Source organism: Gorilla gorilla, chromosome 2 (assembly GCF_029281585.2).
Source record: "Gorilla gorilla gorilla isolate KB3781 chromosome 2, NHGRI_mGorGor1-v2.1_pri, whole genome shotgun sequence".
Classification (NCBI taxonomy): Eukaryota; Metazoa; Chordata; class Mammalia; order Primates; family Hominidae; genus Gorilla; species Gorilla gorilla.
Window position 1 is genome coordinate 16,647,173 of NC_086017.1, and position 1,153,433 is coordinate 17,800,605.

Here is a 1,153,433-nt window from a genome sequence, read left to right on the forward strand (position 1 = left end):
GGTCACTTTCTGCCTTTCCTACGGCACTGTGGCTACCGTGGTCTTGTTTTAGTCCTTCTCTACTCCAAGCTCTTTTCCTAAATCTAGTCTCACATTTTTCCTCAGATAAAAACACCAATTTCCTTCTTTTTCTTTCCTTTCCTTTCCTTTCCCTTTCCTTCCTCCCTTCCTTCCTTCCTTCCTTCCTTCTTCCTCTCTTTCTCTCCTTTTCTTTTTTTCCTGCTTTCCTTCTTTTTTGCTCTCTTTCTTTCCCCCTTACAATTAGTCCTTTCTCACCTCCCGGTCTAACCCATCATGTCACCTCCCTGCCTTCCTCATTGAAAATAGGTTTCCCCACCATACCCTCTGGTATTATCTGCCTCAATATCCCATTTTTTCCTAAGTACTATTTAAATGAGAGGTTATGAGAGGTTATATTTGCATATATTTATTGTGTATTTTTCATCTCTTTCTTTCATTAGAATGTAGTTGCCATGAGAAGCAGAATTATAACCATTTGTTCAAGGTTGAATTATCAGTATATAGTAGAAATTGAATACCACTAATGATTTTTGGGGGAAAAAAACACAACCATTGAATTGAACAGCTATAATGAGAACCAAGTCAATACAACATGCTACATCTCTATGCTATTCTAGTGACCTCATAGGAGACCATGGCTACCTGGGAAGTGTAGTGCTAGCGAAAAAGCAAACCTTTATTTTCCCATTAGGTCAGGGAATAAAACACATTTGGAAAACAAAACAACCGAACTGCAACTAGAGAACGTTCTATTAACTACTAGAAAGTATAATAGAAGAAAGTTAGAAAGATTGATAATAATATAAAAGAGTGGAGGACATAAAAATAATTTCTTTTAGCAAAATTAGCTTCATGGAAAGAACTTTACTCCTCTAGGACTTTTCTGGAATTAATCTGTAATTCTTACTTACGTCAAATAGGATATAACTGACTCAGGGTTGTGTATCTTGTAGGAAACACCCATGTCTGATTAGCATGAAGGTTATGAGAAGAATGTGATCACAGCCAAGGTAGTCTTCTCAAAAAGGTGAGTCTTCACAGATTCTAAGTTTGTTTTAAATTCACTGCTACATTTCTCTGACAATATTATGTAAGAGGATTTTTTTAAAAAAACAATGATCAATTTAAGAAAAAAAAAGAGCAATTTTGGGAGCTTGGACATGAAAGATTCTATTCCTCTAATACCAGAATATGAGAAAACAATTTGCTTTCTTTGCTCTCAGATAATGAAAAAATAAATTTGGGGAGAAAAAAGTAAAATGGGTTGTTTGGTATCATGATGATAGAACTGTTGATTTGCTAAATATTTGATTCTTTAAAATACGCCTTAGTGCTCTCAAAAAGGTGGAGTCTGTTTTATTAGGGACATGTTACGCATTTCACAAGAAAACAGAACTCTTCCAATAAAACGTCTCCCGAGATCAGATGTCATTGTTCTTATTAAATGTACTGGCCCAATGTATCAGCCGTGAGCTTTAAAAAATTAGAAAATGAAGGCCAGGAGCAGTGGCTCACGCCTGTAATCCCAGCACTTTGGGAGGCCGAGACAGCAGATCACTTGAGGTCAAGAGTTCAAGATCAGCCTGGCCAACATGGTGAAACCCAGCCTCTACTGAAAATACAAAAATTAGCCAGGTGTGGTGGCGGATGCCTGAGGTCCCAGCTACTTGGAAGGCCGAGGCAGGATAATTGCTTGAACCTGGGAGGCGGAGGTTGCAGTGAGCTGAGACCACACCACTGCACTCCAGCCTGGGCAACAGAGTGAGACTTTTGTCTCAAAATAAATAAATAAATAAACAGAAAATAAAGACATTTTGAGGGTGCACATTAGAGAGTTTCTATTTGTCAGAACTGCCCATAGATCATTTTAATAGGTAAAACCAAGGCAAGTACTACACATATTTGTCCACTGCAATTTCTACAGAATCAATGGAATACATATTGCTTTCTCTATGAAGAGATAAACATGGTTTTCCTCTCCAATACCTTCATTTCCTTTTCTTAGTTTTCATATTTGAATGTGTGTGTATGTGTATGTGTAAAAAAATGATGTATACACTCCCACTCATATTGGAAATAATAGAATACAGATTCCTTATTTCTCCATAAGCGAATCTCAGAAAAACTTAAATTTCCTATAAACTCATTGTAGGGGAGAATGGATTTGTAGGAACCCATCTCAAAGGGTGTTCCATCATTCCCCTTCCCAATGCAGGTCTACTTTAGGTGCGTAGAGATACCTATCTATCTCCATTGATTTGGGAAAATGGCCCCCAGTCTACCTGCTCTGCTCTTGCTTGGTTCAGATAAATTCCAGACGACTCATGGCTCAACTGAACTCTGAGCTGTGGTTTCACATCTTGCCTTATATGTTGCTGAATCTTGAGGCTCGTGGACTTATCACTCATGGACTATTCATAGTATAGCGGTTCTCTTTCCCCAGTAACTTGACTCCATTGTTACTTCAGAACTTCTGAGTCTCAGAAATGCCACCCTTCAGGCCCTAACATAGACCATCCATGTTAAGGCATCCATACCAACTCTACCTATTCCCTCACCATAATGGCTCCAGCCCCTCCACAAGTTTGGCCCTCATGCCTCAGCTCTTCCTCTGGAGGCATCTCAGTACTTCTGGACCCCTCTCCCACTCTGTGTAGGCTTGATGCCTCTCGTGACTACTCTCTTCTTAGACATACCAGTCTGATCTCTCGCTCCCCAAATGCAAATGCCTGTTAGCAATTCCTTTTCAGAGGGAATAACTTTCAGGGTATTTAGCAGAAAAAATGCATCAAAACATGATTTTTAAAAGCAGACCTCAGAAACAACACAAATAAAACTTTCTAAGTACCTTTTTAGAAAGAACAGAATTTTAAAAAAATTATCTATAAGTGTTTGAAAGGCCACTAACTGAAGCATACCTGATACATATTTTTTGATCCAACATTGGCATTTATCTTACTAGGTACAAAATTCTTTGGAATATTGAGATTCTGATATTGCTGTTGACATAGTCAGGATATGAAAATTGTTTTCGCCATGGGGAAAAACAAGTCACTTTGAAGTCAACTTGAAACTGAACAGTGATTGCATTATTCTGGGCCGAATGTACCGTATTTTTACCTGGGGTGATAAATTTCATGGCCAAGTTGTCACGGTAGAATGAGTAAAAAGAAAGAAATGGACTTACCAGGAAGAAGAGGTACCCGGGGGAAGTATTTTTAAAATAGATTTTTGGTATCATATATCATGCTTAAATTGGATAGAATGGAAGTATTCTATTCAACATGATTAGTCTAATTGATCAATTAATAAGAAAAATCATTTAAGTCATATAAATCATGAAATGTTTTATAAAGATACACTATTTAAGCTGTCGTTCATTTTCCAATATTTTGAAGTAGGACTAAATTTATTTCAATGAGTTTGCTGATTAAAGAGCTATGTTCTTTTCCTTGTATAAACTATACTCATAATGTATTGTCATTTATTTCCCCGTTGTTTTTTTTAAGTGAAATGAGAACTCAGACATATTTGTGAAACAATGCAAGATTACAGTCCTCAGAGATCTTTATTCTCACTCCCAATCTTTTTTATTCTTCTTTTTCTGCACATAATTCAAGAATATTTTCTGTAACTTGCCTTTATTAGTGTTTTGAAACCATTAAACATAGTTTTCATAGGAACTGCTCTCTTTCCATGCTCATATTCCATTAGGTTATATAAATAATGAAGGAAGTAATAAAAAGTACACTTAGAAAAAAAAACAGATCTGGGAAGAAAAACGATTCTTGATAAGTATGCAGCTTATCTGGGGGCAGCAGAAATGTGAGAATACTAGAATATAATTAAGTAGCCTTGGGCATTCCTTAGATGATGAACATACTTTTATGTTTTATAATGAAAAGTATAATTCTTAGTTAATCCAATGGGTTATTTAAGTGGGGACCAGTTAAAAGAGATTCTACTGTATTTACACACATATTTTTGTCATAGTAATTACTATCATGAATATATCGCATATTTCCTTCCTGTTTTCTTTCAGCACAACTAGATTCATCAGCTTTTGGAGCACCTTCTTGTGGGCACATACTCTGCTATGTATTGAGAATATCATGTTGAATAAGGTCTGGTCCCTGAATGCAAAAAGGGTCGAAAAAGGGATAACAAACACCATCAATATTTTGTATGCTTAGAATTCCATAAAGACAAAAATTTAAAATATATGGCTTCAACTATTAGAAATAGTTCCCTATCTCACTTACTTTTATATATTTTTTTGCAGTATTTTATGTAATATTTTCTGCATAATTTTGACCAAGTTTTAAAAACATAAAAATAGCTGGATAAAATGTGTGCTCTTATCACTGATTGTCAATCTATTATCAGTTACAATTTTTTCTTATTGTTCTTCACTCCAGTGTGAAGAGTTAAGTTGAAATATCTCTCAATCCCCTGAGATTTCTGATTCATATATGTGGCTCTGAAATACTGTGATAACTTCACACCAGCAGGGCGTCCAATGCTATTGCAGATGGTTTTCACTTATGAACTACTGTATGCAACATGCCTTATTCATAACCTCTCCATTAACATGGAAAGTGAGTAGGTAGGTGACATTATTTGACCTTACAGCATTTCTGGTCAATATTAGGCCAGTATTGTTTTCTGACTTTCCTTGATTTTTTCAAAATTTATGACAAACAAAAAATGAAATAATTATTTAGTGGTTAAAATGGTCCAAATATTTTTTAAAGAAGACTGTATTCTTAAGTCTTTGAAACTAGGACAAATTTTATTTGAAGTTTCAAAATTATAAAAGCTTTTAGTATTATACATTTCTTCAGTGGTTCCCTTAACAATAAATTTATGATGTTTTTCAGTCACTTTTTAAGCTCTTTTTAGTTTCAATTAAGACTTGGTAGAACATATTTTTTAACTCATATATGGAGAATGTAAACTTTAAATAGAAATGTAAATCACTTTCTTTAGAATTTTTTTTCTACTTATCTTTGGCATGTTTTATTCATTTTAAAATGTCTACCCCAATGCCTGACACTAATTTGGCACTCAGAAAAGTTTATTAAATGTATATATTTGTACTGAAATACCATAACTTCATAGGCAAAGCTTCTCTTGTTTTAAATAATTTTTAACATTTTTTCTATTTTTTAAAAAAAGATAACATAAAAATTTAAAAAAAGAAATGTAATGCTAATAGTGAGCAGAGCAATTATCCAGTCCACCTTCTCCAATTTTCAGATGAAACTGAGAGCTGAGTAAATTAAGTGATTTGACCAATGGCAAATTAATCTGACTTCAAACTCTTAAATGAATTACTAATCCATGTAGCTTATTTGGTTCTAAATTTTGATTTAACCAACAAGAATTAGAACTGTGCAATTATAAAGGCACTATAATAAGTGCTGCTCTAAAAAAAAAAGAAAGAAAGGAGGAGGCCAGGCACAGTTGCTTATGCCTATAATCCCAGCACTTTGGGAGGCCGAGGCAGGTAGATTACTTGAACCCAGGAGTCTGAGACCAGCCTGGGCAACATGGTGAAACCCTGTTTCTAAAAAAAATTCAGAAAAGAGTAGCCAGGCATGGTGGTGCATGCCTGTAGTCCCAGCTACTCAGGAGGTAGAGAGGGGAGGATTGCTTAAGCCCAGGAGGTTGAGGCTGCAGTGAGCAGTGATTATGGCACTACACTCCAGCCTGGGCAACAGAGAGAAGAAGCAGGAGGAGAAGAAGGAGGATGAGGAGAAGAGGGAGAGGGAGGGGAGGGGGAGGAGGAGGGAGAGGGGAGCGGAGGGGAGGCGAAGGAGTGAGGGAGAGAAAGTTTCCTACCCAGGAAACTTTGAGTAGTATTTGGAAAGGACTAAAATTTGATTCTCAAGATCAAGACTGGAGTCTGGGCTGGAAATACTGGTTTGAGTCATTAGCATCCAATCATTATAACTAAAAAACATGTAGTGAATGAAATCACACAAGGAAAGGGAATAAAACAAAAGAAATAATAGAACTAAGGATAGAGTCCTGATGGAAACTTGCTCTTGGTGGAGACATGTATGAGTTCACTTTCTGTTGTTTATAAAAGAATATCAAAAACTTGGTAATTTATAAAGCAAAGAGACTTATTCTTACAATTATGGAGGCTAAGCCCAGGTTGAGGACTGGATCTGTGAGAGCCTTCTTACTGGTGTAGACTCTCCAAGGAGTCCTGAGGTGATGCAGGCTATCAGGTGAGCGGGCTTGGCAGACTCACACACTAGCTCAGATCTCTTCTTCTTCTTATAAAGCCATTAGTTCCCCTCCCATGACAATGCATTAATCCATTACTCTAGGAAGGGATTAATCAATTCATGAGTGCAGAGTCCTCATGATCCAGTTACTTTTCATAATCCCATCTCTCAATACTTACACATTGGGATTAAGTTTCAACAGGAGTTTTGAAGGGGACATTCAAATCATAGCAAGACATATAGGATGAAAATCAAGAAATGTATATTTTTTAAATCTTGATGGGGGGCACAAGATAATCAAGTAATGAGTAATGGGTGGCTTTATATACACTACAGAGACCCAGTTAGAGTGGAGAATTAAAAGACATTATTTAAATAAAAAATTCAGAATCACTGGAGATTCTTGCAAAAGTGCTTTTGCTACTAAGGGAGTAGCGTATTAAAGGGTCAAAGTGCGGATTCAAAAGATTTTGAAAAAAATAAAAGAGAAGGGAAGGAAGATAAAAATCAAAGACCAATATTTTCCAGTTTTTCCTGCTACCTTCACAGGTGCTAATAGCTATTACTTGAAAAACTATACAGGAAAACGTTGGGACATAGTCCCATAGTGAAATAACTTGGGAAGACAATTTAACATTATTTTTACTGCAAGACTTCTCAGAAAATTTGTTTGGCAAGTAAGAACAAAAAATATCCACAGGAGTGTGCAATTGGTCATCTAGTTTTTAAAAAATGAACATATTTGGGGATTAATATTCTACAATAGTTACTTGGGAAATTTTGTTTTGAAAGTTTAAGAAAGCCAAGGTATTTGACACTACATAGAAAGAAAGGAAAGGAAAGAAAAAAGAAGGAGATCAGGCATGGTGGCTAACACCTGTAATCCCAGCACTTTGGGAGGCCTCAGTGGATGGATCTCTTGGGCTCTTGATGTCAGGAGTTTGAGACTAGCCTGGCCAACATGGTGAAACCCCATCTCTGCTAAAAATACAAAAATTAGCCAGGTATGGTGGCACATGCCTGTAATCCCAGCTACTCGGGAGGCCGAGGCACAAGAATTGCTTGAACCTAGGAGGCAACAGAGGTTGCAGTGAGCTGAGATTGCACCACTGCACTTCAGCCTAGGTGACAGAGCAAGACTCTGTCTCAAAACAAACAAAAGAAAGAAAGCAAGAAAGAAAGAAAGAAAGAAAGAAAGAAAGAAAGAAAGAAAGAAAGAAAGAGGAAATAATTTGATAGCTTGAAGAAAAACTTTGTATGAGTTGAGGCGTGAATTCTTTCTAGCACTGAATAGGTTTAACCAGATTCGAAGTATTAACATTTCAGTAGTCTTGTAGGGGAGGAAAACGAATATTTTCCTTATACACTTCTAGGATCTCAGTTGAGGCCTATAAGAAAAGACAGATTAACTAAAAAACAAACAAAACAAACAAACAAAAAAAGCATTTTATTTTCTTTTTTTTTAAGTTTTGAAATGGAGTCTCCTTGTCTCCCAGGCTGGAGTGCAGAGGTACAATCTCAGCTTATTGCAACCTCTGCCTCCCAGGCTCAAGCAGTCCTCTTACCTCAGCCTCCCAAGTATCTGAGACAGCAGATATGCACCACCACACCCAACTAACTCTTGTATTTTTTGTAGAGATGGGGTTTCACCATGTTGCCCAGGCTGGTCTTGAACTCCTGGGATCAAGTGATCCACCCACCTTGGCTTCCCCAAGTGCTGGAATTACAGGCGTGCACCACCACACCTGGTGCATTTGCTCACTATAAGTCTAATATGACATGGGATACTCCAAAATGAAATGAAGATCCCAAAGAAAAAATGGTTAAACCTGACTATTTTTATACTAGGTTTGATGAAGGGTATAAAGTTATGAAAAAATATGGTAGGATTAGGGAGTATGAGATAAGAGTAGTAAAATAGGGTTGACTTATCAAGCCTTGTTCATCTCAGCCTCTCTCTCTTCATCTTCAGAGATAAGGATGCTGCTTTCTCCCAGGTACAGGAAGGGCACCTCTCATACAAAAGTCTTATGATTTCTTCAGGGAAAAGTCAGAGTCATTCCTACACTTACTCTTTCTCAGATTCTTTCAGCTTAAAACATTCAATATATCAAGGCACCATATTTTGGGGTAGTATGTTCTGACCCCTATGATTTCTCCATCTGAAACTTTTCCCCAAAGCTTTTACAGCCCAGAAACTGAGCTGGCAGATTGTCCCATACGTCACTGAACCAGTCTCTCAGTCCTGGGATTAGATTCCTCTGCTTAAAGAGCTGTGTCTTATTTCTGGACTCAGTAGTATAGGCGGAAGTAGGTTGCCTACTCAAGTTAAACCTCCATGAAGTGTGAGCAATAAGGCATTTAAGTAGGGGTATTTCTATGAAAACACAAATAAAAAAAGGTTAATTGTTAAAACAAGCTATAAACTAAGTTTTTGAATCCAGAGTGCAATTAAAAAATTTCTAGATATTGAGCTGAAAGTATCCTGAGATGGTGGAGTGACAGTAACAGTGGACATCCAACATATTTTTGGGTTTGCAGTTTGAATGCCTCTAGTGATGGCACTGTGTCTTAGCCTGTTTGTGTTGCTATAAAAGAATACGTGAAGCTGGATAACTTATAAAGAAAGAAGGCTTATTTGGCTCACAGTACTGTAGGCTGTACAAGAAGCATGGCACCAGCATCTGCTTTTAGTGAAGGCTTCAGGGAACTTCCGCCCATTGGAAGGCAAAGGACAGCAGGCATGTCAAATGACAAGAGAGAAGAAAAAGAGAGAGGGGAAGAAGGTGCCATGCTCTTTTAAATAATCAGTTCTTATGGGAACAAATAGAGCAAGAGCTTGCTCATTACCACAAGAACAGCAGCAAACCATCTATGAGGGGTCTGCCCACATGATGCAAACACCTTCCATTAAGTCCCACCTCCAACACTGTGGATGAAATTTCAACATGAGATTTGGAGGGTAGAAATCTCCAAACTGTACCACACCATTATATTTATTCTCAGAGCAAAGTATGGAAGTGCCCAGTTTCAGCTTGCAAGGCTTCTTTAGGTATTCCAAATAAGGATGTGAGCAATCAGGCTTTAGCTCTCAGAGGTGCCAAATCAGGGGGGTAAAAGAAAAATGTAAAATGTGGAAGAGTTGTAACCACATTTTCAAGGAAGCTGAAAGAATTGAGCAGGATCCATCCAGTTTACAGTAGATAACAAAACTTCAAATCCAATGAACAGGGGGAATGGAACTGTATAATTCAGATGATGTGACATAGTTTGCCATTGAAACATAATTTTTGTCTCTATAGTCACCTCCATTTCTATCAAAGATAATCATAGTAGGACTAATTCGTTTGCAAACTAAGTCTTTTTTTTTTATACTTTAAGTATAATAAGCCACATGAACCTGAAAAGCATTTGGATTAGTTTTTATATTTCTGAGACTTTTAGGAATACTAAATGTGGAGTCCTGAGACGATAAGTAAGCAACAACCAGGAAGAGGTCCCAGATGGAGGAGAACAATTGTTCTCAGAAATGGCTAATCACACACAACCCACTGGTATGACATCCTATTCCCAAATACCTCGTTCTGCACACAGCCCCAGCAGCGAGACCTTATCTGCATACTTTATCTGCATATACACCCTCCAGTACAACCTATCTAGTACTTCCCTTCAGTCTCTGCCTCTTGGCAGACAGCCCTTTCTCTGCTGTGCTGCCCATTGCACTCTTGCAACGTATCTCCTGTCTTTTCTAATAAATCTGCCTTTCTTCACCCATGACTGTCTTGGTAAATTATTTTACTGTCCATGACACCAGTCCCAACCAGATGCACCTGTGACAATGTATATAAGTGTGCATTTATCTCAAAGCCAATTTGAATATAATTTCTTTTGAAAATTTTATAAATGACTATGGTAGAAATTAATTAATTTCTAAAATTAATTTTCAACCATTCAAGGGTAGAAAGTATTACACATAACATACATACACTCATAAATATACAGACAGATGCCAATAGAGATTTTATAGCTTTCATTGTAAATTTTAGCTATAAATGAGGTATAGATACAGAAACACAAAATTTGCTTATTTATATAAAAGTTGATTCTTATCTTTGTCTTATTACATTTCTAGCAGTTGGAGCAAATAAGTCAAGATTACTTGCTCAATGGAAGCTAAAGCTTTTGTAGCAATATTTGTGAAAAAGACTTTTAAGAATTTCATATGAACTTGATAAGTAATTTTATGGAAGCTGTGGACTACATTTGGAGTGAGGGACGCTGTGAAAATATCAAGTAGCAGTTTATTTCCAAAATGTCTCCCTTGTTTCTCCATCTGAGTTGAATGCAAGAGTTACCTTTTTGAAAGTTTGCATTTCCAAAGAGATGGTAAGATTTATATCTCCAAGTGAAAGAGAAATGATGTAGGTTTTCTCCAAGAAGGAATTAAGAAACATATTTGCTTATTATAGTGTCAGAAATCTAGGGTAATTATAATATAAGATTTTACGGCTCACGCCTGTAATCCCAGCACTTTGGGAGGCCGAGGCAGGCGGATCACAAGGTCAGGAGATCAAAACCATCCTGGCTAACACAGTGAAACCCCATCTCTACTAAAAATACAAAAACATTAGCCGGGTGTGGTGGCGGGCGCCTGTAGTCCCAGCCGCTCGGGAGGCTGAGGCAGGAGAATGGCGTGAATCCGGGAGGCGGAGCTTGCAGTGAGCCGAGATCGCGCCACTGCACTCCAGCTTGGGGGACAAAGCAAGACTCTGTCTCAGAAAAAAAAAAAGATTTTTCCCCTCATTAAGTACATTTTTATGATTGGGGTCTAAAATACATTTGCAAAGTAATTTGAATGGGAAGGCCTAGAGCTGAAAAAGTTTGATTATAGAGTCTCATGAAATAAGTGGACTTTATAAGGGACTGTAAAACAGCCTTACTGGGTTCCCTGGGGCCTTTTTCAAAGCTATTTGCTGGCTATCCCTTTTAACCTAAGTCTCAGCCTTTCTGGGTGCCTTTTGCAATTCATAACTTTTGTTCTAAGTCTGAGCTCTACCTCCTAATCTTTTTAAGGGAGTTTTTTGGTGTTTTCATGTGTTTTTCTCAGACCAGTTAAGAAATTGTTTCTTTTTCATTTTTCCTTTCTTTCAATTTGATATTTCTATAGACACTTAAGGGACATTTGTTTAGAATGGGAGCCCTCAAGAAAGAAAAATCCTTTGGATGTACAAGTCCAAATCTTCAAAGTATATGTATTCCAATTGTGAATTAAATTCAAGCCCAATTAACCCTTTAAAGAATGTTTACCTTTTGCCAACTTTGTTAAAGTTTCCAGATTTCTTTTCTTTTCTTTTCTTTTTGAGTTTTGCTCTGTCTCACCCAGGCTGGAGTGCAGTGGTGTGATCTCTGCTCACTGCAGCCTCTGCCTCCTGGGTTCAAGTGATTCTCCTGTCTTAGCCTTCCGAGTAGCTTGGACTACAGGCATGTACCCCACACCCAGCTAATTTTGTGTTTTTAGTAGAGCTGGGGTTTCACCATGTTGGACAAGCTGTTCTTGAACTCCTGACCTCAGGTGATCCTCCTGCCTCCACCTCCCAAAGTGCTGGGATTATAGGCGTGAGCCACTGTGCCTGGGCAAGTTTCCAGATTTCAGCTGCAGCTTCTGGACTGAGAAAGATGTCCTGGACAATGGTATCTCATCCTTATTACCAGAAACTGTAGGGAGAAAAAATATTTTCCTTCAACCCTTCTTGGTTCTCCTCTGGGAACTGTAACAAAAGATGAATTAATGAAAAAAAAGGGTACAAATTTATGTAATATAGGTTTTATGTAGCACTGGAGCTTCATAAAGACATGAAGACCCAAATAAACAGCTAAACCTGAGTGTTTTTATACTAGGTTTGAAAAACAAAGTAGTAAAACCACCTTTTCACAAATTATATCAGTGAGAAAATTATGGCAATGGGGGAGATGTGATCTGGTCAATCCTCATCTTGCCTTTGGCCTTCAAAATACCCTTAATTATTTCTGAGATTAAGCCAAGCAAAATAATGAGGGACATTTAGTTTGTAGTATAAATGATAACAGCCGGTCCCCAAAACTTAACTGCCTTTGTAAAGCTAATGAGAGACCTCCAGGCTAGGTGAATAGAGGAGCCTGAATTCCGCTGAGGTATAGACATAAACAATTGCTAGTCATTATTTTGTAGGTCACAAGATAGGCAATTTCCCTAATTACTCAAGCAGATAACATTACTATTGTAGAACTTAAGATTGGCCTTTTTTTTTTTTAATTTATATATATATATTTTATTATACTTTAAGTTCTAGGGTACATGTGCACAACGTGCAGGTTTGTTACATATGTATACATGTGCCATGTTGGTGTGCTGCACCCATTAACTCGTTCATTTACATTAGGTATATCTCCTAATGCTATCCCTTTTTGAAACAGCTTTTCAGGTTTTTTTTTTTTTTGCAAATCCTTCTACCAATGGCTCCACCTGGACCTGCCAACTGCTCCTAAGTGGCCCACTCCAGAAGCCACTCAATGCACAAGAAGACCGCTTCCCACCTGCATCCCTGCCCCTTCCCCCAAACTACCTTTGAAACCTAGCCTCCAAATGGTTGGAGAGGCTGATTTGAGTAATAATAAAACTCCAGCCTTCTATTTGGTCTGCTCAATGTGTGCAAAATTCTTTCTCTGTTGGAATTCTCCTGCCTTGATAAATTGGCTCTATCTGGGCAATGGGCAATGAAAAACCCTTTGGGCAGTTACAGTAGAAAGCCATGAAAAAATGTGATTGGACAAAGTTGTAGGAGCCATGAGTCGTGCGTGAGCTAGGGGAACAGCCTCTGTCTTAAAGATAAGGAGGACACTTCTCAAATGAGGGTCTTCCAACTTGCTCCATGGGAAGGTGAAAAGGTCCTTACTGCACCTCTTGTTTCTCAAATTCCTTCAGCTTCAAACATTCAATATGCCAAAGCACCATATTTTGGGTGAAGCATGTTCTGAACCCTATCAATTTTAACTCAGTCTAAATAAAGCACTTCTGAAGCCATGCATACAGTCAAATACTGTCAGGGCCATGCCACAGAATTTCTATTGATTTTCATTTTCCTCACCAAAACATCAAGGAAAGATGCAACAAAGGGAAAATCTAACAGGCAGTCTTAAGTTAGATGTAATTGCTAAGGCTGATTAAGAGAAGAGAAAACATGGAGAAAAAAAATCTTAGTAAATACTCTTGCCGGTTTTATACTCTTGCTCATTTTCTGGCATTCCAAAATCTCTTTTGCAGATTTTTGTGTAAACATTGTTAAAAGGATCCATCGGTTAACAAAGAAAATTTTGTTTTGTAATTTTAATTTTGTTTTATTATTTTAGAATTTAGAAGTATTTTGTTTTATTTGCTAAACATATTTTTTGCTGTATCAAGTGATTGCTGCTGGGAAAGATCTTCCATCTCTTTTCCCTGTCTCTGGAACATGGTTTTCTCTGTGGCTTGGCATATTAGATCTGTCCCTTTTAGGCAAACCTTGAATAAGCCTTCTCCTCAAATAATTTGACAGAAACAAAATGGGGTTGTCACCTAAAATCTCACCTGTACTATATTGACTGTGCGTGAGACTGTAGGTCTCAGAATAATTTCTGAAGAAGCCCCTATGTATTTATCTCAGAAATGTAACCATATTATGGTATCTAGGACCATTTCGTTATTTTATTAGGTAAGCCTTAGTTCTCAATAGAGAACAAAGTGTTATTGATAGAGACAGGAGGCAGGAAAATTCTGGGCAGAAGAGGGCAGTTCCCTGGTGAGGACGCCATGCTCAAGTCTGGAACCGCAGCCCAAAGTGAGAACAGGCATTCTTGTTTTCCTGCTTGAACGCTGACTTTTCTAAAACCACCCGTGGCCCACCCCACCCCCAAGCCTGTAACCATAAAATCCCCAGGCTCCACCAGCAAAGAAAGAGAGGCAGAGAAGAGGAGAAGCTGCTAGACGTCAGAAACTACAGTTTGACGTCAGAGACAAGCAGCTTGACTTCAGAGGGTTGGATTGCCGGCGTTGCTTTGGAGAGGAGTCCAGCCGCGGACAGCTGGATGCTGGGAGAGGATCACCTTCCTTCTTCCTTCCCTCTCCAGCTCCCCTTCCCTCTGAGAGTCACTTTCATCAGCAATAAAATCCTCCACATTGACAACCCTTCAATTCTTTGGTGTGACCTTATTTTTTCCTGGACACCCAGTAAGAGCTCAGTGTCACAGGTATGGACACTAAAGGCTGTTATCCTGACCCTCTGCCCTCACTGGTGGAGAACCACCACCTCACGTGAAAAGCCAGAGGGCCCACTGAGTTGTCTAACACCTAAGCTGTTGTGGATGGCAAAACTAAAAGAGCACTGTAACACATGCCCTCTGGGGGCTTTGAGGATTGTGGATACTCCCTGCTAGACACTGCCACAGGGCTTACATGGAATTTTTGCACCTGCCGTGCCCAAAAGCACTTGCCCTGGATCCTGCACCCTCTCACCTAAGTGCTCCCTCCTGCAAGGAGTTGAACACGATGGATTCAAGTGAGTGGAGTTTGACCCTGCTGGCACCAAAGCAGCGGGCTAGCCCCATTGCCCGCACTCCAGTTCCCATCTGTGAAGGGGTCAGGGGAAATTTCCTGCTTTATTAAAAAAATGGAACCTACAATGAATAAATTTTGCTTTATTCATCAAACACAGAACTCGAAAGAAAAATAGAAGTCAATGAATTCAGTGATTAACAAAATGAATTTAGAAGAATCTCCCTTTTGGTGCCATTGTTGGGAAAGAGAGACAAGCTGAATCAGTAGGGGTCCTGGCTTCTTGAATTTTTTTTTTTTCACCTTTGTGTTTCTGTAGGTTTGTTTTTACATTTTGTTTTTCTTTATTACATGAAAAAGTACTTAAAATAATGATTTAATCTAAATATTTTATGTTAAACAAGTAGAAATCATGTTTCTAAGGGAGTAAATTATTTTACCAAGTCATAACTCTAATACAAGACATAATTAGAACTAGTACCAGGGTTTCTTGAGTTTTAGTGCACCATGTTTTTTATTTCACTTTTATATTCTGTTGAAGATCTAAGAGCTCAACTGGAATGCCATAAAGAACATGAAGGCTTGACAAAAATAGAAAAAACGAAAGAAATGAGCTTTAAAGAAGGCTGAGATCATTAATGGTTATTATTTTCTACTGCATGTTGCCTTCATGTAATTATTCATCCACCTATTTGAATATATTGTGCATATTGAATAAAGTGATAGAGATGTGATGATTTTGTTCATAATCCCTGGAGAGTTATTAATCTAGACCAGGGTTTGTCAGACTCAGCACCAATGAAATTTGGGGCTGAATAATTTTTTGTTGTTGCTGTCCTTTGCTTTATAAAATGTTTAGCACCATCTCAGCCCTCAACCCACTAGATAACAGAAAAGATATCAGTCATGACAATCAAAAATGTCTCCAGATAATGCCAGATATCCTTGGGGAGTGACATCATCTTAGCTGAGAATCACTAATCTTGATGATGTAAGATGTAAATTAGAATTGAGAGACCTGACTGAAGGTATCTGACCATATGATAATTTTCATTTATGGCCATTTGTTCCAGGGTTTTAAGGAATACGATGAGCTATTTTAGGAATTCTAAGAATTATAATTGGGACTGTAAGAAGTGAGGAAAGTGTGGGTTCATAGTTTAATGCAAAGAGGTAAAGCAGGCTGAATGTGAGTTGACTATATGCCTAGTCGGTGTGATGAGTCAAGAAAAATGTTTAGTACTGTAATTTAATAGAACTCAGCTCTTGCTAATTTCTATATGTGACCCTAGAAATGTTGGGCAGAAAATAATTAAATATTTATCTTTGATGGTTTGGCAAGACACGTTTTATAGTGAAAGATGGAAAACCTCACGAAGAAAGGACTATTTTACGGAACGCTGTAGCATTCTATGTAGCTTCTGTCTCAAGCCTATTCCTTTACTACCTAAAACTAGAGAAATTCATAAATCAGTTTCCCATTGTTATAATAAAAATGTTATTTTTTGGCTTATTTATTTATTTTTAGTCACATTTTACTTTATATTGAGTAAACACCTGCTATTTTCAGTGTGGAATTGCTCGTCTATCATGAGCATAGTTGTGGTGAGTGTCTCAACGACAATGGCTGATCACTTCCTGAAAGAAAACATGGCTCAATTTTGCCCAATCAGATTATGTTTATGATATTTTTAATATTTGTTCTATGGACATTGGCATAGAGCTCTCTATTACTTTGTATTTTAACCTTTAAGGATTCCGTAAGGCAGTTGGTAATATGCTTGTCTGTCTTGTGTGCAGGTGCAGAGAGCCTGGCCACAAAGCAAGAAGGAATAAAGTGAACAAGCAAAGAAATGCAAAGGTAAGAGGACTCTGAAAGAAAAAAAGTCTCGTGACTTTTTCAAGCACCTAGATCTAGCCATATCTGAAGCTAGTTTTTTCTTGCTATCTGGTAACATGAGTCAACAAAATTCCATTTTTGCTTCATCTAGTTTGCACTAGGTTTCTATCACTTGCAGAGGAAAGAGATCTGCTGATTACAGTGAATATTCTCATTAAGCAAATGTGGACAAGAAATTAGAAATGCAAAGAGACAGCAAAGTGACAGATACACAGATAAAAGACAAACAGGTACAACAAGGAGGGGCAGAAATCCCCTTGAATTTTAATGCAGGAATAATGAACAAATAAAGAGGGAGTGTATGGGTTATCTTGCAAGTTTGTTCTTCAAGGACAAACAAGGCATCAGAGAAAAATGACCTCATAGCAGATTGAAATAGAGACGATAATGGAGGAGGAGAATGTCCAGAATCAAACCGAAGACTTTGTCCTTCTTTTCACCTACTGTTTGCACATTCTTTTTTTTTTTGAGATAGAGTCTTGCTGTCACCAGGCTGGAGTGCAGGGACGCGATCTCGGCTCACTGCAACCTCCGCCTCCCGGGTTCAAGCGATTCTCCTGCCTCAGCCTCCCGAGTAGCTGGGACTACAGGCACCCGCCACCACACCCAGCTAATTTTTGTATTTTTAGTAGAGACAGGGTTTCACCATGTTGGCCAGGATGGTCTTGATTTCCTGACCTCATGATCTGCCCGCCTCAGCCTCCCAAAGTGCTTGGGATTATGGGCATGAGTTACAGTGCCCAGCCCACTCTATCTTTCTCTTAACCTCTTAGTTTTGCTTGTTTCTAAATTGGCTTCATCCTCAGGAAATGTCTCTTCATACTATGGCAAAGAAGACTATTGTCAGCCTGGGGTTAACATCATTACAAGTCATGAATGCAATGACAAACGTTACTTCTCTTCCCTACATGAGTCTGATTGACTCTGCTGTAGTCTTAAGTCTACTTCTGAACCAATCATTGTATCCAAGAGGATGTGCTTCAGTCACGTCCATGAGCTACATCTGCATCTAGGTGCTGGAACTCAGACTGTCAAATCCAACAAGATCAGGAGAAGTAAGATGGGGAGAGTTACTCAAAGGAAAAAAGGCCATGTAACCAACATTATTTACTATTATTATTTTTTGTCTTCATTAACATTACTGCAAATGTCCTTCAATCTCCTAACAAATACTCGGTGGAACATGTATGTTGTTGGTGACATCTATGCTAACTGTCAAAGAGTAAGTATTGGTATGACCACTGTTGGGTTAGGATGAAAATCAAGAGGACACGTTAGTGTAGAATTCTGTGTAACTATGTAGGTACCTTTTAACAAAATGTACTAAGGTCTAGATGTGCATAAATGCCATCTATGATTTATGGAGCATTTATTATGTGCCAGTAATTGTGTTAACTAAACACTTTAATTTAATTATCTTATTTAATCCTCCCAAACGTGGTAAGGAAAATATTACTATCCTTCCCAAATTGGAAATAATGTTCAGTAAAGTAATTTATAAAAACAAGCAAGTGGCAGAGATTGGACTGAAACACAGGAAGTGTAAAATCAAAACTTGAATATTTAATATGCTTTCCACTTAGGCTGACCTATAGTTTATCTTCCTATCCTTAAATGGTTATTAACAGCATCCACTTTAAAACATGCCCAGGTTTGGACAATAATTATATGATTACCCTAATACTGCCTCTTCCATATACATATATGAATTTGCAGATGTTTTACATATGTCTATTCAAGGCAATTTTAATAAACTTTTTTTTTTTTACTTTAAGAGAAGAGCTTAGGATTTATGGAGAAGTTGCAAAGACAGCACTGAGTTCCAGTATACCCCACATCTAGATTTTTCTATTATTAACATTTTTATTAATAAATCATAATTAATGAACTAATATTGATACACTATTGTAACTAAATTTTATATTTTATTCAAATTTTCTTGATTTTTCCCTAAGGTCCTTTTTCTGACCCAGGATCCCACCCAAACAATTACATTCCATTTAGTCATCATGTCTCAGACTCCTCTTAGCTGTGACAAATTATCAGGCTTTCCTTGTCTCTGGTGACATGAGCTCTTTTTATTTTTACTATTCTTTTTGAGACAGAGTCTCACTCTGTCACCCAGGCTGGAGTAAAGTGGTGCGGTGGTATGATTTTGGCTCACTGCTACCTCCACCTCCCAGGTTCAAGCCAGCCTCCTGCCTCAGCCCCTCAAATAGCTGGAACTACAGACGTGCATCACCACGCCTAGCTAATTTTTGTATTTTTAGCAGAGATAGTGTTTTGCCATGTTGCCCAGGCTGGTCTCAAACTCCTGGCCTCATTTGATCCACCTGCCTCAACCTCCCAAAGTGCTGGGATTACAGGCGTGAGCCACTGCACACAGCCGACATGGGCTCTTTTGAGAAGTGTTGATCAGGTATTTTATAGAGTGTCCCTCAATTTGTATTTCACTGATGTTTTTCTCATAATTAAAATAGGGTTATGGTCTTGTAGGAGGAAGACGACAGAAGTAGTGTGCCAATTTTATCACATTGTATCAAGGGTATGTACTATCGACCTGGTTTACCACTGTTTATGTTAACTTTAGTCACCTGATTGAGGTAGGTAGTATTTGACATGTTTCTCCACTGTTACTGTTTTAAAATGGTTACTAACCTATTCAAAGTATAGTTTATATGAAGAAAATGCATACATTTTAAGTGTATGAAGACATTACTTTTGACAGATAGATTTACCCACGTAGCCACTATCCCAGTCAAAACGTAGAACATTTCTATCAACCCTCTAAAGTTGTTTTAACTCCCCTTAATTCAATCTTTTGATTTCATGAAGTCTCTAAAGAATCCATTTAGTTATAATTCAGTCATAAATGCCCAAACTCTGTCAGGTATATCACACATTTTGAGTTGCTCTGGAAATAAGTATTCTGGTTGTTAACTGCTTGATTCTATTGGGTTACCTTTAACAGATTGGTTGTTTCTGCATCTATTTTTCCTGACTGGATTAACTAGGAAATGCAGCTGTACCATCCCAGGGACTTTAAACTTTGTCCCATGTGTAAAAACTTGAGGGTGGGCCAGGTGCAGTGACTTATGCCTGTAATCCCAGCACTGTGGGAAGCTCAGGTGGGAGGGTTGCTTGAGGTCAGGCATTCGAGCCCAGTGTGGGCAACATAGACAGACACCATCTCTTTAAAAAATTTAAAGAAATAAAAAAAAAGAAAAGAAAAATCAATTGATGATAAGCAAAAGTTTAACTCTACTCTCAAAAAAAAAAAAAAAAGATTAACCAAAGATGTCACAGGAACCAATAGCTTACCTCATAACTGCTGAGTGTGTGACAAGATGTGAAGAAGCTGGCATGACTTTGGCAAATATGGCATAGAGCAAGCTATTTGGGATAAAATTATGGAATGTTACCTTCTAAAGAGTAAGGAAAGCAAGAGAATCAAATGGTATTTTATATTCAAAGATTTCTGAGGTGTGCTCTTTACTTCAGCCACTCAAGTAGGAGCAAGACATATATGATCCTAACTTCCTAAGTAAGACTTTATCAATGTTGGAAAGAGATTTCTATAGCAGTTTTTATCAATGCCTTCTTGCAAGTTGTAGTTATAACATTAATCACTGTTAGATTTATGGGAAAATAATGTGTTTTACAAGAAGCAACACAAATATAAGTATAAAAGCTCATGAGGAGACATTATACAAGTTTATATTTTATCAATAGTTATAGAATCATGGCACGTAATTAGAGCTGAAATAAATGGTAAAACTCAGAAAAATCCCTTTAGTTTATAAATGAGAGAAATGTATAAGACTACAAGATTTTTTTAACCATTTAAATCAATTTTATTGAGGTATAATTTAGATAAAAATGCACATGTTAAAAATATGGGTTGATGAGTTTATAATATATAAAGTAAACATAAAACTTTATATCATAACAACTACCACAAACAAGGTACAGAATAATTCCTATAGAGGTATCTTATACCCTTATTTACTCAATCCACTTCTTAACCCCAGACCTGGACTGATAAGCTATTACTTAACATTAATTTTGACTTTTGTAATATTTCATATAAAAGGTGTCATATGACACATACTTTTTTGTCTGTGTTCTTTTACTTGCTATAACATTTTTGAGATTTACCTATGTTGTGTGTATCAACAGTTTGTTCCTTTCTTATAGCTGAGTAATATTCCATTGTAGTAATATTCCATTCCATTGTGTGTATAACACAATGTGTTTGTACTGTTGATGGCCATTTCGTTGTTTCCATTTTGTGGCTATTTTGAATAACATTGCTATAAGCATTCAAATGGAAACCTGTGTTGACACACATTTTTATGTCCTTGAGTAAAAGCAAAAATGTTGAGTTGCATAGCAAGTGTGTGTTTAGCCTTATAAGAAACTGATAAAAGGTTTTCTGAAGCGGTAATACCCTTTTACATTCTGACTAGTAGTATATAAAACTACCATTGCTTCCAAGTCCTGGCCAACTCTTGGAATGCTGAGTCTTTTTTTCTAGATTTTGCTATTCTAACTGGTAGTGGTATCTCTTCATGGTTTTAATTTGCTTATCCCTGATAACTAATGATGTTGAACATCTTTTTGTGTGCCTATTATCATCTGCATAGTAAACATATACATTCTTTTTCTCTGCATGTGTCCCTGTGTGTGTATTATATAACTTAACTGTACACAATAATGAACAAATATATGTTTTGTGAAATGTTCTCCATTCCTGCTGTCCTCTCTTCTATCTTTTTCTAAGAGTCTTGAGGATGGGCCAGGTGCAGTGACTTACGCCTGTAATTCCAGCAATGTGGGAGGCCCAGATGGGAGGATTGCTTGAGGTCAGGTATTGGAGTCCAGGATTGATATTTTTTCCTTAAATGTTTGATGAAATTTACCCAGACCTGAAATTTTCTTTGTGGAAACAATATGTATATTTATAATTTTATTTATCTTATTTTAAACAGTTTTGTTGAGATCTATTTCACTTATCATAAGCCCATTCATTTAAACAGTACAATTTAATAATTTTTACTAATGTTACCAAGTTGTGAAACCATCACCATAGTTAGTTTTAGAACATTTTCATTTCCCTCATAAGATCTCTCATGCCCATTTACAGTTAATTCTAATTCCCGCCACCAGCCCCAGGCAACAGTGGGAAAAGGTTTGTCTCTTTAATGTACTTTATGATTACAAACAGTGGGTTTGTAATTAAGAGACATAAACATTTTCAGATCTGGGGTTTTTTTGGTGGCAGTTTTAGTAAATTGTGCCTTTTAATAAATTTGTTCATTTCATTTAGTTATCCATTTTTTGGACATGAAATTGCTTATAACATTTTCTTATTTATTTAGAGACAGAGTCTTGCTGTCGCCCAGGCTGGTGCGCGGTGTTGTGATCTCAGCTCACCGCAACCTCCACCTCCCAGGTTCAAGTGAACCTCCCACCTCAGCCCACCAAATAGCTGGGACTGCAGGCATGCACCACTATGCCTGGCTGATTTTTGTATTTTTAGCAGAGACGGGGTTTTGCCATGTTGCCCAGGCTGGTTGCCAACTCCTGGCCTCATTTGATCTGCTCGCCTCAGCCCCCCCAAAGTGCTGAGAGTACAGGCATGAGCCACCACACCCGCCTTCTTATCTTTTTAATAAGTATAGGGTCTAGAGGGATGTCCACTCATTTTATGTCGGTCATTTCTGTCTTCTCTCTTTTCTTAATATGTCCAGCTATACATTGTCACTTTTACTAGTCTTTTCAAATAACAGCTTTGGTATTATTGATTTTTTTCTCAATTTTTACACGTTTTCTCTTATTGAGTTATGCTTTTTATTATTTATTTTTTCTACTTTGGGTTAAATTCATTATATTTTTCTAGTTCTTAATGCACAGGTTACATCATTACATTTAAATATGTTTTTGTAATATAAGGATTGAAGCTTTCAATATCTTCCCAAGACCTACATTAGGCTACACACTACAAATTTCAACAGGTTGCTTTTGTTGTCAGTCATTTCAAATATTTCCTAGTATTTTTTTAATAAATAAATTTTTTGTTTAAACGGTATGTTATTTGAAAGTGTACTGTTTAATGTTTAAATGCAAGGTGATTTTCAGACATTTTGTTATTTTTAATTTAACGTTCTCATGTCAAAATAGGTTCAATATATTTTAATGTATGCAGACTTATTTTATGGAATACTATGGAGTCTATTTTGATCAGTGTTCCATGTGTCTTCAAGTTCTTTGATGTTTTCTTTTGCAGTGTGCAACTGCTATTACATACAGGCAATGAATTTCAGATATTTTATTTCCTATATTGTATTTTTCAGCTCTAGACATTCTAATTGGTTCTTTTTTATGTTTTCCACTTTTCTCCCCATTATGCTCATGTTTTCCTCAAATTCTTGAGAATATTTACATTAGCTGTTTATATTAGTTTTAGTGGCTTAAAACAACAGTCATTTATCTTAACATTAATTTTGACTTTTGTAATATTTCATATAAAAGGTGTCATATGACACATACTCTTTTTTGTCTGTGTTCTTTTACTTGCTCTAACATTTTTGAGATTTACCTATGTTGTGTGTATCAACAGTTTGTTCCTTTCTTATAGCTGAGTAATATTCCATTGTAGGGATATAACACAATGTATTTGTACTGTTGATGGCCATTTCATTGTTTCCATTTTGTGGCTATTTTGAATAGCATTGCTATAAGCATTCAAATGGAAACCTGTAGGTTGAACTACAGAGTGAAATCTCTCTCATGCTTCGAATTTCTCTGACTTCCTCTTTTGCAACCAACCAAAGGAAAGCCTCTACATTTAAAGGATTCATGTGATTAGGTTAGGCTCATCTGGATAATCTCTCTATCTAAGTCAATTGATTAATAACCTTAATTATGTCTGCACAAGCCCTATTGTCATGTAATATAATAGAACCATTGGGGTTATTTTAGTATTCTGTCTACCTTGCTGTTTTATTGTATTTGTCTGCTGATTCAAAAATATATAATTCCAAAATCTGTTATTTTTCTCCTGCATTTTACATGCCTTATAATTTTCACTGGATTCTGCACAATGTAAATGTAACAGGGTTAAGTGTCAGTATTTCACTGTCTCCTTTTAACAATTGTTAAATTTTGTTTTAGCAGGCTTAAGTTACTTGCAGATCAGCGTGAAGCTTTCCAGACTTGTTTCTAAGATGTTTTAGGGTAGGTGTTTAGCCCTACTATTAAAGTGTAATCTTTCTAGAGTCTCTACTAAATGCTCTGAGGGTTCAACAAGGGCTCTGCAAATGTCTCCTGGTCAGCAAGGGTCAGAGCGCAAATGTCTCCTTGCACTGCATGAACTCTGATGCCGTTCCCAAATAGTTGTTATTTTCCTGATGTCCCAGATCCTCATCCTATGTTTTCACAGTTTAGTTGTTCAGATAAACTTCAAGGGAACCTCATACAGGTTTCTGGTCCTCTTTTTGTGTAGCCTTCATCTTGCGTATCTTGTGTGTAGCCCTCATCAAGATGCAGGTGACAGCCTCCTTAACCTCTCTGAACTCTGATCTCTATCTCCTCAAATTTATCAATCTATCATGGTCAGCTTGGGTCTGAATAGTGGCACGAAGCAGAAAGTCATGACATTCATGGAGCTCTCCTAATTTGTTCCCCTTCTTTGGGAATCATGGTCTGGAGCTGCTAATTACCCAATGGCTTAAACAAGTCCTTTCATATATTCTGTCTGATTTTCTAATGATTGGGAGTAAGTGAGAGGGGAAGTCTGGGACCAATTAGTTCATCATGAGGAAGCAAAAATTCTCATTCGAGGTTGATTGGCTGAATGAATGTGCACAAGAGCTTACCTTCTACCATCTCCCACAGAAATGAGGCTAGATCTCAATTTTTATGGTTTATAAATACCTTGGTTTTTTTTTTTCTTTTTGTGGGGATCTGAGGGACTGAACAATCAAAGTCGTAAAATGAAGAACTGGTATGGCTAAGATACTAGCATCAGCTTGTCTTACACAATTTCTATGGAGAAAGGATAATAAGAAATGGGCCAAAATCACGAAGAATCAAAACTTGTAAGGAACATACATGAATAACTAAAGAAATATTGTTTGACTCTTAAATGAGGTGACTATTAAACAATATAGTAGATGGTCTCATAAGACATATTAAAACATATTAAGACATTTCACAGAGGGAATCACCCAATATTTTGAACATTTTAGAAATAGATCTATAATATCCAAGTTGACTACACTGAAAGACACAAAGCTTATTTGGATGGCCAAGTTTTGGTATTGTGAAAATAGCGTTATTTTACTCAGTTAATATTTACTGAATTAAGTAATAGCCAGAAAGGAAAACATACCCTCAACTCACTTCAAGCAAGGCACTGAACTTGAGCTCAATTCAGGTAGGCTTTGAACTTGGCAGTTTCAGGGTTTTAGGGGTGGTTGACAGTAGCATCTCAATAAGCTACAACAGGACGTCACACAGAGAGAGGGTTCTAACAAAGCAAAGCAGCTTGTCCAGGACCTTAAGATACAGTAGAGGTATTCATAGCATATGCAGGCCTAGAAGACAGATAGAGAACAGACATTCTCTACCTCTTATATGGACCATGCTTATGACTGTGGGAAGAGGGAAAAAAAAAAACAGCAATCGAACAAGCGGGTACCAGTAGTTCACTAGACATGCCCTGAAGGTGCCTTCCCAAAGAGTAAAAATTCAGGAACCCCCTGCTGATATAAATCAGCATCAACTGATACACAGACAAGCAATAGAGTACAGTAGTTAAAAGCGTGTCTGGGGAACACAGACACAAGTGTGCTCTGCTTCTGTATCCACAAGCTAGGAAGCACAGTGACTGAAACACAGACCTTGGAGATACATTTTCTGGGTTCAAATCTAAGCTCTGGCACTTATTATATTTATGAGATTGGCAACATTTTTAATAACTCTGCAGCTCAATTTCTTTATCTGAAAAATAGAGGTAATTATAAAAGTACTTACCTTATATATTTGGGGAATTAAATAAATTCCTAATTTACTATGAAGATTAAATATATCAGCATGTGTATGTCATTGGAACAGTACCTAGATCAAAGAAACTACCAGAAAAGTGTTATTTACCATCATTATTTCTGTTTAAATTAGGATAATATCAATAATAGCAAACATGTTCATAGATTCATTGCAGAGATTAAATGACGCATTGAGTATAAACTGCCCATTTCAGTGCCTAACACAGAGTAGGTCTTCAATAAACACAATAAGCCTCACACATTGGTCAGAGTTGATTCAAGAAATACATGAGGTTCAACCAGCATATTCAAATGCCTCCATTGCCCATAGATAAGCAGGTCTTTAGAATGCAAGGGTGATGTGGTTTGATTCTTACAATAAAGTGAACTGTACTACTTTACAATTCCTACTAGCCCTAAATAGGCAAAATATCATATCCCACATATCTAACACACATGTAAAAATCTATACTGTTGCTGCCCCTCCCCTCCCCTCTCTTCTCCTCTCCTCTCTTTTCTTTTCACAGGGTCTGGCTCTTTCTCCCAGGTTGGAGTGCAGTGGCACAATCATGGCTCACTGCAACCTCTGCCTCCAGGGCTCAAGCCATCCTCCTACTTCAGCATCTCAAGTAGCTGGAGCTAAAGATACATGCCACTACATCGGGCTAATTTTTGTATTTTTTTGTAGTATTGCTACGTTTCTTATCATGAGCTGAACATGGCAAAGTGTATTTTTAAGACAATTTAAAAGTCCATCAGTTATACTCAATCCTTTTTAAGTTTTAATTTTACTTCCCATTCAACTGGTCATTTAAAGCCAGTGTAATGTGGAGTTTGATAGTATATCCTCAAGGTCTGGAGTCAAATCAAGAACTGACTCCAGGGCTACTGCGCTTTTATGTCGTAGAGTTCTAAACTTTCCATAGTTCATTCTCAGAGGAGTATAAGAATCAGTAGCTAAGAATTAATAGCTGCTTATCTTGAAACAGTAACCATCTAAATTAGTACCTTCAATTTTGACATACTGGACTCACACTAGCTTAAACAAAGCATAAAATATATTGGGTGACAAAAGGAAATGTTCGAAGGCAAGTACAGTTGGAGACATTGCTGGATCCACTGTCTTGGGAGACTTTGTCAGAGCTCTGCTTTTCTTTTCATATCTTGGATTTGCTTCCTTGTGTGGGTTGATTTTTTTTTTTTCTTTTTGAGATGGAGTCTCACTCTGTTGCCCAGGTTGGAGTGCAGTGGCACAATCTTGGATCACTGTAACTTCCGCCTCCCTGGTTCAAACAATTCTCCTGCCTCAGCCTCCCGAGTAGCTGGGATTACAGGCATGCACCACAACACCCAGCTAATTTTTGTATTTTTAGTAGAGATGAGGTTTCACCATGTTGGCCAGGCTGGTCTCAAACTCCTGACCTTAAGTGATCCACCCGACTCAGCCTCCCAAAGTGCTTGGATTATAGGCGTGAGCCACTGCGCCCCGTGCTGTAGGTTGATTTTATTCTCAGACAGGCTTTCTTCATGTTGTGGAAACAACACCTGCTAGAAGCACCAGGTCTCTATCTTCATATATATTTAGCTAGGAGAAGTACATCTGACTTCCAGTATTCATACATAAAATTTCAAGTTCTTTATCTATCTTTGGACTCATCAGCTCCACCAGGGGAAGAAAGAGCTCAGTTCAGCCAACCCTAGATGTGTGCCTGTATCTGAGTTTGGGTAGATGGAGCATTAAGATCCATCTCAACTCCTGAAAAAGGAGAAGGGTGCTTTCCCAAAGGAATGGCTGATGATGTTACCAAAAGAAGGGAAGGGACATTCCATGCTCTACACATCTAAGGGGCACTGTAGGGAGATTGAAAGAATTATAGGGGTAGGGTGAGGTACAAGACCTTCTGGACAGGCCTTGTCTAGCAATTTTAAAGCAGAGAACAGTTTTTGCCTATTAAGTCAAAGCCATTTTGTTTTCTGAGTCACAGCTCTGGAAGGAACAATTGGTTTTTTTAAATTGTAGTACAAAATATGATGGAGAGAGATTTGTACCTGGAGAATCACTTACTGTATGAGTGACTTGCCCCAAAGCTGTTGTTTCATATACCTACCCAAAGGGCAGGACAAAACAGTCCTGCCTGTGTACTGAGAAAAGAAAAGAGTGGAAACATTGAGACCTGAGAAGAAAGAAAACTGAGGAGTGAGTTTCCTTTGGTCCTTAGGTGAGACTCTCCTTGTGGCTACCCAGACACTGCATCCAAAGGGCAATGAGATCTGAAGGATGTAACAAGTAAGGTCTTTCTGAATTGAGTGCAATCGATGAGACAGAGCACTCATAGAGCATCTGGAGTCCAGACTTAAGATATGTAAGCTTCAAGGCAGCAAGATGGTAAGGAAGATAAACTAAAGAAGCAGTAACAAATGGCAGCATATTGATTAAACTATACTTTTTACCTTCCTAGGCCTCCACTTTCAGATCTATAAAATAACATTAATAATAATGATATATATCAAATGAAGTTATCTTGAGAACTGATACCTATTGTGCCTGGTACCTAGTAAACAAGTGAAAAATATAAGCTCTTGGTGATATTCATTATTCATATAAAATGTACAACATTAATATAAATATATTCATATACTATTTATTAATAATAATATAAATACTTTTAGTAATGCCTAAATGCATTTGGCTGCAAGTAACAGAAAACACAGCTAATACTTACCTTTGCAATGAGCAGATTTCTTGGCTTATGTAACTGGAAATCCAAAGAGGAAGCATTGGGGACAATTTGATCTAGTGGTACAGGGAACCTCTGTGTATTGAACTCATCTTCAGGCAGCTAGCGAAAGAACTACAATAATCCTGGGTCTCATATCTACACACAATCATGCCAGAAGCAAGAATTGCTTTCAGAAACCCCCTATCAAACCTTTCCCTAGATGTCACTGCCTTGAATTCCTGAGTGAACTAATAGAAAGGAAGATAGGATTACCAGTAGGGATCAATTTCAATCCACCCATTGCAGGCTCTGTGGAGTGAATTTCTCTGCACAATACCAAGATTTCTTAACAAAATGGGATCAGAAAATGGATGAATGGATGCTAGTTAAGTGACGAAAGTTGTCTATTAAAAATAGATAAAGCAAAAAAGTATAACAGACAAAAATGGAATATTCTCTCTCTCTCCAAGATAAAGTGAACATCCATTCAAAAGTACAATAAAATGTGAGATTGTGTTTTCAAAAGTTACAGATGAAGACCGATATAAAGGATAAAAGAAGAGCCAAAGTGCATTCACAGCCATAGCAGAAGTAGCAGTGGTTAAGGAAGACACACTGTGTATTACAAATTGGATTTAAATAAATATAGTGGGAACTGGAAGTGCAAACATTATTTCCTGCAGAAGATATTGAAGAGTAGAACATCTTCCAGCAGCAGAACAACAAAGAAAATAAGTAAAATTAAGATGATCAAGAAAACAAAAGAATATGAAGTAAGACTGAGACCTTTAGTTAGTTATTTTTTACTAACCCCTGAGTGAGGACAGATTGATTACTAAGTAGAATCAAGCCTGTGAATATATTTTATAGCTTACAATCTTTGTGCCTAAAACTAGGTTCCCCTCCAATTAAATCTGACATTTTCTAACCTTAAAGAACCTGGCCCAGTTTTACATAAACCTGTCTTACACAGAGATTTCTGTCCATATAATCTCAGAAAACCAAACCAAACAAATACCGTGTTCCTTATCAAGTGCCAGATCCTATGCCATGGTTAAAGGTATAAAGATGAATTATAAATCATATGTAATAGATGTGTAGTGATTTTGCAAGCTCAGCATCACTTTCCAGTTCGTCTGGTAACAGACTTCTCTTTCCATGTAGTTTAAGTGGTGCTGGTGCCTGGCTAGAAAAATAGGTCTATGCTTCCTAGCTCCTCTAACCAGCCTACGGGCATGGCCACAGTTATTAATTCCTAAGTGAGCATTTGACTCAGGAAGGACCAATCAAAGCTTTACCTGAGAGTTAATCAGGTTCTTTAAGGTTAGAATATTTTAGTCCTGCACATTTTTTAAAAAAGAAAATTACTTCAAAATTTACTAATTATCTTTAAGTTCCAGAAACTGTCTATAGCGACTAAGAGGAAAATGATTTATCTGTCAACATTTCTGCTCTGCCCACTTTAAGTTTTGGTCACTGTCAAATAAAGCAGTGGAGAATGGCAAAACCAGTTCTGAGTCATTCAACACATGAGTGCTTCTTAGGCACAAAACATTATTTGAAACATGGTCCCGGATAAAAAGATAAATAATACCCAGCCCTTACCCTCAAGGATCTTACAACTTGGCAAGGGAAATAAGACATGCACACAGATGACGGCAATAAAGGAAAGATAATGATTGCTACCAGATGTTTGGGGAGAAGGAGCAGAGCAAAGAGAGAACGCAGAATAAGGCAGCATTCAACAGTCAGCCAAGAAATATTTATTGAGCAATCATTGGGTGGGAAATGAAAATGGAAGCACAGAGCATGAGCCGAGACATGTGCAGGTGAAAAATCAAGTGACATTACTTGTTACTCCAACTCTCCAAATATTTTTGTCACCAAGTTTGTAATAAATAGCCTGAAATTAAAAATGAAATAAGGATATAGTAGTCTCTGTCAAAGACAGCCTGAGGTGCTAATGCTTAAACACTAGGATCATAGTATGAGTGTTCCTAAGTATGCCTCTCTATTGTTTTATTTATATCTTCTTCCAAATGAGTTGATGGTGCCCTAACAGAATATCTGTTCAGCTATTTCACCTTTTTGGTCTTGTGTATTAGAACAGGTGAATTAGAAGAGGATTCTTTTGGCTTCAAACAGAAAGAAAGTGCTATATAATTTAAAAAGTCCAGAGGCAATTCTTCAAGCATGTTTGGATCCAGGAATGCAAATGTTTTAATTAAGCCTCAATCTCTCTCTCATTCTTTATCTTTCTCTATCTCTATGTATTTGTCTTACTTTGGGGTTCATATATCTCCCTGTTCTTGTGGAAGTCCCTGGCACAGCTTCAGGCTTATATTCTCATAGCTCCACAACTTGCAGGAAGGAGCAGGGGCCATCATGGCATATGGTCATTCAACTTGTGCATTTATGTAACAAGGCATTGAGTCTGAAGGTGATTCATAGGCACATTGTGCACAGAGTAGATTTGTATATTAATTACAGCACTGTTTTCTGGAAGCTGACAGAAAATATCTTGTTTTGACAAAATCAGAATAGCACAACAATTTTCCAAAAAAGAAACAAAGTATTTTGTGGAAGGGGCCCCTTTGTATCTGACTTATACAGAGATTGCCTATGTGACAGTGATAACCCTATGTCTCCATCCTGGCTGCCCCAGCGAAAGTCCAGGGATTATCCCTGAATGGCTCTGGTTGGACTTTCTGCCCAACCTGGAATAGCACTACAGCCAGAAGGATCTGATGTTCTGATTAGCCAAGACTTGATTACAGGCAGTGGGATCAGTTCTCCTGAAACCATAAACATTGAAACAAGTAAGAGGGGCATATCCAAAAAAAAAAAAAAAAAAAATTGATGGGATGTCCCTGACAGGAAAAACAACAACAACAACATCGACAACAAAAACCAAAAACCTTCTATACCAGGAAACCGTCATAGTGTTCTTTGAATATACAAAAACTGGTCTACACATAATACAATAGAAAAGATTGGCCTAAAAAGAGCACCATGGCCAAAGGGACATGACCTATTTTAACAGATGATTTGAGAGTTAAAAGATAACTTGGAGGGCATCCAATTCAATCTCATCGTTTTCCAGATGGGGAAACTAAAACCCAGAGAGAGGAACAGAAGTGCTGAGAGCACACAAGTATTTGGTGGCGGAGACAACCAACTACGTGCCTTTTGACTTTTTCCCCCCTACGATGATGACAGGTTTCTTCGTTACATTGTCAACAAAAACAAAAAGTATAGTCTTGTTTCTGGTTTTCTCTCCGCCCTGAAATCTGTATAATATGATTTTGCTGCCCTCCAACAGAAAGCCTCAGGAAGAGATGGTTTAACCTCCTTAAGTCCGCTCCCATCCCCAAGGACAGACATTCACTTTCCTTGAATTGGAAGTAGAGCCACTTGTTGCTTTAATAGGCCAAACGTGGCCTGGACCTGCAGGAGGAGACGCCGCTCATAAAGAGCTTCTCAATTGCACTGCAACCTGTTCTGGCATCCTGACTTTGCCCCCGAACCCCAGCCAGAGAAAGACAAAGGCATTCCCAATCAATGGGGACACTTGTGCCTGCCCCCTCTTTCTTCTTCCTGCCATCACCTCTTTCCTGCTGTTTCTTACTGGCAAAAACTGTCACCAGGTGCACCAGATGCATCTCCGGAAATAGGTAGGAGGGAGTCTTACACCTGTCAGTGCTAGAAAGTGCGCTCTGCGGAGTTCTCAGTTGTTCCCTCTCTGCAACGAAGTAAAGAGAAGGGATGCCTCCGAGGTTTTTGACACAGACATGCTGGGGAAACGCGTCAGTTCAAGGAGCTCTGACTCTAGTGACTACTGAAGACCAGTGATGCACTCCCATGCCTAGCGTCTCCTCTTGACTTGTTTCCCTGCAGCCAAGCTCAGCTCCTGGCCCTGGAAACCCCTTTGGGTAAAGCGTCTTTAAGTCAAGAATCAGGCTCCTGTGTGCACGTGTGACTTTCTTAGCAAAAAACTAGCACAGGCGGCTCAGGAGTAGAGTCTAGCTAGGGTCTTCCCGCGCCCCTCCCTCACTGGTTTCTCTGCCCCTCCCTCGCTTTCTCCCAGAGCTAAGAGCCTAGGCTCCGGACCTAGGGTTTGGGAGCAGTCAGCACGACGTCCTCGCCCCATCCCGCGGCTGATGACACCCGTGCCCAGAACGTGGGTGTGGGTAGGGAGGCTTCCACAGTGAGTTAGGGTCGAGAGCTAGGCTCTCGCTTGCTCCCCGCAATCCCTAGATTCCCTGGGGACCACCAAACTCCCATTCCGAGGAAACCTCCCCCCATTCCCCAGCCGCCCACCCTTTTCCCCCCCTTACCTCAGCACGCAGCCCCTCCCTGCGTGATGATGCAAACCAGTGGGGAGGGCTGGCGCTGGGAAGGGTGGGGAGAGAAGGAGAGCCAGCGAGGGAGGGAGGGAGTGGGAGGAGGAGGAGAGGGAGCCGAACGACCATTTAAAGCGATAGCAATCCCTGCCCTCTCCCCAGTGCTGGGCTGTTGGAGAGAGCGAGCAGCAAGCCGGTGAGCGCGAGCGCGGCGCGCCGGCCGGCTAACCCGAGAGCGCGAGGCGCCCCAGGCAGGCAGGCGCCGCGGGACCCCTCACCCTCTCTGGTCGCCCCTCCCCGGATTCCCCCACCCTCCGTGCCTGCAGGAGCCCCTGGGCTTTCCCGGAGGAGCTCGCCGTGAGGGGCCCGGACCTCGGCGAGCCCACCACCGTTCCCTCCAGCGCCGCCGCCGCCACCGCAGCAGCCGGAGCAGCATGGTCCAGCTGAGGAAGCTGCTCCGCGTCCTGACTTTGATGAAGTTCCCCTGCTGCGTGCTGGAGGTGCTCCTGTGCGCGCTGGCGGCGGCGGCGCGCGGCCAGGAGATGTACGCCCCGCACTCAATCCGGATCGAGGGGGACGTCACCCTCGGGGGGCTGTTCCCCGTGCACGCCAAGGGTCCCAGCGGAGTGCCCTGCGGCGACATCAAGAGGGAAAACGGGATCCACAGGCTGGAAGCGATGCTCTACGCCCTGGACCAGATCAACAGTGATCCCAACCTACTGCCCAACGTGACGCTGGGCGCGCGGATCCTGGACACTTGTTCCAGGGACACTTACGCGCTCGAACAGTCGCTTACTTTCGTCCAGGCGCTCATCCAGAAGGACACCTCCGACGTGCGCTGCACCAACGGCGAACCGCCGGTTTTCGTCAAGCCGGAGAAAGTAGTTGGAGTGATTGGGGCTTCGGGGAGTTCGGTCTCCATCATGGTAGCCAACATCCTGAGGCTCTTCCAGGTAGGGGTGCGCTCCCTCCGGGGCGGAACACACAGTGGCTACCTGCGCCCTTAACCCTAAAAGCTGGCTTGGACTCCGGTGGTGCGGGTCAGGTCAGCCTTCGCTCATTTCCTCCCTGGAGATCCTGCCGAATCCCTCCCACCCCGCGCGAGGAGATACCTTCCCTGCTTGGTTTATTTCCCCTCCATCTCTCCCCTGTCCACGCTCCACTCCATCCGGCTTGACATCTGGATTTATGGCCCCATTTACAAGAAGCAATCTGCGAAAAACAAGGCGATGATTTAAATAGGTTTGCATTAGGGTGAAATATGGTCCGAAAACAGGCTCGTAAAAGTGTCAGGCTCCTAGGAGAGCTGGTTAGGAGAATGGAATAGGAAAGATGAGACGATGCCTCGAAACCGGGCATTTCCCAACTCCCCAGCTTCCCACCCCCAAGCCAGCCTGCCAACCTGCACTCCCTTGGAAAATTTGGAGACAGCCTTAAGGAGGCACTTAAATCGAGAGCTCCGTCTTAACCTAGATGTGGATGTTAAGTCCGCATCTCCCTCGGGTTGATTTCCCGACCTGTAGCCAGCCTCCGCGAGAGCCCAGGGCGCGAGGTGCTGGGACCTTCCTCAGGTGGAGAGATGCTGCCCGCAGACGTGACCCCCAGTTGGTTTGCTCCGGGCAATATTTTGCACCGTCTGAATTACATGTGCGATTCGGCCACTGGCCGGAGCTGGGCGATCAGCTTTCCACTCCTGCCACTTCAGACCTCAGCCCAGGGATGAGCTCACGCTAACTGCGAAACGAAATCGCTCTCCCTGCCTCCTCCCTCCTCCCCCCCGCCCCCCTCACCCACTATCTCCCTGACGCAGACCCCAAGCCAAATCCTCGGCTTGGAGGACGATTCCCAGAGCGAGGCATGAAGGCGCCCGTTGGGAGGCAGAGGGGTGCGTGCAGCAGGGCCCCGTGGTCCTCCTGCTCCGGTGCCGGAGGGAGACGGAGAAAAAATGGGAGGAAGGCGGATCCGGGGCCGCTGAGCGGTGGGTTCTACCGCAGTGTTCTCTCGCCTCCTGCTCCAGCAGCCTCTGCCCCATGGCTCCTGAGCTGCACTGGGTAGGAATGAGTGGCTTTGGGGTTTGGAAATTGAGTTTCAGGGTCTCTGTGATTGCAGGTTCCCTCCTCTGTGTCTTTCCCTATATGTGCATCACTCTCTCTTTCTGTCTCTGTCTCCTTGCTGTTCTTTTTTCTCTCTGTTTTTTCTCTCCTTTTCAATCTCTCCCTCCTTTCCTCCTCTGTCTTCCCTCCCAAGTTCTTGGTTCATCTCAGTATTAAAATGACCCTTTTCCAGTGCATAGCGGCTCTCTCCCTGGCTGGTGGTACCCAAACCTAGTTAATCTCTTCCGCAGATGTACACGCTGATCCTGGCACCTTTATGCTCCTCGTATCTAGAGAACCGGCCCCTCTCAAGTGCTTTCCCAAAAGGTGTTGGGCTTCAGAAGGGGACTCTGTGAGACCCAGGCTGTCACCACATCACCTCCAGGAGTGTGAAGTTTGCATTCGGGAAAGAGGAGTGCCCATCCAAGGCTGCAGCTTGCATGGCCCCTCTGATCCTCTGAGCATCTCTGACACTTCCTGAGTGCCATCATGGAAATCCTTGGAGGTCTGCAAACCCAAAAGTGCTTCGGGGCTAGCCATCACTCTGAGTTCCTTGCTTTTGGGAAGAACCTGGCTTGTAGCTGAAACCCAGAGCCCTTCCTTCATCTTTGAGCTTAAAGCTAGACAAGTTGAGGTAGCAGTGCAGCGGGAGAGAATGAGGTCAGAGACATTACCTGAGAACCACTGGGGGCTGGGGGAGGTTACAGTGTTTTCCCTGTTAGCCTGTGGGGTTAAAGGCACAAAACGTTTTGTGTTTAGCATTTTAAAATTATTTTGCCTGTTTCTTCACTCACCCTGGGCAGTACTGCGGATGAGCCTGTCTCTGTCTGAAAAAAGAGTGAAATGTTAAAGTCAAGAAAGGGATTACAGACTAGGCTGAGGGACTGTGTTTGCTGAAAAATATTCCAGAGGGAGCTGATTCCTCCTCTGGTGTGTGAACCTGAGGCAACTTGCTAGGGGTGAAAAAAGGGGTGGGGGGCTGGCCTGACACTAATTTCTCCATTCCCTGAGCTGAGGAGAAAGGAACCCAATGTTAGCGTTAGCATTATGGCTTGGGAGTAAAACCATTCAGAGAAAACACTGTCATTTTCCTCTAATTTGCAAATTGCAGCTACTCATGTTGGATTGAATAGCTGAGGGAAAAAGAGCCCCTAGTTTTCACCTGCGTTTATTGAGAAGATGCTGGTAGTCTGAGGAATGCACCAACTTGTAGCTTGGGATGCATGCAAGCTAGATAAAACAGTTGGTTTGTATGTGTCCTGGTTAATCACTGCCCATGTGGGAATATGTATTTCATATACCAACATCTCTTCCAGTAGCCCATTTTGCGTGTGATCTTAGAAGCTCCTGTCATGTAATTCCAGTCCCCAGTTTTCCAGTGTCTATAAGCCTGCAAAATGAGTAGAGAGAATAATGGCATACATACCCATTGTTCAAAGGCACACTTAGAGGGAGAGAAAAAGGATATAGTGAATCTTGTCTGGGATTTCTAGGTTCAGTTCAATTAAGATTGTCCTACATAAAAGAAACTCCTCCAAATGATTGAATTTCTAGCTTTCCAGTGATTTGAGTTTTCTTTTTTCCTCTGTTCCCTGCAGGTTGCTTTAGGGACCATGCCAAACCGATCACTTGAGATATACATTTATAGTGAGATAAGACTGTAGGCTAGAAGAGGGAATACTTAGCGACTTAAATGGGGGGTGCTGAGCACTGAAGGGAAGGAGGGAGAAATGAGATGGTAATAGATGTAACAAATGCTGCTGCCCCCAGCAAAGTCAGGAATGAAATTCCTTCCTGGAAATTTGGACCTGGGCAAGAATGACTCCTCACATGTAAATAGTGTCTATGACTTTGAATTTTCATTTGACTGCTGGTGTACCAGATTGAAGATATAAGCTTAGCAAGTCCTCTTTCTCTCCTTTCTTTACACACTGAGTGGGTTAGTAAAATGACATGTCTGAGGACAGGAATCATATTCAGTGGGTCTTCAAATCAATCCAGAATCTGAGGCTAATGAAATTAGTGTGTGGCCAGGGCTCTGCCAACTAGAATTAAATCACTGCAACTGCCCTGCAATGCATTTTCAGACTCAAAGAAACATCAGGGAGGAATTTCTGGAGATTTGTTCCTAAGCTTGCACAAAATAATACTCTCCTAATGCTAAGAAAGATTAAACATAAATTAATATTGACTATAAGTAATATATTTTAAAAAAATCATCACAGAGTTGGGATGGCTGGAAGTAGAGAGGTTATATAATATGGTGACCAATAGATAAATCTCCTCTGACCACTGTTTTATGGGCAATAAGTAAGATATATTATAGTAGAAAGTAATGGGAACATTTTTATTCAAGCCTTCTCCGTTATTGACTTGAGAGCAAACACTCCCAGAGTATAAATTACTCTTGCTACATTCTGACTCTGAATGAATAATATTTCCTGTGTAGTGACATGGTCTACACTATAGACTTGGAATTGAATGGCATCTGATTCAGGTGGATTTTTTTTTTTTTTCCTCCCAAAGCAAGTAGATGGAAAAAGAGGTCAACTCTACCCTTGACGGAGCATAATGCAAATCTAAGTCTGTGGACCTTGTATTATAAATGAAACGCTTTAGTAAATGTGTCAATGTTTTCCTTCTGTTAATTGAAACTTGAATGTAATATCAAACTTTTGGGATAATATTTTATACAGAAATACCTAGATTTTTTTTTTCTTTTCTCTCTCTCCATCGTAATCCAATAGAGCTGGGCACATAGGGTGGTGTGGTATTACTACGGTGGTGAAATTTATTAAAAAAGCAACTTTAACCTACACTTTTTATAATTTCATAAGTATAGGTGTCACTGCCATTTGGAATAGTCTCTATAACAATCTCTGCCTCCACATTTACTGTGTTTTAGGAAATTTACCTAACAGATGGTGAGTGGGAAATTTTTAAAGGGGCATTTTTAAAAAGAGCAGAGGGAAGGAATGAAGACATGCACACATTATATTTGAAGACATCTCCATGTGTATTTCGTGTATACATACCCATGCAATTAAGATGTCTTTGGGCATTTTTCTCTTTAAGAATAATTGAAACAATGAATGCATTTACTTCAACTTCATGAACATTTGGAGATTAACAAATTACAAGTGCTATATTTCTTACATATATACAGGTTATATCATAGATATAAAAGACCATACTTGGATATTACAGTGTGTTTTAGTCTTAATCCTGCCATGAACTGGCTAAGTTACCCTAAATAAACCTCTTAATTTTTCTAGGCCTCATTTTCCTTATCTGCTTTTTTTTTTTTCTTTAAAAATGTACTTTCTAAAAGTCTGTAATGTTTTTTGTTTAGCTTGGAAAAAACTTTCTCTTGTCAAAACTGTCTTTTGCGTTTCCAGCTCCCACTTTTGGTGAGTTTGTGGGAACTTTTAAAATATATTTTCACACAGCTATCTTGGTCATTACTAGTCAAGTTAATTTCCTATATTCAGACTGCTTCTGTATTATCTTACAATTTACTTCTCAATCATATATATCAAGGCTACTGGTAGGGAAAATGATCTTTCAGGTCAGCTTACTGAATGATCGTAAGACACAAGGCAGGGAGTGAGAACTGTGGAATTTACAGTGGCAGCAAGCTATAGCTTTCGTATCTCCATGTAGTATTTTCATTCATCTTGCAAAAATATCAGAACTTTCTCTCCCAAAACTGAGAAATGATGACATCCTGCCTATCTTCCTGGCCCCAGGGATGAGGTATGTGGCCAGGTCAAATGAAGCAGATGATTGGTTCCTTTGTAATCATTTGACCTCATCCAGGCCAATTAGAATCTTCCCCAAGATGTTTCTCTCAGAGATAAATGGGAACACTATCTCCTCTCTCTGGAATTTTTAAGCTGGGGAGATGTGATTCTGGGGCTCCCAGTGGCCATCCAACACAAGGAGAGACTTTCTGTAGCATATAGTCAAGTAGATGTGAGTAGGGCTGAGTGGTGGGAGAGAGGGGAGCCCTGCTGATATTCTGGAACTCCTACATTCAACTATATCTGAATCTAGATATGTCTGTGAGTTTCTAGGACGTGTTATTTTTTGAAACACATTTCTTTTTACTATTTTGAGTTTGATTTTAGCCATGTGCAGTTGAAAGCATTATAGCAAAAGCAGCTGATTTTCTGCATTAATGTAAGGTTCACTAACTGGCATTCATTCAGTGAAAAATCAGGCTGTAGATAACACTTTCTTTACTTTAAACATAATTCTTTTAGCCCAGCTTCGGGACATTCAAGACTCGATGTCCTTCTCTTCCCAACATTTACTGTAATTGATTTCAGCCTTTGTGATCACATCTTCCCTATCTCGATGCAGTTGAGAGAGAAGACAGACACTTCTGATGTAAACTGCAGGATGTATAGGCCTCCTATCTGAAAGCTTTGGAACCATAATTGGTTCCTTTCATTAAAGCAAATCTTTCGTTGATATCCCCAGGGTACAGAAACATTTTCGTAGTATAATGGAATACAAAGCACATTAAACTCCTGGGTCACTCTACAGTAAGCCACAAGCCTAACTCTGCTTCTTGTCCCCTTTTACATTAAGTAGACAATTAAAAACTGCTGCAAACATATTTCCCAACCACTAAAATGCATATATGATCTCTATGTAAAATGATATTTATGCCACATATAGTCTGACTGGTTAATTAATGGACCTTTTGTGAATTGACACAGTCAATATATATGTTTTCTGCACATAAAAAATCAAAACAATAAAACCTATGTACAGGTAAATATCTGTCTGAAAGAGTGTTGAGTCAACCTTCTTCACATTATATTTCCATGTTTGACAAGTCACCTGCTTTCAACTATATTTACAACTAAATGTTTTTTGAATCACATTATTAGATTATAAAATCAAAAATCAAATATATGAATTTCAGTGATACAGGATATATGTCACATTTTATGCAAACAGATTTTCTAATCTTTTTTCAATAAAAGTAGTAGTAACCATAATAATAATTTGAGTCCTTACCATGAGCCACTGTGCCATGTGCTGAAAGTACTTCATTTCATTTAGTTCTCACAGTAGTCCTGCAATGTACATATTCTCATCCCATTGTTCAGCTCAGGAAAGTGATTCTCATAGCCCAAAGTCACATAGCTGGTAAGTGGCAAAGTCTGGATTCAAACTTGTCAGATTTGTGTGACAACAAACCACTACGTATACTGCTCAGTTGTTGCACAAATGCATAAATGCTTAAAGTAATTGCAGATTTTCCTATCCTGAATTTATAGTGGTTTAAAGACATCACAGTTGCTGATTGCTTAAGCGTATCTATTTACAGAAATATATGTTTTATTTTAATCCTAAAACAAGATTAATTTTGTAGGCCCATAGAAACTTGAGCACACAAACCCTTACCTCCAAATGAAAAATGCTTGTTCTCCCTTATACAACAAGTAGCCCCAAATGCAGGAAATAAATATACAGTAGACTTTTCATTCAAATAAATGAGAAAAGATGTTTCATCTTGTCTTGATTCAGTACCCACCATTATGGATTATGATGGCTCTTTCTAAACTTCATTTCGTTCACTCCACTCTTTCTACAAACCTCAAGTAGGGAAATCCATCATTCAGATATATGTGCAAAGTGAGAGGACTGTATTAATACAATTGCTGAAAGTCAAGTTGATAGAGCACAGGAAGTACATCCTAATAAATGCAACATTAATGTTTGTGTGGGCCGTGGAGGGAAGGGTAGGAGAGTTTTCAGTTTAATGGGTTATTTTGCCTCTTGCTGTAAAAGAGCTGCAGCTTAATAGTTTTATAATTGGTCATTTGTAGAATTCTCCATCTTTGGGTGTTGTGCTTTTGTCATTCCACGGCTGCTGACTTTCTTTTATTCTTGATGGAAAGTAGCAAGAAAGTCACTTAAAGGGCTCAGTGTAGTCTTCTACATTATTGTTTAAATAAAAATATTTCCATTTTTAAAGGGCTCTTTAAACATTTTTATTATGTTTTAAACTTGACTGTGTTCTGAAGGGGTTAGCTCATGCAGACATCAGGGGGAAGGTTTCCCAGGAGAAAACACACTCTATCAAAGGAATTATCAGAATTTCCATGTAGGGGTTAAGAATCAAATTCTGGAGTAAGACAGGCCTGGATTTAAATCCACACACTCCACTTACTGCCTGTCTGACGTTGATCAAAAAGGTACCACACCTTTCACCAATTTTCTTATCTTTGGAATGGGTATAATACAAATGTACCTGTCTGATAGAGTAATTGCAAGGATTGCATGAAATATGCATGGAAATATTTTGGCACTGAGATTAGCATGTTTAATAAATTTAAAAGCTATGTTAAAGTTATTAGATGGACATTAAGTGTCAATATTGCTTAATTAATCATTATTGCTAATTTTGAATTTTGCTGTTTAATTACCATAGTAGTTATGCTGGATTACACTCTTCTCTGTTTCTTCTGCTGAATTGAAAATTTACATACATATGTATAATTTACATCTATCTATCTATCTATCTATCTATCTATCTATCTATCTATCTATCTATGTATCTATGGAGACAGAGAGAGAGAGAAAGAGCAAAAGAGAGAGAGATAGAAGGAGAGAGAGTGAGAGATAACACACACACACGTGCACAGAGAGAACATTTTACTGACGTTGCTCAGTGGAATGAAACTTTTTATGGAACTGATTAAAGGAAATAATTCCATGGGCGTAAGATAACAGCAAGGCTAAGAGCAGTGGAAGTCTGGCAGCCTTGAGCTTGAATTCCATTGTGGGCCCTTTCTACCTGCAGAGCTTTGGGAAAGTTACACTTTTATAAGCTTTACTCCTTCTTTCCTTATCTTTGTTTTTTCCTAGAAATACTTATTAAGCACCTTCCATGTGCACTTTTCTAAATGCTTGGACACATCAGTAAAAAAGTAAAAGCTCTCTCTCTCTCTCTCCTTTCCTCTTCTTCTTTTTTTTTCTTTTTGCTTCTCCCTCTCTTCTCTCCCTTCTCCACTCTCTCCTCCCTCCTCTCTCTCTCAGCTTACATTCTCATGTGTGAAAACAGATGGATGTTATAAATACATCCTATGGATGTTACAAGTTGGTGAACATTATGGGATAAGGAAAAGAATGTGGAACTTGCTGAAGATTGTCGGGTTGGTAGTGCTAGGGGCTATAAGTGTGGCCTCTACTTTTAAGTAGGGTAATAGCGTAGATTTGATGAGGTGACAATTGAGCAAAGACTTGAAGCAAGGGAGTTGGCATAGTGGATTTAGGGGAAGACCACTCCCTGGGAGTAGGAATGACCAGTGCCAAAACTCCAAGCAAAAATGGGCCTGGCATGTTAGAAGAATATTGTAGAGGCCATTGTCGCTGAGTGGAGTCAATGAGGAGGAAGGGACAGCAGGAGGTCTTGAGGTCAGAGGTGTGATGGGGCTAGTTCATGCAAGGCCATCGCAGGCATTTTGTCATTTACTCTAAATGTTGGCAGCCAGTGGTAGGATTTTAGCAGAGGTATGAGATGAGCTGTCTCTTGTTCTAAAAGGACAATGCTCTGTGGTATTGAGGGTAAGGGCAAAGAGTAGTATCAGGGAGAACAGAGAAGAGGCATTTCCAGGTAAGATCGATGGTTTGGTGGCTTGAGCTTCTAAGAAGGGATACATTTTGAAGGTTGAAACAGGATTTCCAGGCAGATAGAATGTGGGATGTGAAAGAAAGAACAGGATCAAGACCCCTTAACCCAAGATTTTGGGCCTGGGCAACTGGAAAGTTGAGATTATTATCATCTGAAATTGAAAAGATTCAATTGGGGTGGAACAGGGTTAGGGGTTAAGGATCAGTTTTAGAGACAGAAGGTTCCAGAAGTCTGTAGGTCCGAAGAAAGATCTGAACTAGAGATACATTGTGTAAAATGGAGGCATTAAGAATAATTATCCAAAAGGGTTATTTTAAAGATTGAATGAGGAAGTGGAATTAGCACTGTAGGTTCTAAAAACACTTAGTAATTAGTGAAAAATAATTATCTGAAATGAAAGAAAATCCTGTAGTTTGTTTCTGCAGTAAAACTGAACAAAACAATATCTCATTATTTTAATAACATTTGTGACACAATTATTCTAGTCAGACACCATAACTGTAAACATTTAGAGGAAGCATTTCAGTTTCCTATGTTTCTCCCTGATGTTATAATTGCAACCATATTTTGTAAGGTTTAAATTAGTTGGATAGGGTGGCTCTTTAATGACAATCAATTCTGAACTACTTAGTTAATGCAATAATATACTATTTATTATTATTATTTTATGTTCTTCATTAAACTTAGTTGAAAATTTGTCATCACTGATACACATGATGAAATTTAGGTAGTTACCCAGGTATTTAAGAAAAAAATAAGGGGCTTATCTTAAAATATGCATATGCATACTTACTTTCAACAATTTCACCAGGCATTTCATGTATTTCCTTGACTTTTTAAATTAAAAATATGACGGGAAATTTTATCTCGTAGGTTGTCATCTCCCTTTAGGTATTTGAAAACCATTAAACAGACTTTGTGGCTTAACCAAAATTCTGTTCCATTTTCATTTGGCTACCAGATATTGGTCCAAGCATGTACTTACAATAAAAATGCATGACCATGTTGTCTCAACATATCTATGATTTTATTTTAACACTATCATTATGTAAGCTATATTTTAATTGTAATTATAACACATTTTATATCAACACACATACATTTCTAGTGTTCAGGGGGAAAGCAGCGTGTAGTAAATTTTATCAAAATATAGCTTCTGAAGAACGGAACAGAGGGTAATTGTGTAATTCTGTATTTACCATAATTAAGTTCAGTAGAGTTGGCATAATAAAATTAAGATTAAAAAAAAATCCCCAAACCATTGAGGCACCCTAGCTCCCTCTCCTCCACCCCTTTCCACATCAGAGAACACATGCTTAGCATCTTTCTGTATAGAAATCAAGAAAAAACAGGCAAGTAAATGAATGACAGGCATGAGGAGAGTATGGAAAGAGACATGGAAAGGAAATGTTACTTTTGGATTTGGGAGGTGTGAAAGATCCACTAGTTTGTATGCCTACTGGGACCACAATTTCTGAAACAGTTAAGCTAAAGGTCAAAAATGCTGTCCCCCCATCCTTATGAGGAGGGACATACTTATATGCTAATCATTGCACCCTGTTTGATTGAGAAGATTATCACAAAAACTCTATTATATGAGGCAAAGTACATTGTTTTTAAATGATTGCCATTTCCTCAATTGCCACTCTCCAAGCTTGCATGCTCCAATTCTCTCTCTCTTACTCTCAGTCTTGCTCTTTGTTTGCCTTGATCTCACTCTCTCTCTTTCATGGATTATTTAAGTCTGGAGTGCAAGGATGGCTTATGAGAGAAGATCGTTGTATTTTTTTTTAATTATACTTTAAGTGCTGGGATACATGTACAGACGTGCAGGTTTGTTACATAGGTATACATGTGCCATGGTGGTTTGCTGCACCCATCAACTGTTCATCTACATTAGGTATTTCTCCTAATGCTATCCCTCCCTTAGCCCCCCCGACACCCGACAGGCCCCGGTGTGTGATGTTCCCCTCCCTGTGTCCATATGTTCTTATTGTTCAACTCCCACTTATGAGTGAGAACATGTGGTGTTTGGTTTCCTGTTCCTGTGTTAGTTTGCTGAGAATGATGGTTTCCAGCTTCATCCATGTCCCTGCAAAGGACATGAACTCATCCTTTTTTATGACTGCATAGTATTCCATAGTGTATATGTGCCACATTTTCTTTATCCAGGCTATCATTGATGGGCATTTGGGTTGTTCCAAGTCTTTGCTATTCTGAACAGTGCTGCAGTAAACATATGTGTGCATGTGTCTTTACAGTAGAATGATTTATAATCCTCTGGGTATATATACCCAGTAATGGGATTGCTGGGTCAAATGGTATTTCTGGTTCTAGATCCTTGAGGAATCACCACACTGTCTTCCACAATGGTTGAACTAATTTTCACTCCCACCAACATTTTTTTGGGATGACGGAGTCTTGCTCTGTCACGCCCTGGAGTGCAGTGGCACGATCTCGGCTCACTGCAACTTCCACCTTCCAGGTTCAAGCGATTCTCCCGCCTCAGTCTCCTGAGTAGCTGGGATTACAGGCACCCACCACGAGGCCTGGCTAATTTTTTGTATTTTTAGTAGAGACAGGGTTTCACCATACTGGCCAGGCTGGTCCCGAACTCGTGACCTCAGGTGATCCTTTAGTCTCGGCCTCCCAAAGTGCTGGGATTACGGGCGTGAGCCACCGTGGCCAGCCAGTAATTTTTGTATATAAATATATATACACTATAGCATAGTGGTTAAGAGTACAGGTGCTGAACATAGTTCAGATTCCTGCTTTCCACTTGCTAACCATGTGAGCTTCAGCAATTTTCCTGATTATCAGGGCCTCACTATCCCCAATGGTGAAATAATGTTAACAATAGATCCGTCTGCATAGGCCTGTTTTCAGTGTTAAATGAGGTTCTTCATGTCAAGCACTTAATACAATGCCTACCACACAGTGAGGTCTATTATTTATTATTAATAGTATTAGTGTCAGTATTTTCAGCATGCCAGGTACTGTCTTTCCTAGCCTTATTCCATTATCCCCTAACTCCAGTTCCTGTCATGCACCCTGTATAAGGGCAGGGTTGTCACAGAGCTTTTGCCTATGGTGGTATCTGACCACTAGTCATCTCTGAGGCTGGGCCAGTTCCTGGCATTTATTGTTGCCCATTGAAACAATCCCTGGTTGGAGAAGGGAAGTTGGATGTTAAGGCAAAGTAGGCTGAAAGAGAGATTGTTTCATCTCTTCTTCACCTAGGGGATTGAGTGAAATATTCACACATCAGAAGGATAACCAGGCAATGGGCAAAATGCTTAATTACATAGTTTAGTAATTGAGACCAAGCCAGACAGACTGAATTTTAACTCCTTTCCAGCACATACCGACAGGGGGAACTTAGGTGTTTATTGTAACCTCTCTAAGCCTGTGTCTACCTCTGAAAGAAAGAAATAATAATATTAGGATGTACTGCATACTGTTGTTGTGAAGAACGAATGAGTAAATCCTTCTAAAGCACTAGGCACATTGTTTGGCATATAGCAAGTGCTCAATAAAGGTTAGTTGCCATAACTGCTTATAATAACTCATTATTGGTAAGTAGTTGAACAACTCCGAGATCCTTCCTTTTCTTAAATTGCACATGATCTTTTGGACAACCAGTTTACATTTATCAAGTGTCATTTATATGAAAAGCCTCAGGAGCCCAGAAGTCTTTAGACTGTACTCCCAGTCAGAGCCAGCTGTGGGCAGGCCACATCAATACCACCACTACCACCATCATCATTGCCATCCTCATTGATCAACTGGTCATATTCAGTATTTTCTGTGTGCCAGATACCAAGCTTGTCCCTATATATGGATTACATCATTTTCTTCTCCCACTCAGGTAGGAAAAATTCTTATCATTTTACTGATAAAGACACTGAGGTGTTGAAAGGATAAGCAACTTGACCATTAGTGAGAGAGACAGAGCTAGGATATTCAAGCCCCTGTCTCTCTGACTTCATGAACCCTTGAATGTTATTATACTACATCCTGGTAAGAAATTTTTCTTTCAGCCACTCCTGTAAGAGTAGAGAAGCTTCTTGATCTCCATATCTTTCTATTCCCTATGACACCCTAGCCTCAGTACTAGGAGGTAGTGAAGGGGACCTCTTCAAAGACCATTCAAGGAAAACTTACTCCTTTGAGCCTTTCCTGAATCAACTAATATTTTATTTCCTTCTTAAGAATCCCCACATGTTCCTTTCTGTTAGTTACCTTGACCTTTTAGTATTCTTACATTCTACACATGACTCATCCACTCTATTTAAAGTTAATTTATTTGAGGTCAAGTGTGGGGTCTTACTCATCCTGAAGTACAATTATCCTCTATAGCATCTAACTCTATGCTTTTCATCTTGCAGGACTTCTGCAAATATTTATTTCAGTTTTGTTGAATTGTGCTCATCAACAGTACGTTAAAAGTTAGGCAGAAAATGCTTTCTCATAAGGGAAACATTCTAACTAAAATTGTAGCTATTTTTTTAAATAGGATTATCACAGAGGTCTTGGTTCTGCACTTTTTTTTTTAGATTATTTCATATTACCTTATTTTAGCATGTACTGATAAGCCTGATGATATGGTTTGGCTGTGTCCCCACCATCCAACTCTCACCTTGAATTGTAATAATCCCCATGTGCTGAGGGCGGGGCCAGGTAGAGGTAAATTGAATCATGGGGGTGGTTTCCCCCATACTGTTCTCTTGGTAGAGAATAAGTCTCACGAGATCTGATGGTTTTATAAACGAGAGTTCCCCTGCACAAGCTCTCTTGCCTGCTGTCATGTAAGGCGTAGCTTTGCTCTTCATTCGCCTTCTGCCATGATTGTGAGGCCTCCCCAGCCTTGTGGAACTGTGAGTCAATTAAACCTCTTTTCTTTATAAATTACCCAGTCTTGGGTATGTGTTTATTAGCAGTGTGAGAACAGACCAATCACCTGAGTTTTCTTTATCAAGCCTACACATTTTTACCTGCTTATAACTTAGCTTATTGATTATGTCATTGACTTATCCATTTACAAAAATATTATTTGATCATGCCAGGGATGAAGTAGGGTGGGGAGGTGCATCTTAGAACCATAAATTTGTTTTCTAGAAAAGTAACATAAAGAACTGGAGTTCTCTCATATTTCTGCAGAACTCATTAATTGTTATATTTTTGTAATTTTATTCATTCTTACTTACAGACTATCTTAAAAGGGCTTAATCTCAATTTCTTCACCTTCCTGTACTCAGTCTTGATGGGAAGCTAGTAGGTTGAATGGAAGAAAGTTACGGCATGGCCGGGCGTAGTGGCTCACGCGTGTAACCATAGCACTTTGGGAAGCCAAGGCAGGTGGATCACCTGAGGTCAGGAGTTCAAAACCAGCCTGGCCAACATGGCGAAACCCCATCTCTACCAAAAATGTAAAAATTATCCGGGCATGGCGGCGGGTACGTGCAATCCCAGTTACTCGGGAGGCTGAGGCACAAGAATCGCTTGAACCCGGGAGGCGGCGGTTGCAATGAGCCAAGATCGCACCACTGCACTCCAATCTGGGTGACAGAACGGGGCTCCATCTCAAAAAAAAAAAAAAAAATTATTATGGCATGAATCAAGGGCCACTGGGTAGGAGTCGGGGCCTTGGGCTTTCCTGTTTGTTTGTTTCTCCCCAGTTAATATTAGCTAATGCCTTGAGTGCTTGCTGGGTGCAAGAAACTTTGCTGGCCGTGGCAAATGGATTGTTTCATCCAAGTTTTTTGAGAGTCATACAGTGAAAATGCATGTTATTATGACCCCCATACTGCACACATGGAGCAGAGCTTTGAAGTGCATATATACTCATGTTAAAATATGATGATGGTAGAACTTGAACTCAGGTCAACGTGACTGATAAGTTAGAGGTTTTTACCACCAATTTTTTTTCTTTTTTTTTTTTGAGAAGGAGTCTTGCTGTATCGCCCAGGCTGGAATGCAGTGGCACCATCTCGGCTCACTGCAACCTCCGCCTCCTGGGTTCAGACGATTCTCTTGCCTCAGCCACTGGAGAAGCTGGGATTATAGGCACCCGTCACCACGCCCAGCTAATTTTTGTATTTTTAATAGAGACGGGGTTTCACTGTATTGGCCAGGCTGGTCTCAAACTCCTGATCTCAGATGATCCACCTGCTTCAGCCTTCCAAAGTGCTGAGATTACAGGCATGAGCCACCAACCCCGGCCTACCACTAAATTGAAGTTGTGTAACCCTACGACGGTGACACAATTTTAAGTAGCTTCTATAATTTCCTTGGCTCTTTTTGTAATGAAGTCTTTGTCTGATTGCAAGCTTACAGGGGGTGAGGAGTGTGTGGAGGAATTTCAGCCAATTGAATGGAATTTTCCTTAATATGGATGAGGGCTGTTTTATGACATTAATAAATAAATCCATTCATTCAAAATATATTGAGTATCTACTATGTGCAAAGGCATTTCTCAGCACCTGCATCATGTTAGTGAGCTTCTCTTTTTTAAACTTCCCACAGCAGGCAGAGAAGTCTGGTACTGGTTTGCCTGCTATACGGAGGGGTTTGATGCAGGGAGCCTAGCTGATTCCACAGTGTCAAAACCAAGACAAACTCACATTAATTCATAGGCACCTTGATGCCAGGATACAGCAGCACACTTGGATCTTACTATTGTTGACTGGGATTGATGATAAAATAGCTTTGGGTTTGTTATGAAAAGTGGGTATGTTCATGGACTTAATGGTTCTATATAGATATGTAGACACATCATGTGTCATCAACCTGCAGCTACCTGCCATCCCCCGCTACTCCTGCTTTTACATGCCAAGCAAGGGCCTTCTCATCTCGCTTATGGATAAGCTTTTAACAATGGCAATGGGGCCTAGCATCACCTAGTAACCATATCACTGGCTAAACCAGTGGTTTTTCAAATTCGCTCTTTGATAGGCCCATGAGGTAGATTGACATTCCGCTTGTATGAGTAGAAAATGGTGTTCATTTATAATTCATCGGGAAGAAAATAGGCCACTGGATATAATTTCGTCAATTAAAAAATTTTCATATAGATGGACATGAAAAATTTTAAATTGAGGATATATATACACATATGCCTACACAGATATCACACACACACACACACACATATGACTTCTGCTAGTAAATAACAAATGAAATTGTTAGTAGCTCTGTATACGCATAAGCAGGAAAGTAGCTGATCAGATTTAACTCAATAACTTACTTTCTTTTTTTTACAGATCTGTGGTTACAACTCTATCTACAGATATATTTGCTGAAGAAAATATTTCTTCCACCTTCCACAGCAAAATTCCATTCATTTAAGACCAATACAGCATGTCCCAAATGTCTCAGTCCAGTTTTAATCTTTAATACCTTCAGAAGTGTGAAATTACAAACATGCCCCCCCAAAATCATTTGAAAGTTTAATTATTTAAATTTCTCTTTGTATTTACATTTGTGGATTTTGAAAAATCAATATTTAATTGTACTTTCTTTGTTGCTGTCCTTCTGATTGAAGATGGCAAACATTGACTTAAAGACCAAAAAGTTGTAACTAAATATGTATTATTCAAAATTATCAAAACTAAATAAGTGACCAAGAAATTCAAATGATTAGAATTTCAAAGGGTGATTTTTTATGTGTATGCGTGTGTGTGTGTGTGTGCGTGTGTGTGTGTAGTATTTTTTCTTCTGAAGAAACTGATCTTGAAACTACTAAGATTTTAGGGACATCTAGTTTAATGAGCAAATGCTTTGTGCCTGGGACTGCAGCATGCACTAGATATTTAAGAGATTAACATAAAATAATAATAATAATAATACAAAAAGAACAACACATCCTCTCAGACATGGAAGAAAATTCCACTTGGGAAATGGACCAATACATCACGCGCTAATAAAATAGCAAAGGCTCTCAAACATCAATGTGCTGAAGAATCACATGGCAGGCATGCCAAGCAGGCAAGTTCCAGGGCCCCTTCTCCAGGTGTAAGGCTCTAGAAACTATATTTTTCTTGAATGCTCTCAGGAGATTCTGAGATTGGTGTTTTCAATTGCCCTCAAACTTAAGTCTGCATCAGATCTGCCTGAAAGTTTGTTAAAACACACATTGTTGGGCTCCACCCTCAGAGTTTCTGGATCACTAGATTTGCATTTCTAACCAGTTCCCAGGTGCTGCTGATATCACTGGTCCAATGACCACACTTTAAAAACCCATTGCTTACAGAAAATACCTTCAGTATAGGATGTGTGTTTCATGAAAGATGAGTTTACAGAGACCCATAGGAGTGCAAAGGGCCTCTACCCTAAATTGGCCAAAGGTAATCTAAAAACTAGCTAGATTTTTATTGAACCAAGCAAGATTATAAGAACTTTAATTGAACTACCTCATTTAATATTTTCAGTAAGATACATAAGTCCTACTTAATGTCCCCAATTTACAGATAAATTAATTTACCCAAGTCATACAACCAGTAAGTAGTAGATTAAAAATTCAAATCTAGGCCAGGCGCGGTGGCTCACGCCTGTAATCCCAGCACTTTGGGAGGCCGAGGTGGGCGGATCACGAGGTCAGGAGATCGAGACCACGGTGAAACCCCATCTCTACTAAAAATACAAAAAATTAGCCGGGCGCAGTGGCGGGCGCCTGTAGTCCCAGCTACTCGGGAGGCTGAGGCAGGAGAATGGCGTGAACCCGGGAGGCGGAGCTTGGAGTGAGCCGAGATTGCACCACTGCACTCCAGCCTGGGCGACAGAGCGAGACTCAGTCTCAAAAAAAAAAAAAAAAAAAAATTCAAATCTAGAAAGTCTGATTCCAGAGCCCACACACTTTTATATTATTTTCAATTGACAAATTATAATTGTATTACGTTTATAGAATACAGTGTGATGTTTTTGATATATGAACATAGTGGAGTGATTAGATCAAGGGAATCACACTTACTTGACGTTGTTTTGTGGCGATACATTTGAAATTTATTCTCTTATTTTGAAAGATACAAGACACTACACCCTTACCTGTTCTGTTTTACTTATTTTGCTTAATCATTCTGCTTATATACAGGGGTAAAATGTTGTCAGCCCAGGCTTTCTGGAGGAACTGACCTCTGAGTGTAATTTTTAGAAAGATGAGTGGACATAAAAATATTACCATTTTTTAAAAGATGTCGTGAATAGTATCAGGACTTCTAAAAGAGCCAGACCTCACCACACAGTTACCTCAAGCAAGTCTGATGATTAATAGTCTAGAATAGGAGGATAACGATGGGATGCTAGGAAGAATTCTGGGAACCTGAGGTTAGAATTCAGTATCGATTTATAATGAGTTTAGCTGCAATAATAGAACCTGAATAAGAGTTACTTACCTAACTTTCCTCATGTAACAGTTTGGAGATTGTTTTTATGTTAATTCAGCCGCTAAGTGGTGTCCATGAGGGACTAGGTTCTCTTATCTTCCTGTCCCCTCACCTCTGGTGTGTCACTGTGTTGCAAGAGAGTTGCAAGACGGCTACTGAATCTGCAGCTGCATTCCCAATGTTTAACCCAGAAGAAAGAACATTTAAAAGGGGATCTGGAGCAAAGAAAGTATTTACCAAAACTCACCATCAGACTCTCACTTAGATCTCGTTAGCTAGGGCTTTAAACTGGCCACCTTAGTTTTGAGGATATTAGGGATTTGGCAATCAGGGTTTTGATAGCAGGGAATGAGTGGAGAATGGGTAATTAATCAGATGGCTCACAGAGTCTGCACAGACTTCATTCCCAGTCTCCCCGACAAATAACCCCAAATTCTACTTTATTTTATGCATTTTACCTTGAATAGTGGGGAAAAATTACTTATCTGTAAATAGCCTCCTACAAAGGGTACAATTATATAATTATACAACCCCCCTAGAGAGCCTCTTTCTTCTAAAAACTCTTTGAAAAATGTTCAAGGTTGAGGATATTTTGATCTTAATTTAGTAACTTGCAGTTGATTATCCCGGAATGACATTCTCTTTCTCTGCAGATGTCCTGGCGGGCTTTAGAAAATTCTGGAAGAAGTAGACAGAGAATTCTTATGGTTCACATATAAACAATATGAATCTTTTAGAAGAAAAATTCATTTAGGGACCAAAAGCCCCTTTATATGTGATTTTTTTTTCCCTCTCACCAAATTTTCACAAATTTTCCTTTCCAAAATGCCTTTGAGCAAATCTGTTTGATATCACCCCATCCACTTCTCCTGTCTGAATTCTTTATTACTAAGAATTCTTCAGCATTCCATCTCTCACTCGTCTTTGTCAAAAGCATTTCTCAGTGTCTTTATTCCTTCTCGTCTCGTATTTGGACTCATCTCTCAAACTGAAAAAGGAGATTGCTATGGTTTCTCCAGAAGCTTGGAGAACTTCCCTTTGCAAAAAAAGGTAGCGATGTTAATTAACTTGAAAGGTAAGCAATGTGTGTAATGCTTCTAATAATTTATTAAAAGTTTATTATAATCAGTATAAGTTATTATAATTTATTATAAGTTTATCTCTCAGTTACTCTGTAGTTCAGTTTGGACTTCGCTGGCTTGGCAATCAGTTTTCTGCTCAGTGATTCAAGAGCCTACCGTTTCCATTATGTGCCTATACATTGTCTCAAAAAGGAAAGGAGACAGGAAATTGCAAGCTCAATTATAAACTCATTATTCCTCAAATACACATTCTTTTTTTCTTTTAATTTTTATTTTTAGTTCTGGGGTACATGTGCAGGATGTGCAGGTTTGTTACATGAGTAAATGTGTGCCATGGTGGTTTGCTGCACTATCAACCCATTACATAGGTATTAAGCCCAGCATGCATTTTCTATGTTTCCTAATGCTCTCCCTTCCCTCACTCCACCCCGCGACAGTCTCCAGTGTGTGTTGTTCCCCTCCCTGTGTCCATGTGTTCTCATTGTTCAGCTCCCATTTATAAGTGAGAACATGCGGTGTTTGGTTTTCTGTTTCTGCATTAGTTTGCTGAGGATAATGTCTTCCAGCTTTATCCATGTCCCTGCAAAGGACATTATATCATTCATTTTATGGCTGCATAATATTCCATGGTTTATATGTACCACATTTTCTTTATCCAGTCTATTGTTGATGGGCATTTGGTCTAATACCCAGAATCTACAAGGAACTCAAACAAATTTACAAGGAAAAAAAAAACCTCATTAAAAATGGGCAAAGGACATGAACAGATACTTCTCAAAAGAAGACATTCATGCAGCAAACAAGCATGAAAAAAAACTCAATATCACTGATCATTAGAGAAATGCAAATCAAATATATATTCTTATAAAATTTCTGGTAGCATTCTGTGGGCCAGTAAGCAGTAATGTGGCCACCCTCAGATGCATAGAGATGGGGAATACTATCCTAGGCCTTATCTCAACACTGCTACAATCTGGAGGGGCTAAAAATGTTTAGTCAATAGGTGTTCATTTCTGCCACAATGATCGATTAGTCTAAGGCAATTGAATTGTGTGTGTGTGTGTGTGTGTGTGTGTGTATTAGTATGAGCTGAAACTTGTGGAAGTCCACCTGAAAAATATAGATAAATCCAATTGTGGTTCACTGTTATCTTTCCTGGTTGCAGTTGATTACTGTTTTCCTTCATCCTCTACCTCTCATCCACCTTAGTATCAGTGTGGTAAAAACTGAAAGAAATTATTCCAAGATCTCCAATTCTTTGAAAGGTATAGCATACCCAGACCCTAACAGTTTTACTCTGTACAACTTTTACCAATTCCAAATGATGAATTTGTGGAAAATTAATGCAGAAAAAAAGGCTGATTTTCTTTTGTACAAATACTCTGAGCCATGTTGCAGGGTAATTGGAAAATTCGGGAAATCTAAAGCTTCTTGTTGAAAATTAAAATACTTTTAATTATAAAAGTAGCATAAACTCATTGTGGAAACTACAAAAATTAAAAAGGCATAAAGAAAAAAGTATAAGCCAGGCATGGTAGCATTAGCTTTTAGTCCCAGCTACTCCAGAGCCTAAGGCTGCATATTTGCTTGAGCCCAGGAGTTCCAGGCTGCCATGGGCTATAGTTGCACCACTGCCCTCCAGGCTGGACAACACAGCAAGACCTTGTTTCCCCCAAAAAAATAAAAAGTATAAATAACTTAAAATCCCATTATCCCATTTCCAATAAATGATCTTCATAACATTCTTGAGATATTTTTGTTTGTGGGGGTACACACAGGCACAATGCAAGCAAATATATAATACTTTTAATTATTAGACCAAACTATAAAAATGTTTTGTATCTTTTTTGCTTATTAGTATATAATGAGTATGATTCCATGTCATTTAATAAGGCTATATCACAAATTTAAATAGCTCAGCAGCATTTCATTATTTACGTAGCCAGTTTCCTGCCACTCAAAATTTAGGTTTACCTCTCTCTTTTCTTTGCTACTACAGAAAAATGAGAAAAACGTCTTTGTTCATATGTCTTCCTGCATTTATTCATTTCCTTAGAATGACTTTTTAGAAATTGAAGGGCCACTTTTCAATTCGAGTACATATTGACATATGAGCTTACGGAAGAGTTGCACTACCTTACCTTTCTATCAGCAATTTAACATCGTGTGTAGATTCTCACACTCTCTACAGTACCAGCATTAGCCATTTATTTCATTTGTGCCACTCTGATGAGTAAAACATGAGACCTACATGATTCTAACTATATTTCTTTGGTTAATAATTGTGAGATTAAACTTATTTTAATGTATTTATTGACTGTTTGTATTTCTTCTTTTGTGACTTTATGACCTTTATGCATTTATTCACATTGATTTACAATAACTTTTTATATATTATAATGTTATTTTGTTATAGTTTTCAATGTAATTTTTCTTTTTTAATTTATAAATTATAATCTCATGTTTATAGAAATTCTTTAATATTGTCTAGTCTATTCAAAAACACTTTAATAGTTCAGACACAGGGAGAAATCATCAGTCACTCTCTTACATTTTATAATCAATTTATTTCCTTTGCCAGTATGTGAATATAACTCCTTATTTTATATTATGGTTGGAAATGACTTATTCCCTCTGAAAGGGATTATAGCCTCTATGAAACTGTAAAGCCAGATTTTATATGGCACATAGGGTGTATAGGAAAAATGAAAGGCCATAAATCACACTCCATTGAATATTGCCTTATTTATAAAGATGGCATTTTAGGTTGTATACTTGTCATCAGATAAGCATAATTAATTTTGTTAGTATTAGCAAGAACAGCCTAGGAAAGCTTCACAGCAAGAAGTGAGTGGTTATGGGAGCAGGAAATAGCCTCTGTCTCATCCAAAACAGCAAGGACTTGAAACCGTGAGGATCCTGCTTATAGAATCTTGATCCAGTCAGCCCAGCCAACATGTGTTGTCAAGTAGGGCAAGTAGATTTGAGAAGTCTGAGAAGTTATCTTGGTCTCTTCTGGAAATGAGCAGCAATGTACTTACTGTGCAGGGCAGAGATCATCAACACAAGGTCTGGAGACATGGAACTCCCCCTATAGCCATTAAAGTCAGTGTGAGACAAAAATGCCAATATAAGTTATACTGATGACAGTATCAGTGAAATGACATTTAGTCCTCTAAAATTCCAACATGTTTTTGCAGTGTGCCATCCATTGGTAAATAGGCAAAGCCATTTGACAGATCTATTCAGTACAATGAATGAATCCGGCACTCACATTTAGAAAAAATGAAATTATATCAATTTGTCAAGTACAGTAGCTACCTGTTCTGTTTTATTTCTCCAGGTAGAACTAGATGACATTGCAGGCAGTGAGATGTTATCATGTTTGACCCCTGGAACTGTCCAAAAATGGAAGAAGCTGCCTCATCAGGTAGTTAATTTCTTGTCATTGGGAGTATTAAGTAGGTTTGTATGATCAGCAAGTTAAAGAGCCTATTTATCATTTCTAAAATATTGAACACACTAGTGCATTCAGGTTAGTATAAAGAATTCCTCACAATATATTAGGACAGTTTTAAATATTTTAATTTGATTAGACACAATCTTTTAGTTATAAAAAACATCACCATTTTGACCATTTAAGTATGCCTTTATTTTCTCTTGTAACCTAGCTGTGTAGTCTTGGGCAAGGCACTACACTGTCTTGGACACAATTTTCTTTTCCTCTTTATTTTTTTTTCTGAGACAGAGTCTTGCTCTGTCACCCAGGCTGGAGTGCAGTATCATGATCTCGGCTCACTGCAACACTCGCCTTTGGGGTTCAAGCAATTCTCCTGCCTCAGCCTCCTAAGCAGCTGGGATTACAGATGCCCACGACCACACCCGGCTGATTTTTGTATTTTAAGTAGAGACGGGGTTTCACCATGTTATCCAGGCTGGTCTCAAACTCCTGACCTCGTGATCCGCCCACCTCGGCCTCCCAAAGTGCTGGGATTACAGGCGTGAGCCACCGCGCCCGGCCAGACAGTTTTCTTCATGTGAGGCAGAAATAACACATGCCTTTAAGGACTGCAGAATGATGAGTGGTGATGTTCTTGAATTCTTCCAATACTCCACATATATACATTATTTCTATCCCTGGAAAATTCGCATTAATGAAATAAAGCATTCTTAGTATAATAAGTCTGAGTAGATGAGAATTTAAGTGAAGGTTCTATACACACCTGATGCACGACAGGCAAACCCCCAAATTGAGGCTTAGCCCGAGAGGGTTCTCAGCTTCACCCACGAAACAATTTCAAAGGCAAGCCAGTGGTGTTAAACAACGACTTTTATTGAAGCAGTAGCCTACAGCAGCCGCAGAGGTACTGCTTCTTGCAGAGCAGGGCTACCCCCTAGGCAGCGTGCCCAGCTTAGGTAGCTTAGAGGCATTTCTGCAGTCATACTTAGACCCACTTTTAATTATATGCAAATTAAGGGGCAACTTATGCAGTAATTTCTAGGATGAAGGTTGTAACTTCCGGGTTGTCCAGGTTGTTGCCGTGAAAAAGGGCAGTAATTTATGGGTATTGCCATGGCAATGATAAACCAAGATGGCACATTGGTGGGAGTGTCTTATGCGGAGGTGTTTCCGCCCTGACCTGTTTTAGCTAGTCCATCATTTGGTCAGGTATCCAAGCCCCACCCCCAAAGCCTAGTGCTGCCTCCTACCACACACCCAGAAATATGGATTTATTCCCATGTCCAATGCAAATGTAGGAAAAGCATTATTTTCTTATTATAAAGGAGGTATTATGAAGACCAACCAATTTAAAGAGTTTCTGTGTTGGAAATTGAGAGACCTCATTTCCTTCTGTGTTTACCCCACAAATGCCCACAGGGGCTCTGAAGTTTTGTAGCAGCAACCCCCATCTTACATCCTTGCCATTAGAAGTAAACAGTGCCACACAATTAATAACTAATAATAGTTATAGTTACAAGAAATATCACTTATTGAAGGTCTCCAGTCTATTAAGTATTTTATAATTATTAACATATTGATGGATGCTATATTTTGTTTTCAAGTTAGTTTGAGTTTCTTTCCAGCTTTACTGACATATAAATGACAGTTAAAATTTGCATATATTCAACATGTACCACAAGATGATTTGATATATGTATACGCTGTGGAATGTTTACCACAATCTAAATAATTAGCACATCTATTGCCACGCATGTTACCATTGTGTGTGTGTGTGTGTGTGTGTGTGTATGGTGAGGACACTGAGATTTTCTCTCTTGGCAAATTTCAAGCAAACAGTGCTGTATTATTAACTATAGTCACCATGTTGTACATTCGATCTGAAGGGTACTACATTGTTATGGTTAAGAGTGTAGTCCCGCATGTTGTCACCATAAGTGGGAGCTGAACAATGAGAACACGTGGACACAGGGAGGGGAGCATCACACACCCACACACCGGGGCCTGTTTGGGAGTGAGGGGCTGGGGTAGGGATAGCGTTAGGAGAAATACCTAATGTAAACGATGAGTTGATGGGTGTAGCAAACTAACATGGCACATGTATACCTATGTAACAAACTTACATATTGTGCACATGTACCGTAGAACTTTAAGTATAATAATAATAAAAGAAAACAGTATAGTTTCTCAAGCTCAGTAATTCTGGGTTGGAATCTCACTTCCATTGTGTCTTAATTGAGTAACTTCTGGTCCATTGTTTATGCTTCATATTCCTCATGATTTTTTTTCTGTAAAAAAATACTAATGAATTATTGTCTGATATATAGAATATTTGTTGAATGAACACCTGCTTAGCCGAGATGGTAAATGTGATGTTTAGCATTGTGTTACATATATCATTACTCTGTTAATTCTTGCAGTAATTTAACTGGTCAGTAACAATAAGAATAATAATGATAAACAGTTTAATAAAATGCTCAGGATGTGCTAAGCACTTTGTATATATAACTCATTTAATCTATACTACACTATTTTATATAGATATTATCTTCCAAATTTTTTTTCCAGAGGACATTGAGGATCAGCAAGATTGAGTACTTTGCTTAACCCATGAACTCAGGTCAGAATTACTCCAAACATATTTTTTAACTACAAAATGTCTATAATTCTACCTCTGAATTTGTTGTTGTTTTTAACTTCCATACATCTGATTTGAAATTCCTTTATATATTTGGGGACCTTTTCACTTTATGAGTCTTGTTGAGGGACAGTGCCTTTCTCCCACTGTTTAAACTGAAAATACCAGACACATTTACATGTAAACAATGTAAAGGAAACTTGACTCTCTTTATTTTTTTTTAGAAGTAAAGTTTAAAGTCTTTTTATTTTATTTTATTATTATTATACTTTAAGTTTTAGGGTACATGCGCACAATGTGCAGGTTAGTTACATATGTATACATGTGCCATGCTGGTGTGCTGCACCCGTTAACTCGTCATTTAGCATTAGGTATATCTCCTAATGCTATCCCTCCCCCCTCCCCCCACCCCACAACAGGCCCCAGAGTGTGATGTTCCCCTTCCTGTGTCCATGTGTTCTCATTGTTCAGTTCCCACCTATGAGTGAGAATATGCGGTGCTTGGTTTTTTGTTCTTGCGATAGTTTACTGAGAATGATGATTTCCAATTTCATCCATGTCCCTACAAAGGACATGAACTCATCATTTTTTATGGCTGCATAGTATTCCATGGTGTATATGTGCCACATTTTCTTAATCCAGTCTATCATTGTTGGACATTTGGGTTGGTTCCAAGTCTTTGCTATTGTGAATAATGCTGCAATAAACATACGTGTGCATGTGTCCTTATAGCAGCAGGATTTATAGTCCTTTGGGTATATACCCAGTAATGGGATGGCTGGGTCAAATGGTATTTCTAGTTCTAGATCCTTGAGGAATGGCCACACTGTCTTCCACAATGGTTGAACTAATTTATACTTGCGCCAACAATGTAAAAGCTTTCCTATTTCTCCACATCCTCTCCAGCACCTGTTGTTTCCTGACTTTTTAATGATTGCCATTCTAACTGGTGTGAGATAGTATCTCATTGTGGTTTTGGTTTGCATTTCTCTGATGGCCAGTGATGGTGAGCATTTTTTCATGTGTTTTTTGGCTGCATAAATATCTTCCTTTGAGAAGTGTCTGTTCATGTCCTTTGCCCACTTTTGGATGGGGTTGTTTGTTTTTTTCTTGTAAATTTGTCTGAGTTCATTGTAGATTCTGGATATTAGCCCTTTGTCAGATGAGTAGGTTGTGAAAATTTTCTCCCATTTTGTAGGTTGCCTGTTCACTCTGATGGTAGTTTCTTTTGCTGTGCAGAAGCTCTTTAGTTTAATTAGATCCCATTTGTCAATTTTGGCTTTTGTTGCCATTGCTTTTGGTGTTTTAGCATGAAGTCCTTGCCCATGCCTATGACCTGAATGGTAATGCCTAGGTTTTCTTCCAGGGTTTTTATGGTTTTATGTCTAACGTTTAAGTCGTTAATCCATCTTGAATTAATTTTTGTATAAGGTGTAACGAAGGGATCCGGTTTCAGCTTTCTACATATGGCTAGCCAGTTTTCCCAGCACCATTTATTAAATAGGGAATCCTTTCCCTATTGCTTGTTTTTCTCAGGTTTGTCAAAGATCAGATAGTTGTAGATATGTGGCGTTATTTCTGAGGGCTCTGTTCTGTTCCGTTGATCTATATCTCTGTTTTGGTACCAGTACCATGCTGTTTTGGTTACTGTAGCCTTGTAGTATAGTTTGAAGTCAGGTAGTGTGATGCCTCCAGCTTTGTTCTTTTGGCTTAGGATTGACTTGGTGATGCGGACTCTTTTTTGGTTCCATATGAACTTTAAAGTAGTTTTTTCCAATTCTGTGAAGAAAGTGATTGGTAGCTTGATGGGGATGGCATTGAATCTATAAATTACCTTGGGCAGTATGGCCATTTTTATGATATTGATTCTTCCTACCCATGAGCATGGAATGTTCTTCCATTTGTTTGTATCCTCTTTTATTTCCTTGAGCAGTGGTTTGTAGTTCTCCTTGAAGAGGTCCTTCACGTCCCTTGTAAGTTGGATTCCTAAGTATTTTCTTCTCTTTGAAGCAATTGTGAATGGGAGTTCACTCATGATTTGGCTCTCTGTTTGTCTGTTGTTGGTGTATAAGAATGCTTGTGATTTTTGTACATTGATTTTGTATCCTGAGACTTTGCTGAAGTTGCTTATCAGCTTAAGGAGATTTTGGGCTGAGACAATGGGGTTTTCTAGATATACAATCATGTCATCGGCAAACAGGGACAATTTGACTTCCTCTTTTCCTAATTGAATGCCCTTTATTTCCTTCTCCTGCCTGATTGCCCTGGCCAGAACTTCCAACACTATGTTGAATAGGAGTGGTGAGAGAGGGCATCCCTGTCTTGTGCCAGTTTTCAAAGGGAATGCTTCCAGTTTTTGCCCATTCAGTATGATATTGGCTGTGGGTTTGCCATAGATAGCTCTTATTATTTTGAGATACGTCCCATCAATACCTAATTTATTGAGAGTTTTTAGTATGAAGCGTTGTTGAATTTTATCAAAGGCCTTTTCTGCATCTATTGAGATAATCGTGTGGTTTTTGTCTTTGGTTCTGTTTATATGCTGGATTACATTTATTGATTTGCGTATATTGAACCAGCCTTGCATCCCAGGGATGAAGCCCAGTTGATCATGGTGGATAAGCTTTTTGATGTGCTGCTGGATTTGGTTTGCCAGTATTTTATTGAGGATTTTTGCATGAATGTTCATCAAGGATATTGGTCTAAAATTCTCTTTTTTGGTTGTGTCTCTGCCCGGCTTTGGTATCAGGATGATGCTGGCCTCATAAAATGAGTTAGGGAGGATTCCCTCTTTTTCTATTGATTGGAATAGTTTCAGAAGGAATGGTACCAGTTCCTCCTTGTACCTCTGGTAGAATTCGGCTGTGAATCCATCTGGTCCTGGACTCTTTTTGGTTGGTAAGCTATTGATTATTGCCACAATTTCAGAGCCTGTCATTGGTCTATTCGGAGATTCAACTTCTTCCTGGTTTAGTCTTGGGAGGGTGTATGTGTCAAGGAATTTATCCATTTCTTCCAGATTTTCTAGTTTATTTGCGTAGAGGTGTTTGTAGTATTCTCTGATGGTAGTTTGTATTTCTGTGGGATCGGTGGTGATATCCCCTTTATCATTTTTTATTGCGTCTATTTGATTCTTTTCTCTTTTCTTCTTTATTAGTCTTGCTAGTGGTCTATCAATTTTGTTGATCCTTTCAAAAAACCAGCTCCTGGATTCATTCATTTTTTTGAAGGGTTTTTTGTGTCTCTATTTCCTTCAGTTCTGCTCTGATTTTAGTTATTTCTTGCCTTCTGCTAGCTTTTGAATGTGTTTGCTCTTGCTTTTCTAGTTCTTTTAATTGTGATATTAGGGTGTCCATTTTGGATCTTTCCTACTTTCTCTTGAGGGCACTTCATGCTATAAATTTCCCTCTACACACTGCTTTGAATGTGTCCCAGAGATTCTGGTATGTTGTGTCTTTGTTCTCATTGGTTTCAAAGAACATCTTTATTTCTGCCTTCATTTCGTTATCTACCCAGTAGTCATTCAAGAGCAGGTTGTTCAGTTTCCATGTAGTTGAACAGTTTTGAGTGAGTTTCTTAATCCTGAGTTCTAGTTTGATTGCACTGTGGTCTGAGAGACAGTTTGTTATAATTTCTGATCTTTTACATTTGCTGAGGAGAGCTTTACTTCCAACTATGTGGTCAATTTTGGAATAGTTGTGGTGTGGTGCTGAAAAAAAGGTATATTCTGTTGATTTGGGGTGGAGAGTTCTGTAGATGTCTATTAGGTCCGCTTGATGTAGAGCTGAGTTCAATTTCTGGGTATCCTTGTTAACTTTCTATCTCGTTGATCTGTCTAATGTTGACAGTGGGGTGTTAAAGTTTCCCATTATTAATGTGTGGGTGTCTAAGTCTCTTTGTAGGTCACTCAGGACTCGCTTTATGAATCTGGGTGCTCCTGTATTGGGTGCATATATATTTAGGATAGTTAGCTCTTCTTGTTAATTGATCCCTTTACCACTATGTAATGGCCTTCTTTGTGTCTTTTGATCTTTGTTGGTTTAAAGTCTGTTTTATCAGAGACTAGGATTGCAACTCCTGCCTTTTTTTCTTTTCCATTTGCTTGGTAGATCTTCCTCCATCCTTTTATTTTGAGCCTATGTGTGTCTCTGCACGTGAGATGGGTTTCCTGAATACTGCACACTGATGGGTCTTGACTCTTTATCCAATTTGCCAGTCTGTGTCTTTTAATTGGAGCATTTAGTCCATTTACATTTAAAGTTAATATTGTTATGTGTGAATTTGATCCCGTCATTATGATGTTAGCTGGTTATTTTGCTCATTAGTTGATGCAGTTTCTTCCCAGCCTCAATGGTCTTTACAATTTGGCATGATTTTGCAGTGGCTGGTACCGGTTGTTCCTTTCCACGCTCAGTGCTTCCTTCAGGAGCTCTTTTAGGGCAGGCCTGGTGGTGACAAAATCTCTCAGCCTTTGCTTTTCTGTAAAGTATTTTATTTCTCCTTCACTTATGAGGCTTAGTTTGGCTGGATATGAAAATCTGGGTTGAAAATTCTTTTCTTTAGGAATGTTGAATATTGGCCCCCCTCTCTTCTGGCTTGTAGAGTTTCTGCCGAGAGATCCACTGTTAGTCTGATGGGCTTCCCTTTGAGGGTAACCCGACCTTTCTCTCTGGCTGCTCTTAACATTTTTTCCTTCATTTCAACTTTGGTGAATCTGCCAATTACGTTTCTTGGGGTTGCGCTTCTCGAGGAGTATCTTTGTGGCGTTCTCTGTATTTCCTGAATGTGAATGTTGGCCTGCCTTGCTAGATTGGGGAAGTTCTCCTGGATAATATCCCGCAGAGTGTTTTCCAACTTGGTTCCATTCTCCCCGTCAGTTTCAGGTACACCAATCAGACGTAGATTTGGTCTTTTCACATAGTCCTATATTTCTTGGAGTCTTTGTTCATTTCTTTTTATTCTTTTTTCTCTAAACTTCCCTTCTCACTTCATTTCATTCATTTCATCTTCCATCACTGATACCCTTTCTTCCAGTTGATCGCATCGGCTCCTGAGGCTTCTGCATTCTTCACGTAGTTCTCGAGCCTTGGCTTTCAGCTCCATCAGCTCCTTTGAGCTCGTCTCTGTATTGGTTATTCTAGTTATACATTCGTCTAAATTTTTTTCTCTTTATCAGTCTTCCTTGAAACTGGAAGACGGTCAGATGACCTAGGATTGGCCAATTACACTCAAGTCTTATATTTTGAATTAGAAACGAATGATATGAGGAAGCAAGGACCTCAGAGAAGCCCTTCCAGGAGTAATTGAGGAAGCAGCAGTACCTGGGTCAGCATCCCATATCCTGCTCCTGTTGGGTCAGCGAGGCAGGCCTGCACATACACTTCAATTTTGCATGATTCTATAGTTTTGATAGTGTGCCCTAAGTTCTGGTTCTTTAGTCTGCTTCTAGTTACTGAAACTTAATCAATAACCTTTCAAAAATTATTTTCTGCTCAAATCAGCTATATCTGGCTCCTGTTGCTTGCAAATAAGCACTTTCTTGATATCCACCTACATATCCAGGAAGGTATAATATATTCCTGTCAGGGACAAGAGCAGGAAAGCTTCCTGAGCATCTGAGAGTGAGGAAAAAGAAGGAAGAATTGAAGCCAATTCTGCTTGTTTTAGAATTGTATTTGTAGCTGCCCGTTTTACATATCACATGCTAAACTTCACCTCTCTTTACCCAGTTACAGACCTCTGAGGGGTAAACTCTGTGTTGGCAACCAAACGGCCCTCTGTGCTGGGCCACAGGCATCCCAGGATGTGAAAGACTTCACTCAATGTCTTTGTCATTTGAGGCTACATCATTCCTGTCTTTGGAGATCAGCTTCTGTTGTGTGGGACAAAACGATGCTAAACCCGAACTCAAATGGAAAGATACAAAAATTAGCTACAGGTGTGCATGGCCCAGGGATGAATTTGAGATTTCATGTAACGTGTCCTCTTTCTGTCATGACCTTGATGATGATGATAATGATGATGATGATGATGACGATAGCATCAGTAACATTTATTGATGTTTCCTAGATGAAGGGCATATCATCTTAATAACATCTTTTAATCTCCACTATGACCTACTGAAGTAAGCATTATATTATTTCAATATCCTCGAGGGTCAAAAAATTAAGGAATTTATTCTAGCTCACAACTGGGTGGTAGAACAGCAATGACTGGACACTGGATCTGCCTGAATTATATTGTATGAGCAGAGCCATTTACCTAATTCTGGCATATTGTAACTCAGACGCTCTGGGGTTATTGTAGAGCAGCTGAGTGTGGTTGAAGTAAGATGTCTTAATAGATAATATTAATATAAAGTACATTACTTTAAAGTATCTTGGCATACATTGCACTACACTCTCATATCTGTCATTGGTTCTATTGGTAACCGTTGAGAAACTCATAACGTGAATCCTAATTCGGCCTCTAATTCATCTCTTATATAACATTTGACCTAATTGAGGCAATTATCTTTGTATTGTTTTCTTTCCTACAGACATAAACTGAGCATCCAAAACATGCCCACCATCTTGTAAATATATGCCCTTAGTTTTATAGGTGCTGAATAAGATGGAGAAAGAGAAAAAGACACAAAAATACACCTCTCAGCATTTGAAATACAGTCATCAATTTTTCTGCCTTTTATATTGTCAGTTCCTTTTAACATTTACTGACACCCACACAATTTATGTTTTTAATAAAGCAATTTCCTTACCAAACATTTTACATTTGGTTATTAGTTATATTCTGGTATTCTAACAATAACACTAATAATTATAAGCTGTTGAAAAATTCATCAGACCCTACATTTTTATCCCCACATCCTGAAAATAAAGTGGGAAATAAGGTAGAGAGTAGAAAATCTGCCTATGTTTTTCTTCGGATGACGTGAGATGCTAACCTAATATCACTCCTTCAGCATTTTCTATTAAATTGTTCATTCTTTCCTTGGGGCATATGAACAGCTTCCATTACGGTAAATGGCAGTCTTGAGTGCAAACCTCGAAGAGGGCAAATGGAAAACTTTTAGACAATAAGTCAACTTTTCTTCAAAAGTTCAACCACTATGCATTCCATGGTGAAAATATTTTTATATACAGATGAAACCTCTCAGGTTTCGGGAAATTTCAATAGCAGAGAGTGATCCTGAGTACACCCAGTTCATTTCTCTCTGCTTTTCCCCCTTGTTACATTGAGATTAAAATCTGTAGCAGAATTACATATTAAGCAGTCTAGGAAATTGATATGACATTTGGTCTGAATCTCCAAAGTAAATTTTAGATGAAGATGCTATGAAATTCACATAAGAAAAAATAATCAGAAATATTTTTATATTATCAAATGTACTGCAATAATGAAAGCAAATCCTACTTCTAGCTAATAAAACATGATTCTTTAGGTGGTATGATATTGTGGCCGAAAAGGGATTTATGTCATCTATTGTTTCTATCCTAAAAATGCTAGAATGGGAGCAAATAAACCAAATTAATTGTAATATATACATTGTAATTGTAATATATACATACACCTCTATAGGTGTGTATATATATACATATGTGTGTATATATGTATATACAAATATATACACATATACACTGCATACACACATATGCACACATATAGGTAAAATTTCAACTTGCATCCTCAGAGCAGGTTTTGCGGGGAAGGTAGGATGTAAACTGGGTAGGCTTTCAGCAGCTTTACTCGATTCTGACTTTAGGATAAAATCAAGCATTTCAACTGGTCAGTCAGTCTGACCTTGATGGAAAAGCATTCATCTGGATGGAACAGTATAATTAAATATGCAATTGTAGAGATGCCCTGGCTGTATTATTCCAGTGCCTGGAAGGTATTGAAGCATCTATTTTCTCTAGGGGATGGAAAGGTATCTCAAATGAAGTCTAAGTGTAATAAACAGAGGCCAGTGCTCTTTGTTGGGACATTGCTTTGATCCTATAACAAGTAACAATCTCATAATCTGTTTAAGATTGTCTTTATCCAAGAGAGTTCTTAGCAATAGGAGTAGAAAAGAAAAGCCTCTCTTTCTGGGTTCCTGCTCTTTGTCTATGAACCAGAGAAGGTGCCAATAGATGAACCAGGTCACAGCTATCCACAGCAGGAGACAGGACGATTATTAACCCTCAATCTACTGGAAAGTAAATAGAAGTCTAAAGAAAGACTCCAAAGATTTCTATACCTTATATACTTGATACACCAAAAGTGTCGCCTCAGTGGATCCCTTCCTCCAAAATGCCAATATGTTTTTGCCAGTGTGTGACCGAATCTTAGGGGTGAAATCAAGGAAAAGAGTGGAAAGCTGCCTTAAGATTCTAGCTCTTTGAACAGGGAACAAACAATACGTTTTCAATAATCTTAGCAACAACACTTGTAATAATGACCATCAGAATAACTGCTGTTTTCTGCCATGTGGTAAGAACACTACCAAACTTATTTTTTTCTTCAACTTTACAACTCAAATTCTCTTATTATTTTCATTTTACAAATTAGGAAAGTGAAGCTCAGAGATACTGTCATTTGGCCAAGATCACACAGCTAGTAAGAGATAAGTCTGAACCCTTTTTCTTGGATACCAAAGACCACAATTTTAGTCCTTCAGAATCTACCTTAGAGCATTTGAGTAAGTTAATTTTAAAAAGTCCTCCTAATCAGTTTGATCAGGCCATTATATTAGGTTAAGCAAAGTGGGAAAATGGCATAAGAATATTTGAATTGTAAATACAAGAATTTACTTGCATCTAAGTTATCCACATAATATTTAGCTGATAGCTTCATGATTACAACAACTGAATGGAAATGAACATGTTTTGCTGTTTGGAATAAGATTGCCCATTGAGTAAAAATATATATTTATTCCTAGCCCAATATGACATGAGGCGCAGATGACATTGAGATGCCATCTAGTAGTGCTCCTATGTAGTTCATCATGTCAGCCCAGCCAATAATTTTAAAATGTTTTGAGTCTATAATGAATGCACCCACAAAGCATATTTCTAATCAATGCAAATATTTTCCTGTGCTAAACCCGAGTTAAATTATAACATGCAGCATAAGATTAATGGGCCATTTTTTCTTCATCAGTTTGTTAAATTACTTAGTTTGGAAGCCATTCCAAAGGATGTGAATTGGAGCTGTGCTCTGCTGTTGCAATGAGATTCTGCTTTTTTGATGAAAGTATTCCCACGCCTGCCCCTTACTTCTAGTTTCTTAGGAAAGAAGGGAAAGTTTCTTCTGGTGAAAAGTAACATGTTTATGGGCTGGCTCATAGAGTATGAATGAAAGAATTGTGTGTCTTCTAAGCCAAGCCTGTTTTGGCATATAAAATAATTTTTACCTATCATTTCATAAAATGAACATTTGATTTTCAGGTGAAGTCTTAGGTCATTTGACTCCTGGATCACTTTCATGTATAGATTTTGCTTGATATAACTTGTAACTCAATATATTAACTGCAATTCAGTCTGCCTAGCTGATGTGCATACTCTAAAATGCAAGTCCCTGCAGGGTAAGCATTGCACCTGCATCATCAGTGTGGCCTGATTTTGAGCTCAACGTCTAGCATTTAGGAGATGTTCAATAAGTAGTAGTGAGGTTTGCTTTCCACTTTAGGGAGAGGCAGGGCATTCACTCACTCTTGTGTCTGGTGAACACTGAATACAAGAATCTTGCTACATTATTCTTCATTTCCCTTTGTGTGCAGGCTGAAGATTTTTTTTTTCCTTCTTAAAATGCCTATCTCCACTTGTTTTCCTGGAAAATAACTCTTCTTTCTTGAATTCTTAGTCCCATTATTGACTGCTTGAGATTGCATTTATTACCTCCTCACAAAGAGAATTTATTTCATCTTCAACTGTGCTCCACCAATTGTGTGTGCATGTGAATGTATGTGTGTGCTCTACTACAACAGCTATCATATTGTATCATGGTTATTTGTTTGCCTAAGTGTTGAATGATCAGAAAGATTTCTTGAGTGTAGTGTATTTCTGTTTGACAGTTATCCTGAGCAAATTACTCCAACACATAGTCGGTGCTCCTAGGATACTGGCTGAATTGAATTACATTTTATTGCCAACATATAGACAGTAATATCTCATTGTTCTTTTGAATTCCAGCTGGGAAATCAGCTGGAAATGAACCCTAAAAGTTCTGTACCTCATACTATTGGACAGCTTCTTTATTGTGTATGGGAAGCAGTACTGCTTGTTCTGCTAGTTCTCAAAGTGTGGTACTCAGACCAGCACATCAGCATCACTGGGGAATTGCAAATTCTTGGGCCTTGCCCTAGACGGAAAGAGTCAGGGACTCTGGGATTGAGCCCCAATGTCTGTGTTTTAACAAATGCTCCAGGTGACTTCAATGCCTACTCAAGTTTAAGAACCACCAGTTTAGATCTAGAGCTTAAGCTTTAAGCTTGGAGCAGACCTGACTCTTAAACTTCACTCAGCCAGTAGAGTGACCTTGAGCAAGTTACTCCTGGTACCTTCTCACCGTTTTTGTGCCTTGCTTAGCTTATTGGGATAATTACATTAGATTAGTGCATTCAGGAGAGTGCCTGAAACATAGTACGTGTTCAATAAATGCTAGCTGTTACCATTATCATCGTTCAGAATGTATTAACTCATCCTGAAGACACATTTCACATAAAGGTCATAATGTGGTTTGTAAAATTAGCAGCTTAGAAGAAATATATTAAGAAGTTCATCAAACAAGGTTTCAGCAGGAAATCTGTGGTACCCTGAAAAGGGCAATTTGAGCAGGATGTAGGGAAACAGAGATAGTGTAGCATTAGTGGGTCAGTAAAAGCTTGGCCACTTTTATCACTCTTGGTCTAGCAGGGAAGGAGAAGAAAGGCACTGCTGGAGAGTGGGGGCCTCCCCATAGAGGCTGTGGCCTTAAGTTGAGGGATGCAGCCATCCATCACTCAGCAACTTGGCAGGGAGGAAACCAAAGGAATAAACACCTGATCTCACTCTTCTTTCACCTTTTCTCTAATCTCCCATGGGTGTTCTCCATTGGTGAACCCAGTGAGAAGCTAGAAGGCAAGGACATCCAAGTTAGGCCATGCGAGACATCCAGGGCACAGAGCTGGTTGGAGAAAGAATTCGGAAGGGCTGATAGGATATATATTGTCAGCTGTAAAATCACTTGTCGTTCTCATGTGATGGCCATTACAGAAACAGAGAAAGACAAGTAGTTAGTGCTTATTTGGCAGACCCAGAAAGCTTCAGGGTAGAACTGGCATTTGAATTGGGCGTGAAAGGAAAATTTGGATTTTAATGATGACTATGAAGTAGGGATTGGTGAGAGACCAAGGACGAAAGAGTGTCATTCCAAATAGAGATAAAGCAATGGCACAAAGACAAAAAAAAAAAAAAGGCAGGGCAGAGCACGTGGTAGAAACAGTGAATGTTCCGTGTGTGACTGAGCAGAAATGGAACAGGCAGAGGCTGGAAGTTAAGATAAAGTCAATATTTGAATAACATCAGAGTTCCCTCCTTTAACCTCAATTTCCACCTTCTACTCTCTTCACCAAGACTAGGAAAATAAAAGTGGACTTAAATTGGGGGCCAAGGAAGGCAGTGTCAAGAAAAAGATACCTCCCAAAAATAGGTTGGCTGAGGTTACCTATTTTGGCTATTTTTTTGGAGGGGTACCAAGTGTGGTGGTACCAACCTCCCAGCTACTCTGGAGGCGAAGGCAGGAAGATCACTTGAGCCCAGGAGCTATGATTGCACCTCTGCACTACAGGGCAGCAGTATGAGATTCTATCTCAAAAAAACAAAAAAAAAAAAAATGAAGAAAGAAAAGAAAAGAGAGCACTGGAGCACTGATAAGACCTTGGTGAAGCTGAGTACATGACTGGTGGTATTGCCACAGTAGAGTATGGGCAAGTGGTTGTGACAAATTCAGGCTGGGTTGTTGATTCTTGACTTCCATCAATTTACTTAAATGCTCTAGGTTTCCATATTGCAATCAGTAAAATAGGGGCAAAATCTAGCTTCCTCAAGTGTTGCTGTGAGGATCTAATAAGAAATAGAGGTAAGAGTTGAGTCCAGTAATGAAGTCGGAAAACACATGAGCTAAGGTGATAAAGATCATAATAAGAATAATAGCTATCGTCCATTGAATGCTTGTTATATCCCTGATACTGTGCTAGTTCTTTTATGTATCTTTTCTCACTTAGTTTTATCTATTTCTATAGGGAAGACCCAACTGATGTCTCATTAATGAGGAAAGTATCAAAGTGAAAATGTACTAGGAAATTAATTCTTAATGAATCTGTCAGCTTTTTATTACAGGGCATGTAAAATATCTGACAAAGAGCTGGGCATAAAATACTCAATTGGACAACTTTTGATAAAATATTAACTTAATAAGCGTAAATAGGTTGAGGATTTTTGGAGGGCATGTGATAATAATAGTATTAGTGTGATGTCTTTTGAAAGTGCTAAGTTCTCTAGAAGTCAAAAGGAGAGGCAGGAAAAGGTGAAAAGTTTTCTCTGAAAGTTATGGGGAAACCAGGTTGTTAAGACAACAAAATGGGAAGTCGTAAAAGGTCAAGTTACTCATAGGCCTTCTTAAAATAGGTCCATGAGAAATGTTTACAGTGATTGGATGCCAGAGAAAAAGAAAATCTCTGGCTTCATAAACTGTAATTTATTTTAGACAAACTGACTAATGATAAAAATAAAGACAATATGATGGACTTTTGACAGTTTCATTGACCAAACTAAGACTAAAAAGCCTAAACATCAAGATGTTCATACTTTTAATCAACTTCAGAGGTGAGCAAAGAGAGCATCTGAAAAGTTAAGGAGCTTTTATCCAAGGTCACACATTTAATTAGAGGTGTGTGTGTGACATAAACCCATTTCTAAAATTCTCAAGTCAGTATCTTTACAGAAGTCAAATACGTCCTTGTCAAAAATAGCTTTAACTTACTTCCAGGAAAAAGGCAAAACAAAATAATTGGAGCAATAATGGATACAGATATAAAAGCCAATTCAAGAATCCCAAAATAAAGGTGAAAGGTAAAGAAATTATTAGTTAAGATAATCTGGAAGTCTACTAGAAGGGGAATATGGTTAGAGATGGCAATTTGGGAACAATGTGTCCTCAAAAGTAAAAGATCAAATTACAGGCAGCTTGGGGACCTTTAAGAGAGATTTTATAGATTGAACAACAATTTAAGACTAAAACAAGGGGCTGACATGTGAACAGCAGCCTGGAAAGTGTTGCAGAAAAGCCACATCACTCTAAACTTCTGTTTCTGTATATTTGGACTGACTGGAGGGCGTGAAATCAGTTGTTTTAAAAGCACAATAAATAATCCAAGCATCTGGCAAATAATACAAGCTATTCTTTGCACAGACGTTAATTTATGCACTTAGACACCGCTTAAAACTAAAATTGAACAAAATACATAATCTTGATATTATTATATAAAAAAAAGAAAGATAACCTTTGCCCTGAATAGGCAGGATAAAGATGAGGGCAAAGATATTCAGAAGGAGAGTATTCTTGAAAAAAATTATATTAACATCTGTTAGCTACATCAGATTTGAAATGTGATGATATAAAGAAAGAGAAGTCTACTATTGATTTTTAAAAGGGAATGTGTTGGCTGAAAGAGAGAAGAAGCTTATAGAGAGACCGAAAGGGTTCTTTTAAGGATGTATTTGAATGTCGTTTCAAAAAATAAACACATTTCCCGTAACAATGCAGTGAGGTTAAAAGAATAATGCAGGTGAAAGCTTTTTGGCCCAAATAAGTTCCATCAGGGCTAGGTATTATTGTTTAACACACCACGACCTAGCCCTGCAAGCGCCAGGCTGTGGCTATTTTTACAAGATCCAGTGCAACATTCACAGTATTTCTGGCATTAGAACCTGGCAAAGATAATTTTGTTTGCATTTTTGTGATGCCTGCTCTACTCAGATTGAATAACCCCTCATTTAAAAAACTGGAAAATAGTTTTCTTCATTTAGTTTATTCTCCAGGTTGAGTTTTCCTAACTCTTAGAGCTCTAAAATTAATAATGGGATGTATATTACATTTACATTTGTTTTTATCTAGGAGTTAGCCAGGGGTGACAATGTAATTAAATAAGAGTTAATGACAGATGCCAAAATATGAATAATTAACAGACAAGTTATTTTAATCATACATATTATACAACAAGATCCATCTGAGAAGTACAAATATTAATAGATATAATTTGGTTGCTTAAAAAGAGTTTTTCTTCCTACCAGTTTAGCAATAAGAAGATTTATGTAGGCTGGGCACAGTGGCTCTCGCCTGTAATCCCAGTACTTTGGGAGGCCAAGGTGGGTGGATCATGAGGTCAAGAGATCAAGACCATCCTGGCCAACACGGTGAAACCCCGTCTCTACTAAAAGTACAAAAATTAGCTGAGCGTGGTGGTGCGTGCCTGTAGTCCCAGCTACTCAGGAGGCTGAGGCAGGAGAATCGCTGGAACCCGGTAGGTGGAGGTTGCAGTGAGCTGAGATTGCACCACTGCACTCCAGCCTGGCCAGCCTGGTGACAGAGCAAGACTCCGTCTAAAAAAAAAAAAAAAAAAAAAAAAAGTAGAATAATTTTAAGAGAGAAATCTTTTCATTTTTTTCTTTGTTTTGTTTTGATTTGTAATATATGTGAGATCTTTTATGAGGCCTTTGGTAATACACCAAGATTAATGAGTTTTTAACTTTGTGTTGACTAGTATTTTTGTTATTTTTAAATTTTTATTTTAGCTTTAATCTTTTTTGCTTTCATTTATCTTTTTATTTAGGAATAATGTATTTTTCTAAGCATCGTAATATCAGTGAAGTCCTCTTAAGTTTCTATTTGTTGAACTTTCCTTGGACTATACATTTTTGTATGTTTTTAATTTTCTACATGTTTGATAAGAACTTGTCTGTCTTAAGAACTTTTTTTTATTTGCCCGATGGAGGTAAGATGTATGGGGATTTCCTTGAGCTTAAACTGAGAAAAAAACCTAATTTTTATATGAAAAGGCAAAGACTTTATTACAAAGTGAGTTAATGTTACACGTACATTTGAAATAATTTATTCACATCAACCAGACCACCCTGTTCCTAACCTAACCTCCAGATTAATGTCTACCATGAAGCACATACTTCCAATACATGGCATTGCCTTGTATTACTTCAGGTCCACAGGAATTTGTTTTGTCTTCTGGCAAAAAAGCATTAGCTTTTTGCACAATTTTTAAAAATGACAGCTATCCAAATTGCAAGCTGGAAGATTGTGTATGAATACAGAAAATGAAAAATTTTAGGCAACCCCAATGTCTGGGTTAAACCTTTTTATCATTTGGAGAAAGAATTTGGAACCCAAAGCCCAAATTTATAGATTTTTAATGTTATTGAAGTATATTCCTCCATTTTATAGATAAAAATTTGAGTTACAGAAAATCCAAGTTAAATAAGTTTAACGTTTAGAACTAAGAGTCAACTTGCCCCAGACACCTGAATAGCCTTGTTCTATAAACTCTTAAATTACTATTGTGTCCTGTAGTCTATTAATTACAAATGCTTCTAAGATTTAGTCTTTCAAAGACTTTTATAAGAAAACAAAAATATATTATTTCTGAAAGCAAAACATGATTGTCTAGCCAGATCTGCAGACTATTAAGATAATTTGGAGTGTCATCCAAGCAGTGTCTACCTGTTTATTCTTGACCTTCAATTTGACTTGCTGAAGAGTCGTTAAGAGTGTAGTAAGGTATAGTATGTACCCTTGAGTTTATTAAACAACGCTATCACAAACACACACACACACACACACACCCCTACTCTAGAGACTGGAATTTTAAGGGTTAGAACTTTTTATGTGTTTTGGATACAGATGGACTATTATTTACTTGGCATGCTAACTAATGATTCTAAAACAATTACAAACCAGCCTCTATCTTAAAAGCTGATTTCTATTTGCTTTCTTTGCATGGGTGACATGAGATCAATGATGATATATTTATAATGCTTATAAGTCTTAACATATTGTGCATCTTTATTTTGTTTTTAGGATACTTAGACAAATTGGACCATATACCTTAGTTAATGTTACCCTATCAACAATGTATATGATCCATCTATTTCCCAATATTTTATAGGGTTTGGTTTTTTTTGGTCTTCCCATTCCTCTGCCAGCTTAATTCCTTTTTTCTCTCCTATGTAGCATTATTGCATTCTTTGAGTCACTTGACATGCAATCTCCCAACTCATCTCTAATAGTTATTTTGTATGGATTTTTGAAAAACTGACTGGATTGTTTTGTGATTCCTAATTTGTACAAAATAGTATTGACTACAAATCACATCCTAGGTCTTAATTTTTCATGACAGAATTATAGTTTTAAAATACATCTCTGTTGCTCCATATGAACTTAATTTATTGCTTCTGGCACCATCTCACATTTTCACATAGTTAATACCAAGTTTTACTTATCCATTACCCTAGTGACGAGAACGTAGGCTGTTCTCAACACTTCACTTCCATTATAAAGCAATAATCAACTCTTTTTACATGTCCCCTTGAGGAACAGGGCATAGTTTCTCTCTGGTTTATACTCAGATACAGAATGGCTAAGGTAGAAGTTGTATACGTACTTATTCCCCAGAATAGCTTCACCATTTATCTCTCACCAGCAGTTTCTCTTTAACCGTATCCTTAACCAACAAATAATATTAGTTCACATTTTAACTCTTGGAAATCTGGCATGTAGAAATTCACAAGTAATTTTTGTTTTAATTCCACATTTTTGTGATTCTAATGAGGTTGAGTCTTCATATACAATATTGCCATTTCTATTTTCCCATCTGTGAATTGCTCATCCATGACCTGTGCCCATTTTTCTAATAAATGTTATGTGTTTTCATTTAGATTTGTAGGTGTTCATTTATGTTCAGATATAAATCCATTATTGATTTTTTAATGTTGTATATATCATCTACGGGTCACTTGTTTTTAAATCTGACTTTGGCTCCATTTGTTGTACATAAATCTATAATTTTAATGTAGCCAAATTCATCCATTTTGCTTATACAATATATGCTTTTATTTGTTTTTTTTTTAAAAAATCTATTTTATTCCTTACTCTGAAATCACAAAGATATTTGTTTGTAGTTTTTTATTCTCTCTAAATTTTGTCTTTGACATTTAGATATTAAACGAATTTTAGTTTTAGACACTGTGCAGGATTGTATTTATAGTATTTACTAGAATGATCTCTGAGGAAAGACTGTATGGCTTTAAGTCTCAGTTCTGCCACATACTTCTTAGGTTAGTCATTCTGCTCTCATGCTTCAGTTTTCTCACCTGTAAAGTAGGATACTAGTTTGTGTCTCATAGGATTTCTTTGTGAAAATTCAGCAAGCTATATAAGACAGTGCAATATAAGTTGTATCGTTAGGTTAGGATTCAGCTCTGTGTCTCTTTATATAATGAACCTCTTTCCCCAAAGTTGGTAATTCAACGTTCTCAACAGGACTATGATGCTACCTCTTTCGTGTACTTCCTATCTTTATATAGTTCTATTTCTAGACCATCTGTTTAGTTGCATTTTCCATTTCTCACAACAGAACCACAATGTTTTTAATCATCATGATTTCCTTATGTGTGTTTTTTTTTTCTTTTGAGATGAGGTCTCAGTCTGTTGCCCAGGCTGTAGTGCAGTGATGCCATCTTGGTTCACTGCAGCCTTTACCTCCTGAGCTCAAGTTATCCTCCACCTTCAGTCTCCCAAGTAATTGGAACTACAGGCACACAGCACCCTGCTTGGATAATTTGTGTATTTTTTCTGTAGAGACTGGGTCTTGCTATGTTGCCCAGGCTGCTCTTCAACTCTTGGCCTCAATTCTCCTGTCACAGCTGTCCAAATCACTGGGATTACAGGCACAAGCTATCACACTTGGCTCCTAATATATCTTAATATCCGGCAGGGCAAGTTCTCCATCTTGGTTTTGCTTTCCCAAACTGCCTTGGTTGTCTGGAGAACTTCATTCTTCCAGAATTAATTTCAAAATCGCTTTTTCACGCTGTCCTTAAAAAAAGGTTGGATTTGTATTGGAATTGCATTTAACTTACAGATTAATATAAGGAGATTGATATTATTAGTGTTGTGTTGTCTCATCCTTAACTAGTGTGTATTTCCTTTACTCATGTGTCCTTTCATACAGAGTTAAAGTTTTTGCTAGGAAGATTTTCTGTACTATTTGTTATATGAAGCTCTGTATTCTCTATAGTTTTTGTTGATATTACAAGTGTATCTTATATTCTATCTGGTTATTGATGCTATTGGAAAATATTATTGATTTTAGTATATTGATCTTTTGTCTAGCCACCATGTTAAGACTTTTTTAAAATCAGATTTAATAGCTTATTTTCTTGGGTTTCCAAATAAATGAATGATCAAAACATCTATAAAATGACATTTTAATCTATATTCTTTGAAACCTCATCCCTCCCTCTTTCTCTCTCTCTCCCTCTCCATCTTCTGTTGGCCAATTCCAATAGATAATGTTAAACAGAGACAGTAATTTTGAAAATCTTTATTTTGTTTCTCTCCTTCAGGGAAGTAATAAGATTGTTAAAAATATTAGCATGGTAATTTTAATTAGTGTTACAAATATACATAATTTTGGTATATGGCCTTAGTCAAAAAAAGATAATTCTTATCTGGATCTATATTTATAAAATGTTTCCTGTCCAAAAAGTTTTGAGCCTCATTGGATGGTTCTTATCCCCTATATCTAATGAAATGATGGTATGATTTTCTTCCTTGATTTAACTAATGTAGTCAATCACAGTCATGATTTTCTGATATTGAACTGAACTTGCATTCTGAGGGATAAACCTAAGTGGCCATATTGATTTATTGTGTAAGTTAGCTTTTGTTGCATTATAAGCCACCTCACCTTTATTTGGCTTAAGATAGCAATCACTTGACAATTTGGGGTGGGTTCAACTGGGAACATTTTTCTCCTGCTTTCTCCTGGGATAATTCATACAGTTTCAGTTAGCTGATGAATCAGCAGGGTGAGATCTTGTCAGATGAAGCCTCACTTACATCTTTGGTGGTTGACTTGGGCAATGGGGGCACTTGATTCATGTATAATATCGTTAGAATCTGACAGGCTGCTGGGTTCCAACAGCAGCAAGACAGGTCAAGCTCCTTTGCTGGTATCTCACTGGGCAGCTGGAACAAGTTACATGCTGAAGCTAAGTCAGTGCTGAATTGGGAGGCCCAGGGACGAGGATGCAGGAGGGGGGATTATGTCATTATTTTTGAAACATCCTATCACATTATTTTTAATATTCTTCAAAATTCTGTGAAATAATATTATACTCAGATTTTTGGCTTCCATCTTATAAGAAAAATTTGACTTAAACATATTATTCTTATTCAGTTTGATGCCCTTCTTCAACCTCCAATTCTCTCTTTCCAGCCTGGGGGCATTTAAAATAATTGAAGGGAATAGAAATGAATATTACATCTTAGATCACATAGACTTAGACAAATGGGTCCTATCATGCACTGAGGATGTTCAGAAGGCTCTGATCTCCCAGTTGCCTCTTGAACCCATATATGCATGAAGCATTTTCAAGGAGTATAATATACAGTGTGTCTCATTTATACCATGCCAGCATTTTTCTTATGTTTTTAGCTGCTGTACAAAGAATTAAATTTGAAAGTATCTCCAGGGTTGAAAAAAAAAGTTTCTCTAAATATAAATTAAATTTTTACCTTGATGCATTTTTTAACATCCTTACTTAGGTATAATTGATATACAAAGAACTGCACATATTTAGCATGTGCAATCTGATGAATTTGGACATATGCAAACACCCATTATACCATCACCACAATCAAGGTAATAGATAAATTCAACACCTCCCAATATTCCCTTAATGCATTTTTTATAATCAATAGTATGAAAAGTAAACTAAAGATGGGTACATTTCCTGAGATGTATTCTTTTATTATTATTTTAGATACAGTGTCTTGCCGTGTTGCCCAGGCTGTCTTGAACTCCTGGGCTCAAGCGATGCACCCACCTCAGCCTTTCAATGTGCTAGAAATACAGGCATGAGCCACTATGCTTGGCCTGTTTTTTAATTAAAAAATACTAAATTCTTGAAAAAATAAAAATACAAGTAAAAAGGGGAAATTCTTCATCGTTCCTGTCTCGCACCTTCACAGGTGAACCTACTGTAAAGTTAGGATTTCAACTGTAAAACGTGCATGAGATGAAAATGGTTTGAAAAAGTACCGTGGAGACGTGATCATTAAAGGGTTATGCTGAACAAGATAAGTAACAGTCTGATCTCTAGTTCAAAAATTATTGGCAAGAAGCGGTGCTTTAACAGCAAGGTCTAAAATCAAAGAACTATAGTTAAAACTAAAGAAAAAGTTAGAGATTATTGGGTCCAAATTCACATTTTTCATATCAGGAACCTGAAAATCATAAATCATGAAGTGATCTCTACTTATTTCTAAGTGATTATACAATGCTATTTTCCCCTAGTTTGGCCATGATAAAGAGTGGAGGTAGAGAGAAGAATGAAAATAAATAAGGCCATTTTTGTTTTAAGGAACCACGGAGAGAGAAAAATTATTGATTTTATCATTTCTGAGAGATAAGTTCTTTTAGAAACAAATGTCTCATTGAAGTAGGGAAATATAGGACATTATTTAGAAAACCACAACAGTCCTCTTTCATTCAACCTTCTTCAGGGCAAGCACACTTTTAAGTTTATTTGTATTACATAGTATTTTAGGTTATAAAATTGCTTTGTCTTTAGAAGTCAGTTTCTTTTAGCCATGTGGGTTTATTCTTAATGTATTGATCTCTCTTTCCCTCTCTGCTTTCCCTCCCTTACTCCCTTACTATTAGCCAGTAGGAAAGAAGATTACATATATTGTACATACGCTAAACTATGCAATAACAAAACTAAAAAAATAGCTAATATCGTTTTGTTAAAGAAGACAAAGAAAATAGAAAGACAAAGCAAGCAAGAAAATATTCCAGCTACAGAATCTTGAGAAAGTGGAAAGAATGTCTAGGTCCTTTCTGTCTTTGAGTAGATGTGAAAAGTAGATACCAAGGTGGCAGCTCTCTTTCTAATGTAGGAATGCCGGTTGAGCCTTTATTTTGTTTCCAAGACAACAATCTGCTTACGCGGTTCTTTCACAGTTATCTTCACCTTTGAAAATTAATAATGGTGAAAAGAATACTGTGTACTTAGATGATGTCTTCTTTTCTTTTCGTCTCATGGACTCAATGCACTTAAGCTTGCAGCAATGATCTGTTTAATTCTCCGGCAATCCTGAGAGAGTGCCCTGAAAGGGCAGATGTGTTTTTCCCTCACTTCGCAGATGAAAAAACTGAGGTTCAGAGAGGCTAAATGACTCAGTCAAGGTCATTCGTTGTGGTGATGCCAACACCAGAAATAACTCCCCTATTTGCTTGCCTTTTCACAGGTGATTATCCACTGGTCCACTCTGACTGCTAAAATTCACTGTACCTGTCCTCGCACAGAGTCCTTGAAGTGTCCTTTTATGAGGACACTAAGACTATGGCAAGAGTAATCAGACACAAAGAATACTATATAAAAAGACCAGTCTTTTTTGTTGACTGTATCCCATAAAATTTCTCAGCCACACTGTATGAGAAACATGAGATGTCTGTTAAGATCACATTCCTATTAGAACTAGCAAGAACTAGATTTTGCAGAGATTAAAGATATGTCTTGTGGTCCGACTGCTGAAGTGAGTGCTTTGGGAGTTAGAGATGGATTTCTGGTTACGTAAGTCAAGAATGCCCTTTTGCAATTTTTTCTCCCCATTTCTTAGAGACTTTAAATTCACGATCGATATCATATATTATAATTCAGTACCATTCATCATCCATGTTGCACGTATGTCCAGGAAAGAAAGTTGCATAAGTCATTAAATCCTTTCATGAATTCAAAAACTTACGACCCTAGGTTTAGCTCAGCAGGTAGTTTACTAGAATTATTAAATTACCCCTGTTATGGACATACAAGAACATGATGTCTGATTTACCTGTCTCTTCATAAAATGAAAATAGAACTGAGAGGTTAGGGCAAACTTTTGCATCCAACTCTTGTAGTCATCTAAGGAGGTGATCATTTATTACTACTAAGCCTGCCCTTTGATTGGTGGTTACTCCAAAATCAATAATAATAAAACTGTCCAACTCTTTGAAGATGTTTTTCTCTCTGCCTTCTATCCCTCAAGTGTACAATAAAGCAAACCACCCATTTGCCTTTCTAATTATCTGGTGTCAATTACTAATTGGAGTAAGTTAAATCTTCCTCTATAAACTCCTTCAGGACAGACCTGAGACCTTATTTTTCACTATCTTTCCAGCAGATAACATATTCCTTGACTCAGATTAAGATCTCAGAAATGTTAGTTAGATGGGTGGATCAATTGTTGGTGTCTTGCAGGACAGAAATTAACTAAAAGTACTGAGATTTCCACTGTATATAAAAACGAAATGATTTAAGTCAGGGAAATATGCCACTACTTTTCCTTCCCATGTTCATTACAGTAATTACCCCAATCTATCATGACATTCTTTCCCTTTGGGTCTAGACTCGATATCAGGATCCTTCTGCACAATATAAATCACGTATTCCTGTTTGATTTGAATTGGGACACAAGAAAAATCTTGTTTTCTATCCATGACATATAAATTAAGGAAAATAGTAAATTTTTATGTAAAAATTTAGATTTATAGAATAGAAAAAGTAGTTTTCAAGAACTGACCTAATACAGACTTTAGGGGGCAAATTTTTGTCTAATTGAGAGCCCTTCTAGATATGATTCCTCAATGGACTGATCCTCCATATATAAAAATTCTATATTAAATCCTTATATAGGATTTTATCTATATAAGATACATGATGTCAGCTTCCTCAGTGGGGAGTTGGGCTGAAGGAAAAAATCAAGAGGTACATGGGATAATTAAAAACTGGCATCATCATCAATAAACAGTATGTGAAAAATAATATTTAGTAGATAGAGTAAATGGACAATGAGAAATGGAGAGGTCTCACATTGAGTAGACTCATCACTAATCCATAGGTATCACCAGTGTGCCAATGTAGCAATGAATTAGGGTATTCAGTGCTAGATACTGTAACAAACCCTCCTTAAATCCAGGTGGTATAACTTAATAAATGTTTATTTCACATGGTGGAGGCAAATGTAGTTCAGGCAATTATTTCTTAACAGATCACCTTCAAGTAGTCAATCAGGAACCCATGTCTCTTCCATCTTGGAATGTTGGTGTCTTAAATACACGGCCTCCTGAGTTAAAACAGAAGGGGACACAGGCAGTTTGCAAGGTTTCCTGGCCAAGTCTGGAAGTGGAGGACTTATATCCTTTTGGCCAGAATGCAAAATCATGACCTCCACGTAAATACAGTGAGCCTGTAAAAGGAGTGTTCTCTTTAGTTGGGCTCAGTGTTCTCTTTAGTTTGTACACATGCAGGCCTGGCTACATGGAGGCTGAGGCAAGAGAACTGCTTGAGGCCAGAAATTCGAGAATGTTCTGGGCAACATAGCAAGAACCCACCTCTTAACAAACAAAGGATTGTTCTCTGCCCAGGAAGAGGAGAACAAAGCATCTCATTCTCTAGGACACAGTTGAAGATGGGTAATCTGTGACAGAGAAGAGCAATGTTTGCAGATGGTGACAAGTGAAGATTGAGAAAGATTGATTTCTTAGTCATGGGGGAGCACTGTCCCATCTAACGGAGTTCTATATTGCAATAAATTAAGTCACCCACTAGGAACCACCAATCCAGTACAAATATTTGTATCTACCAAGCACTGCAACTGCAACCTACCACTATTTTTTTCCTGGGCCCTGGTTGATTTCTAGTATTTGGTATCAAGACATGGGCAATTAACTTGATGTGGGCATTAGCCCCTCATAGGAGCTTCTAATCATCCTTAACCAAAAACAACAGGAAAGAGGGCAGATTTATTTCTCTGCTTATGAGAAAGTACCTTCTATAATCTGGCACTTTTTTTTTTGCCACATTCAAATAATTTTTTCTTCATGTTTCTTGGCCTACTTAATACTATTATTAAATTCTCCCTCAGCCTTTATTTGGCCAAAATATATAACCACATTTTCTTTTGCCATTCCCTTAAAAGAATCCTTCTTTTGCTTATTTACTTTTTAGAATATCTAATAAGAATTTGAAAATCATGTAATATAAAAAGATAAATAGTAGAAATTTCTTCTGGGACTTCTGTTCCTTCATCCAACCAGTTTAAGAGCCCTTACCCCTTGACAACCGTTATTAGTTTCTTATGTGTCCATCAGAGTTTTCTGCGTATATATGCAAATACACATATGCATGTTTCAGAAGTTATTATATAATAAAATTACAGAAGCAGGAAACTGGAACAAGTCATCTCAGTAAATGTTTGTACTACAAGACAAGTGGTAGCCACTAGGGAAAGTAACCAAATAACCCATCTTTGCTATTTATTTTTCAAATTGGATTTAAGAAGGGATTTTTCATGGCTAATGAAAACTTCTACTTTAGCTCTTGCTTATTTCCATTCATTTATGTTTTAAAACTTTTTTGTTTAGTTTCAAAAATTGTTTTTAGTTTTATTTAAGCGAAGACTAAATCTTCCAAAGTTAAAAAATATCATTCTTAAAAGAGAGATTAATTTAGGCTTAGTGGAATTGATATGAAGCTAAGAACGTATGATAATCATGTGCATTAGACCTTTTCAAAATGATTTGCATCATGTCAGCCACATTCAAGTCCATCGACTGTAAGAAAAATGATCCGGTAATTAAGTTGGCTTTGAAGATTGATTACACTTGGTTACTAAATAAGATCTCAGTGTTAAGCCAGATTCTCCCTCTCCCAACTATGTTCCAAAGAACACTAGTTTTATCAGACAGCCATCTGATTGTTTAGTGCTTTCTTCTTAAGGTTATTAAGTATTTTGAATATCACCTATGCTCCCACAGGACATTAATTGATATCAAGTAAAGGAAAGTAATAAAAAAGAATTTTATAATTAGTGAAATATGTTTGGGAAATGCTGCATTAGATAAAATTAAATATGTTTCTTCACTACAGGACTTCTAAGATGTAGAATGAGCTGTAATATGCCCTGTGAATTTTCATGTGAAGTAGGTGTTGGTGTGAAGAATTTTTAAAATTCATTTGGCTATGCAAACCTTTGTTGGTGGAACGTTTTAAAGGACTCTTGTTTCTAGCAACTTTGGGAAATGCTGTCCTACTTTCAGCTGTGCCATTGAAATCTTAGCAGTTGGAGGGGGGCCCACCAACAAGCTCATCCAATTTCCAATATAGAAATCTTCACTATATCTGTGCTATCCTCTCATTTGGCTGTGGATGAATATTTTGATAACAGAATGTTCGATGCCATACAGATCAGCTGATTCTATAGTTGGAATGCTTTTCTGTTAGGAAGCTTTAACTTCAATGTCTTTTTTACAGTTAGAAAATTTTAACTTTTAAGAGTTCACTTATTGGACATAGATCTGATCTCTGGATTTAAAAAATCCCACTTAAGAAATTTTTATTAATCATAGACAAATTCTACCTAGAAAAAATGCTAAAATAAGTTATAAATAGTGATCAAAGATTGATTTAAAATAATTTTTTAAAATAAATTGTGATTTGAAATTTATGTCAAAATAGGTTGTTAAGTGAATAAAACCACATTTTCTGTTGTGTTTCATAAATTCAAGCTAAATAGCACTTATGCACAATTGTAATAATTTAAAAAAGAATTACATGTTGTTTTGAGTGATTATTCCAAAAAAATTGGATTATAGCATTATTCCTTTCCCTCCACTGAATATTCAACATTAGCAGTTCAAATCAAAGAGGATTCTTCTGGTAAAAATTCACTGAAGGAGTTCATCAGTTTTCCTAAGCCCTCTCCTAATCATTTGATACTCAAAGAAATATATTTTGTAACTCCTATTGTGTCCATTTATCTTTTAATATATGTAGCTATATGTCTTTGCTAGACCCCCATTTAGCAATGGCTTCGTGTATTTATTCTGGAAGATTTCTGATATTATTTACATTGGCTTTATGAGTGTAAATGGGTAGCTGGATGATATCCAATCTGCAAAATTTAGGATTTCACATTGCACTTGATTTGCATTTTATTTCTTTTGTGTGGTACGATGTTCATATCTTGCATTCATCAATGAGTAATCAACTAAAACTAAATGGGTAGGTTACCAACTTAGAAAAGTTGGAATTTTGGGGCAATTTAAAATTGTGAGGATGTGAATAATGAACACTTGGATGACAAGAAATCCATTATGTGAAAATACTTACCGGCGAACTTTGCCAATTTGATGTACTCTATTCTTATCTTTTTCTAGTTCTTGGTTACGAAGTTCTTAACTTTCCAGTAATACTGAATTTCTCACTATTTGCAGACCTCCTTATTTCTGGGTCTAGTTATAATAAACCTTTTGGTTTCATTCTTTATTTATAAAGTGATGTTTCTAGTCCGGCCAGAGGTTGTTCTGTTCAAGTTTTAGAGTACGCACAGTTTTAGTAGCAAAAGTAGGTATGGGTTGTTTGCAACCACTCAGTTTTCCACCTAACCCTACTTCTGATCAGCTTGATGCAATAGATAGATAGACAACCAGACAGAATGATAGAGTCCATAGCTTTGACCAACAATCTGTGACCTTGGCCTTCTTGACGTGCCATGCCTTCTCAAAAACAGTCTGCCAGATAAAATATCATTTTTTCTCTTGGTATTCAAGATACTACGTACTCCTGTCTTTAAAAACTCCCTCCTATTCTAACTCCTCATTTATTTCTTTCACACACTGAACATCCATTCACCTGAACTACATTTAATTACCTGCGGTATGAATTGTTTTCTTCTTTTCTGTTCCAATGTATCCCCATTTCTCTGCCTAGAAAATTCCTTCATGTTATTCACAGGACTGAATCCTCCTTTGCCTTCAAGTACTTTAGAAAATGCTATTCTTTCCAGGATCAACATGTCAATTAATCAATAAACCATTAGTAGGTTCATAAGTTGCTTCAATGAAGTTCTTCAACTACTAAAAATAAAGTTGTCAATCTTTAGTAGTGATGGTTATATTGCTTCCACAGTCATATATTCTAAAAATAACTTACTTCATTTTATGCTCTCTAAAATGATATTAAAATATTCTTCATTGTTTTAGCTATTTTCACAATAGCTTTCACGATAGCTATTTAGGTGTTTTTGTTGTTGTTGTTGTTGTTGTTGTTGTTGTTTTCTGAGACCGAGTCTTGCTTTGTCTCCCAGGCTGGAGTGAATGGCACTATCTTGGCTCGCTGCAACCTCTGCCTCCCGGGTTCAAGTGATTCTCCTGCCTCAGCCTCCTGAGTAGCTGGGATTACAGGAATGCACCAGCACGACTGGCTAATTTTTGTATTTTTAGTAGAGATGGGGTTTCACCATGTTGGTCAGGCTGGTGTCAAACTCCAGACCTCATGATGCGCCTGCCTCGGCCTCCCAAAGTACTGAGATTACAGGTGTGAGCCACCGTGCCCGGCCCTATTTTCACATTTTGATAGGTCTATGATACCAGTCTCTTGAAGACATAAAGTATTTATTAACAATTTTTTTCAGTTTTCTAGTATTTTGCCATGTTTTTCATTTAGTGGATGTTCAATAAAGTTGACTTCAAAATTTTAGAGAGCAAAGAAAATTTCCCTCAATCCTCCCCATCTCTATTCAAGACCAGTGTGGCCCCTATCATTCTTTGCACAACATTGTCTGGTTATAACAGCTAGGCCGATATTTTTGGCAGGAACTCAAGAGGACAAAAAGAATATTCTGCATGTATTGAGACTGAAGCTGATGTATGCATTTGCTTCAAGACTTATTCCTTATTGCTCCAGGGCTAAATATTCCTTACTTAGGACTTACTGCTCCAGGTCCTTATTCAGCATTATAAATGTATTCTTAAACATATGTAATAAAGAGTCACGCTTTTATGATTTTGTGATGAATCATATATAAAATAATCATCCATATTTACAAATACTTTTCAGAGTGCAATTCTTTTGAAAGTTTTATTTTTACCCCTCTGTATACAACAGTCGTTTCACAATTAAAAAGAGCCAAAATAACAGTTTTTGGTGGTTGTCGTTGCTGTTGTGCTCTGCTACGTTTTTGTTTTATCCCATATTGTACCTTGGACATGATGGGCTTTTGAAATCTCATGTATAAATATTGAGTTTTTACAGTTACTTGGATGGCAGATATAAAGAAATGTGAACCCTTACAATATTTCTAAATTCTTGATTTTAAAATGGGAAGCACATTCTCAACGTTCATCTTTTCATACTGTCATCAAATTTCTTACTTTAACAAAAATCGCTTGGTTCTATGCATACCAATGAACCTGCATGTTACATTTTCAAGCTCATGCTAATATGTTCTTTGCAAAATACAGAAACTTTCTTTCTATGTATTCATTGACTTTCACTATTCATCAAGGTAGTATAAATGCTTAGGTGAGGTTGACCAAAAGGCATCTAAATTCATGGAAATGAATGTGAAAATGGGACAACAGAATTCAGTATCACAACTAATGGGCTTGATACTCTATTTTACCTTTCACCCAAACATAATAACAGTAAATTTTTTTTAACCAAAGACTGACTTCTATATGTAGTTCCAAGAAGAAATATTATGCTTAATCCATCTTTTCTTTCCTAGCCCATGAGATTCAGCCTATGTGGATAATGGCGAAGTCAGAGTTTGGTTGTTTTTTGTCTGTTCTAATCAGTGGTATAGACAACAAATAAGAACTCAGTTTGGGAAGAATTCTGGGAGTAGACTCAGAGTAAACTTTCAACAAGGCACTATCTTTGTTGATGTTGCAGCCAACCAAAATCATTGATCTGGTTACATATTTATTTGTTCTTACAAAGTCCTGTTTTTGTGCATTCAGCAAATTTCCTGAAGGCTACTGTGTGTCAGACACTAAAGATACAATAATGGGCAAAACAGACAGAGCTCATGTAGTCATGAATCTTATATTTTGGAAAGCTTGATGGTACTAAAGGTACCCACAGGAAGGACCGATTCAGACATTAATGAAACAGTCACACAAATGTAAAATATAAAATAAATATGTGATGCCATAAAAGCAAGTGAAAGGAGAACCAACATTATCAGGAGTTCCAAGAAAGACTTTTCTAAGTGCTATTTGAACTGAGACCAGAAGAATGCATTAAGCAAGTCGTGGCAGTATAGGGGGAGTCACTGAAATGAGCAATAAAGGGATACCTTTGACTAGGTAATTTATAAACAACAGAAATTCATTTCTTAGAGTTCTAGAGGCTGGGAAGTCCACAATCAAGGTGCCAGCAGATTCAGTGTCTGGTGAGGGCTCTCGGCATCTTGGGCACCTTCTATGCGTCCTCACATGGTGGAAGGGGGGAACAAGCTCCCTCAGTCCTCTTATAAGGACACTAATCCCATTCATGAGAACTCTGCCCTGATTATCTAATTACCTCCTAAAGACCCTACCTATTGGACTGGTGATTCAATTTCGACATATAAATCTTGGGGAGACACAAGCATTCAGGTCATAGCAGAGGTAAAACTTCATTAATTCATTTTTTTCATTCAGAACCTACTATGTGTCTATACTATTCTCAATCCTGATATGTAAGAAGAAAAAAATGTTTCTAAGAAACTGAAATGGTGGCTGGGTGGGGGCAGAAAATGTTGCAGGTTGAGATGGATTCAAAACAATCACTGTTAAGTAACCCTTACGAGTTTTCAAAATTCAGATATAGATGTTTCCTTTTTATTGGGACGGGGAGGTGCAGATACTGCCTAGCGATTCTATTCAGAAGAATCCCAGCCATGCCAGTCACTAGTTGTGTGACCTCAGGCAAGTTACTTAAAGTCTTTGTACCTCAGTTTTCTCAACTGTCCATTGATAATGTTGATAATACCTTCATTATAGATTTGGGTGAGAATTTGATAAGAGGTTAGGACTATACCCAGCATTTAGTGTCTATATAAATATTATATATTGTAGTTATATGGTATTGTTGCTCAGTTTGCTAAATGAGATATAGATTGAGAAAAATAAATGTAATTAAATAATGGTGAATGTTGACTGTAGATTTACTTAAGTAAATTGTAAGTGATAAAACTTTTCATATAAGGTTAAAATAAAATTTAGATGGGGAGATAAAAATGTTGGAAGAGGCAACAATGATGATGCAAATTGATTGAAATATATGTATTATCAAATAGCACCTAGGAAAACTGGAAATCAATGAAGTTTTGTTAATTGCTATTTTGTTTTTTTTTTGGAAAGAGAAGATGGATGTTTGTAATAAACTTAAATGAAAGAGTTTTAAAAATGATTCCCTGGGAATGCAGAGGCACAAACAAATGCTCATAATTTTGTGGCTTGGGCTAAAGCATTTCTCAAATGTCCTTGAAAGTTCCCAAAGACAATCTTTCCTCAGGAAAGTATTTCTCCTGTGAGTAAATAATGTTCTTGCCTAGAAATGAAATGTAGTAATATATTACATTGCAATTGAATTGATAGCAAGACTGGCAGATGAAGTTCAGAAAAAAATGTCACATTGCAAACTAGGATTTGAGGCTCATATCTATATTTTCATAACTCCTTAAGGGGCTCCCTCCATAGTAAATCAAAATAGTACAGAAAGAAGTTTTGACTATTCTTTACCTATTCATTAAAGGGATCAATTTGGAATTATTATTGCACCAATACCATCCTGCCTTAAATTTTGTATGGTTTAGCTGCACAATTGATAAGCTAAGGTTTCTTTTCACCATATAAAAGGTCCTTTTTAAGCAGTCATATAACAATGACATTTAAAATATTTGCTTGCTTTTAATGAAAGCTTTGTACTTTCCAAAGTGCTTTCTAAATGCATCTCTGTGAGTCAGGTAAAACAAGTCCTGTCAACAGTATTTTACGGAAGAGGAAACAAAGACTGTAAAGGAAAGCCGCTTGCTCAAGGTCATTCTGTGAGCTAGACAAGGACTTCATCACAGGAATGACTCAAAGTTCAGGAGGGAATACAGCAGGGAAAGCTTAAGCCTTCAGTTCATTTTTACACGAGAATTTTTGCCTATCGCCTTGTAGGACGACATAGGGAATAAACTGTATTAGGTACCCAGTTCCTCCTTCATGTTACTTAGAGTCTAGTGAGGTATTTAGGTTGGACGTATTCTGTTCTAATGAAGATAAATTTGACATCCTGATGGCTGATCCCATGTGCTTTAGAATTCGAGTCCCAGCTCCATCACTTACTAGTTGTGTATCCTTGGAGAAAGTTTCTTAACCTCTTGATGCCTGTTTCCCCTTCCATTAAGTGTCAATTTTAATATTATCTTCTGTGTTTATTCATTCATTCATCCAAAAAATATTGGCTAAGAGCTCACTACATGTCAAGTACTCTGCCAAGAATAGTTAAGTTCCCTAGAGTGCCAGAAACACTTTTCAGTGGATAGCAGAAGTCAGTAGAGCTGAGAAGTAAGGTTGAAACTGACCTTAGGAGAAGATTAAAGGCTCAGGTAATAGGAGAAATGACTCTCACACACTTCCAGGATGTAGGCCTGGAGGTATTCGGAGCCATGGTGCGTTGTGATTTTGGACATGCTGCACTTCCAGTCTCAGTTTCCAAATCTAGAGAATGGATTGATTCAACATACCTCAGAGAGTTAATTTGGCAGGGATTAAATGAGGGAACATATGGGATGTGACACAGGAAGCAGTGCATAAGTTATTCCATATGAGTATGTTTGTAAACAAAATCAATCTTTATGACCCCGCTGCATAGCAAGTGATCACAGCACTCTAATTTTCTGGTTGAGCCTGACATTGACACATCAGGCAGATCTTACTTTTTGAATCAATGGAAAATTCTTGCCTCGCTGGTCTAATGTCACTTAATTTTGGTTCTTTATGTATGGAGACATAAATAAAGGAAATCTTAAAATAAATATATTTTATTTTATTATTTTATTTTATTTTTTGAGACAGAGTCTCACTCTGTCACCCTGGCTGGAGTGCAGTGGCACCATCTTGGCTCACTGCAACCTCCAACTCCTGGGTTCAAGCGATTCTTCTGCCCCAGCCGCCTAAGTAGCTGAGATTACAAGTGCCCACCACCACGCCTGGCTAATTTTTTTTTTTTTTTTTTAGTAGAGATGGGGTTTCCACCATGTTGGCCAGGCTGGTCTCGAACTCCTGACCTCAGGTGATCCACCCACCTTGGCCTCCCAAAGTGCTGGGATTACAGGAGTGAGCCACCGCACCTGGCCAGAAATATATTTTAAATCTTATGCTTCAAAACGTAGAAAAACATTATTGTATTGTTCATCTTTTTTTTTTGGACATGCTCATCAGCTAGTTTTTTCGTCTGCAGCCAGGCAAAACAGAGTCTGAAGAAAACACTTTAAAATTTTGATTTCAAATATAAGATCATGGGGTTCTTTCCCTACTCAACTTAGGTTAATGGGAATCATCAACTTTAGGGTTTTAATATGGATAAAGATAACTATCGAAGATTCTAAATTATTTAATTTTTGATATTATATTTAACCATGGTAGGAAATTAGGATTTGACTAAAACATACTCCTTCCTTTTCCTGTACCTTAGCTTTTTCATACAGGAATGTGCCTGTTCCACTTTGAGATGCTCAACCAGGTGAGGTGCTAAAACTAGAGGTGAAGCTTAGTTTCTGCTTATTCATTCTATCTGAATGAGATGGCAATTATTAAGCAAATGTTTGCCATACAATTTTTATAAAGTTGAATATAACACAGTGGTTAAGACTTAGGGAGACAAAGCTATCTTGTATTCTTTTGCTCTGCCAATTGATTAATATATAATACATATAACCAGCAGAAGCTGTAAAATATGATTTAAATGTAAGGCATAATTTTCTCATTTATTTCACCTTAAATGCATTTATACTCTTTATTATTTATAGAAGAGTTTTGAGATTGCCAAGCTTTAATTAGTGACATAGCAATAATAAATTTTTATCAATCCCTAAATTAACAAAAATGATGATTGATGGGCCAGGCACAGTGGCTGACACTTGTAATCCTAGCACTTTGGGAGGCCGAGGCGAGAGGATTACTTGAGGTCATGAGTTCAAGACCAGCCTGGCCAACATGGTGAAACCCCATCTCTACAAAAATACAAAAAATTAGCTGGGCATGGTGGCATGCACAAGTAATCCAAGCTGCTCAGGAGGCCGAGGCACAAGAATCGCTGGAACCTGGGAGGTGGAGGCTGCATGAGCTGAGAGATTGTGCCACTGCACTGCAGCCTGGGCAACAGAGTGAGACTCCACGTCAAAAAAAAAAAAAAAATGATGATTGATGACTTTTCCCACAAATATTGGATAATACCTCTGCAGATCAAGTCAAATTAGTTAAGTGTCTATATTTTACTCTCATGAGTTGCCCAGTTTAATCCCCAGCCTGTTTTCATTCGCTCTAATACCCATGATTTCCACTGCTTGGGGCTGGGTCTACTTCTCCTTTTGGATGCCTGGATTTGACTGAGTTGTACTTCACGAGCTGCTGATAGTTACCTGAGAAGTGCCTTCTATATGAGCTTCTTGTATTTCATATATTATTTCATTTTGCTTCAGTGGACCCAGACATGCTCTTGGAATTGTATGTTTCCAAAAATATCACCAGCATGTCTCTAGCCAATAGGAAGATCATGATCTAAAGATACATCTTAGATTATCAGAACCTTAGAGAAATCTAAAGAGGCAAATAATTTTAAAATAGCAGCATATGCTTCTGGAGACTGGCTGACACTCTTATGTGAACCAGCGTGAAAATGACTTCCGAAGGCATCCGTCACATTGGCTTAGAGAAGTCTGTTCCTTCAGCAAATACATTAGTCCATGCTGCATCCCCACTTTGGCTTATCTGTGTGGTTTGGTTCTAGCTCCCAGCAGGAACAAAAGCTGCCAAGAGGCAACTTGTTTGGCTTGGGAGCATGCCCAATGTGAAAAGTTTGCAGGCAGAATCCGAAAGAGCAGCTGCAAGAGGAGAGATGGGGGTAGGTGACAGCTAATGATTCAGAAAGCAATTTCCATGAGAGCCTTCTGCTGAACAGGAGGCAGCAGTGCCCGGGAGATAGTTTACCATCTAATGCCGGGCTGGTTTCAATAAGCCAAGTCCTTCTTCTGTCAGTACCTGTGCCCCGAAGGAATGCCCAGCCAACAGCTTCTACTTACCTGAAGTAGTAGGACACACTAATTAGAATTTCAAAGAGCTTACATCTATTAAAACATGTGGATCCATTTTATCCTAAGGCTCAGGATGCCCAGCCTCATGTAAACTGATATAACAACAAACGTTTAAGTACAAATCCAAAGCCATCTATCTAGTATTCCTTCACAACTTCTTGTGTACCAGGCTCTGCACTGTGTTGCTTTCCATACTGTGTCTTATTGAGTAATAGAACTCCGAAACGGGTGTTGAAGGTTCCTACCAAGGGATCTGTGTACAAGAAACCATAGCCAGAAAAGACCAAATTATTATTTGTTAAAAGTGAGCTTGGCCCTGTTATCTCATTTTGGAATTCAGAATGGCTTCTCTCTCTCTCCTCTCCCCCAAATCACAGATGACTAGAACACAGGACAAGCCTAAGCTAATATGATTTACTCAGAATCACAGACCGAGATGCTGGGACTGACTGTGTAAGACACTTGCCACTTTCTAATACAGTAACTCCTCTCACTGCTCAATAGACGTCATGGTTGTTGGTCAATAAAGATCACAATTCTTCTTCCAGGAACAGGTTGGAGGGCCGTGGGGTTAGGTTTTCGATTCCCTCACAAACATGGTTCTGAGCATGCCTCTTTCTGACATGTTTGATTCCTTTTTTTATAGATGTGCAACTGAAGCAGAAGCTAAGTGACATCCTCAGATCACATAGCCCATGCTTTTAACCTATTATACTACTTAAACTTCCTCACCTGCCCGTTTACTTTTTCTCTTGAAGTCTGAGAAACTGAACACAGTTCCAGATAGAAATGAACAACCAGGAAGACGCTTGAAATGCTCTTATATTTCCATTACCGAAGATAGTCACTTTTTTTAAGTGAAGTCTTCTAGCTCTTTAGTGGTCATAAGTAACTAATGATATGCTTCAATTGATTAAAATGGCCTAGTGTTCTCCAACTGTAATACTTCATAGAAAGTTGGCTGTTATATTTCCCTAAGTCCTATGCATGTTTCTAGAGATTAGATGCTGTCAAATAGCTTTCTTGAAATAAATACAAGATTCTGGTTTTTAAATTTATCACTTCTTTTACTCTTGTAGTGGCTTTTTTTGAATTGTTGGACATGATATATATGGGAAATACTTCATTAGATCACAAATTTTAGAACCTATAACATGCATGTAGAACAGAACTTTAAACAGAGAGTAGAGGAAGCTAAGTTACTAGAAAATGTAGTATAAATCATTATTGAAATAGAGCTTAACACATTATAATTCATCTGAAAAGAAGCTCAGATTATGATTGTCAGTTATTTAATATTCTGTTCAAAGATAATGAAAACACTGTTAAAGGTATGGTATTTTGACTGCCATTGGAATGGTCTGATTTCAAACAGCAATGCATTAGTTGTGCTTAAATGAATAAAGAATGTTGAATAAGTGAAGAGAAAATAGGAGAACTGCATTCTAATCTTATCTTGGCCACTGACAGGAATAAAGTTGACTTTTAGGCTATCAAACAAACATTTTCTTTTCTTTTCTTGTTTTATTTTCTTTATCTTTTTCTTTTTTTTGCGATGAAGTCTTGCTCTGTTGCCCAGCTGGAGTGCAGTTGCGCAATCTCGGCTCATTGCAACCTCTGCCCCCAGGACTCAAGCGATTCTCCCACCTCAGCTTCCCGAGTAGCTGGGACTACTGGTGTGTGTCATCATGCCTGGCTAATTTTTGTATTTTTAGTAGAGATGGGGTTTCACTATGTTGGCCAGGCTGGTCTCGAACTTCTGACCTCAGATGATCCACCTGCCTCGGTCTCCCAAACTGCTGGGATTACAGGCGTGAGCTACCACGCCCAGCCCACACGAACATGAAAAAAAAAAGCTAACTCAGTTTTCTCACCTGTAACATGAGGAAGTGGCCATTTAAAAAATAATAGTTGATTATCTTTAGTTCTGTAATTTTAGAAGCATCTTGATTTGATTTATGCATAAACTCTCACAAGAAAAAATGTCCTTTTATTTCTAAAATGTCTGTAACATTGGATTAACATAGCAAATGAAATCTTTTGAGGATTGTTCAAAGGGTCACCAATTTAGAATTCATCTCCTCTGTTGGTTTTTATTTTTTGTTTTAACTTTTACTAGATCTATGATAGGGTTTTTTTCCCCCTGCACTGGGACTGACAGATGGAATGGCTAAAGAAACACATCAACACTTATTTTAGATACTTTGTTATCAGACCCATTCTGTGAACTTTGCTCTATCCATGAATTATTTATTTCATTTGATGTGTTTTTCCCTGGATTCATAAAATTTCCTTTTGTCATGATGTTTCTTCCCGTTTATGGGACTATAAATGCAGCTGACTAAACCTCTTTAATGGCTGAACACATATCATGTCTTTGAGTGAAGGACGTGATTTCTCTTTCTGTTCACAGACATGTTCACATTTTCATTTATTTGCTTTTCTTCTGTTCACTCATGACAATAGTGTCAGTGGAGAAGTAAAATGATGACATCTGATACTTATTTAAGTTGGAGTCAGAAGACTTGAGCTTTCTCTAACTTTTTAGATTTGCTAGCTTTATAGCAATGTGAACCTCACTTATTTTCTCTGAATCTCAGTTCCTCTTCTATAAAATGTGAATAATTATGCCTATAACACAATGTAGTTAGAATGGTAAACAGAAAAGAAATTCTTCCCGTCTGCTCTCGTGTTGGAGAAAAATAATTGAACTGACTTTCGTCAGATTTGGAAGTTTGCAATGGTCCGTTTGAAAATATTAGCTAAATGGGATACTGTGAAGACCCTCTGAAGGCACTTCAAAGAGATAGACAAATATCTCCAAGATCATCAAAGTCAAAGATAAAATGAGAAGCATTTTGACCTTTCATCAGGAGACAGATGATCTATAATTTCAGTAGTTCTTAACTTTGGCTATAGATGGAGAATCTCTTGGGGAACTTTAAAAAATCTTAAAGCCCAGACCGTTACTTACACTAATTAAATATGAATTTCTGGGGCTAGAGAGTTGCACCAAGACATTGGTATATTTTAAGACTCACAGGATGGTTCTTATATGCAGTGAAGATTGAGAACTCTACATGTGTTAAGATATTGTGGCTAAGTATCACAAAAGTGGATGTTGTCACAGGGTAGTTCTGCTTCTTACATGGGCAACTCCATGCCAATGAGTAGCAACATGAATTCTTTAAAAATTTTACATAGAAGCCAGTTTTATAGATATACATAAACACTGTAAGAGGCTACCAGACATTAATTAAAGAAACTCAGAGTATGTTAGCATTAAAAGCATATCTCCAACACAATGTCAGTAGAAGGGATGGAAGGGATTCTGGGGCTGTGATATGGATGCCTCCATACCTGGATCATTGAGAGAGAGACAGGAAATATCTCCAAATCACTGAAATTTTCAGAAAAGCCTGTGATTCTTTTGGGAGTCATGATATTAGGGCTCATGACCCTTGACTCTTGTTTCATAATATAGGGACCCACAGTTACATAAGAAGTCTATACCTGAGGCTTCTTATATGATAGAAGTGGAAAGGGCAAATATTTTTTACTGAAGAAAGAAAAAGAGATATGAGTGGGGAGAATGGAGTAAAGAAAGAGAAAAGCAAAAGTAATCCATCTAGAGAAGACTTACTTTTGGGCAACCCCTCATCGTATAATCATGTGTATTTCTTCCTTCCATTTCATGCTTTACTCTATATAGGCATTTAATAGTTTTTCTTCCACATATTTTAAGTTCCATTAAGGAGATTGATGTCTGCTGGCATTTTGTTTTCTGGATTCCAGGCACATAGCAAAGTCCCTCAATAAGCATTTGTTGAATGAATGCATGAATTAATGAATGAATCAATCAATCGATTTAACTTCAAACTCAGCACCCTTCTCAAATGAGTTACCTGCTTTATACCATACTTGAGAAGGTTACGTTGTTGTATCATTAGGCCAAAATCGAATCAATCAATCAATTTAACTTCAAACTCAGCACCCTCCTCAGATGAGTTACCTGCTTTATACCATACTTAAGAAGGTTATGTTGTCATATCATTAGGTCTAAAAGAGAAACCATGATCTTGATTTTAGAACTTGAAGTCATCTCTTCTATCATCTCATACAATGTAGGAATTCACTCTATAAACCAGGTAGTGGTCATCTAGTCTCATTTTGAGAGCTCTTGTGATCTGAATGCTCTAGTTGATGATTTAACTCATCCTATATATAAATAGCTATAGCTGCTATGAAGTCCTTCCTTATATCTGCCTCCCTGAAGCATCTTACCCATTGATCCTACCTTGTCCTGGTGGAAGTGGAATGAAAAATATTCCAGTCTCACATACATACATTGGCACTTCAGATATTTGTAGCCCATCATCACATCCCTAAAGTCTTCTCTTCGGGTCAAATATTCTAGTGTTTTTCCTACAAATCATGTGAGAGTATGTCTAGGCTCCTCACCATTTTGTTTATCCCTGTTTTCACTCGCTTTTGTTTTCTAAAGTTACTTCCCCCAAATTGTGCTCAGACTGGGCTTTCGTGCTTCAAATGTGGTCCATCTGAGAAAGAGGGACCCCCCAAAACCTCCCACACACATGCACATACACCCAAGGAAAACCATATTTCTATTAAATGTAATTCTTATGTCATAAAATCTATATATGTTTGTTTCAAAAATAAAAACAATATAGAATAGCATAAAGAAAAACACAAAAATCATTCAGAATAGCTCATTAGCTGAAGACAAGCCCTTTCAGATTCTTTCATATCCATTGATCTATCTGCTTTTTTCTACATATATCATTTGTGCATTCATTTGTGTCAACATCACATAAACACACATGCAAACATATATACATAATTTTACCTAAATAGAAATAGTGTTTTAATCTTACGTTTTAAGACTGATTATAAGTACTGAGCATTATTACCTGATAATAATTTTAGTTCCACATTAAAGTTTGCAAAACTCATGAATGTTAGCTAAAATGCAGCCCACAGATACTTTCTTTCTACCCTCCAAGACCTGCACAACATTTTAAAAGCCAGGACATTTTGCAGCTTCTCCTGCGAAGAGGATAATCTGGTGATATTGAGTCTGTAGTCTTACAAGGGTGTGATGGAAACTGAAAGGCAGGTGTCTCCTCTACAATAGGCAGGTGTCTCCTCTACAATGAGCAGGTGCTCCCCAAACAGCTTAGCTATTAGCTTGGCCTGTTTCTTGCAAAAAGCCAGTGCAACCACCCATATGGTTCAGTTGGTGTCCCCTGAACATCACCATTTTAATAACTGTAGAACTATATGCAAGGGATAAACCAGGATTGATTTCATAAATCTCCTTTTGATAGGCCTTAATGTTGGTTCCATATTTTCAGTTTTGTGAATAGACTTGCAGCAAACATCTTTGCACAACATATTTACCCAGATACCTGATAATTTCTTATAATGAAATTCTAAACTGGATGTAAATCATTGAGCCAAAATAGACTTTTAGAACTACTTTTCTTCTTTTTATCATAGTCAGGCCATGGAAGCAGCCCGCATCTTTCACTCGCACTGTGTTAAGCAAAATTTGACCACTGTATATGTAGACATAGGTAAAACATAGAATTGTTCAAACTTCATGTTATACAATTTAAATATGTGCAATAAAATAAGTAAGTAGAATTGCTAGAAAAATGAAGCTGGGCATGGTGGCTCATTCCTGTAATCCCAGCACTTTGGGAGGCTGAGGTAGACGGATCACTTGAGGCCAGGAGTTTGAGACCGGCCTGGCCAACATGGTGAAACCTTGTCTTTACTAAAAATACAAAAATTAGCCAGGCATGGTGGTGCATGCTTGTAATCCCAGCTATTCGGGAGGCTGAGGCAGGAGAAGTGCTTAAACTCAGGAGGCAGAGGTTGCAGTGAGCTGAGATCATACCACTGCACTCCAGCCTGGGTGACAGAGCTAGACTCTTGTCAGCAAAGAAAGAAGAAAGAGAAGAAAGAAAGAAAGAAAGAGAGAGAGAGAGAGACAGAAAGAAAGAAAGAAAGAAAGAAAGAAAGAAAGAAAGAAAGAAAGAAAGAAAGAAAAGAAAAGAAAAGAAAGAAAGAAATCTAGTAGTTAAATTAGGAAAATTATTAAATACAGAAAAATTTAGAGAAAAATATACTTTAGAGAGAATAAATATCATCATTTCTACTTTTTCCACTATTACATGCATTTATGTTCATATGCATATGTAAATGTACTCATTTTATACACAGTTTAATAATGTTAAGATATGCTGTTTATGTCATTTTTATCTATATTACATTTTCAATTAACATCATAACATGGCCATTTCCCATATGATCTAGTGTTCTTCATTTAGATAATTTGTAAGTTGCTGAATATTCCAATATATGGGGTCACTTATTTAAATAATCTCCTATTATTGGGCACTTAAGTTGTTTCCAAGTTTTTCGTTTTACAAACAATGTTCCAGTTAGTGCCATTGTACATAAATTTCTGTTACTTCTTCTGGTTTCACACTTAGAACACATTTCTAAATACGTAATCACTAGGTTGCAAATCCACTTGTAACTCACATAGGCAATTTTTCAAAAATCTAAATCTAGACCTTCACATTTGAAATTATTTCAGTTATATTCCTTTTATCTGTTTTGCTCCTTTTTTTTTTCTACACTGCTGAGGTAGGTATTTTAACACATCCCTCGTTGATCCTGTTGCCTCTTCCAAGCACGTTGTTTGGTTTGCATTAACTGGGCATTTTCCCAAAATGTCCCTTGGAATTCCCCCAAAGATAGTTGCTCAATACCACTTTCTTTCCCAGGTACTAAAAAATGCAGTTGTAATGATTTGTTAATGTATAGACATGATTAAGCCCCACAGTTTTCCCATGAAAGCTTACTATTTGGCACTGGTCCTGCAGGAAGATGGCAATGTTACTCACATAGTGAATTTGCATTGATATTCGATATATGCATCATGGCATATGAGGAAGCAAAATCTGAGAAAGGATTTAAATGTGAAAGTCATTATGCAAATGATAAATGTTATTTATTATTAAGTATAATTAATAGTTGCCAAGCAGATGTTTTTTTCTAACAAAGTGCCATATACCTTTTAAAATAAATGTTTGTAATTAATAATATTTAGATAGGGGGAAAATGAGTTTTTCTCAACTTTTTCATTATAGCCCAGATTTTGCCAGGCAAACAACTTGATAGAATCAATAGAAGCTTAGTTAAGCAGGTGATAATCTTCTCTTGGCCTCCAATTTATCACTAAATGGCTTTTCCATGGATTGCAATCATTGAAAGGTTGTAATTGTAGCCTTCTGCTATATTTACTGTTAGAAAATGTTCTTTTAAATTGAGCATGCTGTACTAGTAAGCAGTGGGTTTGTGAACACTTATTTGTCATTCATGATGATTAGGTTCCCCCATATTTGAACTGGTACATAAAATGCCAGTCATAGTGTTTTAAAGTGATTTTTCCCTCGGCAGTTTTGATTAGATGCCTTGGGTCAGTGCTTAGTTAATATCTTGCACCACTTGGCTTCTGTAAGCAAATGAGAGAGCTGAACATTCCACCCACGACCTGCTTGGAAAGCTGATAAATAATTGGAAAAGGACAGTAATATCTGTAAGACTTTCAATCTGTTCCATTCAGTGTGATATTGGTATTATAACACAAGCCAAGCTGTCAGTAAAAAATCACAGTCAAAGCATTCTGAGTAGTTGAGGGAGGTGTGAGAAAGGAGTATTTCAGTTTTATAAAGATGGTCCCTCTAGCTGGCAAGAGAGCGCATATTCATTTTTTAATAACACACGGAGCATCCACCCCTGCTCCTTGTCCCCATGACTATTCTGTTTAGACCTCCATGCCTTCCCAACTGCCTCTCCCCTCTTAGCAGTTGCTCATCTCAGGACTTGCTTTGGAATATCTACTGGAGGCAGCACTGAGATGCCCAAAATGAACTCAGAATCCAGAAACTAATGAAAGGTATGGGAACTAAAATTGAATAGTTATAAGGTGGTACCTTGTTCATGAAGATGATACAGTAGCAGACTGCCTGCTGTACATCACACAGTAGGTGTGCTGTCTTTTTACTTTATTTTTTTCCCCAGGGAAAAGAGAATAGAATTATGTCTATCTGTTCATGCTTGGGATTACCAGTGCATATTGTCTACAATTGTAAGATAAAACTAGGGGACAGGTATTGATGCAGTCTTTGACTGTCAATAAGATGGATATAACAGATAAAATGGGGCCTACACCCAGCCCTGTTTACAATGACAGACTTGTTAAAATGAGCATCTATCAGAACATTAAAAATTGATTACAATCCTAAGTGGCCTGGAGGTGTGTAGGGAAGGTGAAAGATGCTGACGGCACACACTGTCCAGGTGCTGTCAGTATGTTTTAGGGGCTGATAGAGAGTATATGCCCTGCCATGGATCTTCTCCACATCAGATGGGAACAACGCTTCTCCTCCGGAGATCAATACCTCATACAAATTTTTACAAGGCAGACCCCACAAACGTGGTGTCTGGAGTAATCATTTGATTTTCCCCAACCCATATGTGGCTGTGGAATGAAATAAAGCTAATGTTCAGGCAAACAAAGGGTATTGAAAATGATACATGTTCTGGAGTGAGACAGACTGTGTGGCAATCCCAAACCTACTGTTGACTTAGTTCAGTAAATTGAACAAGTTCTTTATATTCTCTGAACTGCAGTTGCCTTGTCTGTAGGTGGAAATAGGGTCAGTCCTTGCTGGGTTAATGTAGTATTAGAGATAATATATGTGAAAAGCCAAGCATAGTACTGATATTAAAAAGACACTAAAAGTGGTAGCTATTTCTATAATTCAGGAAAAATATTATATCTAACATAGACCATCCTAAAGTGAAACAATGTTCAATAAAACTTACTGGAAGAACATAGAGTAGGCAAGAGGTCAAATGATTGCATGTCTATATCCTATGATTATAACACATCAAATTATATCCAAATAGGTTCTCAATATGTAGTGTAGGCAACACATTTCCAATTAATTATAAGAACTAAGCCTTTATAATTTTTTGGTGTCTTAGTGTTTGATTTTTTTAATCTTAATAATGTATTAGAGTGCCTCTGAGTTTAGCTCTTACTAAATTATAAAGGCACTCATTTTATACCTAAATATATGGTTTACCCATTGCAGGTGGGGAAAAAAACAAACATTTTTGGCAGACTGACTCTGGCTTGCTGGGGCTCTGTTCTCAGTTCATAGACCAAGGAGTATAGTCAGCCAAACTGATAGGTTGATCGTTTCTAAGTGTACTTGGGTTAGATCAAGATGTCAATTTCCAGCGGCAATAGGCACTTGCAGATAGTCTCATTTTCTTGAGCATAAGAATGCGTCTTTTCCTATATTTTTGAGAATATACTAGCTGCTGGCCCATGTAAAAACTATGAAGTCATTAAAGGACACTCAATGCTTCCCACCTGGTCATTTTTCTCACCTTCAGGAGTAGCCTCAAATGTGAACTGCCTCCAGTTACTGGGATGCCCCATCCTTTCCCACTGTCATTACCTCCACACTCATAATCGCTTCTATCAATTCTAGCACCTAAAGGAGCCAGGCTTCGTATCCATTTATATTGTTCACTTTATATTAGCTGAAATTGCACTAGCTCTTGCCCCTGTCAAGTGGATATCAATCTTTCACTCATTAGTTAAAAATATGAACCACTTAAATCAGGAAGTGCAAGACAGTATCATCTTGAGGGCCTTTTTTGAATGATTAGTGGTGGCTGCCCAGAAACACTCATAAGAGAAGAGTTCAGAACATGTCAAGGCTTCGTCTAGCCATAGTGGAGAATGCCGTGACTTACTAGCAATGTCTGCCCTTGGTAAAAGAGAAAATAATAGAAATAGGAAGAGTGACATAGAGGACTGAAAGGATGGCCAGTCTCAGGCTTCTCATCCTTGCTCTTAGTGCCCTTCTTGAAGACTGGGATCATGTTCCCACCTTCCATTATGTGGCTGTAGAGTCCATTTCCAAACTATTCATTTGTTCCTTCAATTTCCCATTAATTCCTGCCCATCCTCCTGACTCAGAAACTTCATGCATTCTGTTCCCTCAGACTGGATGCTTTGCTGAGGATCCTTTCTCCAAAGTGCCCTCTGCAAGAAGGCTCTACCTTATTTACTCTAAGAAATGACATCAGTTTGTTGTATGTTGTAGCACTCCCCTCTTTTGCACCATAGAAATTATATAAATTTGTAATTATTCCTTGATCTGTTTATTTGTGTATTTATTACCCCCTGCACCAAATGCTAAACTCAGTGAGCTCAAGAACCATGTCTCTCTTTTTGGCTATTCCCTCATACTCAGCACAGATGCCTGGAAGGCAGTAGGCATTTGAAACGCTGGAATGCATTCAAGTTTGGGGATTCCAACTTAATCAAATAAGGTTCCTGACTTCCTACATCTCATATTCTAGTGAAGAAGAAAGTCGATTAAGTAAATTATTATGATGCAATGAGACAAAAGCAATACAGGCATAAGGGAATATTGCTGTGTGGGTAGGTTGACAGGTGTAGAGATAGCATCACAGATGTAATGGTAAGGTTGGGTTTTGAAGAGTAAGACTTAAAAATAAACCTCAATAAAATTTCTGTGTAAGAAAAGTTAAACACTGCAACAACTGCTCTCTATTTGAATGTTATGTTCTACCATTGAAGTTTTATTTGTGAATCGAATGACTAGATATTTTAACATGTACCTATAGTAGCATCCTAAATGCATTTTAAAAGAAATATAATGGATACCTTGCCTACCGAGGGCCCACAATTAGGCTTTTCCTTTAAGGATATTCTTAGTCTTAACCCTTTATCCTGCTTTGTACTTGATATATCCCCATTTATTCTGATCGAGTAGCCCAGATGGAAGCTTTTTGTCCATTTGCAAAGGTCAGTGGGGGTTATGTGAGCATGAGTCTGCTGAAATTTTAAGCAAAAAATGGCCCAAGCATCTCTTATAGTTTGGGGACATGTAGTTATAGTGAAATAATTTAGATAAATGAAACTGGACTTGTCTTTTAGATTTAACAATATAATTTGGGGATAATAAAGGAAACATCATTACTAGTCTAGCAAGGGATATTTAAAATAAAAGGTGGTTTTATGTATGCCACTAACTTTCTTACAGCTTCAATGATAAATTATTAGATATTATGTTCCTCATATCGGGAGGTCACATATAACTTTCCAGTTGAAGTTTTTTAGAAATTGGCTGGAAATTTTTGTTTTGTTTATTTTTTTAATGTGTTTTTCTTTTTTTTTTTCTTTTTTTTTTTTTTTGAGACAGAGTCTCGCTCTGTCACCCAGGCTGGAGTGCAATGGTGCGATCTCGGCTCACTGCAATCTTCGACTCCTGAGTTCATTTGATTCTCCTGCCTCAGCCTCCTGAGTAGCTGGGATCACAGGCACCTACCACCATGCCCGGCTAATTTTTGTATTTCTAATAGAGTCGGAGTTTCACCATGTTGGCCAAGCTGGTCTCAGACTCCCGACCTCAAGTGATCCACCTGCCTTGGCCTCCCAAAGTGCTGGGATTACAGGCATGAGCCACTGTGCCTAGCCTTTAATGTTTTTATAAGTTAGAAAGGAAGAGAGGGAGGGATGAATGATGAAAGAATAAAGCAAAACATTTCCTTAAATCACATATAAAATAAGGTGGAGTTTAATAAAATACAGGAAGGAAGGCTGAAAGACAATAGTTATTATAAGCCAAAAGCTTTTACGATTATATTATAGCACTTGAGAGAGAAGTAGTGCTTTTTGTTGGCCCCTATGATTTCCCCAAAACATGTTCATTCTCCTTGACTCAATCATGTTCAAAGGAGAGTTTCCTTGTTAGGTTGGTAAAACAGGATCATATCCAGGCTTAATTGGACTCTAAACTGATTGTAGTTCTGTATAAACCTACATATCATGTATACATAGAAGCAGAAACAGTATTTAAATCCAATAGATGCTCCTTACTTTAAGATGAAAGACATCTAATGAATTCTAAAGTGGAAAAATTTATGCAAAGTCAACCCCTATTATATTTGAAATACGGGAGGACATTGATATAAAATGCAACTTGCAACTTGTTTAAGATAAAACTAAAATAGAAGCAAGGATAACTGCAAGCCATGACTTGCAAGATCAAATCAGAAGTTTTAAGTCCTCTCCTTGAAAGAATAAAGATCAATTATGTGCCTAATACTTGTTTTGTAATCAGGCCACATTTTACCAAATCTGGCGAGAAAAGAAAATTAAAAAAAAAACAAAAAACATTGCCAGTCGTTTTCAGAGTCAGGTACAAAACTGTGCCAGAGTGGTAATCAGGGCTTGATCCTACTATTCAGGAAAGAATAAACCAGAATAGTAACTTTCTTTCTTTTATAGTTAGCCAATACAAATGGTAGGAAATATTGACTTACAAACTTTTGTTCACCTAAGTGATTCTCTAGAGAAGGAACCAACAGGATCAGGGTGGAAAGTTAAATGAGGACAAGGTTGGGCTAAGTGAGGGAAAGTAAGGAGCTTTCCGAGCTAAGCCAGTTCCAATGTGTGACTGACAAGCTCACTCATGAGTATGGGGAGGTTCATTTTTCACGTCTGCCAGTATACACCATGGTCCATTCAATAAAACCAGGGTAGAATTGACCACTATGTCTAGATTAATTATAATCTATTATTCATCCATTCACTAGGGATTGAAGGCCTTGAAACTTTCAGCATGGTATTTGGGTACTCAGAAAATCTCTCTTGAATGAATGGATGAGCCATAAGAAAATCTGTTTACTAGGAGACACACAGTGGTATTTTCTATTTATTTTTTCCATTCACCATTTCACAATTTTTAATATCATTTCTGTACCAGGGCTGTACTGGGCACAGATACAATAGTAAGGTACCATGAAAACTTCCCCCCACCCCCGCATCTCTTCATTACATTAGGAAAGAACAATATTAGAAAACAAAACCAACTAGAGAATATATCATTACAATTCGGAGTTAGTTTATCTTAAAGATTATGGTGCTCAAAGTTACCATGAAGACATTAGAATGAGTGTATATGAGTATTTGTATGTATCTATAGGAGGGTATAACTGCATATATTTTTGGAAGAGATTTGACAGATCATACTAGTGGAGAACAGATATAGAGGAGAGAAGAGCAGAGTTGGAGATGACTCGGTTGTTGTGGTGCAGGTGAGACATGATCTAGTTTAAATGAGGACGGTGGCAGGGCCAAGTGAGATACTTTTCAGTTCAGAAACATATTTAGGATGAACATATCAATAGAACTAGTTTGGATTGGTAGGGGAATTCTGAGAAGGACTCCTATATTTTTGCCTCACATGATGTTTACATTATGCCCTGAGGAAAAAAAGAATATTGGAAGATGACAGTCTTCCCCCAAACAGAATTATGTTGCAAAAACAATAATGGGCTAATCATCCCTCTTCAAGGTTCTCAGTGAACACTAACATCTTAGAAGTTCTGAGAAACTCAGTAACATTTAAATTTGTTCCCTTTTGGTTCATTGATCATTACCAAAACTTATTTCATCTTGCATCCCTTGCCCCCGGCACTAACCCTAGAACAAATGTGAAAACACAGTTGATTTGGAGAACTAGAACATGATTCATGTTATGTCCTTAGTTAGAGGGAGCATTTTATGTAGTAGAATGAAAGAGAAATTGTTAGGAACAATTAAATGATTCCTTCTACTTGATTCCACAAAATCAGTAAGACTTATTGATTATGCCTTAAATGTGTACTATCCACATTGTACTTATGTTTACTTTATGACTAATTAAATGTAAAACAACATTCACTGAATGAAAATTAAGTTTATTGTAAAGCGGCTAGGCTTTTTTTTTTTTTTTAAAAGGAAGTCTATGTATTAACATTTACATCATAGAAATATGGCAAAGCTCAAAGAATAATGAAAAATTAACCTGAAATCTCCCACCCTAAGAGAAGCATTGATAGTATTTTAATATATGTTCTTTGTGACAGTTTCTGGTTTATTGCCCCTCAAGGTCTAAATTCACCCTTTTTACCTGCTCTGTGAAAACAGATCTGAGCCTCTTACATAGTGTTTCCTTTGCCAGCTGGCATGATATTATGGTTTACCAACAGATGACACTGGAGAGACATTGCAGAAGGAAAGGCTTTGATTTCTGTTTCTTATTTTTAAATTTTTATTATTATTGTTATTTTTGAGACAGAGTCTCACTCTGTCATCCAGGCTGGAGTGCAATGGTGCGATCTTGGCTCACTGCAACCTCCGCCTCCTGGGTTCAAGCAATTCTCCTGCCTCAGCCTCCCAAGTAGCTTGGATTACAGGTGTGTGCCACCACGCCCGGCTAATTTTTGTATTTTTAGTAGAGACAGGGTTTCACCATGTTGGCCAGCCATGTTGACAAGGCTGGTCTCGAATTCCTGACCTCAGGTGATCTACCCACCTCGGACTCCCTGATTGCTGGGATTCCAGGTGTGAGCTACCACTCCCAGCCTTTGCTTTCTGTTTCTAATGTGCTTGCTTGGAAGTCTCCCAGAGGCCTCTCCAGTGTCCAGCTCACAAAGCCCGGTGACTTTCCCAGCACCCAGCTCTGCAACACCTGCGATTTCTCCAGCATTCAAGGTTCCTCCAGCACCCAGCTGTCTCAGCTCTGAGGTCTCTCCCTCGGTGTTCTGCTCTTGCAGCGCACACAACTCCCATAGCAGGCTTCAGCAGTACAGGGCAGCCAGCAGCTTCTCACAGGTCCCATCAAGAGGTTCTGTAATAGAGTGTCTTTGGTAAGACACCTCCCCATAAACAGCTTTTCCTGGAAGCCTAGAGGGTGGTTTTCCAATAAGTTCCAAAGAGCCTATTTCTGGATCCCGGTTGTACCGGTGTGGAGCCACAGAAACTTCTGTGTTATCCAATGAGCCACAGTCATGCTCTCTCCAACTAGGCCTGGATTTCTTCTTAGCCTGAGGGGAACTTGTTATTCCTCATATCTGCTACTCTTCTACTTTTTTGAGTTCTCTTTACTTATCACCATTCATTCTCTCATTACTCTAATTCCTGGATGTACTTAAAAATTCTTTTTTATTAAATTGTTTATGCTGGAGTTATTATGTGATTTTTCTCTCCTGATTGGACCCAGGATGATAATTGATTAGTCTTCTAATCTTTGTGTGTGTTATTTTAATGTTTAAAAGAATCACAAGTCCCCTTTCCACGACATTCTATGAGTTTCTACATTATTATTTTAATGGCAGCCTAGTAATCCATGATAGTAGTAGATACTTCATCATTTGTTCCATCCCTTATTATTAGACGTATAAAATGTTTTATTTTTATTATTAGACATGTGTACTGTTTTCAAATTGTGAACAATGCTCAGGTGTTCACCCTTGGACCTAAATCTTTGTTGACATCCATAATGATTTCCTTGCAATTAACTCTTAGTCATTTGGACATTTTAGTCAATGGCAAATGATGAACACAGTTTGTAAAGTGCTTTATGTAATTCCAGGGGAATTTTGAACATATAATTTGGGGGAATAATGTAACATCAGATAGAAGTATAAGAAGAAAGAAAGCCACGGTATTTATTCTCTCCTGCCAAACTTTCATAGCAGGAATTCGAAAAATCTCTCCTGTAACACAAGAACTGAAACAAGATTTGAGATTGAGCCATTAAATATCAATTATCATAAATCACTCCTTGCTGCTGCTTTGATTAAATGTTTTCCTTGTGTTTTACAATTGGGAAATCCACCTCATCAGAAGAATGGAAAATGGGAAAGGATGAAATGATTTCGCGTATCTTGGTTATTCTTAGAAGCAAGTGCTTTGAGAAAGAAGACAAACTGTTAACCTCAACATAACAAACTGAGTTTGGCTGATTTCCTGTGCTTAGAGAAAAGATCCCCATAGCTTCATCTGGAAGGCCTCATCCACTGGCCCAGTTGTTGTTTTCTCGACATGAATGCATCTAGTATAAATAATATTGAGTTAAACATTTAAGGATGTTTCAGGTTAATTTGAACAAATGAAGGAATGATCCTGATTGGTAACCATTGAAAATTCTCTCCCACAGGGAAGGAAGAAAACAGCCTCAGACACTCTTCCTGAAAGTGGTCATCTTAATTCAACATTTATGTTTGTGATTTGCTTACAGGGGTTTTCTGAATGAGCTTGTAGAAACACCAGTCTTTAGTCAGCCACTGGAAGACTTGCAAGAAATGCTGTGCTAATCTCAGAACGAGGAGGTGTAATTTCTATTATCTATTATCACAATGTAATCATAAAAACAGGCACGTGGCAAGCTTGTTGTTGTGGTCATGATCATTATCATCAATAACACACTGCCACTTATTGAGCACTTACTCATGTGTAGACTACATGCCTCTTGTCTATGATTTATTTAGTTAATCCTCACAAGTCTCTTAATAAGTAAATACTGATGACATCCTCATTTTACAGATAAAGATGCTGAGAGGGGAAAAGTTAAGAAATTGGCTATGATGACACAATTACCCATCTGTTCAGCCAGTGCACAAGTTAAGTTGTCTGACTCCAATGACAACAGCCTGAGCACTCCTTTAGGCCTTCATTCCAATAGAGTCTCTAAGAAACAATGTATTATGGATTATTATCAAGTCAAATGATTAGATTGTTCCCCTTAATTCACCATTTTGAACTGAAATTGCTTGGATTTCTCAAATGTATTATAGTGCTATATGGTCTGGCATTGTTATTATCAACTTCTTTCCCATCATAAACACATTTGACAAATAAAATTCACTTGTATCATATTCTACCATGTGGCTTTCCAGAAGTATTACACAAAGTCAAAGTCTGTAGTTTTTGCATAGTGTCTTCCAGTCCAGCTGTAACTCCACTCCTCTGTCTCCCACTGATCCTAGAGTCTTCAGTTGAGGAGGTACAGTCTGGTAAAATTGAGAAAGATGTGCTGGCTTGACAAATACATCTTGAGCACCATTAACGTGCAAAAGTCTGGATCACTGCGGTAGGCTTAGAGGGGATTTAAAAATAATAAGACAGCTTAAGAGAGACAGGCATTGACCCCGTTGACAAAATCACTTCAATCTTAAGGCAGTGAAGAAAGGAGGGAAGTGAGGAGAGGGACGTGTTAGCAGGGCCCATTCTCACATTTCTTAACTGGAATTTTGCTCTTTAAAGGTGAGCCACTTCTGGGAAATTCTGGACCATGAAGGTTTCGTTCAGAGCTTAAAACGTCTGACAAAAAAATGAAGGAGACTGGTTGTAATGGAGGTAGACAGGTAGAAAATCATGAAGTTGTGTCTTATCAACAAGGGAAGGTCAAGCTCACATGTGAACCCCAAAACTTGGGAAATCCATTGATATTCCTTCATATTATAAAATGCCTGTTAAGGCACTTGCTCTTTATTTCTTAGTAGGCATTGTGGCATAAAATCAAATTAATTCAGTGCATAAACTAACCCCTCTCGATCTCTTGCTTAAATGTATAAGCAGAATACCAACTGCTAGAGTTTTATATGTTTCATTTTGTTTTTTTCTGCACAAGTTATACAGGATAGCAAAATCACAAGATGTTCAACAGAACTCAATAAATATTTAATGCAACCTTTTTTTAGATATGAGAAAACTCCAGCTCAGTTAAGAAAAGTTACTTGATCTATACATATAGAACCAAAAAAACAAATCTGTTAAGGCTTTAGGCTTTAGTTGTAATAAGAAATATCCAGTTGTACTCCCTCCCAGTTTTGTGAGTCATGTGATAGTGATTCACATCATTATCAATCAATAAATCTGATTCTTCAAATACAGAATACTTTGTCTTGACTTCATAGGATAACACCTCCTACCACCCCCAAACATGTGGGTGAGGGAAAAGATAACCAAAGATTTTAAGTAAATCTGGATTAAAAAAAAAACAGTTATTCACATTGTTATTTTGGGCACAGAGGAATAGTTGAATGCCACATTTAAATAGAAAGCAGCCGGGCGCGGTGGCTCACACCTGTAATCCCAGCACTTTGGGAGGCCGAGGCGGGTGGATCACGAGGTCAGGAGATCAAGACCATCCTGGCTAACACGGTGAAACCCCGTCTCTACTAAAAACACACACACACAAAAAATAGCTGGGCGTGCTGGCGGGCGCCTGTAATCCCAGCTACTGGGAGGCTGAGGCAGGAGAATGGCGTGAACCCAGGAGGCGGAGCTTGCAGTGAGCCGAGATCGCGCCACTGCACTCCAGCCTGGGCGACAGAGCGAGACTCCGTCTCAAAAAAAAAAAAAATAAATAAAAAATAAATAAATAAATAAATAAATAAATAAATAGAAAGCATATATATTTCACATTTATAAATCTTTAGATTCTGTATGTGTCATGAAAAATGTAAGTTTTAGATAGTGAGATGTATGAAATTAATTTCAACTCTGTGTCAAAAAGCTCCACAGTAGGCAATTAATGCATAAAACACCAGGGATTGCTGCCCTAAAGCCTCCATTGCCAGATGAAATTACAGACCTCAAATCCCATCATTATCCTGGTTTTCATTTTTTGTTTGTGTGGTCTAGGAAAGATATAATCTTAAATTGAATATTTACCTAATCAGCAGGCTAAGGATGTTTTCTGGTTTCTATCCCCTTCAAATCTAGAGCAAAGTTTCTGGCTGTGAGTGTTAACACGTTACTCATATTCTAGGCTACTACTGCTTACTGTTTTCATTTCGTGATATAGAAAATGATAATATTCATATGCCACACTGGGGTAAACCAGAGGGGGTTTAAATGAAGTTTGGCGAAAATCTTATTATACCTTTTAAAATTAAACAACTATAATAAGAATACAATATAGGGTATTTGGAAATATATTAAATATTTAATTTACATAGCACTTTTGAAACATGTTTTTAATTTTATTATGTATTTATTTATTTACTTTGAGATGGAGTCTCCCTCTGCCAGCTGGAATGCAGTGGCACAATCGTGGCTCACTGCAGACTCCGCCTCCCGGGTTCAAGCGATACTCCTGCCTCAGCCTCCCAAGTAGCTGGGACTACAGGTGTGCACCACCATGCTCAGCTAATTTTTATATTTTTAGTAGAGATGGGGTTTCACCATGTTGGCCAGGATGGTCTCGATCTCTTGACCTCATGATCTGCCCGTCTCGGCCTCCCAAAGTGCTGGGATTACAGGAGTGAACCACTGCGCCTGGCCCGTTTTTAATTTAAGTGAGAAATTTGTTCTTACTCAACAAACGTAAGTTTTCCTATCAGATCTTATGCTTTAACTCACACCTGTAATTCTGGTTAATATGCTTCAATAGTGCTATTTTCCAATTTTTGATAGTCGTATTCAATAAGAAACTTTTTACCATTTTTACAACCATTGAGAAATTTACAAGTTCATTTTTTAAAAGAACCTACAGTTTCTTCTTTCTTTCACACACATAGGCAATTGAAATAACTTCTGATAATGTGTATCAAATTAAATTCAATCCAAGTTTGTTTTTACAAGTATGTCATAGTAATGATGGTGCTCTATTTCGTAGAAGGAACAAGGCTATGTTTGAACCCCCATTTTCTATGTAGCTTGGACATCTATTTAACAGTCATATCATCTTCATGTGAAGATAGAGATATGGAATACCCACCTAAGTTCTTCCTCACCTACTCTACCCTGCAATATGAGTTTTCCTAGAAATTCCTGCAGTCACTTCTTCATAGTGAGCACTGGCACACACTGCAGCTGGCTGCTGCAGAAATCGATGTCCACATGTGTTGAACATTAAGCAAATTATGGTAAACCCATGGGTGGAGATGTTGCTCATTGTGTTTGCCACCTGTGGCCACTTAAGCCTCCATCAGTCCCTGCCTCTCTTGAGTCACCTTTCCAGAAGACTCTGGAGTTGCTACTCATGGCTGGACGTCAATAGCTCCAGCATTCCAGGTAAACCAGCCTCCCTGCCTGGGAACCCGAAAGGCCAAGGGAGTCATTATCTTATGTGCCACTTACACACATTAGTTTCCAAACTGTGTACCTCAGCAGACTGGCTAGAACCCTCTGCTTTAGGTATATGACTTAGAACTGTCTTGAAGAACTTTTAAAGTAATACCAAAATGGCAAACGTCTCTATTTTTTACCCTTTCTTTATCTACACTGAACCTGAAGTCTTTGGGAGCTGAAAACATTGACTTTTTATATTGAATAGATACTTTGTCTTTTATTCAAAACAATCAGCAGGAAGGTAACAAACTTTGGATGAAAAAGTCAAGTTAGGTTGGTGCTTTGCCTTAGTCAGAAAGGTTTATGAAGAGAAATTGAGGATGAAGAACAAAATAGATGAGCTTTATCTGCTAGATCTAACCTCTAATCGTGTGACTTAATTCCACTACTTGAAGGATTTTCAACTGATTTAGACAAAGCCACATTTAAATACAGGTCAAAAAGGCATTCTAAAGTCAAATGGAAATTATTTTGTTTCGAGTGGTCTTGATGTAGAAATCATAGTTTTATTCTTTGTATATTTCAGTCTCTTCATTCATTCATTCATTTGTACTTGCATTCTTATTTTCATTCATTTAAGTATCAATTCATATATTCATGAGGCATTTGTTGGTGTGGTATTGATCTAGGTGCTGGGCTAGATAGGTGAACAAGTCATTACCTTTACTTTGGAGGCCCTGTCAGTCTTGTGCGGAATCCTGTAGGGTATCACATAACTATTGTAAAATTTGACAAGTACCATTTTAGTCGTATGAACGGAATAGAATATCAGGAACAATAATTTCATTCAGTCTTGTTATATATTTGACTATTTAGTTGTTCAACATGCAAAACTTTCCAATAAAGGTTGTAATATTGAGGGGTAAATCCAAGTGTTAATCACTTTTATTTTAAGCATGTTGTATTATCAAATGCTTTGGATAGAAGTCACTATACCTTATTGAACGTATTTTCAGCATTTTTTTTTTATTATCCCTCCCTACCTTCCCCTTCTCTGTAAGTATGGATTTTGTTTTTGTAAAGTGGCAATACTGCCATAATTACTACCAGTAAATTGTGAGGATTAAAAGATATAATATATCTAAAGGGCTTATTTTTAACAGCTTTTTGAGGTATAATTCACATGAAATAAACTGCATGTAATTAAAATGCACAATATAAGTTTTGACTTAAGTGTAAATCTGTAAAACCCATCTCCAAAATATCTGATGTTCACAAAACTTCCTCCTGTGTCTTCTTTTTGTTAATTAAGCTTCCGTCAGATTTATTTACATCTTCTGAAATGTTATTGAAAAGAGCTCACATAGTCGCTATTGGCTTCCATTACTCAGCATAATAATTTTGAGATTTGTCCATGTTATTGTCTATATTAATAGTGTATTCCTTTTAAGTGCTAAATTCTATTCCATTGTATAGTTCACACCACAGTTTGTTCCATATACTTGTCGATGGGAATTTAGGTTATTGCCAGTTACTTTAGCTATTAAAAAATTAAAGCTACTGTGAATATTTGTGTACAAGCTTTTGTGTGGGTGCCTGCTTTTATTTCTCTTCAGTAAACACCTGGATGGATCATACGGTAAGAATATGCTTAACTTTTTAAGAAATTGCCAAACTGTTTTCCAAAGCGGTTGTACCAGTTTACATTTCCATAAGCATTGTATGAGATGTCCAGTTATTCTTTATCTCCAACAAACTGTGTCGGCAATCTGTTTAAAGTTTAGCCATTCGAGTATGCATGGAGTGATATCTCATTGTGATTTTGATTTGAATTTTCTGGTGATGAATGATTTTTTATTATATCATTAGATTATTTTGCCATCTTTATGCTTTTGATAAAGTGTCTGTTTAAATCTTTGTCCACTTTTTGGTAAGTTGGTTCCTTATTGTCAAGTTTTTAAAATACTTCATATATTCTAGAGACAAGTTCTTTATCAGACACATACATTGAAGTTGTTTTTCAGCTGGCAGCATATCTTTTTGTTTTCTTACCAGAGTCTTTCAAAAAACTGAAGTTTTCAGTTTTGATAAAGTCTCATTTATATATATTTTTTCTTTTATGGACCATAAAAGAAAAAATTTTTGTGTGCTGTCTAACAAATCTTTGCCCAATATTTTCTTCTATGTTTTGATTTAGATGTTTTATAGTTTTATACATTTATGTCTATAGTCTATTTTTCATTAATTTTTCTATACAATGTGTGTTATGAATTAAAGTTGATTATTTGCGTATGAAAATCCAATTATTTCAGCACCAACATCTCCATTGAATTGCCTTTGTTAGAAATCTGATGCCAAAAAAATAAAATCTGTTGCCAGTGTATGTATAGGTCAATTTATAGATTCTCTTCTGCTTCATTTGTATATCTGTTTATCTTTATGCCGATATCCTACTTTGTCAATTAGTGTAGCCTTATAACACATATTGAAGTTGAGTAATATGAATCATTTAGCTTTGTTCTTTAAGGTTATGTTGCCTATTCTAAATACTTTGCATGTCCACATTCGTTTTAGACTTAGCTTGTCAATTTTAACAAAATCACCTGCTGGGCTATGTTTGGGGTTTCATTGAATGTATTGATCAATTTGAGCAAAATTGTCTTCTAAACAATTCTGAGCTTACTGATTAATGAAAAAGATAACTCAGTTTATTTAGGTAATTTTTAATTTCCTCAGCAATGTTTGTTCATTAAGTGTATGGGTGTTGTACATCTTTTGTTTCTTTTTATATCTAAATATTTTAAATTTCTGACGCTATAGGAAATGATATTTTTGAAAAATAATTTCAATTCTTTATTTCTAGCATATAGAAATATTGTACATTTGGTTTTGTATACTGACCTTTTATTTTGCAATTCTCATAAACTCATTTTTTAGTTTTATAAACTTTTTTTGTGAATTCCACCTAATTTTCTATATATGTGACCATACCATCTTCAAATAAAGACAAATTAATCTCTGTTTTTCATTTGCATGGTTTTCTTTTTTCTTTTAGTCACATTGCATGGGCTAGAATCTCTAGTACAAGATTGAATAGAAGTGGCAAGAAAAGATATTCTTGTATTGTTCCTCATCTTAGAGAAAAGACTTTCAATCTTTCATTACTAAGTATGTTGTTAACCGTAGATTTTTTCATAGATACCCTTTATGAAGTTGAGGAAGTTCCCCTTTTCTCCTGGTTTTCTCATAGCTTTTTATCAGGAATGGATGTTGGTTTTACCTGATTTTTCTGCATCTATGGAGATGACTTATAAGGCTTTTCTTTTTAAAGTTTGTCAATATGTTAAATTATCTTGATTGCTTTCCAAATGCTGAGCCAGCCTTACATTTTTAGGATGAACCTACTTGGTCATGACAAATGATCATTTTTATATGTTGTTGGATTTGATTTCCTTAAATTTTGTTGAGTCTTTGCGTATGTATTCCTGAGAGGTATTGTTCTGTAGTTTTCTTTTCTTATAATACATTTTTCTCGTACTTTTGCTATCTGGATAAATTTAGCCATGTGGAATGAGCTGGGAAGGATTTGCCCTCCTCACGTTTTCGAATTTTATGTTGAATTGCTATTATTTCTGTCTTACTTATTTGGTAGAATTTACTAGTAAATATATCTGGACCTGGAGTTTTTATTGTGAGAAGGTTTTGCATCACAAGTTCATTTTCAGCCTACTCAGGTTCTCTATTTATTAAGTGAGCCCTTTTAACATGTCTTTAATCTAAAATATCAATTTCGTGGCACAAAGTGTTCATAAATTTCTTTATTATCCTTTTAATATCTGTAGAATCTATAGTTATGTTGCCTCTCTCATTTCTGATATTGGTAATTTGTGATTTTCTCTTCGTTGTTTTTCTTGATCAGTCTGACTAGAAGTTTTTTGTTTTTTTTTTATTATTATACTTTAAGTTTTAGGGTACATGTGCGCAATGTGCAGGTTTGTTACATATGTATACATGTGCCATGTTGGTGTGCTGCACCCATTAACTCGTCATTTAGCATTAGTTATATCTCCTAATGCTGTCCCTCCCGCCTCCCCCCACCCCACAACAGTCCCCGGTGTGTGATGTTCCCCTTCCTGTGTCCATGTGTTCTCATTGTTCAATTCCCACCTATGAGTGAGAACATGCAATGTTTGGTTTTTTGTCCTTGTGATAGTTTGCTGAGAATGATGGTTTCCAGCTTCATCCATGCCCCTACAAAGGACATGAACTCATCATTTTTTATGGCCGCATAGTATTCCATGGTGTATATGTGCCACATTTTCTTAATCCAGTCTATCATTGTTGGACATTTCGGTTGGTTCCAAGTCTTTGCTCTTGTGAATAGTGCTGCAATAAACATACATGTGCATGTGTCTTTATAGCAGCATGATTTATAATCCTTTGGGTATATACCCAGTAATGGGATGGCTGGGTCAAATGGTATTTCTGGTTCTAGATCCCTGAGGAATCACCACACCGACTTCCACAATGGTTGAACTAGTTTACAGTCCCACCAACAGTGTAAAAGTGTTCCTATTTCTCCACATCCTCTCCAGAACCTGTTGTTTCCTGACTTTTTAATGATTGCCATTCTAACTAGTGTGAGATGGTACCTCATTGTGGTTTTGATTTGCATTTCTCTGATGGCCAGTGATGATGAGCATTTTTTCATGTGTTTTTTGGCTGCATAAATGTCTTCTTTTGAGAAGTGTCTGTTCATATCCTTCACCCACTTTTTGATGGGGTTGTTTTTTTCTTGTAAATTTGTTGGAGTTCATTGTAGATACTGGATATTAGCCCTTTGTCAGATGAGTAGGTTGCGAAAATATTCTCCCGTTTTGTAGGTTGCCTGTTCACTATGACGGTGATTTCTTTTGCTGTGCAGAAGCTCTTTAGTTTAATTAGATCCCATTTGTCAATTTTGTCTTTTGTTGCCATTGCTTTTGGTGTTTTAGACATGAAGTCCTTGCCTATGCCTATGTCCTGAATCATATTGCCTAGCTTTCCTTCTAGGGTTTTTATGGTTTTAGGTCTAACATTTAAGTCTTTAATCCATCTTGAATTAATTTTTGTATAAGGTGTAAGGAAGGGATCCAGTTTCAGCTTTCTACATATGACTAGCCAGTTTTCCCAGCACCATTTATTAAACAGGGAATCCTTTCCCCATTTCTTGTTTTTGTCAGGTTTGTCAAAGATCAGATAGTTGTAGATATTTGGCATTATTTCTGAGGGCTCTGTTATGTTCCATTGGTCTATATCTCTGTTTTGGTACCAGTACCATGCTGTTTTGGTTACTGTAGCCTTTTAGTATAGTTTGAAGTCAGGTAGCGTGATGCTTCCAGCTTTGTTCTTTTGGCTTAGGATTGACTTGGCGATGCAGGCTCTTTTTTGGTTCCATATGAACTTTAAAGTAGTTTTTTCCAATTCTGTGAAGAAATTCATTGGTAGCTTGATGGGGATGGCATTGAATCTATAAATTACCTTGGGCAGTATGGCCATTTTCATGATATTGATTCTTCCTACCCATGAGCATGGAATGTTCTTCCATTTGTTTATATCCTCTTTTATTTCATTCAGCAGTGGTTTGTAGTTCTAGGTCCTTCACATCCCTTGTAAGTTGGAATCCTATGTATTTTATTCTCTTTGAAGCAATTGTGAATGGGAGTTCACTTATGATTTGGCTCTCTGTTTGTCTGTTATTGGTGTATAAGAATGCTTGTGATTTTTGCACATTGATTATGTATCCTGAGACTTTGCTGAAGGTGCTTATCAGCTTAAGGAGATTTTGGGCAGAGAGGATGGGGTTTTCTAGATATACAATCATGTCATCTGCAAACAGGGAGAATTTGACTTCTTCTTTTCCTAATCGAATGCCCTTTATTTCCTTCTCCTGCCTGATTGCCCTGGCCAGAACTTCCAACACTATGTTGAATAGGAGTGGTGAGAGAGGGCATCCCTGTCTTGTGCCAGTTTTCAAAAGGAATGCTTCCAGTTTTTGTCCATTCAGTATGATATTGGCTGTGGGTTTGTCATAGATAGCTCTTATTATTTTGAGATACGTCCCATCAATACCTAATTTATTGAGAGTTTTTAGCATGAAGGGTTGTTGAATTTTGTCAAACGCCTTTTCTGCATTTATTGAGATAATCATGTGGTTTTTGTCTTTGGTTCTGTTTATATGCTGGATTACGTTTATTGATTTTCATACGTTGAACCAGCCTTGCATCCCAGGGATGAAGCCCACTTGATCATGGTGGATAAGCTTTTTGATGTGCTGCTGGATTCGGTTTGCCAGTATTTTATTGAGGATTTTTGCATCAATGTTCATCAAGGATATTGGTCTAAAATTATCTTTTTTGGTTGTGTCTCTGCCAGGCTTTGGCATTAGGATGATGCTGGCCTCATAAAATGAGTTAGGGAGGATTCCCTCTTTTTCTATTGATTGGAATGGTTTCAGAAGGAATGGTACCAGCTCCTCCTTGTACCTCTGGTAGAATTCGACTGTGAATCCATCTGGTCCTGGACTTTTTTTGGTTGGTTAGCTATTAATTATTGCCTCAATTTCAGAGCCTGTTATTGGTCTATTCAGAGATTCAACTTCTTCCTGGTTTAGTCTTGGGAGAGTGTATGTGTCGAGGAATTTATGCATTTCTTCTAGATTTTCTAGTTTGTTTGTGTAGAGGGGTTTATAGTGTTCTCTGATGTTAGTCTGTATTTCTGTGGGATTGGTGGTGATATCCCCTTTATCATTTTTTATTGCATCGATTTGATTCTTCTCTCTTTTCTTCTTTATTAGTCTTGCTAGCAGTCTATCAATTTTGTTGATCTTTTCAAAAAACCAGCTCCTGGATTCATTGATTTTTTTGAAGGGTTTTTTGTGTCTCTATTTCCTTCAGTTCTGCTCTGATTTTACTTATTTCTTGCCTTCTTGTAGCCTTTGAATGTGTTTGCTGTTGCTTCTCTAGTTCTTTTAATTGTGATGTTAGGGTGTCAATTTTAGATCTTTCCTGCTTTCTCTTGTGGGCATTTAGTGCTATAAATTTCCCTCTATACACTGCTTTGAATGTGTCCCAGAGATTCTGGTATGTTGTGTCTTTGTTCTCATTGGTTTCAAAGAACATCTTTATTTCTGCCTTCATTTTGTTATGTACCCAGTAGTCATTCAGGAGCAGGTTGTTCAGTTCTCATGTAGCTGAGCGGTTTTGAGTGAGTTTCTTAATCCTGAGTTCTAGTTTGATTGCACTGTGGTCTGAGAGACAGTTTGTTATAATTTCTGATCTTTTACATTTGCTGAGGAGTGCTTTACTTCCACCTATGAGGTCAATTTTGGAATAGGTGTGGTGTGGTTCTCAGAAGAATGTATATTCTGTTGATTTGGGGTGGAGAGTTCTGTAGATGTCTATTAGGTCCGCTTGGTGCAAAGCTGAGTTCAATTCCTGTATATCCTTGTTAACTTTCTGTCTCGTTGATCTGTCTAATATTGACAGGGCAGTGTTAAAGTCTCCCATTATTATTGTGTGGGTGTCTAAGTCTCTTTGTAGGTCACTAAGGACTTGCTTTATGAATCTGGGTCCTCCTGTATTGGGTGCGTATATATTTAGGATAGTTAGTTCTTCTTGTTGAATTGATCCCTTTACCATTATGTAATGGCCTTCTTTGTGTGTTTTGATCTTTGTTGGTTTAAAGTCTGTTTTATCCAAGACTAAGATTGTAACCCCTGCCTTTTTGTGTTTTCTATTTGCTTGGTAGATCTTCCTCCATCCTTTTATTTTGAGCTTATGTGTGTCTCTGCATGCGAGATGGGTTTCCTGAATACAGCACACTGATGCGTCTTGACTCTTTATCCAATTTGCCAGTCTGTGTCTTTAAGTTGGTGCATTTAGCCCATTTACATTTAAGGTTAGTGTTGTTATGTGTGAATTTTATCCTATCATTATGATGTTAGCTGGTTATTTTGCTCATTAGTTGATGCAGTTTCTTCCTAGCCTCGATGGTCTTTACAATTTAGCATGTTTTTGCAGCAGCTGGTACCAGTTGTTCCTTTCCATGTTTAGTGCTTCCTTCAGGAGCTCTTTTAGAGCAGGCCTGGTGGTGACAAAATCTCTCAGCATTTGCTTGTCTGTAAAGTATTTTATTTTTCCTTCATTTATGAAGCTTAGTTTGGCTGAATATGAAATTCTGGGTTGAAAATTCTTTTCCTTAGGAATATTGAATATTGGCCCCCACTCTCTTCTGGCTTGTAGAGTTTCTGCTGAGAGATCCGCTGTTAGTCTGATGGGCTTCCCTTTGTGGGTAACCCGACCTTTCTCTCTGGCTGCCCTTAACATTTTTTCCTTCATTTCAACTTTGGTGAATCTGACAATTACGTCTCTTGGAGTTGCTCTTCTCGAGGAGTATCTTTGTGGCATTCTCTGTATTTCCTGAATCTGAATGTTGTCCTGCCTTGCTAGATTGGGGAAGTTCTCCTGGATAATATCCTGCAGAGTGTTTTCCATCTTGGTTCCATTCTCCCTGTCACTTTCAGGTACACCAATGAGAGGTAGATTTGGTCTTTTCACATAGTCCCATATTTCTTCGAGGCTTTGTTTGTTTCGTTTTATTCTTTTTTCTCTAAACTTCTCTTCACACTTCATTGTATTCATTTGATCTTCCATCTCTGATACCCTTTCTTCCCGTTGATCACATCAGTTACTGAGGATTGTGCATTTGTCATGTAGTTCTCGTGCCATGCTTTTCAGCTCCATCAGTTCCTTTAATGACTTCTCTGCATTGGTTATTCTAGTTATCCATTCATCTAATTTTTTTTCAAAGTTTTTAATTTCTTTGCCGTTGGTTCGAACTTCCTTCTTTAGCTCGGAGTAGTTTGATCTTCTGAAGCCTTCCTCTCTCAACTCGTCAAAGTCATTCTCCGTCTAGCTTTGTTCCTTTGCTGGTGAGGAGCTGCATTCCTTTGGAAGAGGAGAGGCGCTCTGATTTTTAGAGTTTCCGGTTTTTCTGCTCTGTTTTTTCCCCATCTTTGTGGTTTTTATCTATCTTTGGTCTTTGATGATGGTGATGTACAGATGGGCTTTTGGTGTAGATGTCCTTTCTGTTTGTTAGTTTTCCTTCTAATAGTCAGGACCCTCAGCTGCAGGTCTGTTGGAGTTTACTGGAGGTCCACTCCAGACCCTGTTTGCCTGGGTATCAGCAGCAGTGGCTGCAGAACAGTGGATATTGGTGAACTGCAAATGCTGCTACCTGATCGTTCCTCCGGAAATTTTGTCTCAGAGGAGTACCCGGCCGTGTGAGGTGTCAGTACGCCCCTACTGGGGGGTTCCTCCCAGTTAGGCTGCTGGGGGGTCAGGGACCCACTTGAGGAGCCAGTCTGCCCGTTCTCAGATCTCCAGCTGCGTGCTGGGAGAACCACTGCTCTCTTCAAAACTGTCAGACAGGGACATTTAAGTCTGCAGAGGTTATTGCTGTCTTTTGTTTGTCTGTGCCCTGCCCCCAGAGGTGGAGCCTACAGAGGCAGGCAGGCCTCCTTGAGCTGTGGTGGGCTCCACCCAGTTCAAGCTTCAGGGCCGCTTTGTTTACCTACTCAAGCCTGAGCAATGGCAGGCACCCCTCCCCCAGCCTTGCTGCCGCCTTGCAGTTTGATCTCAGACTGCTGTGCTGGCAGTGAGCGAGGCTCCATGGGCATAGGACCCTCTGAGCCAGGTGCGGGATATAATCTCCCGGTGTGCCGTTTGATAAGCCCTTTGGAAAAGTGCAGTATCAGGGTGGGAGTGACCCGATTTTCCAGGTGCAGTCTGTCACCTCTTTCTTTGACTAGGAAAGGGAATTCCCTGACCCCTTGTGCTTCCTGGGTGAGGTGATGCGTCTCCCTGCTTCGGCTCACGCTCAGTGCACTGCACCCACTGTCCTGCACCCACTGTCCGGCACTCCCCAGTGAGATGAACCCAGTACCTCAGTTGTAAATGCAGAAATCACCCATCTTCTGCGTCGCTCACACTGGAAGCTGTAGACTGGAGCTGTTCCTATTCAGCCATCTTGGCTCCACCCCCAGTCTGACTAGAAGTTTACGAATGTTATTAATTTTTCAAAGAATCAGCTTTGTGCCTGAATTATTTTCCTTCTTTTAAAAATTTTTATACTATCATTTCAGGCTGATTTTTATTATTTTTTTCTTCAGCTTACTTTGGGTATAGTTTTCTCTTTTTATTCTGATCTTTTAGTGTGAAATCTGGGGTCATTGATTTGAGGTCTTTCTTCTTTTTCTAACATAGGCATTTAATGCTATAAATTTCCCCTTAAGTACTACTTTAGTGGTATTCAACAAATACTGACATGTTGTGTTTTCATTAACATTTAGTTTAAAACAGTTTTAATTTCCCTTGTGATTTCTTCTTTGATTCCTGGGTTATTTTGCAGTACATTATTTAGTTTACAAGTATTTGGGATATTTCTAGAGATCTTTCTGTTATTGATTTCTAATTAGCAGAACTTGCATCTTTTAAGGTTTACTGAGGCTTGTTTTATGGTCCAAAACATGCCCTATCTTGGTAAATGTTCCAAGTCCCCTTTCAGAAAAAAATATATGTGTGTTCCATTATTGTTCAGTGGAAGGTTCTATAAATGTCAATTAGGTCAAGTTAGTTGATAGTGGGGTAAAAGTCCAGTGTACCCTTACTCACTTTTCTATCTACTTATTCTCTTAATTATTGTGCTTCATGTATTTTGTAGCTCTGTTTTTTGCCTAGAGATTGAGAACTATTATGTCCTCTTGATAAATTGTCCCCTTTATCATTATGAAATGATTTTCTTTATCCCTGGTAGTATTTTGTTTTCTGAAATCCACTTTGCCTGATTTAATATAACCACTTAGCTTTTTTTTTTTAACTGGTGATTATTGATATTGTTAGGTTTACATCTATCATCTTGCTATTTGTTTTCTATTTGTTTCAGATTTCAAATATTCTTGAGCTTTATTTGAGGATGCAGTGATATTACTTGGGAAACAGTTTCATTCATTCTGGTGTTGCTTCTAAGGGTCGTTAGGAAGGAACAGAATCATATTTAGTCTAAGGTTATTCCCTACAACCTAGGCCAGACCCTTCCAAGTCCTCCACCCATTATCCCATGAATTATGAGGTTTTCCTGTCCGGGTAGTGGAAACAGGCATGATTTCAGGGCCTGTGTGCGCCTGTTACCTCTAAACCTTGTTTTTTCTGATTTCTTTGCATGCATGCACCAAACAGCATTCTGCTAAATGCTTGAGGGAGAAACCCTTTGTGGATCTCTGGAGGTCTCTTTGTGTGCAGCTCTATTATTTCTGGTATTCTGTCCTATTAATTCTGGCTGCAGTAATCTCTCCAGTTGCCTCTGTGACTCTTCAACTGAAGAAGTCTGTTGGGCTCTGTCTTATTTCCCCTCCTGCATTTTGGCCTAAAATCTCTATGAATGCGATAAGCTGGGGCAGTCATAGGACCCATTTTGTTTGTTTCCCATCTCTCAGGGGAAAACTGATCCTTAATGATCTAATTTCTTAAAAATTTGTTTCATGTATTTGTTTGCTTATTGTTTTGTTTTTTTGTTTTGTTTTGTTTTGTTTTTGAGCGTTTCAGATAAGAAGGTAAATCCAGCCCCTATTACTCTAATTTAGCTAGAATAGGGAATACAAAAGGATGCAAAATTGAATTAATAGTACCATATGACTTTCTTTCCTATATTAGTTTGTTACCAACATCCTCATGGTTAAAATGAAACTTTAGGTTTCCCTGTGGATTTTTCTAATGTAGTCATGAAGCAAAATTCCAACGACAATGGATAGTTGACTGCACAATACTACAACTGTTCTTAATGAAATAAAGAAGATTCACATTCCTACATTATATTAGTGAGGGCAATATGAGCTGGTGTAACAACAGTTCTCTATATTTTAGTGACTGAACGTGAAGAAAAGTTTCATTTCTTGTTCACATTGGAGTAGAACATGATGTTTCCAATGTGCTTCAGACTTTTTTTGATGAAATAACTTGGGGACCCAGATTCTTTCATCCCCTGGCTCTGTCATTTCCCAGTGCCTCAGAGTTTTTTGTTTTGTTTTTGTTTTGAATATAGTTAGAAGACAGAGAACAGGGTGCAGAAGCCACATTGTTCTCAATCACCTAAACCCAGATATGATACTCATTACTTCAACTCACATGCCTTGGCAAGATCTAGATGCAGGAGGTTCTGGCAACTGTAGCCCTGACAAGCCAACATATAGCAACAGCTGTACCCCAAAAAGGCAAGCAAGCTCTTTGCTGAATTGCTCACCATCTCTTGACAAACATAAAGAACTCTATGGTCTTTTAACCCCTTCTAAAATATATGCTTCATTTTTCCCCCCATGCCTCCAACTCTGATGCTGTGCAGTAGCCTCAATGTCTCTTTCATCCACTCATGCTCTTAAGGGAGCCTTCTTCTTTTGTATAACTAAAAAAGCACACTAGGTTTCTTTTCATAGCACAATCCCCACATTTGTATCAAAATCACACATCACATCTCACCAGGTGATTGCTGAATAATCTCAGGGATTGTGGAGTCCATACAAAAGGAAGCCATGATTAGCTTCAAAGCATTTGTGAAGTAGACCTGCTTGGCTCCCTTTCAGCCAGGTAGGCTAGTACCTGTTGGACTTCTTTGGGATTAGTAGACTGCTCTCTCCAGTGACATAAAAAAATCATAAGCCAGATAGGGAGGTTATGAGAATTAAATGAGATAATTCATGTGAGGTGCTAAACATGGTCCCAGGCACATATAGAAAGCAATTCATAATCAAAGCTCTTGTAATTATTAGTTAATGGTAGGATTTTAAGGAAATATTTAAGTGCCCCCCTTGTGGATGGCGATAATATATTGAAAAAGTTAAGCTCGTATTGTTTTCTTCAACAAAAAAAATTGGTATGTTATGTATATATAAAACAAATATGCATAGAATGCACCCCACAAATACTGAAAACATCATATATGCATATTTGTTCTATGCATAGAATGTGTAATGATCAAGTCAGGATATTCAGGGTATACATCACTAAAGTATTTATCCTACCAATGTGTTGTGTACACGTCAAGTCCTTTCTTCTAGCTATTTTGAAAGATATAATACCTTGTTGTTAACTATAGTCACCCTACTCTTCTATTAAACATTCAAACTTTTTCTGAAATTAACTTATGTTGTTTTTAACTATAGTCACCCCACTCTTCTATTAACCAGTAGAACTTATGCTGCAATGAAAGCATAATAAGCTTTCATTATGTGCTAGCTGTCTGATTCTTCAAGAAAATGGGTTTTCCCCCTCGCCTTCTGACATATCCCTAAAATAAGGTCTGAACACCTGTAACTGAATCCCCTTATTAGTTTTCACCACCCAGAAAGAGGCAGCAAAGAATACCAATAAACAACTTTGGTTCTGAATTCTGAAATCAAGGCCCAGCTTGAATTACTTACTATCCATTACTTACTATCCCTGTGAGCTCCAATTCAGAATTCAAGGTCCAGGTCTATTACTTACTATCTGTATGAGCTCTAGCAACCTCTTTGCAAATCTGTGAAATTTAGTCAGTGACATTCCTTCATAGAAACATTATCATTGGAGAGAGATAATATATGTTAAGTACTTAGCAGAGAAGATGGTGTATAGTAAGTGCCTAACAAATGTTATTATAATTAATATGATTATAAAGAAGAGGCAGTACAATGTAGTAGGTAGAATATTGAGATTGGAGGGAGATGACTCAAATTTATGTCTAGGTTTTGTTGCTTTTAACTGCTGAGGCTCAGTATTCTCACCAATAAACTGGGGTTAATAATATTCCCCTCCAGGGGTTGAAGGAGTGATTGTATTATAAAGTATGTGAAAGTAAATAAAACCTTGCCTCAAACCCATAAAATCTTGATTGCGTGTAAAAATTCTTTACTTCATTTATAATGTCTGTCACCCTAGGCAAGTTGACCTTTCTTTCACATAAATTACGTCTTTTATTTGGCCTTCTGTAGTTAGTATCAAAACAAGACAAAACAAAACAAGATTGTAAACAATTATAAAGAATAATACTGCATACAGCATCATTATTTCAGAATAGAATGACGGCCGGGGCCGGTGGCTTGCGCCTGTAATCCCAGCACTTTGGGAGGCCGATGCGCGCAGATCACCTGAGACCAGGAGCCCCAGACCAGCCTGGTCCAACACGGTGAAGCCCCGTCTCTACTAAAAATACAAAAATTAGCTGGGCATGGTGGTGGGAGCCTGTAATCCCAGCTACTCAGGAGGCTGAGGCAGGAGAATCTCTTGAACCTGGAAGTTAGAGGTTGCAGTGAGCCGAGATCACACCACTGCACTCCAGCCTGGGTGACAGAGCGAGGCTCCATCAAAAAAAAAAAAAAAAGAATAGAATGACAGGGCTGGGCACAGTGACTCACGCCTGTAATCCTAGAACTTCAGGAGGCTGAGATGGGCAGATTGTGAGGTCAGGAGTTTGAGACCAGCCTGGCCAACATGGTGACACCCCTTCTCTACTAAAAATACAAAATTTTTTGAGTGTCATGGCACATGGCTGTAATCCCAGCCACTTGGGAGGCTGAGGCACGAGAATCACATGAACCCTTAAGGCAGAGATTGCAGTGAGTCGAGATCGTGCCACTGCACTCCAGATTGGACGACACAGTGAGACTGTCTCAAAAATAAAAATAAAAATACAATGACATTCTTTTCCTGAAAGAATGTGACCATTGAAATTATGAAGAAAGACCACTGCTGGATTTGTGCAGTGACATTTCTGAAACACATTGTATATGGCATAAATTGCTTTAATCACAAAGGAGAGAAATATTAATATCTGTGCTCCTGTAAGTTCTACCCCAAGTTAATTTTAAAGTTATTAGTAAAGACAAATTCCATTGGGGTATTGAGTACCTTGCTAGAGAATCTCAATACAAAGGTTTAGAAAAGTATACCCATAAATTCAGCAACACACACAACTAGCTTATTGCAATTCAGGCGGGAAAATAACTCTCTAAGGCAGGGATCACGCATGAGTTTTGCCGTATGGGCCAACTCTCATGCATTGCATTGTAGTCGGAAAGATTCTGAGGTCAAGTCTGAAGTCAACAGTCGAAAGGGGTTCTGATCTACAAATAATATTCTACTATGGGTGTTAGTGGGGAGAGATGACAGTGTGCTGCCTGTTCACCCTCCCTCTGCTCTGATGTGGTTTCTAATTCACATAGAGGATTAATCATTACAGAGAAGCCCTGCTCCTCTCAGACCTTTCTCTCTAAGACTTTGGGCAAACGCCGGCACCATGTTTTTCATTCATTTTTTTCTTTTCTCTTATTATTGTATGAGAAGAAAACCAGAGAGATTTCTGTGGCATATTTTCCACACTCTCTCTTCTGTTCTCCTAGGGAGATGCCCTTCTATCCTGTCTCACTTTCCCAATCCTAAACGTCCTTCAAAAGTAAGTTCAAGCTCATCTTTTCTGTGCATGTTTACCTGCTCAGTACTGCTCACATGAATCTCTCGCAACTCCAAACGCCTGAAAAAAGGTTTATATCTCACAATTGAGTGTTCCGTTGTAGAATGTCTCTTATATATCTTTAGAGTGTTACTATGTCTTGTTCAAGTAGCTCAGGGGCCGGGAAATACAATTTGAAGGGAGAGGCTAATCTTTAAAGGCAGTCATTGATTGTATTTTAAGTTACAATTTACAACCCTATGGTAATGAACACATAGGCTAAACAAATATAAACTCAGTTAAAATAACATGCAATGATACTTTACAAAAATGCTGCTGAGAAGAACATCGAGTTTACATCATGCTGAATATCTAAAAATAGCTAGATGACTATTTAACCTTCTATTTATATGTATAGATATAGCGTAATAATTTTCCCACTAGAATTTAATTTTATGTTATAGACCCTTTCAGTGCCTTCAGTGACCGTATGAGTGTCTTTTTAAGATTGCCTTTGGACCCTGGTGTCGTTTTGGGACTGCCACTAAGTGCAATCCTAAAATTTTCCATAAAGATTCACTCTTGCTTTTATTTCACAAGGTGTTTCCATTTAGTTAAAATTAATCTCTCTGTTGAAGGAATTTCTCCCAGGACTCAGAGCTTTCCATTCTTGATTAAGGTGTCTCACTTGTCAGCTTGCTGAGGGCAGGGAGCTCAGAGCATAGCTCAATGGCAGCCGAAGCCCCGGTGTGATGTGTGGCATTGCTTCATTCCAGAACGAGTGTTCCCTGAGGGCTGCATTTGACATCTGCAAAACGCTCCCTCTGCACTTGCACTCTCAACACTGACACAAAAAATGTAAGCCTTGTTTTGTGTGTCCCATAGGCAGTGCATCTTGCATAAAATATTTTAAACTGTATTTCACCTTCGTGTAGGTTTGTTTTACTGGTTTCTGCGTATGTCCCAAGTTAAAGCATTGCTGCAGACCAATTTCATTCCCACTCCGACTTACCCTCCTCTCATTTGCACATTGTAACACAGCAAGGGGACACCTTTCCTCATATCCACCATCAGCCCATCCCCTACTGCTCTATTCTCCAAGATATTTACCAGCACAAGTAACACCTTCAATGTTTCATCCATTCATTCAGTGTAATAAGTGGTGAGAAAACACAATGAAAAAGAGGGATATATTTCTGGTCGACTTGGAGTTGACAATCCAGAGAGGAAAGACATTATATAAACAGGTATTCCACTAACTCTAAAAGACACTTGGATGCATTTTACAAAGATAAAGTACAGACTGTTATAATACGGCATAGAATGGCAAACAGGAGCTCACCTAGTTTGGAAGCAGGTGATCAGGGGAACAGAGAAGGATGTTTTAAATAACTCTGTTGAGGTAAAATTTACATGTAATACACTGCATACATGTACACAAACTATTTCATTATGTGTATGTGTGTGTGTGTGTATATATATATATATATATATATATATATATATATATATATATATACCCACTAGCCATCATCGTAATCAAAACATCAAATTTACCACCCCTAAAGTTTTCTTGTGCCCCTATGCAATCTTTGTTACTCTCTATATATTAGTTTACATTTCCTAGAATTTTATAAAAATGGTATCAGACTTTTTTTTTGAAAGAGTCTGGCTTATTTTACTCAGCATAATGGTTTGAGATACATCTGTGCTATTTTGTGTTATCAATAGTTTACTCTTCTTATTGGTTGACTAATTGATAAATTATTTACTTTTTTGTTGCTGAATAGTAATCCTCTGTGAGGATGTACTACAATTTATTTATCTGTTCACCTGCTGATGGACATTTGAGAAATTTTCAGGCTTGTCTTTTGTAAATAAAGCTGTTACAAATATTTGTCTACAAGTATTTGTGTGGATGTTATTCTTTCATTTTCCCTGGGTAAATATCTAGGAGTGGAATTTCTGGGACATAATTTCATTTTCTAAGACATTTGGTCATTGAATAAATGGCAGTGACAGTGGTCTAGACCTTACATAACAGATGTCTGACATGTATCTGAGAGTTGAAGCTGAGTTAAACTAAATACAAAAAAACTTTCCTAAGAACTAATATGGATGTTACCAATTTCATACCCTAAAATCCATGACTTTGGATTATAAGAGAGTCCTTCTATCTCTCATTCAAAAATCTATTTTATACCTACTTTATACAGTTCAAATAAATCCAGGTACCAAGTTTCTCATACTAGAGCATATTAGAAGCAGAAAATCCAATGGTTGAAGGGAAGAATTAATGCAGATAAGTGAAAGCATATACCACAGCAAAAAAAGTGATAAGATTGAAAAACATAAAATTATAACTCAAAACCCATAATCAAAATGGTACTTTAAGGCCATGATGTCCAGGGGCATATGGCCCTGTAGGCATCATTTGATTAAAGTGGAGGAAGTTTTTGATGGTGAAAATTAAAATGCTAATCTGAAAGTGATAGCTATGCTTGATTGTGTAATATGTGGCAGAATTAAGGCTAAGCTCTCTCTACACATGATCTCATTTCATTCACATAATGACCCTATGAAGTAGGTATTGACACATTTTACAGAGGAAGAAAGGAAAGCTTAGAGAAGTTAAGTATCTTTGCTTTAGTTGTATGGCTCATGGCCATGACTCTAGCCTGCCTACTCTAAGTAATCAAGAAAAGATTAAATTATGTTATTTTTACCTATGTAAAAATAATAATAAATTTTAAAAGAATTCCATCAAAACTAGATTTTTTTCCTTCAAATTTGGAATTCTTCAAGAAGATGGTTAAGGTATGTAAAATAGCAGTTAAAGTAGAAACATCCATTCCCTAATCATGGAAAATAAATGAAGTTTTTCTATAAATGCTTTCTAATAATTACATTACCCTTTGTGATGCTCTGTGAGGCTATGAAAAGACTCTAGGAAACTGGGCTTCCTGAAAAGTGGCAAGAGTTTAATGCTAATACTAGACAATATATTACCCCATCTGACCTTATTAAGGGTTGCAGTTACCATGTTTAGTTACAAAGCACATATATCCCTCAAATGAGTCCATAGTTTTTTAAAATAGGAAGTCCCAGACATGTGATCTATCACCAGAGTCATTTAGAATCCATTTATCTTTATGACAATATGTATTATGGATCATCAGCCCATAATCAGGCAGACTCTATTAATGCTCATTGTCCGTATGGTGATTTTCAAATGTGGTGTCTCTACTGGGAGGTTAATGTTTTTCACACTTGTGAGTAACAAATGGAAACTCATGGAGAGGTATGGTTTCTCTCTGTCTCTTGGACTCTTATCTGAAGGTGTTTCTTTCTGTAGCACCAGAAAAGAGGCTGAATATCTAAAAACTGGAGGAGGTCAGACTAATAGAAGATTAGATTTAGGAAGTTTCTGCTTATATCAATAGGTCCTCCAAACCAATGACAACTACAATCCTAAACACACTTTGCTTAAAGACTAATTCTGGTGTTAAATCAGGCAAACATCAACTAACCAGACCTCTCTTTTAAGGGATGCTTCCAGCCCCGGTGTGTATCCCAGGCAATGACTCAAGCTGAGCCACCCGCAATCCATTCCTCTGCTCTTCCCAACCTCTTTCCAGTGTGCCTTCTTCTTTGTATTTCACTGTTTCGGATTTAAGAGATGTGCAAAGAATTCTTTGTGGTCCTGATAAAGATTTTCCAGCTCTCTTTTCCAGCTGTGACATCACTTTAGCACCTTTGAAGCCCACTAATCAATGTATATAACCAATGATCACCAACCGCCAACCCAATCCAAATCAACATCTCTCCACACTTCCTATGCTTCTGCCACTAATTTATCTCCCACCAAAACACTACCAGATTAATCCCATCATGCCTTTATTCCCATTTTACTCTGTAACCACCAAAAAATCCAAGCATCCCAGGATTTTAAATACCCAGAATTTATCCCTATAACCCGTTATATCCCTTAACTAACATAATCTTCCATTTCTTTCCAAATCCTCACTCTCCAAAAAATTTTCAATGTATTCCCTGGAACATGCAGTCTGTCATTAGCAAAATTCCCAATCTCCAATATTTTCTCTTATTGTTTTCTTCTTCTTCTGACTTGAATAGAAAACTGACTACCCTTGATGACCCAGGTTCCCTTATTGTCCCCTAAGAGGAGAATGCCTTTTTCTGCTCCTTCTACCTATGGTGGGGCCTGGGGGTTGGATGTCATTCTCTTTCTCTCTTATTGCTGTTTCTCAGACATTTCTGATTCAAAAAACTCACTGTATTAAAAACACAGGCCAACAAAATGTACTATCCTGGTTGTCATAGTTGTCTGCTAAATTTTACTTATTTCTCCTTATTTTCTGAATATTTTTGCTTGCAGCCTTCTGTTTTTCTCTCACTATTTTTGTCCTTATTTCTGGTGATTTCAAAATTTACACTGATCGTTTGCCCAAAATCCCAGTCTCTCTCACTTCCTTGACCTGTGTACATATGAGATCTTCTCTTCCACCTGATTTCAGCCACTCATTCCTTTGGAAATATCCTATAACTTATTATCAGTAAGAGTGCGATTTGCAAAATCTCAATCACTAGCATCTTGTGTTCTCACAGCCACCTCCTTCTCTTCATAATATCACGCTAAAGATACCAGTCTGACAATTTGCAGGCCCCTTTCAGATCTCTGAAAACCCTGTCAATTCCACCTTATGCAGTTTAACTGCTACTCTTCTTCTCATAATCATTCCCTTGCTCATACCTTCAACTCCTTTGCCTCTTCTCCATTTGTTGACTTTCCTGGCAAACCCTCTCATAACTCTCCACCTATTAGACTGCTGAATTGAGGAGGTAGAATATGGCTTGAGAAAAATGCACAAGCAGTACTGACTGGTCATTCCTGAGTGTCTCCATGGACCTTTACACCAACCAGAAATTCTACTCCACACCCTCCATCAATCGTACTTTCTCCTCTCCACTTAACCATTCATCCTGTCTTCTTTTTACTCCCATTGATTCTACTTATTTCATTTAAAAATAGCATAGACACAATCAAAAGAATATGCCTTACCTTCCTACAACAAAATCTACTGACCCAGCTGCATTTTCCCATGGATAATACCTCCTTGTTCTTAACTAGGGCAAAACCATCCACTCATGTCCTGTAGACCCTCCCTTCTGTCCCACTGGAGCCCTGTCCTCATGCAGTTATTTCTTCAGTTTTCTGTATGCTCAACATGTGGGTCTGTACTAGATTATCCCTCCTGAGGTATAAACGTACTACACTACACCATCCCATCTAAAGAAAAAATAAAATAAACTAACTACAAACTTCCTACAGCCAGGGTTCCATATCTCTTTTCTTCCTTTCTAGAAAAACTCCTTGAAAGAAATAGTCCAAACTACTTCAACTTCCAGTTTTTCCTTAATTCATTGCAACTGAGGTTTCATCTCCACATCTTCCATCTTGCTAAATTTTATGGTACATCCTCATTCATCACCTTATGCATACTTTTGATACCATATGAGCTAGATCTCCCTTAGCATTTACTTTGCTGTATTGTAATTGTTTGTCTACTCCCACCTAAATTTAGGAAATGTGAAGACTATCATTTTTGTCTCTGCACTTGCATAGCCTTGCACAATCCTGGTATATAGCTGAATAATTTTTTGTCGAGTAAATGCATGACAAAATTAATCATGGTTAGTGATATCTGAGGAAATAATTCTATCTACTGACACTAGAGCTATGAATTATATCTACTGACACTGGAAATATAGCAAAGTGAAGAAAGCTAAGCAGGAAACAGTACGTTAGAATCAGTCAAAAGGAGAAAAAAAGGTGGCCCACATAAAAAATGAGAAAGGAAAACTCACTAGCACTACAAAGATAAAACCTGAGGAACGTGAATATAATGAGATTTTCTTCAACAGTCAATGAGGACAATAATAATATGAAAATAATGAATAATGATGACATATACTCATTCCTATCAGTGACACAAATAATGCAGGTGAGAAGTGGTTAAACATGACAAGGTTCAGTTAGTGTAAGTAGTTTGTTAAGGTCACACAACTAGTAGTGCCAAGAGTGGGATTCAAACCCAGAACTGACTAAAAGTCTTGCTCTTAACTACAATGCTACATTGCAGTGTGAATTTTACCACCAAAGTAGTGAAGGAGGGGGACAGTTCCAGGTTTCATCAATAAGACTAATAGCCCAATAGGAGAAAAATGGAGATAATTTTTTCTTAAAAAAGAAAAGGAACAAATGCTGTAATCATGTTACATTTCAAGTTTTAAGCTGTTTACTTGTCTCTGGCTATCATCAATCATGAAGTGATTGTGAGGAAGTATACTTCAAGGTTAAATGCAAGGGGAAACTGCCTTCATTTCTGGAAAACTGCCAAAGGGCCCATGTATAGTTCATTTCTCTGCAGTGTGTAATTGCAGCTTTTATAAATAAGATTAAAAAAGAGCCTTGGTAGTCTATGGTAACCCTTATTTTCTTTGGAGACGTTTTTCAGGTGGCCAGTGTTCTGCAAAGTGGGTATAACTGCTGCTTCAGCATAAACACAAAGCTCTGCAATTTTGCCAGGAGAGAAGTAAATTATTTGCCAAAATAGAACCATGTGGAAAACTCAGAAGTTGTAGGTTCTTAAGAACTTTTATGGGCTGACTTTTTGCATTCTTTAGCTCAGCAACCCCAAATATCTACTATATAATTAAAAACAACATCCGACTAATACTACTGTCAGCATCTGGATGTTTATGGAGCTCTATCATGCACAAAGATGTATAGATTACTGCATAAAAAATATATCTCTGCTCATGATGTAAACCAACACTAACTGAAGAAGAGAATGCACTAATAACCTGGGCATGGCGGTGCAATCTGTAGTCCCAGCAACTTTGGGGGCTGAAACAGGAGAATTGCTTGATCCCAGGAGTTTCAGGTTACAGTGAGCCCTCCAGCCTGGGTGACAGAGCCAGAGCTTGCCTCTAACTAAATAAAGGAAATTTTATCCCAATACATATCATTCATTCCAAAATGTGTGTATATGTTTAGCATTTTTAAAATCATGGTACAGTTTACAATGAATGTGGGTCATAGTTTAATTGGTAACATTTTATTCCTTTCTTATGTAAAATAATGGTGTGACTTACATGAATGGCATCCTAGCTTCAGAGGTTTAAACACAAATATTAAGGATACTCTCAGTATGAGTGAGAAATATATGCTTATTTTTTTCATCTCCACTCTGCACATCAGATTTGCCACGCTGAAGTTCTGTTGGAGTTTTCTCTACTTGATAAAAGCTTGTTTTTGACACTTTAATGCCTTCAAGCTACTGCCTTCATTTCACCAACTTAATTTCCATACAAGACCATCTACATCTGCTGCCTCCATATTCTCACCACTGATTCACCACCATCCACCACCCCTATTTCCTTACGCAATGCTTAATTGAAATAGTTATTTTGAAGATCAGCAATAGCCCCTTAATCAACAAATTTAAAGGCCTCTTGATAGCTTTTGATGCTGTTAAACATCTCTCCTGTCTCAGTCAGCGGGGCTGCTATGACAAAGTACTATGGACTGGGTGGCTTATAAACAACAGAAATTTTCTCACAGTTCTGTAGTCTAGAAGTCCAGATTAGACTGCCAATCTGGTTGGGGTTCTGGTGAGGGCCCTTTTCTGAGTTGCAAACTGTGAACTTATCATTGTATCCTCACTTGGTGGAAAGTGAGTTAGTTAGGGAGCTCTCGGGGGTCCCTTTTATGAGGGCACTAATCCCATTCATGAGGATTACGCATTGTGTAGGGACTTAAACAGTAAGTCTGTAACATCCCTCCTCTTCAAACTTCTTGCCCCCCATGGTGACTTGTCCTACTTCTCAGACATATCCAGTCCCTTCTTTGCTCACTCTACTTCTTCCACATGCCTTCATAATATAAACGTGGTTTAAGATTCAGCCTTCAATTCTTTACACTTCCCCCAGAAATCAACAAGTCTCCCATCTGCAATTATAGTCTCCATGTATGTAAATAATCCTAAAAGGTTAATTTCTATCAGTTTCCTCTCCTCAAAGATAGTTTCTCTTAGATGACCATTTTGACATATTTGCAATTTTTTATTTCTGCTCTCACATCAGCAGCAAACCAAACTCATGATTGTTCTTTTGTACCAGCTGCCCCTCCAGATTTCTTGGTATCTGACAGCAATGCCGTTAGCGTTCTCCCTGTCTTCTGTGTTCAATATCTCAGTGTCACTTTCACTTGTCTCTTTTTTCTGTCCCTTGAATTTATGTTTGATAATTGACTGGGTGCTTTCTTCCAAATGTCTATTTTATCTGGGCCTTCATGGCCCAGATCCATGCTTCTGACCAATTAACCATTGTGGGAAATGTGGGTACCAGGGAAGCAGCAAGTAAAGGTCAAGAGCTGGGTGACATCATGCTGCTTCCCTGGTACTCAGAAATAAATGATGAGCAAAAAGACCCTAGGTGGGAGAGAGCCTGCCACTTCCCCCTGAAGAGGAACTGATGGAAAACTAGTGCAGCTGAAGCACAGAGAGGACAGAGAAAAGTTGTTCAAGAACATTCCAGTCTTCTGTGTCAGATGACATTTGCTTAACAATGTTACCTTCTCTCCTTTCATTTTTCCTCTTATCTTTTTTATTTTGTATTTTTATTTTTTGGAGACAGAGTGTTGCTCTGTCACCCAGGCTGGAGTGCAGTGATGTGATCGTGGCTCACTGCAGCCTCAACCTCCCAGGCTCAAGCCATCCTCCCGCCTTAGCCTCCCCAGTAGCTGGGACTTGAGGAACTATAGGCATGTGCCACCATGCCCGGCTAATTTTTTTATGTTTTTATTTTTGTAGAGATGGGGGTCTCACTATGTTGCCCAGGCTGGTCTTGCATTTCTGGACTCAAGTGATCTTCCTGCCACAGCCTCCCAAAGTGCTGGGATTACAGGTGTGAGCCACCATACTTGGCCTCTCCTTTCATCTTATTGGCAGGCACTTCCTGCCTGCACCTGATAGGTCAGGTAGACAATATAACATTTATTTTAAAATTAAAATCTTAGGTTGTTCTTAATTGTCTCCAACTCAATTTCCGCCTACAGATGAGTAAATGACTTTTCAATGCTCTCTGGGGAGTAAATGAGCAAGGTTCTGCTTGCATCCATCTGAGTGGTGCTATTGAGGGGTCTGCTGATGACAGATAGGCAGGAGTAGGAAGTTCAGCAACCTCTCAGCAGTTCCACAAACAAGGCACACTCAAGTTGAGAAATATCCACACCAAAAAGAAACAGTGTTTTGGTCATCCCTGTCACCACACCCTATCCTTTGTACCAAGGTGATCTGAAAGATTTTTCAGATCTGGAGTGGATAATTACTTTGCAGGAATGTTTCAGAAGGAATGCACATATCACGAGTGCTATACAAAATGCCCTTGGGGCTCTCTCCCAGCCCAGGTCCTTCCGATGTTAACAAAGAATTTACTGTGACTCCATCAGTGTGAGCTAGATTCATGGAATTTTTTTTATACTTCTAGAATTTATGTATTTTGGTGGCATCGTTTTAATCTTCTTCCTTATCAGACCACATAATTAGTGTAGGCAGGAGGTGAAAGAGTTGTGACAATATAATCCTCCTTCACATTTGGTTGTTCTCTTTTGGAGATCAAAACAGAATAATCAAGTAGGAGGAGAAAAAAGGAAGGATGCAAGTTTGGACTAGTACTTCTGAGACCTTCTAAGCTGAGGATTTTCTGGGGTCTCCAGCTAACAAACAGAAGCTGCTATATTTTTGCAGTTTATATTTCTTGCAATGAATACATATTCTTAGAGAGCAGAAACAGTGTTTACCAAAAGGTGAACTTTCCTAAGATTGCCCATTAACTCTCATTCAGGCATGAATTCCTATAATCATTTCCTTGTCTTCTTATCCTTACTTTGCAAATAAACTTTAAAAGATTGGAAGCCCTATGTTTAATATATATGATGAATCAGTGTATCTATTAGAAGGTTCCAAATGTTGCCATAATGAAAAATAGGTCAAAGAGGATGGTGGCTTAAAGTCAGATATAAAAACTTTGGCAATAATTGACTAGTAAAACAAAAGAGTTTCTGTAATTGCTAATAAACTCAATTTATTGAACCCAGATGTGGTGGTAAGAGCAGGAGTTTTGGAGCAGATATCTGGGAGTATAAATCTTGGTCCTACCATTTATAATGTATGTGATCTTTGGCCATGATAAGGCTTAACCTCTTTCATCTTCAGGTATCTCTCCTATAAGGGGGAATAATAATAATATCTTACAAAATGATGATGAAGATTAGAGTTGATTAAATAATATCAGGTATGTGACTCTATTATAGCACAGTGACTGCTGAAGTATTTTATTGACTTTCAAACTCCTGGCCTCAAGTGATCCTCCCACCTCAGTATTTTATTGACTTTCAACCAGTGTTGGTAACCGTTATGGAATTTGCTTTGAGTTGCCAAACTATAAAAAGGACTTAATAAGAGTTCCTTTTTTAATTTTTATTTATTTTTATTTTTTGGAGACAGAGTCTGGCTCTGCCACCCAGGCTGGAATGCATTGACACAATCACAGCTCACTCACTGCAGCCACAAACTCCTGGGCACAGGTGATCTTCCCAGCTCAGCCTCCAGAGCAGCTGGGACTACAGGCATACCCCACCAAGCCTAGCTACTCCTTTTTGTGCGTTTTGTAGAGACAGGGTTTTGCCATGTTGCCCAGCTGATCTCCAACTCCTGGGCTCAAATGATCGGCTGACTTTGGTCTCTCAAAGTGTTGGGATTACAGGCGTGAGCTACCATGCCTGGCTAGGCCTTACTGATTTACCCTAATTGGCTCTATTGTTTCACACAATATCTTCTCACTTTATCATTAAAGTTGGGATGAGTTTATGTAATATACATCATAAGTTATCATATATTTTCAGTCTTTATGAAGAAGAATACAGCGTTTGGAGGGTATTTTTCCTATGTAGTCAATAAGGATGAACAACGTTATATATTGATATAGAACAAATGTAAAACAAAAACTATTATGTCCCATGTGAAATGCTGAACCTCGGTGCTTTATTTCAATACAGGACTGGGGACTAGGCAGACATGAGCTGGAATCCTCATTCTACCATTTCATACAGTGGTTCTCAAACCTGGCTGCCCATCAGAATGCCCTGTGGGTGTCCATTCAATTAAATCAGCCTCTGGGGTGTGGAGAGGAGGAGGGCAAGGAGATCTGGGCATTGGTATTTGTTAAAAACAAAAACAAATAAGCTATTGAAATCAAGTTGAGAGTTTAGTAGCTGTGTGAATTAGGGACATTGATTTACCCTGAGACTTGTGTATTCGGTTCCTATTCGGTGTAGGGCTGCCATAACAAAGCACTACAAACTGGGTGGGCTTGAACAAAAACAAATGTATTGTCTACAAATATCTGGAGGCCAGAAGTTCAAAATCAGTGTGCCAGCAGGGTCTTTCTCTTTTCCAAGGCTCTAGGGAAAGTATCTGTTTCATGCGTATCTCTTAGCTTGTCATAGTCTCTCGGATTCCTCGGCTGTTAGATGGCTACGTCTTCTCCATTGTTTCTTCACATCATCTTCCCTCTGTGCATGTCTGTCTCTGTGTCGAAATTTCTTCTTATTATAAGAACACTAGTCTCATTAGAGTCCACCCTAATGAACTCATTTTATTTTGATTACCTCTGTAAGGACCGTATTCCTAAGAAAGGTCGTATTCTGAGATATTGGTGGTTAGAACTTCAAATATATTTTTGGAGGGACATAATTCAACACATGACGCTTACTATATGCATCTGGAAAATGGGGATAATAATCGCACTTCTTTCATTTTATTGAGAGAATGAAGTGGGATCATTTACTTAAAATGCTTATTGCAACATTAAGTTGGAAATAAGCTATTTTAATATTTCCTGTGTATCAGGATCATTATTTTAATATTTTGTTCTCATTATCATTATTTATTTTATGATCTTTTATTTTTCCCTTCCTTTTCAGAGAAATACCCAAGACTTTTGTGCTCCTTTGGCTCAGGAGAGTTTTTTATTGCAGGGTCAAGAAGTAGAAGCTGATTCAAGACAGTTCCCCTCCATATCTTTCAAGACATCATTAAAAGTGTCTCGAAGCAAGGCACTTAACCATTGTTACCTATTCCATACATTTACCAGAATTACCACATGTGTACTGCTCTGTAGAATATGAGCCCAGGGTTGTCAGATTTTCTAATTCTTTGAGTACACCAGAAATTCAATTTGTGTGTAAAATCTACCAAAAATTGAATGTTGACAACTAATTTCATTCCTGCCTAACTCACTCCAATTTCAGTGATGTCATGTTAGTAGCACAAAATTGGTTATATTGGGAGTAGTTACACCACTAAAATCAGGAAGCTCTACAAACCAGGGTGTTTTTTCTTTCTTTCTTGTGAGGCAGTAATTTAAAAACTACCAGCACATCCTTTTTATTTTCCTTGCTTTTTTTGTTAATTTTTGTAATTTATAGTTTTAAAAGTTGGCCCCATCAGGGCAGGTTAGGTAGTACGACTTAATAATGTCCTGAAAATTATCTATCTCTGCCTGACTAATATAGGTCATTTTACACACATAAGTTGGTTTTTTACATTTCAAAGAAATATGTTTAGCTATAATATCTGTTTCCATCTTCAAAATAGCAGGTAGTTATCATTATCCCCATTACATAAATGAAGACACTAACTACTCAGATAAGTTAATTAAACTTTCTGAGGTCGCATAGTGTATCGGTGAATGGTTAGTGAATCAGTAAATAGATTTGAATCCAACTGTACTGATGCTCAGTTCACTGTGTGCCCCCACTGTGGCTCCTTTCATATTTAGGGCACTATAAAGAGCTCTGTCAGGTTCCAAAATCTGTGTTTCCTGACCGGGCACAGTAGCGCCTTAATGAATAGTTAATGAATGAATGGGTCAGGATAAAGCAAATCCATTATCCATCAGTTTTTGAGAGTTCATGGGAAATTTCCATCACATGATCTCCGTGGTTTTGCCCTGCCTGCTCCTTCTCTTAGGAAGTTAACAATTCCACCCATATCTAAGGCCCAGCCCTTTAAAGACAGAGAGTGGTGGTGGTTTGGTTCGGGGTACAGGGAATCTCCATCCCCAGACAGACTCGACACATCGTATGTTCCCAGAGTACAGGAGAGTCACCAGGAAAAGCAGAGTACTGGCTGTGACTGCAATTGTCAACTCTTGTTTCCCCACTGCCACCTTCAGAGTGTGTAAAGCAGAAATGCATGTGCCTTTTCCTAAGACCTGGAGGCAATTTTCTCCTGCCTCAGATGTGAAAAAGCACAAGAAACATTTAACTCCACACACCACCCGACTGCCTGCACTAAGTGAACTGGGTCAGAGGGTACATCTTTTTTTGTAAAATTACATTTCTAGGTACATCTTCCAAAAAAGAAGTTTACTCTGATTAACCTGGTTCCCAGCCAAGAGTGACTCAGGGCATCTTCCAGTGCAAAAAGCTAGCCTCTCCTGAAAACTGCTCCAAGACTTTCCCTTCCGATCTACAGGTTGCAACTAATGTTTAAGTGTCTGCAGTATAATTAGAAGCTGCTAAACTATCAAACCACAGCTTGCTGGGCCTCCCAACTAAATCACTGTGTTCAAACTTACTATTGTGTCTTCAGAGCTAATTGATGTGTTTAAATGGTTCAGGAAGAAAAGTTCTTTGGACTGTACTTTCAACATTTCTGTAAGGTTGTAATTGTTTCAAAATCAGTTTAAAAAGTTAAAATACTCACCTAGTTGTTGACTTTTTAAACATTAAAATATTTTAAACTTTAAAATATACACCTAGCCTTAGCAGCTATGGTAAGGACTTGGGTTTTGATTGGTAAGAGGGAAAGCCGAGGTGGGAATTTGAGCATAGCTGGACATTATCTCATAGGCTGGTGTGTTAAGACTTGACTGTATGAGAGGGAAAACCGAACAGAGAGACCAGTTACGCAGTTCCTACAAAAAACCAAGAGAGAGGCCAGGCGCGGTGGCTCACTCCTGTAATCCCAGCACTTTGGGAGGCCGAGGCGGGTGGATCACGAGGTCAGGAGATCGAGACCATCCTGGCTAACACGGTGAAACCCCGTTTCTACTAAACAAAATACAAAAAATTAGCCGGGCGTGGTGGCGGGCGCCTGTAGTCCCAGCTACCCGGGAGGCTCAGGCAGGAGAATGGTGTGAACCCGGGAGGCGGAACTTGCTGTGAGCCGAGATCGCGCCACAGCACTCCAGCCTGGGCGACAGAGCAAGACTCTGTCTCAAAAAAAAAAAAAAAAAAAAACCAAGAGAGAGATGATGGCAGCTCAGACCACAGTGCAAACTTTAAATTTGAAATGAAGTGATTGGACTCTAGACACATGTTTAAGGTAAGGTTTACAGTATTTACCGAGGGAGAGGATGCAAAACATGAAAGTAAAACTGCAGCAAAGATGATTCCACAAAAAAAAAAAACATTAAAAATAACAACAAAGCACTTTGCTAATTGATTCTAATCAGAATGCATATTTTAAAACCAGTAGCTTAAAAGCCATACCTACCAATAAAAGTCAACAACTAGCTGAATATTTTAACTTTTAAAAATTATTTTGAAACAATTACCTCATAGAAATGTTGCAAGTACAGTCCAAAGAACTTTTCTTCCTGAACGATTTCCCAATTAGTTGCCTACCTAATACCCATCACCCCCTGCATATTTTAGAGTGCAGCTCCTATGAACATGGATAGTCCTCCTACAAAACCCCAATAAAACCATCAAAATCAAGAAACTGATATTTCTAGATTACTACTGTCTAAATCCCAGACCCAATTCCAGTTTCACCAATTGTTCCAAGGGTGTTCTTTATAGTAAAAGAGTGTAATATAGCATCATGCATTGCTAAATGGTTGACTTTGACACCCTTTATCCAGATGAATATCAACTACTATTCAGGTTTGTATGGGTTTATATTTAGCCTCAAATTTTTCCTTTTTTTCTTCCTGTACAGTTTATTTATATTCACTGTTTTTTTTCACTCTTTTGAGGTAGATAATGTGGGTTAAGAAATTCCTTATAGCAATGGTGAAAGTCACATTGAATAAAATAAAAGAAGTGGCACTTAACTAATTTTTTGCAGAGCTCATCACGGCTATTTTATTAAAACTAAAAGTAAAGCTTAGAAATAAATATGACTTTTAAAAGGTAATATTTATTGTATTTCTTTTAAAGAAATGACTAATAATAGCATTTTAGAAATAATAATAGCAAATAATATTAATTGAGCATTTTACTCTTTATAATGTATCTAACTTAATTTTCACACAACTTAGCAGACATTATTATTATTTTCTCTGTTTTGCGGTTGAGATAGCTGAATGTCTGTCATCCAGTTAAATATGTAAAAAGGGGATTTGTAGTGTCAGCACAAATTTCTGAGAGATATATGAGTTGTGTTGCAGCATTTTCTCACTTCATTGACGTCAGAACACACAATGCCATTTGCTTTTGAAATGCAGGGCAGGAAGGCGCTCAATTTATTAAAAAAGACTCCTGTGAATTTTCTCTGAGTTAGATTTTGAATACACAGGCCCTTCCTCAAAGCTCGGCAGTACTGGGTTTTCCACTGAGAGAGTTCTGATTGTCCGTGTTTCTTCGTCTTCTGATAGAGTGCAGAAGGTAAGGGTAAAGGACGAGAAAACGTCTTTCTTGCAGGGTGGCTCAGAAATACATAATGATACAAATCATGTGAGGTTCCTCGCTTTTACTTTCTTTTCATCCAGGGCCATCTCCAGCGTGCCTTGTGTATCATCCATTGCTGGTTTGGATTTTCTAGAGGGTGAAAGCCAAAATTTAGATACTAATGTCAAAAGGCCTATTGGCAAGAACTTGTGAAAGGAAAAGAGAGGAAGCAGGATTGCGGTGAATGGGGCATTAGACTGTGCTTTAGGACTGACAGAGTCTCTGCCAGGCCAATGGAGAGCTCTGCAGTAAGGACGGTCCCTTAGAATCGTCTTGTGTTAGGCAGAGATGGTTAGGAAAGGTAGGTGCCACTACCTCGCTCAGTTATGGGCCCCCAAAGTAGCTTGACTTTATCTCAAAAGCTGAGGGGAATCCTGCTAGGGCTAACAGCTGAGGCCATTAGCAAACCGCACTCTCGCAGCTGAGCAGCAAGGCATTTCTTGAGGAATCTCAGTGGCACATTTCTGTGCCTGACACAGACTGATGTATTCATGGAATATTTCATGGGGAAATGAGAACTGGAATTAGAGTCAAATAATATGAGCGTCAGTTTTGATTTCTCTGTTTAATAGCTATGGCACTTTGGGCATTTTACGCCTTATTTTCTTCCTCGGTAAACAGGGAACATAATGTATATCAACCATAAAGACTGGTGGTAAGGCAAAAATAAGGTATTGCATACGCAGATGTTTTGGTTAGTTTTACAAGTGCTTTGAGATTTTATTGTGGTGGTTTTATTATTATTATTATTATTATCACCATCGTCATCATTATTATTGTTATTATGCCCTAATGGCACTCAATCATTCATTCATTCCTTCTTTCTTTCATTGAGCAACTCTTAATTGAACATCTACTATGTACCATGTTCCTTCTTAGCACCAATCTCAGTACTAAAGATTAGTGAAATTATTGGCATCACTATTTACAAGGAGCTTGCATGCCAGTAGTAGGGAAAATTTATACGTATACACACATAAAAACACACACATGTAAATTTGTATATATGTGTACACATATATGTATGTGTGTATATTTACATATATAGTAAAATAATAAACATATACTATATCAAGTGATGATAAGTGCCTGGGAAGAAACAAAGCAAGATAAAGGAGGAATGTGGGTTTCATGATCAAGGCAGAACTCACTGATAGAGTGATATTTTGGTCAGATAGGAAGAAAGTAAAAGTGATTCAAGAGACTTACTGCAGGAGGAACCATTAGACAGAGAGACCAGCAGTTGCAAAGGCCCTGAGTATGAATGTGCCTAGAATATTCAAAGAGCAGCAAGGAATAAAATGTGGTTTGAGTGCTTGAGCTAAGGGAATGTGAAAGGAGATGGAGTCAGAGAGGCAGTCAAGGTGCAGTTCACATGGGGCCTTAGGAGCTATGGTAAGGACTTGAGTTTTGTTTGATAAGAGGGAAAGTCGTGGTAGAAATTTGAGCATAGCTGGGCATTATCTGACAGGCTGGTGTGTTAAGAATTGATTGTATGAGAGGGAAAACTGAACAGAGAGACCAGTTACCCAGCTCCTATAAAAAGCCAGGAGGGAGATGATGGTAGCTCAGACCAGAGTGCAAACTTTAAATTTGAAATGAAGCGATTGGATTCTGGACACATGTTTAAGGTAAGATTAACAGTATTTACCAAGAGAGAGGATGCAAAACATGAAAGTAAAAGAGCAGCAAAGATGATTCCACAAAGCCATCAGCCTGAACAACAGAGAGAAAGCCACTGGCATATATGGAAAAAGCCGAAATGTGTAGCATGTTGATGGGCCAGTGGGGCTAGCAACTGGGGAAAGATCAGGGTCTGAGTTTTGGAGAAAAAAAATTGACATGTTCTGTTCATCATCCTAGTGGAGATGTTGAATAGACAGTTGAGTGAAAGGGTTCTGGGGGTCCAACTGAGGATATCAATTTGGGAGCTGTCAGCCTAGAAATAACATTTATTGCCTAGAGAATGCTTTTGTTGAGATGTTGTTGAGATTATCAAGGGAGTGAGTCTGGGTTGAAAATAGAAGACACGTGAGAACTGAGCTTGGGAACTCAACATGTAGCTGCCTGTAGAATGCGAGGGTATCAGGGAAGGCTGCTGAAGAGGAGCCTCTTGTGAGGTAGGCAAAGAAAAAAGAGAAATTAGTCTTCTGGAGTCCAGGTGCAGGAGATGTTTCAAGGAAGAGGTCGTGATCAACTGTGTTAAGAGCTGCTGCCTGATGGGGTAAGATAAGGACTGAGGATGGCCCATCAGACATATCAAGGGAAAGTTATTTTGTGAACATAACAAGGCTGTTGGGGAGAAATGGAAGGCAGAGGTGGAAACCTGATTGAACTGTGATTTTTAGAAAAGTAGAGGAAAAATTTGGGAATTGTGTAGAAAAATTACCACAGAGTTTTTCTGGAAAGAGGCAGGAATGAAATCGTGGTGGAGGAGATATAGAATAAATAGACTGTGCTTTGGGGGCATATTGGGAAATATGAGAGTATTCTTAGGTATTGATGTGTTTGATCCAGTAGAGGCAGATACCATGATTCAGGAGAGACTGGGCACAGTTTTAGCAGAGGAAGTACTAAACAAGCAAAGGGTGTGGGATAGAATACACAGAGATGGGTTGGCATCAGGAGCAAGGGTAGAACATCTGTAGAAACACATGCTTTGAGCCTGCAGATGCGTGGAGGTAAGTAGCTGCAATGGGAAAATATGTGGAGAATCTCTTGAGGTCTTCTATTTTCTTAGTAAAAATCAGGTCTTAGAAGAGGAACTTGGGGTTAAAGAAGAAGCGAGAAATGGTCAGATTAAAATCTACCAGGAGTTGTCAAATCCTTGCTTGAAAGGTCACAAAGCAACTGCTCTGATTATAGTTCCTTTCCAAATGATGGCTCTGTCTAATAAGAAAGTTTTAACAAGAGAAACCTGAATTGTAACTTGAGTTTCAAGTTCCCCACTTTCTACCTGTACAAGATCTGGAAAATCATTTCACTTCTCTAGGTTTCCATTTACTTGTCTTTTAGGAATTAGACAAAATCAGGGCATGCACATTTATTTGAGCATGAGTCTCCTTAAAACGTTTTATATCGTGACCCACTAAACACACAAAATGAAGTACACACCTATGTATTTGCAAACTTGAAGTTTAAAAAACAATGCTTACCTTTATTTTATATGTGCTTACGATGCTCGCTGATGTTTTCTATTCTAGGCTAATAGATTTATTCTAATATATTTTATTTTGTTGTAGTTGTTTGTTTGCTTGTTTGTTTTAAGCCTGGCTGATCTGATTAGGAAGAAAGTTTACAACCCACAAATAGGACATGATCTACAATTTGAAAAGCACTCACTGTTTGAAAAGTCACTTCCTTAAGTGCCTAAATTATGAGATTATGTGAACTCTTAGTGAGAACATAAGTGATAAAATGACCTCAGTCACAGAAGGCATATTATGAACATGTGATCAGAATCAAGAGCTGGACCATACACTGATTTTGTTGAAAAAAATCAACAAGCTAGTTACCAAGATTTTAAGATGGAGCGATTCTACAATTTGGATTTCCAGTGCCTCTGAAAAAATCAGAACTGGCACGGTTGGCCTGGTCTCTCACTGAGCTTTCCGGTTTATTCACTCTCCCCACACCTGGCCCACTTCATTCATTTTGGTCACCAACTCTGCCCCTACAGCCATAGCAGTTAGGAACCCATGCTGTAGTTTAAGAACAATACCAATTTTGAGGCATCTCCTTAACCAAATTACAATACGTAAATGTTTACTGAGCATTTGAAAAAGGCCCAACATTTTACTAGATGTTGTAGAGAAAATGAAAACTTTCAGTGACTTCATTCTGCAAGATTCCAGTTCACTTAGAATATTTTAATAAGCATAGACTTCTCACAGATGACCAGAAATCAGACACCCATGTGAAAGTCTAATGTCAGAAAAAGAAACCTGTCTGTAAGTGGGGAGGCCCTGCATCCCACTTTTCTAGGGACAGTGTCAGTTTGCACTTTATTGTTCAAGTGTTACCTAGTTTCTGCAATAACTTATACAGTCATTGTAACTAAGGATTAATTAATCTTTTTATTTATTTTTTGTTTCTTTGAGCACCAATTTTTAAAACAGCATTTGTGGCTTTAGTCCCTGTATTATGCAGTTGGCCGTAGGAGCCCCCATCATGCTCACCACCTATTGTCTATTTACAGCCTAACTGAAAAAAAAAAAAATGGGGTCCTAGTTTGATTATTTGACCAGAATTTTCGTCTTCATAACCCATGAGTTCACTTTTTCTTACAAGTATGCTGAAACAAAGTCTACTATCTGCACTGCCAAATACTTAAGTAAGATGTGTTATACCGCTATTTAAAAAGATATTCTTGACAGCAGGAAAAATATCCAGCCTGTGACAGACTCAGGCTTTCAGGGTCCTCTCCTTTTAACTCATAGTTCTACCCCATTGTTGCTTTCAAAGGTAAATAATCTGGTCCCTAGAATGCAGTGAAAAGAATCAGTGCAGAGGCTTGGGTTATGATATGAAGTGATCAGAATTGATGGTTACTGACTGGACAGCTACTACTCAGAATGACTGCTGGCCATTTATTAATTAATCTGTCCAAGCAACATGGCGTATTTCCTCCTCTAATTGCTGGCAAGCCAGGAAGTTGTGGTGAAACCGAGTGTTGGCCAAATATGAAGCTACCAGGAGGACTGGGGGTTAGTTGATGCCATTTGCCACTTTAGTTGGCATCACAAGCAAGCGTGGCCGATTAGATGTTATCTGTACCAAAAACGAGAGTGCTTTCAGTGTACAATTTATCCTTATTTTTGATATCCTGTATTGAGACACTTACTATTCCCTTATCTATAATGGCAGATGTTAAGCTGGCGTGTGTGTGTGTGTCTGTGTGTGTGTGTGTGTCTGTGTGCGTGTGTGTTGGTGTGTTGTTTTGTTTTAGACACATGATTGAAATAAATCATTATTCCCTAAGGTGTTAGTATAACTGCCTAAGCTGTTCTTTTCTTCAATGTCAGAGGTCACAAAAGATGGGACGTCTAAATTTAGATTCAGCAATGCCAACCCCCCACTAAGTGGCAGGACCCTGCCATCCCATAACCGAAAGAAAACAAGCAAGCAAACTAAGTCTCCAATCAGAAATATTATTTAAAACAATCTAAGTTGTATCCCTTATAATGTGGATCAGTACCTTGCTGGATTTTACTAGAATGGGCCAATGTGTAGACTGACAGAGGAGACATTAATAACACTGAAATATATGGGTGTTGCCAAATGTTGGGTTTAACACGACTTCAGTGGGTTAAGAAGCCATCATAAATTCTTGGAAAAGTGTGTTTTAAAGTAGTCCTACCTGATAGTATTTTGGCCAATAGTGGAGTGATTCCATGAAAATAAGAACGTTTCCCTAAAAATGAAGTGGGAAAATAAAATTCTGTTTTTGCCCTATGTTAATAAATTTATTACATTTTACTTTAAAGACCTCAAGTGAGCAAGAGTAGTGGGTTGAGTGGTGGCCCCTCAAAATCTATGTTCATGTCCTACCCACCAGAACCTGTATACGTGAGCTTATTTGGCTCACAATAGAGTTTTTGCAGAAATAATTCAGGATTTTGAAGTGAGAACATCATAGTTTATATGGATGGACTCTAAATCCAATGATGAGTGTACCTAGAAGAGAAAATCAAGTAGAAATAGTTACAGCAGAAGAGACACAGAGAAAAGGAGAAGGCTATGTGTAGATGGAGGCAAGATGGTGTAGTTATGCAGCAGAAGCTGGGGAGCTCCTGGAGCCACCAGAAGCTGGAAGAGTCAAGGAAGAACCTCCCTTAGAGATTCTGGAGGGAGTGACGCCCCCAACACCTTGATTATAAACTTCTAGCTTTTACTCCTGTTGGAGAACGCATCTCTGTTGTCTTCAGCCACTTAGTTTGTGGTAATTTTTTAAATGGCTGCAACAGTGAGAAATGAATATAGCGAGGGCACTGGAAATTATTGTTTTAGTACTTCCCCCCCCATTTGATCCAAACAATTAAATTGCTTTGGGCACTGATCACCATTATTTTCCAAAATAATTTACTATAAAAAGAGAAGTTATATAGTCAAATGAATACTGGGTTAGGCAAAATTGCACTGCAAAATGAGGATTTGTTTTATCTTACCACTTTTCTTGATGGGAGTGAGTGGGGGAGATGATGCCTTATCTACATTATTTCTACTAAAGGAGAACATAGTGGCATAACGGGAAAGGAAAGGACCTCTTGGAACATTTTTCCTAATTAAAAATAATGGAGAAGAATTTGTTAACAAGTGGAGATGTATTAACCCAGGGACATGTGTCTGCTCTTCCAAGTCGAGAAGGCAGACTTCCAAATACTTCCAGAATAATCATTCATCCTTGATAGTGGTTTAAAATAAAGGAGTCCCTAGAGAGAAGAGGTATGGACATTCATATAGTTTTGTTTTTCATTCTATCCAAGTTATGATAGAAAGAAGTGGCTGGGAGAGTGTATACATGTGTCAGAGTAGCCCTCAGCCAAATAGTGAGTAAGGAGATAAAGACAAAATCAGATCTTTCCAACAAACCTATTGTGTTCTTGAAAAACCTCTTTCATTAATCAGTAAGTATCAATAATAAAATATTTCCCAGTAAGATTAATCAAAAGACCCACCATTTGATTTAAGATTTTCTAGCTTCCATGAATTCTCTCTTTTCAGTTAATAAGGAAATTAATGTAAACATTAACAAGGGAGTGATTTCTACAGCAGGGTAGGTCAGCCATGATCATCTCAAGCCATGCTACATTCAGTAAAAATCTTCAAGGGAAGAAGAATGGCCTGGACTACCCTGCAAGCCAAGGTCTTTCTGCCGATTGGTAGGGTAGGACATTTGGTATCTCTGGTGTTCACCATGACGCTTAGAAACTTAGAAACAAACATACCCATAGACATGTGCTTTGCAGACATTTTGACCCAACAACCACGTTTCTAGGACTCATGGCAATCATAGTAATGCACGTAGATTTATCTGTGAGGATGTTCATCTCAGTGATATTTATTAACAGCTAAAAAAGTCAAACAATATCCAAATATAGAAATTAATTTAAAATTGCCCATGGAGATCACAGAATAACAGTACTTTTACAAGATTACAAAGGTCTATTATTGATATAACCAAATGACAGATTACAAATCATTATTTATTGCATTATCTTATTTTGTAAAAAATAAAAAAAAATGGGTTGGTGGAAAAGTAATTGCGTTTTTCACCGTTACTTTTAATTGCAAATCTGCCATCACTTTTGCATCAACATAATACATGCAGAGAAAATGAAGAAGAAAGTAATATAATAGGTTATTATCTGTGATTGTCAATCTGGCCAATTTCAGTTGATTGCCATTTTCTTCTTTTTCTCCAATATATATTGATGTGTATGTCATTCTGTGAGGGGTAACATTCTACTTTATAAAGACATATGAATAAAACATATAATTGCTAATTCTTGTTGAAAAATCCCCAAATCTCAACTGGAATTTTTTTTGTTTACCATCTACCTTCTAGTATGTTAGAATTAATGGCCTTTAAGGTTAAATGTTAAAAAGGCATATATTTTTCTAACTTCATATATTTCCTTCCTCTCTGCCTTCCATTCTTTCATTCTTTCACTCTTTCTTTCTTGAGTTCTAATGAAGAGGCCTTGGGAACGAAAAACAAATAAAACTTACCTGAATAATCAGAGCATGATGTTAATGATTACACAATACTTACTGATTATATAATACTTAATATTTTTGAGGCCATAGACCTTTACAGAATTCGCTGAAAACTGTTGATCTTCTCTCCAAAAAATGTACTTATGCAACATTTCATATATAATTTTGGGGAGAAGGTGGTAATGGAGCCATGGGTGAATTTGTTCTTTGTATTCCCAACAATTTTTTATAATGAATGGAAGACTCCAGTGATAAGTTTCCCTGTTTACTGCATACTTGGGAAGCCTAGATCTCTAGCTCTCCTCCGTGAAATCCAATTAAACTAGTTTGTTAAAGAGATCAGATCTTTATACTTGAGGACTTCTACTGTTTTCTTATAAGGTTATTTGTTGAATTAGTTTTATAAATGCAGTATGAACACATACTTTGAATGCCGTAAGTGGTAAGCAAATACACACCTGATATACTTGTAATGAGATGTTCACAGGTCTCTTAGCCACTCATGTGCAAGTTCTTACTAGAGTGAAATTAGGAGAACTATTTACTCACTGGAACTTGAGTGAGCTTCCCTGCTAGAGAAAGAAGAAAAGAACTTGCTTATTATCACAAAGAGAAGATGACAAAAGATGGACAGTAAAGTGCGAAGCTAGAGAAATAGGAAAAGGCTATAGATTAGGTGAGATGAACCCTCCTCATAACCCATCCAATGTAAACTGGTGAAATTACTGAAGTTACAAAATGCTAAACTAGAAGGGATGTTTTTTTTCCCAGTGCAAAGCCTTGAAGGAACTAAACTTTATCTTTAGCCTACCTTGAGGAAGAACCAAGGTAGAGGAAATGGATGAAGAGGTGAAAACAAGGGTTCTGCCAAGAATTTTCAGAAGTTTGTAAAATTCGCAAAGGCCATGGAATGAGGTTCAGATAAGGTTTAACCAAAACCCTAAAGGATATTGAGACACAACTGATTTCTGGGTTGCATATTTTTGATACTTAAATTATACATGTTTGAATCATTTATAATTTAGATGTGCTCTTATAAAGAAAAAATATCTCGGCTTTAAGCACTCTGTTATAGTTACACGCACTGTCTAAAATTAGGCATATTATATAATTCACCACAACTTGTGGGCTTTCTTTGGTGTTGATGTTTTTTGCCAGCAGTTGAAGGTGAACAAAGGGCTTTGAAGAGGACAATGGAATCTCCCATCCCTGCTAAAAAAATACTGAAATGAGGCTCCATGAGTATCTTCATTTCTTTTTCTAAATAACTGTCTTGTATCCAGAGGCTGATGTTGGCATAGGTTGTCTACCTTGAGCACAAGACTTGTAATGCAGGAGACTTACTGAGTGTCCTGCGGTTCCTGCTGATGGAGGGAAGGCACCTTCCGCACAGGTGAAGCTCTGGCCGCAGGATCATCCTCAAACTGATAGCCTCCGAGTCTGACTTTTCCAGCTGGGGGGAGAGAACTGCTTGGTTTGTATTGAAATCACTATTTGCTCAACATTATTAATGATCAGAGAAACGCAAATCAAAATCATAAAGAGATACCCTCTTATACCAGTCAGAAGGGCTATTATTAAAACATCAGAAAACAACAGATACTGTCGAGGCTGTAGGAAAAAAAATAAGAACACTTATACACTACTGGTGGGAATGTAAATTAGTTCAGCCACCGTGGAAAGCAATTCGTAGATTTCTCAAAGAACTCAGAACTACCATTGGATCCAGCAGTCTCTTTACTGGGTATATAAACAAAGGAGTATAAATCATTCTGTTAAAAACACACATGCACTCGTATGCCCATCCCAGCACTATTCACAATAGCAGAGACATGGAATCAACCTAGGTACCCATCAACGGTGGACTGGATTAAGAAAATGTGGTACATATATACCATGGAATACTACACAGCCATAAAAAAGAACAAAATCATGTGCTTTGTGGCAACATAGCTTCAGCTGGAGGTCGTTGTCCTAAGCAAATTAATGCAGGAAGAGAAAACCAAATACTTCATGCTCTCATTTGTAAGTGGGAGCTAAACATTGGGTATACGTGGCTATAAAGACGGCAACAGTAGACACTGAGGACTACAAGAGGGAGAAGGGTAGGAGGGGTGCCAGAGTTGTAAAACTACCTGTGTGGCACTATGCTCAGCAACTGGGTGACAGGATTATTGCTACACCAAACCTCAGTGACATTTTGATCAGTCATAATACATGTTACAAAGGAGCCAGTGGGGAGAAAATAGAAGATAGAATATAAAAATCAACTATGAGACACACAGGTATTTTTTCTAATTTTACTTTTTAAGTTGCCTTTAAAGCATACACTTCTATAAATTTTAATACATGTATAGATCCATGTAAACATCACCAGAATCAGACTACAGAGCAGTTTCATCAACTCAAAAGAAAAAAAAAAAACCCCTTATATTATTACTTTATAGTCAGAGTCTCCCCCAGCTGGTAAACCACTGATCTGTTCACCATCACTATAGTCTTGTCCTTTTGAGACTTCCATCATATAAATGGAAGCATATGGTATGAAACTAGCTTTTTTGACTTGGCTTAATACCTTTGAGATTTATCAAAATTGTCATGTATATTAATACATTATTTTTTATTATTGTCAAATAGTATTTTATTTTAAAGATACATCAGTTTGTTTATTCATTCTCCCAGAGAAGGACATTTGGGCTGTTCCCAGTTTTTGGATATCACAAATGCAGCTATTAAAAGCACTCACGTAGAGAATTTTGTATGAACATAGATTTTCATTTTTTAGAGTAAATGCCAAATAATGGGATTGCTTACCATGGCTTTTGAAGAAAAAAATATGCAGTAGGCGAAGATATTTTTGAATTGTCTATAATTATAAAATCCTCTCTGCTTTTCCTTTAGAAACAGTATTTTAATTGATTTTTATTTTGTATTCAATAAACAAAGTGAAGGATTGTAAAAGCAACATAGGCTGGAAAATTTAGGCACAACTGCAAACTACTAAAAGGCCACACATCTCTGACTATCCAAGATTGTTTGGAGTGAAAATTTGCCAAATTAGTTAATGCAGGGAGACTAAATAGAAAGGAAGCAATGGTAATAATTGGTAAATAGTTCACATGCAAGAAAAATTAGGCCTGATATTTTCAGCCTGGAGGTAGAGTAGGAACTGACATAAACCCACTGAGGAAAGCTCCTCGGGTTTCTGTGGTAAGGAAACTTTGGGGGATGAATGGGGAAAAGGGTCGCTATCCTTAATGATTTCAGGAAGTTAATTGATTTTTTAAGGGTCAGAAAGGGATGCATCAATGACATTGGGTGAATTATATGTTTACTGAGGGTTTAGTTACTGTTCCTCATAATTTTCTTACATAAAATGAACTCAAGGTTAATTAGGAAACGTAAACTTTCATGTTTTGCCAGAGCCCTACAAACTAATAAATTATTATGAGATTTTTTTTTTCTGACTTGACATTGAACCATGCAGTTCATTTATAAGTTAAACACTATAGCAGAACCTGGCTTTTGTAATACTATTATTTACAAACTTAAGCACATTATTTTTTTTCTACAATCCAACCTCAGATGACCTTTTGTTTTGTTTTTTTTTTTGTTTTCAGTTTTCTGAGTGCCAAAATATTAATAGATCTTACTGAAGATATCTGACAGTATCTTTACATCTAACAATTAGATATTTAACAATATTTAACAATGTATCTGTGTTTTTAAGCCACAAAACAATCAAAATAACCCTCCATGTGGTTTGTTTTCTTCTGTCATCATAAAACAAAGAGCTTATGCGAGGCATAGGACATTGACAGGTGACCACTTCCATGGAATGACTTGAAGAACAAATCAAAGCTCACATACTCAAAAACATTTTTTTCATTACCTTGCCACTTTTAATTTTGAGGACTTTTAGGTATTCCCTGAATTAAGACATGTTCAGTTAGCCCCTGCTAATATACACAGAAATTTATTTGCACGTCGTCTTGGAGGTAGTAGAAACTTGTGATTAAGAAGATGAGCTGTCAAGTCATGAGTTCGATGAATGTTGTATGTTATTATTATCCTTATTATTTTACCAGCCAGCACCTATCTCGTGACAAAAAGCAGAGTGCAAAAGTGTCGGGGAGAAGAAACAATATTTCATCAAACTCTCTCCAACTGCTGTTTAAACTCTTGAAAGCTGATGCATTACAATGGCAGTCCTTAGTAATAATTACATAGATTTCATTACATAGACTTTATTCCATCAATGGTTACTGGATTTATGCGTTATCTATTTTTTTTCAAGAATTATTCATTGGCAGGTATTTAATAGTAATCACAGCAAAAGGTGATATACATTTGCTACCAGAAATTAATTTTTATTATGAATCACCTTTTTTTCTCTACCCTGTGAACATTGTAGAGTTTATCTGAACATGACTGGCATCTACACATGCCTTTTAGTGACACAAATGTTTTTCTGGAACTTGCACTCACCCTGAATGTTTTTTTTTAGCCTTTATGGAGGGGAATTGGCTGACCATCCTTCAGTTGCACTGATACATCCAGTGATATGAGGTCAGAGTTTCCTGAAAAATTAGGTGAAAGAAAAGTAAGGTCCTAGATTGTGAAGGAGGCATTCCTGGGGCAGAATAAAGCTTTTTCCCATTGGAACTGAGAGAGGAGGCTGCTGACTTAATGTATTACTCCAGTGGGGTATGCGTGTGCCAAAAGTTTGTGTATCAGTGCAGCTGGGAAAAGCAGTCCATTTCAGTTCCTCAGCTTTTTCTTCAGCGTCAGACAGAGCACCGAGGCTGAGATTACCTCTATAAACAAGGCTCACACCTCCTGGTGTTTCCACCATTTATCACATTTTCTTTCCTTTTTTTCATTTTTTAAATTTTTGTAGGTACATAGTAGGCATATATACTTATGAGGTATGTGAGACGTCTTGATACAGGCACGCACTGTGAAATAAACATATCACAGAGAATGGGGTATCCATCCCTCAAGCATTTATCCTTTGAGTTACAAACAATCCAATTACACTCTTTATTTTAAAATGTACGATTAAGTTATTGATTGTAGTCACTCTGTTTTGGTATCAAGTAGTAGGTCTTATTCATTCTTTCTATTTTTTTTCGTACCCATTAACCATCTTCACCCACCCTCCACTACCCTTCCCAGCCTCAGGTAATCATTCTACTCTCTGTATTGATGAGTTCATTGTTTTGATTTTTAGGTCCCACAAATATGTGAGAACATGTGATGTTTGTCTCTCTGTGCCATTTATCACATTTTCAATGTGTGGTTATCAAGCCACTTTCACAAATATGTTGTTTCATTGTTGCCACAGGCTTGCAGGTATGCCTGATGGATCTTGTGTTATAGATGGAGAAACTGAAGCTCAAAGTGGCAACATAGCCCAACGTCACATGGCTAATATGAGGTAGACGCTGGATGTGAATCCACATTTTCCAACTAAGCTCCACTTCTCTTTTCACTATTCCACATCTGCTGGTGCTGAGGTAGTAAGAAAAGGACGATAATACTGGCTGAAGCAATTGGGCCTAGCAGGAAGAAAAACGTGTTATAAAATCTGGAATTGGGCTTGACTGTAAAGGGGGTAAACTATAGAGACAAATATTAAGGTATTAATACTTGTCTAAAATAATGTATAAAAAGACCTTCCCGAGGATGTTTTCAACACTTAAATTCACTTATTTGAAGTCTTTAAAAATTCCCACTAATATTTTTGGGTTTTTTGAGAATAACCATCCTAACAAGTGTGAGGTGACAGCTCATTGTAGTTTTGATTTGCCTTTTCCTGGTGAGTAGTGATGGTGAGCGCCTTTGCACGTACCTAGTGGCCACAGCGGGTATGAAGTTTCAGTAATACAGGACAAATACATTCTAGAGATCTGCTGTACAATATAGTAGCTATTCTTAGTAACACAGTATTATGCACTTACAAATTTGCTAAGAGGATAAATCAGTCATTAAGTGTTCCTACCACAAAAACAAAAATAAAAATGAAAAAACCCAAAAAACACAAACGGACACAAGGAAACCTTTGGGGGGTGATAGATATGTTTATCACCTTTATTATGGTGATGGTATAACAGGTACATGCATATGTCCAAACTCATCAGATTGTACAAATTAAATATGTGCAGTGTTTTTGGTATATCAATTATGCCTCAATAAAACGGTTGAAAAAAGCTCATCTCCTAGTAATTCCACTGTAAGCATTCATTTAGTTCCAGTTCTGCATCTTGCAATGGATTGTTTTCCTAACTTCTAATGTTCACTCTGTTCATGCTCATACGTGGTCTTCTGCCTCACACCCTCACGTATTTCATAACCTTGGAATCAACTGTGATGATTTTCTAAGCTCTCTCTACTTCTCTCCCTTTTAGCTCTCTGTATGGAATAGGCTGCTGTGTTTTTTGACTTAGCTAACTTCTGCCTGGTCATTAGGATGCCACTGTTCTAATCCTGCCCTGGCTTCCCCTGTATCTAAGCAGTGGCTTCTCATTCTAAGTTCCACAGCCATCCTTCCATGTTTCTGTCTCAGCACCACCAGCACTCTGCCACTCACTTTTTCTTCTCTCCTCTGAGCAAGTGAGCTGCATGACTGGAGGGATGAAGCTGGTCATCTCTATACCTTCAGCTATCAGCACAGTACCTGTTACTTAGAAAGCATGTAAAAGAATGAAGGAAGGAAGGAAGAAATGATGCATTTTTTCCAAAATTGGATCTTGGCCTCTGTTACTCGGTTAATTCACACTATTCAACAGTAGTTCTACCTACTGCTCTTCTAATCCCTTTTTCTTTCCTAGTTTCTTTTCTCCTCTGTTCTTTCCTTTCCTTCTAATCCCCTTCCTTTTACCTCCCTCCCTGTTTGCCTTTTCTCTTTTTTCTTCTAGCCTTCTGTGGTGCTTTATTGACAACTGTTTCTTGTGCACTTACTATGGCACAAGATACAGGCATGCACTGCTTGGCATGTACTGCTATCTTGGCAGAGACAATGAAGTGTTGCAAGAATAAAATAATGAATAAATGCAGACAATTTTCCTGCATTCAGAGCACCTAACATTCTTGTGATAGGGAAAGAAAGACAACAAACGAGTAGTAAATTAGACAGATTTAGAGATTATTGATGCTGAAGGACAAAAAAAAAGCCCTGGTAAACTTACAGAAAATATTTGGTACTGCTCTAAACAAGGTGGTCAGAGAAGACCTCTCGAAGACATGGGTCGTGACTTCGGTAATGAGAGGAAACAGCATTGCCTGGCACAGGTAAGAGCAAGTGCAAAAAGCTTCAAGGCAGGAGTGAACGTGAGCATTCAAGGAGCAGACAGGAAGGAAATATGCTGAGGTGAAGTTTGAGAGCTATTCAAGCTAGATCATGCTAGTTCCTTGTAAGCCACTGGTTCCTGAGTCACATGGAAGCCAGCAGAAGGATTTTGACTGGAAAGTTGTATGACCTGCTTACTATATTTAAGAGGTCACAGTGGCTGCTGTATGAAGAGTGGAGTATTGAGGACCAAGATTCCTGGAAACAGAGAGACCAGGAAGGTGGTTCTGGACCTAGCCCAGGGGAAATCTGACAGTGGTCTAGGCCAGGATGGTAGCCATGGAGGCAGAGATTATCTTTTTGATAATGTTAGTCATTCCAGAAGAAGAGCAAATTCTTTAAAAAGAAACTCAGGCCCATGGAGCTGAACTCTCTGCATGAGCTGTCCCTGAGAATCAGTATGACATCTGGGCAGGCCACACCACCTCTAGCTTTTTTTTTTTTTTTTTTTTTTTTCAGACGGAGTCTCGCTCTGTCACCCAGGCTGGAGTGCAGTGGCGCGATCTCGGCTCACTGCGAGCTCCGCCTCCCGGGTTCACGCCATTCTCCTGCCTCAGCCTCCAGAGTAGCTGGGACTACAGGCGCCCGCCATCACGCCTGGCTATTTTTTTTTTTTTTGTATGTTTTAGTAGAGATGGGGTTTCACCGTGTTAGCCAGGATGGTCTCGATCTCCTGACCTCGTGATCCGCCTGCCTCGGCCTCCCAAAGTGCTGGGATTACAGGCGTGATCCACTGCGCCCAGCCCACCTCTAGTTTTTGCAGGTCATCATGGACCACTCTTTTGGGACTTCACAGCTCATCTGTTGGGTGGCTTTCAGGAGTTCCAGCAGATACCAGATGCATCCAGTGTTCTCCAAGAATGCTGCTCAATCACTAAGGGCATTACCTTTCTCAGAGTAATGCATTTGCTTTTCTACTGATGGTCCCATAGTGGCAGGTCTTAATGTTATCCTTGTGATTACTAACACTGCAAGTTGTGAGTATCAGTGCTTCTCAGCTCTAACTGAAGTATCTACTTCAAACTAAGCTTACTGGTTATTGTTGTTGTTTTCCCCCTATTAAAATTGTGTGATATTTCACATCATTGTTTTCTCTTATTTCACACCACAGCAATAGAAATTGAAGTCTTAAAATTTACTTGTCATTTGCAAATATTCAGAAGAACATGTACTCTATGCCAAAATTTTCATAAGAAGTATAATTTCCAAATCATTTTTATTTTATATTTTTGAATTTCAAACGATTATGAAAGTTGGCTATGTCTTCACTCCATATACACCAAAAGTAGGGTTATTTGTAGGCCACGTAAATAAATATTCTTAAGGCAATGTTTCTCAAAGGCTCAATATGATTTGTGAGAAATTAAATGGTATTATTGCCAAAAAAAAATAAATAAACCCTTTTATCTTCTATCACTTTTAAATGCTAGGTCAAACAAAATCAGTTTTCTTTAGGGTAGGATTTCTTAAATCTTTCAGCATAAAAATGTGCCATCAAGCTCTTTAAATGGCCAAAGATGAGCAGGATATATCACATTTCTGAAAGCAACTATAAATTGACAACAGAACCTTTTTACACAAAGCATCTTACACAAAGAGATTTCCTTTAAAGGTATTTTGATGTTCAAATAGCAGTCTGGAAGGCCATTCTTTGGTCCAAAAGAAATTATGTACTTTTTTCCTTTCATATATTTTATGTATGTCAACACTTTAGCTAATGCTATTAGGAAAACACAGATCAACAAAGAATAAAAGATCCATAAAATCTGCATTTTTTGAAGGTTATCCTCAGCTTATAAATGAGAAAACTCAGAAGCATTAGGACAGTGAATTCCTTAAGATGACATAGTTAGGGGATGGATCCAGTCTTCTATTTTGCATTCTGTATTTTTAACTTATATGTTTATGGCTATCATATATAAATAGAAAACTTACTCTTATCTCAGACTTTCTTCCTTCGCAAACTTTCTTTGTTTTTCCAAATTATCAATCCTGATCATACAACTATGAACAACCATAATGACAAATATATAAGACACCTGAATCTAGATTGAAAGAGTGTTGTAAAATAAACTGATAAACCTACGAAGCCAAGACTAAATGGGAGTAACGGAAAAATACAACCTTTAGGTCCAAAGAGCCGATAATTCACATGGCTTGCGCAGTGTTATTGGTTAGAGGGATGTAGTGTCTTCATTGATCACTCAGTGTGAATCATCAGTGTAACATCTGTGTGAAAAGAGCTAGTGTTATCTTGGGACCCATGAAGAGAAATATAATCTCCAGAGTGAAAGAGGCAGCAGCCTCTCTCTACTATGTGCTAATGGTTCTTTTCCTGGATGTTGACAAAACATTCAGAAATGTGAACAGCTGTTGCTTCCCTTTATCTTCAGGGCTCCTCTTTCCTCAGTTGCTCTGATTTTGTGACTTTCAAGAACACAGGATAATAGCTGACTCTGCATTTTCTTTCTGAATTACCTATATTCCTCCCTTCCTGAAGGGCTGTGCCTAAGAGGGCTGCTCACTATTTATGCCAGCAGGGGCTCCCTGTGGATGTTAGAGACAGGCAGCCCTTCCCAATTTCCCCCTTTTATCTTGAATTACATGAAAATGGAATTCCAAATATGATAGCTATTTTTTCCCAAATCTTGGAAAGATGTTGGTCCCCCAGCCTTGTATTTTAGTCCATTGCTTCCTTAACATTTGAAAATTCCATGAGAAGAAAAGAAAAACTTTAAAAGGAAGCAAATAAATCTAATGGCAGTATTTCATGGACTCTTAAGGGGAGTTAGAAAATCGTATTTTTAAAATTTCTCTGAGTCTGTTAATACTGGGTTGGGAGATGGGTGTTAGGAATCACATATAAATACAAAATAAACCTTTTTTGTTCATTTTTCTTCTCCTTAGCGAATCATCAGGCATCCAGGCTTTTTAGTTATTACTATCGACATGGCTCCATGGAGGGAGAGGGTTTCCTGGACGGGGGCTGAGTTGGCTTGGGGTGAGATGTCTCTGACTGTGAATTTTTAACAAATGCGGGGTTTTGTTATCTGTCAACCCTGCTATTTCATTTTTCTTTACATAGATCTATTCATTATCTTCACACTCTCCAATTAGTACCTCATTCTCTTCATGATCTGCCATAAAATACAGGTTCTTTCTGCAGGATTTGCTTATTTCTCCCCAACATTCCTCCTTTCCTAGTGAGATGTGCTTTCTCTTTACTTTTTAATGTTTGAAAAAGCTAATCAACTCCAAAGTCTTCATTAAATCTCTTTGAGAGACTGACTGGGATTCTTCCTTGGAGCTTTATGTTCCTGTGGCCCAGGACTGTTTAGAGTTCACAAGAGGCCAGGAGTGGTGGTAGGAGCCTATAGTCCCAGCGCTTTGAGAGGCAAAGATAAGAGAATTGCTTTAGCCCAGGAATTCCAGGCTGCAGTGAGACATGATCACGCCACTGCACTCCAGCCTGGGTGACAGAGCCAGACTCTGTCTTAATGCATACATACATACATACATACATGCACACACACACACACACACAGATGCCCTCTTACCAACCTGCACCCTTAGTTTACTCCCATTGTGCATGAGATTACTTCTTCCCTGTCTGCTACTCTAGATTTGAAATTCCATAAAAGCAGCCAATGTGTGAGTGCTGATAAAGAATGAATGAACCTATGAATGAGATTTTTACACCACGTAAACTTGCTCTTCCTCTTTACTCCCAGATGGGTTGGGGGAACCTCTTTCCCCACCCTTTCCCACCGGACTGATTGCTTTCAGCAACCTTTGGACCTAATCCCTAGAGCTAAGGAGAAACGCTTGACTGCAAGCAAAAAAAATGTGAATGTTGCAAGAACAAATTTAGTATTCGAAGCAAATGGGAACATAAGATTGTAGACAGGGGGTATGTAAGGTGAGGAGAGAAGACAAAAAATCACTAAAATACAGCTAAAGTTAAGAGTCAGTGAAGAAGAGGCACAAACAAGATTTGAGAAAGAAGAAGAAAAATGGGTCATACCCCACAAGCCAAGAGAATGGAGTTTTAAATTTTTTTTCCAACTTTATTCAGGAATAATTGACAAAAATTATCTTGATTTAAGGTATAGAAAGTGATGATTTGATATAAATATATATTGTGAAATGATTACCACAACCAAACTAATTAACACATCCATTCTGTTAGTTACCATTTGTGCATGCACATGTGTGTGTGGTGAAAACACTTTAAATCTATTCTCAGCAAATTTCAAGTATATAATACAGAATTATTAATTATAGTCACTATGCTGTACATTAGATATCTAGAACATATTCCTCTTTTAACCAAAATTTTGTACCCTTTGACCAACATCTCCCTATTCCCTACCTCGCAGCTCCTTGCAACCAGTTTGTTTTATGTTCAAAAAGGAAAAAAAAGAAAAAAAACTATCAATGCCATCTGCCACAGAGAAGTCACGTAAGGACAAAAAAGACTAATTTATACGTTAGTCACAGAAAGAAAGAAGAAAGGCAGAAGTGGAAAGAGAAAGAGAGGATGGGGGTGTAGCCGTAGGCTGAGGGTGCCGTAATCTCAAAAGTAGGCGTTTGTCCAGGAAAATGACTCTTAGTATTCCTTTCTGGGCCTGTCTATTGTGCTACATGCTCTTTGACATGATTTACTACTATTCAATACACTCAATTCAACAAGTACTTATTGCATCTCTACATAAACCAGCCTGTGCTTTGATTTTCAGGTGTCCTCAAAGATAAATATTTAACCTGAAATCACTTACAGTCAAGTAGAAGAGATAATATGCACACACGTTTAACTGAAGTGTAATGCAGAATTGGACACAAATCACAAAAACAAGAACAAATTGCCTTTGTGAGCTGATAAGTGGGTAAGGCCACTCCTTCATATCAATAATGCTGCCTGCAGGGAACAGAATCCAATTTAGATGATTCAGGAAACGTTAATAAAGGAACTATTTACAGAGCTGTGGATAGGTTCAAGGGTGATAACATGGAATGAAGTTGATGAGACTAGCAATTAAAGAAAGCTGTTAGCAACCTTGGGCTTACAGGGGCCGAAAGAGGAAATAGTGTGACTGAAACCCAGTAAGGGATAGAGACATGGAAAAGTGCTGCCCCACAGGAGCCGTAACCATGAAGAAAAGCAGCCACTGCCAGAAAAAAATGGCTTAGAACAACAAGAGTTGGAGAAAGAGTTACTTCCAGCTCCTTCTCCTCCCACCCTCTGATGTCTTACTGCTAGGTCCCATTGGTCAAGCCAAATGTGAAGTCAGCTCATTTGAGAAGGTAGATAGCCCAGTCAATGAGATAATGCAGCACCCTGCGACACAGATCAGGGCAGAGAAAGATAGGAGAGAGACCTGAGGATAAGCAAATAGAGATTTCCATTTTCACACTGTTAATAAAGACATAACCAAGACTGGATAATTTATAAAGGAAAGAGGTTGAATTCACTCAGTTCAGCATGGCTGGGGAAGCCTCAGGAAACTTACAATCATGGCAGAAGCGCAAGCAAACATGTCTTTCTTCAGATGGCAGCAGGAAAGAAAACAAGAATGAGAACTGAGTGAAGGAGAAGCCCCTTATAAAAGCATCAGATCTCGTGAGAACTGGGAAACGGCCCTCATGACTCAATTCCTTCACACCAGGTCCCTCCACAACATGTGGGAATTATGGGAACTACAATTCAAGATGAGATTTGGGTGGGGACACAGCCAAACCATATTAGACCCCTTCTTGGAGGTATCAAAAAGGAGCAGGTATGATACAAGCCTTGGAACAAATATAACATGCCATGTTATGGCATTCCCAGAGGTGTAGACAGATTGAGAAAAAGCAAAGAAGTGGAAACTCAAAGACGGTAATTCAGATTAGCTCAAATACATGGTGTGGGTCCAATAAGCAGTCTTAAGAGAGAGTAGAAGAAAGTATTAGATGCCCAGTTGGGTGGCTTGTACTGTAGTTGGTGATTTAATGGTCTTAACTTGAAAAGAAAAGCATATTGAAACAACTAATCTGGCATCAGAAAAGACAGCCTGGAGGTGGCAGAGACTCTATGCAGAGAAGCCAGTTAGGAGCATATTGCAGCATTCAAGCTAAGCAACTATGTTGGTCTGAAAAGGATGTTGGCAATGGAAAGAAATAATGAAACTATGGTGTTCAAGCAAACAGGGCTGAACGATGGATTACATATAGAAGGAGATGTAAAAATAAGGGCTTTAATTTATGTTCTTCCATGGCACACAGAAGGAAGTCAGCAGAAAATAGAACTGAGGGAAGAAGGGATGAATTCATTTTCAGCTACTTGTGCTGGGAGGTGCAGGATTTGGGAATGGAGCACAGGCTGAAGTTGTACATTTGGGACTCAACTGCATAGAGATCATAGTTGCCTAAAAGAGATTAGAGTTCCCAAAAATAGAAAACGATAATTGATTTATTAGTGGAAATTTGGCAAATAACATCTTAGTAATGTGATCATATAAAGGGATCAATTCAAGATATAGAAAAGGGATATTGAAGTAGGAGAAGAAAGGAAGAAAATATTGAGCCAATAGAGGCCATCAAAAGAGGCATTTTCAAGGTAAAATATTTCTAAAAAGAATCAGGACGGAGAAAGGTTGTTGGATTGTGCAATTATGTAAATTACTATTTCAGAGACTTTGATGGTGAAGGAGCAATGTGGGTAGAGATCTACAGACCCTATGCAGGGAGGTGACACGGGAAGGAATGTGGTTTTGTTTCTCTGATAAAGGAAACCTGAGCATGTTAGCTGGGAGAGGGGAAACAATTCTCTTACTGTCATATTTTCTCCCTGTTTTCATGTTAATGAAACATAGTCTTAGTTGCCCTTAATAAACTGTAGTAACAATGTTCAAAGAGTCCACAGGAGGGAGACACTGCTTTCTAAACTGACCCTATGAGTAGTTACATTGCCACAATATCTCAATGCTTAAGGTAGAAAGCTGAAGCTCTTTTTTGTTGTTGAATTATTTTTTAAAAGAACATTGGTCAGATGTTTATTCTGGACATGGTGATTCCTTAAACTATTACAGCTGTTTTTTCTTAGAGACAATTTATTGTTTGCTGAACAGGTTTTATTTTTCCTTTGTGGACTTCAGCCAGTGATGGAAACAAAATCTTTTCCAATACCTTTTTAATAATTGTACCACCTGACCATATAGTAGGTGCTTTAAAAATAATTGTTGTTGTTTTTCTGAAGTCTTTCATGGTGAAATTGTGCATTTGGATGATTCGGCCAAATTGGGTTTTGTATTTCTATGTGGAAAGGGAGATTTTATATTTATGGATGTACCACAGCTATTTCCAGTTCTTCACAGGCTACACTTTCACATCATAGGTTACTCTTTACCGTCCTGCAATTAGTCAGAATCACATGACTGGCTTTGGCTAATAAAAAGTAAGTAGAAGAGATGCATTTCAGAGTTGGTACACCACTTTCCACACGCTCTTATTCATTGGTAAATGCTTGTTGGCATCATAAAAGGATGGTGACTTATTCATCCCTGATCCCTAAGGAACATAATCTTTCTCAGCTAATCTATTTTTGTCACGAGACGTGAGTGATAAATGCATTTTATTTGGATAAGTAATAGTCACCAGACATTTTCTGTAAAAGGCAGGATATTAAATATTTTCAGCTTTGTAGGCAACATGATCTCTATTACAACTACTCAATTTTGTCATTTTAGCTGGGGTAGCACAAATAATGGTCATAGACAAAAATTAAATTAATGGACATGTCTGTGTTGCAAGAATACTTTTCTTATAAAAGCAGACGGCGGTCAGATTCAGCCCATGAGCCATAATGTCCTGACACCTGTTTTAAACCTCCGAGGTGTTGAGGTTGTTACAGCAGTATAACCTAGACTATACTGCCTAACTACTATTACACTTCACAAAGGAAATTTGTTGGAGTACTGAATGGATGCAATGGCAATTTTGTACTTTGCTATGAAAATATTTGTTAAAATAGGACCATGTGAAATTGATTTGGTTTTGGAGCTTTATTTAATCTAACCGAATCATATCAAGAATCAAAGAAATAATCACATAAAATTGAATTGGAACAGCTATTTTTAAAGCAGGCTGAACATTTAGAAATTTTCCCAAAATTGAACACAGAAAAAAAGAAAAGAAATTATTTTTGAAAGGCTATAGTGATCACCACAGAAGTAGTACCAAGAGAACACATATAAGCAAGGGACCATGGGAAGAAGTTTCCTGACTTCTTATCACTTAAACCCTAATTTTAATAATAATTGAGTTCAAATTTTAATTATAGAGGTTTAAAAAGATGTGAAAGGTAAGCTTCTGTACACTACTGATTTTCTATTTTTTGAGTTTAGTACTGTTGCATAGGTATGCTCACTTCATGAAAACGCATCCAGCCATACATATGCCTGATGACATGTCCTTTTCTGTGTTTATAATTCTACAATATTTTTTTTTTGAGACAGTCTTGCTCTGTCGCCCAGGCTGGAATGTAGTGGTGCAATCTCGGCTCACTGCAACCTCCTCCTCCCAAGTTCAAGCAATTCTCCTGCCTCAACCTCCCAAGTAGCTGGGACTACAGGTGCCCGCCACCAAGCCTGGCTCAATTTTTGTATTTTTAGTAGAGATGGGATGTCACCGTGTTCGCGAGGATGATCTCAAGGCAGAGACCTCGTGATCCACCTGCTTCGGTCTCCCAAAGTGCTGGGACTACTGACATGAGCCACCATGCCTGGCCTAATTCTACAAATTTTTAATAGAATTATTTCAAAACGAGTGAAGGAAATCATTTCTCAAGTGTTCATAACAAATGAACGATTTAGTTTTAAGAGTAATTTGTAAAGTGTGATTGTTATGTCAATAAACTCCAGCATCCTGTGATCCAGTCAGGAGTTCTCTGGACAATGTCATACTATTGGGAGTTTGCTCCTGAACTCTGTTTTCTAAAAACATGCTTCTTTTGGGTAAAGCCTCACAACTTGTGGATATCTGTTTGAAGATAAAATGACCCAACTTCTCCCATGAGTAGTGAGAGCCATCTGAGCCAAATTTTTTGCATCCCTCAAATTTTCTGTCACAAAAGCAAAGGGTATCTTCCTTCCCTTTAGTCTTTATTTCTTATCTCCCTTCTGTCATTCATGTTGCTGATTTCTTTCTTCCTGTAAACGGAAACCTGAGCCAAGGATTCCTTATGGGAGCTGGAGGGTCTTACTCACCAGAATCAAAATCCCTGACAAACCAATCCCTGCAGCTCAACAAAAAGCTAGTGAATTGACAAGCACAAAACAAAGTCTGGAAGGAAAAACATCCATGCAATTCCCTGTCCTACCTACAAACATACGGAATCCAGATGAAATGCTTCGGAATGGAAAAGTGTCAGGTACTTGCAATGTAGTAAGAAGTTACGATTAAAAAGCAAGAAAAATGTTAGTAATCTTAGAATCCTGTATTTATTTTTTCTCTCTGTGAGAGAAGATAAACATTTAATATGGATATGCTGAATTAATTGTTCCATAGCTCGTTTGGCCTCTTATTTCTTTTCTTTTTTTTAATTTCCAAGCTGGTTTTATTAGCTACATTCAATAATTAATATTTTCTTGGTCAGGTGCCATTACAGAGGTGACTTTTCTAAAGTGATAATTTATTTTATTATCTTTAATAGAAACTTCGGCTTAATATTTGTATTAATTTATTTTCACCCTTCTATAAAGACATACCCATAACTAGGTAATTTATAAAGGAAAGAGGTCTATTTGACTCACAGTTCTGCAGGGCTGGGGACACCTCAGGAAGCTTACACTCACAGTAGAAGGGGAAGCAACATGTCCTTCTTCACATGACAGTAGCAAGGAGAAGTGCAGAGCGAAATGGGGGAAAGCCCCTTATAAAACCATCAGACCTTGTGAGAACTCACTCACTATCATGAGAATAGCATGGAGGTAACTGCCCCCATGATTCAATTACCTCCCACCTAGTCCTTCCCACAACATGTGGGGATTATGGGAACTACAATTCAAGATGAGAGGTGGGTGGGGACACCACCAAACCATATAATTCTGCTCCTGGCACCTCCCAAATATCATGTCCTCACATTTCAAAACACAAACACACCTTCCCAACAGTTCCCCAAAGTCTTAACTCATTCCAGCATTAGTCCAAAAGTTCAAGTCCAAAGTCTAATCTCTGACCAGGCAAGTTCTTTCATCCCGTGAGTCTGTAAAACCAAAAGCAAGTTAGGGCCAGGTGTCTGTAATCCCAGCACTTTGGGAGGCTGAGGAGGGCAGATCACCTGAGGTCATGAGTACGAGACCATCCTGGCCAACATGGTGAAACCCCATCTCTACTAAAAATATAAAATTAGCTGGGTGTGGTGGCCTGCACCTGTAATACCAGCTACTTGGGAGGTTGAGGCAGGAGAATCACTTGAACCCACAAGGTGGAGGTTGCAGTGAGGCAAGATTGCATCATTGCACTCCAGCCTGGACAAAAACAGCAAATCTCCATCTCAAAAAAAAAAAAAAAGCAAGTTAGTTACCTCCTAGATACAATGAGGGTACAGGCATTGGTTAAATACACCCATTCCAAATGGGAGAAATTGACCAAAACAAAGGGGCTACAGGCCCCATTCAAGTTTGAAATCCAATAGGGCAGTAATTAAATCTTAAAGCTTAGAAATAATCTCCTTTAACTTGGTCATGCTGATGCAAGAGGTGGGCTGTTATGACCTTAGGCAGCTCTGGCCCTGTGGCTTGGCAGGGTACAGTCCCCGCCAAAGTTGCTTTCATGGGCTGGTGTTGAGTGTCTGTGACTTTTCCAGGCACACAGTGCAAGCTGTTAGTGGATCTACCATTCTGAGGTCTGGAAAATGGTGATCCTCTTCTCAGAGTTCCACTAGGCAGTGCCCCAGTGGGGACTGAGTGTGGGGGCTCCAACTCCGCATTTCCCTTCTGCACTGCCCTAGCATAAGTTCTCCCTGAGGGCTCTGCTCCTGCACCAAACTTCTGCCTGGGCATCGAGGTGTTTCCATATATCCTATGAAATCTAGGTGGAGGTTTGCAAACCTCAATTGTTGACTTCTGTGTACCTGCAGGCTCAACGCCACATGAAAGCTGCCAAGGCTTGTGGCTTTCACCCTCTGAAGCCATGGCCTGAGCTGTACCTTGGCCCCTTTTAGCCAGAGGTAGAGCAGCTGGGATGCAGGGCACCATGACCCTAGGCTGCACAAAGCAGCAAGGCCCTGGGCCCAGGCCCTGAAACCATTTTTTCCTCCCAGGCCTCTTGGTCTGTGATGGAGAAGCTGCCAAGAATGTCTCTGACATGCCCTAGAGACATTCTCCTCATTGCCTTGGTGATTAACATTTGGCTCCATGTTACTTCTGCAAATTTCTGGAGCAGGCTTGAAATTCTCCCCAGAAAATGGGTTTTCTTTTCTAATGCATTGTCAGGCTCCAAACTTTCCGATTTTTTTTTGCTCTGCTTGCTCTTGAACACTTCGCCACTTAGAAATTTCTTCTGCCAGATACCTAAATCATCTCTCTCAAGTTCAAAGTTCCACAAATCTCTAGGGCAGGGGGAAAATGCTACCAGTTTCTTTGCGAAATCATAGCAAGAATCACCTTCATTAAAGTCCCAACAAGTTCCTCATCTCCATGTGAGACTACCTCAGCATGGACTTCATTGTCCATATCACTGTCAGCATTTTGGTCAAAGTCATTCAACAGGTCTCCAAGAAGTTTCAAACTTTCCCAGATCTTCCTGTCTTCTGAGCCTTCCAAGTCTCTAGGAAGTTCCAAACTTTCCATTTTCCTGTCTTCTTTGGAGCCCTCTAAACTGTTCCAACCTCTGCCTGTTTCCCATTTCCAAAGTTGCTTCCACAATCGGGTACCCTTATAGCAGCACCCCACTCTCTGCAGTACTAATTTACTTTGTCCATTCTCATGGTGCTATAAGGACACACCTGAGACTGGGTAATTTATAAAGGAAAAAGGCTTAATTGACTCACAGTTCTGCAGGGCTGAGGATGCCTCAGGAAACTTACAATCATGGTGGAAGAGGAAGCAAACACAACCTTCTTCACGTGGCAGCAGCAAGGAGAAGTGCAGAGTGAAGGAAGGGAAAAGCCCCTTATAAAACCATCAGATCTCATGAGAACTCATTCACTATCACGAGAACAGCATGGAGGTAACTGACCCCATGATTCAATTACCTCCCATTGGATGCCTCTCAAGACAATTGGGGATTATGGGAATTGCAATTCAAGATGAGATTTGTGTGGGGACACAGCCAAATCATATCAATATTTTAGTAGCATAAATGAATATAATTATTACATTTTAAATAAAAGATGTATTAATTTCATTTTCAAATTAAGATTTAGGACATAATATGTACCTTCAATAATAAATGGCATTGGATTCATTATATGCTGTATGAATATAACACAGGAGTTTACATAATATTTTTCAAGATTTGTTCTCTCACGCTAAAGTTTTTTGTAACTTTTTTTCATCAATATAAATGCCATGACAACAGTAATGTCAGAGGTTGTGACTTTTTTTTTTTTTTTTTTTTAGACAGAATTCCGCTCTGTCACCCAGGCTGGAGTTCAGTGGAACAATCTTGGCTCACTGCCACTTCGGACTCCCAGGTTCAAGCAATTTTCTTTCCTCAGCCTCCTGAGTAGCTGAGATTACAGGTGCCTGCAATCGCACCTGGCTAATATTTTATTTTATTTTATTATATTTTTTAGTAGAGACAGGATTTCACCACATTGGCCAGGATGGTCTCGAACTCCTGACTTCAGGTGATCCACCTGCCTTGACCTTCCAAAGTGCTGGGATTACAGGCATGAGCCACCTCGCCTGGGCGAGCATGTGACATTTTTAAAAAGCACATTCTGAGGTTTCAAAGTGTAATAGGAAAAACATGCACTACAAGTACAGTCCATTATAACTGATTTTAAATTCCATCTCTGTCCCTCATTTCCTCTGTGACTTGGGGAAACTTAATTCCTGTGAGACTTAGTTTTCTCATCTGTATAACAGGTATACAAATTCTTATGTGACTATTGTCTGTATTAAGTGGGACAGTAGACCATTAATAAATGGTAACTTCCCTTTCAAAAACATTACCTTCTTTACATTGTACAACAGTCTTATTAAAGGATGATTGTATCTTGAACTGCTTTAATGAAGAATCCCCAGATCTTAGTGGCTTACAACCACAAGCCTTTGTGAAATATGTCAGCAAGTGTGGACTGACTGATGCATTTTAGCATTTCTTTTCTTCCTGGGACTCAGGCTAAAGGAGTGGCTACTCTTTAGGACAGCCATTACTTTGGAATGGGGAAAAGCAAGAGACAGAGCCACACATTGGCTCAAACACGGTGTATGTCACCTCTGCTCACATTCCATTGGCCAGAGCAAGTCGGAGGATAGAGCCAGACAATGGGACAGAGATGTGAATGAACTCTGACTATAGGAATCCTTCAAGGCATACCTCAATGAACAGAAAAAACAGGAAACGAAGATTGGAAAAAATATAGTTTGCTTGAATGATATTGCCAACTGGAGGGTTACTCAGTAGTGTAATTAGCCTTTTGCTGAAAATCGTAGTCAGGGAATGGTGATAGCTGCTAACCTAGCCATCCAACATAACCCAAAATGAAGAAAACTATTTGAGAATTTATAATCATGCAAAGCCTTTTTAAATACAGTAAGCCTGGACAACATAGTGAGACCCCATATCCACAAAAAGATTTTTTTTAAATTGTCTGGGCATGGTGGTACATGCCTGTTGTCCCAGCTACTTGGAAGGCTGAGGCAGGAGGACCACTTGAGCCTGGAAGGTTGAGGCTACAGTGAGCTGTGATTGTGCAACTGCACTCCAACCTGGGTGACAGAGTGAGACCCTGTCTCCAAAACTAAAAAAAAATTAAAAATAAAAGCTATCTTTTTGTGCATGTGAATATGCTCTAGTTGGTGGGAAACATAAATGTTAACTTTACGTGTGGGTAATGTATAGAAGAGCTACTTAATTATGAGCTTATTTGTAGATCTGTTAAAACCAAATGGAAAACACACCTATTTGTAAACTGGCAACTAAGCTTTTCCACATATGAAGAACAGCTTGTTTCAGGGTTTAAAATATAATAAGATTAACTTTTAAATTGAGTTGAAAAAACAGCAAGTTACAGATAAATTGAGTTACTAAGGAAAGTGATTTCACTTTTAAAAACTGAATTAAGGACGTTGAAATTAATTTATTTTTGAACAGAATGTGCTCAATGTTAAGTTTTGTTTATTAATTTCTCTTTGGAAAAACTCTTTTGAATGAAAACAAAATCTATTATAAAACTTTGTTTTTCATATTGGCAGCCCTGCATCAAATTTTTATCTACAATAAACATGAATTATATACCACTTGCAGGTAGAAGTCCCATCTGCACATCGATCCACTTCAGCAAATGACATGTGTGTGCATGGACTCTTACTGTAGTATGCATTAAGTCCCCTAAGCCAATTACTTAGTGGAGACATTTAATTCAGTTTAATCTTTAATTATATGCTTTTGATTAATGGTTAAAATAACCATAAGTTATAGCCGCAGCATTCCATGTTAATTAGTGGGAAACTTTCTAGACAATTTGGAAGACTTTCTTATATCTCTTGCTTTAGTTTAAAAAATTTGGGAAGTAGGAAAGAGACAAATAATCCTCTTTGAATATTGAATTATTAGGAATTATTAAGAGAAGGTATTATCTAAGGGTATAGTGGTTAGCTACATAGGCTCTGAATCAAACAGACCTGCCACAAAGGTCTCCCAAGCTTTTTAGATTTGCGTTTGAGGAATTTTGTATCATCTTTATTAGACTTGGGTTCCTCAACTAAAAAACAGGATAACCGTAGGGCTTCTCTACTAGAACTATGTGCCTAACAGGTTCATTAAAGAATAGCTCTTATGTACCATTTAATAGATTGAATGATTTTCAAAAATACATATTACTGACAAAGAATCACTAATATATACATATGAGAAACTTCAATACATATTAGAATACATAACTGAAAGGATATTATTGAACACCTGCTGTATCCTGAGCACTCTGCTAGCCACTGGGGATATAGACATATGTAAAAATAGAGATGGTCCCTAGCCTAATGTAAGAGGCATAAAGACTTACAACGCTACAGTACATTGTTGGTGAGAATGTAAATAGTATAGGATTTTTGGAAAATAGTATAGAGAGTCTTTTAAAAATTAAAAAATAGGACAACCCAATGATCAAGCAATCCCATTTCTGGGTGTATATCCAGAGGAATTGAAAGCAGTATGCTGAAGAGTTGTCTCCACTCCCATGTTCATTTAAGTACTATTGATAATAGCCAAGGTATAGAATTAACCTAATTGTTTATCAACAGATGAGTAGATAAAGAAAATGTGGTATATTACACAATGGAATACTATACAGCCTTAAAAAAGAAGAAAATTCTATCATTTGCGACAACATGGATAAACCTAGATAATATTATGCTAAGTGAAATGAGCCAGACACAGAAAGACTAATATCATATGATGTCATTTATATGTTGAAGCTGAAAAAAGCAGATCTCAACAAAACTCAGAGTAGAAAGTGTTAACAGAGGCTGCGGGTTGAGGGGAAGTGGGATGGGGAATCTGGAGACGTTGATCAAAGAGTACACAGTTAGACTAAAGGAACACAATTTAGTGATCTATTGCACTGCATGTTGACCACAGTTAATAATAACATATAGTGTATTTCAAAATTGCTAAAGAATTGATTTCTAATGTTCTCACCACAAAAAATACAGGATAAGTCAGTAAGGTAAAGGATATGTTAATTAGCTTCATTTACTCTTTCTACAATGTATGCATATATCAGAACATCACATTGTGCCCCATAAATATATGCAATTAATGTTTGTCATTTTAAGATAAATAAATAGGTTTTTTTTGTAAAAAAAAAAGTTATAATGCTCTATAAGGAGCGCATGCAATAGATTATCACAGCATAATGATTTAACATATTTGGATGGTCCTCAAAGATTATACCATAAAAACTTGATGAGATGATGAGATGCTGCTGGTCTACATTATGACTTTTGCCCACTGTAAGAGTGACAGGTGGAAATGAGTCACTAAGCTAGTGGATGAGTCTAGGTCTATGTTAAACATGTGCTTTAATTTTGTTTTACTTTGCAATTTTAGCTAAGTGCAGAGTGATTGCTGCTATAGTAGTAAATAATGCAATGTATTACTATAACAGTGATAAAATCCAGTGGTACATGCATCTATTCCTATGTATGAAGTTCCCCTTAAATGTAGCAGCTTAAAGCAACAATAAACACTTATTTCATATACTTTGTTTGAGTTAGGAATAATTAGCAGGTTAGCTAACTTGGGGTATCTCATGAGATTTTACTCAAGATGCCAGCTAGAGATGAAGTAATTGGAAGGCTTGTCAGGCATTGGAGGCTCTACTTCCTACATGATGCACTCACATGTCAAGCAAGTTAGCTGTGGTTGCAGGAGGGAGGCCTCAGTTCCTTGCAGTGTGAAACTTCTCATAGGGAAGCTTGAGCGTTTTTGCATAATGGCTGCTGGCTTCCCCCAGAATAAGTGATCCCAAAGGGCTCAGAACAGAAGCTGCAAGGTCTTTAATTATCTAACCTGATAAGTCATACTCCATCATTTATGCAATATCTCATGATTATACATGTAAGCCAAACTCAATGTGGTAGAGGAATAAATAATTAGTATGGATAACAGGAGGTGAGAATAATTTGGACCCATTTTAGAGGCTGGCAACCATAGTAAAAATTTTTTAAACACAAGAATTACATGTATATGATGTATTGGGATGAACTGGAAAAATGTGGAAGTATACAAATGAGGTTTGGTGAAAACAATCTTTTTTATATATTATATAACTTTGGATATAATTATATAAGTATTAGGACAAATATGAATTGGATAAAACTTTCAAATACAATCTCTTTGGTTATGATTAGTGAGAAACATGAACTTCCCATTGAGAATGAACCTATTTTTAAGAACTCATCTTATGCTTGAAAGGGTTACATGAAATGTCTGATCAAGACTTTTTTAATGATGATCTCTTCAAATTCTTGATAAACATCTTTAACAAGAAACTTCACTCATACGAGTAGGTAATAAAATAATGTAAATCATTTTATAACAATTTAAAACATATACCAAATTATGTTCAAAGATTGTAACAGCTCTTTCTTTTCAATTTATTGTGGAAATGTGAATGGATTAAAAATCCAATCCATGTTTTTCCCGTCAAGTGTTTCAAAATAATAATGAAGCTCTAATTTACAAAATGCACTGCCTTATTGGATTAGAGGCCCCTACAAGAAGCTTGGATGACGCCAAAAAAGCACATCCGACAAATGCGTCTAAAAACACCACAGACAATAGGCAGGCAAATCAATATATGAGACTTAGATTTCAGGCTGCTGGCTGGACTTGTGCATGTCAGGAATCCTTGCGTGTCATCGCCAGGCACAGCACCCTCTACAAATTGCACTTTAGCTCTACATCACACCCTGTAAGAAGCTCAGTGGTGCACCTTATGCACAAAGGGAAGGTCTGTATGTGGCTGCTGGCTCTTGAGACATATGGCCAGATGGCAGTTCTTGTCTTCGAACAAGTCACGCGTCAAGGTGGAGCAGCAGATACTGGACACTGGTCATCATTTTCACAGCCATTAAGGACCGTGGGCCTACTCAGTAGTTCCTCTCAGGGCTAGGCTACCTTCTGTGAAAGCCCAGAGTCTCTGCTCATAGCTGGATGTGGCCATCCGGGGACTGTGGCCAATTAGGCATTGGTTTGCTCTACCTCTATCCCCAGCTACCTGGGATTCATATTTTTTGTCAAATCTATAACTCATTCATATCACATGAATAACATTTTATTTTAAGAGTCTGATAAATCAATTTTAACCTATAATCCTGGCACCTTTAAAGTTCTGAAAGCATCTCAAAGTTTTCAGTAATACTGAATTCTGTGAATAAACTTATGTTCAATAGTACCATATGTTAATTTAGGTATTTGCTGATATATTTTAAAACATACTTCATAAGAACATTTCATGCAGTGGGTTTCTAACTTGGCTTATCATGAAACTCCTCTGGGCAGAATTGTATGATTTTAGATATTGATAGTTAGCCATTGTTAGTAAGCCTCTTGCAATAGCAAGAATCAAAATTTTAATTTAAATTCAAAAATCCAGGCTTACTTCAGATACAGAAAAATCCAGATGCACCGAAAATGACATCAAGTTATTGGCTGGCACTCTCTATACATTTCTGCTGCCTCTTTTTATAGGGAGTCAAGGCTGACTACCTATTTTTACACTATGTTTAGCATGGAGAGGTTGCCTCTTTTTCAATAGCTTCAACAAAAGGCTCAGTGTTGAGTCTCATTGCCCTGTTGCTGAGGAATGCTCAGACTGGCCAGAACTGTGTCATATCCCTACTCAGGTAACGAAGGGGATATAGCCAAACTCATTCAAACCATACGGCTAAGATAGAGGAGAGGTATAATGCCTCAAAAGAAAAATGGGATGCTGTAATCAAAAGGGAAATGGTTACTTAACAACCTTCCCCCCTCCTGGCTCTCCTCCAAATGCACGATGTTTGTTAATCTGAATTTCAAAGGAGTAGGACTTTCCATCTATATTTTGAAAGAGTCCCCCAGAAATTGAAGGACCGCTGGTCTACTTTATATCATAGCCTTATCATTTTTAGATACATAGGAAAATGGATAGAAAACTAATTAGAATTCTTCTCTTACTGAAACTCAGTTGATATTCTGAGCTTCATAGTCATACCACCAAGATCACTAGCAGAAAGTGTGTGAAAAACTGTCTTTATGTGAAGGGAACTATCATCTAAGAAATGTAGTGTCACTCAATGGGAATGCCCACAGAGTAAATTCTTGTTAATGTTGTTTCTTGGTAAGTTAATGCTCTTCCTTCCATCAGATTGTAAAGACTGTTCATCTGATTATTTTTCCTTTTTTCCTCTGGCTGCTGGGAAGCCCAAAGAAAAAGTTACTGTTTTGCCATAGTAATAATATAAGTCTTTGTGGCTAACAAATCCTTTTTCTCCTTTCTTATGACTATTATTCAGCGTGTAATTTTGCAGTAGTAGTATAAGCCACACTAAATCATACTGGGAGGAGAAATCAGAAAATTTTAATTAATTTTCATAATTGAGGAATGAATTCATAAAAATAAAATATCATCACATAGAGCTGTGTGTATAACTGAAAGGCAAAAGGAACACGGATTTCATTTTACAATCTTTAAGTATTTCTAATGAATTAAGTTAAATAAATCTTGCTGAGCACCTACTGTGTGTTAGAATCTGAAGGAAATATAGGGATAAAAAAGGTGACTTTCCTTCAAAGGGATTGACAAATAATAACGATAAATAAAGCATATGAAAATAACTTCAAACAGTACAGAATATCTCAATGAGTATAAAAGGATATGTTTATTAGACAAAACAACAAACCTTGGTAGACAACTTCCTAGAGCTAATTTGGTTATTACTTCTGGATAGGCTGAATATATTGGTTCGAGGTATTTCTGCTTCGGTCTCCAGCTTAAATTAGCATTCTCAAATGATTAGTGATGGCGTGGCTAATGAAGAAAAAGCTCAAGATGAGGCAGGGGCCCTACTCCTGATTTTTGGCTCTGCCATTTAACAACTGCTGTAGGTCCTTCAGCAAGTTCCTTTGGCCCTTCCACCCTCTTTCTCCATCAATCAAATGGAGATGATGGCCACACCTAACCTGTATCGTGATGATAAGGATTACATGGAACAGTTTCTATAAAAGAGTGGAAACATCAATAAGAATGTGTGTTATTCATATTTTTTTGGCCTTCAAGATCTTCCCTGTAACTCTCCTGTAGCAGATATTATATCCCCCAAAATAGAAATAATATCTGTTATCTCACTCATACTCAGAGATTTGGGGAGGCCTATTAACAAATATCTCTCAATATCTGGAATAGCTCAGAGTCTCTAAGAACATATTATCTTACATTCCCTTTTCTTTCCCCATTCCCAGACACCGCACCAATGCCTGGATGTGGCCTCATGGCCTAAGATGGAAAGTTCTCAATTGCCAACTCCTGTCTGAGTTTGCTCTGCCCTGGAATATCTGGCTTGTATTTTCCTCTTATTATAAATTTTCATTTATTTATGAAAGAGTTTTAAATGATCTGATGCCCCACAAAATGTTCAAGTTCATCTGTAGATTGTTTCTTGAAGAAGAAAACACTAAATATGTGACATAAAATAGTCAGCAGTAGCTTCCAGTTTATCCCAAATTCTGAAACTGCACAGTGGTTTGAGAGATTTCAGTACTGGGAAATAGGCCATTTACCCATTAACTGACTGTTGACACCAGGGACATTTGGTTCTTGGCCCAACTGTACCTGCAGAACTAGCAACATAAGAAATGTTCAAAACATTCCCTCTCATTCTGTCTCATAGTGAAATTAAGGTAAATTATACTCTTTTCTAAAGCAAATGTCCTAACATCTAACAAGCAAGTAAACGATGGTGTAGACTCGCTACAGTGTTTATTTGAATGATGCCTGTAGATAACAATGAGAATGCATTTTTTTTTAAGTGTATTCCTCTATTGGTGTCCTTTGGCCTTTTTAACAGGGTCACCTAAAATGGATGAATTTTCTCATTGTGTCAATGCCTGTTTCTGTCCTAGAAGGAGTTATAGGGCTAATTGGCTGTGCAGCATTTATGCAGCATCCTGGTGCATCAGTAGTAATTGTCAAGAACGGCCTATTTAGTTTGTTGTTGATTCAAGCTCATCTTTTGTTTAGGACCTGGTCCTTAAGGAAATTATTTGGCATTCAAATCAAACACTCATAACTGATGGAAACGTCTGATGACAATTCACATCATCCTAGGAGGCCTTTAGACACTTACTACACTGATTTGCTAAATGTGTTTACATTTAATTAAAGAAAACTCTCTTCAACCAGGAGAAAGTTGCTGAGTGAGAAACTCAATTGTTTGGAAATTTGCATCTCTTACAACAAACAAAAAGAAACAAAATTTAAATACCATCTTCTTAAAAGAAAATTGGTTTGCAAAGAAAGAAGAAAACAACTTGATGATGATTTTGTGTCTCTCTCAAATTCAAGTTTATATCTACAATTCCAAATGAAGTACTAGTTGTTTTTACCTCATTTTGGGGCCAGAAGTGGCTTTCAGAGTCTGAGTAGACTCACACAATAATCTCCTCTGTGGTTTTATTCTTCCTTTCCTCCTCTTCTTTCTCCTTTCTCCTTTTTTCTTGGAAGAAGCTTAGAGCCAGTGAATGAGACTCGAATTCTGTTTGTGCTTTACATTAATAGCACAAATTTAAAACACTCCACTCCTGTCAAACTATTTTTTTAATCTGAAAAAGGCAGGTGATAATGACTATCTCATAAAATGTATGTGAGGCTCAGATGAAATAATGAATATAAAAAGATCTTCTCCGAAAAGTTGACTCTTTATGATTAGAACTAGTGACTTCCTTAAAGAAATAATTTCAAAATTATCAGTTCTTGCTGTCATGGAGGCCTTTCTTTATCTCAAGACAAATAGATCTGCTTTATTCATTTAAGCCAGTTCCTACCAGTCTGTCCTCAGCTATGAAACAACTGGTGCCTAAACTTCTTCTCATCTTTGCCTTGAATTTAGTAAGTTTTCATATCACAGTGATAAGAAGAATATGTGTATCACTGTATCTTCACATCGATACACTTTGAAAACATGTACTGAGTATTTCTTGGGTGCCAAATATTGTACTACTTAATATAATTAACTCCTCCAACAATTATAATACATGAACTATTCATAAACCCATTTTAAAAATGAAGAAATTGAAGTTTGTAGTACTGACCCAAGGTCGCACAGCTGGTGAGACTGAGTTTCAGTAAGAATAGGATTCTAATTAGTTTTCTATCCATTTTCTTATGTATCTAAAAAATGATAAGTAGATATAAAGTATGATATAAAGTAGACCAGTGGTTCTTCCATTTCTGGGGGACTCTTTCAAAATATAGATAGAAAGTCCTACTCCTTTGAAATTCAGATCAACAAACGTAATGGATTTGAAGGGGAGCCAGGAGGGAGGAAGGTTGTTAAGGGCCCAGGTGAATATGCAGTTTTATTTGTCTGATTCTGTGCGCACTGTCTGCCTTCAGTTGATAGAAGTAGCTGTCACCTTTCAGATGCATGTCTATTGGATAGTTATCACAGAGAGAGACCTTAACTAGGGTCCATTAGCCTCCAGGGGATCCTTGAGATGGGCTTTGGGAGTCTGAGAAACCCCTGAAATTGAGTGCAATACATTGTAGTAGCTGAGTATATTTCACAGATTCTCAAATCAGACTCCAAAATGTTAAGACCCAAGAAGATACTCTAGAGTACATTTAGCAACTTTGATCTTTATCAAAAGCAACCTTTTCCCTAAACTTGGCATTAATAACAATTGGCTTTTCAGCTATACCTTCAAAATCAGACCTGTTAATATATTACAGATATAACAAGAAAAATGGAAATTTACAGCTCAGGAGCAGGGTGTGGGCCAGTAGATAGAAAATTACTAAAAGGAAACATCACAGACAAGGGGAGATTCTGGGCCGGGCCAGTAGCTCGGGACGGGCATGGTGGCTTACACCTGTAATCCTAGCACTTTGGGAGGCCAAGGCAGGCAGATTGCCTGAGCTCTGGAGTTGGAACCCAGCCTGGGCAACACGGTGAAACCCCGTGTCTACTAAAAATACAAAAAAAATTAGCCAGGCATGGCAGTGTGTGCCTGTAGTCCCAGCTACTCGGGAGGCAGGGGCACAAGAATTGCTTAAACCCGGGAGGCAGGGGTTGCAGTGAACCAAGATCACACTACTGCACTCCAGCCTGGGTGACGGAGCAAGACTCCCTCTCTCTAAAGAGAAAAGTGGGAGTGGGAGGGAGAGATTCTGGCTAAACTGATCTAATAGGATTCTTGCTGAAGGCAAGTCCAAGGTGATCAGACATTGCCTGGGGACAGTGAAAGTTAAACAACCCAATCAGATATTGAAGGTGATAAGACATTGAAGACGGGAGATCAAGGCTAAACTGATTTAGCAGGATTTTTGCTTAAGTAGAATAGGTTAGAGACAAACACAGAAACCTAAAAATCAGGAGCTAGTTGAGAAGAGTGTTCAGAGGAGGCCGATGAGGATTTTGTCCATTAGAGACTTGCAGCATGGGGTGGAGAGCCAGAGTGTAGAAACCATCCTCCAAGGTTCAGTCCCTTTTGTGGGAAACTTCCTAGGCAAGATCATGGAGAGCTTGATACCATGGAACTGCCAGAAAATGGGAAAAAAGCAAACAAACCTTTTTTCCCCTGTAGCATTGACCAGTCAGGAAAAGAATTGCAGAAGCAGAGTCAGGGGGAAGAGTAGGGACTTCCAGTTCCCTCAAAGTGCGTGAGTTGAGAACTAGCTTGAGAAACAGTGCAGTGGATCCAGGCCAAGACACTAGAGTCAGAATACTTAGGTTTATATCCTGGTTCCCCTCCTGGCTAACTCTACAACATATGAAGGTTTTGTCCTCTCACAGCCTTGGATCTCTTACCTGACAAAAATAATGGGGGACAGGGGACAAAAATCATAACTAATTTGTGAAATTGTTATGTAAATTAAATGAGCTGACTCATATACACATCAGAATGGTACCTGGCACATACATTAATGTTACCAATAATAACAGCAATCAATATTATTAATGTAGACATTAGTTGAAACTTTATATGTAGAAGAGCTCTCTGTAAATAAAAGAAAATAACCTTTATTACCATTAGTGAATTGGTAAATCTCTACCCTGATGCTCTTAATGCCACCTTTTATTTTTAATAGCATTTTTAAGTTTATATGCTCATGTTCCACCAAAAGCCTTAATTTTAAATGAGCATTTTATGTCTTTGGTGGTATCTTACCATCAGGAGGTGATTGTGGTGGCCATTTTTATTCTTTGCATGCACTTTTTATACTCAGTTTAATGCAGAGAACAGAGCCAGAGTAATTATCTCCTATTTTTCATTTACATAGCTATAACTCAATGCCAGTGGTTTTAGCAGTACAAAATCTGTTTTATCTGAAATGGAATCCATTTAATAACACCAAGAACTTATTTGTATAATTGACTAACAATTGAAAGCAAACCTGGAAACAGAAAGAGGCAGAGTTACCTATACTGAGAACCATGTGTATGATAATGGAAGTCTCTTTTTTTCAGTCTTGAAGGATTAAAACGAGATTTTAAAATGTTAAGTGAATTTGTAATAGAGACGGTGGGAAAGGTATCATTTTATATTTGAGCTCCTACAAAAGCCTTAGGAAATAGCAAATCAGCCATTTGGGTTTAGGTGGTTCATTTTTATTCTGTCCTTTGTCTTGCAAATGAAGGTTCCTAGAAGAGAGTGTCCTTCTCAAATAAAATAAGCTTTTGAATTGACCTCAGAAAGAGGTTAAACTGCTGAATCAGATTAAGCCTGCCTCTGAGCTGTTTCTTGGGCTCCATTTTCTTTCCCTGTCACTAGAGTACCCTGACTCTTGGTTTTCTAGTTGGTACTTGGTAAAAGTCTGTTTCCCTAGAGATCAAATGGATTGAGTGCCCAGGAGAATCCTGTACATGAGTGACGCCAGCCAAGTAAAGAGGATAGGAAGGAGTGAGGATCCTAGTTCACTCAAGGCAGCATGGTTTCTCCGAAGGAAACAATCTTGGCTCTCAGCTCCACATCCTTGCCTGATACTTTGGTTTTTAAAGGGCATTTGAAAACCTGGAAATCTTTTTTCCATTATGTAAAATCTTCGAATTTTAAAAACTGTTCTTTACAATTTCAAACATATTTAAAAGCAGAAAATAGTATTCAATGAAACCTCATATACCTATGATGGGGCTCCGGAAACACTACCCCAAAATAGCCCTCATTGACATATTTAATATTTTAAACTGAAAATATTTAAGAAAAAGGCAGAAGCAGGAAGGCCTTTCTGACCTTCCCCCATCCTTCTCCCCTGAAGAGGTCATAGAAACCAGGAAGATTTTTCTGACCTTTCCCTGGAGGACCATAAGACTCTTATTAAGAAAGAGGTGCCTTCCCATAGAAAAGGAACGTCCTTACCTCCAAAGATGCAGAGACACAGGCAAAGAAGAATCTGAACAAACAGGCCTTGCTAAGTTTCCCCCAGTTTATTTGTGTGTTTGTTTACTGAGACAGGTTCTCACTCTGTTACCCAGCTGGAGTGCAGTGTCACTATTATAGCTTATTGCAGCCTGGACCATTTGGGCTCAAGTGGTCATCCTACCTCAGCCCCTTGAGTAACTAGGACTACAGGTGTGCATCATCATACCCAGCTAATTTGTTATTTTTTGTAGAGACAGGGTCTCAGTATGTTGTCCAGGCTAGTCTCGAACTTCTGGCTTTGAGCAATCTTCCGGCGTCTTCCTTCCAATACGCCGGGATTACAGGTATGAGCAATGGCACCTGACCTTCCTGACAACCCCCAGTTTTTTACCATCAGACCACACCTCTTTTGCCCTACTATATTTCTGGATGACAATCCATTCTTCATCAACCCTACCATAAAAAAAAAAAAAGTTCAGAAACAGTAAGAAAAAGAAACTTAAATAAATGTCCTTATAAAGGCCCCTGTGACATGTCAAAATTATATTGCAAAAAGCAAATGTGTATGCTCTTCTCTTGTTAATCTGTCATTTTTTATAAGGACCTTAGCCATGAGGTAAGGGTGTAAGAAAAAATATTTTTCTCCCCATCCCTCATCACCCAGCTTCAAAACTTGTTAACTCATGGTTTTTCCTGTCTCACTCCTCCCCTCTGCCTTGATTATTTTGAAGCAAACTCCAGATATCATATTATTTTATCCATAATAATTTCAGTAGATTTCTCTAAATGTCAGAGGCTCTCTTCATGAAAAAACAACAAGCAAAACACTGCATTTTTTAATTATTAAATTTTTAGTCAGCGTTCACATTTTCTTAATGCTTTCATAATTTTCTTTAAGTACATATCTATTTCTCCCTTTATCCTCTCTCTTATATGAGTTGGTTTGAATTAAGATCCAAATAAACTAGCGTGGTGGTGCGTGCCTGTGAGTGCCTGCAGTCCCAGCAACTCAGGAGGCTGAAGCAGGAGAATTGCTTGAGCCAGGAGTTCTTCCAGTCTAGGCTGAGCAAAATAGTGAGAACCCTATCTCTTACAATTTTTTTTTAATCCTAATAAAAGCAATTGCAATTGTTTGCTATGTCTTTCAGGTCTTTTATTTTTAATCTATTAATATGTCCTATCTTTTCTCATTTATTTCTCTTTTCTTTGGTAATTAATTTGTTAAAGAATCTGCATCATTTTGCGTATATTTTTTCACAATTTGGATTTTGCTTCTTTTGGTGTTAACTGACATATCTGCCCCTCCCTTGATTTGCAGTATATAAAAACAATTAGATATAAAGGCTTAATTAATTCTGGTAGATTTTTCGGTGGGGGTAAGAATATGTGTACAGCCGTCAATGCTTTTGTATACTTCTATCTTGATGCATGTGGGCTGTGGATGCCTGTCTTAAAGTAATGCTCCCTCTACTGATGATCATTGTCTGTTAATTTACTAGGGAATAAAAAGCAAAACCAAAACAAATATCTCTGGACAGCATCATCACAAGCTTATGACTCTACCCTAGACTTTCTTGCTTTGAGCCCAGGGAGGGAGTAGGCAAAGTTTGACTCAGTGGGATTAAATCAGCAAAATTAGTAATATTTTATTTATTTATTCATTTTATTTATTTTTTAATAATTTTTTGAGACAGAGTTTTACTCTGTCACCCAGGCTAAAGTGCAGTGGTGCAATGTCAGCTCACTGCAACCTCAGTCTCCAGAGTTCAAGGGATTCTTCTGCCTCAGCCTCAAAGAGTAGCTGGGATTACAGAGGTGCACCACCACGCCCAGCTACTTTTTGTATTTTTAGTAGGCTGGTCTTGAACTCCTGGCCTCAAGTGATTTGCCCACCTCAGCTTCCCAAAGTGCTGGGATTACAGATGTGAGCCACCACACCTGGCCATAATTAGCATATTTTGAAAACAATAATAACTAAGATTTCACCGTATTTACTGTGTTCTGCCTCAAGTCATTTGTCATTTATTGACTATATATCTGTCTCCTTGATTGTAAATTTCTGAAGAATAGAGACTGTATCAAGTTTAACCATTGTATCCCCAACATCTAGAAGCATCAGCTGAGATGTTGTAGTGAGAGGTGAAGCCAGCTGGACTTCTGGGTCGGGTGGGGACTTGGAGAACTTTTCTGTCTTACAAGAGGATTGTAAAATGCGCCAATCAGCACTCTGTAGCTGGGATTGTAAAACGCACTGATCAGTGCTCTGTGGCTAGTTAGGGGATTGTAAAATGCGCCAATCAGTGCTCTGTGGCTAGTTAGAGGTGTGTAAAATGGACCAATCAGCACTCTGTAGAATGGACCGATCAGCACTCAGTAAAATGGACCAAGCAGTGCTCTGTAAAATGGACCAATCAGCAGGGTGTGGGCGGGGACAAATAAGGGAATAAAGCTGCCCTACACCCCACCCCCCCACAAGCCAGCAGTGGCAACCTGCTTGGGTCCCCTTCCCTGCTGTGGAAGCTTTGTTCTTTCACAATAAGTCTTGCTGCTGCTCACTCTTTGGGTCCCTGACACCTTTAAGAGCTGTAACGCTCACTGTGAAGGTCCGTGGCTTCATTCTTGAAGTCCGCGAGACCAAGAACCCACCAGAAGGAATCACCTGTGGATGCAGTGGGATATCGATAGATGCTTGATGGGTAGATGAACGAATGTGAGAGTGAATGAGTAATTTAATGAGTAAATGGATTAATGCATGCTATGACAGATGCTGTGCTTTCAATCTTTTGGAGCACACAGATAAGTAAATAACGCACTAGTCATCTCTTGCTACATAACAAATTAATGCAAAAATTAGCAGATTAAAACAATGAAAACGTATCCCAGTTTCTATGGGCAAGAGATTCAGGAGAAGCTTAACTAGCCGGTTCTGGGTTAAGGTCCATCAGGTGGCAGTTGAGATGTCTGCTGGGGTTGTAGCGATTTTCAGGCTTGAGTAGAGCCAGAGAATACATTTCCAACATTCCTCCTTCATGTGACTATTGGCAGAAAGCCCTCTTTCCCTGCCAGCTGTTCTTTGACAGGTGAACCACTGCATAGGAATGCTTGAGTGTCCTTACAGCATGGCTTCTCCCATTCTAAGTGATGTAAGAGAGAGCAAGAAGGAGGCCAGAGTGCCTTTGATAACTTAGTCTCAGAAGTCATGCATGTTACTCCTACCTTACTGTGTTCATTAGAAATGAGTCACTAATTCCAGCCCACACTCAATGGGAGGGTAATCAGGCTACACGCTTTGAAAGGAGTTCTAAAGGATTTTTTGATATATTTTGAAACACCACAGGTAATAATTACCACAAAGTACAGCAAAGACTACAGTAAAGAATTGTCCAAAGTCATTTAGCTGTAAATGGAATGCTACTGTAGAGGAATACGCAGTTTATTAAGGGTTTTGAAATCCGGGCTAAAATCCCAGCTAGTTCTGTTGTTAGCTGAATGCATGGCCTTAGGTAAATTACCTTCTTTCTTTGGGTCACATTTTTGACAACTGAAAAAGTGTTACCAAAACACCAGGAGGTCGGTCTAGGGCCCCTTGCTCACCACACAGAAAACCAATTACTGAGACAATGAGTATTGCCACAGAAGAAGGCGTTTTACTTGGGTGAAGTCACTCAAAGAGATGGGAAATCAGTTTGAATTCCGTCTTTCCCAGCTGACTGAAATTCGGGGTTTATATAGCTAGAGAGGGGATGTAGCTGCGTGCAGGGGAAACAGAAATTGAGGAGGGGTGAGGAAGTAATCATGATGGATGAGGGGTCTGCCTCTTGTTTGTATGCTGTGATCTAGCGAGTTTCAGCAGCTCCTTTTCTGAGGAAGGAACTCAGACAAGGCAAGTGTAAGTTACAAATTGTAAGACTACAGAGGGTTAATTTCTTGTTTATTTAAAACTGTAAATATCGGTTCTGTGGAACAGTTGGGCCAGTTTTAAAAGTAGAGGATTAAACTTGTCCATAATGGTAGTAATAATAAAATGAAACCATCTTTATTAAATATATGGTATAGCGCCAACATTCGAAGTACAATATGTGATGTATTCATTTTAATCCTCGTGATTGCCACTATAGTATTGTTTTAGAGACAAAGAAACTGAGACCTAAGGAGATTAAGTAACTTGCCCAATGTCACCCACTGGTGGCAACAGAATCTAGACTCTGGCAATTGCAATTTCATGTTATAGTTCAGTTTTAAACCCTTGCTCCTTAACTTGTTGTTTGGGGCTGGTAGCATGAGCATCACCTTGGAGCCTGGAGGGAAAACAGAGTCTTAGGCCGCACTCCAGGCCTCTTGAAGCAGAGTCTGCATTTTAACATGAGCCCCAGCTGATTCAGAGGCACTTAAAACTTGGGAGCCATTGCTCTAATGACACATGTTATTGCTGTCTCTAAGAAGCCTTCCAGTCATAGAATAATTCTAAATTCTGTACATTTAATAACCATGTGAAAGCTATGCACATAAAAGACAAGGGAACTTTGGGCTCATTAATATAACGAGGTTGTTGATGTTTCCACACCTTCCTTTTCCTGACAATTTTCAACAAAATTAAGAACCAGTCAGACTTTAAAAAGGAAAGTTTTAGATTGTGCTTTTAATAATTATACTAATAAGCAACTAAGCTGGGCCACAAAGAGGTTTGGGAAAATTTGTCTTCTCCGCATGCAGAAGAAAACAAGTTTTATTGTTAAAACCCAAAAAATATCAACAGGCCATGAGCTGGGCAAGCGAGTCAATTTTGCTAAACAGTATTGAACGGAATAATGCAGAAACTGAGGTAAAGTTTATAGTCTTAGATGCTCAGAAGCAAGTATGTAAAAAGTAATGCTATGTCCATCATTTTTCATTGATAGATATATTTTCCCGAATCTGATGTCGATAAGATGTGCTAGTGATTCTCCACCTGCTGTACATTATTATCACCTGGGAAGGTCCTAAACTATACTGACACCTGGGCCTGACCCCCTAGAAATCCTGATTTCATGGTACGCAGTGAAGCCCCATCCTCACAAGCTTTTAAAAAGCTGCCCATATGGCTCTCATTTACAACTGGAGTTGAGAACCACTGACCTAGAGAATTACTGTGAGCTATGGTTTGTCTTTGTACTTCTTGATTTCTCAGTTAATGTTAACTGAATGAGCATAGTGAAGATAAAATGAGACATATAATCACCTCTTACCTGTTGTCCTGGTAGACTTACTGGTTAGGTCCTTTAGTTCCAAGCACCTAATTACTTGTAAGCCAAATAAAAGGGAAAGATGATTTATTGCAAGAAAGTATGTTATTCCATAAAGTTGAAGAAAGCACTATCCAATAGAAATGTGAACCATTGATCTAATTTTAAATTTCTAGTAACCATGATAAGAAAAAGGATACCAAGAAACAGGTGAAATTTTAATTTTAATAGTATATTTTATTTGAATATATCCTTATATTACTTTAACATGTGTTCAGTATAACAAATATTAAGAAGTACTGTATTTACATTCTTTTTTTCATATGAAGTCTTTGAAATTCGGTGCATATTTTATTTTTAAACACAACTAAACTCAGACTAGCCAATTTCATGTCAGTTTACTTTGGAAGTGATTCCAGAGATTTAGAATAAAGAGTAGAATTACAGAGTAGTGGGCAGAGATGTGTTATCACACTGTCCACACCTGCAGGTGTCTGGTGTTTGGCCCCATGGAACTTTCTAAGTGTCTGAGAACTATCTACCTAGGGATGAACACAGAAAACTTTTATCTATCACCCTTTGTGCAAAGGTGGCCCCATGGCCCTAACTGCCCCATACTGTACTTTTGGGCTGCTCATTCTAAGGACCAAGCAAGTCCCACGGGGGTCCCTTGCAGAGGCATCAAAGAAGGCTGAGGGTAGGAAGTGAGTGGGGAAGTGGTGCAGCCCCAAAGCTTGGAGCTGTTAACGTGCACCTGAGGGAAGCCAGTCAGAGCAAAGAGGAAATACTTGCTGCTGCAGCAGTGGCTGGAATAGGAGTGGAACTGTGAGGATCTGAGTGGTACAAGAGATGTCCTATATATTAGGCAATGCCAATTATCTAGGAAGTTAATAGCGTTGCTTAAAAAGTAAGTTTTGTGGGCCAGGCGTGGTAGCTCACGCCTGTAATCTTAGTACTTTGGGAGGCCGAGGCAGGTGGATCATTTGAGGTCAGGAGTTCGAGACCAGCCTGGCCAGCATGGTGAAACCCCATCTCTACTAAAAATACAAAAATTAGCCAGGCGTCATGGCGCATGCCTGTAATCCCAGCTACTTGGTAGGATGAGGCAGGAGAAACGCTTGAACCCGGGAAGCGGAAGTTGCAGTGAGCTGAGACTGTGCCACTGCACTCCAGCCTCCCTCTCCAGAGGAAGACTCCATCTCAGAAAAAAATGAATAAGTTTTGTGAATTTAAAGTTTGTGAAAATGTATAGTTTCTTTATTGCATGAATTGTCACAATTTTTTTGAAGACTTTACTTTTGAGAGCAATCTAGTTTCTCAGCAAAACACACGTACAGCCTCCCCCACTATCAACATCCCCCATCAGAGTTGCACAATGGATGAACCTGTATTGACACATTATTATCACCCAAAGTCAATATTTTACGTTAGGGTTCACTCTTGGTGTCATACATTCTATAGGTTTGGACAAATGCATGATGTCATGTCCGCCATTATAGTCTCATACAGAGTATTTTCACTGCTACAAAAATCCCCCATGCTCTGCCTGTTCATCCCTCTCTCTCCCCTAAATCCAAACAAATAAAATGTATTTATTGCTCATGTCTCCTGACAAATACAGATTGGCTGAGAAAGATTATGTTCCTTAGGGATCAGGGATGAATGAGTCACCATCATTTTGTGATTCCAACAAGCATTTACCAATGAATAAGAGTGCATGGAAAGTTGTGTACCAACTCTGAAATGCATCTCTTCTACTTTTTATTAGCCAAGCCAGTCATGTGATTCTGACTAATTGCAGGACGGTAAAGAGTAACCTGTGATGTGAAAGTGTAGCCTGTGAAGAACTGGAAATAGCTGTGGTACATCCATAAATAAAATCTCCCTTTCCACATAGAAATACAAAACCCAGTTTGACCGAATCATCCAAATGCACAATTTCACCATGAAAGGCTTCAGAAAAACAACAACAACTATTTTTAGAGTACCTACTATATGGTCAGGTGGTACAATTACTAAAAAGGTATTGGAAAAGATTTTGTTTCTATCACTGGCTGAAGTCCACAAAGGAAAAATAAAACCTGTTCATCAAGCTACATGCACATGCCACCACGCCCAGCTAATTTTTGTACTATTAGAGACGGGTTTCACCATATTGGCCAGGATGTTCTTGATCTCTTGACCTCGTGATTTGCCCGCCTCAGCATCCCAAAGTGCTGGGATTACAGGCATGAGCCACTGCACCCTGCCAAGATAGATTTTTCTCTAAAAAATGTGCAAATCTCCCAGTACCCTATAGGATAATATGTTAAAAGGTAGGATGAAAATGCATATGACTAAGCGAAAGAAGCCAAACTGAAAAGGCTGTATACTGTATGATTCCAACTATGTGACATTCTGGGAAAGGCAACACTATGGAGACAGTAAAAAGATCAAGGATTGTTTGGAGTTAGGGGAGAGAGAGGGATGAATAGGAAGAGCATGGGGGGATTTTTATAGCAGTGAAAAGGTAAATCATAACCAAATGTTCAATCAAATGCACAATGGCAGAACCTGCTATTTAGAGCAGTGTTTCTCAATTGTTCATTAAACATTGGGCTTCATTGTTCAAATGCAGATTCCTGGAGTCCAACCCATACCTACTGACATAATGTTTGAGAATCTGGGAGTCTTAATTTTATACAAGGTACCCACACAATTAGTATACTTAATAAAGATATCACAATTCAAATGAACGTAATTGCAAAATCTATTGCAGAAGACCTCCTTTTATAGGGTGACTACAACACTATAAATATCATCCTGGTAATCTCATGTATATTTACAATTTTAATTTATGATTCATTTATGCATTTGCTTATTTATCAAATTTTTTTAGAGTGCCTACTATGCACAATCCTCTACTTACTGGGCAATTCATTGTAAAATAAGATGCAATCTCTTGTCTAAGAATGCTGAGTCCAGTTGACAGAATGTAGTTATAATTGAGCTTGATGACAGTCAAGTTACATAATGTAAAACAGTTTCTGAGAGCCAAGAGGAAGATATCCCTAACTATGACTGTAGACAGGTCTCTTAGGAAGGAAGTAGGCCAAATCATTTTTAATATAATACACACACAGAAGTTAGATCACCTTAATAAACCCTGCCAGATTATGTTTTCTATACACATTATTTTTAATGATTCATGACACCTTATTATTTTTGAGCTATTAAATATACTTTCTCTCTCCTCCCCAGCAAATGATGCCCCTTAAATAGATCAACCCTTTATTTCCTTTGTATGTTCCCAGTGACATTCAGGCAACATATATAAATGCAGTAATTGTTCAACTGACTCAAGTATGTGATCCTGTATATGCAGTAGAACACTTTTGTCTTAATGGAGCAGAAGCAATTGATTTGAATTGATTCTATACCCTCCTCTCACCCTGCCCTGGGGTGAGAAAAGATGTAACTTGCTCATAACTGTCTACTGAGTACATGGAAGAGAAGGTTACGTGAAGGAACTTTAAGTTATACTGGACTTTGAGGGATCGAAGTGCTTTCCTCACCTAGAAAAGGTCACTTATGTGGTAATTGCTAGAAGACTGTGAAGCTGAACATCTAAAAACTGTGGTGCATAATTCTCACATCTCAGTTCTGCCCAGGACTCACTTGGGAAAAGAACATTTCTGATGAATGAACTAAAGAGGTGAACCCTGCCTAGAAGATCTTAGAGCAAACCTTGCCTTAAACAATATTAAGACAACGTAGTTTTTAATTGTATAGTATTCTTGTCTTTGCTTCTTAATATGGTTAGCAATTACCATTTATTGATGAATTATTAATGATCTTGTATATAAATTAGAAATATTCATGCTCCATTCATGCATTTGCTTATTTATCTGACATTTTCTGAATGTTTACTATGTATAAGACATGCTTAGGTACTGAGCAATTCATATAAAATAAGATTTATGGCATTTGTTGTTTCAGTAGCACATGGCACTGCTTGACACTTGGTGTGAAAGTGTTGCCTAATGCGTTACTACACTAAGGGCTTTTTCATATAGAAATAAATTACGCACAGTATGAACTGCATAATCAACCAAATATGATATAAAAGAAGACTATAAAATAGACATACAAAAATATATGCACTCTAGGCCGGGGACAGTGGTTCACACCTATAATCCCAGCACTTTGGGAGCTGAGTTGGGAGAATTGCTTGAGCCTAGGAGTTTGAGACCGGCCTGTACAACATGGTGATACCCAGTCTCTACAAAAAATACAAAAATTAGCTGGATGTGGTGGTGCGCACATGTAGTCCCAGCTACTCAGGAGCTGAGGTGGGACGATTGCTTGAGCCTGGGAAGTAGAGATTGCAGTGAGCCGAGATCGTGCCACTGCACCCCAGCTGAGTGACAGAGTGAGACTCTGGCTCAGAAAAAAAAAAATAATAAAAAATATATATATACACACACACATGCACATACACGCGCACACACACACACACACACACACACACACACACACACCAGTGGTCAATGATATCTCCATATAGTGCCTATGTATATCATCTCAGGGAGCTTCAGTCTTTCTGCCTCTGTAGCAGCCAGTACTGACTATCTCATAGGGTGCAGAGGCCCCCTATGCGCAGCCTACAATACTTCTAGTACCCCCCAAAAATATTTTCTTTTAAAATCAGAAAAAAAACTGACCTTTCAGGTTGAAGAAAATGTTTAAGTATATATATTAATATGTGCATCCTTATATTTATACTGTTGTAAATGCAATTGTAAAATGTAATTTTTTACTGTTTTTATGGAAGAAGAGGCCCATGAAAGCAAAAGTGTCTTGAGCCCCTGAGGGTTCTCTTGTAGCCAGGGCAGCAGAAACAGGCGTCGTCTTTGTCCCTGTTGTAGGGGTGAAGGAAAACTTCCCCTTTGTCCTTTGAAGGTTTGCTGAAAAATCAACTGACAAAAGGCAGATTAATAGGAGAAAAAGCATACAAAATTTATTAATGTACATGGAGGAGGCAGGCAGTAGTCAGAGTAATTATCCAATAACCCAGTGCATTATAGAAGGAAGCTCATATACCCTTTTTCACAGGGGAGAGTGGAGATCGGGAGTGTAGAAAATTCTTTTAGGGGCAGTAAATCATGAGGGAGAATGGATGGACATGGGAGGTGGGAGGCAGATATCATGAGAAGGCGAATGGTGGAGTCGCACAGGAACAAAAGTTGTCTCATTATGCAGATAGAGTCCTCCATGTCATCTCTTGGAGTTGCCCTCAGAAAAATAAATGAAAAGTGTCCGGGCCTGGTGATGACTAACCCTAGTCTCTTCTCTAGTGATTGATCTTTCCTAGTTATTTGATGAGACCCCAAGGGAGGAGATCTTAAGACAATTGCATTTCTTTTGGAAAGAAGCTTTGCTGGTCAGATAAAAAGAATTCCAGAGAGTCCCTCCTGATGCTTCTGGAAAGAAGATCAGAGAGTCAGGTAGAGGGGAATAGGTCAGAAAAGGACCTTGGTTCTGAGGCTTACTTCTTAGGGCCTTTCGATTTTCAAAGGCACTCAGCATGCCCAGGTGCCTAATGTTGGGGCATCATTTTCTGTGCCCAACATAAGGGGCACTCACTGCGTGAGTCTTCTAGGACTGCAGGAACAAACTACCACACACTGGCAGGTTACAACAGTGGAAGTTTATTTCCTTACAGGTCTGGAGGTTAGAAGTCCAAATTCAAGGAGTAAATCATGCTGGTTCCTTCTGAGGGAGGGTCAGCTTTCTGGGATGGCCAGAGGCCCTTGGCGTTCCTGGGCTTGCACCTATACCTTTGCAGTCCTGCCTGTCATCACACAGTGTTCTCCCTGTGTCTCTCTAAAGACCCATCTTAATTACCTCTGTAAAGACCCTATTTCCAAGTAAGGTCACATTCACAGGTCCAACTTATCTTGGAGCGGGGAGACATCATGCAATTTACAACAGATTGTTTACATAAGTTCATCAGGAGAGGACTAAACAAAGTGTGATGGCATGGATTCTATCGTTCTTGAGGGCAGACAATGCGTGATGCTAATGAAAGTCTTCCTAGGTGGGTGATGGAGACCAGGCCTGTTCTCTCCAGGCAGGCTCTGAAATCTTATGGAAGAGGTGCAAACCGGGGCAGCAGGCCCACTCCCTTACAGGACAACTCTGTTCAAGTGGCTCCGGTAACTTCTCTTTTTCTTCCAGTCTCCTCAGTTTTGGGGAAATCTTATCTCCCCCCCTTGTTTCTTTCAGGCAGCGGTGGTTTCTCTTCAAATCATCCTTTCATCTTATTTACAACAGACCTATTTCACTCAAAGCCAGAATCTTTAGTAACAGAAAAACTCGTTTCCTCTATCTAGGTCAGGGAAGGCTTAATGTCTAAACCTTCTGCAAGAGGGAGGGGTAATATATGCCATCCTGCTATGCAATGAAGGAAAGGAAATCAGACCAAACCCAGTCAAACCAACCACACCAAATGCAATTGCTGCGTTCAAGTGAAGCAAATGGATGACGTGCACTTTGACATTAGCATCATGCCATAGAGGAAAGAAAAGTTATTTTTTTCCCAAGATGAAAAATGGTAAAAATAGTAGGAGGTGGTGTTTGAACTGGGCCTTGAAGAGCAAATAGAAAATTTCTGGGCACAGAGAGGTAACTGCTGGGACAGGTGCATGAGGAGAGCCTTCCAGGCAAAACTGCAGCACGCATGGAGATGCCGAGTGTGACGACACATGACTTGGTCACAAAATCGCAGTCTAGTGTAGCTATAGGACTAGGGTGTATGGGACAGCAGAACAAGAGTTGAGCCTAGAAGGGGCTGTTTGTTAGATATCATTTTCCCGTAACTCTAAACAAGGGCTTACTGAAAATCTTCTCCTAGAACTGTCTCTGTCCCAGAAAACTCACCTGGTTAAATTGATATTACAATGCAGATTTTTCACAGGTAGAAGTAGGAGCCTATTAGTTTTCTATGACTCTTGTAAGAAATTACCACAACCTTAGTGGCTTAAAACGATGTAAATGTATTATCTCACTGGAGGTTAGAAGTTGAAATGGGTCTCATACTGTTAAATCAACATGTTGGCAGGGCAGTGTTCCAATCTGGACACTCTAGAGGAGAATCTGTTTTCTTGCCCTTTTCAAGTTTTAGAGACTGCTCCATTCCTTAGCTCACGGGCCTCTGTTTGTCATCAAAACCAGCAATGGATGGTTCATTCTTCCTCCTCTGCATCACTCAGACACTCTCTCCTGCCTCACTTTTCCACTTAACGGAATCCATATTATTTCACTGAGTCCAGATGGATCATCTAGAATAATCTCTCCATCTCAAGGTGAGCTAAGTAGCAATCGTAACTCCACCTATGACTTTAGTTCTCCCTTGCCATATAATGAACAAACTCATGGGTTCTAGGAATTAGGATGTGGACGTCTCTGGGGATGAAGCGTTATTCTGTCCGCCAGGAAGAAATAATCAAATAGAAACTTCAGGCCAATGCATCTCTGCCACGTGAAGACGTTAAGGGGTAGTTTGTTTTAGGATTTAATATACAGCGTGAGTAGGTGACTATAGAAATCCCATTGTACAGATCTGGGAACAGATCTGCAGAAGTGTCTTCAAAGTATGACATTTCAGCTTCCCCAGAATTCTTCTCAATCATCTCTGTAAAGGCTGGGACATCAAATCCCTGAGTCATGCCTGCAGACGTGCAGGTTTTTTAAGAACAGAATTATTGGTGCACTCCTCTGCCCTATCTTTCTTGTGTCTTCCCTGGTATTTTCTATTAATAGCCTTCTGACATGTGTGTCTTGCTTTACCTACATCTTACTCTAACACTGGCATCTTGTGTTCTTTTAGAAGCCTCATTACCCAAAGATCTCATTAGAGGGGATTAGCAGGTGACCACAATTGAGAGAATGGCACTGGCAGCATCTTTATTCCAAAGGTAAATTCCACCGTGCATGGGGAGCTACCATTTAGTTACAAGTAGCAGGAGTGTCTGGCATCAGAAGTAATGCAGCAATATATTTATAGCCTTTATAGCTCATGACACCTACCCTGCAAAGCCATACATGGCTAATAGAATGCAGCTAGGTGACTACCTGTGACTATCATCCCCCAACACCCCTGACAATGACTCAATTGCAGCTTCTTAGAGCCAATCACCTAATTTACGTCCTAAACAAGAGGTGCAGGGAAAAGAAGTGGATTGTGGCAGTGTCATACCAGTCATATTTGAGAGTATTTGGGACCTGACATAACCCAGTGGTTTTGGAACCATGACTCATGCAGCCTTACTGTCTAAGACAAACTGGGTTGCACCTTAGGCAGCAGCTGAGGTTGTTAACTACCAGAGCCACCTACAAGTTGTCCAGCACCCTGTGGGCACTAGGACCAGTAGTAAGGATTCTGCTTAACAGATCTATGCTGTTTAAAAGAAATACCATCATATGAATAGCTTTCATCATCACATTCAAGGGAGAATGACCGAATCCTTAATAAAATGCCTCTTTGAGGTCCCCATCACTTACTCTTGCTTATAAATGCTGCCGGGATAAGAGACTTTGCCGTGTTGAATATTCAAGGACTTTTCTATCCCTGGGAATTTTCTCTGCTGTGTTTGTAAGAAGAAGATTAAGTTTGCCTTTAATAAAGCACTATGGAATACTTACTATCATGGCACCAGCGTAAAAGAAAAACATCTTCCTGGCACACAAGAGAGGGGGAAAATGCTCAATTATGCAAATGCATGCCCAGAAATTTTACCCATGTAAGAATAATATGTGATGATGTCAACTCAATTCTTCTCCAGTCTTAGGTTCTCTCTTACTCTTCACTCTGCTAGTGTAAATACCTGATGTAATGACTCACAATAAAACACAGTTGTTGAGCCACTTCTCCCTGACTTTATCACACCAGAAAATATGGGGTTTTAGTGCAGTAATTCTGGACTGAATTTCAAAGTTACCCAAATTAACATATTTGACCACAGTGACCTTTCCAGCTTGATTTACTTCTGTTCCATTACCAAATTTCTGGCGCTGGCCAATCAACTCATCTTCTCCTATCTCTTGAGCTTTCAAGCCTCATTGCTTTGGCTCATGCCATCCTCTTGCCCTAAAATGCCCTCCCCATTGTGTTCTGCCTGTGTAGATCACATAGCTTTAAAGGGTCACCACAAATTCCACCTCTTATTGAAGTAATTCTTGACCCCTATAGTCTTGTGGCAAGTTTTTAATCTGTGAAAATCACAACACTTCACATCCAGTCTTCTTCCAGGTACCCACATCCTGCTTTCAACCTCTTTTGTATTGTTAGCTGATGCTAGGGACCACAAACTGCTGGCTCACAGAATAAACCTATCTCACAGACGTTTTGAGGCATCCCATGCAGGATTGTAAAATTAGAATATCTTAAAACTCTAAACATCTAGACCTTTGAAAGATGACAACAGCTACCAAAATTGTGCTTATAATTAATGGTGCAACAATTGGCTAAAACTGAGTAGTAGCCATTTCTATATTTAGGAAATATGTTCTTCAGTTTGCTAACGATCACACTGTACATTTTGATTACATCCAATGAGCTTTACTCATTTATGTCATTTCATTATTGTTTCTCTGGGGATGCTGCAATTAATTACAAATTTGCCTTTACCTTTTTTGTTTTTCTTATACTGATTGCTTTTGCCTCTGTTCTGCTGGCTCTCCACATGTACACTGGAATGATCTTAAATAAAGAAAACAAGAAAGGCAAAAAACCTTGTAAGAGGTTTTTGTCACTTCATTGGTTAAAACCCTCTAAATATTTTTCTTTGAATTTAGAGAAATTACGTATTTCTACGCTAGCCTCCCTCACCTGAGACTTCCCTCCCTGTTATGCATTGTTTCAACCATCGTTCTTTTTCTTTTTCTTGATCATGCCAAGTTTTCCACTCCTTATTCATTTTTTTCTTAGACATTTGTTTTCCTTCTGAATCTTCACATGGATGGTTTTTTCCATCATTTAGGTCTTAGGACTTATTTGACTACCCCATATAAAATCGCCAGGTTCTTAGCCTCAAAACAATTTTTTTGTCCCATCAGCCTAATTACATACCTAATGTAATGACTGAGAGTAAATCTTATTTTCTTCTACTGCTTATCTAACAAGATTCTACTTATGTATTTGACTACCTGTTTTTCCTATTTCCTTTCAATAGAGTGGAAGCTCCAGGATGGCAGGAACATTGTCTTTTTCACCAGTTTCCCAGTGCTTAGCCTGGTGCAGAGCAAACCTAAGTGGACATTTACAAAGTCAGCTTACTATTTAATAAATGTGTGCATCTGCCTGACTCCTGGTTTATAATGTCATATAATAGACATTTGTACTTTTTCTGCCCAATGAGTTTGTAAGCATGTTGTAAATAAACACCTCGCTTTGCACATTTAAATAAACCCATTAAAAGTACAAAACAGTTAGCTTTTTATAGATGTATAGTAGAGATCTGGCAATATCTTTATTGGATGGTTCAAGAGTGGATTTAAAAAGGCAGAATGAGGGAATCTGTGTGTTAGTTTTAAAACTTTCAGATAATAATAACCTTGGCTCAAAAACAGGAAATCTGAACTCACTTCTAGCCAAGACAGAGTACCAGATTTATCCTCTTGCCTAAAACTACCATTTAAAAAAAATAACAGATAAAATATATGAAACAATGATGTTCAGTACACTGGATATCAGGCAGTTAAGGACATAAGTTCCTGAGGGATGGGAAACAGTGCGATCCCTATGATCCTGTGAGTTTACTACAAAAATAAATGCATGAAAAGATGATCAACATGATCTCAGTCAGTAGGAAATGATAATTAAAACCACCCTGCAATATCACTACAGACCTATTAGAATTGCTAAAATAAAAAAGACTGACCACACCAAGTGTTTACATTGATACAAACAAATTAAGGTGTGCTAAGAAAAATGTATAATAATACAATCACTTTAGAAAACAGCTTGACAGTTCCTTAGAAGTTAGACATTTAAGAAAAACTGGAACCCTGTGCACTGCTGTTGGGAATGTAAAATGGTACAGCTGCTGTGGAAAACAGTATGTTGGTTCCTATAAAAGTAAACATCAAATTACCACATGATTAGGGCTGGGCATGGTGGCTCATGCCTGTAATCCCAGTATTTTGGGAGGCCAAGGAGGGCGGATCACCTGAGGTCAGGAGTTCAAGACCAGCCTGGCTAACATGGTGAAACCCTGTCTCAACTGAAAATACAAAAATTAGTTTGGTGTGGTTGTGCACACTTGTAATCCTAGCTACTTGGGAGGCTCAGGCAGGAGAATCACTTGAACCTGGGAGGCAGAGGTTGCAGTAAGCTGGGAACGCGCCATTGCACTCTAGCCTGAGTGACAGTGAGACTCTGTCTCAAAAAAAAAAAAAAAAAAACCATGAATAAGCAGTTATACTTCTGGGTACATATCCAAAATAATTGACGGCAGGGACTCAAGCAGGTATTTGTACACCAGTGCTGATGGCAGCAATAGTCACAATAGTCAAAGGATGAAAACAATACAAATGTCAATTCATAGATAGACAAAATGTGGTCTATGCAATGAAATATTCTTCGGTCTAAAAAGGAATGAAATTCTGAGACGTGCTACAACACAAATGAACCTTGAAGTACCTTGCAAAGGGTAATAAGCCAGCTACAAAAGGACAAATATTGTACGATTCCACTTATATGTAATACCTAGAGTGGTCAAATTCATAGTGACAGAAAGTTGAATGATGGTTGCTGGAGGCTGGAGGTAGGGAGAGAGGAACGAGGAGTTATTTTTAATGAGCACAACATTTCAGTTTGGGAAGATGAAAAAGTTATGTGGATAGATGCTGGTGATGGTTACGCAATCGTGCTAACATGCTTAATACCACTGAACTATAATCTTACAGTGATTAAAATTAAAAATTTTATGTTATGTATACTTTACCACAATTAAAAAGTTATACATTTATGTATAATATCTAAGCATTCATTCCACTTCTAGGTTTTTATCCTAGAGAAAAGAAAGTATACATCTAAACAAAAACTTGTACACAAATGTTCATAGCAGTTTTACTTGCAGTAGCCAAATACTGGAGACAATCAAAATATCTACCAACAGGTAAATGAATAAACATATGGTGATATGTCCATAGATAAAATATACCCACCAATGAAAAAGAATGGACTATCAAGGCAAACATCAACTTTGAGGAATATTAAGATAATAATGCTGAATGAAAAAAATACAAATGAAAAAGGAGTACACTCTATCATGCCATTTCTATACAACTTTAGAAAATGCAATCTAATCTGTAGTGACAGAAAGCAGATCGATGGTGGCTTGCAGGTTTGTACGTGTGTGTCAGAAGGTTGCAGGAAATGATGACATAAGACATGGTGGGGTGTGAGTATTCCAAAGAGCCCCTAGAAACCTTTGGGGGTGGGAGAGATGTTCATTATCTTGATTTTGGTGATCTTCTCACAGATACACACATAAATCAAAACTCACTGAATTGAATAGTTTAAATATGTGAAGTTTGTTGGATTTCAATTATACCTGAGTAAAGAGTTTTTAAAAATAGTAAACTGACACAGTACCAATGCAACAATATCTGTATGTATAGGCTGGCCTTCTGATCCAAAAGCTGTTTTTATTTATGAAGGGCACAATCTGAGACCTGGCTCATATTCACAGTAATTTGATCAAATGGATCCTGGAAATCACCAGCTTTAGGAGATAGAATGCATTCGTTTGGTGTCCATGTATCTTAATGAAAATGAATGATAATGATTTGGAATTTAATGGATTCCTTGCAGTCATATTGAAATTTAATAGAAAATTATATAGTATAACTTGAAATCAATTTAAATTATCTGAATGAGTAATTAATATGTCTGCCATAAAATTGTCTAACATCTATTATTTAAAAGCAAATGATTCAGAATTAAGTTTACTAAAACTCTGGCTCTCTTGAAGTGTAATGTTAAAACATCCTCCTCTCTTGCTCCTCCTTAGACAAATATTGGAATAGATGAAAGAATAAATATATGCTCTACTTATTGAAAAAATAAGTTTGTAGCAAGAAATACTTTGTTTGACATTTTTATAAGGCATATTCATAAACACTATCACATTATTCCTTAGGTAGAAAAAAAGTGCGAAATAAATACCGTTCTCCTCATTTTACAAATGTAAAGCTTTCAATATTTGCCAATTATAACTCAGGATAAAATCCAGTCACTTCATCTCATGCCTTTCTCTCCTTGTTTTATACTCAGTATGTTTGCTGTCTTTTGCTACAATCAAAATACTAAGTCTCTTCACACCTAAAATTCCCTTGAAATGCTCTTTTGTGGGCTTAGGATGCATTTCCCTTGATTTAGTTCAGATGCTGCCTTCATGTCCCCACCGTGAACTTCCTTGAATCCCATTAAAACCTGGACTCCAAATACTTTTTTTAAATTTTTTAAATTTTATTTATTTATTTATTTATTTATTTATTTATTTATTTTGAGATGGAGTCTTGCTCTGTTGCCCAGGCTAGAGTGCAGTGGTGTGATCTCGGCTCACTGCAAGCCCCACCTCCCGGGTTCACGCCATTCTCCTGCCCCAGCCTCCCGAGTAGCTGGGACTACAGGTGCCCGCCACCATGCCCAGCTAATTTTTTGTATTTTTAGTAGAGACGGGGGTTTCACCATGTTAGCCAGGACCAAATACTTTTTCATGATGTTACTCCAGATACATTTTTTTTATTATACTTGTCATTGCTACTATTGTACGTTGATTGTATGTTCAGGTGTTAATAACATATTCATAGATGATTTTATTTGTGTAATTCCTGTCTCTCATGTAGAACGTATGCTGTGATTTGATTTTGTTCACTTTTATCCCCACTATATAGCACAAGGCCAAGCACAAACAGGCATGTAGTAAATATATATGAAAACAAATCACACCAAGACAAAGAACTTAGTGACTTGGCCAAGAAAAATCAACTATGAATGCTAACACAGTCTTCTGACCTGTGCCCTATCCCTTAACCTACCTGTCCTCTAGCATTGATCAGGCATTAAGGGAAATGACAATCTATGCTTTTATGTCCAACGGAAGGATTTGTAGATTAATATTACATTTGAAGTGCCTAATATCCTAAAACACGTCAAAGACATCTCACATAGATGTCAGTCACTATGGAAGTTAATTTGGTAAGCCAGCTTGTGGAACAACATGCTCTTATACTTTAAGTGATGATTTTGCTATCTAAAATGTATGTAGGCCTTCTGCTGGAGAGGAATGTAGAATCTATACTTCTTCCCCAAATGCATAACTGATTAAGTAGCTGTAGGAAAATGTGGCTTTCAGCCCAAACTGTTCTTATATGCTCTGACATTTATCCTGTGAGTTATTTGGTTAGATGTGAGTAGTATAGGTAGACAACTTTCTATTTAACTCCAGTTCCATAAGGTTATGTGAGCATTAAAGGAAATAATAGACAAAAGCACTTAGGAGTGTAGAACCTAATACGTGTTCAACAAATGTTAGTTGTTATTATTGTTTTCGTGCTTAGGAGAAAATCAGCCAGAAGTGTACTTGGAGACAAATCCTCTCTTCTTCACATCAAGCAAAGATAAGTTCCCCTACCATTTTTTGAGTCAAATTTCCCAGGGCGTTTTTTTCAGATAGGGGCTAATAGATCTTTAGGGCCTCAAATTGCTGGAAGATACTATGGCATGAGTTTGTCATAGGAAGTGACTAGTAAAACTATACACACAATGATAATACACAAATAAGAAAAGTACATTAATTTTTACTCAGACCATAGATTATGGGAGGGAAGGGGATTCTTTGACAATCTTCTAGTTCTCAAGGAAATTAGAATCTACTATGTAACATATTCCAACATACCAACTGGGTCAAAGACAAACCTGGGATTAGAATTTAGACTTCTGACATCTTACTCCAAGAGCCTTTCTAATGTCCTTTAACTTACCCCCTTCTATGGCTTATTAGTTCTCGAGGATTGCCATAACAAATCACCAAAAACTGAGTAGAACTGTATTTCCTGTAAGTTCTTGAGGCTGGAAGCCTGAAATCAAGGCATCAATAGAGATGGGTCCTTTGGAGGCTCTCAGGGAGAATCTGTTTCATACCTCTCCTTGGCTTCTGGAGGTTGCCACAGTCTTTGGTGTTCCTTGATTTGTAAATGCATCGCTCCAATTTCTGCCTCTGTCTTCATGTCACTTTCACCCTTCAGTGTGTCTATATATCTGTGTCTTTTTTAAGGACAGCAGTGCTTGAGTTTAAGGTCCACCTTAATCTAGTATAACCTCATCATAACGGATTATATCTGCAAAGACCCAATTTTCAAATAAGGTCACAATCCAAATGGATTCCAGGTGGACATGAATTCGGGATTATGCTATTCAACTCACAATATATAGAAAATTATTTTGACTTATTAAAATATAATATGAAGAACCTAAAATCAAGTTTTCTCTGTTTTGTGTTGCTATTTAGGGATAAACATGAAAAGCAACAACATTTATGAAAACACGTTCAAAATATAACTGTAAAACTTCTTCTCATGCTCAACATATATATTCTCAAGTTCATTCTTCTTGAAACCTACTTCCTTCCAAACCTAGCCACTTACAAAATGTTTAGGAAAGGTTTTCTCCCCCTAAAGCTGCAAATGTCCTTTTTATGGTCAAACTAATTTCTTTTTACTTTCTCAAGTCTCTTAGTCTCCTTTCTCTATGCCTAAAAAACAATAAGCATAATAGGATGGCTAACCATCCCAGTTTTAACAGGATGTCTTGAGTTTAGCATTCAAAATCCCACATCCTGGGAAACTCCCCAATCCCAGGAAAATGGGGACAGTTGGTCACCCTAGCAGAGGGTCTCAGGGGAAAGTGACTCGAGGGTGTGAAAGTGAAGAAGAGGACCAAGTAGTATTCATTTGCTAATTTATTATATTTCTGGGATTCTTTCCTTCTGGGAATTGCCTTAGGTTACAGGTACAATAGAACATTGGTTCAAATATTGAAGTGCAATTGCCTGCAGTTATGCCTAAGCACCAATTACAGGTCTTATGGTATGAATCTTTCATTTAATGGCCATTATGGATCTGATTATAGATACCTTTCAAAGCTGAAGAGACATACAAAGTATATAGAAACTGGTCAAGGGTAGGCTAAGGGAAAAAATATCCTCTGGGTAAAATTATACTAGGTTCCTTGAATGATCTCATTCCATCATTGATCTTTTGTTCCTAAATTGCTGTCATTGCCTGAGTCACTTTAAACATTTTGAGGAAAAACAGCTTTTCTGATCCCATCCCCAGAAGTTTAATTGGTCTCTGGTGGGGGTTAAAAAAAAAATCTGTGTTTATCAGAAGCTACCCCAGGTGATTCTGATAATTAACCAACTTTGGGAGGAACAGTTTTAAACTACTGTAATACCTGGGCTACAGCTGAATTATCAAAAAGAACCACTCCTCCCAAAGCATTTACTAGATGATAACTCCCACCAATAGAAGTATGGCTACTTGATTTACAGCTACGTTATGATAAAGCAATTTCATACATATGTTCGTGTATATATACATACATATATACATATACGTACACACATACATGTGAACTTCATTATTACTTTTTTCCAGACTCTATAGTCATGTAATTTGAGAACTATAAGTCCTATCAAAAATTATGATTTTTTTCTCAGCTTTGGCAAGTATAGACTCAGGAACCAAGAACAGATATTTGTGATAAAGATCAGTAAGAAGTCACATGAGCTGTGTATAGTTGCCAGAACCCAAAGCAGTTAAAGGGTGACTGGTGCAATCCATGTCAGCTGGACACAGTTGGAGTCATGTCAATTCCTTGCCCTTCCAGACTCCACTAGCTCAGGAGTGAAAGTGTTGCAATGGTAGTTCCAGGACAGGGTGGCAGTGTGGAGAAGGAAGTCTCAGACTTTCAGAAAAGGTCAGACCCTGGAGGAAGGAGAAGGATCCCAAGGATGAAGGCCTGGATGAGTCAGGCTTGTACAGAGAACATAGCTTCATGAGATTTGACCTTTTCTAGGTTCTTGGGGAGGCCTGTGGATATGGGGTGGGCCAGGTCTGGAAGAGCAGGTGGAGGTATACATCTTTGCACTGGCTACCTCTTTGGGACTAAGCAGCTGCACCCCCAAGAGCACTGTTGGTTTACCCTGTGGTAGGAAAGGGAGGGCTGCTTGCCAAATAATTTGACAAAATATTCTCTGTGAAATCAGAGATGTGCACCGCCTGAGACACCCGAGCTCTTGTCTACTGAAATGGCTGTGGCAAAAATGGAAGCAAAGAAGCCAAATTAGGGTTTCTTCCTGCTCAATTAGGAAAGAGAATATTTCAGGTGATTTAGTCAGTCAGTACTTTAGAATTTTTGCTGAGATAAAATATGGTCACGTGAGAGTAGGGAAAGTATAAAAGGCACAGGGGAAAATAGAGAATAGAGAATGCTATTTCAATACAGAAGGAGCAAGACTGAAATTTTAAAAAGAGTGAGAGAATTCTATTTCAAGGCCTATACAAAGAGCTGCACGTGAGGGGTGGCTATCCGAAATAAACAATTTGAAGGACATACTTCCTTTTAGATGTAATTTAAAGAAATATCAGACCATAATAATGATCTGCCTTCCATTAAGCCTATAGACAAGTGAAAATGGGAATGTATCAAAGATTTGGGAACATTTCAGAGACAAGTCCCAGAGTTACCTTCTCAGCCCCCATGTCTTAGAAATATTCATGGGCATGTTTAGCCCAGCTAAGACACAAATGTGGCTTATATGAGAATGTATCAAAGATTTGGGGACATCTCAGAGACAAGTCTCAGAGTTACTTTCCCTTCTCAGCCTCCATGTCTTAGAAATATTTATGGACACTTTTAGCACAGCCAAGACACAAATGTGGCTTAAACTTAAATTGGTATTTTCTCTTTGCTAACCTTTATTGAGCATATACTATGTGCCAGGCTCTGTTGCTAAAGTTATGACATGCACCATTTTGTTTATTATTGACAACAAATGATAGTGTTTTTATTACTCCCGCTTTGCCAGTGAGAATGAGACTGAGACTGAGAGAGATAAATTAACTTGTTTAAGGTAAGGGAACTGGAGAAGGACAAACCAGAGACATAAATGTATATCTTGCAGACTCCAAACCAATTGTTCTTACAGCCTACACTATAGAGGTTATGGCATTATGATTCATTAATTGTATAATAAAAAATTCTATAAAGGAGAGATAAAAGAGAGGCTGATAAATGAATTGTGGCCAATAATTTGAAGTAGGTTGAAGAAAAGAGGAAAGAATAAGAAACATCCTACAGAATAAGGAAATTGAAATATAACTTCTACAGCTAATTTAACTTATGGGAGTGAGCTTACTTTACTGGCTTTGTGGGGTGTGGGGATGTGCCTCATATGTCTCTGTTTGACGATGGCATGAACAGTAATTTTGAAAATGGAGAAAGATATGGAGGGTCATCATCTTGAGAATCACATCTAGATAACCAAGCTTACATGGGATTATAGAATCTCCAACACTTACATCTAATTCATTAAAAATATCATCTAGGGGAGGAGAAATGATGGGGTATAGTCCAACTATAATTCAATGAAGAGCTACTTTAACTGTGAAATTGACATTTTATTTGGCGTGGGGTTTTTTTCGTTAAAATTATATATGCTTCAGTTTCACTGATCGAATAGAAAAGGTCCCCAGTTTAACATAGAAATTATATAAAATTTTATTTTCTTTGCTACTGCATGGCAATTTTGCAGTTTTAAAGCACTGGTTTTCTAAAAATTAGCAAGGTCTTTCTTGCTTTATATCACCCTAACTATTATAGCAGTAAGAAACTCAGTCACAACTTTTGAATAAGATTCAGGCAAATCGTGAACTATTACCCTGTGTTTCAAGCTGCTCCATCTACAAAATGAGTCTGGCCACCCTGTCCCAGCAATTTACGCAAAGAAGAGGGCATGACATAATGAGTGATTAATGGATCAGTGGTCTGCCTTGAATCTCTGATTTCTCCATCTGTGTCAAGAGATGTCTTAGGACATTGAAATATTTATTAATGTTTCTAATAATACTTCATCAAGTACTTAGGAATACCTATGGCCTTCGGTGAATTTTTAGAAATACTTAAACAGCTGTATGAGTTTTTTCAGTGATTTATTTGTAGGATACCAGCTGACCCAACTGACTGGCTGCTAATGGGCTTTCCATTAGCTTCATTTAGGAAAAAGACTTGTTTGTCAGTTTGAAAGAAATACACATTATATTAGGCCAGTGCAAAAGTAATTGTGGCTTTTGTCATTACTTTTAATACATTTAATACATTACAAAGTTAGGAAAGAATCGGGATGCTAGATTACATAGGTTAGAACCTAGCTGTATCACTTACCAGCAGTATACCTTTGGACACAGTACTTAATCTGCTTGTGTCTCTGTTTCCTCATCTTAAAAACAAGAATAATGACACTGCATCCAGAATTGTTTTAAGAATTGAGTGAATGTATGTAAAGGGCACATAGGAAGTGCTCCAGGAACATTAGTTATTACTTTTCTCACCTTAATTGGAACTGAGGTGCTTTTCTACAGAGATATAAAATATTTTTCCACACCTCTTGAGGAACTGCAAAGAACTTTAAATATACCATGTCTGATTGAAGGAAGGAACCAATAAGCATGTGATGGATTTGATAGTGTGCTGAATGCCTGTAGGAACAAGGAAAATATATTTGGTACAAATATTTTAATTTCCTCAAGAAATAGAACCTGTTACTGCAGCAACAGTCACACATCTGACTACAATGTGTTCATAAAATAAAAGGAAAGAGAGAGTAGTCATAGAAACCACAAAGGGGAAATTATACTCTGAGCAGATTTCCAAGTCCCTAGTTATTAAATAATAAACTGAGATCTCATAAACATGGAAATGTATTCTAAACATAAAGTACTCAACTTCTATAATAATTTAGATAGTCTAATTGCTTGCCATATTAAAGAGGTAGTTTTTTTCTTCTGATAAATTATAATAAATAGCATCATTTCAGTCAATAAAAAGGGCATTCAAATGAATAAAAGTTTTCTTCTCATGTTTAGAGACCCCTCTATTGACTAAAGACAGGTTAGTCCATTGCAGTGGAATCCTAGCTCCAACCTCAGTGACAAAGCTGATGCCTAGTACCCTTACAACATGATTGAAGGTATTGTTTTGAAAGTCTTAAACTCTCTTGAAGCATATTCAGGAAAGATCTCTGTTCAACCACCTTCTTCTACAGCTAACCAAGAAGGGAGGCTCCAAGGTATTCATTAATACATAGCCTTATTGACCAGGCTTCTTAAGAATCAGGATTCTTGCTCTACCCTGAAAATACTTGGTATCCTACAAACTATCTGCAGACTTGCTTGATTCTGCTTTCCCTTTCTCTTGGTACTGAACTCAGGCAGATTTTATCAACAGATGAGAGACAGCAAAGGCAGAGTTCATTGACTTAGCAGCTGCTTACGAAAATCCTCAGCTTTAAGTGTCAGAGCTCACGGATAAGGAAGAAAGAGCTAGGAAAATACTCACTGGGTAACAAGACCTTGGATACCCTTTCCAAAAGAGTGCTACCTACATGAGTCTATTACTGCAATTACTTTCATCATGATGTGTTCTGCAATGTTTATTTAGTGCCTGGAGCCTGCCACACAATGATACATTTGTTACAAGCATTGTTCTAATGCTGTGAACAGTAAAAAGAGGTTGATACAATTATCATTTTATTTTACTGATGAGGAAGCTGAGGCAGGTGAGACTTAGAGGATTTTAATAACGTTTTCAAGGGGCTTGGAAACAACTCATAAGTTAGTAAATAAAGATTCCACCCCTTTTTTAAAAAAATGATGATACCCATGTACTTAACCTTCATGCCGATAGGTTTCTCAGAGTGGGGTCATCAGAGGGCAGCAACATAATCATCTCCTGGAAACTACATATGCAAATTCTCAGGCTCCATCCCAGACCTACTGAATTTGGAACTTGGGGAGTGGAACCCTGTGGTTCAATAAGTTCTTCAGGCCATCCTGATGCATGGTCACGTTTGAGGACCACTGCTTTATACCTACTACCTCATGTTTAAAAAATAGTAATAAAGCAAAAACTTTTAGTTTGAGACTCAGATGATCTCAAACAACTCAGCTGAGCTTGCTGTTTCTTACAAGCCTGTGATTGTGGAGTTTGCATGGTTCCTTTCAAGAAAGAATCAGTTGTCTAGAAAAACCTGGGGAAGATCCGACTTCTGAATTCCTGTCACTATCCTAACCATATAGCAGGCAGATGATGTGGAGAAAATTGGCTTAGTCTTAAATAAGAAAGTGTTTTTTAAAAAATTTTTTAATGTTTTGTGACAGGTATCACGGATTAAGAAATTCTATTTATGTCTTTATTCTTCTAATGAAGTGCACAGAGGTAAAAAGTAACCTTCCTTATCCTAAGAATTTGTGACAGCTTATTCCCTTTCAAGGGATTAGAGCAATGCATATGCTAATAAGCCTGTAGTGGCAACATTTTGCTTGTGAATATGACAGCGTATCAAATGCATGTTACATGTATAATATTGGATATGCCGTGATAAGAAAAATCGGAGGACCCATAATTTCCATCTAGGGAGTGTCAATCAATACAAAGCTAAAATGCAGTTCAGGGAAAATGTCATTCTTATAATATTCTGGCAGCGTAACTGAGAAAAAAAAAAATCTCTCAGAATCCCTAGATTAGTGAGACTCTGTTCCACCAGCGATGGATTTGATCTATTATTGCTGATCGGTTTTTTTGTAGCTATGTGGCTCTTGTGAATGGGTAGAATGCTTATTTCCCATTTCAATGTATTAGAATGTTTATGAGTAGGAGCAAGTATCTAATTTCCTTGGCATTTTTAAAACAAAACAAAGGCATTTTAAAAATGATGATTTTTGCCGAGTTCAGAACTGTATCTTTCGTACCCGGCACCTAGCAATTGCTTGGCAATTATCTGTTGGACAAATGGCCGGTATTTTTCTCATTAGTTAGGTTATACCATAACCCACAGCCCTTGTGTAGTTCTCACTAGGCCAGCATACCCTTTGCAGGCCTCCATTCCAAGACTGCCAGTTTATATAACACATTTACTCGAAGTTCAAATTTAGTGAATCATCAGATTTTAGCTTAGAAATGTTCTAGTTCCAGCGTCTCTACAACATAGCTGAACATTGATAACTCAACACTTCTTGTAACAGAAACCTCACTGCTACACAGTGGAGTGCGTTTCATGATTAGACCCTTGTCTGTCTCTGTAAACTCTTTTTTTTTTTGGAGATGGAGTCTCGCTCTGTCGTCCAGGCTGGGGTGCGGTGGCACGATCTCCACTCACTGTAACCTCTGCCTCCTGGGTTAAAGCGATTCTCCAGCCTCAGCCTCCCAAGTAGCTGGGACTACAGGTGCCTGCCACCATGCCCAGCTAATTTTTTTGTATTTTTAGTAGAGACAGGGTTTCACTGTGTTAGCCAGGATGGTCTCGATCTCCTGACCTGGTGATCCGTCCACCTCGGCCTCCCAAAGTGCTAGGATTACAGGCATGAGCCACCACACCCGGCCTGTCTCTATAAACTCTTAACTGTATTGCCTACTCCTATTGTCTAGGATTCCAAGTATGAATCTGGTCCTTTGCTACTTATAGGTGTGTCTTGGGACTAGCAGGATGGGCCTTGCTGGGCAGCATGTTAGAAATGTAGATCCTTAGGTGCCACTCCAAGTTCCTGACTCAGAATATTCATTTTAAAAATGATGAGGTCAGGCCAGGTGCAGTGGCTCATGCCTGTAATCCCAGTGCTTTGGGAGGCCAAGGTCGGTGGATCACTTGAGCTCAGGAGTTCAAGACCACCCTGGGCAAAACGGTGAAACCCAGTATCTACAAAAACAAACAAAATTACCTAGGTGTGGTGGTGTGCACCTGTAGTCCCAGCTACTCAAGAGGCTGAGGTGGGAGGATCAGCTGTACCTGGGAGGTTAAGGCTGCAAGCCATGATCGAGCCACTGCACTCCAGCCTGGGTGACAGAGTGAGACCCTGTCTCAAAAAAAAAAAAAAAAAAAAAATTATGTGGTGATTGCAAGTTAAAAATTTTCAACCACCTTTATCAAGTCCACATAAAATTAAGCACAAATAAAGTGAACACTTTAATAAAGGTTTATCTTGATTCTTAGGTGTATACCTATCACCACAATCAAGATAACAAGCATATCATCACTGCCAAGTGTTTCCTCCTGTCTCCCTCTAATTCTCCTGACTCCTTCCACCTTCCCATTCCCAGGCAACCACTGATCCATTTTCTGCTACAAATTAATTTGCATCTTCTAGTTTTAAAAATAAATGAAATTACATAACATGTACTTTCAAAAAATAATTTTGGTTCTTTGCTTTTGAGAGTTACCTCTGCAGATGCATGTATTAATAGTTAATTTCTTTTCATTAATAGTATTCCATTGTATGAGCATACCACAATTTGTTTATTCTTTCAGCGCTTGCTGAACATTTGTATTGTTTGTATATTTCTACTATTACAAGTGAAGCTGTTATAAATATTTATGTCCAGGTCTTCTTATGAACATATGTTTTCATTTCTTTTGTGCAAACAACTAGACTAGAATACTCAATTGTGATATTGTGAAATATGTATTTGGTCTTCCTCCCTGTTTCCTGGAATATAACACCTAAAATCCTCAAAATCTCCAGAGTGCTAATGTGTTGACTGATGGCTGGCAGCCCCTAGGCAGATTGAGGTGGGGTCTGGTCACCATGGAAAAAAACAGACAGGTGGAATTTTAAGCCCCTTCTGCTAGCCTCTAAGGAGGGGAAAGGGGGCAGAAGTGTTAGTTCATTATCAATGGCCAATGACTTAACCAATCTTGCTTACATAATGAAGCTTCCATGAAAAACACAAAAGCACTGCATTCAGAGAGCTTTCAGATAGCTGAGCACATGGAGTTTCCTGAAGGGTGGTATGCCTGGAAAGAACATGGAAGCTTCCCTTCCCTACCTCCCATACCTCGCCCTATGCATCTCTTGATCTGTATCCTTTGTAATACCTTTTATAATAAACCAGCAAATGAAACTGTTTCCCTGACTTCTGTGAGCTGCTCCAGAAAATTAATCCAATCCAAGGAGTTGTCGGGGGAGGTTGTGGGAGCTCTGGTTTATAGCCAGTCAATCAGAAACACAGGTAAAAGCATAGGAATTGAATTGGAGGAGGGGTGGGAGCAACAAGCTTGTGTCCACTGCAGAATTAATGGCTTGCTTGCTAGTGGGTTGAAATCCCCACACACTTCTTGGTGATCACAGGGCACAGAAGTATACTTTGTTGATTGATGTTGAATGAGAGAATAGAAAATGAGCCTTGGTTTTATTCCTACGTCATCAGACCAGACCATATAATACTCTTAGCTTTATAAGAAACTGCCTGACCTTTGTTCCATACCTCACTCATTCTGTTTGCTTGTTTTCCCCCATTCTTTCTTTTTCTCTGTGTTTTCTTGGGTCATTTCTATAGTTATATCTTCAAATGCACCAATATTCTCTTCTGCAATGTCTAATACACTTTTAATTTTATCTGGTGTATTTTTTTTCTTTGGCATTTTAGTTTTGCTCTCTAAAAGTTATATTTTCATCTTTTAAACACTTTTTTGTATCTCTCCTTAACATAGAATTTTGTTTCTAGCTCCTTGATCACATGGAATACAGTTCTGTTTTAATATCTATATTTCTCCTGGATTCATTTCAATTGATTTATTTTCCTCCCAAATATTGGTCATTTTTTATGTCTGATAATTTTTGATTGTTGAGCATTATGAATTTTACCTTGTTGATTACTGAAGATTTTTATATTTTTACAAGTATTTTTGAGCTTTATTCTAGGATGTACTCAAGTTACTTAAAGACAGTTTCATCCTTTTTCATCTTTCTTTTAAGTTTTGACTGGCGATCTAGATCAGTGTTAAAGAGCTAAGTTTTGCTCCACTTCTGAGGAAAACACTGTTTTGAGTACTGTCTCCAATGCTCCATACATTATGAGGTTTTCCACTTGGGCTACTGCTAACGGGAACTAGTTCCAGCTTTGTGAGACCTGCTGTTGTTCTCTCAAATACTTTCAAGTGATTCTTTCTTGGCTTCAGGCAGTTACCCCACACTCATGAGCTGAGCAGTGGTCAGCCGTATATTGAAGCGGGGGGAGGGGGCATCCTAATGAAGATCCTCAGAGTTCTCTCTTGGACTTCTCTTTGTGTATGGCATTCTGCCCTGTGAACTCAAGCTGCCTTGGTCTTCCTGGACTCTCAGCTTTGTCTCCCCAATGCATGTAGTCTTCTGGGCTCCACCTGCATTTCCTCTTTGTGTCACAGCTTAGACACCCTTTCCATGTAGCAAACTGGGGGCAACCACAGGACTCATCCCATTCATTCATGACTTTTAGAGTTCACTGTCCTTTATTGCCTGATATCTAAAGTCTTGAAAAAGTTCTCTCAGATATTTTTTGAGCTTTTAATTGTTTCATTTGAAAGTATAACTAGTATAATCTGGTGTTTGTTGCTCCATCTTGGCCAGAAGCAGAAATAGTGCATATTAAAATGTTAGAACAGTGCTCTGCCATGGAGCATCTCTCCTGACGTCTCTGAATCTTTTAACATCCCCCACATAATGCACCTGATGTTCTCTTGGCGTGATCCCTATGCCTTTGTGCATCAATTTTTAAAAAATGAATGAATGCTTAACCACATCCCCTCTTCAGTAGCTCTGCAGTTGGTTTTCAGAATTCAAATACAAGCCTTGGCTCCCTACCCAGAACCCTGCTCCGCCTCCCAGAGGAGTCTCACTGTGTTGCCCAGGCAGGTCTCAAACTCCAGGGCTCAAGTGATCTTCCTGCCTCAGTCTCCTGAGTAGCTGGGAATACAGGCATGCACTGCCCCCCTGGCTCAAGCTTTTGCATTTTATATGTTGATTAATTGTCATCTCATTAACTTTAGCTCATCACTCAAAGCAGTCAGTACATTTTGGAAAAATATCACATCACCTTATTTTAGAAATTACTTATAAGCAGTCACCGATTCATATCATCATCCAAGTCACTGATAAAAATATTGATCAGAGTAGTGCAGGGGACATTCTTCTGTTTTTCTTCCAGACTGGCATGGATCCATGAATCAATATTTTGCAGAGAGTCATTTAACCGAATCACACATCCACCTACTGTATGACCATTCAATTTGTATTTGTATACACGGATACCTTAAGTCTATACCAAAAGCTTTAATGATATTCAGAAATGCTTTGTGTTTTAAATGCTTAAAAATATGGATTGAAGGAAAATGCTAATGGAATTGTTTCCTGGTGGTGGAACGAGAGGTGATCTTTATGTTTTATTATTGCTTATCATTGAGATAATTTTTACATTGGATTATATTTTTAAAATATGAGAAAATAAGTTTAAATATTATGTCTCAGTTTTCAACACTTCCCAATCTACTTATTAGATGGTTCTTTCAGAATAATAGAAAAGAAAGCTGCAGTGACGTTTTATTAGTTACTTCTTGCTAATTCCAAATGATCATATTTTCAATTTAAAAGACTTAACAACTTAGCGCTTAATTGGCCATTTCAGAATCTTTTCTACGGCTTTTTTTCTCCTATGGAAATGTGGTGTAGTGCCGATTTTTCATCTCTTCATTTAGTATTCTTTTTTAAGTTGCACTGACTGAGGCTGGGCAATTTCAGTAGTCAGTTCCAAATATTCTCAGAGTGAACTTCACCTGGTAAAGTTTACCCACACTCACAGAGATCCTAATTTCTTCCCACTTAGTCCCTAAACTTTCTTTGGGGTTTATTTTATCCTGCTCAATTTGCAGGTCATTTTTTAAATTGCTATTTTTTGACAGAAACTTTAGAGGTGAAATTAGTTAAAGCATTTCATTTCTATTCTGTTGACATGTACTGTTGAATGATTGGCACAGAGACCTGTTTCTATTTCTGTTTCTTGCTTTTAGTGTAGAAGATTCTGTGTTAATGTGAGGAAGGGTGGTGTGCTTTTGAGCTGCAGCCTGACCTTGCTCATGACTATGAAATGTTACAAGGTTGAATTTCATAAGTTGACGTGTTAGGGCTGTTAGTATCAGCTGTAATAAATTGTACAAAATCTCCATGGTATAACATTAAAGTGTAGGTAGTCTAGTCAGATGTTTGGCAGACAGCCTTCCATTTGAAGTTCCCTTTATGTTGTGGTATGCGCATTTTATAAGACCTGTTGCTGAATCCTCTGCATTTGCCTGGGCAACAAGCAAAGATAGAGTAAGTAAAGTTGCAAGGTCTCACTTTGCATGGAAGAAGATGTAGTATTTCTTTCTTTAAGGATAAGAAGAGGCAAGAGGGAGCAATGACCCTAAAGTGTTTTTAACTGTGGTAATAATGCTATGCATTAAATCTCCAGAACTCATTGTATTGTAAAACTAAAACTTTGTGCCCTTTGACTAATATCTCCCAATTTCCTTCTCCAAACCTCCGATAAGCACCATTTTACTCTTGGCTTCTATGAGCTTTACTGTTTTATTTTAGACTTGGCATGTAAGTGATATTGTGAACTATTTGTCTTTCTGTGTCTCGTTTATTTCACTTAACATAATGACTCTAGGTTTATCCATGTTGTCACAGATAGCAAGATCTCCATTTTTAAGGTTGAATAATATTCCATTGTTTGTGTATGTCATATATTCATTATTCATCTCTCAGTGGACATTTAGGTTGTTTCTATATTTTGGTTACTATGAATAATGCTACAATGCATACAGAATCATAGATATTCCTTTGAATTTCAGATTTCATTTTCTATGGATATATACCCAGAAGTGGATTTGCTGGATCACATGATAGTTCTACATGCCATTTTTTTGGAGAAACTTTGCTATTTTCTACCATAACTGTACCAATTTGCATTTTTGTTGACAGTGTACAAGGGTTCCCTTTTCTCCATATCTTTGCCAGCACTTACCTTTTGTTGCTAATAGTCATTCTAATAGGTGTGAGGTAATATATATTGGCTTGGGTTGACTTTCCCTGATAATTGATGATGTTGAATACCTTTTCGTATTCTATTGTCCATTGTTATGCTTTTTTTGGGAAATGTTCATTCAGGTTCTGTGTCTATTCAGCAATTAGATTATCTGTGTGTTTTTGTTTGTTTATTTGCTATTGAATCGAATGAGTGTTTTATAGATTTCTAAACAGGGCTCTCAGGTATGTGTAAAGTAGCAAGTGTGAGTAGTTGGCAAGGTTAAAGAGTCTGCTGAGCTGGAGCTAGACTTGTGCCAAAGTCTTACATATGATGTTTATGGCTTGTAAACAAAAATACCATCATTTCTTCAACATGGGAAACCACATAAAGTTGTTAGCACTTTGCTTGCAATTGAATGTTAATATAGTGGGACAATGAACTCATCTTTTTCAGAACTTCCTTTTGTTTCCTATCTTTTTGAGAATTTGGCAACAGCCAGTTGTGTTGTATTTTCTGGTTTGTAGTTTTGTTACTTCCAGGCTATTTACAGGAGGTGTTCCCCTTCAAGAGGCATAGACATTTCATATGGGTAGCTAGCTGTCCTCTCTGAGAGGTTTACTCTAAGAGCTCAGTGAGTGAGTGAAACTAGAAGCAGTGAGATAACTGAAAAGAAGGAGAATGGATGCATTTTTGAGGGTCCAGAGGGTCTTTTCTGATGGATAGCGCTTCAGTTTCTGGAAAAGAGAATGTCGCATGAAAGCCTGCATCAGTCATTCCCACAAAGTATTGCATTTTTACCATGAACTATGTTCTAAATAAATTCTGGGGAGTCAAAGCTGAAGATCAATAGAGTAGTTCTTATAAAGAAAGAAAGCAGAGCTGTACATGAATAAAGAATAAATGAAGGATAAGAAAATAAACACTGAAAACAGGAAGGGGATTATTTGTTAAATACATTTGACCCATTGAGGCAGATCCAGGGATGAAATTGGGAGGTTTCTTATCCAAAATCTATAGTCATAGTTGCAATAGTATATACCAAGGGCCAGAAGAATGTAGTCTATGAGTCAAATCTGCCCCACTACCTGTTTTTTTTTTTAATAAAGTTTGTTGGAAAATAATTCATTGTTGTATTTTCTATGGCTGATTTTGCTCTACAGTGACAGAATTGAGCTGTTGTAATGCAGACTGTATGGCCTGAAAGCTGAAAATATTTTACAATCTTAGAATCTGGCTTTTTTACAGAAAAAGTTTGTCAATGCTTGCTATACACAGTGAACATATTACTAGACTAGAATTGTTGTTACCCAAATGCAGTGTGAATGGTTAGAGCTACCATGCCACTGGGAAATATGGGTTTGCTTTTAAAATTGAGCTTAGTGGTTTAATGCAGTCATATAGTCCAACCACCATCTCTCTCACCAGTGGGAACCAAGAGAGAGGTGAAGTGTCTTGCCCCAGGCCACACAGCAAATTAATGACAAAGTCAAAATAAACTTCCAGGCCTCTGTAGTTCCAGCCAGTACTATTTTCAGAGGTTGATTAAAAATGGATAAGTGGTCCCTATTGTCTAGTATTTGACATGAATTCGTTACAGTCCAGGGAGCTGCTGCATTGAGGAATGTTCCAGTGTCCTGGATTCTACGCAAAGAGTTAAATCTCTAGTAGTAACAGGAAGACCTCAATAGAACACTCACTCATTGTTTAATGCAAATCCTAGCAGAGACTTTTGGGTCAGCATTATCCTAAAGCTTGAGTAATCTTTCAGAGAGTTTTGTTATTGATTCCAAGAATGGTTTTCTCTCAAAAATCTCTTTATTTTGAAAATTACTATGAGACCTCAACTTCACAATTCTACTAATGTCATTAGATGCCTGGTGCTTTATTATAATTCGGTTTAGCTACACTTTCGTAATGTTAGGTATTGACAATGTGAAGATTTTGATGTTAAATAACTTCCTCTGACATGAATATAGTTAATAATTCTTAGTCTCAGTTCAACATTGCGATGGAATGGAACAGGTCAAATTAGCACATTGAGTTTTTAGAACATTACAGTTCTCTATAAAAGTTTGATTTCCTATATTTTTAATTATTTCTGACATACATCGGCAAGCATAGGAGATAAGCAAAGTAACAGATTGTATTCAAAATTTTCTTTCTCCTTATCCAAGCATAACTGAGTCATGGCCTTTTTATAAGTTGGAGTACCAAGCTCAGAGTTGGGTTACCATCTGACATTGGGGAATTAAATATTTAGATTTTTTATTTTTTTCTTGGTTGTTGCAATTTTGTCTATAATACAATGTACACAAACAATACTTTGTTATTAAAATTAGTGTTTGTAGTGTTCACATTAAATAATGGTAAATTAAAATGTGTGCTAAATTGATGTTTGTATTTTTGTTTTGCTGACCAAAGAAAATGTAGGTTGTCATGTTTAAAGAAAAAAAAAAGATGCATTACTGGGGCCTATTAACTTAATTAGAAGTAATAGATTTATAGCTTTAGAAAGACAAGCTTTACTTCCCCATTTTTCTCATAATTTATTTTTAATTGACAAGAATTATATTATTTATATTGTACAACATAAAGGTTTTGATATGTATATATGGACACATACATGCATTGTGGAATGGTTAAATCAAGCTAACAACATATGCATTACCTGACATACTTGCTCTTTGCGGTATGAATGCTTAAAATCTGTCTTGGCAATTTTCAAGATTATAATACCTTACCTATAGTCACCATGCTGTACAATAGATCTCTTGAACTTATTCTTCCTATCTAAAATTTCATATTTTTTGATGAACACTTCCTCACCCCCGGTAACCACCATTCTCTTCTCTTCTTCGATCAATTCTGCTTCTATTTTCCTGTGTTTATGCCATCTCTTTCCTTTAAGAATTTGTTCCTTGGTTAAAAATAAAGCATTTCTAGAAGTTACATAAGTGAATTGTCATAGTGTTATTTATCATCCAGAGATTAAATAAATTATATTCAATCAATATTAAAATGTTGAAACAAAACATCTCACTCATGTCCATTCACTCCTCTCACGTTAGTTCATTAAGCAAATGTTTATTGAGAGTTCACTATATTCCTGTGGTCTCATTGAAAGAAATGTAGAGCCAAACCACATACTATAAATGGGCTCATGTAGCACGTTGTACTGGTCTATTCTCATGCTGCTGATAAATACCCAAGACTGAGCAATTTATAAACAAAAGAATTTAATGGATTCACAGTTCCACATGGCTGGGAGGCCTCACAATCATGGCAGAAGTCAAATGAGGAGCAAAGTCACATCTTACATGGCAGGCAAGAGAGCTTGTGCAGGGAAACTCTCTTTTATAAAACCATCAGATCTTGTAAGATTTATTCACTACCATGAGAGCAGTATAATGGAGCCTACCCCTATGAATCAATTATTTCCACCTGGCCCTACCCTTGACACTTGGAGATTATTAGAATTCAAGGTGAGATTTGGGTGGGGAGACAAATCCAAACCATATCACATGCAGTATATATAACAAGGGAGGCAGCTATTAACAAAATATTTCCACAAAAAATAAAAGTAAAATTGTATCCTGAGAAAAGCGTTCATGAGGAAGGAATAATGGTTCTATGGTTCTATGAAAAATTATGCAAAAGAAGCCCAACATAGGCATGGGATTCAGGATCAATTTATGTTTTCAGAGTGTATTTGAGCTGAGAACTAACAGATTAACAGAAAAGAGTTAATTAGGGATGGATGGGGGAGAAGATGGAGAGTACCCAAACAAAGTAAACTGCCAGTACAAAGATCATGTCATGGAGGAGTGGAGAGCAAGGCTTACTCAAGGAACTGGAACCTAGTTTATTATCAGAGGAAGTTGACAGACAAAGCAAAAATCATACCATATTAAAGAGTTTTGTTTCTACTCCAGGAGCAATAGACAGTCACTGTAAAGTTCTAATCAGGAAAGTATCATGGCTATATTTGAGAACAGAAAATATCACTCCTGTTGCTGGGTAGTAATGAATGGAGGGGTAAGAATGGAAGGATACAAGGCTACGAGGAGGTCTGTGGAAAGTCACATGTTCAATGGAATATGTGCAAATTACAAATTTGTACAAGCACAAGCTACATGTTCCACACATTCATAACTTTGAAATTTCCCAGTGATCTCATGAAATTTTGTAAAACAGAAGACTTGTTTTAATGGAGGGGGAAGAAAATAACTAACATAAAAGTCTGTTCTAAAACAAAAGCTTTGCACACATCCAACTGTTCAGTGTCAACTTCATAAACACCCTATAAGAATCTCATTTTGCATGTGAAGAAATCAGGCTTTGCAAAGCTTGAGTGACTCAAAGTCATAAGCTTCCTAGCATGGAAACAAAATTTAAATTTGTGACAGTTTCACATCTAAACCCATGTTATATCCACTATAGTCACCCCAGGCTTGGGGTTACTTCTCTTAATGTAAACAGTTTAATGATGTAATTGGTCAAGTAGATTGCATATTTAATAAAATCTAAAGTGCTGAAAAAATAAATCCATGCATTTACTTTCAAAGGTCACAATCCTCAGAGCCAAATTAAACCATAATCTACACAAATGCTACAAAAGCAGGGAAGTGGGGAGGGGGAGCCACAAAAGTTTATTCCAATTGACAATACAGGTAATTTTATAGGAATGTTTCTGTATTGAATGCTGTTGTTTCATATGATCATCAGTCAGGATTTGAAATGCACATATTGACAAGTACTTGCAATGTCTTGATGTAATAGTTAGGTTCAACTTATAAATTATTCCTCCTTTCCCCACAGTGTTTGATTCAAAACCAATTAGATGCCAGTTGAATGAAATTTGCAGTTGTCTTGAAATCTGAAGTCTACTTGTTTTATACTTGGTTAAATATGCTTACATTGTATAAGCTCCACAGGACTGTGAGTAACAGTATTAGAGCTTTAGTTTGCTCACTATTTTTAATTTATATTTTAAAATATGTATTATACTATATTTCATACATTAATTAAACACTCACAAACATATTTTCTTAGAGTTTGGTGATCACTGCTTGAATTAAAGGTAAAAATCTGAGAGATATTTGCAATTGAGGAAACCAGGATTTGCAATATAAGGTGTGCAGAATCAAATGCTTCATCTTGTAGAGAAAGGTCCCTTAGGAATGGTGCTTTAATTTTACAAAAACGTTCAAACTCTTTTCTCATTTGATCCTCACCACAGCCTGTGAGAATAATTGGTTGGTTGAAAATAATGGTTGGCCTGAGGTGGAGGAGTTCTAATGACTAGAAGAATAAAAATTCCTGCTCAACTGGGCAGGACAGCAGAGTTCCTAACAAACTGTCAGAAAAATAAAAAAAAGTTGTGAAACTGAATCCAAATGGCAGTCTATGAGAACCATCACTTCTGTCTTTCTGTTTCTTAGGTAGCATTTCTCCAGTCTAAAGAGAATCTAGCTGTGGAACATATGCTATCAATTGAATCTTGAACTGATTTTTCTTTTTAACTCAAATTACTGATGAAGGAATCCTTAGGAAAAGTTGACTTGACTATAAAGTGTCCAAAGGAATTGGTAACCAGGATGTTTTCTTCTTTTCTCCCACCTCCCCATGCTTGTAATTTAAAAGATTGGTTTTAGGGTTTTAGAGATCTAAATGAAGTCAGCAACCTAAAATTCGTTTTAAAGTGCAAAAGATGTCTTGTATTCTGCAGTAGTTCCTATTGATTTTGAACAGAACAATATTTTTAAAAGAATTCCACATGGATACAGAAAATGGGAAGAGAAGCTGACCTGGTAGATCAACCTGTAATCTCTACATCAATGGGTGACTTTATTTAATAGTTTAGAAACTAAATAAAGCTAATCTAATTAATTCTTTTAGCTGTAAAATATATTTACATTAATTAATTTTTTTTGTGCCAGAAGATAAGATGATGCCCTTCTTCACAGAACTGGGGAGTCATAATGTAATAAAATAACAAATTATGTTAGGAAAAAGTCATCTCATTGGTTCAGAAATTCTCATTTTGCTTATACTTTGTTCCAGGAGTTTAATTTTTTTAAAGCTTCCAAATGACAGAGAAGTAACACTTGTTGTTTGGACTGAAAATGTATTTATGAATCAGTGATTATCTGTTTTTGAGCTTGATCATTTTCATTTTTAAAGATTCCATGCTGGTAAAAACTATTTATCCCTTCTGCCCTGTTCTCTGCTTCACAGTAGTATCAGAAAAAGTTCCATACAGCAGTTTGTTAATTGAACTCCTTGAGAATTGCCCAAATCTAAGCATTTAAGAACAATTAACTTTTAGGCATTGATTTTTTTTCTTCTGTTTTTGTTAGTTTAATTGAGGTTTAATTTACATATAAAATTTATCAATTTAAGTGTGCAATCCTCTTGTTTTAAAACTCTAATTTACCACCCACCAAAATCAAGATAGAGAACTCCTCCATTATCCTCCAATTTTATTTGTGTTGTACCTCTTTGAATTTAATCATCCCACCTCCATATACACACACAGACACTTGTGACCACTAGTTAGCTTTCTGTTGTTACAGTTTTGCCTTCTCAATAAATGGATTCAAAGAGTGTGTAATATTTGTGTCCGACTTCTTTTATTCAGTTTATTGCTCTTGATATGTATGCATGTTATTGCAAGTATCAGTAGTTTTTTTTTTTTTTTTTTTGCATTGCCAAGTAGTATTTTTTTGTTTGAATACATCACAGTTTGGCTATTCCCTAGATGATGGGCATTTAGGTTCTTTCCCATTGAGGGTTATTAAGGATAAAACTGTTATAAACACTTATGAACAAGGCTTTCAGTGGACATATGCCTTAAATTTCTCTTGCGTAACTACCTAGTAGTGTATTGCTGGGTTTTATTGTAAGGGTATGTTTAACTTCATAAGAAACTGCTGAACTCTTTTCCAAAGTGGCTATATTATTTTTTATATATTTCTACTAGTGTATTTTAGCATTCCAGTTGGTCAGTATTCTCAATGACACTTAGTCTTTTGTTTTTCTTGGGTTTTTTTTTTTAAATAATTCTAGTTGGAGTGTATTGATATTTCATTGTCATTTTAATTTGCATTTTTCTTAGGCTTAATGTTAAAAATCTTTTCATGCACTTATTTACATTTATATATCTTTTTTGGTAAAATGTCTATTCAAATCCTTTTGTTTTACTTTAGTTATCTTATTATTGAATAAGAGCTCTTTATGTTAATATATTCTCCACATAAATCATTTATTGGCTAAATATTTTACAAAATATTTTCTGCCAGGGTGTAGCTGTTATTTTCAGTTTTTCAATGATGTACAAAAAAGAGCATTTTAAAAAATGTTGAAGAAGTCCAATTTATCCCTGTTTCCATCTTTTATTCTTTTGTGTCCTGTTTAAGAAATCATAACTAGCTTAATGTTCTCCTATTCTTTTCTCTAGAAATGTTGTAGTCTTAAATCTTACATTAATGTCTATAATTCACTTTGTCAATTTTTATGTATGTTGTACAGTGAGAGCTGAAGTTAATTTTTTCTCTATTGATATCAAGTTGTTTCAGCATCATTTGTTAAAAATGTTATCCTTGTTTTGGTTGATTGCCTTCTTTTAAAATGAATTGACCTCGTATGAAGGCTTTTTTTTTTGTACGATCTGTCTTGTTCCTTTGATCTATATGTCTGTTTCTACAAGAATATCACATTGTCTTGATTACTACATCTTTATGTTTTGAAGTCAGCTAATGTAAGTCCTTCAATTTTATTTTTCTTTTTCAAAATTGTTATGGTTATTATAGGCCCTTTACTTTCCCATATAAATTTTAAAATCAGTTTTTTAATTTCTATAGAATTCTCTCTCAAATTTCGATTGGGATTATAATAAATCTGTAAATCATTTTATACAAACTCTTACTGTGACAATATTGAGCATGGTATATTGGGTTTATTTAATTTTATCAATATTTTGTAATTTTTATTCTACAGTTTTTTCATATGTATTATTCAAGCTACAACTATCTTATATTTTGCTACTACTATAAATATTTTCATTTTAATTTTCAATTTTTAAATTACTAGCATATATAAGTTCATTTGATTTTTCTATATTGATCTTATATCATTTGCTATGAGTAAACATAGTTTTTTGTAGGTTCCTTAAGATTTTCAAAATAGATTCTCTATAAATGAAGCCATTTTAATCTTATCTTTTATGATATATATGATATATGATATACATATATCATAAAATATAAGATTAAAATATATATCTTTTATGATATATATGACATCTAATATATGATGATATATATGATATATGATATATATGATATCTTTTATGATATATATATCATAAAAGATAAGATTAAAATGGCTATATATATATCTTTAATTTTTTTGTGTGTGTTCTTGTCTGAGTGCACTGGGATGCAATGTTAAGTACAACGTTAAACTGAAATAATGAGAGTAGTCATTCTTGCCTTGGTCTCTGTCTAAGTGGGAGAGATTTCTGTCTTTCACCATTAACTGTTATTATTTCTCGCAAGTCCTTATTAGGTTGAAGAAAGTCACTTCTGTTCCTTCTATTTTTAATCATAATGGAATATTAAATTTTTGTCAAAAACTTTTCTGCATATATGGAATTGATCAAGTATTTTTCTTACTGGTTTTCTCTCATCTCTCTTTCTCTTTCTGTCTGTCTCTCTCTTTCTCTCTCTCTACCCATCGTTCTCCTCTTAACAGCAAAGCTACTGTTTTCTGTCTTCAAAATTTGGGTCACCTTGGGTTCCCTGAAACTCAAATTCTGACTCTTCTTTCCAATAAAATCACCAGGCTCTCATTAGGTTTCTCCCACTTGTGGTATGTTCTAGAATCTCTCCAGGCAGTGGCAGTGAGCTGGGGAATTGCAAGGCTCGTCTAATTTGTTTTCCTAGAATATATGTATGTTCCAGTTTTCCTGTTGCTTAAGATGAGTGTGTAAATCTGGTCTCTTGCTATTGGTTTTTGTATCAATCTTTTTTTGTGTGTCCTTTTCCTATTTATTTGTTTTTGCTTAGACCAAATGCAAATCTATTGCCTTTGGATGATGTCTTAATTTACTTTCTAGCGTTCTAGTTAATGTACCAAACAATCTATTGGGATTTTCTTCCTTCATTTTCTTCTTCTTCTTCTCTCTCTCTCTTTTATTATTTATTTTAAAGTTGGAGAGGGTTGCTGCTTTAAATCAGCTATTTTTCAAGACTGTTAATACCAATAACTATTCTTAAGTTTCCAAACAAGCTAGGTGAGGAGAAGTTGCTGCAACATCCTTCTTCAAATCAGTTCTTTTTCAAATCAGTTCTTTCATAGGTGGAGAACCGTTTTGTTGGAGTCAGGCTAACGATTTCCTCTCTTATGAAAATCAAGAATTTAAACATTTTATATACAAATATTTTAAATATATATATAAATATTTTATGTGTGTGTGTGTATATATATATATATATATATACACACACACACACACACACACATTTAAGACAGTCTCTCACTCTGTCACCCAGGCTGGAGTGCAGTGGCATGATCTTGGCTCACTGCAACCTCCGCCTCCCTGTATCAAGCATTTCTTGTGCCTCAGCCTCTCAAGAAGCTGGGATTACAGGCGTGCACCACCACATCCAGCAAATTTTTGTATTTCTAGTAGAGACAGGATTTCACCATGTTTGCCAGGCTGATCCGAAACTCCTGGCCTCAAACAATCTGCCTGCCTTGTCCTCCCAAAGTGCTGAGATTACAGGCATGAGCCAGTGCACTCAGCCTAAAGACAAATATTTTAAATATATACTGAATATATACACACTCCTGGCCCTCTCAATATTGATCAGGAGAAGTATTAGGCTTTTCCTGTGTCAGGTTTGAATCAACCTAGTTGTGCTAACTCCACAGGGTTGGTAGAGGATATCGGGACATGGGAAGTTTCCCTATGACTCAGTAGCCAGTTAAATGCTTACAAATTCACAGTTTATTGTGAGGCCTTCACACAACAACAATCATGCAAATATATTCAATAACACAGGCAGTAATAAGATAGAGGGAGAAAAAAACACAGCAAGTAGTTTCAGAGACCAGCACACTGACTGACAAACCAGCAGGTCTGATTTTCCCTTGGAAGGCCAGCCAGAGTGGGGGTCCTTTCTTTTCCCCCAAGCAGGGCTTCTGGCAGCCACAGTTTCTGGAAAAGAGGCCTCAGAGTTCTCAATGGCAGAGCTTCTACAGGCATCGTGGCCATGGTCAGTTTCTTTGCAGTTTTTAATGGCTGGGAGTATCCATAGCCATTATCCTCAGGTGCCTTTTAGCTTTACTTTCTCATCAGGTTTCAGGGTGCCTGGCCACAGCCGGGGTTGGCTTATCACCTCAGTCCACCATGTATATGCTTCTCACTCCGAGGTCAACAGTTTCACTGTAAGCTGAGTTACCTGTCATAAGTGACTCCATTTTGAGACATTTAGGACCACAAAACATTATATATCATCTTTGTTAAATAAAGTTCCACTTTTTGGAATAAGTATACACAGTTGTGCAAGTGAGAAGCGGCTCAGAGGTGAATCAGGTTTTGTAGCTACTACGGAAGATAACTACTGATTTCTCTGAGATCTATTGACCATCCTGATCATTATGAGGTCTCCAAAAAAAACTGTATGTTTGCCACATTACCTATATTTATTATACCATCCAAATTTGGTTAAACTATTGTACCCATTTTCAAATAGTGGAATAACAGAGAGAAAAACCTTGTGTGTTTCCTTTTCAATAGTAGTATAATATTTAGTCACATTATTAACTTGAATTTGGGTTGTAATATTAATATTATAACTTAGTGGTTGATTTTGCTGTAGTCCTCATAGATGTCCTTATTAATTTTAAAGATTGTAAAAATCTCATTTTCTTTTTCTTATCTGCTTTAATTTTCTAAATCATTCTGCAGTACAACTAAACATACTAATTTGGACTTTGTAGGGGAAGTCTGTATATGTATGTGGTGTGAATTAATGCAAATATTGAAAGAAGTTAAATTAGGTTCATTTCAAGAGCATTTGGTATGAAAAGCTAGGCTAACAAAGTAAGTGTTGCCTGTGATAGATTCCTAGAAACTTGTTGAAATTAGTAGATTGTAATGGTTTTCAATTAACATATGGCTTGTTTCTATGCAAATAAAGGTTTCAAGAGTGCTTAAGGGAATGTTGGAGAAGTTCATTTAATTACAATAGTTACGAGTATTACCTCTGAAATCTGTTTACCCCTGTATTTATACATATCTTTTGTTTTATAGATCATCCTTTTTTCAACTAACCTATTCTAAATTAGTAGATACAAAGTAATGCAATGGTTATCTCTAGGTTGTAAAAATATGAGACGTTTAAATTTTCATCTTCTTATGTTATTTCACTTTTTTATACATCTAATAATGTTTTCCCTAAACAAATAATTTTCATCTGAATCTCAGATAAAAACACCCAACAGCTGCCTTTTCAACAAATCAGATGTTTTTTCTTCAAAATTGAATTGTGGCAAATCATTGCATTTAAAAAATAAAAAAAAAATCAGTTCATACTTCTAGACAATGAAAGATCTAGAGTATATCTACTTTAGAATATCTTAATGTTTGAGTTAGATGAACTAAGCTCTGAAACATTTTCCAAATCTTGTTTTCCAGCTGGAGAAATGGAGGCTCAATGTTTTAGGATGGGCGAGGTAGTTTAATGCTTGGGACTACCTTGGGACTTGGCACCTCTTCATATATCAGGATGATCTCTCGATCTAGTGCACACTCTATCTCTATTGTTTATTTGCAAATTACAAATCTATGTAGGCAAATGATCTACTTAGGCAAATGAAGCATATATAGCAAGAACATGGATTCATCAGGTGTCTAGACAGGTCATATTTTGTATAATACGTGGCTTTCGGTTCTTAGGTATTCAGATAGTCTTTGATCAGTTTTTTCTCTCTTGACCCAGTAAAATTTCCTGGAGCTATTTTTGACAATCTGTAACTTATATGTGTATAAACACATGCAGAATTTTATCTTTTATAAATTCAGATGCCTTTTTATTGAAATCCAGAAACAGACTTTCAGCCTATTTGAGATGATTGACCATATTACATTTTCTTTTTCTAGGCTACCTATAGTTCTAGGAAACTAGCTCCATAAAGTTCTATAAAATAACCACATAATTAGATAGAATTCCCTCTCTAAGTCAACCAAATATGAAGTCTCAAACAAATATTTTCAATTTACATATTTATGCTCTATATATTCAAAATTGAAAGTATTTAACACAAATATTGTTCTAAAGTTTTTTTAACCATGTTAATTGGTTAATATAGAATATCACATTGATTATGTTTAGGTTTGGAAGAATTAGCTCAATTTTTTTCTACAGAGAGGAACAAATTACTTATGCTTCTAGATGTTGATGTCAATATTTGATTGTTGGCAATATTGTCATTCATCTGGTTAGAGTTTATGTCCATTAATATATTAATGGTGTTTATTTTATATAATATATCATTGTGTTTTATTTATATTTGTTAGAAATGCTTGTTCCTCAGTGCCATAAATAAATAGCACTTGAACGTAAATTTAATTTCCTCAGCAAGGCCATTTTTACTTTCTGCAGAAAGGGTACACTCGCCAGCTGTTTTGCCACAAGAGTATACCGAACAAAGGAGACAGGGTCATTTATAACCTGACGTGTCATCTTACTGCTGTGTCTGGTTTCCATTCCCTGGAATGGGACTTCATATTCTGTCCTTGTCCTGATTGGCTAGCAACTTAGAACTTTCTAAAAGAGGCAAAGGCAGAGGAGAACAAAGGAAGGAGGAAGTAACTTGTAGAATGCTAAGAAAGGTAAAAACATCTTCAAATAAGGAAGAGGAACAGGCTATGACCTAATGCTTGCTTGGACTAGTATAAGCATGCCAGGGCAAATATTTAGGCTAAACTGTGGGAGCTAAGAACATAAAGTACAATGATTTCCTTATTAACGCTAGCAGATATTTAAGAATGTTAGTACAGGTCTTTGAATACATTTTGCTTCTAAGAGAAGTTAGTATTTATTCCTAATTAGATGGGGAGGAAAGTCTTTGAAGAGGATCCCCTACTTTACATTTTACATATATATATATGTATTACACACATACGTAATAGTGTTTCATCAATATATTTTTTCAGTAGGACGAAGTAAATCTACACAGGACAGAGAAATTGATTTACTTTTTGAAAGTTCCAAAGCAAAAATTATCTATCAATGAACCACATCTAAAGAGCCACTATTTACTGCTTGTTTATACCCTGTCTCTCCTTCTTCTTTCCCCCTACCATTGTTTAAGCCACAGATTTTTAAAACTAGAAAGGTCTTTATAAAAGTTTCTATTCAATACTTTCATTATATGTAAAAACAAAAGGGTATCTAAACACATTAAAAGATTCACTCATATTTGTTCTTTGATCATTATTAGTCTAAATCTTCCAAAGAAAATTGCTAGAGATCTTGAAAGGTAACCTAAATCTTTCTAAAATCATTTTTTATCTCATTTCCTATGTTCTGCATGCTTTCATCTCCCCCAAATTTGTATGTTATTATCTTAACCCTATATAGTACCTAAAATACCTAGGTGATAGTATTAACAGGTTTGATTTTTGGGAGGTAATTGAGTCATAAGGGTGAGACCCTCATGAATGGGATTAGTGCTCTTATAAAAGTGACCCTAGAGAGTTACCTAACCCCTTCCGCCATGTGAGAACTCAGCATTAAGATGTCTTCTAAAAACCAAAACATTGGTCTTCTCCAGACACAGAATCTGCTAGTTCTTTCATCTTGAACTCCTCAGCCTCCAGAACTATGAGAAAGATACTTCTGTTGTTTATAAGCTACCCAGTTTATGTATTTTGTTATAGCAGCCCAGCTGGACTGCAGCACAATTCTTAGAATGGAGTAGAGTATACATATTCCAGGCGAAGTCCAAAGGCTATTCCCTCTGTGTATCCTGTAATGATTTGGGCTGGAGTACAGAGAAGCAGAGGTTTTTGGAAGATAGACCAAATTTTCTTTGGGGATTCCATCCACTTGCCCTTTGTTTCTGTCCATTAGAACTAATATCTTTAAATAATTGGCAAGGCCCTTGAGTTAATTTTTCAAGTATCTCCTTCAGTGTATCCAGTCAAATTAAATATGGCAGAAGGAGCCCAGATCCTACCGATCTTTGCATTCTGTTTGCTGTGGTTTGGTATAAAGCTATTGGAAATGGCTTTCTAACAGGATATTGAATTCATAGCCTCCACCACCACCTCCTTGCATTTCAGTGGGGCCATATGACTAGTTTTCACTGACTGAGTAGGGGCAGAAATGTTACACCATTGTAGGAACAAGATGGTGAAAAAAACATATGCTGTCTTTACCATTCTCTACCTTCCCTTTTTCTCTTTATTGACTGCAGTGCAGGGAAATCAGTGGCTATGGGGATACCAATCTATACAGTAGAAGAAAACACTGGGGAAGAGAGCTGATCATGAGTGAGGAACATCATTAATGAACTATTACAAGAATGATAAATTAACTATTGTTATGTTAAGCCACTCAAGTTTGGTCATTTATTTAATATAGCTACCAACATTATGCTGACTCAAATGGCTTTTTGGATTAATGATGTCTAATAAAAATAAATGCATATTTCTTTAACTGCCTAGAAATGTTTCCTTGTGCCTATAAATGAAGAAACAGCCTTATTTTTGTTGAGAAAGGTAGGAAAGAATAAAATATTATGGGGAAAGGTAAAGACAGTGTCTTTGAAGCATATGTTGATGTTTATGTGGCCTATCATTGTTTATCTCTCAAACAATTTTCCTACCTCACATGAGATGCATCTTCCTCTTTCACAGTCATACTGGGTGACTGATTTATAGAACACAATGCCGTTGAATCCATAAGCCTTTTCCCAAGCTATTTCTGTGAATGCAATTTAATGCCCTTTTAGGTTTATTTGCAATTCACTCTCATGTTAGTACAGGCATTTTTTGATGTGCTTTCATAAAACTATTAAGATTTATATGTGGACAGACTCTTGAAGACCATACTCCTTGTGTTAAGATTTGGGGTATATAAGATAAATCTCGATAAGGCTGTTCATACAATTCAGCATAACATGGGTGCCTTTGTTTTATATTGGTTGAATTGTTCTTAGGTAGTTGCAGTGTAACTGTTGGTTATAAATATGGCTGGAATAGTATTACTAACAATGACAATGGTAATAGCCAGCATATTTTTTAGACTTTACTATGTGCTGGATAATGTTAAAGTTCATAACTCATTTTATCTTCATAGAAAACATATGAGGTAGGATATTAACATTGCCCTCATTTACAGATGAGTAAAAGAGACACAGGGGAGTTAAGAAACATGCCTAAGCTTCCATGGTAGTAAGCTGGTGTTCAAACCCAGAGTTGACTGTTCGTAGCCATTGTACCTAGCAATTAAGATCTGGAAATTGTGATAGGAAAGAATGAAACATTTATATATTACCCTTTCTTTTTGGGAACAACTAGGCATATACATGAGATAAATGTCTCAACAAAGAAAATAATGAAAGAGCAAATTAAGGAGAAATAGTAACACTTTACCTGGGTACCAGATAGGATAAGCAAGGACTGACAGGAGAGTAAGAACAGAAGCTTACATATCGAGTGCTTTGCATACACAACCTCATGTAATAACCTCCAAGACCATCCAGCAAAATTGGTTCTATCATTGAGTTTTAAAGCAAGGCAGCTAAAGTTCAAGGAATTTAAGTAACTTTCTTGTCCAACTAAGAGTAGATATAAGTGCTGGGATTTGAACCAGGTCTTTAAAATACAAAATAGCATATTCCCTGCCCCTAACTTCTTATCTAATCAACATGATAAAAGGACCTTCCAGGAGAGAGAGTAATGTGGGAATATGGGAGAGGCTTTGCTTGTGTTTCACCAGGAGAAAATCAGCTTCCTGTTTGGATACCCACTAGACATTTAAAGTTCTCCAATGAACCCATTGGAGACACAAAGTAAGCCCACTCCGCTAGAAACTGTTAAAACAAATTTCAAGAAAAGAAGAATAAAAGGGAATACTTACAGAAATTGGCATGGCATTAAGCATCTTGGATTGTTTGGAATACAAGGATCATAGGAGATGAAAGGAGAGGCGAATGGGAGTAAGGAGATGAGTAGTGAATGGAAGGGATAAAGCATTACACTGAGGAGTTTGTATCTGTTCAAAGAACATGAAGGAGACGTATACAATCGTAGTGTGTGGAACTGAGTTTTGTAAAAGGAGCACCCATCTGCAACTGAAGGAAGAAACAAGGAGCCAAGACAAAAGGGGGAGTTTCATTCCAGGAATTAAGAATGAGAATAAATATGAAAAATATAGCACCTAATAAATGTGTATTTAGCTATAAAGGAACAATAAATACAAATAAATATAAGAAGTGGTCTCTGCAATTTAATACATTTAATTTTTCCAATCACCCCCAGGGAGTTTGCCATTTTGAAAAACTGCGACTCACAAAATGGGTAAACCCAAGGCATAATTTCACAATGATAATGAGCAGTGGAAAATTCCATGTAAAAAGTTGACTTTTAGCATATTTGTCTAACCCTCTCTTTCCACATCTGTATTCTATTAAATTGTTAATTCATGCAAAAATGGTGATAACCCATATCAATATTAGATGGTTGTCATCAACACACTTAAAAATTTGGGCAATTCTGGCCAAATATAGTGCACAAGAGATTGAATTTTACAAAGTATTTATCTTAGCTGTTCCTGTTCATAGTAGAATAGCTCTGTCAGAGGAGTAGCTTATCCTTGGCTGGCTATGTTCCTAGAAGAACTGTAATAAAACTCCTAGTTGAAGGAAATAATAAGTTCCAAGGGACCATCTTATTCCCACTGGTGTTTGAGGGAGCTTTGGTAGAAACCAGAAAGTCATACTGTAAGAAAACCACTTAGCAGCATTTATTTCCTGTCTTTCCTTCCCCAAGTAGCACAAGCCAAAGGTTAGCTCAGCTGAATGTCATATTTGTAAACATGCCCACTGTTGCCTAATGCTAAAGATACTCCCTGATGCATGGGTATGGGTCTTGTGACACAGCCCTCTCCAGCCCAAACTAATCAGCCTAGAGGATACCACATCACCAATCCAAAGACAATCAAGACACAAGTACGGCTTGGTATACAAGGCTTCAGTGAATCAGAGATTATCTTAATTTTATCAGATTCATTCATTTTCATTCTGTGTAGAATTTGAGCTCACAGACTGCTGTTCCCTGATGGTGACTATTGAGTTACTGGACCATGAAGACTAAGCAGGTGAAGCTGTGGTTAGAGAGAGGATAAGCTGGACATGCAGAAACGATACACTAGCTACACCTCAGAGGCGGCAGTTTAATTTTTTATTTAATTAACTTTCAATTAATTTCCCAGTTCTTCAAGGATCCTAATTACTTTGTACAAAGCTCATTTTCTTGCCCAAGAATTTGATGAAAATCTATCAGCTCTCAGATAATTACTTCTTTTTACATGAAATAATTTGGCTAGGTTTATAATCCTCACACCTGAAAGTATCTTGGCTAACACATACACCAACTGGAAAAAGAAACTAATTGGCTCATAGGTGAAACTCCCAGTTGGGAGAGACCCAAGGTCACCCCCTATTCCAATGGAGTGTTGTATTACTTGCAAAGTAACACGAGAAAAAATATTAACTTGCCCTTTTCTCCCCATCTGAGTCCGCACATTTTTCATAAGAACTTATGTATGTAATGTCCAACAGAAGCTGTCCATAGTGGTTAAGGCAACACAAGCTAATATAATAGGCAAATCTGGAAATCTCTGCAGCTTAACACAATGAAAATTTAATTCATGTAGAGCAAAAGGTGGTGGGTATGCAGCGTGGGATCTTCGGATCCACACAGTCATTTAGGGATCTAAGCTGACAGAGGATTTGCTGTTTTTATTTATTTATTTACTTATTTTACTTTATAATTTATTTTATTTTATTTTATGTATTCTTTTCATAAGTTATTGAGGAACAGGTGGTATCTGGTTACATGTGTAAGTTCTTTAGTGGTGATTTGTGAGATTTGGGTGCACCTATCACCCATGTATACACTATACTATATTTATAGTCTTTTATCACTTGCCCCTTCCCACTCTTCCCCCCAAGTCCCCAAAGTCCATTGTATTATTGTTATGCCTTTGTGTATGCATAGCTTAGCTCCCACATATCAGTGAGAACATATGACATTTGGTTTTCCATTCCTGAGTTATATCACTTGGAATAATAGTCTCCAATCGCATCCAGGTCGCTGCAAATGCTGTTAAATCACTCTTTTTATGGCTGAATAGTATTCCATCATGTATGGATATACATACAGTTTCTTTATCCACTCATTGATTGATGGGCATTTGCGTTGGTTCCATGATTTTGCAATTGTGAATTGTGCTGCTATAAACATGTGTGTGCAAGTATCTTTTTCGAATAATGTCTTCTTTTCCTCTGGGTAGATACCCAGTAGTGGGATTGCTGGATCAAATGGTAATCATACTTGTAGTTCTTTAAGGAATCTCCACACTGTTTTCCATAGTGGCTGTACTAGTTTACATCCCCACCAGCAGTGCAGAAGTGTTCCGTGTTCACTGCATCCACGCCAACATCTACTGTTTTTTGATTATGGCCATTTTTGCAGGAGTAAGGTGGTATTGCATTGTGGTTTTGATTTACATTTCTTTGATCATTAGTGATGTTGGACATTTTTTCATATGTTCATTGGCCATTTGTATATCTTCTTTTGATAACTGTCTGTTCATGTCCTTAGCCCACTTTTTTGATGGGATTGTTTGGTTTTTTCTTACTGATTTGTTTGAGTTGGTTGTAGATTCTGATTATTAGTCCTTTGTCAGATATACAGATTGTGAAGATTTTCTCCAACTCTGTGGGTTGTCTATTTAGTTTGCTGACTGTTCCTTTTGCTGTGCAAAAGCTCTTTAGTTTAGTTAGGCACCAGCTATTTATCTTTGTTTTTATTGCATTTGCTTTCGGGTTCTTGGTCATGAAGTCCTTGCCTAAGCCAACGTCTAAAATGGTTTTTTCAATGTTATCTTCCAGAATTTTTATAGTTTCAGATCTTAAGTTTAAGTCCTTAATCCAGCTTGAATTGAGTTTTGTATAAGGTGAGAGACGAGGATCCAGTTTCATTCTCCTGCATGTAGCTAGTCAATTATCCCAGCACCATTTGTTGAAAAGGGTATCCTTTCCCCACTTTATGTTTTTGTTTGCTTTGTCAAAGATCAGTTGGCTGTAAATATTTGGGTTTATTTCTGGGTTCTCTATTCTCTTCCATTGGTCTATGTGCCTATTTTTATACAAGTACCACACTGTTTTGGTGACTATAGCCTTATAGTATAGTTTGAAATCACGTAGTGTGATTCCTCCAGATTTGTTCTTTTTGCTTAGTCTTGCTTTGGCTATGTGGGCTCTTTTTTGGTTCCATATGAATTTTAGAATTGTTTTTTCTAAATCTGTGAAGAATGATCGTGGTATTCTGATGGAGATTGCATTGAATTTGTAGATCACTTTTGGCAGTATGGTGATTTTCACTTTATTGATTCTACCCATCTATGTATCAGCACTCTCTCAGACCACAGTGGAATAAAACTGGAAATCAACTCTAAAAGGAACCTTCAAAATCATGTAAATACATGGAAATCAAATAACCTGCTGAATGAGCACTGGGTCAAAAATGAAATCAAGATGGAAATTAAAACATTCTTTGAACTGAATGACAATAATGATACAACCTATCAAAACCTCTGGGATACAGCAAAGGTGGTGCTAAGAGGAAAGTTCATAGCCCTAAACGTCTAAATCAAAAAGTCTGAAAGAGCACAAACAGACAATCTAGGGTCACACCTCAAGGAACTAGAGAAATAAGAACAAACCAAACCCAAACCCAGCAGAAGAAAGGAAATAAGATCAGAGCAGAACTAAATGAAATGGAAAAAAACTAACAAAATTTACAAAAGATAAATGAAACAAAAAGCTGGTTCTTTGAAAAGATAAAACCGATAGACCATTAGCAAGATTAACCAAGAAAAGAAGAGAGAAAATCCAACTAACCTCAGTAAGAAATGAAACAGGAGATATTACAACTGACACCACTGAAATACAAAAGCTCATTCAAGGCTAGTATGAACAACTTTATACACATAAAGTAGAAAACCTAGAGGAGATGGATGAATTCCTGGAAAAATACAACACTCTTAGCTTAAATCAGGAAGAATTAGATACCCTGAACAGACCAATAACAAGCAGCAAGATTGAAATGGTAATTTAAAAAATTACCAACAACAACAAAAGTCCAGGACCAGATGGATTCACAGCAGCATTCTACCAGACATTCAAAGAATTGGTACCAATCCTTTTGACACTATTCCACAAGATAGAGAAAGAAGGAACTCTCCCTAATTCAGCTATGAAGCCAGCATCACCCTAATACCAAAGACCAGGAAAGGACACAACCAAAAAAGAGAACTACAGACTGATATCCTTGGTGAGCACAGATGCTAAAATCCTTAACAAAATACTAGCTAACTGAATCCAAAGCATATCAAAAAGATAATCCACCATGATCAAGTGGGTTTCACACCAGGGATGCAGGGATGGTTTAACATACGCAAGTCAGTAAATATGACACACCACATAAACAGAATTAAAAACAAAAATCATATGATCATCTCAATAGATGCAGAAAAAGCATTTGACAGAATCTAGCATCGCTTTATGCTTAAAACTCTCAGCAAAATGGCATACAAAGGACATACTTTAATATAATAAAAGCCATCTGTGACAAACCAACAGCCAACATAATACTGAATGGGAAAAGTTAAAAGCATTCCCTCTGAGAACTGGAACAAGACAAGGATGCCCACTCTCACCACTCCTCTTCAGCATAGTACTGGAAGTCCTAGCCATAGCAATCAGACAAGAGAAAGAAATAAAGGGTATCCAAATTGGTAAAGGGGAAGTCAAACTGTCACTGTTTGCTGATGATATGATCTTTACCTTGTAAACCCTACGGACTCCTCCAGAAAGCTCCTAGAGCTGATAAAAGAATTCAGCAAAGTTCCTGGATACAAGATTAATGTACACAAATCAGTAGCTCTTCTATTACATCAACAACGGCCAAGCAGAGAATCAAATCAAGAACTCAACCCTTTTTACAATAGCTGCAAAAAATAAAAATAAAATACTTAGGTGTATACCTAACAAAGGAGTTGAAAGACCTCTACAAGGAAAACTACAAAGCACTGCTGAAAGAAATCACAGATGACACAAACAAATGGAAACACATCCCATGCTCATGGATTTGCTGTTTTTAATGCATGACTCCCAGGAATACTCTGGTTGTTGGCAGGCAGCCGAGAGTCAAGGGGAGGAGAGAACTGGGATACTACAAAGAAGGCTCCATGGGTCAAGTCTGGGAAGACTGCAAACCAATTGTGTCTAAAGACTATTGGCCAGAATTTAGTTGTAAGGGTCATCCTGACTTGAATAAGGCTGGGGAATATAGTCTAGCTATGTGCCCATGAGGAAGGAAAAATAGTTGGAGAACAGCTAGCCAATTTGTACCATGATACCCCACCTTTTAGTATTGGATTACCTTAAAATACCCTCTCTGTTAACCTGAAATATATTGCTGCACATATAAATATATTATTCATGCATTCTCTTTCAATTAAACACAAAGAACTCACCTTGCATCGCAGCCAAATATTCAGAACAACTATTCAGAACAACTGCCATCCTGTAATGTAGTTATTACAATAAATGAGAACATTTTAGATAATTCATGGTGTATAAAGATATTCCATCCATGATACTGAAACAAGAAGTCTTTAGGTCAAACCATCTGAGACTGGGAGATTGCATGGAAATGAAAAATAGACTTAGATGTGTTTTAAAATACTTAGAAGTGATTACTGATAGGATAAATGTAACATGTACACCTTTCTAAATCACCAGTGGAACAACTGAGCAAAGGAAAAATGATAGCTATATAGGACTACAGTCTGTTTTAGTACAATGCATACTTCTATGATGTGAATTAACTCACATGTTATTTATAAGTAGGGTAATGATGTCAGCATAATGTGGGAATCACATCGATTTAAGCACTGTTTTGCTCAGGTCAATAAAGGCCTGCACCATCAAGTAATAGTTACATACAAAGTACGCTACACAGCTGATTTCAACAAACTGTTTTTCTGCTGTCTGCAATACCCATGTATTTCATGATCTTCTATAAGAACCAGTTTTGATTTTAAACTCTATCTTGAGCATGCTGTGTACAACATTGTTTACTGTGGTTGATTTCCACTGGAAATGTAATTTTTTGGCTTGTCTGTTAAACTGAGATAGTATATTAGGTTTATTTTTGCTAGTAAGATGCAGAGTTGAGCAGGGTTTGCATGTTCTGTTCTCAATCCTAGTTTTCTCCTGAACCCTATTATTTTTAATACTGTTTCAGAATTTGAAATTCTCAGCAATGCATATATTTCATTCCATAAGGTATGCCTCTCTTTTCAGTTTCAACTGTTAAAAACCCAGTATAAGCTGCCTCAAAAAAAACCCCTGATATATATTAAATTATATAGCTAGAAAGCCTAGTGGCTTCATTGGCTTCAGCATAGTTTTACTCATGAATAAAAGACAGTTTTTATGTAACTATTTCTTTACTTTTAGTTCTGCTTTTCTCAATGGACTTCAGTTTGAATTGCAGGCTTTCTCTGTGAGGTAGATAAGTTGGTAATATCAGCCTAAGGCTTGTTCTCATTATATATACGATGATGATATACATAATTTTATATATATATATCATATATTAATCTGAAATACATTGCAAGAAAAAAAAGCATAGTCAAAAAGGATAATTAAAGAACCCTTAATATTGAAACTATTTGCAAGTTTCAGGCAGGTTAAAAGACAGCTATGAGGGGTAATGAAACACTCTGGGATAGTAGAAGGAAGATTGTTTGAACTGCTAGGCTGAAGGAGTAAGTGGAACGACAGGTCACCAGAACCAGTGAGTAGTGCAGTTGTGGGAGAGGGTTACCAAACTAGAGCTGTGGCCTTCAGTAGAAAATCACAGCTGCTGCCAACCTGGAGCCCAGAAGGGAGAGAACCAGGAGAACAAATACTCCGTCCTTTCTTCTTTTTCTCTGATCTTAATATTGCCTCCCATAGGCCAAACCTAATTGAATGTAAGAGAATTGAGTTAAGGCAGTCCATAGAGGTTAGCTTCAACAGAGCAAGGTGAGAATTAAGGATGGAGGGGAAAAGGGAGAATATCCAATGACATCAATGTATCCACTTGAGTAAAGAGATAGTTTTTCTTCCAGTGGCCTCTTACGATTTTTAGAGAAAGTGTTCATTGGCTTGGATCATATGTCCATACACAGTAGGCAGGGAAATTTCGCGTTCTGGTTGTATAACTCTGGTTGTACAGTGTGGATGTCTGAATAGTGTGATTAACAACACTGACCAGCAGCACATGGGTTGGGGAGGAGTAGTCAAAATACTTTTATAGATCTGTGTAGCTGACAAAGTGAAGAGCAACATGATGTACTCTGGTCTGGCTTTCAGACACAAATTTTCTCCTAGTGGTGACTTAACCCAGTAGATTTTTAAGTACTTTACACTCATCCCAGTCAAGTGATTCACTTTCCATAGAGTTAGAGGAGGAATAAATACTGAGGGTGAATCCACCTATTTACTATAGTATTTTCCTTTGAGAAAATAAACCAAGTCCCCTTCTAGGGAAGCAGATGGATGAGGTGGAGGAAGAGAATTCATCCTCATCCTTTGACAAATATTTATATCCTCTAAGTCTAACCCCAAATCTGGAAAAGGATAGCTGCTCAGTAAATATTTAATGAAATGGATAATTATCAGAATAACAGTTTCCAAAGTGTATTTCATTTAGAATATTTAATGAAATGGATAATTATCAGAATAATACTTTCCAAAGTGTATTTTATTTAGAATATTTAATGAAATGGATAATTATCATAATAACCGTTTCCAAAGTGTATTTTGTTTAGAATTTTCCAGGTAGCTGAGGAAAATAAAGAAATAAACTGCTCTCAATGTTGTAGTCTCATAACCCACACTCCATATGCTTAACACTTTTCTTATGATTGAATGATTTGCATTAATTACAAATGAATGCTAAAAACAAAAATTTTTCATTCCTAATAAACTTATTTTTATTTAATCATTTTTTGCTTCAGAAACGGGTAATGGCAGTTTTCAAATACTATTCTAATGTGAGTGCATTACACACTATTGTTCACGTAGGATTTGTTCCTTTGATTTGATGGAAATATCCACATGACAATTTTTTTTTAAAGTCACTACGGGGATATAATGGATGTCAAGGTGATTCCTCTTCCTGTCCCTTCCCTTTTTCCAGAGGAATTTGTACTGTGAGAGAGTTTTGAATGTCTTAGTACAGTCAGTTGCTCATATGACATTTTTTTCTTTATCTTTGTGACAATGCAAGTTGAAATGATTGAGGGGTGGAAGAACTGAGAACTGTAGACAGAACTAATGCAAATTTTGCACATCAAATAGAAGCTAGAAGCTTATTGATTTAAGAAGCATTTCTAAGAGTTCTACTCTATCACCTGGCTCATGGGTGGTCAACTGGTTCAACTTCACTAAAAAGAGTTCTTTTTACTTTAATTTGCTTTTTAAAATTGTTATCTAAGACTTTTCAAGAGCACACTGGGGTTTTCCATTTCAGATCCTCTGGAGAGACACAATGTTTATTTTCCATAAAAGAAGTGAACACAGTGTGTTCCTTTGAAAAGCTCAGCCTCCCTTTCTGAGGTGAACAAAACTCCTTTAGTAGGTTCCACTAGAGTCAAGCTCATCAGGGGATGGTGGCTTTCTTCTGTTTGATTCTTACCTAACCCAATTTTTCTGTGAATAGGTGGTATTGGTTTTTCAGTTGCTTTCCACTTTGGAGTAGACTATTTCAGTCTTAGAAAGGGCATAGAAAGAGTTGATGGGAATGAAATAGGTAGCATTTTTTGGTCACTCTTAGAATAACTTTTGACTTCTCTCAAAGGAACATCTGAGCCTGAGGGATTCAACTAGTTTTATTGGGACAAAACTTCCAGGCTCCATCCCTGTTATTAAGGAGGAAAAATATTCCATTCTAGCCATTCCAGAGGTGAAGAAATGCTGTCCTCCACTTTCTAAACATTCTTACCCAGCTTCCTTCATGTTTTCTCCTCACTGTTGGCATGCCTTAAAAACTTGCTGTCTTTGCATTCTCGGGTGAGCCATATCTAAGAGAGAGATTAACAGCTACTGTCCCCCAAACTGAGGATAGAAAGACGTGTCACCAAAGGAACCATAAAACAAGAAAGGATATTTTAATGAGGCTAATTTGAGTGAGGCTAAATTATTTTCACTAAGTATGTAAAATATTTATTGATTCGGAGTCACTCCAAATTTACTTTCTTGACAATCACTGGATTAAATATTATTTTTGGTATCAATCAATATTTTTAAAAGATATATTTATAATAAGCCATTGGTGAAGTTAGTGTTGAAGTCCTATAAAAATAGACCTTGTTTTGTCTATACTAGCATTAAACCTATACTAGTATTATTACTGATTTACAATAATATCTAATATTTACTCCATTTTTCTTAATCTCAGAGAACGGTCTACCAAAAAAATTTAAAAAAAAAGAAATGCTTGAGTAAAATGTTAAATTCAGTTTCCTTATTACCATGACAATGGCAAGGAAGCAAGGAAATCTGTCTTCCCTTTCATGGAAGGATTCACATTATCTCTTAGCATTTCTCCCCCTGGTAGTCCTGGATCATTCCAGGTGACCGTAATATGCCCAGTTCATACTGAGGAGGGATTTTCACTATGGGCATAACCTGCAGCATCTCTTGTAGGTGAATACAGTGTAGTTGTATAATCCCTTCCCCTCACGATCCATTAGTTATCCCAAACTCTTACAGTGGAGCTAGAAAGGACATCTGTCATACATGGGGTTCTGTGAACCTGTGAGACCTTAAATACTTTTGGTAAGTTATTGTCTGTTTAAATAGTTTAGTAAGTTATTGTCAGTATGCTCATTTATCTGTTGTATATGTCATATCTAAAGTTCTCACTTTGGCCAGGTGTTGTGGCTCACGCCTGTTATCCCAGCACTTTAGGAGGCTGAGTCAGGAGGATTGCTTTAGCCCAGGAGTTTGAGACTAGCCTTGCCAACACATTGAGACCCTGTCTCTACAAAAAGATAGATAATAAAATTAACTGGGTGTGGTGGTGCATACCTGCAGTCCCAGCTGTTCAGAGGCTGAGGTGAGAGGATGACTTGAGAGTGGGAGATTGAGGCTGCAGTGAGCCGTTGAACACACCACTGCACTCCACACTGTGAGACAGACTGAGACCCTGTCTCAAAAAAATAATAAAAAAAATAAGATAAAGGTCTCACTTCAAGGTACTGAAGTTGTGTAATATTCCTCAACATTGCAGAACATTACAGAACACAGTAATGTGTTCGCAAAAGGATATTGATAGAAAGGATATTGATGTTTGCTGTAGGATTTTAAAATACATTTCTTTGTTTGAGGGGCTGCTGTCTTTCTGAATCATAGCCCCCAGGCTAAAGTCGGAATAGATTCAGATCATGATTTTGAGGACTCCTCAAGCTCCATGCTGTCTTATTGCTTTTGTGGACAATCTGTAAGGATTTATGCGTTGAAAAGTGGAAATTAGTGGACCCTATATTAAGTAACCTTTAAGGAAGTTAACCTAGTGAAATGCGATGTATTTTCATGTGATACCAGGGCTTCAGAAAATCTTTTCATTTTTTATGTTTCATTTTTTTTCCTGCAACACACCGTCAAGTAGTACTAATTTAATTTTAAAGGCAAATATTCAAAATTCATTGCCAAGGAGGTAGAGATCCTTTCAGATTGATATGGTGATGAAATAGTTAAATGCATCCAAGATACAAAAAAAGCATACCTTACTTCTTATATCTCAAAATAATTCCTCTTTGTGCTACACCTGTTGCCTTGTTAAAATGGATGTGATTAGCTAATGGCAATATAACTTGAAAATAATGGTTCACATACTTCCTGAAATCCTTCAAGCTGGAAGACACTCACAGTGTCTGATTAGGCCTCTTGTTTCAAGGCAGCACTGTACCTTAGTATTATATTACAAACAAGCAGATGGGCTGCTTTATATTTGAAGGAAAAAAATATCAGGGAAGGTACTCGTTCCCTGATAGTTGATTTTCAGATCAGATTTCAAGAATTCTTTGATTCCTAAGTGACTACTGGAGTTAGGGTTTATTTTAGAAAAAGAAACACTGCATCTGTTGAACATAGAAACACCTGTTGCTGTCGATGAGTACTGTTGATAGTTTATGCTAAAAATTCTAGTTTTGAATTTTATTGGGACTTTAACAGGTATTTATAGAGACCTGACTATGTTTATAATATGGTACTTCTGATTAAGGTGAAGAAGTTGCGGTCAGAGTTTCTGGCCCTCATGTGCAAAGAACTGGAGAAACAGATAATGTTTATGGTCTTAGAGTAGAGCTACCTAAGCATCCTGAGGAAGGTGGAAACAAATGTCATGGAGATTGATCATTTCATAAACATTCCCTTATTGCTGGATTTTTAAAATCACAAAGATATAAATGAGGATACTAATTGGGGGGAAGGTGAAACAAAAAACATCACTGAATATAATTCACTTGCAAAACATTGCTGGAAATCTTTCAAGCAATGCACATTATAGTAAGAGGATAAGAAAAGAGATATGAACAAGAATAAAATATTAATGTTTTTATATTAAAAACAGTAGCAAAAACAAATATCTAAATATTTTTCATGTGTTCTCAGGAGTTTACATGTGTTGTCTCACTCAGTCCTCAAAATAACACTGTGGAGTTGGTCCTGTCATTATTCCAGTTGTGTAGCCAAGGAAAATGAGGCTTAGATGTTGCACTAGCGGTGAGTGGTAGAGTTCAGATTCCAACTCAGCAAATCCTGTAAGCATCAACACAGAGTTAAGTTCATTTAGCTCGAACCATAAGATGTGGCAAGCTTACCAACAGGAGACAGGAATGGAAACATTCTATGTGGGCTGTGCTCTGTGCAACACTGCTCTCAGAAGACGTGTGGTATAGAAGGGCATTACTTAAAGTGTGGTCCATGAATTTCTTCTAGTCTGTGAATTATTTATGTTACTGTTCTGCGACATTATAAATACAAAATCTGAGAATTAGCCCTACAAAATTCTTACAGCAATTTGATAGTATTTTTTTTCTGTTGAAACTAATAACCACAAAAAAGGGACTGTATTTTGTATGTTTTACATTTAATATTTTTAGAATTGTATTTTTACTTTGTTCTATAATAATCAGTGACAGGCTGGAGAATTTAAAACAAGAACAAAAATCTGGTGTTTTCCAGCAAAGAGTTTGAGAAATACCAATGTAAAGACCATCCTGGTTCTATTAGTTGCAGATATGATTTTTGGAATGGTTTTAATATCTACCTGGTAGGATGGCTTCCAAGTTTAAATGCAGGGACATATTAGCTAGCAGCTCCCACTGTGCTTAGCACATGGTAGATTTTTCAATCAAAGCCAGCTGAACTTGTAACCATGAGAATAAAAACCAAGAGTAGGTTAATAGCATTTTCACTGCATCTCACTTCAGTGATCATTTTAGTCTGAGGAACAGTACTGAAGTCGAACCATCTCTTCTATCAGGGTCTCTTTCGGTCAGTCTGTCTTTGTAATTCAGTTCTAGAATAAAGAGGCAAGTTAGATGAAAAAAGGTGCAGGTCAGGGGATTTATGCAAAAAAGAATTTGCTCAGAAGGTCCTGGAGTCTATATGGACTCAGATGAATCTTCTACAGTAGTTTACAGTGAAAACTGATGCTTTAGAATGTTGATTCAGGCACTCAGAGGGTTACAACTGTCAAAGTAAAGACCTTGGTGCTGAACACCCAGGGGAGGATTTGAACAAATGGGAAGCAGCATCAGCTGCTGCCTGACGCTTGCAGCTGTGTGCTGCTTTCAGTTTGCTGTGTGGCTTTGCCAGGCTCTTCTCTGGAGCCTTTCTTCCTTCTCTATAACTTCTGTACCTCCCAGGCCTCTTCACTGCCTTCCTTCAACTCCACGTGGATAAGTTCCTTTTCAACTCTTTTCACTATCCAAAACTTCTTGCTTCTCAGACGTGTGTGTGTGTTTGTGTGTGTGTGTGTGTGTGTTTGGAGATGGAGTCTCACTCTGTCGCCCAGGCTGGAGTGGCATGATCTCAGCTTACTGCAGCCTCCGGCTCCTGGGTTCAAGCGATTCTTGTGCCTCAACCTCCTGAGTAGCTGGGATTACAGGTGCCTGCCACCACGCCCAGCCAATTTTTGTATTTTTAGTAGAGACAGGGTTTCACCATGTTGGCCAGGCTGGTTTCGAACTCCTGACCTCAGGTGATCTGCCCGCCTCAGCCTGCCAAAGTGCTGGGATTACAGGCCTGAGCCACTGTGCCTGGCTAGATGTACATATATTTGTCGTAGGATATTCTAGAAGGAATCTTTCATAGAATATTCTGGTTCAAATGCCAGCCTATTCAGCAATCCTCTGTGCCACAAAACTGACTTTTAATTTTTTTTTTTACTATATCCCTCCATGCCAAATTCTGAAACCTTAATGAAAGTTATCTCATCTAGGTTTTTAGAGGGGAAAAAAAGAAAAAAACATTTTTACTAAATGAACAAATACTTTGTAAAAATTTACTGTGTTCCTGCCATGTGTGAGGCCCTCTGCTGGGCATGGGGAGAGTGCAAATATGGGTTATTTCCTCATTCGATATTTACTGGGAAGGTCACTGTAATATACATTAAGAATAATCCTAGAGCACATATAAATACACAATTTAAACAGACTAATGTAAAGTTAAATAAAAATAGTAGTTCCATTGTTTTCTTCCTGCACCTGATATGGTTTGGCTCTGTGTCTCCACCTGAATCTCATCTTGAATTGTAATCCCAATTGTGATTCCCACATGTTGAGGGAAGGGCCTTGGTGGGAGGTGATTGGATCATGAGGACAGTTTCCCCCATGCTGTTCTTGTGAAAGTGAGTTCTCAGAAGATTTAATGTGTTTATAAGTGGAAGTTTTTCCCCTGCTTTCCTGTCTCTCGTCTGCTGCCATGTAAGATGCGCTTGCTTCCCCTTCACCTTCCACCATGACTGTCAGTTTCCTAAGGCCTCCTAGCTATGCAGAACTTTGAGTCAATTAAACTTCTTTCCTTTGTAAATTACCCAGTCTTGGGTATCCTTATAGCACTGTGACAGACTAATATAGCATCCCAGTGGAGCGCTGTAAACACTCCTTAGGCAAGTATGTTCCACTCTAAAGATCACTGTTCAAAGGTGAGATCATGAAGATATTAGGTAAATATATCATAAAGAAAAAATTGTGCTATATAACAAAAGAAACTATCATCAGAGTGAACAGGCAACTTATAGAATGGGAGAAAATTTTTGCAATCTATCCATCTGACAAAGGGCTACTATCCAGAATCTACAAGGAACTTAAATTTACAAGAAAAAGCAACCCCATCAAAAAGTGGGCGAAGGATATGAACAGACACTTCTCAAAAGAAGATATTTATGCAGCCAACAAACATATGAAAAAATGCTCATCATCACTGGTCATTAGAGAAATGCAAATCAAAACCACAGTGAGATACCATCTCATGCCAGTTAGAATTGGGATCATTAAAAAGTCAGGAAACAGGTGCTGGAGAGTCTGTGGAGAAATAGGAAAGCTTTTACACTGTGGGTGGGAGTGTACATTAGTTCAACCATTGTGGAAGACAGTGTGGTGATTCCTCAAAGATCTAGAACCAGAAATACCATTTGACCCAGCAATCCCATTACTGGGTGTATACCCAAAGGATTATAAATCATTCTACTATAAGGACACATGCACACGTATGTTTATTGCAGCACTGTTCACAACAGCAAAGGCTTGGAACCAGCCCAAATGCACATCAATGATAGACTGGATAAAGAAAATGTGGCACATATATACCATGGAATACTATGCAGCCATGAAAAAGGATGAGTTCATGTGCTTTGCAGGGACGTGGATGAAGCTGGAAACCATCATTCTCAGCAAACTAACGCAGGAACAGAAAACCAAACCCCTCATGTTCTCACTCATAAGTGGGAGTTGAACAATGAGAACACGTTGATACAGGGAGGGGAATATCACACACTGGGGCCTGTCAGGGGGTGGGGGGGTTGGAGAGGGATAGCATTAAGAGAAATACCCAGTGTAGATGATGGGCTGATGGGTGCAACAAACCACCATGGCACGTGTATACCTATGTAACAAACCTGCACGTTCTGCACATGTACCCCAGAACTTAAAGTATCATAATAAAAAATAAAGACTTTATAAATAAAAAAAGAAAATTGTGTTATAAAAGTTGTAGATGAAATGATAGGAAGTGACAAATGGGAGCTATTATTTTTAACTAATGGATTTTAAACATTTGTTCCATACCACTTTATATATGGCTCTGGGATTTAAAACAAATTAATGTGACAATACAGTGCTATGATTTAAAGCAGAGGTTGGCAAATTTTTCTGAAAAGAACCAGATAATAAATATAGTAGGCTTTGCCGGCCACACTGTTTCTGTCATAATCAACTCAACTCTGCCCTCAGGTAGCGTGAACAAATAACAGCACAGGCATTGGGTAGATGAATGGGCCTGACTGTGTTTCAGTGCTGCCTGCAGGCCATAGCTTGCTGAACCCTGATGAAAAGAGAAGGCTTTGCAATTAAAGCTGGTGATGAATTCTGGTATTGATATCAGTTCTGTGGTCAGCCATGTACCAGGTATACAAACTCTCCTAGGCTTGATTTCCTCAGTGACAGCCTAGATAGGCCAAGTGCGCTTTGTGGTCTACACATCATCATCACCCAGAAACCTGTTAGAAATGCAGAACCACAGGCCCTGCCTAAGGCCTATTGATTCAAGAATCTGCATTCTAACAAGCCCCTTGGGGTATTTGCGTATTATAGTTGGAGAAGTACGGGGACAGATGCTGCTGCTGCTGCTGCTGATGTTGTTAGTACATCAGTGTATAGGGTTACTGAATTGTGTGGTTAATTGAGATGCTGCCCTCAAAGCACTTACGTACTAGAACTAGAATAATCATGTTTTTACTCACCCATGCCTGTATTAGGATTTGTCAGAAAACTCAGAATTTAGTGGAATCTAGGAAGATTTTATATTAAATTAAAACCAAACCAAGTCACATTTAATTAAAATTAAAGCCAAACCATATGGGATGATGAATAGGATTTATTCATGGAGTGACAGGAGCTACAGCATACTAGGGTCATTGCAAATTGTTTAACTTGTAAGGTGTAGCCATATTCTGAATAATGAACGACTTAGTAAAGGAATTTTGTGAAGTCAAGTGGGGAGGAAATGTAGGCTTCTCTCCTATTGGCATTTTCTGAGTCCTTTTGGAGCTCTGAGTTTGTTTGTTTTTTTTTTCATTTCTTTGCTGTGGTAAGTAGAGTAAATAGATGATATTAGAATGAGGTAGGGACTATTTTCGAAGTGAGAAAGGTATAAGAAATACAATATCATTTTTGAGAAAATTTTGTTTTAAAGACCTAAGCCACAAAAACATATTCTTGGTTAATCAGAAATTGAGGAAAACATGAATGCTGCATTCTTTTAATATTTGTTATATAATGTGTAATATTAGTAGGAAAGTGAATTATGTTCTCTACGTTCATTTGTCCTTCTGTTTTATGTTAAAGCAATGGCCCAGAACCCCAGATTTTGGTTGTTAACCATAATTAGAATACCTCTTTTTTCTAAAAGGCTTGCATTGTGTAAAGAATTTTACAGTGTAGGGTCACTGCTTAGCAAGAGCAAAGGAACACAGTCTAACACAGTCATTTCATCTCCTGTATCTATTTTGTCAGCTCTTAAATGAGAATAATGCTGGTTCTTCTACAGATATTGTGAGGACAGAAAATAAAGGTCACTGTGCTCTTTAGAAGAATGATATTTTATAAGTCCAAGATAGGATTAAAATCGAAATATCTTATTTCAACCTTTTAAGTAGGTAGGAATGACTGTTAGAATAAAAAATGGAGAACTGTACAAATGATTGGTAGGTTTGAAACAGTTCTTTTTTTTGTTTAAAAATAATTCAAATTGACTCTGGAGTACTTTGAATCAGAGATGGGTAACTAAACACCATGCCTAGTAGGCAGACGGTAGTTGAATAGAAGTATCAAGGAAAGGACTGGAGTGGGCAGAATAATTTAACTGCTATAGAGAACTGGATAAGGATGAGTTAACCTGTGATGGTGGGATATTTAGCAGGGTTGACTGAATAGGAATTTTGAGATATATGTTGAATAGAGGCCCTGGATCATAATTTCTAGAAAAGTAATTTTAGTTATGTTATTTAACGTTTTTGATAACTGCACACATGTGGTGTCTTGTGTGAATCCCAGGTGGTCATGCCTACGACAGAACCTTGTATAATTCCTGACGTGGAGCAAGTGCCCAATAAGTGTTTGTTCATTTGTTTTTCTAGCTGGAAATTCTGATGCCAGAGTTTGCTTAATGAATGGCATTGATGTGAAACAAAGAGTTAATGGTTTTCCTTAATACAGTCACCTCAATTCTTTCTGCTCATTACAGCCAACCTTTTAAAAAGAATTTCTCTGCGACTTCCTTATGCTGCCCCATTAGCAGCTTTTTTATAGTGTCTTTATTTCTCTCCTTCCCACTCACTCCACAAACCTCTCCGAACTGTCTTTCCCCCAGAAAACTCCTCCCAAAATATGTGGTCATCAATTACGGCAGGGTTTTTTAAGTTTCAGGGACTTTTTCCAAAGTCTCAATCTTATTACTAAGCACTTCTAAGACTGTTACATACTTTTCATGAAACATATTTCCTATGGACTCTATATTCCTAGAGTTTCCCTTTCACATTTGGTCCAGTCTCCTCGCTGTGTCCTCTTCGCTTTGGTGATGTGATTCACAGTCATGAAATTATTGACCGGCTTTCCTACCACAAATCCAAAATGTGGACCTTCAAGTGAGGTTTTCATTCTGAGCTTCAAAGTGATAGGAAAGAGGATTTACTTGGCATATTTTCTTATATGTTTCATAGTCAGCGGGTATGAAAGAAGTCCAAACTCAATTCCCAAATCTAGCACAATGCCCTTTCTTATATACTGTATTCTCCTAGGACTGTCCTATTCTAAGCTTCACCTCATCTCATAAGTAGACATATATGTGTATATGTGTGTATGCATAAACACACACATGTGTGTATATTTGTATATATATATAAACAAACTATATACGCATTTATGTATACATACATAAATTAAAAAGACAATACAATTGACATACTTACATGGCATACGTATATGGCAATTGTATTGCCTTTTTCCTCTGCCAGATTATAAATAAGGACTTTTTGACAAAATTATTCTTGCGTGTCCTATACTTAGATAAGGCCTGATATATCATTGATGCGCAAAATATTTAGCAAATGAATTAATCTAGTTCAATTCATTCATTCATTGTATAATGGAGGAAGAAACAACATAGGCTTCAGCTACGCAATCATAAAGACTTCAGGTGGTTTTCTATGCATCTCCTTATACCTGTGTTATTTAAAGTTACTTTGTGTAGCTTCTCCCGCCTTGTTCTCTCCCCTTGTTGTCTCCATACCATTTATAAAAATAGTTATGGTACAGAGTCCTTGTAGGATATAAGTACAGGCATACCTTGTTTTATTATGCCTCACGTTATTGCATTTTTCAGATACTGTTTTTTATAAATTGAAGGTCTCTGGCAATCCTGTGTCAAGCAAGTCCATTTCCTAACACCATTTTCATAATAGCACGTGCTCACTCCACGTCTCTATGTCACACTTTGGTAATTCTCACAATATTTAAAATTTTCTCATTTTTATTATACCTGTCAGGATTATCTGTGATCAGTGATCTTTGATGTTACCATTGCAATTATTGTGGGGCACCACAAAGAGTGTCCGTGTAAGACAATAAACTTAATCAGTCTTGTGTGTGTTCTGACTATTCCATTGACTGGTTTTGCTTGCACTTCTCCCTGTCCTTGGCCCTTCCTATTTTCTGAGACAGCAATAATGAAGAGAGACCAGTTAATAACCCCACAATGGCCTCTAATTATTCAAGTGAAAGGAATAATCACACATCTCTCACTTTAAATCAACAGCTAGAAATGATTAAGCTTAGTGAGGAAGGCATGTCAAAAGCTGAGATAGGCCAAAAGCTAGGTCTCTTGTACTAAACAGTCTAGTTATGAATGCAAAGGAAAAGTTATTGAAGGAAATTATAACTACTACTGCAGTGAACACACAAATGATAAATAAGTGAAACTGCTTTATTGCTGAAATGGAGAATGTTTGAGTGGTGTGGATAGAAAATCTAACCAGCCACAACACTCCCTTAAGCCAAAGCCTAATTCAGAACAAGTTCCTAATTCTCTTCAATTCTGCAAAGGCTAGAAGAAGTGGGAGAGCTACCGAAGGAAAGTTTGGAGCTAGCAGGAGTTGGTTCCTAAAGTTTAAGAAAAAAATCTTAAAAATGCATTGCCATCACATAAAAATGCAAGGTGAGGCAGCAAGTGCTGATATAGAAGCAGCAGCAATTTATCCAGAAAACCTAAGATAATAAAGGAAGATGACTACACTAAACAACATATTTTCAATGCAGATAAAACCGCCTCCTGTTGGAAGAAGATTTCATCTGGGACTTTCGTAGGTATAGAGAAATCAATGCCTGACTTCAAAGCTTCAAAAGACAGGTTGACTCTCTTGTTAGGAGCTAATACAGCTGCTGACTTTAAGTTGAAGACAATGCTCATTTACCATTTTGAAAATCTTGGGGTCCTTAAAAAGTATGATTAATCTACTCTGTCTGTGCTCTAGAAATAAAACAACAAAACCTGGATGACAGTACAATTGTTTACAGCATTTTAAGTCCACTATTGAGAGCTACTACTCGGTAAAAAAAAAAAGATTACTTTCAAGACATTATCGCTGACAATGCACTTGTTACCCAAAAGCTCTCATGAGGATGTACAAGGAAATTCATGTTTTCGTGGCTGCTAACACAACATCCATTGTGCAGCCTATGGACCAAGGAGTAATTTTGACTTTCCAGTGTTATTATTTAAGACTTATTTAAGAAGTACATTTCATAAAGCTATAGCTGCCATAGATAGTGCTTCCTTCAATGGATCTAGGCAAGGTAAATAGAAAACCCCCTGGAAATAAATTTATCATTCTAGATGCCATTAAAAACATTCATACTTCATGAGAGGAAGTCAAAATTCAACATGAACAGGAGTTTGGAAGAAATTGATTCCAACCCTCATGGATGACTTTGAGGGGTTCAAGACACCAATGGAAAAAGTTAACTGCAGATGTGGTAGAAATTGCAAGAGAACTAGAATTAAAAGTGGAGCCTGAAGATGTGGCTAATCTTTGCTGCAATCTCATAATAAACTTGAATGAACAAGGAATTGCTTCTTATGGATGAGCAAAGAAAGTGACTTCTTGAGATGGAATCTACTCCTGGTAAAGATGCTACGAACATTGTAGAAATGACAACAAAGGATTTAGAATAGTGCATAAAGTTAGTTAACAAAACAGTAGCAGGGTTTGAGAGGATTGACTCCACTTTTGAAAGAAATTCTACTGAGGATAAAATGCTATTAAACAGCATTGCATGCTACAGAGAAATCTTTTGTGAAAGGAAGACTTCATTGTTGTCTTAGTTTAAGAAACCAGCACTACCACCCCAACCTTCAGCAACCACCACCCTGATTAGTCAGCAGCCAACAACATCGAGGCAAGATCCTCAACCAGCAAAAAGATTACAGCTTGCTGAAGGCTCAGGTGATTGTTAGCATTATTTAGCAATAAAGTATTTTTAAATTAAGGGATGCATATTTTTTATGTATAGTACTATTGCACACTTAATATACTACAATACAGTGTAAACACAATTTTCCTGTGCACTGGGACACCAAAAAAACCTCATGTGACTCACTTTACTGTGGTGGTCTGGAGCCAATTCTACAATATCTCCTAGGCATGCTTACAATGCCATATAGTAATTATCTAAGAGTTCCTGATACAGAAACACAGTAGGTGCTCTTGCTAATTCATCACTCTTTCTGTAGGCCTGCATTCATTTATGTTTTCACTGATTCATCCAATAATGTATAAACAGCTGCTTTGTGTGAGATCCTGTTCCAGGTGCTGAGAATCTAGTGATGATCAAACTGGGCCAAGTCTCTGTTCTTGTGATATTTTCATAGGAGGACACAAGCAAGAAATAAATAGCACATACATTTACTAAATTTTAGATGTATTCTCTGTGAGTGCTACGAAGAAAATCAAAGGCCTTTCTGATGAGGTGTCACTTAAGCATGCTGAGGGAATGCATCCTTCCAAAATGTGGAGGCTGAGTGTTACGAGGTAGAAACACCAGCAACCTGAGCGGCAATGAGGTGGGAATGTATTCGAATGCTCACAAAGCATCCTTCAGTGTAGCTGGGGAAAAACGAGAAATTTTAGAGAGGTAAAAGCTGAAGTTGATTTTGTAAGGTCATGTAGATGATTATATAGAATTCAGTTTCTTCTCTGGGTAAGATGGGAACCATAGGGGCAGGGGGCAGGGATCTGAGCAGAGGAGTAACAAAATTTAACTTCGATTTAAAGCAAATCATTTGGGCTACTCTCTGGAAAACAGACTCCAAGGGAGCAAGGGCTGAAAAAGAGAAGTCAGAAGGACATATATGAAATAGTATAGGCAACAGGCAATGGTGACTTAGTACAGGATGGCATTTCTCAAGCATGGGTCCTGGGGCAGCTACAGCAACATCACATGGGCTCTATCCTAGACCTTCTGAATCAGAGACTGTAGAGGTAGGTAGGGCCCAGGAATCTGTGTTGCAACAAGCCTCCCAGAAAGTTCTGATGCTGATCAAAGTTTAAGAATCATGCCTTGGGTCATCAGTAGCTTGGAAGGGAATAAGAAGTAGTCATATTAGGGATATATGTTGAAATTAGAGCTCATCGGATTGACCAGTGGTTATGTGTGAGGTATGTATGAGAAAAGGGATAACACTGAGGTCTTTGAACTAAGAAACTGGTGGAATCCAGTTGCTGTGTGCTGAGAGAAGATCCTGGGAGGAGCTGCTGAAATGGGAGTCAGGTTAGTTCTAGGTGTACTTATTGTGATGTGTCTATTAGTCACTCAAGTAGAGCCGTTGGGCAGGTGATTAGATATTCAAGTCTGGAGTCACTCTTTAATAAATCAGTTTAAGTTGTTGTATGTAGACTTATATATTGTTATTCAGGATTTCTTTATTCGGGAAATGAAATTAGAAGAGGACCTGTAGAGATTAAAGAACTATTTAGGACAGCATTTAAAAAATTAGCTCAAGAAGAAAAGTGAATTGTTAATTTTTTCCCAAGACTAATTCCTTCAACTTGTCATATGCTGTGGATCACCTAATAGAATCTCTTAAATGACTAAGTGTATTTTAATGAGCCCAGAAATTAAAAATCATTCCATTATTACCTTGAAAGACAAAGGTGTCATGAGCATTTCATATCCTCAGGTAGTATTCCATATCTGAGTTAATAGCTTGCTGAGGGGCTGGGTTGCTTTAGAAGTCCATTGAGTGGCATTTTAATGGCAATGGTACCAAGGATCCTAATAGTCTGTGAAATCTGTTTCACATTAGACCTTTTTGGAATTGGCTCAGCCTAATTTGCACCAATTAATTTAATTTTGAACAGCCTAGGCTGAAAGTTATATTGGCTGCTGATACATAACTTCATCTTTTATAAAAATCCAGATACCTGAGTTATAGATCATGTTATCTATTTCCCCATTGTTTGAAATATAATACATCTTTCTATTTAAAGAATCAAAATGTTCTTTATTTTTTAAATAACAATATGCCTGAATTTATAATGGGATAAGTAGTTTTATTTGACTTGGTATAGAATTAAGAATGTAAGTAATGACATTATTCTCTACCTAATTATTAACAATTGTAGTTGTACAGCTCTGTCTTGAATTATAGTTTTGGTATGTTTTGATGATCTAGAGCTTCCATATTGGCAAACTAAGAAGGAAGAGTTGGAAACTAGAATAACTTTAGAGATAATTACTCTTAGTATCTTCAAAAGCGAGCAAAGATCTGTTCAGTTCAATTAACTTTTACTCAAAAGTTAAGAAGGAGTTGAGTGGTTGGCATAGTAGGTAACTATCAAGTTAAACATACTTGGAGGGCTTCAGTGGCTCTTTTAAGCCTTTTACTGGTGAAATGTGTAGCTAGAAAAATATGCATACCCTTTCAGCTGGATGTGGAACCTACCCCCATCCTCTTGGAATATTGCTCTTATTCAGTTGTTGGAAAATATTATGGGCTATTCAAACCCAATAGAAATGTCAACATATTTTAAAGATGAAAATTTGTGAATAGCTCTAAAAACAATTGGTGATGTATAGTTAATAAAATAAAATGTGATAGAAATAATAATGGCAAATTTTGAGTACTAATGACTTGGCTTTGAGTTGATAAGGACAGTAAAAGTTCTTTCCTAGTTTAAAATTTGCAAAAATTATTTTTTTTTGAAGAAAGATTCAGTGATACTAATATGTCTAATGGTTGCTAAGCACACCCATAGACACTAGCAGTCATTAGGCACATTAGTGTCACTGGATTGATTCTAGTTATGTTCACTGGAGCTATATTGAGTCTATAGAATCACTGTCTTACATTTTGAAGTTGCTTGCGTGTTGAATTTATCTAGCATGACCATGTCAAATAACCCCTTATCAGAATAAATAAATACGCATGAGGGTATATGTGTGTATAAATCTGTATCCGCTTACAAATATATATCTTAAAATAAAAAAGATCCTGTAGAAATACAAGTTAGTATTCCTTTTAAACATACTTTTTTTGTTGTTAAACCACAGGTCAGTCAAGCTTAGTTAAATTTGAGTATTCAAGAGTTTTGTTATATTAAAGTAGTAAGTGAGAACATTGGGTTTCTGGAAGGCAAAAGTGAAGAATGTATGAAAAAGAAAAAATATTTCCAAAGATATCTTTCACATATTTAGTGATAGTTGCTTAATACCCTGGTGACTTCTGTGCAACTTGATGTTTGCCAACCTCTAGAGCTCCACATCAACGTATCCTGCTCAGTGCTTTGTTCATCTTTTTTTCCCAAGAGGAGCTCTGAAAGCTTCCAGCGAGTTGGAAGAGCAGAAAGCAGCAAGACTTTAGCATGTGTCCATGAAATAAAGAAAATAAAGAGCTAGTCTCATTTTTGTCCTTTCTTGTTACAGTTGCTTAAGAAAAAGATAACAGATAAAAAAGAGGAGAGATCCAGGCTCAAAATCTCAGGACTGGAAACTTTGCTTCACTTAGAGGTCACTCTCTGGCTGTTGGCTATAGTCAAATGGAGAAGCCAATGCTGTTGTTTCTGTGGCTAATTCCAATTTCATTTTGTGTAGCTGTCATTCTCATACTTCCTTCCAGCAGTAAATAAGGACATGGAACAGACACATTTCCTGGATAAGGCTATGAGTGCCAAATGAAAGAAGACATTACAGGAGGCCACAATAAAAATAAACAGAAGAAAGTGAAAAACTCTCACTTTTCTTAGGGGTAACGTTTCAAATACAACCTCCAAATGATTGATAAGCATGCGCTTTCTTCTTATGATTAAGAAATTTATTTAGTGGTTAAGATATTTGGTTATTATTCTTGGATTGCTAGATTAAGGAATGTTCCTGGAATATTAAACTTTGTGGAACACATCACTCCCATCCTGCAAATAAATGTTTATCTTAATTACATTATAGTACTTAAAGTTTTTGGATGCAACTAATGATTATATCTAATTTTTGCCAAGCTCTCTGCTAAGTTATTGTATATTTTCTATTCTAGAATATGCTTTTTTTTTTTTACCCCAACTGAAAAATTACTTGTAGGTCTCATGACCTTTTTTCAGGTGATAGCTAGGGAAAAGACAAGTTTATTTGCAGCTGAAAGAAAATAACTTTCAGGACCGAGGGACCTGAGAGGCAGCTGAAGGAAAAGAAAGACATAGACTTTTAAATGTCTTTATTCCCTGATAAAATTGTTCCCCAGAACTAACATTTTAAGCTTTATTATAAGTCAATACTCTGTGTTCTAAAGCCTTCAGTACAGAGATGAGAGAGAGGAAGTAAATGAGTACATGTTCTGAGAGCTGAAAGCTCTCTAGGGCAGGTGTTTTATAGTTGTGGTACGAGGACTCTGTAGCAAAAGGGTTTATAAAATTAATTCCTTTATCAGTAACATACCAATGATACCTTGCTACCTATCTCAAAGGTAGTGAGAATTAAGTCATTATATAGATGTGTAATGACTTTATTAGTGTTGTTATGAAAACACCAGCATTGCCATCTTTGTCTAATACTTAGAAGAGAGACAACATAGTTTAGAGGGCAAAACAGTGGAATAAACAAATAAGTTTAGCAGCCAGACAGACCTGGGTTTTCTACTGCTTATAACTGTGTATCGCTGGGCAAAGTAGCCAACATTTCTGAACCTCACTTTTCCTATCCATAAAATGAGAATGACCGTCCTTAGTTAACAGTTATACCATGAAAATTACTGTGAAGTATTTAGCAATGAACCTGCAGATGATAAATAGGAGTTAATTGTTAACTAATGCCTAGTCCAGCCGTCTAAGCTTCAGTACCTTTTCTCCATCCCTGGGACATGGGATTGAGCTGTCCCACACAGGATACTCCTGCTGGAAGAGAAAGTCAGTCCTTCCTTTCCTCATGGTTGCCAGAATCAGGGAAGTAAACGTGAAACTGATTGTAAAAAGGGGCAATGAACTCAAATATGCCTTGAAGGAGGAACTAAGAGAATCTTCCAATCAAAACATCGGTAAGCAAGAATCTAAAATAGTTTATGAAGTGAAGAATTTGGGTTGTAAGTGGAATTTTTAAATGACAAAAATAGTGTATTGACTCTAGATGGGATATTATCTAAAATATTTTTTTTTCTTTTAAAATGGCTACATTTGTAGTGCCAGGGATGAGAGAGAGGGGCCAGAGATCATCTAAATGCGTGGCCTCAGGAAACACTTGGTTACAACCTCTCCACTTTAAAAACAAACATGGATCGTTGAATGAATCCTTTTGTTCATTCTTTCTACCTCTAAAATTATCTGAAGCCACAAGGACATTGGAGGTTCACTGATTTCTTATTCATCGAAGCACCAGTGGTGCGAGTTGGAACGGCAGGGATAAGAGGCTTGTGTGACTGTGCCCTCCACCTCTTGACCCAAAGATTTAAGGATTGACAACCACTATGTGGAGGAACGCATAAAGCGTGACACAGGAATTTGTAAGAAGAATTTAGTTAGAACTTTTCTAAATAGTCTAAACTGACTACTCTGGCAAAGAGGACACCCTGTGAGGGTATACATAGAGCTGTCCTCTTAAAAACAGAGATCTCTTCAGTTCCCAATTTGTTATTGCTCAAGCTGAGAAGAGAAAAGCCCAGTTTCCTCCAACCAAAAGCAAATGTCGATTACCAAACAGCAACAACAAAAGGTCTGGACACTTCCCATTACTTTTGTTTTAATCTCTCTGTTTTCTAATCATTTTTGTTAAAAGTATCTCTTTTGGAAAATTCCAACTTTATTGGGTAGAGTTTATTTTATTTCAAAGAGCTTGCACTCAGTGCCTTACAGAATTCAGTAGTACCAGGGATAGCATAAAATCTATAGGAGAGAAAATAGGATAAAGAAATGTTATAAATAAAATATCAAGTCATAAAATCAATAAGAAAGGTATAAAAGTAGAAACTTAATAATATTATGTAATTTTCTTGCATCAGCTGTAGTTCCATATAATAGAGTTGTTTTATATATCCAGTTTCTTTTAAGGCTGTTTGTGTTTCTTCCATAATTCTCCAAACATACTGTAAAGGGATATTGTTTCTCATTTAATTGTGTTCATTCAGCCAAGATGCTGACTATGAGCTGTGGGAGAAGCAGAAGGATTGTATATATTTCATCTGCTGCTCTTCAAGCAGAAATGTGGCGGAACATGCATAGGAAAATTAAAATTGAAGGCAGTAAGTGACTAAGCACCGTGACAGTTAACATAAGCATGGAATTATATAGACATTCAGGAAAAACAGTAACATGTGAATTGTCTTAAAAATGTTGTTCAAGAGTTTGTAAACTAAGCTACAATCTTTGACAACCTTACATTTTTAGTTGTCAGAGAAAGAGAAAGATACCAAGAAGGCAGGAGCTTGTAGTCAGGGAATAACTACATTTCAAGAGATGTTGTGAGATAGCCCTGACTAGAGTAATCCTAGAGGATCACATTAAATGATTAAATTATTATTATTATTATTATTATTATTATTATTATTCTTTTGAGATGGAGTCTCCCTCTGTCACCCAGGTTGGAGTACAGTGGCATGATCTTGGCTCACTGCAACCTCTACTCCCCGGGTTCAAGTGATTCTCCTGCCTCAGCCTCTCAGGTAGCTGGGCTTACAGGTGCGCACCACCATGTCTGGCTAATTTTTGTATTTCTAGCAGAGACGTGGTTTCACCGTGTTGGCCAGGCCAGTCTTGAACTCTTGAACTCAGGTGATCCACCAGCCTCAGCCTCCTAAAGTACTGGGATTACAGGCATGAGCCACCGTGCCCAGCCTTAAATTAATATTGAATTAAAAATAGATGGATTAAAAGAAGGGTAAAACATTTTAAAAAGGAATAAGCATGTGGTAAGTAGAATTTGAGAACAGTGGTGTGAAAATGAGGATTTGGGTATTTGTTTGTGACAATGGGAATCCACCAAGAAAGATTAGTGTGAAAAATATGAACTGAGGAAGCACCTTTCTGGAGATAGAGACCTATTAGGTGGCTGTAAGTGTGTGATCTTGTCTTGAATAAGTGACACTGAGAATGGGATAGTGGGATGAATGGATGAAAGAAGGAAGAGTTTCTTGCGCATAGCATTCTTTCAAAATGCAATAATATTCCCACACAGTGATGCCACTGGAGGCCTCCAACCCCCTTCCCAAATTGAAGGCTTCAACCAGCTAACACTGAGCCCTGATAACTGCCTAATTCATTGTTATTACCTGAATTATTCTTAAAATGTCAATAGACAAAACTTCTGATTAGTGTGGCCATAGAGAGTTGATAGTATTCCCGGCCAAAGAAAAAGGATTAGATTCTATGAGCATATATACAGAAAACTCTGTTTCTGCCATTGGTTATATTTAAGGAACTCAAACTAGAAACCAATGATAGATAATAAAATTAAAAGGATACAGAAGAGAGAGCAGAAACTCGAAAATTTAGAAAGGGATCCTCTATCATACATGGGTTGTTAACTCAAGGTCAGCCATGAGTCTTTGAAGTGCTTAAGAAAATGAATTTATCTTCTTAAAAAAATATCTTAAACTATTAGGGAATTCCATTACAGAGCTTTTTAAAAACAGCCATGTAAGAAAATTACATAAAAAGAAAGAAATAGAATAGAGAAGACATGCTGTGATGAACATTAAAAATTTGTTTCCAAATAATTAGCATATTAAATGTATCTGTCATGATTTATTTGTCCCAACAAACTGATATCCTATACTTTCTACTTTGGAACATTATTTCAAATTTGCATTTTGTACAAGTTGAGTGATATAAATTCTTTAGCTCTGCAGAAGAATAGAGGAATTTTATAGGTTAATAGGTGTCGAAAGGATTGATTTGTAGGCCTGGCAGTGAAGTACCAAAAAAAAAAAAAAAGAAAAAGAAAAAAGAAAAATTATATGCTAGAGCAACCCATGAATTTGCTAAATGTTGATAACTAAAGGCCTTCTTCTGGGACTTAAATATCCTCTAGGTTTCTCCAGTGACTTAAAGTGATGCCACAGCAGGTAGCAGAACCATAAGACATCATTTCTACCATTTGATATAAGATGTTTATTGTTTCCATCAAACACAACACGTAAAATACTTTGTAAATGGCTGCAAAGCACATTATGAAGTGCCTCCTGGTGTGTTTATGCTAGTCCATTTTGAACATTTCCCTTTGCTACAGGCATCAAGAAATGACCTTTTTGGCAGTGTCTACTCCCTTTTGGATTTGCACTCCCTTCCAGAGTCCCATTATCTCATTAAATCATTTATGTGCAGGAGGAGAGATGCTGTAGTGAATAGCAAAATCCCATGATTTGTTTTTGATATGCTCTACTTTTTCAACAAATATATTTGGAGTAAATTCTGTATAAATAACTTAATTAAAGCCAGACATTGAATGTCAGGAATGAGTGTTCTTGACAGTATGGTGCGGACTGAGTTTTAAAACTCAGGATAATTTTAGAAACCCTGAATTATACAGTAGCTACCTTATGCTACATGGTACTTTATGTGAAGTTTTTGCCTTAGCACAATGTAGGACAGTTCTTTCCTGAGTGACATTGCAATTATCACACTGTAAGGAATCACATGGTATCACTTTGCTGCTTGCAGCCTTAGTTTTCTTATTTGAAAAGTGGAAGGATGTATTCAGTTTTTATTTTATTTATTTATTATTTATTTATTTTAATATTTTGAGATGGAATCTCACTCTGTCACCCAGGCTGGAGTGAAGTGGCGTGATCTCAGCTTTCTGCAACCTCCACTTTCAGGGTTCAAGCCATTCTCCCTCCTCAACCTCCGGAGTAGCTGGGACTACAGGCATTCACCATTTTTAAAGTTTCTTTTAATCCGTGAAATAAAGAAATTAATGATGTGTCAGAACTGAATCTAGTTAGAAGCCCCTGAATTAACTTTTTCCATGCCTGATTAGCTATCTTCATGACAGAACTTCTAAATAGAGATAGTTCCTTATTTGATCATAAATCTGACACATTTCTTATTTTATCCATTATGTTAAGAGCAAACATTTTAGTTACTACTTCTTGGTTTAATTCAGGATCCTGTACTTGGTACTTTAATGAGTCTCGGGCAATTGATAATCATTTTGTACCTCAGTTTGCTTTTCTACAAAATGGTTTATTGGAAGGTTTAAATAAGCTAATCAATGTTAAATAGTCAAATGCTTACTGACACTTAGTGAGTATTCAGAGTTAGGTCTTATTGTTTGTTCTTTATGTTGATGTTTTCAGTTGTAAAAATGTTCTTTGAATGTGGGTGTCCATTTAGATTAAAAGTCACTTGAGATCCTGAAGCAGTAGAGGGCTCCGGTATGCTCAAGTCGGAAGACCTGCTGCTATTTTTGAGAAGGGGGAGGTCATATTTGTCAGAATCTCACTGAGATATTTGGGGTTGGCCAGAAGGTGGACCCTCTCCCACTGTCTGCCGATATTAGACTTCAGAGAAATTACTGACTGGGCACCTTGGCTCATGCCTGTAATCCCAGCACTTTGGGAAGCCAAGGCAGAAGGATTGCTTGAGGCCAAGGGTTAAGGCCAGCCTGGACAACATAGTGACACCCCATTTCTACATATAATACAAAATTTAGCCAGGTGTGGCGGTGTGCACCTGTAGTCCCAGCTGCTTGGGAGACTGAGGCAGGAGGATTCCTTGAGCCCAGAAAGTTAAGGCTGCAGTGAGCCATGATTGGGTAACAGAACAAGACCCTGTCTCAATTAAAACAAGACCACCAACAACAGCGACAACAACAACAAAAAGGAAATTACCGAATCATTAAACTCTGATTTAGGAAAGATGCAGAGACCTTTGCCATTCACTCTCTTCCACTTGGAGACTTCAGGGAATTAAAATATGTACTTTAAATTTTCCAGGGAGGCAACTAAGGCCCAGTTTGATTAACTGACTTTTCAAAGTCATACTGACTGACTGTGATGGAGGAGGCAAGTATTACTGGCTTCATGACGTGTACTTGTGTGTGTGTGTCTGTGTGTGTGTGCTGGAGGAAAAGAGGAAATTCTTATACTATTCCATAAAAGTAGTTAGTGGCCGGCCAGCCATGGTGGCTCATACCTGTAATCCGAGCACTTTGGGAGGCCGAAGTGCGTGGATCACGAGGTCAGGAGCTCGAGACCAGCCTGTCCAATATGGTGAAACCCCATCTCTAATAAAATACAAAAATTAGCTGGGCATGGTGATGCATGCCTGTAATCCCACCTACTCGGGGGGCTGAGGGAGAAGAATTGCTTGAACCCAGGAGGCAGAGGTTGCAGTGAGGCTAGATCACACCACTGCACTCCAGCCTGGGCGACAGAGCAAGACTCTGTCTCAAAAAAAAAAAAAAAAAAAAAAAAGTAGTTAGTGGCCTTTTCTCTTTTACGTTTAAGACATTGGAAGGAAGCAGAAAGTTCTGTTAAACTTCAATTGAATACTTAAGCTACCCTATTGAATACTTACTATGTAGTGGAAGCTTTTATAGATGTTGTCACCAATGTTTTCTCACTTAAAGTAGTATGTTTCAAGACTAACAACCAGAGAACAAATGCAGGAGTTAGAAAACTCTATTTATGGGATTAAATTGCATATGTATTTTTCTTGCTGTAAACTAATTAGACAGTTTAGGTAGCCATCTTTCCATCTTGCTACTGGAGTCTTTAATTACTCTCTTTTACTGATTCAACAACTATTTATTGAACATCTAGTGGGCACCATTCTAGGTACTAGAAATACAGCAGAGAATAATGTAAATATGTCCTTTGTTCTCAAAGAGTTTATATTTCAGTGGAAGAGACAGACAATAAACAGATAACTGATTTAATGTCAGGTAGTGGGAATGTTTCTGAAGCTAAGTGAAGCAAGCTGGAAAAAACCCCACAATTGTATAAAAACAAAGAATGAGTGTAAGAGATTGTTTTGTTTAATTTTGTACATCCAACCTACATAATTGGCCATAATAAATGAGTTCATGCATTCCAGGATTTTGTCAGATTATGGCACAATATCATTTCACATGGGAATTGACTGTTGGCATTTAGAAGAATGAGGCCGGAACAAGGAATAACAGCAAGTTTTCCAGGCCATTCTTGTTAGTTTGCACCCAGAAAGCTAAGAATAACTTGATCAAAACCAGAAAAGTAAGTAACAGCAAAACTGGGCTTGAGATACGTTACCTACTGCCAGGTTTAATACTCTTTTCCCTGTACTAGTTGCACTCCCATTGGGCAATACTTTTGCCTAAAATTCACTTATCACATGAAAACATATATATAGCTTTCGTAGACAATAGAACTATGATGACAGGCTACAGAGTTTGTATTTTGGCTTTGCTACCCCTTAGTTCTGTAACTTGGGGAAAAGCAATTAAATTTGCTGAGCCTCCATTTCCTAATTTGCAAAATGGGAATAATAAAATGTGTTCAGTAACTATAATTTTAGAAATTAAATAAGTTAATGCATGTAAATCACTTAGCATATAGCCTAGTATAAAGTAAATGTTAAAAAAATTACATCTTTATTTAATCAAGGACACTTCACTAATACATTACAGTATTTAGCACATAGAAGACATTCATTAATACTTGATGAAAAATATATAAAAATGCTACTTGAACTGGGGGCTGATAGACTTTTTTTTTTTAATCTGGGGAGTCTTGTGGCCCATTCCTGTTGCATTAATTTCTTATCCATCTCCTACAATATGTTCTTAGGCTGCTATAATAGAATCCCTTGGTCTCTGGTGTTGATTTACAGCAATGCCCGACCTAGTAAATGTAAGAAAGAGACTTGGTGAAAGTAAAAGGACTTTTCACTTTCAACATACTTCAGGAAATTAACTAATCTTCCCTAAACCTCTGAAAAGAAGGTAAATAGCTTTAATTATCTGACAGATGGAGAAATGGAAGCAATGAGTCTCCAGTTCCACTATTTTGCTCAGATTACTAAGTGGCTTGACTACATCTGTAAACTCATTAACTTGATACTTCCTACTTTCTTTTTCAAGCATCCCTCTTTGGAATGACTCAGTGAGCAATTCATCACTTAATTAATGCCCTTTCTTTAAGGAATGATTGGGTTTGGCATGTCATGTTGCTTTTCCTTCCGTTGCTTTGAATGTTTATTCTGTACAATAAAAACCCATTGACATTGAGATTACATATTCCGGAGGACCTGGAGCTTTGGAATATTAGGACAACATTCTTTCCCAATGATTGCTTAAAAAATAAGTCAATGTTTTCTATTATATCAGGGATAGACAGTTTCATATTCTATAACTATTGTTTTTTGGATAAAATATTGTATGTTATCTTCATGGAATACAGAGATGACATAAAATATAAAGCATCATAGAGAGTGGGATCAGTATTTTGTTCTAAAAAAATTATGACTTCTGTGCCCATGTAGCCATATTTTTTTCTAGTCTGCTGGTTAAATTTCTTCACCAACTCTTATTTTGATTCTCTAAGATGTTCAATTTCTCAAGAAAAAGTAGCAGCCTTGTTGAAAATGTGAATTACTAGTCAAAGAAGCCTATGAGAAAAATAGTGCACACACCTTACACACATACATATATAAAATATACGTCATATATATTTTAGGTATACATTGTGTGTATAGATACACATATTCACACAGTTTACTGCTTTTATTGTTTGAAACTAAAAATATTGAATATATGATATTTACAGTTATGTGAATCAATTGTTTTATGTATATATTTCAAGTATCTTCTCTATGAAGTTCTATCATGCCAGTGAAAATATTCTGCTCTCCCCTATCCTAAAGCTAACTCAAGCCAGTTTGCTCCTTAAAGCCTTACCCTGTACAAACTCCACTAATGTGACACCAGCTGGGTATATGGCAGTACACCTAGTGATGCTAACCACCTGGAGTGAGTGCAGACCCCACAAGGTAAGGACTCAGTCTTCTACAAGACTGTCTTTAATTCAATAGCCATACTTTGAGGGTCCCCAGGACACCTGTACTTCTGATAGATTGGCTATAAGTTTTGAGGTTCTTATAATCCCACCAGGTTTGACAATCCTCTGCAATGATTCCAGAACTCAAGAAAGTGCTATCCTTATAATTTTAGTATAAAGGATTTGCTTAGGGTGAAGTCTAAGAGGGATCACAGAGCTTCCATGCCCTCTCCCCCCATTGAGATGATGCATCACCCTCCAGTGCATCAATGTGTTCACCAAGCAGGAACTTCATTGAGCTTTGGTGTCCAGAGTTTTTATGGGGGTTTTAATACATAGGCATGACTGGTGAAATCATTGGCCACATGATTCAACTCAACTTACAGCCCTTGTCCCCTCTGAGGAGGTCAGAATGGCTCAAAATTCCAATGCTCTATTCACTGTTGTTCTTTCCGTTGACCAATCCCATATGAAAGCTGTTTAGGGGCCTATCGGAAGTTACTTCATTAAGATAACAAAGACACTCCTATCAGTCAGGAAATTCCAGTGGTTTTTGAAACTGTATGGTAGGAACCAAGGACAAAGACCAGATATATTCTTTATTGTGCTATAGATACTCTTCATTAAAATCATTACGTAGTTGTGAAATGGAAGCAAAACAAGTGAACATTAATAGTAGAAATGTGAAACATCAGTCTCTCACCTTTTCTTCCAACTGAATTGTAACTGATTAATAATAAACACAAAATGCCTAAATATGAAACAGTTGAGGATACAATCCGAGTCTGGGGCACAATTTAGTTTCCCACACTTTTCTGTTGACATTGAAGTCACCCATGCATGCTGGTCAACACTGAATTGATCACTTACTCAGGAGCAGGTAAAGCAGATGGAGAGTGGTAGACTGACCTCACCCAGATGGGGAGCCCTGTCCCCCTCACTACTTAAATTGATAATCTAGGTGAGTATTGTGCCTACACATAGGCGTGTGTAAGAGGATATGAGACAACCAGAAAATGGCTAGTGCTGTGTTTTTCAATGCAATAACTATCCATTCAGGAACAAAAAATATGAGTCAATGGATACTAGTTTCTTGTAACAATTAACTGAATTGATTATTAAAAACTAGGTGAATTGATTATAAACGTTGGCCTGAAAGAAGTATTATATGGAGATCCATAATAGTACCTAAAACATTTTATCCTGTCGGGTGGAATCTGAATGTCTCTACTCTATGAAAACTTGAAGATAGCATTGAACTTTTCCACTAACAAAAGAATAACATAAAATATAAGAGAATTAGAATTTCCAAAATGAGTGCTAGAATAAAGAATCTTTAATTTTTGACTAAATGTGACTAATAAATAGAATTCTCTCTACTGTCTGCATTTTTCCATCAGTCTTACAAGTTTGGTCTATATACTCTTGACACTGCTAAAAACTTCACTGTGAGGTCACCAGAACTTCCAGATTGGCAAATTCAATAGTTTTGTCTCACATATCAAAATTCTTGACTCGTTTGCCTCATTTAACATTCGAAGCCATGCTTTTCTAATTGGAACTTTTCCTCTTTTAATTATTAACCAACAATGTTTACATTTGCCATACCTTTGACTTGCAGAAAGCTATAGGAATCCACTGAATCTCGTTGAGGAGATGAGTGTCTAAGAAAGTCCAATATACTATGTATTCTCAGCTGTCATATCCTGATGACAAACACTAAAATGACAAAGGGACAAAAGTAAAATCAATCCTGAAACATATGGATTTTGTGTTTTCAAAGCAGCTGTTAATTTCTAAAAATTGAAACCGATTACCCAGAATGGTTTTTAAATTCCTTACAGTGGTCCCTTATTTCCGTAGTAACAGCTGTTTCTGTCTTCCGATCATTCAACTTTGTGTGTTATGAATGTTGAAATGATCGGCCAGGAAATATAATGTATAGCATTTTGAATAACTTGATAAATGAATTAACCATTTGAAATCCAATACACAGTTATTTGTTGGGTCCTTGCATGTTAAAGTATTTACAGTAAAACCTAGATCTAGGAATCCAGAAATATGGGTTAGGGTAGCTTGATAACACAATTAATTCGCCTACAATTATATGACACAATTCCATGGATAAACTAGTGACTCGTAGGGTCACTTTGGAGTTATCAAACAAATGAAGATAATGCTATTAAGAAATGTCCAACAACAGCAAACTATAGAATCAGATATGAGATTTTTTTCTTATCTGTGGATTAACTTCATATATTACTTGTCCCACATATTTATGCATTCTACCCAACAGTAATGAAGACATTATTTAAAAAAATAAAACTTCAAGGTGAAAATATTTGTCCTTAATATTTTATTTTACTCCTCAGTAGGACTATAATTATAGCTCTAGCAGAGAAAGCTGTTAAGAAATATTTTTCGGTGCCATTTATAAAAAACATCGATGATGGATAATAACCATATGAGGGACTCCATTTGTTTCTACTGCAAGGTGGTGTCACAATCTGTTCTGGTTCATTAGAATGTCAGGTTATGCGTCTGATGCATTTTCCATTTAAGGATGAGATGAGACTTGGTGTGCATCTGTATTAGACAAATAATTCTTTCTTTCTCCCATTGAGAAATAATATATATGCACAAGCATACTTTAGTGGCTATCAAATATGCTGTCTGACGCCTGTGGGTTTTTCTTTATTTCAGTACTTATGAAGTTTTAGCATTATCTTTTTAATTATCCTTAACCACTGTTACTAAGTTCCTTAAAGCCAAGACCTATATCTTATTTGTGCTTGAACTTGTTTCAGGCATAATGTTCTTTAACTGTTATGATTGAATCAATGATTGAATGAATGCACAAGAAATGAAGGAAAACATTAGGCCCAAAGAAGTTCACAGGTTTAATTGCATATATATATATGTATTATTATATTGCATATAATAATACATATATTATACATGTATATATGTATACATGTATACATATATAATATATACATTATATACATATATAATACATATTATACATGCATATACGTATACATTATACATATATACATATACGTACACATTGTACACATACACATGCATGTATATGTACATACATTGTACACATACACATGCATGTATATGTACATACATTGTACACATACACATGCATGTATATGTACATACATTGTACACATACACATGCATGTATATGTACATACATTGTACACATACACATGCATGTATATGTACATACATTGTACACATACACATGCATGTATATGTACATACATTGTACACATACACATGCATGTATATGTACATACATTGTACACATACACATGCATGTATATGTACATACATTGTACACATACACATGCATGTATATGTACATACATTGTACACATACACATGCATGTATATGTACATACATTGTACACATACACATGCATGTATATGTACATACATTGTACACATACACATGCATGTATATGTACATACATTGTACACATACACATGCATGTATATGTACATACATTGTACACATACACATGCATGTATATGTACATACATTGTACAGATACACATGCATGTATATGTACATACATTGTACAGATACACATGCATGTATATGTACATACATTGTACAGATACACATGCATGTATATGTACATACATTGTACACATACACATGCATGTATATGTACATACATTGTACACATACACATGCATGTATATGTACATACATTGTACAGATACACATGCATGTATATGTACATACATTGTACAGATACACATGCATGTATATGTACATACATTGTACAGATACACATGCATGTATATGTACATACATTGTACAGATACACATGCATGTATATGTACATACATTGTACACATACACATGCATGTATATGTACATACATTGTACACATACACATGCATGTATATGTACATACATTGTACACATACACATGCATGTATATGTACATACATTGTACACATACACATGCATGTATATGTACATACATTATACATAGATTCATAGATTATACATTTATTATATTAATCTATTATATAATATATTATATATTATGATATATTATACATAATCTATGTATATATACATAGATTATACATAATCTATGTATATATACATAGATTATACATAATCTATGTATATATACATAGATTATACATAATCTATGTATATATACATAGATTATACATATATAATTGCATATGTACATATATAATTGCACATGTACATATATGTAATATACATATATATGCATACGTATATTACATATAATATATATGTAATTTACTTTCCCCACAGAAGATCATAGGCACTGACTCACCTCTTAAATCTTCGAAGTAGATTTGAAAGTGCAATAGAAAAATGTCACAGAAACAAAGAGCCTAACTTTTATAACATGTTGACTTCATGAACTTTTATGTTTTTTATGCACTTCTCGTTTGTTTTAAATGACTATTGAAATGTAGGCTTTATGAAACAATATGGTGTTTCATGGGCTGTGTACTTGGTAATGTAGGATTGTCTCTCTGGGATTTCAGTTTAGGCACTTCCTGAAACTGTGTTAATTGGCACCCCTGCAGTTTTAAAGAGCTTGATGCAGCTCCCCAAGAGGCTAACTTATTTATTCCCCCTCAGAAAGAAAATGGTCCAAAGAGAAGATGCTGCTATTAGAAAAACAAAAATTGGATAGTTTTTCATAGGCAAAAATACCAGCCTAAATCATAGACTAAAATCCCTGCACAGTTTAATGTTAATGAGTGTACTGTGGAATACCACAAAAACATGGGGCTTGAATTTTTATGAGCTTTAAAATTTCAGTTCTGTCATTTATTTGGAAATGCGACTTTTCTTAATTGAAGAAAAATTTACATACAGTGAAATACTCAGATTTTAAGAGAGGAATTTTAAGAGTTTTGGTAAATGTATACACCCATATAATCATTACTCCTATCAGGATATAGAATTATTTCCATCTACACAAAAAACCTTTCCCGTGTTTCCCTCCTGATCACCCCTTTCTCCTAAGAAGGCAAATCATGTTCTGACACTGTGATAGATTTGGTTTGCCTAGTCTTGCAATCTCTTGTATCTGGCTTTTTTTGCTTAACATGTTTTTGAGATTCATCTATATTGTCGTGTGCATTAGTAGTTTGTTTCCTCCGTTGCTGAGTCACATTCCATTCTTATTAATACACCAAAGATTTTTTATCCATTCTCCAGTTAATGGAACATTTGTGTGGTTGACAGTTTTTGTTTATTGTGAATAAAGCCATTGTGAATATCCCTGTACAAGTCTTTTTGTAGAGATATGTTTTCATTTTTCTGGGAAAATTCTTAGAAGTGAAATTGCTGGGTCATAGGGTAGCTTTTATTTTTAACTTTATTAAAAACTCCCAAACTGTTATTCAAAATAGTTGTACCATTTTTTTATTCCCGCAGACAAACAATCCGTGAGAGTTCCAATTGCACCACAGATTCTCTAACTTTTGATATTGCCAGTATTTTTTAAAGTTTAGCTTTTTCAATGGGTGGATATTTATATCTCATTTGGGTGTGTATTTGTATCACATTTTGGTTATAACTTGCATTTCTGTGTTTGAAGAGTTGATTGTCATGTATCAATATATTGCTACCAGCTTTCTTATGCTTATTGTTTGTGTGGTGTATCTTTTCCCACTTTTTTACTGTGTTTTTATATTTAAAGTGCATATCTTGTAAACGGGATATAATTTTGTATTGATTTTGTACTCAGTTCATTTGAACGTCTAGTAGATTTACATGTAATATAATCATGGTTAGGTCTGCCATTTTCTTATCAGTATATTTATTCTATTTGACTTTTAAAAATTCTACTTTCCTCCTTTTATCCCTTCTTTTGGATCATTTAAATATTTATTCAACTGTTTTCATGGCCTTTGACTAAATTGTTTTCATAGTTTTTGCTTTATATATCTACAGAGAGAGCTTTATATATACATGTAAATATATAATTAATTAAAATATATAAATATATATTTATATCTGCTTTATATATAAAGGTATATGTATATATACACATTTTAGTGGTGCTTCCAAAGATGACAATTGGCATCCTTAATTTATCACAGTTCATTCATAAATGGCATTGTACTACTTCACTTAAAATGTAAGAGAATTGCAAAATTATAAATTCATTTAATTTACTCCTGTCCTTTGTGATATTGTTGTCACTATTTTACATTTATGTATATTATACATCCCATAATATAATGTAAAAATTTTTTCTTTCAAAATTTAGTTATATTTTACCGCAACTAAGAAAAAAGAACAGTTTATTTACCCACTTATTTACCATTTCCATTTCTGTTCAGTCCTCATGCTGCCTTCAGCCTAAAAAAGTGGTTTTAGCATTTCTTGCATGCAGTTCTGCTGCCAACCTTCTCAGCTTTTATTATTTGTCTGATGATATTTTATTTTCCGTGTTGTTGTTGTTTGTGTGTTTATTTTGCCTTCATACGTATTTTTTCCCTAGATGTGGGATTTTGGTTAATAATTCATTAACAACATTGTTCTATTGTATGCTGGCTGCCATCGCTTCTGAAGAGAAGTCAGTGTATCTGCAAATCATTGTTGATTGGTATACACGGTGCTGTTTTTCTCTGGCTGCTTCCAAGGTTTTCTCTTTGTCTTTGGTTTTCGGGAGTTTGGCTATGATGTGCCCTCATACCTATGGTATGGTGTGCCTAAGTGTGGTTTTCTTTGTATTTATCCTGCTTAGAGTTTGATGAGCTCCCTGGATGTACAAGTCGAGGTATTGTCCTCGAATTGGAGAACATTTATCTAGTTTTCCTTCACATTTTTTCTACGCCATTCTGTTTCTTCTCCTTCCGAAACTTCAATTACACACATACTTGACTGTTTTAGATTGTCCCACGGGTCACTAAGGCTCTGCTCAGTCATCCTTCTCTCTTCTGGTCTTCTTTTACATTGAATAAAGTCTATTTATCTGCCTTTCAGTTCAATGGCCCTTTCTTTGGCTATCTACAATGTTCTGTTAAGCCATTCCAGTACATTTGTTTATATTGGTTTTGTTTTGTTTTCAGTTCTAGAATTTTTGTTCCATTCTTTTTTTCTTTTATATAGTTTTATCTGCTGATATTCTCCATCTCTTCACTTATTTGACCATCTTTTCCTTTAAGGCTTCAATATATTTATAATACCTGCTCTACACATTTTTCTTGCTAATGCAACAACTGGGTAATTTAGAAGCCCGTTTCCACTGATTTTCTTTCCCTCTTGATAATGTAACTGTTTTTATCTTATATGTCTCATATTTTATTATGTTAAAAACTAAGAGTAATATGCTGTCAGGGTTCCAGATTCTATTATCTTTCTTTTAAGAATATTGCTTTTTGTCCTAGTATGCTAGTAAAAATCCTGGGTGATTAGCTTAGAATTGTGGAAACTTTGTTTCATGCATTTTTTCTGTCTTTTAGTCTGAGAGTGAGACCTTAGTATTTGTTTCTGAAGTCTGGTCCAAAAGTGGCTACCAAACCTCTCTAATTTGGTAGGAGTCAGATTCTAAATTCTGCCTCTTTGATAGTGGGCAGAAGCTGAAATCTCTGCTCAGCTTTTTCAAACTTCGAGCTGTTGCTTTCTGCTGGAATCACTGGAGTTCCCCCCACACAAATTTAGGTTAGGAATCAGTCAGGATTTGAGATTGCCAAAATAAAATTGTTTTGGGCCAATGTTTCCATTGCACTTACATGTTGCATCATTCTGTTCTGATTGCTGTAGGCTTTTAATTACAACATTGGGTCTTATGTTTGTCTAACAGCTTCTTATATTTTCCTATCTCTACTTCCATAATTAATTATATACTAACATGTAATTGCATGACCTCTCTACAGTGTTACTGTGTACTAATGCTTAGTCTTGCTTTGTTTTCTCTCTTTCTCTCTCTCCCTTTCTCTCTTTCTTTTTCTTTCTTTCTTTCTTTCCTCCTTTCTTTCTTTCTTTCTTTCTTTCTTTCTTTCTTTCTTTCTTTCTTTCTTTCTTTCTTTCTTTCTCTCTCTCTCTCTCTCTCTCCCTCCCTCTCTCTCTCTCTCCCTCTCTCCCTCTCCCTCTTTCTTTCTTTCTTTTCCTTTTCTGAGAAGTGACTATCATTGTATTTAGGTCTGTAAATCCAGAACCCACGAGTTAAGAATGTTTATAGACAATGTTTTTAATCATTCATTCATTGCACCATTGTGAATTTGTCCCCACCAAATTTATATGTTGAAGCCCTAAACCCCAGTGTGAAGACATTTGGAGATGGTACCTTTGGGAGATAATTAGGTCTAAATGAGGTCATGAGGGTAGTCATCTTATGATGGGATTAGTGCCCTTATAAGAAGTTATGTGAGAAAATTTCTCTCTCTCTCTCTCTTTCTCTTTTCATGTGAGGACACACCAAGTATTTATTGGGAAAAGAGGACACACCAAAAAGTGCCTTTTTTTTCTTTTCTTTTCTGTTCTGCTCTCTTTTATGTGAGGAAAGACCAGAAAGGTTGACCTCTGCACACCAAGCCGAGGCCTTAACAGAACGTGACCATGTTGGCACCAGGATCTCAGTCTTTCAGTTTCTAGACTGTGAAAAAATAAATTTTTGATTTTTAAGCCACCAATTTTAAGGTATTTTGTCTTAGACTGAAGTGACTAAGACCAGTGTCTTAGTCATCTGGTTGCATTCATAATCTGGTTGCTTATGAATATTTTCTCTTTATAAATTATTACTCTTATCAGTTAGGATCCATTATCAGCACTACAGAAATAACTCTCAAATTTTGGTTACTTCACATCATAAGATGGTACAATTTATCTCTAGCAAAAGTAATTGCCAGTTTTTTTTGTTAAACATTTTTGATGTTTGTTTTGTGTTATGCCTGGAACTCATCAAACATCTCATATTGTTAGCTGTTACCATCATTATCATTTTTATCAGTCATCAAGCCCTGTGAAAACATTAATTAATTTAATTCTTCTGACAATCCTAGGAGATAAGAGCTGGTATATTATCCCTGTTTTACAGAGAAAACTTCTCAGGCTCACAAAATGAAGCAACTTTTACAAAGATACATAGATAAAAATTGGCATATCTAAGATTCAAAGTCATGTCTCTCTGGTCTGGCATCCAGAATGTTAATCAATATAATACAATATAATACAAAATATATAGATTAATATACACATGGCATTAATTATGTTTCAAACACTGTTGTAAAATTTAACATATTCTCATTTAGTAATACATGGTTGAATAGTTCCCTGAGCCTGAAGGCATTATCTTATTCTCTTTTACTAGTAGGTACAAAAGATTCCCAGTAAATACTTACATATTTCATTTTAGGCCTATATCTGAAATATTCAGATTTCAAATCCTAATATATTCTTGACTTCGTTCCTAATGTTCTTTGTCATAATGTGGTAATGAATTTTTTTAAAAAACTTAATGTGTAGAAAGCGAAGACTTTTCCTGTTTTAAGACGGTCAAAAAATGTTGACCCAGAACAATCCAGCAAATGTGTTCCAGAGGTTGGTTATCCAAAATGAATGAAAAATAACTCATATTCTTTGTCTACAACCATCTATCCAGGGATCCAGCTGCAAAGTTGCAAGACATCAGAAGCTTTGCCTATTGTTAAATACAATGGTAGCAAGTTCTTTAAGTCTCTTCTATAGAAGTTTTTGTTTAAGCAGTGTTAGGTCTTCATGAATTTCGGCATTTTTTCCTGCCTACCTTAGTAGACTAAGTTGATCAGACATCTACAGTGCTGGGGAACAATAGCTTCACTCTTAAATCTTTCTAAGACTAATATTGTATAAACTATTCTATTTCTTACTTATTTAAGAATTGTTGTGAGATGTTGGAAATTTTAATGATTCTTATTTATTGTTTTTGTTAGTTACCATATTCACTTTCCCTTAATTTTCTTTCTTTGTTTTGAGTTCTTTCAGGTATTTTGTGGGATGGGTGGAATTATTAATATATAGTTATGTCCAAAAATGAAAATTAAGTGGAAAAGATAAATTTAAATTATTTTCTATATATGGTATTTGGGATTTTTAAGATGAAAGAGTTGGGTTATTATTGAATGTACACAATAATATGCAAATTATTTTCTATTTAGAAAAATAATTTAAATTTTGAATAATTTAAACTTTCTTTCAAATGTCCCCATTTGGAATTTATATTGGTATTTATTGATACTTTTTCTTCACAATTCAAATTAAATAGTATCATATAATCTCACCTGGAGAAGTATTAACTTCTCAAAAACTGTTTAAAAAATGTACATAGACTTTATTTAACCATTCATCTTAATTCAGTCCATTTTCTTCTTTGTTTATTTATTCACTTAACTAATGTTTACAAAGTGGCAAGCTTTTAAATTGCTAATAGTGCCAAATAATATCTAAAAGAAAAATATTAGATATTTTCTTTAAAACAAAAATTTCTGAGAAAATTAAATTAGAAGCAAAATTTGAAAAGGTCAGGAACAACTTCAATAAAGCAATTCATTTTTCTTTTTTTTAAATTATACTTTAAGTTCTAGGGTACATGTGCACAACATGCATTAGTATGCAGCTTTTTTTTTTTCTTATTTTCTGGGATCATTCTGCTTCCTTATAGACCCAATTCATGTTCCAGTCCCCCCTATATTGTAATCACATGCTGGGTTTTTAAACATCTTGGATTGCTATCTTGGGCAGCCAAAAAGGAAAAAAATATCAAATGTGAATGATAATTTTTAAGAAAACGGCTTCGAATGAATGGGATGCCTATGCACTTCCAAGAATGGGGCAGCAATCAACAAATGAATAATGGCAACAGCTGAGCTCTAACAAACACGGGATGATCCAGCTGAAGCAAAGGCTACAATTGGACTAATTTGGCACTAGGTCCATTTTAGTCCTGGCATTAGGACCACATTTTATTTCTGCTAGTGACCTAGTTCCACCTGCATTTGTCACTGCTGCTTTCAGTTGCTGGACAAACTATTTGTGAGATAAACTTGGAACAGTGATCTGGACTAAGGCAAATGCATATTGCGTTTTCTATTTACAATGGCTATGAGGAGACAGATTGTCTGACAGGTAAGGAAGCCCTGCCCAGTTTTGCCTGCCCAAGATAACATCTAGCAAATGAGAAGAATAAATCATGCCATTCACTACACAAATGTATTGCGTGCATAGTGCTGTGCCAGGTGGTATGCTAGCAATATAATGATGACCAAATCAAAACATTGTAAGATACTGACTTAGAAAAAAGATACCTTTTTAAACTCACATAAAACCTGGGGGGCTATGACACATGAGGGACAGGATAGCCTGACTTGAGATTGACAGGCTAGGAAAGACTCAAAACATGTAACATTTATTTTCTTTCATCCAACAAACTGTTACTGAGCACTCATTAGGATAGAGATACTCGGCCAAGCCTTGGGAAAACAGTGGAGAGCAAAACAGACATGCACAGTTTCTGTTCACCTCCGGAGTATACAGTCTACTTTCTTTTTCCGGTTAGATAGGTGCCTGATGCCTAGTAGGAGCCTAATAAATGTTTGCTGAGTGGGTATTTATGTAATACGTTCTACAGTAAAGTCTAGACTGGTTTTCTCAAGTGGTCCTGTCCCATAAATCTATTATATGGATGAACATTCTTTAAGTGGGAATCTTCTTAAGAATCACAAAGTTGACAATTACCATGTACTTTTCTATGAGTAATATAACAAAGATGTGTACCAGATAGGACATTAGCCCCAGGAGAATCTAACCCTGGAAAAACACAAAGTAAAATAGCGCTGATCACAACTAAATATTACAAAACAGATGCTGGGATAAAAGTTCCAGTAGAGCAAGTGGTTTTGAGGATCTATATTTCAAGAAGAGACACCTGTAAAATTAGTTGCCGGTAAAGTTTAGTTCATAATGTACTTGATTAAAAATAGATTGGCAGGAGGTGTTTTTCAAGAAGTTAACTGTTATTTAAAGAGCTTTAGAGAAGAAAGGGTAGTCATTTTTACCATGCTACATAAAGGTCAGGTAAGATGGAAACTAAAGAAAGGAAAATTAGATTTGTTAATTAGAAGTTACTTGGCCTTTTAGTATCCTGGTTTAAGAGGTAGGACATTGCCAAAGAGCCAATTTCAGAGAACTGGAAAAAAAGACGAAAAAAGAGACAGGCAGGTGTTTGAGCATTCATAAAATGTTTGAGAGTAAAAGCAAGATGGGGAGAGAGAGCAGCAGTTTGAGTGTAAGTAGAAAAGGGAAATATGTGAGCCTTTACAGAGTAGTACTAACTGTAATTCGCTGTACCAAGCAATGGGGTTGTTTGCCTACATTATGCCATTTTTAGTGAAAATGGTGTCTGTGCTATGATTGGAGATCATTTACCTTCATAAGTAAGTGCTGCACGATAGAGTATTCAAGTATTCAACAAACCATAGAGCCTTCTACATTATATATTTCAGAGTCAAAATGAACATCGGCATCCATGTGAGGGAACTGTGTTAGGTTCTGTCTGATTGCAGGAAGAAGTTATATGGTTGCGTGGCCTTAGGCAAGACAGATGATGAAAGAGTCTGGGCACATGTATGGACAGGCTTTGTGAAGAATTAGAATGGTACCGATTTGTTATTGAACACAGGTCTACTACCATGGCTCTGAAGAACCAGTGATCTTGCATTTCCTTAAAAGCAGGTGCTTGCTTCAACTGTGACTTTACAGTACCTTGGACTCAACTATTTTTTTTTTTTTTGCTGCTTTTCTCTTTGATTCTTGCCCTCTTGAGTTTTCTGCTGCTCTGTCATTGTACACTCTTTTCTCTGTGTCTCACGTTCAAGACCACGCGAGAAAAAGAATGGTTCAGTCAGTCCCCATTCATTATGGACCATCTCATTTGACATCTTACACCACACCAGATTAGAGGCCACTGGTTGCTGACAGCTACTTCGGGCAAGTAGGTAGCTTCCTGGGTCAACCCATGAAAGCCAAAATAATAAATCACATAACATACAAAAAGACCACTTATGTGAAAGAAACAACCAGGGGTGGTTTTTGCAGAAGAAGGTTGCAGTCATAGAGGCGCTTGGTTTCAATGCAGATAAAGTTTCCAATTTTCTCCTGTGTGATAAGATTCAACATACCAGCAGGATTTATAAGCAGATATGTCTCAGAGATAGCATGCAATTGGAGGTTTCAAAATGTATTTTTTCCCAGAGTAATGTTAAGTTTTTATTTATTTTTTCTTAATTTAGAAAATTCTTTCAGGATGGAGTAAGTAATGAAAATCTGAGTAAATGGAATCCTCAGGGAAGTGTCCATGGCCGAGTGCGGAGCATAAAAGAGGCTGATATGAAATGAGAAGAAAGATACACTCCTTCTTTTCCCTCATTCCTTTTGTTTTAGCTGAGGTACAGTTTAGTTCATTTTTTGGTTGATCGTTATGTCTAATTGGAACCAGAACTCAGATGAAAGGTTGAATTCAAGGAAGAGGGTATTGTGAATTTGATCATCAAGAAAAACTACAAAGATAAATAAGTATAAAAAGAGTCAGAAGCCAAAAGATTAGTCTTTGTTTTAATTCTTACAGGTTATTTTAATGTTTCTATAAGACTATAGCTTTTACCAAACTCTGTGTCAACTCTGACAAAAGTTTTGTGTTCCTCCCTCCACCCTACAAATCCATTGTCCACAGTATGGGTTTAGTTAATTCTCACCATTTTTACCCTTTGCTATTTTGTGTTAAGACATGTGATACCTGCAGGAAAAGTAATCATTGCCAGTAGACTTACTGTCCAGGAATGGTAAATGATAACACCAAATGGTACAGCTTAATTAGGAGATTCTCTAGCATTTTCCTCCATTGTTCCAGTTCAGCATGGAAGAAGTTGGACTCCTTTTCATTTCGTCCGCTATAGTGAGTTCTATGTGCTAAAAATAAAGGATGATATCAAATGAATCAATTCACTTGCCAGTAAAAGAAAATTTCCATCTGTATATTTCTTTTTTTAAAATTATGTGCAGGTAATACCAATTAGAGAACAGCAATACCATTGCAAGTAATTATTACAGTTTCTCCGTTATATCCATTGTTGTGCATAGTGTGTTCACAATTCTGTCATAAATCCAATCTTCTCATCTAGAATTGATTTTTGTTTTTATATGTTTGAATCTTGTATTTTTAAATTAAATATGTTTAGCTTCCCTTAAATTAGATGAACACAAGTCAAAGCCAAACCATTTTAACCTACAAATGTACTTCAGTACATTTCTAACTATAAATAACAATTTAAAAAATACACATAACATGAAATTTTGCCTCAAAATACAATTTCATTATTTATGTTAAAAACTGAAGATGTAAAACTTCAATCTACCTACTATGGAAAATCATTTAATAGCCAAGTGATTTAATATACCACCTAAACCTTCAAGAGGTTTTAATTTCTGTGAAAACTTCTTAAAGCCTTTAATGCCAGATGTCCAACCCAATCACATTATATAAACATTGATTATGTACCTTTCCTTATAGGAAGCTATAATGTAAAATATAATACTGATTCAGGCCAGGCACGGTGGCTCATGCCAGTAATCCCAGCATTTTGGGAGGCCAAGGTGGGCATATCACTTCAGGTCACGAGTTTAAGACCAGCCTGGCCAACATGGTGAAACCCCATTTCTGCTAAAAATAAAAAAACTAGCTAGGCGTGATGGCTAGTAATCCCAGCTACTCGGGAGGCTGAGACAGGAGAATCGCTTGAACCTGGGAGGTGGAGATTGCAGCGAGCCAAGATTGTGCCACTATACTCCAACCTGGGCAAGAGAGCGATACTCTGTCTCACACACACACACACACACACACACACACACACACACACACAAAATTATATATATATAATTTTCTTGCTAGAGGTGCCTTCCCATTCTGAGTCCTTTGGCATTCATTTCCATTCATAAAACTTTAATGGATTACCTACTAAGTTCCAGATGCTAGGTTGAAAGGGTCAGAATGGATAAATCATAGAGAAATATTTGATGAGTGGTCTGGGAGGGGAGAAGAATGTGTAAATTAGCAACATCAAGGTTTGACAAGATCTGCAGTGGAGGTGTGTATACCAAGCAGATGAACACAGATGAGGAACATTCAACACAGCATGTATGCAGGGAGTCCTGGAAAGATTGTTTCAGAAGATGATGTCTGAGATACAAGTTGAAGTACAAGTTGTGAGCCAGGGGAAGACAGAATGGGTGGAGGGGGAAGGAGAGATGGCATAGAACAAGGGAAAGAGCTGTGTTTCAAGTCATTAAAACAACTTGGACAGAGACACAGAATGGAGAAATTGACTGATGTGGGGTCAATAACAGGTGTCAGAGTTTAAACCCTGAAGCAGGAAGTGATGAGAGATAGGCTGCAGGGGTTGATCATAGCCCCTCACGGAAGGTGCTGGTATGTCCATACTCAGGTGCAGAGCCTGCCACGAGGATGGATTCCTAAATTAGGATGTTAAGCAGGATGACACATGGCCTCACATGCGTTTGAATTGATTACTTTAGGATATACATGGTGAAAAAATGAATTGAAAGTAGGCATGGCCAGAGGCCAGCATTGTTCTTAATGGTATATTGCAGAGGTCCAGATAAGGATTTGTGAGGGCCTGGTACTAGGAGTATGTTACATGTAAGAGGACCAAGTCAAGAAGCATTTAGGAAGTAAAATCAGTAAGTCTTAGTATTTGATTCAAATTATAAAGAGGCAGGAGAATGGAAGAAAGCATCAGGAACCCATTTCTAGCATGAGTCGTTAAGAGATGGTCTTGCCTCCAACTGACTGTTTCTGAGGAGCAGAGGTTCAGCTGAAAGAATAACTTGAGCTGTGACTCAATCTATGATTAAAACATAGGATAATTGGATAGACTCATTATTTGATTATTGCCGTTTGTTTTCAACTGCATTTTCTTCACATTTTATTTTTAACTATTAATTGAATTATATAGTATGCATGCAGTAAAGTACATCTATCACAGCTTAGCTACATGGTTGTCTTCATTTTGGGAAAAAATCATTTCTATGTAAACTTAAGATTTGTACATAGCCTCATTTCTTTTTCTCCAAAGTGAACATACCTATGTAACCAACATCTGAATCAAGAAGAAGAACATATTACCAGCACCCCCCCACCCTCAGAGAGTCCCATTTCAGGGCCTTTTAAAATTAAGCCTGAGATTGACTATCTATGAAAACTATATTCCTCAGCTGCCCATTGTTTTGGCAAAAGGCAATAATTGATGAAGTTGGAATTTAAGTTGGCAGAAGTGCAAAAGGCAGGAGATTTTTCAGAGCTGTTAACACTGCATGTGGCAAAGATCACCTCTCAAAGAAAGCAGGGGTTATGCAGTGAATTCATGAATTCCTAGCAGAAGGGATCTGGTTAGCTATTTTTATGAGAGAGGGTATGTTTTTCCTTAATAATTAGTCAATTGAGTTTTCATATTTTATGATTTTTTTTTTTTTTTTTGAGAGAGAGTCTCACTCTGTCGCCCAGGCTGGAGTGCAGTGGCACGATCTCAGCTCACTACAACCTCTACCTCCCAGGTTCAAGCGATTCTCCTGCCTCAGCCTCCCGAGTAGCTGGGACTACAGGCATGTGCCACCATGCTTCGCTAATTTTTTGTATTTTTAGTAGAGATGGGGTTTCACCATGTTAGCCAGGATGGTCTCGATCTCCTGACCTTGTGATCTGCCTGCTTCGGCCTCCCAAAGTGCTGGGATTACAGGCATGAGCCACTGCGCCTGGCCTTATGATTCTTAAAATGCATTTGCTTTGCTTCACATTTTTATATCTCTGACTTTGAGAATTATCTTGCAATGGATGCTGATCAGCCTGGTGTGCCGTCAGCCTGGTGTGTGGCAGCCCCCACTCAGTTGTTTTTGTCCTCACTTGGCTTGCGCTCGATCATGGCCATGACTGTCATCACTTCAATTAAGCCATGTGCATGACTAGTGGTAAATGTATTGATGCCATGTGCCAAGCTGTGCTACCAGCTTCAGGAGAAATTTTCCTGTCCCTCAGAATAGAAGAAAGGAATTTCAAGGTCATGAGTGACTGGTGTGACTGATTCAGCAGGTGTATTGGCCACACATCAAACAATAGGACTACCACTTCCTGTTAACTTTGAACAGAAGCTCCTTCCCTCTCAGCAGCCTGTGACTCCATAGAGAAAGAAACAAAACTGAGTGGGTTCAGGTTAGACAGCACTAGCATCAAACTTTTCAAAATGAGCTTACATGAAAACTCTGTAGATAAGTAATGAAACATAGACTGATGATTCCAAGGGGAAAAAAGTGATTGAGAAGAGCTGGGTCCCGAATGTGATGAACTTTTAGGAATACCATTACTGCTTTTTTTTCACACTATAAAACAGACTTAAAAATCATTGTGTACTTGAAATGTTTCTTTCAAAATACGTGAAAAAAATTAAAAAATATGTACGAAACAATTCTAAGTGGTAAGAATGCATTGTCATAGTTTAATTACAGTGACTTTATTTTATTTTTATTAATACTTTGTTTTAGAGCAGGTATAGATTCACAGAAAAATTGAGCAGAAAGTACAGAGAATTCTCATATTTCCCCTGCTTCAACAAATACACAGCCTCCTTCCTTATCTACATCCTGCACCTCAGTGGTACATTTGTTCCAATGTATTATTTTATCTAGAAATAATATTTCAACATATTGCCCAGGCTGGTCTCCAACTCCAAGGCTCAATTAATTCTCTTGCCTGAGCATCCCAAAGTGCTGGGATTACAGGCATGACTCTTGATGAACCTACAATGACACATCACCATCACCCAGAGTTCATAAGTTTATTTTAGGGTTCACTCTTGGTGTTGCCCGTTCTATGGCTTTGGACAAATTTATATTTGCAGTGTTTTTTATTTTTGTGTTTTGTCATTGTTGTTCTTCATGGCATATTAAATAATGGTGCATCTTATTAGTAGATGGTATAAGATGTGATGAAATATGGTATCTGTCTCCACTCCCAACTCATGAGCCATCACCAGAATTCTGGTGCAAGCCCTCAACGGTATGGTTTTCTATGGCCAAAGTGAAAATAGCAATTGTCATTTGAGTATTTAGTTTGCGTCTGGTATACTGACAAGTGATTTACTTGTATTATTTTTAGTGGTAACATCTCTATAAATTATCTCATTTTGTAGATTAAGTAAGTTTTCAAAGATGACACGGGACTTCAATGACAGAGTTAGATTTTGAACAGATATTTATCTGATTTCAAATGCCCTAAATACAGCTACTATGCATATTGCCTCTCAGATAATAGATACTGAAATTTTTAAAATCAGCTGTGTCATGGCAAGTAAAGATGTGTGACTTAATGGAGAAAAAGCTTAACATTTTGGGGAAAATGTGTAAGTTCAATGACTTTTATAATCCTTGGGTTACTCTAGTGCAGATATGAACAATAGCACATACTTACTAGAAGTGGAACTTGCTGTCAGGCTACTTAACATTGTAATGATTTAATGAGCAATGAGGTTATTACACAAATGCAACCCATTCTGAAGATGCTCAGTCCCTTCACATACCTTACTTCAAAGCCTATTTTGTTAAAAATAATAATCATTATAAAATACAGTCAACATTCTACTAAATCTATTCTCCAATTATTTAACTCTGGTTTATACATTCACATCTGGTGACCCCCCTGATAAACTGAGGGGTTTTGTTCTAAAACAACAGAATACATTTTTTAATACATAAAATTTACTAAGGATTAAACATGCACATCTGGAAAATGCAGTCTCCTCTTTCCTCTAATACAGCCACAAAAAGGATCAATAAAGCTAATTAATCTGCTGCTTTGAAATAAACGCACAGGTCCAATTGAGAAAAGTTTTTTCCCCTACGTACCTGGTTCTGTTGAAATCACCACAGAACTTGTGTTTCTTGGCACTATCCAAACGCTGCACTTTTGGAAAGCCTGGAGTACATAGCTAATTAGAATAAATTGGGAGTATAACATAGTAGGTCTGGGGTAAAAGTCAGAAACAGGTTTGGACCAAGTTTTTCCAGTTTCTAATGACCAGTTTCATGGTGTTTTCCTTTCATCGCTGATCTCAGGAACAATTGGAGATCATCACTTCTGCCCACCCCATGTTTTGCCCTCTCCTGGTGGCAGCATGGCATGCTATCACCCCTTGCTCCTCTGCAAGTGGCCCTCATGAGAAGGAGCTCGGATGAGGTAGTGAAAGGCCCTATTTGACAAAAACTTGCTGTGTGCCAATCACTGAATGAAGATGATTTTCATGTGTCATTTTTGCTATTCTGTGATTCAGTCTTTTCACTTCAATCCATAGATATGTATTCTAAGTCACAGAGAAACTATGCCACTTATCTAAGGTCAGATGGCTAAATACTTGGGTAAGAGATGACTTAAATCTAATGATTTTAGATTCCAGAGCACATGATCTGAACCAGAATGCTATATTTTAATAAGTACAAACTTTAGGACAATGTTGGTTCTTCATCTGCTTAAACTCATTCTGCTTCTGTATGCAATTTTCCTAGCTTCTATTTGCTAGTGATAACAGACTTGCTGAAGTTGTCCCAGGAAGATGCAAAATAACATATGTCAAGCACCCGAAAAAATCCTAGGTGCTCTGAGCGTGCTAATTTCTTCAAATCCCCCTTTTCCTGCGTTGCTGTGAGTGCCAGTATCTCCTTGCTGCTCCTGCCAATGAGATAGATATATAGATAGATGCTATAGGAATATTGACAAGAGCCTTTTTCTCAAGTTAAGGTCTATAAAAGGCTGATGGATGATAACTCCATCTCTGCTTTCTAAATCAAGGGAAGGGCTAATCTATTATAAATGTTAGTCTTCCCTGGAGACTTCTATGGGAAGTCATTCAGGACAGGTAGCTGTAATGGTGTCACTCAGATCATCTAATTAAATGACGCCTGCCCTCACTAATCATGGAGAGGGCCTAGAAGGGAAGGCGACACATTATTCCAGATTAATTCCTGATTATTCTGTACAAATAGAAGGTTTAGTAAGAGAGAGCCTGAATCAATAAGCATATATGTGTCAGAGGGTTGAAATGAATCTTTCATCCTCCTGGAACAGTCTAGGTTTCACAAATCAACAACCTGGCAGTACTGCATTTGGGTACAAAACAAGGATCAGAAAATTACCTTTTATAGACATTGCCTTTCAGACGTCTCATTACTGCCACTCTCAATACTTAGATTCTTCCAGAGGGCTCTTATGCAAAGACTCTGGCAATAAAACTGCAAACTTTACAAGGAAGGTGCTCTAAATTGGGAGGTTTGTTTTCCTGGATTCATTATCAGCATATTTCAGGGGTGCATACCTGTTGTGTTGGACAGGAATACTCAGACTGTACCAACAGAGTCTGGTGATGGTGGCAAAAATAATTTCTTCCTTTGAGAGTTGGTAGTTATTAGGCTTGGTGACCACAGAAACAATTGTCTAATGCCATTTCTTTCCACGCATTACTGGTTTTACCATAAGTTGAAAATAGTGAATTATAACAACTGAGGTGCAGCTATATGGATCCAAGTTCATTATTTCCAAGCACCATTGTAGGCACTTCTATTTACATATTGAATATATAAAACCATCTGTCATTATGCCCACAGATGAGGAAACTGAGGCCTAGAGAAATCTGGCTGATCAGTGGGAAAGTCACACATTTTCATCCAAGTGTTTTGCCTCTGGGGCTTCAGTCCCTCACCACAGTCACATACTGTCTGTCTCTACTTATGCCCTTATTTAAAAAGTGTACTGTTATTTGAAAAAAAAAAAAAACCCATATGATTACTTTACTGTTATAAGAAGGCAACAGGTTCTGTACCAAGCAAAATAAATTACTGGAGTGGTGCCATGAAAAAATAATTCTCCCGTAGTTATTGTACTATGAAGATTTTGCTCAAAATCTAAACCTTCCCTTTTTAGATGTTGCTCTATTTTATTTCTTCCTTTAAAAAAATTTGAGGTTTATTTTGTTGCAAAAATAACTTCATCCACACAGCTTAATACTCATATTTTTTAGTGTGTTTTGAGAAAGGGATCAGGCATTAAATGAGTTCTCTCTCAGTGTTCAAGTTTCAGTTGCTATAGATCGAGGAAATGAATCCTTTGCTCTACTTGGCAATATTTGACCACTTAATGTACAAAATTAGAGCTTAAACTCAAGTTAGGGAATAAAATTTTGACTCAGGCAATTTGATTTTGTGCTTTAAAGGTGAAAGTGTATGAAAGTATTAGGAGTAGATTGGGAAGTGTTGGGGTTAAGCACTGACTTCATCACACGCCAAGTAACGGGGTTAGCTCCAGAAATACACAGAGAAATAAACTCCAGTCCTCAAAGAGTGGAGGAGATGGGAAACCCCACAGTGGCAGCCTTGTAAAGAAAAGAGCCAGGCTGTTTAATCTGGTGCTGTGTTGTGTCCTGGCACTAAGATTCCCACCATCTCATGAGTCAGATGTTGAAGAAAAAAAGTCCAATTCAAGATACCCAATCTTTTTCCTTTCCCTTTCTTTTCTGAAGAATCTGAAAAGAGCAAATAATACAGGTCTTGCCTAAGTGGGCCCTTGGCCTCCACAACTTTCTAAACTAAGACTTTCACCTTCTGTTCTTTCCCTTGAAACCCATAGACTAACCCACGTGTATCTCTGAAACTGTGGATCACTTAAGCGATCATCTTTTCCTTGTAAAACGTGCTCCAGTTGGAAGGGGACATTGGATTCCTGCATCAAGTGGTCTAAGCTATCCCCTGACTCTGGGGCCCTCCTGGGTATCAGAAGACTTGCACTTGAGTCCAGTGCCTACCATCAGTTATCCTCATGCTCTCCCAGTCAGTTATTCAGTTATCTCAGAGTGCAAAGACGAAAGAACATGACAGTTCAGATAAAAAGCCTCATTTAAAATCTGGAATGCTACCCTTATGGGCTATGTGAAGTTGAGCAAATCGTTAGTCAATCGAGGCCTCCGTGTCATCATTGTAAGATGTGGCAGTAGTAACTGTTTACACATTTGTGGTAAAGATTAAATGATGTTTCTCAAAATTCCAGGCTCATAGAAGTTCCTCAGCAATGAATGCTTCCCTTGTTTTCTTCATAAAATGAGAATCCCAGTTTCTTGCCATCTAAAGAACTATAGGACCATTTTGGTTTATCTTTTATCAAGTTCTGGGGTTGGGGGCCTTGTAGAAAATTATTTATGGAGTACAAAAAACTCCTTAACTATAACTGTGAGTTACAAAAATAGAAGGACAATTTCTGTCAAAGGGAAAGATAGTTTTCTTATGCATAATTATTTATAAAAACCCAAAAGAAGGCTGGGTGTGGTGGCTTATGCCAGTAATCCCAGTACTTTGGGAGGGCAAGGTGGGAAGATCACTTGAGCCCAGGAGCTAGAGACCAGCCTGGGTATCATAGTGAGACCCTGTCACTACAAAAAATAAAAAATAAAACTTAGCTGGGCATGGTCGTATGCATCTGTAGTCCCAGTTACTCCGGAGGCTGAGGTAGGAAGATCCTTTTGCCTGGGAGGTCGAGTCTATAGTGAGCTGCGGTCATACCACCATCCTCCAGCTTGGGCAACAACATGAGACCCTGTCTCAAAATAAATAATTATAAATGGAAAAAATGAATAAAAAAATAAGAAACCACCATTATCTAAAATCCTTTTTAGAGAAAGAATAAAATTTCATCTAGTATGTCCTTTGAACTTTCCTCTAAAGAAAAGTTATAGAAAACAATAATTTGCTGTTGATATAGCATAAAGTAGCATTATATGTGGTTAATTTGAAAATTGGATGCTCGATCTTTCCAATTTCTGCCAAAAAAAAGAAGAGCTAAAGAAAGTAATTAAAAACTGATCTGATTCCTCCTTTCTAGTAGTGAGATAAAAATCACCCCTTTTCACATGGTTTTGATGTTATCTTAGAAGACAATGAGCCAGTGCCTCTGGAAACTTCCTACAGAATGTTTTTGTCTTTTTAGATCTGAAAACACTGAGAATCAAAACACTGAATGAGGTTTTATTTTGTTTTGTTTTTTCCAATCACAAGAACATCGATATCCTCACCTTCCAAAATCTTTCCACCTTTACACTGTGTCCTACTTAGGTGGTTACACTTACATTTTGGAAGTGTGACATTTATAAAGCATATCTTGACTTGCCTTAAAATGATAATTAATCTCTATTTTCTCTCTTTTAATTAACTAGGAGCATTCTAATTTCTTGGGTTTAAAGCGTAGCAACAAATTTCCTACAGAATTCTTATTTTAAAAATCAGTTAAATTTTCCGGTTCTTTTCTGTCCTTTATACCTTTTACCCCTTTTTAGAAACTATGAGTGTCCGTGTGTGTGACCAATCAGATTATTCTGGCATTCCAATAGTCTGTATGCTTTTGCTTCCGCATTTTATTAAACGTTCCTCAGTATTGTTTTCCCATATGATACATTCACATTTTTATGAGATGGGTTTTTGTCTGTAATTTCTTTTTACCTCCCTGGGCCCTTTCAAAACTGATTCCTTGAAAAAAAATTGCATGATGATTTTACTGAACATGCTCTACTGGAAATTGTATACGTGCTGGGTATCAATGATCTATTCTTGCTAGGTCATTGCAGTTCATGATGCCTTCTTGAGATTTCACATACATGACTAGATTCGTAGTCCATATACTTTGTAAACCCTACAAAGTGCTTGTGATAACATCAGCAGAACAAACATAAAACAATTACACTCTCAAATACATTACTCGACACTTTTCATCACTATTTGAAGTTTGAGCTATAAAGTGAGTACTTTTAATGAATCATTTGAAATGTGCTCTAACATCCATAATCTAGGACTGGATATTTCCTTGTAGTAACTCACGTTAGGCCAAATCCTGTATATTAAAGGATTAACCTAATTGTTTCTGTGAGCTCTTCTCTGTTCCAGTTAGAATTGGAAATTAGGCATCTATACACAAACACTGTTGATTATTTTATAGATGAATTCGCATTAGGTTTATTCAACATAGAACAAAATCAGGTCAATATCTTAGAAGATGACTTCAGCTCATATTTTAAAATTATGGGCGCTTCTGATTTACATAGCTCATTTCCTCCCATTGTAATATGTGTTTGCGTGGTATTTGTCTTGCTTTGATTTAATATAGCTTTTCCTTGTAAGGTTTTCTAGAGATGGCAATCTTTCATTAATGTAGCAGATGATGACTTTTTTCTTTCCTCACAGTCCTACAAATAAATCCTAGGAGATTGAGAGATAAAATAAACAAGCACAAAAAGTCTCAGAATATTAAGAAAACTGAAGACATTTGAGACATTTGTCTTCAGGAGGAAAATTAGAAAAAGGAGGTAATCCTGAGTATTACAAAAAGCTGGTTTACACAGTGACTGAAATATTCATGTACCAGAAAGCCTAAAACAAAAGTAAAAACCTATTAGTCAAGAACGGGAAAAGAGAGATGTATAGGAGACTAAAGTTTGGCATATCTAAAATCTGTCTCCCAAATCCACACGAGATGTAATTGTGAAACTCTACCTTAATTTACATAATATTTTTAGGGAGTGAGAAGCTGGAAAAATTTGGGGTACCCACTGTCTATCATAAGTACTGCCAATATCAATTTTAATGTTTTCTAAAGGATTGATTGAACAATAAACTTGTTATAGAAATGATAATCCCCTTAGGTAGATATAAAAAATTTGTATCTAGACAGTTTTACACATAGACCATAACAAGTTTACTTTATAATTTTCTGGAGAATAGTTTTTATTTGTTAGAAGGGTTGGAATTATGAAATTCAAGTTAAAGGGAATCCTAAGTTGTCACCAAGCTCTGTCACAGTTTACACATGTCCCCACTAGCATCTTACATTTACCTGTACCGCATCACTTACAACACTTTATTATTGTGGGGTTTTTTTCTTCTAACTTCTTTCTCCAAATCCAGTCAATAATCTCCTTATCCATCATGGTGCCTCTGGCCCTAGCAGGATTCTTGACATATATAGATTTCAATAATTGTTTGTTGAACTATAGATGAAAGAGTATTATCATGAGAACTTTCTGTGACTGCCAGGAACACTCATTTAAAGTTGGTCCAACAACTCAATGTATCCTCCTATGGCAGATTCCATTAAAAAGAAGTGACTAATTGACCATTAGTCCCATATTCACTGATAGAAAGCAGAACCATTTGACTTTTGCTGTGGTTTTAGATTCTCTGAGACGTTTTTTCAGCCATCCTCCCATCCATCCATCCATCCATCCATCCATCCATCCATCCCCTCTATTCATTGTAAGGCGTTGTGTTTATGGTACTTTACATGCCACATGAATTTGTCAATGAATGTATAAATGCATTATTGAAGTTATTATGAGTTATCTATGCTTCATTGAAACCTATGCCCCATTCTAATGTATTCAAGAACCAAATTCCACCATAGATTCTTACAACCAAGGCTTCAACATTATCCCCCCTTCCTCCTAATTTAGATTCTTTTCTATCTCCCTCTTGGTCTAATTGAAAGATTAACTCATTCTCAAGGAAGAACTGAACATATATTACACATCTATAGATGTAAAGCCACTGGGGGTTACTATACTGCAAATATCAATGAGGAAGCAGAGATGGATTTTATGGATAAAGCTGAGAACGATGCCAATACATAGTGACTGCTATGGTTTGAATGTGGTCCCCAAATCCATGTGTTGGAAACTTAATCCCCAACACAACATATTGCAAGGTGGGGCCTCGAAAGAGGTGATTAGGCCATGAGAGCAGAGCTCTCGTGAATGGGTGAAAGTCATTATGGAAGGAGTGGGCTAGTTATCATGAGAACATATTACAAAAAAGAGTTCACCCCTCATGCTCTCTCTGTCTCACATGCTCACTTTCACCTTCCATCCTTTTGCCAAGGGTTGCCGTGACCAAATGCTGGCACTGTGCTCTGTTACTTTCCAGCCTCCAGAACTAAGGACCAAATAAATCTCTTTTCTTTATAAATTACCCAGTCTGTGGTGTTCTGTTATAGCAGCAGAAAATAGACTAAGACAGTGACCAAACCTAAGCTTGATAAGCAGTTGTTCACCTGTAGTTGTGGCTGTGCCTGGCTGGAAAGATGGCTGGTAGCAGCCTATTTGCAGACATCTTGGCAGGCATCCTGATGTATTTACTGCATTTTGCCCCAAACCTATATTTATTTATCATGACGAAAGAGGTAAAAAGCCCTAAGAATGAATGTATTACATATATTTTGAAGATTAAATAATGATTGAAAATATAATGAGAACTGTATGTAATAAATTTATAGGTTGTCACAAAAATATTTTTTTAAGAAACCCTAATTCTGAAAGATAAAATGACTACTAAAACAAATATTAAAAATTAATTAAAATATTTTTATCTGTGTTTTAATATGATTAGCTCTTCAAATGGTATGAACCAATTGTATAAAACTGTAGCTTTTACCAGGTTGACTTTCTTTTGCAAAAAATGGTGGTAAAATGCTCTGAAAAATTTGGCTGACTTACCTACACAGTAATTACCTAACTTTATTCTACTTTGATAATACTTGTTAGCAAAAGATATTTCAGTGCTAACATTTTAAATTGTTGAAAATAGGAAAAGAACATTTTCTGCATCTAGCACATATTATTTAACAAACATCTGTTGGGGTAGATACCTCCCATCAGACACAAATAACTTTTCAAAAAGAATAGTTCCCTTTTATGTCTAAGAAAAAGCAAATGGTGAAAGCAACTAATAAGCTCTTAACAGGCACTTTATTGTGGGGAGGGGAATCCATTTAACCTTGAATATCAGGGTGGGAACAACCTGGCAGCAATAAAAGAAGCATTCCTGAGAATTTTTGAAAAGGTCTCCTTTTCCTTGTTGAGACACATATGAAAATTATGCACCCTTACTTACAGTGAAATTGGTAAATTAGAATCACTATAATCAGAAACATTTCATCTTTGAACATGTCAGTGGTAAATGCACGATTCATGCAAATAATGTATCCATCTTCTGCTCCTTTCATTTCTTCCTTTCTCCATTACAATTCACTTCTATTTATTTTCACAGTAATGTGTGTTGAGAATGTTTAAATGCGTTCTGCAGTTCTTTAAGCTGCCTTGATGAGGATGACCAATGATGGGGAGGTCAGAGTACCGGAATGGTGGCTTGCAATTGGCCACCCATCCTGACTGGCTTCTGTGCGCTCTTTTTAAGAAAGTGGGGCCAGGCGTGGTGGCTCACGCCTATAATCCGAGCACTTTGGGAGGCCGAGGTGAGTGGATCACCTGAGGTCAGGAGTTCAAAACCAACCTGGCCAATGTGGTGAAACCCCGTCTCTACTAAAAATACAAAAATTAGACGGGTGTGGTGGCTCGCGCTTGTAATCCCAGCTATTCGGGAGGTTGAGGCAGGAGAATCGCTTGAACCCAGGAGGGGGAGGTTGCAGCGAAGTGAGATTGACCCACTGTACTCCAGCCTGGGCAAGAGTGAAGCTCTGTCTCAGAAAAAAGAAAAAAAAAAAAGTGGGATGCATTGTTCAGGAATGCACTACATCAGAGATTACCTTCCTCACTCACTCCCTGCTTACTCCAGTGGGGGCTTCTCAAACATTTCTGTCGTCAGCCTTGGAGGTCAACGCTTGCTGGATTTGCCTATGCTTCTAAAAGAACAATATAAATATGCTTGTGTGAAATTCTCACTTTGCCTCATTGATAAAATCTTTCTTGACCTGCAGATCAATTTGGTCTGCTGCTTCTCCGCTCCTGAGTTTGGGGTCTCCATTGTGTTCAGTTGTATTTTGAATATACAACAATATAATTCTGCCCCTTTCAAAATAAACTTTGTCCTTTGCCTAATTATATTCCCTTGCCAGCCTGCCTTTATCTTGATCTAGTGCCTGTTCTAGTCTAGAAATTTTATGTCTCTTTCTTCCCTTTCTTCACATTCCTTACCTTGCTTAGACTTTGGTGTGATCCAGAATCATCTTTGATGGAACTGTAACTGGTATGTTTATTTTTATGTTTGTTTTTTTCTTAAGGATACAGTCAAAGCAAAAGACATTAAATCAGAAATTCTATATTCTGACCAATAATGGTACTCCCTGATTCTGAAAATACTTTAGTTGAAGAAACATTCCAGTTTCAGGAAAGTTCAAATGTGGAGCATAGCATGCTTAGATTTAAACATATTGATAGAGCGGGTCCTTTTATCTCACAGAGTAGAGCTACTAAAAATACAAAAATTAGACAGGCATGGTGGCTCACGCTTGTAATCCCAGATTCTCAGGAAGTTGAGGCAGGAGAATCTCTTCAACCCGGGAGGCGGAGGTTGCGGTGAACTGTGATCGCACCATTGCGCTCCAACCTGGAGTGATATCCAGAGTGATATAGAAAATATCACTTAGGTGGTGGGGATGATTGAAAACCAGATTTGGAACCTGGCAAACCCAGAATATAAAGTTTCCTAATAATTGATAAAAGATTCATTATTTTACCAGGATAGACACAAAATTTAGCTTTTTAAGAAATTTCTCAGATTAGAACAATGATACTTTTTTCTTATTAACAGAGAAGTGATTCAGTCATTTATTAATAGACCTACTTGTATCCAGGGCTTTTTCCCCATCACAATGAGAACTTTTTGTAAAGGGAAAGAAAATGGACCCAAGAAAGGGATATCATGAAATATAATGTCTTATATTCATAATATATTTCATATCTTATATTTCATGATTTAAAACATAAATGAAATATAGCCATGTTCCAGTCCCACATACTCATCTAATGTTGCCTTTTGCATCTGAAATATTACTATGCTAGTCTAAGATTAATAGTTTCTTTTTTTTTTTTTTTTTTTTGAGGCAGAGTCTCACTCTGTTACCCAGGCTGGAGTGCAGTGGCGTGGATCTCAGCTCACTGCAACCTCCGCCACCTGGGTTCAAGTGATTCTCCTGCCTCAGTCTCCTGAGTAGCTGGGACTACAGGCACCCGCCACCATGCCCACCTAAGTTTTGTATTTTTAGTAGATATGGGGTTTCGCCTTGTTGGCCAGGCTGGTCTCAAACTCTTGACCTCAAGTGTTCCGCCTCTCTTGGCCTCCTAAGTGCTGGGATTACAGGCATGAGCCACCATGCCCGGCCTAATAGTTTTTTATTAGCTGCACAGGGAGGCTAATCCCAGTCACTCAATAGACTGAGGCAGGAGGATCACCTAAGCCTAAGAGATGGAGGCCAGTTTGGGAAACATAGCAAGAAGAGTCTCAAAAACAAAACTTAGAACATTTTCCTTATTTCTGGTTTCATCCCACTCCCCTCATATGTCTTTTATAGAGTATGCATAAGATCAAGATTGCTTGTTTGGGGAAAAAATAATCTGAGATTTGAAAAATCCCTTTGCATAACAAATTTTTAGAGCTTGCCATCCAGATGACTAAAGATAAGGTTATGATGTCTTCTTAATTCATTCTGAGTTAATCCGTTCTCACAACAAGCTGCACATTTATTTATTTTCTACCTTTTGAACACTTACATTCATTTATCTCTGGGTACCCTGTTGGGCTACATTCCATATTGTGATATGACAGCTTTTCATCAGCTTTAGAAGGGATATTTTGCAAAATGACTGTTTCACATCGCTCTATACCCATATTAGAGACCTGTTGGCAGTAAAAATATTTACAGTGAGAGGGCTGTCTTTTTTGTTCACATTTTGTGATGTAGTTGCTGTCATCTTTGCAACTGCTTTTCTTCTCAGGGCAGTGAACCAGCTAACTACACCATCTCCTGAGTGTCTATTTTGAGGGTGAGAGGCTTGCTTTGCTTCTGTTGATAGAAATGGGATTTATCCGTGAAAATTGACAACTGAATTGTCACCTTCCCCTCAGGTGGTTTCCTAATTATAATTTGTTCTGTGCCGTGTCAGGAAACAGAAGAATAGAAAATCAGAATCTTTTTTACTTGCTGCAAAGCAGACAGGATCAGGACAGCCTGGGAGCCAGGGAAAATCACACCGGAAATAGCTCAAAGTTCCTGGTGGGTTGTGAAGATGGGCTATTTGGGAAGGTTATTCAGGTGGTTCAAACTGCCTAGGGCCTTAAGTGAACTTGAATAATAATAGGCCAGTGATTTCTATCCCAAAATAGGCTGCTTCTCTGGTACTTTGTTAAAATTTGAAATTACTTTTCTGAAAATGCCATCTATTACCATAACTCTGCACAAAAACACTGACTTGTAAGGAGATCAACAGAGGTCAAATGTGTGGCACTCAGGCATAGAGCAGTACATTGAAAATCCCCCCTAATGTGTTAATTGCCGTGCTCCAGAAAGCATGCTTCAATAAACCCTAGTCACATATGAAACCCCGAAGGTTTGTCAACTTCCATGGGAGTATGAAGCGGTGGTTGAATGACTGATAATGCTTGGAAATTCCTAGGCATTTTGCTTCTCACTTTGTTGTTTTATGTATGAGCTTTTACTATTTCCTGGGCTATGTGGGGTGAGGGAAAGGACTGAGTTAGCTACTACCACTCATATTATGGGGAATTTTAAGTGTTCTTTTTAACAAAAACTTAAATATCTCAAGATAAATGTGTTGTTGTGAGAAACCATTTAGGTTGCCCCCTCCTCTCTGCTTCTCCTTCCTTCTCTTTAGTCTCTTTTCCTTCTACCTCTTTCACTTTGTTAATCTCTTCATGCCCATCATATGTCTCTATCTCCCTGGCTCACTGCTGTGATGTTTCTCCATTCTTTCTCACAGCCGATGATCTAAATTTGTTAAGAAATCATCTGGACACTATGTCCCTGAGATATTGAGAACAAGGTGCACAAAAATCTATCTTTAAAAGTTGAGTAAATTTCAATTATTTAAATGTTCTACTTTACGGAAATTATGCAAAGGTGGCCAGTGGCCAGAATCATGAGCTCTTGACTAGTAGCTGAAAACATCCCCAAACTGGCATGATGCCTTTCTTAAAAACAGCTCATTCTACTAAAAAGTAATGTCAGTTGTAAAAAATTATCTGACACTCTTCTTCCAGAAAGGTGGAAGGATATATGTGGAGAGACAGTCTTGCATTCGCAGTTCTAGACAGCAACCACATTTACTCCATATTGACAGGGTCACACCTTTCTCTCCCCTAAACGCCTGGAGAAGAGAGATTACATCTCTTTGATTTCTAACATCTTCCGCAAGATGATTCCAATGAAGTATTCAGGAAACAGACTGGGCAGAGAAAAGATCAGACGAGTTAATGGGGTTAGATTCCCCACTACTACAAAGAAAATAATTGATAGCATCTAACCTTAATAACCTGAATGACAGTATTTTATATAAATTTGAGTTAATAATTCAGCATCCACTTTTCTGTTTAGCAATATCTGCTAAATTCAAAGCAGCTGCTTTCTACTCCATGTTAGTATTCTTTAGCAAAGCTTCTAGTTAGGATAATCCTTAGGATATATAAACATTTTGGTTTTATTTTTTCTCTTAATACTAACTGGTAAGGTGCATTTTAAAAGTTATACATAACATATACAATATTTTTGTAGTTAGTAATATATGGAGTATAATTGTAAATTTTATGTATATGCTACACACCCATAAATGAGACATGTACAAATGCATTGGTTTCAAATCTGAGAGAAACTGGTTTGGGATCTTTTGACTTTTTTTGTTTGTTTTACTTCCAATACTGTTTGCCTAACCCCAGTGATCGATTTTCAAATTTGGAAAATTTTAAGGGAATTATCTATGAGATGTGAAGTCAAAGCTTTTTAATATGCTTAATGACTTGCTTTTGGTAATAGATTAAGATCAGAATGAAAAGTAGACCTTTTCTGTGGCATAATAGTGCCAGCCTGGGGAAACAGAATTATTTCGAGTAGGAAACACACACTATAATTTCAGAGAGATAAAGGTAAAAGATGGCCAATAAAAGACTAGAAGTGTTCAAAATTAAATATATATGTATTACATATTACTCATAATATATATAATACTTATAATAATATTTATATGGGTCCCTTTACTTTAAAATACTGGTGGATATAAAGTATTGATCTTCCAGAGTCCTTTTAAAATTTGATTCCTACACTTGTTTTTCAGAGTGTAGCCATTCATTGTAAAAAATAAAATGCATCTCATCATTTTGCTTGATATTTTAGCTGGGAAGTTATATTTTTATTCTTCCTATTCATTTTTCTATGCATGAATATAAACATGACTCAAGTTTGACTGCTGAAAACCAGACACCTAATACCCTTAATTCATTGCCTCAGGATGAAAGGTCTGATCATGATGACATCTAGAATCTCATGGGTTCTTATTTGAGATTATGTTTTACAGCTCTAGGTATTTTTCTGCCCTTAGTAACAGAAAAATTTTAAAAATCAGACTTCCTTTTTTTTGTTTTTGAGATGGAGTCTTGCTGTGTCACCTAGGCTGGAGTGCAGTGGCGCGATCTGTGTTCACTGCAACCTCCGCCTCCCAGGTTCAGCGATTCTCTTGCCTCAGCCTCTCAAGTAGCTGGGATTACAGGTACCCACCACCACGCCCAGCTAATTTTTTCATATTTTAGTACAGATGGGGTTTTGTCATGTTGGCCAGGATGGTCTTGAACTCCTGATTTTAGGTGATCCACCCACCTTCACCTCCCAAAGTGCTAGGATTACAGGCGTGAGCCACCACACCTGACCCAGACTTCTTAATTGCCCAAACTGGAGCAGGTTAAGGGAGCTATTTTTCCAATCCATGGAGAAACATTATGGCAGAAAAGAGCACAGGAACCTCAATAAACTATCATAAAGTTGCTTTTAAGCTGAAGTTGGGAGAAAATGTTGCTTTCTGAAAGATTCTTAAACTTGCTCATGTTAAAATTCAAGAGTCTTTGGTAGGAGAAAGTTGAAAGTGTTTAGTGCACATTCACGGATATTCATAGCAGAGTTGGTATGTTATAAAGACAGTACTGTTAGGAGTGCACCAATTTAGTAGCTGGGATGCTTTCATGGAAACAGAAGCACTATTTGGGGTCATTGCTAGGTGACCCTAATGGAATTGTATTTTTGACATCATTTGCTACCTGTGATCAACAAACAATTGATATCCTACTAGAGAATTATTACCTACTTACTTTGTCTTCTTTGCCTTCTACACAAATACTTCAAAGATTGATTTAGCCACACATAAATGATCAGCCATATCTGTTTACAAGTTCTCTAGCCTAAAGCTGCACATGATCAACTCATCCGTCCATGATTGTGGCAGATAATGTCCATTCCTTCTATATTCCTTAGTCTTTCTTAGTCGAAGAACTAAGCTTGATTCGAGGTGACAATATACTGGCTAAAAAATTACAATTTTTCAAAAATCAGTTCTTGCAACTACGTGTGATTCATGAGACTATTTTGGACAATGGTATATAGGTGGAAGTGTTGTATGCCAAGCTGGGAAGGTAACATGGAAAGACTTCACCCAACAAAAACAATTGCCCATTTGTCTTTTTCCATATCACCTTTCTTACTGCTTGAGATGAGTTCATGATTGCTGGAGCTTCAGCAGACATCTGAAACTATGAACAACATTGAGAATGGAATTGACATTCTAGGACATTGCTGCAGAAGTAGACTGGGTCCTTGGTGACTGGAAATTCCATACCAGCTCTGAATTCTTTACCTGTCAACTTACTACATGAGAAAGACAAAAACATATTTTCAAGCAATCATTATTTTTATTTTCTATTTTTGCAAGCAAACCAGTAAATAATTGGTATTGCTTAATCATCAAAATGAGTCTTTAAAATTTTGAAATCAAATATACAGAGGGACTAAACACTTTAGCAGAGCAGTATAGATTTTTGGAAACATCACTACACGACTTAGTCAAGAGATGTGATTCGAATTGTTTCTCATTAACTCTATGGCAATGTGGCTTTTGGTAAATAACTTTTCCTCTCTGAGCATTGTTTTCTTCCATAAAAGTAGAGATCTGACTCAGTTAGCACTAACATTCCATCTTTGACCTCTTGAGATACCTTGTCCTGACTAAAACGTCCCTCATAACCTTGAGTCTAAAGGCTATGATCAGGAAGAGAACACAATTCTAAAGTCCAGTTGAGATTTACCTTTAATAAGAATTCATGGCTTATGGGATGGGCGTGGTGGCTCACACCTGTAATGCCAGCACTTTGGGAGACCGAGGTGGGCGAATCACGAAGTCAGGAGTTTGAGACCAGTCTGGCCAACATAGTGCAACCCTGTCTGTACTAAAAATACAGAAAATTAGCCAGGTGTGGTGGCAGGCACCTGTAATCCCAGCTACTTGAGAGGCTGAGGCAGGAGAGTCATGTAAACCCGGGAGGTGGAGGTTGCAGGGAGCGGAGATCACACCATTGCACTACAACCCCAGTGACAGTGCAAGACTCTTGTCTCAAAAAAAAAAAAAAAAAAAGGATTAATGGCCCATGGACCCATGGAGAGGATTAGTAGCTCTATCTCAAAATCTTCCCTGAAGCAAACTTGTTAAAATACAGCTAGTGGTGTTGGCACTGATGACCTTCTCTCTCTCTCCCTCAATCTCCCCAGGAAGCAGTCAACCTAAAATGCAATTACATGCAAAAAAGTTTCAGTCATGGTAATTGGAAGATGATATGGTGGCAGGTGATGTGATAGCAAAAGTCAGTTTCTGGATGTAGGAAGGAATATTGAAAATGTTAGATTCTAGAACAAATCAATATTTCCAACAGTGTGCAATGAAGGGAACCTACCAGGCTACTCCAGCCTGAAAATACCTTGGAAATTTTACAGGAAGTATTTCTTCACTCACTCACACACACACACACACATACGCACACATGTGCGCAAGGAATTATATCAGGATTTATTAGTCCTGAATAAACTTCACTAGCATTGTGAATCTAACGCTAAGACTTTCCCTTCCAAAAGCTTTATTATTTATTTTCCCTTTTCTATTCTCATATATTCATCCAGGAGCTAGGAAGGACTGACAAAAAAAATAGGCAAATGCTCAGCTTTACTTCTTCCACCAAGATCTGTGATCTGTAGGCAGAAGTGATTCTTATTACCAAAGTGAGTAAAGTTCTTACTCCCTCTAACAGCAGGCAGTGACCTGCTTCAAATGTCAAATGGAACCATGAAAACCTTTTGTCACAGGGCCCTCGTTGAACAATCAATGACACTTCGTCTAATTGAATCCTTGGGGAGTGATGCCGGTATCCTCATGGAAGGGCCTCTTAGATATTCTGTTAGAGGTATTTGGGTCTCAGCAGCTGTTGAGGTGTCTGTGCATCTCTTATCTATCCTTCTAAGAGTGCAGTAACATATGTTATAAATATTCTGTATATTTTATTTTATTTTTTATTTTTGAGTTAGAGTCTCGCTCTGTTGCCAGGTTGGAGTTCAGTGGCACGATCTCGGCTCACTGCAACCTCTGCCTCTCATGTTGAAGTGATTCTCCTGCCTCAGCCCCCTGAGTAGCTGGGACTACAGGTGCACGCCACCATGCCCAGCTAATTTTTGTATTTTTAGTAGAGACGGGGTTTCACCATGTTGGCCAGGATGGACTCGATCTCTTGACCTCGTGATCCACCAGTCTCGGCCCCCCAACATGCTGGGATGCTGGGATTACAGGCGTGAGCCACCGCACCCAGGCTATTCTGTGTATTTTATTAGTCCAGAAAAGTAATTATTATAATAGGAGAAGAAAAAAGGAAATTTAGACGGGGATCAGTTTTGTTTATTTTATCACCTTGCCACATCATTTTCTCCAGCTGTAAATCAGGTGGGACAATGGACTCTACCCTCAAGCTAGGAAAGTGTCTCTTATTTCTTCAAAGGACACCTACTTCATTACTTTTTGAATTTGCTTTTACCATTTCTCTTCATTGGGAAAGGCTTTCATTTGCTCTTTTGCTAAAAGAAATCTGCCTCCTCTCTCCCAATTAGCTTAAACAACACCTCTTGCTCATACGTTGCCTAAACTTCCAGTTTTAAAGAGTTGTTCTTTCTTCAGTGACCTTTTAGTGTTTTATGTAGACTGGTGCCCCCCCAGCAATGTGGTTACTGAGAAACAATAACCATATAAAATTAAAATACACATTCTGGGGGGAAGGGATTATGGGTCAAATATGCTTTGTACAAGCTACATATTATATTCCTTACTTGATATGTAACAAAACATAAATACACTCATGGAGTTATGTATTCATTATTTAAATAATTCCTGGGTACCCACAAGCATACGTAGAGCTGGCCTACCTCATTAATTACTATATCTGCAGTGCCTCAAATATACAAATTTTAAAAAGAAAAAAAGTCATATGCTACTGATGGGGTATAGTATTATCTGAATTAAATGGTAAGGAATTATTTACCATGCAAAAATCATATAAATCTTTTTTTGGTAGTAGGAAATGCTAAATGCTTATTTTCTTAGACTATGAGGCATATCAAGGGTTGAAAAAAGAAAGAAAGCATAGCTTACCTCCTTTTATAAGAATAAAAGAACTAAATAAAAATTTTTTGTCAAGTAAGCCTCTTTCAGGAAATCAAAGGATCAACACAGATTTAATTTCACCTTCTGAAACATCTACATCTGTGGTCTTTTACGATGAGAATGTGCCCAAGGCTTGCTTGACGCTGAAAGTGGCTTCGGAATCATTAAGTGAAGATTTCACCATGTTCCATAGCATTTCTGTTAAGTGCACTTTATTGTTCACTAACTCATTGAAACCTGGAATTGCCATACAGCATACCATGTAGTTTACTGGAATATTCAATAAACCATAACACTCCATTTTCAACCCTTCTGAATAATCGATTTTTTTTTTTACTAGAACATACTTATACAAGTGGTGATGGTTCTCAAAGAATCACATGGATTTAATTTCATTCTGTCCTGGAAAAGTATCTTTTCACTTTAAGAAGTTCCTGGCTGTGTCCATGTAACAGACTCAGCACTGCAGCTGTGTTGTCATTGTGCATTCTACTGAGACACCAGATGATTGAAGGTGGCTAGGAAACACAAGGAGCTCTGATAATGGGGAAAGTTTGGCAAGTAGAAAGCAAAATGTGAAAAGCAGAGAGAGAATATGAAATGTTAAAAATAGCTTTTTCTTTTATTTTCATTTTGTGACTACAGAGTGATGGTTGAGATCCCCCTTTTGCACAGACAGACCTCCAGCCCAGTAGTCCCCAACTGTGACAATGTTCCTCTACCCCCAATACCACGCACACATGAGGTGATAATTTGCATTGCTGGGAGAACTATTTGGTTTTGACAACTGGGGAATATGCTACTGGCATCTAGGCCAGGGTACTGCCACAGAGCCTACATTTCCCTGGATGGCTCCTGTGGCCCCCACAACAAAGCATTACCTAGCCCAAATGTCAACATCACCAAGTTTGAGAAATCCTGCTCTACAGAGATTTGACATTTATATTGCTAGCAAAATACCTCAAAAGTCAACCTTTAGTGTTTGGTAAGCCAAACTTCTATTTATGAGTTGCTGGCTCTTGAGGCCTGGAAGGAGTCTAGGATCATATTTAATCAATATAAAAAGTATTAATAAAAATCTTACTCTGTTTAGTTTTTGTTTCATAATATATGGTTGTCTACAGGGATTAATCCTAGGTTACTGAACAGCAAGAGTTCATAGACAATTAAGATTAGGAAGGAGGCTGAGAGGTCATAAAAATTATATTTCTCCTTTGCTTTTCTCTGTTCCTCTAGGTAAGTGTATGCTGATGGTTTCTGGGATACCACGTTGGGATGGAAAGGCCTCCATTGTATTATGTCATTGAATGCTGTGGGAATATGGAAAAAAGTATTTCTCTAATCTACAGATGATCTCAGAAAGCCTCGTTACATACTACACACACACACATGCAACCCCTCACATACTTATAACTAAGATGTCTATTTAAGCAAATAGCACCAGACAAAATAGCAATGTATATTAGCATGGAATGTGCAACTTTCATTTTGTAGGTATTTCATCTTAACCCTGTGATGTGTCTTGGGATCGTAAGATTAGCCTCATTTTTCTGGGTAGAGAAATAGTCCTGAGGAGTTTGTCTAGCTTGATGAGAGCTGCATGTTACTGCTATTTTGGCAGCTATTAACCATAAGACAAAAGTTGCAGCTTTTTCCTTATTTTCCATGTTCCATAAAAAAATGGGATGAGACAAGTTCTAAGTGATAGTCTATCTCTATTCCTGAGCCTAATATTTTCAAAATATGAGGTGTGTAAGATAACGAGGTTTCCCCACTGTCGCCTGGCAAAATCATCATCATTATCATCATCACCATCATCAGTAACCATAGACTTATATGGTTTCCTCTCAGATATTTTATTTTTAAAAAAGTTTCTTTCATCTGGAAATTCTGACCACACCTTGATATTGCAATTCCTTGTTCATATTGGTTTGGATCAGGCCATATTACTTCTCTTGAAGCTAAAGGGATCCTGTGTTCTGATTGGTCAACTTGGACCAACATCTGGATTCTGAAGTACAGCCATGTCTCCCTAAACCACAGGAATTCAGGGATGAGAAAAGGTGGTTCCTCAGGCAAACCTGGGAACTGTAACCAAGAGAAAGGTACACATATGCTAGATGGGCACAAACAGTGAATATGACAATAATATTTCCACCTATAACATGTTGTTGCAAAAATTTATGAGATTATATATATATATAAAATACCACATATAACAATACCCACTACATATAAAGATTTAGTAAAGCAATAAGCGTTCTTTTAAACATGTGCTATAACAAATATAACTTGCAATCCACACACAAAACTACTTGGATTTCAAGAAAATGGTTACAAACCACTCACAGAATGCTGAAGGTGTTTGGCGTTATGTAATTAGAGAGATGAAAAGTGAAGAAAAAAAGAGTTGCAATAATTGATGATAACTTCCATCATGAGTAATTTAAAGTTGTGTACAACTCCAGATTTTAAGCTAATTCAAGATTATTAGTTCTCTCTCAGTAGTTTGGAATAAATTAATAAAAATTAAATTACCCCCAAATTAGAATTGCTGCCCAACCATCCTATGTGAGCAGAGATGATATCTAGAAAGGAGATAAGTATAAATCAAAGGGAGTGATGTTTCAAAGAATGGGCCCGAAATGGTTCTTCAATGATTTTCCCTTTTGGGTGATCCATATCAATAAAGCTTAATAAGAACTAAGAGTGAAATTACTACTAACTGTGAACTTAATAATGCCCCACTGGGAGTTCATTAATATCTCAACAGGTACACTGAAGCATTATCTTAATTGCACATAATACTTTCAAAAATTCGCCTTTTACAAGTTTCGTGGAAACTACCCTCTAGAACTAGCGTTAGTGAATTTTGTTTTGCCTTTCTGTATTGCAATTTTTTACTGCCCACATATGCAAATCCCCCAGGAAAATGAACCACATTCGCCTTCCAAAAAGTAAGATACTCCTCAGGTGACTGTCCTTGCTACAGGCAATGTGTTTATAATACAAAGCAGACTACAATAAAGACAGGAAGAATATAATATAAAAAAATATACTGAGAAAGAATGTAATATAGAGAAAAAATATAACATACAGAGGAATAATACAAAAAGGGAGAAAATTAACGTGCATGAAAACAATTTCAGAACTTTCATTGTGTTCTGAATAAATAAAATAATTTCCTTTATGTAAATATTTAGAAATTTATTTTTATGAGAACTAAGCTTGCAGTGGAGCAGTGGTGGAAATTTGGATTTTTAAACATTTCTATTAATGTTTTCTAGAAGACATCTGTACTTGAGTCTTCAGTGACAATTATTGACAGTAAGATGATGCCTAAGGGAGTATGTTTCCAAGCCTAGGAGATCCTTCTGCCTAGTAGCAGTTTACTATGTAAAAATTATGGGATAAAATTAAACTTGACTCAATCTTGTCAACATTTAGAAAGTGAAAGTGAGTCATACATGCATAATATTTCTTTTTTTATTAGAAATGACATATAATTATTTTCTCTGGATTTGTTTAATATATTATTTTTATTCATTTTTTTTTCTATTTTAACTTGACAGTAGTATGTTAACATCAAGTAAAATGAGGACCCAAGACCATAAACACTGTATTTGCTATGTGGGCCTGGCAGCCTGGTTCCTGAGGGGAGAGGAGTTAAGGAAAAGGCAGGGCAGAATCTGCCTCTTTAAAATGACAAATCCGAGTTATGTCTGGCAAAGTTTGAATCCTGAGGCATCATAGTTTATGTTGCCTAGGTTGTCAGGGACTAACGCCTAAGAAAAAAAAAAAAAATAGAGTGAGCAGCTTCCTAAATGACTTCCTTGGTCGCTTTACCTTTGATCTTCCATCCAAATGATAGCTTTCTTTCTCCTACATTCCAGTGTTGAGGAAGGAAATCCCCAAAAAAGTATGCAAGGAAAAGAAAAGGTGAGAAAAAGTATTTGCCCTGGAGCCTAAAGCAGCCCATCAGAGACCTACCCAAGACAAGAAAAACTCCCAAATACTGTGAGTGTCTCTGGCCACACCAACTCTGTGGATGAGGAGCAGGTCAAAGAAATCTGTTCAGTTAGCTTATTCCATTTTATCCATTTCCTGGCATACCCATTTCTTCAATGAATACTGATCCGTTCCTATTCTGTTCCCAATAGAGTGATATCCAATGGGGAAACAATGATGAGCAAGGTCTTTTTCTTCCATAAGGGTAAATACTCTCAAGGAATGGGGAGAACAATAAACAGATAATGATACAGATAATTGTTTAATTAGAACTGTGGCACTTGTTACCAAAGAAAACTACCATGTTCCGGAAGAACCCATCAATTGACCTTCCTCTAAATTCACCGTGCTTTCTGGGGCAAACATTGTAGAGGTTAGGGCAGAGCCTTGAGCACCTTTTAGTGATTAATGTGTGCTGTTTATTGGATATAACTTAACTTTTGATCATTCTTTCAGTCAACCAAAATAATTCAACCACCACAATACATTTTATTGATGAGATATGAATATTTATGTCTCAAAGGTATATATAGGTTGTTTATGATATGTTATTTATGTGTCCATTTTAACTATTCTTGAAATTGTTTTTTCCCCTAGCATTGTTTCTCCTAGAGTTACAGGAATTCTTAGAACCATAAATTTGCATAAATATTTTAAAGGTAAAATTAGAAACCGAGAATTGGGCACTTTTTTTCTATCTTGAAAGTAGGATCTGAATTTTGGAAACATTACATCTGATGACTTGAAAGAGTATGATTTTTATTGCTGTTTTTATTCCCTGTTTGCTTGTTTATTTTTAACAATGGCCAGGAAAGTTGACTTCAACATAAAATTTATATGATAATTTTGAGGCATGAGAATTGCTCTCAAACCTTGATTACTTGAAATGAGTTTTCTGTCTTGTCATCAGTGTCACCTGACTAGTGCCTTGAGAGAAATAATTGGAGAGATTGAGAAGATTTGAGTTGAGAAAAAAACTTGGGGGAGAGAGATGCTTTTACAGCTAGTTGGAGACCCACATAGAGAAGTGAAATTAGTTCTGCATCTAACCGTGAAAGGCAGAAAAAGCATAGAGGATTCTGGACATGCAGGTGTTGGTGGCTCAATATTTGGAGTGGTGGCAATTCAGGACCAGAAAAACCCACATAATGTCTACTCTTCATTGGAACGTCATTAAGAGGGAGTGTGAATGCCATATAGACTCCTGGAGAAATAAATACATGCCATTTTATCTAATAAATCAAATTACCGTCAGTTCATTCAAACTGAGAAATAACATAGTAACTTGAAGACAACACATCAGAGAAGACTGAGCTTCTTTAAGAAATGGAAATGTAAATATTTTATACATTAATAGTGAATTTCATAAGACATCCAAGTGCATGAGATAATATCTATGTAGTGGTTTAATTTAAAAAATTCCTGTGTTTCTATAGATATAATTTTATATAAAAATGCATAAAAGTGATAATGACATGCCAGTAAATATTTTTTGTTCTTAAAACACTGGCTATTCACATGGCTATCTACTCAAAAACAAAAACCAAAATCAAAGTCCTAGCCCATAACAGGTAATATATATTAAGTAGATCCTAGATGCATTAAAATGTTTAAATTTAAAAATCAGTTATGCAAATATATAATCATAAACTATAGGTGACAATATGCCCAATCAACAAGATGTTAGACCCTTTTTATCACTGACAGCTAAGAAGCTATAGATGTAGTAGATCTACTATAGATACAGTAGATCAGAAGAAAATGTTTTTGTATATCAGAGATACCATGAATAATACTAATAGTTACATATTCCTCTTTCACATTAAAATAAATACATAATCACTTTATAGGCATACTGGTAGACACGAAAAGAAGGTTCTTTGTACTTTATTTAAGCAAAGAAGAGTGAGAAGTTAAAATATTAAGTAAATAATGGATTTGGTAGTATGAATATATTGTCCTGTTCATTAATGTGTTACAGCATGTGGGAAAAAAACAGACACATTTGCAAATGATGAAAGATTGAAAAATACTGGCATAAAGTTTAGGTTTTTTTCACAATTTCTTTAAATCAGCAAAAGGAAAATTAATTTAGATATACATTACATTATTAGTAAACTGTAAATATATGTTACCATATATCTATATGGTAAGCCTTCATTTATAAAAGCAATGGAGACATTTATTAAATTCAGTGAAAGAAATCACAGGAAGTGCAGAATAGATTCCTAAGATGTGTTCTGTTGTTTGTACACATTTAGACTTAGCTGCTCGTTAAGACCCAAAAAGATATTAAAGGCATACAGTGACAAGTGGAGGCACATTATAGATAATTAACTACTACTGTTAAGTTTGACCAAAATTCCACCTTTACTATTTTTTTTAGTTTTTTTATATTACTATATATAGTCTATATACTACTTTATACTCTATAATATATACTACATTATATAATATTATATAATATACTATATTATACTCTATAATATAATATACTATATATTATACTATATAGATACTATATTAACCTCTTAAAGGATTAAGGGCTATAGGTATTTGATTTTCTTAATTGGTAAAGAGAGAAAGAAAGAACACCACAGAGATTTGGACGTTTTGTCATATTTTCTCTTTACAGTACTGAACACCTCAAGGATGCTGGAAATAGTTGGTTCTACAGTGATATTAGAATGATCACAACATCTAGCATAACACAGCAACACACAGCATTCAGAATTTGTAAATTAATCTGAAGCATCAATATAAAAATGAAAAACTTAGTTTTAATCACTGCTTAAAGTTATTTAGTTACAGAAGCAAAAAGGTCTGTAGCATTCTAAAAAGTACTGATTTAAAAAATGCCTAGGGGAAATTTGATTTTGTAGAGGAGACACCTTGGATGTTTGGAAATGTATTGCACATATGAGAGCGTGAATTCATGCATAGATCTTTTCTCTGAAAGAATGGAATACCTTATAATAAATTATCTTCAAGGAAATAAATACATTTTCTTCTCCAAACAGGATTCTAGATCAATGTATAGTTTAGAGTGATGTGTCGATACAGCTGATTATAAAGATACTTTCATAGGTGATGAGTCAGCAGAGATTTAGAAAAGAAAAAGCTCCTTGATATTGGCCTTGGCAATGATTTTTTTGAACATCACACCGAAAGCTCAGGCTACAAAGCAAAAATAAATAAAAGAGGCTTCATCAAACTAAAAAGTTTTTGTATAGCAAAGAAAACAATCGATGTAAAGAGACACCTAAATAAAAGAAAATATTTGGAAACCAGTCTCTGATAAGGAGATAATATCCAAAATATACAAAGAACTCACACAAATCAAAATCAGGAAAACAACTCAATTAAAAAATGGGGAGAAGATCTGAATATACATTTCTTCAAAGGAGACCTACAAATGGCCAAGAGGTACATGGAAAGGTGCACAACCGCAAGGAAATGCAAATCAAGACCACAATGTGATATTGCCCCACATCTGTTATGGTGGCTATAATCAAAAAGACAAAATGTAAGAAGCATTGGTGAGGGTGTGTAGAGAAGGTTCCCCTTGAATAGGTGATAAAAGGTTTTGGATGTCTCATCTTTCTCATGAGAGAGAATGAGAAGTTATAAGACTAAAGGTAGGTAGTATGTCAGAAAAAACATGAAGTGGTTGACTATTCCAAGTAAGGGGAGAGAAAGGCTTAACCAGGATCACACAATGCAGGAGGAAGAACATGTTATAAAGGAAGGGAAAAAAATGAATTGTAAGCCATTCTAACCAGAATGATGTTTTCTTAAAGGGGAATTGTAGCACAGGGCTTAGGAGTAAAGGATTTAGAGATGTGCTTAAAGTGAATTCCAGATTTGCCACTTACTTATACCTAACCTTCAAAGTGGTTCTTGATCTCTCTGTGTCACAGGTTCTTTATTGGTAAAAACAGAAATTGTGTTAATGTGCTGTTGTGAGGATTAAAATAAAATAATGTATTACAGCTCTTAGCATGATGTTTCACACATGGGAAGACACTAAATTATAATTTATAATATTATCATTATTTTGTTATTGTTCATAGAATAGGTTTACCTAGATATCCTCAGGAAGTACAGTTCTGTGTCTCAAGTAAAAATAAGAGCATCCTATATCAATAGCAAATATAAAGAAAATGCTTTCAAGAAATGTGGTGGTAGATGGTGACACAGAGACTGTGTGAGGGTCCCCACAGTATTTTTGAAGCAAGTCATAAACTTATATAGAGAGGGAGACTTTGGGCCATATGATCTAGGAGTTCCCTTTCAATTCTAAAAGTGTCTTTCTAAATCTAAAGAAATGTCCTACAAGTTCTAGCTAAGACTTTATATTGACAAAATAAAAATTTAAAGATAAGCTTCTTAATTTAACTATATATTTTTTTCAAGATAAGAAATTAGAATAATACTAGTTGGTTTTTAATTGCTCACTGTTCAGAAATAACAAAAGGGAAAGGAATTTTTCCTGTTATCGCTCTTGTTTTTCTGGAAATTCTAGCTGAAGTAATTAGAAAACTAACTGAATCATTATAACTCGCTTACATGGAAATCCCAAGAAAATAAACTGAAAGCTATTACAACTAAAAAGAATTATAACAAGGGTAGAAGACACAAAGAAAATCTACAGAAATTAATAGATTCCTATATAGCAGCAATAAAGAGATAACAAAATGAATATTTTGTCTCATACATAATGCAATGAAAATAATTATTTAGAAACAAAGTTAAGGAATGTGCAAGGTTTACATGGAGACAATTATAAGATTTTAGGAAGAGCAAGAATGAACAACCAAATAGATAAAAGTAGATAATTTCCCATGCGGGAAGATAAAATGTTGTTAATATTTAAATTCTACCCAAATTTATTTATAGCTATAGTATGATTCTCATTAAAATCTTAATGGAATTTTATTGTTAACCTAAAAATAATTATCCTAAGGCTAATAAGGAAAATTAAAAACGTGATTATCCATGATCATGTTTAAAAGGACAGCTATGAAGAGGGAGTATGCTGCAACTAAGATAGCCGCAAAATACTCAAAGCTCGTAACAGCTAAAATAGTAAAACACTGGTCCAAGACTTGAAAAAAAAAAATCAAATAGTAGAAGATACACCCTGAAGACCTAAGGATGTTTAATAATTTCATATAGAACAAAAGATGTTCTTTTCTGTCATTAAAGAATTTATTTAGAATTCTTTAATAAATGTCATTAAAGAATTTATTAATGGTGCTAAATCAAGTAGTTAACCATTTGGAAGGAAAAAAGTATGGATTACCGTTCTTTTGTATTTAAAATCCCAAAGTAATTTCCATGTAGGGAAAGATTTAAATGTAAACCTCAAATATTTTTGTCACTTTGAGGTAGAGCGACTTAAACATTATTGTGAGGAAATACTCATGAGTATGTATAAAGGCTTGCATTAGCTCTGAGGATTTTGTTTTGACTTATAATGACAGTGAAAACTTGAAAAGGTTTAAATATTTAACAGTGAATGTTAGGCTTAGGTTAGGTCAAATATTCATACAGCAGAATATTATGCAACCAGAAGGAAAGAGAGAAAAGAAGGGAGGATGGAAGGAAGGGAAGGGGAGACTAAGATCCATATTTTAATAATAAATAATATTTGTAAGCTCATAGCAATAATTAATAACTATATATGTGTAGTAGTCTGCTTTCACACTGCTATAAAGAACTGCTTGAGACTGGGTAACTTATAAAGGAAAGAGCTTTAATTGACTCACAGTTCAGCATGGCTGGGGAGGCCTCAGGAAACTTACAATCATGGTGGAAGGCGAAGGGGAAGCAGGGCACCTTCTTCACAAGGCTGCAGGAAGAAGTGACAAGCAAAGGAGGAAGAGCCCCTTATAAAATCATCAGGTCTTGTGAGAACTCAATCACTATCACAAGAAGAGGGTGAGGGAAACTGCTCTCATGATCCAATTGCCTCCACTTGGTCTCTGGAGATGTGGAAATTATGGGGATTATGTAGATTATAGTTCTTGATGAAATTTGGGTGGGGATACAAAGCCTAACCATATCAGTATCTGTGCCTAACCAAATATACACACAAAGGCAATAAGAAGGTACAACAAAATGTTGACAGGGATCAAGGTATTAAAATTAACCTGTTTTCTTGTGTTTGTTTCTCTACATTTTTATAAATAATATATGTTGTTAATTTTCATTAAAAAGCATACACTTATTCTAAATAGAATAGGTTATAGATGTTTTTAAATCCTATTTGATACTCATTAACAAAACCATTCCTGTGCAATAGCCAAATTTTTATGAAGAGAAAAGAATAATAAGATGACAATATGGTCCTCTGATAAAGATTAAAAGTATTTTAGTTCTCTAAGTTCAAGAAAAAAGGCCTAAGAAGAGATGGAATATCTCTTTTTATATAGCTGGAGTGTTATCACACTAAATTGCCTTCATCAAAAGTTCAAGTCTCCATTTCCAAAGAAGACTGGCAAGAGAGAAAAGGTCCAATAGCAGCAAGAGAAAGTATATCTAGATATTTGAGTGAAAATTGAAGTTAATTGCTAAAGATGCCTATTTATCATTTGATCAGTTGTAGGTACCAGTAGTAGCACTCAAAATAATTACTATGTAGGCTTTAACATTAACTTGAAAGCAAGTAACTAAACATGAAGCATAATAGCCAGGACAATAAGCAACATCATTTTTCATAGGTTACATAAATTCTTCCAGTCCTTCATCTCTATTGCTACAAGGGATATCCTTATAAAGCCATATTTTTATCTCAGAATAAAATCCTTATAGGCAAAAGTTCTAGAGATCTTCAGGACATTTGGTGAATGCCATGTGGGGTAGAGGTCAGAGGGTTCCCTGAAGGGAAAAGATAGAAATCAGAGGCCCCTGTGGCCTCCACTCAGACAGTACTGCCAGCTCTCTCCCAGAATCCAAAAGAGAATTTGGAAAATTTTGAGGAAAGCCTGTCAATGTGCAAAGACCACTAGAGTAAATGCCTTGGGGGTGGGGAATTTCTCTTCCCTGGGGCAAAGGGTATTACAGAGCTACTTTAAAATGTTCTTGTGAAGAATAAATTAGATAATGCTTGTGACTTACTTAGCTATTTCCCTGGAGACCATCCACAATCAATCAGTGTTAGATGGCTAATGATATCCACCCAGTATTCACAAGCTGTGCCAACTAAACCAATCTTTATATACACTCCAGCCAGGTTGTTGTATTTTTATTTCTATTGGTTTATAAGTAGGAAAGCATGATTCACCATGTTTGGTAGAATGGTCATAGATCTTTTTCTTCTAAACAACCATGACCCTGACCTTGGAATTCCCATGCTAACCTCCTTCCCTTATTCCTAAGACAAGGAAATAAAAAGGCAAGACGCTAAAGTCAATACTTTTGTGCTGCGAAGAAGTAGATGGTTGCATTTAGGTGATCTAAAATTACATGGTGGTGTTTGGCAAAACATGTATCCCCTTTGCAGCTCAAACCCTGTATCTTAAGTAAACTGTCATAAGTATAAATGAGTCTCTTACATCCTGATGGTGCACTCTCACGTGGTGCTTTCTTGTCTTTGCAGATCCCCCAGATTAGTTATGCATCAACGGCACCCGAGCTAAGTGATGACCGGCGCTATGACTTCTTCTCTCGTGTGGTGCCACCCGATTCCTTCCAAGCCCAGGCCATGGTAGACATTGTAAAGGCCCTAGGCTGGAATTATGTGTCTACCCTCGCATCGGAAGGAAGTTATGGAGAGAAAGGTGTGGAGTCCTTCACGCAGATTTCCAAAGAGGCAGGTAGGATGAGATTGCTCTGATCAAGCTGGCTCTCTTCAAACGTCTGTGGCTTGTAGAGTTCTCTTCAAACTTTATTAAATAAGCACTACAGACTCTTACATTCCCAGAGTCCTGTGAAGTACATCTGTAATGTCTTCATTTGTATGACTTTGTTGTTTTTGGAGAGATTTTTGAAGTTGTGAAACTGAGATCCCTTGAGTACTAATGGAATAAATGAAGAAAAAAAATATGTACTAAAGTTAATATCTTACTTCTGCCTAATGGGTAATAGGGTAGATTCTAGCCTGTGTATGAAAACGTGGGAAAATGTGGCTGGATGTACCTCCCCATGAAGACTCTTCCTCTCTGCCTTTCTCCAAAATGGAGAGAATAATTTAGAATTATGTGAATGCAATCACTGTGCCACTTTGATTTGAAGAATACCTGGAATTCCTCTGAATGACTTGGCCAAAACAAAAGTAAATAAATTATCCAGGCAGTAGAATGTATTTAGACAAACAGTCTTTCAAACTTGAGATTATTTTGAGAGAGTTCTCTTCAGCAGCCCTTGGAGAGGATTCTCTTACGTTTGTTTATTTAGCTCAGATTGGAAGTAATGGGTTCAAATGTTTGGCCACCTGTCTTCCAGTGGGCAGATTTTGAAAAATGAGACCAAATTCTTACACTTAGAAATTCTGACAATAAGTATTCGGGTTTCCCCATATGGATGTATTGGATATGGTAAATACATTCAAATATGCATGCTTAGATATTCCCACACTCTTATGTTAAAATTGGGTGCTCAGTGTTGTTTGTAAGCATTTCATGCAATTTAAAGTGTTATTTACCAGAACAGTTTACTGACCATAAAAGCAAACAAACAAGCAAAGCGATAGAAAGAGAGCGCCATGTTATGAGGAAAGATGTCATACATTGTGAAGGTACAGCTTTGAGTATTTGACTGTCAGACTACAGATATACTCAGAAATATAGTGCTTCCAGATAGGGATGATGCTAAAAGAAAGAAACTAGGGCTTGTTTATAAATCTCATGTTTTTAATTCACTGCATCATTAGCTGTAATTTCAAAACTTCACAGGAGATCTGTGAAGATCTGTGAGATTCTTATTCTCTTCCTTCTGACTTAACAAAGCTGACTAAATAGCTTCTAATCGTTGTCAAGTCTCGCTCTAACCACTATTTCTGGGTTAAAATGCAACACTCAGAAAAACTTCCTTTGTTTTGTTGGCTTGGTCTTACACTTCTAGTGTCTTCTCCCACAGCGCCTATCACAGGTTAGTATAATTTCTTATTTGTTTGTTTGTTTTTCTATCTAATCTTCATGACTATAGGAGACCACGTCTGTCTCATTTTCTACTATGGCCCCAGGTGCTACATTCCTAAGGGAAAAATTTAGGCTACAATTCAGTTAGAAACTTTCTGATTAGGAAAGAAATCTTAACTCTGGCCTTGTGGCAGGCTGTGATTTATAGGACTCATTAACAATTGACTTCATAAATCCCCAAAGAGGTATCTAATCATTTTTGATGACTATGTTTTTCTTTCTTTCTTTGTTTTTCTGAATCCTGCCTTGATCAAACTAAAGCTGGAGGCTGACTTAGAAACATATCTAAAATTTCAGGATAGAATTAAGTAGATAAAATAAGATGAAAAGAACATATGGGTAAAATAGTAAGATAAAGCTTAGAGATAAAGGGCAGATGCCATTTTGCACTATATCATTGTTAAAAGTAAGCCTCAAATTTAACACTGAACTTTAAACTGGATGAAGCAAAGGAAGAACACTGCCCATTCTGTTACAAGATTTACAGTGTTCATGAGGTCAAAATCATGTTGATTATTCTGTAAAGTACAGCTTTCCTTGCCTTGGGATCAAGATAAATGTTTGCTCTGGGTCTGTATAAAAAACTATATTCTATAGACAGGTCAATGGTGACTTTCACATGGTTGTTTATTCCTGGTGTCATTTGATGGAAACTTAAGACGTTAATATCTGAGTTTGCTATTATATATAATGACTCTTCAAAAAGGAGAAGCTCTTATAATGTGATCTGAACTTCCCAGCTCATATTTTTAGCTAATCCTACATTGAAAAGCCCCAGCTAAAAAATAAGGATTCCATCAGTGGCAGCCATTTTGGATGAAATCTTTCCATCCTAGAGCGTTTCCCCTTGAGGACGGGAGTAGCTAAAAAGCCAGCTGGTGCTGCAGAAATGCAAGGAAACAGTGAATGTTTAGGTGATGTCTTGAAAATTAATACCTCTTCAAGGTATTAATAATAAGTAGTATGGTATTTGGCATGTATTTATAATAAGTATTTAATAAGTATTCTTCTTTTATACATATTATAGTATTTGGCATGTATTTATAATAAGTATTTAATGAGTATCCTTCTTTTATACATATTATGGTATCTGGTACGTATTTATAACAAAATGCATTGGAACTATATCACATGTGCAAGTGATTTAGTTGCATGAACTTATGTGATTTGCAAACACCCCTTCTTTTCAATTAGAAGAAAGGAAGAAAGAAAGATTATTAGTTTAAATGGTGTGGAGTAAGTCTACTCAGTTTTGGTATGGCCTAGAGAAAACATGAAATTCATTCAGTGAGTTTCATTTCTGAGGGCCTCTCATAAGGCGCGCATCTTGCTGCTGCAAAGGTGATTCTGGTATTTAAAGACACGCATCCCATGACCTCTAAAAAGAATCCATCTCCTTCCTCTGATGTTCAATTGAAGAAATAATCATATATTCTCGTTCCAAAACAATAAGAAAATAAAAGAAAAATTTATCTATTGGAATTTCTGGGCATGCACATGGTTAGGGAATTCTCCAAGGTAATTTTAAATGTTCACTTTTTTCTTTACCTGCAGGCTTGAAAAAGTCACCCTCACAAAAGATACAAACCCAATGTGTATGGGTAGGTGAGGCGATGTGGCACAAAAATAAATAAGCACACTGGTTATGCTGTCAGAAAGACCTGGATTTGAATGATGGACTCCATCACTCTCTTATTTTAACAATTTTGACACATGCTTTAACTTTTCAAGCCTAAACTTCCTCATAGAAAAAATGAAATTAATGATTTCTGCTTCACCAGATTGATAGAATGTATAAGACGGTGCATGGGGAAGCATTTAATACCCAACAATATCTGATGACATTGAATCACAATGGCTCCCTATAAATAAGTAGAGTTACTGTTTGAGTCTGAAAACTTTGAAAATAACTTGAGTGGTAGATGTTATCTGCCTTGAGTTGTAATTAGAGGGTTATTTTTTAAGCCGTTTCTATTCTTATTAACATGCTGTCATGATGTAAGATGGATATGAAGAAAAGGAAGTGAGCTATTTGGATTGTCCTATGTATGTAGAATATGTGTATGTGTATGCATGTATGTGTGTGTGTGTGAGAGAGAGAGAGAGCAAGAAAGAGAGAGGGGGGTGCATAGACTTGATGGCGTTGTTTCTGTGTACTGCTGGAAGGTTGGAAGGATTTACTTCCATTGTTTCTGAACAGTTTGACTTTGAAGGTTGTGATTCTTTTCCTCTATAAATAGCCTCACCCTTTTAAAATGCTTTAGCTTCAAAATTTACTTTAGACTTAAATCCTGAGGCAGAGGCTACTTATAAACCAGAGCCTAAAGCATCTCCACCATGCTCACAGTCACGGTGCGCCGATAAGCGCCTCTTCATTATTTACCGATAGAACGAACCAAGACTATGATGTCAGAGAAAATAAGCCATCCTTTAATAGAGGCCATGTAATTGTTTAACACATGGAAGTATAGGCACATTTTCACTAAACTGTCAAAGACAACCTCAATACTTATTCTTTCAAGTAGAGTCCGGCAGATTTAAATATGTGTGGATACTTTTCCTTGTTGAACTTTCAAAGAGAACTGTAACATGATTTTCTCAGATGATGAGGTTTTGTAAAACAGTTATATTTGCATAAATTGCCCTGTTTATTTGAATGAATGCACATGCAATAGCAACAAAGGCAATTTATTTCTTAATATTGCAGGGAAGGAAAGAAAATCCACTCTCGATGTGCTTTAAAATTCAGGTCAGCAAAAATGACCTAAATTAGACATTTAAAACTCCTTTATCTAAGTCAGGGTCAAGGTAAATGTTTATGATAGCATGTGGCACTAATAAATTCCAGATCCTTTTAACCAAATCTGATTCAAGCACTATAAGACTAAGGACTACATATGTGACTCTTACAGTCCATCAGACTATTTCCAGGAAAATCTCATGAATACTGCTTGACAATATAGCACAAATAGTAACAACTGTTACTGCTATGCTACCATCATACATGTCGACTTCTCAAAACCTAAAAGATCTATCCTTTTGATATTTTACGGTGATCACTTAACATAGTTGTATTTCAATTGTTCTTATAAAGTAATTATTATTATTCAGATAAACTCTAGAATTTATTTTTAATTAATACTTTATCATAGCCTAGCATATTTTTTCCTAAAATACTTAGAGGAAGATTTGATTAACTGTTATTAACTATTATTCAGCCTTCAGTTGTTTAGACCTCAAGCTCTACTAAAAATACAAAAATTAACCTGGCATGGTGGCATGCACCTGTAATCCCAGCTACTGGCGAGGCTGAGGCAGGAGAACCGCTTGAACCCAGGAGGCGGAGGTTGCAGTGAGCCGAGATTGCACCACTGCACTTTAGCCTGGGAGACAGAGCAAGACTCTGTCTCAAAACAAACAAACAAGCAAACAAACATACAAACAAAAACCAGAGCTAGATGGATTTTCCTACTATGGGATTTCAGAGCACTGTGTGCCTCTCTCCTTCACAGACACAATGTTCTATCTTGTTGTGTGCATTGCCCATTGTTAGTCTTTGCCAATTTACTTTAAGCTCCATAAGGGCAAGGACATTTTCCTGTGTTTCTATTATCTAGGATAATTCCTAGTACATAGAAAGCAGTTAATCATTATTTCTTAACAGAAGGAAGAATTGTGTTTTTCCCCTTTGCCCTTTAGGAAAAAAGGAAGCATGTAGAGAAACACCTTACGATATGTAATTTTGCTAGAAGGCCATAAAATATTACATCCTAGATTTGCTTGCTGTGGTTTAGTACAGTTGCTTTCACTCTGAATTTACATCATTATTTCCTCTCACCATTCCTATATAAAACTGATAGCAGTATGGTGCAACCAGGCTGTAATTCCTAATACCACCATCTATATTGAATTCTGTTTTTTTTTCTTTCTGTCTGTGTCATGGTGATTATGGAAAACTCTGACACATTTTAAAACTAGATAGATAATTTTCCTAATGAGGTGTTTGGTGGTTCCAGCTTAAATATAGATACTAAACATTTGAGAACTCAATTTTAAGACACAAAATCACAAAATTCTTATAATGTCATTTATCTTTAGGTACATTTAAAACTAACCTGTAAATTCCTCAAGAAAGACTTGCATTTCATTTGTTTTGGGATCCTCAGTGGTTAGCACAACATTTCAGCTTTTAACTCATGCTTCATTTGTTAGCACCTCTTGAGTATGTCCCCTTCCCCCATCATTACAGTGACCTCTGAGACCCACTTAATTCACCTTGATTTATAGTTATCATTATCCATTCTTCCAGAATAATCCCTCCAATATAGTATCCATTCAGCTTTTTAGATAATCTTTCTAAAACATAAATAAAGTCATTTCAGTATCTGTTTCTGGTTTTCTCTTCCACAGAGGATCAAGTAAAAGATGTTTAGCGTGAAACAAGGTCCTTCATGACTTGGCATCTGCTTTAATCTCCAGTCTCATTCCCATATTTATCCTTTTTCATATTCACCTTGAGCCCCCATACATATACTCTTTACCCCACTTATTGAAACTTCTGTGGATTTGCGGATATTCTTTGCCTTTGCAGAGGCTCTGCTTTCTGTCTGGACTACCAGCTAACTTCAATTTATTTTTTCAAAACATGACACCTTGGAGAAAGCTCTCTGTTACTGAGTCTTCCTCTTTTGGAATTCGTGGTCCTCTTTTGGATTGTGATGTATACATTCATCTTTTTAACAGCACAGTATTCTTACATCTATTTCCATTGATAAATTAATAGAGGATCACTAATTGTGTAAGTTTTGATGAAAGAAAAAGCTTTTGCATCGCTGTAGAGCTAAAACAGTCAGATATTCATGTTCCTAGCCTCCCTTGAAGCTAGGGTACAGTTGTTAATTCAGTCTTGGCTAATCAGACATGCCTATCATGAATGAAACAAAATCTAGGGACACAAAAAAGGCTGGGGCGATGGAAAACCCATTTTGTTGACAGTAACAGCAGTAGCAGTAAAAACCATTTGTCACAGATAGATGTGGTATCCAGCATCAGCTGGGTGCAGTAGAACAATCTCCAGCTTCCCTCTTTCAGAAGAAACTGCAGCAGTGCCCAGTAAGCTTGGTACTGTGGATTTTTTTTTTTTTTTTTGGCTTTGATTCTGACCACTGAGCCTCCTTTGTTTCCGCTTATTTTCTGATTTTGTTTCCCAGGCCTTCCGAGGGATTCTGTTTATTATCCCTCATAACTTAAATTATTTTTCTGCTTAATCTAGACAGAACTGGCTTCTGTTGTTTGCCTTCAACCTTCATGAATATAACCAGGGGTGTCTCTTTATGAGTTCCACAGCACCCTATTTAAACTCTATCATGGACTTTGTTGTATTTCATTGTAATCATCTGCCTAGTTATCCTCTCTCATTAGAGAGTAAAATTCTCGAGGCTAGACAGTATGCTACATTTGACTTTCAACACTCGATACCCGGAGCAGTGCCCAACACAGACTAGGTTTAATAAATGCATGTTGAATTTAAAAATAATGTGTTAATGATACAAGTGGTTATGTCTTTGAGGCTGTAGTGGGTACAGTAAAGCAGTTGAAAGTTTTTCTAATTTGAATTTTCTGAAGTGATCATTGATCTGCTATAATTAACTTTATAGGAGGGAAAAATGGGACAAGAAATCTGGTGATATGACTTGTACTTATGCAATATGTATCTGAATGGTAGGTACTATTTCAGGGTACCTTCTTTATTGTAGGTACTATTTCAGGGTAATAATGATAAATAATAATTCTAGTAGAAACAACAATAGGACAAAAAAAAACCCCTCTGTTTTTAAAGAGTAGAATTACATATTTAGAGTAATGAACACAGCCTGGTTAGGGCATACTACAAGGAGAGATTCTGAAAGAAGGAAGATCTTAACTAAATCCCAAAGGTAAGTAGATGTTAACCAGACAAAGCTGACCTAAACAGGTTTGTGGATGACATACTAGGAAGAGAGAAGCGTGTTAAAAGTCCAAAATAAAATTGCTTGATAGCATTTAAATACTTGAATGTTGCAAGAGAAATACTATTGCTTTGAAAACTTGTGTGAATCTTGAATTAATATGATGGAAAATTGTCTTCCAAGCAATGTGGTAGCCATTCCAAAAAACTTTCTGGCTTTTAAACCAAGAGCATCGGGTTCTGGCCCAATGCCTCCAATAACTCACTGGGAACTACCCTATTGTTTCTCTGGGTTGGAAAGTCATCACGTATTAATTGAGAAAACTAGTCTTTCTTGCGTCAGACAAATCTCAGATGTTTATCTTCCTAATTACAAAGGATGGGTTTCTCCCAGGCTATGGATTGTCATTTTTGCCATGGGACTAGAAATAGATAGTGACAGGGTATTTTTGTTGGATGAGAAAATAGTGAAAAATCATATCTCAGCGATCCCTTCTCATCTCTTCTGCCTGCCATCATTGCACTTGATAAATTTGAGAGAATATGAAAAGATCTGCAGGTGAAGTGAACTCTTCCTTTACTTGCCTATTTAGAAATGACTGCCATAGGATGCATGTGCTAAGGAGAAAAAGGTGATGGGATTCTGGCAGAGAGGTTAAAGATGCAGTGTAAGGAAACAGCTCATCTTTACATAGAGGGGTAGAGACTCAAATATGGAGAATTTTACTGAGCCATGGAATTTCTTGGTTAATTGGCTGAGGGGGAAGAGCACTATTGTTCTATGATAGTTTACATTGGGAAGTAGCCACACTTTTGTAATAATATCATTATAATCAATAAACTTTAGGGGCAAAATGTTTAGTCTTCCCTTTTTAAGGAAGATGCATTCAGCCTTCAAGGTGAAGCTTTCTCTTCCTAGTCTTCACAAAAATGTTCAGAGATTCCTACTTCTGTATCTCATCGGTTTTGATAGATGGCAGCAAGAGAGATAAATTTCAGTAGGAAAATTTTATATGTATATTGGAAGGATATTGATTAGTGTATAGAACTCGAGGAAAGTACCCAGAAAAAGTTTCAAGGATAGCCAGATCTAGAGTAGCTAAAAATTTCAGAGTAGTAAAACTTACTTAAATGCTTAGTGTCATTACTGAAGTCTGGCTTATCCAATACGTCCTCCACTCATATCATGGTGCTCAAATTTTGGTATCTCATGAGAGAAAGTGAACTAGTGACTCATGGCACTTGCCTATGTTTGGGTTTTGGGAAAATAGGACACCTTGATTTTGAATCTCTCCAAGGCCATAAACAATAGGGAAGATATATTTCCCAATGTAATTTTAGTGTTGTAACCAAAAGTTGAGTAGTTACAGTGCAAAAAAATGCTATCTTTTTGGTTGCCCTTACGAAAGGCTCCCCACTGTTCCACCCCCACCCCTGGAATACACAAGTAAAAAGGAGTAGGCTTTAACTGTGGCCACACACACGAAATGCAGTATTCATTAAAACAGAGGCGTGAAAGTGGGCATCGGACTTAGTCAAATGGAGAGTTCTGAAAAACAAGTTGATACCCCAATCCAAGAAACATTAAATTAATAAATGGTTGCTTGCAAAATATCTATTTATTGGACTTCAACTGCTTCCTAAATTGTTTCGTATTTTGAACAACCTGATATGTGTAAATGCAGCCTCTTTGAGACCTGCACAAAGGGATCTGTTTTCCTTTAATTTGGCAAACGGATTCCTGCTGTTAAATCTTTCAAGATATTATAGAAAATTCTACAAAGCTCCACATGAATTGCAGTAGCACTCTCAGTCAAGCTGAAGGGGAGCAGATGATAAACATATCCGGCAGTAATAGTAGCCGTCCCAAACACACTGCATTGACTGACTTTGAAATAATAGTTTGACCTTGCGTAGCTCCAAGTTTGTCTATTTCCAATTATTCATAATGCTTGTTACTCTTTTGCCTAGATGACTTAAAAGCAAGCACTTAAACCATATTGTCCATAATCACTGGACAGTATTATTCCATTGCATTAATATTTTACATTTGGCATCAGTTGTCAAACAAGCTCCTGTTTAAATAGGCAATCCTCAAGTATCATTACACTCTAAAAGCAATGATATTAGGGTGTACCATTGAGGAACTAGTGTGTAGGTTGTGAGAAGACAGAAGAGCAGACAGAAGGTGCTCGTAGGAGACTAAGTATTAGTCATGAAACAAAAAGATCATGAGTAGAGTCTCGATCACAGGATGCTAAGTATGGGGGGGAAAGCCATGGGGCAAAGTACAGTCAGGAGAGGATGGCCCTAGTAATCAACTGCTTTGTGTGTTTTCTTTATATTGCACTATTTTCTGGAATATTCCCTTAATGTTATTGAACAAAAAGTTTCCATTTCCTCATGCAATGTGGGTAAAGTTTAGATGGAGCTTATTTTCTCCGAACAAACTCGCTCAGCCTTAGATGACTGCACTTAGATAGAGTAATGGCTTTGGGTGGCAACCGGATCAGTAACATAAGACACTTCTATTGAGCTGATTCTCACTTTGACTGGCTTTTGACTGATAATTATTATTTGCTCCTTGGCTTGTGTTCACTTCCTTCACAGGGAGAATGCATCCCCATATCTGTTATATGAAAACACAAAAACTTGTTTACAGTTGACTGTGTACAAAAAACAACTTCAGCCTTGAAGTCAGTCTCCTAAGTGTAAACTGCATGGATTAGTTCACAGTTAAATAATGAGGACCTGCCCTTTTGTATCATGACCTTGTCTTATGCTGCAGAAGGGAGGAACTGGTACTATGCATCACAACAACAAAATTTTTAGTAATTTTGAAAGTTCTTTTTAATCAACATGAGTTTTTTTTCATTGTTGTTTTCACTTGTTAATTTAGTCTTCATTGGATATTCAAATCACTTTTTCAAAACATTTTTGAGAATTGACCTCTCCCCTAAAAGTGCAAGTGAGATAGACCAACGTGGGATACTTAAGCAGAAAAAAAAAATCAGAATTCTTTGAAAGATTATTAGGCAATGCAAAAAATACTGAGGAAGATGTAAGGAATCAAGAAGCTTGGACTGGATGGGAAAAGAGGCTACTCTAGTGATGCAAGCAGCAGAAGATGACAGACTGTGTCTTCAGGGTACCACCAGAAGGATGAGTCAGCTCCAACTCCATGGAGGCCTTCAATTCTGGGCTCCAAACTCAGCATCAAGTAAGAAAGCACCCCATTGTCTGCAGTTGATCATGTGGTCATCCATTGGCTATAGGAATGTGGGGTAGTTGACTGACGATTCCATAAGATGGTTATTGTAGATATTTCAGGATAAACATAGAATCTTGATACCCAAAGAGTAAACAGCAAGGGAGAAATGATAAACACACAGGATGAAATGTGATAAAATAGATTTTCTTCTCTGTTCTTGTAGTGCACATTTGGAAAAAAAGAAAAAAATTAATAGTGATATAAATTTTTCTAGTTAAAGTAGTTCTGTTGAAATTTTGAAATTTGAAATGAAGGGATTTTTTTTTCCTTCTTCTTTTTTCTTTTTCCTCTAACTAGATCCTCAAAAGAAACCATCACAACTTAAAATACATGTAGAGGATTGTTCAAGCTACTAGCTTTCTAAAAAGATACAAAATGTAATTTTCCAAGATTTACATCTGTGATATGGTTAAGAGTTTTTTACAGGATAAGAATGGCTTTTGCTTCTTTGTGCTGGACAGTTTGTATAAACAAATGCTATTTCATTTTTTTTTTTTTTTTAACAATCCCCACATTCCTCCAAGCAACCTGTGGATTTTTGATAATGGCAGTAAACAAACATTCCTTGAAATGTAGAAGAGGCAGAAGACAGGCCTTGTTCCTGCATTCTTCCCTGCAGGGACATGGATTTAATAAGGTGGCTGAACAATCTGTGCTGAAGCCCAGGAGAACCAGGACTCCTTAAGAAAGAAAATGACAGGGGCTCATCGCATGCTGGGATAAGGATGAGAATCTCCTGGTAGTGCTAGCCATGCAGTCTAATAAAAACTTTTCAAAAACTGTGTGGGAGAGCATTGCAGAAAGAAAAGTTTTTAGTAAAACTAGCTTTATAGAGTCTACCATTTGTTGTTCAGTTGGGAAAATGCAAACTGTAGGAAGAGGAGTTATTTAACACACATCTTCATTTTTTCTGAGATATGAATAGGTAAAAGAATGCAAAGGATAGAATTGAAATGCAAACGTAGGTAAGGGTTAATATTCTGTCGTAAAACAAACTTCCACAAGTAGGCTAACACAGAGAAAGAAGATTGAAGACCTCTGCTTTAAATCTCTTCCCCACTCTCTCAGCTTCTGTTTGGCCATTCAGTTATTTTCCTTTGTCTTTTATTTTTCCTGGACAAGCCAGTCCCTGCCCAACAAACTTTGCTTCTCTATAGGCTTTTACTCAAGCAGTGTCCTCTGCTGAGAACATCCCCTCTGAAGCTCAGTTGCCTGGTAAACCCTCCCCTTAGTGAAGTTTCTCCAGTATGTCCCCGTCTCCCCACCCTACTCCGTGTCGTGTTCCTGCCATCAATACATATATCCATGGCCACACATTTAATTTTGTCACTGTTGTAATATGAAAGATTGTGCACTCCTTCAGGGTAGCTACAGATATTAAAAATAGGGAAGATGAACTAAACATTATCGGGCATCTCTCCCAGTCCAGGTGCTGATCAGAGCTTATAATACAGTCCCACGGAAATATTAAATACTAAATAAACATTTGTTGATGTAGTAAAATTCTGGCATCTCCAGTCCATAAATCTACTTGCCTTTTTAATTTAAATTTTATTATAAATCTCACCTCTCTAGAGAGTCTTTTAGCCTACCCTGTGTTATATTAGAGACAAACTGCTATAGTAACCTGGTAGAGAAACATGTATTTCCTAATTCCTTAAAGGTAGTTTAGCTACAAGTTTATGACAGATTATAAATGTATATAATGTTAATGCTAAGTTTCAGATTGCAATAGTAGTGATTTTCTTGTTGTCAGTTCTGTTGAGCTTGTTAAAGCAAGACCTAATGTAATTATGTTTTAAAATTGAAGCTTACACTAATTCTGCCCATATATTAAAAGGTTTCTTTTATGTATCCAATACATGAAGTAGATTTTTATAGATTAGTTATGTGTGTGTGAGAAAGATTAAGATTAAAATAGAGAGATGAGACATAATTTGAACCAAAACATTAAAGAAATGTTGATTTTAATGAATCGGGAGATGAAAAATGAGTGTTTTCCCCCTAAATTTTAAAGATCTGTTAACGTGAAATACAATAAAACACAAAGATTCAGGTGAAATATATATTCTAAAGGGCAAGAATATTACCTGGCTCAAGATCAATTTGCTTTATTTAGCTTTTGCAGCATTCAAGGACTAAGTTCATCAGATAGGGAACAAGGGTGAGACTAACTTCTTTATTCTTATTTTCCCCCAGAGTGAAAGAGATGAGCCTGGGAGGGAGATCAAGCTTCATTCTATGTTTTATGGAGAAAGACAGAGATTGCTAGCAGGAGGTGGATAGATGTTCAATACCTGTTATTCCTTCTTCCCACCTTCCCCCTCTTTCATTCTTCATTCCATTTTCATCATCTCTCCAAACATCAGTCGAACACCTGAATATGACTATTTCCTAATGGTTGGTAAGCATAATTGAAAGCCAGATATACCTAGGTTTAAATACTAGCTCTACTCACATTAGAAATGTGTGGGTCACCCTGTCCTCTTGAATAGTGATGCCTATCTGTCTGTGTCAGGATGTAGTAAGGAAGCCCATGTCTAGTCTGGTACCTTTAAACCAGGACATCTCCTACTTTTCAAAATGACTCAAAAGTTGAGCTAGCCTTATTTTAAAAACTAAAAGTTCAAAATCAGTGGTGACATGAGGACTTACTTATTTAAAGTGCTTAAGCTTTGGTTTTAGAGTTTCTAAGAGATCTAGTGGAATTTGCTATTATGAAAAGCGTTACCCATGCTATTATGAAAAGCATGAAAAGATTAAGAAATCTGGCTAAAGGTCAGGTGCCCAGCTTCGAGGAAAAGTTGGGCTTTTAGGGATCAGGAAGCATTAAAGGCACAGAAACTTTACATTTTGGGAGTCATTTTGTTGAGTAGGTGAAGTGAGGGATTTGGTCCTGATATTTGGCTGCCCCATCTCTATGTGGGAGCTCAAAGTTAAAAACCCACTGTAGGTAAATTAGAAGGACAGCTCTTGAATCTGGGCCAGTCTATATCCCTTCTGTGAAGTACTAACAGCCAGGCTATGTAGCCTGGGTGGGAGCCCAGATAATGTGAGCTGGTAAAGGGTATTGGAAAAGTGCCAAGAAATACCAAGCTTTTGGTTTGTAACCACTATAAAAAGTTTATGAACATGTCAGAAGAATGGATGAGTGATTTGTGAGGTCTTAACTAGATACCCCAGTTTCTTCCTTGTTTTGGCTCCTTTTCAGAATGCCAGGAGAGTGCATGCAGGGATTCCATCTGATCACCCTCAGTGTTCTTTCTCTGGTCCTGCTGTATAGATTTAGGTTTCCTTTCTTTTTTAAGGGCCTCAGTTTGCTATTTCCTTTGATGGCTACCACCACTGACTCCCTTGATATCTTCTACTCCCTTGCCTTCACCTTGCTTAAGACTGAGAAAGGAGTTATATTTTGTCACTAGCTCTTCTTTTTCCTCACTGTGTACCCCACCAAACAAGATTAGTTCAAGTTAAAAAGAACCTATTGGAGGTAAACTGGGAGAGTGACTATTGGATCTGGGCTGGTCCCTTTCCCATATAATTAGGTCCCTGGTTATATGTTCCCATAGCACCCCATACTTCCTCTTTCAGAAAAATCATTTCCCTTGTAATGCTCAGCATCCATATCCTGTTTGACTGCAAACCTACTAAAGGGAGGTATTGTTTATCTTGGACTTCGCTGCCAGTCCTTAGAACAGTGCCTGGACACAGTGTGTTCTCAAATATTTGTTGCTGGAATAAATGAATGAACTAAATCAGTCTTTTAGGGATTTATTGTTAACCACCATGGGAAAATTAAATAAATGCAGGGGAGGAAAACATTCTAAAATTAGAAGACTACTTTCTACTCTCAGCTTCTGACTCCCCCTGAGCTAAGAACCAGACAGCCTTAGGCTGGTAACTCCTATAAGCTGGTCCTCCACTCATGCTGACCCTATCTTTACTGTACAGTTCACTTTTCACGATCTGAAGGCACCACCAAGATAGATCCAGGAGTGACAACTCCAGTGTAGGTGTCCACTGTTCCCTTAATCTCTACCCTGCTCCAAGTATAAATAAATTGGGGCCATTTCCTTAGATATTGGGGTTTTCTCAAGAAATCCTTTCCGTTTGTGGCATGGGTCAAATCGCTGGTAGTTAAAAAGGTGTTAACTCTTACGTGAAATAACACTTTTTCTTTGTAATGACCTGAAAAAAAAAAAAAAAGAAATGTGTGGGTCACTTACTCTGATCTAGTTTCCATTTTTGTGTTTATACTACAGAAATAAAACCAGTTCCTTCCTTAGAAGGCTTTTTTGAGAAACAAGTAAGATACCTAATGCATGCAAATGCTCAGCATGGTACCAATCATAGATTAAATCTATAAACATTAGCTACTGTGATGATTATTATAATGATTACTCTTACCCTAATTATGTGAATATATTAGTAACAATATTAATAGTCCTTCCTTGCTCATTACTTCTATTATTTATTCAACAAATATCTGTTCAGTGCCTACTGGTGTCAAGCACTATTCTAGATCCTAGGGGTGAACAAAATAGACCCAGACCTTGCCTGTGAATTTAGGTGAGATGAACGGGAGTAAACAAATAACCACACAGTGTTAGGCAAATATCTGTGCCCAATAAAAACGATGTCCTTTTATTTGTGTTGCTTACATTTTATTGGCAGATCCAGATGGCTTAGAAACAGGGTGAATGGAGCTGAGATGGCAACAAGCATTTGATGATATTGCCAACATAATGCCAATAGAGCTTGCTAATTACTTGGCTGCAGAGGTTGAAGGAGATGTATATATTTAGGTTGTGAACAACTAATTGGATGGTGATGGTTGTTACGAGCAGATTTAAAGAATGGGGTAGGGATCGAGAGCCCTATTTTAGACTTGTGAGGCTTGAAATGCCTACAGTATATCCAAGTGAAGCAGTTGAACAGGTAGTTAGATGTATAAATCTAGAGTTAAGAGGGGAAGTCCACAATAGAGACCTAAATTTGAGATCTGTGACAAAAATGCTGTGAGATGGGAAGCGATTACTTCAGTGGAGAAGATGCCTGGGAACTGAACCAACAGAGTTTTTCAAACCCTAAAATTGGTGATCTAGTAAGATGAACTAAGGCATGCCTGAAGACGTAGAAAGAAAACCAGGAGTTAAAGTGTCCCGGAGACCAAGTAAAAAAGTGTTTAAAGAAGCAATGAAGATGAAATGAAGGTCCAGTGAGGCCTGAGAACTAATTATTGAGTTTTGCAACATGGAGATGATCAATGGCTTTGAAAGATAATTTTAGGTGAAATGTTAAGGCCAAAAACCTCAGTAGAGTAGGCTTAAGAAAGAATGGGAGGTGAGAAATTGGTAATAGTGAATAGACAATTTAATAGGAGAATATGCTAATAGAGATAAGAGAAATGGAACTGTCAGAGGTGTGAGGGGCTTAAACAGGCAATTTGAGGATGTTTGTTTTCTGCATCTACTTCCAATCTCCCATTACTCCCATTTTTCATCTTTTTTTTTTTTTTTGAGATGGAGTCTCATTCTGTTGCCCAGGCTGGAGTGCAGTGGTGTGATCTCAGTTCGCTGCAACCTCCACCTCCCGGGTTCAAGCGATTCTCCTACCTCAGCCTCCTGAGTAGCTGAGATTACAGGAGTGCACCACGGTACCCGGCTAATTTTTGTATTTTTAGTAGAGATATGATTTCACCATGTTGGCCAGGCTGGTCTTGAACTCCGGACCTCTGGTGGTCCTCCCACCTCGGCCTCTCAAAGTGCTGGGATTACAGGTGTGAGCCACCATGCCCAGCCTACTCTTCTAGTGTTTTCTACTCCTTTCAGGCCTGTTCTGCATCTTCCTCCTCCTCCAGTCTTCTGTTGCTCTGGACTGTATCAGACTAAGAATACAAACATGAAAAGACTCAGGCCTGTCTCACACAGAGCTGTCGTCTAGAGCCAGACCATGTGAACAGTATAACAGCATAGTGTGCTTTAGAAAACACAGAAATATCAGAAGAGGTAGCTAGACAGGGCCCCCAAATGGCATCCAGGGTGTTTGTCTCAGTGAATTCTGAGGAGTGCTAGCTTCCTGATACCAATTCAATGGACAAGGGAAAGAATCTTGCTCAGTGAATGTAACCAGAAGCGCTTTCTCTTGAAGAAAACATGTGCACCACCCAAGAAAGAGAAAAATTTTTACTGATTCATTCATCAAGTATTTTCTGAGTGCCTACTCTGTCCTCATTGCAGCTAGAGGTTTTGAGTAATTAATAGTGAATAGTTTGTATCCTCATGGAGCTTATACTAACAGGCAAAGACAATAAATAAGTAAGTGAATAAAGCAGGTTAAGGGGAGACAGTAGAAGTGCTGTGTGTTGGACGTTATTTTAGACAGGATGGTTGGGAACACCTCTTTGAGGAGGGGATACTTAAATAAAGAGATGAATTAATGAGGAACTGAACTATGTGAAGAACTGGGAGAAATTATTCCAGATAGAAGGAAAAGCATTGTTCCAAGACCTTGATGTAAGCATGTCTTGTTACTTTCAAAGAAAGTATCTCATTATGTGGAATGATTTAGTTGAAGTCATGCTTATGCCCCATTCTTTAAAAAGTTTCTTGGATCCCTTTTTAAAATGTGTTTTGAATCTTTGAAAGAAAATGCTAATTCCTGAGGTACTAATTTAACCTCATTTCCAGTGTTCAAGTCATCTTGACATCATCCCTATCAGAGAACTTTTGTAAAGCCCCTGTGATAAACATGCAAGGGACCATCTCACAGATTATTCCATCCATGGTTTCTATGTTCATCAAAAATTAAAACCATAGCCACATGCAGTGGCTCACACCTGTAATCCCAGCACTTTGGGAGGCTGAGGTGGGCAGAACACTTGAGGCCAGGAGTTCAAGACTAGCCTGGCCAACATGGTGAAACCCCATCCCTACTAAAAATACAAAAATTAGCCAGGTATGGTGGTATAAGCCTGTAGTCCCAGCTACTTGGGAGGCTGAGGCAGGAGAATCACTTGAACCCAGGAGGCAGAGGTTGCAGTGAGCCAAGATCACGCCACTGCACTCCAGTCTGGATGACAGAGTGAGGCTCCCTCTCAAAAAAATTAAAAAACATAAAAATCACAACCTAGAGTCAAACTTAGCCTATGTCTAGCTCTGGACACTTGCATTGGTGAAGGAACAAAGAATGCTAAGACTTCTCAAAGTTTCACTTCTTCAGAGTTGTCACTCATACCTTGAACCATCTGTCCCACATGACATCCCCACTATGTCTCTAACTTCACCATTAACTTGGAGTCACATTGACTTCTTCCTTTCGAGTCCAGTGAGTTGCTGGATTATCTTATCTTCTTTTCACTGATGCTGCCATAAAAATCAGACAATATTTTCTGGTTGTAAGTAACAGAAACCAACTAATCTAAATATAAAATAATGAACTGGAAATAAAAGGAGTGAAATAGCTGAAAAGAATCAGATAGCTGCTGAAAGATTTAGTAAGTCGGCCACTTCCTGCTGACCTTGCATTTGGGATGAATAAATTCAAGCATTTCTTCAGTTCTTGTAGTGATAGACTCAAAGGCAGAGTCTAGGAGAGAAGATCTGGTTAGGTCCACCAGATCCCTTGCCCATCTCTGGGTTGAGACTAGTGTAATATATGAAGAAGCTGAGAACAGAAACTAAAAAGGAGTCTTCAGGGGTTCATATGTCTTCCACAGCGGAAAATCAACATCTGTGTTTACTGCCCAGAAGCACTGTACATTTCACGATGGAGAGAGAAGAATGCTATGAGATGTGGAATGAATCCAGAAAGCCACACGTAACTGATACCCATTTTAGACTTTTATTATTCTTCATTTGAGATATTGTGGGAGCATTTTCCAAGTTTGTCTATTTTCACTCTTCCTAACTTCCTCACCATCCGCAACTCTGTTTCTGGTTAACCACCCCATGGCGCATCCCAGTAACTGCATTTCTTGTGTAGACATCTTCAGTTATCCCAGAATTAAAGCATACAGTACAGGACAATCACAAGCTAGATTTGCTCATACAAGGCCAGCCTCTGCCCCCCTAGTGGGCTGTGTATGATACAGGGAGAAAAAAATGGAAGAAAAATTAAACTATCAGAGTAATTTAGAATCAAGTGTTTTATCACCTGGTGTCTATTCACTTTACTGTCTGAAAATATATTTTATGTGTATTTTTAGTTGGGTCAGGTTTGGTTTAAATGTTTGGTTCAAATTTCTCTATGGTTTTCTGCTTTCTGTCAGAAAAGAAGAAAAATTTCCACTAAGAAAATGTAACATTGGTATTGCCATATATATTGAATAATTCCAAGAGGGTACACTTAGCCAATTCAATATCTATACAGCTAATCAAAATACTAGGACTTAAATACTTACTATCATGACATTTGGGAAAAAATGTTAGCTAGGACAAGTCTCTTCAGGAGATTTTATTTGAAAACATTTACCTTTTAACCATATATTGCTGTTGCACTTTTTTAAAGCTCTGTTTACATGTTTATAATTTCAGTTGTACTATCTGGGTTTCATCATTTGCATTCTAATAACAATACTTGTATTATTTATTTGGCATTGACAATCCATTATTTTTTCTCAATAAATTAGTTCAGCAATTGTAAATTAAATTTTGCTTTTAAAGTAGTTTTAAATTCTCAAGTACTTTGAAATATATTATTTCTTTAATGTTAAAGAGAAAAACTTGACTTTCATCGATATGAATGTCATCTTTTCTTTATCTTACTATTACTTATAATATGTTGTCCTGAAAGTTCATTGATTTGGCTAAGGGTTATGGTGTCAGTTTCAGAATTAAAGAAACTGGGACAGAGAGATATGTGTAATTTTATAACTAATAGTCTCTCCTCTTTGTACTGAGGGCAAAGTACTTGAGCCGGTATTTAAATTATGAACTTTCTTTAGGAAAATGAGCTATTTCCAGGTTGAAATAAAGTTTTTTTTGAATTTCTAATAGTGGCTGGCGTCTATGAATTCTTTTCTCTGATCTTATACCTGTAACATTGTGATATTTTTCAGAACAGAAAAATTATGTACCAAATTTAGCCAATAGGCTAAACAGGCATTTTGGATAATAGCTGTTGACCTTTTTCTGTGATAGGATTGTTTCCCTCTGTCCCAATAAGCTGATGAACGAATCATCCACTTGTTAAAAGGAGATATTCTCTCTGAGATATCAAACTCACGTGAACCCTCCCTTACCCTTCCCCAGCCACTGTCTCCACCCCAATTGGGAGATTATTTTGGTGTCATATAGACTGAACTTCATTCCAAGACAGCCTGAAGTGTCAGTGACAGACCTGGGACTCTAGCCCAGAAATGTGGATGCTCAGTCTGCTGCTGTAACCACTAGACCATGTACACCAAATCCCTGCATTGTCTAAGCCAATTCCAGGGCAGCTGCTTATTAACGAACAGATGCCACTTCATGGCACTGACATCCATCAGAGAAAATGATTCTGCTTGAATCAGTCCCTGGGCAGAGCAGAAGTCACCATGGTAGCCTTGTCCCAGGATTCCTGCTTACTTCTTTATTAATAATAAATTCCCATGTTGCCTTAGCATTTATCTGGCTTTAGGAAATGAATAAAATTTGACTATTTGTGTTTAAATACAATGTCTTGTAAGTCATGACAACCTTTGTATTTTATTATATTTTCGTTATTATGAAATAAGGTAAGCTTTGCCCAGCTGAATGAAATGGAAACTCATTATATCTCAAATGAGGTGATAAAAGATAGAATAGTATTTTAATAACGTAGACAACATGGCTTTTTGTATTTTAATATTCACTGTTCTATTGGTAATGGAACCTTAACAAAGTGATTTTGTTTCCAATCGATCAAATATTTCCTCATCAGCACTCTAAGCAACAATACTGTGGCAGCTTCTCTTGTTTTTATTATTGCCAAAATAAGAAGCACCATCTCTAATAAGTGTCATTTGCATTAGGCCATGCTGTCAGCATTCAATTTGGAAGCTTGCTAGTTTCTTATGGAGCCTGTGACACAGGGTCCTCATCAGTATGTTGTGATGATAGCCTCACTTTTCCTAGCCCTACTGTAGATTGACAGTCAACCTGGGTTTCCACACATCCCTGCAAGTGCCATTGCAGAGGGCCATTTTATAGTTAGGCTAGAGTCCTTTGGTTGCCAAATAAGAGATTAATTCTTCCTAGCTTAAGGGAAACATTGAATTTATTAAAAGGGTGTTGGCCTGTGTCAGTGTTCAAGGCAGACTAGAACAAGTAAGCCTCGGAAAATGCAAAATCAAAATACATCAGATCCTTTAGCAATGGGTCCTTCGGAATCTTCTTTCTAGGTTCCATCATTAAAATGGCTCAACTCCAATGACTCCAAAAGTCAGTTTGTCTCTTTAAAAAAAAGAATCCAGGCCGGGCACGGTGGCTCACGCCTGTAATCCCAGCACTTCGAGAGGCCGAGGCGGGCGGATCACAAGGTCAGGAGATTGAGACCATCCTGGCTAACACAGTGAAACCCCTTCTCAACTAAATATACAAAAGATTAGCTAGGCGAGTTGGCAGGCACCTGTAGTCCCAGCTACTCGGGAGGCTGAAGCAGGAGAATGGCGTGAACCCGGGAGGTGGAGCTTGCAGTGAGCCAAGATCACGCCACTGCACTCTAGCCTGGGCGACTGAGCGAGACTCCGTCTCAAAAAAAAAAAAAAAAAAAAAAAAAAATCCAAATTTCTGAGAAAATCTGTCCTAATTAAAGTCTGAGACTCACTCTTTCATCAACTCATAGTGGCAGTTCTCAGAGAAATGGGATATCTGGGTGCTAAGCAGTCAACCCAAGAGCTTCCTCTCACATTCCACCCCTTTAGTTTCTCAGCATTTATGAGCATTGCCTTTTCATAGAAAACACTTAGCACAGTGCCTGGTACTTTGCAAATGTGCAATTATGTTTCAACTATTGTTTCAGTGATTGTAAATATAATTCTCATTGTTGAGGTTCTTCATGCCTTCTATGGACTGAATTCTTTCCCCTCCAATTTCATATGGAAATTCTTGCCCCAGTGTGGTGGTATTTGAAGGTGAGGCATTTGGAAGTTGATTAGGTTTAGATGAGGTCATGAAGGTGGGGACTTCCTGATGACATTAATGGCTTGATAACAAGACACAGGAGAGATCTCTCTGTCTTTCCACCATGCAAGGTACACCAAGAAGGTGTGACCTGCAAACCGGGAAAAGAGCAGGACACTGAATCTGCCAGCACTTCGATCTTAGACTCTCCAGCTTCCAAAACTATGAGAAATAAATGTTTGTTGTTTAAGTCCTTCCATGTATGACATTTTGTTATAGCAGCCCAAGCAAAGATGACCCCATTCAAATATATTCCTGTTAATATAATCTAAATATCCCATACAACACTAACAATTTAGCTGCCATTTCCAATGGAAGGCAATGCATAGTTATACCCAGAGACTGCGTTCAGCATTCAGAAGTGTCGTTGAGTAACTACCAAGACTAGTCCTAGGGTAATGGCCAACTTCTCTATGAAAGGATTTCATCTTGTCTTGATATTCACCATATAGAGGATAAATCTCCAATTTAATCACCTCTACATTACTCATATAAAATAAAGGAAGAAAAGAATGAGAACAGACCAGAAAAGGTATCTGCATTCTTATATGCGCATAAATATGCACACATACTATTTTTGTCTAAATGTATGTATGCATTTAGAAACTTTATAAACTGTTCATAAACCATGAAGTCAAACTTGTATTTAGCCTCCCTCACCTGACCCAATCTATGTGTCCTTTGCTGTTAATTAATATTACAGTGGCTTCAATATTTTTGCCTGGAATTGCTTTCATTCAAATCTTCCTAGATTGAAATCATCTTGTCCGGGGTCATCGAATGCATAGGGGTGCATTTTTTTTGAATTTTTCATCTCTGAAGATGGAAACAAAAGAATATCAAAAGTTTGCCCCTAATTTCATTCTATACCACAGTGTATCCATTTTGTAGAAATACCATTTGCCCCTTTGTTAATAAAGGTTACTCTCTCCAGTCAACACTACGGCTCTTGCTATTTGCCCAGCTAATCCTGTAGTGCTAAGAGGAGCTGGGGTAGCCAGGTGACACTCTAATCTTCAATTCAGAGGTGCCATCATGGGACTCACATAAATTTTAAATGTCAAGACCACCTAAAAACACAGAAGGGATGTGGGATAGTGGGAAACACTGTGAAAATTATATCATTGAATTAAATGTGTAATTTTATCTGAAATGGGATAAAAGGGTAGCACATAGCGATGAAGGCAGCCAGAATCCCAGGTAAAACGACAAGTTAGCTTCATCTTACATATGCTCCTTGGGGAGAGAGCTTCTTTGTTTTCATACCCTTATGACACGAACATGGTAGACAAGGTTTTGGGGCAATGGTTTGCTTATTTTGATAAACAGGAGACATTCTTATTTTGATAAATAGGAGATAAATAGAGACATACTTTTGCCAATAATTAAGCAGTTGTACCAGCCTGAGCTGAGCATTGAAGATCTACACAAGATATAATAGTTCCCATAAGAAGCTCAGGAGTCTTGTAGGGAGACAAACATTTTTAACACCTGTTAAAATATTAAAAATAGATATATATATATAGGACAATGGTTCTGAAACTTTAATCTGCATCAGAGTCACCTAAAGAACTTGCTAAAATACAGATTCCTGGGCCTCATCCATAGAGTTTCTGATTCAGTTAGTTTGAGGCAGAGCCTAATAATTTGCTTTTCTAACTCATTCCTGGGTGTTGCTGAGACTGATGTTCTGGGGACCACACTTTGAGAGACACTGGCATAGCAACCTGTGAAGTCACGACAGAAGCGTGTTCTCTCCATCTGGAGGAGAATTGGGGGAGTAAATCGATTGTTAGGGCTCTTAATTACAAAAAGCAGCTCTTAGCCACTTAAGTAGAATGGGAGTACGTTAAGTGGGTATTGGGTGGTTCATGGGCAAATCGTGGAGGCCAGTTTTCCAGAAACAATGCACCAAGCCATGTACAAGTGGCCTGATTACTAAAGGGTCACCAAGACTTGAGTAAGGCATACTTAGCACAGTTTCAGAGCTGCCAGGAACATAACTTTGCTGCAGTTCTGATTGTGCCAATATTGATGCCACTTCTTAGGATGACTATCTTCCCTGAATGCCAGATTGTTTTTCCCCACTCTTGGGTTTGATCTGGAGCCTTCTACTTCAAGTGGTTTAATTTTGAAGCAAATTGTCATATGGTGAAATTTGGTGGGTGGATTCCTATCTCCTATCACATAAATTAGATGTGAAGGAAGCTGGGGAGGTGATACTAAAAGGCTTAACATATCCTCACACATAGAGAGATTATTCCAAAAGGACTGTGCATGCAGGAGATGTGTCCATTGCGGGAGATTTTACACAAATTTGGATGCTTCCATTCAGAAGAAAAGGGTAAGGGTAGTCTGTCAGATTAGGAGAAGATATGGGAAAAAGTTTGAGTTACAAAGGAAATACTTGATGAAACCTACATGATTCTGTATGACCTGGCTTCACTACAAGATCTCTTTCCAGGCTCGTCTTGCCATTCATTTCCTCCTGGTCCTTCAACTCCAGATGTACAGGCCATCTTTCAAAGCATGATACATGCAGACACATGTCTTGTGTACATGCTGCTCATCACATCTGGAGCTCTTATCCTCCTTTTTTTCTAGGTTAATTCTCAGCTCAATTTTTACTTCCTCCTCCAGACCTTCCCTTACCTACCTCACTGCTATCACAAAGTGCTCTAGACTGCAAGGCTTAGAAAACAGAAATTTATTGACTCACATTCCTGAAGTCTGGAAGTCTGAGATCAAGATGTCTGCAGAATTGATTCCTTCTGAGGACCAAGACAGGAGGATCTGCTCCAGGCCTCTCTCCTTAGCTTGTAGATGGCCTTCTTCTCCCTGTGTTTCTTCACTTATCTTCCGTCTGCTTGTCTGTGTTTGTGTCCAAATGTCCCCCTTTTTATAAGGATACCATGCATTCCAGATTAAGGCCCAGCCTAATAATCTTATGTTAACTTAATTCTGTTAATTTTGGAGAGATTACCTCTCCAAAGATGCTATCTCTAAATAAGATCACATTCTGAGATATTGGGGGTTAAGACTGCAATGTATCTTTATTTGGGAGTCATAATTCAACTCACAGCTATAGATTTTATGGCACCACACTCTTCCACTTTCAGAATATACTACAGCTATAACTTTACTCTTATTTATGCAGTGATGTCTATCTGCATAAATAAATATGGGTGGATATCTACCTCCTCCATTAAATCACTCTCTAAGAAGGCAAGGTCAGCATCTTAGAGGTGCCAGTGTATGTGTATTAAACAAACAAAAGGTAAACCGTCCTACACACCTGCCTAAGTTGTTTGGTCTTTGTCATGTGGGCCATGAGACATAGAGGCGTGACTTGATGAGAACTTCGATTTAGAAAATGAGAACACCACCTCCTCCCTAAACATCAGCACCAAGTAAATGCCAAGTGCATCACATGCTGTTGGGTGAGGGTTATGTGCAGTCTAGAAAGCTTCACAGTTTAAAGCATTCTCTCTACAGCTTCCCCTAGGAAAATAATACATCAGCAGTGAAATGAAAACAGCATGCAGTGTCCCAGTGCATTTATTCTCTGGCTGCAGAAGTAGGTTTAGAACATAATCTCACTAGAAATATGTGTGTCCGTCAGCGCTTATGTGGGAAAAGGACTTCCATGCTGGTATTTGAAATTGTCAGTGTGTTCCATTTCCATGCATATTGTTTTAGCATGGGATTTTCAAAATAATACAGTGTCAGTAAGATATGAGCTGTTAAACACCCAAAGGATTTGCCAAAAGACTATATGAGATGCCCTCTGGGGTTTTATATGATAATTTTTGCTTAAGTAGCAAAATTGAGAGCTAAATCTGGGAGGCAGGGAATTAGCAAAGTGATGTGGTAGACACTTAAAATTGTTAAATAAACCACATTCCTCTAGGTTTTAAATGTTTGCAACAGTTCTTCTAAAGGTAAGGAAGTGAACAGGATGATTTCCTAGCCGTGTATCTATGACACTGTGGCCTTAAATCTGACAATAGCAATCCCAATCATTGCCCATTTTCAAGAGCTGGACTCATCTATTTCTTTTTGCTAGAAGCTTCCCAAACAGTGCTCACATCTTTTAGAACTCACCAACCCCAGGACATCCGTGGAAGACCATATGTAGTCTTCCCCCCCCCCCGCCCCCCCCCACATATATCTATATATAAATATTACATATTTGTCCCAAAAATGGCATCATTGCACATGGTGTCAATGGCTATAAACTTAACTTCTGATGTTGAATTTCGGAAAAGAACAATTTGTGAGTATTTGTTGGCAAGATAAAAGATCTTTGGAGTTCTACTTGAAAACTGATACTTCCTTTGAAGGATTACATCCAGTGGTCCCATGAAACTGAACTTTTTAAAAATGATGAATGAGATAAGTAGTGAACTATGGATGTTTAATAGACATATATTGAGTCTCTAATGGATACAGATACTATGCTCTATGTCAGCCCCACTGTTAAGAATATTGTTTACCAGAGGAGGATACATATATACGTATCTATGCTATTATAATAATAATAACAGATACACATAATTTATTATATGTATGTGTATGTGTATATATAGATATACATCTATATATTACTATATATGTGTATTTAACCTCAGAAGAGTCTTATAGGGTAAGTACTATTAATTTCTCCATCATCCAGGAAAGGACGCTGAGGTACAGGGACTTGTCCAAGGTCACCAAGCTGAGAAGTAACAGAGCCAGTATTTAAACACTGGCAGGTACGTTGACTTCATAATTCTTGTTTTAGTCACAATGCCGCTCTAAGGCATGACTAAACTCCTTAAGAATGAAGTTAACTACATTCAAATTCATCACCAAGTTCTCTCGTCTTTACTACTTACAATCCTGAATTTCACCACTTCTCTCCATTTCTGCTGCCACTCCGCTGGTCCAGACCAATGTAATGTCTCACAGGGACATCAGAAAAAACTTACCAACTGCTCTCCCCACCCCTCTCCGGCTCCACCCCATCCCTCTTTTGGTGGCCTTAACAGTCTTATAAAATGCATTTCATATGTTTCTAAACACGTTTCTAAAGTTGTCCAGTGGTTTGTCATTTATCACTGGATGAGGAACAATATCCTGAATATTTCTGCAAGCTTCTAAGTAACTTGGCCCTGCTTGGATCAACATTGCTTCTTAGAAGGCCCTTTTCCACATTGCCTATTTTGGGTACCACACATACTGTTCTTTGCTGTTCCTCATGCTAGAACATGCTGATGTTCTAGACTCATGGTTCAAACACATCCTATTCCTTCTGCCTAAAATACTCTCCTAGGCGTCCCCAGCCCCACCCCACATTCATTTACTCAGTTAACTCCTGGACCTCAGAGCTTGGCTCAGATTTCACTACTTCATAGAAGCCTAACCTCCTCCACCAGAGTGAGATAGTTTCCTCTTTAATAGCTTATTTTAACAGCTTATACTTTTCTGTGTGGTCTTTATCACAATTGCCATTAAGACATTTTTTTATTTTGCTTTTGATTATCTCTATCCTCTAAATTGCAAGCTCATTAGAGTAGGAATTTTATTTCCTTTTGTTTCCCACATAAAATCATGCATGGTCAAATTGCTGAATTTCTGCTGAATGCCCACAGTAAGAGAGATATTTCTTTTGAGGCAGAAAGTGAGGCCACATTGAGAAGGTGGTATTTAATCTCTATTTTGAAGGGTGGCTAGTTTCTAAATAAGACTAGGGGTGGGAGTATGGATGATGTCTTTCCAGGTAGCAGAAATCACTTAAAAAACTTAGTGATGGAAAAACACAATGTTTGTAGCTGGTGAAGAGTGTGGATTCATTTAAATACAGATTAGAAGATCGGGAGTATCAGAAGATAATTTTGAATAATTATGCTCAGATAAAACTGGAGAGCCGAGAGTGATACTTTTATTCTGTAAAGAAAAAGAAACCACCAAAAACATATTAAAGATAAGAGTGGCATCATAGTGATTTAGAATTATTTGACAGAGACACATTTAAAATAGAATTTTTTTAGAATCATCATGCTAGGTTTCAATCCCAGCTCTCATCTTTAATTGCTGTTTGTCCTTGTACATTTTATTTAAGCACTGTATTATCTAGGGCAGTCCTTTTTATGACAAACACGTCCTGAAGTTTCAGCGGCTGACTACAATAAAAGTTTATTTCTAGTTGTTGTCCAACATGGGATGCCTTGGTCAGTAGTCCTTGGTCTTTATTCCCTGTATCTTGTTCTACAATCACCCTAAAACTTCAGAGTCCACTGAGTTTGGCTGGCAAATAGGAGAGGAGATAGGGAAGTGCTATCTGCTTCACAAAAACTCCAATTTCATCTTCTATGGGTGAAAACTAGTCATGTGGCTTTGCCTAGAGGCAAAGGGTACTGATAAAATTCTTGGCTGGGTAGCTGCCTTCCAGGGCAACTTTACTCAATGGAAAGAGAAGTTTGAATTTTTGGTAGGTAGTCAGCCAATTTTGTGACATACTCTAAGCTTTAATTTATTTTTCAGTAAAATGAGAATGACAATAGCAGCTAATATATAGACTGATTATGATGAATAATGGTGTAATACATTAAATGTCCCAGCACAATGTCAAGAACATAAGAGGTCCCTCCTTTGGATTAAGGAGCGAGATCAGGCCCAAACTCCATTGAGGGCAATAGAAAAGGAGATGAATGGAGAAAAACCAAGAAAAGTATGTGTTTTACTTGGTTCTAAATTGATGTTTTCAGTTTTGCTTTTGGAACATGTATTTAAACTCTTGAAGACTTGAATGGAAATGATAACTTTCCTATATTCTGCTAGAGACAGCTCTCTGCAATGCAGCCAGCAGCTGCTCCTAGCAGTCCTGTTCTGTGCAAATACCATAGTCTCCATCCATCAACTGAGCACCATCAAGTTTTCAAAGCTTGCCTTGATTTTATAATATTTAACAATTTTACATTCTGAGTTATTTATTCATGTTTTAAGATTGGCTGACTCCATTGTCATGTCTCCATGAAACAAAGACTTTGTTTAGAATGTGGAAGAGATTATTGTGTCACTTCTTCATTTGGTGCCTCAAGCAGAGTATAGAGCATGTATGAAAACTATTTAATGATGAGTAACAACTTGAATCAACTTGAAAATTTGCTTTTTGTTTTGTCTTTTTTGAGACAAAGTGTCACTCTACTGCCCAGGCTAGAGTGCAGTGGTGTGATCTCGGCTCAACTGCAACCTCTGCCTCCAGAGTTCAAGCGATTTTCCTGCCTCAGCCTCCTGAGTAGCTGGGACTACAGGCAGGTGCCATCACTCCTAGCTAATTTTTGTATTTTTAGTAGAGACATGGTTTCACCATGTTGGCCAGGCTGATCATGAACTGCTGACCTCAAGTGATCTGCCCGCCTTGGCCTCCCAAAGTGCTGGGATTACAGGTGTGAGCCACTGCACCCACCCAAAATTTTGCATTTTATTAATAAGCATCATCAAAAGTAAAAGAAAAATTCTGCCAGGGGAGTCAGTAGAAACCCACCAAAAGCTGAAGTGATATCTCCATTGTTGATTAATCTTTATCTATCTGTGTGTAGGTGGGTATGTAAATGTTAAAGAGCTCATACTACCTGCATCATTACATTCAATAGTTTCATGTGATTTCTAATTTTGACTACTTTATCCGGTTCAAAACAATACTGTGTGATATAGAACCTTAAAGAGAGCTACGTTTACATTTGTAGAATAGGCCAAGGAAACATGCTCATGCCTGTAAGGCAGAGGTGGGAGGATCACTTGAGTCCTGGATTTCAGGACCAGCCTGGGCAACATAAGGAGACCTCATCTCTATAAAAAGTAAAAAAAAAAAAAAAAGTTAGCTGGGTGTGGTGGTGCGCGCCTGTGGTCTCAGCTACTCTAGAGGCAAAGGTGGGAGGATTGATTGAGCCTGCCAGGAGGTCGGTGCTGCAGTGACCTGTGGTGATAGTGCCACTTCACTCCAGTCTGGATGACAGAGCAAGACCCTGTCTTGAAAAAAACAAAGAGCAAATAAATCCCAAGATGTGGCACTTTATATTATGATTTTGCAAACTCATCCTTTCATCTTTATTCATTCAGTGCAGAAAATATATGCAATTGACCTGCTACATTTATCTGCAAAAACTGAGTAATCTGCTCCTCTTTTAAAGAGTTGGCATATATTAAGTAATTTTTAATATTGCCTAGAAAGGTAAGCTAAGTAGTTGAATTTTACCCTTCCAGGTACGCATACTGGAAACTTTGTAGTGGCTTTTTCATTCATGTCTCTTCCTTGTCTCTTAGAACTCTTGTTGGCCAAGGCTTTGAGTTAATTACATCTTGGTTACATTCCATTCTTCCATCCTCTTAGTTTCTATCTTGACTGAGGTCCACACCTCAACTATTATTATAGCCAGAAAACTCATCCATCTTCTATTTTATACCTGTGACTTCACGAATCAGCTTTATTCATGTCATGCGAAGTCCTAGGAGTCACCATTACCTGTAAAAGAATATAAGTTAACCTTCATGTGAAGGGGAATTAAAGAACCACAAGATACAAGTAGTACAATCAGTGCCATTCAGTACAAGCTAAGTTCCAGCCAGAGTCAGCTTGTCAGTCTTTTCACATGGACTCCAAATTTTTCTGAATCCTTATCTTTGCTCATTTTGTTCCCATTCTCTATCACTTCTACAGAATTCTGATCCTAACTCTGCCTTTTTTTTTAAACCAAAGTATTGAGCAAGTGATTTAAACTCTGGAGCCTCAGTCTTCTAATTATTAAAATAGGCTCCAGAATGCATAGCCTTTAAGGCTCTTAGAGGTTGAAATATCAAAGTGAAAATAACATCTTTTTGCTCCATGCAACCAAGGCACATCTTCTGTTTGTCTAGAATGACAGGCACCACTTTATACTTATTTTATGCACTGGTATTATTTCTACTACCTAACATGAGCTTTTTGAGGAATCAGTAATTATGTTGAAGTCATCTTGTATCTCTTTTGCTGCTGCGCTTAATGACGAAAGAGCAGTATTTGATTCATCCAGGTAACCAGTTGATATCTTGTAGTTATTAGCTATAATAAACTTAAGAAGAGAAGAAGGAATAAAGGAGGGAAGGAAGGAGGGAGGAAGGGAGGGAGGGAGGGAGGGAGGAAAGGAAGGAAGGCGGGCGAGAGTGACATGGAGGAGACAGGGGAGTTGGGGTGGGAGAAAAGAAGGAAATAGAAAGAAGGGAATGAAATGCAGGGAGGGAGGGAGGAAGGACCTAATTTTTATTTTGTTTTTAAGTATCGAGAATCATGATATATAATGTGTTTTTAATGCTACAACCGATTAAACCTCTTTCTTAATGTATGTGCTTAGGACGAAGAGTAACACTTTCTTATCATTACCTATAACTTACTATTACTTAATTAAGACCTCAAGTCTGATTAAATCCTATCACAAGTGAAAATGCTTTTATAATAAATTTTTAAAATTTCAATAGTAATGTTCACTGCTTTTCTGAAATAACTCCTCTTATATTTTGTTCAAAATACCCAGTCCTATGTTAGATGTTTAGAAAGCTTGCTTTCTTGCTTATTTTTCTTCTTGCTTTTGCTCAGATTTGTTGATTAATTGACTTTTGTATCAGCAGATGACTCTTTAATGAATTTAATGTATTGGTTAAGCACATCTATTGGCCAATGTGAAAGCAAGACTTCTTAAAGAATCATTTCTCTGTGTTTTATTAAAGCCAAAGTCATATCATGGCTTCAGAAAGTCTGGACAAAACATCTAAGAATATGTATGCATTAATTAAATTACTCTGAAAGCAACATCTCCAATATATTAGACATAACATATGAGATAAAAATTGACTTAGAAGCTTTTTTAGGCCTTTTTCATTGCCTTGTTTCTGCCACTCTCTTCCTGACTTATTTTTCATTATTTGTTTTACATTGTGTAATCAGATTTTGGTTTTTTTTTCCACTTTGTATTATAAATGACCCAATGAGCTTGCCCTACTATTAAACACTTAGCATCCATGTAGATCCCTGTCAATGCTGTGTGATTAGTAGAGCTCACTGCTTAGCTCCTTGAACACCTCAGCTCAGCTCTAATTTCTGTCTTCTAAGCTGTTTGGTTTGTATAGGTTTATAAGCTGAATGTGATGGCTAGATTCAAGAGTTGACCCATAAAGCAGAAATTGAACATCATCAAAATTAATCTTGAAAACTGTAGGAAAGGCCAAGTTGCAGATGGGTGTCCCTCTCAACTGGCCTAACACGGTTGGGTTTTCTCCCCAGTGTTGAAGTAGATCTACTTATTCAGTAGTGATAAACCAGATAAGTATGTTGGGTTTGTATGTCAAGTATGTCATATGAAAAAAAAAAATGTTAGGCTGCGCACCATGGCTCATGCCTGTAATCCCAGCACTTTGGGAGGCCGAGGTGGGTGGATCACTTGAGGTCAGGAGTTTGAGACCAGTCTGGCCAACATGGCGAAACCCCATCTCTACTAAAAATACAAAAATACAAAAAAATACCAAAAAAAAAAAAAATACAAGCTGGGTGTGGTGGCATGAACCTGTAATCGTAGTTACTCGGGAGGCTGAGGCAGAAGAATTGCTTGAGCCTGGGAGGTGGAAGTTGCAGTGAGCGGAGATTGTGCCACTGCACTCTAGCCTGAGTGACAGAGCCAGACTCTGTTTTAAAAAAAAAAAAAAATGTTATGTTGGTACTCTAGAAACAAACACAGTACACTGCAAACTTCACTATGTGCAGAGATCTTTGATATCTAAAATCTCTGGAGGTATTGTCAGGTCCTTGTCTCCTTGACTCCCTAACTCCCAACTGCACCGACATGAAACACCATGGGGCATGAGCAAGTGGAAGCATCTAAAATATTTAATTTTCCCCCTCCCAATCATTTCTGTTTGTTTCCAAAAATAAACCTCTAATATATGCAAGTGGCTCTACTACTGCACATCTGTAAAGGAGAACAACAGCCAGGATTTCTCTCTGGATAGTCACTGCTTGCTTTGGTGTTGATTTTTTTCAATGTTTTCTCATTTAGATTATAGACATCAACCACTGGTTTGCTTTTCTACTCTATATTTTAGATTCAAAATAGTCACTGCAGCAGAAGGAGCCGCATATGCATACCTTAAAAAAGGTGGTTGATTTTATCCACCTACTGGCTTATACTGGAGAGACTTGTTTGAACTAACAGGAGTCGGTTGACCTCTCCTGCCCTACAGACACCTTGTAACTTGCCTCCTACTTGATTCATTCAGCTTGTTGATGTGGGAGTTGTAATATATATAGCATTGAGTAAGAAGTGCAATGCTTGTCTTAAGCTTTGTACATGCCACTAAGTCATACTTAAGGGAGAGCAATCTGGCCAGGAATTAAGTGCATTTGATATAGGAATAATTGAAAAATAGTATAGGGGAAACACTTAATTTACCTTGGCTTTTAAAATTTTACACAAAAGTGAAAGTTTGAGAAATCTCCCAGACTTCTTTCCCTTCCCAGAGGTTTACTTCCATTAGCTTATGTGACCTTAAGAAGTCCAGAGTTAGAAACCCTTTAAACTGGTTAACAGGGAATTTCAAAATTTAATTGACCTTAGAATCTACCACCTTCCAATTTTCTTTTAACCTTCTTTTATTAGCATCTGACATTCACAGAACATTGTTTGAAAAGTGATGATATAGAAACAGTGCAAATAACATCAATCAATTTAAAACAAATTATCACAGAAATTAGTTGGTACAACTTGCTAAGTGATAAGCCACACTAGAATCTGGTGGCCACCACTTTCTTTTCGAACTGTTGACAAATCATCCTCTTGTTAATTTGTGCTAAAATTTTGGCCAGGATTGATATTAATAGCTACTGTGTTGCTGTCTGCAAAGAATATGGCAGAATCACTGTGCATTGCATTCTTAGGTGCAGGAGACTCATACATCTTACATCTTTCCCTTTTCGTAAGAGCCTAGCACACCCAAACAGCAATCTGTGGACCTGCAGTATTAGACTGGCTGCTTAAGAGTACAGACTAGGGTGGTGCTCAGAATGACCTACATTTTAATATCCCCCGGCAACTGCAGCAGTCACCTTTAATGGGTATAATTTGTTCATATCACAGTTTCTAATTTGAAGAGCTGGGTTCAAATCTAGTGTGTTTTGACCTCAAAATTCATACTGTTTTTCAAATAGACCCCAAGTTAAGGAAGAATTTACCAGACACCTCTTTTTAGCAAAGAAGTACTTCAGCAGATAATTGACAAACTTACATCTTTCCTCTCTCTTAAGTCCCTAAATCTTGTCTCTATGCCGATTATAAAGACCTCTGTAAATTAAATGCAGCAAAGAAATGTTCCATCTGACCAGTAATTTGCTGCTAACACCTACCATTGTATTCCTTTTGTTCCTACTTTTTATTTCTAGTGAGCTTTTCTATCACAGTTTGCAACCCTTGAGTTTTCAAATTTTAAGCCAGTCCTTTTTATCCTTAATGCACACACCGATTTACCTCCCTTTCTAGAAAGTCATTTCACTTTGGAATTGGGTAAAACATCCCATGTTCATTTTTGCAATAATGAGTTTCATTCAACTAAATCTTGGTGACTTTTGAGATTATTTCCCTCTCTGCTACAGGTTCAGTGTCCACTCATTAACCATATTTTTAACATAGATATACAGACGGAGAAGATTTCAAATGCTTTTTCCAGTTCTTCCCAATCTTCTGTTATATGTTACAATTAAGCTCTTTAACCATTACCCTTCTCTTCTTTCCATACCCAATGGCCTTCATAATGAGGGGACACATGGCATCCCATCACTTATAATGCCATATCTTCCATACTATTTTTTAGGTTTCTATTAAAGGCCTTTCAATTAGATTTGTCTCCCTTCAATGCAGATTCATTCTTACCAGTCTGTAAGGGTTCTCTTTTCCTCTCTGTAGTCTACTGTTTTGGAATCTTCCCTAGGGTTTAAAAATCCAGGCACCATCTCTTGATACTAACTTGTTGGTCAGTTGCTAGTATTCCATATTCTCATTTTTTTTAAGGCATTAAAAGTAGCAAAGAAGGCAAATCTCTGTATTTTACAAGCTGTGACATTTATTAAAGAAGAAGTATCCTTTCCTCCAACTTTCAAAATAATGTTTTAGAAACACTATTGAATAATGATTTAAGATATTTATTTATTTATTTATTTTTGAGGCAGAGTCTTGCTCTGTCACCCAGGCTGTAGTGCAGTGGTGTGATCTCGGCTCACTGAAGCCCTGACCTCCCGGGCTCAAGTCATCCTCTTGTCTCAGCCTCCCCAGTAGTTGGAACTACAGGCATGCACCAGCACACCCAATTATTTTTATTTTTTATTTTTTGTGGAGATGAGGTGACTATGTTGGCCAGGCTGGTCTCAAACTTTTGAGCTCAAGCGATCCTCCCTCCTCGGCCTCCTGAAGTGCTGGGATTACAGGTGTGAGCCACCTCTCTCAGCTAAAATAATGTGAAGTCACATAGAACTTAAAAAAGAAGTAGAATTTTAGTTTAATGCCTAAAAGTATACTTAAATCTAATTAACAATGGCCTTGGTACAATATCAGTCTGTTACTTTCTTTTTCAAGTTCAAGGCTAAAGAATAGTACAAACCAAAAATAGTGTGGTCTTATTCCTCTTATAACTGTTTTCTTTTTTGACTCCTTTTCTCTACTTACTTCATTGTCCTTTTTCTTACCTACCTTCAACATTCAAGTTCAGAGAATTATGCAGCTTATTAAAAAAAGCTTCCCTCAGAATTTACTGATAATGCAAAAAAAAACTATTAAAATAAAAGAGTATCCTAATATCTTTTAACCTTGAGATAGCCTTAAGCATTTCACTCATTAATATGCCAGTATTCAAGCATTTTGTAATATCAGCTGCTCTGTAATTAGCTATTTTGAATAGTTTGCAAATTTTTCTCCCTCTGATATCTTCTGGATATTTTTAAAACATTATTACTTCAATAAAAATCTTTGGGAGACGATTGTTTTTTGTTCTCCTTAGTTTCTTTTTTTAACTTTCCTTTCTCTCAATAATAAAGGAAGAAAGTTAAAAAAATAAAAGATGAAGTTACTACACAGTAAATCTAGCAGTTTATGTTTCTACGCTTAGCTCTTGTTAAACATCAAGTTCAGAAACCGACTCCATCAAAGTGGCTTTGTGTGTTTTATTTCTTCTCCCAAGTCTTCAAGTAGGAAAGGTTCAATTAATCGTAACCAGAATTTCTTCTGAAGAAAAACCTTTCCTAATCTCACCAATAGTAAGAAGCCATGTCTAGGGTAAATAAATTCTCCTTGAAGTTGATTGGAAATCTTTCTTTGACGATTTCTTCCATTACTGAAGTCCACAAGGGAAATAGACCATCTCATGAATTCATATACAATTTTAACTTGAAGATTTTCTTGTGACCTTGTGTGCTAGGTTTTAGGTGTAACGTGAAAGTGTTTTTTTTTTCAATGAAAAAGACAGTGGACTGGAACTTTTAGTAGTTTTTGAGCAGACTATACTCATAATGCAACTCATCACAGCATGGTGAGTACAGATAGAATAGCATAGTGGGGGTGGCTTTTAAACACGCTGGGCATCAAAATGAATTATGAACACTTCATAAAGTATATCCTTGCCCTCGTCTTGTTTCAAGACATTGTGGTTCTCTATTTCCAGGTTGTGCCTAAGTAGGCATATTTTTCAAAGTTTCACATATATATCAAATGACAAAGGATAAATTTCCATATCATGGGCATTAACTTTAAAGACTAGGAAGTTAAGAAAGAACCCACAATTGTGTCCTAACTATTACACTATCTAGCTGTGTACAGGGGAGCAAAATAACTCATGCCTTTAGCATTTGGTCACTTATATTTAATAAGGATAGAAAAAATAATGAGGCTGGGCGTGGTGGCTCACACCTGTAATCCCAGCACTTTGGGAGGCTGAGGCGGGTGGATTACCTGAGATCAGAAGTTCGAGACCAGCCGGGCTAACGTGGTGAAACCCCGTCCCTACTGAAAATACAAATATTAGCAGGGCGTGGTGGTGCATGCCTGTAGTCCCAGCTACTCGGGAGGCTGAGGCAGGAGAATTGCTTGAACCCGAGAGGTGGAGGTTGCAGTGAGCCAAGATCACACCACTGCACTCCAGCCTGGGTAACAGCAAGACTCCATCTCAAAAATAATAATAATAATAACAAATAAATAAAATGAAAAAAATAATGATGCATGAAGAGCTCTTTTCATGAGTCTGGCATAAAGAAAGTGCTTAGTAAATATTCACTTATATTTGTACTGTTGGTTTCATTGTGGTTGCTGTTGGAGCTATTAACAAAGCAGACGATCATAAATACTATTCCAGATACATGCACACACACACAGTATTGTAAAACTCAAAGAAATAAAATAAATCAGTATGAAAACATTGAAGAAATCTTCAGAGAAGAAGAGAGATTTAATTTGGAACATTAGGGTGCATTACGAGTTGAACAGGTAGAAAAATGATACTTTGAAGACAAAGTATAGATGGTCATCCTGAGTGCCATGTTCATAAATATAGCCCTGATGGAAGATGCCACTTAAAAAAGGTGAAATGAAATGTATGTTTTGGAATTCTTTAGTCTTATGACAAGGAGGAAGATGATGAAAGAGAAAAAGAGAGAGTGAATAGGCAGGAGAAAGAGAGAGAGAATGAGAAGACTAGAGAGAGCTATTTTATTAGGTACATAATATACTATGTAGCAGAAAATGCAGCTTATATGAAAAATATGCTATTCCCTTCTCTGAAAAAGTAAAAATTTGTGAGTTTAGTTTCCATTTATTCTTTCCTAGACATTGCCCCTACTGTGATCTGCTTTTTAAATATAGCTCCTTGCCTTAGATGTATTAATCAAATTTATTTATCAATTTTTAAAGTAGTACTAGTTTTATATTTCTAAATAAAAATAAATATGTTAAAATTGTTCCATATATATATGAGACAAATATATACAAAAATATATTGATAAAATATCTTAATTATTCCACTGCTTAATGATAAATACTATTAACATTGTGGTATATAGATCTATTCAGATATAATTCTTCTCTGTTCTCTATCCCTCAACTTGTATCCTTTCCTCTATTTTGTAAACTGCTTTCTCTCTCCATGAATGTGTCATGGTACTTTCCATGCATATAATTAGAAATATATTATCATTTTTAAGGACCAGATGATATTCTGTCACATGAACTCTTAATATATTTAAGCAGTCTGCTCATAGTGAATATTTATATATTCAAATGTGTTTTATTTTTATGAACACTGTTGTGGCGGATACTCCTTACATTACTCATTTGACATCCCTTTGCTGACTTGATTTCACTATTGTTGATATATTTCCATTTCACTCTCGTGTTTATAATGATTGTTGTTCTATGCTCACCTAATTGCCAGTAATAGTAATAATGATCAGAAGAAAAAGAAAATATTAATATTATTAGTGGCAAATTTTATTATTTTCTGTGTATTAGCCACCATGCTGAGTATTTTTACACATTATGTAACTATCTTAAAAGTGATATAAGTTAAGTGGCATTATCAGCATTTTATAGGTAAGAAAACAGAGGTTTGGAAAGTCAAAATGGCTTGCTCCAAGTAATACATTTAGTAAGTGCAAAAGCCAATATTTAAACCCTGATTTCCGCAAATGCGACCACCATGGCCTTAATTACTAGGCCATGTTATATGAAGGCAAAAAAAGCAGCTTATACTTGTGACCCCCGACATTCACCTCTTCCAAAATAGACCTCAACACCTTCATAGGGCGTTTGGAAGACCTGGTTGTGTGCTCCAGTGCCACTGCCAACGGGAGTTGAGAAGTGATGGGGTTTTTTTGGCTTTGGTTGTATTATTTATTATTTATTATTATGTCCAGAAGTTCTTGTGCTCCTATTGGCTGATTACAAACCTCAAAGAAGAGCTCAAGACAATCTATACCCAAGTCTAAATAACCATTTTGGCCAGGTTTTCTCAATTTTCAGATGGACCCCACTATGTAGCTCTATCTATATGGACCTATTAATTAGATTTATGAGGCCATTTTGCTGCCAACCAATGATGGTGAGCCTATTAGAAAGTAGTGATGTTCAATATTAGATGTTGTCTAGGCACCCTTCTCTTCCATTCTGGAAGTAGTTCTTAAGATGTGGTACCCAGAGCATAAGCATCACCTGAGATCCTGTAAGTGATGCAAATGCTTGGGGCTCCCATCCTGTGCACTAACTCAGAAACTCTGGGAAGGGGATCCAGCAGTCTGTTTCAACAAACTGTTGAGGAGATTCTGGTACAGGTCAACATGTGAGAACTAATACCTGATGCTTTGCATAGCTGATTGGGAACTCTTGCCCTTCAAAGTCTCCAAATCACTCCCAGGTTTAAATATCTGTGGTTACATCCAAATACTTTACCCAGAAATTGAGCAAATTTTGTTTGTAAGGCTCATTTTATTCCTGCTTTCTCTAAGCCATCTTCAGGTGGAAATTATATGGCCTCCAGCTTAACTAAAATTGCATGTCAAGATCTTCAATTTTCATAACAAAATGTCAGCTTCACCATGGGCATGTCTGGCTGCTTAGCATAGATATGTCTTCCGTCACCAGCAGACAAAGCCTACTCTCCCAGCACTCTACAGTGAGCTGACTGTCTAAACACTAGCTACTTAGCACCTGCTTCTTATATCCATTGCCATTAAAGAGAAGCAGTGCAATGAACTAAGTAATCACCCATATTTCAAGTTGTGTGTATTTTTTCTTTTGGTTGTAACCCTGTATCAACATAAATTAATAAAATTTGAGTGCTTAGCACATGGGCATAGTTCTTCTTTCTTCTCCCCTTAAGATGTTAAAATACAGACCTATACTTTAAAGTTATTTGTTCATAGAGTGGATTAAAAAATGTTACAAATAAACATTTTATGTTTCCTGTACAAGAACTTGCAATAAATTCTGTTTAAAGTTTACTGCTGGGAAAAAAAATTTGTTTGTACTGATTACCCTGGCTTTAATCCTGATTGTTCATTAAAACGAATAAGGCCAGAGCATAATTATTTGTAAAAATAAATATCTCGCCAGATAATTGAACTGTGCTGGTTAACTGATTCCCTGTTTTTATCAGACAATAATGTCTGTCTGTCTGTCTATCTAATCTATCTATCTTGCATGATTTTGTGTTATCATGTAGCTCTAAAACACATTTAATGTGTCATTGTCATAACCATCTTTAGCTTGTCTTTCTGGTGTAATTATAGTCTCCCTTGTGATATATTACTTTTCCATTTTTTATTTTTATCTTAATGATCCCAATGTTAATTAGTCTTCTATTGTTAGTAATTTCAAAGTTCTCTTGGGGCTAGTACAATTACAAATAAGGTTTTATTTTTGTCTATTAACTCCAAGTGTCGAAGACAATACGTTTCATATACATATGTCAAAGTTAATAATTGGAGTCTGGTGTGGTGACATATGCCTGTAGTCTCAGCTGTCTGGGTGGCTGAGGCAGGTGGATCACTGGAGCCTAGGCAGAGGACTCCAGAGGTTGCAGTGAGCTCTTTGATCTCTCCAGTGTGAATAGCCACTACACTCCAGTCTGGGCAACATAGTGAGACCCCATCTCTTAAAAAAATTAACAATTGATTTGATCTGAGTTTTCAGATCTTCATCAATTAAATGCTTTTCTGAAATATGCCCATACTACTGCAGGAGATGAGAACACACACACACACACACAAAATCTTGTCCTTTTCTCTAGCTCGCAACAAGATGTGCCTTTGAAACAAAATAAAAAATGTCATGAGACACAATATTCCCTATTGCTTCCCATTCCATGCTCAGATTTCTGTAAGTAGCACATGTAACCTTATATTATCATCGCTTGTTTGTCTTTCTCACCCTCCATAAGTTTAGCAAGGCTAGGATATATTTATTGTAGTTGTGATGTAGGACAGGTGAGCCCCAAAGTAGGGCTTAGCCTTTGAGGGTTCTTTGAGGCTTTGCCCAGGAAATAATTCAAGGGCAAGTCAGTGGTAGAATAGAAGAAAACATCTTTATTGAAGCAACAGTGTTACAGCTCTGATGGCGTTGCAGCTCCATGATTGCTCCTGCAGAGCAGGGCTACCCCATAGACAGAAAGTAGCAGCTCAGGGCAATTGCAGCCATATTTAAACCCACTTTTAATTACATGCAGATTAAGGAGCAGTTTATGCAGAAATTTCTAGGGAAGGATTAGTAATTTTGGGGTCATTGGGTCATTGACATGGAAAAGGGCAGTAACTCCGAAGTGTTGTCATGGCAACGGTAAACTGACATGGCACACTGGTGGGTGTGTCTTATGGTAATCTTCTTCCTTCCCAGCCCTGTTTTAGCTAGTCTTCAATGTGGTTCGGTGTCCAAGCCCTACCTTCAGAGTGAGTCCCACCTCCTACCTCAGTTGTCTCAATGCCTAGTACTGTAGCTGGGAGTTGATGTCCAAGGATATCATTAAAAGCCAAATAATGTGATTTAAAAATTCCTTTCGGGAGCTCAAAAGAAAGGCAAACCTAGAAGGATTCGAGTTCCCTGGTGAGTTTAATAGAGGAGGAATGATGTGGGGTGGGTATTGGCTATTATACTTAGCATTATACTTGGGTAGGAGGACAGAGAAGGGCTATGACGTGAGAAAGAGACCTGTGGGAAGTGAGGAATGAAGAGATGCTTTTATTTCAGAGAATCACTGGCAGCAAGAGGGAAGATCAGCATTATCAGCCTGCAGAAGAGCCAAAACTCCAGGCAGAGAACTTTATAGCTTATAAAATAGAAATTATAGACCCAAAGAACTTTATAGGTAGGTATGTTATATAATATAATCTGTAATTAAAACTTTAGTCTGACAATAAGATTCTAGGTGTTGGCAAACTATAATCTGCATGGCATATCCAGCTCATATCTTGTTTTTCTATGGTGCTCCAGTGAAAATATTTTTAAAGCATTTTAAAGAAAGTAATTTGAAAAGTAAAGTAAAATACCCATCAGAGGCCTCAAAACCTAAAATATTTACTATCTAGAAATTTACAAAAAATGTTGCCTGATCCCTGCAGGTGAAAGATGTAAGGAATAATGAGAAAAGATATTGGAATAAAGGATCTACTTGAGTGTATAAGGGTTGGGGAGACAGTGGTGACACATAGATCTCTCAGTTTCAACAGTTTAGCAGAGGAGTTTATTTCTCATTCCTGTACCGTTCAAGGCATCTGTTTTCTATTGGTGGACAGCTTTCTCCCATGTGGCAATTCTGAGATTCAGGCTCCTTTTCTCCTATGGCCCTGACATTCTGTAGTGACTCATGATCATTGCATCTAAGCAGTGAAGGGAGAGACAGAGTAAAAGACACACCTGCTTCTTAACACCTATGGTTTTAAAGAAATGCACAAATCTTGTATTCAGTTTCTATTGGCAATAGCTGGATGGATGTGTGTGGCCTCATCTAGGAACAAAGAGCCTAGGAGCTGTACTTTCTGACTGAGTGGTCTCTGACCTGTTGCAGCCTTACTGTCTGGCCACCAGCTCTACGCAAGCCATTGCTGCCAGAGTGAGAGGTAGTTGTGGCAGTTAACTCAGTCGGGAGCTGATTGCTTCCCACAGCAGTGACAGGAGAAGCCATATATTTATATATTGAGATACAAATGTATGTATATATGTGGACATGTATGCATGTATCTCAGTATATCCTGTATATGCATACATATAAGCATATGTATATACACACACATATACACATATATCATGCACACACACGCACATGAGAAAGCAATAAATCAAGAGAATCAGTGGACTGAGAACCTGGGTACAATTCCTGGGTCTCCTATCTTCCAGTTGTGGCATTGAACAAAGTATTATCCTTTCCAATGAATGTGCTTTTATTTTTCTCATCTATCAAGTGAAGACGATCTGGCTTTGGGTTTATAATGAAGATTAATGCTGTAAATATTTTAGGTCATTGCCTGGCATATAGCAAATGCTCAATAAAAACTGTCAACTACAGCTGCTGTTATCACTATTACTGTTGTTATACTCTTAAAATATTCTGAGAGATATTTATGGGGCTTAGCAACAGCTGATTATAGATAGAAAGAAGAGAGACCCAAAGTAAGGTGACCTCAACCTTTTGTCTTACATGATGGGATAGTAGACCCAGGGAAGATAGGAGGAGCTGGTTTGCAGGATAAATTTAAAATATGTACCTATAAGCAAGGAGAAACAGTAATAAAAATAATTCTTGACACCTATATTTTTTTCAGATACTTGGCAATTTAATGGTGACGAATCATCTTGCAAACATAAAGCATCATAGAGATGTCACACTGCAACATGAGGAATAGTTATTCTTCCAGCCCTATATTAGAATGACTAAACGTTGCCTCTTTTGCTGAGACTATTGCATTATTTACACACACAGACCTACACACACATATATAAAAGCAATGTAGACGCACACACACAAACAGACCCACACAGAGAAGCATACATACATACATACATATTCCACACACAACTTTCATGATAAGCAAATTGTTCTTTTCTGCAAGGTAGTGGAACAATTATAAAGTTCTCCTATCTGTGTTGATTCTGTCTTGTGTCCTAAGCCAGGAGCCATGGTGAAGGTGGTGATTATGTGCCAAGTAACACATCCATTGACTTTATCTGCAAATATCCTCTCTCTGTGCTTCTTACTGGTCTTATTTAGTATGCACAGTTTCAGAAGCATGGTGATCAGAGTAAGGCAGGCATTTGGCATTCATTTTATATTAGTAAGCCTAGTTATTCCTTAACCACCTTAAACTTATCTGTTAGTTATTCTCAGCGTACAGTGTTTCTTCTGGTAATGTGCCCAAACGGATGTTGTCTTAGTCAAAAATAAGACTCAGAAGCAGATTTCAAAACAGATGTGTGTTGGTTTTAGATTCATGGGCTTCCTGGGCCTATTTTTAAAGCTAAGGGAGATTCTAAAGTCCTCTGTTTGCCTGAATTTGGAGGCAATATTAGACAAATCTTGATCTTTTCTTCTTTCTTTAGCTTTATTCTGTCAAGTTGTTCAACTCCTACTAACGAGGTGCTTTGCTTTTGCCAATTCTTTTGATTTCTGACTTGGAACAAGGTTCTAGGGGCAATCATTTTGCAAGCACATTACTGTTTTGGGGCCGTCCTTCCTACAAGCAGTTTAATATTTTTTTTTTTTTCTTAAAATCATGGGGTCCTTAAGCAGAGAGCACCCAGTGTGTTTGAAGCCTCAATTAACTCACACCATTGAGTTGAGTTGTTAGACAGGGAGAACAGCAGGTGCCCCTCTGGGCAATCTCTAGCCAGAGACAAGGCAGGCATCAGATAAAAGCTGTCCCAGGTATGAGAAATCCATTTTCCAGCATCTAAAACCATTTCCTACGGTACTACTAACCACCAACCCTTTGGCCTCCACGTTACATAAATATATATATATGATTCTTCGTTTATTTCTTCACCAAACATTTATTGACTATATACTATATGCTAATTTTTGAATGTAACAGGAGACAATAATATCAATATAAACTTTTAAAAATTTTATTTAGATTGCCCATTGCTTTTTGAGTCCACAGGATTCTATAATATTAGCCATGGCAATGAGAGGAGAATCGAAATTGAAGATGTTAATATTCAAGCTGCAGTCAGTGCTTCCTCCATGAGTCTCTGCCTTTTACCTCATCCTTCACTCCTTTGTAATAACTGTGAATACGTCCATCTCTTCTACTTCATGTTGAAACCCATTATGCATCTTGCTTAATTTTGTGGCAATTCCTTTATACCGAGACAACCAAAACTCCCCTTTATATCCAATGGCTGCTCAATAACTATTTGTTAATGAATTAAGACATCACAGTTTGTAGAAATCCCACTCCTGGGTGTTTATGCTAAAGAAATGAAGGCTTATGTTAATATAAAATTCTATGCACATACTTATTGCAGTGTTTTTTATAATAGTAAAAACTGGAAATAACCCACATGTTTTTCAACGGATAAATGAATAAACAAACTTGGAATACTACTGGCAATAAAGAGCAACACAATATTGGTAAAAGCTACAACGTGGATAAATCACAAATGCATTATGCTGAATGAAACAAGCCAGTCTCAAAAGGTTACATACTAGATGAATCCATTTATATGACATTCTTGAAAGGACAAGGCATGATGGAAAATAGATCAGATGTGGCCAGAAGTTACTGATCAAGGGTAAAGTGGACTTTAATGGACAAGGGAGTTTTTCTGGATAAGTAGTTGTGCTGATTGTGGTAGTGATTCTACAAATCTTTATGTGTGCTAAAATTCATACAACTATACATGCACAAATAAACGTTACTATATATTTAAAAATAAACTTTTTAAAACCTATCTCTGGTGAACTCGTATACCCCTATTAATATTTCTTACCAGGTACATCCGAATTTTACATCAGTATTCTTAAACTTTACTGATCACCAGATATACCCAGGCCTCTTGTGAACAATACAGATTCTCAGAACTCTCTACTGAGAATGTTCGTTTCATAGACTGGCTGAAGTTTAAGAATGTAAATTGTAATGCGAGCTAAGGCTGGATGATGTGGGGGATAGAGAAAGTTTGAGAAACTGCTCTGGGTCAGTGGTTTCAGACTTCAGTGTGAGCCAGAATCAGTTGAGAAGACCTGGTAAGGCTTGGGATGGGATCCAGAAATTGGCATTATTACCAAGGACCCGAAGAACATCTAATTTAGGTGATACAAGGAATAGATTTTGAGAAATGCCACTCTAGCTCATCAAATAAAGAGCAGAGTCAGTTTGTTCTTTGTGTCCACCCAGTAATTCTGCATGTCCTGGATTAGCCTCCTCTCCAATTCTCCAACATATGTATTTTATCCCTGAACCAGCTTCCTCAAATTTTCTACTGCACTCCCCCAGAAGTTGGTTGACCTCGACTCTGTCACTTAGAAAAATAGCATTTTTAGATGTCCTTTCCTTCAACTTGCTGTTCTTATACTTTAAAAAATATGGCATTGCCTTGAGTTTTGTTCTTTTTTTCCAGCTTCTGAGGAAGAAGTTGTGCCTAAGTGGCTGTTGATGCTCTTCTCTCTCTTTCCTTCAGTTCCGATTTGTCCCTCTATCTTGGCTCCTTCCAAACAGCCTGTAATGTGTTCAAGCTACCTCCATCTTATGCCATCAACTCTCCATTAACTTAGAATATTCTTTTATTTCTCATTTTTTCTGCTTTTCTTCGCAGCCAGATTCCTCAAGCAGGTAATCTTGGATGACATTTTGTACTTAGTGCCTATTTTTCACTTTTCAATCCAATGTAATGAGGCCTGTACCTCTAACCCTGCAATGAGATGTCACTGGTGAATCCTGCCGATAACCTCTTGGGTACTAATCCCCTGGATCTATCCAAATTTTCTGATCATTTCTTCTAAATTTCCATTTCCAACCTTACATTCCTCCCCTTCAATGCCTGCATTCTCCATGGGTTTATCTTTGGCCTTCATTTCTTTTTACTTTTTTTGTTCGTTTGTTTTGGTGGGGTAATCTCTTTCATGTCCATGACTTGAACTACTACCTTTAGACTCATAATTCCTATACCAGTACCTCTGGTTAGGGTCATAGGCCTCAAATAAGATCATAGGTGCTCAGTAGATGTTTCTTTAAGGGATAAATGGGTTGGTGCATGGATAGGTAGATAGCTGAATGAATGAATGCCAGTGAACTTGAAAAACACCACAGCAAAAGGAAATAGATTGTTGATTTCTGATTGTGTGGATTAATTTATAGGTAGAGACATCCATATAGTTGCTTATTGGATTTCATTAATTTTTTCATCTTCTACCAAGCACTTAGGAGTAATCAGAATACTCAGTTGTGTTTAGCTTAGAAATTCCAGGATGAAACATAAAACCTTATTGGCCATTAGACCTCTGTGCGAGGCCTAAGAATTTCATGGACCTCTCACTCCCTCTGTTTCTTGTGAGAATCTGATTTCCATTGTGCAAGTTCAAAACAGTAAAGCTCAGAATTAATGGGATAATAAATAGTAATCATTAATGCATGAACATCACATCCTTTAAAACATCTATGATGTCTAAGATGTTTCATGATATACTCATTTATGGTCATTTCTGTATTTCTCTTTCCTCTCTCTCTCTCCCCCTCCCTTTTTCTGTCTTTCACTCACATACACATAGGACAGATATTAGGGTGATTTATTAAGTTAAAAACAGTATTTTCAGAAGGACTTTAAAATATAAGCTCAAGCTACAACATATAGAAATTTTTTCACACAAATAAACAGCCAGAGAACAGACCAACAACTGGAAGAAACCTTGTAGCACCAGACGTCAGTGAGATGACATCCATTAGTGTGGATACCACCTCCAGACCTAGAGCTGACAACAGATATCTTGATTACTTCAAGATTAAAAATTATAATCCACTGGCTCTAAAAGTACTGACTACAGTGCCTAATACATAATAGACAAGAAATTTCAGTTCTTTTCTCATTACTTTTCAAAGAGACATGCTCTCTTTACTTTACACATCCTCTAGTAAGCCAAATATTTTATCTCCATTAATTATAAAAAAGTTATTGTATAAAATGCATTTTCTCTTATGTAAATCACCTTTCCTCCTCCAGTTTCTGGTTTCCAGTTTACTCACATAAACACTCACCAAACTTTCCCAGAGATCTGTACACAGAGTCAATCCTTTCTTTTGCTGATCCAAGACAAGGTCTCTATTATCTCCAAGTCCCTAATTTCTCCTCATTGAAATAGAGATCTGTGGCATGATCTCATGGGAATGTTGTGATAGCCAAATGAGGTATAGCATACAGTGTGTTAACACAGTGTTTGACATACAGGGGTCATTACTAAAACATTAAATGATACTATGATTGTTGTTGTTATTGTTTCAAATATCCTATTCCTCCTACAGTTTAAGTCCTTGGAGTTTTGGAATATTTTAAATCCTTGTCTCCCCCTTATTAGTCATGTCTCAGATCTAATGTTAATAATTAGAGAGGCCTTTCTCACGGTCTCATCTAAAGTGGACCCTTCACGCCTTCCTCTCGCAGCAACCAGCATAACGTGGGAAGTAAGAAGCAGAGACACTGCAGTTAGGATGCCTTAAGGCAATCCTGGCTCTACCTACTTTCAGCCAAGTTACTTAACCTCTTGATGACTCAATGTCTTAATCTATTAAACAGAGGTAATGTTAGTACCTGTCTTACAGCGTTGTTGTAAGGGTAAAATGAGTTAATATGAGTAAAATACTTAGCAGAGTTTCTGGCACAAAATATATAGTAAGCATTTGTTCTTTTCTTGATTACAGTCACAGCACTTACTGCTTTATGAAATTGTCTTGCTCAGGGATTCTATGATAGTCTATCTTACCTCAACAGATTAATGGAAGACGACCTGAGGGAAGAGGGAAGGATTCATCCTTCTTGGTTCCTTATTCGCTGCTATATCCCAGAGGCCAGAACAGGGCTTGATGTCTATTAAGTTATTGTTAAATAAGTGACTGATGTATGCAATCAGTCATCCGGTCCCTAATACCTGGCCTAGTACATTATGCATAATAGGTTACCAAAATATACATGATGATGATAAAACCCCAATATTGTTCATGCTATTTTTAAACAAAAGTCTTGCAGGCATTGCATAGTGAGAAAATTGAGCACTTATAATTGCTCTCTGAATTGTGTAAATTTACTGAGAAGGATTCTGACTTCCCTCCATGCTTCGGTAAGCCAGCAAGACTGCCTCTGTCTCACTTGATTTAGTTTGGTGGCTTCTTGTGGATGGGAGCCATGAAAACAAATTGCAGCAAAACCCCTTATCATGTGCCCCAATTCAAAGAAAGGTTGACACAGATTTATTTCAGAAAAGGGAAAGGAAAAGAAATGAATGATTTTCTTAACTTCAGAATCCGGACTGAATTTTTCTTGTCATTCAACTCTACTCTTCATGCAAGTTCTAAAGTAAGAGAAAATTGGGATTTTGGACTATATGTAGTTGGTATGCTGGGAGCATGGAATTAAATTGGCTTCAAAAGTGTTTTATTTTAGTGATTTCTCCAGTATAATCTTTAAAGCAGGAGTCTGTAGAACTTTTGAGATTGAAAATGAATAAATAATGGGAGGAAAAGAAAAGATATAAAATGTATAGCAGAGAATATTAAAGAGATAGACTTTGGGGAGGCTGTGAATCTGGTAGTCCATTTTAGAAGTCCATACTGAGATACAAAGGTTGAAAAAGTATAAGAACTAAATACATAATAATTAATATTTGCTAAAGGCAGTTACCTACAGTGGCTTCGCATTTTAACCTTGGGAAAAATAAAATGTATAAACTTTCTAAGGTCTGTTGTGTTAGTCAGGGTTCTCCAGAGAACAGAACCGATAGGATGTGTAGATATAAAGATAAATATACACGTATACTTGTATATCTATCTCTATGACTATCTCTTATCTAGCTAGTTAGTTAACTATCTACCTACCTACCTATGTACCTACCTAATTACCCACCTACAGAGAAAAAGATATTTAATTTAATGAATTGGCTCATGCATTGTGGAGACTAACAAGTTCAAACCTGCAGAGTGGGTCAGCCAATTATAGATCCTGGAAAAGGCTATGTTGCAGTTCAAATCTGGAAGGCTGTCCTCTAGCCGAATTCCCTTTTGCTCCAGAGAAGAGTTTTTTGTGCTATTCAGGTCTTTAACTGATTAGGTAAGCCACACCCACATTGTGGAGGACAATTTCCTCTACTCAAAGTCCACCTATTTAAATGTTAATCTCATCTAAAGGCACCCTCATAACAACATCTAGAGTAATATTTGGCCACTCATCTGGACACCATGGCTCAGCCAACTTGACACATGAAGTGAACTATGCCACTGCATAGTTCACTGTAGAGTCTGGCCCCTGCCTAACTCTCAGCTTCATCTTGGACCACTTACCTGCTTCAAAGACAGGGACCGTCTTTCCAGTCCTAACAAACACAAATTTCTGTTTCCTGCTTTTGGACTTTTAAAGATGTTGTTCCCTCTGCCCGAAATGGCCTTTCACCTACTGCTGGCCTGGAAAGTTTCTTCTCATCCTTCAATCTCAGCTTAGATGGCGTTTCTTTAGTGAAGATGTTCCTGATTTCCAGTCTTGATCAGGCCCCCTTAGCATTTTTGCATCAAATACCATTATTTCTCTCATTATACTTGTCACAATTATATGGCTTGGCATATTTATAATTTCAAATTTGTCTTCTGTCTTTATCAGTTTAATATCCTCATTATCTTTTAATTTGGATTCTCCATGAGTTCAGGGATCTGACTCACTGTGTTCACTTTATGTCAGTACACATGAAAGTTACCCCATGAATACTGAATAAATAAACAAATAAACAAATGAAGCTTATGATAATTGAAAACATTCTTTTTAATCAGGGGCAATTTGAAACACTTTAATAGATGGTTTTCTACCAAAGGTAGACTTTTCTTGAATTAAAGGAGGTCTTAGAGCTTGACCAGGCACTTCTTACAAATGTACATTCTTAGCCACAATGTCCCATAAGATTCAGCAGATTAGGAAGTAGGACAAGATGATTTTGCTTTGTATTAAAAACCAATGCTCTGGTGACATTGATGCTTTTGGTTAACCAACAAATAGCTGGAAACCACTTATATTAGCCCAAACTTGTGCTTAAGACCGGATTCCCAACTCCAGTGATATTGGCATTGGGTGCTCATTGTCTGCTGATGTTGTTTATGCCGCTTTGACACTCACCAGTTACATCCAATAAAGATGCAAATAACATTCTTTTCAATATTTAAAGACATCTTTTATCCTCACTGTTCTTTCATGTTCAAAATAATTCCAATTCTCTCAATGTTACTTCTTTTAGACCTTCATCCTTCTCTGCTGCCTTTAGGTCTTTAATAGATGGTTTCCCCAAAGCTGTGATCACTGGATTCAAGCAATACTCTTTATCCTGACATGTTCCTAATGCTAAAAGATTGTTAATTGTTCAAGATAATATAGTCTATTCATATAGACCTCTGTTCAGTTGTTTTTCTGCTCCCTCTATCTTACTTGTTTCTAGTCAGTTTGTGTTTTAGAGAGCTTAATTAGATTTCTCCTAAGTGAGTTAACATCCCAAGGAAAAAATACTTTTTACGACAAGTTTTTTTTTTTCTAGTTTAGCCAGAAACAACTTCAAGTTTCTGGTGTTAGAGAATATCTTATAGGCCAGTTAGTGCTGTATATAGTTACTGTCATGCTTAACAATTCATAATTAAAAGTCCAGTCAACTCATGTCAGCAAGAAAAACAAAAAAACAAAACATAGTACCGTGGGAGAAGACCAATTTCTTCATGCCAGGGCCCCAGTAAAGTTGAATGAAAATATGGTGGAAGTTAAAAATTAAGTGGGACCCAGTTGGGTACTCTGGTTGGAATGTAATTTAAGATTTGAAGATAGATTGGTATCAGATTGTGGAGGCTATGCATTTAGCTTTTGTTTTGGAAGTAGTGGAGAGCCAAGAGCTGATGATGAGTTTTAATCAAAAGTGCTGTAGAATCAGCTTTTAAAGAAGATTAATGAAGTTAAGGAATAAAGGATAAAATGTTAAAAAAAAAAGAGAGATGGAAAACCGGCACACTAGTTAAAGGGAGATATAATTGCTCTGGCTATATATGCAACAGCACAGATGAATCTTCCAGACATCATGGTGTGCAAAAGAAGCCATACACAAAGGAGTAATATTCTGATTTCATTTATGTGAAATTGAAAAGTTGGAAAATCTAATTTATAGTGATAGAATTCAGTGTGATTACTTTTGGAGAGAATTAATGACTGGGAGGCTTCTAGGGTACTGATAACCTTTTATATCCTGATTCAGGATGTAAAAACTCATCTAGCTCTAAAATTGAGACATGCACAGATGCTCCTTGACTTATAATGGGGTTATGTCCTGATAAACCCATTGTAAGCCTGAAAATATCTTAAGTCAAAATACATTTACTAAACCTTACCTACTGGACACCATACATTAGCCTAGCCTATCTTAAACATGCTCAGAACACTTACATTAGCCTATGTTGGGCAAAATTATGGAACACAAAGCCTATTGTCTAATAAAGTGTTGAATATCTTATAATTTATTAAATAATGTACACAAAGTGAAAAACAGAATTGTTATATGGGTACTTGGAGTACAGTTTTTACAGACTGCATAAGGCTTTCACACCATCATAAAGTCAAAAATTATAAGTTGAGCCATCATAAGTTGGGGACTGCCTGTACATTTAGAGTGTTACGTTTAACTCAAAAAGTTTACTCCTCAAAAGGGTGGTGAGGTTGAACAGAGGCAATGAAATCAGAAAGACAGAAAAAATGATTTCCATGATGTATCTTTAAAAGTTTTTTAATGGGATTCATAAACAAGGTATGGCCGTTTCTGTTATTAAAGTGGACTGTATCTGCAAGGTTCATTGTTGTAAGTAGTCTTCAAAAGCTACTGCTATCAATTGCTCCCTTCCTGTAAGTGGGAAGTGTCCATTGATCTGCTCCTTAAATTTAGGCTGGCCTTAGACTTGCTTTGATTCATAGAAGGTTGTGGAAATAACACTAATATTTCCAGGTCTAGCCATTAAGAGGCCTGGTAGCCTCTGCTTTCTCTCTTGGGAATCTGTTCACCATGCCATAAAGAACCTTGAGATGGATGCCAAATGCTGAGACATGACATGGATGAAGAGAGATCTGGATGACCAGATATATGAGTGAGGCCTTCATGGGCCTTCCAGCTCAGTTGCTAGTGGAAGGCAACAGAGTGAGTGCTGAGGGCTGATGCCACATGAAGCAGAAGAACCACTTAGCCAATCTTTCCCTGAATCCCTGGCCCACAAAAAAATTCCGTAAGGTTGTTTATTTAAACTACTAAGCTCTGGAGTACCATGCTATGCAGCAATCAATCACTGCAGCAGTTGTCTTCTAGAACAGTGCCTTTTTATGGAGGATGAACAGATTTTACTCACTCCCACCAGCCCAGGGTCTTTGGTAATGTCTGGAGACATTTTAAATTGTCACTGCTGTAGAGGCTTCCACTGGCATCTAGTTGGGAGAGGCCAGGGATATTAGTAAACATCCTACAATGTCCCCCACAGATAATGACCTACAGTTTCATCCATGTTGCTACAAATGACATGTATGCATTATTTTTTATGGCTGAATAGTATTCCATATTGTGTATGTGTGTTTGTGTGTGTATATATAGATATAGATATATATCTCATATTTTCTTTATCTTTCACCCATTGATGGGCTCTTAGGTTGACTCCATATCTTGGCTATTGTGAATAATGCTGCTCTAAACATGTGAGTGTGGGCATCATTTTTATATACAGCTTTCTTTTTTCTTTGAATAAATATGCAGTAGTTGGATTGCTGGATCGTATTTTAGTTCTATTTATAGTTTTTTGAGAAATCTGCATACTGTTTTCCATAGTGGTTGCACTAACTTATATTCCCACGAAATGTGTGTATGTGTGTTTTGCCTAGACTTTAATAAGATTATGAAACTTCTGAATATATTGAACGTCTTATGCTGTATAAAACATTTTGTTCTCAGATACACAGAAAATAAATATTCCTTTGTGTTCATATTCTTATCGCTACAAATTTAGATATTTGATGTTAGATTGATTCCAGGCTAACCAGGAAAGATTCTCTAGAGAAGGTGAAAATTTAACTATGTTAAGAGTATAGAAATAGTCAGTTATATGGGAACAGGTTTTTTAATGTCTAGAGGAAGCTGTGATAGCTGAGATATAATATTTGTGATTGGAAACATTTCAAATATTATTTTCTATAAATATTAGAAAAGTAAATTCAGACTCAAGCAATATAGGCATAGTATTGCTTCAGTTAAAAGAAAAAGTTCAGGTGTGGACAGAGATCGGATCTGTTTTGACAAGGACTCTGGCCCTGTCCACCTGGGTCACCCACTCAAACATGTGGCAGCCTAATTGTCAGACAGAAAGACAATTGTTGTGGGAAATCTAGGCCTCGTGTCAGTATTTAAAGTTCAGAGGAGGAGAGATGATCTCTTTCAGTGGTTCTCTCTTAGGAACTGAGATCATCTCTTCCAGAGATTCCCTCTTAGGAGCAAGAACATCTCTTTTTCATGCCCAGAGCAAAAATCTACTGAGTTTTGTCAGCTAATATTGGGTTACCCATCAATTATTTAACCAGTCTCTTTGGTCAAGAAAATGTCATGAAATCTGTTGGCTTAGCCTTGCATTCCTGAGTCCATTGTGGACAAAGGGAAAATGATTCCCTTAGCCTAGTCAGCTCTGGAGGTTAGGCTGGTTCTCCCTGAAGCACACAGCTACCTTGTGGGGAAGGATGCGTACATACATGGAAACATAGCAGAAATGAGTGCTAGGTGGGCAAATAACCACTGCAGAAATAGAAAGTCCTGGGTAAAGTGTTAGAAGTGTTCTCTGCAGTACCATCACATCCTGACTTCCCCACTGGGACTGCCAGACAGACCATTGCTTTTTAACAGAAGTGGGAAAATACCGGATCCAGTACTGCATTAATTTGTAGAGCAATTTTTTGCCTCCTTGCATTTGTGATTACTCACATTAAAAATAACTTTGTAAGAGAAAAACGATGTGAAATTTATGTTTTAGGTCAATATGTTGGGGATTTCTGAGCTGTTTTTCATTGGTAAATAAGTAACTCAATGAAAACTCAAAAGAATTGGCTCCAGATATGTAAAGAATTAATAACTAGCTTGCTTTATGTGTGACTTATTTAAATATTATCTCTAAAAATAACTACAGAAGGATGATAGCAGTGTGGAAGAATGACTGTTCTGTACATTGGGATTGAAGCATGAGCATATGAAGACTAGGGTTTTAGGCTTCAGACAATGTCAGTTTTCCTTTGTTCTTTCATAATTTAAGACAGTTGTTTCCAAACATCACATGCAGTCTGTAGAAGTTAACAGCAATGTTCATATGAACTGGGTAAATTGGTCTTGGCTTTCAGAAACTTATTGGAAATAATAACTGCAAAAGGCTGAAGATCTGGTCGTGGGTGGTGCATTGGATTTAATGTCACATTGTCTAGTGCAATTTGTAACTGTGAATTAATAATTTGGGAAAGATCTTTAGGTGGGACCATGAAATTGTTTACTTCAACTCAGTCAACCGAGTAACACAGACTTCTGATGGTGCCAGGGAACAGAGTCTGCCTTCAAGGGCTGGCCTTAATTCAGAAGCACATAATTCATTCAGAACCATACACAAAGTGTGATTATTAGGCTGTGCCATTTTTGTTTAATACTCTTATATAATGTTTCCTTTTGATATTGCTTTCCAATGATAAGAGTCACTGATTTCAATGTTTCTCTGAGATGGCAAGTCTCTATTTGAGGATGGATTTAACATTTGAAAATACAACAAAGCTGTTCAGTACAGTGTCTGGGTAATTATGTGGTATGGTGATTCACTGCGGGGAAGTAGGGAAGGTAACACCCAGACGTGAATGCAGAAAATAACACTCATTTTACGTGTGGCTGATAAACTGGCCATAAAGGGGATTTCAAAAGAGAAATGGATATTGGTAATATGCTAATCGTAACCACATGGAGGGAAGACCCCTTTGAACCATCTAAGTGTTAAGTTTATTTAAACACCCTGGCTCAAATTAGAAATTAATAGAACTGAGCTATGTGTCTTTACGTCATTCTTAAAATTTCCCTCAAGTACCTCAGTGTGTTAGACATAATTCTCTTTATTCATGACATTGTATCAATACTCTGGTCATAACTCAAATATACACTAAAGTCTGATATTCAGGTGAGGAGCCTCTGTCATGCCATTACTGTTGTGTTGTGGTAAGGGGGGATGAAAATGCATTTGGTTCTATGTTCCTTAGTCTTTTTGCTTTCATTTTCTCTTTCTCTTTTTCACTGCCTGCTTCTGGCTACTTCCCTGCTTATTAGATCGCTCATTAGAAGGCAGATAGGGAAATCAGAAGGTAATGAAACTTAAATCTGCTAATTCTGCAGCTTGTTAGCAGTTCCTATTAAATGTTCAGTGGGAGAAGGAGCTATTACGACTAACTAAAATGAAGCTGAGGGATAATCTATGGAATTTGTTTAACTGTTGCTAATTCATTAATAATTGATAATTAGGCAAACCAATTTATTGCACAACTAAATGATGTCAGATGTTCCTTTTTTGGAGATACTGATGGTTACAAAAATTTCTGGAGAGGAAATCAAGTATTGTAAGTTTAATAAACCTCAGATTTAATAAAGAAAGGTCCATGACCTCACAAAGCCAACCTCCTTTATTCCCTGGGACATCTGACAGTGCTAACAATGGCTACACTGTATCATCTTGGACCAGGAAAAAAATAACCCTGTTGTTTCTGAGGTGCAAGACAGGAGAGCCTATATTTATATCTGCTAAATATTTGCAAGGAAAGCAAAAGGAGAGATGGCACCTGAGAAAAGTTAGAGGTATTGATAGCATTCGGGGCCCAGCTCATTATCATGTGGCTATAATTGGTCTTAAGAACAAGGTGATGTAAAGGAAATGTGAAGCCACTTCAGCCTTCCCTTATTATTCGACGGGTTCTAATGGATGCTTTCTTCTGAAGAGCTGGCTTTACAATAGACTCAGAACCCCCAGGTGTTGGGGGATGCTTATGCGGATGGAGTGTCAGAGAAGTTTTTGTTGAAAATATGGACAAGATATATATATGTAAAATGAAGTCGGAGTTATGGCTAAAGATGATTTGCATACAGACAGTTCGGATGGAAATAAGTCTTTTTGCTTTCATTTACAAGTACTTACAATACTTGATTTCCTTTCCAGAAATTTTTTTAACCATCAGTATCTCCAAAAAAGGAAATAAGCATAAAGAAAGCTAGCATGAGAAATTAAATGTAATCTGAAAGAGAAATAGAAGAAAACAGAAGGAAAACAACGTTCGCTGGGAAGCATGCAAAAGATGAAGGAATGCATTCACTACTGCCCAAGTGAGCTTCTGTAATGCTAACTTTCTAACAGCCTTCCGCCATTAGAGACTTGGGGACAGTGGCTCTTCACCTTGACTGAGTGTTGGCAATGCCTGAGGAGTTTGGAAACATACTCGTGCCTGCATCTCACTCCTGGAGATTCTGAGTTGATGGAGACAGGGCAGGGCTTCTGCATCAGGAGCTTGCAAAGTGGCCCAGGTGCCTCTCGAAAATGGCTGAGCTTGCCAAGTGTTTCTGTGAAATATGCAAATTTCATTTAACGCCATCTTCTCTCACTGTGTCTTAGTTTCCTTTTCATCTACAGGCTGACTCTTCCTATTCTTCCCATCACCTTATCCCCTTCACATACACTGTCTTAACCTCAACAGAAACCCGAATAGCATGCTATAATACCCTAACACCCAATCTTCACCTAACATGTAGCTCCTGTCTCAGATACGAGGGGAGAGAGAGGCAAAGGGCTAGAAGCAAATTCCTAATACTAGTGTCTTCATAAACCGAGATTTCAATATCAAGTGGAGGATTCTCTCTCCTGGGCTTCAGCTTAGGACACTAATTGTGTAGGATGTGAGGCTCTGGAATAAGAAACAGTAGAACAATAGTAGATATATCAGATTTTTAAAACACTACTAGCACAACTTTCAGAATTATTTTACTTTCTTTCCAAATCATACTGGTTTTGCTACATCTGTTCAAAAGCAAAATGAAAATGGCACATTTTATCTTTCATATGCCTCTGTAATTATAACCGTGAAAGTGGAATATATTTATTCAAACTTGTTTCTTTTTAAATGAAATGTCGGAGGCACAAAGGAGAAATACTATTAAATAGATCATTTAGAGATTCCAGGCCTTCTATATTTAGTACAGCTGCCTTAAGATTGAATGTGGCAAGATAAATTGAGAAGGTGCTTAGAAAAAGACATTAGTACTTTTTACAGCAGCATATTCAGCCATTATTATTCTTCAGAATCAGAGAGGATAAACATTTCAGCCACCCATTCGATCCCTCTCCAAAAGTCTCATTCATTTGTTCATTCATTCATTCACTCATTTATTTTTTCAGATAATTTTTTCAGTGGCAATAATACTAAAAGAGAGTGAAGAATAGATATGGCCCTGGCCTTCACTGACCTCAATGTCTTCCTTAGCAATGAGTGGCCATAAGGAGACAGAAAGGTGAGTTCAGTGCAGTCGGCTTGGGGCTAGATGGTCTGGAGCTACAGTTCTCAGTTTGGTAATGCTGCTGTTCTCCTTGCTGGTGCGTGACCTTAGTCAAGTTATTTCGCTTCTCTCAGCCTTGGTTTTCTCATCTGTGGGATACAGATTTATTTTAAAAAATCTATATTGAGCCCCTTCTGTGTATCAGGTTCTGTGCTGGGTGGTTGAGATACAAAAGCAAGCAAGATGGAAGGGAGGTTTGCTCAGAGGGCCTATATATACCCAGCACCAGGTATAATAAACACTAGCTGATATCGTAGTATTATCACGGGACTCTGTTGGGTCCTGTGGGGGTTCAGACCATCATGGGTGCTTACTGATACATCTGATTGTAGTTCCATAAAACACATTCTTTCATTTAACCAAATCGTGGTATTACTCTATACTGCTCTGCAATTTGCCTTTTCTAGCAAGTGTCTGAGTGTAAGAGCAAAGGTGGTGAACACCTAATATGATCCTGGATAGAATTTTTCCAAGAGGGTATAATAGATAAGCATTCACGTGATTTCAGAGTTCAGCAAGAGCATAGTTGAATGTACCTTCCACAAGTTCAGTAATACTGTCTGTGCAGATGCTCCTTGACTTACGATGGGATTATGTCCTGATAAAACCATCATAAGTTGAAAATATCATGAATGAAAATGCATACACCTAACTTACTGAATCTCACAGCCTTGCCTAGTCTACTTAACACATGTTAGTACACTTATATTAGCCTACAGTTGAGCAAAGTTATCTGTTTTACTCAAAGCCTATTATAAAATAAAGTATTGAAGATCTCATATAATTTATTGAATGCTGTACTGAAAGTACAAATCAGAATGGTTTTAGGGTGACTCAAACTATAGTTTCTCCTGAATATGTAATGCTTTCACATCGTCATAAATTTGTCACATCCTAAGTCAAACCACTGTAACTTGAATACTGTTTGAACTGTTTATTGCTGTATTTCCAAAATGACCAATGCCTGGAAAAACCCTAGGAACTTGAGATACATTTGAGTGAAGAAATGAATGAAGTGGAGGATCCAAGTTGGATAGATAAATGAATAAGGACATAAGAGAAGAAGACCCACAGAGAGAGAAAATAGAGAAGTTAAACATCCAGAGACAATGTGCTCTGAGTGATGGAGGTCATTGCCAGAAGATCAGGCATTTGATTGAAAGCTTTAAAAGAAGATGCAGTTCAGAAAATGTTAAGAGCCAGGTAGAGACTGCACTGTGGCAGGCATAGAGAATGTGGAATGTACGAGAAGCACGTGTGGAACTAAAAAGCTGTCTGTTGACGAGGTAGCTCAAAGGCATATGGAAGTCATTGCAGGAGGAAGGACTTAAGACTGAAGAGAAGGCATACAAACCAGATGCAAAGTGTTCAACGAAAGTAGAGCAGACCAGATTAGCCAAGAGCCATAAGAAAGGATGAGAGATGAGGTGGGTAGAAGTAGAGAAGGCCTTAAAGGGTAATTTTTAATTTATTTTGTTTTTAACATGAGGATAAAGGATCAACGGTCTCGGCAGGAGAGAGGCCTGTCTCACCTCTCAAGTACAAGGGGAGAGGGAAGTAAAGACAAGAAGTGAAAAGACCCAAGCAGTAAAACATTTAAGCAAGATTGTCTGGCAGCATGTACTAACTCATTACCATTCTTGCAGAGAGGATCTTTTAGGCATGATAATAAAATGTTTCTGTTCAGTCTATCTAGGAGACTCATCTTCATCAGCTGTTCACAGTTCAATCCCATAAAATATCTCTTTGTGTTCAACTATTGCCACATTCTTCGTGGTAATGGGCAGTGGCTTGGATGCTGAGTTAAGAAATCTTAGCTAAGAAACTTCCCACACAGCATTTGTTGCACAAAGCTGGCAAAAGTATTATCAGCTTAAACAAATGGAGGATTTACTCAGTTCCCATCTATTAGCTACATGGCTTCACAGCCATTAGAAACATACCCTAAGAAGCTTTCCTACCGCTATCTTGTAAAGCCTTAGTCTTCCATTCGGCATGCTGATGAGGCTTGTAATATCTTTGAAAGATTTGTTATCCTTAAAGAAAACACTTAATATTAGTTCAAAAAAATCTGATAAACTGTAGGGAGAAGAGGGATGTGAAAGTAGAAGGCCAGGTGTTACAGAAGGTATGTGTTTTTGAGAATCAAGTGAAGAAAAGAAATGCCAAAAGCACCACAGATGGAATTTTAATGGAATTTTTTTTTGTAATTTAAGATCCTGCACCCTTCAAAAATAAAAGAAATGTTCAAGAAATATATAAAACAAAATATCTGACTGTGTCAGCATCTAAGCTGATATTCAGGATAATGTTCGCCAAGAAAGCCTCTGTGACTACGCTACCCTTTCCTCACATGCTCTGGGCATGTGATAGGAAAGACAAAAAGATACAGCGATAAAGACAATTATGAACATGCTGTGTATTTTTTTTTTTTGAGGAATTATAATGTTCTGTTTTGTGCCTTGTAAATTTTAAACCGATGTTACTCTGGTGGAAGCCTGGCATGATGAATAATTCATAAAATGGGGACTACCCAATATTAGAAATGAAAATCACTTATTAAATGAAGAAGTCTCTATCCCTGGTGGTGCTAAGTCTTAGGAAGTAATATTATCCACCAGTTTCATTCCCAGGTGAAAAGGCAACTCCATAAATAAATAACCAACAAACTAGGTTTTTATTATTTTGTTTATTACTGACGTGTTCAGACCTCTTGACAGTATGATATTTGGCATATCTTTAAAAAGTAGACTTTTCTTCTTCACCTTGGACTAAAGTACCCCACCTTTGATTAAAATATATGTATGATTTAAACAAGTCTTGTAAATGCCAAATGCAAAAAGATGAATTCTGCATAAACTCTAATAGAATTTTGCAAACTACAGTGTGCATCCAAAATACCTGAGCTGCTTGTTAAATTTGTAGAAACTCCTCTTGGACTTCAAATCAGATTTCTTACAGGTAGGGCACCAAAATGTGTACTTTTAATAGCACCCTCTGGGATTCCGATGCAGGTGGGAAAAGAGCCAGACAATGATAAACATTGGATTTATTGATGGATCATCTAGGGTTCCTGAGTGGGAGTGTTGTAGCCTGAAACCCTAACTGGTAAAGCCTTGCTCTGGTTTTTACCAGGTAAAATAAAGTCAACCCATTACCTTTTGAGAATCAGCAGATAAGATCTATTTTGGGGGTTGAATTTTATATAAACCTATTAAAAAGGGCCAAATAGTTCCCAGCTTTCAAAATTAGCTTTCTGTACTCCCAACCAAAAAAAAAAAAAAAAAAATCACACTGAAGGGAAAAAATTCTTTGTTGCGGATGTCAACAGGAATAGCTATAAAAGGCAAGTACCAGAAGAAATTCATTTTGCACTTTAGGGTTCACATCGGACTTAATGGCACAAATAATTAATGAGGAATATAAGGGAGCCAGCCAGCTCTTTTTCCTGACCCCTCTGCTGCAGCTGACAGTACTAATCTCAGCCACCTTCATTAAAACTTTTTCACTTTTGACTTCCCCGACTTGGTATTCTTCAGTCACCCTAGCTCCATGGCCGTTTTTGTCTGGCACCTTTTTTTTTTCTCCAATTAACTGATGCAATTCCCTCAGGCGTAGCTCTTTCTTCAAATAGCATCAACTAGCATAGGCCTGAACATCCCTTACCAAACCACCTCCTCAGCCTTTACTTCACTGACACCAAAATTCTACACAATTTCCAGTTGAAGTACCACATTCATATGTCAAAAATAGTATTAATCCCCCTTCTAAATGAGGCATAGTTTTTCAAGCTTTTTGGCTTCTGTCATTCCTTTGTGTCTTCTTTTTTTTTTTTTCCTTTTTCTTTTTGTACTGAGCTTTAGATCCAGTCCTAGTATTTCATTTCTGCCTAATGGTAAGGAAACGGAAATATCTACCTGGTTTTCCTAATTCTTCTCTCACTCTCATTTATTTCTTTTTCTTCGTTCATTCATTCATTCATTCATTCAATATCCATTCATTCATCCATCAATTCATCTATCCAATAAATGGATATTAAGTCCAGTGATAATTAAAACAAAACAAAATAGCAAGAGTCCAGTCTGTGGGAAACTTTGAAGAGACATTCGTAGTGAAATAATCACAAAAAATATATAGTTGCAAACTCATATGAGGACTGAGAAAGAAATGCCCAGGATATTGCAGAATTAATAACTGGAAAACCTGGTCTCTCGGGAATACAGGAAGAGATGAAGAAAGGTAGTTTTGTACAATGTAGCTTCCAGCTGAAAGAAAACTTTATCTGGCTAAAGCTGAGTGGAGCAAGAAAATAACATTATAAAGTTTTCTTTATGTTTTTATTCATTCATCCATTCATCCACTACCCAATCACCAAATATTTGAGTGGTTACTTTGTGCCTGGTGCTGTACTAAAAGTGAGATTTTGTTGTTCAACAATTCAACAAATATTTATCACATCCTCATCACCTGTCAGGCATTGAGAAGACACTGCATGCTGAGTTTCCACTGCTCAAGTATGCCTGTGTGCCCTAGTAAAGCCCAGTGAATAGTGGCTGGAGTGGAGGGAGGTGTTAATAGCATTATTGTAGCTGCAACTGTTACTGCATGTTGTTTTGGTCTTGTAAAACTGGGTTCGAAATGCACAACTATTTGGAGGCCCTTTCAGATTTTTACCATCCTGATTCTGTTCTATTTTTATGCGTTTACCTCCCCCATGCTCTCACTGAGCTCTTAGTTAAATACTATTTCTTTCAATCCCTGCTCAAGGCAACAGAGACTGTACTTTAGATACCAACTTAACCAGTCAAAAACAAAATTCTTAGACAATTCTTTTCCAGAGGTCTAAGAAAGAAGGTATTGTTTTATCATCTTGATATGAAAATTGGATTTGAACAGTATTATCCAAATCCTTCTCTTCAAGATTGATGATAATCATGCCTTTCTTTCTTTCAAATATCTAAGGAGTATACCACTCATTTATCTCATAATAAGATTATTGAGTAGCAAATCATACAACTTAAGAGGTAGTAAGGCCCTTGGAGATCACCCACTTCAATCTCTTAATGTTATAGACTGAATGAAAATGAAGCTCAGGGATGTTAATTGACTTGATCATAGTTACGCAAATACATCATAGGCATTCCTATACGATGTCTGAAGTTAGGTTCTCTGGAAAACAGGCTGTGAGACACAGATGTATATACAGGAGGTTTATTGGGGAGAACTCTGGAAAACATTTGTGAGGGAATGGCGGGAACAGGAGGATAGAGGAAGACGATGAACTTCTACGCAGTCACAACACAGGCCTCAGTTGAGCCCATAGTGGATTCTGGGTTGGGTTCATTTCCAGAGCTGCCCTGCCTTGAGGCACTTGGACAAGTCACTAGAAATGGACTGCCCCTGGAGACGGAGCATGGCTTTGGACAGGGGCAATTCTAGGAGAAAAACCAGCTGCCAGTACTCCCAGCAGCTGGGAGAGTTAGGGCCTTGGTGCTGAAGGGGATCTGGGCAGCTCACTGCAGCATCTACCCTAATAGATGAGGATAGTTTCATAAAAAGTATGTCCCAGTAAAGAACAGCAAAGGGCGTTACATTTGACTTCTTGCTAAGTATCTCATTACTGGATATTTTTTAAATTCTCTTATTCTAAACAAAAAGCACTACTTGAAAAAGATACATTTGCCTGAAAAATTTTATTTAGTTAGTTTTGGATGCTCACAGAGCTCATCTGGACTAATCAGCCAAAAAAAAACCACAGCGATGATTCTTGGGGATAAGAACTCATAAATGAAGCATCTTGTATTGCTGTTTTGGAAGGTCACCTACGATGCAATATAATGAATGTAGAAGTCACAAATATGCATCTACAGGAAAGTGAGAAAGCAACATTTCTAGAAAGAGCCTGTTAATTGGATTAACAAAAACCTAATTTCTCAAATTCTTATTTCAACAAATGTTTATCGAGCCTCTCATGTGTTCCAAACAATGTTCTAAGTGTTCGAGATTCAGAAGCAAACAAGACAAAGCCCCTAAGGCTTGACCCCTTAGAGTTCATCCTATTGGTTTTCTTCACATCTTTAGCATCTTATTGTGGATTTCTGGATAACGGAGCTATGTTCTACTTTTCTTTATATCTCTAATGCTTTGCTTCATGCCTGGCGTATAAATGTTTGTTGAAAGAAAAATGTAATAAACTCTTTTACACATGTAGACAAGTACTTGAGCTACAGCCGTCACACCTCTAAATATTTAATTGCTGAACAAATGTTTGTTTTATCTCCAGCCAGATTTCAGAGATGTCATAAATCTTCCTGAGGCAGACTATAAGGGAAGGAAAATGCTGGCAGGTTTGAAAAATATGTACAGAGAAAAAGAATACAATTGGGTAGTGACTGGAATAAATAATCTTGGGTTTGATTTTTTCGTTGTTGTCCTCATTATCTGAGCATGGTTATTCAGACACCTAGAGATTTTTCCTAAGAAGGTTACAGAGTTTGTAACATTGGATTCTTTATATATTCCAGGATTTTTCCAAGATTAGTATTTAGAAAGACCTAAAAACCTCATTTGCAAATAATGACATGTCTTTATTTAAACCTCTTTCAAAGTGAGAAATATATCTTATTTCTGTTTGATGAAATCATATACTTGTTATGTATTTGAAAAAGTGACCTCTACAACACTGGGTGAATGAGATGACAAGGTGGTGACATATTTAGTTGTGTATAAGCACCACATAGGGAGTTTGCTATAACATGTATTTCCCTAAACGTTATCCCCTGAAACTCTGATTTAGAAAATATGGGGCAAGACCTAGTAATGTATCATTTCCGATCATTACAAATTGGTGAATATGTTGGAACGAATAGATATTTAGGAGTTAAAAGATAAATTTCTGTTCTGATGCTGCCCTTACTTCATGACTTGGGTAAATCCCATAGCTTATCTGTGACTCTGTTTCCCCACTTGTTTGAAGTGATATTGAAATAAATTTCTTGGAGGCCGGGCACGGTGGATCACGCCTGTAATCCCAGCACTTTTGGAGGCGGAGGAGGGTGGATCACGAGGTCAGAAGATCGAGACCATCCTGGCTAACACAGTGAAACCCTGTCTCTACTAAAAATACAAAAAAATTAGCCAGGCGTGGCGGCGGGCGCCTGTAGTCCCAGCTACCTGGGAGGCTGAGGCAGGAGAATGGCGTGAACCCGGGAGGCGGAGCTTGCAGTGAGCGGAGATCGCGCCACCGCACTCCAGCCTGGGCGACAGAGCGAGACTCCGTCTCAAAAAATAAATAAATAAATAAATAAATTTCTTTTCTACTCTGAAAAGTTGTAATATGTATATAAAAAGTGAATATGCATAAAAATGTCTTATGGGTCTTAAAGGCTAGACAAATGTAGTTGTGAATGAAATTTTTAAGAACTAAACATTACATTTGCTCTCTTAGTCACTATCTTCAACACAACGTCTTAGAAAATTGGACAAAACTCAACTTTCCCGCCAAGTGAATACTTGGCATCTCCTGAGGGATTCCCATCCAGTCATCTCTCTTTAGGAAACCTTCCTGGCAAAGATATCCCAAGTCAGAGGACAGAAATAAGAACTGTAAAATATTCACTATTTAAAAAACAATATATAGTCTCATGTTTATGTAAAAGTTTCAATTTTTCTAATCTTTTAAAAATAATAAAGTGAATTTATTTTCCAGCTCTGATTCTATTTTTATTTCCAAAAGCTTTTGAAAATGCCTCAGAAAGTTATCTCTGTCTGCTATTTGTGTCACTTCAGTAGGAATATGCCTAATTGAACAGGTGACTTTATGCCTGTATTTTTGGAATTTAGAAGCTGCAGAAAGCAAAATATGCAAATGTCTCGTGTCTTTGCTACATCACCATCATCATTAGCATCATGTTGGTATAATTATATAAACAATGAGAGGACTCTACTGATAATTGACTAAAGGCAAGTATATGTACCTATATGTATTTGTGTTTCTGTATCTGTGATAGGCTTTAAGGGGAGATTTTTAAACATATTTTCTAATTCTCATTTCCTCAAAATAAAGTAGTACATCCCCACACTGATGACTGAATATTTTAATGGTGGTTTGACATCAACTGAAGATATGAGATTCTATAGAACCCACAACAATTTGAGATTGCTTTAGAGATTTATGCAAAACTGGAAAATAACACATCTTTTGTGGCCACATCTTTCAATATGTAGGTTACTAGTACTGCCACCCTCACTCTCCCTAAAAATTCCCCAAATAAACTGTTCTCTATTATTGCATACACTTCTTATATTAGCAAATGTTTCTGTTACTCAAATTGACAGTATTTCATATACTTCTGAAGCCTGTTTAAGGTTTGTTTTTGTTTGTTTGTTTTGCTCTCCCTGTTGATGTTGCTTTCATTGGAAACATAGTGACCCAAATGATTGTTTAATGGATGGTGTTGGATATACATTAAATTCTGCCATGTCAACATGTTTGAGTGTATTTGTGTAAATGCAGACATCCATCTTTAATGTGATGGTATTCAGGCATTCCTGTAACCAGCTAAAGGGAAGTTTTTGTAGTAATTTAAGTCATCACATCATTTAGTTTTTTTCATCCCAACGAAATCGTTTTCCTCCTTTAGGTGAGCCGGCATACCTTGAAGGTAGTTTGCCTGCTTACCTTTTGCTGAAATTGAAAGAAGGGGAAAATAAGCAAAAAAGACAAAATGCCTTTTTTAATAAAAAAGGAGCTAATCTGAAAGAGGAGTGAGGGATTAGGATGCCCAGATTCAGAGAGGAAGTGATAAGACCTTACGGAATTACAAATGGGCCACCAGTGAGTCTGCTGATGTGATTCAGGCAAATTATAGTTTTGCCCCAAGTGGCACATTCACTAAAGTGTGTACTGACTGACCTAATTCCCACTCAACTGGCAAAGTACGGAGTTGTTATAGTTTCCCTATGGCATGCTGATGTCTTCTTCAACTTTATTACCTACAACTGATTTTCCATTCTGGTTCAGATTCTCACTACGGACTTTTTAAACAGAAATGATTATCCAAACCTGAAGTCTAAAAGAAAAAAAATTACCAAGGCTCTTATACCTTCTATTTCACTTCGAATGCATTTCAATAATAATTTTTTAAATAGTGAAAATAATAATTACCTAAAATTCTTTTTTCATGTTTTATTGTGTTTTCCTCATCTGTCCACACACCCATGTGCTAATTGCAAAAGTAGTAAAAATGCATTATAAAATCTTTCCAGTTTCTGTAAGAAGGTATTTATAAGCTAGAATATAAATATTTTATAAGATAAAATATTATATTTACTAATTATAATATAAAATTATTTTAAAACATTTTAAAATTCTTACACTGAAAGATAACCATTGTTCATATTTACATAGGAATATGGATATAGTTATAGATGTATAGATGTGTGTATATGTGTGTATATATATTGTGTTTAAAAATAATATAAATTCTACATTTTATAATTTTGTGATTTTCTTTTATTGTTTGTAATACTGTGGTTATCCTCCCATATCCTTATTAGTCAAGATGTTGATTTCTCTTAATATTATGACTTTAGTATATGATAGTGTTACATATATTGTATGGCTCTATCAAAATATATTTAGCCAACCCTTGCTGTTAAATAACAAGGTTATCTTTTATTATGAGTCTGTAGTGACTGGGATATGACTAACACTGTAGCAATCAATCTTATGGTTAAACCAAAAATCCCAGATGATTTCTTTAGCTTCAATTGTTAGAAGTTCCATTGTTGATTAAAAAGTATGCGTGTGTAAATATTTCGTACATATTTGAAAGTTACTATAAAAAGCTTTTACTGACTTACTGACTAAATGGTATAGGTCACATCTGTTTACTATTATCAATATTTTTCAGAACTGAAAACCTGTTTGGCAATAAAGGGCATTGCCTTAATTTATAGTACCTTTATTTCTAGTAAAATTAAAAATGTTTTATACATTTATTTTCAACTTGTGTTTTTCTTTTGTGAATTGCATGTGCCCATGTTTTATTTTTATTTCTAATTTTTTAAATAAAAATAACTTTGCCTGTCTGATATGTAAATAATACATGTTTATTGTGGGGAGGGAACAGATGACATATAAAAGCTTAAAAGGAAAGGTAAGGTAAAATTTACCTGTAATTTCCCATAATAAGGTAATTGTATAAATATTTCAATTTCTACCCATTCTTTAGTGTAAAGTGATAAATCATTTTAATGCATTTTTCTGATTAATTGGGAAGGTTGATGTTTTCCGATCTTTATTAGCTACTTGACTGTGCCCTTCCTTTAATTTTCTATTCATAATCTCTACATTTCTGTTTCATTGTCTTTTCATATCAATTTATTAGCTTTATTTTAATATTATAGATATTGATTTGTCATGTGCATTACAAATATATACATTTTCTTTGTGACATAAATTTTACTTATTATTTTTAACATTTTTCTTTAAATAGCTTTTGGGGTACAAGTAGTTTGTGATTACATGGCTAAATTTAAATATGCATTTTTCAAAACTACCCATCATTTATTGATAATATATTGGTTATTTTTGCCACTGAATGAAATTAATGGTGCTTATTTTATTGATTGTATGGTGTTTTGCCGCTAGTGGTATGAATTATGTTTTATTTTGATCATTAAACATATGTATAAGGTCACACAGGTTTTTTCCCATTTAGTCGTTAACTCCTCTGAAGTTAATTGTTGCATACAGTGTGAGGAGATGCTTTGTTTTTTTCCTGACTGCTAAATTTCCTACCTTAGTTAAAAGGTCTTTCTAAATCTAGACTTTTCATATAATGTTCTATATTTTTTCTTTGATTTCTGTTGTCTTTGGTTCACATGTCTAGCTACTCATTCATTTACTGAACGCTACACCTGGGAGATCTGTTCCCATCAGAACAGACCGAGCTCATATAACGGCTGCATCTGGAATAAATGTGTTTAGTTAGTCACCTATTAATGGTTATGTTATTTTTGTACCTTGACTTTTCATACACATTACTACAGTGAATACCCTTGTATATGTATAAATAAGTCTGTGAAGTGAAAATGTTGAGTGTATTCTTTGTTTAAAAGACATTGCCTTCACTGTTGGAGTGGGAGTTTACAGGTAAGTAATGGGAGGCACCTTCATGATCTATGTGGTTATGGATTGGAATTAGGGACATTAATATGAGCTCAAGTTCAGTTTAATATATCTGCAGGTAGTTACATATAGAAATATTTATAGGTACTTTTGTGCGCATGGGTTAGTGTTCACATATTTTCTTGCTGTTAGTGTCAGCCTAGCAGGCCTAAAGCTGGTTATACATCAGTAGCAGCAAGCACACCTGGCGTGCAGGTCTTGGTATCTAATACCATTATCCAATGAGTGGAACTCCTTGAAGAGCTCCTTGAAGAAATAGCTGATTTTATGATTGAGGCAGGAAATATTCAAGATGATTCTGGAGTATCTTGTGGTGCTAGAAAGTTAAAAAGTGCTTAATAAAAACCCATGATGGTAAAAGTATGTCAAAGGGATGCAGGACCAACTAAAGGTTCTTAATGTCCAAAGCAGAACTAATCTAAAAAAAAAATAAATAAAGTAGTATTGGACTATAATTCAAAGTATAACATGGATATCCATAAGTCCCTGGCTGATATAAATAAATGACTTAATAAATAAAGGAAAGCTAGGCAAATCTCTTATGCAGAAGAATTTCAAATACTTTATATAGATACTCTTCTCCCACAAAGTTACAGCATCATTCCTCAATTCCTTAATTGTGGGCTATACTTGGTGACTTCTTTTCAAAGAAGACTGCCTGGAAAAGGTGGACGGAGTAACTTTACAGTGGAGAAACCTGACAAACACTATCTCAGTGAGGTGAATGACGTTAATATCCATATGATAAGTTATGTTGATACTACTTCCCTTGATACGTTGTAATGAGCATAGCACTTTATTCTGTGTCTTTTCTCCTCAAAATGCCAGACCAGGCAAATCATGAGAAATACATCAGACAAATCCTAATTGAGGGACGTTCTCCAAAATACCTGGCCAGTACTCCTCAAAGCTACCAAAGGCATAGAAAACAAAGAAAGTTGGAAAAACCGTCATAGCCAAGAGGAGCCTAAGGAGACAAGATCACTAACTGTAACATTTTCACCTGGATGGAAATTGGATTAGAAAAAGGGCATTAGGTAAAAAAAAGAAATGCCAATAAAGTATGAATTTAGTTAATGATACATCAACATTGGTTGATGAATTATGACAAATGCTACATATTAATTAATGTTAGATGTTAATAGTAGGGGAGACTGGGTGGTGTGATGTGCCTGTAACTGTCTTCACAATTTTTCTGTAATCTGAAACCTTCTAAAATATAGTTTATTTTAAAAAAGAGAATTTTGCAGCTTGGCGTAGTGGCTCACACTTGTAATCCCAGCATTTTCCACCTCAGCCTCATTGCATGAGCTCAGGAGTTTGGCACCAGCCTGGGCAACATGGTGAAACCCTGTCTCTACCAAAACTACAAAAAATTTGCAGGAAATGGTGGCACACACCTGTGTTCCCAGCTACTCAGGAGGTTGAGGTGGGAGAAGGATGGCTGGAGCCCAGGACACGGAGGTTGCAATGAAATGAGATCACACCACTGCACTACAGCCTGGGCGACAGAGTAAGACTGTCTAAAAAGCAAAACAAAACAAAAGAAAAGAAAACAAACAAAAACACACAAAAACCAAAGAAACTTTTCTACATCACCCTCCATTGAGGTTATGTGCATCTTTACTCTCATCTGCAGTGTAAAAAATGTTTTCTTTACCAAATGTTTATTAAACATTTGGTTTTTTGCTACTCTGATAGGTTAAAAGTAGATTTTTAGTGTAATTTTTATTCTTATTTTCTTGCTATGACTAGAGTTGAGCAGCTGTTCAGATATTTTTAAAAAGTATCTGTGTGATTTTCTTTCAACTCTCAAACCTGATTGTTTGCTATTTTTCCATTGGGTTGTTTTTCTTCCATTTATAGGAGCCATGCAGCACATAGTTTTCTACTTTATTTATATTCTGACTTTGTTGTTTCTTGATATGTAAAAATATTTGCTTTTTATTTAGTTGACTTAGTCAATCTCTTCTAAGGGTTCTGCATTTTATATTGCAGGGGTGTTCCACCATGATTTTACTTTTTAATCTAATATTGTATAGTTTCTTTTTTATGCTTCTTTTCATTTATTGTCTCTACTGATATATTAATTTTAAATCTGGCTATTTCCTTCTGTTTTATGTTTCCTTCCATTTTTCTTTTCTTTATATCTTTTGCTATGTAGTTTGTTTTAGTTTCTCTTTTGTCTTGAGTTACTTGGAGATGACACATTGTATTTTTTAATTTCTTGTTTTTTTTTTTTGTTGTTTGTTTTTTGTGATGGAGTCTTACTCTGTCGCCAAGCCTGAAGTGCAGTGGTGCAATCTTGGCTCACTGCAACCTCTGCCTCCCAGGTTCAAGCAATTCTCCTGGCTCAGCCTCCCAAGTAGCTGGGATTATAGGCACCCGCTACCACACCTGGCTAATCCTTTTGTATTTTTAGTAGAGACGGGGTTTCACCATGTTGACCAGGCTGGTTTCGAACTCCTGACCTCAAATGATCTGCCCATCTCAGCCTCCCAAAGTGCTAGGATTACAGGCGTGAGCCCCCGCACCCAGCCAATAATTACCTTTAAGTCTTAAAAAAAACCGGCCCTCTTCCTTGAAAGTATATTTGTGAATCATCATCAACAAAATGACGATATGTCTGAATGCCTTTTTTGTCAGGTATGGTGGGCTGAATTCTCAAGATGTCACCCCAAGATTCCATCCACTGATCATTGAATCAAACACTACCTAGATTAAGGTAGTGCTGTGAAGATATTTTGTAGGTCAGAGAGATTTGAAGGGTGAAAAGGACCTGACTCCCAACCCCCACCACGAACTGACTTTGAGGATGGATAGAGGGTTCCATGTACCAAGGAATGCTGGTTGCTCCAGAGGTTAAGAATATCCCCCAGCTGACATCAGCAAGGAAATGGAGCCTCAGTCCCACAACCACAGAGAACTGAAGTCAGCCAATGGCCTGAATGAGTTTAGAAGTAAATTCATTTTCAGAGCCTTCAGAAAGGAAATCCGCCCTGCTGACACCTTGATTTCAGCCTTGTGCAATCCCTCAGCAGAGAAACTAGCTGAGCCTGACAGCCTTCTGACCTACAGAACTGTGAAATGGTAAATGTTTGGTTTTTTAAGCTTCTAAATTTGCGATGGTTTGTGGCAGCAAGAAATTAATTTAAAAGGCAATGAAATTAGCTCAATCTCAGTTTCCCTTATACACGATCCTAGATTTGTTGGTTTAATCTTGAGATTTGCATTACATTTCAAGCGTTAGTTTGGAATAATTGTGTCTTTAAATTATTTCTTTTTTAGTGCCAGTCTTTTCAGCTATTCCAGTTTGTTTTCCTATCACTTGACTGTGTAAGAATATTTATCTCTTGCCATCAACAAAATGACAGCATATCTGGATAGTGAGGTTTGAAATTATATATTTTCTTTCTCATATTTTGATTCATGTTACTAAACTAATGTTGGAGGGAAAATATATTTTTCCCTTCAACAATCATAGTTTTATATTTAGATACTTGTTCTTGAGATGTATATGTTGACTAACTTATATATAGGTGCTTTTTTTTCCCTGTTAACCTTGCCAATTATTTAGTAAGATCTTTGAATCAGCATTCAGAAAATGTTCTTACATTAGACTTTAAATATTTGGTTTCCTTTCGTTCTGTTCTTTGGGGATTGCAAATTATCTGGTTTTGTTTTGTCTTATTATACATCCTATAATTTCATAAATTTGATTGTATTTTTTTCTTTGTCTTTTTCCCCCTGAATGCTGAAACAGGTTTTAAGCCTTCATCTCTTACTACTACAATATTATTTTTTCTTCAGTTTCTGAGGCTACTTTTAGTTCTGCAATGTCATCAGTAGATTTTGTCTTCTAGTTCATTTCTCATTTTATACCTGTATTTAATTTTATGGAAATCACCAGGCATAATTTCTCTAATATTTTTTTCTTTGCCTAAAGAGTTCTTTATCAAAAAAGCTCCTCTTTCCTCTCCTGAATTATATGTTCTCATCTTTCCTTTTTTATAGAAATGTTTTATATTTTATTTTGGATATTTTCTATATACTCATCTGTACATGTGAGAGTCTACCCTTGGCCTGATCTTGTCTACAAACATGACAATAAAAACCTCCTATGCTTATATCATTCTCACAGGGACACTCTTAAAATTATCTTAAAATCTCAAATCTTAATCTGGAGAGCTGAATAATAGAAATAGGTATGGGCAGTCTAGAAATTTTCTAGATGGAAAACTGTGGGGCAGAAGCTATAGTTGCAGGCTGCTATACAGAGGAACTTGATCTCTTTATGGTTTCTTAGTGTTGGTGAAGCTGTTCTATCACTTACTTTTCTTGTCCACTTAGTCTCTGTTTCTGAATATACAGCATAGCTATGTATGGACTCTTTCTTGTTGCTTTTATCTGTTGACTAAGGGATTATCCAAAATACCTATTGGAAGTCTCTCTGGTGTCTTCCTTGCCATTAATCATCCTAGAGAAGCTATATCCAACTTGGTATTAGTCCATTCTTACACTCTTATAAACAAATACATGACACCTGGCCATTCATAAAGAAAAAAGGTTTATTTGACTCACAGTTCTGCAGGCTGTACAGGAAGCGTGGCAGCATCTGCTCACTTCTGGGGAAGCCTCAGGAAACGTACAATCATGGCGGAAGGGAAGGGGGAGCGCGTATATTACATGACCAGAGTCAGAAAAGGAGAGAGGAGGGGAGGTGCTATACACTTTTAAACAACCAGATCTCATGAGAATTTGCTCTTTATCATAAGGATAGTATCAAAGGGGGATGGTGCTAACCCATTTATGAGAAACTGCCCCCAGGATTCAATCACCTCCCACAGGCCCCACTTCCAACATTGGGGATTACAACTGAACATGAGATTTGGGTGGGACACAGGTCCAAACCATATTACTGTTGTTCTAGAATAGAACACAATTCCACAGTCATGGCCCTTGTAGATGCCACTGCTAACTGCCGACCCATGTTTTATGTCCTATTTAAGAAATATAAGAGAAATGAGGAGCTTAGTGGATGGTGTTCACTGAGAAAATTGTATTCTTTCAACTTAATCCTCCAAACCACTACTCATAGCAAAATTTCTTAAACTTTGGGCATAATCATGGCATGTGCTTTCATTTCAAGAAATTATGGAGAACCGTTCTGTCTCTTTATAGTCTTTTGATCATGTTGGTAAAGACTGACAGAATTGTGGATGTGTCACGTGTAGTGGGAGGGGTGCAGGGTCATACCAAAAGTTGGATGTGTGCACCTACATCACTACCCACCGCCCACCACCATATGAACCATTTCATGAATCCCATGACCAAGAGTTTTGCTTATGCTGCTTGTACCCTTGTGTTGTGCCTTGTGTATTTTCATATTTTTGATAGTAAGAATTGTTAATAGTTTTTCTTTAGTTTTTACAGCTCTAGTTTTATAGCTATTTAATATAATATTTAGTCTGTGCAGCATAATATACTAAACTACCTCCTTGCTGACTCCATTTTGTTTACTCTCTTTGATGTTACAAAGGATATTGAAATATATGTCTTACTTTTAATATCTCCTGATTTTTAAAAATTCATATCTATTCCTAGAAGGAGTAGGATTAATGCATTATAAATTATGGATGTATCCTTCACTCATACCTTTCAAATTGCTTTTTTAAAGACTGATACCAATTTACAATATTTTAGCAATATGTGACTATATCATTTTCACCTCAAACTTAGCAGCATTGGGTTATAATATATAACTTATTATATATACAATTTCTTATTTTATCTACAATTTCTTAAAATATAGATATTATTTATATATGTATAATAAATGTAAATATAAATATAGTTATATCTGTAATTTCTTGATATATTAAAGAAATTATAATTATAATAAATGTAAATATAAATAATTTCTTTGACATTTTAAGAAACTATAGCTATAATAAGAAATTATATATGATATATAAATATATTTATATATACAATATTAAAGAAATTAATATATACTTTCTAAATTAACATATAATTTTTAAAATACTTTAAATGAATTAAATTAATTGTAAATGGGCATCTCCAAGTTGCCAAGGTGATTATTTTTATCAGGTGTTATGAGTTTGCTTGTACATTAAATAGAAGTACAATAGTTTTAATAAATATGTATATTTTGTCTCTCAATTACAAGTTAGTAATGTCCCCTAAACTATCTCAGGGAAGATTCTGAATCTTTGAAATTCAAATGCTAGTGTGCAAATGGTACCGGGAATATCACCTCTTTTAATAATCCACTTATAATGACTTTTGATCTGGATTTTTATGAGAATAACAAAACCAGTTGTGAACAGTTAAATATTTTTATATCATATCCTCAGATCATCATGATTTTCTGTGAAATAAAGAACATTAGTCCCTTTCTTTGGTAAGGGAGTATTCACAATTCTGTCTTTATAAAAAATGATTTTCACTTATTTTAGTTAATTAATATTTACTATATGCCTACTCTCTGATAGGTGCTGAGTCTCATCAAGTATATAGCAGAATATGAATTTTAGAGCAGGTCTATTCATCTTCTATTGCTGTGTAACAAATCACTGCACATTTAGCAACTTAAAACAACACATATTGATTATCTGACAGTTATAGGTCAGAATTCAAGGCAAAACTGCAAGTTTGCTGTCATGGTGTCAGCCTGGCTGGGATCTCATCTGAGATTTGACTGAGGAAGAATTCACTTTCAGGCTCCTTCAGGTTGCTGGCAAAATTTACTTCCCTGTGGCTGTGTGACTAAGGGCTCTGGTTTCTTACTGCATGTTGACTGGAGTTCTTGTAGGTCCTAGAGGCCCCGACAGTTCCCTATCATGTTGTCTTCCCACTGATTTTTGCTTCTTAAAGCCAGCAGAAGAGTCTCTAACTCCAGTCAAAGACACAGTTCTGTATAAAATAACACAATCACAGGAGTGACATCACATTAACTTTGCCACATTCTATTGGTTAGAAGCAAGTCACATGATCTACCTGCACAACAGGAAGAGATTATACTATGGTGGGACTTACTGGGCCACCTTAGGTGTGTCCACCATAGAAGATAAGGAGAAAAGTCTAAATTTCCTTTTTGAAACTGAATAAATCAAACTTCCTTCCCTATTCTTTCTCATGTTTAGTTGCTTTCCCCATTTATCTACTTTGTTATTTTGAATGTACTCATGCTGTGTTACACTCCATAGTCGGCTCCTGGGGAATTTGCATAAAAATAAAACTCTATTTTAAGGGTCTTTATTATTTCGTTACAAACATTGTTTCAGAATTGAACCACACAAAGCCTAAGAATGGCATTGCTCTGATTTGCTCCCATAAATAAATGTCACTTACCATTAAGCATTTTCAAAGGGCATTTCCAAGGACATTCTGATTTTGCTAAGATTTACTGGAGGTTAAAAAATTATCTAGAGATTAGAAGAAAAGAGAATTCAACTGGAATACCTGGTTGTAATTTTTATTTAAATTATTTTAATATTAATTAAGGTACCTCTCTTGCATTATTCAGCCTGTTAAACTGTAAAGTCTTACTTGAATGTAATATAGTAACCATTTTCTATAGTAGATATAATTTCTTTTTGGATTACCATTGACCATTTGTGATTTCATCATTTATATGAGTCAATGGCAAATTGCAAGAGGTTCACAGTTTAGGCATTTATAAAATAAAGGACAATCTATTCTAGAATAATTTGGCATCTGTATGCAATATGTTTATTAGAGGTCTAGCAGAAAGTGGAATAACTGTTGCCTTGGGAATGTCTACCCTACCCCACTGTGTTTAACATTTTTATTCCAGTTTATTCACCATATTGTACCACAGAAGGTAGCCACAATGAGCTCAGAGAGACCTACTACTGTATCGCATGCCTACTTTTTTCAGTACATCTTTGCACAAATACTTGACCATTTTCTTTTTATTCATCTGCAAAATGGAAATAAAAACACTGCCTACCTCATGTGGCTGTTATTACTGTTAAAATGAAATGGTGAAAATAAAGTGCTTATCATCATAAAAACCACATAAGAAGAAGTCAACAAATGGAAGGTTTCTTTTTTAAAAAAATTTACAGCTATTCTTTTAAAGCATAAAGGGGCAGCATTATCTCCACATGTTGGTTATCTCTAGAACCAAATTGTGAGAGGATTTTCACTGGGTATTATATTGAATAAGACTTCTCTGGCTGCAAGTTACAGGAATATAACATAAAAAAGAGAGAGGAAGGCAACATAATGGCTTAGATTATTGTAATTCCAGGAGTAGTCCCTAGGTTAGGGATAGTTGGATCCCTGGGCCCAAGCACTTGTCAGAATTAGGTCTCTTCCATTGTCATATGTCTACTTTAATGGTTTTCATTCAGGTACTCTTCTCTCAGAATATAGCCAGAAAGTTATTTCTTTTCAATTAGTTCTAATAAGATATCTGTGATTAGCTCTAATATTATCAATGTATGTCTTATACCCATTGCTAAGTCCATAAATCTGGTGAGTGAAGTTTCCTGCTAGGATTGCCCCACCTTCAGACCTGTGGGTAAGGTGACTCCAAATTGAGGCACATGAACTGAGAACAGATAAGGGAAAGTGCTGATATCATGGTGTCATGGGGACTGGGCAAAGCTAGGCATTGCATCAATAAATAAAAGAGCACATTTTCAGTACAGATATGTTTAAGGTAAACGGCCATTTATTTTTTAGTTATAGTTCATTGGTAGTAAGAAATAGATATCGATTCTCGATAGCATTAATAAAAATCAAATTTACTGGAAGAATAAAGGATTGGAAACAAAATCCAATAAAACAGGTGAAGAAACAGGATTCAGGAATTTCAGAACACAACATCTTCAGAAATCCAAGAAGACGCTCTTGGGTCCTGGCTTAAGGAACCTTTGAGAATCTGTTCCAGATCTTGTATTGTTTGAATGAAAAACCACAATCTATATAAAGAGTGAATGATTATCCTTGCTTGGATCATGTTTGTATCCCATGTATACGGATAAAGAGAATTGTGGGGTTATCTTCTGTGACAATCCTACTAACAATAAAAGTCTCTTTCACAAGAGACTCTACTATGAGATTTGGTAGAGATTCATGAGATTTGGAATCAAGTGTTGTGGGTTTTAATCATAGTTCTACTACCAGAGGTGGGATATTGGGTACATTACTTAACATTTCCATTTATTTGCTTTTTCTTTGTAGATAAAATTGGTTCCTATATTTTAGATATCTCATATGGGAAAGTATAATAGCTTTGATAATGATGTGATGAAGATGTGGTCAACCACCAGTTGATTGGGTGAAGCATTAATAGTTTTATTAAATAACTTGAGAAATGTTGACATAGAAATGAATGTGTGTTTTTACACAAAATGAAAATATCAAGCTTTTTCTTTCAAAACCTCATATTATCACAAAGTGGAAAGAATCATAAAGTGAAATCAGTTGACTTCAGTGCTTATTTCTAATGTCAATTGTGATCAACTATATGTCAAATTAGAAGGGGTTGCTTAATCTTCTTAAATGTTAGCTATTTAATTGAGGCGTGGGGTGGAGGTAGTTATCGGAGTAACTTTACAATTAACATTTCCAGTGTTAACATTCATGACAATAAAACAGAAGAAACAAAAACAAAATACTTACGCTGTAGAAATATTCTTATCATTAGATAACTTTTTGAGCATTTACCATTTAACAAGCACCAAATTATTTCCACATATTAATTTATTTCTCATAATGACCCTATGAGGCTCTTTTATTATTTCCTTATTATAGCTGAGGAAGATGAGGCAGATAGAGTTAAGTAACAGGTCCAATGCCTTACCTAGAAGTAGCAGAAGGGGACCTCAAACCCAAGCGCTTTATGAGTATTACGTTAAATTACCTCTCATCTGCATATGAAGATACTAGTGATTTATCCATTATTTGTTTAGAAGGCTCAACAGGAGTTTGCAAACATTGAGCCAGTTTAACTATTCTGCAAGAATAACGGAAGGGTAAATGGATTTCCCTGGGAAATACTCTGGAGAAGAAGACAATGGTAGGAGAGACAGAAAACAAATGAGCTGTTTTCCTTCCCCAACCCCGCTCACCATAGACACATATATATATATATTTTTTTTGGTTGACAGGTGTTGAGTGCTTTCATATGTTTTCTGACTTTATGGGTCAGCAATCTTCCATCTTCTTTTTTTCTGTTTTTTGTTTTTTTTTTTTTTTTTGAGACGGAGTCTTGCTCTGTTGCCCAGGATGGAGTGCAGCAGGGTGATCTCAGCTCACTGCAAGCTCCGCCTCCCGGGTTCACGCCATTCTCCTGCCTCAGCCTCCGGAGTAGCTGGGACTACAGGCGCCCACCACCACGCCTAGCTAATTTTTTGCATTTTTAGTAGAGACGGGGTTTCACCGTGTTAGCCAGGATGGTCTCGATCTCCTGACCTTGTGATCTACCCGCCTCGGCCTCCCAAAGTGCTGGGATTGCCGGCATGAGCCACCGCGCCCGGCCTCTTCCATCTTCCAGTTGAACTCTTATATCAGAAAGAAATTACCTCCTCAAACAGATTCAATTAATAGTGAAATAAACACATTTATGTTTACAACAATTTTAGAATAAAACAGACAAAATTGTATACCCAACACTTGGAAGGAGTTAAAAACTCTAATATAGTAGGCATCATGGATATGCTTATCGTTTTGTAGGAATGTGAATATCAAGAGCAAGCAAGGTCACATACTGCTAGGTTTTCATCTCATCTGTCAAGGTGTCATCTGTCAATAGCAGATTGCTATTGAGTAGAAAGTGCCTTGAATTCTCATCATCTGATTAGGAATATGCCCATAACTGTTTCTTAGTGTTCAGCTCTGAGTGAAGGTTCATTTTTTTAAAGAAAGAGGCATTTAGTATAACTTTAATTCTTCTCTTGCAAATGTCTAAGATTCCTTCAATGTCAAAGAGAAAAGTGTGAAAATTAAGTAGAAACTAGGGCATAGATGAGAAGTTGGGTATGGGTCAGCGGCTTAACGCAGCTTTCAAAGAGATTTTGTTTGTATAAGAATGAGTTTTCTCGTGAGGAGCGTTTGTGAATTGGCCATGATCTGGAGAGACTTTAAAATCTGATGTGTTAAGACATTTTTGCAAACAGCATTAAGTGTGCCTCAGGGAAGAAATAATGGAGCGAACCAGGGTTGTGAAGGTACGAGTAATTCTGGGAAGCAGCTATTGCATAAAACCCTTTTAGTATATTCATGAATCTTGGCAGGTTGAGTGGGAAGATAATGTTATAGGTCATTACCATCTCAATTGGACCACCAGAAACAGCATTCATACTCACGCATCCAGCCACTTCTTCACAGGAGCACTGAAAAACCACCTACCCAATAGGGTTACATTTGGAGCTATAATTGCATGTGTGTGTTTGTGCCATGGGGAAGGAATTGGGTGGTAGGGAATTAGCTAGAGAAAGAGAAGAGGGCTCTGTCTGGCAAAACCGCAGAAAAAAAGTTTAGGTGTCACCCCTCTTGGAAGGCTCTGGGAGTGAGCTATGGACACTGAATTAGGCATTTGACATGTGAGATTGTGATTCCTGGACTTCAATCAGTTTTCCTGTTGCACATAGAACCCAACCAAAGAACATGTGCCCTACAAAGATGATTTGAATAAACTCAGTACCCAATCAAAAAGTGTCTTTGATAGTGAGGTGTTGGCATTTAAATATGTTTCTTTGAAATTTAATCAAATTGGCCATCTCCAACAGATGAACATATGGCATTCTAAAATATTTTTATCTGAAATCATTATTTTTAAAATTTGGAGCATATATATATACATATATAATGTCCAGAAACACAATCTATATTGGTCAAGTCTCAAAGCTAACCAACAAATGCATCTCTGCTAGAATGTTCTTGAACTATGTCTTTACAGCTGTGTGAAGGAAAACCACTTTAACAGTAAACAATTATCAAAACAGCTGGCATTTACTGGCTTATGATGTCTGAGGCATTGATCTAAGGACTTTGCATGCAGTGATTTAGTTAATTCTCACAACATCTCTATGAGACAGATAAGATTGCCCATAAATGTACAGATGAGGAAACCAAGGCATTTAGTGTTTAGGTGATTGTCCAGTCTCTAAATTGGGAAGAGGCAGAGCTGGGTTTAAAACTTAAGCAGTCCAGCTGTAAAGGTGTCCCCTTATTGCCCTCCAGCTGGTCAGTATTTCATTTCAACATTTATCCAGACCCAGTTTATATTGGGCACTATACTAGGTGCTGGAGATACAAAAGAATCCCATTTCAGCCAATGGGAAGCTGCTGAGGGAGAGAGATGTGAACAGATAACTATAGCAGTGTGCTGAACCGAAGTACACAGATCATTGAGAAGAACATTGAAGTAAGTGATTAATCCCTGGTGGAGAAGCAGGAAATAGAAGATTTCCTGGATGCAGTTATATCTGAGATGACTTTTGATGCATTAGTAGCAGTTTTGACAAATCATGGGAAGAAATATTCCAAGTGAGAGAAATAGCACACATGTATGCTAGGGGCCTGACACAGCTCTGTCCTGTGTATATGGGTGAACTCTCTTCCAACATTTTTTTGCTCACTCAGATCTTGTAAAAAAAAAAAAAGTTGAATTCACTCTGTTGGTTCTATGTTGAATCAAAATATAGATTAACTTTTGACAAAACATAGGTCAATGCTTCAAAGTGGGAATGAGACTGTTGTCATGGGAGTTGAGATAACATGAAGAGCTGGAAAGACCCTAAGCATTTATATTCCATTTTGCCCATCAAAGGCTCCCTTCTGGATCAGATTGAGTTAGAAAAATCTAGATGGAAGTGGGAGAAAATGGGCTGAAGTATCAGACGATAGGAGGAGAAATGTGAAAGAGGGAAAACTGTTTCTTAAGGTCAGTTTGTATGATAAGGATGCAAGTCAATCAACATCATTTTGAACTTCTGAGAGATAGAAGAGGACTCTTGCAGTTTGTAATGAAAGGCTTTTTCACATTTTGGGACATTATCATGTGTCAAGCACTGTGTCTGGTGCTTTACAAGCTTTGATTTAACTTATTGATTCAATAGCCTGATTGCAATAGTTACTTTTATTAGCAATATCTTGCAGATGAAGTTTACACAGCTAGTAAATAGCAGAGCTAAGATTCTAACTCAGATCTGATGTACTCAATTTAGGGTTGCTTAAGATGAGCTTGCAGGTCTACTAACATAGTCTTCTTGGGATTTCTCCAGGTGACTTCTTACTTCGAATCTTTAGATGTTAATGAAATGTAGACTTATGGATACTTATGGGTACCCTGAAGGGAACACTTAGTTAATAAAGAGCTCGTCTGAATACAGACTTTTTAATATTTGCATGACCATATGAAGTGTGGTATTAAAATAGTTCTTTGTGTTGAATACATTTAAAGCTATTACCAAGTTTTGATTTGGACCATTATATCAAAGGATATTTTTCTTAACTTCAAAAACTGATTATATGTTCTTGAAATAGAGAATAGAATATGTATGTCCTAGTTTAGAATTCTGGGCAACTTTGTAACTGAAGTTACAGAATTACATTTTGAACAGAGGAAGCGCAATTTATGTAATCTGCTTATTGCAGCTTTCCAAGATAAGATTTGTCAGAAGGCTAAAAAGACTTCTTGATCACTGGTAAGTTTCTCTAAATGGGCATTTTGATTAATTATGATCCTTTCACTGATTAAATATCAGTGACTAATCCTCTAATAGAGTGGGAAATAACCACCACTATAATTGGTTGAAAATAAAGGGATAAGAATGCAGAGATTGGTTTGAATCATGTAAAGTTATGATTATGGTATCAGATTGTACCAGCTATTGTAACTTTGAGGTTTCTTAAAGCCTTGCAGCTTATTTAATCTGAGGAGATATAATAAAAGTCTGTAACAGCTATTTTGAAAGACTATATGGGTTTTTTTGTAATTGTACCAATTGTGAGTAATATAGAAATAGTCATTTATTCAATACCTGCTCTGTGCAAGACCCCTTGTTTGAGTGAAGAAAAGTGTCAGATGACTAGAACTGCTCTATTTAGTTTGCACAGAGTGTGACTTTTGAACACGTAAAAATTTTTCTTTTACAAAATGACTCCAAACTGCAAATAAATAAGCCCAATTTTTGGATCCCCATGGAATGTCTAGGCTGGAAAAGAGGACTGATCCTTCCCCTCCCCAACTTTTGCTTTAAGACCTCTAATCTAAAGCACTATTTCAGAGTGGCAACCTAGGCTTTTCTTGAATACATCCCATAATGAGTAACTTATTATATCCTAAAGCGGTTCAAGGCATTTTTAAATAGTTTGGAACATTAAAAACTTCCTTCCTATAACTGCTACTCATTGGTCCTAATTGTATTGCCCTAGGCTTTAATGTTTTTAATATAGCTTTAGATGAATAAAATATAAATCTTTACAATAACCATAAAAGGAATGCTCAAGGAATTGTAATAGGATTTAAGAAAACAAAATTATGTTTCATATTTACCTAGAAACAATGTTTTAATAAAATGCTTAAAAAATAAGGTGACTTTTGGAATTAAAAACCAAATTTGACCTTTTAATGTAGTTTCTGAGGTTCATTAGAAAACATGTACCTGTCTCTTTGGTGTTAATTATTAGACTCAATTAGGTAAAGGAAGATAGTGATTAATTCACATATGTGGATTCTCATTGCATTGTTTGGATTTCCATTTATTTCTACTAACTAGCACTGTGACTCTGTCAAGTTACTTCCCTCTCCTGGGCCTCTGATTCCCTAACCAGTAATAAAGTATCTGCCTCATAGAATTGTGTGATTGTAATAAGATAATGTTTATGAAGTTCTTAGTCCTGGATCTGGTCCATAAAATACCTTCAATGAAATCTCCATTCAACAAATATTTATTGACAGCACATGTATCATCTATCTTACATAAGAAGTGCTTCTAGAGATCATACTGCATGATTAAACATTTTGAGAAAATAAAAGAGTTGCATTTTTTCAGATATTTTTCTGGCAACACCCAAAGGAAATTGTCTCTTTATGTTTCGAGAGAGTGATCATTAGTTTAAAAAAAGACTTAATTGCAAAGCACTGTTATGGAGAGATAATTTGTTAATGTAATGGTCAAGATATGGAAAAGATTCCTGATATTTTCCAGAATATACTCTCCATTAGAGATTATGTTTTGCTTTACTTATTTAATATTCTTGAAAGGTGCCAGATCAAAAAGTCCTTCATTAAACTCATTAAAGTTTTTCCTTTGACCCATTTTACAACAGGCTTCTGCAAAATAATGTTCATCCATCGTTTTCTTGCCTGTACTGAAACTTAACTCTTTATAATATTTATGTTTGTCATCCCTCTGTAGATCCCTTTTGATACTTAATTATTATCTAAGCATCTCCCTCATTAGAATAAAAAAGGTAAACTAGCAATCTTGAAGTTAGAAACCAAGTTTTAGAGCTTTCCACATGAAACCTATGTTACCTTACTAGTTACTACCATCAACTAGACGGTAAAGTGCAGGATCTGCGAGTGCTTCCCTTCCTTTGTATTTCCATGTGGATGTCCTGAGTGTTTGTACAGAGCCCTTCATGCATGGTGCCTCTGCAATTTTCTGTTCCTATAAATAGCATTTTTCAGCTCTTGGTATGTATGCCAAGTCATTCCTTGTATTTGGTACAGCATTTTCCATACCATGGGTGAGTATAGAATCTTTCACTTCTTAAGCATCTCGGAAAAGATCTGTTTCTCCTAGTAACTTGGCCACCACCAATAAGGAATTTTCTATGGTATGTGATAAGCACCCCTAGGTTCCCCATTATGCCCACGTATTGATTGGGCCTTGTCTCCAAACTTTAAGGAGCTATGATAGAGCAGAGTTACTCCAACACCTCCTGACAATTTGATCTAAGCCACCAAGGAGATTCTTTACAGAGAGTGGCAGCACATTCCTCATCCATCATACATTTATATCCTGCCTCTCTATTTAACACATTGCAGAAAAAATGCAAATGCATTCAACTCACAACGGAAATACATCTTATTTTTGAGCTGCCTACATGGATAATATTCATCATTTCTAAACAAGATGTGAGGAATATAACATACGTATAATTTTTTCTTTATCCAGAATTAAGTCTATTTTTCACTTGTGAGAGAAATAAAACAAGCTTTGAAAAAAATGTTTGGCTAAATGATAGTACATACAGTAGATCAATACAGCAAATGTACTGTCTTAGTTTGTGCCTGCTGCTATAAGAAAATACCTTAGACTGGGTAATTTGCAAACAACAGGCATTTATTTCTCACAGTTCTGGAGGCTGGGAAGTCCAAGATCAAGGTCCTTGCAGATACTGCATCTGGTGGGAGTTGCTATCTGCTTCCAAGATGGTGCCTTCTTGCTGCAAGGGGACTAACTGGCTCCCTCCTCAAGTCCTTTTATAAAGTCACTAATACCATTTATAAAGCAGAGACCTCATGACCTGATCATCTCCCAAAAACCCCATCTATTAATACTATGGAATTGAGGGTTAAGTTTCAACATGAATATTAGAGAGAAACATACATTCAAACCATAGTAGGCAGTAACATTTGCCTGGTGCCCAAGGTGTGCCAAACAATATTCTAAATCTTTTCAGTGCTTTGTCTTACTTTATGTTTACCACAAACCTGAGAAAGATGTTACTATTTTCTCCTATTTTTTAGAAAAGGGAAGTAGTAGATTGGTTATGGTCCTAATTTTACATGGCTTCCTATATCCATGCCTTATGCAATGTGACTTGACAGCTCCTCCCATCAAAAGCTGAAGTTTTTCCCTAGTGTGTGAATGTGGGCTGGCCTTGTGACTTACCAGGCCAATAGAATGTGGTAGAAGTAGACAGTAGGCCAGTTTCCAATCTAGCTCTCAAGTGATCTTGCCGTCTTTTATTTTCTGTCTTTGAATCCTGCCCATAGCCACAAGCTTAGGCTAGCAGGTAGATAATAAGTGATCCAGGGCCAGGTTAGTAACCAAGAGCCATCCAATCACAAGATATGTGAGTGATATCTTTTCCAGAGCACTCAGCCCTCAGCTTCTGTGCCCACTGACCACAGACTTATGCTTTAGCCCTAAAAGATCAACCAAACCTGGTTCAGATCAGGAAAACCACCCATGGATTCCCGAGCAACAATAAATGTATACTGAGTTTGGGATCATTTGTTATGCAGCAATAGCTCTCAGATATAGGAGGAATTCTTCCTTTTATTTACTCATTCTTTCTCAGTCATCGTGCATACTGATGTGGTTATTGAAAAAAGGAAATAAATTATTAATACTAAATACTTCTGTATATACAGCCCTGTCATCAGTGCTTGTATATATGTAAACCCATTTTGTCCTCAGTGAATTTCAGGGGGAATTTCTTATCTCCATTCACAGGTAAGAAAACTGAAACTCAGAAGAGGTGCCTGCCAGCAAGTCACTCTGTCATTGTGGCAGTGCCAGAATTTGAGCACAAGTCAAAAGTCTATATTCTTTCCCTTTTTCCATTTCTCTTACCTCTATCCTTTCTGATGTTGAATTTCAGCAGTTGCCTTGAGAAGCCCCTTAACTTTAAGCAGTCCTTCTATTAGGTGTTCTTGGAAATCCTGTAGAATAGCTAGTGAATAATCATTATTTTTTATATCCTTTGCATTTGGGCCCATCCCAGATGGTAGAAATAACACCAAACCCCATGTCTTCCCTTTAAAATCTGGGTATCCAGAATTGGTTCCTTCTGGTGGGTTCTTGGTCTCGCTGACTTCAAGCATGAAGCCGTGGACGCTCGTGGTGAGTGTTACGGTTCTTAAAGATGGTGTGTCTGAAGTTTGTTCCTTCTGATGTTCAGATGTGTCCGGAGTTTCTTCCTTCTGGTGGGTTCGTGGTCTCGCTGGCTTCAGGAGTGAAGCCGCAGACCTTTGCAGTGAGTGTTACAGCTCATAAAGGTAGTGTGGACCCAAAGAGTGAGCAGCAGCAAGATTTATTGTGAAGAGCAAAAGAACAAAGCTTCCACAGCGTGGAAGTGGACCCGAGTGGCTTGCCACTGCTGGCTCGAGTGGCCAGCTTTTATTCCCTTATTTGGCCCTACACACGTCCTGCTGATTGGTCTATTTTACAGCGTAACGATTGGTCCATTTTTGCAGAGTGCTGATTGGTGCGTTTACAAACCTTTAGCTAGACACAGAGTGCTGATTGGTGCGTTTTTACAGAGTACTGATTGGTGCGTTTACAGACCTTTAGCTAGACACAGAGTGCTGATTGGTGTGTTTACAATCCTTTAGCTAGACAGAAAAGTTCTCCAAGTCTCCACCCGACCCAGAAGCCCAGCTGGCTTCACCTCTCAAAAGCTCATAGCATTAAGGGATATATTGCATGCACCATAGTATTGAATCAAAATTATATCAGCAACAGTACTCTTCAAATTATGTGACCACCATTCTAAATAGCATTTCTCATTACAGCTCAGATCTTATCCACTCTCTTTGGTTGTCCTCTCCAGCATCAACTCCAACTCTTCCTCCCCTGTCCAACAAGCCCAGGCCACACTGATTCATTGTTTTCCTCAGTTATTTCTATTTTAGGTTCATCACATTTGCTTCTGCTCTGCATGCCATTTTCTTCTGCCAGATCCTTACAGGGCTAATGCTTCTAGTTACTCAGGACAAGTCCAAATCTACCTTTTCAGAGAAGGCTTCTCTGTTTAAAATTGAGCCTAGAAAGCTATTTTTCACCACTCCCCACTGTTTTATTTTCTTCATATTAGTTCTCATGTTGTCTAATAAACTTTTTTTTTTTTTGTCTTCTGCCACTAACATGTAAACTCCTTTAGGATGAGGACCTTTTCTCCTTTCAAGGCTGTGTCCTCAGGCTTAGCATACAGAAGAAACTCAATAAATATTTGTTAAAGGAATTGCCTAAAGCCATTTAAGATATTCAAAAGTAAGGTGGGACTGTGGCCAGCTTGCTCACACTCCCCTTCTCCCTGACCCTTCACAACACACATCTAGCCCTGTCTATTCTTTTCTTTTTTTCTCTCTTTTCTTTTCCTTTCCTTTCCTTCTTTTCTTTTCTTTCCTCTCTTCTCCTCTCCTCTCCTCTCCTTTTCCCTCCTCTCCTCTCCCCTCCCCTCCCCTCTTCCTTTCACTTGTTTTCTCTTCTCTTCCCTTCTTTTCTCCTTTCCTTTCCTTTCCTTTTTCTTCTCTTTTCCTTTTCCTTTACTTTTTCTTTTTCTCTTTTCTTTTTCCTTTCTTTTTCTTTTATTATTCTTTTCCCTTTCTTTTCTTTTTTCTTTTTTCTTTTTTTTTGACAGGGTCTCATTCTGTAATGCAGGCTGGAGAACACTGGTGCAATCACGGCTCACTGAAGCCTACAGCCTTGACCTCCCTGGGCTCAAGTGATCTTCCTGCCTCAGCCTCCTGGATAACTGGAACTACAGGCATGTGTCACCATTTGCAGCTAAATTTTGTATTTTTTGGTAGAGACAGTGTTTTGCCATATTGTCCAGGCTGGTCTCCAACTGCTGGGCTCAAGAGATTCACTCATCTTGGCTTCCCAAAGTGCTAGGTTTATATACGTGAGCCACTGAGCCCGGTCTAACATCCACATTTCTAATGCAGAGTCCAAATGTGATGTAGTAAAAGCACCGTGGGCTTTGAGGAAAGACGGAGCTGGCCTTATCAGTCACTATCCAGGAGGCTCTGGGATCATAGTTTGCTCATCTATGAAATATGGCTAATCCTACCTACTTTATGGACTGACCATGAACATAAAATGGGTATATAGCACCGTACCCAGCTGTGAGGCTTAGTTTTGTATGACTGGCCATGTAGTGCCCAGACTGAACATTATTTCACAGTGTGTCGGTGAATGTTTCCGGATGAGATTAGCATTTGGATTGGTGGGCTCAGTAAAGCAGATGGCTCTTCCTAACGTGGGTGGGCATCATCCAGTCTATTAAAGGCCTAGAGGGGGACATTTTTGATCTGGGGAAATTTTCTGAAGACTCTCAAACATTCTGTTTGATTAACCGGTTTTCTGAAAGCAGACGTCTGCAAACAAGAAGCTTTAAGAGTTAAGGCCTTGTGCTCCTTCTTTCAGCATCAGAGTTTTTTCTATCAAGGCTTTGATTCTTCACAAGTTAGTTCTGCCCTTCTCCTGAAATCAGAGAATCACACACTGTACCAAGTGGTCTGGCTGTAACTTTTGATCATATTTTTAATTACTTTTGGCTGCTAGCATTCCTCTGCATTTTAAAAAGCATCCTAAGAGTAAAAGGACTCTATCGTTTTATCAATTAATTCTCCATGCCCTACTAGAGATAATGTCCAACAAAGGCAGATATCCATTTTCTGCCATCAAATGTGTATGAGTAAGGAGTGCCAGTAATCTTTTAGCATGTGAGGTTTTCTTTTTTTTTTTTTCCAGTGGCTTAATTTCATTCTGGTTTGGCAATCTGATGGAGAAAGCAGAGGCTTCTCTAGGAGGTGTGGGGCTGAAACTCACAGTGCAGTGGTGAAGTCTCTTGAAAAATAAGAATATAAAAATATAAAATTAAGTACAGGGCTTGCATGGAGTTGTGATAGTGAGGGGCCCTGAGCTTAAGCTTCATCATCTCTGCAGCACATTCTAATCAATCAGGGATATATTATAACTCTATGGAGTTAGGGCAGAAGTCACACATTGCAATGCCTCGAGGGGCTAAGCATGTGATTTAGGAAGTGAAAGGAACTAAGTGCATGCATATTCATAGGGTGAGAGGAGGGACCCTGAAACCATGGAGAGGTCAAACTTTTCCTAAAGAAGGCAGCTGCTATTTCTCTCCAGCTGACTGTGGTCATGCAAGAATGAAGGCACCACGTTGGCACATGTTGCAGTATTTTAAATCATCTAGACATATGGAATTTTTTTTAAAATTATACTTTAAGTTTTAGGGTACATGTGCACAACGTGCAGGTTAGTTACATATGTATACATGTGCCATGTTGGTGTGCTGCACCCACTAACTCATCATTTAACATTAGGTATATCTCCAAATGCTATCCCTCCCCCCTCGCCCCACCCCACAACAGGCCCTGGTGTGTGATGTTCCCCTTCCTGTGTCCATGTGTTCTCATTGTTCAATTCCCACCTATCAGTGAGATCATGCAGTGTTTGGTTTTTTTGTCCTTGCGATAGTTTGCTGAAAATGATGGTTTCCAGCTTCATCCATGTCCCTACAAAGGACATGAACTCGTGGCCTGGAATTGTTTTTTTTTTTTTAATCAGAAATCTCCTAATTTTAAAATACACCAAATAAACATGTCTATTGGGCATAATTTTAACCAAATGACTTACGGTTTGTGACCTCTAAAATAGTTTTTATTTTTGCAATACGTTTAGAGTAATTTAAAATATGAATGAAGGAATTATACAACTACTAAGATATGGTTGAATATTGGCATATATCAAAGATCTAACTTGTCAGAAGAGGCATATGTCTCAGGCTTCAAACCTGAAATATTCATCTCCCATTTTTAATACAGATATATGATTTAAAAGTCTGTTTCTTTTTTCCATTGCTTTTCAGGAAGATTTCAGTCTCTCTCCTGACTGTCAATCCCTTCCCTCCCCCTCTTCCACATGAAGGTAGCATGGTTTTTAGCATAGTGCCTGGCACATAAGTAAGCCCAAATGTAGTCACATGCAGCATAACAATGTTTCAGTCATCTGCTGACCGCGTATACAGTGATGGTCCCATAAGATTATAATATTGTATTTTTACTGTACATTTTCTATGTTTAGATACACAAATACCTACCACTGTGTTTTAGTTGCCTACAGTATTCGGGGCAGTAATATGCTGTACAGGTTTGTAGCCTAGGAGCAATAGGCTATACCATGTAGCCTATGTATGTAATGGACCATGCCATCTAGGATTGTGTAACTCTACTCTATGATGTTTGACAAAATCCCCTCATGGTACAGCACTCAGAACATACCCCCATTGTTAAGGCATGCATTAGCTGTACATGGTTGCTGAATTAATTAAAATATGACTTAGCCAAAGTTTATTTTAAAGTTAACCTCTCCTTGCTTGACCTCAAATTTGAGGCAGCCTTATTCAATGGATAGAACATAACTTCCTTTGATCAAAAGCATTTGATCTAAATTTCTATACGGAATGTGAATAAGGGTGTCTATATGGACTACAAACATCTGCATAGTAGTAGTGGTAGTGGTCCTATCTGCGTTGTCATCATCATCATCATCATCATCGTTAATGCTATGTACATGCCATATACTGCTTTGAATGTTTTATACATATTAATATAATAGTCATCATTAGCATTATTTTTTATCCTTAGAACTTACTTTTTTAAAGTTTAAATTAGGAATTAAAAATATATAAAATAATTAAGACCATCTCATCAATCTGAGGTCACGCCAGGAAAAGTCTAATTTAAACAAAGATGATTTACTTTTGTATTACATAAATTCAATCAAGATATACCAGATATGACTCTATGCTAGATACTCTCCTAAATGCCAGGCTACCTGCTTGGGTGAGCTGATGAGTACAGAAATGAACAAAAGAGACTGACCGTTGATTTCCAAAGCTGTTCCAATATTCTATCAGCATGAAAAATGGGAGAATTAGGAAGCTGGCGCATACTTCAGGTTTGCCAGCAAAGTCCCGTGATTTCTCCAACCAGCTTTCCAGGGCACATCTCCAGGTTTTTATTTGTGCACAGATGTGTGTGTTAGTTGATCAAACATTTCAGAGATCTGCCAGTTTTCAAGGGTCCCAGTTCTGTTATCATGCCCCAGGAGGAAGTTTCTCAGCATAGCTGGCACAGAGGGACCACAGCTACAGCTGTTTTTTAAAAATCTCCTGCTGAAATTCTTGGTTTTTACCTTAGAACTTCTTTTATAGCTTCAATGAAATGGGATGGAAACAACATCTTTATCTCTGAGGAAACTGAACAGTCACTGTTAACCACCAACTGAGGTGTTAACTTATAACCCCTTTTTGTGCCAGATCTTTTTATCTGATTCCCTGCAGGATATATGTAGGCATCAGGACAAGATTAAACAAAGATGTCAACTTAAATAATGATCCTGTGACTGGCTAGAGTTAAATGGTCCAGAGAAATAGTACATGCTGTTTACTTCCCAGGGAGCCGATGGATTCATAATACGGGATTTTTACAGGGTATGTACCTTAAATTAGATGATTGTGGTTGAGTGTAATGTAGCAAAATAACCCATTTGGTTCATCAGAAAATGATCATATTTGGAATGGTCTTTCTCACCTTTAAATTGGCAGAGCTGGACTAGAGGTTGTGTAAGATCTCTTGCAGTGTAGTGCATCTTGCTTTGAAAAATTTGGCCCTGCCCACATTCAAACTATGCTTTGTCTTATGCAATAGACTGAATGGCATTGTCTTTTTAACTTTGGGCAATTATGTTGCACATATGAATGCAATGGTTGAAATTGATGGGTGTCAGTCAAGTGATGAAGACTTTAATATTGTAAGGGCCTTTAGGCTCAATCTCTATATCAATTGTGGCACGTGTGGAGTTTTGAATGTAAGATTTTCTTAAAGTTTTGTGTTATCACAAACCACCCAGATTTCAGACGAAGAGACCTAGTCCATTTTAAGATTATTTTTATGCAAAACAATCTCTAGTGCCTCTGATCTATTCCAGGGCTGTGTGTTAAGTGTCTCTCCATTTGTTAATTATGCCTTTCCGTTTGTTTCTTTCGGCATTGACAGCCCGTTTCCCCTCCTGGCTGAACAGTATGGTTTTGAACTTTGTTATTGTAATTCTGCAGCCAAAATTGACAATGTGGAGCCATAAAATAGTGTAGATTAAAAATCCCTTAAAGGTAACCTATCATAGCTTTCTCATTTTTCAAATGATAAAAATGAAGTGCAGAAATATTCAGTGGTGTGCTGAAGGCAATGCTTTCCAAATGTTTTCATGTCATGGCAAAGATAGAAGGTACTAATCATTCTAAGACACACTGGGTTAACATTTTGAGGTTGTTAGTGGCTGCAGCTGAACAGCCGACGGGCTCAAAAATTTAAGATTGAAGCACATATTTGAACTCATTTATGGTATATTCCATAATATACCATTTGCAAAGCTCTGACCTAAATTCAACTGGTAGCAGAGCTACCAGTAGCCCAATCTCTATTGGCTTAAGGTAGAACAGTATTTATTGCCTTATACAATATAGGTAAGGTTGAGGCTTGATTCAGTGGATCAAACTTCACCTTGAACTTAATTTCCTAGCTAAAATTGGTTCTTGTCTCTCATGTATGTTGGCTTCATTCTCAGGAAGATGACAATCTCCTGATGGCAAAATGGTTTCAGCACTTCCAGACTGTTCAGGCTTCTGGGTTAAAATCCTACAATAGTGAGAGAGTTTTTATAAAACTTTCCTAGAGTTTCTATAAAAACTCTTCTGACATCTCATTGGTTCTGAATGGGACATGAACCCATTCTAAACCAATTGCTATTCTCAGGAGAATGTAGTTCATTGATTGCCTTAGATTAAGGTCATGTGCTCTACCTTTGTGTCAGTGTAAGCCCAAATACACTCATATATCACTTAATGACAGGAATACATTCATTCTAAGAGACACATCATTAGACAATTTCATCATTGTGTGAGCATCATACTATGTGCTTACACACCCCTAGATGACATGCCTACTATAGGCTATATGGTATAGCCCATTCCATTGCTCCTAGGCTACAAACCTGTATTGCATGTTATTGTACTGAATACTGTAGGCAATTGTAATACAATGTTAAGTATTTTTGTATTCAAACAAATCTAAACATGGGAAATGTACAGTGAAAATATAATATAAAAAATAAAAAACAGTACACTTGTGTGGGGCACTTAACATAAATGGAGTTTCAGGATTGGAAGTTGCTCTGGGTGAGTCAGTGAGTGAGTGGTGAGTGAATGTGAAGGCCTAGGATGTTACTATACACCACTGTAGACTTTATAAATATTGTACACTTAGGCTACACTAAATTTATGAAAATTATGTTTTCTTCACTAATAAGTTTAACTTAGCTTACAGTAACTTTTTTATTTTATAAACTTTTAACTCTTTTAACTTTTTGACTTTTGTGTAATAACACTTATCTTAAAACACAGACATATTGTACAGCTATGTACAGCTCTGTCAACACTTCTCAAATTACTTGGTAAAACTGTTGATACTCAATCCAATAGACTGGTGGTGACCACATCTTCATCACATTATTATTAGAACAAGGAGCAACAAAAATCTTTCTAAATTACATGCTGATCACTAAAATGTAATGTGTGAGACAAGATTCTAAAATATTCAATAGAAAACAACAGCTGAAAGACTTCAAAGTCTCAGCAGATATTTCAGCAACTGTTCATTTTTTTTGAAGACAGGGCTTACAGCTCAAATCCCACCAAGTTAGAAGGATTTGATAAGCACCTTATTTTAAACTCCAGAAGTAACATCATACCTTAGAACTAATATGCCCAAAACTAAGGGTAAAATGAACTCTGAACCAAGCTCCCACAAGATTAAGATGACCTGTTCATTATTTCACCACTGCTAGAACAAAACAATAGTCTTCAAAAAATATAAATGATTTGCTGGCTTTGACAATGTATCATTCATAATTTCCAGTAGATAATCAAAAAATATCCATCGTAAGAAGTGAGAAACATTCGACTCAAAAACGAATGAAGGAACAGTCTATAGAAGCAAACCAAGATAGACTGCACATGTTAGAATGAGCTTTAAATGACTTAAACATAATCATTATAACTATGTTTAAGAACTTACAGGGAAAGAAAGTATACAATGAATTAAGGGACACAAATTTCAGTAGGGATGTAAAAAACAACTTAAAAATGACTAAATGTAAATCTAGAACTAAAAGATGTAATATTTAATGTCATAAATTTATTAGATGGGATTAATGGTGTACTGGATATAACATCTTTTTATCAGTGAGTTAGAGGAAAGGTAAACAGAAATCTCAACTGAAACCCAAATTGATTGAAAAATTTAAAAAACAAATAACCTGTGAGATAATATCAAGTAGCATGACATACCTGGACTCCCTAAAGGGTAGGAAAGATAAAAGGGACAGAAAATATATTAAAATAAATAATGACAAAATGTTTTAAAATGACAGGAAACAAGAACTTCTAGATCAAAGAAGCCAAACGAATCTCAGGCAGGGTAATAAAAATAAAATCATATCTAGGACATCATGGTCAAACTAGGGGAAATCTATGAAAATGAGACTTATTGAAGATAGGCAGGAAAAGAGAGACAGAAAAATGAAAAGAGATAACGACAATAAGCAATGCTGGACTTCATATGAGAAACAAAGCCATAAGATAAAGATACATCCTTAAAATGACAAATTATGGAGAAAAAGGAGAAGGAAACAAAAAGTAAAAGTAAAATCATCGATCTAGAGTTCTATATCCACAGAGAATATCCTTCAAAAATGAAGTTGAAATGAAGACACTGTCAAATATGAAAGTTGGAAGAATTAATCTCAACAAACCTACACTAAAAAATGACAAATGGAATTTGAAAAACATAAGGGAAATGATGCCTAATGATGATTTGGATCCATGAAAAGGAATGGAGTTTGGAAATATAAGTATATGGACAAATAGAAATCCTTGTCTATTTCTTTCTATTCTTATACTATTTAAATTATAATTGACTGCATAAATAATAGTGATGCATTTTGAGGCTTATATGAAGAAATTGTTCATTTGTAGGATTTTTTTATATGCCATTTGAAATAGCATCAAATTAATAAAACATTTAGTAGTAAATTGAGCAAAATATGAACATGATTATTACCCTAAAAATTTCAGAACATTAATTAGAGGAATTTAAAATAATGTAGATAACTGAAGAAATAGAATGCATTCATAATATCACTAATTTTTCTTTGCATCTTTAACACATTTTTTTTTCTTTGACATGAGAAGCTGAACTTCATCTAAAAACAGAGTATGGTATCTGATTACAATGGGACTTTGGTAGAAGTCACAATTACTAGGTTTTTACAATCCTTTTCTAACTCTTCTCCCCAGGAAATGTAAAGACAGATGAAACATCAGCTATGTGGCAAATGTGGCTCCAGATTAGCCTATTGCATCTACCTGGGAAGTACTATAAGTGCCTGGCGGGGAGCCTTAAATTTAGGCTTTCCTTAGTGAATGAATTCTGTACATTGGCACATCTTTTGCAGGAGCTCTGGAAACTTTGTCTGTGAAGTTTTTACAAGAGAGATTGGCTCCTGTGTGCATAGGGCTTCTAAAGAGCGTAGACCTCATATTCACAGTGGGGACCTTGTCCCTTTTCACCTCAGTTGTCATCACTTGGTAGATCAAAGATGAAAATTCCTGGATGGCTATCAGATGGATATAAGTACTACTTTGAGCAGAAACACCTGATTTTACCCTGTTGCCAAGTTCTTGCCTGATCTAAATCCTTCTAAATAGACTGGCACTGGGTAATGTCCATATGGGCCTTGTGTGTCTGAGCGAGACATGAATAGACCTAAGAAGTCTCTCTAGTAGGCATTGCTATGCCAATTCTCTCCAAATTAATCTGTAGATTTAATGAAATCTCCAGTCAAACTTCCATCAGAATTTTCTTTTTAAAGATTTTAAGGCTGATTCTGAAATGTATATGGAAATGGAAATGGAAATGAGCTAGAACAGTCACTAGCCAAAACAATATTGAAAAGGACAAACATTGTTGTAGGATTTACAGTACTAAATTTCAAAACTTAACATAAATCTATAGTAATCAAAAGAGTATTACATTGGCATAAGGATGAGAAAAAGATTAATTCACCACAGTAGAATTCAGAAATAGACCAAACATATCAACTGATTTTCTATGAAGGCACCAAGATAATCCAATAGGGTTAGAAAAATCTTTTCAATCTATATTACTTGAACAATGGTATATCTACATATTTAAAAAAATAAATCTTAACCCTTGCCTCTCAACATACATGAATATTAATCAGAGTCATAATTAAATTTAAGAGTTAAACCTATGAAGTTTTAGGAAAAAATACATGAGAATATATTCATGACTTTGGGTCAGCAAAAATTTTTCAAGACACAAATAGCACACAGTACAAAACAAAAAATTGGTAGGCTAGACACCATAGCTCATTCCTGTAATCCCAGCACCTTGAGAGGCTGAGGCACAAAGATTGCTTGAGCTCAGGAGTTTGAGACCAGCTTGGGCAAAAGTGTGAGACCCCTATCTCTACAAAATATTTAAAACAATTAGTTGGGCAAAATATTTAAAACAATTAGGACTACAGGCGGCTCACACCTGTAGTCCTACCTACTTGAGAGGCTGAGACAGGAGGATAACTTGAGCCCAGGAGTTTAAGGCTGCAATGAGCTATGATTGTGCCACTCCAGCCTGGGTAATAGAATGAGACACTCTCTCTTTTTTTTAAAAAAAAAAAAAAAAAAAAGAAGAAGAAAGAAAGAAAAATAATAGTAAAAAAAAAACTTTGCCGAAACTGAAAGTTCTGCTTTTCATAAAGGCAAGCCACAAATTAGGAGGAAAACAATATATACCCCCATCTCCATAATGTTTTATATATTAAAATACCTACAAATCAAAAATAAAAACACAATTCAGTAAGGAAAGGTCAAAGACCTTGTGAACACTTCACAACAGAAAACATACAAAAAGTAAATAAGCATTTCAAAAAGTGATAAAGTGCCAAATAAAATGATAATGAGATACCACATTATACTCACTAGAATGGCTAAAACTACAACTACAAACAACAGCTACAGAAGCAACAATAACAAGAAACCAGTAATATTATTGTTGTTCACAGATCAGAACTCTTACACTTTACAGGTGAGAGTGTAAATGGTGCAGCCATTTTAGAAATATGTTTGATAGTTTTTTATAAAGTTAATCATGTATCTGGTTGGTAACCCAGAAATTATACTCCTAGTGTTTATTTTAAAATAATGAAAGCATGTCCACTTACAGACTTATACTCAATGCTTATAGCAGCTCTATTTATTATAGCACAAACTAGAAGAGACTCAAATGTTTATTAAGAGGAGGAAGGCTAATAAGATTGTGCTGTGTTGATACAAGGGAATACTACTCAACAGTAGAAAGGAATGAACTACTAATACACACAACTGTATAGATGAATCTTAAACATATGTCAGATAAAGGAAGCCAAATGCAAAAGAGAACATAGTTAATAATTTCATTTCTATGACATTCTTGAGCAGCTGAAGCTAATATGTATGAGGAGTATCGGAATAATACTTGCCTTTGGAGGGGTGGGTTAACTAAGAAAGGGACTTTTTTGGATGACAGAAATGCTTTTTGTCTTCATTATGTTGGTGGTTACACATTTGTCAAAGCTTATTGAACATTTTACTTAAAATGTGTGCATTTTATGACTTGCAAATTTTTCTTTTATTTGAAAAAAAAGATTGTTGAGATTGAAGTTAACTTGTAAGGGTTCATTTCTTTCCAGCATAATAATATGGTTTTGAGTTCTGGATCCAGATTTTAAAATATTAATGCCAAATAATGGCCCTGTTACTTTCTATGGGGATACAAACTCTCTATGCTTCAGATATGCCACTTGCAAATCACCTATATAAGAGACTTATTTAGAAGACTAAATGAGACAATCAGTGCGTGGTACCGGGGCAATAGTAGGTCACCAGTACAGGTAGCTGCTCCTATGATTGTTCTTATTATCACTTTTATCATCACTCATACTGAGATCAGTTAGAGAACAGAATAGTTTGTTAAAGAGTAAAGATATTTAAAATCCAGGAGAAAATAAATATAGATCAGTAGACAGCCATAGATATGAACATGGATATAGATATTTACATTAACTCGAGGGTTTTACCCTGAAATTCACATATAATCTTCTAGAAGTCTCTGTGTAGTGACCTTGTTGAATTATATGTTAAATATATATGTATATTTATATGTTAATTGTTTGGGATAAAACTTCCGTGGCTTTCTTGAGAATCTCAAAGAGGTTTTTGTGACCTCCCCCAAATGATTAATTATACCTTTTCAGGAATTACCTTTCACAATTTACTTACATTCCAAGTAGTTTACTTAGCTATTGAAAATAAAGCCAAAAGGACCCTAGAGTATATATGTAAATGCTAGTGTACCATCTGCAAATTTCTTGGCATTTTTTATTGTGCTTTCTTTGGCCTTTATAATTTCTTTATCATTTCTTGTTGAAGGTAAATAAGAAGGAAGAGTTGAAGATTTCTCTGTATTACTTTATCAGCCACATACTTAGAGACAACATGGAAATGTGGGTAGGAAATATTTTGAATGCTTATATTAAAAACTATAGTGGTATATGATTTTTTGAAAATTCATATAGTTTAACGACAGAAACTGTCTCTGATAAGGGAAACAAAATTGGATGTAGAAGTAAAAAGAGCATGACTAAACAAATGACTGCATCAGCAAAATGAAATGTATTGAAACAGACAAATCATCACATCAGAATGAAGTTACTTCCTGAATTTACCACATGAAAAAAACCTGCGGAAATTAACAAGAAATTAGCCGTCTGTATTTGTTACAATATAGTTATAGCTGCATGTGAGAGAGACCAAAAATAGCTTAATAAACTGGCTTATCTGTCTTGTCTGAGTGGCTTTGCCTGCAAGTCATCAGGGGCCTGCACTAATACTATCTTCTCTGCAATCTCAAGGGTGTTGAGATTGGTACCAGGTGATACCAGGTCTGCATTCAAACCAGGAAGGACAAAATGGGAAGGGAGGAGAATACACTTTCCTTTCAAGGACATGGTCAGAGGACATGGGCATCCTTATGCTCCATCTCTTGGCTAGAAGTTAGTCGCACGGTCCCCACCCCTCATGTGAGGCTAGGAAATGTCGGCTTCATTATTTTGGCCAGGTGCTTATCTAAATATTCTGCTGAGAAAGAGAAGAGTGGATATTGGCAGAACAACATATTTGAAACCAGATATCCCTAAATAATCAGAGCTGCAAAAATCCAAAAATAAAAAATAAAAAACCAAAATGCCTCAGAAGATTTCTTGTCCTATATGCAATTTCCTTGAAAGGATTACATCATTCCTTACAATTAGTAATAATCATTATTGGGAGCCAGAGGTTATAATTGTTCTTCTCAATTTTGGTTGGAAGTATATGAAAGTAGTTTAAAGAGTGAGTATATTTTATAAATTATTTAACTATAGAAATATATTTGTGTTGATAAATAAGCACTCATGTACAAACTAAACATTTATTGCTATTATATATATGTGTGCATATACACATATATATTTTTATTTTTATTTATATTTGTTTATTTACTTATTTATTTTTTGAGAAGAGTCTAGAAGAGTCTCACTCTGTCACCCAGGCTGGAGTGCAGTGGCGTGATCTTGCCTCACTGTAACCTCCACCTCCTGAGTTCGAGCAATTTTCCTTCCTCAGCCTCCCAAGTAGCTGGGACTACAGGTGCCTGCCACCACATCTAGCTAATTTTTGTATTTTTAGTAGAGACGGGGCTTTGCCATGTTGGCCAGGCTGGTCTGGAACTCCTGACCTCAAGTGATCCACCCACCTCAGCCTCCCAAAGTGCTGGGATTACAGGTGTGAGCCACCACATCAAGCCAATATTATATATATATTTTAATGGCCAACTGGTGAGAATTTTTAAAGCCTTTGCATGGTAGGTACTTGAAAAGTTGAGAGTAGATCTTGTTCACTTATGAGTGCATTGGATAAGGTACTTGATTATTAGCTAGAGAAACCAATTACAAAAGCTTAAGGAAAGGAAGGATGGAGAAAAGATCAATGTGACTAGAATGGAGGTACAGAGTGAAAGGTGGAAGATTCTAACAGTGGAGGGGTTGACTTGGTTAGATTGTGAAGTGTATTCTAAGGCTTGGTAAGGCATTGGACTATTATTCTGTAGGCAACTGGGAGACATAAGGTGAATGAATATTACATGATTAGGTATTCACTAATGAGTACCAAAAGGGATGTAGCCAGGGTTGATGCAGTTCAACGAGAGGCCCTTAAAAGTGTGAATAACCAGAAAGAATTTTAATGCTTTCAATGCAGGTAAAAGGGAAGTAGTTCAGTTACTTAAAAAAAAAAATGTACTAGGCTAGGAGTGAAGATGATTAAGTTATTCTCCGAAGTGACTAACCTTAAATTATTTTAGGTTTCATAGTTTCAGTATCACTGTGAAGGTACTGTTACTTTTTTTCACAAAAAAGTATTGGAATATAATGAAAATATGCATAAAAATACAAAATGCCTTCAGACTTCATATGCATGAATCATTTGAATTAGTTCTATGATATCACTATAATAGAATAGGTAGTAGACAATTACATTAAAGTACTATGTTGGGCTATTATGATCCTTGTATTTTTACTGTGATACTTGTGAGACAGATCTGTCATAGACCACTGACTATATGGTTCAGATGGTGGCAGTGCAAAAACACCCAAAGCACATTAACTACCAGTCAGTTCAGTTCCAAGATATTCAGTCCACTCTGTGAACTCATTCTGTGTGCCCAACCCTGTGACAGATCCTGTAAATATAGTGACTCCCCCAAAATGTTCTCTGGCAACTGGGATTTAAGGTATTTAAATCTCTTGTATGAATTAAAAATCATAAGTATAACCTGATGGTGAGAGCAAATTATCAAAGATAGTTACTACTATTCCATTTTTGTTGCTGGAAATGAGGCCAAAAATGGATAAGTAAACTCCAGTAGCCAGAAAACAAAGCCTTTTTTCCAATTATTAGGAGTAATATTTAAAGTGGGGATTGGGACATAGGGAATCCATTCTCTGTCTCCCTCACCCACCTTCCCCCACTAAACAAAAAATCCTCATGAAATAGAATATATCCAACTTACATTCACATTAAATTATAACTCTTTCCTGGGGTAGCTTTTGATAGCGAAAGAGGGAGGAGAAGATCCCAATAGAAAGGCAGGCAGAGATAACAGAATTTGTTACCGAGAGGCAAGTGCTTTAATTCTAAGCTCATTGTGCTGTAAGGTGGTTGGAAAATGCTCTGATATGGGCAATTAAGAGGCTGCCTTGAGGAGGAAAAGTTTTATTTTCCTGTCTGCCTGTTCCGCTCATAGCCCTCAAGTCCTTCCAGATGCAGAGCCCCAAAACTTCTCAGAAGACCATCCAAAATAGAGTGGTCTGCACATGGTCTGGGGATGTTGATGGCCTGTTGATTCTTTAAAGTGGCAGTTCTCCCCCTTTTCTGATGCTCACGGTCCTTTGAGAATCTGATGGGTGCTACAGAGCAAAGCTTATAATATGCTTGATTGGAGGATTAGTTAGGGATTGTTTGATCAGACAGAATATTTAAAGAAAGTTTGAATTAGTTGTCAACATGGAAAACTTGGGAGATTTCCTAACAAAATCTAGATTTCTGGCTTGGCTTGGCTTAGCTTAGCTTTTCTCTTTTCTTTTCTTTTCTTTACTGTGAGATGGAGTTTCGCTGTGTTGCCCAGCTGGAGTGCAGTGGTGTGATCTCGGCTTACTGCAACCTCTGCCTCCCGGGTTCAACTGATTTTCCTGCCTCAGCCTCCAGAGTAGCTGCGACTATAGGCGCCCGCCACCACACCCAGCTATTTTTTTTTGTATTTTTAGTAGAGACAGAGTTTCACCATGTAGGCCAGTATGGTCTTGATCTCTTGACCTCGTGATCCACCTACCTCAGCCTCCCAAAGTGCTGGGATTACAGACGGGAGCCACTGCCTCTGGCCAATACTAATTTCTGGCTTTTATTAAAAAAAAAAAAAAAAAAGGAGAGAGTTGACTTCACAGGAATAATTGTGGACATGGCAGCAAGGAGCTAAAGTTGAGGGGTAGATGGCTGTATGGATACACCATGCACTCCTCAGTTCACATGCTCTCCAGCACTTTCTATTTTAAAATACCAACTTTGTTCATTTACATCAACCCTTCGTCAACTTACATTGTCCTCAGTAGTTTACCATCTCTTCCTTATACCCTCTCCACATAATAAAAATACTAACAATGATAATATTCCAATGTATGCATTTAACATTTTCCAGACATTATTCTAAGCATTTTACATATTTAAGTTCACTTAATTCTCGCCTGTAATCCCAGCAGTTTGGGAGGCTGAGGTGGGCAGATCATCTGTGGTCAGGAGTTTGAGACCAGCCTGGCCAATATGGTGAAACCCCGTCTCTACTAAAAATACAAAAAAATTAGCCAGGCACGGTGGTGGGTGCCTGTAATCCTAGCTGCTGGGGAGGCTGAGGCAGGAGAATTGCTTGAAGCCAGGAGGCAGAGGTTGTAGTGAGCCAAGATCGTGCCACTGCACTCCAGCCAGGGCAACAAGAGTGAAACTCCGTCTAAAAAAAAAAAAAAAATCACTAAATTCTCACAGCATCCTTATGAGGTAGGTACTATTTCTTTTCCCACCTTATAGCTCAGGAAACTGAGGCACAGAGAAATTTAAGAGCTTTCCCAAGCTCACAGTGCTAGGGTATGGTGTAGTAAGTCTTCTGATGCAAGCAGGTAGACTGCAGAGGTGGGGCTTTTAAACTGTTCTGAATGATCTTTTATGCATATATGCATGGATTTTGCGCATCATTTCAGAGTCAATTGATGAGACATCCCCTTTCCTGGGGCCTTGACAGAAGAGTTAGTGCTGCCGAGTGTAAGGAGCACAGCTTTGAGTATTGAGTATTGTGAGCCCCTGTGGGATGCATTCCACGTGGATGGCTTCACAGCTTTCTCCCTCCAACCCTGGAGGTCACCCAGGACTAGAAGTGCAAGGAGAGGTAGGGTATCTTCTTTATACATCAGGATTACCATGTCAGGCCTTCTTGGGCACTCTTGTTTCACAGCTAACTTCAGCAAGGTCATGTCGGAAGCAGGGCAAGTTTCATGGGTTTGCAGCCTGTCCAGTTAAACAGGACCCATGCTTTACAAAGGCCCCGTGCTTGGTTTAGGCTCTGCTCTTGCCACCTTGAAAGTATGAATATTTTTTTCAAACAAACTGCCCCCATTTTCACTTTGCACTGGGTCCCACCAATTTTGTAACCAGTCCTAATCAGGAAGCAGCATGTCTTAACATATGGCTCCAGAAAGGCAGAGAACTTTATCTCTTCTGTTTACTGAACACTCAGAATTGTGGCTCCCACATTGTAAGCATTCAGTAAACATTTGTTAAAGAATGTTCAGCGTACAAACTGTAGGTCAGCAAAGTTTCCTGTACAGGGCCATGTAGCAAATATTTCCTCTTTGCTAGTGGGTCTCTGTCGTAATTACCCTGATCTGCCATTGCAGCTTAAAAACAGCAATAACTGTAGAGAAAGGAATGAGTGTCACTTTCTTCCAATAACACTTTTGGAAGTTTTATTGGTAGTGGTAGTGGTCTGGATTTGGCCAGCAGGCTGTAGTTTGCTGACCTCTGCTGCAGAGTCATACTGCTCAGATTCAACCCTGGCTCCACCATTTTCTTTGACTTCAGGCAAGTTGCTTAACTTATCTGAGCTTCAGTTTATTTTTCTGGAAAACTGGGATAATATAAGTGCTTTCCTAATAGGGCAATGGTGATGATTAAATGAGATAATGCATAAAAGACATCTAGAACAGCTGAATACATTATAACCCTTACAACTGCTGTTGGTACTACTTCTATAATCACTAAGAACGGCTTGACTTTCAGAGGTCTGCAGATAATTAACATATACAAGACAATTTCATCAGCTGTTTTGCTAGACAGGTTTTGAGGGATGAGCAAAGATTTTGTTAAGTATTCCAAGTGACTTTTCCATTTTCCTCTGCAAATATTTCATGGTAAGAAAGTACTGGTTTTGTTCCTTATACAGGATCTATGTTCACTGAAATTAGTCAACGAGGAATCAAAAGATCCAGTAGATTCTCTTCAAGGAATCTATCATCTTTGACCTCAGTTTCCCATCTATAAAATAAAGAGGTTGCACTAGAATAATGGTCAAGTCCTTTTACAAATTGGAAAGGCTAAATAGTGTAAATGTTGTGCTCTTAGACTCTGGAACTGCATTAGGTTTTAAATCTCATCTCGACTAATCAACAGCTTTGTGACGCTCAGTGGATCTCACAAGGGTTGTTGTCTTTCTAGCTTTTAAAGTAAATGGCCTCCCCGCTTCCTTTTCAGTTTTTGGATCCTTCATGCATAAAGTAAGGAATGAGCACATTGCTTTGACAATCCAAACACGATTCTGAATTAAAGCTGATGTGTTACAAAAGACTGCTCAGAAATATTCCCATTTTAATTATATGCTTTGGCAACAACATTTATTTGCTTCCAAATTTTCAGATAAGAACAAAATCCAAAATGACCTAAAAACAATCATTCTGCTCATTCAAGGTGTTTAGACCATGTTCCTATTTATAGAAGGGATGGAGGAGAGAAGTGAGTTGGGTGAAATTTCTAGCAGTAATAGCTTGCTTTCTGCTTTTGAAGACAATGTTGATGAGAACTGAATAATTTCCTTATAATTGACACGAATTCTATCTGGATTCCACAAAGCACACTAACCAGCAATAACATGTCATACTCAACTGGATTACTGTAATAGCCTCCCCAGGGGTTTCTGTGTATCTACTCTTGGATATCCAATACAGTCTTTCTCCATGAAATAGCACAGCTTACACAACTATTCATCAAACTATGCCACTCTCTGCTTAAATTGCTCCATTAACACTTAGATAAAATACATGCCTTTCACCAGCCCACAGTCCTGATGCAAATGTCCCTGCCTGACTCTTGTAGGACCTCTCACCCCTCTGCCCCTTACTTATAATGCTGGCCTTTTTGTCCACATACCACACTTTCCCCCTTCCAGAGCCCTTGTCTGGCGTTTCCTCTCATTGCGATGAACTTTCCCCAGAGCTTTGCTTACTTGTCTCCTTATTCTTCAGGGCTCTTCTCAACTATCACATAACACTTACTACTCTAGGAAATTCTCTGTTTTATTTATAAGTTTATAGTTTCCCCTACTTGAAGGAAATCACTATAGAGGATTGTATTTTTCATCCTGACATCTAGAACATTGTCTAATGTCTGTTAGGTGTTCAATAAGTAAACATTTATTGACTAAATAAGTGAATGAATAAAATTAATTTTTGGTTTGTAGTTTGTTTGAAGGAACATATTTTAAAAAGCAGCATAGCATGGCAGCCCACAATTTTGTCACTTATGTATTAGAAAAAAAGCTGGATGCTGACTGGAGTATCTGTGTGGCTTTCTGTTATGCTCCAGTAAGACATTCAGGGAGTTGTTATAGTGAAGGAACCACTTGGAGGTAGTAGTATGGCTATTTTATCTGTGAAACTATAGACTTCCTAGCTACATATGCACACACACACACATACACACACACACAAAATGAGACCAAGTCCCTAAAGGGAAATGCTCAAGGCACTATTTATTGAGCATCTGCTATATTCTAGGCCTTGGAAATGCAAAGATGAATAAGTATGGTGTATATCCTGGGGGAATTTTATCATCTAGTGGGGAAACAGAGATAGTTTAATAAAGAAGCTGCAATTTAATCAATTTTCCAATAGAGACTGTTAAAAATTGCTGAGAGAACCTAAGATAAAGTGATTAATTTTTTCAGAGGTATTTGAGAAGCCTTGGTTAGGTAGCCAGGTCTCGAAAGATTACTAGAATTTGCTAGGTAGAAAAGATGAGAATTTCATTTCAGACAGAGGAATCTGCTTAAGGCAAGGCTCAGAAGTGAAAGTGGGGGTTATATATGGGATTCTCCCATTTCCTGCCTCCAATATTAAGGTTCAGTACACTGCCTAAAATATGTCAACCCTTAGTTAATCCTCAGATTCTCCCTTTTTAGGGAGCACTAATCCAAGGAGGCTTTTCAAGTAAAGGTAAGTTAGGTGAGGGACCTTATAAGAAGGGTGTTTTCTATGGAAGACCTCTCTGCTAACAGGTGTGTGTTCCTAGAAGGAAGTATCCTTTTTATGACATCATTGTCTACATGTTGTCCATTATATCCTCCAACATCCACCCAGAAAGTTATTCTTGGAGGATATCTTGATCATTCAAGATCAAAAGAGTTATTTTAATAAAAAGCAATTTAGAGTTTTAAGAAGCAGGCCAAATCTTTCTGAATAGCCATTACAATCTGCTCACCCCATACTAAATACCTTAAGAAGCTCAATTTCTCACCAGATGGCAGTATTCAGAGATGGAAGCTGTTTTTGCTCTGATTTGGATTCTGTTCCCTTCTCTTTCTCTCCACAAGTATATTGTAAGGGCAAAACCATGAATATGAATATAAAGTCTTCAAATCTATCACAGGATGCAATTTATTCATATCCAACTAATCCTGGATAGAAACCTAGCAGTAGCAAGTAAATTTTATTTCTACCTCATAATTAACAAAAATAATTACTGCTTTTGCTACACCTTTCCTAACAGCATGGATCAGACCTTGAGCATCTTACTTTTCCACCTGTAGCATCTTCCAGTTTATACATGATCTTGTGAATCTTTCCTTAACTTTTATTCCTTGGTCCTTCTGAGATATTCCCACACTGAGTAATTAATGTTTGTAAAATTTTTATTCCTTGTTTTATAGGAACATGGGTGATTAGCCTCAAGAAATTGCAGGGAGTATTTTCCAGTCACTTTCATGTTACTCATATGTATGAGTTTTGATTGATGGAGCCATCCATGCATGGGCCACAATGCTAAGCACTTATTCTCATCCTTATACCCCAACTCTAAAAGTGAGGTAGTATTTGCATCATATATTTTTTTTTTTATTCAGGCTACTCAGGCCCAGAGAAGTACAGTAGCACCCAGTGACACAGCCTGATTTCAAAGTCTATGATTTAACCATCACACTATAGTGTTTCTTGCAGCTTTTTTCTTTAAATTTAAACCTTATTTTCTCTCTTGATCCTTCAGTGTTCTATCACTGCCCCATTTCTTGGCTAGTTCCCTTTTTCTTACTTCATTTGTATCATGTCTTCTAGAGTGATTGGAGACTAGACAGAAGCATTCTTAAACCTAGAGTGTAGGGGTCTATGGAATGGGTGATCAAGTTGAGAAAGTAGGCTTTATGCCAACATTTGAAAACCCTAAGGCCTGGGGTGTAAAGAGGTAACATTACTGAAGAAAACATATAGGCTATAAGACAGGAAGGGAGTGGTAGGAATAAGAGTACCAGAGAGCACACATCTTTGTTAAAGAGATACACATCCGTCTAAAAGTGGTAGCCACAGACAAATGGTTTCATTGGGGTTAAATTATCTGATCCTCCAAGGTAAGCCAGAAATCTTGATTCTTATGAGATATTTCCAATTTTAAAACAGTAGATAATAATTTAAATCTTTTTAAACATTGTATAAAGAAGATTCCTGAAGGCTGGGTTTGGACCATGGGCCACAAGTTTATGCCTTTGGTTTAAATAGTAGGCCTAGGAATATTTTCCACAATCCATCATCTCCTTCTGATTTGTTTCAAGGAAAGCTGTGTTGTGAACTCTGAGGACATCGATGCCACCCTAATAACTTGTGACAAATCAGAAGGAAAGGAAGATAGCAAAGGTGAGGACCTTGAGCAGGTACACAAGTGCTGAAGGAAAGGACAGGTAAATGTGGCAATCCAAGATGAGCGTGGAAAACCCTAAGGATTTTGTAAACTACTTTACAAGACTAACTTAAGATGCGTATGAAAATCAAGGTGTGCATTCTGCAGTATGTTCCAAATTAATGCACTGGCATTGGCCTTCTGCTAGGTTGGAGCCAGATAGAGCACTTAAAGGCTGGTATAAATGATTTGTGATCACAGCCTTTCATAGACTCATTTGGAATCTCTTTTCTATCCATTTTTGATCGACCATTTGGCCAGCATGCCAAACACTGGTAAATTGGCATTCCAAAGCTCACATTGGCTGATTGATAAATTCACTACTTTGGGCTCAGTTTTGCCATCTGTAAACTGATGGTGACCAAATGAGCAAATATATTTATTTATTTTAAAAATACTTTTATTTTAGATTTTGGGATACATGTGTAAGTTTGCTATATAGGTAAATTCATGTCATGGGAGTTTATTGTAAAGATTATTTCATCATCCAGGTACTAAGCCTAGTACACAATAGTTATTTTTTCTGATTCTTTTCCTCCTCCCAACTTCAACCCAGTGGAGGTAGGTCCCAGTGTCTGTTGTCCCCCTCTTTGTGTCCATGTGTTCTCATCATTTAGCCCCCACTTATAAGTGATAATATGTGGTATTTGGTTTTCTATTTCTATGTTAGTTTGCTAAGAATGATGGCCTCTAGCTCCATCCATGTTCCTGCAAAGGACATGATCTCATTCTTTTTATGGCTGCATAGTATTAGATGGTGTATATGTACAACAGTTTCTTTATTCAGTATACCATCAATGGGCATATAAGTTGATTCCATGTCTTTGCTATTGTGAATAGAGCTGCAGTGAACATATGCAGCATGCTTGTGTCTTTGTGATAGAATGATTTATAGTTTTTTGGGTTTATACCCAGTAATGGGATTTCTGGATTGAATGGTAGTTCCGTTTTTAGCTCTTGGAGGAATCGCCACACTGCTTTCCACAATGGTTGAACTAACCTACGTGCCCACCGACAGTGTATAAGCATTCCCTTTTCTCTGCAACCTTACCAGCATCTGTTTTTTTTTTTCTGACATTTTAATAATAGCCATCTGGGCGGGTGTGAGATGATATTTCATTGTGGTTTTTATTTGCATTTCTCCAGTGATCAGTGATATTGAGCCTTCTTTCATGTGCTTTTTGGCCACATGTATGTCTTCTTTTGAAAAGTGTCTGTTCATGTCCTCTGCCCACTTTTCAATGGTTTTTTTTTCTTGTAAATTTATGTAAGTTCCTCATAGATGCTGGATATTAGACCTTTGTCAGGTGCATAGTTTGCAAATATTGTCTCCCATTCTGTAGGTCTGTTTACTCTGTTGATAGTTTATTTTGCTGTGCAGAAGTTATTTCATTTAATTAGATTCAATTTGTCCATTTTTGCTTCTGTTGCAATTCTTTTTGGTGTCTTTGTCATGAAATCTTTGTCAGTTCCTATGTCCAGAACGGTATTGCCTAGGTTGCCTTCCAGGGATTCAATTTCTTCCAGTTTCAGTCTTGGGAGGATGTAGGTGTCCAGGAATTTATCCATTTCTTCTAAGTTTTGTAGTTTGTGTGCATAAAGGTGTTCACAGTAGTATCTGATGGCTATTTGTATTTCTGGGATCAGTAGTAACGTCCCCTTTGTTGTTTCTAGTTGTGTTTATTTAGATCTTTTCTGTTTTCTTCTTTATTAGTCTAGCTAGTGGTCTATTTTATAAATTTTTCAAAAAAACTCCTGGATTTGTTGATCTTTTGAATTTTGTGTGTGTGTGTGTGTGTGTGTGTGTGTGTGTGTGTGTGTGTCAGTCTCATTCAGTTCAGCTCTGATTTTTGTTATTTCTTGTCTTCTGCTAGCTTTGCAATTGGTTTGCTCTTGCTTCTCTAGTTCTTTCAGTTGTAATGGTAGGTTGCTAAATTGAGATCTTTCTAACTTTTTAATGTGGGTGTTTAATGCTGTAAATTTCCCTGTTAATACTACCTTAGCTGTGTCCCAGAGATTCTGGTGTGTTGTATCTTTGTTCTCATTAGTTTCAAAGACCTTCTTGATTTATGTCTTAATTTTATTATTTGCCCAAAAGTCATTCAATGCCTTCCCTCTGAATATCTGCTAGGGGTGTGCCAGTCTTTCCTGTGTCCCAGTCCCTTGGTGGCAGATGTTTCTCTTGGCTGTGTCTAGTTGGCCAGCTTGCCTATCTTTCCACATCTGCTTTCATTTCCCAGCTTCCAGGGTGTCCTAGCATCCTCCTTGTGGATCTCCCAGTACCTGCAGGTCACAGGGCCACAAAGACTGCAACATAGTTACCTAGGGTCTCCTGGAGAGAGCAAACATATTTAAAACAGCTTGCATTAAACCTTCCTGTATCATTGTGTTGCAAGATCAGGGTATTTAATTTCCATGTAATTTTATGGTTTTGAGTGATTTTCTTAGTCTTTGTTTCTATTTTTATTGCACTATGGTCCAAGAGAGTGGTTTGTTTAAAGTCTGTTTTGCCTGAAATTAGGATCGCAACCCGTGCTCTTTTCTGTTACCCATTTTCTTGGTAGAATTTTCTCCATCCCTTTACTCTCAACGTATGGGTGTCATTGCATGTGAGATGGGTCTCTTGAGGACAACATACTATGGAGTTTTGCTTCCTTATTCAGCTTGCCACTGTGTGTCTTTTAATTGGGGCATTTAGCCTATTTATATTCAAGGTTATTATTGATATCTGTGGATTTGATCCTGTCATTATGTTAGCTGGTTAGTATACAGACTTGTTTGTGTAGTTGCTTTATAGTGTCACTGGTCTGTGTACTTACGTGTGTCTTGCAGTTGTTGGTAATGGTCTTTCCTTTCCATACTTAGTAGTTCTTTCAGGATCTCTTGCAAGGCAAGTCTGATGGTAACAAATTCCCTCAGCATTTGCTTGTAGGAAAAGGATCTTATTTCTCCTTCATTTATGAAAGTTAGCTTGGCCGGATACAAAGTTCTCTGTCAGAATTCCCTCCCTCCCTCCCTCTCTCCCTTCCTCCCTTCCTTCCCTCCCTCCCTCCTTCCTTTCTTTGTTTTCTTTCTTCTTTCTTTCATTCTTTCCTGAATATAGGCCCCCAATCTCTTGCTGTTTGCAGGGTTTCTGCTGAGAGGTCCACTGTTAGTCTGATGGGCTTCCATTTGTAGGTTACCTGACCTTTCTCTCTTATTGCCTTTGACTTTTTTTTTTTTTTTCATTTTGACCTTAGAGAATCTGATGGTTATGTGTCTTAGGGATCATCTTCTTGTGAAATAATGTTGGGAAAGTTCTCATGAATGATATCCTGAAATATATTTTCCAAGTTGATTCATTCTCCCCATTTCTTTCAGTGACATAATTACATAATCCCACATTTCTCAGAGGTTTTCTTTGTTCCTTTTCATTCTTTTTTTTTTTTTTTTAAATTCGTGTTTGACTGTCTTATTTCAGAAAGCCAGTCTTCAAGCTTTGAGATTACTTCCTCAGCTTGGTCTATTCTGTTGTTAATACTTGTGATTGCATTATGAAATTCTTGCAGTGTGTTTTTCAGCTCTATCAGGTCAGTTACATTCTTTTCTATACTGGCTTTTTTGTCTGTCAGTTTCTGTATCATTTTATTGCAATTCTTAGCTCCCCTGGATTGAGTTTCAGTGTTCTCCTGAATCTCAATGATCTTTGTACATTTTCACGTTCTGAATTCTATTTCTGTCATGTCAGCCATCTAAGCCTGGTTAAGAATGTTTGCTAAAGAACTGGTGTAGTTGTTTGGAGGAAAGATGGCATTCTGGCTTTTTGGTTTGTTTGTTTGTTGGTTTGTTTGTTTGAGATGGAGTCTCGCTTTGTCACCCAGGCTGGAGTGCAGTGGCACAGTCTTGGCTCACTGCAACCTCCACCTCCTGGGTTCAAGCAATTGTGCTGCCTCAGCCTCCTGAGTAGCTGGGACTACAGGCGTGTGCCACTGCACCCAGCTAATTTTTGTATTTTTAGTAGAGATGGGATTTCACCATGTTGGCCAGACTGGTCTTGAACTCCTGGCCTCAGGTGATCCACCCACCTTGGCCTCTCAAAATGCTGCAATTACAGGCGTGAGCCACTGCACCTGGCCTGGGCTTTTTGAGTTGTCAGAGTTCTTGTTCTAGTTATTACTCATTTTTGTGGGCTGATTTTCCAACAATGTTTGAAGTTGCTGTCTTTAAGATGGCCTATTTTATTTTATTCTATTTTATGTCCTTGGGGGCTTAGTTGTGGTAGAAGGTGGATTCGGTCAACTGGCTTTGTTTCTGGAAGATTTTAGGAGACTGAGCCTCAGCTCAGAACTCCTGGACTGCCTGTTCTAACTCTGGGGGACTGGTATTGGGCCCTGGCTTTGTTTTTTGACTCCTCAAGGTTGGTATAACCTGCTGCGCTGGAGAGGGAGAGGTGCAACAGGACCACTGGTCACAACACTTAGATGGGTGGTGCCAGACAAAGCACTTCATAGGGCAGTAGCAGTGGGATATGTTATTGTTCACACATGCCAGCAGCAGTGGCAGCAGCAGCATGGCAGGGTGCACCTTCATTGGCTGTGACAGGGTGCTAGCAGGTGATGTGGTGCCAGCCTCTGTGTGGGTATTTGCAGCAGTGTTGGTGGCAACACGGGTCAGGGGCGGCTCCACCTCCCCCTCACCAGCTACTGTGCATGGTCATGTTAGCATGAGGGTGGGGCGCTGGTGGGCACAGGCCTCTGTGTGACCTCTGCTGTGTGCCCTCTGTGTGCATTCATGTGGGTGGTAGTGGCTACTCAGAGCAGAGTTGGGTCTGCTGCTTTCCATGCCTAGTTTCGTGCTGGTAGCAGTGTGATGGCAGGGGTGGGGCACTGCCAGGGACAGGGCTGGTGCTGTCCATGCCCACCAATAGTCCCACAGCAATGGTGGTAGGGTGGGTTGGGGGTTCATTCATGCTGGCAGCAGTGGCATAGCAGGGTGCATGCTACAGGCATGCTGGTGGGGAAGGTAAGGCAAGGTCTGCCTGCATACACACGTGCCAGCAAAGTGATGTGGGGGGTGGCCCTGGGCGAGTGCATGCAGGCAAAGTGGCATGAGAGAGGCTGCATTGTGGGGAGGGCGCAGGCAGGCTGGTGTGTCTGTAGGGGCTGCTCTACTGGAGCTGTCCACAGTTCAGCCATAATTCACAAGCACAGGAGCTATGATGCAGGCTCTCAGGAGTTGTCCCCTCTGGGTACCCCAGGCTGCACTGCAAGCAAGTGCAGCCAGGCTGGGATCCTGGAAAAGGCCAACATACTGAGGGGTGTTCAGGCCAGACTGGTCCCGTCTCATGGGCAAGACCGCCCTGCAGAATTCAGATCCGACACTTTCTCTAGGGGTAAAGTCTCTTATGGGAGCAAGTGGAGCCAAGGGGATGTGCTTTCCTGGCTGTGCTCCACTACAGACACTCCTGCGCCAAATCCTCTGGGCTCCATACCAGGCTGGAGTTCTGCCCCTACCACTTCTCCAAGCAGTTCTCCCTGCCAACTCAAGTGTCTGTGGTAGTCATGGGGTCTCCTCCTGCCAGGATTCCAGAGGCCTGTAGTAAGAGCAGGTTGCTCCTTGACTGTTCAACTCACCCTTTCCCCAATAGTCATTCAGGGCCAGGAATAAGTCCCCATACATGGTAGCCCCATGCAGAGTTCCCAGCTTCTTCCCCTTCAGCCCAGCATCTGTGTCTTCCCTCCATCTACTCTCAGTGTCTTCCCTCTGAATATCTGCTAGGAGTGCACCAGTATTCCATATGTCCCAGTCCCTTGGTGCCAGATGTTCCTCCTGGTTGTGTCTAGCTGGCCATCTTGCCTACCTCTCCACATCTGCTTTCATCTCCTAGCTTCCAGGGTGTCCTGGCATCCTCTCTATGGATCTTCCAGTACCTGCGGTACTTCTAGTACAGGGCCACAAAGACTACACCAGAGTTACCTCGGGTCTCCTAGACAGAGCAAATATGTTTAAAGCAGATTGCATTACACCTTCCTGCTACAGAGTTGAGAGTCAATGAATGTTGCATTACTAGTTTGCTTTGAATAATTCTGTTTTCATTGGATCTGTATGCATCTTTCTCAATAAAGGTTGTATTTACCGGTTGGTAGAAGAACAGATATTCAAAGTTACATTTCAAATCACTTGTATACCCCTTAGCAGGCACATTTTCTGTGCAAAGAGGGCAGCTAGATTTTTGTGATTTCTTCCGCAAGGACTAGGGACACATTCAAACACATGCTATGTTAGCAGGGTTTCAGAAATGATATAGCCCAACAACCTCCCTACTTCCATCTAATGTTCTAGCTATCTCTGGACATATTTGGAATGGAAACGTTTCAGTTCAAACTTTTGATCTGACTTGACTTTAAGGTAATTGTAGAAATCTGAAGAACGTCTTTATGTAATTTGCTTATTTGAAAATGCATATAATGCCTACTATATGCCAGGTTCATTTCTAAGAGCTTTATTCATTATAATTCATAATAATTCTCTAAGTTGGATAATATTATTATCCACATCTTGCCCCTGAGTGGCAGTGACAACTGTTAAATAACTCTGTTTTCCTGTCATAGGGAAAGCAATTCTGTCTCATGACCTTGAGAGAGGACTGTAAGTGATGTCACAGTTCTGTCATCCAGAGGTATTTGGTCCCAAGAGAAAGCAGCAATGCTTAATTTAAAATTTCATCCACAAAAATGCAAGCAAAGGAAATGGAGAGAGAATAGTTTGAGCTGAAGATTCTACCAAGTCTGGTGCTGTGCAGAATGAATGTGGGGAGGGTGGACAGAGATTAAAGAGTATGAGGGGAGCCTGTCCTCTTATTTGTTTCCCATCCTGTTAGGGCTGCACTTTGCTCTACTATTGCAGTATAAACCATGACAGGCCACCTTTCTTTGTTCCTTTCTAAGTAGCCTCAACCTTCTTCTTTTTCAATTTCCACAAATGGCCCTGCTGAGGAGATGCACGTCTTTTGATGGCATAATCTTCTTAATCCTCCTAAATGTCCTGGGAGGCCTGGTGGGGTTACACGGAAGGGTATCCAGCCATCTGATGCTTCTTTGAGAGCTCAGCAAGACTGTGGTCAGTGCTGGGCACAGGCAGTGTCTTAATCCTGATTTCAGGGGAGATGTATGAGACTGTGAGTCCCCGGTGCATCTCTACAACAATGAAGTAGAAAAGTGGTTTAAAGGAACAAAACAGAGCGAGAGAGAGAAAACCTCTGATATTTCTCACCATGATGAAATGAACAAATGAAGGTACAATAATACAGTAGGGGAAAAAAATACTAGTTCATTGTTCAAGGGAAAAAAAAATCCCAAGTACAGGTTCAAGCCAGTGCTATTAAAACCCACTTTTTATGGCTAGAAATTGAAGGATTCAGTATAGTAAAGTGTTACTGTTCAAAAGAAAGCATTTAGTTTGCATATACCATGCTTGACAGTCACCTAAATTACTGCATGAAATTACAAGAGCTGGTCCTGAAACGTAAAGTCACGTCATGGTATGTGGAGTTACTCAGTGTAGGTAGAGGTTGCTGGAAATTGCTTTTTACAAGGCCACCCAAGTGACATCAGAAAGAATTGTTTGTGTGTGACCAGAGTTGTACCCAGAAATTACATGCAACAAACAAATCTCTGTGAATTAGCAGTGCTTGAATACTGTTATTACTCACCCTTGAAAACCTTATATAGGGAAAATAGGGAAAACAAAATGCCTTTTTTTTAACCAAACAAAATGTTTTCTCTTTTATTTTTCAACTCGGCAAAGCATTCAGCTCACAATTTTTGATATAAATTTAATATAACCCAGAAAAATATTTATTTTATGGCAATCCAAATAGAAACTGGGCATTGTATCAAATTTTGAGTTGCTGAATGTACTTGAACCTAAACTTACAAAATCACATTTGCTTTTTAAATTTGGATAATTCATATTTTTCAACAGGTTTCTGGTTTTCTACCAAGTATTCTAAAATAAGTTTTACTCTGTATTTAAATGTAACTTTAACTTATTTTACATCCACTGAACTTGCCCTTTGACTTCAGGGTTGGAAGGGGACCTCTTAGTGTCTTAAAGGGCCATTTATCTTAATTTGCAACAGTGGTTGGCAGTTTTCCTTACAAAGTAAAGATAATTGCTGATCTTCCTATCTGGTGCTTTTGTATGTTGTTTTGAAGAAACTTACCATAACTATTTCTGTGTATTTGGAATTTGTAGTTAACTATTTTTTTGAGTCAAAAACACAGAAGAAGGTGGAAATTGCTTCTCTGTAGAAAATCGAAGTCCACTGATTGATACTGATTACAGGAAATCAAAAGCTCCAAGCAGAAAGTGTTATATATTTTGGCAACTATTGATTAGGCCCAACTCACTGTCTTTGGTTTGCAAGAACAGAAAGCTGAAGATATGTGAACAAGGATCTCCAATAACAAAAAGGCTAATAAGAAAAAGCATTTTTCCTAGTGAAATCACATAGTTGTTACCCCAAGACCCTCTTGAAACTGTTGTTTTATTGGAATGAATTAATGAGAAAGTTGTAGCAATTGGTATTCTAATAAGGAGTTGGGAAGCAGGGATTAGAATTGTACCTTTGTGAGGGCTTAGTTTTGGAGACTCAGGGAAAGAATAGAGAACAGAGTAGAGGTTTTACTGAAACACCAGGGGTTGGGTCTAGGTCCTGCTGCTTGCAGCCCGGAGTGCCAATCACTGAGATGAGTATAACCAGGGAAGAAGGCTTTCATCAGGTGCTGATGCTAAGGATAGGAGATAAAGTCTTGAATCCATCTTTCCCGCTGACTAAAATTGGGGATTTTATATAGCAGGGAAAGACGGAAAGGGCAATAGGGAGGGATGAGAAAGGAATCATGAGGGATGAGGGGCTGGTGTCTCATTGTCTGGATGCAACAACATTGTGAGTTTTGGCTCTTTGCCTGAGGGTTGGTTTCCTGAGGAGGAACTCAGATGTGACAAATCTAAGTTTCTAGTTTTAAGACAGAGTCAAATTCTATGGTTTTTTTCAGGAGCCCAGAAATCTGATTTCCGTGGGATAATTGGTTCAGTTTCAGAAGGCCAGTTAGTGCCGTTATAAAGAAACGCAACTTGCTGCTCTGCACTGGTCACAGTAGAGAGAACCTATCAGGCCTCCGCATCTCAATGCCCTCAGAACTCATTTAGAATAAAAGTAGTGTTCAAATATAATTTTTCAAGAAAGGGAAACCCGTGACTCCCATACAGATAGAAAATTAACATGCTAAAATGTTTATTTAACTAATTATTAATAAAGGAATCAGATGTTAAAACTGGTTCAGAGAGAATCCAAAGGGGAGACACAGCTGGGTGAGGTGGCTTACGCCTGTAATCCCAGCACTTTGGTGGGCCAAGGAGAGAGGATCTCTACAAAAAACTTAAAAAAAAATAGAGGAGTGTGTGGATGTTTATCTGTGGTCCCAGCTACTCGTGAAGCTGAGGTGGGAGGATTAGCTGAGTCCAGGTGGTCAAGGCTGCAGTGAGCCATGATTGAGCCACTGCACTCCAGCCTGGGTGACTGAGCGAGACCCTGTCTTAAAAAAAAAAAGGACACATTTTATAGATCAGGAATATTGAAATAAACTCACAATGGATGTGTCAATAGACAAAATTACAACGAAGTTAGTTTTAAGATTTAACTGACCTTCATTTGCTACTCCAGAATCAGGGAAGACCTCATTCTGTTTTATTCTGATGAGCTGAGCAGAGAAGCTGGGCTTTGTAGAGAGAAAAGGGCCTAGAAAAGCAGAAACAGTGAACAAAAAGAGGATTGGTTGTTTCAGATTTCCCGTCCTAATAGGGTTAAAACAGAAGGGACTTACCATGCTGGCTAAAACTGGCCAATTTGGGGATTTGGTAATCTCTGTTTCTCTCCTCATTTCTTGGAAGATCAGATAAATAACTTAGTTTTGGCTTAGTGACTTGGAACTTCAGCATGAAGTGCTGTTTTGGTTTGATTTGGTGGACCGAGTCCAGGAGCTCAGTCCAAACCAATGGTCTCCTATAAGTTTCATTTAACAGATATAGAATTGTTTTGGGGAGGGAGAGCGTAGTCAGTAGACCCTCCATCAGACAGAATGTGTTTGCATGTCTTTAGACAAGAATAATTTCCCTTTGCTGTCCGTGATCTACAATTACAGAGTTATAAAATAGCTCAAAGGCAATAAAAAAACAGAGACCTACAGAATCAGAACCACGTGACCTGGAAGGCTGTGCTCAAAGCAAGGCATGCTTTTCCATCAAAGCACTGTTTTGCCTATCATTATCTGGTGGGAATCCATAATTTGTTCTGCCCCTGAAAACAAATATATAATTTAACAGATACCATTTCCAATGTGAACAGAAGAAATTTAAACAAGAAAGCCAAAATGGTCACTCTCTTGTTCTTTCCTGCCTGAAACATCATCAGAGAAATTCCACCTGAACTATGACCTCACTATCTCTTACTTTCCAAACTGAGCGGTGCTCAAGCAACCCTTGCTACACATTAGAATTGCCTGGAGAGGTTTAAAATATTCTGATGCCTGAACCCCACCCCAGAGAGCATGTTTAATTGCTCTGGGTTGGCTTCCTGCATCTTAATTTTTCAGAGCTCCCCTGGTGATTCTAATATGCAGCCAAGGGTGAGAACTATTACTCTGAAGGGCTATGTACTACCTCCCAGCTACGCCTCCTCTGATGATTTTTAGCAAAGGCTGCAAAACCAAAGGCCTTAGGGTGCCAGGCTGGTGATGTACATGCATGAAGATTCTGCTCCTTCTAGTCATTCAAATTAAAGTTTATTTTTCTGCTGGGTAAGGAAGACAGGACTATGAGCAAATCCAGTCTCTGGACTTTTATTTGGCAACTGTCATTTTGAAGGCTATCTGGTGTTATTTTCTTCTCTTATATTTGTCTCGCTCTTTGACTCTGAGGGCTTCTGCAGCTCCCCCTTTCCCTACTGGCATTTTTACTCCTGCTGTTTTCTTAACTAGAAACACCTTTTCACCTCTGTCATTCTAACCCTCCCTGTCCCCTAATCTTTTGTGTTTTAATTCCTACACTTCCTTTAGATTAATATCTCTCAAACTTTAGCATGCATCAGAATCACATGGAAGACTTGTTAATACACCTATTGCTAGGTCCCACGCCCAGAGTTTCTGACTCAGTAGATGTTGGAGAAAGGCCATAGCATTTACATTTCTAAGATGTTCTCTTGGGATGCTGATGCTGCTGATCTGGGAAAGCCACACTTTGAGAACCAATGCTTTAAATCTTAGCATGTTGTCATTTCTTTCTTGAAGCACGTCTGTGTTCTCTTTCCAGTTTTTTATCACACCAGGGACCTTTGATCTGTGCACTTATAATTATGTTAACACTTACATGTTTGATGGTTTTGATAACTGACTAGTGCTCCACAAGAGTCTAGCTAGACTGTAACTTCATTGAGCACAAAGATTTTCTGTCTTTTGTATACCATAGTATCTTTAGTATATGGTATTGATGATGGGCCATAAGTATTGAATAGTCGATAAACTTTTTCTTGTTAAGCATTCATCTTAAAATGTATAGTTTTTTAGTCTTTCCCCCTTTTCTTTGAATTATTATTATTTTTTCTCAATATTAAATGTATTATGTTGCTTTTTACTATCCAGGGGTCTTCTCCATGATACCTTAGATTGGCTTTAAAAATGGCTTCCTGTCCCAGTTACATATTCTCATCCTCAAAGTGTAGTTTGAAGACCAGCAGCTACAGCATAACTGTAAACAAATGCAGTTACGGATGCTCGCCGCTTGCAGAGCCCATTAACAAGAGCGAGATTTAGTAGAAAGAAAATGACTTTATTAATCAAAAGTAGTGAAGAGGAAATGGTCAATTTCTATCCAAAGTAACCGCTTCGATTTTGGAGGTGGAAGTCGGTGGTTTAAAAAGGGAAAACTTGAAGAGAAAGGCATAGCAGAATCGGGCTGAATACAATGTGTCTTCTGGTAGCTATTTTGGTCCCAGTCCACCTGGATCTTGGGCTGGTGTTATCTCAACAATGACCTAGTTGTTAACTAGCTGCCTTGAAGTAATCTCTGGAATTTTGCAGCTAGGTCTCTAGACTTGGCTGTCTGTCTGAAGATTAGCCCTTGAAACTTCTAAGACGACACATAATTAGATACTAGTACACAGTTAAAGAAATGCGAAGGCAGTATGTATGGTGAGAAAGGGAGGGACATGAAGTCTATTTTTAAGCTAAGAATAAAGGCTTCTGCAGTTTGCCTCAAGGTTGTATGTTGAAACCCAACAGAAAGGGGAAAAAAAAGTTTTAAAATGCAGTTTGAAGTTAAGCTGCTTGGTTACATAACCTGGAACTCGTTAGAAATGCAGAATCTCGGCCGGGCGAAGTGGCTAACGCCTGTAATCCCAGCACTTTGGGAGGTGGAGGCGGGTGGATCACGAGGTCAGGAGATCGAGACCATCCTGGCTAATATGGTGAAACCCCGTCTCTACTAAAAATACAAAAAGTTAGCTGGGCGTGGTGGTGGGCGCCTGTAGTCCCAACTACTCGGGAGGCTGAGGCAGGAGAATGGCGTGAACCCGGGAGGCAGAGCTTGCAGTGAGCCGAGATCGCGTCATTGCACTCCAGCCTGGGCGACAGAGCGAGAGTCCGTCTCACAAAAAAAAAAAAATAAATAAATAAGAAATGCAGAATCTCAGGTCCTACTCCAGACTCAGTGGATCAGAACCTGGATTTTAACAAGGTCCCTAGCTGATTCCTCTGCATTTTAAAGTTCAATAAAAACTCCTCTCTTTATCAGCCTAAATGGGTCCTCAGGCTGATATCTTTGGATTAAAAACAATAGTAGGAAGAAAAGAAAATACAAAACCAAAGCCACTTGAGAAAGCTGCTTCCTGTTTCCTCAAGCAAGGCCTTCTCAGCTGAGTGACTATTGAATCTGTCAACACATTTGTGTTGCACTCTTGACAGCTGATAACCGCTTAGTGTGCCCTTTCTCTAAGATCCGTGTTTCTGTTTTAACGGGGTCTTTCTAAGCCCAATCTGAAAGAATTAAGGAAACAGAAATCTGAAACATTGTGACAGATTCTTGGAGGAAAAGGCCTATCAGGAGGCTTCAAATCGTACACATATTTTATTGAAAAAAATCCATTTCTGCGTGGTTAAGTTACAATTATATTTTTACTTTTCAACTTCATCTTACTTCTCAGTTGCTATCTTTTTGGTCCTTCTATTACATGTTTTTCCTCTCTCCCTCCGTAACCCCACCCCTTCTTTATGTCATATTCTTTGACATTTTTACAGCCTTATTTTGTAATATATACTATCTCTTTTGGGCTCTCACCTGCCACACAATGCAGGTAAAAGAATATGCATGCTCATTTTCCACAAGAGTAACTGAGGCTTAAAACACTCAATTTAGTGATCTTTTCTCTATAAATAAAGAGTTTAACCTCCCTATGAGTCAGTGCTGAGTATGTGTCATGAGTTAATATATGGAATACATGGGAAACAGGAATACGTGTTTTAGATGATTGTTTGCAGAAAATTACACATCATTGGTAAACCCATCTAGGCTTGGTGCTTTCTGTTTTGTAAGGCTATTAATTATTGTTTTAATTTCCTTAATGTATACATATTCAAATTGTCTATTTCTTCTTCTGGGAGTTTTGGCAGATTGAGTCTTTCAAGGAGTTGGTAGATTCCCCTTATGTTATTAAATTTCCAGGCACAGAGTTGTTCATAGAATTTCTCTATTATTATTTGAATGTTCTTGGGATTCGTAGTGATGTGCTCTTTTTTATATCTGATACTAGCAATTTCTGTTCTTTGTCTTTTTTTTTCTTAGTCAATTAGAAGTTAATTAATTTTGTTTATCTTTTCAAAGAACCAGCTCTTGGTTTTGTTGATTTTTCTCTAGCAATGATATGTTTTCAATTTCATTGATTTCTGCTCTAATTTTTATTATTTTTCTCTTCTATGTACTTTGGAATTAATTGCCTCTTTTCTTCTAGTTTCCTAGGATAAAATTTTAGATAATTGCTTTTAGATTTTTATTTTTTTAATACATGCATTAAATGCTGTTAATGTTCCTCTATCTACTGTGTTAGCTTCATCCCACAAATTTTGATAAGTTGTGTTTTCATTTTCATTTATGTCAAAATATGTTTAAGTTTCTCCTGAGATTTCTCCTTTGACCCATGTGTTATTTGGAAGTGTGTTATATGATATCCATGTATGTTGGTATTTTCCAGCTATTTTTCTGTTATTGATTTCAAGTTTGATTCTATTGTGGTCTAAAAGCAGACATTGTATGATTTCTATTTTAAAATAATGTGTTGAGATGTGTTTTATGGCCCAGAATATGATCTATTTTAGTAGAAGTCCTTTGTGAGCTTGAGAAGAAAGTACATGTTGCTACTAACGAATAAAGTAGTCCACAGATGCCGATTCTATGTAGTTGACTGTTGGCATTGTTGAGTTCAACTATGTCCTTACTGATTTTCTGCCTGCTAAATATGTCCATTTCTAATAGAGAGCTATTGAGATCTTCAACTATAATTGGGAATTTACCTATCTCTACTTGTAGTTTCATCCTTTTTTGCCTCACACAGATTGATACTCTGTTATTAGGTACATACACATTAAGGATTGTTATGTCTTTATGGAGAGCTGATTCCTGTATCATGAAATACCCTTTTTATCCTTGATAACTTTCCTTGCTCTGAAGTCTTTTCTGTCTTGAGATTAGTATAGCTACTTCTTTTCTTTTGATTAGTGTTAGTATGGTATATCTTTCTTCATGGACTTTTTAATCTATACGAGTCTTTAAAGTGGGTTTTGTGTGCTTGTGTGTGTGTTTGTGTACAGCATATAGTTGAATCTTGTTTTTGATCCATTCTGACAACCTCTGGCTTTTAGTTGGTACGCTTAGACCATTGATGTTTAAAGTGAATATTGATATAGTTGGAGTAATAGCTACCATACTTGCCACTGTTTTTTATTTGTTGCCCTTGTTTTTTATTCCTATTTTTATCTTCTGTTTTTGTCTTTTGTGGCTTTAATAGAACATTTTATATGATTCAATTTTCTTTATTAGTATATTGATTATATTATTTTTGCCTTTTACTTGGTTTTAGTCATTGCCCTAGAATTTTCAAAATACATTTTCAACTAGTCCCAGTTGATTTTCAAATAACACTATTACTATCAATATTTCTTCATAGGTAGTGCAAGTACCTCATAGTATCAAAAAATTCTAATTCCTTCTTCTAGTCCCTTGTATCATTGTTGTCATTCATTTTACTTATACACAAGCATAAATAAATATTTGAATACATTGTTGCTATTATTTTGAACTGTCATCTGTTAGATCAATAAAGAATAAGAAAAATAAAAGTTTTTATTTTACCTTCACTTAGTCCTTCTCCAGTGATCTTTTTTCCTCCATGTAGATATGAATTTCTGACCTATATCACCTTTCTTCTCTCTAGAAAAACTTTTAACATTTTTTACAAGGCCGGCCTACTGGAAATAAATTCCCTTAGTTTATTTTTATCTGAGAAAGTCTTCATTTGCCCTTCACTTTTGAAGAGTAATTTTACAGGTTATGAAATTCTAGGTTGATGGTTGATGTTTTATTTTTGTTTTTATCTCAACAAATTAAGTATTTAACTCCATGTTCTTCTTGCTTATATGGTTTCTGAGGAGAGATTGTCTGTAATTCTTATCATTATTTCTCTACAGGTACAGTGTTTTTCACCCATGGATTCTTTCATAATTTACTATTTATTTTTAATTTTTTGTAGTTTGAAAATACTATGTTTAGTTGTAGTTTTGTTGTTGTTGTTGTTTTGTATTGTCATTTTTTCTGGTTGGTGTTTAAGCTTCCTGAATCTGTGGTTTTGTGTCTGATATTAAATTGAGGAAATTCTCAATAATTATATATTGTTTCAAATATTTCTTGTGTTCCTGTTTCTTTTTCTTCTCCTTCTGGTATTTGCATTGTGTGTATATCATATCTATTGTAGTTTTCCTGTGATTCCTGGATATTCTATTTTGCTCTTCTCAGTCTATTTTTTTCTGTTTGCTTTTCCATTTTGGAAGTCTCTATTGAGATATGCTTACACTCAAATATTCTTTCCTCAGCCACTTCCAGTCTACTAGTGAGCCCATCAAAGGTATTCTTCATATCTAATATAGTGTTTTTGATCTCTAGCATAAAAATTCTTAAAATTCCCATCTCTCTATTTATATTACCCATCTGTTATATATGCTGTTTACCTTATCCATTAGCACCTTTAGTTAATTATAGCTGTTTTAAATACGTGCTTCAATAATTCCAACATCAATGAAATACCTGAGTCTGGTTCTGATAGTCACTCTGTGTCTTCAGACTGTGTCTTTTGCTTTTCAGTTTGTCTTATAATTCTTTCTCCTGATAGCTAGGCATGATGTACCTGCTATGAGAAACAGCTGTAAATAGGCCTTTACTAATATGTTGGTAAGGTGTGAGGGGAGGGAAAGAATTTTATAATCCTATGATTATGTCTCAGTTTTTCAGGAAGCCTGTGCCTCTGCACTGTGAACTTCACGCGTACCTCTCCATTATCTCCTGCCCTTCCTCATTAAGTAGAAGATGACTAGCATGAGCTACAGTTGGGTATTTCCCAAGGCTAGAGCTGGAGGTAGTTGGGGATTTTCCTTCCCCAACTAGGTGAGGTAGGTTCTAATACAACCCCGGCAAGTTAGGTTCCGTTTAGCTAGTTTCTTCTGAGAATAGATTTAAGAGTAACAGAACGCTCTGGTGGTATTTCCAAATGGTTCCTTTCCCCCACTCCCAGATGGAGACATGAGGGGATTTTTCTCACGTATATTCACTGTAAGAACCAAACAGAGCTCCAGAAGGTAAAACCCACAAAGGTAGGGGCTGTGTGGGCAGATAGCAAGGCGCCCCTGCGTGTCTGTCTCTCAGATTTATCCACACTGACCCGCGAGCAATTCAGTAATTACACTTCAGGTTTTCCTATCCCAGCATTGATTCCCTCAGAAGGTTTAGCTCATGAGTTTTTGCTCTGGTAAGCTGTGATTCTCTGTATTCACCTGTTGGTCCCTCCATGTTAGGGGCAGCAGTTTGTCCCATGACCTTACTTCTTTATGGATCTAAAAAGAGCTGTTGGTATTTCATTATTTTTTTTTTCAGTTTATAACTTGTTATTAGGATAGAATGAATGCTGGAGAAGAAATCAGAAATCTTAACCATTATTTTTTAAATTTTATATATATATATGTATGTGTGTGTGTGTGTGTGTGTATATATATATATATATAAAATTGTCCTCTCAATGTGGAAACATTGCTTTGATCTAAGATAAAATGAATGTTTTGATTTTAGTATTCCAAAGTCATGAATTCCATCCCCAATCTAGTTAATTGCAAAAGGCTAATTTGTTTTCTTTATCCCTTGATACCCTGATAAAATATGCAGCGTCCACTTAAAGAAGCATTGCATGGCTGTCCTCCCTACCCCAGGAACTCTGTAAGGTACAAATTAGGAATTATTCTTCAGTTTACTTTCATTTCTAGCCTAGGATTTAGTACTATAGCATGCTTCATGATCTTAGATGAAAATGGCGGTGGTGTCGATGACTAATATAAAAAATAAGGGATATACTTTTAAAATCCTAATTGTGAGGTTCCTTTTGGGTTATTTTTCAGATCATCCCAAACCAAGAATGATGTCAGATGATTACTAACTCATGTTTTTACCTGAGTGAAATATAGCCTTAACATTTAGGGATCAGCAACTCCTGTTTCTTTCTGTTTCTTTCTCTCTTTCTCTCTTTCTGTCTTTCTCTCTTTCTCCCTTCCTTCCTTCCTTATTTCCTTCCTTCCTTCCTTCCTTCCTTCCTTCCTTCCTTCCTTCCTTCCTCTCTCCCTCCCTCCCTCCCTCCCCTTCCTTCCTTCCTTCCTTCCTTTTTCGTGGTGGCATTGCTTGTTGTACAGTAAGACATATTAGTCTTATTATGACCACATGCCAATAAGACATATTAGTTGTTACTACTATCATTTTGCTTAACAAAAATTTATTTGTTGTGAAAGTCCAAGTGTTTTCCACCTTAGAGTCAGATACAGCATTGAGGGGCTGGTTGGTTGTTTTCAACTTGAATCAATTAAAAGCAATGTTATAACTGGTAGTTAATCCAGTCAAAGCAAGTATTCTATTCATCACATGATGGAACTATTGCACATAGCCACCATTTAAATGGTTTCAGCATGGAAGAATTTGGAGATACGTGGGAACTCATCTCTGATCTACTTTGCCCTGGAGTCCAATTTTAACCTCAGATTGCTTTCTCACAAAGACTTTATCCTTTCACACTAAACTGGGTAAGTTATTTCTAGACTGTTGAATTTCATGGACCAAAAAATCTTTGAAGAAAATGAAAATATATAGACTAACATAAGATTAATAATGCTTTTTTTTAACCAAGTAAGACAATTTTTGGAAAGATCAATTTTATCCTCATTATTTCATAAAAGGGAACTGTCGCTTAATGGCCAAATTTTATCAAGATGTCCATTTTGAACCAATCAGAAGTGGCATGGGGTACAGCTTCAGATGATATAAATCTGGTTGTTTGGAGCTACCACTTTTTTATCACTGCTCAGATAAATGAAAGAAAACATGTTATTAAATTAATAACTGTGCAGTATACCCACGTTTTTAAAAAGATGTCATTGTTTTATTAATTCATGTTGTTATCCTTAAGAGCAAAGACCATCCTGTTTCCTTTCTTATACATTTTCTTCTTTTTAATTTATTCATTCTTAAGGAGCTACCTTAAGAAGAAACAGTTGTTCCTGTACATTTTGAATTTTTTTTGCATTATCTGTATTTGTACAGGTCGTTTTTGGATTACGGTATGTTAAAATGGAAATGAAAGAGAGAGAATAAAGTGAAGACGAAGGAAAAATAAACAGGAAAGTGTACTATGGCATGTTTAACATCTTTTATAGCTATTAGCTAAGAAAGATATTTGTTGTACCTATTTATATTTTGAATATATTTCTTCCTTAGGCCACTATGAGACTAAGAAATAATTGATAATTTTTGAAGATGTTAAGAATTCTGAAGTCATACATTATTGCTGAGAACAAATACTGAATTGATATGCTCTCTTTTCAATATTTGCTTTCCAGTTGCTGTTGAATATTGTATTAATTCTTATTTTAAGTCTACAGTAGCATTTCTTCTATTTTATAAGGAGTTTGATTTAGTTAGCATAATAAAAATACTCTTAGCAGTGATAAGATGCACAAAGACTTTACCTAAGATATACTCAAAACTATAAAGACATGTTTAATAGAAGATGCCTTGAAGCAATTTCTGAACTCAAAAATCTTAATTTATTAAGCATTAGTATTGGGTCCTAAGTTTTATTTTGTCCTTGAGTTTAATTTTATCATTGCTAAATTGAATCTAATATAAAAATAAAAAATTAAGGAAACCCAAACTCTAGAATCTGTTTCATTTGAGCAAATCACTGCTCAGATAAATGAAAGAAAACATGTTATTAAATTAATAACAGTGCAGTATGCCCACGTTTTTAAAAAGATGTCATTGTTTTATTAATTCATGTTCTTATCCTTAAGAGCAAAGACCATCTTGTTTCCTTTCTTGTACATTTTCTTCTTTTTAATTTATTCATTCATTATTTAATTGATAGGTGTTTAAATTGATTCATGTATTCATTGATCTAAAAAATCTATATTGAGCATCTGTTTATACTTGGTATTTACCTTGTGTTAAGGCAATAATCATGCATAAGATGTGATTCTTAGAATCGGGTACTCAATGTCAAGAAGACAAGCATATGAGCAAGTTCAGAAATTATGATAAGAACCATGATCAAGTATAGGAGTGAATCTGCAACAACATTAAAAGACCTGAGTTCTAACACTGCTTGGAATACAGAGACTTCTCAGGTCTTCACCGAATGGATAGATACAAATTAAGTAATTTGAAAGCAGAGAAGAAACATCAAACACAATCATCATTTAGCTTTTTGGTAGGTTGGAGATTATAAATTTAAATGTTGTTGCAATCTTATTGCTTTGTTCTCAAGGGAAAACAGTGACAGGTCCAATATAGATGATATCTGTAATTCCTTTTCAACCTTGAGAATTTATGACTCTAATATCCACTTTGGTGTGAATATTAAATAAAATATAAGATAATGCTTTAGTTTTTCAACATAGATAAGAAAACGGTATATTACAGATTTACTCACAGTTGACATAAGGGCTGGGTTGATGTTCACCAAATACCGGAGTGATTTGTTAAGCAGAGGTATCAAAATCTTATTCTCTAAAAGCCTTAAAATCTAAGCAAACCTCCATTTATTTTACATAATAAAGGTGTGAACATGCGTGAATGCATTTCAACGTGGTGGGGGTACAGTAATTTTGGCATGACAGTACTCCTCACATCTCCTCTCGCTTCATCCATAATTCCAAATATAGAAAGTCCAGATACCAATATCTATTGAAAAGAATGTACAGAGAGGAAAAGATCTCTGTACAACTGATTGCATGAAGACTGCACATTTGACCAAACCATATGGAGCAGTTGAGAACCTGAGCCAGTTAGCCATGGAGTCAGCTCTGAGAGTTGGCACCACATCCACCAGTAGATGTGGGCAAGCTAAAGTTATAAGGGAGCAGAATCCATGAGTAAGCAGAGGAAGTTCTCTGTGGATAGCAGAATTCAATAGATGTGTGCAGGTAAGCAGAGGCAAGACACCAAACAGCCCGAAAATAAAAGAGTTGGTGAGGAGCTACCTGAGACCTTCATGCCTTCTCAGCTCTACTTCCATAAGACACAGCTGAACTCTGTTTCTATGCGTTACATGCTCTTCAAGGACTCATATCTATTTGGTGTGTGTGCTTGTGGGCATGGTCTGTGTTTATGTCTGTGTGTTTGAGAAAGAGACACTTACAGTCACTGAAACCAAAAGAACTGCTATTCTGAAATGCCAGGCCAGTTATGGTTAAGATTTTTCCTGCTATGGTCATATTCAGCTATCTCCTGGTTTTGGAAACAGTAGCGTGTTCCCTTCCTTACAAAACTTTGCCATGTGTGCTGGGTGTCACGAAGGGAGACTGGTGACCACAGGAGAATCTTTCTAGCCAGTGTTATTTCCAGTGTCTGGATACATTACTATCAGAAACAGGCATATTTGCTTTGTTAAAGTTAAAGTGAAATTACTGCTTAATTGAAAAGTCAGGGATATTTAGCATTTCATACCCTCATTAATCATAAAAAGGCCTTACCCCTTCTTTATTGTTTGGGGCAAACTTTAATTTATCTACATTAGCAAAACTCAGTAAAAGGTAGCATGTTGAGCTGGAATACCAGGACTAGTTGGAAAGTCCTTGGTCTCTGAAAACAGTACAGCTGAGTTAAAATATGACTTCTTGTGATACTTTTTGTGTGACATTTGGCATATCACGTTCCCTGGTAACAGTTTTCTCATTTTGTAAATGCAGTTTTCAACTTCTTAAAATTATGATGAGAAATGTGTCATAAAATTTTTAGAGCAAGTTCTGGAGCCAGGATTGTGATTCAAATCCCAGCTCCTCTGCTTATTAGCTGTGTGACCCTAGGCAACATATGCAGTGTATGTGATGACTTTGCACTTTAGCTAATGCACCTGCAAGACTGAAATCACAGTGCTACCTATTTCATAGGCTGTCACGGGAAGTAAATATCATTAAACATATAAAGCACTTGATACAAAGCCCAGTAGCGCTGGCATATAGTACAAGCTCAGAAAAGTGTTTGCAGTACGTGTTTACAATCATAAAGTGCTTTGTAAAATTCTATAGCACTATATACGCGTGATCCTGTTTAAACAAAGTTTCTTGAGGTACAAAATGATATGTTTCGAGTTAATCCTCAAAGTGCTTACAATTGATAACTTGCTAATGGCTTAGTCTGTAATTTCTATCTCCTTCTTTAAAGACCAGATAAGTAGAAATGGTGGCACTGAACAGGTATATGAAAAAGCTTTTATCATCATCCCCAGACTTTCAGGTCAGGAGAAATGCATGTGTTTCTAGGGATTTTAACTTGGCACCTTCCATGGACACTAAATTTATTCTGAAAAGAAAAAAAATAAAAAGTGTCTGTTCTTTCGTGCTGGCAGACGTAGTCAGGAATGGTTCTCTTTGGAGCTCTCAAGTTTTCTTAAGCTCTTTCTCCTTCTCCAAGCAGGTAAGAAATAAGATAATTGATGAGGCTTTCTGATTCCATGCACTCGGGTATTTCTAAAATAAGTATGAAACGTAGGAAATAAAGTGTATGTTAAAATATCATTTGAAAGAGAGAACAAGGCAGAAATTTCCAGATTCTTTTTTTAAATCTTGTATTTTATTCTATGTAAATCTTTTTTTTTTGCAGTGCTAAAACAGGTATTTTATATGACTTTGTGATTACATTGAGAACATTTCATAAAACCTCCATTTGTGTTTCGTATGTCTTCTGTCTTATTAGTGAGGGAGATTGTGCCTAAAATGTTAGAGCTGGAAGATCTCAATAAATTGTGAATTTTCCTTCTATCCCCTTTTCCCTAGAAATTTATCTGTGTCACATTGACAGATGAGACAATACTTGCTAATCTATTTCAATGATCATTTATCTGCAGCTAATCATTTTCCTTTTGTAACTTCATGGGATTCCTTTTACTACAGTTTTCCTAAGAAAGCAGAATTTTTTTTAAATATTCCCTTTAAATAAACATCAACAGTGATATATACTGTGGGATGTTTCCCAAATGTTCCCTTTAAATTTTGTCATGCTCAATATAAACATCAGCCCTGCAGCATCAGGATCTTCTAAGAGGTTGTTAGAAATGTAAATTTCAGGTCCCACCCCAGACCTACTGAATCAGAGTCTGTACTTTAAAAATGGCGGGGCGCAGTGGCTCACGCCTGTAATCCTAGTACTTTGGGAGGCCAAGGCGGGCGGATTGCCCGAGCTCAGGAGTTCGAGACAAGTTTGGGCAACAGGGTGAAACCCCGTCCCTACTAAAATACAGAATAAATTAGCCGAGCGTGGCAGCGTGAGTCTGTAGTCCCAGCTACCTGGGAGGCTGAGGCAGGATAATTGCTTGAACCCAGGAGACGGAGGTTGCAGTGAGCAGAGATTGCGCCACTGCACTCCAGCCTGGGCGACAGGATGAGACTCCATCTCTACGAAACAAACAAAAAAAAGGTACCTACATAATTCCTATGCACATTACAATCTCAGAAATGCTATGTTAAAACATTAGAATTCCATGTTCTCCAAACTGTCAAGATGTATCTTGAAATAACAGATTCACTTAACAATCAATGGCTTAAAATAATACAGATGCATTATCTTACTATACTGGAGGTCAGAAGTCTAAAATATGCCTCAGTGGTCTAAAATCAACATGTCGGTGGGGATACATTCCTCCTCAAAACTCTTGAGAATTATTTTCTTGCCTTTTCCAGATTGTAGAGGCTGCTGCTATGCCTTGGCTCATGGCTCTCGCCTATCCACAAACCTGGCAGTGCAGCATCTTCAAATCTGTCTCTCTGATTCTGACCCTCTTGCTTCTGTCTCACTTGTAATGACCCTGGTCATCACTAGATCATCCAGAATACTCTCACATGTCAAAGTAGGGTGATTAGCAACCTTAATTTCATTTGCAACCTTATTTCCCCTTTGTCATGTAAGGTAACACACTTATAGATTCTGAGGAGTAAGGGGTGGGCATCATTAGGGTGCCATTATTCTGCCTACCACAAATAGGATCTGTGACTTAACAAATGTAGGTAATGTTGATTAGACCTAATTAAGATTGTGTCTTTTTCGCAGTGCTTCTCAAAATGTTTAATATATTAAAGCTGTATTATGAAACATCAACAGTGATATATACCGTGGGATGTTCCCCAAATGTGTTAGATTGCAGTACCCTTTTATTAAGATCTCCCAGAAGAGAGGAACTCATTTGAAAAATGTGGACCAGAGGAATTTACATTTATCCTTTCCATTCTATCCAAGGATTAACCAACAGTGGAGCCCTTGCCTTCGAGATTTAGGACTAAGTTTTTATCGTTGGGCCTAATAGTAAGTAACTTTAATTTAGGCAGATGAGATTACTCTTCTATTTCAGTTCTGCTTGGTTTATTGGGAAACCTATTTTCACATCTTGAGTCTACTGCTTGCTAGTGACATGACCTCGATTTTAATCTCTCTAACATTAGTTTTGAAGTTCTGAGTTGTAGGGAATGGTGAAGACCATGGGTCTAGAGTCAGACAGTCTAGGTTAGAATGCTGGCACTGGACACTTCCTAGCTGTGTGACTCAGAGAGAAAGGTATTTAACCTCCTTGTGCTTGGGTTTTCTCATCCTTAAAATGAAGGCAAGAGTAGTTTCAACCTTGTAAACATTTTTGTGAGTTTAAGTTAGATAATGCGTATAAAGTAGCTGATGCAAAGCCTGGCATGCTAAATGTTCATTAAAGGTTTTGACTGAGGTTGCTGTTATTATTATTATTATTATTAAAAATAACTGCAAGTACCAAAGTTCCGTTCAGACACACAAATAGTATAAAAAGATAAGACCTCTCATGGGAATGTTGATTTAATGGATATGAAAGACTGCTTTTGAAATAGACGCTAAACAATTGAAAGAATTATAAGTTAAGATTTTCCGTTCAATGTAAACCAAGGAGAAAGATTTGGAGGGGGTTTTGACTGGATAAAGAAGAGTTGAATTTAAAGACTTTGGAGGCATTATATAGCACAAAAATACTTTCATCAAGAATATCATTTCAGAGGAATCACTACACAATTATTTCCTACTTGAGCCAAATCATTGAAAAATTCTTTGAAGTTCTACACATGGACTTTACGGGCAGTTAAAAAATTCACAAAGAAGAATTATTGACATACATAAAACACTTAAGCAGGCATTTAAAAAGAAAATAAATGGGGTTTCTGGCCCGACATTTTATTTTAAAATTCTAATAAATCCAATTTCATTTGAAAGCTGATTCAAACAACATATATGTCAAACCAATTCAGAAGATTAGGTGTTTTAATTAAAAGTGCTGTCTATAACTTTGCAAAGTGACAGTTCAAATATAACTGGAACAGCAGTGTCAATATCTTTACTGAGAGAGGAAAACATCATCAAGAATCTTAATTTGTCTCAATTGCAGCCTAATAACTCAATTAAATTGTGATAGAAAAATAAGCTTTGAAGGAAATTGAGAGAAACACACTAATTTTTCAGATTTAATTAGCTAAGTAGAAATCACGATACTCGTAATCACAGATACATGCGTAGTTACAAATGCTGATTACCAAAGTACCAGAGTGTTTGGCTTCAGGAGTTAGGGGTGTGTGGGGTGTGCATGCTCACTCGTGTGTGTGTGTGTATACATGAGCTCTCTTGGATCTGCACACTAGTACAGACAATCAATACTAACAATCAAGATAAATAGATCAATTCAAAATGTCAACAGAATATCACATAATGAATAGGATGAAATATGTCATCTGCTATGAATGGAGAGATCTATTAATAGTTTGGGAAATTTAGATGGGATGAATTATAAATTGATCTTGCCTCTTTATCACAATGTAGATTTAATCAACATTCAAAAGAGCACTGGGTAAGAAACTTAAGGCTAAATTTTCGTTCTCTGACTCGGGTTTACTGCAAGCCATGGCTGTTGTTATATTTTGTTTATCATGAGGGAGTTAAATATTTTTATTTTATTATTAAAACTAGTTTTGAAATTAGGCTTAATTTATCTACTGCTTGGTCTTGGGCAAATCATTTTTCACTTTCCTATGTTCATTTATATAACAAAACTATTGTTTACTTAGGGGCATACTATGAACTAAAGTCATTTTATATCACCTCCCCCCTCTATATTACAAAAGTATTTTCAATAATAATCATGAAATGAAACATTTTGGAGTTCTCTGAGTTCACTTCCCCATAAAATATAATGCTTATTAAAGGATACCCAATAAAAATGATGCTAATTTGAAGCTTATGCATATATTACTAAAACTTAACAGTTACTGCAGCAGTTATTTAGAACTTATATTAGAAATGAGCAAACTTTGACCAGCAGGTTACATTTGTCCAGCTGCTTATCATTGTAAATTTTATTTTTTTGAAATGACCATTTGCTTCTGTGTTGTCAAGGGCAGTTGGCAGATTTGGGCTACAACAGAGTTCAGTAGCTGTGAAACAGACCATAGCCTGCAAAGTCTCAAATATTCACTACCTGCCACTTTACAGAAAAAGTTTGCTGACTCCTACCTTAGGCCAACAAAAGATTTTTAGAAGAATAGTATTTTTTCCCTGATGTTGTTTAGAATGATTATTATACGATTAAGATAAAAGGCAGATGGCTTTTAGTTGTTTCTTTTTGAAACCCCCTACAGACAGTGCACCTTTTATTGCCTGATCATTCTAACCACCTCCATCCCAGTGTGTCTCCAATCAAACCTGTGGTGTTATTGTCTGTTTTATTGAATGAAGATCATACATGACAATCAAATAGGGCCTAATACATAGTAAACCTCCCAAAGTTATTAGTGTGCCTTCTCTTTTGAGAGCACAAAATGATAAATTATAAGGGGTAGTTGTCTAAAAAAGTACAGGTAATAGAGGAACTCCAGACTGGGGATAAAATGTTGTATGTTACAGTGTGCATATACTCTCGACATCCATAGAAACTCTTCTATTCCTTGAGGGCCAGGCCAGAATGTGTGCGTTCTAGGATGCCTCTACCTACCACATAGTTTTTTGCCCTCTTGGTTGCACTGTGATGCCAATTGTCTGTTGGTAAGTAACCTCTAACCTTGATCTGAGAGGAAAAGAAGGTTCTTGGTTCTTTATGCCTTTCCACTGTTCTTCTTATCATATTTATTTATGAATTTTTTCCTTCTAATTTATCTCTTAATTTCTGAAGCCCAACGTGATTTTAGTGTGAGTGGATAGAGTTTTTGGAACTTAAGTTCATGGGGCATCATTAGCAGATAATGTGGGTTGAGTCCACACACCACATATGAATATAGCAAATCAGTTTAAATCTGGATGATTATGTGCATTCCTTTGATTTCTTTAACTCACAGCATTGTCAAATAGGTAGCAACCCAGCTATGATCCTAGTCTCTAATTAAGATATTTGAATGAGAAGAAACCTGTACTTTCCCCTCATGGGAAGGAAATTTGCCAGAGCTAGCTTAATGCTCAAAACTCATAATCATAAAGGTGATTTCTTAGTGTAACCTAAATTAAAACCCATATTCATTGTTACAAGATTACATGTTTTTCTTTATATTTTGCATTAAACATTTAACATACAGTTTTGAGCAATTACATTTCAAAATGTAATTTGGTATTTGTTGGGCCAGTTGGTAAACCTGAGCTTCGTGTAATTTCTGACTTGTTATACTCTGGAGAGAAATTATATGATATCCACATATATTCACCTCTCACATTATTTTCTTGTGGGTATTGCTCTGATGCTAATGTGAAATGCTGTTTATCAGGAGCAAATGATTTGCGGATTCAGCTACTTCAAAAGCATTGGTTTTATTTTTATGCATAGAACATAGCCTTCTCATTAATTTTTATTTCATTTACTAAATTTCAATAACCCTTTGAATATGTAATGACAGAGGTGAAAATAATGTCTTATCCTCTCTTATTCTTTCTTTTTGAATTTTTTTGTGACCCCAAACATAAGGCCTTAAAAACTGGTCATGTTTTATTCAATCACTTGTGTCTCTTTCTAGAATTTAAGGATCTCTGCATGCATGTCTCTTCCTCTCTTCTTTCAAGACTGTTGCAAATGGTTGATCAAATTTATATTGAGGTCATTAAAGGTATGATTTTATTTATTCCTCTTTTGAGTACACTCTGTTTTGGAGAATGAAAAATCTTTCATGTCTATTATCAAAACACAATATCATTGAATATGCCACAAAAGACAAATATATTTGCAAATCCTGTGGCAAAAATAATGTTACATTGGCTTAAAATGAACAGTTAGCATCATCTTAGATAGGACTTTGGCTTTATCAGGCACAGTTTGGGGTAAATTACTTGGGCGATGGCTGGAGCTGAATCTGTTTCCTGATTCCTGGACAGAAAATTTGCTCCCCTTCCACCCCCAAAAACTGGCATGGTTGATCCCATAGATAGAGATAAATAAAGCTATTTTCAGAATAATTCTGCCAGTAAGCTCACATCTATTTTTCAAATAAGTATACTAACGTCATCTGGAGATATTTACTGCAGAAAAATCTTTCAAACTCTCGGGTGTGATCTAAGAACCTAAGTATTGAATTCTTAAGCTTGGTAGCCCCTTTTGTGACTTGACTTCTGTTGGAATTCTCTAAAGAAAACAGAAAGAGGATGAGCAAGACTTCAAGAGAAGGCCAGTAAATTGGAAGCTGGAGAAATCTGCTTCAAATGTCTTGTTTTATCTCATACACTTAGAAAACTCAATGAACTCTTTGCCCTCTATTGTTAACAACTCAATCGATCTTCTGGGACTTGGGAAGCATTTACCCAAAGTCATCTGCTTTGATCCCAGAGATGAAGAATGTGATGTTAACTAGCATCTTTGTTTACCTGTTGTACTTAAGAAGCATAGCTGATAAAAGTCTTAAATATTTCACTCCTGAGTAAGAAGGGGAATAATTTTCTCTGGACTTTCTGAAAAATGGTGAGAGTGACACATTTTTTTAATCCACTAAAAGCTGGATTTATTTGTTTCCACTTATTTGCTTTGGGACATACATACCGATAAATAGCAAGGTTTCCTTAACAATGATAAATCTCAAATTAAAAAAAATTGCTCTAATTGATAGGTGTACTCTTTCAAGTCTTAAGAGAGGTAATAGTTTGCTGCAGGACTAATGTATCTTAGCAGAGACACTAAAGGTAAGAGGAAAAAGAGCTGCAGATAAAGATGCTGAAAAATAGCACAATTCTTAAAGCTCAATTTATCATTTAGCATGCAGAGGTCCCTAATTCAATGAAGACTAATCAGGTTTTATAACTCTAATTTTGATATCTAATGTGGCAAGCTGTTATCCAAATTGATATTATAATCATATGACAGTAATGTTTTCTTTATATTTATTTACAAAGTTAAATTCTGTGTATTTAAACATTACATTTACCATACGTAACAAGACTAGAGATCTGAATATATGTTATACCCGTTCCTACTGACAGGATAAAGACTCAATGCTTCTCCTTTAAGGATATACAAAGGAAGATGTATTTGTTTCTCTGGATGAGTTGGGGTAAAATATCTGGCACTAATTCACCAAATGAAAAGATGCTATTACAAAAGAGTTAAATTTTTTTTTCCCGTTTAGATGACTTTGATAGCCTAGAATACCGCACTGGAGTTACAAGCTTTCCATTTATTCTGTTTTATTGACTCATTGATAGGAATGTGATGCAGGAAAGAGCGAGGGGTAGGAAGTGAAGGAAATCATATCAGAATTTATAAGAACTGGTAGGAACATAGCTCTAGACGAGGGTCATGTTTCTCAATTTTTGCCCTGGTCCTGCGTTTAGCTATGTAGCATTGGACAAATCTGTGTTCCAAGCTCCAGTCTTCTCATCTGTAAAGTGGACCCATACCCCCACTTCTGTCTATCTCTGGTATTACGTGGCAGTGTTCAAATAAGAATGGAGGCATTAAAAATGCTTTGGAACCAATAAAAGCAGTTATTATTGGGGAGAGATGTGACTTTAGTGAAAGAAGCAATGAAGAATGACACAAGTACTTATTAAATTATTAATGGAAAGTAGTAGTATATAGATGATTTTTAAAACTACTGTGGTATAGTACTGTAAGAAATGTACACACCAATTACTAGATAATTCACAAAGGTCTGATAATATCCTGAGAACCACTGTCTTAGAAGTGTAATGAAATAGTGTATATATATGCCTGCTCTAAAATCCCGCTGACTTGAAGTTTTCTGGATGGATCCCACATGGACATGTTATCCTATCATCCTCTAATTTTCATGACTTAAAATGAATGATAAAAATGCCTGCTTCTTTTTCCCCATATACATCCAGGTAAGACTGAAGAAATGAGAACCGTCACTTGTAAATACCTGCCATGTTTTAACCTCATGAATTGACCTCCTTTTTATTGTCCAAGGATGCACAGTGGGACATTCTTACAGAGAATCTGCTTGGAGACCAGTGACAATTGATTCTGACTGCCAAGCCTGTTCAAATCACAGGGAAAACCAGTGACTGTAAGATTCAACCAATTTTTAGTTCTTGTTCAGGGAAAGGAACAGCTTGCTTTGCAAAGACTTCTTGAATTAGAGCACAAACTTGAGTAACCAGCTCATGACCTGCCAAGATACCAGCTGTTGAAAAGAACATGATGTTTCTTATTGGGATTTTGTTTGTCATCTAAGCTTAGATCATTTGCAGAGGTCATTATAGTCTTGAAAGGGAATTTAAAAGAAAAGTAAAGTGGTTCAACCATTGTGGAAAACAGTGTGGCGATTCCTCAAGAATCTAGAAATAGAAATACCATTTGACCCAGCCATCCCATTACTGGGTATATATATACCCAAAGGATTATAAATCATGCTGCTATAAAGACGCATGCACATATATGTTTATTGTGGCACTATTCACAACAACAAAGACTTGGAACCAACCCAAATGTCCATCAATGATAGACTGGATTAAGAAAATGTGGCACATATACACCATGGAATATTATGCAGCCATCAAAAAGAATGAGTTCATGTCCTTTGTAGGGACATGGATGAAACTGGAAACCATCATTCTCAGCCAACTATCACAGGGACAAAAAAACAAACACCACATGTTCTCACTTATAGGTGGGAATTGAACAGTGAGAACACATGGACACAGGAAGGACACACATCACACACCATGGCCTGTTGTGGGGTGAGGGGAGGGGAGAGGGATAGCATTAGGAGAAATACCTAATGTAAATGATGAGTTAATGGGTGCAGCACACCAACATGGCACATGTATACATATGTAACAAACCTGCACGTTGTGCACATGTACCCTAGAACTTAAAGTATAATAAAAAATAAAATAAAAATAAAAAAAGAAAAGTTATCTTATTAGTATTTTATGTTAATTTCTATGTCCCCCTCACAGCAACTAAAAGAATGCCTGAAATATGAAAGTTGCTTAATAAATATTTTTTAAATGAATACATGAATCTAAAAATGGCAAAGAAAGTAACTCACAAAGTATCAACACAAAGTAAAGGAGTATGACATCAGAAATCAATCAAACTTAATTGCAGCCTCAGCTCTGATGCAGAGTTGCTCAATCATTTCCCCTTTCTGGAACAATTTCACCATCTGTAAAATGGAAGCGTTGTTCTAAGTATTCTTTTAGTTCCTAGATTTTAAGGTTAAGTCAGCTAGCATGCATATAGCTTTGTCCAAGATTGCTTTAAACCTCAACATGTCCCAAAGTATAATGCAAATGTTTCTCAGGCAAAATATTGCCTGAGATAAAATGATAAAATTCCTGAATACATTTTATAGAGACTTGCTGTTCAACATTTCTTGGCTGAAAGATATGATGGTTTTTACATCTCATTAGCATGTGCAGATAGCACATGCATTCTGCTCAGAATGAGAGGTGTGGTCCTCACTGGCAGGGGACAGATAATTTTTTATCTAAGCATTCGGTTTCCTGTGGTTTGTCTTAGGAAGTCTTGCGTACTTCCACCCCAACCCCACCAGCATAACCTCTGCTATTTATTACACTTTACTGCAACCATGCTTATCTCTCCATGTTCCCCAGAATGCTGTCTACATTCTGGCTGCTGAACACTTCTGGGGGTGTTCATCTGTCCTTGCTTCCTACCTTCTTTCTTTCCTCTCTCTCCCTTGGCAATCTAGAAAGGGGTATGGATGTGTCAAAGATCACACAGAGAGCTAGAGGCTAAGAAAGATCAAGAACCCTGCATCTTAACTCTCAGTGCCTCTATCACCAAGATCCTTGTCCACCCCTCCCCACCCCCAGGTGCTGTTCCAGTTTCTTTGTGGCCATTTACACTGTTCCACTCTGTCTCCCTCTCTCACCTAACAATCTTGTCCACAAATCCATGCAGGTGCCAGCCACACCCTCTTCCCAGCATCCTCACTGCTGCAGTGATTCCTTGGGACTCTTTAGCTTTGTAATTTTCTTGACTTTTTTTTTTTTTAATATTCAGGAATTTTCTCGTCCTTCTATACTGAGCTTGGAATGTTTTGAGGCAAAGATCATTTAGGACTATGTTCAGTTGCAAATAAGAGAAAACTGACTGCCGCGAGCTGACATGAAAAGGTGTTTCATTTTCTCCCATATCAGAAAGTAGGTGGGTGCTAACAGTATTTATTCTGCTCAGTGATGCATGACATCAGGGACTTTGGTTCTCTCTCTTTTTCTGGTTTACCAGTTTTAAGGAGTAGGTCATCCTTTTGCTGTGGCCCAGTGGTGCCAAGAGGACAGTAATAGTGCAGACATCACAGTATAGACAGGGTTAGAGGAAAAGTCATGCCAGCTTTCTCTCTCTCTCTCTCTCTCTCTCTCAATCCCTCCGTCTGTCTATTTTTACCAAGGGAGTAAAACTTTTCCCAGAACTGACTCCAGGGGATTTCTGCCTGTTTTATGTGTCACGTGATTATTTGTACTTGAAAAGAGGCTGGGAGATTGGGAAACATACTTGACCCCTTTTGACTGTGATCAGTGATGAGTGGTTGCATGGGACTGGATACCTCACCACCCTAAAACCAGAAATCTATCAGCAAAGATGGGAGAGGCAATGGAGGCGATATGGTTTGGCTGTGTTCCCACCCAAATCTCCTCTTGAATTGTAGCTCCCATAATTCCCACATGTTGTGGGAGGGGCCCAGTGGGAGATAATTGAATCATGGGGGCAGTTCCCCCATACTGTTCTCATGGTGGTGAATAAGTCTCTGGAGATCTGATGGTTTTTAAAGGGAAACCTATTTCGCTTGTTTCTCATTTTTACTCTTGTGTGCTGCCATGTAATATATGTGCTTTCTGCCTTCTGCCATGATCGTGAGGCCTCCCCAGCCATGTGGAACTGTGAGTTCATTAAAGCTCTTTTTCTTTATAAATTACCCAATCTTGGATATGTTTTTGTCAGCAGCATGAAAACACACTAATACAGGAGGGTTGGACAGTCTTATTCACAATGACCTTGACCTTTTAAAGTTGACCCCTCTCTTCCCTCCATTAAGTATCCTTCCTTTCACAGACATTTAACATCTCATTTGAAATTGAATTTCTTTTATAAAACCTTTGATGATTCCTCTAACAAGACGTGTTGTATGTACCTTTATCTCCTTTTATAATATGTATCCTCTTCTCTTAATCTGTGGAGTATGTGAGGACAGATAACTATCTTGTCATTTAGCTTAAAGTATTGAAAGATGGAAACCTCAGTACTACTCTGCCATTCAAGTTGTGATTTGGGGTGAGTTATTTAACTTCAGAATGCCTCTGTTTTTCTCCTGACTCATGAGGTGCTATAATCATTGAATGTGTTAATAGATAAGCAGTACTTAGAATAGCATCAACATGTAGACAGAACTCATGAGACCCAGTCCTTCAACTATGATTAATATTATCTCTGTTAAACTCTTTGGATCTCAGTTTCTCCATGTGTAATGGAGAATCGGATGTGGGTATTCTAAGGCTTCTTCTACTGCTTACATGTATTATTTCTTTTTTTTAAAAAACAAAAAAAACAAACCATTGAGGCTGGATGCGGTGGCTCACGCCTGTAATCCCAGCACTTTTGGGAGGCTGAGGTGGGCGGATCACCTGAGGTCAGGAGTTCTAGACCAGCCTGGCCAACATAGTGAAACCCCATCTCTACTAAAAATACAAAAATTAGCCGGGCGTGGTGGTGTGTGCCTGTAATCCCAGTTGCTCGGGGGGCTAAGGCAGGAGAATTGCTTCAACCCAGGAGGCGGAAGTTGCAGTGAGATGAGATTGCACCATCGCACTGCAGCCTGGGGGACAAGAGCGAGACTTGGTCTCAAAAAAAAAAAAAAAAAAGAGCTTTTCTTATAATAGTCTCAATAAATATTTGCTAAATAAAATTGGCATATCTAAATAATAGAATCATCAATAGAGCTGTATGGTGTATCAGCTCTCTCGGGATTGCGTTTCAGGCTTTAAATTGTTTTCTGTTGTTTCTGCTTATTATATTAAAAATAATTCATAATCATTTGGGAGATAAAAGTATTTTATTGGAAAGCATCTGTGGTGTGATTCCTGAGATTCTTCTTGTTGCTAAAGATTGCTAGCTACCATGCGCAGACAGAAAACTGACCAGTTTTCAGCTCTAAATCAAGAAGCAGATTGATTTCTGGGACTCTGAAATTCCTTTCGTTACTTCAGTGGCTTGTATGTATCTCTCTTGTATGTATCACTCTCTCAAGCCTTTGACAGCGGATATTCTCAGTGAAAGCTGAGGTGCTATGAATGGAGTTGTCCTATCTGTCATGGCTCTTCAATTGCCACATTTACGATGAGACTTTCCAGTTCTCCCTACTTGTTCGCTCCCCACAGAAGTGTGAATTAATTTGGCAATTGCAATACCAACTGGCAGCATCAAACTCTGATTAGATTTTCCGTGTGTCAGAGGGAGAGTGTAGTGTGCTGAATTATCACCATTACTGAGAAATAAACTAACTGATATTCAAATACCAGGTATGTGTGTGTCTGTGTGCCATGAACAATTCCATTTTTTGCTGGTAGGTACATGGGACCATCATTATTGTCTCACAGTGACACACTTGGTATGGCTTGAATGTTTATGTTGAAGTCATCTACTTACAATATAAGTGAAATTTTAAACCTGCCACATTCTTTCATGGATCTGAGACAAATAAGGGATGGATTGTCTTTCCAGCAGGTACAATTCAAGCCTTCCAAGAACTGATGATCAAAACAGCATGTTTATTTCTCTTTCTCTGTTTTCCAATTTTCTTTCATTTTTACATTTTAGCTTTACGAACAGGTTTATCCCCATTACCATGTTAATAGCCAATCTCTCTCTTCTGTTGAGGTGTTTAATTTTGCTCACCTGCGGGCAATTCCCCGTAAGAAGGGATGAGCGTCTCAATTCTGCAATCATGAAACTCCACACATCCGTTCCCCTAGTGTACACCGGGTGAGCCCTCAATCCATGTTTGCAGACTGCCCCTCTACTAGACATGTTGCCAAATGGAGTTTGCTCCAATTTGCTTAATCACTCAGCTGTAATTGAATCCTGATGAGAAGCTGGGTTTCCATCCAAAATTATACCCCTTCTGTTGCTGAGAAGATGGTAAAGTAGCCATTTCTTCTCCCCAGGAGTCCCAGGACAGTTTGCAGATGGTTTCATCCCTCTATCCTCCATAATGCTTTCCAGACTTGGAGGAATCATGGCATTGAGACTGTCGTCGCCATTGCCCAGGGATATGTCTGTTGCTGGCTCTCTGTACCATTGTGAGCTTTATAACAGAGCACAATAATTTACCCTTTCCTTCCTTTTCTCTATGCCACCTTCCTAAGAGCTCCCTAAAAAAAAAAAAAAAATGTTTGGCTAGAATATCATTGAACAAATTCTACTACCTGAGTAGGCTACAACCAATATGGAGACACCCAGGTGAATATGCCTCAAAATCTGACCACCTGCAGCAGTTTCACCTAGAGCAGCGTGGGCCCTAAGCTAGCAGCATCAGCATCACCTGGGAACCTGTTCCAATTACAAATTCACAGGCTTTACGCAAAATGACTAAGAATCTCTAGAAGTCGGGATCAGAAATGTGCTTCACAAGCTCTTCTGTAAGTGAATTCAGATCTTTTCTGTTTGATCGTTTGTGTGTTTATTGCTGAGTTTAAGAGTTATTTATATATACTGGATACATTCTTTAATCAAACATATACTTTTAACCGAGTGTCTGGCTTGTGCTTTCGTTTTCTCAATGCTGTCTTTCACAGAACAAAAGGTTTGAATTTTCATAAAATCCAATTTATCACGTTTTTCTTTATAGATTGTACTTTGGATATTATATTCAAAAACTCATTGCCAAACCCAAGGTCATATTGATTTTCCCTTTGTTTTATTCTAAAAGTTTTCTAGCTTTATATTTTACACTTGGGTGTATTATCCATTTAGAGTTAATTTCTATATAAGGCAAGATTTATTATTTCTGCATAAGAAAATCCAATTATTTTGGCATCATTTGTTGAAAAGACTATTCTTTTTCCTTTGAGTTCCTTTGCATGTTAGCCAACAATCAGTTGACTATATTTGTGTTGGTATACTTCTGAGCCTCTATTTTCTTCCCTTGATTCAACTGTCTATACTTTTTACCAACATTACACTGCTTAATTCCTGTAGCTTGAAAGTAAGTCTTAAACTTAAGTGGTGTGAATATCTAATTTTCTTACTTTCCAGAATTGTTTTGACTATTTCCTTTACCTTTCCATATAAATGTTAAGTTAGATGTTGAGGTCTACAAAAATAAAATAAAATAAAATGTTTACTGAGAGTTTGCTCTAGATAGCATTGAATCTATAGATAGATTTGGGAAGAATTTACTTACACGTTTAAAAATGTATTTTAGCCATGTTTTATAGTTTTCAGCACACAGACCTTGTACATATTTTGTTGCCTAAGCAGGACTGGTTTTTCGGTGATACTATTAAATGGCGTTGTGTTTCAATGTAAAATTCAGTAGTTCCTTCCTATGATCGACTATTGTTTATTGAGTTCATATCCTGCAACCTTGTTTAAGGCACTTATTCTAGGAGATTTTTTGATAGCTTTTTTTTTGGGGGGGGGGGGATTTCTCTGTCATATGTAAATAGAACTGATTTTACTTTTTCCTTTGAAACATGTATATAGTTTGTTTCTTTTCCCCTCCTCATTTTGGCAAGGGTTTATAGTACAGTATTGAACAGGATAGGGCAACCTTGCCTTGTGGTCTCTTACTATTAAATGTGATGCTAGCTGTAGGCTTTTTATAGATGCCTATTATTAGGCTAAGGAAATTCTCTTCTAATTCTAGTTTACAGAGTTTAGTATTGTTATCATAAATATATATATATATATATAGAATTTTGTTAAGTACTTTCTCGGCATGTATTAAGGTGCTCATGGTTTTTCTTTTTTAGTCTGACAATATGTAAATAATAATGATTGATTTTTCAAATAATAAATTAGCCTTTTGTTCTTTGAATAAAACCCACTCAATCCTAATGTATTATCTTTTCAAAAATTGTTGCTGGATTTGTTTTGTTAACATATTTTTAAGAATATTTGCAAGTATGTTCCAAGTAATATTGTCTATATTTTATTTTTGTTTGGTAATATCTTTTCCTGGTTTAGGTATTAGGTAATACCTCATAAAATGAGTTATGTTCTCTCTTCTTCCATTTTCTGGAAGAGATTGTGTAGATCATGTTTTATGTATTCATTCACTGATAGAATTCATCAGTTAAACCATCTGAGCCTGAATCTTTATTTTCTGAAAGATTTTTAAACGACCAATTTGGCATTTTTAATTTACATAAGACTATTCAGATTACTATGCATTCAGTTTTGGTACTTTGTATCTTTCAAGAAATTCTTTCATATCATTTACATAGCTGAACTTATTAATGTAGAGTTATTACTAATATCCTCGTATTATATTTTGATATCCATGAGATCATCAGGGTTACCCTTCTTTGATTCCTAAATAGGGTCATTTGTTAGTTCTCCCTTTTTGTCTCAGTCTACATTTCATATATATCAATTTTATTTATATTTTCAAAAGCAGCTTTTTTTTAAAAAAAAAAAAAAAAGCTGGGATCTTGCTATGTTGCCCCGACTGGTCTCCAACTCCTGGGCTTAAGTGACTCTCCCTCCTCAGTCTCTTGAGTAATGGATCTGTAGGTTTTCACAATCATGCTTTGCTAAACATGCAGCTTTTGATTTCATTGTTTTTCTCTATTATATTTGTTTTCAAACTCATTGATTTTTGCTTTACCTTTTATTATGTGCTTTCTGCTTTTTTTTGGTATTTACTCAGTTATTTTCTCTTAAAGTGAATGTTTAGGTTGCTGATTTTAGATGTTTCTTCTTTTTGAATATAAACATTTAATGCTATGTTTCCATCTAAACACTGCTTTAGCTGTAACTTACAAATATTGATATATTGTACTTTCATTTATATTTAGCTCAAAATATTTTAAAATTTACCTTGACACTTGTCTTTGATGCATGGGTTATTTGGTAGTGTGTTGTTTAATTTCCAAGTGTTTGGAGATATTTTTATCTTTCTGTCATTGATTTCTACTTTGATTCTGTTATACTGAGAAAATACTTTATATTATTTCTATGCTTTAAAAATGTTATTTGTGTGGCTCAAAATATGGTCTATCTTAATAAATATTGCATTTGTGCTTGAAAAGAATAAATGCATTTCTGTTGTGTGGGTTGTCAATTAGGTCAAGATGATTGATAGTTTTGTTGGGTGTTTATATTTTAAAGAAGGACCACAGGTGATTTCATGCATGCTGAAAGTTGAGAGCCACTTAGAGTGAGCTAACACTAATTGGGATTCCAGTGTAATGAAGGCTTAATTTTGTATTTGATTTTATATTTGTCTATGTTTGTGGAAGTCTAGAAGCTTCCACCCAGTTGTCCATGTTCTAGGTGTGAGCTTGTTGATTACAAATATCTCCTAAACACATTACACATTAGAGTAAGGTTTTTTACCTGTCTCTGCCCCTGGGTCTTGTGCCCCTTGGACAGCCATTAGGACTTTTCTACAAATATTTCCTCTACCCTTTTCATCGATGCTGGCTTTTAAGTGTGTTTCATAAAATGCTAGATCCAGGAGCAGCTGCTAAGCAAGAAGCAGGGAAGTAAGATGTATACACATTGCTTAGTAAACTGATGCATGTTTCTCCATCTTGAAATTCATAATGCCAATTAATATTATACTGGCTCTGACAAGTTTGGAGTTAACATATCTCTATTCCTTCCTTTCCCTAACATAAAATGAGCAATACTAAATACTTTATAAGATTTTTGAGAAGACTAAATGAGATAACATCTGTAAAACACTTAATGATGGCTTGGGCACATAGTATGTTGTCAATAAGTGTTTGTTGCTATGATTTAGTATAGTTGATGTTCTTGGTTTTAGTTTTATTCCACTTATTCCACTGGAATTTATCTTTAAAAATAGAGATGGGTATAAAGGGAAAAAAATTCTGGGAATGCAAACGCCACAAATGTAACAGAGATACACAGAGCTTTACCTGTTCAAGTTTCTTTATTGTGGTTTACTTTTTGTAGTGTTATTAAGGGGTATTGCATTCATTTTAAAAACCTTCTTCAACCCAGCCACTTTTTCTTCCTACCTAAACCTGCCTCCTCTGAAGTAATATCATTGGTATTGCTGGGAATAATTAGATATTTGTAAGTGTACTATAAAGAGAATGTCGTGCAATACCATGGAAAGTGCATTAGGTATGAACAACATCTCAGGACTCAGCATGATGTCTTATGCTGTCCTCGCTTAGCAACAGCATCAAGGAAGTATTGCATATCCAGGATTCAGAATCTCCTCCTCATCTACCTTCCTTGGCTCCTTTGACATCTCTGTGGAAACATTATTGACACTATGTTTTCTTCTCTTAAACAGGTGGACTCTGCATTGCCCAGTCCGTGAGAATCCCCCAGGAACGCAAAGACAGGACCATTGACTTTGATAGAATTATCAAACAGCTCCTGGACACCCCCAACTCCAGGGCCGTCGTGATTTTTGCCAACGATGAGGATATAAAGTAAGAATAACTGGTGACAATTGTTAATATGCATGTTGCAATTTTAGGAGAGAGAAAGATTAGGCTGCTGGCTGAGACAGGAAAAGATAGCATAAGATCAAAGCTGTAATCATACAGCGGCGAAGTCTGTGCTTGCCTCTACCCAACACATACAGTCGTAGCATGTTATGGTCACATGTTTTCCCTCTGTTAGCAAAATAAATGTATTCAATTATTTGTAAAAACAGAAAAAAAACTCTAGATCTTTTAAAGGTGCTTTTATTTAAAAATTTTTCCAAATATATTAATAACAGATTTTTATCCAAAGAATGGTTCTCTTAATGTAAAAGAAAAATGTCTTAAAATTCTGGTTTTATTGCTAGTGCTTTAACTTCAATATGTTCAAATCAAAAACTTGTCCTACCTCTACATTCTCCAGTCCACTTTCTTTTTTCTTTTCAGAACTTGATCCTTCTTGGACTCAAAAATCTGCTTGTAATCTTGACTTTGCTTTTTTCCTGGTTCCTTGTATTGTTGGCCAAGCCACATAGAAACAAGCTTTGACATGTTTCCACAATGTAAATGTCTCTTGCTTTCTTTTCTGATCACTACCAACTTGGTCCGGAGTCCTTATTTTTAGAATTCTTAGAATATTTATTTTTGTAATCTTTATTTTTAGAATAAACAGTAAATAAACCTGATTACAAAATTTAAAATAAACATACAATCTCCATCTTGTCGCATAGCTAACAAGTTCTCTCCAGGTACAATAGCTAATTAAAAGTTTCTTGTATATCCTTGTGGAAATATTCTGTATATGTGCTAGAGGGATGTGCTGCTTGTTTTTACACAAACGGTAGCATATTGTATGCATTCCTGTTCAGCATTTTATCATTTTATCATGGAGATCACTGAATATTAGTACCTATACTTCTACTCAGTCTTTTCAATAGCCAGGCAGAATTTTATTTTACATAGGTACTGTAATTTATCGAACTGCTCCCTTATTAATTGACATTTAATTTGGATTACAGACTATTGAAGTTATAAATAATACTGTAATTAACTTCCTTTTGCACAGATCTGTGTATAAATATAAATAGAAAAATATGTTAATCTACAATGTGTTATGCAATATATAAATTTATAATGTGATAAAAACATAAAATGCAAATATACTTTTTATATATATTATAAATATTTATAAAATAAATTCCTATTAAAAAATTTCTAAGACAAAAATATGTCCCTTCTTAAAAATATATACATATTGTCTCCCAGAGAAGTCATGCCAATTTACACTTCCATTGATGTGAAAGAGCTGTTTGTGTGTGTTTTAAATCTTTGTCTATCTTATAGTTCAAAATAATATATCATTGACTTTGAAGTTGAATCTTTTATTCAGGGTAAAGGTTTAATGGCCTGGGCCCTTAAGTTCCTGCTTGGATTTTTCAATGTCTTTACCACCAGCGTCTCAAACCTGTCTCTCTCCCTGCTTTGTGTATCCTAGACACTGCTCCTGAATCCATCCATCTCCTGGTATAAAGCTCTGACCACAGGCGTGGTGGCAGAGCTGTTAAATGGAAAGAGTTTTGAATTTTTAAATGAGGATTACTTGCTTCTTAGATAATGAGCACTGTCTGACCTTGGGCAAGTTCCTCCCACTGCCTTCCAGGTTCTTTGGGCCTCAAGTCTCCTACCAATCAAATGAACATCCTTTGGAGTTCTTTTTCGGGTGATCTGGCTGTTTCATCTTTCTAGTCTTATTCTATTCCAAATTCCCTCATGATTTGCTACTGTAGGCACACTGCTGTGGTATGATCTCCCTCCCAATTCTGCATGCATTCTTTCCCCCTCCCTGGCCCATGTTTCCTTCCCTGCTTCGTCACCTCAATGCTATCTCTAGTGCTGTCCTCTCAGGGAAGATTTCTCTGATCAATGTCACTTTGGAAAATTCTTCATACTCACTCAGTTTCATTGTTTATGTGAATGGTGTCATTTTTATTGTTGGATTGTTTAATTAATGTCTGTATTCTTCACCAGTTCATAAAATTAGGGCAGAAATGATGCCTCTTTCGACTTGCTTTTGTATTGTCAATAACTATTATAGGGCTCAGGACATAGTAGCTCAATAAATGGCGTTGAACAAGTGAATGAAATTCCTAACCTAATGCTTCATATTTAATAATTTAACAATAAGCTTCTTTTTTTTCTGAACTTCCTGGTGATTTAATATATGGTCTCATTTTTACGGTTTAGGCCTCATCTACATTCATCCAGTTCTCCATCCAAAACGCATAACTCTTATCCTCCGATTTGTTCTGATTACTTCTCCATCATGGTCTTTGCTCACGATGTTTTTTTCTCTCGTTATCTATCTGTCTAACTTACTTCTCTTCTTCAAGGTCTGTTTCGAGCATTGCCTTCTCCAGTTTCGGAGAACTGATCCTGATTCTGATCATCCCTTAAATGTATTATTTCTCTCCTTACAAAATTATCTTACAACATTATTTTCCTCACTTCATATTTTAGGTTTCTATGAGATTTTGTTTTCATAATATTACTCTTTCTGTTCCAGTACTTTAAAAAATATCTGCTAATACCCTTCTTATTCATCTTATAAGTCCTTCTAACACCCATTTTACACTTTTGCTAAATATGTAATACCTTGGTAAGATATGGCCTCATGTTTATTTTTAAATAGATTGCACAAGGCACATAAAAGATGTATGGCAATTAGTTCTGGTAACTAATTGGTTATAATACTGTTGACTTGCAAGTAATGTGAGTTTTTCATATTTGGACGTAAACTGTATTCAATAATTATATTCAATAATTATACCCATTCTTTTTGCATTGGACTTGTTTGTGTGTTAAACATTATTGTGTATTGTCATTCATAATAGTGATGACAATAATTATTCTTGAGCACAGTACTAAAAGCCAACAGCATATAAAAATTTATTCTAAAACAGGATCTTAAACACAGTGTCTGAAGTGTACTGATAACCCATAATGTTTACGTTACTTCTTTCTTCGGAAGATTTACATTGTAGATGGGAAAATTTGAGGTTTCTTGGAACATTAACTTCAAATACTTTGTCAGAGGCTAGCAGTGAGAAGACATTAATATCTAGATTTTAAAGCTAAGATAAGTGCTAAATCAGTCATGGGTATTGATGATTTGGATTTTAGACAAGCGTGGATTCTTTTTCCAAAATAATTTATTCTGATTATAAAAGGAACACATGCTCATTGTAAATCCACTGGAAAATAAAGACTTTTTTATTGTTTTTTTTCAATAAAAGGAACCCTTACATTTTACTTTGCCTCCAGTTTGCTAGAAAAATTAAGGGTTAAGGAGAATAATCACAAACAATAATTTTAAATAATCTTCTATACAACCTGCAATTCCAGCACTCAGAGATAACTGCTAATACAATTCTGGTTTAATTTTTGCAATAAGTATTTTTATACATACACAAATTTTCCTCAACAGAATAAAGATCACATAGAATTTGTCATCTTTTACAATTCACATTATAGATTAATCATTTCGTATCACAAGTACTTTTAAATGCTTTAATTATATTCTTATAACCTCCAAATTTTACTTAAATATACTAAACTGAACATACTTTTGTGTTTGTATCAGTTTTTACTTTCTTTTCCTGTTTTACTTGGCTTATCCCTACCTTTCTCTTCAAACTTCGTCAGCACCTTCCCAAACGTGTTAATAAAAATGGTATGTCGTTCTATATTTTTGGTGCCTTGATATGATTCTATGCTTTTAACTATGCATATATACACATATACAGGCAATTTTTGGCCAGCTTTTATTTTGTGAAAATTAAATAATCTTTTATCATGTATTTAATTTTAATTTTCTTTTTTAATGTGTAGTATCTAGTTTGATACCTTGTGGAAATCAAACTAAGTATATTTGTAATTGCTCTAGAATTCATCCTTTGGATGTATTGTCTTTTTTTTAAAACCAGTTTCCCATTTCTCTGTACTTAGGTTAACTCCAGTAATGAACAGACATTTTGATAGCATCTTTGATCATTTTTGGATACATTATCAAAGTGGTATCTCTAGGCCAGAAGTATTAACATTTGATTGTTCTTTTTTTTTTTTTGAGACAGAATCTTACTCTGTTGCCCAGGCTGGAGTGCAGTGGCGTGATCTCAGCTCACTGCAAGCTCCACCTCCCGGGTTCATGCCATTCTCCTGCCTCAGCCTCCCGAGTAGCTGGGACTACAGGTGTCCGCCACCATGGCCAGCTAATTTTTTGTATTTTTAGTAGAGATGGGTTTTCACCACATTAGCCAGGATGGTCTTGATCTCCTGACCTTGTGATCCACCTGCCTCAGCCTCCCAAAGTACTGGGATTACAGGCGTGAGCCACCGTGCCCGGCTGATTGTTCTATTTTTATGAAAATAATAAATACATAAAAAAACTAAAATATGACTAAAGTGCTTTTGATGCAAAACATTAGTCTCCTGTTCCATCTCACCATGCTTCCTGGTTCTGTTCTCTTTTGGCAGTTACTTTAACTCTTTAAACTGTTTCTTCTGGTTTTATCTGCATAATGTGTACATGTTACAATTTTTAAATTATGAATTTTAAATATTATCTAATTCTTATGTTAAACAGAACTTATTGCTATCTCTATAGTCATAATATTCTATCAGGTTTTAATTTGACAAAAATCAGTATTTACATTATTGTGATTATATAAATATGATGCACTACAGCATCAAGTATTTTTTCTATGGTAGTTATTTTTTTGGAAAACATTTTGTGTTTTGGAGTTAATATGACAGTCTTCATACTTTCATTGTTATCTTTAATATTTTTTCTATTGTTGTTATAGGCCTTTCGCTTTTCTCCATATGTTCATATATAAGATTATCTGAGTTGCCTTATTTTTCCTGAATATTTCTTCCTGAAATTTCCATTATTCTGTTTTAATCTGGATCAGTTATTATCATTTGAAGAGTTTCTTCCTCTCACTCTCTCTTTGTTTTACCACTTCCTTTTTTCTGGACCCTAACTGAATTTTATTCTTGATTTATTTCCTCATTTTGCTGGAGCATATCCTGTAGCTTCTTTTTTTTTTTTAAAGAGTAAATTAAGGGAAAACTTTTTCATGTGTTTTATATCTAAAAAATGTTCTCATTCTGCCTCTACCCTTAATTAGTAGTTAGGGTGGTAATGTGCGGCCTCATATTTATTTTTATTAATCAATGCATCATACCTGGTAAAGAAGTGATTTACAACAAATAGCTATTGTGACTAATGAGTTGCAGAACTCTTAACTTATAGGGAACTTAGGGTTCTAATTGCGGAAGGAAAAATCTAATACAGCTACTGAACAAATATGCAAGTTCTATTTGTATTGAGATTCTTTGTGTGTTAAATATTAAATTTTAAAGTCTTTTTGTCAGAATATTGAAGCCATTGCTCCGTCATCCATCATCCATCCTTTTTTTTTTTTTTTTGCCTCTTGAGAGGTTAATAATATCATTTCTTTTTTTTTTTTTGCATGTCTTCTCATTTTCTCCTGAAGAGCTTTTAGAACATTCTCATTATTTACAGAGGTCTTATATTTCATGACGTGCTTGATTTTCCTCCCATTATGCGGCTAAGTTTTTAAACTTGAAAATTTGTATTTTCAATTTTTTGATTTTTTATTTATTAAAAATAATATTTAAAGATTTACTCTATTTTCTCTGTACGTTCTTTTTTCTCTAAATGTTAGCTGGATATAGGTCTTCTTGGGTTGATTATTGATAAGAGGAAAAAGAACCTTATTTCTTATTTATTTTCCAACTTTGTGTTGTTTTGCTTTCTAGAGAATTTTCTGCACTTTATGCTAATTTAATTTTCATTTCATATTTTTAATAAGAGCTGTTTCTTGTTATTTTTTCGTATCTTGTTCTTGATTACAGATATGATCATTCTCATTTAAATGTGTTTATTATTTTTTTTTTCCCATATGTTATCTCTGCTCCACCTCACACATTTCCTTTTCCTTGTTAATTTTTCTGTTTGGCAATGGAGATTTTCCTCAATAATGAGTGTCTTCTGGCAATTCACATATGAATAAGGCAGTAAAAAGCTCTGTGCCCACGGGCAGTGCATGACGAATGATGGGGTTCCCAGGGAATCAGATTGGCCATTCCATCAGAGAACTTCTTTATAACAATATCTAGAGTCTACTTTCTGATATGTATCAGATTTTTACAGAAAAATTATTTTCTACCTGGGGTGACAAACCCCTAGTTCCCAGCGTTTTGTGAGCAGAAGTTTAAAATTCCTAGAGTGTCTTAACATTTCAATTTCTATTATACTGACTTTTAGTCATTCCCTCCCATCCCCATCTGCACTTTTAACACCTCTTATCCACCTTTTACTATTTTGGTGTTTTTTTGTTACCATCTCTTATCCACCTTTTACTATTTTGGTGTTTACAATATCAAAACCTATTTCCTATGCTGCTGCTTTTTTTTTTTTTTTCTTTAGAAAACTGTCATTTCCTGCCTGGAAGAAAAAAAAGTAGAACTGGCCTTTGTCACCTTATTCACAATCTTTGACCCAATCTTCCTGCATTTAGCCATGTAGCTCTGTGGTGCCTGATACTCCCAAGTCCCAAGAGACAAACAAACCACTTATCCTGTGGTCTTACCCACCAAAGGGGCTTCAGTTGTAGCTTTTTCTGATCTACCAATGCAGTTACATCTCATCAATCCCCTCTTCCAAAAATACTATTGCAATAACTTTTTCATTAATGACTAGTTCCCTTTTTTCTTTTATTTGCTCCCATTGTCCTGATTATGTATATATAATACTTTCAATCATACTCAAGTTGTAAATTTTTCATGTTTAACATGGAGTTCTGTTTATTTTAATAAATAATTAACATCTTTAATTCATAATCATATTGCTTTTCAGAGATAATGTATACCATCAGCAGTAAATGAGAGTGCTCATTTCTCCAGCCCCAAGCCAAAACTCTTAAAACAAAACAAACATTTTGGCCAATATGTGAAATGAATTTGGTATCTTTGTCTAATTTGCACTTCCATCCTTTCTAACATATGTAAATATGTGTCTTTACCTTTACTGGACATTTGTATTTACCTTTTTATCTTTTAACAATTACTATTACTTGCTCTTGTTTCTCAAGATGCTTTATCTTTTTCATTACTGGTTTACAAAATATCTTTATATATTAGGGATATAAATTCTTTATCAAGTTTTTTGCAATTATTTACTTTTTGAGGAAGAATAGTACCTTTCCTTTTGCTGACTTTCAATATACACGGATTCAGCTGACGTTCTTTATCATTAATATAACTTTCCATATTTCTTTCCACAGGCAGATCCTTGCAGCAGCCAAAAGAGCTGACCAAGTTGGCCATTTTCTTTGGGTGGGATCAGACAGCTGGGGATCCAAAATAAACCCACTGCACCAGCATGAAGATATCGCAGAAGGGGCCATCACCATTCAGCCCAAGCGAGCCACGGTGGAAGGTATGGGTTTCGTCAGCAGTAGGTTTGCTGAGAGAAGTTCTGGTGCCATGCTGAATGGCCAAGCATGTGACTTTTTAGGGGTTTGGCATTTTTACCAAACTCATGTGGGGTATAGCCATGAAATGCAAATGAGGCCACACACCTGGTCTGTTCTTTTAGTTGAGATTCCTCTTTTGAGGAGGTCATATTATTTTCATAATATCACGATTAGCAAAAACATTCTTTCTTTTTCATTCATGCCATAGGAACTTTCTGAGAGGAGAGCATTATCGTTAATAAGTAAAGTATACACATCCAAGTGTGTATAAGTGAGCTACGTTTTCCAAGAGAATCCTTTCACTTTGTAACGCATCCATTATTTCCTTATTAGAAGAAGTATAAGAACCCTTTCCCCCCTTACCTCTGAAGGTCCCTTCCAGCTCAGGGAGGCTGTAATACAGCACACCACCTCTCTCAGGCACCAGCATCCCCTCACCTTCCAAGTTTCCTTTTGTTTTCACTCTCTCCTTTTCTTGCCTTTCTAAACTTATGCCTCTTTCTTTGCCTTCCTTGCTACTGCAAAGATATTTTGAGAGGCAGAAGTAGGAAAGAGTGTCTGTTGCCACCCTGTAATCTGACAAAATTTGCCGATTATAAGTTATGTTATTCTTTAATTTGGAAAGAAAAGTTGTTTCTAAAAGAAGACACTGTGTAAAGAAAAAGGAACTCCTCTGCTGATAGCCTGCTTTGTGTTCCTTTTCTGATGGGCCATGTCTCCAAAGATTCTCTAAAACACGCTTTGCGCATTAAAAAGAACTCTATCCTCTCACTCAAAAAGGGATCAAATATTTGCATTTTCTATTCTCTCTCCACTCAAATCTAATTAATTATTCTCCTCAGAAGGCTGCATGTTCTGTGTAGGCTTTTTAGACAAATCAGGTTGTGGTTCTGTCACTGTTTCCTTTCTGTTATCTGGAGGAGATAAAAATCCCGTGAGTCACCCATGTTTTCACTGGGAGGCTTTGAATTAATTTCATTCCCCAGTACATATCCAGAAAAGATTGCCTATCTTACAACCCGGACCAATGCATTTGCAGATGGGTTGCAAGAATAAAGGACAATATTTTAACCTCCATTCCTTGCACTGGAAAAACTGTGTATCTATTGTGTGCCTTGCTCAGTGCTAGGAGTCAGGAAAACAAAAGATGAGGACTCAAAATTCTCACCCTCAAAGCATGCAGAGCTGAGTGCTGGTGTCAGAACAAGCAAAGACTACATGGGAAACATTGTAAGTACAGTATGGAGGGCACAAAGAGAGTTACCATGGAGGCTTTCCTAGGGTGGTGGTGATATGGTTGGGGAAGATATCGTTGAATGCGAGAAGTGATAACTGGGATGAAAGTTCCCTCGGAGATACAGGGAAATGAAGGAACAGGACACATTAGGGAAAATACAAATAATTCATTCTGCAGCACTGTCCTGCACTCCTGCCTTCTTAAAATCCTTCCAGTTCTTTAAGAATGTTCCTATTTACAAGACACTGGGGAGACCCTTTCCTCTTCTAGAGTGCTAATCATTGCTACACTGTTTGGTTGATTGACTTCTATTTATTTTGGGGGTCTCATCTTAGATGTTAATTTTTCATGGGAGCCATCTGTGGCCATCTCACCCCAACCAAGTCTGGGTTAGAAACCCCTTCCATTCCTTCTATGGCATCCCACACATCTTCTACTGTTGGAACTACCTCTTTACTTGTCTCTGTCTAGAAATATCTCTATTATGCACCATCGTACCCCCAGCACATGGTTCTTTGCTGAAAGTTGTAGGTGCTCAAACACATTTTTAAGTGATTATGTGTCTGGAGGGATGGAGGAATCGCAGATCATATAAGGACATGGCACAAAATCAGTTTGAAAGTGGGCCAGAAGTTGCATTGCAAAGGGTCTTGAAAACTATACTAAGGAGTTTGTTACTTTATGCTGAAAATCTGAAGAGCATCTGCATGTGTGATATGTGATTGTGGTGGCATTGGAAGGATTAGAAGTTCACTCAGGTGACTGTAAGGAGGGGTGAAGGGCAAGAGTTGGGTGAGATTCAAGGAAAAGGAAGAACTTTCAGGGTTTCAACTGAGGTCCTCTCTTCCTAGGCTGTAGATGCCATGTAGACACAATGCACATATTCCATGGCCATTAACTCCTGATGCCTGATATTTTAGGGAACTTACGGGGTTATCTCAAAGGTTTAATAAATTATTGAGGTAAAATACTATTTTCATGTAGATATAGAAATATACAAATTTACAAAATCAGACAAAGAACAGCATCATGAACTAGCAAAGTAAAAATTAAGATTCCAAAGAATGAAATTGGAGAGGACTGTTTTAAAAACAATATTAGAATGTGATGGAATAGCAAGAGTTCATATGAAATTTTCTAATCTCACCCAGAGAAGAGTGAAGATTTTTTGTGGCCATGTACAAAAATGCTGTGGTAGATGGAAGCCATATTGCTAGGTGCATTTCTTAAAAAGAACAATCAAGTTTTGTTCACTTTCGTAGCAGACAGAACATTAAGATAGCGTCTATGCATTTACAGTGTCACTTCTATGAAAGTTAAAAAAGAAGAAATACATTCAGTTATGCCAAAGCTTCTGAACAAAACTATGAAATAATCTAAAATAAAACTATAAATGGAGCAGAGCCTATGTGGGCAAGTAAGTTTTCCTATCCTTCCCTACAGTCATTTGCTTGTTTTCTTGTTTGTTTCCTTTTATCTTTTTCCTGTTTTGCAGATGTTTCATATTGAATTATGCTGGGCTAGAATATTTTTCAAATATTCATGATACTGCTACATTCCTATATCTTTGCGTTGTATAATGCTATACCCTCAGATGGAAGGGAAAAGCCGATCAGTAATCTACCTTTTTTTCCCTTTAGATCCATATCATGACTATGTTCAGCAAACATCTGGATTTTTGGCTGGCATTTTTCTGAATATGCATTCAAAATAAGCAGAAATTGTGTTAGGCCAAAATGCTGGCAGATTTATTGCCTCTTTGAAAGTGGCCTTTCTCTTCTATCTGTACTTATTCTCCATTTATGGAAAAAGGGAACTTCAGTGTTTCTTAGCCAAGGGTGTCATTTCCCCCCTTTCGATTTAATGATGAAAGGAGCCAGTTTCCTGGAGGGGTGGCTGCGGTCCCGCTGCCTGCCCAGTGTTTATGGGAAATCTGGGGAATGTCTCTAGAACTTGGCAGCACTCCTCCAGCTCCTGAGCCAAAACACTTCTGGAATTTTTAGTGTGTCTGCATTGTCTGGTGAGCCAAGGAATCCCTGGCATTTCCTCACTCATGTGTTGCCCCATTAACTAGACTCTTAACAATCCTCTGCAGCCTCCAAGGAATCTGCAGAGTGCTAATGGCCTACGTTGCCTTCACCTCTTCGTCCTCCAAAGTGCTCTGCTTCTCTGAAAGGAGGCTGTCCTAGGCATCCTCTAATTATGGCCAACAAGGGTCATGGACCAGCATAATTTCATCTCTTCCATACTCATTAACATTAGGAAGCTAGTATAATGAAGGGTAGATTTTCAAAACTAACTATAATGACTCTCAATTGGTGATGATTTTCAAATGGGACTGTAGAACAGCTCGGTTCATGAGTTAAATCTGCAATGTATGTAGGAATAGACAAAACATACTCTGGACCCAGCATTAAAGAGCTAACTTTTTAAAAATAATAGTGATTTTTACTTATGATTTGAATGAATTCTTTATTTTTCCTAAAACTGGAAAGATCAAAGCTGTGAAGATCTGAACTAAAATATTTCTGGCTCCAATTTAGATATGCCCTACTTTAGCTTCTCTTGATTACCTGCAATGGTCTACCTGTGTCACAGGGTTTTTCTAGGTGAATGGGGGAAAAAACGAGAAAGAAAATATTGCCTTGAACCACAATGCTGCTTCTAAGCAATGCGTATGTCTTTTGGCCCTATCACCTTGTTTGATAAGAGAGCAATGAGATACTGCATGATAAACCTGTACTCCTGCTATTTGTGGCAGAGTGGGTTTCTGTCACTTGCAACCCAGACTACTTGAAAAAATATAGTTGAGCCCAAACTACTTGAAAATATGGTTGAAAGCTTCTTCAGGGCCTTTTGTTCCACTTTTTATGGTTTCTGAGTTATACCCTATCCAAGTGCCATTTAGCCTACATCATTGCCACTCTCTCTTTTTTCTCCCTTCCCTTATCCCTCTCTCATGAGATCTCTGCATTCTCTGAGCCCCATTATAAGTCTCATCTACCCTTCCATACTTTCCTTTCCTCATCACATCAGCCTTGTTCCACATCTCATCCCCTCAGGTGTGCTGTGTCTATTCCACTTTGAAGCATCTGTCACATATAATTAGTTATTCTTTGTATATATCAAGGTTATTAAGTAGGATCAAAATGATATATATATCCTTTATGAACAAGTTCTAGAGGTCAAGAATAAAATAGTAAAGAGAAAAATCTTTTTAAAAAAGATAGATTCAAATATACCTGGGAAATGTAGATGAACTATGCGGTCATTCTCCATAAATCTAATTGAGAATTGAGAAGAGTTTTGAGAGATAACTTCTTCTACAGGAAGAATGATAAAATGAGCCAGATCCAATAAATAAGTTTTCATTGTCAAAAGGAAAAGACAAACTTCCCTCTTCCAAGGCCAGCATCCACTGGACTCATAGGTGAAATCCCACAGTGAACAGGCAGACAGACCATACATAAGAAAGGATCTCAGTCTGATAGGCTAAGCTAAATAGTGGCAACAGATAGACTCTCAATGGACTAATGGAATGCATGAATATTTCTCACCCATGTAAAGTCTTCTGTGGTTCTAGGAGACTTCCCAGGGCATTTATCCTCCCTGTATTGTTCCGCAATCTGGGCCGTCTCAATCTTATGGCGCTTGTGTTTCAATACATTTTTTTTTTTTTTTTTTGAGATGGAGTCTCGCTTTGTCACCCAAGCTGGAATGCAGTGGTGTGGTCTTGGCTTACTGCAACCTCTGCCTCCCGGGTTTAAGTGATTCTCCTGCCTCAGCCTCCCTGAGTAGCTGGGACTGCAGGCATGTGCTACCACACCCGGCTAATTTTTGTATTTTTAGTAGAGACAGGGTTTCACCATGTTGGCCAGGCTGTTCTTGAATTCCTGACCTCAAGTCATCCGCCAGCCTCAGCCTCCCAAAGTGTTAGGATTACAGGCATAAGCCACCGCACCCAGCCTCAACACATTCTTCTTTCACCACTGTACAGCTTTGGAAAGAGAGTGGTAGATTCACATACACTACTCACAAATGCTTTTACCTGTAAGAAATGTCCATGATTTCTCCTCCTCTATCATTAACCAATAACAAAGTCATAGCAAATTTTCCTTTCAAGGAGCTTGTTTATGAAAATAAAGGAGAGCTGAATATTGATGAATCTAAGTCCTGTCTCCCGCAAGCTCTGTTTAACTGAAATCTTTGGTAGCATTTAGGACACTAGGAGCAGTGCTTTGGAACTTTTTAACAGAGGGCAGTAAATGATGAGAGATGCCCTGTCCCTTACTTTGCCACAGATGTCTGAACAGCTCTGACACCACATGCGGTGTCTTGGCAGCAGTGCAAAGGAGGGTCTTCCAGGGTCAGTAGAAAACATGCTACTTGGCAGTGTCTTGACAGTGCTACTGTGGACAGAGGATCCCAGAAGAAGAGAGCAGTTCCTCAAAAGGAAGGGAGGCAATCAGTAGACTCATATGAGAGAAGTAGGTGGACACCCTTTGGGGACATACTGCAAGAGCCATGTGGGAAAGTGTCCCTGGGGCTTGGTAGGGTCGAGTGATATTATTCCATTTATTCCTGCAGACTGTAGCTTGGTGAAATTCCAGTTACCTCAAGGAGACTGTGGATTTGTCACTTGTGACTGATGTTCTTGACATTCTCTTGGCCTTTTTGATAAGCAGAAAACTTCTCCCAATATGTTGGTTTAAAATGCCAAATGCTGACTTACCCAACCTTCCCTGCAGTTAGAGGATGAACAAGTGACTTAATCCTGACCATTGGGATGCATGATGACATTATCTGAGGGAACTTCATAGAGATTTTTCCCTACCTTAGAAAAAAAAGTCATGTTAATAGGGCAACTGTATAACATTTTATCCAAACCAGAACACCTTAGAAGTAAAAGGGCCATAAACTGTGATTGTCCCAGCCAAACCAGGGTATGCAGTGACCCTTCTCACATGGGAAACTCCTGCCTTCTCCTCCTTTTTTTTCTTCTTTTCTTTTTTTTTTTTTTGTCTCACTCTGTCACCCAGGCTGGAGTGCCGTGATGTGATCTCGGCTCACTGCAACCTCCATCTCCTGGGTTCAAACAATTCTTCTACCTCAGCCTCCCAAGCAGCTGGGATTACAGGTGCCTGCCACCACGCCCAGCTAGTTTTTGTATTTTTAGTAGAGATGGGGTTTCACCATGTTGGTCAGGCTGGTCTCAAACTCCTGACCTCAGGCAATCCGCCCTCCTCAGCCCCCCGAAGTGCTGGGATTACAGGCATGACCCACTGCGCCCAGCCTCTCCTCCTGTTTTTAATGTTATCATGTGAGGACAGGATACCTGGAGCTGCTATAGCCATCTTCACAGAAAGGAAATATTAATACCGGAGGAAGGCAGAAAAGACAGATAGAAAAAGCAAAAAGCCTAGGCTCATGATGGCCTTACTTAAGCTGTCAAACCAATCCTGGAATTATCTACATTAGTGTTTGTTCTTATGTTAGAAAAATTACTGTTATCTTTAAGCCCCTTTTAGGCTAGATATTTTGTTATATGCAACCTAAGGTATTCTTAATAAAATACCTTTCTTATTCACCTCTGTATACCCAGCACTTGAATATTACCTGTAAATTAATGGACTCTTACAAAATATCTGTTGAATAAATGGGCTTTACAAAATGATGATTTTTTAAAAATAAGGAGTATAAGTCATTACTGTAGAGTGAAAGTTCAGATAGCTTCAAGACAGATTGTTACCTTTGCTATTAATATATATCCGTATATTTATCACCACAGGAAATAATATTTTGGTAAATTTCTATTATAAGGTGAAGCTATTTCACATGCCTTTTTTATAGAAATTATGAACTTTGTGAAAATATCCATGCAAGAATTGTCCCTAAGGGAAAATAGAAACTAACGAATGCTCTTACAATCATGAAGTCAGTACAGCTTGTGGTTCGTGAGTGGCAGCAAAGTTGTAAAATGGAGAGAGAGAGAGAGAGAGAGAGAGAGAGATTTAATATTTTAAACAAATACCCTTTGTGTTGAAATTAGAAATGTATAAATATTGATATCCTGAATTTTAATTCTAAAGAAAAAAGCAGAACGCCAGTGTCTTGATAAAACATTTCTCAGGTCTAGGAAATTAGACATCAGTTATATTACTGGAGGGTTTCATTGAATAAGCACATCTGACACTGGGTAGATTTTTCCTTTAAAATCATTTAATACCTCAAAGCTTAAAATCTTGAATTTCATGTGACCCTTGCCCAATTGAGAACTGCTTATGTGTATAATGTGTGCTCAGGATTATAAAATGATTTGTCTAACTATGTCAGCAGCAACTTTCTCCCTAAGTTATCGTATCCACATTGTAATATTCCATCCCTCGTGTTTCTCCCTCCCCACTAAAAATTGATTTCACTGTCATCACATCATCATTAGCATCTCTATATATTGCAAAGTTATAAGTAATGGGCTGTTGGACATGGAAGATAACATTCATCCAGTTTTCAGGTGTTAACTGTCTACTGTTTGTCAGACACTGACTATGGCCAATTGCTGGTGACCACAAAACAGAGATCTTCGCTAACTTATGAATTTACACTCTAGCAGAAGTAGACAGATGATAATCAATAGGCACAATAAATAAGTAAAGTATATACAATAATAGGGGTGGTAAAAGCTGTAATTTCTACTCTTTATTGATACTTTTTATTTTGGTCATATATTTTTTTCCTATTTTCCCTTAGTTCTTTGTCCATGGTTTCCTGTAGCTCTTTGAGATATTTAAGATAATTGATTTAAATTCTTTGTTTAGTAAGTCCAATGTCTGGGCTTCTTAATAGACAGTTTCTGTCCATTTTTCCTCCCTTTGAATAAGCCATATCTTCCTATTTATTTTTATTTTTTAAAATTTCTGTTGTCAAATCCTTGGCATTGGAATCTTATGATGTAGTAGCTCTAGAAATAGGATTTTCCACTTTCCCCTTAGTATAATGTTCTTGATTGTTGAAGGCTACAATCAAGTTTGTTTAGTGACTTTTCCATACTATTTCTGCAAAGATTGTATTCTTTGTCATGTGTGATTACTGAAATCTGTTTTTTTTTTAACCTTATATTCAGCCAGTGTCTTGTCAGAGATTTCTCTAAATGTCAGGACTATTAGAAAGAAAACAAAACAACAACAAAAACAAAACAAAACAAAAACACTCCCAGTCTTTGCCGATTGGTCCTGTGCTGGGACATTCTGTCAACCCTTAGTTAGGCCCCTCATAAGTGTGCCTTATCTTTCACTTCCTGCTTGCACTGACCTAGGTCAGTCACCAGTGAAAGCTTAAGGTCTTCTCAGGTCTTTTCTGAGTGTACACCCTGCCCTGGACATGCACGTGGGTTTCTAAATTCTCTATTTTACATAGGTACTTTTCAATGCCCTCATTGTTCAAAAGAACTCTCTCCAGCTTTTTCTCCTAGGCTTAATGCTGTATATTGCATGCCTCAACTTTAATCCTTTGCCCCAGGTGGCTGTGGGTTTTTCATTCACCTCACAGTGTTTTCTAGCAATGCCTCCCTATTCTCCACCCTGAGAAGTTCTGAGTTAGGTGAAAAAGAAACAAATAAACTTTGTCCATCCTTCAGGTAGCCCCCAGACAAATTAGAACAGACAAATACAATAATTTGTGAATAAATTCGTCTTTATTCCCTCTGGAACCCTATATGAGGATCCCACAATAGGCACATTGACCTCTGTTCTCAGGGCCACTGCTAAGCCTGGTAAGAGGTGGGACAAAGACAAGTAAAAATGTCACAAAGCTTTCCCATCCTATTTGTCTTTTTCTTGATTTAATGTTCACTTGGTTGCTGTAAACCTTTGACTTTTCAGCATTCTGAAAAAATTGGTTTTGACAGTTTCTACTTGTTTTTCAATATTTCTGTGGAGGGACAGGAGCTTGGAGCTGCCTACTCTGCCATTTTGCTAACATCACACCTGACAAGTGCTATAAAGTAAGAAAAAATAGAGCAGGAAAAGGGAAATCATCAGTGGTCAGGGGTGTTGCAATTTTAAATGGAGTGGTCAAGATACTCCCATCAAGATGTCTTTTGATAAGTGATTTGAATAAATAAAGAAATTATCCAAGTATCTATCAGGGAAAGAGTGTACTGGGCATAGAAAACACTGCCAGGGTCCTAATGAAGGAGCACACTGGGCATGGGTGAGAAATAGCACAGAAACTGATGAGCTGGAGCAGAGTGAGGAAGAGGGAGATGAAGTCAGGGTATAATAGGAGGATCAGCTCTCATGGGACCATGCAGGTGATTGCATGGACTTTGCTATTGATTACGAGTAAAGTAAGAGAACATTGTAGGGTTTGAGCACAGGAATAACCTGATCTGTCTTATGTACTTAAAGGATCATATTGGCTATTAGGCTGAATATAGAATATAGGGTAGGAAGGATAATATCTAGGAGACTGGTAATGAGGTTATTCCCCCCAAAACAAAGAAACCACAACAACCACAACAAAAAACAAATGAGAGATGACAGTAGGGTGAACCAGGGTGGTAATGCTGAAGATAATGGGATACGTCTGGATTTAAAATATATTTTGAAGCTAAAGTCAATAGGGATTTACAACAGGAAAAAATATATAAGAATGACTGCAAGGCTTTTTACTTGCATAACTAGAGAGATGGAATTATGATCAGCTGAGATGGAGAATACTATCATTAGAGCAGGTTTTAAGGGAACAAACAGCAAGGCCAATTTTGGAGGTGTTAAGTTTGAGATACTTATTAGACATCCAAGTATCTATCCAAGTATCTCAATATCTGAAGGTAGGCAATTAAGTAAGCAACCGGATACATAAGCCTGGAGTTTATGGGAGACATCTGGAAACAAAATTCAATTTTGTGCAGCCATTGAAATATAGATGGTATTTTAAGTAATACAGAAAATAGGGGACCAAAGGACACTTGCTAGAATATTCTGTCATCACGAGGATAAGAAAAGAGAGGCCAGACTGGCCAGTGAGGAAGAACAAAAATAATATGAGTATAATTTATTGGAAACCAGGTAACGTAACTGTTTTTAGAGTGGAGCGATTTCATCAGCTTCATCAATGTACTGCTGCGAAGTTAGGCAGAAGTACTGAGAATTGACCATTCAATTTGACAATGTCTCTACATCATTGGTGATTTTTTACATAGACTTATTGCGTCTGAGTGATTGGAAAAAGTCTGGTGAAGTGAATATAAAAACGAACGGGGTGATGTGTCTATAGTGAATACCATCCCCTAGAATTCCCACCAACCTCTTCCCAATTTTTATATGAGCATACCACAGACCTTAAGGAAGGAGAACTATAGTCATATAGAACTTTTGAGTATCTTCGAAGAATAGGCCATTGTAAGTGACAAAAAGTCATAATTATGTAGAATAAATAATAATACTGTCCTCTAGAATACCAAGTTAATTTTGCATATGAGGTCATGTTGAGACATACAGATTGAGCAATAACTTAAGAGAAACTTAAATGAGGCAGGTATTTTGCTATCTTAACAGCATGATTCAATTTACTTCTAGTCCTATAATCGCCACCAATTACTCTGTATTGCTAAGAACAGAGAAAACAGATTGGTTCTGGAGTTAACCCACATCAGTTACAGTGTTGGTTGTGACAAAAAATAGCTAGGGTGCTAAGTAGGCATGGATAGATGTTTTTGATAGTCTATTCTAGTGCTTTCATATAGAAAATGAGTGGACAGGATTAAGAGGTTATTGAGAATGTTTTTTAGCCCTAGAATTCTCTGATTTTCTACAAAAAAAAAAAAAACTGTGCAAGGCAGACAAAAAGAACTTGAAAGACTGCTGTCAAGAAGAAGAGGTGAGGGAATAAAGAAAAGGAATTACAGGCTTCTTGAAGTTATGGGTACGAAAGTTAAAATGATTAAACAACAAATTTAAGATCTTGAAATACCTCTCGATTTTATTCATGTAGAGGATAAACAACAATGAATGGCATTATTAGAGGAGAGTTTGAAGAAGAACAAGAAAGGGAGCCAAGAAAGGTGAAGTCTAAAATCTGAAACTGAAAAAAATAAATCTACAAACCGAGTAAGAAAAAGGGGAAAAAAAAATCACAGGCGTCTTAACATTTTGAAACGTCCTATCTTTTGAATCAACTGCTGCCAAAACAAATTGTTCTGAAACTTGTCCAAAATCTAACTTTTTTCCTTTTTCAGGACATCAGCAATTTGTTTGTTTTTTTATCACAAGGACAAGAAAACAGTTTTTATCTGTTTTTACCATTTAGGAAAGCAGGAACTTGGTCCATCACTGGGGAGAAGGAATTAAAGGCTGGGGCTAAGACTTCTCTTCCTTGCAAGCAGTAGATCATGCCAGGAGCTCACAAACTCACCTATGGGCTGTGAAGAACTGTACCTAGTGCAGTAAGAAAGTATTATTAGTTTGGATTGAATGAGAACAATAAGAAAGAAGTGTTTGAAACTATTAAATACAGGGCTTAATATGAAAGCAAATCAGTAGAAGGAATTGAAAGGGCCATTAAGTTAGCCAAATGGATGGCTGAAAGAAAATTCATTTATAAATTTGGGAGGTTGAAGGGGTTTTTTAAAATGTTCTTTAACAAAAATCAGATGCTTTTTAATCTCTTTTCATTTGGAAAAGGGAAGAAAAAACCCTCTAAATAAGATGGGCATTTTTTAGGCTCAGTATATTCCTGATAGTAGGTGTGTGCTGTAGGTTAATTGAAATTTTAAAGTTAAAATGACCTTCTTCTAACTTTAAGTAGAAACTGTTTTTTCTTTAGTCAATTGTAAAAGGTGGATGTTTTACATACTGTTTCCAAGACTAAATTTACTGTACTATTTGTAATTTGTCTGAGAAAACTACTTCCTTAACCTCTTAATACTCCATCCTCTTTAATATTGCAAAAAGAGCTGACTGTTTTTTTCTTTGAATTCATATTTCAGACAAAAATGCCAATTTGTCTTTTGGATTTTAGGAGGTTTTGGCAAGAGACATAGGGTGGTCCAACTTGTGAGTTTTTGAGGTTGTTTCATTGAACTTGCCTTCAACAAACTTTAATTGAGTTCAACCTAGAAATACCAGTAGGTCCTAGCAAAAAAGATATAAGATACTGTGCCTGTCTTAAAGGAACCCATGATTAATTTGGGGAATCAGACAAAAAACATCAGACCATTATAATGTCAGAGGATGGATCGTGATAATAGAGATAAGCTTAGGGTGTTGTGTGTACACCAGTAGGCAGACGGTGCATTAGCTGAAAAAAGTAGGCAACATCAGAGTGAGGCCTTAAAGAACACATAGTAGTTGAACTAAGAAATAAGGGTAGAAGGGTTCATTTAAGGGGGACAGAATTTACAAAGAGCCAAAAGTATCAAACAGTGTGTTAACATGTTTGTTAGGACAAGCTGGAGAAAATGTAAGACTTGTGATGGATATGTGATGGAGTTTTTGGCAGGAACTACATCATGGTCTGTATTTATGCCTTCTTGAGACCTGTAGCCTTTGGAATATGGGTTCTAGCATTTGAAATCAACCTAGAGCTGAAACCGGTCTTTCTGAGATTTCTAGTGGTGTAGAGAATTTATCTTAGAATGCCTAGAAACCAGAATGTCTACAGTATGGCAAAAGAGTCTAGGACTGATTTACTATTTGAATATATCTACTTAGGTTCAGCCTGCCTGATACCATTAGTAAACTTTACACAAAAGCCAACAGGTTCCTTAATTTATTAGGGCTAAAGAAAAAAACTGACAAAAGATACTGTTTGTTTTTCTTAACTGTTCTTTAGACATATTTCTTGATTTAAAGACACTTATTTTTGTATCTTGTTGCCTTTGATTATTATTGTTAAACTTTTTCTTGGAGTATAATTAGCATAGACTAAGATATGCAAGTCTTAAGTGTACCACTCAATGGCATTTTATATATGTATTCACCAAGGTAACCACTACACAAATCAAGACATAAAATATTTCTATCACACCAGATAGATTCTCAGGGTTCCATTTCCTGTCACTAATTCTACCATCCTCATAGAGGTTACTGTTGACTTATCTTTCACTTTATATAAATATAATTATTTATTTATCATACAGTAAATACATTTTTTTCTATTCTTGCACTTCAAAGAATTATGTATGCATGGAAATGTACAGTACCTGTGTTTGTGTGTGTGTTTGTGTGTATCTATGTGCATACTAGGGGAGTAAAGATTTTTTTCTCATCTATTGCTAGATTCATGGCTGAGACACCTATAACAAAAGACAAATTAAAAAGAGAAAAGCATACAAATCTATTTAATACAAGTTTTATGTGACACACAAGCCTTTAACAGTGAAAACCAAAAGAAAAAGGGAAACCTGTGTATTTTATGCTAAGTATGATAAAGAACTGGACAGTTGTGGAGAAGTATGATTGGGCAAAGGGGGTATGATCTAATGGTAATAAACTGGGAAAACATAGCGAGGTCTGTTTGTTCAGACTCTTCTCTCTATCCCTGTCTTTGGAGATAAGGGCAGTTGTGTCCTCCAGATATAGAGAGGATCCTTCTTGAGTGAGAGTTGTATAACATGCTTCAGAGAAGAAGAACAGGAAAAGGCCAGAGAGTAACCTTCCTGCTTCTTCTGTTTCCTCAAATGACAAGGTACCATATTTTGGGGTAGCATATCCTGAACATCATCAGTGTATGTGTGTGTGTGTGTGTGTGTGTGTGTGTGCAACTTCTTTCACCCAACATAATGTTTTGGAAATGGGTCCTTACTGTTGCATATAATAGTAGTTCTTTTTATTGCTGTGTAATATTCCATTGTGCAAATATACCGTGATGTATTTATCCATTGATACATCATAAACATTTGTTTTATGAGGGCTCTGTAGATGTAATTTCTGATACTTTCTATTTTAAAGTGAAAGATTGTATTAAGACACAAATATTCCTATCTTTTTGAAGAAGATGTCTTACTGGGTAAATTCACATTTTTGCACATTTTTTTCAGCTAATGTACCATTTTGACAAAGTATCCTAGTGCTTTTTTCCATCTTCTTTAGGCCTCACTGCTATTCAGTCCCCTAGATGAGCTTTCGATACAGACATACAGTAAAGTCACAGAGAAAAATAATATATATGGATAAAAGGCAGTGGAAAAGTTAGATAATGCAGAAAGATATAGCTATATAATGCAGCCAGTGTTAGAAATGAATTATTTTTGTTCTGACTTGTCACACAAATATACACTTCATAAGGTTCTGATACTAATAATGATACTAGCAAGTTTTAAATTTAGATAAGAATCCTATTTGTACTTCTAACTATAAACTTAAATGCCTTATGACCTATGTGTAGACATGGCATTATATGTAAGCAGAGTTCAATTATTTGAAGAAATCAATGAATACAGAAACTAACCTCTGACAAGTCCCAAAAAGTAGTGTAATTAATCACATAAATTTCCTCCTAAGGAAACAGGTAGTTTTTTTAGCTATTTCTGATCTCTTTGCTGTGTGTTTTTTCCCTGTTCTTATACAACAAACCACAGTGGAACAAAATTTATCTTTTTCTATTTTAGTTCATAGTTTAACACTCTTGGGTTTGTGGCAGTTTTATGTCTTTTTTTTTTTTTTCTCCTAGTCAAATACCAGTTTTCCTAAAGTCAATCACTCTGACACTGACATTTGGAGCACTAATTTATTCTAACCTCAGGGAATTTGCTTTTTAGGAATAAATTGAGCATTAAAAATTTCTGTCTGATGTTTTAAAAAAAGTTTTACAGAATTTATTCTACATAAGCCAAGTGAAGCATAGCATATTGGCACTTACTTTTAAGTACCATGGAATTCTAAAAAGTGTTCTTGTCTCAAATTGATTATTTCAACTATCGACATCATTCATGCAGATGCTTATGACTTATGCTATGGTTAGGTTACACCTGGCCTCCATATGTCAACATCAATGTGAATGGCCTCTGGCAAATTAGTGTGTGATTCCAAGGAAAACCCCAGAATATTATGAACATCGTCAATGGTAAAATAAAAACAGGATTCCCTTGAAATTAGTTGGGTAAAAAATAAAAATGGAATATATGAAGTTTTAAATTATTTTTCCTTCATGAATAGAGTTGTTGGATACCTACATGGAGATATTTCCATAAAATGTTAATGATGACAATAGCAATGATATTAGTAGTGAACTTCTAGTGGACACTTATAATATGCCAGGTATACAAAATACCATCTTGAAAGTAAGAACTACTTTACTGATATTTTATAGTTTAAAAAATGAATACTTGAGTTAAACAATTTGCCCAAAGTTACATAAGAATATATCTGCTGAAATTTGGATTTCATTATAAGAGCTGTCTGATCCCCACCACCTTTTTATTTTTTTAAACTTTTATGTATGTATATATCTTATTTCAGTAGTTTTTAGGGAACAGGTTTTTTTTTTGTTGTTGTTGTTACATGGATACGTTCTTTAGTGGTAATTTCTGAGATTTTGGTGTACCCGTCACCCCAACAGTGTACACTGTACCCAATGTGTATTCTTTTATCCCTTACCCCTCACCCCTCTTCCCCCACCCCAGTCCCCAAAGTCCATTAAATCATTCCTATGTCTTTGTGTCCTCAAAGCTTAGCTCTCACTTATAAGTGAGAAAATATGATATTTATGATATTTGTTTTTCCATTCCTGAGTTGCTTCACTTAGAATAATGGTCTCCAACTCCATCCAGGTTGCTGACAATGCCACTATTTCATTCCTTTTTATGGCTGAGTAGTATGCCACCTACCACTACTTTCTTTACTACTTTATACTCTATATAGGGAGTGGGAGATTTACGAGTTGAAGCACAAAATTCCTTATCCTCTTTTGAAAATGAGCTAGGGGAAGTACTGAAAGTGGCATATGGTCGTTAGAAATGTACCTTTTGTAATGGCATCAGTGTCTCTGATTGACTTCCTTACAAGCAGAATCGAACTCAGGGATTCTGGGGCATACATTATTGAGGCATTGCTTATGGGACAAAGGAAACAAGTAAGCAAGAGTATGTTTGCCACTGGAGTCTCGCTTCCCCCTGAACACACGGTGATCTCTGGAGCATGAATTGCACAAGAGAATTGGTCACTGAAAGGCAAGAGGGATGGATATGTGTATTCCAGAGTCAGTCATTCATTAGCCACAGGCTGTCTCTAGGAATGAGTTATAAATAACTTTGGAGTCAGCTCCTATTCAGCCAAAGGAGAGGGGATAGTTGTGAATCATTAGCAGCCTATCCGACATAGTGCATCTGTTTTAGGAGTAAGAGGGGAAAGACACAATAACTACTTTTACTTTGAAAGGTTAGTCTTGACATGTCCCAGGCTAGCAGCCCCTCTCCACCCCATAACGCCAACAAAAACTAAAAACAAACTGTAACTGACATAGTAGGATCCTAAATCTTTGTAATGTGTATTTCTCACCATCTGGTGCACATCTGTCTTACTAAGACATCTGGAGAACTTGCTGCTTATCGTTCAACATGTCTGATTAATATGATATCATCAATATAGTGGTTTCATCTGATTTTCTACCAAATGGCCACAATGTTAAAATATACTGTAGCTTACATATACTGTTGTTCCTCTCATGTGAAAGCAAGCTGCTTCTTACACTCTTTTCTTTTAGATATTAGAAAAATACGAAAAACTAATTTGCCAAGTCAATGGCCACATAATGTGTCATGGTTTTGTTATTCTTCTCTATAAAATATAATCACATTGTTACGGAAATATTTCTAAAACAATGTTAATGGTTACAACAATGACAGTAGTGAACTTCTAGTGGGCACTTATAATATGCCAGGTATTATGAAATGTAATCTTGAAAGTAAGATCTACTTTAGAGCTATAATTTGATCTACTAGTTGGCTTAGTTTGCAGCAGCCCACTATAATCTATCAAAATTAAGCTGTTTTTTATAAGGAGCAAGCTAGTAAGATCATGGATATGATGGATATTACCACACTTGCTTTCTTTAAATCTTTATGGGTGGCACCAATTTCTCATGGCTTCCCTCAAAGGTGTAATATAGTTCATTCTAATTATATATTAGGACCCAAGGAAACCAGTACTGTGTGAATCCATGAACCACCTGTGAAACAAACCTGGACCAGGACTCCATTTATTTCCTGATCCAGAACTTCCATTCTCATGTGTGTTTTCAGGCAATGGTGGTCAGCATCATGATTTTCATCCCTGCGTATGAGCTTCAACTCAGGTGTATGAAAGATTCCTTGAAAAATCTAGTTACTCTCCTTAGTGTATAGTTTTCAAAGTTAATGTCATAGGTTCATTTAAGGAAGAAGTGAAGGAATCACTTCTCTATTTACTTATAATGTTGCAAGGTCCTACTTCACGAGGAACTTCAGTCAATGAATTCTGAATCTGGAAACTGGGCAAATAATTCTGACTTTTCTCTGGAGCTGCTGACCTCAGCCCAGTTCTATAACAGTATCTTCTGTTAGTCACAGCTTACAAAGAACAGCCTCTTCTGGCCTTTTCAGTGAGTATGGATTCCCCATATGCCAGAGTAAAAGGTGTACCTACGGGTCCCCTCAAGTGACCTAGTTCGTCTCTGTGTTTTCCTTTCTCACATAATAGTCACATAGTAGCAAGTCTTTTTGTTTGTTGGTTGGTTTTACTCTGAGCATTTTTATTTCTTCCTTCACTTTCTGCTAAGGAATTCTGGCATCTCGACTTCATTTAAAGCCGTTGCTTTTTTTTCAACTTCCCGGGAACCATCTCAACCCTGCATAGAGGGGCCCTCAGAATCCTTGACAAAGTGTTGAGTCATAGACAAATCTCCAATATCAGCAAATTCTCTTGTATCCAGCTTTATAGTCTGGCCTCTCCTAACCTTGGCCCGGCACCTGTAGAATCTATTTTTAAACATACTCTCCTAGTTTCTTCCAGTGTATATCAGCCAGGTCCTGCAGCTTTTCCAGCGTGTAATTTATCTCCTCACTTAGCAGGCCAGCACTTTCTCAGCTGGGCCACACAGAGATTTAAACCCAGTGGATTTTTTCAGTCGCCAGGATGGGAGAAGAGACAGAGCCTCATTGCCTTGCAGACCACCTGCTTCCTTCTAAGCTTGCCCAGAATCTTCAAACAAGAGCCCCTCAACTGTCTTCTAACATGAAGAGTGGGCCAGAGGTTTCAGGGGAATCTGGGTATTGAAAGTTCTCAAATATATTTACCGAGCTGTCGCCATGCTAAGTGAGGTGAGGGAGATGGTTACTTCCTTCGTTAGGTCTTGTTTTACCTAAAGGGAATTATTTTGTGAACAAAAACACAAAGAAATTTTGACCAAAGGACCAAAGATTCTCTAGAGCAAAGCTTCTCAAATGTTTGCGTTTACTGAATCACTTGCTGGGTGAACTTACTAAAACACAGATTGCTGGACCTCAATCCAGAGTTTCTGATTTGGTATGTCTGGAGTAGGATAAAAGTCTTGCATTCAAGTTCCCAGGTGATGCTGATGCAGCTGGCTCAGGGACCACACTTTGAGAACCTCTGCTTTGGAGAAAGGGGCAGTCCTGAGCCATTTAGCAGCCAACACACTCAGCAACTGAGGGATAGATATCCCAGCCTGGGAAAGGAGACCAGCGGAGTACCAAACTGTCCAGCACAACCAGTGCCACATAAATCTAAATGGTGTTGACATAACCATTCTGGTCAAAGGTAATTCATTTCAGAACAGCATATCTATATGCATCTCTATATATTGAGTCTTTTAAATATTTGTAGTGTTAACAAAATTAGTATGAATACTTTTATTCTTCCAGTTGATGTACCAATTAAAACATTGGGTATTTATGAGCTTCCTCCCAAATTTGTTAGTTTACAGTTTTTTTGTCTCTCTCTCAACAATGAAGAAATGCATGCCTACATCAGATCATGAGCGAGAAACAGCACCAAAGCCAGACCTGAATATGTGTTTCATCGTAATGAGTAACTACTTAAGGAAGCATCCATAATAAAAATAAATCCAACTTGTCTAAGAAAATAAACTACCCCTTCTACACCTCCCCGCCCCCGGCCCAAAAGCATGAACACTACTTGATTCTTGGCAAAGTGAAAAGAGCTTTGAAATTAGATTTAAGTGACAACCACAGTAATTAAAGGTATCAACATCTGTTGAACAACAGTAGGCAAAAAAAAAAGAAAAAAAAACCACATTATTTTGAGAGAAAAACAACACCCTAATTGTGGTTTTATACAAGGAGGCCTCTTTAAAGTTCAAATTATAATTATTGAATAGGTGTCTCACTTCTGTTAGTGTTGGGCTAATTTTGTCTTGAGAACATCTTAGGTGGGACGGCAGGTGAGTTACTGTTATGTTCTTTTAAACTGCAGATGATGACGCATCATAGCAAGTGATTATAGCATTTTTTCTTTAAAGAGCTGAAAGTTAAAAGTGTTCTCAGGTGGTATTTGTTGTTAATGGCCATATCATAAGTTAATGGGGTTTAATTAAGCACCCTATGTATCAACAGAAAGGAAAAGATATTGAGCAGAAGCAAAGGACATTTAGAAAAGGAGACTGGGGGCTGGGCACAGTGGGTCACACCTGTAATCCCAGCACTTTTGGGGGCCGAGGCGGGTGGATCATCTGAGGTCAGGAGTTTGAGACCAGCCTGACCAACATGGCGAAACCCCATTTCTAGTAAAAATATAAAATTAGCCAGGTGTGGTGGCACAAGCAACTCAGGAGGCTGAGGCAGGAGAATCGCTTGAACCCGGGAGGTAGAGGTTGCAGTGAGCCCAGATCACGCCATTGCACTCCAGCCTGGGCAACACAGTGGAACTCCGTTTCAAAAAAAAAAAAAAAAAGTTTCTCCCAATTATTTCGCCCACAGTCCATCCTCACCACTATAATTCCTTAAAGATACCTGTATTTTCTCCTCACTACACTTATCAAAATTATATTTAAATACTTACATAAATATTTGTTTAATATCTGTGTTCCTAGAATATAAGCTTTATGAGACTACAGATGGCATCTCTCTTGTTCATCACTAGCATGGTGCCTGGCACATAACAGGTGCTCCAAGAAACTGTTGAAGATGTTAATTGGTTAATTAAAGTGCTTCTCTGTATTTGCCCAGTATCTCTGGAGCTAACACTCATCCTGAGCTTGCCTGTGAAGTTATTGTTTATTGCTCAAATTGCATTTTATCAAATAATTATAACTCAGGAAAAAATATTCTTATATTGAGTATTTTAAACATGGTCTCCAAGTGAATATTCATGAATTTCTTTATTGCCAGATCTCAGGGTGTACCTTTCCCCATTATCATTCTACCAATCTAAAATATTGCTGACTCCCCTCTGCCTCCTATCAGAAGGAATGAAAAGGAGAGGAGAGGAAAGAAAGCATAAGAAAGAAAAGAACTATTGCTATCCTTTTCCTCAGTTTAAATTCTATTATGTAATCCAATTGGGGTCAACAAAGAAATATTGATTCTAAACTCCAGTTAACATATTCATATTTATATATCTGTATTTATTCATATATTTAACATTTTGACCTTTATAGTGTTATCTAAGTGCAAAATTATCTTTCCACATTTGCCTTCAAAAATCCCATTGCCACTCCCTAGTATAAAGTATTCCTAAAATTGGAAGGCAGTTGGATCGCTTGATTTTCACACCAACTTTTGCTCTTTAATCTCTAATGAAGCTTATTAAGATATAAACATTCCTGAGCCCTATAACACAAGGTGGACCAGGTGGGAAGAGATGTCATAATATTTGCATGTTTAACAAATCCTTCAGGTGATCCTGATGTATAATCAAAGCTGACCTTACACTCACCTAATTTCAAAAGCAACCATTTATTGAACATCTGTGTTGAGCAGGATGCTATTCTAAATAATGTATCAGAACATTGTAAGTCCTACAGAAAACTTATGAAAATATAAGTGATATTTACTACTTTGTGTAGATGAGGAAAACAACACTTTGAGAGGTGATGATTTTGGTCAGAGCGACTAGCTTCCAAGTTCCAAAGACAGAAATTGAACACAGGGCCCTCTAATGCTGAAATCCCTGCTTTTTTCATCTCACTGCAAAACCAACTATGGCACTAAAATTCAGTGACTGTGGCTTATTTCAACTTTAGAATTAGCAAAGATTTTTCCCATGAAAAGACATATTGTAAAAAGCTGACTTACCAAGGTAACAGATGAGGAAAAATTTTCTAACTCATCGTCATGGCTTTTGTGTCCTATACCATTTGATTAACAAGTTTTTGACACTGTGGATACCCTGATAATGTAGTCTGGTTTAGAATCTTTGAAGAAAGGTTTGATGTAAGAGAAACTATTGAATTGTGTGCCCCCAAACCATTTCCAACCGATTCTTCACTGCTAGGTACTTAACAATTAGTATTTTAGCTTCCCTGCTGCTTTGAGATGGCCAGGTGTCTGAGTTCTGGCCCATAGGATGCTAGCAATAGCACAGCCCTTTGAACCTTGACCCCTTCTCTATACCTTACTGGTAGATGTGATACCTGGAGCTGCCTTTGCCTGTGAGTCACTAAGTCAACCTGGCAAGGACAATAAAGTAGAAATTCAGAATGCACCTGTGTATCTGGTAACTGTTGAGCCTCAGTGCCAGCCGTAGACTTTCTGCTTTTGGAATACTTGTTAGGCAAGACAAATGCACCTTTTAAGGTCTGTGAGTCCCTAATTCTATTTCTTGTAGCTAAATGCATTCCTCTCTGACATGAATTTTGCTAGACATAGCAAATTGCACTATAAACCCCTCACAGGTGATTTTTTTTTCTTTATTTCTGTGGTACCCAGGGCCGAGTTTTGCAGATAGTAGAAACCCTGGGAAGTTTGTATGGTGATGAGTATATGTGGGATGGATTTTGATGGATTTCAGTATGTCTACCTTCTGCCTTATGAGACTTGTTAGCCTCTTTGCAGGTGCTCTTCCTTTTCAACATAACTTTAAGTTTTCTGAGAGTTAGCTTTGATAAAGAACCATAAATAAAAGCAAACTTCAGCCCCCACCCCCACCGCCCCTTAGTTTAAAACCTGGCCTGTGTTAAGGATGTTAGTTCTGTGACGTTAGTATTAATCATAACCTGCCTTCTGCCATGAAAGACATCATCAAAGTATTTGAACCAAGGCCACAAAATCACTAGAGGAACATTCTGATGACAAATTTTCTCCTAAACCTTGTTACTTCACTACTGCTTCCAGGAGGAGAGAAACAGGTTCCCAAGGTGCTCATTCTAGTAGGACAGCTAGACTGGAAACTGTTCCATCCATCATTTAACAAGCAGGGTCCTTTCAACCCTGCCTCGCCATAAATTGGTTCACCCTTCCACCCACTTGCATTGGACCTTGGATAAGCTACTTGGTCCACAATGAGCAAGACTGCATTGCCAGTAATTGAGAAGTTGCAGCCTGATTTATTCTTTGTGAATGGGTACGTGGAGCTGCCCAGTGATGGGCTGCACTTCTCCTTGCCCCGCTTTGAGGAGTGGAGACTCAGCCTTTTTAAAGCAAAGCCAGGTGAATGGATTAGACTGGAATTTCTGAAACAGTGATATGTGTACTATAAATAAGGTGATTTTTAGCTATAAATAAATGAATATTTAAAAAATTTCAATAGTCTTATATTTCTATATGTAACTTAAAAGTATACCTAGCGTGTCTCATCTATGATTTCATGGCTGTTCAGTAGCATTGTGTGTGTATACATGTGTGTGTTTATATTTCCTTTAAACTTATGTTCATATATCTGTGAGTGGGGGTATATATGCATGGATGTATGTATACTTAGATATGCATAACATATATGCATCTATTTCCTTTTAAAATGTACTTATTTGAGTAAACAGTGTTTTATTATAGAGAAATATATTAATTATCCAGTTGTGTAGACGGCATATGGATTTAACAAACATTTTGAGGATGTTACATGAATGACTAGTGTTTGGGAGTCACTCAATAGTATGATTTGCTCAACTCTTAAGAATGCCAGTGAAAAGAAGAAAGGTAATTAAACAACACAGAAGGTAATGTTCATGTTACCCAATCACAGAGGTTGAGGCATGGGGTATCCACTTCAAAAGATAAAAGGAATTCTCTCTAAATGAACCCAAAAGGTCTCGTAAAAGCACACTTCAGTCAGTTTGTCAAATATATATTGAATTCCTGCTGTTTTTAAGGCATCGTCTTGATATGTTAGCAGCACAGACATGTTCAAGATATACTTGACGTTTTCAGTGATTCTATAATGGTATAAGGAAAAGTCTCTCACAAAACCCTCCAGTGACTTTCTGTCTCTGGAAGAAAACCCATTTCTGTGTTGATTTACAGGGACTGCAAGCTGACCTCCATCCTCAAGTCTTAGCCCTCTTCTCTCTGTCCCCCTTGTAACAGCCATACAGGCTTACTTCCTTTCTTTTCCTTTTTAATATGGTTCGGCTCTGTTCCCACCCATATCTTATCTTGAATTATAGATCCTGTAATTCCCACGTGTTGTGTGAGGGACCTGGTGGGAGATCATTGAATCATGGAGTTGGATCCCCCATACTGTTCTTGTGGTAGTGAATAAGTCTCAAAAGATCTGATGGCTTTATAAGGGCTTTCCCCTTTCATTTGGCTGTCATTATCTCCTGCCTGCTGCCATGTAAGACGTGCATTTCACCTTCCACCATGATTTTGAGGCCTCCCCAGCCACGTGGAACGTGAGTTCATTAAAACTCTTTTTCTTTATAAATTACCCAGTCTTGGGTGTGTCTTTACCAGCAGTGTAAAAACAGACTAATACCCCTTCCTCCAGGGCACCATGTTTGTTCCTACTTTCAGACCTAGAGACAGGATGGTCTTTCTATCTGGAATCCTCTTTCTCTTTATTTTCATAGGGCTGATTTTTTCCAATTATCCTTATCTTACCTGAATTGTCACCCTTCAGAGAGGCATCTCATGAACACCACATCATCTCACCCTGAGCCCCTGTAAAAGCTTGCTATCTTACTTACCTTGTTGATTTTTCTTTACAACACTTATGAATATCTGAAAATCACCTTGTGTATTACCTGTGTTCCCCAGGAGAACAAAAACTCCACAAGATCGGGGATCCATGTCTCTCTTAGTTAATACTGTATTCCCTCTATACTAAAGTTTTTAAAATAAAGGCTGGCACACATTAGATACTAAATAAATATGTTTAAATGAATGAATAAAGAGGAGGCATGAAGGCTTATGGCCAAATCTCAAAAACATTATAGAGTAGAGTGAGCGTGTCTGAAAGGGCGATCAAAAGAGTGTCATGATGGAGAAGGAACTTGGTGGAATCCTAACAGACAGAGCTGGAAGATTGGAGAATTTCCTTGAAGAGTAGAGTTAAATGATCAAAAGCTTAGATAAAATAATCAAACAATTTGAAGGATATTTTTAAAATGCAGCAGAAGCAGAGACTCCAAGTGGACATACCACGGCTCAAATTACTGTGTAAGACACAAATATTCCACTCTGAAAGCATAATTCAATTTTTCTTCTCTAGTCATCTAGCTAATCTCTGTGAGATAGCAGCATGGATCCTATAGCCAAAAGCACCTGACACCCTGAAGCTTGAGTCATGGACATGCAGGCCTCATTATTCCACATCTTTCCAGGAGCTTTTGGGAAAACCTGTATCATAGCACAGTATCTCATGTGTTGGAGCCCTGTCTTGTGCTTAATACTTGTTGTATGGCATAAAAGCAGTCTGTTTTCTGCGGAGCCTCCATTTCCCCCTAGGTAAACAGCACAGAGGTAGCTCTCTAAGGGCTCTACCACTATTAAAGAATTAGAGAAGAATCAAGGGATTCAATGTCAATTATATTTTTTAAAGGTTCCCATGCAGTTTGACACTGAGAAGTAGCAAAACCTGAAGCAATTATATTGAGCGTGTCTGGAAAAGGATGTTGAAACTTAAAGGAGGTGAGAGAGGAGTGTGACTCAGACTATGGTAGGATCAGAAGTAATGGTAGGAAACAGTCAAGTTGTAGGTATATTTTACAGGTGTATACAAGAGGAATTTTCCTTTCATCTAGAGTAGACTTGACATCCTTGCAGCACTAAGTAAAATAACAGTAACACCACACCTGAGCAGGATATTCAATGAGGAAAGTGAACATCAGCCTAGCATCCCATGGGTTACTGCTTTTCTGAGTTTGCACAAATGTTTGGAACTTACATAACTAATTCCTCCTCATTATCTAATATGATTCTCCCAACAACTTTGTGTGGGGAGAGGAGGAGAATAGACAATTTATCTTAGGGAAAGAAATAGAACTAAGATCATATACCTGGTTAATAGCGAGGGTTGGACTTTGGCTGCAGCCTTCTGTTTCCATACAGCTATGGTCAAAGAAAATTTGTGTTGAGAAAGGCAATGAAATATATTCACCGTATCAAATCATTTTTCCAAGTAGCATACATACATAAGCTTTGAAATCATGGAGTATGTCTTTGCCTAATTCCCCTCTGGTTTATATATGAATGAATATCAGAATCAATAACAACCAAGTCTTGAAAGAGCTTTTCCTTCAGTTAAAGACATGTTTCTCTAAGGGGGAAAATGGTGGATAAGAGATAGGAGTAACATGCAGCTCCCACTTAGATGAACAGAAATAGCGTGTGGAGACTCACATTGTGAACTTATGCTCCAAGAACCACGACAGGAACATACCAGGAAAACTGAAAGAATTCACAGAACCTTTGAAAGAAACAGCTTACTGCTGCAAACTCTGCGAGACAGTTGAAAAACTTGGCCTCAGCAAGCCCCACCCAACGAGAGTCTGAGCTCTGAACTGCCTAACCCTGCCCCTACTGGATGGGTTTTTCTACCAGCCCTGGTAGCTAAAGGCAACAGACATAAAGTTTTGGGAGCTCTATGGCTCCTCCCGTCACTTGAGAAACACAGGTACTTGTCCTAGCCAATGCAGGGGAAGCTTATATCCCCCTTCTACTACCATAGCTGGTGCTTTCTTGAAAGTGCCACCTCCTGGCTGGAGGTCAATCAAGTCAAGCCATTATAGCAACTCATAACAGAACAACCCTGCTCCAAAGAATGAAAAAACAACAGCTAATTCCACTGCCTGCAACACCCTGGCTAACCTGAGTCTGCCCACATGACAACTTCTCTGCTAGCATAACCAACATTTGAGAAAACCAGTGCACTAAGCAAAACTACACCCAAAGACTCCCACAGAGTCCACTTTACTCCCCTGCTACCTCCACCTGAGCAGGTGCTGGACCTGAAGATGGATCACATTACAAGTCTCTTTGCAGACATTCGCCAGCACCAGCCCAGAGCCCGGTAGCCCCACTGTAGGGCTAGCCCCCAGAAGGGCAATAAAAATCACTGCAGTCTGTCTCTTAAGAAGCCCCATTCCTAGGGGAAGGAGGAAAGCACCACATCGAGGGATCGCCCCATGGGGCAAAAGAATCTGAACAGCAGTCCTTGAGTTACAGATCTTTCCACTGAAACAACTGAACCAGAAAAGTAATTCTGGTAATATGACAAAATAAGGTTCTATAACATCCCCAAAAGATCACACTACTTTCCAGCAATGGATCCAAACCGAGAAGAAATGCCAGATAAAGAATTCAGAAGGTTGATTATTAAGCTACTCAAGGATATACCAGAGAAAATTGAAAACCAACATAAAGAAATTTTAAAAAAAATACAGGATGTGGATGACAAAGTCTCCAGAGAAATAAATATTATAAAGAAAAAACAATCAAAACTTCTGGAAAATAAAGACACACTTAGAAAAATGCAAAATACACTGGACAGTTTCAGCAATAGAATCAAACAATTAGAAGAAAGAACTTCAGAGCTCAAAGACAAGGCTTTTGAATTAAGCCAATCAGACAAAGACAAAGAATAAAGAATTTAAAAAATGAACAAAGCCCCTAAGAAATTTGGGATTATGTTAAATGACCAAACATAAGAATAATTATTGTTCCTTAAGAGAAATCTGCAAGTTTGGAAAATGTATTTAAGGGAATAATCAAGGAAAACTTCCTTGGTCTTGCTAGGGAGCTAGACATCCAAATACAAATAGCTCAAAAAACACCCAGGAAATTCATTGTAAAAAGATCATCACCTAGGCACATAGTTATCAGATTATCTAAATTCAAGATAAAGGAAAGCATCTTAAGGACTTTGATAAAAAGTATCACCTATAAAGGAAAACCTGTCAGATTAACAGCAGATTTCTCGGCAGAAACCCTCCAAGCAAGAAGGGATTGGGGTCCTATCTTTAACCTCCTTAAACAAAATAATTATCAGCCTGTCAGCTCAGACAAACAAATGCTGAAAGATTTTGCCTGCTACCAAGCCAGCACTACAAGATCTACTAAAAAGAGTTCTAAATCTTAAAAAAAAACCTGAAAATACACCAAAATAGAATCCGCCCAAAGCATAAATCTCACAGGGACCAACAAAAAAATAGAAAAATAAAAAAAAAACCACAACATACATAGGCAACAACTAGCATGATGAATAGAACAGTACCTCATATCTCAATACTAACATTGAATGTAAATGGCCTAAATGCTCCACTTAAAAGATACAGAATGGCAGAACAGATTAAAAGTCTATCAACCAAGTATCTGCTATCTTCAAGAGACTCATCTAGCACATAAGGACTCACATAAACTTAAGGTAAGTGGGTTAAAAAAAGATATTCCATGCAAATGGAAACCAAAAGCAAGCAGAAGTAGCTATTCTTATATCAGACAAAACAGACTTTAAAGCAACAACAGTTAGATAAAAAGGAACATTATTTAATGATAAAAGGACTAGTCTAACAGGAAAATATGACATAAATATATATGCACCTAACACTGGAGCTCCCAAATTTATCAAACAATTACTACTAGACCTAAGAAATGAGATAGACAGCAACACATTAATTGTGGGGGACTTCAGTACACCATTGACAGCACTAGACAGGTCATCAAGATAGAAAGTCAACAAAGAAACAATGGGCTTAAACTATACACTAGAATGAATGGACTTAACAGATATTTACAGAACATTCTACCCAACAACTATAGAATATACATTCTTTTCATCAGCACATGAAACATTCTCCAAGATAGACCATATCATAGGCCACAAAACAAGTCTCAATAAGTTTAAGATAATCTAAATTTATCAAGTACTCTCTCAGACCACAGTGAAATAAAATTGGAAATTAACTCCAAGAGGAACCCTTAAAACTATGCAAATTATGAAAATTAAGTAATCTGCTCCTGAATGATCTTTGGGTCAACAATGAAATTGCAATGGAAATTTAAAAATTATTTGAATTGAATAATAGTGACACAACCTATCAAAACCTCTGGGATACAGCAAAAGCAGTGCTAATAAGAAAGTTTATAGCATTAAATGCTTACGTAAAAAGTTTGAAAGAGTACAAATAGGCTGGGCGCAGTGGCTCACGCTTGTAATCCCAGCACTTTGGGAGGCCGAGGCGGGTGGATCACGAGGTCAGGAGATCGAGACCATCCTGGCTAACACAGTGAAACCCCGTCTCTACTAAAAAATACAAAAAATTAGCCGGGCGTGGTGGCGGGCGCCTGTAGTCCCAGCTACGCGGGAGGCTGAGGCAGGAGAATGGCGTGAACCCGGGAGGCGGAGCTTGCAGTGAGCCGAGATCGCGCCACTGCACTCCAGCCTGGGCGACAGAGCGAGACTCCGTCTCAAAAAAAAAAAAAAAAAAAAAAAAGAGTACAAATAGACAATTTAAGCTCATACCTCAAGGAACTAGAGAAACAAGAACAAACCAAAACCCAACCCAGCAGAAGTAAAGAAACAACAAAGATCAGAGTAGAACTAAATGAAATTGAAACAAAAAAATACAAAAGATAAATGAAACAAAAAGCTGTTTCTTTGAAAAGATAAGCAAAATCAATAGACCATTAGTGAAATTAACCACAAAAAGAAGAGAGAAGATCCAAATAAGCTCAATTAGAAACGAAATGGGAGGTATTACAACAAATACCACAGAAATACTAAAGATCATTCAAGGCTACTGTGAACACCTTTATGCACACAAACTAGAAAACCTAGAGGACATAGATACATTCCTGGAAATATACAACCCTCGTAGATTAAATCAGAAAGAAAAAGAAACTGAACAGACCAATAACAAGCAGTGATACCGAAATGGTGATTTAAAAATTGCCAAAAAAAGGTCTAGGACCAGATGGATTCACAGCTGAATTCTATCAGACATTCAAAGATGAATTGGTACCAATCCTATTGAAACTATTCCAAACGATAAAGAGGGAATTCTCTCTAAATCATTCTATGAAACCAGTATCACCATAAAACCAAAACCAGGAAAGAACATAATAAAAAAAACACAGACCAATATCCCTGATGAAGATAGATGCAAAAATTCTCAACAAAATACTTGCAAAGTGAATTCAACAGCATATCCAAAAGATAATACACCACGATCAAGTGGATTTCATACCTGGGATGCAGGGTTGGTTTAACATACACAAGTCAATAAACTTGATATAGCACATAAACAGAATTAAAAACAAAATTCATATGGTCATCTCAATTGCAAAAAAAAAGCACTTGGCAAAATCCAGTATTCCTTTATAACTAAAACCCTCAGCAAAATTGGCATAGAAGGGACATACCTTAAGGTAATAAAAGCCATCTGTGACAAACCCACAGCCAACAGTATACAGAATGGGGAAAAGTTGAAACCATTTCTCCTGAGAACTGAAACAAGACAAGGATGACCACTTTCACCACTTTTATTCAACATAATACTGGAAGTCCTCACCAGAGCAATCAGACAAGAGAAGGAAATAAACAGCATCCAAGTCAGTAAAGAGGAAGTCAAACTGTCTCTGTTCACTGATGATATGATTGCATACCTAGAAAACCCTAAAGTCTCATCCAAAAATCTCCTAGATCTGACTAATGAATTCAGTACAGTTTCAGGATAGAAAATTAATGTACACAAATCAGTAGTACGGCTATACACCAAGAGCGACCAAGCTGAGAATGAAATCAAGAGCTCAACCTCTTTCACAACAGCTGTAAATATATATATATTTGGCAATATGCCTAACCAAAGAGGCGAAAGATCTCTACAAGGAAAACTACAAAACACTGCTGAAAAAAAATCATAGACAACACAAACAAATGAAAACACATTCCATGCTCATGAATGGGTAGAATCAATATTGTGAAAATGACCATACTGCCAAAAGCAATCTATAAATTCAATGCAATTCCCATCAAAATACCATCATCATTCTTCACAGAACTAGAAAAAACAATAGCATGATACTGGTATAAAAATAGGCACATAGACCAATGGAACAGAATAGAGAATTCAGAAATAAATCCACTTACTTACAGCCAACTGCTCTTTGACAAAGCAAACAAACATAAAATGGAGAAAGGACACCCTATTCAACAAATGGTGCTGGGATAATTGGCAAGCCACATGTCGAAGAATAAAGCTGGATCCTTCTCTCTCACCTTATACAAAAATCAAGATGAATTGAAGACTTAAATCTAAGACCTCTAACCATACAAATTCTAGAAGATAACATAAGAAAACCTCTTCTAGATATTAGCTTAGGCAAATAGTTCGTGACCAAGAACCCACAACCAAATGCAACAAAGGTAAATATAAGTAGATGGGACTTAATTTAGCAAAAAAGCTTCTACACAGCAAAAGAAATAATCAGCAGAGTAAACAGACACCCCACAGAGTGGGAGAAAGTATTTGCAAACTATGCATCCAACAAAGGACTAATATCCAAAAATCTATAAGGAACTCAAATCAACAAGAAAAAAATAATCCCATTAAAAAGTGGGCTAAGGACATGAACAATTCTCAAAAGAAGATACACAAATGGCCAATAAACATATGAAAAAAATGCTAAACATCATTAGTTATCAGGGAAATGTAAATCAAAACCACAATGTGATACCACCTTACTCCTACAAAAATGACCATAATTAAAAAATAAATTAAAAAAAGATATTGACATGGATTTGGTGAAAAGGGAACACTTTTACATTGCTGGTGGGAATGTAAACTAGTACAACCACTATAGAAAACTGTATGGAGATTTCTTAAAGAACTAAGAGTAGAACTGCCATTTAATCCAGCAATCCCACTACTGGGTATCTACCCAGAAGAAGTCATTATGTGAAAAAGACAGTTGCACATGCATGTTTATAGTAGCAAAATTTGTAATTGTAAAAATATGAAACCAGCCTAAATGCCCATCAAACAATGAGCAAATAAAGAAAATGTGGGATATATATAAATATATATGTCCCCCCTTAAAGCATAAATTTATATATTATATATCATCTACATATATATTTATGTACACACACACACACACACCCCATGGAATACTATTCAGCCATTAAGATGGATAAAATAATGGCATTTGCAACAACGTGGATGGAGTTGGAGACCATTATTTTACATGAAGTAACTCAGAAATAGAAAACCAAACATGATATATTCTCACCTATAAGAGGGAGCTAAGTTATGAGGATGCAAAGGCATAAGAATAATATAATGGACTCTGGGGACTTGGGGGGAAGTGTGAGAGGGTAGTGAGTGGTAAAGACTACACATTGGGAGCAGTGTACACTGTAGGGGTGATGGGTATACTAAAATCTCAGAAATTACCACTAAAGAACTTATTCATGTAACTGAACACCACCTCTTCCCCAAAAGATATTGAAATAAAAATAAAATAAAAATTAAAAATATACTAACCTTAAAAAAAGACACGTTCCTCTTACATGAATCGTTAAGTACAACAAGCAACTGTAGCTGGTTCTCTGGAAGTCCAAACAGCATTTCATGACCACATGGGGGACATTTGTCCTTTGAATTTCACACCATGGATGCTCTGTGAAAATGTCTGTATTGAGATCACTGGACCACTGGTATTGAAACTGGAAAATTCTCTTCATTTGCTGTCATGATTGTAGAAATAAAGGTAGCTTATTGTCTCCTAAACAAGCATATAAATTTGGGGTACACTAGTGTTGAAACCAACAAATTATCTCCCTTTGGTTTCATGATAATAGAAATAAATTGAGGCCTATAAACTTGGCCTTTTATCATGTAAATTCTGGGCTAGCTGTAATTTCATAAACAGAGACTACTTTCCAGGCTGGGGAAAAAAAGAAAACAAACTCCTACCTGGCATCAGCACCTGACAATATCACCTTTTCATATCTGTGTCTTTCATAAAAATGTCAGACTTTTAAAACCAGAAATCATCAAGCCACAAAGTATTATATTTAGCAATAGTTTGATAATTCAAATTGGATTAAAGGATCATGTCCCAAATATGTTCTAGGTAGGGATATGATTACATACTTGGAATCTCTTTAAAGAAAAGCTCTAGCGAAATCCATTTTATCCTCTCTGAATTGCCTAAGTAGCAGTGGCCGTTCAAAATTTGCTTGGATGGAATATATACCTGCAAGAGATTGGAAAGCAATCACACAAACAAAAACCAAGACAGTAGGTGCCAGCTCTTTTGTTTCATTGCTGGTTTGCCCCCCTTTTTCTTTCTCAAGCCAGCCTGAGACATGGGAAATACACCCTGTTGGCAAGTACAGCAATTGACCACAGGGTTCAAACTTTCCATTGCAATGGGCATCCTATGTTAATTCAGCAGCTTATCTAGAGTTTCTGGTCTCTGATAGAATCTATAACACTCCCTGTGGAGTACGGACAGTGTTCCTTTGCACAGGGCATTGACACGATTTTGGGGTGGCCTCCTAGGACCTCTGAGCTCCACCCTCCATTAAAGTTGGCTTAGAGCAATAGTTAAGCAGAAGTTGCTAGGAAGATCACCATTCCTGGTGCACAGGTTCCCTGTTTTAAAGGAATTGATCCAAGGGAAATCCTGCTTCTTCATGGCAAGGAACAAAGTCAATCATATCTAAGTATGGGAGGGGTGAATTGAAGTGCTTTGCTGAATGCTCTCTGGGTGTTTGGAGGAATGAGCTTTGTGATTTTTTTTCCTAAATGGATGGTTGAATTGTTTCAACTACTGCAAAAAACACATTCTTACCAAGTATGAAAGGATTCCAGTGACTGCTGACTGTGTTCATTTAGAGAGCAGAGGAAGAAAAATACAAGTAATCCATGGAACAATAAATTCTTGACTTTAAATGTAATTATCTAGGAGTCTGAATCCTTGCATAGCTAAGAAATAACTTTCCTAAAAATCGTTTTAAATATTCAGAGTATAGTAATATTATATTTCTTCTAACACTCAAAAGTTCAAGAGCTCTTATATGTTGAATATTTGATCTCACATCACAGTCACTAGGATAGTTTTATTATTTCTGTAAAATAATAAGTTTCTTTTAAACAAGAATTGTGTTATGTTTATCTTCTTTGAATGTGTTATGGTGTCCGGGGTCAGTGTGTCCATGAATATAGTACATTTTCAATAAACATATTGTATTAGTTCGTTCTCACACTGCTATTAAGAACTGCTCGAGACTGGGCAATTTATAAAGAAAAGGGGTTTAATCGATTCACAGTTCCGCATGGCCAGTGAGGCCTTAGGAAACTTAAAATCATGGCAGAAGGGGAAGCAGACACATCTTACATGGCAGCAGGTGAGAGAGTGTGTATGGGAGGCAAAGAGAGGAGAGCCCCTTATAAAACCATCAGATCTTGTGAGAACACACTCCCTATCATGAGAACAGTATGGGAGAAATGACTCTTGTGATCCAGTCACCTCCCACCAGGTCTCTCCTTCAACACCTGGGGATTACAATTCAAGATGAGATTTGGGTGAAGACATGACGCCTAACCATATCACATCTATTACTGGGTTTCCGTGATAATCCAGTCTTCGTTAGAAAGAGGGCATCCCCAGAAGAAAGTGCCCTTGCCTTCAACCATAATATCTCAGTTTTGGATTAATCACTTGTGCCACTTTATTCTAGGGAAAGGAACAAATAAATATCCATGAGAAGCAAAAGAATTAGTAATTGCAAATCTCTGACCAGGAACCTTAAGTGAAATCAATGTTCTGTCACAAAAGCCAGCCTGAATTATCTTTGCAATGTGTTCTAACAGTGCAAGGGTAGGAATTACGTGTCTGCATCAAGTCTAGAACTGGTAGTTAGGGCTGGTATTTATTGCTTCCCCTGCTTGTACCTGGCACCTGCAGAGAGACAGGCTCTGCCTCTCACAGCTTCCTGTAGCTAAGAGGAAACAAGATCAAACACATCTTAAGGCTATAAGTGAAGAAAGACCATACAGACAATGCTTCTCTTTGTTCTTTAGCATTGTTAATTTTGGCACAACTTTTGGCTCAGAGAAGAGAACAGAGCTTTAGAGAAGAATCACTTACCCAAAAGATATGAAATATTTCTGAGTGAAAGTCAAAGGTCACAGTCAACTGATGCTGTGGAAAAGAATACTTCTCAAATTTCAGAGTATTTTCTAGAGATTACATGCGGATGAAAATTCAACAAATGTAACTTTAAGCAATGACAGGAGACTATTATTTAAAGGAGACTGTGTGTGTGTGCAGGGGTTGAGAAGATAATATTACAAATAACGGTAAAATTCAACTCATGTTTTTTTGTTTATTTAGCAAACATTTATTCTTTTTAAACTGTTTTCCAATAGCACTTAGCAAGTTACAGAAGATACTTATAGTTTGTCCCAGTAATGAACTATTATTGGGTGTTTACTATGTGTTTTACATGTGTTTAATTCTAGACAAAACTATTTGGATAGGACCCCACATTAAGGAAACTAAAACTTAGAAGAAGTTTAATAACTTGCTCAAGTTTCATGCTAAGGTGGAAAATGAGCTGGAATCTGAACTCAGTCTGAGTTCAGAACCTGTGGTCTAAACCATTAATCTATTGCTGCTGTCATTCAGAAGACAAGGCTATACCCATAGAATACAAAATTAAAATTATAGATCATATTATAGGATAATTTTAGGAAAGGTAGATGACATCAGACAAGTTCTCCTAAAAAATGAATATTCACGAGTATAGGATGTAACAGACACAGCAGTCCATTCATGTGCCCCATTCTCTAGAATTCATAGCTCCCAAGTCAATTCCCTGCTAGGTCTGTGCCTCACTTTCTTGAGGGACACTGGAATTAATTGTTTTATGTCCCAGTGACTCAGGGACCCAGAGATGATATTTTCTCTGACTCCATTGCATGGTGATTTTCAAGACAAAACTATGACTTTTATTCAGTCTGGCTTCAACTGTTTTTCTTAGCTGTACCCTCATCTCAATCCAGACATCAAAACTTGTCAAGAAACATCAAAAGTTCTAGGGTTTGGATTCTCTGATGTCTCTACAAGGTGGAAAGCATGCAGTCTGCACACTACACATTCATCCTTCCAAGCCCATGCTAGACATGACCAATCAATTACTGTGCTGTTTCCTGCTGCATCTAGATTTGGCTTCAGAGTTCCTTTCAACACAATTTTTACCATCAGCATAGAAAATGAAACTTATTTTTTATCTCCAGAGTACACCGAGGGAAGAACCTATCCTGTTCAAGTCTGTCTACCCTGTACTAATCATTTCCAAACTTTAGCCTACTTCAAAATTACCTACAGAATGTTAAGTTAAAGCAGGTTCCTAGGTTCCATCCCAGAGAATCTGACTCAACATATCTGGGCTGGGATCATGGAATTTTTGTTTCTAAAGCATTTCTAGGTGATGCTGATTCGATTGGACCAGGTACCACACTTTGAGAACCGCTGCTGTTTAATTAGTACTATTGTGGTTGAGATAATAGAATCAGGATCCAGGCAGCCTGCTGACATGCCAGCTCTACCACCTATGAGGTCTGTGGCTTTGGACAAGTTATTGAACTTTTGGGGGACTGCAATCTCTCATCTGTAAAATGTGGTATAGTTAACCTCTCTTAGGAGATCCTTGTGAGGACCCAGTGAGTTCATAGATGTTAAGTACTTTAAAAAGGACCTAGAACTTAGAAGCTTCACCCAAAAATGTTTACTAATATTACTTATTTAACTAATATTGCTTATTATTGACTCAGTATAGAGCTATGTACATGGCAGCTACCCAAATGCTCAGTGTATTGGGATTCAACACCCAGACGTAGAATAACATGTCTGACATGTGGCCCCCTTTAGCAGCAGAAGCTGATAAGATTAAAGAGGTAATAGCAGTTTACAGCTCTTTTAAGAGGTGTTTTTTTTTTCTTCTTCTTCTTTCTGAGACAGTGTCTCACTCTGTTGCCCAGACTGGAGTGCGATAGCATGGTCATGGCTCACTGCAGCCTCGACCTCCTGGGCTTAAGCAATCCTCCTGCCTCAGCCTCCTGAGTAGCTGGGACTACAGGGATGTATTTTTATTTTTGTGGAGACGGGGTCTCACTATGTTGCCCAGGCTGGTCTCAAACTCCTGAGCTCAAGCAATCCTCACACCTTGGCATCCTAAAGTGCTGGGATTACAGGCATAAGCCACTGCTCCTGGCCTGTAAAAATATTTATTTGCATACTATGGTACAAATTGCTTGATTTTTTATTAAATTAATGCGCAGAGATCTACTGTTGCACAGTTATTGATGCTCAGAAAAGCCAACACTTGTCATAGTGAAGAAAGACTAAACTGCTGAATCTCCTTCAGCAGTGTTTTTTAACTTTGCAACACAATGCTTCGTTTTCGAAATACTGAGAAAGCTTTGAATTAATTGTGTTGTCACCAGACAGTGGCTTGGTTTTATGACTGGTGTTTCTCCTGATGATTGAAATCTGTCATCTGAATTACTTTGCTCTTTTTATTGTTCTTTCATGTGTCTACAGTCATGCGGTTGCCACGATATTCCTTCATATTTCTTCTGAGCCCTTCAGCTAGCAACTCCTTGCAGCAAGTAAGGAATGAGGCCCAGGAGTTTGGTGCCTGGATGTAGCGGCTAGAGCTAAAAGGTTGACTATTTGTCTGAACTTAAAATCCGAACTCTCAAATCAGCAAAAACTTCTTTTCTCTGACTTGTAAAATTATTCGTATAAAAAGATATACATACCTTTAATTGTGTATTCATCAAATCATGTTTAATTTTTTTAACTTTTAAGTTCAGGGGTACAAGTGCAGGTTTATTACACAGGTAAACTTGTGACATGGGGTTTTGTTGTATAGATTATTCCATCACCAGGGTACTAAGCCTAGTATCCATTAGTTATTTTTTCTGGTGTTCTCCCTCTTCCCACCCTCTACCCTCTGACAGGACCTAGTGTGTGTTGTTACCCTCTATGTGTCCATGTGTTCTCATTGTTTAGTTCCAACTTATAAGTGAGAACATGCAGCATTTGGTTTTCTATTCTTGTGTTAGTTTGCTAAAGATAATGGTCTCCAGTTCCATCCACGTCCCAGCAAAGGACATGATCTCATTCTTTTTATGGCTGCATAGTATTCCATGGAGTATATGTACCACATTTTCTCTATCTAGTCTATTATTTATGGGCATGTAAATTTTTTTAAAATAATAAAAATTCATAAAAAGTAATGTCTGCTTTTCAGAAATGCCTATGCAGATAATTTGCCCATTTAGTTGTAAAAAATTGTATAAAAGCTTGTTATTCGTGCAACATGGAAGAACCTGGAGTGCATTACGTTAAATGAGCCATACACAGAAAGATAAATATCACATGTTCTCACTCGTATGTGAAAACTAAAAATGTTGATTTCACTGAAGGGAGTAGAATAGTGGATACTTGAGGCTCAGAAGGTTAGGGGAGGGTAGAATAGGGAAGAGGTTGGTTAATGGAAGCAAAATTACAGCTAGAGAGGAGGACCAAGTTGTGGTGTTCTGTTGCACTTTAGGGTTACTATAGTTAACAATTCATTGTATATTTTCAAAAAAAACTGGACGAGAGGATTTTTGAATGTTCCCTATACAAATGTTAAATGTTTGAGGTGATAGATATGCTAATTATTCTGATTTGATCATTACACATTATACGCATGTATTAAAGTAGCATGCTGTACCCCATAAATATGTGCAGTTATGTGTCAATTAAAACTAATTTTTAAATGTTTTTTAAAAAAAGGTAAGATGAAAAATCTAGAATGTGTGATTTTTGTAGAAAGAAGCTGACCTGTTATAGAAATGACATTTGAATTTTCCATGATAAATATCCTGGTCTGAACTTGATCTGAACTCACATTATATGGGGTTGTTTATAAAATAATGTTAATGATTTTAACTCTGTCTCATATCTTAACAATTATTCCTTTTTTTTTTTTTTCTTTGAGATACAGTCTCACTCTGTCACCCAGGCTGGAGTGCAATAGTGGGATTTCGGCTCACTGCAACCTCCACTTCCTGGGTGTTTAAGTAATTCTCCTGACTTAGCCTCCCAAATGGTAGCTGGGATTACAGGCACCCGCCACCATGCCTGGCTTATTTATTTATTTATTTTTAGTAACGACGGAGTTTCATCATGTTGGCCAGGCTGGTCTTGAACTCCTGACGTCAAGTGATCTGCCAGCCTTGGCCTCCCAAAGTGCTGGGATTACAGGCATGAGCCACTGTGCCCAGCCCTCTTAACAATTATTCTGACTTTCTGATACCCGGCAGAAATTGTTTGCAGCCTATTTTAGGCATGTATAATAAATACATATTTGAATAAATGTCAACTGTCTGATTATAGTGTGCTTGGCCAGTCACTAGAATGGGTGGATATTAACCCTGTTTACAGATGCTCCCCATTTTTCATTCCTGTAGTCTTTGGGTAAACTTGAGACCTGCAGGAAGCTGAGGGTAAAATGTGTTCATACTCAAAGAGCCTCAAAAAAAAAATCAATTTGGAAGATGTTTTTAAGCTTTAAAAATGTGGATGTAGTAACGTAAGTTAGGTATGGTTGCAGCTTTCAGCAGAGTATAAAGACGTTATGATTAACAATATCAATACAGAAAAGTAATCATAAACTATGAATCAAACTATATTTCTTTCCCCCAAATATATTGATTTCAGATTGTAAATGGTGGAAATTAAGAGTTAGTCTCTAATTAAGCTATTTATATACCTAGGAGACCTGTGGTAAATACTCTTATTGTGTTTTATTTGAATTAGGTAATGGCAACCATAGTTGAGAAGGAAAATGCTCATTATATGGTTTCATTATTCATGGGCACTTGTCTACCGTGTACCTAGGTAATTTCAATACTGTAAAAGTATTGATCTCAGATTTTAACAACATTAGCCAAGTGGTTACCAGCTCACCAATTTGATGTGTTCCAGCATGACCTATATCGATTTTAATAACCCACCTCAGTTTTCCGAATGCTGGAATTTGTGATTTTCAAAAGTCATCCGAAGGTCTTCATGTTTTCAGCCTGCTTACAAAGCTGATGGCATGAATTTCTTCTTCTTCAGAGTTAACCTAGTTACTGAAATACTGAGGAAAACGCAGTGAATTTCATTGGGATCACTTCTGTGATTTTTCCAGTGAATCATTTTCCTTGTGAGAAGAATCATATTCCAGGGGGATGCAAAGAGAACAATTACTCCCAGGGATGCCTAGCTATAACTGCAATGGTGTGGGAGAAATGAGAGAACCACGTTTTCATTTGGGTTTCCTCTGGAAATGAGTAATTATAAGATTCATATTTTCTTTATTCTTCCTATTGTACTATTTTACTAAGTGAACAATTAAAGCACCCACTGGAAAATGTACTACCAGTGAACTCAGGTCACAGAATATACATGTTTTTAAAAAATATTTTACCAATTCTTTGTGATCTCATCATTTGAAGTGCACCCATGAGATCTATTCTGATCCTTTATGATAAGATGAGAATTCTAAGTGAGTTCTGGCACCAAGAAATACCATAAGTCTTACCACAAGATTGTGTATCTGTAAGACAGCTTCTAATACCTACTTTGGGACTTCTGACTTCAGATCAAGTGAGATCGTGTGCTATATCTACACTTTCTAAAAGAAGCCAGACAGATAAAATGGTAAGGCAGATTGGTTATGGAGTGAAAACACTGTATTAGATATAAACAGAACATCCACCAGGAAAAAAATGCCCTTGAGGAACTTTTAGTGTGTTAAGCTTCTCCAACTTTTCAATCAATCCAGGTCACTTAGTGAAATCGATAAAATGTCATCGCAGTTCCAAAGAGGCCCTCAAGCATGTTTAGAGAGAAAGATGGCTCCGAAATTTAAATAGAGTGTTGTTACTACAGTTGTGTTACCACTGTAGTGGTAGCTTAAAACTATTTCCAGGCTGCTCCTTATAATGCCTTAGAGTTTGAGAAAACATGCCTAGACCTCTGTTATACATTTTATGTTCTTGAGCAAAAGGATATTTGGAACCTACTCTCCAGCCATAGATAAATCCAACAAGATCCACTTTCCAAATGCTTTAGTTCACCTGTGATATTTGCAGATATGCCAATAAGATTTTCATGAGAGTGAGCCAGTTTAACTAGAAAACTGTATTTTGAGTGCTGCAAATTAAATTTGGAGTAAAATCTTTCTGTTATAGGACCCATGCAGATTGTCAGGCTGTGAGTTTTTTCAAATGAGCATGCCGACCACAGTATATTTTTGCCATAATTGTTTGGAGATCTGCAGTATCTCAGCATCTCAATACTCAATTTTGTTCTAAGGCTTTCCCAAATTTGCCTTTGACCAAATGTAAGGCATACGTAAATTAAAAACAACGCAAAAACTTTATCGTCTTCGTTATTCTTTCCATGTTCACCATTTATCTCTCCTATTCCAATCTTCCAAGGCATCCTAGGTTAGAAATATAATTAGTTCCATGTTTCTTCTCCAGCACATATAATTGGTCTTCAAAGTGCTTTTTGACATTGTCCCTTGGACTTTAGTCGGTTCTCTGGATTCCCTCCACCTCAATTCTGATCTTTTATCTAATAGTTATTGTGAGTTTACAGCAAAGCTTTGTGCTGAATGCACAATTGCATTTCATTATTATACTAACTCTGAAAGGCCATTATTTATATTTTATAGAAGGGGAAACTGAGGCACTTATCAGATGACTCATCCCAAGGTCAGCCTAGTGGTAAAATCTGTGTGCTTCTGAGTTATGGTAATGGCCTCCTTCCATGTCCTTAGCCCTCAAACATAAGCAGTGACTTTTATCAGCCTAGGTCATCTGTTGCTTAGAAACTGCCTTTTTGGTTAAATTTTCTACTCAATCTGGCATTCCAGGCCATATATCTATGGACTTCAGTTTGTATCTTGACACTTTGATCTCCATTATTTGCTAATACCGTTTTTTTCTCCCACTAAGTCTGTTTCCTTGTTGGCATGCCCCAACAGCTCCAGCATCCTAATTTCCATAGTCACATCTCATTTACTCCTTTTCCCACTTTCTACTGATTCCCTGCTTATATTTGTTGCTCCATATCACCAGGAAAATTTCTTTTATTTTTCTCTCAAGTACCAGTTAAATACTAATATTATCCCAGAATATTCCTTATTCATTTTCTCTCTCTTTTATTTGGGATAATGATAGCTGCTTTACCAAATAGACCCCAAATGCATAAAGTTGCTAATATAGTAGAAGTGTACATCCATGATCAGCGGGTGGCATTTGTCCACACAATGATTCAAGGACCCAGACTCCTCTGATCACATGGCTCCCCCATCCCTCAAAGAGTGGTTCAGTCTCACATCAGCAATATCAGCATCACCTGGGAACTTATCAGATCAGAGATGCAAATTATGAGGTTACATCTCAGATCTACTGGATCAGAAACTATAGCAATAGGGCCTGGCAATCTGTGTTTGTACAAGCCCTCCAAGTGATCCTGATGCACACTAAAGTTTAAGAGTTGCTATGCTGTAGCCTCCTAGTTCCCTATATCCAGCCTATGGAAATTCAAAGAGAACATGAATAACATACATGTAATTCTTTAAGCATTGATCAAGAGGGATGTACATCATTTTCATTCATAATTTATTGATGAATACTAATTAGATGGGCCATGCCTTCATGCAACAGAGGGGTTATAAAACGTGGTCCCTGTGGTCCTCATTTCAATAATATATAGATACACAAATGTGAGCATTGTTCTCTTAAACTGTCTTCCATCCCTAGTTTTCATAAAGTTCTTTAGCATGCAGTCTGACAGGCTCTTACAGTCGATTTCTGTGCTTCTGTCAGCTTAGTTCGTCACAATGAACATTTTTACTCCTTTTCCCTCCTCGTTGTAGTTTGATTTTCCTCTTCATTTTACTTACTTACAGCTTGACATAAATTTCTTCCTCTATTCGTTAAGAGGCTGGCCACTGCAAACTTTCCATTTCAGGTTGCTGTAACATATCAGCTTATTTTCTATTAGCATAAAGTGGCCCAGCTGATGGGCTTGTCATGCAGAACTCAGGATATAATGGCTAGCTGTTCCTCAAGCACAGTATGAATATTTCTGATTTGGATTGTGTCTTCTCCACATGTATTTTTCCCTGAAATTCGTAGGTACTCAGTCTCAAAGATACTCATAGATGGAAGAGAATATATTTTAACTTGTGGTGTCGAAGTAGATAAAGGGCAACATCCCTGGGTGTCCTAGTCGTGTAAAATTGAATAAGTTATGTTCATTACCATGACTGGGCCCAGCCCCTGGGGAACTTTAGATAGTATAGGGCTGGCCAAATCATTCTGGAACGAGGTATATTATTTATTACATGATATAAAGCAATCTTCCCTTTTACCAATAACAGGATTCAAATAAGTTTATATTTGAGCTATTGCATATGTAATTGTCAAGGGTATAGATGAAATGATTAAATATCTATTCATGAAGTTTAAACTACTAATTATTCCATATATGTATTTACTCATATATGGAATCATAGGTTAGATTCCTCCTCTTTTTTTTCTTTTCATGAAGCAATTATATTCAAATGCTTGATAGGCATCTTTAAGCCCAATTCCTTTGTTTTTCTCTAGCACCACTTTTGAATCATCTTGTAGTTTTCCAGAGCATATTTTCTTTACTTCCACCTGTGCTGTTGGAAATACAGGCCTCACTTGATCCGTGTAGGAGGTCATCGCTGGGATTATTGACCCTTGTGTAAGTACCTAATCACAAAACATAAGGACAATGTTGTTTTGTATTGTTTCACGTTTTACTTCATCCTTTAAGTATTTAGGGTGCTTCTCCACATATATGACCATATACTGCATTGTTTTCTAAAATTACTGAGAAAAAGTTTTTGAGCTTGTTAATTCATATGGTTTGGATCTGTGTCCCCACCCAAATTTCATGATCAATTGTAATTCCTAATATTGGAGGTGGGGCCTGGTGGGAGGTGATTGGATCATGATGGTGGTTTCTCATGATTTAACACCATCCTTCTTGGTGCTATCATAGTGATAGTGAGTTCTTGATTTGGTTGTTTAATAATACGTGGTACCTCCCACTTCTCTTCCTCCTGGTCTGGCCATGTAAAACATGCCTGCTTCCCCTTTGCCTTCTTCCATGATTGCAAGTTTCCTGAGTCCTCCCCAGAAGCAGAAGCCACTATGCTTCCTGTACAGCCTGCAAAACTGTGAGCCAATTAAACCTCTTTTCTTTATAAATTTCCCATTCTCAGGCATTTCTTTATAGCAGTGTGAGAATAGACTAATGCACTAATACTTATAAAATTTAGGTCATACCACCAAGGATAATCCATAACTATGTTTTTCTTTGGATCTTTTTTTCTCCTCCTTTTAATGAAACTTGATAATACTGCAAACTACCATTGAGGTTGTTTTGGGTTAGAGTCTTCTCCGATGGTGCTCTGATATTCCAAACAAAGTAAACCAGAGAATGTCCTGTCACATGGACAGTTTCATGAGGATTAAATCATAAGCAAGCTTTCTCTGTTATGAGGCATAAGAGTGCAAGACAATATGACCAAATGATACAACCAGAGGGGTGATCTCTGAGGTCTGTAGAAGATCAGAGTAAATCTCCTTTCATCATTGAAACTTGTTCATTCTTAGATCAAAACTTCCGTGAGAAGGGTATTTGTCGAGGATGCTAAAACCCTAAAACATTAGTGAGTTTCCCAAAGTGCTTTGCCAGTAAAGGATCCAGTCAGGTCTCACTCTGAAGCCAGTGATATTTGTCTTTTCTCATAGAAAGGAGATCTTAATGCAAACAGGTTCTTTGTTTCCATCAGACAAAAGTGATGTGCCCTATAATTGCCAAAGGATATCAGAGTAGATGGAAGACATGCATCTTGCGTCCCAGAGAACACAAACATAGCAGGGGCTACATGCTGCCCTCTCTCCACTTTCAGGCTGTTTTCTCCCAATATTCACTCAGTTGCCTTATTCCCACAGGCAAAAAAAAAAAAAAACTGACTTATAAACTGACCCAACCCTCCTTCATCATTGTAAAACTATCATCTTCATATGCTTGCAGCCCTATCAAAGCTGTAAGTCGCATTGTCTGTGATGGTTAATTTTAGGTATCAACTTGACTGGATTGAAGGTTGCATGGAGCATTGCTTCTGGGTATGTCTGTGAGGGTATCTCCAGAGGAGATTGACTTATGAATCAGTGGACCAAGAAAGGAAGACATGACCTCAATATGAGTGGATACCATCCTATGGGCTGTGGGTATGGCGAGAACAAAGCAGGCAGAAGAAGTGGGGCATTCAGCTTGCTTGGCTTTCTATTTTGCACTACTGCTCTCTCCAGGAGCAGAATACCTTTTTTTCCTCCTTCTTCCCTTAGACATCAGACTCTTTCATGTTGCTTTTTGGCCTTTGGACTCTGAGAGTTGCACCAGCAGACTTCCAGGGGCTCTCAGGTCTTCAGCCTCAGACTGAGGGCTGGGTTCCTTGGTTTTGAGGCTTTAAAACTTGGACTGAGCTATATTAACAGCTTCTCTGGGAGACACATTACTGGCTTCTCATTCTGTAGCTTGTGAATGGCCTATCATGGGACTTTGCTTTTGCGATTATGTGAGCCAATTCCCCCTAATAAATACATTCATTCATTCATTCATTCATTCTCTCTCTCTCACACACACACACACACCACACACACACACACACACACACACATATTCATATTCTATTGATTTTGTCTGTCTTGAGAACCCTGACTAACATTTGGGGTTTCTGGAATTGATTTTATAATCTGATTAGACCTAACATATAAAAGGTTCTACTTTTTACAGTACTGAGAGCACTGATAGTTCATGTTATGAACTCTTTATAGAGATACACAGAACAAATGCATTTGATATTCCTAATCACTACTTATAAGAAGCAAGGAGTTCAGTGACTCTATACATGGCATTTTTAAACATTTGTGGAAAACCAAGGAATATAATGAAGTCAGTTGGTTGCTTCTAGCATCACTGGACAAAGTAATAAAATAAAAGGATAAGCTCTGGGATTTGAACTCCAGGCTCCAGATGCACATACGTAGCCTAAATGTTTCTAAGTATGCCCTGAAGAAGAGTCTCTGCTCCTGTAACTATATGTTGAAATTACTGAAAATCAAACACAAGTCCTTATCGTGCAATTGGCTGATTATAAGGAAAGGTGAACTCTTGGCCCCAGAGGGTTTCTACTATTAAAGAGAGGACATTGATTGGGAAAGAATGGACTCTTGTAAGAGAATACGGATGTGTGTGAGGACCTTGATGAAGCCATAAATATTGAGCTCTTAAATTCTGATGAGTCGTTTTTGCCTGGGGAAGTGACTTCCCCACCCCTAGTGGCAGCAGCACCTCCACCAATATGGTATCAGTCTTTTCGCCTCTGAGGGGATTAACTTTGTGTTGCCTGAAGTCAATATTCCTGGCTTTATGAGAGTCCTCCAACATGTCCCTATCCTAACTTACAGGATGTCATTCTTTCTCAATCAATGTCCTCACTGTAACAGTAGACACCCTGCAGGGCTGAGAGTTCAACTTCGTTGTAAGCCAGCCAATGGCTTGATAAGGACTTGTGTTTGATTTTCAGAAATTTCCATCCTGTGGCTACAGGAGAGAAGGTCTTCTTTAGCGCATACTTAGCAGCTTTTAGGCTGTGTATGTGCAGTAGTGGTTGCCTCTGAGGCAGTCACTAGGCAAGACACTGCTGATTATCTCCTGGAGTCACCTCCACCAGCCTTTTTTGCTTCCAGACCTGTAACTAGACTCAAGACGCAGCAGGTCCCTAAAGGTAAGGTACCAAGAGTGACTCATGAGGAAGTGTACTATACTCGAATAGAACTACTTGATTTTTCTAATTTATACAGGTAGAAATCCAGGAAACATGTAACCTGTGTGGGAATGGTAGGAATGAATATTAAGGGTGTGGGATAATAGTGGAAGGAACAAAAGTTGGATCAGGCCAAATTTATTGATATGGGCCCACTAAACAGAGATTCTGGATCAGTGTTGCAGCTGGGGAAGTTAAAAAAATTAGTTTATTTAGCGGGTTGGCAGAAACATGGATCAAAAGATGTCCCACCATGAACGAGCTGGAGATGCCTGATCTCCCTTGGTTTACTGTAGAGAAAGGGATTCACAGGCTTAAGAAGACTGGAATTACAGTGTTGATTTGTAACATAAAACCACCCATACTAGGAGGCTCCAGAAAACATACCTTTCACCAATCCACTGAGAAACAGATTTGAATAGAGAGCACAAACATTCTCGAAGAGCCCTGTGATTGCTCTTGTCTGCATTCCAGACCTTACGGTGGGAACCACAGTCACTCAACTGGAAAACATATATGCGATGAGAGGAATTGGATCCTGGGGTGACAGGCACCAAGTGGTGGCACTCCACCACCAAAAGCAAGGTGTACATAGTTACTATAATGGACAGCAGAGGCAAAGCAACAATCAGAATAGTGTGACTTGTGTAGACCTATGGCATTGGCTAATTAATCATGGTGTTTCTATAAGTGAAAAAGATAGGAAGGCTATTACATTATTTCTTGATCTGTATATGCAGAAAACTTCCAGGTCAAGTGAACAAAAGTCTAATTGAAATCATAAAAACAGAGAATTTTTAGTGTTGAGTCAGCTTATAGACCCAGAATCCCTGGAATAAAAGAGAAGCCAGTTTCCCTTGAGAAAAGTCCTTTGTATAATATTAAAAAGTTGTGCTGTCAATCCTCCTGACATCGTTCCTCAAAGGGAACCCTTGCCTTTTACCAGGATAACTGTGTACTGGGGAAAAGGAAATAACCAGACATCTGGGGACTACCAGACACTGGATCTGAACTGACATTGATTCCAGGAGACCTGAAAAGTTAGTATGGCCCTCTAATTAGTGTAGAGCTTATGGGGTTCAGGTGATTAATGGAGTGTTACCTCATATCTGACTTACAATGGGCCCATGGGTCCCTAAATCCACCCTATGGTTATTTTCCCAGGTTCAGATGCATGAGTGGAATAGATGTTCTTAGCTGCTGGCAAAATCCCCACATTGGTCACCTAACAGTGAGGGATGTTATAATGGGAAAGGCCAAATGGAAGCCATTAGAGCTGCTTCTGCTTAGGAAAATCATAAGACAAAAACAATATTGCATCCCTGGAGGGAGAGTAGAGATTAGTGTCACCATCAAGGACTTGACAGATGTAGGGGTGGTGATTCCCACATCCCCATTCTATTTTCCTATTTGGTCTGTGAAGAAGACAGATGGATCCTGAAGAATGGCAGTGAATTGTCAAAGCTTTACCACATGGCAACTCCAATTGCAGCTTCTGTACCAGATGTGGTTTTATTGCTTGAAAAAGTTAACACATCTTCTGGTACCTGGTATGTAGCTATTGATTTAACAAATGCCGTTTGCTCCATATCTGCCTATAAGGCCCATCAGGAGAAGTTTGCTTTAAACTGGCAAGGCCAGCAATATGCTTTTACTGTCCTACACAGGGGTATATCAACTCTTCAGCTCTCTGTCATAGTCTAGTTTGCAGGGATCTTGATTGCTTTTCCCTTCCACAGGATATCTCAACAGTCTATTACATTAATGACATGCTGACTGGACCTAGTGAGTAAGAAGTAGCAGCCACTGTGGACTTAATTGGTAAAACATTTGCTTATGAGAAGGTGGTAAATAAATCAGGCTAAAAATCAGGGGTTTTTTACTTCACTAAAATTTCTAGGAGTCCAGGTGTGTGGAGCCTGCCTAGATATTTCCTATAAAGTGAAGAATAAGTTGTTGTATCTGGCCCCTCCTACAAACAAGGAAGAGGCACAATGCCTAGTACGACTATTTGGATTTTGGAGGAGACACATTGCTTCTTTGAGGGTGTTACTTAAGCCTATTTATTAAGTGACCTGAAAAGCTGCTATTTTGTAGTGGGGCCCAGAACAGAAAAATCTCTGCAATAGGTCCAGGCACCTGTGCAAACTGTTCTGCCCCTTGGTCCATGTGATTCACCAGACCCCATGGTGCTTGTAGTGTCAGTGCCAGATAGAGGTGCTGCTTGGAGCATTTGGAAGGCTTCTGTAGATGAATCGCAGCAGATGCTGTTATAATTTCATAGCAAAGAACTGCCGTCATTTGCACATAACTACTCTCCTTTAGAGAGACAGCTTTTGGCACTCTACTAAGTCTTTTACTGAACGCCTGACTGTGGGCCAACAAGTTACCATAAAACCTGAGCTGTCTGTTATGAGCTGAGTGTTATCTGACCCACCCAAGACAGACATGAAGTTGGATGTGTACAGCAGGACTCCATCATCAAATGGAAGTCGTGTATCTGTGATCAGGCCTGAGCAGGTTCTGAAGGCACAAGCAAGTTACATGAAGAAGTGGCCCAAATGCCCACAGTTCCTATTCCTGCTAGGTTGCCTTCTCTCTCCCAGTCTGCACCTGTGGCTTCATGGGGAGGTTCCTAGATCAGCTGACAGAGGAAGGGAAGACTCGGTTCTTGTTTACTTGGGATGGTTCTGCATGATAAGCAGGTGCCACCCAGAAGTCAACGCTGCAGCACTATAGCCCCTTTCTGTGACATCCCCTAAGGATGTTGGTGAAGGGAAGTCTTCCCCACAGGCAGAACTTCAGCCAGTGCACCTGGTTGTGCACTTTTCTTAGCAGGAGAAATGATCAGACACATGTGATTTTATACTGATTTATGGACTGTAGCTAATGCTTTAACTGGATGGTCAGGGGCTTGGAAGGAGCATGATGGGCAAATTGGTGACAAGGAAATTGGGAGAACTATATGAATAGACTTCTCTGAGTGGGCAAAAGATGTGAAGGTATTTGCGTCCACATGAATGTTCATCAAAAGGTGACATCAGCAGAGGAGGATTTATATTTTTATTTTTTTTTTGAGACAGTCTCACTCTGTCGTCCAGACTGGTGTATAGTGGTGTGATCTTGGCTCACTGCAGCCTCTACCTCCCAAATTCAAGCTATTCTCCTGCCTCAGCCTCCCAACTATCTGGGATTACAGGCATGTGCCACCACGCCTGGTTAATTTTTGCATTTTTAGTACAGATGAGGTTTCACTATGTTGCCTAGCCTGGTCTCAAACTCCTGAGCTCAAAACCATCTGCCCACTTCAGCCTCCCAAAGTGCTAGGATTACAGGCATAACCCACCACTCCCGGCCAGCAGAGGAAGATTTTAATAATCAGGTAGATAGGCTGACCCTTTTTTAGATATCACTCAGCTTCTTTCCCCAGCCATCCGTGTTATCAGAGTCTTTGATGTTGTTCTTTGGCCTTTGGAATCTGGAATTTGTACCAGCAGCTTTTTGAGGGGTCTCAGGCCTTTGGCCTCACACTAGAGGCTGTACTGTCAGCTTTCCTGGTTTTAAAGCTTTTGAACTTGGATTTAGCTATGCTACTGACTTTCCCAAAACCACCCTACTGGCTTCTCTCGTCCTCCAGCTTGTAGACAGCCTATCATGGAACTTTGCCTTTTTGATCACACACACACACGCACACACACACACACACACACACACAGTTATATGTAATATATTTCAAATGTGACATATTTTATATATCATATAATATATATTGATATAATATAAATTGTATAATATATATGTTCATTTTCATATATATAATATTGTTTCTATCTGTCTAGAGAACCCTGACTTATACATTGTCCAAGGAAGCAAACATAAATAACAAAAAAAATTAATTTTTTTTGCTCGTGACCTTAAAGGATATACCAGGAAAAGCAGCTTGTAAGGCTCCATGACACCACTCTCTCTCCCTTCTTGCCAGTTTTGTTTCTCCCCAATAATTCAGAACCTCTTAATTACAATCACTTTTCCAAGAATGCACTGCCTACTCAGCACCATAGAACTCATTTCTCCTCTTACCCCCTTCAATAGTCATGCCTGATGTCTGAAACTTGCAGTTCCTACAGACGTATTTTTCCCCTAGGTGGTTATAAAAATATTGAGACAATATTTAAAAGTAAAAGATACCCTGTAAAATCTAAATAGCTGGGCTATTTTAAAACAAAATCAGAATGTCTTATTACACTGCCACCTTTCTAGCTGGTGACAGACCTGAATAGCTTCCTGCAGAAGGAATTACCCTGTTTAGCCAGGGCATGCCCCTTGCAGCTGATCACAGTCCCTGTCCTTTATGACCTCCCTGATGCTCAGGCTGACAGGTCACCATATGTCGTAGCTTTTGCATTCTCTATTTCCACTATAATTTTCTTCAAAAAAACATTTCTCTGTATTCATGTCTTTATCAAAAGTGGGAAATGGAAAGACTGACCAAGAAGATTGCCTGTAATAAATAAGCAATTATTTTTAGCTATTAAAGAAAACCCACTTCCAATCCAATAGTCCAATACTCAGACTCATGAGCTTAACTCATGTCAGTTACCTGCCTGGTCCCTGCAGGCATGTGACATCATGACCTTGAATATAGAGCAACATAATATTTTGCTACTTCCCTCTCATCCCCTCTTTTCCTCCATTGCTCCATTCCTCCTCCAACCCATTCTAAGAATACACATGACAAACAACTTTCCTGAGGGGTTGGTAGTTGAAAATTAGGTTAGCAATGTAGGGATGCTATGTGGAGGCTGGAAGAAGGAAGCAAGTCTATAAAGATCCCAGAAGTAAGAATGAGAGACCTTTAATATGTAGGAAATTATGATTGTAGAGTCAGAGTTACGGTAAGGCAAGAAAGGGCAGACTTTAGATTATTACAAAAATCCAGTTAATTAGGTCCAGCAAACAACAAGGCGTGGACTGAGTCCCAGGAGATCATCAACCATAGTCATTCATAAATGACTAACAAACATTCATAAAAGTTGACAAAATTCAACGGTCATGTGAACCAGCATTTCCTAAGAATATTTCATGGAATACTAATGTTAAAATGCTCTGCATTAAACGTATCCCATGGCCAAATATATTTGGAAAATGTATTCTATCATTTTTTTCTGAAAAATTCACAATATATTTTAATCTCATAAAGGTTCTGAGAAGTCCTGAAATAAGTGAACCAATTTAACTTTAATCCAGTGCTTCCAAACTTTATTTTACTGGGAACTCTTTTTTGCAAATAAAACTGTTTAACTTCCCGTGGAATTAATATTCCACTGAATGCCTTTTGGGATAAGCTTCTCTTTTGAATACATATTATTTTTTATAGGTGACTGCCCTTTTTTATAATTTATTTTTTGTGACCCTGTCTCTTACTGTAGTGTGTAAGTATTTTATAAACTTAGAGAATTTCCTGGACAGGCACGGTGGCTCACGCCTATAATCCCAGCACTTTGGGAAGCTGAGGCAGGTAGATGAATTGAGGTCAGGGGTTTGAGACCAGCCTGGGCAACATGGTGAAACCCTGTCTCTACTAAAAATACCAAAACTTACCTGGGCAAGGTGGCACACGCCTATAATCCCAGCTACTCTGGAAGCTGAGACAGGAGAATCACTTGAACCAGGAAGTTGTGGTGAGCCGAGATCATGCCACTGCACTCCAGCCTGAGTGATAGAGTGAGATTCCATCTCAAAAAGAAAAAAAGAAAAAAAAAAAGGAATTGCCTTAGGTCTAGGTCTATGTATTTTATTTTAAAATAACTTCTTTGCCTTTACCATTTGGTAGGGTGTTTGCGTGTGTGTGTGTGTGTGTGTGTGTGTGTGTGTTGTGGTTTTATGCTCAGGTTTTCCCTTTCATTAGGCACCTCACAAAAAATAACTGAATCCTATTCACCCCTCCTCCTCTTTTTTTTTTTTTTTTGAGACAGTCTTGCTCTGTTGCCCATGGCTGGAGTGCAGTGGCACAATTTCGGCTCACTGCAACCTCCGCCTCCTGGGTTCAAGCCATTCTCCTGCCTCAGTCTCCCAAGTATCTGGGATTACAGGAGTGTGCCAGAATGCCTGGGTAAATTTTGTATTTTTAGTAGAGATGGGGTTTCACCATGTTGGCCAGGCTGGTCTTGAACTCCTGACCTCAAGTGATCCACCTGCCTTGGACTCCCAAAGTGTTGGGATTTCCCAAAGCGCTGAGCCAACATGCCAGGTCAATCCTATTCCCTTTAAATGTCTCTGTCTAAGGAACAGACTTTTCTGTTCCCTTTCATTTTTGTGATCCAATGTTTTAAAGTTTACTCTGTATTATTGTAAATGAGTATAGCACATGGAACATGATAGGTGTGCAGAAAACGTTTGTGGAATTGTATTGAGCAAAGTATAAACTTAATGTTAAGCAAAGTGCTTACCCCGACAATTCTTGTTTTCTCATTATCGGTCATTTCATTTTAGGAATTGGGTCTCAAACAGATTGTTCTTGAGGTTTCTAATTACTGAGAAGCAAATTAGTCAGCAGGATAAGTAAAGACTATTAGTTACTAAGCTTTTTAGGAGACATAAGTTACCAGCAAAAGTTTGCTATTGATAGAGAAATGTTTTGCCATGATTATTTCACTCTGATTTTAGGGAAAACTCATTTTTATCCTGAATCTCAAATTTGCAATTTGGCAAGCATGAGGGTATCTCTTTCTCCCCCTTTTTTTTCCCTCTCTCTCTCAGTGTGTGTGTGTGTGTGTGTGTGTGTGTGAAAGAAAATGTGTGTAGAGAGAGAATAATGACTAAATATGTCTTTAAACCTAAATTTGTTTATTTGCAAGCCATTTTTATTAGGAAATAGAGTATCAGCAAATATTCAGAAAATAAAATCTGAAATCTATGATTTAAAAAGTCTTTTTTAATTTGGACTTTTAAAGAAGGAAGACAATTAAAATTAGTAAAAAGTCATAAAAACGTATTCTCTAAGGAAATGAAACATGACAAATAATTACCTTTTGAACTATAATGCATCAGGTAAAAAATAATGGGGGTTACCATAACAATTAAGATTATGTAAATTATCCCCAAGGTTCTATAAAACAGTATTTTTTGGTTGTAGATGGAAAATATTTTTCAAGTATTGTGCTCATCAATATCTTTATTATTCATTTCTCAGCTTCAGGAATTCCAGTCCAGCTGTGACCAATAATATTCTAGCCAAATAAGTGAAGTTTGTTTAACTATTTCTCCACATAAATTAGCAAGGTTTGGACTGTATTTCAGGCTGGTTTTATCAATCTGTAAGGCTTCCTGTTGGGACACATGTCATGGCTAGATGGTGTAGCCTGATGATGGGCAAACAATCATCAAAATGTGATAAAGAATGTTCAAGCATAGCATACTGAGTTGAACTAAATCATTAGTCCCCACAAGTTTGATCTTCTTTTCTTCCTTTCTTCCTTTATTCTCCTTTTTTCCTGTCCCATGAAATCTTACATTTTGAAAGATCAGGTTTTCCTGCATTCATGTTTAATGACAGTCCCATCTTGGACATGCTTTTTCAGGGGTTCTGAAATTCTCTGCCTAATCTGTGGCTCTTGTCCTGATGCCTAATTCCAAAAATTATCTCCTAAAAAGAAAATCCCTTTGAATTATTGTAGTGATTAATTAGGACTTCCAAGTGCCATTGTCTAACCAGTGTTAACAGTTATTTATGTTTGTGTTTCTTTTCTTATTCGTTTATTTATTGTCTGTCTTCTGGATCCAAGAAGAGATTTGACATTCCAAAAAGCCATGTTAGATTTACAAACAATAAGTGTTTTTTTTTTAACTAGATTATTTTTAATGTTGAAATGACCTTCTCAGAATTTTGTCTGTAGTCACCTCTACCCTATGCATTTACATTATCCTGAATTCTGAACACCAGCCTGCAAAAAAGAACAAAGGAAGTCTAGACACAAGGTCACTCAGGGACATCTTTACTTTACGTCCTAACCATATTTTATTGCAAACTAGTGTCCTCTTGAGCCTACTGCCTATTTTCTGCACATAGTTTCATTCCTGTTCTTTTTACATGGCATAACTATTTGCTTTTCCAGTTTCCTAAACAGTTCTTGCTAAGACTCACATTTCTGTTTTATTTGTTACTTGTGTTTTCCTGTGGTTCCGAAGACCCCCTGTAGATTACCTTATCCTGTTTGTGGAAGTTGGAGCCACTTCAGGAATACTATATCATTCAGGATTCTTTGGTTGAAAGCAAAAGAAACCAGTACATGCTAATTTAAGAAAATGAATTATATAGAAAATATATGGCTCACAGAAGTGAGAGAAAAACTCCACAAAGACAGAACGTGAAGCAGCTCTTGAATGTAAGAACTAATGGGTATTTTCTTCTGGCTGCTGATGCATTCCTGGCCCCAAGTTGCTCCTCAAATCCTTTTATTTAAGGAAGGAGAAAAGAGTTAGATAGCTATTACTTATGTGCAGTCTTAGAAATGTACAATTAATTCAAGATTGGGAACCATAGAACTGGAGGCTGCCTAGGGATAATTTCTGCTGATTCTAAAGGACAAGAAGGCTTTGATCAATGTTGATTCATCAGGTACGTCTTAGACTTGTGTTTAATAACTGGGTTGTTCAAGTCTTAAGTCTCAGCCTTGTCAGTACTATTGTGCCTCATAGTGACCTGGGAAATGAAAAGTGGAAACCAGAAATGAAGAGTTATGTCATGTCATTGTGATTGAAATGCTGCTTTATAATAGTCATTTTTTTTAGTCATTTGTAACAGCGTAATTAATGTACATGGGAACATGGATTAGTGAAAGTTGAACTACATCATCAGCACTCCAGTAAGAGAGGAGAAACTAATGATAGTGTGAACATTTTGAAACACAGCATAGCAGATTTCCACCATTAAAACTGTATTCATGTTTTAAAGAATACACACACACACACACACACACACACACACACACTTTTGTCAAAATTCAAAATGAGACAAAATGACCATGCTTGAAAATAATTATTATTTGGTCAATATCTCAGCAGAATTTAAAGGTAATATTGATATGAGATGTAAATTTTTAAAGATACATTAGAAAAATCTTTTTTTTCCCCACAGCTGGTTATTTTAAATTAAGTATGATTCCTACATGGACTGCCTTTCACGTGTTAGCTTATGCATCTGGTCTACTTGATAGGTATTGGTGAGATCCACAGTAACTGATCTATAACAACTGCTCTTTAGCTGTACGATTCATTAAAAACATACCTTATGCGTGCTTCTTTTGAAACTGTGTGTAGTAAGTATAATAACCTTAGACTTATACTTTCAAGTTTATGTGTGGTGTAGCGCGAAGAGGTGTTAATTCAGATATCAGTCCTACTGCTTGATACTTGAGTAATATTATGCCACTTCATTCCAAGTTTTAGTTCCTGTTCTTAAAAGTAGGGATTGCAGCTGGGCATGATGGCTCACAGCTGTAATCCCAGCAATTTGCGAGGCCAGGGTGGAAGGATTGCTTGAAGCCAGAGTCTGCGCAACATGGCAAGACCTCATGTCTGCAAGAAAATAAAAATAAAAAGTTACCCAGGCATGGTGGTACATGCCTGTAGTCCCAGCTATTCAGAAGGCTGAGGCAGGATGATCTCTTGAGCCCAGACATTTGAGGATGCAGTGAGCTATATGATCACGCCACTGCACTTCAACCTGGGCTATAGAGTAAGACTCTGTCTCTAAAATAAATAAAATATAATAAATGATAAATAATTTTGAAATAAAATATATAAATATAAAAATTAAGTATAAATAGTGATAAAATGTATCACTCAGAATTTTTGTCGTATTTAAATAAGTCTATGTGAATCACAAAAGCCATGGTTGCTATGTTGCTTTAAGATGATTTGTTCTGCATTAACCACTGAAAAGATCATGAGCTCACAAGAAGTCACCTGACAATAGTCAATCTAGAGATCAAGACAAAACAAAGTGAGAGAAAAATCTATGTTATTTACCATTTGAATCAGCATTACCAAAAGAGCAGGTCATGCAGTATAACGAACACTATTTAATAACCAAAATCATGGTAGACCTTAGGAAACCTGACCATTTATTTTATTTTACTCATTTCAATTATTGCTTATGATTGTATACAAGTTTATACCCTTAATGGAAGAATAATGTATTCCCCAATATTCCATTTTAACACTTATAAAGATGATGAACATCTATGTATATACGTGGGACAATTTCTCCAGGGTAAGTCACATAAAAGGGAAATTACTTGGTCTCATCCAATATGAGCGCCTTCACCAATATGAGCATCTTCAACTTAATTGACCCTGTCAAATGATTCACTCCACCGGCAGTTAACAAGAGCTCCTCGAATTCTATATCTTCAACCCTTGATATCGTTAGATTTTTATGTTTTTACCATTCTGATGGGTAAAATTATTACTATTTTAGTTTGCATTGCATGATCAGTTTCCATCTTTGTTTGTTATTCTAATTTTCTCTTCTGCAAATTTACTGTTTACATTCTTTCTCAATTTTTCTGTTGATGGATTAGCTATTTCTGATTAAAAAGAAAGTTTATTCTCCAACTATTAAGAGTTGGGTGCTATGTATATTATGGATAAATCCTGTAAACTGTGCCACTTCTTTACCCTTAATAGATGTAATTCTATTTAATCTACATGTTTTTAAGAAAGGTGTATTAAAATGTTCTACCTTGATTATGTTTGTTTTTTGTTTTATTCCTCTATATAATTTTATCAAGTTGTGAGAAAAAGAATTTCCTTGTTAGATGTATATATCACATTCAGAATTGGTATCTTTCTTCCTGAGTTTTCCCTTTCTTAATGTTTCAATGACTCCTTTACCCCATTAAGAATTTTTGTCTTAAATTTGATTTTGTTTTGTATACAGGCTCTCACAGTTTTGGTTTGAGGCATTTATAAATATGTTCGTTTGTTTTTTAAGTTTATGATGAGTGTCTTATAAGCAGTGCCTATCTGGATGTCTAAAAAATGTATTTGAGAATCTCTGTTATTCTAGTAGTGAGTTTTATTATGTTCTCTTTGTTGCAAAAATTGACATATTTGTATTTATTTATATAATTTGCTTTTTTTCTATATTTTAATATTTTCATTTAGCTTTTTACTCATTTTTCCTCCTATCAGACTGACTTTTTGTTTTTATTCCTTTTCTTCTACCAGGAAATATACATTTTATTTCCTCTTTTATACTGATAATTCCGAAATTTTAATATCCATGTTTGACTTAAAAATTAAAAGTTGTTTGGTGTTATTCTTATCTTGGAGAATACCAGATTTTGTGGAATGCTGTAATCCTGCTCACTGAGTTCCAAATTTCACAGTTTTTTCTACTTATTTTTAATGCAAGTGCTTATAAATCCCTTACTATTTGTCCTAATTGTGGTTAGTGTTTATAGCTATGTTAATTTAGATTAACCCACATGATAATAAATTTCCTTGCTCATCATTCCTTTTTGCATCCTACTCACTTACCTGGTTCACTCTCTTTTCTCCTGAAGTAAAGCTTTTAGCATTAATTTCAATAAGGATACATAGGTGGCAACTTTTGTCTAAAATTGCCCTTATTCTTGATTGACAGTTAAGTTAGACATACAAATCAGTGTTAACAGATGACAGTATTTGCCTCTCAATACCTTTCAGGATACTTTCCCACAGTTTTCTGGTTTTTCTGTTGCCAATACTCGATTTGCTGCCAAACGAATTTTTTAAAGATTTATTTTAGAGTAACTTGCTCTTCTTTCTGATTGTTTAAGGCACTCCCTCTTCCCCTTTTGTTCTTTGTAATTTCTCTATAAGAAAGACACATAGCTGAAATTGAAATTGACATATTGTATAAATTTAAGAGTAAGGCTCAGCCATGTTATCTTTGAATGTTAACTCACACTCTTCTCTCTCATCTGTTCTTCAGGAAGTCCTCACAGGCTCTCCATCTCCATGCCTAGTTACATAACTTTCATTTTCTCTTCTGTTTACCACTTTGTGCTAAATTCTATGAAGTGTTCTCAAATGGTCTTCCAGTTCACTGATTATCTCTTTACGTATATCCAATCTGATTTTTAATTCTTTTTAATAGATTCCTTCATTCAAATAAACTTTATTTCCTATATTTGTCATTTCAATAATCAACTTTATAAAAATCTGTCTTTCATGGTCCATACAGTAGTCTGATTTAATATGCGTGTGTGTGTGCGTGTGTATATATATATATATATACACATGCACACATATATATACACATATATATGGATATATATAATTTATACTTTATCTCTTTAATCATTTTAGTTCAGTAATTTATAGCCTCTTTCACAATATTTTATAGCTTCTTTCACACTTGTGGTTTATAATTTGGCTTGCAAACTTCTCTTTGGAGGAGGTAGCTCTTTCTCTAAAGGATCTGGATGCCCTTCTCTGTGGAATTGTGGCTACAAAGCAGATTAATATTTAATTTTCCAAGAGACTGGAAGTTTCACCATTCTGTGGCCAGCTTTACGTTAAATTTTCAGTGTGACAATCCCATACTATACTAATAAAGTGCATTTAGACTATAAAACCATGTATGGTCCATTTTTCCATTCCTACTTTTGTGGACTGTGAGATCAAATTGTTTTGTTTCATTGGAATGGAGGGAGCTACCTTTCCTGAGTCCTAACTTTATGCAGAGATCTCCTTACTTCCTGTAGATCTAAAATCATATCTTCCATCCCCAAAAGGACTTTAACAGCCAACCCTCATGTGTTATAGCCTAGATCTGGATTCTACTATCTTCTGTAACTCTTTTCTGTCCTCTGCAGAATTACAAGCCTGTCTTTAATTTTCCTCTTTATTTTTAACACCTTGACACTTTCCATTTACTCTCTCAAGATTATGTATGTATTTAAAGAATGTTGAATTTTTTGTCATCGACACTTTCCAGGTTTTTAAAATTGTAATCATTGGAAAGTTGGCATTTCCTCAGTCCACCATTTTGCTGCAAATAGAAGCAGAGGTCCTCTCAATGTCTTTATACTTTTTGAGTGAGGCATATTAATACCTTTAATTAAGATTTAAGAAATAAATTGGAAATTGGTATTTTCTTATTAATTTCTAGTACTTAATATGGTTAGAAATTATTTAAATGATTGTCTTTATTTTTCTCTAAGTGCATACCCTGAATTTGATACCCTGAATCTTTCTCTGGTATTGAAAATTCCTACAGTGTCACTTATATACCATTTGCAATATCTCACTGTATTAAAAGAAAGAAGAGATTGAGAAAACTATGTGAGAGATGGCTGTATGAATTCTGAATCACAGAAACTAGGATTTCTGTATATTAATTATCACTCTACTCTCTTATCAGTTTTTCTTGTAAAAGTAATATATTATGAAAAGGCATGGGTCATTGAAATTTCTATTTAATAAAAATAAATTTTAATAGGAACTGGTAATATAAATTATAATTCTTGGTTATGTTATACTTTTTAATGAATTATTTAATGAATCTTAAAATTATCTTGGAAGTACTTTTTCTTACTCTGACTATAAATTACCCTAAGGATTCTTGTAGGAATATAATAAAGTTATGTTCTCAATGGCTTACTGGTCTTCTCTGAAGTTGTGCTACTTAAGGTTTTCTTAGAGTTGGTTTGTCAGTTTTTACATCATTTATTTCTTTACTTCAAAAATATTGATGTTTGTTTTCCATATTCTTTCTAGATGAGAATCCTAAAATCATCTAAAATTGTGTTAGAGAAGGATCAAGAATAAAATGTAGTGCCTTTTTTTCCCCTTCCCACTTTTTTCTCAGCTTGCTTATCCTGTATGTACGACACCATTGCTATATTTCCAGTGATTTTTTTTGCCTTTAGTTTATCTTGACAATGGATTTTAATATCATTGAATTCTTTTTGTTGGAGGGAATTTTGTTTGTAAGAATGGTAATGGTCTAAAACCTAAATAAATCCAACAAGAAGCAATATTTCTTATATTCCAACTCCCTTAATAAACAAAATATAGTTAGAATTATTGACAAGATACTAGAAAGGACATTTTTGGATATTTGGTAAAATATGAATATTATTTGTTATTTCCCTTTTCCTCTTATTTTCTTTATACCAAGTTGAACTGCTGTAGGAGAATAAACATGGGAAGGATGAGGGCCCTGCATAATAGTAATATCTGAACCTCCAAAAAATAATTCTTCCAATATCTTATTAAGAAACTCATATGTTTTAACAGCGTAGTGTGGAATGGTAGTTCTGGGAGAGAAGGAGAAAAAAAAAAGGAAAAACTAGTACTGACCGTTGAAAGATGTTCTGAAAAGAGTCCAGAGAATAAAATTCCCTTGTGATCTTGCTGTCAACCATCTCGATGGGGTCCTGTGGACAGCTGATCCAAGCATTCATCTGAAACCTTACATTCCACATTCTTCCCTTTGCCATAAGTATTCCCCAAACCTGACTATTAAGGGAAAAGAAACATTAATCCTCAAAAAACAAAAAAAAAAGAAAAAAATCAACAACAACAAAAAAACAGACAAATGAAAAATACAATGATACAAATCCTTAAGAAAAAATTCTAGGAAGTCTTATGAGAAGAATCCAAGAAATAATGTCTATTTAGAGGACATAGAACAAGTGTAAGAGATGCATATAAAGTATAAGACCATCACACCTTAGGAAAATATTTAAGCTGTGTGGACTTCTTATCTGCCCGGGAGACTGGTTTACAAAGACTACAAAGGCATTTCTGGAACTCGTTTCCTGGGTTACAGAGGTGAGATCATCAAGCTAGAACTGATAATTGTGCCACTAATTAAAAAATGAAGGCAATTTGAAAAACTGGAATGATATATTATTATCTTTCCTTACCACATCACAAAATGAGCCATTTTTTTCTTTAAACACTATTTAAATGTCAAGTTTATTTTTTATTATAAGTGTTTTTCAGTAGTAAAATTCTTAGAGATTATGCCTTAGGCAATAGGTAAAATGAGACTCACATAATTTCATTGATGGTAATGGATAATTTACTTTATATAATTCATTTTTTTCTATTTAAAATGTAATTCATGCCTTGGGATTGCTTTAACATTCACTGTTGAAAATAGGAAGTATGTGTTTTATTTGTTTTATGGTGTTCCTCAGGGAGCTGCGTGGTTTAGTTGAGAGAGCATGAGTTTTAACAGCAGACAAGCCAGATTTAGATCAATTTACTTAAAATTATCTGAGCTTTAGTCTCCTAGTGAACACTACTGTTTGGTTGTGGTGAAGATCAGATGGATAGCACAGAGGGCTGAACTGTTCTTGGTATAGTAGTCCCTTAATCTCCTAGCCTATACCATCAGGGACTACATCTGTTCTTGATTCCCATTGTATCTCTAACATCAAATTCAGCGCTTAGCACATAATACTGGCCTGTTACAAACAGGTTGAATTTTTACAAATGAGTGATGGTAATCAGTGTTTTTCATGCACACTCTAAATCCACCTATTTGATCCCATTACTTTTCCAAAATTTTATTCAATTCCAGTCACCGTTAATTCTTCAGTTTGTTGTTGCTGTCACACTGTTCTCCCTCCCTATGGCACATCACAACTTGAGAAATCTTTCTTTATCTTTTTTAAGAGGCAGGGTCTTTCTCTGTCACCCTGGAGTATGGTGGCATGATCATAGTTCACTACAACTTTGAACTCCTGGGCTCAAGTGATCCTCCTGACACAGCCTCTGGAGTAGCCAGGACTACAGGTGCATGCTACTACACAAACAACTTTTTAAATTTTTCATACAGACACGATCTCATTATGTTTTCCAAGCTGTTCTTGAACTCATGGCCTCAAGCGATCCTAAAGAGATGACTCTGATGTTGTCACCACGTGTCTTCCATATCTAGGCAGGTCTCATGCTGAGTCAGGAGGAGGGAGAACAGAGGCCTAGGCCAGGGAGGTGAGGGCACACATGCATTTTTTTTTCCCAGAAAGATGAGTCTCACTTCTCCTCATGTTCCTTTGGCTATAACTTTGCCAAATGGACACAATCAGTTGCAAGGGAAGCTGAGAACTGTAACTTTTAGCTGGTTAGACATGTCTGTAGCTAAAACTTTGGAGTTCTATTATGAAAGAAGGGGAATGGATGGTAGAGAACAATTAGCAATTATTGTCATATGAGTTTTCATAATTTTTTCTTGTAAAACTGTTCTCCCAGAAGAGTCATTGTCAATTTATTTTGTTCTTTTTCCAACTAAAGTCTGAAGTTTTTGAAGGCAGTAAATATGTTTCATTCATCATTCTATTACTAATGCTGATCATACTCCCTGACACAGAGCAGGTATTCAGTTAATAATTGTTAAATGCATGAAATCCCAGAATCCATGTGGATCACTTGGAGATATGTGGCAAAGTAAGATTTTTTTGAATAGCATAACCGTATTCTGGTTTACAATATTTTTCTATTATTTTTCTTCTATTCCGATCTAGTCGAGGATCCCACAGATAACAGAAATAGCTAAGAAAATGCAAGCATCCCTCATGGGAAATTTCTCTGGGAAAAAATAACAGCAAGGCAAGTGTTGATTCCAGCCACTTTGCCTCACCCAGGCCATTGGGTAACTTCATAATATATGAAATGAATCCTGTCAAAAGCACCTGCTTTCCAGGGTTAAAAATAAAAATTTCCAATTAGCTTTCTCAGAATACTAAAAGGTTTTTTTGGGTATCTGAAGCCAAGACTTAAATAAATGATACTGAGAATTTTTTTACTACAAACTAGTAAATTGAAAGTCTTTTCATAAGATCCCCAATGCCCATCAGTATTAAGTGTTGTTATCCATGTACCCCACAGGCTTGGATGATACAGATCCAGATTGGAGAAAAGGTGATATGATTTCGTAGTGTCTTCACCCAAATCTCATCTTGAATTGTAGTTCCCATAATTCCCACATGTTGTGTGAGTGACTTGGCTGTCATTCTCTCTTGTCTGCTGTCATGTAAGATGTGCCTTTCACCTTCCGCCATGACTGTGAGTCCTCCACAGCCATGCGGAACTGTGAGTCCATTAAACCTCTTTTTCTGTATAAATTACCCATGAAGGTTCAGGTATATCTTTATCAGCAGCATGAAAATGGACTAATACAAAAGGAAATGGATAAAGATGTCTCCAGAAATGTCTAGAAACTGAAGGACAAAAAGAATAATGTCTAAAAAATATGACTAGAAACGACTCCCCTCCTTCCCTGCCTTCAGACCTCACCCTCCCTCATAGAAGAAATCGTGTGCATCAGTGTCAGGGTTGGTACTTTAATATGTTTGGTGCAAGATAAATTAAAAATCAGAATTCATGTTTCCTCTTCCATTCCTCAGGCAGCAGTGTGATAATGTGCCTGAACTGTGGTAGAAGATGATTTAGAACTACTTAAAAGTTTCTGAAATTCAGGATTCAATAAATTAATCTATGCTTACATTTCCTCAAGTCTTGAATTTGATTTTAGGAGCCTGATTTGTTGGTTATCTGTATATGTTGCTAACTTGAACAGTGCAAAAGTTCCCAGTAAAACACTATTTTCGGTATTTTTTCTTTGTACAGAGACTATTGAATGTTCAGTGGAATCTACTGTAGGTCACTGCCCAGGCTATATATTCTAAGACAGTGTAACTCAAATTCTGTAGTAAAGGACCATTTTAAAAAAACATAGATTGCAGACCAAAATAGAGTGATGTAGAAGAAAAATGTTGTGCCATGGCAGATTGCTATGGAAGCTTCGGAAAACTGGCTCAAATTCTGAAGTTAGCTGGCCATGGACAACTGTAGCAGGCAGTTTGCAGACAGACTACACTTAGAAAGCACTAACCTAGGAGATGTAAAAAGTAAAATATTTCACTTCTCAAATAGCTTATAGCTTGGTGAGAGACTTAGGCATAATTAATTTATAACCAAAATAGATAATAATTGTAATAGATGGTTTACAAAACGTAGGATAAAAGAAGCATGAGGACGAAAAAAGGCAACAAAATGGAGGTTGGTTAATCTAGATGTTATTAATAGTTATAGCTAATAATTTTTGATTGTTTATAATGTGCTAGGGCCAATACTGAGTGCTTTCTGCATGTATACAGTAATTTAATTCTGAGCAATGCACAATGATGTACGTTCTGTGAATAAGCACTTTGCTCAGTCTCTTTTCTGTTTCTGTCTCTCTGACACCCCCTTTCTCCTCCTCTATGGACATATGCATTAAGTAGTAGAGCTGGGATTTGCACCCAGGTTTGTGACTTGAACAGCCCATGAGTTTAATCCCTTTCTTGCCTCTAATGATTTGAAAGAAGAATCCAACCGTAAAAAGGGAATACTTTTCTAACAGGCACAGCAAACAGAATGAACAGAGGTGTGAGTCAGTGAGTGGGTGGGCTTGGTGGGTGTAGGCCAGTGTTCTGGAACAGGGGACCCTAAAGATACAGTTGGAGATAATCTTAAAGCAGTAAAAGATGCTCAAAGAGAGAGAGATGGATTAAGTTTGCTGGAGGAGGAGCCATGTGCAGAGACAGCAGGGCCTGATAGGAGAGAGATCCAGTCAGACATTCTGTACCTACAGATGAGGGTCTCAACTATTGCTACATTCTAAGTTATGGAAGTAGGGCGGGAGAGGTGGGTGGAAGTCTGGGCACTGTGGGAAGGAGCTCCTGCCAACTAGTTAAGAAATAACTAGGGAAGGAGGGACGTTTTGTGGCAGAAGATGGCATTCACATTGGGATTTGTTGAGTTTTAGATGTTAGCAAAACAATCATGTAAAGACGTTTGTGTGTATTTTCTGGAACCCTTAATTGTGGCAGGCAGTGCTAGGTGTTGGCAGTATCCATTTGTGTCCTCAGTTGTGTACAATCTTATAACACTGAGCAAACACTGGAAAACTCAGGTGTGAAGTCTTAAGTGAAGAATACTTAAGACATGCTGGATTTTAGAACCAGAATTGTAGAGGGCAGTCTGTATGCATAAAATATTCTCCCAATTACCCTTGGGTCTACAGATGTACAGACAACTTTGTAGGCCTTAATTGTATGCCATTCACTTTGACCACAGTTTAGACACTGTGATATTTCAACCTCTGATCATATTTATAGTCTGTTGCAGGAAGACTCAGAATAAAAGATCCCTAAAAGTAGCAGGTGTTTTAGAATTTTGTACTTTAGCACCAAACAGGTAACAGACCGATACTTGTCATCTTTGTCAAGGACAATGAACAATTCATCACTTTATTTTAAGCCATGTTATATCTTGTCACAGGAATTTGAACAACATCAAATTTTATATGTGGTGTATGTGACGGGGTGTGTCAAGGGAGAGAAAGGAGGGGGTAAGGGAAGAAAAAAGCAGAAAGCTTTTTTTTTTTTTAATTGGTCTTTTACAAGAATCTTATCTTTGGTAGTGGAAAGCAGTATATTTTCTCTCTTTATTTTTTCTTGAAAAATGAGAAACCTCATGTAATATACCACTAAGCCAGCATAGTTCAAGTTGCCATTTAGAAAGCATAATTAGAACAGCATATTTGAAATCTTTTTGAAATGTGGAATTATGATCCACTTATTGAAAAATTTGAAGGCACTCAAACTGTTTTATTCTCTTTCAAGGACACTCAGCATGAAGTTACACAGTTCAAAGGAAAGCTACCACTATCTGCTTAATACCTTAATTATTTGTGGTACCTTATCTTGGTTACCACTGATATACACTGCTCTCTAAATCCTATTTACTAAGTTTTTCTTTTAGAATCACAAGTTTATTTTATAATCAGTACCCAATAGTTGGGTCACTAATTTTCTAGAACTGCCTAATTTAGTTAGCCCAAGTTTATTTGTGATATTATTCCGCATGATTTTAATCTTGGCTAATTTTATTTTATTTTATTTCTCTACATGTGGACATATAAATAAATCAGATTATGTGGATGCTTAGGCTAAGCTTTAATCCCCCTTCTGGTGCCTGCTAGGTCTAGCTTCTTTATCAGTCTTCTCCAGTTAATCTCCAGTTTCTATTAAACTACATTAATAAATGCAGCACCGAGAAGCCAGTCCTCCACAAGGAAAAGTAAGCCCTTACTTATTTCTCCTATTCTTTCTCCTTGTTTTAAGGTGGAACTTTTGTATCCACAAATGGGTCTGGAATAGCCACTGAGGCATAAAGAGAAAGAAAATAAAATGACAGCTGATCTCCATTGTTCTGGGCTTGTGACAGAAAATTCTGCTCCAAGTTTCTACTTTGATAGTTTTGGAATGTGGCCAGCATCTCTGGGATTTAATATTCTGAAGTAGCCACACTGTTCAATAGACCTTTCTGTGAGGATGAATAGTCAATATCTGTGCTGCGCAATATGGTAGCTACCAGCCATGTGTAGCTATCAAACCTTGGAAATGTCGCTTGTATGATAGAGGAACTGCATTTTTATTTAACCTTAATTTTAATTGGATTTAAATAACCATCTGTGACTAGTGGCTACCATGTTGGGGAAGTGCAGCTCTGAATAGTGATTATGTCAAGGACATGTTCCATGGGAGAGGCAGCATAGTGTCGTGGAAATCCAACCTCTTCCGGTTATGATCGCTGGGATCTTAGGTATGTTAGACAAGTCTCTGTGCCTCAGTTTCCACACAAAACAAAGTCCAAGTAACAAAACTTACTTGCATGAAATATTAGTAAGATATAACATGAGTGAAACCGGCTTTCTCAAGGTCCAGCACTTATAGATACTCTATGAATATTAAACATATATATGTACATATATTTTTATTATTATGTATGTTTTATGCTGTTCAAGCGATTTTCCCACCTCAGTCTCTACTCTAGCTAGATCTACAGGCCCATGTACCATCCCTGGCTAATATTAATATTTTTATTGAGGCCGTACCTCGCTTTGTTGCCCAGGCTGGTCTAGAACTCCTGGCCTCTAGCAATCATCCCACCTCAGCCTCCCAGAGCACTGGGATTACAGATGTGAGCTATTTATTATCATTATTATTATTTTGAGATGGAGTTTCATTCTTGTTGCCCAGGCTGGAGTGCAATGGTGCGATCTCGGCTCACTGCAACCTCTGCCTCCAGGGTTCAAGCGATTCTTCTGCCTCAGTCTCCCAAGTAGCTAGGATTACAGGTGCCCGCCACCATACCTGGCTATTTTTTTTTTTTTTGTATTTTTAGTAGAGACAGGGTTTCACCATGTTGGCCAGGGTGGTCTCAAACTCCTAACCTCAGGTGCTCTGCCTGCCTCGGCCTCCCAAAGTGCTGGGATTACAGGCTTGAGCCACCATGCCCAGCCGGTATGAGCTATTTTAATGAGCATGACATAGAGAATTTGGAGTAAACCTAAGCTTCCTTAAGTGAGATAGTGAACTAATGATTTCACCTTTCTGAGTTTGTGACCTCATTTGTAAAATGGAGATTATAATTCCTGCCCTGCCTATTTTAGGATGTTGCCAAACTCTGAAACTGTGACCTCCTAAGTGTTTCTTTAGTTTATTTCCTTTTCTTCACCCACAATAACTGCCTCATTTTTCAGGTGGATGATACATCAGCTTCCTAGCAGATCTCCTTGCCTTCACTCTTCTCAAATATGAACTGTGCATCATGACTTGAATTTGAAATGTAATTTCCATATTCTCTATCACTAAACAATCAAGTCCATACTGCTCAGAATGGTAACCAAGGCCAAACCATAAACTAGCTCTCATTTAAACATCCCCCCCTTTTTTTTTTTTTTTTTTTTTTTTTTGAGATGGAGTCTCACTCTGGTCACCCAGGCCAAAGTGCAGTAGTACGATCTCAGCTCACTGCAACCTCTTCCTCCCAGGTTCAAGCTATTCTCCTGCCTCAGCCTCCTGAGTGGCTGGGACTACAGGCGTGCGCTTCCATGCCCCGCTAATTTTTGTATTTTTTAGTAGAGATGGGGTTTTACCATATTGGCCAGGCTGGTCTCGAACTCCTGACCTTGTGATCCACCCACCTCAGCCTTCCAAAGTTCTGGGATTACAGGCGTGAGCCACCGTGCCCGGCCCCCTTCTTTACATATGTTTCCTTCTCTGAATTTACTCTTGGGCTTCCCCAGACTTCATGTCATTCCCCTATCACATGCCCATACCCTGCTCTTTCTCACCTCCATGGGCTTTGCTGTTCCTGTGCCTGCACTTTTCTCTTTCGCTCCACCTCCATCCAACCCCAGTCTCTGGATTGATTAATTCTTCATATGCCCCTCCCTGCGAAACTACACCCTTGCCCCTAATTCTAGGTTCATCCTCCTCTATTTTAGCACTCACTCAAGCAAAATAACCTCAGAAAAATGTCCTTGCCTATGACTTCCTTTAGCCTAATTCCCAAACCAGAGTGAGTCTCCAGCCTCTCCCAGGTACAGCTCTTTTACTGAACACATGCTGATGTTGGGCTTTTCTTCTTCCTTATATCTGCGTTCCCCACTAGACCAACATCTCCCTGAGAGGAAAGCATATATTTCACTTGCTTCATAACCCGAGTGACTATGAGTTATAGCTCAGAGAGCCTTATTGAGTAGATGATATTGTCCCAGGTATACCACGAAATCATGTAGGTGAAAGCATTTTCAAAATGGCAAAGTACTCCCAAGATATAAAGTGGCGATGTTTTAATTAAATTTTTCTGCTGACTTAGTGTCTGCATCATGCTGACCAACTTTATGACAAGCAGTGTTCTTACCCCCATGGTTCTCGCTGACTGCATGTTTCTCACCATGTGGGCCAGACATCTTCATTTCAAACTGGATGTTGCCTCTCCTCTCTGTGTTCTCGCTTGCTAGTTTCTGCTCTGTGGCTGCAAGTACTCTGCTGACTGTCCACTCTTATAGATGCTATAATCCTCACACCGAGCTGTTCTCCTCGTGAATGCTATGCACCTACCCCACACCCATGCAAAATACCTTTGCGTTCCTTAAGGAAAACAGGTGAGGAACAAGCTAGGAGCCCTGCTCCGTAGAGACTACCTGGTTATTTACCACAAAATATAAGTCTTCCTGAGAACACATATATAGAGCCTTCAACAACCTGTGGGTTGAGGTTAAGCAGCTTCAGGGGCACTCTAGACCAGAATTTTGCAATGTACAGCTCTCAGGATACATGTGACCCCCTGCCCTGAATGCATGTGTATGTCAATAAGTTTTATTGAACCATGCTCATTTGCTTATGTATTGCTTATGGCTACTTTTGCCCTACAATATTGTACAAGAGACTGTGTGGCTTGTAATGCCTAAAATATTTACTATGTAGCTCTTTACAGAAAAAAAAATTGCTGACCTCTGTTCTGAGGCAGAACTACTGCCATTAGGAGCAGGAGAATTCTTTGCTGGGTAAGGGGACAAAGAGGGTTTTTCTGTACAATATGGGATATTTGGCAGCATCCCATGCCTCTGCCTACTAGTGCATCTACAGTAGTACCACCTCCCCATTTGTGACAACCAAAAATGTCACTAGACAATGCCAAACGTCCCCTGGGGGACGAAATAACTTTCAGCTGAGAACCACTGCTGGAGACAAAGTAGACCCAAATACATTTTAGAAGAAAGTAGGAAAAAAATCAATTATTGAAAAACATGAAGATGTCAGATGCACTAACTACTTATTTTTCTTTGGCAAACTCATTGCACAGATTTCACTGACCTAAATGTAATACTGTTCAATCTGCATGGTCAGGAGGGGAGAACATATTGAGATTTATTGGCTGGGTTCCTAATATTTTTTTCCACCATAAATTCAAGTCAAATATGTAGGGTGGAAGTGTGGCCACAGGGGTGTTGAGCACAGCCTTTGTGACACTTGCCTGAACTAAGGGTAACTCTGAGACTTGTGAACATGCTACTCTGTAAGTGTGGGCACACTATTTTGTTTATTTGAAACTGAATCTTCTCTTTTGTAAAATGTTAGAATTAAGTGAGAGCATTGTTCTTCTAAACTACTTAAGACAGCGTCTGGAATCAATAGTGAGTGCTTACGGGATATCAGTGATGAGAGTGGTGGTGATGGAGGTGGGAAGGAAGAAAAACGGGGAGAGAAATAAGAAACTGATATTCACAAAGCACCCTGTGGAGTGTTAGAAAGAAACATTAAAATCATACTGTGTTAAGGTTGAAAAACCATTAAGGTGACCTCTGATGTTGATATCTTTGTGCTGTCTCCTGCAGGGGTTGTTGGGCTTCTATTCCCTGCAAGACGTGAACTAAATCTATTAGTAAAAGACACCAATTCTTCAAGCAGCAACTTGAAGAGAACATAAAAATATTTACATAATGAGAAATTATATGAGTTCAAAATACTGAATACTAGTGTTCATAGAACATAAAAATCATGTATTTAGTCTTAAAGTTATTGGAGGTTACCACTTAGTTAACTAATCAGTGCTAAAAAGTCTTTGCAAAAAGATCCCTGATCTTTCCATGTATCTGTGGAAGCTAACACGGTGGTTCTCAGTCACATGGAACTTCTGTGCCTTTCATTTCCCAGAATCTAGTCACCAACATCTGTCCCCCGCTAGGAAGTCCCCCTGACCCCATCCCAATTCATGTAGTTTTATTGGAGCTGACTCTAATCTCATTTCTAGACAAAATTATATGACTTCAAAGCTAAGCCACTCCACACAGCCTCTTGGTGACTGGGTGTGGGATGGCTGCACAGCCCGGGAAGAGACAATACACTCCTAGATTTCTAGAGAAAAATATTCTTAGCTTCTAGTCCTCAAAGAAGAAGTTGTAGGGGCTGGAATGGCTGCCTTGATTTTGGTACCACATGAGGTCTGAGTATGAAATTTGAAAGAAAAAGGCAGAGATGAAAAATAAAGAAACACTGACGTTTTAAGATATTTTGTGTCTAGAATCTACCAAGCCTGCAAATAATTGGACATCTAGATACGTATACTAATATGAAGTAATATTTTTCTACTTGCATAAGCTAAACTGGGTCGGATTTTCTACCACTTGAAAGAAAGAAGTCCTAAGTATTACAACAGTCTTGGGAGTTAAGGGAGTCCTCTGTCATTCAGATGGAGCAACTACTAAGACGGCCTCTTCTTGAACTTCTCTTTATACAAAATGCCATGAGAAAATTCATGTTATGTTGGAATACTTTTTGTGACAAGAGAGTTTATATTTTAGAGACTTGTAAAAACCAGTTATGTGTTTGGATAATATTGTATTAACTAACATTAGATATTAATATAATAAAATCTTAAAATATATACATTAATATCTAAACTTCTGATTTTTATTATGAAGACCCCCATGTCTACAATACCTGCTTTCAGTGCTTATCAGGATTTTGCCACATTTGATTCATCTATCTTTTAAAATTTTCTTTAAGCATTTGAAAGAGATTCCCAGACATCCTACTTTTTCTCCCTCACATGTTTCAGTCAGCTTCTCCAAGAATCAACAATGTCATGCAATGCATGACTGCAATGCCATTATCACATCTAACAGAAACACTATCCAGCCCATTATCAAATTTCCTTGAGTGGCTAGAAAATACCTTTATAACGTCAGCTTTAAATAATACATATTAAGTGCCAGGCATCTGGGCATTTTATTAATTTTTATTTTTACTTTTTTTGAAGATGGAGTCTCGCTCTGTTGCTCAGGCTGGAGTGCAGTGGCGTGATCTTGGCTCACTGCAACCTCTGCCTCTCAGGTTCAAGCAATTCTCCTGCCTCAGTCTCCCAAGTAGCTGTAACTATACGCACCTGCAGCCATGCCAAGCTAATTTTTTTTGTATTTTAGTAGAGACTGGGTTTCACCATGTTGCCCAGGTTGCCCAGCTTGCCCATGCTGGTCTCAAACTCCTGAGCACAGGCACTTCGACCGCCTAGGCCCCCCAAAGTGCTAGGATTACAGGTGCGAGCCACCATGCCCAGACTCTTCTGTGAATTTTACAAGCGACATCATAACCACCTCTAAAGATCAGAGATGTTTAATGACTTGCCTAAGACTTACCAAACTAAATATCCTGAGCCTTAGTATGCTAACAATAACACCTCATTTCTTCCTAAACCTTTATTAGTAAAATCTGTATTCTTTAATTTCTTAAAAATTATGAAATCATGAGAATGTTTGGTTTTCCCTATATATTTTTTCTTATCTTTTTGGTGTAAAATTGACAAATGTTTTTATAAATCTGTAAAGAATGCAAGTATGTTAATTTTCAGGGGAAAAAATATACCCTTAGTGGATATTTTAAATATAAAACCAACCACTTTTGGGAACATGTTTTACATATTTTCCTTCTGTTTGTAGGAATATGATGTTGTCCTACATCCTTGCTTGGCTCCTTCTTGCCATCTGTATTTTTAGTTGCCCAGGGTGCAGTATTCCCACAGAGGGTGAAGCTGATTATTCTTCCTTACCTGCTTCCTCAGGGTCACCTCAAACTCTGCTGCCTTCCCTTCATCATCACCCTGGGTCTCCAATTCTCCAAACCTTCTTACTACCTTTATTTTCCACTGACAGATAACCCTGTACCAAGGTAACTTGGATGTGTTTTTGTTGGTTCTACTCCATTTCGAAATGATATTTCAAAACTATTGAAAGCACTGGAACAATAGGCAGTTGTAGAATGGCTTGGCTTGGCTTGAAATATGGGAGGTCCATATTTACTTGCTAGAAAAAAAAATGCTGGTGACATTTCAGGAGAAATAAAGAATTGTTCAGAGAAGTCTTGAGTGTGTCTTTCATGAATGCATAAAATGGTTTGAGTGACCTAGTTTGGCCATGCCCTCAAGTAGTTTTAACATTCCATTTTGGAATATCTGTGTTATTAAGGCAATGAGATTAATTTAGAACAATAAGAAAACACAGAAGTTATCCTCTGCACATTATATTTAGTTCAGAGGGCATTGTTTTCTGTTCATAAGATATTTTGTGACACCAATATATTGTGTCACCACAATATTTCAACTAGAGTTGAAATGTTGCATTTCTTGATGGAGAGTGAATAAGTGCATCATTGGTTGATTCTGTGCACATTTATTCTCTCTCAGCCTTATTCTTTGGCTTGAGATTGAGCACATATTGGCAGTCTAAACAGCTTCTTTGGAAATCAATGAATTAACTGTTTGGCTATCGGAAACTGAAGCAAGGTGAGCAAGAAGGAGGTGATGAGGGCTCCGGGCCCTCCTAGCCTACCAGGTGGTAAAATACAGCCTTTTAGGACCTGCCCAATTTTGAACGTTCTAACTATCCTGAAGGTAGCAAAGTTAAAACTCAAGGAATGTGTCCTCTGCACTCTTCCAGGTCATGAAGGTTCAGCACTGAGAAAAGAATTCCCTAAACCCCATTAGAACTGCTTAGCCAAATCAATTTCTGCTCCTCTGTTTACATATTCCTTCCAGTATATAACCCTGGGGAAACTGGTGTTTTTCATTGTAACATCCAAGTCTCTGAAAAATTTCTATTAAAATGGAGACTATAAAAGGAAGACCGTGTGTTTTGAAGTCATAAGTCAAGCAAAAATAAGGAATTATGATAAGAGAGGCATTATGGGGTGGAGGAAGTCAAATTTGGAAGCAGAAGAAATTTATTATTCTTCTCTTAGTTTGGTCAGTAGAGGGCTCAAAGCCAGTACTACCTTTCTCAAGTACATTTGAGTATCATCTACTTCCTTGACTTCATGCTATTATTTAGTTAGTTTTTTTTTTTTGATGTTCAACTTTAAAATATTTTTATTCTTTTTATTTGTTGTATAACTTCATTTACATTATGTGGGGCTCTGAAGGCGTGCAAATCTGGACAAAAATCCAGGCTTTTCTACTCAAAAGCTACACAATTTTGCACAGTTTATTCATAATTCATTCATTCTTTTCCCTACTCATTAATATATTCTGCCAGTATTTACTGAGTGATAATTAAGTCCTATATCATGTGCAGGTAATGGGGGTTACATTGGTGAATGAAACTCATTAAGGTCTCTATTCTTGGGGTTTATGGATCATTGGGGAGGCAAGCATTAAACACTTATACTAAGGTGTATATAAATATAAACTAAGTTTTCTAGAAAAAAAGCAAAATATGATACATCAGTTGGTTCTATGAAAAGATGTATATCCAAAGAGCCGCCTGACCATATTGAAGTATGGGATTACTTGACCTCTATGAGCCTCCATTTCCTCATCTATACAGTGGGAATAATAATAGTGACTACACTATTGGTTTGTTGTGAATATTAAATGTGATAATGTAAATAACGTGCTTAGCAGAGTGCCTTGAAAATTGTAGGATCTCATTAATTTAAACATTTATTATTTTGGTTTTGATTATATCGTACCAATGTGATCTTAAAGTGATAATAATGGGAGAATCAATCATTTTTGAGTTGAAGGCACATTTAAGGTTACCTAGCTCAGGGTAAGTGGCCTTCGTGTGTTAGGCAAACACTCTCACACACCACAGTGTTTTATGTGTATGCATTTATTTCTAGGATGATGACCTATGGGTTACATAAAAATCATGTTTGTTTTATTTAAAGTCCATGACCCAAAATGAGTTAAGTCACTATCAAATGCTGTACCAGATAAGAAAACCAACAGCCATTCATCAATAATATTTTATGAAATTCTTTATAATGATCCTTCTTTTCTCTCTGTCTCTAAAAAATATTCTGCTTACCTTATGGCTTTTTTATTGGATCTTTTGGTGGATTTAGAGTCTTCTTACTATGAGTGAAAGCTGTTTATTTCTGTACCAAGTTGATGAAAATTATCAGGTAATCTTATGAGCTTTGATTGCCTTTAGATTATCAAAGATTTTCTATGTATATAGGCCTATTAAATGGGAAGCATGAAGATTTTGTATCTTCATTTCTATTCCATGTCTCTTGTTACTTTTTCTTCTTTTGTTTTGATAGAGAAGCTCTTCATCATTGTGCAGAACAGGGCTGTGATGGTGTGTATCTTGGCTTTATTCCTGAAATTTACTGGGAATGCTCCTCAAACCATCAGAGTTTTATTACAGCAAGTAACAAAACCCATTTCTGGCTCATTATGGGAATGTAAACTCTGCAAGGCATAAATGTTCATGTTTTGTTCCCTCATGTTTGAGTTCACTCTGAATAATAACTGGAACACTGAAGACACTTCATAAAAGCTTGTTGAATAAAAAGGGAAAACAATAGAATAAATAGGAAGAGTAGGGATTGAAAGGAAAAAAATAAAGTAGTCTGATAGTGTGTTTATATATCTTGTTTAATTGGTTGAGATATGGGTAACCTAAAACAACATTTGAAGAAAGTTGGGCAAACTGCCCTCTTAGTTATATTAAGGAAGCAGACCTTGGAGATGGCAGAAATTAATGAGTCTGAATGCCAAACTACAATGCACAATCTCAGTAGGCTCTGGACTTTGGAACAGATCATTTACATCTCATTTCACACATACTTTGCTTAATACACTGGAGGCTGTACCCTTGCTATCCACAGACTGTGACTTCAAGGAGAGGAAATTGAGATTTTTTTTCAACCGTACCAAGTGGGCCATGTGTTTGTATTGATTTTTCTCGTGCTCCTTAGCGAGTGATCCTGAATATCCTTACAACCCAGATCCACACTCTAGCCCCCACATCCAAATTTCAGAGTGAAGCTGTTGGGTGTGAAGACATTGATCCTGCAGGAAATATCATATTCTCTTCTTTTTCATAGGTTCTCATGGAAAATGATTTAAGATGTTTAATTTAGATATAATAAATATCTGGATCCCTACAATTGCCGTTGCAGTTTCTTACACCTAAGAAGTGCTCAGACTATTGAGTGGGTACGTGTGTTTCATCTTTTTTCCTGGCTTTTAGGTTTATAGAACTGTGGTATCTGAAAGGAGATAATGAAAGTGGGGATGGACATAAAGATGGTTTATGGAGGGATAGAAATTAAGCTTTGTGATCCAAACAGATATTTAAAAATGAAACTTGTAGAGGAGTTTCATGTTATTAGGAAATAATACCTTGTATACATAGCCTTGCCAAAAAAATGACACAAAATCAGTTCTGTTTATATACACACTTCTCTATTGAATTACTACAGAGTAATATTTACCTATCAAATAAGATGCCCTAAAGACTAACAAACTTTAGTATATAACATTGAGATACACCATTAAGTGGCCCTTCAAAGGAAATGTCATAGATTCCACCCCCCCAACAGTCCACTTAAACTAATCTTCTGGCTTTCCCTGCTACACTGGAAGGCAAGGATATAAAAACAGAAACATCTGCATTCAACTCATTCAAATATTAAGCCAATGAAATATATAAAAATTTATCCATACCACCCTGGGGCATATGAAATCTATCTGAAGTTATTTTAATTAACTTTAATGTTTACTTTTTACGTAGAACTATAATTTTCCTTGCCCCTCTTCAGCTTCACGGAGTTTACCTTTTTAACCTAAGTAAATTTAAAATTCTCACTAGGTATAAACAAGCCATCTAAGTCATCTGGACCCTACTCTAAGGGTAACATGAAATTTTAATGACATTTTCGGCCAAAAATAAATAATACATGTATTTATTTCTTTATTTAGGAGACAGAGTCTCACTCTCTTGCCCAGGCTGGAGTTCAGTGGCACAATTTTGGCTCACCACAACCTCCACCTCCCGGGTTCAAGCGATTCTGGTGCCTCAGCCTCCTGAGTAGCTGGGACAATAGGCACACGCCACTGTGCCTGGCTAATGTTTACATTTTTAGTAGAGACAGGGTTTCGCCATGTCAGCCAGGCTGGTCTCAAACTCCTGACCTCTGGTGACCTGCCCACCTTGACCCCCCAAAGTGCTGGGATTACAGGCATGAGGTACTGCACCTGGCCGAATAATACATTTATATCAATTTTTGGAGTAATATAAATTAAATATTTGGATAATTGAAAAAACATCCACCAACATTTGGAATCTTTTAATTGTTGAAGTTTGAGCCAATGCTGCCCAATAGAAATATAATCCAATAATACATGCAAATTAGTATTTTCTAGTAGCCATATTTTAAAACGGTAAAAATAAATAGGTGAAATTAAGTTTATAATATATTTTATTTAACCCAATGTATCCAAAATATCATCTCAACATATAATCAAATAACATTATGAATGAGATATTTTACATTCTTTTTTTCATACTAAGTCTTCAAAATCTTGGATGTCTTCTACATTTAGAGCACCTTAAGTTGATCAAGACACGTTTCAGTTGTTCAATAGCCACACGGGGCTGGTGGCTAGCAAGTCGAATACAGCAGGTGTACACACGGTCACAAATCAGTTTAGCTCTACCTGGCTACAGAGAGATTGGGGAGTTTTTACAAGGGAATCTATCAGCTTTGCCTGATCAAAAAAACTGGCCACACTTCCCTTCTCTCTTTCCTCCAAAAAGTGACAGAAACTTAAGAAATGTGCTACGGAGATCAAATATCTTACAAATACATTTTAAACAATAGATGTAATACTGGAAAAAAGATAACATTTTTACTTTCCTTTGTAAACTGCCTTTAAATGAAATATATTTCATGTGAAAAACTCCAAATAATATCCAGTGTTCACATTTTCCCTTAGGGCTAAAGAAATTAAAGCCTCCTTTTAAAATACGCGAACAATAACTTGATAAGCCTTTCTCATCAAAATAAGGGAAAATGCATTTCCAGGAGATTAAATCATTATATTTGACCATACAGAATGTGACTTATTTCTCTTAATATAATTTATATTTATTAAAAGGAGTATTTTAGACATATTGATAAAAAAGCACTTATTTGTGGAATCTTATTTCTATATGGATTTTTTTTTTTTTTTTTTAAGGCAGAGTCTCGCTCTGTCGCACAGGCTGGAGTGCAGTGGCGTGATCTTCGCTCACTGCAAGCTCTGCCTCCTCGGTTCATGCCATTCTCCTGCCTCAGCCTCCTGAGTAGCTGGGATTACAGGCGCTCACCACCACACCCAGCTAATTTTTTGTATTGCTAGTAGAGACAGGGTTTCACCATGTTATCCAGGGTGGTCTCGATCTCCTGACCTCGTGTTCCACGCACCTCGGCCTCCCAAAGTGCTGGGATTACAGGTGTGAGCCACTGCACCCGGCCCCTCTATGTGGATTTTTAAATACAGAAGTATCAAAGCAATAGATTTAACTTGTATAAATTAAATTATATGTACTTGGCAAAGCGGAATATAGAAAAATAAGTAGTAACTTTAACATATTTTGAGAATACTCTTCCATGTGTACACAAATGCATTGCAAGACATGAATAAAGACATTCTTAGCATTCTTGTTGGCAGAAGCCAAACATTAACAGTAACCTAATATTTCATCAGTGACAGAATGGTTAAAGATATTGTGGTATATTCGTATCTTGAAAACTACCAGCAATGACAATGAATGAATTCTAATGGAATGCATTCATAGGAATGATGCTTCATACTGAAACTAAGTGTTGACCAAGAGATGCAAAGCAAAACGTGCATACAGTCTGATTGCATTTACACTAAGTCAACAAATGTACTATACTGTTTAGCAACGTATACAATGGGCTTAAAGTATAAAGGAAAAAACAAAACAAAACAAGACAGGTAGCTGATTACCATGCAAGCCAAAATAATGATTGAGGCAGGAATTTGATGGTAAAGGGGATAGCTCTTGTGTAGAAATCTATTTTTTTGATCTAGATGTTTGTTACATGGATGCTTTTAAAAACTTATTAATTATACCAGCAACTAAATTGTATGTAATTTTCAATTTTTAAAGTTCTTTTTTAATGTTTTTAAAAAATTTTAGATTCGGGAGTTCCTGTGCAGGTTTGTTGCATGGGTATATTACGTGATGCTTAGGTTTGGGCTTCTAATGTACCTGTCGCCAAAGTAGCATACATAGTAGCCAATAGTTAGATGTTCAACCCTTGTCCCATTTCCATCCTCCCCACTTTTGGAATCTCCAGTGTCTATTGTTCTCATCTTTCTGTTCATGTTTACCCAATGTTTAGCTCCCACTTATAAGTGAGAATATGTGGTATTTGGTTTTCTGTTTCTGTATTAATTTGCTTAGGATACTGGCCTCCAACTGCATTCATGTTACTGCAAAGGACACGATTTCATTCTTCTTTATGGCTACATAGTATTCCATGGTGTCTATGTACCACATTATCCAATTCACCATTAATGGGAACCTATACAGATTGCATGACCCTGCTATTGCTAATAATGCTGTGATAAACGTTCAAATGCAGGTGTCTTTTGGGTTGAACGATTTATTTTCCTTTGGGCATACACCCAGTAATTGGGACTATTTGGTCAAATGGTAATTCTGTTTCTTGTCCTTTGAGATTTTCAAGCTACTTTCCACAGTGGCTGAGCTAATTTACATTCTCACCAATGGTGCGTAAGTGTTCCCTTTTCTCTGCAACCTCGCTAACATCTGTTATGTTTTGATTTTTCAATAAAAGTCATTCTGATGGGTGTGAGATTGCATTTCATTGTGGTTTTTGTTTGCATTTATCTAATGATTACTGATTTTGAGCATTTTTTTATAAGTTTGTTGGCCATGTTTATGTCTTCCTTTGAGAAATAGGCATTTCTCAAAAGAAGTCCTTTGACTTCTTTTTAAAGGTCACCATTTAATGGTTATTTTTTTTTTCTTGTTGATTTATTTAAGTTCCTCATACATTCTGGATGTTAGTCCTCTGTTCGATGCATAGTTTCCAAATATTTTCTCCCGTTTTATAGGTTGCCTGTTTACTCTGTTGATAGTTTCTTTTGTGGGGCAGAAGCTCTTTAGTTTAATTAAGTCCCATTTGTCTATTTTTAAATTTTGTTCCATTTCCTTTTGGGGTTTTCATCATGAATTCTTGGCCTAGGCCAATGCCTAGAAGAGTTTTCCCTAGGTTACTCTCTTAGATTTTTATAGATTTAGGTCTTACTTTTAAGTCTTTAATTCATCTTGAGTTAATTTTTGTGATGGTGAGAGATAGGGATCAAGTTTCATTCTGCTACATTTGGTTATCCACTTTCCCTTGTACCATTAATTGACTAGGATATATTTTCTCTATTGTTTATTTGCTGACTTTGTCAAAGATCAATTAGTTGTAGGTGTGCAGCTTTATTTCAGGGGTATGTATTCTGTTCCATTGGTCTAAGTGTTTATTTTTGTACCAGTACCATGCTGTTTTGGTTACTGTAGCCTTGTAGGATAACTTGAAGCCAGTTAATGTGATGCCTACAGCTTTATTCTTTTTGCTTAGGATTGCCTTAGCTATTCAGGCTCTTTTTTGGTTTTATATGAATTTTAGGATAGTTTTTTTCCTAATTCTGTGAAAAATGATGTTGATAAATTGGTAGGAATTATGGTAAATTTGTAGATTGCTTTGGGCAGTTAGGAGATTTTAACAATATTGATTCTTACAACCTATGAGCATGGAATGATTTTCCATTTGTGTCATCTATGATTTCTTTAAGCAGTGTTTTATAGTTTTCCTCATATAGATCTTTTATCTCCTTTCTTAGATATATTCCTAGGTATCTTATCGTTTTCATGGCCATTATAAATGGTATTGTGTTCTTGATATCTTTCTCAGCTTGAATGTTATTGGTGGATAGAAATTCTACTACTTTTTGTATGTTGATGTTGTATTCTGAGAGATTACTGAAGTCATTTATCAGGTCTAAGAGCCTTTTGGCACAGTCTTAAGGGTTTTCTAGGCATAGAATCATATCATCAATGAAGAGAAAGAGTTTGACTTCCTCCTTTTCCTACTTGGATGCCTTTTGTTTCTTTCTCTTGCCTGATCACTCTGGCTAGGACTTCCGGATGTGCTGCTGGGTTCAGTTTGCTAGTATTTTGTTAAGGATTTTTGGGTTTATGTTCATCAGTGATATTGGCCTGTAGTTTAACTTTTTGTTGTTTTCTTGCCAAATTTTGGTATCAGAATGACACTAGTTTTGTAAAATGAGTTAGGGAGAAGTCTCTCCTTCTCAATTTTTTGGATTATTTTCAGTAGGGATGGTACCAATTCTTCTATGGACATCTCATAGAATTTGGCTATGAATCTGTCTGGTCCAAGGCTTTTATTGGTTCATAGATTTTTTAGTACTACTTCAATTTTATTACTCGTTGATCTGTTCAGGATTTCTGTTTATTCCTGGTTCAATTTTAAGAGGTTGTGTGTTTCTAGATATTTATCTATTTCCTTTAGATTTTCTGCTTTGTGTACATAGAGATGTTCATAGTAGTCTCTGAAGACCTTTTATATTTCTTTGTGTGCTTTTTGGGTATTCTTTTTTCTTTGTTAATCTAGCCAGTAGTCTATCAATCTTGTTTATACTTTTAAAGAAGCAATTTTTCATTTTATTGATCCTTTATATGGTCACAATTCCATTTAGTTCTCTTCTGATGGTAGTTATTTCTTTTCTTTTACTAGCTTTGGGATTAGTTTGTTCTATTTTTCCAGTTCCTTTAAGTGTGAATTTAGGTTGTCAGTTTGAGATATTTCTATATTCTTAATGTAGGCTTTTAGTGCTGTAAACTTTCCTCTTAATGCCACTTTTGCCACATACCAGAGGTTTCAGTGTGTTGTGTCTCTGTTTTCATTTGTTTTAAACAATTTTTATCTCTGCCTTAATTTCCTTGTTTACCCATAAGTCATTCAGTAGCAAGCTATTTAGTTTCTACGAATTTGTGTGGTTTTGAGAGTTCCTCTTGGTGTTGATTTTGATATTTATTGCATTGTGGTCTGAAAAGATGCTTGATATGATTTTGATTTTTTGAACTTATTGAGAATTGCTTTATGACTGAGAAAATGGTAAATATTAGAATATGTTTTATGTGCAGATGAGAAGGTATATTCTGGTTGTTGGGTGGAATATTCTGTAGGTATTTATTAGGTTCATTTGGTCAAGTGAGAAATTTAGAATTTGTTAGTTCTCTGCTTTGATTATTTGTCTAATGCTTTGATGGGTGTGTTGAAGTTTCCCACTCTTATTTTGTGGCTATGGAAGTCTTTTCTTAGGTATAAACATAATTGTTTTATAAATCCAGGTGCTCCAATGTTGGATGTGTGTACGTTTTGGATAGTTAAGTCTTCTTGTTGAATTACAGAGTTTATTGTAATACCCTTCTTTGTCCTTTTTTTCTGTTATTGGTTTAAAGTCTATTTTATATGATAAAAGAATAACAACCCCTACTGTTTTTGTTTTATATTTGCATGATAAATCTTCATCCCTTTACTTTGAGTCTATGAGTGTCATTATATGTGAGATGGATGTCTTGAAGGGGCATGAATCTTGTTTTTTTTTTTATCCAATTTGCCACTCTATTTTTAAGGGGAGTGTTTTGATCATTTGCGTTCAAGGTTAATATTGATATGTGAGGCTTTATTCTTGTCATGGTGTTGTTAGTACTTGTTTCATAGCATTGATCATGTGGTTACTTTTCAGTATTGATTGCTTGTGCATTTGGGTTCCATGGGCTATGTGCCTGCATGTAGCTAGTACTGTTTTTACATTTTCATGTGTATAAGTTTCTTAAGCATCTCTTGTTGGATGGGTCTGGTGGTGATTAATTCCCCTAGTGATTACTTGTCTGGGAAATATTTTATTTCTCCTTCATTTATAAAGCTTAATTTGGTGGGATATTAAATTCTCAGCTGGCATTTTTTTCTTTAAGAATGCTAAAAATGCTCCCCCAATCTCTTCCGGATTGTAAGGTTTCTGCTGAGAAGTCCACCGTTATTCTGATGGGTTTATGTTTATAGGTAACATGACCATTTTCTCCAGCTGCTTTAAGGTTTTTTTGTGTGTTGACCTTGGATAGTTTGATCATTATGTGCCTTGGGGTTGATTGTCTTGTATCTCACAGGGGTTCTCTGGATATTTTATATCTGCATGTTGACTTCTATAGCAAGATTGGAGAAATTTTCTTAAATTATATCCTCACATATTGTTTCTAAGTTGTTTCTTTTCTCATTCAGGAATGCCAGTAAATCATAGATTCGGTCACCTTATATAATTTTATATTTCTTGAAGGCTTTACTCATCTTTTAAAATTCTTTTTTCTTTTTCTTTTTTTAGTATTTTGGTCTAATTGGGTTGATTTGAAAGATGGGTCTTTGAGCTCTAAAATTCTTTCTTGTGTTTCACTTAGTCTGTTAAGGCGTCCAATTGTATTTTTAAATTCCTGTAGTGAATTTTTTAATTCCAGAAGTTCTGTTTAGCTCTTTCTTAATATAGCTATGTCATCTTTCAAATCTTGGATCTTTTTCTGTCCTCTTTGTGTTAGATTTCAACTTTTTCTTGGGTCTGGTTGAGTTTTTTTGCCTTCCAAATTCTAAGTTCTATATCTGTCATTCCAGACATTTTATTCTGATTAGGATCCATTACTTGAGAGCTACTGGGATCCTTTGGAGGTGACAAAACACTCTGGCTATTTTTTTAATTGCCAGCATTCTTGTGCTGGTTTCTTTTCATCTGAGTGAGCTGACACTTTTTGTTGTTGTTGTTGTTTTGAATTGGCTATCATTTGGATGTGGCTTCTTGATTTTTTATTCTTTTTTTTCCCTTGGAGATATGATCATGGTGTATATTGTATATGATCTATTGGCTTCAATTCTGGGTGCTTTCAGGGTGCCAAGACTCTGTACAGGTTCCTTGGTTGCAGATAGGTTTGGCAGTGGCTTTCTCAGATATTGCTTGTTATGATTTAATTTTGTTTGGTGATATAATTCAGGCTGCAGTCCAGTAGATGGCACTTAAGAGTAAGAGCTTGTTTATTGCGGCATTATTCACAATAGCAAAGACTTGGAACCAACCCAAATGTCCATCAATGATAGACTGGATTAAGAAAATGTGGCACATACACACCATGGAATACTATGCAGCCATAAAAAAGGATGAGTTCATGTCCTTTGTAGGGACATGGATGAAGCTGGAAACTATCATTCTGAGCAAACTATCACAAGGACAGAAAACCAAACACCGCATGTTCTCACTCATAGGTGGGAACTGAACAATGAGAACACCTGGACACAGGGTGGAGAACATCACACACCGGGGCCTGTCGTGGGGCGGGGGAGTGGGGAGGGATAGCATTAGGAGATATACCTAATGTAAATGACGAGTTAACAGGTGCGGCACACCAACATGGCAAATGTATACATATGTAACAAACCTGCACATTGTGCACATGTACCCTAGAACTTAAAGTATAATAATAAAAAATATATAAAAAAGAAATGAGCTAAGAAGGGAATGAAAAGGTGTGCATGGAAAAAAAAAGGAGCTGGCAGGTAGAGGTCAGGAGAGAGGTAATGAAGAAAGATGAAAAACGCCCTCCCCCAGAGCATGTTTGCCTTCAGTGGGGGTGGAGCCTTTGGAGAAGCTGGAAAAGCAAACTCAACCATCTTAGCCCAGGCTCCCCAGGCCCTGATGGGAAGAGGCACTACCAAGTGTGTGACAATGCACTGAGGGGGTTGGCAAGAGATAACCCCCTCTCTACATCTATTCTTGAGTTTTGGTGGTGCCACCTTCAGTAGCTGGTGCAGGTTCACGTTTTCTTTGACCCAAGAGGGCCTTTGGCAGACTGTGCTATCCCCTCCTTTGGTGTGGTTTGAACTGAGGAGTAGATCTCCAGGTAAGTGGATTGTGCCTCCCTTCTGCCTCTCAGACCTGGTGGGCACTGTCCCCCAACTGACCAAGGGAGCAGACTAGAACACTGAGCAGTGACACTCACAGACCAGTTCCAGGTCCCAAAGCTGTCTCTGGCTGCATGTCTGGCCACACAGAAGAAACGTTGGCTTCAGCAACTCTCCTCCCACTCTAGTCCTGAGACAGGGAAGAGTCTAATTCCAGCACCTACTGCTGTGGGTGTTCTCCATGCTTGCTGCTCAGTTTTGGCTATGGAGGCCCTTCCCACGCTCCAGAGCAAGCCCTTCAATGTCTGATCTAAGACTAAAATGCCTGCTGTGGCCGCTGCTGCCAGGTTTCTAAATAATGTCTCTAAACTCCCAAAATGGTGCCAGCTGTGGGCTTGTGACCAGAGGTGGGTGGAATCCCTCTCAGGTGAGAAACATGGGCAAGGCACTGTGGCAAGTGCATTCTGCCTGAGTCTTGGTCTCCCAGCAGCTGGTAGCAAGGTGTCAGGTATTGTCCTAGATATGTGTAGAAGAGCCTGGTTTCCCCACTCCTTTTTGGTTGAGTGGTGGCTGCATCTGTATCAGTCTGACTCATGCCAAGGATAAGAGGAACTTAGCATTAAACTGTCAAAATATGTCTTGGGCCTAGGGCTCAGAAAGGCAGGGTGCTACCTAGGCAAACTTTGTGGGTGAAAAGCTGTGAGAAGTGCAGTCTAGTTGCATCTTAGTCTCACCACAGCCTGTTACAGGGCAGTGGGCATTACCCTAGACATATACGGGGTAGCCAGGTTTCCGCATGGGTCCTTGGCTGGGCAGCGGCTGCAGACACATCAGCCTGAACTCAGGCCAAGGTCAGGATGCAGCCCAGAGTTAAACTCTCAATATGCACCTTGGGCCGAGACCATAGAGGGCAGGCTACCACTGAGGCAAGTAGAGTGAGCACGAAGCTGTGGGGTGGGGAGTGAGGTCCACACATATCTCATTCTCAAGAGCACTTCATAGAAATGTAGCAAGTACCCTCCCAGGAACGCATGGCCATGCCCCTTCTCCCCTCTCTCTCCTCGGGGCAGTGCAGCAACTGCAGCTGTGTCTATAGGTTCCCAGTGTCTCAGCTCTCAAAATGGCTCCCAGCTGAGGCTACTCCAGGCTCAAGTGCCTGCGGAATTCTGTGTGGGTTCCCTTTCTGGAGCATCATCTCTGTGTGAGCTTCAGGTGGCTTTGAATACCAGGCATGAGGCCCTAGTGAGTCGAGGGTTTCTCCCATTGCCAAGATTGTAAAAGCCCATGTCAGAGCTCTGGATGTTTCTCTCTTACTGTTTCCCTGTGTCCAGGGGTCCCTCCCAGCTCTCAAATCGGTTTCTGGCTGGACAAGCTACCTGGAACCTCTCCTTACTTATTTCTGGTGCTTCCTGTCTTTTCTCTGGTGAATCTGAGGATTCTCTCCTATACAGTGTGTTTGAAATATGAGTATCTACTTATATTCTGGCTGTTTTCTGTGGAGGAGGAACATACTACTTGCTTGTAGTCAGCCATCTTGATTGTCTCTTCACAATAAAAATGGTTTTATGTATGCACACAGCTGCTCCAATAAATTTCATCTCGTTTATTTCAGACTGTTGTGTGTCTCTTATCACACTAGTAGCTTTTTTCCCAAATTTTGAGTTTGTAGGAAACTGGTAAGTGTATCAAGTAAGTCTTCATTCAATAAGCTGTTCATTAGAATCTTGAAGAGACCAGCACCACGTGGTCCATGTAGAGACTTCCCATCAGATTCTTGTTGAAGTGGTAGCATTACCAGTAGTAATTATAACAATTAAGTGATACAGTTTTCTCACCTGAGGTACTCTGTATGTATTTTACCTATGTCATCTTTTATAATCTTTACCATACAATTATTATGTTAAATCCTTTTTAAGTCATTATCATTCTTCGCGTCTTAGAGATAAACCTCAGCTTAGAAAATTTAAATAACACGCCCAAGTCCACACAGCTATAAGAGACTAGAACCTGAAAGTGAACCCAGATATGTCTGATTCCAAAAACTGCTCTCTTTCCTCTCTCTTGTCCTAACTTCTTGCTCTGTTTTGAACCATTATTCAGCAGTCTTCAGTTAGGTCTGCTATAAATCCACCTACTCAGATATCTCCAAATGGTAGATTCACACAGCATTTCTTCTGCTCGTTCACAAAGATACTGTAAAAGATTGCAGAGAAGTAAACATACAGAGAGGACATGTAAAGTGTTTTCGATCTTTTGTGAGATCATCTGGCCTGGCCACTGAAAGAGAAACTTGATGTCACCTTGTTTGCCACTGAAAGAGAAACTTGATGTCAACTTGTTTGCCACTGAAAGAGAAACTTCATGTCACCTTGTTTTTCTAAAGACATATAGTTCTCTTTGAGTGTTTATTACATATTTTACTTGTGCTCATATACTAATTGTTATACAAATATATAGAAATTTTTTGAGGGTGATATAAAGATTTTTCCATATTTCATCTTCTTTTTTCCTCCCCTTTTAAAAATAGGGAAAATACTTTTCCACGTGGGATCTTGCAGCAGCACTCAAATTCTTATGATTTTCAGCACCTTCTTATTGTCTTATTTATAGTATAATTGGTCTGGACCTGAGTTTGAATTCATTAAAAATTATAAGGGCAGCAGATGTGGTGGCTCATGCCTGTAATCTTAGCACTTTGGGAGGCCAAGGCGGGCAGATCACCTGAGGTCTGGACTTCAAGACCATTCTGACCAATATGGTGAAACCCTGTCTCTACTAAAAATACAAAAATTAGCCAGGCGTGATGGCGGGCACCCATAATCCCAGCTACTCAGGAGGCTGAGGCAGGAGAGTTGCTTGAACCCAGGAGGTTGAGGTTGCAGTGAGCTGAAATTGCGCCATTGCACTCCAGCCTGAGCAACAACAGTGAAACTCTGTCTCAAAAAAAAAAAAGAAAAAAAGTTATAAGTGCATCTTATAACTTACAAATTATAGCTGGAGATTCAGTTCCCATGTTATAATTATTTTCTTCTTTCCTGCTTTAAATATGTTTATAGAGCCAAAATATGGATCCAAAATAGACTTTGAACAGCTCCATTTATTCTATCAGCCATTTGAGTTACATCTATGATGTATTCACCAAATTGTATCTATGTATTCACATGTATCTATGATGATGTATCTATGATGATTCACATGTATCTACATTCACCTGTATCTATGATCATGTATTCAAGTTGGATAGGCATTTTTTCTCATAATAAATTTAAAATAACTGTTTTACATTACTAATTTGCTTTTCCAACTCTAGTATGGAGTTCCACTTCAGATAGCATGTCATCTCACCATTTCTACCAGAGAGGAGGAATAATTTCTATTGTTGTATAATAATATGGTTTGGCTGTGTCCCCACCCAAATCTCACCTTGAATTGTAATAATCCCCACATGTCAAGGGTGGGGCCAGGTGGAGATAATTGAATCCTAGGGGCAATTTTCTTCATACTGTTCTCATGGTAGTGAATAAGTCTCACAAGATCTGTTGGTTTTATAAATGGGAATTCCCCTCACAAGCTCTCTTGCCTGCTGCCATGTAAGATATGACTTTGCTTCTTATTCGCTTTCCACCATGATTATGAGGCCTCCCCAGCCATATGGAATTGTGAGTCAGTTAAACCTCTTTCCTTTATAAATTACCCAGTCTCAGGTATGTCTTTATCAGCAGCGTGAGAATGAACTAATACATATACCATTATAGGAAGACTGTAGTTAATGATAATATATTTTCAGTTTCAAATATCTAGGAGGAGAATATTCAATCTTCTCACGCAGATAAATGATACATGTTTGGGATGATGGATATGCCAATTACCCTGATCTGACAATTATATATTACATGTATCAAAACATCACTATGGACCCCATGAATCTGTATAATTATTATTTGCCAATTTTTTTAAATTGAAAAAATTAAAACCAATATTTTATATTTTCTCTTAATTCATGATTTTTATCTCTGAGAGGGTTCATTTTGTCAAAATTATATCAAAATCATCAATGGGACCCAAGTACACCTGGGAGAAAATTTTGGACAAAACAAAAAATTTCCCAGTAAGAACCTTTAAAAAATCCTCCTAATGACATATTGAGTTTATCAGGACCTACATTTTCAAGCCGTAATAAATAAAGTGAAAGTGCAACTACACACACTAAAAAGGTGAATCTGAAGAGAGATTTCTGAGGTAGCAAAAAAAAAAGTGTCCCTTTAACTCCCTTGCTATTTTATTTTTACTTCCTTTTTAAGAAATACTTTACAAATTAAAAAAGACATCTGTTAAATCATCTCCAGTTAGCCTACCCTAAAATTCAATAAGTTTTCATCTTCTGCATCTTAAATTAACATATGTTGGAAACATTCTGATTTGCCCGTGTTTTATATTTTTATTGCTATTATTTTAGTATGACTGCCTAAAGGAAGCTTTGGGATGTGCGTGAATAGTGTTTCATGCAATTTTTCTCTTCTTTGTATCATTAAGACTGGAAATAGTAGTTATTTAAGAATCGCATTTGGGATGGATGGGTAGCTGGGAGTATAAAATGAGCTCAGTCTGGTGGTCTGTTTCATGAGGAATGCATAAACCCTCTTTGTGCATGTTATCTGATGCAAGTGGTGCCATCATTATTCTTCCTTAGGAATAACTGTGCTTGGTTTTAGCCACTTCATTTTAAAGTGCTACCTCTGGCTTATATGGTGTATTAAAATAGTTTTGTACCATAAAATAGAAGAACTTTATGGCATCTAATATTATTCTCCTTTCCTATTAATTATAAGATATGGGTTTTTAAGGAAGAAAACAAAAGTACCCCAGGAGCCTTTCTTGTGAATCTTCTTCCTTGAACATTCAAGGAAGATGGACCCATTCTGTGCCCATGGGTTCCATTTTCTTACTACTCACATGTGCATTGTTTGATTTCAGATTGAAAACACCATTTTACTCTGGTTATAAAAAGTATTCATTCTTCAGATTGAAAACACCATTTTACTCTGGTTATAAAAAGTGTTCATTCTGATTGTTAATAATGGAAAGAGTTTGAAAAGTGTGAATGAGTAACTAAATAAAACAAGATAGAGAAGAAACAAACTTATCCCCCAGGGAAGTTTATCATATTGAAATTTTGGTGACTCATCATCCAGACATCTTAATACTCATACACAACTTAAGGAACACTGTGTCATCCAATTTACATGAATTTTTGCATCAATTTTTCACCATTAGAAGAAAGTTCTGTAATTCAATAAAGGAAACATCATCCCTTGACTCAAAGCCATTATGTAGACTTGCTTTACTAGAGGATGAAAAGGGTAGTGGGGAGGGAGAGATGAAGTAGGGATAATTAATGGGTATAAAAATACAAATAAAATGAATAAGACCTAATATTCAGTAGCATAATAGAGTGACTACAGTTAATAATTTGTTGTATATTTTGAAATAACTAAAGGAGTGGAATTTGAGTGTTTTTAATATGCACCAAAAATGATAAATGCTTAAGGTAATGCACACTCCAATTACCCTAATTTGATCATTGCACATTGCATGCCCATATCACATCACATGTACCCCATAAATATATTCAACTATTATGTACTCATAATAACTAAAAATTAAAAAAGCATTAAATCAGTTGTTCTCACTTAAGGGAGATTTTCCTCTAAGTAGACACTTGGCAATGTATGAAGAAGATACTTTTCATTGTCACAACTTGGGGGCTGGTGGTGGTACAGTTAGGGAATCTAGTGGGTGGAGGCCAGCAATGCTGCTAAACATCCTTAATGCATCCCCAGAACAGAATTTTCTGGCCACAGTGTTAATAGCACTGAGGCTGAGAAACACTGCTTTAAAGGGAGCCAAAACGTGGATGCACCCAAGTTAAAATTGACCCATGTGATATAAACCAAAAACCAACCCCCCACCAAAAACTTATAATTTTAGGAAAAGATGAAAAGAAAGAAGATTCAGTGTAGGCATAACTTCTAAAAGTTTTCATGGTTGCCATGTGGGAATGACTTTTAAAATGACTACATAGTCAGAATTATTGAGTTGAGGGACTATAAATAAATTTTAAAATGTCTTTTCTGAAAGTGAGAAAGCACTTAGGAAATATGGTTCAGAATTGCTTCAAAACATCAGTATTTACTGACTGCCTACTATGTGCTAACCACATTTTTGGCATGTGGCAGTGAACAGTTTATCAGTTCCATGAAACAAGAGGTTTGAAATCAGATAATTTATGGAAGTTATAGAGAACATAGCAGTACAATTATACTTAACTCTTTGTTATCATCAAGAGGGGAACCAGGATGAATGCACAGAAATTAGAGAAACAAACCTTAGCTTACTACAGGAAGAGCTTCCTAAAGTTTAGATCTGATAATGCAATGGGCTATCCCTAAGATATGGCAAGTCTCTTGTACTAGATACACATATAGAGAAATTTGGTAGCCTACGTATGGAAAAATTTTAAAGGCAATTGGAGAAAAGGTGACTCTTAAATCTTGCGAGGACTGTGGGTGGTTTTCTTTGTGTGTATATATGTATATATATATACATATATACACACTTGTTTTTGTGTCGGTGTTGGGGGGATCAGTGCAAAAGAAAAGCATGAGGGTATTTGACTTGTTCAAAAATTAAGAGTTTCAAGAATGACATAAGAGCCTTAAACCTACATCCAGGGGATTTTCTGAACTTGGGGCCCTGTTTGAGTGCTCAGGTCCCATGGCCATGAAGCCAACCCTGGTTGTTACTAAGCTTGGAGATTCTATGGTTCTGTACCTTCCTCCCTCTTTCTACTTCTCTGACAATTCCTTTCTATCTCCATTGATGGCTTCTTTGTTTGTCTTTGACATCCTCAAATGCGGGCATTTCCCAATAGCTCTTCCCTTCACACACCATTCTTTCTTTATATATTTTCTATTGATGATTTCATCCTTTTAATTCCCAGCATCATAGGCATTTTCTTGGCTTCTGAATCTACAGCTTTACCCTTCAGAGCATTTTCCTTCATGCTTCCACCTTCCACTTAAGCTTAGTGATTTGGAAATCACACATCTTCCTATTTAAAAAACAACAAGAACAATAATAATAATAATAATAGTAATAATAATAATAATAATAATAATAATAATAATAATAAAATATCCTCAACATTTTCTGGAATCCACCCTCTACCTTGTTCTCTAAGCTGTAGATCCAATCACCCCATCTTACTTTTTTCTTTATCAAGGTCCTCATTTTTGGTCTGTTCTGTAAAACTTTCAACTAGACTGTAGATGTCACACTTATTACTTCTTAGTCAACTGCTGCTATAATTGAGGGCCTCACAGCAGAACCATGAGCCCAGGCTCTGGAGCCAAAGATCTGAATGAAATCTCATTTCCTCCAGTAATGAGCAAATGACCCCTGCTGTTTCTGCCTCATTTTTCCCATCTGTGAAATGGGGATAAGGTAGTACTGCTATGGTTTAGGTATGGTTTGTTTGGCTCCACCAAGTCTCATGTTGAAATTTGATCCTCAGTGTCAGAGATGGGGCCTAATGGGAGGCGTTTAAGGCACAGGGGCGGATCCCTCATGAGTGGCTAGGTGGCATCCTTACTGTAATGAATGAATTCTCGCTCCATTAGTTCCCTCAGAATTCTCTCAAGAGCTGAGTTGTTAAAAAGAACTAGGCACCTTTCCACGCCTCCTCCCCACCACTTGTGATCTCTGCATACCAGCTCCCCCTCCCTTCCTGCTGTGAGTAGAAGCAGACTGAAGCCATCACCAGAAGCAAATGCTGTGAGCCATGCTTTTTGTACGGGCTGAAGAACCATGAGCCAAATAAACCTTTTTTCTTTATAACTTGCGCAGCCTCAGGTATTCCTTTACAGCAACACAAAAACGCACGAAGACAAGTACCTACCTCAGAGGTATTAGAAGGTTTACGTAAGTTATTACATGAAGGTTACTTAGAACCTAGAAATCGTTAAGGCTCAATATTTGCAATATCTCTTTACTACTTTTGTTTTTCACATTGAATTGTTAAGAGTATAGGCTTTGAAGTAAACAGACTAGGACAAAATATTGTGTCCATCTTTCCCATCTGGTGAACCTGAGACAGGCATCTTCCCTGGCAGAACCTCAGTTCATTCATCTAAGCATGGACATGGTAGTTTTACATTTCCAAGTGTTGTAAGGATTATGAAAAGCTTCATACATGAATACTTCTATAGCAATGTCACTCAACAAATAGGAATCTTCCTCCCCATTCTGCTAGTATATTCTTCCTCAAATGCAGCTATTATCACAGTATGCATTCTAAGAACCAACCCTCAATGACTTCACAATGCCTGTGAGATAACATCCTGACTCTTTATACGGCAGACCCTCTACAATCTGGTTCCATTATACCTTTCCATAAAGATATTCTGTACATCAAACACCCATTGTAGTCAAATCAGTCTATTCATCACCTGGAAACACAAGAGATACAACCACCTCACCCTTTGTGCTTGCTGTAATTCTCCATTCTCTCCAGTCCTTCCTATCTGTATGAGCTCTGCATTTTCTAGGCCGAACTCAGATCACTGCTCTTCCATGGCATAAATGCGTATCATTCTATCCTGGCCTTTTTCTTCATCTCTGAAATCCTGTAACTTTCATAGGCTATCTTTGAGTTTTTAGATGGCTTTGTTATTTCTTCTTGCATTGTGGTTTACCATTTGGAACCAGGTAGACTGTGTTCAGATTCTGCTTTTTAGCTATGAGCCTTTGGGCAAATTACTTATTCTGTATGAGTTTCAGTGTGCACATTCACCAAATGTGGTTAATAATAATGGTTAACTCCTAGGATGTTTGTGAGAATTGAAATAATATATCATTCTTAGCCCAGTATAATCATTTAATTTTTTTTTTTTTAGTAAGCATTAGCTGGAATCATTGGTATTGTTTTTATTTTCTTATCTACCCTCAAACATTGAAAGTGTCTTGGAGCAGAAGTTGTATATTATATACTTTCAGAATCTCTCTACCATGGGGCCTTTTGCTTTAATTAATTTCTGCTATAATTAATTGCTCTATTATGCCATTTTCTGATTTCATCCAAGACACACTCTAAATGTATATGATGAAGAAGCAATCCCTGGTGACTAAAATGAGACTGCATTTTCTTTCGATACTGTCGCTGACCCAGGTAGCAAGCACAGGCCCTGCCAGTAACTGTCATAAAACTCTCATCTGGCACTCAGAGTGCTGCCTGCTCCTTAGAGGAGCAGAAAGTTGTCAGTAGGGCTGTAGTGCAAACAGTGTTGACCACGTTTTGTTGTTGGAAACATCATGTCCAAGGCAAGACCATATTTATAATGTTGCCATATGGCTTGAATACCAAGTTCATCCCATTGCTCTCTCTAAAATACAGAGCATGAAGTACTCCTACTAATAGCACTCCACATTGAGATAAAAGCAAGGATTTCTGTGTCTGAACCAATCTGGCGGCAGATTGAAGTTATATTTCTGCAACACCAATTACCTATAAAAAACTTTGAAAAAAAAATAAAGCATTAGTCATCATTTTAAACATTTCCAAATATACTGAATATCACTGCCTCCAAAAACTTTTTGAACTCACCTTATTCAGAGTCAAGAATGTTTGCTTCTTAATGTGAAACTTCCATCATTGCATCTCTATAACTTCTGAATCTCTTCCCTCTCTGTGAAAATTATATGTGTATGTCCTACTTCTTGTCCATCTCCCTGAGAACAGGATCCATATCTGACTTATCCCCACGTCAATATTAGTTATGACCCTTACAGTTGCCAATGACAGACAAACACTGGGATTTGCCTAAGGTAAAAAAGGAGGGGTGTTGATTTATTATAAGAATAAATGGATGTCCTATAGAATCCAAGAGCAAGGAATATATCAAGGCCTTAGAAATAGATTGGAACCAGGTACTTGAACATTGTTAAAAATGTAAGACTCTTTTCTCCCTCCATGTCTTTTTTTTCTAGGACTCTAATTGACTCATCTCCCCATGCAAACTGAATTTTTCTACTTCTCAGCCTATGTGGCTGCTATCAGCAACTCCTGAGTTTACATCTCTTCTATAAAGTGAGCAGTCCTGGTTGACAGGAATTGGTTATTCCCAGTTTCAGGTTACCAAGGAAGAGAATCTGGTTGGCACAGATAAGGTTACGTGCTCACTGCCAACCCAGTCAGTTGGTAACCATTACAAACCTATAAATGTGGAAGTGATTTCCTAGAAAACAAGATGTAGTTGTCTAAAAGTGTAAGAGGTCGGAGGTGAGGACAATTCACCTTTCCTATTATTGCACCTAATGCAATGTCTCCCTCTCAGGAATATCTTAGTAACTCAGGTGGTGAGAGAATGAATATAATCTGAGTTTGCTGCTTGAACTTGATCCTGCATGAAAACATTTATTTACATGAGGCATCTATTCTCATTTTTACACTTCTGCACATATGATGTCTTAATATGCCAGAAAGACATGGAGAAATAACATACATCAAAATAGCATGTTTTAGAACGTTGGACAGTTCTTCTCAAACCTGAAAATACCTGCATATAAAAGTGACCTTTGATGTGAAATTGAAAAATATTGTAAATATTAATTTAAGCCTCTCTAGGTGTCCAAAACATTTCTTCTTTTGACTTATATTTTCATAGGAATTCAAATACTAAGTGGTCATGCATTCGGGACACTGGTATTATTTTCTTTGAGTATTGTTTTCCTTTTTTTTTTTTTTAAGATTCTTTTTCCCCTCTCAGACTTGCATATGAAAAATCTTTCCTTCAAAAGGTTGCTTTCTTTTCCCCTCAATCATTAGGTGGTGGCTGAATATGTGATTAGGAAGAAAATGAAATATCATTTTGGTAAAATTCCTTTTGAATTGTTATAGATGTTTGATTATATAAGTTTAGATGTTGAGCTCACTGAAAACTTCTGGCTGCTAAGACATTTTTAGACCAGAGTACAAAATGAAGATGGTAACCAGGCAACATGGTTCTTCTATAGTTATTAAAAATAAAACGTGAAGCTTCTACAATGCACAATAATTTTCTGACAAGTTTGTCTGGCTTTCTTTCTGTCATTGCCTGGAAAAATGGGTAGGTCCCATTTGCTGAACTGATTAATAATTTATATGTGCTAAATACATTATTCTGTAAGATTATGATTCTTGGACAGTTATATACACATGAAAGTGATTATGATAATTTACTATAATTCCTAAAAAAATCTTGCTTAGACATTTCTTAAAAAATTATATATTATAAACGTATAATTGTATGTATTGTAATAGATACAATATCCATGATCTGTGGAAACATAAATTTCACCCTACATTCATTAGGATGACATCAAGCTGAAATAATCATATGTATAATCTCTATGTAGCAGAATATTACTCATTAAATCTTGGAAAGCTTTCATATAATAAATGATGACATTCAAAGAATGGCAACAAGATTCAGTCAACTATGGCAAATGTATGTCTGTTATTTGATGTTTCCAAAGACATGTGAACTTGTGATATTATCTGAGTAATTCTGATATATATATATATACACACACACACATTTTTACATATATATACACATATATATGTATATATATACATATAAGAATGTATAGATGAGAATATCTGTGTATATATGTGTATATATGTGAATATATTTGTATATATAAGAATATACATATGTGTATATACGTGAATATGTGTATATATATAAGAATATGTGTGTGTGGATGGATGGATAGATAGATAGATATATAGATAGATATGCTCAAATTAAGGGGACCTTGTCTCTCATGTTTCTGGTACTCCTTGGATAGCTCGTCCAGGGCTATGTGTAAAATGGATATATGAGTGATGAAATTGCACAATTGTATAGAGTAGATATTCTTAACCCTGACAGCATGTCTGAATCACCTGGGAAGCTAAAAACATGGATGCTCAGGCCCAACAGTAGAATCTTTGATTCAGCTGGTCTGGTTTGGAGTCCAAGCAAACGTAATTTAAAAAATTCTATACTTAATTCCAGTGTGTAGACCAGGGTGTAAACTGTTGTAGACGTAAGTATTCTGCATATACTTCCTCTATGTCAGGGATAACTTCCTAGAAAGAGGGGCTCTATACAAATCAGTAGTTGTGGAATGTTACAGCACTCTCCTGGAGAGGAGCATTTGTGGGTAGGCATCAGGTCTTGGCAAGCACTCCTCTTGTAATCTAAAGGCTGTCTTCTAAGAAAGGCAGATCTCACTTGGGAATTCCCTGGTAGATTCTTGGTGATTGGTTTAGATTTCCCATGATCTCCTCCAGCTAGTTAATTAGGCTGACAGCCTTTCTGAGAACTAACCATCAGGCTTCTTCCTGGAAGTTGAGAAAGAAATAGAAATTAAGATGACATATTGGAGTTCAGGGAACAGAGAAAAGAAATTCTGGTGGATGACTGATTCTTTGAGGCCTGGCTTTTATAAAAAGGAGTTTAAAAATATAATGCCTTGGAATCTACCAATCCTATGGTAAGTGTTCAGCCATGGTTGGCAGCAGGAGTACAATACCAAGATGTGTGCCCCCTGGAATTTATCATAGGGAAATAACAACTGTGTGTTCCAGATACTGTCCCTTTAAGATCTTGTCCATCTCTTCCAACAGGAAGCATCTTGTTGGCCCAGTTGGAGATCATAGAAAGTTCTGAACTCTTATAAGTCCTACATAAAAAAAAAAAATTAATGCAAACAAGATTAAGCCAAAGACACTCTCTATATAATCAATAAAAAATGTTTGCAATACACCCTATTGGTCTTGGTTTTCTTGATAGACAATCTCTAACACCTACCATATTTCTTTTATGAAGATACTGAACATATTATATCAAGCTAAAGCACCATGTGTTTTTCTTTGGTGTCTTCCAAGAGAGCATATTGAACTGGAACTTCTATGAGAACCAGAGAACAGTACATTTATGTTCAGTAGCTAAAATCCATGCAAAGCATTTAAACCAAAGCTCTGGGCATAGTAGTCACCTACACAGTGGGAGATTTTGTTACCATTAATTAATTTAAATGTTTCTATCTGAAAATACCACTTTATATACAGTAAATTTTCAGGAATAATTTCTTGAAAATATGTGATATCAAGGATAGTATATTAGTTGTATGTTGTAAAAAGTCAGAAGAATATTAGCTTTTTAAAGCACCAAGCTAGAAAGAGGCTGGAGACCAGCTTTGTTAAGACTGAGTATTATGATTGATTATTATTTTATTTATTTTTATAATTGACACATAATACTTGTACATATTTTGGGGTACATAGTGATATTTTGATACACATTATATGTAGTGATCAATAAGTAATTAGCATATTCATCAACTCAAACATGTATCATCTCTTTGTGTTGGGAAGATTCAAAATTGATTATTGATGTCTGCTATGGTTGTAGGGAGTGGTGACATGAGTATATTTACTATACCTACTTCGGAGAGTTATAAATAATAGATTTATAGATTACATTTGTAAAAATTAGGTGTGTTTAGAAATAGGAATTAACTTATCTTGGAGAACGGCTCTTATACAAAATTTTACTATTTGCAAAAGACTGAATATTGTATCGAATGAGCATTTATTTTGGAGAGATATATATTTTATATACATATTTTTTGTTTTATGTGGCATGTGTCTGTGTTTTGCTTTATAGATGTATAAGGAATTAAAAAACATGAATGAGCTAAAAATAAAATATCACTCATCATCTATTCATCACATCATCTAATATCAACAGTAGGTTATCACATCATCTAATATGTCAACAGTGTGTTATTACTATTGACATTGACATTCATTGTTACTATTGACATTGATATTAGATAATGTAATGAATATCATATATGTAATATTATATATATAATGGTAATACTATCAAAGTATTTTTAACTTTTAAAATATAACATAAAAACACACATTTTTTTGGCTCCTAGCATACACTTCTGAATACTTTCTGTAGTCTGATGGCTGCATACTACTTCAACACATGTATTTAATCATATGTTTTGGGGACATTTGCAGTGGTTTTACATTTTCATTGTTCTAGATAGTGCTCAAATGATTATCCTTATAACTACTTTTAAAAGAATCTATCGGCCGGGCGTGGCGGCTCATGCCTGTAATCCCAGCACTTTGGGAGGCTGAGGTGGGCGGATCACGAGGTCAGGAGATGGAGACCATCCTGGCTAACAAGGTGCAACCCCGTCTCTACTAAAAATACAAAAATTAGCCAGGCATAGTGGCGGGCGCCTGTAATCCCAGCTACTCCGGAGGCTGAGGCAGGAGAATGGCGTGAACCCGGGGGACGGAGCTTGCAGTGAGCCAAGATGACACCACTGCACTCCAGTCTGGGCAACAGAGCAAGACTCTGTCTCAAAAAAAAAAAATCATAAAAATTATTAAACATACATAAAAATAGAATACTACAATCAAATCAAGTGAATTGAAAACCCAGTTTCAAACATTATCAATATTTTGCTATCAGGCTTTAACTTTCTCTCCTGAATTTTTGTTGTGATGGGGCATTTTAGATCAAAGCTGAGACATTGTGTCTTCTTAACTAAAATATTTTAGAATGCATCTGTAACTGATGGAAACCTATTCTTTATATCACCATGCTATTCACATATCTGGTAAAACTAATAATTTTTAAAATCACCTAGTGCTTTAAATGCCTTTTCAAAAATGCATATCCTTTTTCCATTAGGATAAATACCTTGAAACATGTTGCTAGATCAAAAAATTTGCACATTTTTTATGGCTTTGGATATAGGTTGGCAAGTGCCAATATGTATTGCAGTCAAGATTGCACAATTTAGTGTGACAATTACACTCACTGTTAGTAGAGGGAAAAAAGATATGAAAATATGGGATGTCATTAATACAGCACGGTGTGGAAGGAGGAAGGGTAGAAAGGCAAGAGATTAGAAAGGCAAGAAATTATACCAACAACAATAAAAACCCAAGCCCGAAAGTAATGTTGTAATACCTGTGAGGGACCAGTGCTCTTGAGTAAAACCCTTACCACATTTCTGCACAGAACATTTAATCACTAAGGCAGGGGTTCAAGTTGGCATTGCCATGAGGTAGGGTAGAAGGAAGGATAGCAGGAGCCTCCACTGTGTGCTTATTTATCACCCGTTCCACACCTTATGGAAGCAGCCTGTGGCCTCCAGGTAGATGCCTCTTCAAGTCTCACCTCCTAAATCATCCACTAGAGGAATGGTCATTTTATGTTTCATTCTACTGACCTTGTGCACCTTGAGCAGCCTCAAAACAATATATATGTGGGCCATTAAGCTCACATGACTGCACATAGCATAGGAAAATGATAAGAGGCTTTCAAGGGTAGAGGGTTGTTACTTTACAGTGCCTGGAACTGATACTGACTCTTACCTTAACAAAAGGAAAGGAACCTGCATTTACTGAACCATTTTAAAATGTTGGTTTATCCTTCATACTGAAAATTTTAAAAATCATCTGTAAGGTATCCTACTATCCTTAATTTATAGATGAGGAAAAGTAGGTGCCACTTTAAGTCTTATTTGGAATATGTGAAGAAATGAATGAATGAATGAAATAATAAGCAAATTAAAAAGTATAGTTTGATAGCAAAACAAAAGTGGCAGAAATGTAAGTGATAGACTTAGCATAAGACAAGTTAAATAACGTAGCCAGTAGTTGGCAGAGGCAGAATTCAAATTCAGGTCTATCTGACAGCAAAGCGAGGCTTTTCATGCATAGTTCCTAGTGTTAAAGTACAAAGTTTCTTAAATTTTTGGTTATTGTTCTCTCTTTTCCTCACCTTATATGTGTGTCTGAGATAATTTTCTATTAAGTTAGCTTACATTTACACACTTACATGCTAGACACTGTTCTAAAAACTACATATATTAGCACATCCAATAGTTAGAACAATCCTATGAAGTCTATATTATTATCATCCCCATTTTATCAATTGAGAAACTTAGACTGGTTAGCTCATTTGCTCAAGGTCATCTAGCTAATAAGTGTCGAAGCTAGGAATTGAACCCTAGAATTCTAGTTTCAGAGTCTGCTTTTAGCCATTAAACTATCAATTTAATATGTATTGTTTATATCCATATTTATTCCCATATAAGTATATTCGGATTACATAAATGCCCTTCTGTTTCCCAAGCAGTTTAAAGGGATAAAAAATGACAGGCACTCTGGTATTACATAATATGCAACAGCCCTTTGGAGACATTTTGTGCAATAACATTGCAGACATTATTTCCTCTACCTCATCCATAAACACTTCCCGTGAGATTTTTGTTCTTTGTGGAATAATTTTCGTTGCAATAGTTCATATTTGTTTTCTCAAAAATAATGGCTGGTTTCCACCTCTCTCATCAATAGACACACCAAATAATTTGTGGGTGCATCTGAGAGCCTAGACTCCTCTCATTAGATCAATAATGATCTTCTAGCCAAGCCGATTTACATGTCTTTAACTTCAATTTACATCAGTTAATATTGACAGGAACTGGAATGGGGAAGGAGAACTGAGTCCCTGGCCTCCAGGACCTCAAAGATTCTCAAGAGAGGCAGACAAAAAACCGACACCTGTAACACTGCGCAAGTGCTAGCGGGGCTACCTGCGGAACATGTCCTGAGAACACAGCACGTGGCATAGAGTCGAGGGTGCAGGACAGCCAGTTCCTACAACCATGCAAAATTCCCCATTTTGCAGACAGAAAACCCAAATGCACTTGCTGTGGTTGAATCCATGCAGTGCTTCCTCATATTTCTTGTGGGATTATATGTTAAATTCCTGACTAAGATTCAACTTGATCATTTTCCAAATATCCAACTGGTTGCTGTTTATTAGACAATTATTAAAACACATTGTTTTGCTAGTGATTTGAAATACTACCTTTATTCTCCACTACATTAAATTCTCATGTGCAGTTGGGTCTAGTTCTGGACTTTCTGTTCTGTTCCAATGGTAAATTGATCTCTTTATTTATGTGCCAAGACTACTGTTTTTCAATAATAGTGAATTTAAAATCTGAATTTAAAACCTGGAGCTTGCTCTCCTTTTTTTCACTTCCTTCCCCCAAACTACCAAACACTCAGGAATACTTGCTCTTCTTTTTCAGCATTCTCTTGGTTCTGATATTTTTCTGTATGAACTTTAAAAGCAACTCGTCTATCTCTAGGCAAGAAAAGTTTGTATTTTTATTGAGATCACATAAAATCTATAAATTAACTTGAACGGAATTGACATAAGTGAAAGCTTCAACTTTTCCTGAAAGACAAAAGCCCTGATAAATGGAAAGATATCACTTGTTCTTGGATAGATGTTCTCTCTCTTTTTTGGGGGGGTGGGGGGTAGCTATTTTAATTGTGCTCTTTTTCACTGTGTCTCTAAGTGGTTATTGTTTGTGTATATAAAGATGGATGATCTCTCTATGTAAATTTTATATCCTGCTGCTTTCCCAACTTCTCCATTTCGTGTTTGTTTTGTTTTGTTTTGTTTTGTTTTTGAGATGGAGTCCCGCTCTGTCGTCCAGGCTGGAGTACAGTGGCGGGATCTTGGCTCACTGCAACCTCTGCCTCCTGGGTTCAAGCAGTTCTCCTGCCTCAGCCTCCCAAGTAGCTGGGACTACAGGCACATGCCACCACGCCCGGCGAATTTTTTGTATTTTTAGTAGAGGCAGGGTTTCACCATGTCGGCCAGGATGGTCTCGATCTCCTGACCTTGTGATCTGCCCACCTCAGCCTCCCAAACTGCTGGGATTACAGGCGTGAGCCACTGTGCCTGGCCAACTTCCCTGTTTTTAGTAGCTTTTTCAAGGATATATTCCTAGAGGCCTGAAATAGTATTTCTCATTTCAGTGAAGTTTTTAGATTACTCTAATTGCCTCAACAGCACATAAGAGAGATGCATTTCTCAGTGGTGGGAAGCTTGTGTCCACCCTGACAACCACGTACAGCTCAAAAATGAGAAATGTTGCCTAGGTTAAAGGCAGTCGGGTGGTGAGGAAATACTGTAAGCTGAAGAGCTCAGGCCTACCTAAAAGGAATAGCTATTTTTTGAACACATGGAGTTGGGGTTCGGTGTTACTAGATCTTCTAACTTTATAAGCAAAACTAGAAATCTAGACTTTCAAGTAAAATCTTCTGGCTTTGAAGCTGATTTTAAAAGTATTTTGGGGCTGGGCACGGTGGCTCACGCCTGTAATCCCAACATTTTGGGAGGCCGAAGCAGGTGGATTGTTTGAGCCCAAGCGTTTGAGACTAGCCTGTGAAACATGGTGAAATCCTATCTCTACAAAAAAAATACAAAAATTATCCAGGCATGGTGGTGCCCACCTGTGGTCCCAGCTACCCAGGAGGCTGAGGTGGGAGGATCACTTGAGCCTGGTGGGTTGAGGCTGCATTGTGCCATGTTTGAGCCACTGCACTCCAGCCTGGGGACAGAGAAAGATCCTGTCTCAAAAAAAAAAATATATATATATATATATATATATACACACACACACACACACACACACCCACAAATACACACATACACACAAAATCACCACACACACACATTTTGTGGCAAAAGAGAAAGGACAAGACAAGTCTATATGTTAAATATGCCCTACAAGCCACCACTTTGTGACATCTGAGAACAATGTTATCATTTGGACCAAAGAGAAGCTAGTAAGGTATACACCACAACAGGATTTTTTATTTACTAAGGTGTATTCCTTTCCTAAGGATAACATAAAAAATGGCTACAAACTTGGTGCTTTAAAACAACAGAAATTTATTCTCTTATGGTTCTGGGGGCCAGAAATCCAAAGTCAAGGTTTCAGCTGGGGCCACTGCCCTCTGAAGGCTCTAGGCGGAGTAGCCTTTCCTGTTTCTTCCAGGTTCTGCTGGTTCCAAGCATTCCTGGGCTTGTGGCTGCAATACCCCATCTGTGTTCTTCTTCACATCTCCTTCTCTCCTTCTCCTGTGTGTCTCTCTTCTGTATGTATCTTATAAGGACTCTTGTCATTGGATTTACAGCCCTCATGAATAATCCAGGATCATCCTGTCAAGAGATCCCTAAATTAATTTTATTTGTGATGTAACTTATTGCAATACAATATTAATATATTTTCCAAATAATGTCATATTCACAAGTTTAGGGGGTTAGGACATGGACATTTTTTAAAAGCCAAATTTAAACCACTGCCATAGGTTATGTTATAGAAATATAAAAGGGCATGAAACAACTATGTAGGGTTTAAAAATAGTTATAACGTTACCACCCAATCAAGAATACTAGCAGAAGGATAGATGCCCCAACACTCTGTTTCTGTCCACCATATGTCTGTCTCCTCTCTTGTACCACCAGAAATAATCTATTTTTTTAGAATATCCTACTTTTACTGTAATAATTTCAATGTTTTTCTTTGAAGTTGAACCACATGTGACTGCCTCATTAAACAATGTGGCTTATTTCTGCCCAATTTTGAACTTTATGTGACATAAATGATACTGAATGCATTCTTTCTTTTCTGGTTTGCACATTTGTTATGAGATTCATACGTGTTTTTGTGAACAGCATTTTTTTCTGTGTATTTCATAGGCATTTGGGTTGTTTCAGATTGTAGTTATTACAGGTATTACCACGCTACACATTCTTGAATGTATATTGTGCTGCATGTGTGTAAACTTTCTCTAGTGCATGTACCTAGCAGTAGAATGGCTGGTTTTTAAGAGCATATTAGCAATGTTAATAGATAATGCTGGCCTATTTTTTAAAATTTTTGTACTTATTTGCACTCTCAGCAACAGGGAATTCCTGTTTCTCACCCTAATCAATGCCTCTCTCTTCCCTCTTCTCTCCCCTCCCCTCCCCTTCCCAACATCACCCCTTTTCCCTTTTCTCTTTTTGCTCTCTCCTCTCTCTCTCTCTCTCTCTCTCCCTCTCTCCCTCTTGTCATTTCCTTTTGTTCTTTTTATTAATTGCTTCATTCACTGATTCTGTTAGTGTCATATGCCTATGATGTGCCAGGAGCTTTATTTTTCTGAATCATTGGGCCATTCTTACTAAGAAGGAAGCAGACCCTCTGTTTATAGGCTGGTTGAAATGAAGCCTTGGGTGCCCCCTGGCACCTCGGCCAACAGAGATGTTCTAATCTCCAATACATGACTAGTGTTGACAAGGCAGCCATCAGGACTCCTGGTCACTTTCTGGTTGCCACAGGAAGCGCCATCAATATCTGTTAGCTCCCATTATCCTGGCAGAGCAGACAGCTGTGTCCTCTGACCCCCTCTTGACATTCTGATAGGTTTCCCTTCATACCACACACTTGCAAGAGCTTTTACTCTCTCTCACCTGGAAAGGTCACTTCCCAAATGAGACGCCTGGGATAAATTATGTTTCTCTTGTTTTGCAGTCTCTTGTCTCAGCCACCAATTTCAAGGGGTGTTTGAGGGCAGCAACCCAGTTAAAAGAGGAAAGAACCAGATTGGTGTGGTCTTAACACCAGCTAAAGTCCGTTTCATTTTCTCTATGTTGTTCTAAGTTTGCTTTCAAGATTACAGGAATATTGCTCAACATGTAACCAATGGGGCATTTGCTTCAGAAGCACCTGGAGATTAATTTTTGAAATTAAATTTATCTGTCTAATAAAAGGAACAATTTCATAATACAAATACCATCTGCCCCTTATAAAAGAATGATCTTTTTCCTTTAACATGACTCTGATTCTGTTGCCAGCGAACCAAAATTCTGGTCTTGGTGCCTTGGTTTATATTTAAATACCTGACAATTTAACTAATAGTAATGGGATATGTGTTCAGATTACTTTTCTTCTTGGCTGTAGTAGAAAGTTTAGAAAAAAACCTCAATTCACTATGACACACACACACACACACACACACACACACACACACATACATAATTATATTAATAGAGTTATTCTAATTTCTGCTTCTACCCCTGACTTTCCCTCTGTTCCACCGTGGTAACTGTATATCTTGTATTGGACAGCCTATTCCTAAAACAAGATAGGTAGAATCTTTAGGTTGCAGGAACTACAATGACAGACCAAGAGTGACGGCTTGATGACTTCAGTCAGAGGGAAAACTTTAAACCGTTCTGTATCAGAAGCTCCATAGCCATTAATAAAGAAGAGCTATAGTGTGTGCCTAACCCAGAGAGCTGCCAAGTATATTCCAAGGCATTCTAAATACATGGCTACAACAAGATCTCTCTTAAAAACTTAAGTCTCTCGTGGACAATTTTATTCCTTGTGAGCGAAATTGAATAGAGGCAAACTTCAAGACTTAATTTATTTTTTGCACTAGTTATAAGAATAAACAGACTCTTAGATCCTGAAAGAATCTGACTCAGCTAAGAGGAGGCAAGTCAGCAAGAAGTAACTAAATGGAATAATATCCATTTGACCTCTGCTTCTGCTGCTTTGAATTGTCTGAGAGGAGCTCCGTTTTTGAAACTGGCTTTGGCTCAGGACTATCAGACTGTGTAGTGGGTTTTACCGTTTTGATTGACTTATCCATTCCAATACCTGAACACATGATTGTTTTGCTCTTCTACTTGTCGAACGGCGCAGTTGCCCTGTGGAATCAATAGCTGACACAGTAAGTTGGTGATGGAGCGTCTAGTAGAGAAAGAGAGGAAGTGGCTTGGTAAGTGGGCCATGGAAGAGCTTCATAGCAGTAGTTGTTGACTGTTGGTGACTAAGACAATCTGCTAGGGAACTTGAAAATAATAATAATAATAAGACTCGGATACTGCCTACCTCAATGAGCTGGACTCTGTATTCTTTATCAGCTCTCCAAATGATTGCAATTCCCACCAAAATGTGAAACTCACTGCCCTGTAGCATGGGTGTCAGAAACCAGGGTCTGGAATTAGGCAGATGTAGGCCCAAATTCTTCTCTAAGCCTTCATTTTTAACTTTAGAGTATGGATCTGAGACTACCTACTTCCTTTGATTGATGTGACATTTTATGAGAAAATGTACATAAAATACTTCTTATTTTTGTAATTGTAATGATTATTCCATTTTTATGGCCTTACAGGTAAGGGAAAACTTTGAATAATTTAAGTATTTGGGAAGTAAGTCCATTTTTTTTCCTATGGTTCTTGATCGTAGAACTCAACTTTATAAGTTTCCAAAGTTTTTCCATTGCCACAAACAAGATACTGTGGGGGAAGGAGATGGTGTAGTCTTCATTGTTGCAGGTGGATTGAAAGAAAATCGTATAGGTTAAGTATGTACCTGCTCATGGTTCCATGACTGAGTGAGATTCATAGATTTGGGATTTGAGCCTAGGCCTTGGGACACTGAAACACATATCTTTTTCCACTCTGACTCTTGCAAGATCTTATGACCCCATACGAACATTTAAAGTCACACTGTCCTAAAGAGGAAGCTAGAGAGTTCCTGGCCTCCTTGTCCCTGCTCATCTGGACACTCTTTATACATTGGATTGAGGTTTATATTGGACTCAGTTCACCTACAACCTCTTCAAAAACTTTTCCTTCTAATTTGACTAGAAAGTCAATTACATAATGGGATATTGCTAAGTGAAAGGAGGTTCTTAAAATAATATTCATGGATCAGGAGCTGACATGGTTAGGGATGCAGAATGTGGCATAATGGTTGACCTTAGGCATGTGACTATTTCTTATAACTCTGTTTTCTCACCTACAAATGGAAATTATGCTAGTAACTACCTACCTGTCAGATTGAACTAGGAATTTAGTCATGGATTAATGCAATTAGAATATTTTTCCTCCTTCTGTTAATTTTTTTTTTTTCGGTCGACACACAAGAGGATCCAATTCACTGAAACAAAGAAAAAAAAAGTCACTTTTATTTTTATTTCTGAATGTGCCAGCAGTGCCCTGCAAGCAATGACATTTTCATTTAACTCTGTTTAGGGTTTGATGCCTACTTTACGTCCCGTACACTTGAAAACAACAGAAGAAATGTATGGTTTGCCGAATACTGGGAGGAAAACTTCAACTGCAAGTTGACGATTAGTGGGTCAAAAAAAGAAGACACAGATCGCAAATGCACAGGTAATTTAATTCTCGTTGTCCTTCTCCTATTACTCTACGTGGCTAGCACTGACATGTCTGCATAGCTGACAGAAGGAAGCTTGGCTGGAGACAAATTGAAAAAGTAAATTAAATTTTACTAGATTGTTCAGAAAATGGAACAGGAGCATACGTCTTGCAGGACAAAAGACGTACAGACAAGACTGTATTCTTTTCTGCCTATCTAGCAGTAATTGACATTTTCAGTGATTCTTTGAATTCAGAAGGGGTCATGTTGCTTTGAATCCTCTTGTTCAGTTCCGGCCAGGAGTATGAAGTCATTTTCACATAGACAAAATTCTCTGACAAATCCCATGCCATTGCCGGATTTAACTGTTACCATGGACAGTATACTTGACTAAGGAAACAGAGTGATTGGGTTTAGAATAATGAAAATCCCAAATGATTTTCATTAATGTCTAAGTTAATGAGTTACCTACTATTTAAAATATTCACAGCTCCTTATATGTAACCTTGTAAATGAAAAATATCTGTGAATAAGTCAGAAGAAAAATCACACATTCATTCATTTATTCACTCACAAATATTTGCTGAGTGACTCCTTTCTGCTATGCACTGTGCTAGGCACTGGGGATCTGGTGGTGAGCAAACTAAGTGAGAATCCTCCCTCTGTGTTGCCCAGAGTCTGGTGGAAGGAATTTGACTTTATTCCAGTGATCTCACGAACGAATTCGTAATTACAAACTGTAATCCATGTTCTGAGTGTTATGAGGGCATATAACTAAGGAAGTTTACTCATGTTGAAGGTAGAAGCTGTCTCAAAAGACCCTTTTGGGAGAATGATGCTTGAGTCAAGATAAAATGAAGAAATGGACATTGGCTGGTTAGGGAAGGAAAATAGGTTGGAGAATTCTGATTAAACATGGTAAATGGCTTGCAGTAGGAGGAGTTTTTGTGTTTCTGAGGTTGTGAAAAACAGAAAAAACATGACTGAAGTACACAGAACAGAGAGAATGTGTGAGCCAAGGCTGCAGGTGTAGAGAGATGGTCCAGAACTAAGTCATTTTAGGATGTATGTGGGACTTGGCTTTTATCCTAAGAGCAGTGGTAACCATGGAAGGGTGTTAACACAAGCGGATGACATGATCTACCATCTTATCAACTAGACCTCTTTAAACATCAGCCTTTACAATTTGTAATGATGACCTTCAGGTATACTAATGTAATAAGGCTAAATGTTTTATATATGATCAAGAAAGACACATTCATGTGGGACACAGTTCTGCCTCTAGTCTCTCTTTGTAATGTAGCTGTTTGAATACTGGTCACCCACATGTAGATTAATCCACTCAACAAGCATCTATTAATCAGGTAATACATGGTATCAGGAACACCATGAAGTCTTTGAGAGTGCTTAAATATAGTCTCAAGGAGTTTTCTGTGAAAAAGGAGAAATGTACAACATATGACCAGAAACATGAATAACAATAATGATATAAAATAAGTATGATGCATATATTAAAGGTATCATTCAGTCAACTGGACTATCAGATTAACCATATTCTCCAGATCATGCTATATAACAATAGTTCTGAGATATGGTCCCTAGAATAGTGGGAGAAAAGGGAAAATATTAATTTAATATTGACTAGACCTAGGCAACACAAAGCTTTCAAGTGGAAACTGAAAAAATTAGCTTGACATCTGGATAATTTGTCTATATGACAGGGTACATTCAAGTGCACCAGAAGTATGTAGATGATTGATGACAGTTTTCCTGGGTTCTTTCTGACATTTGGTGTTCTGTAGAGTGTCTGGAAGGTGGAATTGGTTGATGGACGTTAGAATTGTCGCAATCTGAGGCCACACCTCTGACTTTTATGAGCTTAAACACAGGCTGTTTTATGTGGAGCTATGCTTCAGGCTGATCATTGAGAATTTGGGTTTATACAAACTAGTAAGATCATTATGCAAGCCTCTACCTTACAAAAATAGAAATAGAAGTGTTTGTGTCTTCCTAACTGTTTCTTCCATGTGAATATTTATAATCACATTCACTAAATTATAAGTGTACCCAAAATATTTGTATATTCTCACCTTCCTTTTTCCTTCCTCATCGCTTTCTTTGTGATGAGCTGTACCATGTGGAATGGAGGTAGATACTGTTATCATTACCGTATCTCTTACTCTTCCACCTATTGATATGGTGGTCATATTTTGTTTGTTTTCCTTGTCCTTCCTTTTTCCAAATCCAACCATATGTACATCTTTCTTTGATAGTATTCCAAAAAATACTATTTAAAAAATCTTTACATGTAAGTATACTTCAATTTGGAAGTGAAGAATCAGTGGGAAAGGTAACCTGGTTGCATGCTTTGGTAACTAGATTTTAAAACACTAGAACAGGCATGTTAGAAAGGGTACCCAGATGAGCAGGCTAGCTGAGTAGTCTAACACTGAAGATCTGCGCTGTGAATACAATGAATGTTTTTATCTGAGGACTGTAGAACATAGCCCCCTTCACAGAGCTCTCTCTGTGACTTGGCTCTGCTAAAGAAAAAGGAAGTCTTATTAATATAACATTCCCTCTTAAGATGTGAGCACAAATTAAAATGTAGGCCTTTTTTTTTTTCTTTTGGGCTGGGTAGCCTCCTTAGCCATACTAAGCAATATTTGTTGTATATTAGCTGCAAGTAGACCAACACTGAATCAGCCATTTGACAAGTTTTAAAGATGAGGAATGAGACCCATACTGTTTGGAGAGAGCAAATTACTGAGGTCAGAGTATAACAATGAGTTCTAAAATCACAAGAAAATGCAAAGTCATGAGAGGAATAATAATTATTGAAAAATATTCATTAAGAAGCATGAGATAAGCTGTTCATACTTCATAATTTTACTTAGGGCTAGATGTGCATGAATTCTTATAGAAAATGACCCGAACAACTATGTAATCTTTATTTCTGTAAATTATCCATGTCCACCTAAAGTCTTAAAGCAAGGGATTTTATCGCATTCTTTAGTATTTCAAGAACATTCCCACTTTCCTTGATACCAAATCCCAAGATGTGACAATCTGAGAGCTAGACATTCTTCCTCTTACCTTCCTTCGGAGTAGCCTAATAACCATTGATATAGATCAGGCATTCGCAGTGAGCCATCCTGCTCATGGGATATATTGGGTGTAATCACTCAGCGTGAAATGCAGTTCAGCAAGTATGTGGTTGTCCAAGCTACCACAGAAAACACAACTTCCATTTGACAGGATTAATGCCATTCATGCTACTTCATAGAAGAGCTATGTTTTCTCATGGAGACAATGCTAGATATACACATAGTCATCTCTTCTAAAGAGTTTACCACATACCATTTTCATTTGCAGGCAGAAAGATCAGATGTGATTTTTTTCTGCGTTGTATTTATGTTCCCCTACCCACAGCCCACCAGCTGAGTGTGTTCACCCTTGAGACTTGCCAGGATGCTGCTGGCACAAAGACCAGTTTAGAGTATGACCGCTTTGGGAATAATATGTTTCAATGGAGATACTAAGGGTCAATGAAAGAAGGAACATTACACAAATGAAGTGACATCTCTGCAAAAAGAGATTGAGGCCATCTTGGGGTCAGGAACATTGTACCACAGTGGTTAAGAAACCATTGGTTTTGGAATCAAAAAGATCTAAGCTTCTGTTCTAAGGACATCCATAACCACACATGCCTGTGAGAGCTTGGATAACATGTTTTTAACCTCTCAAAGCCATTTCTTATTTTTGAAGTGAGAATAGTAAAACCTTACATTCAAAATTGTTGAGTGGATTAAATCAGTTAATTTAAATAAAGGGTCTGAAATTTTACTAGCACATAGTCGTAGCTAACAATGGAAATTTTCTGCTCTTCTGGGCTGAAATCAGTGGCCTGTGAGGAATTCATGAAGATCTTTCTGTCTGTGTCACTCCTTAGAGATCAGGATGTATATCAACTCCAATAAGAAAACAAATACGTAAGTATAGACAAGAATTTTTACTGGGGTGCACACTATATAGGGTGATGTATTGAGCATCAAAGAGTTTGCAGACAGGCGTCATGCAATGTTATGCTATGAGTGAAACATGAAGCTCAAGGCTTAAGAAATTTCGGTGCTTTAACACAGAGTGTGTGTCCAAGGCCCAAAGACATTTGGACACAGAGTGTGTATCCAAGGCCCAATGACATTTGGACACACACTGTGCATTATAGAGAGCATCATATCCCAAAGTTTTCTCATTTTCTCCTGAGGAGCTGTGTCCTTACATAGCTAATGGCATCCCCAAGAGTGTAACACTCAACATCTCATATCCCAACATTTGCTCATCTTCTTCTGAGAAGCTGTATCCTTACATGTCTAATAGCATCAAATATCTTAGCTCCCAAATGCATTTTTTAAACTCAGAAGGAGGTTCTGAGAACCTGAATATGTTTGCCTATGACTGGGCAACATCTTATGGCTTATCAGTCATAACTCGTGACTTACCCAGAACATTTGTCTAACTAATATCACTGTTCTATGAAACGCCACTTGGTGAATACTGATTCATTAGAGTTACCTCCTTGCTGAAAAGCAGGAACTCAGCATTTACAAATCCATCATCTGGTGATGGGACAATTTAACATTCAGAGATTTGTTTTTCTTTTGCGATGACAGAAGATGAATAAATTGGTGACATACATTTTTTGTAACAAGCCTTCATATTTCATTGCTAGTGCTTTCAAGTCACACAATAAGCAAATTCAGTTTTGATTTGTGTCCCTAATCAACCCCTGTTTACTGTGGAAAGATATCAAGGGCTAAAGAGCATACTCTGATAAATGTCTACATTTTGGGAGGTCAGAATTCTTAAGCTGTGTTTTTCTTTACACCTCACTTCTCAGAGCTAATAGTTTAAGTCCTCTTTTCAGTGGAGCTAACAAAAAGCCTGTTGATAAATGCTGTTAATGAATAAACCATGTATTTCTTGAGTCTTTTATTTTTACCAGGACCCAGGCTCATTAGAGCCTATGTAATTCGTTAACAAGACTATCAAGACAAAGGAATTACACTTAAAGTCAAGTGCTCAGAATATATGTGCAGAAATAATTGATGACTATACTGATTAGTTTTTATACTCACTGTCATTTTATTATTCTATTCTGAATTGACCTTTAATTGTCACAAAGATGTTTTATTGCAGCACCTAATTTACTTAACATGACTGAGGAATCCACAACAAAATGTTATAGATAAATAGTGTCTAACTCTTTGGTACTCTAAGACTTTTTTGAAACCGTTTTGATGAGAAGCAATGTCAAATGCATTTTTACACCTTTGTGCTTTCTTAAACAGAGGCTTGCCACAGATTAATTATGATTTAATCTCTGTGAGCATGCAAGGATTACGTGTTAATGTGGTTCTTTGTTAAATTTTTGGTTCTCTGACTCATCTCTAAATATCGGAGTCTTGGTTGACATCTCTCTTGCTACCATCACCCTTAAATCTTCCCCTACCTACCTCCATAAATGGCTTGTCTCTAATTGTGGGAACTGGAAATGTATCAAATTATTAAGAATCTTTGCTTGTTAATTCATTTATTTAAAAATGAATGTTAAATACTAAATCCTTACAGAAAAGCTAAGGTATGTAACTTTGAGGATTTAGTAAGGCATTCTATAGCAACTGTTTGGGTAAGTTTGTTAATAACATTTAGATACATGGAATACCAATTAACATAGGATTCTTCAAGTTAAAGTGGTCTGAATGTCACATCTAAAATCCTCATTGTTTTTGGGACACCTCTTTAAATCCTTTTTGGAATGTAAGGTATTGAATAAAAATTCCATGCCCATAAAAGGTAATTATATTTCTAGACCAGTTTTTCACGTGTAATTGTTAAAAATAGACTTTAGTGTAACATTAAATCATAGTAAGTGTCATGCTAACTCTATGGGTTTGCTTTTAAGTCACTTAAATATGAAAGTTTATCTTCTTGTATTATTTAAAAATCAATAAATTTTGTAAAGGCATTTAAGAACAAAAATTTAACCTCTTTTCAAGGGAAGCATAGCGCCACCTATGTTAATTGCCAATTATTCCGCTGGATAAATCTGAGAGAAGATAAGCAAGATGATTAGGCAATGCTTGATTCTGAGGGCAATAATTAGCATAGCCTTCTGTATGGTTGTGTATTGTAATAGGTACAAATCTCAGATCATAAAATTGCTAGTGCAAAAAAATGAACTTTTGGTTGTTTTCTATAACTTCACTTTGTTTTTCAAATCTCCATCCTATTGTTTTGTAGAAATTCGATCTTTTTAAAACCCTTTATCCCACGTGGTCCACAGGCCTGGACCTTAGTTACAAAGAGATTTGTTTTAAAGCCCAGGACTTGAAAATTATCTGTGAGGCTTTGCTCTGATCCTTTGGCATGCATGAGTTTTCACTAGCCATGAATCCATCTCCAGGAATGCACCTTGTCCATTCCTGCCCTTAGTAGTGAAGATGTGAAGGCTACTGCAGCATGGACTCTTGGTGGTGACCTCAGGGCTTCTCCAGGTACAACTGTGGTTTTGATGACTCCAGGTCCTTCCTGTGACCATGGTTGCTGGAGGTTCTAGAGCCTAGGAGCTCTTCAGTTTTTTGTTTTTGTTTTTGTTTTTTTTAAAGGAGTAAAATACATTTTTTAATACTGTATTTTTAAAAAATAGGGCCAAATCCCAGGCAACATAGCAAGACCCTGTCTCTACAAACAGTAAAAAAAGAAAACAATAGCCAGAAGTGGTGACACACATCTGTGGTCCCAGCTACTTACATTGGGAGGCTGAGGTGGGAGGAGCACTTAAGCCCAGGTAGTTGAGGCTGCAGTGAGCTGTGATCATGCCACTGCACTCTAGCCTAGGTGACAGAGTGAGACCTTGTCTCAAACACTCAAAAAACAGGGCCATAGCAGTAAACTTTTGCTCAGTGTTCCATCCCTTTAGATCAGGTCATTGAACTTTTCCTCTCAAGGGCAGGTAGTAAATATTTTAGGCATTATGGGTCAGGCTGTTTCTGACACAACTACTCTGTTCCCATAACACAAGGCAACCACAGTATATATAAACAAATGGACCATAAACAAATGATCCCTTGCTTTAGACAAGCCTTGACCAACGGAACCTTTTACAATGACAGAAATATTTTATTTTCTGACTACTGAGCATTTGAAACATGGCTAATGCAACTAAGGAACTGACTTTTAAAATTATTTAAAACGTAAACAGCCACATGTGCCTAGTGGCAACTGTACTGACTGGCTCTGCAGAGCCTAGGAGCTCTTCAGGAGCTTATACCAGCATTTAACTTTTACATATCCCGTTAGTTTCTCCCTTCTCATCTGTCACTCCTGAATGTCTTGATTACAGGCTGGGCGAGGAGACTAATCTAGATCCATTCATATCCTTCCATTATTTTTTGTGTATGGCATATGTTTCATGTCCTTAATACTTCAGTATTTTTGAAGCACAGAGCCAAGTACTGACCATATAACACTGGCTTTTAGAACACAAAGATCAGTCTTTTATTTATTATTATTATTTTCTTTTTACTTCCATTGTTCTTCTGTGTTTTATTATAACCATCCTTCCCAAAAGCAATGAAGAAGAGTTCTGAAACTACCATGGTTAGAAAATAAATGGTGGAGAGGAGATAAAAGGCACATTTGTTGATATATTAATATGTTAGAATATTACCATATGACACTAACCGAAGTACAAGCAAAGTAGATGGATGGCAAGCCAGATCTTTGATTTTACTCACAAAGCTCATTTTCCCAAATCTTGACCAGATGCCCAAGTGGAGACTGGATATCTTCAGCCTTATGAAATAGAGGTGTATAGATGGACCCTGCAGTAAATAAATTTTTCCTTCAGCCACCAACTCTTCAAAGCATAAAAAGGGGTCTCTACTGAATGCCATTTTAATTCAGAGCACAGTCCCTCAGTTTTTTTCCTGCCATGCAGCACTTGAAGTCACCCATAGCAACTGTGTTTAATTCTGTGCAGAAGCAAGCCAAACAGTGGAACACCAACTTGAAATCCCGGGAGTATTCAGGCAAAGCTCTTTCCATAAATGCTAGAAGCCATAATTATTTGAGCTGTGTGTCATTTCTTTCTCATTAACTCCAACAGGCAACGTCTTTAAAATTGGGAGTTATGGCCTTTCCATATTCAGAAAGTCTGTCAGGCTTGCCTGTTAATGAGAAGGAATTCCTGAACTAGGGAAATTAATTCATATGCATCTTCTCAGCAACAGTTCTCGTAAACAAAGTGCCCTTATAAGCAATAGAAGTATTATAAATCGGATGCTTAGAGTCATTTTAGTAGGTATAAGAAAGGGTTGTGGAATGACTTATCAAGTATCATCAAGCAAGCTACAGTAGAATATAGTCTTCCTTAGAAGAGTTTCTAGTAATAGAGGCTTTCTGCCCCCCACCCCCACCCACCAAAGAGAAATATGGATACAAAAAGCATTTTAGGTTTTTATGGTATGTATAGCATCATATTTATTTTTCTACAGAATAAAATGGGATCACAAAATAAATATCAACTATATATATATCTCCAGATAAAAACTTTCTAGAGCTATTCTAACTTTGTGCCCCTGATTCTGTGAAGAGGAGATCCAGGTATGTGGGCGAACACATATGGAGGCTGCTAATTTTTTCATTCTCATCTTTAAATAGTATTTATTGTTTACCGTCCTGGGCACTGAAAGCTGGGTGCTGGCTTTAAGTACAGCCTCACTGGTGTAGAAACACAATATTCAAGCAGCCTGCTTCAATCTCACTAATTTGTTCATAAAAGAAGTTAAGACTTGAGTCAGGTTCCCTGGGTTTGAATCCCAGCTGTTTCTGTTACTGTGTCACCGTGGGCAAGTTACTCACACATTCCCAACGGCCTTTCCCATCCCCTCATCTGTAAAGGAGGGATAACAACATTCCCTACTATATGGGCTCATTCACAAGAATTAAATAGAGCAATACCTGGTAGGGATAGAGGGCGCTCAACGGGTTTAGGTGCCATTGTTGTGGTTGTCTTTGTTGATAGCGGTGATTGATCCTACTTTTGGCCTTCGTTTAAAACAAAAAAAAAAAAAAAAAGGAAAAAGAAACAAGAAAAGTTAGGGCTCCTCCATGACTTAAGTAGCCCATCTTTATTTTCATATAAAGCATTATTCTTCCTTTACCTTAAATACCTGTTGCCTTATATCATGCTAGGCACATAATAAAAACTTGTATATGTTTACGTTATTCTACTTGATCCCCATATCAGCCTTGTGAGATAGTCAGGGTAAGTAATGCCCTGTTTTTACAGGTTGATACAAAAGACAAGAACCTTGGAGACACTTTGTGACTTCTCTGAGAGTATAGCTACCAACGAGAAAAATTTAATAATCGCAACAACTAAGTACATACACTCATTTAATCATGTACTCTGTCACTCATTTAATTACTCAACAAGTGCATGACAAGTGAGCTGCACTGGGCCAGTTTCTGTGCAGAGCCAGAGAACACAGGCAAGGTCTTTGCTTTCAGGGAGCTTTTATTCCAGTACAGGAGGCAGAAAGAAAACCAAAAGCAGATATGGAAAATAATTACAAGTTGTGATTAGTGCTGTGAAAGAAACAAGTAAGAGACTGAGCTAGAAAATAACAGTAGACAATTTTTCCAGGAATGTGTAGACAGCAGAGATGATCACAGCAGCCCTGACTGTCCATGAGAGGTTATTATTTCCATTATACACGTGATGAAATTGTGGTTCAGATGGATCAACCCAATGGTACATAGAGCTTATTTCTCCCTATGCTGTTTCTCCTCTCATGCCTAGTTGCCTCACAAGACCCTTGGAAAACTGAACACAAATAGATAGTTTCTCATTTTTCGGTAACTTCGTAGGTTTGCTTCTATAGCAATTTCCTCAGTCTGTGACACCCAGGCACATAAGGGCTCATAGTAGAACATGTTTGATAATGATCCTGGATTGATCCGTTTTGGTCCGCACTGATAAGCAGCTGTAGTGGAGAAGTGAGCTGACCTTGTTTCTTTTCTCCTTTCTTGAAATTAAAATAGGGCATATTTTCGAGTTTATGTTCAAACTTTCTTATAATGATAAAAAGCTAGCAGTCTGTACAAAGAGAAAAGACAGAGCTCAAACTCCTTGTTCAGAGGCAGCATAGTTATACAAGAGGGAATTGTAGCCCTGACTATAAAATTCTCTCTGAATATATCTCATTTGCTTGGGACCTTCTGTCCATTTAGGGTAGGCCAAACACAAGTCGGCAGCCTTGTTAAAGCAGATGCTGGAGACTGAAATAGTGTGAAACCAAGGTGGTACAAAATAATACCTTTAAGAAACTCAAAGGACTTTTGGAGTAGCAGTTGTAAATTGAGCTACCAAAGTGGTCGAACACACTGGCAGAAGTGGGCAATTTACTATGGAAGGAAAATGTTGGATTACAAGATGCTATTGCTTTTTTATTAGAGAAAAAATGCAACGGTTACACACAGGTTCTGGTCAAGTTTATAATAAATAGTTACATTTTAAAATTAAATTTAAAAAAATACAAAAAAGAATACAAAGAAAAAGATGCCAAGAACCAAGCTGAAACGGCTCTCCTTTTGTGCTGAAGTGTACAGAAATCACTATGACAAGTAGTTATTGGACTTCTAATGTCTGCCTGTGTGGCTGTTAGCATGACTATAAATCACGCTTCCAGCACAGAGTATATATCAATAGATTCTTTCTTTCCTTGGATGAGTTTTGAGATTGCCACATAAGTGTTACTGAGTTTTAAGAAGCACTAAAAGTATAGATTGGCGCTATTTTTAACATGTAAAACTAATTCCTCAACATTTAAGACATTTCAGTGGCCATATCATATGTTGTTTCTTTCTTTCTTTCTTTCTTTCTTTCTTTTTTCTTTTCTTTTTTTTTTTTTTTTTTTTTTTTTTTGAGATGGAGTTTTGCTCTTGTTTCCCAGGCTGGAGTGCAATGGTGCGATCTCGGCTCACCACAACCTCTGTCTCCCGGGTTCAAGTGATTCTCCTGCCTCAGCCTCCCGAGTAGCTGGGATTACAGGCGTGCACCACCACGCCCTGCTAATTTTGTATTTTTAGTAGAGACAGGGTTTCTCTATGTTGGTCAGGTTTCTACAAGACTAAACCTCAGCATGGTCTGTAGGGCACCTGGTAGCAAGGCCGTATCTCATACTCCTGGGACTCTGATGTTCTAGTTCTCTAGAGGTGTCCGCATTTTTCTTGCCACAGGGCCTTTGTATATGCTGTTTCTCTGCCTGGATTTTTTTTTTCCCCGATACAACTTTTGACAATCACTCACTCTTCACATCTCAGTGTCACCTCTTTAAGGGAGTCTCCACTGAAGCTCCCATCACAATCTAGGGCAGGTTCTTTACTATCTGCTCTGCCACCTTCCTGTCCTTCTGAGAGACACTTGCCTGTTTGTGACACTGTGCTCCTCAGTGTGCATATGAGGTGAATGTCTCTCTCGTACTTGGCTTCAAGCTCCATAAAACCAACTGCTCACATATCTGTTGATCCCCATCTTCACATCCCCAGCCCTAGGCCAGTATCAGGCTTACAGTAGGAGTTTAACAAGTAGTTGTTGAGGAACTACTTGTTTTGGAACTACAAGTGGTTGTTGAGAAACTACTAATTTTACTTTCCAGGCTTAAAACCAAAAATCTGCTTTGCATAAAACATTTCAATGCAATTGATCAGATTGGAGGAGAAGAAGGAGATGATTTGTGCTTGTGTTTCCCTAAAGGTGCTCAGCTTGCTGCACTTAGAACACTGAAGCAGCATCTTTTGCTGGAAGACTATCCTGGGCAAATAGATTGAATCAGAGACTTTGTAGGATCTTTTGGGCTGCATGTGATAAATGTTTCAGAAGTCCATTATGTTGTTTTCCACAAGACACAAAAGGAAATTAGCAACATCTGCATATATTTGAATTGACAAGTGTTCCCACTTTAAGGAAAAATGTGAAAATCCCAAAATTCAATAAACTGTAATATATTAGCCATTTGTTCTTTAAAATGAATTTACAGGAATAGAGAATTAAGAAATGTATTGGTCTCTCAGCTTTGACCACATCTTCTCTGCATTGATCATTGTTACATTCAGTGCTCTTATGTTATGCTCTTATGCTCTTATGTTATGAAGAATTATTGCATTTTATGTGTTATGAGGAAGAAATTGCATAAAGTGTTAAAACCCTAATAGTAAAAATAATAAAATAACCCATGCTTACTGGGTACTTTCTTAAATGATGATGTCTCTTCCTGCAAATACCTATTCCTGTAGGTGAATAGAAATAGAAATAAATAAAAATTTTTATATTTTTGGAAGTTTTACACTGAAGATTTTAATTTTGTGCATCTTTTTAAAAAGCACAGTAAGCAATATTTGTTGAACACTTTGCTATGCATTGGTCACTCACTTAAGCACTTTGCACAGATGATAGTGATCTTCAAAAGTCCCACTTTTATCCACCAGTTTTAGTTGAGAAAGGTAAAAACCCAATTGATCTTTTTTACTCCCCTCTGAGATTATTTTTGCTATTTTATAAGTGAGTAAATGGAAGCGCAGGAAGACATAGCAATCTGCACAAGGTCACACAGCACAAAATGGCAGCTCAGGGTCAGCGAGGTTAATGACATGAGTCGCTGGTTAGAAAATGGCAGAGCCAGAATCCAAAACAAGGTCTGGCAGACTTCAAAACCTTATGTTTCTTTTTGTTTCTTTTGTTCCAAGCTGTCCACCTGGGTTGAGACCCCTCATAGGGAAAATGATGTGCAAAACATTTAGGACCCAGCACCAGCCACTACAGAAGCAAAGAAAAGATACGGAGTGACCTATATGTCTACAGGCTTCTGTGTTTGGGGACAGAAAACACGGGTTTCTGAAAGGAGCTTATACCATTGTTTCTAAAAGAGCTCATTACTCTAGGCTTTGTGCTCTTTTGAGTTGGTCCACCAAGGAGTGTCTCTCTGCCATTCAATGACTAGTTATTTTGTTATCCAAGTGTAGGGAAAGAATGTGGGCAAAGAAAAGACTGTCCTTGAAAAGAGCTTTCACTTCTCTGATGGAGAAAATTTGCAGAGGTCGTAAATCTGGGAAAGTGCCTAACTGTGGCTCAACTTTTTTTCTCCTGGGACAGCCTGTTTGATTGTTCGCCTGCTTTTAATGTTCTTGTGATTTCAACACAATAGTGTGTGTTCTTTCATTAAAATGGTGAATGATATCTCATTCACTCTGTACTATTAATGAGTGCTTACTCTTGAAAAGTGTACATTCATGAGTGCTTACTCATGAAAAGAAAGAACTGCTCATGATATCACTCGGGTTGTGGTCCTGGTCTTGTCACTCATGGGAAGATGTTTGCCTACCATTTATAGTCCTGTGTGGTCCTTAACAGCCACACAGTCAGACATAAGGTGTCCAATAACTACTTGTCCTGATGATTTCTATACACTTCAGCACAAAAGGGGAAAACTTACAATGCAAGCACAGGCAGAACCCCCAATTCTGGTAATTCTGTGACCCCAGAATAATAATAAGAAATTCAGGTACCTTTAAACTGTATTTTTTACCTTATGAAACATACACACTATATCTGTTGTTAATTTTCTTCATTAAAATATTATATAATAAGCCAGTGACTTCGTATCCTATCGTTTGCAGAAATTTCACTAAAATTATTTGTGAAGTTTGCAGGTATGTTTAAAACACATCAGGCCATAACTCAATAACTCTTGCTTCTTCTTTTTGAGCGGAATTGCTTTCTTGGGATGCATTTCTAGAAGTTGTTAAATGGAGTAGTAAAGAACAAAGACTTGGAAGCTAAATTGCCTTAAATCAATTTCAATTCCTGCCTCATTAGCTATGAAGCCTAACACAAGTGACTTTGCATCTCTGTGCCTGTTTTCTAATTTCTAAAATGTTGATGATAATAATAATGATGATAGAGTTTTGTTTTTTTTTTGTTTTGTGTTTTAAGGAGAAGCACTGAATGAGTTACTACATGTAAAGTGCTTAGTCCAATGCCTGACATAGGAAGCCTGTGGTAAATGACAATAAAATGCACAGTACCTATTTTTGTCATTACTGATTCAGAGTACAAACATTTTTGGACAATTGAAATATATTGCTAAGCCATTTTCTGAAAGCACTCTACTAATTTATTCAGCCATTGGCAAAACTACTAAAATGTTATCTCTATTTTGATTTGTATTTCTTGGAAAACTTGCAAGGTTGAATATTTTTCCATATGTTTGGGTATAGATTTATCTTTTTTATGAGATGCACTTTAGAGTCGTCAAATTGTTTTGAATACCCCCGTGTCATTTGATCCTCCCTACAACTCAGTAGAGTTGGCAGAGCTGGTAATATTTACAGTCTACTACAAAGAAAGATAAAAGTAAAGTTCTCGGAGGTTTGTTAAGTGGCTTGCCGAAAAGTCACTTGGCTAGCATCTGGCAGCACTGGAATTTGAACCAAAGTATTTTACTCTACTCTTGTAAACAATAAACAATTATACATAGAAGTGGCATCTCCCTGGCATTAAAGAGTTAACACAATTTAAAAATAAAACATAAGCAATGCCTAATTTTTCCTTGGAAAAATTTTAAACCCTTAGGGAAATATGATTTAAACATCTTATAAGCTGTTTCCTTTAGCTCATTTAGAAACCACAAAAGAAAAATTATGCTCTAACTGGCTCCTTAAAATATGTATTAAATAGCACAGAATTAGCTGCAGTTTACAACTTGGAAGTAGTGAGATGGGCATGGTGGTGCATGCCTGTAGTTCCAGCTACTCAGAGGCTGAGACAGGATTACTTTGAGCCCAGAAATTCAAGGCCAGCATGGATACTATAGAGAGACCTTATCTCAAATAAATAAGTAAATATAAAATTAAAAATGAAAAACTACTTGGAAGTAGTTGTGATCTTATAAAGTATAATTTAATGGTTGCAGCCTATAGAATCTTTTTTGAATAAATAAGTAAATTTTGGCCATATTCCTGTGGCCTTCTGAACTTCTGTGTTCTTCCAGTGGAAAATTTAGGTCACCTGGGATGTTCAACTTCTAAGATGTTTGGCAAGGAGAGCTGTTAGATTTCATACAATGGGCCAGGAGGCATACAAGAAAAATGTTCATTGTCATAATTCACCAGAGAAATCCAAATTAAACCACAATGAAATTCTACTATGCAGAAATAAAATGAAAAATATTGATAACATCTAAGATCAGAGAAGATATGGAGGAGCCAGCACTTTATGCGTTGCTGTTAGAACGTAAATGTTATAACTACTTTAGAACACTTCTTTAGAAGTTAGGCACGTACCGATCTGTGCTATACAGCTCTACTCCTAAGCATTTATCCAAGAGAAATGAGAACATATGTCTACAAAACTCTTGTGCAGAAATGTTCGCATCGGCTTATTCATAATAGCCCAGTTGGGGGGACAGTCCTCCATTGGCCTCTCTTGTTTCTGCTTATTTTGCAAATAGAAGCACTGATTATCTTTTCGAGATGTTTCTGTAGCAAATAGTCTCAGAAGATACAGATAGGGTATCTGTATGGAGTATAGGGAAGTTTGCTTACTAACAAATATAATAAAGATAATATCCTCTCGGGAGCAAAGGTCAAATAGGCTTGCTTAAAGTCCTTTATAAAAGATTTGAGTTTCTGAAGCCCAGAGTTTGACTGATGGAACACAAACCCATTATGCCTTCTGCATCCACCTAGACCATTCTGCATTACCCCCACTGGACTTGAGGGAGTCGTGGGGAGGGGCCCAGTGCAAACATAATGACTGTGCTTGTTGCTGTGCTTGGCCCTGAACCAGGGGTTCCACATCTTCAGCCGGCACTCATGAAACTATGTCGGGCTAACTTGACACACGTACCCCAAACTGGAAATCACCCAGATGTGCATCAAAAAGAAAGTGAATTATCAAACTCTAGTCTATACAATCAGTAGAATAATATCTATCATTTAAAAAAAGAATGGATTGTTGATATATGCAACAAAATGAATAAATCTCCAAAATTTTTGTCTGTGTGAAAGAATCCAGACCCCCAACTTACATATTGTATGATCCTATTTATTTGAAAGTCTTGAATAGACAAAACTAATTTATAGTGCTAGATAACAAAGCAATAGTTCCTTCTTAGTGGGGGAAGATTTCTGGGGGATGAAATATTCTTCATATTGATATGTATTTGTCAAAACTGCTTAAACAGTTCACTTATGAACTGCATACACTGTATGCAGAATGCACTTCTATTAAAAATATTCACACATTGGACTGAGAGCCAAACAGCTGGAGTTCGGTAACTTGACTCGCCACTTGTTATCTGTATAACTTTGGGTAAGTTATTTAAATCAAGTCTCAGTTTTCTTGCCCATAAAGAGTCAATAATAATAATAGCAAACACCTCATTGGATGGTTATTTCATTAAGTGAGATAATGAATGTAAAGTGGTGAGGACAGTTTTGGGAGTGTAGAAAACATTGCATGAATGTTAACTGTTGTTCACCGCAGTACACTCTATGAATATTGGACAACCTGAATTTGGTAGTTATGGGAGTACCAACAGATGTATGTGGAGCAATATGTAGACTCTGTTGTAGAGAAATAAATATGCATTCAAATGCTAACTATTAAGGTTTAAATACCTGGCACGATGTTTTTTATTTTTCTTTAGTCCTGAGAAGAAGCCTGATGGGCCATAAAGTTAGGTTAGGGGACTGACTTGACTTGGAGCAGTGTGGCTTCCCAGATACTCCAAAGGGCCCCGAACAAGCTACAAGGTAGAGTTGCTAAATCTGAGACTCAAGCATGAAGCTGGAACTGCTTTGGGAGAAATAAAGTAGCAGCAGGTGGGTTTTGCCTTCTGGATTCCAGCAGGAATTATTTTCAAGAAAAGAATGTCTTCTTTAGGCCTCAGTCAAAAATTTTAAATTAAAATTAATCAACCCTTATTACCTGATAATTAAAGCTGATAAAACACAAAGAAAACACTAGGAGTGAATGCCAGTGTAAACAAAGATAATATATATAAGTAAACCAAGGCATCTAGTTGTTTTTGTTTGTTTGTTTTGGAAACCGATTCTTGCTCTGTTGCCCAGGCTGGAGTGCAGTGGCACAATCTTGGCTCACTGCAACCTCTGCCTCCTGGGTTCAAGCGATTCTCCTGCCTCAGCCTCCCGAGTAGCTGGGACTACAGGCATGTGCCACCACGCTCTGCTAACTTTTTTGTATTTTTAGTAGAGATGAGGTTTTACCATGTTAGCCAGGCTGGTCTCAAACTCCTAACCTCAGGCAATCTTCCCTCCTGTGCCTCCCAAAGTGCTAGGATTACAGGTGTGAGCCACCATGCCCAGCCGGGCATCTAGTTTAAAAAAAAAAAAAAAATTAGAAATAATAGATTTAGAATAAAACCATGCATAAAATAGATGAATAAATGTGGAATCCTACCAATGTGTTCTATCAAACGAAGGCTATCAAAAATGATAAAACACTGAATGGATGGGTTAAAAAAGATGAGACACAGTCAAAGAGAGAATGCTTGAACTAGAACATATATCTGAAAGAAAATGCAGCACAGGACAATAAAGGATAGCAAATATGGAAGTGTATGGAGGATAAGGGAGTTAATGCAACACTAATCAGCCCTGGATCCCAGAATTGAATAATGAGAATGGAAAAGAGGGAATTTATAAACAGATAATGACTGAAGAATTTTCACAACTGAAGAAAGACAATAATCCATAGATCAAGGAAAGCCAGACTATGCCAACCACAATTAAAAAATAAAGAAGGAAAGTAGAGAGGAAGGAAGAAACCTTCTATGGACACAATAATGGTGAAAATGCATGACTCTGAAGACAAAGAGAATATTTTATTATGGCCAGGTGGCAGTCTCAGCTTCCAGTTCACTGGAATCATTTTTATGTACCCTGGTGCAAACATTCTCATCTTGAGAATCAAGAAGTCTACATAAGCAGAGATCAAATGTGCCCCCATGGAAAACATTGTGTTTGCACATGAGTTATTTGGCATAATAGTGATGCACGTGTTTACACTTCCATTCCTTCCCAGAGCTCCGTGTTCTTTCTGATGGAGAAACAGCACTATATATTGGTTCCTGTTAAAAGCACATACCACCTCTTGTGGGATGTTGTCCCCACTTAGCAATGTGTTGTCTACTAGCTGGCACAATAACTGAGTCTTCAGTAAGCTATCCTGTCATTTTGGTTAGGCCAGGTAGAAGGATATGTGGTGAGACAGACCAGTGAATCCTGCCATATTGCCTTACTTTGTTTCAGTATAAAGGTTATATGGTGAAAAATAATGTGAATGATGCCATGAAAGTGATTGAGGCATAAGTAATTCTATAGGTCATGATCCAAGTATCTTTTCCAATCTCTTCTGTTGAGCAGTTTTCTTCCAGGACTATTCTTGATAAAAGATATCCATGCCATATTCATTGACACAACTAAAATATATTCCCTAAGGAATGTTGAATATCTGTAGAAGGCTTACAAAAAATGGGAATGAAAATAGAATTTTGTCTGTATTGTGATAAAAATGCTCTCATCCTGTCTCATCTGTGAATTCTTTAGTACACACCCAAATAAGAGAAGCAGCAGTTTTATTTCAATTGCATCCAATCTCTATACCAATATGGAGAAAATGGACATCTTAATATTGGAGACTTTAAATTCATCAACATCATATACCTCTCCGTTTATTTAAATCTTTGATTTCTCTCTTGTTTTCTTATTTTCATTATATAGATCGTGTATATATTTTTGTTAAATTCAACCCTAAGTTTTTCATGTTGTCATGTCACTGTAAAAATAGTATCATCGTAATTCTTTTTCGATTGTTAACGCTACCATTACTGAAATAGAATTAACTCTGTATGTAGACCTTGAATATTATAAATTTTCAATGTTTATTACTTATAGTAGCTCATTTGTAGATTTCTTAGAATTTTTGTATAGATGATCACAGCATCTGACACAATGCTTTCTTATTTCAATGCATTTTGTCTTGCTTTATTGCACTGATGAGGACTTCCTAATACAATATTGAGTAGAAGTAATAATGGGAGTACCTTACTTTGTTCCCAATCATAGGGTAAATCAGTCTGGCATCGGTGAATATGATCACAGCTGTAGAGATTTTGCAAATGTTTATAGGCTTTCTGTATAATGTTGAAGGAGTTTCTTTTCATTTTCTTTGCTGAGTTTTGTTATGGGTGAATGTGTCAAATGGATGAATGTGTCAAAGGATATGTTTGTATCTGTTGAGATGATAATACTATTTTTATTTTTTAGTTAATATCACAAAGTATATTGATTCATTTTCAAATATTAAGTTTGCAGTCCTAGGATAAACCATACCTGATCATGATGTATCTATTTTTTATATAATGCTATATTTAATTGGATAATATTTTGCTAAGGAATATTATACCTATTTTTAATCATGAATATTGGTTTATAGTTTTCTTCTCTGGTAGTGTCTTTTTCTGGCATTGATATCAGATTAATGCTGGCCACAAAAAAAATGAGTTAGAAAATGTCCCCACCTCTTCTACTCTCTGAAAAAGTTCATGCATATTTTAGTAATGTCATATATTCTTAAAATATTTAGTAGAATTCACAAAGGTAATCATCTGAGCCTGGACTTTACTTTCTGGGGAGATTTTCGAATGTATATTCAATTTATTTAACATATACAAGGACATTCAGATTATATATTAGTTCTTAAGTGAGCTTTGTAGTTTATATCTCTTAAATTTTTTTCATTTTACCTAAATTATTTAATTTATTGGCAAGCAAAAACTTGTTCATAATGTTTCTTATTATTTATTTAGTGTCTGTCGCATCTGTAGTGATGAGGTTTCCTTCATTCTCTATATTTTCTTTTTTTGGGGGGAGGGGACAGAGTCTCACTTTGTTGCCTTGGCTGGAGTACAGTGCCTTGATCTCGGCTCACTGTGGCCTTGACTTCCAGAGCTCAAGCAATTCTCCCACCTTAGCCTCACTGGTAGCTAGGACTACAGGTGTGTGCCACCACCCCTGGGTAGTTTTTTTTATTTTTAGTAGAGACGGGTTTTCACAGGCTGATCTCAAACACCTGAGCTCAAGAGATCCACCCACCGTGGCCTCCCAAAGTGCTGGGATTACAGGTATGAGCCATTGTGCCCAGCCATGCCTTCTATTTTCTTTCTTTACTTCTTGATTCGTTTGTCCTAGAGATTTATCAATTTTTTGTTTTGTTTTTAGAGATGGAGTTTCCCTCTTGTCACCCAGGCTGGAGTGCAATGGCACGATCTCAGCTCGCTGCAACCTCAGCCTCCTGGCTCCAAGAAATTCTCCTGCCTCAGCCTCCCGAGTAGCTAGGATTACAGGCCCTTGCCACCACATCCGGCTAATTTTTTTTTTTTTTTTTTTTTTTTTTGAGACAGAGTCTCGCTCTGTCCCCCAGGCTGGAGTGCAGTGGCGCGATCTTGGCTCACTGCAAGATCTGCCTGCCAGGTTCATGCCATTCTCTTTCCTCAGCCTCTGGAGTAGCTGGGACTACAGGCACCCACCACCACACCCATCTATTTTTTTTTTTTTTTTTTTTTTTTTTTTTTTAGTAAAGATGGGGTTTTGCCATGTTAGCCAGGATGGTCTCGATCTCCTGACCTTGTGATCCGCCCACCTCGGCTTCTTAAAGTGCTGGGATTACAGGCATGAGCCACCACGCCCAGCCATGCCCAACTAATTTTTGTATTTTTAGCAGAGACGAAGTTTCACCATGTTGGCCAGGCTGGTCTCAAACTCCTGAGCTCAGGTGATCCACCTGCCTTGGCCTCCCAAAGTGCCGGGATTACAGGCATGAGCCACTGCATCCGGCCTTATCAATTTTATTAACCTTATAAAAATAACCTTTGTTTTCTTTATTGTCTGTGTTGTTTTCTATTTCATCTATTTCTACTGTTGTCTTTATATCCCTCTTTCTGGTAACTTTTTGTTTATAGTTTTTTTCTCCTTTCTTCTTTTCCAGGTTGTTAAGAAGAGGCTTAGATTAGGGTTCAGCAAACTTTTTCTGAACTAGATAATAAACAGTTTAGGATTAGGCTCACATACAGTCTTTGTCTTACATTCTTTTCTTTTTCTTCTATTTTTTAACCATATTGTTTAAAATTTAAAAGCCATTCTTAGTTTGTAGGACATACAAAAACATGTCGTGGGCCATACTTTGTCTACCCCTGGCTTAGCTCATTGATTTGCAGCCTTCATTTTTTCATTATATAACAACTAATGCTACAAATTTTCCTGTTTTCATTATCAAAAGATACGGGATGTGGCTAAAGCAACTCTGAATTCTGTCATGCTCCTCTGAATATTGTGCTGTTTTCTAGAAGATAGTTACCTACAATCAAACTGCAAACTTGCCTCTCCTGCAGTCCGCAGCTACTTATATATCTCTCCAACTCTTGCAATTTCACACTTCTGCTTTTTTCAGCCTGGACTTCTCTGGCCCTCCCCTGTGCCTATGAACTTTGCAGTCAGTCAAGTATTTGGGCACACATGGGGCTCACCTTCTGTGTTGTTTCCTTGTTTGCAGAAATACCCCTTATTTCCAGTTTCTCTGTTGACTTTGTAATCTATATTCTGGCCTCAGGTCTTTTATCATCATCATCATCATCATCTCACTCTTTATATATGTTATTTGCTTTAGTTTTTGGAGATCACGTCATGGTTTCTTTGGATACAATAGACATCAAGTCCAATGTATACTCCTTACAACTGTTATTTCCTTTCACACCAACCCTGTAGCATGACTTTTATTATTCATTTTTGTTTTCTAGATTACTAGCCACACAGCTGATAAGTGGCAGAACCAAGATTTGAGACTAACTGCAAAGCGTATCTCTTCTACTTTAAGCTTTTATTTCCTATTTTTAAAAGAGTGAGATAGTGCAGTCTATTTCATAGTGCTGTTGTATGAGTTAAGTGAGTTCAATTTTAAAGTTCCAAATTTGGTGCCTTCTCTTAGTAGATTTTTAAAAATGTTTTTGCACCCTCTTTTCTCTATCCACTTCTCTCCCCTATCCACTCTGTCACTAAGTCCTACTTAGCTTTCTACAAAATAATCTAACTCATAAATCAGTTATTTATTGTGCTAGACTCTGTGGGGAACAGATAATCCTCACTGCTACCACTGCAGTCCAAGACATCCTCACCACATGCCTCAGTTTTTTAAATAGTACTAACTAGAGTTATTGCCTCCAGCCCTAGACCCTAAATTAATTAAATATGTAAATTTATGGTCTTCTTCATTTCTTAACTTATAATGTTTATTGTCTCTATTATCTCTTTTTTTCTAAAATTGCATCTTGCCTGGCTTTATGTTCTTTTTTATAGCTGATTCACGTCTGCCTGGTTTCCTTCTTTTGCTTCTTCTTTTCTTTCTCTTCCTGTGTTCCCCACCCTACACCCAGCCCGCCTCTCTCAACAGCCATAATATAACTATATAATTCTTTGTATCTTTGCATAGCGTAATGCTAGGCTAGGGGCAAGTAGGGAAATTGTAGAGAGACCAAACTTTGAGAATTAGTAGAAGTCTCTAATAATATAACATTTAAGCTAGAATTTGAGAGTAGTAGTTAGCCAGAATGAGACTTTTTCAAATAGAAGAAAGAGGAAATTAGAATATGCTTGAAATTTGTTTAAAAAAAAAAAAAAGGTCACAGAACGTTAAATATAATGAGAAGGAATGTGGCTCTAAGATGTGACTGAAGGGAGTCAGATTACACTGAGCCTCTTAGACTATGCTGAGGTTCTGATTTCCAAGTAAATGAAGTGGGGAACAGGTGAGGGGTTTCAATCAGGGGAGTGGCATGGCCTAGTTTGCAATTTAGTGGTAAGTTGACTACTGTATGAAAATTGTGTTAAAGAGGTGCCAGGATAGACATTGTGAGACCAGTGAGGAGGCCATACAGCAGTCCAGGTGAGATAGGATGATGACTTGGAGAAGGGCAGTGGTTGTGGAGATGGAGAGAAGGAAACAACTGTGCTAGGTATTTGGGAATCAGAATCTCTGTAATTCGGTCATGGGTGAGATATGGGGAAATGAGAGCAATCATGACACCCCCATTTCTGGTGTACACAGCTGAATGTATCAGTGAGAATCCAAGCAGAAATGGTGGCTCATTCAAAGGGAATTACTTAAACAGAGTCTCACAAAGGGATGATGTCCAAAAGTGCCAGAAGAGTTTCTTAAGGCAGTGAAGGACAGTGCAGTACCTCTGGGCGAATAACATAGAGAAACACCACTCCAAACCAGAAGGGGCAAGCAGACAGAGTGGTTACCAGAAACCTGGGAGAACAAATGTAAGGAGAGGCTACCTAACACGGAGGTAGCCAGACCAATAAACAGCAACACCAAACCACCCTCCTGCCCTTCAGTCTTCTGCCTGTGGCTCCCATTGACCAAATTAACCAGATGTCAAAAGGTAAGAGAGCTCTGTATTTGTTCATCAGAGTAAGTTTCTCAAGGTGTAGAGAATGGTGCCAGATTCATCTGGGGGACACACAGAATATATACAGCACAGGAGCTGTCACGTATTTATGTGAGCAAGATATGGGGGGGTAGAAGGGGCAAGAATTTAATTGTAGACATGTTGAATCCAATATACCCATAAGACATACAACTAGAAGGGTTATGAAGGCAACTCAATGTATAGATGTAGAATTCAGAAGTCTGTATCGCAGATACAAAGTATAAGTTCATCAGTGGTTGATAGTTAATGTCATTAAAATGAATAAAATTGCCCAGGAAGGAGTGAGTGTGAGAAGGAAAATATGGATCCCAAACCCTGAGACTCATAAGGAGGGACGTGAACACTGTTGGAAGAAAATTGTCCATAGGTCTCTCATGTTTCTGCACATCTTGTGAGCAGAGACAATGACCACTTTTTTTCCAGACTACCTTTCCAAGGGCATTTGTATAGCAAAAATCTTTGGAAGTTGGAGATAGTGTTTCTCTTCAGAGCAAAGGTCAGCAATATTTACTGTCTGGAATCAAAGACCAGGCTCTCTAAGGTCAGAGTCCTCTCCTGTAACGTAGCCCATGGTGTCACTTGGCTCTTTTTCTGTCAGCCTATGTGAATTGCAGCTCAAGGAACCAGAGCCAGAAAAGGTTGATACTCTGGCTACTACTGTTTCTGTGAAAGATAACACCTTTCGTCCCTGCCCATGCTGCTTCTGTCTTCCGCCAACACCCAAAACTGTGGCAGGCTAACCTGTGGGCTGCAGATATGGTAAAATCCCAGACCCTTCACAGTTTGTGACAAACAAGTCAAGACATACAGGGGTTAGGAATAACCCCTGTATTATTCTTTGTTGTTTTACACAGGGAGAAACAAATTAGAGAATGCAAGTGGCATTGGGAAGTAAGAAGGACACTGATACATGGGGCTATGCAAGGGGGAAAATACTTCTGCTTAATAGAGCCCTGGGGGAAGCAGTGTTCTCAGCAAACCTCCAGGTTTTAGCTAAGGAAGTATTTGAAAACTGGAATAAGGTTGCATTGAGGAGTACTCAGTGTGAATTTGGAGTTCCAGAGAGCACAAAGTATTTGGAAAGATGGAGGGAGCTGGCTATTACTTCTGCTTAATAGAGCCTTAGGGGAAGCAGTGTTCTCAGCAAACCTCCAGGTTTTAGTTAAGGAAGTATTTGAAAACTAGGATAAAGTTGCATTGAGGAGTACTCGGTGTGGATTTGGAGTTCCAGAGAGCACAAAGTATTTGGAAAGATGGAGGGAGCTGGTTGTTAAACAATAGAGAATTGGCACACAGGGATGAGAGCTTAGCAGATACAGGATCAGAGAGGCTTGTCCAGTGGGCAGTAAAGCTTCAAAAGGAGGCATGAACGATTTATTTCTGAGAATGTTCTAGAGGAGGGAAGTCACTTGAGCCTAGGAAAATGCAGGTGAACTTTGGAAGTGAATTCAAGTGTAAAGCTATCAACTCTAGCAATAGTGAAACACATCTGGCCCTTATTTTGGTAATTTATTTCTGACTGTGGGCTTGGAGACATTGGAAGTAACGCAACGTTTCTTACAGCATCTAGTCACACAGAGAAAATAATGTTTCTCTTTGGGGATGACTATTTTTCCTTCCTATTTACAGTTGCAATCACTAGAGCTAGTCCAATATACCCATAAGACATACAACTAGAGATAAAATGGAGTGAAATCATGGCTTTTTAATTTTAATTTGAGTTTAGTTTCAAAAGTACATATGCAGCTTGGTTCTGTAGACAAATTGAGTGTCGTCGGGGTTTGGTGTACATGTTACGTTGTCACACAGGTAATAAACGTAGTATCCGACAGGTAGTTTTTCAGTTCTCATCTTCTAGCCTCAAATAGGCCCCAGCCTCTATTGTCCCCTTCTTTGTGTCTATGTGTGCTCAATGTGTAGCTCCCCCTTATAAGTGAGAAAGTTTAATGTTTGGTTTTCTGTTCCTGTTTTATTGTGCTTAGAATAGTGGCATTCAGTGCTATCCGTGTTGCTGCAAAAGATATTATCTCATTCTTTTTTTGTGGATGTACACTATTCCATGGTGTATATGTACTATATTTTCTTTATTCAGTCTACCATTGATGGAAATACAAGTCAATGCCATGTCCTTGCTATTGTGAATAGCGCTGCCATGAACATGTGTGTGCATGTGTCTTTATGTTAGAACAATTTATGTTCCTTTGGGTATATACTCGGTAATGGGATTGTTTGGTCAAATGGTAATTCTGTTTTAAGTTCTTTGAGAAATGACCAAACTGCTTTCCACAGTGGCTGAACTAATTTACATTCCCAGCAGCAGTGTATAAGCATTCCCTTTTTTTTTCTGCAACCTCACCAGCATCTGACCATTTAATAATAGCCATTCTGACTGGTGTGAGATGGTATCTAATTATGGTTTTGATTTACATTTCTCTAATGATTAGTGATGTTGAGCATTTTTTTCATGTGTTTTGGTCATGAGTATGTCTTCTTTTGAAAAGAAGTGTCTGTTCATGTCCTTTGCCCACTTTTTAATAAGATTATTTGGTTTTTGCTTGTTAATTTATTTAAGTTCATTATAGATTCTGGATATTAGACCTTTGTTGGATGCATACATTGAAAATATTTTCTCCAGTTTTTTGGGTTGTCTGTTTACTCCATTGATGGTTTCTTTTGCTGTGTAGAAGCTCTTTAGTATAAATAGGTCGCATTTGTCAATTTTTGTTGCAATTGCTTTTGTTATCTTCATAAAATCTTTGCCAGGGCCTATATCTAGAATGATATTTCCAAATTTTCTTAAAGAGCTTTTATAGTTTTAAGTTTTACATTTAAGTTTTTAATATATCTTAGGTTAATTTTTGTATATGGTGTAAGGAGGTGGTACAGTTTCAATCTTCTGCATATGGCTAACCAGTTATGCCAGCACCATTTATTGAATGAATCCTTTCCCCATTGGTCATTTTTGTCACCTTTGTCAAAGATCAGATGGCTTTAAGTGTGCAGCTTTATTTTTGGGCTCTCTAAGCTATTCCATTGGTCTATGTGTCTGTTTTTGTGTCAGTACCATGCTGTTTTGTTTACTGTAGCCTTATAGTATAGCTTGAAGTTGGGTAATGTAATGCCTTCAGTTTTGTTCTTTGTGCTTAGGATTGCTTTGGCTATTTGGGTTCTTTTTGGTTACATATGACTTTTAGAATAGCTTTTTTTTTTTTCTAATTCTGTGAAGAATGTAGTTGGTAGTTGGGTAGAAATAGCGTTTAATTTGCAAATTGCTTTGGGCAGTATGGCCATTTTAACAATGTTGATTCTTCCTATTCATGGACATAGAATACTTTTCTGTTTGTTTGTGTCATCTCTTATTTCTTTCAGCAGTGTTTTGTAGTTGTTGTTTTAGATATCTTTCACCTCCCTGGTTAGCTATATTCCTGAGTTTTTGTGGCTATTGTGAATGAGATTACATTCTTGATTTGGTACTCAGCTTGGATGCTATTGGTATATAGAAATGCTACTAATTTTCATATATTGATTTTGTATCCAGAAACTTTGCTGAAATTGTTCTGGGAGCTTTTGGGCTGAGACTATGGGTCTTGTAGGAATGAATTCACAGCATCTTCAAACAGAGATAGTTTGACTTTGTTTCCTATTTAGATGCCTTTTGTTTCTTTCTCTTGCCTGACTGCTCTAACTAGAACTTGCGATTATGACTTTTGTAAAAATAAACTTTGATAAAAACTGATGGTTCTGAAATGTCCTTTCAAATTCTGAAGTGAGATTAATTCCCTTATGTCTTCTCTGTGTGCTTAAGGAGGTGAAGGGGCATGGTACCAGTGAGATGCAATCATTCCATCCCCACAACATGCCTAGGTTTCATCCAGGAAGGGACTGAAGTCCCTTGGGAGTTAGATGCACCTTCCCATATAGCATAGCTTCTGCAATATGCGTGCCCCTTCATTAGATACTTGGGAAGCACATTAATCCAAGAGCATCTGTAAGACCTGACATGAGAGTGGAAGCCCGGGTTTTCAGCAGAAGTATTTGAGTAGAACTGTGAAAGCTGACAACACGCTGTATAATTATTTATATCCATATCCCTCATCTTTAGTAGAGTGTCTCTGTCTGGTACATGGTAGATATCCTTAGATGCAACTAACTTCATCTCCTCTCTTGCCTCCCCCCATACCCTCCCTGTTTCCCCCTTATATCATCTTGATCTTCTTTTTTATTTTCCTCATTTTCTTTTCCATCCTCCTCCTCCTCCTCTTTTTATTCTACTTCCTTCTCTTTTTCTGGTCTTCTCCCTCTTTTGTTTTTATTTTCATGAGCATCATGTGATCCTTCAGACCAACACAAAAGCAGAAAGAGTAGTGTAATGAATCACCATGTATCCATCACTGAACCCCAACAGCTGTCAATATCCAGCCAATTTATTTTTACAGATACCCTATACATATTTTTTCCTCACCATTGGCCAATTCAAAGTAAACCTCTACATATGGTTTTATTTTAAATACTTCAGCATGCAACTTTAAGATATAATTGCTCTCAAAAAATGTACAATACACACAAAAGACAATAGTTCATTATCATCATGGAATAGCTAGTCTCTCCCTTCTCTCATAAATGTCTTTATAAAATTGTTTTTTTCACATCAGGATCTAAATACATTGCACATCCCACATTTATTTGATATGTTTCTCAATTTTTTTGTAATCTAAATATGTTTCCCTCCATTCTTTTACTTCTTGCCATTTGTCAAAACAGCTTATTATTGGGAACTGAATTTTACTTTTGATTTACATTTTCTTTATTTTCTGCATTTCCTGTGAATTAATACATAGATCCAGAGCTTGATCAGGTTTATGTCTCTCTCTCTCTTTCTGTGTTGATTTGGTTATGTCTTTGACAGAATTTCTACCACTTGGTGGTATACATTTAGTATTGCAACACTTTAGAAAACACATAGAATCTGTTTCTTAATTTTGTGTGTTATTAACATAAGAAATGAGAGTAGTTATATTTAGAAGAGGGACTATTCTAGGGGCAAGACTACAAGGTGACATTTTCCTTTCTACTCTGAAAATTTATGTTTTTGTGAAGATTTTTGTTAATTGTTGTTTTACATGCCTACATATGTATGCAGTGCCATTTTCCAAACTAACAAACAAAAAACTTGCTAATGTCAAGAACAAAACAGGAGGAGGAAAAAAGATTAAGCTATGGTTCCAGTGTTGTCAACCTGATCTATTCACTGCAAAGTTCCCATCGTCCTTTTATCTCATGCTTTTAGCAACGATTGATGATAATTGCACGGATTTGTTTTTCATCTGGCTTCTTAATGCATTTGTGAATAAACAGATTCATGAATGTCCTCAAAGTTCAACCTGAATACAACTCCTGGGATGGCATAAACAGAGTTTCAGAGTGGTACAACCTCCTTATTGAAGGAGGTTTGGTTGAGGAATGAGCTAAGAGGACAGGCATCTATAGAGACGTTTCTTTAAGTCTGTTCTAGAAAGAATACTTTTTCAATGATTCTATGGCTTGTAGAAGAGGAGCAATCAAAATTGTTGAAGTAGAAATTTGGCTTAAGAAAGCTTAGGAGAAGGAAATCTATGTAAGACATTGAAACTGAATCTCTGTGCTTCTTTAGGAAACCATATCTTTTTGTTTGTTTGTCTGGTAACAAGGTATATTAAGTTTTCTTATGTCAGTTTTAGTAACAAACGGTGTTTTTACCTTTACTGAACAGATTGGCTTTACCCACAACAAATTGCTCTTGGCCATAAAGTCCTTGGTGGAGTCTCTCAGGACACCTTTCACATGTTTGGAGTGTGTAAACATTGAGACTGAAACATTCCTCCTTTCAACCTCAGTCTCTGTGTGCGTTGTACCTAAACATATCCCCACCATCCACCCCCTGCTCCCAACACACATTTATTCACTACATGTATCTTTCCTTGCACTTACCTGAAAATTGAAAATGGAATTGCAGAAGAAAACACAGTTTGAAGTGAAGATGAATAGCCCCCCAGGAAGCATCCTAGTTGAAAAATGCTTAGAAATAATGGGTTTTGGCTAGACAGTTTTTCTCCTTTGCTGTAATTCTTTTTGAGTCTTTAACAGAGCACTCAGTACTTCTGCAGAACATTAGGATGTTAATGGTTCAATTGCAATCAAATTTCGGTCATTTAAGCTGGACGATCAATGGGTAAGTCATCTGGCCTTTCTGCGTTGTTTTCTTCCTTCCTCTGCCGGCCTTGTGTCAGTTGTCCTGGGCATTAACTTTTCCACCCAAAGGGAAGTCGAGCAAGAATACAATGGTGGTTGTCAAAACCATCCATTTCCTCCTTGCAGGAAATTCTGCTGAAACATTCAGTAGATATAAGAGGATGTAAATAAAAATCATGGCCAGCATGAACTTTTAGATTACTTTTGGCTCTAAACTAATATTGAAAATGAAAAGAATTAAAGGGGGTTGGGGGTGGGAGGACAAGACTGTCCCTTTTCCCTGTGTGGATAGGGAAGAAACCATTTGGCTCATTTTTTATAATGGGCAATGAAGTAACAGAGAGGCAAGAAATGGAAGACAAATGGAGAAAATAATATTAATAGTGCTTATCCCAGAAGGGTGCTGTGAGGGTTAAAAAGTCAAATCATGAAAAGTGCTTCCACCGTACCTGGTGCACAGAAAGTTCGCAATTAACACGTGCTGCCAGTGGTGCTGTGACCCCCTGTGAACCCCAGCATTCTTTTCAGGAGTCGCTCATCACATTCAATTCTCACTTATCTTCACCTGCAAATAGAGGCACAGCAATACTGCAGACATTTTGGCTCATTCCAGACCTGACTTTGCTTCTACTGATAATTCTCACAAGGCCATAGGATTTTACTCTGGGATTGTCTAAATGTGGACACTATGAAAGATGCACCAAAGTCAACTTCAATATAACACAGAATCTTAGTTTCACATTAATATTCATTTTATACGGAGAAATGCATACCCTTGAGGGGGAACAATACCTGGTTGACAGAGTTATTTGTCTGTTTATCTTTAAATATTACAAAGCTGCAGCAGCTTTGTAATAAGGCTTGCTGGGTTACTGTAGCACTTTCAGAACCCAGCAACATTCTATAACACTCCAGGATATTCACCCTGCTGTCCCTGTGTCCCCTTCACCCAGAATATAGCAGTTTGTCACAAATCAAATATGCCCTGACTCTCTTTTCAAAGCTCTTGTAATACATTCATTTACTATTTATTGAAGCATTTATCATTTACAATAGATCCAAACATCAATATTTAAGTTAATTATATGCTGTTACTACTCACGACTTCAGCCTCAAGAAATATTTAAGTTTGAGGCTTTACATTCAATAAAATTGTGTAATGCAAAGTCTAAAAGCACTGCCAAGCACAAGTGTACACAGCTTCAGATCAGACTTTCCAAAGCAAATCACTTCAATTAATATTTGAAATAAAAATTTCAATTATTCACTCCCTTAAAAACACATGAGAAGCCTTATGCCGGTTGTTCAGATCTGCTGAATCTTTCTGGCATCTGTGTGTCTCAGTCTACATTAGTAAACATCTTTGTTTTCTCATAACTCCATCTCTTTCTTTTGGTTTTCCTTTTGAAACACGATTTTGTTGTTGTTGTTTTTGGTCTTTTTTTTTTTTTTTTTTTTTTTTTTTGAGACGGAGTCTCATTCTGTAGCCCAGGCTGAAGTGTAGTGGCACGATCTCAGCTCACTGCAGCCTCTACCTCCTGGGTTCAAGGCAATTCTCCTGTCTCAGACTCTCGAGTAGCTGGGATTTCAGGCACACGCCACAGCCCGGCTAATTTTTGTGTATTTGGTACAGACGAGGTTTCACCATGTTGGCCAGGCTGGTCTTGAACTCCTGACCTCAGGTGATCTGCCCACTTTGGCCTCCCAAAGTGCTGGGATTACTGGCGTGAGCTACCTTGCCCGGCCAGGATTTTTTTTTAATGTTAACAATTTCAAATCCATTATATCTTTCATTTTCCATATCTTTTTTATCCTAATAATTTGCTGATACATTTTAACTAAGGCATATATTCTGAGGGAGCAGTATGCTGAATGGGCAAATTAAACAGGTCTTTCAAAGAAGAGATCTTCCCCATAGCATGACCATTAGAAATTCTGAGAGTGAAAGAATTTATGGGTTATTCTTGTGTAATGCAACTGACAATTTATTCAACAGAAGGTTAAAAGAGTGTGCCTTTTAAAGATAAATACTGGACTCTTTGGGTAAAAGTAATAATGAGAAGAAAATCAGGAGACTTGAAAAGTTAAGTTTTGCATACTAGAGAGGTAAAAGATAATGCTTCAGAGTTCTCATTTTATCTAAACCGCAGACTCTTTCCTAGAAAACGTGATGAAAAGGATGAACCTCTTCCAAATAAAGAATATAATAATGTCTTATTAAATCACAGAGATCAAAAGAACGTCCTGTTAACGGAGAATTAATTGAAAAAAAAGCTGATTTTTCTTTGGTCCACTTCAAGCTATCTTGTTGAAAATATTTCTTAACATTGTATTTCAGTGTGTGTGTGGGTGTGTTTAATGCTAGTCCCTTAGAATTTTGTAAATGGGTATATGAATAAGAAGTGTAGTAGTTAAATAAACCTGGAAAATACTGACGATCAAGCTTTAGTAAATGGCTGAACCATTTCATGTATTACTCGGAAGACCGTGTGGAGGGTGATTTCAAGCTTGGCTAACTCACAGCTCAGTTGCATTTTCACTTCCCTATCAAGAATTTATCCTTTGTCACTGGTATGCTATGGTCTCCTCAGGACTACAAAATGACTGGAGTAGTAGCAGGGTGCGTGGGCCGGGTGTGGTGTGGGGGATTTTTGACACAATTGACTAATCTCTTTGTAAGAATAAATAAACTTTCTCAGAAGTTCCCCAGCAAACTCTTTTTTTTAAATATTTATTTTATTTATTTTATTATTATACTTTAAGTTTTAGGATACATGTGCACAATGTGCAGGTTAGTTACATATGTATACATGTGCTGTGCTGGTGTGCTGCACCCATTAACTCATCATTTAGCATTAGGTATATCTCCTAATGCTATCCCTCTCCCCTCCCCCCACCCCACAACAGTCCCCAGAATGTGATGTTCCCCTTCCTGTGTCCATGTGTTCTCATTGTTCAGTTCCCACCTATGAGTGAGAACATGCGGTGTTTGGTTTTTTGTTCTTGTGATAGTTTACTGAGAATGATGATTTCCAGTTTCATCCATGTCCCTACAAAGGACATGAACTCATCATTTTTTATGGCCACATAGTATTCCATGGTGTGTATGTGCCACATTTTCTTAATCCAGTCTATCATCGTTGGACATTTCGGTTGGTTCCAAGTCTTTGCTATTGTGAATAGTGCCGCAATAAACATACATGTGCATGTGTCTTTATAGCAGCATGATTTATAGTCCTTTGGGTATATACCCAGTAATGGGATGGCTGGGTCAAATGGTATTTCTAGTTCTAGATCCCTGAGGAATCGCCACACTGACTTCCACAATGGCAAACTCTTTCCTTATATCTCATTGGCTAGAATTGTATCCTATCCCTTGTTCCTAAACCAGTCCTTGCAGAGGAGATTGGATTGGCTTAGACAAATCAGGATTAACTCAGTGAAAAGTCCAGAAATCCTCACTCACATTGGTGGCCTCCAATATCTGAACAGAATCAGATTTCAGTTGGGAGAGGAGGAGTAGGGATGGTATATGAGTAGTCAAAGACTCAGAGGTTGGCAAATAATTGTGACTGCCATACTAGGGAAAATAAAGCCTAAGTCCTTTTTATAAAACATAAACTTGTCACTTCTGATTTTGTTGATATAAGGCTACATTTTCAAGTCCTATTAGCTCCAAAGACAAATTTAATGCATAAGTCTTCTCAGAGCCTTTAATATGTTAACATACCTGGAGACTCTCTGAGAGAGGGATAAAGCCTGCAATGTTTCACAGATAATAAAATATTTTATTATGTAAAATAATGCAATTATTTTTCAAGGCATTCTCTCCAGGATGATTGTCTTTATTAGTGTAGTTTAGAAATGGGTCCCCTCAATTATTAGTCTGAACCTATTTCATAGTATATATTTTATAATGGTCAAAATGCCTCCGAGATTGCCTTTTCTAAGTTCTATAAAAAATAAGAGAAATTTATAAAGTAGCAGGTTATAAAATTCATATTAAAAATGAATAGCCTTATAAAATAAATATAGTAAAATGGTAATGTTAGAATTTAGTTAGTGGGTTCACTCTAAAGTTCTTTTAACATTGCTCTATGTTTGAAATTTTTCATAATAGAAAGTTGAAAAACAGTAAAACAGTCACAGCGTAGCAAAAAATAGCTTTTATATATAGATGAAATACCAGTAAAATGATTCATGAAAAATAACACCATACTTATAATAGCAAAAATGAATAAAACATCTTGGCTAACTTTGCAAGAAACATTCAAAACCAATGTGAGAAAAACTTTAAACACTATTGAGAGAAGCAAAAGTAGACTTGAGCAAATGAAGATACAGATAGGAAGATTCAACCTCAGCAAGGCTTCTGTTCTAGGTGAGTTTATTTTTAAATACAACAGAAACCCAATAAATGGACCACCAAGTTGCTAGATTTTCTTTCTGAAGATAATGGTTAATAAATTTTATTGGAAGAAACAAATTATTCAGAAAAATCTTTAAAAATCAACAAAGCTGGCACAGAGGGGCTTGCTCTGTCAGTTATTAAAATATGTTATAAAGCCTTTATAATTGAAACTCTGGTTTGGTGCATGGATAGAGAAAGTAAACCATGAAACAGATTTTAAAAATCCAGAAATTGACCCAGTCACATATGGAAATTTAACATATAGTAAAGGCAGAACCTCAAATCAGCAAGAGAAGGTAAACTGTTATGTATTACAATAACTGCATAGCTATATGGTAAGAGATAAAATTTTGATTCATTTCTCACATTGCATAACAAAATACGTTCCAAGTGAGTCAAATATTTAACTTAAAAAAATTATAGAGTACTAAGAGAAAACGTGGATGAAAACTTCTGTACTCTGGAAGTGGGCTCATTTTTTTCTAACCATGATTCAAAATCCAGAAGTATTAAGAGAAAATTAAATCAATGCATTTTATTAGAAAGAAATGAATAAATTTTTATTTGGAAAAAGATACCTAAAGGAGGTAAAAGAATAATGACAAACTGGGAAAAATATTTGCAACTTAATCTCAAAGAGTTAATATATCTAATTAAATTTAAATAGAGAAGAGAATGGCCAATAACTTTTTATCAGAATTGGCTTATTTATGAACAGTTTACAAAAAAAGAAACAAGTTTCATCTTTCCACATGAAAGAAGCTTAATTTCCTTTATAACAAGAAAAATGCAAATAAAAATACACTGTGGTAGCCTTTCTCACGTACCTGATTGACACAAATTAAAGTTCGACAGCATACTCTGTTGCTGAGGTTGCAGGGAAACAAACATTCAAATCCATTGCTGGTGGGACAGCAAAATGACACAACCCTTTTAGAGTGGAATTTGCCAATATATATAAAAAATACTCATGAATTTACCCTTTGACAAAACTCCTCCACTTCTCAAAATTCTTCCCCCAAATACTCAGGCAGAACATGAAAAACACATACAGGCATATGCAGAAGGCTGTTCTATACTTTTTAGACTATTAGACATGATTGTTATTCTAAGAATGTTATCTGTATATTATGGGATAAAGCAAATGAATAATCATAACAGTATCATTAAGAACGAAGATTTTCCTCATGAGAGAAAGGAAGTAGAGATTTAAGAGTGTCAAGGTTAAGCAAAAACTCTGTAGTCCTGAATTTGAATGGGAAATAGCTGCATAAATTCATGATAAATTTTATCTTTAAAAAAAAATCCTATACTATATACACTGAAAAACCCTAGATCCTGTGACAGGCAGTGAGCATAAAGTTGATTTGGTATTTAAATGAGATACATATAAAACACAACTCTCTGGCATATGAGATATTAACGGTGCTCTGAAATGGAAAAATACAAATTCAAGTAAATTTGGGAAATTCTGAATTTCCCTCTTGGAGATTACATTTTATGTTATATGTTCAATGTTCTGGAAAAGTCTCTCAGTGAAGCAACCTAAAACATTTTAGCACAGTGGCTGTCCGGAACCCTTTGTGTGTTTTGCAGGAAAAGGGGTTGAGGTTGTAGAACTCTTATTGTTTCTTCACTACACAAATGTGCCATAGAAAACAATTTGGAAAATATTGCTGTGAAAGTGAAATGCAATTTGTGGATAATTCTTCTTCATAGAGGGACAAGAGCTCTAGAGAGAGCTACTGGTGTCGTGTACTTAATGAATGCATAATTTAATGCAACAAGTGTTATTTAGTATCTACTGGATGGTAAATGCTATGTTCAATGGTGGGGATCCAAAGGGAAAAACAAGCAAAATGTCTTGGACACCTGGTAGAGCATTAAAATATGATTCTATATTGACAGTGCTATAAGCAAGATTTGAAATGTTTTATGGGAATGTTGAATTGCGACTGAGCACCTCGGTGTGACAAACAGTTGGGAATTAAGTATGATGGTGAAAGCAAAGAGGAAGGATCTCCCTGGCAAAGTAAACAGCATGAGCAAAGATAGTTTAACAGCAACAATAGTCACACCTATCTGGAAGAATAAAGGAAAATAAATGTGAGAGGGTAGGCAGGGTCCAGGCAATGAAAAGAATGTGGGCTTTGGGGTCTGACAAGCCTGGGCCATCATCATTGCTCTACCTGTAAATGACCTTTGGAAGGTGATTTAATCTCTATAAGGCTCAGCTTTCCCATTGGTATCATAAGGATAAAAAAAATTACCTCACAAAGTGATGGTGACATAAAAATCCCACATCCACAGCTTTCAACACAGTGTGGGCACTTAGTCAATATCAGTTGTTATCATTAGTAGGCAGATGGGAGCAAAATGGTAAATATCTACTGTTACCAGTAAAAGGGATCTGGATTTAATCTGTAGTCAGCAGACAGCCATTGAAGGACTCTTAGTGTAGGAATGATGTGACTAGCTCTGTAGTTTGCAAAGGTGAACGTGGAGGAATGAATGGATGAAAGGAGACATTGAGCATTGCATGTGATGGAAAATGGTGGGAGGCATAAAGAGGCCATTGGTGGAGTGTTTGAAACTGTTCAGTACTTCACAGGTAGGACTGCTAGAATTCATTAGACTTACATATGTGAGAGCAGGGATTGTGAAAGAGAAGAGAAAGAAAACGGACATCAGTGATTCTAGCCTGAGCATCTGAATCTCCAGTAATACTAACAATTGAGACAGGCAACAGAGACGGTACAATAGGTGTGTAGAAAGTAATGAGTTCAGGTGTGGAATTTAGCTTGTTTTCTGTCATTATCCATTTGGCCTTTCTAGAGTGAGTGAGCTTTTCAGGTTCGAATGTGGCAACCCAGCTTCTGATCTCAAAGATCCTTTTATTCTAAGGGACCACTATATTTTGAATAGTATGTAAGGTGTCACAAAGTAAAATACTACAAACTATTAGAGAAACCTGACATGGTAACTGGATATGGATACCAACTGGCTATCACGTGGTAGGCAAATGTGGCTTGAATTACTGTACTTATCGAAGCAGTGTTTTCTTTAAGCATAATTGAAAGTTTACTTTTAAATTTGGACATTCTACTCAATGCCAATTTGTGTGTGTATGTGTGTGTTTCTTGTTTTAATGTGCAGGACAGGAGAGAATTGGAAAAGATTCCAACTATGAGCAGGAGGGTAAAGTCCAGTTTGTGATTGACGCAGTCTATGCTATGGCTCACGCCCTTCACCACATGAACAAGGATCTCTGTGCTGACTACCGGGGTGTCTGCCCAGAGATGGAGCAAGCTGGAGGCAAGAAGTTGCTGAAGTATATCCGCAATGTTAATTTCAATGGTGAGTCTCCAAAAATCCATCCTTTTTGGAATCCTAAGTGTTGGCATTCTGTTTCATAAGTTTTAAATGTCTATTATTATTTACTTTAAAATATGTGTCAAAACTTGCTTGATTATAAAACTTTAAATGATTGAATCAATGCATGAATAAGCAAATGAATGAAAGAATGAGTTAAGATATATTTGGGGGTTATGGTTTGGTCTCATTTTCTTGAAATAGAGATTTTTTTTTTTTTTTTTTCACTAAGCCAAATTCTTCTTTGGTGAATTTAGGTGGGTATAGGATGGAAGAGGAAGGGAAAGGAGCAGTTGCTGTAGGTACCTCTGAATATGGAAAAACTGAAGCCATTTTTCCTCTGCTCTCATACCACAACAAGAATTCACACAGAAGACTTCTGCGACCAAATGTCAGTGGAGAGGTTTCCCCCACACACCAAGCTAGCAGTAAATTCCGCAGTGGACACAAGGTGACTGTCCTCTACTTCAATTCCTACAGATCTATCTGGCGTGCTGTCAAACCCCACAAGTTGGAGGCTTAGTTCCCAAGACTCTTCCCCTTGCCACTTGCAATGACAGTGGCAAACCCTAGGTTGCTTTGTCTGTGCTTCTGATGGTCCGGCTACAGACTGGAATTTTCACAATCCCCTCCTCAGGTTTGATTAATTTGCTAGAGCAACTCACAAAACTCAGTAAAACACTTACTTAAATTTATTACAAAAGGTATTTTAAAGGACGCAAATAAACCTCCAGATGAAGAGATCCTAGGGCAAAGTCTGAAAGGGTCCTGAGAGTAGGAGTTTCTGTCCTCAGGGATTTGGGGTGTGCTGGCCTCCCCTACACAAAGATGAGTTCTTGCTCACTTTCCTGTCAGCCTCCATGTGTTCAACTCTGAACCTTGTCCTCTTGGGCCTTTTATGAAGATTTCATTGGAATAGGCATGATCGACAACCACAAAGAAATGTGACTGGACACAAAGGGTATAATCTAATACTAACAGGCTAAGCGGGAATACCCTGTGAGGCCTGTCTGTCCAGATCCTTCTTGGTCTATCTGTGCAACATTTCTTCCTCCAGGATATGGGGCAGGACCCTTCTAAAATGAGGGGCTGATAGCGTATTAACAAAAGGGTGGAGGAAGGTTAGAATGCTGCCTTGGGCTGGTAAAAGGAGGGCAGGGTAAGGTCAGAAAGAGAAATTGTTTTCTGAGGCCTAAAGCGCCCCAACATTATAACAAGGGCTATGGTAATTATGAGCCAAGAACCATAAATGAAAAGCTAAACACACACACACACACACACACACACACACACACACACACACACACACACACACACACTCTCTCTCTCTCTCTCTCTCATAAACTAACATCACAATACTCAAGTTAATTGAGATAATATTTGTAATTTGCCACATCAACCATATTTCAAGTTTTAAACATATTTCTCAAAGTACAAAACTCTTTTATAAATTGATAGGTTTCCTAAAAGAGGTGGGTAGAGATAAGTGAAAAAATGGGCCAATAGGATAAAAGACATAGGAGAAAGCACACTCGGATAATGTCTGTTTGAATAGTCTCAACTCTTACACCATCTTAATGTTTCACATGCCAAGAGCTGAATAAGTAAACTTGAATGTATGAGCAATGCAACATTCAACACAGACAGTAACAAATAATCTTAATTATATTATAAACAAATTGTGTAACTGAAGTGAAGGAGGGTGAGGAAGAAATAATGAATGCAAGTAATTTTGGAAAATAGTATTTGACTATATAAGGCTGAAGACAAAATAACTGTACACATATATTAGACAATATCTAGTAAATCTGTATTTTTCTCACAATTCTGAAGCTAATCTATGTATATAATGGGACGGAGAAAATAATTATATATATTGCGGATAATGAGAGCCAGGTTTCTCATTATCCAAGATAAAAATCACTAACAAGGAATGAGAGAAATATAGAATGAACCCTGTTGTGTTGGATTACAATATGTATGGTTTTTAATATACATGCAATGGGTAAATATAGAAGTAAATTTTACATGTATATTATATATACCAATTCTGCCTGACTCTGTTCCCTGAGAGGGCCTGAGAGCAATGTTACACTGGTAAAAATGAGCACATGTAGCACACAGATCTTATTTATAAATACCATTGTTAAATTAAAAAGGTTAAAAGAACCCTTAGAAAATGGTTGGGACCAGGGCTGGGGCAGGGAAAGCCCAAGATAAGCTTGAGACATGCTGTACCAGAATATAAGAAAGTTCTCAAAAACTGAAGTGGTCATGTTGAAAGGGCCCAGAAACCAAATTGGAAGAGATCCCATTGGCCAACTCTGGGACCCCAGTGGATTATAACTCATAAAATAAATAACCATGAGTCCATACTGATATCAGTAAACACTTGAACTAATTAAACAAATACAAGAGAATAGGCAGCATGATGGAATAAAGTTAAGATGGAAATACAAAGTCGCCCTTTTGTAAAGACCTAAGTAGTAATTTTTTTAGGCAAGAATCATGGGATGCTAAAAGTATTGGGTTACAGTATGATGAGAAACAAGATATTTGCATAGCCCTCAAAGTACCTTTCACCAAGATACATATGAATAACCAAAAAGAAAATAGTAGCTCTGTGGTGGAGAAAACTGGGAGATAGCACGTAAAAGAGGTAATCAAGGTGGACATCATCACTTATGAGACTTATGAACATTGTGTGCCTTTTGATATGATACACTGGCATGCTTACAGCATCGCTTCAGAGGTTTTACTGCCGAAAAGCCTACCTTAAATCTAATTTTAAGGAAACATCAAACAAATCCAAATTAAAAGATGTTCTATAAAATCACTGGCAAGTACTTTTCAAAAGTGTCCAGGTCATGAGAATAATAGATAAAGGAACTGTTTCTGACTCAAAGAGACCAAGGAAGTACTACTATCAGATGTAATGTGGAAATATTGATTAATCTTATGCTAGAAAAAACACTAATGGGAAGGTGGAGGAATTTTAATAACATTTACAGATTAATTTTAGTAGCATTCTATCAGTGTTAACTTACTGGTTTAGATATAGTATGATTTTAAAAAACCCTTTACTTTTTTCTCTTAATAACAACTTATTTAGAACCCACAACATTGTATCAATCTTTCAGGAGTTACCTAGTATCTGAATGAAGAGGAACCACATTCAATATGGGGATCAATAGTTTCCTAGTTTTGATGGAGAGAAAGAAGGTCAACTACAAGTTATGTTCTTTCTGTATTTTTTTCTTGATGTTGCAGAATTTCCTAATATTTGTATAACCAATTTTCCCAGAGTCAAACAATATAAATTTTATTTTTTTCAAGCATCATATTTCATTTGCTGAGGTCAGTTTCTGGATTTTTTATTCTGGTTCATGGATATGTATGAACATTCTTACACTAGCAACAAAAATAAAATTTGTTTGGTGAGTTTTCTTGATGGTTCTTCCCTGATTCTTCTTTTAGAGAATTATTATAGACCATTTTGTCTAGATGGTCTTGTCTGTTGACAAGCCAAAATAACTGAGCTATTCATAGGGCTTATGTTTATTAAGTGGTTATTGTGTGCCAGAAACTGCTAAACATTTTATGCATTGGCTTATTTTATCTTTAAAACCTCATAATGGTTTAGGATGCTATTTTTTTTTCCTTTTTTTTTTAACAGATAAGGAAACTGATTCATGGGGAATTTAAGAATTACAATATTCAAATCCATACAGCTCGGTAGCAATGATGTTATACTTGAGACACAGGACAGCTAAGTCCACGGTCTGCTTCCTTGAATGTTATTCTTCAAGTTGCTGAGAGGAAGGGCTTCCTGCATCATTCCTGCTGCCTCCTCTTAGATCTGAGGTTGCATGGGAATTTCAGGAAGGGCTAATTTTTTCTCTCTCTCTCTTTTTTTTTTTTGTCATCATTGTAATCACACTCTATGGTCAACAAAATCTTCTTTCTCTGAGGATATATTTTTCTTCCATATGACAGCTGAGAGACTTCTGGCTCCCAAGACACTGCAGTATTCATGGATGACAGCGCTCAAAAGTTTTGTAAAGCAAAGAAGCTGTGCTAAATTTAATCAGTGGGTCCTATGTCACTTTACGGGAGCAAAGGTTAGAGGGGAAAAAAACTTGACATGTTTTACTCATTCAATTTTCTGACTTTCGGTTAAAAAATCAAATCCTAGGGAAAAGAAAATATTTGTCCAAGACTCCATAGCTATCAAAGGACAGAGACAGATCTAGAACTCAAGTCTTTTTCCAATCCGTTGTGAAAAATTTAAACTTTATATCGCATGTTTTAGGAGGATATTGATTTTTCTTTGTCTCAATAAGCTTGAGATTATGTTTCACTGTTACTTTAGTACAAAATTTGCTGTATAGGTAGGAGTTCTGTTCCAGATAGCAGAGTATAATTTAATAATTCTGGTCTTCACATTTGCCAAAGTAGCAATTTGAGAAATGATAATATCGTACCCTAAAGGCATTGATACAGTTTCATCAAGTATTTAGCCTCCTCTTATGCATTGAGGAAAGAAATGGGTAATTTAGTTTTTATCATGCCTAGATATTTTTCCTGCATCCCAAATCAATGCAAAGTCCCAAGCCTAAATTCATTTTAGTTATCTTTATGTTGGCCCATCAAATATAAATTTAACAAATTTGGTGTCTTGATTGTAAAATCTCAAATAATAGCTATAGAAAGAAGGATTTCATCTGAAGCATGTCTGTACTTCAATTTACTAGTTTCTAGAAAACAAATTGGAGTAGGTTATATTTTGTAGAGATGGCAGATCTCACATGCTCTTTTTGCAATATGATGTTAGCTTTCCTTCATCAAGAGGTGAGATCTATTTTTCCTCCCTTTGAGTGAGCCTGTGACTAATTTGGAAGTAGCACTGTGACTTCTAAGGCAAAATGTTTTTGTCTAGTTTTGTTGGAATATTTGAACTATAAGCATGGCTACTATGCTGGGAGGAAGCTTAGATGCCCCACTGATGGGCCACATGTAGCCACATATTCTGGCTACAACCCCAGTTGAGTATCCCACTGGTTAGCCAATATCAACTGTCAGACATGAAAGCCTCAAATTGCCCCAGCTGACATGAGTGGACCAGAGAGCTGCTGTCCCCACAGAGCTCTGACCAAATTACAAAATATATGTTGTCACTGTTTTGAGTACTAATATTCAGAGTGGTTTCTTGGGCAGAAAGAGATATCAGGAACCCGAACAAATGCAACGTTCCTGGAATCTGTGCATGGCGTGGTAAAATGAGAACAGAAAATGTGTCTAGTAAATACGTTGATGCAGAAGACTGTTTTATTATCTGGGCTATCTGAATCTCTATTCCTTCTCTGTCCAAGAAGAAAGAAACTCAGATACTCTCATCCAGTAGGGGAGATTTCAGGCTTCAGTACAATCTGTTATCTGTCCTTTATTGTCTGTTACCCATCTTATCAGGTGGCCCTATTTCTTTTGCCCTAGTGTACCTGCGTCTTGGCTCTGATGCCGTGTGGGCATCTCTGTGGGGAATCATTTCCCCTTTGGTGAATTCTTTATCTCCTCTGGACTTTTTTAAAATACAGAGTTCATTGAACACAATGCTTCTTATTCTCTTTTAAGAAGTTCATGGATGCTGTTAAAAAGGAGATGTGGGGATTAAAAACTGGAAGGAATAAGACAGCTGCATTAGAGAATCCATCAAAAAGGCCAAAGCCACACAATGTGCTATTACAAGTCATCACTTAGATAAAGTATGCAGCTCTTCTGCCTTAATTTTTTTAAAACCGGAACTTTAATGAGAATGGAAAGGGCATGACAAGACCATTTCTTCTAACAAAGATTGCAAGAAGGGAAAAAGATTAGGTGATGGGGCCCATTCTGATGAATATGTAGCTGGTGCACTTGAGTTCCTCTGGAGCCCCAGGCCTCCAATATTCTTCCTTTCTCCTCTCAAAGACTATGAAAATCTCAAATCATGTTGTTTAATGAATAGAAGCTATAGAATTACAGTAAAGCACATGAATGCTAGTATCCAATGTGAAAGAAAAAGGTGAGTATCTGAATAATAATGTCTTCATGCAAACTGACAGGATTCTCATTTCTTTGCTAATAACATGTGAAATCCAGATTTTATTTCTTCTTCTTATATGCTCGCAAGACTTGTTGAAATCAGAAAGCCAATATTAAAAATCTTTTGTTGTTATTGATGTTTTTGTTGTCATTATTTTCTTCCTATACTGGAAAGACTTGTGTTGATTCTTACACACAGCAGGCTTAAGAGATCCCTATTATGATAAAGTGGGTGCCTTTGTGGTCTATGGGGGTAGTGTCTAGGTAAAAGACAGAAAAAAACAAATTGAAATGGTGCTTTGGCCACACACAGATTCAGCTGTTGACTCAAATTGGTGGGACCAAAGCAGTGTTGCTCATAGGAGATCGGTGTCCACTCCCAGAGCTCCAGCTTGCTGTTTGGAAAATAAAAAATGTTTATAGTGATGGAGAAATTTAAATTAGATACCAGTTAGGTATGAACACTTAACCAGCAGGTGGGGAGCAGAGAGGGAGGAAGGAGCCAGTGTGCCAAAGCCTTTATTGGGGTTCAGGGCATGTATTAATCCATTTTCACACTGCTGCACTGCTGATAAAGACATGCCCAATACTGGGTAATTTATAAAGAAAAGGGGGTTTAATGGACTCACAGTTCCATGAGGCTGGGGAAGCCTCACAATTAGGGTGGAAGACAAAAGGCGCGTCTTTACATGGTGGCAGGCAAAAGAGAATGAGAGCCAAGTGAAAGGGGAAACTCCTTTTAAAGACATCAGATCTGGTGAGACTCATTCACTACCACAAGAACAGTATGGGGGAAACTGCCCGCATGATTCAATTATGTCCCACTGGGTCCCTCCCACAACACATAGGAATTATGGGAGCTACAATTCAAGATGAGATTTGAGTGGGGAAACAGCCAAACCGTATCAGGGCATTACCTAGATATGTTTCCTGTGACAGAGTTGGATTTGTTAACTTGAAGAGTATGTGAGTATAAGCAAGGGAACTCAGTAAGCCCATTCTTGGTAGTTCCAGGAGCAGAGTAAGCCACTCAAGTGGTTCAGGTTATACAGCCTTATTTATATAGAACCCCAAAACAAGAAATGGATGAAGACTGCCTTCAAATACGTAGATCAAGGGTGACAAGACAGAGACAGGATGAGATGGATACCGAGGCAATTTGAATATTCATATTCAAATGACAGTTATGACAGCATCTTAACCAGACAGGGAAAAGTATGCTTAAAATAGTGAAAAAAAAAAAAAAAAAAAAAAAAAAGATGCCAAACCTTGAGGAAGCAGCCATGATGTTGAGAACGTCCCCACACAAACAACTAACTCAACACAAGAATGACACTAAAATATGTGTTCAATAGATGGTAATGATTTTTTATAGTTTTTATTTTTATCATTGTTTTATTTGCTTATACCTCAAAACCAGACTTAACAATGTTTTCAGCTCCCCAGACAAATGTATTTTTCATTGCACCAAAGTTGCCCTCTTCTAACTGATATCTAATTTTAATTTCTCTGTCACTATAAACAATTTTTTTTATTTTCCAAACAGCAAGCTGGGGCTCACATTGGGAGAGGGCACTGATATTCTCAGAGCAGCATTGCATTGGTGCCATCAATTTGGGTCAATGGCTGAATCTGTGTGTGGCCAAAGCACCATTTGAGTTTGTAAATGGCATGAAATAGAGCATTGTTTTCCGCTGGGAATATTGGTCCAGTATTAGCCTATAGACAGATAGCAGTCATATATCATATTGTCATGTGGCCAGTGGTATTTTTTCCTAGATCCAGAGGATCATGAAATAAACAGAACTCAGTTACTGAATGTTTTGTGATTCGTTTGTAACTATTGCTGAAACTAACAAAAACTCACGTCTTGCATTATTTGTACATAGTTTTCCAGTTGTTCTATGTGGTTAATATTAAGGATTCTTTACGCATCCAACCATACACAGTTATATATTAAGTATGGACAGATAGATACAGATATAGATACAGGTATGTACACTTAATAAATATATTGGTTCTTTAAAATTAACTCCAAAGTCTAATTCTGCCAGAATAATTGGTTGTGTCTTAAGATAGACATTTTAGGAAGATCCAAATGAGAGATTGAGAAAGAAACCAATATTGATTGAATACCTGCCAAACACACTGCTAAACATTTTACCTGCTTATGATATAAATTAGAAATAACCAGCAAAAACATTGTAAATACAATGAGTAGAAAAGTATATTTAAATACATTTTTCTTATTTACTTCTTGTTTTCTAAATTGCATTTCTCTTTTAACATTAATTTGTTGTTTTTGAAATTGTTCTTTACTGACCAAAATTTAGTGTTAGATGGAAACTAAAATAATAGTTAAAATCATCATCATCAGAAGCATAATAAAACTTAAGGCTGTCTCTTAAAAATAATGCATATAGTTTTTATTCCTCAGAAAGGGGAAAATACTAGAATAAAATTTTAAGAAATATTGAGAAACAGTGAAACTATTCAAAAGGGGAAGTAGTCTTCCATCTTCTATAATTAAAATTCATAGGCCATAGTGATAACTTGCCTATGAATTGCAGGGGCCGTTTTGGGGGGGAACCTATTAAAGGGGATATCTACTAACTACCTTGCTCCTCGGCAAGTCTCTAGCCTGTCACCCATGGTACAAGAGATATAAGGAATCTTGTTTAACTTTAGAATCTTTCATTTCTTCTGTCTTCCTTAGGTAGTGCTGGCACTCCAGTGATGTTTAACAAGAACGGGGATGCACCTGGGCGTTATGACATCTTTCAGTACCAGACCACAAACACCAGCAACCCGGGTTACCGTCTGATCGGGCAGTGGACAGACGAACTTCAGCTCAATGTGAGTTCTGCTTGCTTCTCTTCTTCCCTTGTTGAGAAGAATGAACAGACTTTTAATTTGCTCAGTTATACAAATGTTTCTTGTTTAATGTTTGTGTTCATATACAAGTGAGCATGCAATTTGTTGTGGGCATCAGCAGGAACTGATATCCAATAATAATGATGGTGATGACGATGATGGGAAATGTGCATTGAGTTTTGTGCATTATATTCATGACCTGTGCGAATTATCTCATTTAAGCTGAGACTGGGGTTACTTAGCAAACAGGTTACTACTTAGCAATTTCACAAGATCTTTCTCTTGGTTAAACTTTTTATTTCTTCTGCCTCCCCCAATTCCTTCCTTCCTTTTTCTTCTTTATTTGATGGTACTGATTTTTTTATTATTATTTTAAGACATTTGAGTGTATTTATGTGAGATTTATAATGGGATTATCTGAGTAATTGCGGTGCTTCCATTTCTGTAACCTCTCCCACTTTCTGTAAAATGTGACCTAAGTAAGCAGCCACTTCCCTTCACAAGATTATGTCGAATCCATCAGCCAATGTCCCAGCTCCAAAACAATCCAAAAATTCTCTCTTAGCCTTTTTGTTCTATTTAGGCCTTGAAATAGTTGGGTAAGACTCATCCACATTGGGGAGGGCAATTTGCTTTACTCACCTACTGATTCAAATGTTCATCTAATCCAGAAACCTCACAGACACACCTAGAATATTTGACCAACTATCAGGGCACTGCATGGCAAAGTACAACATAAGATTAACCATCACAGTCTCTGTCCTAGAAAAATCCTTTAATGTCCTTTGCAAAGCAACAAATTATGCCATTAGCCTTTATTAATCTATACCTTAGGAGGCACTTTTGGAATTATTGAGAACAAGGCTTCTTGGGTGTGGGAAGCAAATCCATTTCTTGGGAAGTGGAAGGTTATGTCATGGTTTCTATGAAGAAAGGGTTGTTCACATAGGGAGCCATGAAGCCACTACAGGCCAGTTACCTCATTTGCACAGAGCCTTAGCCTAGATCTGCTTGCACCTGTCCAGTTCTCCCCATTGTGAGGTGCACCATACACATGAACTGGCACTAAAATTGGGTCCAAAAGATTATGCTCTGGCATCTGGGAATGGCTGGAATCAACAGGTACCATCCATGGCTTATATAAATGCAAACAGCCAAGATCAAAAAAGAAGCTAAGATCATTCTGAATCCAAGGCACACTAAACTTGCAAGTAAAAGGAGAAAACAAAAAAAACACAAACAAAAACCTAAAAGGTAAACTCGGGGTGGGGGTAGTAATCCAAAGCAGAATCAAAGCAGTATAACCTGGATGACACACTCAAAGTGTGTTTTTACTGGGTGCTGCCATGTGATATGAAGATGCGTCAGCCTCAAATAAAGGTAGACAATCAAGGTCTATGGTACATAGGTGAAGTGCTCAGGGCTTATTGTAAGACTCAGTGGATTAAATAGGTTCATTAATCTTTTCCAGCATAAACCCTGCACTCTTGTTAAATTTCTGGCACATATAATTTGTCCAATATCCGTAAGAGTTCCCAAGTAGCATTCACCAACTTCAGATGGGATCTTACATGGGGGTTCTTAAGCACACTATTTTAAGAACAAACATTAACACTGATTTTATTTTTATTTGTTTGGTTTGTATTTTATCCTTTGTAAGAACTGCATTTGATTAGCTATTCAACAAGTTTTTGTTGTTTGTTTGGTTTTGGTTTTAAATACCTATCAAGTTAGAAGCACTGCAAGAGTCAACGTGTAGGTACACAGTGGAGGTGAAACAAATGTGGTCCCTGTTCTTTCACAATTCAGCATCTAGGATGGAGTTACACGGTACACAGCAAACAGATATGTGCATGGAAATTCTGAGGTGTGATAATGGAAAAGGTGGTAGAGAGGATAATGGAGGTAGAAAAGGAAGGACCTACTACAAGAGAAGCCAGCAAAGTGAAAACTAGAGTGACCAGCAGGTCAGATGGCTGATGTGATGATGATTTAATCAGCAAGGGAAACGAGAGGAAGGGTAAGAGGAGATGTTGGAGCAATAGGTAAGAGCCATACTCATGCAACCCCTTGTATGTCATGATACATTTTAAACATTTTATTCTGAGTGCATTTAAAAGCCACTAAGAAGTACTAAGCAAGGAAGTGAGGGAGTGGCTGCATCAGATTTAGGAATAAAATTACTTTGGCTGCTCGGAAGATAATGGAGGGGGCAAAAGTAGCAGCGGAAAGACCAATTATGATTCTTTTGCAGGTGTCTAGCTAGAATAGGGGAGCTAAGTGAGGTGGTTCTCAAACTTCAGTGTGCACCAGAGCCATCTGGAGGGCTTGTAACAGCACATATTACCGGGCCCTGCTCTCAGATAACCTGATTCAGAGGAACTAGAGATGCGGGAAGCCTCAATATTTGCTTTTTATCAGAAGTCACTGGGCAATGTTGATGACACTTTGAGAACCACTGGCTCAGGGACATGTGTGATAGTGAAGATGAAGCCAAATGAATGGGATACATATGTAACGTGAGGCACTGTGTGGATGATGGCAACACATGAGATGAGGGAGGCTGCTGGGTGTAGAAGGGAGAAAATCAAGAATCCCAACTGGGATTATTATATATGTGAGACTTCTTAAATATACTACAGCCAAAATGAAATGGGTATAGGTCTGAAGCTCAGACAACGGTTGTGAATCATAATTATAAAACAATGTAAACAACCTATAAATGGTCTTTAAATTCATTACAAAGAGAGATAAGAGAAGAGCAGAGAACCCAAGGCCTTGAAAACCTCCTAGAAAATGACACAATTCCAGCCAGGTGCAGTGGCTCATGCCTGTAATCCCAGCACTTTGGGAGGCTGAGGTGGGCAGATCACGAGGTCAGGAGATCAAGACCATCCTGGCTAACACTGTGAAACCCCGTCTCTAAAAATACAAAAAAATTAGCCGAGCATGGTGGTGGGCACCTGTAGTCCCAGCTACTCGGGAGGCTGAGGCAGGAGAATGGCGTGAACCCAGGAGGTGGAGCTTACAGTGAGCCAAGATCGTGCCACTGCACTCCAGCCTGGGTGACAGAGCAAGACTCCGTCTCAAAAAATAAAAAAATAAAAAAATAAAAAATTAACTGAGCATGGTGGCGCACACCTGTAATCCCAACTACTTGGGAGGCTGAGGCAGGATAATCACTTGAACCCAGGAGGCAGAGGTTGCAGTGAGCCGAGATCATGCCACTGCACTCCAGCCCTGGCGAGAGTGCGAGACTCTGTCTCAGAAAAGAAAATGACACAATTCCATTCCGTCTACTCCAAATAGCACTCAGTTTAAAATATTCTGTTTAATTTGTCCAGAGAATGGGCTAACCATATACTTTCGATTTTTGTTTGCGTTTATGCTAGCTAAATCAGGGGTTTGTTCTTGGCTTGGAACTAAGTGGGAGCATTCTTTATTCTACTTTGTCATGCTAAGAGTGATGTGTTAGGAAAAACAGGCACGCTCAGGTGGATGCAGTAGTTTATACTTGGTATTGCATGGGACCTAAAAGAGTGAATGACAACCATGAAAGGAGTCATTTTTAGGGGGAAAAGAGGCTGGGTTTAATTCAATTAGTGTGACTACTGAGATAACGGGACTTGGTAGGATGTCACCCTGTTGACACCTTTTATTGTGAGATTTAATTTGAATTGTGTTCAGGGGGATTAAAAAAGAAAATAAAAGTTAAGTAGAGTACCCAGAGGCACCCTACCCCTCTCACCTGGGTTCCCAGAGCCACAGCCCAGTTGCCCTATCCAATGATTGGTTTCTCTCCAACATCATCCGGCCCTTGAAGCTCCTTTTGCTGTAATTATTCTATTAAATGTTCTGTGAGAGTGGAATTTGGGCAAACGGTTTTGTAGGTTTGCTTTCCTCTAGTCAATGGAACAAAATAAAGTATTTCAAGTAAAAAGTGTATGTCTCCTCACAAAGATTCATGGATACTTTTTCAATTCTCAGTTACATCATCTCAAGCAAATGAAATTTTCATGGGCGGCTTTCTGTGTGGTCAGTAATTGCAAATGAATTTCTGAGCCAAGAAATCAGAGTTTTAGGTTCTTAGAATCCCAGCTCTGTAGATCAGACTGCTCTGCTGTTCCCTGTGCAATTTCTGGAATTTAAGTGCTTAGCAGTGTGCTGTCTGCTGTAAAATGTCTCATGTACCCTCACTACACTCTGTCTCCTCTGTGGCCCAAGAGATGACTGCATGGTTAGCTACCAGGATATTTCTGCTGAACAAGAATTCTGTGGAAGGGAATCATAACCAACAAAACCATTCACTCTTCTGATTGTAACCTCTACAGAAACAACCCTAATTTAATTTCTTAGGTTTCTATTCTACCAAGAAACTTTATGAAATACTCTTCCTGGGGGAGAGAAGAAGGGACAGTGCAACAAACATGATTGTCTATGTGCAGTGTGTCAGGAGAGGTGATAGCTCATGGAGATATTAGAATAAATAAGAGGCAGATCCATGCACCCCAATTTCACAGTCTAGGTAGGGTAAGGGCTCTGTAGTAGATATATGGCATTTTAGGGCTACAGACAGGCACTGGTTTAGAGACACCCACCACAAAGTTATATTCGAACTGGATCTTTTGAAGGTTAAGTAGTAGTTCCCAAGATGAAGTAGAAAAAAATTGCTTTAGAATAAATAATGCAGTAATATTTAAAAATTAGGGTAGGAGTATATTTCTGAAAAAGGCAAGAAATGGAATGTGGATGCTTAAAAAATTCTAAATCGATGTTGTAAGTAAAATATATTATGTGTGATAGAAACCATGATAGTTACTTTGTCATCTTTTATCTGAAATTAGGAAGTTCAGAAATGTTAAAAATGTTAATTTTCCAGATAACTAAAATTCTCTAATATGCCAAAATGTCAATTAAAGCATTTTTAGAAAGGAACTATTGTTAATAGCAGCTTCCTACAGTGAACTGCATATTCTCTTAAATAGAAGACTGAATGAATATTATTTCCTCTTTTCTGGATAACTGAAGTTCTACAAACCTCAATTTTCTGCTCTTGGTTAGGATAGACCAACTTTCTGATCTTCTGAGGTATATGGGGTTTCTTGACTTTTTCTGGTGATTTGTTTTCTCTGTTAAAACTTACACTTCACACCTAGAGACTAAAAACTCCTTGAAGGTAGAATCCATGTTTTAGTGATTGCTTGGATGCCTGTAAACACGGTACCTAGCACACAGCAGGCATTTGTTATTTTTTTGTTAATACATAAAATCGTGTATAATGAACCTGTACTTTTTAAAATGATGGACATTATCTGCAGCCATTAGTCCCTCTTCCTCCTTCTGAGAAGGGCACCCAAGTTTCTCTTTCTTGTTTTTTGAGACAGAGTCTCTCTGTCGCCCGGGCTGGAGTGCAGTGGCGTGATCTTGGCTCACTGCAACCTCCGCCTCCCAGGTTCAAGCGATTCTCCTGCCTCAGCCTCCTGAGTATCTGGGACTACAGGCACGTGCCACCACACCCAGCTAATTTTTTGTATTTTTAGTAGAGATGGGGTTTCACTGTGTTAGCCAGGATGGTCTTGATCTGCTGACCTTGTCATCAGTCCGCCTCGGCCTCCCAAAGCGCTGGGATTACAGGCATGAGCCACCACGCCGGGCGCCAAGTTTCCCTTTTTAGCCATGTGGTTTGCCCTGGGTGTTTCCCAAGTCCAGGAAAGTCAACTAATTCAGTTTAAGCCAATCACTGTGGCCATAGTGATAGAGATGGGTACCCATACTACGTCTCCCTAATCAAGACATCACTGGATGTCTGCTGGCCAATCTGAGACACCAACATGCTCTTCTTGGAGGCGGTTGCTTCCTAGGGAGTCATTTTGAGGCCACCATGTAGGAGCTTCAGGGCAGAGAACTCAAAATTTGAAAAGAAAAACTAGATCTAGGTCATATTGTTTGTGCCCTAGGAAATCCTTACCACAAGCCATTTATAATGCTCTCTGGATTGTTTAGTTATCAATAAATTAAGACAATTTATGTAAGATACTCTTTCTTTACAATCTTATTCACCATAGTAATCAAAAATGGAAAAAAAGAAAAAAGAATTGGTTTTTGTTTTAGTGTGCCCAGGATGGAAAAGAAAAAAAAATCAGCCATCCATTATTAAGCAGAAATTTTTTAGATTTTATTAAACTGAGGTGATTCAAATTAATTTCAAAAGTTGTAATGTTTGTTCCATATTGAATCTTTCACACTTATTAGAATTTTGGCTGTCACAGACACCTAAGACATAAGAAAAGCAGTTGATTGCCAAAATCTGTTTAATACAATTAAATGTTTCCAAATCAATATGGACTTACACCTGCCTATAAAACTGCTGATCACTCTATTGTTTCATAATTACAACAGTAAAAATGTTTTAGAAATCTTATTGTACTCATAATTTACAATGTATTACATGAGGTATGTAATAGCAGCAATCAAGGCAATGTTGACAAAGAGAAAAATATGTAAGGTGTCAAAATCTAGTACTTCTTCAGCTTCAATTTGAAGGCTTCTTTTGTGGAACCACCTTTTTGCCCATCATAATTAACAGCTCTTTTCTTGTAATTTATAGTTTTATTGTTAGCAATTAGAACAGTAGGCTTTAAAGCTGAACTGATTAAATGGATCTGAGTCTCAGTTCTACCATTACTAGCTATAAAGCAGGCTTATGGTAGTACCTATTTCACTGAGTTATGGTTAGCATTACATATTAATAAATAATATATATAACAGGCTAAAAACAGTGTCTGGCGTGTAGTAAATGTTCAGCAAATGTTAGCCACAACAGCAACAAAAATAACAATAATTTCACATCCTTAGTTTGTCCCATGATGATATGGTTTGCCTGTGCCCCCACCCGAATCTCATCTTAAATTATAATCCCCATGTGTTGAAGGGGGGATCTGTAATACCCACATGTCAAGGCAGGGAGGTGATTGGGTCATTGGGGTGGTTTCCCACATGCTGATCTCATGGTAGTGAGTGAGTTTTCATGAGATCTGATGCTTTTGTAAGTGTCTGGCATTTCCGCTGCCTTCACTCCTTTCTCCTGCCACCATACAAAGAAGGTCCTTGCTACCCCTTCACGACTGTAAATTTTCTGAGGCCTCCCTAGCCATGTGGAACTGTGAGTCAATTAAACCTCTTTCTTTTATAAATTATCCATTCTCAGGTATTTCTTTAGAGCAGTGTGAAAACAGACTAATACACATGATCCATAATTGCTCAAAATGTCAATTACTAGCATTTAGCTGGGTTACTTTTCTGTACCCCCAAGCACCAAGCGTAGTGCTGAGCATATAGAAATGTCTTGTTAAATGTTAAAAGGATAACTAGGTAAACAGACAAACAGTTAAATTATACACATTACTTAAGGACAGGGACTAGGTCATTGTTGACTTAGCATCCCAGTGCCTATTGGATGAGTGGATCAGAGGATTCAACAAGACTTCTACCCAAGGTAGCAATTCTACATGATTCAGGGATTCATTTGAGAACTTGGTTTACCAAATAGGTTCCTCAAGGGTTCCCTAAGTGCTCTGTAAGCTTGTTCCAAGTGCAAAGATGGACGATTTTGGTGTTTGTTATGTTAAGGCCGGTCAGAAGAAAAGGAGGGAAAGAAATAGAAGAATTAGTTTTTTGTTTTATTTCAATTGATTTTTTTATTTTAGACACCTATCATTGGCTATTTGAGAGCATGAGGTGAAATTGCTGCTCTTGAGGAATGAAGTTGAAGTGTCATTGGCCATTTATTTGCTAAAGTTAAAGTTAACTAATCATCAAACCATTGAAGCTAGTTGCATCTGCCACCTACTTCTCTACACTTTAATGCTACATTACAAAGGAAGCATCAAAACAGGAAAGGATTTAAGATTTGGTCTCTAATCACACCCTGCCTGTTACTGATCATATCTGTGAACCAGGACAAGGAAGGTCTCTCTGAAAAGATAGCATTTAACCTGACACCACAGTAACAAGAGTTATTTTTATTTGTCAGCATCTCTGAATCTGTGATATTTTACAAAATATATTTATAAATCAAAAATGGTACTATTTTGATTTATAAATCAAAAATAGTACTGTTATTTTGATTTGTAAATCAAAATTAAGTACTGCTTCCCATTTGTCAGTTAACTTGAGATGCGAGACCCCAAACTGATTACAGACAGCAGGTGTGGTTCAAAAATTAATTACTTGCCAATATTTTAAATATCAGGAAATGACATGTTTTTGACTTATCTTTAAAAGATCTGGCAATGATGTGTCCTTACTCCCCATGCAGCAAAAGCTGGCTAAATCGAAGGAACAGCTTTCCAGTTGATACAAGGTGTGTGCTCTCTATGTTACAACACATCCCCGCCTCCTACCACTCTCTTACGTAATCCCCCTAACTCCCACTAGCATTTTATTTCATTCACCTAATCTAGACTTAGAGTAGATTCTAACTTATTTCCACTAATTCAGAAATTAGTTTCAATGTATGCTTAACTTTTTATTGATAGTCTCTGGAAATTGGTTTCTAAAAATCAGCAATAATATATCAATACTGTTAATATCCCAAAACATTCCATAATATGTAATAATACTTTCTTAAAAGGGTTGATAAATGCAGTCTGAAAGAGAGGACTGCCTTAGTAAAGAAAATGCTTTTGTTTGGAAACATGTATTTGTGTGTATTCAGAAACATATTGGAAATGAAAGAAACAGAGATTTTCCTTCTTTTGTCAGCATCTCTCCTAGGAATCAATGGTGTATAACTGTGTTCTTTCTATGAATGTCTGCAAGATTAATAATATTTATAATTATCAATATGGTTCCACAAACATGTACATTAGAGAGCCTAAACCTCCATAAATTCTTGTTTGCATTCTGGGCATTCAAGCAAATCACTTCATGTTTATTTTAGACTCCAGATTCTCTGTGGAAATTGTTGAATGCCATTACTATCTCCATTTTGGGCTCAGGCAAAATATATATGAAAAAGGAAATATAACAAGATAAATGAGTTTAAAGAGCTGGACTGTTGTAAGAGGGACTCAACTCATTATCATCAAACCAAAATTATGAAAAGAAAGAAAGTCAACTAATGTATGATCTGCCTAACTTTTTTGCTTTGGGAAGCCAAAAAATTCTAGAATGACCTGGTTATGTTCAAATGAAAGTACAGGAAGTAGATTTAAAGTGCTTCCATCCAATTGGGAGAAACTCTCATGAAGTGGGGCATCGTCAGAATGCCCCTGTTTGAGTCCTGCCTTTTCTGCTTGTTGCTTGAGGAAATCATTTAACATTCCTGAACCACAATTCCCTTTTTTATTTAAAAAAAGTAAAATAAAATAAAGTCAAATCAAGCAAAATACGCACCTCATAAGAACACTTTGAAAGTGAATAGTGAAAACTTCCCCGATACAAGAATGCATATGATATTTGTGGTCATGTTTCTTGTATTAGTTTTTTATTGCTGCTGTAAAAAAAAAATTACCGCTAATTTAGTGGCTTAAAATGGTACAAGTTTATTATCTCACAGTTCTTTAGGTTAGAAGTCCAACATAGGTCTCACAGGACTAATATCAAGGCGGCACCAGGGCTATGCTTCTTTCTTTGTTTCCCTTTTCTTAGGGAGAATCTATTTCTGCTCATTCACGTTGCTGGAAAAATTTAGTCCTGTTTGGTTTTGGGACTGAGGTACCTGTTTCTCTGCTGACAGTGGTGGGTGGATCCCAGCTTCTGGCACCTTGACCTGTGACCCCTTTCCTCTGTCCTCAAAGCTGGCAATGGCAAGTCAAGTTCCTCTGAGCATCCAGTCTCTTCTGCCTTTTTTTCTGTCAATGCATTTCTTTCATTGATTCTCCTGTCTTCCTCTTCCACTTTGAAAGGCCCATATGATTGTATTGGGTCCAACTAGATAATTCAAGATAATCTCTCTACTTTGAGGTAGGTACCCGTATTCCAACTGCAAAGTCCCTTTTGCCATATAATGTAACATATTTATAGGTTCCAAAAATTAGAACATAGACATCTTTCTGGGGAGTTGAGAGGAATGGATTATTTTGCCTACCATAGTTCTTTACTGTATTTAATAACTTTGTTTTTCTGGGAAGTCTGTAACATCCATATTAAATTCCCATTATTCTTAAATGGGGAGTGCTATCGTTTGAATGTTTGCCCCCTCCAAACCTCATGGTGCAATTTAATTCCCAGTGTGGTGGTGTTGGGAGGGGGACCCAAAGGGAGGTGTTTGAGTCATGGGTGCAAACCCCTCATGAATGGATTCATGCCCTACCTCGGAGGTGAGTGAGTTTTTGCTCTATTAGTTCCCAAAAGAGCTGAGTGTTAAAAAGCCCAACAACTCCCTCCCCTCTCCTTCTCTCTTGCTTCCTCTCTCATTGTGTGATCTCTGCACACACTGGCTTCTCTTCACCTTCTGCCATGAGTGCAAGCAGCCTGAGGCTCTTGCCACATGCCCAGTCTTGATTTTTCCATATATCAGAATCATGAGCCAAATCTTTCTTATTTATAAATTACTCAGTCTCAGATATTCCTCTATAGAAACATAAAATGGACTAAGAGAGTTCACATAATTATGTAAATAGGAATGTTATGAAGCTTTTATACTTAAACACTTTTGGTCTGTAATTGAGCTACTCTGTTTGATAAATGTCTCTCTCACATTTCTGGGAAGCTTGGAAAGAACTCTAGATTCAATGATAAACATATGGAATCCCCCACTGAGTAGCAGGGCAAGATGGAAGATTAATAGGAAGAGTAAGTGATGCTAACATCATAGGAGAGTTAGATGAGCTTGAGGAGAGAGGACTGTTGACTCCAGCTGTTTTTCAGGGTCCCTGCAGATGGCATAGCCCCATCCACTGAAACTGAGTAGACCTCCCAAGAGGGTAGTGAGAGATGAGGCAACAAACTCACCACTTCCAGAAATCTGGTCAAAATCAGGAAGACAATGTAACACTACTCACTCATCTCTCTTCCTGATCCCACCTTATGTGAATTCATTGACTTCTTCCATTTAAAGTGGAATAATAACTTAGTCGTGCTAACTAATGTTTTTCAATCCCCCTACCCCCACTTATGATCTTTTATTCCTCCTTTAGTCCCCAGATTCCTCAATATTTTGTTTTTGTTGCATTAGATCTCTTTCAGTGACAAAGCATACATGCAGACCGTTTCCTCAAAAAGTATCTCAAAAAGGTAAACATAAGGTGACCACATGAGTTAGCAGTTCCACTTCTAGGTATATACCCAGCTCTCACATTCTCTGGCTGCGAAAGGCAATGAAGCAGTAGCACACGGTAGGTAATAGCTTGGGATTTGGAGTTTCGATTGCTGACTTCCTGAGAAAGCTACCAAAATATCCTATTGATAAAACAAAGTCACATTTATTGCTTACTGCAGTAAGAGAGAACACTAGGCCCCGGGTAGTGGCTCACACCTGTAATCCTAGCACTTTGGGAAGCCAAGGCAGGAGGATCACTTGGGGCCAGGAGTTTGAGACCAGCCTGGGCAACAAAGCAAAACCCCATCTATACAAAAATTTAAAAAAAATAAAAATATAGATGGGTGTGATGGCACATGCTTGTAGTCCTAGCTACTCAGGAGGCTGGGCAGGAAGATCCTTTGAGCCCAGGAGATCGAGAAAGCAATGAGCTATGACTGCACTGCTGCACTCCAACCTACGCAACAGAGCAAGACTCTGTCTCTTAAAAACGAGAGAGAGAGAGAGAAACACCTTGACAGAGTTTTTGTAACATCTCAGAAAAGGGGGGTCAAGGGCAGATATTTTTTAAGATTTGGGGGTTTAAATTAAGGCACTTCTTTCAATGAGGGAAGTTTGATCAGAATTGTGCAAAGCCTGTGATGTTATAGTTTTGTATGGGTGAATGCAGCAAAGAGGATTTTGAAACAAGTTGTTTTGAGTAAACCATTGTTTGATTAGAGAGCTTGGCCCAGTTGAGTGATCAGTATTTCAGAAAAGGGACTATTTATCCCTATGGTAACTTATTTTCCTGACTGATTATTCAAATAGATGGATTTTCAGGACCAACAACAAACCATAAAATTATTTGTAACTTTATCTTCTTGGGTAAGAATTTCTTACAATAGTAAAATCCTGTTAGTGCAGACAGTTTTAGTTTCCTTCATGCTATTTAGCTGGGTGATTGCAGGGGATTTGTTCTGAGGATATGGACCAAGTTAGAATCTTTTAATCTATGATACCAGCTCTGTGCAGGGTCAGCTTCTATAGAGTTCTCTGACACCTAGTGAGGGGCTGTTTGGTGTCATTACTTATGGCCATGATAAAAAGTCAAATTTATCTGTCTTTTGTACTATAACTTTCAGAACCAAAATAGCACAGCCACTGAGCTCCATGTCATCCTAATATACTGTTGTTGCTTAAGCAAGACAATTCCGTAATTGGTGCTATCAACATTCTTCTGTTGAAATTACAGTGTTCGTGTCCTAAGTAGGGGCTTTAGTCTGAAAGAATTCATTTTTCTCATTACCGTAGCTGGAATCCCCTACCCTATACCCTGTCCTCTCAGGTAGATCCTACTATTCTTAGGCATGCTTTGATCAGTCCACCTTTCTTTCTACCATTTTATATGGCATCATGTGTACAAATAGCTTTTCTCAAAAAAAAAAATTGACAATTGAGAGTAGTAACCCCCCACCAAAAACAAGTGAAATGAGAAAAGTCCCCCTTGATCCCTCAGTTGTGCACATACATAAATGAGTCTCCCATTCCTGGAAACAAGTTCCAGCTAATCTTTGCACAGCTGTACAGCAAACTTCCCTTTGCTAAGCACAAAAGTGGTGTCAGAGTTTTTTTAAGCTAAAACTTAAACTCTTGCATTTGACTGATTGTGGATCCTAAAATGTAATATCTGTCCTGCTGAAAAATGGGTTCACATATAATTTTGAATGCCATGATGTCACGTTTACAGTATTCTAGGGACATGAGTAGGGACCAATTGGGAATGTGGGAAGATTTTACAGAGTAAGTGAAATAAGAGCTGCTCCTTAAAAGATGTATAGGCAATTATATGCCTGCAGGAAAGCAGGCAGAGATAGAACTAATAGCCAGTTGTATACTTAGGAATGATTTTGTAAATTGTTAAATACAAAGTGGTGACTGGTCTTGTATATTGAAGTTAGCCACACATTTAAACACAGCTCTCTGGCCAATAGGTGTGGATTCCTTACAAACTCCTCAACAAAAACACACAACTATTCAGTTGTACGGGCCTGTTTTCAATTGCCCTACTTAAAAGTCTTCCTGAGGATGACAATGAGAAAGAAGTAACAAGCTTGGAACAAAGAAGACAGAAAGGATGTAGTGGGAAAATACAAAGAAGTCTACGTTTCTCATCAATAACAAATGTGTTCTTGATTTATTGTGTGGTGATACTGTAAGGGAGCCTTCACAATGACTGAATAGGAAACCAGCACCTTTATCTTAGCAGGGAACTTGATGCCTGCCATTTGAAATCACACTCTGAAAGCGAGCTTTAACACATTGATGGATATGCATTAGAAAGGTAACTGGCTTTTGGAAATTGCCCTGAAATCATTTATGCTTCAATAAGAAGCTATCATTGATGTTGGTAAATAGTCTGTTACCCGATTCGTGTGCATATTTCCTGATAATTATTTTTTTTCCATTAACAGTATAGATCACCTTGGCTTTAAGTGTCGTTTACAGGATTCAATTAAGGATGGCAGATTACAATGTCAGGAGTCTGGGGAGAAGGAGTGGAATTCATAGCTCTTCACTTTCTCGTCACTGTTATTGTTACACAAATGAGTGTCATCACCACTTGAGGTGATTGTCTATAATGAAAGGAGGCTTGAGCAGAAGGCTAACTGATTTGCTTTATAGTCATTACCTGACAACATTATGGCAAAACCATTGAAGATTTTCTGGAAGCCTTGCAGATTTCACTGTCAAGCATCTTATTAGGCATATCCGGTATTGTGGGCATTTCTATCATGGAGTATTCAAGATTTAGGTACCCTGTTGAAATGCCTTCTTTCACTGGTCTCTGCTCTATATTTAAATTTGTTTTAAAACCATCTGGAGCTACTATGGGGCTGGTAGGATTATTTTAAAACAGAAAATACTATTGATCTTTCTGTGAAAATTTCCCGAGTCAAATCTGCTTTCTTTGCCTACATTTTATTTTCTGAAAAAAATGGAGAGGAATTAGTAGATCAGTATTCACAGGTGTAGACTGACACTTATTTCAGAAGAGGTGATATGGGGGTGTTACAAAGCATGGGCTGTGGAGGCAGGCTGCCTGGGTTTAAATCCCATGTTTCACCACCTATTGGTTCTACCAGTTAACTTGCTTCCCTTCTCCAGGCTTCATCCCCCCATCTGCAAAATGGAACTAATATTGGGACCTAACCCACAGGATTGTTGTGAGAGTTAATGACACGAAAAATGACTAGGGGCTGGGCGCCGTGGCTCATGCCTGTAATCCCAGTACTTTGGGAGGCTGAAGCGGGAGGATCACAAGGTCAGGAGATCAAGACCATCCTGGCTAACATGATGAAAACCCGTCTCTACTAAAAATACAAAAAATTAGCTGTGCATGGTGGCAAGCGCCTGTAGTCTCAGCTACTTGGGAGGCCAAGTCAGGAGAATCACTTGAACCCAGGAAGCAGAGGTTACAGTGAGCCAAGATCACACTACTTCACTCCAGCCTGGTTGACAGTTCGAGACTCCATCTCAAAAAATAAGAAAAAATTTAAAAAAAGAAAAGTGACTAGGACAGTAGCTGATACAATAAATATTTGCTAGGACTACATTACTGTTGTTGCTACTTTTTCTGAAACACAAATAAGACCATGTTACTCTTCTATGTCAAAACTTCCCACCACTTTTCCCTCCTTCCAGAATCAGATGGCCATTCCCAGCTCCTGCTTCTCCTCATACCTCTCTGCCCTTGTTCTGCTGCTCATACCCACACTTCTGTCTCAAAGACCTCTCTGACTGTCTTGAATCTGTCTCATTCTCTCTGACATTTCTGTGTCTTGTACACACCATCTGAAATGCAATATTCCACCACCAAACTGAATACTGGCCACTGGACACATTTCACCTTACTTGTGAAGACTCACAAAAGCACTGCCTCTTCCTTAACCCCCTTAGTGGAAATTTCCATCTTGCTAGGTCAACATTATTTTTTAACCACTTCCATGAAGCTCTTCAGAGCACTGTCTCTTCCAGGGCCTAGCAAAGTGTTAGACATCAAACTGATGCTTGAAAATGAAAATGTAAAGTGGTAAAAACTTGAATCTCTTATTTGGTACTAACTTTCCTTTTCCAGAGAGCTTTGCAACTACAGTTTAGAGAGAAGAGACATTATTAGAGATTTCAAAAGCATTTCTGGTAGAATTTTTTTTTTAAATGCACTCAAAAGAGCAAGATACTCAGCTGCCTAGGGTGCATTCATTCATCAGGACCTCACAGCTCAATCTTACCAAAGTCTTACTAGATCTTACTAAAGCTCTATCTTGTCTAAAGTCTTCTTTAGACAGATACTAAGGAAGCACTAACCACACCTCTCTCACCCTTCCCAACTCTGGTGTATACTTAAGAAATCTTAGCTCTTCAACCATGACGCAAACTGGCTTCCAGAATGAATAGGCAGAGATCAATTACTACCCAAGATAATTATTTTCAAAAAGACATTCATGAGTATGTGACCAGAGGTAACGGATTTAGTTGTGTTAGGTGACTTCTTCAAGAGTGAAGGCTCCACCAAGTACCAGACTTTGGGGCTGCATCTCACTTTGTTTCTTTCTGAGATGTACGTCTTTATTCTTTTGTTGTTTCTCTTTGATGTGATCAATGCAAAGAAACATCACCATATGTTTCTTTTTAAAATATGTCTTTTGAAATATCATTTGAATGTTTTTGTACCCTTTCTTCTAGCCATTTCTCATGGGATTGTTAATTTCCCTCTCTCCTTGTGAAGCCTGTATCTCCAGATAAAAAGTAAAATCACACACGAATGTATTCAGCATACCTTGGTCCATGTCAATTTCTGTTCTAAAGCAGGGTATCAAAGACCCTTTGAAATTGCATGTTAGAAGGACCGGTTATAAGTGACACTGTCTTTGTCCTTAATCATGATCCAATGTTCCTGCTCTTCCTGAAGAGCAAGTTCAATAAGATAACTTTATCAATGTGAGTGGATTTTTTTGAATTTCTACCAGAGGTGTTTTTAAAAGCTCCAATAATGACCCTCTATCTCCCAGCTTGAAACATGAACTTGGCTGTCCTTGTTTCTCTGTGGTGACTATGCCTTTCTTATAGGGATTTTTCTTTCTTCTGCTCTCTGAACCTCATGCTAACAGCACATTTCAGGAACCGTGAATTTACAGGCTTAGTCTTTCTCATGCCAACTGGAGGGAAATCTGGGGACCCACTGACCTGTTGAAAAACCATATGTTCCTGCTGTCTTAGGTGGAAGTCTTTCCCACTGAGCGCTGGGCTCTGTTTTATCACTTCTTGTGATATGGGCAGGGTACTCACTGGGTAATTGCTCATGCCATTAAAAATTTATGTTGGCCCACGTATCAAGTAGACATTTATTTTTCAGCTGAGAGATGACTGGGACATTTTGCAAAGGAAGGAGAGAGAAAAAAGCATGGAAGTTAATCAGCAAATATCTTTGCTAGTCCTCTTTCTTTTGGCCAAGAGCATTACATTTCAAATATTTAATAATCAGTAAGAGTTAGGGAGCAATCAATGAGTATAGTCAACAGCTCTTGATGAAATAGGGTCCTGAAGCCTCCTATCTTATTAACCCATAAGTTACTGGATCATGGGCAGGCCATGGGCATCCCAGGGGGAAAGGTTGGGTATGTAGAACAGTAGGGAATACTGGAGAGGGATGAGTAGTCCTACTTATCAACTAGTGTGAAGGCATTTTAGTACTCAAAGGTCATTCTTGTGTACATGACTAGTTATTATTCCTGTCTTGGCCCATCTCCCCCTAGGCATGCAGTCACCTGCACATCTTTGATGGGTTAGCTTTTGTTTTAGTGATTCCATAAAACCTTCCCTAATTCTTAATTGGTCCCTATGCAGTGTCCCCAGAGCACTCTAAACATGACTTTATAGTACTCAAGAGTATAAGCTGAGAACCAGAAGACAATTATATACAGAGATGGAAAGAGTGTGGCCTCAGAAGTCCAGCTTGGAAGTCTCTGGACCTCAGTGTACCCATATGTAAAGTTGGGACATTTATACTGTCCTAGTCTGCTTTTCCCCAAAAGAAGGTTCCAAGGCAAGAATTTGGTGGATGATCCTGGCAAACATGTAAGGGAGTAGGCGAGTCAGGCAAGGAAGGGAAAGAGGCCAGGACAGAGCATGGGGATGAGGAGGCTATCACTCTGGGCACCTAGAGCTACATCTCACTGGTGACTCACAGGGAATGTCTAGAAAAGCCTCAAAATGGTGGTGAGGAAGCTTGGGTACTCATCTACAACTCTCATGCCTCAGTTTGAGGGATACTCCTTGGAGGTTATCTCCCCAGCACTTATACCTAGCAATAGCAAGAGACCACTCTCAAGCAGAGAGGCAAAGAGTGCGCCACGTTAGCACATATGCTGAGTATGTTGACCTGTACAGAAAATGCCTGCCAGATGACAGCACCTGCTACAGATACTTCCCTCCCAGAGTTTCTGTGTTAATGTATCCAAAGGAGCTAGCTTGATGTCTAACCTATAGGGCCTTCTGAATATATATTGATGAACAATAAGTGAAAAGAGTTAACTTTTTAATCACTCACTGTATGCCAGTCACTATGTTGTCTCACATCTTACTTATTAGGTCGCTCTCACAGCTCACTTATGAGGTCGGTGCTATTTTTATTCCCATTTTACAGATGAGAAACCAGAGGTCCCCAACTATGCTATTGGTCAAGGTTTATAGGCAATAAATAAGTGGAGTGGTGAATAAACCCAGGTTGTCTGGCTCTGTAGTTCACAGTCATAACTGCTATGCATGCTGACTCTCCATCTGTAACAGAAAAAAAAGGCTGGAAAGATTTTTAAATTCACATAAAAGTTAACTAACTCTAACTCTTGTTTTTACCTTGCTACTGTGGCAACTTATATGACCCCAGGAACAACCTGACATTTTCTTAATTTAAATCAACTCATTCATTTTTAGTGCACAATGGATACCGCACTTGTCAGACACAGATGCAGTCATTAGTCAAGAACAGTTAGTGAAGGTCTCCTGTGTGCACTGCTTTGTTCTCAGAGCTGTTGAGAGACACAGAAGAAGTGGGGGAGACAGTCCCATCCATCACAGAGTCTAACCAGACAAGAAAGAGGCTCACAATTTTCTACCTAGGTGGCAAAAATAAGAACTAAGCATGCACAACTCAGCTAGGCCCCTCAAGATAGAAGAGTTGGGGACTTCCTTCTCTCCTGCAATGTATTTTCCAGGTTCTAGCTGGTAGAAATGCAGATATAGAGCAATGTCTTAGGAAAAAGAAGTCTTAAGGGGAGTAATATATAGAAAAAGGAAGGGATCAAGCTCCCCACTTACAGAAGGGAAAGTTAGTTATATGTAAACTAGCCTCAAAGCAATTGGAATAAAATTGAGACTTTGGGATTAGAACTGTGTTAAAGTTGACTGAAGCACTCTGAGATTTACCATCAAAGTCTGGCATCAGCCCCATAATATCCACCCCACCAGTGTGTTTCAACATTAAATAAAAAGTAAATGAGCAAAATGGTATACAATATTTTTACATATTATATCTCTTTCTTTGCATGCACTTGTGAGTAGTGATTCATTGTAAGTATTGCAGAGTTAAATTGTTGAGTGTTACTATTGCAGATTTGAATTGTGGGTATTGCTAGTGTTTAATGTAGGGCTTCGAGCTATGGGTTTCAAACTTTGCTGTACATTCAGATCATTGGGATACATGTTGAAATGGAAGTTACCAGAGCCTACCACCACCGCTAACATTCTGATTCTATTGAAGCAACCTCGTTCAGATGAGTTGTGGACCACACTTTGAGAATTAAGCTACATACAGCTAATAATCATGAAATAAGTGCTTACCCATGGAAAAACAAAATATATTTAAAAGGAGATATTTAAAACTGGGAGTATATTAGAGTCCAACATAAGTACCTAGAGGAGAGTAATATGAAAGTATGCAAGTGGGTAGGCAAACACGGACAGGGCCATTGGGCTACAAGATTTTATTGTAGATACAAAGTCTTTATTGTTTTTTTTTTTTTTCTTTTTTGAGGCAGGATCTTGCTCTATTACCCAGGCTGGAATGCAGTGGTATGGTCACAGCTTATTGCAGCATCAATCTCCCAGGCTGAAGTGATCCTCCTGCCTCAACCTCTCAAGTAGCTGGGACTACAGGCATGTGCCACCATGCTTGATTTTTTTAAAAATTTTTTTGTAGAGACAGGATGTCCCTATGCTACCTAGGCTAGTCTTGAACTCCTGTGCTCAAGTGGGCTCTTGAACTCCTGGGCTCCCGCCTCGGCCTCCCAAAGTGCTGGGATTATATGCATGAAACACTGCACCTGGCCAATAAAGTCTTTATATATCAGCCTCCATAATTCTCAAGGCAAGTTCAATGCATCCTTTAATCTGATGCAGATGGTAGGCAGCAAGTAAGATAAGCTTGAGTTGAATTCCGGATTTGTTAAATAATGACTATTAGGCCTTAAGCAAATTATGTGGCCTCTCTGGGCCTCAGTTTCCTCTGTTGAGAAAGGAGAAATAAGACCTAGCTGGCAGGATTATTTTAAGGATAATGATAACTCTTATTGCTATGTGTGGCCAAGCCCTCAGTACATTTTATGATAATTTGGGGGAAGAATCCTGTCTCAGGAAAGGAAAAGAACTCTTGCCTATTAATGTGGATATTAAATGTACACAATGCCTATGTAAAGTTCTTAGCGAACATAGAGATATTCACAACGTAGCTGGGCATCTGTCCTCAACAATGCAAACTGTCCTGCTGTGCACTGCAGAAAGCATAGAAGGTGTGAATGCACCTCAGAGGTCAAAGCATTTTGCTAATTAGAAATGAGTATTTCAGCCGGGTGCGGTGACTCACGCCTGTAATCCCCAGCACTTTGGGAGGCTGAGGCGAGTGGATCACAAAGTCAGGAGATCGAGACCATCCTGGCTAACATGGTGAAACCCTGTCTCTACTAAAAATACAAAAAATTAGCCAGGCGTGGTTGTGGACACCTGTAGTCCCAGCTACCTGGGAGGCTGAGGCAGGAGAATGGTGTGAACCCAGGAGGTGGAGGTTGCAGTGAGCCGTGATGGCACCACTGCACTCCAGCCTGGGTGACAGAGTGAGACTCCATCTCAGACAAAAATGAAAACAAAAACAAAAAACAGAAATGAATATTTCACACCATGGCAGGCAAGTCAAATCCTATAAACCCTGTAAGTTTGATTACATGTGTCTCAATCCCACAGACACTAACCCTACTCTAGACAAAGAATCTGCCACTTGATTGCTTCCAAATAAACTCACATAACCTGAAGAAAGGTACCTACCTCAGTGTAGCTGCAGATAGGTGGAAAAACTGATATGTAGGTAACCATGCCCCATTAAGGTACCAGTAATTTAACTCTGGTGGACCTAGGGAGGAGGTACATGGCAAGTCAATGTGAGATATATTTTTTGAAGGGAGACAATGCCAGGAGGCGTGTCCTTACAGAGGGAGTTATAAAGTGCCCCCGGATTTGTGGAAAAGCAAGTGGTATGAGAGGCTATAAGATATAAAGGAGGCAATGATATGTATAGGTCAGCTCTGAGCCCTATTGTGAAAGACCCTCTATAGCAAATGCGGGTGACTCTGTTCTTTCCTGGAAGAAAGTTGATCTAGAGATAAAGGTTTTTTAAGAAAAATTTTAAGTAGGAAAAGTGGGAGAATGAGCTGCCTTTACTAGCGTGAGGTTAAGCAAGGAGCTTTCAGAAATGTTCTAGGGAAAGACTAAGGATGTGCTTCTTCTGATTCTGAGGATTCATGTGCTGTGTTGCGTCATTTGGTGAATTTTAAAATAAGTGACATTAAATAAATTCCACATTCCTTGGGGAGAGAAAAGAAAGAGCTAACATTTATTTTCCTACTATTTAAAATTACTTACATCGTCTTGTTCAATACTCCTAACAATTTTAAGCTGTATGTTTTTCTGGAATTCCCATTTTGCAAATAAGGAAAGAAGTAACAAGAGGTGAAGAATGAGTATCTTTTCAGCATATCCAATGAGTCATCCATTCACCCAATGGATATTCATTGAACAACTATGCCAAGTTGTATTGTAAATACTGAGGATGCAACCTTGGACATGAGGTTTCTGATCATATGGAGGATAATATTTGAGTGTACAAAACAGTGATAAACTAATAAATAAATAAAGAGATAGCCATAGGTGCTATGAGGAAAACAAAATAAGGTGCTGTGATACCAAAGGATACTTTGGATTGGAAGGCCAGGCTTCTTTATGAACATGACGGTTGATTTGACATGTGGGTAACAAGAAGCCAGCCATACTGATCTGGGGACAGAATGAACTTGTTGGAAGGAACAGAAAGCAACAGAGGAGCAGAGCCCTCGAGGCCTGGCATGTCCTGGGGAGTGGAAGTGAAAGAAGCCAATGTGATTGACAGTAGAAGGTGAATAGGAGGTAGGAGGACAGGTCACAAACTCAGAGATAGACAAAGGCCAGTCTATCTTGGGCCTGGAGAAGAGTTTGGGTTTTATTAAAAGGACAATAGAAAGCCGTGTAGTGATTATAATTAGGGAAGCAATATGATCTCAGTTAAATCTGTGGTTTGAGGATGGAGGTTGAGCTATGGGGGTGAAAGCAACTGCAAGAAAGCCAGTTAGGCCAGTTGGTTTTATTATTCCAGATGAGAGATAGATATAGATAGATATGATTATGTATCTGTATCTATGTATATATGTTATATATATTATTATATATTGTATATGGAATACTATATTATTTAGGAATATTATAAGACATGCAAAGTGGACATTAAAAATTGTCAACTAAAGAGAAAACACACTCTACATGATTTATCACATTAAAAGAAAAAAGTGTGCCTAATGTGTTACTATTGAAAGTGCTATTAATATTTTAGTGAGATTAATATAATTGAATATGCTTCTGTTAAAAAAAATTTGGCTTCACACTTTTTGATGCAAAGCTACGAAGATCTGATTCTATAATTAGTTTATTTCCAGAATAGTTTTGAATAGTTGTCACAACTGAGAAAGCATCTCCTAAAGAAACAATCTGTAAATATAAAATAAAGACTTATGGTAAGGTGCATTTAACAAGAGTGGAGCAATCTGTATCTCCAATTTCTGATACATACGTGGGTTTGTTTTTTGGTAGACTTTGTCAGGTCTTGTTGGACAGAATATACTCTTTAATGAGGCTGGAGAAGAAATGAGAGAAGTGGAGGCTCTGCCACTTCTAATTGTTCACTTGTGCCAGTAGTAATATTTTCTTATTTCCAAGGTTCCTCTGTGGCTATCTTCTAAAAATCCGTTCCTTCATACTGTGGGGATTAATTTATACTGGATAATATCAATACTGTGAGTAGAATATGTGTCAATACCCATAAAGTGTGAGAGTATGTTTCTTCCAATGCTCAGAGCTGTAAGAACCATGGAGTAGAAATTACATCACTTTAAACCCCGATTGTAAAGATAATCAAAGAAAGGGAGGCTAGATAGGGGATATGGCTTGGTACATCCTCCATGCATTCCTTTATTCAGTTTTGTGCCAGGAACAGTTCTTAGAACTGGAATACAATAGTAAATAAAACAGAAAATAAAATGTGCCTGGTATTAGTATGTGTGTATAATTTCCTCATTAAACTCCTTTTCTGATTTAGCCTCTAAAATGGTGTTGAGTGCTCCTTACCTCCTGGGATCCATGCCCATGTGCATTCCCTTCTTTTTGTGTGTCTGCCAAAGCTAGTGACTCATTCTTAACAAATGAAATAGACAAAGGTGGTAGGATGTTCCTTTCTGAAATTAGGTTACAAAAAGACTGTGGTGTCTGTCTTTGGTGCTTTCTCTTATACTGTTTCTTGCTTGCTTTGAAAGAAGTTAGCTGCCAGATTGTGACTTGCCCTATGGAGAGACCTGCGTGGCAAGGAACTGAGGCACTTATTCCAATAGGCGTGGGAAACTATATCCTGCCAACAACCACATGGTGAGCTTGCAAGTGAATCTTTCCCCATTTGTTTCATGAAATGAAACTTAGACCTCACTGACACCTTGGCTATAGCCATAAAAGAGACTGTGAACCAGAGAACCCAACTAAAATGTGTCCAGATTTTTAATCTCCAGAAAATGAGAGAAGATAAGTGCTTGTTGAGTCACTAAGTGTTGGGGTAATTTGTTACACAGCAGTCAATAACTAATATGCCTTCATTTAAGTTAACTGTCTTTAATGCATACACTCAGGAGAATTAGAACTTATCAGTGAAATGTTCCTTAAGGAGTTTCTCAACTTACCTACTGAAAGTACCTGGCCATATCTATTAGATTCATCAAGTTGGAGAAGTATGCAGTGTAAATAGGTTGAGGGACCTCATCAGTTCTAATACCACAAGTCCCTAAGTTTCTGGGAGATAGATCTGTTGATAATAGCTTTATTCTGTCATTCACATTATACATACCTTTTCCTTTTGAAATAAGTTGGAAAAATTAATTTCAAGAAATTTAAACACAAAAGATTTAAATTCAAACTCAAAGTCAAGATAAACATCAAATCCTCCCAAAATATCAGAAGGTACTTAAGGAAGTTCAGGAATTTGTGATTCTTCCAATTGTTGTGGCAGTAGCCCTTGTTTTCCCAGAGGGCCTTTCTACTGTCTTAATTTTTGCTTTTACAGAAACCATAGAAAACATTTATATTGCTTATCTTTTGGAGCAAACCAAGAGAATCACTGATGCCACTGCATGGAAGTTAATGGCATGGATTAATAATTCACGTTCACAAACTCTGTTCACATGTAAGAGTCAAGCTGAAAAGTTGAAGTACTTAAATACTGAATTTTTCCCCAGCAATTAAAAAGTAGCTGACAGAAGCTGTAACTTAAGGTGCCTTTAACATATTAAGACATAAATGAATGTGTAAGGGCACATATATAAACAAATACAGTAAATGTGATAAAATCTTCCAGAAATAGGCACCACATCTTATAGAAGTTGAGATAAACTTTAAAGTTCTTCAGAGAGTCAAAGGATGAGATAAAATATGGATTTTAAATACTGCTTCTTGAACTGACTCTGATCTTAGAATATATTTCATTTTGCTCTAAAAGTAGAAAAGAACAAGTAAAATGTCATGAGTTTTCATAATTTTTTGGTTCCTTCTATTTCCCCTTGTTTTATTTTTATTTAAGTGTTTTTGCTTCCCAAGAAATGATGGTAATGATAATGGCGATGATGGTGATAAAAGGTAGGAAGACTATTTTATTTGTTTCTATCTCTGCTATGATTTGAATATGACTTGTCCTCAGCAAAACTGAGGACAAGTTTTGCTGTTGAGGCTTGGTCTCCAATGTGGCAGTGTTGGGAGATGATACCATTGAGAGGCAATTGGGTCATAAACCGTACTCCTTTATGAAGGGATTAATGCAGTCACTGGGAGAGTGAGTGAGTTTTTGCTTTCCTGGACTGGATTATTTGCCAGAAAAGTGGGGTGCTATACAGCAAGTCTGCCTCACAAGTTTGTTCTCTCTGCACACACTTGCTTCTTTCACTTCTCTGCCATGTTGACACAGCACAAGACCCTCCCCAGAAGCAGAGCAGATGTTGTCACCATGCTTCTTGGACTTCCCAGCCACCAGAATGATGAGACAAATAAGGCTGTTTTTTAAAATAATTTATGCAGCCTCAGGTATTCTACTACAGCAACACCAAAGAAACTAAGAAAATGGATGCTGGGAAGTGGAGTTGTTGCTATACCTGAAAATGTAGAAGTGGCTCTGGAACTGGGTACCTGGCAGAGATTTAAAGAGTTTGAAGGAGCAGACTAGAAAAAGCCTAGATTCTTGTGAGGACATAGAAGACGAGAATACTAGGGAAAGTTTGGAACTTCTTAGAGATTAATTAAGTTGTGGTGACTGAAATGTAGATAGGAATATAGACAGTGAAGGTCATTCTGATGAAGTCTTAGATAAAAATAAGGAGTATCTTATTGGGATTTAAAGTAAAATACAGTTGTGAAGAACTTGGCACCATTGCCTCCCTGTCCTAGGGCTTTATGGAAGGCAGAATGTAAGAGTGATGAATTAGGATTTCTGGAAGAGATTTCTAAGCAAAATATAGAAGGAACTGTGTGGCTACTTTTGGCTGCTTAAGCTGAGATTCAGGAGCAAAAGAATAATTTAAAGACAAAGTTTATAATTAAAAGGAAAGCAGAGTCTGAAAATTTGGAAAATTTGCAGACTTAACCATGTAAATAGTAAAAACGCATGTCCTAAAGAGAATGCTGAGGGTGGGTGTGGCCAAGGAACAAGTTGCTAGATATTAGCATGGATAAAAGGGATTCAGTTGTTGTGCATCAGGACAATGGGAAAAAGGCCCAGAGACCTAGGAGAACAAAATGGTTTCAGGGGACAGGTTTGGAATGTTCTCCAAGAATCTGCTGCCCAGGACCACCTCTAGTTGCTGCTCCTCACATCCAGCTCACATCCAAGACACTTCAGTCTTGGCTCAAGTGGTCCCAGGTGTGACTCAGGCCACTGCTCCAGAGGGCACAAGTGTAGACCTTGTTGCCATTCACTACCAAGTGGTGCTAACTCTGCATATGTGCAGAATGCAAGAGAAGTGGAGGCATAGCACTTCCAACCAAATTTCAAAGGATGTATCCGGAAGACTGGGGGCCCAGGCAGAGACTTGTGGCTGGGTCAGAGTGACCCCAGAGAGCCTTCACTAAAACAATGCTGAGTGGATATGTGAGGCTGGAGCCAGTGTCACCCTCACAACCCCAGAATTGTAGAGCTCTTGGCAGCCTGTAATGCTAGTCTGAGAAAACCACAGGCTCTAGTGTACAACCCTAACCTTTGAGAGCAGCCATATGGGCTGCACCCAGCAAAGCCACAGGGGAGGAGCTGTCTGATTCCTAGGGGGCCCACACTTGTAGCAATGTGTCCAGAAGGTGGCACATGGAGTGAAAGATTATTCTGGAGCTTTAAGAGCTAATGTTTGCCCTGCTGGGTTTTGGACTTACTTTGTTCCAGTTGCTCCTTTCTTTATTTCTATCTTTCCTTTTTGAAATGGGAATATTTACCCTATGCCTGTTTCATGATCATATTTTGGAATTAGATAACTTATTTTTCATTTCACCGGCCCACACCTGGACTTTGGACCCTTTGGGTTGATGCTAGACCATGTTAAGACTTTGGGGACTATTAAGATGGAATAACTGTATTTTGCACTATGAGAAGAATGTGAATTTCCTCACAGTGGAGGGCAAGGGGCAGAATGCAATGGTTTGGATGTGGTTTGTCTTCATCAAAACTCAAGTTAAAGTTTGCTCCCTAATGTGACAGTGTTGGGAGGTGGTGCTTTAAAAGACGTTTGAGTCATGAGGGATCTACTCTCATGAAGGGATTAACAGTCTCACAGGAGTGAGTGAGTCCTCACTTTTACAGGACTGAATTCATTTCTGCAGAGCAAATTAAGACTGGCCCTCATATTTGCTCTCTTTACACATTCCTGCTTCATCTTCCGCTTCTCCATGACATTGTAATGCAGCATGAGGCCCCCGCCAACAGGCAAGCAGATGCTGGTGTGTTACTTCTTAGACTTCCCACTCCCCAGAATCATGACAGAAATTATCTCTTTTCTTTATGAATTACCCAGCCTCGGATGTTCTGTTATTACAACATTAAGCCAACTAAGACAGTGTTCTTGGTCAGATAAAAAGTTGGTTGTCTATTTCAGATGCTCCTCCTCACTATTTTTTGTTCCACATTCTGGAAACCACTGATCTAGTAAGGTCTTATTTATTTATTATTTATTTATTTATTTATTTATTTATTTATTTATTTATTTATTTATTTTTGGAAGAAGGCACTACTACATAGACTGTGTATCAAATGACACTTTTTACATAGATGGTGACAGGGTGATAGATGTCACTAATACCAACACCGTCCACAACAAGTAGTAATTCTTACTTAACTCTTTTTGGTTGTCTGCCCTGTGCAGGTGTTGCTTTGAATACTTTAACTGGTTAAATTCATTTAGTAACCACTCTGTGAGGGAGATACATCTACCATCCTCAGAGTATTAAAGTGCCTTTATGGATATTATTTTTAAAAACGTATTTGACTGTGGTTCACCATAAGAAATATATTTTACAACATGACCCAAATACACACATCAGAAGAAAAGTATTTTCTCTTCTTTTTCATTTTAAAAAATTTGTTATGAACTAGAAAATGTTGTCCCTTTCTTCTCCTTCCGTTTCCTCCCCCTCCACTGATATCACCATATGTTGAAACCACTTTACATCATCTAATTTAGTATCCACAGTATCCTTGGGATACACATTGTTATTTCCATTTTACAAGTGTAGCTCTGAATACTAATTTAAATCTCACACAAGTACTGACCAGCTAATAGGAGGCAGTGTTAGGATTTAGACCCAGATCTGTCCGTTTCAAAACACTGGTTCTTTCATCCTGCATTGTAAAGCCATGACAGACATGACATCTATCTGTAAGGGTGGTGCTTCTGGTGACTACGTAGCTTGTGTGTAATGTTCCTGTGATTTAGTCAGATTCTTTAAGTAGAAGATATGGTTGCACAGTAGCATGACTCATCATTTTGCGTGTATGCATAATGTTGCTTACAATACAATATTATACATTGATTAATTTATTAGATATATATAGTATGAATATATGCTCTTCATATATTCATATAATGAGGTCGCAGCTTTCTTAAATTTAAGCTTTACTTAAAGTTATAGCAAAGAAGGCACAACCTTCAGGACAAAATACAGGCAGCAGAAAACAGCATATTATAAATAATCAATATATGACATATAACAGATTCATTAATTTATGATATTATATACCATATAATATTAAATGGAGCATAACACTATATACTCTATATTATTAATTAAAATATGTATATACCCTCTAAAATTATATACCCTATAAAATTAACAGGTGAAAATCTGACAAAAATATGCTGAAATCCATCCTAACTAAAAATTCTCAAACACTTATACAATTATAACAGAAAAGATATCAATTGAATTTTAAAATCCAAGTTTACATAACTGATAAACTGCCCATTGGAATTTAGTATACAAAAGTTATACATGAAAGATAATATAATACAAATTTATTCTTTTTCTTTTTTATGAACCATTTTATTTCCCAGCGTTTTTTACCTTTGGGGTAACATAGCCATCTGGCACTTAAACTTCACTTAAAAATAAAGTTATAGCACAAAATGTATAGGCTTTAGGGCAAAATATGAGATACACACAAGAACAGTCTGAAATATATGAACTGAAGAGGCACACATTATTCTCCTTTAAACCTCCCCCGGGGCATACATAAGCATAGCACCATTTCAGATTCATCCAGAATGGGATGCAATTCAAATGTTCTCCATGTGATATTCTCTAACTGGAAACTGACTTCTTGAGTAAATGGTTGCACTTGTGTTAGCCTGAAACTATAATGTTGAAATATCACTTGTTGTAGCATATTTATTGTGATTCGAGTGGGGAAAAATGGTATCCCCTTAGTGCCCCTCAATATAAAAGAAATCATTCAAAAAGTGCTATTAATCATTGTTGAAGTTGAATGTCTTATACATGAGGATCTATTAGGTGATCTATATTTGTTTATATTTTTAAAAGTCCTGTTAAAAAAGTTTTGAAAAATTTCAAAAATACCAAAAGTTGCTACAGATATGATAAGACTCAATATATCTTCCTGGTAGCTGTGTAAAGTATGAACAAGTATTTCAGAAATAAACTTGGCAATATATGTAAATGCCATAAAGATACTGAGAGTCTTGAAATTCCACAGCCTTACTCCTTGGAGTTTAAGGTAAATAAATAATCTAAAACAAAAGAAAAACAAGCAAAAAAATTGTATTATCTAAAATAGAAAAAATCTGAAAATAATTAAAATATTTTACGTTACAAGTAAGCAAGAATGGAATATGTTTTGATGGTTCAAAATTAATCATGTATACAAATAAAAACATTTCTATAATATAATAATAAAAATCTACTTATCACTAAGTTTCATGAGGGTAGAGGTTATCTATTTTTGCTTTTTATTATATTCCTAAAGTCCAGCAAACTATTTGCTTATATTAGGTATTCAGTTAAAATGTATCAAATGAGCAAAAATTTTTATAAAAATGGTATAGTTAGGTAAATCAGGAGTGGAAATAAATACAAAAAATAAAGAGAGATGATTTGTTAGCTTTTTGTTGGAGCTCTCAACTGATGGATTATTTTATACTTTTCCATTTATCTAGTTCTTATAGTTCTATTTGAATAATAAAATATTAAGGAAAATGATTTAGATGGGATATATATATATATATATATATAGTGAGATTATTAGGACATTGGCCTTTAAAAGTAAGATCCTCTGGTTTGCAATTTGCATAAAATATTTGTTCATTCTGTGTGTATGGCATTGCCCTGGGCTCCCAGGAAGGAAGCCATGGGACTTTGCTTCCGCCTCTCATTGACAAGGTGAGGGAGGTGGGCCTCTTAAACTCTACATGTCCTTTCAGCTTTTAAACTTACCAGATGATATGTTAGCTTGTGATTCGTGTGGCAGTTGGAGTTGGATGCCAGCTCCTCTACACAACAGCTATATGTCCGTAGGCAAATCATTTTCTCCTCTTTGAATTGTTTTCTTCATTTGAAAAGACAATAGGAAGGATTAAATAAGATAAAGCATGGAAACACTGGATATGGTGCTTAGTACATGGTGAGTATATAATAAATACCTGAAGGAGAAGCAGCATTTCACAGATTCTGCTCCATATATAACAGAACATGCCCTTTTCCAGCAAGTCTCTTGCGTTGCCCTGTTCTACCCAGCAAGGACCCAGGCACCAAGGAGTGACGATGAAATCATATGGTTTTTCTTCTGTGGCTTATTGATATGGTAGATTGCATTGATTGATTTTTTAATGCTGAACCAGCCTTGCATACCTATAAGGAATACCACTTAGTCGTGGTGTATAATTCTGTTTATATATTGTTAGATTTCACTTACAAATATGCGCTGAGGATTTTTTATGTAAAGTAATAAGAGATATTGGTCTGTGGTTGTTGTTTTGTGTACTGTCTTTGCTGGGTTTTAGTATCAGAGTAAAACGAGCTTTCATAAAATGAGTTGGGGAGTGCTTCCCTGTCTTCCACTTTCTAAAACAGGCAAAATTGGTATTAATTCTTATTTATATCTTTGGTAGAATTTCCCCATGAAGCCATCTGCACCTAAAACTTCACTTTTTTTGTAGTTTTTAATTGCATATTTAATTTATTTGATAGTTATAGAACTGTTCAGTTTGTCTACTTAATCTTGATTGAGTTTAGGTAGTCTATGGCTTTCAGGGAATTGGTGTGTTTCTTTTCAGTTGCTGTGTTTATGAGAATGAAGTTGTTGGTTGGTTGTTGTTCTATTTACCTATCTTTTAATGACTGCAGAATCTATAGCAATATATTAAATTATTGATGTTGGTGATTTGGTATGTCTTCTCTATGTGAGTTTTGTGATAATTCTATCTATTTTATATATTTTAAGACCTGACCTTTTATTTCATTGATTTTTTTTCCTATAGATCTTTATTTTCGGTTCATTTGATTTCTGCTCTTAATATTTCTTCTGTGTGCTTTGGGTTTATTCTGTTCTTTTTCTCATTTCTTGAGGTAGCAACTCAGAGTATTATTTTGACAACTTTCCTCACTTTAATGTAGTCATTTAATCATATAAATATCCCTCTCAGCTGGGCTTTAGCTGCATCCCACAAATTTTGATATGTTGTTGGTTTTCATTCACTTCCATGATATTTTTTTTTCCTTGAGAATCTTCTTTAATTCATTAATTATTTACAAGTGTATTGTTTAATTGCTACACATTGAGAGATTTTCCTGTTTCCTTTCTGTTATTGATTTTTCTGTTTGATTTCATTGCTGTTCTAGAGCACTTTGCATGATTTTATTTCTCTTAAATTTGATGAAGTATGTTTATGATAAACATGTTCTATCATGGTGAATGTTCTATGAGCACTTGGGAAAAAATGTGTATGTTTCTCTTATTGGGTGAAGTATTCTGTATGTGTCAATTACATCTTTTTGGTTGACTATATTGTTCATGTTGTTTATATTCTTGCTGAATTGTGTCTAGTTGTTTAATACTGAACAGGAAATGTTGAACTCTTCAGCTGTAATTGTGGATTTATCTATTATTCTTTTCAGCTCCATTGGTGTTTATTTCATGTATTCTGAGGTTCTGTGTTTTAGTGAATACACATTTAAGATCATAATGTTTCTTGGTTGATTGATCCTTTTTTTCTCATTATTGTAACATTTTTCTGTGTCTCTAGTAATTGCCTTTGCTCTGAAGTCCATTTTATCAAATATTAATATAGCCACTCTTGCTGTTTCTAAAAAATAGTGTTTACATGGTGTATCTTTTTGCATCTTGTTTACTTTCAACCTAACTAGTAAGTTGAATTTGAAGTGAGTTTCCATTTTTTAAGTAGCATGTAAGTGGGTCATATTTTTTATCCATTTTACTAAGCTCTGTTTTTTGATTGGCATATTTAGACCATTTAAATTTCAGGTAATTAATATATTAGGCTTTATTCTGCCATTGTATTATGTATTTATATTGTTTTCTCTGATACTTGCTCTTTTGTTTCTTTTATGTCATCCTTTGTGTTACTTGAACAATTTTTAGGATTCCATCTTGATTTATTTACAGTGTTTGTGAGTGTATCTGTATTTCTCATAATAGTTGTTCTGGGTATTAAAATATACGTACATGACCTTTAATAGTCTACTAAAGTCTACATTTTATTATTTTTGTGAAACTTGGAAACCTTCCATTTAGGTCCCTTTCTTTTCTGCACTTTAAATATCATTCTCTTGGGTGTCAGATGGTGTTACCATTTTGTCTCAGTCATCAAATGTGATTTAGAAACTTATGATGAAAATGATAGACTATTTTATGTGCCCATATTTCTACTTTGTTGTTACTTATTTCCTGATGCTCCAAGATTCCTTCTTTTGTCATTTACTTTCTGTTTAAAGAGCTGTCTTTCAGAGATACACTACCAATACATTATTATTATTATTTGTCTTAGAAGGTTTCCATGTCTCCTTTATCCTTGAAGTGTAGTTGCTCTGGATATAGACTTTACAGTGAGCAGTTATCTTCTTTCAGAACTTGAAAAGTGTTGTCCTTCTAGCCTGTATGGTTTCAATGAGGAAATATACTGTCAAGTAAATTGATGTTCCCTACAGGTTGCATCATTTATCTTTGCTTTCAAGATACTTCCTTTATTAGTTTTCAGAAGTTTAATTGTGATATATCTTCACATGTTTCTTTAGATTTATCCTTTTGGAGATTAGTTCAGCTTCTTTAGCCTATAGGTTTGTGTCTGTCATATTTGGAAAGTGTCCAGCCATTATTTCTTGTACTACCCTTTAGCTTCACTCTCTTTCTCTTCTCCTTCTGGGATTCTGATAATACAAATATTGAATCTTTTGTTATTACACAGGTGACTGAAGCTCTCTTCATTTTTATCAATCTGTTGTCTGTTTTTACATTAGGTAAGTTCTGATGTGTCCTCTACTTTACAGATTCTAATCTCTGTCATCTCTACTCTTGAGCCCATCCAGCCAATATTTTTATTGTTATCATTGTAATTTTAAGCAATATTGTTTTCACTAGGTTCTTTTTCATAATATTATTTCCCTTGATGAAAGTCTTCAGTTTGTTCATTTGTCCAAGAGAACTCATAATTAATTGTTAAATCATTTTTATGATGGCTGTTTTAAAACCTTGGTCAAATAATTCCAACATCTGATTTGTTTCGGTATTGGCATCAGTTGGTTATCTTTTCTCAATCAAGTTGTGATTTTCTTGGTTCTTAGTATGACAGGTGATTTTCACTTGTATCCTTGAAATTTTATTTATTGTGTTAGGAGGCATTGTGTCTTATATATATGTTTTATTTTAGCAGGAGGTAGCCACTGTTAAAATTTGGCATGTGGGTGTTGGCCTGCTTCTGTGGACTGCCATTCCAATGGCAGTTTAATTTCTGGAGTCTTTGCAGAGCTATTTTTGCCAGGTTTGTTTATAAGTTGCTGCTCAGGCTCCCATGGGTTCCTGATGGTGCTACCCAAGAGAGGAGAAGAGCAGTTTCCCAGGTCAGCCTGCTTGGTGGAGGAGCACTGTGGTGGTATCTTCCTATTTCTCCTCAAACCCTGGTTTCTCTAGGTAATGGATCAAAGAAATACAAGAGTCATGGGCCTGCAGGGACAAAGAAGCTAAAAGAGGCTCAGGGACAAAGGGGCCAGGCTTCTTGCTATTACTGGGCCCCTCACTCACCCTTAGTGTCCCTGGATTAGGGAGAAAAGGCTCAGACCCGTGGTGACAAGGAGGCTTCCTGGACCAAACTCTTGCTACAGCTGGGTCTCTCTCTTACTCGTTTGGCCTTCCCTGCCCATCTCAGTATCTCTCAAGAGAAAAAAAGAATCTCACGGCCAGCAAGGAAAAAAAGTCCCTCTCCCGACTGCTTATTTCTGATGTGATTCCCAGTAGGTCTTCCTTGACAGATGTTAGTCTCACTTGATGTTGTCAGAGGGATTCCTGCATAAGGAAAGAATAAACCTACCTTGAATGTCTTCTGTTGCTAGGTTGTGAGTCTAGACATACTGAGTCTGGGTCACCTTCTGTTGGATAGGGGAACACAAGTAGCATGCCCTTTGGCTGTTCCTCTAGTCCTTGGTTCCCAAAACAGATCACCTTCTTTTACCACCCTTTAAAGTTATTTGATTGCACCTCCCGAAGGGTTTATAGCTGTGCTTAATGAGGAAGACCTGAGAAAAATGGGTCTATGTCCACTTGTCCAGAGAGAAAGTATAAAACAGATTTTTATGGCCACCTTTTTCCTCTATCAAGTGATGCCCAATATTTCATCCATGAAACTCATCCTGCGTCCCTCTTAGCAGTAGTAGAATGTGGAAGCTTCTGGGCAGAGACCTGTAAGCAGCTGATGTGTATGTTGTGGGGAGGTGGTCTGACCTTTAATCTTGTACTCAAAAGTCAGCAGTGCTAAAGTATCTCTCCATAGACCGTGTATTCATTGCATGAGTAAAACATCATCTACCTAGTGAAGAAACCCAACAACATCTTGACTCAGTTATCATTATCAATGGGGACAACTAGACACTGTGAGCCTCTGGACATGATATGCTGAGAATACCTGCATAGTACTCTGGTCAGGAATGCTTAATTGTAATCTTATCATCAGAAAACACTAGAACAAAGTCAAAATGAGGGACAAATGATTCTTTTAGACATGAGCCTATATATTTTTTAAAAAATGATGTCATAAAAAAACAAAAACAAGCAGAGAAACTTTTCCTGAGTGAAAGAGACTGAAGAGGCATGACATCTAAAAGCAAAACACAGTCCTGGATTAGATCTTATAATGAAAAAAATTGCTAAGAAGTACATCATTGCATTATTGGGACAAATAAAATATTCGTAACATGGAAGTAGATTAACATGGAGTGTCACTGTTGAAGTTTCTGATTTAGTAACTTTACTGTGGTTATATAATAGAATGCCCTTGTTTCCAAGAAAAATACACTGAAATATAAAGGGATAAAGAGAAGCAACTGCATCGAATTAAGAAAAATATAATTATAGATATAAAAATATATAGATATAGATGTATGTGTGTGTGATTATACCCACACACACTCAGAAAGAGACAGAGAAGGAGAATGTGTTAAAAAATGTGACAAAATGTTAATTGGTGAAAGGATATATGAAGTTTTCTGTATTATTTTTGCAACTTTTATGTAAGTTTTAAAATATCGAAAAATAAAAATTAAAGAATAAAAATAGGGTTAATACTAATACATCTATTCTCATAGATACTATAGAAAAATCTAGGAATAGGAATTCTGGCCCTTGCTTTGGCCACTTAAGATTTACCAGCCACTAGAGAAGGCCATCAGGTTCTTTAGAACTTGTGGCCATGTCTAGCATGGTCATGAAGTGGCTCTCTTGGTCATGAAGTGGCCATCATGATTAGGGCCAGGCTTTGGAAGTCTGAGAGCCCTGGATAGGGATATGAGCTACTTTCAGTCATGTGTAAACCTACAATTTATGTCACCTCAATAAATAAGCAGTGAGATGTTTTAGAGGTGACCACATCACAGCCAAGCTGTCACATGAGGCCATGACTAAAAGTGGCAATGTTTCCCATGGGGTTTTGGAAACCACATATAGTTCTCTCATGGAGTATAAGCCCACCCATTATGTTCCATGAATCCTTCCTTCCATGATCAAAAGCAACTGGTTTTGATCCTAGAATTATCTAGATTTACTACAGTCTCTCCCAACATGGGAGGTTTCAGTGCGTGGCTCGATTTATTTATTTTTTCTCTCAGATTTATGTTTTCTTACAGATTACATGTTAGCACTTCCACTTTGCAAAGAATGTCTGCGTGTTCTTTTCCATGTAATTCTTTTGTGCCCTTTAATAAGAAGAGATAGGAGAGTTGGGTGTCTGGCATATACATGAGCCTCATTTGTATAATTAAATAGAGATAATCTCACTCTTGGTGTCTCTAAGAAAAGAGCATAAATTTGAAATCAGTCATTGAATCTTGAATTTAAGTCCTATCTGCACCGTTTATTAGCTCTGTAGCCTGGGCAAAGGTTTAACTTTTCTGAGCCTCAGTTTCCTCTCGTGCATAATGCAAATACTAATGCCCATATCATAGGGTGACTGTAAAGATTAAAGATCATATATTTAAAATTGTAGGACATGATAGGAACTCAACAGATATTACTAACAATCAATAATAATTGTATTATTGATTCTTCTTCCAGGAAGTCCAATCTTTTGAAAACAATCAATAAGGAAATTTTGTTCAAAGAACTTTTCTGATTCCATTAGTCCCGATTTCCTCATCATCTAGTTTCTTCAACACAAAAGAAGTATCCTCTCTTGAAGTATATACAAAAATAGCCTGTTGAGGTTCTACAGCTTGCTCAGAGAAAATATTTCCCTAGCATTTCCCACAAGTAAACCTTGCCTGCCTTTTTTTTATTATCGAAGTCCCCACAGATAATTGTTTGTCCACTAGAGAAGTTAATGTATGGAAGTGACTTATTGAATGACCTCTCCCAAGGGGCAATAGCCTGCTATGCATTTACCCTACAGGGTTTAGAGTTGGGCACAGTAATTTGGGTTGGGCAATGTTTTAAAAGCCGATTGTGCCATGTGGCTGACACTCAACTTACAAGTAGACTGGACCCTCATTCACAACTGTCCTTGAGAAGCATGAACATTGTTTCTTGTTAAGCAAAATAGCTTAGTTTAGTTCTTGTGTTCTAATAATTAGGAGTGTGAGCTCTGAGGCCAGACTCCCTAGGTTTGAATCCTGATTCTGGTATTTCACATTTGGTTGATATTAGGTTGACGGGACATGATGAGGATTTAAAGATTCAGTGTACATAAAGCACTTGATCAGTGTGTGTGACCAGCAGTAGATTCTCAGTGTTTTTAACATAAATTTCTTTTATGAAACTGTGGCTCTAGAAGGCATTTGAGACATCGCCTAGTTCAGTGGTTTCAAACATTTCCTTTTAGCTATAAAAAGTTTTTTGCCCCATATAAAAATGTATATAAAATTTCAATCTGTAAAGAGACCTGTTTTGATTAACTTAAAGTGGGTGAAGCCAGAGCCCTCCACTTTCTGTTGTCCTTGGCTGCCTCCTTCCACTGGGGTGGATGCAGAGTCATCTGTGCAGAGTTGCTGCAATCTGGTTATTTATTGCTATATAACAAATAATGGGAAAACGGTGACTGGGAACACTAAAAATTGCTGATTTTGCCCTAAATCTGGGAGTTGACTAGGCTCTGCTAGGCAGTTCTCGCTCAGATTTTGCCACGTAGTTGCAATTACTTGGTGGCTGGGACTGGAGATCTCAAAGGCTTCTTTGCTCCATGTCTGTCTGGATGGGAAGAACTGGGATGCCTTGGATATCTCTAACTTCCCATAGATAGTCTTTCTGCATGGTGGCCTCAAAATCTCTGGGCTTCTTTTCTGGCACTTGCAGGCACCCAGAAAGTGCCCCAGCAGAAACCAGCAGAAGATTCAGGCCCTTCCTAACCTAGCCTTGGGAGATACATGGAGTTTCCACAATGTTCTGTTCCTCCGGGTAGTCTCAAAGGCCCACCCAGTTTTAAACGGAGATGGCACAGATACTGCCTCCTGATGGTCAATGAATTTGCAGACCTTTACAAAACCATCAAACGCTGTAATCTAGAGATCCCTGGTAGAGTAACTTCATTTATAATGCTTAATGATGATAATGCTGCTGACATCAGTAAAAGCTAATGTTTACTTGGAGATTACTTTCTGGTAGGCTCTATTTTAAATGCTTTACATGTTTATTCTCACAAAATTCTCTGAGTAGGGACTTATTTTCAGATGAGGAAACTGGGTCACAGAAGATGAAAATGCTTCCAGATTACACAGAGTATAAAGGCAGAGTTGGCAATTAAAGTTCAACTCTTGAACACTCCCAAGATAAAACTGTTGAAGTGGAAAAAAGCAGTGATCCAGCAAAAACCTCACAGTTTAATCGCAGAGCTGGCCCAGACACCATTCTTTTTTTTTTTTTTTTTTTTTTTTGAGATGGAGTCTTGCTCTGTCGCCCAGGCTGGAGTGCGCTGTTTCAATCTCGGCTCACTGCAAGCTCCGCCTCCCAGGTTCACACCATTCTCCTGCCTCAGCCTCCCAAGTAGCTGGGACTACAGGTGCCTGTCACCACGCCTAGCTAATTTTTTGTATTTTTAGTGGAGACGGGGTTTCACCGTGTTAGCCAGGATGGTCTCAATCTCCTGACCTTGTGATCCACCCGCCTTGGCCTCCCAAAGTGCTGGGATTACAGACATGGACACCATTCTTTCTAATTCTCCTCCACCATAGCATCTTTCTGTCTTTAACTCTACATTATTACTTATGAGCTATTTTTCCAAATTTATTTTGACATACCAGGTTAAGGTATCTTCTTGAATTCACTATGAAGCTCATAAAAGCTCTTGTCTCTTTGGTTTTTAGCTTCCTTTTGGTCCACTGTATATAAAATAGTCTATTGCATCAAATGCATTCTATTCATATATCAACCATCATCAAATTTGGAAGAAAATTATTTTTGTTTGAGATGTATTAGAGGTGTCATCCCCTTCAATGATGATAAGAATTCAGAGTCAGTGTTTGCTTCACAATGCATTGCCCTAAGCTGTAGCTTTCTTTACTTGGAATTCCAAATTCAGCTCTTCTGCCAGAGGGCCAGTTTCTTCAACTTGGTCTGCAGGAAAAGATCTTGAAGGAGAATTGAACCTGACCTTATCCAGTCATCTCCATTCCTAATGGTTTGGTTGCCCAGAGGCCTGGAGGGAACTTCATTTGATATTGGATGATACTGATTAAATTTGTTTATCTAGCTCATGAACACTTGAAATCCAACTATGATGGATTGGATTGTTGTTTGTCAGATCTTCACTTACATTCCTCAGCCCCTTGGGCAGATGTACTTCACTTCCTGCTGACATGAGTTGAGCCACATGACTTCTTTTGGTCAATGAACCTTTATCAAGCATGACTAGGGCAGAGGCATAGTTTGGCTGAAGTCTACTCTCCTGACATTCACCATCTGACAGACGTGCACTGGGGATACAAGGAGGATGAGAAATGCTTGGTACAGACTCAAGCCCAGGCTGCAGCCTACTTTCCCACTTCATGAAGCAGTTGTTCGGCTGAGCAACCTGCTCAAACAAATCAGTCAAACTGCAGATCTGTGAGGGTGAGAAGAAATGTTCATCTATGCAAGACACTGAGGATTTTAGGCTTTTGTTGCACAGTATCAATGAAGTAAAAAGATAACTAATGTAACAGCTAATCTTTATTGACTATATAGAGTGTTGACTTTATTATTGAGTACCTAAAATATAATGTCAGATACTGTCTAAGCATGTTCCATGCATTACTTCTTCTGATTCTAAAACAAGCCCATAAAGTAGATAATATCATTATCCTCATTTCAGAGGCTTAAGTTTTTGCCTTTGATGAAAATGATTCAAATAATTTATCAAAACTCACCCTTCTGAACATGGCACAAAAGTGGAATTTGGATATTCTTATTAAGATCAGAAAAGCAGGTGTTTCTGAAATTCTTGAGGAACACTTGCAGCTTCTGCTTTTTAAGAATTTATTTTGCCATTGTCATGTAGGCATGACATGATTAAGGCTGCCATTTATTGACTACGTGAGTCAGACTCTATGCTTTGATCATGTCATTTAATGGACAATAGCCATCTGAGTTTGGCACTAGTTTTATCAGCTTATATTATAGAAGGACAGCTGAGGTTTGGAGAGGTTAACCTATGTGTTTAAGGTCACACAGATTGCAGCTGATTCATCTAGAATTCTAACACAGGACTTGACTTCTTATCTACTACACTAAGCTACCTATTATGGTACTTATTTCTTTGCTGCACAATTTACCATGATTGCTATATGTTGTTCATAACCATTTTCTTCGTAGGAAGCATATATTTCATATGCGAGCTATTTGAACAGCTTTTGCAATTACAGATTGATACAAGGCACTATGTTCAAGGCACTGTGCAATGCAATGGAAATAAACAATTGGAAACAGTTTGGAACTGAGTGTCAGAAAATCCAGGTTCTGCTGTCCCACAGTCATACAGCATAAGAGCATAAGGGACCTCATATAAAACCTGCAGTTGAGTTTTCTATCCTACGCAAGAATTATTGCCTCATTTGATGGATAATGCAGCCTTACATAGTGATTCTTTTTCACTTTGTAAAAAAAGTTGGCTTTGGAGTCAGTCAAAACTGGACTGAAATTGTGGCCCTGCTGTCTGCTGCATATAAATTTCACTTAGCTATGTCACCTTGCTAAGCTTCACTATCCTTATCTATAAAATCCTAAGTGTAGAACTAACATCGCACTCTTGCAGAGTAGAGGGTGAAATGTATTAAAGCCGTCATCTCAGTGACTGCCACAATAAACAGTCAGTAAGTCATATAACAACAACAACTCTTAAAAGGAATTGTGTCCAGTTGCCTCAACATTATGTTCATTTATATTTGGATATATTCCTGTTTGAATATATTACTCCTAAAAATATCACACTTAGAATTGAACACCTTCTTCTAGTTGATTTTCAATACCAGTTGAAAGTACACAAGACACAAAATAAGTCTGTTTTCTCTCCCTAGGTCTCAGTTTCCTAACATTAAAATGAGACATTTGGGTATCAGAAACTTTTGATTTATTCCAAGTCTAAGAACAAAATCAACTGGCAAAACTGGCAAAAAAAAATAAAAGCATAATTCAAAGATGAAAAATCTGGGCAAATGTTAATTCTCGTATGTGTGTGTATGTGTGTGTGTGCACACACACGCACAGATGTATGATTGCCCTACTTAATAGATTCACTATTTCTTCTGTCCCACAGAATGTTCTGTGTGTTCTGTGTCCTGAGAAACTCAGAGAAAATGGATGGTAATTTGGCAATTAACCAGCATACACTAAAATCCTTCTCTACTGGTCAATAAGTAGCTACTGTTTCCTAAGTGGATGAGGATATTAGTGATAATAGGTTGTAGTTTATGTTGTTGCTGTTGTTTGCATATTCATCAACATCATTTTAATTCTAACACAACCCTGAAGAGTGATAAATTCCATTTTACAAATGAAGAAACTGTGAGTCCAAGTGCCTAGATGATTTCCATTGAGTTTTAAAATGTGACTTAGGATTCTCAGTTTAAATTTCTGCCCCACTTCTTTGCGTGTACAATAGACTTTAGTAATAACTTATACATGTAATTTGCTCTATGAGATATGACTGTCCCTGTCACTATACTGTGCCTACTTACAATCACAAGGAGCGCCTAGAAAGCTGGGCAGAGGAAAACCATATAGGATGATGTGATTGCTTCCCCAGAAGCAAGCAAATCCCCCATATTAGTATTTCTGGTAAAATCATATGTTCTAAAGGATTTCAAAATTTATTGAAAATTAAAAATTCCTGATAAAAGAAAGACCAGATAATGTTTCTCTTCTTTATTTTCCTCTGTCATATCTCTCCTTTCCAGATTCTTAGTGTCATGGGAACAAATCCAGGGAATGGCTCTTTTCTAGATGACAGTGACCTTTCCACCAAGAGAATAAAATGTGCACACACACACACACACACACACACACACAACTTTCTCAGAATTTGCCTGAGTCCTCCTTATGTATTACATCAAATGCAATATATTTCAGTTCTTTTGACTTCTAGAAGTATTCCAGGCAGATTGCATACCCACTATTTGGCACTTCTCTGGTGATTATTCCTTCTTTTCAAATCGATTCTGCTGAAAACAGTATCTTTTAATCATTCACTACAGAGTGGATCGCCCACTCTGTACATGCACTCTCTGTAGATGGTGCTGATGTGGTGTATTATAGATGATTACTTCTGTATGTTAGAAGGGATTGGAAATGTCGGCATGTTTGTCATTGTTTGTTAAATCCTCTGAAGTCAATTGCTAATTATAAAAGCTTGTAACTTTAGGGACTTAGCCAATGACTCCAATTGAACTGTCAGCTTTTTCAGGCCAGACGAGATATATAAAGATTCTTCATCCTAATTGCTTTAATTAATGAATGCAGAGATAAGGCAACTTATAGGGCAAAATGCTGCAACATTGTTATAGCATTATTGCCTCACATGCTACCAAACTAACAATAATCTGTTCTCCACGGATGGACACTGGGAATATCAACAGATGCACTTTTATAGGATACCTACCATGTACCTAATATATGAGAATATAAACAAAATATCTGACATGTTTGCAACTCTGAAAAGATTTAAAATTATCTTAGGTAACAAGCCTCAAATGTATGAAAAAAAGTTGAGACTCAATAAAAAATTTTGTGGTATAATACTTTTAGAGAAAGATAATATCATTTTTGGAGTAGGATTACCTCATAAGGATTTTATTATCACAAGTGACTGAGAAGAACGAGAATAAGGAGAGACCAGGGCACATTAATAGGTCAGATGGCTGAACCACTTTTCTTGAAATTGCCAAGCTTTTTCCTGCTTCTTTGTACTTCTTCTTCCCTCTAGGTAGCATATTCATGCCTCAGTTCTCCAATCAGCTGCCTCCGTCTCTTTAAATAGATCTGAGCTCTAAGATTATACTCCCCCATCTTAGAGTAATTCCTCTATCAGCATATATCTTAGTTTACTTTCTCTTACTATAAAAGAATACCACAGACCGAGTAGTTTATAAAGAAAAGAAGTTTATTTAGCTCACAGTTCTGGAGACTGGGAAGTTCAATAGCATGGTGTCTGCATCTGGTAAAGGCCTTCTTGCTTGCCATAACATGGCAGAGAGCATCACATGATAAGAAAAGGCAAGAGCAAAAGAACCAGAAAGAGGTTGCTTTTTATAATAAAGGCACTCCCACGATAATGAATTCAATCCCATGATAGCAACATTAATCCATTCATGAGGGCAGAGCCTCATTAATTCATTAATTTACTCATTCATGAGAATAGAGGGATTCAATTTTCAACAAATAAACTTTGGAATACACATTTTAGCCACAGCATTCTGTCTCTGGCCCCCAAAATTAATGTCCTTCTTACATGCAAAATAATTAATTCCATCCTAATAGCCCCACAGTCTTAACCATTCCAGTATCAACTCAAAGTCCAAAGTCCAAAATCCAGAGTCTCATTTAAATCAGATATGAGTGACTCAAGGTATGATTCATCCCATGGCAAATTTCCTCCAGCTGTGAACCTGTGAAATCAAAACAAGTTATCTACTTTCAAAATACAATGGTGGGACAGACACAAGATAAACATTCACATTCCAGGAGAGGGAAAGGAAGCAAGAAAAAAGGTGTAACTGGTTCCAAGTAAGTCAAAAATCTAACAGGAGAAACAATATTATTCATTGAGGCTTCAGAATGATTTTTCACTCTGTGTTGCCTCCAGGACACAGTGGGGATTTGGACCCCCTCCTCCACAAAATTTCTGGCAGCCCCACCCCTATGACTTTGGAGGGCTCCGCCTATGTAGCAGTTCTCACAGACTGAGTCCCTTGCCTGCAGTTATCACAGGTTGGTGTTACACACTGGTGGCTCTACAATTCTTGAGTCTTGAGGGTGACCCTGACCCTATGGCTTTACTGGGCATTGCCCTAGAGGGAGCTCTTAGCAGCAGCTTTGACTTCAATCCCAAATTTTAGCTCAGCTTTGCCTGACTGTGGTCTCTCTGCAGTAACTCTACTTCTGTGACAAACCACCGTGTGGTCTATGTCTAGGCCCCTAGACTTTTGTGATATCCTTTGAAATCTAGTTGGAAGAAGTCATGTGTTCACAGCTCTTGCTTTCTGCATGCCTGGCCAATTAGAGCCACATGAACACTGCCAAGGCATGTGACTTATGCCTTCGATGACTTATACCTTCTACAGTTTATAGCTTCTGAAGCACTGGGACCATTTGAGCCGTAGCTGGAGAGGCCACCATGTGCTGGAATGCAGAGAGCAGAGACCTGAGGTGGCCCTTGGCAGCTGCCCAACCCCTTAACCATTCTGCCTTCTTGGAGGTCTGGGCCTGTGATGGGAAAGGCAGCCTCAAAGATCTCTAAAATGTCTTCCAAGTTTTTCTCCCAATGTCTCGATTAATAGCCTCTGGCTTTCTTTGATCCATACTAATTTCCTTCTCAATGGGTTCCATGTTATTTCATTCTCTACCACATCGCCAGGCTGCTAGTTTTCCAAATCTTTGCACTCTGCTTCCCTTGTAATTATAAATTCTGTCTTTAAATCAACTCGTTCTTCTATACTTTACTGTAAGTGGTTAAAAATAGCCATTAAGCAGCCTGCATGGTTTGTAGCTTAGCTATTTTCTTTGACCAGATATCCTAATTTATCACTCTTAAATTCTGCCTTCTATAAAACCCTCAGGCACAGGCACAGTTCATTGTTACCTAATAACAAGGAGGAGGAGGGAGTCTTAATTCCAGTTTCCAACACCTTCTTTCTCATTTCCATCTGAGACCTTATCAGAACAGCCTTTTCTGTCTATATTTCTATCAACATTCTAGTCATAACTACTTAAGTAATCTCTAAGGTCCAGACTTTCCCTAGTCTTCTCTTATTCCCAGCTTTCACTCGAATCACTCTTGATGCCCCATTGATGATAATAAAGACTTTTTCTAGCCTACTCCTCCAAATTCTTCCAGCTTCTGCCCATTACCCAGTTCCAAAGCCATGTCTACGTTACTAGGTATTTGTTATACCAGCAAACCCACTTCTTAGTAGAATTTTCTGTCTTAATTTGTTTTCTGTTGCTATAAGAAATTACAGATTGGGTAATTTATAAAGAAAAATTTTTATTTAGCTCACAGTTCTAGAGGCTTAGAAGTCTAAGAACATGGTGCCTTTACCTCATACGGGCCTTCTTATTGTGTCATAACATGTCAGGGCATAAAGGCTCTTGGCAAAAAGGCAGGAGCAAGAGAGTCAGATACAGTTTATTTTTACAACAAATCTATTCCCCAGATAATAAACCCTCTCCTGTGAAGACAACATGAATGAGGGCAGAACCCTCATTAATCCACTAATCTACTCATGAGGGCAGAGCCAACATTAATCCATTAGTGAGAGATGAGGGATTAAGTTTCCAGTACATGAGCTTTTGGGGGAAACATTCAAACCACTGTACCATATTTAAAGAAACATACCAAAGCTCCCACACCTACCATCTTTTATCAGACAGCCTTCATATCACCATTTTTATAATTATGTCTTCAGTGTGAGCTTCTACAAGCATAGACCTATTGTTTACCCAACAGTGAATCACAAATGTCTGACAGATTGTGGGCATTTAAAAAACATTAGTTGGATAAATGCTTTTCAGATAGGGATATTTTATTGTAAACAGCAGAAATTGACTCTGGTTAATTTCAGAAAAGGGGATTAAATGGAATTTTCTCTTTTGAGCCTAGAGAACCAGGCTGAGAAAGAGGCAGGGAAAAATCCAGTCTAGACAACTTGGAAAGAGGAGCCACAGCAGTGGGCTTATTGCAGAGTGTCTGGTCGGGGCACAGCTACTGGGACAAGCAAATACCAACTATATATTTTGGAAACTTCTGGAATTGTTTCCACATAGAGAAGTGTAAACAGATGGTCGTCAAACTGAGTCCTAAGAAGGAAAGAAGCTATAGCATTTTGTAACTAATGGAAAACGTTTCTTCTAAAAAAGTATTCTCTATGCTCCAAAGATTTGTCAGACTAAAGAAACTATTTTGGTTCTGATAAGGCATGCAAGCTAATTAAAACCAATTAACCTATCAGCAGATAAAAGCCGAGGTCAAGTCCTCTCTTAATGCATAGTCCAATTTTAGAACAGGTATAGTTCTACTAACTTTTGATATTCAAGACAGAGTGAATAGACCTGAGTTGATTATTAACTGGTAGTTATGATTGAGGAAGAACTAGATTATTCTAGTTGTTGTGCTTTAAAAAAATACTGCTTATTTTTATAATTCAGTGTATTTTATTTCTCTTTTAAATAATTTGCACTGTAAAATTTGGGGTTCAGTTTTATTTCAAACAAGATAGAATGCTTACATATTTTTATGCCTTAACGTGGTCTGAAAATATATACAAGTTCTGGTTAGCTTTTGCTTGTTCAACACTTATTTCCATTCTTCCGATAACTGCACCTTGAGTTTTTTCTTTGGGCAATCACTCCTCTTCCTCTATGCTTACTCCAAGAATAAATATGTGGCTTCTGAGAGCAGAAAAAGATAATCTATAATATTGTTTCTTTTACCTGGAGAATTAAAAACTAAAGTCACATTTTGAATGTCTGTGTGCTGAAAGCTCTGGTCTAGATAGTTTTCTTCAGATACTTGCCAATTTTTTAGTGCTGGTTGATTCCGTGAATAGAGATGATGAGGGTAATAGCTGTAGTGAACCTATCAAAACCAGAATATATGGGCTAGGGTTTAGTGATAAAATACCATTAGAGGTGAAAATCAGATTTATAATTAGCCATGTGAGAAAAAATAGAAAATAAAGATTAAACCAGGGAGTGGTAAATAATAGTTGAGATTTTTGAGAGAAGGCACTAATCCGTGCCTTAAATTTAAGTTTCTTCATGCTACTTCAAGTGATATTTTACCTTATATTTAAAAACAAAAATAATTTTTTGTCAATAAATATTTATAGAGTAAATAATGTTAGTGTATAATTATATACACATGCACACACATATGAATATATATGTCACAATTAAAAAGAGGTTAATTGGTTATATGACCTGCTAAATACTCATGAATGATTTTCTTACAGATGTGTAATTCCATTAATGAGCAATATCATGGTGAGTCTGGAATATATTCCCAAGGGTATCTTTAGCAATCATTTAAGCTAGTTTGTTTTCATTTTAGGGCATTGAAAAATTGTTTTTGGAAAATGGTTCTTATGGCATTTCCTGCAAGAGAATTAAGGGAGATGAAATAAGAGGTTCAGCATTCATAAAAACTTTGGGAAGGTATCAATGTCCTATTAGAGTCAGCTCAAGATATTTTTATTTACCATGCATTTCTTGAGTTCTTGCTATGAGTCCAGCACCATCTTCATTTGATGAAATAGGCATTCCTAAGTCCATCTGCATTGGCAAGCGAAGACTAGAAGAGGCAGAAGTTTGGAACTCTCTGCTCCATATGACAGTTGTTTCTCCTTATCTGTGGTTTCACTTTTCAAAGTTTCAATGACCCATGGAAAATTTCAGAAATAATAAGTTTTAAGTTGCACACATTCTGAATATTATGGCAAAATCTTGGGCTGTACTGCTTCATCCCACCCAGGATGTGAATCATTCCTTTGTCCAATGTACCACACCAGGTATGCTACCCACCCATTCATCACTTAGTAACTATCTCAGTTATCATATCAACAAATCACAGGGAGAAGAGGGTGAGTACAGTCTAATAAGATATTTTGAGAGAGAGAGAGAACAAAAGAGAGACCACATTTATGTAACTTTTGTTACAGTATTTTGTCATAATTGTTCTATTTTACGATTAGTTGTTATTAATCTCTGCACCTAATTTATAAATTAAACTTCGTCTTAGGTATTCACATACAGTTTGAAAAAACATAGTAGACATTTGCCAATCCCTAACATGGAATCTAATGGGGCTACATAGGATGGGTACTATCTGGTGTCTACTGGGGTCTTGGAATGTATCCTCTGCAGATAAGGAGGAACTAATAAGATGTATTGTATGTATGTATACATCCTCTGCAGATATATGTATCCCCTGAAGATAAAGAGGAACTAAGTAAGATCCAATCTGATAAGCCACTTCATAGTGAACTTTCACTATAATTCCTCTAGGAAGAGGTGCATTCACCCAAGTGAGTCAAGCCTAGAAAAGACAGTCTTAGGGTCAACCTAGTAACAGTTTTTCTTTAGTAGCACTTTAGAAAGCCATGGTAGAGAAGGCAGCCACACTCATTTTCTCTGAGTACGTGACAAGCGGGGCCAAGGCTTATATTTTCAGCTGGGGAAATTTTTTTTTTAATATTAGGACAGACCTCCAAAATCTAAGTATCAGGGGATTGAAAAAATAACAGAGGAGAGGAAGGTTATAGAATCACCAGTGAGGGCTTGAAAAGTAAGAACTCTGATTTTGCCTTTTTAATTACCTGTCATCTTGGAAAAAGAGAGCTAAACCTGGAAAACTTGAACATAAGCCAGTGTCATCTGTAATATTTATTTGTTTCTATTTTTAAGCAACAAAAATTGCCTTAAACCAAGTGCATCATGTGTACATCACTGGTTTTTAGATTTTAATAGCTTATTCGTCTTCCTTCTCTACAAACTACAGCTTTAAACCCCCGCTTTGATAGTCCCTACCTTTCCCCCAGTAAGTTTCAGCTTATTTCAGAGCCAAACTTCTCTGGTCCTCTTTTACATGTTTGTGGTCACCCTATTATTACCATCTTGGACTTTGTCACTTTTTCTTTTTCTGTAGAACATGTCTTTTGAACATTCAAGCTCCCCAGAGAACATTCTGTATAGCCACAGATGATTGTTTAAATACCCTCCTTTGTCTCTCATCAGGATTGTCTGTGCCTGTTGCAGAGAAAGCTCCCTCAGGAAGGCAGGACTGTATTAGCCTAAATTACAGCTGTATTCTCAGTGCCTATTACAGTCCCCTGAGTATAAAAGGTGCTCAACACAGATTGAATGCATGAATGAACAAATAAGGAATGAATAGTGTTGGGGAACCTTGTAGCCAGTCTCCTTTAGATACAAACAAATTCAAGACACATTATAGTCAGTCTTCGGTGGCAGGCAACAAAAATTGGCTTGGGTAAGATTAGGTAAAATAAAAGAAGTTATTGGAAGGAGATGGGTCAGCTCGAGGATATAGCTCTGAGGTCAGATCAAATCTGTCCTGCTGTCTATCATTGTGCAGCCCACATGCTAAGAATAGTTTTTACACTTACAAATAGTTGAAAAAATCAAAACAAGAATAATATGTCATGACATAAAGATTATATGAAATTCAAATTCCAGTGTCCATAAATAAGGTTTATTGGAACACAGCCATGCCCATTTGTTTACATATTTTCTATGGCTGTGTTTGCGCGGCAGTGGCAGAGTGAAATAACTGTGACTGAGAACGCACATCAGAAAAGTCTAAAATATTTACTCCCAGGTCCTTTTCAGAACTTTGCCAATCCCTAAGTTAGCAAATGGACTCCAACTGGTCAACAAGACCTTAGGGTGGTCAGAATTCCTTAGGGAATTAAGAAAGCAAGATAAGACTTGGACTCTAGGTAGCAGAAAGGAAGAGACAATTAATTACTTGGGGTGTCACCAGCAGAGTGACTCTGATTACCCACATCCTAATTTCATTCAACTCAGTTTCCAAATTCCAGAAAAAGTGAGCCTAAGGAACTTGACTTAGTTTACATGCCTGGCGCTTGACTGTAGGGGTTGTGGGGAAGGAACCTTGATTAATGTCCCCATTATCTAGAAACTTAGAAAAAGGGACAGTTATTCATTACAGTACTTGAACAGTGATGCCAAGTTAAAATCACACCTGAGTAAAATCACACCTGAGCCTATTCCCTTCTCCCTTCAAAGATAAACAGAAGCCATTTGCTACCTGGTCACATACAGAGGCTGCCGCACAGTGGTGAGTGCACCACAGACATTGTGACTGCTTGTCATCGAGACTGAGTGGACCCCTCATTACAGACTGTGTTTGCATTCATCAGAGTGTTACCTCTCATCTCTTCAGCTGCATTTTGCCCAAGATGGCCATACCCAGACATGCACCATCTCATGCCAAAGTGACTGAACACCTGGGAGCCCCAGGGATTGTTTTAAGGATTTATTTTGATTTTCTCAATCTAGTTTCAAAACTATGGTAAACTACCTTTTAATAAAGCTATCCTGGAGATTTCTCAGTGAGACTATAAAGGCATTAGTGCTTGTCTAAATAGGTGTAAGAACATGAAGAACAGGATGTCTTGGAATCATATCAGCAGCATATGTCCAGTCTTTTTCCTCGGGAGCTATTGCCTAAAATTAAAAATGACCATTCAGGGCTGGGAACAGTGGCTCATGCCTGTAATCTCAGCACTTTGGGAGGCTGAGGTGGGAGAATTATTTGAGGCCAGGAGTTTGAGAGAAGCCTGGGCCACATAGTGAGACACTATCTCCACAAAAATAATAAAAAATATTAGCCAGTCATGGTGGCACACTAATGAAGTCCCAGCTACTTGGAAGTCTGAGGTGGGAGGATCACTTGAACCCAGGAAGGAATTGGAGACTACAGTGAGATATGATTGCACCACTGCACTCCAGCCTGAGTGACAGAGACCCTGTCTCTGGAAATAAAAAAAAAAGAAAAGAAAAGAAAAGAAATGACAATTCAGTGACCATGAGAAAATCTACGAGCAACAGTTTCAGTGGCAAGCCTGTTTTACTTTTGCTTCTGTAGGAGGCTCATGCTAAGCAGAATGAGGAGATATAGGTAATTTCCAAGCTTGAAAAAAGATGAAAATTCAGTTATTATTTTTTAAGTGAAGTGTAATAGATAGATAAGAGATTGGTAAATTACCTTCTAGTGTGAGAGTCAAAGTTTCTCTTCATGAAATGCAGTTTCTGGAGAGCCCAAACACAGTGGGTAAAGACAATGAGCCTCTGTGTGTGTGAGTGCAATGGTAAAATATTTTTTCTTCATTTTTGAGTTCCAGAGAAAGACAAGTACTTTAAAAATCTTTTTGGAAGAAAATGGATATGTAGGGATCTTGTTTATGTTTTTGTTTTAGATTTTTTTTTTTTTTTTGAGCATTAGAGAGACTATTGGGAATTTGAGAGATTGGTGCAAAAGTGTTTGTGGGTGTTCTTTCTTCATGTCAAGCTATGAAATAAAGTCATTTTATCTCAAAAAGCCCTTAGTTAATGCTGGGGAAAACATTTTTATCCAACCTGGAGGACACTTGGGAAAGGATCTAGCAGCTGGTGCTTTGAGAAGGAGAAGACAGACGTTTTTGGGGGAGTGGAGAAGGGAAAGGAGGGGAGACAAGGAGGTGACCAGTCTGGACTCTGATGGTGTCTTTCCCCTGCCCAGGCACCCAATGCCATGTTTTAAAAATTCATCAACATGGAGAAGGCGGGAATACCAATTAAGTGTTTAGCATAATAGAAAATCAATTTTAATTGTCCCAAATGGAACTATTGTTTACAGTTACAGACGGCTGCCAGGCAGTACCTGGAGAAAATAAATGAGCCCAGGGAGTAGGGAATTGCTTTCAATTCTTAGGAGTATTGCAGGACAGACATTGGAGAATTCAGCCTAAGAAAGTTTTTGCAGAGAAAACAGATTCCCTATAATTATAGGCTGAAAAATGTTTCCCTCTAGGACTATGCAGTTAGTAGTGTCGTCAATTTCCACCTCTCACCTTTCTCCTGGTGTTTTCACAGGAGGAATGGACCATCAAAATAGTTGTTACTGCATGGATTAAAATCATTGGCAAAGAAGAGGGGAACCTTGATTAATGTCTCATTATTTAGAAACTTAGAAAAAGGAATACATATTCATTACAGCACTTTAACAGTTTTACCAAGATAAAACTTTTTTTTTCTGTTTTTTTCTTTTCTATCTATTATGCTAAACTCACTTAATTGGTATTCCTGCCTTCTCCACATTGAAGAAGAGGGGATGGCTAATGAATGTAAAAATATGGTTACATAGAAGGAATAAGATCTAGTGTTTGATAGCACAATAGGATGACAACAGTTAACAAAAATTCATTGATGTTTCAAAATAAAAGAGTGGACTTATGATATTCTTAATGCAAATAAATAATAAATGCTTGAGGTGATGGGTATTCTAACTACCCTAATTTGATCATTACACATTGTGTGCACTTATCAAAACATAATGTTTCCTGTAAATATACATAACTCTGATACGCCCATAATAATAAAAATTTTAAAAAATTAGAGAAGAACATCAGCAAAGACAACCCAAAACCACCTCTTACCTGATCACTTCACTATGTTTTCTCTTTTGTTTCTTTGAACTTCCAGTGCAAAGGAAGTATTTCTTTTATTGCACTTCATCTTTCCTATCTATAGCTATTTGCATATTTGCCTTATCTTTCAACTAGTATAAAAATTCCTCAAAGGCAATATTTCACTTTAGCAGAGCTAAACCCATCACTTCACTACTAACTGTGTGTACCTTGAGTGACTTAATCTATTTCCTTAGCTGTAAGCTGGGGGCCATGATGGCATCCGATTTATAGTTCTGTGGTGAGTATTGAGTCGATGAGAATGAACCTTCCAGAAAAAACCCTGGCATGTAGTTTGAACTCAGACATTGACTACTAATATGATTTTTATATCCTTTTTGTCTCTTTTAAGAAATAATTATAACACATCCTATACAAAAATCTGTAATTCTCCTATTGAGAAATCCTAGAGAGGAACAAAAAGAAAAAGTTGGAGACAGATGCTCACTCTAGGTAACTTTCAGCATAGATTGGCTTAAGACCCATTGCAACAAAAGTACATGAAATGCTTATTAATATTGCAAATTCCTGACAAGAATCTCTGGGATAGAATCTCAAAATACCTATATCTTCAGTAAGCTTACCAGAGTATTCCGATACAAGCTACATTTTCAGAAGTTTGGTCAAAGGAAAATGGTCATCTCTGGATGTATTAATTGGTAAAAACCAGATGTAGGCTCTAAAATGCCCATGTGGAATGTTTCACTCATTTTGTCATGAAAGACAACTTGCTTGGGGTGGCTGCAATCCCACTCCTGTTTCTATCCACCACAGTGAGGATAACTGATTTCTCAGACAGTCTCTTAAAGCTCATGGGCATGGCTCCTTGGACCTGCCTTGTAAAAACTATGGGGCTATTTCATTTGCAGAATTGAATAATTAACATACATCATTGCATGGTGCAATATAAATCCACTGTGAGACTGACCTTGATCTAAGTGTCTACCATCATTAAAGGCACCCAGCATGACCTTTCACCCACTGTGGAGCTCAGTAGAATACTTTCCATAAAGCGCAGGTGCAGGATTTTATTCTCCAGAGTCTGCTTCGATGAAACTTTGCTCAGATTTTAATTCTCTAAAACCTAATAGTGTTTGGGAGTTAGCTGGATTTTTTTTTTTTTTTTCTGAATTCGAGTTATGACTGTTGAGTCACAGAAGATATCTAGTGCTTCAAACAGAACTCGATTTGACTTTCGGTTCTGTGTGACCTTAGGCAAGCCATTCAGCCTTTGTGTCCTTAGGTTTTTCCATGTGTAAAATGGAGATAATGATAAACACCTCAAAGAGTGTTGTAAGAATTAGGAATACACTTGAGAGCCCCTGTTACACATGTGAAATGCCCAAGAGATGCCAGTTTCCTGTTCCTTTAAAACACAAGTGCAGTGTTAAATGTAGAAGGACAAAAAAAAAAAAGACATCAAATATTTTCTCTTAACTCAGTTTCTTAACTTCAGGACTACTGACATTTTGAGCCTGATAATTTTTGTGTCTGAGGGAGGAAGGGAGACAGGTGCCCCATGCATTGTAGCAGGTTTAGTTTTAGCAGCATCCCTGGCCTCTGTCTATTAAATACTAGTAGCACCGCCCCGATCTGACAATCAAAAATGTCACCAGACATTGTCCATGTTCCCTCAAGGGCAGAAATCACCCCCATTGAAGAGCACTGTCCTGGTTCTTGCCCTATAATTTTAAGCCATTAAGTTGTAAAATCAAACTAAGAAATCAAATTGTCAGTGTTTTACCAAGCCAATATCAAAAAGGAAACTAACCTAGCTATGATGGTTATCCTTTTGACAGTTCCCCAGCCTTATAAAGGGGAAATCTCATAGTGCTATTAGGGTATAGCAAAGGGAGGTACCTGTCACCTTGAGGACTCACAGGTAATCCATGAGCCACAACTAAGGTTAGATTCTCAGACTTTAAAACGCCATAATCTCAGGCTGGCTTATGTCACAGATCTTACTAAACTAGGGCCAAGTGCCTCTTGCTGTGTAAACTAGGGGACAATGACTTTTGCATGAGGCTGATATAAAAATGAAATGGTAAGGCCAAGCATGATGGCTCACACCTGTAATCCCAGCACTTTGGGAGACAGAGACAGGGGAATCCTTTGAATCCAGTTGTTCAAGACTAGCCTGGGAAACATAGGGAGACCCTGTCTCTACAAAAAATAAATAAATAAAAATAGTAACAAATAAAAAAATTAAGTTGACATGGTGGTACATGCCTGTGGTCTCAACTACTTGGGATGCTGAGGTGGGAGGATCTTGAGGCTGGAAGGTAGAGCCCGCAGTGAGTGTGATCACACCACTGCACTCCAGCCTGGGCAACAGAGTTGACACCATATCTCAAAAAAAAAAAAAAAAAAGGGGGGGCTGGGTAGGGTGGCTCATGCCTGTAATCCCAGCACTTCGGGAAGCCGAAGCCGAGGCGGGCAGATCATAAGGTCAGGAGATCAAGACCATCCTGGCTAACATGGTGAAACCCTGTCTCTACTAAAAATACAAAAAATTAGCCAGGCGTGGTGGTGTGCGCCTGTAGTCCCAGCTACTCAGGGGGCTGAGGCAGGAGAATGGCGTGAACCTGGGAGGCGGAGCTTGCAGTGAGCCAAGATCACGCCACTGCACTCCAGCCCGGGCGACAGAGCGAGACTCCCTCTCAAAAAAAAAAAAAAAAAAAAGAAATGGTTAGTTCATTAATTCTTAAAGAGAAATGGAACATCAGGGGTACTTCCATTCAAATTGGTATAACCAGCAACTTTAGATTCTTAAGTGCAGGGGAAGCCAGATCACTGAAGGTCCTTGGTGAGCATTCAGTGAGGACTAGAGGTACGAGCTGGAGCATTGAATAGCATCAAGCTATCAGAGCCTGCTGTTCCTTTCCAAATGGGGATGTGGACCAATGGGGCACACTGGCTAGTTCTTTGAAGGGTATTGCCACCATTTGCCTCTGCAACCTGACTCTTTGCTTCTGCTGATGACCAAACATTTTAGTATTTTTTCATTTAAGTTTAATCAGGCCTGTTAGAGCTTTGCTCTTTGCATTGGCAAGGCTTTGTGAATTATTATAGGAATCTAACTGGTGGTATTTTTATAAATGTACCGTAATTCTAGGTTCCTGAGATGCACCTTCCTGTAGACCCCACCTGCCCACTGGACAGTCAGTCTCTCTGCTGCCCCCCTCCCCTCAGCACACTTGATCTTTCAAATACTCTTTTCACAAGCAGGGCTATGGCATGCTTTCTTTCACACTCTGCATCTCTCTTGGAATCATGTTCACGAGGTAACAAACAGGAGAAAGTGGACAAGTCAAGGCTACACAAATCACACTGACACCCCTAATGTCCTGTTTCCTTTCCTCCTGGTAAAGTTGAGGTAGATGCAGAGAAGTTTTGGTCATTTATTTTGTATTAATTTCTTAGAAATTGCTTTGTCCTCGCTTTATACATAATTAGCATTTAATAAACATTTGTCAAACAGAAAATGTTTGTATAAATAAACAAATGTGTGATATTATTGTAATAATAGTGGTTACTATTATTATTATAATTATTATTATAATTATTATTATTTGAGACAGAGTCTCGCTCTGTCACCCCAGCTGGAGTGCAGTTGCATGATCTCGGCTCACTGCAACCTCCACCTCCCAGGTTCAAGCGATTCCCATGCCTCCGCCTCTGGAGTAGCTGGGATTACAGGCACCTGCCACCATACCTAGCTAATTTTTGTATTTTTTTGTAGAGACAAGGTTTCACCATGTTGGCCAGGTTGGTCTTGAACTCCTGACCTCAAGCAATCACCTGTCTTGGCCTTCCAAAGTGCTGGGATTAGAGGCATGAGTCACCATGCCTGTCTAGTTATTATTTTTTGATACTAGCTGTTGATTGCCTTTTAGGGCTTATCTGGGCCAGGTATTAACACTGTCTAGGGATTATCCTAGTTCATCTTCATAATGATTCAATACATCTGAACTTCTTTTATCACCAGATTTTAACTTAAGTAGTTTTCCCAAGCTCGTCCAGCTGACATGTGACAGAGGTGGAATTTGAACTGTTGCCCAAAGTGCATATTTACAGTGGCTCAGGACCTTTACATCTGATTGGTGAAAGCCAGATGTAGCCTCTAAAATGTCGATGTGTGATGTTTCACTCATTTTGTCATAAAAGAGGACTTGGTTGGGGTGGCTGCAGTCAGCTGAGATTCCACTCCTGCTTCTATCCACTACCGTGAGGATAATTCATTTCTCAGACAGTCAAAGCTCATAGGCATGGCTCCTGGACCTCCCTTGTAAGAACTGTGGGGCTTTCGTTCCCAAAAGAGCACAAGCCCCAAGAGAGCACAGCTGTGGTGTGATTCCTTTTTCAGCAAGCGGCTTCAATGTCTTCAACTAGGAAGGCCTTGGCAGCATTTCCAAGGGGTCAGGGAATTGTAACTATGATAATGGAAGTTCTGCAAAATTAAGCTCAGGGTGAAGGCAGCTGCAAGTCAATGCCATTTGAAGGTTCTTATGTAAAGTGCATTAGAAAGCATCACAGAATAAGCTTTCTCATTCTGTCCACCATGACACCTTATTTAATTCAGGTATGATAGGTTTTAAACAAGCATATAAAAAGGTTTCAGTTACTGTGATCTTTCCTCTCTTCCTAGGAAAAGGTTTCATATCAAGGTTTCTCTCTCTGATTTTACCTTGCTCCTGACATTAAGCTGTTAATTCACTGATATTAAAATGCTTTTTTAAAAAACCCTCTAAACTGGCTGGGTTTTTCAAACATCAAAAATATAATACCAGAGCTGCCAGCTCTTGTTCCCTGTAGCTTATGTTTTGGCTAACAGCCAAGCATCAGCTGATCAAACTCTTAAGAAGCCAGACAAATTTAAAACCATAGCTGCTCAAATAGAAATTAGTAAGAAGGTTAGCAGTAAATGGAAAATAAATTTCATGTAATACCTCTAAATATAGGTTAATGAAATCAGTCCTCAATCTTCCTAAGTGAAAACTAGACCTCTGATTAATGTTAAGATTTAGCTGGCTGTTTTAACATTTAAGATTTAGCTGGTCGTTTTTAAAAATAACATTTAAAAAATTCTCATTCATTATTTTCTTTTGTGTAACAATCTAGAGCACTTTTCTGTCTGTTAATCCATTGAATTAAATCTTCACAAGAACTGTGACAATGAGGCATTATTCTCCCCTCAATTTTGCATTTGAGGAAACTGAGGCCTGGATAAATTAAGTGACTTGCTCAGCTAGAAAATGACAGTGTGAAAATATCAACCCAGTGTTTTTCACTATATATTTACTGCTCTTTTTGCTTAAGTAAGCCATTTCTTAGTAGAACTTAACAGCTTTTACTTTCACTATAAAACATACTTAGCTAGCCAGGTGTAGTGGTGCATGCCTGTAATCCTGGCTATTTGGGAGGCTGAGGCAGGAGAATCGCTGAAACTCAGGAGGTAGAGGCTGCAGTGAGCTGAGATAGCACCACTGCACTCCAGACTGGTTGACAAAGAGAGACCCTGTCTAAAAAAATAAAAATGCCAAACATATTTGCCATTATATTTTCATTCCTGCTGGAAATCTGTCTGTTGATCTGGGACATAGTCTGTGTCTAGAACTTTTGCTGTTACATGGGACTTCTCAGTTAACCTTAATATTCAATTCAGAGAATACCATTCATTTATTTGCAATTTACTGGGGCAGAAGGCATGGAGTTAAAGAGGTCATAGATAATTCCAAGTTAACAATGAAGCAAAATTAGAGTCATTTTTGATGATCTCAAAATAGATTTATATCATTTTGTGTGAGTAATGTCAGGCACCTGAGACCTGTTTCTCAGTAACAGTTACCTTTAGTATAAAAAAAAAATTGTTCCGATGCTTAGTAACTTCAAACAAGACAAATTTGTTTTGCTCATTAATCTGTAATTTGGGCAGGATTTAGTGGGGATAACTTGTCTTAGCGCTACATGGCAACAGCTGAAGTGGATCAAAAGCTGAGTGGTAGAATCATTTGAAGCTTCATTCACTCACTGGGCTGGTAGTTGAGGCTGGCTGCTGGCTGCTGGCTGGGGACCTCAGTTCCACTCCATGTGAGCCTTTGTATGCCATCTATCAGTCTAGGCTGGTTTGTGCTTCTTCACAGCATGGTTGCTGTTGCTCAGGGCACACATCCTAAGAATGCGATCAAGAGAGACAGGTGGAAGATATAGTCCAAGGATTCAGCTTTGGAAAACAATACAGCATCATTACTACCATAGACTATTGGATGAAATAATCTTTATCCCCCACCCAGATCAAAGGAGAGGTACATAGATCTCACTTGTGGATAAAGAGGAGTGTCACTCATATAAAGAAAGCATGTGGAACGGGCCATTGTTGGAACACATTGTCTTCCCAGAAGAGCTTGGTAATCTCATTATCCATGGTTGCTGGAGCCCTAAAGGAAAGGCAGGAAGATAAGAAGGAGGCAGGCAAGTTCTTATTGAATTAATAGGTTTAAGAGCCACTTTTGTGGGCAGCCAGGTATATATCCACCTTAGGCATATAAAAGTCCCATCTTGCCCTTATTAATTCTCCTAACTTCTGGTCTTTCTTGCATCATTTAATTCTCCTATATTCTGGCTTCTTTATGTTCTAAATTCAAAGACTCTCTAGACCTGAAAAACATAAAAAAACACCACCATGGGACTTTTAATTTTGTTCATCACGATAAAATACCTAAAACTCAGAACTGACTCTAACACAAGTTCACATTCTACTATTTATTTCCCTTTTATTTTGTAAGGTGGATCAGGGTGTAGAAGACAGGTTTCCCGGAGCCTGATTCATACTGTGCCCTTGTTTAAGACTCATAATGTTGTTACACAGACAACTGAGCTGTAATTGTAGCATTCAGATTCCCATTTAAAATAGATCCCATTTCCCTGAGGGAGATCATCCAACTTGTGTATTTTCCTGAGTGGGGCATCAGAAATGCTTCTGTCAGCTCATACATAGTATGACACTTCATTGTGAAGGCAACTCTAGTTTTCACATCTTTGCTGCACACCCTGCAATACATTTAAAGCTTGAGGATTTCCTCTCCTAACATATCCCAGATTCTTTCCATTTTCCTTTGACGCCTACTATACCTTCCCCAACCCACAACTCAAATTCTGAGCTGTAGGTGGGTTAGGATCCAGGTTTTATTGTTCCTAATGGGTCAAACTGATAATAATTGTTCAGTTGCAGTGCATACAAGTATCAGTCCAAAAACTCAGGTGTCCAAATAATTTTTGAATGACTAAGTTTATATTTATAGTTTGAGCTTACTATTTCACTGGGTGGTGGAACCTGATGTTGAGCAGGCCACTCTCCTGGCTTCCCATCTTTTCCCAGGTTCCCAGTGCCTTCGATGTTCCCCTAGCCTTGGTGCATGGCCAGGTAAAGCTGCAGTTCTTGGTCATTGCTATGGTCTAAATGTTTGTATCCCCTTAAAATTCACATGTGGAAATCCTAATCCCCAAGGTTATGGTAGTAGAAGGTGAGGCCTTTGGCGAGATGATTAGGCCTAAAGGCAAGCCCCTGTGAATGTGATTAGTGCCCTTAGAAAAGAGATGCAAGGAAGATCCCTTGCCCCTTCCACCATGTGAAGTCACGGAGAGAAGGCAACATCTAAGAACCAGAAAGCAGACTCTCACCAGACACTGAATCTGCCAGCAACTTGATTTTGGACTTCCCAACCTTTGGAACTATGAGAACTACATTACCACTCAGTTAATAGTATTGTGTGATGGCAGCTCTAATGGACTAAGACAATCATTATCCCTCCACATGACACACTGGAGATGTATAATACCTCTTTCTAGACATGAGTTCATGTCTGATGAACCTCACCAAGGGATATTCTCAGGTCTGCCTCTCAGATACTGCTATGCTCTTTAGATAAAAAAAATGCCGAGTAGCCCTCCCAAGTAGACACATAGAAACTCAGTGGGGACAAGGTCTTTCACCACTTTTCTGCATGCAAAATCATTTATGGCTCCCCAATTCTGAATGGATTGAAGGGAGGTAGATGAAGTCCCTTGAGCCCCACCTGCCTCCACATACCACATGGACAGTTCTATTCTGTTGTTCCTTCTCTGTGTTGGAGTGTGGAACTCAGAATCTCACTCTTCCTTGGGCTTTACCCTGGAAAGTGACTCATATAGGGTTCCAGCTGCCCTTTCTCCCAGCTCATTTTGGAGGTTCATAGGCCTATTCAGGTTTGTGTTAGACCATAGCCTCTGAAATCTTTGTCTAACCTGGAAATAAAGGGAAAATGGTGGAATAGGCTGGCTCTTTCTGATCAAAATCATTGTGACATGACTGGACCTTGCCTTTCTAAATCTGGTAATTTGAATCTTGTGTCATTCTATAACATCTTTTCTCTAAGTACAAATGCAATCAACTCGGGGTAGGGGGAGGAAGACTACAGTTTGAACAAACTAAAAACAGGCAATGAACAACAGTCAAAGGTTCCTGCTCTTCTTTTTCTGCTTCAACAATTCTCCCAGGAACTTGAGATGTTCCTTTGTACTTCCATATGTACCATCTTATCTATGCTTACGTTTCCATTAACACACCCATTGCTACTGCCTTGTAGAGCTATGACACCTGCCCTCCTCCCCACCTCCAGAGGTCAGTTTATGCCTCCACCCCCTGACATTCTCCCCACATCCACACATATATTTGGCAGCCAGAAAATTTCTTTCCATACATTTATGATGTAGTTATATCTGTGTCTACATCCCAAGACTTCCAGAACACTTTCACTTCGTCTCAAGTTCATTTCTCCAGATTTGCAGAAGACTGAAAGAATTAAGTAACATGTCAAGATCACAGGCTGGTAGGTGGCAGAATGGCCTGTGAAATCCATGGCTATGAACTGAGTTGTGTCTCTGAAATTTGTACGTCAAAGCCCTAACCCCCAAGGTATGCTATTTTTGTGATGAGGTCTTTGGGAGGTACTTAGGGTTTGATGAGGTAATAAAGCTGTGCCCCTTATGATGGGATTAGTACTCTTCAAGGAAACAAGAGAGAGCTAGTGCTCTCTCTTCTCCTCTCTCCCTTTCTTTCTCTCTTTCCCTTTGCATGTAAGGACGCAGCAAGAAGGCAGCTGTCCTCAAGAAAGAAAGAAGACTCTTGTATGAATTGGCCAGCACCTTGATCTTAGACTTCTCAGCCTTCAGATCTAGGAAAAAGAAATTTCTGTTGTTCAAGCAATTTCTATTGTATTTAGTCTATGGTATTTTATTACAGCAGGCGGAGCTAACAAAGACATACACGTTTCTTTTCTTTTTTCTCCAACTTACCGCATTCTTATATTCTCCCGTGACTCCATGATAAGGTACTATCATCAGTTGTCTCACATTGTGCCTTTCAACAAAAAGATCAGAAAAGGAGAAGGGGCAATTGATATATAGAAAAATTTTTTTCCTTAGTGAAATTGCCTATTTCCTCTCCCCTATGTCCCTAATTAATCCTTGAAACCAGGCTTCCTGGTTGCTTGTAACAAACGGAACCTACAAGAATGTGGAAGTAAGTTTTGCTGGCAATGTGTACTCTGTTTTGCTAGGCTGGACTTTAATGCAGACTGCTAAGCAGGCATCTCTGGGCTGGTAGAAGTGTATACTCCTGCTGTATTCCATCATGTGGATCAAAGGCCAGGGCTAATAGCACTTAAATAATAAATGTGCTGTTTTAAAGTATGCATCATTTAAATTTGAGGGAAATGAGCAAATCTGGGAAGACTACAAGGGATGTACTTTCCTGACAATGATATCATCAAGAAAAGCCATTAAGAAATGGGAGGAAATCTTCAAGATCTCAACAGAGACTATTTTAGAAAAGCTAGTCATCAAATTTTGCCTTTGTGACTGGCATGGTCACTGTTGCATTAGCATATAGGTGGATCGGGATATAGTGGGATTAAGGACAGATATGGAAATGCAGGGATGGGGAGAAGAAGGATTCCAGGAAATAGGACTTTGAGAAAAATAGAGGACTTTATAAAATTTCAAGACTTTGAGGGTAAGTATGGGTAGTCTCTCAACATAGTTTTCTGGGTTTTGTTGTTAATGCTTTTTCAAGGTAATAAGCTCCAAAAAGCCTCAAAAAGCCCCTCTTCTTCTGTCTTGCTCCTAGAGAGATCACGGTGGCTAGGAGGGTGCTGGATCTGAGAATTCAGCATGAGCCCTAAGTGAATTCAGATTATATTCTCAGTCACTATTCACTGATCTTCAAAGAAAGTCAGACGGATTAAAGACTTAAACGTTAGACCTAAAACCATAAAAACCCTAGAAGAAAACCTAGGCACTACCATTCAGGACATAGGCATGGGCAAGGACTTCATGTCTAAAACACCAAAAGCAATGGCAACAAAAGCCAAAATTGACAAATGGGATCTAATTAAACTAAAGAGCTTCTGCACAGCAAAAGAAACTACCATCAGAGTGAACAGGCAACCTAGAAAATGGAAGAAAATTTTCGCAACCTACTCATCTGACAAAGGGCTAATATCCAGAATCTACAATGAACTCCAACAAATTTACAAGAAAAAAACAAACAACCCCATCCAAAAGTGGGCAAAGGACATGAACAGACACTTCTCAAAAGAAGACATTTATGCAGCCAAAAAACACATGAAAAAATGCTCACCATCACTGGCCATCAGAGAAATGCAAATCAAAACCACAATGAGATAACATCTCACACCAGTTAGAATGGCCATCATTAAAAAGTCAGGAAACTACAGGTGCTGGAGAGGATGTGGAGAAATAGGAACACTTTTACACTGTTGGTGGGACTGTAAACTAGTTCAACCATTGTGGAAGTCAGTGTGGTGATTCCTGAGGGATCTAGAACTAGAAATACCATTTGATCCAGCCATCCCATTACTGGGTATATACCCAAAGGACTATAAATCATGCTGCTATAGAGACACATGCACACGTATGTTTATTGTGGCACAATTCACAATAGCAAAGACTTGGAACCAACCCAAATGTCCAACAATGATAGACTGGATTAAGAAAATGTGGCACATATACACCATGGAATACTATGCAGCCATAAAAAATGATGAGTTCATGTCCTTTGTAGGGACATGGATGAAATTGGAAATCATCAGTCTCAGTAAACTATCACAAGGACAAAAAACCAAACACCGCATGTTCTCACTCACAGGTGGGAACTGAACAATGAGAACACATGGACACAGGAAGGGGAACATCACACTCTGGGGACTGTTGAGGGGTGGCGGGAGGGGGGAGGGATAGCATTAGGAGATATACCTAATGCTAAATGAGGAGTTAATGGGTGCAGCACACCAGCATGGCACACGTATACATATGTAACTAACCTGGACATTGTGCACATGTACCCTAAAACTTAAAGGATAATAATGATAAAATAAAAAAGTCTATGGTACACGTGTCAGAATTCTCTGGTGTTAAAAATACAGTGTATTGGGTTCCAGCCCAGGTGAACTGAATCCAAATCTTTGGGAATGGAGTATAGGAAACTGATTTGTTTTTGGGGGGATGGGGTCTCCCTATGTTACCCAGGCTGGTTTCAAACTCCTAGACTCGAGTGATCCACCTGCTTCAGGTTCTCAAGTAGCTGGGATTACAGGTATCCATCACAGAGCCTGGCTGGGAACAGAATTTTTACATTTTTATGTTCATGTGTATGTATGTATGAATGAATTATTTAGGGGGTATATGTGAAGGTTTGTTGCAAGGGTATACTGAATGATGCTGAGGTTTGGATTTCTATTGATTTCATCACCCAAATAAGGAACACAGTACCCAGTGGGAAGTTTTTCAGTCCTTTTTCTCCTCTCGTCCTCCCCACTTTTTGATTCCTTGGTGACTAGTGGTCTCACCTTTATGTCCACGTGTATCCAATGTTTAGCTCCCACTTATAAGTGAGAATATGTGATATTTGGTTTTTTATTTCTGTATTGATTCACTTAAGATAATAGCCTTCAGCTCCATCCATGTTCCTGCAAAGGAAATGATTTTGTTCTTTTTTATGGCTGCATAGTATTCCATGGCATATATGTTACGTACCACAGTTTTTAATCCAATCCACCACCAATGGGCATCAGAATTGATTTAAGTCTTTGCTACTGTGAAAAACATATGAGTACATGTGTCTTTTTGATAGCATGATTTATTTTTCTTTGGGTAGATACCCAGTAGTGGGATTGCTGGGTTGAATGGTAATTCTATCTTTAGTTCTTTGAGAAATCTCCAAACTACTTTCCACAATGTCTGAACTAATCATGCCAACAGTGTATAAGTGTTCCCTTTTCTCTGCAATCTTGCCAACATCTGTTATTTTTTGACCTTTTAATAATAGCCATTCTGACTGGCATGAGAAGGTATCACATAGTGGTTTTGATTAGTGTCTCTCTGCCAACTGGTGATGTAAAGCTTTTTTTTCCCCATACTTATTGGCTGCTTGTATGCCTTCTTTTAAGAAGTGTCTGTTCATGTTCTTTGACCACTTTTTAATGCTTTTTTCCTTGATTTAAGTTTCTTATAGATTATGGATATTAGTCCATTGTTGAATGCATAGTTTACAAATACTTTCTCCAGTTCTGTAAGTTGTCTGTTTACTCCATTGGTGGTTTCTTTTGCTGTGCAAAAGTTCTTTAGTTTAATTAGTTCTTAACTGTCAATTTTTGTTTTTGTTTGCTTTTGAGGACTTAGTCATAAATTCATTGCCTAGGCTGATGTCCAGGAGAGTATTTCCTCGGTTTTCTTCCAGGATTTTTATAGTTGGAGGTTTTAACATTTAAGTTTTTAACTCATCTTGAGTTAATTTTTGTATGTGGTGAGAGGTAGAGGTCTAGTTTTATGCTCCTGTGTATGGTTAGGTAATTTTTTCAGCACCATTCATTGAATAGGAAGTCCTTTCCCTATTGTTTATTTTTATCAACATTGTCAAAGATAAGTTGATTGTAGGTGTGTGGCTTTTCTTCTGAGTTTTCTATATTGTTTTATTGGCTTTTGTGCATTTTTTTCTTAACAGTACCATGTTGTTTTGGTTACTGTAGTCTTATAGTATAGTTTGAAGTCAGGTGATGTGATTCATCTGGCTTTGTTCTTTTTACTTCAGATTTCTTTGTCTGTCGTGGCTCTTTTTAGTTCTATAAAAATTTTAGAATTCTTTTTTCTAATTCTATGAAAAATGATGTTGGTAATTTGATAGGAATAGCATTGAATCCATACATTGCTTTGAGCAGTATGAACATTTTAACAATATCCATTCTTCCAATCCATAAAAGAGGGACATTTTTTCTTTTGTTTTCTATGATTTATTTCAGCAATTTTTTATAGTTCTCTTTCTAGAGATCTTTCACCTCCTTGGTTATAAGTATTTGTAGGTATTTTATTCTTTTGTGGCTATTGTAAATGGGATTATATTCTTCATTTTGCTTTCAGCTTGAATGTTACTGGTGTATAGAAATGCTACTGATTTTTTTTACATTGATTTTGTATCCTAAAACTTTACTGAAGTTGTTTGTTGGATCTAGGAGTCTTTTCGTGGAGTCTTTACAGTTTCCAATGTATAGAATAATATCATCGGTGAAGAGAAATCATTTGATTTCCTCTTTTCCTGTTGGATGCCTTTTATTTCTTTGTATTGCCTGATGGCTCTGGATAGGATTTCCAGTATTAACATTGAATGGGAGTGAGAGAGTAGACATCCTTATCTTGTTCCAGTTCTTAGGGGGAATACTTCTATCTATCTGTTGCTGTTTTAGTATGATATTGGCTATGGGTTTGTCATAAATGACTCATTATTTTGAGGAGTGTTCCTTTGATGCCTAGTTTTTTAGAGCTTTTATCATGAAAAGATGTTGAATGTTATCAAATTTGTTTTCTGTGTCTATTGAGATGATTGCATGGTTTTTTTTAAAATTCGGTTTATGTGTTAAATCACATTTATTGACTTGTGTATGTTGAAGTAAACTTGCATGTCAGAAATAAAGCCCACTTTATTGTGTTGAATTAACTTTCTGATGTGCTACTGGTTTCATTTTGCTGGTATTTTGTTGAGAATTGCTGCATCTATGTTAATCAGGGGTACTGACACATTGTTTTATTTTTTTGTTGCATCTTTGCCTGATTTTAGTATAAGCATAATACTGGTTTCACAGAATAAGAGAGAAATCCCTCCTCCTTAATTTTGTGGTGTAGTTTCCGTAGGATTGGTACCAGCTCTTCTTTGTACATCTGGTGGGATTCAGCTGTTAATCCACGTGGTCCAGGGCGTTGTTTTGGTTGGTAGATATTTTTATTACTAATTCAATTATAGAACTCATTATTGGTCTGTTGAGGGTTTCAGTTTCTTCCTGATTAAATCTTGGAAGGTTGTGTATTTTCAGGAATTTATTAACTTTCTCTAGATTTTCTTGTTTGTGTTTATAAAGGTGTTCATAATAGTCTCTGAGAATCTTTTGTATTTCTGTGGAATTGGTTGTAATGTCACTTTCACTGTTTCTGATTTTGCTCATTTGAGTCTTCCTTTTACTTTGTTAATTCAACTAATGGTCTATTGATATTGCTTACACTTTCAAAGAACCAACTTTTCCTTCATTGATCGTATGTATGATTTTTGGGGTCTCAGTTGTATTTAATTCTGCTTGGCTTTTAGTTATTTTTTTTTCTTCTGCTAGCTTTGTGTTTAGTTTGTTCTTGTTTTTATAGTTCCTTTAGCTGCAAGGTTAAATTGTCAGTTTGAGATCTTTCTTTTTGATGTAGGCATTTAGCACTATAAACTTTCCTCTTAACACTGCTTTTGCTACATATCAGACGTCTTGGTATGTTGTGTCTGCATTTTCATTTTTTTTAAATATTTTTTTTTATTTCTGCCCTAATTTTGTTGTTTACTCAAAATTTATTCAGGACAAATTGTTTAGTTTCCCTGTAATTGTGTGGTTTTGAGAGTTCCTTTTTGTATTGATTTCTATTTTTATTCCACTGTGATCTGAGAATATGCTTGGTATGATTTAGTTTTTTTAAATTTATTGAGACTTGCTTAATGACATTGCACATGGTCAATCTTAGAGTATGTTCATGTGCAAGTGGGAAGAATGCATATTCTGTAATTGTTGAGTAGTATGTTGTGTAGATATCTATTAGGTCTAATTAGTCAAGTGTCAAACTTAAGAACTTTTTTGTTAGTTTTCTACCTTGATCTGTCTAATATTGTCAGCGGGTGTTGAAGTCTGGAAACTGAATATTTTTGCAAGAATCTTTCAAAAATATTTTGTGGTAAAGTTTGAGAGCCCTTTATTATGAGCGTCTTATTGTCTAGAATAGTGCCAAGCTCCTATTAGTCATCAAATAATTATTGCAGTGAATTAATACATCTCCAGTATGTAGCCTAATTACTGACACATGATAGGTTTCAGTTAAGGTTTGTTGAAGGAATCTTTGTGATAGCTTCTGGTTCTTAAGAGGCACTTTGGAATGAAAGAATCCATCTATTCACCTAGCAAGCCAGCTGTCTATTCGCACATCCATTCAAGTTTTGGGATTTGGCATAGCAAGGAGACACTGCAAGGGAAGTCTGTTATATGGACAGAAATTCCTTATTTGTTTAGGAGAGAGTCTTAAGAGTAGAATTATTGGGTCAAGGTCATTAACATTATAGAGACTCTTAACGGACACGTATTGTCAAATGTTTTTGCTCCATGGCTTTTTCATAGGCTCTCCTTTGTTCTCATAACTTGGTTCCTAGCCCGTTGCCTGTATGATTCCCTGAATGCATGAACACCTTTGCATTTTGCTCAAGGTTCATCAACCTGCCTTAAGATATTGTTTTTATTGTTTCTACTCTCAATCCTCAATGTCTAATCAAACCCTTGATCCTGGTACCCCTACCAGCCCTGTCCTAAGAATGACCACTCCTGGCATGACTGAAAAATTATGGCCATTCTCAAAAGACTCAACCTGGGGAACAAATAAGCTGCTGTTGTTGTTGTTGTTGTTTTAAATCAGGAGACCACTGGCTGTTAGGTCCTTTTCTTTTTTTTTTTTTTTTTTTTTGTCAGTTCAACATTTTATTTATTTCTTTTTATACTTTTAAGTTTTGGGATACATGTGCAGAACGTGCAGGTTTGTGACATAGGTATACACGTGCCATGGTGGTTTGCAGCACCCATCAACCTGTCATCTACATTAGGTATTTCTCCTAATGCTATCCCTCCCCTAGCCCCCCACCCCCCGACAGGCCCTGGTGTGTGATGTTCCCCTCCTTGTGTCCATGTGTTCTCATTGTTCAACTCCCAATTATAAGTGAGAACATGCAGTGTTTGGTTTTCTGTTCCTGTGTTATTTTGCTGAGAATGATGGTTGTCAGCTTCATCCATGTCACTGCAAAGGACATGAACTTATCCTTTTTATGGCTGCATAGTATTCCCTATGTTGTATATGTGCCACATTTTCTTTATCCAGTCTATCATTGATGGACATTTGGGTTGGTTCCAAGACTTTGCTATTGTGAACAGTGCTGCAATAAACAAATGTGTGCATGTGTCTTTATAGTAGAATGATTTATAATCCTTTGGGTTTATACTCAGCAATGGGATTTCTGGGTCAAATGGTATTTCTGGTTCTAGATCCTTGAGGAATTGCCACACTGTCTTCCACAATGGTTGAACTGATTTACACTCCTACCAACAGTATAAAAGTGTTCCTATTTCTCCACATTCTCTCCAGCATCTATTGTTTCCTGACTTTTTAATGATCGCCATTCTAACTGGCATGAGATGATAGCTCATTGTGGTTTTGATTTGCATTTCTCTAATGACCAGTGATGATGGGCTTTTTTTTCATGTTTCTTGGCCACATAAATGCCTTCTTTTGAGAAGTGTCTGTTCTTATCTTTTGCCCATTTTTTGATGGGGCTGTTTGTTTTTTTCCTGTAAATTTGTTTCTTTGTGGATTCTGGATATTAGCCAGATGGATATTGTCAGATGGATAGATTACAAAAATTTTCTCCCATTCTGTAGGTTGCCTGTTCACTCTGATGATAGTTTCTTCTGCTGTGTAGAAGCCCTTTAGTTTAATTAGATCCCATTTGTCAATTTTGGCTTTTGTTGCAATTACTTTTGGTGTTTTAGTCATGAAGTCTTTGCCCATGCCTATGTCCTGAATGGTATTGCCTACAATTTCTTCTCGGGTTTTATGTTTTAGGTCTTATGTTTAAGTCTTTTATCCATCTTGAGTTAATTTTTGTATAAGGTGTAAGGAAGAGGTCCAGTTTCAGTTTTCTGCAACTGGCTACCCAGTTTTCCCAACACCATTTATTAAACAGGGAATCTTCCCCATTGCTTGTTTTTGTCAGGTTTGTCAAAGATCAGATGGTTGTAGATATGTGGCATTATATCTGAGGCCTTTTTTTCTGTACCATTGGTCTATATCTCTGTTTTGGTACCAGTACCATGCTGTTTGGGTTACTGTAGCCTTGTAGTATATTAGCAGGATGGGGATACCATTGAATCTATAGATTAGTTTGGGCAGTATGGCCATTTTCATGATATTGATTCTTCTTATCCATGAGCATGGAATGTTTTTCCATTTGTTTGTGTCCTCTCTTATTTCCTTGAGCAGTGGTTTGTAGTTCTCCTTGAAGGGGTCCTTCACATCCCTTGTAAGTTGTATTCCTAGGTATTTAATTGTCTTGTAGCAATTGTCAATGGGAGTTCACTCATGATTTGGCTCTCTATTATAGGTGTATAGGAATGCTTGTGATTTTTGCATATTGATTTTTTATCCTGAGACTGCTGAAGTAGCTTATCAGCTTAAGTCAATTTGGGGCTGAGACGATGAGGTTTTCTAAATAGACAATCATGTAATCTGCAAACAGAGACAATTTGACTTCCTCTCTTCCTATTTGAATACCCTTTATTTCTTTCTCTTACCTGATTGCCCTGGGCAGAACTTCCAATACTATGTTGAATAGGAGTGGGGAGAGAGGGCATCCTTGTCTTGTGCTGGTTTTCAAAGGGAACGCTTCCACCTTTTACCCATTCAGTATGTTATTGTCTGTGGGTTTGTCATAAATAGCTCTTATTATTTTGAGATACATTCCATCAGTACCTAGTTTTTTGCACGTGCTGCTGGATTTGGTTTGCTAGTATTTTTTTGAGGATTTTCGCATAGATGTTCATCAAGGATATTGGCCTGAAATTTTCTTTTTTTGTTGTGTCTCTTCCAGGTTTTGGTATCAGGATGATACTGGCCTCATAAAATGAGTTAGGGAGGAGTCCCTCTTTTTCTGTTGTTTGGAATAGTTTCAGAAGGAATGGTACCAGCTCCTCTTTGTACCTCTGGTAAAATTAATTCGGCTGTGAATCCGTCTGGTCTTGGGCTTTTCTCGGTCGGTAGGTTATTAATTTCTGCCTCAATTTCAGAACTTGTTATTGGTCTATTCAGGGATTCAACTTCTTCCTGGTTTAGTTTTGGAGGGTGTATGTGTCCAGGAATTTATCCATTTCTTCTAGATTTTCTAGTTTATTTGCGTAGAGATGTTTATAGTGTTCTCTGATGGTAGTTTGTATTTCTGGGGGATCAGTGGTGATATCCCCTTTATTATTTTTTATTGTGTCTATTTGATTCTTCTCTCTTTTCTTTTTTATTAGTCTGGCTAGCAGTCTATCTATTTTGTTAATCTTTTCAGAAAACCAGTTCCTGGACTCATTGATTTTTTGAAGGGATTTTTGTGTCTCTATCTCCTTCAGTTCTGCTCTGATCTTAGTTATTTCTTGTCTTCTGCTAGCTTTTGAATTTGTTTGCTCTTGTTTCCTACTTCTTTAAATTGTGATGTTAGGGTGTCAATTTTAGATCTTTCCTGATTTCTCCTGTGGGCATTTAGTGCTATAAGGGGATGGAGGAATATTTACCAAGCAAAGGGAAAGCAAAAAAAAAAAAAAAAAAAAAAAAAAGCAGGGGTTGCCATCCTAGTCTCTGATAAAACAGACTTTAAACCAACAAAGATAAAAAAAAAAAAGACACAGAATGGCATTACATAATGGTAAAGGGATCAATGCAACAAGAAGAGCTGACTATCCTAAATACATATGCCCCCAGTGCAGGAGCACCCAGATTCATAAAGCATGTTCTTAGAGACCAACAAAGAGACTTAGACTCCCACACAATAACGGAGAATTTAACACCCCACTGTCAATATTAGACAGATCAACAAGACAGAAAATTAACAAGGATATTCCAGACTTGAATTCAGCTCTGGACCAAGCAGACCGAATAGACATCTACAGAACTCTCCACCCCACATCAACAGAATATACATTCTTCTCAGCACCACTTTGCGTTTATTCTAAAGTTGACTACATAATTAGAAGTGAAACATTCCTCAGCAAATGCAAAAGAACAGAAATATCACAAACATTCTCTCAGACCACAGTGCAATCAAATTAGAACTCACGATTAAGAAACTCACTCAAAACCACACAAATACATGGAAAATGAACAACCTGCTCCTAAATGACTACTGGGTAAATAATGAAATTAAGGCAGAAATGAATAAGTTCTTTGAAACTAATGAAAACAAAGACCACAATGTACCAGAATCTCTGAGACACAACTAAACCAGTGTTTAGAGGATGTTAGGTGCTTAAGGGCAACTATGATGGCTAATTCATCTTTATGCCTGTGGCCCCAAGGAGCAAGCCAGGCTCTCCAATAAGCTGTGTAGCTTCACAAAAGGGCTCTGGCAATCCAGAGGAAACCCCAATCCTGAAGGAAAAACAAACTTTCCTGATATTTACTGAATGTCTGTTTAGTGATTGACTGTCATCTTCCTTGTTGAAATCAATAGGAGACTCAATGAAGTGAAAATGAAATCAATATTTAATTCCCACTGGTAAGAAATACTGCCACGGCCTATGTTCAACTGCCAAATTTCCCTAATTCAAAAGGGTAATAGGAGCTGTGCCATCTCAGCCTCATAGCCAAGACTCATATCAGTAATTTTTTCCTTACTGATTTACTACGTTCCTACCACATGGTAGATGTTATGTTGTAAATTTTTACCATGCTCATACAGAAAACCAACTAGTGATTTATCAGTTGAGTATTTAAAATGTGGCATAGAAAGGGCTGAGTACTTTTTTTTTTTTTTTTTTGAGATGGACTCTCACTCTTTTACCAAGGCTGGAGTGCAGTGGCACAAACTTGGCTCACTACAACCTCTGCCTCCTGGGTCAAGTGATTCTCCTGCCTCAGCACTCTGAGTAGCTGGGACCACAGGCACACACCACCACGCCTGGCTAATTTTTGTGCTTTTAGTATAGACAGGGTTTCAACATATTGGCCAGGCTGGTCTTGAACTCCTGATCTCAACTAAGCTGCCTTCTTCAGCCTCCCAAAGTGCTGGGGTTACAGGCGTGAGCCATGGCGCCCAGCCGAAAGTGCTGAATACTTTAAATATACAACCTCATTGAAGCCTTACAACCACATTTTGAGATACGTACTATTGCCTAATTCTACACATGAGAAAACTGTGGCATGGAGAAGTGAAGAAACTTGCCCTCTTAGAATACTGTAGGATCAGGATTTGAACGCATGTCTGGGTAATTCCATATCTTGTGTTTTTAACCACTATGCTTTACTACCTCATTTCTTAGATGAGGAAACTAAGACTCAGAAATAACATTTCCAAGGCCCCACCCAGAATCCAAGTGTTTCATTTCACCTTAAAAAGTCCCTTTAAAGTGTGAGTTAAATTTCAGTGGTTGTAGTTATTCCATTTATTCAGGAGCTATAATAAACAGGGCCCTGAATTCTATATGGAATATATAGTTGAAGACCCACTCCTTATCTTTACAGAGTACATATCTAGTTGTTGGCAATATGACAAGTAAGTAAAAACAGAATACAATATGTGGAAATCCAGAGGTGTCACAGCTGGTGAATCTATCGAGAAATCTTTGGCAATAGAAAAACACGGCTATTAAGGAAATGCATTTTCTTATATAATGGGAACATCATAGGGTGTTCTGGGGGGTGGTTGATTCCACATTCCAATGTCATGAGAATGTACATGCAGGCTATTGCCCTCTTTCCACTTTTCCACTCTTGTTTTGCTATGTGTCCTTCAGCTAACTTCTCTTACTGCTAGAGTATTTGTGGGAGTATCAGGTGTTACATCCAGAAATGACTATGCACTGACGGATCAATTGCCATTTCTTCCTATGTGTCTTTTTAAAGTGAGAAAATATTTCCCAAATATTCTGTGCATGTTTGAGGGAGTCTTTTGTTAGAATCTTGTATATACCAATCCCCCAGACAATTCGTGTCTCAGGAAATGAGACAATCATGACTGACTTAGAGGATCCACCTGACAGGGCTGACGCAACTGGAGGAGGATGGATACCTGAAAAAAAAAGAAAAAAGAAAAAGAAAAAAATAACAGGGTTTCATTTGGAACAGATAGGGGAAATAATGAACATTAGGAAGATAACCAAGAGGATTGATTCCTTTAGTAAAAAAATGTAATATAGTTATAAAGTAGTCCTAGGAGCTGGCTGAGGTGACCACTACTGGGTGTGGAGAAGGCTTAGAAATCATGGTAGGCCCAAGGAAAGCTCAGAACCATAGACACAGGAGGCACCTTCATTCACCTGGCTTCCTCCATAATTCAACTGACAGCTCTTCCAATTACTGCCTTTGCAGTATTGGGAAGAACACTTAACCTCCATATGCTCTAATTTCCTTCCCTTCATAGTAAGAGTCTCTGTCAGGCATTGAAGAGCTGGACTCTTTACTCTTCATGCACAGGGAGACCAACAATTAATATTGCTCTAACCATACAATTGTGCAGAAAACATACCTGGGGAATTTTACTCAATAAAGATACTGTGTAAGTTACCCAAGCTACAGAGTCCAAAGGGGATTTAAATCCAGCCCATGTTTTACTTGTCAAACCATGCACCTTGGCAGATACTTGTGTCCACCCTGAGGAAAGCATCATCCCACAAGGACATTATCCACCTGCAAGAACAAATCCAGGGGTCTGCATCTGCGTAAGGCGGGAAGTAACTTCAAAACACCTACATGTGGGTTCATAGGAGCCCTGCTCCTCAAGATGTTTCAGGAGAGAAACTGGTGCTCCTCTAATAGGGCTTCTTGGGAGACAGCATACAAGAATGGTAGACATATGTTTGTAACTCTTTTTAACCCACTCCTAGTACCAAAAGTGTGTGGTGGCTCAGATGATGGGCTCTGGAATCAGAATGCTGGGACTTGGTTTCTGAAGCCTGCTCCTTTTTAGCTATCTTAATTTGGGTTTCCAAATAAGTTTGAGATCACTTATCAATTTGTTAGATAATCCCAGGAAGCCTGGTAAGATAATGAGGAACAGAAGAAAACCAATAACTATTACCAGTATTGGTAGCTGGGACTTCAGTTCACCAGGATCTACATGAAGGGCTTTGTAGGAAGCAACTTGGAATTGTCTCAGCAACGAACAAAAACTGGGGTATTTAATCCAATGACTCCTATTTCTCATTACATAAGGACTAATTCTGGGGACATGTGGAAGCCAGCCAACAAGATGACCCTCAAAAATATCTGCCTCATAGTATTTGGTATTTATGCCCTTGTGTAATCTGTTCCCCTAATATATCAGGATTGGTCTGTGCAACCAACAGAATATGGCACAGGTGATAGGATGTCACTGCTGAGGCTAGGTTATGACAGACAGCATGACTTCTACATTGTTTTCTCTCTTAGATCACTAGCTTGGGGGCAGCCAACTGCCATTGAGGAAGCCAAATGCACAGGCTCATTTGGCTCATATTGGCCTCCTGCCCACAGCCTTGAGTCAGTGATCTTGGAAGTGGATCCTTCAGCCCCAATTCAGCATTCATGTGACTGTAGCTGTGACCAGCCCTTCAAGGTGCAGTCTCATTAGAGAATTTGAGATAGAATCATTTGACTATGTTTCTCCCAGATTTCTCACCCTCATAAATAGTGTGAGATAATAATAAATATTTGTTAAGTTACTACACTTGGGGTAATTTTTATGGAATAATGGATAACTCATACATGGTGTTAACTTTCCAACATTTCTGAAATGTTGCTTCCATGGGCAAGACAAGCTCCTGTGGCCAGAGAAAATCATCAGGAAAGGGGCACAGATGCTTGACGAAAGAAGTTTACAGCACACACCAGAATGGCTCTTCAGAGCTGCAGGTGATGTCTGGAGGAGTGTGTGAGGACAGAGCACCAGGCCAGCTGTATAAACTTGAGCATGATTATACACACCTCTAAGCTTGAGTTCTCTCTCCTCTTTTGGCCCACTCTTCTTCTTCACTTCCTGATTTTAATCTCTTCTTCTTTCCTCCCTTTTATTTATTTATTGATGGATTGACTTTTCAAGGCATCTACCCTCTTAACTAAAACTACGGTCCTCAACTCTCAGCTCAGGCTAACCCAAAAGGGCTACTTTAGCAAAGGGACAATGAATCTTTGGTTCTATTAAGAAGCTGTTTTAGAACCTCAGTGTGTCTGATTGTGTGGCTTGAGACAGACAGGGGTGTCTACCATAGCAGATTCAAGGAACTTGATAGAAACTCTTCCAAAAATAAATCTATCCACTAGTCAATCAATAAGGCAAATGACTAGGTTTAACTACTATCCCAGTCTCAATGTAAAGGTCCACAAGCACTTATTTTTCATGTTGTGTTTACCAAAACAATTGCTGCATTGATTAGACTTTAGGTCAGTTCCATAAAATACTTAGAATCTGTGCAGGCACTGGGTTAGGAGGGCTTATTCTACAAAGGTGGAATGCATAAGCTTACTCTCCTTTGGAACTCAGGCTGGCAGGGAAGGTGGCCCAGGAACTGAGTGTTTTAGTGTAGATTATTCATCTAGGCATGCAGATGTATATCTTCAGATGAGAAAGTCTATCGCTTTTGACTAATAGGCCCACTAAATTGTAAGAACTACTGATGTAGGCCAATATGGTCTGCAGTCTGAGTCAACATAGCAAAAAATAGAGCTTCAGCTGAGTTATGTTTTGTTTCCCCGCTCCCCACCAGAATAGTCTGGGCAAGATGAAAATAGTATTTGGAAGGAATGTTCTCAGCAGCAGTATCCAAAATTTAACTGGTTTGAGCTTATCATCTACTTGTTTATGCTGATTCCATGGTTAACCAGGAGTTTCTGCCTAGGTTGTTACTGCATTTTATTTTATTTTTATTATTATTTTTTGAGACGAAGTTTCACTTTTGTTGCCCAGGCTGGAGTGCAATGACACAATTTCAGCTCACTGCAACCTCTACCTCCCAGGTTCAAATGATTCTCCTGCCTCAGCCTCCTGAGAAGCTGGGATTACAAGAGTGCGCAACCACGCCCAGCTAATGTTTGTATTTTTTTAGTAGAGATGGAGTTTCACCATGTTGGCCAGGCTGGTCTCAAACTCCAGACCTCAGATGATCTGCACGCCTCAGCCTCCCAAAGTGCTGGGATTACCGGCATGAGCCACCATGTTCGGCCCGTTACTGTATTTTGATACTCATGACTTCGTCTATGGCTTGCTTTAGCTGTTCCTGCTCCGGGGCTACAAACAACCATACCAGGCCAGGGAATCTGCATCAGCAAAACTCTCTCTTTTCACAAGGATGAAAAACATCAAGGTTTAATGTAATCAGAAGTCTTTTTTGGTAAAAGCTTATAGAGATGTTGGCAGTTTTAAAATATTAGTAAAATTGTATTCAAATCAGTAAACATCACTGAGTGCCTGCAAGTTGTCTGAGTATTATAGCAATATGCTGTACCACAGCCACCAAAAAAAAAGTGATAAAAAGCATGTACAACTAAACACAGTTTAATCGGTTTTTGAAGATTCAGAAGGCATATTGGCTGTTTCGCAGGTGCAACCTATCATGGATCTTGTTATTTCTGTTTTTGTTAAAATCAAGTGAACAGATGCCAGATAAACTTATGTTATTAAGCAGGTTATCAGAATAGGGACTTGGTAGAGAGGATGTGATTTCGTGCTTGACTACAACTGGTAAGAGAAAATCCAAATTCTTACTGCACTGTGCATTTACGTTTCTGAGAGGAACTCTCAGCAGCCCCACACCAAAATTAACTGTCCCTTTGCCAAATGATGCAAAATTTGGTTCCTCTTCATGGACCTCTAAAATTAACTTTCAGATGGTTGATTCTTATAGATGAGATCTGGGATTCTAAATACCCAAAGGCAATAGACCATGTCTGTTGAGGTGATTTATTGTAACCATATCAGCAGAGAACTGTGAGACTACAATAGCTGGGTGGGCTATACCACTCTCCACCAAACCCTCATCCTAGCATTTATTCCCCAGCCTCTGGCAAGGCTTTATGAGTTTCTTAAAAAATGTCACAAGAACAGCGTGCATAATTCCATGAAAAAGATGTGCTTTTCACCTTACGATCAGGAAGTTCTTCTAAACATTTTGCTGAAGTTCTCTGTGCTTTCTTTAAAACCAATCTCTCAGCCAGGTGTGGTGGCTCACGCCTGTAATCCCAGCACTTTGGGAGGCCGAGGTGGGTGGATCACGAGGTCCGGAGTTCAAGACTAGCCTGGTGAAGATGGTGAAACCCCGTCTCTACTAAAAATACAAAAATTATCCAGGCATGGTGGCAGGTGCCTGTAATCCCAGCTACTCAGGAAGCTGAGGCAGGGAACTGCTTGAACCTGGGAGGTGGAGGTTGCAGTGAGTTGAGATCGCGCCACTGCACTCCAGCCTGGGCGACAGAGCAAGACTCTGTCTCAAAAAAAAAAAAAAAAAAAAGTCTCTCACTCATCACAGACAACCTGGGAAAAGCAGACCACTGAAATGCAGAAGGAGGAGTTAAATTCTTTAAACACTAGGGATCTTTTAACTTTAAGAGTTCATGGGAATTGTGAATGATATTGGCACTGAATTGAATTTCAAAGGTGTCTTGTATTACTGAATCACTAAAATATTGTGTGTATGTCTGTGGCACACTAAAGAAATACTCTCTGTATGGACTTTCCTTGACTTCATCAGTATAACAAGGCTAACCAGTAATTTAGAAAGTACTTTGATTTCTATTATATTAAATGTTCCTTTTAATAACTTTGAAAAATAGATTTTATTATAATTCCATTATAAAAATAAGATCATGTTTTTAATCAAAAGGCACACTATAACAAGTATTGACAAGAATGTGGAGAAATCATAATTCACATAGGTCACTGTGGGAATGCCACATTGAACGGTTGCTTTAGAAAACAGTTTTATATTTTTTCAAAATGTTAAAAATGGGATAATGAGATGACCCAGCAACTCCATTCTTAGGTATCTACCCAAGAGAATTGAAAGCATATGTCCACACAAGACTTGGACATAAATGTTCACAGCACCATTATTTATAATAGCCAAAGAGTGGAAATTACCCAATTGTTCATCAACTGATGAGTGAAGAAGTAAAATGTAGCATATTCTTATTCAATGAAATACTTGATGGTAAAAAAGGAATGATGCAATAATGCATGCTTCAGTAGGAATTATACTTGAAAACATTATGCTAAGTGAAAGTAGCTAGATACCCAAAAACATATATGAATTCATTCATATAAAATGTCCAAATAGGCAAATCCATAAAGACAGTAGATTAGTGGCTGGCAGGACTAAGGTGAAATGAGAATGGGAAGTGACTGCTAATGAATATGGGGTTTTCTTTGCAGTGATGAAATGTTCTAAAATTAGATAGTAGTGATGGTGCATAACTTTGGAAATACTTTAAGCCACTGACTTACATCTTTTAAAATGGCAGATTTGATGTATGTGATTTTTATATCAATTACAAAAAGATATGTAAAAAAGACAAAATAGACTCCCTGAGAAATTATTTAATTCATCCAGCAAGTGATATCCATTGGCAGAAGAATGGATTATTAAAAATTTGCAGTATATTCAGACACTGGAATAATACACAGCAGTAAAAAGGAAAGAATTATAGGTATAGGCAAGGGCATAGATGAATCTTTAAAACATAATATTCAGTAGAAGAAAAAGCAAGTTGAAGAAGTACATATAGATTATTCAATATGTTAATAAAGCTTGGAAACAAATTCACAGATATGTTTGTATGTAAAAAGTATGTATGTTTAAAATAAAACCAAGGGTTGGTGATTGCAGTGATATGGGGGCCAGGAAAAGTCAGGAGTTTGGCAATATTCAGGTTCTTAAATTAAGTGTAAATATGCTAGAGATCAATATTTATCATGCTTCATTTCATAGTGTACTTTTTTTTTGCATGCAGACGTAATATGGCATTAGGTGAAACCATGTAAAAATGCTATTTTTCTTAGTCAAAATAGTCAAATACCAGAAATTACATATTATTCAAACTTTTTTTTAAGTAAGAAGAATAGAAATTTGGAGCCAAGCTTACACTAAATTCAACTCGGGGCATGATTTTGGGGCCATATTTTATACCACGCTTTGTTAGATTTTGGTGGGAGTGAGATTAAAATAGTAGTAATATTTGCAAGAATGGCTCATTTTTATTAGATGTGAATTATGTACCAGGCACTAAGTAAATTTTTACAACAACTCTGTATGATTCACAGTTTACAGAGAAAATCTAAGCTTCAGTTTTAAGAACTTACCCAAAGTGACTGTGAGTGGGTTAGTGGTAGTTTACATGTGTTTTCCACTGTCTTCTGTAGAAAACTGGCTCCAACATAAAAAACCCAACTGGCCCTTTCTCTCCATTTGTATTGTGACAACCTTAATCCAATTGATGATCTCAGCTACTACAAATCTCCAGTGTTCCCTTGGCTGCCTTGGCTTGCCTTCAATCACTTAGAATGAAATCTGCATAATTCTTACTGGTGTCTTCAAGGCTGCAATGGTTTCCTGGGGCTGTTGTCACACAGTACCACAAATTGGAGGGGCTTAAAGCATATACATGTATTATTTCACAATTCTCAAGGCTAGAAGCCCCAAATCAAGAGCATTGCCATACTCTATCAGAAACTCAAGGTAGAAACCTTCCTCACCTCTTCCTAGCTTTCGGGGTGGCTGAAAATCCTTGGCATTCTCTGGCTCACAGCTGCATCCTGGCACCCTCTGCCTCCAGCATCTTATGGCATTCTCCCTGTGTGTCTGTCTCTTTGTCTCTATTTTCTCTTTTTATGAGGACACTAGTCATATTGCATTAGAACCTACCCTAATCAAGTATGACCTCACTGTAACTGCATTACTCCTGCAAATACCCTATTTCCAAATAAAGTCACATTCTGAAGTACTGGGAGTGAGTAATTCAACATGTCTTTTTGCAGGACACAATTCAACCCATAACAAATACCTCTCAAGACCTTCTCAGCTGTCTATGATCCAGTGCTTTTCTCCCTGCTCCATCATTGTACTGATCTTCTTTCAGTTTCTGAAGCAGCCTTGTTAGTTTCTACCACATGGTCTTTAAACCTGCTGCTCTCAGCCTGGAATAATGCACTTCCATGGACTTCCTATAGCCTGCTCCCCCTCTGTCTTTAGGTCTTAATTTAAGATAGCACCTCCTCTGAGATGTGTTTTCTATTCCACCCTTTCTTAAGCATGCCTTTATTCTACTTTTTCATTCTTTTTCTTTTTAATTCCCTGAGTTTCATGCATAGCATTTTTTTTTTTTTTTTGACAGAGTCTCACTCTGTCGCCAGACCGGAGTGCAGTCACACAATCTTGGCTCACTGCAAACTTCACCTCCCGGGTTCAAGCGAATCTCCTGCCTCAGCCTCCCAAATAGCTGGGACTACAGGCACATGCCACCACGCCAGGCTAATTTTTGTATTTTTAGTAGAGACAGGGTTTCACCACGTTGGCCAGGATGGTCTTGATCTCCTGACCTCGTGATCTGCCTGCCTCGGCCTCCCAAAATTCTGGGATTACAGGCGTGAGCCACTGCACCCAGCCCATGCGTAGCAATTTTTAGTTATAAATAAATTATAAATTTGTTTGTAAATATTTCATTATCGACTTGCGTACTTTCTGCTCTCCATCCTCCCACCCTTACCATAACCCCAAACATAAACTCTGTGAAGGGCTGGTATCCTGACTCTGGTTCCCCATAATTGCAGCACAGTGCTTGTCACATAGTGCTTATCACAATAAGTTTTTATTTGAATGGACGAATGAATGAACAGATGAATGAATGAATAAGCCAGAAGCAATTATGGTGTGTCCTATCTGAAACGTACATCCCTATTAGGGAGTCAGTTTTACAATAACTGGTTTAGAGCAGAGAGGTTAATAGAAGACAGCACTAAATTTTACCACTTACTGTGTGCCTACTGCAAGGTACTTGACTCTTCTAAGTCTCGATTACATTGTCTGTCAAACAGGGGTCATCACAGTACCAATTTGGCTCAGTAAATTAGGAGGAGGTGAAGTAGCCAGGGCACAAGTGGTGGTGGAGATGACAATGAGGGGAATATTTGGCAATGTATCAAAAAGCAAAGATATAAGATGGGCTGGCCAGGAAGTTCCCAAAGGACCAATCCTGTCTTATGCAGCTTCTGTGCCTGCTCTGAAAACCTGGAGGACAGCATCATCCTGAGGCCACGTTTTCACTTTCCAGCCGCGCATTCAGCTAATTGCTTTGGCAGCAATTCTGCCACCAGGCTGCAGGCCTGGAAACCTGCCCCTTTCAGATAATAGTTCACATCCTTGAAGTGAAAAGACAGCAGTCCATGAACTGGGAAAGATCCACACTTCTGATTTTATGGAGTAAAACTTAGCAAGAAGTTGTGAAGGAAGATTTTGCCAGGATTTAATAGGAGGAGAGAATTCTATAGATAGACCTTTCCAAAGCAATAAATCAACATGAAAACCTGTAGCCATGGTGAGCGCTTGCCTCAAGGGACAGAAAACAAAGTACAAGTCTGGGGATGGTGCTGCACTTGAGTTACCTTTAAATGAGAGGCACAGTTTCATCCCCGGGCTTATACTGACCCAGTAAAAGCTGAGTCTGAGTGTACTCCCTGGGCAAGAAAAATAGATTTGCCTTAATCAGAGCTTTTCACTATTAAAAGGCAGTTGTATAAGTTCCACAATTAAGTCAGGAAATCTAGACATAAAGCTCTTGATTGATTTCAAGCCAGGAGGGACCTAGTTCATTGTTTGGTACCCAGAGAAGACAAATGAGATAGGACCCCAGTACTACTGCTTCTAAGAAAAGAGAGCATGCTCACGCTTAGGCGTAAATCATGTGGAAAGAGCCCTGGGTTTATTTTATTTTTACTTTTTTCTTAAGAGACAGGTTCTCACTCTGTCACCCAAGTGGAATGCAGTGGCAGGTAGCTCACTGCAGACTCGAACTCCAGGGCTCAAGGGAAGCTCCTGCCTTAGCCTCTTGAGTAATTGGAACTATGGTGTGCACCACCATGCCTGGCTAATTTTTAAATTTCTTGAGAGATGAGGTCTTGCTATGTTACCTAGTCCCAAATTCCTGGCTTCAAGTCATCCTCCCTCCTCAGCCTTCCAAAGCACCGGGATTATAAATTAGGAGGAGGTAAAGTAGCACCCAACCTGCAGGGCCCTGGGTTTGAAGTCAGATTTGCCTCTGACTTACTGGATGGAAGATCCTGGGTAGTTCCCAGCCTGGCTAAGCCCTATGTCCCATCTGTAAATCAAAGTTGCTGATATTCCAAGAATCCCTTCAGGTGGCAAACTAAGATCACTCCCAAGTCTTGACTTACACAGGACTCACAGCTACCTGTTTTCATTGGTTACTGTACCTCTTTGAGTCTAATAATCATGCTATTTTTATGTTGTCTCTTTCCTCCTTAGATAAGTATTTCTTTACTTTTTTTCAATACTGCCCCTTAAGTATTTTTGACACTTTTTTCTCTAATTGTTCTCCCCTCTCCTTATGATTTAAATACCACAGATATCAATTTGTATATCAATTTATGCAATGTGATTCCTTGGAAGGGCATAAAGCATTGTAAGTTCTAAAAATTTTTGAACCTCTAAAATCAATTTTTGCCCCCTTAGGGGCATTATCACTCCTTGTTAAAAAATGCATGCTTAATACTGCAAGTTATATGTCAACAGGAAATATGTATCTTGTTTGAACAGTATCCTTAGCACAGGGCACATAAGAAATGCAGTGGCATTTATTGGATGGGTGACTGAGTGAATCAATTGATGGACTGAGGATTAACAGAGTCATGTAAAAAAATTGCTTAGTCTTATTCCTGCTACAGAGCAGTAGAAAATATATATTTGCTTCCACTTCTGAAACTTGTCAAAACCTTTCAGTAGCATTGATCAAAATTATTTCAGAGATTTATTTTCCTCTTTTTATCTCTAACCTAACTGTTGACACACTGAGTGCACATGCCAATGCCTGATACTCTGTGTACTCTGTACTATGTTAAGTATTTAATGAATGAATAAACGGAAGGAAGAATTAAAATGTAGGGTTTAACTCATCCTTGATCGGAACAATTCCAAGAGTCTAGTGCTTGCCCCACTAGCGAAGGAGACATGATACCTTTGCTCACAGGCACCATTTCTGTCTCATTACAGTGATTTTGTTCTGCTACCTGAAAGCCCTCTGTAGGCAAAAGAGAAAGCAACCTTGCACAATGCAGTAGTGGCTTATTCGACTTGTTTTTTAACCAGAAAGTCTTTGTGATAAGAATCCTATTACTTTGCAAAAAGAGAGCTTTGCCTCAGGAATGTGAACACCAAAAGAATGAGGTCTAGCAAATTGAATATATGGAGGTAGAAGTCAGCCAAGGAGATGGCTTGGGGCAAGGAGGGTAGTGATTGAGAGAAAGAAGAAGGCAATTTTGAGGGTCTGGAAAGGTTCTATTTCCTGATCCGTGTGCTGATTATATGGGTGTGCTCACTTTGTAATAATTCACAAGCTATACACTTAAAATTTGTGTATTTTTCTAGAGGCACAATTAAAAGAAAGAATAATGAGGCCAACAAACTTAACCTTTTGAAAATCAGACACTCAGGCAAGTCAATTTTCTTCCCTGAGCCTCAATTTCTTCCTAATAATAGTACTTACTTCTCAGGTTTGATGTGAGTACTAAATACAGTATATAAATCACTTAGTGTACTGCCTGGTTCATTATTTATCAGTTATTACTAATTAGTTATTATTATCATTAACTCAGCCCAAATTTATTAAAACCATACTAAAAGTGTCCATTACTTTTAATGCATATGCAAGGAGTCTAAATTCAGAAAACGGTAAAACGAGGACACTCCCCTATCCTCTCATACTTCATCATAAAAATTTTCAGATACACAGAAAAGTCAAAAGAATGGTAGAGTCAATGCTCCTAGACTCACCATCTGCATTCTATGCCTAACATTTTGCTAGATTTGCTTCACTGTGTAGCCATCCATCTATGCATCCCTCAGGGACTTCTGTTACAGACACCTGACCATGGCAGTAGGATGGGGACTACTAAGGAAAACGATTGTGCTAGTTTCAGGAAGTCTCTGGCCGAACTTACCCAATGGAGCCACCTTCTGTTGAATAATTCAAGTCTTCATTATTCATACTTCTCAGCAGTCCAGAAACAAGAAAACTTGCTGTGGGAGAAGCGGCTAATACAGCGTCAAGGCTGCTATGCCCTACAGAGAAGCAAGTGAAAAACAAAGCCTTCTCCTGACCTTGGCTTGCCCAAGAGAATATGCAGCAGATCTAAATTCCTCCCAAGAGTTTTTAAATTCACAAATTAACACTGACTTTGAATTAGTCATATTTTCCACTGAATGGATACAGAAAAGCCTAGAGCTTTTTTTTCTTACAGACAAGCTGAGTTTCCATATTCTAGTTTTTCTGTAACAACTATGTAGCATTTGCAAAATAAGAGCATTTGTTTTGGTTCCTGCTTTAATAAATCGTGGTTCTGCTTTAATGAACAAAACCAAATAATTTGTAATTGGTCCATTAATTATCTGCATGTAAATGCCGATGTTAGAGTAACTTAATAAGCCATTGAAAAAGCATTCTTGTTTGCCAGTTGAGTTATACTCTATTTAGTAAACAGCTCTTTTTTGGGAGGTGGGATGCTTGTTTTCTTTTGTTTTGAAGCAGGGAGGCCTTGGGAAACTAAATCAGAATGCAATCTGAATCCTACAGAGTCCCCAAGGCCTAAACTAGGAAGGGAGGGCTCAGTGAAAATTCAGTTAATTGAAGTGTTAATTAATGAACCCGTCCTATGCCAGATGCATGAGAAAGCCCCTGGCACAGTGGCCTTTCTCAGCACAGCCCCCAGAGAGTGAATTCTTTTTTTTTTTTTTGAGACGGAGTCTCACTCTGTCTCCCAGGCTGGAGTGCAGTGGCGCCATCTCAGCTCACTGCAAGCTCCACCCCACAGGTTCACGCCATTCTCCTACCTCAGCCTCCCAAGTAGCTGGGACTACAGGCGCCCGCCACCATGCCTGGCTAATTTTTTGTATTTTTAGTAGAGATGGGGTTTCACCATGTTAGCCAGGATGGTCTTGATCTCCTGACCTCGTGATCCACCTGCCTCAGCCTCCCAAAGTGCTGGGATTACAGGCGTGGGCCACCGCAAGGCCAAGACTGAATTATTAATAGCTAGAAGAGTGCTAAACTTTGGGGCACATAAGAATGTGCTATGGTGCTTCCAAAAAAAATCCTAATGCCCAGGTCCAACACCTTATCAATTAAATCAGAAAGTCCAGGTCAGGGTGTGTGCCAGCCATCAGTAATTTTTAAAGATCCCCAGATAATTCCAGTATGTAGCAAAATTTGGATAATGGTGGCCTATAAAATTATCCTTTTACCCATCTGACTCTCCCATGTACAAAAGGAAAAAATAGCCAAGCAAAATAACAAAAGCAAAGAAACAGATAAAAGAATAAATTCTCCCCTAATCTATCATCATAAGAAGTGTCATTCCTTTGGATATTTAAAATACAGTGGACTCAACAGCAAGTGAGTCATTTCACTAACTGGAGATCCTTTCCAGAAGAACTTGTTTGGAACAGAGAGAGGACTGACTATGGATTCTGAAATGAAGCCCAAAAAAGGCAGAGTGGTGGCCATGAATGGGGAAAGAAGACAAGGCAGGCAAGGACAAGTTTGGATCTTGAACAGCTGGCCAACACTGCTGGCACCCAAGAGTATAACTGCTGTAGTTTGGATGTTTGTCTCCTCCAAATCTGATGTTGAAATTTGATCCCAAACACTGGAAGTGAGGCCTAATGGGAAGCATTTGGGTCATGGGTGAAGGTTTCTCATGAATGTCTTCGTGCCATCCTCTAGGTAATGAGTGAATGTCAGCTCTATTAGATCCCATGAGAGCTGGTGGTTAAGAAAAACCTGGCACCTCCTAAGTCTCTCTCTTGCTCCCTCTCTTACCATGGGACCTCTGCGCACTCCAGCTCCCCTTTGCCTTCCGCCCTGAGTGGAAGCAGCCTGAGGCCTTCACCAGAAGCCAAGCAGGTGCTAGTGCAGGCTTCTGGTATAGCCTACAGAATCATGGGCTAAATAAACCTCTTTATAAATTTCCCAGCCTCAGGTATTTCTCTATAGCAACACAAACAGACTAAGACAATGTCTGAAAGAAATATTTCTGAGGGAAAATCCAGACTATATTTTAATGGAAAATCTCAGGCAAAATGCCTCTTCTAGAAATAGGAAAAATGTGTTTTCTGGGGAGGGTGGGAAGCAGAGCCATCTGCTACACCATCTAAAGATGTTTTTGGTTCTTCTTCCAATTGTGATCCCCTAGGACTACCTCCCATTTATCTAACTCAATGTAAATCATCTCCTACAGCCATTTTGAAGCAATAGTGTGTGGGCATTCAGGAAGAAGCAAGTGTATGGCTTTGGTTGCAGTTCTGGGTGTGCCCCTTTTCTAAGAACTTTGAGCCTCACTCTCTGCATTTTGTGGTGGAACCAATATTTGAAGCTTTTCAAAGTGAATGCAAAGATTAAATAAAATCAGGACACTTTTCACAGTGCCTAGAACTCTGCAGGACTCAATGCATGGTGGTGGTTATTATTCACTGTACTTGTCTGGGGTGTCTTACTCAGTTTTCCCAAAGTTTTCTTGGTAAGTAGAGTAGAGAGAGAGAGTATGTATCCTTGAGGAGAGATTTGGATCTGGCAGTAGTAGGCTGGACCTATCTCTTACCATCACATGCCAGCCTATGAGAGAGCTAACTATTAGAATTTTAGAAATTTTATGAGTCCGTTTATAAAAACAACCATTATTAAAATTAAATAATACAAACTTACATTCAATACATTAAATTAAAAGCAAAAGCAATAAATACTTAAAACTCATCACTTCCTAATTATTTCACTACATTTTACTGCCTTCTTTTCATCTGAGTTTATTTGTATCTGTTGAGTTTGTATGGTAGAAATACTGTATAATTGTATGCTACATTGCCTCATAATATCACATAGGCACCTTAAAATCAATCATAGTGTTTATAGTATGGAAATCAAGAAATGCTGCAAATCAAGGTGTTTTTATTTTTGTGTTTTCTCTCAGATAACTGGTTGTAAACATTTACCACTATACCTCTGAGCCTGTATGTGGGGAGAGGGAGAAGAGATGAGTGCAACTGAAGCACCTTAACTATTATCAGGAAAGACATCAATAGGTTACGACTTGGAAGATTTTCCCAAAAGTTACCTAGAAAACCACATGGGAAGAAAAAACTTCTCCCTGTATCTTTTTCAAAATAGGCAAGATGCTGAAAGAGAAAATCCAGCAACTAGCCAGAGTCCATGCTCTATTTTCTAAAGGCAAAATCAATTCTGTTTTCACAAGTGACAGTGATGCCAGAAGATTTTGAAATTGCTTGTGAAAATACGAGAAGACAAACTTTCCCAATTCTGAAAATTGACCTTGTAGAAAAGATATGCATCTGTAATGCTTGTGTTTTATGAATTTAATTTCAAAGGAAATATATTCAAATGGTCCAAAAAACCAGAAGGTATAGAAAGCTATGAAATGAACACATCTGTCCTCTTTCTGATACCCACACCACCAGTATCAGTGCTGCTCTTTTTATATATCCTTCCAGTTTCTTTTTGCATATCCAAGTAAATAAAATTTGGATTTTTACCACCGTCATCCTCCCTCTTTTTACATAAAGTATAGTGTAATATAGCTATTGTCCTTTAGCTTGGCTCCCCCACCCCCACTTAGTAATGGATTTAAGTGCTGTCCATGTAAGTGCAGAGAGCTTTTCCATTTTTAAAGAATTGGGTAACTGCCCAGAGGCCAAAAAAAACCCTAAAAGGTAGAAAGCAACTTCCAAACTCATTTCTAGCCACTTTCTCTCCTCCTCCTCCTCTCCCAATCCCCCTCCTCTTCTTCCTCTCCCTCCTCCCTCCCTTCCTCTCTTCCTCCCTTTCACCTTCCCTCCTCCCTTCTCCCTCCCTCCTTTCTTCCTTTCTCTTTCTTTTACTTGCTTGCTTTCTTTTCTTTCTTTCTTTCTCTCTTTCTTTCTTTCTTTCTTTTTCTTTTCTTTTTCTTTCTTTCTTTCTCTCTCTCTCTCTCCCTCCCTCCCTTTCTTCCTTTCTTCCTTTCTCTCTCTCCTTTCTTTCCTTCCTTGCCTTTCTCTCCTCCTCTTCCTTCTTCTTATTCTTCTTCTTCCTTTTTTTCTTCTCCCTTTTCTTCTCTCTCTCTCTCTCTGTGTGTGTGTGTGTGTGTGTATTTTCTCCTTCCACCACATTGAGGCCTCCTCACCTCACCTGAGCCAACTGGGCTTCCTGCTTTCTCCAGACCTTTCTTTGCTCTGTATGCTTTTTTTGAAATGCCCTGGATCACCCAGCAAACTCAGGTACGCTGGTGTTTGGTCTATAGCTGTGGTGTGGTGGCAAGACTACCAGATCTGTAGTTGGATGGTGCATACTCAAATCCCAGCTCCCTTGCTTACATGCTCCTTCAGTCTCAATTGACTTAATCTTTAATTTCTCTAAGCCCCACTCTCCTACTCAATAAAATGTGGAAGCAGTATTTCACAGTGGATATTAGTGTGGGTTTTAGAGTTAGAAACATCAGGGTTAGAATCCCCATTCATCTTCCTATGGGTTAGTTAACTAGGTAAATTACTTAGTGATTCTTAGCTTTGTTATCATATTTATAAAATATGAAAAATTCTCCATCAATTTTTCAAATTTCTGCATGTCTTATGAATAATAAATTCAGCTTTTGTTTCAAAACTCCATCTTTCCAAGAATATTTATATAGCACACACTGTGGAAAATAGAGGCAAGTTTCTCCTTAAGGAGCAGAGGAAAATTTGTGTTCTGCTCAGGATAATAAAAATAATTGCCACATTAAAAATTGAAGAGTTTTGCATACAGACCCCTTATAAAATAATGAGGTTTCCTAAACTCAGGGTTTTTCACGTGTAAAACAACCTACAGGTTGTATAGCATGCATCTGGACCTTTTTCACACCCTGTGGGAATTGAGACTTTGGAAACCAAGACAAATGATGTGACTGGCTATTGCTATTCCTGTGAGTAGTAGACTGTCCTTTGTCTCTGACCTAGGAGTCTTGTGTCTTCTTCCAACATTCATGAGACTGTGCAAGCTAACTTGTTAGTGTACAAGTAGGGTAAAATCTCAGATCCTTTACAATTCTTGACATTTACTTCATATATTTGTTGTAATAAATATAACATATTAATATATAAAATTATATATATTTTATATATAAAGCACATATGACAATGCTTATGCCTAGTCCATAATAGTTGCACAATAAATGAGAGCTATAAATATCAATTTTTCTTATTTGTTTCCTGGGTCAGAGGATTGCCTGGGAAGTCAATAAAAGTATAAATGTGAATGATATTATCACAGTGCCTGGTACATGGTAGGCTCGTGTATTAGTCCATTTTCTTACTGCTATAAAGAACTCCCTGAGACTGGGTAATTTATTAAGGAAAGAAGTTTAATTGACTCACTGAGCAAGGCTGGGGAGGCTTCAGGAGACTTACAATACTGTCAAATGGCAAAGAGGAAGCAAGGCATCTTCTTCACAAGGTGGCAGGAAAGAGAAGTGCTGAGTGAAGTGGGGAAGAGCCCCTTATAAAACCATCACATCTCGTGAGAACTCGCCCACTATCATGAGAACAGCGTGGGAGAAGCCACTCCCATAATTCAATTACCTCCACCTGATCTCTCCCTTGAAACCTTTTGCCAAAATGAAGGGGCTACAGGACCCATGTAAGTCTGAAATCCAGCCAGGCAGTCAAATCTTAAAGCTCCAGAATGATCTCTTTTGACTCCATGTCTCACATTCAGGTCACACTGATGCAAGAAGTTGGTTCCCACAGTCTTGGGCAGCTCCACCCCGTAGCTTTGTAGGGTACAGCCCCACTCCTTGTTGCTTTCATTGGCTGGTGTTGAGTGTCTGTGGCTTTTCCAGGCACACAATGCAAACTGTTGGTTGATCTACCATTCTGGGCTCTGGAAGACAGCGACCCTCTTCTCACAGCTCCACTGGGCAGTGCCACAATGGGGACTCTGTGTGGGGGCTCTGACCCCACATTTCTCTTCTGCACTGCCCTAGCAGAGGTCATTCATGAGGGCTCCACTCCTATAGCAAACTTCTGCCTGGACTTCCAGGTGTTTCCATATATCCTCTGAAATCTAGGTGGAGGATCCCAAACCTCAGTTCTTGACTACCATGCACCCGCAGGCCCAACACCATGTGGAAGCTGCCAAGGCTTGGGGCTGGCACCCTATGAAGCAGCAGTGTGAGTTGTACATTGGACCCTTTTAGTCACAGCTGGGATGCAGGGCACCAAGTTCTGAGACTGTGCAAAGCAGCAAGGCCCGGGGCCTAGCCCAGAAAACCATTTTTTCTCTTAGGCCTCTGGGCCAGTGATGGGAGAAGTTGCTGTGAAGACCTCTGACACGCCCTGGAAACATTTTCCACATTGTCTTGGTGATTTACATTTGGCTTCTAGTTACTTATGCAAATTTCTGCAGCTGCCTTGAATTTCTCCTCAGAAAATGGGTTTCTCTTTCCTTGTAATCAGGCTGCAAATTTTTCAAACTTTTATGCTCTACTTCCCTTTTAAACATAAGTTCCAATTCCAAACCATCTCTTGAATGCATAGAACCAAATGCTTTGAAGCACACCCAAGTCACCTCTTGAATGCTTTGCTGCTTATAAATTTCTTCTTCCAGATACTCTAAGTCATCTCTCTCAAGTGCAAAATTTCACAGATCTCTAGGACGGGGAAAAATGCTCCCAGTCTCTTTGCTAAAGCATAGCAAGAGTCACCTTTGATCCAATTCCCAACAAGTTCCTCATCTCTATCTGAGACCATTTGAGCCTGGACTTCATTGTCCATATCACTGTCAGCAGATTTGTCAAAGCTATTCAACAAGTCTCTAGGAAGTTCCAAACTTTCCCACATTTTCCTATCTTCTCCTGAGCCCTCCAAACGGTTCCAACCTCTGCCTGTTATCCAGTTCCAAAGTTGCTTCCACAATTTCAAGTGTCTGTATAGCAGCACCCCATTCCTGGTACCAATTTATTGTATTAGTTCATTTTCATATGGCCATAAAGAACTTCCCGAGACTGGGTAATTTATATAGGAAAGAGGCTTAATTGACTCACAGTTCAGCATGGCTGGGGAGGCCTCAAGAGACTTACAATTATGGTGGAAGGTGAAGAGGGAGCACAAGGCACCTCCTTCATAAGGTGTCAGAAAGGAAAAGTGCCAAGAGAAGGGGAGAAAAGCCTCCTATAAAACCATCAGATCTCATGAGAACGTACTTACTCTCCTGAGAACAGCATGGGGGAAATCACCCTCTGATTCATTTACCTCCACCTGGTCTCTCCCTTGACACGTGAGGATTATGGGGATTATTGGGATTACAATTCAATATGAGATTTGAATGGGGACACAAAGCCTAACCCATATCAGTTCTTACGTTGGAAATCTTTCTTTTCATTTATTTTATCTTCTTGAAGAAGCTGTGATAGCAGGAAGGGACATGGACATATTATAAATGTAGATTAAGTTCCCAATTTGTTTTCAAGAACTCAACTAATGGGGGGTAGCTCCATAGGGCAGGGGTAAAGGGTCTCATGTCTCAGTGCAGCGTTCTAGTGCCCCACCCTCTGTGCAAAGCTATGATGCAAAGCTATGATGAAGCTATGCAAAGTAGATGTTGCTAGATCCAAAAACATAATTTGGTCCTGCATTCTAATTCCATAGAAATACCTATCATGGAGAAGAATATATACAGTCCTTGAACCTAAAGCTTTTTTTTAAGAATATGCTTGTAGATGCTGGCACTCCTGATTATTGAACCTAAACCCTGTTTAAAGTAGCCACATCACACTGGGGAGGAAACTCTTTGTGTATGCCCATTCACTTTGTTGCATTGGCTTCCATCTTCCCAACAATCATGTAACAAATATCGCTACATGGGCGCTTCAGGCTGGACTCTTGCTAGTCGCTTGCTATGGTGGTAGATGAAACAGACTCAGTCACTCCCCTTAGAAGCTTACAGTTGAGCAAATGTGATAACATCAAATGAGTAATATACAATAAAGTACAAGTGTAATTGTAATCAGTGCTATGGAGGAAACCAACAGTGAGAAATTAGCTAGGGTAAGTAATCCACCGCTAAATATCAGCTGCTTAGCCTAATAAAAGTTGATTTATCACTCATACTCATGTCACAGTCTAGTGTGACAGACAGTAGGGATTGGGGTTGGTGTGAGGATGGTAGGTCCTGGGCTCCATTCAGTCTTTCAAGGATCCATACTCTCTTCATTAGTTGGTGCTGCCATTTTGAGGGCCTCCTCCCTTCTCTGTAATCAGCAGGTTGATAGCCATAAGGCAGGATATTGACGGAGAAAGTCCTATGGATGGCCTGCCAGTGGCCCATGTCATTACTGCTTACAGCATAAATACATGATGGGCTTGGAAATGCAGTTCAGCTGGATGTCTAAAAGAGTCCCAAGTTGCCTCCTGCCCCAAGGGAGAGTGGCAGTGAATAGGGAGAGTGATCTCTTAGGGTGGTCAGAAAGGGCACCTCCCAGGAATCAATTTAGATTAGAAGCACAGATACTGAAGTCAGACAGCCAGGGTCTCCTCCTGACTCTGCTCCTTACCAGCTGGGTACTTTGGGTTAATTTGGCTGGTTTCTCCATGTCTCATTCTTCTCAATTGTAAAATGTGGATGACACTTGTGAGAAATCAAATGAAATAACTGGTACAACCCTTAAGCAACATTTAGCATAGGTCTGATTGGTTCACTCTAAGTGTACCATTACTGTTAAATTATTATTGTGGCTGTCACTAGTAATAATAAGGTGGGATCTGAAGGAATTAGAATTTTAAAATTTTGAAACGCTGTTGTCTAAGTTCTGTTACTATTCCCCACAAGCCATCTCAATGTAAAATTTCACCTGATCCTTTGTTAACTGGCTCTATGGAATCTCTTCCCCTAACTTTCTGGTTTAGGGCTCCCATGACAGCCTACAAACAAGGACTCCAATGGGGTAGATACATGATTTTCATTTTAACTCACATTTTGCAATAGCTGTTGTTGTTTTTCTCTTTTGTCAAATGATGTGTTCAACTACAAGCTATTCTTCAAGATTCTTTTTAGTCCTAACAATTCTGTGCACCTTTCAATGGCAAATTAAAACATTGTTACAACTGCCTAAATTTTAGGATTTGGGTTTGGCAGTAGGAATCTTGAATTGGCAAATATTTTTACCCACTGACACTTATATTTAAGGCAGATGCTTACAGTTAAGGAGTAACTCATAAAACATTACTCATAACAGTAGAACACTCAGCAGCACCTCAAGTCATTACTCTGCTAACTTTTTTCTTGCATGTGCAGTAGTCCCAGCTCATACTCCTGCCATCTGTATAGCTGTCTCACTATGCAGTGAGAAGCCACCATATCTACTTACTTAAAAGACACCCTATAGGAAGGGCCAAAAGCATTGCTAATCTTAGTAAAACTTATTTTTTAACTTTAAAGTTTAAAGGGGAACCAGCATTTTAGGTGATTAGCATAGATTACACTCTCAATTAACCTGTCTTATTTGATTTGGGGTGCTGTAACAAAACATAAACTGAGTGGCTTATAAACAACAGGCATTTATTTCTCACAGAAGTCCAAGATCAAGGTGCTGGCAGATTTGGAGTCTGGTGAAGACTGGCTTCCTGGTTCATACATGATGCCTTATCCTTGCATGCTCACATGGTAGAAAGGACAAGGCATCTCTCTTGGGCCTTTTGTAATAAGGGCAGTAATTTCACTCATGAAGGCTTTGTCCTCATTATTTAATCATCCCCAATGGTTCTACCTCCTAATAACATCATATTGGTGATTGGGTTTCAGCATGTGAATTTTAGGGGATATAAACATTCAGACCATAGTAACCTCTATGTTTTCATCATTTTCACCTCTGTAAAGTGGGGCTTAAGAGATATTATTACATCTCTTTAGTGCAAAGACTCATTGTGAGACTGCATTTTTGCAGTGCCCAAAAAATTGCATGGCACATAGTAAACTATGCTACCTGCTATGAGGGGTCATTACTATCCTCTGTTGTAAATAGCCATTATTTTGGTATTTATTTGACTGATACTTATTAGTTGTCTGTTTGGTGCCAGGCATTGTACTAACTGATGAGGACTCAACTGGTGAACCAAAGCGTTGTCCCTGCCCTCACTGAACGTGGCACTTGGCAAGGAGAATAGATGATAATCTAATGTTCTCTCATGTACAGTATGAAACTGCATCATTGACAATGATAGTATGAGACTCCATTTTAAGGGAGTTTCACCTAAAGCAGAGATTAGGAATGGTATCCTTGCAGAAGTGACTGAGGCATTGAAGGCTGGAGGATGGAGGAGGAGCTAACTTGGGCAAAAGAAAGAAAAGCCATCCATGAGAGAGAGCAGAATATGGCTGTAAAGCTCGGCTATGGTAAACCTCTGGAGAATGCTCATAGGATTGCAGCATGTGGCATGAGGCATAAAAAGCAGGTCTTTAGGCCATGCCAAGAATTAGGGTTTTTAACTCATGAGCAATGAAAACCCATTTGATGAATTTTAAACAGTGAAGAGTAGGGTTACTATGACTAGATTAGATGATTAGATCTGCCTTCTGGAAAGACAGCTGTGTCTGGAGGACGAAATCTAGTGGATGTGTGTGGATCAGAATGGAAAGTCTTCCAAGACTCTGGGCCTGCCTTAGGAATCCACTGGGCTCAATCTGTGGGAGGTAATGGTGCAAAATGAGAAATGTAGGTGGCTACGCTAGGTGCTTAGAGGATAAAATCAGTAAGACTTGGTCATGAGTTAGACATGGCAGATGAGAAGAGGAAATGTTAAAATAGACTCTAAAATTCTGATTTTCTAAATGGCACATGGAGATATTGACATCTGGGAAGAAACATCATGATGTAGTTTTGCAGTTTGAATATATTTGGAAATTAATGTTAATTTCAAGTTAGAATATCAGTATTTGTCAAGTGAAAAACATGTATTGAGCAAGGAAGAAAAGAAAAATAAGTTGCCATGTATTTATCATCCTCCATGTTTTGAGTGCTTTTAGTTTTTCAGGGTTTATCCTTCTCATCAACTTCCAAGTCAGACACTGTCCTCATGGATCACATCAAAAAATGATTATAAAGATGTAGTGACTGGCTTAAGAACATACAATTGATGATAAGGAAGATATGTATTTCATTACAGGCTTGTATAAAACGAAAACCTACTTGGCAATTGTAGAAAACTCATTAACAATCTTAATTTATAACTAAAATTATTAAAAATAAATTCTGAATGGAAGCATGAAAATGTAAATCCCCTCCTTGTTCTCTTAAGACAGCCTTTCCAAATAAGGCAGGATCACCCCACAGAACTTTTGAGTTGAGCAACTTGGGGAGTGACCCTCAGAAATAAGCAGAATCAATATTAAATCACTGATGTTTCAAATGCCTTGGAGCTCTTTTATTTCCTCCTGTCTCTCCTCAAGAGAGAGTGGAGGGAGTGACATTAAAATTAACATAAGCAATGCAATTAGTGAAGATGTTGTCATAAATGCATTAAAACATGCATAGAAAACTGGTAAAAGCATTTGCTTTTGATAACTTGTTTGCAAGGATGGAAAGGAAGCTAACTTTCCATGATATATGACAATGTATCTCTTGAAATCTTATAAGATGTATGACTTGGATACACCTTTTAAATTTACATTTAATGCTTGAGCCTGGGTTTGCTCATTCCAAGTTCAGGAGAATAATTCTTACCTTATGTAGTTTTTAATGAGGATTAGAGATAGTATATATTTAATACCTGGCATAGAGTGGATGTTCAATAATTATTATTGAAAAGCAAATCCTTTTTTGATATACTATGGTGAAATAAAATGCTATGGCTAAGTTTTAGTTCTGAAGAAGTTTTCCAAGTAAAACACTAACCTAGTATTCAAAAAGGAAAAGAAAAGACGGGCCTGTAGATTTGATGTAGTGCTTCTAGGCTGTAGGAGAATTCTGCAAGTGTAGCAGATTTATCCCAGTGTGAGGGAAGGGAACAAAATAATAAATAATAATGGTTCATCGTTATGCTCAGAAAGTTTATTTGACCTAGGCCCATGCCAATTTCATTTTTATCCCAATATATTTAATAAGACAATTAGAGGTCCACATATTTTAGTAAATAATATTGCCTAAAAGTTATTGACATAGTCTAGGCATTAAACTCTTATCATTTTCAAGCTCTAGATTACGAAACTAATTATAAGGCTTTAATAGTTAAATCCTAGCTGCTAAGTCTTATGAATATTGTAGTGCTATCCATAAGGCTAAATAATTGTTTGAACTGTTGACATGGTAACTGTTTTGTTAAAAGCAATCTGTAAGGTTATATTCAATCTTCAAAGCAGTTCTCAAGAATTGTGTTCAAATATGGCCATTGAAATCTGGGAAGCTTGTTATTAAAAGCATAACCAGCAAAGTGGCTAATTTTCCTGTGAGAAGATGTCAATTAACCCTAATAGAATTATTTTGGTGTTGATTTTGTTTAATCAAACATCAGAAAATTATTGAGCTCTGAATAAATGGCTTATTACAGAAATATGCAGGTTGGCAAGAAAGATTGGAGAGTGTATTTCAACAACACAGATATATTAACAGTCGCTTTTTTTTTTCATTGAAATGAGTAATTACCAAGGGGCCTTGCACTGAGGGCATCAACAAGATACATGGCCCAAGACAGCTGCTTGGCTTCCCATCCAAGATAAAGTCAGATGCTCTAGAAATGTGTGCATGTTGAGGACTGAAGGGAGGGGAAACTTTGCTGCTTATTTATCACCTGTCAGGTCTGGAGAAGCACAGATGCCAAGGTGTGTACCCTGTATTTATTTACAAGCACCTTATCTACTATTGCTGCCTCTAGGGTGGCCAGAAATATCTTTCAAAGCGTAATTTCCCCCAACTGTTTCTCAGCCCTGGGTGCACATAAAAACCACATAGGAAGGTTGGAAACATACCAATGACCGGGCACCATCAATGACCAATAAAATGATAACCCTTCTGAGAGAATCTTGGTATGGATGTGTTTGAAAGTCTCCCAACATGTTTCTAATATATATCCTGGCCAAAGGAGCATTGCTTTAAGCCATCAATCACTCTACAGTATTATTTCTCAACTCTGCGAAGGCGAATGAACACAAAGAGTTTGATTGTCAAATCTGATTTATACAAATCAGTGGTCTTACCTAGTACACTGATCAGCTAGGGCTGCCGTAACAGAATACCTCAGACTGGGTGACTTAAACCCAGAAATTTATTTTCTCCCAGTTCTGAAGGTTAGATGTCCAACATCAAAGTGCCATCAGTATTGGTATTTGGTGAGGGCTCTCCTCTGGGCTTGCAGATGGCCTCCTTCTCATGTTGTCCCCACATGGCCTTTCCTGTCTCCTCACCTTCTTTTGTGGACACCAGTTCTATTGGATTAGGGCCCCACCTGTATGAACCTCATTTAAACTTACTCAGCTCCTTAAAGGCGACATTTCCAAATACAGTCATATTGGGTTAGGGATTTAACCTATGACTTTGTGGTAGGAGGACACAACTGAATCCATAATCCCTACTATCAGGCTTTACCCTTAATTACAGAGTTTCAGATAATTGTGAGACACAGGCAAAGTAGGGAGAGGCATAGAAGTACCATATGATACCTAGGTCTTTACTTCCTTTTTGGTCTAACCTGGAATAATAAATAAGATCTGTAAGTAATGTATCTGTCTACATACAAAAAAGGAAATGCAATCAAGCTACCTTTCTTCTGTTTTTCTGGAGGATGCTCCCATATCCTCCTTACTCCCGGCCCCTGTGGAGGAAAATGAATTGCAAGTCTGTTGATAATCATATCTTTCCCAATGGCATATGTGATAGTTCTCAGCTCACCTTTCTTTCTCTCCACTCTCATGCAGAGTGTTTTATCTTTACCACTGAGTTCTGGATGCATTCTCTGATTTTTGTTTCTCTAACACTCTGCTATTAAAGTTTGTTCCCCAGACCAACAACATTACCTGGGAGCTTGCTAAAAATTCAGAGTCTCAAGCCCACTCCAGGCCAACTGAATTCAAATCTGCATTTTAACAAGGTTCACACTAGATTTGTTGGTACATTCAAGTTTGAGAAGCACTGTTCTAATACCTGGAGCTTTTCCTGCTTCAGGATCTTTGCATATATGCCCTGTTACTTCCCATGCTCATGTTTTCACCTTTCAGATCACAGCTTAAGAATCACCTTTGCTACTTCTCTCATCTTCTATTGGAATGGTTGCCTTCATGTAATTCTATCAGCACATTATTTATTTCCTGTTTAACACTTATTATAATACATTTTATTAATTTGTTATATTATTTTTGCCTTGGCCGTTTCTTCTACTCTAAGCTCAGGAAGTCATATCCAATTTGTTCAACAATTTTATCCTAATGGATATCATGTGGCACATACTGCATAGATGGCAGATAGCCCTTGAATGAATAATGAGCAAATTGTTTTTCCATAATCTGTTGCCTGCCTGTTTCTTAGTCTCCCACATTTTTTCTTCCTCCCTTGCTTGCACTTTATATTGCAGTTCAACTGAAACTACTTACAGACCTTCATCCTCATCACCATCTGTGAATCTAGTGCATTCATGCTTTCTTGCATTTTCTCAAGCTATTCACTGTTTCTGAATGTGTTTTTGCCATCTTGTTTCATTAAAGCACTCATATTCATCCTCAGAGTCTCTGCTCCAATATTCTAGAAAAGGATGCTTAAGGACCAACTGGGTCACACTTACATCTTAAATTACATTGAATTTAGTGTGATTTATACACAAATTTATACTGTGATGCTGAGATCCTATTGAGGGAAAGAAAATAGGTGTTTCTCATATCTGTATTTTTATTGTTTAACACAGTGCATGGAACACAGAAGCTGCTCAGCGAATGGCCTTTGATTATGAGATAGGAGAATTACAAGATGATGTTAGAAGGATGGGATAGAGACCATTTGTACCTGCTACAGAATGTTGGCATGGAAAGTCCTTCCAGGACATCGTAGTACCCTTAGTAGTGTAAGCACATTTTTGTTTGAGGAAAAAGCTACTTTTCATATCCCTTTAGTCCTCCAGCAGTCTTGGAAGATAATGTGAATCAGATAAGCACTTTATTTGTCTAATTCTCTGAAGTTGACCTAACTTCTCAATGCAAAAAAATAGGCAGATATGCATGTTTGGTTTAGAAGCCACTTCTCTCTTAGCTTTGTGGACTTATAAGTTTGTGAGATAGTAGATTCTGTTGTTAAATAGTCTAATTGAATTTTTAAATATATTCATGTAAAATAGACATCAGTATCAATGAACATACACTTCAACAGCCTTCTGCCAAACTCCACAGGGCATGGGACAGAATTCAGTGGCAGTGGGTGGTGACTTACATCGAAGTGACATGAAAGATACCAGAAAGCCTCTTACCCAAATATGTCACTGCCACATCCCCTGAACTGGCAACTGAGTTTGAAATTCCAACTACTTGAGTTGTTTCCTCAGGTTATCTGTTAAAGAACTGATTCTCCAATTCATCATTGGATAGCACATGCTTGGATACAACGCTTTTGATTTATGCTTTTTGTAGGAAGCATTAACCCATTGCCCTGTAAGATAGAGGTTGACTTTTTAGTTTTTCTTGCCAGCTATTCACCAAGAGGAAGTATTTGGCTCAGTCTTGCTAACTTGAGCTGGAGAAACAGTATGCCAGTCAGCAGGAGGTGCATGAACAAAGGCATGGACACAATATGCCAGAAAAAAAAGCTAAAACCCAAGCGAAGTAATAGTTTACTTTCCCCCTTGTATTTTTTTAAAAAGAAAACAAAATACTAGTTTTAATTGTGTATTACCCCTTTAAAATACTCTCAAATATAGAGTCATATTTGGTTTTTCTGTAACTCCATTAATTGACCTCACAGAAGTTAAGTGAGTCGATCAAGATGATCTAGCCAGAATTGAGAGCGTTTGCAACCCAGTTCATGTTCTATAAGTTTTGCAATGACCCTACGAGTTCTTCTAGCCCAAGAACAAAGAAAGCCTGAAAGTTGATGCTAGAATCCCAACCAAAGTATTAGTTAAGCAACATCACTGTTTTCTACAGTGTTATTGAAAGAATACAGATTCCACAGAATGTTGAGAGATAGATATTATAGGAAAAAAAAGAATGGTTTGTTCTATACTCAAATGGATTAGAAAGCACTAGATTAAATCAAGGAGGCCTCATTTTTCCTTAAGAGCAAAACATCTCAAAGTCTTCAATACACTAATACACATCCTGCCTCCCCTGATGTGTCTGTATTGGATAGAGTGGTTTCTTTTTCTCAAAAGATTATGTTGCAGGGCTAGTTTTCATTATAATGAAATGTGAGATAACTATCCTAAATAGCCTGTATAAAAACAGTTTCTATCCTTTAGTTCAGAAAAGGGAAACAAGAGATTCAAAACTTATAAAAATAGAAAGTAGGGGAATAACAGAAAAAATAATCAAAAGCCTTTCTTGTCTTAGTAAGCCATTCTTCTCCATTTACCTGGCAGAGAGCATGACTCACCCCAGGTGAGTGGGTGAAAAGCAATTTGCAAGTTGTCCTGAGTGTGAAAATCTAAGATGAATGGCTGAGCTGGTTAGAAAAGAAGATTTAGTTTCAGTGATTTAAGGATTTCTATTGTTCCTTTTTGTACAGTTTGTTATATTTAAAGCTAGTCAGATACAGAAGGCTCAAGCGCAAAAGAAGAATAACAAGTGTTCAAAGGCATAAAAGAGGACATTTTTTTCCTCTAAGGATTTATCCTTTTATATCCTAATCCTAAAAGTTCTTTCTTAGGATAGAATCTGCCCCAGGTTCCATATTACTTTTCAGCTCTGTAGGAGATTAAACAAAATAGATAATGGCCCTACTTTTCAAAGTGTAAGTACGGGGAAGAGAAAGATGGCAAAGATGAAATGCTAAGAGATTTCAAACAAGAGAAAGGCCATTTCAGCTTGAAGGCATCAGGAAAGATTTGGGACATTTAAGATAATGGCGGAAGAATTAGGGGGAAAAATGACAGCTGAAAGGTTAAGTGTAAATAAAATAATATAAATAGGGACTCTGGTATTAAAGGGAAGCCCAATCACTGCCCTTTGTTAGAAGAGGCCGATGAAACTGGAGTGGAGGTTCGGGGGTCTGCTTTGGAATGACATGAACAATCAAATGAAAAGTCTGCACTGTCTCAGGTGGGCAATGGAGACATTTCACGTTTTAATCCAGGATGCAGTAAACTCACACTTGCCTTCCAAGAAGGTACTCTGGCAACTTCAGACAAACAGTCATTGTGAGCTGCTGTTTTTAGGTACAGATGAACGTTAGGAAACACCACTGATGTGGTCTCTGACCTCCTGGGCTTACATTCAGGTGGAGGGAGATGGACACAGAAGTCAACATCCATATGTTTAATGTAAGCCAGCCATTATTATGAAGAGAAAGCAGAGTAAAGGAATAAGAAATAAGGAAGGGAAGACCCAAAATCAGAGAGAGCAATTAAGTGGACCCAACACGGATGACTTTAATAGATGGTCATCACTGGGGACAAAGAAGAAAAGGGTTTATGGGAAAAAATAGGAACGAACTTTCACAATTGTTACTCTCCAATGGGAGCAAGGTATAGAGTTAAAGATGACTGTATTGTCACTAATAATTGTAATAGACAGAACTCGTCAAGTTTTACCATGTGTCAGACAACATCCTTCCATACATGCCCTTTTTCAATAAGCGTAGGAGGTAATTATTACTGTCCCCATTTCACAGATGAAAAAAATTAGGTTTCAAGAGCTTAAATGACTTGGCCAAGATCACCCTGCTAGGATTTGAACCTGTGATCATCTGATTCCAATGCTCATGTTATTATCTACTCTAGTCCATCAAAACAGGCTGAACTGTGTGTGGAGAGATCTAGGAAAAGGAAAGGAAGTGGATGTGTTCACTTTACATCTGCAGGGTCTGAAAAGCCACTATGACATTAAATACTGGCAATATTCAGCTGGAAAAATTGAAGCTCGAGGGAGAGGAGGACTGGGAATATTCATCTTAAAGTTCTTTGCATGAAATGTATTCACCATTGGAGCCATAATATATATATTTTTAAAATTAATCGTTATTTAGGTAACTGCCATGTCTCAGGCATCATGCTATTCCTTACACGTGTCATCTTATTTAGTCTTCCCACCTAATAAACTAAGGGAACTGAGATTCCGTATCCTCTACTTGCTTATGGCCATACTTACTAGAGGTGATGGAGCCAGGCTTTGAACCTAGGACAGCCTGACTTACTTCCTAACTCATACTCTTTCTATTTTGAGCTGTACCTAAGCTTACTGAAGGAGAGTGTTCAGAGAACTCAGGGACTACTGAAATCATGTTCTGTCCTTGGCTGCAGATTGCACATGACTTGTTTTTCTCCCGTCTCATAATGTGCTAATTGTGTTCATTTGTCCTCCACCTAGTAATTGAGTGCTCCATATTTAATTCCCTTTCTTCCTTTAAGAAAATATCAAGGACATTTAAACTGCAAACATTCATTATATACATAGATATGCATTAAATGACCAGAAAACTAATGAGACTCACAAAAGTAATTATGGATCCTTTCATCATTTCTAATTACACTTTAACTCAAATTTTGAGTATAGAAAAATCACTTCTAAAGGAGAGGTCAGTCTGTTCTTTCCTTGACACCATCATTTATCCATTTAATCCAGCAATTCGATTGCATTTCTTCCGAGATATTGAATTACAATAGTGGACAAAGAGGATGGAGGCTGTGCTCTCATGGAGTATACACACATTAGTTGGGAAAATAGACTTTAACTGAGTGTCATTTTTGCATAATTACAAATTGTAATTACAAAGTGCTGTGAAGAGGTATCTTTATGAATAAAACAATGTTCATTCCAGTGGGTATAGGGACTTCCTGAACAAAACTTAGGTAAGCCTAAAGGTTATTTCATATTGTGACATGAAAGCCACTGTGGGCCAGGAAACTTCATAGAATTCAGATAAATCCAGGAGAGTGAAGCCAGTTGATGGATATCTCTGCCAAATTGTGCACAGTTATATGGGAGGTATGAGAGCAATGAAAAGTCATTGATGATATTAACCAAAAGGATGACATGATTAGACCTGCACATTAAAAGGATTGTGCTGGATGTTGTGCAATAATTGGCTTAGGAGAAGACCAGCAGGAAAGGGAGGTGAGGAAACTGGACAGAAAGCTTTTGCTGAAGAGGGTTTGGTAGCAAAGATCAGAAAGGATGATTCAACTCTCTAAGGAAGTAACCTTTATCTGTTTTGTTCCTGGCAATTCAGCCAGGTCCAGAACTCAGTAAGTACTGCACATAAAGCTTTTTGGATGATATAAATAATTTACTGCATGACATAAACTGACATAAGTTGTTGGTAATTTAAATATGTTTGGTTAAGGGAAAGGGAGATATCAAAGATGACACCTAAATTCTGGCTTATGAATAGATAAATCTACCATGCACTAAGGATTTGTATTTCTGTTTTCTTTGGATCTGAATCAGCTGTTTTTTTTTTTTTTTTTTTGTAAAAGATCAGAGAGTAAATACTTTAGGCTTTTCTGGCTATGCATTGCCAACTACTCATTTCTACCATTGTTTTAGCATAAAAGCAGCCATAAATAATATGTACATCAATGAATGTGGATGTGTTTCAATAAAACTTTATTTTCAGAATAGGCAACGGACAGGTTTTGACCCATAGGCCAGCTTGTCAGCCCCTGGTACAGATTATGAGTCCAGTTTTGAACAAATTTAATTTGAAATAAATTTAAAATAACCCAACTCATTCTTTCTCATTGAGAGATTCATATGAATTATGTTTACATTATAATATTATTCTTAAATTCAGGCTTTTAAAAAAGTATTTTCAAATGTATTTAATAATTAGAATAAAAATATCTATCTTTGATTGTTAAACATCTTTTAGGAAACTATCACAGAGTGAGAAGAAATAGGAGGTCATTTGCGGTTAGCAAATAAATTGTTTACAAGGAGATGGCTTTTCTACTGGCAGCACTATTTCAGAAATGGATAATTTGTGACACTGAATAAAAAAAAAGATAGCTAACTGGATATTGAATATTGTTTGCCAATCTAAGAATATATGGTATTTTTTAAAAAGGCATAGAGGTTGTTAAAAAAAAAATTCTGAAGATTTCCCATAAGGCTGTCCTGATTCTTCCAGGGTGAAAAAAAAAAAAATGGTTCTGAAATCAAGTAAAATGGGTCTGTTTTACTTAGGGGTACAGAAAGGTTTCACAAAGACAGACCTAGATTTACTTTTGTGGCCAACTATTCAATTTCTCTGGGAGTTTTGAATTCTGCAAATTTAAGATAAGAACCTCCCTCATAATTTTTTGTTTTTGAGGATAATGCAAGCATTAAAATAGTAAATACAGGTCATTTAGGGAGAACTACAATGGAATCCGTTCTTGATGTATAATTTAACAAACTTGTGTTCCATTAGACTTGGTTGTTTGGGGTGGGGAAAAATGTTTCTTACACCCACTCACTTCATTTGTGTACTCTATATGTCCAGCTTCTGTAGGCATTTTAAGTTGTTTAACCAATAACATTACGAAACTTAAGCCTAGAGACCTTCCTGACTGTGAAAATTTGTAATTCCACTACAATATTTTATGTTCCCATTAAATCATAATAGAGTATAACTAAGCATTTCAGGTGCCCCATTCAGACTTTTAAAAAGAGGCAGTGTTACTGAACCAAACTTGGGGCTTTCCACCCAGTGCAGCAAAACCAAACAATGACATTGTGATTTGCATAGAAAGTAAGATGTGTATTGCTGGGCACCAAGTGAGGAGAAGTTTCAGCAAATGTTTTAAGACCCAAACTTGGCCAGGGGCAGGAGCTCATGCCTGTAATCCTAGCACTTTGAGAGGCCAAGGTGGGTGGATTGCATGAGGCCAGGAGTTCGAGACCAGCCTGGCCAACATGGTGAAACCCATCTCTCCTAAAAATACAAAAATTAGCTAGGCATGGTGGAGCATGCCTGTAATCCCAGCTACTGGGGAAGGCTGAGGCATGAGAATTGCTTGAACCCGGGAGGCAGAGGTTGCAGTGAGCCCAGATCATGCCACAGCACTCCAGCCTGGGTGACAGAGTGAGACTCCATCTCAAAAAAAAAAAAAAAAAAAAGACGACACAACTCCAGGATGACTTATATGCAAGGGTTTTTAAGGGCAGGGGTGAGAAGGTTTTCAAAATGAGTTGAGGGTGGGGGCATTCTTGGAACTTCCGCATTCATTTTCCAGTTCCAGTTTGTGTGAGGTCTGCATGACAGCAATCAGCATTTTTCATCTAGCAGGGTGTCCTGGTTTATGAAAACAATTCAGGAACGTATGTCAAGATGTTATCTTTAGTTTATATCGGGAACCAAACATCTCATGACCCTGACTTACTTGGGTGATTATTGTTATCTTCTTGCTTAGTAAGTTATTCATTCACTTCCTTAATTGCTGGTGGCAGGGCTAGCTAAGGTGCCTGGAACTTCCCTTGATGGGGCTCAGAATTTTTCTTTATTTCCATGCTTGGGAACTGGGGAGCCTGGCAGGCCCCAGAAGGGTCCTTGTGTACTCTCAATAGTGCATCACAATATCAAGAATTAAAGACAAGATGTATTAGACTGTTTTCACACTGCTGATAAAGACATACCTGCACTGGGCAATTTACAGAAGAAAGAGCTTTATTGGATTTACACTTCCACATGGCTGAGGAGGCTTCACAATCATGGCAAAAGGTGAAAGGCAAGGAAGAGCAAGTCACGTCTTACAAAGGTGGTGAGAGGTGACAGCGTGCTGGCAGCCCTCACAGCGCTCACTCGCTCTTGGCGCCTCCTCGGCCTTGGCGCCCACTCTGGCCACACTTGAGCCCTACAGCCTGCCACTGCACTGTGGGAGCCCTTTTCTGGGCTGGCCAAGGCCGGAGCCGGCTCCTGTAGCTTGCAGGGAGGTGTGGAGGGAGAAGCGCAAGCGGGAACCGGGGCTGCCTCCGGCGCTTGCGGGCCAGCTGGAGTTCTGGTGGGCTTGGGCTTGGCAGGCCCCACACTCAGAGCAGCGGGCCGGCCCTGCCAGCCCTGGGCAATGAGGGGCTTAGCACCCGGGCCAGCGGCTGCGGAGGGTGTACTGGGTCCCCCAACAGTGCCGGCCCACTGGCGCTGCGCTTGATTTCTCACCGGGCCTTAGCTGCCTCCCCGTGGCGGGGGCTCGGGACCTGCAGCCCGCCATGCCTGAGCACCACCCCCTCTGTGGGCTCCTGTGCGGCCCCAGCCTCCCGGACAAGCACCGCCCCCTGCTCCACCGGCGCCCTGTACCATTGACCACCCAAGGGCTGAGGAGTGTGGGCGCACATTGGGGAACTGGCAGGCAGCTCCACCTGCGCCCCGTGCGGGATCCACTGAGTGAAGCCAGCTGGGCTCCTGACCCTGGTGGGGACTTGGAGAACCTTTATGTCTAGCTAAGGGATTGTAAATACACCTATCGGCACTCTGTATCTAGTTCAAGGTTTAGAAACACACCAATCAGCACCCTGTGTCTAGCTCAGGGTTTGTGAATGCACCAATCTACACTCTGTATCTAACTACTCTGGTGGGGACTTGGAGAACCTTTATGTCTAGCTAGGGGATTGTAAACACACCAATCAGTACCCTATGTCTAGCTCAGGGTTTGTGAATGCACCAATGGACACTCTGTATCTAGCTATGCTGGTGGGGACTTGGAGAACCTTTGTGTCCACACTCTGTATCTAGCTAATCTAGTGGGGACATGGAGAACCTTTGTGTCTAGCTCAGGGATTGTAAACACACCAATCAGCGCCCTGTCAAAACAGACCACTGGGCTCTCTGTAAAATGGACCAGTCAGCAGAATGTGGGTGGGGCCAGATAAGAATAAAAGCAGGCTGCCCCAGCCAGCAGTGGCAACCTGCTGGGGTCCCCTTCCACACTGTGGAAGCTTTGTTCTTTCGCTCTTTGCAATAAATCTTGCTGCTGCTCACTCTTTGGGTCCACACTGCCTTTATGAGCTGTAACACTCACCATGAAGGTCTGCAGCTTCACTCCTGAAGCCAGCGAGACCATGAACCCACCGGAGGAAGGAACAACTCCAGACACACCACCTTAAGAGCTGTAACACTCACCGCGAAGGTCCGCAGCTTCACTCCTGAGCTAGTGAGACCACGAACCCCACCAGAAGGAAGAAACTCTGAACACATCCGAATATCAGAAGGAACAAACTCCGGACACGCCGCCTTTAAGAACTGCAACACTGACCGCGAGGGTCCGCGGCTTCATTCTTGAAGTCAGTGAGACCAAGAACCCACCAATTCCGGCCACAGTGGTGGCAGGCAAAGAGAGAGCTTGTGCAGGGGAAGTTCCATTTTTAAAACCATCGGATCTCATGAGACTCATTCACTATCACAAGAACAGCGCAGGAAAGAACCGCCCCCATAATTCAATCACCTCCCACCAAGTTTCTCCCACAACACATGGAAATTGTGGGGGTTACAATTCAAAATGAGATTTGGGTGGGGATACAGCCAAACCATATCATTCCACCCCTGGCCCCTCCCAAATCTCATGTCCTCACATTCCAAAACCAATCATGCCTTCCCAACAGTCCCCCAAGTTCTTAAATCATTTCAGCATTAACTCAAAAGTCCACAGTCCAGCGTCTCACGAGACAAGTCCCTTCTGCTTATGAGCCTGTAAAATAAAATAAAAAAGTTAGTTACTTCGTAGATACAATGGGGGTACAGGCATTGGGTAAATACAGCCATTCCACATGGGAGAAATTGGCCAAAACGAGGGCCTCATGCAAGTCCAAAATCCAGCAGGGCAGTCAAATCTTAAGCTCCAAAATGAGCTCCTTTTACTCCATGTCTCACATCCAGGTCATGCTGATGCAAAAGGTGGGTTCCCATGGCCTTAGGCAGCTCCACCCCTGTGGCTTTACAGGGTACAGCCTTCCTTCTGGCTGCTTTCATGGGCTGGCATTGAGGGTCTGTGGCTTTTCCACACACATGATACAAGTTGTCAGTGGATCTACCATTCTGGGGTCTGAAGGATGGTGGCCCTTTTCTCACAGCCCCACTAGGTGGTGCCTCAGTAGGGACTCTGTTTGGGGGCTCTCACCCCACATTTCCCTTCCGCACTGCTCTAGCAGATGTTCTCCATGAGAGCCCTGCCCTGCAGCAAACTTCTGTCTGGACATCCAGGAGTTTCCATACATCCTCTGAAATCCAGGCAGAGGTTCCCAAACCTCAGTTATTGACTTCTGTGCATGCACAGGCTCAATACTCCATGGAAGCTCCCAAGGCTTGGGGCTTGTACCCTGTGAAGCCATGGCCTGAACTGTACCTTGGTCCTTTTTAGTCATGGCTGGAAAAGCTGGGACCGCAGTGCACCAATTTCCTATGCTTCACACAGCACAGGGATCCTGGCCCTGGCCCACGAAACCACTTTTTCCACCTAGGCCTCCAGTCCTGTGATGGGATGGTCTGCCATGAAGACCTCTGACATGCCCTGGAGACATTTTCCCCATTGTCTCAGGGACTAACATTTGGCTCCTCATTACTTATGAAAATTTCTTCAGCTGGCTTGGAATTTTCCTCAGAAAATGGGATTTTCTTTTTTATTGCATTGCCAGGCTGCAGATTTTCCATGCTTCTGTGCTCTGCTTTCCTTATAAAACTGAATGCCTTTAACAGCACCCAAGTCACCTCTTAAATGCTTTGCTGCTTAGAAATTTCTTCTGCCAGATACCCTAAATCATCTCTCTCAAGTTCAAAGTTCCACAAATCTCTAGGGCAGGGGAAAAATGCCACCAGTCTCTTTGCTAAACCATAAGAATCACCCTTGCTCCAGTTCCCAACAAGTTCCTCATCTCCATCTGAGACCTCCTTAGCCTGGATTTCATTGTCCATATCATTATCAGCATTTTGATCAAAGCCATTCAACAAGTCTTTAGGGAGTTCCAAACTTTCCCACATTTTCCTGTCTTCTTCTGAGCCCTCCAAACTGTTCCAACCTCTGCCTATTACCCAGTTCTGAAGTCACTTCCACATTTTCAGGTATCTTTTCAGCAGTGCCCCTCTCTACTGGTACCAGTTTACTGTATTAGTTTGTTTTCATGCTACTGATAGAGACATACCCGAGACTTGGCAATTTACAAAAGAAAGAGGTTTATTGGACTCACAGTTCCACATGACTGGGGAGGCCTCACAATCATGGCAGACTGTGAAATGCAAAGAGGAGTAAGTCATGTCTTACATGGATGGCAGCAGGCAAAGAGAGAGCTTGTGCAGGGAAACTCCCATTTTTAAAACCATCAGATCTCATGAGACTCACTATCATGAGAAGAGTGCAGGAAAGCCCACCCCCCATAATTCAATCACCTCCCATCACGTTCCTCCCATGACACATGGGAATTGTGGGAGTTACAATTCACGATGAGATTTGGGTGGAGACACAATCAAACCATATCACCAGAGAAGTGGTTTTGTAGTCATTATTTCACTTAACAGCACAAAGATTTTCTTCTGCATCCCAGCCTTTTGGAGATCTTAGTTCAGTGGTTCCCAAATTTGTCCACATACTGAAATCACCTGAGAAACTTTGAAACACACTAATGCCTATTTCTTGCCTGTCATAGATTGTGATTTAATTTATCTGGGGTGTGGTACAGGCTCTGGAATTTTTAGAAGATCCCCAAGTAATTCAAATGTGCAAACAAATTAGGAATTACTGCTTCAATTCAAAGTTGAGCCTCAGAAACCTTAGGGAAGTCTCATCCATCTAGGATCCCCTGGGGCTTTGCAGTGAAATACAGTTGTGGATCCTTCTATGGATGCCCAGGGTCTGCTGCAGTTAAAAAAATTCTAATAATGCTGGCTGGGCACAGTGGCTCATGCCTGTAATCCCAGCGCTTTGGGAGGCTGAAGCGGGCGGATCACAAGGTCAGGAGATCAAGATCATCCTGGCTAACACGGTGAAACCCCATCTCTACAAAAAAAATACAAAAAAATTAGCCAGGCATGGTGGCGGGTGCCTGTAGTCCTAGCTACTCGGGAGGCTGAGGCAGGAGAATGGTGTGAACCTGGAAGGCGGAGCTTGCAGTGAGCCGAGATTGTGCCACTGCACCCCAGCCTGGGCGACAGAGTGAGACGCTATCTCAAAAAAAAAAAAAAAAAAAATATATATATATATATATAATCTTTCTACCTATAATAATTATTTCTACCTGGAGTACATTTAAAAAAGGTTGACTTTTATAATTACAAATTTTGAATAAGTAGAATCTGAGTTGGCAATGTTTTTTATTGTAATATAGTCCCTAAATTCTGTTCGCTGTCTAGTCATGCTACTTAATGTTCAGAAATAGGGGCTGAGTTTAAAAATGTCTTGAGGTGTTGCAGAATTCCTTACCAAGCACTCGCTAGCTCCTCTACCTCACCCCTCCTCATCAGAACCAAAACCTGGCGCTTTCCTAGTATTGAAAATTCAACATACCTATGAATTCTTCCTAAAAAGTTTTTTTTTCTATAAATTAGACAGGACAAATGTATTTTAATGAACAAATGGCATTTTAATAAAAAAGTTCTTTTTTTAAATTAGCTCATTCTATTAAGGTTCTAACAAGTAAAAATAATATTGCAGAGAATTATGCAATAAAAGCACCAGCCAGCTTGGTTGGTCTATGGAGTAAGCTTTGGAAATATGCAAATGGAATTTCACCCAGAAAAATATCCCTGAAGTGATAAAATTTTCTTTTAGATAGAGTGTGTCTGCGTGGGGAAAGGAACAGATCTCTTCTCCATAAAAATGGATGCACTGAACAATGTTTATAACAATTCTATCTCTTTGGTTTTTGTGTTTGGCAGTAAGACAGCAACTAATTTAGTTTTATTTTAAAATTCCAGTGATTATAAGGTCTGCACATTCCTTGCGGAGTAGCTTTGTCTCTCTACTAGAGCCAGACACCATTTTTTCCCCCAACATGTGTGCTAGAAAACTTTAGCTGGTGGTGCTTTTTCTCTGTTTCTGTCTGAGTCAGAAGCAATGGAGTCAAAGCTGATTTTCTGAATTCAGTACTTTACCACACCTTTTTCTGAGCATTCTCAGGAGACAAATAGAAAAACTTCCATTTCTTTCTAGAGTTGCCTACTATCCATGTAAGAACTTGAATTATTGGTGAATTTTTCTGACACACTAAGAAGGTTTGCATGTACCAAATGCAGAGAAAATGTATTAGATAGAATGCATGACTGCATTTAGTAGATGGCCATGGAGAATTGGTTAGCCATTAAAGACAGTTTATCATTTCATGCTCAAAATTCCAGGGTAGAGTTTTATTAGTGTTAGTTAATTTGGTGACATAATTTTGCCTTCAAAGATGTAAATTCTTTTTAATCTGTCTTTGTGTCTTCTTTATTTTTATTTTATTTTTATTATTTTTTTGCCATCTTCAGTATGTGAGCTTTGTGTCTTAGGCTTGCCTCTTTTTTTTTTTTTTGAGACGGAGTTTTGCTATGTTGCCCAGGCTGGAGTGCAGAGGCGCAATAATGGCTCACTGCAATCTCCGCCTCCCGGGTTCAAGCAATTCTCCTGCCTCAGCCTCCTGACTAGCTGGGATTACAGGTGCCCACCACCATGCCTGGCTAATTTTTGTAGTTTTAGTAGACACAGGGTTTCACCATGTTGGCCAGGCTGGTCTTGAATTCCTGACCTCCTGATCCACCCGCCTCAGCCTCCCAAAGTGCTGGGATTACAGGCGTGAGCCACTGTGCCCAGGTGCCTTGTCTTTTTCTTGTTGAAAAATGGCTACTATAGCTCTAACCATCATGTATGCACAAATCAAAGTTGAAAGGCTGAAGGCAGTGTGGAAGTGAGAAGTACAAAATAGAGTCACATGTCAAAACGCTAACCAAAATAGAGTTAGTGAGGGCCAGAACAAAGAAGCTGACGTACTTGCATCCTTGAATGTCTTGCTCATAGCTTGCAAACAGCAAGAAGAGCTTCTCACAGGAATTTTCTCTGGCCTGCAGTATTTCAGATAAGAACCTCAGATCAGGACAGTTGCCTACCAATGACTATCTCCCCCAGTGAACTAATGACAACTCCTGCAGTGAGTTTCTGAGACCAGTGATCTTTCTTTCAAAGCGATTTGTGTGGGTGTCTTTCCTTTGTCTTAATTTTCCTTGGGTGTGCTGCACACCCCGGGTTACAACCCTTTGCTCTTCCCAAATGAAATCTTTTGTTCCAGACAGCCTGTCTGTCTGAGTTTCTTTTTTTAAGTTAACAATAGCATATTCGTTCTTTGTTCCTCTTATATAAGAATGAAAAACACTTTCCTAGGACTCTACAACAAGCTTATTTTTGCTTTCTTTGACCAGAACTGCATAATTTGCTCTTTCCCTAAACTATTGGTCCATTTATCTATGCAGTCTATTTGCCATGTAGAGTGTCAGTTTTTGCTATGAGATGGAGATGTAAAGTTCTGTTCTCTTGCCAAAAGCTAGGATCTCAGCCCTTCCCCAGAAGCTACCTACTAAGACCAGGTACCCCAAAACCATAAACCTTGGATGTCCAGAAGGAAAATGCATCTTTATGGAGAAATGTAAACTTGCATCTTCTAATGAAGAAGATGATAAACACATCAGTCTTTTTCTTAATCTTTCTGCACCTTACATCTGGCTTTCCAGCTAACTGAAACAGTTTTGTTGCGGAGTTCAGGAGAAACTTGAAATTTACATTCCTGTTAGCCTTCTTGCAAAGTAAATTGACATTAGATTTGATTTTTCATAGCATTAAATAATTATCTTCCTTTAAAATAGATGTCCATGGGCATTTTCAGCTGATTGTTTCTTATGAAACAAGGCAGCATATCTGTGTGGATGGGTATAGATATATACAAATGATATACATCACATTAACAAAATTCTCATTTACTAGAGCATTTAAATGTTAATCAGTACCTTCATGGGACACAGATTATATTTTCAATAATGATTTTTGTTAACAAAAGGAGTAAATTAGACTTCTGTCCATCTGGAGCAGGAGGAATCTTTGTTGGTTTAACAAATACAAATAAATTGAGTTGAAACCTGCTTTAAACGAAAATTGAAAACAAATTAAGTGATCAGTCAATGTGATGTTCGTGGTTACAGCTCCTGTATATATTTGGATAAGTTAAGAAAAAAAAAGCTGGGCAGCATTGCCAGGTATTTTATTTTATTCCAAGGGGAAAAATAATGAGTTGGCAGCATTTTAAACTGGCTGTAAAGTATTACATATGACGATAATTTGTTTATATATTTGTATGAGCCCTACATTTATTCCTATAAAGTTTAATTATGTGGCACATGAGTAGCCACTAATGTTGAAATCAAGCAAATGTATTTATTTTTGTTGTTGTTATTGTTCATCTTTCCTGGTAGCCATGAGTAGGACCTTTTATTCTGATGTTTGAAAACACTTGTATTAATACCAGCAATTTTTTTAGGTTCCAACTCTTGAAATTTGACATTTGTAAAGTTAATGCGATCTTTCTCTCTTGTCATAAGTTATTTCCCTAATTTTATGACTCTGGGATGGCTTCCAGTGACTTATTGTCTCAAAAATGATGATACTGAGAAAGAGAAGATTGTGCTTTATAGTTAGTGATTTATTAGTGCTGACTTGGGCTTTGTGCTTAGGCAAATAAGAGTCATCTGAAGATGCTTGGATCTCTGGTTAAAGTTTAAATTCAACCATTAAAAGGTTATGCTATTTTACCAAGTTTAACTCCTGAGCCATTTATTTTTCCAAGTTAGCTACATTCAATTCAGAATTTGAATGTAGTTCACATTCAAGCTTTGATGAAAGAATCACTCTCTGCTATGCATTTCATTCAGTATATTAACACAACACTGAAATTCCAATATGCAATATATTATTTTTCTTTTGCCTTTATCTCTTAAAATTATGCACTTAAAAACATGTCTCAGACTTTCCAGTATCTTTCTAATCTATTGTTTAGTTCAATTGTATTAAAAATTCAATTAACTACATATGGAGAAAATCAGCCATAATTGTTAATTGGAATTATTCTGTATAATAACTTGCAGACGTAGTACATCTTTTGTGACTTGTGGATACTAAAACTATTTCATGCATATATTGCTCAGGACTCTTGGTCGCAAGTATTAACAATAAACTTCAAAGTATTTTAACATAGATAAATTTACTGGCTTACATAATGTCATAGTCTAGGAAAATTCTTGCGTCAGGGATAGCTATATCCAGGAGCTCAAACAAGCTCACCAGTGATCTTTGTCTTTCCACTCAGCTTCCCTCTATGTTGGCTTCTTTCTCTAATAAATTCCTCCTTTTAGCCATCAGCACTAGCCATCTTTTATCCTGGAAACTCTGAGTCCAGTGAAAACAAATATTTTTATCCTATGTGACCTCAGAAAAAGTCAAGAAATTAAATTCTATGACCTGGGACATAATGATGCCATCTCTGACCCAATCTCTGTGGCTAGGAGGTTGGAATGTTATCAGTAGTTGACTAACATGGTTCCTGAACAATCCTCAGCAGCATCACCTGGGATCGTGTTAAAAATGCATATTCTCAGGGCACATCTCAGATCCAATGAATCAGAAAATCTTGCAAACTCTATTGTAACAAGTCCATATGATGGTGATGCACTCTCAATTTTGAGAACCACTACAATATACTAATTGATTAGGCCTGGGTCATGTGCACAACCCAAGAGCTTCAGTGTAAGTTCAACCGCACAGAAGCATATAGAAAAGAAATCTGAGGAACTGGAACCAGGGAAGAGAAAAGAAAGAGCAGATGCTGTGCTGGCAAAGAGGAGAGATGCCTACTCTAATGAGATTTCCACCCAACAGTAAAGTTTCCCGTTGTTTCTAATGCCATTATTACTCAGAAGACTGCTGGGTATGTTCCCCTCCAGAAAACCAGTGTTTCAATTAAGGAAATACATTCTTCTCTAGGATAGTCTAAATGTCATCTGCAAATGGGGGATGGCCAAATGGTTTCCAGACCATATTATTTTCTTATCAAATACTTCCTGAATTCATAGGAAATAGCCTAATACAATTAAAGCCTTCATTAGTAAGCCCCACTTCTCCCCTGTGATAGTAGATTCACATTGCTGCAAAAGTTCTCAGTGAAAATGACAGTAATGCTTAGAGAATTTTAGAGAAGGTGGCCAGCACTGCAGTATTATCCAAAATAATTTTAGAACATTTTTAAAAAATAAAACACCTAACAAAGGAGATAAGTGTAGCTTTTCATACTGTCCTAGTTTTTGGTTTGTTTTTGTTTTTTACTTGATTTGGGCCATTTATACTTATTACCCAGGGGGGAAGACAGTAGAGTGCATGCCAGTTTTTCTCAAGTTATCTGCTCACAAGAATCCTTTGGGCACTTGTTATAAATACAGCCCCTAAGGTTCTTTTTCAGGATATTCATATTTGGAATGTTAGGAATGGGAAGAGGGAATTTGTATTGCCTCAGGGAATTCTTAAGATCTGGCATGTTGAGAACACTCTAATGGTGAAGAGTGAGGATGCTGGAATCCTATGGTATGGGCTCAAATCATACTTGTAACTCTTGCAAGCTGAGGGTAAACTATTCAACCTCATGCCTCATATGTCACTTGCCATGAGTACTGTTTGCTGCTGGTGTTCTTTTTCTATTCTCTTGAAGAATCTGCCTGATTCACCTTCTTATTTCTTATGTTACAGATAGAAGACATGCAGTGGGGTAAAGGAGTCCGAGAGATACCCCCCTCAGTGTGCACACTACCATGTAAGCCAGGACAGAGAAAGAAGACACAGAAAGGAACTCCTTGCTGTTGGACTTGTGAGCCTTGCGATGGTTACCAGTACCAGTTTGATGAGATGACCTGCCAGCATTGCCCCTATGACCAGAGGCCCAATGAAAATCGAACCGGATGCCAGGATATTCCCATCATCAAACTGGAGTGGCACTCCCCCTGGGCTGTGATTCCTGTCTTCCTGGCAATGTTGGGGATCATTGCCACCATCTTTGTCATGGCCACTTTCATCCGCTACAATGACACGCCCATTGTCCGGGCATCTGGGCGGGAACTCAGCTATGTTCTTTTGACGGGAATCTTTCTTTGCTACATCATCACTTTCCTGATGATTGCCAAACCAGATGTGGCAGTGTGTTCTTTCCGGCGTGTTTTCTTGGGCTTGGGTATGTGCATCAGTTATGCAGCCCTCTTGACGAAAACAAATCGGATTTATCGCATATTTGAGCAGGGCAAGAAATCAGTAACAGCTCCCAGACTCATAAGCCCAACATCACAACTGGCAATCACTTCCAGTTTAATATCAGTTCAGCTTCTAGGGGTTTTCATTTGGTTTGGTGTTGATCCACCCAACATCATCATAGACTATGATGAACATAAGACAATGAACCCTGAGCAAGCCAGAGGGGTTCTCAAGTGTGACATTACAGATCTCCAAATCATTTGCTCCTTGGGATATAGCATTCTTCTCATGGTCACATGTACTGTGTATGCCATCAAGACTCGGGGTGTACCAGAGAATTTTAATGAAGCCAAGCCCATTGGATTCACTATGTACACGACATGTATAGTATGGCTTGCCTTCATTCCAATTTTTTTTGGCACCGCTCAATCAGCGGAAAAGGTAAGTGAAAATGCACATCATAATATGTTTTTTTAAAATGTGTTGATTTTTGTAAGTACTGAAACCAAATTGATTGTATAAAGTAAGAAGTTTCGTATATGCAGAATGGTATTCCCAAGAGTAGAGAACTAATTCAAAGTCTAGTAGGCTTCAATGCTACAAAATTCTAAAACTGAGCCACGTTCATTCCACTGGAAACCAACCAGATGTAGCCTTTTCAAATTAATTAAATTATAGAATTATTAAATGTAATGAGAGATTATCTAGCATAAAATTATCTATCTAAAATAACCCTTCATATTCATTTATTCCCCACCTTCTCCACTTACCCACATATTTTTTGGGGGAAGGAAAAGAGGAGCATAGTACCTTCTCCTCCAGGTGGGAGTGTGTGATGGTCATTACTATCACCAGTGTAAATGCTCTCTCGCTCTTCCTAGTGGCTACCTAGGCTATTGCTGTCCATTGCATTTAGTACTCAAGCTTTACAACAGAGTAGAGTTGCCCAATTGTATATGCACAATATATACCCAGGTGGGTGAATATAGGAAAGATTTGGTTAGCATTTCATCATAGGCTCCCTACAACTAGATGGACATTAATCACATCCAGCAATTCACAGTGAGATCAGAGATGCAACTTTCTAAAAGAGGAAGAGTCAATATTTGGTGCAGAGCTAGTGTCATCAAGCTGTGAAACTTTGAGGCCAACATATTTGCTAGTTCACATGCACCTTCCAGGTAGTTATAAGTCTTGTGAATCTTTGATTTAGACAATTCTACGGTGTTGATTCTAGACATGATTCTTATACATCTGACTCCTATACTCACCCACGTGGCTATAGTTTCATGTAATATCAACCCTAATATATTGATACTGATAAGATATGGTGTCTTTCACTGGATGTAGGCAGCTCTGGCAGGTCAGTACAACTGTGATCTAGAGTTCTAACTGACATACTCTGCAAAGAGGGCTTAGGGATAGCTTGATTAGATGTCAGGACATTGGAGGTCTAGTCTGATTCCACGTAACTTTGGACAAATCTCTGAAACATTCAGGGACTCAAATGGGAAGAACAGGGATTGATTTAGAATGTCTAAAAATTTACAACAGCCTATGTATCCAGGAATTAGATTACTCTAGTTTTTCTTTGTTACCTCTGTTCTCCAATAATCATACAAAGGATTAATGGCATCTAGTTTTCCAGCTGAAAAGATGTATTTTACCTAAATTGTGTAATTCACAGGGGCTATAATTTTGAACCGTGTTTTTAAAAAAGTAAATATTTCATGAAACCACACAGAATTCTAAAACCAAGGAGAATGAATGGTTCCAGATTATGGTTTTAGTCATAAAGTATTTTAGAGAAAGTTCTTCTAAAATATACGCTCAATAAGCATAGCATGTTTCAATTTCATAATCTATGTTTACTGTCTGTGAAACCAACTTGAATATCATTTTATTTCTTCTGTGTATTCCTGGGCCAAGGGAATAGTAAAATATGAGTTAGAGTGGTAAAATACAATAGAGAGAAGAAAAAGAAAATCCCCAAATATGTGCTCGTAAGTTGATAACTATTGAACTTTTTATAGGGAATGATGAGTATCTTAAAAGCCTATGGAGATAATAATTATTTTGTTATTAAAACAACTCACTACCTCATGCAACAGGTTAAAGACATTAAAACCTTTCCCGTAAGTTTATTCTTGAGGAACATAAAAAGGAAAAATAATTATAATGGTTTTATAGATGAGCCTGATTGTAATGCCTATTTGACAATATATGTCTCTACCATTTCATTTTTCATTTCTAGTCATGATTATGGATCTTTTCAATAAGGTCACAGGTATAATTTATGCATTCATTTAAAAACCTGAAATTGAAACAAGGTTTCAGGAATTGAATTCTAGTTGTTCTAGAGAACAATGTGTTGGTAGAATTGGAGTGTGGGGAAATTTAAGCTTTCAAGCAGTGTGCTTTTTATACCAGAGTTTTAGAAGGCACATAATTTTCTTTGTGTATTCTCAATAGGTTATGAAGTTTTACGTGGTTGATTGACACAATTAAAGGCACAAAATTGCCAAATGGGAACAGTAAATTATTACATGAAAATGCACATCCACTTATAGGCATATGGCTAGAGAAGCATGAACAACCAATGAGAAAATACCAGCATGTATACATGAAACTATAGCATTTAAAATGTGGAAAGTGGCCAATTATCAAATGTAACAAAGAGATCACATCAGAAGGGACTTTTGCCAAGCCAGCAGCCTACAGAATCACAACTTTTTCATTTTTGTTTAGCTCTAACTGTTTAAGTGTTTTAAATCAAAGAATTATATTATAACAGGAAAAATAAGATTAGGCAGTGAGTTCAGTAATAACAATTTACTGTTTCAAGAAATTGAATTTATATTGAGTATGCTAGGAATATCTGTAAAAATTTCTGTCAAATTCATAAGCACAACATAAAGAGACAGCAGTATTCTTTTCCCTATTTTTTTTTTTTGCAAAATATTAACCCCCATGAAGTTTGTTTTTGCTTTTGTTAAGGAGGATATGGGAGACCACTGCTATCTTGTTTTATCATTGTTAATCCCATGACTTCTAGAATGAGCATCTTGCCATGTGGCCAGGGATGGAAGTGGTGAACTTTAACCACAAGAGAATGATTCTAGCTTCAAGAATTATATTTAGGTGATGTAATGATGCAAGAACACACTAAAACTGGTACATCAATAGCACAGTAGAAGCTGGCTGGCCCAGTTTGATGTGATAATATCCCATTATTTTGTTCTGGCACTATCTGCTGAAGACTAGAATGTTTTCTATAAAAAGCAAAAGCTTGCCTTGTGGTTGTGTCTATTCAGAGAGTTGCACATCTAGGAAAAGAAGTATGCCTCAGGTAGGGAACATACAGGCTACCCGGTCAAAATCTGAAAAATTCTATAGGTGATATGTTCATCTAGAGCTTTGTAGCCAGTTATTGCCTAAAGAGTTTTCTACGTAAGTTAACATATCTTTATACACAGGCAGGGAGACATGCTTTGTGCAATGTGACTCTACAAAGGGAAAATGATCTTGATACACAAGGAATGGGATCATAAGTTCTCAAAGGTCTTCCTTTGTGTATAAGTGTGTTTGTTTAGATAGGAGGACCGTGAGAAGAGGAAAAAGAAAAAGATTGAGGCAATTGAAGGGCAGAGAAAATTGCTAAAAAGGAAAGTGGCTTGAAGAAAGAATTGTGTCCTCTAAAATGGCACCCACGGGCCACTTTTATGTGCATATTATAACAGAATGAGGGTATATTACAAAACTTAAGTAATTTGATTTCCACGGGAGCCTTCGGTCACTAAATGACCGAATTGGGGCAACTATTGGCAAACTTTGAGCCAGTTCAGGATTCTTACCTCAGTGGTTCTTCAAATTGTGTTCATGATCATCCCCTGAGGAATTTAACAAATTATTGCATGTCTCCCCAACCCTATAATCCCCTACTGGTTCAACAGGTCTGGAATGCGGCATAGAACTATTCACTTTTCAAGTTTGCTGGAAAAATGCCAGTGGACACGATGCCAACCATACTTTTTAAAAGCCTTACTACTTTCTTCCCATTTACAGAAGACATCCTGTAAATATTTACTTGATTCTTAACTTCAGAACCGTTGGGAATCAATTAACTCCCATTTCAAGCAAAGGGGAGGTCCAGAAATCAAGGAACCAGGAGATCAGAAAGACACTAATCCACAAAGACAAAGTCAAGGATTAGAATGTCTAAATGAAGCATCAGTCCCAAGGCTTGGGCCAGAGACCACTAAAAAGTCAGGATCAAGTCCCTGGTCTTGGGACCAGAGATAGCAATAGAATAGGTAGACAGTGGTGCTCCCCAGCGGTATTTTTGTGGGGCTGAGAATATCGACCAAGAACTTTTGATCTTCTGCATGTAACAGATAGCCCTCAGAATCTGAACACAAAGTAAAATCTGCCTAGAACTAATAGAGGGATCAGAAAATTTGGCAGGTAGATAAATATTTCTCCATCCATGCCCAAGGCAGACATCACTAATCAATTATGACACACTCTCTCTGTACTCTGGTATAGTCTTGAAATCTTTTTCAATACAGTTTTAAAGCAAGGACTATTAACACATCAGAACTGGAATGAATTTGAAATCCATTGCTATTTCTGATTTAGTTTTGGATTCTTGATACCTCTTCCCATTCAGCTGTTTGCTGTCGTTGTGTGAAAACCAATGATAGTTTTCGTAAAGATTAATCGACTTAAAGAATAGTCAGGGAATTGGGGTGTGCTTAAATTCTTGTTGGTTTTGTCTCCGATTACAAATCTTTTTTGTTAAATTGCCAAATGCCATACAGCAAGGAGCAGCCCTGGTTCTCTTAGGAAGCTATATATTAGTTTATGCTTCTGTGCTATTTGTTTAAAATTTTCTCATGGTCTTTCAGTAATTAAACTTACAATGCGTGTACTGTGCCCTTGGTACTCTGTTAAGGACTGTGATGCAGAGATAAAACAGTGTTCTTTTCCATTAGGAACTCATACACTAATGGTCAATGTAGGTCTTCAAACAAACATTGAATAAGTGTGAGAAATATGATAGTTGTAGCATAAAGAATGAAGGACAGGCACATGCAGAAGGAGCTTCCACTTAAGCTTCACAGAAAATATGACAAGTGGACTGAAATTTAGAGGCAGAAAAAGTGGCATGACAATGTAGTAAGAAATTATATTACATGTTAAAAAGTGAGGGACAGTGTTTTCAACACATAGCACATAGAGAAGAGACAGATTGCACTTACACAAATTTGACTCTTGTAAAATGTGAGAGTATAATCAGAATTAATGAAACCTCATTCTATCTGCAAATTTTCGAACAATGTGAATTCCAAATTAACTTTTGGCAAGAGTCACATCTTTTCCATATAGTGGGTCAAGTTAACTTGAAATATTGTAGCTTGTAAGCTGAAATGCCTGTTCTACCTTAAGAGGAAATATTGACTTATGTGCCTGTTGAATTCTGCATGGTCTTTCCTTTAATGCAATGCCACCACCCTCTCATTTTGTAGGGCTGGACTCTATAGCAGAGGCAAAGATACGGCAAAAAGCAGCAAAGCCAAATTGTGAAGGGCTTTGTTTGAATTTTCTCCTTGAACCTATGAAGAGTCAGCAGAAGTTTCTAAATGTGGGAGAAATGTGAGCATAGGGTATTTTGAAATGGGAATTTTGGAAATAGTGCTTGAGTGTGAAAAGCAGCTAGAGGTAAGAAAACTAGTTGAGTATTATAATAATTTGACAAAAGATGGCACTGGTTTGAAGAAAGCTTAAGGGACTGGAAAAGATGGAGCAGGTTTGAAAGCTATTTTGGACGTTTTAAGCATTAAGAAAATATGCGAGTAGAGTAAGCTTTATCTTTTATTTTGTGTTATGTTGTTTTGTTATTTCAATAGAAATACAATTTTCAAAATTTGTTTAATTTAGAAAATAACATTGCCGACTATTTAATCTTTTTTATCAACAACAACTAAGCAAAGAAAGAGAACTCTCATTATCCCACACCCTAAAGACAATCATTGTCCAATCATCTGGTGGTAACTTCCAGCCATATAAACATACACACATTTACACACATACCCAAACGTATTTTAAAACAAAACTCCATATTTTCTCTTCTAGCATGCTTAGTAAGAACTTTCACCTTGCTTTGGAACACAGGAGAGAGAGGTGTCCCAGTGCATAGTTTTTGCTGATGCCATTTGTGCACTCATGCTGTGACAGGAGCTCATACTGGTTGTTGAGGTCTTGCTTCTGCTGTTTGGTTTTGTCTGTTCATGTTCCTATCAGAAGCCTATGAAACTATTTCCTTTCTGTTGCCTGCTGTGACCTTGGTGATAACTGAGTTTCTCTCTAAACAGCTGTCAGAAACCAGCTGTTTGCAAGGCTGGTGTTAGCCAGTGGCTTGGGATGGTGCAGTCATTTTTCTTCCTGCTGTAATGAATCAGCTAATTTCATATGCAGTCACCTAGGATAATTGGAGTCTCAACCATCTTAGACCCTTGCTTTAGCTAGGATAGCTACTTTATCAGGTAAATATCAAGGGCCTGTATAAAACTGAACTGAGCTAAAACTAATAAGGGAATAGCTTACTACATTAAAAGAAAGGCTTTAATCACTGAAAGTTTGAACAGAGTGATACTCAGAAAGAGAAATTCCTGCTAAAAGGGAAGACTCAACAACAGATTTTGAATCTTCCTGCCACCTCCCGTGGAGAGCTCCCTGGAGCTCACTTTTCCCCATAGGTGTCTTGCACTTTGAGATCTCAGCCACTAAGAGACACAGCCACAGGGACCCAGGCCTCAAACTAGGATAAACTGACACATCTCTGTTCCCTAGCTTTTCTCAAAGCATCAGAGACCATCTCTCATTTTCAGAAAGAATCTTTCTCAAAGCACAGGAAACCATAACAGAGCGTGGTGTGCTGATGGGCAGTCAGGGGACTGCCAAATTCTCAGCTCCATAGACTATAGGTCACAATACTGGCCCAATTGTGAATTCTTTCCAACTTCATTTACCCTCTTTTCTTCTGGTCCTAGAAGCTGGTTTATTTGGGCATTTTCTTCTACTCCACCATCCTATACTGCTTTGAGCCTAATCATTGTACATTCTGGATGTATCACTTAACTTATTTGGTCTTCACTTCTTTCGTCTTCACCATGGGTCTAATTATTCCTACCTCTAGGTTTAAGAGAAAATATTTAAATTGCTCAGCATACAAACTTAAAAGACTGATGATGCAAGATGCTAATGAGGATAAAGAACAACTAGAACACTCATATACTGCCAGTGGGAATATAAAACATGGTACAACTGCTTTGGAAAACAGCTTGGCAGGTATTTTAAAAATTAAACATATACCTAGCATACTGCTCCCGCCATTCGTCTTATATATTTTACCCAAGAGAAAGGAAATAGTGTATTCATGTAAAGACTTGTACATGAGGGGTTTTTTTTTTTTTTGTAGCTTTATTTCTAATAGCCCCACCCTGAAAACAACCCAAGTGTTCCTGAAAAGGTAAATGGATAAACAAACTGGGGTGGGTTTATCCACAAAATGGAATATTACTCTGCAGTAAAAAGCAATGGACCAGGCTGGGTGCAGTGGCTCACGCCTGTAATTCCAGCACTTCGGGAGGCTGAGGTGGGTGGATCAGTTGAGGTCAGGAGTTCGAGACCAGCTTGGCCAACATGGTGAAATCCTGTCTCTACCTAAAATACAAGAATTAGCCAGGCATGGTGGTGTGCATCTGTAAACCCAGCTACTTGGGAGGTGGAGGCACGAGAAGTGCTTGAACCCAGGAGGCAGAGGTTGCAGTGGGCCAGGATTGCACCACTGCACTCCAGCCTGGGCAACAGAACCAGACTCTGTCTCAAAAAAACCGCAATGGACCATTGATGCATTGAGCAGCATGGATAAATCTCAAAATAATGCTGATTAAAAGGCTCCAGACATAAAAGAATATATACGGTATGATTCAATTTATATCAATTTTTAAATATCCAAATTAACCTATAGTGACAGAAAAGTAAGTTGTTGGCTGTGAATAAGCAGGGAAGGGCTGAAGAATTACAACGAGGCATGAGAAAATTTGGGGGGTAATATGTGTTCACTCTCCTGATTGTGGAGGTGGATTCACAGATATATATAAGTCAAAATTGATCAATTTGCATACTTCAACATGAATAGTTTATTATATATTAATTATATCTCCATAAACCCATTAGAAATTGCTTTTTACAGAAACCCTTCTCTTTCTCCCCTCTTCCTCTTTTTTTCTTGAAATGTAATCATTAAGCGGCCTTATGCCAACTGGCCTATTTGCACAGTACTGAACCTAGAAATATATTTGTAATGATATTAGAATTGTGCAAATTAGAGTATGTAAAGCTCTTTAAACACTCTCTACCACATGGTAAATGCTCAGTAAAGGATAACTTTATTCTTCTACCCTAGGTTCCTCTTAGCAAAATATGTCTACCTGGGCATTGGCAGGAGGGTCCCCAGAAGGTAAAATAGTCACATATCTGGGGGAACTGTCAGGAGAGGCTGTAGTATAAATTAGCGGGACTATAAGAGCTGACACTGGAGAGACGGGTAGAGGCAAAGCCCCAGAAGGCCCTGTGTGCCCTATTAAGGAGCATGGACTTTGTTTTTTAAACAAGGAGAGAAGTGTTTCAATGGTTTATAGGATAGTGGTGTGACACGCTTGGGCTTATGCTTTAAAAAATTACTCATTGCTAATAAGTAATGGATTGCATGACAGTTAAGATGTGAAATTTTACCCTGGGAAGATAGGCACTGGCTACCAGTCGTGATTTAAATGGACTTTCCTAATGCTCATATTTTTAGACCCAGGTTAGCACACAACCTGAAGGTGCAGAAGAATGAGAAGAATCCCTTAGAGCAAAAGTTGGATCAGAGCTGGCAGTCACCTATAGTACCTTTACTTCCCCCTTCAGAAAGAGGCCAGTGAAAGAGTTAGATGAGAACTCAGCATATGATTCTCCTCCCATCTCTGCTTCATGGGATGTTTGGTGGGGTGGAAACTTGAACACTAGCTTCAGTCTATACCCTCCCTCCCCAAGTAAAGCTTGAGACATTGGAATGAGACTGCAACACCATAATAATGGATGTATATTATGGGTAATCATAAGAATTGTTGTTGAAGAGTATCCGTATACTAGAAATACTGCCCATATACAGCCTTCCTTGTTTTGGTATATTCTTACTACGTTACTGCAACACTAGTTTCTTCTGAGTATAATGGATCTCTGGCTGTTGAACTGCAAGCAGTTCCTAATGAATAAAGCTATCCTCAAATGACTGGCACTTGGGGCGTAAGAGTTCAGGGCACATGCCACCTGCTGTGGAGTTATGCATCTTCAGATGGCTCAGCTTGTTACCTTTTATAATACATTTGGTTGCTCTCTACCCACTCAGCTCAGGACCACATTTGGCTCTGTTGGTCTGGCTGGGTTTGGCCATAAAGTTTTCAGGTCATAAAGCATTGAGAAGTGAGCAACCTCAAATAAATAGGTATCTAATTGCAGGTTTCAAGGAGGACTCCTGTGGAATATCCCAACTCAACAAAAGCCACATTTTCCCATCTAAGTCTCATGTACGTGATGGTGTTGGGGAAGATAACGGGTCACAAATAGTCAATAGAGAGATCATAGAGCAAGGTATACTGTGGCAAGGAATGTAAAAGACAAGTTCATGCCACTAAACTAGCACTTCCTTGAAGCTCTCAATGTCTCTATATACCTGAAGGAGGAAACTCACACTCAGTAAGTCATCGGTAGAAATCTATTGGTGGACAAATGAATGACTGAAGCAAAACATCCCATTTTCCTTCTCGTATTGCAGGCTCTTCATCCTCACTTTCAACTTTGATGTGATCTCACGTTAGTGATTTATCACTTGCAAAGGACTTAGATTGTTTCCAAAAAAGGCTTGATTTATATATAAGGAGTCAGTTGTTCACACCTGGGAGATTCTGGCTAACAGACCCAAAGCCCTAGATCAGATTGTAATGATTGGGTTTTAGCATCAAGGCCAGATATTTAGGCTGGTGAAATCTGCCTTCCAATTCTATCAATTCCATTGTGTTTCTCTGGTAACCTTCCCAGTTCCCTGTCAAAGTGACTAGATTGAGGCATCATGGCCAAATTACATTGTTGATGAGGTGAAGGCTGCTGCCTGGTGTTACACCAAATGCCAGATGAATGGAGCCTTGGTTTTAACCCAGCAATCAGATCATTATCTTTTATTTTCATGTTGTAGATCTTGAGGTATGGAAGTACCTTGTGCATTTTTTTTTAAAGAAATTAACTGAGGAGTAAAGAACCACATAGATGTTTCTACTGCCATAAACTGAGGTTCAACTTAAATGCTGATCTTTTTTTCCTAAATCTTTACTGAGTGGACTGCATAGGGATAAGTGTTTTATAAGGCCTTGGAACCTTTGTATTAGTTTCTAAATTTGGACATTACCCAGTTACAGTGTACTAGGAATGGGGTCAGAATCTTAAGATGCTTCATTGTTGACAATATGGCAACAGTGAATAAACAGTAGAGGCAAGTTAATGGCACAGTCCTTGGACTGAAATCTCTAGAAATGGCCATGTAAGAGGAGACATCCCATATTATTCCAGGGTTGAGAGCTGTGTGGATGATTGGTAAGCAAGCTTATTGAGTTTTAGATCATAATGAAGGGGTTTGGGAAATGAAAGGAATCATCATTGGATTTTCCCACAGAAATCCAGCTTCCCACTGCAGTTGTTAGGAAAAGAAAACGTAAGGAAATGATTTCTTAATGGTGACACTGACAATCAGTCTAGCTGATGCAGAAGCACCAGTGTCTATAACAAGTCCTCTGATGCCTGAAATTGAAAATTGTCTCTCTAATGTGCCTGTGTGCTCCCATTCAGCTTTATGTTCCAATTGATTGTTTGACTTATAACCAACAGTGATTTTTTTGATCCAAGGCCTCCCTTCATACAGGTCTAAAAAAAACCTGACTAGTAGATGTACTGAAACAGCAACTAAGAAAGGTTTTGGTTCCCTATAGTGATACTATCTTTATTCCTTCAGTGTCTACCACCCCGAGCTAGATATTCTAGGAGATCAAGTTTTAAAATAATTTCCTTTTTGTTCAGAATGTCCCCCTGTTATTTAACAATCAATTTTAAGCACCTGTAACATGACCTGTGACCCCCCAACCAGTGAGGATCCATCACTTGCTTTTTCAAAAACCTTCCAGCAGCTTCTCATTGTTACTATTATTATCATTGCCTCCTGCCACCATTACAATTAGGACAGTATTCAGACTCTTTCTTAGAGCCCAGGAGGTTTAACTCAAGATCACAAAATACAGCCCATGGACCTGTCCAATAAGTAACTTGTTTTTATAAATAAGGTTTATTGGAACACAGCCTCATCCATTCATCTACGTACTGCCTATGGTTGCTTTTATTGCTACAAAGACAGAGTTGAATAGCTGTGACAGAGATTATATGACCTGCAAAGCTAAAAATATTTATAAACCGGAACTTTACCAGTAAAGCTTGCCGGACCTGCCTCAGATAATCTATTGCCTTCTTAGCTTTCTGACCTTCATTTCCAATTTCTTCTCATCCTTGCTGACTTTTCTTCGGTCTTGGTGGTAGTATTTCTGCTCCTGAAAACCCCGGGGCCATTTCCTTCCCAGGACCTTTGTTCAGGATATGCCTTCTTTATAGGAGGCTGTCACGCAGACCTTTCCATGCTGTGTTCTTCTCACCACTCGAAGCTCAGCCTACAGACACATATCATGGCTTCCTTAACTCTCCTCTACCCCAGCTAAAGGGAGCTCCACCCCAGTCATATTCTGTTTGTTCCTATTCCTCAGTAACTTATGTCACTTACTGGTTTGTTCACGTGTACCTGTATCTCCTCATTAAAATGAAAGTACCTGAAAGGTAAGGCCCTGCTCTGTCTCTAGTTCTACTTTGTATCCCTAGAGCTCTAAGCAGTGACTGGTACCTAGTAAGTGCTCAATAAATCCCTGTGGATTGGATGGAAGAATGAAAGAAGGAATGAATGAATCTGTTGTGGAGTATGATACAGTTTCTACCCTCAATATATTGTTTAGAGAGAGCCATGTACACTAACGTCTGTGAAAATAAGAAAGTAGGTTTATAGCAAGAACAGCCTTGAGCGAGATCAATCTTGCTGAGGGAGTATGTCATGAAGATTGCGCAGACAAAGCTAATAGTCAAGGATGACCAACCACTGTTAAACATAAAAAAGACTTTCTAAAGTGAAGGAATTGATTTTGAAGTTATTTATTGAAATTGATTATGAATGAATATATTAAAATGTCCAATCTCATATATAATTTTCAGTCTTCAGAACAGTAAAGATGAAAAAATACAGTAATACACAGTGATGGTAAGGATGTGGGAAAACGAATATTCTTATCTTTTACAAATGAATGTCCAAACTGATCAGATCTTTTAAGAAGGGTAGTTTTATGCTGTATATCAAAAGCTTTTAGAATATGAATAACTTTTCTCCCAGTAGTTCCATTTCTAGGATTTTTGGAAAGGGGAGAAATTAGAAACTTCCTCAAAGATAGAGGTACCAGAATGTTCACCAGAATGTAAGTAGCTAACAAAAGGGAGGTGACAGTGCATTATAGAACTTCTACATAATATAGTACTTAGAATTGTTAAAAATGATGGTGCAAATCAGAGTCCAGAACACCAATTGTTGAACATTCTCTGTGTATCAATCACCAGTCCAAACACTTCATATAGATTACTTCTCTGAAACGCCACACCAAACTCTAAATAGGGACTGATGTCATCCCCATTTACAGAGTAGAAAATAGAGCCTTACAAAAGTTAAGTCACTTTTCTAAGGTCCCAGAGCCAGAAAGGGAAAAAGAAAGTTGCTTATCAGGACCTGACTCACATAATGCTCTGGGATACGGACAATAAAAATGATCAATTCTTTTACCCTGGACAAATTACTTGATCTTTCTGGGTTTCAGTTTCCTTGTTTATAAAATGAGATTAACAATAGTATTTGTCTCATAAGGTTTTCATGAGGATTGAATGAGTTAATTCATTCTGTATGTATCTATATTAAAATATGCATATATATATATGTGTGTGTGTAGCTATATCCTAGCCACTGTTGTGTATGCAGAAAAGGCATGAGCAAGCAAAAGAGTTAAATTCCTGAGTCTGCATTCTAGTGGACAGAGACAGACTTTAAATGAATAAATGAAATATAAGGAGAATATCAGACTGTGGCAAATGTAAAAAAAAAAAGTAGATAAGAGAAGAAATACCAGGATGGGGCATACAGTCTGCAATTAGGAATAGGGGCTCAGAGCAGGGCTCACTGAGAAGACAACCTTTGAACAAAGACATAAAGAAGCAAACCATGAGGAGATCTAAGAGAAGAGCATTCCAGGTAGAGAGACCAGCAAGTGCTGAGGCAGAAGCATGTCAAGGCTATTTGAGAAATGACTAGAATAGTAGTGTGAGCTAGGATGGGCATGGTAGGAGATGAGCCTGGAGGACAGGTGGCAGGGCACCAGTGCGTGCAGAATCAGACTGGACGACATGCAAAGCCTTTAAGGATTCTGGATGGAGGCACAACATGATCTGACAGATTTCAAAAGGATCAAGCTGATCCTCCCAAATACATTAATTTCATGTAAAGTACTCAAAACAGTGTCTGGTACCTAACAAGTGGCCAGTAAAGATTACATATTTTTATTTGCAGTATTAACATCATCTTCCTCTAGCTTCATACTTTTTCCACAGTTTCTTCAGGAAATATATATATGGAACAGGGAAACCTTCACTTTCCTTCATACCCTTAACAGACTTGTGCATATGCCATTTGTCCACTGCTGGAGAGAAGCTAGTTTGTGTTGGAAAACATGGGGAAACTGAATTCTAGCACCAACCCTACCCTTGTACTCAGCCTAGGAACAGTTTAAACCTGAGAAGACCTGAGTGGACTGGTAACCTCTTCCATGGATAAGATAATGGGGCTCCCACACATAATTACACAATAATGTAACAATATTCCATGCATGGAAATGCTCTTGCTAGTTAGAGTATCTTTTCAAATGCATCCTTCTATACAGCACTGACTCAACAATAATACTTTTGCATTTAAAATACTATTTTGATGAGAACATTGCTTCTGGCAATTGCCTCACCAAATTTCTCCTTTTGGTATCGTTAAAGTACAGTTTTATCAGGTAGCAGATGGTGAAAGAATGGCCCCATATTCATAGCCTTATTTTCCAGTGATTATGTGGTTATATCCAGTTTGCTGGGTTTGGGCACTTTCCAGTTTCAAACATTTATTGATTCATCCCACTAATGTCTACAAAAAGCCACCATGTGCCAGGTACATATTTAGGTGCCAGGGATGGAAAGGGGAACAAGACAAATTCGTTGCCCTCATGGAAATCACATTCTATTGAAAAGTGAGACAATGTGCAAACAAACAAATAGAAAATGATAAGAAGACATAGGAAAGGTAGAGGAAGATGGGAGATAGATCTTACCGGGACTCCTGTATTAGATGTGAATGGTCAGGAGGGCTTCTTGGAGGAGGTGCTCTTCAAGCATAAACCTGCATGAAATGAAATAGCAAAAGGAAAAGCAAGGGAAAAGGTGCATGGAGGAGAGTGTGAGTGGCGTGAGAAACAGAAGCTGGAGGGTAGAGGATGGAGGTAGAAAATGGAATGGGGTGGGGGTAGCCAGTGGCTATTTATGTAGGGCTTTGGAATTTATTCTGAGCAAGAAGGGAAAAATGGGAAGCTTTAGAAACTGATTTATGTTTTAGAATGACCACTTGGACTGTTGGTAAGAAGAAAACTGTGGAGAAGCAAGAGTAGGGTCAGGGAGGCCAGAGAGAAGTTTCCCAAGCACCTGCACATTTGATAGAGCTTCCAAAATTACACCCTTGACACAATCCACAGAAGGGGGGGAAAAAAACACTGAAAGTGATTTACTCACAAAATAAGCATCATACTTTCCTAGCTTTGGGGAACTCATTTTATCAAATCAATTATGTAGGCAAGGTTCTACAACTTCCAGGAAGTAAGAAAATCTTACAGGTGATGTCCTAAGGCTGCTGACCCCAATTTTCTTCCTTTCTTCTGAAATGATGTGACTATTCCAAGTCTCATTCACCTGTCCAGTGGCCATCTGAGATAGTTCCCAGATAGCAAATTAGCCTCCTAGGCTTTTAAAAAAAATCCCTCACTGATTCAGCAAATTTTATTCAGCACCTTGTTGTGTCCAGATGCCATGAATCATAACCAAAATGTAGGTCCATGCAGATTGTATTTTGCATCCTGTGTAATGCCAGGGGCTGCTATTCACATAGGTTATAAGAATGCCACCACATGGAGTTGTACGGTGTGTTGCCTGCATAACTGCACCCTGTAGCCCTGCCAGTCTGCTAGGTACTGGGGACAGGAACAAGCAAGACATAATGTTTTTGGTTAACCATGTGCCCAGGTTAGAGTGATTGCCCTTTTACTTGGCATCCTAATGAGAGTTCATTTGTTTTTCACCATCCTCTATGTAAATACAAACGTGGCATTACTGAGAGCAGGGTGCACTTCCAAAAATGCAAAACCTCCAAACCTGTCTTCCCGACAGGCCTCAGCAGTATTCATTCTGGAAACCCATCAGAAGCATTTCAGATCAAAGCAGGTAACAGAGGTGAGCTGCAACCAGGGATGATTTGAGATTCCAGACACATCCTGACCACCATCTGGGCCTCTGCAAAAGCATCTGCAGGCTCTTCTCAAAGCTCAGGGCCCCCACACAGAGAGCAAGGAGAGATATATGGCCTAGGAGAAGCCAGCAGATGGTGAGTTACCCAACTTCTTACAAGGTTAAAAGTTTCAACTCATCATTGTGGAAGGGTGGTAAAAGTGTCTTCTATTCCCTAGTCTTCCTTTCTGTGTGTGTGTGTGTGTGTGTGTGTGTGTGTGTGTACGTGTGTATTTCTGACACAATCCTCATTTTCTTATCCTATGTCCTCTTGTGCCTTCTATTGCAAAGAAATGATCTATTCAGTCAATTGTTGATTGATTCATTCATTCAATATGTATTTACAAATATCGACTTTGTGCCTGGCACTATCTAGGCCTTGGGGACAGTGAACAACATTGACAAAGTTAGTGCTTCATGAAATCTACATAGTAATTGGATAAAGCTACACATCATTTTGGATAATGATATGTGCTCTGAAGAGACAAAGACAGGTGCATGGGAATAGAGAATGACTGGAGAGAGCACGGCTACTTCTGATTGGTTGGTAGTCATGAAAGGCTTCATTGAGGAGGTAATACATGAGCTGAAGTAGTAATGAGAAGGATGTAGAAGCAAACATAATTGGTTAAACTCCTTTACAAGGATCTGCTAGATACTTTCCTCTTTCTTCTTTTTGTCAAATCCTTGTTGAATATGTACATTATGGGATAAAGTAAACAATTCAAATATGAGTATGTAATATATCGGTTGCTTGAATGCTGTGATATGATGGGAGGGAGAGTGAGAGAGTGGTTAAATTAATCAAATATGAGTATGTAATATATCAATTGCTTAAATGCTGTGATATGGTGGGAAGGAGAGTGAGAGGGTGGTCAGGGATGCCATCTTGGAGGTGGGAGTATTCTTGAATAGAGAACAAAGCAAGAGAAGGAGTCATGAATATAACTGGGGGTGGGGGTAGGGAAAGTGCCCAGGCCAGAGATGAGCAAATGCAAGGGCAGGTAGGCGCCAAGGCAGGGGTAAGACTGGCAAGAGGAGCAGTAAGGAGGATCCTGTGTCTGCAGCGAACAGGCAGGAAAGAGTCCAGGAGGGGGCAGGATCCTGATCCCTTGACATTGTATAGGCCATGAGGAGAAATTTCAGTTTTATTTTGCATTGTATGGGATGTCATTGGATGATTTTGAGCATGATCTGACTAAACATTTTAAAAAGACTACTCTGTCTTGGAGAAGAACAGACTCTAGGGGTGAAAGTGGAAGCAGGAAGATAAGCCAGGGCACTGTTCACTGTTACAGTAATCAAGGCAAAAGACCATGGTAGCCTGGGCTGGAGGAATGAGTTGGAGGTGTTGAAAAATGGTTTGATTAGGGAGATGTGAAGATGAGCTAGACTGAATCTGGTGATTGATGCTATATGAGGTACAAACAAAAGGGACAAATCCAAATGACTCCACACGTGTTGTGCAGACAGCTGTGTCAACAGTAGTTATTTCTGAAAAGGCAAGACTAGAGGAGAGGGCAGGTTTGGCAGGAAAGAGGCAAATTCGGACACAGTAACATTGAGATGCTTATGAACGGTGGTGAAGATGTCAGCTAGGAGTTGAATACACAATTCTGGAATTCAAGAGAGATGCTGGGAATTATCAGACTGCAAATGATACAGGAAACCTGGAGACTAGATGAGATCATGTAGGCATAATTGTAGATAGAAAAGTAACTATGATGCCCAAGATACTCCAATATTTGAACTAGGGAAGAAGAAGAAGTAGCAAAGGAGCTGAAAATGAATATCATAATAGAGAGGAGGGTAAATGGGAGGGAACAGTTACCCAAAAAGTGATTGAGGAAAGGGTGAGGAGAAAGAGGGAATGAACCATTGTTTTTCAAATGCTACTTGGAAGTACTAGAGCATCACATTGAGCAATGGGGTCACTACTGGAAAATTCAAGAGTGATTTGACGGACTGGTATCGGTGAAAGCCTGGGTAGAGTGGTGCTAGGGAGAACGGGAGGAGAGAGAGCTTCTGTGAGCATAATAAAGGCTTTCAAGGGGTTTTACTGTCATGATTTTGTAAAGCTCATGCACAGCTGTGAGGACCCAGGTAGTAGGTGGAGAGGGTTATAGGATCAAGGGAGGGGGTCTTTAAATGTTTGTCTGGTGAAGACAGTAACCTCCAAGAAGAGGAAACTTAAAAGTTCAGAAGAGTGAGGAGATCATTATTACAGTGATGTGCTCGTTGTTTGTTTGCTTGTTTGGTTTTGTGACATTTTCTGTATTAGGCCATTATTATTCAGCTATAAAGAAATACCTGAGACTGGGTAATTTATAAAGAAAAGAGGCTTAATTGGCTCATGGTTCTGTAGGCTTTCCAGGAAGCATGGCAACATCTGCTTCTGGGGAGGTCTCAGGAAGTTTTCAATCACAGTGGAAGACGAGGGGGATGTAGGCATCTCACATGGCAGGAGGAGGAGCAAAAGAGAGAGTGGGGGGAGGTGCCATGCACTTTTAAATGACCAGATCTTGTGAGAACCCACTCGCTATTGCAAAGACAGCACCAAGCCATGAGGGATCTGCCTCAGTGACCCAAACACCTCTCACCAGGCCACATCTCCCACACTGGGGATTACACTTCAACATGAGATTTGGGAGGAGACAAATATCCAAACTATAGCACCTTTTAAAAATGTGAAAGCCATTCTTAGCTTGTAGACCACACAAAAACAGGCTATGAATTGCCCATGGGCCATAGTTTGCTGACCCCTGCAGTCCAGCAGACTGTTCCATGATCTTCCATTACCAGACTCAAATATACTGGATTTAGTGCATCAAACCTGGGGTCATTGTGCATGTGAAGGGTATGAGGTTTCCATCTATTAGACAGTGCACATAAAAAGGCTTCTGATCCAGAGTCCCTTTGTTTCTTGGTGTGGCTCATTTTTGGTTTGTTTGTTTCCATGAGGATAAGATCTTAAAGTATGTTTTTTTGCTAGGACCATGGATGACATTAGAAGTTAGAATTACAAGTTTCAACAAATAGATCCTATAGTGCTGGCAGATACCAAGAATGCAAGAAGGCTTGGCTAGGAAATAGCATAGTCCCGGGTTGACCAAGACACATCATAAATGAGGAATAAGGGAAGTTGGTGATGGACAACAGATCTCTTGTTACATTTGAGGCAGTTTTCTCTCCTCATCCTACTTCCACTTTCTCTCCTACATTTCCTACTTCCATAAGCAGAGAATGAGGGAAAGCTTCATTCTCAGGAAGATGAAAGGAACAAATTCCTTGACCCTAGGATACAGGTATTTGTTTCCTGGCAAACAGTGAAATTTGCATGCAAATTAGAAGCATCTCTGGATCTTAGGACTCTTCTTCAGTCATCATAATCTGACATATTGCAGATAAGGAATATAGAGATGCATAGGTATGATGCAGTAAGAGATAAATCCCCACATCCCAGTGGTGGGTAACAAAGTAAAGTTTCATGAAAGTTGGGTAGCTCTTCTCTATCCTCTAGCTGTGCTATTTGGACACATGTCCTTTGAGCTTGCAGGAGCAGGAGAACAGTTAGAGAATACCTGGGGGAGGTTGAGGAGCACATGGATATCTGGTGAGCACTATCTTTGCCACAATGAATGCTGACACCAACAACCTGTCCTTTGATAACACAGGCAGACTCAGCTTTCATATCTAACCGATTTATCCAGCATTCTCCCCAGCAAAGATACAATGACTCGGAACCATATAATACAGCAAAGAAACTTTCTTTAAAATATTTATCAGTTATCGTGAAAGAAATCTCTTGCTTGTGAGGGTTGATTGCAAGGGTCTTGAAGTTGTCCTTTATAAGAAAATAAAGTAGGACTTTATAATTCTTGGAACAATTGTAACATTAATTTTTTAAAAATTGCCATCTTTGCTTAAGCTTTTGAAAATCCTATTGGCAATTCTGTGTTTAATAAGGTACACTTCAAAGTGGGCTGGTACAGATACTTCTTGACAGCACAGAAGGGCTTCTCCATGATGAAAAAATAAGTGTTTGCGTCAATAGTGAAATAATAAGTAATTGACTTTGGTGGACTAAAAATGGACCATTGATAACTTGAGACATGAATTTCTTTCCAGAAGGACTACAAGCTTGAATATAATGATATAAAGATATCTTGATATCTATAGTTAATGAGACCAAAGGGCAAGGATAAAGGGACTTGAATCCTTTTCTTAAATCTCCATAAATTCCTCTTGAAAGAGAATTTCTACTCAGATATTTCAACTGGAAGGGACTATAGAAATGATGTAGTTAAGCCCTTTTATTATAAAGATCTGAGAACAGAGACTTCTATCTCAGTGACCTTCCTAGGGGCCTATCATCAGTGGCAGCAACTGATTTCATTTAATGAGATATATGCAAATTGTGTTTCCCATAATGCACTGAGAGTACCCTGATGTCTTTACATATTGACGTTTCCATTATTTTTAGTTCTTGATTTTTTATCGTAAAATTAATGTTTGCCATACAAAATTCAACACTGTGAATTTTAAATATCTTTTTGTTAGTCTGTTTCTTTTCATAAAACTGAAATACATTTACTTCACCCTGGCTATTGTAGGTCCCCAGAAAGGTTCAGAAGATCACTTGATGATATATTGTGGAAATATTTTTCAGCTTTAGTCCCTGTATCCCGAGTGATGAGAAATCCTAGTCCTCAAAACATTTGTATTCAGTTTTCACATTAACACCTGGGATGTGGGTTTCAGAAGTAGGTGTTTGTCTCTGGTCTTATATCCAGAGCTTGACATAGGGGCATCTGTGCCTGCTTCAGCATCCAAACAAAGATGTCCACTCTACAGCTAGTAAAACATTGCAGAAAGAGGCAGTGTTTATATGACTGATAAAGTATTTTACAGCTCTATTACGGAGGGGGGATTGTCAGAAAGACAGATAAGATTAACTGACAAAGAATCTTATACTCCTGAAAATCAGGTGGCTTAATGACAACCTGATATCATGAAGCCCTAATTAAGGCTGTCAATTACCTGTTGATTCGGGAGCTTGGTTTTCAGACTCAGATGTACATGGTCGCGGGGGGTGGGGTTACTAGTGAGGACATAGGCTATTGAGGCCCTTTGAAAGATGCTCTTTTTTGAGTGATACAGTGGTTTATTTCATTAGCTCTTATCACCTTAGCAACAGTTCAACCAAACAGGTCATTTAGCATCATTCTGCAAAATATCTGAGAGACTGAAGTTTTTACTGAAGCTACTAAACTGTCCAAAGATGTTGCCATCATAGACACAATTGCTATCTGCAGGATAGGCATCCATTTTCATAGCTAAATTGTTCAAAAGGCACACAGAGGCACCATGATTTTTATGTTTCTTATTGTTTTTTTGTTTGTTTTCAGTGGATACTTAAAAATCAATTTATTTTTATTCTGGTGTGTACCAGGGGTATAGTGTTTGTTAGGAAGAAAACGCAATTTTAATTTAGAGGGAAATGGATTTTCTTTATCACAGAGAAATGTGGAATAAATGAGACACACAACAAATAAAATTCTCATTCTAGATCCCAGGGGTTGAGGTGGTGAGATGGGGCTGGCAGAGGGACAAGTTTAGAATTTGATACTTCTATTTGGATTTCTCCTTAGAGCTCTTAGTTGTCAATAAAAACCTCTTGGTAAGCAACACAAATGACCTAGTTATGCCTGTCCTGTTGAACGGGGTATTTAGAAGCCACAGAGTATAGTGAAATAGAGTTAAAGAGCCAGGGCTGCGGTTAAGTTCTGCCCGTCTACCTGTGTGCCCTCTGGTGTTCTGCTCCTCCTCTCTGGGCATCAGTTTCCCCATCATAAAATGGATTTTTAACAGTTCTTCCTTAATGTATGACTTTAAATTACCTGTTAAAATGCCTTATAGTTTGCCCATATCATCTTAACCAAAGTTTATTATAATTGAGAGTATAGCATCTCTGGGGAAATTTATGTTTAACTGAATGGATGGATAGGCACATTCATTTCAAAAGCCACATCTGTGATTTCTTTTGCACAGTTATTTTATCGCTATTTTGTATGCAAATCTCTTGCTAAAGTTATTTTAGGGGTGGGAGGTGTGTGAGAGAGACAGACAGACAGAAATAGATAGCAATGTCTACCAGTGCAACTTTATTCATATTCCTCATTGCCACTGTCTGTGATACAGCCACACAGGCTTCAATCCCTAATACTTGCCGTGATTTGCCCTGCCATGGAGTCTTTGCACATGTTGAAACTCACAGATTCCCATCACATTATGCTTGTTGTGGCTATCTCAAAATATCATTTATGTTCATCATTGGAATTATGCTGGTTATTAAACCTGCTGCCTTGATCTTGTTATTTAAGACATTAATAGAGAAGCATGTATATATAACTGTCAACATTCTTAAAGCATTTTGATTACTGTCATTCAACATGTCTGACTTCTGACTTCCTTTGTAATGCTGTGCATTTTGTCTTATGCATGTAAAGGCATTCTAAGAAGGGGTGCACAGCTTTCACCACATTTCCAAAGAGGTCTTTGGCACCACAAACCTCAAGAACCTCTACATTAGACCATAAGTGAGAGAGACAGGGGTTCTATCTGGCTGTGTTCATCAAGGTTCTTGGTAAACTTCAGGTAGTAAATAAGTACATGTTGAATGAATAAATGAAAAAAACTCCACAAGATTGGAATAGATAACCCTTCAATCAGAGATCTAGTTACTCGACATAACCTTCTGAGGCTCAATGCTTAGAAGAAAAGATGCACCAAATCTTGTATCTATTTAAAATGTTTTGGGCTGCAAAGAACAAAAACCTGGCTCAGGGTGGCTTGAATACCAAGGAGATGTGTGTGTTCTCATGTACAGGAAGTCACGATTCAGGTTCTATGTGGTCAGTGTCTCCAGGAGTCATCAAGAATTCATGCTCAAAATATGCTACTGGAGCAACTGGGGCCATGTACCTCTTTGTTTTGGTCTGATAGGAAAGAGAGACCCTAACTTTCAAGCATGGGGAAATAAATTTATCCTGTCAGTTTCCTTGAGACGAACTGGAAGAAGTGTCATTCCTTGACCAATAGTAGTTGCCAGGGTGATGCCATGTGTTCATTGGATAGGACTAATCAGTGTCCATCTCTGCAGCCAAGGAGAGGAAGAATAATGAACGATAAGCCATGCGGAAAAGAAGGAAGGGTGAAATGTTGCGAAGAAAACCAGCAGAGTGATTGGCACACAACTTTTCAGGAAGGCTCACCAGGGAACATATATTACCAGGAAAAAAAAAAAGGCATTCTGTTTGTTAAACAAACACTTATCTTTGGAAAACAGGATAAGGAGAGAGCATGTAAATAAAGGGATGATGCTTATGAGCAGCCCTGGCTTTGACGCCCTTGGAATGGAATTGCACACGGAAGAGGCAGGGAAAGTAGAGGCATCCCATTCTTCTGAAGAAAGCTTCCCCATCCCTCCCCTAGTCAGGTGACACTTGTGAATCAGGTTTTACAACCTGTGAAATAAAGGATGTAGAATGAACACCAAAATTTAACACAGCTCTTTTCTGTTTTCTCATGTTTTATTCTTCATATTAATTTAGTATCCATCTCTCTGATTATCATCTACCGAGATGAAAGAACTGAAAGTCAGAATGCTTCTCTCTGTAATTACTTACAGATGCATATGCCTACCACCAAAAGGAGAGATACCATCTCACAGAGGAAACAATCCACATCTCTTCTGTGCTCTCCCCTGCGCCCAGGCTTTCAGCATCAGGGACTACTTGGACATAATTAGCCTTCCATTGATTTCCAGAAAATGTAGTTCTCAGAATAGAAATCTTTATGAAGATGTGATTGTAGGTAATTTGCCTGTTACTGTTTCATAATAAAGAAAGTTATTTCAGAAGAAATTACCTTTTTAGAAGTTAGAATTCTCTAAGGTAGGCTGGTAGTCAATGAGGAATTCTTTGAAGCTTACAAGTTTTGTGCTTTGATGTGTCTTGTGTAAAATCGGGAGATTCTGCCATCACTACCACCGATCAGTAATTATTTTAGCCATTTATACTATTTCCAGAGGCTTTCTGGCATGTGGGGTATGAGTTGGTAAGTTAAGCTTTTAAAAGTTGTAGGTTATTCTGGTTGGCAAAGCATCTACTGACAGAATGAGTGATATTTTATAAACTCATTTTATTAGGAGAAATGGTAAAGAAAATCACAGGCCTCTGATTTCCTACAAATATGTAACGTAGACTGTACTTAAAAAATAAATTCTGCCCAGTTAGTTAGAGCCACCACCATTGAATATTGCACTAATGCCCAGATACATGCCCTTCGATCAAACTTGCCTATTTTCAGTTGATACAGTGAGCTTAGATTTCTTTCCCAAAGAGCTAGGCAAACATGGTGAAGTATAAACCTTTACTCATTTAATGAAGAAAAAAAAAAATCAGTCCATCAAATAAGCACTCAAGTCCACATGCCTGAGGCTGTCTTTTGTAACCTAAGGGGAGGAAGGTTATCACTAGTTGGTACAGTATGTCATTTATTGAAGGAAGTTGTTGCTGTTGTCTTAGTACCCCCAGACCCCAGATTTCTACTGTTTTATGACAAGTCACAGAGATCAGGACCCTTGATAGGCCATAAATAGCACTGAGGATTTCCAAGGGTTATTGTTCTAGGTTTCGTTACATCCCAGAGAAAAATTGTACAAGCGAGTTAAATTTCCAGAACAGCAGCTCACAGAGTTGGTGACTTATATTTATCTCTATAACACTATCACCTTCAAATACACTGTATGACTTATGTGCTTATTTTTTCCATCATTTTTCTCCTAACATCTGGAATGTTAGGATTTTTGTTTGTTTTCCTCCTACTGTTGTATTCGTCCTAGATTTCAATCATATGGGGAGGTGGGACTCAAGTTAATTTGACAATTTGGAAAGAAACTTTGGAGGTAATTTTAAAAAAATGTTAATACATGTTTAAGATTTTATTATATAACTAATTTTTAATGAAAACACAGGAAGATGTTACAGCCAATTCAAAGGAGAAATAAAAGCAGCACACATTTGTATGGAATAAAGAACGCTGAAATGAATGTGTAAATAGACACAAAATTGGCTTTTGCCTTGGGATAGGGGACAGAGAAGTCAACTGGACTTTCTAAATATACTGGGTAGAATTTATCTTTTTGTCTATAGACAGGACTTATTTTTCATTACTGTAAATTAGTCACAAGTTACAGAGTCCTAAAATTGTTCAAAGGTAATGAAAGAGAACCGATTAGATAACTTAGAAGGGTTTGTTCTTAAAAAAAAGAAGCATAACTTTCCATTGGAGATACTAGTAATTAGTATTATGCTTATTACAGTCTTGCTCCTTTTGACCAAAAATAATCTCAAAAAACGTTATTTGTGATCATAAAATAAGACTGGTCTTAGGCCTAGCCTGATTATTTACATAGGTGGAACAAGCATTCATTTACTACAGAGGATAGTTTGAGTTTGCTTTGCTGGAAGTTTTCATGAGGATTCTCAGATTGGATTTTTAAGGACTCTGTCATGTGCTATTCAAAGGCCAGGAGGCCAAGCCCAAGAAATTTTACCAGGTTTCTCCTGCATTATCTATGAATTTGGGCAAATTTCTCCCTTCTCAAGGTTCCCAAATTACCTCAACACTCTTGACCTGCCAGAAAATGACATTCCATACCCATAATGCTCAGATCCTGTAAAGCCAGGTACCTGGTCAGTTTTCTTGCAAAGGCTTCCTAAAAGGCCATCTTACTTTCTTACATGTGGCTTAGTATACCTGATTAACAGAACATCATCCTAAAATATGATATACCAGGCAAGGCTTTGGAGGCATACCAATATTTCCTATTACGTTCTGGTAGAAAAGGAAGACAGATACATTGAAACCATACAAATACATATTCTGTCATGTAAAGTAAAGGGACTCAATAAGAGTTTCTGAATTGAAGGTAGGAGAGTCCAGGTAAAAGTAGAAATCAGACGTCCTTTGCAAATGTCTCATTTCAGTTTACAGAAGCAGCCTACCAAATTGTTATGAATTATCAAAAGCTTAAGGAAATAGAAAAGTGCTTCCTTATCTAATCAAAACATAGGATATTAGGCTAACATCAATAAATATTGCAAACAAATAATGCAATAAAATCTCTTTCATTAGTTCATTCAGTCCTAGGTCATTAATTCTTGCTCCACTGGACTTTTGGGTAGCAATATCATGGAGTAGAGTTTTTGATTAAAAAGAAATCTGAAAATGTTGGTATCATCTGAAAAACTGCCCAAATGATGCCTTCTGATTCAATCCTTTTCCTCAGGGCCATAAGAGGGTTTATACCTGATTGCAGAGCTTTCAGGGAAGAGTCACAGAAAAACAAAAGCTGTCTGTAAATGACAGAGACTCAAAAGGCTGTGGTTATTATTGGCAATTTGCAAATGTGAAAGATCTAATGAGAGTTTATGTCAAGAATAATCCAGTTGACAAGGAAATGTAGTTGTTTCTGTGGCATGCAAAACGAGATAATAATCAATCAAAAATGTTTTTGATAAAATGTCTCTTAGAATAATGATTAAGGCTATTTTCAAAGAACAGAGGGAATGCTATATACGATTTATACAAATAGTGAACATAATTTTCACAGCAGAAAAAAATCTTGATACATAGCACGTAATAATCCTGAGGCATAATATACCTAGCATACTAAGAATACAGCAAGAATGTCAAGTAGAGAGATTACATAAGTCTGCAGTAGATTCTAGATAACTGCAGTTTTATAAAACTCCATAGGTAACATTGATGTGCATCCCCAGTTGAAATCTATTGGCCTAAAAAATGCTAGGTTTAAATTTAAAAAGTGAGGTTGTAGCCGAGTAAGCATTTTAGTAATAACTAAAATTATGTATGATAACACTGTATGGGGCATCAACAAAATGTTTCTGTAAAAGGCCAGTTAGTAAATATTTTAGGCTTGTGAGGTGTAACATCTCCATCACAGCTACTGAACCTTGCTATTGTAGTGCAAATGCAGTCACAGATAATATGTAACTCTTTGGGCTTGTCCGTGTTCCAATAACACTTTATAAAAACAGGTAATCGGCCTTATTTGGCTGATGGGCCATGTTGACCGATGTCTGAGGTATACTGTTGTTGCCTGTATCATCAGACAGACAAAGCATAACCAAGACCCTGACAAATAGAAACACGTTATGTGCAGTGAAGACAGTGACAGATCTCTTGGAACTTCCCCTAAGGAATATAATTTCGGAATATTTACATTAATATTCTTCAATGCAAATTTTATCTAGGGAAGCCTGAGCAACTCTTCTAATTTGACTTTTCCCATAAAACTCATAGTAGTAACAGAGCAAATGAACTAGATGACTCTTCTAGCTCCTCTTTTTTTATAAGACTAAAGAACAAATCCTTGTGATTTTCCAGGAACCCTCTATGAAACTTCAAAGATAGTTTTAGGTGTAACAGATGTCCTGAAAGCCTTATGGTTTTTTGTACATTAAAAATCTGATGATTAGGTGAAAGGAAAATTTTTTTAAAAATCAGAGGTGGGTGATTTGGACTGTTAAGATATGACAATAAAACACACAAATAAGCATAGAAAATCATACAATTGTGGAACACCTTATCTGTTTTATAAGTGAGGAAACTTTGCTTGCTTGTTTTCTTTTTCTTTTTGTGGGGACAAGGTCTCTCTTTGTCACCCAGGCTGGAGTGTGCAGTGGCGCAATCTTGGCTCACTGCAACCTCTGCCTCCTGAGTAGCTGGGATCACAGGCATGCACCACCACACCTAGCTAATTTTTGTATTTTTAGTAGAGACAGGGTTTTGCCATGTTGGTCAGGCTGGTCTCGAACTCCTGACCTCAGGTGATTCACCAGCCTTGACCTCCCAAAGTGCTGCAATTACAGGTGTGAGCCTCCTGCACCCGGCATTGTTTTCTTAATAATCAAGGACATAATGATGTCAATGTAAAGCATGGAAGTCACTCTGGTGAAAAGAAAATCTTTATTATCTAGACAGATTACACATAACAAAAATGGTAACACTTTATATTGCAGATGAAGATATTAGTCAGTAAACAAAGAAAATAAGCTCATCAAAATTGAGAAAGCTTTGCTAGTATCTTAACAGGTTTTATAGATTTCCAGATTCAGGCATTATAAAAACCAAGGCAAATAAGTTTTACTTTCCAAGTTGTGTCTGTGGTTCTGCTCTTTCATATGTGGAACAAAATGACACTTGATTTTAGGACAGATCTCAGGGCTGTTTCTGAGGCCAGAAATAACTTCATCCTATTACCGAGATGTTATTAATATGCAATGCTTTTATCTTTGCTATCCTCCTTTGCATCATTAAATAAGCATTGTAGTGGTTCTGTTTCAGTTGCCAACAGTGAGTACTGATATTTACAACCTAGAAGTAAAACCTCTTTGGAGTCTTCAATAAGTTTTCATAGTACAAGAGAGTAAGGTATGTGAAAAGTAAAAAGTAGTTAAAGAGTGTAAAGAAAACCAAAACAAAACAAAACAAAAGCAAAAAATACTGATTACTGTTGTCTTAGGACAAAACTACTCTTGGCCTTGGAAAAAACATGGAAATATATATAGTTCCATTTTTTTCTGAAACTAGCACCCCTAAGTCTAGGCTCAACCACTTACATAAATTTTATCTTGTAACCAAAGTAAATAGCCACTCTTGCACAGAGAAAATTGGCTGGGGAGCAGGGGGTGAATGATCGAGGACAGCTTCTCGTCTACCATCATTTCAGCAGACTCACAGAGCTCGTAAGCACACTTTTCTGTTTTTTTTTTTTTTTAGGTTTGGGGGTATATGTGAAGCTTTTGTACATACATAAACAAGTGTTACAGGGCTTTGCTGTATGTGTTATTTCATCACCCAAGTATTAAGTCCAGTAACCAATAGTTACCTTTCCTGCTCCTCTCCTTCCTCTCACCCTCCCCCAAGTAGGCCCCAGTGTCTGTTGTTCCCTTTTTTGTGTTCATAAGTTCTTATTATTTAGCTTCCACTTATAAGTGAGAACACACCATATTCTGTTTTCTGTTTCAGCATTAGTTTGCTAAGGATAACAGCCTCCAGCTCCATCATCTATGTTCCTGCAAAAGACATGATCTCATGCTTTTTTATGGCTGTACAGTATTCCATGGTGTGTATGTACCACATTTTCTTTATCCACTCTGTCTGTCATTGATGGGCATTTAGGTTGACTCCATGTCTTTGCTATTGTGAATAGTGCTGCAATGAATATTCACATACATGTGTCTTTATGGTAAAATGATTTATACTCCTCCATGTATAAACCCAGTAATGAGATTGCTGGGTCAAGTAGTAATTCCACTTTTAGCTTTTTGAGGAATCGCTTTCCACTAAGGTTGAGCTAACTTACACTCCCACCAACAGTATATAAGCATTCCTTTTTTTCTGCAACCTTGCCAGCATCTGTTATTTTTTGACTTTTTTAATAATAGCCATTCTGACTGCTGTGAGATGGTATCTCATTATGGTTTTGATTTGCATTTCTCTAATGATCAGTGATATTGAGCTTTTTTTCATATGCTTGTTGGTTGTATTTAGGTCTTCTTTTGAGAAGTGTCTGTTCATGTCCTTTGTCCACTTTATAATGGGGTTTTTTTCTTGTAAATTTAAGTTCCTTGTAGGAGCTGGATATTAGACTTTTGTCACATTCATAGTTTGCAAATATTTTCTTCCATTTTGTAGGTTTTCTCTTTACTCTGTTGATAGTTTCTTTTGCTGTGTAGAAGCTTTTCAGTTTAATTAGGTCCCAATTGTCAGTTTTTGCTTTTGTTGTGATTGCTTTCGGAGTCTTTGTCATTAAATCTTTGCCAATTCCTATGTCCGGGATAGTAAGGCCTAGGTTGTCTTCCAGGGTTTTTATAGTTTGGAGTTTTACATTTAAGTCATTAATCTATCTTGAGTTGATTTTTGTGTATGATGTAAGAAAGGGGTCCAGCTTCAATTTTCTGCACATGGCTAGCCAGTTATTCCAGCACCATTTATTAAATAGGAAGTCTTTTTCCCATTCCTTGTTTTTGTCAGCTTTGTCAAAGATTAGATGGTCATAGATGTGCAGCCTTATTTCTGGGCTCTCTATTCTGTTTCATTGGTCTATGTGCCTGTTTTTGTACCAGCATCATGCTGTTTTAGTTACTGTAGCATTTTATACACTTAACTTTCTACTGCTGCATGCATCCCTCATACAACTCCTCAAAGTGGCAAGAAAGAACATTTACAGGGACCAAAGATAGAGCCTCTAAATGAGGAACAAAAGCACTTAAGTCAGTAATTCACTGTTCTTAGAAATGATGTAGACATCCAACACTATAGAGAAGCAGGGAAGTCACATTTTAGATCATGAGGAAAGTGGGGTCCATAAATGAAATTTAATGCTGGAAGAAATAACAGCACATTAGTATACAGATAGGGATATCCAGTAGAGAGGGATAAATGTGGCTGCAGGGTGGGCTTGGAGATTGCTGGAACGATATTCTTGAACAGGGCAGAGTAGAGGAGCTCTAGACCACAAGTGAAACTTGAAGAGCTCGTGGAACAGAAGATGAGCCTTTCCTCCACATTAGCAGGAGGAAAAAACAGAGCAGGCACAGGTATGGGTAGGTGGGTGAATGTGGGGTTAGAAGCTGGTGGAGAAACTTCTGTTCTATGAGATAGAAATGGAGTAAATGAAGGCCAGGGAAGGAGATGTTGAGCTTTTGAGGAGAGGGGACAGTGGATGAAATCATCACCTAGAGAATAAAAGCATGCAGGGCTAGAAATATAGTATGATCATGGAGTGACATCAGAAGCCCACTTGGAGTGAGTGGTAAATTTAAAGTAAAACCAGCCAACATTAGAAACCTACTTTGACAACCACTCCTTTAAAGAAGGAAAAATAAAACAAGTGACACCAGACAGAATTAAGTTCTGGATATAGCCATCCCATTCATAGCTGGGTATTTCTGACAAATAGATTCCCAAGGTTTTGATGCTGGTTCTTGGTTGACGTGGTTTTACTTAAACAGACTTGAGTGCCTTCCTATGCTGGATGTTTACATTTTAACTTTCTTTTTTTCCATTTTGGAAAGAGGGGTGGTCATTCAACAAGTACTTTTGAGCGTCTGTCTTATTGAAGGTAGGGCACTTGGAAGAATTCTTGGTTAACTGCCTTGGACTAAAAGGTACTTAAACTTTAAGTCTACAGCAGCATAGGACTTTAATCCCAAGTGGTGGCAGTTATCTCTTGGAATCATTTCTTTAAAAATGTGCAAAGCCACTCATGAATTGTCTGCTGAGTAAAGAATTAGCCATAAAAATGTGCAAAGCCACTCATGAATTGTCTGCTGAGTAAAGAATTAGCCATAAAAATGTGCAAAGCCACTCATGAATTGTCTGCTGAGTAAAGAATTAGCCATAATAGAGATGCTTTTTAAAGTAATTGGACCCCCAAACACTAATTGATGTGAAAGCTCATTACCAGGCATTGCCAGCAGCTCTGCTGTCATTGGTTCCAGACTAGTTAAACAAAGTAATTAATTACTCTATCAATGAAACAACCAGATAGATGATAGGATTTTTTAATTGCTGTGGTGTCATAAGGTATTTTTCATTTATGTTTTCATTTCTATTAAAATACATAGCTATGGCCCTGAAATCACTACTTAGAATTTAACAATTTTGGAGGGAATTTTTAGTTTTCCATGGATAATTCACCTAACAAAAAGAAGTACACCAGGAAAAACATCAGCTATTGCAAAAGTGGCAAAATGGATTAGGTATGAGGTATATCCAAAGGAAGCATCTTGGGATTTTGTGGAAGCATCTTGGGATTTTGTGGAAGCATCTTGGGATTTTGTGGAAGCATCTTGGGATTTTGTTTCTTATTTTCATGATCCAGGGCATTATATCCAAATTTTAGGCTTCCATGGCCTCCCGATAGTACCCAAGGCCACATGTTCTTAGAGGTGAAAGATGTTTGTTTTTAGTTTTGTTTTTCCCGTAGTCATCACACTATGCACTGGAGTGAAAAATTACAACCAACAGGATATGGTTAGTGAAAACATTACTTTGGCCATCTTGGGCTGACCAACTGAAAAACAAGAACAAATAACAACAAAATGATAGTTAATGTATAATTTTTTTTTGGTTCCCTAGGCGTAGCTGAGCCAATAGTATTCTGTCTGTCCTTAAATATTTAGATAGCATTTATAGGCTGTGATGCTAGAGAATATATTGAATAGCCTTGTGTCTTACCTCATGGATCACATCCAATTTAATTCTAATGTATATGAGTATTTCCGACCTTCTGCACATTAGTTAAGTTTGCTGAGCCTCATATTCCTCACCTGTTAAGTGGAGATGCTAATAGTACTTATCTTCTTGGATTATTGCGAAAGATTTAAGGAATCTGTCCCCTAAATACCTTGGAACAGTGCCTGGCCAATAGTGAGTGATAATAATTATTATGTGAAACTGTTGCCGTAGTGTATCAAGGGGCCTATAATTTGGTAGAGAAATAAACTATGTGCAGTGAGAAACAAGGAATTTAGGGAAGAAACATGGGGATGCAGAAGACTCCTTATGAAACAAGAAATGGCTTTGTATCAAGTGCTTCCTCCAAGATACCTGTCATCCCTCCATTCTCCCTGTCTCCACTGCTGCCACCTATCATCATCATGCATCATCATCATGCCTAACAATCAGCCAAGAAGGTATAGAAGACAGAGGCCAGAGAGAAACAGGGACAGCTGTCATAGACCTACTGGAGCTGAAATGGACCTTTGTGATGTTGAGGTCAAGCTTCCCAAGAACTGGATAAGGAAACTGGAGCCCAACTAGAATAGCTCTGTTCTTGCTCATAAAAGTTGCCCGATGGATTGAATGCATTAGCATCAACTGGGAGCATTGTAGAAATGCAGACTTTCAGGCCCCACCCAGACCTACCAGATCAGAATCTGCATATTAGCGAGATCCCAGGTGATCTACATATGCCCATTAAAGGCAGAAATGCACAGCTCCATCTTGCAAAGAGAAATCTGGAGACGTGGAACATTGAAGTTAATTCATAGTATGAGAATACAAAAATCATACATGTTTTTAAGAATCTACGAACAAATCTGTAAAAATTCACCATTCTCATGAAGAATATAATAGGAAAAGCTATGGACTTAAAACCAATAGCCCAGAATTTTGATTCTGACTTTTGTTACCTTGAGGTCCTTTGACCTCTCAGACTTCTCCCATATCTCTATGGTTTTACTAGATGCCTTCTCACACCCTTCTGAAAGTGTTGGTTAGTAATTCTATTGTCATGGTATTAATAATATAGCATGGTAGAATGGCTAGAAAGTAGCCCAGCAGTTAGGAGCATGGATGCCAGAGCCAGATTCCAAAGGCATCAATACCAGCTCACCACTTTTGGGTTATGTGCCCTTAGTCACTTTTCTTTAACCTCTCTGTCTCATCTATAAGATAGGTGTGGCAACAGTAGTAACTACTTCCTGGAGTTTATGTTCAGAATTAAATTGAGATATCATAAAGTGCTTAAAACCACTGGACAACATGTATTTCCTATGCCAGGCCCTGGGCTAAGATGTGGAGAAGTCAAAGATGAGTCCCTGCCTTTCAGGAGGAAACTCTGAGCTGAACCTCCTAGGAATGAGTGGAATCAGGGTAGGTCTGGATTTACAGTGCCCAGCCATGTTTAGGCGGATCAGGAAAATACTAAGCTCTATCTCACAGAGGAAATGGGATATATTTTACTTGGAGAAGATAAGGAAGCTAAAGAGACCTAATAGCTGTCTTCAAACACTGGGCTGGCATAAAGTTGAGGTTCAGACTTCTCCACGTGGCATCAGAGGGAAGAATTAGCATGAAGGTTAAAAGGAATTTTGGAAGGATAACTAGTAAAGATTTGGGAAATGGCCATCCATATTTGTTAATATCTGGGAAGAATTAGATTTTAGAGGAGAAAAAGAATTTGGGCACCAAGGAAAGAATTCTTGAAAACAGCTTCAGTAAAACTGCATGAATTTGAATTAGTTTGTAAAGAGGACCAATTAGATTCAGTGAAAGATCCATTGCTTATCTTTAAAGAAGCAGGATTTCATTTCTTTCAACTCTGCAGAGTAACTTGAACCAATTACTTTTGCAGAGTAAACTAATGAGCTGCTTTAATGAGCAGATAATATGAACATATAATTATCAGCAACATGAATATATAGTGTTTCCAAGTCTTTTTTTTTTAACATATTTATGTTATGTAAAGACAGTAAAAACTATCTCCCAACATATTTACCCTTCGAGTTTTCCTGGGAAACACTTTTCATGAGTTAAGTTAAATTCTACTTGTCTCACTTAGTCTCAAAGGACATGAATTTGGGGTCAGTGGCTACCAGATTAATAAGGTTTTACTTAGATAGTAAACATATAAACAGTGAAAGTGTTTGGTTTATTTTATCAATAAGAGATTTCCCTCCATTGCTCTTCTCAAACTGCTAGATAGGATTTAGTCTATGCATTCAAAATTCCAGCCCTAACGTACATATATCATGCATATTTCAACAAGATTCAATTATAGCTGACAAAACATTTGTAAAGGCGGCTAGATTCTAGCCCAGATGGTGGCTGGGCTTTTGATGAACACTCTAAATATGTGGCATTATTCATCCCTGACGCTCAGAAAATAAACATAAGGTACCACTTCTCCCAGGGCAGGGAAGTGGAGAAGAAAATGCTCACATCTTCCCAACGTACAGAGTTGTTTTCCCCTAGAAGTTTCAGAATGCTGACATTTTGCTTTAACAACAAGGGAAGATATCTCTGAGCATTCTCCTGAACACATATGATGCCTTCCTGTGGAAGTTAGATAATCTGGGCCTTAATTTCCTCTCTAAGGCCCCTTCCAGATGATCATCTTATGATATCATTTTCTGAACTATTTCCAAAGATACTAAGTCTCAATTTCTGACATCAAGACCTCACATTTTAATATTTTGACAGATATACATACTGTATCTTGTAAGTTGTGGTATAGGGAAACTCTGCGAAAACATTTTTAGTAGAAGTTTTGATACCACTGTTGTTTAACTTGGGTCAAATGTTAATTTAAAAATTAGTTGTTGAATGAAAGTGCCTGAACCATAAAGGCAGTCATTGGATTTTTTTAAAAATAAAAATGTCAGCTGGGTGCAGTGGCTCGCACTTGTAATCCCAGTACTTTGGGAGGCCAAGGCGAGCTGATCATCTGAGGTAAGGAGTTGGAGACTAGCCTGGCCAACATGGTGAAACTCCGTCTCTACTAAGAACTACAAAAATTAGCCGGGCATGGTGGTGCATACCTGTAATCGCAGCTACTCAGGAGGCTGAGGCTGGAGAATTGCTTGAACCCATGAGGCAGAGGTTGCAGTGAGCCGAGTTCATGCCACTGCACTCCAGCTTTGGTGACAGAGTGAGACTCTGTCTCTAAATAAATAAAGAAAGAAATTGTAATATCCTGATAAACAGCACCCAGGTAAATAATCAGAACATCACTAACATCCCAGAGGTGCCCTTTTCCCCCACTTCCAGTCACCATCCCTCTGTAGTTTGGAGAAGAATGCACGTGCAAGGAACAACCCAGAATCTTCAATCTTGGCCCATTCCTCAAATGGATTTACAGGAAATGGCCAAGTTCAAGAAGAATATCTTTCTAGCATTTTCCTTTCAACTGTGTTCTTCTACTTAAAACATATAGTTGGGTTTGATTTTATAATCTAGTCAGTAAACTTAATATTTTACTTTGGTTTTGAGTTTGTTATTCTTGATCAATCCAATAGAAAGCAAGAAGGAAACAGTCAGCAAATATATAATTTGTTCATTTTTCTCTTCCACATTAACCTGTTAGACAATTTTTTTAGTTGCTCTGCCAATTACAATTTATAGGCATTCTTGAATTAAATTCTAATAAAAATCATTACTTTCATCAATTTTCTGATAATGCTAGTATTTTGAAAGAGTAATTTAGTCAACCCCCTTCCTTATTTTTATGTCATTGTGCCATACACTTTAAACCCCAAAGTCAGTATTATTGCAAAATAGATTCATTTGTATTAACCCACCTATTTATTCTTTCTGACTCTCCATTTCCTCTTGAATCTCTGAACTGTGATGAATCTCTGAACTGTGATCTGACTTCAGTTTTTATTCTATCTGTGTCATACCCTTTGGGCAGTGTTTGTAAATTTAGTTACATTTTAAAGGTGGCATCTTGCGGTCTTTGACTACATTGTTTTTACTGAGAATTCAGTTTCTTTTTTATTTGAAAGTAATATGTCTTTTTTTCTTTACCTATTTTCAATGTTTCATCTTCTTTTGTATGCATACATGAGTATATGTGTACATATGCATGATATGTGTGTATATGTGTGTATTCTTCCTCCCTTAGAGTTTGTAACACTTTTTAAATCTGTGTGTCACTGTCTTTCATCATCTCTTATGAGTTTTGGAAATTCTCAGCCATTATCTATTTAAATATACTTCTCCATTCCCACTTTCAGTTTCTACTGGGACTCGAAGTTTAGGTAAATTAAAATGGCTTACTTATTTTTCCCTTACAGTTCCATACATTTGTGGTTTTGGTCATTTTCTCTTGAACTCTGTTTACTCTGCCATTAAAACCTCTACACTAAATTCTAGATTTGTTGCCATTTCTTTTTAATCACATCACCTTGAATACCTAAGAATACCTGCTGAATACCTTATAAAATAGGTTATATGGATAATTTGAGGTATTTTTCCTATGGAAAACTGACTTCTGCTTCTGAGTAAGGCTGGTTTTTATGAGGGTGAGTATATTTCTATGTAGTCTTCCTAGCTTATGGCCCTTTGAGGTTTCAAACCAAAGCCTGAATTTTATAAGGTTTTCCAGAATAAGCAGATGGCTCTTAGGGAAAAATAAAATAGAAAGGGGAGGAGGAGGGACTACTCAAAATACCAGGCTTGCCTCTCTCTGATTTTTCTTTTGGCTTGGTACCTTTTCCCTGTAATTCTTTTCTGTCTTGTTAACTCTTCAATGCCTTGAAGAAGGTTTTATGTGTGTATGAGTGTATATGTATATATAGTATATATTACATATAAGCATATAACATATTTATATATACTTGAATACTTATAAATGTATTACATATATAAACACACACACATATATAGTAGATAAGTAGATACATAGTGATATATTTTTAATTTTATTCAGGTTTCTAGTTGTACTCAGTAGAAAGGTTGATCTGAAGTAGGTAGCAGGCTACTAGGAGAAGTGTCCTGAATTACCATGTTCAATAATGCTCTATTTAGAAATTATTTTATTTGAAGGTCAAATGAAAAAACAAGTTTCCTTTCCAAGTAGACAAAACAGTGTCTCATGCTAATAGACTTTACTGCCGGCATCATTTCGCACATATTTTTGAAGCTTCTTAAATGAAAACTACACAATTCTTTAAACACTAAATGCACCCTTCTGCCCCCCGACAAAGAAGTTTTCTTTACCGTTAGAATAATTTCAAGTGCATAAATCCATGCTTCGTGTGCTTCCTACATCTAACTTAGACTTATCCTTCATGAAATGTTAAATCTCAGGACGCTAATCTGGAATGCATGTTGTGTCTGGTCCAACTAATATTTAGATGGTTTCACTCACTGCTCAAAACTTTCCCTAGGTCCATCAGGATCCAGCTAATTTCCTCATTGTCTATGCAGCTATCTTTCATGACTCCAGACACACTGAGCTTTCCTGCTGCAACCCTCAAGTGTTTGTTCATTCACTAGTGAATCATGCAGTTGTTTTCTGTATGTTTTGCTTTTTTAAAGCAATCAAATATGTATAGCTGATCTTTTCTTTGGATTTATAATAAACTTCTTAAAAAGTAGGTAAGACATATAAACAGGCCTCAATCTTTTGATCACAATGGAAAATCCTAAAATTACAAACTAATGAAACTCCACCTCAGATCAGATAATAGATTTACTTCAGTTTTACTGTGATAAATGACTTCAGGATGAAAAATCTGAAAGTTTTTAATTAAGTGAAAGTTGTGCTTTCTGGATGGAAAGATTATTAGCTCTAAATTAATACGTAGATTCAATGTAATTCTGATAAGAATTGTAATGGAATTAAACTAAGTCTAAAGTTAATTGAGAAGAAGAAAATAATAAAGACAAGTTTGAAAAAATAGTGTTAGTGACTTACTGTATTGCATGGCCAGATATATCAAAGCTAGCATAATTAGAATGCTAGTGATGTTGGTGTAAGGATGGATAAATGGCTTTACCCATTTATGCTGGAGGTTGCAATTCTTTGTGTGTATGTGAAAAATCAGACCTTGGCAATGACCTTGAGCAGTAGGATATAAATAACTCCCACAAGCTTAGCGTTCCAATAATGAAACACTAGGCATAAATAGGTTAATGGGACAGAATATATGGTATAGAAACAGACTCATGCATATGAGAAAGTTTGGTTTATAATAAACGTGTCTTTGCAAATCATGAGGATAAGATGTTTTTCTTATTTTCATGCATAATGTTGGGTGTGCTAGATATCCATTATGGAAGAGAGAAAAATTTCAACCCATACTTCATGTCTTGCAGAAAAGGGAGACTACAGCTAGATAAAACAGCTAAAAGTAAAGAGAAAAATCCCATAAATATAACACAAACTTGGAAAAGCATTGGAATCAGAATAACTTTCTAAGTAAAACAATAACCCAGAAGCCATAAAGCAAAAGATCGACAGAATCAACAAAAATATTATTAGCAAACAAAGAAACAAGAAAATACAAAGAATTCCTGCAAGGAAAGGAAGCAAAATACAGTACGGAAGGTAAATAAATGCAACAGAAAACTCTGAGACAGAGTGAACAGAATTGATATAGCCTTATGAATAAAACAACATTATGAATAAAACAACAGCGCAAGTATCAAGACATTTAATATCTTACCAGAGATAGGAAAGAGTTTGGAGGGGACTTGGGGAAGTCTCTATAACAAACTATTCCAAATGTCGACCTTAAGGGTTGTTTTTAAGTCAATCAAAACAATTTCAACCCATCAATAAATAGCTCAGGACAATGTGGAGGAAGGGGCTGCAAATGTTGCAATTAAAAGTGCTAGTCCTGGATTCTTGTGCCTGGATGCAAATTTAGACTCTGGGCAAATCTCTTAAACTCTCTTGTGCCTTAGAGTTTTCATACACAGTTGGAGGAGCAGTGGTTAGAAATACCTATAGCACAGAATTATTGAAGATAAGAGCTAACAATGCTTAGCTCAGAGGCAGGCAAACAAGTGCATAATAACTGTTGGCTGATATAATTATTACTTTCATTTTTTATTTCATTTTATTTAGAGCCAAGAGCCAAAACTCCTCCTGCATAAAGAAGGTGGGGGTTTTAATAAACCACTTCATCATTCTGGGCTTCAGTTTCTTCATTTGTAACATGGAGAAATAATGTTAGGTAGGGTTAGTGTGATCATTAAATTCGTTAATATTTAGTAAGTTCTTTTACCTTTGGAATTTGCATGGTATTCAGTAACTGCCATTACATGTTTGTTAAAAGAAAAATATTGTGTCTAGTTAGCCAAAAATATTTCAAGCAATCAAAAATATGAGCTTAAATGCCAAAAGGAACATTTAGTAAATGTGACCACTCTCAAAGTGCTTAAAGAAAAGGAATAGGACAACTTGGGTTTTTTTAATTATTGTTATTATTTGTGTTTAATGGTAGTTTATTTTCTGTTGCCATTTGTGACTTTAAGGAACCCAATCATCACAAATTGAGTGAGAGTCGGCTCTATTAAACTGAGTCTGGATGAATGTCTTTTTGCAAAGTCTCTTTTCACTGTAACCTAAAATTCCCCTTATGACGAGCCAACACAAACGCACATCTCTTTCCCAGAAGCTGTCAAGCAACTGCTCAATCTGCTCACTCCTTTAGGAGAACACACCTTGAAGGGTGACAATTACAGTGGGCTGGAGGTGCCAACAACTGCTTCCTGATGATAATACAGAAAAGCCATTAGAAGGTCCAGTGCTGTTGACCTTAGGCATTGACCTGCATGTAGAAACTGCCAACTGCTAGACTGTTTGTTAGAAGAATGTAAATATTTAATGACTGATGCTTTGTAAAAGTGTCTATCACCAGAGGTTCAGAGATCAAAAAAAGAATTTATTTTCAGAAAATAGTTCTATCTTTCCGTGGAGGGTGTATAGGTGGCTTTTCCTTTGACCATCATGCTAGAGAGGACAAGGATAGACACAGATGGGACAGGAAAGGAAGGGAGCCTGAGATGTTCAGGAAATTAGATGCACTAGACTTATTTTAGTCGGCCCATTTTGCAAATATGTGTCACGAAATGCTGTAGTCCTTAATGAAGATAATTAAATGTAATTTGAAGACAAGTTTCTCCTCTCTAGTGGTGACACAGCTCCTGCCAACAATTTAGGTTATCAACATAATGTGAAGACTAAATTGGCCCTAACTGATGAAATTGAAGAATTGGGATGTTACTCAAATGCCAGGTGTCAATAAATGTTTAAATTGGACAGTACAGTGGCTCCAAGTCAGACCGTGTACACTTACAAGTTAGGGAGAAATGGGCGGATTTCAGAAAAAGGTCAGCCTTGGCATAGAAGGATCTGCCTCATCTCGGGGGATTCAGCAAAGGCCCAAACCAAGACATTCCAGGCCTATATACTAAACTGTAGAATGTAACAGTTGATTTTTCGAACAAAATGCAAACTTTAGAGGTGACTTCAAAAGCTGTAGAGGGGACGGTCCTGCAAGGATAGTTGTTAACTGCCCTGTTTTCCTCATGTCTTCTGAGGAAGATCAGTGAATGTGGAAGTATCCAGAGATCTATTTTGAAGGAAGCAAATCTACTTATGGCTAGATTCAGTGTGGGGTGCTTACTGAAGGTTGATTTAAAGAAACCAATGGAATGCATATCTGATAAAGAAGTTGGGACAAGGAAGGCTTATTGAAGCTTTGTGTTTTGTCAACAGTCCCGCAACCTTTTGTGCCTTCTATTCTAAGTTCACCTTCCTCAGTAGTCATGGGATCTGGCCTTAATTCGGCATGATGACTGAGAGAGCTCTTGGCAAAATACTTCTGCAGTCCAATGACGTTTTTCTTAAAAGTCTGCCTTTGCCTTATTTTAGAAATGACAGCCTGTGAACTGAATATAGACCAAAAATCCTGACCACTCCTTAGACTTTCTTTACCAAGTCTAACTGTCCACGTGCTTACTTGCCTGGCCTCTGGGGAACGCTGAGTATTCACCAACCGTATGAATAATTAGAAGATAAGAAAGATGGTTAAGACTCATTAGCAGTGTTTCAGGACTGAAAGAAACATTATCTGAACAAAAATTTTGCTTCCAGCATTGCCAGATTTAGCAAATAAAACTATAAAAAATGTTTTAGTGTAAAATATGCACTATTTGGGGCACACTTATACTAAAAATTCATCCATTGTTTATCTGGAATTTAATTTAATGGAATGTCCACTATTTTATCTGGCAAATAAAATAAGAATTTTATCTATTTGCTCAACTAAATACAATTTATGTTGGGGACAGAGAGTTATGTTTTAGGATTTTAGAAAGATTAAATATTAAGTGAATGTCTCAGTGAATTATGACTTATAGCCATAGCTATATTACTTTCAGAAAGAAAGCTACACTGAGGAGAGTGAAATGAGAAGAACAGCACTCCTCATTTTATATTTGAAGCAGTCTTAATTTATAGTTACACCATACCAGGCAGTGCGGCACTTGGGCCCAGAACCAATATTATATATGTGGTATAGATAAATACATATGTGTGGGTTTATTTCCAAAATGACTTTTATATGCTGGTGGAGATGTGGCATGTGTTACTTTTCTCTTCATTTTTATGTCTGGTTATAGAGTACAGAAATTGCTTTAAAATGACCCAAATTATAAACTACCATTAGCAACTCTTGTTTGGGAGCACCAAACTGCATCTTCTTGCCTGTTATGCTAGAGCAGCCTTGTCCAGAGTTTCAATAATGTACCTCTTTTTTCCAGTGGTGGAACAGACCCTGGTAATGGTAAAAACCACAATTACTTTTGCACCAACCTAACTAATATTCTTGCCACAGCAGAGTGGGGAGAAAAGCCTGCCATAGAGGAGGGGGTGAATAATTAATTTCCAGGGTGTCGTAGTCGTAATCCAACACAGATTTTCATCTCCTCCTTTTTATACTGTAGAAACGGGATGCATTTCCCACCCCACATGAATTCATACCTATTTTTATAGACTGTAATGTCTCCCTAATTGAACATAACTACCAGGGATATGGGAATGATTGGAACTTGGCAAACATCAGTGAAACGGCAGACTCCTTATAATGACATTTGTTTGAAATGAGGAGCTACACATTACATTCCAAAGTGACCAAATCTCAATTTAGCAATAACCGTAAATGTATGCTGTGGAGAGTCGAGAATTTCATGGGCTCAGAAGTAAGCCATGCTTGTTTTAGGAACTATGATGAAGCCAGTGGTTTCCATGGCTACCATTTGCACTAATTGTGATACATTAGTAGCAACAAGAATTGGATGTCTCAAGTCATTTAGTTAATTAAACACAAACGTGGACCCTGCCAAAAGAATTATGGATGAAATTAGCATCTACCGGAATGCACCTGTAAAATGTGACGTGCATTAGTCCTGTCAGCTGGGGGAGGGGACGCACGATGGAGTTGAAATGCTTGTGTATTCTAAACATGTCTTTCTTACCCATATCCAGTTACAGAACCACTTTATAATTTATTTTTAAGATGCATCCTCAAATGAAATACAACAGCACTGATCAAAGCGACATGTTTTTTTTGTTGCTGCTATGACCAGTAAAATATATGAAATTTCACATGGAGGGAGGTGGTAGCTCACAGCAATTACAGAAAATGATGAAACAACAGATTTGCCACTAACACACTGAGATCCTGAAAATAGGAGTTTATAATGGAAAAAGCTGACACAGGCATAACTGTGGCAGCCAGCTATGTTTTGACATCATTGAAAGCCTGGTGGGCTTTACATCAAGAGTAGCAAAAATATGATAGATCGGATTGAGATACATGAAGATGGGATTGTTAAATTCTACTTGTGAATCTGGGCAAATGCTAGAACAACAACTCTATCCTCATCAGACTTTATAAGTGTACGTCTACATCCATTATCTCTCAGCATTCGCAGTCCTGGGAAAAAAGATGTCACGGGCTCAATTTTTCAGACGGCGGAGCTGAGACTTGGAAAGGCAAAATGATTTACCCAAATCGCCATTCCAGGGCTATTCCTGTCCCAAAAGCTGCAGACCAGAGTTTGTAAAGAGCCAGGGGTTGATATTAGATGTGTCAGTTTGTTCAGTCATTCAACAAACTTTTGCATTAAGCACCCACTCTGTGGTAGGCACATGGGATAAAAAGGCAAGCAAAACTCCAGTCCTGAGCCTTCCCTTCATATTGTCTCTATGTTGTGATGCCTTTTCTTTCAAAATGCAACAGACTGCCTTGGCTGTGAACAAATCTGCTTTCAGTGTTCAAACATTTTACAGATATCAGTTAGATGCATTATCATGTGGGAAGGCTACAATGATGAGTGAAATAGACATGGCCCTCATTTCAAGAAGCTGTGGTCAGATTGGGGAGACAGCTGTTCTTTATGTAATCCCACAAATAGAAAATTGCAACTGTGTTAAGTGCCATAAAGGAGAGGCGAGAGGCATGTGACACTGTGGCGTAGAGAATAGGGTGGAATTGACATATTTTCAAGCAGGGATGGAGCTGAAATCCCAAAGAAGGCTTAGCCAGGATTCAGTAAGGGAGGCAGAACCTGTAGGTGGTTGCCGGAACTGGTTAAACAGTATATGTAAGGCTGCCTCGGTGTCTTACACTGGAACTTGAAGCCCACAATCAGCCAGTGAAGTTTAGAAGAGGGATGTAAAGTGAAAGAGAGCATGGACAAACCAGAGTCCATGAGGGCAGACTGAAACCCGTGTCCGTGTTATTTCCTCTGACCTTGATGGTATGTCATGGTGCTAACCACACACCCTGCTGCCTGTAAGTCAAAGAAGCTGAAGGAGGTTCCAGGGGAAAGTGGGGGGTTGCAGGCCCAGAAGATAAGGTAACTATGGGCGTCAACTACGAAATGGTGAATGCTTCACTCCTGCTCTCCAAATGCCATGTGGCAGTCTTTCTTGTGATCTACCTTAACTGGAAACATCCAAGAAAGGGAAATCTGGGAAATATAATTCAGCATAGCTAAGTTGACACGTTATAAAGGCACACATGAGAAGCAGAGGTAATGACTTGTTCAAGACTCTGTCCTGAAGGATGATGAGCAGCCATGGAAGGAATGAAGGAGACCAGTCTGCAGAATTAAAGAGGGATGGAGACTGAAGGATGTTGTGCAGCCATGGAGGGAATGAAGGCGAACAGTGTGCAGAATTAAAGAGGGACAGAGACTGCTGGTCCTCATAAGTAGTTTCTTCTACCAATCCAATGTCTCTTCATTGAAGATTTTGGAGAATGAACTCTGCTTCGTGTATCTTAAATTTTTTAACTACAAATAAAATACTGCAGTTTATTCAGTTGCTATCTTAGAATCCCTCTAGCAAAATTTTCATAAAGCTAGGCCAAAGTGAAATTGAATCAGAACTCATGTAAGCTGAATGGCACCAAATTCACGTTTACTGAATGCACACAATGAAGCAATGAAGTTTGACACTGAGACCAGTGAGTCTGTCTGATGAGCTCAACCTGCTCACTTGGCTGACTACAGATCAGGCCAACCATCTGTCTTGAAGCGTCTCCTACACCCAGGATATCCATGGAAGGGGACACCAAGCATGACATGGGAGTTCAGCCCTCGAGGTGTTAGTTTTCAACTTGCCAGCGTAATCAGATGTGCACTAGTGAAACTATTACACACAGTACGGTATCTATGATAGAATAGCATGCATAATCCACAAGTCCCAATAGAACTGAGGGTCCTACAAGATGGACAGGAGTTTATTCTACAGAGAAAAGAAGGGGAAACCTCATGACCTAGAAGGGCAATGTACAAAATTTCCTAGGTGGGTATGTGCAGCTCCGGTCAAGAATCTGGCTAGCATTCCAGAGAGTAGAGCCTGTTGACTTTTCAAAGTGTCATATGGTACAGTGGATGAGCATCTGTGGCCTAGTTTATCAGACTGAGCTTAGAATCGGCACAAGTCACTAAAACCCATTGAACTTAGGTCCTCTATAATATAGAGGAACTCATTTCTATCCGATAAGGTTGTTTTGAGAATGAGATATAAAAATTAACCAAAGTCAATAGTGTTAGTGGTTACATTCAAAATATGATGTAGAAGGTAAGCTGATGACTGTTATGAAGAAAAATAAACCAGGTTGGAGGATCAGAGTGGGGTGGTTACAGTTTCATACATGGAGTTGGGAAGGCCTCTCCAAAAAGATGCTATCTTAGCATGAGGGATGCCATGTGGACATCAGGGGTTAAGGATTTGAAGTAGGATTCTACAGAGAAAACCATAATAGCACTTCTAACATACTGAGAAACTCCAAAACTACAGGTCACTTACATATGACTTTGCGTTAACTACGTAATTATACATAGATATAAATAATCAAGTACCTGATAATACAGGAATTTCCAATACTTTTACAAAACCCATATATTGCTTCCAGGATGCACAACACTTCCCAGACACTACAAAATTGTAATGTAATGGCACATGCTAGAACAGATTATGAATTCTACAAATTTAGTTATCATAATTTTCTGTCATAACTCTGATAAAATCTACCATCTCTGAGTTGTTATGAAAATTTAATAATATATGGGAAGTGCCTAAATCAGGGTATGAAGCATGTTAGGGGTTCAATAAACATTAGTTTATCTTAGAAATTTTACTGTAAGGGAGCTTAGTGTTAATCTCCTGGCTTCTGGCTGTTCCTCTGTGTCTTTTCAAAGGTTAGACGTTACCTGGTTGGAAACATGAGAAGGATTTGAGCAGGAAAGGAAAGCAAAGCTTTAGAAAGAGCTGTTTACACATATCAAGTCTTCCTGGAGGAGGTGGCATTTGAGAGTCATCTCCAAGAATAAATGAGAGTTGGGAGAGGGGCACTGTTGGCAGTGAAAGGATAACAAGTGATAGCAATGCTAATGTGCTTCCAGAACTTGGCCCAGGTCTCAGCAGCCGCGTTGGTATTTGAACCCAAGACTTCTCACCTCCAGGAAAATGCAGAGGCAATATTCACAGTATGCAATGGCTGCTTAGCTGTGTATCACAATTGGCCCCTTAGATCACTGGTAATGGAATCAAGGAAAGAAACTCTTCAGAAGCCTCTGGTAGCTGTCATATTGTACTGAGGCCAGCAATGCGGTGGTGCATTTGGAATGTTGAAGCCAATGCATGCAAAGGGCCTTTCAAAGCAGTAACAAACAAGATTCGCTTGAGGAAGCAGGAATGGGAAGAATTTAAAGTTCACAGCCTAGAGGGCAAATAAAAATGGTGAAATGCTAACAAAAAGCAAGCAACTCGTACAGAGGATATATTTTTTTGATGAAAAAATTTTACAAGCCCTTATACACTATTTGCTTATTGCATAGATGGGAAAATTGAGTCTCAGAAGTGGTTTGCTAAGAATTGCCCAACTCATGAGGTCAAAAAACAGGGACGTTGGCTGGGCATGGTGGCACCCATCTGTAATCCTAGCTACGTGGGAGGCTGAGGCAGGAGGATCCTTTGAGCCCAGGAATTGGAAGCTGCAGTAAGTTGTGATGGTGCTATTGCATTCCAGCCTGGATGACAGAGCAAGTCCTGCCTCTAAGATAAATAAATTTTAAAAAGAATCAGGGACAGAAGAATATTCCCTGTCTGCTTCTGCCCTGACTTCTGCACAGCCTGGCTTTATAGGTGCAGGTTGCAGTGATGATGAGATATCCAAGTAGAAATGTATCATGCGCAGTTCAAAGGTAGGACTTCTAAAGAGAGGCAATGGCTGGAGAAGGGCATTTGTATCAAGGCATTTTGCTGAAGGTATCAGCAAAGGGAGAAAGTACAGAAAAGGGTGAGAAAGGACTCAGAGTTAAAAGAGAACAACCATTGAGCCAAGAAAGGAGAAAACATTCAAGTTACAGATTGTCCTTATAGCTGAGAAAGGAACTGTTTCAAAAACATGGGAAGCATGTTCTTAGGCATCAGAGAGCCATGTTTCTGGGAGAGAGGGAGCTGTTTTAGCACATTAGTATGTCCAGAGGCCAGACTGCAAAAGGTAAAGACAGTATATCAGGAACTGGTTCCTGCAGGCAGCACTTCCTACTCTGAGGGTCATCCAGCCTGAGCCCTCGTCCCTCCCTCCCAGAACCTCACTTTGACAATGCGGCTCACTAATTGCTACTGGGTAGAAGCTAGCCATTCTAGAAATAGCAGTTCTATGGAGTAAATAGATACATTAAACTTTCTAACATGAAACATCCAGAAGGCAACTAGAGTTACTCAGTCACAGGCTGGACAATTCTCTGTAGGCTCTGAAATCGCCATGTGGGCATCCTCTCTAAAGACTGTATTCATTTGCTGGGGCTACTGTGGCAAAATACCACAAACCGGGTGGCATAAACAACAGAAATGTATTTTCTCACAGTTCTGGAGGCTGGAAGTCTGAAATTCAGGTGTCAGTAGGGTTGGCTCCTTCTGAGAGCTGTGAAAAAGAGCATGTGCCATGCCTCTGCCAAGCTGCAGACAGCAATGCTTGGTGTTTCTTATGAAAAGCATGACTCTAACATCTGCCATCACATACTGGTGATCCTTCTGTATGTGTCCAAAGTTTTCCTTTGTATAAGGATACTAGCCATAGTGGATTAGAGGCCCACCCTAATCATCTCATTTTAACCAATTACATATTCAATGGCCCTATTTATAAATAAGGTCACATTCTGTAGCAAGAGGGGTTAGGACTTTAAAATATGAATTTGGGGCAACACAATTCACCCCATAAAAAAGATCAAATATTTTGTCATGTCAAGACCGAACATTATTAATATTTGCAATAGCCCAGGTCCAAAAGCCTACATGAGCACCTTTTTTTTTTTTTTCATTTTCTAGAAACATTTACAAAATGACTATATTGCCTTCTTTTGGCCACCTTAAAAGGGCTGATGGTTGGGTAGAAAAGAAATATCACTGAAGCCTTAATTCAGCCATAATCAGGCTGTTGAGCTTTGGGTCTCAGCTTCCACATCTATACATTGGAAATTCTTCCTTCCAACTCAAAAGTATTGTGGTGCAAACCAAATAAAATGCAAACAGAGATTGGAAGAGCTATAAAGCAATGTGTTTTTTAAATCACTTTGAGTTTACAAATACAAAAACAAGAAGAAACTTTGTGATTTTTATTTCTCCTCTTATTGATCAGCACATGTTTGAGATCATGCTCATGCCTTAGGTGGCAAATTAATCTCAAAAATGTTACCTGGAGTACAAATTAGCACTCTATCTTTCTGCAGATGTAGAACAGAGATCATGTCCCCTGTTTCAGAGGTTCTCGTTAGCTTATTAAAGTTAGAAATTTTCAGAAATAATGACTCTTGTATGAAATAGTAACATTTCATATTCCTAGAAAATGGTAAGGAATTTTCCTTTGTAGGTGCAGAAAGGTCAGCATGACAGACAGTCGCATGGTATTAAAACCACGAACTCTCAACTAGCCAGAGTTGAAAGCTTATTGTAGTTCACTGGAAAACACTTGAACTTGAATCTCAAAGTATATTTTCCTTGTTATATTAGTTTGCTAGGGCTGCCTTCACAAAGTATTATGAACTGGGTGGTGGAAACAACAGAAATTTATTTGCTCACAGTTCTGGAAGCTGGAAGTCTGAGATCTAGGTGTTAGCAGAATTGGTTTCTTCTGAGGCTTCTCTCCTTGGCTTGCAGATGGCTGCCTCCACCTGTGTTTTTACGTGGTCTTTCTCCTATGTGTATCTGCGTCCAAATTTCTTTTTATAAGGCTACCAGTTATATTAGATGAGGGCCCATCCTAGTGATTTTAACTCAATTACTTTTTAAAAGTTTCAGTCACCAAATACAATGGCATTCTGGTGAGGTACTAGGGGTTAGGACTTCAACCTATGAATTGTGTGAGAGACAAGAGAGACAAATCAGCCTGGGACACTCCATCCCCTGCCACCCGTGCAAACTCATGCCCCTTTCCTCTTCACAGACAAAATAATTTACCATTTACTTTGAACTTCAAAGCACAGCTCTCAAAATCTTTAAAAAACTTGAGGCATTTTTTTCTTAGAAATAAAGATATTTAGAGTCTTCTTTTCTTCCACTTAAAATGGGTAGCACACATTTTAATTATATTATTAATAGTAGCTAATTGATTTGACACACACTTCCTGAGGGCCTACTGTGTGCCCAGCCTGGGGAATGCAGCACTGTCCTCAGGTAAAATCTTTGTTCTAACAGCCTTCATTATATTTCACAGCTTGCCCAGGTCACGACTTCAGAAAGAACTGGAACCATTTCTCATTCATCTCTGTATCCTCAGTGCCTGGAATTTACTTAGCAATCATTGCAAACTAGTCTCCTGCCTTCTCTCAATTACATATTTAAAACTATTTTGGATGTAATTATTTCAATGTATTGAGAGAAAGAACATGTTGAACTGTGAGTCCTGGTTCTATATTATATTGCCAACATCATCACTTATCTTTGTTTCTTCATTGTAAAATAATATGATTTGGGCCAGAAATCCCTAAGGTTACTTCCAATTCAATAATTATACGTCTAACTCAGGTTTGGGAATCCAAAAAGCCTTCCTAGATGAGGAGGCATTTGAGAGTCATCTCCGAGAATAGGTGAGAGTTGAGAGAGGGGCACTGTTTGCAGTGGAAGGATAAGAAGTGATAGCAATGCTAGTGAGCTCCCAGCACTTGGCCCAGGTCTCAGCAGCCGTATTGGTATTTGAACATAAGGCTGCTCACCTCCAGGAAAATGCAGAGGTAACACCGAACAATGACTGCTTAGCTGTGTATCACAATTGGCCCTGTAGATCACTGGCCTTAGCTGGTACTCATTGTTTTTGTTCACTCTCTACTGTTATCCTGGTTAGAGTAGGCATGAGGATACATGTTGCAAATCTCTACCTACCCCATCCTCAAACTTTGCAATAATCTAGAAAAGGCACAGTAATTCTAATAGCCTAACAGGTAATATTATTTATGAAGGCTCTGTTAAAAAAAGGAGATAACTTGACTGCTGCAGCTTAAAATGCATGGGCTTTGGGATAGCTGTATTCATCATTTAGTATTGGGTTTTCCTGATAGATTAAATTGCCCAAGAAAATGATCATATACATGAGATTTTACCGTAATAGACAGTACTATATAACCAAAGCAAAGAGGTAGGTAGAGTTGTATATTAGTCAGCTCAGTCTGACATAGAAAATACCACAGACTGGATGGCTTAAACAGCAGGCATTTTTTTTTCTTACACTTTTGGAGGCTGGAAGCTCAACATGAGGATGCCAGCAGGGTTGGTTTCTGGTGAGGACTCTCCTCCTGGCTTACAAATAGCTGCCTTCTCACTATGTCCTCACATGACCTTTCCCCAGTGCAGAAACAGAGAGCACTCTGGTATCTCCTCCTTTTCTTATATGGACACCAGCCATATTGGATCAGGGCCCTACCCTTTTGACCCCATTGATCCCCTTATAGGCTCTATGTTCAAATATACTTGCATTGGGGGTTAGGGCTGCCTCATACAGATGGTATGGGGACAACTGCATCCATAGCAATTTGATACAAAGCTTTAAGCACTGCCTTACGCTAAGTATCACATGGACCAGGTAGCCAGAGCTTGCCATCTAAAATCTAACGCAGCGTCTTAAAAGCGAGCACAATTCTGAAAATGTAACCAAGTTTCTTAATTTTGTTTCAAAGATAAGAAACTTGTTTTACATTCCAAGTTTTTTTAAATCTCTCAGCCTAGTACATTTAAAAATAGATTTGAAACCCAGGAAATTAGCACCTTCGATTTATTCCCAGAACAGATAGCTAATAAGTAGGGAAAATTAAAATTTTTCAGCCAGCTTGCTTTCATATTTTGTAACACATACCACTTTGGCTTTGGAGTAGTTTAATTTGAATTAATCACTAGGCTCTCTTCAGAGTTGGAAACGAGGTGGTATTTAAAGCAAGTTACATTGTTAGTAAAATCCGACACCTAAAATTTAGCCTGAGGCTCTCAGCCATACATAAGTTTGATACTCTGCATATATTTTTTATTAAAACTTCAGATGACAAGAATGATTTCCAAGCTCAAGGTTAAATAATTTGGGCTGGGGATGGTGATGGTGGTGGGGTACTCATGAAAGAAGGCCCCCGTAGGAGACAGACTGTAGGATAGAAGAAGAAGAATTTCTGCCCATTCTCTTAAGCTAAGGAATCTTCCCTGAGTTGTCTGATTAGATGCAAACAAGCATGATGAAAGAATCATCCCAGCTGTCACAGTATTTTCAACACCTGGCAACAATGCTGTGCAAATGTACAAATGACTGTGATTGTCAATTCAGGTGTCAGTGGTGACCTGTATCTCTGTTGAGCTCAACCCCTAAGTTGTCATCCCTGCCAGACGCACCTCTTCCTTGATCAGAGGAAAGATAACAAGGGGAAAGGGACTGCTACTACCCCAAAAGGTTTTCTCTCACTTGGGCTTCTGGAAATCACTTGGAATGGTGAAGACAGGTTTGGCTTGTCCTGAGGACCCATTAGAAGGTGACGTCATACTGCCTCTGTTTCCCATGAGAGCATTTAACGTTATCAGCAAAACCAAGTCATCTCTTTATCAGAGGAAAGCATGACACTGTCTCAAAAACAGTTAAGCATGTGACACACTTCCCTAGATCACAGACAAATGGATTTGGGAGAAAACAGTTGACCCCCAGGAAGCAGGTACAAAATGAGCATTAGTCAGCATTCAGAGGAATTTGGTGGATGTTACATAGTTTAAATTTGTGTCTGGTAATCTTCATTGCTGTTAAGTGTTAAGCCCAATGAACCCAATGAATACAGGATGAATTTTTTGAATGATGATGTGATCTTTTCAAAAGTGCCAACTATAATTATCACTGTAACCCTTGGATGTTAACAAAAGAAAATTACTGTGAAGCCATCACTTCAGTCCTCTCTGGATCTGTGTTCTGATTCCTAGCAGACTGCTTGCCAAACACCGTGGCCGCAGGGTCAAAGAACATTTGTCATTTCAGCTGTGGAGACCAGACAGGAGGAGTACAATCACCCTTCCAGTGACACTGCTGCTCCAGACCACCAGTGGGCAGTCAGCCAGCTGAGCTCTTTGTACTTTCTCTTTATGCCGTGCAGTTTCACTTTAGGGGAAGCCTGTTTCTGCTGCAAATCTTTGTAAAAGATAAAGATTCTAAGAGAGGGACACTTGGTGCCTCGGGTAGAAGTAGCCTGGCAGTAGGGAGTGTTCAGGAGCCGCACAGAAGGAGGTTTATTTCAACAGAGACCACCACAGGAGAATGGAAGCCATGGTGGACTCTAAGGCCCCTAGAGATCCTTGAGATGTTAAGGACGTTACTTACTTTATATATTTTTCCTCCTTTATCCCATTCAGTCATTCATTCAGTAGATTCTTTTCTAGGTTCTGGAACCATGCTGTTTAAGGAACCAGTGAAGAGATACCTGCCTTCATGAAGCTTTAAGTATAATGGGGGAAGTGGTAGAATAAACAAGGCTTTTTCAACTTTTGCACTATTGACATTTTGCTCCAGATAATTCATGGGAGGGAAGGAGAACCATCCTGTGCGTTGTAGGTTATATAACAACATCCCAGGTCTTTACTAGATGCTGGTAGCAACCCCCATTTCCTGTGTGTGACAACTAAAAATGCCTCCAGGCTTTGCCAAATGTTCCCCAGGGTAAGAATAGGGTCAAAATTGCCCTGGGTTGAGCTAGGCTGTAATACAGAGAAACTAACAAACAGAATGTGTGTGTCTGTGTGTGTATCTGTAACTTGTAACAAGTATCACTAGGGAAACAAGAAAATAGGTGAGAGAGAGTCAGAGAATGGAACTAATATACATTAGGTGGTTAGAAATAATCTCTTTAAGAGGATGATATTTAAAAGGAGGCCTAAGGGAAGACAACTGAATATAGGCGTGTTCCAGAACAAAGAAAGAACAGTACACAGGCCCTGAAGGAGGACAGAGTTTGATCCACTCAGGAGAGTAATGCAGGCCTGTGTAAGTGGAGGTGCTAGAGGCAGGTGAAGATCATATCATGCAGGGCCTTAGAAAATGTGATAGGGAGTGTGGATTTTATCATAAGTATCTTGGGAAGGCACTGGACAATTTCAAGCAAGAAAGATACATGACTTGATTTACATTTCCCCCGTGGTATAGAGACTATATTGGTGAGAATGGAATGGAGTGGGCATGAGTAGCCATTATTATTCTCAGTCTCTTGTGTGATGGTGCTTTGCATGTTTGCATATGTACTAAGAACCCTTAGGGGAACACAAAAAGTAAAGGAATAAAGAATAATGTTGAAAAGCCCCATCAATATGGGGAAATTAATGTGCAGGAAAATCTAATCTTAAATACCATTATTTAAAAGGAAATGCTGATGATACAAAATCAAAGTGGCAAAGTGATAAGAGCCATCTGAATATTGCTTTGGGGCTGTTTTCCAATCTGTAAAATGAAGATCAAAATAGAATGTATTATACATGGATTAATGAAGACTGAGATAATTGAGTGAAGCCTTATTGTAACGATGGGAGCAAATCCCTAAAAACGTAGTTATGAATATAGTTATTTTAATTGTTTTCATCCATAACAATAGCATAAACTTTTTACATGTAAATATCACATTTCACTTCCTATATGTCTTCCTGAGCACTGTCATCCTACAATCTATTTCCCAGCTGCATTTTGCAATGAAAATTTGCATTTAATTATTTTACACATTAAAAAAAGATTTCAGTGCATCTTTAAAAAGTAGTCATAAAGCAAAGAATCCCTTCAATGGAATAATTTTACTTAATATAACGTATAGTGTTGATAGCCAGTTTTAAGGAACCATAAAAGAAAACATGATTATATTTTTGATAGAAACAGAATCTAAATGAAATGTGTCCGAAGCAGTCATTGATCCACAAATATGGACTGATGCTTACTATGAAGAAGGTACATATTTGGTGCTGGGATGTAATGGGTATAAAACTCTAAAAATGGCCTGGGCCAGTGCGAGAGTAGAGGAGGCATACATTCTTATAATCATCACAGGACAAAAACGTGAATTTGTGGCCAGGTGCTGCCAAGCATTACTGAAGACATTTTGCTAATAATGGTAGACACTCTTAAGGCACTTACCATGTGCCAGGAACTAGTCATGATACTAACTCATTCCACGCTCATAATGAGGTAGGTATTATTATCCTCACTTTATAGTGAGAAACTGAGGAACTAGAGAAGTTCAGTAACTTGTCCCAAAACACATAGCTGGCAAGTGATGGAACCAGAGTTTGAAATGAGGAACTTTTTTTTCCAGAGTCTGGACCTTAACCATTAACATACACTGCTGCAAAAGAGGAAACTAGGAGCGAGATGAACAAACTGGGACTGTAAGAAGCCCAGTGGGGCTGGTGTGCATAGCGGGGTGTGTGGGGACAAGCAGGGGTATTTAGGAGGAGGGAGGAATTAAACTGGAATTAGGGTAGCCCTAAATACTGAAGCCCTTCTATCCTCCACTACTCCTGCAGCTTCTAATTCCAAGCCAAACTGGTTCCATTCTGTCTGCTATGAACAATACTATGAACAATAGCCTCTTAGAATAACAAAAATTTCCAAAGTGATCATTGATGTTCCTTCCCCGCAATGCATTACCGTTAATTTCTTTGTATGTAATGTCTGATTTGTCAACAAGACCCGTTCAAGCTGATCTTTTAATTTTTTTCTTCTTTGGTTACTTCTCATTTTCATTAACTTAATTACATCCCAACAAATAGGGACTTTTCTTAATTAGCAGCATTCTAATCCTTGACCTTGGGGTGTGCAAATAACAACAGACATTGTTCAGCAGTTTCAGAGGAAATATCCCAATTTATCTTGTGTGTTATGCTTGCCTTTTGTTCACAAGATGCTTCTATTAATTTAGTATTCAAAAAGCATTGTAGATCTCATTTCATCTGGAATAAAATCTCATATGTGGAAATTCTAACACTGCTCAGCACATGATATTTTGCCCAAATGTCCATTTCCTGCTTCCCTTCTTTCCATGCTCAGAATTATACTTGGATGACTTGGCTGATAAAGTAATTCAAAAGTGAGTTTGAACTCAGAACAGTGTAACTAATATTATCCTAGTAAAGTTAGCTAAAGCAAGTAGTTTGCTAAAACTCCTCATCTATTTACCCTGACCAACTGCTTGTTGATCAACTAAATTGTCACATATCATCTCATTCTTTTCTAACTCAATTAGGAGCCTATTTCTTGAACAAACAGCAACAAAAACATTGACAAGTGTTTTTCCCATTGCAAACTGAAAGCGTATACCATTAAACACATTGTCAAATTTCCACTAAGGGTTGAATGTTGGAAATCCAACTTTGCACTTTTTTTTCCAAAAAAAAAAAAAAAAAAAAAAAGGCCGGGCTCCGTGGCTCACGCCTGTAACCCCAGCACTTTGGGAGGCCGAGGCGGGTGGATCACGAGATCAAGGAGATCAGGAGATCTAGACCATCCTGGCTATCACGGTGAAACCCCGTCTGTACTAAAAATACATAAAATTAGTCGTGTGTGGTGGTGGGCGCCTGTAGTCCCAGCTACTTGGGAGGCTGAGGCAGGAGAATGGCGTGAACCCGGGAGGCGGAGCTTGCAGTGAGCCGAGATCGCGCCACCTCACTCCAGCCTGGGCGACAGAGCGAGACTCCGTCTCAAAAAAAAAAAAAGAAAAAGAAAAAGAAAAAGAAAAAAGAAATCCGCAGATCTTTCAAGGCTATGGTACTTTGGCCAGATTTTGAATATTTTACCCACAAAAGCCAATAGAAGATATAAAGCCTTTCTCAAAGATCATCAAATAATGATACCAAAAACCTATTCTTACATATGGACAGGTAGTATTAACCACGGGGTACATGGATCGGCACTGCCCGATAGAATTTTCTGTAATGATGGAAATGTTCTCTGAATTGCCCCATGTAGCAGCCATAGCCTCATATAGGTATTGAGCACTTGAAGTGAGATTGGTGGGGCTGAAGAATGAGGTACCTAATTTTAATCAATTTAAACTTGAACAGCAACATGTGGCTAATGGCCGCCATCTGGAACAGCACAGCTATAAATAGTTTCCTGGAATAAAAGTAAGAGGAAGAAATGAGGAACTTCTAACTTTAAGGCAATAACTACCAGAGAGTAGATGGGACTTTGAAAAATCTCAAAAAGTGGATTTGGAAGATGAACGTGCATTAAATCTCTCCTATGACTAAACAACACTTAGGCTGAAGTCAAGCAGAACTTGAGGGATGTTCAACACTGTGTCCATTTCATTAAGAACTTTGAAGCATGGAGTTGTCAAGCCAACCTAACTCCTTAATAAAACGGCACCTTTAATTAACTGTTCAAGATGATGCCATTTTTCTTGTTTAAGATGAAATTCACCATTTGTCCACTGAAAGCTATAGTCTGCCCTGCTGCCTTTGCATGTAGTCTCTTCAGTAGAGGATTACTTCAGCCCTTGTTGGGAGTTGTTCCACTGATCTGAGGCCCGCAGTCCTCTATGGAACACCTCTCTGAGCCAAAGCCAAAGTGGCTGCAAATCTTTTTTATAATTTTATTTTTTAGGGACAAGGTCTTGCTGTGTTGCCCAGGCTACAGTGCAGTGGCACAATCATAGTTCACTGCAACCTCAAACCTGGGGACTCAAGCGATCTTCCTGCCTCACCTTCCTGAGTATCTGGGACTACAGACATATGCCACCACAAACAGCTAACTTTTTAGAATATTTTATACAGATAGGGTCTCACTGTGTTGCCCAGGCTTGTCTCAGACTCCTGGCCTCAAGCGATCCTCCTGCCTCAGCCTCCAAAAGAACTGAGATTACAGGTGTGTGCCATTGCAGCTGGCTGTTTCAAATCTTTACAAGCTAATTTACTTTGCTTCAAAAAAGCACATCTAAATTATTAATCACTTTGAAAATATGTTATATTATCAAAACTAGCCAATTTTAGAACAGAAATTTCTTTAAAATAGGTTTATGGTGAATTCTACCTAGAGGTTGTTCACTTTGATGCATGTTTATCTTTTGCCTAAGCTGTGTCCACTAGGCTAACTTCTACTCATTCTTCAAGATTTAACTTGAGCCTCAATTTCTTTGTAATGTCTTCTCTTACCCCACTTCCCAGGTCTCAGGCTTTCCCTGAATCATTGTAAGATAATGGAGACGCAGCAATGACCGTTCTTGTTATCCTCCCCAACCGGACTAAATGAAGACGGGGCCTCTGTCCTATTTATTTTCCTGAGCATCTAATGGTGCCTGGACACACACTGTCATTGTTTGAAAAATGAGTACATGTTCACTCTAAAGTTACAAGAACATTGGTTGAGAATAATTCCATGAGAACATGGTAGAAAAATTCCAAGGGTCAGGTAATAAGGAGAGTTCTATTAGTCTACATCAGGAAAGTGACTTGGGAGATAGACCATGCAGGTTCCTATAAATCTTATTCAAGAATTTTTATTTTAAAAATGTAATTGATCACTGGCATTCAAGACAGAAATGTTCAGATGCTTTAGAGAATCCTCTGATCACAGGCACTTTTGTAGTATGAAATTCTTCCCCATAAAGCAAGTGGGTGTAGATGCAGAGAGAACCCTAGGGTTGTAGTGTTTTGAGTGCTGGGTAAAAGCTCAGCTCATGCCCTAACTGATCATGCCCAAAGCTCTCAGTGCCCAAGATTCAATGTTGCATGGTGGCAAAATGACAAGCCCCATCTCATGTTGCAGACCTGTCAGGGTTACTGGCAAATTATAAAAACACCAGGCATTCTGTTTACTAACATCAGTGGTTTCCATAAGATGCAATTATTTCCTCAAAAAGCATACCGTGAAATGGTCTTCCCTCTTTATTATGGAAATAGCCTTTAACTTTGTGGTCATGGCATGAGAATACTCCAGATGATTTGAGGCATTCTAAATTTTTGCCCCATTTTTTAAAAGAGTGGTTGGTAGAAATGCATGGGGAGATGTTGCAATTAGGAAGAAGAAAATTTGAAGACATGTCCCCTTTATTTTTTGTTTACTTATTTAGTTTTAGAGACAAAGTCTCATACTGTCACCCAGGCTACAATGCAGTGGCACAATCATAGCTCACTATAACCTTAAATTCCTGGGGTCAAATGATCCTCCCTTGTTGGCCTCGCAAAGTGTTGGGACTTTAGACATGAGCCACCATGCTCACTTTAGACAGCATCCAAACTCCTGAAAGATGTGTATTAGAAGGTGGCTTGATCATATGTTTGCTTACAAAAGAATGAATCACATCAAGCCAGCCATTGAGTCAAAGGAACAAACGATGTTTTTGTTGTTGTCATTCAGGACAGATCGCAATTCTGAGATGCCAGGCACAACCCTCTATTAAAAAATCCATCAGACACAAAGCCTTCCTAAATTTCCAGAAGAAATCAATGGAAAAATAAAATTTGGTTTACAGAAATTCTCTCCAACATGGCTTTGCAGGAGCCTATCGCCTGTTAAGTAAAGAGGAGGCACACCTGTTTGAAACATGACATGGAGTCATTTTACACAAACACACCTACCTAGGGACATGCTCATGGCAGACCACTGGCCGTAGTGACAGATTGGTCAACCTGAACAGTGGTGTTGCCCTGTCACTGAGTAATGTGAACTTGATGCAAGAATGACAGCAACAGCTAGTGCAATATTAGCAGTGAAATGCAAAGACACAGACTGGCAGGCTGTGTTTCTGAGCAGCCTCTCCCACAGGAGCCTCTTCGGCATTCTTTAGTCACAGGCGGCAGTCACAGAATCTGATCTGACAATTCTGACATCGATCTCAGCAGACTCAGTAAGCTGTGTTTGCCCACAACAGGAACGGCAGTGTCCAGGTACTGAGTATTCCCTTGAGCAAAGTTCTATAATTTCTATAATTTCTCTCTGGCATATCCAAGAGAATTGAGACACCAGATAAGAATCCAGGAGAAAGAAAATCTTCCTGGGTTATGAGTTCAACAATTATCTACTTCTTCTTCATTTATTTCCACACTTCCTTTAATAGGCCCCCAGTGTTTGAGGGGAGGGTAAGGTCAAGTTCCAGAATCATAAATTAATCTTTGCAAAGATTAATCTGTCTTTGAAATGTCCTGGGAATGCATCCAATGATGAAAGTAGAAGCTCCATAACATATAAGGACTGCATCATTATAAAACAGAATACCCACTATTCAATTTTCCTCAGTAATTTAGTTTGCAGTGCATTTTGACATCAATTAATTTACTTGATACTCAAAATAACTCTCTAAGGAAGACATCAGTATCCCCTTTTATGAAAGAGGAAGCTAAATCATTGACTGTAAAAGATTGCTCAAGATCCAGTTTGATGATAATAAAAGTGGGATGCCCACTAAGGTCTCCACATTCCTACTGTCAGTCACACCCACTCACCCTAATGCAACAAAGCCTTCCTGTAAGATCACCTCTTTTCTTTCTAAATGAAAAATGGATCTAGTGTTTGGATTTGTCCATATTTTTCCTGAAATTGGCATGCTGTTGCCATGAGTTTGGGCTGTTGCCATAATCCAAATGGAAGGCCATTTCAGGGTATGCTCTTAGAAGAAACATTTGCATTGCCCTGAAGCGTTTGAAAGATGGTCATAATATCAACAGGGATCACAGCACAAGGAAGACAATGTGGAAACAAAGACACCACTATTGTGTGCTCCCTGCATTGGTTGTATCTAAAGGCTCAGTCAAGGATTGGAAGTCAAGAGAAATCAAGGGGAAGAGAGAGATAATGATTTGGCAGAATCTCCCAAACGCTTTTGGTCTGAGCTTCTCAGCTTTGCCAGCTGTTGAATCTGTGTCCAAAATGTGCTTGTCTTCCCAGGTTTTCCTCTAATTTGGGATGTCCAACACCCTCTCATAGACCTGTTATTATTTTCCATTTCCTAATTTGCTTGACCCCCTCTTGACAGCCAAACATAAAACCTTCCACCTCTGTCTCCCTCACCTCCAACATCCAGACAACTCGAAGACAATCCTACATGGTGTGTATTAAAATGTGTTACATCTCCCCATTTCTCCACTATCATTCAATATGTCCAGCACCAATTTTGCTTCTTTAGAAACTCCAGCACCTCTCTAGAGTTTAATACATTTCTGTCACTCCCCTCTCTCTCTGTGAGTATCTGTGGACACAGTGTGGCCAGACCCATCTTGCCCAAGCACAGCCGCAACCACACTTCTCCCTTACCCAAAAACACTTACTGGCTCCCATTTACCTGATGATCTAAGTGTAATTCCCCAAGCTGCCCTTCCATCTCTCCCATTAATATATTGCAAGTATTTCCTTTCACAACTGCCCTGAAAGTGCAAGGCTTACAGAGTTATTGACCCTGCAGTGAACACTCTCCAGTTTGTTTTCTTTCTTCCCATAGATCTGCTCTTTATTAAGTGTTATTCACTCTTCAAGGCCTATTTGAATATTATCACCTTTTTTAAGTCTTTACAACTTTCCCTAAAATTTCTCCTTCCTTTAAACTCCTACTACCTTTTTAAATTAGTGATGCTACATATGTAGCATCACTAATGAAAAATACATGTAATACGTGTATGCAGTATACATATATTTTTATATATGTCATAAAGCAGTGAAATGTACAAGTCTTAAATGTGTTTGGGATACATTCTGACAAATGTGTACACTTATGTAACTGTCGCCCACAACAAGATATAGATTTCCATCACTCAGAAAGTTTTTTATGTCCCTTTCTAGTCAGGACCCATCTTCAGATAACCATTATTCCGATTTGATCATCATAGATTAGTTCTGTTTGTGCTTGAACATCATATGAATGAAATCATTCAGTATATACTCTTTTGTGTCTGTATAATTATACTCAATTTATTTTTTGAGATTCAATCATGTCATAATATATATATACAGCCCTGTATTCCTGAAATGCTTTGTTTCCACATTTTATAAGACATCCTTGCCTAACAAATGACCTCTTTTGGGCAAGGTTCCACACTAATTTATCTTCCTGTCCCCCACAATGCCCTACACAGGGTTTTACATATAGTTGATGACCAACGCATGTTGGGCAAATGATCAATTTCATTCTTAGCTCACTAGATGACTTCAGCTAGAAAGATCACATGGAAGCAAGATAGCTGATCTGTGTAAAACTACATGCTACTGGGACAGGTGTTCTATAGCAATGAGGGTTTATTGAGCATGACGTGAAGAGAAAGACAGTGCAATATCTATGGCACTTTATATTCTGTGAGAATTAATAGCAAAGGCTCAGTGCCTTGTGTGATGAAATTCTGCATTTTGACATGCCCACATGCCTGGAATTGGCTACCATGCTCTGAATTCTGTGGATTTTATAAGCACAAATTTTAAACTAAAATGTCAAAAATTCTACTTGTTCTCCAATAATAATGGAATGTGATCCATGTTGAAAATTTAAAATCTGAATGATGCCAGTCAAGCATATAGAAGGAAAATATATTCCATTTTCTCTTTGAGTTTGTGTGTAAAGAGAATCTAAGGGAAGTCTGAGAAATACTATTTATAGCAATAGCTATGGCCTGGTACTTTACTTTAAGCTTGTAAAGTCTTAGAACTGAGTGACAATCTAATGGGACTTGGAAAACTATAAAAATTATGAAAATGATGTGAAGCTTTCTGGAGTGATATCATCTGCATTTTTGGGTAAAGGACAAATTGCTTTGTCTCCTAACTGAAGTCAAGACGATATAATGCAATGTCAAGACCTCTGACTTTCAACTAAGCCATGACAATGACTAACCACTAGATATGTCTGCCTCTGACAGCTATTTTTTCCATTCACAAACCACTCAGTAGAGGAGTCATAATTATAGAGCAGCTGTTAAAGAGTAAAGTTTTAGAGCCCCAGAAGTTTCCACTTTATCTCTCTGGTGATTACTGTTAAGATGGTTGTTGACTCAATCTAAACTGAATAAATTAATCATTAACCAATTTAGTTAGTGAAAGGAAAAATTTCCTAGTGATTGTTTGCAAATGAAGCAGTAAACTCAATTTCTTCCTACTTCTTCCAAAAACTCTGACTCCAGAAATCACTAGAACTTTTTACTTCTGGAATGTTACTTTCTGACCCTCTGCCATTGTAGTAATAAGTCATCTGAAATTTAATTCTGAGACCAATTATCTGCTGGAACTAAAAGGAAAAGATAAAATAGGAATTACAGACAGAAAGAAGAACTGACAATATATTATTCCAATGTGTCCTGGGTTTAATCCAAATTCATATTATATAACAAACTAAGAAACAGGTGAAGAATAAAACCATGGAATATTTAGAAGCACTTGTGGCTGAATATTATCTAATCTTGCTATAGAGAAGGACTTTCTAGGGCAGTGGTTTTTAACCCTGGTGGCACGATACCATCACTTTGGGAACATTTGAAAATCTTTATACCCATGTAGGACACCAAATTAATCAAATTGGGATGTCCAGGGGAGGGGAGAATGGGGAGAATCCAAGCATCAATGGTTTTCAAAGCTCCCAGATGATTCTAATGTACAGCCAAGGCTAATAATTATTGATCTTAAAAGAAGAGATAATAAAAAAAAAATACCCAATGATGTGACTACATAACGACATGAAATTCTGATAAACATTACAAACAAAACAAAAACAGGGACAATACTGCAAATACATATAAAAGACAAGGACTTAATGTCTAATACATAAGAAATCCTTGTAAATTCTTAAGATCACATTTTCTACATTGTCGTTTTGTTTTGTTTTGGCATTTTCTATGAGCTCACACTCTCCTACCATGTTTACTTTGAAATCAAGATGGGGAAAACCGTCATTAAAAAAAAATCAACATATTCCAGACCGTTCAGTGTGTAAATACATCGTACCACCTGTTTCCTACTGCATAGCTTTTCTGCATCTAATAGTCCTAAAATAAGGCTATATACCAAAACAACCACATCTAGTGAACTGTTAACAAGGAACTTAACCAAGGGCTTGCTTTTCTGACTTTAGTGTACACAGAAATTACCTGGGAGTCTTCGTAAATGTACATTTTTACCTAGGAATATACATTCCTAGCAAACTTCCAGGAGCTACCAACATAGCTTGTCCTGGGACTACATTTTGAGTACCAAATACTTAGTCAACTTTCAAAACTTTAGAGAGGGGTAGAGTTTGTATTTGCCTTTTATTTTCCAAAGAATCTCAAAAAAAAAGTGGTAGAGGGAGAGTTAAGACATAATTTAGACATGCATATCGTGCATTCTCATAGACAAAATATTTCAAGTATCTCAATCTCATACAAACAAATGAAATATTGATGGTTAAAACCTGGTGTTTTGAGTGGGTTCCTGCTTTCATCAAGCATTGTCTAGAAAATGAAATACTTACATTGCTTTTGTAAAAGACATTTGGTCAAGTAAGTCTAAATACAGTGGCCACCAGGAAAGAAATAAGGTCACAGGACTGTATTAACCACGCGAGTTCCATGCATGCTTTAAATAAGGCTGTGCTTACCAAGGTAAGTGAAGTATCAAAGTACTTTTGGGGTAATCCAGGCTCAGTCTCACTTGAATTTATTCGTTGGAGAACTCAAACAATCACGTCTTAACTGGCATGTTGATCCTCACAGCCAAACATAATGCAAATTACAAGGTAGGCATTCAGTAAATATTTGATGAATAAATGAGAAAAATCTGTTTCTCATGTATGAGAACATGAAAACAAATGAGCACATGGTATGCACTCATTTTATAGATCATGAATGGATCCATGGTCCCTAACAATTGTTATCGACAAGCAGAGAACACAGAACTCTGTAAGTGCCCAAATACTTGATGATTCAACACTGAGAGGCAGGCTAGTTTAGTAAGAGAATCAGGGAGATTCCCAAGTCTCCTGAGTCCTTAGGACGGTGCTTTTTGCAGTTTGTCACAGACTGCAAGGATTTTAATCACATCACTTGCTGGGTGATTGTTCAACATGCAGATCCCTATACGCCATACTTGGGATTTCAGCATCCAATTCAAGTCATTCTCTTTGAGAACCACTGTCAGAGACAGAAGCCTGGTACCAGAGCTCTGGCTTCAATTTCTCCTTCTGCCGTTTATTGGCTGCATGATCTTAAGCATATTTCTTACACTTTCTGAGAATTGGTTGCAACTTCAGTATCCACAAGGGCTAGGCAGGGAGCCCAATGGAAAACAAACAAACAAAAAAAACAAAACAGGGCACTAATGGGTGATAGGGCACAGTGGGACTCTGGAAAACTGAAGTACTCATGCCCTACTTTAAAAGAGTCATTCCTCTAAAATAAAGGTGGCCAGGCCTTGAGAATTTTAAAGAGAAGTTGGAAATCCAGAGTTTTACATAAAAAGTTGAGACTTTAAAATGCTAGTCATTTTATCCACAATTTTTAAAACACTGTACATATTGTTGTATAGGTCAGAAGCTTTCCACTGGCCAACAGGTTAGGGACTCTATCTTAAATCCTTGCTTTTTATTTCTTTTAAATGTCAAATGAGGCTAAAAACACCTACCATACAGGATGGCGTGGCAGGGGTCAGAGACAATGTCAGAGAAAAGCACTTTATAAATCATCAAGCATCCAAATAAGAGGTTATTAATATCACTATCATCATCAGAATTATTGTCCCACAGTGCCTAAGTGTTTTACATGTGGAGGAGGAGAAAAAGGAGGATATTTCTTTCTAAAATCCATTTACCCATTCACAGTAGAAGCAGTATGTTCTTTCCCTTAACATGTCTTTTGTATGTGAGATATGAATAATGGTTATCTAAGGGGCTGGGCCATGCCATGGTCTTGCTTTTCTACATGTGGTCTTGAAGAGAAAATCATCAGATTGTGTATGTATGTGTGTGCACCATGTATATATATATATACACACACACACCATATATAAAATACGTATATATTTTTATATATACATATATATATTTACCTTGTCATTTATCCACAATTTTTAAAACACTGTGCGTGTTGTCGTGTGTGTGTGTGTATATATATGTCTGTACGTATATATATATGTCTGTACATATATATATGTCTGAACATATATATATGTGTGTACATATATATGTGTGTACATATATATATGTCTGTACATATATATGTGTGTACATATATATATGTCTGTACATATATATATGTCTGTACATATATGTGTGTACATATATATGTCTGTACATATATGTGTGTACATATATATATGTCTGTACATATATATATGTGTGTCTGTACATATATATATATATGGCATGATTTAAAGTGTGTGATTAACAAGATGCCAAAAGAACACAAAAAAGAATGGAGAGGACGTTGTGGACATGCATAAACATATTTCTACAACCACAGACCTTCTGATAATATAATTTGTAGAAATAGTTAGTTTTAACGGCACAGGCCTAATTCCTCTGTTATCTCCTGGTTGCCATTTGATGTATATTATGTTAGAGAGTGACATGATTTTTCTTTGTACTGTCAAGTTACTTAAATAATTCAATTCCCTCCCAGATAAGTTCTTAGAATATTCAAAGATGCAGAAACTGAGGAAAAAATGTTATTCCTCAATCTTTATTCCTCACCATGCTGAAGACTGTAACATGGTATCTCACTTCTCAGTCTTTGAAAGGGTAGTCCTGGGAATGTTAGCTGGGGAAAATAAGAATATGAACCATTATTCTGACAAATTACCATAGAAAATTTTTTAGCCTCAATTATCTGGATTTTTCCATATAGATTTTTAAGGCCAACTTTATCTGGAAAGTTGTCCCCAAGACTTTGATAATCTACAGTCTTAGGGGCAATTTTCCAGACTGTCTGGACAGTCTATATAAATTCTGCATTGACTTCACTCTCCATTTCCAGGTCAGGACCAGAGCATAGAGTCCTCTGCTTGGTCCTAGTGGAGCCTCCCTGCCCATCAGCCTCCTGTCTGGTTCTCCACTGAGACTCACAGACTGCCCTTGAAGCTTCATTGACCAGGAACATCTTTCCGCAGATGCCCTTTCAGCTTGTGTGTTGAGCATGCAAACAGGAGATGGAAAAGAACTAGGTTTCACATCCCTACCCAAAAGCCCTGGCTGTCCTGCCCATTTTCCCCAAAATGAGCCTTGCCTACCACTAGACAGGAGGAATAACTAAGACCTTGCCTCAGAAACCACTAATTACTTCCTTGTACCTCACATTTTCCTAAACTGAGGTAGATGGATCAAAGAGATCATGGAAAGCAAACTTCAAAGAAGCTGAATTTTCTACTGTCAGTTGGCTGGGCACAGTGGCTCACACCTGTAATCCCAGCACTTTGGGAGGCCAAGGCGGGCAGATCACAAGGTCAGGAGATTGAGACCATCCTGGCCAACATGGTGAAACCCCGTGACTACTAAAAATACAAAAATTAGCTGGGTGTGGTGGTGCGTGCCTATAATCCCAGCTACTCGGGAGGCTAAGGCATGAGAATCACCTGAACCCAGGAGGCAGAGGTTGCAGTGAGCCGAGGTCGCCCCACTGCACTCTAGCCTGGGTGACAGAGCAAGACTCCATCTTAAAAAAAAAAAAAAGGAAAAAAAAAAGCCTACATTCCCTATCTCCCTAAACCCACCAAACCTAATTGACAAGCTAATCTCTATGAGCCACAGAGTCATAAGACAGAAAATCTTAACTTGGCTCCTGGAGTGCAGTGTTGGAAGCAGCAGTGTGGTTCTGTGTGCTACTGGGAGAAAGTGTTGAAAATAAGCTCTTGTGGACCTGTTTACGACTGAGCTATCAGCCTTTGCATTTAGCCCGCACAGGTGGTCATCTTCCCCAATCTGACCCCAATTTTCCTTTCCATGTCCAAAGTCTCCTGGGAGTACACTGAGACAGAATTTATCACACCCAGTCCTTGCATAAATAAGCTATTTTATTTTGTCATTACTTGGGGAGTGTGTTTGGTTGTTTTAATCAGAAGGACTTTTTGCTAAGCCCTCATTAACAAGTTTAAAGATCTATCAGAATATTACATCTCTTCATTTCTCTTTCTCTTGGTTTTGAACTTAAATCTAACGAGCAGCTCACGATCTAATGCAAAAGAGAAGTCTTGTGTCCATGCAGGGTCCATGCACCATGGCAGTCAGGCTGGTTTTTTCCCTTCTTCTAATGTGTTTGCCTGGGTGGACCACAGTCAATTATTATTGTTATTGTTATTATTATTATTATTATTATTATTATTATTATTTGAGATGGAGTCTCACTCTGTTGCCCAGGCTGGAGTAAAGTGGTGCAATCTCGGCTCACTGCAGCCTCTGCCTCCCAGGTTCAAGCAATTATCCTGCCTCAGCCTCCTGAGTAGTTGGGATTACAGGTGCATGCCACCACACTCGGCTAATTTTTTTGTATTTTTAGTAGAGAGGGGATTTCACCATGTTGGTCAGGCTGGTCTCGAACTCCTGACCTGATGACCCACCTGCCTCAGCCTCCCAAAGTGCTTGGATTACAGACGTGAGCCGCCATGCCCCGCTGACCACAGTCAATTTTTAAGCCATCATGGTGCAGTTAGTCCTGTCAGGTCCAATACTGAACTTCTTGATGGTCCTTGTTAGTGCCATGCAGTACACATAGGCCCAAAGATATGCTTGTAATTTTTTGTCAACAGCTTCTGCCTGGTTTCTCATGTCCAAAAAAAGCCACAAACCTTCCTGTGCTTCATGGTGATTTTGGGGGGGAAGGTTATATGTATATGTGTGCATGTATGAGAAGTTGGAGGATGGAGTTAGCATCTTTGATGATAATGAATGGTTCTGGATTGCAATTCCTCTTCAGGCCAAAAAACACTTTCCTAGTCTAAAAGAAGTAATTCCACAGCCGGGCTGTTTCATTAATCAGAATAGCATTTCCTCAGGGAGCCATGTAAAGTCCGTATTCTGGAGGTCATTCTCAGGGGCTGAGGCAGGAAAAGGGTCTGTGTCACAAGGCTGCATTACCAGGTACACTTGGAGAGGTGAACTGGGTCAAGGGCCAAAGTTGGATCCGTTTGTATCCATTCTGTCCTAATAATGTTCCCTTGGCATTTTATCCTGCTGGGCCATAGTCCATGCTTGATGAAATTTGCTAAATAGATAATGGATGATTACGTAGATGGAAGGAAAGAACCCATGTGGGTATGAGGATGTGGGTGTGGACCCTCAGTCAGTAAGAATTAGCCTGGAAAACCTCTTTCCTCATGCTTCCAAGCCAAAGAATTAGAGCTTAACTCTGGCTTCCTCTTTGGTTAGCTTCACAGTGGCCCCTGCCTTGCTCTTACAAAGAATGGGTACAGACACTTCCCTTTTCTTCCCATTCCTGAGAAAGCAGCTTTCTTTTTTGCTGTAGCCCACCTTGCCCACAAATGAAACACATTTACCTTGACCAACTAACTCAACTGGGAAAGGGACTGAAGTGTTGAAGAAACTACAAGGAGGCTGGTATACTAGGACAGAGCAGGTACAAGGGCACCCAAAGAGGCTAAGGTCAGATTGTGCAGAAGCAACATGGACTATATTGAGGAGGCTGGAATTTAAGGCAAATACAATAGAAAGCCAATGGGGAGTTGGAAGTATGAGGGCTACATAATTTTATTTAAAGAAAGAAAAAAATCACTCCGAATTATAGAGGGGACAAGAGTAATAATGGAGACCACTAGGAGTCTTCTAGGTGACTAGCGATGGTGGCAGTGAAGGTTAAGTAGGCAGACTCAAGAGATGTGGATTTGGAATCAACAGTCAACAGACAACAAATGTGCTACAGGCTAGGGGTAGGGAGAGGAATGGAGGGTGGAAAGAGTCACTTGAGCAGATGGTCTTGCTTTTTAAAGAGAGGGGGTAGACCAAGGGAGAAATGGATTTGAGGTTAGCAGGAAAGAAAATAAAAAGTGCCCAAGTCTACTTGAGATGCTATCCATTTCCATTATTAATATTATCTGTATTTTCATTGTTGTTTGTTTTTACATAGCCCTACAAACAGAGTATTTCCACCAGAGAAGAGTCTTTTGCCTTTGAAGCTCACTCGGCCTAACTGCATTTTACAACAATGGCCCTAGATGTAAACTAGGACACAACTTATTTGTGTGGCAGTGACTTCCAGAGCAGTATCTAAAGCTTTCATTCTTCTTTAAGAGTTTTGGGGGCTCCCAAAAAAGATTCTGAGAAAGAAATGAGTACCCCTTAACTTCTTTCTCTTAATATGGCTATTATTTTAATTAGTGCTATAAATAGTTTTTTTTTATGTTTTTAAAAGAAAAAAAAATTGGCCATGAGGGGGAAGGAAAATAAAAAACATACTGATAATCAAAGCAAGACTTGAAGATCTGGGACACAAGAAGGATCAAGGCCGGGTGCAGTGGCTCACGTCTGTAATCCTAGCACTTTAGGAGGCTGAGGCGGGCGGATCACCTGAGGTCAGGAGTTTGAGACCAGCCTGGCCAACATAGTAAAACCCCATCTCTACTAAAAAATACAAAAGGTTAGCTGGGCGTGGTGGCAGGTGCCTGTAACCCCAGCTACTCAGGAGGCTGAGGCAGGAGAATCGCTTGAACCTAGGAGGTGGAGGCTGCAGTGAGCTGAAATTGCACCACTGCACTCCAGCTTGGGTGACAGAGTGATACTCCGTCTCAAAAAGAAAAAAAAAGGATCAAGAAGAGGCCAACTTCCCCTAGGACCTGGGCAGAGAAGTCTAATGTGAAAATATCAAAAGGTCTTCAGATGCAGCGAAGCCAAAGATTACATAAAGTGTGCTGTCTTCCAAGGTGACAGCCATGGTAAGGCTACAAAAATAGGTCTTCTAGGACTTGGCGAAAGTCAGACGTTGTGGCGTTCCTTTTGACTAGTGGATTTAGTCAAGTACGGCTTGCTAATATTCAGGCCATTGTCTTCTACAATTCAGTCAGAGTGGCCTGGGACTTTGGTTAAAGGAGCAAACTGAAGGAAGCACTCATTGTTTCCCCCTAGGCCCCTTAGCACTGTGTGTCTGCCAGATAGTACCAAGTTCATGCCACAGGGAAAATGACAGCCTCAGATGAAATTCAGATTTTCTTTTTTTTTTTTTGAGATGGAGTCTCGCTCTGTTGCCTAGGCTGGAGTGCAGTGGTGCGATCTCGGCTCACTGCAAGCTCCGCCTCCTGGGTTCATGCCATTCTCCTGCCCCAGCCTCCCAAGCAGCTGGGACTACAGGTGCCTGCTACCACGCCTGGCTAATTTTTTGTATTTTTAGTAGAGACGGGGTTTCACCGTGTTAGCCAGGATAGTCCCGATCTCCTGATCCTCCCGCCTCGGCCTCCCAAAGTGCTGGGATTACACTTTGGGTGTAATCCACCGCGCCCAGCCGAAATTCAAATTTTCTTTAAGTTACTGTATGTTTCATTCAGCCAGGATGGTAAAATAAACCTTTTTGATGAAGGTTTCAAAAAAAATTAAATTTCTTGACTTCTTGTTGATAGTGGTTATTTTTGTCTCTTGGGATTTTTTGTTGTTGTTGTTGTTGTTTTTGCTCAGTGGTTCAACGTGGCAGAGATATATGAATAACATTGGTATATATGACAGTGTCACACATACCCCCTTGCTAACTTGCATGAGTTGACTATTTTTACACCATCACCTTTGTAACACACTGCCTTTGTCTTTCGGCAGGGGATTTATTGATAGTTAGGTAAAGAATGATTGTTGGCTGACTTCAACTATTTACCATCCTCCTCCCTAAAACTATTCCTAAACATATAACATGGCCTATATAATTTTCCACCCAAATTTATTTCTACTTCTGGTAAAAGGAAAAAAAAAAAATAGGAAACAGGTTTGGGCGGGGGGGTACTTCTTTAACAAGAAGAGATGTTCTAAGCCAATATGAGTTCTGTAATAACAGCTAATTTCATAGTGGTGATAATAGATTGTTATTTTTATAATAATTACAGTACATTATTATCTAGGCTTCAAATGGAAAATCTGAGGATTTAATTATAGGGTGACTTATTTGTTTTTATGTTCTTTTCTCCATTATTTGTATTTGAATGCTTGTGTCTAGATATCCAGCTTATTCCGCAAAGGAAGAAAACCTTTTATCCTACGCAAGGAAAATATGGTGATTTAAAAAGTGACTTAATGATGTTTCGAGGTCCATGCTATTTAGTAACGTTAGTGTTTCTCAAAAGCTTGCTTGCTATAAGCCCATGAGCTACAGAGTGAAAACACTCTCAGGTATGAATTCTGGCTCTGCCCCTTCCTAGCTTTATAGCCTTGAATGAGGATGTAAGTCCTCTGAGCCTCCCTTTCTGATCTGAACCCAGGTGATAGTAATGGTACCCATCTACCCATCTCTTATGCTGTGCAGGAATTAAGCGAGATGCTGTGTATAAGCCACTGTGTACAGAACCCACTGCTAGTTACTATACTAAAAAGATGGTACTTTGTGTCAGGCCAAATGGAAGTTTCTAGATAATTCTTGCTGCTGGTTAAAAAGGTAAAAAAGTGTTGTTTTTGTTTTTTAATTTACCTTGCAGAAGGAATTCTGTTAGCTGTTGAGGCTCTGGTTCTAATTCTGTTTCAGATGAGGTTAATTATTGATTACAATAGCACTCTGAAGTGTGGCATTCCTTTCTGTCTACAGAGGGCAAGCAAAGGTCATTTTCTAGGAATAGACTGAGAAAATTCAAAGTCCATAACAATATTTTGCTTTTATTTATTTATTTAGAGACGGAGTCTCCCTCTGTTGCCCAGGCTGGAGTGCAGTGGCACAATCTCGGCTGACTGCAACCTTAGCCTCCTGGCTCCAAGAGATTCTCCTGCCTCAGCCTCCTGAGTAGCTGGGATTACAGGCATGAGCCACCGCATGCGGCTTGCCTCATTTTAAAAAAGAAAGAGTCAGAGAGTTCTTAAAACGTTATAGTGAGGGCACTACTGAAAAATCATGAAGACTGCCTCCTGGTCCTACCCCCAAACCCCAGCTCTGACTGTAACTTTTTGATTTGAAGGAAAATTGTGGGGAAAGAAGCCAGCCTCTTTCTTATTCAACACATGAAGCTTAAATAGCACAGGGTGTTTATACAGTTCACGTCTTCTCCTGATAACTGACAGGCTCCCAGAGTTCAGGGACCCAAAGGGTTTCTTTCTCCTTTCTCATGTTTAGCATCAGCATCTCAAAGAGAGAAACCAAGCTGTGGACCTTATCCTGGGAAAAGAATTAAAGCCACAAGATAGGTGGGAGTGAAGGGGAATTGCTTTTGATCCTCCTTGGGGAAAAAAAGTGCTGCTTTTACTTCCAAATGCATCCTGTAAGCTTCCTCCTTCAATATTCATTTGAGTTGTCTATGAACTGCCAGTTCATTTGTTTGCAGTACCAGCCTCCCTGCTGTTGCAGAGATGTGAGAATAAGATGATTATTTATAGGCTTCTTAATGCCTGTTTTGCTGGACTGAAGAGGTAAATTTCTAGAACTCGGACAAACTGGCAAAGCTCTTGCTCTATAATTGAGGAGGCTGAAGGCAGAAAGAACAAGAAGGGGAGAGCTATTTACATACATCTCATTATATCTCCTTGGCAAAGAATCCTCAGTCCTGGTTCTGTGAGAAGAATTGCTGCTCAGTTCCATGGAGGAAATTTCAACTAAATCTCAACATTTGGTCCAAAGAGGTCCTCATCTCTGTCTTGCTGCAATTGTAAGTACGCAGCACTGTGGGGTTTTGAGATAACAGAGTCCCATCCCTCATTTTGCAGAAGAAATAGCAATTCATAGACAGGAGGAAGCTTAATGGATGTGGTCCAAAGTCCATAGCAAAAAGCTCCAGCCAGTAGGAGAAAGACTGGAAGTGGGGAGTGGAATTTCTTCCTTCCCCCAGCCAAGCCTAGCTGCACACATACAGCTCAAGCTCTCAGCCCCTGCCAAGGTTGGCAAATATCTTGAATATTGTCCCTGCCTTCTCCTACCTCATATTCCTTTGGAATTGAACAAGTTCTTAACAGGACATTTTGACCAACATTTGGGGGGAAAAAATGGAACATTAAATCCTGAAGCGTAGTCCATTTACCTGAGCAAACCATGCTTTAAACCAAGGCACCAAATCAGTGAATGGCAGCTGGCTTGTTCTGAATAGTATACAGATATTTTATCAAGAATGACTATGAAGTTAGTCTTCCAAACTGGTACATGTTTGAGAGTGAAGGGGGAAACCAGTAATAATCAAGCCGAGACACAGGTAAAAACAGGACCGTCCGTGGCAAAAAGGGACATGTGGTCATTCTACTTATGTTCCATGAATCTAATTGCTCAGGCCAAGGACTGGGTAGGGGAGAAGGGATAGGGAAAGTTCTCAGAAGGAAAGAGAGGGCCACTTTGGGTGGGTTTAGAGCAGTACCCGGTGAAGAGCATTTGTTCAATAAACAGACTCATGGAAGGACTCTGGGTAGAAGACGTGTGTTTGCTTAGCTCTGCCGCTTTCTAGTGGGGCAAGTCAATCCCTTCACCTCTGTCAGCGTCAGTTTCCTCATTTGTCCGGTGAGGGGAACAAACATGGCTCCCTTCACAAGGCTGTTGTTAGCCATCAGAAATATACTCAGTGCTGAACCTAGACGGGACTCCACCCACCCTGCAGTTTGCACCCCGTGGCTCTTTTGCAGGGATACGCTTTCACAAGGAATTAAGTTGACTGAAACCACCCATTATGGTTGGCCATACCAGTCAAAATAAGCAAAACCCATTTCAGTAAATTTACAGAAATTATAAGATGACAATAAGGCCCAGATCATTAAAAATTAGAGTGTTTTCTGAGACCAGCTGTATGCATAACATCTAATTCTTTTTGAAACCTCTCCATAAGGCAAGGACCAGGGCTAAGTATGTAGCATTTATGATCCCATTTCATCCTCACCACAGGACAATGGAATTTTTCACATCAGGCACATCCCTGGTTCAGGCCGAAGTCACCATCCCTGTTGAACCATAGGGTCTCTCTGGAATGTCCTGCTTCCAGCTCCCCGCCTGGCTAACAATCTCACCGCCACATTATTGCTCACATTTCCCCTTTGCAATGAGCTCCTACTCTTACTGAATACCGCAAACCACTCCTCTGCCCTCCAGCATCTCCTTAGCCTGCTTTGTGTTATATTCTATAGCACTTTCCATTGTAACATACTATATCCTTTTTTTTTTTTTTTTTTTTGTTTTGCTTTACATCTTTCTCCCCTCTTACTCTACCTAACTGTAAATGCTTTTAGGACAAGCACTCAATAAATGGCATCATTTATGACTGGTATTATTAATTTTTTAAAAGCCTCTCTACTAGTCTTCAGAAAATGTGTAATTCTGATGTTGAGATCCAGGTAAGAATATTGTGTTCAAATATGGTCCAGGGTCAGATACTTGTGAAATCCACAAAGTAACAGATCTGAGAAGCCACTGGATTTCTCTGAGGAAGGTCTGTTTCTGACGGTCATGTCCACTCTTGCCTAGCACTTTAGGCTATCTCAAAGTCCAGTCCCCAGAACCAGCCTTCCTCTAACCCCTGCCCCTCAAGTCTCTCCATGGCCACCAGATGTAAACAGGTTAATGTGCTCATATTATATGGCTGGCTAGTCTCATTAAACCAAGGGTTCTGAGTCCACAAGCTAAAATTCCTGAAGCAGCAGGATGTAAAACGAGATGAGTACTGAATATTAAGTGGATGGTGCATGTTCCAAAGAAAGGCATTCAAATTTGAATTTACAGACTGCATTGGCCAAATAAAACCTGCCTGAGAGCAGGGCTTTCACAAATACTGACTCCTTTGAGCGTCACCTTGATTCTGTGGAGTAGACAGGGTAGGTAAAGTTATACCCATTTTACAGATGTAGAAAGAAACAGGACAAATAATTCACCTAAAAGATGGGGCCAGGGTTCTAAGACCAGTGCTGCTTCCAAATCCTGCTGGCACCCCCACTACTCCCTTGCCCCCTTCCTTAAATCATCTTGATGTGACAGCACTTTTGCCTTCCCTCATTTTTTGCCAGAAAACTTATAATCATGCCCTAATGCTGATAGCTAATAGCTGTCCTACCTTAGGTTCCTCTTCAAATTCTCCCCTCACTTCCTCTATATTGCTGATTTCTGGTCTCTTTCTCTGAGCTCATAGAGTCTTACGGCAAGCCCCTTCAAAACAGCTTTGAAAAAGACCTTTGCGCAAGTAGAGAGGATTCATAAATAAGTTGCAAGGTAACTGGTACTGTGAAAATGCCACAGAACCTGGACATGAGTTTGTCCTTTCAGTAAACTTGTCTCCTCAACATAATAATGACAAAGCACGTGTAACTAGCCTCATCTGTCACTCCCGCATCTGTTGGGTGACACCGTAAGCCCCTGTGCTATCTCTATAATTAAAGCATCACCCACTCCAGTCACCATTCTACCTTACTTTGTCTTTTGTTTATAAATGAATGGCCCTAGAAACTCCTCAAATGGAGGGAATCAGAAGCTGTCCTTCCTGGATTTGTTACTACTGCTGCACTGTTTCATAAAGAACATTTCTATTTTATTACTTTGACTGTTTCCAGTCCAGTGAAGAGCTTAAGACATAGGCTTTGGAACTAGGAAGCTCTGGGTTTGAAGCCCAGCTTCTCCACTAATCAGCTTTGTCAACTTCTAAATCTATGGGTCTATCTGGAAAAATGAGAATCACCTGAGGTTGATATCACAGCACCGAAATTAGCTACTCTATAAAGTACATTATACAAAGCACAGTGTCTCATACATAGTAAATGTTAAGCATAGTAGCCACAAATTTTTGTTCTTACGAAATACTATCCATAACTTAACTCCCAATTCTGTATTAGGAAATAATTGCTCGGGGTGGCCCACACATATATTTTACTTCTGATCAGCTCTACTACCTAAGAAGACTGGAAATTTACCCTCTTTTCTTACCTTCCTCTCTTCCCTTTCCCTCTTACACTGGGAAGTCAATGCACTTACATGAGGACTCTCTCAACGGTGTCCTCAATTGTCCGTGGTTCTAGTTCTGTGAACAGACCCATTTTAACAAGAGAAGTCAGCTAAGTACAAGCCCAGCTCAGGCCTGGTTGTGACCTGCCAACCACAGGGACATCTGTGATGGGTTATTTCAAAGAAAAGTAGAAAAACCGGTAAACGGATGTCAAAATTCCACCAGGAAATGGAATTTGCTTTACCTTGTTGTCAAAGGCCTAAATGAGATGTATAGTTGAATTTGTGGCAGAAGAGAAAATAATTTCTTGCAAAATCTTCAAAGCTGGAAAGAGCAACTTTGTATTGGCCATCAAGATAGCCATGTCAGCAACCCAAGGTTCAAAGTTATCAACTCTTCACCCAATAATAAGATGAAGCATGTGGCTCTATCCTTTAGGATGGCTATGGAGGATTAGAGTTATAAAACCCATCCCAGAAATGCAAATTAAAACCATGAATCCAAATCATATCTGCAAAGCCCCTTTTTCCAATAAGGTCACTTTCAAAGATTCAGGATTGAAGTTGAGGGTCACTATTTAATCCACTATACTGGCCAGCCTCCAAATGACTTCTTGGTTTGAGAATGCACTTACATGCCTTGGAGGTATATTTGCAAAAGTGCATTGCCCATAGAGAGGGATCTGAGGGTGAGGCATCTATCTCCCTTACTACCACCTTCACATAAGTTTGTCAAATGTCATGGCTCCTAGACGCTAAGGATTTCATAACAGGAAAGAAACCCCCTATGATCTTCTGCTTCCCCAGAGCACCATTTGGCTTCTAACTGGAGAAAAGACTTCTCACCCTGAATAGAAATCTGTTTACCCATGCACTTTTCAGGAATTTTGGACATGTGGAAAAACCCAAAATAAATGCATCCATTTTCATCATTTCTTTATGAAGGAACCATGTGTAAGAAAGATCTAGGTCCTACCACTTACATGCTATGTGATCATATTCACATAATACAAAGAACCTCAGCATCCCAACCCATAAAATGAGAATAATGACGTTATTTCAGGAGATTAAGAGTAATAATAAATGTAAATGCATCTGGCACTGTGCTTGGCATATAATAGCAACTTGAAGAGAGATCTTTTGGGGGTTCTGTCTAGTGCATGGGTACGTATCTTTACTTCAGATGTTCTTTCTATCCTGTCCATAAATCAAAACCTGTGGGTGAGTGTGTGTGGTTAAATGTGCATTTCCTGGCTGGGCGCGATGACTCACTCCTGTAAGCCCAGCACTTTGGGATGCCAAGGCAGGTGGATCACCCGAGGTCAAAAGTTCAAGACCAGCCTAGCCAATATGGCAAAACCCTGTCTCTACCAAAAATATAGATATTAAATATTAGCCGGGCATGGTGGCATGCACCTGTAGTCCCAGCTACTTGGGAGGCTGAGGCAGAAGAATCACTTGAGCCCAGGAGGTGGAGATTGCAGTGAGCTGAAATCATGCCACTGTACTCCAGTCTGGGTAACAGAGCAAGACTCTGTCTCAAAAAACAAACAAACAAACAAATATATATATATATATATACGCACACACACACACACACACACACAAAGTGTGCTGTGGCAGACAGAGGAAAAGCAGGTCGTGTTTTATGTCCCCAGGGGCAGGGAGGTTAAAGTCTCTCTGGGAACATGAGCATTCATTTATACCTGAGTCAAGATACTCGATGGCCCCACTTAAAAGTGTCAATTACCACCTACCTCAGGAATGTCATTTGAAAAGTGAAGCACTTTTAAAAAAATGGTCAAAGAGAGGTTCCAGAAAAACAAATAAAATAATTGGAGTTTTCACACTGTGCCTTTAAATATCAGGATATTTTTATCAACTGAAGTATGAGATCCTAAAATGGTCATAATTCCGTAGCAATGGAGGCGGTAAGTGAATTCGCATTGACGATTGCCACTTGAACACTAATGCTACTGAAAACATAGTATTTAGTTTGAGTGAAGTACAAACATATTTTTAAATCAACAGAGGAAAATCTACAGTGTTTTCCTACACACTAATATACTAATAACTAGAAAATGAGTGCCAAGAGAATGGCAAGTTTGTGCCTAGGAAAGAAAAGCCAATTTTCCACAGTCCCGACGTTCTTCAGCAGAAATGATGACCTGAGTATTGTTGCAGAACCCAAAATACCCTTGTTGTAGTGGTGGTGTTATTCTAGAGTTCCTGCCTTCTAATATCATTGTCATTCCCCAAGTGAGAAAAAAAATGTTAAGTAGAAACAGTCTAAATTGGGGAAAAATAAAAAGAGAAATGGTAATTATTTGGGTCATGCCTGTCATGCCATAACACGCTGGTTAGAAACCAAAGGAAATTGTATTATCAGATACAAACCCTGATATGAACATCTGGACAGGGTTCATGTGTGATGTGCATGTGTTACTATTTACCCAATCCAATTAATTCAACCCCAAAAAATGTATTGAAGCAGTTACAACATGTTATTGGAAGAGGAGAAAGAGTTTCATTTAATCTTAGTTACCACTGAAGAAGAAAAGAGTTATGAAATATAGCAAAGAGAACAAGAATTCCCTTCATTTTTTTTCCAGTAGGAATTTATTTCCATTTTAAAAATAAACATTTAGTCCCCATCACTTTGCTAGTCATGAATGTGGAAGGGTTGAGCTCTCAGAACGAATCACACGTTTTTGGAGAGCCTCATAGTTAAGTGTAGTGGTGGCTGGGAGGGGAGCAGAAACAGATACATCAATTATGAATTCTGGAAATGATAATAGAGGGAAAACCTTACTCTTCCTGGGAAAGTCAAGAAAATTTGACCTTTAGCTGGCTTTTAAGTTTCAGTCCTGGCCAATGAGAGTTGGAGCACTGGTCTCAATATACGGACCAGGCTGGCAGCTAAAGGAAACACTCACTTCTCCAGGAATCTCTCTAAGCAATTAAGTGAGGCTTAGAGAGAGCATTCTGCTCCTGGGTATGAGTCTCCACTCTTACTGAATCACTAAAGATCATAACCATAGATTAATTACTAAGCCAGAATTGATAAGAATGAAGAACACTATTGTGAATTATTCCCTCTTTAATTCCCAAGTTTAGGTGCATCAAAAGGTATTCCTTATGGCTGCATGGAGGAAGAATGGGGATGTGTGTATACATCCATGTAAACACTCTAAAGTCTAAATGAATCTTTGAAGCATCAAGTCTTGATGGATATCATGGTTAATTTTATAAGACAAATTCAATACACTGCTAATGAATTTAGAGCATACAGTATTAAAACTCCAAATAAATGCTCACTATATAGCTTTTGAGTACAGAATGTTCTAAAAAGTCAGAGAGGGAAAATAGATGATTGCATGAAACTTGAACCATTTAGTTTTGGGAAAATGAAAATTGGTTCCATTGCCATTTTTTGGTAGCCTTTCGCCTAGATAAAAGTTGGCAATAATTTTAGTTTGCCTCATCTTATCTTTCCCACTCATGCAATCTCTGACATTTAATGAAAGCTAGCTGCAGCAAGAATTCCCAGGAGCAAGCATGTACAAAATCCAGTGAAACTGACTCATAGTCAATTTTTAGAGAGATAGCTGATATAAAGCAAGTTAACGATACCCTCTGTGAAAAATGCTGTTTAGGCAATTTAAAGGGATTATTTGGGGGGAATAAAGATTCTGTAAGTAGGAATAACATATCTTAGGAAAATCCATACCATTGTTTATAGAATAGTCCACAGAATGTCAAACACCAAATAAAATGAAATCATCAGATAGTGACCATAAATGCATGATCTATATTGAATTTGAATCTTTGAACTCTTCCAACAATTTTCCACCCATTTCTTGTTTATATGCTTTTCAGCTTTTTTTACATTTGCAATTCTAATTTATAAAAAGATAATAAAACATGAACGTTTTTGAAAGGTGAATACTATTTTACATAAATATAATATTGAGAATTTATGTACCAAAGATTTCTTTGCATTTTTCACAAAGATTTTAAAATTTCTGCAAACCAAACTTTTAAAATAGTGGAAGCAATTCCTATTTATCAACTCAGTAACTGAATATTCCTTTGTCTGAATTGCTCATATTTCTGTTGAGCTGTCTCCCTTCAAGACCTGCTCTGATTTAAGCCAAATGAAATGAACATTAGCTGTAACTTACTGGATCTCGAAAATGTTCCCCATGAGCAGAAATGAATATTACTGCTTCCATACAATTTGCAGAATACCAGTTTACTCCTGTTTTCAAGGACACTGAGGGATGCATCATGCAGTACAGGAGATAGTCTGTGAGTTGGAGGGAATGTTATTGTACAGAAATATGGTCTATAGCTATGAGAGATGAGCTACTGGGAAAGAGAAAGAGGCTTCCATTGGATTAATCTAGTAGGGGCCCAGTGATCATTTAAAGGCATCTCTTTTAACTTCGGTAATGGTCAGACTATTTTAAAGCAATCACATATGTAAATCCAACAGCACCAAGCCTGACACATAGTAGAATCTCAATAGATATGAATTCTCCTCATAGGTTATAAAATACATCCTGTGTGAAAAGAAAAAGTAATCACCCATTGGAAGCCCCATCTGTTCACAGGTAGCACACACCATTATGTAAGTGAGACATCTGGTTTTGTTTAATGTTGATTGAAGGCCTATAAACAGGTTGGTTCATAGCTTATAAATCTATAAAACTGATCAAACTCTGGCTGGCTCCACAGCAACAAGGTCTCACTGAGATAGGAAGAGAATGTGTATTTTCAACACAGTAAGATGTTTTAAAAAGGGTGAGGATTTTGTTTTCCTATTCTAGTCTCTTGGGAGCTCATCCCACATTTCCTTCAGACTAACCCCACCATTAATAGTATAATCACTGGGTGTTTGGTACTAGGGCTAGGCAAACATTTCCTAGTGGCATATTATTTCTAGTGGTGCATTATTTCATGGGAGTGAGGGTTAGGGAAGTAGTAGCATCTGCTTTCTAATCTACAGAGAAAACTGAAGTTCTGTTTACCAAGACAGAATAGATGAAAACCAAATAGGTAGATAAAATATAGAATGTAAGCTAAAAAACAAAGTATTAAATAAAACCTTACGGTTTAACTTTTCAAAATATATTTTGTCTGAATGTATCAGCCCTAGATTATTTCCCAGTTGCAAAGGTAAACTGTAATTTTTTTAATGGTGACATCTGGCAGTCACTACTTTAACCACATGATCAAATTTAGCATCACCAGTAGCAGGGCAGCCTAACAATTGGTGCCTCTTGACAGGAGATGCATTCACATGCCTATAGTACCACCCATGAAGCTTTCTTGGCAAAAACATTTGACTTGAATTTAATTAGGAAAGAACAAAGGGATGCAGAAGGCAGGACATTTTATAAGACATTGCATGGGCCTGGGATCTTCCAAAAAGTCAAATGTCTTGAGAAACAACAAAATATTATAGATGTATACATATGAAAAATTATAAAATATTTGTGAAATAAATTAAAGTAGACCTAAATAAATAGAGAAATATGCTTTGTTGATGGTTTGGAAGATTCAGTATTGTTAAGATATCAATTCTCCAAATTATAATATAAATTCAAATCAATACCAATCAAAATCCCAACAGGCTTCTTATAGAAACTGACACACTTTTTCTAAAATTTATACAAAAATACAGAAAACCTAGCTAAAACAACTCTGAAGAAAATGGAAGGCTAATATAATCTGATTTCAAGAATTATTATAAGGCTCTAGAAATCAGAACAACAGAGTATAAGAAAAACAGATCATTAGAACTGAGTAGAGTCCAGAACTAAACCCACAAATGTGTGAACAACTGGTCTTGGCAAAGGCAGAAGGGCAATACAATGGAGTAAGAATAGCTTTTTCAACCAATGATTCTAGAGTAATAGTAATATCCAAAATAAATAAACATGCACAGACCCATGCCTAGTGCCATATATAAAAATCAACATAGATTACAGATTGAAACATAAAACCTAAACTATAAAACTTCTAGAATAGAAGAAAATCTTTGTGACACTGGGTTAGGCAAATATTTCTTAGGTATCATGCCGAACACACAATTTATACGTGAACAGATTAACTGGACTTCATCGAAATTAGAAACTTCTGTTTTTCAAAAGATAGTGTTAAGTGAATGAAAAGACAAGATACAGACTAGGAGAAGATTTTTTGCAAAGCATGTGTCTGATAAAGGGCCTATATTTGAATCAAAAAACCCTCAAATTTTAGCAAGAGGCCAACAACCCAATAAAAAACAACTGGGCAAAAATATTTGAACAGGTATGTCACCAAAGAAGATACCACAAATAGCAACAGGGAATTTTCTCAACATCACCAGTCGTTAGAAAAACAAAAATAAACCACAATTGAATTTTCCTGCACACCTATTAGAAAGGCTGAAGTTAAAAAAGATTGACCATATCAAATGTTAGAAGGGATTTGGAGGAACTGAAACTCTCATACACTGCTGATAAGAATATAAAATGCTGGCTGGGCGCGGTGGCTCATGCCTGTAATCCCAGAACTTTGGGACGCCATGGCAGGCAGATCACGAGGTCAGGAGATCCAGACCATCCTGGCTAACACGGTGAAACCCCATCTCTACTAAAAATACAAAAAATTAGCTGGGCGTAGTGGCGTTCGCCTGTAGTCCCAGCTACTCCGGAGGCTGAGGCAGAAGAATGGGGTGAACCCGGGAGGCGGAGCTGGCAGTGAGCCGAGATCGAGATCGTGCCACTGCACTCCAGCCTGGGCCACAGAGCGAGGTCTCCGTCTCAAAAAAAAAAAAAAAAAAGAACGTAAAATGCTACTATCAGTTTGGAAAATACTTTGGCAATTTTTTAACAAGTTCAGCATATACCTACCACATGATGCAGCCATTCCCCTCCAAAGTATTTATCCCCCCCAATGAAAAATATGTATATAGTCCTACACATGAATATTAGTGACAGTAGTTGCCAAAACTGGAAGCAACCCAAATGTCTGTAACAGATGAAAGGAAAAACAAATCACAGTATATCCTTGCAATGGAAAACTACCCAGCAATAAAAATTAATGAAATATTGATACATGCAATAATATGGTTGAATGTCAGAATAATTATGCTGAATGAAAGATGCCAGACAAAAAATAGTAGTTATCATAGAATTTTTTTTATATAAAACTCTAGAAAACAGAAAAGAATTTGCAGTGAGCAAAAGCAAATTATGGGGGAGGTTGAAAGGAGTGAGGGAGAATTATAAAGAGGAATAAAGAACTTTTGGAGGTGATGCTGATAACTATCAGCAATAAAAATTAATGAAATATTGATACATGCAATAATATGGTTGAATGTCAGAATAATTATGCTGAATGAAAGATGCCAGACAAAAAATAGTAGTTATCATAGAATTTTATTTATATAAAACTCTAGAAAACAGAAAAGAATTTGCAGTGAGCAAAAGCAAATTATGGGGGAGGTTGAAAGGAGTGAGGGAGAATTATAAAGAGGAATAAAGAACTTTTGGAGGTGATGCTGATAACTATCTTGACTGTAGTGATCTCTCTGGTGTACATCTGTCAAAATGTATCAAATTCTAGTCTTTAAATATGCACAGTTTGTTGAGCATACTTCAACAAATCTGTTTAAAACCCAAAGGCAGGGAGAGTGTCCTAAATTATAAGTCTGATAAGACATAACCGACTGCAATGTATGAACCTTGAGTGTATTTTGGATTGAGGAAAAATCATATGAGACATTTTTGGGACAAATGGAGAAATTTGACTTTGTATCATATGTTAGATGATAGAAATTACTGTTAAATTTCTTAGGTGTGACAATGATACTGTGGTTATGCACAAGTGTCTATTTCTTAGGTGACGCATACAGAAATAAAGTGTGAAGTATTATCATGTACATGACTTTTAAATAGTTTAGCAAAAAGAGTAAAGAGAAAACAATAAGCAGGAAATGAACAGATGGTGAATCTGCATGCAGAGTGTACAGATGTTCTTTGTCCTATGTCAAATTTTCTGAAAAATTTTTAAGTATTCAAAATAAAAATTTGGGGAAAATATATGTATCGTATATGCTTACGTGTATCTAGGCACGAAAAGTAAGATGGGGATGTTTCAATTCATAGTCATAGGAATGGAGAAACAAGTTCTGGGGAGAGGACGTGTCTTTTCTGAGAGATGCTGATGTGACTTAGTACTTGCTATAAATGTTGTAGGCTGCTCAGGTGATCATTGAGGTAAGTGCTTGGAAGAGGAGTTATAGAATAAATTACATTTAGAATAGTCTTGATTTTAATTGGAACTGAGATGCCCATGAGGGTTCTAAGTGATACTCTGATTATGGCTAAACTCCCAGGGAGCACAAGTGCAGGAGGTGTATTTGGAAATGCCCTTAGTATCAGCACCAGTGGGCAGAAGGGAGAGAATCAGGATTGGGCTGATGGAGAAGTTGGGCTGGGATGCAGACTCAACAGGTCTCAGCTGGCATCGCTCAGGGAGCTCAGAAGCTGCCTTACAGAGCTGTCCCACTTGGCACAAGGAACTGGGCCTTTATCTGCCAGTATATCCTAGTCATTATTTGCAGGATGCCCAGGGGAAGGGGGCATAAACGTAAGCAAGCTAAATCTCTTTAGTCAAGGCAATTCCCAAAGAGAGCTGTCAGCTGCTGAACTTTCCAGCATCTGCACCAATAGATCCCTCGGTCCTCAAGGTGGAGTGCTTCTGGAGAGTGCAGCACAATATTCATAACACACTGCTTCTGTGTTTCCTTCATATATTGTTAATGCTTTTTATACAAGGCATGCATACATAATTGCCTATAATGATTGACTGACATATAATCATTTATAAATGTTATACATTGTTAACATATTATTTCAAAATTCTAATTTTCTTCAGCATGTGTCTTAACTTTCTTCAATTCATGGCATGTTATGGAGACCACGGATTTTATCAAAAAGAAATAAGTTAACTTGAGAAAGAAGACATATGCTTCTGAGACTCAAAGGCAAGGTGAAGATAATACATTGGCACATAAACAGCCTTTATACGAATTCCTACAAATATTAAGTGAAAGAGGAAACTAGAATTTAGAATTTCTGACACCTGAGTCCAGTGGTTTCATCCCTACACCAGGGACAGGTCTGTTAACACTACGCCTTAATGCAAACTTTGGACTCACTTTTATGACCACAGGACAAGAAAAGCTTGTCTCAAACATCTCTAATGGGTGCAAAGCCTGTGCTACAGGGTTACAGTGGAAGAAACAGAATGGATAGTTCATTATTAGACACCCTATAATTACCCTGCCAAACTTTCCAGAATCTACAAGGGTGTGTAAAATGGTCATTTCTTTAAGGTTACAGCCACAATTCTCAACCCAAGATGAGAGTCCTCTTTCCTATGGAGTTCAGTGTTCCTCCCCCAAGATCAACTCATTCCCTCAATTGCTGGACAGGCCTGGGTCTTTTCATTTGAGGCCACCCCTCAGGCTTCCACTTTTGTTGTAATTGTGGAATAAATTCTCTTTTGTCCTCTCCATAATCCCCTTGACTGCACTTCCCAGGATTCCACTCCTTGTCCTCATTCTGATATGGGTATTTCATGATTCAGATCAATTCTGTATGTCTGTAAAGGGGTCAGACTTTTCTCACTGGAGATCTGGGGTACCTTTCCGAGTATCTCATGTGTTACTATGGGCAAAGTCTGTGCTTTGGAATTGCCAAATGTCTTCTACTTTTTTATTATGCTTTAAGTTCTAAGGTACATGTGCAGAACGTGCAGGTTTGTTACATAGGTATACACGTGCCATGGTGGTTTACTGCACCCGTCAACGCGTCATCTACATTAGGTATTTCTCCTAATGCTATCCCTCCCCAACCCCCATGCCTTCTATTTTTATTCCATCTTATATGTAAGCTAAATAGCTAGAAAATGAATAAAGACAGGTAGTCTCTGTTCTACCATAGAAAGAAAATTATAAAGATACTGGGGCACTCAATGCTTACTTGAAACTCAGATAATTCCAATTCATTTTCCTTACGTGGCTTAAGCTCCTCCCTCCTGCTCTATGGCTGGTTTTCTTAGTCTACTCTTGATCTTCTCAAATTAGTAAATTTCATATTATAACCACACATCAGCAGAATCATCAGACATTGCAACCTGTTCATGTTTCAGACAATATTTATATTTAATTTGTATATTATTTATTTTTCATTCTTTTTTCTTTCTGCCTGCTCAAGCACACCTTTTATCATTTGGGACATCTGCCTGGGTGTGTTTGCACTATTGGTGGAAAAGATAGCAATGACACATTCTCTTGACAAAAGGTTGTATTTGGTAAGGGAATTGGACACAGTTTCAACTGCATACGGAGAATGTTTGCCCATGATTCTTAATAGGAAATATGAATTTAAATATAAAACACATAGACAAATATGCACTCCATGGTAAAGAATCAGAATTTTCTTGTCAGTTCCCTTTAGAAATACTTAGAGCTGTTTGTTTTTCCAAGTACTGGCAATTAAAACTGTGGGGAATGAAAAATTAAACAGCTTTACAATCTACTCTTTTATTAAATAAGCTTTTTAATTGAAAGTGAATAACTGTGTAGTAGAGTGAGCTTTAGAGTCCCAAAGACCTCAACTTTCTTCTTAGCTTTGCTCCTGATTACTGTCTCTCTTCCCAAGTCATGTAACCTTTCTGCAAACTTAGGATTTTTAATGTATATTCTCTATGTGTGTTTAAGACTCTAAATCCACCCCTTATATATTTACACCTCAAAAAGAGGGTCCATTTTACTCATTAGGACTTTTATATGTGCACCATACTTTGGAATTATTATACTCTTTATTCATTCATAAGTTATTTTTTGAAGGCTTCGTTTTTGATAGGTGTACCCCCTGGCCATCACAGAGCTTAAATTCTAGTGGGAGAGTAGGACTTGAGATAACTGAATCTATGACTGCAATGATAATTACTGATGATTATATATACTGTGAATGAAAAGAGCAGGCTGCTCTTAGGGAGCATCACGGAAGGAGAAAATTCAAATTGGTGGGGTGGTGTGTCGTCATTCGAGTTACATTTCTTCATCAGAGAAAATGCAAGAAGGTTGAACCTGAAGAATGAGTTAGGAGAACTGAAGCAAAACAAACAAACAGAAAATATTCTGGGCAGAGAGAATAATATACACTAAGTCCTTTCGCTGGAATTAAGTTTGGATCTCCCACGAATGCCAGTATAGATAAGTCATATTCAAGAGAGACTAGCTAAAAAAATCAAAACATAGCCAGGCCAGATACTATAGGGCCATGGGAAGTCTTTGAAGGATGTCTTACATCAGACCACATAATCTGCTTTGCAGCTTCTACAAAGATCGTTCTGGTTGCTCCGTGCAGAATTATTTGGAGGGAGGCGAAAAATGGATGTGGCGAAACCAGTTGAGATGCTACCGTGGCATCCTCTGCATGATGCAAGTCCATTAGAACAATAATAACAGTGATAACAGCCAAAACTTTAGAACTTAAAAATGGTAGCCACTGGTCTCTGTACTTTAGGTGTTATTAACTGGTTAAACATATTTGAGACAGGTGAGGGCATTGGGATGAGAAGGGAACAAATTACAGAAATATTACCAGTATTATTAATTTTATTGTTATTACTTCTTATTACATATATTATATATTGCATTACTTATATTACAGGTAAGATTAGCCAACCAGAAAACAAACCTGATACGAAGTATAAAAAGTGAGGGAAATACAAGTATTAAAGAATAACACTTAAGGTTCCAATTTGTGCAACCAGGTAGATAAATAGTTCCCAAGAAAAGGAAAATTTGTGGAGAGGCATGTTGCACAGCGAATGCCCTATTTTTGACATTTAGATGCCTCTTTGATTGTCTCAGCAGACCTATGAGGTTGGAGATGATCATCCCTACACTAGAGATGATAAACATCAGAGTTTGAAGTCATCTGGGCAACATAGCAAGACTCTGTCTCTACAAAAAACAAACAAAAAAAATAGCCAGAGGTGGTGGCACATGCCTGTAGTTGCACTACTTGGGAGGCTGAGACAAGAGGACTACTTGAGCCCAAAAGTTCAAGACTGCAGTGATCTATGATCCTACCACTGCACTCCAGCCTGGGTGACAGAGTGAGACCCTGTCTGTTAAAAAAAAAAAAAAAAAAAGAGAGAAAGAGAAAAGATAAGCATCTAGTTGCATGGAAATGAGAATAACATTTTCACGCACTTCTGCAGGCACTCGGATGGGTGGGCCTGACATCCCTATAGACATTTCTGAGTACACTATGTAGGAGACTTCGGTATTTTATTTCTCTTCCTGCTCCAACCACCAATGCACAAAAAGTATGGTGATCCCATAAGCTAAACTTGAATAGAGAAATTGCCATTAAAATTACTTATTTTACAAAATTCATCCATCAGATTTTTAATAATTATATCAAAGTTTCATATAGTTTCATTTCAGAAGTCAGATGAAGCAATAGAACTTCTTTTTCTAAGAATTTTTTTTTTCCTAAATTATAAACATGGGCCTAGATATTATGGAGAGATCTGAGTTGTGGAAAGACAGCAATTTACTCACATTCTTATTAATTATTTTGTAGATCACTTTTATACTATCTAAAGAAGGTAGGTTTTAAAAATATTTATTGATAATTTCTTTAAAACTCTAGGAGAAATTAGCATTACAAAAACAAAACATATAGGGTCTCAGTTATGTCAAAGTCAGCAGATTTATGTCAAAAAAAAAAAAAAACTTCAATGCCTGAACTCATCACTGAGTTGTCATGGCAACCATTTCATTTTTCTATTGTGAGGAGACAATTAGGTGCTAACCTGGGTGTTAGCACAAGCTGTTTGAAAGATAAGCTCCCATCTTTACAAAAGAGGCGGAGTTGTTGGATTTTCATTGTTGCCACAGGCTCTATAGGAGTTATTATTGACAATTATGCTTTATGGTTTAGTGAATATATCAAAGATGGGTTAGAGAAAATGTAGGTGGCCACCCTCAGGACAGCAGAGTCCACTTCTCCTCTCTTGCCCCAGTTTAGGAAATACTTACTGCAGGGAAAGTGTGTGCCCTGGGAGCCTCAGGCTCTTTCCCCTTCCCACCGAGTACCTTTTGCCTTTCTGTTTTCTGTGATTATGCCAGGCATGGAGCCAAAGATTGGAAATGGAATCTCTATCTTTGTGTGTCCAAGACTTCCTTATTTAACATCACCAATTAAGTCCCCTCTATTTGCCACCCACAGTGGCAGACACTGGAGATACAATGGTGAGCTAACCAGCTATGCTTCCTGGTGGAGGAGATACACTACTCTCTCTCCTCCTCCTCCCTCTCTCTCTCTCTCTCTTTTATGCACATGTGCACATTTAAATATGGAGGCAAAAGGTGCTTTGAGAACTTGCCTAACAGAACAGTATTCCCTAGTCTTGGTTAGAAAAGTCTTTGCTGAGGAAGTGAAGCTTAAGTGACTCTCTGAAGGATGAATAGAAGATAACAAAGTGGGTGGGATAGAAGAACATACTAGGGGAAGAAGAAACCACAGGCAAAGGCCTTGTGACAGAAGGAAATATAGCATATTTAGGAATATGAAAGAAGACAGAGTGGCTGTGGGGACCATCATGAACTGAGAGATAGAAGTCGAGTGACTTCGAATTTTGCATGGATTTCTCAAATGAGTGAGGACCACTTCATTCATCAAACATACATTGAACTTGTTTCTTGCTCCAGGTACTAAGATGCAAGATAATTTAAATATGGCCCATGCCTTTGATTTCATCACTTCTAGATGCTCCCTCAATCCCTGATTCCCGCAATGTATTCTGGTTCTCTACCTATTACATGTTACTACTTTTCATTTTGTATTCAAACTCAGACTTACAGGATTAAATAAAATGTTGGAGATGACACAGTTAGCAAGTGGCATAAGCCTGCATCCAAATCCAGCATGCTTGACGCCAATTCTATCGCACTTGTCCTATCTTTTGCTGTACAATATATAGAACATATGGAATGTTAAGTCTAGCAAGGGGACATGTATAAAAGAAATATGCAATGAATAATCACAAATTGTGATTAGTGAAACAAAGGAAAATAATACATCCTATAAGCGAGTAAAACAAGATGGGCATAATTTGGACTTGAAGGCCAGAAAAGGCATCCCCAAGGAAGTAAGGCAGAGTCCTGAAAGACAAGTAGGAGGTAGCTAGGTAAAGATGGGTGGGAATAGCATCTAAGGCAGAAGGAACAACATGTGCAAAGGGCTTCAGGATGGATGGAGCATGGCTCATTTTAGGGATTTAGAGAAGGTAAGGGAAGTCAGAAGGAGGACCCCACAGAGTTCTTTGGGCCATGTGAAGGAATTTTATCTTCATCCGAAGTGTGGTAGAAATTTGAGCTAATGCAGCAGGACAGAGTTTTAAAGAAGAAAAGAATGAGACCTAGAAGAATCCTGCCTCTCAGGGTCTGGCAAGGAGTCAAAGAACATGTGGAAGACAAATTCAGAGGAGGTCAGGGGATAGAAGCATGACGACAGGCCCTAAAGAGTGAGTGGTCAGGAAATAGGACTTTTTAGATCCCTCATCCAACACCTTGGTAACAAGAGGAAAGGGAAATGGGTCTTGGGAAGGCAAGATCAAAGTCATAAACTGCTCAGCTCCTACGCCTGGCCAGGCTTACTCTCACTGCATCTGCCTTGGCAGGATGGGCATCATTTTCCTGCCCAATCTCAAAGCTCTCACTGTTCCATTTACAGGCATGGACTGAGTGACTACTTGTTTACACTTTTGTCAACAGTGCAACAGTGTCATTTCAATTATTGGCTCTTCTTGGGCTTAAACCATTAAATAGCAGAGGGGCGTAATGAGGGGTTTCGAGTGCACAGTCACCCCAATGGGCAATTCAACTAGCCTAGGTTCCAGCTGTTGAAGTGATTTGCCCATCATCCAGAGACACCACATGGCACATTACCTAGACGTGCTTCAGTGTGCCAGGCGCTCAGGGTGGAGAATGGGGGAGCCTGCCTCTACCCACAATCATGTTGCCACAATGGTGATCGTGGAAAGGGAGGAAAACAAAGACATATACAGAGAAAAGTGTGGACTAGTGCAAGGTGAAAAGAGGAAGCTGAAGGGCAGGAAGGGAGCTATCATAGCTTGGTGGCAGGACAGGAAAGATGCAGCCCAAAAGCAACAGAGGAAGACCAGCAAACATAAGAGCCAGTATTAACAAGAGGAAAGAGAAGGCTGGGATGAATCCGATCATCAAAACCTGTCAAAGTTCATCAGAAAGCCATTGTCGATGGCTTTGAAAACTGAGATAAGAACATACTTTGTTTCTGTGAGAATCTGACATTGTCTTCTTGTCGATGACACTGTTGGATCTAGTTTTAATGAACCCTTTACAAGTTGAATAGGCCCAAGAAATGCTTAGGACATTTGCTTTTTAACTATTTATTTGACATCAGTGTTTTCCACTTGATTCTTCTCTTTTTATGTTCATTAGAACTATGAAGATTACTTTAAAATTTGGCAAGATTTGACAGCATTGTACTAATACAAATGGAATATTTCACATCTTTAGAAACTGATTAAGCTCAGATTTAATTTCTTTTAAACTTACTGGTTGACTTGTAAAGTAATACAGAACTTCATGGTGTATTACCCAATATATTCCCCAGTGAGGTACAAGACAGCATTTTCACATTATAAGACAGAATCTGACATAGCTTCCTACAAAAAGGCTGTTAGGTTCCGTTTTGATGAATATGGCAGAGGATTAAAGGGAGCCCGTGGATTCTGGCAGGAGTCGTCTCTCCAGGATAACTATAGGGAAAATGCTGTACCTTTGTACATTAAATCACTACAAGGCAGAGATCTAACATTTTTAGTGCTCTCAAACCAGCAGGAATGGTCAATAACCTTTTAGATAACACAACAGGGCAAATAGTACCCAGTATTGGCTACATAGGAGAGTAAAATTCCCACCTTGCAATTGGAGAGGGAAAACATCTTGAAATCAAAATTGAGGAGTCAGAGAGCTGCTAGGGAAGAGAAATTCTATGTACCACTGAATGTGTAGGCTGTGCTTGCACATGCCCAGCAAAATCAGTAGTGACTTTCCTGGAAGACTTGGCCACCAAGATGGCCTGCAGCTTATTAGGATGGCATGGGTTGGGGATGAACTCTAAACTTTTCCAAGGATGTGGTCAATTGGAATAACAGCATTTCTCTGATTACACTATTTGGGAATAGACACTGCATCAGGCTTCCAGTCAACAGAGCACAGCACTGAGATGCAGGTGATTCCAAGCATGAACATAATCACTTATCTCATGCTCCAGAAACTGATTTGCATTCATCTGGAGCGCTCGCCTTATGTCTATCCAAATAAAGAATGCAGTTGTGTGTAGCCTTAATAGCATGTCTGCCTGGAGATGTTAAATGAGAAAAACAAAACACAGTGAAACTAAGTTTTGTCCAATACTCATCTAGTTGCCTCCATTATTTATAATTCTATGACCAGATGCCTGTCCCACGCTATTTGGTGTGTGAGTGTATCTCTATCTATCTATCTGGATCTATTCGAAGTTAAGAGATCTAAGTAGAATAGCATAAAAATTATCTGCAGAGTATGAGGCCATCTAATAATGACACTTGCAATTTCTGGCACCACTATGTGACAGGGACTGTGTTACCTACTCTTTACACATGATTTCTTTTAATATTCAGAACTGTGAGGAAGGCTTTGTGGTAATGGTAAACGAGGTAGGAGTTTATATCAGACATTCTAGTAACAAACTTCTTGGCAATGAATCTTGATTTTATCATTTGCCTGAGGTAAAGTAACTTGCCCAAAGTCACCCACTAATAATCCAAGGCCGAAGTCTGAAATCAGTTTTAACAACAAAAATATTTTTCCTCCCTTGAATTATCTTTCTAAAGGATGCAAACTCCCACCCCTGCCCCGGGGGGGAAAAACAGTACTTTTTTTTTCCATTATATACTGGGTTCTTCCATCATCATGTATTATCTCATACTTTAGCAAAAACCCTTAGAGTACTGACCTTCAGGATGGCTGAAAGAATCCCAGTTGCAAACATTCTGTCTCATTCTCAGCTATGTGACATTTATTTCACAAATATGTGAGCACTCCAATTAGGAAGCAATGGTTACAGGTAGTGAAGACAGAAAACACTGGTCTTAACTGCCAGGAACTTTCATTGCAATGTAATAATGTGAATGTTTCAAACATCTGTCAGATAATAATGCACCTTCCTCTTTACTGTGACAACACTGGCTACATTTTTCATTTTTATTACATAGTCACTGGGATTTCATAAGAATTGTGAAACTTCTCCGATCCCGTCCATAGACTCTATTAAAGCCTTTTTGTCCTAATTCTCAACTCTCACCTGGGAACATACAAAACTGGTTTATTTCTCATAAAATAGTCAATGACAGATGAAATAGGAGTTTGAATATACTTTTTTTTTGAGACGGAGTCTTGCTCTGTCACCCAGGCTGGAGTGCAGTGGTGCAATCTCAGCTCACTGCAAGCTCCACCTCCTGGGTTCATGCCATTCTCCTGCCTCAGCCTCCCAAGTAGCTGGGACTACAGGCGCCCGCTATGGCGCCCGGCTAATTTTTTTGTATTTTTTAGTAGAGACGGGGTTTCACCATGGTCTCGATCTCCTGACCTCATGATCCGCCGGCCTCGGCCTCCCAAAGTGCTGGGATTACAGGTGTGAGCCACCGCGCCCGGCCTTGAATATACTTTCAAACAAAATGGAAGCAAACTAAACGAGATTTTCCCCCTAAAACAGGCTGTTGTTTTTCAGTGGATTTCATAAGAAGAAAATCATTTTAAAATGTATTAAGATTGAGTGAAAAATAACAGTGTAGAAAATAAATTATTTCATGTTATAGCCAATAAATAAATCAATAACTCTAACATCCTTGATGAGTGGTTGTTACATGCTAGTAACTATTCTGTGTATTTACAGAGACCATGATTTGATCCCAACAGCGTTATGAGATAGGTATTACTGTCATCCTCGCTCCAGTAATGAGGAAACAGAAGCACACAAATAGAAAAAAATGTTACTAACAGACTACAAATAATAGCTTTTCTTGCAACAGTGCTAAATGCCAAGAATATTGACCATACCTAATACTTGCTTCAAGTGTCGAACTTTCTGATTCACCAGAATTTCATAAGTGCATACTCTGCAGCAGACATCGTGTTTATTTTCCAGTCATTTCTTCTGTAACATGACATAGGTTCTTAAAAGATCACCTTGCCATTCAAAAGTTTCCCATGAAAAAACACAGGACGTACAGGAAACCGGGTTAGAGACCCAACACTAAGAAACATCATCAGTGACAGTTAAAAAAAAAAAAAAAAAAGACCGGAACCTAATAAAAATAGTGGCATGATTTTACATATGTTTAATAGCTAAGAAACCCATGAATACTACAATAAATGTATCACTTTACCTGATAAAAAGTGACCTGAAATTTTTTCATGGAAGTGGATGCCAGCAGGATTGCTGCAGGAGGTTGATTGTATAACTGTGGAAGGGGCAGGCTTACAGGCAGATGCTTGAATCATGGGTGTGAGTGTGCATTTTGTGTATTCCCACATAGCTGCCTTCTGCAAGCAGCAGCTTACCGTGTTCACCTAGTGTTTCTTGCAGAAGAAATCACATGTTTACAAACATGAACTTTGTGGTATACTCAAATTGCTTCCTAATAGATCAATTTCTTCAGGATGAATTTGCAGTTTCAAAGCAACTTCACAGCACACACACTGACCTCTCCTAAGCAGACCAGGTTAAGTACTATATGAGCTATAACTTCAGAAAGGGGCAAATAAAGGAATTATCCTGACTGGGGAGATGGGGAATGGTTTATGCAGAGGATGCCTGTGGATTGAGCATCAAATATAACAATAGTATCAGGGGCAGAGCAGTGAGCAGAGGAAGGAAAAGCAAGAGACAATATACACTATGAAGAAATGATTTTGTGGGCAAATAATGCATCATGAATTCTTTAGTAGTTGAATTTTTTTCTTTTTTTTTTTGAGATGGGGTTTCACTCTTGTCACCCAGGCTGGAATACAGTGGCGCGATCTTGGCTCACTGCAAACTCTGCCTTCCGGATTCAAGCAATTCTCCTGCCTCAGCCTCCCAAGTAGCTGGGATTACAGGCACCCACCACTCCGCCTAGCTAACTTTTGTATTTTTAATAGAGATGGGGTTTTGCCACATTGGCCAGGCTGGTCTTGAACTCCTGACCTCAGGTGATCTGCCTGCCTCGGCTTTCCAAAGTGCTGGGATTACAGGAGTGAGCTACAGTGCCCGGCTGAATATTTATTTTTTAATTGACAAATACAAATTGTATAATATGTATACATTATGGGATGGCTAAATCAAGCTAATGAACGTACTCATTTATCTCACATATTTGTGTGTGTGTGGTAAGGAAACTTAAAAATGGCTCTCTTAGCAATTTGCAAATATAGAATGCATTGTTATTAATTATAGTCACCATATTGTGCAATAGATGTCTTTCTTGCCTTCCTCCTGCAACTAGAATGGAGCTTTCTGATGGCGGGAAGCATGCCTGGCGTGTCACCCTTGTGTGCACAGCGCATACGCCAGTCCAGGCACTTGTATCTCAATAAAAATGGCGAACTTAGTGTGCTTTAAGTTTGATCAGATTTAAGAAGATAAAAGTACCAAAACTAAAAAATAGGTAAACCCATAAATGGATGACTGTACAAGTAGTGGAAGAGTAAGGTTTTTCATATACAGCCTATCTGAAAACTACAGCTAACAGTGATTTACCAAACATGGTCAAGCATTAATTATCCCCTAAACCAATGGTTTGACACCACGAAATAGCCGCATAACACTTTTCTGAGTAACTTAAATTTTTATATAGATAAAAGTGGTGATTCATTAGTATTCATATATTGTTACATCATTTTTATGGAATTATTAAAGACATCAATAGTAATAAGATGATTTCTCAAAAATATGAAATTGGGTTTTTCCTGATAGTTCTAGTCTTATATCTATCTCTGTGCCCTGTGAATTATTTTTCTTGACTTCCTTTTGTGTTTTTGAATAGTACTGAGAATACTCTGGTTTTCAAAGTTGAAGACCCATCATTATTACAACTATTAACAGCTTTCCTTGAAATCTATCAGAATATTCTTCAATTAAACTGATTTTGAAACCTACGCAGGAGACTTGGCAAATTCCAGAGTTGGTTGTGAGCACTATCTAACAAGTTTTCAAATTTCTTACCATCCTAGCAATTGAAAATTAGACACGGAACTCAGTTAGCACTAAATGTTATATGATCTTATAAGGCAATAAAGGCATCTTGTGATATGCATTCATATTTTATCCAACAATGAACTATTTAGGCCAAGATGAGAAAATGGCATGGAGCATGTTCCACTGAGCTTTGCCTGGCATTGAATTCACCACATACTTGTGCCCTTTAATAGAATCTTTGCTGGTACATTTCTATCTGACTAGACATGAATAGGAGTGGGCTTTATAAACACTATTACTTAATCAATAACCTATACATAAAAAGCTTGAAATATATAAAGTGGTTACAGTGAAAGCCGTATCCTTAGATCTAAACCCCAGAAACCTAACCTGGCAGAAAATAAATATTAACAGATAACATTTCCTGGGTACTTATTTTCCAGGCACTCTGCTGAACCATTTTCATATATTAATTGGTTACTTCCTCGTAATGACCATATGAGGTACAAACTATTATGATTTTCATTTTACAGTTCAGAAAACTGAAAGACAGAGAGAATAGTTATAGCTATGGGTTCTGCACACCGGACTTTTTTTTTTTGTCGCCCAGGCTGGAGTGCAGTGGCGTGATCTTGGCTCACTGCAAACTCCGCCTCCTGGGTTACAAATATTCCTGGGTTACAAATAAAGGAAAGTGATGTGAAATACCTAACCTTAAACAGGGCAGTGCATTATACAATAAGCATCAGGTAAAATAATAACCATGGGACTAAATATAGATATGCTATAATTTACTAAAGAATGTACTAAAGAAGATGGTGGGGTAAAAACTCATAACTTCAGTGTGAGCCTCCTACCTCACCAAAAGCCAAAGAGTCAGTAGCCTAGCTTCCCTGCTAGGCTTAGTGGGAGCAGGTCCCTGGGGACCAATACCTCTGCGATCTCTGTGGACTGAAGCCTTCTTAGCCTTCATACCTACATATAGTCATGTGCCACATAATGACATTTTGATAAACAGATTCTATTTTTATCATGCTTATTCTTTGTTTTAATTAATTAATTAATTAATTTTGAGATGGAGTCTCACTCTGTCTCCCAGGCTGGGAGTGCAGTGATATGATCTCCGCTCTCTGCAAGCTGTGCCTCCCAGATTCAAGTGATTCTCTTGGCTCAGCCTCCTGAGTACTGGGATTACAGGCACCCGCCACCACACCTGGTGGGGTTTTGCCATGTTGGCCAGGCCGGTCTTGAATGCCTGACCTCAGGTGATCTGCCCGCCTCGGCCTCCCAAAGTGCTAGGATTACAGGCGTGAGCCACTGCACCTGGCCTATGTTTAACTATATTTAGATACATAAATACCACTGTGTTACAATTGCCCACGGTATTCAGTATTGTAACATGCTGTAAAGGTTTGTAGCCTAGGAGCAATAGGTTAAACCGTTTAGCCTAGGACTTTAGTAGACTATGCCACCAAGATTTGTGTCAGTACACTATGATGGTTGCACAATAACAAATTACCTAATAATGCATTTCTTAGAACACATTTCTGTCATTAAGTGATGCATGACTATACTTATTAAAAAATAAGGCTGGGCACGGTGGCTCACGCCTGTAATCCCAGCACTTTGGGAGGCCGAGGCAGGAGGATCACGAGGTCAGGAGATCAAGACCATCCTGGCTAACATGGTGAAACCCCATCTCTACTAAAAATACAAAAAATTAGCCGGGCGCGGTGGCACATGCCTGTAGTCCCAGCTACTCAGGAGACTGAGGCAGGAGACTCGCTTGAACCCGTGAGGCAGAGGTTGCAGTGAGCTGAGATCGCACCACTGCTCTCCAACCTGGGCAATAGAGGGAGACTCTGTCTTAAAAGAAAAAAAAAACTTACATATTACTTATTGATACTATGTGCTAGGCCCTACACTGAACACTTTACAAATACTTATTTAGCCATCAGGCAAGACAACATTATGAGGTAGGTACTATTTTTATGCCCATTTTGCAGATGCAGAAGCTGAGGAGAAGTAATTTGTCCAAGGTCACAAAACTAGTAAATGGGAATTGAACTCAGACAGACTAGCTCTAGAATCTGCATTCTTATCCACTGTGCTATGTAAAGAGGATTCAGGGATGGAGGGGCTGTAGAAAAAATATGATTAGTGAAGTTTATTTCAGTTTTCACATACTTTTGAAGTGTCACCAGAGACTGCAAAAATTTTTAAATGAAAATCAAAGTCTTGATGGTCTCTAGTTTAAAAATGATGAAACTAAACACTTCATAAAATAAACATGATAGTTGTAGAGTCCGAAATTGCTAAGTAGTCTTTGTTAAGAAAAAGTATGTATGTTACTGGGTACATATTCAAAAGACAACAAATTGTTCTACCAAAAGACGCATGTACTCACAGCACTTTTCACAATAACAAAGACATGGAATCAACCTAGGTGCATCGACAGTGGGCTGGATAAAGAAAATGTGGTACATATATACCATGAAATATTATGCATCCATAAAAAAGAACAAACCATGTTGAACTGTAGGCCATTTTTCTAGGTGAATTAACACAGAAACAGAAAATCAAATACCTCATGTTCTTACTTATAAGGTGCAGCTTCACATTGGGTAGTGATGGAGACAAAGATGACAATAGACGCTGGGGGCTAACAGAAGAGTGGGTAAGGGTTGAAAAACTACATATTAGGTACTATCTTCAGTACCTGGGTGTGGAATTATTCATACCCCAAACCTCAGCATCATGCAATATACCCATGTAATAAACCTGCACATGTACCCCTGAATCTAAAAGTTGAAAAAAGAAAACATATGTGTACACACATACAAATATACATAAGCATATATGCATGTAGAATTTATAATTATAAATAATAAAACAAGAAGTCTGAATAATTTCATCAACTGCAAAATTCACTCATGAGCAGAGAAACAGAAACAAAACCTAAGATCCCATAGGTTTGTTGACATCCTTTTCCTTTTTGAACTAAGCCATGGTTTGCAAATCTCTCATAAGTACGGTGACAGTGGTGACAAAAATTGTCTATGTCTATAAAGCCCTGTGACCATGTAAAGCCTTTCTTGAACAGTGTAGGCTGACAGGGTGGAATGACATTAAAAGTCTAAAGGTATGCTAGTAGGGAAATATGAACTTTAAAAATATGAACTAATTCACACTTTAAAGAGTCATTAATTCAACATTGTTTTGTCTTTCTATGTTACGTTCATTATGTATTATAGTCAGCAGCTGGTAGCTCCTTTTAACCGTTTGGAGACATAGATATTCAAATTAATGTTGGCTAGAAAACTGTATTCTTTCCAGACAAGATGGCAAAGTTGTCTTTGATTTCACTAGGGCCTCCGTTTGAAGAATTAAGATCAGAAATGTCCAGGCAGCCAATATGTCTAATGGAAATTTTTGTATAGCGATAGGCTGTTTAACCAGTGAGTTATAGGTAGGAAAAAGGTGTCCATTAGACAAACACATGAGCCTATCCATTATATGTTTATCAAGTGCCTTCTTTGCAGACATAATAATGTCCCAGAAAGACAGATCCTGCCTTCATGGAACTTAAGGCCTAGCAGGAAAATGGGCAGAAAAATGATCAAGATACTGAGTGCATAACTACAACAGAGACAAATGATCTCAAGAAGTCCTTTGAGAGTGTATCAGTAAAGAAGCTGGCCTAGACTTGAGGCTGTGAGTGAGGGCAGCCTGGGATGGGTGTGCTAAGAAGAAAAGGAGGAACGTTCCATACGTAGGAAAACAAAAATAAAGAAAAGGGGCATGGAGAAAAGTTCTGTGATTGAATGAGTACAGTTCATTCACGATCTAAAGGACAGCCCAAATGGGTGGAACCCTGGGAAGGCAAGACAGGGGATCGGGGTGTCAGGGAGTTGGGAAATAGTGGACAATTAGTCTAAAAAAGTAGGCAAGCACAAACCATGAGGGGCCTTGTGAACTCCCTTAAGAATGGGGGCTTTATCATCAGATCAGTGAGAAGGCATAGTTGTGGAATACCATAGTCGAATACATTGTCCAGGAACTAGGCTTTCCATGGACAGAAAAGTCAATGGTTGCTGGTTGTTCCATTTAAATAGACTTTAAAAGTCATGCAAAACACAAATATGACTGAACACATTGGGGGCGGGGTGGGGGGGCGGTCTGGATCGCGGTAGCGGGTATTGTAGACCAAGGCAAGTTGCATGTAGCTTTACTCTTAAGGATCACACACCTCCCTATGTTCTTCTACCATCAATTTTTCATATTTACATTGGACAGCAAGCAATTAGTTGATCTACCCATTTCTTGAGGAAACGAAAGGAGTCAAGGACAGAAATAGGGGCACCATCCAAACTGCAAATAACCCAACTCCAGAATAAGGCGTTGCATCTCATTAGTAATTTGACAATATAGAGTAGACAAGCCAACATCACTAGATCTTGTTCACTTGTCATTTGTGTTTTATAAGACAGAATTAAGCAAGAAGGTCTTAGTTTTCAGAGAAACTCAACTCACTATTCAGCAGATAGGGAAAAGGCGTGCCTTTCTAGAAAACAATATAAAAAGAGACATATATTAAGATAAAGACTTCTCAAAAGGCCCCAGAATCTCAATGTAGGAAGAAATCATGGAGTGTGAACCCTCTTTTACATGTATGAAAGATAAAACCTAACCACACCTTAATCAAGATTACAGATTTCTATAGTCTTCATGTCTTTATATTTAGCTGCCACTTCAATTAGAAGTCCTTCAAATATGATTAAAGGTTTACTCTGAACTTTAATATAAGAGACTTCTCTAGGGCAAGCATGTGCATGGATTGACCCAATAGCATTCAGTCAATTAATACATGCATATGCTCTCCAATAACTGTGCAGAGTTATTGTGCTTTCCTTTATTTATCAAAATGCCCTGAAGATTGCTTTATCTCCTAGCCATAGTCATTCTTGACATCGCTTTAAGTGTTCAGACCCCCACTGCAGTCATTTTATTTGTAATAGTGCCTTGTGTGTTGTGTCTCCTAGCTCTACATACAAACTACCACGCTTACAATCTCCATGAACCTAAGTGCATCAGTGGCGCTGGGGATGCTATACATGCCGAAAGTGTACATCATCATTTTCCACCCTGAACTCAATGTCCAGAAACGGAAGCGAAGCTTCAAGGCGGTAGTCACAGCAGCCACCATGTCATCGAGGCTGTCACACAAACCCAGTGACAGACCCAACGGTGAGGCAAAGACCGAGCTCTGTGAAAACGTAGACCCAAACAGTAAGTAACTCTCCGTTTCTTTCATCTTCCCATCCTGCATCAGGAAGCTCTAGAAGATGTGGGGTGTGCTTGCCTCTCTGGAGAAATACTGTGATCGTTCTTGTCTTATGGGCTGGGTTGCCTTGGTGAATGCCAGCTTCTGCTCTTTTGAGTTCAGCTCATTCCTGCCACCATTTTCTTTTTGTTCCTTGTTGGAAAGAAGCTTTTGGAGGCTCTGCTTCAGAAGTGTGAAGCCTCCCCCTTCCCTTGCTTCTTGTCCTCTGGTACTGAATCCTCCAACTGACAAATGCACCTATCAGGTTGTTCTTTTCTTGCACCCTTCCTGCTAAGGCAACAACTTTTTGTCAGGGAAACTTCCATACTTAATGAACTGTATCGGTGGGAATTAATTAGAATTTTGGAAGCGTAACTTTTTTCCTCTAGCATGTGAATGTTGAAAAAGTTATTTTGTACTAATCAGGTCTTCTAGAAACATATAAAATATTGGAAAAAGTTGTCAAACTTTAATCCAGGTACACAGGGCCAGACACTACCATGATAATGGCATCATACTGTGGGGAAAAAAATATCTACCATACCACTGGAGAAGAGTTTTATTCTATGCAAGACAAACCTTAGGGAAGAAATCAAGGAAAAAAAAAATTGGATTTAAGATGCTATTATATGGCATATCTGCAAAACTCTAGGAGCCTTTAGTCATGCATGCAAATGTCCCCAGGTAAAATGGGCATATAGCCATCACTTTGTAAGTAACACAAGACCAGCTCAAAGGTTAAATGCTTAGAATTCCCAATTGCTAACTTTACTAACAATATGGTGGTAAGAGTAAATTTCAGATTTAAAATACTAGTTTTAAGATTTGTTTTCCAGGAATATTTTGGCTAGTTGCATTTAGAATGAGGCAGATTCAAATATTTGTGATACTTCCTGTTGTTTAAGGCAGAAAGGATTTCAGGTTATCCATTAAGTCATTCACGGCATATTATATTTCAGTTAGAAGCTGATCTTGGTGTCAAATGCTTAATGCCAAATAGAAGGAAGTCTCAATTTTAAATACTCTTGAAGAAATCCTTTTTGCTCTGCAAATAAGAGAGATATCTTTAATAAAAACGAAGAAGCCAACTGGGTTTGATCCTGACAAACACTACACAAAGAACTGTGATTTTGGCCTATCTCTATTTATGAATAGTTGAGTGAATGTTGTGAAATACTTTGAAAATATGTAGACAAAGTAACAAGGTTAATTAACAACATTGTGGGCTCCAGTTTGACTTTTTGACAGAAGTCCTAGGACAAGTCTAAAGGAACATACTGAGAAGGGAGGAACAGAATGAATGATAGGCTCTGTTGTGTCTCCAGAGCAAGTGGCCAATTGAGAGAAGGGCAAGTGGATGGTGACTTGCTGTGGCATTCAGTGTGATGTAGGAAGAGGCTTTGGGTTGAGACATACCTGGGTTCAAATGTAAACCACTCCATTTACCAGCCATGTGGCATTAAGAATCACTGAGCTTTTCTAAAACTCAACATAATTATGTATAAAAGAGATAATAACTATGTCATAAGTGTATCATAAAATACTATATTGAGAAAATACTATATCAACTAAATGTCAACATCCTTCCCTTCCTGAAGAGGCAAAAAGCTTTGCTTAGAAATAAGTTTCAGCATAATTTATTAAGATATAGTAGATATAAAGGTGCAGTTAAGTGTAGATTAAACACCACAGGGTAGATAAAACTAAATCCTCAAAAGAAGAATTTATGGCCGGGTGTGGTGGCTCACACCTGTAATCCCAGCACTTTGGGAGGATGAGGTGGGCGGATCACCTCAGGTTGGGAGTTGGCGACCAGCCTGACCAACATGGAGAAACCCCGTCTCTACTAAAAATACAAAATTAGCCGGGCATGGTTGCGCGTGCCTGTAATCCCAGCTACTTGGGAGGCTGAGGCAGGAGAATCGCTTGAACCCAGGAGGGCAGAGGTTGCAGTGAGCTGAGATCGCGCCATTGCACTCCAGCCTGGGCAACAAGAGCAAAACTCCGTCTCAAAAAAAAAAAAAAAAGAAAAAGAAAAAAAAGAGAAGAATTTATATGAACATATGTGTGCATCTATTATACCTATACCTGTATTGATAAATATATCTGTATATTTATAATTAGTGGCTTTTTATTATAGGTTGTCTTGTCAAATTTGCATTTCATAAAACCTTTTCTTGCAAATATTCCAATAACAGCTTTATTTTTGTACACACACACACACACACACACACACAATTTAACTAGATACTGTTCAAAGTCAATAAGCAGAAAACATAATTGGAGGGCTATATTTACTGGGGAAAAAAGACGAAATTAGAAGTTTTGAGTTTAGACAATTCAATACTATGCTATTTAAGAATTATTAACTTTCAAAAAACATTGCTACTGTCGCTATTTAATGATGAGGTGCAATCCTTGTTGAGGCTTTTTTTGGGTATGACATTGGTTGTTAAAATGCTAACACTGACATTAATGCTAATGCTTGCATAAGGTACTCTTTGAAATAGGCATTATGCGGAATGCTTTGTGTGGAATGTCTCACTTACTCCTCACAGTAGATCTATAGAATAGATATTGTTGTTATTCTTATTTTACTGAGGAAACCTTGGCTTCCCAAGATTAAGTAACATAATCAAAGCCACACATGTGGTTAACAGCAGAGTTTGGACTAAAACCCAGGTTTTAGTCAACCCACGCTTGTTCCTCGTTGCTCCTCTGTTTCTTAGAATATGAATGGCATGTCAAAATTCCAATGCAGGAACTATGCTTTTGGTTTCCTTATTTGGTAATATCATTTGTATATGCAGAATATACTGATGTTTGGTGAGAGATTCTTTAAACATACTGTAACGTATTATTGCTTGTTTTGTCTACAAAGACAGGAGTAACCTAAGCTCAAAGAAGGCTGCCCAGGTAGAGGCCTCATCTGATTAATTCAAAAATTGTATTCCAATGATTTCATTTGGTATCTCTTTCCTTGCAAAAGTTTCATTGGGTCTTTGTTGTTGTTCTAGTGTCTACATAGAGCCAAGGTAAACAATTCAGAAAAATAAAATAAAATAGAGTCTTTTTCTCACCACCAGCTGGAAAGATTTTTTTAAATTGCTTTAGCTCTTTTGTTATTGTGTAGACACACCCTAAAACACCATGAAAACTTAACTAGATATTGGCTAAACCATAGGAGGAGATTCATGTACCTCCAAACATTGGGGTTTCTGATGACCCAACTCTCAAAAGTCCCAAAAAAGAATCCAAAGAGCTTATCTGCACAAAAGCTGTCCAACAGTACTTTCTGCAGTGATGATCATGTGTTATGTGTGTGCTGTCTAACAGAGTAAGCACTAGCACATGTGGCTATTGAACATTTGAAATATAGCTACTCAACTGAAGAAATACATTTGTTATTTTACTTAGTTTTTAATTAAGTAAACTTTATTTACATTGTATTTAAATTTAAGCACACACTTGTGACTGAGGCTACTGTATTGGACAGTGTAGCTCTAGAAATTGACAAGGATTTTATTCTAGGAAACTCAATTTGAGTCCACATTGGATATAGCTCCCAAAGTTTTAGCGTTGATACTGATCTAGGACAAAGTCAACTCAAAGAAATAAAACATCTGAGATGAGATAAACATACAAATATTCATTTAAAATGATCTCAAAACGAGCCATAATAGGGAAAAAGTAACATCACAGACAGCAATGACATTTGAAAAACCAGTCCGCAGCAATGCAAAAATGCATGTATATAGGAAAAGAACAATAGTGAAAAATTCAATTAATAAAAACAGATATGACTATGCTATACTAGGTAACATTATAATATTCTGTTTAATGCCAAATATAGCTAAAATTATCTCTAATATCTTAACTTTGGTAACAGAGATAAAAGACATTATTTTCTGAATTTAAGCTGACTGGTTAAAAACAAACAAAAACGTAGCTCATGCACTTGAAAAAGGAATTTGTCTCTCCAATGGGCAAATTCTGTACAATATTTTCTGAGGGAGGGTGTCTGAGAGGAAGTAGAGTTTACACTATGAGCTACAAAGTAAATAGTGGAACAGAAATGTCCTCTTATTCATTGTTGCTCTAAACACTTAGTCTCAATGTATTTCAATCTTCAGTGTTTTCATTTTTAACAGCTCTGCTCCATCACTGCAGTTTGCCATCTGGTGCATGCATGCTTCTACTCATCCAGCTCCACACTGCAACTACATGTCTACATAAAAATGAATTTGCTTGCTGACTTAATATGGGAAGACATTTATACTACCATATTTTTTCCTCAAGAAATACAATTATCCTCTTAGTTTGCTTCCTTAGCTAACAGTCCATTGTATGAAAGAAAAACTCCATTATGGGTGGAATAAACAAAAAGTAAATCTCAAAATTTCAATTTATCTGTGCACTGCTGGCATATTAGATATTCAGAGTTGGGCCAATGCTTGCTGGTCTCTGCACTTAGATTGAAAAATAGCAAGCTCAGAGGGCATAGGGCTGTAGCTCAGCTACTTACTAAATTTTATTTATGCAAATAAGACTTCCATTGCTAAAACTCTAAAAGAACCTGGCCTCGTTTGAATAGCTTTATATCTGGCCATGATGATGCCTTCTCACATTCCTGTCTAAGAAGAAGGGCACCTCAAACTGTTTCTCCCACCTGCATCCTGAATTTGGCATGTTTCCCTGCGCTTTCTACAGTTCACTTGGCAGATGTATGTTCATGGCAAACTTGTAGATGCCAGATAAACAAGATGCCATGGTTGTGCTTGGGCTATGGCTTATTGATGGCCACGACGATCCTTTTCAAGTTGGATGGATAATATTAACTAAGAGGCAGCATGGCTTTATTGGGATGGGTGGATAAGAACTGCAGCCTTCTTCACCTGGACTGGTATCAACCAGAAGATGTTCTGTAAATTGTCTTTGGCTCTCATGCTTTCTTTAGTAAAAGATCACAGTGAAGAGAGGCCTGGCCCTAAGCTACCTTTCTCTTAAGCTACCATCCATTTTCTAAGCTAATGCCCGCAAGCCGTGCAGAGAAATACTTCAAGGACCTTAGCTAGATATAGAGAGTTTACTCTGGCAGGTCAGCAGCAACTAGAGATGGCAGGCGGGTGGACAGCGAGGGACACACCCTTTTCTTTGGATGTGGAGATGTATGACTGATGAACTCACTCTGGGATAGAGACTGGACATAGACTACCTAAAAGACTGGTTTAAGCCAATTAACACGTTGTATGATGAAGCACATGTTAGAAGAATAACAATCTGTACCTAAAATACAAAATAAGATATGGAATTGTATTCTGATGGTGTTTTTCTTGTGCTACCATATTTGCATCTACAATAAGGAAAATACATAAATAACAACTTGTGCTGTTCTCAACAAAATAAATTTGTTATATAAACTAGGACTGTCAATATAAGGAGGTATGCTATTTAAAAAAAAAAAAAAAGAAAAAGAATTCAGACTGCTGGAAAATGGATGTGGGCACCAAAACTCTACACAAATAATGGTGCCTAGAAAATTCTAGAACACACTTCTGTGCTGTGTTAATTTGTTACGGTTCTTGTTTTGTTTTGCTTCTCCATTTGTTTGGATCCCTAACATTCTCAACATTATGTTACTTGTTTCATCCTCTTGGACTAACCACACAGGCTGGACAGCATGACTGGACTAGGCTGAGAAAAAAAGGGCTGACAAGAAGAAGAAAATAATGCTCTGAGCAGATAGATAAATTATGTTTGGGCTGGTTCCCTCAGCTGTTCCAACTCAAGCAAGTAAAACCCAACTCCCTTAACTCAAGAGGCACCAGTACTCCCATGTTCAGAGGTACCTGAATTGAGGTGACCTGGTCTACCAAAGGATATTGAACCCACCAAAAGAGTGGGCATGATGTGTATGGTCTCTATCGCAGCCTTTTCTCAAAAGGAAAATAATAATAATAAAAAGTAATATTGTGTGCACATTTATTTTATACATACCTATATATTTACTTTTCCTGTAGACTGTATACCACCAGTAAGAAAGAGTGTACAAAAGTCTGTTACTTGGTACACTATCCCACCAACAGTATAGCTTTTGACTGCTTTCCCAAAGGTAAGAAAATAATCTAATTCTTATTTATTTATGTGTTCTTGTCTCCAATGAGAATTAGAAATGTTTCCATGGAAACTGTGCATGATTACCTGAAAATATATCTATAGGAAGAAATGAATTTTCAAAGATGGTCGATTTGATAAGCTTAGTGCCAGCAGCTGCCGTTGGTCATATGCCTGCTTAATTTTCTAAGGAACGCATTTATGATTATATACACATTTGTCTTCCTGAACAGCTAGCCAGTAATTGCAGAGAACTGTTGCTGGTCATTCTGACACATGCTCTACTTTAAAACTACCAGTGGTGAAAAACTATTTCTCAATATTTCTCAATGTATGTTTTCCTACTGTGGGCTTAGAAGGCAATGTGGAAAACCTACAAGGAGAGAAGGGGGATGCTTAGTAAACGCAGACCTAGTAAAATGTTTGTTCTAATTTATTTTTAGTAAATACATTCAAAGAAGTGTACACATTCCTAAAAAAGTATCCATTGAAATAGCAACAAATGGCCTTACCATCTTTAATTCAAAGTTGTCTTTGTTCCTTCTCTGCAGAAAATAAATCGGTTTACTGGCCGGGATTGATAATATGTTGATGATGATTTGTGGCTCATAGTTCTGCCTTTGAGAAACACTGAACCAACTTTAGTCATCACGCAAAAGCAGAAAAAGGGTCAATGAAAGACCACAAGGGTCTAAAGATTAGTTTCAACATTGGTTATACCCAAGAAATACCAATAAATGCCAAAGGTGTTCAAATAAATAGATTAGAGAAAATGATGATGTATTGTGTGATGTGTGAACTGGCCACATGAGTGGGCTGGCATAAGAATAATAATGGATTCACCACAGATGCTTTTATATTGCTTTAGGCTCTCACTAAAGAAAATATACTCTGAAAGGATATTATCATCACCCTGTTTCAGCCTAAGCAATATTACATGATGGTGGAAAACAACACTTGCTATGGCAAGCATCCTCATCCACGTGGAACAGGGCATTCCAAACTATGGAAAAACATACAGTAGAGAACATGGAATAAGTTATTAAAGTCATGTGGTGGCTTTGAGTAAAATGTTCTCTTTTGATTTTCTCTGAACCTCCTATTGTACTCATATAATAGAGAGACCTCTCTCTAGAGAGGTTCCAAGAGAGTAAGCAGTGAGGTCATACCGCAGGAGGGGAAAAATATTGCTTAATAATGTAGACTGGTCTTTCTCTTTCCTACATTGATAACATGGGACTTTTATCAGATCACTGTTCTGGTTCTTCCCATCCTTGTTTGTGTAATAGTATTCCGAATATAAATAAAATCTTGCTCTCTCTCTCTTTTATCCATTTAGTATGGTAAAACAGCATAAGAGTACTTCCAAAGAGTAATGACATTTTCTGTTGACTTTAGATGGATGCCAGTAACTCGGTCTTTAATTTAGGGTATACTGTTCACATAGTTATTTCCTTTTTCCCTATCAACATGATCTGTCCTAGTTTTTAAATAGGCCATTCTTTCCTCCCAGTGAATATGTAACTGTATTCCCGTGAGATTTCAAGTTTTTTTGTAGTACAAGTGCTTGTCAAAACACTGGAGCTCAACACTTTAATAGTCTTTTTACGTGAGACTGACTGAGAATAAATAAGAAGGAATTTTCCTGGGTAAAAATGATAGATTTAATCTCAATCCATTAAAAATTGTTTTGCTCCTGTCTAAGTTGACGCCTTTAGGTTTAAAGAGAGTCAGATGAAAATATTTTAGGTCAATCTTTTGGTTAAAAAACATTTTTAGGATATACAGATTAGAAGTAAATTCAAACTTGTAGCTAGAATTGTCTTACTTCAAAGATTTTGATGAGAGAAAGCAATGAGGTCACATCATGAGAGGGGAATAACTGCTTAATAATGTGGACTGGTCTGTTTCCTATGTCAATGTCATAGGGCTTTTATTAGTTTATTATTCTATTTCTTCCCATCTTTATTTTCGCAATGGTATTCCAAATACAAATAATAATTATATTTGGTTCCCTTTTCTGACCAATTTAAATGTGACTTTAAAAATTAATGATAAACATTTTGTAGAACTGCTTCAAAATAATTGGGCATATAAGTTGGTTTAAGTTACATTAATTCAGGGAACAGGTGATTTACTTGTTCAGGTCAATAATGAGACTAGTAAACTTGGGAGGGCAATGAAAGAAGTCTCTTAATGTTATGCGTTCAAATCCATTTCTAAGTGATTGCTTTCGGGGAGACAAGACAGTAAAAAGAAAACCACAGATTCAAGAGTAAATTTTCATATGACTGTGCTATTAAAACTTAGTGTCAGGCATCATGTTCCAACAAAGCCACACTGCTTACAGCAAATCAAATATTTGCTTACAGGGATTTGAAGGAAGTAGGTTCAAATTCAGGTGGAACATAACCTAAGCCTGGTTTGAAAATGCATTCTGTAACATGCCACTGTTTAAAAGCACTCTCAGGTGACAAACACTCTCAGCCAGGCATCAGCAGAATCAATACTTTCTGCATCCTTTACATGAATATTTATAAATTTTAAAACTCTGCAAAGTGTTATCAACCTAATGACATTTATGTCGAAATGCAATTAGGTACAAAATAAAAAGGACAATTATTAATCTGGCATCATCACCATGACTGGGTCAGGAAATAAGTTTTGTTAGGAGGTAAGTTTTCACACCCTAGGATGGTATTTGGATGAAAAATCTTTGAGAGTATAATTAAGCCTTGAGAGAATGCCAAACACATGAATTATATTATTGACATCCATTATTGAATGATATTATAAAAATCATATTGGTTTATTGTAATGAATGGGATTATTTGGCAATTTTAAGCTTTTTGGAACTGTGCAGTGCAAGTTTTCGTATCATGTTGGGACTCTCCCTCTTTAACATTCAATGTGTTATCTCTGCTGTAACTGGAGACCACCTCCACTTAAAATTCACTTTGAAACACTATAAATACAGCAAAGAATATATGTTATCTGACCTTTGACACTAAATCACCTTGGGAATAAACGCAGCTATAAATCTTTTTGGCATATTTCTCTCTGCCTAAGAGGTCTGTGAGACACCATCATTTCTCTCGCCAAGGCTTGATATCTCAGCATATCTTCAAAATCCAATTAATATCTGCCGTCTTGGTTCTGCAACTGGAGTTCAACTTAAAGAACTGGATGAATGTTTACATGGCTACTACTTCTCTCATTCCTTGCATAAAAGAAATGTACACATCATATCTCAAAGTCACAAAAACTATGCCAAGTTTTACATATATGCATTGCACTGCCCTATCTGGTCAAGATTTTTTACTGAGTATCCTTAAATTGGGTCAATCAAAGAAATATTTGCCAAGCACCTCTCCTCTAGGCCATCCATGAACTGACTAGGAGTGGGGGACAGGAGGGGACAATGCCTTCAGGGAGCTCAGATCTGATGGAAGACTCGAAGCTAAGTAATAGACTCAAAGGTGACAAGGGCTCTTCCTCAAGGTATGTGCCAAGTGTCACCAAGCTACAGGTGGAGACCATCACCCGGGATGTTTTGCTTGAGCTGCTCTTAAAAGATAAAGGGCTCCAGGCAGCCATAAAAGGAAAGGCACTCAAGGTAGGGGAAAGTATACACAAAGAACCTGTAGTACAAGAGAATATGACATGTTCTGGTACTAGAAAGCAGTTATGTGAGGCTATTGGGCTTTGAAGCATATAGTTTTAGGGAATGAAATGCAGGAAGCAGCCTGAGGGTAGAAAGACTGAGTTTCCTTTGTCTTTGTGCCTTTAAGTACAAAGGCTAGTAAGTACTAGGCTGTGAGAAAATGTGCTTGGAATGAGTAGAGCACAATACTTCCCATACCAAAGGCTCCTATTACCTAGAACTCGGTAGATGCACGGGAAACATTTATAAGTGAGTATTTGTTAGCAATAACAATAAATATTATAAACATAAAAACAATAATAAGTCTACAGCCTCAGCAGGTGAAATTATATTCTTCCAGATAAAGCCTCTAAGGTCACAAAGACCACCCTAAAAATACAATGTATAAACGTGATGTCACAGGTTTCAAAAATATGGTGGAGTTGTAATGTACAGCTCCTGAAACGGGTGTCAGTGCTACATCTCAGCTTGTGTAATTAATTTCTTTTCTTGTGCTAAACCCATTTATAAACCAACAAAGTTTTATGTCTATTTTATTTCATGGGCCACAGATATCTATACTTTCAAAGTGCACATGAACTTGAAAGATTCCACTGGACATGGATCCCAAGGACTTGCTTTAAATAGTTATAGATTCTAATTTGGTAAACACAAAAACATAAGCAGTCAAATTGGTGGTTTTCTGACTATTGAGTGCATTTCCTTAGAGACTGTCATTCAGGACAGATTTTGTCTTTATCATGATACCAAATATCATTTGCATTTAAAAAAAACTGTGTATCCTAAACCAAGGTCAGTTAATCTCCAAAATCTTTCTTTCCCCCAATTATTGTGAGTGAGCATCTTCCCAATATTCAAGAGAGGTGACCCTTGTGACTCGTTTCCATCTACTAAAGATGTATCTCAACTTTGCAGATTTTTTTTTTTGGCTGTACAGTGGAACTTGGATTACACTTTAAATTAACTTTCTCTAGGAATCAAAGGTAATCATTATTTCTCTCTATGATCTAAATGACTATTCTCATTTTTTTTTCAAGTTGAAGATTAGTTTTCAATTCCCTTTATATCTCTGCCCTCTTTCATAGTAACCTCTGAGGACCTCAGCTTGCACAAAGAGGATTGAGATAACATTTCCAAAGCTTGTTCTTCTTGAGCTGACCCAACACTTAGGAAAACATGACATGGATCAGCAACTCCATTTTCTGTAAGTGTTGGTCCAAGTATTGGTTATAACCTGGCATGTGCTATCTTTTTCTCTGGTCAAGAATAAGAAAAACTGGACTGGGAGTCCCATCCTGGTTCTGATACTTGGGGTAGCATAAGCTTCATCACTTAATGGATCTCTGATTGTGGATAAGTTTCAATCCTCAGTTTCCTCTTTAATAAGATGGAAATAAGCTAATCTTGATGAGGTACCCTGGAGGTGGCATGAGATTCTGTATATGAAAGCCCTGTTTTGAAGGGCTGACTGTGCATATGTCAGGGTGCATAAGATAACATTGTTGGTCTCTGCTCATCTGTTTTTTTTTTATTTTATTTTGTTTATTTATTTATTTGAGATGGAGGCTCGCCCTGTCACCCAGCCAGGAGTGCAATGGCGATCTCCGCTCACTGCAACGTCTGCCTCCTAGGTTCAAGTGAGTCTCCTGCCTCAGCCTCCCAAGTAGCTGGGATTACAGGCATGTGCCACCACGCCTGGCTAAGTTTTGTATTTTTAGTGGATATGGGGTTTCACCATGTTTGTCAGGCTGGTCTTGAACTCCTGACCTCATGATCCGCCCACCTCGGCCTCCCAAAGTGCTGGGATTACAGGTGTGAGCCACTGTGGCCGGCCCTGTGTTTTATTTTAACTGGCTTTCCTTTCTCTTTTTTGTTTTGGTTACATTTTTGTCTATCATAAACTCTCAGAGTTGGAAGTCATGGTATCTAGGATTGCCAATAAAGTCAGGCAACCTTTTCTCTAGGTACAACAATCTCTATTTTCAAGATAGTTTACTGTGGCCTTTTGATGCATCATTAGTCATCTTTTGGCTTGGTGAAATTGAGAGAGAAGGCTATCAGTCACTCAGCAAAGCTGCTATGGAACAGATAGGCTCATACCACCTGATATATGAACCACTACATGTGATTAACTTCGACAGGTAGCTCCTGGCCGGCTGGCAAGCTGAAGAGCATTTTAAGTACAAGTAATAGTTCTGGGGTATGTCTTGAGTGATAGAATGATGACTGAGTGGAACAGATTTCCTTAATTTTAGCTTTTAGCTCATGAAAACACATTTGGTTTCCTTCAGAAGCTGGGATCCTACCAAAAAATCAATTAACAAAACTTCTCAGAGATCTTCCTTGATACTTGGAAGTTTGACCTTTATTGCACTTATATTAAATATGGGACCACCCTGGGGGGCCAGACTCATTCATCTCAGTCTTCAAAGGGCCTATCATGATCATTTGCAACAATTTAATAATAATATTAGAAATTTTCACCATATTTTCACTATTGCTGCAAAGTTTAGAATGTACTCAACTATCCATTGAGGCAGGTCTTATTGACAGGTGGCAAAACTGACTTAGAGCAGTGAATTAAACTTTCTAGTAACACACACCAATGAGTGGCAGAGTAGACACCTGTACTCAGGTCTCATGACCAGAGGTCTTTCTAATGAATTTTTCTGAAATGGGATTGAATAGGGTAAAATGTCTCAGTCTACATCATCCATCTCATCATCATTTCTTCTTCTCGTAAGTTGATTCTAGAGGCCCTCAGTTTGCTAAAGATTAGATAGGTCCTCCAGGGTTTCGAGGAGGGAAACATAATCTAACTTCAGGGCCACTGTGGAGTGAGATGCATCTTTCTTTCTTTTTTTTTTTCTTTTCGATATTGCAAAGACCACTGGATATAATTTCACTTCCTCTTGGATTTTTTTTTGATGGTCTAAAAATTTAAATACTGTAGTTCCTGTTATACAAAGAACATGGTCTGCTAGAACTGGAAATGTTTAATTCTCAGAATTCGTTGAAATCCATTGATGATCATATTTGACATCTACTGGTCATCCTGAGTGAAGTTTAGCCATTCAGAGTTCAAACGATGAGTCTTCATATACAGATGGTTATAAAAAGACTCACCTCTGCTTAAGGTAATCAAGTCTGGCATGGAAACATGAGCAAAGGTAATTAAACTCAGAAGATATGCTAACATTAAAAAATGGCAATTTCCTGGAACAAAAGTGTGAAAAGCTAATTCCCCCCACCCCCTCATCACCTGCTTCTCTCTCTGCTTTTGCCATAGCAAAGCTCTATAAAGAAACTGGCCACCAGGGTCATTATCAGTCTGAGCTGAAAATTTGATTAAGCTGGCCTCCTAGGGTTAGTATCAAAAATGCTACATTTTTGTTCTTGGACCTTAATTCCTCTTTCCCTCATTTTTGTCATGTTTGCAAATTTCATTTGCATTTAATTTCCTGTGGTTTGCCAAAGTCCAGACTGAGACTTGAGCTGTTGTTTTTATTCAGGTGAGAAGTGCAACTGCTACTGACCATCTGCACTGGCATCTAGTCAAGCGATTGTCTGAGGCAAGTATCTGTCCTTCTAAGTGTCCTAAGGAAGCTTTGCTACCCAGCCCACCAATGAACTTAATGAATGAAAGAGACCTTATCCTGTTTGCATGAGTTTAGTCGGGGGTAGTTCTCATCACATGCCAGCAACATCCTCTTAATAGTCCAACATAATTAAGGAAATTGCACTAAAGATGTCTTGAGATCATGGCCCACTAGAATATTGTCTAGGAGCTTTATTTAAGGAAGACATCAATGATACCAAATGATGAAGAGATCCCTACTGTGATCTATTGTCATCTACAGTGATGCAATACTGAAAAGCCAGTCTCTTTCTGAGTACTGGATTCTCAGCTTTTTCTGGGTCAAGAATGCAGGAAGAGTAGCATTCATGGGGGGTTCTGACCCATTCCCATTTACAGGAAAAGAAAATCAAATAAGGGATCAGTGGGTGAAACTTTATCATTAATGCCAAGCAAGAAAATGCTGACTCTTTAGAAAAGATCATCTCTCTGTGTCTAAATTTCGTCATCTGCAAAATAGAACCTCATATGGTAGTAGTGAGAAATAAATAAAGGTAAAGGGCTTAGATCAGAATTTGGCACAACAGCAGTTCAAATGTTAACCATCAGTGTTGTGATGGCGTCATCTCAAATTAACTGGATTTTCTGTTTCTGTTTCCTCTAGGAAAGGATTTTGGAGATTCCCATCTGATATTCTTCTATTTGGTCTCTTGTACCCATTGTCATCCTGTACCACACATAATAAAGTTTGAGAATGTCAAGCAATCCATCTGCATCTAATTTTTGTTTGGAACAACCTGCAGGATTTTACATCTTGAAATATCAATACATTTCCTGTCTTGTCTTCCACCTATTTAGTATTGATCATTTTTGGAGCAATGATACCTTAAAGCCAAAATTTCACTGTATTGTCAAATGAGCTATCTGGGAAATCATGTTTAATTAAACACACTCAGTTTTCATTTAATTTCATAACACAACACATGTTTCCTGACTCTAGGCATAAATACATTCAACATTTTCACCATCATGGTTTAAAAATTAGTACCTGTTAGTACTCAGATATTTAAGGAAACACCAATGACCAATTTTAAAAAGTCCTATGTATGGCAGAAAATTTGCCAAAAACAAACCTTCTAAAGTACATTTCAGTTTATACTTCAGTCTAATTTAAATCATTTGTTCCCCTAACCTGGTGGGCATCAAAAGGTCACCTGTATTTAACAAGCTTCCCAGTGATTCTGATGCACATCCAGGTTTGGGAAACAGTCTTATTTTTTAAATTGTCCTTGATAAGAAACACATGCAATACAGCATTGACGTGATGGTGATCACTTACAGAGCAAAGTGTTTTTCATGGTATTAAAATGATTGATTTTTGAAAAGTTATTTGGGTTTATTGCACAAGTGGCATCTACCATGTCCCCAAGAAGTCACCCCTCTGTAGGCTAGCACTGTGAGAAGCTATGTCAAGGTCCTCTCTCAAGAGACTCTCCAGACTGGTGTTGCAGACTGAATAAAGCTGAAGTTAATTGCTGAGCTCTGTTACTGGAGCAGAAAAACATAGCATCACCTTTGTTTAAAGCTGAATCTCCATGACAACACTCAATAAGAAGCTGGGTCAATATTCCTTTTTTCTGCACTCAGTCAGCCACAAGGCCTGGCCTTTTGTAGGCAAAGTGTGTTGATACATCTTATGCAATCATTTCAAGGCACTCAGCCGAGGAAGTCTACATTTTTTTTAGCCCTGAAGTCCTCAAAGAGATTATGATTTTTAAATCTTCATTTATGCTTTCTATGCGTTTCTGCCCAATCAAGCAGTGAAAATGGTCAGGATAGTCTTCAATAACTATTGCTGTTAATAAATCAGCCACGATCTTATGGAGAAGCAGTCTAGTGCCCGGGTTAAGACTTAAGATGCTGGAGCCCATATACCTGGATTCTAAATCCAACTTTGTCATTCTCCAGATTGTGATGTGGCCATGTTGCCTACTCTGCACATCAGTTTTCTCATCTGTAAAATTGGTATAATCTTAGTAACTACCGCATGGGGCAGTTATTAGGATTAAATTAGTTAATATATATGACATGATGCTTAAAACAGTGATTGGCATATAATAGAATGCTAAATAATTTGTTGTTACTCCTTAATGACTATCATCAACTGACATATAGTTGTCAATCCATACAGTAGCCACTGAATACCTGTGGCTATTTAAATTAATTAGAATTAAATAATCTTAAACATTCGGCTTCTCATTTGCACTAGTTAGATTTCAGGTTCTCAACAGGCACATGTAGCTAGCAGCTCCCATATTGGACCACAAAGTTAGAGAAGATTTCCATTATCACAAAAAATTAAACAGCACTGAGCCACAGCTTAGAGAAGGTAAAAAGAGGGATAAGAACGTCCTTTATAGAAGAGTTCCTGTTGTTCTTAATACTCCCCATTGCTTATGAGAATTGTCTATAGGTCTCTCAAGAGTGTTTGGACCCATTTCTTTTGTAGCTTCTAGTAAAAAGCCATTTACATTGTAGAGTGTACGACATATATTGTGAGCTAACAAAAATAGTTTGCCAGAAATGATGTTCTCTTAGTTGAGAAGGTTTCCCCAATTCCTTTCACAAGCTATGTTTAATGCTTTCTATTCATTCATTCTATAGTTGAACCTAATTCTTGAAAAGGAGGCAAGATGGCAAGTTTGTTTGTGGTCAGTACATGGAGAATGACTACAGTAAGGCCCCGTATCTAAGGGAGGATGATTTTCTTAGTCACCACCCAAATGGAAGTAATGTGCATATTCACTCATCATGCCATGTTTCCTTAGTAACAGAAAAGCCAAATTAAATACTCAAGGATATGAACAGAGGCTTCACCCAACCTTAAACAGAACATTTCCAAGCACTTTTCACTTGGATTGGCCAACTTTGAGATTCTGGTGTCAGCTGGAAAATTCTCTTTTTCTAAAAAGTCAAATCGACGTGTCTCATTTTTTTCTGTGCATGGTTAGCCCTTGGCAACACTGTCTGGCAGTTGCTTTGTAAATGTTTCAGAAGGAAAAAACAGTACAGGCAAAGGACTGAAGATGGCTATTTTTCAGCAATCAGAAGTTTTATGTGAATCATGAACAGTTAATAAGGTTTTACATTAGCTAGAGGAGTTTCTGCTGTCAATTTATATATTGGGAGAGCTTTTATTTACAACTAGCATGGAAAGCTAGTAAGAAGAGCCAGCAAAAGGTATTTAATCCCAGTTCCAGGCCAGTTCTATCAATCAGGTTGAGTACACTACAGCTAAAGATAAACCTCCCTCAGCATCTCAGGTGCTCATTCCAGACAGAACTCAAGCTGTTAAATGGCCAGATAAGGGATTGAGAAAGAAAGAACCATGTCTTTCTTTCTGTGAACTTGCATACAAGCTATACATTTTTAAAAATACTGACTTCTCAATCCTCTCAATAAAACAGCATCAATGAGTTTGTGTCCAGAAGTATAAAATAGGCAAAAAAGAAAAATATACCTAATTTTTAAAAATTACATCATCATCAATTAACTATTGTAATCAACTTGCCCTTATGTAACATTTTATAGTTTTGTTTTATTATGTGCTTGCAAATTCAGCATCTTTTTTTATCTTCAGGGTATCTCACTGAGGTAGGTGTCATTATCCTCGTTTATAGAAAGCCTTAAAGTAAGGCTCAGAGAGGCTAAGAAAATGATCCAAGGTATTAGTGACAGAAGTTTTAGAACCCGTTCTGATCCCTTTATACCTCAGCATTTCTTCATTAAAGAGCTGTAATATTTTTGAACTAAAAAATTTAATTTTAAGCCAAGGAGAGAACAACAAAAGTTATCTCATGATAGAAGATTCAGATTTACAATGCAGTGTACAAAATTATTTTAGTTTCTTCTACTCACAGGTGATCAGCAGCAGCGAGTCACCACTTGTCACCTTATCTAGCTCAAGCCAGAATGGAAAATCAATCAAGACAGACAGCTTTAAAAGGAGGAGTGAATTATTAGCGCTACATAGCAGTTCATGGTGCATATCTCCCCAAGGCCAGAAGGCTGGCATAGCTGAAGATGAGTGTCTGTCTTGTGTCTGAGGGAGGAAACAGCATTCCACTCTGCACTTTCACTCAGCTTTTGGCTTTCAGTGCCAACTATTAAGGAGGTTCCACCATTACTGTAGGGGTTATAAAGACACTGCAAATGCCCAATTTAAAACCAGGCTTCTTGTGTTTGAACAAATCGTCTTGTGCGGTTTACTAAAAAGGTTATATTAAGTCTGAAAAGAAAGAAAAGTTTGCTATTAATTTACAGAGTGGTTACTCTTGTTAGGGACTCTGCATGGAAGGCTGAGATAGAGCAAGCCGTAGCTCCTCCAAGAGTTTGCAATTAAAAGGAGAAAGGAGAACAAATTACTCTTTGCCAGGCATTATACATTGACTTATGCTAGATGTATGTAAAGAGGACTGAAGGGGGCCATTTGCAAGGGGAAAGTCTGACTATGGCTTAAAGAAGAGGCAATATGGGAGAGAGTGTTCTGGGCAGAGGGATCATCCTCAATAAAGTCCAAATGCATAAAGTGGCAGCAGCAGTGGCAGCCATGCTGTGTGGCACATATTGGGTTCTTCCCATGCACCAGCCACTATTCTGTGTACTTAATATGTATTAGCTCATTTAATTATACAACTGTATGTGATAGACATCATTAGGCTCCTTTTACAGATAAGCAAACTGAGGTACAGATATTTTAAATAATTTTCTCAAAGTCACACAGCTGATAAGTAGAGGATCTTGGAGATAAGCCCAGGCCATTTGGGCCCAGAGATCATGCTCTAACCAATGGACTACTTCCCAGTGGTAGGTAAATACATGGTGTGTTTATGGAAGGTCTGTTTTCCAGTACAGCTAAACCACAGGCCTTTTCAACCATGGCACTACTGACATGTGGGCCTGGACAATTCTTGTTGCAGTGGGCTGTCCTCTGCATCTTAGGATGTTTAGCAACATCTGACTTCCACCCCAATGCTGACCATCAAAGACATCGCCAGAAATTGCCTAATGTTTTCTGAGGGCACAATTACTCTCAGTTAAGTACCCCCGGGCTACTATACGATGGGTAAGCCTGGAGAAGAGCAGAAAAAAACAACTAGAACTTAGCTGTGAATATTCCCAAATTCTCTTCTGAAAGCTATGGGAATGTACTCTATATAGAGGAAGATGTCAATTGGGGTTTTACAACCGAGGAGTAGCAGAAAAGATAATATGCAGAAACACTGGGGCGGGAAGTATTGTCAGAGACTCTACATGCTTTTGACATCTTAGCTTAGGAACAGGATATATCTGCAGACTTTATAAAAATCTATGCTCAAAAATCTCAAAGCTACAGATGGCAAAGGGTAATCTCTCAGAACAGTGCAAAAGTTGACCTTAGTGGTCCCTGGGTTAAAGTCAATCCTGACCTGAAAGTTCAAAACTCAAAGTTTGATTTCAGGTAAGAAAGATTCTACATCTAGAGAAAAACTGACTACCTAGTTTTCTGTAAAAGCTCTGTCATCAGACCCCAGGTCACCTGTAAATGTGAACATAATTACATAAACTTTAGAGAGGACATCTCTACAGGAATATTTACTAGACAGTTGGTGACAATGGGAAAAAATAGAAGTATTCTTCCTTCAACTCTCTACATGCACATTTCAAACCATGGGATACGTATTTAGAGTAGTTCTTATAATCAGGAAAGGAAAAGCCTATGTACTTTCTAAATTCTGTAATAAACAAGTTACTTTTATGAAACAATTTTTTAAATTTGAAAATGTATGGTTCGAATGGATCTAATTTGAACTGTACCTCTGTTGGTGAGTAGACAACGCTGATCTAATCATGAAATTCATCCATTTTCAAAAATTAGCGTATTTTTTTTTCTTTTCTGCTACTTACTTTGGCTCCTAATGGGTTTTTTATCATATCATTGGGAAGGATTACAAAGAATTATTTTCTTAGCCCTCTCTATAAGACTGCTATGAGCATTTTGAATCTAGTGCAGTTCCAAGCTTCTAACCAACTTTATAGTTTTGAAGACACAATTTGCTCTTAAAAAAAATAACTTGATTGCCTAACAAAAGTTATCTGATCCCAGAAGAAGTGAGGCATCTTTGACTGGAGAGCCAGTCTAGGGTCAGAGTTACAGGCTTCGGAGCTGGACCTGGCATAACTCTGAAACAAACATCTTCCCATCTAAGCTGCCTCATCTGTCAACACAGGGATACAGTACCCTCTGTAAGTAAGTTATTTCAAGACTGGGTGAGATGGCACAAGCTAACGTCCCAGGATGTGATCTGATACATAGCTGATACTCAGAAATTGGTGTCCCTTCTCAACTAGCATTTAGCAGAATCATCTAGGACTTCTGGGAGATCAGATCTCCTTTGGAACCTCTTAGAAATTTCTTCTGTATTCAGATAAGACAACAACCTGCTTTCAACAAGGGCACATCCCTGCGACTCAGTGGATGTCCCTGAACTCAAGTCAGAAACCTGCCTCCCTCTCCCAACAACAAATCTCTCTGGTCTCAATGACAGCCAGAAGGACAGTGGAAGCTGGAATTGTAGGATCCAAGCATCTCAGCATCAGCAGTTCTCCTGGGAACGCCACCAAGCTCTTAGCTTGCATTGTAGTAAAGAAAATACATAACAGAGAAAACTGTCTTCAACAGCTTTGTTTTAAAAAAGATACTCAAATAGAGTGCCTCAGTCTAGATCGGTCATTCTGCTAAGGATTTGAAATCTCAAACAGCTGGAGTTTTTTTCAAGCTTGACAGTTTGTCTTTGAAGGAGATTGCTAAGCTTTTAGATTCTTCATAAATAGTAAATAGATTTAGTCATAAATATCCTGTAATATGTGCTTTGTTCCCTTTATTCAGAAGCAACTTGTAATTTCTGATTAAACACAATAAATCATTATACAACAGCCATTGTATGGGGATAACAGCCACCAGGAAATGCAGTTTCTGCACTGATGAAAGGCATTTAAAGACATGAAACCCCAAACATCTGCCACGCATTGTTAGGGAAAAAAAGAACACTTACAAGTATCTTGCGGCATTTTAAGGACAGCCAGCAGCTGGCAGGAATGTAAATAGTTTTAAGAGGTAAGAAAGAAATTCAGATCATAGGATTAGGTGATCAGTCCTCATCTCACAGGTCATTCTTTCCTTCCCTTCATAAGTGAAAAGCTTTCTTCTTCAAGACAGTTGTTAACAGAAAGCAAGCATCCAGAAAGTGGAATCAATAAAATCCTATGAGGGCAGTGAAAAATGAAGCCCTTTTTACCCTTTCCCCCAGGGGAACAGATGCATGAAATTGTTTAGAATATTTGGAGACTGCCGATATATGACGTGGAATTGGCACCGCCAGCATCCTGAGACATGCTTGGGATTGGGCATGAGTGAGAAGCTCTGGCATAACGATACAGGGGACCTTGTTGGCAGGCTGCCCAGTCTGTCTCCAAAGATGCTTTTCTTTCCCAATGCCATTAATTCTCCTTGGCCACTGGAGGCCTGGTTTTGGAAGCTCAGACAGAAGATACCTGTGGTTGCTTTTTTTTTTTTTTTTTTTTTTGAGACGGAGTCTCACTCTGTCACCCAGGCTGAAGTGCAGTGGCATGATCTCGGCTCACTACAAGCTCCGTCTCCTGGGTTCATGCTATTCTCCTGCCTCAGCCTCCCGAGTAGCTGGGACTACAGGCGCCCGCCACCACGCCCGGCTGATTTTTGTTGTATGTTTTAGTAGAGACAGGGTTTCACCATGTTAGCCAGGATGGTCTCGATCTCCTGACCTTGTGATCCACTCGCCTCGGCCCCCCAAAGTGCTGGGATTACAGGTGTGAGCCACCATGCCCAGCTGCCTTTATTTCAAGTCATCCCTTCAGGCCTCAGTAAGAACTGAAGGAGGGTAATTAAACAGGTGGTAGGATGGTAGGAGCTTCACTCAGAAAACTCCCTGTGGATGGTCAGTTCACAGGGATTCCTAAGACAAGATGTTCTTCACTAGAGATTTGGAAACTGAACACTAAGTTGAACAGAAAACAGTATCCTTCATGCATTGAAAGCCTGCTAATCACTGATGATCTTCAATTAGACATTTTTAGACACTAAGCTCCATGACAGTGGGAACCGTTTTTTCCTCTTTGCCATTGCATCTTCGTCACCAAGCCTATGGTAGATAGGCAATCCATTTTTTACACTATCATATAAAATACAATGGAGTTTCAATGCATGCATTTTCAGCTAACATGCATTGGACCACATGAAGTCTATATAGAAGAAAAGGGAGGGAGCAGGGAAGGAAGTAAACAAAAAAATTCTTCTTCCTACTTTCCTTGTTCAACCTAGAGGCAGGCCCCCACTTCAGAAGGAAAAATGAAGCCTCAACAAAACTACAAAGAGAAACTGAGTAAATAATTGTGGGCTCTTCAGCTACTGAAGTCTCAGGCCTTAGTGATTAATGAATAATTTAAGGCAATGCTTCTCAAATTTTAATGTCCATACCATCGCCCAAGAATCTTGTTAAACTGTGGGTGTAGATTCAATAAGTTGTGGAGACTCCACATTTTTCAGTCTCCTGGGTGATGCCCATGTTGCTGGTCTTTGGAGCACAGTCTGGATAATGTACATTTAAAGGATTCTGAAAGAAAATTTTGACTATGTACAACCTTTGCCATGCATGCTGATTTAAAAACCTAACCCCTATGGCAGATGTGAGTCCACTAGTCATAAACATTTTAATCTGGCTTCAAAGAGCCATTATATAACTACACTAAAATTTAAATATGAAAACTTGATGCAATTCAATTGGCTATTGTTATCTAAAGGTGTTTCTGTCTTAGAAAACAAAATATACTGCAAGTTATAATTTCACTTAAAAGATGCTTTAAGTTATTCTTATAAGTACAATGATTTGAAACACTTAAAATAATAAACACATAAATAATAAAATATTCAAACTCCATTTGCACTGTCATATATACTGATCTTAATTACAGGCTACAGATTTTCATCTGATTGCGAACAGTAAGTCAGCTCTTGAATAATTAGGAAGAGGATGGGATGCAACTTATTGGAACAGTCTCAGAGTACAAAAACACTTTTTTTCAAATGTCACTGTGACATTTTAAAAAATACACTGAAATACAGAGGAGATAGTCATAACAAAAACTAATGAAAAAATTAATCCAACATTAGGATCTAGTAGCAAGATGATCACTAGCTAAAATATGGATATTCTATCTGTATGGTTCTCAGTACTGACTGCTCATTTGAATCACTTGGACACCTTTTAACATACACCCGTGCCTGGGCTGTGTCACCTAGGATTCTATGTAATTGGTTTAGGGTAAGTTTCCATATAGCTATAAGTTTAAATATCTCCCCAGGTGAATCTAATGTCAGCTAGAACTGAGAAGCATTGCTCCAATGTAGCATTGCTCTAATGTTCTCAACTCTGATCTTAGGACCAGAAGCATCAGCAATGTCTGGAAACTTATTAATAATGCAAATTTTGGGACCCCACTCCAGACCTGCTGAATCAGAAACTCTGGGGTTGAGATCCATTAATCTGTGTTTTAACAACCCCCCCCAAGTAAGTCCAATGCATGCTACTGTAAGTTCTTTCTTAAGAAAGACAAGGGTCCTCGTCAATGTTCTTACTAAAAAATTCTTATGAGGGGTCATTGAAAGATTTCACATTAAGACTCTTTTTTTTTAATCTGGTGGATGGCCTACACCCTGGGCTGTGGTGTTTATTCTAGATATGGCTCTGCCACTTCCAATCTGGGAGTTTCAGCTATACAGGGGATCTTAGGGTTATTAAAGATTTTATTGTAATTGTGCCAATCTAAAAATGTGATCTTCCATAATACGCTTGAATACTTCTAGTGATAGGGAAACTACTACCATCTGGCCCAGTCTTTCCCGTTTGCTTACTAGGCATAGGTGCTATACTGAGCATTTTACAAAGATAATTCATTCATGCTTGACAATTATCCTTGAGCTAGTTGTTATAATATACATTTGATACCTGCAGAAATGGAGGCTTAGAGAGGTTGTATAAGTTACTAAGTTCACGTGGCTTTTCATAAAGCTTGCACCAAGTTCTGTATCTTGAGGCCACATACAAAATTCATTTTCAAAAATGATTACCTATAAGCTGTTGTCAAAATGAAACTGTCCCTTCATACTATCTTGTCTCCAAAATAAGAAGCCCTTGTTCCTTGCAGCCAATTTCTAAACCCATCCATCATTTCTGCTGGGTTCCATTGACCAGCACACAAAACAGACTTAATAGATTGTCCATTCTATGCATCCATTCAAACAGTGATTTTTCATGTCTTAGTGCATATAAAACATGATAACATTGGTAAAGCACACTGGGTAAACTGGAGAGGATTTAGGGAAATGTATGTAAAGCTTGCTGAAAAAAATCACTTGTTATTTAAGTATCAAAAGTTTTAAAAAGGTTGAATGTTTATTTTGTATCAAACTTCAAAACCTAGTATTTTCAACGTTTTAAAATAAAACTCAGGCTTGCTTTCATGAACAGCTATTTCACATCAATTTATATGCATAAAAGAGTTATAAAAAAATTCCTGGCCAAGACTTTTTGATGATACTGTCTTCAAATTCTTTATAGAGAACATAAATGAAAAACATTGAGTGAATGATAAAAAGTTTGAGAGTATTTTTTCTATAATTCAGAAATGTGTAACAGTTGAATTTATATTTGAACAATCCAATAGCTTGTCTTTTATTGAAAAGATGTAATATTAAAATGTCTTTTGATAATATGAATTAATTTTTAATCCTATCCAAGCTTTAAGTTTTTAAAATAACGATATTTTAATTTGCTGAATACATTGCACTGTTGTCATGCAGCTAGCCAGGATGCTACCAAAAGGGTACATCAGTTACAATAGAAAGAAGTATTCAGTATATACGTGAACACAAATATATGGACTGGCAGCTGGACCTAGACCTGCCAGAATGGCCATCCAGCCATCTTTCCCTGATGTCCCCAACTGCCTGGCTCTCTGGGCATATCCTGGAGCTCCATAGGGCTCTTGTCCACCCTGGGCAGTGGAACATATGTACTGAACCTCATGTTCAGGTGGATAGAGAACCTCCTTGGCCATGCTTTATGGCAGAATGGCAAGAGCTGGATATCATTAATTGTTCTGCTTAACTATAGAAAACCTGGGACAAATCACCAGTTCCTTCTCTGTTCGAGAAGCCTTCAAGACTCCAGACAAGGCTTGTGGTGGCTAGACATGATAAGCAAGGTTACCCCCCAGGTCCTGATTTGCTGTGCCAAGGTCTAGAGGGTGATTCCTCTAGAGTATCTCATATACTCTACACATTTCTGAAGCCCTGAAGCCCAAAATGGCTTCACCTTGGCCGACTCTCCTACCCATGTCATCCTTGAATGTCAAGGGCTTTTTGAAAGAAATGCTCAGGACAAATCAACCAGGGCACAAAACATCTGAAAGAACTTCTTAGATACAAATGATTATTCTGGGTGGCAATGTTTACTCTACAATTACTCATTCGAATTAAAATTTCACAGTGGCAGCTGCTAGCATCCTACCCCACAATCATTATCTAAATAAAGTCCAGTCTGAAGCCTACCTGCATCAAAATGGCATGAGGTCATTGTGAAAAGTGCAGGACCATGGATCCACCCAAATCCAAACCACTCATTCCAGCTAGGGACACAGGTTACCAATTGATAACAAATACAAAACTGCAACTGTGAAAAACCTCTGAATAAGAAGTAGAGGGAATTATGAAACAAAGCTACAGAGATCAAAAGCAGCTTTCTTAAAGGTTTGTGTGAACAATGTGTAGGCATTAATAAACACAAAATGGATGGGAAAGCTAGGCAAAGAGAACTTGTGCAATGACCATGCTTTGGGAGTATGGTAAATGTAAAAGATCGAAGAAAGGCCAGTGTGACTAGAGATAAGAGAGCCTCAGGAAGTGTGGTTCAAGAAAAAGCCTGGGAAATTAATGTGCATCAAGTGGCACCAATATTTGCAGACCAGTTCAGGAATGTTTTGACTTTATTCTAAGAGCATTGGGAGGACATTTAAGAGTTTTAATCACAGAAGGTAACAAGATAAAGAGTACCATGATCTAAATTATATATCTAAAATAAATCACTCTAGCTGCCACATGGAACAATTCAGCTTGGAAATATTTCATAAGTTGAGGTATCAATGTTGGCTTTGAGTACAGAGGTGGTGGTAGAGCAGGAAAGAAGTGGAAGGAGACAATGCATCAGAGGTAAAAACAACAACACTGGAGATGAATTAACTTTCAATTCCACTTCACCACCCATAATAAATCCCACTGACTTGAACTTCAGAGCTTACCTACATACTCAGATTGACTTCTATAGCCCTAGACATAGCAAAAACAAGTAGGTTGGTTGCATCTTTATAGAGCCATATTGCCCAAATTCACTTGATTGTATTTTTGATCATTTATCCATACTATGGAGTAGAGCGAAATTTCTCCAATACACAAGGCCAATTATTTTGCGATCTTTACAAAGATATCTCTATCTGTCTATATATTATAGGTATGACCCTATGCAGAATGTTGTAGTTTGTATGTGTGTGAAGAATTTAGGCAAGCTGCAAACGTTAAAAGGAACACTCCCTAAGACCATCCCCAACTGCAAGTTTGGGGAGAAGATTTTTCGAAACTACCCTAAGTTTTGGTAATTTGCTTAGAAGGACTCCGAAAATTCAATGAAAGCTGTTATACTAACAATACAATTTACTACAGGGAAAGGATATAGATTAAAATCTACCAAGGGAAGTGCATGGGACAGGGTCCAAGCGAAGTGTCAAATGTGGAGTCCTGTCCACATGGAGTCATAGACATGTTACTTTCCTGTATCTTTGTGTGACAATATGCACAGAGTATTGCTAATCAGGGAAGCTCACTGGGCCTCAGTGTTCTGAATGTTTATTGGTGCTTCATTATGTTTGCATGATTGATTAATTGCCTATGTGGTTGAACTCAGTCTTTAGTTTGACTGACACCATGTGACCCAAAGCCTCTGCCATAACTCACAATGTGGTATTTTTTGCGTGACCAACCACCACCCTAAATCGCATTGTCACTATCTGGCTAGGAGGAGGCACCCAGACCAGCAAAGATCGTCTCCAAGAAGCCAGACCTCTCTTTGGGAAAGGTTAAATTCTTTATGTATAATATACCAGTAACATCAAAAATAAATGATTTATGTGACTAGTAGTGGAAATGAAGTTAAAAATCAATACTGCATTGAAATGAGAGTATAAGCTTATAGAAAAATATGCTACTTTTCTCATAATAAGCAGCTTAAATTAACTGAGGTTACATTCTACCTTGCCCAGAACTAAGTTTTGTACCGCTTAGATAGAAAACTGCTTTCTCTATCTGTCCTCCCTTGCTAGCTTCAAAAATCCTACTTCCTGTGACCAACTAGGAGAAAAATGCATTTCTTGAGAAGACTGACAAAAAAGGAAGTTGGGCTACATTTCAGCATTTTAACCTTTCTCCATAGTCTGAGTTTCTTGGTTTAGTCATTTCTTGCCCACTGAGTCAGTTAATGGGCCAGATTCTAAGGTCTTCCCTTCTTGTATCTGAGGAAAAGTCACAAGGGAACTGACAGGCAGGATGATTTCCTGTTTAGCATGACTGCCCACGTATGCTTTGCCATTAATTACAATCGGGCAGTTTCCATGGAGACTGTCACTTGAATAATGCTTAAGTGACAGCACAATCACCAAGAGCACCATGTTAAGTTGGCACAGTCATTGGCCTGGCATCTATTTTTTAAATAATTAAACCATTTATTTTAAAGGAAAATGAAAATATTATTTACAAAACACCAGCAGATTGTGGAGCCTTTAGGATCACCAGAAATTTCCAAAATCTCTTAGGCCAGATGCCTCCAAAACAGCCCCAGGAACTAGCCTACTACTCGCTGTCTCTGCCACAAAAATTCCAAGCTCCCTTTGTCTTTTCTTTAACTATGGCCTCTCTGGCCAAGCCAGAACCATTGCACATGTCTACTTACTGTGCTGTATGCTCATAGTTTGCCCCATTTGCCATTTAGCTTCATTCTTATCAGAGTTCACTTTTGTGGTACCACAATAGAACATATTGCTGTAAAGTTTTCAATTTTTTTTTTTTTTTTTACTTCCCATGCTCTATAAAGCAAGCCTTTTTTTAACTTCCAAACTCAGAGACTGAATTTTGAGTGCTTATAAAATTGGGAATATCATGGAACACTCATCTTGGTTAATTTCATATAATTATAGGATTTTACAGGATATAACTGGTTTCTGTCATTTTATTTGCCTCTCCAAATCTTTTTTTTTTTTCTCTTTTTACTTTCAAACCTTCAGTCCCAACACCATCTAGCTAGGTTTTGGCTTTGTGAGGTTTTAGTCTCATTTATTTTATTTTTGAACACGTGCTTTCATGTACTTTGTTATATAGAGTAAAGCCTAGTTTCCTTAAAAATATGAGTTGATTTAAGGTTAATATACAGAAAACAATCATCAAATAATAGTATAGAAAAGCAAACATGGCAAAAAAAATATATATATATCACAAATGTGGTAGACTGGCCGGTTGCACAGAAAGCACAGAGTGCTGTAGGCACAAGAAGAAAGGTCCTCATTCTGCCTAAGGCAGTCAGAGGAGGCTTCCTGAGAGAGGTGACGTCTGATCCATGTCTTGAAGTGATCGGGGGTTGCCAGAGAGAAAGGTCATGGTCTGTTGGACAACATAAAGTATAAGGTGCATTTAACTTTATACAGGTACAGGGACAGGAAGGTAATAGGGTTTGAAGAGTGAGCCTAAACTTTCATTCATAAGAGCAAAGGAATTTTCCAGGAAGAGGGACAGAAAGAGTTTGAAGGCAGTAGTAGAGGTTGGAAACCAGTCACTCGTAATAGCATGACATCCCAACATCCTACGGTTGATCTTCCCTAGCTCTCTCAGCAGCCTGGTAGGATCCCAGGGAAGTACCTCCGACGAGATGTGAGTTGGCTTGGGGTTAGGGTGGAATTTCTCTATCAGAAAAAATAAATGTAATTTATACATAAATATAAACAAATATAAAAATGGAAATATAAAATATATGTATTATATGTAATTTAAAAATTGTGTGTATGCACACACAATTGAGACTTTGAAGACTGGAAAAGTGGAATTGAAAGTCAATTCAATCACCACGTCTTGTTGCTTTTACCCGATACATTGTTTATCTCCTTCCACTTCCTTCCACCACCTCTGTAGTCAAAGTCAACATCCATCCTCTGAAAAAATCTCAACTTTTTGTGGTTGTCCTGTTTCACTTATTGAACCCATCTTCAGCAAGCGGTCCCTAAGTATTAGACAGGATGGTATCCATGATAAATCCTTACTCATGTGGCATTTATGTTTTAGTCAAAATTAAACAATGTATAAACAAATATAAAAATATAATTATATAAAATATGTTACATATAATTTTAAAATTGTGTGTATGCATGCATGTATTTCTTGTTTACAAACTTTGATAGAAAAATGGCATCGGGTCACAAGGAAGTGGACCAGAGAGTTTGGGTCAATATATTCTACACAGTGAAGGAAAGAGCCCAGCATCTTCCGGTTTGTGAAGTTTACTGCGGCAGGACTAATGCCCCAACTTTGCTCCACTCTGTGATTTCTTAGGTAGAAGCTGAGAAATGAGTGTCAGTGGAGACAGACAATCAGGCTGTATTTTCAGAATACAGAAAGTGGAGCCTCAGAGAGTGAGGGGATGTGGGTGGCTGAGTGGGCTCCTCCTCTCTGCGTCAACCACAAGTTCCCCATCATTCGTTGTATATTTTGGGTTTCCCAGTAGGACTCATTTGAGTAAGATTTCCAAACAAGTGTGAAGACTTCTGCTTTCAATAAGCAGTTCAGTGTTCTCAAACTCAAGGAAAAATAAACACAGCCCAAAACTCCTTGCATTGGTTTGGAAGAAGTTGTGTTTCTGGAGTTGGGGAGCAGGGAATGTGCCCGATTATTTCTAGACTCCTTATCTCCATTACAGGAAGCTGCCTTCCACAGAAGACAATGAGTGTCAGTGGAGACAGATGATTAGGCTACCCAGGTCCACCTTTCATTCCCCATATTTCAGCCTTGGAATGCACATTAGGCGCCCTCCTGACCCAAGCTTCCTTTTTTCCTGTGACTTGTGGTTGCTCCAAGAATTCAGACAGGTCATGGGTGGGACTTCTGGAATCTGAATGCTGCCCCACTGCTTGGGATTATAAATATAGTACATAAGTACTATGCATAAGTATGTATATTATGTGTGTATATATTATTATATATAAACAATACTATTAAAGGTATACTGTTCTTGATAGTATAAGAATTATACTATTGCTTTCATTTTAACTTGGGTTTATATTTTTAAAGACTTACATATCTCTTCAAAAAGTACATTAGATATCTGTAATCAGACTCATTATGAAGGCAAAAGAATGCGTAATGCAAAAGATCTGAAGCTATTTTCCTTAAAAACAAAACCCCAAAAACCTCAACATGAAAATGCCACGGGACCCGTTTTTGCTGTAGCAAAAGATTTTGCACAAAGTGCAGCCCTGTCACTCACAAACACAGTAATCGCTGGAGATTACCAGTCATTTTCATTATAGGTAATTTCAGGGTGCCTTGTTTTGCCTTGTCACTCACATTCCTGGAACCTTGCCAGATGGTGCAAAAGGAGCATATCAGGAAACCAACCTGAGCCCCATACCAGAGGATAAATCTGAAGCTCCACTGAGTATTTCTGAAAATGCAGCCTGATTGTCTGTCTCCACTGACACTCATTTCTCAGCTTCTACCTAAGAAATGACAGGGTGGAGCAAAGTTGGGGCATTAGTCCTTCCCCGGTAAACTTCACAAGCCAGAAGATGCTGGGCTCTTTCCTTCACTGTGTAGAATATATTGACCCAAACTCATCAGCACAGGGTATAAAACTCTTGAAAGATCTTGCCCTAGTCTTATCTCCCCAATTCTCAATGCCATAATCTTCACCCCATCATGTGAAATAGCATTTATCCCTGCAAATGTACCACTGTCTCTGCCAAGATCCTCCCCACCTTTTTCACCTGTCTCAACCTCACGTTGCCTTCAGCACTTTGCTTAGAGTCACGTTTTCTGGGCATGTCTCTGATCTTAACTGCCTAAGACAGGAATGTCCCTCCTATGTACTCCCACAGCCCTGAAACTGCCTCTGTCACACTGTTTTTCTGGTTGCTCTGTTTCATTTATTCAACCCATCATTGGCAAGTTGTCCCTAAGTATTAGACACAGTGGTATCCACGATACATCTTTACCCAAGTGGCACTTATGATTTAATGAAAAAGAAAGATAAAGAATATGTATGCGGAAAATCATAAGGGCAGTATATCAAGATAGAGTGTGGCTGGGGGTTGCTATTTTAGATAAGATGTCCCCAAGGAAGTGACATTTGAGATGAGACTAAATGATGAGAAGGCACAAACCATGGGAAGATACCTGGGAAGGTATTTCAGGCAGTGAAGATATGATTCACGTACAGCAAGTTCAAAGGCCCTGAGGCAGGTACAGATTTAGTGGGCACCCAAATGGCAAAGAGGTTAGTGTAGTGAGCGAGCAGGAAAGTGGAACAGAATGAGGTCAGACTTGCAGTTAGAAACTGGTCCACTGGTCCAGTGAGAAGCTGGCAGTGAGAAGAATTCAGTCTCTGTTTCAAAGATTAAAGGGAAGCCATTGGAGCCTTGTAATCAAGACTGTAACATGACCTAAGCCACCTCTAACTCCCGTTATAGCATTTCTCAAAGGCATGGTGCCTGGAACTCAGACGGCACCAAAGCTTTGTACTCTGAATCAATGAATCAACCACCGATCTTGGGCCATGACTCCCTATCCACGTTCTTTTAGTTCTCTCGATGCCTCGCCTGTGTGTTACACACGCGGCACCATCGGCGCCTTTCAAAGATCAGCTCCTTCCAAAGGGGAAATGTCTGTGAAGAGCAGAAACTGACAAGCCACTCCAAGGTGTTTCAAATGCTCCCAAAACAGTGAGCACAAAGACAGTCGGCTTACCTCCTGTTCTTTCTGTACCCACTTGAGCTACACTGTAACTAAACCAATGAACAGCCCAAGAAGATATTTCAAGATTTTTGCAGTTAGTGATGGTCATAAAATGAGCATTTCTGTCATCATGACATATGACTGAGCCACAGCAGACTGCGCTGTACCCATCACAGCTCTTTTGTCTTTGACTTATGAGCACTCCAGGAGAAACTCAATCTCCTTAGCGGGGCATGCCTTCCTGTTCCCCATGCCAGCGGCAGTGGAGGGGAGTGCCAGACAGAAGGGACCCAGCTCCATCTTCTGCCATTTGGGAGGCTTTGAGCAAGTAAACCTTTCTAGGCCTCACTTTTCACAATTATAAAAATGAATGAAAGTGAACCACACCTTTCTCATAATGTGTATGATATGACTAAGGCCTATGAAGGATATGCCATAGGTACACTGTTAACACAGATTGGGTGACGGCTGTAGGACTGTGCTGGGGCTCTGACCCGGTGGCATCCTCGGCTGCACCCAGCCCAAAGGCCTATTGTGGAAAGATGACTTTCTCTCTCTCTTCCTGCTCCCTCTCCTTCTCTCTCTTACCCTTGCACTTTTTTGTTGGATCCTTCCCTCTCCTCCCACCCTCACATCTAAATTTCCTTTCCTTCCCTCTTTCCTGAATTACAGTAGATCTAAGTACCTTTTCACTTAATAACAGGCCCCACCACCACTGGTTTCCTTAAATCTCACCTTTGTTAAGTATTTGGTTTTGATTGTTGTTTTACTTTTTCTTTGTTTTTTTTTGTTTGTTTGTTTTGTGGTAAGAACACTTAAGCTAAGATCTACACACTTAGCAAAGTTTCAAGTGTATAATCCTGGCCTATGTTACTTTCCCTGTGTTACCTAAAGAAAGGATAATGAACTGGATATAGTTCTGAAGGCTAGAAGTCTGAAATCAAGGTGGCAGCAGGGCCATGCCTCCTCTGAAGCCTGTAGTAGGGGTCCTTCATGTTCTTTCAGCTTCTGGCAGCCCCAGGTGATTCTTGACTTGTAGCTCCATCATTCCCATCTCTGCTTCTGTCTTCATTCATTTGGCCTTCCCACTCTGTGTCTACCTGCCTGTGTCCAAGTTTTCTTCTTCTTATAAGGATGCCAATCACTAGATTAGGGCCCACCCTCATCCAGTATGATTTCATTCTAACTTGGTTATATCTGCAAAGATCCGACTTCTGAATAAGGTCATATTCAGAAGAATATGATAGAGAGGATTCGAATTTTTTTTTTTTTTTTTTGAGACAATCTTGCTTTGTCACCCAGGCTGGAGTGCAGTGGAGTGGTGAGATCTTGGCTCACTGCAACCTCTGCCTCCAGGTTCAAGCGATTCTTCTTCCTCAACCTCCTGAGTAGCTGAGATTACAGGCACCCACTACCATGCCTGGCTAATTTTCGTATTTTTAGTAGAGATGGAGTTTGACCACGTTGGCCAGGCTGGTCTCGAACTCCTGACCTCAAGTGATCCCACCCGCCTCAGTCTCCCAAAGTGCTGAGATTACAGGTGTGAGCCACCGTGCCTGGCCAGGATTTCACTATATCTTTTCAGGGGACACAATCCAATCTATAATGTGGCCCCTGTCAAACTCCAAGTAGTATTAAGAGTTCGGAGCTCTAGAGCAGATATGAGTGTAAATCCAGGTTCTACCTCCACTTTCTACAGCACCCTTGAATGAGTTCTCTGATCAGAATTTGAGTTTTCTCATCTTAAAACAGGGAAAATAATAGCCAGCTCAGAGAGTAGTTCAAGGATTAGTACCAAATAAAATTATTTGAATAATGCATGTTAACAGCATAATAATTGTAAAACTGCAACAGAAAGAAAGGTATAAAACAGAATTTGCTCCTGGGATGCTCTCAATTGGAAGAGCCATGGATGCTTTCTTTCTTTTTTTTTTTTTTTTAAAGCAATGGGTAGAGTTTGCCTTGAGACATCCACCCACTCATTGCCTGGGAAGTGGAAACACACATTTAGTCAAGTAGCTGATGGGAACAAAAACAAGGGCATTCCTAAGAACCATCCGCAGAGTGTCTTCTTTACTGAAAGTAAGCAGAGAGAGCCACTTGCATCAGGCCTTGTGATGCAAAATTGAAAGGCAAAACCAATCTCAGCTAAGCATGCATTTCTGTTTTTGTTTTTGAGTTTTTAAAATCCCATTTGAATGAATATGTATTGCCAAGGTTATCTAGTGAAAGAAACTGGGATGGAGAACAAAACACTCTACAGATCTGTGCCATCCAGAAGGCTTGGAATTAACCTGAAGGCTTTATTAAACCAATCAAACTGGGGGAGAAGATATTTGCACAAGGCCTTTTCACACATATCTAGTAAGGAGTAGGACAACTGAGGCAATTCTTTCCATATCTCAAAACAAAGAATAAAATCCAACTGGGTCTCTTCAGTTATCTCAACTTCCCAGATTTAAACAGTCATGTGAAAAGTGCCAGTTATCTTCTAAACTGTGTGTGCCAACAAGGCCAAGAGTGATAAACAGAACTTGACAAAGACGTGAATTTCTAGAAATGTCCCCTATTACCTCGCTACATTGAATGTTTGGATTGTCGACCAGCAGCATCAGTGTCACCAGGGGCTTGTTAGAAATGCATTCACTTAGGCTCCATTGCAGATTGAGTCAGAATCTGCACTCTAGCAAGATCCCCAGGTGATTCCTCTACACATTACAGTTTGAAACATGCTCTTTGGCACAAGTTTGCTCTCCCAATCTGCCTAATGCTGACTTTGTGTGCATATATCTACTCAGCAGCCTGGTTGTACCAGCCAAGAGCCCACCAGCACGTAATTTCCTCTGTGGATAAATCCTCTATCCAAGAACAGTTTGGGTCCTGTAACAGAGTCCATTTCCTTCCAAGACCAGAGGACACCATCAAAAACCAGACGTCTATTGGTGCAACAGTGTTGAACTGGAACATAGCTTTGTTCCCACCTATGAAGGTTTGCAGGTGCAAAATGCTAAATTGATCTTGTTCTCATGCCAATGGCAATGAACAGTCACCCATCTGGTAGCTTCTCTTCCCAGCCAAAGCAATGGCTGAACCGAGGCTTCTCCTTGCCAAAATCATGGCATTCAAGGCTCTTGCAGGAACATAGACATGCCTTCGATTTCGGAGATAAAGAGCCGATTCTTCTCACTTTCAGCTTTAGTAAGGATTAAAGGAATTCTCACTGCATGACCCAACAGGAAATTATCTGTATCACATCTTCTACTCTATCTATGACAAAAGGAAAGTAATGATGGCTGGGTGCAGTGCCTGACACCTGCAATCCCAATACTTTAGCGGGGCAAGGGAGGAGGATTACTTGAGGCCAAGAGTTCAAAACCAGCCTGGTCAACATAGCAAGACCCCATCTCTACAAAAATAAAAAATAAATGAATAAAAATTTAGTCAGACATGGTGACATGTGCCTGTAGTCCCAACTACTTAGGAGGCTGAGGCAAAAGGATCACTTGAACCCAGGAGTTCAAGGCTTTAGTGAGCGACCATCATGCCACTGCACTCCACACCATAGCATGACCCTGTCTCAAAACAAATAAAGCAATGGAGGAAAGAGATGGTAACATATATTTACTAAGGACTGACATACTAACAGTGAGTGCTTACTAAATGTCTACTAAGTGTCTGTGTTTACTAAGTACTTTACTTATATAATCCTCAGAACCACTAAGTAGGTTCCATTGTTGTTCTTATTAAAGAGCTAAATAAACTCTTATTGAATAGTACAGAGAGTTTAACCAGCCTGCCAAAGTCACACAGTAAATGACAGAACAGGGATTCAGACCCCGCACACTTGGGTTCCTGAATCTCACATATGAACACTCCACTCATGTATCTGGCACACACAGAGAGAAATAAGTGTAACATAAAGGTTTCAAATTCAGCCTTCTTTAGTTTTTGAATCATTTGTCTCCTTCCTATTTCTTCTTCACTTGCTGCTGCAGGTATTTGTCTCTTCTCCCACTCTGCTCATTTCCACCTCCTCCTAAAAAGAGGCTGCAGGGATTCAGCAGCCCTTCCCTAACCCAAGCCAGGTTCTCCTCCCCAGTGTTATTCTCACCCCCTTCTAATTCCTTACCAGCCTCCTCTCCTGCACCACCAGGCTCTCCTCTCCCAAGGAACCTATCACCTGTCTTGAATGCAGGGGTATCTGAGAAAACCCAACATCTAATTCAAAGGTCTGGAGCTTTGGCCAATAGAGAGCTTTCTAATCATGCTGTGGGGGGATGTTTTCCTAGTTCAGAGACATATGGGATGGATGTATCCATGTCCATTTGCATTCTGCTAATGGCACACAAGCTGTCTCCTTCTTACAATCCATTCTAAAGCATCTACTCCTTTGGCCAGCAATTCCCCACACTCGTTCCATAACTAACTTGTTCCACAACCTAAGGGCTGGGATACATTTAGTGCCCTCATTTCCCTTTCTTTCTGTCTACAGGGAAAATAATACTTTTCAGAATATAGATTAGAGTTTGTAAATTGAACATTATCCAATACTATTTCCAGCAAAAGTGATACCAATATTTAGTACTTGTCAACATTTCAAAGCCAGGGGCATATATTAACAAATGGGAAAGCATCTATAGGTTTCTATGAGAAAGAAAATATGGCATGGACAAAGCAGTGACTGAGTTTTTTCATACAGTGTCACAGAGGATGCAAAAATAGAATGAAATAAACAGCCCCAGTCTAGCCTGAATACCTAACATTTGGACATCCTACTCCCATGGGTTGAATGATGCTTCTGATTGATTTTGTTTTTATGGTTGGCTCTGTTATAGAAATTGACATTTGGGCTGTATTTACAGGACATCAGTACAGTCAGTTGAAAAGTAAGCAGATTCATGCAAACCAATTCCAATAACATTTTGATTAAGTAGTGAGCAAGGGAAATTATGTGCTTGAGATTTATTGAATTTTCTGGTTGACCTGGGGTTACCTGAATCCTCCCTTTGTTTCATTTCACATGATTGAAATCCTTATTTTCAAAAATATATCACTGTACTCTGTTTACCTGATGAGGCAGGCTGAGTGTTATTTTATCTATTTTTGCTCAGGTGGGAATTCTGAAAGGGCCTCTGGTTCACTTTTCTGACCACTGGTGCTAATTGTACAAAGACTGTAAGTGTGGAAGGATAGAATACTGCACATCTTCCTGGGATTGTCTTAATTTCTTCAAACTAGATAGTTTTTCCCTTCCTTTTTATTCAAAATGGTGATTTTGACACACTTTCTTCTTTCCCATCTAAAAATGGATGAATTATAGATGGGTCAATTTTAGTTTTCTTTTTGAAATCACCAAAAAACAGACAGAAAAGACTTCCAAAATTTACTTCTTAAAAAAAATTAAATCACACAAAGTTATTTTCCAGTAGACAGAACCACAGCACAATCCTCTTGCCAACTGAAGTTTTAGAAAGCTAAAATCAGGTTGATTTAAAAAAAAAAATTGCACAGGTGGTTGTGGAAGGTCTACAAAATGCTGGTATATATTTTTTCTCCACCAGAAAACAGAGTCAGCCATCCTGCCACAGGGTTTTCAAATACATCATCTCTGTGAGCTGGTCCTTAGGGAGGCAATGGATATACTATTTCAAAAGCAGATATTAGAAATTATAACCAGCTAAATGGAAACTTGGATTCAAATACAAAGTGGCCAAAGATAAATCAAACTCCTGTCCCATCAACTGATATGTCTTTGTTTCTTGATATCTGTTGGCAACCTCTAGCTATCCAGGTGCAATGGCCCACCAGCAAGAGGAAGGGAGAGTCTCCAGTACTAGACAGAAATGAGATTCTATGCCCCAGTATGAGATCTCTCACAGGCAGGGAGGAAGGAGAGAGTATTCAAGATAGACAATTCTGCCAAAGATGCTTACTATGGACAAACTCTGTTCTCTGCTTTTCAAACCCATTCCTGTGTGTTATCAGAATCACTCACTGTGGCATCAGAGGTATGGTAGTACATTTCAGAAGAAAGGACCTTACATGTCATTAAATCTGCTCAGTTCCTTCACCCTTCTGCCTTACAATATTTCCATTTTCCAAGATGATGCGGACTAGCAAGAGTGACATCGCCTATTAAAAGAAGAGGTTTGCAGGGTTCACATGAACCCTGGAGTCAGATGGCCTAGCTCAGCCAACCCTGGGGCCTTGGGAGTTATACTTAACCTCTCTGTGCCTCTCTTTTCCCATCTGCAAAATGGGAGAATGAAAGCATCTTCTCAGGGAGTTGATGAGGCAGTCTATGCATAGCACTTAGTACCATGTCTGAGCATAGGACACGCTCTGTAAATGTTAACCATCACTATTATTAAGCAAACTCTCTTTCATCAAGCATGTAATATAATCCCTTCCCTTCCCATTTTAAATAGTCCTTGAGAACAGTCCAGCTTCATCCCATTCTTCCTTCCCCTGTATATTTTTCTCACAATAAACAAATGAACCCTGTAACTCACTGACTGTTTATAAAGGGTTTAGGTATAACAAAAGAGAAGGCCTTGAACCCAGGCAACACTAAAAAGACTGCAGAAAAATTATCCCAAGCCTCCAGGAGAGCTCAGACTTGGAAATACGGCATTAATAGAATATAGCCAAAAAAGAGAAAATTATTCACTTAGATACCAGGGAGTTGGAAATTGAGACACCTCACCCACAGCACTCCAAGAGTACAATCAGACATAAAAATAGAAATTTAAGAAGCCAGAAGCCACCCAGCCAGAAGACCAGGCCTACCTGGGGAGGAGACTTGTCCAAAGACCGTCTGCCAAGTCAACAGTCTAGACTTCCTAGTTGGGAGGTGGTTGACATATTGGCCTCCACGTCTGCTTCAGGAAACAACTCCCTGGGCATAAGGTCATGTAGGACTGATTTTTCAAACGTCACTGCCTCTAGAACAGCAGGGTCTTTGGTGATGATCTTGCTGACATTGGAGACCTTGGTATTTTCATAAGTGGTTTAGTTCTTGTCCCAGCTTAGAAGTCTCTTGAAGGCTGGTGCAATGCCTCATATGTTTGTGCATCTATCACAGCACTAGAACCTGGTATGATTCATATTGGAGATTTGGTAAATATTTATTGCCTGATATTTTACCTCATTATCCCAATGAGATGGGTGGTTGTGGTAATGGTGTGAATTTTATGATGGCTTGAGGTGACAGACCCAAGGGTATGGTGACTACCCCAGGGAACACTATTTGGAAGTACTTGTCAGAAAATACAGTGTTTTTCTCCCTAGTAACACAACAAACCTGCTTGTCCTAGACAGCCTGGATATTAAGAATTATCCATGTTGCTGCCACCAAAAACTGGAAGTGTCTCCAAAAGTAAAATATTTCTTTATCCAAACTCAATAATCTAGAGATAGATGGCCATTCTCTGAAGTGATATGAAGATCTACTATCTAACTGTGCCCGTGTTTTCTTTGCAAAAATATAGTCTTCTTACATACTATCAGTTTTGGAAAGCTCCTCACTAAAGGCCTAAGGGATTGTATTGAAGATCTATTTCAGAGTTTAGACCTCTCTAGTAAGGAATAGCAAAGGCTGGCAATCCCAAGTCTTGCATCAATTTCATGTTGAAATGGTAACCTACAGCTGGGCGTGGTGGCTCACGCCTGTAATCCCAGCACTTTGGGAGGCCGAGGCTGGCGGATCATGAGGTCAGGAGATCAAGACCATCCTGGCTAACACAGTGAAACCCCATCTCTACTAAAAATGCAAAAAATTAGCCGGGCGTGGTGGCAGACACATGTAGTCCCAGCTACTCGGGAGGCTGAGGCAGGAGAATGGCATGAACCTGAGAGGGGGAGCTTGCAGTGAGCCAAGATTGCACCACTGGGCGACACACACACACACAGAAATGATAACCTACAAAAGGAGTTCAGCCTATAAAACGAGGACTTCCAGTTGAGTTTTTATATGGTCGCTCTTCTGAATTTCACTGTCTCATACAGATGACTAGCTTTTGATAATAATTATGATGGTGGAATCATAAAGTAAATGCAGATAATGGTTGTAGTAGTGGTGGTGGTGATGATGGTCATAATAAGAGTATATTGTTAAATGTCCAGCACTGTGCTACACACTTCACATACAGCATCACACTGGATCCTCCCAACGATGACTATTATCATTTTCCTCATCTTATAGACAGTTTAAAGGCAAGAAACCCGAAACTTGACAATCTCTCACAAGATCACAGCAAAGCCGGGATTTAAATCCAGGAACTTTGACATGAGCAGCCTCACCTTAACTATGACTTCATACTGCCTCTCACATTGTGACCTGGGCAATACCATCTCCTTTTCTTGAGGAATGTAAAAGTTAGGCAATCTTCAACTTTTTTTTTTCCTCCAGCCATAACCATTTCTCAAAATTTCAAGAGAAATTTAAAATTGGCCTGTGATTACATTCTTTATTTCAGATCTTCCCTCCAAGCCCAAACAAATCCTGCATTTATGTTTCAAAGCATGTCCTGCACTGGTCCCCTCAGGAAGAAGGAAGCTGATGTTGAATAGTGGAATCTTACCTGCCAGGCTTTGCTGCCAGGGGGTATCACTGCCTAAAAGGGGGCTGCTCAGTCTCCCGGAATCTAAATATCCATGCTAACAATTCCCCTGAATTAGTGCTCCCTGAGCACTTTACAGCATTTGCAGCTTCCTGCAACAACTTGAACATTCATGGAAGCTGGGGAGATAGAATTTCAGAAAAGAAATCAAGAGGTGATAGGTGCTAAAGATAAAAAGAACTGAGCAACAATGATGTTGTCCATGACTTTTTGGTACTTACTATCCAGCCATGTCTGGCACATAGTAGACAGCTGGAAAATGTTTGTTGAATGAGAATTACCTCTGGCTCCTGATGTCAGCCCCTCCTCTCATAGCCCTCTCTTGTTTTACCAAAACCATGATTCAGAAAAGGCGAGGATATCTGAAATTGCACTGGATGTGTTCCTTAACCTCTCTTGGCCTCAGATCTACTTTGGTAAAGTAGAGATAATGCTGGCACCTACTGCATAGAGCTTGCTGGAAGGATTAAAAGGGCCGGTGAATATGAAATGCTTAGCACTATTTCTAGCACATAGTAAATGCTCAACAGATGCTACTACATTCAGAGCACAAGTGTTTGTACTGTTTACTGCATCATCTGGGACTCATGCTTAAGTTCTTAACAGGATCCATATTTAACCTCTTAATTTCTAGGAACAAAAACTATCAAGAGAAAATTTTGTTGGTATTCCTTATTTTGGCAATATTGGTTTCTTTCATAAAGATTCATCCCACACAGTTTTCAGTTTTTGGTCAAATTGTATAAGGTAGACCCCTCTTTGAGATGTAACAAGTTGTTTTGGGTGTTGGATACGTAAAGTTTCTGGGGGAATGTGGGATTCTCAGTGATAACTGCTGAGTCTGTTTGATAACCAACCTGGGCCATATGGGCTCAATGTGTATGTACAGACATACACCAGAGATGTGCATGGATAGCTTTGGTTGTAGTCTTTTTGACAGCATCAGCTTGGTAGTTCTCCCAGTCTTCACTTTATCAGTGCAGACATAGATCAATTCTTCACTGCAAAATTGAGTAGTGAATAAATAAACTTACTTCAGCTAATCTAACTGACATTCTTCTAGCACTAATCAGTAGATATCCAATTTATTAAACCAAAATGAATAAAATATATAAATAAATGCTCATTTATAGTCTCCAGTGACTGATTTTGCAAATGGTGTAACATCACTACAATGAGGTTCTCAAACTCAATGATTCCCAGTTCCAATATTGCACAGAGTTGACATGGTTGTATGCAAGACTAGCGGGGCCATTGATTATGGGCACACACAATACTATTCTATAGAATAAGAAACTGTCATTTTTGGCAATTCCCTGCTTTCCCCTTTGAGTCCACTTGAATAATACAACCTCTCAAAGCACAAGATTTCGAGGTCACATTTTCACAGAGGTGGAACAGTGGCTAATGATGACAGTATGTGTGGATGGAAGTGGAAATATGTTGACAAACATTTGACAGATTCCTTTTTCAATCAATGGATGGAATGTACTAGGTGCTCTGACATCTCCTTAAACCTCTCAAGGACAGTTGCTGGCACCCTAACAGTGTCAAAAAACCAAACAACGAATTTAGTTTCATTTTATAGGCAGGCTGACCTGCTTTGGAAGGACCCCTTTCTGTCGAGAGAAAAGTACTTGAAAACACGTATCAGTGTTATATGTGTGTGCAGAGAAATTTTCCATATGCATTCAGAAGATTAAGCATAGCTAAAATATATTGAGTACAAATTTTACCAAGTCCTGTTCTAGTTCGTTAAATACAGTAACTCCTTCAATCCTTAGAAAAACCTTAGAGTTGTTATACTATAGTACTATTACTTTGTCCATTTTTCAGATGAGAAAATCAAGGCATGAAGAGATAAAGTAACTTGGCCAGGGTCATACAGCTGAATGGTGACAATTCTTGTGTCTTTTTTTTTTTTTTTTTTTTTTGAGACACTCTTGCTCTGTTGCCTAGGCTGAAGTGCAGTGGCGATCTCAGCTCACTGCAATCTCTGCCTCCTGGATTTAAGAGATTGTTCTGCCTTAGACTCCCGAGTAGCTGGGACTACAGCCATGTACCACCATGCCTGGCTAAGTTTTGTAATTTTAGTAGAGAGAGGGGTTCACCATGTTGGCCAGGCTGGTCTCAAACTCCTGAGCTCAAGTGATCCACCACCTCGGCCTCCCAAAATGTTGGGATTACAGGTGTGAGCCACCACACCCGGCCCCTTGTGTTTTTTCCACTGCTCTGTTTTTCATCCTGGTGGCTATTTTGATGATCACTCCTGAATTAGAGACAGGGTCTCACTCTGTCACCCAGGCTGGAGTGCAGTGGCACTCTGAAATACATAGAGAAGACTGACTTGACAGTATTAATTCTTGGTGGTAGATGTTAGGAGATAAAAGTGAGACAAGCTCCAGAAAAGCTGTGAAGCATAAATTTTGCTTTGGAGACAGGAGGCTTCAAATTTTTTTATCATAAGACTTCAAACATTCAGAAAAGTAGAAAGAACAGTAGTATCATCCACCACAAAGATTTAACTGTTAAGGTTTTACCATGTTTGCTTCATCTATACCTATGTATTTTTGTCTTTAAACATTTTAGAGTTACCTACAGACACTAGTACTCCAAATTATTTTAGCTTATCACAAAATACAGCAATTCTCCAACATAATCATAATACCATTATCATGTCCAACCTAATTAACAGTAATTCTCTGACATCACTTAATACCCAGCTTGTGCTCTCATCTTCGAGATCTCTTTATTGCTCCTAATGGAAGGAACTCCTAAGCTTCCTCAATCTAGTCTCTCCAGACTCAACACCTTCCAGCTAAGTGCTCACTTCTGTAAGACCCCTGCTAAATTCTAGCGATGGGAATTCCAGGCTCTTGTTAGATCCCTCAAATTACATCACAAGTTGTCTGGTCTAAGTGCAAACAGGAATGGACAGTGTGTGCAGGTCCACTAGACATCACCACAGCAAGTAGAATGTGTTTAAGGAAAGGCTATAACCTCATCAATCTGAAATAAGGAATTTAGGTAGGGCACGATGGCACACTTGGCTTACACCAGTAATCCCAGCACTTTGGGAGGCTGACATGGGGGGATGACTTGAGGCCAAGATTTCAACACAAGCCTGGGTAACATAATAAGACCCCCATCTCTACAACAAATTTAAAAATGAGTCAGGCATGGTGGCGTGCACCTGTAGTCCCAGCTATTTGGGAAGCTGTGGTGGAATGGCTAGAACCCAGGAGTTTGAGGTTGCAGTGAGCTACAATTGGGCCACTGCACTCCAGCCTGGGCAACAGAGTGAGAGCACCCCACCCCAAAAACATTTTTTTAATAAAAAATAAGGAACTTGATATATATCCCTAAAATAATTTAAGTAGTCTGAAACTTCTTGAATCTAATATACTTGTTGGAGAGCCAGTATCCATCCACCATCTCCTACCTGGATTCTAAGCTAGCTTCAAAGCAACGGACTGGCAGTGTGCATGAGAAACGAAGACAACAGAAAGCACGTCCACAGAGAATAGTGAAGATGGAAAATATGGAGCTGTTGTGAGCCTGATATGTCTGGGCACAGGCTGTGTTGCTCTGATCAGCCATAGGTGCCCAGAACCATGCCTGCCTGTAATACGGAACCATGCCTGCCTGTATTAACCACTCAAATTCCCTATCCGTGAGAAAGCAACAATGAAGCAAGGACATTTTGGTTAGTGAGGCCCATGCCACAGATGCCCTCAATTTCTTCCCTCAACTCACCATGCTTGAAACATCCACAGCCATAACCGATTTCTAGTGTACTCTTTCATTTATTCAGTAGAAGCCACTCTCCTAATTCAGGCATGGAATTCTTAGGGACCTGTTCCATCCATACTTTATCAGAATACAGTCCCTTTTCTATTTCCCACAATCAATAAGTTTAGATACTCTTCATTATTCCCTGCAATAAATAACTATTTTTTCCCCTGATTAGGTAACTAGAAGAACTGCTCAACAGCTAGGAGGATCAGAGGCTGTTCCTACTCATGGAAGCAGATAAGGACAGCATTGTCAGTTTCCTCACCACTTTGCATCTATCTCAAAAAGAAGGTGAAAATACCAGCTGAAAGCATACAGTCAAAGGCACCAGTTTTAAGGAATACAAGACAGAATGTTGAGCTGGGGCCTGTTTGTCATTATTTCCCACTAATCCCAAACCAAGGACCTCTCACCATTTACCCATTCCATTATTTTTGTCTTTTTGTTTCTTTAGAGACAGGGTCTCACTCTGTTGCCAGGCTAGAGTGCAGTGGCACAATCATAGCTCACTCACTGCAGCCTTGAATCCCTGAGCTCACTCGATCCTCCTGCCTCAGCTTCCCCAAGTAGCTGGGACCACAGGCGCTTGACACCAGGCCCAGCTGTTGTTTTATTATTATTATTTTTTATTTTTTACAGAGATGGGGTCTTACTTTAGTGCCCATGCTATTCTCAAACTCCTAGCTTCAAGCAATAATATACAGTTCTAAGTCCTGTGGATATAATTTTCATCAAGACATGAGCAGTTTACATTCCAGAGGGCAGACAAGAAAATACATTGAAATATAAACAAATTGGATCACTTCGAGAGTGACAGTGATATGACAAAAAATAAGCTGTAGTTAACTAGGGAGCAACTGGGGGTTGGCAAGTGCTGTTCTACAGAGGGGATGAAGGAGGGCCTCTCCAAGGAAGAGAAATTTAATCCTGAAGAAAGAGAAACAGCCATCTTTGGGAATATCTTGGGGAAAAACATTCTGGAACAGATAGTTAGAGGGTATCACTGCCTCCACTGCCTCTTTTCCTCTCCTGTGGATACTTTTGGCCTGGGTTTTATGTAGAAGTAACTCTGTATGAGATTTGGGGCCAGACTCAGAATTCTTTCCCCACTTCTTCCTTCCATTTCTATATTTTCTCCATCCTTTGAATAAATCAACTCCTGAGACATCACACAGGCACACACACACACAGAAGTAAAGGCCTTGGCTTGGAAGAGCCAGGAAAGGTCATAGGCATTGATTATCCTTCTGACCCAGGGCATGGTGTTTACATTTTCACTTCTACTTATCACTGCATCTCAATGATACTCCTCTGTGGGAGGGAAGCCAACCCTCTGTAGATAGGTGTTCCCACCGGGGTTTCTTCTGAGGATAAGCTGACAAGTTCCAGTGCATTGATTGATGCATGACTTAGTCCAGATTAGTCCATTACCTGGCTGGGGCTGTCCACTTTCTACTTTCAACAGACATTATCAATCCATTCCAACACTTTCTCCTTCTAGGACATGACATCATGATTTACATAGTTTAAAAGCTAAAGTTATAAAAGAGCTAAATAGAGATACTTTATTGAAAAAAAAAATTCCACTCCAACGTTAGGGGGAGAAGTCTCTCATAGGTGTATTCAACATATGAATGCCTCAGGAAATATTTTAGGAGGCCATTTATTACATAAGGTAGGTACACATTGTGTGGGGGAAAAATGAAGACTAGACAAAATTCTTAGGGCTATTTTCCCAAAAGCCTGGAAGAAAGGGTCATTTTGTAATTAATAATGAGTCAGAATCTATAACAGTGGTTTTAAATTATTGGTCAATCTAACAAAAAATATGACAGAAGACAAAATGGGGGTATTAGATTGCGTAGGAGAGTCACCCCTTAGAGGCCTCTTCAGAGACTCTTTTGCAGGAGCTCACAGGACAAAACTGGCAGAACAAGAAACTCCCTTCATCCTAAAGAAACCCTTGAAAAAGAAGAAAAGGGATGTGGCTACTCAGGCCTGAGAGACGGTCACTGTCATCTACCTATATCTTGTTGTTAAAAATAACTAATCTACTTTCAATAGAAAAAGATAGCATTATAGAAAATGTAGTTTAAAAAGTAAAATGTACAAAGTAAAATGTAAAAAACGTTTAATTCAACTACCCTAATAGAGCTTTATAAATCATTTCTCCCTACATTTTGAAAAGTTTAAAACTTACAAATACATTGAAATGAGGACCAACAATATGTAATCACCACTCACTAATATTTTGCCATATTCATTTTCTCCTTCTCTCTCTCTCTCTCTCTCTATATATATAGGTTTTCCCCATTAGCTGTTTATAAGCAAGTTGCACACATCATGACTGTAATACTCCTGAATAATTCAGCATGTACCTCCTAAGAACGACTTTGTTCTACAAAACCTCAGTATCATTTCTCATCCAATTAATTTAATATTGATGTATTATTATTTACTATAAAGTCAAGATACGATTTTCCCAACATGGCTGTTTCCTTTAAAAAAAATCTATGTTGTAATCAAGGATCATGCATTTTTAATCTTTTTGTTTCTTCAGTCTCCGGTAATCTAACAGTCTCATCACATTTTGTTTTGTCTTTTACAGTGTTGAAATATTTGAAAAGGTCACCAGTTTTCTTATGGCTTTTAAAATTTTGATTTATTTTCTTTCATATTTTTGATGCAGTTTTAATTACAGAATACTCACAATTTTCAAACCTGTCCTTTTGTACTAAATATTATTAACAATATAGCACATAAGCATTTTCTATGTTGCTCCATAATCTTAATCATCATTATCACCTTTGACAGGTTTAAAATGCCCCATCAAAAGAATGTATTAGAATTTAATCACCGTTTAATGTTAGGCATTTGGGTTATTTAAAATTGCAAATTATATTGTACATCATCATGAACATCTTAATGCAGTTAACAGGGTCCTTTTTTCACATTCTTAATACATACTGCTTTTCAAATGCATGTTGCTTGTACTAAATCATAGATTGACTAAATTTTTAAAAATGATTATTGTTCACATTAAAACAAAAAGCAATAAGACACCCTGAAATTCACTGTTGTTTTAATTTTAGTTTCTTTGACTCAGAGGAGTTGCTATTAAATAAATTAACAAATGTATATGAAATATAAGCAGAACACAAAAGGAACTGTAACTCCAGAGTTCTAGTGTTGAGACTGACACATTATTGTCCCAGTCTGAGTGTGAGCTGGTCAGCTTCATACACAGGAGAAGCCTATGTATGAGAAGTGACTTACATTCTCAAGCTTCACAGTCAATGCCGACCCAATTTAACCACGTAGGCTTCTGGTCTGTTAAATCTTTGAGGACAAAGACATCTTACTCCCTCTGTATCCCCAGCAACCTGTGCTTAAAACTTAGTAGGTATTTGTTTTATATTGGTCGAGCTTTGTCTGACTTCTCCTATCTATCCTAGGTCCCAACCTTTCCATCTCCCATGGCCAAGATCCCAACATACACAGTCCTTGGGACATTCTAGCCATCTTTAATCCTAGACAGAGCTGCAGCTCTGAGATTCTGTCTTTTGCCTGTCAGGCTAAGCCTAGTTGGATTCCAAGAAAGGAAAAAATAGTTAAGGTTCCCTTCAGCTCTTCTCTTTTCTTAGCCAGGAAGCTTTCTGGTTTCCTCTCCTTTGAGCCCTCTTGGTCCTCTGAGATCTGCAGTCAAAACAAGAAGCCACTGAACTTAACAGGACTTGACTGTGATGGCACACACGTACCCTTCTCACATTAAAAACAAAGAAAAGAAAAAGTAGCTCCAGCCTCAAGGATGCTTTCATAAGAGGACATTGTTCCCAGACCGAACCGGGTCTGGCTGTGTGTTCTTGTGGCCCAATAACAAGATGCAGACAAACTGGAAAAGAAGAGAGTTTATGTCTGTAACCAGGTAAAGGGAGAAGGTCAGAGATAATTCACCAGACCAACTCACAATTGTAAAGTTTTTCCAGTGCTTATATATGTTTCAAACTATATACCTACATGCAGTAACATACTTGCCGATCTCTATGCCTGATTAATTTTGTTGTAACTGAAAGGTAAGAGGCCAGAATTATCCCCTAAATCTACTTGAACTGTGAGGGCCCTGGTACTGGAGTGATTACTTCTATCTTATCTTACCTACAATTTGGGTATGGAAAGTTACTTCAAACCCCCCAGAAATTTACTCAACCCAAGATGGGTCCCAAGGAGCATAGGACTATCTTTATTATCTTGACTTACCCCAGGTTTCAGGAGAAGCCTGAGCAAGGAAGGCTCTTAAGGAACATGTTTCATTTCTGGCTTTGGTGCCCGGGCATCAATTTCCCTAGGTTTAATTATCAACTTAATGTGAAGGCAGATGCTGTGGAAGTTTGCCTTTATAACTGGAGTGCTATGGAGGCCTGTCTGTGTGACTGTTAGGAAGAACTGGTCTGCCACACCACATGGTGTTGGTGAAAGCAGCGGCATCTCTATACGCTTGTTCGTTTAGAATCCCACTGTAGTGAAAGCAGCGGCATCTCTATACGCTTGTTCGTTTAGAATCCCACTGTAGTACTGACTTGGAATTCCACTAACACATAGTGCTAATTATTCCATCAATTCCTAGCTGGTCTTCTTTCTTGTAATTGGCACCTCCTACCTATGGAGATAAGTAAGAAACAAGTCATCCTTTCTGCACGTTGGGCAGCAACCTCAGCATAATGCCCTCAGGCTTTTTTTTTTTTTTCCCCATAGTTTTGGGGATTCCATGACATTGTAATACAGTCGATTCTCAGTATCAGTAAATTTTGTATTTGCAAATTCACCCACACGCTGAAATTGATTGGTAACCTCAACATCAATACTGATGGCGTTTTCACAGTCATTCACAGGAATATGTAGTGCACCAAACTATTTGAATCACCCAATGCACGCATTTGCAGTTGAGGTCAAAAAGGGTGATGCCCTACCTTCTGGTTTCAGCTCTCATATTTGAACGTGTCCTTTTCTCAGACTATTTAACACCTGTACTTTTGGTTAGTGGTTTTGCAGTTTAAAATAACTCCTATACATAAGACTAAAGTGCTGTGTCATATTCCTAAGTGCAAGAAGGCTATGATGTGTCGTAGCCTTCAGGAGAAAGTACATGTGTTAGAGGCGCTTTTTACAGGCATTCCTCAGCTCTGATTTCAATATTACTGAGTCAACAATATGTAATAATAAAGTGTTTTTAACCAAACATATACATAAAATAAGGTTATGTTGTGACTGGAGGGGTATAGGTAACTAACGCTGTATTTTGCTCTAGAAGCAGTGGTTCAGTATTCAGTAATTCAGCATTTGTGGTGATTTTATAGAATATAAGTGCCGTGAACAAAGAGAATTGGCTGCATCTACTTTTGTTTTTTGTTTTTGAGACGGAGTCTCGCTCTGTTGCCAGGCTGGAGTGCAATGGCGCAATCTCGGCTCACTGCAACTTCTGCCTCCTGGGTTCAAGGGATTCTCCTGCATCAGCCTCCTGAGTAGCTGGGATTACAGGTGCATGCCACCACCTCCGGCTAATTTTTTTTTTTTTTTTGAGATGAAGTCTTGCTCTGTCGCCCAGGCCGGAGTGCAGTGGCACGATCTCAGCTCACTGAAACCTCCACCTCCTGGGTTCAAGCAATTCTCCTGCCTCAGTCTCCCAAGTAGCTGGGATTACAGGCGCCCACCATCACACCTGGCTAATTTTTGTATTTTTAGTAGAGACGGGGTTTCACCATGTTGGACAGGCTGGTTTCAATCTGTTGACCTTATGATCTGCCCACCTTGGCCTCCCAAAGTGCTGGGATTACAGGCGCCCACCACCACACCTGGCTAATTTTTATATTTTTAGTAGAGACAGCGTTTCACCATGTTGGCCAGGATGGTCTCAATCTCTTAACCTTGTGATCTGCCCACCTTGGCCTCTCAAAGTGCTGGGATTACAGGCGTGAGCCACCACACCTGGCCTGTTTTTTTGTTTGTTTGTTTGTTTGTTTTAAGATCTGTCTTTCCAAGTAGAATTTAAGCTCTGTGAAAGCAGGGACTGAACCTGCACAGTAACATGGCTACATCCCTATTGCCTAAAACAGTATCTGACAGATAGTAGGTGCTCAACAGATACATGTTGAATTGTACTGAACCAGAAACTGTTCGAGGATATGGACTATTTTTCCTTGCTTCTGTGCCACTAGTTTATAGCCAGGCTATACTAGTACACTGTGAGTTCTTAGTAAAAGTTCAATAAATGTATAAAGGAATGAATGAAGAGACTATGAATGTCTTACCCAAAAATAGCAAGACCTGGATTTCAGCAGGAGCTTTTCATCCAGGAACACTAAGTACTACTCTGCTGCTATTTTGTCACTATTGCCTTGTTTGTAACATTAGTCTTAAGACAGATTTTGGTTCACAGCTTCGATCTTTGATGTATGATTGCACTGCATTCATAATATGCTCCAGATTGCTTGCATCTATAAGACATTGAAATTATAAAATGCACAAAAGCTTTTCAATGCCCAAAGTGCATAAGAAAAAGTAGAAATCTGATGTGGTAATTTAATGCGTATCTATTTTTTTCCAAAGTAAAACATATACACCATCAAAGTACCTAGATTTTAACTTAGCCAAGCTTAAAGATGTTTTAAGACAGAGACTTTGTCTGTTTGTTTCAAATATGCCATTTAAGAACGACGTAAACCTCTGTTTGATGCTTTACATCTTAAAGTACAAATTAGTTTTTTTTTTTTTTTTTTTTTTTTAAGAGACACTAGAACGTTCATGTACTCTTTTCATGACAGAACTGAAAATTGATTTCTCAACTTAGCCAGGCTGTTTTGGCCATGTTTAGATGCAAAAAGAGGGGGAAAACAAGAATGCTGTGGCTGAAAAGTTACAAAGGAAATCTGAGGAGTTATAATAATGGTTAGCTTTAAATACAGTAACCCATAGGAGAATACTGAAAAAAGGGATGGAAAAAAAGGATGGCAAAGCTCATGAAGTTCCCACATATTTTTCTTTTGTTCTATTCATCTCTAAGACCCTCCTAGAGCTGACAATGACTTCAGAGAGCAAAGTGAAACTGCATTTGCAGAAGTTGTATCAGTGAGAAAATTCTAACAGTAAGCGAGCTAACTCAACCCCCATCTTGCCTTTCCCTTAATTATTGCTGGGCTATTGGGCCAAGCTAACTTTGGAAGACATTTAGGCTACAATTTAAATGATAATAGGCCTTGCCCAAAACTCAACCACTTTTGTAAAGCTAAAGGGAGGCCACCAGGCTAGGAGGAGGAGAGGGAGAGGAGGCTGAGTCCTGCTAAGGCTCAGACATGTATGATTGTCAGCCATTATTCCAGAGATTCTAAGACATGCAATTTCCCCAATTACACCTGCAGATAACACCACAATTGTAGACTGGCCTTTTGAGATAGCTTTTCTGGTTGTTTTGCATGTCTGACACTCATGGCTCCCCGTGGATCGCCAGTGCCCCCATTCCTGTGGCCCCCACCCAGAGGCAATTTAGTCCTCAGGAAGACAGCTTTGGCCCACTATTTCATCTCTGTCCCAACCAATCAGCAGTAAGCACCTGTTACCTGGCCACTCCCACCCCTTCCCTTAAACTGTCTTTGCAAAACCCCTAACTTGTGAGCTTTGAACGAGATGATATGAGTGCAAACTCCATCTTCCACGTGGTATGGCCGGCCTCATGTCTATTAAGCTTTTTTTGTTTTGAGACAGAGTCTCGCTTTGTTGCCCAGGCTGGAGTGCAGTGGCGTGATCTTGGCTCACTGCAAGCTCTGCCTCCCAGGTTCACGCCATTCTCCTGCCTCAGCCTCCCGTATTAAGCTCTTTCTCTACGACAATGCTGTGGTCTTTCTTTATGCAGTGGGCAGGAAGGGCAATTACAAAAGGCTTCTCTATGGTAACACATCCCAAAAATATTGAGTGCCAACTATACATTGCACACTTCCCAAGCACTAGAAAAAAACTGTCTCTGCCATCCCGATACTTAAAGTTCGAATGTCGGAGACACACATGAGAAATTAGTGCTTCACCCTGGTTGTATATGAGGAGGGAATAGTAGAGAGGTCATGAGAGGGTAGAGCAGGAACACCTCACTTGTCTGGAGGGATAGGAAAGGCCCCTTGGAGCACGTGACTAGAAACTAAAACCAACCAGAGCAAAGAACAGGAAACCAATTGAGGAAAAAAGGCAAAGAAGGACATTACAGAGAGGGAAAAACAAGTGTGAGGATCCTCTTCAAAACTGTGAATATTTCCCTGTGGCTTCTCAAGTACCACTGCTTTAGCATTAAAGGCTTTTTATGAGAATCTTCATTAGAAAGCTAAATAATCATAGAAATTCTGACTCGTTCATTCTTCTGTTTCTGGTACTGTTACTGAACCAGACTGGTACTGGTACTCTCTGATCCAGACCCCAAGAGAGGGTTCTTGGCTCTTGCAGAAGAAAGAATTCAGGGTTAGTCCACAGTGCAAAGCGAAAGCAAGTTTATTAAGAAAGTAAAATAAAGAATGGCTATTCCATAGGCAGAGAACCCCAAGGGCCGCTGGTTGCCCATTTTTATGGTTATTTCTTAACTGTCTGCTAAACAAGGAGTGGATTATTCATTCCTCCCCTTTTTAGACCATATAGAGTAACCTCCTGATGTGGCTATGGCATTTGTAAACTGGTGGGAGGGTAGCAGCGAGGATGACCAGAGGTCACTTTCATCACTGTCTTTGTTTTGGTGGGATTTGGCCTTACTGCATGCTATTTTATCAGCAAGGTCTTTATGACCTGTATCTTGTGCCAACCTCCTCTCTCATCCTGTGACTTAGGATGAGTAGTCATCCTAAGTAGTGATGTAGGATTTTTACTCCTTAGTTCAGCTAAATGCAGGTTCTTATCTCACAACCAGGAAGAATGAGGCACATGAACACATTGAAGAGTGAGGAGGGCAGAATTTATTAAGCGAAAGGAAAGCTCTCAGCAAAGGGAGCGGTCCTGCAAGCAGGTTTCCACCTCACAAACTGAATACCAGGGTCACCACACAGGAGCCAAAGAGGCCAGGCTCTTCCCCTGAATAAGATGTTTGTTTCTGGTGGCTCCACCCCATTCCCCCAGTGCATGTGGGCCTCCAGTCCACTGCCCCCTTGTCTGCATAAAACATCTGTTGTAAACACTTGTGGGGTGGGTCAGATTTTCCGGGGACACTTCCCTATCTGCCTAGCCATTTCTCTGCCTCCTGCCTCTATCATTAGAGTACCTTAACCTCCTGGGAATGCAGCTCAGAAGGTCTCAGCCTTATTTTACACAGTCCCTATTCAAGATGGAGTTGCTCTGGTTCAAATGCCTCTGACACTACCCTGAATTTGTTATGACAATCTGCAGGTTTATTGAAGTTTTATTTATTGAAGTAATTTACGTGGCCCTGCCTACCTTTCCAGCCTTGACTTCCAGCACTGTCTGACCCTCCTCTCTACGCACCTTTGGAAACAAAGTATACCTTTATATTGTCCTGCCCTCTTCTTAAATTATCTCACACTGCATGGTCCAAATCAATGCCCCTTCCACTGAAAAGCCTTTCCAGGCTTAGCACAGTACATCCTCTTCCAAGACAAAATTAGTCTTTGTAAAATATCTTTAAGCACTCATCACAGATATATAATAGTTTTTTTGCATTATCAGTTCTATAACAATAAAGATTGTATCTGACTCATTTCCCTGTTCCTGGCACAAATGGGGCAAACACTTGACACATTTTCTCTAAGGTTATCTAGGCTGATGCTTCTCCATTCTCTTGAACTGGATCACTATTGTCTCCAAATATGGTAACAGGTTTGCTGCCTCACCATCCACTGACCTACCTCCCTTATTCAGCATTAGGAAGGGGTGCCAATTTGCTTTGGCGGGGGCCGGGGGGTGGGTGTTCCTCTCAATGTGAGTTTAGTTTATAAATTCATGCTTTATCTTTATCTCACTGAGTAGAAAAAAAGGATATGCCAATCCCTTGCTGATGACACATGGCAGCTTTAATATATTTGTTAAAAAATGTGAATATACAATGAATGAGAAGTGAGTAAATGTTAAAGTGAACGGCTTACAGATTCCCCTGTCTGCTTTCAATGTTAGCATGTATTGAAGTTCCTGGTGTTTAATATGTGTTAAATAATATTTTGTTAGATGAATGGCTGAGTAGTCAACAGAAATCCAGATTTGGGAGTTTTTGCCACTGGATTGGAAATTATGGTGATTTGAAATACTGAGTTATTTTTCTGACTGATCATGTTTTTACCCCTGCCAAGTTTCTTGTGTCAACAAATCCAGGTACCAAACATATGAGCAGTAGCCTCACATTCTCCTGGGAGATGGAGAAAGTCTCCATTGTTTTATAGTTCAGAGTTGAACTGGTATAATTGGGAATGTCTCAATTTTTTTGGTAGTCATGTTCTTCATTCTTTAGCTTTGTATCTTCTCAAGTTGAGTAATGTGCTAAACCGACTAGTAAATTTAAAAAAGGATTTAAGAGAGATCATTATAAAATGAATTGCTTCTTCTTTGTAAGATACAGGAAGTTTAGTAGCTTTCTTGAAGTCTCAAATGAGAATTGAGATGTTGAAGATAACATCTACTCTTTTGCTATTAAGTGATGGGCTAAGGGCAATTTACTAATGACATGAACAGGCAGGAAACAGGCCATTGACTACAGAAGTAATTACAAAAAAAAGTACTTCTTTTTATTTTAGTAACTGCAAACCATAATATAAAGAATCCCTCCCAGTTGAAATATTTATAAGTAAACAACAACTGTGAATCATGTTTAATAGGGAAGCATTAGTTGGCAGAGTTGGTGGGGGAAGAGGCACAGACAGTGCTTTGAATGGTTTCATACAAAAGTTAGTTTGGACAAAGTTGTATCAGGCAATAAACCAATATGCAGAAGTTTGGTGAGATTTACAAATGACTAAAGTGATAGGCAGGGTTAAGGTTTAAGAAATATCCCCATGTACTTCCAAAAGTATGTTCTTACATAATGCAAAATGATCCACTAAAAAGGGGAGCAGGAGAGGGTGCTTTATAATCAAGCACATTTGAGGAACTGAGTGCAGACAGGATTACAGAGTTGAAAACAAGCAGCCTAGAGATGCTATCTAGCCTCTGGTCTCTATTTCTTTTTTGATTTGCTAAATGGTTTTAATATGATCTTAAAACTTTTATTAAAAACTGAGGTATTTCTGATGCCCAGAATAGAGCCCAACACATAATACATGCTCAATAAATATTTGTTAGATGGCTGAGTGAAAAAATGAACTTTTACATAAAATTATACAGTCAAGCTCCTCCTCAAAAAATGTACTAAAGTCCTATTGTGGTAACATCCCACATAATTATGCCCTTTAGACGGGGCAGGTGATTTCTAATTCACTATGGTCTGTATCCTTCCTTAATATCTTACACCTTGCCCACTTTGCTCCTTTATGTGCCTAGCCTCTATAAGAGAATTTTTTTCTTGGAGAATCACAGAGAAAATTATTATATTAAAGGCTTTTGAAATCCTAAGCATGTCTATGTGTACATATGAAAGTATCTCAGGTCTAGATCTAGAAGTGAAATTGCTGATTCAGCGGTATGCATAGCTTTAGGTTTTCTAGATATTTCCAAATGGCTCTCCCATATAAATTTACCAACATATTTATACCTTAGTGTTGTCTGAGAGTTCTCACTTTTTCACACCCACCAATGCTCGGTATTAGCTCATTTTTTCTTTTGTAATGGTACAGGCATTAAATGCTATCTTATTAATGTTTTAATTTGCACTTCTGTAGTTGATGAGGTTGAACAATTTTCATTTATTTGATTTCTTCCTCTACAAATTGTCTATTCATCTTGAATCTATGTTTTTAAAAATTAGATTGTTTCTTATTTATTCCTTTGTATAAGTTAAAAAAATTTAGATATCAATCCTTTGTCAGTTAAATACATGACAAATGTTTTATCCTGCCCTATAGCATTGTCATTCAACTTTGTTAAAAATATTGTTTTGCAGGTATCATCTACTCCAGCATTGCTTGTTATTTCAAAAACATTAGAAAGTAGAGTCTATCAATAGGAAAAGAGTTACAGAAAATCTGTTATGCTAACATTAATATATAGAAAGCTATATAGTTACTATGATTATTAAATCAATGTAAGTAAATCTTAAAAACACAATGTTATGTGAAACCAGATTTCAAGTGGATATGCAAGGAATAATTTGCACAACTTAAAACACAGAAATCTATATAGCTATAGTTTATGGACATCACTGTAGTAGCAATAGCACACATCCCAAGTTCAGGATAGTAGATACTATGGGGGGATGGGGAAGAACATGGAGTGTAAAGGGCTTTGATTGCATCTTATTTCCTATGAGTGGATGGAGGGGCACCTGAATCAAGATGTCAGTATGTCAAAGTGTTATATTCAGGGCTTATATAATATTTTGTTATATTTTGTTTTTATCCTTTTTGGATGTTTAAATCACTTCATGTATGTTCTTATTCACATACACATCTATACACACATTCTTCAAAAAGAGCTGAGGAGAACACATGGTATATAGTTAATAAGCTACAGTATTTCTTATTACTTAAAATATAAAGAAATTAAATATGGGGTGGAAACAAGAAAGAGTACTGTTTAATATCACTTATTCAGTGTTTCTCAACATAATATCTATGAGGCTCTCTTTTCTATATTTTTCTTCACTTCCTTGAATCTGGGCTACGCGTGCTCCATAGAATGCACTTTGAGGAATGAAATTTTTGTAAGACAAAAAAGCTCAGAGAAGAGCAAAGAGAAAATAAGAAGCTCAATAAAGTTAATGTCAAATTGAGTGTTGATTTTGACAAGACATCAAGAATGAGTTGGAATATCTTACCTTTCTTAAGTAGCAATGGTGTATTAATAATTCATTTCATAAACCAGTATTCTTAACACTACCTCACTGTAAACATTGACTCTTCAGGATACCTTGTTTTGAGAACTACTTATGTAGATAAGTAGATATAACTTTAAAAAGTTAATAGGGACAATGCCATATACTATTATTCTTCTTTAAAATCTGTAACTTTATAAGAGAAAAACATACTATTTTAAAATAAAAAGTATATTTCCTTAGCAAGTGCTTCATTGCACAACTATTTTGAGCTCAGTAATTTTCTTTCCTGACCATAAACTACATTTCTAGTGAAATAAATGGAATTATCAGACACCACAGGCACTTATTTTATTTACTCACAGGACTAAAACGGTTTAAAAATAAACATAATACATTGGACATTGCTGTGAAAAGTACACAAATTGCCCTTCTAGGACCTGCATAAACTTCATTATAATTTTGGGGCAATGTTCCTAGCAATTCTGCAAAGAAAGCGTGTACTGAGGCTTATCATTTGCATAGAACTCTGTAATTTAAAAATACATTTATACATTATATTCCCAGATGAGAAACGGGTATTTTGTACATTGGTGATATCAACAGTGCACCAGGTAAAAATTATTCTCCCAATTTTTTTTTTTTTTTTTTTTTTTTGAGACAAAGTTTCGCTCTTGTTGTGCAGGCTGGAGCGCAATGGCGCAATCTCAGCTCACTGCAACCTCTGCCTCACGGGTTCAAGTGATTCTCCTGCCTCAGCCTCCCGAGTAGCTGGGATTACAGGCGCCCGCCACCACGCCTGGCTAATTTTAAGTATATTTAGTAGAGATGGGGTTTCACCATGTTGACCAGGCTGGTCTTAAACTTCTGACCTCTGATGATCCACCCGTCTCGGCCTCCCAAAGTGCTGGGATTACAGGCGTGAGCAACCACACCCAGCCTCTCCCAATTTTACAAAGGCTACAATGAGCTCATTATCAAGACACTGGGCAAGGTCACATTCAAGTAAGTGACAGAGCTGAATCAGAACCCAGGTCAGGTGAGTCCAACTGCAGTACTGTCTTCCTATTATAGCATGGAGACAGAAATAAAGATTCAACCATCAGGCAGCCTAGTTCTGGATTGCTTGTTCCTCTGAGCCTCAGACCCCTCCTATGTAAAATGGAGATCATAAACAGTGCTCATCTCAAGGCTACAGAGAACACAAGAAGATAATCTAAGCAAAGCATCAACGGAATGCCATTATTTTTATATCCAATTTTTTTAAACATAACCTCATCGTGATTTTAATTTAATCCCAGCCAATGCTCAGCTTTACAATTTGGGGATAATATTTTCAAACCTACTTATTCTTTTGGTAAAAACTCTTCCTGAGAAATTAGTGTTTTATAGTAATCAATTTAAGGAAATTCATTTTTGTTTTTACTAGACAGTTATGCTACAGAAAACAGTCTTAATTAATCACACAATAAAGGTGGCCTCAGGTATTTAGGTCAGTACAAGCTTCTGGGTTTTCTTTTTTTTTTCCCCTCCTTTTGTCCTGAGGATAATTAGTGTGTTGATATTTGACAAGGCATGCTGTGACTACTGCTTGCAACTGTCAGCTGAGATCTTCTAGCTATGACACTGAAAATAAGATTCAGAGTCAAGAAACATCTTTTGAAAGTTTTCCTCCTTGTACCCAAACCAAGCATATTGTTGAAGACAACACTGGAATAATGGGAAACTTCCTGGAAGATTTGGGCATTATTGAGGCCATGTGTTCATCAAACGAGGACATATCGTGACTCAATTCTCATCACCAGATTTTCCAGGAGGCCCTGAATTTCATAAAATTCTATTCTTATTTACCTTTTTGTATTTTAGTTAATAAATGCAGTATGGTTTAATATAGAAATGTTTCAAATAAAAATGAGACTTCAAGTCAAAGTTTGTCAGAGAGTCCCAATTTTTAATCCAGAAAAGAAGACCAGGCTTGTTGTATAGTGTACAGTATCCTGTGTAAGATCTATAATCATGTATGCACCTGTAACGTACTACTTGTATTATTCAAAGTTTAAATACAAACTCTCTCTCAGTATGTTAATATGACTTCTCCGTTCCTCCAAAATTGTATATGAATCCCTGCTTAAGAGTTCTTGAAAAGCTCTTGACATTTCTCTGTCTTGAGTGAACACTTCTATTTAGAATCTAAAAACAGTAAGCAAAATAAGCCATCAGTAAATGCTACACAAAAGTTACTTTGTGCCCAATAGAAACTGATGCAAAACTACCAAGATTTAGTGAATAAAGAACATATCACATCATTGCAACAGTATGACTTGGTATTGAGGACTAGAACCTAAACCAAAGGCACACTCTGGGATCCTGGTGTCTTTGTTTCCAGCATGAGGACATGAAATCTGCTGTGCTCATTGGCTAGTCTTCAGTGCCTAGCCCTGTGGCTGCAATACAGTAGATACATATTTACTTCCTGAGTGAGTGAGTGAAGGTGAGTCCTGAAATCACTGTACCAGGTAGAAAAATAATTTCTACATTTAAGGAAAACAAATGTAGAGTGTGTATGTGTCAGACACCTGACAGGTTTAAGTGAGCTTTACATCTTAATGGAAATAGTTCTGCAAATGACCATTTACAACTTACAGTCAACACTATACAAGTCAATCTGTAGTCTTTTGATTGTGTGAATCAGCACTAAAGAAGACACTCTGACCTAATCTGCATTCAACCTCAATTAATGTCAGTAACCCAGGACAGACCTTTTCCAAGCAAAGGCCAGTTATTATTAAAAGGTCTGTGAGAAGAGCACACAACGAAATATACCACAATGTGAGTGAACCCTTTAAGTTAAGGGTCGGTTGATTAGAAAGCATAACAACCACTGATAAATTTATTAATAGAGTATAAAGAGGGAAGCTGGAGACATCTCAGAGAAGAGAACGCAGATGATTTGAGAATCACTGGGAACCACAGATTTTGGTGGCCAAAGCCTTAGAGTCAGAGGAATCCAAAGTTGTCTGTGTGTGTTCTTCAGAGCTGTATCACCTCACTTTGACTTTGCACCTCAAGTGAAAAGTTCTAATTCTATTTCTACCTTTGCAAACAGGGTTATTACTGCAACTGACACTTTCTAATTTTTCTTTCAGGCCCTGCTGCAAAAAAGAAGTATGTCAGTTATAATAACCTGGTTATCTAACCTGTTCCATTCCATGGAACCATGGAGGAGGAAGACCCTCAGTTATTTTGTCACCCAACCTGGCATAGGACTCTTTGGTCCTACCCGCTTCCCATCACCGGAGGAGCTTCCCCGGCCGGGAGACCAATGTTAGAGGATCCAAGTGACCTAAACAGCTGCTTTATGAAATATCCTTACTTTATCTTGGCTTAATAAGTCACTGACATCAGCACTGCCAACTCGGCTGCAATTCTGGACCTTCCCTACCAAAGGGAGTGTTGAAACTCAAGTCCCGCCCCGGCTCTTTAGAATGGACCACTGAGAGCCACAGGACCGTTTTGGGGCTGACCTGTCTTATTACGTATGTACTTCTAGGTTGCAAGGTTTTGAAATTTTCTGTACAGTTTGTGAGGACCTTCGCACTTTGCCATCTGATGTCGTACCTCGGTTCACTGTTTGTTTTAGAATGCCTTGTTTTCATAGAGCTCTATTCTCTCAGACGGTGGAATATTTGGAAAAATTTTAAAACAATTAAAATTTTAAAGCAATCTTGGCAGACTAAAACAAGTACATCTGTACATGACTGTATAATTACGATTATAGTACCACTGCACATCATGTTTTTTTTTTAATACAAAAAAGATGTTTAAAGACCAAAAACTGTGCTGAGAAAGTATGCCCCACCTATCTTTGTTATATGATAGGTTACATAAAAGGAAGGTATTGGCTGAACTGAATAGAGGTCTTGATCCTTGGAATGCATGCCAGTAATGTATTTTACAGTACATGTTTATTATGTTCAATATTTGTATTTGTGTTCTCTTTTGTTATTTTTAATTAGGGTATATGAATATTTTGCAATAATTTTAATAATTATTAAGCTGTTTGAAGGAAAGAATATGGATTTTTCATGTCTTGAGGTTTTGTTCATGCCCCCTTTGACTGATCAGTGTGATAAGGACTTTAGAAAAAAAGCATGTATGTTTTTTACTGTTTGTAATAAGTACTTCCGTTAATCTTGCTGCTTATGTGCCAATTTAGTGGAAAAAAACAACCCTTGCTGAAAAATTCCCTCTTTCCATTCTCTTTCAATTCTGTGATATTGTCCAAGAATGTATCAATAAAATACTTTGGTTAACTTTTTTATTTTCTGCAATAAATATTTTTAGTTGTTTTTCCCATTAGTTACAGTTTATTTCAAAAAGTCCTAAGTTAGAGAGCCATATGGACAGCCCAACTTTTTCAAGTAACATGCTTTAGCTCACGACTACAGCCATTTCTGAAAGGCATATAAAAAACCCAGAGGTGCTATGTTGTCTCACAGAAAAAGTCCTATCACAAAGTCCATGCAATTTTTTTCTTCATAATTGAAGTTGAGACCTGATAACTCCAGATGTTTACTCAGCAAGTGGGAAGGGAAGAGGAAATATTAGCTTAAGCAAATAATAGTCTGGGGGCAATTTAGTGAAGAGATAAATATTTCTGCAAAATTTATCCAAAGGACATAAGTAAAAATAGCTACTATGTTGTCTTTGTATTTGCAAACAAATATGGTGGCCATGTTATCAGTAGTGAGATTAAGACTTGGGATTCTCAAAACTCAACTGCAGGAAGTATCCTCAGGATGAATTCATAGCACCTTGGGCCATCAGGAACTCAGAAGATTGTCTATTTGCAGAGGGGAACATTGGTTCCTAGTACTCAGGGCCGGGCCCCAAACAGTAAAATGTATTTAAAGGTTCTATGGTGGAGCTAACTGTGACTTATTTTCTGCTGTGACTAATAAAACTCATACCTGCATCTCATCTTTGGCATCTGCAGAACTCTTCCTACTGTGCCTTAGCTCCCACAGCCCAAGCAATGTGCTTAGAGACACTAGAAATTATTTCTTTTCAATATCCGACTAAAGAAAATCAAATGTATTTCCCCATTTTTCCCTACTCCTTAAATACCCTTCAACCAGTAGACCATAGGAAAATACAAATCAAATCAGAAATGAGTTTTGGGCGATCCACATTTCCAAGTCATAAGGCCAAAGTGGTACAAAACCTGGCTCCTCCTCCTGCTAACTCTCCTTGGAGAAGTTACACAAACATTCTGAATTCTCCATTTCCTCAGGCAGATGACAGGTTAATCGTGCTACCTGTCTCATAGTGTTATGAGGGCTAAGAGAAAATCCATGCGTAGGACATAACAACAGTGCCTGGCAAATGGTTAACTCTCCATACATGTTAGCTATTATGACCACATGGCTATGACCACCAGCATCAACATCATCATGGTTGCTGTATTTTGTTTTAAAAATAAAATCAAGTGTGCTATGCTTTCCATTCCAGACATGGAAAGAGAATCTTAAAAAGTACATGGGCAAGCCAGACTGTGTTGTGGCATGTGGTTGAAATCATTTCTTTCAAAAGAAATTATGTAAGAGTCTTTCCCGAGTACTCAAATGTACAACCATGCATTCAGGGGAATAGCAAAAGCAATTCCATTTAGAATTGGAAAGAGCTACTTTCAAAGACCTTTGCTTTTCCTCTGGATTCCCAGGGGCAAATTGAGATAATGATCTTGATAGCGACAATGATAAAAAGTAAAACTTTTGCAGCACAATTTTTAAGAAATTGTTACTCATATATATAATATACTTTACATACTTTATGCATACTACATATATTACAATGTATACCTTATATATCAATTTATTTAGTCCTCAAAATACAGTTCTAATCATCTTCCACAATGCTAATCTCCAACCCAGTAGTTAAGGTGTGGCTGTAGCCATAGAACAGATAGATTGGGTAACATTATCAATACCGGGCAGCACAATGAATACTCACTTCCCTCAGGTACGCAGGTCTCCTTGCTCTTCACCTGTACCAGGTATACCCCACCTCAAAGTCTTGACATTTCATGATTCTCTTCCTAACACACTCTCCCCCGAAATAGCTGCATGATTCCAAATCCTCATTTATTTCCAGTTTCTGCTTAAACATCATGTCTAAGGTCTTTCCTGACCATATCTAAAAGCACAGTCCTCCACCCAGCCCCCCAGTGAATCCATTAACCTGCTTCATTTTTCTTTACAACACTTATGATTATCTGACTTTTCAGATTTGCTTTCTTGTTTTCATCAGTCTCCTTCTGCAGTATTCACCAGGAGATCAGATATTCTGTTTTGCTCACCGTAATATCCTAGCATTTACAACAATGCTTGACAAGTGTTAGGGGTGGAAGGTAACTGAATTACCAGCAGCGAATTCATACATGTCTGCAGCAACCTCAGTTCTTACCCCCTCAGAATAAAGAATTCGACTAAGGGGCATAAGGTAGAGAAAGAGACCGAGAAAACTTTCAGAGCAGAAATGGACATTTATTTTTAAAAGCTTTAGAGCAGGAAAGAAAGGAAAGTACACTTGGAAAAAGACACCCTGAAGGTCAAGTGCAGCCTTTAACCTGGATGACCCACTCCCAGTGTCTCGAGCCCCTTTCCCATAATTCTTCCCTTAAGGTGGGCTCCCCGTATGCACAGTGCCCTCTTTGCCCATGGGAAGTGAGCATGTGCACTGGGTTAGAAAGTTGTATGCATGCCCTTCTGAGGCTTTCTTCCCTTTTCTGGTGGAGTGCCCTCAGAAGGTTATACTCCAACATTTTGTCTTTTAATTTGTATGCCAGGGAAGTTGCCTCTCCCTGGTGTCTGCATTTAATTAACACTTTACTGTGACAGCTGCGGACCATCAGGAGATAGTCTTTCCCTGGTGCCGGCTGGCTACCAAATTATCATTTTTAGAGAGGAAATGTGATACCTATTGAACCATAACCTGATAATTGCCTGACATTATTCCTGGTAGGTCGGGGGAAAGCCCTCTCCTGCCCCCTGTCCCTCAGCCCATGCCTGTCTAACTACCTGTAACACAAGTAGTAGGCACTCCATAAATATTTACAAATAAATCAGTGCAAGCAAGAATGAATAGATGAAGTGAAAGAGCTCAAGAATATCGAAGGAGGGCTGAGGGAGCCTGTGCTGCCAAATAGTTGTAGCCAGCCCCACAACAGGAAAGACTAGAGTTGGGACATTAAGGGCCAACAAGACTCAGGTAACCAAGAGGAAAGAAAAGGTGTACACATTTTACACTCAGCCTCAGTAGTAAGGGAGAAGCTACTGCTGTTGGATGGGGTTTCTTTTAATTGGAAAATGAACTTCTTGAGAAGTGAAGTGGGAACTTGATAGATACTCTGAATCACAAACACTTTCATCTGAAGGAAGAAGGGAGAGGACAGGGAGGTGTTACAGTAGGAAGGCACTGGATTCAGGATCAGAATGCCTGCGTTAGAGCACTAAGCTCCACTACCTACTAGCTCTGCAGTATCAGGTAATCCATGCACCCCTGGGATTCTCTGTATATTCACCTCTACAATGGCAGTAGGACATGAATTCAAGTACTTTCATTAACCAGCTGACTCTATATGGACTTGTTCCAGAATGCTAGCATTGCTTTCAATGTGTGCTAATCTAGACTGAACATAATAATGTAAAGCATGTTGGAGGCAGGAACTGGAGCCCCATGTAGAGAGAAGAATCACTCTATTGCTGTGAACACAGTTAAGGCAGCCTAAGGTATCCATCAGTGCATTTGGCAGCTGTACAAACAAAACAACCAGGCTCCAATGGACTAAAATCCCACAATCCCTCTGCCAATTGTTACTGCCATATCATTCTCCTTTTGACATTTTCCCTTTATAATTTATCCTCTTGTAAAATTTGCTTTATCATGCTCTGTCTGCAGTGTCTGTTTAGATCCTAATATGCATATATACTTTCTACTCTTCCAACCTCTGTTCCAGTGATAAACCCACCTTGCCAATCATCAGCTAAGGTACTGATAACATTCTGGAAAATGATGGTGCCTAGAATAGGGCCCTGGAAGTTTCTACCAGAGACCAGTGACTTTGGTGCATTCATCATCTTTAGATAAGTATAGGTTTAGTTATTTTGCCATTTACAATACCCAAAATACTACAGGAACAACCAGTCTATTATTTTCTTTTGCACATAATAATAGTAAAATATGCCAAGACAAGGGGCATCTATCATGCGTTGTGAAAATGAAGACACTGGCATCTACAACATTTCTCTGATTTTCCATCACAAACGGGAAGAAATCAGACCAATAATATTATCAGTTAACCTTGAAAGGCTCAGGGCTCCCTTTTATTGTCTCCAAGTGTTGACAGGATAATCTGCCTGATACTCTTCACTGGAATCCTGCCAGAGAATCAAATCAAGTTCACACATTATTCCCAAGGCCTTTCCCCTTTGAAGTCTTGTACCCACCTCCAGACTGAGCAAAGCTCCCATTCTCCAAGACTTCTGAAGGGGAAAGGACTTATCTTCATACTTACAAACTTACCAATGCCTGAAATCACAAATTGGTTGCTGGCTCTGAATTCTACCTGGTGCGTTTATTTTGTTTGCATATTGCTTAGCTATCTGGTAATGTGAGTAATGGCCAAAGAGCTGTAGGCAACTCCAGTAACTAAGTTAGTTGTACAGAGCACCCAGTTCTCTCATTCATGTGCTCTACCTGCTACTTGCCTTTCTTTGACCTGGAACCTTCACTGCTTTGTGACTTATACACCATTGAGTTTGTCTTTCCTTTTCCTGTCTAGTACCTTTCCTCTTTAAAAGAAGTCAGTAAATCCACCAATAAAGAGGAGGTGGAGGGAAAATACAAACTCTAATTTCTTCCCTATAACTTTTATCTATACAAATGCTTTTGAAACTTTAATGTGTCTGTGAATTACCTGGAGATCTTGGTAAAAATGTAGATTCTGATGCAGCAAGAAGGGCCCAGGATTTTGCATTTTTAATAAGCTCTCTGGGGATGATCACACTGTTTCTCCCTGAACTAGAGTTTGGCTTTTGACCTAGATTGTACATTAGATTCACCTTGAAGTTTTAAAATATACCTATGGCTAGACCTTACTCCAAAGAATCCATTTAATTGGTCTGGGATAAGGCCAGGACATTTTTTTCTCTGAAAGCTTCCCAGGTGATTGTAACGTGTAGAGGGATGAGGATTAATATTCCACAGGAGTGGGTCTCAAACTTCAGTGAGCATTAAGATTTCCCAGGGGGTTGATAACAATACAGTGTTGGTCCCATTCCCAGAGTTTGACTCAATTGGTCTAGGATGGGGCTGATAATTTGCATTCCTAACAATCTCCCAGATGATGGTGATGCTGCTTGTGGTCCATAGACCATACTTTGGAAAAATCCAAGCAACCAAACTGCTCTTCCAACATCTACCTTGCACACAAGGTTTAAAAAATCAAGAAAAAAAAAAAAAAAAAGAAAACCAAAACCCAAACCTAGTACTTTCATTGACTCAAACATCTTGCAAACCTCCACTCCGGGACTTTAGGCTTCCTGATACTACCCCTGTAGTCTCTCGTCACTGTTTCACAGGAGTCTGCATTTACCACCCACCCCCAACCAGCTTTTGTAGGATGTGGTTCAAACCTGGCTCCATGGAAAGTTTGCTATGTATTCACATTTATCTCTTTAAATTATTTCTCTGCTCTTCTTCCCTGGGGTCATGACTAGAGATCGAGAATTCTACTCCTAAGTGCCTTCTCTCTCCCTTGGCTCTGCCATCTTCCTGCTTCTGGTCTCAAGTTCATTACCGAACTTACTTTTGCCTTTTTGAAATCTGTCTCTCCAAAGCGTCACCTGTCCATTTGGCTATGTCCAGGCCACTATCCCCTGGCTAAGGAGCTCTGATGACATTGATCTTTTCCTCCAAGATTCCTCCTCTCTAGGTCCTCCTTGCTGGCTCAAGTAAGATTCAGAAAAGCAATTATTTTCTCTTAACTGGCCCTTGGGTATAATAATAGACAGTGGAAGGATATTTAATCAACAAATGTGTTGAGCACTTACAATATACCAGGCACCATTCTTCATTCCTGAAGACACAGCGGTTACATAAGAAACCAAATCCCCTGCCATAGGGGAGCTGGCATTCTAAAGGATATGGCCAGCATTTCTCACATTCTCCACTTTTATCCAGAGGTGACTGCTGCAAGATGCACAATCAGATCCACTGAAGAACACTCCAACTCAGAGTTGTACTTTCCTTACTGTATTTCTTCTGTTTCTCTACTGTGCCCTCACTTCTCTCTACTGTGCCCTCACTTCTATTTAAAAAACTTGGATGTTCCAACGCTTTATTTTGTTTGCTATTACTTTATGCTTTAGCCCACCATCCTGAGGGCTCCAAAAAGATATGAAGATCCAAGCAGGCAAATCCCCAGCTGTCTACACACCTGGCTCCATAGTTGAGAAACTGCTTTGTCTCTCAACTGCAGAAAACTATTCACTATGAGAAAGGGAACTAGTGTTTTCCTAGGGAGCAATTATTCTAACTTTGAGTCAGCCAGCCAGCTAGCAGCATCCATTGTTGGAGTAATTGGCATATTTTTTTAACCTTGTTCTTCTAACAAACAGGGCTCTCCTGCAAAATCTGCATCTGGCTACTGAGCTGAACAATGACCGAGTGCATCTTAGTAATGGCCGTCCTCCCAGTGAACATTTATAACCAAGTAAAATTGGGTCAGGCAAATCAGACTGGTCTTTGAGCCAATGGGGCAGAGCTGCCTCTGGAACTACCCAGACATTTGGTTCATAGAGACAGTATAGAGACAAATGTACTCAGCACTGTGCCAAACAATTCATATCCATCACCCCATTTAAACCTGAAAGAAAACAGCTCTATTTGGGGACTATTATCCTAATTTTAATAAAAGGACAGATTGGCATAATAATTTTCATGTCACACAGTTGATAAATGGCAAAGCTGGAATTTGAACTCATATATCATTGGCCCAGAACTCTATACTATTAATCACTAAATTAGAATGCCCAGAACATGATTTCTTATTTGCCCAAGAACAGCAATCACAGACAACATATATAAAGTAATAAACCCCTAACCAGAATGAAATAAGATTTTTTTTTACAAGAGAAGCATATGTGTGGACAGAACATAATAATTATACTAAGATTGACTATTAAACAGCACTGAAAGTGATTCAGAAGAATGAATGTTAGAGAGAAGTGCTCAGTTATTTTCAAGATGATCTCAACTACATAAATGCACATATACATGCCAAGAAAAGGCATGAAAGAAATATACAAAATGGTTTATGCAATTATGAATTATTATTTACTCAATTTTATCCCTGTACTTTCCATTTCCTTTGCAATACGCACATGCTATATTTATGCTCAGAGGGAAAAGTTAGTTTTAAAGCCATTCAATGGATTTCTGCTAAAATGGCAAATAGCGCACTAAGGATGCTGGCTCCCAACTCAAAGTCATCTCTGGACACAAACTCGAGAGCAGCTGTTCTGAACCCTGCAGCTACAATCACATTGCCTGAGGGCTTTTGAAAAATGCTGATGTACAGGCTTCATGCCAGACAAACTAAAGCAGAAATGTGAGGGGAAGACCTAGGTGTTAATATATATTTCTATGTCCCCAGGGCATATTATTGAGCTAAGCATGGTTATCAGGGACTAAGAATTGCACGAACGCTACAGACGAGGAACAAGAGCCATTCCCACCCATCTGAGTTCTAGCTCTTACCTGTTCCCAGCACATATTTCCAGAGAAGCTAATACCCCCAGTGGGCCAGAATGAGACCCGCAGAGTTAGTTATGCACACAAATCTTTGTTATATGACAGAAATTTCAGACAAAAATTTGGAATTTTTGCTCTTATGATTCACCAAATCATCAATTCTAGATGGACTGAGAATAAAAATGTCAAAAGAGAAACAAAAAGCCTTTCATAAAAAATTTGGAAAAATATCTTTCTGACATCGAATATATAAAGTAATAAACCCCTAACCAGAATGAAATAAGATTTTTATATGTATTTTCCTTTGAAAAGACAAAAAGAGAGTTAACTATAAAAGGAACAAAAGAAAATTTTGATTACATTAAAATCAAGGCTAGTGTTCATCAAAAAACATTTTGGAGAAAGTGGAAATAAAGATACAACCCATGAGAAGATGATATAGTTTGGCTGTGTCCCCACCCGAATCTCATCTCGAATTGTAATTCTCATAATCCCCACGTGTTAAGGGAGGAACCTGGTGGGAGGTGATTGGATCATGGGGGCAGTTCCCCCATGCTGTTCTCATGATAGTGAGTTCTCACAAGATCTAATGGTTTTATAAGGGGTTCTTCTCTGTTGACTCGTTTTTCTCCTGCCACCATATGAGAAGGTCCAAGCTTGCATCTGCCATGATTGCCTTCTGCCATGATTGTAAGTTTCCTGAGGCCCCCGAGTCATTCAGAACTGTGAATCAATTAAACCTCTTTCCTTCATAAATTACCCAGCCTCAGGTATTTCTTTACAGCCATATGAAAATGGACTAATACAGAAGATATTTGCAATACCTCTATCAATAAAGGATTACATTAGGGATATATGCTAGGACTAAACATACATATGCTCATGGAACATATGCTTTAGGAGTGTGTGTTGCATATGTGTGTGTGTGTGTGTATATATACACATATATGGACTGAATATGTGGGCCCACCTAAAATTCACGTGTTGAACCTCTACCCTCCAACATGATGTTATTAGGAGGCAGGTTGTCTGGGACATGATTAGGATTAGATGCAGTCATGAGGGTCCTTTAGATATCAGAGAGCTTGCTTGCTCTGTTCTGCTCTCTGCCATGTGAGAGTACAATAAGTAGGCAATCTGCATCTGGGAAGAGGTCCTCACCAGAACCCCTCCATGTCGACACCCTAATGGCAGACTTCCTGTCTCTACAACTGTGAAAAAATAAATTTCTGTTGTTTATAAGTCACCCTGTTTATGCACCTTGTTATAGCACCCCCCAGGCTAAAAAGATACTATGTGTGTATATGGAATGCACACATACACACATACACATATATGCAAATAAAATATTAGAAATACATATGTATATATCCCCTACAAATCGGGAAGATAAAGACAAATAACTCAATAGGAAAAAGGACAGGCACTTCACAGAAAAGGAAATTATATGATCAATGAACATATAAAGAGATGCTCAACTTCATTAGAAATCAGGGAAATGTAAATCAAGACCACAGTAAAAGAGTATTTGATACTAGTTTAACTGGCAATGTTAAAAAAAAAAAAAAAAAAAAAAAGAGACCAGGCACAGTGGCTCACACCTGTAATCCCAGCACTTTGGGAGGCCAAGGAGATCACTTGAGGCCAGGAGTTCATGACTAGCCGGGCCGACATAGGGAAAATCTGTATCTATTAAAAACACAAAAAAAAATTAGCTAGGTTTGGTGGCACTTGCTTGTAATCCCAGCTACTTGAGATGCTGAGGTGGAAAAATCTCTGGAACCCGGGAGGCAAAGGTTGCAGTGAGCCAAGATCGCATCACTGCACTCTAGCCTGGGTAACAGAGCAAGCTCCATCTCAAATAAATAAATAAAGTCAGGAATGTCATATAGTGCTTATCTGAGTATTCATTAGTACCACCACTGGCAAACAATTTCCATCTCATAAAGTTGAACATTCATGTTCTCTAAGTCCCAGCAACTCAGCTCTCCTGCTCAATACTGACCCAAGAGATGCTTTTTCTAAGTGCCCCAGCAGACATGTATGAGTGTATTTGCAGTAGTACTGTTCATAATGACAAAAACCTGCAAACAGCCCAAAATTCATTGACAGGAAAATGGATAAGCCACAGTGCAGTCATACAATAGAATACTATGCAGCAGTGGAACAATGCAATCATTGTATAAATCATAGTAACATAGTATTGGGTGAAATCCAGTACTATAAATTGGATTTCCTAAAAGACTATCTGTAAGTCCTAAAAGACTGTCTATAAAATTCAGGACCATAGTTACCTCTTGGGAAAAAAAAGAAGATGGTATAAGAAAGAAGTACATAGACAGATACGAATTACTGGTACTATTATAGTTCTTGGGCTGGGGATAGGTTAGCAAGTTCTAATTATATTATTAAAACATAAAGAGTGCGAGTGTGTGTGGACCAATCATGACAGTCCTTCACATAAGAAATGTCTACCTCAAATGCCTTTGAGGCAACACACAAAATACATACATAATAATTACAACTAAGATTCTAATTTTCCTCCTCTACATCGATAAATAATGATTATTGTGCTTCTTGGATCATTTACTGAGCCATTCTCCTATAAATGACTTAAGAGTTAACAAATCTCCATCACAGCCACTGTCTCTGTCTCATCAATTCTGTTAAAAATGTGGTTCTATTCCCATTTGATCAGAAGAGAAAACTGAGGAACAATGGAGTTAATTATGCCAATTCCCCTAGATTTACAGCTTGTAAGTAGAAGAGACAAAGCTTGAATGTAGGACTTGCAAAGCAAAATAAACTCTCTTTTCTAAGGCATCCCAGAAGCTCTGGGGGGGTGGGGGAGGGTTGCTCGAAGGAGTCTATGTGTATTTATGAAAGAGGATCAGAGTCACCAGGTCAACAATAGGCAGATCACCTGGATCTATTTTATCTTTAGTATCATTTTCACTCTCATGATTAAGAAGCCATGAATAGTGAAAGCTATAGCTTTTCTCCATGAAACAGAGAAAATTATGACCCTTTATAAGCCTCAGTCCTTTGTTTCATTAGCCTGACATTCTGCTTTGTCCTATATAGAAACATGAATCCTGTGCTTCTACCTGGGGATCCCTAAAAGATTAAAATTACGAGATTGTGGAGAAAAAGGAACACTTATACACTGTTGGTGAGATTGTAAATTAGTTCAGCCATTGTGGAAGACAGTGTGGTGATTCCTCAAAGACCTAAAGACAGCAATACCATTCGACCTGGCAATCCCATTACTGGGTAAATACCCAAAGGAATATAAATTATTCCATTATAAAGAGACATGCATATGTATGTTCATTGCAGCACTATTCACAATAGCAAAGACATGGAATCAACCCAAACGCCCATCAGTGACAGACTGGATAAAGAAAATGTGGTATATATACACCAAGGAATACTAAATAGCCATAAAAGAGGAGATCATGTCCTTTTCAGGGACATGGATGGAGTTGGAGGCCATCATTCCTAGTGAACTAACACGGGAACAGAAAACCAAGTGTTAACATGCTCTCACTTACAAGTGGGAGCTAAATGATAAAATAAATGGACACGTAGAGAGGAACAACATACACTGGGGCCTCTTGGAGGGTGAGAGGAGGAAGAGGATCAGAAAAAATAACGGGTACTAGGCTTAATACCTGGATGGTGAAATAATCTGTAGAGCAAGCCCCCACAACATAAGTTTACATACGTGACATCTGTACAGCAAGCCCCCACAACATAAGTTTACATACGTGACAAACCTGCAATTGTATCCCTGAATTTAAAATAAATGTTAAAAAAAAAATTAAGGTCAGACATCCAGGCTACTGGCAGGACCTCAGGTCTGCAGCAATAACCCACCATAGAGAAATGAAAGATCCAGGAAACATCCATTGTTATGTACATCAGGCTCCTCCTCTGACCCTCACAAAGGTGACCTACATTCTAGTTTTAACTGGGATTCTCCTGGCTTGGGTAGCGAAAGTCCAGCTTTTTAGTAATCCCCCAATCCTGGGCACACTGCAATGGTTGGTCCCCCTAACCTGGACCCCTTCAATTATCCCATTCTGACATATTAGTTTGGTGCAAAAGTAATTGCTGCTTTTGCCATTACTTGTAATGAAAGTAATGCCATTACTTTTAAAGAAGCCATGAATAACGAAAGCTATAGCTTTTCTCCACCAAAGAGAAAAATGGCAAGAGCAGCAATTACTTTTGCACTAACCTAATAATAGACCTTTTTCTTTTTCTCATGAATGGAAAAAATTTAGGATAGGTCAAAATTAAGACCAGGGCTTTCATATGTGAACAAGTTGATGTCTAGGTCTCTGGAGAGAACTTGCAGAAATGGGCATAAATTTTTCTTAAAGATTTCTTAATACTTCTCATTTCCCCATGCTCATCTATGTGTTGTCCTTCTGAAAATTCTCATTCACATTGACAATGACATGCATGACTCACTAGGGTGTATGTATATTTATTTAGAACAAAAAGCTTTCAGACCAAGATTTCTGACATTCGAATAACTGAAATCTAAATGTTACCATATCCTAGAATTACATCCTGTTCATTTTCTCACTGTCTTTGCACAGTGGCTCAAAAGTAAAAATGACAAATGATATATAAGCAGGAATTCCCCCTAAATTGTCATATGTGGAAAATAAGGCCACACCTGTCCCCAGCTCATTTGCAATTCAGAGGAAGTGGTTGATATATTTACCAGCCTGTTGCCTTACATTTTATGCAGACAACCAGATCAATTACACTAATGAAGATAATCAATATCCAGGAAGATTTTGCAATACGGGTGTACCTGATCTACAAAAGCCACACAGGCAGATAATCCACTGGAACCAATAGGATTGCACTGTCTTTTTCTTATTATGTTAACAAGCTATCTGACATGATGATGTTTATAGGGAAAAAAATGTGTAGCATATATCAAAGACTATTAATTATAGAAGGAATGGGTAATACAAGCCATCCATTTACCTCCAACCACCTACCATGGCGCAGATGATTTCTAATACTCAGCCTTTAAGGAATATCAGAATCCCCTTGGATTATCTGTGTTTTCCCCAAATTAATATGTTGAAATCCTAATTCCCAGGGTGATGGTATTAGGACATGGGGCCTTTTGGAAAGTGATTAGGTCATGAGGTGAGTGCTTTCATGATTGGGATTATGACCTTATAAAAGAGGCCCCAGAGAGCTGTCTTGGCCCTTTTACTACATAAGGACACAGAGAGAAGGTAACTTCTTAAGCCACAAAGTGAGCCCTCACCAGACACCAAATCTGCTAATGTCATGATCTTAGACTGCCCAGTCTCCAGAACTGTAAGAAATAAATTTCTGTTGTTTATAAGCTAACTAGTCTACTGTTTTTCATTATTGCAGCCCAAATGGACTAAGATAGAAGGCTTGTTCAAAGACAAGTTGCTGGGCCCATGCACAGCGCTTCTGATTTAGTAGCAGTGGAATGGAACCCAACATTTGCATTTTAGCAAGTTCCTATTGTTGATCCTGTTCAGGAAGGATCACACTTTGAAAACAGTGCTCTCAAAGGGGTAGGAAAGTAATGTTTTTCCCCAAGCTCAGTGGTCTTACATCTAAACAAGTCCAAGGATATATCTCTGGAAGGTAGAGCTCCAAATACTTCTGAAAGATTCCTTAATACTTACAAACATGAAGTTCTACCCATCCATTGCAAGTGGCACTTAGATGATCAGCTCTCCAGTGATGATAGCTTAAGTGAGAGTCATGCAGTAACACAAATCCAGTGAAATGTAAACTGTGGAAACTGTGTGTAATGTATGAGTATTCACCGTATAGTTTTTCTACTTTTACATGCTTCAAAATTTTATTTTGAAATCTTAGGGAGAAAAAAATTCAACCTCCAACGCGCTATTTTTTTTTTCAGGCAACTTTGGAGTTACACAGAAATACCTTCATTTTAAATGAATTATATTTTCCAGCCCATGCTTTTAAAGGAATCATGTAATTGAAATAATATATACCGGACACACATGATGATGTTAAAAATTTTAAACATTGGGTGTTATAGGGTTGGAGATGGCTATGTCAGTGGGTCAGTGTGGGGATGGAAGGTGGGATGTGTAGCGGAAAACTGGGTGAGGAGCTGTTATTGAGGAAGTATCCACACGGGAGAGTAAAAATAGGAAAAGAAGTTTAAAATATTAAAGTGTATCAAATAGGATTGCATTTGGCTGCAAGCAACAGAAAACTCAGTGAACATATAGCGATTTATTTTTCTGAAACAAGGTAAAGTCTGCAAACAGTTGAGGTCTATTGCAGGTGGTTAAGGAAGATGTCAAGAACCTGGATTATTTTTATTTTCCTGCTTTGCTCTCCCTTTGATGCATGTGACTTTCATCCTCAGATTCATGAAATGACTGCTGCACTTCCAGACTTCACACCCACGATCCAAGCAAAAAACATTTAAAAAAGCTACAGACCTCCCTCTTCCTGAGGCTTTATATTTTTATTCAGGAAGGGACACCCTTCTTGCACAATCCTTATAATTTTTTGGCCCCAAGCACATTGCCTAGCCCCTTCTGAATGTCGGCTGCTTCCAACTATAGAGTAGATAACAGAAGTTACTGAAAATGCATCTTGGCTGAGAAAACTCTCAAACTAATATCCCAGGAGATATCATATAAACTTTTCCTGCTCCTAGCAACTTCTTTAAACTGGCAGGTAACAAGGACTTACCACAGTCACTAATGCCAATAAGAAAAACCTTGGAGATCTCTAAACAACTTATTAAATTCTGGAAAACTTGCCCAGAATTTAAGTGTTTAAACAGAGGGCAAAGAAAGGAAGGCTCACGTGTGGACTCTGAAGGAAATCTCAATGAGAATTCCACAGAGCGGATGGGCTGGGCAGGGTGTTTTCCACAGAGCTGTCTTTGGAAGGCTGCTTAAATGTATACTATCCCCAGAGTTGTTTAACTAAAACTCAGCACAGGAAAACATCAGGGCTGGCAAGGACCACTCCAATCCATGTTGCACAGATCATTAGGTTGTTTCAGAAGCCTGCCTGCTCTCTGGGTAGCAGCAACTGTCCCACATTCACTCCCATTCTGGATTGTATTTTAAGGCAAATTTTCTATTCAGCTTCTATTGCTAGCACATGAGGAATCACAATGAGATGTTCCATTTCAGGCTGTGATTTCTGTGCCAAACTGTATTGGAACAGAACTGAGCATGGATCTAATTCTGCCACTCCCTGCTGCAATCCACTCTCATCTGCTTTATAACCAAAATTAAAATTAGGTATAATCCTAAATCGAGGTGATATGTTTTCATCCAAAATGGAGGCAGAACTAAAGATATGATAAATAAATTGTATGTTTATCCTCATCCAAGCAGATGCCTGGACCTCAGTCTTTGTGTAGATCATCTACTGATTGAAAGAGTTTTACATTTGTTTTACTGATCTCTGTTCTCATTTTTAATCACCTTGCTAGACTTTTTGACAGTCCTTCAAAGTCAAAACAGAAGACATGCAATCATTTTCCCAGTTCATTTCACACTGCAAACTACTGAAGAATTATTAAAATACAAAGATATCATGATGCTTCTGTCTATCTATCACTAAGTTCAATGCCTGGGCTTATAGGTATCCATCTAAGTCCCCCAAGCAGTGTATTCTGTACTGGAAAGCTTGTAAACACACAGTGGGACTCATGCTATGTAATGAGGGGTAAGTGGGAAAAGTCACAGCACTGTTCACTCACTACGTGTGTTGGCTGCTGTGAAATGTCTCTCAACTACATTCCATGTTTCCTCTGGGTGGAAAAGTTAAATGATACATTTCCCAGATGACTTTGCAGCTAAGACTCTGGATGCAAATTAGTTTTCATAATTTAAAAGCACACATATAGAACTTTGGGAAGTGTGGTAGATAATAAAAAATATTTTATTTATCCAAAAGAAGGCAAGAAAGGAGAAGGGAAAAATAAAATGGAAGGACAAAAAACAGTTAGTATGACGGTTGGCTTAAACCTAAGTAAATCAGTAATTTTGGTAAATGTAAATGAGTTAAGTATGACAATTAAAAGAAGAGATGGCCAGTTTTTTTTTTTTTTTTTTAAAAAAAAACAACTTTAAGTTGCTTGCAGGAGATGGTCCTTAAATACAGGGCGCAGAAAGGCTACAAATAAAAGAATGGTGTGATAGGTTGAACAATGGCTGCAAAGATATCAGGTCCTAATCCCAGAATCTGTAAATGTTATCTTATTTGCAAAAGGTGTCTGTGCAGATGTGAGTAAATTAAAGCTCTTAAAATGGGGAAATTATCTTAGATTATCTGGGTGGGCTATAAATGTTAGCACATATGTCTTTATGTATTTGTCTGTTTTCATGCTGCTGATAAAGACATACCCACAAGTGGGTAATATATGTTAGATATGAGTTCAAATTTCTTTTCAAAGGATTAATATGTCAGTATGTTCAATTCTTTGTCTTCTACTTTTAAACTTAACTTCCTTGTAAAGCAACCTTTTTCCATTACCTACTCCACCCTGACTCATTCTGATCACCTGCTCTACCCTAACTCATTCGGATTACCTGCTACCTGCTGTGCCCTGACTCCCGCCAATGCACTCACCCCATCACTCTCTTTAAATTAGCCAATCGGAATTAGTTTAGCCTGTGCGGTCTAACCCTAGCCAACAGGAGAACAACACAGCAGCAGGGCCATGTGCATCAGGGATAAGAACCCCTTCCCCTCCCTTGTCCAAGTGTGTGCTCACCATTGCTCCATCTATAAGGGCCCACCCTTCTATAGAAGTAACTTGCCTTGCTGAGAATTAAAAAGAAAATTTTATATTTGAGCGCTATTTATTAGTGGCACCAAAACTTTATATATAACATTTATAAAGAGAAAGAAGTTGAATGGACTCAGTTCCACGTGGCTGGGAAGGCCTCACAATCGTGATGGAAGGTGAAAGGCATGTCTTACATGGCAGCAGGCAAACAGAATGAGAACCAAGCAAAAGGGATTTCCCCTTATAAAGCCAACGGATCTCTTTGAGACGTATTCACTACTACAAGAGCAGTATGGGGGAAAATGCCCCCATGATTCAATTATTTCTCACCAGGTCCCTTCCACAACATGTGGGAATTATGGGAGCTACAAGTCAAGATGAGATTTGGGTGAGGATACAGCCAAACCACATCATTCCGTGATATGCCACAAATGCCATCACATGTGTCTTTATAAGAGGATGGCTGAGGGACATTTGCTGTGTATAGACAGATGAAGAGGAGGCAGTGTGACCACGGTGACAGAGAATGGAGTGATGCAGCCACAAGTCAAATGCTGGCAGCCAGTAGGAGCCAGAAGAGGCAAGGACCCAATTCTCCCCTAGAGCCTCTGAAGGGAACATAGCCAGGCCAACACCTTGATTTTTCAACTCTGTGATTTCAGACTTCAGAACTGTCAGAAAATACATGTGCTGTGTTAAACTACCAAGTTTGTGTCAATTTGTTACAGCAGCCTTAGGAAACCAATACAAATGGAAAATAACATACCTTGCAAAACCAACCAAAGGAAAGCTGGAATAACTATATATTCATCTCTAGTATTGCTTCTTACCTGGGAAGCAGTCATTTGAAAGTGATAAAAGGAAAAGAAAGTATAGCTGTTTTTCTGCTCTGTTTGTCTTTTCTCCTAGAAAGTAAGGCCAAGGGATCACAAAGTTATCTGTAAGCAGCTTTTTAGTGTCCATTCTTCTCCTTCTTGGGGGCCAAGAGCCAGCCTTAATAGCAGCAGAGGACACTCTTTAGTTCTGGAGACTTCGTTTCTGTGTCCTAGTTATTATGGAGGAGACATACTAAGCTCCTAACTTCAGTTGTGGCTCCAGACATAGCAGCAAGATGACTGACTCTTTATTGTCCTGGAGCAAGGTCCAAGCCATAGTTTCCTGGGCTAATGCTTACTTGTATAATTCTCTTTAAGCAAAAAAAAAATATATATATATACACTTTCAATAGAAAACTGCCAGGACACCTCCCAGAACCCAGGAAGGGGGCCATGAATGTGAAAGGCCCCTCACCTACAGTTCACTGGTTCATAGTGAGGGTATCTTTCTTGGGTCGCAGTCTAAAACCACTCCTGCAGCCCAGCACATAAGTTTGTAAGCACCTAAGCCCTTGGATTAAATCTTTTCCTACTAAAATACCTAGAGGAATTTTCACACCAAAGCCCAACTGATACACCTTTAAAAAGCCACTTCTCCTTCTGAGGTTACCACCTCTCTTTTTTTCAATCAAAGAACACTGCCATTTTTACATGCTAGGAACATAAAGATTAACTATTCGGTTATGCTTTGCCTACCTGAAACAAAAGGGCTATTTATCATTTTTGTTTGTCATTTCACCTCACTACATTCCTTTAATACAGTGTACTCCAACAACTTCTTCTGGGAATTGTGTCATCAACAGGCTACATATGCCAGGTTTCTAAAGGGGGAGAATTAATCTATTGTGTTTGTAATTCCTGCATGGGGGAGGTTCCTAAGATGACATTGTCAATTCTACCAACCTATGGGCTACCAACCTATGTCAATTCTATCAACCTATGGGCTCTGTGAATGTTACTGACAATGATACAACTTGAGTGATCACTAAGTCACCATAGAGCGCAGTACAAACAGGATATAAAACAGAAATTTTGGCCAGAGTGGTCTAAATCTCATGTCTCACTAGGAAAGAATAGGGGAGTCTGGAAACACATGACCACAATGAACAATGCCAAAAGTCACATAAGCCTGGCTCCTGTGAAGTAAGTTTCTTTCCCACCAAACTTCCACCATGGGTCTTTCCAAAAGCCCCACGTGAGTGCCTCCTATGCAATATGTTGTTTTGTAAAATAAGAGGACACACAGGCCTTATTTTCCATGAGAAAATATTTTACACTATAGCATTACAAGAACCATAAAAGGCTCATGGGAAGGCTCAATGACTACCTGTTGAACGAATAATCCTAATCAATGTAACAGTGGCCCCCACCAAGTTGCCTTATGGTCCACACAAAGCAATGATCAGTCACTCATAACTTAGACCTAAATTAAAGAATAATGGTCTGTCAGGATTAAGGGTCATTTTGGAGACCACCTGAGTCCCACCATTCAATGGAACCTTGAAGCACAACTGCCAGATTCTGGATGGGTGGTCACTCAGATGATGTACAAGCTCTTCTCATCAGTCCCCCTTTGAGGAAGCTGGCACTTCCTGAAGCAGCTCAATTCACTTTCACAGAATTCAACTTGTAAATGGAATGGGTGAAACAATGGATTAGTATGATGGCTCACACCAGCGATCCTTATAGGGAAGTAATGTTCTTTTTAGGAAAATCTTGAGAAGCGCCTCACCTGAGGAAGCAGGCGAGATCCTGTGCACAAGGATTGGCGAGAAATAAGACAAGAAGAGACACCACCAGCTATCTCTACATGTAAGAGACAGGGGACAGAGAAAAGGGAAGCAGTGGAGAGAGGGAGATTGAGCAACTGGGTGGGGTACTAGATCCTGACCCACGGAAGTGACTGAGGAGTACTTGGAAGAGGGAAACAGAGCACCGAACTTCAAGTATTATTTTTTAATTGTGTGCTTTAAACTTCTTCATCTTTTTAGGTCTTCAGTAAAGTACCTTATGTACACCAAGGCCTCGTAAGTGAATTGTCAGAAACCAAACAGGAGTGAGTCTACACCTTCTGGGGAGAACATGACACTTCCACAGGCAGAGAAACAGGCTTCTGACACACCAGAGTTGGCAGAAAAATCTTTGTTGATATACAGGTTGCATTTAAACCACTGCTCTCTAAGCTAAAGTCTACTTTTACTAGACCATCTCCTATTGGTACTAATTCTTCACTTTGAATTTGCATCAAGCCAGACTTCATGACCCTGGACCAACCATCAGATGGTCTTTTATTCTTGGGCCAAGCCATCCTCTCTCCACACGGACGGTTTTGTCTCTACCACTTACTTAGAATGCTCTCCACCAAACAAGCTCAGCTTTTTACGTGTTTCTCTTCAAGCACAACAAAGGGGACTAAACAGAATACTCTGGAAGTAGCTGGTCCATTCTGTGAGCACCAACAACATCCCAGATAACATTTACATTTGTTCTGCATAACCCTGATGAAGGAATTTCAGTGGACCAACAGCAAATAGAAACTCCATGTCACTGTTCCCTTGGATGCTTCCAAATTATGTCTTCTACCCTCATTCTTGGACTTGGTAGTTAGAATTTTCTTTGGGCTTATACTCAAGAAATTATACTTATCCCTCTTGAATTTAATCTTCTTACATTGAACCTGTTTTCCAGCCAGTAGAAATCATTTTAAAAACTGATTCTAGAATCTAATAATTTTACAATTCCTTCAAAACTTGTGTCATTCATAAATTTGCAATTCATGAAGTCTCTGACTTCACTTAAGACCCTGTGGCACAAACCTAAAGAACATCCCTTCATGTTACATTCTGAATCTTAGGTAGAGTGCTGCAACTGACCTCAATAGTTGCTTCCGAGTCATGCTGCTCTGAGCTGGCTCTAAGGGCTGGCACATCCAGGAGGCTCAGAGAACTCACTGTGCCCTCAAGCCTCAGACCTTGACAACAGTGATGCTAGTATACAAAGTCTCTGGACATCCTCAGTGATTAGCACAGTGCCTTGCATAGAGAAAATATGCCAACAGCCACCAAATTGATGCTCCACAGATGCCTCTATTTCCAGCCTCCTGGCAAATGAGCAAGGCAGATACATGAATCAAGTTGAACACTGTCTGCAGCCCAGGATAATTCCCTATCATATATGAGGAAGCAAAGCAACTGTGTTGCAGGAAGTCAGGGACCCCGAACGGAGGGACCAGCTGAAGCCATGGCAGAAGAACATAAATTGTGAAGATTTAATGGATATTTACTAGTTCCCCAAATTAATACTTTTATATTATCTTACGCCTGTCTTTACTGCAATCTCTGAACATAAATTGTGAAGATTTGATGGACACTTATCACTTCCCCAATTAATACTCTTGTGATTTCCTATGCCTGTCTTTAACTTCTTAATCCCGTCATCTTCATAAGCTCAGGATGAATGTCGCCTCAGGACGCTGTGATGATTGCGTTAACTGCACAAATTGTTTAAACAATATGAAATCTGGGCACCTTGAAAAATGAACAGGATAACAGCAATCTTCAGGGAACAAGGGAGATAACCTTAAAGTCTGGCTGCCTGTGGGCCAGGCGGAACAGGGCCATATTTCTCTTCTTTCAAAAGCAAATAGTAGAAATATCGCTGAATTCTTTTTCTCAGTAAGGAACATCCCTGAGAAAGGGAATGCATGCCTAGGGGTAGGCCTCTAAAATGGCCACTCTGGGGACATCTGTCTTTTATGGTAGTAGATAAGGGATGAAATAAGCCCTGGTCTCCCATAGCTCTCCCAGGCTTATTAGGACGAGGAAATTCCTGCCTAATAAATTTTGGTCAGACTGGTTGTCTGCTCTCAAACCCTGTCTCCTGATAAAATGTTATCAATGACAATGTGTGCCTGAAACTTCATTAGCAATTTTAATTTCACCTTGGTCCTGTGATCTCACCCTCCCTCCCTTTGCCTTGTGATATTTTACCTTGTGAAGCATGTGATCTCTGTGACCCACACCCTATTCATACACTCCCTCCCCTTTTGAAAATCACTAATAAAAATTTGCTGGTTTTACGGCTCAGGGGGCATCACGGAACCTGCTGACATGTGATGTCTCCCCCAGACACCCAGCTTTAAAATTTCTCTCTTTTGTACTCTTTCCCTTTATTTCTCAGACTGGCCGACACTTAGGGAAAATAGAAAATGACTCACGTTGAATTATCGGGGGCAGTTTCCCCTGATACAACTGCAATTATTCCCCCCACGCCCTTTCCTTCTGCTGACTCAAAAGGCTTGTGGATTTTGACTAATTTGTTTCTTATCATCCAGGACTTTTACTTAGGGCTCTGTCACTGTTAGGTTGGATGTTTGAGAGTCTGTGATGTAGAAACTGAAGAATCAAGGGAAAGTGACAAAACCAGAGAGGCAGCAGTGAAGGAACAAGAGGCATCAGGCTAGCCCCTAGGGAGGAAGTGATGATGGAGTTTAGAAAAGAAAGGAGCAAAGGGGCTTGGGGCATGAGGGAAATAAATGGAAAATGGAAGGAGATTCTAGGAAATAATGCAATGGACTCTTTTTTTCCTTCACGATAATTTAGAAACTCAGGAGAATAATTTACTTTGAAATTACCTTTTGATGGCTGGACCATGTTTCCTTGGCCATGACTTCATGCTTAAACTGGTCACACACATTCTTGGCTTTTACATGTTCCCTCTTGTTGGAATGTCTACATCTCCACTTTATCACATGGTCAAACAAAATTGTCCATATCTTTGTTTTTCCTCTTTTTAACTTTCCAAAGAGAGTTTCTGAAGATGACAGAAGAAATGCGCTTGCACTCAATAGTTACAGTGTCTTAAACTACTCAGATGAAAGAAAGATCAAATAGGTCATTCCTTCCTCGTGCCTTTACATTTTAAGGGGATCAAAAATCTCCATGTCCAAAAATGTTTCCCTATTGGTCAGCCACCGTGCCTCCAATTCCTACCTTTTGAATATATATTTTGGATTAAGGCATTATCTCCTAAGATAATCTTAATGGAAAAATTAGCATTTCCTGAGTTCTGCTGCCTACCAGGTACTTTACATCCATTACTTCATTTCTTCCTCATGGCAACCCTGCAAGCACTCATTTCAAGAGGCTGTACTCTTAAGAATTGTGTCTCCCAAAAAGATATGGAGTCCTAAGTCTCAGCACCTCATAATGGAACCCTATTTGAAAATAGGATTGTTGCAGGTAAAATTACCTAAAAAGAAGTAATACTAGGGTAGAATGGACCCTTAATCCAATATGACTCATGTCTTCATAAGAAGAGAAAAATTTGGACACAAAAGGAGAGGATGGGCATGCAGTGATGCAGTGATGGCATCAGAGACTGGAATTATGCATCAATAAGCCAATGAACCCAAAGATTATCTGCAAACCCTAAAAACTAAGAGAGACCAAGGATTCTCACCCACATATTTTAGAGGGAGCATGGGCCGGATTTTAGACTTCTAGTCCCCAGAATTGCAAGGTAATAAATTTCTCATGTTTGAGCCACACTGTTTGTGGTACTCTGGTAAGGCAGCCCCAGGAAACTCACACAACAATCAAACTCAGACGGCACTGGCTTTCAGTTGTTGCTTTGCCACTATTTAGGCAGCCTTATATAAATTACTTAAGTATAGTAAACCTCAAGTTTTTCCATCTGCAAAATGCAGGTAATGCCATCTACTGTGACACAGATTTTGTTTTAATGAAGTAAATGAAAATCTCTGTACTCTGCTTAATACAATTCCTTGCATCAAGTAATCATTTAATGAATGGTATCTTCTGCTATGATCACTCTCATGGTTATCAATTCTTCCCCTTATAAATGAAGAAACTAGGAAACAGGTTCAAAACCATGCTTAGGGATATGGCAGAGCTGGGGCTTCAAAATCAGGTCTGCCTAACTCCAAATCAAGTGTCATATTCCACCACAGCCGTTAGGAGACAGACGATACTTGCTCAAGAATCTGGGGGTGTTCTGAGAAGCTGTACATCAAGAGATAACATCTGGAATATGACACAAGAAGAAATGGATTTCTAATACAGCACACACGGTGATATCTGGGTGGGCATCTCTATAAGGGAGGGGGAATCAGGAATGCTAAGGTCACAACTTTGCTCTAGCAGCTCCAGCTGGTGCTCTCCCCTGTGTTACCCTCACTCCCCCCAAGTTATGTTAACAGCTGCTATTTCTTCAAGAGGTAATGTTTCATCCTTTCATGTCACCAAGTTTCTGGAAGGCATCCGACTGCACAAAAGCCTTCTGGTTCCTTGGGAAGTCCAGCAGGCTGGCTTCTTTTCATCCATGTGCACAGAGTCCCTGCCTGTGGCAGTGCCCTGGGCAGTGTGAAGAGACTCGCAGAGCCATGGGCCAGCCACACTCTCCTAATCCAAGTCACCTTCATTTCACACTCAAAAGCTGTCTTGGCTCCTCAGCCAGAAGCCCCGGTAATGCTGGGGCAAAGATGCAAGTCGGATATGATTTAAAAACCCTTCCAAAAGCAAAAGGATTGAGTTCCATGAATAACAGCTCATAGATTCTGCATGTATTAGATTTACTTTGAAGAAAGGATAGATTAAAAGAAGAGACTAAAGACAGGGAAATAAAAGACGACTACAGTAAGTATTCAAGACCCCTGGTTTGGTCCAACCCCCACTAAAGTTTATGCATTTTCCATATGACTCAAAAGAACCTAATTCTGGTTCTGTCACTAACAATTTGTATGTCCCCAGCCCTAGGCCCTAGACATCTAGTTAGTGACAGACCAGATCTAAGAATCAGTCTTCTACCTCCCCATTGTGCATTCCAATTCTTCCATAGAGGAGAATTGCACACAAAAATGAGCATATGCAGCAAAAAAGAAATTTTAGAACTTGCTTCAGTAAGCATCAAATTTATAAACTTCTGGTTCCTGTTCTTCCTAATCACAGTATAGTCAATGGGATTTTTGTATTTATCTGGAGGAGGCTTTGCACTCATGAATACTGTATCCCATCGGTTGTACTCATTGCAAAATTATATTAAAAAATGGAAAAATTTAATCTCTCCCTTTAATGCCATAAATACCAGTTAATGCAATTTCTGAGGCAATTTTTAAGTGTTACATCCCATACAACTTGATGTGAAAAATACCAATAGGCTGTGAGAGTGAGAAACCAAGCAAACTGCACTCATACTTCCCCAAACGGAGTGAAGAAAGGGTGCCCAACAGATATAAAATTCCACGAAAATATAATATGCTATGTAGATGATGACTAAATTTGCACATAAGTTCAAGGACAACTTAATCAAATTTGAAAACAATAGCCTTAAAAAAACTGAAAATTTGTTACTTATATTAAAAGAAAGTTAAAAGCAAAAAAAACCAACCAACCAAACAAACGAAACAAAACAAAACAAAAACACACCCTTCCCAAGGTTGTCTATGATAAAGGACGTTTAGAATTGAAGTGATAATGAAACTTTTATGACAGACTCAAGGCATCATTCTCCTTCTAGATTCAAACAGGAGTTTTCTGCCTAATAACACAAGGCAAAATCTGCTCCTTTCTCTTTTATTCTTTTCCTTTTTTCCCTCTCCCTGAGACATTTGTGTGTATAGAATGCTCTGGGTCATTTCCAGGGCTTTTTTCTCCAAGGAGACCTAGCAAGCCCTTGCGTGGATGGTGTGCATGCCTTGCACTTCTGGCAAACTCTGTCCTAAAATCTGAGATTCCTCACACATCTTACAGAGCCCAGTCCGATGCACCAAGGTGTGGAGACCATAATAAACCAGACATATCTAAAAGTCTCTGCTGGGATGGAGAGGTAGGACCTGGATCAACGAATCCAGAAGTCATGAGGCCCAGCTGGGAAAGAAGGATGACAGGAGGCAAGTCCAAAGTTCACACTTGGCTTATACAGTGACAAACATGACAGGGAGCACTTGAATGGAGCCTTTTTTGAGGCTAAGAGAGTAATAGGAAAATAATGCATGCTGAAGTACTATAGATAGAAAAAAGAGTCACGGACCCAGAAGCCTGGAGCCTCGATTCAGAGCACCTATTTTCTCACCTATATCTCATGAGGTCAGGAAACCTCCTTACCTGTTCATGATTGAGTTTCCTAACCTAAAAGGAGGAGAAGGGAAAGCCTATACCCATTGCAAGAGGTTGTTAGAAGGACAATCACCTTATTCAACAGCTTACTCAACGGTGATTTGCAGATCCTGATTCTCTGTCACTTGACTTACAGGGAATTTGAGATGGAATGAAATACTGGACTGAATAAAAATCCAAGAAGGAAACTCAACACTCAGATTTATATCTCCTGGGTGTACGAAGAGAGGCATTTTCATAGTTGTGCTTAATTAGGAGTCACAGGAAGAAGGGAGACAGAAAAGACAGAGAACAATAGAAAGATGAAGAAGTAAAATCCAAGATTCCCCACACATCTCACAGAACCCAGTCTGATGCACTAAGGTGTGGAGACAAATGAGTCATTTTCTCTGTCCTCAAAACATTGATAGCCTAGCAGTAGATCAAATGCACTCTTAAGAATAATACAGTAAGGTAGAAGTGAAAGTATGGCCAAAGGTTTGAGGAGACGCACATAGGGAGCAACGGGTTCTTCCTGGAGGTGGGGATAGCAGTAGAAATTTAAATATAGGGGAAGTGGCATTTCTGCTAGGACTTGAAGGCTATGTCAGTGCACATGAGGGGAGAAAGAGGAAGAAAGGCATGCTATGGTAGGCAGAATCATCTCACCAACCATATACCCATGCCCAAATCTCTAGAACTTGCAAATGTCACCCAACTTGTCAAAAGGGGTGTTGTAAATTTTTTAAGGCTATAGATCTTTAAATAGAGATATTATTTTAGATTACCTTGGATAGCCTAATTTAGCCATAAAAGCCCTTAAAAGCAGAGCGCTTTTCTTTGGCTTGACTCCACGAGAGAAGGGAGAAGTTGTTAGACAGATTTGAAGCCAGAGACGGGCTCAACCTGACATTTTTGGGTGACTGGGGTAGGGGGGCACGAAAAGCATGAGAAAGAATGTGGGCAGTATCTGGGAGCAAAAGCTCATCTCCAGCTGAAAGCTGACAAGAAAATGAAGATCTCAGCCCTGCAACTGTAAGAGGCGGAAGTTGACCAACCACCTGGATGAACTTGGAGGTGATTCATTCCCAGAGTCTCCAGAAATAAATGGACCCTTTCCAACGCCTCAATTTTAGCCTTGTGAGTCTCTAAACTGAGGACCCAGTTGTAGTATAGTGTATCTAGACTTCTGATCTACAGAACTGTGAGATAACAAGTTTGTATAATTTTAAGCATTAAATGTATGGCAATTTGTTACAGCAGCAATGCAAAAACTAATACATATTGATATGGTTTGGCTGAGTCCCCACTCAAATCTTGAATTGCAGTTCCCATAATCCTGCAATTATGGTAGGGACCCGGTGGGAGGTAACTGAATCATGGGGGTGGTTTTTCCCATGCTGTTCTCATGATAGTGGATAAATATCATGAGATCTGATGGTTTTATAAAAGGGGAGTTCCCCTGCATAAGCTCTCTTGCCTGCTGCCATGTAAGACATGACTTTGTTCCTCCTTTACCTTCTGCCATGATTGTGAGGCCTCCCAAGCCATGTGGAACTGTGACTCAATTAAACCTTTTTCCTTTGTAAATTACCCAGTCTCAGGAATGTCTTTATTAGCATCATGAGAACAGACTAATACATGAGTGCCTTGCAAAAGGAATAAAAGAGGAAATGCATGGGGTCATAAGAAAGTGTGGTATGGCTCCATAGAGGGGATCTGGGGAACTACTGTGAATAAGGAAATACAGGTGAGCAGCAGCTTACAAAATCTATATAAAATGAAGCTGTATCATAATCAAAAGGGATGCTTAGGAGGCTTTTGAGCAAAGGAATGACTAACATGATTTGGGAAATTAGCTAGAAAATTTATAAATTCCTAAACTCACCAGAATTCATAATTAATAAAAGCCTCCTTGCCTTTGAAGAAATCATAGTACTTGGCATTTTTATTCAAATGGTGTTGCCATGGTCTGAATATCCAGAAAAGTTCTCTGTGGGATCTGATTTTAGAGCCAGTTTTAGAACTCCAGTAGTTTACATACATAAACACTGAAGCTTGGAATTTTTTATTCACTTCCTAAAATGACGTTGCTTAACTGATCAAATACTTCCTTACCACTAAATTCAAAGGGCATTCTTTGAAGCTCTAACTTGGTTTCTCAGGGATATTCATTAGTACTTATCAGTCCCTTTCTTTTTTTTTTTTTTATTGAGATGGAGTCTCACTCTGTCACCAGGCTGGAGTGCAATGGCACGATCTCAGCTCACTGTAACCTCTGCCTCTCGAGTTCAAGCAATTCTCCTGCCTCAGCCTCCCAAGTAGCTGAGACTACAGGCACGCACCACCACACCCAGCTAATCTTTGTATTTTTAGTAGAGACAGGGTTTTACCATGTTGGCCAGGATGGTCTCAATTTCTTGACTTCATGATCTGCTCACCCCAGCCTCCCAAAGTGCTGGGATTACAGGCATTAGCCACCACTCCCAGCCTCAGTCGCTTATTTTTAAAATAATCTTTTAATTTAGTTGCTATGATATAGAAATCTCATGGAGTTCCTTCTACTTCTCTGGCTGATATTTCTCATTTTAAAAATAAATTCATTTTTCTCTGCCCAGAAAATAAATGTAAGATTTCACCAAGGCCTGGTCTAAGGGCCTCTGCTCTTCTCACTCTTATGTACTGTATTCCTCAATTATCATACTTATTATCACCTATTTGCAGATGATTTATAAATGTCTCTCTTCAGTTGAGACCTTGGATATTAATATATCCAAATACATCTGTCATATTTCTTCCTGGATCTCTCCAAGACATCTCAAATTCAACCTCTCCAAAACCAAACTAATCAAAGTAATGCCTAGACTTGGTCTTCCTTCAGTGTTCTCTCTCCCTGTGAATAGTTCCATCACCTTTAATCCAGAGCCCCAGCATCATTCTTGGCCTTTTCCACTCTACTTAATACCTGGAGCTATACTTTAAGGGCAGTTAAGTATGGAGAGATATATTCAGAGAGATGTGGCAAAAATGATTCATGAGCAGATCACCTGATGAACAACTAAAAGATTAGTGGATGTGTTTCTTAGAGAACAGATTAAAAGGGACGCCACCGAAGGATGGAGCTGTACTGAATTCTCTTGTTTAGGATCTTAAGTAGTAGAATTAGGATGAATTAATTGAAACCACAGGGGAGCAAAAGGAAAGACTGCTGATTACTATATGTGGGGATGGAGACCATTGTCCTGGAAGGGAGCCAACTCTCAGTTATGGACTGTGTTCAAGCTTGTCAGAAGGACACTTAATTACTTCAAATAGACACTTAGAGAAAATTTAATAATTACCTAGTATGTAACAGTCCATCAGAGAGGTATGAATGTACAACATGAGGTTTTGGGCTGGAAGAGCCTCTAGATCCCTCCTAAAACTGAGTTTCTGTAATTCTGTATCCCTATTATTAGGTTCAAATGCCAAAATACAAGTAGTGTTATTTAACTTTTTCCAACAGTGGCCATGTAGTCTCTTTAGAAGTGGTTTGTTGTACTTTTCTTCCACTACCATATGTGACTTGAAAACAAGAGGAGAAGAGGAATAAGAAAGAATGTACAAGCTCTGGGGTAGCTCTGAGCCTTCTTAATGCTGGGAAAGCAATCTGGTTTCCCAGCCACTCCCAGCACTAGGGGACATAAAAGATCCAGACTTTATAGGCTGTGAACCAGACCCTAGAAAGGAATCTATCTGCAAAGCTGCTCCATTTGAGTAATTCCAGTTTCTCTTCTCTTCACAATTGGGTATATTTGGGGTGCATTGGGACCATCAGTCCATGTTCCTAGATTTCCTCCTAAGGTTGGTATTTCAGTCAATTTGCCTTTTCATGGGACCACTCCATTCAATTTTTTTAGGTTCTAGACTCTCTTTCAAGGCACATGGGCTCCTAAATATAATTTTTCACTAAGTATGTCTTGGTTTGGTTTCCCTCAGAGCCAGACCCTCAGGAAATAATAAAAGAACTAATAGTTTAGTTAGGAGGGAATCTCATGAAACACCAGTAGTAAAGGGAGAGATGAAACAAACAAGAGCAGCCAGAAAACAGAGGGTGTTGTCAAGAAGCTTACCACTGGGAGTTAATGGAGCATAATCTCATTTGCGATCTCTGAGAACCACATAGATTTGTACCTCAAAAATATCCCACCAGAGGCAAGGGAGTCTCTGCCACTTATTTATTGAGAGCTTCTCTTAGGACGCATTAATTTTCTACTGCATCAGTCTGCCATGCGCAGACGCAGGATGGGCTTGCCCAGTAGAAAGAAATTCTTTATTCAGAGAAGCAGATGCTGACATATGAAGTTAGGCAGAAAACACTATTGGATTAGTCAGGGTACTCTAGAGGGACAGAACTAATAGGATAGATGTATACAAGAAGGAGAGTTTATTAGGAGAATTGACTCACATGATCACAAGGTGATGTCCCACAATAGGCCATCTGCAAGCTGAGGAGCAAGGAAGCCAGTTCGAGTCCCAAAACCTCAAAAATAGGGAAGCCAACAGTGCAGCCTTCAGTCTGTGGCTGAAGGCCCAAGAGCCCCTGGGAAACCACTGGTGTGAGTTCAAGTGTCCAACAGCTGAAGAACTTGCAGTCCGATGTTTGAGGGCAGGAAGCATCCAGCATGGGAGAAAGATGATGGCCAGATGACTCAGTGAGTCTGCTCTTTCCACGTTCTTCTGCCTACTTTATTCTAGCCATGCTGGCAGGTGATTACATGGTGACCACCCATATTGAGGGTGGGTCTGCCTCTCCCAGTCCACTGACTCAAATGTTAATCTCCTTTGGCAACACCCTCACAGACGTACTCAAGAACAGCACTTTGCATCCTTCAATCTAATCAAGCTGACACTCAATATTAACCATCACAACTATGATGCCAGGGACCAGAGAACATGGGCCAAGCACCAATCCCTTCTGCTCCTGGGTACCACATTTACAGTTAACACTCTTTCCTGACAGTGCCTTAGCTTAGTTACAGATGTCAATAAGTGATGTAACTGTATATGCTCTACTACTACAAATAATATCCTACTTTATAATATATGAACTCAGAAATCCATATTGATTAACTATCCTGTCAACATCATAGAAATTGAAGGCAATACAATAACCATGGACAGTGAAATTTAAAAACAAGAAAATTGGAGGGAGGACTTTAAAAATTGGAGTTTCTCCTGCAAATTCATCTCCATTACACCTACCCTTTGTGGTACCTGTTCAGCTTTAAAATATTAAAATTCTCACTTGTATTCACCTGTATACAAGCTATTTAAACTCTGGCTCTTGTGGTAAGTGTTTACAGGATCAGATTTTTAGAGACTCACTTGTTTTGGATTTATATATACAAATGGTGGAGTACAACAACAGAAATTCATATGGAGACAAACAGGATTCTCCAGTGAATGACCCCAGGTCCCTTCTCTGAGATCCTTGGCAACAAGTTCTTTGGGATGTTCGCTACCCTACCTTAACTGGAGGTGCCATGGCCACATTCAACTTCTCGTGGGATTGCAGCCCCTCAAGCATCCATCTTGCTTTAATGGGTCTCCCTGATGCAGAATACTTTGGCCCAGGTTTCCTGGTGCTTTGCTGCTGGTGTCTCCTAGCGCTGACTTACACTTATGCCACCTAAGCTGAGGCTGCTTGGAGTTCAAACAATTTTGTCTCTGGCCCTGTGAGAAAAGGGAAAGCAACAAAGAGTAGGTCCTTCTGCTTTTGCACAGCCACTTGACTCACCCAGCTGCTCTCCAGCCCAACCATCCATCTACTCTGAAGGATGCTGAGGGACCAGAAAGCCCAGGCTAACTATCTGCCTTCTGCCCACAAAGCCAACTGGCACCAGGTGACTCTCCTGGTGTTTGTTCCAAGTCATTTCACAAGATAATGAAGAACAAAATTTCATGATTAAAACCTCAGCTGAATTTACAAAAAGTTACATTAAGAAAAGAGACAAAGTTCAAGATCAATTAGTAGGGAAGGCAAGACCATCTAAATGAAGCTGAACCTCCATCTATTGTTCTAATATATACCCTGTGTAGGAAGGAGTGATACAACAAGAAAGGATAAATCACAGTGAAGATCCTTCAACTGGACTCCTGCAAACAATGTGAGTGTGAAATGTCTTCACAGTTGCTTTTCCAATGTAAAGAGTGCACTGAATCATTTTTGGGAATTCAGACTGAGCCCAGATTTGTCTTTGACCCTCCAACAGGAAAAAACTTACAGCCAAAATGGTGTTGTGCATGGTTGCCACCAATGGGGAAGGACAAATGACCACATTTGCCACGGTGTTTTCCCTATATTATAATGCCCCCGAACTAAATGGAAGGCACTTAGTGTGGTTTTTTTTTTTTTTCCTCTTTAAATCCTTTCCTCCACAAGTAGCTGGCTGTCCTAAACAAAATACAGTAACCAGTCAGGATAAGTAAAAAGACTAGAAGGGACAATACATTCAACGCCTACCTACCAAGTACGTGGTCTTTGACAGGCACTGTGGATAGGACAATACCAAAGGTGTCTTGCCTACTCCAGAGCAGCTCAGAGTGTGATGGAGGAGGTGGGGAAGGGAAAGATTGTCATCCATAAATAGAAAGTGAAGACAGCAAAGATTTATAAAGGGCCTTTTCCTTAGCAGTTGCTAGGTGCTTAAATATATATTACATCAGGTTTAATTCTCACAACAAGCCTGCAGGCAAGTCACAGGATACCCATTTCACAGATAAAAAAATTAGAGCCTAGAAAAGCAAAGTTTACATCTGGAAAATAAAGTTTAACCAACTGTGCTAAACACTGTAACAGAAGTATAACAGAGGAATACGTAAATAGCTAGACAGACTTCCCCCAGGGGAGTCTGAAAAACTTTCAAGATGGAGTAGGAGATGGTAGTGCCTTGGTGAGAAGACATAGATTAGGTGGAAAAGCAGGACCTGCATTCGGGGAAGAGGGAATAGCATGTGCAAAGCCACGGAGTTATGAGAGGACATGGTGCATTTTAGGAACAATAAAAAATTCAATGACACTTTTTAGGCAGCAGATGGGGAAATAAGCTGCGGCTAGATTGTAGAGGGGCACATGTGCACAGCTGGAGAAATGAGAGGTTCTCCGACAGTGGGGATGCTAAAGATTTGTAATCAGGAGTGTGACAAGCTGAAGCAAGCCATCAGCGTACCTTGTGGCTTATGCAGGGCTTATGTAGCAGAATTGTCAACTATGGGAGAAAATATCAACCATCTAGGAGTGAAGGAAGATGCTTTTCTGAATTTGAAATTAACCTCCACATGATACTATCATTGAACATCTGTAATGTGCTGGGCTTTGGTGCATATGTAGAGACCTTTTTTCTCCTGATGTTGTGATCTTGTAACCCCCTAAAGAGATTTTACTACAGCTAGATAGCAGAGGTTTCACTTTTTGAAATCCTCCACTTTGAGGATATAAGAAATGGTTGGAGATATGAGATGAAGGGGTTCAGATGTTTGGGCTGCTATCTTATCTCTGCAGGTGTATCACATCTGACACAGTCCCCTGCATAAGATGGTATTTGACAAAATGACTATTACTAGGCCAACCTACACCAATTTAGACCTTTCATGGAATAGTCTATGTAAATTAATAAAAACACCAAATTTTGAAGACAGCACCACTGTACTCTCAAAATCAGATTTTTCTCAAAGTGAGTGCCATCGGATACTAGCCCTAGAGATTCTCTGCAAAATGATGATGAAGCCAATGATGAGAAGGAACATAAGGATTGCTTCAATTATTGCTATGTAATAAATTATGCCCAAACTTAGTATCTTTAAATATCAACTTATTTATCATATCTCACAATCATGGAGGTCTGTTCAGGCAGGGCCAGTTGGGTGATACCTTTTGGCATCTGCACTGGTCTTTAAGGTCTAGGCTAGTTTCACTAATACAGGTGGTACATTGATGGGAATGGCTGGAAGGCTGGGTTGGTCCAGGCTATTCTCCCTCTCCAATAGCCTTAAAAAACTATTGTGTATAATTGAAGTTTATAACATAATGTTATGTATATATACACACACATAGTAAAATGGTTACTAGAGTGAAACAGATTAACACATTTATCATCTTACGTAGTTACTTATTTTTTGCAAAAAGAATATTTTTTAAAAAGCTCAAATTCACAGAGAATGAAATGGTGGTTACTATAGGTAGAGGGCAGGGAGAGGAAATGGGGAGATATAGGTTAAAAGATATAAAATAGCAGATATGTAGGAGAGTTAATCAAATTGTATTGTACCAGGGCTTTCTGTTGCCTAAGTAGATTTTAGCTGCTCCTGGCCAAGTGACATTTTCACAGGGTGACTAAGAATGACAACAAACCAAGGTGAAAACTGTAGTTTCTTTATGGCTACATCCAAAACTGCCACAGTGTCACTCTTCGACTTTGTCAAAGAACATACAGGACAGCCCAGATTGAAGGGGTGGGAGGATAGCCACCACCTGTTGATGGAAGATTCACATGCATGTTTAAGAGAGGGTGGATGGATGGCCATTTTAGAGTCTAGCTAGCATGATGGGGGCAATGGTGATGATATTGTCATTCCAGGATAGTGTTCAGTTTGACACACTTTTTCAATGAAAGGCCACACAGTACATATGCTAGGTTTTATTGACCATATACAGTCTGTTGTATATTCTTTGTTTAACTAAACTGATTAGATAATAAAGTTATTTTGTTCAGCTCACAGACTAAACAAAAACAGGCATCAGACTGGATTTGGCCCACACACTACAGTTTGCCAATCCCCATCCTAGGGATTTTTATGGTCTAGTAAACTTGTGAGGCCATACATTTTCTTCCCAGAGCATCATAGCACACGTTAACGTAGAAAAGGCTCTTAAAGGTACTAAGAAATGTGTTTAGTACCATATCTTAACAAGTTATCTTAATTTTTTCCCACCTAAAGTCTATTTTAACCAGCCTTTGAGAAAACATGTCTTTGCAGCATATGAAATTAGACTGTGACAACCAAGAAATAGACTTAGGAGCTAGTTAATGATTTTACTTCATTAACAGATTTTAAAAATGGACCTCTACAAAATGTTAGTTAGATAAAGACAACATGTTATCTAAAGTATCTCAAAATATTTTGTACTTCTCAGTAGGTTAAACCCGCCTCTAGAGTGATATTTTAAGCCTATATGCATTTTAAGAATGCCTGCTGTCCTAATTATAAAACTATATTCCAGCATATGCTCCTGATCTCACAGACTGAAAAAGAAATTCAAATAAAATAGCCACTGGTAGCATATTAGCATAGCACATCATCATCAAAGGAGGGTAGGGCTTGGAGGTAGGGCCTCCAGATGATGGTCAAAATGTTATCACTTGGTGGCTGTGGAATTAAAGTGACTGAGATTCTCCTGCCCTCAGTTCCTTCTGTTTTGAAAATGTGGACTCATTTACTTCCTGTACTGCTGTGAGGACTGGAGTAAATGACATTGCACATGTGGAAACATTTCACAAACTGCAAAGTCCTATGTAAAGGTAAACCATCAGCATTCTACAGAAACAGCATCGTCAGTAAGACGGGTCTCTTACGTGAGGTAGTTTCTACCTTAATATATTTTATTTCCATTATGGGTAGTCAGAAATAGGTAGGATTGGGTGGTGTATAGAGTCAGACTGCCTAGGTCGGAATCCTGTCTTACTGTCTGGGTGAACTTGGACAAGGTTCTTTAGCCCATCTGAGCCTTGACTGTCTCATATGTAAAAGGACAAGAATCCTGCCTACCTCATGGGATTGTGAAAAGGATCAAGTAGGTAGGAATATAAAGCACTTCAGCCCCCAGTCTATTAGAGGGTAAGCAGACAGCAAATGTAATTATTATCACTATTAAAATTAATCATGATTAATGGCCCCACTATAGGAATGTGATCATCAACTTTAGATTCTAAGATTGATTTTCCAATTCTGACCAAATTATTCTCCAGGAATAAGACTGATAAGGAATGTCAATAAAAATAATATCACCAGTTAATACTTACATAGTATTTACTATATTCCTAGTCGCTAGTTCAGGAGATTTACATATATTAGATTGTTTATTTTTATAATATTCGTATAAGGTAGGTACTCTTACCCCACTGGAGCACAGAAATGCTAAGTCGTTTGCCTGAGGTCAGAGAGTAAGCAGTGGAATGCCTATGTCAACTCTGGAAATCAGCTTCCAAAGTAAAGTGCAGGTCCTCAACCATTATACTATCTCAGGCCTGGAAGAAGAAAGATTGGGAAGAGAAGGCGAGAGAGTCATGTATCCCAGAGAAGAGACACACTGTCAGACATATGTAGCCAGCAGAAAAGGGCTTAATCAGACCCAGTATTTAATGTACTTGCCAAGAATAAGCCATGCCATGAGATTTTCTGCTCAATGCACAGAAAACAAATAATACAATATTTGGACATAGTATCACTGAGAATGAGTTTCTTGGAACACATAAAGCTCTGGATTTAATATCTTTTAAACATTTTCTCAACCTCTGAAAAATCAATAGAAGCCAATGCAGCACAATTTGGGATTAAAACAAAATATGGCAGGACCCACTTGGGATACTAGGTAAGCACGTATGTTTCAATTAGGGACTTTGTGCATTGAGGGTAGCCTACTTCGTTTCCCAAAGTGGCATTTCTTTTATATAGGTATTATAATATATATATTATAATATGATATATATTTATGATATATATATATCATATATCATATATACACACACATACACATTCTTTGAGACAGGGTCTCACCCTGTCTCCCAGACTGGACTGCAGTGGCGCTATCACAGCTCACCGCAGCCTTAAACTCCTGGACTCAACTAATCCTCCCGCCTCAACCTCCTAAGTAGCTCAGACTACAGGTGTGCACCACCACACCTGGCTTCCAAACTGGCATTTCTTAGCAACCCAATATGCATACTAGATTAAAACCTCCCATTAGCTCCCATTATAGACCCCACATGAGTAAATTCAACGTCAGCCATAGGAATACAGAATTAGGAAGCTGAATCTGCCAGGGATGCCTAAATGAAAGCATTTATTGATTCAGTAAGTATTTTCTGAGTGTCTGCTATCAGCCAGACACTGTTTTAGGCACTGGAAATTTATCAGCAAACAAGCTAGAGACTATCCTTAATACCTTTATATCCTTATAGAGCAAGTCAGGCAAAAAAACAAAATAATCTCAAATAATGAAAAGGAAGTAGAGAACTATACATATATGTGGTGATGCAATGAGGTGAGGCCTTTTGAAAAGATAGTTGTGGCCGGACGCAGTGGCTCACACCTGTAATCCCAGCACTTTGGGAGGCCAAGGCGGGTGGATCACCTGAGGTCAGGAGTTAGAGACCAGCTGGCCAACATGGTGAAACCCCATCTCTACCAAAAATACAAAAATTAGCCAGGCGTGGTGGCAGGTGCCTGTAATCCCAGCTACTTGGGAGGCTGAGGCAGGAGAATCACTTGAAGCCAGGAGGCAGAGGTTGCAGTGAGCCAAAATCACAGCATTGCACTCCAGCCTGAGCAACAGAGTGAGACTGTTTCAAAAAAAAAAAAAAAAAAAAAAGTGTGTATATCTATATATAGATATACATACACACTTGTGCACGCATGCAGATGCATGTGTGAGTAATGTGTATGTGCAAATACATAACACATGATACATATGAATGGAACATTTTGTGAGCTGAATATACCTGTGTGCGTTTCTTACTTTCCCTCTTTCAACATAGGAACATTCACACACCAATAGAAACTTATGTCTTGCTATATTCCATTCTCCATACATTCCACAACTTAGTATGTATAAGAACTACCTTTACAGCATTTAAAAAATATAGCTCCCCAGGCCCCCTCCCTAGAAATTCTAATTTAGTAAATCTGGAGTAGGGCCCAGGAATCTGCAATTTAACCAGGGCTCCTAGTAATTTAGAAGCAGCTGCTCTCTAATAAATTAAGAAACAATGTCTTAACTTTCCTCCGGTTTTGGATTATTCACTTCTTCGCCCCCCCACCCAATAACTACCGTCTGACTGTGTCTACTTTACATTCCCAATCTATACTATGTAGCCCTTTTTCCTAAAGATGGTCAAGTGAATGCGGACCAGGTGATAAGAAAAAATAGAAATGGATGCACAGAGGGGGAAATAAAAACTTCACGACAATATGTTAAATTCCCCAGCTGCTTATTCAAGTAAGAAACTGTTAACTTGCCTGCTGCCAAGAGGACCATAATCCAGGGGTGCAGGACTTCAAATATGTCATTGCTAAAAGCATTCTTTTTTTTTCAGATAGAGTCTTGCTCTGTCACCCAGGCTGGAGTGCAGTGGCACAATCTTGGCTCACTGCAACCTCTGCCTCCGGGGTTCAAGTGATCCTCCTGCCTCAGCCTCTTGAGTAGCTGGGATTACAGGTGCACACCACAACACCTGGCTAATTTTTTGTATTTTTAGTAGAGACAGGGTTTCATTATGTTGGCCAGACTGGTATCGAACTCCTGACCTCGTGATCTGCCCACCTCAGACTCCCAAAGTGCTGGGATTACAGGCATGAGCCACCACGCCCAGCCTAAAACATTCCTTATAGTGTTTCTCAGCATTGGCCTCACATAGAAATACATATATATATATATGTAAAGCATTCCTATATGACGGTGAAGTAACAAAGATGGAAATTCCCTGAATTAAAAGACTGAGCTAGAAATTTTAAAAGCAACACAGAACACCTGCTTGAGTGAGGTAATTAGCACCAGTTGCATGCAAGCATACAGCTACTGAGGCGACTCAGGCCTCAGGGCTCAAATTCCCTCTTGGCAATCAGTTATTTCCTTGGGCACCAGTGAAGGCTAAGGTGCCCTGCGAAAAGCCTATGATAATAAAATCCACTTAGTTGGTAGTATGATAATTTCATTAACTTAACAACCACCATAAAACATAATTTACTTTTAAAAGTAAATATGCCAATGTGATGTGATTATCCTGCAGAGGCCAATTCTTCTTATTTGGTTTTAAAATGTCACTTTATTTTGTTCAAAGGAGAAAAAAAGTCACCACATTATAATCCATTATATTACTACAATAAGATATGGTTCATACAATTAGCCAAATTCATCAGGGATTGTGTAGAAATACAGGAAACAAATTTTGGAGGCTGATGAACTTTAATCTGGATCCCATCTCCTTGATGTTTGTAATCTGGGGGCAAGTTTCTCTTTGCTTCTCTATGTCCTCGTTAGTAAAATGGCACAGTAATGCTGACTCCACAGGCTGATGTCAGAAATGACTCAGAGCAGGAGTCAGATCATTTTTTCCATAAACAGCCAGGCAGTAGATATTTCAGGCTTTGTGGGCCAGTCTCCACTGCAACTACACAACTCTGCCACGGTAGCACAAAATCAGCAAAGGACAATGCACAAACACATGAACGTGGCCATGTGCCATTTGAAGATTCATTTACTGAAATGGGACACAGACATTGTTTTCTGGCCCCCGACCTACAGAATATATATTAAGCACTTAACATAATCTAGCAAACTGTAAACTCAGTAAATGGTAACTACCACTGCTATTGTGCCCCATAAGAATGCTAATAGTGGTGACAGTGATCACACCACCATTGTTGTTACCACCATCATCATCAAAGCTGGGAACCAGGGATGTGAAATCCTGTTGTACTTCTGACCTTTACTGTGATCTTTGGTCAAGTTATGATGTTGTCTACGTATTGGCCCCACCGAATCTCATGTTGAAATGTGATTCCCCAATGTTAAAGGTGGGACCTGGTGGGAAGTATTAAGGTCATGGCGGGTGGATCCTTCATAAATAGCTTGGTGCACTCCCCATGGTAATGAGTGAGTTCTTGCTCTGTGAGTTCAGGTGACAGCTGGTTGTTTAAAGCAGCCTGGCACCTTCCACTCTCCTTTTTCCTTCCATTCTCACCATGTGACATGTCTGCTGTTCTCTAGCCTTCTGCTGTGACTGTATGCTTCCTGAGACCTCATCAGAAGCACATGCCAGCATCATGCTTCCTGGGTAGCCTGCAGAACCCCGAGCCAAGTAAACCACTTTTCTTTATAAATTATCCAGTCAGGTAATTTATAACAATGCAAAACAAACTAACACAAGTTACTTTCCCTCTCTGGACATTATCTTCAAAAAGATGATGTCACCAGAGCACCTTCAGCAATCCTTCCCGGGCCACAAACATCTTCTATAATCAAGCAATCTATTAGAGATTCACTAAAATTTGTAGCACTTTCAAATTAACTTACTTTCCCTCTTTCTATGAGCAATGGCAAATAATCTGTACGGTTAACAGATATTTTTCAGACGTTAAGACTTTTTTTTTTCAAGAGAATAAGCACCTGCCAAACTATTTTCAGGAACAAATTCCCTCAGTCCTCTGAAGTTATTTGGAGTTTGACTGTAGCTGTCAAAATGGATAGACTTCAACACACCCGAGGACTTGATTTTCATCATAGGTTTTAACACGGACCTTAAAGCTGAGTAAAAACAAAGGCATCTTCTCAAGAAGATTAGGTGAGGTATATTCCAAGAAAATTTAAAAGACATCCACCCACTACCACTAACAAGTAAAAGATGGAGTTAAAAACTGTTGAGCTACAACAAGGAAGAGAGCTTAAATTTCTTCCAAGCACAAACACTGACGCATTATTCCTAGGAAGTTGTTTTAACTAAAATTCTGAAAAAGAATACAATGTGTACAAGACAGTGAGTCTCAAAGTCTGCGCCTCTGACTAGCCACATCAGTATCATTTTAATAATTTTCTAGAAATGCAGAATCTCAGGCTCTCACCCCAGGGCAACTGCATCAGAATGGAGGTGAGAAGCCCAGGCATCTGTGTTGTGATGAGCCCTCCAGGACATCCTGAGGCATATTAAAGTTTGAGAAATGCTGATGTAAGTGACAAAAGTGTCCCTGAACGTGGCCCCTGTGCAATCAGGCAGAGTTTTATTACCGACGTTTCTTTTCCTGTGCATCCTCCTCCTCCCTTCTTTTGGTAGTCATGGCAAAATTTCTTTTGGATAACCATCCTTCCTCCACTACAAACGATTTAGGAGAGTTTATCCATCAAAGCTCTGCCTTCATATGTAACCCAAGAGCTCTCTTCCTTTGGGAGTTTGAATTTTGAGCAGAGATACAAGGGAACAAGAAGGCTGGGGTGGCTTCAACATCTGGATCCTAAATAGTATGTCTTTAATTCTTGCTTACCAATCCTTGAGAGCTTCCAGAATCCTGCCCTTTCCAAGCTGTAGTGATGACCCAGCTTTTCTGTCCATCATATGAGCTACCCAGTATCCTTCCATAATAAAGCCTTTTTGTTTCCTGAAAACTGCCAGTGTCAGTTGCTGACACCAAAGGATACTTACCAAAGATATTTTAATTGGACGAAAGGACCAAGTACCTGAACAGTGAAGGCTGTTGCAAAGCTGTCCAATAAGACCAACCTGCAGGAGGAACATCCATGCATTGACCAAAATAAACCCCACCGTGGCACAGAGGCCAGAAGCAATTCTGAGCGACATGCAGGGATGGAGGCCAAAGCAGCTGGTAGAGGGCTGAGCCCAGGAAAAGCACTGTGAGGAGGGCTCTCACAAGATCCCCCACTAGGCACTGGTGAGGGGATGGGGCTCCCCCAGTGGCATCACTAAGGTAAACTAAGATGTATCTATGTTAGATGTTTCCATGTTAGTCATTTGAGACTCATTTTAACTGCCCAGTGGGTTCACTTTGCCCACTGCCAAGACAGAGCTGATTTATCAACACAGGGGAATTGCAATGGAGAAACAGTAATTCACACAGAACCGGCTGTGCAGGAGACTGGAGTTTTATTATTACTCAAATCAGTCTCCTAAGTATTCGGGCATCAGAGTTTTTAAAGACACATTGGTGGGTAGGGGCTTGGGAAGCGGAGAGTACTGATTGGTCAGGCTGGAGATGGAATCATAGAGGGGGTGAAAGTGAGTTTTTCTTGCTATCTTCTCTTTCTGGGTGGGATGGCATAAATGATTGAGCCAGATGACTGGTCTGGGTGGTGTCAGCTGATCCATTGAGTACAGGGTCTGCAAAATATCTCAAGCACTGATCTCAGGTTTTACAATAGTGATGTCATCTCTAGGAGAACTTTGGGAAGTTCAGACCCTTGGAGCCAGAGGCTCCATGACCCCTGAACTGTAATTTCTAATCTTGTAGCAAATGTGTTAGTCCTGCAAAGGCAGACACGTCCCCAGGCAAGACGGGGGTCTTTTCAGGAAAGGACTCTTACCAATTTTCTTTCAGAGTCAAACCATAAACTGATTTCCTTCCCAAAGTTAGTTCGGCCTATGTCCAGTAATAAACAAGGACAGTTTAAGGTTAGAAGCAAAATGGAGTTGGTTAGGTCTGATTTCTTTCACTGTCATAACTTCGTCAGTTATAAAATTTTGCAAAGGTGGTTTCAATATTATATGGCCTGTTGCTGGATACCCAGTCCAAACTGAATGAAATGATGAAGGATGTTATTTGTTCACATAACCAAAACCATGAAGCCCAGAGGCTGGGCAGGATTCAGGTTGATCTGAGGTTTCTGATGGTTTAGGAATCATGGCTCCATCTCCCTAACATTCTTTTGGTGCTTTCCTCCCCACTTCTCAGTCTGGGCTCTCTCAGCAGCTCCTGGGGCTAAACCCTTTGATATGCACATACATGGGAAGAGAGAATGTTTCTCTACTCTCCTCAAACAGAACTTCACCCTGAAGCGTCAAGAGCTGACTCTATTGAGATAATCATGTGGTTTTTGTCTTTGGTTCTGTTTATATGATGGATTAGGTTTATTGATTTGCATATGTTGAACCAGCCTGGCAACCCAGGAATGAAGCCCATTTGATCATGGTGGATAAGCTTTTTGATGTGCTGCTGGATTTGGTTTCACCGTATTTTATTGAGGATTTTTGCATCGATGTTCATCAGCGATATTGGTCTAAAATTCTCTTTTTTTGTTGTGTCTCTGTCAGGCTTTGGTATCAGGATGATGCTGGCCTCATAAAATGAGTTAGGGAGGATTCCCTTTTTTTCTATTGATTGGAATAGTTTCAGAAGAAGTGGGACCAACTCCTCCTTGTACCTCTGGTAGAATTTGGCTGTGAATCCGTCTGGTCCTGACTTTTTTTGGTTGGTAAGCTATTAATTATTGCCTCGATTTCAGAGCCTGTTATTGGTCTATTCAGAGATTCAACTTCTTCCTGGTTTAGTCTTGGGAGGGTGTATGTGTCAAGGAATTTATCCATTTCTTCTAGATTTTCTAGTTTATTTGCATAGAGGTATTTATAATATTCTCTGATGGTAGTTTGTATTTCTGTGGGATCGGTGGTGATATAACCTTTATCATTTTTTATTGCATCTATTTGATTCTTCTGTCTTTTCTTCTTTATTAGTCTTGAAGGCCCTTGACAAAATTCAACAATCCTTCATGCTAAAAACTCTCAATAAATTAGGTATTGATGGGACGTATCTCAAAATAATAAGAGCTATATCTATGACAAACCCACAGCCAATATCATACTGAATGGGCAAAAACTGGAAGCATTCCCTTTGAAAACTGGCACAAGACAGGGATGCCCTCTCTCACCACTCCTATTCAACATAGTGTTGAAGTTCTGGCCTGGGCAATTAGGCAGGAGAAGGAAATAAAGGGTATGCAATTAGGAAAAGAGGAAGTCAAATTGTCCCTGTTTGCAGATGACATGATTGTATATCTAGAAAACCCCATCGTCTCAGCCCAAAATCTCCTTAAGCTGATAAGCAACTTCAGCAAAGTCTCAGGATACAAAATCAATGTGCAAAAATCACAAGCATTCTTATACACCAATAACAGACAAACAGAGAGCCAAATCATGAGTGAATTCCCATTCACAATTGCTTCAAAGAGAATAAAATACCTAGGAATCCAACTTACAAGGGATGCGAAGGACCTCTTCAAGGAGAACTACAAGCCACTGCTCAATGAAATAAAAGAGGTTACAAGTAGAAGAACATTCCATGCTCATGGGTAGGAAGAATCAATATCGTGAAAATGGCCATACGGCCCAAGGTAATTTATAGATTCAATGCCATCCCCATCAAGCCACCAATGACTTTCTTCACAGAATTGGAAAAAAACTACTTTAAAGTTCATATGGAACCAAAAAAGAGCCCGCATTGCCAAGTCAATCCTAAGCCAAAAGAACAAAGCTGGAGGCATCACGCTACCTGACTTCAAACTATACTACAAGGCTACAGTAACCAAAACAGCATGGTACTGGTACCAAAACAGAGATATAGACCAATGGAACAGAACAGAGCCCTCAGAAATAACGCCGCATATCTACAACTATCTGATCTTTGACAAACCTGACAAAAACAAGAAATGGGAAAAGGATTCTCTATTTAATAAATGGTGCTGGGAAAACTGGCTAGCCATATGTAGAAAGCTGAAACTGGATCCCTTACTTACACCTTACACAAAAATTAATTCAAGATGGATTAAAGACTTAAACGTTAGACCTAAAACCATAAAAACCCTAGAAGAAAACCTAGGCAATACCATTCAGGACATAGGCTTGGGGAAGGACTTCATGTCTAAAACACCAAAAGCAATGGCAACAAAAGCCAAAATTGACCAATGGGATCTAATTAAATGAAAGAGCTTCTGCACAGCAAAAGAAACTACCATCAGAGTGAACAGGCAACCTACAAAATGGGAGAAAATTTTTGCAATCTACTCATCTGACCAAGGGCTAATATCCAGAATCTACAATGAACTCAAACAAATTTACAAGAAAAAAACAAACAACCCCACCAAAAAGTGGGCAAAGGATATGAACAGGCACTTCTCAAAAGAAGACATTTATGCAGCCAAAGGATACATGAAAAAATGCTCATCATCACTGGTCATCGGAGAAATGCAAATCAAAACCACAATGAGATACCATCTCACACCAGTTAGAATGGTGATCACTAAAAAGTCAGGAAACAACAGGTGCTGGAGAGGATGTGGGGAAATAGGAACACTTTTACACTGTTGGTGGGACTGTAAACTAGTTCAACCATTGTGGAAGTCAGTGTGGTGATTCCTCAGGGATCTAGAACTAGAAATACCATTTGACCCAGCCATCCCATTACTGGGTATATACCCAAAGGATTATAAATCATGCTGCTATAAAGACACATGCACACGTATGTTTATTGAGGCACTATTCACAATAGCAAAGACTTGGAACCAAACCAAATGTCCAACAATGATAGACTGCATTAAGAAAATGTGGCATACATACACCGTGGCATACTATGCAGCCATAAAAAAGGATGAGTTCATGTCCTTTGTAGGGACATGGATGAAGCTGGAAATCATCATTCTCAGCAAACTATCGCAAGGACAAAAAACCAAACACCGCATGTTCTCACTCATAGGTGGGAATTGAACAATGAGAACACATGTGCACTGGAAGCGGAACATCACACATGGGGGCCTGTTGTGGGGTGGGGGGAGGGGCAAGGGATAGCCTTAGGAGATATACCTAATGTTAAATGATGAGTTAATGGGTGCAACACACCAACATGGCACATGTATACATACGTACCAAAACTGCAGGTGTGCACATGTACCCTAAAACTTAAAGTCTAATAATAATAATAAAAAAAGAGCTGACTCTAAATTAGTAACAACAGAAAGGTCACAGGATTAATCCCACCCAAGTAGGGAAAACACGAGTGAAGGCTGAGGGGCAGCCACTTGTTCCACGCACACAGGTTGAGGGACTTAGTCTGCATAAAATTTTAAATAAGACTGTATACAGGAAGGTTGTTCAACCCATGGCCCGCAGGCCATATGCAGCCTGGGACAGCTTTGAATGTGTCCTAACACAAATTTGTAAACTTTCTTAAAACATTATGAGATTTCTTGACAGTTTTTTTTTTTTTTTTTTTTTTTAGCTCATCGGCTATTGTTAATGTATTTTATGTATGGCCCAAGACAATTCTTCTTTCAGCGTGGCCCAGGAAAGCCAAAAGATTGGACAACCCTAGTATAGGCAAATAATCTGGTGGGCAGGAATGAACAGATGAATATAGTATTGGGGTAACTGATGGCGGAGGTGATTGGTAATGTTGAAGACTCTCTAAGCCACATACTGGAGGGGACACCAATGAACTAGAGGAGAGGCTAGCAAACATCTTCCACAAAGGGCCAGATAGTAAATGTTTTAGGTTTTGTGGCTAATATGGTCTCTGTCACATGTCTTCAACTTCTACTGTAGCATAAAAGTAGCCACACACAATATGTAAATGAGCAGGCACAGCTGTGTTCCAAGAACAATCTACCAAAAACACAGGGTGAGCTGGATTTGGCATATCGGCAGTCCTCTGTCAACCCCTGAACTTGAACACCAAAACTTGTGATTTGCAGCAATGAGTAAGGGTGGGTAGCAGAAGCAGCGCGAGCCAGCCCCCTCCCCTGCCACTTCTAATGGGCATCCGGAGTTCTTCAGCCTTTGCCCTAATGTATTCATGGAAGACCTCCACTGCAAATGACCACCTCTGATTTTGTTTGCCTCAACATCTGCCATCCTGCAACTGCTCAGAAGTCTGCTAGCAAAGCCTCATCTTTGTTAACCTTGGTGAATCGAGCCTCCTCTAGTTCATGTTGTGCTACACCAACACTGAATACAAGGAGCAAACACCGTGTTCAACCTGGGCGCTCCTTGTGCTTGGCCATTGCCCTGAGGACACCTTTAGCCACCACCCCATGCCTCCTCTCTCTAGCTGTCATCCTGAATGGGCACTTCCATGTCTCTCCCCCACCATCACCTCCAACTAACACATCACAAACCAAACTCTTCTATTGTCCTACCAAACCTACCCCTAACCTGCTTCCTGTTTTTCTGTGCTCTTGCCATGGTTCTATGTCCTTTTGGCTCTTGGCCTCCTTCCTATGGCTCTCCACTTTCAATCAGCCATCTGGTCCTGTTGATTTTTCCCTTATAATTCCACTTGTAATTACCCCCTTCCTTCCAGTCACTGCTATCCCTCTAATTCTGGCCTGTAATGACTCCACACCTTGGTATTATAATTATCCTCCTTGCAGTTCTCATTACTTTCAGTTTCCCTCTTCTAATTATCCTCCTTCCATTCCTCTGAGCACCATACCTCTTAAGAAGCCACACGAATAGAGTATTTTCATCATGCTGTGTCCTCTTCTTGTTGATTTTAGGGAAAGCTATAGGATCAAGACTCCCTAGTCACATTCTAAGTCCCCTAAAACACTTGTCTTGGCCTCTGGCTGTAGAGTTCAGGCCTCAGTGGCGCAACCTTGTCCCTTTCCTTTGATTCTGGACTTTGCAAGTCACAGACTCAAATGAGTTTTTTTGATTCTGTTTCTCATTGATTAATTAAGCTTCACTTTTAACTTCAGAATCGTTCTCCTTTAACTTCCAGTCTCCTCTGGAGTGTCAGAACACATGGGTCTCAAAAACTCTTCTTCTGCAGTCTTATGCCAGTCAATTACTAGATCGTGTCAGTCATAAAATTTAAAAACCACATATCTATCCCTACTCTCACTTTGCTTTTGCAAGACATCATCACTCCCTGGATTACCTTAATGGCCTCCTACTTCCTTCCTTGTTCTTGCTCTGTATTCCATTTTCTCATTATACCCAGAGTGATGTTCAAACGGAAATGTGATCAAGACACATCCCTGGTTAAACCTTACTGTGGCTTTCCATTACTCTTCACAATGGCTCTCAACTCTGGATCAATATTAGAATGACCTGGGATATTAACAAATATGATACCCCATCTCCACTCCACTCTAACTCCCAAATCTCCAGGAAGAAGATCTGCCCACAGGATTCCTTTTTAAGCTCTTATTCAGATTTTTCCAGTTGTATTTGTCCTAACGTGTATGTGTGCATGTGTGTTTCATGCTCTAGAATGTTTTCATCTGAGTAGGTTTGTGTACCCACCACCACAGCTAAGATTCTGATCAGCTCCAACACCTCAATAATCCTGTTGCCTTTTTAGATGAGTCATTGTCAGGAGTTAGCAACTGGAGGTGTGGGCACTTGCACTGGAGGAAGTCAGTCCTTTGCATTTCTAACAAATATTCCAGGAGATTCTGCCACTCACCAAAGGTAGAGAGCAACTCACCTAGCATTTCTCATTTACCTTCCAATACTGTTTTCTAAGGTTTGAGTCACTTTCAGACTCTGATTTATTTTCCTATTGCAATCCCACAGCAGCCTCACTTTTTAAAAACACTCTGTATACCTATAACGCTTTGCCTAGCCTCTGTCTTTCCTGAATAAGCGATTGCAAGCAGTATCCCCAATGCTTAGCACTGTGTCTGATATACAGGCACTCAGTAAGTTTTTTTCCCTGTTAAGTGCTAACTAGTGGTTGCTACCATGAACACATAAACACACAAACACACACACACACAGTTTCAAAAACTTCATATTAGTCTAGTTTTACCAATGACGTAGTTAAGTTACCTGTTCCAAACTCAAATACCCTTCAAAGAGAAGCAAGAGGTAAATCCTGGATGTCTGAATCCAAAGCACCCAATGTCAACTACTATGCAATACTGCACTCTGGCTGTAAGCAGCCAATGGCAATGTGCTCTTGTCAAGCCTCTCAATTCACATGCTAGCCTGATTTTGAGATTTTGTCAGCACTCTTATTCTGTACCCTGAAACATTTTCTGTCTTGAAGCGTTTACATCAACTGCTCATAGTTCTTATAGCATATTCCATATGCTTCCCCCCCACACACACGTGCATTTTACACACACCATATATTTATATGAATGCATATGTGTATTTGTGTAAGCGTGATCTTGTGTATGTGTGTGTGTTTAACCTGGGAAACGAATATACTGAAATTATGGAGTCTGGCATACACATTTCCATATCACTTATCTTTTAAAATATTTTATGACTCAGCTTGTAAACACCTTCCATGGCTCACCTCTTTTATAGCATAAATAATCTTCCCTGCTCTAACCATAGTCATGCACCTTCCCTTCCCTTTGTAGTTCAAGTTGCTGAAATGGTAGGGTCCTTCCTGCAGATCTTGCACTGGGCTGATTTAATAGGTTTTTTGAGATGCAAATAGCAGAGGTGGGATCTGAACAAAATAAAGTGCCACTACCTCAGTACAGCTTTCTCTGCCTTCGATTTCAAACTGGATTTAAAGGGGAGGATCTGTCTCTCCTGAAACTCTGTATTTCCACAAACTCGTACTTCAGTTGAAGTTTGATGCTGTGATGACTATTTTGCTCTCTCATTGGTTTCCTCTACTACTATGGAGGCAAGAAGAACATGATAAAATGATACATGATAAAAAATCCAGTGGTTCTCAAACTTCAGTGGGCATCAGCATTACCTAGAGGGCTGATGGAAATGCAAGCTCTGGGCCTCACTCCCGGAGTGGGAGTGTCTGTTTCAGCGGGTCTGGGCTGGGGTCTGAGAATTTCTCTTTCTAACAACCTCCCAGGTGACCCTGATGCTGTTGGTCCATGTTCCACGCTTTGAGAACCACTGTTCTAATCAGGGAGCCAACTGGTTCTCCACAAGTTAACTTCAAATACATTGCTTGCCAAGTATCAGTCCCATATTGAGCTTCCATAATTCTGTGTGTTGTTAAAAATAAGGTTTGAGACAACCTTAAGTTAGGAAATTTCTCACTGTGACTCAAATTTTCAGCTTCTGCTTTGGAAAAAAATAAATAAATAAATCTGGCAAGATTAGTCCTTCCTTCCTCATGGCACCAATGGGATGAGGTGATCAACATACCTTTTAGAGCTGTGCTTCTGCATTTTAGCTTCCCATTTGAAGTTTCTGAGCAGCTTTTAAAAATTGCGATGCCTAGGGTATATCTCAGCCCAATTCTAATAGACCCTGGAGGTGGTACCTCTCCTATAAATGGCAGGCAGAGAACTCTATCTCCTAGAGTCACTGTGAGGAATAAATGATATAATAGGAGCAATAGACAGCACTTCCATTATTTATTGATCACTTACTTTGTGTCAGGTACTGGGTTAAATGACTTAAAAACATTATATTTAATGCTCACTAGAAAACAGCATTGACTAGGCATTAATGACCACAGGAAGAATTAATGCAGTTAATCTAGTGCATAGAAAACAGGAAATGTATTTGGGGTACTTAGTAAAAGGAAATAAATTTAATTAATCTAAAGCCTGACTCTACCATCGACCATTGTGCCATTGTGTTTGGAGTCTGTTGCTTCTGGTGGGTTTGTGGTCTCGCTGACTTCAAGAATGGAGTCACAGACCTTCATGGTGAGTATTGCAGCTCTTAAAGATGGCATGGATCCAAAGAGCAAGCAGCAGCAAGATTTTTTGCAAGAGCAAAGAACAAACCTTCCACAACCTAAAACAGGACCCAAGCGGGTTGCTACTGCTGGCTGGGGTTGCCAGCTTTTATTCTCTTATTTGTCCCCACCCATGTCCTGCTGATTGGTCCATTTTACAGAGTGCTGATTGGTCCGTTTTACAGAGTGCTGATTGGTCCACATTACAAACCTCTGGCTAGCCACAGAGAACTGATTGGTGCATTTTTTCAGAGTGCTGATTGGCGCATTTTACAAACCTCCAGCTAGCCAGAGCGCTGATTGGTGCATTTTACAATCCTAGCTACAGAGTGCTGTTTGATGCATTTTGGTCCATTTTACAGAGTGCTGATTGGTCCATTTTACAATCCTCTTGTAAGACAGAAAAGTTCTCCAAGTCTCTACCTGACCCAGAAGTCTAGCTGGCTTCACCTCTCACCATCATGGGCAAAATCCCAATCTCTCTGCACTCAGTTTTCACAAGTTGTAAAACGGGGATAGTAACATTATCTACCTTCTTGGGTTAGAGGACTAAAAAGTATATGTGGGTTCCCAGTTTCAACTTTGATATGAAAAGAACTTGGAAGTCAACATTTCCATCTTTCTAACAGGAGAAAGCTAGATATATGGAAAATTAGTATCCTATTTTGGACCTGTTGGAAAACGGAGGTCACAGAGCAAACTACCATCCTGAAATCCAGGGAGTCAGGTGCACAGAGTGGATCACAGCTAAGATCTGCCTGTCTGGAGCAGGAGTCCACGGAGACACAAACTGGTAGAAACACTCAAATGGTCATGTTGATTAATGGCTAGAGGTCTATTGTGGACTAGCATATATCACAATGATCCTGGCATTACAAAAAAAAAATTTGGGGGGGCTGGGTGCAGTGACTCACGCCTGTAATCCCAGCACCTTGGGAGACTGAGGCAGGTGGATCACCTGAGGTCAAGAGTTCGAGATTAGGCTGGCCAACATGGTGAAACTTCATCTCTACTAAAAATACAAAAAAAAAGTAGCTGGGCGTGGTGGCGCATGCCTGCAGTCTCAGCTACTCGGGGAGACTGAAGCAGGAGAATTGCTTGAACCCAGGAGGCAGAGGTTGCAGTGAGCCAAGATCATGCCACTGCACTCCAGCCTGGGCGACACAGTGAGACTCCATTTCAAAAAAAAAAAAGTAAGTTGGGAAGTGTTCTTCATTTTTTTTTTAAAGAGTTTGTGTAGGATTGGTATTATTTCTTCCTTGACAGAATTCACCAGTGAAACGATCTGAACCTAGACATTTTTGTGTGAAAATTTCCTTTGTGTTTTTAATTGCTTGAGGGCTGCAGTCTGGGTTGGCAGAAAGCACCTTTCTGGACTTTATTTCCAGGAACCCTATGAGATTCTCAAGCTAAAGATCCAAGAAAGCTCTTCTCTGAGCTCCGACAGAAGCAGGAGAAGAGTAACCATTATGAAATCCATAGGAAAGGCCTTCTCTACAGCAGAAAAGATTTTGGAGGCTTTATCTCAGCTTGGAAAAAGGCATTTCTTTCATGTTAAGTATCATCTAGCCATCCTGTTTCACCAAAAGGAGTAAATAACGTAGTCAACACGGGTCAGGGCTGCAAGGAAATTCATTTAGAATACTGCAGCCAGGGAAGGGGTACAGGATGGGGGCAGAAGTGCTAGAGAGACTTCTGTTACTGTCACACCCCTGAGCGTCAGGCTCACTAAAAGACTGAGATTTAATTAGAAGGCTAAAAAACATTCTATTTCCCCACACCTTACCACTGCATCAACAGGGCTCCCATATTACAGGTAAATAGAGCACCGTGCCGACTCTGTCTGAGGTGGTAAATGTAAGGAGGCTCAAAGTCAATAGGGAAGACAGAAACAAAGGCATCTCAAGAGGAATGGCAAGCCTCTAGCATTTATAGTTAACAAAAAAGATTAAATACAGCCTAACTCCTAGCCAGATTAACATGAAATCTCACACTAAAGCCCGTTTACCTTAATTCCTAGTACTCGATACAATGTATCTGACTTTCAGGAAAAAAATTACACGGCATGCCAACAAACAAACAACAACAACAAAAGTCTTAAGAGACAAAGCAAGCCTCAGAATCAGATGTCTGTGTGACACAGGAAATTTAAAATAACTGTGATTCATATGGTCAGGGCCTATTAAGGTTTAAATGTTTTGTCCCCTCCAAAATTAATGTTAAAACTTAATCTTCAGTGTAATAGTATTAAGGGGTAGGGCCTTTAGGAAGTAATTAGGTCATGAGAGCTTCTCCCTCCTACATGTCATTAAGGCCCTTATAAAAGAGGCTTCACACAGCATTCGGCCTTTTTTTGCCCTTCCATCTCTTCTGCTACATGAGGACACAGCATTTATCCCTTCCAAGGGACATAGCATTCAACAACACATCTTGAAGCAGAGAGAGCAGCCCACAGCAGACATTGAACCTCCTGGTATCTTGATCTTGGACTTTTCAGCCCCAGAACTGTGGGAAATAAATATTGTTTACAAATTACCCAGTCTTCATTTTTATAGCATCATGGATAGACTAAGACAGGGCCCCAATGAAAAAAGTAAATAACATGTAAGAACAGATGGGGAATGAAAACAGAGATGGAAAAGCTAAGGGAAAACTCCAAAGGAAGCTGGGCATGGTTGCTCACACCTCTAATCCCAGCTCCTTGGGAGGCTGAGTCGGGCAGATTAGGAGTCAGGAGTTCAAGACCAGCCTGGCCCATATGATGAAATGTCTCTACTAAAAAGTCTCTATTAAAATTTAAAAAATTAGCTGAATGTGCTCACTTGAACCTAGGAGGTGGATGTTGCAGTGAACCGAGATTGTGCCACTGTACTCCAGCCTAGGTGACAGACAGAGACTCTGTCTCAAAAAAAAAAAAAAAAAAAAAAAAAAAAGGAAAGAAACAAATCTAAAGGAAATGCTAGAAATCAAAACCATGGTAACAAATGATTTAATATATTGGGATATTGATAATGTTTCAAGCAATACCTGACACACAATCATAATAAGAGCAGAATGTTAGCTACTTAAGGAAAACCTGAGGCGCCCTTATATGGAATAAGAAGGGAAGCAGAGCCAGCTGAAGGCTCCATTGATCTCAAAAGAGGAGTCATGAATACACTGAGGCTTTCATTAGAAAACAGTTATCTTCAGTGTTATGGACTGAATTGTCTTCCTCCAAAACTTATATGTTGAGTCCCTAACCCGCAACGTGACTGGATTTGGAGTTTTAAGATTTACTGGGTAATTAAGGTTACATGAGGTCGTAAGGATGAAACCTTAATCCAGTAGAAGATGTGTCCTCATAAGAAGAGGAAGAGACACCAGGGAACTCACACAGGGAAAAGTCTAGGTGAGGACACAGGGAGACGGTGGTTGTCTGCCAGCCAGAGAGAGAGGTTTCAGGAGAAACCATCACTGCCAACACCTTGACCTAGGACTCCCTGCCTCCAAAACTGTTAGACAATAAATTCCTACCACCTAGTCTGTGGTATTTTGTTATGGTAGCCCAAGCTGACTAATACAGTCAAAAAAGATTATAAATGCCATCTCCAGTTTCCTGGATGCTTTCTTTGGGATAATCATTTACCAATGAGAAATAACACAAATGAAACCAAGAAATATCAGTGACTGATCCGTAATTCTTCTAGCCAGCTCTACATAGCAGGAATATTTGAGAGGAGGAGACTAGGGAATGTGCTGTGAAAAAATACGAAGTTATAAGCAGCTGAAAAATACTTAAATTGAGCTTGAAATAGAAAACATAATGAAGATTGGGGACCCAATGAATATTTAAAGCTACAAGAAACTTTTCCAGAGATAAGAACATTTGAATCTATGTATTAAAAGGGCCCATAGAGACATGGTGGCTCACACTTGTAATTCCAGCACTTTGGAAGGCCGAGGTGGGAGGATCACTTGAGGCCCAGGAGTTTGAGAACAGCCTGGGCAACACGGCAAAACCCCCACTCCACTAAAAAATAAAAAATAAAAAAACTAGCTAGGCATGGTGGCAGGCACCTGTAGTCCTAGCTACCTGGGAGGCTGAAGCATAAGAATTCCTTGAACCAGGGAGGCAGAGGTTGCAGTGAGCCAAGATCGCGCCACTGCACTCCAGCCTCGGTGACAGAGACTCTGTCTCCAAAAAAAAAAAAAAAAAAAAGTCCCTACAGAACACCTATTAAATGTAACCAAAACTTACCATAGTCAGAAATAGCCTGTTAGGATTTTGATAGATACTGTATTGAATCTAGTGACAAATTTGAGAAATGCCATCTTAATGATATCGAGTATTTCAATCCATAAATGTGGTATGTCTCTCTATTTAAATCTTAACTTTCTTCTGCAATGTTTTATAATTTTCACTGTATAGGTCTTGCATGTATTTTGTTAAATTTGTTCTTGTTTATTTTATCCTTGTTTATATTATTGTGAATTGAACTGTTTTCTTAGTTTTATTTTCAGACTTTTTTTAGTATGTAGAAATACAACTGATTTTTGTTTATTTATTTTGAATCCTGCTATCTTACTAAACATAACTATTAATTATAGGAATTTTATAGATTCCTTAGTATTTTTTACATGCAAGATTAGGTCATCTACAAATACTGATAGTTTATAAATTTGCCATCTGTATGGCTTTAATTTATTTTCTTGCTTTTTTGCACTGACTAGAGCCTCCTGTACATTGTTGAGTAGAAGTCATGAGAGAGGACAGCTTTGTTTGGTTTCTAATCAAAGGCGAAGGATTCATTTTTCATCATTAAAAATGATATTAGCTGCAGTCTTTACATAGATACCCTTTATCAGGTTGAGGAAGTTTCCTTCTAAGATTGTTTAGAATTTTTTTTTCTCTTATCATGAATAAGATTTTTTCAAGTGTTTTTTTACATGTATTGACATAGCATTTTGTCCTTTAGTCTATCTATAAGGTATATTACATTAATTGATTTTCAAATGTTACACCAACGTTGAACTCCTGAGATAAACTCATTTGGTCATGGTAAACGTTTTTTATATATATTTCTGAACTTGATTCTCTAATTTTGTTAAGAACTTTTGTGTCCAGTTTTAATATCACAGCAATACAGGCTTCATAAAATTAATTGAGGAGTGTTTCCTTTTTCTTTTTCTGAAAATGTTTGCATATAATTAGTATTATTTTCTCTTAAATGTTTGACAGAATTCACCAGGGAAGCAATCTGAGCCTGGACTTTTATTTGCGAAAAGTTTTTTTTTTTTAATTTCTTTACTTGATATGAGTACGAATAGATTTGTTTTCTCTTGAGATGTTTTCGCTGATTTGTATATTTCAAGAAATTTGTCTATTTTGTCTAAATGGTCTAATTTGATAGCATCAAATTTTTCATAAAACTTCCTCTTCATCCTATAATTACTGTAGAATTGGAAGTAATGTCCCTGATTTCATTCCTAATTTTGGTGTGCCATCTCTTTTCATAAAAACAAAAATAACTGTCTAGAAATTGTAATAATTTGGGTGAAAACAGAGAAGTTTGTGAAGTTTCTGATAGTTAAGTATGGAAGGCATCTTGGGGGAGGAACAGACCTGCAGAACCTATGTAGCTATCAGGGTCTTTGCCTGCCCTCTTAGCCATGCCTCTATATCTCCATTATTGATACCCAGTTTGTGGCCTTTTACACTGCTCATTTGTTGAACAACTTATATTATTCACAGAAGGGCAAAAAACACAACACGTGGGTTCCTGAGACCAAGTCACAGCTAGGGAAATATCCCCTAGAGAACATCATTGATTTTTTTTTTTCTGTATTCTGATGCCTTGACATCTGGGGCCTTACTGACCTTTGAGGACTAGCCTCTCCCAGGGTTAGACAATTCCTAGAAATACCTAACAGCTCACTTGGAAGTTTGCCTGTCATGTGCAAACCAACCAATCCACAACCCACATCCCCACCACCTCCTTGATTAGGCTTTCACACTCTAGGCCACTATTCCCTGACTCTAATCACCCCAGGGCCAGGTACCAGAAAACTAGAGACAACCTCTACACTCCACAGCCCAATGGAATTATCCAGACTAGCCAATCCTAATCCTGCATACCTGGTCTTGCCCATTCCTTCCTATGGAAATTACAATAAAAGCTCTCGCCCCCATTTTCCCTTCAGTCTCCCCTGTCTCCTTAAGGACCTTGGTACTTTCCCATGTGGCTTGTTTGATGTGGTGTGCTCTTCCTCTTGGGATCTGTGGGTAAGGAGCTATCTTTTCAATAGCAGTTATCTCATGATATCCTGGTCTTGCCATACTAAAATAAAAATAAACCTTTTAAAACAATCGATGACCAATCTCTCCCATACTGTGTGAATAAGTTGGGACTATGAGTTCAGGAAGCACAGAAGAACATTCCTATTCTTGTTCAGGACACTTTTTTCCTCCATCACTAACACCTCACCAAGGCTGCTTCCTGGGGCTTTCACAGAAAATGGTCCCTACAACAGCAAGTGAAAAATGGCCTTTAAAAAGGTGATAGAAAGTCATGTACCTTTAGTTCCAGCTACTCAGGAGGCCAAGGTAGGAGGATCACCTGAGCCTAGGAGTTCAAGACCAGCCTGGGCAACATAGCAGGACACTGTATCTTAAAGAAGGTGTTTGTGACCAAATTATTTCCATTAAGTCCCAGGGAGTTAGGATATTAATTACAGAAGAGCTGCCCTATTGCCATGCTTGCTTGATTCAGTCTCCTCCTTCTCTCTCATTGGGAGCAAAGAGATTGGGCAGGAAGGAGAAGGCAGAAGTGTGTTTGCCCGTGTTGTGGTGCTGATCAGGGAGGCCACATCAGAAAGCATACTGAGTACAGGAATGTGTGTCTGTGTGTGTGTGTGTGTGTGTGTGTATGTGTGTTGGGATGTAGAGGCGAAAAATGGGACTTTGCAATTTAGATAGTTCAAGTGATTCCTTCTCCTCCAGTCAGCAAGCGTAAGTATCTCTACAGGAGGACAAGATGGGTGTTTGTCTGCTGTATGTGCTATCAGTTACATTTCCTGCATGCCTCTCCTAATAGGTGTATTAGGAATATATGTGAAATGTGTTTAAAAATTACAGGACGTATTTATCATACATAAGGTCTATCACCTTTATGCGTTAATTAACTGCACTGACTAAGTGCAATGCTGCAGGAAAAAAGTGCCAAATGGCTAATTTAGATACAAAATATTACAGGCATTTTTAAAAATTGAGAATAATTTTCACTATGTTGGATGTTCACGTTTCAACTGGCTATAAACCTGAATTTCAAGCAACACCAGACTTTGCTATACTTGGCACTCACCATGGGTAAGAGACTAGGCTAGGTACTATGGAATACAAAGGAGCATGCAGCCTGTGTGCTTTCTAAGCTCAGTTACTCACCTGGACAGAGACATAAACAAGTAAAATAAAAATAGTCAAAATCTAGAGTTAATGTCAAGTGAGAGGAATATACAACAAATGTTATCTCTATTGAATCTTGAAAAACAGACAGTGTCCACAAGAGAGAAGAATGAAGGAAATCCTAGGCTGGGGAAATGTGAGGGAATAAAGAAGAAACAGCCTGAGAAGTGTCTCCCTCAGCCCACTCCATATGGGCATGTAAGCTAGCAAAGTGACAGGAAAATTTAGCGACATCCATGAACACTGAGATGTGCAGACACCGTGACCCTGCAATACCACTTCGATGCATACTGTAGAAGTATTTGCACATCTGCATAAAAATCATCACATTCATTTTTTCTGCAGCTTTGCAAAAATGTGGAAACAGCCCAAATACCCGTCAGTAGGCAAATGGATAAACAGAACTTACAATGGTCAGTAATAATTCTAGACAAGGAGTGTCCAATCTTTTGGCTTCTCTGGGCCACACTGGAAGAAGAAGAATTGTCTTGGACCACACAGAAAATACACTAACACTAACAATAGCTGATGAGCTAAATAAAGAAAAAAGCCACATAAAATCTCAATGTTTTAAGAAAGTTTACAAATTTGTGTTGGGCTGCATTCAAAGCCATCCTGGGCTGCATGCAGCCCATGGGTTATGGGTTGCGCAAGCTTGTTCTAGACATTTAAACAGATTTGGAGTAAGAAAAGTAAATTATGGAAAGATACACACATTATGACACGATCTATGTGAGCCAAAATAAACACAGAATAATATCATCAATTATTTACTCTAAACATGAACTGGAAAAATATACAACAATACTAATACAGGGGCTGTTTCAGGGAAACGTGAGAGGGAATCAGGATTGGAAACAGTAATTAAACAAAACTTTAGTTTATCTTTGATAGTCTTCTCTTTTGGATTATCTATTTTCTATATCATTTTTGTAATAAAAAAACTATAACCATAGAAATTATACAGAGACTTACGTATTTTAAAAAACAGGAAGTGATTGGCTAACTACCGACAAAGATTAATTCCAAATAGCAGAATTATGAATGTCATCTTCTGTTTTGTACTTTTTAGATTTCTTTTCCAACAATTAAAATGATCCGTCCCTGACCAATAAATGTAATTAAAATTCTAAAACACAGAGCCTAGCTAGAGGTCAGTGAGGGAGAATAATTTGAGCAGAACATCACTGAGGGAGTTTTAGAAGAGGGGGTCAAAAAGATTTGGTGCTTGTTCACAAAAGCCTCTAAATTCAAGGTTAAGAAGTTTGGGCTTCATCTTGTACCCACTGGGAAGCATTACTTGTTTCGGAGCTGGAGACCGTCATGGATCAAAAGGATAAATCAATATCCATTCTTCACCACTACTTCTCAAAGTGTATCTTTTCACCATCATTTCCAAATTGATAGAACTCTAAGGGTTTTTAGATGTTGGGTAGAAACTTAAGAGACACATTCTCTTCTCTCCAGGGGTGTTACTGTGTAAGGAAGGATTTGGACACTTAAGACCTGTAAAAAACACGTGAAGAGCTGCTCCCTTCCTCTCTTCACTCCCCTTTACACCATAGCATGAGCATTCCTAAAAAGCACTTGAAAATGATGCCTTTTCAACTCTAAGTAGCAACATGTTCATCCATTAGCAAGCAAAAGTGTTATTGCATTTCTTTCATCTCTACAGCCTCCCAGGTCCTGCTTTTCAAAGTAGAAGTGAGTAATAATACTGCGGTGAAAGGAACAAAACACTTATGAACGGAGTGACTAAAAAGAAAAAAAAAAGTGACTATCCTTCCTAAAAACCCAGGGTGTTGCCGACTTAAGGGACACTGACCAGTAAACAGCCGTGAGACAGATTTAGTAGATTTCCGGAATCTAGCATGTGTGTATAATTTAGTACAAAAGCACATCATGAAGAAAAATAGTCTACTGGAATGGGTTAAATCTGAAATGTCATCAACTAGAAGGAAACGTCAGCAAACCGTTTTTCAAACCTAAAAAAAAAAAAAAAAACCCAGCCTCATCCTTGACTCCTTCTTCCCTGTCTCTTTCAAATTTCGGCTCACGATAGTTTAACAAAACAACAACAAAAACAACCACAAAAAACAGCAAAACAAAACAAACGGCCCAAAGGGAAATAAATCTAACTGATATAAAATTGAAAAAACACAAGTGACAAGAGCCAGGGAAGACAGGATGTCATGATTTAGTAAAGCATCCACTAACTGCTTGACCACACTCCAGCAATTTCCATAACTCATGGTTTTCAATATTCATACTTGTCATTGTTCATTTTTCTTACATCACACGCATTGTGTGCCAGCTACAAGCCCAGCCTGTTCTGTGCACTAGGGGATCAATAGAAAACAAAATCCCTGTGATCTGTGCTCACAAAGCTTGCATTCTTGCATTCTAGCAGGCATAAAAGAGAAAAAAGAGAAGTAAATACACAGCATTCTGGCTAACTCGTTTCAGAGGTGAGGAGACCATATCCCTGAGTAACTTGCTCAAAGTTACTTGCTCAGTGATTTGCCCAAAGTTTCATGAGTAAGCAGCCTAGAAGTGACCACAATAGGCTACCACAAAGATACTTCCCAGAGGTTACTGTTTTCTACTTCTTTATTATAGAGTATTATTTACACAGGATGAGCCTCTGTCTTTTAAAAAGAAAATCACATTGTTGGAGGAGCTAACGTGCAGCTTATTTTCTGAACCTGAGTGAAATACAAAATATTGTCACTAGAGGGCAAGTTGGCATATGCTTTATTTATTTTATTGAAAGAAAAGATAGTGCTACATTTTGGGAAACAAAGCCTTTGAATCAGCTTATATTTATTACATGATTCTCATCTTGGTTAAAACTACATGCAGAACAGTGATGGGTAAGTAGTACTTTTACAAAGTAGTGTCCAAATTTTAGATATTAAATTACGATGTGTAGCCCCTTTTGACCAAAATCACAGGTGCATTTGTTCCTCACACTTAATTTTCATAATAAGGACTATCTCGCATTAGGCTTGATAGAAATAGAATTTTTGTCATCCTCCTCCTTGTCTGCCTCGGGAATGGCCACTGTTCTTTCAAGATTCAGTTCCCTCTCCTCTTCCAAGCCTTTCCTTTCCTGTCTCGTCTTTCCCAGAGGATCTTGCCATCTCTCACTGGCCATGTGCACTGTGAGCAAGCTTCAATCAGAGCACCATCAAGATTTTCCTAATATCCCCCAGTGAGTGAGCCTCTACCTGGCCCAGGCACTTGTTGCCTGTTGACTCTTCTCATCTTCACCATCACCTGCAATGGGGAAATTATTACTTCCCCACTGGAGTAAAGAGAAGCCCAGAGTGGCTAAAAGCTGAAGCCAGGGCATAGAGCTACTAGCATGACCCTCGGTTACCAGATGTTTTTATTAAACTGTGTGCTCCCTAAGAATAGGGATCATCTTTCTAGGGTCTAGCATTTTGCCTCAAGAAGAGGGAGCATGCTCTATAAATGTAAGAGTAAACAGATGCTGTAAGACAACTCAAAATCTCTCAAAGTTGGGGGAGAAAATGACATGATTTGTGAGAAGTATCTGGTTGCATGATAGACATATAGTAGGCATAATAAATTCTTATCATGACATGTTGTTGGTCTTACAATAGATGTCATCTGTTAACATAAGTTAAAATTCAAATTTTCCTCCATGGCACGGCAAGATCTGACCCCTATCTAAATCTCCAACCCTGTCTCTCTTGCCTGACTCCAACTCCCAGGCCACACTGGCCACTTTCCTGCTCCTCAAAGGTGCCAAGCTGGTTCCTGCCTCAGGGCCTTAGCACTTGCTATTCCCTTGGCCTATGTAACTATTTTCCAGGCCTCCATGGACATCACTTCTCATCCTTTAAGTCTCATTTCAGCTTTTACCTCCTCAAAGATGCCTTTACTGGCTACTCTTAAGTATTCCTTCACCACTCCTTCCCTGTCTCAACCTCTTGTTTCCTTCCTTCATCACACTAAGTACAGCTTGTGACCCCTTCATCCATCTGTTTACTTACTTTGTCTCTCATTCCCTTGGCTAGAAGGTTCATCAGGGTCGGGTCCCTGTCTGCTCACAGGCACCATTACAGGCTCAGTGCCTGGCACACAGCAAGCTAACCACAAAATATTTTCGTTGAAATTATGGATGGATGTGTAGATAAAGGAACAAAGAATTAGGATAAAATGCTAAAAATCTGAATGCTCAAAAGTAAAAGGGAGCCTGAAGGAAAAAAAACAAATGAGTTGCTAGGATATGATTGGGAGACACACACAGGCTTTGGAATCATACACACACTGAGTTTAAGGCTCAGCACTGATACCATGAGATGCTGGGGCTTCGAAAATGATACTCCGGAGTGTGGCAGTTTGGCATACTTTGGCATCCTTTGTTTCCTTTTCTTCAAACCCAGGATCTCCTGTTTGTGCTGAGTATGTTGAATTCAAAGACTGAAAGGGCCTCAAAGATTGAAAGATTGAAAGGGCCTCAGAGCAGTCTCTCTGTGACCTTCTCCTGCTCTCCTTTCTCTACTAAGGTAGGTCATAGATACTGGAATTTCTCTTCCCCATGGTAGGTCATAGATACTGGAATTTCTCTTCCCCATGGTGAGTCATAGAAACTAGAAATTATACTCTAACCTACCCCTATCTTTCTGTGTAGGAGCTGACCATAAAGAAATTCTCTGACCCACCTCGTCTGACAGTAGATCCTAAGATCTCATTCCCAGAGGGGTTGTGCTCCATGCTGGAGGGTAAGGAATACTGTGCAGAGAGGTCAAGATGAATCTGAACAGATGGGCTTGCTGGGTCCTCTCAGTCTATTACCACTAGAACATTCCATTTTTGTCTAATCACATTTCTACCTGGGTGTCCTTTATACACTGAACTTAAGCATAAAAATAGATGGTTTTCACTGAGTCTTTGGGTTTTTAAGACATGCCATGTAAAAACTTTGGTTACATAAATTTGTTACGTTTTTCTCACGTTAACCTGTTTTCTGTTATAGGAGCGCTGGCCATGACTCTTACGGTAGGTGAGAAAAGGTATCAATCAAACCTTTCCTACCCTACAAACGTATTCTGCCATTGTCCATGCACAATCGCACTCTCTCCTGGAAAAAGAAAATATATCTGTTCCCTGGTCCCAAAACTCTGATTAAACATGCAACAGAGTTCTACGAGTCAGGAAAAGAGCAGGCTTTCATTCCATCACAATGACATCCACTGACCTCCAGCTTGATGGGTAGGTGTGGTAGGGAATCACGCAACCCAGGACTCACCCTCCGTGCTTCTCTAGCCCTGGTGCCAACACTGCTAAGGCTCCCCAGGCTCTTCACATGGCTTCAAGGCCACGTGTACACAGTATTCTCTGTACTTCATGCAAATTAACTCATGTACTGCTTTTAACAACTCTAAAAGATTGGTATTATTATTGTCACCATTGTACACATGAGAGGAATAAGGTACAATCTACAAAATGATTTTAAAGTCCTCACTCTTAACCCTTACTCAACAGTGTCTCTATTATAACGACAACTATGAATTTCTGAGCACCTATCCTGTGCCTGGCACCCTGGTAGCTGTGCTCATCACTCACCTCCCTGAGGTAACTTATAAGGAGATGCCACTAAACTATCTGATTAGGTTGAAGCAGTGGTCAAAAGCATCTATTTCAAACTGCTTCGAAAGCCATCAAGTTTCTTACAAATGCCGTCACTGGGAAGACATTTGAAAATATAAAAACAATTACTGGGTTATCTGCCATGGACTACCATGCAATGTTTAGAGCATACTTTTCTAAATTATCTGCTTCTAGCCTTTCATTTCCATAGAGCTCTGTTACAACTCTAAGTTATAAATAACTAAAAATAATCCCAAATAAATTTGTCTATAGATTTACAAATAAATTACATCTGTTAGAGGGTTCAGTTAACTTCAACCCTTTTCCCACTGGGGGAAGAAACAGTTTGGCATCCATTTGCACATTCATTTCAACCTCCTGTACACTATATCCTTTTGTGCTTCTTAGACTTCTCCTGTGAACCTGTTATAATATCTTTCTGATTTCCTCATTACTAATGAGTTAAGTAAAATCTTTAACACGTGTTCATTTTATATCTGTAAGAGACTCATGATTTTACATCTTGGTGTGTGAAAATTATCCTTTAATGCTGCTGATTATTACTATGAAAGAATAAAAAAACTCACTTTTTTTGGCTTACTCACTCTGTCAGCACATGAGGCATCAAAGGCTCTGATTTCCCTTTTCATTACATTCAACCACCTTTATTATAGTGGATATAAACTGACAGAATGATGCTTTGATTTACTTTCATAGGCAGGTGGCATGCATCATATAATATTGCAGAGTTGTTCCAACTTAGGTTGGAAAAAAGTGGGTCAACTGCTGAGACCTGTGAGAATGTAGAAACATATTAACTCTAAACAGCTTTGTCCTGCAAACCTGAACAAAAAGAAATTCAGTGTGACTGTCAGGACAGATGCTGCAGAGACAGTTTTGAGAGTGGGCATCTCAGCGAATCTGTACCGACCAGCTGGAGAAAAAAAGGAAAATACAAAAACCTGTGAGAATAAAGACTCCACTTTATACACAGGATGGCCAGATGACATTGAAAACAAATCCTCTAATAAAACACAGCTTGGAATAGAAGAATAAGGTAAGTGAAACAGACGAGTGTACACTATCAGGAGATACCTGATAAAACCTAGAAAGGGCAAAATTCGCAAGACATGTTCCACAAAAAAACCAACTTGGAAATGAAACAGAGAATTGAAAGCTACAGTGGTAATAATCTGACCTAGCAAGATGGAACAATTAGGTGGCAGAGAGGAGATGCACTTGGTTGGAAAAAAATACACAAAGAGATAGAGGGAAGATGATCTATTTTACTTGCAAGGCATATTCAAGCCCAGATCTATTTTGGAAAGGCACTAGAAGAGATACGTAATTCCCAATAGGGTACAAAAACGAGGCATATGATCAAACAAATACACATTATGGGTCCTTCTACAAGATAATTAGCAAGATAAATGTCAATGTGATTCAATGAAAGGGGAGGAGGACAGTTGAAAGTTAACAAAAACTAGGCAAGGGTCTTCAGTCTTGGCTGTGTAGTGAAAGCACCTAGGGTGCTTTAGAAGTACCCAGCACTTTGGAAGGCCAAGGAGGGCAGATCACCTGAGGTCAAGAGTTCAAGACCAGCCTGGCCAACATGGTGAAACTCCGTCTCTACTAAAAATACAAAAAATTAGCCAGATGCATTGGCATGTGCCTGTAATCCCAGCTACTCGGGAGGCTGAGGCGGGACAGTCTCTTGAACCAGGAGACAGAGGTTGCAGTGAGCCGAGATTGCGCCACTGCACTCTAGCATGGGCGACAGAGCAAAAATTCGTCTAAGAAAGAGAGAAAGAAAGAAAGAAAGAAAGAAAGAAAGAAAGAAAGAAAGAAAGAAAGAAGGAAGGAAGGAAGGAAGGAAGGAAGGAAGGAAGGAAGGAAGGAAGGGAAGGAAGGAAGAAAAGAAAGAAAGAAAGAAAGAAAGAAAGAAAGAAAGAAAGAAAGAAAGAAAGGAAGGAAGGAAGGAAGAAAGAGAAAGAAAGAAAGAAAGAAAGAAAGAAAGAAAGAAAGAAGGAAGGAAGGAAGGAAGGAAGGAAGGGAAGGAAGGAAGGAAGAAAAGAAAGAAAGAAAGAAAGAAGGAAGGAAGGAAGGAAGGAAGGGAAGGAAGGAAGAAAAGAAAGAAAGAAAGAAAGAAAGGAAGAAAGAAAGAAAGAAAGGAAGGAAGGAAGAAAAAGAGAAAGAAAGAAAGGATGAAAAAGAGAGAGAAAGAAAGAAAGAAAGAAAGAAAGAAAGAAAGAAAGAAAGAAGGAAGGAAGGAAGGGAAGGAAGGAAGGAAGGGAAGGAAGGAAGGAAGGAAGGGAAGGAAGGAAGGAAGGAAGGAAGGGAAGGAAGGAAGGAAGGGAAGGAAGGAAGAAAAGAAAGAAAGAAAGAAAGGAAGGAAGGAAGAAAAAGAGAGAGAAAAAAAGAAAGAAAGAAAGAAAGAAGGAAGGAAGGAAGGGAAGGAAGGAAGGAAGGAAGGGAAGGAAGGAAGGAAGGAAGGAAGGGAAGGAAGGAAGGAAGGAAGGAAGGGAAGGAAGGAAGGAAGGAAGGAAGGGAAGGAAGGAAGGAAGGAAGGAAGGAAGGAAGGAAGGGAAGGAAGGAAGGAAGGAAGGAAGGGAAGGAAGGAAGGAAGGAAGGAAGGAAGGAAGGGAGGGAAGGAAGGAAGGAAGGAAGGAAGGAAGGAAGGAAGGGAAGGAAGGAAGGAAGGAAGGGAAGGAAGGAAGGAAGGGAAGGAAGGAAGGAAGGAAGGGAAGGAAGGAAGGGAAGGAAGGAAGGAAGGAAGGAAGGAAGGAAGGGAAGGAAGGAAGGAAGGAAGGGAAGGAAGGAAGGAAGGAAGGAAGGGAAGGAAGGAAGGAAGGAAGAAAAGAAAGAAAGAAAGAAAGGAAGGAAGGAAGAAAAAGAGAGAGAAAAAAAGAAAGAAAGAAAGAAAGAAAGAAGAAAGGAAGGAAGGAAGGGAAGGAAGGAAGGAAGGAAGGAAGGAAGGGAAGGAAGGAAGGAAGGAAGGAAGGAAGGGAAGGAAGGAAGGAAGGAAGGAAGGGAAGGAAGGAAGGAAGGAAGGAAGGGAAGGAAGGAAGGAAGGAAGGAAGGAAGGAAGGAAGGAAGGGAAGGAAGGAAGGAAGAAAGGAAGGAAGGAAGGGAAGGAAGGAAGGAAGGAAGAAAAGAAAGAAAGAAAGAAAGGAAGGAAGAAAAAGAGAGAGAAAAAAAGAAAGAAAGAAAGAAAGAAAGAAAGAAAGAAAGAAAGAAAGAAAGAAAGAAAGAAAGAAAGAAAGAAAATACTGATGCATGCCTGAGTTTCACACTCAGAGATTCTAGTCTAACTGGCCTGGTATACACTTGATACTGGGTCTTCTTAAAATAACTCTAGGTAATTCTATTAAGCAGCTGAGACTAGGAGTCAAGATTGCACTAAAGCAGTGTTCCTCAAACTTTAGCTTCCGAGTCAGCTGGAGGGCTTGTTAAACCACAGATGCTTGGCTGAGTCTCCAGAGTTTCTGATTCAGTAGATCTAGGGTAGAATTCGAGAATTTGTATTTCTAATAAGTTTCCAGAAGATGCTGATGCTGCTGGTCCAGTGATTAACTTCTGAGAACACTGCACTAAAAAGATGTAACAACCAGATATAATACGTGAAATTTGACAAGATACTTATTTTAAAATATACAAACTATAAGATTTTAAAGGACTTATTGGGAAAATCTGAAAAAAAATGGAAGTTAAATATTATGGGATTTTTAATTTTCATGGGATAGATGGTAGTATTCAAGCATGGAGAAGTATGTCATTGTTTTTAATTGAAATTTGAAGTAGGTAGCTCTGTTTCCTAAATTTTTAACTTCAGGACTAGTATTCAGTGAGACTTAATTGGGGAAACACTGCATTGCAACGTAAGTCAGTCCTTCTATTATTCGACTTGAGGATGGTTGCCTTATACTTACTCCACACAAAGATACTAAATTTCTCAAGTTTGGGGCATGTCTGTAAAGTTCATCTTTTTAATCATAAGCACCTACTACAGAAGCACAATAAATACTTCGTGCTTGTTTTGAATATACCTTATCACCCACCAGAAGTCCCTGAACAGAAGACCTCTGTTATTTAAAATCTTCCATAAATCGTTGAACTCTAAAAACTGCAGTTAATGTAGAAAACAAATCTGTTTATATCACAGTACAAAGATGACATAATTGAAATGATTTTTTTCTCCTGAAACCTCATATTAAACATTTTCCAATTCTGTGTCATTAATGGGAGCATAAAGCTCTCTGGGTTTTCGTAAATCTAGAATAACATCAGTAACAGAAGCTGTCAAATCCTGGAAGCAACAGACCAAAAACTGATCCCCCAAAAATGTGCCCAGGAAAATTCATGCTTTATTACTTGAGGACCCCGAAATCATCTAAGATTGATGTCAACTCTGTATATTTTGTCCATCCCTGTCAAGTCCTATCAATTCTCCTTTCACTTTCTATTTCCCATCTTTCTGCCTTAGTCTGTAAGTATTTATTAGCGTTTCCTTCCTCTTAAGTAGGCTACCTGTCTCCAATCCCCATGCCATCCTTCCAATTCATTTACATACAGAATGATATTTCTAAACCAGTGATTGACAAACTATGGCCTGCAGGCTGAATCCAGCCTTCTGCCCATGTTTTTGTTTTTGTTTTTGTTTTAATTGTGTTGGAACATAGTCATGTCCATTCATTTACATATCGTCTAATGCTGCTTTCATGCTATAATGGCAGGCAGTAACAACAGAAACGATATGATCTACGAATCTGGAAATATTTACTATCTGGACCTTTCCAGAGAAGTTTGCAGATCCCTATTCTAAACTCTTAGTATTCAAAAGTGTGCTCCACGTACCAGAAACATCAGTAGCATCTGAAAGTTTGCAAGAATTGCAAAATATCAGGCTCCACTTCAGGACTGCTGAATCCAATTATGTATTTTAATAAAAACCTCAGTAGATTCATGGGGGCATCGAGGTAGCACAAACATTGCCCTAAAGTACACATCATACCACTCTCCTGTTAAAAAATCTTTCAGAAATTTATCTTAACAGACATCAGTACAAAGTGATATGCATATGGGTGTGCCAATTCATTTTATTGTATACCTTACAGACAGATCATCAATATATGAAGGAGCAGGACATCACTCTCCAGGGGCAGCCATGGGAAGGGCTTCAAATCTCTCTAACTAAATTGGCAATAAAGGGTTTGAGAAGTAGCATAGGGTATGAAAGTTGTAACTTTTGGTGAAATGAGTAGTGCTAGAACACATGAGGCTAGAGAGACTGAATGAGAACTTCTGCCCTCAATGAGCAATGTGTAAGGATACGGTGAGCCCAGTAGTTTAACTTTGGAGAAATATCCTAGGTTAGAATAATCTATATGTTCCTATGTCCCTTCTTCTTGCCACGTGCTGTCATTTGGACATTTGTCTGTCTCAAACCTCATGTTGAAATCTGTTCCCCAGTGTTGAAGATGGGGCCTAACGGGAGGTGTTTGGGTCACATTCCTCATGAATGACATGGTGCTATCTTCAGGCAATGAGTCAGTGTTCACTCTATGAGTTCCCACAAGAGCAGGTTGTTAGAAACGCTGACATCTCCCCTCTCCGTTGCTTTCTCTCTCACTTTATGATCTCTGCACTGGCTGACTCCTCTTCATCTTCCGTCAAAGTGGCTGAGGCTTTCACCACATGCCTGATCTTTTCACTAGCAAAATCAAGAGCCAAATAAACTTCTGTTTTGTTAATTAGCCTCAGATGTTCCTTTATAGCAACACAAATGGACTAAGACATCATCAAATTCAACCAAAAGGCCAACTGATCCAGCTTTGAGAATATTGGTTCATCTGCTTCAATGTGAAACTATCTTGCAAGGTGCTTCACCAAGTGAGAACTTCACTGAGTTTCTAGAAACTGGCTGTTGCTTCTTGAGTCTGTCTTCCTACAACACTTGTACATGTGGCATAGTCTCTTTGGGACTGGTTGTCATTAACCATTCTCTCTGGTAGTTAGGTTGTAAGGAAAGAGGTAAGCTACTCCTTGCATGTAATTGTTGGGGAAAATTAGATATATTCCCAAAGAACCTGACATTCAAGTAGGTGAAGTAAGGTTGAAACAGGAACAGACTCCCTTGTGGGATACCACCTAAACACACTAGCTGTATCATGCCACCATCCTGTTAAATAATACATTTAAGACAAGGTAAAATCATGAATTTACCAATTAAACTGATATAAAATGAAGGCATGTTAAAGATTTTATTTAATCCATTATTAACGAGGGGATTGGGAAGCTGTTACAAGTTCAAAGGAGAAGTCAAAGAAGCATACATTTATATAGAGCAAGGGAATTTTGAAGTGAATTTACAAATAGATGCAGTTATGGGAAGAGAAGTCAATAGATCTCCCACTGGACAGAACTTATTTTCATGCATATAGAAAAGTTTTTGCATTACTATTAATTATCTACAACTTGGAAAATAGCTCAAAAGCCATCAAAGTCTGGAATCATATAACCTGGACAATTATATGCATTGTTTCCCTTTGCAGTCACCCAGAACTCTTTTTTGCTTATTCCAAATTTTCTTCATTGTGGAGACTTGTATATCTCCTCAGGGCAATGTCAGGGAGCAGGTCGTGGGTCCTCAAGGCCCATAGGCATAGCAGAATCCTATTCTCTCCTCTCTCTGGGAACATCTATCCTCTTAGCTTGCATCTCCCTTGATCATACCTAATGTTTTTTGAATTATGTTACTGAAATAATAACATACATTACATGCTCATATGTTCCCTTTGGAACTTTAGGAAAACAAAAGCCCCAAAGAGAACATACTAGCATGTAATATATGTTATTATTTCAGCAACATAATGTTTAACACAAAAAAATTATTAAAAAGTCCATTAAGAAGAAGGATGACACAGGGAGAGAAAACAAATTGAAATCCCAGTAAATTACCAAGCCACGCCGTGAGATATCCGTGGATGAAAAGCAACTGGAAACAGGTTCTCACTAGAATCCACCTAATGGCTTTACCCCTTGGTCCCCTTAGTTCCTGTTGACTAATATGATCAATAGCCAGAGAGGGATTTAAGAGGCCTTGCTCAATGGCTCAACATAAATATCTATTATGATCTGGCAACACATAGATAATAACTGAGTCTCTACCATTTCCCATGAACACGAGTCTCACCTTGAATCTGAGCTCTAGTAAAGGTCCAAACTCTATGTTCCCTGCTTCATGTCCTACAAATCCCTTCAATAATCAAGTGCCATTATTAAGGAGGGCTGGAGGGTTGCTCACTATCCTGCTTTTCTGATTCCTCCCCAGATAAACTAAATTCTCCTGATGTAGTTCTGGGGCCCACTGAAGTCTTACTTGATATTTGTCTTACAGTGAGCCTGACCTATGCACACCCTTACTGGCCCCAATCTTGCTCCCTTCTTGCAAAGCTTCACTTTCTACACAATTCTAAACTTCTTTCAGCCTCCACCATCCTTGTCCATCATGGTGTGCTATTCTCTATTCTGGGACCAACAGCCACCCTCCCCTCCCTCGCGTCCCCTCTACCTTGACCACAGCATCTTGATTCCTCAAGGTTAACTCCTCCACAGTTAGCCTTCCCATTCTCAGCACTGCTTTTGAGAACTGGCATAAGCCAATGTGAACACAGTTATGATGTCCTTTTTTGGTGGTTAATGCTACCACTGGAAAGCTCACAGTGGACCAGTATTAGCTACTACAGAGGAGGAAAAATAGCTTCCATTCTACCCATTCTAGTTTCATGGCTGAAGCCCCTATAACAAAAGATAGATTCATAAGAGAAAAGCATATACATTTATCTAATACAATTTTTATGTGACACAGGAACCTTCATAAAAAAATAAAGATGTGAAGAAACAGGTAAACCTGAATATCTTATGCTAGGCTTGATGAAGAATGGATAGAGGGAAGAAACATTGCTAGGAAAAAAAGGGTCTGAAACAGAAAATTTTCTAGAGAATTGTTCACCATCCACATCTCACCAAGAGTCACCAAGTCCTGCTGAGTTCTACCATCAGAATCCAGACATGAGAAAATTTGCAGATCAAAAAGGAGAGAGATGATGTTTATGGAGCTGCAGTTCTGTGCCACACGCTGTTTAAGAACACCATGTGTACAGCCTATTGAACTCTCACCACAGTCCTGCCAGGCAGATGCTATTTTCAGATAGGAATTATTTTCCCCATTTTTCAGATGAGGAAACCAGTGTCAGGAGTTTAAGTAGCTGACTCCAAGTCGCTTAGATAACAGGTGCTAAAACAAGGTTTAAATTTATAAACACAAAAGGACTCAACTGTTTATTTTTCCTGAACTTCATCATAGGTTTGATCTAGAGTAACAAGCAGTAGGAGGTTGCTCCCCAAACCACATGGCTGTGAGTCTCCTTGCATCCTGCCCTTGCCCTGATTCCAAATCCACTCTTATTTTCTGTAGACTCCCTTTCCTTTCACAGAAATCACTGAGGGTTCTGAACCTTCATGAGGCCACAGATTCAATATCATGCCTGGCTTAATCCTGTTTAAAACTGAAAACTCTTGTTTTCCCATCTGCCCTTAATGCTTCTACTGACAGAGTCAACATTTTAGCAATTCCAACCAATAATTTGCGAATCAAAAAAGTAATAGCAACTATTTATTGACACAGCAATGTTGTTTTTGAGGACAACAAAATATTCATCCAAAAAGGTTCATCTGTGGGAGTTTCCTTGAAACATTAATTATTGGTGTTGTTTTTCTCCCTGAAAGTGTGTAATGAGCGTAAACTGTCAATAATTAATTACAGAAGAAAAAGGCTCAAATACCAGTCTGCAGTCACTTTATAGAGCTGATTTCCCTCCATTAACATGGTACTGGCATTAAAAGAAGTAGTAAAAGATTTATATACTTAACCTCTGTTATTGTAGTTAATTCTGTTTAATAATCTGCATCTCTGTGAGGCATTAGAAGACTACTTGCTAAGAAGACTGAATCTTTGGTCTGACTCTAAGACAGTATGTCTAACTGTAAGAGTTAAGAGCATACTCATTCTACCAACAGAATTTTACTGAGCACTCATTTAGTGAAAAGCACTGCTACACACTGGGAACTCATTTATCTAAATATTTGACGGGTGCCCACTATCTGTCAGACACTGTTATAGGCATCTGGAATAGAGAGGTTCTTATGTAATAAAATATTTGTTTGGCAATGGCTTTTGTTCCCAGTTCCTGGGAAGAAGGTTAAATCCTTGAACTCTCCTAAGTGATAGAAGGATCTTTGTTATTCATGCTGAGGCTGTCTTTATGCTAACAAGGTGACTTGCAGTGGGCCTCTAGACAGTTTAAGCTAAGGAGATGAATCAGGATGGGAGTGACAGGCAGACTGGGGCTTTGAGCCATGTAATATCAGTCAACGTGGAGGCTGTAAGGAAGAAAGGTACTAAAGACTAAGTTGAATCTCACCACCATTGATTGAATTCATCATGCCCACATAATAAAAACTCAATAAAATCTCTGGACACTAAAGCTCAAGAGAACTTCCCTAGTTGGCAATATTCTATTGAGTGTTGTCACACATTGATATGACAGGAGGGTGACATGTTCCTGATGAAACAGAAGCTTCACATTTGGGATTCTCCCAGACTTTACTCATGTGTCTGTTTTGGCTGGTTCTAATTTGTATCCTTTTGCTGCAACACAACTGTCATAGAACTCAGGTAAGTGCTACGGTTACTACAAGCCATTTTAGCAGTGTCAAACCTGAGGGGATAGTGGGAACCCCCAAATTTGGGGTCAGCTGGTCAGAAGTGAAGTGGCCTGGGGACCCCCAAACTTGCAGCTGGTATCTGAAGGGATGACAGTTTATGGAGACCATACCCATAAGCTATGCCCTAAGTTGGGGTAGCGTCAGGAGTTGTTGCAGGGGTGAGCAAGAAAAAGCCCTTGACCTCATGAAACTTCTATTCTAGTAGACAAAGAAGGCGAGCATGTAAAGAAATAATAAGAATTTCAGCAAGAGAGAAGTGATTTGAAGCTAAGACAGGTTAATGGGATGTGAAGTGACAGGGTAGCGGGAAAGGGAAGGTGTGGTCAGGGAAGGCCTTTTAGACATGAGTTGAAACTCAAAACATGAAAGGGATGAAGAAGGATACCTGGGCCCTGCCTTATTTGGATAGCCATCAAACAGGACAATCCCGAAAAAGCAAGTCAAAATCAGCAACAGAACAATTCTGCTTTCTGAAAGAGCTACTCTTAAAAAGTTGGCTATAAGGTTCATTTTCTGCTACTTGAGCCTCATTTTTTTCCCATTGATTTACATCATAAAATCGTGAACAGGGTTTCATGGAAGATCTCTGTGGACAAGGCTGGACATACTTGGAAGAAACTGGAAGTAAGAATGTCATTGCAAAGGAAGCCAGGACACAGAGACTGATGCTCAAAAGGCCCTCTCTTCTCAATTTACACTAGTCCCACTACACTCTGACCCAGTGATTCTCACATGCGCGCTTATGAATCAACCAGCGATCTTATTAAAATGAAGATTCTGATTCAATCGGTCTGAAGCAGGGCCTGAGTGTCTACACTCAATAAAGGTAGGTAGATGTAGGTGGTAGACACCTTTATTGAGTAATGAAGCTCTAGGCCAGCACCGTGTCATAGAAATCAAACATGAGTCACTAATGCAAACCAAATATGTTATTTTACATCTTCTGGTAACCACCTTTTTTTTTAAAAAAGAAACTATTGAAATATAATAAGTATTTTATTTAACCTAATATATTCAAAATAGTGTCACTTCAATATTAACATAAGAAAATTAGTGAGCTATTTTGCCATCTTGTTTTTGTGCTATATCTACAAAATCTAGCATACATTATATGCATAAAGGTATATCTCAATTTGAAATACCACATTCAAGTGCTCAGTGGCTATCTATGGCTAGAGGATACCACTTTGGTCAGTGCAGCAGTATCAGTGTGGCTCTCACTGGTGTGCAGCCTTAGAACTAAGACTATACTTATAAAATCCAAGCTTTTGGCTGCTCTTATTCAAGCAATTCAACTTGAGTGTTATTTCTTATAAGCAACCTTTAGGACAATATAACAATTATGCTCTTTTTGTAGCATCTTTCATAAATTGACGACCACTCTATTTTTCATATATACACACACACACATATATATATAATGTGCATATATGTATATAAGATACACACACACACACACAGACACACAGACACACACACACACACACACACACACACACCCCAGAATAGCAGCTGTTATTCAAAGTCTTCCTATGGTATTTTTCTGGCTGGTATGAAGTGAAAATTTTCACAGGAGTTTTCTTTAAGCAGAGTAGGCTGGATTCAGGAAATGGATTTTTTCCTGCAACTGAATTCTCCTGATTGCTGGCCTACATTAACAAAAGTCAGCAGGTGATCACTCACATGCCCTGGCCTGCCTAGTAATGCTATTAGCATCTTTCATCCAAGTCCCCCAAGCACATTAAGAGCACAGCTGAAGCTCTGCAATGTCCTGTGACTCAAATAGCCCCAATTTACAAACAAACTGATAAGGCAGCCATTGGCTGAATAATCTGTTTCCATCCCAAGGCCCACTCTAGCAGATTGGTAATCAGAAGCCATTGCTTTGGGCACTATCCACCATTACTCTGTCCTCCTACAGACACTGCATTCTCTCCCTTGAATTGATTTTTATAAGTCACCTAAAGCAATGGTTTGGTGAAGAATGATGTTGGCAAAAAGGAAGAAAATGTTATGATCATTAAAATAATGATTTTTTAAATATAAAGTCAGGGTTGGTAGTAGATATCTTTGCACGCTAGGAATTATCGATTACTCCAACAAGAGGAAATACAGTTCAGTCCATAGTAATTAGACTTGGACCAAAATAATAATAATGTATTTTTATAGATGGAAAGGAAAGCAGATTTTTATTGAATTGCCAGGGGCAATTGTAACAGTGTAGGAGAAAATCTCCAATAACATAAACAGATGTCATTTGCCCAGGAAGCACAAAAGTGCTAGTATTGTTGACTGCCTGGTACTTCACTTACTGTGCATTGTTTGAAGAGGCTTCAGTCAATTTTAGGTATGTAGATATTTTTGTTAACTATTAGGCATTATTGAGCACTTATGTTGCCAATGACTACAATGAGGATTACCATATACATAATCATTGAGTCCTCATAATAATACTAGAAGGTACAAACAGTTATTAGGCCCATTTTAAAGATAATGGATGTTAATCGGCATGACCAATATCACACCTAAGAAGCACAAAGACTTGATCCCAGATCAATCTGTCTCCAGGCTTATCATGATATTAACTAATGCTGATACCATCCTTTTCAGTTCTGAAAAATACTAATTGTTTAAAGTAAACACTCAGTATAATAAGCCGAAGCCTGACTCTTGTTATTTCTGATACTTGGTACTAGCTCAGTATTTCGGGACCAAATAAAAACAGTTTACACCTTGCCTAATTTATGTCTTGGGATATCTGTGTTTACCCTGAGACCTCTTTTCCCTGAACTACTAGCTCCTAGGTTCCTTCAACTGCCCTTCACATCTCATGGGCCCCAATTCCTTTGTCATGTTAAGAACTCATCTTCCATAGGGTGCCAATTACGTTTTGAAACAGTGCTTTTCTACACTCTGTTAGCTACCCTGGTAGGTTGAAGGAAAAGGTTGAATTTAAGATAGAATTACTTATAGTGATCATGTAATCATTGACACCATCAGGTAGCAAGGCACTGTAGAAAGGGTTGTCCATTTGAGAAACTTGTCTTTATGTTTTTCAACCCTTCCTCCCCACCACTCCCTCTGCTCAACACACACAAATCTCACGGTAGGTTGTCTGGTAGAATAAACACATGAATGGTACCAAGAAGGAATAGGACAAATGAAAGGTTAAGTGTGGTACAATGCAAAAATGGCCATTTGACTCTGTCTCCATATATCCCTGTTTTTTTGTGAATGTGTGTTTGAAGCTCTACCAATTAAAATGGAGTCTATTTACCTTCCTTTTGAATATGGGCTGGCACTGTGACTTGTTCTAGCCAAAACAATGGGATGGAAATGACATTTTTTTTACAGTTCTGAGCACAAGCCTAAAAAAGCTTACAAGCTTCCACTCGATATCTTAGAAACTGGCTCAGTTGCCATGTGAAGACTGCAGGCTAACCTGCTAGAACCTGAGAGACCCCATGGAACAGAGGTGAGCTATTATAGTTGAGGCCATCTAAGATAAGCCAGTCCCTGGTCAAACCCAACAATAGACCACAGGTACATAAGTGAACTCAACTGAGACCAGAATAACTACCCAGCAAAGGCTGGCCCAAATTGTCAATTTGCAGAGCCATGAACTAAATAAATAAGTACTGTTTCAAAGTCATTAAGTTTTAGGGAGGTTTATTAGAGTTTTAAAAGCTAAAAAATATATACTATGTCTGTAGCTAACATAATATCGCAAGGAACTCTATGCAGTATTAATAAAATCTACCATGAGGTACAAAGTAACAAAACAATTGAAAAAACAATCACAAACATTGTGATGTTACTTTTACTGTAATAACGTACAACTGGTATTTTAACTTTTGTTTGTAAATAGCTAAGAAAATGGAAACAATAGGCTACCCAAAATAAGAGGAAAAAAAAATTAAAGACCTCACAAATGGCTATGGTCCAAAGCATTATCTCAATAAATCATGTGAGTTAATGAGCATTCTTATATGCAAGATGGCTCCTACAAGTGGTCATTTCAACAGTACTTGCTGACATGATTACATTCTATTCTGCCATATGCTCCCTCTGCCTCATTGTCTTGATCAGTTGTTTAAAGCCAAGAAGTTCCTAACAAAAAGGAAGCATCAAAGACCTTACAATAAATTATAACCTTTCATTTTGTCCTCATTAACAGATGCTGAGTTTTGACATTTATCACCCTTGGAAATTCTCCGGAGTGTCTTTAAGATTTGTGTTTCAACCCTTGAAGGCTGTTCTGAATCTCTTTTGCAAGCAATATTCACTCCATTGGTTTCTTAAACTGAAATATCTAAAGCAGGAAATGACAGTGGACCCCATTATTATAAATTAATCACTGGTGAAGACAGAAAATTTGCCATCACATTATGGATAGAGAAGAACTCAATTCCCAGTTGTACCTTCTGAGACTCAATGTGTTTCATGCACTTGTTAATCTTCCACAGTCTTAAGATGACATAGTGGAAGTATTTGGTAAGAAGAGAAGGGGGATGTTAATCAGAGCTCAAACCAAGATAGCAAGTAACTGCCGAGCTTTAAAGATTTGGTTCTTATCATTGATGAATTTTAATTTGTACATTATTAACACTATGTTGTAGGTATTGCAGTTGTATTGGTGAGAGCCGGGACTTTCTAATTCAGCTGCCTGTGTTGGAATCCTGACCTTACTTCTCATTGACTGTTTGTCCCTGGGAAGTTCACTGGCATCTCTATGCCTGAGTTTCCACATTTCAGATTGGGGATAATAATATGTACTTCTCAAAGGATTGACATAAGGATTAATGAGTTACTAAATTTCTTTGAATCTAATATGCTAGAGGCACTGCTATTTTATATACCAGGTGTGTGTGTGGGTGGGGATGACAGGAGGCACTTAATCACATACTGATTTGGGAGAGGTTAAATGTGGGAAAAATGTATGTCTCTGAATTGATGGGGTAAATAGAATCCCCTTTCCAAGTTCATAGGACTGAGTGCTCAAGGCAGGACAAAGAAAAAAGCATCAAGGCTGTGGATGCCATATTTCAAGGACTCTCAGGAGGCAGCTGCCTCTGTCATGTCAGAGGGAACTGGGTTCAAATGCTAGCATCAGCATGACATTGGACAACTGCTCAACCAGTCTAGTCCTCAGTTTCCCCATCTGTAATAACTTAGGCTGTGTTGGGTATTATTAATAGATTTCATAAAGTATGTTAGATATTAATCACAATAACAGTCAAATAACAAGCACTCAATAAATACTAAGATGCAGTAGTGTTGGAATTACTAACCCCTCCCTCCTACCGTATTACAGTGTCTTGTGCTGAGATTTTTTTCCCCTAATTTCTATAACACCATGGGGAACAATACTTCTAATCTAATAAACTTTCTAGCACAGTGCCTGGCTATAGCAGATGCTCAATAAATTGTAGCTGTTTTACACATGTTAGTACAGTGCTCTGATGATCATTCTTATCAAATGCATTCCTCCTCCTATTTTGAGAATAAGCCTTATTGACATCAGGATAAGCTTTATGATAATTACCACAACACACTTCTAACTTAAATGCAACATCATCAGTTCTGTTGCAAGACCCCCACCAGATTTGTTCGTTCAACTAGCATTATAGATACAGAACTTGAACTCAAGGGTCTGAAAGCAATAGGAATTCAACAGACATCTGGAGCAAAGGGAGGCCACCCCAAGTTAAGCACTTCCAATAGGGTAACCCATATCTGTTAAGCATCCTTGACATGCCTGGTGATGCATTACCTGATCCATTCCTTGCAGCAAAAACTGGAGTCCATACATTGATTTCCCCATTTTACATATAAGGAAATGGAGGCTATGAGAGTTTAAGAAACCCATCTAGGGTTACACGTGTGAAGGGCTGATATTTAAATCAAGATTGAGTCAAAGGCCCATGCAATCAGCTATTGGGCATGGAACTGTTATGAGACACCATTTCCTTATAAAAATGCTCTCATTTAACTTGTTTGAACTTCAGTTTCTTCTTGAAAGTTATGGGAATGAAAGGATTAGAGCAGGAATATTTTAGTTTTATTATCTGATGAGACTTTGAAAAATATCGTATAATGATTAAATACTGAAAGCAGTCCTTAACGCTGCAGATCAAGCAACCTATAAAAAAGTCAAAAAAAAGTCTTCAGAAGCTAAATTGTAATCAGGAAAGCCTGAGGTCTGTCCTGCTAGGACAGGATGAAAAAATTAAGGCTTTTGTGACCAAGGTCTATATAATCATGAACCCATTATGATTTTCTAAATCCTGGCTAACTTACAGGAGACAGCCTGTGCATGCATGAGAAAAGTAGTTTTAGAGAATGAAATGACCACTTTGCACAATGGAGAGCAAAATGCACAAGGCTATCTCAGAAAGTTGAAAATAGAGATAATTCTGCATGTACTGAGGGTCTATTATGTGCCAGGTTATTCTAGGTGCTTTATGTAGAACCTTAGTTCCCCTAACTGTTAAAGACAACTTGATGTTCACTTTATGGATCAGAAAACTGAGTTTCATGAAGAGTCAATAACTGGTCTAAGATTAAAGGACCAAAAAATGGTCAAGTCTGAGGGTAGGGAGAAGGGGAGAATAGGGAGAGATTTGTTAAAGGATACAATACTGCTGCTAGATTGGAAGAATAAGCTCCAGCGTTGTATACCACTGCAGGGTGACTGTAGTTAACAATAAGTTTCAAATAGCTAGAGGGACAATGAGTGTTCCCAACACAAAAGAACAATACATCAGATGATGGATAGGCTAATTACACTGAAACATCATTATGTACCCCAGGAATAAGTACAATTATTATTTGTCAATTTTTTTAAAGTTAAAAAAAGAAAACTGAAAAAACATGGTAAAGTCTGGCTTTAAGTCCAGGTTTCTAATATTCAATTCTGTGCTCACGCCAGCCAGAGGAGGTTAGATTAGTGTCTTTTAGTGTGTTTCTATTAGCAGGGGTTAGATTTTTTTTTTTAATTTGAGAAATGTTGGGTTAAATAAGACAGGTTTTCATACTGTGGGACTTATCAGAGCCTTTGTTAAATTTAAGAAGAAGGATATAGCAAGTATCATTTCCCAAGTGGAATTTATTTTTCAGAGGAAATTTCTTTAGACTATTCTTATAAACTGTATGTTTGGGGAACCGCTGGCTAAATATATTTCCAGATAGAATATTTGTTATGACTACAGAGATAAATTGTGTTATCAGGCAGAACGAAGGCCAGCAATGCCTATTTGTCGAACAATGAGAGATGTGATGTTGCGTTTCCAACCAGGAAAGAGTGCTTGGGAAAATAAGTGGTCTTCTGTTAATTCATAAAAATTAAAGAATATGTTGTTTCTTCCACTTTTTATGTTTAGAAATGTCATTCTGATCGTTGGTCATGGGGAAAGCAGGGCGGGGGTCTTGAAAGCTTCCTATATTGGTAAGCCATGCATTGGTGAATATGTAAGGAAATGAGAAATCTCACAGTGATATGAGTGAGAATTTACACAACCACTTTAGAGAGCATGTTAAGCAATTTCTAATTGAATTCTATCTCTAGGTAAATAGCCTAGAGAAGCTCTTGCAAATGTTCATAAGGAGACCTGTGAAAGTATATTCATTACAATGTTTGAAACATCAAAAATTGTAAATGATCTAATTGTCCATGATTAGGGGAAGATAAAAATAAACAGGCTTATTCATAAATTCAATCTTATGTGGCAATAAATTAATGAGATACATGCATCTACATAAACCAATCTCAAAAATAAAATGGAAGAACAAACAAGTTGCATATAGCATCATACCATTTACATAATTTTAAGCTATGCAATATAATACCTTATCTTGTGCACAGCTACCTGCCTGTAGTAAAAGTACAATAATATACTGTTTATGTACTATACACAATATATAAAATTCATTTGATTTTATATATAATTTATGGTCACCAACCTTAATAGGTTCTATCTAGGGAAGCAAAAAAAGGGAGAAATAATGGAAAGAATAGCTGTATTTGTAAAGTTTTACTTCATAAAATAGCTGTAAAGAAAATATTGGAAAATAGTCATTTAACTGCTTGTTGGTGAGTGACACATGCCTTCCTTTGTGCATTTTTGTGTACAAACTTTTTAATAAAATAAAAATTTATTGAACTTAAAAGTCCTAACAAGATAATCAACCTAATGGTTCATGAACAAAATTAAATGATTTTTAAAGGGCAGAACTGAAAGCTTCCCTCTTATTCTTATACTATATCGATTTGTTCCATTGGTGGGGCAGAATTTATTTCACAGCTTTTGTTTCCAAAGAATTACAGAAAAGACACTGTCTTAGTTCACCCAGGCTGCTATAAAAAAAATACCATAAACTGGGTGACTTACATACAACAAATTTATTTCTCACAGTACTGGAGGCTAGGAAGTTTAAGAGCAAGATGCCAACAGATCAGGTGTCTTCCTTGCTCTTTGTCGTCTTCTCACTGTGTCCTCACATAGTGGAAAGGGCAAGGCAGCTCTCAGGGGTCTCTTCTGTAAGGGCTCTATTTCCATTCATGAGGTCTCTGCCCTCAGGGTCAAATCTCCCAAATACCTCACCTTCTAATATCATATTGGTGATAAGTTTTCAATATGTGAATTCAGATCACAGCAGATATAAATACATGTAATAATTTAAGAGATGACAAAAATATGGAAAACTATGTGCCTTAGAATAGAAAAAAAATTATATATTTGATATTTTTAAAGCATTTAGGTAGGTGTTATATCCAGGGAATTATTCAGAAATTTCTCAAAGATTATATTTTTGATTGATTAAAGTATAACTTAATAATAGAACAATATTATGTATTGGCTTTTTTGAAAAAAGCATCCCAGGAACCTGTAAAGTTTACTACAAATATCTAATACGGCAAGATTAGCTCAATAATTGATTCCAGCTATCAGTGATGCACTTTTGTCTTGTAGTTTTAAATAGGTGATCACATTTTCTTCTAACCTCTTGGCTCCATGTCCTCTTCTCACCTCAGCAATTTCTTATTTATGTGGGTTTAGATTGAAGTTATAGCACAAGATACATCATTGCTAGCTTTAAAAACAAAAGATCGATAACAGCTCAGCTGTCCGCATCATTGTTAAATCTGCCCCTTATCTATCAGACTGTGGTACCTAGCAGTACACTATGTAATTACAATTCTTCATAGCTCTACAAACTTCCTCTGACATCAACATGATTATTTCCTAGGAAGCTATAACTTTAAGCAATTCCCTGAACTTCAAACTGCATGAATCAGCACCTTGGATTCAAGATCTGATGTGTCAGCAAATCATCTTTTAAGAATGGATCTTTCTTGGAACACTTGATTTGAAAAAAGAAAGTCATGTGGTTCTTCAATATTTTCACAAGCCTGAGTGGGTTTTGTTGCTTTAAATCAGGTTCTCCTCTTAAACTCAAAAAGATTTTTAAATCTCTAATGGTACCAAGAAGAGGTAGAGAAATAACAAGTGTGTCTCACTTAAGAAAATCTAAAGTCTCAAGATTTATTAAAATAAGAGGATGCTGAATCACACAAAAAAATTCACCTTATAAAGGGTTTAAAATCCTTGTTTTAATGAAAAACACTGCTAATGAATTAAAATGCAATGTGACTATCTGTGAATGCTTCTAGCTGATTTGGGTCTCACCTTATACCACAAATTTAGCCAGCCTTATCTTTTCCAAAATGATAATCTGATAGTGTCACATAAACAAGTGACATACAGCTCTGCTTCCAGCTTTAGCAAACTAAATCAATTATCCCAACTGACAGAAACAAAATTCAATCTTATCTCAAAGAAGATAACCTTATCAGACCATTAAATTATCTCTACAATTATTCAAACAAAATATCTGAAATTAAATAAAAAGTTTTAAAAATGTATATTATTTAACTTACTAGTAATCAAGACTAAATGTTGAATAGTCAATAGGATAATAAATAGCTATATATAAAAAAAGACTCACAGGAGACTCAGATATTAGAGCTATCAAGTATCTGAAAATAACTGATGCCTGATAGTTAGAATATATGAGGAGGAATTTCAGGAAAAAACTGTAATCTATTTAAAAGGTTCAAATGGAAATCATGGAATTAAAAATACAATAACTGAAATTAGATTTGATAAAGCTAAAGAGAGAATATGTAAATTAGAAGACAAATGAATAGAAAATAAAGACTAAAGCAAAAAGCTTTTTAACAAATAAAAATATAAAATACATAAGGGATTTAGCAAAAAAAAATTATATGTTATTAGGGTTTACAGGAAGTGTAAAAAAAAGAACAAAGAATGCTTGTAGCAATCACTACAACCATTAAGCTGATAAAGATATGAAAACTATATTTTGGGACCTCATAGTAAAGATTCTGGAAACAAACAAACAAAAAAAAAACAAAGAAAAATCTTAAAATACTAGTGCCAATATATCACCCTCAATAGAGAAACAATATAAAAAATATACATGAAAAAAGATAAATGAATTCTGAACAGAGATTCCAGAAATCAAAAAGCAAAGATCTTCAAAGATTATGTTAAAAGAGGTGAAAGTAAATAACTGCCAAACTAGAACTGTGTACCTCACAAAAGCATCCTTCAAAAATACAGAATATAGGACATCAGAAATATGACTGACTAGAGATCCTTGGCACTCATTTTCCTCACACAAGAAAGGACCAAGACGATGAATAAACAGTTAAGATTTGACTGGAGTGCTGAAGGGAGGGTGCTGGAGTACAGTGGGAAAGTGGAAATTCACCTGTGGTGATCAGAAGCCAGGAAGACAATGTGGAGGCACCCAGACCCTACAATCCTCCCTCTCCCATCCAGATCAAATCTACCCAGAGTCAAGAGAGACTTCCTGTTGCAGAGAATAGTTAATCAGAAGACCCTCACTAGCCCCCATTGTCACTGTAAACACTTATGGTTCCTATAGTGCACAAGAATCACACAGTCCTCATGGGCTCTGGACCCAGTTTAGGGGAGTTGCTAGGAATTCACAAAGCTGTATTGCTCTGGGTTAGTAGCACAAGGTGTGCACTCCCACTCCCTACCCATCCCCTGTGAGCCAAGCTGCTACAATATGGTGTGACCTTGAGATGAGATCCACTTCTAGAACGCACTCTCCTCTGGGGGCAAGTAGCCACTGCACCTCTCCAACACTGTGCGGAAGGGGGCCTCCATCTTCATTCTACCAATCCTACACAGGTGGATGAAAGCCACAACCCCAGCTGTGTGAAACCTGGACCCACGACCAGCTGTGACTCTGATTTTGCACAGCAGGGAAGCTAATCTATGTCACCCACACTTCCAGCCAGGGAAACACTTTGGCAGGTGAACCTGCCTTGAGCCAGCTGAACCACTGTGTGTTCTCCCCAAAGCAGGAATGTTTCTTGAGTCACTAAGCAGCTGATATGCCCCAGACTGGCACAGCCTCTATGCCCCCCAGCCCCTGAGAAACAGCTCTATGTCACCCAGCTGTCCCACCAGGGGCATACCCCTGGCCTGCCCAAAGGCCCTGTGCCTGCAATTAGGGCTTGAGAAACAGCTTTGTGGGCTGTCCCCATCAGACATGCCCCCAGCCAACCAAACAGAAATGCACCTTCATCTCTGTCCTGAGAAACAACCCCATGGGCTGACTCCAACAGACATGATCCCAGGCCAGCCAAATAGCTGTACACCCATGCCCTTGTACTGAAAATCATCCCTGTGAATCACCCCTGGCAAGTGGACCCCTAGGCCTGCTGAACAACCACATACCCATGCCCCTCGTCAGAGAACAGTCCTATGATCCTAACCCCAGCAAGCCAGACCCCAAGTTGGCCGACCCACACTGTGCACACATGTGCCCCTGACCTGAAAAACACGGAAAATAATTCTTCCAGGAAAGCTACACCATCACCACCACAAAATCTCTCAGCCTAGGCCACTGAGACACTCACAAATGTCACTAGCACAAATTACAGCTGAAGATACTACATGAAGATACACTATTACATCCACTTAGAACCAAAGCAAACACACTCCACCAAATCAACACCCCAAGATCCATCTATATGAAGTCTTTCCCTACAAAATCTACTTCATAAAACTGGAAGAGGCAGATGTCCTACCCAATGTGTAGAAGTCAATGTAGGAACAAATTAAACATGAAAAACTAAAGAAACAGGACACCTCCAAAGGAATACAATTCTCCAGTAATAGATTTCAGTGAAAAGGAGATATACTAAATGCCAGAAAAATAATTAAAAATAATCCTAAGAAAACACTGAGATAGCAGAGAATAGAGATAGAAAATTCAATGAAATCAGGAAAATAGTTTATGATTTGAATGAGAAATTCAATAAAAGAAAGAGATATAATAAGAACCAAGCAGAAATCCTAGAGTTGAAGAGTTCAGTGAAGGAAATAAAAAATACAAGTGAGACCTTCAACAACAGAGTAGATCGAGTTGAAGACATAATTTCCAAACTTGAAGACAAGTCTTTGAAAAAAACACAAGCAAACAAGAAAAGAGCAAAAATAATACAGAATGCATACAGGATACAGGAAATACAATAAAGCGTACAGAAATTCACACTGTAGGTTATCCAGAAGAAGAGGGAAAAGGTATAGAAATCATATTTAATAAAATAACTGAAAACTTTAAGTTGTAGGACAAATATGAACATCCAGATCTAGGAAACTCAAAGACTCCCCAAATAAATTTGACCCAAAGAGGTCCTCTCCAAATGACATTATAGTCAGATTGTCAAAAAACAAGGAAAGAATTCTGAAAACAGCCATAGAAAAGTGTCACATCAAATATCAAGAAATCCCAATTAGACTAACAGCAGATTTCTCAGCAGAAAGCTTACAGGCCCAGAGAGAATGGGATGATATATTTAAAGTACTGAAAGGTAAACAAAAACAAAAGTGGCAAGGCAAGAATATTATACCAAGCAAAGTTATCCTTCAGATATGAAGGGAAAATAAATTTTTTCACAGATGAGCAAAAACAAAAGAAATTAATCATGACTAAATCAGCCTTATAAGAAATGCTCAAAAGATTCTTTCATCTGGAAGTGACAAGATGGTAACCACCATCATAAAAACATGTAAAACTATAAAACTCACTGGTAGAACTGATACACAAAAAGAAGAAAGAGAAGGAATCCTTATCACTATAGAAAACCACCCAACTGCAAAAATAAACAAGAAGATAGGACTTAAGGAAAAAATGATATACCTAAACAACCAGAAAACAGTCAATAAAACACCAGGAGTAAGTCCTCACCTATCAATAATAACCTTGAATGTAAGTGGATTACACTCTTCATTTAAAAGATATAAACTGGCTGAATAGATTAAAAAACACAACTATATGTTACCTATAAAAAACTCACCTTACCTGTAAAGACACACAGATTGAAAGTGAAGGGATGGAAAATACATTCTATGCAAATAGAAACCAAAAGCCACCAGGAGCAGCTATGTTTATATCAGACAATACAGACTTAAAGTCAAGAACTGTTAAAAAGAGCCAGAGAAGGACATTATATAATGATATAATAGTAAATGGATCAACTCACAAGAGAATATAACAATTATAAATATATGTTCATTCAACACTGGAGCACCCAGGTATATAAAGCAAATATTATAAGACCTAAAGGGAGAAATATAAATATACCTCAATATGATAATACTTGGGTACTTCAATGTTTTGGTTTTTTTGTTTTGTTTTTTTTTTTGAGACAGAGTCTCACCCTGTCACCCAAGCTGTAGTGCAGTGGTATAATTTTGGATTTTGGCTAACTGTAGCCTCCACCTCCCAGGCTCAGGCAATCCTCCCACCTCAGCCTCCCAAGTAGCTGGGAATGCAGGCACGTACCACCATGTCTGGCTAATGTTTATATTTTTTATAGAGATAGGGTTTCATCATGTTTTACAGGCTGGTCTCGAACTCCTGAGCTCGAGTAATCCTCCCACCTCACCCTCCCAACATGCTGGGATTACAGTCATTTGCCACCATGTCTGGCCTTTTAAATTAATTAATTAATTGCTTTTGAGATGGAGTCTCACACCGTCAACTGGGCTGGAGTGCAGTGGCACAATCTTGGCTCACTGCAACCTCCGCCTCCCAGTTTCAAGCGATTCTCCTGCCTCAGCATCTCAAGTAACTGGGATTACAGGGGCCCGCCACCATGCCCAGCCTTTTATTTTTTTGTATTTTTAGTAGAGACGGAGTTTCTCTATGTTGGCCAGGCTGGTCTCAAACTCCTGACCCTGTGATGTGCTCGCCTCGGCCTCCCAAGGTGTTGGGATTACAGGCGTGAGCCCCTGCACACAGCCAATTATTTATTTTTTGAGCTCACACTTTTAGCATGGGACAAATCATCTAGACAGTAAATCAACAACAACAACAACAAAAATCAGCCTTAAACTGCACCAGAGAAGAGAACTAACAGACATTTACAGAGCATTTTCCCCACCAGCTGCAGAATACACATTTTTTTCATCAGCACGTGAAACATTCTCCAGCATTGATCATATGCTCAGATATAAAACAAGTCTCAAAAATTTTTTAAAAATCAAGTATTTTATCTGACCACAATGGAATAAAACTAAAAATTAATACCAAGAGAAACATTCAAAACTATACAAATACTATTCATGGAAATTAAACAACATGCTCCTAAGTGACCAATGGTTGAAAGTAAAAACTAAGAATGGAACTTAATAATTCCTTGAAGTAAATGTAATACAACATGCCAAAAACCAGGGGACAGAGCAAAAGCAGTATTGAAGAGCCAATTTTATAGCAATAGATGCCAACCTCAAAAAACTAGAAAGACTTCATATAAAAAAGTCAATGCTGCATCTCAAGGAACTGGGAAAACAAAAACAAACCAAACTCAAGATTAGTAAAATGAAATAAATAATAAAGATCAGAGCAGAAACAAAACTGAGAACAAAAAAGTACAAAAATCAAGGAAAAAAGATTTTTTTGAAAAGATAAACCAAACCAATAAACTACTACCTAGACTAATAAGAATAAAAGTGAGAAAATGTAAATAGAAACACAACAGGAAATGCCACAATAAATATGAAAGAAATACAAAGAATCATTAGAAACCACAATGAACAACTATATGCCAATAAGTTGGAAAACCTAGAGAAAACGGATGAATTCTTGGATATGTATAATTTACCAAGATTGAACCAATAAAAAACAGAAAACACAGACAGACCTATAACAAGACTGAGTCAATAATAAAAACTCTCCGAAAAAATAAGTGTCCAGGACTGGATAACTTCACCAATGAATTCTACTATACCTTTAAAAAAGAATACATACCAATTCATCTCAGGCTAGTCCCAAAAACAAAGTAGAAGGAACTCTTTCTAACTCATTCTGTGAGGCCAGTAAAACCACAGAATTATATAAATGAATGCAAAAAAGTAACAAAATTCACCATCATTTTATAATACAACTCTCAATAAATTAGGTATAGAAGGAAAGTACCTCAACACAATAAAGGCCATATATGACAAACCCACAGCTAACATCATACTTACTGAGGAAAAACTGAAAGCTTTTCTCCTAAGAACTGGAACAAGAAAAGGATGCTCACTGTCACCACTTTTATTAAACATATTTCCAGAAGTACTGGCCCAGAGTAAACAGTCAAGGGAAAGAAATAAACAGCCTTACATCAGAAGGGAGGAAGTCAAATTATCCCTGTTTGGAGGGAAAATGGTATTATATATAGAAAAACATAAAAACCTTCCAAAAATCCCTCTTAGACCTGATAAATATTCAGTAAAGTTTCAGGATGCAAAAATCTACATACAACAATCAGTTGTGGTTCTATACATGAACAACAAACTATATTTAAAAAATCAAGAACGTAATTCCATTTACCCTAGCTATGAAAGAAAATACATAGAAAGAAATTTAACCAGGAAGGTGAAAGACTTCTGAAAAAAACTGAAACTGGATCCCTTCCTTACACCTTATACAAAAATCAATTCAAGATGGATTAAAGATTTAAACGTTAGACCTAAAACCATAAAAACCCTAGAAGAAAACCTAGGCACTACCATTCAGGACATAGGCATGGGCAGGGACTTCATGTCCAAAACACCAAAAGCAATGGCAACAAAAGACAAAATTGACAAATGGGATCTAATTAAACTAAAGAGCTTCTGCACAGCAAAAGAAACTACCATCAGAGTGAACAGGCAACCTACAAAATGGGAGAAAATTTTCACAACCTACTCATCTGACAAAGGGCTAATATCCAGAATCTACAATGAACTCAAACAAATTTACAAGAGAAAAACAAACAACCCCATCAAAAAGTGGGCGAAGGACATGAACAAACACTTCTCAAAAGAAGACATTTATGCAGCCAAAAAACACATGAAAAAATGCTCATCATCACTAGCCATCAGAGAAATGCAAATCAAAACCACTATGAGATACCATCTCACACCAGTTAGAATGGCAATCATTAAAAAGTCAGGAAACAACAGGTGCTGGAGAGGATGTGGAGAAATAGGAACACTTTTACACTGTTGGTGGGACTGTAAACTAGTTCAACCATTGTGGAAGTCAGTGTGGCGATTCCTCAGGAATCTAGAACTAAAAATACCATTTGACCCAGCCATCCCATTACTGGGTATATACCCAAATGACTATAAATCATGCTGCTATAAAGACACATGCATACGTATGTTTATTGCGGCATTATTCACAATAGCAAAGAATTGGAACCAACCCAAATGTCCAACAATGATAGACTGGATTAAGAAAATGTGGCACATATACACCATGGAATACTATGCAGCCATAAAAAATGATGAGTTCATGTCCTTTGTAGGGACATGGATGAAATTGGAAATCATCATTCTCAGTAAACTATCGCAAGAACAAAAAACCAAACAACGCATATTCTCACTCATAGGTGGGAATTGAACAATGAGATCACATGGACACAGGAAGGGGAATATCACACTCTGGGGACTGTGGTGGGGTGGGGGGAGGGGGGAGGGATAGCATCGGGAGATATACCTAATGCTAGATGACGAGTTAGTGGGTGCAGCACACCAGCATGGCACATGTATACGTATGTAACTAACCTGCACAATGTGCACATGTACCCTAAAACTTAAAGTATAATAAAAAAAAAAAAATTCAAAAAAAAAAAACAAAAAAAACAAAAACAAAAAAGAACAAACAAGCAAACAAAAAAAAATCCTGATGAAAGAACTGAAGATAATACAAACAATGGAAAGATATCCCGTGTTTGTGGACTGAAATAGTTTATATTATTAAAATTACTATATTGCTCAGAGCAATCCACAGATTCAAGGTAATCCCTATCAAAATACCAGCATCATTTTTACAGAAATAGAAGAAATAGTTCCAAAATTTGTTTTTAACCAAAAAAGAGCAAGAATAGCTAAAGCAACTCTGAGCGAAAAAACAAAGCTGGGGGCATCATACTACCTGACTTCAAAGCTTACTACAAATCTATAGTAACCAAAACAGCCTGGTATCAGTATAAAAATAACACAGACTTATGGAATAGAATATATAACTGAAAGATAAACCCCTATGTTCACAGCCAACTGATTTTCATCAAAGCTGCCGAGTGTATATGTTGGAGAAAGGACACCTGTTTCCATAAATGGTGCCAGGAAAACCGAATAACCAATGTAGAAGAACAAAACCAGACTCTATCTCTATATCTCACCATATACAAAAATCAACTCAACATAGATTAATGACATAAATGATAAAACTACTGGAAGAAAACAGGGAAAATTCTTCAGGACACTAGTCTAGGCAAAAATGTTACGGCTAAGAATTAAAAGCATAGGCAACAAAAGCAAAAACAGACAAATGAAACTATATTAAACTGAAAGACTTCTTTACAGCAAAAGAAATAATCAGAATAACGAGAACACCTCGGGAATGAGAGAAAATATTTGCAAACTATTCATCTGCAAAAGGACTAATATAAATATACAAAGAACTCCACAATAAAAAAGTAAATAATCCCATTAAAAATGGGCAAAGAACATGAAGACATTTCTCAGAAGATGATATACAAATGGCCAACCAGATATGTGAAAAAAAGATCAACATTACTAATCACCAGGGAAATGCAAATTAAAACCACAATGAGATAATGTACTCCAGTTAGAATGGCTATTAAAAAGACAAAAAGTAACAGATGTTCACAAGGATGCAGAGAAAAGGGAACCTATATACTGTAAGTAGAAATGTAAATTAGTATAACCACTATGGAATATAGCATGGTGGTTTCTCAAAAAATTAAAAATATAACTACCATGTGATCCTGCATTCCCACTACTGGGTATTTATCCAATGAAAAAGCAATCAGTGTATCAAAAAGGGATATCTACACACACAAGTTTATCATAACACTATTCATAATAGCAAATATATGAAATCAACATAAGTGTCTATTAACAGATAGAAAATGTGAAATACACAACAAAATACTATTCGCCCCTATAAAAGAATGAAATCACATTATTTGCAGCAACATCGATAGAACTGGAGGTCATTAAGTGAAATAAGTGAGGCACAGAAATAGATACTGCATGTTCTTATCCATATGTTAGCTAAAAACCTTGATCAGATGGACATAAAGAATTGAATGATATATACCAGAAACTGGGAAGGATGGGTGGGTAGGAGCATAAAGAGAGGTAGATTAATGTGGACAAACATGCAATGAAACAGAATAAATAGTTTCACGAGTTTAGAATAAATATACTTAGCAAAAATATTTTGTACATTTCAAAGTAACTAGAAGAGAGAACTTGATATCAAAACATAGGAATAAATACTCAGTGTCGTACATCTGAAATACTCTGACTTGACCATTACGTATTCTATGCATGTGACACTTACATGTGTCCCATAACTATTATGTATCAATAGAAGAAAAAAGGAAAAATTATTAACTACAGACATTAGAAGGGATATACCACTATGGATCCTAATGATATTACAAAGATAATCAGAAATGACTGAAAAAAACTTTGTGTTTTGAATATATATTTGAACATTTTTATTAAAAGACAAAATCTTAGAAAAAAATAGTTTGCTAAAATTGACACATGAAACAGACTATCTGAATAGACCTATGTATAGAAAAGAGATTAAATCAGAAAATTAAAAACAAATATACAACAAAAACCCCTATCAAAATTAAACACCAGTGTTCAAATAACTGCTTCACTGGATAGTATATCTCCTTGATCTAATTATGATTATATAGCAAAAGCCTACAAGATACTTTATAATTAATGAAGAAATATTTACATCTTTCTTATCCTTTTTTTTTTCTTTAAGAGATAGAGTCTTGTTCAGTCACCCAGGCTGGAGTGTGGTGGCATGTTCTTGGCACACAGCAACCTCAAACTTCTGGTCTCAAGCAATCTTCCCACCTCATCCTTCCAAAGTGCTGGGAATACAGGTGTGGGCCACCATGTCTGGCGCACATCTTCTTTATCGAGGTTGTGAAAGAAATGAGATGAAGGCATCTGATATCATTTTTAGTTAACAATGTTATTTGAAATATAGTATAGTAAGAAAATAAATGGATTAAACTTGAAAAATAAAACTACTGGAAATATTTCAAATGTTGGACACATAAATTTGTAGAAAATGGCAGCAACTTGATTTGGAAACTGCCTTACACCCTTCCATAATGAATCTTAAAATCAAGGAGAACACAAACCACACATGGGCTTTGCCTTCCATTTTACTAAAAAGATGTCTTGATAATAACTACCTATAAGTAGAGAAGAAATCCAACAGAGTTCCCCTTCTTGTTTGCCACATAGCAAGCTTGTGGATGTACAGAGGAAACAGTACAGGATAGGAGGAACTTAAAATACAGCTTTCAGATATCCCCTGACCAAATTTGGGATAATTTGAGCATCAAAATAATGAAATACTCTAATACATTTTAAGCCAATGAGAGAATGGGAATCTTCAAGTCCATAATGATAATGCCTAAATACATAAATTAAAAAGGAGGAAGAAGGGCTCTTTCATACACTAGAATGCTCAGCACCAACTGGCAAATACAGAGACAATGCTAAGTTAAAGTTATCATTTTGCAGTTTTCATAGGAAAGCCTGGTTTAGGCAAAAATCAATGGATAGACCCCAGGGAAAATTTGTGACAAGAAACAGATACTTTAAATGGCCTTAATGTGTCTCCCCAAAGTATGCTTATTAGTTAAAAGGGAAGAAATAACAATTATAGAGTAGAGACATTGGATTCCTTGGCAAAGTGATAAAGTTAACATCACCAGCAAGAGGCAGATGAACACCGTGTGCCCCCTGATATGATGCTCTGAGGATACAACTTCCCTCATGTAACATGAATCTAATCATGAGAAAACGTAAGCAAACCAAAAATCCTATTGCCAAAAAAAAAGGAACTATATAGTCTTCAAAAATGTCAGTGTTCTAAAAGACAAAGAAATTCTATGGAAATATTCCACATGAAAGACTAATGAGACATGGAAATCAAAAATATTTCTCATTTTATGTAGCATCTTATACTAGAAGGGAAAATCAACTGTAACAAATAACATGGTTGGTTCAATCAACAAAACTGAAATCATTTGGTAAATTAAAATATTCTGTCAATGTTAAGTTAACTAAAGATGATAATTACACTGTGGTTATATAAGACAATAATGCCTACTCTTGGGAAATATGCACTGAACTTGGAGGTAAAAGCCCATTATGTGTGCAACTTACTCTCAGTTTGATTAGAAAGAAACATGCCCATATTGGAGAAAGGGAGAGAGAGAACAACCGAGCAAATAAAATAGGATAAAGTATTAACAAGAAATGAATTTATACAAAGAGAATTATTGTTTGCACTCATTATTCCAATTTCTCTGTAAGTCTAAAATTATTTCCAATTAAAAAGTTTAAAAATTGGTAAAATCATCATTATTTGGAGATAATAGCCTTGTGTACCTAGAAATTTTGAGATACTAAAAATAAACTTGTGGAATAATGGAATTTAGCAAGGTTGTTGAAGGCAAGAGAGTATGTGTGTGTGTGTGTGTGTGTGTGTGTGTGTATAATTTCTATATACCAGCAACAAAAATATAGAACTTTTAATACCATAAAGCTTTTTAATCAAATAACTACGAATGAATTTAAGATATGCAGAGTCTCTACATAGAAAGCCAAACCAAATTAAACCAAATCAAAAAGTAAAATATAAAGAGATTTAAATATCTAAATAAATGGAGGGTTATGCCACATCATGTTTATTGACTGAAACAGTCACTACTGTCATATCGATTCTCAAGCTGGTATATCGTTACAATGCAATTACCATCAAATTTTGGCAGAGTGTGACTGTGTATGCAGATTGAAAAGGTGACTCCATTAGTGGATAGGCAGAAGGCCAAGATGATTCAAAACCATTTTCAAGAATAAAGCTGGTGATTTTTACTAACTGATAACTAGACTTATATAGCTTCAGTAATTTAGATACAATAGAATTTGTACAAGCCATTAAGAATAAATCCATACATAACGATAGGTTCAATTTATGACAGAAGTAACACTGATATAGAGATGTGGAAAAAGGATGGAACTTTAGACAAATATGACTGAGTCAACTGGATATTATTATGGAAATAAAAAATATTGATTGATAGTTTTCAATCTCCATATGCAAAAGTTAATTCAAGATGACTTGTAATATATACATGTTTCTTTGATGCGTTTGGCAAAGATAGATGTCTTACGCAGGACACAGAAGGCAATAGTCATCCAGAAAAAAAGTAGATAAACTTTCCTACATTAATGTTAAGAACTTATACTTATCAAAAACATATTGAGAGTAAAAAGCCAAGCCAAAGAGAAAATAAAAGGTGTTTTTAATACATCTTGATGAAGACACCATATCAAGAATATGTCCAAAATTCTTAGGAGCAATAAGAACAATATTACACCTAATAAAATGAACAATAGATAGCACAAAAGTAGATATCCAAATGGCAACTAAAGAGCTAACGAGATCCTTAAACTTATTAGTCGTCAGAGAAATGAAAAAAAAAGATATCACTGCATGACAACCAGACTGCCTAAAAATAAAATAAATGAACAATGGCAACTATTGGCAACTATAGGGCCACTCGAACTCTCACACATTGCTCATGGGAATGAAATTTGTACAACCACTTGGGAAAATTATTTTGCCGTATCTACTGAAGTTGAAGATAGGCATACTGTATGATACTCCTTAGTATATTCACAATAGAAATGCCTACATAAGTTCATCCAAAATCACATAAGGATATTCATAACAGCACTATTTTAAATAATTACAACTAGAAACAATCATGAATAGTAGCATAAATGTGATACATTAATAAAATGAAAAACCGTATATGAATAAAATGAAAAATGTGCCCTACATGAAATAGACCTAAATCTCATAAATGTTTGTGAAAGTATCCAGACAGAGAGTAGATAATCTAAGTTTTATATTTATAGAAAGTTGAAGTTAGTCTATAACATAGAAGTTAGGACAATGGTTATCCTTAGGGAACAGGTGGTTAATGTAAAGGGGAGGGTGTGTGTAGAATTTACAGACTTCTGGTAACATTCCACTTTTTATTTAAACCAGGATGGACATCATATAAATATGCTTTCTGCATAATTCCTCAGTCTGGACACTCAAATTCTGCACATTGCTATATCTCAATAAAAGTATAATAGATATGGCCGGGCATGGTGGCTCAAGCCTGTAATCCCAGCACGTTGGGAGGCTGAGGTGGGCGGATCACCAGAGGTTGGGAGTTCGAGATCAGCCTGGCTAACATGGGGAAACCCCATCTCTACTAAATATACAAAATTAGCTGGCATAATTCCAGCTACTCGGGGGGCTGAGGCAGGAGGATTGCTTGAACCCAGGAGGTGGAGGTTGCAGTGAGCCGGGATCGCACCACTGCACTCCAGCCTGGGCGGCAGAATGAAACTTGGGCCCCCTCCCCCCACCAAAAAAAAAAGTATAATTGAAACAATCTCTACATTGCCCAACAGAGTCTAATACTCTAATATTACTATAATAATCTATAATAATCAGCTTAGATCAACTTTTGCTATATTGACAAATGGCACCACAAATCTCAGTGGCTTACAACAGCAAACATTTCTTTCTTATTCACATGTATGTTAATCATGTGTTGCCTTCTGACTTGATGCATATAAAAAAGAGCAATGACAGGACTACAGAATGGCTCTTAATTTTCCACCCAGATTTGGCACACCTCACTTCTTGCTCACATTCTTACTGGCCAAAACAGTTCATATGGACTTGGCGTCAATGAAATAGCGTAAACTCGGGAAAGGACACCAGAGGCAATGGCTCGCAAGGACATCCATCGTCTTGCCCTGACTACATTAGCAACCTTATCATCTGCATCTAATTCTTCAATCTTCAGTAAGAATGATTTATAATTCTCTGTACTCACTCTTGCTGTCTCTGGCTCTGAGCCTTTGCTCACTCCATTTCCTTGGCTTGAAATGCCTTTCTACTCCACTACTTTTTTTTAACCTGACTAAATCTTACTCAAAGTTCTTTAAGATTTAGTCTGTAAAATTTAGTCTGCGATATTCAAATTATTTCAAGTTTCATGTGGCATAGGCAGATATGCACCATTATGTATATATCTGTAAACAACAGGTAACCCTAACAATGTGCACCGAATATCATTTCTGGGCTTCCTCTCCACTGTGCAACTACCTTTGACCACTTCAGGACAAATTAGATGTTCCTACTCCTGATATACTCTGTGCCCATCTCTGTCACTACACATTCCTTAGTGTTCCATAATTTCTGCTTATAACGTTGTCACCACCACTACATTATGTGACACTTAAACACAAGGATAATGTTTCAATATGCATGATTTATCCACATAATTCGTGTATATTGATTATACATATCATACTGGGTGCTCAGTAAATATTGATTGAATTACTTCATGTGTCAATTTATAATTGATTTTGGACAAAGTGTGTCCTGTATGGGAGGCAAAAGTGACTATTATTGCCCCAATGCTACCGTCTATGATTCCTATTTTATTATTTTCTCACTTTCCTAAAGCACTATTCTTTTAAGGTCAAGCTATTTTATACTAGGTTCTGGGTCTAGCCGGCATAGCAATCTGTGAACCAGTATAGAAGTTTACTGTAATAACAGCATACACTGATATTTGTAAAATATAGGAGACAGTTGCTCCGCAAGTATGGTATCAAGGTGCAGAGACACCTCATATCAGCTGGTTCTTGCCCTACCCCCCCAGTATCACTGCTAAGAAAAATCGCTCACATAGGAATATTTTAAATGTTTAACATGGGAAGTGTGAGATAAATGTAACTTGCTTTAGTATTAAATGGATGGCAAATAACCAATATAAATATTTTTTTCAACTCTCTTTTGAGAGTTAGTGAATCATTTATGTATTCCAATATATCTTCCCATGTTTACCTCTTAAGATAACAGAGAAATGATCTTTGGAAAATACCATTGCACACATCTCAAAGGCATTAAAATGTTTATTACAGCCACCATAATTATACAGTTATGACTTTTTCAAGTGGTTCTGATAAAAGCAAATGAATGGTGAAATGTTGTGGGTTGTCCATGGTGACGCTACTCCTGGAAAGGCATCCAGTGCTACCTTCTGAGAAGTTGAAACGTTCCTCACTTTCTCCCACCTACTTCAAGAAATGACTATGAATTTTCTCACCTCACTTATTTTTTCACTTGAGCACTTCACTTTCTGTATGTAGTAATTCATGTACGCAATGCTCCTGTTTGCTTGTTTAGATATCTCTGAATAAGTATATTTACTCCTTTAAGACTTATCTTCCCTTCTACTTTTTTTCTCAACTACTTTCCTTGAGGTCTAAGGATTCATTAAAGTCAAAATAATCAACAACAGTGTCAACAACCATAGCAACTAAGATATACGATGTGCTTTTTATGTACTACATACTGTGTGATATGGTTTGAATCTGTGTCCCTGCCCAAATCTCAAGTCAAAGTGTAGTCCCCAGTGTGAGAAGTCGGGCCTAGTGGGAGGTTATTGGATCCCCAGGACAGAGTTCTTATGAATGGGTTATCACCATCCTCTCTGTGCTGTTCTCCTAATAATGAGTAATCTTGAGATCTGGTTGTATACAAGTGTGCAGCACTGCCCCTGCCTCCCTTTCTCCCCTTCCTCCTGGCTCCAGCCAAGTGAAGCTCCTTTCTCCTCCTTTTGCCTTCTGCCATGATTGAAAGCTCCCTGAGGCATCCCCAGAAGCTGAGCAGAAGCTGCTAAGCTTCGTGTACAGCCTGCAGAACCATCAGCCAATTAAACTTCTTTTATTTATAAATTACTCAGTCTTAAGGTATCTCTTTATAGCAGTATGAAAACAGATTAATACACTGTGCTATGTGCACTAAACATATAGAACCACATTTAATGCTTATAGAAACCTATCAAGTCAGGTATCTTATAATCCCCATTTTCAGATGAGGAAACAGACTTGGAGAATGTTAAACTACTGACCTAAAGGCATTCAGCTACCACATTAAAGTTCAAGATTAGATTTTGGTTCTGAAATCAGAGTTTGTCATCTTATCTACTAAACAACAATAACCATTGATTCTCTTAAGGGAGTCCCTGAGTAAACATCTTTAAGGACTTGCCCTAATAAATTTAGAATACAAATGCCTAACAGTGCTATAAGAATGTCAGCTTGCACACCAGAACAATCTAGTGACTAGGAATGGACTTTGTTCTTAATGCAGGACTTTCTGCCCACCATTTATTTAAGTACTTCATGAATGAGATTTTTTTTAAATCTTGTAAGTTTCCTGGATTGTAAAAAGGATAGTTGTAAATCAGTGGTTGTTTTTGTTAAGTATGTCCTTTCCTATCCCCTCCACCTCCCCCAACAGCCAATCTTTCTGTGCCCACACTTAGGACTGCCACTACTAAGCCTAATTTTGCCTTTGAAGATTCTGAGATTTGTTCCTATCTCCAGTCATCCTTAAAGATGAAACAAGCCTATAATTTGTGCTCATAACTACTTCATGTGAATTTTTTCTAGATAGCAAATAATTTTTCATAAGTAGATGGTTCTATCAAATTCTAGGAAACAAACAGAATTCTATCAAATTCTAGGAAACAAACCTTCTCACTTGAGAAGGTTAACCACTTCTCCAGCACAATTATTTTCACTATTCGTTTTACAAAAGCAGCAGCAAGAGGAACTACAGCCTAGTGATTTATAAATAAATATTTTCTTAATAAAAGGAATTAGTAACATTCTTGATGAGTCTATGCACCAGGTACTTTGCTACAGATATTTATATGTATTATCTTAATCACCACCTTATAAAGTGGGAGCTATTAATATATTACAGTTATTTATCATTTTTAAAGACAAATTCAAGGCTTCAAATCTATTTCTTCTGCATTTTACATTATTGTATATACCTCATTGTTTTAGCTATTTGAGAACATTCTGGATTTGGACTTTTTCTATTTCTGAGCATTAGGCCAACATGTGTGTCATTATCAATTTTCGTTCTCTGTTTTGTATGTATGTACATGTGTTTGTCTAACAAAAACCAATTTGTTTTTAAAACAGAAATAAAGGACATTCTGCACTTATTTATTGACATACTGAGCACAGTCCTCACTTAGATACTGCTTTCATACAAAGTCATACCAGGATAACATGGATTTCAAAGTGAAGGGAAAATAGAAGAAGAGTTTTGAAAGTTTTAAATGCATTCAATTTAAGATTTATTGGGTCTTCACAAGGGACACATTCTTTAGAACATCCTAAGAGTTGAAAAATGTCTTCACATTCTGTTTAAGCTCATAAGCTGTTTCCCTGTTTCCAGTTTCTTTTCAGGGTCATGATGACTGACACCATGAGGAATAACAATGTCAAAAAAATCTACCTGTCCATTTCAAACTCATCTTCTAACTCAGGATATATTAGTCTGTGTGGAATGAGAACATTGGTGTTGTCAAAAATATGACATTCTGCTAACCTTAAAGAAAATTGTTACTTCCAAAAACAGGGATTCTTACTCCTCCTTTCACGGATATTCTTCAAAGGATTTCTAACTTCCAGATATCAAATATAGAACTGTATGTGAAAGAATGTATACATTTGCATTTTGACAGAGATAGTGTCCATGGATTTTACTTCATTCTCAAAGGCATCTGTGATACAAAAGATATTATAATCTATGATTCTTAAAGGAAAAGATTACAAAATATGTAATAGAGCTATTTAGATTTTTGACAATTTTTCCTTTGCTACATAAAATATATATGCATAGGCAGAGAAAAGACCTGTCTTTACTCACTCCTACAAATTTAGACTACTTACTAAATAAGTACTGTTAAAAAATGTGCGTGATCAATTTTTACTGTCAAACAAATGTTAGCATGCTGTAGTAGCAGAAATTATATTATAGTAGGTAGAGGAATAACATTTTTTGAGCACCTATTCTACGAAGGGTATTGTAATCATCACCTAATTTTAGTCTTACAAGAAACATGTAAAATTAGCTGTATTCTCATTTTACAGATGAGGAAACGGCCTGAAGAGGTGAAACTCGATCTGTGACATACAACTAGTGAGTTGCTGAAAATGAGATTCTATTTAACCTGCTTCTGAATAAGTAGAAACCTTCATTGCACATTAGCTGTATCTGGAGTACTTTTAAAAGAGACAAAAGATAGGGGAACACAGATAGTTATTGTTGGTGGACTGGACAACTAACCTGTAAGTAGCTACGTGAAGGACATAAGAAAGGACTATTGTCTCATATCACCCCTCTCAAAAGGTGAGAGAACAAAAACTAAAAAAGTAAAATATTTATATTATTTAAAATTATAAAAGTAGCTATTAGCATAACTAAAAACAAAACAGAAGGAAAAAGGAGGAGGTAATACCAATGAACTAAACCTTCATGGAGTCAGTTAAGATATGAAGTAGCAGACAAACCAAAGTTAAACTGTCCCGAAAAGTAAATAAATGAATTAAAATGAACAACTAAATCAGGAACCACCAAAGAGGCATCACTAGAGACACAGCAGGAATCTTACGCAAGTCCTATGACCAATTCAATGTTAACAAATTTGAAAACCAAAAAAAGACATAATCTATTTAACGAAACCAAATTAAAAAGGAAAACACAATCTCAACAGTTCTTCATCTGTTACAAAAATTGAACAAATATTTAAACATCTTCACTACACACACACACACACACACACACACACACACATGCCCAGATTGTTTCATAGGCAAGTTCTAATGAAAGTCAATAGATCAATAATCTCAATGCTATACAAAACTTTTCAAAGAATAAAAAGGGAAAATCCCATCAATTATTTTTAGTGGTATGATCCTGATTGCAAAATCAGTCATTAATAACAAGATGAAGAAAAAGTATAAGCCAATATCATTCAGGAACATGTTGCAAAGCTCTTTTTTAATTGGCAAGAAAGAAGCCAACAATGCCTGTAAAAAAGTAATATGGGCCAGGTGCAGTGGCACACATTTGTAATCCCAGCACTTTGGGAGGCCGAGGCAGGCAGATCACGAGGTCAAGAGTTCGAGACCAGCCTGGCCAAGATGGTGAAACTCCATCTCTACTAAAAATACAAAAATTAGCTGGGCATGGTGGTATGCACCTGTAATTCCAGCTACTCCGGAAGCTGAGGCAAGAGAATTGCTTAAAACCCGGGAAGCGGAGGTTGCAGTGAGCCAAGATCACGCCACTGCACTCCAGCCTGGGAGAGCAACACTCCATCTCGGAGAAAAAAAAAAAAAAGTAATACATTACAACCAAATGGGGCTTACCAAAGGAATGCAAAGCTAGTTTAAAATCAAAATGTTTATTAATGAATTTTACTCTATTAACAAACCAACGGAGAAAAATCACATAACCCCAAAAGGAGAAGAGAAAAACATTCAATAAAACTCAACATCTACTCATGATTAAAAAGGGAAAACAAAACAATCATTAAAAGAAATACAGAAGGGGACTTCTTGATCTACCAAATTTACAGAAAAACTAACTGTATTATATCAAATCTAAGGTACCACTTACAAAATATACAACAAAGAAAGAAAAAAATGCTACCAATTAAACTGTGGTAAACTCTGATCAGAATTCTTAAGATACTCTTCAGATCCTCTCGGGCTGAAGGAGGATGGCTTCAGCCCAGGAGGTTGAGGCTCCAGTGACCTGTGATGGTTCCGTCAAAAACAAAAACAAATAACATAAAAATAAAAGATTTATGAGTAAGATAAGGATGCCCACTCCAAACCCTCTTATTTTTCACCTTAAGTTCTTCTTGGTAAGTGGACTGAATAATATCTCCTAATATGCATGTCTACCCAGAACCTCAGAATGTGGCCTTACTTAGAAATAGGGTCTTTGTAGATGTAATTAGTTAAGGATCTCAAGATGGAATCATCCAGGATTTGGAGTGGTCCCTAAATCTAACGACTGGCATCCTTATCAGAAAAGGAGAAGGCAGAGAATGAGAAGGTCATGTAAAGATAGAGGCAAAATTGTCGATGGCAACCCTAGACAACTAATACAAATTTATTTATTTAAAAATAGAGACGGGGTCTCACTATGTTACCAGGCTATTCTTGAACTCCTGGACTCAAGCGATCCTTCTACCTCAGCCTCCCAAGGTGCTGGGATTACAGACATGAGTCACCACCCAACACTACAACAGTATTTTAACACACTTGCAATGAGAAAATAAATTTAAATACCAAGATTGGAAAGAAACAGATTGTTATTATTCACAAAAAACAACTATATGAATAAAGCACCTAGGGAAAAGTTGTTTTATTTGAAGATGAATTGGGCAGAGTTGGATGTAAAATTAATTTACCAAAATCAATTACAAACTTATTAAATTTCCACAAAAATATTAGTGTATTTTCTAACAACTTTTATAAATATAGCATTTGTAATAGCAATAAAATTATAAGTGATCTAAGAATAAACAACATATATGCGTGGGCTTGTTAAAAGAAAAAAATAAAACTTTATGAAAGTTTCACTAACTAGAAAATTAACTATGTTTATAGATAAGAAAACATTAAAAATATCAAAACTCTCCTCAAATTGATAAAGAATTAAATTCCAGTGTAAATCATATCAAGATTCTTTGTGAAACTTGACATGCTAATTCTACATTTTACATAGATGAGACAAAAACAAGAAAAAACTGTTTATTCCTGAAAAAGATTGGCTAGGAGGAGAGGGAGCTTGTCTTAGCAGATCTTAAGCCTCATAATAAAACTAAAGTAATGAAGACAGTGTAATATCAGTACAGACCAGCAGAACAGAATTAGAGAATCCAAAAACAGATCCATGTGTATAAGTAGAAAATACACAAAGTTGAGAGGAAGTATTTAGAAAGATTTATAGCAATTTGGCACCACTACAATATCCAAATGCAAGATTTCATAAGTATAGGTCCATAATAGATTGAAAATTGAAATAAAAACAACCGAAAACCCAGTCCTTCACTATTTTTGTAAGTATGGGCTTAGATAAAAAGACTGGAATTAAAAGTAATCTTGAATAATAAGGCAAACTGATGCTTCCCGGATACACTGAAATAGACCGCATGTTGCAAATCACAATGAGTAAAGGTGGAGGATGACCAGTTTTGAGTAAATGGGTCAGGTTGGAGAAATATTTAGAGATCAGAGTGGATTGCAAGCTAAACTCAGCCCAACGTTCATTGACCAGGATTGGACTTGTGCCCTTACAATCTAATCATAGTGTGAAATATAAACATGGAGTCACTGACACTCTAAGACCCATTGTGGAAAAGCCAGTAAGCATGCTGAAACAATGCCCTGGATATGAACCATATGTTGCACAGCTCCAGGGAAATCAGTGCATATTCATAGATTTTGTAGATTCATGGAGTATTAAAGCTGAAAGGGATCTCACAAGCCATGAATCTGTACCTTGACTCACTCTCTCTTTTTTAAACACAGCAGAGACAAACACTGTGAGGTTGTAGAACTAGCCCCCAAGATCACACAGCCAGTCAGTGGCCTGGTGAAACTAGGACTTGGATTTCCTGAGACATAAAAAGCTTCTGTTTGCAGCTTGAGGAAAGCAGTCTCTAGACAAAGTAAGTAGTCCTATTTACTTAGTATGAAACAAAACTGCCAGTTGCCATAGAGGGTATAGAACCATATTTTGCAGGACCGTGAAGTCGAAAGGGACTGGTCCCATCAACTGGGGAAAATACCACCAGCTCCAGTCTATCCACAGATTCTCCATTCTCAAGTTAAATGTTGGTACTTAGGACAACACGCATTGGAAGTGATGAACAAGGCTGCTGTAAATCTACTCATGTCTATCAATATGAAACAACTTGCCTTATAAGAGTTAACAACATGAATTATGATGGTCTATGCGTCCATGAACTTGGCTCATTTCTTTCATCAGTTATGGGCACTTTCTCATCTCCTCTGCAGTGGCAGTCAAAAGATGCAGCAATCCTAACTTAGATCATGAAAACCATGAAGTCAAGCCTGGAAAAAAACACTTTTTTTTTTTTTTTTTTTGAGACAGAGTCTCTCTCTGTTGTCAGGCTGGAGTGCAGTGGCGTGATCTCGGCTCACTGCAACCTCCACCTCCCGGATTCAAGCGATTCTCATGCCTCATCCTCCCGAGTAGCTGGGATTACAGGCATGCACAACCACGCCCATTTAGTTTTTTTGTAATTTTGGTAGAGACAGGGTTTCACCATGTTGGCCAGGCTGGTCTCGAACTCCTGGTCTCAAGTGATCTGCCTGCCTTGGCTTCCCAAAGTGCTGGGATTACAGGCGTGAGCCACCACACCCTGCTGGCATACACATTTCTATTACATCACGGCGAACACAATTTTGACATCTGTTTTTTCTCATTTTACATGATATCAAAATTTTTTTTAATTACTTTATTACACTTTCTTCATAGCCGTCAGTTCTAACATCTGAAGAACATTCCAATCCAGGTACGTATCATCCTTGTCTGATTCCCCTACTAGTGTACACTTAGGTTGTTTCCAAAGAACTGATGCTATTTCAATTTTTGATGACATCTTTTATTTTTCTGCCTATTGCTTCTTCCAATTCAGAAAATATGTAGTTCTGGTTAGGGCTTCCAAGCATCAGACTGGCCACAGGTTGTATAGCACGGACCATAATAGTACACATTTTCTCTGGCCTTTGAAGTCCAGAAATAAACATGTGATCCAAGGAAAACTAATCAGAAACATTCCCCAGGATTTGTGTTTTGGATCAGAGCTGATGAAGACTGAAGGTCAGGCATGGTGGCTCACACCTGTAATCCCAGCACTTTGGGAGGCAGAGATGGGTGAATCACCTGAGGTCAGGAGTTTGAGACCAGCCTGGCCAACATGGCAAAACCCTGTCTCTACTTAAAAAAAAAAAAAAAAAATTAGCTGGGTGTGGTAGCGGGCACTTGTAATTCCAGCTATTCTGGAGGCTGAGACAGGAGAATCGCTTGAACCCGGGAAGCAGCGGTTGCAGTGAGCCAAGATAGCACCATTGCACTCCAGCCTGGGCAGCAGAATGAGACTCCATCTCAAAAAAAAAAAAAAAGAAAAAAAAAGGCTGAAAAATGTGAAACTGGTGTTTGCAATCTTCTTTTCCACTTAAACGAAAACACATCTCTGCAGCAGAAGAGAAAGGAAAACAACATAGAGCAGCAGAACTGGGGGATGATTGGAAGATGAGTGTTCTGAGAATCTTGAACCAGACCCAGCCAGCTCAAAGCTATCTTTGACTACATAAATTCCCATTTATGTAGTTTCAACTAGGTTTATATAGCTTATATAGCCTCTCAACTTCTTTGGGGAAGTACAATGATACTCTACCAGGAACATTATCCAGAATATTTTACATACCATGTTTTATTAATCTAATTGTTTCAGGCATTTGTCCCAGAATCTTAAAGGTCTATTCTAGTCTTGATAACTGTGTTATAAATGTGTTCCAGGCATTCATTTCAAAGCAATAATGGTCATTTATAAACACTCAACTAAGAAGGAGTAAAAATGAAGTTTTCGAAGACCACTTGCATCAAAACCACTTGTACATCTTGTTAAAATCATTCCATCTGTGTTCATTCTGGGCCCGAAATAGAATCTGTGGGAACGATATACTCAGGAATCTACACTTCAAATTTACCCTCGTTTATCTTATGTACAATAAAATTTGAGAACCATGGAGCTAAAGATTGCTCACCTTTCTCATTCAGTTCAGAACACTTTTTTGACTTACAGGAAATAATTTAAAAGTACTTTTCAACCTTTAATATGATACAAATCATCTGGAGATCTTGTTAAAAAAATGCAAATTCTGATTCAGAAGGTAGAGCTCAAGATTCTGCAATTTAAAAAAATCTCCCAGGCAATGCTGATTCTGACAGATCTGAAGACCATCCTTAGAGTAGCAAATTGCTAGATTACATGCTGTAAGATAAAGATAAATTGAATTTGAAATAAATTAAAATAAATTGAAGCAGAAATGTACTAAAACATAGTGATCTGTGTAATAACAATTTAAGGGTAGAAGAAAGAATATCATGTTGGGAGGAGAGTCCCCAGTTCAAGTTCTGCCACTACTACTGCTGACAACTAGTTATGTGATACAAGATGGGTCACTTTGCATTGCTGGGCCTTTTTATTCCCACCCATTAATCCAGAAAATCAATGGGATTATTGTTTGGTATTTATCTAGCTCTGATTCTATGAGTCCAAGATTCTGGTTTATATCTGACGTTGATCAATAATTTTACTAAAAAATTATTCAAGACCCAGAAGATACAATTTTAATATAAAGCAGAAGCAAGTGTCAATAAACTGACTAATCACTTAACCTTTGGTGGCAAATGTACAACTTCATGATTCATCCCATCCTAGTACTATTCAACATCATACTTTTTAAACATGGACTTATTTTATAGGTATACTCAGTTGTCACAAGAAACTGTCATCCCCTAGTCTATTCACAGCAACAATCAATTCTGCCAATTTGGATTGAACTGGTCCCAACTCTCTCTACTACAGCATCTCTATTTTTAGTGTTGCCCTGGGTCAAATAGATTCAGAACTCCACCCTATATAGAAGTCAGTGTGCTGAAAGTTTTCAGAGTCCCTCTTATCTAGTTCAGGATGGCATAAGAGCATGGCATTGAGTGACAATGAGGCATGGCCAAGGAGGGAGAGGCTAGAGATGAGAGGGCTTAGTTCTGCCTGTAAAAGTACCTTCTAGGTGACTAACGGACCCTAAGTGGATGAGACAATCAAGGAAAAGACAATTTCTGTTCTCAATGAGCATGCACATGTGTATGTAATTAACATACAAGACAACAAAATGTAATTCTGGGGAATGGTGTATATGACATGTGCTTTGAGATGTCCAAGGAGGGGGATTTTCAGGTATAATATGGGAAATGATTAAGTGAACAATCCCTACCTTTCCTAGACCAGCTCAAACTTCATCCACTCATGAACCACTGTCCAATTTTTGCCACATCTACTAAGCAACTATATTATTGGCTCAATATTTTTCTTTAATTCACCTCACAAATTGCCACCAACGTTTTCAAAAGGAAACTTACATCATTGTTATAAGTGGAAAACCAGTATCAAAGGCCACAATGGGTAATTATTTAAAAATGAAAATGAATGAACTTTATCAATTTACAGTCAAATGTTTTGCTCACTAAAGAGAGCTTGAGGCTGGCTCTCTTGTCTACAAAAAGATTGAGTCTTAAAGTTGTTAAAGAAATATTAGCATCAGAGTCTTGCCTCTTAAAGCAATTAGAAATATGGAAAGAGAATTGAAAAAAATGATATTGCAATGTGAGTTAGTGTTATATAATCTGTTTCCATAGATATCCTTAGTAGTTTATGCCCCCAATCCATAGAAACCCTTAACAAGAAAAATTAAGGACCACATATTTTAATTAGTTTCATCAAATGCATGAATACAAATCAGATTATACACTTAACACCATGCCCTATAAAAACCAATGAAAAGAAAAACTAACCCAAATCTATATTTGGAGGAGACATTGATTCCTCCTTCCTAAGACTATTCTTGCATCAGAAGAAGAGGTTTTATTTTTCTTTCATTTTCTTAGATCTTGTTTCTTCTTAGAATCTGCTTTAAGTTTATGGAACTTCAATTGTTGAGTTTAATGTGCAAACCTAAGAAAATATAGCTGCAAAAATAATGTAGATATCAACAAGTTCTTGGGCCAGGCATGGTGGTTCACGCCTGTAATCACAGGACTTTGGGAGGCTGAGGTGGATGGATCACTTGAGGTCAGGAGTTCAAGACCAGCCTGGCCAACATGATGAAACCCCATCTCTACTAAAAATACAAAAATTAGCCAGGCATGGTGGTGTGCACCTGTAATCCCAGCTACTCAGGAGGCTGAGGCACGAGAATCGCTCGAACCCAGGAGGCAGAGGTTGTAGTGAGCCGAGATCGTGCTACTCTATTCCAGCCTCGGTGACAGACTGAGATTCCATCTCAGAAAAAGAAAAAAAAAAAAAAAGAAAAAGAAAAAGAAAGAAAGAAAGAAAATCTTAAGTCTAGGTTATACCGACTAGAATAAGATGATCCACATTCCACATAAAGTTATAAATCCAAGCATACTTCCCCACTCATCCCAAACATATTCAATAATACCTCAGTGATCATTTTTATCAGTAAATTCTCCATACTCTTATCTGTAACACCTGCTGTTCTTTCCACATCTCACAAAAGGAGGCAATCAAACAAAACTTAAAATTTCCACTAGAAAAGCTACCATGGGGGATAGAGGTGATAATGGAGAAAGATTGAGAAAGATAGGTGCTACATGGCCATGTGGACACATCTGCAAAGGGCACAAGCAAAGCCACAGAGACTGATGGATCTACCACATGCACTGGGAGAAGTCAGAGCTGAGGTAAGAACAGCAGTTGGACCTGCTGCATGCATGCTGTGCAGAGAAGCCTGGAGGTCCCATAGCAGGCAATGAGCAATTCAGTGAAGAAAATGCAGGAAAGGTCACTCTGAGTACTTGTGCTAAAAACCCATAAAGAACATCATCAGGAATTCCTGCTGGACATTGATTTCTCATCTGTGCATCAAGAGAGGAACCTGGGAGGTGCTTAATCAGCTGCCAATGGCAAGATTTACTCTAATTTAGAATAGGAAACAACAACGGTTAGATTTTCTGTCTTTCCCTCCTTTTTTTTTTTTTTTTTTTTTTTCTATCTGGTCTGTTTCTGAAATGTAATAAAGCTAAGAATTAACAAAAAAAAAACCCCACAAAACTTCAGGCAATTTCAGTCTGAAGCAAATGCATTCTTTCTTCCTCCAAACTGCAAACATTCCAGAAGGGGCATGTGTCAAAGACGGTAAGACAGGTACAAGTTTATGCTCTTCTTCACCAGACTGACCTCGAGAGGAGGCACACTAAGCCCTTGAACAGCCCCTTTTCCTCTAGAAACTTCCCTTCTCTCAGCTGGAGGCAGATAGCACAGAGCGCAGATTCTGGAGTGAGAAAAGCCTGAATTCATATCCTCTTTTCAATGTTAATCAGCTGGGTGATTCGGGGCCAAGGACTAAATGCCTTTGTGTCATTCTTCTCAGCTGTAAAATGGGGACAGTAATAACTCCAGGCCCCTCAAGTTTGTATAGGATGGGGGTAATACATTTCAAAAATCATTCGTAAAATCTTAGGAATTTTACGAATTCCTAACATTGTGTTGTAAACTGTCAATGGGATAATCAAGTTGAGGGATCAAATAAGTCACCGTGCTCTGTGAACTAAGTGCAAACTGTTATCCCACACAGCAACTATCAGATTTTAATGCAGTTTTCTTCATGTTTAACTTCTCAGACTACGAGCTGCCCAACAAAAGGTCTTTGTTTTCTGTAATACAGTACCAAGTATCCTGCTCCATCAACATAACATTCTTGGGAGAGGTTCATCTCACTCATTTATAATGGCAGCAGCATCTCAATGATACCTCTCTACCACCATCCAGACTAGGTACACTGTGAAATTTTAGCATCTCTTCTTTAAAGCCTACTAGTCTTCTTCCTTAAAAATTGTCATGATTTATTTAAAAAAAAAAGAATAAATGTTAATAGATTTCCTCAGCAGCATTTGACAGCCTCCATAGTATTCCAAAAGACAGAAAGACATCTTCACTGTTAAGTACCTTTTGACAGGTGACTTCACACACACAGGCACAGCCATCCTTGTGAAGGCTTTTTCCTGCTCAAAAGGCAGCACTGGGTCAGAGAGTGGATACATAGAGGCCCAATGTGTTTGTGTCACTTGTGGGCACTTCCTTGGTCCTCTGTAGGCATAAGTACAGCAGCTTGTTTTATTACCATCAGACTTTATTTTTAAAAATACATTTGTATTTTGTGACTATAAAAGAATGTTTTCTTATGGCAGACAATCTGGAAAATAAAAATAAGGAAAAGCTATCTTAAACTGCCTACAATCTCTGAACATAGAGGAAACCCTTGCTAACAGCTTGCTCTTTTCCCATAGTCTTTTTAAGGTATATAGAAAGACAGTTTCTTTTTCATTTGTTAATAACTTTGTTTTATTTTTTAAAAAATTATTTGCCTTATGTGCATTAGATAGGAATTTTTCCATGTTTGGAATAATAATATTTTTTTTTCAGCCTCTGGACAGGGAAGTCATGCAGCACTCAGTCTTCCGAAGGACGTAAACTCTGATTTATCCCTACGTTTGATTCCAGTAGCTCTTGGGAGCTACTGGTGGAGGCACATCTCTTGCAGTTGGAGGAAGATCATTTTGTCAAGAGGGTGTGGCTCTGCTGATGTTTCTAACAGTGACCAGTTCACTCCTGGATACACCCTCATCATATGCACCCTTCCCTTAGTGGTAGAAGCTACTGAGGTAGGATTTGGGATAAACTTGTGGCTGTGACTTTTTTTTAAAACCAGATGGAAGAGATGGAGCTCCACAGGGTAAGATGGAGTAAGAGAGATTTTGGCCTTCTTTGGAATATAGCAGCTGATAAGTTTGTTTCAGACGCTCAGATACTACACTCTCTTTTGAGGAAACAATTCTCCGAAATCAGTAGTGCCAAAAATTCTCAAAAGAACAGAGTTTATACTACTCAAAGTTAAGCAGGTCTACTTTGTAGGGACATTGATGCTGCCTATGACTCAAACTGTATCTTTGACATGGTATTAACACATTATTTTCTCTTGAGGTTATTTACTTGGCTTTTGGCAGAGAGGTTTTAGCTTCCTCCATGGGATGTATTCAGCGACACAAATTCAAACCCTTCACAGATGTTTTCAGCAACCCCTGAATATGAACATGTAGAGGTAAGTATTGCTGCTATTGTTGAATAATTAGCTAGTCTCCGACATAGCTGGGTGCAAATGATGTGTGTTGAAGTAGGAAGAGAAATTAAGCTTGGTAGACGAAGCCATGCAAAGATTGCTCCTGTGTGTGAGAAGGTTCTACCCTTGAAGACTCAGAATAATCCCCAGAGGTACATGCTCGGTTGGAATTCTGTCATTACGGTGGAGGATGGAAGGACAGAGGAATGAGCACAAGTGAAGAATATTAGCACTGACTTTACACTTGCACACAAGGCTCCATATGCCAGGAATATATGGTCACATTTATCCTTCTATGCTTTAAACAGCAGGGAGAAATGTGATGGAGAATAGTACTTTATAGCTTAGGCTTTGAGGTCAGAAGGAGCTGGACATTTGTCCAAACTCTACCTGTGTGGTATTGGGCAATTACCTAAACAATCTAAGCCTCAGTTTCTTCATCTATAAAATGGACATTTTTTTTTAGCATTTATCTCTCACAGAACTTTTGTGACGATTACTGAAATAAGCAAAGCAAAGTGCTTAGCAGGTGTTTAGGATTCATAGGAGATAGTTACACAATTGTGGCTAGTATGACCATCTGTACTTTAGAGGTGAAGAACTCAGTCTCAGAGAGATTAACTTGATCTGGTCACATCCTATGCCCTTGATCTGATGTCCTCACAGAAGTGAAGTTTTTGTTGAAGCCCTATTATACCTTGACTTTGTAGCCTAATTTTTCCAAGTCTTACCAATTGATGCTATTTTGACGCTTGTTCTGAAACTACTAAGGACAAGACAGAACTTCCTGTCTTGTTCTTAATCGTTTCACACCATTATAGAAGGCTTGACATTAAAGGCTTTATATTTAGAGGAAGAATTTGCATGTCGAACCCATTGTTCCAAGCTGCCACAATCTTTTTGTCTTCCGCTTTGATCATTCCAACATTATCCACACCTTCCAGCTCCACATCCTCTGCGGTGTTTTTTAGAATGCCTTCCATATCCTCATGGCTCAGAAAAATGTTGAGCAGATGGAGCTCCGCAGGGTAACTCTAGAGACCAACTTGCCTTTCATACAATACTAAGCTTTACCACCTTACTTTACAAATGAGTAAACAGGTCCATTTGTAAATAGGTTAGATGTCTATATAAATCTGCATGGCTAGCAACTGAGGTTAAATCTCTAAAAAGTGTTTCATAATAATCAACTTTGCATCTGGATTTTTTATTAAAGAAATATTTTTTAAGTAAAGAAGTAAAAGTATCAGTAAGCAATCCTGTTGGGGATAATGTCTAATAGAAAAAAAAAATCAGGTAGTCAGTATTTGAGTAGGCGTCATGCTAAATGCTGGATCAGATAAAAAAGATGTACACATGAATGGTTCCTTGTCCTCAAAGAGGTTATCACCCAGTCTGGGGCAGTGGTAATTCTTTGTTTTTTAATAGCTCTTAACAAGCCAGAACAATGTGCCTTTAATAATTAAGAGTGCCAGGAGTTCAAAGAGGGAGAGAAGATTCCTTACAATGTCTTGCTGTCTACTGGTCTCTCCCAGCATGAAGCACAGTTGGGTGAAGTAGCATTGGATTCACAGCAGGTGCCTGCAAACTGTGTGTGAAGCCCAGCTCTTCCCTGGCACTTTGCAGACAACTTTGTATCAGAGGATCTATGCAAGAAACATACCTTAGGAAGAGAATGAATGGTCACAGTCCATGAACATTTTCATAATAGACATCTGAGTTTTACATGCAAGGATTATAGAGCCACGCATTTATTAGCTTCTCCTCGGCAGAGAGGCAACCTGGGGGAAAGCTCCAAAATTCCTACTGAGTAACAGAGTGGTCCCTATGAGGCACAGCACTGCCACTTGACAAAACTATGTGGCGGTCACAACGTGAGCCATGCATTCCCCAGGATCTCACATAATCTACAACTCTAATTCAAAACTAATATTTGTTATTAAATAATAGTTTAAACAGGTAAAATTAGGCATACATTTTCCCAGAGCATAAATCTGTAACCGTGATTGCTTTTTTGTCCAATTCTGTTTTTGTGGGGTTTTTTTATTATACTTTAAGTTTTAGGGTACATGTGCACAACGTGTAGGTTAGTTACATATGTATACATGTGCCATGTTGGTGGGCTGCACCCATTAACTCATCATTTAACATTAGGTATATCTCCTAATGCTATCCTTCCCCCCTCCCCCCCACCCCCCCACCCCACAACAGGCCCCCATGTGTGATGTTCCCCTTCCTGTGCCCATGTGTTCTCGTTGTTCAATTCCCACCTATGAGTGAGAACATGTGGTGTTTGGTTTTTTGTCCTTGCAATAGTTGGCTGAGAATGATGGTTTCCAGCTTCATCCATGTTCCTACAAAGGACATGAACTCATCATTTTTTATGGCTGCATAGTATTCCATGGTGTATATGTGCCACATTTTCTTAATCCAGTCTATCATTGTTGGACATCTGGGTTGGTTCCAAGTCTTTGCTATTGTGAATAGTGCCACAATATTGACCCAGCCATCCCATTACTGGGTATATACCCAAAGGATTGTAAATCATGCTGCTGTAAAGACACATGCACATGTATGTTTATTGCATTTTTTTTTAAGCATCATCTCTTATACTGTGCAGACTGTTTGCTCTTCAGGTAACACCATGGCATATTTATTTATCAAATTCAACTTCCAGGCCAGGGTTGCTAGTTCTATGGATGTATTGTCTAATGCTGAAATGAATACTACCACATATATGACATTGTTATTACATAAAACAAAGACCATGTTAACAGTTGCTGCAGTTTTAACTTAAACATCATTATTGCTTGCAGAATATTCAGAGCCTATAAACCACAGTGTGATACATAGAATTCCAACAAAGGAAAATGGGTTCTTTCCACTTCAATGGCTCAAGTGGCACACCCGTGGGATAATAACATTAACATGATTTATATTTTCTGTGGCCTGATGGCTTTAAAATTTTAAAACCACATTAAAAAAATAAACTTAGGGATTTGTTTTGTTTGAAATTTGAGGCACTGAGAATCTTTAAAAACTTTTTGTCTTAATTTCAAATGGGTATCATTCACATGTATAAAAAGCAACCCCGTGAAAATGAAGATTTTGGTTGAAAGCGATGCTGCAAATCTGAGCACCCAAAGTGATCGACAGGAAAACATAAAAGGCCAACGCTCAGAGCGGCCTGCCCTGGGTAGATATCACTACCTCTTCCATAGTCCAACCAGAGAAGCCGAAGGTCTCAGCCACTCACCCATTTAAGACCCTGAATGGCATGTTCTTCTGTTGAATGGGCTTCTTTGTAGACTCTTCTTCCCAAGCCATTCTCTATTCTAGGTCAGTATGATCTTACTGGCTCCTAAACATCTCCCACTGGCTCATGACTCTGCACCTGGGACACCCTTTCTACCTCTGTAAAAGTCTCCCACTGTTCACTCCATGACTATGTGAACCAACTCAGTTCACACCAATATTACCCAACTACATGACACTGAAGCATATTCTGTCTCACCTAGCATATTGAATCACTAAGCAAATTAATAAATTTCCCTAATAAGTCATTATAATACATATCTCTGGTGTGGTGCAGAGCCAGTTAAGGAGGATCCTAAGAGCAGATTGTTAAATTTTGAGGTTTACTGTGAGCCAGTGATATTATAGTTATAGCTGGAAATTAGCCATGTTGGAAATATTTATACCATAGAAGTTGGTAAGTGCTACAAGTTGCCCTCCCTCCAAAAAAAAGTGTTAGTTGATAAACACATAACAGCATATCTTTGTTTAACAGATAATAAAGTTAAAGACTAAAGCCTATCAGCCCTCATGTTCATACTCCACTTGATCAAAAGAGCCAGCATTACAGGATAAAAATGAAAATAGAAATTAAGCATCCATATAACGTGGTTAGCAGGGCGCCTACACTGGGTATCATTCAATAAAAGTCAACTGTTCTTATCATCATCATCATCATCATCATCACTTCTTAGTGGAGAACAAGTGAGGGACACAAATACTTAAAATTACAGTCACTGCTAACTGAATTTAGTCAGTTTTGATTGATATATATTTTTAAAAAGAAAATGTAGCAAAAACCAAGTCAATATACAAATTCAATAAAACCAAGATATTTTTCACGATTAGAATATGTGTTTTATATGCCACAAGAGGATGAGAAATAAAAGTTAGATCTGGATAGTAGTACCATGATTCACTAGCTATGTGATACTTGGCAAGGTAACTTAATCTCTGAGACTTGGCTTTCTCATTAAATGATAAAAATTATCAAACCATTATTGGAAGGATTATGGGTATTTTGTAGAAAAAGTGGCTGCCACAGCATCAAGCTCATTGTAGGTGCCTGTTCAAGGTCAATTTCCTTTCCTCCTTGTTTCTTCCTTAGGAAAAAACTTTTTAAAAAGGTCTGTATATCAGGTAAGCTTTGTGAACATTTTACAAAGTTTTGCCCTTCATTATTTTTAGTTAAATTCTGTTTGAAGCTATATTTGTTTTTCAGGACCAGGAGGTAAAATTTGAAACAAATATGATCATTATTATTAATGACAGATCTCAAAGTGGGAGACTGATGTTACCAATAACAGAAAATTGGAAAGTCTAGAGTGTGAGTTGGCTTGAGGGAAATGATGATGAATTGGTTTCAGACATACTAAGAGCTCAGAGGACCCTCTGATCTAGGTAACCAGAAGTGTAGGGAGGCAATTCTGAGAAGAGAGTTAAATGTGCAGTTATGAGAGATCACCAAGGAATAGTTTAATACCAGAAGGATAGAAGATGACATATGAAATGCCAAGGAGAATTGTGGAAGACAGACAACAGGCTGCTGGGGAACATTCACCCTAGAAAGTAGAGGGCTAGGGAGGAGAAGCTGCTGAAGGAAAAATCAAAGGCAGTTATGGAGAATTCAGAGAACCACTGCACAGAAAGAACGTGTGCAGTGGAGGTCTGCAGGCATGAGGGTGTATGCATGCCAACAGATACACACCTGTGGATCTACTCATTCAAAAAACTTTGGGATGGGGCTCCCAGACCTGGAACGTTAAGCAGGAGTTGGAAAACTTTTTCTGTAAAGGGCTAAATATTATATAAATAAATTACGCTGTGCGGGCACTATGCTTTCTGTCATGATTCAACTCTACTGTTGCATTGCAAAAGCAGCCATAAAAATACACAAACAAATGGTTTTGTTTTGTATTATTCTGGCTGTGCTCCAGTAAAATTCAATTACAAAAACAGAAGCCATCTGGACTTGACCCAGAGGTTCTAGTTTGCTGACTGGTTTTAAAGGATCATGAAAGCATTGAAATAGAAGGGCCTATGAAGTCAGGGGGCACATTTGTTTGGTTCTTTACATAACCCCAGGTGCCTATTAAGGTATCTTGGCACAGATCAATATGTACTTTTCAAATGAGGGTTCACTGACATGGAGAAGTGTTATGAAGCACATTTACACTACAGTATAAAGAACTGATACGTAGGTTTCCATCCAAAGCCGTGGCGCATATTCACGTTCACTAGGACCAAAGCCTTGAGTGAGAATACTGAAGATAAGATAATTGAATGTGAGTCAGCCAGCGGATTTGTGGAGGGGCAAAGGTGGTTTTCTTGGTAACCCTGCAAAAACAGCAAGTAGGCAATTGCCCACTTCAAGATGCCATATGGGGTCCTGGGGCTCTGAACACGTTAAAATACTGAAGAGGTCATAGTCACTGTGCTATCTGCAAGACCAAAACCCTGGAGTCAGATTTGTCCTGATTTGGAAACCTTTGGAGCTGCCTTCTCCCCAGCACTCATTGGGCCTCAGAAGATGGCATTTCCTCCAAATCTCAGCAGGACACAGAAGTGTTAACTGCTCAGCAAGAGCCAAACTCTTTGGAGAGCGCTAATTTGATTAGCATACACAGCTCAAGTTATAAAAACCTAATCAAAAAAGTAATGACAAAACACAATTGATTCTAGAGGGAGTATGTTGTTTTTACAGGAGATGATGATCCTGGTCCATGAGGGTCCCATTCTTCTCATTCTTGAGGCAGAGTAGAGTTGTCTTTGGGTAACCAGGCTTTGGGTGAATATGGGGGAGTTTTGCTTTAGCCCCTAGATTGGACAATTGGGTTCAGGTTTGGGCCAGTTGGAACGATCCCTATTTACTGATTAAAGCTCATAACAATGAAGTTTCAAATGTATTGCATTTTGCAAGCCTTCAGTCCTCACTTTCACATTTATTGCTACCAAACTGTCAGCTTGAAAATATTTCATTTCAAGAATCAATATGCATATCTCTTTTCAGGGTTTGCTATCTGGGAGCTGAGTTTTCTAATGGATATGGAAATTCATTCCTTTGTCACCCTTACATGCAGTTCTTGCTCACATGGACAGGGTAAGGGGCTCCAGCCACTGTACTCTTATCTGACATGCACAGATAAACAATAATAAATGCTGGGAACTTATGCCCTGAGTTTCTCTCTGACACCTTTTCACTTCCCTGCTGAGTTCAACTAGCTGGGCAATAGAAAGCCTCAGGCTCTGTTATTTGGGCAAGGGCTCGGTTTTCATCACTTTCAGACCCCCAGGATCTGGCTCTTAAATTGCTTATCGAACACCACTGAGACGAGAGGTAGTCCCTGGCTGCCCACCCTCCAGGCCCACCCAACTCAGAGTTCCACTGCCAATAATGCTTGCAGGAAGGTATCTCTAATCTAAATCTAAACAACAACAACAGCAACAAAAACATGTGAACATTCTCAGGCAACAACAGTTGTATATAACCAGGCAGATTCTGCAAAAGAGAAGTCCTGAATACCATCAAGATTAGGCCCAGTTTTGTTTTCTAACTCTCTTTTACCTCTTCTCTACCCCCACAATAAGTCATCTCAACCCCTTGCGCAGGGTCTCTCATAGTTTATTGAACAAAATTTGTTGGATGGATAGACGTATGGATGGATGAATGCATGAATGGATGTATGGATGCACAGATGGATAGACAGACAGGACCAGGAGAAGGAAAATAAACTAGAAGGCAGTCCATTTTACCCATTCCCAAACTTTTCATGGCAAGTTAAAATTATCCAGGGATATATTACAGCATTACCCAAAGCAGCTTCCTAGCAACACTGGTCCATAAGATGTTTGGCACATGCATTCTAAGAAGCTTCGAATGTTTTGGAAAACCCTAAATTCTTTTTGAGAGCCACCATTTACATTAACATATTAAGGGCTCTCTATAAGCATTTGAGCAAAGCTCTCTAGTAAGCTACGTTTAACCCAGTATTTCTCAAATTCAGTTGTTTACAAAGTCTCCTTCACATAACTTTTTAATCTCTTGGAACTAGTGTTCATGTGTTGTATTTTAGAAATCGCTGATTTCCAGGTTTTTTCCACATTCATGGTAATTTTCTCTCCAGTGTTCTACTGAGATAGGGACTAGGGGACAAAGGGTGGTGTAGAAAAATATGTGATAATAAAAACAAATAAAAAACTGTTATGTTTCCCAAAGACACATGCATAGTGCATTAACTGCACGGCCACATGGTGAAAAGAGTCAACAATTGGCCCCCAGTGTGAACTCAGGCCCTGGAGATCTGGCTGAAATAAAGTTCACGTTTGAATACTGTTTCTTCTCTATTTTAGGGCCAGTTTATTAGTCCTGGAGAGCTTGTTAGTCCTGGAAATGCTTATATCTGGTTCTGACACCATGCACTTGTTTTGTCTTTCAAGCAAACTAAGTACTAATTGGGTTTTCAAATGCTAATCAATGAACAACTTTATTTTTCTTCAACAATTCAAACCAAATACAGTGTGAAAATTGCAGGCCAGTTGCCTCTGTGCGACTGGTGAGAAATCAATCAGGCTCTCACTAAAACAAGCTGGTATTTATATATCTTGATTAGCATTACTTGCTCCTGTATTGAAAGTCTATGTTTGCTCATTTGTAACTGCTTCTCAGTCCTCCACAGTTAGGGACTAGCGTCTTAGTGCTCTCCAGATACTTTTAACCTGCCAAACAGATCTTATGCCTCTGCTGCAAATTATGGTTATTCAAAAGCATAACCAATGTACTTCATCCATAAGAAACCTATGAACAAGGTGAAAACCTGAAATTAGGTTGAGATTTCACAGTACTAGACTATTCCAGAAATGTGTAGAGAGAAGCATCTGTGGAGGACAAAAATCCATTGGAAAGGCCAATATCTCAACAGATAATATTTAATGACCTATGTTAATGATGTGGTGTCTTGGATATGTAAGTCAAAGCAGCAGTGATTAAATTTGTGAATCTGTGTGTGTGTTTCAGTTTGACATTACAGCTTTGAAGACAGATGACAGTCATTCTCAAATATTTGAAGTACTATCGTGTGGAAGAGAGAGCTTAGAATAGGTCACTCTCCTGCTCATAAACCTCTGACAAGCAGAGTTTGCAGGAGAAAGTACCTAGATTTTTTATTTTACTATCCTGATATTGACAGTTTTAAGTTTTATTGACAGTTAAATTCATGCTTCATATATCAATATCTCATATAATCATATATCAATAATCTGCCTTGACTGCCTGATTAGTTTATGGTCTTGGGAAAAAATAGACTTAGATCATTCCACAAGAATAAATTTATTTTTCTATCAAAATTATGTCAGTTTTTGGGTTCTTTTTTAAGTCTCATTTAAATATAAATTAATTCTATAGTGGCATTTCCAGGAAGATCAACCATAAAACAAATTGTTTTACCAATGACAAATTAATATAGAACTCTGCCTATTTGAACATATACTTGAAATGCAAAACCACAGATATTCATGTTATGCAAATATGCCTAAATCGATGCATATGCTATTGTTCAAGAATAAAATGTAGTTACTTAGACAGTTGTCAAAATGATCTGCTAATTTCAATCTAAGAGCAAGAAAATGCCTATGTTACAATTTCCATGACTTGTTATATTAAAAATACTGATACGATTAATAACAATTTAAAAATAGAGAACCTCCAATGATTCTCACACCATTCAAGACTCTTCAAAATCTACTTGCAACCAATCAGTTCAGTCCTAATTCCCACAACTTTTCTTCACATTTTTATTTAACGTTGTAAACACATCTTTTTGCTTCCACTAAAAGTACACCAAACATAGTCCCATCAACCTGCCCTGTATTTCTCCAAGATTAGGCTGATTCACATCCACATTAATGTAAGCTCCATGAAAAGAGGTACTCATTTGTCCCCTGCCTGGCCCTATCACCTATAACAAAGCCTGGCACAAAGCAGATGCTTAATATATATAGTACATATTTGTGGGCCAAATTGCTAATTTTCTGTAACCATCACAAATGAGTAAAACTTTGTAAATATCAGAAAATCTTTCTATATATGTGTCTGTATATATATATATATATATATATTACATACATATGTGTGTATACATATATATACACATGTATGGGCATGCAAACACACACTTGATCATAAGTCCATGTGTGGTATAAAAGACACTGGGCACCAGGACTGCAGGGTAGCCAACTCCAGGTAGTGCCATTATCAATACATGCGGATCTTTGATAGATATGCAATATTTGCAGTAAATTTCAGCCTCCAGATAGGATGATAATGTGTCATGTTTTTCCTGGTGCTCTTGCTTTTGCCTAGTGAGGGGATTAACACGTTTGCAGCCCAGATCCAATTTCAAGCCAACTCCAGGTAGTGCCATTATCAACACATGCGGATCTGTGATGGGCATGCAACGGTTACAGTAAATTACAGCTACCAGATAGGATAATATGTCAGGTGTTTACTGGTGCTCTTGCTTTTGCCCAGTGAGGGGGGGAACACATTTGCAGCTTAGACCCAATTTCATCTTACTCTTTTCACTACAATAAATTGGTGCATAACCATTCCTTTAATGTGGGTATCTTGAACAACTCATGGGGTAGGGGTGTGCTGTGATGGTTAATATTGAATGACAACTTGATTGGCTTGAAAGATGCAAAGTATTGTTCCTGGGTATGTCTGTGAGGGTTGCCAAAGGAGATTAACATTTGAGTCAGTGGACCAGGAAAGGCAGACCCACCCTCAATCTGGGTGGCACAACCTAACCAGCTACCAGCACGGCCAGAATAAAAGCAGGCAGAAGAACATGAACAGACTAGACTGGTTTAGTCTTCTGGCCTACATCTTTCTCCCACGCTGGATGCTTCCTGCCCTCAAACATCAGACTTCAAGTTCTTCAGCATTGGGACTCAGACTGGCTTCCTTGCTACTCAGTTTGCAAACGGCCTATTGTGGGACCTCATCTTGTGATCATGTGAGTCAATACTCCTTAATAAACTCCCCTTTATATATACATCTATCCTATTAGTTCTGTCCCTTTAGAGAACCCTAATACATGTGGAAAAAAAAAGAATACAAAGTTTCAGTTTTATGAGGTAAATAAACCTGAAGATTTAACATACAGCATGAACACTACAATTAATAATGTACACTAAAAATTTCATAAAAGTAGATTTTAGGTATGTATTAGTCTGTTCTCATGCTGCTTATAAAGACATACCCTAGACTGGGTAATTTATAAGGAAAAAGAGGTTGAATGGACTCACAGCTCCACATGGCAGGGAAGGCCTCACAATCATGGTGGAAGGCAGAAGACACGTCTTACATGGCAGCAGGCAAAAGAGAATGAGAGCCAAGCGAAAGGGGAAACCCTTTATAAAACTATCAGATCTCATGAGACTTATTCACTACCACGAGAACAGTACGGGGGAAACCACCCCCATGATTCAAATATCTCCCACCAGGTGCCCCCAACAACATGTGGGAATTATGGGAGCTACAGTTCAAGATGAGGTTTGGGTAGGGACAACAGCCAAACCATATCAAGGTACTTTTACCACAAAAAAAACAGGTAATTATGTGAGATTATGGATATGTTAATTTCACTATGTATACAATAAAAGATGTTATATACCTGAAATACATCCAATATTGTATTAAGAAACATAAAAATAAAATTAAAAATCAAGGTTAAAAAATGAAAGAGAAGCCATTTCCACAGAATATGTACATACTGGGCAGCACTTCTCAGGATACAACTGGAGAAAACCAAACCTTTCTAGCAATATAAATCAGTAGAATATTTGCTTTAAAATGAGCCGTGAGCAAATAAATAATCAGAGATTAAGAAAGTGGGGGTTGCCACTGTGGAAGACAGTATGGTGATTCCTCAAGGATCTAGAACCAGAAATACCATTTGACCCATCAATCCCATTACTGGGTATATACCCAAAGGAATATAAATCATTCTACTGTAAAGACACGTGCACACGTTTGTTTCTTCCAGCACTCTTTACAATAGCACAGACATGGAACCAACCCAAATGCCCATCAATGATAGACTGGATAAAGAAAATGTGGTACATATATACCATGGAATACTATGCAGCCATAAAAAGGAATGAGTTCATATCCTTTGCAGGGACATGGATGAAGATGGAAGGCATTATCCTCAGCAAACTAACACAGGAACAGAAAACCAAACACCACATGTTCTCGCTCATAAGTGGGGTTGAACTATGAGAACTCATGGACAGAGAGAGGGGAACGACATACACCAGGGCCTTTTGGGGGGTTGGGGGTGAGGGGAGTGAACTTAGAGGATAGGTCAATAGGTGCAGCAAACCACCTTGGCACACATATTCCTATGTAACAAACCTGCACTTTCTCTACATGTATCACTTTTTTTTAAGAAGAAAAAAAAAGTGGGGAGGGTTGCAAGTCAAGAATGTAGCTCCTGAATGGAAGACAGGGCAAGGATGGTGTGATGTCACAGTGAAGGAGCAGCAGGGGGACAACAATGGAAAACAAAAATCTGGCCAAGATAGTTTGACTGGTGTATGCCAAAGGTTTTCCCCACCTTTTATTGAAAAGGAAATTGTAAAAGTGTTGTTTCTTGAATAGCTAAATAATTATCATAATCACATAATGCATGGCAATAGTTGCTAGGGGTTTGGTCACTTGCAACTAGTCCTTTCATTACCTTTAAAAAGTCCGAGGGTTAAAGAATACTTCCTGGCTATGCCATATGGAGGACTTGGTGAACCTCTAATTTGATGATCACTCGAACCCAGATTCTGGTGCCTACCCTGGGAAAAGAATTTAGACCCCTCAAAAATGCTGTTAACTTGTTTATGAAGGAAAAGTAAAGTGTTGTGGTAACAATGTACTGTTCGATGGAGAATGAATGTTTTGGCGACAAGAACAAAATGTCCAGAATACAGACTGCTCACTGAGAGTAAGCATTTGATTCATTTCAGAGCTGGCACAGAGGCTGGCAAACTACACATGCTCACTATATCAAAAAATATATGCATACAGTTATATTTCATTCACTAGGGATGAATAAAACTGAACAATTGCACCAAGGAAGATGCTAACTAATACTGCCTAATAAATGTCAGCTAGCACCTGTAAAGCCAAATCAGTATAAAAAATTAAGAAGACATTCAGGAGTGTCACGAATTATATGTTAAAATGTAGGATGAAGGACTCTTACTAGAAAATCAAGGATGTCCCTCTCTTCTCTCAAATGGAATATGTCATTTAAGTTTATCTTTCTGTTTCAAAGCTATCATTGAAGTTCCATTATTGTGACACCTGAGGGTTACAGGTAGACAAGTAATGACACGCAGAACTATATCATCTACTCAAAGAGAATATTTTGCATCACCTTGTGCTTAGCCTGATGCTTCTTTCTAGAAATAGATGATGCATGAGACCAGCATTGCCTTTGCAGGGTCTTAATGCCTGCTATAAAATGAGATAAAAATTTACAGGTCTTCTTGCCAAAATTTTAAAAATTTTCTCCCTTACTATTTGTATATGTACACATTTTTATTTAGAACATTAATACAACCAATTTTTTTCCAGGCCCATTTTTAGGGTATGAGAAATGGATTACAATTGGATTTAGTCATAAATCCAGTGTTGTGTGATATCATACCACACCAGACATGTCTGGACTTTGGATTGGATATTGATGGGGTTACAGGTGGTCAATTAAGTGTTCAGAGTCCATTTTTCCTCCTCCTGAACTTGAAACTGTATTCATCAGGAAATCCAGGCAGGAAAGCAAAACCCACCCAAGTAACGGTAGAGAGAATTTTATACAAGGATACTGTGATGTTTTGCAGAGCAAGAAGAAGAGACATAGAAAGGGATTGTGATCTACAGATCAGCATCTGGAGGAAGCAATCACTAGATCTAGGACTGCAGAGACAAAGGAAGTAACTGTGTTAGAGGAGTCAAGGAGTGGACATCTCCAGTGGGATCTAGAAATCACACTGGAGCTTGGAAGGCATCAACCCTTAGAGGGAGCGACTGGCTGGTGGGAGATGGAACCAAGGTATCTGAGCAGCCGTTGCTGCAAGTTCTGCCCTAGGCAGTGAGAGAGAAAAAGGAAAAAATACCATGGCTTCTCCTTTCCTGTCCTCCTACATCCTGCTAGTTCTATCTTTGGCTGGTATCTATCTCCTTGCTGACAAGAAGGCAGTCAGCGGCCACAAAGCTGAAAGGGTAGCTTGAAGGGTCAGGTCCCTTATAATGAAGCTGGGGGAATGCACAAGAGAAGGAACTGAGGAAACAAGCAAGTGACCAGGGCAGGAATCAAATAAGGATAAAGACACAGGAGATGCACAGAGGGAGATCAGAGTATCTCATGTATTATTGACAAAGCTCTTTGGAGACTGTCGCTTTAATCTGTGGGCCAGCTTGTTCCTTGTAATGCCCCTCTCAGTTAGATAGATTTACCTATGCTGTACCGGGGCAGAACAGGACAGCAAAGGCCACCCCCTCAGAGGTGGGCAGCTCATTTTGTTGATGTTAGTCAGAAAGATACAGTTCATAAGATTCCTGACTAATGAATGGAAATTAATTCACTATCTTTGCCAATATCACAGAAATCACCTTCGAGGACTGTAAGTATAAAATGATCAGACATTCAATCACAGGTTATAATGTCTGTCACATCAAGACAAAGTGCAACCAAAAGCTCCTCTTTAGAAATAAGACAAAATTAGATAATGATTTTTATAAGGCTTGACTTGGTGTTTCTGTGGTGGCTGGGGTGGTTGGGGGAAGATGTTCAGAAGCAGCCAAGTCTGAAGAACTTACTAGAGAACTACATTTCACAGTGAAAGAAAAGAGGGCCACAGATTCATTTCATAAGATTGAAGTCCAGGTTTCAGACAACGGGAAGGGAAATGGTCAAAACAGTACTTTTTTTGTTTTGAGATGAAGTCTCACACTGTTGCCCAGGCTAGAGTGCAGTGGCATGATTTCAGCTCACTGCAACCTCTGACTCCTGGGTTCAAACGATTCTCCTGCCTCAGCCTCCCAAATAGCTAGGATTACAGGCATGTGCCACTGTGTGCCTGGCTAATTTTTGTACTTTACTATTTAGTAGAGATGGGGTTTTGCTATGTTGGCCAGGCTGGTCTCGAACTCCCAGCCTCAAGTGATCCACCTACCTCGGCCTCCCAAAGTGCTGGGATTACAGGCATGAGCCACTGTGCCTGGCCAAAGCAGTACTTTTGAAAGAATGAGCTAGTGGAGATATGGAGAATGTATTGGAGAAGGAAGATGGAGGGCAGGGGGATTTGCTGGTGGATGAAGAGAAATGTGGGCATGAAATGGTCAGGCCTGAAAGCAGTGTTAGCTCATGGGAGGTTCTGTTCTTCCAACTTCTCATGGGAGGTTTGTTCCTCATGGTTCTTGCATGAGCCATTCACGGTGTCATTTTTCTCTGGCATCATATACCATTTATGCTGTTATTCTTTACTCCCCAAACTGAGAGTAATTAATTACGACATCCCTTTCTAGAGAACTGGATGCAGCCTTACCATGCCTCTCAATATAGGATTCCAGAAGCTATTCCCATTCAGTCATATCAACTGTCTAGTGACACAGATTTTAGCTTCTTGATGCCACCCACATGTGTCTCCTTTTTGGAAGGACACCTTTGGATTATCTTAATTAATCCTCAATTTCCTCTTCAAAAGTTGGGTGTGCTACTAGCTACCTGATATGGCCTGGGTATTTGTCCCCTCCAAATCCTATGTTAAAATGTGATCCCCAGTGTTGGAGGTGGGGCCTGGTAGGGGGTATTTGGGTCATGGTTGGGGATCCGTCATGATGGTTTGGTGGCCTTTTCATGGTAATGAGTTCAGAGCCTATCAGATTGTTTAAAGGTAACTGGGACCTCCTCTTCTCCCTCTTGCCCCCTCTTTCACCGTGTAACATCCCTGTTCCCTCTCTACCTTCTTCCATAAGTAAAAGCTTCCTGAGGCCTCACCAGAAGCCAAGCAGAGGCTGGTGCCATGCTTGTACAGCCTGTAGAACCGTGAGCCAAATAAACTTTTCTTTATAAATTATTCAACCTCAGGTATTCCTTTATAGCAATGCACACTGGGCTAACATATTACCCCATAGTAGTTCAAGTCTTAAATGAGGTAAAGAATGTGATGTACCTAGTGCCAGGTTAGAAGAGTAGTAGACATTCAACAAATAGCTGTTATCAGCATGATTGTGGCTGTTGGACACAAAGTCCATTTGTACTTTTGCTGCTTGTCCTTTTCTCTTTACCTGATCCACTATCTTCTCTCAAGATCAAGTTCAAATTTGGCTTCCTTTGTCAAATTATACCCAAGCAGGATTGTGATGGATCTGTTTATTTTCCTGTGTCTTGGAACAGCAGAGTCGTCTCTGAGAGTTTGGTTTCAGGATTTGTCTCTGTTTCCCCAGCCCACTTGCACTTAGCAAGTGTTTAATAAACTATTTAGTGAGAACCCACATGTGGGTCATGGGTAAATTCCTAGGACAGAATCTAGGAATGGTAGTCATGATCTAAGTGTAACAATATGGTTTTCTGGGGGGGAAAAAAAAGGAGAGACAGTATGAGTAAGAGGATCCTTGATTTCCACTGCTGTAAAATAAGAATAGAGGTCTCATAAATACACTGAGAGGATTATGCAAGACAACATATGCCAAGTGCTCACCTCTGAGCGTGGTGACCAGTAAAGCACTCCAGAAATTACAGCTACATGGGCTTTATTAGAAATAGTACCTTGGCCAGGCGCGGTGGCTCATGCCTATAAATCTCAGCACTTTGGGAGGCTGAGGCAGGTGGATCACCTGAGGTCAGGAGTTTGAGACCAGCCTGGCCAACATGGTGAAACCCTGTCTCTAGTAAAAATACAAAAAAAAAAAAAAAAAAAAAAAAAAAAAATTAGCCAGGTGTGGTGGTGGGCATTTGTACTCCCAGCTACTTGGGAGGCTGAGGGAGGAGAATCGCTTGAACCCAGGAGGCAGAGATTACAGCGAGCTGAGATTGTGCCATTGCACTCCAGCCTGGGTGACAAGAATGAAACTTCATCTCAAAAAAAAAAAAAAAAATTGTACCTTGGTGCTGCCACCATCACACAGGCCAACCTAAAACTCTGTTCTTATCAAACACAGATGAGCAGCTCCTTATTTCCTGGGGGATGAGTAAGTATTACTGAAAGCTTTAGGAAGTCAGGCAGAGTTTCATACTGGGAACATCATTCATTTCAGTCACCCTTCACAATGGAACCATGTGATGAGGGAGGTACTAAGAGGTGGCAGGCCTAAAGTTATGCAAATGCAGATCTTGGGAAACAAAGTTCTCACAAAATTTTCTTTTCTCTACATTCCAATGAGCATGCACATGCTTTTAAGTAGGCAAAACCATCATATACCAAGGTTACTGGGCTTCTTTGTTGGTTTTATTGCTTATGTATTTGCTTGAAGTTTCACATTACATATGTGAGTTGCCTTAAGGTTGCCATGCACAGTAGCAAAGCCTGGATGAAACTCATCCAATCAGGAAAAAAATTGGGGCTGGCCTGAAAAAGTTTTAATATATCTATATATCTTTATAGCTATATATAGATATACATAATGGTAAGGACTAATAGCCAATTATTTATGAAGTCTATTTGAAGAACAATATAGCTAACACTCTGTGTTTCCTAAACTTGAGCCCTGAGGAAGCTAAATTGTTACCATACCACATTTTCAGGCTACCTCTACTTCTTAATGTTCTTCTTTAAATCAACTTGCTTTATTTTAAGATAAATAAAATTTATCTTATTTATTTTAAAAATCTTATTTTAAAATAAATACTTATTTGTATTTTAAAATTTCAATAGCATTATATAGCTATTGAAAATAAAAAGCAGTATCACCTATACACAGAACATACCTGAGAATAAATAGAAACAAAGCTATATTGTTTAACTAGCAGAATTTAATGAATCTCACTGTCTCTGTTATATGAAGATTGGTAAATATTCACAAAAGGATAAAGTATGACCGTGAACTAAGATCATTCTTAGTGGAGTCTGAAAGGCTGAAAAGAACTGAAAAGAAAATGCCTCTTTTGGCATGGAACTCTCTAAATCCACAGGATTACCGGTACTGGGAACCCCGCTCTTTGGGGAATGTTGGTTCAGGAGAAAGAAGAGACAAAATAACTGGATACCTACACCAGCTCCACCATTACTAAGTCACAGATCTACCTCACACATATACTTCCTCCCTCTAGACCTTAGTTTCCTTATTTATAAAATAAAGTACATGGAATTATTAGACTATTTTCCATCGCGCACAAGTAAAAACCTGTCTTACCACATTTGTGATCTCCAAGGAAGATAAATAAGTTGAAATGTGGCACAGTCCAAGAAAAAATTTAGCTCCCATATGGACTGAACATAAACATCAGTAAGAAAAGAAAATATAATGCCATCTTTTAATTGTTCCATCCCATCCCTTCTGTACGCACTTGTGGGCCCACCTGGCTCTAAGAGGAGCAAGCTCCAGACTACATCTAGGAAGGTAGTAAGGACTCTATGCCATTCAGTTGCCTCTGCTTAAGAATAGGCTTGACCCTGCAAGGAAAACAGACCTATCTTGTATACATTGGACTAAATTGCAGGAAAAAAGTCTAAATTTACATTTTACCAACAATAATCCAATTCAGATTTAAAATCCCAAAGGCAGCTCCCGAGAGAATGCATTTGTTAGACTTAAGGCTCCAATGATATAAAATAGCAGTTGATGTTCATTTAGTCCTGTCAGAAGGGCCATTAAAAATGGTGTTTTCAATAGGGTTAGCATACAATTTCTCCCTGACCACAAATGCCAGCATAAACTAGTGGCCCCACATCAGTGTGGCAGTTTTCTATAAAGCACAATTGTTTGAAGGAATGTTTGCCACAGAGGCAAGGTGGTCATAAATATGCTGATAGCACACACTCCCTCTTCAAGGTGGGCCCAGTCTCAGGGCTTCCTCAAAGTAAAGTCACACTCGGGACAGGGTACAAAGCAGGGTTATATTTATGAAGGTGATGGGAGGAATCCACAGCTTTTTAAAATTTTTATTTTTTTATCTTTTGAGGTCGAAGCTTTATCTTTTATCAAGCCTTCTGGGAACTGAAATGGGGAATGAAGATCCTGTTTATAAAACAAGATGAAACAGTCACTTAGTCTTTGATATAAATCAGAAAGTGAAACGTAGGATAGCTCTGGGCTCCTGAAAGAGAATGAACAAATAAACTTTTGCCTTTTTAACACAGGATAGGCCAACCCCCAAAAAAATAGTATTTATCTTTCTATTCCCAAAAAAACCTTTTCAGTGACAATCTGTTCATGACCCTTTGTGAACAGGTAGAGAGAAACTAGCAACTCAGACGTAAAGGTGAGAGGTTTTTGGAATTTTTGAGATGGGTCTTGCTCTTGTCACCCAGGCTGGAGTGCAGTGGCACGATCTCAGCTCACTGAAACCTCTGCCTCCCGGGCTGAAGCTATTCTCCTTCCTCAGCCTCCTGAGTAGCTCAGATTACAGGTGCCTGCCACCACGCTGGGCTAATTTTTGTACTTTTAGTAGAGAGGGAGTTTTGCCATGTTGGCCAGGCTGGTCTCAAACTCCTGACCTTGGGTGATCCACCCGCCTCACCCTCCCAAAGTGCTGGGATTACAGGCATGACCCACCACACCCAGCCTGGAATTTTAAATATGAGAAAGGAAGAACTTCTAGTGGATACATGATTTTAGCCACCAATGCTTCCTTTCCCATTAAGAACCTTATAACTTCCCTCCTCGATCAATAAAGTTCTGCTCCTGTCAATAGAGCACTTTCCACCTCCCACCCACAACTAAAGCTTTCCTCATTGGTGAAAGGAATCTACATGTGTCCTCCTGAGCTGGCCAATTATTTTCTGCTACTTTCCAATGATAGTGATTGGTTTAAGGTCTGGACAGCAGAGCCAACAATGTTATTCTATGAGTTTAATAAAGAAAGGTTTGAAAAAAGAAGTTGTCTCTGTCAGTCAACTTAGGCTTAGTTATGCTGCTGTAACAAACTACCAAATCCCAATGGCTTTCAACAATCAAGATTTCTTTCTTGATCCAAATATGATATCAATGAAGTAAAAAATTATAATTCTTCCACAGAAAAAGGTACCACAAGTCAAATGGCCAAACTTGATCTTAATGGATTAGAAAAATGTATAATCTTCTCAGAGTTAATATCTTGTACAAGCATTACAGGTACTCCATTAAAGTCTTTTGGAGATGATACACTTTGAGAATGTAAATACAGAACTATTGACAGACACATTACCCACCAAGAGAGAAACTATAAAATATGGCTTTAACGGAGCAGTCAGTCATAAAATACTGCACCCACACATCCCCAAGGAAGACATGTGATCCAGGTAGAGCTACTTGATGTTGGCCATCTCCTGGTAGCAGTGATTGAACTGGATGGGCATATAACTCAAGTAGGATCCATCAGAGTGCTTGCCTGGGATTGAAATGCAGTTTACAGAGAAAAGAGTGAAAGAGGTACTCTTTTCTATAGCGTTTCTAAGCTGGGAAATATGAGTTCCAGGATGGTAGATGCCATCTAATGTTTCATGTGAAGGAAGCCTGTCTTTAGAATGAAGCCAGGTAGGAACAAATAGAGATGAGAGTGAGAGAGAAAAGAGGAAGTGTTTGGGGGGTGGGGGGCAGATAAGAACCATCCTAGAGATCCTGAATCCCAGCTCCAGTTCCAAAGGTTGCTTACTAAACTTCATCCTCAGATTCTATGAGATATCTTAGTATCTTTTCCAACCTATATAATAAATTCTCTTTGTTCTGTTTTTGCTTTTTAAGCTGGTTGAATTGAGTGTTGTAACTAATATGAAAGTTAGCTCCAGAAGAAGCTAAATAGTTGATATAGAATGAACTCTATAGCCTGACACACAAAGGTCCCTTCTGAACCGAACCAACTGCCTTGCCAGACTCATTTCCTGACACCCTAGCCCACTGCACACCAGCCACATGGAAGTGCTGGCCCTTCCCCAAAACATTCTTTTTCTCAACATTGGGCAGGCATCTGTATATACTATTTCCAATCTCTTGGGACCCTCTCTTCTACTCTCTCAGAGAGCCATAGTATGTACCAAAGCCCATCCTTGCTTAGCTTCTGTTGAACACTGGCACCTGGGTTTTTTTGCAGCTTAGATATAACTTCACGCAGAATCAGAAAATCTTTCCCAGAACTCAAAACCTGCACAAACTTTATCTCCTGCATAGCTCTATGCCATCAAACTTATTCTAGGCTTTAACACATATCACAGTGATACATAATTACTTATTCACTCTATCAGTACACACAAACTTATGTTCATTTGTATATGTCTAATGGTGATTCCTGGCAAAATATCTCAAATATTTGTTGAATAAATGGATGTCAAATACCAGTAGCTAGAAACGGACATATTTGAGTCTAGAACAGGTGAGTTCTAAGAAGTTAGCATTTTACCTACACTATTCATGCATTTAGAAATGCCCCCAAAGTATATTAGGTACCGTAAAACTCAACATCACTGAATTTCTTCCTTTTCCCTTGACTAGTTTTCTGATTTTGGAAAGAGGTCCTGAAGATGGAGGAAGGTCTGAGAATAGGTGAATAGCATGCTGAAGCTACTCCCTTCTGGCAGGTAGGCACCTATGGCTCCCACTCTAGTCAGAAACACCTTCCTGAACAGAGAGGACTGCATTTCCCAGTCTCCCTTGCAGAGAGTTATATGGGTGGCCAATGGGCCACAAGACAGACACACACCTCCAGGATACTTGGAAGTTCAGTATGAGCCCTACAGGGAGGTGTTCGCAAAGAGAGAGTAGAGCTTTGGCCAAGCATGATGAGAAAGATGGAGAGCTCTTCCAGGGGCAGTTCAGGAAGAAGTCTCAACATCACTGGTACCAAGTGACATGAATGTCAGGAGTGGGGTTTCATTCAGAACATTTCATACGATGGTTGGGCATTTCTCTTGACCACGTGTTCTTGGTTACATAGATCTCAGCTTGATCCCTGGTCCTCCAGAAAATTTGGTAAGCTACCTAATTCTCTGTGGTAATTTTCTTTCTGCTCAATCAGCATAAGTAGATTTTATGATCTGCAAGAACTCGGACTTCCTAATTACTTTTCACAAAATGATCTTAGCCTTATCACCCACAGAGTCAATCTGTGAAGTATCAGTATCTTCTCTGAAATAATCATGTTTCTGGGGGTAGGAAGGTCAGTTTGGGGAAGTGCACCAATCCCCAGTGATTAATGTCAAGTAGAAAAACTATGTTAATAAGATGCTACAGTACAGATCCCCAACGCCAGTTCAACATCAACAAAGAGATTCATAAAAATCTGTTATTTCTGGTATGTATTTTACTCATGAAAAGATTTTCCCCCTAAATTATTATAAAGAATGCTTCCTGTTTTATTTATTTTTTGAAGGAATTATTTTGAAATCAACATTAGTGAGTAAATAAACAGACGGGGAGATTTATACTATGAGGGGTGAAGCATTAAATTACATCTGAGTTAACATGAATGGATAGAGAATGTCAACATTCTTTATTCAGAGCTTGCAGGCATTCATTTCACTTCCCAGGGAATGCAGGCAAATGCATATTTATGTCTTCTTTGAGCAGTCTAGATTGTTTAAATTTGTCTAATTTGGGGCTTCCTTTTACCTCTGAGCATATGCTATTTATCTTAGGACCCTGACAGCAGCCCTTTGTTTAAGAATTAATGCCTAAATAGCAGTCTTTATGTAGCTTCAAATTAAAAATATGCACTTATCTACTTAATTTAGTTTTATGCTTCAGTGAATTTCAAATACATCCTGTCTTGTTTATTACATCATTGCGGGAGGATTTTTTAAGCCTAATTGTTTTAATGTTAGATATTTAATCAGCTCTCATCTGACTTTTATTCTAACTGAGAATGACTGAAGAGGGGGGACCGATCAAGAAAGTGAGCTTGGTTTGGCTATTTGGAAGTAAATATTTAAATTTAGTGTAACTAATGACTATCTAGGATTCCTAGGCCCTTGTTGCATAATGCAAGGGTTTATATATGCCTATTTTCCGTAGTTCACGGCATCACGGGAAGAATTGTAAGAGGTGGAGTGCCTTAGGTATCAGCTAGACTGGCCTCTTTTTGTAGATTAGTGTCTTCAATACCAGAGGACAGGGAAACAGTTCATCTCACTAAAGTCACTCTGTAGGCAGGTACCATGTTCTTTTTGCCCTGTGTGATGACTTCTGACGACAGATGCACTTTCCACATCTTTCTGTCTCCAAAATCTGCATTCTTTTCCTTCCAGAATCATGACCACCACCACTCTGTTCTCATATCCCTTCCTATTTCTTCTCAAATTCTGCATAAAAGAATGAGGAAGCTACTGGAACTGGGCATCATTAACAGACCGTTGCTCAGGTTTGGGGCCTGGTTTGTCCCCCAAGGGCAGAAATTTTTATCGGTTTTTTTTCTCTGCCATATTCCCAGCACCTAGAAGTGTGTTTATTACCTAGTAGATACTGAATGACTGAATTATTAAATGAATAAATTAGTGAGCGAATAAATTTTAAAAATGAATGAAGTCATTCATGTATTTAAGCCCCAATCCCCAATGTGACTGTATTTGGAGACAGGAACTTGAAGGAGGTGATTCAGGCTTAACAGTTCATCAGGATGGGGTCTTAATCCAACAGGGACTGCTGTCCTTATAAGAAGAATAAGAAGATACCAGGAGTATGTGCACATAGAGTAAAGGCCTTGTGAAGACACAGCAAGAAGAGAGCCATTTACAAGCCAGGAGAAAGAAAACCATCATCAGAAACCAACCATGCCAACATGGTGACCTTGGACTTCCCGCCCCGAGAACTGTAAGAAAATAAATTTCCATTATTTGTGATAGCCTGTGGTATTCTGTTATGGCAGCCTGAGCAGACTAACACAAAGGCCTCTCATGTCTCTTATGCTAACATCCAAACTCCTTAATTTGACGCACAAGGCCCTACATAGTCTGACCCTCCATCTCCTGTAAGACCTCGTAAAATAATCCCCCTCACTCTCACCTACCAGAAACACTTATGCTTTTCCATTCTCTTGTGAGCTCCTGATTTTGCTGTCTGGGTCAAATTCCCCCATTACAGGTCTTCAGCACTAGATATTCATCCCTTTCTATTGAACAGGATGATAACTGGATTAATGCTCATTTCACCCACTGATGTGCAAGCTGTAAGAGAAGAGGCATGCATCGCCTTCTGCTATTACTGTATCTCACACCTATCCAGTACTGGACATGACATTTCTACTCAAATATTTGCAGGATGAATAAATAAATAAGTATATTGAGTTAGTTGAATCAAAGAAGAACAGTTGACTACACCATAGGATTAGGAATATAAATTGTCATGCTAAAGAATATTGACAAAAATTCAGAAGTCTGGCAAAACTAAGTGTCACAGAGAATAAAGATACATAGGATACACTCACATTCCTGGCAAGTGTATCAGCTGATACAACCGCTTTGTAATTGCCTCAGTTTTATTCTTTAAAGTAGTGTTTCTGAGCCAGATGTGATTTGTGTACCCCCTGCCCCAGGATATTTGGCAATGTCTGGAGTCATTTTTGGTTGTCACAACTCGGAGATGGTACTATCAGCACCAAGTGTATAGAGACCAGCCATTCAGCTAAACATCCTATGCTGCACACAACAGCCCCCGGGACAAAGAATTATCTGCCCAAAATTTCAGCAGTGCCAAGTTTAAGAAACCTTGTACTAAACTAGACTAGTTATATATCTTATGGCTTGGCAATTGCATGCCTAAATAAGTACCCAGCACATGCTTGCACATTTACAAGAGGAGACACTACAAATGTTTATACAAGCACTGCTTACAAGAGAAAAGGCTAGAAATAAGTCAAACACCTCTCAATGGCAGACTCAATTGTGATGTATTCACCCAATAGAATATTATGTAGCAGTCAAAGCAAATGAATGAGTGATATACAATAAGCTGGATGAATCTTAGCTACATAATATTAACTGAATAAAGTTATATACCTTGTTTAATAAAGTTAAAAGCAATTACAATAAAAGAATACTTTATAATAGTGCATATAGAATCATTAAAGCTATTAAAAATAAGGCAAACAATTGACAAGCATAAGATTCGGGATAGTGACTTTTTAGGTTGGGAATAATAGAAGGATGTAGTGGGGTAAGAGACTGAGATTAATGTAGGTTAAGGTGTTAGCTTTTGTTTAGGGTGGTGAGTTTGTAGGTGCTTAATCATTTTTAAAAACCAATAAATGAGTAGATAAATGAATGAATGCAGGCCATGTATAGACCTAATGATACAAGTGTGTCGTGAGCCAATTTTTAAGATTAAACAAATTACAGGCAACTGCGGACCAATTTAAAAGCAAAAAGTTTTTTCACATAGATGGCAGTTTTCATAGAATGGTATGAAAGACTGCCTTGCTATGAAAAGGACTTTGTTTTAAATTGGTCCTCCACCTGTGATGTCGTTTGAAAAAGAACACCTGCTTCTAAGAGAAAACTTTGAAAACCCTAAATGAGCAGTTATTAAATGTTTTAAGATGGATGTTGCAATATCATAAGATCTATGACATGAAAACTGAATGAGATACTGCATAAAGGAAACCCTTCTCAGGAATGTCCGCATATCAAAGAAGAGAGCAACATTAGATTCCCAAGAAATGACTCATGCATGGTATAAATCCAAAAGCCAATATCAAGAAGGAAAAGAGAAGAAGATACTATAAGGTTCTTCTACCCCAATCATAGCATGGAAGTAAAAAAGAGATGGAAAGAGCCAGATGTATATATACAGTCAAATCTGCCATAGTGCAATGCTTCAAAATACTGACATACAAATGCACTAGAAGCCAGCTAGCCTGCCTACCTTTCTGTCTTTTCTTTAGAAAGTTATTAGGATCAAAGCCTGTGCCAAGGAAGTGAGAAAGGTGGTGCTCCAGAAGATTTGGAAGACTGGCTCCAAGAAGGAAGACTAAGTAAAGAAAATAGAGGAGAGGATCAAAGCAGCCAGGTTTCTCACTGTTGAAGAAGGGAGTTACAAACAGAGAAAAAACTACAATGAACACTGTGTTGTTAGATTGGAACTGAATAATATTAACTCGTGGTTTGATAGATTAGAAAGATAGGGAAATATGGACGTTAATGTGGGTATTCACACACATATCCACGTATAAATTCTGTCCACCAGGAGAACCCTATAGCAATAAGCATACCTTACACTTATATCTTGGTTTATAAAAACAATTATTTGCTAAAAAGAACCAGCATTTCTTAGATAGAGTTAATTCTAGACCTGGGACAGGAAAAGTACACAAAGAATCTGAAACGTCTTGCTGTGACAGAGTGTAAGGATGTGTTCAAAGAATGGTGGAGTCATGTTAGACACTGGATCTAACAAAGTGATGCCCATTGACCAAATCTGGGACAATCTGAGCATCAAAGTAAATTACAGTAATGGTTTATAATCCACTGAAAATAAAATTGGAATCCATGAGTCTATATGGATATAAGAAAGTTAATACATTAAGAAACTAAGGGAAAAAACCAACTACCTCAGAGTAGAATTCTAACTAATGTAGAAATGAATGGAAGTGGTAGTTGGTAAAAGGTTGATGGGTAACAGGGTATTTAGATAGTCTCAATATATTTTCCCAAACACAGTCATTTCTCTGGATCCCTAGGTTCCACATTTGTGTATTCGACCGACCACAAGTTGAAAATATTCAGGAAAAAAATGGAGGGTTGCATTTGTACTAAACACATACAAACTTTTAAAATATTGTCATTATTTCCTAAGCAATACAATATGGCTATTTTATATAGCCTTGACATATTAGGTATTATAAGTAATCTAAATATGATTTAAAGTATATAGGAAGATATGTACAGCTTATAAGCCAGGAGTGTCCAAACTTTGGGTTTCCCTGGGCCATATTGGAAGAATAATTGTCTTGGGCCACACATAAAATATATTAACACTAATGATAACTGATGAGCTAAAAAATTTCAAAAAATCGCAAAAAAATTCAATGTTTTAAGAAAATGTATGAATTTTTGTTGGGATGCATTCAAAGCCATCCTGGGCCACCGGTTGGACAAGCTTCTTATGAGCAAACACTCCACTATTTTATGTTAGGGAATTGAGTATCAGTGGATTTTGGTATTCACAGGTGGTCCTGGAGCCAATCACCCAACGTTGCTGAAGAATGATTGTATTTATTAAATATGCAAAGGAAAAAACATTATAGTAAAGAAGCCTGGCAAACACTACCTTAAGTGATTAGAGTGAATATCATTATTGATGAGTCACATTGAAATCATGCACTCCCTGATAAGATGCAAGAAGAATGTGGAGTCATTTGTGTGATATTCCTGCCAAACAGGCATAGCCTGAATTCAATCATGAAATAAACATCAGATAAACTTGAAGGACTTTCTTTAAAAAATAACTCTCCTACACTCTTCAAAAAGTTTCAAGGAAAGACTAGGAACTATTCCAAATTGAAAGATCCTAAAATAATATGAAACTGTGGGCCAAATGTGACTCTTATTTATTCCTTTGGCTATAAAAGACATTGCTGGGATATTTGGCAAAACTTGAATGGCTGTTAGTAATGTAGTAATGTTAATTTCTTGATTTTGATGGTAATTCTATGATTATTCTATAAACAAAGAGAATGTTCATGGAGAATATGGGCTGAAATATTCAACATATTCCAGGAAACATCACATGTAGTTTATTCTCAGATGGTTCAAAAAATGTGGTTTTCTTTTCTTTTTTCTCTTAAATTGCACTTATTTCAAAAAATAAAGATTCACAAATCCTATCACTTTTGTAGAAATAAATCACATGGAACTTGAAAGAAAGCAATGTTTAAGCAGTAAATTTGTGATATGTGGGTATTTAAGAACAGGGTACTTGTAATGAAGATGCATGGGGTGGTGGGAGAACAAATGACAAAAAATAGATTGTTTAAGAAGTCTGTATTAGTCTGTTTTCACACTGCTATCAATGACCTGAGACTGGGTCATTTATAAAGAAAAGAGATTTAATTGACTCACAGTTCCACTTGGCTAGGGGGACTTCCTGAAACTTACAATCATGGCAGAAGGCAAAGGAGAAGCAAGCATCTTCTTACATGGTGGCAGGAGAGAGAGAAAGCAAGCGGGGAAGTGCCACACTTTGAAACTATCAGATCTCATGAGAAGTGATTCACTGTCATGATAACAGCAAGAGGCAAATCCACCCCCATCATCTAATCACCTCCCACCAGGTCCCTCCCTCAACATGTGGGGGATTACAATTCGAGATGGGATTTGGGTGGAAATATAGAACCAAATCACATCAAAGTCTCTTCACAAAATAGCAACAGGAAATTGTGTGGAGCCTGGGTATAGGGAGGAAGTTATTGAATCATGCCTTTCATCCTGTTTTAAGCTGATAGAGGGAGATGTCATTACATTGCGTTGAGTTTATTTACACAAGAAAATGAAAAGTGCCAATAGTAACCTATGAAAAATGCCAGAACTCAGGGTTGGTTATATACGACTAGTTGAGGGGTTTTGTAATCACAAATGTCTAAGTCTAATGCTCAAACACAGCAAGATAATTTATTAGTTATTCAGAAAGAGTATGGAAAAATAGTGGTGAAATAGACAAACAGCCCATTTTTATTTTTACATCTAATTGTTCTCCCTTCATGGAGTTTACCTTAAAATAATTTGTTAATAATGCTGAGAGCTGTTATTTCTATCTGTAAACAGCTTACTAGGGATAGGTAATTCCCATAAAGTTTGGAAAGGAAGGGCTGGGCATGGTGACTCATACCTGTAGTTCCGGTATTTTGGGAGGCCGAGGTGGGGAGATCTCTTGAGCTCAGAAGTTCAAGACCATCCTGGGAAACATGGCAAAACCCTGTCTCTACTAAAAATACAAAAATTAGCTGGGTGTGGTGGTGCACACCTGTATTCCCAGCTACTCAGGAACACTGAGGTGGGAGAATCATTTGAACCCAGGAGGTAGAGGTTGCAGTGAGCTGAGATTGTACCACTGCACCCCAGCCTGGGTGACAGTCTGACTTCATCTCATAAAAAAAAATTTAAAAAAAAGAAAGAAAGAAAAAATTGGGAAGGAGAATGATGAGGTGGGGGTTAGGCCAAGGTGGTGAACTAGAAGCAGTTATGTATGCCACTCTCACAGAGAAGAAACAAGAGGGCTGGCGAACATTGACCCTGCAAGGCCAGTCATCTGAGAAACTACATCGGGTTCCATCAAGGCAGCAGGGAAACAGAGAGAGCAGAGAGGAGTGAGGCTGGAAACCAGCTTGTATTAGTTTAGTGCAGAGTTGGGAGTACCTCTCAAAAGCAGGAAAGGGTGAGTGAATGAACTCTCCACAGGGACCTGTCTGGGAACCTCTCCTGGGAATGAGAGATTCCCCCTATCCCTCCTGCAGCCTTCCTTCTAGACTGGGGTAGAGAGCCACCTGGACATTCTGTGAGGGCAACTCTTAAGTTCAAGGAAATCTCTACAAGCCTTGGGCCCCAGAGTAGACCAGCACTGGCAACACAGCCTCACTAGAGTCTGTAATCATAGTGCCTGGGAACAACAGGATGGCTCCACCCCATTCCCTTACCAGAAAAGATTGGTGCCAGCTTCCAGCCCAGCTGTCCTACTTTGGCCTGAACTCAGCTGGCAGCCACAGGCTCCTGTTGTCCCAGGAAGTTCCTGGGTGGCAAGGTAGGAGACCCCTACACACTGGTAGCCAGGCAGGCAAAACTTGCCAGAACTTCTAGCCTAATGGTACCGCTGCTGTGTGGATTCTGCCAGATGATACATTTATCCGGTGGCTCTGAGAAATGCTCAGATAGCAGGGTGGTTGAGGCCACCTACCCCTGCCACTGGTAGCCAAGCAGGCAATGTCTGCTAGAGCTCCCAGCCTAGTGGTCCCAATTTTATGTGAACTCAACAGGTGGGTGCAGCCTCCTGTGTCCCAAGAAGCAACTGGATGGCAGGGAGGGCAACCCCCAACCACCTCTGCCGCTGATAGCCAGGCAAGCTACAACTGCTAGAGCTTCCATAATTCTACTTCTGCCTGAACTCTGGGCAGGCACAACCCTGTATTCCCCGGAAAGCACTTGGACAGCAGATTAGCACTGACCTGGCAAGGATATAGACCATCTACCAACTGTGGCCCCTAACCTGAGGGAGCCGTGTGGACCAGAACAACCCCCCTCCCACCAAAACAAACAAATAAACAAACAAAAAAACAGAAAACAGTAGCATGGAGATAGAAATCAGAGGACTCCTCCAAGACCCAGGAACAGACTAGAATTGAAGCCAGTTGACTGAACTCACCTTATATCATAATCAAACCCCCAAGGGCATGAAAGAAGATAAAAGCAAGATCCATTCAAAGGAAAGCAATTTCAAAGACTGAAGGAACATCAGCCCTACACAGATAAGAATAAACCAGCACAAGAGCTCTGGCAACTCAAAAAGCCAGAGTGTCTTCTGACCTCCAAATTATTGTACTACTTCACCAAAAATGGTTCTTACTCAGGCTGAAATGGCTGAAATGTCAGAAATAGAATTCAGAATATGAATAGGAATAAAGATCAACATTCTGGAGAAAATCAAAACCCAATGCAAGGAATCTAAGGAATACCATAAAACAATGCAAAAGATAAAAGATGAAATAGTCATTTTAAGAACAAAAAGAAACTGATCTGACAGAACTGAAAAACTCACTTAAGAATTGCATAATACAACCGCAATATTAACAACAGAACCACCAATCTGAGGAAAGAATCTTAGAGCTTAAAGATTGGTTTTCTGAAATAACTCAGACAAAAATAAAGAATAAGGAATGAATAAATCCACCAAGAAATATGAGATTAGGTGAAGAGACCAAATCTATGACACACTGGCATCCCTGAAAGAGAGAGAGAGAAAGCAAACAACTTGCAAAACATATTTGAGGATATCATCTCCCAAAATTTCCCCAACCTTGCTAGAGAAGCCAACACTCAAATCTAGAAAATGCAAAGAATCCCTGTGTGGTACTATATAAGGTAACCATCCCCAAGACATACAGTCATCAGATTCTCTAAGTCGAAATGAAAGAAAAAATGTTAAAGGCAGCTAGAGAGAAGGGGCATGTCATCTACAAAAGGAACCTCATCAGGCTAACAGTGGACCTTTCAGCAAAAACCCTATAAGCCAGAAGAGATTGAGGCCTATATTCAGCATCATTAAAGAAAAGAAATTCCAACCAAGCATTTCATATTCAGCCAAACTAAGCTTCAAAAACAAAGAAACATGATCCTTTTCAGCCAAGTATACAGAATTTGTTACCACTAGACTGTCCTTACAAGAGGTCCTAAAGGGAGTGCTAAATATGGAAAGGAAAGATGATTATCAGCCACCACAAAAACACACTTAAGTACATAGACCATTGATACTATAAAGTAACCACACAATCAGTTCTGCAGAATAACCAGCTAACAACACAATGACAGGATCACACCTGCACAATATTAACTTTGAATGTAAATGGGTTAAATGTCCCAATTAAAAGTCACATAATGGAAAGTTGCATAAAGAAGCAAGACACAACCATGTGCGGTCTACAAGAAACCCATCTCACTTGCAATGACAGCCATAGGCTCAAACTAAAGGGATGGAGAAAAATCTACCAAGCCAATGAAAACCAGAAAAAAACAGAGGTTTCTAATTTCAGACAGGACAGATTTTAAACCAATAACAAACAATAAAAGCAAAGAAGGGCATTACATAATGGTAAAGGGTTCCATTCAACAAGAAGATCTAACTGTCCTAAATATATATGCACCAACACAGGAGCATCCAGATTCATAAAGTTCTTAGAGGCCCACAAAGAGACTTAGGTAACCAATCAATAATAGTGGGAGACTTCAATGCCCAACTGACAGTATTAGTTTTCTGCCTTGATGATCTAACAAAGATATCCAGGACCTGAACTTGATATTTGATCAAATGAGCCCAACAGACATCTACAGACCTCTCCATCCCCAAGCAATAGAATATATACATTCTTCTCATTTTCACATGGCACATACTCTAAAATTGACAACACAATCAGCCATAAAACAATCCTCAGCAAATTTTTAAAAAGTGAGATCAAACCATCTACATTCTTGGACTACAGCACCATAAAATAGAAATAAATAATAAATGGTTAAAAACCATACAATTACATGAAAATTAAACAAGTTGCACTAGAATCACATTTAGGTAAACAATGAAATTGAGGCAGAAATCAAGAAGCTTTTTGAAACTAATAAGAAAAAAGGAACAATATACCAGGATCTCTGGGCCACAGCTAAAGCCATGTTAAAAGGGTTGTTCATAGCACTAAATGCTCACATAATAAAATTAGAACGATCTCAAATTAACAACCTAACATCACACCTAGAGGAACTAAAGAAACAAGAGTAAACCAACCCCAAAGCCAGCAGCAGAAAATAACCAAAAACAGAGTTGAACTGAAGGAAATTGAGATGTGACAAACCATCAAAAAGATCAATGAAAGAATTTCTATGTATTTTTGAAAGAATGCATAAGATTTGGCAGACTGCTAGCTAGACTAATAAAGAAAAAAGAGAGATTCCAAATAAACACAACCAGAAGTGACAGAGGGGACATTACCAACAACCACAGAGAAATTAAAAAAATAAAAAACCCTGAGAGACTACCATGAATACCTCTATGCATGCACACTAGAAAACCTAGAAGAAATGGATAAATTCCTGGAAACATACAACCTCCCAAGATTGAACCAGGAAGAAATTGAATCCCTGAACAGACTAATAATGAGTTTCAAAACTGAGTCAGTAATAGAAAGCTACCAATAATAAAAAGCCCAGGACCAGAGAAAATTACAGCCAAATTTCACTAGCTGTACAAAGCAAAGCTGATACTAGATTTACTAAAACTATTCCAAAAATTGAAAATGAGGGATTCCTCCCTAACTCATTCTATGAGGACAGCATCATCCTGACACCAATACCTGGCGGAGACACAACAACAAAAAAGAAAACTTTAGGCCAATATCCTTGATGAACACAAATGCAAAAATCCTCATTGAAATACCAGCAAACCAAATTCAGCAGCACATCAAAAAGCTATTCCACCACAGTCGAGTAGGTTTTAATCCTGGGATGCAAGGTTGGTTCAACACACACAAATCAATAAATATGACTCATAAACAGAAAAAAAGGACATGATCATCTCAATAGATGCATAAAAGGCCTTTGATAAAATTCAAAGGGTTAAAAACACTCAACAAACTAGGCATTGAAGGAACATATCTCAAAATAATAAGAGCTGTCTATGATAAACCCACAGCCAACATCATACTAAATGGGTAAAAGCTCACAGCAGTCCCTTGAGAACCACAACAAGACAAGAATGCCCACCCTCCTCACTTCTGTTCAACATAGTACTGGAAGTTCTGGCCAGAACAATAAGGCAAGAGAAAAATAAAGGGCATCCAAATAAGAAGAGATGAAGGCAAACTACCTGTTTGCAGATGATATGATTTTATACCTGGAAAACCCCATAGTCTCTGCCCAAAAACTCCTTGATCTAACAACTTCAGCAAAGTTTGAGGATACCAAAAAAAAAAATCAATGTACAAAAAACAGTAGCATTCCCATACAACAACATTCAACCTGAAAGCCAAATGAAAAGCAAAATCCCATTCACTGTAGCCACAAAAAGAATACCTAGAAATGCAGCTAACTAACGAAGTGAAAGATCTCTCCAACAAGAATTACAAAACACTATTCAAAGAAATCAAAGATGACACAAACAAGTGAAAAAACAGTTCATGCTTGTGGATAGGAAGAATCAAAATTGTTAAAATGGCCACACTTCCCTAAGCAATTTAAAGATTTAATACTATTTCTATCAAACTAAAAATGACTTTCCTCACAGAACTATTTTAAGATTCATGTAGAACAAAAAAATAAAAGAGAGCGAGAGAGAACTCAAATAGTGCAAAAACAAAAAAGCTGGAGGTATCATGTTACATGATTTTAAACTATACTACAAGATTGTAGTATAACCAGAACAGCATGGTCCTGGTACAGAAGCAGACACACAGACTAATAGCCCAGAAATAATGCCACACCCCTACAACCATCTGATCTTCCACAGAGAGAAATACAAGTCAAACCCCCAATAAGATACCATCAAACACTAGTCAGAATGGCTATTACTAAAAAGTCAAAAAATAACAGATGCTGTCAAGGTTGTGGAGAAAGGGGAACACTTTCTACACTGCTGGTGGGAATGAAAATTAGTTCAGCCATTGTGGAAAGCAGTGTCACAATTTCTCAAAGAACTTAGAATTACCATCCGACCCAATAATCCTATTGTTGGGTATATACCCCAAGGGTTATAAATCATTCTACCATAAACATACATCCATGGGTATGTTCACTGCAGCACTATTCACAATAACAAAGACATGGAATCAACCTAAATGCCCATCAATGGTAGACTAGATTTAAAAAAATGTGGTACATATACATCAAGGAATGCTACACAGCCATAAAAAAGAATGAGATCATGTCCTTTTCAGCAACATGGATGGAGCTCTAGGCCATTTTCCTAAGTGAATTAACACAGGGAAAGAAAACCAAATACCACATGCTTTACTTACAAGTGGGAACTAAACATTCTGTACACATGGACATAAATAAGGGAACAACAGACACTGTGCCTAGTGTTTGGGAAGAGGGTAAGGAAAACCTACCTATTGGATACTATGCTTATTACTGGGGTGATGACATGCTCTGTACACCAAATCCTGACAACACATAATTCACCTATATAACAAACCTGCACATGTACTCCAAAACTAAAATAAAAGTTAAAAAATAAGATGAGGTTATATGCCTACCTCTGCTATGATCACTCAGAAAACTCTGGGAATGCTTTTCCCTCTGATAAACAAAAATGAAGGGTAAACATACTTTATATTTATTAAAATTTTATTCTAGGCCAGACATATTCTGTGAGTTATCTTGGTTAGTTCTTTCAACAGCGATTAAAAGTAGATATTCTGCTCTTCCTCCTTGTTAAAATGAGAAAAAGAGGAGAGAGTGATAGACAGGAAGCAGGACGAACTTGCAGCTCCTACTCAGAGGGACAGAGCAGCATGTGGAGACCCACATTGCTAACTTTTCTCCAAGAACTATCCCAGGAACATACCAGGAAAGCTGAGAGAATCCACAGATGCGTTGAAGACAGTTGATTGCCACTGCAGGCTCCATGGGCAACCGAGGAACTGTGAGTCCCCTTGCTTTCTCAGTTGGGAGGCTTGTAGCCTGGGGCAAGTTCTCAGTCCTGCTCATCAGCTGCCTAGAAATAAACTCAGTGCTTTTGGGTGGGGCTGGGGGCATGGTGGGAGTGAAACTGGCCTTTCAGGCCATGGGCTGAGTGGGAGGTGGGTGAGGTCTGTGGCTGCCATCTTTCCCCCATTTCCCTGGCAACCTGTGTGATGCAGAACAGACAGCCATAATCCCCCAAGGAACATAACTGCACTGGCCTGTGAACCACACCCCAATCTGCCACAGCAGCCACAGCAAACCCTGCCCAAGAGAGACTGAGCTCAGACATGCCTAACCCTGCTCCCACCTGATGGTCTTTCTCTACTCACCTTGGTATCCAGAATACAAAGAACATAATCTTTTGGGAGCTCTATGACCCTGCCCACTGCCTGAGAAACCTGAATACTTATCCAAGGGTGACCCTAGGGCAAGCTTGTATCCTCCTTATACAATCACAGCTGATGTGCTCTTGAAAGTGCTACCTCCTTCCTGGAGGCCAGCCAACACAAAACAACACACATGAAAATACAAAAACCAACACATATAAAAATACAACCAAGGACTCTCACAGAGTCCACTTCATTCTCCTGCTACCTCCACCAGAGTAGGTGTTGGTATCCAAAGCTGAGAGACCTGAAGATGAATCACATCAAAAGACTCTTTACAGATACTCCCCAGTACCAGCCCAAAGCCCAGTAGCTCCACTGGGTGGCTAGATCCAGAAGAGAACTAACAATCACTGCAGTTTGGCTCTCAGGAAGCCCCATCCCTAGGGCAAAGGGGAGAGCACCAGGTCAAGGGAGCACCCCCATGGGACACAAGAATCTGAACAGCAGCCCTTGAGTTCCAGATCTTCCCTCTGACATAGTCTACCCAAATGAGAAGGAACCAGAAAAACAATTCTGGTAATATGAAAAAACAACAAGGTTCTTTAACATCCCCAAAAGATCACACTAGCTCACTAGCAATGGATCAAACCAAGATGAAATCTCCAAATTGCCAGAAAAAAAATTCAGAAGGTTGATTATTAAGCCAATCAAGGTGGCACCAGAGAAAGGTGAAGTCCAACTTTAAGAAATCAAAAAAATGATACAGGATGTGAATGGAAAAATCTCCAGTGAAATAGCATAAATAAAAAACAATTACAACTTTTGGAAATCAAGGACACACATAGAGAAATGCAAAATGCACTGGAAAGTCTCAGCAATAGAACTGAACAAGTAGAAGAAAGAACTTCAGAGCTCGAAGACAAGGCTTTTGAATTAACCCGTCATGACAAAGACAAAGAAAGAAGAATTTTGAAAAAATAATTTTAAAAATTTAATAAAGCCTCCAAAAAATTTGGTATTATGTCAAACAACCAAACCTAAGAAAAATTGATGTTCCCAACGGAGAAGAGAAATCTAAAAGTTTGGAAAACATATTTGAGGCAACAATCGAGAAAACCTCTGGTCTTGCTAGAGGTCTAGACATTCAAATACAAGAAGCTCAAAGAACACCTGGGAAATTTATTCCAAAAAGATCACCTAGGAACATAGTCATCAGGTTACCTAAAGTCAAGGCAAAGGAAAGAATATTTAGAGCTGTGAGGCAAAAGCATCAGGTAGCCTACAAAGTAAAACCTATCAAATTAACAGCAGATTTCTCAGCAGAAACCATACAAGCTAGAAAGGACTGGGGTCCTATCTTTACCCTCCGTGTAATCAGCCAAGAATTTTGTATTCAGCAAAACTAAGCTTCATAAATGAAGGAAAGATACAGTCTTTATCAAACATGCTGAGATAATTTGCCACTACCAAGCCAACACTATAAGAATGGCTAAAAGGAACTGTAAATCTTGAAACGAATCCTTGAAATAAACCAAAATAGAATATCCTTTAAGTATAAATCTCACAGGCTCTATAATACAGTAACACAGTGAAAAAGAAAACCAGGGTATTAAGGCAACAAACAGCTTCATGAATAGAATAGTACCTCATATCTCAATACTAATATTGAATGTAAATGGCCTAGATGCTCCACTTAAAAGATACAGAATGGCAGAATGGATAAGAACTCACCAACCAAGTATCTGCTGTTTTCAAGAGACTCACTCAACACATAAAGGCTCACAAAAACTTAAGGTAAAGGGTTGGAAAAAGTTATTCCATGAAAATGGACACTAAAAGTGAGAAGGAGTAGCCATTCTCATATCGGAACAAACAAACATTAAAGCAGAAGCGGTTTTAAAAGACAAAGAGGGACATTATATAATGATAAAAGAATTTGACCAACTGGAAAATATCACAATTCTAAACAGATATGCACCTAACACTGGAACTCCCAAATTTATAAAACAATTACTACTATACCTAAGAAATGAGATGAATAGCAACACAATAATAGTACTCCACTGACAGCACCTAGACAGGTCATCAAGACAGAAAGTCAATAAAGAAACAGTGGAAACTGTACCCTAGAACAAATAAACTTAAAAAATATTTACATAATATTCTACCCAACTACTACAGAATATACATTCTATTCATCAGCACATGGAACATTCTCCAAGATAAACCATATGAGAGGTCACAAAACAAATCTCAACAAATTTAAGAAAATGAAAATTGTATTGAGAACTCTCAGACCACAGTGAAATAAAATTGTAAATAAACTCCAGAACAAACCCTCAAAACCAGGCAAATACATGGATATTAAATAACCTGATCCTGAGTGATCACTGGGTCAACAATGAAATCAAGAAGGAAATTTTAAAATTCTTTGAACTGAATGATAATAGTGACACAACCTATCAAAATCTCTGGGATACAGCAAAAGTGGTGCTAAGAGGAAAGTTCATAGCATTAAATGCCTACATCAAAAATTCTGAAAGAGCACACAGAGACAATCTAAGGTCACACCTCAAGGAGCTAAAGAAACTAGAAAAAAAAAAAAACAGCAGAAGAAAATAACCAAGATCAGAGCAGAACTAAATGAAATTGAAACAAAAAGAAAACAATACAGAAGATAAACGAAACAAAAACCTGGTTCTTTTAAAAGATAAAATAAAATTGATAGATCAATAGCAAGATTAACCAAGAAAAGAAGAGAGAAGACTAAAATAAGCTCAATTAGAAACCAAAAGGGAAATATTAATACAACTGATATCACAGAAATATAAAAGATCATTCAAAGCTACTATGAACACCTTTGCACACATAGACTAGAAAACCTAGAGGGGATGGGTAAATTCCTGGAAATACACAACCCTCCTTGATTAAACCAGGAAGAAATAGAAACTCTGAACAGACCAACAAGCAGTGAGGTTGAAATGGTAATTAAGTTACCAACAACAAAAAGTCCAGGACCAGATGGATTCACAGCTGAATTCTATCAGACAGTCAAAGAAGAATTGGTACCAGTCCTATTGACACTATTCCAAAAGAGAAAGAGGGAATCCTCCCTACATCATTCTATGAAACCAGCATCACCCTAATATCAAAACCAGGAAAGGACATATCATAAAAAAGAATACTATAGACTAATGTCCATGATGAACATAGATGCAAAAATTCTCAACAAAATGCTAGCTAACCAAATCCAACAGCATATCAAAAAAGGTAATCCACCATGATCAAGTGGGTTTCATACCAGGGATGCAAGGATGGTTTTACAACTGCAAGTCAGATGTCAAACACAATTAAAAACAAAAATCACATGATCACAACAGACATAGGAAAAGCATTTGACAAAATCCAGCATTCCTTTATTAATAAAACCCTCAGCAAAATCAGCATAGAAGGGACATACCTTAAGGTAACAAAAGCTATCTATGACAAGCCAACAAACTCACAGCCAACATTACACTGAATGGGACAAAGTTGAAAGCATTCCCCACGAGAACTGGAACAAGACAAGGAAGCCCACTTTCACCACTTCTATTCAACATAGTGCTGGAAGTCCTAGCCAGAGCAATTAGACAAGACAAAGAAATAAAGGGCATCCAAAAAAAAAAAAAGTTAGGAATATACTTAACCAAGGAGGTGAAAGATCTCTACAAGGAAAACTACAAAATACTGCTGAAAGAAAACATAGATGATGGCCAGGCATGGTGGCTTATGCCTGTAATCCCAGCACTTTGGGAGGCTGAGGCAGGTGGGTCGCCTGAGGTCAGGAATTCAAGATCAGCCTGGCCAACATGGTGAAATCCTGTCTCTAATAAATATACAAAAATTAGCCAGGTGTGTTGGCACACACCTGTAATCCCAGCTACTGAGGAGGCTGAGGCAGGAGAATTGCTTGAACCCCGGAGGCAGAGGTTGCAGTGAGACGAGATCATGCCACTGCACTCCAGCCTGGGTGACAAAGTGAGACTCCATCTCAAAAAAAACAAAAACAAAAACAAAAAAAACTAAAGAAAACATAGATGACACAAACAAATGGAAACACATCTCATGCTCATGAAGGGGTAGCATCAATATGGTGAAAATGACCATACTGCCACAAGCAATCTACAAATTCAATACAATTCCCATCAAAATACTACCATCATTCTTCACGGAACTAGAAAAACAATCCTAAAATTCATATGGAACCAAGAATAAGCCCACATAGCCAAAGCAAGACTAAGCAAAAAGAACACATTTGGAGGCATTACACTATCCAACTTCAAACTATAAGGACATAGTCACCAAGCCAGCATGGTACTGGTATGAAAAGAGGCATATTGATCAATGGAACAGAATAGAGAACCCAGAAATTAATGACAAATACTTACAGTCAACTGTTCTTCCACAAAGCAAACAAAAACAAAGTGGGGAAAGGACGCCCTATTCAACAAATGGTGTTGGGATAATTGTCAAGCCACATGTAGAAGAATGAAACTGGATCCTCATCTCTCACCCTATACAAAGGTCAACTCAAGATGAATCAAAGACTTAAATATAAGACTTGAAACCATAACAATTCTAGAAGACAACATCAGAAAAATCCCTTCCAGACATTGGCTTAGGCAAAGGCTTCATGACCAAGAACCCAAAAGCAAATGCAACAAAAACAAAGGTAAATAGATGGGAGTTGATTAAATTAAAAAGCTTCTACACAGAAAAATAAATAATCAGCAAAGTAAACAGACAACCCACAGAGTGGAAGAAAATCTTTGCATCCAGAAAAGGACTAATATCCAGAATCTACAGTAACTCATATCAGCAAGAAAAAAACAAACAAATCCATCAAGAAGTGAGCTAAGGACATGAATAGATAATTCTCAAAAGAAGATAAACAAATGGCCAAGAAACATATGAAAAATGCTTAACATAACTAATTATCAGGGAAATACAAATCAAAACCCTATTGCAATACCACTGCACTCCTGAAAGAATGGCCAGAGTCAAAAAATGAAAAAATAATAGATGTTGGCAGGTATATGATGAAAAGGAAATATTTTTACATGGTTGGTGAGAACATAAACTGGTACAACCACTATGGAAAACAGCGTGGAGATTCCTTAAAGAGCTAAAAGTAAATATACCATTTGATCCAGTAATCCCAATCTTGGGTATCTACCCAGAAGAAAAGAAGTCATTGTACGAAGAACAACTTGTACATGCATATTTATAGCAGTGCAATTTGCAATTGCAAAAATATGAAACCATCCCAAATGTCTATCAATCAACAGGTGGATAAAAAAAAATGTGTTATATGCATACCATGGAATACTAGTCAGCAATATAAAGGAATGAAATAATGACATTTGCAGCAATCTGGGTGGAATTGGAGACCCTTATTCTAAGTGTAGTAACTCAGGAATGGAAAACCAAACATCGTATGTTCTCACTCTTAAGTGGGAGCTAAGCTATGAGGATGCAAAGGCATAAGACTGATACAATGGACTTTGGGGACTCGGGGGAAGGTGGGAGGGGGGTTAGGGATAAAGGACCACACCCTGGGTACAAGGTATACTGCCCAGGTGATGGGTGCACCAAAATTTCAGAAATCACCACTAAAGAACTTATTCATGTAACCAAACACCACCTGTTCCCCCCGAAATCTATTGAAATAAAAATGAATAAACGAGAAAAAGAAGTCTGAGAGGTTAAGTGACTCTTATCCAGAGACAGAGTTGAAATGGGAGTAGACAGGTATGGCTAGTTTTAACCATAATCTCATCTAATACTCACATATAAACCCTGCAACCTCTGAGTAATCATGTCACTCAGAATGGCCTAGATATCAACATCCCCATATTACAGAAAAGAAAACTAGCTCAGATGCATACATACCTTAGAGCCCTGTGTTTTTTTTTTCACCTAAACAGTCTCCTTTAGTCATGTCATTTCTAAATATCACCTTCACCATATAATTAACAATAATAGGCTGGGCACAGTGGCTCACACATGTAATCCCAGCACTTTGGGAGGCCGAGGCGGGTGGATCATGAGGTCAGGAGATCGAGCCCATCCTGGTGAACACTGTAAAACCCTGTCTCTACTAAAAATACAAAAATTTAGCCAGGCGTGGTGGCGGGTGCCTGTAGTCCCAGCTACTTGGGAGGCTGAGGCAGGAGAATGGCATGAACCTGGGGGGCGGAGCTTGCAGTGAGCGGAATCCGCAACTGCACTCCAGCCTGGGCAACAGAGCGAGACTCCGTCTCAAATAATAATAATAATAATAATAATAATAATAATAATAGTTGCAACATGAATATTTGGAAAGCAGTTTATCATTTACAAATGCTTTTATGCATAATTTCCATCTTCTCAATGGCCAATGAGAAAGGCTTTTTTCTTCCAATTTTATAGATGGGGACACTGAAGTTCAGTGTACTTAAGCGAAGAGCTTAAATCAAACAAGAACAATTGAGACTGAAATCAGAATCAGAAGCAGTCAATAATATTATAGAGAAAAATAATACTTTAATTTATTATTAAATTAAGTCTTGTAGTACAGATCCAGTGGAATAGGCAAGAGGCTAGGTTTTAAACAGAAGCTGCATGGTAATGCTGAGTTGTCAGGCATAAACAATGACTGTCCAGTGGTTTGAGATTTAAATGCTTAGCTGGACCTCAGGTGAGACAGATATCAGAGATGCAGGGACAGTCAGATGATCCATTGCCAATAAATATGCCTAGCAGATGCTGTGTCCTGGGCTCTGCAATTGCCATGGGCTTCTTGGATTCTGTTTATCCCTTCATTCTGCCTCGAGCTTGCCAAGTCATGAGCCTACTTGCAGAGGACCAGAAATGAGAGAAAACTACTTCTGGACCTACTCCCATGGGCTCTTCCTTATCCCCATCCTCTGTTGGAGAGCACCAGAAAATATTCTACCTGGATATACTGCTGCTTAGACCAGAGCAAGACCATATTCAAACACACCAGGCACATGTTCTGTGGCTGGCACATGCAGCTGAGGACCGTCTGCCATGATGGCTTTTAGCCTGCTAAGAAGATAGTGAGCTACTTCCCTCAAGGCAAACTAGCCAAAAATGAGCTTCTAGAGTCTTTGACTAAATCTAATAACTTTCTCTCTTGATCTTTCTTAACAAAAAATAATGAATTGTATTTTGTTAAACCAGTCATCTGAATTCAGAACCTTCTACATTCCACTGAGAGAGGTTTAACTGCTCTCTAATAAGCCTGTTTGATTTCTGATGGCTAATGAAGTTAACAGTGAACTTTATTGTCCATTGGTCCATATAAGCTCCATGGAAACAGGGACACCATCTTTCCTTTCCACCAAGCATCTAGAGTCATGTCTAACACATAAGAGCTATTTAATATACAAGTAATAATGACAGGAGCATTTATTACAGTACAAGACCATGTCACTCTGAATGGACTGTTCCAGACCAAATACCTGGAGAATTAAGAATTGGTAGCAGTGTAAAATTTCTTTCAATTCACCATTTTCTCTTTGCAAAGTTAGAGAATGCATGGTCTCCACCTACATATTTTGGTGGGGATAGAGTGGGATGATCAGGCATCCAGATTGTTTTTCTTTATTTGGAGAATCTTAAAACAGTGGCAGGTGGGATGTGGGATAGTTGGACTAGGGCAGGGTAGTCATGAGAAATATGGTAGCCAATCATATGTGCTTGAACAAGACAATGAATGTTAAAGAATCATAGAGATAGACATAAATATCCATATAGACATAAATATCCATCTCCAGTAAAGATTTTCAGGGTAATGGCAACCGGAGGTTAAAAAATCTTTTGATGATTCAGTCACATGAGTATCCTATGGTGGATAGGTCAATAGAGAAGATGCCAGCAACAGCAGATTTAAGTGAATGAACACACTGGTCAGTTAGAGGGATCAAATGCATAACCTGTTTTCCCAGTATGTCTTGGTTCTGGCCTGTTTTGCAAACCTTCCCATTGACTCTAGGTACTATCCAAAAGCCTTCTAAGAGGATCCCTTTTAGGATTCATTAAATCAAAGTTGGATTCATTGATTTTCCAATAAGAGCATTATTTTGGTAGGGAAAAGAGTGCCAGCACACCATTAGAGTTGCCTGGTTTCCTATGGGACAATATGTGCTTTGGGAGGAAGCAAGAGGAAACTGTAGTATCTGGTGCTTAAGAATGTTTTACCTAGCAGCCTGGTAACACAAGAAGGTATCAGGCATAGTGTGCAGTAATTTTTTTGTATGTAAATTCTGATGACTTGGACACTCTGCCCCAAACCATCACTCATTTATTCTTTAACTATTAATCAAGTTCCTACTATGTGCTTGGAGCCATGCAAGATACTGAGGAAGTGGCAATAAGGTAGCTGAGGCCCTATTTTTTTTTAATTATACTTTACGTTCTAGGGTACATATGCACAACGTGCAGGTTTGTTACATATATATATATATGTGCCGTGTTGGTTTGCTGCACCCATTAACTCGTCATTTACATTAGGTATTTCTCCTAATGCTATCCCTCCCCAGTTTCCCCACCCCACGACCGGCCCTGGTGTGTGATGTTCCCTGCCCTGTGTCCAAGTGTTCTCATTGTTCAATTCCCATCTCTGAGTGAGAACATGCGGTGTTTGGTTTTCTGTCCTTGTGATAGTTTGCTGAGAATGATGGTTTCCAGCTTCATCCATGTCCCTACAAAGGACACGAACTCATCTTTTTATGGCTGCAAAGTATTCCATGGTGTATATGTGCCACATTTTCTTAATCCAGTCTATCATTGTTGGACATCTGGGTTAGTTGCAAGTCTTTGCTACTGTGAATAGTGCCACAATAAACATATGTGTGCATGTGTCTTTATAGTAACATGATTTATAATCCTTTGGGTATATACCTAGTAATGGGATGGCTGGGTCAAATGGTATTTCTAGTTCTAGATCCTTGAGGAATCACCACACTGTCTTTCAAAATAGTTGAACTAGTTTACACTCCCATCAACAGTGTAAAAGCTTTCCTATTTCTCCACATCCTCTCCAGCACCTGTTGTTTCCTGACTTTTTAATGATTGCCATTCTAACTGGTGTGAGATGGTATCTCACTGTGGTTTTGATTTGCATTTCTCTGATGACCAGTAATGATGAGCATTTTTTCATGTTCTGTTGGTTGCATAAATGTCTTCTTTTGAAAAGTGTTCATATCCTTTGCCTACTTTTTCATGAGGTTGATTTTTTCTTGTAAATTTGTTTAAGTTCTTTGTAGATTCCGGATATTAGCCCTTTGTCAGATGGGTAGATTGCAAAAATTTTCTCCCATTCTGTAGGTCGCCTGTTCACTCTGATGGTAGTTTCTTTTGCTGTGCAGAAGCTCTTTAGTTTAATTAGATCCCATTTGTCAATTTTGGCTTTTGTTACCACTACTTTTGGTGTTTTAGTCATGAAGGCCTTGCCCATGCCTATATCCTGAATGATATTGCCTACGTTTTCTTCTAGGGTTTTTATGGTTTTAGGTCTAAAATTTAAGTCTTTAATCCATATTGAATTAATTTTGTATAAGGTATAAAGAAGGGATCCAGTTTCAGCTTTCTATATATGGCTAGCCAGTTTTCCAAACACCATTTATTAAATAGGGAATCCTTTCCCCATTGCTTGTTTTTGTCAGGTTTGTCAAACACCAGATGGTTGTAGATGTGTGGTGTTATTTCTGAGGCCTCTGTTCTGTTCCATTGGTCTATATCTCTGTTTTGGTACTAGTACCATGCTGTTTTGGCTACTGTAGCCTTGTAGTACAGTTTGAAGTCAGGTAGCTTGATGCCTCCAGCTTTGTTCTTTTTGCTTAGTATTGTCTTGGCAATGTGGGCTCTTTTCAGTTCCATATGAACTTTAAAGTAGTTTTTCCCAAGAAAGTCACTGGTAGCTTGATGGGGATGGCATTGAATCTATCAATTACTTTGGGCAGTATGGCCATTTTCGTGATATTGATTCTTCCTATCCATGAGCATGGAATGTTCTTTCATTTGTTTCTGTCCTCTCTTATTTTGTTGAGCAGTGGTTTGTAGTCCTCCTTGAAGAGGTCCTTCACATCCCCTGTAAGTTGTATTCCTAGGTATTTCATTCTTTTTGAAGCAATTGTGAATGAGGTTTCACTCATGATTTGGGTCTCTATTATTGGTGTATAGGAATGCTTGTAATTTTTCCACATTGATTTTTGTATCCTGAGACTTTGCTGAAGTTGCTTTCAGCTTAAGGAGATCTTGGGCTGAGTTGATGGAGTTTTCTAAATATACCATCATGCCATCTGTAAACAGGGACAATTTGATTTCCTCTTTTCCTAATTGAATACCCTTTATTTCTTTCTCTTGCCTGATTGCACTTGCCAGAACTTCTAACACTATGTTGAATAGGAGTGGTGAGAGAGGGCATCCCTGTCTTGTGCCAGTTTTCAAAGGGAATGCTTCCAGTTTTTGCCCATTCAGTATGATATTGGCTGTGGGTATGTCATAAATGGCTCTTATTATTTTGAGATACATTCCATCAATACCTAGTTTATTAAGAGTTTTTAGCATGAAGATTGTTGAATTTTGTCAAAGGCCTTTTCTGCATCTATTGAAATAATCACGTGATTTTTGTCATTGGGTCTGTTTATGTGATGGATTACATTTATTGATTTGTGCATGTTGAACCAGCCTTGTATTCCAGGGATGAAGCTGACTTGATTGTGGTGGATAAGCTTTTTGATGTGCTGCTGCATTTGGTTTGCCAGTATTTTATTGAGGATTTTTGCATTGATGTTCATCAGGGATATTGGTCTGAAATTCTCTTTTTTGTTGTTGTGTCTCTGCCAGGCTTTGGTGTCAGGATGATGCTGGCCTCATAAAGTGAGTTAGGGAGGATTCCCTCTTTTTCTATTGATTGGAATAGTTTCAGAAGGAATGGTACCAGCTCCTCTTTATACCTCTGGTAGAATTCGGCTGTGAATCCATCTGGTCCTGGATTTTTTTGGTTGGTAGGATATTAATTATCGCTTCAATTTCAGAGCCTGTTATTGGTCTGTTTAGCGATTCAACTTCTTCCTGGTTTAGTCTTGGGTGGGTGTATGTGTCCAGGAATTTATCCATTTCTTCTAGATTTTCTAGTTTATTTATGTAGAGGTGTTTATAGTATTCTCTGATGGTAGTTTGTATTTCTCTGGGATCAGTGGTGATATCCCCTTTATCATTTTTTATTGCATCTATTTGATTCTTCTCTCTTTTCTTCTTTATTAATCTTGCTAGTGGTCTATCAATTTTGCTGATCTTTTCAAAAAACCAGCTCCTGGATTCAATGATTTTTTGAAGGGTTTTTTGTGTCTCTATCTCTTTCAGTTCTGCTTTGATCTTAGTTATTTCTTGCCTTCTGCTAGCTTTTGAGTGTGTTTGCTCTTGCTTCTCTAGTTCTTTTAATTGTGATGTTAGGGTGTTGATTTTAGATCTTTCCTGCTTTCTCTTGTGGGCATTTAGTGCTATAAATTTCCCTCTACACACTGCTTTGAATGCATCCCAGAGATTCTGGTACATTGTGTCTTTGTTCTCATTGGTTTCAAAGAACATCTTTATTCCTGCCTTCATTTTGTTATTAACCCAGTAGTCATTCTGGAGCAGGCTGTTCAGTTTCCATGTAGTTATGCTGTTTTGATTGAGTTTCTTAATCTTAAGTTCTAATTTGATTGCACTGTGGTATGAGAGACAGTTTGTTATGATTTCTGTTCTTTCACATTTGTTCAGGAGTGCTTTACTTCCAACTGTGTGGTCAATTTTGGAATAAGAGCAATGTGGTGCTGAGAAGAATGTATATTCTGTTGATTTGGGGTGGAGAGTTCTATAGATATCTATTAGGTCTGCTTGGTGCAGAGTTGAGTTCCAGTCCTGGATATCCTTGTTAACCTTCTGTCTCACTGATCTGTCTAATATTGACAGTGGGGTGTTAAAATCTCCTATTATTATGTGGGAGTCTAAGTCTCTTTGTAGGTCTCTATGGACTTGCTTTATGAATCTGGGTGGTCCTGTATTGGGTACATATGTATTTAGGATAGTTAGCTCTTCTTGTTGAATTGATCCCTTTACCATTATGTAATGGCCTTCTTTATCTCTTTTGATCTTTGTTGGTTTAAAGTCTGTTTTATCAGAGACTAGGATTGCAACCCCTATTTTTTGTTTGTTTATTTCTTTGTTTTTTGCTTTCCGCTTGGTAGATCTTTCTCCATCCCTTTATTTTGAGCCTATGTATGTCTCTGCATGTGAGATGGAGGCCCCAGTCTTAAAACATGTCCTGAAGTCCAGCTGTTTGGGTGTGAATACCGGTGTTACCACTTCTAGCTATAAGACCCTAGGGAATTGACTTAATCACTCTGTGCTTTTTTCATCTGTACCACAATATTATTCACACTTGCCATATACAGTTGTTATATTAATTCATTTAATCCTTACACAATAAAGCACTGAGAACAGAGGCTTGTTTGAAAGAAGCATTCGGTAAGCATTAGTAGCTGTTGCTGTCTTTAAGTTTATTATCAGTAGAATGTTTGACTGAATGTTACACACAGACAAGGCAACAGGAAACATCAAACAATTTGATGTGCTGTAAGCAAGGATATGCAGGAAAACATTGAAGAAATGCACCATGAGGATTCTGGTCCAAGATGGCTGACTATAAACATGAGATACCTTCTCCAGAAAGAAGAACCAAAATTATAAATAGACAGTCATACCTCAAATAGAACATTTAGGAGTGCACAATAAAGTATAACAGAGAACTTACAGGAAATACCTGAGGCAGAGAAAAAGAAAATGAGCATTCAGCTCAGCCTGGGAGTCCAGAGATACTAAAGTATTGCAAGGAGAGCATAAGTGAGAACGCTTTGGTGGTCCACATCTCTGCCATACACTGCTATGCACTGTACCACAGGAGAGTTCCTCTACCCACATGAACCCTGACACAAGTTTGGATGGTGATTTGGAGACCCCATGAGAGCATTGTATCAGAGAGGGAACTTATCCTGAGCCACTCACCCCCCCCCCCCCGAGACCTGAGCAACTGTGGCAGGACACTATTTTAGGAGCACTGCTGTCACTGGACTACATCTTGTTCTGGGAAACACAGCCTCTGTATCTCCACACCCTGGGAGCTCCCACTGACATTCCCCAGCATCCACTGGGATGGCTTTAGCAGCATAGTGTTGGCTGTACCCAAAGTTGCTACAGGGTCCCCAGTGCTCTAGCACAGTTGTCCCCAGACTCCTGGCTGTGGACTGCTACTGGCCTGTTAGGAACTGGGCCGCATAGCCCAGATCATGGCCTGTTAGGAACTGGACTGCACAGCAGGAGATGAATAACAGGCAAGGGAACAAAGTGTCATCTGCATTTATAGCCACTCCCCATCACTCACATTGCTGCTTGAGCTCCGCCTCCTGTCAGATTAGATTCTCATAGGAGCACAAACCCTATTGTGAACTGTGCATGCAAGGCATCTAGGTTGCACGTTCCTTATGAGAATCCAGCAAATGCCTGATGATCTGAGGTAGAATGGTTTCATCCCCAAACCACTCCACCCCCAGTCTGTGAAAAAACTGTCTTCCATTAAAACCAGTCCAGTCCTTGGTTCCAAAATGATTGGGGGCTGCTTCTCTAGCCCACAGGGAGTAATAATCCTTGAGTAAAGTATAGTCCAGTGCACCAATAAGGTGAGCTTCTGGGACAAAGGAAACCAAGACATGCACTTTGCAGAGTTAAAGAGCTCCGTGTCTGGAGCTATGAGAAGTGACCCTGCCACCACCAGCAGCAGAAGCTCTGTTCTAGGCTTTGCATGTAAAGAGTGAAATCCCCTCCCATAAGCGGAGCAGCCTCTGTGCTTGGTCTTAAGTAAAGAATGGAACCCCCTCTTCTCTCTGTGCACACCAGCTCCTGCAGCTGCTACAGGCTGGGATGGGTGAGCCAGTGGGCTAACTGTCTGGGGCTATGAGTGGTGACTGCAACCCCACACCACAGCCACTGACAATACCAACCCACATCACTCAAAGGGTCCTCCCACCACTGCTACTGATCTTGCTTACATCACACTGGCTGCTCAGAAACCCAAGAACCTGCTCAATTGCCTGGCCCACTGGTGCCACTACTCACATATGAGCAAACCACCTGGAGGCCCAATAATTCACCTGCCAGTAACTGCCAATCCAAGTGCCAGTGTTCACCAATGTAGGGAACAAAGATAGTCATGCTCAGCCAACTGCTGCTGCCACTGAGGGCTGATAACTGGCCCACTTTTCTCTCTAGTCTCCAGTGTAGATTCACCATAGCCTCTACCAATTACTGCACCCTAACCTTGTGAGAAAAACTCACAGAAAGCATGAACACTGTTTACACCCAAATAAATCTTACAGAGGCTACACTACTGCACACATACAGAATCAAAAAGTTCCCTACCCAACCAACACCAAAGATATGTCTTCAGGAAAGTGCTCTACTACAAAAGTAAATTCAAAACTAGGAAGAAGTAACCATTAGACCAGTTGAACTGATATCAACATATGGACACAGGAAACATGAAAAAGGAAAGAAATATGACATCTCCAGAAAAACGCAATTATTCTCCAGCAATAGATCTTAATCAAAAGAAGTCTTCAAAATCCCAAATAATTCAAAATATTGATTTTAAGAAGCTCAGTGAGCTACAAGATAATTCTGAAAAATCCAAACAACTCACCAAAGAGATAGATTTTTTGTAAGAACCAAACAGAAATTCTGGAACTGAAGAATTCATAGAATACAAAATACATATGAAAAATGTTGAAAAAGTTGAAAGCCTTTTCTCTAAGAACTGGAACAAGGCAAGGATGTCCACTTTCTCTCCTCCTATCTAACATAGTACTGAAAGTCCTAGACAGAGCAATCAGACAAGAGAAAGAAAAGGCATCCACATTGGCAAACATGAAGTAAAATTATCTCTTTTCTGATGATATAATCTTACATCTTGAAAAACCTAATAACTCCCCCAAAAACCTCTTAGATTTGATATATTTGGTAATGTTGCAGTATACAAAAATCAATGCACAAAAATCAGTAGTGCTTCTATACAATAGTAACCTAGCCAAGAAAGGAGCTAAGAAGGCCATTTCATTTACAATAGTGACAAAAAACAAAATACCTCTAAATGAATTTAACAAAGGAGGTGAGAGATCCCTACAAGGAATAGTATAAAGCACTGATGAAAGAAATGGAAGATAAAGTAAACAAATGGAAAAACATCTTACACTCATGGATCAGAAGAATTTAATATTGTTAAAACCACCATATTGCCCAAATCAATCTACAGATTCAATGCAATCCCTATGAAAATGCCAATCTCATTCTTTACAGAACTAGAAAAATCAATCCTAAAATTCATATGGCACTAAAAAGAGCCCAAATTGCCAAAGCAAGCCTGAAGAAAATGAACCGAACTAGAGACATCAAACTATCTGACTTCAAAATATATTATAAGGCTGGAGTAACCAAAATGCATGTTATTGGTATAAAAATAGATGCATAGACCAATGGAACTGAATAGAGAAGCCAGAAATAAAGCCATATATTTACAGTCAACTGGTATTTGACAAAGCCGACAAGAATTTATACTTTGGCAATTGGGGAAAGGAAACTATTCAATAAATGATGCTGTGACAGTTGGACAGCCACATACAGAAGAATGAAACTGAACCACTATTTCTTACCATATACAAAGATCACCTCAAAATGGATTGATCAGTTAAATGTAAGACCTGAAACTATAAAAATACTAGAAGAAAACTTAGGGAAAAAACTCTCCTGGACATTAGCCTAGATAAGTAATTTATGACTAAGACCTCAAAAGCACAGACAACTAAAACCAAAGTAGGCAAATTGGAATAAAACTAAAAAGCTTCTGCACAGCTAAAGAAATAATCAACAGAGTAAAGTAACAACCTGTTGAATGAGAGAAAATGTTTGCAAACTATTTATTAGACAGGGACTAATATTCAGAATACACAAGGAAGTCAACTCACCAGGAAAAAAAAAAACATTTAAAAGTGGTCAAATAACATACAAATTTTTCACAAGACAACACACAAATGGTCAACAGGTGCATAAAAAATGTGCAACATATCATTAATCAGAGAAATGCAAATAAAAACCACGGAACACTATTCAGAATGACTATTATTAAAAAGACAAAATAACAGATGTTGGTGGAATGTGGAGAAAAGGGAACTCCTGGTGGGAATGTAAACTCATACAGCCACTATGGAAAACAGTATGAAGATTTCTCAAAAATCCTAAAAACAGAATTAACATTTGATTCAGCAATCTCACTACTGGGAATATACCCAAAGGGAATCAAATCATCAATGTATCAAAGGAATACCTGTACTTGCATGTTTATTACAGCACTATTCACAAAAGCAAAGATATAGAATCAAGCTAAATATCCACCCAAGTACAACACATTTTCGCTTAGTGCCACAATAAACATAAGTGTGCATGTGTCTTTACAGTAGAACGATTTATAATCCTTTGGTTATACCCTGTAATGGAATTGCTGGGTCAAATGGTATTTCTGGCTCTAGATCCTTGAGGAATCACCACACTGTCTTCAACAATGGTTGAACTAATTTGTCAGTTTGGCTTTTGTTACCATTGCTTTTGGTGTTTTGGACATGAAGTCTTTGCCCATGCCTATATCCTTAACGGTATTGCCTAGGTTTTTTTCTAGGGTTTTTATGGTTTTAGGTCTTATGTTTAAGTCTTTAATCCGTTTTGAGTTAATTTTTGTATAAGGTAAAGGAAGGGATCCGGTTTCAGTTTTCTGCCTATGGCTAGCCAGTTTTACCAACACCATTTATTAAATAGGGTATCCTTTCCCCATTTGCTTTTGTCAGGTTTGTCAAAGATCAGATGGTTGTAGATGTGTAGTCTTATTTCTGAGGCCTCTGTTCTGTTCCATTGGTCTATACCTCTGTTTTGATACCAGTATCATGCTGTTTTGGTTACTGTAGCCTTGTAGTATAGTTTGAAGACAGGTAGCGTGATGCCTCAAGCTTTGTTCTTTTTGCTTAGGATTGTCATGTCTATACGGGCTCGTTTTTGGTTCCAGATGAAATTTAAAGCAGTTTTTTCCAATTCTGTGAAGGAAGTCAATGGTAGCTTGATGGGGATAGCATTGAATCTATCAATTACTTTGGGCAGTATGGCCATTTTCATGATATTGATTCTTCCTATCCATGAGTATGGAATGTTTTTCCATTTGTTTGTGTCCTCTCTTATTTCCTTGAAAAGTGGTTTGTAGTTCTCCTTGAAGAGGTCCTTCACATCCCTTGTAAGTTGGATTCCTAGGTATTTTATTCTCTTTGTAGCAATTGTGAATGGGAGTCCACTCATAATTTGGCTCTCCATTTGTCTACTATTGGTGTGTAGGAATGCTTGTGATTTTTGCACATTGATTTTGCATCCTGAGACTTTGCTGAAGTTGTTTATCAGCTTAAGGATATTTTGGGCTGAGATGATGGAGTTTTCTAAATATACAGTCATGTCATCTGCAAACAGAGACAATTTGACTTCCTCTCTTCCATTTGCATACCCTTTATTTCTTTCTCTTGCCTGACTGCCCTGGCCAGAACTTCCAATACTATGTTGAGTAGGAGTGGGGAGAGAGGGCATCCTTGTCTTGTGCTGGTTTTCAAAGGGAATGCTTCCAGCTTTTGTCCATTCAGTATATTGGCTGTGGGTCTGTCATAAATAGCTATTATTTTGAGATACATTCCATCAATACCTAGTTTATTGAGAGTTTTTAGCATGAAGGGGTGAATTTTATCAAAGGCCTATTCTGCATCTATTGAGATATTCATGTGGTTTTAGTTGTTGGTCCTGTTTATGTGATGGGTTACGTTTATTGATTTGCATATGTTAAACCAGCCTTGCATCCCAGGGATGAAGCCGACTTGATTGTGGTGGATAAGCTTTTTGATGTGCTGTTGCATGTGGTTTGCCAGTATTTTATTGAGGATTTTTGCATTGATATTCCTCAGGGATATTGGCCTGAAATTTTCTGTTTTGGTTGTATCTCTGCCAGGTTTTGGTATCAGGATGATGCTGGCCTCATAAAATGAGTTAAGGAGGAATACCTCTTTTTCTATTGTTTGGAATAGTTTCAGAAGGAATGTTACAAGCTCTTCTTTGTACCTTTCATACAATTCAGCTGTGAATCCATCCGGTCCTGGGCTTTTTTTTGGCTGGTAGGCCAACCAAAAAATTACTGCCTCAATTTCAGAACTTATTATTGGTCTATTCAGGTATTCAACTTCTTCCTGGTTTAGTCTTGGGAGAGTGTATGTGTCCAGGAATTTATCCATTTCTTCTAGATTTTCTAGCTTATTTTTGTAGAGATGTTTATAGTATTCTTTGATGGTAGTTTGTATTTCCGTGGGATCAGTGGCGATATCCCCTTCATCATTTTTTATTGTGTCTATTTGATTCTTCTCTCTTTTCTTCTTTGTTTTTCTGGCTGGCAGTCTATCTATTTTGTTGATCTTTAAAAAAAAAAACAGCTCCTGGATTCATTGATTTTTTTTAAGGGCTTTTCGTGTCTCTATCTTCTTCAGTTCTGCTCTTAGTTATTTCTTGAGTTCTGCTAGCTTCTGAATTTGTTTGCTCTTACTTCTCTAGTTCTTTTAATTTTGATGTTAGGGTGTCAATTTTAGATCTTTCCCGCTTTCTCCTGTGGGCATTTAGTGCTGTAAATTTTCCTCTAGGACGGGCATGGTGGCTCACGCCTGTAATCCCAGCACTTTGGGAGGCCTAAGCAGGCAGATAACGAGGTCAGGAGATCGAGACCATTCTGGCTAACACTGTGAAACCCCATCTCTACTAAAAATACAAAACATTAGCCGGGTGTGTTGGTGGGTGCCTATTAGTCCCAGCTACTTCGGAGGCTGAGGCAGGAGAATCACTTGAACCTGGGAGGCAGAGGTTGCAGTGAGCTGAGATTGCACCGCTGCACTCCAGTCTGGATGACAGAGTGAGGCTCTGCCTCAAAAAAAAAAAAAAAAAATTCCCTCTGAACACTACTTTAGCTGTGTCTCAGAGATTCTGCTACATTGTGTCTTCATTCTCATTGTTTCAAAGGACTTATTTATTCCTGCCTTAATTTTGTTATTTACCCAGTAGTCATTGAGGAGCAGGTTGTTCAGTTTCCATGTAGTTGTGCAGTTTTGAGTTAGTTTCTTAATCCTGAGTTCTAATTTGATTGCACTGTGGTCTGAGAAACTGTTATGATTTCCGTTCTTTTGCATTTTCTGAGGAGTGTTTTACTTCCAATTATGTGGTCAATTTTAGAATAAGTGTGATGTGGTGCTGAGAAGAATGTATATTCTGTTGATTTGGGGTGGAGAGTTCTGTAGATGTCTATTAGGTCTGCTTGGTCCAGAGCTGAATTCAAGTCCTGAATATCCTTATTAATTTTCTGTCTTGTTGATCTAATATTGACAGTGGCGTGTTAAATCTCCCACTATTATTGTGTGGGAGTCTAAGTCTTTTTGTAGGTCTCTAGGAACCTGCTTTATGAATCTGGGTGCTCCTGTATTGGGTACATATACATTTAGGATAATTAGCTCTTCTTGAATTGATCCCTTTACCATTATGTAATGCTCTTGTCTTTTTTGATCTTTGTTGGTTTAAAGTCTGTTTTATCAGAGACTAGGATTGCAACCCCCTTTTTTTTTTTTTTTTGCTTTCCATTTGCTTTGTAAGTATTCCTCCACCCCTTTAGTTTGAGCCTATGTGTGTCTTTGCATGAGATAGGTTTCCTGAATACAGCACACTGATGGGTCTTGACTCTTTATCAAGACCCTTCTTTGCAGGTCTGTGTCTTTTAATTGGGCCATTTAGCCCATTTACCTTTAAGGTAAGTATTGTTATGTGTGAATATGATCCTATCATTATGAGGCTAGCTGGTTATTTTGCCTGCTAGTTGATGCAGTTTCTTCATAGTGTCAATGGTCTTTACAATCTAATATGTTTTTGCAGTGGCTGGTACCAGTTGTTCCTTTCCATATTTAGTGCTTCCTTCAGGAGCTCTTCTAAGGCAGGCCTGGTGGTGACAAAATCACTCAGCATTTGCTTGTCTGTAAAGAATTTCATTTCTCCTTCACTTAAGAAGCTTAGTTTGCCTAAATATGAAATTCTGGGTAGAAAGTTTTTAAGAATATTGAATATTGTCCCCCTCTCTCTTCTGGCTTGTAGGGTTTCTGCAGAGATCCACTGTTAGTCTGATGGGCTTCCCTTTGTGGGTAACCTGACCTTTCTCTCTGGCTACTCTTAACATTTTTTTCTTCATCTCAACCTTGGTGAATCTGACAATTATGTGTCTTGGGGTTGCTCTTCTTGAGTAGTATCTCTTTGTGGTGTTCTGTGTATTTCCTAAATTTGAATGTTGGCCTGCCTTGCTAGATTGGGGAAGTTCTCCTGGATAATATCCTGCAGAGTGTTTTCCAACTTTGTTCCATTCTCCCCGTCACTTTCAGGTACACCAATCAGACATACATTTGGTCTTTTCACAAAGTCCCATATTTCTTGGAGGCTTTGTTCATTCTTTTTTTCTCTAATCTTGTCATCTTGCTTTATTTCATTAAGTTGATCTTCAATCTCTGATATCCTTTCTTCCACATAATCGATTCAGCTATTGATACTTGTGTATGCTTCACAAAGTTCTTGTGCTGTGTTTTTCAGCTCCGTCAGCTCATTTGTTTTCTTCTCTAAACTGGTTATTCTAGTCAGAAACTTGTCTAACCTTTTTCCAATGATCTTAGCTTCCTTGCATTAGGTTAGAACATGCTCCTTTAGCTCGGAGAAATTTGTCATTACCCACTCTGAAGCCTACTTCTGTCAATTCATCAAACTTATTCTCCATCCAGTTTTGTTCCCTTGCTGGCAAGGAGTTGTGATCCTTTGAAGTAAAAGAGACATTATGTGTTTTTGGAATTTTCAGCCTTTTTGTGCTGGTTTTTCCTCAATCTTTGTGGATTGATCTACCTTTGGTCTTTGATGTTGGTGACCTTGGGATGGAGTTCTTCTGTGGATGTCCTTTTTGTTCACACTGATGCTATTCCTTGCTGTTTGTTATTTTTCCTTCTAACAGTCAGGCCCCCTCTGCCTCAGGTCTGCTGGAGATTGCTGGAGGTCCACTCCAGACCCTGTTTACCTGGGTATCACCAATGGAGGCTGCAGAACAGCAAAGATTGCTGCCTGTTCCTTCCTCTGGAAGCTTCATCCCAGAGGGGCACTCACCAGATGCCAGCTGAAACTCTCCTGTATGAAGTATCTGTTGACTCCTGCTGGGAGGTGTCTCCCAGTCAGGAGGCACAGGGGTCAGTGACCAACTTGAGGAGGCAGTCTGTCCCTTAGTAGAGCTCAAATGCTGTGCTGGAAGATCTGCTGCTCTCTTCAGAGCCAGCTGGCAGGAACGTTTCAGTCTGCTGAAGCTGTGCCCACAGCTGCCCCTTCCCCCAGGTGCTCTGTCCCAGGGAGATGGGAGTTTTATCTATAAGCCCCTGACTGCAGCTACTGCCTTTGTTTCAGAGAGAAGGAATCTAGAGAGGCAGTCTGGCTACAGTGGCTTTGCCAAGCTGTTGTGGGCTCCACCCAGTTTGAACTTCCCTGGGGGCTTTGTTTACACTGTAAGGGGAAAACTGCCTACTCAAGCCTCAGTAATGGCGGATGCCCCTTGCCCCCACCAAGCTCCAGCATCCCAAGTCAACTTCAGATTGCTGTGCTGGCCGTGAGAATTCCAAGCCAGTGGATCTTAGCTTGTTGGGCTTCGTGGTGGTGGGATCCACTGAGCTAGACCACTTGGCTCCCTGGCTTCAGCCCCCATCTCAGGGGAGTAAACGATTCTGTCTAGCTGGCATCCCAAGCGCCACTGGGGTATGAAAAAATACTCCTGCAGCTAGCTCTGTGTTTGCCCAAACAGCTGCCCAGTTTTGCACTTGAAACCCAGGGCCCTGGTGGCATAGGCATCTGAGGGAATCTTCTGGTCTGCAGGTTGTGAAGACTCTGGGAAAAGCATAGTATCTGGGCTGGAATGCACCATTCCTCATGGCACAGTCCCTCATGACTTCCCTTGGCTGGGGGAGGGAGTTCACTGACCCCTTGCACTTCCCAGGTGAGGTGACACCCCACCCTGCTTCAGCTCACCCTCCGTGGGCTGCCCCCACTGTGTAACCAGTCCCAGTGAGATGAGCCAGATACCTCAGTTGGAAATGCAGAAATCACCCGCCTTCTGCATTGATCTTGCTGGGAGCTGCAGACCAGAGCTGTTCCTATTCAGCCATCTTGCCAGTGACCCAACCACCTCTTTTTGGGTAGAAATTATAAAAGCCTGAGTGCACTTTTTCTTTTAGTTGGAAAAATGTTTAAGCACCATTGCAAACAGTAGCAAATAAGCTTTCATAAGAGAATACATTCATTGATAGAGCAAGTACAATAAAAAGTTAATTGTAGAATCTAGGTAGAGAATATACAGATGTGCATTATAAATTCTTTCAACTATACTATATGTCTAACAAATTTTCAAAATAAAAAGTTGGAAAAAGTTTTTAAGCAGGTTAAATATGACTTAAAATATAAAAGCATTAGCAAAATATACACTCTAGTTAAAATTCCATATTAGTAGATAATAAAAAGTACTAATCAATCTTATGAATGCAAAGTTTGAAAAATGCAAAAATAAACATATGAACAAAAAATCACTATAATGTTGACTAGCCATTTTATTGCATCCTTTTGTTAAGGATGGAATAATAGCTAGCTATAGGATACCTACAATAAGTACAATTAAAGCATAAAGAAAGGTTAAAACAAAAGAACGAACAAAGAAAATATAAAGAAATACCTTCAATAATTCTACCAAAACAGGAAATATTTAAATATGTGGCCTTCCTTTGAATGAAAACCAAGAGGGAATGGTTCCCTTTGCCTCTATAGATGTTTCACTGTCACTTTTTTCTTCTTCTTTAAGCAAGTTAGGAATCCAATTGTATAAGAAACGAAGGAGTAACTTAAAAGGCTGAAGTTAAAAGCGTTGATTTGCACTCGAGTGAATTTTATGGGCTTTGCTGTTTTCTGAGTTTTCTCTGCAAGCTTTACTCCTAAGTGCTCTTTGTAAGCCTGAAGAGCAACAACATGCTAAATTTTCATTTCTTAAAGGACATCTCATTTTTTGGATTTAGGATGTTAGCAATTTACATACCTATAGCATACTGATCTTCCTGTGCTTAATTCTTCCCAACAATGCAGAAGACTGGGATTATGCCAAATAATAAGACACCATAACAACCAGATGGCAGGTGGAAGACGCAGCCCAGCAGGTCTTTTGCCTACACAATATCACACCACTGCCTAAGGGCTCCCCAGTATAAGAGGCAATCTCACCAACAACCTCAGCAGAAGAAGCATCCTGCCTGCCTCTCATTCCTGACCTTGCCACTTGGATATTATCACAGCTACGTGGGATCAGGCAGCTCAGCACCTGTTATTTGGCAATGGGTGTCTGCAAAATATTTCACTTCTACAATAGGTGGGGGGTATTAAATAAAACCTAGTTCAGGTGTGAGGATAAATGTAACCTACATCTGCTCACAAATTTTGATGATGTACTGCTGGTGGGAAAAAGCACTAATCATGAACAGATACCATTTGTTGCTTAAAAATAGTCAAAGTATATATTTAAATAAAACAAGATGATTTCTTAAAACTTGTGAGGATTGAAGTAGTATACAAGTCCTAATAATTATTTTCGGGGCCCAAACTAAAAACATCTATGGTGATTTTTTTTTTAATGCTGGACACTATGCTAAGTGATTTAGGGGAATTGTTTTATTTGGTTTTCATAACTTTCTTTGTAAGTCCCAATATTATCCCTTTTTACAAAGGAGGAGACTGAGGCTCAATGCGCTTTAAGAACTGTCTCTGTGACCCTAGCATGTATTACAGCTAGGGTTTTAATAGGTGTAATCTGACACCCAATCCAATGATTTTCTCCACCCAGCAGTACCGACTCCAAGAGCGCTGTATTGGGTTACTAAAGTCATATATGAAGTTGAGACAAATTTGTACCACATATGGAGTTTGGCAAATATTAAACTCTCTTCTTCTAAATTCTAAAACAGTTAAAGATATTTCTGAAAGAAAATTATATAACATAGTATGTTGCTCAAATTTCAGAACCTTGAAATGAATTAAAATCATGGCAGATGCCATATTTGCTTCCTGTTACAATTAAGATTAAAAATAACCCTCTATTATCTATAACTATATAAAATATACAGTATAGAATTATATAAAATGAGAAGCACAGGTGTTATATAGTAATATTGTTATAATATCCTATTACTAAACCAGTGCTTCTCATTTTATTTTTCTTAATCTGTTAGGTTTTTCTCCTACCTGATGCTCTTTTTTTCCCAACAATTATATTTTCCTAGGCTCCCTGAAGACAGAGAGCAGGAATGCAATACATTAGCAAATAACAGTGAGCTCCAGTCCTTCCCCCCACCCCTGCCCCACCATTTTCTGTAAGTTATTTCTGATTCCTTTGATAATTTAAGAAAATAAAAGAAACTTGGATCTTATTTCAAAGTTATATCAAAACAATCATTTTAAAGTGGAAACTCCAACATCATAAAAATTACAGATTTTTTTAAAGTATACTAAACCTAATTGAATTTATCTTAACTAGGCGTAGTTATGAAGACCAGTATTATGTATATGGGAAAATTGTGAAAAGTTAATACAAGTGTTTTATTTATCCAGAAAGTTCTTATCTGGCAAACTCAGTTTATTCTTGAAGCAACCAGGAAGGTAGAAACAAAGACATCTGATCAATCAAAAAAGAGTTCTGGAAGTCACAAACACACATGACCAAGGAGGCCAAGTTTGATGTGGCACCTGAATTATGTGAGTCAACGGGAATGGTGGTGACCAAGGATACAGTATCTAAAGTGAGCAACAGCTACTCAGCACTAGTGGGGCTTTGCTGAGTAGGACCAAGGTCATAGGATCTTCCAAGTTTCAAACAGAGGCAAAGCTTCCAGATGTCTCATGTGACATTTCATCTTATCTGAAGCACCGCACAGGGAAAAAAAAAAAAAAAAACTCTACCATCCAAGACCCAACACGTGGATGCCTCTGAACTCTGTGCTAGCTCTACCTCCTACCTATGCATGGACACCTAGGAGATTTGAGTGGCTCTCACAAGGTCAGACAGTTATAAAGGGACAGAACTGGAAAGAGAACTTAGGTCTCCTGTCAACCTCATGCTCTCCATATTTATATCACAGCCCCCAGGACAACCGATGAATTTTCTTGGCAGCTCTTCCTCCAGCACATCACAGCAAGCCCACTGGTGGGCCATCCTCCGGGAAATGGGTAGAAAGCAAGTAGTGAATGTGGATGACACTGCACCAAGCTGTTCTGTGTCCTTCAGTCAATCATGCCTGCATTATTTTTCCCTTTGAAATGACAGTTTATCCTCAGAAATAGGATTTTATCAACAATGAAGGGGATTCTACTTAGGTGTTTTCACCGTTAAGCAAATTGAGAACTAGTCTCGGGAAAAGAATCTGTTTAGTGTCATTGAAACACTGCCCAAAGGAAAAAAAAAAAAAAAAAACAGAAACAAAAACTAAGATTAATATTAAGCTATAAAGATGGCATTTTTCTTCTCAAAGTACTTTTCAAACTCTGTAATCTCATTACAAGTCAATGAAAATTCATGGCTCTGATGCATCTTGCATGACAGGATTTCTAAGCACCTACAGAGCCATAAATTCCCATCAAGAACATCTCACAACCTGAAATTCTCCAAAGGAAACTCTTCCGGTTCCTCACTCGAATTGGGCCTTATATTCCCATCACCAGTCTTTGGCCTCGTCCAGAGCAAACCCATGAACTCATGGACTAGATGTATTATTTTTCCATGTACAGTAAATTCAAAATTAAGAAAAACAAAGTCTATGCTCATATCATCCAGAATCATCTTTTATAACATCTTTGAGAAACTCAAATAAAGCTTGTACAAACTCCACTTTGCTGTAATTTTCTGACTCTTGATAATGTTACTATTATTGAAGTATCAAGAGTAATAGGGAAATAGGTTACCTTCTTTAAGTTAGTGTAAATATTTAGTAGCAAAAATACATGTTGTTTAATACATGTCAGACATTCTCATTGTCACTCTATGAGGGAGCTACCATTATCAGCATCATACAGATGAGAAACTGAGGCACAGGGAAGTGAAATAAGTGGCCCAAGTGCAGTGCCAGGACTTGAATCCAGGGAGTCTCAGAGTTCAAATACTTGATAGACCACACTGCCTTATGGAGAGGCATCGGTCCTTCTTTAGTAAGGGGATCTGGGCTTTCTCTTATCTGCTGTGGTAAAAAGTTCCCTGTGAGGGTGTTGGAGTCCTAGAAGTCCACATAGGTTCATGTACTGTCCCTGAGGCTCTCCTTAGAGGTCACATCCACCATAAGGATGGGCGATTCAGGGTCATATTTCATCAGGGCCTCTGAGAGCTTCTTCTTAATCCCAAGGCCATTTAAGGCACCGGGGAAAGCTTTCCACAATGGAAATAAGTCTGCTTCTGAACTGAAGAGGAGGAATTATCTACCTATTCTCAAGAATATTCCTTTCCATCTATAAATAGGATTCTGCTGAGATGTGTGTGGGAAGGTTTGGAAATAAAAGAGGCAGGAGCAAGCGCAGGGCCCCCTCAGTCCAGCAGGCTGCCCAAGACCCCCTGCATATTCCCGCTTATGGGCTTAGGAGAATGGGGGAAGGAGGTGGTAAAGCGTCATTCTGAAAAGGGTCAAGCCAGATTTAAGTCATCAACATTTATTTTAGCAGGCTCTTTCATTTTATCCTCCTGGTAATCCCTTGAGGTTGATGCTATTATCATTTGACACACGAAGAAATTGAGGTTAAAAGTAGCTAAGCTACTTGCCCAAGATCAAGCCTCTTGGTAAAAGAGAGCAAGAAAGTAAAACCTAAGATCTATGTGAACTAGTCCAGTGCTCTGTATGAGCAGGAGGGAAAAACAGAAGCCCAAATGCCCTAGATGTCAACCATCAGTGAAAAATCAAAACTGATATTGAGTCTATGGGTTTAGAAGGTCTTGTCCCAGGACTCTCTTTATTTTGAAATGTGCATTTACATTGCCTATACGGCTCTATGAAATGGTCTTCATCTGTATTCAGAGAGAAGCAGAGAAAATAAAAATATTGGCGCAGAGTATGTTGGGACTAGAAATTATGGCGTTAAGGGAGATAGGGTACTGGTTCTAGAGTTTCTCAGGGAAACTGCCCCTCACCCTCCAAGTTCTCAGATTTATAAACTGTTACTGATACAGGAGCTAAAAAGAAATTATTGAGGCAGATAGGGAGGACAACAGATTCCTCAGTGGAATTTCCCTTTTAACAAAAGGCAGCCCCAAAATCATTTCTTTTCTAACAAAGAGCAGCCTGAAAAATCAAGCTACAGACATAGAAAAGCAAGCTGAAAGCTTGCATGGGGGAATGCCGGCAGCTGTGCCAATAGAAAAGGGCTACCTGGAAGACAGGCATGTTCAACATGGAGGCTCCATCTTCTCTTTTCTTTGTCACCACATGTACAGTAAGAAACAGGCAACATGGAGCTGGCTAGGTAGAGAACCCATCTGCATGATAAAAGATTAGAGTGGGGATGGCCAGATTTTCACGCACTATGCAAATGACACACCTGGTCCGACCAATCTTTCATGCTGTATATAAATCAGACACCGTCTCCTCAAGCTCACCTATAAAACCTTCTACACTTCACTGCGGAAGTGGCAACCCATTTTCTCTGAGACCCCTTTCTGTAGCAAGAGCGCTTTTCTCTTTCTTTTGCCTATTACATTTCTGCTCTGAACCTCACTCTTGTGTGTCTGCATTCTAGTTTTCCGTGGTTGTGAGACAATAAATCCCGAGTATTTAACCCAGACAACAATGCTGCTACCCTATCACCCCCAAAACCAGAGCAGAAGCCAAACTCAGGCATCAGATCACCAATGACAAACTCAAAGTGCCAGAGAGCATCTACCTCAACCTGTGCCCGGCCCAACAAAGTGAAAAGAGAAATCAGAGATTCAGAAACTCAAGGTCAAATAGAAAGTCTCTGTAACAAAGACTAGAATCTACTCTTGCTATTAGTTTGGGATTCACTTCTCTGCTTTCTACTTTCTGGTTATAGTATAGGCATTGCAACTATGGTTTACAGCTCTGGGTCAAATGAACGAAGGTTCAAGTTGTGATGCTAATTTGTGACCTTGAACAAGTTTTTTAACCTGGTATGCACATTGGTTTCCTCATTAGCAAAATGGGGATAGTAATGGTGCCTACCTAATAGAGTTATGAAGCATAGAAGCTAGAGTTATTATGCATATAAACACTTCGTACAGAATCTGACCCAAGGATGTGTTCAATAAATGTTAGCAGTTGATTATGATGCTCATGAAAGTACATTATAAACTGAAGTGCCATTTGGATGTTATTTATTACTACAGCCTAACAAGGTCCTATACTATATAAATCTATTCTCCCTTACATATCATAATAGCATTTAGGCAGTTACAAAATCTATAAAGCCATCTTGTTTCTCATCATTTTTAATACAAGAAATGCAAACTACATACATAATCTTTTCTAATATTCTTACGTATCACAATCCAGACCCAGATAGTAAATATGTCTTTGCACAAAGCTACAGATTAGCCAATAAGACAAATAGCCCTCTCTGACAACAGTATATATTCAAAATACAATTGAAAGATGTAGTGTAATAAAAATATATGTTTGGTCTTTGTCCCAGTGTTCCTGGCACAGAGCTCCTAACTCCTTTGGAATTTCCTCAGCAGTAGGAATATCTTTTGTGATTTACAATGAGACACTTAGACCATACCTGCATTTATGCTGATGAGATGACTCATGACAAGGCTCCCTCAATTGCTTCAGAATGAGTGCTAGTCACAGAAAGTCCAAACAGGTTTAGAGAGTGGGAACTATCAAACCCTATCCTCCAGTCGATGGGGATGAAAGACAAACTGGAAATTGAGTTCCATCATATGGCCAGTGACTTCAAAAATCACATTTACATTATGAAACCTCAATAAAAATTCAGAAAACTAAGGCTTGTAGAATGTCCCTCTTGGTGACCACATGTGTTTGCAAGGCTGGCACACCTGGAGAGGGCATGGAAGCGCTGAGCCTCTCCCTCAGCCTCGTATCTTACCCTTTGCATCTCTTCCACTTGGCTTTCCCTGAGTTGTACCCTTTATAATAAAACTGTTATCATAACTACAGCTGTTTCTTGAGTTCTGTGCGTTGTTGTAGCAAATTATCAAACCTGATGGGGTAATTTGATGAAAACTTCCAAATTTGTCACCAGCTGGGCAGAAGTGCAGAGGGCTTGGGGGCGTTTGGGATTGAGAGCTGGCGTGTGAAGTAGGGGTGGTCTCGTAGGACTCAGCCCTTCAACCTGTGGGGTCTGTGCTAGCTCTGGGTCGTTACTGTCTGAATGGAATTGAACTGTAAGACTCCAGCTGGTATCAGGAAGCTGCTGTTGGGATGACACAGAAGACAGTTGCTTTAATTTTGAGCCTTCATTTACGTGTTGGTAACTGAGCTAGTAAGAGCTCTCTAGCTCTACTTCCCCTTGTGATTAATAGATTCCCCCCTGTGGAGCAAGAAAAGAAAGGTTCTCTGCACCCTCTGTCCTCAGGGTGTGTCTGAGGTTATGGAGATACAAGGCAGTCACCATGATAAAAATCTAAAGCTGAATTTTAAAAGCAGCCTCAATGACCTACTAAACATTTGACTTGTTTTTGTCATCCTTGGTTAGGACAAACCCTTCCAATTGTAAATTGAGAAAGATGTGTTTGCTTCAAAGGCATTGCACAGAAATACAGGTTAGCTGCAGATCCAGGTAATTATAAGGCAGCATGGGGGTGGGACAGAATCCTTGAGTTCCAATCTTGGTTCTGCCTCAGAGTTTAAGTGGCCTCACCAAGGTCATACAGCCAAGGAGTTTCTATTTCTTCATTCATACAGTGAGGAAGTTGCATGAATTTTGAAAGTGTGTTCCAGGAGCCACTCGTGTCAAACCCACCTGGTATGCTTAGAAAGGCAGTCTATGTTGCCCCACATCTGATGACGCAAAATATCTGGGGTTTTGCACCCTGGAATCTACATTACTGATAAGCCTTTTGGGCGATTCTGATGCCCAGTAAAAGTAACAACTGCAACTTCTTTTCATTCTAATAAAGTATTTTATAGCATTATTTCTATCACATCATTTGTCTAAGTATAGAATAAGTTATGTGTGGTCAGGGCATCAAAAAGGCAGGCATCAGGTATTTCAGTATTAATAAGTCTTGCTAAGTATTGATATGGACAGGAGACAGGGAAATACTGGGTAGAAGAGGGTGGGTTCCCTGGCAAAGGCCCCACCCTCAAGCCTGGAAACCTGCAGCCCTAAATTAGATCAGGTATTCCGGTTTACATGCCCAAAAAGTCACCTTTTGGCCTACCATGCCCCATATTCTGTACCCATATAAACCCCAAACTCTAGACTTCAGAAGGAGAAGATGAGCAGACGAGCAGATGAACAGAACAATGGCGTGGCAGAGAAGGAGCGTCTGAACGTCAGGAGGAGTTCAGCTGGGGATGGTCAGAGAATCAGTTGCTGGATGGCCAAACTCCAGGGGAAGATAATCTTCCCAATCCATCCCCTGTCCAGCTCCCCATCCCTCCCACTGAGAGCCACCTCCACCACCCAATAAAACCCAGCATTCACCATCATTCAAGTCTGTGTGTGACCTGATTCTTCTGGTATACTGGACAAGAACTCGGGATACGGAAAACTGTCACACTGGCCCCCTACCCTTGCAAAAAGGCAGAGGGTCCACTGAGCTGGGTAACATTTAAGCCATTCACGGACAGTAAGGCTAAAAGAGCACAGTGTAACACACGCCCACTTAGGCTCCTTCACCTGTCTGTCTGCATGCTCCCCCTCCTGTAAGGGGTTTGAGCAGCAACAAGCCACACCCCTGTCACACGTCCTCTGAGGGGGGTCAGGGAGCTCTCCCATTTCAGTATAGCTAGTTAGATAAAAATCAACACTTTTGCAATTTGTGAATCTACATAATTCTCTGATAATCCCCAAAACCTCCTTGTACAACTTCATCTTTGTGATAGTCTTTTGTGTGAGTTTTTCACACAATGGCATTATCTTTCCATTTAATTGGTCTACATAGTTCCAACAGGCCTCAGAAGTAAATCTCCCCCAATTCTATACCAAGCCAGTTACAATCTTCTTGACTACTCACTAATTTCAGGTTAAGGGCAAATGCACTTAGTTAATGCTATGATACAGTATTTTAACCATCAAGGAAGTGCTCATTAGAGTAACAAAAGAATTTAAGTGATTCTGATACAGTTATCAGTGCAAATGCTTCTGATTCTAAAGATTAGTATTGACCCCTCAAATCCATCTCCTTCAAAGGACATCAGCTATTGCAAAGTTTCAGAATCCTGCTTCTCCCTTTTTGTCTTCCTTCTTCCCTCTTTCATGTAATATTTGCGTTGTTACCTGAAGCACCCAGCTGAGGTCTTTGGCTTTTTTATTTCCATTTCAAAGTGCCTGGCTTCTACACAGATCTCTTTACATTTTAAATAACACTTACATGTTTGCAGCCTTCTTACATTGCATGTTTGGAAAACACATGCTGACTTAAATCATTCCCACTTCCTTCATTTAAGTGGCCACTAAACTGATGCTTCAATGCTCAGACCTAAGCCATTTGTCCTGGGTAAGGTAATTTAAGGTAATGGAAATTAGGCTATGAAAAAAAGAGAATCAGGTTCTCCAGAAGGATTGTAATCAGTAGCTTAAAATAAAGGTTGTCTGGATGGTGAAACCACTTTTTGTTCTTATGAAAGATTCCAAGAGAATCCAAGAAACTTCAAGCTTGACTTCATGTTTATAGACAATATCTTTTTACACACTAGTTGCATAGGATAGACTCTATGTATATGGGTCCTAACCCTTGGAGGGAATGAGAAGAGTAGAGGGCTTTACGACTTTTAGGCAACCTTTCCCCTACACTGTAAAAAAGATGGAACCTTCCTACATACTCTCTCAACAAGAGCTTCTCCAAGTGTGGGCCATTGTGCTGGCCTATAAGTTGTTTATTACTGGTCTGCGGCAAGTACTGACATTGAGGGAAAAAAATCAGAATTTATAGAGATTGAAAGAACAATTTTATGCCTACTAAAAATAAGGAACTTGTATTTTGTATAGATTTTTGTGTTTTTGTCTTATAAGAGTGTTAGCCTATAGTGGACTAGAAATTTTTAAAACAAAAAGACCATTTATCACAGTTTGAAAAATGTTACTCTATGTGACAGCTTCCACTCAACTTTCAAGAGAAATCTCAAAGACCACAGACATGCTCCCCCAAGCCATGATGTGCTGATCTGTACAAATTCTAGTGGCCTATGCATCTTATATGCTTTAATAGTTGCAACACAGAGATGGGAGGTTACTTCATGCCATTTGTACCAAAATTTTGTCAAGAGCCAGCAGAATCTCCAGTATGAAAGAAGTTATCAAATAGCAGAAGACACAGAACAGAGGTGGGTTTCACCATTATGGAGCTCAGATATGAGCCTCAGTTCTTTGAGCTCAGCAAATCCCCAGAATCACAATCCCAATAACTTGTACCTCTGAGGGATATGCAGGGTCCTTTTAGGAAATACAAAACACACTTATCAGTGTTGACTGCTATGGGGGGGATGAGGAATGTAGGCTGCAGAGACTGTGGGTGCATCAGTGAGCACTTCAACATTCCCTCCCCCAAACTTCTCTAAATGAATTAACCTGCTGGGGGGCTGGACATCCCAAGGGTGGGGAGACTCCTGATAACATACCCAGAATACGGTATCCAGTCTAGGAAGCTCATGGACTGAAATGAGCCCATGAGCTTCTTTCTAGTCCCCTTGCTCAAAACCATCATTTTCTTGGCATAGGGGGCAGGTATCAGGATTAACAAGGAGAGGGATTGGGTAGTGGCCTCCAGCACATTGTGTATTTGAACGTTTAGAGGTCATAGCCATTGCCTACTCCTATAGCTTTTGCAAATCAGTCAAAACACAGCTCTCTTAATGATGGGGGACTACCATATCTTTTAAGTTTATTAAAAATATAAAGTTCAGGAGAATCCTTGATATTCCTTTTCCAGAGATAATGTGCAATACTCAAAGAAATGATGCACTGAGAAACAGGAGAGTGGGTTTCCATAACGCCCCCATCTTTCCATCTACTTCACACACACAGAATTTCAATCACTTATTCCCTGCGTGACTCAAGGAAACGATCACTTCCTCTCTTGGGCCTGCAAAGCCCACACAGCTACCTATGAGTCTCTCCAGATGACAACCCAGGTTTTCCAAACTCAAGCCTCACACCCCCTTCCACTTCTTTGATCTATTTTAAAAATAAACAAATTCTGCACTTACTGACTCCAATTGAAAGCAGAGATGTCTTTAATTATTTACACCCAGAAAATGCACTCCACGTCTTCAATCCTGAAAGAAATCCAAAGAAATGTCATCTTCAAAACCCCTTTTCAAAAAATATTAGGACTTGCTTTTGCCATTGACATTTGTGTGCCCATATAAGTGGGCCAAATGTTAATAATAACTATAAATCCATGAAACCTGAGTGGTAAAAGAAAATCTGCTCAAAAAACTACTCTGGAAAGCCAAGAATTTTCAAAGTGGTTTTAAGTACAGGGATAATTCAAGAAGGCGTATCACTGAGAGGGAAGGATTGATACTACCTTGAATCAGTACATTGGCCCAGGAAAGCCAAATCTTGCATCCTTCCCAGAATCTTGCATTTCTGAGAGGCTCATTGCTGGGTGGGAATTGTGTTGGTATAATATAGTTGATGCAATAAGGTATCTAATGCTTGCATATCGTTAACTTCTTCCCCACTGTTCCCTTCTTCCCCCAGCTCCCAAAATTTGTGTTTGCTTTTTAGGTCTGACCCTACTGTTCACCTTTACCACAAAATTGCTTTTAGCATGACAGTTGTTGACCTTATGATCACTAGAAAGATCCAGAACAGGAGGGATTTTAAAAGTCTAAGAATCCTGTAAGAGTAACATTGGAAAGAGAAAGAACTACTGAGTTGGAAGGAGGCAGAGATAGGACCCAGTGAGATAAAGCAGGAAAGGTAGGAGCCCAAGCAGCCTAAAGATTTAAGTCCAGAGAAGTAGAGAAAGACGAATGGCATACATGGGACTGGGGAGGCAGTTTTTGGTATGAGAGATAGAAAAATGTACTGTAATTATACAGTCCTATTGCAATTATGATCCAAAACTTTGAAATCTGCTTTGATAATCACCCAACACCTGGAAATAAGGTGCCGAGGATGTAGGTGTGGGATGAAGAAGGGGGGCATCTTTAATCAATAACATACTGAGGTCTCGCCTAAAAGGTTTACTCAAGGATTATTTAATTCTGTAGAAGCCTGTACCCATGTTTGACATAGCTATTTAGTATTTGACAGGAGCCCAGACAGTGTGAACTTACACGTTAATTTGTTGATTTATGTCTAGTAAAAGAGATGTCCCCAAACATCAGGGTTTTAAGTTTTATTGCTCTGTGAAATATTAACCAGTTTTTGATGTAACCAAGCAAATGTATGCTCACATTTTAAAAATTTCTATAAATTCCTGATTCTTCAAATACTTTTGCAACCAGCTTTATCATCTCATTTGTTCCCTTATCGATGAACTGAAACTGACACGTTTACATATTTGTATCAGGGTCATGTTTTTAACTTTTTGAAAATTATACTTTGACAATGAATGTATAGTTCCCTCTACCATTATTACTACCATTAGCTTTTGTATTAAATCCTCAAATCTAGTTATTTTTTCAGCAGCTATACTATTTTCTTTGAACAAAACTGTTCTAAGCCTGGCTTAAAAAGAAAAAAAAAAAGGCCACCCTAGTTGCGCATGCATTCTTTTTTCTGTTTTTTGGTTTGTTTGTTTGTTTGTTTGTTGTTTTTTTACCTGAGTGACAGCTGTATTTGGGGATGTCTGCTGTCTTAGAGTCAGGAAGCCTGAATTCTGGTCCTCGCTTCGCCTAACATTCTAAGCCAGGCTCCTTTCCTCAGTTTGTCCATTTGCAACATGAGAGGTGCAGCCTCCAGGATATCTTCCCCAGTTCTGACAATCCTGCAGTCTATTCCAGGATGTTCTCTTTGTCTTAAGGGCTATTGTGTGGCCCTCTTGTCTAGGTGGTAAAAATGTTCTAAAGCTCCACATCTTCCCTTATTCCACAAAGAAGGAAGAAAAAGCACCCTTGTGGGTTGAGCTGAGTTACTTTAGACCAACTAGAAGAGGAAAGTCTGTGTCCTGACCAGAGAAGAAATTCATCAGAGTGAAGGCCAACAGACAAAACCTTAGTGAACACACAGAAATGCAAACCAAAGTAGCTGAAAGCTCTCCCAACCCAGCCAGTATGTAAATCCCTTAGCAGCTTGCAGATGATTTCATATTCCTATTTGGGAGGGGGGAATTAAAAGGAAAAACATTTCTACTGCCATCACCAATAAATATATTTAGGCATCAATATCAGCATAAACACATGAATCTGTTCACATTTTCTAGCCATTTGAAGTGTTTACATCTGTTGAATATATATTATTAAATTAATGCCGATTGGAGCTGGGAAGCCATTTAAATTGAAATGTCTTTCATTGTGCTGTAGGTAAGGCTGAGTGTGGGAAGCAAATTATCTGGCAAATTGAACTTGCTACACTCCAAATACCCATTCCTGGTGAACGTATGGTTTCCTGATTATCTTCTTGGTTTCCTTCCCAGTGCTGACAGGCTTCTTCTAGAGCTGCCATCTGCGGGGAAACTAGTGTGAGGGTTGGTAGAGGACACAGGAGGCTTGCTGGGGCCAGGGCTCCGAGGCTGACTGACCAGCCCAGGAGCATTCCTCATGGTCTTTTAATAAATAAGCAAATCACAAATGGAGTGATGGATATGTTGACCAGTTATGAGTTCCATATGAGCTTATGTAAAGCCAGGGTTGATTTTTAATTAAATTAAGGCAAGGAAAAGCACATTCACTTAAGAAGAAACATGGATTCAAATCAACCTGAAGGAGAGAGAAGGGCTGAGTCAGTTAAGGGGTATCAGTGCTCGAATAATCACACTTCTGACTCAGCCTAACTAGGGAAAAATGGGTAGGTTTTATCCTATGAGATAGATTCCTACAAGTTGTTGGAGTTTCTAGAAGTAGCTCTAAATGTCCCCATGCTCTTCTTTCCCCATGTCTTCTCATATCACAGGAGGGCATTCCAGCTGCACAAAGCTTCATGAAGGGCTGTCCCCTGGCTCCATCTCTGCCAATACCTGTGGGGACCATAGGAACTGTCCAGGATGGCAGGAGGATAGAATGTGTGAGACAAGATGACACTTTACAAGCCCCAGAGTCAAGGATGCCCAAACCCTCAGTCAGTCATCCCAGTGAGAAGAGTTCTCTGCACTGAGTTTCCCTATCCCATAAACACAGGTGACTGGCACAGGAGGATCAGATTTGAGTTAGGCAACACAATGGCCATTTCTCACCATGGTGATGTCCCTGCCAAACAGTGAGAATAACAATTGGATTCATCTATTTTCATCGGACTCTGCCATATTTTTCCCCATTGGCCATCATCAGTTTGGTGGTTAGATAGACTCAATCCAACAGAAAGTAAGGAATGTAAAGAGGATGGCCATCTCAAATCCTATCCAATTACCTAGATTCTTGTGGCAAGTTAAAAATACAAAGTTTTCTACTTCTTTGGGGGAAATATCTACTTAGATTTCTAAAGGGAAATGTTAGGCTTTGCCTAATTTGGCTGTATGGTCTGACCACATTTTGGGAAGAATCAGAATGAGTCCCATTTCTATAAAGACCATCTTTGGCTACAGTAATGAAGCAGAAATAACAGACATGAATGGCAACAGCCAAGACTTTTTGAATGCCTACACTCTGGCAAGCACTCTTCTAAATGTTTCATACAAATCACCCCATTTAATCTTCACAGCTCTATGAGGTATCCTGCTTTTTCCTCTCAATTTCACAGATGAGGAAACGGAGGCACCGAGGTAAATTAACTCATCCAAGGTCATAACTGGCATTTTAGTCAAGAGGCTCACTGCAGTATGAGACAATCCTAAAATCTGTGACAACATACTAAACATGTATTTCTTTCTCCAATGAGGTCCATTTCAAATATTCCAGGTCATGCAAACTCCATCCCTTTTGTGTAGCTCTTTTGCAAGCAATGACGCAGAGATGCATGTTTGGTGTACTTTATGAAGCTAAAGGTCATATGTCAAATATGGCCTATGAGACCACCACAGCTAAGCATTGAGTGTGGAGAATACAAACCTAATTTTTAGACTTCCTAGGTTATGATGTGACACACATGACTGCCTCACACATTTTATTGCCCAGCACAAATTACATGGTTTCCCCTAGATGCAAAAGAGCAAAAGAAAAAAACAAAGACATCTGGCTAGGCAACCACTTTCCAGCAATAACTCACCACTCTGAGCAGAAGCTACCAGTTCTAGTGACATACCACTCTGTCTGCCAGAACTGGGGTGTGTTATTGCTGAGATTTAAACCTTAGCCCTTTCAAGTCACCGCTAGATCAATTTCTGGCATTAAACTGTTTTGGATACTTCCAAAGATACTAATGTATATGTTAAAAGAAAAAATTCTTTTTTTTTTTTTTTTTTGAGATGGAGTCTTGCTCTGTCGCCCAGGCTGGAATGCAATGGCGCGATCTCGGCTCACTGCAACCTCTGCCTCCTGGGTTCAAGCGATTCTCCTGCCTCAGCCTCCCAAGTAGCTGTGACTAGAGGTACGCACCACCATGCCCAGCTAATTTTTGTATTTTTAGTAGAGATCAGTTTCACCACATTGGCCAGGATGGTCTCAATCTCTTGACCTTATGATCTGCCCACCTTGGCCTCCCAAAGTGCTAGGATTACAGGCATAAGCCACCACGCTGGGCCTAAAAGGAAAATTTCTGAGAAAAAATACAGTATGAATTAAAGCAGCCAGGTAAATCACGTATATAAGTAAAGTCAGCATGAAAGAAAACATGATGCTTATCCTATGGCAAAAGTCATTCAGGTTCAAGGCCAGAGAGAGTGAATATTTTAGAGGTAATGAAACTGTGGATAACAGAAATCTTATCTAATGAGAAATCCAGATTCAGTGTGATGGATCTTTCTTTTCTCAGAGAGAGAAACCAAAAATGTAAAATTTTATGAGAAAGCTCCAGGTTTTCAAATGTTAACCAAAGGAAACTAATTTGAGAGCTAGTTCTGGCAGGCATTTGGTTTTCAAAAGGATTATTAATAGCATTCAAAAATGAGAAGACTTCATGAAATGGGCTGAAGGAATTGCAATTGGTACCTTTTTTTTTTTAGACGGAGTCTAGCTCTGTCACCCAGGCTAGAGTGCAGTGGCGTGATTATGACTCACTGGAACCTCCACCTCCTGGGTTCAAACTATTCTCTTGCCTCAGCCTCCCAAGTACCTGGAATTACAGGCACCTACCACCACGCCTGGCTAATTTTTGTATTTTTAGTAGAGAAAGGGTTTCACCATCTTGGCCAAGCTGGCCTCGAACTCCTGACCTTGTGATCCACCCGACTCGGCCTCCCAAAGTGCTGGGATTACAGGCGTGAGCCACTGTCCCCAGCCGGCATCTTAAAGTATCTGGTGAGGAGTCTTCCGGCTAAAGGCAATGGACTGCTCCCAGGCCCCTGACAATCGCTACACCACAGTTTTTCTTTGAACCTTCCTTGGCTTTATCTAGATGCCCACTCTAACCTCTTCTGGGCATTCCTCTTAAAATCCCCCCATTTGCCATTAACCCCAATGCTTATCCAAGTTTTGCTTCTTTGACATTCTTCTCTTTCTTCTTCTCCGTATATTAGAGGTATCTTCTACTCATTCTGGTCTTAAATGTCGTTCTAAGGATGACTTGTAAAAGTCTGTCTTTGCTCTCTTCTCAGCACTAGGGCTACCTTTCTAGGAAATGTCATCTAAATCAAACTCTTCACCCTGCCCCTCAGCAAAACTGAGCTTCACATCTTGATTTTCTTCTGCCACTTACTCTAACGCTCCTCAAACTACTTTGGAACAGGACTTTTTTTTATATACTCTTAGGAGCTTCTTCTCCATAAATATTTTCACATTTATATTTTGTCTGAACTTCCTGCAAACTGGTAAGCTTAAATAAAAGATGATTTAGTGGAATGTACACATTGGAAGCTGAAGATAGTATATTTCTCTGGAGAGATAGAGATTTACCTCTCCTAGAACCACTGACTTATATTCCAGGCTAGGGAAGCTGTGGACCACGTTCCTCTTGCCTCCCTGGAGCATGTTTATATTCCAGAGTAAAGGTTTCTCTCTCTCTAGAGGGGGAGGATAGGCCAATATTCCAGTCACTCTATGTAAGCTCTAAATCTCTCTATTTCAGGGTTCTTCCCCTGTTCTCATTGTATCATCCAAAAAGGACTAAGGCTGAGAGAACTGTGCCAAGATACTCTGAGTAGTAAATAATCTGTTCTCTGATCCAGAGGTGTCACGTTTCCTGTCAGAACATCATATGCATATAAACATAACAGATACATGTGTGAAATGCCATAAAAATGAATGACATGGAACTTAAAATACAAAAGCAAAAGCATAAAATATAAAACATTTTTACTATTACATTCAACAGACATAAAGTCACTCCATCAACTTGCCATAAACATTTCTAATGCTTGCTTTCAGTTTCTGTGCTCATTATGTCATGGATCAATGCAAACAGTTTATGGACCTACATTGATTTATGGACCTTCTTTTGAGTGGCACTGACTTTTACCACTAGCTGGTTCAGGTTAAAACTTCAACATTAACCTATCTACAATTCCTTAATGAAGATAATATGAGTAGAAGTTGGAATAATGCCCAGCACATACGTAAAAGTTCAATGACTGTTAAATATTATTGCTATCCAACTCCACCCTCTCCTTCACCCTTTCTTCATAATGAACTCTCAAGTCTCATTAAGTTTATCATTTAATTTATTTTCTGCCCTTGTCCCTCCCTCTCCATTCCCACAATCATGACTTCAGTTTAGACAGAGTCTTATCTCACAGTGATGGTATTTCAATCACATGCTAATGAGAACATAGACAGCTTTACTATTCACAGCTTGAGAAATTGGTTGGATGATCAATGATTCCACTGACAACAATATAAAATGCATTTGGAGAGTCTATTGGGAAATAAAAGCATTAATTTATTTAGAGGAACACTGAGTTAAAGCAGTGCATGGTTAGAGACCCAATGTATGACTGACCATTTGTGTTCCATGGGATAATGTCTATAAAGGCCAAGTTATCATGTACCACATTCCAGCAAACTCCAATTTCCTTCATTCATAATGGAAGATACAGGAAAAGAGGAGATAAAGGAGCATTGTGTGACTTCTCTTATGTCTACACAGTCTGCCTCTCACTGGAAGTGGCTTGGGAAGTTGAAGCAGGGAAAGAAAGAAAAAATCCTATCAAGGGTGGGCCCAGATAAAATAGCTCCCCGCCTTGGGAGTACAATGATATATTTCTTGTGTGTACCCAGAATGTCATAATACCTATATGCTTCTGTCTGACTCTCATTGGACAACTCCTGCAATCATTTTCAGGGTTTTGCAGAATTTAGTATAGAGAAAACTGTAGAAGCTTCCAGAGATGAAGCTTCCAGGCCATGGTGCTTGGAGCCCTAAAATTTAAGCCACATGGCTCTCCTAAGGTACACATGAAGAGTCACAAACCTGCGACATGGAATAGCCTGCTTAGAGGGCTAGATCCACTTTACGGCTAAATGGAGAGAGGTTTTGCAAGCCCCTAACAGGCACCGGAAGGACTTTTGGATGTAGAAATATATTACAGGCAGCTAGAAATGCAGCCCCATTGAGACTTAAGATTGGAGATAAGAAGTGTCAATGTGGTATATCCAAAGAAATGCCATATTATGAAATTGGTAGGTCAAAGGTATAAAAATACAATCAAAGATAGATCCTAGAAGAATACTTATATTTAAGGATGAAAGAAGAGCCAGACAAGGAACATACAAAGATGAAGAAGAAAATCCAGAAAAGTAAACACAAAACAATAGCAAAGCATTAGAGAAGCTATTGGCAGAAAATATTTTAAGAAGAAAAGGATGTCTGTAATGTCACATGTAAGACAAATGAGAATTAAGGGATGGAACATTACTGAATTTTATTACTAGGAGGGCATCCTAGACCTTTGAGAAAGAAGTTGGAGTGAACAGGAAAAGTCAAGGAGTAAGTGGGTGGTGAGACTGACAATTCAACTATGAGACAGGACAATTTCAAAACTAATAATAAGAGAAATGAAGCAATTATGCATTAATGCAAAGTTACATTGTAAATGACCCGATTTAGTTTCAATGGTTATTCTAGTTCTTTTATGATTTATATGTAATACCTTGCTATCTGTTCTAACCATAAGTCAAAATCTGGAATATAGGATTAAACAACAACAGTAAGAAGGCAACTATTATCCATGTAACTCAACTCAAAGTGCCTGTTGGTTACAATTAATTGAATAATACAAAGGAAAACATTCAGTGACCTAAATTATCCATGATCCCCTCAAATCCCCCTTTGTGGTGTAAAATTAAGAGCCGAGGTGAAGTACAGGCACTGTGGCTCCTGCAATCCCAGCACTTAAAGGTGGGTGGATCACTTGAGGTCAAGAGTTCAAAACCAGCCTGGCCAACATAGTAAAACCCCATCTCTACTAAAAATATAAAAATTAGCCAGGTGTGGTGGTGTGTGACTGTAATCCCAGATACTCTGGAGGCTGAGGCACGAGAATCGCTTGAACCCGGGAGGCAGAGTGTGCAGTGAGCTGAGATGGTGCCACTGCACTCCAGCCTAGGTAACAGAGTAAGACACTGTCTTAAAAAAAAAAAAAAAAAAAAAAAAAAAAGACCTGAGGTGGAGAAGAGAATAAGAAATGGCATCAGAACCCTTACCTGGTACGATATTGGAATAAAAACTCTCATCAAGAGAAAGTGAACCCTCTAGAGATTGTTCTATTAAGAAGTTCAAACACAATTAAAAACAAAAAAATTCAAACACAGAAAGAGAATAGAAAGATAATCTGCACCATCCATTGAGCCCCTAACCATACAGTGTGTGAGAGATAAGAGGCCATGCTTAGCAGCCAAAGCCTTCTTAACAGTGAAGTTCAAAGCCAAGCCAGCCAAGTCAGCTTTCCACTGCTGCTCTTAGACCTTTATGTTACTAGACATTATTATCCAATGTAGAATGGAACATGGGGCCAGTCTAATCAAACCTCCTCCATTTCTTGAGGAAAAAGAATTTTGGTAGCTTGAGCCTAATGTTGAAATCCTGTGTAGGAGAGAGAGAGAGACTTTTACACTCACTAAGGTTAAAAGAGAGATTAACAAGACTGAGTCTCACTCCTAGAAAGCATCCTGAACCCCACTGCCTACTCTTTCCTGATTCAGATTGGCCTTGATTCTCAAGACAGATGATCAACACCCTCTACTCAGCCCATTCCACCCACTCATAGCTCCTTCATATGTAGCTCCTTCTCACTGTTGACACTGTCACATAAATGTCACCTCCTTAACAAGATCTTCACAAACTACCATGTAAATAAAGCAAGCACAATCCCTATTTTCTCTCCCCACTGTTCATTCCCTTCAAAGCGTCTGCAGAATGTAATACTTCCTGCCTTTTTATTGTCTAAATACTCTGGTTCATTTACATACAAAGGTTTGGGTCTTAGCTGTTTTTTTTCCACTAGCATATATTTTAAGAAATTTTGGTAGAAGAAAGAGAGCAAGAGTAAGTAGGAAGGAAGACGAAGGAGAGCAGAGGACGCAGGCTAGGGAAGAGAAGGGAGGGTACTGAAATTGTATTAATAATTCTCTAATTGCTACAAACTTGGAGGCTTAAGAGAGAATAGATTTATCTTACAATTCTATAGGTCAGAAGTCTGAAAGTGGCTGTCATAGCTAAAACCAAGCTGTTGGCAGGGCTGCATTCCTTCTGGAGCTGTAAGGGAGACCCTGCTCCTTGCCTTGTCCAGCTTCTAGAAGCCACCCACATCCCTTGGCTTCTTGCAATAGCCCATTCCACCCATTCCTCTTCTACTCTCCCCTTTCTTGAACTCTGACTGTCCTGCCTCCCTTTTACAAGAACACTTGTTGTAATCAAGTAACTCCAGTTTTCTAAGAGCTAGTTTTATTTTTTGCTCTCTTTTCTCTTTCCTTTTTCTCCTCTTCCTGACTTCCTCCTTAGCTCTTTAGAAATGCAATTATAACCTTTTACCTTCACCTCACCAGACACTCCCTACAGGAAAAGCTTATCTAACTGTGCTTACTTAAAAGCTCCACAGCAGAACTCTCTCCCACCAGGAGATTGCCTTGAAAAGACAATAGTCAATTTACAACCAAAAGTACAACTCAGTTTTGCCTGGATGGTGCCAGCTTGAGCACCCAGGAGATAAGGCACCAAAGCAAGTCACAGGGATCCTCACCTCTTCATTCCCTCTCCTATGTGCCATTCATGCCACCTCCCTTTTTAAAAGCACCTGCCTTTTGCTCCAAAAGGAAGGTGGCACCCTTACGGCAGGAAGCCTGTGCTACTTCTTTATACCAGACCTCATTCTTGTCAATTGGACTCTGCAAACAGTGAGCCAATGAACCTGCATTTTGGTTACACTGTGACTACAATGGGCCTGCCTCAATAATTCAGGATAATCTCTACATGTCAAGATTCTTAATTAAATCACATCTGCAAAGTCCCATTTGCCAGGAAAGGTAACATATCCACAGGTCCAGAGATTACAATGTGAGTATCTTCGATGAGCCATTATTCATTCTCTACCACACTCAGGAAGAGAAAGAGAAAGGAAGGGAGAAAGAAAGAAAGGAAGAAAGAAAGAAAGAAAGAAAGAAAGAAAGAAAGAAAGAAAGAAAGAAAGAAAGAAAGAAAGAAAGAAAGAAAGAAAGAAAGAAAGGGAGAAAGAAAGAAAGCAAGGGAGAAAGAAAGCAAGGGAGAAAGGAAGGAAGGAAGGAAGGAAGGAATCTTTTCTCCTGATTTCTCTTTTTCTATACTAGGCTACTAGTAAAAGCCTGAAAAATATTTCTACATTGCAACACTATCTATTCCTGTATTTATTGGTCACTTTTGTCTTCAATTAATTTGTTTTAAAGTTCAAATTGAAGTTAACAAAACACTATGGTCAGTCCGAATTTTCCTTCATCATCTGTTAATTAAATAGATCATCTTTATTTGTTAAGGATCTAAAGAACTATTTCCTTTTGTACATTCCAGGCAAAATGAGTAATTATCATCCATTCCAAATCAAGTGAAAGGTCATTATTTTAGGAGTCTTTAGGAAATTGACCAAAATAGCAATAACTGGCAAGTATTCTATGTTTCTAAAGGTTGGTGGCATCTACTTGTTTTATTGGAATCAACCACCTCAATTCCTTTAGACAGTCCTTCAACACAGTTACTTAATAATTGTTCAGCTGAGTCAAAACAGTCAATTCAGAAATTATTTAACAAGATGTTGTCTAAGAAACATCAAATAATTACTCTTATTGCCTTTTCCCCCTTCATACATTTTTCTGGCTGTTTCTACGTTACGTAGAACAAAGAATCAAAAGCAAAATTTTGGCAGATCCCATAAACATGATTAAAAATGGCCACTGTTTATTCAGAAAATAAGAGATTTTATCTATCCAGCATAATTGCTCAATAAGTGTTAGCTAGTATTATTATAGCCATCCCTATGATTCTTAACTTGAAATCGGCCAACTTATATGTAATTCACATTAAACTTGTTAAATATTCAGACTTCTTTCAAATTATCCTGATAATTTTTTTCTGAAGCCAAGATCCTCCACCAAGCCTCACACTGGCTTTCAAATTAGGATGTATTCCACATTCAGAAAGCACAACAAAACTCTCTCCTGCTTCTTCAGACCCTAGACTCCATAGGTGATGGAGTATTTCATTATGTTGCCTGCAGTTCTTGACAAGACGTGGGAGAAAAAGAAGGAGGAAGACACTAGGAAATAATTGAAATGAGAAATGTCACCTTGAGTTTAGTGTCAGTGAGATTATACTCAGCCTTCACTGGAAACAGACAGTGGAAGTAAAATGTCATTTACAAAAAAATACCAATCCCGTGCCTGAACAAATCCATCTTTCATTAATATTTGATTTTTTTTGTTCTTGTATTGATTGCCATGACATGGCTGTCACCCAGCTGAGTCCCATAACTTCTATTGCAGGCAATTTCCTTACAGAATTACTTTCCTGAAAGGGTTGGACGTTATAGCAGCCTTGTCAAACTGCACACGTCTACAGCATTAGGTAGTGACTGTTCAATAATTAACTTACTAGGCTGGACTGTTGGTACCATGTGAAAAGTTCCTGTTTACTGTCTGTGCTTCTTGAGGCCAACGGCCAAGAGTAGAGGCATCATGACTGAACCATGTGTAGCAAAATACCAGGTTATGTGAGCTGTTATAATTGATTCTAAATGTCTTAAAGAAAGTGAGTTCAAAGATGAGAATAGAGCTGAGAAGAACCATTATCCATTAGTCATTGGATCAAATGATCCATTAACAACTTTTGTCAATACAGAATTTTTTGCATCCTCATTTGTAATTAGAAAATTTTCTTAGTTATGCTGTTAACATGATACAATTTATATACTATTCTTCACTGTATGATAAAGAATCAACAGAATAGGAACTAGGGCTAGAAGGACTAAAACATTCTGAAGACAGCTCCGTTTCAAGTTTGCTTTGCCTCATGGCAAATCTGCATGAAACAGAACAACCGTGCTCATTTTAAGTAGTCATTCCAGGGTAGTATTTCTGGTTGTATACCATTTCTCCAGTTACAGCAGTTGCAAAACATGATTGCAAATTTGACTCCTCCCACTAAGAGTTCAACTCTCTTCCCCTTGAATCTGGGTAGACTCAAATTGCTTCAACTATATAGCACAATGGAAGTGACGCCGTGTGCCTAAGTCATGCAGCTTTTACCCTGGTCACTGGAACACTCGGAGTCCTGAGCTACTGTGTCAGAAGTCTAACCACACATATACTATCATGCTGTGGGAAAGCCCAAGAAATTGAGGAGGTCACATGTGGGCACTGTGTTTAATAGTGTTCCAGCCGAGGTGAGCTGTTGAGTCATCCCAGATTTCATATGTAAATGAGAAAACTTCCAGATGATTCCATAACCAAGCCATTAAGCCTTCTCAGTTGAGGCTCCAGATGATGTATGTAGAACACGGACTAGCCTTCCCTATTGTACTCTGTTCAAATTCTTGATCTGCACACATTTTGAGCATAATTAAGTAGCTATTTTAAAGAACTATTAGAGTGGTTTGCTTTACAGAAATAAATTGGAATACTTATCCCATCTCAATTTAAAAGTGCAAATTAAGGAGATTGTTTTTCCCAACTCTAGTCTATAGTATCCTTCCCTTCCCTAGTGGTTTGCTGCTCATGTCGACCATCTCAGGCAAGGAATATACAGGGTGGAGGCTCAGAAGAGAAATTAAAGGGAGCAGGAAGACAGTCTGCACTCACTCCAAAACAGAATTAGTTATGGGTATTCAGAAGAATCATTGAAAGAGCTAAAAATACCTTGTGGTGGGACTGGATGTAACAGTACATGGCATTTCACAATTGAGAACAAAATTGTACAAAATGTAAAAAATTGAGAAGCTGTCTCAAAGGACTAGAACTACTCACAAACAACTTCAAAAAGTCTACCTGGGTTTTTTATTTTGAACTGAAACTTGCTTCTTACATCAACTTTTCAATCAGCAATGCAAAAGTCCCTTTCAGTTTGGTATTTGCATAGGTTATGGGTACATGAATTGCTACACAATGTTAAATGGCCCCATAAAATATAACTTGTCTGTTACAAAGCCATGATGGAAATTCACGAAGACTTGCTGCTTACCTGCCATGTTTCCTATGCAAAGCACCTGGATCAATGATTGGAAAATCTCTGGAGGGGTGAAAAAATCATGTTCTAATTTGGATTATGTCACTGCCCTGCTGAAAATCTTCAGAGACCTCTCACTGCCTAGTTACTACAGTTTAATTCTTGTGTCTTACTCTTCTTGGCATTTTATCATCTTCTAACTTACTTAGTCATAGTTATTTGTTCTATTTAATATTTTTAAAATGACTATGTGTCAGGTACCATTATTAGGACAACATTGGTGACTAGTGACAGTAGATCCCTTCCCTGATCAAGCTAACATTCTTAGTGGGGGGTGTCAGAATCTTCAGCAAATAAAAGATTTTATAATCTTGATTACTGCCATAAAGAAAATAAGGTGATGTGACAGGGTAATGGATAGGGTAATCAGAGAAGTTCTGAGGTTATAAGTGTAATTTTCAACTTTTTATTAAGAAAATTTTCAAAGATTCAGGAAAATAGAATATTTTGCTATGTATGTTCCTATTTTTATTAAATATTTTAAAGCAATTTACAGATATTTTACTGCTTAAATTCTGTAATCTTAGACAAGGGCATTTCCCCACATAATTACGGTTCTATTAATACGTGGGACTCAACTGATAATTTCTCAGTGTCAAATTCTCACACCATATTCAATCTAGTAGTTCCCTCCAAATATTTTATAACCACTCTGTTCAAGGATCCAAATAAGATCCAATCTTTACAATAGGTTATGTCTTTTGTTCTTCAAGAATCCTGCTACTGTCTTTTCTCCCCATGATGCTGACTAGTTAAAATACTGGGCTAGCTTTGAATTTTCCCAGTGGTTTCCCATGGTACCATTTAACCTGTTCTTTCTTCTGTATTTTATATACACTGGAAGTTAGGTATGGCAGCTTGATTTGACTCAAGTTAGAAATTTTTGGAAAGACTACTTGATAGGTAATTCTGTACACTTCATGTTATATCACCTCATAAAGCATATCACATTCAAATGCTCCTCCATCAACCTTAAACCTTCCAGGTTAAGGTGTCACAGACTGATCCTGCCTTTAGCAAGTAACATTTCCTGACTTGAAAGCAGAAAGTGTTACATATGGAGAGATAGTATGACACCACACAACTATCCAATTCTTTATCAGTCTTTCACTGAAATGGTTTAATTTTTTGTTTGTTTGTTTTTGGTTTTGTTTGTTTTTGTTTTTGGAGATGGAGTCCTGCTCTCTCACCAGGCTGGAGTGCAGGGGCATGATCTTGGTTCACTGCAACCTCTGCCTCCTGGATTCAAGGGATTCCCCTGCCTCAGCCTCCCGAGCAACTGGGGCTATAGGCGCCCACCACCACTCCCAGCTAATTTTTTGTATTTTAGTAGAGACGGGGTTTCACCATATTGGTCAGGATGGTCTCAATCTCTTGACCTCATAATTCGCCCGCCTCAGTTCCCCAAAGTGCCGGAATTACAGGCGTGAGCCATTGCACCTGGCCAGTTGATGATCTTTGACTGACTCAGTTATTCCATTAGAGAATTCAAAGGGGCAATTTTTCTAATGCCTTTATTTCTTCTATGTTTATTAGCCAACAGTCTGCTGTTAAAAACAAAAATCAAAAAAGAGCCTTCGCTCATCAAATGGGGTTATTTGATCACCCTGTCATGCAGTTTGCAGAGAAAAGGCAGATACTTACCTCTGCCTTTAAATCCCTGATGGATTTTTAAACTGTCATTATTTGCCTGTTTTGTTTTTTTTTTAAATGGAGCCTTGCTCTGTTGCCCAGGCTGGAACGCAGTGGCACAATTTCAGCTCACTGCAAGCTTCACCTTCTGGGTTCATGCCATTCTCCTGCCTCAGCCTCCCAAGTAGCTGGGAGTACAGGTGCCCGCCATCATGCCCAGCTAATTTTTTGTATTTTTATTAGAGAGGAGGTTTCACTGTGTTAGCCAGGATGGTCTTGATCTCCTGAAATTGTCATTATTTGCTTTTGATGTGGATTGCTTTTATGAGAATAACTATGAGCTCATGGAATTTTATATAGTAATTGTCACGCATGTCCGTGTGAACAGAGTCCATCAACAGGCTTTGTGTGAGCAACAAGGCTGTTTATTTCACCTGCGTGCAAGCAGGCTGAGTCCAAAAAAGGAGTCAGCATAGGGTGGTGGGATTATCATTAGTTCTTATAGGTTTTGGGATAGGCGGTGGAGTTAGGAGCAATGTTTTGCGGGCAGGGGATGGATCTCACAGAGTACATTCTCAAGGGTGGGGAGAATTACAAAGAACCTTCTTAAGGGTGCAGGAGATTACAAAGAAACTTCTTAAGGGTCGGGGAGATTACAAAGAACATTGATCAGTTAGGGTGGGGCAGAAACAAATCGCAATGGTGGAATGTCATCAGTTAAGGCTATTTTCACTTCTTTTGTGGACTTTCAGTTGCTTCAGGCCATCTGGATGTATATGTGCAGGTCACAGGGGATATGATGGCTTAGCTTGAGCTCAGAGGCCTGACAGTAATTATGCTTTAATCAATTATAGTCATTCTTACTGTGATTTGGATTATAACAACTGTGGATATTATGAGCACCTTCAAACTGACTGTGCCTTTTTAAGTGTAGTCTTTAAGTATTCTTTGCTCTCTAGAACAACAGAATATCCCAACACCCAGGGCATTTTCTTCATCACACCTGAAAATCAGCCATTTCTTTGAATCCAAATTCTCTTCATGATAAATGATATGTAGAGAACAAAATCTAAATGTCAGGAGTGATCACTGGTCCTCGGAAGCTATTTCTTGGTTTTCTCAATGTGAATCTAAGATATTTATCTTATAAAAATGGTAAAGTTTTTTTTTTTCCATTCCAAGATGGCCAAATAGGAACAGCTCTGGACTGCAGCTCCCAGCATGATCGACGCAGAAGACGGGTGATTTCTGCATTTCCAACTGAGGCACCTGGTTCATTTCATTGGGACTGGTTGGACAGTAGGTGCAGCCCATGGAGGACAAGCTGAAGCAGGGCGGGGCGTCACCTCACCCAGGAAGCACCGGGGTCAGGGGATTTCCCTTTCCTGGCCAAGGAAAGCCATGACAGACTGTACCTGGAAAAACAGGACACTCTTACCCAAATACTGCACTTTTCCCAAGTTCTTAGCAACTGGCAGACCAGGAAATTCTCTCCCGTGCCTGGCTCAGCAGATGCCACACGGACGGAGCCTTGCTCACTGCTAGCACAGCAGTCTGAGATCAACCTGCCAGGCTGCAGTCTGGCTGGGGGAGGGGCATCTGCCATTGCTGAGGCTTGAGTAGGTAAACAAAGCCACAGGGAAGCTCGAACTGGGCAGAGCCCACCACAGTTCAGCAAGGCCTACTGCCTCTATAGACTCCACCTCTGTGGGCAGAGTATAGCTGAACAAAAGGCAGCAGAAACTTCTGCAGACTTAAACATCCCTGTCTGACAGCTCTGAAGAGAGCAGTGGTTCTCTCAGCACAGCAATTGAAATCTGAGAACAGACAGGCTGCCTCCTCAAGTGGGTCCCTGACCCCCATGTAGCCTAACTGGGAGACACGTCCCAGTAGGGGCTGACAGACAAGTCATACAGGTAGGTGGCCCTCTGGGACAAAGCTTCCAGAGGAAGGATCAGGCAGCTATATTTGCTGTTCTGCAATATTTGCTGTTCTGCAGCCTCCGCTGGTGATACCCAGGCAAACAGGGTCTGGAGTGGACCTCCAGCAAACTCCAACAGACCAGAGCTGAGGGACCTGACTGTTAGAAGGAAAACTAACAACAGAAAGGAATAGCATCAACATCAACTAAAAGGACATCCACACCAAAACCCCATCTGTAGGTCACCAACATCAAAGACCAAAGGTAGATAAAACCACAAAGATGGAGAGGAACCAGAGCAGAAAAGCTGAAAATTCTAAAAACCAGAGTGCCTCTTCTCCTCCAAAGGATCGCAGCTCCTCACCAGCAATGGAACAAAGCTGGATGGAGAATGACTGACAAGTTGACAGAAGTAGGGTTCAGAAGGCCAGTAATAACAAACTTCTCCGAACTAAAGGAGCGTGTTCTAACCATTGCAAGGAAGCTAAAAACCTTGAAAAAAGGTTAGATGAATGGCTAACTAGAATAAACAGTGTAGAGAAGACCTTAAATTACCTGATGGAGCTGAAAACCATGGCATGAGAACTTCGTGATGCATGCACAAGCTTCAATAGCTGACTCGATCAAGTGGAAGAAAGGATATCAGTGATTGAAGATCAAATGAATGAAATAAAGTGAGAAGACAAGTTTAGAGAAAACAAGAGTAAAAAGAAATGAACAAAGCCTCCAAGAAATAGGGGACTATGTCAAAAAACCAAATCTATGTTTGATGGGTATACCTGAAAGTGATGGGGAGAATGGAGCCAAGTTGGACAACACTCTTCAGGGTATTATCTAGGAGAACTTCCCCAACCTAGGAAGGCAGGCCAACATTCAAATTCAGGAAATACAGAGAACACTACCAAGATACTCATTGAGAAGAGCAACCCCAAGACACATAATTGTCAGATTCACCAAAGTTGAAATGAAGGAAAAACTGTTAGGGGCAGCCAGAGAGAAAGGTTGGGTTACCCACAAAGGGAAGCCCACCAGACTAACAGCAGATCTCTCCATAGACAGCCTACAAGCCAGAAGACAGTGGGGGCCAATATTCAACATCTTTAAAGAATTTTCAACCCAGAATTTCATATCCAGCCAAAATAAGCTTCATAAGTGAAGGAGAAATAAAATCCTTTACAGAAAAACAAATGCTGAGAGATTTTGTCACCACCAGCCCTGCCCGCCTTACAAGAGCAGGCCTGCCTTACAAGAGCTCCTAAAGGAAGCATTAAACATGGAAAGGAACAACCAATACCAGCCACTGCAAAAATATGCCACATTGTGAAGATCATTGATGCTATGAAGAAACTGCATCAATTAACGGGCAAAATAACCGGCTAACATCATAATGACAGGATCAAATACACACATAACAATATTAACCTTCAATGTAAATGGGCTAAATGCCCAATTAAAAAACACAGACTGGCAAAGATGGTTCTTGATAAAGAGTCAAGACCCATCCATGTGCTGTATTCAGGAGACCTATCTCATGTGCAAAGACACACACATAGGCTCAAAATAAAGGGAGGGAGAAAGATCTAGCAAGTAAATGGAAAGCAAAAAAAGCAGGGGTTGCAACCCTGGTCTCTGATAAAACAGACTTGAAACCAACGAAGATCAAAAGAGACAAAGAAGGCCATTATATAATGGTAAAGGGATCAATTCAACAAGAAGAGCTAAGTATCCTAAATATATGTGCATCCAACACAGGAGCACCCAGATTCATAAAGCAAGTCCTCAGAGACCTACAAAGAGATGTAGAGTCCCACACAATAATAATCGGAGACTTTAATACCCACTGTCAATATTAGACAGAACAACGAGGCAGAAGGTTAACAAGGATATCCAGGAATGGAACTCAGCTCTGCACCAAGTGGACCTAAGAGAGTTCTACAGAACTCTCCACCCCAAATCAACAGAATATACATTCTTCTCAATACCACATCACACTTATTCTAAAATTGACCACAAAATTGGAAGTAAAGCACTCCTCAGCAAATGTAAAATAACAGAAATCACAACGAACTGGCTCTCAGACCACAGTGCAATCAAATTAGAACTCAGGATTAAGAAACTCACTCAAAACCACACAACTACTTGGAAACTGAACAACCTGCTCCTGAATGACTACTGGGTACATAATGAAATGAAGGCAGACATAAAGATGTTCTTTGAAACCAATGAGAACAAAGACACAACGTACCAGAATCTCTGGGACACATTTAAAGCAATGTGTAGAGGGAAATTTATAGCACTAAATGCCCACAAGAGAAAGCAGGAAAGATCTAAAATTGACACCCTAACATCACAATTAAAAGAAGTAGAGAAGCAAGAGCAAACAAATTCAAAAGCTAGCAGAAGACAAGAAATAACTAAGATCAGAGCAGAACTGAAGGAGATAGTGACAAATCCTTCAAAAAAATTGGTGAATCCAGGAGCGCATTTTTTGAAAAGATCAACAAAATTGATAGATCGCTAGCAAGACTAATAAAGAAGAGAGAAAAGTTAAATAGATGCAATAAAAAATGATGAAGGGGATATCACCACCGATCCCACAGAAATACAAACTACCATCAGAGAATACTATAAACACCTCTACGCAAATAAACTAGAAAATCTAGAAGAAATGGATAAATTCCTGGACATACTCACCCTCACAAGACTAAACCAGGAAGAAGTTGAATCTCTGAATAGACCAATAACAGGCTCTGAAATTGAGGCAATCATTAATCTCCTACCAACCAAAAAAAGTCCAGAACCAGAGAGATTCACAGCTGAATTCTACCAGAGGTACAAAGAGGAGTTGGTACCATTCCTTCTAAAACTATTCCAATCAATAGAAAAAGAGGGAATCCTCCCTACCTCATTTTATGAGGCCAGCATCATCCTGATACCAAAGCCTGGCAGAGACACACACACACACACACACACACACACAAAAGAGAATTTCAGATCAATAGCCCTGATGAACATCGATGCAAAAATCCTCAAAATACTGGCAAACTAAATGCAGCAGCACATCAAAAAGCATATCCACCAAGATCAAGTCAGCTTCATCCCTGGAATGCAAGACTGGTTCAACATATGCAAATCAATAAACATAATCTATCACATAAACAGAACCAATGACAAAAACCACATGATTATCTCAGTAGATGCAGAAAAGGCCTTTGACAAAATTCAGCAGCCCTTCATGCTAAAAACTCTCAATAACTATGTATTGATGGAATGTATCTCAAAATAATAAGAGCTATTTAGGACAAACCCACAGCCAATATCACACTCAATGGGCAAAAACTGGAAGTATTCCCTTTGAAAACTGGCAGAAGACAGGGATGCCCTCTCTCACCAGTCCTATTCAACACAGTGTTGTAAGTTCTGGACAGGGCAATCAGGTAAGAGAAAGAAATAAAGGGTATTCAATTATGAAAAAAGGAAATCAAATTGTCCCTGTTTGCAGATGGCATGATTGTATATTTAGAAAACTCCATCAACTCAGGCCAAGATCTCTTTAAGCTGATAAGCAACTTCAGCAAAGTCTCAGAATACAAAATCAATCTGCAAAAATCACAAGCATTCCTATAGGCCAATAATAGACAGAGACCCAAATCATTAGTGAACCCCCATTCACAATTGCTTCAAAGAGAATAAAATACCTAGGAATACAACTTACAAGGGATGTGAAGGACCTCTTCAAGAAGAGCTACAAACCACTGCTTAATGAAATAAGAGAGGACAAAAACAAATGGAAGAACATTCCATGCTCATGGATAGGAAGAATCAATATCATGAAAATGGCCATACTGCCCAAGGTAATTTATAGATTCAATGCCATCCCCATCAAGCTACCAATGACTTTCTTCACAAAATTGGAGAAAACTACTTCAGAGTTCATATGGAACCAAAAAAGAGCCCACATTGCCAAGACAATCCTAAGCCAAAATAACAAAGCTAGAGGCATCACGCTACCTGACTTCAAACTATACTACAAGGCTACAGTAACCAAAACAGCATGGTACTGGGACCAAAACAGAGATATAGACCAATGGAACAGAACAGAGTCCTCAGAAATAATGCCACACATCTGTAACCATATGATCTTTGACAAACCTGAGAAAAACAAGCAATGGGGAAAGGATTCCCTATTTAATAAATGGTGCTGGGAAAACTGGCTAGCCATATGTAGAAAGCTGAAACTGGATCCCTTCCTTACACAAAAATTAATTCAAGATGGATTAAAGACCTAAATGGAAGACTTAAAACCATAAAAGCCTAGAAGAAAACCTAGGCAATACCATTCAGGCCATAGGCATGGGCAAGGACTTCATGTCTAAACACCAAAAGCAAGGGCAACAAAAGCCAGAATGGACAAATGGGATCTAATTAAACCAAAGAGCTTCTGTACAGCAAAAGGAATTACCATCAGAGTGAACAGGCAACCTACAGAATGGGAGAAAATTTTTGCAATCTACCCATCTGACAAAGGGCTAATATCTAGAATCTACAAAGAAAAACAAATTTACAAGACAAAAAACCAAACAACCCCATCAAAAAGTGGGCGAAAGATATGAACAGACCCTTCTCAAAATAAGACATTTATGCAGCCAACAGACACATTAAAGAATGCTCATCATCACTGGTCATCAGAGAAACGCAAATCAAAACCACAATGAGATACCATCTCATGCCAGTTAGAATGGCGATCATTAAAAAGTCAGGAAACAACAGGTGCTGGAGAGGATATGGAGAAATAGGAACACTTTTACACTGTTGGTGTGAGTGTAAATTAGTTCCACCATTGTGGAAGACAGTGTGGCGATTCCTCAAGGATGTAGAACTAGAAATACCATTTGATGCCGCGATCCCATTACTGGATATATACCCAAAGGATTATAAATCATGCTACTATAAAGACACATGTATGTTTATTGCGGCACTATTCACAATAGCAAAGACTTGGAACCAACCCAAATGTCCATCAATGATAGACTGGATTAAGAAAATATGGTACATATACACCATGGAATACCATCCAGCCATAAAAAAGGATGAGTTCATGTCCTTTGTAGGGACGTGGATGAAGCTGGGAACCATCACTCTGAGAAAACCAGACACCGCATGTTCTCACTCATAGGTAGGAGTTGAACAATGGGAACACTTGGACATGGGGCGGAGAATATCGCACACCAGTGCCTGTCAGGGGCTGGAGGGCTGGGGGAGGGATAGCACTGGGAGAAATGCCTAATGTAAATGACGAGATGATGGGTGCAGCAAACCAGCATGGCACATGTGTACCTATGTGACAAGACAGCACGTTATGCACATGTACCCTAGAACTTAAAGTATAATAAAAAATTAAAGAAAAAAATAAAAATTATAAAGTTTATACTGAGACAAGTAAATTTTTAGTGCATAATTTCACTTAACATTTTATACTTGTATTGCATTTCTCTTGCATTGGAAATCATGGTTTTTAATTATAATAACATAATTGTTTATTTACTTTGTAGCTTAAATATAGCAGCTTCTAGATAGCAAAACCAACATTATTCCTAAAATTAAATTTACCTCGTGTTGTTTAAATAATCGTGCAGTTATTTTTCTCTTTAGAATATTTCTCACCAAGGATGCAAATCAGTAACGCATCAAAATCATTTGAACTAGCTCTTTATGGATATATTGTATATACTTTGATTCATTTGCTCATATATTCTAGTTTGTTTTTAAGTTTAGAGACCTTAAAAATATACTATTAATTTGTGATCTAGTTGATTTAAAGTTATTCAATATAAGTTTTTTCTGTTTATTATACAGTTAGCTCTAATTGCTTATATTTTCTAAATCAACATTGGATATAATTTGAAAATAAAACCCATTGAAATTCACTCATTTGATATGTTTTAACAAATAAATAAAAACACTCCTGAAACCACTACCATAATCAAAACACAGACTAATTTCATTACCCAAGGTCACCCATGCGCCTTTGCAGGCACACTCCATCCTTCCCCACTTTGATCTTTTGTTAGGCTCTATAGTTTCTAGATATTTTTATAAAGAAAGTTGTACAATATGTACGACCGTATATAACTTATGGCAGGCACCCTTCAGTATCATCCATATTGTTCCTATATTAGCAGTTAATGTATCTTAACTAGTAGTATTTTATTGTATAGCTATTTGACAGTTTATTTACTAGCTGGTAAACATCTGAGATTTCTTAGTTTTGGGTTGTTTTTGGTGCATGTTTGTGTGTGTGTGAGTGTGTGTGTGTACTTTGCTTTGTTTTTTATGGATAAGTTTATAAATGTTTACATATAAGTGTTTCTGTTTGAACATATGTTTTTATTCAGTTGGACTAATACCTATATGTGGGAGTGTGGGGTTTTATGGTAGGCTTATGTGCAGCTTCATAAGAAGTGTTCCCTTTTTCAGACATGAACAGACACTTCTCAGAAGACATTTATGTGGCCAAAAAACATGAAAAAAAGTTCAACATCCCTGATCATTAGAGAAATGCACATCAAACCACAATGAGATATCATCTCATGACAGTCAGAATGGTGATTATTAAAAAGTCAAGAAACAATGATGTTGGTGAGGCTGTGGAGAAATAGGAACACTTTTATACTTTTGGTGGGAATGTGAAATAGTTCAACCTGTAGGGAAAAGAAAGAGAGATCAGAATGTTACTGTGTCTATGTAGAAAGGGAAGACATAAGAGACTCCATTTTGAAAAAGACTTGTACTTTAAACAATTGCTTTGCTGAGATGTTGTTAATTTGTAGCTTTGCCCCAGCCACTTTGACCCAACCATTTTGATCCAATCTGGAGCTCACAAAAACATGTGTTGTATGAAATCAAGGTTTAAGGGATCTAGGGCTATGCAGGACGTGCCTTGTTAACAAAATGTTTACAAGCAGTATGCTTGGTAAAAGTCATCACCATTCTCTAGTCTCAATAAACCACGGGGACAATGCACTGCAGAAAGCCACAGGGACCTCTGCCCTTGAAAGCGGGGTATTGTCCAAGGTTTCTACCCATGTGTTAGTCTGAAATATGGCCTCGCGGGATGAGAAAGACCTGACCATCCCCCAGCCTGACACCCGTGAAGGGTCTGTGCTGAGGTGGATTAGTAAAAGAGGAAAGCCTCTTGCAGTTGAGATAGAGGAAGGCCACTGTCTCCTGCCTGCCCCTGGGAACTGAATGTCTCGATATAAAACCCGATTGTACATTTGTTCAATTCTGAGATAGGAGAAAAACCACCCTATGGTGGGAGGTGAGATATGTTTGCAGTAATGCTGCCTTGTTATTCTTTACTCCACTGAGATGTTTGGGTGGAGAGAAACATACATCTGGCCTACGTGCACATCCAGGCATAGTATCTTCCCTTGAACTTAATTATGACATAGATTCTTTTGCTCACGTGTTTTTTGCTGACCTTTTCCTTATTATCACCCTGCTCTCCTACTACATTCCTTTTTGCTGAAATAATGAAGATAATAATCAATAAAAACTGAGGGAACTCAGAGGCCGGTGCAGATCCTTGGTGTGCTGAGTGCCGGTCCCCTGGGCCCACTGTTGTTTCTCTATACTTTGTCTTTGTGTCTTATTTCTTTTCTCAGTCTCTCATCCCACCTGACTAGAAATACCCACAGATGTGGAGGGCAGGCCACCCCTTCATCAACCATTGTGGAAGACAATGTGGTGGTTCCTCAAAGATCTAGAACCAGAAATAGCATTTGACCCAGCAATCCCATTACTGGGTATATACCCAAAGAAACAGAAATCATTCTATTATAAAGATACATGCATATGTCTGTTCATTGCAGCACTACTGACAATAGCAAAGACATGGAATCAACCCAAATGCCCATCAATGATAGACTGGATACAGAAAATATGGTACATATATACCACGGAATTCTATGCAGCCATAAGAAGGAATGAGATCATCTCCTTTGCAGGGGCATGGATGGAGCTGGAAGCCATTATCCTCAGCAAAGTAACACAGGAACAGAAAACCAAACACCACATATTCTCACTTATAAGTGGGAGTTGAACAATGAGGACATGTGGACACAAGGAGGGGATCAACACACACTGGGGGCTGTGAGGTTGGAAGAGGGAGAACATAAGGATAAGTAGCTAATGCATGCTGGGCTTCATACCTGGGTGATGAGTTGATAGGTACAGCAAACCACCATGGCACACATTTACCTATGTAACAAATCTGCATATTTTTCCTGGAACTTAAAAAAAAAGAAAAAGAAATGTTCCCTTTTTCCCCAAAGTAGCTATTAACGCACTCCCTGCAGAAGTAAGAGATCCAGTTGCTCCATATTTTTATCAATACTTGATATTTTCAGTATTTTTCAAAATCAGATTTAACGATATACAGTTTACATAAAATTTACCTTTTTTTGGATTCCATTTACATTTGGCAAAGGTATAATCATGGGATTATCAAAATCCATAGACTAGTTCCATCACAATAAACCCCTCTTGGCTCCCTTATGGTTAAGCCCTCCCCTGCCCCCAGCTCCTGGTAACCTCTGATCCCACTTGTGTTCCCATAAGGTATTTTTTGTTTCGTTTTTTCTCTTTCTGAATGTCAAAGACAAAATTGTACAATAGGTAGCCTTTTGAAATGGCTTATTTCATTGAGATGATCAGTTTGAGATTCATCCTTGCTGTTGCATGTATCATATTATGTTCCTTGTAATTGCTGAGTTCTATGCCATTGTATAGGTATGCCAGAGTTTACTTATTCCTTTACAAGTTGATGTATATTTGCATTGTTACCAGGTTTTTTGGCTATTACAATGGAGTCACTGAACATTTGAGTACAGATTTTCATGTCAACATAAATTTTCGTTTATCTTGTAGATGAGTAGGATTGATGTCATATGATAAGTATATATTTAACTTATTTACATTTTTCTGTTTTTTTTTGAATATATGAATCATACTTTCTAATAGGTGTTTTCACACTCTTGCCTGCTAATTTTGTTATCTGTTATACCTGGGTCTGTTTCTGCTGAGTGTTTCTTATGGCTGGGAGTTATATTTTCCTGTTACTTTGGATGTCTGATATTTCTTTAAAATTGAGATAGGGTCTCACTATGTTTCCCAGGCTGGTCTCAAATTTCTGGGTTCAAAAGATCCCCCAGTGACCAGGAGGGGTGGCTCATGCCTGCAATTGCAACACTTTGCGAGACTGAGATGGGAGGATCACTTGAGGCCAGGAATTTAAGACCAGCCTGGGCAACAAAGCAACGCTTGTCTCCACAATAAATTTTAAAAATTAGGCATGATAGCAATGTGCCTATTATCCTGGCTACTTGTGAGACGAAGGTGGGAGGATCACCTGAGCCTGGGAGGTTGAGTCTGCAGTGAGCCATGATTGCACCACTGCACTCTAACCTGGGCAACAGCATGAGACCCTACCTTAAAAAATAATAATAAAAAGACCCCCAGCTTCAGCTTCCCAAGTTCCCAAGACTACAAGTGTGTGCCACTGCACCTGACCTGGTAATTTTTTATTATTCCTTTAAACATTATGGGAATTTTTCTAGTACTCAGTTAAGTTACTCTGAAACTGTTAAATCTATTAAGGCTTGCATTTAAGCTTTGTTGGGACAGATCCTAAGGCAGCCTTTGCTCTAAGGCTAACTTATCCCAAATACTGAAGTTGTAACTATGCGAGGACTTGAACCAATGCCCATGTATAAGGAGGCCTTTCCAAACTCATTAGAACAGAAAATATTCCCAGCTGGCAAGGAGCTCCTAGCATTATTAAACTGCTTCCCAAAAATTATATCGCTGCCCTTACCGAGTTCCCTTTCATACACTCTAAAACCAGTACTCAGCCAAAGACAAGAGGGGATGCTTCTGCAAATTACCAGAATGCCCTCTATGAATTCCATCTTCTCTGGTGTTCTGCCTCAACAAATACCTGCCTTACTGGCCTCTTGAATTCTGTCTCCTGTGTTATTACTTGGAAACTCTCTGCAGGCTGATAGACTCTCTTCGGCTTCTTCTCTTTGCTCTGGGATCACATTCCTGTACTATGTTTTCCAATGATTGTATGCAAACCATTGTTTTATATGTTTTATCTATTTTCTTATTATTTAAAGCAAGAAGGAATCTGGTCTTTCTTACTCCATCATGTCTGTAAGCAGAAGTCCCTGAAATTGCTTTTTAATTTCCATTTCCCATTGTGTACTGCTAGTGACTTCTGCTTGTTTTTAATTTTGGATTACATTTATCATTGACATAATTGTATTTTTAAATTTATATTTTCAAAGTAAGAATATTAAAAATAAACTCAGTAATTGCATTCATGCTCTCATACCCTTACACAACTCCTTTGGCTAAGCTTTATCATTTTATTTTATTCTTCTGAGTTTTCTGGTAATGGTCTCATAATATGAAAAGACAGCTCTGCAAAGATCCATGGGGTGGGGACTTGAGCCAAAGACAAAATACAAATGCCTTGATGCTTTCAAGAGTGTTGCCTATTTTAAAAATAATAAAAGAGAAATAAAGGAATAAAATGAAAGCCCGGAAGGTGTCCAGAGCATTATAGTGAAGAAAGGAAAGACACCATTCATTTTAGGTTATAGAAGTCACAGAAATCTTATCAGGTAGGGCCTGATGTGCTAGCATAAAAAAAACTTAGCCATTATTCTCAACGTAATAAGAGGCAACTGAAGAGTTTTAAGCAGGGGAATGATCGGAGAAGGTTTCAATCTTAAAACTATCCCTCTAGTAAGAAATATGGAGGGTGAATTTTGTTAAGGGGACAGCAATAGCTATATGAAGACAAATTAAGAGGCATGGTAAAAGTTTAGGGGACAGATGATAATTTTGCCCATATACGTGACCAGAGTAGAAACATAAAGGTAAAAATGGCTTCAGATTACATTTGTTTTCATTAGAAATTGCTGGTGAGTTTCATGTGATGGTAAAGGGAAGAAATAAATAAGAATGATTCTCTGGCTTTTGAGAAACTGGGTTCTCTGAATAACAAGCAAGAAACAGAGTTGATGGGAGGAGATTGGGGGACCAAGAATTCTGTTTTGGCCTGTTCAACTCGAGGGTCCTATTAGACATTCATCTGCATATATCAAGTATGAGGTTGGTTATGTTGGCTTGGAGCTCAGAGACTGGGGTGGGCAGAAAACAATCTGAGAGGTAATGAACAACGCAGTAGATCAAACCGTCCTGGGAAAACATGTGTTTGGAGAATAACAGGGGTGAGACCCAAGCCCTTAGTACATATAAACATGCAGGTCTGGCAGAGGAAAAGAAAGCAGCAAGACAATACTGAGAAAATGAAGTCAGGTAGGAAAAAAATGGAAAAGTGCTATGTCATAGAAAAGTAACGTGCAACTCAAGAAGGAAATAAAGTTGTGTCCAACTCGGATCTGTAAATAAAAGAATAGAGCAATCTCAAAGAGAAATAGAGATGGAAGCACAGATAGCCCAGAAAAAGACAGGGGGAAAAAAAGGGGGGGGGGTGCTACCTGCTTCTTTTCAGTCCCCGTCATGTTGGGTAATATTTCCTGTAACTGAGATCCATGCAGTTCCCAATGTGTCCTCCAAATTCCCTTCACATATTCCGGGCAGATTTCTCTCTCATAGTTATGAATCCTATGACACTGCTTCAAGAGAAGGAACTAGATAGCCTGAAGCAGTAATTCATATGTTAAAAAAAAACTTTTTGAGAATCATAATTGATGACTACAGCCATGTGTGACTTTTTAAAGGGGTAACAACAAAAAAAGATTAACATTTGAACGTGACCTATATACCAGACATAAGATGTGCTTCACCATACATTAAGTCATTTAACCACATAGCAAACATGCAGGATTAGATTCTGTTATTCCTATTTGGATATAAAGAAATGAAAGCTTGGTCAAGTTAGCCAAGTCTCTATTCCTTGGATGTAAAGCTAATTCATGGCAGCCAAGTTTCAAATCAAAGTTTACTTCAAAGCTCACTATGAACACTCTCCCAAATAAGGCATTATTTTGCAGGACATGATTTTTTTTCCCCACCCTTAGCAGATTCCATTTCATGCAGACAATGTTGCCATCAGTAAACTATCTGTGGCACTGACTCCTGCCCCACCACTGCAGTAGCATAGTCTACATGTACATTGCTGACATGATTAGGAAAGGCCAATGACACAAAGAAAATGAAGTATGTTTTCTGAAAAGCATGCACATTGATCTGTATGAGGTATCCCTCCCCAAATTCCCAAAGTTAGTTGAGCAATGGTATAAAAATAATGAAAACAATGTGCTGAGTTTAGGAGAGACTACATGCTAAATTATAGAGGAGATTCTGGGATGTTTATAATTTCAGCTTGGGGCAAAATTTGCAGTTTTATATGTTGCACAAAAATAGTTATACAAAAGAAGTGCTGCTCTTTAAACATTTAGCAATAAAATACAGCTGAAGAACGAAATCTCAGAGACAGGAAATGTCAAACATTTTATTTAACAGGTGTGGCTACTGAGACAAAGAATTAAGTTACTAACCCAAGTGAAGTTACTTGCCCAAGATCAAATGGCTACTGAATAGTCAAAGACAAAAGTAGAAAGCAGATGTCTCTCCACTAAGATTGAGCTCTAAGACTATATGGTGTATCAGTTGAATCCAACGTGTATGTATAGCTGATATTCACCTGCAGGTGAATACTGGAGCTCAGATACAGTAAATGCAAATTTAAGTAAATTAGAAAGTGAACTTTCTTAATTTCTGAACAATTCATAATTTCAACTTCAAAAAGGCAGGCAACAGTTTTTATATCCATGACGACAACCTTTAACAAAAAAATAGCAAACACCTCATTCAGGAAAGATTTTTAAAGTGTTTTTTTTCTTTCATTTTAAATAGATGCAGAAAGAAATGGAGGATTTGAGAGAAATTTCTGCAGCCCGTTCAGTATGGAAGGGCTGAAAAATCAATAGGATCTGCATTTTCAAAGGAGAAACATCAAAAGAGGTCAAGGGCCAAGTGTGCATCTGGGTAGACTTTTCTCCTTCCTTTAAAGGAACACTTGGCCTTTGAACTGCATGGTTTTATACTACAAAGGTTTTGGAGTTATCCAAAATCTTTGAAGCTGAAAGAGAAGTTGCTTAATACTAAGGACTGAATATCCTGAACAAGTCACTAAAGCAGGCAAAACCAAAGGCTTTCCATGAATCCAGAACAATGGCTTTCATCCTACTGACCATGATGTTGAAACACAACTTTGAAAATCAGAAGTGGAGAAACTAGGAAACCCTCCAATATCAATGAAGACAATGAGACAAGGTCTGTGTAGCAACAAGATTACCACAGAGTTGAGCATCATGTACCTGTATCTATTCTCATACCTGCAATTACTAGCTGTGTGATCTTGACCAAGTCACTTTCTCTCTCCTAGTCTCAAATTCCTAATCACCAAATAAAAAGATTATGATCTGGCTGGTAAACTGGTTACACCTTTCGGATCAATTTCAAATGACAGATAGGTTGTCCCAAGCAAGATCAACTCTCAACTACATCCTGTTGGAAAGAAATGTACTTTAAATATAACACAATTAGGTTAAAAGTAAATGGATAAAAAAAAATAGCATGTAAACACTAATAATGAGAACATTGATTTATATAAGACATAGACCTATTAGACTTTGGGTTACAACAATTTGCAGATAAAAAGTATTTAATTATGATATAAAGGGTCAGTTTATAAAAAGGACATAAAAGTCTTTAGTGTATATGCACCTAACAATTTCAAAACACTGACAAAACTAAGAGGAAAAATAGATCTATCTAGAATTATAGTTGGAGATTAATACTCCTCTCAAAAATTGAGAGAAAAAATAGAAACATTAGTAATCACTGAATACTTGGACAACATTATCAAACAACTTGATCTAGCTGACATGTATAGAACATTACAACACATGTCAGACTGCATATTTTATTTCAACTGCGCACGGATCATTCACCAAAATAATGGCTAAGAAAAAAAAAAAAACATGAAATTTCCAATCCTGGAAGCACAAGGAGTTCTGAGAAAGTAAATCACAAATCAATAGCTAGAAATGTGTAATGAAACTATAGAACACTAAAGAAAATGATCTTAAAAGCAGCTAAAAAATATTCATTTATGAAAGGAGTAATAATTAGAAGATTTCTTTAAAGTAACAATGGAAATCAGAAAACGTTTATAATAATGAGACAGCAGGTGGGAAGGGGGTCCCCAGAGAAACTCCAGCCGGCCTGCACACTTGGAGGAATACGCACCGAGCCACAGAAGTTCTGGCCCTTTGCAACAGGAAGGAGCCTGACCCCTTCTCTTCCTGGGTGGAACTTGGGATTCAATCTTCAAGGAGTGAAGCATGTACTAGTACTAGCAGGGCTTTCACTCTGCTGAGAGTCCGTTTCCCCTTTTCTGCCTTTTCAACCCAATAAAAGCCTGCCTTACCCTTCAAGTTGTCTGCAAGCCTAATTTTTCATGGCTGTGTGATAAGGACCCTCATCTCTAGCCAAACTAAGGAAAAAGGCCCACAACAATAACAAATAAAATGTTCAAATAATATGCCCCAAGGTGAAAATAGCTGTCAATTAGAATAGAAATGTCTCTGGCAAAAATCTCTTAAGTCCAAGTGATATTTCCAGATAAACCAAAATAGAGTTCAGCACAACAAATCTTCTTTAAACAATCTTCTAAAATATGTAATTGAAGGAATTTAGACATTCAGAATTTAAACATTCTAAAGTTTCAATATTGCTCAGGAGGAGAGTCAAGTTTTGACTGACTTCAGGCTTCAAAGAAATTAAGAATACATAGGGAAATGTCAAGTTTGAGACTAAAAATGGATTATGTAATATTCAAAATAGTAGAGAAAGAAATGGAATTTTCAAAAATAAAAGATGAAGCTAGGAAGGAGTCAGAAAAGCTTCTAAAAACTAATACAAAAAGCAAAAACATTAAATGAGACAACAGAAATAAAGTTTAAAACAACAGTAATCACAACTAAGATTGATCAACTATGTTGTCATTTGAAAGGCACATAGATTTAAATTCTGCTTTATGCCACGAAGGAACACGCTAAAACTTAGGAAAATCAAAAGGCTGATAGGAAAAAGATGGAAAGCATATACTAAAAACTAGCTAAAAAAACACTTGGGGAGTTTGTATTTATATCAGCCAAAATAGCGTTTAGGTAAAAAATAATAGGGACAAGGAAGATCACATAATCACAGAGTTTCAGTTAGCAAGATGATACCTTAATTCTAAACTTGATTATAATTAAGAAGAAATCGACAATTTACCAACATACCCTTAGGCTTTCACGTAGCTCTCAGTAATTGAGAGAGAAAGCTGACAAAAAGAATTAAAGATAAACAACTTATTTGCATTATGCAAATTTTGTGTAACTATTAATGAATTCATACTAATCTGAAGCCCACCAATAAAACATTTACTAAGATTAACTACTATAATGAGTTTTAACAAATAATCAAAAGATAAATTGTATTCTTGAATCTCAGTATAATTAAATTCAAAATCTGTAAGAAAGCATCTAGAACTATCCTTATATGGGAAAGTCTAGAACAAGTAGGTAATGAGTAGTGGCCATTTACTCCATTTTAAAAATTATTTTCTCTCCCATTTTAAAATTGATGTAAAATCTAAATTTTGCAGGGGTAAGAAAGGAGACCGAAACTATGGGAAGATAATTGAGTCCCAGAATCTGACGGATGGGGTCAAAGGCAGGAGAGAAGGAAGGGACAGAGGAATTAGGAGATTTGATTGGTATGAAGATTCAAATCATTTTTGGGGGTGAGTTAAGTAGACAACTGAAGCGGGATGACCATAACCAGGTGGGTCTGTGGAGGTTAGGGGTGAGCGGGCAGGATGAACTGGAAGAGTCAGCAGGCACTGAGTGAGGGTCATGGATGTTAGCTGACAGGCTGGGCATTCTGCTGAGTGCTGTGGTTTCAGATGACAGGTGGAGACTCTAATGTTATTTGGTTTTGGAGGAGCAACACCTTGAGTTCTACAGAGAATGGGTGACTAATACCAGCCAAGAAGCATGACCTTATTCATCCCTTTTCCCTCTGGAAGGGCGTCTATGGTAGGATTGTGTTTGTTCTGCTCTAGTTCTTAAACTCCATAACCATCATTTCAACAGAGCCAGGCCCAAACCATGAAAATCAAGTTTTATTAAGAATATTAATAACAAAGGAGGAATTTCTGGTTCCTCCTCACCAAGTCCCCAGGCATAGTGATACACATTCACCCAGACTCTAGCGCATATTCACCCAGAGTACAATTAGAAAACAACTGTGAAACAATTCTTACTAGGTATAATACACAAAAGACTTGGCTACCAAGATCTTTTAAAAACACTGATTAGGTATCAGCTTAGAATATTTCCCTACACAGTTCCCTAGATGCTCAATAATAGATTGGGGTTAGCAATAAAAGATAAAATATTTTTGCTCTCTCTGGTCTAATGATTATGCGAGTATTTGAAACCATTCTCCCTTACTCTGTCCACAGAAATCTGTCCTCCACTAACTTCTAGATATCGCTACTAGTTTACACCCTCAAGATAGCTTTAATAAGCCTCACCCCTCTCCGAAATAACAGTCTTGCCAACATTAGAAAATTTGTGTGTGTAAAAACTGGGGGACAAAAAGGATTAGAATTGACTTAAGTTGATACGGAAGGGTAGAGGATTACTAGGAAAGTTATATTTTTAGAACATGATTTCCCATTATGTTTGTGCAGGTTATTTTTACCAAAAAAAAAAAAACAAGGCAGGTGTTACCAGTATGGTAGAGACTAGAAGTTCCTTCACTGAAGTTCTCCATGCAGTTATGAGTCCATGTGGCTGTCTTGTCTCAAGCTTAGCCTGCACCAGTCTGAACGCAAGTCCTGCTTCTTGCCTTCCTGAAGCCCAGGCACACTGTGGAGGAGCCACTGCCCAACTCTGCTGGGTGAGCTGGTCTTCCAAAGCTAGCCCAGTGGCACTGAGTACTCTAGGTCCACTCATGCAAATGTCTCTCGATGAAGTCTCTAATTCCCTGTTTATGTCTCATTTACTATTTCTTCTCCTCTGACACTTCTTCATTAGTCTACACATATACCTGAGACTACTATTTACTACTTTTGATTTTGGACAAGTTCCATAACCTCACTAAGCTATTATCAGGAATTGCATAGATCAAAATGAGATAAGCCAGGTCTTTAAAACTGAGTCTGTAAGGGGGAAAGCCTGGGAAATCAGTGCCTTTTAACTAGCAGGTGGTTCTAATGATGGAGTAAGTTTGGAAAACACTTTCATTAATGTCACAATGCTTTGTTAATATGTAGCTGAATCACCTGAATGCATTTTAAACAGGCAGCTTCCCCTGGTCTCTCCAGACCCACCTGAGACCCACTAACCAACTAAAGCAGACTCTCCTCATGTTTGCATATTCTGATGCAAGACACCTGCAGAAAGCACTTTGTGGAAGCCTGACTGAAAACTGATAGTGTGCTCCTTGTCCATCAGCATCAACATCACCTGGAAGTGTTTCAGAACTACAGAAAATCCTAGGCCCTACCTCTTCTGAATCAATGTGCATGTTAGCAAGACTCCATCTCCCTGCCCCAGGCAATTCTTATGCATGTTACCTTCAAGAATGGGTTTTAGTTAGGGTTCTCCCCAGAGACAGAACCTACAGATGTCTAGAGAGACATATGAAAAAGGATTTATTAGAGACAATTTTCTTACTTACTTATGGAGGCTGAGAAATCCCACAACAGACCTTCTGTATGCTGGACAATCTGGAAAGCCTGTAGCGTGGCTCAGTCTGAGTTTGAAGGCCTCAGAACCAGGGCATTCTATGGTGTAATTCTCAGTCCAAAGCTAAAGGTCAGAGAGTCTGGTGGCGCATTGGTGTGAGTCCTGGAGCCCAAAGGCTGGAGAACCTGGAGTTCTGATGTCTGTCTACAGGCAGGTCTCTTCTCCAGGCAGACTTTGCCCTTTATCTGCCTTTTTGTTCTATCTGGGGCCCCCAGCCAATTGGAATAGTGCCTGCCCATATGGAGGGCGGATCTTCTTCATTTAGTCCCAGTTTCCCTCAGAAGCACCCTCACGGACACACCTGGGGCAGCCCAATTATTCTAATCAAACACCAAACCACCTGGGTTTCCCTTTCGGCAGAAAAGGGAAGGGCTCAGTATCTACTGAAGCATGGAGAGTAAATAATGCTTTCCCAGATAAGTATCCCTTAATACAGTCAAGTTCACACCCAAAACCAACCATCACAGAAGCAGTGACTTAAGCCCAACAGTGAATCTCAGAATCAAGATTCTAAAAATGATTCTGTTCTCAAATGTTCATGGGCTAATTTAAAATGTAACTTAACCTACTTATTATCTATCTCTAGATTTTAAAAAATAGTGCACAGGAAACTTTAACAGGTAAGTAGTCATCTGTCTTTAGAGCTGAGGTCTGTGTGGCCAGGTGATCTGTGTCTGTTCCACGTTTCCATTTGGAATGCCAAGAGCTCTGCCTACCAGCTGGTTTGGGATGTCTATGGCATGAATCATCAGCCATTTGGACCTTGACAAGAAAAGTTTTTTAAAGGGAAATTGCTCCCCATCTTAGGCTTCAGTTTCTCTATTTGTAAAGGAATATTACCATGCCTGCTTCATAGGTTTGCAGAGAAGATCCAAATGATGTATGTAAAAATGCAAGCTCAGCATGAAGCATGAGGCCACGTTTTATTTGTGAAAGGGAATGTGTAACCATGGAGGCAGGAAGTAGTGGTGAATGTCTCTGGAGCTATATTGTAAGCCCTCACTGGAAGGCTCACTCTACCTTGCTATTGTCAGAGAAGGAATAAACAACAATTGTATCACATTGGTATCACATCTGGAGAAATGCATGGGAGGACAAAAGGCAGGTAGGAATAAATGTGAAAATCATTTTCCCAGAGAAGCCAATTTTTATTTGCAGCTTCTTTGGCCTCTCAATTTATTGTTCTACTTCCAAACCCAGAAGGGTCCTCACATTTACCAACAACCTGGAATAATAAGGTTCTGACCCAAATTTTAACAATTGAGGATTTTTGAATCATAAATGAATATACCAGCAGGACTGTTTAGGATCCTTTTCTCTGTTTCCTTGCAATGTTATTCACTGCTATGTTAATTTATACCAACATTCCTCAAGTATTTATTATGTCCCAGGTACTATGCTAAGCTTTGGATATGCATGACTTTATTTAACCCTTATTATAACTCTATGAATGAGGAACTCATGTCTTTTCTGTAGAGAAGGAAACTGAACCACAATTAAGTTATAAACATGACGAGTTCACTCAGCTAGTAAGCGACAAAGACAGCCATTAAACCCAAGCAGCTTGATTCAGACTCGATGTCCTTTGCTTTTGGAGCAGCTACTGTGTGCCTGGCACTGGGGCTACAAAAATGAGATACATACAGTTTTTGCTCTCAAAGACTAATGGCCTAATAGAAGACTGCAAATTCTAATGCAAGGAGGGTAACCCCATCACAACACTTGCCCATCGTAAACATTGCTAACGGATCCTCACAGTCTTTCCCACTGAATCTGGACTTGTCACATAGGGTTCCAGGAAATCACTGCTGTGATTATTTCTAAAAACTGAAGCAACATACAAGCAGACCCTTGGGAACAAAACATCTTTCCATTTATAAGTTCCAGGAAAATTTTAATAGGCTGAAAGCGAGGAAGCAAGTTGTGCTGCTAATTTCCCGCAGGCATTTCCCAAGTTTTTACCCATCACACCGTAAGACCTTTGAGTAAAAAGGTTCTGTTTGAACCGGAATATTGTTGTTACTCTTGTTCCACATAAGAGAGAAATAAAAATTTCCAGCAGTGAAAGCAAATTACAAGACAAGGAATGAATGTCACATCTGTCTAGCATTATGATGCACTTTCTTTAAGCTTTACCAGGATTTAAACCTTCTGACACTCTCAGAAAGTAAGTGATCACTAGTATTTCTAATGGTTTTTGAGAGAAAGCTCTTCAAAGGAAGATGATTCCTCGGATGTTAGAGAAAGGCTATCATCCAGGTTGGAGGGCTGAGATGATGGTGACAAAACCAGTCACTCTTCACTACTTTCTCACCAGAGGCAGACATTACTAAATAATTTCAATGCTTTTTCACACTGAGCCCCATTTAACCTTCTCACCTTAATCCGTTGAGAAGCCACTAACAATGAATTGAAATTGAAGCACAAAATGAAAGACGTTGTCATTTCTTCTTTCAGATTCAAACACCTAACTAGAGACAGTTTGAACCACTTCTTCATCAGGAAGGTACTCAGGAGATAAAAAGGAGCAGGAAATATTTGATGGGATTCCCTGAGCCTTCTCTTTCCTCTTCTACCTGTCCACCAACCCATCTTGTCTTTAAGAAATAATAAAAGTAGTTGTAGAAATTCAAGGTAGGGAGTCTCACATGGATGACTCCCTCATCCCTGGGGAACTAGAATGTCGTTTTATGCAGAATGGTTGCTCATACGCATAGAGGGCTTTGTAGGCCTTGGTAAAAAATAAAATGAGAAACCATTAAAGGATATCATCCAGAGAGAAGCTTAATCATCTCTAAGCTAAAAAAAAAAAAAAAAAAAAAAAAATTCACTGTGGCTCCTATGTGAATAAAAGTTGGAGAAGAGCAGAATGAATACTGGGGTAACCAGCTGGGAGTTGCTGTAGTCTGTGGAAAAGACGATTGTCCTGAATCAGGTTGGCCTGCCATAACAAAACACTATAGAATGGGTGTCTTTAAAAGCAGACATTTATTTCTCAGAGTTCTGGAGGCTGGAAGCCCAAGGGTGCCAGGCTGGTCAGGTTCTGGTGAGGGTTCCCTTCCTGACTTGCATTCGGCCACCTTCTTGCTGTGTCCTCACATAGAGGATGGAGAGCTCTTGTATATCGTTTTCTGTTTATTAGGACATTAATCCAATCATGGTGACTCCACCCTTGTGACCTCAAATAAATCTAATTATCTCCCAAAGGTCCCATTTCCCCCTGAAAAACCCCATCTCTCCCTGTCAGATTGGAAGTTAGGGCTTCAACATAGAAATTTGGACTGGGAAGAAGGAACACGAAAATTTAGTACATAACAATGATGGTAGTGTGGAATAGGTGAGAACAGTGGGGTGGAAAATTATTCATAAAGCAGAATTCACAGGACCTGGTGAATTGATTGAATTAGGGAGGTAAGGAAAGAGGGGCATCAAGGATAATGCCAAAATTTCTAGCTTGAGTAAATGGGTGGGTGATGATGTCATTAACAGAAAAGAAGAAACAAATTTAGTGATTATGCAACTTATTCCAAAGAAAATTAATCTGATCTTATATATGAAATACTTTTTTAAAAGATCTAGAGTGATGCTACTCAATGTAATAGTCTATCCTGAAGATAAATATTAATGCTAATAATAATAATCATAGTTAATTTTATTGTTTTGTGTCTACCAAGTATAATGCTAGGCTTTGTATATTTATTAGTTCATTTTCCATTTCATAAATAGCTCTATGACATGGATATTATCATCCTCATTTTACAGATGAGTTAACAGAAACACAGAACAATTAATTTTCTGTGTTTGGTAATACTAATGTTTGCCAACATTCATTTCTCTTCTAATCAGGGACAAAGAGGACTACAATCCCCTCCCCACTTGAAGTGGAGTGTAGCCTCATGATGTGCTTTGGCCAGTGGAATGTGAGTGGACGAGAACTATCGCTTTCAAGTGGAAGTATTTAAGAGCCTTTGTTTGATTTTCTGTGCCCCCTCTTCCTCTGCTGAGCTGTCCAAAGAAGCCAGGAGTCCAGGTAGTATAGCTGTATGTTAATATAGCTCCTATAGGATCTGTCAGTGATGACAGTTACATCAGGCATGGAACATGAGCAAGAAACAAAACATGGTTGCATTAAGATGCTAGGACTTGGGAGGGATTCCCTACTACAGCATAACAGCTTCTTCTGTCTTACACGAATTCACTGTCAGTAAAAGACTGAGTCAGTCTTGGAAAACAGACCCCTTAACCACAACAGAGTGTTTATAAAAGACGGAAATTATCTCAAAAATGTGGCAGCTTAATATCAGATCAGAGACTTGGCAAGTGGGGTGAAGGGAAGGCAGTGTTGAAAGTCTGTGGCCTGTACAGACCTTTCCCTATGGGAGGTGTCCTCTTTTGCACTTTTTTTTTCCACTTGCATTGGACCTCTTGCCCTATCGACAAAACAAATCTGCTTATTGGTATAAATTCAAGTGTTTCAAATAAGCCTGTGAAGAACATCAGTGGTTCCAGTCACCTGCTCTAGGTCTTGCCCAAGGGAAGAAGCTTAGTCATTGAATGATCAATTGGCCAAATATACCAAATTTCCTCATTGTAATGTTGTAAAAATTTAAAAAGACTTAACCATCTTAACAGAAATGTTCATCTTTGGGTATCAAATATAATATTCAGAAAAATATACATTTTATTGCTTGGCACTAAATTCTCAGTATTAATATGGACATTTTTCTTTAATCTTGATTTATTTTATGTTATATTTTGGGTAATTCTGATTAATTTTATTTACTTTTGAGTTTAAATTAAAGCTTACAATTGGCTTTTGACAAATTGGCTATCAGTGAACTAGCCTTAGGAAACGAACATTTGGAAAATTAATTTTCAGGAAGTTGTCCACTTCCACTGTCCCAAAGAAAGTTCTAGGTCTCAGAAATAAAGGCAATTTTATGAATTTAGCTGAAGCTGCAGTGACAGAGAGACATGTTGAAATGGGAAAGGTTCCCTTGTCCCCCTCTCAGGGCAACGCGACGGGAAGTGGCTAGCTTCTTACATGCCCCACTGCTCAAACCTCTAGGGAAGCATTCAGACAGGAAGGTTGTGGGGCTCCAACCCCACGGCAATGACTAGGGATGAATGTTTACAGCTGAAGCCCCAGTGGGCTGTGTTACAGGGTACTCTTTTAGTTTACCCTTCCGTAGGCAGATTGCACTAGTCAGCTCAATTAGACCTTCTGCCTTATCGCAAGGACAGAGGGCTGTCTGTATCCCGGGGTTTCTTGCCTTGGTGTACCAGAAGAATCGGATCACACGTGGGCTTGGAGAATGAGTGCAAGGTTTTATTGACTGTAAGTAGCTCTCAACAGATGTGGGACCCAGAAGGGAAATGGAGTGGGAAGGTGGTTTTCCCCTGGAGTCAGACCACTCAGTGGCCCAGGCTCTCCTCTGACTGCCCCGGCCAAAGTCCACATCATTCCGCCAGTCGATGGCCTGCTGGCATGCCGTCTTCTGTCCTGTGCTCTTCTGCCAGCGTGTTCCCCTTGACGTCCTCTCAATATTCAGCCACTTGTGTCTTCTTCCACCGATGTGTTCCTCTCGACGTCCAGCGACTTGTGGGTCTGCCTGCTAGGGACTCGGAGTTTTTATAGGCACAATAGGCTCAGGATGGGGGCATGGCAGGCCAGGGTAGTCTTGGGAAATGCAACATTTGGGCATGAAGGCAGGAGTGCCCATCCTCACCTGGGTCTGTGGGCACAGGCAGGGTGTGGAGCCCTCGCCAGGGATCATGCCCTTCCCTTCCCAGCACTTCCCTTCCCTGCTTTGGTATCAATGTCACATGGACAAAATAGACACCTTTGTTTTATTTGCTTTTGTCTCCTGAAATTCTCCATTTTCTGATAATGGAGTCTTCAGTGGTTTGGGTAGGAATAACTTTTCCCACCATGAGCCACAGGGGTTGACTTGAGACATCAAGTCAATCAACTATTACATTTCTCATTTCAAATCCTGTATTCACTATTTATTTGTAAATGACAAAATCTCAGTTTAAAAGAGCTATAGCAGAAAGGACATTTGCTGACTTATAAACCTGGGAAGTCCAGAGGAGCTTCTGGGTTTCGATATGGCTGGATCAGAGAGCTCCGATGATCCTTTCTCTGCCTGTCCTCCTTCTGAAACATGAACCATGAATCTGGAAGTATCAATAACAAGCATAGTACCTGGGAACTCTCAGGTGCCACCATTCCTTCTACATGGTTCTAGCCTGCCTGAGAGAGATGCTAACAAGGCTCACAAAAAAAAAAAAAAGACCGAAGAATTTAGAGAAGAAACACCACAAAAATGAGTATTCTAAGCCTCACACGCTCACTTGTAAACCTGGAGGAAAACACAACAAAACAACAACAAATCCTTAAATATGAGAGGACAGAGCTCTTTGCAAAACAAATCACAAGCAAAATAAAAGCCTTGCTTATAAAAAAGAAAGGCAGTGTTTATAGGTGTGACTGGGATAAAATGCTTATCCTCCACTAAATCTTCTAATGATGGGGACATCTCTGTCTCATTTGACCACTAGTCAAATTTCTCTCCACTTCTGATACCCTATGTTCCTTTCTTCATTTCTAGTTTATCTGTTTATTCAAACTCTTCAAGAAACAATAGAGCTTCCCCTGTATAGTTAGTGTGCTGTAAATAAGTAAGTTGGGATTATTTCAACAAACTTCAAGCAACTAGAAATAAACTAAAAATCAAGATATTTATGGAACACCTAGTGAGCACCAGGCAATATGCTAGGTGTGGAGGAAAAAATAGTGAACAAGATGGAGAAGATGGAAAAGTTCCATATTCTGAGGAATGTACAGCAATATTGAGAAAGAACTCCAAACGCAATGAGAGGGTATTGAAAAGCATAAGGGAGGAGCATCAAATGTTATTGGGGGGAATCAGAGAAGGCTTCCCAGAGGAGGTAACGGCTGGAAAGATGGCAGGGAGTTAGCCAGGGAAAACGAATTTCAGGAAGTTGGAGCAGAGTGATGCAGACAGAGGGTGTAGCATGCACCAGATTCAATGGCAAGAGAGCTTGGTGCTGTTGAAAAATTGAGCAATCGGAGCTTCAAAAGTGAGGAGGAGGAATGGTAAGAAATGTAGCTGGAGAGAAGCCTGATGCTAAACTCTGAGGGATTTTGAAAGTAACAAGAAAACTTTAGACTTTATTCCTGCCCTGCTGGAATGGTATTGAAGGATTTTAAGCAAGGGAGCAACATATTCAGAGGGTGCCTTTCAAAGATTACCATGTTACTGGGCGGGAAGTGGGTCAGACAAGGGCAAGGGCTGAGGGAGATCCAGTTATCACAAACATGGGTTTGCAGTGGCATGTTGAAAGCATGCAGCTCTTTCAAATATTGTTGTAAAACGTAATGCAAATTTTGCATTTTGACATACTATGTATATTACCGTGTTGTAGTGCTTTAAAAATATTCCCAATTATTCACTGGTGCTAACCCCATTAATTGAGTAGCAAATAGACATTTTATTCTTGTTGAAAGAACCCTAATTTTGTTAAAGATGACAATGTGATATGAGCCCCAAATACAGGGTCATCAGTGTCCTAAGCCCATTGAGGCAATTTTGATTTCTTTCTTTTTTTTTTTTTTTTTTTTTTTGAAAATTCTGACTTCTGATGTGTAATGGTCCCTACAACTAAGAATGAAATATGATCCAATTCTCGAAACTGAAAGTGAAATGGAATTTTTTTGGAGAGTATTCTGGAAACTTTTGCTTTCCTTAAAAAGGGGATGGAGACAGCAAGCACTATTCAACAACCTGTTCTCTTCTTTCCACTTTGTACACAGACTTGGGCCCTGAAAGTATAAAAGTCATAGAATAAAAGGATAAAAATTAGGGCAAAAGCTGATATGCTAAGGATGTTAAAGGTTGGCTGCTGAGAATGAAAAGATGGAATCTAGGTCCCTAAAAGCACCAATTACCTAATTCTGGAGATACCATGTGGTCAAATTAAGCCCCTATTTGTTTAAACCATTGTTTTTGTTACTTGCAGCCAAATGCATTTCTACTTGACATGCTAACCTTCAGGTGGAACAGATATTCCCCTGAAACAGATTTTATTTATCCTGAGATTTCACATATCACCAGGCACACCAGGCCAGACCCCCCAGGGAGCATATGCACCTGAGTTGGAGAAATATCCACCATTTTCAAATAATTTCATTCTTGATTTACAATCCAAGATTCTTTTTCTTTGCTTAGTTTCAACCTAGGAGCAGTTTAAACTCTAAAGACCAGGAAGGACAAGTGAAAGTCCTTTCATCCTGTGTGTCTGGGTTTACCTTGGCCCTCTGGTAGGGAATGACAGTGATATTTTCTTAAACACAAAGCCCTTTTAAATTGCAGATGAAAGTAGTACATCAGTACAAAGAATATTTATTGTTCTTGGAGAGCTTTTCCATTTGTTTCCTTCTGGACTAGTGTACTTTTTTTCAAGAGCCCCTGAGTGGTCTGATCCTTTCGGTTTTCAATGTGAGTTAGGCAGGGAAAGATGAAAAGAGGGATGGCTTTGCGATGTAGCTTCTCTCAAAAAGTTGACAGTGGAACAGTACACTTTCAATTGCTGGATGGGCCCCAAGCTATAAGGAAGGCTGGGTCTTTTTCTGCACTTCTCTTGTTTGAACATCCTCCCACAGTCTAACAGTCCCATAGGCAAGTGCCAGTTGGACTGCACAAGCATTATTCTTTCCTAGCTGTTCATGAGCAAATGCAGGCTTTCCCCAGACTCTAGGCAGTGAATGTATTTCTCTGTATTTAAAGACAGAAGCATGCCCATCAGGAGGAAAGGGACTATTTGTGTGATAAATGCAGAAATGCTGTGGCTTTGCATGATTTATTGTAGATGAGTGTGAGAGGGAATATAAAAACTATTCCGTTAATTTCATTTCCATTTTAGTGGTTATGTGGGCTTAGCTGCTTTGAAAATTATCTTCTTCTTCTCTCTGGAGGGAGATTTGCAAAACTACAGAATGGCTGGCTGTGATTTGGCATAAGCAATGGAATCATCTTAGGAAGCTAGTTCTCCTGGCTCTCCCAGCCCCAACCTCCGTTAATGATTTTTGGGCAATGAAAGAAAGTTGTCTGGAGCCTTCTCTAATTCTACATATCCCCAGTCTAATAACAGTGTCATTGTGTCTTCCCACTAATTATACCTAGGCTATCACTTCATTCATTCATATGTAAGTCCATCTGTTCCTTGAAAGGGCTCAGTAATGTCTATCCTTGGAAACTCTAATATTCTGGTTATGCTTTCATATCAAGAATGTTCTTTTTACTGCCTTCATTGCATTTTCAAAACCTAGATTTCTAAACTGGATATTTAGAAGGAATCATTTTAAATTCATATCGATTCTGCCAATTCCCAAAGATATCTTCAAGCTGGAAATTTCTTATCACAAGTTCTAGCTTCATTTTAGCTTAACTGGCAGAAAAGCATTTTGTACTAAGCAAACAGGTGATGATATTAGCTTAAATGTATTGAGTTCTTAATATAAGCCCAGGACAGTTCCAGCTGAAATATCATCTCATTTCAGCATCTGCACAACCCAGTGTGGTAGAGTATATAAGTAATTAGTACTAAGAATTTAATTGTCTAAAATCGTACATCAGGTACATGGTAGTGCCTGGATTTGCACCCAAGCGTTCAGATCCAGAGTCCAGACTTTTAACTGCGCTACTTAGCTGCTACAAATGAATGTCTTCAAGGAAAGCTATGTGTTGAAATTTATCAATTGTCAGTCCTATATTTTCTGTGGCTATTTTGAAGAACAGATGAATTTCATAGTAGTGTGAATACTTTTGGTGGTCAACCCAGCATCATGTTTTCTTCCCTCCTTCCTTCCAAAACAATTATTTTTGTTCAAGTATTCATTCTGTCCTCATAATTAACTCCATCTTCACCTCCAGAAGTGGTCCTTCATTAGTCTAAGCCAGATGTGGTACCCCGATCTTTCTTGATGGTGATCGGATATCAAGCTTGAGCCAATCTATTCTAGAAATTCTCCTGGTCATTATCATTGGTTCCAGGATAAACTCAATATGAGTCAGTTCAGTAAGACTGAAGGGAAAAATATTTATCCTAGAGTGAGGGAAATGGATTCTCTCCCTCCCACTATAACCACGCAGTCACTTGCCCCACGTGCTGCTGGCAGCCATCGTGCGACTACGAGGAGAGCCAAGCAGATACAAAGTTGATAGAGGAAAGAGTTAAGTGGACGGGAGAGAAACCTCCAAATCCCTGATCACCAGAGCTTGATCACATACCTCTTTATGGGAAATACATTTTCTTTGTATTTGAGTTAATTTAAGCCACAGTTTATTTATAGCCAAATGCATCCTTAAGGAATGTAGGCATCCACTCACTTGGTATGAGTTCAGGGGCACTGAGTGGGAGACTGCATCCGGGTATCTCACCTGCCTACAGAACCTCACATTCCCTATAACTACAGTCATTTCTTAAGGATCTTCTGATGCACTGACTGTTAACTAGGCCAACATAATACCTTACTGAGGGGAATATTTAAGAACATCAGGTTCACAGGCTAGTTCATATTAACCTGGCCCTGTTTGGTGTCCCACCTTCTGAAGTCTCCATTGTACCTCTTCTTCCCCTAACTACTGCCACCCTTTTTTTCCTTCAGGTCTTCTAATTTACCATGTTCTCCTCTGCCTCAAGCTCTCAGCTGCTATCATCCCTCCCTGCCATAAACACACACACACACACACACACACACACACACACACACACACACACACACACACACAGAGAGAGAGAGAGAGAGAGAGAGCAAGAGACCTTTGGCTGGTCTCAGCTTTCTGGGCTCAGCTCAGTTAACATTTCTTCAGGGAAACCATCTCCAGTCTTTCTAAGCAAATCACATCCCCCCATGAACCATTTCATGGACACCATCATGGCGGAGACTGAAAGATGTCTCTCTATTTCTATTCTTTCTTTCTTCTTTAGAAGTAGAACCCTAGATTTTTAGCCGGGCACAAAATTGCGCCAGAATAAAGAAAGATTACATCTCTCACCTCCTTTTCAGCTAGGAGTGTCCACATTTCAAACATAATAACTCACGCTATTGGTGCCTGGTTCATTTCCCCTCAGCCATCACCATTCCAAGAAATTCCAATCCCATCCTACTGCAAGCACTGGATAGTCCCTGCATCGAGGCTGCTCTCTGGGCTGGGACTGGCTGGAAATGCTGGAAAGTTAGGGAAGCCTTCACTCAATTATAGATTTGGTGCAGGAAAATAAATAGCACAGCTTTCTTACCTTTAGGGTGGAATTACTCTGAAGCATATGTTCTACACTGCCTCCTAGAGTCCCCAGTGGGATTGAACCTCAGGTGTCCCTGCAGTAAGTTGTTCTAGAAATGTTCACAATTGCCTGCCTTCCCTTCTCACATCTCCATTTCTGCTGTAATATTCTAGGATCATCTACCAAATAAACTACATGTACTTTACCCTTCATCTCAGGTTTTGCTTGTAACAAAACTCAACCTGAGACATAGTACTCTTTCCCATGGAAAAGTTTCCTTAATCTTCCCAAATTAAACATGATCATCTTTTCTGAAGCCATTTATACTTATTTTGCATCTTTCGTGTGGTATTTTTATTGTTTCCCTATCTTCTTGGCTTATATCCTCAATTAGAATCCTAATTCTTTGTGTGTCAAGTTGAAAGCTCAGGTTCTTGTGTCAGACAAATGTAAAATCCCAGCCACACCTGTATGTGACTAGCTGTGTAATTTCAAACTGTTGCCCTTCAGACATGTTTTCTCATCAATATAATAAAAATAATAAGAGCATCTACCTTTTAGCCTTTTTTGTGAGAATTAAATTAGGCAATCCATGAAAAGCATTTAGAAAAATGCCTGACCCAAGTTATTGCTTAATACATTCTGTTTCCTACCATATTATTATTATTATTAATAGTAGTAGTAGTAATTTTTACAACTTCCACAGTGTAGAGTACAATATCCTTTCAGTGTATAATTAGACATGAAACTGATCTTTATTAATAATGAAGTGATGAGATAGATCAGCACATTTTGTCTTCATACTCAGCATTGAGACTTGATTTAACCAATGGACTTTTACAGCACACAAAACAGAAGTACTGGTAAACCAGTCAATCTTTAGGATTTCTCAGAGATGTGAATATAAACTGCCAAGTGCTCTTCCGTCTGCTCTGGGAGCAATACACACTTGGCCATTTTCTGAGAAGTTCAAAGGCACAAAAACATGGGTTAGATATCTTTCTTCTCCTTTGATCTACTCAAGGCATGCTTAAAGAGATGTACTTTAACTTTATACATTAAAGTATAAAGAGATAATACTTTAAGATGCACTTAGCAGTTCCATATGGAGAGTGGATATGGGAGCAAAGCAGAAGCATGATGTATCTTTCTCCCAGCCATCCTCTCTACCATACCAGAGTGAGCTTGATAAAACAAAACTGACCAGATTACCCCTCTGCTAAAATGTCCTTCAAAGCTTCCCATATCCTGCTGTAAAATATGGTTTATAAGGTCACTTACAGTTCATGCCAACCCCTCCAGCCATGTCATCCCAGCAGGGTAAACTCAACCCAAGCCAAACTTCCTGTGATCCATCTGAAGACTGCCTACCACTTACATGCCGTTGCAGATGCTGACTGCTCTGACAGGAATACCCTACTCCATCCCTCTTTTGTGCGTAGTATCTCCTCACCTTCCGAGATTCAGCTTATCCTCCACCAAGAAGCCTTTTCTATATCCCAACCCTGTATCAGGTAAAACTGACCACTTCCTCTTATGTCTGTCTTCCAAAAGCTCTAGCTTTGAACCTATGATGCTAAATAATACATGGAACTCATGTACCACAATATCCAGGTGATTCATACCAGAAAAATAATTATTTGTTCCAACCAAGCTCAAACATACTTGACATCCAAGCCAAAACATTTCTCCACTCTTCTCGTGGGGTTCTTTTTTAGGCCACACAGTGTCTACTTTAGATGAGCACCCTAAGTCCCCTCTCCCTTGATTTGCCTTCTTGAATCTACCCCTCTGCCACCTCCCAGTACCTGGCTCCATCAAACCAACCCCTCACCCTCTGTGGTTAAGGGCAGCAAGACCTCTGGCTTCAGGTGTCCAAGGCTGGCAATGGCCAAACCTCACATTTTATAAGACAAACTCTCTTGCATTATGGAGCAATTAACTTAATATTTCTGTGCCATAAGTTCCTGAACTGTAAAAAAAAATAATAAAAGTACCTATTTCATAGAATAGTTAAAAGTATAAATGAGGTAATATACAAAAAGCATTTAGAACAATGCCTGGCATATACATGTTCAAAAATGAGAGTTATTATTTGTTACATTATTAATTATATCAGAAGTAGTAGAAATATTGATCACCTCTCACATTATAATTTTTAAGGATGATTATGCCAAAGACACTCCACCTCCACCAGGAGTAAGGATAGAGAGAAATGGAAGGGGCAGAAAGGGTTGAGACTCTATTGACCACACATGTATTTGTTCATGTATGTATCCTATTCCTCCTTCCCCCATGCAGCTAAGCTAATGGACTGTGAGTACGTTAAAAGAAGAGCCTATGTCTTGATCCTAGTTGTATCTCCAGCATTTGGCATGATATTAGGTCCCCAGTAGGGACTCAATGAATGTTTGTTCTGTATTAGAGGGACACTTGGATGATAGCCTGTTTCTGCCTAGCACTGGTACTTGTAGACAAACTCCAGAATAAATAAAGGCAAAGGCCCTGGCCATGTATTGTTTATCTGTATGTGGGAGGCTCCTTCATGTCTCGCTTATCTTTTATTTCTACTCCCCATTTTCAGAGAAGCATGGAGAGTGTGCAAACAATGTGTTAAGAACTTGGTTAATTAATAGAAAACAGATTTGGGATTTAATTATGTGTGTATAAAACTGCACCTCAATTCCTCCGTGGCCATTTTTTACTTTTGATTTTGGTACCTATGGAAGACTAGCTGGCACATAGTAGGTACTCAAAATAGATATTTGCTGAATGAACCCATGGCAGATAGAGTCAACTCTGCAAGAATTGCAAATTAGGGAATCAAGAAAGCAGGAGAGCTGGTACGTTCAAGGAACACATTGCTTTCAAGGTGATTATGCACACTTCCAACTGAGAGCAAAGGAGTGGGAACAAGCTGGGGGCCCTAATTCTTTTTTCTTTCTTTCTTTCTCTCTTTCTTTCTTTTGTTCTTGTATTTCTTTTTTTTTTTTTTTTTTTTGGAGACAGGGTCTCACTCTGTCACCCAGGCTGGAGTGCAGTAGCACAATCATAGCTAACTGCAGCCTTTACCTCCTGGATGGTCAAGTGATCCTCCCTTTTCAGGCTCCAGAGTAGCTGGGATTACAGGTACAAACCACCGTGCCTGCCTCATTTTTTTTTCTTTAATTTTTTTAGAGACAGGGTCTTGCTATGTTTCCCAGGCTGGTCTCAAACTCCTGGACTCAAGAAGTCCTCCCACCTTTGCCTTTCAAAGTGCTAGGATCACAGGCATGAGCCACTATACCTGGTCTTCCTAATTCCAAAGCAAACAGATTTTGTATTCCTCACCACAAGCTAGATTCCAGGGCAATCTCTGATGCTAATTCTTTTTTTACAATATATTAATGTATCTCTGTATATTTACCTTGCTTAAAAAAAACTTTAAATATACACATAGGACTATGTGAGAACAAACAAAGACATCAAAGTTTATCTTCTCTACAGTTGGAAGAATAATGAAATAACTGCAAAGCACCCCCTCCATAAAATATCTTTATGAGCAAATGTAAACTACCATTTATTATAGAACCAGAGATTTTAAGAGGAGAAGCAGAAAAGCTTTTAAACTAAATCTGGCACTCTTGCCTGATTCATCCCATAATGGAGCAACATGATATATTATGGATAAGGAGGCAAAGCAGTGAGGAGGCTCATTCAGAAGCTACTGAGAAGCTCTGAAATTATTTTAGGGAGTAGTATGTTAACAAAGAAATATACTAGAAACAACAGGAAGCAGGTAAAGACAGGTGGATTTCTTCTCATTTGGCTGCAGGAATTTAGCTTCATTACCTGAGCCAGCCACATGCTTCCATACCAGACTTTGTCTCTTTATTCCATTCTCCTTTTTCAACTTTCTGTTCTCTTTGGCAAGGTAATAAGAGCTTCTCAATCAAACAGATGATTTGTATTCAGACTCTAGCTCTGCAGTGTGATATTTATGTGTCTGTGGGCAAGTTCCTCCTCATCTATAAACTGTGGATATTTCTTAGCAGATAATAGTTGATATAAAGATAAAATAATATAAGGTATGTGTATAGAATATAGTTCTTGCATAATTCTTATTAGTAATACATTTTCCCAGTGTTCTTGTTGCTATGTTATACTGTGAACAAACATCTAAGATCCCAGCTCTACTCCTTCAAAGAGGTTAGTGCATCTAGTGAAATGGCTATATACATGGATAGGGGGAATTACAAAAGTGGGAAGAGAAGAGAAATAGTACCTGTTGCATATATACCTTATGGCAAATGCTGTACTATGTTTCTAGAAATGGCAACATTTCAGGATAAATATCATTAGTATGCCCATTTTTTTTCAAAAGCAGACATCAAGGCTCAGAGATAGGAAGTCATTTACTTAACTAGAAAATAAAGGCAGAACTAGCTTTAAACTCCAGTCTGTTCTATGCGACTTCAAATTCCACGGCCTTTCTATTGCTTAAAAAGGAAGATATAAAAATACAACAAATTTGTAAGAACCCAGTTTATTAGATACTTGCAAATGTATTGCCTTATTTAATCTTCACAGCAGTCTTTTGAGGAAAGAATTCTTATCTCCACCTTCATTTTACAGAGGAGGACTGTGATAGTTTGCCTGAGACCATTATGTCCAATGGGAATCTCTGTTTTGTAAAAGACAAGCATCCTAACCTAGACCATTAGTTGGTTCATAGAACTGAAAGTGTCAGAGCTACCTGCTTTAGGCAGGATATGTGATCCAGCAGGCCAACCCATGACACCAACACTGTTTCTCTCTCTCTCTCTTTCTGCCTTTTGCAGTGTTGACCTCATCCTCAGGCTCCACAGAGTCTCCTATGCTGCTCCAGTTCTTCCCCTGATGGCTGAAGCATGGGAGACTCTCTATGGAGCTTGAGGGTGAAGCCATCTTCCCTTTCCCAGAAGCCCCAGCAGTGCCTCTGTGGATTTATTTGGCTCTGATTGCTTCCAGAGCACATCCCTGACTGATCCATATGGCCAGGCAGGGGGGTGGGATATGATCATTGGCTCATGCCAAATGGGAACTATGCCTGGAGGCTGAGGATGAATGGACAGACATCCTTTCTACCCAGAGGCATAAAGACAAAATGTAGTGGAGAAGAAGCTGGAGGGAGATCAGGGCTCTGTCACCCAGAAGATGCAATGGATTCTGGGGAGGTTGAAGGTATTAAACAACCTTGATAAGCAATGCTGTCTGATTACCAGTGGAATTTTCTTTCCATTTCACAATGACTGCTTTATAAAAACAATTAAGTAGCAACATAAAGTGCTTTTCTAGGCCAAATGAATGGTTCACGTATTAAGAACCGTAGATCATCTGCAGTGACTGTAGGAAAGGGTGGGAGTGGGAGTCTGCTAAGTAATTCCACAGTCCTAAGCTCTGGAATTGAAGGACTCAGAGAGCCAGAGGATGAGAGAAATTCTGGGTCAGAGTTGGGAGGATGCATTGCAGAAAGTTTCCACGATGAAGCTACATGTAGGTTGATCAGGGAACAGTAAGGTAAAGACCTCACTTAGTCAAAGACCTTACTATTAAAGAAGGATCATGGGAAATAGTTCCATTTAAAAACTTCAGAAACTCTTAGAAGGTAATATGGTTTTTGAATATAAGTAATTCATACATACTCCAAATACGGAACTATGTGAGAAGTATAAAGAAATCTAAGAAAGTCTTAATTTTTTCCATAGTGACTTTGTTTGATGCTTTTAAAAATATAGCAGGCATAAAACTACTTCAAAAATGATTTCACTCATACTGTTTGGCATCCTTGATTTCCTGCACATTTTCCTGAGTTATTCAGCAAGGGGGCTAGGAGTGGGGGACAGAAGGGAGTAAGGTTTGAGAGGCAGGAAGGTTCTGGCACACTCAGCTGGTCGAAGTGGACTTGATTCTGAAAATAATGGTGAACCTCTGCAAATCTGTTAGCAGAAAGGATCAACAAAGGCAAAGCTGTGCTTTAGGAATATTCGTGGAGCAGCAGTGTGCACAAAAGATCAAAAGAAAAAGATATTTTAAGAGATGGATTTGATAGACATCAAGAAAGAGAAACTGGCAAGACTTGGTGACTCTTTGATTTTGGTTGGAGAAGGAAGAGTTAATGGGTTTGTGCACTTGAACGAATGACAGCAATGACAGAGGTATAGATGTTATTTATAAAAATCATATCTCAGGGCTTATTGCAGGTCACTTTTGTTATTTAAGAAGTTATTGGCTCAGTATGAAGTCAACCTGAAAGGTAGGGAATTAAACACACTTTCTTCAATGGGAAAGTAGAGGGCTAGAAAATGAGACGGTAATTTAACTTAGATACTGAGAGAAGAGAAGAACATTTTTTAATTAAAATAATCAAAGAATTAGAAATATTTTTCATTGTTCAATATGATTTTAAAAACATTTAATTCAGTGAAGCAAAAACCACTCGACACTATCAAATAGTTTTGTTTACTTTAAAGGAACTGTTTTAGTGTCAGATAGAAAAGCTTTGCCTTTGCGAATATTGCCTTGAGGACTGTGTTAAATTCCCATAAATTAAAATTTGTGTGTAACACACGTATTCATAGACAGCTTAAGGCCCTTAGAACATTACTTTTAAATTAGGAGAAGATTACAGGTCCATTCATCTTTTACAATTCTATTTCATTATCATTGATGTTGTTTCTTATCTCAACTTTTGGAATGTTGCTTCTTATTTCAACTTTTGGAATATCACAATAATTTGGTAGACATCTTTTGAGGTATCTTCCCAGCCACAACTATGTTTCCTGAGAACTACTCTCTCCTCCACTAAATAAGTAAGCACAGCCATAGGTATACCATATGGCACTGCCTCTTGGCCATAGCTGATTGGACCAGAAGTAGTCAGATGACCCATGTTGAGCCAATCAGATGTTTTATCCTGCTATTTGAGCACTTGTATTAGGAAAGATGGAGATATTTGCCTATGGAAAGAGACTTCTAATAAGACGTGAATTTGTTGGCCAAAAATGCCATTTTGAGGGGAGTTGTAGCAGTTCATATCCACCTGAAGAAGAAGGCTTTCCTCTTCTGAAAGTAAATGTGGAAAGTAGAAAGAGACAGATAACTTGTAGCTCTAGAGAAAGGTGGAAAGTAAAAATGCTTTGGCTCCTGGTAACACTCCTGTACTGCAGGAGACCAAGGTGCATACCGCTGAATTCTGTGAGAAATTTCTAAACCATAACCAACACCTGAATGTTAGACCTAGGAGATGGAACTTCGCAAATAAAGTTTTTGCAACCATATAAGGTAATTATGCTGGATTTTTAGGGTTGTGTTTGGGGCTATTCAAGTCTTGATAAGCAACCTTTCTCACTTTAGCGACCCTCCCCATCAGATTTTCTGTTGCCCTGCTCCTCTGAACACCTAGTATTCATATTCTGCACTACAACATTTGACATGTATTCTATAGAATTTATGCCTACTTCCTGTTGATAAGACCCTGCTATGCATTAATTTGCTTGGTTCTTCCTAATAATTAGAGTAATCTAATGAGCAAAGTACAGCCTGAAGTGATGCTTTCCCAGGGCAGGCAACAAACGTTCTGGTATAAGATCACTACAAACCTAATCAAAGTAGCAAGTTGACAGTGCTACTTATGTTTATTCCTTCTATATATTCACATTAATTGCTAACATATCACCCTAACAGTATCATTAAATCACCCATTAAAGAGATAGTATCCTCTATTTTCATCTATTTATACATAAACTACCTCCTTCTGGCAATACCCTTAGCAATTTATGGGCCTTTGTTGAATCACAAAATTGGCTAATGATTCTGGGAGGCTCTGGCCAAAAGACATGTAATACTTCCACTTTCTTAAACCAAACTGACAAAGTCAATCCTTAGAACAGTAGGAGGTTATAAGTGTATGTTGTGTGTCCATGATTGCGTGTTTTTATTCTCCACAATTGAAAATTCTCCAAACAATATTCTTATTGTCCTTGACATTAAAACTGAGGGAAAGTCCTTGAAAGAGATGCTGCCATTATTTCTCGTCTCCTGGTTTTGATAGCCTGGTGGTTAAATAATCTCTCTAATATTCTGAAATGCATAATGCATTAAGCTCTTTGACTGCCAAAGAGGCATCACAGACAGATGGGATGTGTAATGAGCGTAAGGCAATGGTAGCAGATCCTGCTCAATGCTGGCTGGTGGGGATGGTGAATTTACATCAGCATGATCTGAGCTCTGCAAAGAACACCAGACATTGAGAATTGGGGAATCTGACAAACCATCCTTAAGCCTAGAAGAACTGCTCATCTGAAACGCTGGAGCCTTGGAGGGTCAGGGGCCAATAGAACTGAGCCTATGCTAAAGGAGGCTGGCCAGAGCTCTATGAGAGGAAGGCCAGAGCCCTGCTGAGTTACTTCCCTTCCCCTCACATTCTCCATGTCTTCGCCTGAATTATCAAACGTAAGCATTTAGATCATCTGGTTGCATCTTATTTGCCAAATTAAATATAAAAAATCCTGTCCCTTTTGTTGAACCTCTGGGTCAAACTGGAGCCTGAGGAGACGCTCTGAATATAGAAGTTATCCTGGCTACCCGGGAATAGATGTGCTGGGAAAACCAAAGCAGGGGAGAGGGGAGGAGAGAGGAGGATGTGAAGCAAGGAAGAGAAAGGATGAGCAGAAGAAAGGGGAGTGAAGAGGGAGGGAGCAGAAGGGGGAACTTAACATACAAAATGGGAGGAGAAAAGGGAAAGAGGTAGAGGTGGAAAATAAGGAAGGAAGAAGAGAGGGGAAAAAAGAGAGACGGCAAGAATAAAGGAGAGAGGTAATTTACAAAATAAATTAATTTATTTAAGGGAGGAGGAAGGAAACAAGCAAAGAGAAGGGAGAAGAAGAAAAGGAAAGACTAAAAGAAGGAAGGGAGAGAAAAAGGAAAATGATCAGCCTATTAAAAGCACCACATCTATTGTTCTAGATGCCCTCAATACTAACTAGAGGAATAGCAGACAGGGGACTTACCCCAAGTCTCTTTGACCTCCAGCTGCAGACTGATCAAAGAGAGATACCTGTGAATCCTAGGTGACTTTAAAAAAGAAAAATAAAGGACTACTTAGTGATAGGATAATGGACAAAGAAAAAAAAATGGCACCCAATCCTTGCACCCATGTTCCCAGGCAGGATATTTCCACCATCTAGGTTCTCCTTCAGGTGGCTGTGGCTGATGGCACATGCCAGTGTTAGTTACCCCCCTAGGACCAGAGCTTTAAAGGCTCTGGCACCTACCTAGGTAATGTCTGAGAAACGTAGGAGGAGTTCCCCTGTTATGGAAGACTTTCATCCAGCAAGGAAGGGGTAGGCTCACCACAATGACCCAGGATTCATCTACTTACTACAAATGTCTCCCCACATCTGTCATCTGATGTGTGAGCCTGTTTCTCCCTAGCCAACTTCCCCCAAAGGTGTAATAGCCATTAACATATTTTAAGCTGAGACCAGCATCAACAAGTATGGGCTCATCATTGGATTAATTTTTAACTTACTTATAAAGGAAATGGTTAGTAATAAACAGGAATCAAAATGTTCTTGTAACCAAGACTTGTTTGTCAATACCATGTCATTATTTGTGCTATTTTATTATAGCACTTGGTTCATAAACCAGCCTGTCATTTGTTCTTCTTTCCTAGGTTAGAATAGCAGATGATATTGGTGTCACACTCAGATTTTTTTTACTGGGCTCTTGCACTCATCCCCCAGCTTCTGTTTCTTTTGGACTTTAGCTGTCCCCTTCTTCTGAGAATTGTCCTGGGTCAAAGTGGGGCCATCTCCTGGGTGCAGTGGCTCATGCCTGTAATCTCAGCACTTTTGGAGGCCAAGGCAGGCAGATCACTTGATGTCACGAGTTTGAGACCAGCCTGGCAACATGGCAAAACCCTGTCTCTGCTAAAAAAAAAAAGAATATCAACATTAGTTGGACATGGTGGTGGGTGCCTGTAATCCCAGCTACTCAGGAGTCTGAAGCAGAATAGCTTGAACTCTGGAGGCAGAGGTTGTAGCGAGCCGAGATTGCACCATCGCACTCCAGCCTGGGAGACAGAGCAAAACTTCATCTCGGAAAAAAAAAAAAAAAAAAAAAAAAGTAGGGCCATCTCATCTTGGAGATTGTCCACCTCTCTCCACAGCCTGCAGTCACTCATGAATTCCACTAGTTTGACGATACAAAGGCTAAATCCCTGGACTCAAGGTGGGCCAGCTCTGTAGGGTAATTCACATTCACAGCTCTTTGGGGGACTCACCTCAGACTAGACTTATTTTGAAGTCATATTTTTGCCTAATTTTTTCATGCATTCCCTTTCTCTTAAGCACATCATCAAAAATCCACTTGCACAAAATTCTCTATTTCAGGCTCTGCCTCTGGGAATCTGAACTAAGACAGCACGATCACCCCTCCCTACCCCATCCAATCAAATTCCACACAGAGGCAGGAGATTGTAGAAATACCCAACATCACCATGCTAACAATATCTCCCTGCCAAACCATTCTCATGTCCATAAAATGATGTTTGAGGAATTGTTGCTGCCTCAATATTATTTGAATGAAAATATTTGAACTAGAGGCACCATACAGACCCAGGCAAGACTTCACATATTTAAAAGTGCATTTGCATACTGTTAGAGAAAAGGCATTCTCAAATAATACTTTCATGAGGCTTCTTTTACTTAATTCCTTATTTGCTCAGGTTGGAAATACTGCACTCACATTGTAATAATATGAATGCATAACCTCTGGGTTGAGCAGGAAAGCAAAGTACCCTAAATTACTTCATATAACTCTTGTGGTGATAACTAAACACTTTCTTCAGCACTGTACTATTTACTGACTGCATTTTATTTCTGCTTCAATAAAAAACTGTCAAGTGCTCTCAGAATTTCACAAATTCACTTTACCCTACTGACTATAGTGTGCCATAAATTAATTACTGCAAGTGCATAATATTTATTTCTGCCCAAAGCAGTCTGTACTGGTAGGCCTTATTAGCATTCATTGAAGAATATAAAAATAAAGAGTATAGTTAACATGAAAAAACCATTTATGCCTTCACATCTCCAATGACTAAGCTTAAAAATAATTTTCTACCTTATTTTTTGTTGTCGAGTTTGTGTCATACACAGCCTCTTCACATTTTTAAGTTGGTTTTACAAGACAAATGCAACTTGTAGGTAATTCAAGCTATGTCACCTATCGACCACATACAAAGTGAAACATCACAGATGTTTGATAAATTTGAAACCAGTTCTCCAGCCATTTCTATAAGCAAACACTCTAGGTTGTGATACAGGAGGGGGACAGGGAAGTGCTGGGTAGAGAATGGCGGGTCCGTGGCAAGGGCTCCACCCTCGGGTCTGTGCCCATGGACCTAAATGAGGACAGGCATTTCTTTTTTTGTGCCCAAAATGTTGCCTTTTGACCCACTAAGTCCCCCCATCCTGCACCCATAATTACCTAGGACCATAGTGGGCACAGACGCAAGCAGCTGGATGTTAAGAGGAGCAGAAGATGGCACTGACAGACACGAGCAGACACTGGCGGGCCATTGATGGTGGAATGACACCGGTGCCTAAGGGAATTTGACCAGAGGCAGCTGGAGGAGAGTCTGGCCACTGGGCAGCCTGACACCAGGGAAAGACCACCTTCCCACTCCATCCCCCTTCTGGCTCCACATCCATCTCACTGAAAGCTACTTCCACCACTCAATAAAACCTTGCACTCCGTCTCCAAGCCCACATGTGATCTGATTTTTCCGAAACACTAAGGCAAGAACCCTAGGATACAGAAAGCCCTCTGTCTTTGTAATAAGGCAGAAGGTCTAAATGAACTGAGGAACACGAGCTGCCTGCAGAGGGCAAAGCTGAAAGAGCTCACTATAACACATACCCACTGGGGCTTCGGGAGCTGTAAACACTCAGCCCTAGATGCCGCCGTGGGGTTGGAGCCCAGAAATGCTCCCCATGACCTGCCCATCTGCCTGCTCCCCATGGGGATTTGAGCAGTGGGGCACTGAAGAAAGGAGCCACACCCCTGTCACATGCCCTGTGAGGGGGATAAGGAAACCTCTCCTGTTTCAGTTGTAATATCATGGAGGGCAAGAGCCATGTCTATTTTTTTAATATAATTTACTTTCATATCCCCAACAAAACCGTCTATAGTGGCTTGCAATGAACAAAGTATCCCTAAATGGTTGTTGAAGTGACAAATGAACTTGAATTCAAAGCATGATAGAGAAAATTAATCACTGAGTATCTAGACTACAGACTTATTTGGCACTATGCATGCTTAAATAATGTTAAGAATTTTTCTGATCTTAGTTTACCTTCTGAGAAGAACTGAAGGCTCTAAAACCTCGCTTGCAAATGTAAAGTGCTCTGACTAAATATCTGACCTCACTGATAAAATATTTGGGGAAAACCCATGGTGAAACAGAGTGTCCCTCAAAGAAAGTGGTTCTAGTTCAAACTTTTCAGTAAACCATGTTTGCCTGAAAACTAACTTGAACGAGCCAAATAAAGCTGGGTCTTCCCCGTGCAAAATAATTGAAGGTATGTTGCTATACTTTGCTCCTCAAAGTGTGATTCACAGGCAGCATCAAAGGCGTCACCTGGGAGCTTGTTAGACATGCAGAATCTTAGGCACAGCTCCAGACCTGCTGACATGTGTATTCCCAGGTGAGTGCATGCTTGTTAAAGGTTTGGAGGCACTGTAGCAGCAGGGCTGTCGGTGAGGGGCTTATAGGTCCAGGATTCTTTTTCCATATTTGTGTGCTCTCACCTTCAACAGCTAGCATCTGTCTCTTTGTCATAGGCCTTCCCCCCCACTGCTGGAACTTGCTTTATCATTGCACACAGAAACAGGAAGTGTTTGAGAATATGTGTTCCCATGGGACAGTCCTATGACTGACAGGTGAGAGTACAAACCAGATCCCTAGTCCCTGATTGGATAACTGTGTTTTCAGAGTTTCTCCGTGGCATTGAGCCAAAGTAAAACTCCATGGAACTTTGCTTGATATTGAAATGGAGAGTTCCCTTATTTCCCTTGCAGGGTGTGTGACAAGGGTATGGCTCCCTCCTTCCTTGCCCCACTGCTCAAACCCCTAGGGGGAGCGGGTGCAGAGGCCAAGGGGAGTGCTTCTGTGCTCCAGCCCCAGGGCAGCGTCTGGGACTCCGGAAGCCCAAGTGGGTGTGTGTCACAGTGCGCTCTTTCAGCTAAGCTGTCTGCAGATGGCTTGCGTTAATCAGCTCAATAGACCCTCTGTCTTATCACAAGGACAGGGAGCCAGTGTGACAGCCTCAGTTCTTGCCCAGTGTACTGGAAGAACCAAATTACACGTGGGCTGGAAGGATGAATATAAGGTTTTATTGAGTGGTGAAGATGGCTCTCAGCAAGATGGACAGGGAGCCAGAAGCGGGGGACGGAGTGGGAAGGTGGTTTTCCCTTGGAGTTGGGCCGCCCAGTAGCCAGACTCTTCTCTGACCCGGCTGAATTCCCCTTGGTGCCCAGGTGTCCTTCTTCTTCCCTCCTTCTCTGTGGTGCCGCCCCAACGCTGTCTGTCACTCTGTTCCTCTGCTCCTCTCTATGTCCAGCCGCTTGTGTCTGTGCCCGCTAAGGTCTCAGGTTTTTATGGGCACAGGATGAGGGTTGTGGCAGGCCAAAAGCAACTTTTTGGGTGCCTAAACAGATATGCCTGTCCTCACTTAGGGCTGCGGGTCTTCAGGCTTGAGGGTGGAGCCCTTGCCAAGGACCTCACCCTTCTCTACCCGTCGCTTCCCTGCCCACTCCCATATCAATACCACACTCTTGCTTGATCTTTCCTTACTGATCCCACTTCCTCACTTTCTCTATTGGCCCCTCACCCCTGGATTACTTTCTAGTAAATAACTTTCTCATGAAATCTCATGTAAGGGACTCTTTCTGAAAATCACGAACTAAGAAACTTATTTGTCAATGACATGTTGGGAAATGTTTAACAACTCACTGTCTGGGCTGGGGGTTGGCGGACAGTGTCCAGGGGAGGTCGGGGGTGGAATGTCTGTTTTTTACCTTTGACAATTCCGTGGTGTAAATATTCCCACCATTACAGATCTCAAAATATAAATATGCGGTTTCAGAATTAGAACAAGATACTTATAATCTGCTTCTGCAAGTGACTATGAGATGGTTCTATCATACCACTGCCTATATTTATATCCCATCTCATTTAAAACCAATAAGTTTTTACAAAAATTTCTTGAAGATTAATTATGGCATAATTATATTACACAACACAAAGTGAAAGTTTCTGAAAATCAATCTATCTGTCTAAAGAATCATGTGGCAGAAAAGATGTTTCAATTCATTAATTAAATGAACATTTATTGTGCAATTTCTATGTGCTCATTACTGTTGCAGAGGCAGGGGAACAAAAAAAAATAGTGAATAAGACATATGAGATCCCAGTCTATGAGGAGTTTACAATGTAGTGAAGGAAACAAAAAATCAATAATTTCAAATTTTGATAAATACTGTGCATAAAGCAAGGAGTCAAGATGGAGTACTGGATGCATTTGGGGAACCTGCTTTTGATAGAATTGCCTATAAGAGAAAAAGGAGTTGCTGACCATGTAAGAGTGTTAACAAAAACATCCCAGGCAGAGTTAATAGCATGGGCAAATGTCTGGAGACAAGAAAGAGGCTGAGATGCTTGAGGAAATTTTTAAAAAGTTGAAGAAGGCTGGGTGTGGTGGCTCAGGCCTGTAATCCCAGCACTTTGGGAGGCCAAGGTGGGCGGATCACCTGAGGTCAGGATTTCTAGACCAGCCTGGACAACATGGTGAAACCCCATTTCTACCAAAAATACAAAAATTAGCCGGGCATGGTGGCACACACCTGTAATCCCAGCTACTTGGGAGGCTGAGTCTGGAGAATAGCTTCAATCTGGGAAGCAGAGGTTGCAGTGAGCTAGAATCACGCCACTGCACTGCAGCCTGGGCAATGAGAGTGAAACTCTGTCTCAAAACAAACAAACAAAAACAAAAAAAAAACAGTTAAAGAAAATGTTGGAGCAGATTGTGCAAGGGAAGAGGTGAGACAGTGAAAGATGAGATTGAGTGACTAATGTCCACTATAGGCCATGCCTCACAGGCCACATTAGGAAGTATGGATTTTATTCTAAATGCAAAGCACAGCATTAGAGAGTTGTGAGTAAGGGAGTGACAGATTTTAATTATGTTTTAAGATGATTCAGAATCTGTGGAAAGTAGATTGGCAAGAGCAGAAGGTGAAGGATCTGTTAGGAGGCAAGATGTGGCTCAGGAGAGAGATGATACTGCCTTTGATAACAGTGGCATTAAATACTTGGAGAAGTGAAGGAGTTGAGCATATATTTTGGAGTCGGAATTAAGAGAATGTGCTAATGAATCGAATGTGACCATGGGAAAAAAGAAAAATGAGTCAAAAGTGACTCTGGGTTTATGACTTAAACAACTTGCTGCATCTTATTTTGTCTCTCTCTTTTTTTTTTTTTTTCTTTTGGTCGTTGTTGTTGTTGTTTTGGTCTTTTCCTAAAAGAACGGGTTCATTTCACTGTCTTGGTCATACCTCCTCTTCTTGCCCCCACTTATATCTTCCAGAATTTTTCTTTTAAATCAAAGGTGACAGCATGCCCTTTTAAAATGTTGTATTACTTTAGATTTTCATAGTTTCACTTAATTTTCTCCACTCATGACACTTACTAACTCAACAAAGTATGACAAAGTTGAGCATTTTCAACAAAGAACCCTCAGTCAATACCTGGGGAAGGGAATAACTACAGCAGTCCCCTCTTAATCAAAGCTTATCTTCCTGAGAGTTGGGCTTTCTACAGTGTCAGTAACCCACAGTCAACCGTGGTTGGAAACTATATGATTACTCTATAATAAGATACTTTGAGAGAGAAAGAGAAGGGGAATACCACATTTACATAACTTTTATTACAATATGTTGTTATAATTGCTGTATTTTATTATTAGTTATTGTTGTTAATCTCTTACTGTGCCTAACTGGGAAGTTATTTTATTTTATTATTTTATTTATTTTAAGTTCTGAGATACTTGTGCAAGACGTGCAGGTTGCTTATGTAGGTAATCATGTGCCAGGATTGTTTGCTGCACCTATCAACCCATAACCTAGGTATTAAGCCTCACATGCATTAGTTATTTATCCTGATGCTCTCCCTCTCCCGCCCCCTGACAGACGCTGGTGTGTGTTGTTTCTCTCCCTGTGTCCATGTGTTCTCATTGTTCAGCTGCCACCTATAAGTGAGAACACATGATGTTCGCTTTTCTTTTCCTGTGTTAGTTTGCTGAGGATAATGGCTTCCAGCTCTATCCATGTCCCTGCAAAAGACATGATCTCATTCCTTTTTATGGCTGACTAGTATCCCATGGTATATATGCACCACATTTTCTTTATCCAGTCTATCATTGATGGGCATTTGGGTTGATTCCATGTCTTTGCTATTGTGAATAGTGCTTCAGTGAACATATGCATGTATATATCTTTATAATAGAATGATTTATATGCCTCTGGGTATATACCCAGTAATGGGATTGCTGGGTCAAATGGTATTTCTGGTTCTACGTCTTTGAGGAATCGCCACACTGTCATCCACAATGGTTGAACTAATTTACATTCCCAATAACAGTGTAAAAGTGTTCCTATTTCTCCACAGCCTCAACAGCATCTGTTGTTTCTTGACTTTTTAATAATCACCATTTTAACTGGCATGAGGTGGTATCTCATTGTGGTTTTGATTTGCATCTCTCTAATGATCAGTGATGTTGAACTTTTTTTCATATGCTTGTGGGCCACATAAATGTCTTCTTTCGAGAAGTGTCTGTTCATGTCTTTGCCCACTTTTTAATGGGGTTGATTGTTTTCTATCTTGTAAATTTATTTAAATTAAATTATTTGTAGATTCTGAGACATACTCTCAAGTATCTTGAGGAGTGCCCAAAATATACAAGAATGGAGATGGCATCATGAATGTGTGCAGTTTTTTTAAATAAAATGTTTTAACTCCCACTGTCATTTCTTTCCCCAGCCCCTAGGTAATAAATTCCTCAATTGTAAACCTGATTGCCTGCCTGCCACTGTGTAAAATGCAGCCCTTCAGAGAAGCACAGCTCTCTGGGCACAGAGGTAACTTCTCATTATGAGAGATGAAACAGATGAGTTAATAGGGAAGTCCCTTCATCTCCTCAGAGGCTCATCATTCCTATTTCAGGAGTTCAGACAAGCAGTTAATCTGCTGGAAAGATGGAAAATGAAGTGGCTGTAGCAATCTATTAATGCCAGAGGGGGCCTTATATTAAAAAGAGGACGCTCATGTATTATCATTAAGGACATCTAGGTTGTTCATTCAAGGATTTATATTTTAATACTCTGTTTATTGAGCCTGCTGGCTCTTTTTATTCTAGGTAGGGCAAAACCACTATGAAATCATCATATGACTGTATACTACTTTTTGTTTTGTGAGGGCTTTAATGGATAATGTCTTTTCTTAAACCTCAGAGTAATCTGGTTAAACAGGAATTGTTCTCCCATTTTGCAGATAAAGAAAGCGAAGCTCACAGAGATGACAGGCTTTCAGGAGTTCACACAGTAAGGTGGTAACTTACCTGAAACCTAAATTCAGGACTTTCAACTATTCATTCCATGACCTGACTCCATGAGAAGTTGGAGACTTCAGGCTTCCATGACTCCATGGGTTGATGGAGTTGACTTCCAACTCATGATTCCATGAGTTGATAGAAAAAAAGCCTCAATCCAGAGTGTTAATGTCCATACACAGCCATTAAACTAAACTCATCCTATGAAGCACTTCATTAAAGTCTGTGCTGTACTGTAAGGGTTCATGGGTCTGAGTTTCTGCTCACCAGACTTCCAGGTACATTCGTTCTGACCAACTAAGTCCATTGAGACTTTCAGTCCATTTTTTTAAGTATGGGGTGT

The 1,153,433-nt window shown here is 38.1% G+C and overlaps 1 protein-coding gene and 2 long non-coding RNA genes across 7 annotated transcripts; 2 read left to right on the forward strand and 1 right to left on the reverse strand.

Annotated features, from left to right (window-relative positions):
* The first annotated feature begins 16,626 nt into the window (after positions 1-16,626).
* Positions 16,627-908,932, forward strand: GRM7 (glutamate metabotropic receptor 7). Of its 4 annotated transcripts, none has more exons than XM_055383687.2 (11): positions 16,627-16,687; positions 317,025-317,241; positions 466,142-466,283; positions 473,648-473,802; positions 582,111-582,251; positions 619,672-619,872; positions 628,685-628,824; positions 745,384-746,319; positions 847,455-847,701; positions 853,756-853,847; positions 907,762-908,932. In XM_055383687.2, exons 2-10 carry the CDS (start codon positions 317,130-317,132, stop codon positions 853,824-853,826), a joined length of 2,145 nt encoding a protein of 714 aa, XP_055239662.1. In that variant the 5' UTR covers positions 16,627-16,687; positions 317,025-317,129; the 3' UTR covers positions 853,827-853,847; positions 907,762-908,932. The 4 variants fall into 4 exon arrangements, with proteins under 4 accessions (XP_055239662.1, XP_004033578.1, XP_004033579.1 ...); XM_004033530.5 differs by lacking the exon at positions 16,627-16,687 and adding an exon at positions 32,943-33,792; XM_004033531.5 differs by lacking the exons at positions 16,627-16,687; positions 853,756-853,847 and adding an exon at positions 32,943-33,792.
* On the reverse strand, positions 686,810-781,283 carry LOC134758028 (uncharacterized). 2 transcript variants are annotated; one of them, XR_010132746.1, is made up of 3 exons: positions 781,116-781,283; positions 687,226-687,342; positions 686,810-687,077 (listed from the first exon to the last, which is right to left on the reverse strand). It is a non-coding gene; the product is annotated as an uncharacterized lncRNA (long non-coding RNA). The 2 variants fall into 2 exon arrangements; XR_010132748.1 differs by lacking the exon at positions 781,116-781,283 and adding an exon at positions 708,600-708,837.
* Positions 857,206-861,266, forward strand: LOC134758027 (uncharacterized). The gene is made up of 3 exons (XR_010132745.1): positions 857,206-858,496; positions 858,599-858,717; positions 861,026-861,266. It is a non-coding gene; the product is annotated as an uncharacterized lncRNA (long non-coding RNA).
* Positions 908,933-1,153,433: the final 244,501 nt, after the last annotated feature.

Excerpts from the sequence above, each read along its gene's own strand:
- GRM7 (XM_004033530.5), top strand. The coding sequence starts at position 33,274 with ATGGTCCAGCTGAGGAAGCTGCTCCGCGTCCTGACTTTGATGAAGTTC. Across the intron at positions 473,803-582,110 it reads CAAGCGAGCCACGGTGGAAG|GGTTTGATGCCTACTTTACG; the intron begins GTATGGGTTTCG and ends AACTCTGTTTAG. Across the intron at positions 628,825-745,383 it reads CAGACGAACTTCAGCTCAAT|ATAGAAGACATGCAGTGGGG; the intron begins GTGAGTTCTGCT and ends CTTATGTTACAG.